This window comes from Ambystoma mexicanum, chromosome 7q (assembly GCF_040938575.1).
Source record: "Ambystoma mexicanum isolate Mex_15411 chromosome 7q, UKY_AmexF1_1, whole genome shotgun sequence".
Lineage (NCBI taxonomy): Eukaryota > Metazoa > Chordata > Amphibia > Caudata > Ambystomatidae > Ambystoma > Ambystoma mexicanum.
The window spans coordinates 673,531,359-674,348,259 of NC_090941.1; the positions used below are offsets into that span (position 1 = coordinate 673,531,359).

The 816,901-nt window shown below is 46.8% G+C and overlaps 2 protein-coding genes across 3 annotated transcripts in view; one reads left to right on the forward strand and one right to left on the reverse strand.

Moving 5' to 3' along the window:
- Window positions 1–1,942: 1,942 nt before the first annotated feature.
- On the reverse strand, window positions 1,943–681,617 carry CDK8 (cyclin dependent kinase 8). Its single transcript, XM_069639174.1, has 13 exons — window positions 681,255–681,617; window positions 622,341–622,416; window positions 601,714–601,824; window positions 558,819–558,959; window positions 528,580–528,637; window positions 527,231–527,362; window positions 436,309–436,452; window positions 261,736–261,805; window positions 128,906–128,978; window positions 89,331–89,428; window positions 37,481–37,559; window positions 37,241–37,393; window positions 1,943–3,190 (listed from the first exon to the last, which is right to left on the reverse strand). The coding sequence occupies exons 1-13, from the start codon at window positions 681,380–681,382 to the stop codon at window positions 3,065–3,067; spliced, it is 1,389 nt and encodes a 462-aa protein (XP_069495275.1). The 5' UTR covers window positions 681,383–681,617; the 3' UTR covers window positions 1,943–3,064.
- A 120,544-nt stretch (window positions 681,618–802,161) lies between these two features.
- Window positions 802,162–816,901, forward strand: part of ATP8A2 (ATPase phospholipid transporting 8A2) — a 3,773,191-nt gene continuing 3,758,451 nt past the window's right edge. The window contains exon 1 of one of the 2 annotated variants that reach the window (XR_011284127.1): window positions 802,162–802,383. Coding sequence is in view for 1 of the 2 variants with exons in the window: in XM_069639892.1 (XP_069495993.1) it covers window positions 802,290–802,383 (94 nt within the window). In the remaining variant the exon portion in view is untranslated. The remainder of the gene's footprint in view (window positions 802,384–816,901) is intronic. The other variant, XM_069639892.1, reaches the window with a different exon arrangement.

Here is an 816,901-nt window from a genome sequence, read left to right on the forward strand (position 1 = left end):
ATGGCTATGACTGATTTCCAGTGTGGTGTTCACCGCTGATAAAAGAAACTATTCTTCTTTTGCTATTCCGGGGTCAACCCAAGCATCTTTGTCGCCTTAGACATCAGGGTGTGGAAACAACCCATTTTGTTGGTGGAGAATCCCTTGTGGTAATATCACCTGGTTTGCCACCTGCCGGGAAAATGTCATCAAATTAATCTGCCCCTTTGTCCTATGATCTGGGTGGAGGCTTGGTCGCTGGGTGAATCATCCTCTATCAGTTAGCTGAACTGGCACCGGAGGGTGATGTTCCATCATAGGACGAGGGGGAGCAGCCGTACCAGTTATGCTTGGTTGAGCCTTTTAAGGCACTGCAGGGCCTGGCAACCCACGGTGAAGTTCAGTTACTAAAGCAGGAAGAGTGGCTTGGATGTCCAATGAGATGTCTCTAGGCGCTGATGGAGGCACTAACCCTGGTGGTGGAATTGCCTTATGAGGAGGCATGCAAGGTGGGGCTGCACCGGGGGTAGCATGCCCAGTCTGGTGATGGAGGCGTTCTCTTGCAAAACCACATCTTTGCCGTTGTCGGAAAAGACCGCTAATCGGTCTGCCACATTGGTATCCGGTTTGGGGGGGGGGGCCCTTTTGAGGATCTGTTGACTAGAAAACTCTCTCTGGGGTGATTCCAAGAGCTAGTGGAAGAGGACAGACAAGCGTGGGTAGAGCAGCTAATGCGGATGGCTGTGCCATTGAAGGAATTCACCGCAGAAGGGCTGAAGGTGTCGCCGGATTAGTCCTTTAGTGGTTGATAAGGACTTTGCAGAAATCGTTGACGGGGCGGTGGTGGACAGTTTGGTAATGCTTGTTGATGGAGTTGACTTTGTGGTCGTTGACAGGGTCATAGTAGTTGATGTGGTCGTGGATGAGGCTCTTGGTATCTGTGACAACAGGGACGTCAACGGGCCTTACTTTTCCAAGAAGACTACGTGGGCCGTCTCTGATTTTTCGTTGACATGGAATTGGACTTAGACCGCAAGGTTGTTGAAGACGCTGCGGTATTCTGTGAAGAAAACCCAATGTAGGATGTCACAGCATGAGCCTTTATTCCGCTTTGTGATGCCTCCTCAAGCGACCAGAACATCTTGCTGGAGGTGGTACGCTTAGCTGGTCTGCCTTGCCTGAGAGAGGCATGACTATGTACCAAAGCAAAGTCAGAGCCCCCACCCCCCATGGCGTCATCGAGCCACACCACCAAACTCTGGTGGCAGACAAACAGCGCTTTGTTCAAAAACGACTGGCAGATGTCAGTTTTGAATGATGGGATTCAGATGGAGGCAGTAAAGACAGTGGTCATGGAGATTGTCCATAAATGTTCTTCAGGCCGCACCTGGTGTAGGTCTTGAACAAACGTTCTCCTGGCCTCAGCCACAGATGTAGGCCCCACAGTCAAAGAGAAGCGAGGATGATAAACCATTCACAGAGAAGCCGCTGACAGGCCCGGAATGACACCCCAGGCATCGCTGAAGCTGAAGATCCCCTAAGCGTCGTCAAAGTAGGAATTTAATATAAGAAAATTGAAGAAAAAATAAAATTCTTTAGAGAGTTTTTTCAGACTCCGCCCTCCAACCACCCCGTCACAGAACATGTGGTAACAAAGTCTGAAGATAGCATACACGGGTAGAGCTAATGGAGCCTTTTCTATTGGCTGTGGGCAGTATGACCCAAAATGACTACACTAAAGCACTAAAGTGACTGAAGATTTTCAGTTGAAATACAAACAGCACTATGTTAACGAGGATTCCCAGCCTGACGACGGGGAATATACCCAAAATATAAGTCTTTGAAAGAGCCTATGCTAGAGAACCTAATCGATTGCGCACAAAAGTGAATATCTTAATTACGACTGTCAACCCCACTCATGTTAACACAAGTGCTGGACAATAAAGCAACACAAGAACACGTATTTTTTTCAGGTTTATGAAAAATAAATTTATTACATAACACCTTGTTTTAACAATGCTCTTTTTTTAAATTCAGAATACTTGCATCACTCATGTAAAATAGTTCTGATACAGTACTTTGTATGTTACAGGCCTGTTCCTTGTAAATTCAAAGGCTCCAATAACACCTTGGCTGTAATAAGTGCACCCCATGACATTGTGCAAATTAAAAAAAATAAAAAATAAATCAAATGGTAATCCTCTACAACAAACCAGCTTTCAGACATGACAAACATGTGCAGGGGTTGCTCCTCTTTGGGAAATCTCTTTCATGCTTCTCAGATTGTAAAACATGCTCAAATATTTACAAGATGAGACATTTTTAGAGACAGTTTGATGACATTTTACTTTGTTTGTGAAAGCCAACAGATGTATACCAATTGCAACAAATATAATTTACGAGCATGTAGCAGCTTTAAAAACCAGTTTGGTTCCGACCAAGACAAAAACAATACCTTGTTTATTGGAAATGAATCTTTGGGAGGCTCTTGTGTAACACAAAGTGCAATGTTTTTCTCTAAGAACTCTCAGCCAGCTTTGTTGGTCAATTCTCAATTTATTTTGAAAACCAACCAACACGCACACAAAAAGTTTAAAACAATTAAAATCATAAAATAGAAGTGCAACAAATTGAAATTAGCAGCTACGCTATTGTATGTTTTTTTATTTTTGCCATGTTAACGTATATTTTTAAGAAACCAGTTTGAATTACTGTGGATAGTATTGGTCAGACAATGTAACATTGAGAGAAGCCACCACGTACAACAAACAAAACGCTTGCTCCGTCACATTTCACAGCTTTAACTGCTGCAGAATGTCGCCGACAAACACATTGGTCAGTCTGAACCATGTCAAATAAACTATGGAAGTAACATACCCATAACACAAACTGTGCTAGCACTTTCATTCAAGTTTAACCCCAAATCTTTACAATTTAGGAGCCACTACTCCCTTCTGTGAAAAGTGGAGGACCCTGGAGAATGGACACTTTGAAGGTGTGGTTGTACAGTACATTCGTATGGTCCAAGCCAGGAAGGCAGTAAGTCCTGCAGACTTCGTGACAGTACACAGACATTAAGATGAGCTCAGTACCGATGTGTCTGATGAGAGTACTGTGGAGGCTGTTGGGAGGTAGATGAATATCCCATGCTGCTCTGTGGCTGCGATGTGCTTGGTCCAGGGTTAGGGTAGGCAGCATGTGGATTGGAACGCTAGAAAAAGACGAGAAAGAAAACACATTAATTTTAAATTGTAAGATACATTTGTGTAAATAAATTGGGTACCATTATAGCTAGTCTGTGACAGAGGAGGCTGTCACTATGCTGCTTTTGGCGAACGAGCAGTTTATTTTTAAGATTACACCCCCTTAAGATCTGCAAGACCTGTTCCCCTTACTAGAACAGCAATACTGGCACATTCCTGCTGCCCAGAGCCAATTTCACTGCTTCAACTTTGCGTCGCAATCTCATTTTTTAATAGGAATCAAGACCTGTCATTTTTCCTGGGCACCAATGCTTTGATGCACTATTAGACTACGTTTACACACAAGCCATTTCAGTAACAAAGTCAAGTAAAAGTATATCCTGAGGGAACTTTTGAGAGCGCGTGATAAGATGTGCCATCTATAGAAATCAAATATTATCTACCCGCAATGATCTTTCTGTGGTTTGGTTCTGCTTAGAAGCACATGTTTTGCACAGGCTGCCATCTAGTGTTTGGTGCACAGTATTACATCTTGTGTTTTCAAAGTCAAAAAGCTGAGTCAACAGGGGGGGCGCTGTTAAGCAGAGTAGGTAATGGCCGCCTAGCTTCTGTGCTCTGTACAGCACCGCCACGTACGCAATGCCAACGGCGGTAATTCCCATCATCCTCCTGTTTTTCTTGCCACTGCCTGCAGCAGACTTCCCGAGGCACTCCTACCTCCAATCTTGGGGAGGGGATGGGGGTTATAAATAAATTGGTGCTCTGGGCCCGAATACAGCCAATGAAACTTCTGGCGGGTGTGTGGCCTCGTCGTCGGTCGGAACCGCCAGTGCTGCCTAGACCCGCTGCGCCTTGTTTGGGGATCGGTGCCTGTGACGTCCCCGCTGTCCCTCGACTACCAATGTTGCTGTTACCAGCGACAAACGCCTGCTGTTTCCCCTCTGCGGGGAACGACAGGTGACTGAAGCCTTGAGCCCTGTGGGCTCGAAGAGGACGACTGTGCGGGCGGGCGGTGCTTCGCACCGGCTGCTGCCCGGATTGTGTGGGCTGGCCCGGGTTGGGTACCCTTGGCGCCACTGAATTGCGTCCATGGTGGCCCCCCGGTGGTGTGGTGTGTGGCCTGGCTTGGCCCACGAGTCCCTGGAGCCCTCAGGACCGCCGTTGCCTGTATCAGACGTCGGCCGCAGGACACTGTGGATGCCGTCTGTTGACAGCGGCTGAACTGCCGCTGGGATCTGGATGACCACGGGGGACCTCTGGTAGACCGTTGACATCCCCCTGTGAAATGAACACAGATGAGCTCGCTACCGGTGTGGGTGGGGAATGGGTGTGCTGCTGTCCCTGTGTCTCCTAGGCCCGCGTGGTCCATTGTGCCTACTCTAATATTCATCTCTCGCTATTGCGGCTTCCAGGGGCCATTGCCTGCGCCCTTACTACCATACCACGTGGCGACTGGTGGCGGTGCTTGGACTGTTGGGCTGCCTGCAGCCTCATCACCATCAATACCCCCTCTGAGCCCCGGGGGCTCTGAACTCTGTGCGCAGCACTGCACTGGTACACCTATTAGACTGGTCCACTTGTGACCCTGCACACCAGCTGGGTGCTTACCCCACACACCTAGCAATATCAGTTTGGCTGTCCTCTTGCCACGCAGCAACTACCCTCAAGCTCCGTTAAGAGAACAGTGTGCACTCACGTAGTGCCCATTCTGTGGCCTAATATATTACTTATACAACTGTGACCTGCCTGCCTTATCCTTCTCCCACATATCCAGATCATCGCCGCCAATCCAGCCAGCCATGCCATCACATTGATGTTCTGGTCTCTGTCCAGCTCCAGAGGGTACACAATCAACGGGCCGACACCCTCACTAGCCATACCTGTCTTGCTGTGCCTCCACCCTAGTCTTTCATCCTCCTCTTTTCCAACCACTGTGTACTAACTGACCCCAGCCACAGCTGTTGAACATATACCATGACTGAACACCACCCACTGGGATCCTACCACGCTGTCGGCTGAACAGAGATGTCGAACAGATCCCGGGGTACCAACGAAGTGGGGGCTATGGATAAGTTTGCTAAAGCGGCACCTAGAGTCGAGCCGGATCACCCATCATCCAAACATGAGGAACTTGTTTCGTCCCCCGGCTCACCTGCCCAGGACCTCACTGCAATGATGGATTCCATGGCCAAATACTTTGCTTCCATCCACGAGAAGCTCGACGACAAACGCCAATGTAGCATCACTGAAGTCTCAAATTGATCAAGCTGGCACCAGGATCACTGAAGCGGAGTCTATAATTGGGGCTAACGAGGACGGGCTGCACACTCTCCAGGATACAGTCGCCTCTCTTATGCGAAACATGAAGTTTGTTAAAGCTAAATGTGATGATTTGGAGTCCAGGAATAACATACGGATCACCGGTGTCCTGGAAAATGCGCTTAAGGGCTGCATGGAGTTAGCTGTCTAAAACCTGCTCAAGGAACTGCTGGATAACCCTGACCTGTCCCCCTTCTTCACCGTTGAGCGCGCCCATTGCGCTCTATCTCCACGCCCTAAGCCTGGAGACTTCCCTAGACCCGTCATCGCCAAGATTTAGGGATCTTATCCTCCGCCTATCGATGAGAAACGGAACTCCGCCTTGGCTCCCAAATAATACGGATTTTCCCTGACTTCTCTGTGGGAGTGCAGAAGGAAAGGCAGCAGTTCCTTGGTGTGAAGAAGTTGTTGAGGGAACGCAATATTGTTTCCTGCGTGGCTCAAATTTACCTTTAGGGAGAAACTATACTTTTTTATGGTCCCTGATGAGGCGGTGAAGTTTATAGAGACGCAGATACCACTCAATAATCCAGCTGAGGATCTCATGGAGAATGACTGATCTACAGAGTGAATGCTCCAGATTTTCCTGGAACTAGGTAATTGATTTCAGTTAGTTCCCGAGTTCATAGTAGTATCAAATATACTGGCTCCTTGCCACATGTATTCAATCTGTTGGATTGTGGTAAGCCTTAACATCTGGACCACAACCGGAAAACTCCTAAATTGACAATATAACCGGCATTGTGTTACACTAGCGGATACTTTCGATTAATGCTATGCTAAATTTAGCCTAAGCTCTTGGTGCTGGGGGATCAACGTCCCCTGATGCCTTAGCATTGCTCTTCTTTACTGCATGTGCTGGTGAGACAAAACTGTGTTCCAGCGATGTATTACGCCTGTCTTATGTACCTGTCCTGGTACCTCATTGCTTGGGTTTAGGTGTTTGCACGGCGACAGCGTGCCCCACTGCAGTTGCAATGGCTACTTTAGAGCGTTTGTTGGGCACTGGCCCCTGTTGGGTCTGTACTACGGTCGGACCATGTTCAGATGGATCCACTGTTATTTGTTGGCGGGCAATTGTTATTTGTGGGAGGGGGTGGGTAGGGACACTGCCGGCTGGTATGGGGTGGTGAGGGAGGGGGGAGGGACTGGTTGTGGAGAACGTATTAAAAAGGGTAGAGGTGGAACAGCATTTCACATCATGAAAGATTGTCATTATAGAAGCAGTCTTACCTGTAGATACACACTGGGTCATACTAACTGGGATGCACACTAGGACCATGAAATGGCCGTAAATATAATGTCCTGGAATGTCCGGGGACTGAGCAACCATACCAAGGCCCGGAAAATAATTGCCTATGCCCAAAGACATGGTGTTAAGTTACTCATGCTGCAAGAAACGCACGCACGGGGCAACCTCCTGACGAACATGGCACCGTCCTGGGGACCAAACAGATTTCATACAACCTACTCCACACATGCCAGGGGCGTGCTGACATTGATTCATAAATCTATTAAATTCACACTCTTAAAGAGCTACATAGACCCTGAAGGCAGGTACACTGTTCTACACTGTATGATAAACAGGGAATACTTACTGGTTAACACCTATGGCCCCAATGTGGATACCCCAGATTTTTTTTATGCCATTACTTCGATTTTGCTGGGCTATGTCGGGGTGCAGATCATCGGGGGGTGGGGGGGATATGAATTTAATACTGGACACTCGTTTGGATAGAACTGGGGCTTCACCCAGGATCATGTCACGCACGGCTCACACACTGCAGTACGCTAGGGTTCTCCACCCCCAGCGGCGTGAATACACTTCTTATTAGTCCGTACATGATAGCTCATCTAGAATTGATCTTTTCTTGTTGTCTGATGCTTTGATAGGGAGGATAGAAAAGGCTCAGATACTTACTCGCACAGTATCCAACCATGCCCCGATCACCCTGTTGGTGGAGTTTGGTCCACCCATATCAACATGTAGCACGTGGCATTTCAAATCCGCTGCCCTCCTGGATATAGTATTCAAGGCAGACATACTTGCGGATATTGTGACCTTATTTGAATGGAACTCCTTGCAGGATACTACTGCCGGCATCCGCTGGACCGCTTTTAAAGTCTACATCAGGGGGATGTCCATCTCAAGGGAGGTGGGTGTGCTAAGAACTATAAGAAGGGACCTCAGTTGATTTGAATCTAAACTACCAGACCTAGAAATGGCTGCATGACAGCAGCCGATCAGGCTTTTTCACAAATCAGTGAGGAACTCAAAAGTCTTCGAGACACATGCCATGAGAGAGGTCGGCTACTTGAAGATATGGGGAGGGCGAGAGACCCAGTAAGACACTTGCAAGGATCACGAGAGGGGAATGGGGCCAGGCACAGATCGTCTGTCAAAAATAAGCAAGCTGTGCCACAATGATCGGACCAGCAAATATTGGGGGATCTTCACCGACTTTTATACTAATCTATACGCACTGCCCCTGGAACACAGTGAGCAACATATTGGGGATCTCCTTGACCACATCCCCACGACATGCTTTCCCCCTCGACTAGGGACCAGCTTGATTCCCAAATCTTGTTATAAGAGATTGTTAAGGCCATCTCGGACCTCCCAAAGGGCAGGGCACCCGGGCCTGACTGACTCACCCCTGAATTTTATCAGGAACATGTTGCAATCCTGGCCCACAGACTGCTCGAGATCTGGGATGAGTCACTTCGTACATCCATCCTCCCTCCGCGAAGCTGTTATCACAGTTTTGCTAAAACCCGACATGCCCAGCGACGAGGTGCAGCTCGTACTGACCACTCTTGCTCATGAACATTGACTCCAAGATCTTGCAAAGGTAATAGCTAACCGCTTCCTCTCGATCATGACGTACCTGGTAAGTGAGGACCAAGGGGGCTTTGTACCCGGGAAGTCTACGTCTCATCATTCGGCAGCTTTTCAACGTGATGGCCAGGATCAACCAGGATTCACATGCCATTGCCATCACGCTTGATGCCCTAAAGGCATTCAACATGGTTTCATGGAAGTACATGTGGATAGTCCTGGAAACAATGGGGATTGGTCCCAATATGATTGGGTATATTAAATTGCTATACACTGCTCCGTTGGCAAGGGTTTGGGTCAATTCCCTAACATACACATTATTCACATTCTTCAGGGGCACCCGATAGGGTTGCCCGTTCTCCCCGATCCTCTTTGCACTTGTAATAGAGCCAATGGCAGACTATGTTTGTGCACGACATACTCAGAGGAATACGGTTAAAAGACACCCCTGAACCCATATCCCGATACGCTGACCACATGTTATTGTAGGTTAGAGACCCTGCAACCCATATTGCGGGATATTACGTGTGTAGGCAGCTTCTCAGGCTTCACTATCAACTACTCGAAGTCAGATTTTCCCATTCACTAGTGCTACTCAACAGCCTATCTCAGAGTATCCACTACGTTGGTCCCCGGGCGGTATCAGGTACTGGGGGGTCTGTGTCTCCCTGTCCAAGTCCACCCTGTTGGCGGATAACTACACGGCTGCAGCACAGCTGGCTGAGTCAAGAATGGTTAGATGGCGCTCACTCCCGTTATCTCTCACTGGGAAACTCCCCCTTATCAAGATGATCCTGGTTCCCAAACTACTTTACATCTTTAGCAATGTACCTATCTGGCCCGGTAAACAATACTTCACGAAGCTGCACAAAACATGCGCACGGTTCGTAAGAAGTGGCTGGACATGGTACTCCCATGTGGGGGTTGGGGGTCAGGGGATTCACGGCTCCTGACTTCACACTATACCGGATGGCCACACAAGCCTAATATGCCACATACTGGTACCCAAGCACTCTGACTCATCCGCATGTCAAGTTGGAAACCCTAGCTGCAGATAAGGTTAACATTATGACCCTGATATTCTGTCGGGACTATGTGCCGGATTCCCCACTTGATCCAGTAGCAACTATCCTGTTTGCTTGGGGACGGCTTCTGAACATAACACCTGAATACCACCCCTATTACAAATGGCTACCTGTGTGGAGATTCCCTGGGCTTGAACCCACACATAATGCAGCCTTAGCCCGACATTGGCGTTATCTGGGTTACCAGGCATTGGCTGACATTTTTCCTGATGGGAAATTCATCGTCCCACAGTCATGGAGACATGGCCATTCTGGATCTGCACTTGAGATGTTATAGTACTATAGGCTCTGTGCTGCCTTCTGAGCCAAGTGGCCCACCTTCCCTGATGAGCCACCTGATGCCGCTGGTGTCGCCTACATAGCTAACGCAAGTGGTGCACGTGGCGTCATATCCTCTCTATATAAAATACTGATGGCGGAAACCTTGACCCAGCCCCCCTCAGACACGCACTGAATGGGCAGACGAATTGGGCCTCGAGATCTCGGACCACCTATGTGAAACAATGTGCTCACACACAGAGTATCCCTTAACTTCAGTTTCCGTGTCATGCAGTTTAAATTACTAAATAGGTTGTACTACACTCCTCGAACAACCCTCACTGATATCATGGGTACTGTGATCGACCCTAGTCTGCTGGGAATTTTGTTTGGAGTGTGGGGAACTGATACTAGGCGAGTGGCTAAATTTCTAAACATAAGCTGCAAGGTAGCCAAGCGGTGTGCGCTTCAGGGCTGGAAGAGTCCCTCTCCCCCTACGTTTCAGAAGTGGCTTAATGCACTCACCTGGTCCCAGACCCGTGAGTGAGGAAGAATATCTCACTGCTCCCGGCACACTCTTGCCCGCGGAATGTAAGGTCTGCGTTCAATAGTTATCTTATCAACCTAACCAAGAGTACATTGGGAGGTGACTCGCCTAGGCTCCCCAGGGGGGGGGGGGTTTCTTGACATGATGTATTTTAATTGAATGTGTCTTTTGTACGCAGATGCACTGCCTTTTTTCCTTATGTCATGTGTCCTAAAAGTGCACTGACTGCTAGTTTTGCATTGTCATGTGTGTTTGCTGTAAACCTGCCTATGAATAAAAATAAAAAAAAATAAAAAAAAAGCAGGGTCAATGGGCATACTTGCAATACTATCCTTACTCTATGTGTGGAAGGTACCCACAAAGCTTCACGGGTCAACATCCTCAGAATGTTTGTTTTCTGACAGTGTTTGATACAGTGTTTAAAAGTGAACTAATAAAGTGATACAAGCCAAACAAAGATGATTACTGGTAAGTAATGTGTCTTCTGGGGCTTGTGAATCTGCTTGCATTGACATGCTTTGTATAGATTAGCGCTCCATGATGGTGATGGGAGAGTTGAAGAAGCAGATGTAAATAAATGTTTTAAAATGTCATCACCCACCCGAGACTCTGCTTTTGTTTGTATGTTAACACAATAGTGTGTGAAAAGGTATTGTATTCCACGCTCTGCTTTGCAAATCGCTTCCAATATGACATTAGCAAGGCAAGCTAGGGTAGATCTAGTACCCCTGGTAGAATGTACTCATGGGGTAAACAGAAGTGTCTTGTTTGCCAGAGAACAGTACATCTAAATGCAAAGTACAATCCATCTAGCAATGGTTGCTTTAGCAACTGCATCTCCCTCTCTTCGTGTTGCCATTGAAACGAAAGAAACTGCACAGTTTTTCCTTAGCTTTGTTTAGGTAGCACATTACCACCCAACGAATGGCAAGTGTGTGTAAAGCTCTTTCTCCTCTACTCTATTTTGGAAGAAAGCCAGTCACTCGACTGGCATGGAATTTTTAGAAGAATTTAGCTGAAAATCAGGAATGCACGTCAAGAGGGATTTCTAGAATCTGTTTGGTGGACAGATTTTAGGACGCCACCCTGTTATAGTGAACAGAGAGCTCTCAGAGGCTTGCCAAAACCCAATCAAAGTAGCAATGGAGAGCAGTCAATGCTTATTCTCCTCAGGTGAGAGAGGTCATGGAACCTTAATGAGTATACGATATGATATATGATTGGGTATTAAGCGCGTTATAAATAACCTGAGGTTTATAAGCGCAGACCCGGGGATTGAACCTGTGCTGCTCTGTCTCGTCTTGATTCCAAGGCGAGCATGTTGCCCCCGAGCTATCCTCCCGATACACACACGGTATGGCACACAATTCAATTCAGACAGTCAAGTATAAGAATAGTCATAGGCCTTCTGAACACACTTAAAAATAGATCTAACAGGTAGAATTATGGCTTAACACTATGATACAAATATAAACAGCCACCATAACTTCAAATGTACATCAAATAACTTAATCAGCAAAGCAGGCAAGTATTTTAGCTGTAGTTAATGATAGAAATTCCTAACTTTAGAAGTCCAAACCCTAAGATTAATGTGGCCTTGTGGCTAAAAGTCACAAGCGTCACAATGTTTCTTACCAGAATGAGGTCTCTGTAGGTATGTTTCAATAGGATTGTGTTGGTGATATTTGTAATGTTCTACAACAATTTTACCAGAAGTAAGTGTATTTCTTTTTACCAGCGACAAGGATAACCCAGGAGCAAGATACTCGACCCAGGCTTGATGACCAAAAGGTGAGTGGAATGGAATAAGGAGACAAGGGGACTTGATCCCAATGTTATCCTACTGTATGGTGCTGTGTGCAATAATAAAACGTACACAAATTAAAAAAGGAAACAGTTTTGTAGTGCTGATAGTCTGAAGAACTTATCAGATTAACCATAACAATGAACAAAAGGCAAGAGAAGTTCAAGAGTCAGGACAGGTTAAAAACAGAGCAAAATGAATGGGCTTCCATAGGAATCTAGGAGGGAAAGTTAGCAAAAATAAAATCTTTCCCAACAGTGCGTTTTTCGCACTCTTTCATGCTTGTGTATTGTTACAAAAGAGTTTACCACCAACAGAGCTTGTAACTCACTAATTCTTCTGATTGACGCAATTGCAATAAGGAAGGCAACATTATAAGAACGTTCTGGTAACAGAGCCTGGTAACATCGCCTCAGAGGGTGGACCCATTAGGCGTGATAGTACTGTGTTTAAATGCCATCCTGGGGGAGATGAGTCACTGGAGAATAGATACGCTTAACTCCTGTGAAGGCTTTAACTACCGCTATCTTCCACCAAGATACCTTTTGTTGGGATGTGGTGAAAGCTGCTTAAGCTTCTAGATATACTTTAAGTGAGTTGTAAACTAGTCCATTCGGTACATAGGGTAGATAACCACATTTGTATCCGAGCAATCTTTGGGATTGATCTGTTTTTTCCAACCCTAGATTGTTATTTATTTCACTTGTTGAAAGTGTCTGCTGTTTGTCTTTCTTGCTTCTCGCAACAGAGCCTAGTGGGTAATTGTAAATGCCCAAATTCCATGGCCTCAGGAGCCAGGCTAAGGATGCTCTCTACACTGCACTCCAATATAATAAAAGTAAGTTAACAGACACAGTTAACGGAAAATCTAAAGTAATATTATGGAAAAAGGTAAGGTTCGGGGGAGCAAACACAATTCTGGTACATAGATTATATCACTATGAAAAAAGCAAGTATCCCCAACTGCCAAACATTTAAATCAAGGTATAATATTGGTCAAAAACAACATTTTTGATAACCAAATCACAGGTAAGTAATAAGTAATATACCTTCACATCTACTTTCTAATAGAATGGCAAAAAGGTTTCCAAGGAAAGAAAGATGTTAATCATACTTTTGAGAATAGTGCATCATACATCCAAGGTAAGTAATGACTTATTGTAGCTGTTCACTCTTAGGGTTAGAGTTAAAACTAACTCTTTTTCAAGTAAGTAACTTTTAAACACTTATTCTCTTTACTAGGCAAAAGGTCCAATCCCTTAAAAGTCTTTCCCTTATTCTTGGAGCATGAGTGTTCTCAGTGGCAGAAGGGGTGGGGGGTGTCACTAGGGTCTAGTGACCAACAGAGTGTCAGAATTCAGAATAGGTTTTTAAGTAGCAAAAGTCAAGAGTTCCTCAGGAAGACTTGGTAAACAAGTGAGTATTTTACTTTTAGCGTTCGAGCAGGGTCCAGGGGCTTCACAGATGACACCCTAGGAGGATTCCAGCAGTGGAACTGAGTGAACTGGACGAGAGGCCTCCCAATCACAAAAAACACCACACACTTCACAGGTATCACAATAGACTCAAGGTAAGTACATTCCTCAAGACAACATAGTACCTCAGCATTGAAAAGCGATTTTGCTGCAGGACTTCAGGATCTGCAGCCAAAAACCCAGTCAGTGGATTCCTTGCAGCTGCGACGCTCTGTGGATGTGTCGCCTTTTACAGGAGCACAGAAGGAGACCGAATAACGCTATTGAATTCTCGTCGTTACAAAGGTCCAGCACTCTGGTGAGGGAACTTTTCAGACTCGATTCGTGTCTCTGGAGATACACCAGGATGCCCACGAAGTATCAGCAAGATACGGAAATCGGAAGACCGTGCACCGCACAATGGCTTGAGGTCCCAGGGTTTGCCGACACGCAAGGCCGCAGCACGACGTGGGATGGCTCAAAATGCAGGTCTTCTTGCGTTTAGTGGGTCTCAGCAGGCTCTGGGTGAGGGTATTCATTTTCGGACTCCCCAGGTCGATTCGAAGGAAGGGCTACAGCAGGCTCAGGTTACAGAGCAGGCTCTCCGGTCGTGGAAATGGTCTCAGCTGCTTTTCCTTCATCATCCTCTTCGGTTTCTCACCCAGTGGTCGATTTGTCTTCGCCTTCCAGGTTCGCAGTATTTAACAAGAACTACAGCACAACATCTGTATTCCCTCCCTGCATTTTACAGCAAGGGGCGGTCTGGTTGTCCAATCAGGACAGCTAGCCCCCCACTTGGATTTGTCCCCACTCAGGCAAGGAGGATGACAAAGGGCTGCAGAGTTTTGGACTCCTCCCTCGCATCCTGCTTCACAGACACAGAGTCCAGGCGATTCCCGCCGAAGATAGAAATTAAACAAATTAATTTCACACCCTGGATGTCAGGGGAAGGAACAAGAAAAGACAAGAAACACTAAAATGGCGAAAAAAGAAGACGGGCCATTTTGGTAAAATGAGCACCCTTCGGTGCCTTTACTGCAGCTGTGAAAACAACCAGCGGTAAAGGTGCACAAAATTAACACGAGGTATCACTGCCAAGAGCCATTGAAGGTAAATTTGCCCCTGTAACAGAATTGTTACAGTTTTAGTGTAAAAGGGGATACATTTTTATCTCCCCAGCACTCCACATAAGGTGGGGTGTGCAGGTTTCACCCAAAAAATGTAAAAGGAATCCAAAGATCCTTTCTACCCTTGGGAATTGTAGTTCTCTCAAGGTCAGCCAGAAAAAACTCTGTCCTTAGGTTGAATGCAGCTAAATCAGAAGTATTTCCACTAACAGATGCAACCAGACAACCGGCAGACTTGCATGGACTCATATGGTCCCCGCATCACGTAAAATACATGGGAGCGACTATAGCACGAACACCACAACTGGTACGAAATGTGTGCCAAACCTGCCTCATGGAACCACGCGCCGATCTCACTCATGGGTCGTCTAGCTCAGATTAAAATGATCGTACTAGTCAAGTTATTCTACTTGTTTAGTACAGTGCCAGTATGGCCTGGTAGATCCTTTTTCACCAGAATACAAGGGGCATGCTCTACCTTCATATGGAAAGGCCAACCAAGGGTAAGCTGGAAACGGCTCACTAGACCATACGAGCAGGGGGGTCTGGCAGCCCCTGACTGAGTTGTATTTTCTATCAGCACAGGCTTATTACGCAACATATTGCGTCGAGGGAAACCTGAATGCACCAAATTAAACAGCTAATGCACACAGAGAGGATCCGATAAGACTTCTACACAAATTGGTAATGGGGAGGCCAGGAAACGGTAACAATACAGACCCCACACTGGTTACATTAGGCTAATGGAGCAACCGAAGAACACAGTGTTATACTGTCTAGGAATGCCCATGTGGGATGCACCATATAGCCCCCCCCCCCCGACAAGAGATGTGACTCTAGCCACACACTAAAAGGACAGAGGCATAGTCTCATTTGGGGATCTATTTGTTAATAACCAATTTATCAGTTGGAAGGATGTCCAGACAACAATAGGAGATACAGATGCAGAAACTGCAATATCTTAGGCTGCGTTCAGCTATAGCTAACATATGGGATTGCTTCCTCGAAGAACCCGCGACACACCCAAGCCTGGGATACACACTCCTACCTAGTACAGGTAGGAAGATAGCCTCCACACTGTATAAAAATCACACTGTCAACCAGGAACACCCCAGTCATGAATGTTAAAGGAGAATTGGAACACGATCTGGGAACCACCTTTACGGATGTATAGTCGGCAAAATTGTATAGCCTGACCAAAAACATATCCTGCAACTCCTGTTAGCGTCTGATACACTTTAAAATAGTGAATAGGGTCCACTACACCCCAGCACGACTCAAAACACATATACCCCAGGGACCTCAGGGAAATACCCGAGATGCAAATGCGAGGAAGTAGGTATTCTCCACATGCTATGGTCCTGCATAAGGCTAACCGATTACTGGAAGGGAGTGTGTACAACACTTGGTGAGATGTCTGACGTACCCATAAGATGGGATCCCAGGCAATGCCTATTGGGGGTTGTTTGCATAATGAGTCCAATATTGCGCACATTTTTTAATCTGAGCCTACTGTTAGCGAAGAGGGTTATATTGATGAGATGGAAGAACAGAGAACTGCCAAAGCTAGAAGACTGGTTGAAAGATATGACATGGGCGAATGATAATGAAGAGATATATTTCAGCCTATTGCCATTTACATGTCGTCCGAAAGATATAGGGGGAGGGTTCAGACAATATCTTGCGATTAAAAGTATGAACAATGATGAACAAGAGAATCCTGAAAACTGAATATGTTATACTCCAAGCATGCTCTGGATGGCAATATCTGTAACATGATACGATGCAACAGCAGACAAAGTAATGAGACTATCTGTGCAAGTTGAATAAAGGTTTAAAAAAAATAAAAAAAAGATTAGCCAGAGAAAGTTTAAAAGTGGAGCTCCTAGGGCAACCCAGCAACAACAGGCACTTATTGGCAAAAAGTTGTTAAAGAGCATAACTTTAAAAAGACACTATGGAGTGTCTAAAAACTGATGCCCACAAAAAGATTAACAATACTGCGAGTGTGGAAAAAGGTTCCCACTCACAGAGGTATAAGGAAAAATATCACACCAGTAAAGCAAAAAAGTTCTGGAGTTGACACACGTCAGGAAGATTTACTATTTTTATGAGAATCTTACCCAACACCTTTGTTGAGTAATTGGTGTAACCCCGTTCATTCCCCCAGCTAGCTGCAAACCTCTAATTGATCGTCTCTTCGGCATGGGTTTCCTGTAGCATCACTATCTTGGGACCATGGTGATTTAAGTACGCAAGTACCTTTCTCGCCTTGGTCGGGTTATTCAACCCATGAACATTCCATGTCAGGAAGGAGATCTTGTTGCCCAGAACCTCCTGTTGATCTTATTTGATAAACTTATCTCAGGCATGCATGCTGCATAGGACTCCAACCTCATGACCGTCAGGAAATGCGTCTGCACTTTTTCAACATTTAACAACCCAACACTATTCCCAACCAATTTGCCAAAATTAAAATTTTAACAGCCATGTCCGTCATTGACCCCAACTTGATGGATAGCACCTACCCCATCCTCATCCCCAACTTGACAATGTGACTAGAAAGTAACAGTGGAGCCCTCCGATGGGTCATTGGAACAGTGACCGGTCTAAGATTCTAGTATTGCGGCACACCAAAATGTATGCATATTCAATGTCGGTGTGGGTTACATGCCGACATCAGTGTCCACCTTGTTGTCGTGTGGTTGAGGACTACGGTTGCGGCCACAGTTTTGCTGTGGGAGAGGAATTGGTGCTTGCACATATGCAGTGGCCTCGACTGGGTTCTCAAAGAAGTGTGCGCATCCCCCATGTTGGATTCTCAGCTTTGCTGGGAACATAAGGGCATATGGAACATGTCTGACTCGGAGTAGCTTCTTGACTGGATCGTAGGATTTCCGGAAAGCTTGCACATTGGCTGCGAAATCAGGATCAATGTGGATGTCATAAGCCTCATAGCGGAGTGCGTCTTGTTCCCTGGACATCTGCAATAAGAGATCCCTGTCCCGTAATTAAGCATTCTTGCTATGAATGTGCTTGGGGGTGCTCTCAGTTTGGGGACAGGTGCCAATGAGCGATGGGCCTGTTCCACCAGAAGTGTGAAGAAAACCTTCTGGAGTCGAATACAGCTTTTGGCAAATCAGCAACAAACTTCTCCCTAGGACCCTTACATGCTGCCTGTGGTACTCCAAATGTGCGAACATTATTTCGCCACAAACGCAACTCAAGATCATCACACTTATTGCACATTTTATTCACTTCAAGCTTTAAGTGCATTATTTCACAGTCATGTCTGTTGACCATGTCTTCAGTTTCTCCAAATGTGGTCTCTGCTTTGTTGATGCGGCCACTACTTTTCCAACTTGGACTTCAGTGAGCCAAAAGGTGGAGACTATGTTGTCTAACTTCATGTTTACTGCCGGAAAGCCACTCGGCATTGCTGCCAGTAGATCTTCACTGGCATCTCCAGAAGTCAAGGCATGATCATCGCTGGATATTGGGTTGGTGGGAGTGGGGGCCTTGGCTAGGGTATTGGTGTACGAGTCCATGGGTCCCTTCTTCCTGCCAGCCCCTTTCGTCATGATTTTCGTTCTGTTGCAGGTGCCAGCAGTGCCCCCGGCCCTAAACGGCAGGTAGTGTGGATATCCGAACCTTCAGGGTGGGTATATGTCACCAGGAGTCTGTGCCCCTGGGGTAATCGCCTGATCGGAATTCCTTTTCAGATCCGCAACCACACAGTTAAGGCCACAATCTAGTTCTTACCGTGGCTCAAAGGAGGGGAGTATTGTAATGCAGGTTATCCGTGGGAGCACAGCATCCAGCCACTTAATTATGTCCCAATATTTTGTGTAGCTGGGCAAGGCAGGATGGAGGATAGCCTAACTATGCACCCGTCTTCCAGGAAAGGTTCAGGGCTATATTACGGTGTGCGGGGTGGTCGTATATTTAATGTACTCAAAAGTTGCAGGAAGACCAACTAGTCCGCGACCATACAGCACCCAGGCGCCAATGTATTGAAGACATGCGCCCAATTGTCCACTTGCATTGGGTTGTAGGCAGGTTTCCCACACCAGGCAGTTGGAAAAATGGTGAGGTGTTGGCGTGAGGCTTCCATAGGAGGCCAAAAGAGTGATCCGGGGGTCCCACGGTATAGGGGAAATGTGTTAACATAAGTTAGTAGGATGTGGGGGTGGGGGGTGCAATTTCGCATTTGAGCACTGCACATCGGCACCGGGTCACTTCGCATGCAAGTCTGCTGGCAGCGACCAAGGCAAGGGAGTTCCAAAAATACACTTGTTGGCGCCCAGCGAGTTCGGTGGGCTCCACTGGCACTCCGTTCTGCGTGGAGTTCGCGTTGGCTGGGCGGGCTATTGCGTGCATGCAAGGGCTCTATGATTATATCGGAGCATATACTGATATTGGGGAGCTGCTATAAAATGGATGTTGGCCCAATGTCCAGTTTACAGTCTGCACTGCGGAACGCTGCCGCTCAGGTCTCTCACACAGGGGGCCCACGTAGCGCAGACCTCTGGTATTCCCGATTGAGGCAGCTAGCCACAGCTCCTTTCTGAGCCGCCTCACTCTTCTCCAGTCTACTACTCAGTCTACACTGAGTGAATCCGAGCGATTCTCGGGTTGCAGGCTCACCGTTTCAGATGCACAACAAGACCTTGTAGAGTTGGAGCCAAGTACCCCCAACCTCAACCACTTTGCCCATCAACCACTTTGCCCAGAGCACCTATATGTTGGATGCCAGAGTGTGAGACACGTGCGCTACCAGTGAAAATACCGATACCTAGGAGAATCTGGGAAGCAAGGTTTCCATTGAGAAAACCCTACCTGCATACAAAACAATACGATGGTCATTTGAATGAAATTCCAGAAGAAACCGGACAAATGAATGGCAAAGATGATTGGCGGCGTCATACAAAACAGAGCTGACGTTCATAGAAGAGATGTAGAGACTAAAGAATGCAGATATTCAATAAAGTATCAAGAAAATATTGAAGATAGGAGCCCCAAATGGGAAAGCAGATTCAGGCAGAAACAACGCGATTGTGTTGGAAAACGCTGTGGTTTTTCTTTCCGAGTTTCTCAGGCTCCTCCGAGCCGGAGGAGCCTGAGAAACTTGGAAAGAAAAACCACAGCGTTTTCCAAAACAATAAGGTTGTATTTATGCTTGCGGTCGCTTCAAAAGCGACCGCAAACATAAATACGTTTTTAAAGCTGCAGTTTTATTTCTAAGTTTTCCGGGCTCCTCCAGCCCGGAAAACTTAGAAAAAAAAATGCAGCTAGTGCTCATCTTTTTAAAAAAATAAATAGCACTTACCGAGATTCAGCTGCAGCTTTCCTGCTCTGGTCTCCGGTCCCTGTCCTCCGCGTAGAGCACTAATGAAGGGAAAGCCACCCAGCGGTAGCTTTCATTTACTACAGCTGGCTGGCTTTTCCTTCATTAGTGCCGCAAAAGCAAAAGCCAGCACAGGAGGGCATCCATTTCACAAAATGGATGCGCCCATGTGCTTGCTTTTGCGAATTTTGAGCTTGAATAGCTCACAATTTTACATAGGAAGTTTCAAAAAAAGAGAATGCTAGTATTTTTTTTTATGTTGCCTATTTTTTTAAATACATTTTTTTACTAGACCATGCCTTTAAAGTGCTTCACTTGCCACTGTGCAGGGTTAGGCTCAGCAGGTGCAGAAGCCCAAGTGCATTCTGGACTACAACAAGTACATGGATGGAGTAGACCAATTGCTTGAGCCATACCAGGTAGCACACAAGTCTTGCATGTGTTACAAGAAGTTGGCCGTACACATTATGCATGTAGCTACATACAATGCTTATGTTGTATACCGCGCAGCTGCTCTACAAAACAAACACTTTTTAACTATAAGTTGTAAAATCACTGACCATTGTCCATGTACTAACTCCCTCCTTTCCAGAAGTAGAAGATGTGGCCAGATTGAAAGTATGACACTTTGCTGATTAAGTTCCTGCCACACCCATGAAGGCACAACCATACAGTAATAAGGTGTGTACAAAACAAGGAAGGAGGAGGGATAGTCGGGTGTACTGTCCCCAATGCCCTTACAGGCCAGCACTCTGCCTACAGCATTGCTTTCTTGTGCATCATACAAAGGAAAAGTATTGGGAGATCGAGTGATTTCCTGGAATGCCCATCATTGCTAGAAAGGGACCCATAGGCTCTCAATTTGTGCATGCCTTAACGCCACTCCTGCTCCCTGCACTGGAAGCATGCCTTGGACAAGAAGGTAACACCATTCTGGTTCACTCCCCTTTGGCATGCCTTGGCAAGGCATGCTAGTCCTGCTCCCTCCACTTCAGGCTTGCCTTGGAAAGGCACGCCACTCTGGCAACTTTCACTCGAGGCTTGCCTTAGAAAGAAAGGTCAGTCCAGCTTTCACTCTAGGTGTGCCTTGGACAAGAAGGGATCATCATTCTGGTTCACGCCCCTTTGGGGTGCCTTGGCAAGCAATGCTAGTCTTGCGGCCTCCACTCGAGGCGCGCCGTGGACAAGAAGGGGACACCATTCTGGTTCACTCTCCTTTGGCATGCCTTGGCAAGGCATGCCAGTGCAGCTCCCTCCACTTGAGGCCTGCCTTAGAAAGGACCACAGTTACGGCTCCTGCCACTTAAAGCGTGCCTTGGACAAGAAGGGAACACCATTCTGGTTCACTCCCCTTTGATGTGCCTTGGCAAGAAATGCTACTCCACCTCCCTGCACTAGAGGCGTGGCTTGGAAAGGAACACTAATCCGGCTCCTTCCACTTGAGGCATGCCTTAGAAAGGAACACCATTCAGGTTCCTTCGCCTTGAGGCGTGCCTTGGCAAGCAATGGTATTCCGGCTCCCTCCACTTGAGGTGTGCTTTAGGAAGCAACGCCAGTCCCACTCCTTACACTCGAGGGGTGTGTTGGACAAGACGGGAAACACCAGTCCAATTCCCTCCACTCAAGGCATGTTTTTCAAAATTTGTAAACACTTTGGCTCCCTCCCTTGAGGGCTAAGTGCAATGAGGACACCATCTATCTGGCAGCGGTGTCTTGTATAACTCGCATCACCATGCCATGATTTTTTTTTACTACAGTAAAGGTCATGTTTTGTGTGACTGAAATGTCTTCTGTTGGAATGACTTAGATATGATTGGTGTGTGATTGAGGTAAAGCTGCGTTGTACATGCAGATGTGATTTCTGTGAATGCACTTTGCCATCGCCGGAGAAATGATTACCTTGTTAGTGGATGTGTATTTAGTGTGTGTATGTTTGCAGATTTGGATGGTTCAACATGATTGTTGAATGCTGGCATAATGAATACGCGCGTACTTGAAGTTGGTGTGAAAGACATTGCATGGAGACCAGGTAGCCAAGTGAGCGGCTGTCCACTTGCTATGCATGTGCAGATACGGTTGGTGCCACATGACATTTGAATGCAGGCACAGTTGATGTGCAAGTACATGAAGTTGGTGTGAAAGATATCGCCTGGAGACAAGGTTGCAATGTCCACTTGTTAGAAGTGTGCAGATACGGTTGCTGTGGAGGTACTGATTTGGTAGTGGTGCGACTGCTGAAATGGATGGCTACTGACTGCAGACACGAAAAGGTGCATGAATTGCTAGTAGAACGGTTGGTGCCTTGACACGGCTTTACTGCTCACAAGAACTTTGTTTCTTGTGCCAAACTAACCACAAATGTCCTGTTGCACTGTGAACTGTATGTACGAGGAGAGTGATCAAAAGGTGCCTGTGAAAGGGCTTGACGAGGAAAAACTGTGTGGCAGTGGGTACTCCACAGTGATTCTTGTAATCCCAGAGCACTTGGCATATGGATTATTTACCCATTTTCGCCCAGGCCCCTGTTTTCATTGGTGGCTGCGACACACCAGGCCCAAATCTGTAGGTTGTCCACAAGAAAGAAACCCTAAAAAGTTGCACTCCCTAAACCCTTTGGGATACCATTGGTGTAGCCTTTTCCCTTTGCACCCAGGTAGGTGCACCCAAACATGAGGTACCATTTTCGTCGGGACACCTGCGGGAAGGCGAGAAAGTAGGACATGTGTTGTGGGCGGCTTATTTTGGTGGTTTCCTGGTGGCAAATGTTTGAAAATTTAGTCCCTACATTTTGGACTTTGCCATGGCTTGTGGGTAATAAATTCTGGGGTGTTTCGCGCAAGTCAGACCTCTGGATTCCCACGGGTGTCGTCTTTTTCAGAAATACATGGGCTTTCCCGTTTTCCTTGGTGACTCGGATATCCCAAGCCCAAACTTATGGGTTGTTCACAAAGCCAAATTCAGTCTTTCCCAGGGCATTTGATGTACCAGTGCTTTGGCCTTATCGCTTTGCGCCCAGTTAGGTGCACCCACACATGTGCGGTACTGTTTTTGTCGGGACACCTGTGGGAGTGTCACTGAAGATTTCTGCTACGATGTTAACTCTGTGGTCCACACTATTCGAGTAGACATCTCAGAGGCCTTGATTACCTGCTGGTCTTTGAGGAAGTAGTGGTATCAACAGCCTTATTTGGCTCTTTTCGGTGACCAGGAGGGGATGTCTTTGAAAACAATGCCAACATTTTCTCCAGAGATATTCCCATTTGGCTGCCAAGGCTTCTTCTTGGGGAAAAAACAGCATTTTTGAGAGCACTATTCCTTTAAGGAAATGGATGATAGTAGCAGACTTAAAAGATGAGGGAAAGTGGCATGGACAAGAGATAGAAGTCACGTTTGACAGAGTCAACAGCAGAGGAGTATATTTGAAGACTAGTGAGGTAGTGTTGGTGAGTCGAGACCTTTGCCAAGTGCAAAGCTTTGTTTGCATTATAGTTTTCAGTGAACGGATGCAAGGTGTAATCCATGGCCGTGGTTGAGAGGGTTTCGAGGAGAATGTGGTGAGAAGGAAAAGAGACAAGAAGGGAGCATAACATTGAGTTGACAGATTTTTGGAGGAGACTGGGATGAAATGAGCGAGCTGTCAGGTTTGGCAGAGTTGGAGATCTGTGGAGTGTCCTGATGTTTGCCAAGTGTGAAGCTTTTTCGGCACTGTTTTCAGGGTGAGCTATGTAATCCAAGGCTGTGGAAGCAAGGATTTTGGAATAAATATGGATAGGGGGTAGCGAGTGAAGGAAGCATAGAGAGCAGTGTTGACGTTTGTGAAGGCTTCCTCAGTGGATGGAAAAGTGAGTTCAGCATGGGAGGAGAGAGGTGGGTCAGACAGGTAGTCAGGGAGTTTGGAGGAGGGAAAACTGTTCTTAGTACAAGTAGTAGTAGTAGTAGTAGAAGAGAGAGAGTGAGGAGTAGGAGTAGATATTGTGGCTGTTAGGGAGAATTCTCAGAAATGTACTAATTCCTCTCTACCTTAGAGACCCCCAACACTTTTGCTGGACTCTATGACTTTTTAATTTTTAACCTGGAGAGAGAGCTTTTTCCCCACTCTCTCATGTATTTTGTTTATGATTTGAACTCTGTTTCTTTTGGTTATGGAGTCTGACAAACTCCATAGTCATCTTTTTACATTGTGACACACAGCACCTTCAGGGCAGTGAGACAGGGAAGTCTTTCAGATTTCCAAAAGCTTTAAATACCTTCTCTTGGATAAACTACTGTTTCCAAGAGCAGTGAAGTGAAATTGACTTTACTTACTTTCTAGACCCAGCACACACTATCTTACAATAGGGTGCTGGAGGGGTTACTTAGTATCCCCTTTGTCTAGTTTCTCATGTAACATTTTTATGTTACCCTTTCTACAATTAATGGCTGGTGGCAGTGGTTTACTGGTTACCGCGGGCTACAATTGCAGCCTTGGTAAAGCACCTATGTGTGTCCATTTTGTCAAAATGGCCCAGTTGTCTATTTTTGCCATTTTCTGTTGGAAATGTCCTTCTTGAGATTTACTCTGCGTGCCAAACCAGGTTTGGTCCCTTTGTACGTTTTGTCTTTGGCAGTGTTCAAGAGTGAAGCCCGCCTCTGCTCCAGTATGCCTGGCAGGAAGTGAGGGAGGTGCCCAAAACTCCCAGTGCTTAATCGCCTTAGTTACAGGAATGCACTCAAAGGTGATTGGCCGGCTGGCTGTCCGGCAAGGGCAGCCACCCTGCTTTGTGATTGACAGCTAGGCTGGAATGAATGGGAGAAACCTGCATAAAAGGCTAGGCTTTTTGACTTGAAAGGCAGAGTAGCCACTGGACGAAGGAATCCGAAGAAGAACTTGGAAGGGATGCCTGCTGCAACTCCTGGACCGTTGGTTTGCCCAGGGAAGCCCTGCCGCGGTGCTGAAGCACTGAATTTGCCCCCACTAGAGAAGCCCTGCAAGGACTCCCCCCTCCCCCACCCCCCCTTTTAGTTGGTGGGACCAATGAACTCCAAAGTAAGCCCATCTGGACATCCTCTCGAAGCTGGTTGTATTTCCACTGCTGCTGGAATGGAAGTGCCAGGGAGACGAACACCAGATTGTGTGCATTGCTTTTAAGTCAGACCCGAGCGCTAGGAAAATCCTCCGGACTTCCCTGGTGCAGGACTGAACGAGCCTGAGCCACCTCAACAGAGTGGTGGACCCCAGAAGCAAGGAAAGTCTGAAGTGGGTTCTGAGAACTGCTGTGTTGCCATTTGTTGTCAGACGCGAGGAGCTGAAACACTGAAGGACCGCTGAATTGAAGTTTCCCCATTGCTGCTGCTGACCTTCCCATTGCAGAGCAGGAATCCCCAAACGTCCTCCACGACTGAGGCTCAGGAACAACAGGATCTGCAGAGATGTTCAGGGATAGAAGCCAGCTGGAACCATTTCTTCTAACCAGAGGTTCTGTAAAGTCTATGAGAACTTACCTCTTGCTGTGTAGCCTTACTTGCTTTATATTGAGACCTGTCTTGGTTACTGTGCAGAGTTGCTGAAACTTTGCCCCTCACAGGCCTCCCAGCTTGTGGCCCTTCAAGTGCTCTATTTTCTACAAACATTTCTAAAAACACTGTGTAAGAAATGTTTACCTACATACAAAGAAGATCTCCAGCCCCCTTGACATTGTGCAATTAAAATTGGCTGTCCTGGCTCCCTGAGCGACTCCTCTTTACCTTTGACTCTGTGCTTTATCCTTTCCCCAGGAAAGGGTTAAACTAATTTGCCATTGGAAGGTTTCCTTAAAAGTACTTGCCTGTTTGTCAATTATTTGTTAACCTTTGTTTTATTCCTCTATTCCATCTTTTTCCCCAAACTTAGTATTGCTCTAAATATACTAGTGATAAATTAATGTCCACAGTGTCCTAGCTATTTAAGCCACCTGAGGGTGTAGGAAGTGTCTGTGTGCCATCCCCAATGGGCATCATCTGATTTGAGAAACTAAGAGTGTGTTTTGAAGTAGATTTGAATTGTTAGATATATTGCTCCCTTCTGAAGAAGGCTTTACAACGGACTGTGAAATAAATTAATATTGTTTTATCAAGAAACCTTGAGTATAAGTGTTTATTTGGATAATAGCTGCTGTGAAACTCTGGGTCACAACATTACTGCTCACACTGACCCCTCTTGAGATAAGCCTGGCTGCTCGACCACATTACTAACCTGTGTAGTTCAGACTTATTCCAAAGGTTGAGCCCCTACTGCCAGGAGGACAAGGTTGTTGTAGTGCACCCAAAGGGTACTGCATACAATCTTGCCTAACATCTGGCAATGACAGTCACCCTGCTGTGTGACTGACAGCTAGGCTGGAATGAATGAGACACCTGCATAAAAAGTTGAGGCTTTTTGGCTTGGAAGGCAGAGTCGACTACTGGACGAAGGAATCTGAAGAAGAACTTGGAAGAGACGCCTGCTGCAACTCCTAGACTGTTGGTTTGCTCGGTGAAGCCCTGCTGCTGTGCTGAAGCTCTGATTTCGCCTCGACTAGGGAAGCCCTGCAAGGACGACTTCTCACCTCGAGTTGGTGGAACCAATCAACTCTAAAGTGAAATCGTCTGAACATACTCTCGGAGCTGGTTGTACTTCCTTGCTGCTGCAAGAACCGAAGTGCTAGGGAGAGGAACACCAAATTGGAGTGCATCACTTAAGTCAGACCCGAGCTGCTGGAAGATCCTCCACACTCCTACTAATTAGGACTGGCTAAGCCTGAACCACCTCAGAGTGCTGGACCCCACATGCGAGGAAAGTCCAAAGTAGTATCCAAGAGTCCATGCTGGTGCTATTTGCTAAGACGCAAGGAGCTGAAACCGCAAAGTGCCGCTGAATGGAAGTTTGTCCTTTTCTGTCGCTAACCGTCCCGTTGCAGGAGTCCCCAGAAGTCCTCCCTCTTGTCCCAGTGACTGAGGCACAGGAACAACAGGATCTGCAGAGCCACACAGGAACAGAAGCCAGCTGGAATCATGTCTTCTAACCAAAGGTACTGTACAGTCTAAGAGAACTTAACTCTTGTGTAGCCTTAGTTGATCTAAGTTGAGACTTGTCTTGGTTGGTTCTGTAGTGTTGCTACAGCTTCTTTACCTCACAAGCATTATCAGCTAGTGGCCATACATTGATTCTACTTTTTCAACAAAGACTTGTAAAACATTGTGCAAGACTTTTACTTACCTGCCAGAAGTGCTTCAGCTCACCTAGACTTTTGCCCAATTGACTTTGGCCTAGCCTGGCTTCCTGAATGACTTTTTCTCTCCGATTGTATGTTTTTACCTTCCCTCCAGGAAAGGGTTAACTTGCTCTGCATTGGGGGGTTCGAAAGTACTTACCTGCTTCAGAATGTTTGTACAATCTCCTGCTTTACTCTAATAACCATTTACTTTGACATGCTCCTAAGTATTGTTCTAAATGCAACAGTAATATGAATGGCCAGTGTCCTAGCTATTTAAGTCACCTGAGGGTGTAGGAAGTGTCTGTGTGACATCCCAAATGGGTATTTGCTGATTTAGAGAAACTGAGTGTGTATTTGGAATGTATTTGTGTGTTACTATTATATTGCCCCTTCTGAAGAAGGCTTATTCAAACTGACTGTTAAATAAATTGATAATTTAATCAAGAAACCTTGTGTGTAAGAGTTTATTTGAATACTTGTCACTGTGAATCTCTGTGCAACTCCTATAATGCTCATATTGACCCCTCTTAATATAAGCCTGTCTGCTCAATCACGCTACCAATCTGTATAGTACAGACGTATACCAAAGGTTGGGTTCCTATTGCCAGGAGGTCAGGGTTGTTTTAGTGCAACCAAAGGGTACGGCATACAATCTTGCCTAACAGAGGCAACGATAAGAGCGATCAGAGGGAGAAGGAACAGTGGAGATATTGGTGACAAGTGTTAGGGAGAATTCTCTGTTTAGGCTGAATTTCCTAACCTAGTGAGTCCCCCAGCAGCTTTGCTGGATTTCTGGAGTTTGTTCTTTTCTCCTGCCAAGAGTGAGACTCTTTTTCTCCCACTCTTGGACACGATTTGTGGTGTTCCTTTGAATGTTAATGTGTTTCATGGGCTATGGGGTCTTTTACTCCATAGGGTCTCATATGTTTTTTTTTATGTGTGCTACACCGCACCCTCCGTGCAGTAACACTGGGGTGTCATAGTGACCCCCCACCATAGACTCCATAACCTAGGACTGACTACTGTCTCCCAGGGCATGTAAAGTCACCATTGGCTTTACTAGTCCCAAATTACTAACAGAACCAGAACAAACCATCATATTGTGGACGTACTGGTAAGGGCAATCCAATTGCCCCTGGGTCTGTTATTCGAGGGGGCACTGTCCCGTCCCCCCTCGTCGAGTTTTGGCTGGTGGCAGTGGATACTACTTTTTATATTCAACCGCGAATATATCTCTATGGGATTTTCCCATTGTTCGAGGCTAATACTTTTTAACATGGCCTCTAACATACCGCCGGTTTATTTAATATTAATTCACCAGTTGGTATTTTCTGCCAGAACTCGGTTTTAAAATGGCGTTTGTGTTCGCCTCTGTAACTCCAAACCAAAGGTCGAGCCCTTTGTTCCACTTTTTGGCGGGCTTCTCCACATAAGCCTCCAAAAGTGGTGCCACTCTGTCTGGGTACCACAGGGGGTGTGGGAGGGGGTTTAGGCACCCTGGACTGAGTTACCTTGGTAACTCAAGTCGCACTCTTCTGTGATTGGGCCAAGTGGTGAGCCGCCCGGCTCACCACTTAGCATGTTTGATTGACAGCTAGGCTGAGTGAATGGGGGTGTGCTGCATAAAAGCAGGGCTTTTGGGACTGGAACTTGAGAAGTCGCAACAGGACCTGAACATCCGACGAGGGAGAAGCTGAGCCGACCTGCTACGACACCACCGGTGGAGCCCTGCTGAACCGACTCACCACTTCCCAATGACAGAGGAGATCTCCCTGCTGGAGAGTCTTCTTCCCCTGACTGGTGGGCACAACCAGTTTACCTTCTTTGCTCGCATCCCAGGACGTCTTGTGGTCGAATTGCCCGTGCCAAGCACCCCGGCAACCGGATAGCCACTTACCACGAATAAAAGGACCGCTCCTGTTAATTGAGAACTCCGCGGCTGGTTTCTTCCCTGGCAGTGCAACGGACCCCTGCTTTCGTCCCCGACGAGATCCTCTCTTCCTCCGGACGAAGCACCGACTTGCACCCGCTGCCAGGAACAACTGCCCCCGCTGGAGAGTTCTCCCCATTTTAAAGGTACCGTGTCTGCCAGGCCTCCCTTTCTAAAGATTGCTACAAGGTAACAATAATCCCTTAACCTTCTGGACTGGGCTGGCCGTCTTGACCATCTAACTGGTCCCTTTTTTTTTGGTCCAACTCTTTCTGAACTTTTTACGAGACATTTGGGCACTTTCAATCGTGTGACCTTGGACCCATTTCGTCCGGAGCCTCTTAAAAGTGGGTCCGGCCTTTTTGACTTTGAGGTTTTAACCTGCCTCCTTCTCCCACTGTGTTCTTCCAAAAGTGTTGGGACCTGTTTCTATCTTTGCTCTTCCTTTCTCTCCCTTTTAAACCGATTGATTACAGTGCCATCTTCGTTAAGCGCTAACCGCTGTCTGAAAATAAGTGTTGCTTTACTTAAGACTTGTCTAATAATCGTTGAAGGGAGTGTATATCTTTTAGTGACCGTGTTTTTGAACTGCTTGATATTAGTGCCAGTGTGTTTAACTAGATGTGTTTTTAAATAAATAATTATACCTCTTTTACACCAAGCTCTGGTCAGTGTTTGCTTGTTCTGTGTTTTTTGACCTATCGTGAATACTCTGTATACTGCCTAACTCTTCTTGAGAGAAGTCTGACTGCTCAGCCACAGCTACCAGGTAAATCTGGGTGGTACAGACTGCTCCCAATTGGGTTTACTGCCAACCACCTGTAGTCTTAAATCTTTTGAAGTTGTCCCAGAGGGAACTGCACAGGTTTCTGCCTAACACAGAGCTGAGAGATGAGATGAGAATAATGCCAAGAAAGTTATAATTTACATGGGCGGGGGGAAGAGTGGATAGAAGAGTGATTAAAAGTGGACCGAGCAGCAGAAAGGGCAGGGGTGTTAAATTTCCCAGTGACAATGAGGTGATCGGCAGGGAGAGCGTCAATTAGTTGAGGGAGGTAGTCTAAGAATTGACCTACGGGACCAGGTGACCGATATAGAGATATAATGTGAAAGCTGTAGGGGGCAGTGGAGATGGCTTACTAGAAAGAGGGAGAATTAGATCGAGGAGTAGGTGAAATACGAAGTTTGGTTAGCAAAGAGTCCTACACCACCACTCCTAGAAGTAGGGCAGGGAGAGTGGTTGAAGGAATAGGCAGGGTCATGGAGGGAAGCAAGAGCGGTAGAGTCAGAAGGAGAAATCCAGGTTTCAGTAAGGGTAATTAGGTCAAGAGAAGGAGCGTGAGAATGAAGGAGAGGAAAAGGAGGTTTTACTACAGACATACAGCACATTCCAAAGAGCAACAGAAAGAATGAAATGTAGATGCAAAACAACATTGAGTTTGAGAGATAGAAAGGTGCTAGGAGTAGGTGCAAGAAGAGAAAGTATACTGGAAACTACGGCGTGGTAGGTTTTCTGAAAAGGTAGAGAAGTGAAGCAAGAGGAGGGGTTGCATTGGATAAAAGATTATGGGATGGAGCAAGTTACTTACCTGTAACTTGTTCTCCAGCATGGGTCTGCCATGGATTCACATGCTCATGAATATTGCCAGTCAGGCTGGGAATCCTCGGTAAAAGAATAATTCAGTTTCAGTTTCATTTCTGAACTGTCTTTCTCCTATCAACCAATCACTGAGCTCTGGGTAGTACTGCCCCTAGCCAATGACTGCCCTCTACCTAAGCCCCTCCTCTGGCAGCCATATTCATATTTGGTAGCACGTAAAGTGGCAGTAGGACCAAGAGAAGAGCCGCAGAGGGGTAGGCAGGAGGGTTCGCATGTGAATCCATGCCAGACCCATGCTGGAGAACAACAGTTACAGGTAAGTAACTTGTTCCTTCTCCAGCATGGGGTCTGGCATGGATTCACATGCTCATGAATATAAGAATACATAGCAGTACACACATGCACAACCATGGGAGGTAGCAAGGCACAACATAAGCATCTCTTACTTCCTCACCAGGCTCACCTTCAAGCAAACAGTTGCGCAGCACTACTTGGCCGACTCTGGAATCCCTGTCGGCGCAGTAGAATTTTGTGAAGGTGTACATCGACCTCCATGTAGATGCTCTGCAGATGTCCAGCAGGAGCACACCAGACAGGAATGCTGTTGAAGCAGCGATCACCCTGGTGGAATGGGTTCTCGGACGGCAAGGCAGCAGTAGGCTTTGCCAACCAGTGACAGTAGGTGATGCAGCCGGAGAGCCACCTGGAAAGGGAAGCCTTGGACAGGGAGAGCTGAGAGGTTTTCCGGAAACTCTTTGTGCGGGCCACATAAAACTTCAGTGCTCTGCCCACATCCAGCGAGTGCAAAGTCCTTTCAGCGGCAACAAAGGTGTCGGAAACAACATTGGTAACACCAAGGGCTCGTTATGATGAAAGTCCGATGGCACCTTGGGCATGAAGGAAGGGTGGGTCCGCAGCACCACCTTGTCTCGTGGAAAGTCAAGTAAGGTGGTTTACAGGAGAGGGCCTGGATCTCCCTCACTAATCATGCAGATGTGATGGCCACGGGAAAAGCTATTTTCCGCAACAAAAACTTGAGGGGTGCAGAATGAATAGGCTCGAACAGAGGACCCATAAGCCTAGTAAGCACCACATTGAGCTCCCACGCCGGGGCCAGAGCCTTCACCGGTGGAAACGAGCGGAATAGTCCCTTGATGAATTCCTTGACCAATAAGCGCAACCACAAGGATGGTCATCCTGGGGATCAGGTGTAGCGGGAGAAAGCCACCAGATGAACCATGATGGAGGCATGGGCCAGCCCCGATTTGGCCAACGACAGTTAATATGAAAGTACCAGAGGAGCCTTGACCCTCAGTGGGTCAATCTTCTGGCAACGGCACCAAATAGCAAATCTCTTCCACTTGAGTCTGTAGCATTTCAAAGTAGACGTTGCTCTAGCCTTGGCCAGAACTTCCTTGCAGTCCGCTGGGAGATCATAGCCACCGAATTCTAGCGCTGCAGGAGCCAGGCCTTCAGGTTCAAAGACCCTGGATCGTTGTATGGCGCCTCCTTCACTGGCAAAAAGATCTGCAACCACTGGCAGCTTGAATGGTGAGGACGCTGACATGCTGAGAAGGTCTGGGTACCAGATCTGCCTCGGCCACACCGGTGCGACGAGGATCATCTGGCACATTTCAGTTGACTGATGACTCGAAGTAACAACGGCAACAGAGGGAACACATACAGAAAAAGGCCTTCCAAGTGAAAGAGAATGCGTCACCATACTCCCCTGCTGGGGGAACCTGCTGGCAAACCTCCGGCACTTGGTGTTCGTCGCCATCGCAAACAAGTCAATCTGGGGATTGCCCCATTTGAGGAACAAGTTCTCCACTAGGTCCCGCTCAAGTTCCCACTCGTGGCAAGAGCAAAGTTCCCTGCTCACAGAGTTGGCGACCGTGTTCTTCACTCCTGCCAGATGAAACGGGATGAGGAATATCCCCTGAGCGATGGCCCAATGACATAAGTCCAGCGCCTCTTTGGAGAGCGCTGGGGACATGGTGCACCAGTTTCCTGATGTAAAATGTTGTGGTGGTAGTATTGTCTGTGAAGACCCGCACCACCTTGCCCTTGAGGGATGGCAGGAACGATTTGAGGGCCCAAAACACTGCCCGTAGCTCCAGAAAGTTGATGTGCATCGTCTTCTCCTCCAGCAGCCAGGAAGTGGAGACTTCCGGTTTGGGCTCCCCATCCTTCCAAGGAAGCATCCGTCATTCCCGTCTCCTGGTGCGGTGGGGGCTGGAAACTCGCACCTCCGGTCAGATGAGAGCGCAGGCCCCACCACCTTATCAATTGACAGAACCCCCTCGTCGAGGGCGATTTTGTCCTGGAAGCTTCCGGACAACTGAATCTAACGGGCATCTAGGAACTCCTGCATGGGAGAATCCGTAAACTGCAGAGTCTAATCAGATAAATGCATGACAACATCATGCCAAGCAGAGACTTGATGGCCCTCACTGTGGCAATCTTCAGAGCGAGCAGCCGTTGCACCATGCCCAGTATGGCTGCCACTCTCTCCTCCAACAGTGATGCTAGGAATAGCGTGTCCTGCGATGGAGTCAAGCAGGACTTTGCGTAATTCACGGAGAACTCCAGATCCGTCAGCAGGCACTCACTGTGTGGTCGACGGTGATGCTCCATGAGCTTGACCGGATGAGCCAGTCGTCGAAGTAAGGGTAGATGTGGATCCCTGTAGTCGCAGATGGGCCGCCACGGGTGCCAGGCACTTGGTTAAGACTCTGGGCGCTGACTTTAATTCGAAAGGTAGGGCCTTGAATTGGTAATGCTTTCCCCGAACGACGAAGCGTAGAAACTTCCAGTGCCCCTTGTGAATGGGGATGTAGAAGTAAGCATCCACAGGTCCAATGACGACAGAAAGTCTCCTTTTAGCTGTCCGAGCAGGTGTTGAAGAGTGACCATCCAGAACTTTTGAGACTGTACTTGTTTAAGTCATCACAGGTTGAGAATGGGCCTCCAGCCACCGGTCTTCTTTCGCACGAGTACGTACCTTGAATAAACTCCGGAGGATCTTTGGAACTAGCTCTATCGCCTCTTTCTTTAGCCTGGACCGAACCTCCAACAGCAGATGAGGGATGTGGTTTTCCTGCCGGGCCACCTGTGGTATTTGGGGACACTTCCGTTGAAACTCGATTGTGTCCGTGGGCGAGAGCGTCCAGCACCCAATTGTCGGTAGAGAAGGTCTTCCACACGCTGACAAAGTTTGCCAGCCAGCCTCCCACCCGGGTGCACAGGTGGGGGCCCGACGTCATGGCCGGTTCATTCTTTCTTGGAGGTTAATGGGCCGCCTTGGGATCCCTGGCGACGATGGCGTCGCCCTCCGAAGGCCTTGGAGCATCCCCTATTGGTCTATTGGGCCGAGGATTGGCGGTAAGGCGAGGAGGCCCCCGCCGTAACCCTTCGAAGAACGGGGAGACTTGCCTCCTGAGGACCGAAAGGACGGCTGTCGCTGCTTTAGTGTGCCCAGGGCACCTGCCGTCTGTGTCCGCCTTGATGGCCTGTAGAGACCCAGCTACAGCCATCCCGAAAAGATTGTCTTCGTCAAAAGGCATGCCCAAAACCCTTGTCTGGCCTTCCTGTTGAAAGTTTGTGGCCTTGAGCCAGCCACAGCGACGAAGGCAAACACCATTGCCCATCTGGCGGAACCCTGCGTCCATGTCGTCAATGGCCACTGTGATGGCGTGATCCAACGCCACCTCACCCTCTTGCAAAATCTCCAATACTTCTGACCTCTTATCGTCGGGGAGGAAGTCCAGCAGAGGAGCACACTTGTACCACAGCTCCAGTTAGTAGCGCGCTACGATAGCGAGGGTGTTGGTGGCCTTGATGGTAGATATTTCGCCTTCCCATCGCATCCAATTTCTTCCCCTCGTTGTCAGGAGGGGTGGATGCCACCAAAGATGTAGAGCTCAACGACGACTTCTTGGCTGCAGCAGAGACAACAGAGTCTGGGGACGATTGGGCCCGTAAACACTTAGGCGCAGAGTCCGCCACCCTCTAGACTGCCCCTCTTCGCTGGAGCTGTAGAAGGGTTCATGAGCGCCAGTCCTTCATCCCAAATGTCATCCAAGAGTGGGACTCAAAGGATGGTCTCCCTCTTCGCTCGCAGCGCTCATATAAGAAGCCCTCCTCCTGCTCCTCCTCCTCCTCCTGCTCCTCCTGCTCCTCTGGTGCGAGCTGGAAGAGCTCCGAAGCCCTGGAGATCATCGCATGAAACAAGCCAATCTCGTCCGGCAGGGAGGAGGCGATGGGAGGTCCCCCATCTGGCCATCGTCTTCTGTACCCATCACCGGGTCCAACCCAATGGGGGGGCAACAAAGAGGGAAGAGACGGGTAGCTAGGAGGCATCGGGTGCCGTTTCCTCTTCTTGGACGGTGGCTCCCCAGTCAGCGGGGTGGCAGGCACTGGCGCCACTGGTAGACCCGAGGGCGACGTTGCCAGCATCCTCTTCTGAACGCAGTTTCCCTCCTGGGAGAGAGGGACACACTTGCCTTTTGGAAGGGCGCCCTGCGGGTCTGCCCCCAGAGCCTTCGAGGGGGACGCTACCACCACCTCGATGGAGGGAGCTGTCTTCGTCTGGTGTACTTAGGCTTTCACGATCAGGCCAGGACCCTTGTGTCTTGCTTGGCCTATGTGGTCACTCCAGACAACTTGTCCTGCTTGGCCTTCTCCTTTGGGACTTTCTCAGTCGAGGGTAGGCCGGACGCCGTATCCTGTTTGGACTTCTCCTTGGTCATCTCTGGGGCCACCTTCAGCTTGCCAGGGTGATCTGACTTCTTCTTGGATGAAGATCTGGAGCGTTGACTGGAGACCGATGCAGCTGGGGATGTCGAACACGCCCTGGCCGCCGAGGAGCCTGTCCCAACGGTGCACCCGACAGTAGTGGACTTGCAGTGCTTGTCCTTTTGTTGGACCCCCGCGGAAGGGGCACCCTCAAAGGACTTGGAAGCCTGCTCCTGGAAGCCGCCCGGTGCAGAGGCCTTGGTCTGCAGCCACTCCTTCAGCCTTTTGTGCCAATCTTTCAACGTGCATTTCGAAAGTACACAACAAAACGCACAATCTTCCTTCTTATGCATGGGGTACAGGCAGTACAGGCACTGGGAGTGTTAATCGTCCATGTAAACATTCCTCATACCGCAGTCGGAGCACAGCTTGAAAAGGGAAGGGGAATCCTCCTTCTCGTCCGACAAGATCCACGTGGTTTAGGCCTCAAGAATCTTCTGGAAGCTTCCATCTGCCATTGAGGGGTGCTGAAGAAATCCGAAAACGGCTCCGCAATTGACCGAAAAATAGAGTAAAACTCTTCCAAAAAGCGCAGTAATACCTCGAGCGCTAAGCACGAGGACTCCCAACACTTGAACGTGCAGTAAAAATCTGAAGACGGCTGCCAGAGGAGGGGCTTAGGTAGAGGGCAGTCATTGGATAGGGGCAGTATGACCCAGAACTCATGGTTGGTAGGAGAAAAACAGTTAAGAAATTAAACAGATTTTTTCTTTTACCAAGGATTCCCAGCCTGACGACGGGGAATATTCATGAGCATGTGAATCCATCCCAGACACCATGCTGGAGAAAGGAAGAGAGCTGAGATGGTTAAGCGCAGAAGAGAGTGAAGGAGAGAAGTAACAGGGAGAGGAAGAGGCAGTAATGGCACTGTACTGCAAAGGGGGATAATGAGCTGCTGTAGTGTATACGAGCAGACCAGTATGAGGACAAAGCAAAGTCTCATAGGTAAAAGGGCAAAGAGGCTAGGAGTAAAGAGAGTTTGCACTTACCTGTATGCCTTTCATTGGAGTAGCCCCAGTAAGGAGAGATTATGTGTGGGGGTGACATGGAGTGTCCAATGGCAGGAGGGTTAGGCGGGCCAACAGCCAGGCGATGGAGTCCTGTGGGTATATATCACTTTTGCTGAATGGCAACTTTGCCGAATACATTTTTGCTGCTTTTTTGCCCGTTTTTTAAACCACAAACCGGTAGCTTGGGTAGGGTATATATTGGGCTGGAAGGGACCAGTGTGGGGGTAACAAAGAAAACCAACAACAAACCCAGCAAATTCAGGCAAGAAAAATTCGGCAAAGTTGCCATTTGGCAAAGAAAATGAGGCAAACCTTCATAGAAGGCCGCATTAATGTTTGTGCAGTGGCGGGGCAGGTAGGTGGATGGGGGCCTCACTCTGCTTCAAAGTGTCAATGAAGCCAACTTGGGTGCAGCAGAGAAAGATTTTTTTTTACTAACTTGCCTTGTTTTTATTTACTTGTTAGCGTCAACTGGGGACAGATCCAGGGGAAAAGGAGCAGTGGGGTTCATTAGGGGGGGTGCATTAGTGGGAAAGTCGGCAAGGCAGATGCAAAACCTGTGGTATTAATAGGTGTAGGTCAGAAGTACCTGCATCCTGCGTGCATATCTGCTCTCTATGGGCTTGTACCTGCTCAAAAAAGGAATCTCACACTCCTTTGCAGAGAACATTCGACAATGTATGCAGTCAATATTTAACAAACAGAAAATATCCCATAGAAAACAAATTACCTGATAATCTGAGGTCATTATGAGTCCACCTGAGGTAGTGGTAGGAGGGACAACTCTCACTTTTTTTAAAGGAGGCCCCTGCGTGTGACTGTTGTCTTGATTCCCTGGGTGACCTGTTCCATTGGTATGGTTATTGCCCTGTTGCTGGTTTTTCTAGAATGGGTAAGAGGAAGTCAAGTCAATGCTTAAAATACTACATGTACAGAAATAAGATGATGCAAAATGTACTCCAATCCTTACTTTGTCTCCCTTGTCATCCGGCTCTTCTTCTGTTAAGAATTCTCTTTTTGGGTAAGGGATTTGACAACCTGCAAAAACACTATCAAGAGGAGTTACAGGTAATTGCTGGTAACTTTACCTCCCACTCCATTGTACCCAATTACGTGTCATTCTTACACCTACAATTCTAAAAGAAATAATAGTCTTGCATTTCAGTCCTCCAAAGGCAACATACACAACAGAAGAACTTACTTACCTTCTGTAATTTTCTTTCGGATGGATAAATCCATAATTTGACAGATATCTCATCTTAGAAATATCCTCAGAGGTGCAAATCTGGCTTCAGAAATGTTCAGCCACCATGGGTGGCATTGCAGCTCTGTGCCTTAGCCAGGCTGCCCAGTACTCAATGTGATGTCAATTGTTATATATGGATCCCCTGCATCTCATGACCTCCGCTCTCTGAATTTTTCCCAGAGTGAGTGGCTGAGAAACTGCAGAACTGCCACATGGTTAAGAGAGAATGCGTCTTTTTCTGAAGAGGCCATCCAATGGATATTATCCTTCCTAAAGGATAGGCAAATCAGAGTTGCCAGTGAATTGGCAGAAGCTGACCCTATGCTTTTATTGTACGGAGTCCCACAGGGAGCATGCGTGTCTCTGTGTTTTTATAACATCTTCATGATCCCCCTTCTTCCAGATGCTGCAAGAGGAAGGGATCGTGTTTGCCAATTACGCAGATGACGCACAATGCATCCTACCTATCTCAGGAATACATCAAAAAGATGAAGCCTTCATTAATGTAATCTATTTGAAGATTTAAAAATGGATGGTGTCCAATGGTTTGGCCCCAAACAGTGCTAAAACTGAGCTTCTCCTCGTAGGCTCTCCAAGCAAATTGAATAAATTAGGAGCGGAATATAAGAATGTCAACTTGGACAATTGTGTTATAAAAACTTTATCCAAGGTTAAGACTTTGGGCGTATGTCTGGACAGACATTTAACTATGAAGGCGCAGGTGAATAGCCTTGTCTCGTCAGCCTCCTATTTTCTTAAACTTTTCGCCATCTTCGCCCGTTCATTTCTGAAAAAAAGTCAGAAACTCTGGCTAGAGCCATCATTGGCTCAAAATTAGATTATGGATATAGTCTTTTTGTGGGCATCCCCCAGACTGAGATCCATTGCCTTCAGGTAATCCAGAATGGGGCAGTAAGAGTAGTGAAGGGCCTGAGAAAAAGAGATCATGTCTCTGAGGCCGGAAGGAGCCTTCACTGGTTACCGGTTGGAGAAGGAATTCGGTTAAGGCTCCTTCTGATCACTCAAAAATGTATTGTAGGTCAAATGCCATCATACCTGAAGGAAGCCATAATCATGAAAGATAAGGGAAGGTCACTGAGATTGGATAACTCAAATATACTCATTGTACCTCGGCATAAGACCAACAAAACAAGGCAAGGGTCTTTTGAAGTAGCGGCTCCCGCCGCCTGGAATGCCCTCCCAACTTCAATAAGAACGCTGGTCTCAATAGAACTTTTTTTTAAAAAGCTGAAAACATTACTCTTTGTTTAGAGCCTTGCTAGTTGTAACAACGGACAGCTTATAGTTCTGCTGCATGTGTAGTTTTGTTTTGTGTTTGTCAGTCTGCGCCCATCAGCCTTCGGGTATCAGGTGCGCATTACAAATCCTTTAACATAACATGAGGAGTCAGTGGAAGGAATGACAGCCATCCAGAAAACTTAATGAAAAGGACGTAATTTGATCTTCTAATACATAACTTTTATGCCAAAGATTTATCGTAGAAACCCCCTTGAAGCAGTGCAAAGCTTAAGATGGAAGACAGTGACAAGCCCACACCACATAACTCGAGCACTGAACAAGAGAAACAGGCGCCCTGACCAGAGAAGGAATCCCAGCAACATTTACCGAAAGTGCACAAGGATGCCCAAATAGCACATGACCGAGGTCAATGAGAGGGTCAACTATGCAAAGCACAGGTTGCTGCCAGACATCTATTGGAATCAGTCTGAAGACTATTCAGATGGATTTCTGGAATATGGCCCAGTGGACAGATTTCAGGAGGCCACCCTAGTTATGAACGGGGAGCTCTACTGTGTTAGCCAAAACCCAATCAAGGTAGAATGGAGAGTGGTCAAGGCTTTGTCTCAGAAGTGCGAGTGGGCTCCGGTGCCATCAATGAGTCCACGCAGTAGGGCACTCAATAATTCAATTTAGACAGTAACACTGATGCTTACTTAAACCCACACCCTCACACCCCTCATCCCTGATTTTCACAGAACACGTTACTAGGGTCCTGGAGACAAAAGCAGCTGTCTTCTTAAGGTGACTTTGCCCTGTCCCATAGCTCCATATAGGCACACAGCCCCTGGGTGTCTTCAGTTAAGGGTGTTGAAGTAAGGGCTATCTCCCAGCCTTCTTCCCTCAGCCTCTTGCATATGAGCCTTTGCTTTGCTGCGTCCTGCTACCCGTCTATAAGTAGCCATTATTGCTTCTTCTCAGCCTCGCCCTCAGCATGCAATACTCATGTTATCTCTTCCTTTCCCTTCTACTTCTCTCTGCACTCTCCTCTGCTCAAAACCATCTCAACTCTTTTCCCATCATCTATTCTCGCTCCACTACTCCTACCATTCACAAAATCTATTCCAACCCCAGCTTCCATTATATTTACTCTTCTCGCATGTACCCACACGCCTCTCTATTTCACAGACTCCATGTCGCTATGCTTCTACATCTTACTCCTTCCGTTGCTCTTTGGAAAACATAGCCTCTGTAATAAAATCTCCTTTACATCAGACTTCTTCCTTTCTCATTCTCTTGACCTCATTACCCTTAGTGACACCTGTATCTCTCCCTCTAATTCTGCAACCCTTGCTGCCTTTCATGACCCTGCCTACACCTTCACCCACTAGCCAGGCCTCACTGGCAGGGTTGGTGGTGTAGGACTGTTCCATCTTCCAAACTTTCTCTCCCATTCCTCCATATCTTGCTAATTGATATGATAGGTTATTTATAACACGCTTAATACCCAGAGGTTCCTAAGAGCGGACCCGGGGATCGTACCGGTGTTGCTCCGTGTCGTCTTGCTTCTAAGGCGAGCGCGCTGCTCCTAAACTATCCTTCCAATGATGATCACCGTTTACAGGTGACAGGCATCCTTCCAGACGCTGTCACAGCAGCTTCTCCAGGACTGGCTCACGTGAAGGTTGGAAGCTGAAATTCAGGGGAAGGTGACTCATGGCACAGGCTGGCGACCACCACATTTCTGGACTTCAATTCAGAGCAGTGATGGTTCTGGTGAGGTAGCCCACAAGAGAGCAGTTTAGTCCACTGGGCAGTCCAGTGACACTTCTGAAGGCACCGGCAGGCTGGATTCTCGAGAAGGCATTGAGACCAGTTGGTTCCACTACAATTGCAATGTGGTTACTCTTTCCCCTTGCACACTCCTCAACCCCCCCAATATGCAATGTAGAGATATAGGAGGAGAGAGAACAGGTTTCAGGAATGCAGAATTCAAATAAAAGGTCAATCCCAATTTCCCCCCAAGCAAACACGAGAGAAGCAGAGTTGATTGGCATACTGTCAAAATGATTTTACAGTGATTTGGAGAATTAATGGGTAAAACACTAAATATGGGCTAAATGACTGAAATTGTTTAAATTCTAATGGGAGCCGCTTTATATGGTTGCAGACAAACACTAGCAATCATTTGACACAAATAAGCAATGTGCAAACTGAAATTTGAGGTCGGGTGCAATGAAAAGCTATTTTACACGTGTAATATTTTGCTAAAACGAAAATTTGTGGCAGACTTTTCCATGCGCGGTAATCGCGATTGCGGGAAAACTATAGGGATTTGAGATGCGGTTCTATGGAAAGCTGTGGATGTTAGCTACAAGCAGACGTTTATATTTTGTTTCTAGCATACAATCTGAAGAAGTTATGGACGTTTTCGTGGAGGTCGTTTTTCTGAGATAGGTGCAACAATGAGAAACAGGGATGCGCTTTTAAAAGAAACAGGATTTCATTACACTAGGGAATGACTAGGAAGAAGCAAATACTACACAGGAGCACAGCCACTAGACCAGGACGCCTCTGGATCAAGTTTTGGCCTGCCGAGGAGCTTGCCTTCTTCAGATGAAATATATCAGCGCAAAGATCGGTTTAACACTTCTAGTACAGAAGGAGATAAGGGTGAGATAGAGTGTTCAGGCAATTCAAAAATAATTCTAACAATGCAGTTCTAAAGATAAGATAGGATGAATTTGTATAGGGATTGCTATGGACAGTACATAGGCTAGTGACGCAGTTCTATACTCTGGATACTCTATGTATTTGAACAGAACCGTCAGGAATTCTGGTCAGTCAAGATTTCTGGACAGGAATTCTGCTGGGCACACAGGACTGGGACAGGCTGCTGGGCACACCAGAATGGACAGCAAGGAACTCTGGTCTGCACGGCACAGCACTGGGTCTGCAATGGCTCTCTGGTCACAGAACAGCACTGCGCAGGATTGGGTTTAATCTGCCCTTGTCGGTTCTGAAGATACTTATTTAGCAGAAAAGCAGTTACAGCACAGCCCGGCTGCTCCTTTGGTTTCCCCTTTAAGTTTGTGGGATTCAGGTTCTAGAAGTATAAGGCCTAGGTGAGAATGGTTCAGCTATAGAGTGGGGCTTTCTACTTGCAAAGTTTCTGGAGTCTGGAGCAAGGAATATTGATGGATCTCCTTCCGCGTGCTTCGTCAGGATCAGGGTAGTGGTTGAATCTGTGTGTCCTATGTCCTCAGCTGTCTCTATTTATGCATTTGGTAAAGGGGTGTGTATGCTGGATTATCCTAAGCGCACCCCCTAGGCTGGCTATAGGCTAGAATCTCCCCTCTCCCTTGATTGGAGGAGAAAACAGGGCGTCACCATGATGATGTGGTTTTATGAGTCAGAGAATCCTTCCCTTGGCTTTTGAACATGAAATCTACTTTTAGTATAATACCCATTTACAATTTTGCAAACTTTATAACAATAACATATCTAGATCACATATTTTGTGGAGCAAATGCTCTTCCAAGCCCCATCATTGTAGGATCTTGTGTCGGCTTTTGACAGAATTCTGCCCTTTCGGGCCGGAACACAATATCTAGTTTGTCCAAAAAATGTGTACAACTGTGCGCATTGCATATGGGCATAAGCGTGTGAAGTTTCATGCTTTTGACATAATACATTTGGCGTAAGACCATAATTTCTACAGTTACTTCCCAGAACATAGCACAGAGTTCTGGCGCCTCTTAAAATGTGCAGCCAAAAATTAGGTTCAGAAGTCCGGGGTTTACATATTTTTTACAATTGTACACAGTAAATTATCAGTCTTTTTAGAAATATGTTTTTTGTCCATTGTGAATCAACAAAAGGTTGTCTGTCCCCGCCTCCTTCTTCTTGCAGCTCAGAAACAATCTCCTCCCCCTTCCTTCTGGCAGAGTCCATTTCCGATCCTTCCTGATTAGCATCTCCTTGCCTTGGGGGAAGTCCATTGTGCTCTTTCAACAGCAGCCCAAGTTCCCAACCCCTCTTAATCAACACAAGGGTGCGAGTTCCTGGTCTAGAGAGCAGAAGGGAGGTGCCCGGCCCTGTGGGGGAAGTTGTTTGTGGTTTGGTTTGGAGTCAGGCTTAAATTTAAATGTCATTTTGTTGCAATTTTCTATGTTTAAATAAACTGGTAATTTTAAAGCAAGCAGCTAGTACACCAATTCCAGACTCTAAACCATGAAGTTTAAATAGTTACAACCTGGGTTACTCTTGATAACAGGTCACTTAGATTTCAGACATTAGATCTTAATGGTACAAGTTTACAGTTTTAATGCAGGCTTTTGAGACAGTCATTCAGGCGGCCGCTGGTACTGCGCCCAGATTTTGACAGATCCCACAGGTAGGTAAACTTGTGCTGTGGGTGTTTTGATGACCAATTCAGCTTTCCAGGATATTGCATTTTCACAATGATTTCTTGAATTCAGTAAAATGTGACACCCAGCAAGAAGAACAAGTTACTTCTTACCTTGTAACGTTCTTTCGACGGGATGTTCCTCCGACGTATTCCTCATCTTAGATATATCCTTCCAGCTCTGCTGGCCTTGGAAAAAATTTTTCTCCAGAGGGCGCTGCGCGTCGACGTCCCTCGAGTCGATGTCCTTCGACAGCCGCCGTATCGACGCTCGACGTCATCCTGCCTATAAAGGCCGCGCGCAGTGTCCGTTGCTCAGTTCCGTTTTGTAGCCCACAGTATTACTGTCTGGACTAGACTAATCACCCTGAAGGAGCGTAAGCTGCAACAACAAGGGAAGTAGAACTGCGGGGATGGATGGGAGGGTCGGTCGATGAGGAATACGTCGGAGGAACATCCCGTCGAAAGAACGTTACAAGGTAAGAAGTAACTTGTTCTTCGAAGGGATTGTGTCCTCCGACGTATTCCTCATCTTAGATAGGCTCCCATAGCAGTATTCTATATTCGGAGGAGGGAGTACTGACTTCACGCTGTCTTCTATTGATGAATAGAATGCAGTACAGCCCTTCCAAACCTAGTCTCTTGACTAGAGGAGGAATCCAGATTGTAAAAACGTGTAAAGGTATGGACAGATGACCATGTAGCGGCCGCACATATGTCTTTAATCGGCACGCCTCTTTTGAGGGCCGATGAAGCTGCAATACCTCTGGTCGAATGAGCCCTAAGGTTGTGAGGGGGCTCTTTCCCTGCCAGTTTATAACATTCCAGAATGGCTAGAATGATCCATCTGGAAATGGTCTGCTTAGTTATTGGTAACCCCAGCTTGTGACCTGCGTAACCTACAAACAGCTGGTCTGCCTGTCTTATCCTGGCTAGTCTACTAATGTAAAAACTTAAAACCCTCCTAGGGTCTAGTCTGTGTAACCTCTCTTCCTCTTTCCCCGGGTGAGGAGGAGGATAGAAAGATGGTAGGGTAATCTTCTGAGAGATCTGGAATTCAGAAACTACCTTTGGGAGGAAATTAGGCTTCACTTGCAGGACAACTTTGTCTTTGTGAAAGATTGTATGAGGGGGTTTACAAGAAAGAGCTTGTAATTCGCTCACCCTTCTAGCAGATGTAAGTGCTATTAATAAAACAGTCTTAAGGGTAAGGAATCTTAACGAACAAGAATGGAGAGGTTCAAAAGGTGTACCCATCAGGAAAGTTAGTACTAAGTTTAAATCCCATAGGGGAACTTGGAATGGTCTTGGGGGATAAACATTGGTTAACCCCTTTAGAAACTGTATTACCAAGGGTAATTTGAAATAGGATGGTTCCTCCGCAGTACGCTTAAAGATAGATAGCGCTGCGAGATAGCCCTTAATGGTGCCAACTTGAAGGCCTGAATTTGCCAAATATAGTAGGAAGGACAAAACCATTGGTGTACCACATGAAAATGGGTCGATATTCTGTTCTCTACACCAGCTGCAAAATCTGTTCCAACGGCAGCGGTATAAAGACTTTGTTGCTGGCCTCCTTGCCGAAAGCAACACCTCCATAACATCATCAGGGAGGTCCCAATCCTTGTACCTCAGCCGTTCAGAAGCCAAGCGTGAAGGTTGAGGGTTTTGATGTCTGGATGGAGAACCTGACCTCCCTTCTGTGAGAGTAGGTTCTCTCTGAGCGGATGTCGAACTGGAGGGCAGATGGACAAGTCTAGAAGGTCCGGCTACCACGTTCTCCTGGCCCAATCCGGGGCAATTAGGATCATGGTTCGCCGGAATCTTCTCAACCTCCTGATCATTTGAGGAATGACAGGGACCGGTGGGAACGCGTACAGAAGCGGAAACTCCCAGTCCACTATGAACGCGTCTCCCAGAGCTCCTCTCGGAGGAAATTCCCTTGAGCAGAACAGATCGCATTTCCTGTTTAGGCTGGTGGCGAACAGATCTACCTGAGGGGTTCCCCAAAGGGCGAAGATCTCTTGAAGGACTTCCTGAGCTAGCTCCCACTCGTGGGAGACTGTGTTCTGCCTGCTCAGAGCGTCCGCTGTCAAGTTCTTCTCTCCGGCTAGGTGAACTGCCGATTGAGAGATTCCTTCTTGGATTGCCCAAAACCAGAGCTGCATCGCCTCTCTGCACAGGGGTAGTGATCCTACGCCTCCTCTTTTGTTGAGGTAATGCATGGCCACCGTGTTGTCCGTCATTATCAGGACGTTCTTCCCTTGTACAGCTGGCAGGAAAGCCTTCAACGCAAGTCTGATGGCTCTCAGCTCTAACAGGTTCATTTGTAGTCTGGACTCCGATGGAGACCAACGACCGCTGATGGTCAAGTCGTTGGCGTGGGCTCCCCACCCCGTGAGTGAGGCGTCTGTGACTACTGTTATCTCCGGCCAGGGTTGCCAAAACTGTTCTCCTTTCAGAATGTTCTCCTGACAGGACCACCACTGAAGGTCTCGAGCCACCCTGCTGGGAACCTGAAGAAGATCTGTCATTCTCCCTGAGAATTGTGACCACGGAGTCCTCAGTGCCCACTGGAGGGATCTCATTCTCAGGCGAGCCTCTGGCACAAGGAAAATGCAGGATGCCATGAGGCCTAGCACCCTCAAAAAGTCGAAGGCTGGGAGACGTTGGGCATGTTGGAACTTGGTAACCATCTGTAGAATATCTTGAGCCCTCACCTCTGGTGGCGAGGCTTTTCCCAGGGAAGTATCCAGGATCGCTCCTATGAACTGGAGTCTCTGCGATGGTATCATTTGAGACTTCTTTAAATTGAGGGAGAAGCCCAGTTTGTAGCACACGCGATTTAGCTGGATCTGAGCTTGCTCCGGAGAAACAGCCCTGATCAGCCAATCGTCCAGGTAGGGGTAGACGTGAATCCCTTCCCTCCTTAGACTTGCAGCCACTACCGACATTAACTTGGTGAAGACCCTCGGGGCGGAGGTCAGCCCAAATGGCAGTACTCGAAATTGATAGTGAGAGTTGCCAATTGCGAACCTCAGGTATTTCCTGTGTTTGAGATGGATAGGCACATGGAAATAAGCGTCCTGAAGGTCCAGAGATACCAACCAGTCCTGAAACTGAAGGGCCTGGAGGATCTGAGAAAGAGTGACCATCTTGAATTTGTCTTTCCTGAGGAATTTGTTCAATTCTCGCAAGTCCAAGATGGGTCTCAGTCCTCCGTCTTTCTTCGGAATGAGAAAGTAAGGGGAGTACCAGCCCTTGTTCCTCTCCGCTACAGGTACCGGTTCTATGGCACCTTTCTCTAGCAGGTACAAAATTTCCTGCAAGAGGAGCGGATCTGGAGCCTTCTGAGAGCTGATCCCCGGTGGAGGACTCTGAGGTATACGTAGGAAAGGCAGGCAGTAACCTTGGGCGACTGTTTCCAATGCCCAAGCATCTGACGTGATAGCCTGCCATACCGTCAGATGTTGAGTCAACCTGCCTCCTACAGGTGTCCTGTGAGGGGAGTCCTCAGAGTGGTTTTGGGGCGGCTGATGCAGATGCTGATGGAAAAGAGGCACCTGCTGTTTCTGCGGCTTTAGAATATCTACCCCGTCCACCTCGGGTAGTTCTTCTTTGACCCCTTTGAGCCGGTCGTCCTCTACCTCTTCCGAATGCGGAGTAGAAGCGAAAGGACTTGCCCCTCGTAGAGGTTCCTGTGGGACGAAAAGGAGTCTGACGGATTGCAGCTCCTAGGGATTTTGCTGCTGCTTTTGAAGTTTGCAGTTTCTCTAAACTGTCATCCGCCTTTTTCCCGAACAAAGAAGAGCCATCAAATGGCATGTTCAAGAGCCTGGCTTGCACATCTGGGGCAAAACCCGACTTTCTCAACCAAGCGAACGTCCTGATGCCGTCAGCCGAATCAATGCCCGTCTGGAGGGATTCGCACATAGCGTCTTTACCGTCCTGTATAATATTCAGGAACGCATCCCTTTCTTCTCCCTCCGGGATGCAGTCAGCCGCTGTAGAAGCACACTCCCAAAGTGTATGGCTGAACCTAGCAAGGGTGCAAGTAGCATTAACAGACTTTAACGCCATGCTACATGCTGAAAAGACTTTCTTTGCCATAGCATCATATTTTTTATCGTCCCTGTCCTGTGGGACTGTAGGATAAGCCGTCTTGACATCGGTAGAGGATGCTGCTTGTACCACCAGACTTTCTGGGGATGGATGTTTAGACAAGAACTCTGGGTCTGTGGAAGATACCCTGTACTTTGCAGACAGTTTTTTATTTACTGCTGGTATTACATCTGGGGTCTCCCAGTTTGTCATGATCTTTCTCTGAAGAGCTTTATGAAATGGCACCACTGGATCCTCTTGTGGGCCTTTGTCAAGAATATCTGTGAGGTCATCTTGCTGGAAAGATTGTGAAGGTGTAGACCACCCCATGAACTCTGTAATCCTGGCCATTAAGGCTCTGTAGGGGGTTTCAGCATGCTCCCCCGGGTCTGGCTTAGCAAAATCCACCTCAGGGGAAGTGTCTAACCCACTTGCCTCATGTAAAGAATCATGAAGATCCTTTAATCTGCGCTCTTCAGAGGAAAATTCCTCTCTAACTGGGGTTACAGGTCCCTGTAACTCAAATGTGTCTTGTTCAGACAAATCACCCTCTTCTAAAATTGAGGATATAGTTCTCAATTGTTCTGAACTCATAAAGGGAGTAAATCCCATTTCCAAGGCAGAGGGTGCCGAACTTGTCATTATTGGCCTCGAAAACGTCGATGTCGTCGAGGCCGACGCCGACGGCTTCGAGCGCGGCGTCGAAAACAGAGGTGGAGGCCTCGAGGACCTCGACAGAATTGGAATTCTACTCGACAATATCGACGGCATCGACGTCGAGGGCCTGGGGATCGTCACTGGATGTGTGGTCACCGTGACTTTTCTCGGCGTCGACGCCGGTGTCGAGGCCGGCGTCGAGTCGACAGACCCGTGTGTCGAAGGTCCCTTCGACAACGGCGTCGAAGACATCGACCTCGACGGAACCTTCGTCGACTGCGTCGACGGAACCTTCGAGGAAGGTTTGGAGGTCATAGTCCTACTCGAGGGTTCGAGACGCGCTCGAGAGGTTTCTTTCGCCGGGTACTGCGACTCGCGGCGTTTTTGACCTTCGGATCTTTCGACCAGAGCATCGCTCTCGGCAGTCTTCGAGGGGGTCGAGGCCGCATTCTCGAAGACGCTCATCATATTTTTTCTGAATTCCTCCCATTCAGCCCGGGAACTATGTTTCGTGGGGCAAGGGATTCTTTTTGGCGAAACAGAGGAAGTGGAAGACGGAGAAGGGGATCTTCGACGTCTCCTCTTCGAGTGCTTCGACCTCGAGGAGTGATGAGACCCACTCCGAGACCTGGAGCGCGAATGGTGACGAGGAGACGAATGTCTCGACTTCGTCGACGAAGAAGAAGCTTTAAAAGTCTTACCTTTCTCCAGCTTCCCCCTACGCTCCTTCAGGGCCTTAGCTGTCATGGACATACAGTCCTCGCACTCCGAACAATGGTGTTCGGCTCCCAAGCACCACAGACAATTTCTGTGAGGATCGGTCAACGACATCTTTTTCCCACAATCTCGACATTTTTTGAAGCCGGATCGAGGAGTTGTCGGTTCCGACAAGGAAGCCGTCGAGTACGGTTCGAATAACTCGAGGTAAATAGGTATTATCTGACTAGGAACTGAGCAACGGTATTCCGAGGCACCGAGTAGCGCGGAAAAACGGAACTGAGCAACGGACGCTGCGCGCGGCCTTTATAGGCAGGATGACGTTGAGCGTCCATACGGCGGCTGTCGAAGGACATCGACTCGAGGGACGTCGACGCGCAGCGCCCTCTGGAGAAAAAAATTTTCCGAGGCCAGCAGAGCTGGAAGGATATATCTAAGATGAGGAATACGTCGGAGGACACAATCCCTTCGAAGATTGGATGTCTGGGTGTTTTGGACCAGCATTCTGTACCAAGAAAAGATTTAAAAACCACATTCCGGATTTCTTTCAGCAAGCACTGCTTTTCATGTAGTCCGTTTTTACTGGTTGGGCAGCCCAAGGAGTGAGGTCTCCGTTCCACCACCGACAACATGCATGGTAGATTTGGCAGCCATCTTTCTGTACTTTGTAGAGTGCAAATTCCATAGGTTTTGGCGCGCACAGGGGCTTTGCGGCCATTTTGATGATTCTGGTACCACCAGGACACAGGGATGCCGCAAGACAGAGCATAAGTGGGTTAATACATCCCACAACAGTCCAAGAGATTGATGTATTTTGTAGACTCTGCCAGAGAACAATATCGGCTCACCCAGAGTTCATCCAGCTCGGAGCGAGAGCTTTTTAGAGGCCTGCAACAGCTTTTTAGCCTCTGACAAGTCACTTGATGCCAATGCTTGTAGAAATGCTACCCCTTTTGCATGCGAACCAACTCCAGGATGTCCCTTAATCTGTCCAGAGCTGCATGAGCAAAGAAATACAAGGAGGCACCAGGATAAATAATCTGAACTGCTGTGGTCATGGGGCTGATATAAATCAAACCAAAAAACTAAATTAAACTAGACTTTCTGCTGCAGCATGTGTCAGGGTAAAGAGGGCGGTGCTAATGCCTTCCGGTAGGGGGAACAATGATCATAGGTCCTCAACACTACTGCGCTGGGCCAGAAAATATAGAAAGTATATGAATCATCACCACAACAGGTCAGCATGAGCAAATGTGTCACGAATAAAAGATGTAACAAGCAGATTTATAGGACACTTGTTTGTGTTCACAAGTGTTACAGCCAACGCGTATGTGGACTCATCCTGGGTCTTTATCAAGGCCCAGGGAATAATTATTGTAGTCGAAAGATAAACTAAATGCATAGAGATGCATGAGGTTGGTCATGTTGCCAATGAATTGGTACCACTGGCAAAACCGAAACCATTAAAGTGAAATAATGTGTAACCAGGGATCTGGAGCCAGAAAGATGCAGGAGTCCATGAGGCCCAAAGGGTGAAGAAAGGATGAGGAAGGCCATTGGCGCTGTGTTTCAAATTGATGGACCACCAGAAGGAGCGGAGAAGAATTAGTGCAACTTTTTGAAGTTGAGGGAAACTGGAGAAAATGGCATATGTAAATCAGGTTTTCTGTGATGGACCATATTAGCCAGTGCAGTTGGGGAAAGACTGGGATCAAATCCCTAATGAAACAATCTGGCAGGACTACCACAAGCATCTTGAAAACCATGCGGGATGAACAGAGACAGAAGGGTAGGACTGTCAAGAGGTAGTGGAGTTCTCCCACCATGAACCGCAGGTTCTTCGGGTGGATATACATGTGGTAGTATGCATCCTGAATTTCTAGACATCCCAGCCAATCCTGAAGGTCACCATTTTGTGAAGGTATAGGTTTAGTAATTGCAGGTCCAGAATGAGACCCCTGTCCTCCTCCAGACGTGCAAATCCCAAGCATCAGAAGTGATGTCGGTCCACACACCCTTCCAGAGGTGAAATGTGGTTGAAGGACAAATTGAGGTCTAGAGGCTAGGCTGGAAGAGGGGATCGGGGAAGTGTACACATTTTTTCCAGATGCCCCCTTCTCCCTCTATCAGGACAGAAGCAGCACTTCTAATGTGCTTTACCCTGCAGTGCTTGATCCCCTGTAAGCAAAGTAAAAGGGAGAACACAAAGGAACCAGCCCTCAAAAAGGTACCAGAATTTGATGAACCGCCAGGCCTAGGCATATGGATATCTGGCCTTCCACTACTCCAACGACTCAATGGCCTTGGAGCTGAAGTTTCGCGCAATCAAAAGGTATGTCCAACAATTTGGTCTGGACAACAAGGCCCTCACCCAGGAGTCCCTGCAGGCAACTGAGCCCATACATCTGGCCAGGTAGACAAACTTATCCAGGCCAACCTGTATTACCATCTGAAACCACTTCAAAAACGAGGCCCTCCATTTCTGTGGACAGATTTGCAGCCACCTACCTGACCACATCCCAAAGGGTGCAGGATAAAACAGGCCAGTGGGCAAGCAGTGTTTACAATTTGAAGGGCTTTTGGAGTGCGGTGACTGGACAGGAAACCGAAACCAAATGTGTGGTCTTGCACTAGTTTACCAGATCCCTACAGACAGCTGGGCTGAATCAGGGTTTTCCCCAGACACAAAAAGACTGGGTCAGAGAGCTAAAGGCAAGTATGGTACATGGGTCTTAGATAAAATAGTAAGCATTTTCAGCATGATTCCTTCAACAGCTCTGGGGGGCAGGAGGCAGTGGGGAACAGAACCAATGTCTTAGCAAGGTGATGATTACTACCTTAGCAGACCTCTCCCTAAAGCAAGAACCTCATACTGTGATGACATGACAGTAACAGAATAGTAAGTAATGGTATTCCTGAGGGAGCGTCTCAGAACGCCTAAATAAACAAGATGAGCACATGGGGCACAGTCAGCTACATATATTCGCACTCAAGAAATTCAGCGGCATGGCGACAACGTAGAGCGAATCTGAAGCCACTGGGTGGCTAAAAGTTTTCAAAGTCAGAAAATATTGCTTTTTGTAAGGGGAAGCTAATTATTGGGAATTTACATTTGTAGGTCAATTGTAGTGGCATAATATTTGCTTGAATAAACAATGCGATTTTATGAATGATCACACTATCACTCTACTGATTTCAACGTTTGAAATGTGCAGGTAGATTTAGAATGCAGAGGAAAATGCACAAATCAGATGTCCAACATGTTGACAGAGTGCAGATCTGGGTCTAGGTAAAATACTGCTGTCCAGGCGCTAGAATTTCATTAGATTACTTCAGAAATGCAAATTTAAAAAAACAGAGGATTTTGATGACCGTTTTTGACAAACAAAACTACTTGCGCTATTATGTCACATGGCAAAGAGCTTTCAAAATCACACAAACAACTGACTTGCGTGTGAATTTGCAGAACCACACAGCACTTATCTGGGGAGAACTTGATGGCACATGACCCTAAATGGCCACAACAAGCGATTAACAACTATAATGCAAGCATATGTAGGTGGCCATGCAGTGCCACACTATCATCAGGACACAAACTCGTACAATCTTAAATATTCAGGCCAACTATTGTTGAACTATGCAAGAAACCCGAAAAAGGCCCCTATACTTTAGCATCTAAAGATTCCAGAACAGTTTTTGGCCATGGGGGAGGAGACCACTCCTTTTGAGCTAGAAAGACCTTTTCATTTACTTTAAACTTAGAGTGTGAGGGACAGAGCTAGGATTCTGACATTGGGACATTTGCTTTGGACATTCCGACACTAGTCATTTTGGTTGAGGCAAGAAAATCCCTGTTAGAGTAATGGTGAGACAGGGTTTCCTTTTCCTTTTTGCACTTGTATAAAAGTTTCAAATAATCACCATGACCCCTCTCTGAATCAGTCTTCCTTCTGCACCCTTACACATGGTGTCCGGCTTAGGACACTGACCTGGCCGATACAAACCAAGGGACCCTGGGTTATGACCCATTCCCTACAAGAAAATCTTCTCCCAAATAGGAGAAGTTAAGGCCCATCTTACTTTATCCTTTGATCCAACGGCAGAGAAACCACCTTTTAATTCTCCACTTCCAAATAGTTCAGAGAGTGACGAAGGGACAAAGGATGCTCCTGAAGTCCTATCCTTGGAAGACAATGTTTCCCTTCCCTGGGGTCAGACACCTCTGACTATCTCGAAGCAAGAGGCAGACAAGTGGGAAACACTGACAGGAGACTCACAAGACTCCAGCCCTAAACAGAAGACCCTCCTCCCCCTCAATTAGAGGATTCAGGAAATGAAGTAGTTAGTTCCATCCCGGACAGAATGTATAAATCCTTATAACAAGAGTGAGCAGAATTTTCCAAGGGAGGCTTATTCCAAAATGAAGACACCCTAACACCTCTTTGTAGCTGCCCCAGCTCCCACGATAAACTCCAGAGGGATCTGAACGGGAACATAAGGATGAACAAACTCCCAGGGATTGGGAAAGAATCCCTTCAGAAACCTCTGACGAGGAGGAGATCCCAGGGATAACTGAACCAAGATCCATAAAAAGGAGTGTGAATCCCATAGAGATCCTGATCGAACGCCTAGTGAATCATCAGATTCAGGCGGATCTAAGACACCAGCAGCAATTGGATAGGCTAACTCTCCAGCAACAAAGACCAATCCTCCCACATGGTGTCTTAGAGCCCTATCGGGAGGAAGAAAACCTAGGAGGTTGCTTCCTTAAATTTGAAAGGTTGGCCCATCAGTTTCAGTGGAGTGATGACCTTAAGATATGCCATCTAGCACCCGTTAAAGAGAGAACTACCGGCATCTTATCAAACCCTGAATCCCCTAGGGACGACACCCTTTGAAGATATTAAGAAGGAATTATTTCATCAGGTTTGGCAGATGGAAAATGTTTACAGTCAAAGGTTCAGGGAGATAAAATTAAGCCTGAATGAGTCTCCAGTAGAGTTGGGAGCACGTACTTTGGCTGAAGTGATGGAACAATTTGTTATTAGTCTCTCCCCTTATCTACAGAGGGAAGTTCTACAACTAAATAAGCATTCCTTTTCTGCTGCTGTAGATTCCGATGAAGTCCATGCGGAAGCATTTAGTTAAATACCTAAGAAATCTCCATCAAAGAGGAGGGAAAAGGAAGTAAGAACCACTCCCCAACCACCCGCTTAAGACCACAGGGTAGTGGGTAGAGAAGACCTCAGGGGAAGGTAGAACACTGTTGAAAAGGGAAACCTGAGAGAAAGTGGACAGAAAGAAGAACAAAGATACACCCCATTTAAGGTGAAAGTAAGACCCATACCTATTGAAAGAAAAGAAATGACAACTCCCATATCATCTTTTTTCTCCTGTGGAGAAAAGGGTCATAAGGCTAGGAGCTGTCACAAGAACCAGAGAGAAGAACCCATGAAGATGGGCTGGATGGTAGGTGAAGAGTAGGACATTCTCCATAATGATTAAGAAGAAATAGAGAACATAAGTAATTGCTTCTGTGTCTCAGATCCTTTTCAAACACATGACAGTTCGAATAAATGGTAGCCCGGCATCTGCACTAATTTATTCAGGCAGTAAACAAACTGCTATACAGGCGGACCTTCTAGCAGCAGACGACATGGGAAAGGGCAAACCGGTTTGAGTGACCGGCGTGCAGGGAGATCAAGAAATATGCATCAGGACTCCAGTCTCAATTACAATCGGGGACAGAGAGGTCCTTATCAACTCTGCCATAATTCCTGGACTCCCTGATGAAGACCAACTTCCAGAACTTTGGTCCACTAATAGCGGACGTAAACAGACAAAAAGAAATGCATTCCTCTATAGACTGCTGGGAGGAAGAAGGAATAGTTGAATACCTACCCTTCTGGGGATTGGAAAACCCAAGAAAAAGAACCCCAGATTAATAACCCCACTTCACCCAACTATAGGAAGAGCCCCAGTAGGAGAAGCCAAAGCGTAAGGGTATGTGATGAATACCAGCATGTCGTCACTGCTTTCCAAGGTGCAGCCCCTTCCCATGAGACCAGGGAGGTGAGGCCGCTACCCGATAGCACACCTGAGGTGGTGCTCAGCGAGTGGATCACATGATATGAACAGTAATTTATAGCACGCCTGTAAACATGTTTCTAGGCACCACAAGATAGGGAGGGTACGGAGGGAGGACAAGACAAACGATCTTACTAGAACTTGTGTCATTCAGATCGTACAAGTGTGGTAACGCCCTGTGTGACCAGTGACGACCATTTCGGGAGAACGTGTTATCTCCATCACACCGCCCACCTCTCCTTAACCATCTTCGTCACCCCTACCCTCCTATGCCATGTATTTCTGCAGTAAAACAGAAGCAGAGAGTACTGAGAAGAGGAAGATCTCTAGCGAGTTACAACACCATAACTCAATCAGTACTAGGACAAGGAGGAGGCGCAGAGCAAAACCGAGTACCTCCCAGAACGACCCATTCTAGTGGTTCTCGATAGCCAATTGGAATATCCGAATTAAAAGTAAAGAAGGATTTGACAAAGTGTCAAGCCCGCCCTAGAGGAACTGGGAAATTAAGTACGCTAAGGGACAGGCAGACGGGGAGCCGAGCAAGACGGAGTTTGCTGTCAAGCTGGTCCGGTGTGTAGGGGCAGCACGGTGAGCAGCAAGTAAGAAGCTCCCGGCATTCCTGAAGGCCGGCAGCTGTAGAGCAACAATCCCAAGCCGACAAAGAAGAAGCAGGCATGGTAGAGCTGCAGGCCTCTGGAGAGAGAAGGAAGCAGGGGAAGCCCCACCGCAGACGGCAGGCACACGGGATGTCGCAAGAACATTGATTAATGGTGAGGCGCTGGGGGCCCTGTAAAGTGCCAGAGACAATTTGAGGCATGTAAGCCTAAAGAGCCACATGAATGGGTCTGCAACCTTTTTAAAAAATCCAAAGACATTCAGAAAGCATAATCAATTGAATAATACTTGGCCGAACACTGAACCAAGTTTAGTGGGGTACTGGCGGAAACCGGCAGTGCAAGTCTGGGACCTGTACCCATATACAGAGAACTGTGAAAGTGACATACAATAAACGCAGTACTTCGCATGCGAGTAAATCAAGTCAGTATGTGACGCCACAGCTTGGGAGTACATCCAGGCTATTATTTTTTGTCGCAGTACCCGGTGGGAGGAAAACAGGTCTGTCAAGCATCCAACTTAGTTTAGAAAAACATCCAAACACCTTTGTCATTCAACTGTACCTGGTGAAAAGGAACCAGGTCTGTCAATCCAGGTCGGCGACCCAGAGATAGAAAAAGAAGCCTAAGAAGGGCCCAACTAGAATCTGAGTTTTCCTCAACAATTGTTGAACTGTGCAAGAAACCTGAAAAAGGCTGGGGAAGGGAGATATTCCCCTACTCTTCAGGATCTAAAGATTGCAGAACTGTTTTTTGCCCTGGGGAAGATGACCACTCCCTTTGGGCTAGAAAGACCTTTTCATTTACTTTAAACTCTAGAGTGTGAGTGACAAAGCTAGGATTCGGCCATTGGGACTTTAAATTTGGAAATTCGGACAATAGTTATTTTGGTTCAGGCAGTAAAACCGCCTCAGAGTTAGGGGGAGAGTGTTTTCTTTTCCTTTTTGCACTTGAATACAATTTTCTAATTATCACCATGACCCCTTCATATATGAGTCTTACTTCTGCACCCTTACACTGTGCCACGAGAGTTGTGCTTGTTCTTTGGGCACCTACCTGGAAAAGCTGTTGCTTTCACCGGCTAGTGAGAGTGTTTGTGCTTGCACGCGCCACTGGGAGGGGGCTGGTACCATCTAACTCCTAGTCCACAACCTTGGTGCCAGAAAGTCCTCTGCTGGGGCAGATGTGAAACAAGTATTTGTCCCTGATTGGACAACTACTGTGTTTGAATATGCAGATCCTTGCCATTGGTGGACTTGGACTCGCTTTTAGCACCGGTTATGGGTAAGAGGAGTACACCTGCAACCATTCTCTAGATCTACGTTGGAGCAAAGAATCCTTTGAAGAAGAGCAGTCCATTGACAACCCAAGGACGACTTCGGCAGTGGACCAGCATCCTCTCCAGTGATTCGTCCAGTTCAGCCCTGCTCCTCTGCTTGACCTCAGAAGACACTAGTCAGTGCTTCGACCATTGGACTAGTTGGACCAACTTGTCTCAATGTCTTCGAGGTTGTATCCTGAGGAAGTTTCCCAAAGGGGTCTGCTTTGCGTAAATCTGCATTTCTTCATCAACTGGGATTGCATCTAACAGTTTCACTGGACTTGAAGCAGCACTCGAAACTGCGACCCCCTGGATGACTCTCCCCTGAACAAAGGACGAAGACCACGCACACAGTGACCCCCAAACGATCCATTGGGACCCCTGTGAAAATCAGGGTCAGGGGGGTAAACATATTGGTGCCTGTAACCCCCATGCCCCATCCTCTTTCCCCATAGGATAACATTGGGTTCAAAGCTCTTGGTCTCCAATCTCCCTCTTACATACCTTTGGTCGAATGTGGGTCAAGTATCCTGTCTCTAGGTTAGCCTTGGGTCTGGAAGAGAGAGGAGAGCTCAACAGTCTTCTGATAAATTGTAATTAAACTTTGAAATAGTTTTGAACCGTTTCTAATCGCCAACACAAGCCAGAGAATACATTCCGTGGAGAAACCTTGCATTTGAACCTGACACCTTTCGGCACTAGAACCCTTACATCTTAGGGTTGGACTTCTTAAGCAAAGGGAACTGTATTCATAACTAGTTCTAATTATTTTACCCATATCTGAGTACTTAGCATGAACTTTAAATTGTACATTTTCAGGCCCACCAGACCCTGTGTGCCCGCTCCTTAGTTCCCTTCCTGCATTGCCTCCACCTCCCTGCCCGCCCACCATCCCCGATTGGTCCTCAACTCAGGTCATAACTGACCTCTCCAGGGCAGCCCCCTGCATGTGCAGCCCCTGTGGCTAAGGGCCCCAAGGAAAAGGGCAGCTCCTACAAAGGTGGCTCCGAATTGTGTCTGCAGGTGTCAGCAGGGGAAGCCAGTGGCCAGCCGTCAACCAGCAACGACTAGGACCAGTAAGGTAGGAGCGGCCTGGGTGGGGAGTAGAGCAATTACTCTACCCTAGAAGCCTAGGCGCTTAGCAAACTTATCTGAAACACTGATTATTTTCTGCTGCCTACCCCTTTCCTAGACTGTCAAACCTAGCTGTGTTTGGAATTGTACTCAATTGTTCTGTCGGGCGTGGGCCCCTCTCCCACTATACGGGACTCTAAAATCTAGCTGTGTTTTAGGATTGTACTGAATGATTCAATTGTTTCTCAAATCCAGCTGTGTTTAGTACTGTACTCGATTGTCCAATTGAGTCAACTGTAGCTGTGTTTAGTATTGTACCCAACTGTTCTGTTAGGCGTAGGCCTCTATCCTACTCAATTGTTCAGTTGGGCGTGGGCCTCAACTCATTGAGATCAACTTTATTCACAACCAGAAGGGTCCACACTATGATAGTGCAGTGACTGTGGGCCCGTTCCACACCTGATAGTATTGCAACTGCTAACCTGCTCTCCATTACCATACCCTGTAGCCACTAGCCTGCCCCGAATTTCATTACACTGGGTAATTTGTTGGGACTGACTCGACTTGCATCAGGAGGGGGCCACACAGCGATGGTGCTGTGATTGCTGGACTGCTCCACACTAACTGCTTATCTTCCCTACATTGTGAGGGGATTATAACTGCTGGCCTGCTACATACTACTATGGCAGTGTAGCTGCTAGCGTGCATCGCACACTAAGGTACCCGGATAATGGAGCAGGATATTACCCTGATTCACTTCCGGAAAGATCCACTCGGTGACAGCGCTTTGATCTAAAAAAACATGGCAACCTCTAGGATTTCAACACGACTACCTTAACCTAGACATCCATACCCAATCCCACTACCTGAAGCCAGGCCTCTCCCGCTGCCCAGTCACCTCAGATCTGGGCACTGTATTACTCCACAAAGCCTAGACCTAAAACATCTAGCTACCAAGGGGTCCCGAATCCAGCTATTCAAACTACCACCTGAGACAGCTTAATACACTGACTCCCCTGGCCGTCCGGGCCCCAATTGAAGCGTTAAGCACGGTGTGCCACTATTGATCATCTACGCCGGTGAAACCAAGCCCCAACATCCTACCTATACCCTGAGATCTATCGCTACCTACCTTAACTGAGTCCTAAAACACCTGACAGCCGAACGCCCACCACCCCCAAAACCCAGACAGGGCAACCATAGGAAACACACCTGACCCATAGACAGGAAGGACAGACAGAACCCTAGAGCATCCAAGGATATCAAGATTAAAGAAAACATCAATACTGCCCTTGCAAAATATATCACAGAGGACCACTTACCCTGATCTCTGCACCGTAAACCAAAATGCCCCGACCCAGAAAGGGACGCAGAGAAATAGAAAGATCGCGCAACAATGGACAAGGACACAGAAAGCCAACAGCACACAGTAGAAGCAGCCTCAAATGCAGGGACACCCCGCCTAACATTGTTATCACCAGAACAAACTATACAAGAGAAAAATCCCTATATCTTACACTATACCGTGTGACAACCACGCAGCCTCGATACTTTAACACTGAAATCTCAAGACAAAAAATCCACCAAAACACCCAGAAAAAATACGGGAGTACCCAATAAGAGTGGGATGATTCCAGCCCCCTCACTCCATACATCACAAGAACAGAGGGACAACATTGATACCCACAACATGCCAGACAAGACGACAAATCCATGGCAACCAACAACCCAACCATTAACCTAACGGACCGATTCAATGAAGAAGGCATCGCTGATCTTCATCCAATCAACATCAATACAGAAACACCACAACTGAACTACAAGCCAAAACAAGTAACAACCAATAAACAAAACCACACCAAGAAAATCCACTGCAATTTAATAAACTAAATTATGTCAATGTCCAAACACTCAAATGAAATATATGACCTATCCGACAGAGGTATCGACATCCTATTTGTAACTGGAACATGGCCAGACGACAAAACAAGATCACCCTCAACAACTGCCTGCAAACTACAAATGTATCCAAGCAAACAGGAAAACTAAAAAAAAGATGGGCTGGCAATCATCCACGAGGAACACCTGCCTATCAAACTGGAAGATCCATTAAACATTGATAAATGCAAATCCTTAATACTACTCCTATTCTTAAAACAAACATGAAATGCATACTGATATACAGACCACCAACCTATGATGCAATCTTTGCAGACGCTTTCACAGAAGCAATCACCATCCTAGCCATCAAGCACAATCATCTGATCATCTGGTTCTATGAAGAAACCTCAACCACACAAAAAACTCTAACCGCCCAGCTAGCAGTAATGAATCTACAATAACTAGTCAAAGGAGCAACACACTGTGCCGGGCATACACTTGATGCAATTTTTTCGCCAATAAAGAACTCATTACCACAGCACCCCCAATTCAAATATTCTGGAGCGACCACCATTCCATTCATGTTTCTTGCTTTTGGTGAATAGAATCAGTATGTGCGCTCTACCCGCGGTTTAGTCAGTTTGGATTCCTTTCTGTTGTTGTGTTTGCTTAGTAACTGACTTATCCAAATTTAGTTGGAGGTCAGTGGCTGCATGGCTCCATAGAGACCGATATTCACCTGTCAGTCCATTGTTTAAAAAAGGAGGATTTTTATTCCCTATGCGAGCCTGTGCCTTTATAATTCAGCTGTCCTCACAAGTTCCCAAATTATGTAATGATTGTGAGGTACACACTGGTTAGTGTTTTGCATACAATGTTATACTTTATTCAATTTGTTTCACATTTATCATATAAAGACAAGTTACTTCACTTAGTGTATTCCCTTCCGTTATTTGTGGAGACTTTCTTCGTGGAAGATGTATCATTCTTCAAAAAGCATTTGTGACAATGAAAGATGTGTCATTCTTAAGAAACCTTTGTGCCAACATTTCTTTGTACGTGCTGTTTCGCCCTTCCTTGGGCTTTGTCAAGGCACTTTTTTTTACTTTGTTCTGTGTGTCAATTTGAATCACATTGCACATTTTATGCATATATTTCATAGTTATGACACACATACGACTCACAGTACGACTCATCAATAGCACTGTGGCCATAAACCATAGCCATTCCCAACAGACCCAGTCAAGGCAGATAGCAAGGGAATAGGGAACTCCTATACATTAGCTCCAAACCAGAGGGTGAGAAACAGAATAGGCATTCACATTATACAATGCTCATCTAGACAGAGCGGGAAGCACAATGCGCCATCGCACACAAACAGCAACCAAACAACAACTCACCCCATGAAAAACCGAAGGACTAACTGAAAGATAGACAGGATAGGAGGAAACTAACGACTGAATACAAAGTCCGAACAAGAAGCACTAGGACGCCTCATCAACAGCACACAGACCCTAAACCATTCCAAGCTCCAACAGACCACTGTCACAATAGATAACCAGAGAATAGGTTGTTCCAACCTCAGTTCCACACCTGAAGAAAAGATTCAGACATACCCATCACTCCATACAATACTCACTAGGATACAGCTGGATACGCGCCACACCATCACACACTACAGCAAGACGGCCTATAAGGAATCAGCAACAACCCCACCCACAGGTATACAGCTCAAACGGAACCAGAAGTATCAGAATTAGGATACAGACCCCACTAACCCAACCTCCAAATCTCTGCATACTCAACCCACATAAAACTCACACAACCATTTCTCTCCCAGCAAGCCAAACCCACTTTACCACACCGCATCAACAACACATAAACAGCACACAAGGTCTCGCCCGATCCGATACTTGCACCAAAGCCCAGCACTCTGTGTATACCGAGCTGAAGTCGCCAGCAGCACACCACCTCTACCACTCTCCTAAACTTGCTCCACCCGACTAACCCTACCCACCCTCTTTGTTTACAGATACGCCAGAGTGCCTGGGGACCAATTCCGTTGGTGACGGTGTGCTATATAAGTACCTTTAACATAACATGTTACTCTGCTCTCAATCAATTACAAGATTGTTTCTCTTTGTTGTTCCTGAGTGAGCAAACTTCAATGGTTCTTAAGTACCGAGTGATTGTACACTGGTTTGCGGTCCTGATTAGTGGTTGGATTGTTGTGACTGCATATAATCCTTCTTCTGGCAAATGCCAATCTTTTCTATAGCTGACCGGAACAACGAGCGGACGAGACCTGAATATTGGACCAGATGAAAACTCATCCAAAAGGGTTAGTGAAAGCTTGCAAATGCCAGTTCGACTTATTGATTTTCTTTTGGGGTTATGTTTGGTGTTTCACATGAGTGCAGAACAAGGAAGCCAAGAATCAAGCAGTTCAACAAGGACTATCACCTACCAACTTGATATGATAAGTCATTTATTGATATAAGTCATTTATAACGCGCATGTACACCTGTTTCTATTTTTGGGGTCTGCCAAACTCTGACAGTTTATACAAAACTTCTCAGAGCTGCAATCCACATCAATAAGAAGGGAAGGACAGCTTCAGTGGAATGGTGCTTCAAAGCCTTTACAGAGCCTTACCCAGACACCTATTCTACAAAATTATGATCATCAGCAATAATGTATTTTTTTTGTTTTGCGATAGTTTGAATTTTCTGTTAAGATTTATCGTGACAATCAATAACATTTGTGCTGATTAGGGAGATTTATAATTGTTATGCTTCACCCCCTCTCCTAGAGAGGGACCCCCAGCACTTACCTTTTTCCACTCTGATTCTTATCTGCTCTGACTTTTGGAACTCGGTTCTCGATGTTTTAACTGTCTTATGGAGTTTGCTTTTCTCCATATCTCTTTAAAGGCATGTGTGTTTAACTTTTGCAGCACACAGCACCTTATTGCTGGGAACCCTTTTGGTTATCCTTTGAGATTATTTTAGTATCCTCAAGTAACTACTGTTCTTAAGGATAGAGGGATACTTTGTATCCTTCCTAAAACTTATGCTATGAGAAATTACCGTACACACCACCTTATGTGAAGTGCTAAGGGGATACCTAGTATCACCCTTCTCTCTGCTCCAGTGACGTTTTAGTCACATAGACTGTTAGGACAGTTTTTCTGAGGTCCAACTAAGGGCTTAGTAAAACCAAACAACTGAGACAGTACAAAACCCCACTCTTAATACAGGGCTGTACTACCTGAGTATTTGGTAGCGTAGACAGAGCAGCCAGGCTTTCCTTCGGTGGGAGAGAGGGCTGTAGAAAGGTACAAATAACCTGTAGCCTGCAATGATTCAACAGAAAAACTTACACCCAGAGGTATTATAACAAATAAAGGTTTATTGTAAATACAAAAAGGCCAGGGAAATCTTGGCAGGTAAGTACTTTGTCATACAGTCATAAACACAATATAAAAACACAACACAATGTTTGACGGTACACAGACCAAAGCATACACTTGGTTCAGAAAAGGAACAGCATTTCTAGGCAAGTCAGACCCAATCATACACATTAAGAATAGGACACCTATTTAGGTGGAGTAAAACCACAAGTTACTTTTAGATTACTTTACAATAAGTCAAGTGCAGTAGACCCCGTCAGTAATGCAGTGAACACTTGGTAAACCAGCCATGTTATCAGGATACTTTTCTGAATAGTGGAACACAAATTCAAGGAACAGTATAAACCTATACTTACATTCCGGATAAGACTCAGTTAACCCAGGTGAGTAAAATCCAATGTTATAATTAACAATTACAGTTGCTTTTCAGTTCAGTGGAACACAGACTAAGGTAAGCAATAACCAATTTATTTTAGGATGGCACAAGGCAGAACACGTTTAGTGAAACCCGCAACACACTAAGAATTGCACTCAGCTATTCACTAAGTAAAACCCAAGGCAGACTTATTCTAGACATGCTAACAGCAAGTCCGGGGAAGCAAGACCCAGTTGGTGAACTCAGACATTTATATCCTAACAGGAATAGTAAAAGTGAAGCCAACAGCATTACTTTTGGGAAGAGGCAAAACCAATTCACAGGTGAGTTAAGAACAAGTTACTTACCAACTGGTAACTTTTTCGACTGGATGTTCCTCCAACGTATTCCACATCTTTGACATGTAATGTCCACAGCTGGTAAGCTTTTTCCCCTCAGAACGTGTGCCACCAGTCTCATGCCTGCTTGGATGCACATAGCCTTGCGGAAACGTAAGCTGCAATCGCATAGGAAATTCTCCAGAGAGGCAGGCTGGGAGGGCAATGTGGAATACATTGGAGGAACATCCAGTCGAAAGAACGTTAACAGTTGATAAGTAACTTGTTCTTCGAATGAATTGTGTCCTCCAACGTATTCCACATCTTTGACAGACTCCCAAAGCAGTAACAGTAAATGGAGGAGGGAAAAGAATTTAGAGTACCCAATTAGATTGCGGAATAAAGAACCGCCTTCCCGAAGGTCATATCCTCACCATGGATTGTATCCAGGAAATAATGTTTAACAAAAGGTGTGGATTGAAGCCCATGTAGCAGCATCACAAATATTCCTAATAGGAACACCTCGCTGTAGGGAGGTGGAAGTAGCCACGCCCCTAGTGGAATGAGCTTGCAACCCCTTCAGGAGGGTCCTTACCCATCAACCGGTAACACTCTGTAATGGTGAGGATAATCCACCTGGACATGGTCTGTTTCATAACAGCCTGGCCCAAACGGTGTCTAAAAAGAGTTGATCGTACACTCTGACCCTAGACATGCTAGAAATGTTAAAGCTCAGAGCTCTCCTAGGATCCAACCGATGGAGTCGCTCCTTGAGGAGGAGGGTAGACAGATGGAAAAACCACCTTTTTACTCAAATGATATTCAGATACAACCATAGGTAGAAAGGAGGGACGTGCCCGCAGTACAACCCCGTCCCTGTGAAACACAGTAAAGGGTGGCTTAGATGAAAGTGCCTGCAATTCATTCACTCTGCGAGCAGAAGTAACCGCAACCAAGAACACAGTCTTGAAGGACAGCAATCTCAAAGGACAGGAGTGCAAAGGTTCAAACAGAGCACCCATGATAAATTCCAAAACCAAATTCAAGTCCCAAACCGGCACCTGGAAAGACGACGGCAGGAATACATTAGTCAGTCTTTTAAGAAACTGAGAAATCAAAGGAATCAAAGTAAGAACATTCTTCAGACGAGCGCTTAAAGATGGACAGCACCACCAGGTAATCCTTAATGGTACCCACTTGAAGGCCCCCGTGGGCCAAAGAAAGTAAGAAAGACACAACCATAGGAATGAAGCACTGAAAAGGATCACCATTGTGACCTCTGCACCAATCACAGAACTTAAGGCAACGGTACAGGGATTTTGTTGCAGGCTGCCTGGCCAAAAGCAACAACTCCATCACGTCATCCAGGAGGTCCCAATCCTTATACCTCAACCTTTCAGATACCAAGCATGAAGGTGGAGATTCTTGGCATCTACATGGAGACCCTCTGGGAGAAGGGAGGAGGGAGGGAGGACAGATGGACATTTCTAGAAGGTCCGGGAATCATGCTTTCCTGGCCCAATCCGGAGCAATGAGGATTATGTGGGAACCGAACCTCCGCAACACATGAGGAATGATGGGGACTGGAAGAAACATGTACAGCAGTGGGAAGGACCAATCCACCACAAACGCGTCTCCTAAGATTCCTCTTGGAGGAAATTCCCTTGAGCAGAATTTCTCGCACTTCCGGTTGACACTGGTGGTGAAGAGATCCACTTGCGGGGTTCCCCAAAGGGCAAAAATCTCCTGAAGGACTTCCTGAGCCAACTCCCACTCGTGTGAGATCGTGCTCTGCCTGCTCAGAGCATCCGCCGCCGCATTGTCACCGGCTGCCGAGATCAAAAATGTCTTGCTGGATGGCCCAGAAGCAGAGCTGCATTACCTCTCTGCACAACGGGAGTGACGCTACCCCCCCCCCTTTTTTGTTGAGGTAATGCATGGCCACTGTGTTGTCCGTCATGATTAGGACACTCTTCCCCAGTATAGAGGACAGAAAAGCCTTCAGAGCCAGCCTAATGGCCCTCGGCTCTAACAGATCGATGTGGAGTCTAGACTCTGACAGAGACCAACGACTGGTGGTGGTAAAGTCGTTGGCATGAGCGCCCCGTCCTGTGAGGGAAGCGTCCTTCACTACAGTCTCCTCCGGCCACGGTTGCCAAAACAGTTCCCCCATCATCAGGTTCCCTTCGTTGGCCCACCACAGAAGATCCTGGGAGACCGAGAGTGGAATCTGAACGGGATAAGACATCTTGCCTGAGAACTGCGACCACTGCATCTTGAGGACCCATAGCAGGGATCTCATCCGCAGCCTGGCCTCTGGCACCAGAAAAATGCAGGTTGCTTTGAGGCTGAGCAACCTTATCAATTCGAAAGCCGGGAGACACTGGGAATGTTGAAACTTGTCCACCATCTGCCCAATGTGATGAGCCCTCACCTTGGGAGGCGAGCACTTCCCCAAGGACGTGTCCAACAGCCCCAATGTACTGGAGCTGTTGAGAAGGTGTCAGATGCCGCTTCTTGAAATTCAAGAAGAAGCCCAGTATGTGGAGGGTGCGGCAGGTGAAACCGAGATGATCCAACGCGTGCTGGGGAAAGCATGCCCAGATCAGCCAGTCATCCAGGTAGGGGTAGATGTGAATCCTCCCCTCGCCTGAGGTACAATGCCACCACCACCATTAGCTTGGCGAAGACCCTCGGGGCGGAGGTCAATCCGAATGGCAGGACCCAAAACTGAAAGTGCGAGTCGCCAGCCGCAAACCTCAGGTACTTTCTGTGCTTGTGATGAATCGGCACATAAAAGTAAGCATCCTCTAGGTCCAGAGACACCAACCAGACCTGAAATTGAAGGGCCTGGAGGACATGAGAAAGAGTAACCATCTTGAACTTGTCCTTCCTGAGAAGTTTGTTCAACCAACGCAAGTCCATGATGGGTCTCAATCCCCCGTTTTTCTTTGGAATCATAAAATAAGGGGAATACCATCCCTTGTTCCTCTCTGCTACAGGCATCAGTTCTATAGCGTCCTTCTCCAACAGGGTTAAGATTTTGTGTGCAAGGAGCGGAACCGGAAGCTTCAAAGAGATTTTCCCCGGTGGATTGTCGCGAGGCCGCTGAAGGAAGGGAAGACAGTAGCCGTGGGCAATGGTATCCAGAACCCACGCATCTGAAGTAATGGCTTGCCATTCTTCGAGATGCGGAGACAGTCTGCCCCCAACCGGCGAACCATGGGACATGGCCTCATGACTGTTTGGAAGCGGCTGCCACAGTGCCGGAAGGCGAACAGGCAGCTGCCCGAGCGCTTTGGCACCACGATTTCCCAGGCCACCACGGGTACTTTTTTGCTTGCCCCTCCAATTGGCAGCTCCTCTTGTTCTACCAAAGGAGGAGTAGTAACGAAAAGAACCTCCCCTCCATTGCTGTCCCTGATGACAAAAAGGCAGAGGTTGACGCACAGCTGCACTTAAAGATTTAGCCACAGCTTTCGCGGTTGGCAACCTCTCAAGGCTCTCGTCAGCCGTGCTGCCAAACAAGTGTGTGCCATCAAAGGGCATGTTGAGAAATTGGGCCTGCACATCCGGAGCATAACCTGACTTTCGTAACCACGCAAATCTGTCTATATAATGGTGCTCGCAGCCATGGATCGGCTAACACTGTTGGCTGTATCCAAACCCAACTGAAGGGATTCGCACACGGCATCCTTGCCGTCTTGTACAAGAGCAAGGAACCCATCCCTTTCTTCCCCCTTGGGAATATGCTCAGCCGCTAGAGAAACAGTTCCACAGAGTGTGTGAAAACCTTGCTAAGGCACAAGAGGAGTTGCCCGATTTCGAGGCCATGCTCCCCACAGAAAATACCTTCTGGGCCCAACCGTCAAAGTGCTTGACGTCCCTATCCGGAGGGATGGTAGGGTACGCCGCCTGCCTCGGGTGGCCGTAGCCGCCTGAAACACCAAACTCTCGGGAGTGGGGGGGGGGGGGGGGAGTGGATATAATATCTGGGGGTCGCTAACGGAAGGGCGGTATTCCTTTGTCAAAGATTTATTAACAGACTGCCAAGCAGCTGCCACTCTTTTATGCAAGGTGAGATGAAATGGTAAAACTGGGTCAGAGGACGGACCTTGATATAAGATATCCATTAGATCATCCTGCACAAAGTCTTCAGGAGGACTGGACCAGCCCAGATACTCAGAGACCCTAGCAATGAGTCTCCAGTATGAAGACTCTGCATGAGCCCCAGGCTTAGGCCTACCAAATTCCACTTCCGGAGAAGTGTCCAACCCACTGGCATCATGGAGGGTCTGTCTCAACTCCTCCAACTTACTGCCTCCAGAAAACATCGGAGCTTCATCAAGTTCACCAGGGTCCTCCAATTCAGACCTTTCTTCCTCTTTATATAGGTCAGCCAGAGGGAGTTGAAACCCGGGCCTGGTGACAGAAGAGGGCCTAGAGTCCAAAACTGGCCTCACAGACTTCACCGTAGCCTTCCGAGGAGGATCCTTCACACTCTGGGCACTCCAAAGACAATTTGTGAAAAAATCCCAAAGGCACCGATGGCGCCAAAGGCTTCGGCGCTGAGTGCGTCGTCAACCTTGACGTCGTGAGCACCGAAGGCTTTGGCATTGACACAGGTGCCGACGGCGCCGCGGGCTGATCCGACGGCAAAGCGTTGACGTTCAAGTCAGACAGACATGGCGCCAACTGAGTCGACGCCGGCCTCGCGTCCTCAGTAGGTTGCTGCGGTCTCGCTGGGGCCGATGAGATACCTAGAAGCACGTCTCTTGCAACTTTTTGAATCCTTGTCCGTACGGGACCTCTAACACTCCCGATGCGAGTCGCGGACCCGAGCCTGAAGGCGTGCGAGCCACGATACGAGACCGATCCTGGGTGGCTTTGGTAGAAGGCGTGACCGGACCTGTGCCCTGCGATTGAAATATCGCCAACATTTTCTCTTTAAACGCAGCCCATTCCTCCAGAGTCGAGGACTTCGTAGAGCAAGCAACCTTCCTCGAGGCACCATCCTCCGAGGAGGATGGGTAAGGCGACCGTGACGGCGCTTCCTAGAGGAATAAGAATAGCGGCAACCACTCTGGGACCGAGATCCCGGGACTCCTTCCGATGTGGAGAGTCGCCCTTCAAGTCGTTGGTGGAAGCCCCCTTGGACGATTTGGATTTTCGGGACTTAACAGGCTTAGAGCCCCTACCCACCTGAAGCTTCCCCTTCTGCTCCCGCAAGGCCTTGGCAGTCAGCGACAGGCATTTCGAGCAGCAGTCGGTGTCGTGCGACTCGCCCAGGCACCACAAACTAATGTGATGTGGTTCGGTGAGTGACATTTTCGACTTGCAGTCCCGGCAGGTCTTGAAGCCAGACCGCAGAGTCGGAGGGGTCGAAAAAAAGGACATCTCAACGAGAACACACAAGGTACGCCGAGTTTCACGAAGCAACACATTTGTGGAAAAAACAGAACTGAGGATACGGGCGCCGTGCGTTTTATTTATAACATCCGGTGACGTCGCCCTCGACGGAGGCCTTCGAGGGACATCGACCTGACCGACACCGGACACCCTCTGCTGAAAACGTTTCCGAAGTGCACAGCTGTGGACATTACATGTGAAATATGTGGAATACGTTGGAGGACACAATCCATTCAAAATAACCTTATATATACTTTTCAGAATGGCAACACACATTCAAGGTAAGTAAGAACTTTTGTAACTGCTCACTCTCAGAATGCCAGTTAACAACCAACTCTCTTACAAGTAAGTACATATTTAAACATCTGTTAGGCAAAAGGCCCAAACCTTGGAAGCCTTTCCCTATTCGTGGAGCATTCGTGTTCTCAGTGGCAGAAGGGGGGGGGGGGGTCACTAGATCTCTAGTATCCAAAAGACAGGTCAGGATAGGCACAGATGTAGCAAAAGAGTTCCTGTGGAAGACTGTTCAAAGTATTTAATTCTAGAGTGGTTGAAGGGGTCCAGGGCCTTCTGAGAAGACACCCTAGGAAGATTCCAGCACAGAAAACACTGCAAAGCTACACAGGAATCACAAGAGGCTTAAGGTAAGTAATACCCAAGCCCACACAGTACTACCTCAGCACAGACAAAGAGTTTGCAGCAGGAGGACTTCAGGATCTGCAGCCAAAAACCTGGTCGATTAACTCCTTGCAATGAAGACTGAAGACAGGACACTGGAAGAGATTTTGCAGCAGGGATCAACAGGGAAGGCTCCAAGCAAACGTTTCTTCGCAGCGCTGTGGTTTTGGTGTCCTTTTCAGGAGCCAGGAGAATACTGAATTCCGCCTGTCGGATTCTCGTCACTTGCAAGGTCCAGCATTTTGGTGAGGGGACTTTTCATACTCGATTCACGTCTCAAAGTCCGGCAAGATATCACCAAAGTTGCAGCTTGATCTGGAATTCAGAAGACTGTGCACTTCACACTGGCTCGAGGTCCCAGGGGATTGGTGTATTGCAACCCGGCAAGGTCGCAGCACATCATGGGATGACTCAAAATGCAGGTCTTTGAGTCTAGTGGATCTCACCAGGCTCTGGATCCGGATCGTTGTTTTTCGGAGTCCCCAGGTCGCTTGGAAGGAACGGCTACAGCAGGCTCCGCTTACACAGCAGGCTTTCCGGTTGCTGGAAATCGTCTCAGCCACCTTCTCCATCTTCGAATTCAGGTCCAGTGGTCGACTAACGCTTCAGCTTCCAGGATTAGTCCTTTATGCAGGTACCCAGCCAATCAAACAGGCATGCAACATTAGGGGAGGGAGGGCGTGTGGCAGTCCTTTCAGGACAGCCAACCTTGTTGGAACTGGATTCTCACAGGCAGGCTGGAAGACCAAGGTGCTGCAGTGTGTTGGACTCCTCCCTCGCTTCCTGCCTTCACAGACACTCTGAGCCTGGGCAGCTCGACCGAGGTCTCCCGACCGAATATAAAATTAACACAAAGGACTTTCCAGCCTTAGAGGGCAGGGGATGGACCAAGAAAGAACAACATTAAAATGGCAAAAAAAGAAGGCAGGCAATTTTGGTAAAATGAGCCTTTACCGGGGTTGTAGAAACAGCTCGCGGTAAAGGTGCACCCAATTAGTAGAAAGGCACACTGCCACCAGCAATTTAAGGTAAACCTGTCCCTGTAACAGAAATGTTACAGTCAGAATGAGATGGAATCTTTCACTACCACACAACATAAGTTTTTGTGAATCCCTAACGGCTAAGTTAACTATCTAATACGCAGACTGTATCCATTCACCTAATATACAGACCTCCTGGTCCATTAGGATCTTTTGAAGATGACCTAACAAATATATCGCATAATCTCAAGAACTCCTCCCAAAGCATTATATTAGGAGATTTTAACCTTGGTCTTAGTGACCCGTTAGACACTAATGCTACTATAATCAATAACACCCTAGAGGAACTAGGTTTCACTCAGAAAATCACAGCTCCTACCCATACCAAAGGTAGAACCTTGGACTGGCTAGCTGTGCATAACTGCCCACTTACAGTCTCATCCATAATTCCACAGCTGTGGTCTGATCATCAGCTGATCAGATTCTCCCTAGAGCCCACACCACCACTACAACCTAACAGCATAGCTCCAGCTGTCCCAACTAGAAATAAGAGAAACATAACTCTTGAAAACCTTATTCCTCGGATCCAACCTACTCTTAACGCTATTCCCGACCATACAGATCCCTCAACCATGGTAGATCTGTACAATAAAGTAATGCTTCTTCCCTTCATGCCATAGCACCTCTCAAAGTGAGAAAGAGCAAACCTTGCAAACATGTGAACAATTGGTGTTCTCCTCACCTTAAGGCTATCAGACAGGAGAAACGACGCTATGAAAAAATCTGGAGATCAGATCCTTCTGAAATTAATAGGATTAACCTAAGTAATTTAGCTTCCCAGTACAAAAATGAAATTATCCTTGCAAAACAAACCTCTTATAACCTTCGAATCTTTCAAGCGAAATCTAATACTAAAGCGCTCTTCTCAATTGTGAAAGAAATAGAAACTCCCGTCCAGCCACCTGACTCATGCATCAAGGACAAAAACTGGTGCACAGATATTCAAAATGCTCTTGCCAATAAAATTGCTTCTCTGCAAACTAAAATCAGTAACAAAAAAGATTCCCTTCACTCCACCTCCAAATTGAGTAACACCAGTTCTACTCCACCTCATCCAACCCAGATGTCACCACCTGTGCCCACCCCCCCCTCTTCAACTTCAGTAAAGTCTCTACCAAAGAGGTTGAAAAGTTATTCTTGCACTCAAACCTTCGAACTGCCATGGGGACCTATGCCCTGCACAACTGATAAAAGATGCAGCTCGAGAACTCTCACAATTTATTAGTAAACTAATAAATGCATCCTTTACAGCTGGACCATACCCAACAATCTGAAACAATCCTGGGTCCTCCCACTCCTTAAACCAAATCTAGATCCTGCCATCCCTACCAACTACCGTCCCATCACTACAGTGCTGTTTCTTCTCAAAATCCTAGATCAAATAGCACACCAACAAATTCAACAATACCTTGAACTCAACCACCTCCTAGGAGTCCGACAGTCATGCTTCAGACCTCAGCAAGGGACAGAGACTGCGCTTATCGATCTTAAGGCACAGATAGATGAGTTGAGAAATGAGGGCAAGACAGCACTTCTGTTACTTCTCGATCTCTCAGCTGCATTTGATCTGGTCAACCACAAGATCCTCTGCACGCATACAGTCGGCAGCTCATTTCTCCCAGGAGGCAACTGAATGGATCCAGTCCTTCACCAACCGCACTGAGTTTTTTCCCCTTCAGCAGCCGCTGACCCCATGCCCATTACCTACGGTGTGCCACAAGGTTCTTGCGTCTCCCCCAGCTTGTACAACATTTTTACAAAGCCCCTTTTCGATGATCTAGATGTCCTGGGTATCACCTACACAAACTATGCTGATGATACCCAGATCCTCATCCCGTTGACAGGGGATTATGACAAGGATTTGGCCTTTGTAAATCGAGTGTACCTCATCATCCAGGCATGGATGGCCTCTCATGGTCTATCCCTGAGTGATAAGACAGAACTCCTCATCCTAGGCACCGCACCCAACCTCAATAAATTAGGTCAAAACTACTCCTCTTGTCATTGACAATAATATCATAGTAGCTAAGGAGGTTAAAACCTTAGGATTCTAGTTAGACTCAACGCTCACCTTCAAAAAACAAGTCAATGCCATGGCTTCCGCCACATCTTATACATGTAAACACTTTAGGGCACCCAAACCGTTCCTCTCACCAAACAACTGCATCACTCTAGCCAGAGCATTGATCCTATCCAAGTTGGATTATTGCAACACACTCTACATAGGTAGTACCAAATACATTACAAATAAAATTCGTACCTTACAAAACAATGCCTTAAGAGCAGCCCTAAGCCTCCCGAAGAAAGCACATATCTCAGAGACTAGAAGATCGTACAATTGGCTTTCTACAAAAGATAACATTTTCCTTAAATTGGTCTCTCTGACCCATAAATGCCTACACCAAGCGGCCCCTCAATATTTGATAACGAGATTCACCAGACTGACTTCCTGCCGCCCTTCTAGAAAGGCCAACTCAAACCTCCTCCTTGTCCCAAGATTCAAACGTACTATGTCTGGAGGGAATAGCTTCCCTGTCAAAGCAGCACAATTTTGGAATTCCTTACCACCATCTCTTAGGGAAGACCTTCCCTACCCACAATTCAGATCTAATACCATCCGCTGGATCAAGGAACATGACATCTAATGCAATGACATCTAATCTCTTCCACTGCCGCACCTACTGTAAATTGTGTATAAATCGTATATCTTCTCACCTCTATGCCTAGATATATCTACAACTTGTAAATTATGTATATTCACCTATAATTTATACTTTGATTTATTGGTCCAAATGTTTGATGCTTCCAACACTGTAACCTAGTTGGATTCATTTACTGCATGCTCTGTAACTTAAGTTGTATCCTCCTCTTGTTGCTTTGCGCCCTGCTACTCACGGGTTATGTGCGCTTTACAAATAATAAAAACAAACAAAGGGGATACATTGCATCTCCCCTGCACTCCACAAGGTGGGGTGTGCTGATCTCACCTAAATAACGTTTAGAGAGGATAACATATGCTTTCCATCTTTGGGAACTGTAGTTCACACAAGGTAAGCCAGAAAAAGTTAAAAAGGGGAGCCCAAAGGGCAACCCAGCAAAAATAGGTTGTATATGCCAAAAGTTGTCAAAGAGGATAAAATCAAAAAGCCACTATGGAGAGTCTTACAAATGACACCCCTAAAAGGAGTCAAAGAAGCTTTGAGTGTGGAAAAAGGTTACCAATCACTGATGTATAAGGACAAATAATCCACCAGTCCAAGGCATTAAACTGAAATTCTTATCCAACAACCTTCTAGTTATGGCTGGTGGTAGTGGATATGTTCTACCAACTATTGTGCAATTTCTTACTGCAGACTGCATTCACAGTGCACAATAGGGTCACCTATGCATTAACATTGTGGCTCCTTTCTTTTTCCACCATTTCTAGCGTGGTTGTTCTTAGACAGCCCTTCTACCATTCTGGGAGGGGGAGTCGTGTGTGTCTTGCCTTTGGCAGGAACCCTTGGGCGTCCCCACCTAGGCTCCAGTGTGTTTGGGCAGGCAGAAGTAGGGGAGGGGGTTTTCACTCCCCTGCCCTTTGTCTGCCCGAGTGCCTGAATGGAACCAGTTCCCATTGGGGGGGATGGCTGGCCTGATTGGACAGCCACCCGCCCCTTTCTGTTAACTGCTGAGAGAGATTGCAGAGGAGTGTGTGGTATAACTGAATAAAAGGTGAGGTTCCTGAGGTGAAAGGCAAGTCGACCACTGGAAACTGAAGTAACCGTAGCTGAAGACGACCAGAGACACCTGCAGACCCTTCTCATCACTATAAAGCGACCACTGCTGTCCTGACCCCGTTTTTTACTCGCCAGAGGAGCTCCGAAGAGGACTCCTTCCCTTTCGCTGAGATGAACTACAATCCGAGCCATCTTCCGAGGTGCTGTTCCTCTCCAGAGCTGCAGAACACAAATACCAGGAGACTTACGACTCATTTGAAGTGCATTATCTTTGCAAGGCAGAATCTGTCCAAGTCTTTGCTGAGCACCAGGTGAAATTACAAAGACATGATGAGATGAGTCTAAGTCCCCCTCTACAGAGTGCAGGGCTTCATAAGCGAAGAAGATCGACCGGGCAAATCGCGTCCTTTGTGTGCAGCTGATAAAAAGGCGCCAAAATCGCAGACAAGAAGAAATGAAGAAGAAATGTGTGTCAAGGATCCTCTTCCGAGACTGTTGCTGAGACATCCCTTTCAAAGTCCTTCTTTTCATCAGCAGACCAAGGAATCGGGAGACCGGGTCTGTCGCGGCTGTAGAGAGGAGAATCCAGCTACGAGCATTTCCTCTAACCTAAAGGGTTGTGGGGGTGAAAGGTATAACTTAGCTTGAGCCAGAACTTGAGTGCGTGAAGAAGTGTCCAGAGAGTCCACTCTACCTCTGACCCAAGATGTCGGCTTGTGTCCTATTAGGGAGTTCTTTTGCAGGGGCTCCATTGTTGTGTTAATTTAACAAATATTTTCCTAGATACTGAAAGTATCCTAAGGAACTTTTGCTATTCTGCTGCTGCTTAAGACTTTGAATCCATTCCAAACTGACTTTCGTGTATAGTTAGGGAATTGGACTTTTGAAGCATTTTACTGCCCGGAAAATTGTGTCTAGAATGTTAAACTCTGCTACTGCATGATTGACCAACCTTTTTCCTTCCTAAAAGACTTCATTTTATATTGTTTTGCTAACTAAATACAATTACTGTATATCTGTCTGTTCGCCAGTGCGTGGTAGTACCGATAATATGAATTGTAATTTGTGTCAAACGCTGTAATAATTGGAACCGTGAGCAAATTTTTATATCTCCCCCCCCCCCTTTGTCTACAGAGATGTTCCTCAAGCTGGAGTGGGCTTTAGCCAATTTGAGTTACTTTATGGTCATCCAGTTAGTGGCATTTTGGCCCAGATTAAGGAGGGTTTGGAGAGTGCTCCTTCCCTCAAGCTATTAAGGATTACCGATTATGTGCTTGGACTCAGACAGAGGATGGCGCTCAGGATGACAGAAGGTAGTGAGAATAAGAAAGCTAGTCAAGCTCTAGTTAAACATTGGCATGACCAGAAGGCAAACATGGTGGAGTTTACTCCAGACCAACAAGTTTTCATTATGGTCCCAGTAAGACACAAATGGTCAGGACCCTTCAAAGTTGTGGGACAACATGGAGAGGGAAATTATTTGGTAGACTTAGGCAACACCAGGGTCTTTCATGCCAACCGTCTAAAAGCTTATGTTTTCAAACTAGAGATGGGAGCTCTGCTCTTAGATTCTGACCAAGAAGAGGAGAGTGAGCTTCGCCCAGATCTTCTAAGTGGACACCCTTCAGATGGGCCAGTAGAAGAGGTAAAACCCTCTACTAATCTGACAATGCAGCAACAGGAGGAGTGCAAAGCTTGGTTGATTCACTTTGTCCGTTTTCACTTATATCAGGCTTGACCCCTTGGGGGCAGCATGACTGACACTGATGATAGTGTACCTGCAGGGGCTACATGAGGTCAGATAATGTGATAAATCACATAAAAGGTGGTCAATAAAATGCTCGACCTTTGAGTGATTGAACATTCCACAAGCCCATGGGCTAGTCCAGTTGTGTTGGTACCAAAAGCAGGAACTAACAAACTTTGATTCTATGTCTATAGGGCATTACATTCAGTCACCAAGAATGATGCCCATCCCATGCCAAGGACAGATGAACTGGTGGATAAGCCGGGCTTAGCAGACGTCCTCCGTACTTTTGACCTGACAAGTGGTTATTGGCAGATTGGCATGACTGACCAGTCCAAGGAGAAGACTGCATTCTCAACCCCAGGAGGCTTGTACCAGTTTAGGGTCATGCACTTTGGTTTAAACAATGCACCTGCCACATTCCACAGAATGGTTAACCATGTTCTGAATGGGTTAGAGAGCATCTGCATGGCATACTTGGATGATACAGCAGTGTTCAGCCCTACCTGGGAAGAACATCTTGACCACCTGGGACATAGGTTGCAGGCCCTTCAACAGGCCAAACTGACCATCAAAGCAATTAAATGCCAAGTTGGTCAGAGTAAAGTGGTCTACCTTGGTCATAAGGTAGGAGGAGGGGAGAGCAAACCCTTACCCAGCAAAGTACAGGCCACTTCAACTACTCAAACCCATTTAATAGCCTTCTTAGGAGTTACTGGTTATTACAGGAACTTCATTGAGAACTATAGGACCATAGCTTCTCCTCTGAATACCATATCCTCATCCAAGTGCCCTAAAAAAGTCAAGTAGAATGAGGACTGTTAGGCAAGATTGTATGCAGTACCCTGTGGGAGACTGCACCAGCCTTGCCCTCTTGTCAATAGTTTACACAACCTTTGGTATAAGCATGTACTAGACAAGTTGGTAGTGACTGAGCAGCCAGGCTGCTCTCAAGAGGGGTTAATGTGAGCTGTAAGGTTGCAACACAAGGTTTCACAGTGACAGTTAGTCAAATAAACACTTATACACATGGTTTCTTGATAAAACAATGATTAATTTATTTAACAGTCATTTGAATAAGCCTTCTTTAGAAGGGAGCAAAGCATGTAACACTTTAAAGTATACTTCAAAACACACTCTTTGTTTCTCTTATCAGATGATGCCCATTGGGGATGGCGCAGAGACACTTCCTACACCCTCAGGTGACTAAAATAGCTAGGACACTGTGGACATTGATTTATCACCGATACATTTAGAGCAATACTGCGTTTGGTGCAAAAGGTTAGATAGGGCACTAACACAGGTTAACAATTCATAAACTGGTAAATACTTTTTGAACCCTCTAATGCAAAGTAAACTAACTCTTTCCTGGAGGAAAGGCAAACGCACAAAGTCAGAGGTAAGAAGAGTCTATCAGGGAGCCAAGACCGCCAGTGTTGGTTGAGCATAGTCTAGGGGAGCTGAAGATCTTGCAGGTAAGTAAAAGTCTTGCACAATGTTTTTAGAAAATGTTTGTAGAAATGAGATCACTGAAGGGCCACAAGTTGGGAGGCTTGTGAAGGGGCAAATCTGCAAGCAACCCTGCAAGGGTAACCAATACAAGTCCCAACTGAGAGCTAGCAAAGCTAAACAACAAGAGGCAAGTCCCCTTAGTTTTACAATACCTTTGGTTAGAAGTTAACTGGCTTCTGTTCCTGGGCCTCAGTTGTGGGAACAAGAGGGAGGATGTCTTGGGACTCCTGCACTATGAATGGAAAGTCAGCAGCGGCAATGGGCAAACTTCAGATCAGCAGCACTTTGCGGTTTCAGCTCCTCGTGTCTCTCGCAAATAGCACCATTGCAGTCTCTCTGATACCTTAATGGACTTTCCTCACATCTGGGGTGCAGCACTCTATTGAGGTGGCTCAGGCTTGGTCAGTCCTGCTTCTTGGGAGCCCGGAGGATCTTCCTGGAGCTCGGGTCTGACTTAAAAGCAATGCAATTGATCTGGTGTTCCTCTGCCTGGCAATCGGTTCCTGCAGCAGCAATGGAAGTATAGCCAGCTCTGAGAGCATGTCCATACAAGTACACTTTGGGGTTGATTGGTCCCACCAACAAAAGGGGAGAAGTCATCCATTGCGTCAAGGCTGGCTTCGGAGCTTCAGCACAGCAGCAGGGCTTCACCAGGAAAACCAACGATCAAGAAGTTGCAGCAGGCATCTTTTCCAAGTTCTTCAGATTCCTTCATCCAGTGGTGGACTCTGCCTTCCAAGCAAAAAGCCACGCCTTTTATGCAGGTTTCTCCCATTCATTCGCAACCTAGCTGTCACTCACCCAGCAGGGTAGCTGTCCTCAAAGGACAGCCAGCAGTTCAATCACATTTGGGTGCATTTCTGTAACCAAGGGGATTAAGCATAGGGCACCTCCCTTACTTCATGCCCCTGCCGGACATGCTGGAGCCAGAGGCGGGCTTCACCAATGAATCCCGCCAAAGACAAAACGAACAAATAGACCAAACCTGGTTTGGCACGCAGATTAATTCTCAAGCAGGACTTTTCCAAAAAGAAATGGCGAAAAAAGAAGATCGGGGCGATTTTGACAAAATGGGCACTCATGGGTGCTTTACTGGTGCTGCAAATGCAGCCCGCAGTAAAAACACACAATGATAGGAAAAAGTACACCACTGCCACCAACCATTAATTATAGAAAGGGTAACATAAAAATGCTACATGAGAAACTAGACAAAGGGGATACCAAGTAACCCCTCGAGCGCCCTATTGTAAGGTAGTGCGTGCTGGGTCTAGAAAGTTAAGTCAACTTCACTGTTCTTGGAAACAGTAGTTTCACCAAGAGAAGGTAGTTAAACCTTTGGGAAATCTGAAAGACTTCCCTGTGCCACTGCACTGAAAGTGCTGTGTGCCACAATCTAAAAAGAGGTGGCTTATGGAGTTTGTCAGACTCCAAAGTCAAAAGAAACACAGAAAACATAGAATTAAAAGGACAAAGTTCAGCAAAAGAGCTGGGGGTCTCCAAGGTGGAAGAAATTAAACAATAAAATTCTCTCTACCATCACCTTACTTTGAGAGGTGGTGTATGCGGATAGTGCCGCCAGGTGAACCATTGAGTTAAATTCTAACCCCGAGTCTAATAAGTGGAGCATGTCGTGGAGAATGTGAGTTGGAGTACATTCCATCGGATTTGTTTCGACTGGCACCAAATTACAAATCGTCCCCACTTGTCAAAACAGTGTCTGCCGTTTGGTTTATGTGCCTCCTTGAGGATATCCATACACATTTGAGGCAAGTTAAGATGTCCAAACTCTACGACCTCAGGAGCCATGCTGCCAAGTTCAGTGAGTGAAGCTGAGGGTGTAATGTTGTCCCCCCCGTGCTCAGAAAGCAAGTTCGTTGGGCATGGGAGCTTGATCGGATCGCACATTGCCAGTTTGCGCAGATGTGTATACCAAGGTTGTCTCGCGCCACATGGGAGCAACTAGGATCAGCGTCATCTCTTTGTGAATTTTGTTCACCCTGTTCATAAGTGGAGTCGAGGGAAAAGTGTAGGCAAATTTCTCTGACCACTCATCCATAGGGCGTTCCCCTTGGAGTCTGGTTGGGGAAAGTTGCACGCAAATTCTGGGCATTGCTTGTTTTCTCGTGTTGAACAAGTCTAGCGTGTGGATCCCCACTGTGAGAAAATGTGGTGTACAACACCTGTCCAGTCGCCACCCGTGATCTTCTGGTAAAGGAGGTCTGCTTAATGAGTCCGCTAGGGTGTTGAGTTCCCCCTGTAACACGTTGGGAAGTCAGGAACATCCCCGTTTGAGTGCCCACTTCCATATTTTCTGTGCTAGATTAGACAAATATGGAGAATATGTGCCCCCCTGCTTGTTGATATAGAACATTGCAGTGGTGCTGTCTGTGAGAACTTGCACCGACTGATTTGTTAGGTGTGCTCTGAAGGCTTGGAGAGCTTTGAATATTGCTAATAGTTCCAGTAGGATGATATGGTTGTGTGCAGTGATGCGAGTCCACAGACCATGTGCTGTGAGATGAAGGTGATTGGGCCTCACACCCAGAGAGTGTTGCGTCTGTTGTAACTACTGCTTGTACTGCTGGGTCGTGGAAGGGGGTTTCCCTTCAAAAGGTTCTCCTTTGTCCATGAGCGCAAGGCTTGTACTAGTGTTGGCGAACCAACCACTTGATCGTCTCACTGACCACTTGCCTGAGACCAGGTAAATGCAAGATGCCATCATGCCGAGCAAACACATCGCTTTGCATACACTTATCTGCTGACCGGCTTGATACAGAGGTATTTGCAGCAGTATGTTTTGAATTATTTCCTTTGATGGAAAGACTAGCCCTTCTGTTTTTATGACAGCACCCAAGAACTGTTTTGTAATGTTAGGTAGGAGGTTTTATTTGTTGTCGTCGATCAAGCAGTCCTATCGAAAAAGAAGGTTGATTGATCTTTGTGTATTTTGCTTGCAAATTTGGGTTGTTTCTCCCGTGGTCAGCCAGTCTTCCAGGTAAGGGTACACTGGTGTTGCTTCCCTGCGCAGGTACGCTGCCACCACGCCAGTACCATGGTGAATACCCTTTGAGCTGAAGTTATGCTGAAGGGTAGCACCTTGAATTGGTAGTGCTGGTTTGCCATCATGAAACGCAATAATTTTTTGTGCGCTGGTAACATTGAAATATGAAAATAAGCATCTTTCATATCCAAGGTTGCCATGTAGGCCTCTTCTTTTAGCAGTGGGATTACTTCTTGTAGCGTTGTCATACAGAATGTTTGTGGCTTGACATAGGTGTTGGCAGGGTACAGGTCTAATACAAGCCGCATTGTCAGATCTTTTTTGGGCACAAGGAAGTATGTTGAATAAATACCCTTGTTTACCTGGTTCGCCGGGACGATTGTGATGGCGTCCTTTAACAGCAGTGCTGCGACCTACAAGAGTATGCGCTGTTCCTCCCTTGTGGTGGCTCTTTGTCGCAGGGGTGGAAGGAGGGACACAGTAGTACTATGCAATAACCGCCCGCTACGTTAGAAAGCACCCACTTGTCCAAGGTGATACCCTCCCATGCGTGGGTGAAGTGTGTTATCCGTCGTCCTACTGGAGTGACATGGAGGATACCTGAAGCGGGTGGTCATTGCTTTGGGGGAGGGGAGTGGATCCACCCCTGGTAGAGGAGAATCTGCCCTGGCTGTGAAATCTTCGCTGGCCCCTCTGAAAACCTTGATTGTCCTTGATTGGAACCCCAGGATGAACCCTGACCTTGCTTGTATCCATATACTCTGCAAATTTTGGCCCCTGAAACAACGAAAATCATTTTCGCCCCTTTGGCCCGAGGGCTTATTGGTGACTTGACCCAGAGACTTTAGAGTGTCATACTCTTCCTTTGCACTCTTTAATGCATCTTCTACTGCTTTGCCGAAAAGCACGTTAGGCTCTACCGGCATATTGGAATGTTGCCTGTGTCTCTAATTTGAATCCTGACTGGTGCAGCCATGCATGGCGCTTTATAATAGTGCCCTCGTCTATAATTCTGCTTGCATTGTCAGCTGCATCTAAATCATTTTTTAAGATACAGTTAGATACAGCCTTAACCTCCGCTACTGTGAGAGACGGTTAAGATTTTAATGGTTCTCGCGGCAAGGCCATTAAGGTGGCTACTTCCTCCCACTTGTGGCAATTGTGTAACGGGCCAGCAGAGTGGTGTGGTGGGCAATTCTTGTTTGAAAAGCTGCAGAGGTGGCCACTTTCCTTCCTAAAGTGTATAGTTTCCACTCTCTTTATTAGGGGGTGCTTCCGATGAAGCAAGTGGTGTTCCCACCCTCTTTCTTGTCATGTTGACTACCAGTGAATTTGGTTTAATTGACCCCTTATGTAGAGGGAATCTGATGGGGCTATGTGGAACATCTTCTCAATTCTGGGTTTACTGCCCGCGTGAGGTTAGGGGTTTCTAGATTGGGTTGAATCCTTCTTTGTACAGATTTTAATAATGGTATAAATTGAGTTACAGCTTTTCAGTCGCCCAAAATGTCCTCGACAAAGTCTTTGTCGACCTCCGTTTCCTGCGTTTGAATTTGAAATGCTCTGCTGCCTTTAGCAGCACATCATTAAATTGAAGTTCATCGTCAACTGGTGAATCTGCCACTGGCGGTTGTACATGATCTGGAGAGGGTAAGACGCAGACGTCTTCTTCATCGTCATCAAAATAACGATCTACCTCCAAGGTTCTATTGATCAGAATTTGTATTAGGGTCGTAGAGATCAAATTGGTTAGGGTCCTGCTGAGGGGTGTCTTGAAAGGTGTCTGGCCGGGCTCTTTTTGCTGGGGGTTGAGACATTGTCGCCCCGGTTTTTGGTGTGTACCCATAGATTGAGGGTTTTTCTCAAAGATATCAGCCATAGAGGACATACGTCTCATCACTCCGTCTATATCCACATCCGACAATTTGAACCCTCTCGTTAGAGGGGAAGACAAGGCAGTATTTTGTCAGAATAAGAGCCCCTAGAAACTGTTTGACTTGACTGGGGTCTAGGCTGAATTTCTTCTCGTTGATGGCAAATCCCAGACTGAATAAGAGGTCTACTGTCTTCTGAGTGTTCTTAAGGCATGTTTTGTAGGACTCCCCTGTTATGAGCCAGTCGTCGAGGTAAGGGTAAACCAGGACGGATAGTCTGCGCAGGTGTGCTGCCGCTACTGCCAGTACCTTTGTAAACACCCTCGGTGGCGAGGTAATGCCGAAGGGGAATACCTTGAACTGATAATGCTTGTCCTCTATTATGAACCTTCTGTATTTTCTGTGCGCTGGCAACATCAAAATATTAAAGTATGCATCTTTCATGTCCAATGTTGCCATGTAATCCCCCTGTTTCAACAGCGGGATTACTTCCTGTAAAGTGACCAAACTAAACTTTTGAGGTTTGACAAACTTGTTCGCTGGGCGAAAGTCTAGAACAGGGCGCATGGTGAGATCCTTTTTGGGTACAAGGAAGTACACTGAATAAACACCCTTGTTTACCTGTGTAATAGGGACGACTTCTATGGTGTCCTTTCCTAGAAGGGTCTGCACCTCTTGCAGTAGGATTTGCAGGTGGTCCGGCGTCGGGTGTCGTGGCAGCCTGAATTGGGGTGGTCGGGAAAATTCTATACAGTAGCCGTTGGTGACTGTTTTGAGAATCCACTGTTCTGTTATCTCCTCCCATGCATTAAGGAAAGTTGTTATACGCCCCCCGACCGGAGTGGCATGGGAGGGGACCTGGATCCGCATGTCATTTCTGACCAGTGGCTGAAGCACTTCTGGGGTTGTAACCTCGTCCTCTACCTTTCCCGTGCCGCTGTCCTCTGCATGGCAAGTGGTGGAGGCATTAGCCCCATGTCCCGAATTCCAGTTGTTTCCTGCATTATACTGGTTCTGGGGAAAACGAGATTGCCCACGAAAGGACCGGCGGGATCCGCTTCCTCTCTGAGGAGAGGGTTTCTGGGTAATTTGTTGAAGGGACTTGTGTTTCATGTTCTTTCTTGGCTGTTTCAAGAGCATCGTCCACTGCCTTGCCAAACAGGCAGTCTCCGCAACGGGTTTGTTAATCAGCATTGCTTGGGTCTCTGGTTGAAACCAGAGTTTTTCAGCCATGCATGTCTCTTGGGCAAGGTACCTTGTGCCAGGGTTCTCCAGGTTGTATCGGCACCACCCAGAGTGTTTTTTTAGCATATTCTGGTTCACCTGCTTGCCTTCGGAAATGATGGCGAGCAATTTGGTCCATGTAGGTTCTGGCACTTTTTGGAGGCCTTCTTGCAGAAGGTTCCACTGGATGTCTGCATAGCTGGCCAATAGCGTGGTGTTATATACGGGTGGAAAACTCAGCAGCAGTTGTTACCCTTTTTCCCAGTGCATAGTCATTTGGACTCTATATCGGGTGGTGACTCTCCTGTAGATAGGGGAACACCAGCCTGTTTCTAGTAGTGAACCCTAGGGTTCACTGCCCTGGTCTGGGCTGGCGTCAACAAGGAAGGTGCCAATCTCCTCTTGATTGAGTTCAACAAAGGGATTGTCTGGCTGTCCGGATGTTTTTCTTTGAGTATATCCTCCACTAAATCAGAATCTGGTAAAGTCTCTTGAATGGCGATCTGAAAATGGTCAGCGGCCTTCTTCAAGATGGCGTTGAACGCCATCTGGTCGTCCACTGGGGAGGCTTGCCGAGCCGGAGGGGGGACTATGCACAGGACATCGGGGTCCTGGCTGGGAGTAGGGGACGTCCAGGGTTGAGCATCAACCTGATGGCTGTCCTCCCAATTGTCCATAAGACATGTCTGATCATTCACATTGTAGTTTTCCAGAAAGGTACCATCTTCATCCTGACCATAAGTGTCCATAACATCCTCATCTGTGAGGACACAAGTAAAGGTCCTTTGAGACTTCAATACAGGAGTAGAAGGAAAGTCTTCGAGGCCTCTTGGGAGCAAGGGCCTCAGAATAAGAGACATTTTTGTAATCTGTCCATACATCCCTCAAATTTCTCCCTGGTCCATTCGGATGAGCCAAAGGGGTGCAGGGGAGGAAAGGGTTCATCCTCTTCCCTGTGACATCAAGATTCTTCCCATAATGTGCCTGACAAAGGCACAGGACTCTCAACGTCGTCCTGGCAGGGTTCGAGGCACTGTGGCGTGTCCCGCGGCACGTCTCTCGGCCGTTCTTTGTGCTTCGCCTCCTTCGACAGCTCCTTCAGTCTAACTGCCAAAGTAATTCTTGCAGTGCTATCAGCAATAGTTGGAGTCCGGGCGGTCTACCGGCTGAACCGGGGCCGAGCGGTGGATTTCGCCACCACCTGGGCCTTAAGCTGCATCTGCGTGTCCTCCTGGAGCACCTCAACGTCTGCGTGCCTTTTAGTGTTTGCGCCCTTTACTTTCAATTGCCCAGTCGCAGGCCGTGACTGTGGTTGCGGGGGAAGGCTGCCGATCAGAGGATCCCGTCTAAGATTTCGATGGTTCCATTGGCGCTTTGGTACGCTTCAACAGTGCCACCGAAGCAGAAACCTAGGGTTGTGTGTTTAGTGTTATGATCGTGTGTTAGGCAGAAACCTGTGCAGTTCCCTCTGGGACCACTGCAAAAGATTTACGACTATAGGTGTTTGGCAGTAAACCCACTTGGTAGCAGTCTGTACCACACAGATTCACTTGGTAGCTGTGGCTGAGCAGTCAGACTTCCCTCAAGAAGAGTTAGGCAGTATACAGAGTATTCACGATAGGTCAAGAGAACACAGTAGAACAAGTAAACACTGACCAGGGCTTGGTGTAAAAGAGATATCATTATTTAAAACCACATCTAGAAAAACACACAGGCACTAATACTAAGCAATTCGAAAACACGGTCACTAAAAGATATAGGGCCTCATTCCGAGTACGGCGCTAACCAATAGCGCTATAAACGCCTTGGTTGACGCCGTACCCGGACCGGCAGCGCCTTGGTGGATGGCGGAAATCACCGCCCCATTCCAAGGTTGGCGGGGCGGTAATTCCCCATTCACCAGGGCTCTTCCCCATTCCCAAACGAGCCCCCATAGGGCTCAATGGGAATGGGGAAGATGCAAATAACGGTGACCGTTCATTACGGTCACCGTTATTGGCTTGGAGGCCCCTTTGCGCCCTCGACTTTAACACCTGCTCAAAGCAGGCGTTAAGGGCGAGGACGCAGAGGGAACTCAGAGTATGGCGGTAAGGGATTACCGCCACCGGTCTCGTTACCGGTGGCCGCTATCCCTTACCGCCATACTCGGAATGAGGCCCATACACTCCCTTAAAAGAATATTAGACAAGTCTTAAGTAAAGCCCCACTTATTTTCAGACAGCGGTGAGCGCTTAACGTAGAAGGCACACTAATAGTTCGTTTTAAAAAGGGAGAGAAGAGCAGAGAACAAGTTGAAACAGATCCCAACACTTTTATCAGAACATAACGAGAGGGAAAGGCAAAGTAAAACCGTGAAGTTAGAGTTCAAGCAGCCGGATCCACTTTCAGAGGATCCAGACAAAATGTGTCCAAGGTCACACGGTTGCAGTGTACAAAAGTCTTGTAAAGGTTCAAAAAGGAGTTGGACCAAAGAAAGGGACCAGTTAGAGGGTCAAGGCGGCCAGCCCAGTCCAGAAGGTTAAGGGGTTATTATTACCTTGTAGCAATCTTTAGAAAGGGAGGCCTGGCGGACAAGGTACCTTAAAGTGGTGAGAACGCTCCAGCGGGGGCAGTTGTTCCTGGCAGCGGGTGCAAGTCGGTGCTTCGTCCAGGGGAAGAGGGGATCTCGTCGTGGAGGAAGACAGGAGTCTGTTGCACTGCCAGGGAAAAAAACAGCTGCAGAGTTTCTCAGGTACAAGGAGCGGTGATTAGCGGTTCAGTGGTGAGTGGCTATCCGGCCGCCGGGGTGCTTGGCACGGGCAGTTCGACCACAAACCGGGCTGGGGTGTGAAGAAAGGAGGTAAACTGGTTGTGCCCACCAGTTAGGGGAAGAAGCCTCTCCAGCCGGGAGATCCTCTGTCGTCGGGAAGTGGCGAGTCGGTTCTGCAGGGCTCCACCGGTGGTGTTGTCGTGGTAGGTCAGCTCAGCTTCTTCCTCGTCGGATTCTCAGGTCCTGTGGCGACTTCTGAAGTTCCAGTCCCCAAAGCCCTGCTTTTATGCAGAAAACCCCCATTCACTCAGCCTAGCTGTCACTCAAACATGCTAAGTGGTGAGCCGGCCAGCACACCACTTGGGCCAATCACAAAAGAGTGCGACTTGAGTTACCAAGGTAATTCAGTCCAGGGTGCCTAAACCCCCTCCCACAGCCCCTGTGGTACCCAGACAGAGTGGCACCACTTTTGGAGGCTTCTGTGGAGAAGCCCACCAAAAAGTGGAACAAAGGGCTCGACTTGGGTTGGAGTCACAGAAGAGAACACAAACGCCATTTTAGAATTGAGTCTTGGCAAAAAATACCAACCAGCAAATTAATATTAATTAAATAAACCGGCGGTATGTTTGAGGCTATGAGAATTAAATAATTAAAGTTGGTAGCCTCGAACAATGGGAAAATCTCATAGGAAAATATTCGCGGTCGAATATAAAAAGTAGTTTCCACTGCCACCAGCCAAAACTCGATCAGGGGGGACGGAGACGTGCCCCCTCGACTAACAGACCCCGGGGCAATCGAATTGCCCCGACCAGTACGTCCACAATATGATGGTTTGTACTTGTTTCTGTTCATAATTTGGGACTAGTAAAGCCAATGGTGACTTTACATGCCTTGGGAGACAGTAGTCAGTCCCAGGGTATGGAGTCTATGGTGGGGTGTCCCTATGACACCCCTGTGTTACTGCACGGAGGGTGCTGTGTAACACACATAGGAAAAACACATGAGACCCTATGGAGTAAAGGGCCCCATAGCCCATGAAACACATTACCAGTCAAAGGAATACCACAAATCATGTCCAAGAGTGGGAGAAAGAGAGTCTCACTCTTGGCAGGAGGAAAAAAAACAACTCCAGAAATCCAGCAAAGCTGCTGGGGGACTCACTAGGTTAGGAAATTCAGCCTAAAGAGAGAATTCTCCCTAACACTGTGTACGCCTGAGTCGCAGGGTGTTTTCCCCATAGCGCGATTCACGTCTGGCCTGGTGGCGATGGGCATTGCGGACAGAGAGCAGTCCGCGGTTAGGTCAATGTCTTCCGACACAGAGGCCTGGTCATCGCTAGTTCCCCCATCCCTTTCGGCGGTTGCAAGAACGGGGGAAGAACATTCGGCCTGCGACATGCCGTAGGTAGCCCACCGCTTTAATCAGCGCTCCTTAATCGTCTTAGGGCGCAGGAGTCTACAGGCTGCGCAACTCGCTTTGTTGTGATCGAGGAGCAGACAATTTTTGCACCTAGCATGCTCGTCCTTCCAAGGATATTTGGCTCTGCATGAGGGATAAAATCTAAATGGCGTCTTTTCCATAGCGAAAGACAATTAGAGCGATGACAAAACCCAGGGGGCGGAGAGGGTGAAAGAGGAAAGGCATACTTTTAAGGATTTGTCCACCCCAACCCCACTCTCACTACTGTGTACGCTGGCCAGAAGGCCCGGCCAGTGGACGGCAGCACCTCCGGCATCAACAGGCATCGAAAGTCCGCAGCAGTCTTCGGCGCTGTTTCACAGGATTCAACAATTTAAGTGACTTAAAGGGAATAACGACAAAGTCGATAATGACAATAACGCTATCTTTATGTAAGAGGTGGATTAGGGCGACCAATAATCTGGGCGGAAAAAAACAATCTGAGGGACCTCAGAGCGTGAGGGATTTTTGGGTACACTACACATCACGTTAGGGATAGTGTTACAGACACGCCTATGCCGACGTCCGCTTTCGATCCTCGAAAGACAAGCTGCAATACTCTGCGGTTCCCACTGGATGTCGGGCCATATGCACATCATACGATTCTAAACAGATTAACAAGTATCAGAAATGCAGATTTCCAATGCTCTGAATGTGTTCACCAGTGATAAAGAGAAAAACTATTGGCCAAATACAAAAACACAATCAGAAAAATACAAACAGCACATAAGGAACAATGTGGTGTGGGGGCATTGAACCATGTAAGATATTCCGAAGCTAGATGTCGACAATTTTAACTATAAAAATAAGATGCTGGTTCTGATGCCATTTGCTTTACCCTGCTTAATCTACTAACGCAGCAATGACCTCTTCTTTCAAAAATGTGACAGCTAAAAGAGGGTAGCAAGAAGGAGAAATTATAAATCATTGTAAATGGTGTGATAAAAAGGATTACATACTCCGAAGTCGGAAGTGGATCTTCTAAGAAATATGGATCTTGCATAGCTTGTTCTGAGGTAATTCTCTTTATCGGGTCCATAGTAAGCAACTTCTGAAGCTTGTAGGGAGGAAAATGAAAAAATTAATACTAACAGGCAGTGTTGACCAGGATGCACCCACATAGAAAAAAAGTGAATTATACATTGGCATTCCGGCAACAAATACAGCATATGATCAAATACCACACTGATCTGTAAAGCTCCCTAAATAAGCATTTTTATTCTGCATTCATGCTATAAATTACCAGTTAGTCAAGATGTAAGTTTTGAAACCCATTTACTTTGAGAGACTCTGCTTTGCCTTATTCAAACACAACAGGACAAGCAACTGCAAATGTGGATTTAACATCCACCCTTTTTCTAGCAGGGATGAGTCTGCATCCCGGAAACCAGCATTATAGGTTACATGTTAAATTGAGAAAACAATTTAGCCTTTATAAGACATGCATTACTTACCGTAATAGCATTTATGATTATTGTATCTGCTTAGATTTCCATGATGTGCATATAGTCCAACATCTAGTGGTAATCGCAGAGTATCAAAAATCGGACGTTGACATGGGCGTGCCTGTAACACTATCCCTAACGTGACGTGTAGTGTATCCAAAATCCCTCACGCTTCAAGGTCCCTCTGGTTGCGTTTTTCCTGCCGTGAGAGAGCCTTATGACTATCGTTAGTGAGTATAGAGGGAGAAAGGAGTAAGATGTCTATGTTCCTTCTACCCCAAGAGGGGAGGCAGGGTGGGCGTATGTGAATCCAAGCAGATACAATCATCAGAAATGCTTACGGTAAGTAATGCATGTCTTCTGATGCTTGTGAATCTGCTTAGAATCACATGCTGTGCATAGACTAGCGAGCAGTACCCAGAGATGGTGGTGGGATGTGTGAAGGAACAGTAGCAAAGAGATGTCTTAGTACCACTTGTCCCACCTGAGAATCAGACCTAGAGTGAGTATCCAGGCAGTAGAGTCTTGTAAAGGTATGTACAGAACTCCAGGTTGCTGCTTTACAAATGGACTCAAGAGAAACATTTTCTACGAATGCTATGGAAGCCCCAGTACCCGGAGTAGAGTGTGCTCTAGGCTTGAAGGGCAGAGCTCCCTAAGCAAGAATGTAGTACAGTGTGATGCAGTTTACAATCCACTTTGAGATGACTGATTTAGAGACAGGGTCCCCTACTCTACCAGCTGCCACTGAAACGAAAAACTGGTTCATTTTTCATTATGGTTTAATTGTTTCCAGATAATATATGACTGCTCTCCTCACATCAAGTGTGTGGAGGCTATTTTCTGCAACGTTAGTGAGTTGTGGAAGAAGGTGGGTAGTTCTATTGATTAGTTTACATGGAACTTTGAAATGAATTTAGGCGTAAACCGTGGGTGAGTGCGCAGAACCATGTGAATTGTGACAAATGGGTCTTGAACTGAAAGGGCCTGTAGTTCACCAACTCTTCCTATTGATGTGACTGCCACCAGGAAGGCGGTCTTGTAAGTGAATGCTTTAAGGCTAGCCGTATGCATACATTCAAAGGGAGGTCCCATTAGTCTTGTTGGAACCACATTCAGGTCCCATCCGGGAGCTGGGTTGGAAATAGGGGGATGAGGTCTTTTAACCCCTTCCATAAAAGCCTTGATTACTGGGATTTAGTCTAGTAGGCGAGTCAGGTATGATAGGTTATTTATAACATGCTTCATACCCAGAGGTTTCTAAGCGCGGACCCGGGGATCGAACCTGTGTTGCTCCATGTCGTCTTGTTTCCAAGGCGAGCACGTTGCCCCTGAGCCATCCTCCTGAGACAGGCAATATGTGTCGGTGAGCAGTCTATGGGATTGATGCTTTTGGAATTGCACCAGATGACGAAGCGCTTCCATTTGTTGGAGTAGCAATGTCTGGTGTTAGGCTTTCGTGTTTCTCCAATTATGTCTATGCATCTTTGAGGAAATTGGCGGTGTCCGAACTCTATGACCTCAGGAGCCAGGCCGCTAAGTTGAGAGTTTGCGGGCATGGATGGAGCGTTTGTGTGTTCTCCAGAGTTTAGAACAAGACGATCTCTGGGAAGCCCCAGTCTGCGAAGACGATGAGAACAATGTCTTCGTGCAATCGTTCATACTCTACGGGTAGTGGGAAGTCTCTGCTGAGCACGCCCACCAGAAAATCGAGTTCTCCTTGTTAGGGAGAATTCTCAGAAATGTGCTAATTCCCTCCATTTTAGAGACCCCCAGCAAATTTGCTTGATTTTGAGGACTTGATTTTTTTAACCTGGAGAGAGTGAGACTTTTCCCCCACTCTCTCATGTATTTATAATGTGATTTTGAACTCTGTTTCTTTTGGTCGTGGAGTCTGACAAACTCCATAGGCATCATCGTTTACTTTGTGTCACACAGCACCTTCAGTGCAGTGAACACAGGACAGTCTTTCATATTTCCCAAAGGTTTAAATACCTTCTCTGATATAAACTGTTTCCCAGAGCAGTAAGGTGAAATTGACTACTTACATTTGTAACTTTCTAGACCCAGCACACACTATCTTATCATAGGGTGCTGGAGGGGTTACCCATGATCCCCTTTGTCTAACTTCTCATGTAACATTTTTATGTTACCCTTTCCTCGATGAATGGCTGGTGGCAGCAGTTTCGTTTGAACTACCGTGGTGTGCATTTACCGCAGGCTGCGTTCGCACCTTCAGTAAAGCACCCAAGAATGCCATTTTTGTCAAAATGGCCCTGGTCTTTTTTTGCTATTTCTTTGTGGAAAGGTCCTTCTTGAGATTTACTCTGTGCACCAACCCAGGTTTGGTCCCATTGTTTGATTTGCCTTTGGCGGGATTCACGAGTGATGCCCGCCTGTGGCTCCAGGGTGGGCAGGAAGTGAGACAGGTGCCTGAAACTCCCTGTGCTTAGTGTCCTAGGAGACCTAAATGCACCTTGTAGTGATTGGCCGGCTGGCTGTCCGGCAAGGACAGCCACCCTGCTGGGTGACAGCTAGGCTGGAATGAATGGGAAAGAACTGAATAAAAGGCAAGGCTTTTGGCTTGGAAGGCCGAGTCGACCACTGGACGAAGGAACCAAAGAAGAACATCTGCTGCACTTTTTCTTCAATATTAAGGTACTGTAAAGTCTGAGAGAACTTAACTTGTTGTAGAGTTGCCTGCATCTTCTACCTTTCACAAGTCTAACAGTGTGTGGCCCATTTGATTCTTCTTTCTTCAAAGACTTCTAAAACATTGTGCAAAGACTTTTTCTACTTACCTGCAAATAAGTGCAAAGACTTTTGCCTACTGACTTTGGCTTAGCCTTTTTCACTGAATGACTTATTGGAGGATCTGAAAGTATTTGCCTGCTTAAGAATATTTGTGGTCTCTTGTATGTTCCAATAACCTTTTCCTTTGACTTGTTCCTACATGATTCAAAATGCAAAAGTGATATATTAATGTCCCCAGCACCCTAGCAATTGAAGTCACCTGAGGTTGTGTCTGTGGGCCATCCCAAAAGGGTATCTGCTGATTTAGAAACATTAAGAATGTGTACTTTATGAAGTATAATTGAGTGTTACTGTTATATTGCTCCCTTCCAAAGAAGGCTAATTCTAACTGACTGATAAATAAATGAATAAGTGTTTATTCAAGAAACTTTGTAAGTGATCATTTGAATATTTGTCACTGTGAACCTCTGTAACTCCCCTACAGCTCACATTGACCCCTCTTGAGATAAGCCTGGCTGCTCAACACGCTACCAAAAATGTGTAGTACAAGCTAGTACCAAAGACTGAGTTTCCGATTACCTGTAGTCAGAGTTGTTGTAGTGGTCCCAAAGGGTACTGCAAATAAACATTGCTTAACACTGGTGGCAGGCGGTGAATATATATTGTAGAGTTGTTACACTAAGAATTTACTTTGCTTTTGTTCAACTAACAACATTCACAAGGCTAAGCTCCACTAGAAAAGCAATTGTAACATGGCAGATATGGATAACTTCAGGCAGCAAGCCCTGAACATTTGAACAGTACAGCAACTGAAAGAAATTTGTAAAATCAGGAATCTCCCTGTTAAAGGAAATAGAAATTAACTAATTGCAGGATTGTTGAATAATCAAAGTGTGGGTAGTAGGCCAGTCACACCTAACCCAGGAAATGTGGAAAATGATAACGGGGATGATAATTCAGAGTCTAACTCTAATCTTGTTGAAGAGTCAGAAAAGTCTCAAGAAGAGAGCCTCTCTTTGCCTCAACAGGCCCTTTTGCCTCAACCTTTATCCACAGGGACCCCACAAGATCCATCAATGAGGCCAGAATGTGTGTCTCTTGAGAAAATTAGACTTGAGTTAGAGTTCAAAAGATTACAAATCCAAGTTGAAACCAATCATCAGGACATCAAACTAAGGGAAATGCAACATGCTCTTGAAATGAAGAAATTGTCTCCTGAAAATGTTTTTATCCCAGAGTCGTCTCGGTCTTCCAGTCCAAATGGACCTCGCATGCCTAAAGAAAAAGTGAATATGTATGATGTGAAACTTGATATTTTGGATTGGTTGGGCGCTTTTGAATACAACTATGGGATTCAGGGTTTCACAAGGAATCAGTTGATTCCTTGGCTTTTGTCTAGGCTCCCCCAGGTTGCAACTGATGCTGTAATGGAGGTGGGGTACTGGAAAGATTGGAGTATGAAAATGTGAAGCTAGTTTTGATAGCTAGATTTGGGGGAAACTCCTTCCCAGTACCTTAAAAGGTTTAGGAGCCTCAAAAAGACTGATGGTACCCCCTTGGGCTACCTGGGTGTGTGACTGTTGTTTTTTTACAGTGTGAACTCCTTTGAAGGAATGAAAAATCTATTTTTGTTGGAATCTATTTTTGATGCCTGGTCTCCTGAGCTGAGACAGCACTAGGCTGACTCAAAAGAGATTGATCCCAAGAAGCTAGCAAAAGCTGCTGATTTGTGGGTTGCCAACAGGGCTACTCAAGGATTCTGGGGTCACTCATAAAAGAGGATGTTGCTAAGGCATCCAAAGGCCCCACTAAGCTTGCTGGAGGCCCTATCCAGATGATTCCAATACTACCAGCTCTCATCCAGTCCAACAATATGACTAAGAATACTTGCCAGTGTACAAAGTGAGGTGCCTGGGAGAGTCCTGCTGGGGAATGACTTAAAAACTGAGTTGCATCAAGCACCCCAAGGCCTCCCAGTTAATGGAAGCAGGAGCAGACTAGGAAGGCCAGAGAGCTCACTTTAAATGACTCTCAGTGGGTTGTTACAGAAGAACCTAGAACACCAAGTCCACAGGAAGAGCCAACTTCTATTTCACGGAAGAAAGATACAAAGGGGAAACCCAAGGTCTCAGGAAACCAGAAAGATTGCACTCCTGTGCATCAAACCAGGACATCCCCGAGAGGCCAGTCCAAAGTCACACCAGTGACTCCTCCACCCAGTGAGACTGAGTGTGAGGTCCAACCAGACGAGGTTGAATCAGCTACTGATGCCAGAGGTGGAAGAAGACCTTCCTCCTGTTGGAGATCTGAATCCTAAAGACCATCCTGAGCTGCAGTCTTTACTGGCAGAAGGTGGTACCTGTAGGGCAGACTTCAGCAGAGGTCAAAGAGAGTGTCCTACTCTTGAAGGTCTTCGCCAACAGGCAGCTTCCCAGCTGGACAGGCAAAAGCCTGGGAAGCACAGGTTGTACTGGGAGGATGGCCTCCTCTACAGTGAAGATATGGAGTCTACCCCAGGAGACTACAGAAGACTTGTAGTGCCTCAGGAGGTGAGACCTCAGTTTCTACAGTTAGCCCATGAGATTCCTTTGGCTGGTCACTTAAGCTTTAAGAAGACCAAGGAAAGGATTTTGCTTTATTTCTACTGGACCAAGATGGAGTCTGATATAGATATAGATACATTCTGTAGAAGCTGTTGCACTTGTCAGACCTCTGGCAAGAGTGAAGCCAAGAATGTGGCACCTTTGGTGCCTCTCCCATGGTGCGAGCCCCTTTTGAGAGGGTAGGAATCAACATTGTTGGTGTCTTACACCCTCCATGATCTTCAAGCAACCGATTTATATTGGTTGCAGTAGACCATGCTACCAATATCCTGAAGCCATACCTATGAGGACTGTTACTGCTCAGGCACTACGGCCCTACTTGGTATTTTTACCAGAGTAGGTTTTCCTAAGGAGGTTATCTCTGACAGGGGATCCAACTTTATATCCCACTACCTGCAAGCCATGTGGAAAATCTGTGGAGCGACCTACAAGTTCTCAACTGCCTGCCATCCCCAAACCAATGGGTTGGTGGAGAGGTTTAACAGAACTATGAAGAGCATGATAGGTGCTTTGGAAGAACCCCTTAGAAGAAAGTGGGATCTTCTTCTGCCATGCCTTCTCTTTGCTTATAGAGAAGTCCCCTAGGAAGGGGTTCGATTCAGTCCCTTTGAGCTTCTCTATGATCATCCAGTTAGAGGTCCATTGGCTCTAATCAAGGAGCGGTGGAGAGTGCTCCTTCCCTCAAGCCAGTGAGCGTCACTGACTATGTGTTAGGTCTCCAAAAGGAGAATGACCACATGATGACAGAAGCTGCAGATAACCTGAAAGCAGGTCAGGCTCTGGTGAAGCATTGGTATGATCAGAAGGCCAACATGGTTGAGTTTACACAAGACCTGCTAGTTCTCGTGATGGTACCTACAAGGCAGAGGGCCTTACAGGAAAAATGGATTGGACCTTCAAGGTTGTGGGAAAACCTGGAGAGATCAATTATCTGGTGGACTTAGGCAAACCTAAGGAGGCCCCCAGGAGTCTTAGGGTTAGTCCTAGGAGACTAAGCACAGGGAGTTTCGGGCACCTCCCTCACTTCCTGCCCATCCCAGAGACTCGGGCGCCAGAGGCCGTCTTCACTCCTGAAGCCCGCCAAAGGTGAATTAACAAAGAGACCAAACCTGGTTTGGCGTGGCGAAGAGATCCACTTGTGGGGTTCCCCAAAGGGCGAAGATCTCCAGAAGGACTTCCTGAGCCAACTCCCACTCGTGAGAGATCGTGTTCTGCCTGCTCAGAGCGTCCGCCGCCGCATTGTCCTTTCCGGCCAGATGAACTGCGGAGAGCAAAATTCCCTGCTGGATTACCCAGAACCAGAGCTGCATTGCCTCTCTGCACAACGGGAGTTACCCTACCCACCACTTAATGCATGGCCACTGTGTTGTACGTCATGATCAGGACGCACTTCCCACCGCACAGACGGCAGAAAAGCCTTCAGGGCCAACCTGATGGCCCTCGGCTATAACAAGTTGATGTGGCGTTTGAACTCCGATGGAGACTAACGTCCGCTGGCGGTCAAATTGTCGGCATGAGCTCCCCATCCTGTGAGGGAAGCATCCGTCACTACAGACACCTCCGCCCATGGTTACCAAAACCGCTCCCCCTGCATCAGGTTCTCCTTGTTGGCCCACCACAGAAGATCTTGGGAGACCGAGAGTGGAATGTGAACCGGATCCGACATCTTGCCTGAGAATTGTGACCACTGCATCCTGAGGAACCATTGCAGGGATCTCATCCTCAGCCTGGCCTCTGGCACCAGAAAAATGCAGGATGCCATGAGGCCGAGCAACCTTAAGAATTTGAAAGCCGGGAGATGCTGGGCATGTTGAAACTTGTCCATCTGCACAATGTGATTAGCCCTCACCTTGGGAGGCGAGCACTTCCAAAACAACGTGTCCAACACAGCCCTGATGTACTGGAGCTGTTGGGAAGTTGTCAGATGCGAATTCTTGAAATTTAGGGAGAAGCCCAGCTTGTGGAGGGAGCGGCAGGTGAGGCAGATAATCCACAGCTTGCTCGGGAGAATGTGCTCGGATCAGCCAGTCTTCAAGGTAGGGGTAGATGTGAATTCCCCCCTCATCTGAGATACGCTGTCACCACCACCATGAGCTTGGTGAAAGTCAATCTGAATGGCAGGACCTGAAACTAAAAGTGCGAGCTGGCAGCCGCAAACCTCAGGTACTTTCTGTGCTTTGGATGAATCGGCACACGAAAGTAAGCATCCTGTAGGTCCAGAGACACCAACCAATCCCGGAGATGAAGGGCCTGGAGGACTTGAGAAAGTGACCATCTTGAACTTGTCCTTCCTGAGAAGTTTGTTCAACCAACGCAAGTCCAAGATGGGTCTCAATTACCCCCGTCCTTTGGAATAGAAAAATATGGGGAATACCATCCCTTGTTCCTCTCTGCTATAGGCAGCAGTTCTATAGCGCCCTTCTCCAGCAGGGTCAGGATTTCCTGCACAAGGAGTGCATCTGGAAGCTTCAAAGAGAGATTCCCCGGTGGATTGTCGTGAGGCCGCTTTAGGAAGGGAAGACAGTAGCCATGGGCTATGGTATCCAGGACCCACGCATCCAAAGTCATAGCTCGCCACTCTTCGAGATGCTGAGACAGTCTGCCCCCAACCGGCGCACCATGGAACATGGCCTCGTGACTGTTTTGGAGCGGCTGCGGCAGCGCTTCAAGGCGATGAGGCAGCTGCCCAAGCGGCTTTGGCACCCCTATTTCCCCGACCACCACAGGTACTTTTTCATTGGCCCCTTTAACTGGCAGCCCCTCTCGTCCTACCAAAAGAGGAGTAGTAACGAAAGGAACCTTCTCCTCCATTGTTGTCTCCTAGGACGAAAAAGCAGAGGTTGACGCACAGCTGCGCTCAAAGACTTTGCCGCAACTTTTGAGGTCTGCAACCTCTTAAGGCTCTCGTCAGCCTTGCTGCCAAACAAATGTGCGCCACCAAAGGGCATGTTCAAAAGACGGGCTTGCACATCCGTAGCAAAACCCTATTTCCGCAACCACGTAAATCTGCATAGAACGGTGCTCGCACCCATGGACCGGCTAACACTGTCGGCCATGTCCAAACCTGACTGAAGGGATTCACACAAGGCATCCTTGCCATCTTGCAGGAGAGCAAGGAACCCATCCCTTTCTTCCCCTTCGGGAATATGCTCAGCCGCAGAAGAAACAGTTCCAAAGAGTGTGTGAAAATCTTGCTAAGGCACAAGTGGAGCTGGCTGATTTCAGCGCCATACTCCCCGCAGAAAACACCTTGCATGCCCAACCGTCGAAGCGTTTGTCATAGCTTCCAGGAGGGATGGTAGGGTACACTGCCTGCCTTGAGGTAGCCGTAGCCGCCTGAACCATCAAACTCTCAGGAGTGGGGCGAGATGAAAGGTAGCTGGGGTCGCTACTGGAAGGGCGTTATTGTTTTAGATAACGATTTGTAAACTGCTGGAAGAGATTCTGTTGTCTGCCCTTTTCTGCAACATCAAATGAAAAGGTAACACCGGTCAGAGGACGGACCTTGATCCAAAATATCCATTAAGTCATCCTGAATAAAAGCTTCAGGAGGACTGGACGAAGATATTCAGTGACCCTAGCCATCTGTCTCCTGTAGGACGACTCAGCATGAGCCCCAGGCTCCGGCCCCCCAAACTCCACCTCAGGAGAAGTGTCCATGCCACTGGCATCATGAAGAGATTGTCCCCGGAAAAGACAGAAGCCAAATCTAGCTCAACAGGGTCAAAATCTACATCTGACCTCTCCTCGTCCTCATAGATGTCATCCAGAGGGAGGTAAAAGTCCTGCCGCGGAACAGAAGAGGGTTTGGATTCCTTAACAGGCCTCTCAGACTTGGAAGTAGCCTTCCTTGGAGGATCCACAGTACCAGGGATCTACATTGGCAAATTCCAGTCAAAAGGCCCCGAAGGTGCCAATGGATTCTGCGTCGAGTGGGCCAACGACACGGCGCCAATGCAGACCTCGAGCCCTGGAAGCACGTCTCTTGCGACCATCCTGAGCCTTGTCCGAATGGGACCTCGAAGGTTCCCGATGAGAATCGCGCCGAGGACCAGAGCCCAAAGGCGCATGAGCCACGGATCGAGACCGTTCCTTGCCTGTATCTTCCGAAGGGGCGGACAGAACTGTGCCCTGCGATTGGAAAATCGCCAGCATCTGCTCCCTGAAGGCAGCGCATTCCTCTGTAGTTGAGGACTTAGTTGGACAATCCATTTTCCTCGCGGCTCCATCCTCCGAGGACGACGGGGAAGGCGACTGGTGATGGCGCTTCCTGGAATGCCGAGACGAGGACGACGAATGGTGGGAACCACTCTAGGACCAAGATTCCCTGGGACTCCTTCCGACGCGGAGAGTCGCCCCTCGACTTGTCGTGGACATCCCCTTAGAAGTTTTACGGGACTTACTGGATTTAGAACCACTACCTACCTGGAGCGTTCCCTTACGCTGCCGCAAGGCCTTAGCAGTCAGCGACTGGCATATGGAACATTCGTCAGTGTCATGACTCTCGCCCAGGCACCACAAACAAATGCGATGTGGGTCGGTAATCTATATCGTAGACCTGCAGTCCCGGCAAGTCTTGAAGCCAGACCGTGGAGTAGGAGGGGTCGAAGAAGACATTCACGAGGAATACACGAGGCACGCCAAGTCTCCGATGCAAACACGTTTGCGGAAAAAACAGAACTGAGGCTACGGGTGGCGTGCGTCCCATTTATAGCATCTGGTGACGTCGCCCTCGACACAATCCACTCGAAACCTAGTTATTTAAATAATCAAAGGTATCTAGTTTGAATTTTCTAACTTTGCGTGTTTCCAAATCTGATTTATATCCATCCAATCTAGTATTAATGTCAGCTAAGATCACATTGAAAGATTCGGTATCTAATTTCAGTAATTTCTTTGGATAATACTTCAATTTCTTTGTCTAGTTGGTCGATATTACTTGATAGTTCTTTTGTCAACAAAATTAAATCAAGAGAACATTTGTTGAGTATCTGCTCCCATTTTGCATCAAAGTCTTTACTATCTTTGCAGAGCATTGGTCGAAGTGGAATTCTTAAGCCTCTAGGAATTCTTTGTGCTTTGTGTTATCGACTTAATGTTACAGCCTTGTCATGATTCCTGCCCCTCATGTCCCCAGCACTCCAAGATATGAGGGTTGGAGCCAGGCCACGATCACCTACATTTTTTTATTTATATTTATATAGCGCGCAAACAGCACAGGGGCATTGAGGCGCCGTTACTTGCAGGAGCTTAGTTACAGGGGTACAGGAATGGTAGCAGTCGTTGGCACATTATGATTGCTACAAACAAAGTTGTCATTACAGCTTATGCATTTGATCATTACAGTGCAGCTTATGCAGTGGGACATTCGATTAGTATTCATGGTGCTGCGAGGAACCTTATGTGAAGAGGATGGTTTTCATAGCTTTACGTAAAGCATGTATGTTTGCTCCGGTGGCTAGTAAGCTCTTGCTTTGTAGAAAACCCTTTCCCACACTCGGTGCACTCATAAGGTTTCTCACCTTTATTCATTTGCTGGTGGCTGATAACTATCATGCAAATGGATGACATTATCAAATTCAGTGCACCGATATGGGTTGTCACCCATGTCCTCATGTGGGCAAGAAGTATGTTCGTGAGATGGCAATTGTTCCCATATTTTGTGCACGTGTAAAGTGTCTTGCCAGTTTATTGTCAGGTGCCCTGACTTAAGAGAAGCCTTTTCAATTAACCTTTTCCCAAATTCAGAGCACAAACGAGAAATGCTTTTCTTACTGCACATAAAACATTGTCATGTCGTGCTAGAGATCCCTCTCCCCCAGGATTTCCAGCATCAACATGCTTCGTTACTGGATGCTACCACAAAGAGGTTGCATGGACGGAAGGCATCATGTAGCAACAGACTTCGCAATCCCAGTTCCTGAATACTCTGAAAAGGCAACTGGACGCCAAACGTGCACTCTAAGATGCTTGGAAATTGCACAATCTAACAATGAAGCTTTTCCTTGCGATAGTCCAGGGAATCTAAATCACTGTTGCATTTCTGGGGCATCAGTCACCATACTTCAGGGGAATCCGCTCAACATAATCCTGCATATCCATGATCTGAAACGGTGAGAATTTCATTGCCAGCATCTCTTACAACTCATATGGCAGCGACCCTGCTTTTGGCCGCGCACAGAGCCTTCTTTCCTGCAAATCCTTGCAGGCTTGCAGGCAGAGCCTCCCTGAGTTCCAGCTGGAGCCAGAGGCACGCAGAGTCCGGGTCACTTGCACCGGCAGCCAGAGCCTCCAGGAGTTCCAGCTGGAGCCAGAGGCACGCAGAGTCCGGGTCACTTGAACCAGCAGCCAGAGTCCCTGTCCTGCTTCCCAAGTCCCGCTCAGCGCTCACGGACATGGCCCTCAAGGGCCTCTCCATCCCTCCAAAGACCCACTTGGAGTCAGACGTGGCGCTTGTGGCACCAGACTCACTCACTCACTCCCATAGGATAACATTGGGGATTGGACTTGTAGTGCATTGATGGGGACAAGATGGATGGCCCCAAATATTTCGGTTCCCAGAACTGCATGTGCAGTCTAGTCTTGTAAGCATTCTGCAAATCTTCGCTTATTTTTAAATACTGTACGAGCTTCAAATGCTTACCTGAATCCCAGCCGCTGTGGGGGAACTCTGTCTCCGGAAATTCTCATCCATCTGCAAGAGGGAAAAGACACTCCAGGTTAGCGTGGAAACATCGAGGCGCTGCATACCGCGCTTACTCACCGCATTTGTTCTTCATAACCGGCATCCACACTGAAAACGTTGCGGAACCTAAAAGACACAGAAAAAGAACTCAGTTCAATACAAATACGAAAGGGGTGCATCGTGCGCTCACTCACCTTCAGCGCTACTCATCTCAGCAGCACAGCGGCCATCATCTAAGGAAGGAAAGCAACGTAGTTAGAGAACTGTTCAAAAGACTCATTATACTTACCTGTCGGACTCTTGCCAGTGAAGTAACTAGGCAGCAACGAGCCTGCATCAATCAACGCGCCCCTGCGCTGAAAGCAGGACGGAGAGCACACTATACAAGAAAACCAGGTGAGCTGTGGATCAAAGGGAAGGGTTTGACCCCAGGGAAGAAGGGGTTCAAGCGCACAGAGACAATAGGGAGTTAAACTCTACCAATCCTGTGTTTCAGGCCCAGTCTCCAGTCGAATAGCCTCCAGGGAAGGTTCGAGGTTGTAAGAGGTCCAAACAGGCTGAGTGACGTCCCCGTGGATACCAGGTGAGCGTTACAAGCGTGGAGCTTCCTATTAATCACTTTCCTAATTGCGTACTCAAGTTGTTTAATTTTACTCTGTGGATCAGTATTGCTGATGGACTGAGTAGTTTCCTTAACAAACCTAAAATTGCATCTCCCACATAGGCTGAAATGCCCAATGTTGTAGCTTGGTTATCTGTCAAATGCTCAATTTCTTAGTATGACATTCTCAGTAGCGTGTGTCCACTCAAATTATTCACGGATGTGAGATAATAATGCAAAAGAGCGGTAAGTGTGCACAGCAATAATGTTGTCAGTTCTTTCAGTAAGTAAAGGAGGCTGTACATTTATACTTTGCACACACACAGCTACTACCTGACACATCGACAGTCACTAATTATTTTTGCAATAGTAGACCTATGTTGATACTTTTCCAACATGGCCATTCAGGTGATTGTGAATGCTCCTTCGGTCTCCTAGGCAACCGGTAGTTATTATCTCTTTAGAGCAATCACCGCGAGTCATGCGGGCTTCACACATAGAAGTCCTGTTACAGACAGTCAAAGGTAAGAGTGTAGCTGATTTCAGGTATTCTAACATTACACATTATCAGCATAGAGCCCGATAACCAGAATAGCGTTTAATGCGCGCTATACCCATATTGTTTATACAGCTGCCGACTCTCCACTTGTGTAACGCCACATTATTCACAGCAAATCTGACAGAAAGAATACAGTAATCGCTGAACGAACACAGTCTGCATTACTGGTAAGGACAGATGTTCCTTAAATTGACAGTTACAATTTTTGTTACAACATTTTTGATGTACTGACATTAATACCAGCCACGTATCTGTCTATTCAGTTGCAGGGAACCGACATTGTTTGCATTAAAGATTTTATCAAGCAAAGAATTCCACTGTGCAAAGACAGTACACACAACTGGTAAGGTCCTACGTTGAGCCAGAGCGGGTTTGAGCGGTCGCCCGTGGCCCCGTGTGGTCTGCTGCTGAGGCTGCCTTCCTAGCCCCGTTGGGCTGCAGTTAAGCCTCCTCTGTTTCTTTGTCCGTTTAGCTTTTTTACTGCGCTCCGTGCGCGTTTGTGCTGGCCCCTGCCCCCTCCCTCCTCTTCACTTCCTGGACCTCCTTCCTCTCTCCCTTCCCGCCCACACCCCCCTCCCCTTCCTCTCCCCCTGCCTTATATCCCACCCCCCCTGGGCAGCCCCCCTGCCCGGCAGCCCCCTCGGCTAAGGGCCCCTTAGGCAAAGGGCGGCTCCTACGACTGCGGCTCCCTGTGTGTCTGCAGGTGTCCGCAGGGGGACGCCAGGTGCCAGTTTCGCCACACCACCTACACCTGTTCACCTCATGCGCATGGTTCCTTCACCTCACTGTCTTCCCCATTTGTGGCTACTTGGGTTCCTTCTCCACTCGCAGGTTTCTCAAACTTAGGTGGCCTCTCCACTGGGTGTACCTAATACGCATTTACCGTTGTTTTTTCTGAAAAGTGGTCAACTTGGCCTTGCCGCTCACTGTCCTCGTGCTTTCATATCGTCTGTCTTCCCCCCACTCCCTCCTACTCCATGGTGCTCTCTATCTCGCCTATCTTCTCTAACTGCTTCTCTATTGACTATCCCGCTCTCCTCACTAAATCTGGTAGGAAAAAGTTTAAAAAGGACATCCTGGTGTCCAACCCAGGCCTCCCTATCGCTGACACCTACAGTAGTGTCTGCTCCAAGGAAACTCTTACTGACATCCTCTTTTTCGTGCCTTTGCCTGACCTATGGACCCTTCATATGGTCTCTCTGCTCTCTCCTTTCTCCTCTTCTCCCATTAATGGTGGCACCCGTTGGGTTGTCCTCTTGGCCCCCTTCCGCTCCTCTAAGGCCATCCTTAATGTCTACGCTAATGGGACAGTCTTGGTCCAAGGCCCTCAGGCCAACCTTCACCTCTTTGATAGACGCTTCCCACGCCTCATCAACTTCCTTTCCTCTCCTGCTGTCCCCCCTCCTCTGTCCTCGGCTACCTTGCCTCTACCCTCCTTCCCTGCTCCCTCTCTTGCTCCTTCCTAACCTCCTTCTACACCTCCGCAGGGCGTACCTCTGATCTGTACCCCTCCCCGGAAGTCCTTCAAGGATGGCAACCTTCTCCACATTGCCACTCTTAACTCTCGCTCTGCCATCAAACATTCCTCTGATATCTGTCACCTTCTTGAGGAACTGGACCTGGATGTCCTCTGTCTCACTGAGACATGGTTCACGGCCAGCTCTGTCACCAGCTTTGACACACTCCTACCTGACGGTTACAAGATCCTCTCTGTGCCCAGGCCCAACCGTGCAGGGGGGGGGTGTGGCCCTCATCTTCCCGAGTGGATTCCTGCCACTGTCACTCCTACGCAGACCTACTTCTCTTTTGAGTGTCTTGTCTGCCGACTCTCTCTCTCTCTCTCTCTCTCTCTCATAGCCATTCCCTTACAGTGGCTACTATCTATCGGCCACCTGGTCAAATTTCCTCCTTCCTCTCTGAGTGGGCTGACCTCTCCTCCTCACTCCTGGCCTCAACCACTCAACTCCTCTTCCTTGGTGACTTCAACATCCACCTGGATGCCTCCTGTTCCCCCTCTGGACTCTTTCGTGACAACTGCGACTCTCTCTCACTCTCTATTCTCCCGTCTGGGCCTACCCATTCTGCAGGACACACTCTCGATGCTCTGATCTCTTCTGACCTTCCCCTCTCCGTCCCTCTCTCCACTCCTCTCTCCTGGAGTGATCACTTTCTCCTATCCTCCCACCTCACCCTCCCTACCCCACAGGCAAAGCCACCCTCATCACTGCCAACCACCTTCTCGGTCATCCGACCCATGAAGCGCGTGTCAATTGAGGCTTTCGCTGCCACCTTCTTGCCCCACCCTCCCCCTTCGGCTGACTCCCACCCTGACACAGCCCTCTCCACACTCCACTCGGCTATGTCTGATAGTCTTGATATCCTTGCCCCTGTCATGAGAATCCGCCTGAAGCCCAAAGCCAAATGCAATTCCTGGTATGACTCGGATCTCGTCACCCTAAAACGCAAGTGCAGGGTGGCAGAGAGGAAATGGCGTGCTTCATGTACATCCTCTGACAAACTGGCCTGCCGCCTGCTCCAAAGGCAATACTGTCTCTCCGTTCTCACCAAGAAGAGAGCCCTTATCCAAGCCCGCATCTCTGCTGCATCTAACAACTCGGCCGAACTCTTTAAAATCTGCAAGGAGCTTGCCAACCCTGCTGCAGTCTCTACCTCTCCTGTCCCCTCCCAGGCCCTCTGCACTGCACTGGCCTCTCACTTCGTCTCTAAAACTCAGGACATCCTGTCCACACTCCTATCACCTCCCTCCATCTCTTCCTGGCTCTCCCTCTGGCCCTTCTGCAGCCACCCCTCCTCCCTCCTTCTCTGCCTTTCCCCTTTTTTCTGCTGACGAGGTTTCCAGACAAGTCCGATCTATGAAAGTCTCGTCTAAACAGGTTTACCCCTGCTCCTCCAAAACTATCAAGGACCACATCGACTCCCTGGCTCCTGCCCTGGCTGACTTTTGCAACCACTCCTTCGCCTCTGGAGTCTTCCCATCCCCACTTAAGCATTCCCTTGTGCATCCTCTTCTTAAGAAACCCTCTTCCGACCCCGCCTGCCCAGCTAACTATCGCCCAATCTCCATCACTCCCTTCCTGGGCAAGCTCCTGGAGGAACTGGCCATCTCCCAGCTCAGCCAGCTCAACCTCCATGCTGAATCTGTTGGTAGTCTTCATGACCATCAATCTGGCTTCAGAGCTGCCAGAAGCACGGAAACTGCTCTCCTGAACATCCGTGAGGACCTGCTCTCGAACCTCGACTCCAACACTCTGTGTGTTCTCATTCTGCTCGATCTCTCTTCTGCCTTTGATACTGTCAACCATGCCATCCTGCTCAACCATCTCCGTGATAACCTGGGTATCACTGGTCAGGCTCTGGCGTGGCTGACCTCTTTCCTTTCCAATCGACCCTCCCTGGTCCAACTGGGGTCTTCCTCTCTGACATCATCTTCTCTACCTGTGGTGTCCCCCAGGGATCTAATCTCTCTCCCTGGCTGTTCAACCAGTATCTGGCACTCCTTGCCCACCGCATGGCCACACTCTGCCCCAACTTTCAGTGCTATGCGGACGATACCCAGCTCATTTTCAGGCTACCCACGGCCTCCTCCTCTCCTTCCCTCATCTCCGACTGTCTGCTATCCAGGAATGGTGTGCCGCCAATGACCTCTGCCTTAATGCCAGTAAGACTGAGATTCTACTCATAGGCACACCCACTTCCTCCTTCCCTGCAGTGCTCTGGCCAGCCTCTCTTGGCCCGCTTCCTGCTCCTACTTGCAAGGCAAAAAACCTTGGGGTCATCTTCGACTCCACACTCTCCTTCTCTCCTCATATAACTGACGTCTCTAAGAAGTCTCACTACCAGCTGCACCTCCTCAGAGGTATTCTTCCCTTCCTCTCCTTCCCCCAGAAGCTCATGGTCTCCAGAGCCCTGGTTCTCTCGAAGCTGGACTACTGTAACAACCTCTATCTTAATCTGCCTGCCTCTACTCTCCGCCCTCTGCAACTCATCTAGAACAGGACTGCGAGACTTGTCCTTGGCCTCAAGCCCAGGGACCGTATCTCTCCAGGACTGAAATCTCTACACTGGCTCCCTGTGGCTGCGAGGATTAAGTTCAAAACCCTCTGCATTGTCCACAAGGCCTTCTGGGGCCTGGGGCCTAAATACCTTCAACTCTCTCTTCCTAAATATCTTCCTTCCCGAGCCCTTCGCTCATCTGTCTCCAACTCTCTCAGGGTCAGCCGCTTCTCGAAGCAACGAGCTGGGGGTAGATCTCTCTCTGCGGCAGGGGCCTCCCTCTGGAACAGCCTTACTGCCTCCCTGAAACTTGAGGAGAACCATATTCGGTTCCAGAAGCACCTCAAAACCTTCCTCTTTGCTTCTGCTTTCTCTCTCCCTCTCCCCTGCTAATTCTTCATTGAAACTGCACTGAACTTGCACCTGGGCCACTCTCACCGACCTCGGTCCTTGGCCCAGCCACTCTCCACTTGCACTGCCTCCCTGGAAACCCCTGCACTGCGGGACTGTCTCTGCATCCCTTACAGCCCCCCCCCCCCCAGCACTTGTCTGCACTTACCTTGCACTTGCCACCAGCTGGCCCCTATTTATTATATATTTTTTTTATTCTACTTACCCGGTTCAGCACTTCCCCCTCTCCCCTTCCCCTTTCTCCCTACCCCTGCTCTTGCGCGATCTGAATGACACCTGGCCTAGTCGGATCCTTGTCTGTCTTTCCCCCCCTGTTCCCCCCTACCTGCCTCGTCGCGCCTTGAAACACTTGTGTATAGGCGCATTACAAATGCCATATCATATGCAACCTTAGCTTTCTGGAACTAAATGAGAAACTAGAGTTTAGTATTAGTTAACGCAATTTGCCCACAGATATTCTTAAACACATAGCAGCATCAGCAGGTTAGTTGATAATTCTTCAGAGTTATTTTCCCATTCTCATTTAGTTTCACAATAAATAATAGACACTGTCTTTATTTTCTTTATATGATTTCTTCTTGATCCACCTTCAAATGACATACGTATATTGACACTGCTAATTTACTGTAGCAATATAATTGGTTCACTGTTGGAATACACTGATGTTTGTAATGCCCATTTTATGCTTGCACTAATACTTTCGAAATTGATTTGCTCTTGGGACATCACAAATAAATCTATATTGTTGATTGTAAATTGATGACCTAGATGTAATTGTTCATCTAAATTTGGACAATGAATTGTAATTGTCTAATCTATTAAAGGATCCAACAGGCTCTGATGAAGGACACACATGTCCGAAATACATTGGCCCTATCACACATTGGATTACGAACACAACTCTTGAATACATTGAGATAACATTGGAAAACTTGATATATGCAGCATTGAATATTTCTTGAATTATTAACAACGTTTGTGGATTTTGGGAGTGCTGCCCACACTGCTGGCTTCATAGCCAAGGTCCTTTTTTTCGTACTTTCTCAAGTGCTTTTCACGGAGGCACCATCTCACTGGGTCTGCACACCACGCAGTGATTTCAATCTTTACTTACCTTACTGGAAAAAATAACATAATTATTGCTGTGCACACTCACTGCTCTTATGCAGGGGACTTTACTCGCCAGACTGGATTGCTGTCAGGTATGCAAGAAAGCCAGCCTTGCATGGGCAAAATTAATGATGGATGTAGCCTTGTAAGGGCATTTCCTGCTTGGGCCCTGTTTTTGGGTTAGCTCAATATCAGCTCTGATGAGCATAAATTGTCGAAGACCTGGATAGGGAATACACATTTAAACCCACATTGCGGGAAAAGACCTTTAAAGTTTGATTATTGCAGCCCCCGTGATTGGATGGCTGTACCCTTAGAATTGTAGACTGTTTCCCTATCTGTCGGATCCTCCCATGAGGAGGAAGTCTAAATCTTTACTTGGTTCACAAAGAAAATACGGAAGGACTGTGCGTGAACTCAGTTGGATTTGCAGCCCATCCAAAAATCAGCTCTGACTGTACCTCTCTGGTGTCTGCAGATATTGGAGCTTCTGTAAGATATGGATCTTACGTCGGTGCCTTGCTTCCTTGACTCAGTGGAGCACTTCGAGACAACATAACAGGTCTGGGGTTACCATGCAATTGGATTACAATTTTGTTAGGAGTGGCGTTAAAAGAAAGTGTTGATACCCATGAAGGAGGCACTTCTACCGAATTGCAGCCAAGTGTAGACCTCGGTTATATCAATACACTACAGACGACCTGCTTCCTTAGGACCGGGTAGGCTCATACGCTCTGCAGCTTTTATTCTTCAGCAGCCACCTTTGATGGCTCTGCAGCTCCTTAAAAAATGTGGAGAATTTCATTGTTGCTGGAACCACCATTGGAATCCCATGAAACCAAAACATTTGCTCTATGGTAGCCAGTGAGATCCGCAGCCCCCAAACGAGGGCAGACACTGACTAAATGCAACAGAACGAGATTTGCCCACACGGTTTCCATAAAAGACTGGGGCAACTGCATCATCAAGACTAATATCCCACACAACCACTCCACTGCAAGATTTATTTCCCTCTAGTAAAAACAGTCTTGGTTGGGGAGGGGGCGGGGGACCAGCTCTGTCACATGCCAGCAGTCAACTGTAAGGAATTATGGACGCTAGCCCAGCTTTAGCCAATCCTCTTGATCCTGTGAATATGTGAAGAGGCACGTAATAGTAAACATACTTACTAAGCAAATATGAATGCTCTTACTTCACTCAACAGTAGAACAAGTGCATACAGAACTACAGCCTTGTGGGTACATTTTCTGTATTTGAGCAAATAGCATGTTAGACTTGATTGTCCCTCAACATCCCTCTGGAGGAGTGTGATTTGGCTATTCAAACACAAGTGTTAGGAAGAATTCTCATTTCTGTGCTATTTCCCTTCAACCTTAGAGACCCCAAGCTCTTTTGCTGGACTTCGGACTTATAAAATTTTCACCCTGGAGTGGCCGAGACCTTTCTCTCACCCTCATGCATTATAACCAGATTTGGATTTTCTGTTTTCAATGTTTTCGGAGTCTGGCAAGCTCCATAGGCATCTGCTTTTTGTATGGTGACACACAGCACCTTCAGTGCAGTGTCACAGAGAAATCCTTTTAGATTTATCATAAGATGTAACTACCTTTTCTTGGTTGAACTACAGTTCCCAAGAATAGTAAAGTGAAATTGACTTTACTTGCCTTTTCTCTTTGGAGGTCCAGCACACACCATCCTATTTGGAGTGCTGGGGGGTAGCCTAGTAGCACCTTATCCAACATTTTTATGTTACCCTCAATACTTTAAATGGCTGGTGGCAGTGGTTTACTTTTTCATACCATTGTGCTTTTCTACCCCAGGCTGAACCCTCAGTTTCAGTACAGCACCCACAGTTGCCAATTTCTGTCAAAATGGCCCGTCTTCTTTTTTCGCCATTTTCTGTTTGCAAGGTCTTTTTTGGGTTTTAATCTGTGCGTTGAGACACGTTTGAGCCCTTTGTCTTGCCTTTGGTGGGCTTCAGTATGTCTGGAAAGACAGGATGTGAGCAAGGGTCCCGAAACTCTCCTGTCCCTCGTCTCTAGGAATGCCTGAATGCAACCAGTCCCGATTGGCTGGCTGTCCTTTGTGTAAGAAGCATACCCTGCTGTGTGATTGACAGCCTAGGTTGTGCATGAATGGGAGAAACCTTCTTAAAAGGCGAGGGTTTTGAGACAGACGACGAAGAAACCATGAACAAAGCTAGCTGCATCGTCCTGGACCTTTGAATTGCCCGGTGAAGCCCTGCTGCTGTGCTGAATTCCTTTTTCACCTCAACAGAGAAGGTCCGGACGGAACAACTTCTCCCCTTGGGTTAGTGGGACCAACTAACCCCGAGACGAATCCCACTGGACCACATCGCCCCGACAAACTGGGCCTCTCTGTTGCTTCGGAAGCCCAATGTCAGGGGTCAAGTATCCGTTGTCGAGTGAAACATCTGAAGCGGTAACAAATCTGGCTAGAAGCTCCAGGAGTCTCCTAAGGAGCCTCCAGAAGTAGGATGAGCAGATCCCGAGTCCCCTCACCAGAGTGCAAGACCCAAGGAGTGAAGAAAGCCCAACCGGTATCCGAGATCCGCGACAGTGCTGTTTGTGTCACGTTCCATGCCCCTGATCCCCTCAGGTATAACAGCCCCCTTGCAGCAGTGGGACTAAAGCCCTTCACACTGGCCCCGAGGGCCTTAAAACTCCATCGGAAACATACATGGAGTCAGTCTTGGTGCCTTTGGCGCCAGGCTCATTATCAGGAATAAAGCAACACCGGTTTTGGACCTTAATCCAACATGGAGGCCTATTACACAGCTCAGTTCTTTAGAACCAAGCCATGTGGTCTAGTGTTTGAGGTGTGGCTGGGCCTGGAACTACTTGGCCTGGAAGTACTTTACCTGGGCTATTTAAACCACACCCAAACAGCAGAACACGCTTCGCGTTATTCTGCACTCCTGCAGCGCAATGCTCACCGTGTCCAGCTCATGCTCATCTGCTTCTCTGGGGGTCCGATCCTGAAGCCCTAGATCTGGATTCCATTAATAACCTGGAAGAACAAGAACAGCATTAGCGAGCAAAAACACTTACCTGTGAAGTAACCGGTCTTGAATCCATCCTGCGCTTCGCTTACCTCGCCCATCTCCGCAACCTGCAAGGGAGAAGGAACAAGGTCAATATTAACAAAGCACTTACCTGGGCAAGCAGCGCTTCAATCACTCATCCCTCCGGAACATCACTGCAACGTGTACAAAGAAGGGAAGAGAACACAGGTTAGCAATTAACACCAATGAACAGCACAGCGCTCCGCTCATCAATAACTCACCGTGGTCTTCGACATCTGCCCAGCATCTCTGAGATCGCAACCATCCCTGTGAAAACAAAGACTGTTCGGGAACAGCGTAGTGGTGCAAGACGCCGAGAAGACAGAAAACGGAGGGAAAGAAAGACAGAATAAAGACGGAAGACATTATGACTCACCTGGAAAACAGCAAGCAGAGTCGGAGTCACAGCCGGGCTGGACTCTACATTAAGGGAACACGTACCAGTGAAGCAACTAGGTCCACGGAACGCCTGCACCAACCACGCACCCCTGCACAGAGACGCAGGACGGAGAGCTCAACGCACAAAAACCTAAGGCGCTACCCAACGTCTGGCACATAACCATCAGAGAAGGGTCTGGGATGGTGCTTAGACCTCCATCCAGTATCGTGTGGCACCCCCGTGGATACCAGGTGAGCCTAACAGTTTTCTAAGCGCTGAAACCGCAAGGTGCAGCTGAACTGAAAAGAGCCCGTAGCTGCCGATGACCTTTCAAGTACCGCCGCAGGAGCCCTCCAGAGGTCCTCCCTCTTGTTTCCACGGCTGAGGCTCAGGAAGGAACAAGTTACTTACCTGTAACTGTTGTTCTCCAGCATGGGTCTGGCATGGATTCACATGCTCATGAATATTCCCCGTCGTCAGGCTGGGAATCCTCGGTAAAGAAAAAACCAGTATCAGTTTCGTTTCTGATCTGTCTTTCGTAGTAATAACCAATCACTGGTCTCTGCGTCATACTGACCACAGCCAATGACTGCCCTCTACCTAAGCACCGCCTCTGGCAGCCATCTTCAGATTTGGAAGCACGTGAAGTGGCAGTATGACCAAGTGAAGAGCCGCAGAGGGGTAGGCGGGAGGGTTCGCATGTGAATCCATGCCAGACCCATGCTGGAGAACAACAGTTACAGGTAAGTAACTTGTTCCTTCTCCAGCATGGGGTCTGGCATGGATTCACATGCTCATGAATAAAGAATACATAGCAGTACACACATGCACAACCACGGGAGGTGGCAAAGGCTCAACATTAAGCATCACATCAACTCAACATTAAGCATCTTACCTCCTCACCAGGCTCACCTCAGGCGAACAGGTTGCGCAGCACTGCTTGGCCGACCCTGGACTCCTCCCTGGAATCCCGGTCGACGCAGTAGAATTTCGTGAAGGTGTGCGTCGACCTCCACGTAGCAGCCCTGCATATGTCCAGCAGGGGCACACCAGATAGGAACGCCGTGGTAGCTGCGATCGCTCTGGTGGAATGGGCTCTCGGACGGCCAGGCAGCGGTCGGTTTGCCAACCGGTGACAGTACATGATACAGCCGGAGAGCCATCTGGAGATGGAAGCCTTCGAGAGAGCCTTCCCCTGATTGACAGGTCCAAAGTTCACAAAGAGTTGTGACGTCTTCCGAAAACCTTTCGTGCGGTCCACGTAGAACTTCAGCGCTCTAGCTACATCCAGCGAGTGCAAAGTCCTCTCAGCCGGCGACGAAGGCGACGGGAAGAACACAGGTAACACCAAGGGTTCGTTGAGATGAAAGTCCGACGGTACCTTGGGCATGAAGGAGGGGTGCGTCCTGAGCACTACCCTCGTGTCGTGGAAAGTCAAGTACGGTGCCTTGCAGGAAAGGGCCTGGATCTCTCCCACTCGTCGTGCGGAGGTGATGGCCACGAGAAAAGCTGTTTTCCACGATAGAAACTTCAACGGGGCCGAGTGCAGGGGCTCGAACGGAGGTCCCATGAGTTTGGTCAGTACCACGTTGAGCTCCCACGCCGGGGCCGGAGCCTTCACCGGCGGGAACGATCTGAACAGTCCCTTCATGAACTCTTTCACCAGACGATGAGACCACAAGGACGTCCGGCCCGTGGTTCTGGTGTATCGGGAGATCGCAGCAATATGAATCTTGATGGACGCGTGTGCCAGACCAGCTTTGGCCAGCGTCAGCAGGTACGGCAGCACTTGGGGAGCCGTAATCCGTAGAGGGTTAATCTTCTGTGCGTGGCACCAGACAGAGAACCTCTTCCATTTGTGTCCGTAGCATTTAAGAGTCGAGGACGCCCTGGCCTTTGCAAGAACCTCTCTGCAGTCGGCCGGTATGTCGTATCCTCCAAACTCTAGCGCTGCAGGAGCCAGGCCTGCAAGTTCAGCGACTTCGGGTCGTGGTGGAGGATGGCGCCTCCTTCCCTGGAGAGTAGATCCGCGTCCGCCGGCAGCTTGATTGGCGGGGACGCCGACAAGTCCAGAAGGTCCGGGAACCATATCTGCCTCGGCCACGCAGGTGCGACGAGGATCATCCTGCACCGTGACCTCTTGAGCTGGTTGACGAGCCGGATTAGCAGAGGCAAGGGAGGGAACGCGTAGAGGAACAGGCCCTCCCAGGGGAACGAGAAAGCATCGCCCATGCTCCTCGTCTGGGGAAACCTGCTGGCGAACCTCCGGCACTTGGTGTTCGTCGCCGTCGCGAACAGGTCGATCTGGGGTGTGCCCCACCGTCGGAAGAGGCGATCCACCAGATCCTGCCGTAGTTCCCACTCGTGGCACGAGCGCAGCTCCCTGCTGAGTGAGTCGGCGATGGTGTTTTTTATCCCTGCCAGATGAAACGGCACCAGAAGAATCCCTTGGGCGACGGCCCAATGCCACAGGTCCTGCGCCTCCTTGGACAGCGCTGGGGACCTGGTTCCGCCCTGTTTCCTGATGTAAAACATGGTGGTGGTGTTGTCGGTGAAGATCCTCACCACCTTGCCCTTGAGGGACGGAAGGAAGGACCTGAGGGCCCAAAACACTGCACGGAGCTCCAGGACGTTGATATGCAGGGACTTCTCCGTCGGGAGCCAGAGTCCCCTTGCGTGCAGATTTTCGGTGTGCGCTCCCCACCCTTCTAGGGAGGCATCCGTGGTCACAGTCACCTGGTGGGCTGGGGTCTGGAAGTCCATGCCCGCCGTCAGATGCGCGCGGGTGCCCCACCACCGTATCGCTCGTCGGAAACTCTCGTCGAGCTTGATCCTTTCCTCGAAGCTGCCCGTCGTCTGGATCCAGCGCGCATCCAGGAACTCTTGCAACGGGCGCATCCGGAGCCTGCACATGGGAATGAGGTAGATGCAGGAAGACATCATCCCGAGGAGGGACTTGATGGACCTCACCTTGGCCGCGTCGGCCACCAACATCCGTTGCACCTTGCCCAAGATGGTCCTGGTCCTCTCCTCCGACGGGGAGGCCAGAAGGGACACTGTGTCGAGCCTCGCTCCCAGAAACAGTGCGACTTGCGCGGGCACCAGGTGGGATTTGGCGTAGTTCACGGAGAATCCCAGGTCCGTGAGGAGTTGGACGGTCCTTGCCGTGTGGACCACGGCGAGCTCCCTCGTCTTGGCGCGGATGAGCCAGTCGTCCAGGTAGGGGTAGACGTGAATCCCCTCGCGGCGCAGCTGCGCCGCCACCGGTGCGAGGCACTTGGTGAAAACCCTGGGTGCCGACCGCAGTCCGAAGGGAAGGGCTTTGAACTGGTAATGACGCCCTTGGACCACGAATCTGAGGAATTTTCGGTGCCCCTTTAGGATGGGAATGTGGAAGTAGGCATCCTCCAAATCCAACGACGATAGGAAGTCTCCTTCCTCCAGCTGACCCAGGACGTGCTGGAGGGTGACCATCCGGAACTTCTGCGCCTTGATGAACTTGTTCAGGCGTCGCAGGTCCAGGATGGGGCGCCATCCTCCCGTCTTCTTCTTCACGAGGAAGTAACGCGAGTAGACTCCGGAGCCCCGAAGCCTCTTTGGGACGAGTTCGATGGCGCCCTTTCTGAGCATCGCCTTTACCTCCAGGAGAAGTTGAGGGACGTGAAGTTCTTTCCTGGCCACGGGGGGGACGCGCGGGCACCTTCTTTGAAACTCGAGCGCGTGGCCCCGGGCCAGGGCGTCCAGCACCCAACGGTCGGTGGAGATGGACTCCCACACGCTGACGAAGCCCGCCAGCCGGCCTCCCACCGGGGTGCTTCGGTGGGGGCCCGACCCCACGGCCGGTTCAATCCTGCTTGGACGCGGCCTTGCCGCCTTGGCCTCCTTGGCGACGACGGCGGGGGCCGCCAGACTTGCCTCGTCCTCTGTAGGCCTCTTGCGACGACGAGCGGGCCGCTTGACGGTAGGAAGCGAAACCGCCGCCGGAACCTTTGGAGGCGCCCTTGCCTCCGCCGCTCCGAAAGGGCGTCCGCCGTTGCTGCAGCACTCCAAGGGCCCGGGCCGTCTCAGTATCCGCCTTGATGGCCTGAAGGGAATCGTCCACTGTCTTCCCAAACAGGTTGTTCCCGTCGAAGGGCATGTCCAGGACCCTGTTCTGGACGTCCTGCCGAAAGTCCGTAGCCTTGAGCCATCCGCGACGTCGAAGGCAAACGCCGTTGCCCATCTGGCGGAACCCAGTGTCGGCGATGTCCGTCGCCACGGTGATGGCGTGGTCCGAGGCCACCTCACCTTCCTGCAGGATCTCAAGGGCCTCCGCCCTCTTGTCGTCCGGCAGAAAATCCAGCAGGGGAGCTATCTTGTACCAGAGTTCCCTGTCGTAGCGGGCCACGATAGCCAAGGCGTTGGCCGCTTTAATCGTCGTCGCCGCCGACGAGATGACTCTGCGTCCCATGGCATCCAATTTCTTTCCCTCGCCGTCCGGCGGGGAAGTCGACGTGGAGGCCGCACCCCCCCCCGCTTTCTTCCTGGCTGCCGCGGAGACGACGGAGTCCGGGGTAGGCTGCGCCCGGAGGCATAGGGGGGCCGAGTCCGGGACCCGGTACTTTTTCTCGTACCGGTCTCTTTTCGCTGGCGTCGTGGAAGGGTTCTTGAGGAGGGAAAGGCCCTCATCCCAAATGTCGTCCAACAGAGGCACTGCGAGGACCGTCTTCCTCTTGGTCTCGCGCCGTTGGTAAAGGAAGCCTTCCTTTTTCTTCTCCTCAGGGCAGAGTTGGAAAAGCTCGGATGCCCTGGCGATCATTGAGTGGAACGATCCAATCTCGTCGGGCGGAGAAGCCCTGGGGGGAGGCGACGACGGAAAATCCTCGTCGTATGCCTCGTCGTCCGTACCCGTCGCTGCCGTGTCAGTCCCCGTATCATCCCCTCGGGTGGACGGGGAGGAGGGCTGGACGGGGCGCGATGGTTGAAAAGGAGGTGGTGGATGGATCCTTCTTTTCTTGGTAGGGGGAACACCAGAAGGTCCCGGTTCTGGATCCCCCGACGGGAGAGGTTCCTCCGTCGGTAACGGTAGTCTCGTCCTTATCTCGGAGCATAAGGACTGTATAGCCAACAAAATGGCCGCTGAGTTGTCTTGCGGCGCTGGCAGAGGGGAATCCGACGGGCGAGCAGGGGCCCCGTCGGTATCCTCGACGATGTCGTCGTCGTCACCTGCGTCGGGGCCCATTCCGACGGGCTGGTCTTGTTCCACGCCTAGGCCGTGGCTTAAGACCTCGATCAGTTCCTCTTCTGAGGTTGAGGCCGAATCTACGACGACGCCCTGCCCCCCCTTCTTCCCCACGGAGGGTTTCACGGGGGTCCTATCGATGGGCACGAAAGAAGACTCCCTCCGAGGAGGCAGGGAGATTCTGGGCCCCGAGGCCGCCACCACTGGTGCAGCCTCCACAGGCTGGGCCAGGGCCGCCGCGACCGTTTCGATAGAGGGCTTGGTCGAATGGATCAAGGCCTTCACCACCTTAGGTGCGCTCACCGCCTTATCCTTGAGGGAGGGGGCACTGCCACGCTCCTCCTCTGCCTTAGAGCTCGACCGGGGTCTCTCCAGGAGCTTCGCCGGGTGCTCGGCCTTCCTCTTACCCGACCCAGAGCGTTGGCTCGTGGTTGATGGTGCCGGGGAGGGTGCGCCCTGCCTGGCGCCCGTAGAGCCCGACCGTTCGGCGCTCCCGGTGCCAGCGGACTCGCGGTGCTTGGCCTTATGTTGGGCCCCCGTCGCCGGGGCGCCCTCAAAGGTCTTAGAAGACCGCTCAGATTTCTTCTTCTTCTCGCCAGACGGGCTCTTACCCTCCAGCCAGCTGGCGAGACGTTGATGGCGGTCCTTCATGGTCCGTTCCGACATGTTGCCGCAAAACGCACAGTCCTTCTCCACGTGCGTCTTGTCCCCATGAAGGCAGTAAAGGCAGAAAGAGTGTTCGTCCTCCTTGAAGACGTTCTGCAGCTGGCATCCAGGGCAGGCCCTGAACAGCTTTCCGGGCGTCGAGCTTCCCTTCTCCTGGGCCATCTCCGAGACCGGGCCTGAGAAGCTTCTGGAGTCCTCCGAAGTGTAGCTCGACGAAATCTTCACCCTTGAGGGGCACAGATGAATCCGACACGGGTCCCCGTTGATCGGATGTAGGATCGGTGGAGCTTGAGGCTCTTTTGACCGAAAGAATCGAAGTTTTTGTGAAAAAGCGCGAAAAAATAGCACTAACGCTCGAGAGCAATAGCACGAGGATCCCAACACATGAACGTGCGGTAAAAATCTGAAGATGGCTGCCAGAGGCGGTGCTTAGGTAGAGGGCAGTCATTGGCTGTGGTCAGTATGACGCAGAGACCAGTGATTGGTTATTACTACGAAAGACAGATCAGAAACGAAACTGATACTGGTTTTTTCTTTACCGAGGATTCCCAGCCTGACGACGGGGAATATTCATGAGCATGTGAATCCATGCCAGACCCCATGCTGGAGAACAAGGGTTTGCACCGCTGTAGCAAGATAGAATCCAGATGGACCACTCTTCTTCAAACCAGAGGTACTGTTTAGGCTTGGGGTACTTACCTTATTGCCTTGTAGCCGTGCTCTTCTCCATTGGGAATTGCAGTGGCTTATTTTTAGAATTGATTCCAACTCCCTTTACACCGGTTTAACAGCTTGTGACCCTACAAGTAATTTCTTTAACAAACTCTCTACCTCTGTGCAAGACTGTTAGACAAAGTTTGAATGCAGTACCCTCTTGGAACACTACAAACAACTATGCCTACAGGTATAGGCAACCCAACCTTTGGTATAAGCTTGTACTACACAGTTTTGGTAGCGTTTTGAGCAGCCAGGTTTATCTCAAGAGGGGTCAATGTGAGCTGTAGGGGAGTTATACAGAGATTCACAGTTACAGGTATTCAAATTAACTCTTACACTCATGTTTTCTTGCATAAACAATTATTAATTTATCAGTCACAATAGTAAGACACAAATATACTTCAATACTGTCCACTCTGAGTTTCTGGATCAGACAAGGCCCTTTTGGGATGGCCCACAACCTACACCCACAGGTGACTTCAGTAACAAGGGTGCTGAGGACATTAATACCTTACTGTTGGCATAGAGAATAAAAGTAAGTAAAGGGCAAACGTTATTCGAACACAAGAAATACAAATAGTCATAAGCAGGGCAAATACTTTCAGATAGCTCTGAGAAGAGTCATTCAATTCAATAGGCTAAGCCAAAGTCAATAGGCCAAAGTCTTTGTATAGGATGCAGCACTTCTTTCAGGTAAGTAAATGGAAAAGTCTTTGCACAAGTTCTTAGGAGTCTTTGAGAACAAGAAGAATCAAATGCAGGGCCACAAGCCGATTAGACTTGTGAGTTGCAGAAGTTACAAGCACTTCCACAGTAAGAGGCACGTTCTCTTAGGCTAGTTTTTACAGTACCTTAGTAAAGAAGAAAAGATGCAGCTGAAGACTCCTGTTCCTGTGGAGCTCTGCAGATCTCAGTTCCTGGGCCTCAGTCGTGGGGACAAGAGGGAGGATGCCGGGGGACTCCTGCACTGAACTGGCACGGTCACAGCTGGCAACAGGCAAACTTTACTTTCAGTGGCTGTTTTTCGCGTTTCAGCTCCTTGCTGTACAGCAAATAGCAACAAGCGCGGTTCCTGGCTGTCAAGGTGAACTTTCCTCACATCGGAGGTCCCGCACTCGACTGAGGGGTGTCAGGCTTGGTCAGTCCTGCTTCGTGGGAGTCCAGAGGATCTTCCAAAAGCTTTAGGCCAGCTTACAAGCAACGCACACAATCTGCTGTTCCTCTCCCTGGCTCTACGGTTTCCTGCAGCAAATCCAAGGAAATTCAACCAGCTCCGAGATGGGTGTCCAGGTGGCTTTCTTGGGAGTTGTTTGGGGCTACCAACAAAAAAAAAAAGGGAGAAGTCGTCCTTTGCAGGGCTTCTCTGTCGATGCGAACTTGGCGATTCAGATCTGCAGCAGGGCTTCATCCGGCAAACCAACCGTCCAGGAGTTGCAGCAGCCGACCTCTTCAAGCTCTTATTCGGTTCCTTCATCCAGTGGTCGACTCTGCCTTCCGAGCCAAGAGACCTGCCTTTTATTCAGTTCTCTCCCATTCATTCCAGCCTACTACAGAGTGCATTTGGGTCGCCTAGGAGACGAAGTACAGGGAGTTTTGGGCACCTCCCTCACTTCCTGCCTACCCCAGACAATCTGGAGCCAGAGGCGGGTTTCACTCCTGAAGCCCGCCAAAGACGAACGCACAAAGAGACCAAACCTGGTTTGGCATGCAGAGAGAAACTTGAGAAGGACCTTTCCACAAAGAAATGGCGAAAAAAGAACACCGGGAACCGTTTTAACAAAGGAGGCTCAGGTGCCATCTTGAAAAACATGGCTCCCGCGATTTAACGTTACCGGACCTGCAAACCGTTTGCGGTCGGGGTAAATCATGGTAGTTCATTGTAAAACTGCTGCCACCAGCCATTGTGAGGGGAAAGGGTAACATTTGACTGTTACATGAGTAACTAGACATAGGGGATACTAAGTAACCCCTCCAGCACTCTATTGTAAGACAGGGTGTGCTGGGTCTAGAAATGTACAGGACTAAGTGAAGTCAATTTCACTCCACTGTTCTGGGAAACAGTAGTTGATCCCAGAGAAGGTATTTAAACCTTGGGAAATCTGAAATACTTCCCTGTGGCACTGCACTGAAGGTGCTTTGTGACGCAATTGTAAAAGATGATGCCTATGGAGTTGGTTAGACTCCAAAACCAAAAAGAAACAGTGTATAAACTCACATCAAAATACATGAGTGGGAAAAATGCTCACACTCTCTCCAGGTAAAAAAATCAAGTCCTCAAAATCCAGCAAAGTCACTGGGGATCTCTAAGGTAAAGGGAATTAGCATATTTTTGAGAATTCTCCCTAACAAAGACCTTTTGATCTAAAAAGTGCAACAGATCCATAGACTGTGTTCCAATTGACTTTGGGTGTCCTGGCTTCCTGAAGACCCTTCTGCTCCAATGACTGATACCATTTGTCCCTCATGGTTGGTGTCTTGTTGTAGACGGTTACTGCTGGGAAAGGTTTATCTAGATTTCATTGGAATAATTATTTGTCCTCACATATACTGAGAACCTGTCCAACTGTTTTTCCTACCCTAACCTTACCTTTCTGCAACATCAGAATATGCAAAGTATAACTTGTGTGATATCTAAATGTCAGTGTCCTGATAATTGAAGTCACCTCAGGATGTAGGAATTGTGCAAGAAGCATATCAAAAGAGGATCCACTAACTTGTTTTGATTCTGAAAAGTGATTTTAAAGTATATTTACCTTGTTACACAAATCGCCTTTTTAAAAAATGCTCATTTAAAAATTGATGTAAATAACTAACTGAAACCTTGAGTGTAAGGGTTACTTGTATTTACGGATTTCGTTTGTACAGCTCACATTTATCCTTCTTGAGGCCTGGCTGCTCAGGCACACTACCAACTTGTGTAGTACAGGCTATACCAAAAGGTGGGTTACCTAATACCAAGCAGATACGGGGTGTGTAGTAGCATGCCCGTTCCCAGGTAACCAAATGTAACCAAAGGACAGAACATGAAATCCATAATGTGTAACATGTTACGGTGTACCTGAGAGATTGTTTGTTGCTAGTCCATCTACATAGGAGACTACTGCCTGTCCTACTGGTTTCCTTGGGTGATTAAGGGTTCCCATCCCCTTGACTAATCACTTCAGCAAAGTACCAAGTTGTAAATCCTCCCTAGTATGTACTAGGAATAGTGGGCAACCCTTTCCCAGAGAATATGTTCACATAGTAGTTGAAAGTGAATCAAGAGTTTAATGACAATTTCGTCTCATCTGGACAAGCTGGGGGAGTTACGCAGGATGGTTTAAATCATATAGGTTAGCCCCTTGAATGCCTTTAGAAAGTGATATATACTCACATCCGATAAACTTGTCCCATGTTGCCTAGGGAAATATTAAGATGTCCTAATTTGCAGTGGGAACCACATAATTCCTGGCAGTAATGCCCAGGCAGGTGGGTGTAGGATTTGGAGGAGGCACTTAAAGGGTTCATACAGAAGTTGACTTCTAATCACAATGTAAAAATGTGGATTCATTTTGGTGCTGGAAATTTAAAGCTATTTTAACAGCAAGTCTGGGTGAGGCACGTCCCCCTCAAAAGGGTACCCTTTTACTGACGGGTCATTCTATATCAGTAACTATTTTGTTTGCTTCCTCAGGTAATAAAGGCAGCACTGAAGGTGCCGGGACAGAAGAACAAGTTACTTCTTACTTTGTAACGTTCTTTCGACGGGATGTTCCTCCGACGTATTCCTCATCTTAGATATCTCTTTCCAGCTCTGCTGGCCTCGGAAAATTTTTTCTCTAGAGGGCGCTGCGCGTCGACGTCCTCCGAGTCGATGTCCCTCGACAGCCGCCGTATCGCCGTCGAAGCCATCCTGCCTATAAAGGCCGCGCGCAGCGTCCGTTGCTCAGTTCCGTTTTGTAGCCCACAATAATACTTTCTGGACTAACTAATCACCCTGAAGGAGCGTAAGCTGCAACGACAAGGGAAGTAGAACTGCGGGGATGGATGGAACATCCCGTCGAAAGAACGTTACAAGGTAAGAAGTAACTTGTTCTTTGAAGGGATTGTGTCCTCCGACGTATTCCTCATCTTAGATAGGCTCCCATAGCAGTATTCCATTATCGGAGGAGGGAGTACTGACTTCACGCTGTCTTCTATTGATGAATAGAATGCAGTACAGCCCTTCCAAACCTAGTCTCTTGACTAGAGGAGGAATCCAGATTGTAAAAACGTGTAAAGGTATGGACAGACGACAATGTAGCGGCCGCACATATGTCTTTAACCAGCACGCCTCTTTTGAGGGCCGATGAAGCTGCAATACCTCTGGTCGAATGAGCCCTAAGGTTTTGAGGGGGCTCTTTCCCTGCCAGTTTATAACATTCCAGAATGGCTAGAATGATCCATCTGGAAATGGTCTGCTTAGTTATTGGTAACCCCAGCTTGTGACCTGTGTAACCTACAACAGCTGGTCTGCCTGTCTTATCCTGGCTAGTCTACTAATGTAAAAACTTAAAACCCTCCTAGGGTCTAGCCTGTGTAACCGCTCTTCCTCTTTCCCCGGGTGAGGAGGAGGATAGAAAGATGGTAGGGTAATCTTCTGAGTGATATGCAATTCAGAAACCACCTTTGGGAGGAAATTAGGCTTCACTTGCAGGACAACTTTGTCTTTGTGAAATATTGTATGAGGGGGGTTTACAAGAAAGAGCTTGTAATTCGCTCACCCTTCCAGCAGATGTAAGTGTATTAATAAAACAGTTTTAAGGGTAAGGAATCTTAACGAACAAGAATGGAGAGGTTCGAAAGGTGTACCCATCAGGAAAGTTAGTACTAAGTTTAAATCCCATAGGGGAACTTGGAATGGTCTTGGGGGATAAACATTGGTTAACCCCTTTAGAAACTGTATTACCAAGGGTAATTTGAAATAGGATGGTTCTTCCGCAGTACGCTTAAAGATGGATAGAGCTGCGAGATAGCCCTTAATGGTGCCAACTTGAAGGCCTGAATTTGCCAAATATAGTAGGAAGGACAAAACCATTGGTGTACCACATGAAAAAGGGTCGATATTCTGTTCTCTACACCAGCTGCAAAATCTGTTCGAACGGCAGCGGTATAAAGACTTTGTTGCTGGCCTCCTTGCCGAAAGCAACACCTCCATATCATCATCAGGGAGGTCCCAATCCTTGTACCTCAGCCTTTCAGAAGCCAAGCGTGAAGGTTGAGGGTTTTGATGTCTGGATGGAGAACCTGACCTCCCTTCTGTGAGAGTAGGTTCTCTCTGAGTGGAAGTCAAATTGGAGGGCAGATGGACAAGTCTAGAAGGTCCGGGTACCACGTTCACCTGGCCCAATCCGGGGCAATTAGGATCATGGTTCGCCGGAATCTTCTCAACCTCCTGATCATTTGAGGAATGACAGGGACCGGTGGGAACGCGTACAGAAGCGGAAACTCCCAGTCCACTATGAACGCGTCTCCCAGAGCTCCTCTCGGGGGAAATTCCCTTGAGCAGAACAGGTCGCATTTCCTGTTTAGGCTGGTGGCGAACAGATCTACCTGAGGGGTTCCCCAAAGGGCGAAGATCTCTTGAAGGACTTCCTGAGCTAGCTCCCACTCGTGGGAGACTGTCTTCTGCCTGCTCAGAGCTTCTGCTGTCATGTTCTTCTCTCCGGCTAGGTGAACTGCCGATTGAGAGATTCCTTCTTGGATTGCCCAAAACCAGAGCTGCATCGCCTCTCTGCACAGGGGTAGTGATCCTACGGCCTCCTCTTTTGTTGAGGTAATACATGGCCACCGTGTTGTCCGTCATTATCAGGACGTTCTTCCCTTGTACAGCTGGCAGGAACGCCTTCAGCGCAAGTCTGATGGCTCTCAGCTCTAACAGGTTGATGTGTAGTCTGGACTCCGATGGAGACCAACGACCGCTGATGGTCAAGTCGTTGGCGTGGGCTCCCCACCCCGTGAGTGAGGCATCCGTGACTACTGTTAACTCCGGCCAGGGTTGCCAAAACTGTTCTCCTTTCAGAATGTTCTCCTGACAGGCCCACCACTGAAGGTCTCGAGCCACCCTGCCGGGAACCTGAAGAAGATCTGTCATTCTCCCTGAGAATTGTGACCACTGAGTCCTCAGTGCCCACTGGAGGGATCTCATTCTCAGGCGAGCCTCTGGCACTAGGAAAATGCAGGATGCCATGAGGCCTAGCAACCTCAAAAAGTCGAAGGCTGGGAGACGTTGGGCATGCTGGAACTTGGTAACCATCTGTAGAATATCTTGAGCCCTCACCTCTGGTGGCGAGGCTTTTCCCAGGGAAGCGTCCAGGATCGCTCCTATGAACTGGAGTCTCTGCGATGGTATCATTTGTGACTTCTTTAAATTGAGGGAGAAGCCCAGTCTGTGAAGGAAGTGGCACACGTGATTTAGCTGGATCTGAGCTTGTTCCGGAGAAACAGCCCTGATCAACCAATCGTCCAGGTAGGGGTAGACGTGAATCCCTTCCCTCCTTAGACTTGCAGCCACTACCGACATTAACTTGGTGAAGACCCTCGGGGCGGAGGTCAGCCCAAATGGCAGCACTCGAAATTGTTAGTGAGAGTTGCCAATTGCGAACCTCAGGTATTTCCTGTGTTTGAGATGGATAGGCACATGGAAATAAGCGTCCTGAAGGTCCAGAGATACCAACCAGTCCTGGAACTGAAGGGCCTGGAGGATCTGAGAAAGAGTGACCATCTTGAATTTGTCTTTTCTGAGGAATTTGTTCAATTTTCGCAAGTCCAAGATGGGTCTCAGTCCTCCATCTTTCTTTGGAATGAGAAAGTAAGGGGAGTACCAGCCCTTGTTCCTCTCTGCTACAGGTACCGGTTCTATGGCACCTTTCTCTAGCAGGTCCCAAATTTCCTGCAAGAGGAGCGGATCTGGAGCTTTCTGAGAGCTGATCCCCGGTGGATGACTGAGGTATACGTAGGAAAGGCAGGCAGTAACCTTGGGCAACTGTTTCCAATGCCCAAGCATCTGACGTGATAGCCTGCCATACCGCCAGATGTTGAGTCAACCTGCCTCCTACAGGTGCCCTGTGAGGGAAGTCCTCAGAGTGGTTTTGGGGCGGCTGATGCAGATGCCGATGGTAAAGAGGTACCTGCTGTTGCTGCAGCTTTTGAATATCTACCCCGCCCACCTCGGGTAGTTCTTCTTTGACCCCTTTGAGCCGGTCGTCCTCTACCTCTTCCGAATGCGGAGTAGAAGCGAAAGGACTTGCCCCTCGCAGAGGTTCCTGTGGGACGAAAAGGAGTCTGACGGATTGCAGCTCCTAGGGATTTTGCTGCTGCTTTTGAAGTTTGCAGTTTCTCTAAACTGTCATCCGCCTTTTTCCCGAACAAAGAAGAGCCATCGAATGGCATGTTCAAGAGCCTGGCTTGCACATCTGGGGCAAAACCAGACTTTCTCAACCAAGCGAATCTCCTGGTTGATGTACTTGCCGCCATTGCTCTGCTGATACTGTCAGCCGAATCAATGCCCGTCTGGAGGGATTCGCACATAGCGTCTTTACCGTCCTGTATAATATTCAGGAACGCATCCCTTTCTTCTCCCTCCGGGATGCAGTCAGCCGCTGTAGAAGCACACTCCCAAAGTGTATGGCTGAACCTAGCAAGGGTGCAAGTAGCATTAACAGACTTTAACGCCATGCTACATGCTGAAAAGACTTTCTTTGCCATAGCATCATATTTTTTATCGTCCCTGTCCTGTGGGATGGTAGGATAAGCCGTCTTGACATCGGTAGAGGATGCTGCCTGTACCACCAGACTTTCTGGGGATGGGTGTTTAGACAAAAACTCTGGGTCTGTAGACGATACCCTGTACTTTGTAGACAGTTTTTTATTTACTGCTGGTACTACATCTGGGGTTTCCCAGTTTGTCATGATCTTTCTCTGAAGAGCTTTATGAAAAGGCACCACAGGATCCTCCTGTGGGCCTTTGTCAAGAATATCCGTGAGGTCATCTTGTTGGAAAGATTGTGAAGGTGCAGACCACCCCATGAACTCTGTGATCCTGGCCATTAAGGCTCTGTAGGGGGTTTCAGCATGCTCCCCTGGGTCTGGCTTAGCAAACTCCACCTTAGGGGAAGTGTCTAACCCACTTGCCTCATGTAAGGAATCATGAAGATCCTTTAACCTGCGCTCTTCAGAGGAAAATTCCTCTCTAATTGGGGTTACAGGTCCCTGTAACTCAAATGCGTCTTCCTTTTCAGACAATTCACCCTCTTCCAAAATTGAGGACATAGTTCTCAATTGTTCTGAACTCAAAGGGAGTAAATCCCATTTCCAAGGCAGAGGGTGCCGAACTTGTCATTATCGGCCTCGAAAATGTCGAAGTCGTCGACGGCTTCGAGCGTGGCGTCGAAAACAAAGGCGGAGGCCTCGAAGACCTCGAAAGAATTGGAATTCTACTCGACAATCTCGAAGCCATCGACGTCGAGGACCTGGGGATAGTCACTGGATGTGTCGTAACCGTGACTTTTCTTGGCATCGACGCCGGTGTCGAAGCTGGCGTCGAGTCGACAGACCGGTGTGTCGAAGGTCCCTTCGGCAACGGCGTCGAAGACATCGACCTCGACGGAACCCTCGTCGACGGAACCTTCGAGGAAGGTTTGGAGGTCATAGTCCTACTCGAAGGTTCGAGACGCGCTCGAGAGGTTTCCTTCGCCGGGTACTGCGACTCGCGGCGTTTTTGACCTTCGGTTCTTTCGACTAGAGCATCGCTCTCGGCAGTCTTCGAGGGGGTCGAGGCCGCTTTCTCGAAGACGCTCATCATATTTTTTCGGAATTCCTCCCATTCAGCCCGGGAACTATGTTTCGTGGGGCAAGGGATTCTTTTTGGCGAAACAGAGGAAGAGGAAGACGGAGAAGGGGATCTTCGACGTCTCCTCTTCGAGTGCTTCGATCTCGAGGAGTGATGAGACCCACTCCGAGACCTGGAGCGCGAATGGTGACGAGGAGACGAATGTCTCGACTTCGTCGACGAAGAAGAAGCTTTAAAAGTCTTACCTTTCTCCAGCTTCCCCCTACGCTCCTTCAGGGCCTTAGCTGTCATGGACATACAGTCCTCGCATTCCGAACAATGGTGTTCAGCTCCCAAACACCACAGACAAACTCTGAGGATCGGTCAACGACATCTTTTTCCCACAATCTCGACATTTCTTGAAGCCGGATCGAGGAGTTGTCGGTTCCGACGAGGAAGCCATCGAGTACGGATCGAATAACTCGAGGTAAATAGGATTAACCTGACTAAGAACTGAGCAACGGTATTCCGAGGCACTGAGTAAGCACGGAAAAATGGAACTGAGCAACGGACGCTGCGCGCGGCCTTTATAGGCAGGATGACGTCGACACGGCGGCTGTCGAGGGACATCGACTCGGAGGACGTAGACGCGCAGCACCCTCTAGAGAAAAGATTTTCCGAGGCCAGCAGAGCTGGAAAGAGATATCTAAGATGAGGAATATGTCGGAGGACACAATCCCTTCGAAGTTAGCTTATAGACATTAGGAATCTTGGAATATGGGATGCTGGTGATTACATTTCCCTCACTTTACTTTAACGAAATCAGTCTGAGTAATCTGCTGCAGAGCATTGGAATTAGGGGGTCTTTTCCTTTTCAATCACAAGAAATGTTTGCATGTACACCCATACATACCTGAATACAGCTCATCACTGCAGCTGTGCTTCCAGGAGCTTACAATCCTAAAGGAAAAAAAGTCCATTCCAGAGCAGCCCCAGACTTCACGCAAGCAGAGAAACTAGGCAGTGGCTGTCGCTGCTGATCAGTCTATAAAATGCATCAGCCACACTGGGCTTGCCAAAACAAGATGGCATGCCAAGAATGCTTCCACATACTCTTATATCCTGCACATATGCCATTTGCACCATTGGCCACACAGTGACACTGGAAGCTCAAATTGCATAGCCACAGTTAACATCCTTAAAACCGGCATGGCTTAACAGCATTCGTTTGGAAGCCACCAATGTACCAAATGGCAGTTTGAAACGCCTCCTGCATTACTGCAGACAAGGTACTGAGTAACCTACACTCATACATGCACTTTTTAGGCACATCCAGGCAGATGCTCCACAGACAGTCCTACAATTGCAATTAAACATATGCATATTACTTCAATGCTTCTAAAAGAAAAACGCATTTCGCAAATTTATGAGAATTGACTCTTAGTGTTAAATACAATAATGTTGCACTAAATACAATGATGCATCTCTGCACTTACCAAGTGGAATGCTTTACTATCTGGTTTTACTTTGTGCTTTTCCATGTATTTGATAAGGCTACAGTTGGTATACCTGGAAGATAAAAATAAATTCAAGTTACTCACTGTATTAACTACAGTAATACTAAACATCCTGTCTTCTTTCCTCATTATTGGAGGTCATCCTGCAAAGTAAACAAAACCAAAGCTCTGTGTGCAGTAATATATTAGCATTTTGGGATAGAGCATTTGACTCCCGCCATATTAACATGTTTCAGAAGAACATGTTTCAGAAAGGTTGCAGATGGTGGCATTGATTGCATTTAACTCATGACAGATCTTAGGTGGAGAGCAGGCCTTGAGAGACCAACACTAAGATAATGCACACAATACAGCGAGTTATAGACACCCAAGTGGCAGGAACACGTCTGAGATCACCATTGGTGACAAAAATCCTGTTTTAAGAACTGACACACAATATATTCTAGGTAATGGTTGAGGACCATGCTCACATTCACATTGTGCAGTTTTCTCTGCGTTCAGAGGGAGTTGGAAATAAACAGGAGCAACTATTTTCTTTAAACTCAGGATATTATTTGTACCGCATCCTTCTGAATTATAGTATAAACTCATTTGAAAAATTGCCTCAAGCAAACTAACCAGACAAGCAGATTTCATAGCAACTGAAAAGTTTGTTAACCAAATTTCCATAAACAATCCATAGGTCTCAAAAGGCTTACTGACCAACACCATCAAAACAGACTTGGTAGGTATTATTAACAGCTGGAAAAAGATAACAATTCTTTCAGTAGGCCTCTTGATCATTTGTTTCTGGAAGCAGAAATAATGAGGTGGGACCAAGAAAAGAAAGATGGAACAAGAAAAACAATCTTATTATTGGCTCAGAACGCTTAATATTGGCTCAGAACGGGACCAACAAAACCACACAAATGAACATTATAACTTTGTATTTGTTTTATTAGTAACACACACCATCGAGCCCGGAGGCATCAGGGCGCAACTTGTGCAGAGTTACATACAGAGCATATATAGAAACAGTTTTGAGCACGGGTCGAATGTACATACATAATAATCAAGGGTATATGGAACAAGTTACTTACCTGCAACTGTTCTCCAGCATGGGTCTGGCATGGATTCACATGCTCATGAATCTTCCCTGTCGTAGGGCCGGGAATCCTCGGTAAAGAAAAAATCAGTATCAGTTTCGTTTCTGATCTGTCCGTCTTAGTAGTAACCAACCACTGATCTCTGGGTCATACTGCCCCCAGCCAATGACTGCCCTCTCCCTAAGCCCCTCCCCTGGCAGCCATCCTCAGATTTGGTAGCACGTGAAGTGGCAGTATGACCAAGTGAAGAGCCGCAGAGGGGTAGGAGGGAGGGTTCGCATGTGAATCCATGCCAGACCCATGCTGGAGAACAACAGTTACAGCTAAGTAACTTGTTCCTTCTCCAGCATGGGGTCTGGCATCGATTCACATGCTCATGAATATAAGAATACATAGCAGTATACACATGCACAACCACGGGAGGTGGCAACAGGCTCAACATTAAGCAATACAACAACTCAACATTAAGCATCTCTTACCTCCTCACCAGGCTCACCTTAAGCGAACAGGTTGCGCAGCACTGCTTGGCCGACCCTGGAGTCCCAATCGACGCAGTAGAATCTTGTGAAGGTGTGCGTCGACCTCCACGTAGCAGCCCTGCAGATGTCCAGCAGGGGCACACCAGACAGGAATGCCGTGGTAGCAGCGATTGCACTGGTCGAATGGGCTCTCGGACGTCCGGGCAGCTGTCGGTTTGCCAACCAATGACAGTGCATGATGCAGCCGGAGAGCCATCTGGAAATGGAAGCCTTCGAGAGAGCCTTCCCCTGATTCACAGGTCCAAAGTTCACAAACAGCTGTGATGTCTTCCGAAAACTCTGTGGGGTCCACGTAGAACTTCAGTGCTCTAGCCACATCCAGTGAGTGCAAAGTCCTCTCGGCCGGCGACGGGAAGAAAACTGGCAACACCAAGGGCTCGTTGAGGTGGAAGTCTGACGGCACCTTGGGCATAAAGGAGGGGTGCGTCCTCAGCACCACCCTTGTGTCATGAAAAGTCAAGTATGGAGGCTTGCAAGATAGGGCCTGGATCTCTCCCACTCGTCGTGCGGAGGTGATGGCCACAAGAAATGCTGTCTTCCAAGACAGGAACTTCAACGGCGCCGAATGCATAGGCTCGAATGGGGCACCCATGAGCATGGTCAGCACCACGTTTAGCTCCCACGCCGTGGCAGGGGCCCTCACTGGCGGGGACGATCGGAATAGTCCCTTCATGAATTCAATCACAAGGCGATGACACTACAAGGACGCCCGTCCAGAAGTTCTGGTGTATTGGGAAATGGCAGCCAGATGTATCTTGATGGAGGCGTGAGCCAGTCCAGCTTTGGCCAGCGACAGTAGGTACAGCAATACTTGAGGGGCCGTAATCCGCAGACAGTTAATCTTCTATGCACGGCACCAGACAGAGAACCTCTTCCACTTATGTCCATAGCATTTGAGAGTTGAGGACGCCCTGGCTTTTGCAAGAACCTCTCTGCAGTCAGCTGGGATATCGTACCCTCCAAACTCTAGTGCTGCAGGAACCAAGCCTGCAAGTTCAGCGACTCCGGGTCATGATGAAGAATGGCGCCTCCTTCTCTGGAGAGAAGATCCGTGTCCGTCGCCAGCTTGATAGGTGGGGATGCCGACAAGTCCAGAAGGTCCGGAAACCAGATCTGTCTCTGCCACGCCGGTGCGACGAGGATCATCCTGCACCTGGACCTCTTGAGCTGGTTGATGAGACGGAGCAGCAACGGCAACGCGTACAGGAACAGGCCGTCCCAAAGGAACGAGAAAGCATCGCCCATGCTCCTCGGTTGTGCGAACCTGCTGGCGAACCTCTGGCACTTGGAGTTTGTCGCCGTCGCGAACAGGTTGATCTGGGGTTTGCCCCACCGTCGAAAGAGCCGATCCACCTGGTCCTGGCGAGTTCCCACTCGTGGCACGAGCGCAGCTCCCTGCTGAGTGAGTCGGCAATGGTGTTTTTTATTCCTGCCAGGTGGAAGGGAACCAGCAACATCCCCTGGGCGACGGCCCAGTGCCACAGATCCTGGGCCTCCTTGGATAGGGCTGGGGATCTGGTGCCTCCCTGCTTCCAATTGTAGAACATCGTGGTGGTGTTGTCGGTGAAGATCCTCACCACTTTGTCCTTGAGGGACGGAAGGAACGATTTGAGCCCCCAGAACACAGCTCGTAGCTCCAGGATTTGATGTGAAGAGACCTCTCCTCTGGGAGCCAGAGGCCTCTTGCGTGGAGAACTCCGGTGTGGGCCTCCCATCCCTCCAGGGAGGCGTCCATCGTTACCGTCTCCCGATACGCTGGGGTCTGAAAGTCCATGCGTGCCGCGAGGTGCGCACGGGCACCCCACCATACAATCGCCTGACGGAACTCATCGTCGAGCAGGATCCTGTCTTCGAAGCTGCCCGCCGCTTGAATCCAGCGGGTGTTGAGGAACTCTTGTAGCGGACGCATCCGAAGTCTGCAAAGGGGCACAAGATAGATGCAGGAGGACATCATCCCGAGGAGGGACTTGATGGACCTCACTCTGGCCACATCCGTGGCCAACAGGCGCTGCACCTTGCCCAAAATGGCCTTCGTCCTTTCTTCCGACGGAGAAGCCAATCGCTTCACTGTATCGAGCTTCGCTCCCAGAAACAGTGCCACCTGTGACGGGACCAGATGGGATTTCGGGTAGTTGATGGCGAATCCCAACTCCGTGAGCAGGCGGACGGTCCTCACTGTGTGTTCGACGGCGAGTTCTCTTGACCTTGCACGGATTAGCCAGTCGTCCAGGTAGGGGTAGACGTGGATCCCTTGCAGGCGCAGCCGCGCCGCCACAGGTGCGAGGCACTTGGTGAACACCCTGGGTGCTGACTTTAATCCGAACGGCAGGGCAATGAATTGGTAGTGACGCCCGCCCCTGGACTACGAATCTGAGAAACTCTGTCCTTTTAGAATGGGGATGTGGAAGTAAGCATCCTCCAGGTCCAGTGACGATAGGAAGTCGCCCTCCTCCAGCTGTCCCAGCACGTGCTGGAGGGTGACCATCCTCAATTTCTGTGCCTTGATGTACTTGTTCAAACGACGCAGGTTCAGGATGGGGCGCCAACCGCCTGTCTTCTTTCTGATGAGGAAGTATCTTGAGTATACTCCGGAGCCTCTTGGGGACGAGCTCGATGGCATCCTTCTTGAGCATCGCCCTTACCTCCAACAGCAGTTGAGGGACGTGATTCTCCTTCCTGGCCACGGGAGGAATGCGAGGACACTTCTTTTAAAATTCCAGCGAGCGTCCGCGGTCCAGGGTGTTCGGCACCCAACGGTCAGTGGAGATGGACTCCCACACGCTGACGAACTTCGTCAGCCGGCCTCCCACTGGGGTGCTTTGGTGGGGGCCCGACGCTACAGCTGGTTCAGTCCTGCTTGGAAGAGGCCTTGCCGCCTTGGCCTCCTTGCCGACGGCGGCGAGACCCTCCTTGCTTGCCGCGGCCTCTGTAGGCCTCCTGGGACGAGGAGTGGCCGCCTGGCGGTAAGTAGAAGAGCCGCCGCTGGATCCCTCCAGACTCGGGCTGTTTCCGTGTCTGTCTTGATGGCCTGGAGGGGCTCATCCACTGTCTTTCCAAACAGGTTGTTGCCGTCGAACGGCATGTCCAAAACTCTGGTCTGGACGTCCTGGCGAAAGTCCGTTGCCTTGAGCCATCCGTTGTGTCATCGCCGCCGCCGTCGTCCGTCCCCTTCGCCGTATCCTCCCGGGGGTCCGGCGAGGGGGATGATGGGTCCACAGGCCTCGCGGGCACGAAGGGCAGAGCGGGGTGGACTCTCCTCTGCTTGTTCGGAGGGCTTCCCAACGGGCCTGGTTCTGGATCCTCCTTCGGGGTCTGTGGTAACCTCAACCTTATCTCAGTACATAAGGATTGGATTGCCAACAAAATGGCTGCCGAGCTATCCTGGGGCTCGGGTAATGGCTGCGACAGACGGGATGGCTGCTCCACTGGGCCCTTGTCTTCGCCATCGTCGCTATCTTCGATCACATCAGAGGGAACCTCCCCCTGGGATCGAACCTTCTTGAACCTCTCGTTGAGGCCTATGAACCTCTCGTTGAGGCCTTTCACGGTTTCCACCGGATCCTCCTCGGAGGCTGAATCCGAGTCCGTAATGGCCACCCCCCCCTTTTCCGCCGGGGTATTAACGATGGTCTGGAAAGAGGATTCCCTCCGTGGCGGCAGGGAAACTCTGGGCCCCGAGGCCGCATCCACTGGCATAGCCTCTGCCGGCTTCGCCAGGGCCGCTGCAACAACCTCGATAGAGGCCTCTGCCGGGTGGATCAAGGCCCTCACCACCTTAGGTGCGTCCTGGGCCTTCGCTTTGGGGGAGGGTCATCGCCTAGCTCCCCCTCGGCTTCCTTCGAGATCGACCAGGGCCTCTCCAGAAGCTTACCCGGGTTCTCGGACTTCCTCTTCCCCGAACCAGAGCGCTGGCTCGTGGTTGATCGTGCCGGGGAAGTCTCGCCCTGCCTGGCAGCCGAGGAGCCGACATTTCGGCACTCCCGGTGCCCACAGACTCGCGGTGCTTGGCCTTCTGTTGGGCCCCCGTCGCCAGGGCACCCTCACAGGACTTCGAAGACCACTCAGACTTTTTCTTTGCCTTCTCACCTGCTGTGCCCTTCTCCAGCCAGGCGGCGAGGCGGGAACGACGATCTTGCTTGGTCCGTTCCGACAGGTTCTTGCAGAACGCACAGTCCTTCTCCACGTGCGTCTTGTCCTCATGAAGACAGTAGAGACATCTCGAATGCTCGTCCTCCTTGAAAACATTTTGCAATCTGCATCCTGGGCAGCTCATGAACAGCTTGGATCTGGGTGTCGAGCTACCCTTGTCCTGGGCCATGTCCGTTGAGGTAGGCCACAGATCTTCCGGAATCTTCCAAGAAGCGTAACTCGATGAAAACTTCACCCTTGAGGGGCGTAGAAGAATTCCGAAACGGGTCCCCGTTATCGGAAGTAGAAACGGTGGAGCTTGAGGCTCGATTAACTGAAAAAATGAGAAAATTCTCCTGAAAAAGCACGAAAACGCAGTAAACGCTTGAGAGCTAAAACACGAGGACTCCCAACACTTGAACGTGCGGTAAAAATCGGAGGATGGCTGCCAGGGGAGGGGCTTAGGTGGAGGGCAGTCATTGGCTGGGGACAGTATGAACCAGAGATCAGTGATTGGTTACTACTAAGAAAGACAGATCAGGAACTAAACGAAACTGATAATGATTTTTTTTCTTTACCGAGGATTCCCGGCCTGACGACGGGGAATATTCATGAGCATGTAAATCCATGCCAGACCCCATGCTGGAGAACAATTGGTATATCAAGTATATTGGTATATGGGATACATTACTCACCGTAATCGTATTTCTGATGCTTGCATCTGCTTAGATTCACATGCTGTGCATAGGCCGACATCTAGTGGAAGCTGCGGCGTATTAGTTTGTTTTTCGAAACTCGAAAATGGGCGTCGACACAGGGCGTGCCAGTAATACTATCCCTAGTGTGACGTCCACTGTATCCATGATCCCTCACGCGTCCAGGACCCTCAGATTGTATTTTTTCTGACATGAGGTAGCATGAGGAGTAGCGCGAGTACAGATAATCCAAGCAGATAGATAAGACTACAAGCATCCATGCGCCTTCTCTCAGAGGGGATGAAGGGTGGGTCGCATGTGAATCTAAGCAGATACAAGCATCAGAGATACGATTGATTACGGTGAGTAATGTATCCCTTCTGAGGCTTGTGGAATCTGGTTAGATCACATGCTGTGCATAGATTAGTGAGCAGTGTTAGAAGAAGGTGGGATGTGTGAAGGGTCATGAGCAAATAAATGTCTTAGAACCGCTTGTCCCACTTGAGTATCTGTCTTGGAATGGGTGTCAATGCAGTAGGTGCTGAGTAAAAGTGTGAATAGAGCTCCAAGTAGCTGCCTTGCAAATGGTGTTAAGGGGTACATTTGCAATGAAAGCCAGAGTGGCCCCAATGCCTCTTGTAGAGTGGGCTCTTGGTGTGAAAGGCAAAGTTTTTCAGAAAGGGAGTAACACAGCTGGATACATTTAACAATCCACTTAGAGATGGCACCTTTAGAGACACGATCTCCCTCTTTGCCTGTAGCTACAGAGACAAACAGCTGGTCTGTTTTCTTTTACATAATATAGGACCGCCCTACGCACGTATAGGGTGTGTAGTTTCACCTCAGTCGAGCTTTGTGGGTCTTGGAAGAAAGCCGGAAGCTCGATGGACTGGTTCACGTGGAATTTATAAATAAACTTAGGTGAGAACCTAGGGTGTGTACGTAAAACCAGTTTATCTTTATGAAATGTAAAGAAAGGATCCTGCACTGACAGAGCCTGAATTTCACTGACCCTTCTTATAGATGTAATTGCTACTAAAAAGGCCGTCTTATAAGTCAGGTGTTTGAGGCTGCTTTTATGCATGGGCTCGAATGGGGGGCCCATGAGTTTAGATAGCACCACGTTAAGGTCCCATCCTGGTGGTGGGTTTGAAATTGGAGGGTGAAGTCTCTTTACTCCTTCCATGAAGGCTTTAACCACTGGTACTTTCCACCACGACACCTTGTTATGGGAGGTGGTGTATGCTGACAGAGCTGCCAGGTGTACCTTCAGTGAGTTAAAAACCAACCCTGCGTCCAGCAGGTGGAGCATGTATGTGACAATTGTGGTAGGAGTGCAATCAACTGGGTTGATTCGTTTATTCTGGCACCAGATTACAAATCTTTTCCATTTGTCAAAGTAGCAGTGCCTCGTGTTTGGCTTCCTAGATTCTCTTAGGATGTCCATACATCTCTACGGCAAATTGAGATATCCAAAATCTATGACCTAAGGAGCCATGCTGCCAGGTTCATAGAGTTGGGTTGAGGATGCACTTTCTGACCCTGGTGCTGGGACAGTAGGTTGTACCAGCCCGGGAGTTTGATGGGTTCGCACACTACTGGTCTGCGTAAGTGTGGGAACCACGGTTGTCTCCCCCCACATGGGAGCAACTAGGATGAGCGTCATTGATTCTCTGTTCATCTTGTTGACCACCTTCCTGATGAGGTGTTGGTGGAAAAGCGTAGGCAAACATCCCTGGGAGCCTGGTTGGGGAACCTGGATGCGAATCCTGGGCACTGTGTTTTCGCTTGTGGCGAATAGGTCTATAGTGGGGAAACCCCACTGAGAGAAGATATCTTCTATGATTTCTCTGTGTAGACACCATTCGTGTGCCTCTGGGAGGGGATCTCTGCTCAAAGCGTCCGCCAGAGAATTGAGATCCCCTGGAACATGTTGAGATGACAGGAAAGTGTTCCGTCTGAGTGCCCATATCCAAATTTTCTGGACAAGCTTGGACAGATTTGGCGAATGAGTCCCTCCTTGCTTGTTCAGGTAAAACATAGCTGTAGTGCTGTCCGTCTGGATCTGCACTGACAGGTTCAACAGGTAGGGCTCGAACGCTTGAAGCGCTCTGAATACTGCCAGAAGCTCTAGCAGGTTGATATGATTCTTCGCTACTGAGTGAGACCAGAGACCCTGAGCTGTGTGGTGGAGATGGTGTGCTCCCCACCCTGACAGGCATGCGTCCGTTGTGACTACCGCCTGTATCTCGGGATCGGAAAAGTGTTTCCCCTTGGACAGATTTTCTCTTGTCCACCAGTGAAGGATTTGTACAAGTGTTGGCGAAATGACCACTAGATCGTCCCACTGACCACTTGCCTGAGACCACTGTTTCGCCAACCATTCCTGCATGGGACAACATGCGCAGGCGCGCGTGGGGGACCAGGTAAATACATGACGCCATCATGCCCAGCAAACGCATTGCTTCGCATACCGTTATTTGGCGACCGGCCTGATATTGCGGAATTTGCAGCAGTATATTCTGAATTCTTTCCTCTGATGGAAAGGCCAACCCCTCTTGTGTGTTTAGGACAGCTCCTAGGAACTGTTTGGAGGTGCTTGGCACCAGACCTGACTTTTTCTCGTTTATGGAGAAACCTAATTCGAAGAGGAGGTCGATCGTTCTTTGAATGTTTGTTCAGCAAATTACTGGGGTCTCCCCCGTGATGAGCCAGTAGTCCAGATAAGGGTACACTGGGATTGCCTCCCTGCGTAGGTGTGCCGCCGCCAGTACCTTGGTGAATACCCTTGAAGCCGAGGCTATCCCGAAGGGCAGTACCTTGAACTGGTAGTGCTTACTGTCCACCTTGAAGCGCAAGTATCTTCTGTGCGCTGGGAACATGGAAATATGAAAATAGGCATCTTTCATGTCCAATGTTGCCATGTAGTACCCCTTTTGTAGGAGGGGGATTACCTCTTGGAGAGTAGTCATGAGACATTTCTGGGGCTTGACATACTTGTTTGCAGGCCATAAAACCAATACTGGGCGCACTGCCAAATTTTTTTTGGCACAAGGAAGTAAGTTGAATAAATACCCTTGTTTACCTGGTGTCCCGGGACGAGTTCTATCGTGTCCTTTGCTAGAAGATTGGCGATCTCTTCGAGGAGGATCTTCTGGTGGTCCAATGAGTGTTCTTTTTATCGTGGAGGGTGGTTTTGGGGACGCTCTAACAGTTCTATGCAGTATCCTGCGGACACTGTGGCAGCACCCATATGTCTGATGTAATCCCTTCCCAAGCTTGGGTGAAGTTGGAAATGTGTCCCCCTACTGGGGATGCGTGAGAAGGGACCCTGAACGGAACATCACTGTTTTGGGGGAGGTGTGCCGCCGCCTCTACTGGGGCTGCCTCTACCCTTACCACGTCCTCTTTTGTTACCCCCCTGCAATAACACTGGGTAGACTGCTGGTTGTTGTTCCATGGTGTACCCTGCCCCTGGGAATAGTTGGAGCCTCTCTGGGAATTTAGGGCGCGTGGGCAACTGAAATTGCCATTCCCTCTTTGATTCGGGGGTTTGTTGGTTAATGTCACGCTCACCTGATTCCCACAGAGGCGCAGGTCTGGCTTCGAGTGCTGATGCTTCTTCAATGGTGAAGCGCAGGACTCTGAAGATGGACAGGAAGGGCCCCTCTACTCTGGCTTTTCTGGCTCGCAGGAATATTCCCCTGTGCGTGAAAAGGGCATATTACCTACTGACGGAATAATGCTCAAGCCTCCCACTCCCTTCCAACCCTCCACGATACTCTTCCACGATTCCCTGTGAAGTCTCACCTTAGGGTCTGGAAGGATGAATTCTCCATCCTGCTTCTGATGCAGGGGCGCGTTGAAACCCAGTTACTTCACTGGATTGAGGTTTGATGGGAGTTCAAAATAAGCTTGACTATTCAGGTGAGGCGCTGTAAGAGTTCTGTTGCAAGTTCAAAAGTTCAAGCTTAATAATAATGTTCATTGTCTTATTGCAGCAAGCGCTAATGCTTATGTCTTTTTCCCCATAGGGGCCGGGGTCCGGAATGCCAGGAAGCGGCAGGACCCGAAATGAAATGGGAATGACCCAACAGGTAAGTCTTAGAAGGAAACTGAGCTTTTCCTATTTCCCTTCCTTCTCACCTTGTTTTCCGGTCTTTCTCTCTAGGCTCTGGGAAGAGGGTGCGGATCCGGATGATTGCTGCTGAAGATGGAGGCGCCCAGGAAAGGTGAGTGAAATGCAGCACTGCAGCGATCGAAGCGAAATGCTTTTAAAATGATGTCTTCCCTTTCAGGATCGTCGGTGTGATGTCTCCGTGATGCAGCTTTAGCAGGTAAGGTCTTCTTTCTCTCCAATTCTCTCTTATCTCCCTTTGCAGGCGACCCAAGATGCTGACAGGCGTGGCTGAAGTCCAGATGCAGGAGCTGACACGGTGAGCGTCCAGCTGCGAGGAGCAGAACGCCGCGAAGCGTGAGTTGCTGATCGGGCGTGGTTTAAATAGCTTTGGAAGAAGTTCCAGGTATGTATCCTTCCCCGACCACACCCAGGTGGAAAGTAGTCCCACAGGTAAAGTAGTTCCATTCAGGCCTCAAGAGGGCCTGGATGTAGCAGCATGGTCTGCATCAGTTAAGTGCACATTAAAACACTTGAACACATGTCTAGCTTTATGAGCCTGGCGCCTAAGGCGCCAGGACAGGGGTCCAACATGAGCCTGGCGCCTAAGGCGCCAGGACTGTGTCCAAAGGGCCCCAGCTTGGGCCCGCTGGCACTTCCCTGGGGGGGAATGATGCCTGCCTCTGGGGTTGCTTGGTCGGACCTGGCTCCTTGGAGGTAGGCATCATGACAGTTAATTGGCCCAGGGATTTGAGAGTCTCGTACTCATCCTTGGCATTTTTTAACGCGTCCTCTACCACCTTGCCAAACAGTAGATCCGGCTCCACTGGTTTGTCCATTAACGATGCTTGGGTCTCGGGTTTGAACCCAGATTGCCGTAACCAAGCATGTCTTTTGATAACAGTGCTCTCTGCTATCAATCTGCCAGCATTATCCTCAGCATCAAAGGTTGCTTTTAAGATGCAACCGGACACGGCTCTTCCCTCCGACGCAACCCGTGCCAACTGGCTTTTTAAGGGTTCTGGGGCGGAGTCGATAAGTGCCGCGACTTCTTCCCACTGGTGGCAGTTGTAACTTGCCAGTAGGGTGGTGGAATTGGCAATCTTTGCCAGGTAGGCGGAAGTGGAGGCTACTTTCCTACCCAAACCATAAATCTTTTTGCTCTCCTTGTCGGGAGGAGCATCAGATGATGATAGGGGCGTTCCAGCGCTCTTTCGGGTGTTTGTAACTACTAGGGAGCCGGTTTCAGATGCCCCCTTATGTACAGCGGGTCTGATTGGGCTGCCCTGAATAGTTTTTCGATCCTGGGGTTGCAGCAGTATATTCCGAATTCTTTCCGCCCTGGTGATGTTAGGATTTACAAGGGAAGGTTCTATTCTTCTTTGTATAGATTTGAGGATAGGGATGGCCTGGACAACAGGTCTCCTTTCTCCTACTAATCCCTCGGCAAAGTCCCTCTCTTCCTGTGTTCCCTGGGTGTCAATGTGGAAATGTTCTGCCGCTCTGGACAAAACTTCATTCAGGAGAGGTTGGTTGTCGACAGGGGAGTCGGTAACCGGGGGTTGTCTACTGGGGAATATACCCTGTAGGTTTCTAGGTCGTCCTCGTCCTCCTCTTGGTCCTCGTCATCCCCATAGTAGCCCGTCCCAGTTTGGTCTCCCAACGTGCCCAAATCTGGATCCTCAATAAAGGGTGGATCCTCATTATATTGAGATATAATATTGGCTTTCACTTTCTACAGCTGGTCACGTGGGCGACTCCTTAATATCTCTTTTGGTTTTATTGTGATAAATCTTGTTAACATAATCGGAGGATTACACTTCCCTCATGATGTCGCAATTCCTCGGAGTTGCCGGTATCAAGCCTAGAACGTTAAAAATGCATTGGATGAAGAAATAACTCTGACTCTGCGCCAATTAATTTTCGGAAGTTGTACGTTTTAAATCAATCAAAGGTTAAATCAGAAAAAATTGCCCTGTTGACACGTGTTTCGGCTTAATAAAGCCTTTTTCAAAAGTGGGCTACTTTGGTGCATTTATTATTCCATTACTGATTTGTCTTTTACATATAACAAAATATACATATGTTCAAAACGTTCCCCCAATCACAATACCCCCCCGCAAAAACATATAATCAAAAGTATTCAAGTATTCCAATTGATATTTAAAGACAGATTCGGGGTTGGTAATGGGGAGGATTGTATAGGTCATAAAAGAAAATCACATTTGTGCAAATACATTGTGCAACACACAAAAAAGCGAAAGCGTAGGTAAAAAGGGATGAAAACAAACCAAAAGTAAAACATTTTGATTCAGTTTCATATACACAACAAAACAAATAGGTAAAAAATAAAAATGATACATAAGTAAATAAACGAAATGGAGAAAGAGAAATACAACATTGTTAGTACTGGTTGCCAAAATGCTAGTGCTATTATAATTCGCTCTGATATGTTCTTAACCACATGTTCACTTACCCAATTGCTATTAGTTTGTCCACGGATTAAGTTGTTCTGCTTCGATTTAATTGGGTTCTATCCCAAGCTCCTTCTCTGTCAATTACATATAATTGGTCTGCTTAATCCACTGTATTCATTTCAGAAAGATAAGTATCTACTCCTACTTCAATATTAATCAAGACCATATAATGAGCTTCCTGTATCGTTTACTCATTTTTATTTTTATCTCGCTATGTTACCGTAATGCAAGTCCATACGTTTCCTTAAAAATGCGTGAGCAGATCTCCAAATTCTTAACAGTTATTCAAGTCTTTGTAATTCAATTGTACTATTGTACTGCTCTGATTAAACAAAAGATCTCAATCCTATTTGTTTCGAATCTATACGTTTTGCTTACCTCCTGCTACTAGTTCACTTGCGTTGGCGTTCCTACGGACGCCGTCGCCATTTTGGAAATCCTTTTTAAAGCGGTTTCCATAGTAACGCGGTGCTCTTCTCGTCATTTTGTAGTCTTTATGGTCTAGATGCCATGCTACTGGTTATGCGGAATTCTTAATCCAATTAATTTTAAAGAACTGAATAGTATCAGAATTACATGAATGAATGCTGGTTTCTGTTGATTGTCAATAATATAATGTTGCGTTGTGTGTCAGACGTAACTAAGTGCCGTCCCTGGAGCCATGGGTGCCATTTTATACTACCTAATTTGCGATGGTTTCCATGACGGCGAAGTTCCCTTTATTTATTATCCCTTTAGTGAATGTCTAAGAATGTGTATTCCCCCTTCTACCACTCCATTTGATAAGTTCTTAAGCAATTCACCTTCGTGACATTATAGTCAAATATGCAATTAAGTTCATATATTGTTAAATACTTTATATGTGATTCCAAAGTAATAATTTCCTTATTAGCTGTCTACATTAATCGTATTGCATCATTTAAACATTAATGTTTGTTCAGTCTTATCCATCACATATATTAGTACAATCATAAACCACACTCATAAAAACAATGCCATTTCAGTATCTTTATTCAGGCCTGTTACCGTAGAGTCAAAGTAACAGATGAGCCAGACTTCTGCTTGTCGTAAGGCTCTTAGTCTATCCCCGCCTCTTTTAGACAGAGTGACTTGTTGTAACCCAACAAATTTGATCAGTTTCTTATCGTCCATTTGGTGTGAGTTCTGCCAATGGGCCGCCAATGGTAAAGTAGGGTCTTGACTCCCTATTTTGCTGAGATGTTCTCGTATTCTTGTTCTAAGTTCTCGTTTCGTACTGCCTATATATATTTTGGTACAAACACAACAAATGCTATACACAACATATTTAGTTCTGCTTATAATTGCTTGTTTGATTTTCACAGATGTCCCATTCCGATCCTTAAATTCTTGTGTGGCTTCACTTGCAAATGTACACATGGTACAATATCCACATTTGCGGAATCCCGTGTCTTTTTTCGTAAGCCAAGTGCGAATCTCAGGTTCTTTAATGTCCGGCAATAATGATGGGCTTATTAGAGATTTCAATGTATTCGCTCTTTTAAATATCAATGTTGGTTTCTCACCCACAAATTTATTGATATGCTCATCCAGTTTTAGTAGATACCAATGCTTTAAGGCGTTTTGAATTCTTCTATGATCTTGGTTGTATTGTGTGATGAACCTTACTTCTGTTCGTTCTGTGTTAAGGAGTTTGCTCTTTTTCATCAAGGTGTCTTCCTGTTTTAGGCTTTTGGTTTTTTCATAGGCCTTCTTGACACTTGACCCTGGATATCCTCTATTCAAAAAACGTGTTTTCAATAGTTTGCATTCCTGCTCAAAACTCTTGTTCCTGCCATACTCAAATAATCTTCCCTATTCATGATCACAATGTTTCCCCCTTAACCGCCTCCTTGATGACGATCGATGTGTCCATTGATAATTCCTTCAGCGCTCTTTTTTGTCCAGGTGTTAGATTGTCCTTGTTGTACTTTAGGTGAGTCCCATCTTTGTTACATTGCTTTGAAATCTGATGAAATTCTTTTGTTACCGCCTGATAGAAAGTATCTATTATGTTATCTTTCTACAGCCGGTCACGTGGGTGACTCCTTAATATCTCTTTTGGTTTTATTGTGATAAATCTTTTTAACATAATCTGAGGATTACACTTCCCTCATGATGTCGCAATTCCTCGAAGTTGCCGGTATCAAGCCTTTACCGTTAAAAAGAATTAAATTGTGGAAAAGATACATAGACGATATTTTGCTCATTTGGGATGTACCAGTAGACGGATTTGCTTGATTACCAACAGATTGAATCAAAATCACTTTGAAATAGAATTCGTAGGAGCCTGTAATCCTAGGGAAATATATTTCTTAGATCTCACAATAAGCGTCAATAATCATCATCTTACAACACAGACATTCAGGAAACCAACAGAAGTGAATTCCATTTTACATGCGACGAGTTGTCATAAGAAAACGACTTATGAATTTACCATTAGGTGAATACGTACGAGCAAGACATAATTGTCAAGAACAAAAGAGTTTTGAGCAGGAATGCAAACTATTGAAAACACCTTTTTTGAATAGAGGATATCCAGGGTCAAGTGTCAAGAAGGCCTATGAAAAAACCAAAACCCTAAAACAGGAAGACCCCCTCGATGAAAAAGAGCAAACTCCTTAAAACAGAACCAACAGAAGTAGGGTTCATCACACAATACAATCAAGATCATAGAAGAATTCAAAAAGCCTTGAAAAAGCATTGGTTTCTACTAAAACTGGATGAGCATATCAATAAATTTGTGGGTGAGAAACCCACATTGATATTTAAAAGAGCGAATACATTGAAATCTCTAATAAGCCCATCATTATTGCCGGACATTAAAGAACCTGAGATTCGCACTTGGCTTACGAAAGAAGACATGGGATTCTGCAAATGTGGCTATTGTACCATGTGTACATTTGCAAGTGAAGCCACACAAGAATTTAAGGATCGGAATGGGAAATCTGTGAAAATCAAACAAGCAATTAATTGCAGAACTAACTATGTTGTGTATAGCATTTGTTGTGTTTGTACCAAAATATATATAGGCAGTACGAAACGACAACTTAGAACAAGAATACGAGAACATCTCAGCAAAATAGGGAGTCAAGACCCTACTTTACCATTGGGGGCCCATTGGCAGAACTCACACCAAATGGACGATAAGAAACTGATCAAATTTGTTGGGTTACAACAAGTCACTCTGTCTAAAAGAGGCGGGGATAGACTAAGAGCCTTACGACAAGCAGAAGCCAGGCTCATCTGTTACTTTGACTCTACGGTAACAGGCCTGAACAAAGATACTGAAATGGCATCGTTTTTATGAGTGTGGTTTATGATTGTACTAATATATGTGATGGATAAGACTGAACAAACATTCATGTGTAAATGATGCCATACTATTAATCTAGACAGCTAATAAGGAAATTATTACTTTGGAATCACATATAAAGTATCCAACAATATATGAACTTAATTGCATATTTGACTATAATGTCACGAAGGTGAATTGCTTAAGAACTTATCAAATGGAGTGGTAGAAGGGGGGAATACACATTCTTAGACATTCATTAAAGGCATAATAAATAAAGGGAACTTCGCTGTCATGGAAACCATCGCAAATTAGGTAGTATAAAATGGCACCCATGGCTCCAGTGATGGCACTTAGTTATGTCTGACACACAACACAATATTATATTATTGACGATCAACAGAAACCAGCATTAATTCGTGTAATTCTGAGACTATTCAGTTCTTTAAAATTAATTAGATTAAGAATTCTGCATAACCAGTGGCATGGCATCTAGACCATAAAGACTACAAAATGATGAGAACAGCACCGCATTACTATGGAAACCGTTTTAAAAAGGATTTCCAAAATGGCGATGGCGTCCGTAGGAACGCCAACGCAAGTGAACTAGTAGCAGGAGGTAAGCAAAACGTATAGATTCGAAACAAATAGGATTGAGATCTTTTGTTTAATCAGAGCAGTACAATAGTACAATTGAATTACAAAGACTTGAATAACTTAAGAATTTGGAGATCTGCTCACGCATTTTTAAGGAAACGTATGGACTTACATTACGGTAACATAGCGAGATAAAAATAAAAATGAGTAAACGATACAGGAAGCTCATTATATGCTCTTGATTAATATGACAAACTAATAGCAATTGGGTAAGTGAACATGTGTTTAACATATCAGAGCTAATTATAATAGCACTAGCATTTTGGCAACCAGTACCAACAATGTTGTATTTCTCTCTTTCTCCATTTCATTTATTTACTTATGTATCATTTTTATTTTTTACCTATTTGTTTTGTTGTGTATATGAAACTGAATCAAAATGTTTTACTTTTGGTTTGTTTTCATCCCTTTTTACCTATGCTTTCGCTTTGTCTTTAAATATCAATTGGAATACTTTTGATTATATGTTTTTGCGGGGGGCTATTGTGATTGGGGGAACGTTTTGAACATATGTATATTTTGTTATATGTAAAAGACAAATCAGTAATGGAATGATAAATGCACCAAAGTAGCCCACTTTTGAAAGGCTTTATTAAGCCGAAACATGTGTCAACAGGGCAATTTTTTCTGATTTAACCTTTGATTGATTAAAACGTACAACTTCCGAAAATTAATTGGCACAGAGTTACTCATTATATTGAGAGTAGGGCTGTATACAGAAGGGGTCCGAAGACCATGTTGGCGCTTCAACCCCGGGACTTCTTACTTGGGGGTATCGGGTCCCTAGATCCTGAGGGTGTAGCCCCGTCAAGGGTATATGAGAGGAAGTGCTCAGGATTCTTGGCATAGAAGTCTGCCAAGGATGACATCCTAGACATAACTCTGTCTATGTCGTCACAAGACCATTCCTTAGACCTGGGAATTACTCTTTACTGGGAGAGTTTCCCCGTTTTATCCTGACTGGACCTATGGCTTTGTGCAGGGATCTTGGTTAAATAGACAGAACTCTGAGACTTGTCTGTCTGTTTCTGTGGAGTAGAAGACTGTGACCTGTCTGACTGCTTCTGTGGTGTAGAAGAAGGTAGAGAATGCTTCTTTTGTTGTTTTCCCCCATCCCCGTGGGTGGAAGAGTGTTTCCCCGGTGTTTTCGCTCCTTCGGAGCTTTTTGACGTCTGGCGTCGAGGTTCAGGGGTAGTGTCCCATTCTCTAGAGTGAGGAGGTCGGGACTCGGGAACAGCTGTCATGCGGTCTGCCGACGCCGACTCCGGGAGTGCAGCCTGAGGATAGAGGTTGGCTTCATCTTCTGACGATCGAACCTCCGTTACCTTAGGGAGGGAAGCACTTTTGGCAACAGTGGATGGCTGCCTGGAGTCATGTGGCGATCTAGATCGAGAACGCACAGAGGACACCGATTCGGTGGACCGTTCCCTGTGTGCCTCTTTCCGAGAACTCGATGTGCGCTTCGAGTCTCGGTGGGACTTCGCGTATTTGGTGGAAGTGATGTGGGTAGCGCTCGTGTCGGCGGGAGTTTTCCCCATAGCTGCCCTGCCGGACAACCTTCCGAGGTCGGGGACTTGAGCTTGGCTGTCTCTCGACGCCATGTTGCCCTCTCCGCCCTAAAGCACGGCGTCGCTGCCATCGCTGAAGGCGCCCTCCGCTCTTGTTGCCTGGCGTGGTGGGCCCAACGTTTGGTCGAACGGTCCTTAAGGGTTTTCGGTTTAAACCGACTACACGCTCTGCAGTTGGACTCGGGGTAGTCCCTCGGCAAGCAGAGGTTACACGTGGCGTGTCTGTCAACCCAAGGGTACTTGCGGTTGCACTTGGGGCAGAATTGGAAAGGGGTACGCTCCATACACACCATGTGGCAGCGGGCTAGTGTGTGTAGGAATATATAAGAAAAAGCCTATATATATTTAGAGTGTAGAGTATGTACCAGCCCCCACTCTCCCTACTTGCAGGGCCGAGGCCAGAGGCCTTCCAAGGCCCAATTCTGTCGTGCAGCTCTCGACGGTTTTTTCTTATCCGACGGCGTCAAGTGTCGAAGGTCAGGGACTCGACATTGGGGTGGAGAAAATGGTGAAATATAACGATATTTAGCAAAATTATGGCTAAGGCCAGGGAACTCCGTGAGCTTCTTCGGACCAGTATGGCGGAAAAAAACAATCTGAGGGTCCTGGACGTGTGAGGGATCATGGGTACAGTGGATGTCACACTAGGGATAGTATTACTGGCACGCCCTGTGTCCACGCCCATTTTCGAGTTTCGAAAAACAAACTAATACTCCACAGCTTCCACTAGATGTCGGCCTATGCACAGCATGTGATCTAAGCAGATTCCACAAGCCTCAGAAATATTGATATATATATATATATATATATATATATATATATATTCTATATCAAGTACATTGGTATATTGATTGGTTTATCAAGGGTTTATCAACTGATTGACCACCTTGGCTAACGCCTAGCAGCAGAACCCGGTGGTCTGCATAATGGGGAGCATATAAATCTCTTTCTAGAGGTCTGGAATACTGAAATTTTACTTTGGCCAAGTCAAGATCAATGAACAGATCTTAAAGAACAGAGAGCTAATGACATTGTGGGAAGTTGTGACTAACAATATCCCCCTTTCCACATGTTGAGGTAGCATCACCTGAACCTGTTGGGCCCAAATGAGGGCAATCAGAATGAGATTGGGCCGATACTGAACTTGTTATTCTCCTATCCCGGAAAAGGATGAAAGTATTAAAAACATTGACAATCCCACAGAAAAATAAACCAATGCCCTAGAGACACCTCATCAGGCCCATCCATGAAACAGAGGTGCTTTTAGTTTTCTGGAGTGCTTAAACTGTTCCGAATCAACTGGAGGATTGATATACTACTTGAGGAATTAATTCCCATCAGTGAAGGACAGGAGCAAAAGGGGAGTCTACATTGGTTTGACTAGCGCAATGCTGGCTCCAACTGGTAAGAGGCATGGATACCAGCCCAATTTCAAAGGACCAGTCTGCCCACAAGTGGAATTCAGTTATCGCCCTCATTTCTTTCATAGAACATAGCAGTGTTTTTGTCCATTTGGATAAGAACCTTGGAATTAATTTCAGAGTGACAGATTGCTTTTAACTCCAAATTGATTCATTAGTGGTACAGCGGGATCAAACAAACGTGGGCTTAGGTGTCCATTTTGGGACCCTCCACCCATACCATGAGGCACCCATACTTTGAGACCCGGAGTGCAAGGGCAATGAATGGTAGGTTGTCCACTTGGGCCTATATTACCAGATCCTTTCAAACATCTTGTGGGACTGTCCTCACCACAGACAGATTCGTACAGATGCCGACCAAGTGAAGCCTTGAATATACAACCAATAACACATGATAAAACCATCAAACTGGGACAGGTGGATAGGAACAGCGCTTGGGTGAAATCATGATGCAAATCTCTTGAAGGGCCTGAATAAGGGGCAGCGGTACACAATGCTATGATGCGTGCATCTTTCAGAGGTTCACTGGGGTGCAGCATATGCAGGTGGCAGCTGACCACATAAGTTAACATTACATATTCGAATCTTTACAGAATTATGCACAGATTATGCCATATCGACGGAGTTTCAGAGAAGGATTGTCTGACTGCTGCTCTGAGTGCTCCACTGCATGGGCGTATAAGGTACAGCAATGCTGCATTAGGTTTGCTGCTGCAAAGGACAGAGCTCCTTTGAGTCTACAGTAGTTGTGCCTGTGGCAAGAGTTGGTAGCAGGTAATGATACAACACTTAGCAAAGGACTTTTCAACAGTGACTTATTTGGTATCAGGCACCCTGCCTGTGTCTTATATCCAGTTGGCAGTGCCAGCCTAAGCATGCCCCACCGTATTTAGAGCTGTGGTAAAATTTATGTTTTGGGCTTTAATGAGCTCTGACTCCAAAGTCCCTAAACTTTAAAATGTACCTCCATAAATAATGCCCAAGATGTATTGATGATAGACATCAGAGGCTAGCTATGCTACATAAGCTAAATAAACCCCTTTGAAAAAGGGAGTACAAAAGTTGCAGAAGGTGGTAAAAATTAGGTAAGTCCAACTGCCCCCAAATACATTCAAAACACTAAACACAATTACTGAAATGGGGATATATACTGGAGCATAAATGCATAAAATAGTCTTGTGGATACTCTATTAATAAGGAGGCAAAACCAGAGGAAAATATTAAACATATTTCCAAAAGTTGAACAGACTTCTTAGCTCCTGGGGAAAATGGCTATATCAAGATGTTCTGATTCGTATACAAGATGGCTAGTCCAGAAGGGTGAGGAGATGGAAGCACCTTTAAACAGACAGACACTGGACTAATTTCAAGCAATAAACTGAGTGGCATGACGGCAAGTTGATCAGCCTCCGTCTCCGAATGAGATCTTCAGCCAACTCATTTGGACTAATTTCCTCAAAACATCTTTGTTGACCTCCACCATTGATTGTGGCTCCTGCCCTCAGTCCTGTAGATGATGTAGCCACCATAAAAGAAATTCATGACCAAGTATTTAATCAAATCTGTGTCTCTAAGGAACCAAATATGTCACTCTAAAGGTAGGATTGAAGGGTGTGATGCTTAGTAGAAGACAAACCTATGGGTACAAGTAAAATCTACATTATTGGTGAAACGACAGGCCTCCCTCATGACACACTCAACCAGTGGCCTAAGAAGTGGATCAACACAAAGAAATAGTGAGACCTGATTGAGAACAAGCTAAAAGGTCTAAGGAAATAAACATGAACCGGAAGAGGAAAAATGCACAAAGTTGCTCCTTTCAGACTACCCTATCGCCACATATCAAACTCAACCTGCCCAGTTCCTGGGTGTAGGCAGATTGAAGCAAATGTGTTGACTGAGAGCCTGAAGAAATACAATACTCGAGATTTCAAAGTTCAACTCAGACAATCATTGTCTTTAAACCAAAAAACTGCATCCAAGGTCCAGTGCCCCTCTAAACCTTACCACAGGAAGGTTAATTTATGAGTATTAAAGGACAATTAAACTGCCTCTGGAGACTTCTGGACCAATTTTTCAGCAGAGCTCTGGGTCTGCTCAGAGCCCTAGATTGGGTGCAACACCTCAATGGAAAGAGAACAAGAAACATTTGAGAACAGCAAAAGGAGACCCTAATAAGGGAACATGAACAGTGATGTCTAGCATGGCTAAAACAAAACATCAGTCCTGGAGCCTTTAGAATAAGGGACTTTAAAACGTGAGTATCAGTACTCCTGAATGGAGCTAGTCTACAGCACCATTATAGTATGTGGACAAAACAATCTGCCAATGTAGGTTCAAAGAAATAATGACCCAAACAAGTCGGTTTCATTCCTGATGATTATCCTGGAATGTCCCCTTTCAGAATATGGAGGTTCTCTATATGGCTCCCAACTGATCCATTGACCTCTATGAACTCTCATACGATTATTAAATCCGGTTTCTTTTATTTTCATGGTTTCACTTTGAATTACTAGAGGTTTGTGTTTGTATCGGTTTCATCAAATTCTTTGTGATATATACTTTAGTGGCCTGCATAAGGGGCAGCGGAGTGAGCAGACTGATTTGCAGCTCATCCAAATTGCGATCCTGTTGGCTGATTGACTTTGCTTTCCCTCCTCGCTAACAGATCGGAGTCTGTTTTCCTTGCCAATTGAAACATCAGCAAGAGGAGGAGTATTTAAACTCACCCCCCTCGACGGAGTGAGCAGAGTGTTCGGTGACGAGGCAGCGGACTGCCGAACTCCTGGGGAGAGCGCGACCAGCCTCCGCAGCTTCCAACTCCTTTCAGGATACCTTGCTGTTGACCCAGACGCCGCCTGTAACATGGTCTCAGCAGATGCAGAGATTGCCACCAAGGCAGGCCTGGAAGGCATACGTAAAGGTACATTAAATCGATACCATCATCCTGATCCCATCTACTCCCACCCTGGAGCTCCCTAATGGCCTAGGGGAGTCGGGGGATGAAGGTCGGGGAAGTAATGGCTAGTCTCTTTCTCAGACCTCTTATGCAGCACCACAGCTGGTTGAGGCCCGGGCTGGGGATCCGGGTAACGGCTGTCAATCAGCAGGTCTTTCTGCGTTACCTACTGAACATGTCATTGCCCAGGATGTCTTGAACGGCACATTGGTTACTAATGAGTTCCTGGTAGACTCTGGGCCTCGATGCCCTGAGTTAGTATGTACCCCTGATAACCAGCTTGATGGGCCACCTCGGGCTGATGCAATCCAGACTCTAGCAAATGACCCCGCAAAAGGCCAATTCAATCTACATGAGGGTAAAATTACGACCTCCCAAACCCTGAATAACAAATCCCTATTACGGACCATACCTTGCGTTCCAGTGAAGGTGTGTGGCGTAATGGACATTTTAGACTTGCATACGTGTCTGGGCACGTTATGTTGGCCAATGGAATTGGCATCATTTGTCTGCAATCTAAAATGACATTGAAACAATCAGACGTCACCCCCCTCTACATATTCCATCTTCGGAGCCGAATGCGCTTTCCCGCCTGAAAGGGAAATGGAGGGACCCTCATGATTCTAAACAGCAATCAATAAGCCAGAACACTATCAAGCCTGGGAGAAGTAAGCTGAAACATAGTGGCCAAAGGAATGAACTTAAACGGCCCTTCTAGCCAGCGAAGGAGGCAACTGGGGTACCCCTCACATCAGCAGAACTTGGCCTGACTGATGCTGAACTCTTAGAAAGCATAGGCGATGACCCAATTTTTCCGCAATCTTTGCCAACGGTTCTGCCATTACAGGAGGAAATGGCATACTCGAATGGTCGGCCTTTGGAGGTAAAAAAAGCCACAAACTTCTCCAATGAAGCGAACTAGACATTCCATCTCCGGGCTGGGGCCCCTTAAAAAGACAAGACCGGCCTAAGGATCAACAATCTGAGGGAAATATAATATGCTCACCGCCTCTTCAAGGCCTCAACAGGCCAAACTTTGTTAATTAAATCTTTCTTAGATGGAAGTTCTAGGTCCGGAGAAACCGTGGCTCTAATTGGGAGTAGCACCAACAGTGTCGGTTTTCCGGACACAGTTACCAGACTCAGTAGGCCTAGGTGTCATGAGCACACTTTATTCTCAACCAGGAGGCAACTTGGAAGCTGCTGTAAATGAAGAAGGGTTAGAGACCGCTCAAGAGCCGGAACCACACCTGGGCTCTGGGTAAACCCCCTCTGAACCTGAATTAGGCTTGAAGTCACCTGTAGGCAAAACGGTTCTCGCTGATAATGCTAAGCCCTACGAGCCTAGGAGATAATCTCAGCACAGAGCCCCTAATCAGCCGAAACCATCTAAGCAAGATCCCTTTGCACAGATTTTGGTGGTCACAATAGTAATGGCCCCCTTCATGAAACTATACAAAGCTATCTGCAAGACTTTGGCTAACAATACACCACTCCAAGCACCACTCAAAGCTGATCTAACGGCCAAAGAGGAGGCGCGTAGCGCAGGGGCCCCGGCTTGCCCAGTGGCGGACCTGTGCTCCATTCCTCACCCGATGGAGCCACCTCTTGAAGTTAGCTCAGACATCTGCAAGGCCGTGAGAAATTCCTCAGTACACATAGGATTGGGTGCCCAGACACCAAGTGTGGGCCTGAATATTGGTATGAAGAGGAGGGAAGTACAGCACCAGGTCCACCTGCTGTTTCACCCATTCCGGTCACAACACAAATCAGAGGAGCTATATCCAGACCAAACGGGATTCGCCTGTTAAAGACATCCTTGTTGCATCTACTGATGAGCAGAACTACCACCTACCCGCTAAGCAAATAATAAGTACTCTAATTGCGCAGTGGAGCTCCAACTTACAACAACGGAGAAACAATCCCAGAAAGCTTGTAGAGCCGGAAAAACGTTCTTTCTAGACTAAAAACTTCAAAGTTCTTGGACGGATGGCCAATACCCAGTCCGATAAGGCCTCTAGGGACAAAACTCTACACGCAGGTCAAGAGCAGGAGCAGTCAACTACTGACTTACTAGATCTTTCCGTGTATTCAGTGGAAAGCAACAAGACGGACATCTGATCCCGGAAGTTGGAGATTTCTCCAAGGAGGTTACCAAGCGAGGGAAACACTGTTCGATTAAATACTCCACGGGACAAAGACATTCAACCTCCATGGAGTCATCACCATTTTACACCCTCTCTGAAAAGAGGGCAAGACTGCTCTCCAAACTTTGTCCAATTCTCATGACCGCCCTAAACAAAGGACAGCTGGAAGATCTAATGTAATTGATAAAGAAAGCAAGCCAGCCTCTACACAGGTTAAATATAACTCACTGGAGGAGACATATCAGGATAAACAACGACAGCCCTCAACACCACAAGGTGGGCTGACTGAAGCTAGAAACCTTAATCTATCCCAAAGCCCTCTGCTCACCAAAAAGGAAAATATGGAGAACCCAAAATCAGCAAATATCGCTGCAAGGCAGTAAATCAGATATTTACCATAAAGAAAGATTCCTACAAATGCCTAAGACTGGAGAGAGTGTTTGGCGAGGACGATGGCTTCATCCTAAATCGTAAGGCTGTGGTCGGTCTTTGCCATTTGATCCGAGTCTAAAGCCTCTGTCCACTGAGGACTTTGCAAGGATTGAATTTAGATGATAGCATAGAGCGGATATCATTCATATGCATCTGAATTAACTGTCAATTACAAATCTCTTATCGACAACCCACAAATTTCTATTAATGGGATTCGACATTTCAGAACTTGTCGAAAGGATTTCTTCAAAGGGACATCTTAAAAAAAAAAAGAAAAAAAAAAAAAGAGAACAACGATGGGCTGTCGAATCCAGCTTACGCTCGATCTCTTGAAATGATGGAGCCCAGAGCTAAAGGCCTGGTGATACATGCAGACCCGAGAAGAAAATGGATGATCTTAGGAGGGATTCCAACTCGCTACAAATGCCATAACCGAAATTAACCTTGAAAATAAATAAGGATGAAACCCAGTATCAATCGATATCAAAGGGCAAGTTGGTACTTACCAAATCATCCTTGGAAGATCCCTGGGCGTGGCTTCCAGGAGTCCTATCCACAAAGAAAAGGAATTAGCTAAGCTTGGATGGATTGAGGACCCCAAAACAACATACCCTCATCTTCTTGAGCACAAGAGGATGAACCCATCTGACCCAAAGGAACTGTTTACCTTGGTCGAACCTTGATATTGCGTGTTAACAGGAGACCTGGCTGTCTGAGGAGCCTTCTTTGGACGGTTTTACAACCTTGGTCAACCCTGCTATATGAGGACTATTTGGAAGACCAAGGCAGTCCTCCTGACACTTACCAATGTCAGTACTGATCATTACATCCCAAAACGAGTCGCCTTACATCCAACACATAATATTAAAAGAAGTGATTCATTATGGGACCAAAGCCCCTACTCAATAACCCACCTATAAATACTTTATATTTATTCGAATGATGCGATGTGAACCTTACGGGTATGTTAGACAAGATCACTGATGCCATCGATGAGTGCTTGTCCTATGCCCATCCATCCTTATTTGTGGGGACTTTAATATGCCTTACTGCTAGCCCCAAAGCAAGATCATAAACTATGAATATGAATAGGAAAACACAACTCTGGAGTCTTTTCGTGAAAAGTTGAGACTTTCATATGGATAAAGGTCACTTCGAACTCGACAAAGTCTGCCACCCGACTTGGAAAAGGGGTAGCCAGGATTCAATTCTCGATTACATCTTTGTTTCAAGGGAATTAAAGTCTCTGATATTAAGTTTGGAGGTTATAGTGTCAAACAAAAGTGACCATAACTGGCTAAAGCTATCTTGGAGAGCACCTCATGTAGCCTGCCACTCGCTTCGTGGTATACAGGTCAAGGTTGCAACCCAGGGAAATCGCCTTCATATGGATGCAGACAAACTTGATCAGTTTGCGACAAACCTTTTCAAAACTTTCAAACTATCCAGGGCAACCAATTAATTCACGATGGCGGATTACACACTCCTGCTGGATAGTTTTTAAACAAAGAATGTATACGGCACGGGCCGTTCCGCAACAAAATCATCAAAATAATTACGATTCTACCTTAGTCCTGAAAAGGAGAGTTATGAGGAAAGCCATTTGTGCGATAAGACATGCTTTGATAAGTGATCAGGCTTTGCAAATGAAATCAAAGCCTATTATAGATCATTGTGCAAATTGCACAAAGCAGCCCTCTGGCAAAATGACGCAGAATGTATCCTGACAGCTTTGAAGGATAAAATCATCAACCTGGCTGTGGACTTTTCTAAAATCTCCCTGGGATACCGAATGTCACTTGCAAGCCTGTGGAGTACCAGAAAGTGTTTGGGAAAAATATGACTCCAAGCTTTTCGAGGACCCAATTTAGATGGGTACAAGAGCACATAACACGAGTGGATTGGTCCTTATCCTATGATCTAGAAGATCTGAAGGCAATGATAAAAAAACTAAATTCGTCCAAAGTGCAAGGCCCGGACGGGATCTCAAACAAAACTCTGAACGAACATCCCGAACTATGGGCCAGGATGCAGGATATTATGCTACAATAACTTCTGAGAACAAAGCAGATCCCGAAATCATGGAAAAAGGTCAATATAATCCCAATTTCTTAAAATGGGGGGAGGGCGGACCAAACCCAACTATAGGCTCATATCCCTCTTAGATGCTATGGGGAAGATTTATGCATCTCTATTGTTGAAAGGATTGGAGCAGTCCGGCCTGCAGGACCCATTTTAAGCTGTATTCACAAAGGACCTAGGGACGATTCCCCTAGCTTTCATCATCGCAACGCTAAAAGCTAAAGCCTTGAACTCCAACACTAAAATACATCTGGCGTTCGTGGATTTCACAAAAGCGTTTGATATCAGTAGAGATGAACTATGGGCTAAACTAAGAGCGAAAAACTGCCCAGAAGATCTATTAGAGCAAATTGAGGGCCTTTACATTGAAACCTCTGTTAAAATTCGCCTTTCAGCAGCTGGCGAATTGACAGATGACATTTTTACTTTCAGAGGAGCGAAGCATGGCTGTGCCCTAGCTCCAGCTTTATACAACTTCATTTCAGATCTGGATGTGAACATGGCTAACTTCTGATGCTTCCCACCTAAGCTGGCCAAAGTGTTTATTACTCATTTACTTTATGCGGACGACCTTGTCTTGCTGGACCGCACCGAAATAGGCCTGCAGCGACAGTTAATGGACCTTTACAAATAAGCTGTGGCCAATAAATTACAGATAAATATCGCAAAGACAATAATCCTAATTCTCAAAAAAAGGACAGTCGGGCAGAAAATCTAATTAGCTGGCACTTGAACAAGGAAGAGTTGACAAAGGTCCAGTCCTTCAGAAACCTGGGGATAACGATCTCTTCGAGCAGAATAGACGGGAAGCACTTTAACATCTGATCCTCAAAGTCCATACCCTTAAAAGTCAATCCTCGATTATTGAAAGGAAGTTCTGTGTCATTTACAGATCATAGAATTTTACAAATCTAAGGGTATTCCAACACAAGTATGGGTCCAAGATCTTATGAACATCCCAGATAAATGGTGGCTGCGACTAGAATGTCGATTTTGGAAAAAACCTCCGGGAGTCCCACTTTCTACATCAATCCAAGTGATACAGAAAGAACTCGGCCTAAACTCACTTCTGATGGCAGTGCAGTGGAAAAAAACTCTGGAAAGTGTCCGTTACCCTCGGCCCTTCCCATGATAAAAAACCATTCAAGAATAACTCCAAACCAGATCTAACCCGAGGATTAATGCCTGGGAAAAAGTCTGTATGCTGCTGAAAAAGTCCTCTGAAACCCAAATAGACTATTACAATCTCCAGCATCAGTTAAAAAGAAACTCGGCCTTGACAACTGGATTAAAACTGATGATAGCATTTTTAACCCTCCATCAAGACCTGGCACTTGAGCACAGGCAGTGCTACAGACAGGATTTTGAGGTGGGAGTATTTTACGCATGCTTTTTCAAATTAGAGAGTAAATGCAATATCAAGAGTACAAATGAGTTTTCTCCTCTGCAAGAGAGTAAAACGTATCCAACACATACTATCGAATTGTATATTTTAAAGCGCAATATCCAGAGATGTGATGTTAGTCTTTCTTGAAAGCAACAGCTTTAAAGTTTTACTGTGTTTGTTCCAAGTACATTTTTCTGAACAAACACAGTTAAAATTTTAACATTGCCAGTTTCGGCGAAAGGCTCCCCTCACCTCTCTGCTTAACAAAAGGCAAGTGCGCGCATACAGGGGTGCCCTTTCTCTCTCCATGCACAGCCAAACCAATCTGGCTGTATGTATTTACCTTACCAATGAGGAGACTTGAACCTGCAACCATGCCACTGGAAACCACATGCCCTAACCTAGGAGCTACTAGGCCCACCACAGCAAAAGCACAGGTGACTATGTAAATGATTCATGAAAATATCCTAGAAAACTATGCACTAAATCTGCTGACACTAAATCATCATAGAAACCATTGTGCCCCTCACTACCGCTGTGCGCCCATGACGGAAGCCCAGTACATGAAAGCAAATAAACTGCAACGAGCATTGCTATGCACTGCAATCGCTAAGACCATGGGTTTTACCCATAATGGGACACACATTAATCCATATTATGGAAAGGATGGCTTTGAAGGGCTATGACTAACATAAATGAAACACAGTACCACCGATTTACACTTTTAGACCAGACGCAGGCAGAGGTAGTCATCAAAGTATACCGGATTCTTTGAAGGACCGTGCAAAAGTGGTCTTCACTTTTCATCACAAATGAATCGCATTTACAGAAAGCATTACACTTGGAGACAATACACTGCCAGTGGTAACGATAGTTCTAGAGGAGGCAATTACAGTAGCTAAGTGAAGAAGTCATTCATGCAAAACCCATCAACTCGTTATTGGGCAAGTCTGTGCCCTGTTACTGCACTGCGATTTGTAATTCTACAGACTTTTTTGTACGGTCAAAGCCATACACTTCACCCCTAAACGCCCATACGAGCAAGCAGACCCTGGCACTCACTAGACATAAGCCAAGTTACCCTACACCACGCGACGGCTGGAAAGATTGGCTGCTCTGCAGCCATGCCTCGAAAAAATAAATAAAAACACTCCCCTTTCCCGATCAAGCAGACCTCCTTGGCCATGCATATTTTTGCAGGCTGAGCGGCGTCTTGCAGAGCTTGATATCCAGAAATCCAGTGGCACTGCAGCCTGCTCATGAGGCTCCTGTGTGCAGAACTGATAGTTCATACTACAGTGCCATCTACTGGCAGAAAGAGGATTTTTTTTAAAATAAAGAATTACAGTAAAAATCCAGCGTAAACCGTATGCATTTAAAAGTGAAATGTTCCGTATTGGCAATAATTAAATGCATACAAAGCCCTTTTACACCCCTTATCTGGAGGGCTGAGCACAGGAAAAGGGAGATCCCTCACCCGTATATCGCCAAATGCCCGGACACAGAAGTCAGGTGCTGCTTCATGAGAACTCGTTTCAATCTTTGCCTAACGGGAGAGAATGCTGCAATAAGAGATCCAACAGGAGGAAGATCAGACTGCAGGTTCTTCCTGAGGACAGATTACAAGGAGTCTCTCAAACATCTGTTTGTAACATGCCCCTTTTTCATAGAGCAAAGGACACGTTATGTTGGCCGCTTCCTGGCTAAACTACAAACTATATCCCCGGACATGCGGTGGTCATACCTGCTGGCAGGCCATACAATCTCAGTAACTTTAGCAATGGTTGCCTTTTATAAGAGCATTCTAGAAAAAGTGTTGGAAAAATAAGGAACATATGAAGTATATCACTTCAATGCCTTTAAGTTCCTCATTGGCCGATCGGCACTGGAGGATCTCTTTTGGTTTAAGCTTATATGCACACTGATATATGTTGGGCAGGAGGAATCAGTGTGATCTGGTTAACCCACCGGTGTGAACAGTGTCATGATTGCTTTGGCTAAAAGTTTATTTGTAAACTATATAGCTGTAATACAAAATAAAATATCTATACTTTAGTTATATATTTTTCATTCTGGCACCAAAGAAAGTTGGCTTACATGTGCTTAATAAGTGATCACTTGGGGCCTAAATACACTCAGATGGTGGAGGGAAAATGTACTGCACATCTGTACTGCAGACCAGTTGAGCTGAGTTGAGGTGCTCTTTTGGCAGAAAGATCCAAATACCCAAACATCCATGAATTGCTAAATTTGGACCTCAACCTCATTCAGATAGGATGCGTTAGGATAGATGTTCTCTGTTGCCTCTTTCCCCTTCCTTGTTTTCAATGGGGGACCCTTGTTTGCTTATTTGTTAACCTGTCCTGACATTTTGAAGGTAAGTTAAGCCTCCAGCTTCACTACCCTTTCATTTTGCTTATTGATATGGGGAAACAAACTAGTTCCTCAGACTGTCAGTGCTGAGAAACTTTGTTTCCCTCTGCAATTCTTGTATTTTGATAATTGCACACAGCATCTTACAGTGCTCTGCAATGGGGATATCCATTGTCCCCACAACATCTAATCTTTTGGGTTTTTGGTCACTTTTTATGTGTGACCAAGACAAGCTGGTGGCAGCAGTAACATTTTTACTGTTTGTATTTGATTTTATCCGTGAACTTTTGCATTTACCACACATTGCTACTAATGGTGGCTAGCACCCTCAGATGGCCATGCCACATCGTTTTCCCTTTGTTATTTGGCCATATTGTAGTTTGTCCGTCTTCCAGCTCAGCTCTCTCAGCTCAGATAATCCCATATAAAGTCATGCACTTGTGTGGGAAAGCTACTGCTTTCATGGGCTACTGAACCTACGTAAGAGCCCAAGGAAGATGTCTGGGATGGTCTGGTCCCAGTCCACATCCCGTGGTGACAGTCTGCTGCTGATGTGAAACTAGTAGTTGTTCCTGATTGGACAACTACTGGCTGTTTGAGTGTGGCATATCCTTTACATTGGTGGGATTGGACTTGTTTCCAGCTCCAATTCTGGAAAGGAGGATTTCAGCAGCCATTCTTCATTTCTACCTTGGAGCCAAAAATCCAACAACGAAGAGCAGTCTGCTGATAACCAGAGGACGACTTCTGCAGTGGACCAGCATCCTCTCCAGGGACTGGCCCGGTTAAACCCTGCTAATTGCAAGATCTCAGAAGACCCTTGTTGGTGCTTCAGCCCTTGGACTAGTGGGAACTAGTCTTGACTCCTAATCGAGGTTGAATGCCCAAAGAACCTTTGGAGGTGCCCCTACACAGCCAGGGAACTGACCAGTTCCCTTGTGGGCTACTTTGCCAGAGACATCACCATCCAAGCACAGAACTTTGGTGGTAGACAGCTTGTGCCATAACGTCGTCTACCATAATGTCAACGTCCTAGCATCAATGCAGGTTGAGCAGGAGCTGCTTCTGTGACTGAAAGATCGACTGTTATGCCTGCAAGTGGTGACCAATGCTGGAACTCATCTTCAGCCATCCTGTGAAGTATCCAGAAGGGGCCTGCATCACAAAAGTCTGCATTCTTCATCATCTGGTGTTGCATCTTGAAGTTGAACCCGAACGTAAGCACTCAAACCTGCAACCCCTTGGGACCCCTTGCATGAACAAAGGCCAGAACATTGCGACTCCAGCAACTCCCAGACGATCCATCATGTGACCTGTCAGAGTAAGGGGGTAAGGAAACAAAACTGTTACTGTCCACCACCCACTTGTCATCACTAGGAATAACGGAGTGCAAAGCTCTTGGTCTCTTAACTCCCACTTTAATTACCTTTGGTCATCGGACCTTGGTTATGAATCCTATCCCTTGGGACTGGAGGAGAGAGCAGACCTTATACCTTTGAACAAATACTTATTTCACTTTTAAATGGTTTTGAATTGAGGGCCTGGCTAGCAACTGCTGAGAACTGTGACTATACTGCACCAAAATCTTGCAAACCCATGGATCCACACCCCCAAACCCACTTTAAACACAGATGAACATCAGGTGAAGCTGAAGGAACGGAGAGAGGGTGGATGATACGACTAGTGCAGTGAGCTAACCCATGGCCCAGATGGGACCGTGCTGCCCTTGAGCGAGGAAATGGTGGCGACCCGTGAAGACGACAGAGCATGATTACCAGCCGGCACTGAATCACTGCAACGGTAGCACCATCAGACCAGCACAATCAGGAAAACGAAGGAGAAACGGGTGAGGGCACAAGCAGGCAGCAGCGGAGCATCCAAGCACTACAGGGGACTAAAACATTAAACAAAAGCCAGCACGCTCACCGCCCACTGAAATTGAGGAACGGTGACCAAACAGAGAAAGGACAGGGGCACCGTACAATACAAGGCACTGTAAGCACAAGCAGGTGGTCATCTTGGAGTGGGACCTGAGCAGGGATACAAAAAATAACCAGCTAAGGCAAAACAACACGAACTGGAAGGAAAAATATAGTCCTACAAATGAATCCAAAATAAAACAAATCTCATTTAAGAATAGAAATCAAGCAGGACTGAAGGGCTACAGAAAATCTATACAGGAGCAAGAAACAAAGGCTGCCACAGGGAGCATGGCAAACGAAAATCAAGCCAGAAAGGAGATCTTTGTGCACAATCGTCTCTGCGACTCGGTTCTGCAATTGATGGTGGCAACTCTTGACCACCTGCTCCAACAGATGACAACTCAGAGCGACAACAGCAACTAGTGACAAGGACATCGGAAACGTATGCAGACCTAAGACAATTAAAGAAAGACATGAACAAAATCTCAGGCTATCTCAAGGAAGCAGAAGGATGAATAGGAATTGTGGGAGACCGGATTGAGGGTCTACAACAGAAGCAGTGTAGCGTCACGGAATTGGAATCCATAGCAACCCACCTAGAAGATTGCAACAGAAGGAACAATGACTCAATCAAATATATGAAATGGCTAGTACCGTATCTCACTGGCATAATTTCCAGCGGCAATCCGAGCAACAGCAAGACCCCAAGGCCTGTCATCGTATGCGTGCTAAGATATAGCCATGTGAATGATATTACAAAAAGCAAGAAAGCCCAACCAGTTCTGCAATGAGGCGCTCAAGATATATAGATCACACCACTCTAAAAAGAACACTAGAGAAACATAAATAGTCCCTAGCCCTCAGATAGCACCTCAAAAGATCAGATTTTGGATATGACCTCCTAGATATGTGTGATATGATAAGTCATTTATAACGTGCCTGTACACACGTGTTTCTAGGTGCGACAAGACAAGGGAGGAAAGGGAGGGAGGATAAAACAGACAATCTTACTAGGCCTAGCGTCATTCAGATTGTGCAAGTGCGATAACGTAAAGTACAGGGGGGGAGGCAGAAGGGGGAAGTGCCAGGGAGAAGGAAAGGGAAGTGCAATCAGGGCAGTGTGGCTCTAGGTAAGTGCAAGGAGGCGGGGGACTGTAAGGTTACAGTTACAGCCCCTAAGTGCGCGGTAAGCCCGGAGTCAGTGCAGGGGCCACTTGTCATGGAGGCGCCTGGTACCCAGTGCGACTCCGAGGGTAGCCAGACCACCAGTCAGCACAGCAGTCAGGTAGGATATACATGGGAGCGAGAAAGAAAGATGAAAAGGAAGGTCTTGAGCTGCTTCCAGAACTTCAGGTGGTCCCGGCTCAAGTTTGAGAGGGGCAGGGAGGCCATTCCAGAGGGAACCTGCAGAGGAGAGAAATCTACCCCACCACTCTCTGCCTGGAGAAGCGCCCGACCCTCAGAGAGTTAGAAGTGGCTGAGCGCAGGGCTCGAGAAGGAAGGTGTTTTGGAAGTGAGAGTTGAATGTATTGCAGGCCCCCGGCCCCAGAAAGCCGTGTGGACGATGCAGAGGGTCTTGAACTTTCTTGCAGCCACCGGGAGCCAGTGGCAAGATTTCAGGGCTGTAGAGATATGGTACCTGCGCTTTCGGCCAAGGTCAAGTCTCACAGTCCTGTTGTGGATTAGTTGTAGAGGAAGGCAGACTGAGGACGAGAATGTTGCAGTAGTCCAGCCTAGAGAGAACCAGGGCTCTGGAGACCGTGAGCTTCTAGGAGAAAGTGAGAAAAGGAAAAATACCTCTGAGGAGGTGAAGATGGTAGTGGGTCTTCTTGGCAAGGTCCGCAATGTGAGGAGAGAGTGGAGTCGAAGAGGACACCAAGGTTTTTTGCCTCACAGGAAGGCAAAGGAAGAGGGCCCAAGGAGAGCGCCCAGAGTGAGAGGGAAAGCGGGAGCAAGAGGTCCAATGAGAAGGATCCCAGTCTTACTGGCATCAAGGCAGAGATCGTTGGAGGAGCACCAATCCTGAATTGCAGATAGACTATCAGGAATGAGCGAGAGGAGAGTGAGGGGAGCCTGAAAGAGAGCAGAGTTTAATCTGCATAACTCTGAAAGTTAGAGGAGAAGGCAGAGAGATAAGGTGGGCCAAAGGGGCCACGTAGACATTGAAGAACCAGGGTGAGAGGTTAGAGCCCTGGGGAACACCACATGCAGAGAGAGAGAGGTGGTGGAGAGAAAGGACCCGACTTGGATCTGGGAGGGTCGGTCAGGAGGAGGAGGAGGAGGAACCACAACCACTCCAGGGTCTGATCGGAGATGCTGAGGTTCTCACAGAGTCGATTGATCAGCATGGGGTGATTGACCATGTCACACGCAAAGTAAAGGTCAAGGAGGATGAGGACAGAAGGAAGGCTTGAATCGAGATTAGTCAGCGGGTGTTCAGGAGAGGGAATTTCTGTGCTCTGGCTGCTCTGAAGCAACTCTGATGGTCATGGAAACCACCAACAGATTCAATTAGTGTGTTATTCGGCTGATTTGTATACTGGTTTCCGCAATTCTAGATATGCTCTTACTACCAGCCAAACAAGTCACACAGCTGCTATTATATTGCAGTCTTTGCCGACAATGTGAACATCGCTCAGAAGTTAAAGCATTGTTCTCATAAAGCATGTTCGTTGCAGGGTCTATTTAAACTTTAATGCTGCTAAGGTCTACAAACTGGGTATCTTTAAGAGGGGAAATAACACCAATTATTACATAGTTAGAAGCAGCATCAATTTTGAAAAATGTTATAAAAAAAATAAACCCTTATTTAGATAGGCGACCCAAAATCTGTATTAAATTCATCCAGACGAGGAAACACTTACATGGTCTGCAAGTGTCATTGAAGACTGCTTGTGGCAGCAGAAACTCAAGGGAACTACATATTAGATATGGGTATCATTTGGAAGGCCCCCAAATTGAGGGATCTAGCAGTAAATGCTCTTGATCGCAGAGCGATGAAACAAAGCGAAAGTGTAAGCCTGACAAGTCAAGTTGTACCCCCATGCAGATCAAATTATGTTTCGGATGCAACATATAAGATATGTAACACACATTGGCAATGCCCACAGTTTTTTTGCAGGTTTGGGAAAGGCGCTTGGCCCAGCCATACTGGTATTAACTGACCATTGGTGGTAGCAGGTGCAAAATGGTGTGAGTGCCTGACATCTAACAGCAGTGCCTAGCAAATGTCTAATACTTATACACAAGACAAAATGGTTGGCTTTGCCAATGCCCGTTCATAACATATGACTTCTCTGAAGGACAGGAGTAGGGCTTACGAATTCAGTGGCTGAAGGCATACCTGGTTGACATTTTTATTACACCAGAAGCGTGTTTACAACTCCATTTAAGTCATTAACTCACAGGAACAGTGGCAGGCACTTGAGTGCAATGTGTGGTGGTAAGGCTTGAATAAAGTGAGATCAGAGTTCCCAAGAGAAGGTGTTTTGGGTTGGGAGGGGCAGGAACTGGGTGAGAATGGCCATAGGGATTAGCATGACCATGGGCAGACAAAGGTTGGACAAATAACCAAACACCAACTATAAGCTGGGTGTCCCTCCTCATATCCCATTCCTCCCCATCTGTACTCTAATGCAACAGATTTGGTTTACAGGTGTCACAAGCAATACATAATAGCCCAAACTAAAATCAGAAGAGTGCATCAGACATGTCACCAAAGACTTGAATCAAACCCTTTAACCCACCCATATTATTTCGTTATTGCTTGCTGAGTCCTCTACCAATGAGCCTGTGCCAAAAACTGTTGCAAGCAAGTACAAAGTTAGTCTTGTCAGTCAAATGTTGCCATTTTCTTTAAAATGCACCTTTTGGACCTATTTTAGTATTTTCTTGAGGGGAACACTGACCCACCCACTTCCCCCCTGACCAAAGTTAGAGCAGGCTGGGTTAATGCGGTGCACTTGCTCATTGCAATATAGGGCCAGTTTGGAAAAATTGTCTAGGGCCACTTAGGATTCCCAGTCCAACCCTGCACACAACACTTTCACAGATATATTAACAGGAGGACATGGAGCTGGCTAGACCACACGCTCAGTATATCCAGATTAAGTAGGAAACAGTTGAGGCAAACACACCAACACACGAAGATGCATACAATGTTTCAATAGTAAGACAAAACGTGAATGGTATTAAATGTTACATTAAAAAGGGAAACAATTCATCAGTATCTCAAAACCAAACATGACGACATCACCCTAGTACAGGAAACGCACCTAAGCCCTGAAGCAGCAAAAAAGCTACCAAAAGGGTGGGTGGGGGTGGTGAGATATAGCTGCTGAACAAACGGAGAGAAAACAAATTGATTGGCCATACTACTGAACACGAATCTACACCACACTATAGTTAAAACATGGACAGACGAGCCTTGTGAAACTCAAAGTACAGTATACCCTACTGGTAGTGGGATCAATATATGCCCCCACAGGAGACAAAAGTGAGTTTCTTATGTACCCCGATAGAACTCTAACAGACAACACATACATACCAATTACCCTTGGAGAAGATTGGAATCTAGCACTAGACGGGTTGTTGGACATATCAGAAGGAATAGATAGGATGGGGACCAGAGCGCGCAATATATTAAAAGATAACATACAACACCACGGCCTACTAGATCTGTGGAGGATAAAACACCCAGAAGAGAATAGACACGTTCTGTGCACATGGAACATGGGCAAGGCTTGACTATTTTCTCGCGTTAAGTGGGCTAATACATTTCACAAACAGCTAACATATTACTTTTGGGACTCTCAGCCCATGCACCTACAGGCACGAGAGTGACAAGATGTCAGGTTAACATAAGTTAGTATAAAAACACCAGACAAAAAGCTGGGTCTACAAAAAAAAGAATATCTAGAAATCAATTGACAATCAGTAGCCAGTCCCACGGTACTATGGGACTTAGTTAAGCAAATATGAGAGGAAACATGGTAAAACACACATCCTACAATAAAAAGAAAGCCCTAGAGGTACAGAGGGGAATGGAAGAGGAAGTCAAAAGCCTCACACAAACACTTTGAACACCTCACAGCAAATACCCTTAGACAGGTGCAACGGGTAAAAAGCAAGGAAGCTACTAGCGTTGCAACTTTAAAAAAAAAACAAATCGTAACAGAAAATAATGCTCCTAAAAACCAGAGACCCCGAATATATTCCCAATACAATAACCAACATATTGGGCCTCATTAGGAGTGTTGCGGTAAGGCAAAAACAGCACTGGTAGTGCTACTGGCAACGTTGTTGCCATGCCGCAACATTCCGAGTCTGCTCGCAGGTGCCGCTCTGGACGCCTGGTCAGACCAGACGTGCAGAACGGCACTCGCGAGCAGACGAGGATGGTAGCAACGGTACCGCTATGAAGGGTACTGCTACCATCCTCCCCATTCCCATTGAGCCCTATGGGGGCTTGAACGAGGAGGTACCGGGTCTGAGTCCCGCAAAAGGGTAACGGGCCCTTCATGGTCGGAATGGCCTGCGGGACCCGGAACCAGGCCTGGGGGTAGCCATGCCCTTTGAATGGCTACCTCCAAACTTGTAATGAGGCCCATTCACTAAATTCTATGCAAACCGTGTGGGAGTGAGGGGTCGTTTAGGCCCCCCCTCACACATTCAGCACAATCTGGACTACTTAATCGCACAATAGTGGGGGACGCTTCCATTGCCCGTGTCTTAAGCAGGGCTGTTGTGAGGGACACTTGGCATCCATTTTGTGTGCCCTCGGCTCCATCTTTGGAATAGGGCTCACTGCGATAATACGAAAAGGCTTCTCTCCCCTTTTGCAGCGCCGCACACTCTGCGCTCATTGCCCCCACCATTTCTCCTTCTGTCTGATAGCTTCACAGTTCCATTTCTCACGGATACACCGGGGACAATTGAAACAAATATACTAATGTAACATCTCACTCTTCCTCTGAGATCACTGTCCTGTGTGTGAACCGGCTCGAACCATGCCTTGTAGCTCATCCATCTCCCCAGACCTGCCTGTGCCCTCTTACCCCCGCTGTTGGAACATTACTGCCAATGTAACCCTGTACCCTCCTAAGGTATTCTCTTGATGTACCAGAAGCGTGACCCTGCTGTGAATCCCACCCCAGTGTGCCCCCTACTAAAACTAGACCTCTGTCACAGTATATTGCACCTCAGAGCCTACAAATATCAGCATGCCCAATAGTTGCTTTGATGTGCCCAGACCCACCCCATGATCAATGTTATCACACCGACCAAGACCCCTAAGCCTGGTACTCCATATAAGTCATAATAAATGATGCTCTGATTTTATGCATGCAATTTATAGGTTCAAGAGGATTTACTTAAGTTTACACTAATGATCATTGTTTATTATATGGCTAATGGTAGTTTCTCATGCTAGCTTAGTGTCCGCCCTACCTCACCGCAACCTCACCCTCACCCCTCCTAGATGCTGGCAGCCGGATCACGTGATGTTCACCCTCCCGCCAACTGGGCAACCAATCCGGATGAAGCAGCACATATTGATCCATATGTATCTATAGTGTCCAGCCAATCCTGCACTGGTTTAGTACCCTATGTTAACCGCGTCACGTGACACATATTTGCTTTACATGTTCACCATTTTGTAATGTTTGCCAGAGCGCTCTCGGGACAGCAGAGTTCTCTGGATGCCAATTCTTTATAAAGAAAAACTTAACTCTTGCAACCTGTTCTCATAGTCTCCTTCCCCATTGGGGTGTTTCATATTAATTTGTATTTTCACATCTAAGACGGGGAGTGTGCCTTCATATTTGGTGACACCCGCAACGTGATTGGGACAGGTGCGCCGAAGCCTTGTGCTGAGCGGCGAGAACCGGGACGCCCCCAGCAAAACCATTGCCTCCACGATTGACCAGTTCGCGCGCAAAACAGAAGGTTCCAAGGGTCCCCGTCATCTTTGCAAATACCCAACTAACTGCTCGCCAAGGAAGGTCACGGCTTGGTTGGGGTACGGACCAGATTGTGGATAGACCGTGAATGGCACCTCTCGGACCACCCTACTGAACACGCGAGTACTGGTTGCAAGACTCTCAGGGGAAACAAATTGAGAAACAGGTATAAAAAATAAGAGGGACAAAATTGTGGGATAATAGAGGCTGAGGGCGAGGTTCAGGGCCTGTGTGAATGCAAAGGAGGCTTTTTCTCATCTACCCTTTATATGGCCATTAGGTTAGTGTGTAAAAAAGAGGTAAAGAGGAATACAGGATTATAGTTCCGAAGGGGGGTAGAAGGCGGCGCTGCATAGCATCGTCTCGAGCAGTGCAGGGAACAAGTGGAGATAAAGAGAAAAAAGGAGTCTCATATTTAGTAGGCTCGGAGTAGTAATTTAGAATATTCTTTTTCCCTGTGAGTAAAATACTTTGAGTGGTAGTCTAAGGGAGCTCAGAGGTGGGGAGTGCCTGAGAAAATAAGAACGAGGGATAATAAACTAAAGTAATTAAAAAGGGGGAGTAAAACTGAAAGGTAGTATATGTTCAATGCGCTTAGGTTTTTCATGTTGGTTTGTCAGTAAGTACATGTGTATCTGTGTATTCACCAAAATCAGGTCTGATGAGAAATGCTGGTAGATAATTTGTATTTCATGTGGTTAAATAATTTGCAATTCCTGCACAAGGGCGTAAGTAAAAAAGGTTGATATTTTTATTTTTTGATGTTGAAAGCAAGTTAAGGTTGAAAAAAGGTGCTAAAGGGAGTTCATTTGGTAAACTGACATTGTGTAACTATACCCAGGAGAAGAGTGAAGTACGAAATACAGTAACATGGGTGGGGACACACCGTTAGAGCATATCTGTCAACACATCCCTTTGTATAGCGAGAAAATACAGAAGTACCAAGACCAGTGGGTGTCCGAAATAAAAGGAGAGGGTGTGTCGCCAATATGGCCTGAGGGAGGGTCCTTTGAGAAAAAAAAAAAGAGTATTAGATCTTGTGTCGAAATATATGGGAAAGCAATTGCAAAACAGAAGGGAGGTACAAGATCTATGGCGAATGTTTGAAAAGGTAAACCCTAGCGGCGAGGTAAGTAAAGACACATTAACAGAGAAAGAGAAGGCCCCGGAGGGAGGAAGAGGGTGCTGCAGGGGAGGAATGCACAATAACGAGAGAGAATGACCTCACTAGAATTTACCCGTTATTGAAAAGAACCGCAGTGGGCTACAGTGAGCGCCTGCATGTGCCAGCATCCAACTCACCAACTACTCCGGCAGCAGCGGCTGCCCCGCCACCATATGAAACGGGAGGGTTAAACGGGCTAACCAGTGCCCTTTCAGTGAATTTAGCAGAGCTAACGGGAGATTTAGACAGCTCGCACATGCCCAAATGGAGATAACGCGATTAAGAGCCTTGTGCGATAAGGGCCAAATGTTGCCGGGGAAGGGGGAAGTCCCACCATTAGCAGCAGTTGACCTCACACCTCCACCAAGTGTAGTGGAGGGATCTACACCATCCCCGCCACCACCGGCCCCAATACCGAAATGGCAGGAGCAGCAATCAGGAGAGTTTCTTTTCCATCTAAACGGCACACCTGCAATAATACAACCTGGAACCCCAGACAGCCAAAGAGGGGTGGGACAGGGAGAGCGGGAGTCAGAAGATGAGATAGTGTACGTTTGGAATGACCTAGATGAATACGAAGAGGGAGTAGCAGCAGCAAGGTCCCCGCTGCTGTTCCCATTCGACCAAGAGGATGAGAGGGTCGCGCCAAGGTGGCAAGGGAGGTTAAGACAAAGAGTAGGGAATATGCTGATAAGTAAAAAGAAGGAAACATAATTAAGAGGAGGAAAGGCAAAACTACAAATTCCATTGATATACAAGGGAGCAGGGAGACCACACTTCATATCATGGGCACAGATGGACAAGAATAACCTGTTGAAACTTCTCCCTCCACTTTCGGGTGGGGCGGGGAAGTGGACACATGCATTTGAAAAAAAAACACACCAGGAGTGCCATTAGCAATAGGTGATGTAAAAAGTTTACCAGTGTCCGCAGTTGGTAACCAAGCAGACGCAGTGTGAGTTTCCCGGGAGAGGCAATGAATTGTGACCACCATGATGGGTCATCATTTAATAACGATAGGGCACAAGTATGGGATGCATTGCGGAGAACTTTTCCAGACACTCCAGATTTACACCTACTGATGCAATGCACTATGGGAGAGGAGAAGGCGCCTACGCAATTTATCCTCTGAGTGCAAGACCTGTGAACATCTGAAATGGGCACAGCATGGGACCAATTCACCGCCTTGTTCTACCTTATAATTAAAAAGGGGCTCCCAAAGGAGGTACAGAAGGCCTTGGATAAAATAGCTGGGATAGAAGCCAAGGGCTGGCCAGAGATTCAGAGCATAATTTTACACCATTTTAGGAGGATCAAAGAGAGAAAAAGAGATAGCACAAAGAAGGATGGCAGACTAAGCAAAGTCAGTACAAAATAAAAATGGGCAGAACGAACAATGCTATAATGAGCCACAACAGAGAGCCACAAATGCAACAAAGACAGCAGCCACAGCAGAGAGGTATGCAGCCAAAAATGGCAAGACAAAACACTATGGGAAATGCAAACAAATATTTTTGCAACATCTGCAAATGCCGCGCCTCTCTCGGGAAAAAATGTGGAAACGCAAGGGTTCTCTGGGGCAATTTTAAAAGTTCCTTACACAAAAGATTTTGACACAACTGTGGGGGGAAAACAATGCAAGCACCTCTACTATATCATGAAGAGTCGCCAATAAATTTGTTGGGAAGAGACTTCCTGAGTAAATTGAACATTACCATATCCTTTACTGAGCGAGAGATAGTATGCTCAACTCCAGGGGTGTGCCCAGTGAGAGCGATGTTAATGATACGCACCATGACAAACAAAGTTGCTGTAAGGGGAGGTGCCCACAGACATGGATATGTTTATTTATGGGATCAGAGTGCTTGCCCGGGTAGTACCAGAGATAACACGAAGAGAGTGGAAGTGCCTTCTGAATTCATCTTTCGCCCAATTGTAAATACAGATATTGTGCCTGGCACAATTTTGTCCATTGATCAGGAAGGGGTACAGGTCTCAAGCAAACGTATTGCAAGGATAGGACTGGACACACATGGTTTGCAAATGGAGAACAGTGCTGTGTATAGAACCAAACCTAACTTTACTTGAGTTAACTGATGAATTGTTTACTGACAATGATACCGATGGGGAAATAATAATGGAAATAAGTGTACCATGTGACAATGATTCAACACAGAGAAATACTCAACCCTCTCATGGCTAGCGTAAATGTGCCACCCACTATATTTGAGGAAGATATGGAAAATGTGCTACCAGAATTATGGACCACAGGCCCACATGACGTAGGGCTATTACAGGAGGTCACGCCCATAAAAATAAAATTGAAACCAGGTGCAATACCGCCTAGAGTAAAACATTACCCATTACCAAGAGAAGCAGAGGAAGGGTTACGAGAAACAATAAACGCATTATTACAACAAGGGATAATAGTGCCATCCACGTCACCATGTAACACTGCAATTGTTCCTATCAAAAAAGCAAGGGGTGGAGGTTTGAGGATGATCCAGGACCTATGCCCACTTAATGACATACAGAAGGAATTTCCACTAGTGCCAATCCAGCCTCAATTCTATGTAGCATACCTAAGGCTGCTACTTGGTTCACTGTGGTGTACTTGAAGAATGCTTTCTTCTAGATACCACTGGACCCAAGTTGCCAATACCTCACCGCATTCACATTGGAAGGAAACAGATATGAGCATTGTAGACTACCAGAAGGGTACTGTCCGAGCCCTAGCATCTTTAACAGAATATTACGTAGATGACTTGCTCATTTGCAGCAAGAGTGAAGAGCAGTGCAGGGTTGATTCGATATCATTGCTAAATCTATTAGCCGCAAAAGGATACAAAGTGGATAAAGGTATGTTACAATGCTGCCGAGCAGAGATACTGAATTTGGGACAACCGATTTCAAAATTTGGCGAAAGAATAATACCAGACCAAGCAGCAATACGCCACCTAATAATGCCTAAAACAGTTAAGGAAATGCAAAAATTCCTTGGGATTTGCAATTACTGTCGCGCCTGGATACTTGACTATGCAGCATACACACGCCCACTATTACAGGCTCTAAAAGAAGCACAGAAATGCAACGTTCCAATAAAATGGACACAAGAGATGATAACACAGTATATCAAGTTAAAGGACCTCATTTCGCATGCACCAGTTTTAGCGAACCCGGATTATGATCGGGAGTTCTACCTGTTTTCAAACTGCACTGGAATTTTAATGACAGCAGTTCTAACAGAATACATCATTAGGCCACATGCCATTGGCCTACTAAAGCGGTATTCTAGATTCAGTAATGCAGGGCCACTTCGCGTGCGAACAAGCTCTCGCCGTAGCGGCCTTCACCATAGGAAAAAGCGCCACCATTGTGATGGGTTGCTCAGTGACGTTATGTGCAGAACATTCACTGTTTGCCATTTTACAAAGATCCAAAAGCACTCTCACCAAACAAAGGGCAACAGTATATGAAATAATAATACCAAGCCCAAATGTTCACGTAGTAAGATGCAAGACAGTGAATCCAGCCATATTCATCACTGAGCCATGCACAGTAGAAGACATACAGGAACATGATTGTGCCACGTACGAAGGAGAAGATGACATTCCTGAAGCAAGCAAAGATGCCCTAGGGCAGGGAGAAATATACTTTGTAGATGGGTCAGCATCAATAGATCGCGAGACAGGTGAAAAACATTTTGGGGCGTCAGTGGTAAGAATGGAGGAAGAGGTGTATGAAGTGATTGTGCAGAAATGCCTCCCCTCACATTATTCAGCGCAGGCAGCAGAACTAATAGAGCTAACTGAAGCGCTACTTACAGCCAAAGGGTGTGCTGTGACAATGTACTCTGACTCAGCATATGCAACAACAGTAAACTCAGGATTGTCACGTTGGTGGCGAAGGAACAAGTTACTTACCTGTAACTGTTGTTCTCTAGCATGGGTCTGGCATGGATTGACATGCTCATGAATATTCCCCGTCAGTCCGGCAATCCTCGGTAAAGAAAAAATCAGTATTGGTTTTGTTTCTGATCTGTCTTTCTTAGTAGTAACCAATCACTGGTCTCTGGGCCATACTGCCCCCAGCCAATGACTGCCCTCTCCCTAAGCCCCGCCTCTGGCAGCCATCCTCAGGTTTGGTAGCACGTAAAGTGGCAGTATGACCAAGTGAAGAGCCGCAGAGGGGGATGAGGGAGGGTTTGCATGTGAATCCATGCCAGACCCATGCTGGAGAACAACAGTTACAGGTAAGTAACTTGTTCCTTCTCCAGCATGGGGTCTGGCATGGATTCACATGCTCATGAATATAAGAATACATAGCAGTACTCACATGCACAACCACAGGAGGTGGCAAAGGCTTAATATTAAGCATTACATCAAAGCTCAACATTAAGCATTTCTTACCTCCTCACCAGGCTCACCTTAAGCGAACAGGTTGCGCAGCACTGCTTGGCCGACCCTTGACTCCTCCCTGGAATCCCGGTCGACGCAGTAGAATCTCGTGAAGGTGTGCGTCGACCTCCACGTAGCAGCCCTGCAGATGTCCAGCAGGGGCACACCAAACAAGAACGCCGTGGTAGCAGCGACCACTCTGGTCGAATGGGCTCTTCGACGGCCGGGCAACTGTCGGTTTGCCAACCAATGACAGTGCATGATGCAGCCAGAAAGCCATCTGGAAATGGAAGCCTTCGAGAGAGCCTTCCCTTGGTTCACAGGTCCAAAGTTCACAAACAGCTGTGATGTCCTCCGAAAACTCTTTGTTCGGTCCACGTAGAACTTCAACGCTCTAGCTACATCCAGCGAGTGAAAAGTCCTCTCGGCCGGCGACGAAGGCGACGGGAAAAAGACTGGTAACACCAAGGGCTCATTGAGGCATGAAGTACGGGTGTGTCCTCAGCACTACGCTCGTATTGTGAAAGGTCAGGTATGGAGGCTTGCAGGATAGTGCCTGGATCTCTCCCGCACGTAGTGCGGAGATGATGGCCACCAGGAACGCTGTTTTCACAGACAAACTTCAACGGGGCCGAATGCAATGGCTCGAATGGCGGACCCATGAGCCTGGTCAGCACCACGTTGAGCTCCCACACCGGGGATGGCGCCTTCACAGGCGGGAATGATCGAAACAGTCCGTTCATAAATTCCTTAACCAGGCGATGAGACCACAGGGAACCAGATCTGCCTCGGCCACGCCGGTGAGACAAGGATCATTCTGCACCGGGACCTCTTGAGCTGGTTAATGAATCGGAGTAGCAACGGCAACGGAGGAAACGCATATAGGAACAGGCCGTCCCAGGGGAACGGGAAAGCATCGCCCATGCTCCTCGGTTGGGGAAACCTGCTGGCGAAGCTCTGGCACTTTGAGTTCGTCGCCGTCGTAAACGGGTCGATCTGGGGTTTGCCCCATCGCTGAAAGAGTCGATCCACTTGATCCTGGCGTAGTTCCCACTCATGGCACGAGCGCAGCTCTCTGCCGAGTGTGTCGGCGATGGTGTTTTTTATCCCGGCCAGATGAAACGGCACCAGAAACATCCCTTGAGCAACGGCCCAATGCCACAGGTCCTGGGCTTCCTTGGATATGGCCGTGGGATCTGGTTGCGCCGTGCTACTGGATGTAGAACATCGTGGTGGTGTTGTCGGTGAAGATCCTCACCACCTTGCCCTTGAGGGACAGGAGAAAGGACCCAAGGGCCCAGAACACTGCCCAGAGCTCCAGGATGTTGATGTGGAGCGGCTCTTCCTCCGGGAGCCAAAGGCCTCTCGCGTGAAGATCTCCGGTGTGCGCTCCCCACCACTCCAGGGAGGCATCCGTCGTCACCGTCGCCTGGTGGGCTGGGGTCTGAAAGTCTGTCCCTGCCGCTAGATGAGCGCGGGTGATCAACCACCGGATAGCTCGTCAGAAGGTCTCGTTGAGAGGGATCCTGTCCTCGAAGCTACCCGTCGCTTGAATCCAGCGGGCGCCGAGGAACTCCTGTAGAGGGCGCATCCGAAGCCTGCACAGGCGCACGAGATAAATGCAAGAGGACATCATCCCGAGGAGGGACTTGATGGACCTCACTCTGGCCACATCTTTGGCCAGTAGACGGTGCACCTTGCCTAGGATGGCCTTTGTCCTTTCCTCTGACGGCGAGGCCACACGCGCCACTGTGTCGAGCTTGGCTCCCAGAAACAGTGTGACGAGAGGGGACCAGGTGGGACTTGGGCAAGTTGATGGAGAACCCCAGGTCCGTCAGCAGCTGGATGGTCTTCGCTGTGTGTTCTACGGCAAGCTCGCTTGTCCTTGCGCGGATGAGCCAATCATCCAGGTAGGGGTATACGTGGATCCCCTGCAGGCACAGCTGTGCCACCACTGGAGCAAGGCACTTGGTGAAAACCCTGGGTGCTGACTTCAATCCGAATGGTAGGGCCTTGAACTGGTAGTGCCGCCCTTGGACCACGAACCTGAGGAACTTCTGGTGTCCTTTTAGAATGGGAATATGAAAGTATGCATCCTCCAAATCCAACGAGGACAGGAAATCACCCTTCTCCAGGTGTCCCACCACGTGCTGGAGGGTGACCACCCGGAACTTCTCTGCCTTGATGTACTTGTTCAGTCAACGCAGGTCTAGGATGGGTCTCCACCCGCCTGTCTTCTTTTTCACGAGGAAATAGCTAGAGTATACTCCGGAGCCCCGGAGTCTCTTTGGGACGAGCTCGATGGCACCTTTCTTGAGCATCGCCCTTACCTCCAACAGTAGTTGAGGGACGTGGTTTTCTTTCCTGGCCACGGGAGGAATGCGGGGGCACTTTAGAAATTCGAGGGCGTGCCCCTGGGCCAGTACCCAACGGTCGGTGGAGATGGACTCCCACACGCTGACTAACTTCGCCAGCTGGCCTCCCACCGGGGTGCTTTGGTGGGGGCCCGACGCCACGGTCGGTTCAATCTTGCTTGGAGGACGCCGTGCCGCCTTGGCCTCCCTGACGACGACAGCGGGATCCACCCGACTTGTCTCGTCCTCTATAGGCTTGCTGCGACGAGGAGCGGGCCGCTTGGCGGTACGTAGACGAGCCACCTCCGAATCCCTTGGAGGCACCCTGCTTGCCTCCGGAGCTCAGAAAGAACGGCCTTCGTTGCTAGAGAACTCCTAGGGCCTTAAATGTCTCTGTGTCCGCCTTGATGGCTTGGAGGGACTCATCCACTGTTTTCCCCAAACAGGTTGTTCCCGTCGAACGCATGTCCAAAACCTTGGCTTGTACGTCCTGGCGGAAATCCGTCGCCTTGAGCCACCCTCGTCTTCTGAGGCAAACGCTGTTGCCTCGCTGGCGGAAACCGGTGTCGGCAATGTCCGTTGCCACCGTTCTGGCGTGGTCCGACGCCACCTCACCTTCCTGCATGATCTCCAGTGCCTCAGCCCTCTTGTCTGGTAGGAAGTCCAACAGGGGGGCGATCTTTTAACATAACTCCCTGTCGTAGCGGGCCACGATTGCGAGGGCGTTTGCCGCCTTAATCGTTGTTGCCACTGACGAGAGAACTCGTCGTCCCATTGCATCCAGCTTCTTTCCTTTGCCGTCTGGCGGGGAAGTTGACATTGAGGCCGATACCCCTTCCCGCTTTCTTCTTGGCCGCCGCTGAGACGACCGAGTCAGGGGTCGGTTGCGCCCTAATGCACAAAGGTGCCACTTCGGGGACCCGTTACTTCTCGTACCGATCCCTCTTGGCAGGCGTCATAGACGGGTTCTTGAGAAGGGTGAGACCCTCGTCCCAGATGTCATCCAGCAGAGGCACGGCGAGGACGGTCTTCCTCTTGGCCTCGCGCTGTTGGTAAAGAAAACCTTCCTTCTCTTCGGGGCAGAGCTGAAAAAGCTCAGATGCCCTGGTGATCATAGCGTGGAAAGACCCAATCTTGTCGGGCGGGGAGGCCCGGGCTAGAGGCGATGGGAGCGCCATCCCGTCGTCGCCGCCGTCGTTATCTGTACCCGTCGTGGCCGCGTCCGTTCCCGTGTCATCCCCAGGTACGGAGGACGTGGGCAAAGGCTGAGCAGGCCAGGAGGGCTGAAAAGGCGGGGCTGGATGGGTCCGTCTTCTCTCATTTGGGGGACTTCCCGACAGGCCTGGCACTGGTTCCTCCGTCGGGCCTGGTCCCGGCTCCTCAGTCGCTGGCAGGGGCAATCTCGTCCTTATCTCCGAACATAAGGATTGTATTGCCAACAAAATGGCCGCCAAGTTGTCCTGCGGCTCCGAAAGCAACGGTTGACTAGGAACCTTGCCGACGCCACCGTCACCGTCACTCTCGTCGTCCCCTTCGTCAGGATCCCTCCCGTGGGACCAGGCCTCTTTGACGCCCTTGTCGAGGCCCTCCAAAACTTCAACCAGTTCCTCCTCAGAGGCTGTGTCCGTGTCCACAATGGCCACCGGCTCCCCCCCTCTTGTTCCGCCGGGGTCTTCACGGGGGTCTTCTCGATGGGCCTGAAAGAGGCTTCCCTCCGCGGTGGCAGCGAAACTCTGGGCCCCCGAGGTCGCCTCCACTGGTGTAGCCTCAGGCTGCGCCAGGGCCGCCGCGACTTCCTTGATAGAGGCCTTGGCCGGGTGAATCAAGGCCTTCACCACCTTCTGCGGGCCTGTGGCCTTCACCTTGGGGGGGGGGGGATTAAGGTCATCGCCTCGGCCCCCCTCGGCTGGATCCTTCGAGATCGACCGGGGCCTCTCCAGAAGCTTTGCTGGGTTCTCGGCCTTCCTCTTCCCTGAGCCAGAGTGTTGGCTCGTGGTTGATGGCGCCGGAGAGGATGCGCCCTGCCTGGCAGCCGAGAAGCCCAACCGTTTGGTGCTCCCGGTGCCCGCGGACTTGCAGTGCTTTGCCTTCTGTTGGGTCCCTGTCGCCGGGGCGCCCTCACAGGACTTAGAAGACCGCTCGGACTTCTTCTTCATCTTCTTCTCACCTGACGGGCTCTTTCCTTCCAGCCACTTGGAGAGACGAAGGTGTCGGTCCTTGATGGTCCGTTCCGACATGTTCCCGCAAAACACACAATCCTTCTCCACATGTGTTTTGTCCTCATGAAGGCAGTAGACATTGAGTGCTCGTCCTCCTTGAACACATTCCGCAGCTGGCATCCAGGGAAAACCCTGAACAGCTTTCCGGGCGTTGAGCTTCCTTTCTCCTGGGCCATGCCAGGGTAGGCCGCAGAAAGTTTTGGACTCCTCCAAGAAACGTAACTCAACAAAAACTACACCCTTGACAGGCGTAGAAAATCCGAAACGGGTCCCAGTTGATCGGATGTAGACACGGTGGAGCTTGAGGCTCTATTTGACCGAAAAATGAGAAAATCTCTTTGAAAAAGCGCGAAAACGCAGCAAAAAGCTCGAGAGCTAAACACGAGGACTCCCAACACTTGAGCGTGCAGTAAAAATCTGAGGATGGCTGCCAGAGGCGGGGCTTAGTGAGAGGTCACGCATTGGCTGGGGGCAGTATGACCCAGAGACCAGTGATTGGTTACTACTAAGAAAGACAGATCAGAAACAAAACTGATACTGATTTTTTTTACAGAGGATTCCCGCCCTGACGGGGAATATTCATGAGCATGTGAATCCATATCAGACCCCATGCTGGAGAAGAGGGTTTAGAAGAGCAGATGGTTTACCAGTACAGCATGCAGCCCTGTTGAATGAGCTAATAGAAGCATTAGCAGAACAGTCAGTGGTAGCATTGGTGAAGTACCAAGCACATACCAATAATACGGACGCAGTCATTAGGGAGCGTGGCAGCAGATGCCGCCGTGAAAGAATCTGCTTATTTTAATATCCCTAAGCAGTAGAGTGCATTGTAAAAACATCCGGTACAGATACAACAGAAGAGGGATACAGACATAAACCAATTACCCAAATAATAGAGCTCCAAAAACGTGCACCTGTGGAAGAACAAGAATTATGGGAAAAAAGAGGATGTAGACAGTCACTAAAAGATTTGATATGGCGACAGGAACTGACAGGGAAGGTAGTAATGCCTGTGGAATTGTTAGAAATAGCATTTCAACAACTGCACTTCCCAACACATGTGACTAAACAGCACATTGCAGCTGAAATACAGGAACATTGGTTTGTTCCAAATTTGTCAAATTTCACAGTAGAGTGCACAACATGCCAAACATAAAGTTCACAAATGACACTTAGAACGCTGTGAGGAACACTACCGCTTCCCGTGGGCCCGTTTAGAGAGCTCCACATTGACTACGTGGATATGGGAGAAAGAAGCAATGGAGAAAGACATCCGATTTTATTAGTTTGTCCATTCTCAAGGTGGGTGGAAGCTGGACCATGTCCTCACCCAGACGTAAAGTGTGCCGCCAAATTCATGGTACGGGAGGTTTTCTCAAGGTGGGGCATATGTGATGTCATAAGATCAGACAATGGCGCACATTTTGTAAATGATCTTTTCAAGGAAGTAACCACATTGTTGGGTGTAAAGCATAAATTATGTTCGATTTCCTGCAGGTGAACGGCGTCGTAGAAAAAAATCAGCGGCCTGCACAAAAGCAAACTGTCCAAATTATTTAACACCCTCAAGAAAAACTGGGTGTATTGCTTGCCCCTAGCACTGTTCCAACTATGAACACAGCCAAGTAAGGACCACCATTTGAGCCCGCACGAAATAGTGACGGGACGGCGCATTCATACGCCACTCTCCCCAGTAAGAACAGCATCAGATGCTCACAGAGCTGCAACAGGGCTGGGGGATGAATTTAAGGAATACATTACACAACTGACACGCACAGTGCATAGCATAGCAAGACAGATCACACCCGTATTTACACAAGACATACAGACAGATACTAAAACGATAGCGTAGGACAGCCAATGGGACAATTGATGCTAGGGGAAAATGTGTATGTGCGACGTTTTGTGCGGAAGTGGAACTCTGAGATTTGATGGACCTTACGAGGTCATATATTGTACACCAACCGCGAAGGAAGGCGAAGTGAAGGGGTTGAAATATTGGGTGCATCTGTCAGATGTGAGAAGAGCAACCCCTCAAAATGAGCAAAATGAGAGCTTGCAAGTGGTTAATATAAAGATGTGCAAAATAAAACAAATCAAAAAACGGCAACCAAAAAAGAGTTTACAAGTAAAAATGCATGATAAGGAAAAGGGATACATATATATATGATACATTACTCACCGTAATCATATTTCTGATGCTTGTATCTGCTTAGATTCACATGCTGTGCATAGGCTGACATCTAGTGGAAGCTGCGGCGTATTACAGTTTGTTTTTCAAAATTCGAAAATGTGGGTCGACACAGGGCGTGCCAGTAATACTATCCCTAGTGTGACGTCCACTGTACCCATGATCCCTCACGCGTGTAAGACCCTCAGATTGTATTTTTTCTGACATGAGGTAGCATGAGAAGTAGCGCGAGTACAGATAATCCAAGCAGATGGAAAGAAAGGTAAGACTACAAGCATCCATGCGCCTTCTCTCAGAGGGGAGGAAGGGTGGGTCGCATGTGAATTTAAGCAGATACAAGCATCAGAAATACGATTACGGTGAGTAATGTATCCCTTCTGAGGCTTGTGGAATCTGCTTAGATCACATGCTGTGCATAGATTAGCGAGCAGTACCTGGAGGAGGTGGGATATGAGAAGGATCGTGAGCAAATAAATGTCTTAGAACCACTTGTTCCACTTGGGTATTTGTCTTGGAATGGGGGTCAATGCAGTAGAGCTGATTAAAAGTGCGAATAGAGCTCCAAGTAGCTGCTTTGCAAATGGTGTCAAGGGGTACATTTGCAATGAAAGCCAGAGTGGCTCCAATGCCTGTTGCAGAGTGGGCTCTTGGCGTGAAAGGCAGAGTTTTTTCAGAAAGGGAGTAACACAGCTGGATACAGTTAATAATCCACTTAGAGATGGCACCTTTAGAGACGCGATCCCCCTCTCAGCCTGTAGCTACGGAGACAAATAGTTGGTCTGTTTTCCTTAGCAGTCTGGTCTTGTTTACACAGTAGAGGACCGCCCTACGCACATCTAGGGTGTGTAGTTTCACCTCAGCCGAGATCTCTGGGTCTTGGAAGAAAGCCGGAAGCTCGATGGACTGGTTCATGTGGAATTTAGAATTAAACCTAGGTGAGAACCTAGGGTGTGTGCGTAAAACCAGTTTATCTTTATGAACTGTAAAGAAAGGATCTTGCACAGACAGAGCCTGAATTTCACTGACCCTTCTTATAGATGTAATAGCTACTAAGAAGGCCGTTTTATAAGTCAGGTGTTTGAGACTGCTTTTATGCATGGGCTTGAAAGGGGGGCCCATGAGCCTAGATAGCACCACATTAAGGTCCCATTGCTGGATGTGGGTTTGAAATAGGAGGGTGAAGTCTATTTACTCCTTCCATGAAGGCTTTAACTACTGGTACTTTCCACCACAACACCTTGTTATGGGAGGTGGTGTATGCTGACAGAGCTGCCAGGTGTACCTTTAGTGAGTTAAAAAGCAATCCTGCATCCAGTAGGTGGAGCATGTATGTGACAATTGTTGAAGGAGTGCAATCAACCAGGTTGATTTGCTTATTTTGGCACCAGATAGAATCTTTTCCATTTGTCAAAGTAGGAGTGCCTCGTGTTTGGCTTCCTAGATTCTTTTAGGATGTCCATACATCTCTGTGGTAAATTGAGATGTCCAAACTCTATGACCTCAGGAGCCATGCTGCCAGGTTCAATGAGTTGGGTTCAGGATGCACCTTGTGCCCTTGGTGCTGGGACAGTAGGTTGTACCAGCCTAGGAGTCTGATGGGTTCGCACACTGCTAGTCTGCATAGGTGTGGGAACCACGGTTGTCTGGCCCACATGGGAGCAACTAGGACGAGCGTCATCGATTCTCTGTTCATCTTGTTGACCACCTTCCTGATGAGGGGAGTTGGTGGAAAAGCGTACGCAAACATTCCTGACCAGTTCATCCACAGGGCGTTCCCCTGGGAGTCTGGTTGGGGGAACCTGGATGAAAATCCTGAGCATTGTCTGTTTTCGCTTGTGGCAAATGGGTCTATAGTGGGGGAACTCCAATGAGAGAAGATATCTTCTACGATTTTTCTGTGTAGACACCATTCGTGTTCCTCTGGAAGGGAGTCTCTGCTCAAAGCATCCGCCAGAGCATTGAGATCCCCTGGAACATGTTGAGATGACAAAGATGTTCCGTCTGAGTGCCCATATCCAAATTTTCTGGGCAAGCTTGGACAGATTTGGCGAACAAGTGCCCCCTTGCTTGTTCAGGTAAAACATGGCTGTAGTGCTGTCCGTCCGGATCTGCACTGACATATTCTGCAGGTAGGGCTCGAACGCTTGAAGCGCTCTGAATACCGCCAGAAGCTCTAGAAGGTTGATATGATTCCTGGCCACTGAGTGAGACCAGAGACCCTGAGCTGTGTGGTGGAGATGGTGAGCTCCTCACCCTGTCAGGCATGCATCGGTTGTGACTACCACCTGTATCTCGGGATTGTAAAAGGGTTTCCCCTTGGACAGATTTTCTCTTGTCCACCAGTGAAGGCTTTGTACAAGTGTTGGCGAAACGACCACTAGATCGTCCCTGAGACCACTGTTTCGCCAACCATTCCTGCATGGGACGAATGCGCAGGCGCACGTGGGGGACCAGGTAAATACATGACGCCATCATGCCTAGTAAACACATTGCTTTGCGTACCGTTATCTGGCGACCGGCCTGATAATACGGAATTTGCAGTAGTATATTCCGAATTCTTTCCTCGGATGGAAAGGTCAACCCCTCTTGAGTGTCTAGGATAACTCCTAGGAACTGTTTGGAGGTGCTTGGCACCAGACTTGACTTCTTCTCGTTTATTGAGAAGCCCAATTCGAAGAGGAGGTCGATCGTCCTTTGAATGTTTGTTCTGCAAATTACTGGAGTCTCCCCCGTGATGAGCCAGTCGTCCAGGTAAGGGTACACCGGGATCGCCTCCCTGCGTAGGTGTGCTGCCGCCACCGCCAGTACCTTGGTGAATACCCTTGGAGCCGAAGCTATCCCGAAGGGCAGTACCTTGAACTGTTAGTGCCGACTGTCCACCTTGAAGCGCAAGTACTTTCTGTGCGCTGGGAACATGGAAATATGAAAATAGGCATCTTTCATGTCCAAAGTTGCCATGTAACCCTTTTTTAGGAGGGGGATTACCTCTTGGAGAGTAGTCATGCGAAATTTTTGGGGCTTGACATACTTGTTTGCAGGCCGTAAATCCAATACTGGGCGCATTGTCACATCTCTTTTTGGCACAAGGAAGTAAGTTGAATAAATACCCTTGTTTACCTGGTGTCCCGGGGCGAGTTCTATCGCGTCCTTTGCTAGCAGATTGACAATCTGCTCGAGGAGGATCTTCTGGTGGTCCAAAGAATGTATTGTTTTTGTCATGAAGGATGGTTTCGGGGACGCTCTAACAGTTCTATGCAGTACCCTGCGGATACTGTGGACAGCACCCATCTGTCTGATGTGATCCCTTCCCAAACTTGGGTGAAGTTGGAAATGTGTCCCCCTACTGGGGTTGCGTAAGAAGGGACCCTGAACAGAGTGTCACTGTTTTGGTGGAGGCATGCCACCGCCTCTACTGGGGCTGCCTCTACTTTTACCACGTCCTCTTTTATTACCCCTGCCATAACCCTGGGTAGAATGCTGGTTGTTATTGTTGCATGGTGTACCCTGCCCCTGGGAATAGTTAGATCCTCTCTGGGAATTTTGTCCACGTGCGTGACGAAAATTGCCATTCCCTCTCTGATTAAGGGGTTTATTGGTTAGTTGGCCTAGGGATTTGAGGGTCTCATACTCGTCCTTGGTGTTTTTCAGCGCGTACTCGACCGTCTTTCCAAACAGATCCGGCTCCACCGGTTTATCTATCAATGATGCTTGGGTTTCGGCTTTGAACCCAGACTGTCGCAACCAAGCATGCCTTTTGATAACAGTACCTTCTGCTATCAATCTGCCGGCGTTATCCGCGGCATCAAAGGTTGCTTTTAATACGCAACCGGACACGGCTCTCCCTTCTGCGGAAATTCGTGCCATTTGGCTTTTTAAGGGTTCTGGGGTGAAATCTATGAGTGCCGCGACTTCTTCCCACTGGTGGCAGTTTTAACTCGCCGGCAGGGTGGTGGAGTTGGCAATCCTTGCCTGGTAGGCGGAAGTGGAGGCTACTTTCCTGCCCAAGCCATAAATCCTCTTGCTCTCCTTGTCGGGAGGAGCTTCGGATGATGACAAGGGTGTTCCCGCCCTCTTACGGGTGTTTGTAACTACCAGGGAGTCCGGTTTCAGATGCCCTCTTATGTACAGTGGGTCTGTTTGGGCTGCTCTGAAAAGCTTCTCAACTCTGGGGTTAACCGCCTTAGTGAGATTGGGATTAACAAGGGAAGGGTCCATCCTTCTTTGTATTGACTTAAGGATAGGGATGGCCTGGGCAACACGTCTCCTTTCTCCCACTAACTCCTCGGCAAAGTCCCTCTCTTCCTGAGCACCCTGGGTGTCAATGTGGAAGTGTTCTGCCGCTCTGGACAGAACTTCATTTAAGAGAGGCTGATTGTCCACAGGGTAGTCGGTAACCGGGGGTTCTTTATCTACCAGGGAATCTACCCTGTAGGTTTCTGGGTAGTCGTCGTCCTCCTCCTCCTCCTCCTCTTGGTCCTCATCCCCATAGTAGTCCGTCCCAGTTTGTTCTTCCAACATGCCCAATTCTGGATCCTCACAAAAGGATGGATCTCCCGGATACTGAGAATAGTGTTGCATATAGAAGGGGTCTGAAGTAGGAGCTTCAACCCGGGACTTTTTACTTGGGGGTATAGGATCCTTCAAGCCCGAGGGTGTTGACCCGTCCGGGGTATAAGAGAAAGTGTGCAGGGTTTTTGGCGTAGAAATCTGCCAATGATGACATCCTTGACATGACTGTCTATGTCATCGCTCCACCATTCTCTTGAACTGGGAATGACTCTTCCCTGGGGGACTTTCCCCGTTTTATCTTGACTAGACCTACTGGTTTGAGCAGGGGTCTTTGGGGTAACAGAAGACTGAGACTTGTCTGTCTGTTTATGTGGAGTAGAATGTTTCTGATGTGTGTAAGGAGGCTGAGACTGCTTCCTGAGTTGTTTTCCCCCTCCCCGTGGGTGGAAGAGTGTTTTCCCTGCTTTTTGGCCCCTTCGGAGCCTTTCAACGCCTGGCGCCGAGGTTCGGGGGTAGTGTCTCTATCTCTAGAGTGTGGAGGTTGGGACTCTGACACAGCCGCTGTGCGGTCTGCTGGTGCCGACTCCTGCAGTGCGGCCTGGGGATAGAGGTCGGCTTTGTCTTCTGACGATCAAACCTCTATTACCTTAGGGAGCAAGGCACTTTTGGCAACAGCCTGGAGTCATGCGGCGATCTTGATCGCGAACGCCCAGAGGACACCGATTCGGTGGACCGTTCTCTGTGTGCGTCTTTCCGAGAACTAGACGTGCATGTCGAGTCTCGGTTGGACTTGTGTTTGGTGGAAGTGGTGTGGGTAGCGCTTGTGTCGCCGGGTGTCTTCCCCATAGCCGCCCTGCCGGACGACCTTCCGAGGACGGGGACTTGCGTTTGGCTGTCTCGACACCACGTTGCCCTCGCCGTCCGAAAGCATGGCGTCACTGCCATCGCTGAAGGCGCCCTCCGCTGCCATGGCCTCTTGACGCCTGGCGTGGTGGGCCCAACGCTTGATCGAACGGTCCTTTAGTGTTTTCGGTTTGAACCAACTACACGCTCTGCAGTTCGCCTCGGGGTGGTCCCTCGGCAAGCAGAGATTGCACATGGCTTGTCTGTCAACCCAAGGGTACTTGCGGTTACACTTGGGGCAAAATTGGAAAGAAGTACCCTCCATACACCCCTTGTGGCAGCGGGCTAATAAGTGTAGGAATATATATAATGTACTTATATAACAAAGAGTGTAGAGTATGTCCACCCTCCACTCTCCCTACTTGCAGGGCCGAGGCCAGAGGCCTTCCAAGGCCCGGGCCGAGGCCAGAGGCCTTCCGAGGCCCAAATCTGTCGTGCAGCTGTCAACGGTCGATTCCTTCTCGGGGCCGGCATAGAGTGTGGAAGTTCGGTGACTCGACTTTGGGGTGGAGAAATGGGGAAATGTAACAATATTTTACAAAAGTATGGCTAAGGCCAGGGAACTCCGCGAAATGCTTCCGACTAGTATGGCGGAAAAAAACAATCTGAGGGTCCTACACGCGTGAGGGATCATGGGTACAGTGGACGTCACACTAGGGATAGTATTACTGGCACGCCCTGTGTCGACGCCCATTTTCGAGTTTCGAAAAACTAACTGTAATACTCTGCAGCTTCCACTAGATGTCGGCCTATGCACAGCATGTGATCTAAGCAGATTCCACAAGCCTCAGAAATATATATATATAAATATATATATAAGAAACTTCATAGAGCTCTCGCCCTCTCTTTCTCACTTTTGCTCTCTCTCCCTCTTACTACATTGAATAAAGAAATATATATATAGCTGTGAGTACTAAAGTTCTTTTTTAGTTAGTTTACAAATGAGTATTTTTACTTCATTTAACGAGAAAATTAAAATATGATTGTGCAAAAAGTGAAAGTATAAAAAGTTAAAGAGAAAAGTAAAAAATTAATGTGATGTCAATGAAAAAGATTAATGTAAGAAATGATGAAAAATATGTATGCAATGTACTTAATTTTATATCGCCCCTTCAGGTGGAAAAATGGCAGAAAGGAGGGCCCTCACCAACAACGACAAACAGATGGTAGATAGTAGAATATATATATGTGGTATAGCCTCGAATGTGGTCTTAAATTTTATGCAATCATTTTTCTGTGATGTTATTTTTTGCGGCCTGGTATTGGACAGTGACTTTCATAATTAAGAATATGAAAGATGGGGGAGTGGGGCAAAACTGATACGGGAAGGCTCAACGCTCATATGGGCTGGAGTTACAACCATGTGGAAGCATAATCGTTCGGTAAACAACAATCTTACAACTTTGTATAAAAATCGAACCGCCAAAACTCCAATTTTCTCTCTTTCCACTATAGAACCAAGTAAAGATAACGAGACCAATCAATATAATGAGGACTATTCCTGGGATAGTGAACCTGATCTGACAAATACCGATGTGTTCACAACCACAGACCCTACCTCACAAGGCACTGCAATGCACTTTTATCCTAACACTGAAACACTAAGTACACAAGACACTCCTGCAAAACAGTCCTGGTAAGTTGCTAGTGAATTTAGTGACGTAACATGGGCAGATGTCTTTCCCATAAATTATAAGAGAGTGAAAGGAGCAGGAGATGGAAAAGGATATGATGTTTACCATGGCCTGAGATTAGACGAAAAAGAAGGCCCCTCCCCCGCCACCCAGATCAGTCAAACAAGTGGTACTCAGACATGAGTGCAACAGCAAAACAAGCCACTAATGAGAGCTGCTATGTCTGCTCCCTCATACCGTACGCTTCAGGCACACCTAAGATACTTATACCTCAAGAAGTGCCCTTGTCAGATGCCCAATGCTTAATTCATCTCATATTATGTTTAATTCGGAGCACCTTCCAGTCACACACGGGTACAATAGAAATGCTACAGAACGAGAGAACCTGCACGAGCAAGCCGCAAGGAGTGATTTGCATCAAAGAAACATTTTTTAAGGGACAAGGTACACAGAAAACAAGTGGCAAGCCGAGACAATCACATGTAAAACAGAAGCATTACGAGGCTTAACTGAAGAAAACTTTCAATGAGTCAAATAAACGTGTACTCCCATCTGGTCCCAGCACATTGCAAAGCTCACATGGGTTACTGCACCCGAGAAACCCATCAAAACACAGGGGGAAATACCACAGGAACTTTGTTTCAATGGCAAATGGAAGGTACAAATGGGTTCCAACAGAAAATTCAACAAAACTATCATCATCCCAGATATGAAAAAAGGCACAGCAGCGCTCATGGACATGTATTGGGTGTGTGGCAAGCAAGCTTACCTGCATCTACCGGCATCATGGAAGGGTAAATGCAGCCTGGCCACTCAGTGCTAATGGTAATCCCAGAAAGCCATATCCAAGGGGCGGACCGGGGGCCAGGGGGGGAGGAAATCGGCTGGCATATCGGCAGCAAGGGATTCGGCTGGCACATCGGCAGCAAGGGATTCGGCTGGCACATCGGCAGCACCCCAACCAGCAACGACAGCCTTCCCCATCCGACATTCTGTCTAAAGATGAGCTACCAAGACAGATTGTCCCGCAAAAAGAGGTCCAACTATATTACCAGTGAATCATCCAAACACCTAGCCGAGATTCCAGATAAATATAAGTTGTTTAATTCGGCTGAAATGTTCTTTTCCTCCCTCCTGGCGCCAGGACTTCATGCGTGAGCAAATACCAAATGGCTGCAGATCATCCGCTGGGAATTGCTCCAACTTGCCAACGATACTGAAGGGTTCAATGTGATGAAGGTGTAAATGCGCGCCTTAAGCCTAATCACAATGCAGAACCGGTACGTCTTACACCTTCTCTCAGCAATGGACGGCAGTGTTTGATGAAAAATCGGGAGCGCATGCTGTACATTTGTACCTTCTGAAGATGCGGATAACAGCACCCTCTCCCACGTCATCTCGGCAGTACACAACCTGGGGGAGAAAATGCAGAAGGAAGGAGGAATAGAGCCGAGCAACTGGTTCGACAACAGGTTCAATTGGATACATTCCTGGTTCAGCATTATGATGAAAATGTTTGTTCCAGTTGTTTTTCTTTTGCTATTTTCCTGTGTGTTCCAGATGGGCATACGATGCTGTGCAAAATCTATGCCTAGTTCAACACGGATGATGGTAACAATAGGCAAACCGACAACAGTAGCAACCATGATAGATGCACAAATACAAACTGGGGAATCAAACCCACCAAAGTATCGTTTACCAGCTGTTTATCATCAGCATGGGGACAGGGTAGACAACCTATATCGCACCACAATTAAAGAGCCACGGGAACTACAATGGTACAGGGACGTGTGGGTGGATCTAGAAGGGGAAGGGGGTATATATATGACCTGCACACCTGATGAATATGCCAGGAGAGGGCAGAGCCTAAGAAGATGCCAATAAAAGGTACACCGGCATGGGATGAGGCAGTGCAAGAAGCAGAGTATTATCGGAGGGAGAATAATATAAGGGATTAGTTTGTTACTTTAGATGTCACAAAGGGGGGGGGATGTGTGGGAGTGAGGGGTCGTTTAGGCCCGCTCACATTCACCACAATGTGGACCACTTGATCGCACAATAGCGGGGGATTCTTCCATTGCCTGTGTCTTAAGCAGGGCTTTTGTGAGGGACACATGGCATCCATTTTGTGTACCCTCGGGCTCCATCTTTGGACTAGGCCACACTGCGATAATGCAAAAAGGCTTCTCTCCCCTTTTGCAGCGTTGCGCACTCCGCGCTCATGGCCCCCACCTTTTCTCACTCTGATAGCTTCACAGCTCCATTTCTCACGGATGCGCCGGGGACAATTGAAACAAATCTACTAATGTAACATCTCACTCTTCCTCTGAGATTACTGTCCTGTGTGTGAACCGGCTCGAACCATGCCTTGTAGCTCATCCATCTTCACAAACCTGCTTGTACCCTCTTACCCCCGCTGTTGGAAAATTACTGCTAATGTAACCCTGTGCCCTCCTAAGGTATTCTCTTGATGTACCAGAAGTGTGACCCTGCTGTGAAGCCCACCCCAGTGTGCCCCCTACTAAAACTAGACCTCTGTCACAGTATATTGCACCTCAGAGCTAACATGTCAGCATGCCCCATAGTTGCTTTGATGTTCCCAGACCCACCTCATGATCAATGTTATCACACCGACCAAGACCCCTAATCCTGATACTCCATATAAGTCCTAATGAATGATGCTCTGATTTTATGCATGCAATTTATAGGTTCAAGAGGATTTACTTAAGTTTACACTAATGATCATTGTTTATTATATGTCTAATGGTACTTTCTCATGCTAGCTTAGTGTCCGCCCTACCTCATCGTGACCCCGACCTCACCCCCCATGGATGCTGGCAGCCGGATCACATGATGTTCACCCTCCCGCCAACTGGGCAACCAATCCTGATGAAGCAGCACATATTGATCCATATGTATCTTTATTGTCCAGCCAATCCTGCACTGGTTTAGTACCTCATGTTAACCACGTCACTTGTGGCACAGATTTGCTTTATATGTTCACCATTTTGTAATGTTTGCCATAGCGCTCTCGGGGAAGCAGAGTTCTCCGGATGCCAATTCTTTATGAAGAAAAACTTAACTCTTGCAACCTGTTCTCATAGTCTCATTCCCCATTGGGGTGTTTCATATTCATTTGTATTTGCATTTGCATGTGCATGTGTAAAACGTGGAGAGAGCCTTCAAAACCTCTACAAATCCACTGATAGAAGCGGCCACGGAGAAAGGCAAGAGTTTCCTTGATTCACTTCCAGTGTTTCACTGCTCATATAGTACAACACTAGCAGCATCAATAGCAAACTGAAGTAGGGCAGGCAATTAAGTCAATGCAATGGTAAAGTCACTAGGAGATGACTGCTTCCCTTTGGAATTCTGCAAACTGGGTGTTAACTAAATCGGCCCTCTATTAACATATGTACAAAAGCAGCAGAAGCCAAGGGCTATTTCCTGGAAAAGCACAACAAAGTCCTCATGACTGTAATCTCCAAACCAGGGCCATGTCATATAGCATGTGCCAATTACTGCCCCATATCACCAATTAACCTGGACATTAAAATCTATGCCAAAATCCTAACCACACGACTGCAAAAATATATTGCACTACTAATCCACCCATCACAAGTAGGGTTTGTCGAAGCTTCTACATATATCTGGGAATGGAAAAAATTCGAAAACATAGGAAATGGCCCTAACACTCAACGCAGAGAAGGCGTTTGATAGAGTAGAGTGGAAATACCTTTGGCACTCTGCACAAATTCGGACTAGGCCCTGCTGACATTAGGAAAATTGCTCTCCTCTATCAGAGCCCATCGGCCAGGATAATCATTAACGGACACAAACTAATTTTACATTAGAGAAGGAGGGACAAGACATGGTTGCCCCTTTCTGCCCTCTTATTCCTACTAGTGCCCGAGCCATTATCCATTGCAATAAGATCCAATCCAAACATAGTAGGCATACAAACGCGCGTGGGGACCAGCAAACGAATGCTATTCGCAGACATCCTCCTAACCTTATCCAACACACAGAAGTCCCTTACAGCCACAATGAACCTTAATGATCACTTTTCACACCCGTCAGGAAAAATAAATCAATCACTTCCAATGCAAAGGTTTACCAATCTCACCAAGTACAACTCTAACAGATATACATGGCTACGACTTCAAAATGACACCAACAGGATTTAAGTACCTTGCAATACACATCAAATAACCTAAACGAAAAGTGCTCCAAAAACAGAGCCATTGTGGAGAACCATTTGGACCAATATGGCAAGGTGGCAAAGCCTCAAATTATCATTGTGGGCCAAAATATAAATAAGATTATCATCGGAAAATGTAAATGCATATTTAGGTTGATCACACTCTGACCTACAAAGAAATTCTTTAAAGACGCTAACTCCAAGATCAAGAGCTTAATATGGGGGAACTCCATGCCAGGGGTAAATATGGACAAACTCCTTGCAAAGCCCCACATTCCTGTGTTATGAATCTAACCACATAGAACTGTACCTACCCAGAACATCGAATATCAGATATGGTGACTGCCGTGTCAGAACAAGACCAATATCAAGGCTAGTTATCGTTTGAAATAGAAGCTGCAGATGCATTGCACTGACAAGAGCTACTCTATGGCAATACGAGCAAACTAAGCAAACAGCCAATCACAGCGGCTACAACCAAGAACTGGAGAGCAGCTCACAGATTACAGCAAGTAGATCCATACCTGTACCTGGAGGCTCCTATTTGCAACTGGAAATTGAAGATAGGAAAGCAAATGTTTAGATGGAGTGATTTGGCATAAACATTAAAGATTTATGGCACAACAGAGGCATGACATCTTTCAACACTCTGCAACTGATGCATACGCTGCCTGAGCACCAAAGATGGAAATATACGCAATTAAAGGGACTACATAGGGAAAGCTATGAGATAAAGTAAGCATACCAGCAGCAACTACCCAATAGCACAATTCGCAGGGAACTAGAAAGAAGGAACAAGTTACTTACCTGTAACTGTTGTTCTCCAGCATGGGTCTGACATTGATTCACATGCTCATGAATATTCCCCATCGTCAGGCCGGGAATCCTCGGTATAGAAAAAAAATCAGTATCAGTTTCGTTTCTGATCTGTCTTTCTTAGTAGTAACCAATCACTGGTCTCTGGATCATACTGCCCCCAGCCAATGACTGCCCTCTCCCTAAGCCCCGCCTCTGGCAGCCATCCTCAGATTTGGTAGCACGTAAAGTGGCAGTATGAACAAGTGAAGAGCCGCAGAGGGGTAGGCGGGAGGGTTCGCATGTGAATCCATGCCAGACCCATGCTGGAGAACAGTTACAGGTAAGTAACTTGTTCCTTCTCCAGCATGGGGTCTGGCATGGATTCACATGCTCATGAATAAGAGAACACATAGCAGTACACACCTGCACAACCACGGGAGGTGGCAACAGGCTCAACATTAAGCAATACAACAACTCAACATTAAGCAACTCTTACCTCCTCACCAGGCTCACCTTCGGCGAACAGGTTGCGCAGCACTGCTTGGCCGATCCTGGACTCCTCCCTGGAGTCCCGATCGACGCAGTAGAATCTTGTGAAGGTGTGCGTCGACCTTCACGTCGCAGACCTGCAGATGTCCAGCAGGGGCACACCAGACAGGAACGCTGTGGTAGCAGCGATCGCTCTGGTCGAATGGGCTCTCGGACGGCTGGGCAGCTGTCGGTTTGCCAACCGGTGACAATGCATGATGCAGCCGGAGAGCCATCTGGAAATGGAAGTCTTCGACAGAGCCTTCCCTTGATTCACAGACCCAAAGTTCACAAACAGTTGTGACGTCTTCCGAAAACTTTTCGTGCTGTCCACGTAGAACTTCAGCGCTCTAGCTACATCCAGCGAGTGCAAAGTCCTCTCAGCCGGCGACGAAGGCGACGGGAAGAAAACTGGCAACACCAAGGGCTCGTTGAGGTGGAAGTCCGACGGCACCTTGGGCATAAAGGATGGGTGTGTCCTCAGCACCACCCTCATGTCATGAAAAGTCAAGTATGGAGGCTTGCAAGATAGGGCCTGGATCTCTCCGACTCGTCGTGCGGAGGTGATGGCCACGAGGAAAGCTGTCTTCCACGATAGGAACTTCAAAGGCGCCGAATGCATAGGCTCGAATGGGGCCCCCATGAGCTTGGTCAGCACCACATTAAGCTCCCACGCCGGGCAGGAGCCTTCACCGGCGGCAATGATCGGAATAGTCCTTTCATGAATTCTTTCACCAGGCGATGAGACCACAAGGACGCCCGTCCCGTCGTCCTGGTATACCAGGAGATTGCAGCCAGATGTATTTTGATGGAGGTGTGAGCCAGTCCAGCTTTGGCTAGCGACAGTAGGCACGGCAGTACTTGAGGGGCCGTAACCCGCAGAGAATGAATCTTCTGTGCACGACACCAGACAGAGAACCTCTTCCATTTATGTCCGGAGCACTTGAGAGTTGAGGACGCCCTGGACTTTGCAAGAACCTCTCTGCAGTCGGCTGGGATGTCGTATCCTCCAAACTCTAGTGCTGCAGGAGCCAGGCCTGCAAGTTCAGCGACTCCGGGTTGTGGTGAAGAATGGTGCCTCCTTCTCTGGAGAGAAGGTCTGCGCCCGCCGGCAGCTTGACTGGTGGGGACGTTGACAAGTCCGGAAGGTCCGGGAACCAGATCTGCCTCGGCCATGCCGGTGCAACGAGGATCATCCTACACCGGGACCTCTTGAGCTGGTTGATGAGCCAGAGCAGCAACGGCAGCGGAGGGAACGCATAAAGAAATAGGCCGTCCCAGGGGAACGAGAAAGCATCGACCATGCTCCTCGGCTGGGGGAACCTGCTGGCAAACCTCAGACACTTGGAATTCGTCACCGTTGCAAATAGATCGATTTGGGGTTCGCCCCATCGTCGGAAGAGTCGATCCACTTGATCCTGGTGTAGTTCCCACTCGTGGCACGAGCGCAGCTCCCTGCTGAGTGAGTCAGCGATCGTGTTTTTTATTCCTGCCAGATGAAGAGGCACCAGAAACATCCCTTGGGCAACGGCCAAATGCCACAGATCCTGGGCTTCCTTGGATAGGGCCAGGGACCTGGTTCCGCCCGGCTTCTGGTTGTAGAACATTGTGGTGGTGTTGTCGGTGAAGATCCTCACCACCTTGCCCTTGAGAGACGTAAGAAAGGACCTGAGGGCCCAGAACACAGCGCGGAGCTCCAAGATGTTGATGTGGAGAGACTTCTCCTCCGGGAGCCAAAGGCCTCTCGCGTGAAGATCTCCGGAGTGTGCTCCCCAACCTTCCAGGGAGGCGTCCGTCGTCACCGTCACCTGGTGAGCTGGGGTCTGAAAGTCCGTGCCTGCCGACAGATGGGCGCAGGTACTCCACCGGATCGCCTGACGGAACGTCTCGTTGAGGGATGCTTCCCGTCGACTGGATCCAGCGGGCGTCGAGGAACTCCTGTAAGGGTCTCATCCGAAGCCTGCAAAGGCGCACCAGATAAATGCAGGAGGACATCATCCCGAGGAGGGACTTGATAGATCTTACCCTGGCCATGTCCGTGGCCAGCAGCCGCTACACCTTGCCTAGAATGGTCCTGGTCCTTTCCTCCGACGGCGAGGCCAGCCGCGCCACTGTCGAGCTTGGCTCCCAGAAACTGGGCGACTTGCGACGGAACCAGGTGGGATTTTGGAAAGTTGGAGAATCCCAGGTCTGTGAGCAGCTGAACGGTCTTCGCAGTGTGCTCCACGGCGAGCTCCCTTGTCCTTGCCCGGATGAGCCAGTCGTCCAAGGAGGGGTAGACGTGGATCCCCTGTAGGCGCAGCCGCGCTTCCACCGGTGCGAGGCACTTGGTGAACACCCTGGGTGCCGACTTCAATCCGAACGGGAGGGCCTTGAACTGGTAGTGCCGCCCTTGGACCACGAACCTGAGGAACTTTCGGTGTCTTTTTAGAATGGGGATGTGGAAGTACGCATCCTCCAAGTCCAATGATGACAGGAAATCGCCCTCTCCTCCGGCTGTCGCAGCACATGCTGGAGGGTGACCATATGGAACTTTTGTGCCTTGATGTACTTGTTCAGTCGTCGTAGGTCCAGGATGGGGTGCCATCCTCCTGTCTTCTTTTTTACGAGGAAGTACCTTGAGTAAGCTCCGGAGCCCAGAAGCCTCTTTGGGACGAGCTCGATGGCACCCTTCTTGAGCATCGCCCTTACTTCCAGCAGTAGTTGAGGGACGTGACTTTCCTTCCTGGCCACGGGTGGAACGCGAGGGCACTTCTTCTGAAACTCGAGGGCCTGCCCTTGGGCCAGGGCGTCCAGCACCCAACGGTCGGTGGAGATGGACTCCCACACGTTGACAAACCTCGCCAGCCGGCCTCCCACCGGGGTGCTTTGGCGGGGGCCCGAACCCGGCGGTCGGTTCAATCTTGTTTGGAGGCCGCCTTGCCTCCTTGACCTCCTTGTCAACGACGACGGGCACCACCTGACTTAGCCCGTCCCCTGTAGGCTTCCTGGGATGAAGATCTTGCCGCTTGGCGGTAAGTGGAGGAGCCACTGCCGGATCCCTTGGAGGCACCTCGTCTCCCTCCGGAGCTCCGAAAGGACGGCCGTCGTTGTTGGAGCACTCCAGTGCCCGGGCAGTCAGTCTGTCTTGATGGCCTGAAGGGACTCATCAACCGGCTTCCCAAACAGGTTGTTCCCGTCGAAGGGCATGTCCAAAACCTTGGTTTGTACGTCCTGGCGGAAATCCGTGGCCTTGAGCCATCCTCGTCGTCTCAAGCAAACACCGTTGCCCAACTGACGGAAACCGGTGTCGGCGATTTCCATTGCCACCGTGATGGCGTGGTCCGAAGCAATCTCCCCCTCCTGTAGGATTTCAAGGGCCTCAGCGCTTTTGGCGTCCGGAAGGAAGTCTAACAGAGGGGCGATTTTGAACCACAACTCCCTGTCGTAGCGGGCTACGATAGCCAGGGCGTTGGCCGCCTTAACAGTCGTCGCTGCAGATGAGATGACCCGTCGTCCCATCGTGTCCAACTTCCTGCCCTCGCCGTCTGGCGGGGAAGTTGATGTCGAGGCCGATGCCCCCCCAGCTTTCTTCTTTGCCGCCGCCGAGACGACTGAATCTGGGGTAGGTTGTGCCCGAAGGCACAAGGGGGCAGCGTCGGGGACCCGGTACTTCTTCTCGTACCGGTCCCTCTTTGCCGGCGCCCTGGCAGGGCGCTTGAGGAGGGCAAGCCCCTCATCCCAGATGTCATCAAGAAGCGGTACGGCGAGGACCGTCTTCCTTTTAGCCTTGCGCCGCTGGTATAGGAACCCCTCTTTTCTTCTGGGCAGAGCTGGAAAAGCTTGGATGCCCTGGAGTCATGGCATGAAAGGATCCAATCTCGTCGGGCGGGGACGCCCGAGCAGGGGGCGACGGGGACACGTCCCGTCTTCGCCTCCATCGTCATCTGTACCTGTCGTAGTCGTGTCTGTGCCTGTATCATCCCCGTGGGTAGTAGACCGGGGGGAAGGCAGAGCAGGCCGCACAGGTGGGAGAGGTGGCGTAGGATGCGTCGTCGTCCTCTTATGCGGTGGACTCTCTGAAGGTCCTGGCTCCTGTTCCCCCGTCGGGTCTGGCTCAGGTACCCGAGTCGGGGGAAGGGGCAACCTTGTCCTTATCTCCGAGCATAAGGACTGAATCGCTGACAAAATGGCCACCGAGGTGTCCTGCGGCGCCGGAAACGACGGGCACGAGGGCTCTGGAGGGTCCTTGTCGGCGACACTGTCACTCTCGTCGGGATCCCTCCCGATGGGCTGGGCCTCTTCCACGACTTCGATGAGCTCTTCTTCAGAGGTCGTGCCCGTATCCACGATGGCCACCAGCCCTCCCCCACCTTTTCCAACGAGGACTTCGTGGGGGTCTTCTCAATGGGCCTGAAAGACTCCCCCCTCTGCGGCGGCACAGAGACTCTGGGTCCTGAGGGCGCCTCCACAGGCTGAGCCAGGGCCGCGGCGACATCCTCAATCGAGGTCTTAGAAGGGTGAATTAAGGCCATCGTCACCTTCTGGACGCCTGGGGCCTTCACCTTGGGGGGATGGTACGAGCCTTGCTCCCCCTCTGCCGGAATCTTCGAGATCGACCAGGCCTCTCCAGAAGCTTCGCCGGGTTCTCGGACTTCCTCTTACCCAAGCCAGAGCGTTGGCTCGTGGTTGATGGCGCCGGGGAGGATGCGCCCTGCCTGGCAGCCAAGGAGCCTGACCGTTCGGCGCTGCCGGTGCCCGCGGACTCGCAGTGCTTAGCCTTTTGTTGGGCCCCCGTCGCCGGGGCACCCTCACAGGACTTAGAAGACCGCTTGGACTTCTTTTTCTTCTTCTCGCCCAACGGGCTCTTCCCTTCCAGCCAGTTGGCGAGACGGAGGTGGCGATCCTTCATGGTCCGCTCCGACATGTTCCCACAGAACGCACAGTTCTTCTCCTTGTGCGGCTTGTCCTCATGGAGACAGTAAAGGCATAACGAATGCTCGTCCTCCTTGAAAACATTCTGAAGCTGGCATCCAGGGCAGGTCCTGAACAGCTTCCCGGGCGTCGACCTTCTTTTCTCCTGGGCCATGTCCGGGGTAGGCCTCAGAACTTCTGGAATCCTCCAAAAGCGTAACTTGACAAAATCTTCACCCTTGAGGGGCGTAGAAAACTCCGAAACGGATTGCCGTTGATCGGATGTAGAAACGGTGGAGCTTGAGGCTCTATTTAACCGAAAAATGAGAAAAATCTCCTGAAAAAGCGCGAAAACGCAGCAAAAGCTCGAGAGCTGCAGCATAAGGACTCCCAACACTTGAACGTGCAGTATAAATCTGAGGATGGCTGCCGGAGGCGGGGCTTAGGGAGAGGGCAGTCATTGGCTGGGGGCAGTATGACCCAGAGACCAGTGATTGGTTACTACTAAGAAAGACAGCTCAGAAACGAAACTGATACTGATTTTTTTATATACCGAGGATTCCCGGCCTGACGACGGGGAATATTCCTGAGCATGTGAATTCATGCCAGACCTCATGCTGGAGAAACACAAACATTATATAAGACATAACTTTATCCTGACATCTACAATCCACAAAAAGATCTCAACCGGTCTCAGGCAAAAATGGGAGAGTCTACTACAAATGACCTTTTCAGACACACAATGAGACATGATACTGAGTAACCATACTAAAGGTCCAAGAGATGCTAGAGTGAAGTTCTCACAATACAAGATACTGCACAAATAGCGTTGGTCATTGAATAAATGACATAAGGCAGGCCAATGCCAGGAAGACAGATGTTGGCGATGTAAATTCAAAAATGCAAAAATAATGCACATCCTGTGGTCCTGCCCCGAATTACAGAAATATCGGGATCAAGTACTGGAATGTATAGACTTGATAAGCGGAACAATAGAACGAGAAGGAAGGGCACTACTATAACATAGCCAACTGTGAGGGGTCAGAAATGAGAGACAAGGGTTTTGTATTCTTGGTTAAACTTATATTTATTAAATATAAATGTGCTAGAAAAACGCCTCTCTAACCCTATTCCAAAGAGGAATTTCCCACCTAGAAACTAAAACCAAGGAGCTTTCTGCGTCAGGATATCAGCAACTGAAAAGTCATCCTATCGTTCAAAACAACCTATCCTGAACCTCACACTTCTAAACCAACAACAAGTATTTGTATTTATTTTATTTGTATAGCGCAGACCAGGCCCGGAGGCTACCGGGCGCATTCCTTAAGGCAATGGTTACATAAGTTGCATACAGTGATAATATATCAAACAATAAATATGGCATAGAAATAGACATAGGGAGGTAGTACAACGATACAAGGTTTGTCAAGTAGTACATCCCTACATAGGTTACTGCAACACGTTTTCAGAATGTAGCTTAGGCATTGGAAGAGACGAGCCAACATTTGGGTCTATGTTTGAAAAGGTTGAGGGAGGGGAGGTTTCTGATAGTCAAGGGGACAGCATTCCACAGTTTGGCTGCCAGGACTGGGAAGCTAGAACCACCAGCTGTTTGGAGCTTGTATCTAGGTATCAGTAGGCTCTGGTTCAGGATAGATCTAAGTGAGCGAACTGGAGTGTACAGCGTGAATCGTGAGGAGAGAAGTGGGGGCCAGTTTGTTCATGCATTTGTAGGTAAGGGCAAGCGATTTTAGTGAGATCCTTTGGGTGACTGACAACCAATGAAGGTTCTTCCTGGTATCCGAAATGTGTGCAGATCTGGGGCTATTGAGGGCTGCCCTGATGGCGTTATTTTGTATGATTTGGAGCTTGTCTAGGTTACCCTGATTAGTGCCCTGGTACAATGCATTGCAATAGTCAAGTTTGGACATGACCAGGGTCCTAGCAAGGGTAGTACAGTTGTGCGAGGAGAGGAAAGGGCGACATGCTGTGATCAGCTTGCAGGTATAGGCGGCGGCGGCAACTGCATTAGTTTGTCTGTGAAGGGAGAGGGTGGAGTCGAGGTAGATTCCAAGCGTTTGTGTCTTTGGAGACTTTTATTATATTTCCATCGATATTAAAGGAACTGAACATAGGGTTCAGCTTGTTTAGTCTTTGCTGAGTACCTAGGATGAGGAGCTCTGTCTTGTCGTCATTGAGACAGAGCTCATGTTGGGCCATCCATGTTTGAATGACATGGTAAACGTCATTCAAGGCTTTTGAGTCTAATGTGTAATCACCCGTGATGGGGATGAGTATCTGGGCGTCATCAGCATAATTTGTGTAGGTGACACCCAGATAGTCGAGCACATCAAATAAGGGTTTAGTAAATACATTGTAAAGGATAGGGGATACACACGATCCTTGGGGGACTCCGCAAGGGACTGGTGCAGGGTCAGCCGCGGAGGTGGGCGAGAATACCCTCATCTGTCTGTTATCCAGGAAGGATTGAATCCAGTTTGTGGCCATGTCGGAGAAGTGAGCTGCAGTTTTCAGGTGGTGACAGAGGATTTGGTGATTAACCAGATCAAAGGCAGCAGATAAGTCTAATAGTAGTAACAGGGCTAGTTTACCTTTGTCTTTGAGATCCTCAATTTGGGTCTTGAGATCGAGGAGGGCTGTCTCCGTACCAAGCTTCGGTCTGAAACCGGATTGTCTCGTGCCTAGTAGGTTGTTTGATTCCAGATAGTTCTGTATCTGAAGATAGGCTGCTCTATCTAAGATCTTTAGCAGAAATGCGACCGTTGTGAAAGGCCTACAATTGGTTGGAACCTCCAGGTCTAAGGTGGGTTTTTTTAGGAGAGGGATAACCCAAGCATCCTTTAGGTTATTGGGGACCACTCCCGATTGAAAGGAGGCGTTGATGAAAGAGGTGATAAAAGGAGCGAGGTCATGAGCCGACTCCTTAATTATCGGGGCTGGACAGGTGTCCCGTTGGCAGTTTGAGGGTTTTAAATTGCAGATTTTTTCAACCTCCAGAACGGTGAGTGGTGTGAAGCTGAACGGCACCGGGGAGTCAGGGGTTGTTATTTTAGGTGGCCTGGTATTGCTAAATGTAGGGGTGTGGAAGGTATTTTGTTTGGCGTTGATTTTGGATTGCAAGGTGGATATTTTGTTAAGAAGGGCAATTTGTATATTGTTGCACCAGGTGCTGTCCTTGAACGTGTCTGGGGCAAGTGAGGGAGATTCTAGCTCTTTGAGGATTTTGAATAATTCTCTAGTGTTTGATTCTGCCTGGGATATTCGTGAGTTGTAGGTCTCCTTTTTGGCTTGTAATTTGGCCTCCTTGTAATTAAGAGGTCATTAGAAGGGAGGCTTTATTGGCAGCATTGGGGTGGCTTTTCCAAAGGGCTTCAGCCTTGCGCTTTTCTTTCCGCAGCGCGTTGAGCTGCGGGGTGAACCAGCTGTTCAGGTGGGACGGTTTGGCTTTACGGATTTTTAGTGGAGCTAGGCTCTCAATGGCATTGGTCATTAGGCTGTTATAAGTGTCTACTAGGACAGTGGGGTCCTTATCCTTCTGCTGTGCAGCAAGAGTGTTCAAGCAAGGGAGGATAAGAGGAAGCAGTTTCTCCCTGGTGATATCTTTTTTATTTCTGGTAGGTATAGCGGGGCCTATGGTAGGTATGGGCTGGGGGTTGGTGGCTGGCAGGAGGAAGGTAATAACATGATGGTCAGACCAGGCGCATGCATCATTAGAAGTGACATTGGTGTTACAGTTAAGGTCTGCTAGCCAGTCGAGCGTTCTTCCTTTGATGTGTGTAGGATCACGAATACGCTGCTGGAAGCCTAGGTTGGAGAGGGTGGTGTCTACTTCAGTGGCCATGTGGTCCTTGGGATCTGAGAGACCTAGGTTGAGGTCTCCTAGTAGCAGTATCTGAGAGTTGGGCTTGGTGTTAGTCGACAAGGTGGATGCAACATCATCTGTGAATGAACCCAATGGGCCTGGAGGTCTGTATATAAGGTGGAGTGTTGCTCTATTGGTAGGAGAGAGCGACAGTTTCACTGAGAGAGATTCTGCAGAACTAAGTTGTATGTGGGGAGCAGCTCTCATAACGATTTTGTTGCTGTGAATAAAAGCGGCGACTCCTCCTTTCGACAAGTTGGAATGGCGGTCGTTTCTGATAATGGTATAACCCTTGGGTAGGGATAGAGCGAGGAGTGGGCCAGAGGCGTCATGTAACCAGGTTTCGGTAATAGCTAGGAAGTCAAGGTTCTGGACCGTGATGAGGTCAGCGATGTCAAGGGCGAGCGCCGTGAGGGATCTAGCATTGATAAGGGCTCCCTTGAGTGCTGTGATGGGTAAGGTGGATGGTGGAGGACTAGGCGTTGCGGTAGAGTTGGGCAGTGGAAGGGCAGAGCGATTGCGCAAAATACAAGGTGGTCTGGGCAGTCTAGTTCTAAGTCTGCTATTCCGTTGTTGTAGAGTACATGGGATGTTTGGAGTGGGTTTGGTAGCAAAGTGCTTGAGCCAGAGGGCTGGGTCATTGAGGTAAGGGTTCGATAGAGGCGCGGGATGGTAGAGCATGGTTGATGGGCGAATAAGTAAGGTCTTAGTGTTACTCGCACGGTAGCTAGCAGCAGTGCAGGCTGATAGTCCTAGGAAGACTATGAATATAAGGTCAATGCTGGCACAGGTTCTTAGCTGCATGTCGCAGCTTGTATTTCTCAGGGGACTGAGGATATAATTATATGGGTTCAACACCAAGGGTATAAAGGAGTAGAGGTGGCGCGACTAGGCAGCCAGCAACAGTGTAACTCAGGTCAATAGGCACAGTACAGGGACATCTAGATTCAAAATGGCACAGTTAGGCAGCCAGCAGCTGTGCAAATCGGGTCAATAGGCACAGTACAAGGACATCTAGATGCGAAATGGCGCAATTAAGCAGCCAGCAGCAGTGCAAATCAGGTCAATAGGCACAGTACAGGGACATCTAGATGCGGAATGGCACAATTAGGCAGCTAACAGCAGTGTAACTCAGGTCAGTAGGCACAGTACAGGGACATCTAGATTCAAAATGGCACATTTAGGCAGCTAGAAGCAGTGCAACACAGTTCACTAGGCACAGTATAAAGGCATCTAGATACAAAATTGCATTGGACAGGCATTACAGAATATACTTGTAAATAAGGGGGATGTAAAGAAAGGTCTAAAGGAGAGGGGCAAGTAAGGGATGCACAGCGTTCAGCCGTAGGTGTAAAGGATGTGGTCCATAATAGTTGTAGCTGCAGGTAAGTGGCAAGGGCGTCCAGCGAAGGTGAGTCGGGAGGTGAAATGCGAGGTATCCGAGTGGCACGTTATAGGCATGGACAGCACACACGTGTGCAGCCGTGCGGGATGGCAGCGTTAATTGGACAGGAACGTAAGAAATGCGCTGTGAATTAAGCACTTCTAGTCAGCAAATGGTGTTATGCATGTGGCAGCGCTGGCTTACCTGGAGCAGAACGGGCAGAGTTCCTGGCCCCTGGCTCCTGTGGCTCCGAAATTGGCACACAACAGGCCTTAGTATGGCCTTTGTGTTGGCCGCCGGCGTATCCGCCTGCCGGCAGATGCTGGGATCTGAAAAGAGGCAGCCTCAGCCTCGTTTCGGCGCCGCAATGCGCCCGGCATTGGATGGTCAGGCAGGCCTCGAGACAGGGTCAGGCAGGCCTCTGTGGAACTTCAGGGAGGGGGAAGAGGGATCCTGCCCTCTTCCCTTGGCAGATGGAACGGAGTGGGGGCACAGGCACACAACAGGCCTTAGTATGGCCTTTGTGTTGGCCGCCGGCGTATCCGCCTGCCGGCGGATGCTGAGATCTGAAGAGAGGTACAAGGAAATGTCTAACATGATGTGTTCAAAACCAAAAGTGTAAGAATGACTCCAACGAAAATGTTCTCCAAGGTAAAGACACTTGGATCCAGAAGATGGTCTCCTTCAGCTGGATTCTCAAACAGGAGAGCAAAATGTCTCTTTAGCTAACAGTTCCTTGGTGTCTTCAATGGACTCTCAAAGTTCTTGTTGAATCAAAAAGTCAAGCAATAAGTCCTGTAACAGTGTTTCTGTAAATGTTCTTATATCTTTGCAGCCTGGTATACTCCCCTGCCAGGAATCTTTATACAATGTTCAGCTGCCAGGTATACTCGCCTGCTAGGACTCTTGCTTCACAGATCGTTGGTACCACTTCAGCATATACCCTCTGGTGCTTATGGTGATATTTGCTTAAATTTCTCCCCCACATTGGCATCTCATGCAATTGTGTTTCATTTGGGTTTGGCTTTATAATTTACCTTGTCTGCATTCAAACATTCCTCTTATTGGGTGTTGAATTTTTACTTTGCCTTGACTGCATTCCAACAAACTTTGATTTTGTATATTTTTTGCATTAGCAATATTGTACAATTCAATCACTTGTTGGCACGCTTGGTGGAATGCCCCGGGATCCCAAGATGCTTTGGGCAATCCCACCAGTTTCTTGCAGCAACTCTGATGCTGCTTCTGTGGTAGGCCTTCTCTGCCAGTCTTACAGTTTGCACTGTGCAGACGCTTCGCCTGCATACAATGCGGCTCTGCGGTCACACAAAAGCTTTCCCTCGCAGCCCGGGATGACTGCTGTCCTCCCGAGTGCCCCGACCTCCAGGAGACTCAACTGCTCCCGGCGTCTCCACACGTGGCATCTCTGTGTCCCGGCAGTCCTCTCTACTTCGCCAGCTCTCTGTGTGATTCGCGTTTTTGAGCCTTACTGTGGATGGCAACGTCTCCTTCTGCATTGCTCGCTTCACCTCTCTCCTCCACATCCGGGTTGCCATTTTTAAGTGTCCAGCTCATTGTAGGTCTGACAAAAACAACTAGTCTGCATGTTGTATTTTGAGCTCCTGACACTTTGCACAAACTCCCTTGTCTGCCTCCTCGTCTCAGTACCTGAGTGGTTATGGGAGTTGAAGTCCATAACTTTCTTTGGGTTTTAAACTCCTGGATGGTTTACCTCACAGATTTCACAAAACTGCACATTAAGAATTTTGGTGCGGTCAGGAAAGATTTTAACGAAGAGGTGTTCATGTTCCGCATGCCATATTTGTGACCCGGGGTACGATGGGGGCGCGATGTTGCAATTTCATATGCATCCAGTGTAGTTAAATGCAAACGGGATAGGTTTTATAAGTGCTATTTTGTGATCAAGATTGATATGATATATATGATATGATATGATATGGTATGGTATTTGTAACGCGCCTATACACAAGTGTTTCAAGGCGCGACGAGGCAGGGAGGGAGGGAAACAAGGGGAAGACAGACAAACGATCCTACTAGGCCAGGTGTCATTCAGATCGCGCAAGTGCAGAGGTAAGGGGAAAAGGAGAAAGTGCTGGGGGGGGGGAGGTGGGGGGAGAGGTGGGGGGGAAAGTGCAGTACAAGGTAAGTAGCGTAAAAAAAAAAAAATAATAAAAGGGCCAGCTGGTGGCAAGTGCGAGGTAAGTGCAGTGCAAGTGCTGGGAGGGGGGCTGTAGGGATACAGTGACAGTCCCACAGTGCAGGGGGAGCCAGGGAGGCAGTGCAAGTGGAGAGTGGCTGGGCCCTGACCGAGGTCGCTGAGAGTGGCCCAGATGCAGGTTTAGTGCAGAAATTCAGTGGGGAGTTAAGCAGGTTTAGCAGGGGAGAGGGAGAGAGAAGGCAGAAGCGAAGAGGAAGGTTTTGAGGTGCTTCCGGAACCGGAGATGGCTCTCCTCAAGTTTCAGGGAGGCAGGAAGGCTGTTCCAGAGGGAGGCCCCTGCTGCGGAGAGAGATCTACCCCCAGCTCGTTGCTTCAAGAAGCGGCTGACCATGAGGGAGTTGGAGACGGATGAGCGAAGGGCTCGTGAAGGAAGATATTTAGGAAGAGAGAGTTGAAGGTATTTAGGCCCCAGGCCCCAGAAGGCCTTGTGGACAATGCAGAGGGTTTTGAACTTAATCCTCGCAGCCACTGGGAGCCAGTGAAGAGATTTCAGTCCTGGAGAGATACGGTCCCTGGGCTTGAGGCCAAGGACAAGTCTCGCAGTTCTGTTCTGGATAAGTTGCAGAGGGCGGAGAGTGGAGGCAGGCAGATTAAGATAGAGGCTGTTACAGTAGTCCAGCCTTGAGAGAACCAGGTCTCGGGAGACAGTGAGCTTCTGGGGGAAGGAGAGGAAGGGAAGAATACCTCTGAGGAGGTGCAGCTGGTAGTGTGACTTCTTAGAGACGTCAGATATATGAGGAGAGAAGGAGAGTGTGGAGTCGAAGATGACCCCGAGGTTTTTAGCCTTGCAGGTAGGGGCAGGAAGGGGGCCAAGGGAGGCCGACCAGAGAGCTGCAGGGAAGGAGGGAGTGGGTGTGCCGATGAGTAGAATCTCAGTCTTACTGGCGTTAAGGCAGAGGTCATTGGCGGCACACCATTCCTGGATAGCAGACAGACAGTCGGAGATGAGGGAAGGAGAGGAGGAGGCCGAGGGTAGCCTGAAAATGAGCTGGGTATCGTCCGCATAGCACTGGAAGTAGGGGCAGAGAGCGGCGATGCGGTGGGCAAGGAGTGCCAGATACTGGTTGAAAAGCCAGGGAGAGAGGTTGGATCCCTGGGGGACACCACAGGTGGAGAAAAAGATTTCAGAGAGGAAGGAGCCCATTTCGACCTGGGAGGGTCGACCGGAAAGGAAAGAGGTCAGCCATGCCAGAGCCTGACCAGTGATACCCAGGTTATCACGGAGACGGTTGAGCAGGATGGCATGGTTGACAGTGTCAAAGGCAGAGGAGAGATCGAGCAGAATGAGAACACAGGGAGTGTTGGAATCGAGGTTCAGGAGCAAGTCCTCACGGATGTTCAGGAGAGCAGTTTCCGTGCTTCTGGCCGCTCTGAAGCCGGATTGATGGTCATGAAGATTACCAACAGATTCAGCATGGAGGTTAAGCTGGGAGATGGCCAGTTTCTCCAGGAGCTTGCCCAGGAAGGGAGTAATGGAGATTGGGCGATAGTTGGCCGGGCAGGAGGGGTAGGAAGAGGGTTTCTTGAGGAGGGGGTGCACAAGGGAGTGCTTGAGGGGGGATGGGAAGACTCCGGAGGCGAATGAGTGGTTGCAAAAGTCAGCCAGGGCAGGAGCCAGGGAGTCGATGTGGTCCTTGATGGTTTTGGAGGAACAGGGGTGAACCTGTTTAGACGAGGCTTTCATAGATCGGACTTGTCTGGAAACCTCATCAGCAGAAAAAGGTGGAAAAGCAGAGAAGGAGGGCGGAGGGGCGGCTGCAAGAGAGCAAGAGGAAGAGCCGGGAAGAGAGGGAGGGAGGAGAGAGGAGGAGAGCGAGGACAGGATGTCCTGAGTTTTTGAGATGAAGTGCGAGGCTAGTGCAGTGCAGAGGGCCTGGGAGGGGACAGGAGAGGTAGAGACTGCAGCAGGGTTGGCCAGCTCCTTGCAGATTTTAAAGAGTTCGGCCGAGTTGTTAGATGCCTCAGAGATGCGGGCTTGGATAAGGGCTCTCTTCTTGGTGAGAACGGAGAGCCGGTATTGCCTTTGGAGCAGGCGGCAGGCCAGTTTGTCAGAGGATGAACATGAAGCACGCCATTTCCTCTCTGCCACCCTGCACTTGCGTTTTAGGGTGACGAGATCCGAGTCATACCAGGAGTTACATTTGGCTTTGGGCTTCAGGCGGATTCTCATGACGGGGGCAAGGATATCGAGAGTATCAGATATAGAGGAATAGAGCATGGAGAGGGCTGTGTCGGGGTGGGAGTCAGCCGAGGGGGGAGGAGGGGGCGAGAAGGTAGCAGCGAAAGCCTCAACTGACACGCGCTTCATGGGTCGGATGACCGAGAAGGTGGGTGGCAGTGAAGAGGGTGGCTTTGCCTGTGGGGTGGGGAGGGAGAGGTGGGAGGATAGGAGAAAGTGATCGCTCCAGGAGAGAGGAGTGGAGAGAGGGAGGGAGAGGGGAAGGTCAGATGAGATCAGAGCATCAAGAGTGTGCCCTGCAGAGTGAGTAGGCCCAGACGGGAGAATAGAGAGTGAGAGAGAGTTGCAGAGTTCGCGAAAGAGACCAATATATATTAGATTTACATGTGCAAAGAAAGAAATGGCAAAACCAAATGAAATCGAAAACACGATCCAGAGGTGGTGTGCATTGAAGTGCCTAAGGCTGGGCGAAGATGAGTTTTGTAATGCACAGGAGCGGAAGGGGACTGGTCGTTGGAGGACCTACTATAAAGAAGACACAATATCTATTAAACATGCATGCACACAGATACATACACAGGGAACTAATACATTTATACGTAGTAGGCTTTTCTGAATTTATTGAAACTCTGCAGTTAGCCATTTGCGCAGCGAATTTCAAGTGGCTGGGAAAATGTAGTTCTGCAGGTTTGAAGGCTGGAGAAGGAGTAATGATAAACTGAGCAGATGTGTAGCTAGCAACTGGCCAAGAGTTTATGTCCTGGCAGTATCGCAGATAGCAGATGTAAATCACTTTTGTGCATGGAAGCTTGCAGAAGGGGTCCAGCCATTTGCTTTGACTGGTAATAAATATGGGGTTAAGTGACGCTCGAGGCCAGAGTGACTGATATTCAGGGGTTTTGATTGTTTTCTCAGGATGTGGCCAGAGGCTGAGCGTGCTGAATTGGGAGTCGTATACATTAGAATGTTCTGATGACGGCAGTAAGCCGGGGCAGATGTGATGGATGATCGACAGTTCAAAGGGAAGCTGTTTATTTGTCTCTTCTTTAGGTCGTTAAAGTATCCATGCGAACCATGTGCAATTGTGATTACGGGTTAAAAGGTGTCAGGCCAGCTGTGACTTGTAATTAATGTTTGTATATGAATGTGTAACCACGTCAGGATGTCACGACCTACCATGGACGAATCCCAAAGGGTGTGCTATGAATGAGATCCGACGATGGTAGTTAAGATACTGAGTGACTAATGAGACTGGAAGAATTGGAGAACAATGCAATTTCTTTGTAAATATTTTGTCAAATCACATGTGGGGGGTGGATTGTAATAAAATATGTAAGTGTTTTAACTGTTGCAAAAATGTATATAATGTGTCAACGTATGTGGTTCATGGAGGCTCGAGTTAGTTTGACTCTACAGAGTCATCTAGCTCATCCCTGCACGATTGGACAAACTTTACGTACGAAAATGCACTTGTTCCTTAAGCGGTGGACCTGCTTGGGTTAAGTGATTAAGGGTCCCTCAATACATTTGGCGACCACAAAGGGACACAAGGCTTTCTGAGATGTGGGGGTCTCCTGTGCGCACAACTCAGCTGCAGCACCTCTCTGTGGGGACCAGTCTTCCGTGCACAGTGAAAAAAAGAGGTTTGTGGGCGCCATATTGGTTAAAGGCCTGCCTGTTAGCTGGAAGCGTGGTAACTGTGCAGGGCGATTTGACAGAGCACATCAGAGCGCTTCGAGTTCACATGAGTGCACCTTGGGGGGGGGTGGGGGGGAGCGGTGTATATCAATAGGGAAAAAGAGGGTTGCTTTTTTATTTAAGGGATTTGGTAAGAACAGAATCTGAGTGCGCGTTGAGTTGGCTGAGGGTGCAGGGATTTTTACCAGTTTTTTTATTTGAGGTGTGAGGTGGTATCGTGCACAGCACGTCTATTGTGAGGTTTGTCCCGATACCCTTCAGTTTTCTTGTCTGGTTGGCTGGAGCCCTCACCTAGTGGGAAGGTGGCATCTTATGGTAAATCCACCTGTAGATACCTTCCTGGAGTATACTCTTGGCATTCTTTATTCTGTATTGACTGTACGGGCGGAACCCTCACCCGCTTTTCAAGGTTAGTCAAAGTAGTGAAGGGTATGGTCCTGTAGTCGGGAAAAGACGATATTGTAGTAGAGAAGACCGTATTAGTGATGAAGAAAGCGAGATCACTGGTGTAATGAAAAAGAACAAGTTACTTTCTTACCTGGTAACGTTCTTTCGATGGGATGGTCCGACGACGTATTCCATATCTAGGACAGGTAATGTCCACAGCGGTGCTGCTTCGGAAAATCTTTGGCGTCTGCCTCCTGCGTCGATGACGTTGATGCGCCGTCCCAGAGGACGACCTCTGACGTCACCCGATGTGATAAGTAGGATGCACGACGCCCATAGCCTCAGTTATAGTTTCCCAGAACGTGTGCCAACAGTTTTCTGCCAGTCAGATATACAAGGCCTTGCTGAATGCAAGCTGCAATCGCAAAAGAAATTCTGCAGCGGGGAAGGCAGGGAGGGAGCGATATGGAATACGTCGTCGGACCACCCCATCGAAAGAACGTTACCAGGTAAGAAAGTAACTTGTTCTTCGAGGGGATTGGGTCCTCCGACTTATTCCATATCTATGGCCGACTCCCAAAGCAGTACCAAGCAAGGAGGTGGGAAAGAATTTAGAATACTAATTTAGCATGCCCAATCAAATTGCGGAATACAGAACAGCCTTGCCAAAGGCCAGATCTTGCCCTCTGATGGAATCGAGGGAATAGTGGCGTACAAAAGTATGTACTGAAGTCCAGGTGGCTGCATCAAAGAAGTGACGAATAGGAACTCCCCTCTGCAGGCAGTAGACGCAGCCACTCCTCTGGTAGAATGGGCCCGCAAGCCAGCCAGAGGGTCCTTACCCGCCAAGCGCCAACACTCGGAGATAGCTAAAATAATCCAACAAGACAGTCTGTTTCGTCACAGCTTGTCCCAAATGCTTTCCAACGTAACCAATGAAAAGTTGATCGTCCACTGTGACCCGGGACATGCGCGAGATATAAAAGCTCAACGCTCTCCTAGGATCAAGCCTATGGAGCCTCTCCTCTTCCTTACCAGGATGTGGAGGAGGATAGAACGCCGGAAGAACAACCTTCTGGCTCAAATGAAATTCCGAAACCACCTTCGGAAGAAAAGAAGGACGAACTCTAAGGACAACCCTGTCCTTGTGAAACACAGTGAAGGGTGGCTTAACTGAAAGTGCCTGTAACTCACTCACTCTGCGAGCGGAAGTAACTGCAACTAAAAACACAGTTTTCAGAGTTAACAGCTTCAAAGGGCAAGAATGTAAAGGCTCAAAAGGAGCACCCATAAGAAACTTAAGAACAAGGTTCAAAACCCAACCTGGCACCAAAAAAGGTGCCAGAGGGAACACATTAGTGAGCCCTTACAAAAACTGCGAAATTAAAGGAATCTTAAAATATGAACACTCTTCAGACGAGCGCTTAAACATGGACAGTGCTGCCAGGTAACCTTTAATGGTCCCCACTTGCAAGCCCCTGTGGGCCAAAGAAAGCAAAAAAGACAAAACCATGGGAATGTCGCATTCAAAAAGGATCCACATTCTGAACTCTGCACCAGTCGCAGAACTTTCTTCAACGGCAACGGTACAGAGACTTTGTTGCCGGCCGCCTGGCCGAGAGCAACACCTCCATCACGTCTTCAGGGAGGTCCCAATCCTTCTACCTTAACTTTTCAGAAGCCAAGCGTGAAGATTGAGGGATCTGACCTCTGGATGGAGAACCTGACCCCCCTCCCGTGAGAGCAGATCGCCTCGGTAGGTAAGACGACGTGGAGGGCAGATGGACAAGTCTAGAAGGTCCGGGTACCACGTCCTCCGGGCCCACGCCGGAGCAATGAGGATCATCCGGGAACCGAACCTCCGCAACACTTGCGGGATGACGGGGACTGGAGGAAACGCGTACAGCAGTGGGAATGACCACTCCACCACGAATGCGTCTCCTAAGGCTCCTTTTGGAGGAAATTCCCGCGAGCAAAACCTTGCGTACTTCCGGTTGACACTGGAGGCGCGAAGAGATCCACTTGAGGGGTCCCCCAAAGGGCGAAGATCTCCAGGAAAATCTCCTGAGCCAGCTCCCACTCGTGAGAGATCGTGCTCTGCCTGCGGTCTCGTTGTCATCTCCGGCCAGATGAACTGCCGAGATGAAAACTTCCTGCTGGATGGCCCAGAACTCGAGCTGCATCGCCTCCCAGCACAGTGGAAGTGACCCTGCCCTCCCCCCCCCCTTTTTGTTGAGGTAGTGCATGGCCACCGTATTGTCCGTCAGAATCAGGACACTCTTCCCGCGCACAGTCGGCAGAAAAGCCTTCAGGGCAAGCCTGACGGACCTCAGCTCCAACAGATTGATATGGAGTCTGGACTCCGACAGAGACCAACGACCGCTGACTGTCAGCTCGTTGGCATGAGTTCCCGATCCCGTGAGGGATGCGTCCGTCACGATCGTCACCTCTGGCCAGGACAGCCAAAATGGGGCACCCTTCATCAGATTGCCCTCGACGGCCCACCACAGAAGGTCCCAGGCTAGCTAGGGCGGCACCTGAACAGGGTCCGACAGCCTGCCGGAGGACTGAGACCACTGGAGCTTGAGTGCCCACTGCAAAGATCTCATCCGCAGACGAGCCTCTGGCACCAGAAGAATGCAGGATGCCATGAGGCCGAGCAGTCTCAAGAACTCGGACGCTGGGAGAGTCTGGGAAAACTGAAACTTGTGCACCATCTGCTGAATCTGAAGAGCCCTCACCTGAGGAGGAAAACACTGCCCCAGGGACGTGTCGAGCACTGCTCCAATGTACTGGAGCCACTGCTTTGGTGTCAAATGGGACTTCTTTAAATTGAGGGAGAAGCCCAGCCTGTGAAGGGAGTGGCAGGTGACGGACAGATGATCCAGGACTTGCTCGGGAGAGCTCCCCCTGATCAACCAATCCCCCCCCCCTTTCCCGAGATGCGCTGCCACCACCACCATGAGCTTGGTGAAAACCTTCGGGGCAGAGGTCAATCCGAACGGCAGGACCCGAAACTGAAAGTGCGAGTCGCCAACCGCGAACCTCAGGTACTTCTTGTGCTTGGGATGGATCGGCACATGGAAGTAAGCATCCTTGAGGTCGAGAGACACCAACCAGTCCTGAAGTTGAAGGGCCTGGAGGACTTGAGAGAGTCACCATCTTGAACTTCCTGAGGAGTTTGTTCAAACCGTGCAAGTCCATGATGGGTCTCAATCCCCAGTCTTTCTTTGAAATCAAAAAATAAGGGGAATAGCATCCCTTGTTCCTCTCTGCTACAGGCACCAGTTCTATGGCGCCTTTCTCCAGCAGGCCTTGAATTTCCCTGTGCAAGGAGCAGATCCGGACTCTTCAAAGAGGTTCCCTGGTGGATTGTCGGGAGGCCTCTGCCGAAAAGGAAGACAGTAGCCGTGGGTTATGATCTCCAGAATCCACACATCCGAAGTAATTGCTTGCCTGCCAATCTACAAGATGCTGCGCCAGCCTTCCCCCAACCGGCGAACCATGGGACCTGGCCTCATGACTGAGTGGTAGCGGCTGCGGCGTTGCCTGAGGGCAAAGAGGCAACTGCCCGAGCGGCCTTGGCACCTCGAGCACCTTTGTTTCCACCTCTGGCACGCTTACGATGGCCTCTTTGACTGCTAGCTCCTCTCGCTTTACTGAAGGGCAAGCAATAGTGAATGGAACCTCCCCTCCATTATTGTCCCCTAGGACGAAAAGGTGGAGGTTGGCGAACTGCAGCGCCCAACGACTTCACTGCAGCTTTGGAGGTCTGCAACCTCTCAAGGCTCTCGTCAGCCTTGCTGCCAAAAAGGTGTTCACCGTCAAAGGGCATGTTGAGGAGGTGGGACTGCACATCAGGAGCGAACCTAGACTTCCTCAACCACGCAAACCTGCGCATTACGGTGCTCGCCGCCATGGACCAGCTGACACAATCCGCCAAGTCCAAACCCGACTGAACGGCCTCACACATGGCATCCCTGCCATCCTGAACCATAGCAAGGAAACCATCCCGTTCATCCCCTTCGGGAATATGATCAACCGTTATTGCAACACAGTTCCACAGAGTGTGTGTGTGTGAAACGAGACAAGGCACATATGGAGTTGGCCGCCTGAAGCGCCATACCCCCAGAAGAAAACACTTTCTTCGCCCAGCCGTCAAAACGTTTGTCGTCCCTATCCGGAGGGATGGTAGGATACAACGCCTGCTTAGCCGGGACCGTAGCCGCCTGCACCACCAAACTCTCCGGGGTGGGGTGCCTAGACAAGTAGCAGGGGTCGCTACTGGCTGGACGGTATTTTCGCGACAAAGACTTGCCCACTGCCGGGAGACTCTCCGAAGCAGTCCAAGCCGCCACCACCCTTCTCTGCAAAGCCATATGAAAAGGCAAAATCGGGTCAGTGGGTGGACTGAGATCAAGGATGTCCGTGAGATCATCCTGAACGAACTCCCCTGAGCTGACCAACCCAAGTATTCGGTAACCCGAGACATAAGGCGCCGATATGACGAATTTGCATGAGTGCCAGGCTCCGGCCGATAAAACTCCACCTCCGGAGAGGTGTCCAGTCCACTGGCATCATACAGTGACTGCCTAAGGTCATCAAACTGATTATGGCCCGAGATAAGGTCATCCGGAACCATAACCGGAACCAGGCCGCCATCAGAGCCTTCATCCCCCTCTGAAATGTACTCCAGGCGGGGAGAGGAAGACCTCTGCGGACCAAAGCAGTGCCGGACGTTAGCGGGGCAAACCCCGTGCCACGGGACCCTCCGACACCACCGCCTCGGAAGGCATCGAGGGTGCTGAGCGAGTCCGCATCGACAGAAAAGGCGTCGACGTCAGCTGCAACACCTCCAGCATCTGTGGCGTCGACAGTCTTCGAAGCCGGAGCTCCGAGCGGGTCTCTCGACAACCTGGGCGCCGACGGCGTCGACGACCCACTCGAAGATGGAACCTCGAGAGAAATCGTTGACGACCTCGGCGCCACAGGCATCGACGTCTTCTTCGAAGACGGCACAGGATCACGCGGTCTTGTGCGCGTCGGGGACCGGGACCTGGAACGGGCATGGCGAGAACAGCTACCCTTGTCCGAGCGGGACCTCTCCCGCGAGCCGTGCCGACCACCCGAGCCCAAAGGCGTACAGGCGGTGTCTCTCGACCGGTGCCGACCGACCCCACTCGGAGGCGCAGACGGACCGGTGCCCTGCGATTCCAGAATCGCTAGCATCTGCTTCCCGAAGGAAGCACATTCCTCCGGTGTCGCTTGCATGGAGGGATAAGCGACCCGCCTACGGGCGGAGTCCTTGGAAGAGGACGGGGAAGGCGACCTATGCCGGCGCTTCCTGGAACGCCTAGAAGAGGCGGAGGAGTGGCGAGACCGGCTCCTGGAAGGAAACCCACCGGACTTCCGACGACGACGACGCGGAGAGTCACCCCTCGAGTCATCGGTCGAAAGCCCCACAGACCGACTTCCGGGGCTTAGACACCCGACCTACCGACAGTTTCTTCTTGCGTTCTCGCAAGGCCTTCACACTGAGCGACTGGCAGTCGACACAGTCCGTATCGTGGGTCTCCCCGAGGCACCACAGGCAGGCGTCATGCGAGTCCGTGACCGACATCTTGGACCCACAGTCCCCGCAGTTCTTGAAGCCCGGACGCGGGGTCGAAGATGAAAGACATCGCCACAAACAAACTGAACAGGTTCAACGAACCGAGAAAGAAAACAGCAACTCCAACGAGTCGAGGCGTACCGAGATTCACGAAGCGAACACGTTCGCGGAAAAAACGGAACTGAGGCTATGGGCGTTGTGTGTCCTACTTATCACATCGGGTGACGTCGGCCGAGGTCCTCGGGGATGGCGCATCGACGTCATCGACGCAGGAGCCAAAGATTTTCCGAAGCAGCACAGCTGTGGACATTACCTGTCATAGATATGGAATACGTCGGAGGACCCAATCCCCTCGAAAATGTTTACAAGAAAAGAAAGAAGTGTTCACTAAATGATAAGTCATGATGGTATGGCTGGGTCTCCCTTCCCCACGTTTTTAGCATGGGACAAGTCAGGACCTTTGAGCACAGTACTGGTCCTCTCTGGCACAAGGTTACAGTTCCGTTCAATGGTATCAGGACCTTCTGGGGCCAAGTCCCTTTCCAGCAAAGTCTCTTGCCTTAGAAGGCCGGCTGTCCCAAAACAATAAACAAAAGTTAATTTAATCAATCTTCACGGGCGATTACATTTCGCCTTATGATCCTCCTCTGCCGGGCTCTGATCCTTCATGCAACATGGGCCTCCCTCAGTTGGGTTCACTATGGCCTTTCACTCACAATGCAGGATTTACTTCTCTTAGCATCCCTCCATTGGGTTCACATAGCTACTCTTAACACAGTTAATTATTTGATAATTTCATCAGAAAAGTAGGGTTCCCTTCCCTTAACTTTTCTATCCTTTCGGGTCCCAGCCCCCAGTAAGGCTTCACTCAGTTGTTCCTCAATGTGTGTGTTTCGAATGTACGAGGGGTTTTAGCATCAGTCTTCGCTGACTCACCGGCTGTGCTGAACTGTTGGAGTTTCTTGTCTCGGGAGTCAAGGACGGCCCCATGGCGGCAAGCGCGTGTCCCCGCTTTGACAATCAGCACGGGAGGGCCTTGTGTGCCACATCACACCACACGTCAGCTGGACTCCCCAGTCTTATAATTTCCCTTTCGAAGGCTTTGCGGGACTGAGTTGAAAAGGGCAAGGGCATTTCCCTCCTCGTTGTCTCTCCACCTTTCTCCTCCCTTTGAACTGCTGGTACGGAATAGCTGCTTCTTCATGCGTTCGACCTTGTTCAAAGTGTGCTTTTGTGTGCTGCCTTTTATCCCTGTGGGGAAGGAAAACGGCTATCCGGTGTGTGTTGTTATTGTCAATTGCCTGACCTTTGTGTTGGGAGATGTCGGTTAAACAGAACAGGTCAAAGTGTAGGAAAGGGTTTGTGTTGGAAAAGGGGGGGTAGAACTTCTGAATATCCTACGGGGTAGGATGGACAAAAGGTGTTATAGTAAAGGGGGTATTGCGTCTCACCGTCAGCGTCCCACTTTCACTCCCCGAGGACCCACCCATCCAGGTGATGCTCCCACACTGGTCCACCCCCGGGAACCGGATCCAATAGCTATGGCTATGTCCTGGCCACCCGGATAACAGATCCCCGGGGGCTAGTCAGGGAGACTCCTTCAGGTTTCTCACATGGCCCGGAATAATTTGATGAAGACACTACCCTTTGCTCACTGCAGGGGCGGGAATGTGGATTAAGCATTAAGGAAACAGTGCGGGTGTCATGTTGCCCATCAGGGACATGAAAAGCTAATTCACGGCTCTAATGCGTGCGGGGGGAATTGTCAGAAGAGCTTTGGAGGAGAGCGTGGTATCTGGGAGTTCAGTTTAATACAAATGCCCACGATGGAACAACTTAAATAATTGGAGAGTCAGATATGGGAATCCCTATGGATTATGTATCCCGATACGTTGGGTATAAAGTCGATTTTAGCTACAACGATTAAGCTGGATAATGATGCTGCTGCACACATCCAGTTAATTCAAGATATGTGGAGGGCAGAGACTGGAGAAGCGTGGGATAAGAATGTGGCGATTCTCTACCACATGCTAAAGAAGGGACTCCCGAAGGAATCCCAGTACCATTTAGATAAAGTCGTAGGGATGGAAGCCAAGAGTTGGCTGGAAATTCAGGCACATCGTGTATTTTTGTAAGAGGAGGCAAGAAAAAAAAGGAAAGTATAGAGCAGGCACAAAAGGCAGAGGCCAAGCTGGTTCAGAAAAAGTTGGCAAAAAACAGTTTGGAAGGGGCAGTGACTACCAGTTCCATGGAGGGACAATTGGGACAACATGCCCCTAGTCAAAGGCAAATGAGATGGATTCCCAGGGGTAGGGGAGTATTTTCACAGGAAAGTGTGTAATTTGTTGGTTTAGGAGGAATGGGGCTTTGGTTTAATGGGCCAATGGAAAACTATGGAGGTTGTCGGGGATTCAGTGTTGGTCATGCGGAAGAATGTGACGTGTCAAGAGATTGTCGAGACAGGTCACAGTACTTTAATGTGAGAGGTCAGCAAATGCAATCCCTGACCCTGCTGTATGTCCCAGGCTCTGTACAATCGAAGCAGTTACGGGCTGAATTGAACCCAGTGATTGGGGCTGCACAGACCTATGGGATGCCACCGACTATGCCAGCACTGGTACAGACATGGGAGAGAAATCCTTTACACCTAAGGAATAGTAACTTATTACAATGGAGCAAGTGTTTTGGAGGGAGTCCTTTTTCGCTCCTTTGTGCTAATATGTACCAACAGAAGAACAGTCCACATGCAACTCTGATGTGTCCAGTCCTGCCCGTTTACCACCTATCTGGTAGAGGAACCCCAGATGGACATGCAGGTAGGTGATCGAACATTCTCATTCATGGTCAATACGAGGCTACAAAATCTTGCATTAAGGAAAGAGTTCCCCTTGTCAAGCAAAACGATGGACACATGGACTCGCTGGGGCTATCCTGTCAGTTGCTTATATTGAAGATCTACGTAGCAAGGTAGATTCAGAAAAATAGATCTGCTCCTTTGTTGTATTGTAGGGACCACAAGTAAATCTTTTGGGCAGATACCTTTTGAGCGGACTTTGAATGTTGATTGCTTTCACAGAGGAAGATATTAGTATGTTGAACTCCAGGTCTGTATTCGGTAAGAGAACAAGCTTGTTTACATTGTAGGGAAGGCATGGTATCACAAATATGACACTTACACAATGGATACAATTTGTAAAATCTTTATTGAAAATGTTGGGGTTGGAGAAACTCCTATGCTGTCCTATAACTAAGATAGGAGTAGTCTTGACCATCAAACGATAAATAAAACAGCGGAAGTGGAGTCTGTCAAATCAAAATGGCCTATGCTAACAAAACCTAAAGCCTGTCCTATCTCTTGTACAAAAGGTGTAAATGTATGCAAAGGAAAAAAAAAATCAGTGCTCAAAAGAAAAAAGGGTAGTTGAGCCAGCTCTCCTCCTCACTTTAAACCTCACGGAGTAACGTTGTCCTTGTTCGATTGCCAACAAACTAAGCCGATCCAAACCATGGACTGAGGCTCGCCTGTCCTTCCACGTTAAAGTCTTTCTCGACTTTCAAAATCTACTCTAGACTAAAGTTCAAAGAGGCCCCCCTATGCCTGGCTCAGACCTCTCACATCACAGATTACACAAACGTGCAAGGGGGCTCCCTTCCCCAAGCTTACTGTACTTCAGGTCTCCATCAATCGGGCTCGGACCCCTTTCGGATGTTGAAGACTTTGGATTGTGCGTGGTTCATTTACCAGACCACCGCAGGACCACTTCGACTCAAAGTTCACGCTTTCTTTCACTTAATTTGCTTTTGCTGTCCGTTTGCTTTATACCTTTCAAGGAGACTTTCGAATGGGCTACTTCCTTACGCCGGACCATTCTGTTACGTAGTATCGCTAATCTCACAGCTGCTTTTTACTTCAGGGTTCATTCACAGATCTGCCTTTCTGTGGGTCTCATCCACACACGTGCAGCTTTCACTTGTGATATAATTTTGCTACTTTATTCACTTTAACACACGTCGGTCTCTCAGGTCGCTTGCCAACTCACCGGCTATGTGTGCTTCTTTCTTGTTTTGCTATTTTCAATTCACGAGTCAGGGTTAGTACCACAGGCTTGGCCTCGCCTCTCCAACTCTACCATTCACCCAGGAGGGTCGCTGGCCTCCTTGAAACACACAGCAATCTTCACTTTTGAGATCTGGCCTTCTCCATGTGTCTTTCGCAGTTAGTTGGAGGCAACAACCTCCAGTAGGGAAACCTTGGGGGTTTGGCCCACTGCTCTTGTCCCTTGGTCCGTTGCTCTGCTCCAGTGGGTGTGCTCTCCGCCCTGAATTTGTGCCTGTATTCATGTTCCACCCTGCGCAGAGTATGTCTTTAGGTGGTGCCTTTTATTTGTGCGAGGAGAGCTAACTGGTATCAGGTGTATGCACTTAGTGTAAAGTGTCTGACTTTGCCTGATCCGATTAATGGGATATGTCAAGTATGATGTGAGACAGTCCGGTTACTCTCAGTCACCCTCTTCCTCGGCAAAGTGTATGCGAAAAAGGTGCATGGGGGAACTGGGGGTGCACTTTGGAAAATCTTATAAAATAGGATGGGGTAGATGAACAAAAAAAGGGGGGGAATACAGCCTCTCACCATCCGTTGCCACACCCCCAACTCCCCGAAGACCCCTCACCGAGGTGTTCCTCCCACACTGGTCCACCCCCAGAGTCTGGATCCAAAGGTGATGGCTGTGCCCTGGCCACATGAGAGAGATCCCCGGGGACTATCGAGTGACACACCCTCTGGTTTCTCACAGCATGCATACTGAAGTGAAAGAGCAATAACAGGGTGCCTGTACATTCAACTTTGTTTTTTTATGGGGTCATGGTTTTATTGAGTTGGGTCACAGGGATAAGAAATCAGACATGGCTGGTACAGATTTCGTTTTTGCATGTTGTGCCGCAGGAGGCAACACCGAGCACCATTGTTACGATTCTCCTAGAGACAGTAGTGATTAAGAACAGGGTGATTCTCTCAGAAACTGATGAGGAAAGTGGAGAATGGTGCACCGTTCTGTGCATCGATCCGACCGTCGCTAAGGGACTTGTCCGACAAGCAATTGTTCGAAGACCCAGGAGAGGTGGTCCGAGTTTTGGGTGCCTTGCCAGATAGCAATGGAGCAAAGGAAAGTACCACAGACCATGCTCATTGTTTGGAATATATCGCCACATTGGATGGAGGATTTGGAAAAAAAGGGCCAGACCATTTATGTACATGCAATCCTCATGATGTGGGGCTGCTAAAGAGTTTTGGAGCAGTGGAAATAAAAGTCACACCTGGTGGGATATTACCACAGGTTAATCAGTACCCCAAATCCAGAGATGCCGACGAAGAGATTTACTAGACAATTGTGGCGTTGTTGAAGCAAGGCATAATGCAACCTTCTGTGTCCCCATGAAACACGGTCATCTACCCTGTGAAGCAAGCGAAGGGGTCCAGTTGGAGGATGGTCCAGGATTTGTGTCCCCTCAATTATATTGTTCAGGTGGAATTTCCAGTGGCACTGAATCCTGCCACCATTCTCTGTAATAGCCCTACTGGATGAAGCACTACGTGGTGATGGATTTAAAAAATGCATTTCTCAGTCCCCTTACACCCAGATTCTATGTACCTCACTGCATTTACATATTGTGGTCAGAGATGCAAGCACACAAGGTTGCCCCAGGGGTACTGGGAATTAACAGGGTGGTTCAAATGGATTTGGGGAATTTACATGTGTCCAGTACGGTAATCCAGTAAGTGGACGATTTACTAGTCTGCAGTACTTGATAAATAAAAATATAGGTTCAACAAAAATGGAAACCATAGTTGGTTTTAGGTGGTCTTCTTACCAGGTGCTACTTGGTCAATGTCACACAAATAAGTGCAATCCACAGTTCCTTGGGGTTCCCTTCCCCACGCTTCAACCCTTTCAACAGTATAACAAAACGAACACGTTTCTAACTTGGCTAGGCCTTTTGGGGTTCCCTTCCCCAATCGCAGGCCCCTTCCAACCTTTAAACACAAAGTTAGTGTTAGTAGGATGCTTTCCTCGATGGGCATCTCATGGTTCCTTTCCCCCACAAGTTTTAGGCATCTTCCAGGTTTCAAACACAAAACATTACTTAACACAGTTCTTACTGGAGTTCAAAAAGGAGCATTTTCCAAGTTTAGGCCCCTTCAATTCACAACACATGTTCCATTGGTTAGGATGTACCTTTTCTGCTTAACAATCGTTTCCACATACCATTGTTTCATGGGGTAGAATCAGAGGCTTTCGAAAAAAACGCCAGGCTCTTGGCTTTTCCTAGGTGCGACCACTCGCACCCTTTTGCCCCTCTTGGTTTTCTTGCTCTCACTTTTTCCTGCTTGCTTTAGTTTCTTTTGGATGCGTCCTGCACACTTTTTCTTCTGCTTTCGTTTCAGTGCATTCTTGCACTATCTGCTATCCTTTCCGTGCACACTTGCACCCTCTTTAATGTGCCCTGGGCACCTTTCTTTACCTTGGGAGACAAGGTAAAGAAAGGTGCCCAGGCCACTGCTTCTTTCCACTGTCACTTTCTGCTCTTGATTAGTGTTCTACTCGCTCTCCGTTCGGATCTGCTTTTCTTAATTTCTACTTGCCATGCTGTTAGCCTTTCTGCTTTGCTCTGTACTTTCAGCGTTTTCCACTTTGGGCTTACTTTACTTTTCACTTTCCTTTCTTTCATGTGCTGCTTTTTCTATCTGTGCCCATCTCCCGCTCGGCTTTCATCCAAATGCATTCTCCAGGGTTTCCCTCACATTCTTCATGAAACTCACCGGGCAGCGTCGCATTGAGAGGCGATTCCTTCAGGCAATGGAGGATTGAGGTCAGGGTCTTACCACCTGTCCCTCAGGCACCTTTGGGGTCGGCACTGGCACCAAGGCAACAAGCACTTTCCTTGACCTGGCTTGCCAAATGCAGGCTGTGCTTCTCCGGCTCCCTGGCGGCACTGAATGGAAGATCCTGAGGAAGGAGGTGGGAGAACACCGTCAGGTTTCTCTCATATATTTGGGGAAAGTGATATTGCCTGCCGGATGGAAGGTAATGCCAAAGAGCAACCGCAGTTCAGAATATGCCTCAACCTGTCAGTGTGAAACAAATGCAGCAGTTTTTGGGACTCTTTGTAGATTGTGGATCTTTGACTAATCTAGTTACGCAACACCCATACTGCAGGGATTTAATGAAGCGCAGAGAGTGAAAGGCCCGATAGAGTGGTCTGAAGAAAGGGTTACTTGCTTCCGGGAACTCTAGGCTGCGATCAGCAATGCTCCGGTCTTGTCAACCTCGAATTACAAGAAATAATTTTATTTGTTCTCTCATTCCAACAGGCTGGTGATTGCCGGCGTCCTGACCCAGCGAACATCGCTATGCCACAAACCTTTAGCATATTATAGCAGACTTCTAGACCCAGTGATGCTGGGACAGTTCCGTTAAAGCTTTCTCACAATGGGAGCCCAGTGAAATTGTACGTGGAGCATGCAGTCTTTGCGATCTTAGGAAAGTCCAAGTTGACTTTGACGGCCCAAAGAGTTTTGAGATACAAGGTCATTCCATCAAATGTATCGATACATCCCATTCAGTGTTACCTAGTAAATCCTGCGACATTTGTAGCCGAGCCAGTGAAACCTGATATTGCTCATAATTGTGCAATTCACGAGGGAGAAGAGGAAGAGAGGACGAATGTTAAAGAGAATGCCTTGGAGGGAGGTGAGGTTATTTTTGTCGACAGGTCGCCAACAATTAAATCAGGACACTGGTGAGTGGCATACGGGTAAAGCCGTTGTGGGCCTTCCGGATGGGGACTACCAGGTCAGACTGAAGAAACGGTTGCATTTGCATTACTCTGCGCAAGCGGCGGAACTAGTGGCACTTATAGAGGCGCTAGAAATAAGTAAAGGGAAGGCAGTCATTTATTCAGACTCTGCATATGTCACCTCCACTGTACATTCAGGGTTATCAAGGTGGCAGAGAAGAGGGTTTAGGAGATCTGACGGGACTCCTGTCCAGCATGCTGCTCTATCTAGACTAATAAGAAGCATTAACCTTGTCCCCAGAGGTAGGCCTAGTAAAGTGTGCTGCGCACACTAATCATACTAACCACATAGCAATTGGAAATGATGCCGCAGACAGGACAGCGAAGCAAGCCACCTGTATAGTTTTTTTTAACCAACTTTATTTTCCATTTTTTACTTAAGACAAGAATTTACCTTTAGTTACAGCATGTGTTACAGACATTATAACCCATATGAACCCTTTAACATTAACATACTTGAACTTTGTTATTGAGACTAGTATTGCCTTCAAACTTTCCCCCCCAACTCCCCCCACCCTCGCTCACCCTACCCACCCCCTTGCCATAGTATTGTCCGTACCAATCTGAACCAAGGTTGTAACCAAAGCAGTTTCATGAGCCCTGCCCTCCTCCATGACTTCTGCTGTCTCTATCTAATATGGATGTTTCTTAGAATCCTGGGTTTAAAGAAATGAGCCTCCCTCTCCCCCACATAGTCCTGAAGTGGGTCCCTTATGGCCAAGAATTTCAAATAAGTCCCTGATTTTGTGGCGCAGATGTTCTCCATCGCCATAACTCCCCACACTTTCACCCACCACCATGGGGCTGTAGGGCCTTCCACTGTCTTCCATCGTTGGGCTACTGTCATCCTTGCTGCAGACAGTAGGTGGGTAATGAGGGCTGCTTTGTTCCCTGAAGCTACATATATCCCATCTGTCACTGCCCCCAACAGAATGACTTTCGGGGACCATGGTAGGTCTGCGCCAGTTATGTCTCTGATTAGGCTCAGTATTTCTTTCCAATACACTTTTATCCTTGGGCACGACCACCACATGTGGATCAAGTCACCTCTTTCTCCGCACTGACGCCAACATTCTGGAGGGTACGTGGGGATCATTTTATGTATTCTACTTGGGGGCAGATACCAGCGATAGCATAACTTGTATGCAGATTCTTTAATTGCCATGGATTTGGATAGTTTGTGAGCCCTCCTCCAGATTTGACTCCATTCTTCCTGTGTAATCTCCTCCCCTATGTCCCGCTCCCAGTCCTTCATATATTGGAGGGTATCGTCTATTTGTGCTTTGTCTATTAGCTTGTACAGTCTAGCAATCCCTCTATCATGTGTCCCCTCCAGCATCGTGAGTTCTAGGCCTACTGGGGGTCGTAACCCAGCCCTTTTTATCTCTGGGTGTGTGATCCAGTGACGAAATTGTATGTATTTAAACCTATGACGCTCGGTAATGCCAAATCGCTGTTTGCATATTTCAAAGGAAAGTGGGGCATTATCCTGATACATATCTTGTAGGGACACTGCGTCTGCTCCCCTCCAACCGTCCCAAAACGTTTTATGAAGCCCAGGCGAAAAGTCTTGATCATACATAATAGGGGACAGTGGGCCCAGGCCCTGTTTAACCCTCCTACCACGGATAGCCTTATCCCAGGTGTATAGGGTCGTTTTTGTGGCCTCCAATAGGATACCTCCCCTCTCTCGAGCCTTTGGCCTCAGGAATGGTAGCATACCCAATGGGGTGTCTGTCACGGTCTGTTCTATTTCCCCCCACCCTGGAAGGGGGTCACTGCCCGCCCATTTCAATGCTGGCGCCAGTTGAGCTGCCAAAACATATCTCCCTATATCTGGAACTCCCAGCCCCCCCAGAAGCGTTGGGCGCATCATGATCCTTTTTTGGATTCTCGGCTTTTTATTCCCGCAGATAAATTTAAACACAGCCTTCTGGAGTTCTTGAATCAGTTTTGGGGGGGGATCGCCACTGGGGTTGAGCTTACAACGTACAGTAGTTTGGGTATCAAGGTCATTTTTATCGCTGCTATCCTAGCAAAACATTATAATTCCTGAGCGTCCCAACTCTGCAGGTCTTCCTGCAGGCGCTTCCATAGAGGTGTAATGTTTGCTTTGAGCAGGTTCTTTGTGGATCTAGTGATACGGATTCCCAGTTATTCCAGGGACTGCTTTTCCCACTGTAGGAGATAGCGTTCCTTCAGGAGTGCTATGTCCCCGCTACCTTCGGTTATGTTCAGTGCTTTGGATTTTGAATAATTTATTGTGAACCCTCATGTCTTTTCGAACTTCTGCAATTCTCTAATTATTCTGGGTAACGTGTGCTTTAGGTCTGCCATGTAAAGCATGATATCATCTGCATATAGGGCTATCTTATTTTGGATCTCCCCAGTTCGCACCCCTCCAATTCCCGGATCTTCCGTAATCCTTTAGACAAATGGCTCCATTGCCATGGCAAATATGAGAGGGGAGAGAGGGCACCCCTGCCTAGTACCTCTCCGGATATTGATTCTTTCTGATGCGTAGCCGTTCACCATTAGATGCGTAGATGGATGCTGGTAATTTGCCAAAACCATCTTGGTGAATGTCGGCCCACAGCCAAACCCCTGTAGTACCAGTCTTAAGTACTCCCAGTCTATGCTGTCGAACGCTCGTGTGGCGTCAAGTGCAGCAATAGCGAATTTCTGGGCCCCCCTCGTCCCCGGTCTATGATGTCAATTACGCGCATGACGTTATCCTGAGTGTGTCCCCCCCCTACGAAGCCTGCCTGGTCTGCGTGTATTATCTCGGGCAATACTGTCGCCAACCGATACGCGAGTATTTTTGCATATAGTTTTGCGTCAGTATTGAGGAGAGCTATGGGGCGGTAACTGGAGCATTCTATCGGGTCTTTCCCGGGCTTTAGGGGTAAAATCGTGACCGTGTGTCCCATGTCCTTTGAAACTGCTCCCCTATCCCCGATTAGGTTGAAAAGGCGGATGAGGGGGGTTGCCAGCTGCGTCAGGAACGTTTTGTAGAACCCATTTCATAAGCCATCTGGGCCAGGTGCCTTTCCCCTAGGTAGCGCCGCTATCGCATCACCCACTTCCTTTGTAGTGAAAAGGGCCCCTAATTTTTCTTTTTGCTGTTCCGATATCTGCGGCAGTTTTATGGCTGACAAATAGGACACCTGTTCTGCTGCATTCAGGTTCTCGCTAGACATCAGGTTTTTATGAAAGAGGACCATTGTTTCGAGTATCTCCTCATCTCCCGTTTGCAGTTCCCCACTACTATTTCTTAACCGGGTAATATAATTGCGCGCCTTCTGTTTGCGTAATTTAGCTGCCAAGAATTTGCTCGCTCCCTCCCCCCCCTGTATGTAATGATTGTTTGGCGTTTAGCAGTATTTGCGCTGTTCTGTCCGCCAAATGGTTTTCTAATTTGGCTCTGGGCTTTTTAAGGTCTCGCCAAGCTCTGGGCGTCTGACGGATCTTATGGAACTTTCCAGCGTTTCCTACCTCTTCTTCCAGTTTACGCGTTATAAGGGTTTTCCCCTTGTACTATTGCGTTGCTTGTGCTATAAATTCCCCTCTAATAACTGCTTTTCCCGCGTCCCATACCACCCTCCAAGTCCACCTCCCCATTGTCATTTTCCAGGAAATAATTTCTTATGACTTCTTCCATGTGTGCCCTAAGCGCTAGATCCCTCAGCATTGTTTCATTTAGCCTCCATTGTGGACTGGGCCTATTCATCGTCCTCTGCAATTCTATGCAGGTCACCACTGGGGCATGATCTGAGAGACATTGGACCCCAATTGCTATTTTCTTGACATAGGGGATTAAAATGGAGGACACCAAGATCATGTCAATTCTAGAGTACCCCCTATATACCGCTGAATAATGTGTGTATTCCCGTCTTTCTGGGTGGAAAAACCGCCACGTTTCTATCACCTCCAGATCTCTGAAGAGTTTTCCCAAGGCCTGTCTATTTCGCTGATCTGCAGCCGTCGGGGGGAGTGTTTTATCCATTTTTGGGTCTATGACATAGTTAAAGTCTCCTCCTATTATCACTCTGCCCTCACACCATCCCCCCACCCTCTGGAGTAGTTTGGGAATATACTGGTCCTGTTTTTCATTGGGGACGTACACTGCTAGAATTGAATACATTTGGCCATTGACTGTGCCCTTCACACCCAGGTATCTGCCTTCCGGATCCTTCATTATGTGTCGTTTTTGGAAGCCTAAGTCCCTGCTACACAGGATTGCCACCCCTTTCGTTTAGACTGACTTGAGGCAAAAAACTGAAGAGGGTATGTTTTACTACCCATCCTTTTCTCATCTCGCTGGAGCAAGTGTGTCTCCTGTAGGATCGCTATTTTCGTTTGCATGGCTTCCAGCCTGCCTAGGATCAATCGTCTTTTAGCAGGGGAGTTTAGTCCCTGGACATTAATCAAGACTATGTTCACTTCTTCCATTGCTCCCTAAGTGAAGAGTCTCTGCATACAGGACCATACAAAAGTTTTTTCCGTTATAAAACAGTTGTGGAGGTGGCTCAACTTTATTCATGGTTTTTTGGTAACTTGCTTTCATATCCGTCATTCCTTTCCCCTCCCCTTCCCACCCCCTTCCCTTTCCCCCCCATCCTGGGAGTGTATGACGCCCAGGCCCGGGCCCCTAATGGGTCCCCCCAGCTAGACAGGTGAGTGTGAGGTCTCTAGTTTCCCCCCAGTTCACAATAGTCAGGAGGAGTTTTACCTGACCCTGCTTCCAGGATTAATGACCTACCTCCGTGCAGGCGCTTCAGAGCAGTTTTGCGGTCTTCTCACATTTAGGTAGCACTTCACTCATTGTCAGTGTGCTGGGCCGTGTTCGGAGCCGATGGGCCACTCCGTTCACAGACCTGAGTCGGGTGGGAGCTGCTGGTTCTTCCTGTCCTCCCACCTCTCTGCCTTCTTCCTGTTGACCATTCCCATGGTCTGCTGGGCTGGCCAGTCCTGGTACGCCGCGAGCTTGTGGGTGCCTCTGGCTGCTCGTCCTCCAAGTGTAGCAGAGCTAGACCTTCCGTGCAGTTCCCAATTCTCCGCTTTCCTTCCCATGTAAATGACAGGCCAAACGGGTGCATCCATCTATATCTGATTTGATGTGCTCGAAGGGCTTTCGTGACAGGTTGCATTAGCCGTCTTTTATGAAGAGTGATCCAGGCGAGGTCTTGGTATAGCTGTATGCGGGACCCATTAATCGTAAGGTCCGTGTTTGTCCTCGCCGCACCTAGCACCTCCTCCTTTAGACCATAAGGTGTCATCGCTATTAGGACATCTGTGTCGCAACCCTGGTTCATTGCGTTTTTAGCCCACGCGATGTATTCTGTCGAAGCAGATTGTTTCAGGCTGAGCATCTGCTAGTAGGCTGCAAAAGCAGAGTTGCATCGTGTCTCTTAAGTCCTTATCCTGTACTGATTCCGCCAGGCCCTTGACCCTAATATTGGATCTTCTCGAGCGGTTTTCCCCATCCTCCGCCTGGAGCTCCAAATTGTTTGTCGCGGTCGCCAACTGATCTAGTAGCAAGCTGTTTTGATTAGTCTCCTCTGTGATGTTCGAGGGGCCACTTTCCACTATGTCGACTCTTTACTCTATCTCCGCCATTTCTTTATTGACCTCCTGGAGGGACGATTTCAGGTACTCTCTTAGCTGTTCCATCTGAGTATAGAAGGCTTTTGTCATTCTGGCCTCCATACCTTTTAAACAGTTCAACAGTTCGTCTTTGTCGGTTGCCATTATGCTGGTTGGGCGGTCCTTTGCTTCAATGGACAACCCTGGTGGAGGAGATGGCGAGTCTGCCTGTGTTTGGTGCGTTTGTCGCCAGCACTTCTCCATCTGTCCCTCCCGGGGTCTCGCTGGGGTCCGTGCTCTTGATGGGCCCGTTTTGGGTTTGGTGCCTGGCATCTGAATCAATCGGGCTACGATCGGCTGGTAGTATGTCTGAAGCCGTAACCGTATGCTGTTGTAACCGTAGCCTTTTCCGGTTTTAAATGTCTGTCACGGGTCTTGGGTCTGGATCACAACTCAGGGGGGACTCTTCACTCCTCAAGTGCGCATGAGAGGCAGGGTTTCCCGTACTTCTCTAGGTTGAAAGTGGGTGTCTGGCGGCTGGGCTGATGGTGTAGCGCAGTCTTGGGGGAGACCTTAAGCAATCCAAGCGCACCCTGCCGCGTGGCCCACAGCACCACTCCTGGCCCAAACTCGACGCGTTGTTACCCGAGTGGGAGTGAAGGGAGGGCGGGGGCCCCGCGTCGCTACTCCCCCGGTATGCGAGCGGGTCCCGCACCCAGGCCAGTCGCCCCACAGAGCCCAACCACAACTTGGCTTCCCGGAATGCGGCGGGGCCGGTGCCCCCGCAACTGCGCTGCTTGAGTTGGCCCAAATCCAGCCTCCTATGCCTCGCCGCTCCTCCGGGGGAGCGACCGGGTCTCCCGGCTGGGCCTCAGGAGTTCCCCAACGTCCTGCAGGGCCCCGGGTTACCACCACTTGGGGATCTGCCTGATCACAGACCGCTGGACGCACACGGCGTCAGTTCCTCGCTCTTCCGTTGGGGGGGGGGGGAGGGCCCGACCCCCGCAACGATCCGCCTCTGCCCTCCTCCGCTGCCCAGCGCCTCAACACACAGGGCCCTCCTGAGGCGCCCGCCGCTTCCTCATCCATCCGCTCCGCAGCCTCTCCCCTGGGCACTCACCCCGCTCGTCATTGCCGCTGGAACCCTGGCAGTGGGAGCAGCGGGAGCTGCCGGCCCCTCGCAGGCTCTTCCGCACCTCCGAAGTATGCCGCTGGACAGGGGGGGATTGGGAGGGGAGGGAGAGTCCCTGTCGCCGACCAGCTCTCTTGTCCCCGGGTGTGTCCTCCGTTGGAGCTTGGGTCCCCGTATCCTGGGGGCGGGTGCGACACCACCGGCCATCCTCGGCCGAGCGTGAGCAGTTACCAGCTGTTGCTGCTCCAGGCCCCCTCACCTCCCCCCGAGGCCTCCAGCGGGGTATGCCTTTCCCCACCACAGGGTGCGTGCCCGAATGCCACAGGCTCCGCCACCCGCACCGGAGCCCTACCTCTGACCCGCGCCGCACGGACATACAATCCTAGTCCTGTTGCGCTTTCCGGCCATACATTTTAGCTTGTCTGGAGGCTTTCATACGCCACAATGTTCTCCTTTTTGTTTGCCTGCACGGAGGACTCGAGGAGTACGTCCTCACAGTCCGGCGGCCATCTTGGAATCCCACCTATACGCTTTTTACAGATTCAGAGAAAATGGAAGCTGTGTCCCAGCAGGTACAGTTGCCAGCCCCATATATTGCAGTCCCGGTGCTTGAAGTCATATAAATGCAAGGGAAAGCACCTAAAGAGGAACAGTAGCTTTGGGCGAAGAGAGGTTATGCCCTGTAGCCCATAGATTTGCTGTGGAGACAGGAGTGGACGGGGAAGGTAGTATTGTCTGTAGAACTGCTCCTCATGGCTCTAGAGCAATTAAATTTCCTGTTGCACACTTAACGACAAATTGCAGCAGAGGTCCATTAGGAAAGGTTCATACTGAACCGCCACGTACAGGTAAGTAGATTGGTAGGACACTGTATAGTCTGTAAGGAATTAAATCCAGGAAACACCATGGAGGTCAGTAAAGGGAGTTTTGCCGATGCCCTCTGGGCCATTTTGGGAGCTTCACATTGACTTTGTAGATTTGCTCATTAAATGTAACCAGTACCTTATTGTGGTAGTTTGCCCATTCTCTCAGTGGTTTGAGGTTGGTTCCTGCGTACATCTTGATGCCAAGTCTGCAGCAATTTTTCTGGTGAAAGGTATTTCCATAGTGGGGAATTTGTGAGGTCTTGAAATCCTACAATGGAACCCACTTTTTGTAATGCTTTGTTGCAGAAATTACTTCGCTCTTGGAAATCAAGCACAGGGTGTGTTCTGTGTACCACCCACAGGCCAATCACATATTGGAGTGGTTAAATGGGGTACTTAAGACCCGATTGGCCAAGATGTACAACGATTTGAGACTGTCTGCCTTTGGTGCTGTTTTATTGGAGAAATCAGCCAGGGAAAGAGCACTGCATCAGCCCTCACAAGACTGGGGGTGGCATAAACTAGACAACAAATCACCCTCACCTGCAAGTACTGCATCAGATGCACATAAGACCACAGAGGTCCTAGATGAGTTTAGGAAGTACCTTAGGGCTTTACCCAAAGGTGTCAAGGTTATAGCTTCACAGGTTGTGTCTTCTCATCAACAGTCTAAAAGATAAAGCGGCAAGGAAACAGACGATCAGCAGAAGCAACCATTACCACCGGGAGACTGGATCTACATACAAACGTTTGTCCGTCGCTGGAATCAGCAACATTTCCATGGGCCGATCTGGGTGATTTATGCGACTCAAGACTACTGTGAAGGTGGAGGGCAACAAGAGCTGGGTACACCTTAGCAATACACTAAGAAATACCAGCACATCTCCAGCGCCACAGGATTATGCTCAACGTTACATATGCCCTAAGGATTCACAGTCAATTCCAGTGGAGAAGGGGGGTGCGAAGAGAGATCCAGGAGCTGAATTTCTGTGTTTAAAAAAAAAATAATAATAACAATATACAATGTTCATTAGGATCATTGTGGTTCTTTCGTCATATGTTGAACCAATGGGCATGTGAATAATTCAAATGTATCATGAGGACCTCAATAATAGGTCCTCATGAAATTTGAGGACCTATTATTGAGATCAAGAAGAAATGACGATTTCATGTACGAGGATGATGGTGATATAGACCCATTAGTAAATGCACATGGTTTCACAGAAGACCATGTATGGTGCAGGCAGATGAGGAGGGTTGGGGGAGAGAGAGAGAGGGGGAGGAGGGGGTCTGTAGGATTCTGCTACCTCTGCTCACTCATCCCACATGCCTCTGGTGTCCCCAAGGGTGTTTATCCCCAATGAAATAGAGGTAGCAGACGCACTGTGTCTAGAGCGCCTAGCGCTGTGCAGGGTCTGAGGGAAGTTCAAAGGGCAATCCATTTAACTGTTGACAAAAAAAGTTCATCTACAGATTGTAAAGAGCAGAAGAAGGTTCAGTGTACACAAAGTCCAATTAAGTTTAGAAGGGGCTATTTATTCTAAACACCCATGAGAGCAAGGGGTGAAGATTTGCAGAGCTGGAGTAATGAGCGGATTCACAGAAGAACAGGTTGAACGTATAAATCAACAATGTGGAAATGTGTGGCAAGGTTATCTGCAGCACCCGACATGGCTCAAAGAGCCAGAAAAGCCTGGTAAGATACAGACACTTAAGGGCGATTGCACCGTGTCCGTTGGCACAAATTGGAACTGTAGTCGCACGCTTCGCACTGCTGACCTGGCTGGAGGTACAGTTGCACTTTTAGACATTTTTGGGATATGCAGTTTATAGGCCTACAGGCAGTTGCCTCCAGCCTGGCAAGTTGTGTGCAGTTTCACCACACCATGTGCCAGTTCTCATCGTTGTCGAAGAACATTTGGTCCTGACCCATTCAATGCCCATAGACTCATCTGTGCCCCCATGTCCCCAGTGCCCTCATGTCCCCTCAACCACCACACATGGACATATCAATGACTTTGGTTGATCACTGAAAGGAGAAACTATTGCGACAGACCAAGCGGTACAATTGCATCTCTGCAGTATTGTCCAAAGCTTAAACGGACATTCCTGAACAGTATCTGCTATTTGGTCACATTTCTTCACGTCCTTCCTGGCACCTGGGGTCCAAACTCTGGCGAATTTCAAGTGGCTCCATGTGACCCGTTATTAACTCTTACTGATAGTTAATTCAGAGTCAGCGCTGAGTGCCATCAAATTGGAACTACGGGCCTCAGGCTCATAACCTTACAAAATAGGTACAAATTCGACCTAACGGCTACGGAGGGAGAGGTTCATCAGAAAATAGGGAGCACGGGTTGCACGTTTGTGACTCCCAATGATTCAGAGAATGGGTCCCTCACTCAGCCTGTTGCCGCCTTACATAAGCTCAGAGTAATCATGGAAAATGACGCATGGATCACAAATGATCCGTGGTTGGATACTCTTTTTTCCTTGGTGCCGTCTTGGAAGAGTCGTGGGGATCATGGTGTCTACTTGTGTATTTTTTCTTATTTTCTTTTGTTCCTGTCAAATCCTTTTAAGATGCCCAGGTACCAAAAGCAGCTGCCTTGATGACTGGCCCTGTACAAAGCTAGAACCACTACCAGTTCATCACACACAGGACACAGATGGAATTTGTCTGGTGTCCTCCACCAAGTTGGGATGATTGTGTGGAGCAGTGGATAGATTACGTAAATGGCAGGGGGATGAGTTGGGTTTGCTCAGCGAAGGAGTATGCTTGTGCTGGGAATGAAATGAGAATTGTAGGGTTATTACCCAAGAAGATGACTGTAAAGAACAGGAATATGATTAGTAGGTTAAAGTATTAGCTAAGGGGGGGGTATGTTGGTGTGGTCAGCAAATGTCCTAATGAAGAAGAGGGGTTCATGTTGCGCGCACCATATTTGTGACTGGGGGTGTGGTGAAAGGGGCGCGATGTTGCAATTTCACATGTATCCAGTGTAGTTAAATGTGAATGGGATATATTATTTTAAGTGTTATTTTGTGTTCACGATTGATACATATTAGATTAGCACGCGTGTAGAAAAACAACTGCCAAAACCACACAATAAGATAAAACACAACCTGTAGACGGTGTGCAGTGAAGTGCCTAGAGACTGGGCAACTAGGAGTATTGTAATGCGAATGTGCATAAGGGGACTGGTCGCAGAGGACCCACTATCAAGAAGAGAATATTTATTAAACATGCATGCACACTGAAATACATACACCGGGAACTTATACATTTATACATTGTAGGCTTTGATGAATTTATTGTAACTCTGTGGTTAGCAGTTTGCGTGGTAAATTTCCAGTGGCTGGGAAAATGTAGTTCTGCAGGTTTGAAGGCTGGAGGAGTCATCATGATTAATCAATGAGATCAGCAGCTAGCAACCGACCAAGAGTTTATGGCCTGGCATTATCGCAGAAAGCAGATCTAATCTCTTGTGGATGGGACCTTGTGGAAGGTGTCCGGCCATTTGCTTTGACAAGTAATAAATGTGGGGCAAAGTGACGCTCGATACTCGGGGGTTTTTCTTATTGTTTTCTCGGGACGTGGCTAGAGGTCATGCGTGCTAGATTGGTAGTTGTATAAATTAAAATGTTCCGATGACACCAGTAAGCCGAGGCAGATGAGATGACAATCGACAGTTCAATGGGAAACTGTTTAGTCTCCTCGTCCTCGTGTCGTTAAAGTATCCATGAGAACCATGTGCAATTTTGTTTCAGGGTTAAAGGTGTCAGGCCAGCTGTGACTTGTAATGAATTATGTTTGTATATGAATGTGTAACCAGATCATGATGTCACAACCCATCACGGACAAATCCCAAGAAGGGGTGTGCTATGCATACAATCTGAAGATGTTAGTTAAGATAATCAGTGACCAGTGACACTGGAAGTATTAGAGAAAGATGGGATTCCTTTGTGTACGTTTTGCACAATCGTATTTGGGCGGTAGATTGGAATAATGAATACAAGTGTTTTAACGGTTGCAAAAATGAATATAATGTGTCAACATGTGGTTCGGGGAGACTCAGGGTTAGTGATCCGCTAAATGTAACAACATCTCTACACCTAGATTTAAATTGTCCAGTGTCAGTAGCTGTAGTTTCCAGGTGAAAGCAGCTCAACTTTGGAACTCCCTACCACCCACCCTGCGGACAGATCAACCATACCTCACTTTCCGACATAACCTCACAAGGTGGATCAAAGATGCAAACACATAACAGACCACCAATTGCCTGAACCTATCTCGCACGCCCTTCCACCTTTGCACTCACCTACTTCCTAGCAATATTGCCTGTCTGAGTAGGACTGTAAATACATGCATCTATATTTTTGCCTTGTTGTATATTCTGTGCATATTTCTCGTTTCTTTTTTGCCATGTGTTTTTGTAACTAAGTTGTAAGCTGTCATATAAAATGCGCCCAGTTACCCCAGGGTCTGGTGCGCAGTACAAGTAATAATAAACAAAACATGTTCCTTTCCTTTCTTGTGCTCCTCGGAAAAATAATAGGGCTGTAAATCTAAGAACCAACGCATGCTTCTTGCATTAGTGTCTTTGCAGAGGCTCATCCATGTCAATGAGGCATGGTCTGTGACAAGTCTGAATTTCCTACCCGTCAGATATTTGAGTTTTACCCCTCTTAATGGCCAAGGCTTCCAGTTCAATAGTTGCATAATCGGTCTATTGGGAATAACTTCCTAGTTATATTGATGATGAAATGCTCATCTACAGGTATGATCTTGTGAAAGAACTGCATCTAGGACAATATGTGAAGCGTCTGTGTGTAGGATGAATTCCTCGTTGAAATCAGCCATCTTCAACACAGATTCGCTACACAAAATGCATTTGAGATTGTCTAAACACAATTGATCTTCAGAACGTCGCTGAACTTTCTGGGGCTCAGCATTTTTGAGTTTATCCTTAAGAGAAGATGTTATAGATGAGAAATTAGGAATAAAACACATAATATCTTACTAAACACAACAAGGCTCTCACATCTTTTTGTTTTTGATGTGGGGGTTTCTTTTACCGCTCTGACTTTCTGTCTGGGGCTGAACCAGCACATTTCCTACAAAAGCCTCAAGATACTTTACTGTTGATTAGCTAAATGGCATTATTTTGTGTTTGCTGTAAGCTCTGCTTTTCTTAGGGCCGCAGCAACCAAATACAGGTGGTAAACATGCTTCCACCAGGACTTACTATGGATGAAAGAGGCATGGGGCCGGAGGATTTGATCCATTAACCTTTGAAAGGTAGCCGTTGCCAATGCGAGCCAAAAGGCAATACTTTAAATTGGAAAAGCCCCATGGTAAAGGTTTATCTGCTAGATTAACAGGGATTTAGCAGTATCCTTTAGTCAGATCAATCGTGGAGAGGTAAGCGGCGGAACCCAATCGATCAATGAGAATCAATTCTGGGCATGGGGTAGTTATCAAAATTGGGAGACCGCGTATAACTTCTTGAAATCAATGCAGAAATTCCACGATTGATCTGGCTTAGCGACTAACACAATCGGCGAGAACCCGCAGCTTTGAGAGGGCTTGATATCAGCCCTCAACATATTTTCTAATTCCTCTTCAATGATGTTCTTTCTACTTTCAGGTATCTGATATGGCTTCAGATGTACCACTTTTCCTGGAGGGGTAAGGATGTAATGATATATCCCCTTTACTCTCCCACTTTCTGCTCTGAAAATATCAGGTCCTCCTTTTGATTCTGAGCCAAATCAGAGGGAATCAAAGTGCTGGTTTCATCAGATAAACTGGTTAATACCACTGTAGTGTCTTCAATGGAATTTTCTTTCCATTCCTTGAGAAGATTCACATGATAAATGTGAGTCTATTTTTCTGTCTGGTTGCGAGAATCAATACTCGTAAGGCCCTGTCAGATCTATTATCTCATAAGGACAATGCTACCTAGAGAGCTTTATGTTTTCAGAAGAGGGGAGGAGGACTAGGACTCTTTGTCCAATAGAATAGGAGCTGAATAAAGCTTTTCTGTCATGATATCCCTTCTGTTCCTGGGTCTTAGACATATTTGTCTGCACAAGGCATATAACTCCTGCCATGTGCTCTTTCAGTCTCTGGGCAGTTTGGGATAGTGGTAAAGTAGCTTTCTCTCATTCCTCCTGTGTTTCACGCAACATATCCAAGAAATCTCACAGTTCTCTCCCATATAAAAGTTCTAATGGAGAAAATCATGTGGAGGTTTGTGGTGTTTTCCTAATGGTAAAAAGGGCCCACAGTGTCATAACATGCCATTTCTTTCGATCAACCTCAACCAGTTTCTTTAAAATATGCTTATGGGTCTTGATGAATCACTCAACTAAATCATCATTTTGAGGGTTGTATAGAGAAGCACGCAAAGTTTTAATCTGAATAATTTCCTTTACTAGGACATGAGTTTACTCAAAGGTAGAGCCTTGATCTGTTAAGATCTCCTTGGAAACCCAACTCTCGAAAGAAATGGAATTAAATGCTAGAGAATCTGTTGTGTTTTCCGTAAAGGAAAGGCTTCAGAGTAACGGGTTGCATAGTCGAATATCACCAGTATGTACCAGTTTCCCATCTTTGATGGGTCCAACTCAATCTATCCATACCCATGTGTGAAAAGGGTATGTTTATGACGAGTAAGGGCTGCAAGGGAGCTGGAGGAGAAATTTGGGTACTCTTCTTCTGACATAAGGCACAAGCAACTACAAAGTCCTTTACATTTGTATATATACCATGCAAATAGAACTGGTTCAGAATCTGTGCCTAGGTTTTGGCTCACCCTAGATGTCCGCCTGTCAGGTGGGAATGGGCAATCGCCAGCACAATTTTTTTATGGCTTTTGGGTACCACAACTTGTGACTTAGGGATACCGTAAGGTCCAATAAGCCCCCCATACAACAGCCTGGTCTTCAAGAAAAACAAAATTGTCCACCCTTCTTCCGTCCCTCCTCCTCGGGCAATACCTGAAGAAAAGGCTTGGCAAGCAAGTAATCATTCCTTTGGGCAAAGCCTAAATCAGGGAGGACTTCAGGTTCTTCCTCTGCCATTGGAGGTAGATCTGCCTTAGCTGTAACTTGAGGCTCTATTTTTGCCCACCATCCCCCATAACCCTTGGTTCCTCTTTCGGTTTCACGAGAGGTCTAAACTTCTTGGGGTTTGGGTAAGAGTTTTGTAAAAAAAAATCCCTGATTTGATGGGCCTCTTTGCCGTTGTTTTGCATCAGTACCTTTACATCTTCTCTGTAGTCATGGTCTATGATGACTGCTAATAGGTCTAAGCCATATCGCCAGGCTAAACCTGACTTAGAGGCAAGCCTAATGTAGGTTCCATGAGGGGGAAGGGAATAGTTTCTTACCTGTAACTCCATTTCTCCAGCATTGGTATCTTTCATGGATTCACATGCTTAGAATATTCCCCGTCGTCAGGCTGGGAATCCCCGGTACATTATATAGACCCTTTCCCGTAGGAAAACTTTTTCGACGCTTATGCGTCCTATCCACCTCGTTTTGTATCATGCGTGCCCGCACCGTCAGGATGTCATGATATAAATACAGGACCCGCCCCCGCGCTCCCTCAGATTTCGGCCCCCAAAGTAGTGGGGGAACCGGTTTGCATGTTCAGGGGAGGCAGGTGGGCGCATGTGAATCCATGAAAGATACCAATTCTGGAGAAATGGAGTTACAGGTAAGAAACTATTCCCTTCTCCAGCATTGGATCTTTCATGGATTCACATGCTTAGAATAGATTACATAGCAGTACACCCCCAAGAGAGGAGGCGTGCATGCAAACCCATATACTTTCTTCGCAAAGCCCGTTCCCTATGATCATGTATACATTAGTAGTCGTTAACATAGGAAAACGCACCGCATACAGTCATAAATTCCACAGGATGCAACCCCTCAGTCGGGGCTTACCTTATTGGAATAGGTGTCGGAGCACCGCCTGTCCCATCCGGGTATCTTCTGCATGTTGCTGCGACAGGCAGTAATGGCGGGTAAAGGTGTGTGTAGTCGCCCAGGTAGCCGCCATGCAGATGTCCCCCAGAGGGACTCCGGCCCACAGTGCCGTCGACGATGCCACTGCTCTAGTTGAATGAGCCCTTGGCCGTCGTAGAAGATGCTTCCCTGCCCTGGAATGGCAGTACGAAATGGTAGATGACACCCATCTTGACAGTCCTTGCTTCGAAATGGCTTTTCCTCTAGCACCTAAACCATAGGCCACAAACAGTTGTCTCGATTCTCTGAATGGTTGCGTACGATGAAGATAAAACTTGAGAGCCCTTTTTACATCCAATGTGTGTAACGTGCGCTCCGCTCCCGAGCATGGCTCCGGAAAAAACGTAGGCAACACAATAGATTAGTGTTTATGGAACACCGAAGGAGCTTTCGGTATGAACTGTGGGTTAGTGGCAAGGGCTACCTTGTTCTTGAAAAATCGTAAGTATGGTGGGTCTACCATTAGAGCCTGAACTTCTGGAATACGTCTGGCTGAAGTGATGGCCACCAGGAAGGCCAATTTCAACGACAAAAACTTTAGAGACGATGATGACATTGGCTCAAAAGGAGGCTTCATAAGAGACGTTAAGACCAGATTGAGGCTCCACTCCGGCGGAAATTTCTTCTCTGGAGGGAAACTCCGAAAGAGGCCTTTAAGGAAGTGCTTAATCAGGCGGTCGCTGAACAATGGTGCCGAATGCCGTCGACGAGTAAACCTGGAAATGGCGGCCAGGTGTACTTTTATTGACGATACCGATAGGCCCTTTTGAGCTAAGAACAGCAAGTATGGAAGGAGCTGTTCCGGCTTAATCGATTGCGGGGCCAAACCTGGTTGATCCTCACACCACTGACAGAAACTTCTCCATTTGTACGTGTATGAGGTGTTTGTGGAAGGAGCTCTTGCCGCTTGCAGGATACGCCGACAGTCCTCCGGCATCGTTAGCCGACCGAATTCAGCGAAGTCAGGAGCCAGGCCGTCAACTTGAGGCTGTCCGGGTCGTGATGCCAAACAGCACCTTCCTGTCGAGACAGAAGGTCGGGGGTCTTCTGGAATCTCATCGGTTCCGCCACCGCTAAGTGTAGCAGGTCTGAAAACCACACCTGTCTGGCCCAGTACGGGGCCACCAGAATTACCCGACATGGGTACCTGAGGATCCATTGCAACGTCCTCCGGACCAGTGGAAATGGAGGGAATGCATACAGGAATTTGTTCAACCATGGGAAGGAGAACGCATCCCCCAGTGAGCCTTGCTGAGGCCATCTGCTTGCGTATTGATGACATTTCCTGTTGTTCTTCGTCGCGAACAAATCTATGGAAGGATGTCCCCATTTCTTGAATACTTGCTGTAGTTGTTGGTCGTTCAGCACCCATTCATGAACTTCGTTCATTTCTCTGCTGAGGGCATCGGCTTCCACATTTCTCACGCCTGGCAGGTGGAACGCCAAGATTTTCATGTTGTGTTGTAGGGCCCAATGCCAGATTTTCTGTGCCTCCGTCGATAGGGACCTGCAACGTGTCCCTCCTTGTTTCCTCAAGTAGAACATTGTAGTGGTGTTGTCCGTCATGACACGCACCACCGAGTCCCTCAGTTGAGGAAGAAAAGATTTCAGAGCCCATCGCACTGCTTTCAGTTCTAGCAGGTTGATATGCAGGGAGGACTCCTGCAACGACCACTGGCCTTGTACCTGTAACGTATCCAGATGAGCTCCCCATCCGCTCAGCGATGCATCCGTCACCACTGTCTTTTGGAACTCCGGTTCCAGTAGAGGCATTCCTTTCATTAGATGAGTAGACACTTTCCACCAGCAGAGTGCTTGTACTAGTTGTTCGTCGACGACCAGTCTGTCGGACCAGCGACCTCAGCTCTGCGCCCAACGGTCCGCTAGAAATTCCTGGCAAGGCCTCATAAACAGACGGCAGTTGTTTATCAACGGAATGCAGGACGACATGGTCCCTAGCAGGGACATGTATTTGCGCACCGACACCCTGGTACCGCATCTCCATTCCGACGCCTTGCTTTTCAGTTTCTAAATTCTTTCGCTGGATGGCCTCACCAGGCTTGTGTGTGTATGAAACTCCGCTCCTAGAAAGACCAAGGTCCTCAAAGGCTCCACGGAGGACTTGTTGAAGTTTATTGCGAAGCCCAGTTCCTGTAAGAGGGACATTGTGGCCCATAGACTGTTTCGTGTTTGTTCCCTGGACGAACCTCTGACCAGCCAGTCGTCCAGATATGGATAGACATGGTGACCATCCTTCCTTAAATGGGCCGCTATAGGGGCCAAGCACTTGGTGAACGTCCTGGGGGAGGACTTGAGCCCGAACGGGAGGACCTTGAACTGAAAATGCTTTCTCCCGACGACGAACCTTAAATATCTCCTGTGTCGCGGGCGTATTGGGATGTGAAAATAGGCGTCTTGCAGGTCTAGAGACAACAGATAATCCATGGGTTGCACCGACCTGATAACCTCCTGGAGCTTTAGCATTTTGAATTTTTGGCTCTTTAGCCATTTGTTGAGTACCCTAAGGTCGAGAATGGGCCTCCATTTTCCGTTTGGCTTCTTGACAACAAAGAACCGGGAATAAACCCTGTGTCCTTCCTGTGCCACAGGAACTCTCTCTACCGCTCCTTTTCGCAACATAAGCGCCGCCTCTTGTCGTAGGATTCGGAGGTGGGGCTGGGTCGAAAATACAGGCGGAAGACGTGGAGGCTTGTCTTTGATTTGTAGCGCATGATCCATGCGAATCGTGTCTAGAACCCATCTATCTGTGGTGATGCATTTCCATTGGTCGAAGTGATGAGAGACTTGTCCCCCCAGGACGTTCCGAAGGCCGTCATTGGTTGCCGGTTTGCTTGTTCTTCGTCAACGATGGACCCGAGCCTCGCCGCCTGGAAGCTTGATAGTCTCTGCTTCTACGTGCCGACTGGGACGCTCGTCTGAACCCTTGTGAAGAGTACGAGGGCCTGTTAAATCCACGATCCCTCGAGGCTCCAAAGCGGGAGTTTCCAGAAGCACCCCTAAAGGGGCGAAAAGAGCGAAAGTTTCTACCCGTTTGGAGGGCGCCGAGGGACCTAGCAGTATCTGTGTCTTCTTTCATCCCCTTCAACGCTTCATCAACCTTTTCGCCAAACAGGTGTTACCCTTCACATGGCATGTCAAGGACTTTGTACTGGACTTCAGGACGGAAAGTAGTACATTTGAGCTACGCTTGTCGACGAAGTACTACTCCATGGTTGATTTGTTTGAAGCCAGACTCTGCTAGGTCAACTGCAATATTAATTGCATGGTTCGAGGCCTCTTCGCCATCCCGCACTAGTAACATGGCTGCTTTCCGGTGTTCGTCTGGCAGATGTTCTAGGATAGGGGATAGTTTGTGCCACATTTCTCTATCATATCGTGACACGATCGCTAAGGAATTGGCTGCTCTTACCGTCGTCGCACCGACCGAGAGCACCTTTTTTCCAAAGGCGTCTTGCCTCCTAGCCTCGCTTTCTGGTGGAGTTGAACATTTTTGCTGTACCCTGGCCTTCCTAGCCGCTGCCACCACAGAGTCAGACAGAGGTTGTGATGTTAGAGATTTTGGAGTGGACTCCGGAGCTTTAAACTTTTTCTCAATCCGTCCCTTTATAGCTGGCTCCGAGAACGGATGGCGCATCGTCTTGAGACCTTCTTGCCACACGTGGTCCAAAATTGGGATGGCAAATACCGATTTCCTCCTTTGACCCATATGGTCAAAAAGGAAACCGTCTTTCTTCTGCTCCTCAGGAATCAAGCCGAACTCGGAACAAGCTTTTCCCATCATTGCATGGAAGGTTCCCACATCATCCGGAGGAGATGGCGGTGTCTGGCTCCTCGTAGACTCTACCTCTACATCCGAATTCCATGTTGGGTCCCTCGACGGTGAAAGGGAGATGTCTGACCCTGAGTCACCCAGTATAGAAATCGGACTCCGATAACTCACCATCCTCCTGCGCTCGAGGACGATCTTTTACCTCCTGGGGAGCCGATGTGTTTTTAGTCGTCGAGCGAGCCGCACAAGTTTGCTAGTCGACGGAAGGTACAGAAAAAAGTGACGATGAAGTCCCAGGTTGAGGGATCTGCGTATCCAGTCGCTGCAGGAGCTTCTGAAGATTATTAAGCACATCCAGAGACAAAACTGTCTGGGGGGTCAGTAATGTTGATATAGGCACCATACCCCCACTCACACTCATCGTCGTCGACGTGGAAGGCCGTAAGCCTAAATCCGATGGCTGCAGAACCGTGCCACCTTCTCCTTCCGCCGAGCAGGCCGTGTCTGGCTGCAGTAAGACTTCAGGGGGGATCGGTCATAGACCTCTGGCAGCCAAGCCATAGACTGAGTCTCCGTCGACGAAGGAATCCCAACCGCTGCTGCCTGAACAGTAATAGGCATCGTCAATGACACCGAGGTCGACGAGCAAGTAGTCGTCGTCGAGCCCTTAGACTTCGTCGCCGATTTCGATGCCGACTTCCCGGCTGAAGCATCTCGACTCATGGAAGACCTGGGACGGTCCCCTGAGGAGGATTTTGACAGCGCTTGCCTCTCCGTCTTAGATGATGATGAGGAGGAGGAGGAGGGCTTTTTATGTGATGAGGAAGACCCAGCATGCTTCCCCTTATGCTTGTCCTCAGCGCGGTTTTCTGCTGGCCATACCTTTTTTGATGGGGGTTCCGACTTGCTCCTGGAGGCCGTGGAGCCAACTTCCGAAGCCGGGTAGGCACCCGCTCCGTCATTAAGCCAGTCGACCAGCCTTCTTTTACGGTCCTTAAGGGTTTTTTGGGAGAAACCCTGGAATATCTCACATGTATCCGCCGTGTGGTGCGGGTGTAGACAGTAGATACAATCCATGTGGGCATCTCCTTCATAAACTTTTTTGAGGCCACATGTCGCACAAGGGCGAAATAACGCTTTTCCAGACATAATTCTCCAGAATTTGAACGTCGCCGAAGCGAAACAGAAGAAACAACCTAGTTTCCACTAGCAGTAATCACGAGGATCCCACTACTTTGAAAGACGGTTGAAATCTGAGGGAGCGCGGGGGCGGGTCCTGTATTTATATCATGACGTCCTGACGGTGCGGGCACGCATGATACAAAACGAGGTGGATAGGACGCATAAGCGTCGAAAAAGTTTTCCTATGGGAAAGGGTCTATATAATGTACCGGGGAATCCCAGCCTGACGACGGGGAATAGTCTAAGCATGTGAATCCATGAAAGATCCAATGCTGGAGAATGAGGACTACATCTGTGGGCATTAAATCTCGGTCCCCAGGTTGAATCAGTTCTCCCCTACTCCTACAGCAGTCAAATCCAATAAGAGTGTTCCGTGGCGATGGTTGGATCAGAACAACAAGTTACTTCTTACCTTGTAACGTTCTTTCGACGGGATGTTCCTCCGACGTATTCCTCATCTTAGATATCTCCTTCCAGCTCTGCTGGCCTCGGAAAATTTCTCTCTCTAGAGGGCGCTGCGCGTCGACGTCCTTCGAGTCGATGTCCCTCAACAGCCACCGTATCGACGCTGACGTCATACTGGCTATAAAGGACGCACGCAGCGCCCGTTGCTCAGTTACGTTTTGTAGCCCACAAATATGCTTTCTGGACTAAACTAATCACCCTGAAGGAGCGTAAGCTGCAACAACAAGGGAAGTAGAACTGCGGGGATGGATGGGAGGGTCGATGAGGAATACGTCGGAGGAACATCCCGTTGAAAGAACGTTACAAGGTAAGAAGTAACTTGTTCTTCGAAGGGATTGTGTCCGACGTATTCCTCATGTTAGATATGCTCCCATAGCAGTATTCTATTATTGGAGGAGGGAGTACTGACTTCATGCTGTCTTCTATTGATGAATAGAATGCAGTACAGCCCTTCCAAACCTAGTCTCTTGACTGGAGGAGGAATCCAAATTGTAAAATCGTGTAAAGGTATGGACAGACGACCATGTAGCGGCCGCACAGATGTCTTCATCGGCCCTCAAAAGAGGTGTGCCGGTTAAAGCTGCAATACCTCTGGTCGAATGAGCCCTAAGGTTTTGAGGGGGCTCTTTTCCTGCCAATTTATAACATTCCAGAATGGCTAGGATGATCCATCTGGAAATGGTCTGCTTAGTTATTGGTAACCCCAGCTTGTGACCTGTGTAACCTACAAACAGCTGGTCTGCCTGTCTTATCCTGGCTAGTCTACTGATGTAAAAACTTAAAGCCCTTCTAGGGTCTAGCCTGTGTAACCTCTCTTCCTCTTTCCCCGGGTGAGGAGGATAGAAAGATGGTAGGGTAATCTTCTGAGTGATATGGAATTCAGAAACCACCTTTGGGAGGAAATTAGGCTTCACTTGCAGGACAACTTTGTCTTTGTGAAAGATAGTGTGAGGGGGTTTACAAGAAAGAGCTTGTAATTCGCTCACCCTTCTAGCAGATGTAAGTGCTATTAATAAAACAGTTTCAAGGGTAAGGAATCTTAAGGAACAAGAATGGAGTGGTTCGAAAGGTGTGCCCATCAGGAAAGTTAGGACTAAGTTTAAATCGCATAGGGGAACTTGGAATGGTCTTGGGGGATAAACATTGTTTAACCCCTTAAGAAATTGTATTACCAAGGGTTCTTCCGCAGTGCGCTTAAAGATGGATAGCGCTGCGAGATAGCCTTTAAATGGTGCCAACTTGAAGGCCTGAATTTGCCAAATAGGGTAGGAAGGAGAAAACCATTGGTGTACCACATGAAAAAGGGTTGATATTCTGTTCTCTACACCAGCTGCAAAATCTGTTCCAACGGCAGCGGTATAAAGACTTTGTTGCTGGCCTCCTTGCCGAAAGCAACACCTCCATAACATCATCAGGGAGGTCCCAATCCTTGTACATCAGCCTTTCAGAAGCCAAGCGTGAAGGTTGAGGGTTTTGATGTCTGGATGGAGAACCTGACCTCCCTTCTGTGAGAGTAGGTTCTCTCTGAGTGGAAGTCAAATTGGAGGGCAGATGGACAAGTCTAGAAGGTCCGGATACCACGTTCTCCTGGCCCAATCCGGGGCAATTAGGATCATGGTTCTCCGGAATCTTCTCAACCTCCTGATCATTTGAGGAATGACAGGGACCGGTGGGAAGGCGTACAGAAGCGGAAACTCCCAGTCCACTATGAATGCGTCTCCCAGAGCTCCTCTCGGGGGAAATTCCCTTGAGCAGAACAGGTCGCATTTTCTGTTGAGGCTGGTGGCGAACAGATCTACCCGAGGGGTTCCCCAAAGGGCGAAGATCTCTTGAAGGACTTCCTGAGCTAGCTCCCACTCGTGGGAGACTGTTCTGCCTGCTCAGAGTGTCCGCTGTCAAGTTCTTCTCTCCGGCTAGGTGAACTGCCGATAGAGAGATTCCTTCTTGGATTGCCCAAAACCAGAGCTGCATCGCCTCTCTGCACAGGGGTAGTGATCCTACGCCTCCTCTTTTGTTGAGGTAATGCATGGCCACCGTGTTGTCCGTCGTTATCAGGACGTTCTTCCCTTGTACAGCCGGCAGGAACGCCTTCAGCGCAAGCCTGATGGCTCTCAGCTCTAACAGGTTGATATGTAGTCTGGACTCCGATGGAGACCAACGACCGCTGATGGTCAAGTCGTTGGCATGGGCTCCCCACCCCGTGAGGGAGGCATCCGTGACTACTGTTATCTCCGGCCAGGGTTGCCAAAACTGTTCTCCTTTCAGAATGTTCTCCTGACAGGCCCACCACTGAAGGTCTCGAGCTACTCTGTCGGGAACCTGAAGAAGATCTGTCATTCTCCCTGAGAATTGTGACCACTGAGTCCTCAGTGCCCACTGGAGGGATCTCATTCTCAGGCGAGCCTCTGGCACTAGGAAAATGCAGGATGCCATGAGGCCTAGCAACCTCAAAAAGTCAAAGGCTGGGAGACGTTGGGCATGTTGGAACTTGGTAACCATCTGTAGAATATCTTGACCCTCACCTCTGGTGGCGAGGCTTTTCCCAGGGAAGTGTCCAGGATCGCTCTTATGAACTGGAGTCTCTGCGATGGCATCATTTGTGACTTCTTTAAATTGAGGGAGAAGCCCAGTCTGTGAAGGGAGTGGGTGTGATTTAGCTGGATCTGAGCTTGTTCCGAAGAAACAGCCCTGATCAACCAATCGTCCAGGTAGGGGTAGACGTGAATCCCTTCCCTCCTTAGACTTGCCGCCACTACCGACATTAACTTGGTGAAGACCCTCGGGCGCAGGTCAGCCCAAATGGCAGCACTCGAAATTGATAGTGAGTTGCCAATTGCGAACCTCAGGTATTTCCTGTGTTTGAGATGGATAGGCACATGGAAATAAGCGTCCTGAAGGTCCAGAGATACCAACCAGTCCTGGAACTGAAGGGCCTGGAGGATCTGAGAAAGAGTGACCATCTTGAATTTGTCTTTCCTGAGGAATTTGTTCAATTCTCGCAAGTCCAAGATGGGTCTCAGTCTTCCGTCTTTCTTCGGAATGAGAAAGTAAGGGGAGTACCAGCCCTTGTTCCTCTCCGCTACAGGTACCGGTTCTATGGCACCTTTCTCTAGCAGGTCTAAAATTTCCTGCAAGAGGAGCGGATCTGGAGCTTTGAGAGCTGATCCCCGGTGGATGACTCTGAGGTATACGTAGGAAAGGTAGGCAGTAACCTTGGGCAACTGTTTCCAATGCCCAAGCATCTGACGTGATAGCCTGCCATACCGCCAGATGTTGAGTCAACCTGCCTCCTACAGGTGTCCTGTGAGGGAAGTCCTCAGAGTGGTTTTGGGGCGGCTAATGCAGATGGTAAAGAGGCACCTGCTGTTGCTGCAGCTTTTGAATATCTACCTCGTCCACCTCGGGTAGTTCTTCTTTGACCCCTTTGAGCCGGTCGTCCTCTACCTCTTCCGAATGCGGAGTAGAAGCGAAAGGACTTGCCCCTCGCAGAGGTTCCTGTGGGACGAAAAGGTGTCTGACAGATTGCAGCTCCTAGGGATTTTGCTGCTGCTTTTGAAGTTTGCAGTTTCTCTAAACTGTCATCCGCCTTTTTCCCGAACAAAGAAGAGCCATCAAATGGCATGTTCAAGAGCCTGGCTTGCACATCTGGGGCAAAACCAGACTTTCTCAACCAAGCAAATCTCCTGGTTGTTGTACTTGCCGCCATTGCTCTGCTGATACTGTCAGCCGAATCAATGCCCGTCTGGAGGGATTCGCACATAGCGTCTTTACCGTCCTGTATAATATTCAGGAACGCATCCCTTTCTTCTCCCTCCGGGATGCAGTAAGCCGCTGTAGAAGCACACTCCCAAAGTGTATGGCTGAATCTAGCAAGGGTGCAAGTAGCATTAACAGATTTTAACGCCATGCTACATGCTGAAAAGACTTTCTTTGCCATAGCATCATATTTTTTATCGTCCCTGTCCTGTGGGACGGTAGGATAAGCCGTCTTGACATCGGTAGAGGATGCTGCCTGTACCACCAGACTTTCTGGGGATGGGTGTTTAGACAAAAACTCCGGGTCTGTAGAGCATACCCTGTACTTTGTAGACAGTTTTTTATTTACTGCTGGTATGACATCTGGGGTTTCCCAGTTTGTCATGATCTTCCTCTGAAGAGCTTTATGAAAAGGCACCACAGGATCCTCCTGTGGGCCTTTGTCAAGAATATCTGTGAGGTCATCTTGTTGGAAAGATTGTGAAGGTGCAGACCACCCCATAAACTCTGTGATCCTGGCCATTAAGGCTCTATAGGGGGTTTCAGCATGTTCCCCCTGGGTCTGGCCTAGCAAACTCCACCTCAGGGGAGGCGTCTAACCCACTTGCCTCATGTAAGGAATCATGAAGATCCTTTAACCTGCGTTCTTCAGAGGAAAATTCCTCTCTAATTGGGGTTACAGGTCCCTGCAACTCAACTGTGTCTTCCTGTTCAGACAATTCACCCTCTTCCAATATTGAAGACATAGTTCTCAATTGTTCTGAACTCATAAAGGGTGTAAACCCCATTTCCAAGGCCGAGGGTGCCGAACTTGTCATAATCGGCCCCGAAAATGTCGATGTCGTCGACGCCGAAGGCTTCGAGCGTGGCGTCGAAAACAAAGGCGGAGGCCTCGAAGACCTCAACAGAATTGGGAATCTACTCGACAATCTCGAAGCCATCGACGTCGAGGACCTGGGGATAGACACTGGGTGTGTCGTAACCGTGACTTTTCTTGGCGTCGACACCGGTGTCGAAGCTGGCGTCGAGTCGACAGACCCGTGTGTCGAAGGTCCCTTCGACAACGGCGTCGAAGACATCGACCTCGACGGAACTTTCGTCGACGGCGTCGACAGAACCTTCGAGGAAGGTTTGGAGGTCATAGTCCTGCTCGAGGGTTTGTGACGCGCTCGAGAGGTTTCCTTCGCCGGGTACTGCGACTCGCGGCGTTTTTGACCTTCGGGTCTTTCAACCAGAGCATCGCTCTCGGCAGTCTTCGAGGGGGTCGAGGCCGCTTTCTCGAAGACGCTCATATTTTTGCGGAATTCCTCCCATTCAGCCCGGCAACTATGTTTCGTGGGGCACGGGATTCTCTTTGGCGAAACAGAGGAAGAGGAAGAGGAAGACGGAGTAGGGGATCTGCTTCGATCTCGAGGAGTGAGGAGACCCACTCCGAGATCTGGAGCGCGAATGGTGACGAGGAGACTAATGTCTCGACTTCGTCGACGAAGAAGAAGCTTTTAAAGTCTTACTTTTCTGCAGCTTCCCCCTACGCTCCTTCAGGGCCTTAGCTGTCATGGACATACAGTCCTTGCACTCCGAACAATGGTGCTCAGCTCCCAAACACCACAAACAAACTCTGTGAGGGTCAGTCAGCGACATCTTTTTCCCACAATCTCGGCATTTTTTGAAGCCGGATCAAGGAGTTGTCGGTTCCGACGAAGAAGCCATCGAGTACGGATCGAATAACTCGAGGTAAATAGGTTTAACCTGACAAAACTGAGCAACGGTATTCCGAGGCACTGAGTACGCGCGGAAAAACGGAACTGAGCAACAGGCGCTGCGCGCGGCCTTTATAGCCAGGATGACGTCGATACGGCGGCTGTCTAGGGACATCGACTCGAAGGACGTCGACGCGCAGCGCCCTCGAGAGAAAAATTTTCCGAGGCCAGCAGAGCTGGAAGGAGATATCTAAGATGAGGAATACTTCGGAGGACACAATCCCTTCGAAGCTTGGTTACTGCGATTCTCAAACTCATGGGTACCCAGTTTATGTCAACTGAGCCCAATCCCACTCATAACACCAAATGTGAGGGGTCCGAAATGAGAGATGGACACAAGGTTGCTGTATTCTTGGTTAAAGACAATTTTATTAAATAAAAATGGGTTAGAAAAGCACCTCTGTAGGCCTATTCTAAAGAGCAATTTCCCTACACAGAAACTAAAACTAAGGATCTGTCTGTAAGGATGTCAGTAACTGAAAAGTAGTCCTTGTGTCCAAAACAACCCATCCTGACCGCACACTTATAAACAAATAACAAAAAGTGCAAGGCGATGTCTTTAACTTGATGTTAGAAAAGCTCTACAAAACTAAGAATTATTCAAACGAAAATGTACTCCTAGGTAAAAACCCTTGGATCCCAAAGGTGGTCCCCTTCCGCTGGATTCTTAAACAGGATTGCAAAATGTCACGTTGGCCAACAGTTCCTTGGTGTCTTCAACCAAAAAGGTCTGTTCAAGCAAAAGGTTAACAGTGCTTCTGTAAAGGTTCTATAAAGGTTTTTGTATTTTTGCAGATTAGCTAGGATACTGTCCTGCAAGGAATTGTAATACAATGTTCTGCTGGCTGGTATACTCGCCTGCCAGGACTTGTGTTTCACAATTCCTTGATACCACTTCAGCATATACCCTGTGGTGCTTGGTATATTTGTTTATGGCAATATTTGCTCAAATGTACTTGCTAAAACTTCTTCCGTTCATAGGCAACTCATGCATCTGTGTTTGATTGGGGTTTGTCTTTATTCTTTGCCTTGTCTGCATTCAAACATTCTTATTGGGTGTTGAATATGGACTTTGCCTTGACTGCATTCAAACAAACTTTGCTTTTTTTCATTTCCTGCATTAGCAATCTTGTACCATTCAATCACTTGTTGGCATGCCCCATAGGTGCTTCGGGCAGACTTTGTGGCATCTCTGATGAGGCTTGGGCTTGCTGCTTGTGCTTCTGTCGTACGGTTTCTCCGCCAGTCTTCCTGTTCTCCTGCATCCAGAGCGCCTGTGCCAGCTTTCCCCCACAGCACGGGCTGAAGACCGCTGTCCCGCCGAGCGGCCGACCTCCAAAAGCCTCTGCACTGTTCCTGGCATCTCCACGGCCCTCCTTGCTCGCATGCAATGTGTTAATCCCTATCCCAACTGCCTTCTCTGCTTCGCCAGCTCTCTGTGTGCCCCGTGGGGCTTCAGCGTGGATGGAGTAGAAGGCAACCGCTCCTTCTGCATGGATCGCTGCACCCCTCTCCTTTGCAGTTGCCATTTTTAAACGTCCCGCTCATTGCAGGTTTGGAAAAACTAGGGGTGTTTTGTATTGGGCGTAGATTTAAGGGATACAAAATGTAAGTAAAGCCAATTTCACTTCACTGCTCTTGGAAACAGTTTATCCAAGAGATGGTATTTAAACCTTTGGGAAATCGAAGAGACTTCCCTGTGCCAATGCACTGAATGTGCCGTTTCACGCATGGTAAAGATGATGCCTATGGAGATTGTCAGACTCCAAAGTCAAAAGAAACAGACCAAATTACAGAAAAATACATTTGAGAGTTTGAAAAATATCTCTCTCTCCAGGTTAGAAATTAAAAGTCCTGAAGTCCAGCATAAAGAGCTGGGGGTCTCCAAGGTAGAGGGGAATTAGCACATTTCTGGGAATTCTCCCTAATAGGGTACGACATGGTATCCCCCACCTTCCTGATAGTGACCTACCCTCCCCTTCAATAACCTTTATGGGCTATTGTCAGTCCTATTCCTTTAACCCCTATAACCCCCTGTAAATACTGAAATGAAGAGGAAGTCAAGAGGAGTGCAGACTGCCTATGAAAAACATCACTATCGTACTGGGACGAGGAAGATGCAGATCAAGACATCAACTTTCCCAATGGACCTGTCCCACTAACGAGGTCAGGCAATTGATTTCAACTATGCCCACCTGCAATCTGTTAAGTACTCCAGTGAATATAAAAGGAACACACATGCTTGGCAATTAGAACACGCTGGATGGCGAGCAGGGGAGGTAGCTGTCCAGAGCTGTCCAAACCAAGGCAACAGAGAACAAGAAGTCAGGACTCTTAACAGGAGAAAGCGCAGTGAGAAAGTTGAGTCTCCAGAGAGCCAGAGGAATTGCCAGACGGGAGCCATGGGGCGTGCCATTACCATACTCTGTGGCCAGAGAGGTGCTTGTGCCCATGGGCTTTCTGCTTTACCCAGGCGGGTTAGGAATAACTTCTAGAGTCCATCTTCCCTAAATTCAGATGAGAACCATAACATGGTAGGACATGGACAGGGGGCAGAGGTTGGAGAGGTGTGGTGGTGGTGGAAGAGGGTATTATTGACACACTAGAAGACCGATCCATTAGTTTCCCAGATATGGGGGTCAATGCACTAAGAAAGTACTACATTCTGCTATCAATTTTAATCCTCAATGACAATCAATCAAATGGTTCACTTTATGTTGGCAAAAGCACCACAAACCCAATTTGCTTTTGTGTGCACCATTCCTGGAGATCCAGCCAATTAGGGACATGAACAGGTTTGGAAGCAATCAACAAGAACAAACAGTCCAGCAGCAGGCCCCCTTCTGTTGAGATGAAATCCTTTTGGAGCAGTGTTCGAAAATACAGGTAAAGATTTAGCCATCACAGTACTTGCATTTAGCTTGCTTAGCTACCAGTCAAGCTCGTCTATGACATTGAAGCCATGGTATTTAACATGGAGGTTCACTCAATGATTAGCCGCAGACTAGCATGCCCATGGCAGCTTTCAGGAGTCCAAGACAAGTTTTGAACTTTTGCTCACTCTCCAGACTAAGTCATTGCTAAAAAAAAAAGAAAAAAAAAAGGCCTCTGATGAAAGTTGCATGTGACAAAGATGGTGCCAGAGTTAGTCTGCCAAAGGTCCACCACACTGTTTTGATCGGCTCTTCTCATCTAACAACTTTCTGTTCTTGCCAGCAAGCATAGATATAGAGAGAGAGATTTCATGAACGAGCAGGAGTGTGAGGCGGAAGCTATAAGGATGAAAAAATGGAGGGATAACCTTGTAAAAGATGCATTCAAAATAGGTCATACAAGGTTTTCTCTTTTATATTTCTCCTACCCTGGAACTCTGAATTATGGCATGCAGATTCATCCCATAGCAGTGTATGTATGGTAAACTAGGCAGAATGCCTTAGGACTACCTGCGAGTCTGGATATCAATTGGACATAGCAGGGAGTGAAGACAAACGGGAGCACCAACATTTGATCATTCCACAACACCCTGAGGAAGGCACAGAGAACACAGTCTCCCCTTATCCAAGATGTTCCTGCAGGTGATATTCACTAATGAGGAAATAGGTGCAGAGGGAACTCAGTCTCTCCATGGGGGTCACTTTAGAGGCTGAAGAAGCACACAGGTGAATGGGCTGGGACCATGCGCCAAACTATGTGCACTCAGTACTGTAAGGCACCAAGAACTCCAAATGATATTCAAGATTAACATTGTTTTTAAAACCCTTGGGATCGGAAGTACCAGGTTCCCCCATGCTGGGGCTCATTCCCTTCCAAGGTCTGTGATGCATTGTCGGGCAGATGGGTAAGGATGATGTTTGTTGAGCTGGATTTCTAAAATCAACCCTGGGTGGAAGATTTTAGGAAGCCACCTTAGGTGAACAGGAAGCCTGAGAGTTTCCACAAAACCCAATCAAGTTACGTGGAAAAGCAGTCAATGCTTAGTCGCAGGAGTGAGTGACAGTGGTCTAGGGCCTCAGAGTTCACACACAACACCACAATAATTCAGCTTAGACAGTATGTATATAAATACAGTTATTTATTAGGGCTTTAAGAACACTCTAAGAAACGAAACTAGCAGGTAGTATTCATAGACAAAATCATATATCACAAATATATACATTCACCAGTAAGTTTCACTTACAATGCATGAATCAATAATTAACTAGGTAAGTCAGGTAAGTAATCGGATGCAGATAAAATGAATAGAACAAGTACAATCTTAATTCCCTTTCACTTAAGAAGTCCAGCCCTAAGATGTATTACGCTTAGTGCCCGAAAGGCATAGGTTCCAACACAGCTTTCTCCAGGGAAGGTATTCTCTAAAAGGTTACAATGGGCTTGTGGCAGTGATTTCAAACAGTCCAAAAGTATTTAAAGGTGGAATAAGTTTTTGCCCAAAGACAAGAATGGCTGCAGAAGTCATCCTCTGATCTAGAATCAGAGACAGAAGCAATTCCAAGCCCACCAATGGAAACTATCTGCCACAATCAAACAGCAAGTAGTTGTCTAATAGGGGACAACTACTGGTTTCATATCCGCCCAGCAGCATACTCTCTGGCAGCAAGGGATGTGGACTAGGACCAGACAGACACACACGGGCAAGTTCTGCTCAACTGCTATTCTGCACCTGCTGATACACATAAAAATCAATGAACTCATTAGCACACACTTCAGACATTCTCTTCCCTACAGAAACATGGCTGAAACCCCAACACGCACCCATTAGTCGGGCATGCTTCCGCCACACCATCTCAACAAGCACAGATATAGCTCACACAAGCAAGGTGGTGGCATTGCTATCATATGCAAAGATTCACTCACACTTAACCATCCCGCCCCCATACACATGCTTTGAATCCCTCGCTCAGTCGCTTCCCTCCATCACACCCAGATACCACCTTTATACACCTCAATTACTGCGACAACATATAAACCCAACTTCCACGCTGACTGGACTGACTACACAACTCCCTGCAACTATTTCTACCATGGCAACTTCAACACTGGTAATTCCCGTTCAGAGAGCAACCACATCTAAAGAGTATACTCACTCCACCGACCCCCTTTGAACTCTCACAACTCATCTAATCAACACACACAGCTGGCAACACCCTGGGCCTTTTGATTGCAAGTAAAAACCATTCCTCAGAGGAAAATAGAATATGGGTATCCTGGTCCAACCACTTTGCAATCCCCTTCACACTCAACTTTTACCACAAAGAAATTCCCTGCCCTCGACCTGCCACACATTTCCTCGCGCCATCCGGAAAAATCAAACACATAAGACAACGGTTTAGCACTACTCCGACGTTATTGTGTGGTGTAATCTTGCGCATGTATCATATTAACCTTAAGTGCCAAGGACGAGTACGCTTGTCCTTTTTGCATAGACTTGCATAATAGCCTGGCAGTTAAGGGATCACTGACTGTTTTGCACTAGTCTCGATTCCACCACAAATAAATCAAAATCAGATCCATACACAATTTCACAGTGTATAGTAAGCTTTTATTTGTGTGATCCCCAATACACTTGCCTTGTTTCCCCATGTTTCCCTAATAGACTTTGTTGCCTTATATTTTTATAATACATTTTGCGAATACACGTTTGTTACCATTTGTGGCCAGGTTTTGCTGATGCACTTTTGTTGCTCGAATTTACTCGAACACTTTTTGTTGCTCTTAGTGACCTGAGTTTGCCTGATTTAACCAATCCACTTTTGTTGCAAACCCATGTTTCGAGCACTTGGTTTTTTTTTCAAGGCATATGGTAGTGAATATTCATAAAACACCATCTATCTTTTCCTTGTTTTCTTAAATTGTAAACAAAACCATAAGGGGCAACAGACTGGAACCCTAAGTGCTTGTCATGATATTACCCAATTTATAAAAATCAAGTACAAGTTAGTTTATAAACAGGTGTGTAGCTGCTGGGAACCTTTGCCCAAGGTATCCAAAAGATAATGTAGATCAAGAAGTGACAACTGCACTGAGCAATTACAAAACGTCCTGGAGCTGAAAGCTGCTGGAATGACAGACATCCAACTAAGAAAGATACATTATAAACCTCAATGGAACAAATACAGATTCATTCCAATTGTTGACACATAATAAAACCGAAGATTTGGAGGCATAACTTACAGAAAATAGGAATCTATCAGCCAATGGCAGATTCCCAATTTAAATTGAGGTAAAAACGAGAAAAGATTTATGTTTTATGAATATTCACTATAATGTAGAATTTCTGGAATATTCCATGTAATGACGATTGCAGTTTGCCATGTGCCACGTGTACGAATGCAGCTATAATATGAATACATAAATTGAATGCTAAAAGTCGTTTCAAGGAGTTCATTGGCGCAAAACAGTACCACATTTCTTCATTCTTTAGCATTACTCATGCCACACCCGCCTCCTCAAACACAACCCTTTTCCTCTACAATTACAACACCATCACCACAAAAGCACCCAACAACATTGCCCCCCTGAAAACACACCACCATCATCATCATCAACCACGGTTCAACAATGTCCTCCTATCAACTTGGAAGAGCCTGGCAAAATAACCCACGGCGTGCCAACACAACACCCAACATTGTCATATCCCTCTCTAAACCACCATACACATCAGGAAAACCCATCCCCTCTGCTCTCCCACTCCCACCCAGTCACTCCCAACATACCAACACATGGGACACCTTCCACCACAGAGACACAGAAACCCTCATCAACTGTACTGCATTAGCAAAACCTGCACACTTCCTAGATGATGCATGCCCACCTTACGCCGCATTCAATTGCCTCACCACCCTCGCTCTCAACATTGTCTCTCACATGGCACTTTCCCCTCTGCACGGAAAACTGTCTAAATCTCACCAGTCCTCAAAAAAAACATCTTAAGCTCACGCTCCCCGAATATTACTGCCCCAGATCTACACAACATCCTTGACAAAGGACACAGCACTACTCTTCCTCCTCGACCTCTGGAGCCTTTAATCTCATTGACCACCCCATTGTGCTCGACATCCATCCAGCCCACAGGATGAAACTCTGACACTGTCCTTGACTGGTTCACTGCCTTCCTTACTGACAGGACACATTGTGTCCATGCCCCCTTTTCGATGAAACCCCACTCCGGTCATGTACAGCATCCAGCAAGCTCCTCCCTATCGCCTCACCTCTTCAATGATATGTTGTATCCCTTGGACAGATTCTTAAACATCCATTTCCACCAATACGTTGACATGCAAATATACTTCCAAATCTCGACCCCATCACAACTCCACAACCTCAAAAGCGGTCTTCCACACCATCACCACCTGAATTACCATCCACTTCCTCAAGCACAAAACCCTTCTAAAACAGAATACATCATCAGCCACCCCAGATACAAACCCGTATTCACCCCCTGGATCAAAAGCCTTGCCATGGACAAACCAAATACATACCTTTCCACAACTGTCAAATTCCCTTTGCTTCACCACCGACCCCCACCTGTCCTTCACACACCAGATAACTGCCGTCACCAAAACATGAAACCTACAACTATACCTCCTACAAAAGATCAGACACGGCCTTCCTCCTGATGACTTCCTGACTGCAGACCAAGCACTGGTTCTATGCAAGCTGTACTACGGCAATGCTCTCCTTACTAGACTCCACAACAGCAACCTTGCCTTCCCTGCAAGCCAAACTAAACTAAACGCAGAAGACTCATCCTGCACATACTCAAACATTCACACATCACCTCAGCTCTCACCCAGCTCCACTTGCCACCCCATTTGCCAGAGAATTGCCTCCAAAGGAAAATGCAACTCATTCACAACAAAACTCCATCTTATATCCACAATCAACTGAAACCATCACCCACACAAACATCAGACAAGCAAGCCAGCATCTCATACACATTACACCAGGCAAACTAACATGTACACAAAAACAAGCATTTACACAGTAGGCACCAAGAGCCTGGAACATCCTTCCTCTTAACATCTGCACTAAAACCTCCATCAGCATTTTCAGAAAGAGTCTTAAAATATACCTGTTTCCCCACACATAACACTGCCCCTATACTTACCCCTGATACCACTTCTCTATCCTAATCTTCCTATCCTGAAAATATCAGTTTCACTTTCCACCTTTTCAAACTTTAAGATCCTCTGGTTAGGACCAGCGCTGAACAAAAAGTTTCCAATAATATAACTTGAAATGTTAAGAGTACTCTGAGTACTTAACTGTACCTTTTACCCCCTCATACTTCCTTATTATAGCATAGCGTTGCTGCTCAGTCACTCTCTCCACATAGAGTTTGCCTAGACATTGGTGTCTTTTCTTGTTCACCAGAATAGGGAGGTCTCACAGAATAGACCCACAGGCAGATTCTGGAAATCCTTCTAAACAGATGGATAGAGTAAACATTGTTGTATTCCCTCTAAAAAGCAAAAGTCCTCTGAGAAATCCATTCATATGCAAAGATGCAAGGCGAAGTGCAAATTCAATTAATCCAGTTCAAGAAGTTAACCACGAAGCATAGTGATTAGTATAAATTACTAACATGTTGACTCCACTTTTAAATAATTTGTATGTATTCCTAGAGAATACGAATGTAAAATGTTATTCAGCAAAGGTTTGTGACATCTATTGCCTTACTGAAAGTGTCCATTTGCAGTTTGCCACCCACATAGGGTCATCAAGTCAGTGCATACCAGCTGTCGGAGAAGACAGGCAAGCATACAAGGCACACACTTGGTATAAACATTAACAATACCTAACAACAAATACAGACAATCAGCACAATAAATGAGGTCCTTCTCCCCTAATATAATCAAAACACGGCATTGGCATAGATTAAAGGTGAGAGAGAAAGCCTCACAACTGTACTCCAGTCTACAATTTGAACACACATATATACCAGAATGGCGCAAATAATGTTTTGCAATTCTTATGTCATTTTCCATCACTGCCCAGAGCCTTTTGAGTTGACATTGGTTTAAGGACAATCACAGTGCGTGCCAAGAAATCTAGAATGCTGTAAAATGTGTGCATACATTTTTTGGGCAGTGTAATATCCAATAAATACCGTGCTAGGTTATTCCATTCTGCCAATTTAGCAAATGAGTGCATACAATATGCCCTCCATATAATCCTCAGAACATGGGGTAGCAGTTTGGTGAAGCCTTTTTTTAAAACCAGTAAAGCCATTAGCTTTGGCTGATTTTTAGCCTCATTTTTGGAGATCCCAGTATTTTTGTTCACCGTTGCATTCCAAACCTCTTTTTAGGTAAAAGAGGTTCTTTGTCATCCTCGCGTATCACAGCGGGCAGCAATGGCCAGTATGCCTGTGAGAACAAGGACCATGCCCGACACTTCCATTTCCTGGGGATGTTTCCTCAACCCTCTGCTTCATGCAGTAAATATGCGACAAGTCATCCATGGCCTTTGACAAAATGAAGGAACACCACTCGTTTGACTGTCAACTCCTCCACTGACCTGTCACAGTAGTAACCATGAAGTGCTAAAAACGTTTTTTCATCAGATGTTTGCGTACAGCGGTGTACCCCAGGAATGCTGGGTGTACCCTCTCTGTAATCAAACATCAATTAAAGCCATTTATGGACCTGCTCAGAACCCAGTGACTACACTATAAAAGGTAGATGAGACTTGTGTGTGCATCAAGTGTATTCAGAAGGTGTTCGCCAAAGTATGTGATGGCCTTCAATGCAAAGCAAAGTGGATAACTCTGAGCTGAACCCCAGCAAGGCCAAGTTAACCCTTAATGACTCAGAGGCCGATTCATTAGATGCCATTAAAATTCAAAATGTACAACAGCAAGCACTATATAAGATTATTAAAGTCCACTCTCACACACCACAGTTCAAACGTTGACATGAAAGCAAAAACTAATCTTAGGATGATCTGCAACGTTTGTGAAGGACAATGCACTATCAACATGTGTGCCATACTTCCAATTTAAGCGCAGAATACAGAGCCCATCTTCTCATTCAGTTCAAACCAAGGGACTGTTCGTTCTTAGCATCCGACATACACTGCCTGTTATGGGACATCTTTAAGGCCCAGTGTATAGCTTACAAACTCCAGCATGACCCCAGTATCCTAATCCTCATTCCAAACCAAAAGATTGTACATGTCTAAACTTCAGCCAATGTCATCTGTTGGTTGTTACCAAGTTAAAATTCAACATTAGAAGGAACCAAAGATTTGCTAACCAAAAATCAGACCATGGAATGACCCATCCGCTTAAAATTAGATCATTGCCAAATATTTTAAATTTTAGGAAAGCCGCCAAGCCGAAAGCTGCTCAATTAGCGAGACAGTCAGGCTTCACGATTCATTCCCATATCAGATCTGTTTGTTTCATTAAATTATCTACTGCAGTGAAATTGATCTTGGTACAGGGAGAGTTTACCTTCCTCCCATGCAGGTGAAACTCGTCAAACTAGAAGTAATCCCGAATGGAGTCTTCTATACGTTCTGCTAGTAGGGGGATCCTGCATTATGCAAACATTACAATTCCAGATAAAGTACTGCATATTGTTCCTACCTGTAACATTTATGACAAAGATTTGCTCATGAGAGCTCATTGCTTGTAATAAGATACCAAGTAAACTAACACTGCTGTGTCATTAACGTTGTGTGGACTAGGAAAAGGGAAAGCCCTTTTTTGCCTCATTATGACATTTGAGCTCAACTACGGCAGTTAGAAGTCTATCCGTAGCAAGTGAAATATTCATAACACGTTAGGAGATTACAACCAGCTGAGTTGTAAACAGTTGAAATAATGCTTTATCAGCTTTTGCATAAAGAAACTGAAAAGTCTATATCGAACTATGCACAAAATACAGGTTATGGGAACAGTGAATACAAAAAATGAAGTGTATAATCAACGAAACTCACGTGTTTCTTCGGAAATCTTTCATCAACGTAGAATGTTCAGGCATCTTTTTAATGTCTTCCCAATCTTTGTCTAAGGATTGCATAATCAATATGGTTGCAAAGTACTTCTCAGAACATTCAAATAATGTACATCAGAAAATGCATAACGGTACGTACTCATACCAGAGTTAATGTTTTGTGTCCAAAATGTCAATATGTACACCTTTCCAACATATTACTGGATTTACTTCTGTATAAAAATAGAGTTCATTATAAAACGAAACCAATTAGACAGATGCAGAACATTCTACCTTTATAAGGAGGGAATTTGAAACTTTTACTATAAAGTGATGCTTTAACAAATCAAAAGCTTGCCTTCCTCAAGCAAAGCATGGTGCAGCCTTCTGTGCGTAAAGCCTCTCACATGTGCACCACCAACCAACCACGAATAGTGCCCCCTTTTTCCAGCGCTGCAACAGTGGTAGCTAAGCATTTGTCAGTGGTGATGGAAGAGTGGCCATTGAGAAGGAGGGTGCGGCAAGACCTATTTCTGTAATAACCATACGGTTAATATGGCCTCAGTACATTTAACAAATCACTGTCTCTTTTCCAAATAGTTAGGCACAGGTTTCACACAAAAAGAAGATAAATCAAAATACATGCCAGCTAAAAATATGTTAAACAGGTTTTGAAGGAGGTCAAGGCCAATAACGGTTGGGAAAAAAGTATCCCAATGGAATTGTTTCTAAATATTGTGAGTAGTAGTCTATGTGAACAACAACTAACTTTTCAGTCTGGCAAATGACTTTCTGAAGAGGACAATGTGGCGTTAGCTCAAATAGAATTAGCTTAAGGTATGACAAATAGGAATCCCACACATCTCAACAGCAGCCAATCCTGCTGTTTGTTCATCTTTTCAAATACTTCAATCTAAACTAAGACAAATGTGACTTTCACACTGAACCCTCAAGCATATAAACTGAATGCGTGGTTTTTTTAACTTTTCCCAACTCATTTTGTTTGGGGACATTGGTTAGTACCCAATGTTTAGCAGTGCAGGGGAACAGAATCCCCATCGATATCCATTCTGTAGCACTATCTCCTGGATGACATTGCAGAGGAACCTTGCCCCCGCCCCCATTTAACTTAATGGGTACTTTTCACCATACTCCGTGTATGTCCAGGCTGGTGGCAGTGTTAACTTATTTTTTACACTTTTAGAGCACTCCTTCGCACCTCTTTTGGATCACTGCCCTTTGTTAGCTGTCTTTCACTCGGCTAGGGGTAAGACATGCCAATAAGAACACTCCTCATGAGCTTTGGCCAGTCTGGGAAGTGGCCTGTGTGTGCTTGGAACTGGCTTGGACTAGGAAAGGGGTGTATTGTGGTTTCATCCCCATAAATCACAAAGTGGTATGTTACTTTGTGGTAGGTTTCATTGTGGAGGGAAATGCATATATGCAGAGGATGGATAAAGGATGGGAAAGGCTGAGGTCACGAAGGGAACACGCCCCCACCCCGTTAAAATCAAAAAAAGTAAAATCTGATGAAAACGAGCAGAAAGTAACTTAATGCTTTGCAATTTAAGGGAATGAAATCACAGAACCGGCAAGGGACCTAGATCCTTATACAAGCCAGAGTGATGTGACCATTTATTTAATTTATTTGTAATTCTTATAGAGCGCTGCGCGCCCGTAGGCCTCAGAGCGGACATAAAAAGACAGAACTCCGGTAGGCTCTGGTTGGTTGGAGGAGGGAAATCCTTTTCAGGTACTGTGGGGACGCAGAGTTCTGGCATTTGTAAATCTGGGATAGGATCTTATGTCACTCTTTAACTGGAAGCCAGTGGAGTTTTTTTCTGCAATCCGATACGTGGTCACTCTTGGCCAAGCCATACATTGCCCTAACGGCACCATTCTGTATCGTCTGCAAGCGGGTAAGATTGGTTTGAGCAATGTAGCTAAAATGGCTATTTCAGCAGTCTAACCGCAAGTTGATTAACGCGCTGGCCAGGAGGGATCGGTTTTTGATGGGAAGATGGGGCCTGATCTGGTGAAGAAGTTTAGTGACATAACCGCAGGAGGAGCAAACACTTGAGACATGTTTCATTGGTAACTCGGAATCCAGAGTGACACCCAAAGTTTTCACTGACCTACTGACGCTAATCAGGATGCCGATGGAGAAATGGGATTACCTAGCGTCAATTTTATTTAAATGAGGAGCTCCGTTTTCCCGTTATTCAGAGCAAGAGAATTGCAGGCCATCCATGTTTGGATTTCGTTGTAGATGTTGTTCACGGCTTTGACGTCAGTGGTGCAAGTACCGGTCAGCTCGAAGAGGACCTGGGTGTCATCTTCGTAGTTTGCATATTGAACGCTGAATCCATCAAGAACGTCGAGAAGTGGTCTTGTGTATATGTTAAATAAGATCTGGAAAGCTCTGCTGAACATCAATCAGTGGAGGTAATCACTGAAGTACAGTTAGCAAGCGCTTGTGAAGCAGTTGATTGCCGACATAGGTAAGAATCAAAACTATTTATAGACAACACAGGTGCGCTAAGCTAAGAATACAAGGCAAGTAAAAATATCTATACAAACAGTCAATACTGGTGTCCAATTGGCACACTAACCACACACAAGATAAGACATGCATTACTTACCGTAAAAGTATTTGATTATTGCATCTGCTTAGATTCACATGCTGTGCATATAGTCCAATATCCAGTGGTCACTAGGGATGTAACGGTATAACGGTATACCGTTAAAGATACCGTGAACCACTTAACTGAACAATAATAACCGCCACATTGTTAATACCGGTATACCGTTAAGTGTGATTTTTCAATCTGATTTGGAAAGGCTGCAGTAAGCAAGTGCTGTGCAGTCTTGGTCTTGCACTGTTGGATGTGCCATCTGCCAAGTAGTTTCAGTTGGAGCAGTTTTTAATGCCATTCCAGAAACCACATGTGCCTGACACAAAATCAGTATGTTAGCAATAGGAAGAATAAATACAGTGCCAAGAATGAAAAGGGTTTACTTTGGATTGGCGGCTTTGAGGTTTATATATTTATAATGGATAATGTTTGCTAAACATATGACAATGGGGGATTTCCCTGGTTCTATCATTGAATTTACATATAATAAGTCACACTGCGAAATTCACTCCTCTGTGGGTTTTCCCTGCTGCCATACCAAAGGGTAAGATGTCTGATTACTGAACACCTTTTGGCCCGCAAGTAAACTAAAGGCTGTAAAGCGAGTGTGCGTGTTGTGTGCGTGTGTGCATGCGCACAAGCATATACTACCATCAGCCTCCATTGATCTGTGGCATGCAGGTTATAAAGATGGCAACATGTTCATCTTCACCAGTACCCAGTGGGGGAGCTAAAAGCCTAAATGACCACTTAAGAAAAGCTATTCAGTTTGCTTTGCCAGTCGCAGCAGGGCCCACCCCCCTCCTCGTCCTCTCCACACGTGTGTTTGTGTTTGGTGGAAGCAAGGGGTGGCATTTCAGTGGAAAGCATATTGAAAAGCCTAATTCTGGCCCTGGGTACCTGGTTTTGTTTGTGATGATAAATCTGACAATTTTCTGACTTTTTAGAAAATATTTATTAAGATTGGTTAACTCCACCTGCTATACCACGATAACCATGATATACCGTCATTTGGCAAGAAGGTTATTGTACCGTCATAAAACTAATACCGTGACACCCCTAGTGGTCACCGCAGAGTATTGCAACTTGTCTTTCGAGAATCGAAAGGGGACGTCGACATGGGTGTGCCTCTAACACTATCCCTAACGTGACGTGCAGTGTACCCAAAATCCCTCACGCGTCGAGGTCCCTCCGATAGTATTTTTTCTGCCATGAGGGAGTCCATGACTATTGTGCGCGAGTACAGAAAAGAGGGAAAGTAGTAAGCCGTCTATGTTCCTTCAATCTGAGCGTGGAATAGGGGTGGACGCATATGAATCTAAGCAGATACAATCATCAGAAATGCTTTTACGGTAAGTAATGCATGCCTGCTGATGCTGGTTAATCTGCTTAGAATCACATGCTGTGCATAGAATAGTGATCAATACCCAGAGTTGGAGGTGGGTTGTGAGAAAGAACAGTAGTGACAAGATGTATTAGCACTGCTTGTCCCACCTGAGAATCAGACCTAGAATGAGTGTCTAGGCAATAGTGTTTTGTAAAGGTGTGTACAGATCATAGATTTGTAGACAGGGTCTCCTTCTCTACCTGCTGCCACTGAAATGAAAAACTGATTTGTCTTTCTTAGTGGACGAGTTCTTTCCATGTAAAACATGACTGCTCTGCGTACATCCAGTGTATGCAGGCTTCTTTCTCCAATGTTTGAGGGGTTCTGAAAGAACGTTGGTAGTTCTATGGATTAGTTCACATGGAACTTTGAAATGAATTTAGGCGCAAACCTAGGGTGAGTGCGCAGAACCACCTTATCTCTGAGAACTGTAACAAAGGGGTCTAGAACTGAGAGCGCTTGTAATTCACCGACTCTCCTAATGTAAGTAATGGCTATTAAAAAGGAAGTTTTGTAGGTGAGATCTTTGAGACGTGCTTTATGCATGGGCTCGAAAGGAGATCCCATACGTCTAGTCAACAGCATGTTTAGGTCCCATCTGGGTGCTGCGTTAGAAATGGGAGCGTGAATTCTCTTTACTCCCTCCACGAAAGCCTTAATAACTGGTATCTTCCACCACACTACCTTTTGTTGTGGTGATGTAGTGTAGGCTGAAGGAACAGTTAGTTGAACTTTTAGAGAGTGAAAGACCAGGCCTGAGTAAAGTAAATGAGTCCGGTACAAAGCGATTTGTATAGGAGAGCAGTCAATGGGGTTGATGCTCTAAGAGTTGCACCAGATGGCAAAAAACTTCCACTTACTGGAATAGCAATATCTTGTGTTAGGTTTTCTTACCTCTCCGAGTATGTCCATACATCTGTGGGAGTAGCAGGTGCTGAACTTTATGACCTCAGGAGCCAGGCCGTTAAGTTCAGTGTTTGCGGGCATGGGTGAAGTGTCTCCCCTTTGTCTTGCAACATGTTGTACGGGCAAGGCAGTTTCACTGGAGGAGATAGGGACATCTCCATCAAATGAGCGAACCATGGTTGGCGGGCCCACATGGGGGCCACCAATATCATTGTGACTGGTTCCTGGTGCATCTTGTGTACTATTTTATTGAGTAGGGGAGTCGGGGGCTTGGGGGTTTTGCGTAAACAAATTTCCCTGACCATATCCAGAGTCAGTTCCCCTTGGAACGGTTCTGGGGGTACCTGGAGGCATAATCTTGGCATTGAGTGTTGTGCAGAGTTGCAAACAAGTCAATCTCTGGGAAGCCCCATTCTGCGAAAACATTGGCGACTATGTCTTCGTGTAATCGCCATTCGTACTCCATGGGTAGTGGGAAATCTCTGCCGAGTACGTCTGCCTGAAGATTGAGTTCCCATGGAACATGTTGTGTTTGAGAGCCCACTTCCAAATGTTCTGGGACAGTTAGGACAGCCCTGGAGAGTGAGTGCCCCCTTGCTTGTTCAGATAGTACATGGCCGTGGTGATGTCTGTGAGGATCAGGACCGTCTTTCCCTGCAGTTGTGTCTGGAAAGCTTTCAGTGCTTTGAATACTGCTAACAGTTCCAACAGGTTTATGTGGTTGGATGCTATGTCTGACAACCAAACTCTGTGCGCTGTCGAAGCAAGTGAGCTCCTCACCCTGTGAGAGATGAGTCTGTAGTTGGAGTGGCCTCCACTGCAGGGGTGGTGAAGGATTTTCCCTTCGGGAGGTTCTCCCTCAGCCACCACCGTAGTGAGAGAACGAGGGCTGGCGAGACAACCACTAGATCGTCCCATTGTCTGCTGGCCTGACACCACTGGCTGTTGAGCCACTCCTGCATTGGACGCATGCGCAAGCGCACGTGAGGAACTAAATAAATGCATGACGCCATCATTCCCAACAGTCACATGGCCTTGCGTACCGTCACCTCTTGACTGGCTACATATTGAGTGATTTGAAACAGCATGTTTTGGAACCTCTCGTTGGAGGGGAAGACGAGGCAGTCCTTTGTTCGAATTAGAACCCCTAGGAACTGCTTGACCCAACTGGCTGGATTTCTTCTATTCAGTCTGGGATTCTCCATCGACCAGAAGATCTATAGTTCTTTGGGTATTTGACAGACATGTTTCGTAGGAGTCCCCAGTTATGAACCAGTCGTCGAGGTAAGGATAAACTGGAATAGATTGCCTGCGCAGGTGTGCTGCTGCCACTGCCAGTACCTTTGTAAATACCCTTGGTGCAGAGGCTATGCCAAAGGGTAGTACTTTGAACTGATAGTGTTTGTATCATGAATCAGAGGTATTTTCTGTGCGCCAGCAACATTGAAATATGAAAGTATGCCTCTTTCATGTCCAATGTTGCCATGTAATCCCCCCGTGTGAGCAGGGGAATTACCTCTTGAGTGTCCATACGAAAATTTTAGGGCTTCAGACATGTGTTTGCTGGGCGCAAATCTAGTACAGGGCGCATGGTGAGATCCTTTTTGTGTACGAGGAAGTACACTGAATAAATACCCTTGTTTACCTGTAGAAGAGGTACGACCTCTATGGTGCCCTTTTCCTGCAGGGTCTTGACTTCTTGTAGCAGGATGTGCAGATGTTCTGACGTCGGGCGTCTTGCTCGTGGAGGTCTGAACTGGGGTGTCCGGCAGAATTCTATAACGTACCCGTGGGCAACGGTCTTTAGCACCCACTGGTCTGTAGTTATTCCATCCCATGCTTAAAGAAAAGATGTTAGCCGGCCCCCGACCAGAGATGCATGGGAGGAGACCCAGAACTGCAGGTCATTTTGGCCTGAGGCTGGGGAGCATCGAGGGGTACAATTCCGGGCCAATCCTTTACCACGTCGTAGCCTCCTTGTGGGATATGGGGTGGTATAGCTGCAGGTTCCTTGGCGAGAGGACTAGTTATTTCCCGAGCTGTACTGATTTTGAGGGAAACGTTGCCAATTAAAGGAATGTCTATTCCCGCTCCCCCTTCTTTTTGAGGGTCTCTGGGTGATCTGATCCAGAGTCTTAAGGGTGTCATGCTCCTCCTTTGCAGTTTCGAGGGCTTCATCCACTGCCTTTTCAAATAAATGAGTCTCCTCCACTGGTTTATTTGCCCCCCCCCTCCACTTCCTGAGTAGCAGCCCTCAATCAATCATCCAAATTGGGGTAAACATGGACCAACTGCACTGGAAACTGGGAAGTGACCATCACCATGGTTTCCTGAAAACTCTGGGTGCAGAGTTCAGCCCAAAAGGCAACACCTGGTATTGGAAGGGCTCCCACTTTTCCCCCCAACAAAGGAGAAACGCAATTCAGGTGGAGCCCTCATATGGGGACATGCAGGTAGTAGTCAGATCCCCAGCAGAAGACAAAACCAGATATGCACAGGCGTGATCCTCTTGAATCTATCAAAAGGAAGGTAAATGTTTATGTGTGAAAGGTCCAACATTGTGCTGAGGCCTGCCTGTCGAATTTGTGGTGAGGAACAAAGACATCCACTGCACTGAGGTCAGTAGAGAGACCCCTCCACTGCCCTCAGTTCAAAAAACCTCACTCTTCTGTGTGGTAGGCAAGTTGTGAAACTGTCGAAGGGGAAGGCAGAAGGGGAGCACAAAGCACCATTTCACAACTAACGGAACCCACGTGTACCCAGATATGGCCCTCCAAGACTGAGATGAAGGGATACTCTCTGCCCCCACATCCTCACAGAGTGACATGAGGGCGAACCAGCCCATAAGTGCCAAGCATTGCCTTAGTTGAGGTGGAAGAAGAGCCTTGGAAGAAACTTCGTGGTGGAGCATTCCTATTTTCTCAAGTTGGCCAAAGGCAATCAATTCAGTCGGCACCTTCACTGGTACTGGAATACCTTAAATAGCTCCAGAGTGTAACCTCTGCTTCTACTAGAGGGAGGGTGGGGAGGAGGGGGAAGACTTCTGGTGTGGATAGTGAGCAGTGCAGGGACCTTGCTGTTTGGGTGCATCTTTTTTCTTCATCTCGTCGACTGCTGAATTGAGGAGGTCCAGAATATTGTTCTACACATCAGGATTTACTTTTGTTGGCTGCATATATGCCTGGCATCTCACATCTCCACTGATCAGCATGCCCCTGGCTGCCATACCTATGTGATTCACAGGGGTCTTCGTGATATCCTGAAGTGCACATGCTAGTCCAGAAGAGAAGTAGCCGCACTGATACTTAAACGGAAACTGCACCTCCTCCAGAGCCTTTGATTCGCAGCTGCCAACACATGGCATTCAAGAGTGACTCAGACTACAATCTTGATGGGGTGCTTAACATTTTTTAGCCCTCAGGCTCCAACATTTAAGTCCATACCGTAACAGTCATGCCGCTTTGTTGGAAAATGTAAGATAAAAACAGCTAGCTGGTGCCATTAGTTTCCTTATAAATACATTTTTGAAAGTTGCTGGACAAAATTTAGATAATTTCAGATTTTTTTGTGTCCAAAGTAGTTCACTGCTCAGTTTAAAAGATGCAAGGTATAAAAAGATGGCTATGCAATAACGCATATTTATGGGATACATTATTCATCGTAATCGTATTTCTAATGCTTGTATCTGCTTAGATTCACATGCTCTGCATAGTCCGACTTCTAGTGGTAGTTGCAGAGTATTACACTATTTGTTTTCAAAAGTTGAAAACGGACGTTGACAGGGCGTGTTAGTAATACAATCCCTAGCGTGACGAGTACAGTACCCATGGTTCTTCACATATAAAAGGTTCCTCAGGTTGTTTCTGACATGAGTTTGCATCAAGTGTAGTGTGAGTACAGATGTGATAAAGCAGAAAAACCTCTATGCGCCTTCGGCTCCAGTAGGGGAAGGAAGGATGGGTGCATGTGAATCTAAGCAGGTACAAGCATCAGAAATAAGATAACAGTGAGTAATGTATCCCTTCTGAGGCTTGTGGATCTGCTCAGATTACATGCTCTGCATAAATTAGCAAGCAGTATCTGGAGAAGGAGGTGGGATGTGAGAAGGTACAGCGGCAAACAGATGTTTTAGAACTGCTTGTCCTACCTGTGAATCTGCTTTAGAGTGAGTGTCAACGCAATAATGCTGTGTGAAAGTATGAATGGAACTCCATGTAGCAGCTTTGCAAATGGTGTCTAGAGGGATGTTTGCAATGAAGGCTAAGGTAGCTCCGGTACCACTGGTAGAGTGAGCCCAGTGAGTGAAAGGTAAAACTCTTTTGGATAGGGAATATCAGAGCTGTATTCACTTGACTGCCCATTTAGAGATGGTGGTTTTTGATATGCGATTGTCCCCTCTCCCAGGTGCTGTGGAAACAGATCTGGTCTGTTTTCCTTAGGCGTTTAGTTCTGTTCACATAGTACAAGACCGCCCTCCGTACATCAAGTATATGGAGGCTTCTCAGTTGCGTTGGATGGATCTTGAAAGAATGTAGGAAGTTCTATGGATTAACATGGAAATTTGAAATTAACTTCGGTGAAAACCTAGGGTTTGTTCTGAGGACAACCTTTCTTTGCGGATTATGAAGAAAGGGTCTTGTACGGACAAAGCTTGCAGCTCACAGACTGGTCTTATAGAGGTGATGGCTACTAGGAATGCAGTTTTGTAAGTCAAATGTTTTAGGCTGGCTTTGTGCATAGACTCAAAGGGTGGACCCATGAGTTTGGAGAGTGTGACATTAAGCTCCTAACCCACTGGAGGGTTAGAGAAGGTAGGGTATAGCCTCTTATCCCCTTCCATGAAGGCTTTAATGACAGAATCTTTCCACCAGGAGACTGATGTGAAGTGGTGTAAGCTGACAGAGCCGCCACGCATACTTTGATGGTGTTGAATACTAGGCCACGGTCTAGTAGGTAAAGCATGTAATGTAGAATGTTAGCTGGTGAACATGCGATTGGGTTGAAGGTTTGTGACCTGCACCATATCATAAATCTCTTCCACTTGTTAAAGTAGCAGTGCCTGGTGTTGGGTTTCTGGGCCTCCTTTAGGATATCCACACACCATTGAAGCTGAATACTACGACTTCAGGAGCCAGGCTGCCAAGTTCATAGATTTAGGCCGAGGTTGGAGGGATGCTTCCTTGTGCTGTGTTAGCATGTTGTATGGGCACGGGAGCTTGATTGGGTCGCACATCGGCAGTTTGAGCAGATGAGGAAACCAAGGATGTCTCGCACACATAGGAGCATCCAGGATTAGAGTCACTTGTTCCTGGTGCATCTTGTGCACTATCCTGCTCAGCAGTGGTGTTGAGCGAAAAGTGTAAGCAAATTTCCCTGACCAGTTAATCCACATGACATTCCCCTAGGATCCTGGTTTTGGGAAACCTGGACGCAAAGTCTGGGCATTGCACGTTTAAGCGTGTGGCGAACAAGTCCAATGGGGGATGACCCCATTGGGAGAATATTCCATCTAGGATATTTTGTTGAGTTGCCACTGATAATCTTCTGGTAGAGGTTATCTGCTTAGAGTGTCTGCCAGAGAATTGAGTTCCCCTGGAAAGCGTTGAGAGGTTAGGAACATGTTCCGTTTGAGTGCCCATTTGCATATTTCTTTGGGATAGATTGGACAGACTTTCAGAGTGTGTGCCACCATGCATTTCTTGTTTCTGGCAGTGGTGCTGTCTGTAAGAACTTGCACTGGTTGACCTGTAAAATGCTGCCTTGAGAACGGCCAAAGTTCCAGAAAGTTGATGTGTTTTTGGGCTGTAGCACGTGTCCACTGGCAGTGGGCTGTGTGCTGAAGGAAGAGTACCCCCATCCAGCGAGTGAGGCATATGTAATTCGGATTGCCTATGTTGGTGAAACACGGAAGGGTTTTTCTTTTAGCAGGTTGTCCCTGGACCACCAGCGAAGAGCCTGTACCAGGGTGAGCAAAACAACCACTAGATCGTTCCACTGAACGCTTGTCTGAGAGCATTGTTTTGCTAACCATTTCTGCATTGGGCACAGGCAAGCGTGTGGCACCAAGTGAATGCATGAGGGCATCATCCCCAGCAAGTGCATTGCTTAGCGTACAGTTTGGCGATCGGCCTTGTAGTGAGGTACATGCAGCAGCATGTTTTGTACTCCGTTTGACGGGGAAGCCAGCTTTTTTTGTCTTTAGAATTGCTCCCAATTGTTCTATTTGGCTGGGGACTAGACTGGATTTCTTTTTGTTGATGGAGAAGCCCAAATTGAAAAGGTGCTCTATTGTCTTTTGTTTGTAAACTTGAGAAGTTTCCCCGTTAATAAGCCAGTCTTCCAGATAAGAGTAGACAGAGATTGAAACTCTGCACAGGTGTGCTGCCACAACAGCGAGCACCTTTGTGAATACTCTAGGCACTGAGGCAAAGCCGAAGGGAAGTACCTTGAACTGGTAATGAACTTCCGCTATCTTGAACTGCAGATCTTTCCTGTACGCAGGGAGCATTGAAATATGAAAGTATGCATCTTTCATATACAAGGCTGCTATGTAGTCCCCCCTTTTGAAGAAGGGATTACCTCTTGAAGCGGGGGTCATGCAAAAAGTTTGGGGCTTGACATATTGATTCGCAGGGCTAGAACTGGGCGCATGGAAAGTCCTCTCTTTGGCACAAGGATGTAAGTTGAATAAATACCCTTGTTTACCTGATTTGTTGGACCGATCTATATGGAGCACTTTTACAGCAGTGTCTTTACTTCTTGTAAAGTATGCGCCACTCTTCTGGCATAATTATTCAATGTCTTGTCGGGCGGTTGGGTGGCTTTTGTAACAGTTCGATGCAATACCCGCCTGCCACGGTGGACAATAGCCACTTGTCCGACGTTATCTCCTCCCATGCGTGGGTGAAGTGTGAAATTCGACCTCCTACAGGAGTGGCATGGGAGGGGACTAGCAGTGGTATCGTTATTAGGGAGGAGTGGAGCATCTCCCAGGTGAGGTTCTGACTCTTCCACTAAATCTTTTATTTCCTATTTGAAAGCCAGAAGAGGAAGATGATCCTTATGATGGGCCCCAAGTTGAAGGCTGTCCACCCAGAGTGTATCCGGAAGAGCGTTGTGAACCCTGACCCCGAATTCTCCTGCAGTTTGAGAAGCCCCATTGTACGTAGGGCTTTGTTTGTTAACTGGCCGAGGGATTTAAGAGTGTCATACTCCTCCTTGCGGGTGTCTTCGACGGCCTTACTGAAAAGTAGAACAAGTTACTTTCTTACCTGGTAACTTTCTTTCGATGGGATGGTCCGATGACGTATTGCATATCTATGACAGGTAATCACTGCTGTGCTGCTTCGGAAAATTTTCGGCGTCTGCATCCTGCTTCGATGACGTCGATACGCTGTCCTCGAGGGCCTCTGTCGAGCCGACGTCACCGGATGTTATAAGTAGGACGCACAACGCCCATAGCCTCAGTTATAGTTTTTTCCCCAGAACGTGTGGCACCAGTCTTCTGCCAGTATGACCACAGAAAGCCTTGTGGAAACGTAAGCTGCAATCGCATAAGAAATTCTGTACCGGGGCAGGCAGGGAGGGAGTGATATGGAATACGGAGTCAGACCATCCCATCGAAAGAACGTTACCAGGTAAGAAAGTAACTTGTTCTTCGAGGGGATTGGGTCCTCCAACGTATCCCATATCTATGACAGACTCCCAAAGCAGTACCAACGTATGGAGGAGGGAAAAGAATTTAGAATGTAGAAATTTAGAAAGCCCAATTAAATTGCAGAGTAAAGTACCGCCTTGCCAAAGGCCAGATCCTGCCCATGGATATAATCTAGGGAGTAGTGTTTTACAAAAGTATGGACCGAAGCCCATGTGGCTGCTTCACAGATGTTACGAATAGGAACACCCCTCTGCAGGGCAGTAGAGGCAGCAATACCCCTAGTAGAATGGTTACGTAAGCCTACCGGAGGGTCCTTACCCGCCAAGCGGTAACATTCAGAAATTGCCAAGAGAATCCATCTAGACAACGTCTGCTTAGTAACAGCTTGTCCCAAACGTCTTCCAGCGTAACCTATGAAGTGCTGATCGTCCACTCTGACCCAGGACATGCGTGAAATATAGAAACTTAAAGCTCTCCTAGGATCCAACCTATGGAGCCTCTCCTCTTCCTTACCAGGATGCGGAGGAAGATAAAATGCCGGAAGAATGACCTTCTGGCTTAAATGAAATTCCGACACCACTTTCGGAAGAAAGGAAGGATGAACCCCAAGGACAACCCTGTCCTTATGAAACACAATGAAGGGTGGCTTAACAGAAAGTGCCTGCAACTCACTCACTCAGCGAGCAGAAGTAACCGCAACTAAAAATACAGTTTTAAGGGTTAACAGTCTCAAAGGACAAGAATGTAAAGGCTCAAATGGAGCACCCATAAGGAATTTTAGAACAAGGTTCAAATCCCAACCGGGCACCTGGAAAGGTAACGGTGGAAACACATTAGTGAGCCCTTTCAGAAACTGAGAAATTAAAGGCATTTTGAAATAAGAACACTCCTCAGACGAGCGCTTAAATAAGGACAGCGCCGCCAGGTAACCTTTAATGGTACGCACTTGCAGGCCCTTGTGGGCTAAAGAAAGCAAAAAAGACAGAACCACAGGAATGTCACGAAAAAGGATCCACATTCTTAACCCAGCATCAGTCGCAGAACTTTCTCCAACGACAACGGTACAGGGACTTTGTTACAGGCCGTCTGGCCAAAAGCAACACCTCCATCACGTCTTCAGGGAGGTCCCAATCCTTATATCTCAACCTTTCAGAAGCCAAGCGTGCCGGTTGAAGGATCTGACCTCTGGATGGAGAACCAGACCCCGCCTCCCGTGAGAGCAGACCGTCTCGGTAGGGAAGACGGCGTGGAGGGCAGATGGACAAGTCGAGAAGGTCCGGGTACCACGTTCTCCGGGCCCATGCTGGATCAATGAGGATGATCCGGGAACCGAACCTCCGTAACCTCCGCAGCACTTGCGGGATGACAGGGACTGGAGGAAACGCGTACAGTAGTGGGAAGGACCACTCCACCACGAACGTGTCCCCTAAGGATCCTCTTGGAGGAAATTCCCATGAGCAAAACCTTTCGCACTTCCATTTGACAATGGCGGCGAAGAGATCCACTTGTGGGGTCACCCAAAGGGAGAAGATCTCCAGGACAATCTCCTGAGCCAGCTCCCACTCGTGAGAGATCGCATTCTGCCTGCTCAGAGCGTCCACCATCTCACTTTCGTCTCCGGCCACATGAACTGCCGAGATCAAAATTTCCTGCTCGATGGCCCAGAACCAGAGCTGCATCACCTCCCTGCACAGAGGAAGTAACCCTGCCCACCCCCTTTTTGTTGAGGTAGTGCATGGCCACTGTGTTGTCCGTCAGAATCAGGACATTATTCCCTCGCACAGTCGGCAGAAAAGCCTTCACGGTAAGCCTGACGGCCCTCAGCTCCAAAAGATTGATATGGAGTCTGGACTCCGACGGAGACCAACGACCGCTGTCAACTCATTGGCATGAGCTCCCCATCCCATGAGGGATGCGTCCGTCACGATCGTCCTCTCCGGCCAGGGTAGCCAAAATGGAGCCCCCTTCATCAGATTGCCTTCGACAGCCCACCACAGAAGCCCACCACAGAATGTCCTGGGCGACTGAGGGCGGAACCTGAACGGGGTCTGACATCCTGCCGGAGGACTGCGACCACTGCATCTTGAGAGCCCATTGCAGAGATCTCATCCGAAATCTGGCCTCTGGCACCAGAAGAATGCAGGATGCCATGAGGCCGAGCAACCTCAAGAACTCTAACGCCGGGAGACTCTGGGCATGTTGAAACTTGTGCACCATCTGCAGAATGTGATGAGCCCTCACCTGGGGAGGGAAACACTGCCCCAGGGATGTGTAGAGCACTGCTCCGATGTACTGGAGCCGCTGAGTTGGCGTCAAGTGGGACTTCTTTAAGTTGAGGGAGAAGCCCAGCCTGTGAAGGGAGTGGCAGGTGACGGACAGATGATCCAGGACTTGCTCGAGAGAGCACCCCCTATTCAACCAATCGTCCACGTAGGGTTAGACGTGAATCCCCCCGTTTCCTGAGATACGCTGCCACCACCACTATGAGCTTGGTGAAAACCCTCGGGCGGAGGTCAATCCGAACGGCAGGACCCGAAACTGAAAGTGCGAGTCGCCAACCGCGAACCTCAGGTACTACTTGTGCTTGGGATGGATCGGCACATGAAAGTAAGCATCCTGGAGGTCGACAGACACCAACCAGTCCTGAAGTTGAAGGGCCTGGAGAACTTGAGAGAGTAACCATCTTGAACTTGTCCTTCCCGAGGAGCTCGTTTAAATCACGGTAGTCCATGATGGGTCTCAATCCCCCGTCTATCTTCGAAATAAAAAAATAAGGGGAATACCATCCCTTGTTCCTCTCTGCTACAGCCACCAGTTCTATGGCGCCTTTCTCCAGCAGGGATTTGATTTCCTGCGCAAGGAGCGGATCTGGACTCTTCAAAGGGAGATTTCCTGGTGGATTGGCGTGAGGCCTCTGCTGGAAAGGAAGACAGTAGCCGTGGGCTATGATCTCCAGAACCCACACATCTGAAGTAATGGCACGCCATTCTACAAGATGCTGCGCCAGCCTTCCCCCAACCGGCGAACCGTGGGACATGGCCTCATGACTGAGCTGAAGCGGCTGCGGCAGTGCCTGAGGGTTAAGAGGCAACTGCCCGAGCGGCTCTGGCACCTCGAGTACCTTGTTTTCCACCTCTGCCACTCCTACAGTGGACCCTTTGACCTTTTGAACCAAAAAGGAACCTCCCCTCCATTGCTGTCCCCTAGGACGAAAAGGCGGAGGTTGGCGAACTTCAGCGCTCAACGACTTCACTGCAGCTTTGGAGGTCTGCAACCTCTCAAGGTTTTCGTCAGCCTTGCTGCCAAAAAGATGTTCACTATTAAAGGGCATGTTGAGAAGCCAGGCTTGCACATCAGGAGCAAACCCTGACTTCCGCAAACACGCAAATCTGCGCATTACGGTGCACATGGCGTCCTTGCCATCCTGAACAAGAGCAAGAAAGCCATCCCGTTCCTCCCCTTTGGGAATATGTTCAGTGCCAAAGAGACAATTCCACAGAGTATGAGTGAAACATGCTAAGGCACACACAGAGTTGGCTAAAGCCATATCCCCTGAAGAAAACACTTTCTTCGCCCAGCCATAAAATCGTTTGTCGTCCCCATCAGGAGAGATGGTAGAATACGACGCTTGTTTTGCCAGGGCCGAAGCTGCCTGCACAACCAAACACTCCGGAGTGGGGTGCGTAGTCAAGTAGCTGGGGTCGCTACTGGCAGGACGGTATTTTTTCAGCAAAGACTTGCCCGCTGCCGGGAGACTCTCCGGAGCAGTCCAAGCTGCAGCCACCATTCTTTGCAAGGCCATATGGAATGGCAGTTCCGGGTCAGTTGGTGGACCTTGGTCCAAGAGGTCTGTCAGGTCATCCTGCAGAAAATCTCCTGGTGGTGCAGACCACCCCAAGTATTCCGTGACTCTCGACATGCGGCGCCGGTATGAGAATTCAGCATGCGTACGCGGCTCAGGCCTGCCAAACTCAACCTCCGGGGAGGTGTCCAGATCACTGGCGTCGTGCAAAGATTGACGCAGGTCTTCTAACTGGCTATGACCAGATAATGGGTCATCAGGAACCTCCACAGGAACCATGCCAACATCAGACCCTTCATGCACCTCAGAAATATAGTCAAGAGGCTGGAATAAATCCCTGGATGAGGGCACGTGTCTGGACTTGGCCAGAGCCTTCCTTTGGGTTTCCACCGGTCTCCGGGGCACCTTTGAGAAATTCTCCTCGAAAGGCGTTGACGGAATCGGCGTCGAGCGTGGCGCCGATGGCTTCGACACAGGCGGGACCCACTCCGGGATCGAGACCCCCCCTGGACTTATGCCGACGATGCAGAGAGTCGCCCCTCGAATCGTCAGTCGAAAGCCCAGTGGATTTCGACTTCCGGGTCTTGGACACCTTACCGACAAAGCTTCTTCTTACACTCCCGCAAGACCTTCGAAGTTAACGACTGGCAATCGTCACAATCGTTCGTGGTGTGGTCCTCACCAAGGCACCAGAAGCAGGCGTCGTGTGGGTCCATCAGCGACATCTTGGAACCGCATTCCCAACACTTCTTGAAACCCGGTCGCGGGGTAGAAGAATACAAAGACATCATGAAAATCTTCACAAACTGGTTCGAAGAACCGATAGAACAACTCAGAACAACTCAGAAGAAACGAGGCGTTCCGAGATCTCCGAAGCAAACACATTAGCGGAAAAAACGGAACTGAGGCTACGGGCGTCGTGCATCCTACTTATAACATCCAGCGACGTCGGCTCGACTGAGGCCCTCGAGGACAGTGTATCGACATCATCGACGCAGGAGACAAAAATTTTCCGAAGCAGCACAGCTGTGGCGATTACCTGTCAGATATGGAATACGTCGGAGGACCCAATCCCTCGAAAATTAGGTTCCACCGGCGTGTTAAGGAGGGTGGCCCGAGTTTCTAGCTTAAAACAAGACGGTCTGAGCCAGGCATGGCGCTTGATGAGCGTGCCATTTGTGATGATGCAGCCTGCATGGTCTGCTGCATCGAGATTACTCTTGAGGATGCAATTTGATACCTGCTTGCCCTCTGAGATAGTGCTTAACACTTGCGATTTTAGGGGTTCTGGAACCGCTTCAACCTTGTGTTACAAGCCATTCCACTTGTGGCAGCCACAAAAAGCCAGGAGAGTAGTGTTAGCTATTCTAGCTTGATATGCCAATGAGGAAGCAACCACCATTCGGAAAGTATATTTTCTTGCTTTCTCCGTCTTGTGGGGCTTCAGCTGATGCCAGAGGAGTGCCAGCTCTCTTTCTGGTAGAGGTGACAACTAGTGAATCAGGTTTTAGCTGACCCCTAATATACAGAGGGTCGTGGCGCTGGCCTGAATAATCTCTATTCTGGGGTTAACTGCCCTTGTGAGGTTAGGTACAAGTAGGGAGGGCTGTATACATCTTTGCACAGCCTGTAACGGCGTCCAGTCATAATTTCGAAAACATAATTTCGAAAGTAAAAAAAGTCGAATCAAAAATGTCGAAAAAAAATGTCGAATTGTTTTTTTCCCGATATTTTTTTTTTGGCTCTAGTTTGTGAAAAAAATAGGTAAAAATAAAAAAAAGGGGTTGGGGGGGAACCCCCCCATTTCGAAAAAAAAACGTCATTAAAAAAAAATTCGACTTTTTTTTCGACTTTTTGACTTTCGAATATTTTGTATTCAAAATTATGTCTATGAACCGCCTTTAACAGTGGGATAAACTGAGTGTCGGACTGTCTCGCAGAATGTCCTCCACAAAGTCCTTTTCTACTTGTGCCTCTTGGGTGTCAATACTAAAGTGTTGGCCAGACTTCAGCAGCAGTTCATTGTATTGTAATTGGATGTCTACGGGATAATCTGCTACAGGCTGGTCTTGGTTGTCAGGCGACTGGATGACGTAGATGTATTTGTTTTTGTAGCATTAGTCTTGACTGTATAGGTTCCCTTGAGAGCGAGGGTCTGGTGACCCTGAGAGATCCACACCATACATATCCTGAGAGGGATCTTTGTAAGGTGGAGGCTGGGAGGCATAGGGAAGAAGTGCTAGGCTGTGGGTCCAGACAAGGTTTTTTGGAAGGGGGTTGATGTTTTGAAGCCCTTGGCTGTGAGGCATCTCTAAGGGACGTTAGTTCTTCTGGATGCTGGTCTATGAAGTGAACAAAGCATGACATCCTTTTTTTTTATAATTCTGTTAAATTGTTCAGGGATATAGTCACATGAAGGTGGGAAGCCTAACATGGTAGGGGTTGCTTGGGAGGGTGCCTGTTTCTTGTGATGCATAGCCCCCATGAGTCTGTCTACAAGGGAGGAAGAATTAACCTGGGTGCCTTAAGAGGACAATGTCGCTGAGGGCTTGGACTTTTTTTCAGTGACTGTTTTTAACATGGTAGCAGGGATGTGTTTTTTCATTCGTTCTTGCATTTTCGGCATATGTTTAGGGGACACCTATAAGCCTTCGCCACCTGTTTGTCGCAGCGCGACAGGAGGGCCTTCTTGTGCAGTGTGCAAACCGACTTTAGGGTTTGGTTTCGGAGGCCTGTCATGAGGCGTAAGCGATGGCCCAGAGGACGGGGAAGATCTAGAGGCTTATCCACAGACACCGGGTGGGCCTCGACGATTTGGTCGAGTGCCGGCCGTGGGATATTTGCTTAATGTTCTTGGATGTGTGCGCGCTATGGCCGCAGGGTGCTGACTCCGTCACAGAACTGCCAGCCTACTTATTGGAGTAGGGGGACCCGCACACGGGATTCTGACAAACCCAGGTAGCCTTCGGCGAAACTAAGGACACTGATACTGCCCTCGCTCGAGTCTTCCGTAACGTTGATGGAGGCTTTGGCCTGCATTGCCTGGACAGCACAGTGCTTGGTGCGACGATCCGAGAGTTTTCAGGCGGAAAGGTTTGCAGGACTTGCAAAGATTTTCGGGGTGATCCCTAAGGAGACAGTAATTGCACACTCGGTGTGTGTCTTTCCACTGGAATTTGCTATGGCAGTTTGGGAAAAATGTAAAAGGTGTCTTGTCCACTGTAAATTGAAAGGGCAGTTAGACGAGGATAAAGGAAAAAGGGATGGCAGAATATGCATTCTTTAAGAAGTCAGTATGAAAGACCTCCCACTTCACTCCCTACTGTAAGGGCCGAAGCCTGAAGAGGCCTTTGAGGACCGCATCTGGTCTATCACTAGGGTAGTATTACTAACACGCCCTGTCGATGTCCGTTTAACTTTCAAAACCAAATCTTGTAATACTTGCGACTACCACTAGATGTTGGACTATTCAGAGCGTGTGCTCTATGCAGAAATATATGTTATACATTACTCAACATAATCGGATTTCTGATGTATCTGCTTAGATTCACATGCTATGCATAGGCCGACATCTAGTGGTAACGCAGAGCATTACATTTTTTGTTTTCGAAACTCACAAAGGGACGCCGACAGGGCGTGCCAGTAATACTATCCGTAGTGTGAAGTCCACTGTACCCATGGTCCTTTACGCGCCGAGGTCCCTCAGATTGTTTGGATTCTGACATGAGGTAGCATGAAGTGTAACGAGAGTACAGATTTAATAAAGCAGATAAGAGTAGAAAGCAAGAAAACATATATGCACCTTCTACTCCACAGAGGAGAAAGGGTGAGCGCGTGTGAATATAAACATACAAGCATCAGAAATATGATTATGAGTAAAGTATCCCTTCTGAGGCTTATGGATCTGCTTAGATCTCATGCTATGCATAGATTAGCGAGCAGTGTCTGGAGAAGGTGGTGGGTTGTGAGACGGTACATCAGCAAATGGATGTATTAGCACCGCTTGTCCTACCAGTGAATCTGCTTTAGAATGTGTGTCAACAGTAGTGCTGAGTTAAAAGTATGTATAGAGTTCCATGTAGCTACTTTGCAAATGGCGTCCAGCAGGACGTTTGCAATAAAGGCGAAAGTAGCTCCTCTACCCCAGGTAGAGTGAGCTCTTGGCGCGAAAGGCAGAGTTTTGTTTGACAGAGAATAGCAGAGCTGTATGCATTTCACTATCGATCAGGAGATGGCGTTTTTTAAAAAGGGGATCACTTTCCCCGTCAGGTGCTATGGAGCCATTTGTCTGTTTTTCATAGCGTTTTCTTTACATAATAAAGAACCACCCTCCTTACATCTAGTGTATGGAGGTTTTTCTCAGCTGAGCTTGATGTGTTTTTAAAGAAAGCGGGTAGTTCAATGGACTGGTTCACATGGAACTTGGATATGAACTTAGGTGTAAACCTAGGGTGTATTTTTAGTACCAACTTGTCTTTGTGGTTAACAAAGAAAGGGTCTTGCACGGACAAAGCTTGTAGTTCACTGACTTCTTATGGAGGTGATGGCCAACAGAAATGCAGTTATCTGTTAGGTGTTTAAGGCTGGATTTGTGCAAAGTTCAAAGGGGGTTGGGGGGCCCTATGAGCTTTGCGAGTACCACATTTAGACCCCACCCTGGAGGCGGGTTTGAATTGGGGGCGGGGGGTAGAGCCTTTTAACTCCTTCCATGAATGCCTCAATTACAAGAACTTTCCACCAGGATACCTTGCTTTGAGAAGTGGTGTACGCAGATAGAGCTGCTAGGTGAACCTTTATTTTATTATTTAACTTGCACAGGGTTACAGTATTGTGAATCATAAACAGACACTGATAAATTGTCAATACAGGTAATTTAAAGTGCCTAAAGTACATTTACAACATTAGTCAGTTGCCTTGTACGTTTCTTCCATATCATTTGCCCAAAGAATGTCATGAATTCAGTTGTCATACATGGGGGCCTCCTTCCACGTCCAGCGCATCAGGATGGCCCTTTTTGCCGATATAAGACTAAGGTTAACGAATTTGTGCTTCAATAGGCTCAACTTCTTCACATATCCCAGTAAACACAGAGGGTTACAAAGACTGGCCTACAATCACATCCAATGTATGACATATTGCATCCCAATACACCGACAATGGTTGACACGACCACAGCATATGTAATAGATCAGCTTCCTGAGAGTTACATTTGGGGCACCTCCCATCCAAAGAAGGGAACATTTTCTTAAGGCCGGCTGCGGAGAGTGTGTTCTGTTTAGGATCTTGAAATTAATAAGTCTATACCTAGAATTCAATGAAAGCTGTCTCGTTAATTTACATATCTGTGACCAATGCGTGTCTATAAATGTGATGCCAAGATCCCTTTCCCATTTGCCCCTTATATCCACTGATTGCACACCAAGACATCTGTGCAAGTTTAAATAGCACTGATACAGATATTTTTTCCCTATATCTAACGACAGTATACAACTAAGGTATGAATGTGATGCAGATTCTTGTGGAAACCCAGGCCACACTGAAGCCACAGCTGAGCGAATCCAGAAATAGTGGAACCTACAGAGCGGCTTATCAGCTACATGTACCTTAATCAGGACCCACGAGACAAAGGTCCCTTCACAGAACAAGTCACCCAATTTTAGAATGCCAGCCTCCCGCCAGTGTGCTGCAAGTGACTTATTCTGTGTAGGACTCAAGAACGGCATGCCCCAGATCGGTATGGCTTGGTTATATAACAATGTATTCTTTGGCCCCCTAGATAACTTAGCCCAAGCCTCCTGCATGGTTTTCACCGGGTCCAGCCGATGGATATGGTGACGTTTTTCCCCCAAAATGACCCAGGTGAAACCCCCAGTCTCGCCATCCGTGTATGTGACCACTGCGGGCCACAGTCCACCCAGTGTATCGCATAATACGCCTATGCCGTTAGATAATACATTTCAAAATCTGGGGCGGACAGTCCCCCAAGGTCATAAATCAGTGTGAGTCGTTGGCATTTTACTCAGATTTGTCCTTTCCAGACAAATGAGGAACATATCTGAGCCATTTTGTCAAAGAACGATCTACCAGGCCATAGCAGAATATTGCAAAACAAATAGAACTTAGGTAAAATCTTCATCTTTATTAATGCAACACATCCCATCAATGAAATAGGGATCTGATTCCACCTCTCCAACTTAGTACCAATTTTAGTCACTGGGGAGTCATAACTGAGCGATTTGGTAAGAGCGGTGAATGCGCAATCTCAAGATACGTTATATTTGAAGGTGACCCTTGCAGACCTTTGGGCTCTTACCAAATTAACAGACGTTAGACAAGAACGTTTTAATATATTTTTATATATTAAAAGGTTCTTATGTAGTGTCTGTTAACGGAAACACCTCCGACTTGTTACAGTTTAAACGCAATCCAGAATAGTTCCCAAACTTGCGCAACGCCATTAATATCTTCTACACATTTTTCTCGGGGTCTCTTATATACATCATTATGTCGTCAGTATATAATGTGATGAGTTCCACCTGTCCAGCGATATGAATCCTGGCACTCGCATGGCGGGCTTGCATACAATCCGTAATCGGTTCTATCACTAGGGCAAACAACAGGGGTGACAACGGGCACCCCTGCCTAGTGCCGCCCTCCAATGATAATGCAGGCGAGAGCACCCCGTTCACATACACTCTGACGTATGGTTGTGTATACAAATTTCTCACCCACTTAATAAAATTTGGCCGAAACCCGTAATTATTCAGCATCCTAAATAAGAAGGGCCAGTACACTGTATCGAATGCTTTTCGAATGTCCAATGAAACAGCAACCCCCTGACTGTTCTGTGGAATTTGCGCAATTACATTATACATCCGCCGTACGTTGGACGCCGTCAATCACCCCAATATGAATCCTGCCTGATCCTCATGCACCATATATGGCATTAGTGGGTTCAGTCTATTCGCCAGAATTTTTGCAAAGACCTTCACATCAGTTTTTATTAAAGATAACGATCAGTACGACCCGCAATCCTCTGAAGGCTTACCAGGTTTAAGTAATAAAATAATTATTGCTTCACGCATAGTCTCTGGGAGAGTCCCAACATCTAAGGCTTCAGACCAGATCGAAAGCAGCCAGGGAGACAGCACATCTATGAATTCCCTATAAAATTCTGCCCCAAGCCCGTCTGACAAAGGTGCCTTTCCCTCTGGGAACATCCTGGACAGCTTTCTTGATTTCAGTCAAATTTATCGGTTCTTCAAACACATCCTGCGCCTCAGCAGATAAGTCACCCAATTTTAGAATGTCAGCCTCCCGCCAGTGTTCTGCCAGTGACTTATCCTAAAGACATTCATCTATTTCTGATGCTGTGTCCGTGCTTTTTGTGGCATAAAGTGCTCTATAGAAATCATAAAATACTGCGTTTACCTCGCCCACTGTATTAGCCACCGAGCCATCCGGTCGAATTATACATGAAACGTTGGAGCTACCCCCATCGTTGTGTACTGTTTGTGCCAATAACTTCCCAGGTCTGTCTAGTTCCCCATAGCGCTGCGCTGCTGCAGGCCTTTCGAAGTAGCGCAGCTCCCTATTAGCTAGGTTGCGATATTTGTCGAAGTTAGTCTTAATATTATTCCTGGTTTGGGGTGATGGGTCAACAGTGCATCTTTGTTGCCATTGCGCCAATGCTGCCTCGTTCCACTGTAATTCATTTCTAATGTCTTGCAATACTCTGAATCCCCTAGACATGGCAATATCCCTAATATACACTTTAAATAAACACTTTCCAAAGAGTGGCATGTGTACTCACTGACCCCTCATTAAAGTCAAAATAGCTGACAATACTTTCCATCATGCTTGCAGAGAAAATCTGGTCATCTAAGGAGGTAGGTTTAAAACGCCATTGCTTTCTCAGCGTTGTATTCCCCGGGAATGTCTATGCAGAGCAGTATCGGGGAATGATCCGACAATGTTCTAGGTAATATCGGCACTCGGGAACCCAATTTAGTAATTTGCTTGACACTAACCATAAATCGATGCGCGAGTGTGTATCATGCACCGATGAATAGAATGTGAATACGTGCTGAGTATTGTTGAGTACTCGCCACACATCCCTCATCCCCAAATCCTCAATATGTGCGAGTATAGTTCGTGCTGCTCTGGTTAACAACCTAAGTGCAGATGTGGTGCGATCTAAATGTATATCCATTATATTGTTAGTCTCCGCCACAAATAACTGACACAGTAGGGTATTTAGCACATTTTGGAAACCTATCATAAAAATCTGAACCATCAATATTAGGACCATATACATTGATTAGGAGAACTTCTAAATTGCCCAACTTCCCATGAACAAAAATTAACTTGCCACAATGGTCACATATGGTTTCAAAATGTACGAATGGTAAAGACTGATGTACCAATATCATAACCACCCACCGTGCTCTGGTGGAATAGGACATATAATAGCGCAGGTTGCCCCACCCAGGGGCTACGCTGTGCGCTTGATGATCCAGCAGATGGGTTTCTTGAAGGAATAGAAGTTTAACTCCCAACCAGTTAACATATGAAATAACCTTACACACCGTACTAGAGGTCCCCAGCCCTGGCAAATTCCAACTCAGCAACTTCACATTTCCTAAATCATCTCCAGCCATAATCTCTGAAACATGGAATTATAAGACAATGCATTACTTACCGTAAAAGCATTTCTGATGGTTGTATCTGCTTAGATTCACATGCTGTGCATAGGTCCGACATCCAGTGGTCACTGCGGAGTATTGCATTTTGTTTTCGTAGTCGAAAAGGGACGTCGACAAGGCGTGTCTGAAACACTATCCCTATAGTGACGTGCGTTGTACCCACAATCCCTCACGCGTCGAGGTCCCTCTGTTTGTATGTTTCTGCCCTGAGGGAGCCTTCTAGACGTGAGTACAGAAGAGAGATATAAAAGGAAGTCTATGTTCCTTCCATCCGAGCGGGGAGGAAGGGTGGGCGCATGTGAATCTAAGCAGATACAACCATCAGAAATGCTTTTACGGTAAGTAATGCATTGTCTTCTGATGTTTGTTAATCTGCTTAGAATCACATGCTGTGCATAGACTAGCAAGCAGTACCCGGAGTTGGCGGTGGGATATGAGAAGGAACAGTAGAGAAAAGATGTCTTAATACTGCCTGTCCCACCTGGGAGTCAGATCTAGAGTGTGCATCTAGACAGTAGTGTTTTGTAAAGGTGTGCACAGAACTCCAGGTAGCCGCTTTGCAGATGGACTCAAGGGGAACATTTGCAATGAATGCTATGGACACCCCCGTGCCTCGAGTAGAATGTGCTCTTGGCCTAAAGGGCAGTTCTCTCTTAGCAAGAGTACAGCAGAGAGTGATGCATTGAACAATCCATCTAGAAATAGTGGACTTAGAAACTGCATCCCCTTCTCTTCCTGCTGCCACCGAGACGAAGAACTGATTAGTCTTCCTCAGTGGTCTGGTTCTTTCCATGTAGAACATGACCGCCCTGCGGACATCTAGTGTGTGCAGAGTCCTTTCTCCCAAGTTGGAAGGATTTTGAAAGAACGCTGGTAGTTCTATAGACTGGTTTACGTGGAATTTTGAGATGAATTTCGGAGCAAACCTTGGGTGAGTGCGTAGAACCACCTTATCTCTGTGAACTGTAACGAAGGGGTCTAGAACAGAAAGAGCCTGAAGTTCACTTACTCTCCTGATGGAGGTGATCGCTATTAAAAAAGCAGTCTTAATAGTGAGGTGTTTAAGAGATGCTTTGTGCATGGGTTCGAATGGAGAGCCCATGAGTCTGGTAAGTACCACATTAAGGTCCCATCCGGGAGCTGGGTCAGCTATCGGGGGGTGTATTCTCTTTACTCCCTCCATGAAGGCCTTTATAACAGGGATCTTCCACCACGACACCTTGAGTTGGGAAGTGGTGTATGCAGAAAGTGCCGCTAGGTGGACTTTAATGGACTTTAATGGAATTGAACACTAGACCCGAATCCAATAGGTGGGTCAGGTATAGAATAATGTGTGGGAGAGCAGTCAATTGGGTTGATGCTTTTACCCCTGCACCTAATGACAAACCTCTTCCATTTGCTAGAATAGCAGTGGCGAGTGTTAGGTTTTCTGGCTTCCCTGAGGATGTCCATGCATCTTTGCGGGAGCTGTAGATGTCCGAATTCTAAGTTCATGTTCTGGGGGCATGGATGTAGGGTCCTGCCCTCGTCTTGTGACAGCATGTTGTACGGGCAGGGGAGTTTCACTGGGGGAGATAGAGACATCTCCATCAAGTGAGCGAATCATGGCTGTCGGGCCCACATTGGGGCCACCAGTATCATGGTTACTTGTTCCTGGTGCATCTTGTGCACCACCTTGTTGAGAAGGGGAGTCGGGGGAAAAGCGTAAACAAATTTCCCTGACCATTGTATCGACAGACCGTTCCCCTTGGATTGGTTCTGGGGGTACCTGGAGGCGTAACTTAGGCATTGTGAGTTCTCCAGGGTTGCGAACAGGTCTATTTCTGGGAATCCCCATTGTGTGAAGACCTCGAAGACGATGTTTTCGTGCAGTCGCCATTCGTACTCTTCGGGCAGGGGGAAATCTCTGCTGAGTTTGTCTGCCAGCAGATTGAGTTCCCCTGGTACATGTTGTGACAGTAGGAACATGTTTTGTTTGAGAGCCCACTTCCATATATTTTGGGCCAGTTTGGACAGTCCTGGAGAGTGGGTTCCCCCCTGCTTGTTGATGTAATACATGGCTGTGGTGCTGTCTGTAAGGACCATCACTGTCCTGCCTTGTAGGTGTTCCTGGAAGGCTTTTAGCGCCTTGAACACTGCTAGTAACTCTAGAAGATTGATGTGTTTGGATGCTACGTTCGGAGTCCACACTCCGTGAGCAGTCTGATGGGATAGGTGAGCCCCCCATCCTGTGAGGGATGCATCTGTGGTTAGAGTGGCTTCCGCCGCGGGTGTGGCAAAGGGTTTTCCTTTTTCCAGGTTTTCCTTTGTCCACCATTGTAGCGAGAGAACTAAGGCCTGCGAGACCACCACTAGATCGTCCCACAGTCCGCTGGCCTGACACCACTGGCTGTTGAGCCCCTCTTGCATTGGGCGCATGCGCAGGCGCGCGTGAGGTACCAAATAAATACACGACGCCATCATGCCTAGCAAGCGCATTGCTTTGCGTACCGTCACCTCTCGACCGGTCACATATTGAGGGATCTGAAACAGCATGTTTTGGACCCTCTCTTTGGAGGGGAAGACGAGGCCGTCCTTTGTTTGAATTAGAGCCCCTAGGAATTGTTTGATTTGGCTGGGGTCTAGGCTGGACTTCTTCTCGTTGATGGAGAAGCCCAACTGGAACAAAAGGTCTACAGTGATTTGGGTATTGGAGAAGCATGTTTCGTAAGAATCCCCTGTTATGAGCCAGTTGTCGAGGTAAGGGTAAACTGGGATGGACAACCTGCGCAGGTGGGCCGCTGCCACTGAATAAATACCTTCCGTTACCCGAGATAGAGGCACGACCTCTATGGCTCCTTTTTCCAGCAGTACTTGTACTTCTTGGAGAAGGATGGCAAGATGTTCCGGTGACATGCATCGTCCCCTCGGGGGTTTGTATGTTGGGGAACTGTTGAATTCGATGCAGTATCCGCGGGCTACGGTGGAAAGTACCCAGCGGTCTGACGTTATACCCTCCCATGCTGGAAGTAAGGATGTTGTCCGGCCCCCGACCGGTGTTGCATGGGAGGGGACGCGAATCTTCGCGTCACTTGGTGTTGTTGGGGGCTTGGGAGCCTCTGGGGGTGGACCCCCAGCCTCTTCCTTTGCCCCGGCGCTGGCCTCTTTGGCTGTACTGCCCACTATTGGTCTGGAAATTGGTGGCAGGGTACTGTTGCTGCTGGTTTTGTTGTTGGCGTTGGCCACGAAAAAAGCGTTTGTTGCCATAGCCGCGCCTGGTAGAGGGCTTAGAGATTTGGTCAAGAGTTTTGATAGTATCAAACTCTTTTTTAGCCATCTCCAGAGCCTCATCCACCGCTTTCCCGAAGAGGTTAGAGTCTTCAACAGGTTTATTTATTAAAGACGCCTGTGTCTCCGGTTTGAACCCTGAGTTGCGCAGCCATACGTGGCGTTTTAGGAGTATTCCCTGAACCAGGGAACGTCCCGCTGTTTCTGCCGCATCCAGAGAGTTCTTTACAATACTCTGGTTGACCTGGGTTCCTTCACCAATATTTGTAAGCAGGCGTGTAGGTAGTGGTTCCGGCGCTTCTTCGGCGTCTTTGTGCAGTTTGGCCCACTGCGCGTCCGCATAGCTAGCGAGCAAAGAATTGTTGTTCGCAATTCTTGCCGAAAAGGCAGCCGAGGATGTAACTTTTTGCAAGGGCATATAACCGCTTGCCCTCCTTGTCAGGTGGTGCCTCACTGGTGGCAAGTGGTACCCCTGCCCTCTTTCTTGTATTGGTTACTACCAGGGAATCCGGAATGGAATGTCCCCTGATGTACAGCGGGTCTGAGGGTGAAGGAGTGAAAAGTTTTTCAATACTAGGATTGACCCCTCTGATTAGTGCGGGTGTGGACAGCGAAGGGATGATTCTTCTCTTCACCGAAGCGTGGAGGGGAATGGTCTGACTGACCGGGGGTTTCTCCTTAATTACTCTTTCCACAAAGTCTAATTCAGGAGAGAGCTCCCCAGTGTCCAGTTCGAAATGTGCTGCTGCTCTGCGCAACAGGGCATTGAATGTGGGCTGATCGTCAATGGGAGACGTGTTTCTAATAGGTGATTTGTCAGGAGGATTTAGGTTCAGGCCATCAGTGTCGGAATATATTGATGGGGATTGCCAGGGGTGAGAAGGTCCTCCTTCTGGATTTTCTCCGAAGCCTTCTCCTACCAAGTCTGGGCTGTCTTCCAGACCTTCCTCCTGGTTCCGTCCCTCTTCCTCGTCCATAAAATCATCCTCTTCCTCAAAGTAATGTTCCTCCCCAGTGAGGTCATACACACTATGGAAGTCTGAGGCTGTGTCCTGGTGGGGATTGACTAATCTCCGAATCTTGGCCCTGGGGTCCTCCTGAGGCCCTTCTCTTATTCTTTTGGGAGTGGGAGGGTTCTGTGTATTCATAAACCTCTCCATTCTTTCCATGCAGAGATGGAGCCTCTCCATGGTTTCATGGGGTACCCCTGAGCGGTCTAGCGGGGGAAAAATAGTGTCTTGTAGCTGAAAACAGCTCGACCTCTCCCACAACGTCGAGGAAAGTGTCCCGTCGCCCTCCGAAAAGCCTTCAGGTGTGTTGGGGGTCCCCTCGACTGAAGGGGGTAGTCCCTGCCTTTCTTCGGCTTTTTCGGCGTGTCTTTCGACCTCTGCGTAGCGCTCGACATGTCTTTCGGCGTACGCTTGTGGGCGTCGGCTACCACGATCCTCGCCAAGCTCTCAGCGACTCGTTTGTCAGCGAAGGGCTGTGGTTTCGACGTTATGGGTGTCGATCGCTCTACGGCGGCATGCGCTTTCTGCTGATGCACGCCGGCCGATGATTTGGGGGCGGCGCCCTTATTTGCCGAAAGCCCAGTCGCCGGTCGCGGCTGCGGTTGCGAGAGGGGCTTCGAACCCGAACGGTCCGAGGAGGCCGCCGGTGGAACCTGCGTCTCCTTGGGCGCTGATGCTCTCTTCGCCTTCGACGAAGAAGAGCCATGGGTTGTGTGCTTGTGTGGTCTTATGTGCGTCAATGTCGCCGGGGTGTTCATCCCCATAAGCAGGGCGTGAGCCGAGCCCGTCGGGGCTGGGGACAGACGACGAAGCGCGTGTGCGCTCTTTAGGGGGGTTTTCGACTTCCGTAGCGGAGGTCGTGGTATCACGTTCCTCGTCACTGTCGGTGGTAGCAACGGTGGGTGAAGCGTCGGCCTTCGACATAGCGTAGGCCTCCCACCTCTTGACCCTACAGTCTTTTAGAGTCTTAGGCTTAAGAAGCCGACAAGCCGTGCAACCTTCCTCTTTGTGATCGAGGGGCAAGCAGCGGTTACACCGTAAATGCTTGTCCTTCCAAGTAAACTTGCCCTTGCAAAGCGGGCAAAACCTAAAGGGTGTCCTCTCCATAGCCGAGGCAATAAATCGTGATAACCACCCCAAGGGAAAGGAAGGGGAAAAGGAAAGACATTCTCAGAAAAGAACCAGAGATGTCCCACGACCCCCACTCTCCCTACTGTATATGGCCTGCGAGGCCAGGCCACGTGTTCGGCAACGCCGAAGGATCTCCTCCGCTCGTCCCCTCCGTCGAAGATCTTGCTCGGCAGAGACAGCTTCACAACAGCGTCGAGGGGGGGGATCGATATGTTCTATATTAATATAGGAAAACGACCAGAGGTCGAGGAGATGAAATCTGCAATGTCTCTCGAGGAGCTCCGCGTAAATGCGACTAGTAGCTGGGCGGAAAAAAACAATCTGAGGGACCTCGACGCGTGAGGGATTGTGGGTACAACGCACGTCACTATAGGGATAGTGTTTCAGACACGCCTTGTCGACGTCCCTTTTCGACTACGAAAACAAAATGCAATACTCTGCAGTGACCACTGGATGTCGGACCTATGCACAGCATGTGATTCTAAGCAGATTAACAAACATCAGAAATATCTTTATCAGGCAACTCATCGGGGCCAACCCGTATCATACAGTATTCGCACTGTGCATTTTTATAACTTTTATAAATCAACCCCCCCCCAATTCTTCCCTCTCCCCAACATAGTTCCGCAAACGTTGGCCATGCATACCCCCAATCCTGCTCCCTGCCCCCAATCTTCCCACCCTAACTAGTACATGCACAATGTTTATGCCTGATTCACACTGCCATCTGGCCTGTACTCGCCTACCGAGTGACCACGCCACCGCCCTCATTTGTTGAATTGTCTGCCCTGTGCATGCCTTGAAATTGCACTGCTATTGGCCCTGCGCACGTATGCTAAATGATTGTGCTCCTGCATAGAACTGCAATGATTATCCCATTGCCCTGCACAGTCCCCACCCATGAACTCTGCTAAACAAATCCCTGCAAAACTACCCTTAGTCTATCAGTGAACCATCACGAACTGTCCACTGCTCATCCACTTGCACCGGCAACACAGGCCCTCTGTCACCTGCATAGGCTCCACGACTCGGCCTGCTCACACATCTACACACACCCCTACCAGCTCTTTATGCTGCGTCTTAAGCCTGCTTATTAGAATCTGTCATAAATTGCCTCAATCCGCCTGCCACACTATATTTTGAATCTAGATGTGCCTGTATTCGGCATGCATGTGCCTAGCTACCCTACGACCCAATCTAAGTTACCCTGACACCCAGTCCAATCATGGTGCACCTATAACCGGTTAGGCTCTTGATGTATGTTATTTTGCTTTTGCCCGATAATGTTCAATGTGCAATTACCAACCTGTTGCGCCACCGTTTTTTCGGACTGTGCCTGTATATGTTGCACTGCTCTTCACTTGACATGCCCACACTCTGTTGATAGCCCTAGGGTACCTGCACTGCCTTACTTTGCTGTGCCTCTTAATTGACACGGATTTGATTTGCCCACACTTGTTGCTAGCATTAGGATATCTGCATTGCCTTGTTGCGCCTTACAATTGACATGTGCCTCATGTATGCTGCATTGTTCTCTGCTTGATATGCCCACTTTTGTGCAAGGCCTGGTATCTGCATTGCCTTTGTACTTCTGACTTGATGCACCCCCCACTGCCTAGAATGCTGCATTGATACAACTGAATCCCTAGTCTTAACCTGACTGCCCTGCACCCATCTCGTACAAGTAATTTAACCCTTGAGCTCGCACTGCTTAGCCAAGTAGCTCCTGCAACTCTAACCAGCGACCTCTACACAAACTTGTGCCCCTCTACCTCTCTAATTTTGTTAACATGTTACCACGCCTGTCCGCTGTAAGGTCTCTGCTTTCCTTATTACAAGTACCACTCTTAGTGTGGGCACCTACTTGGACGTTATACCTACCATCATCTAAGCTAGCAGCACTCAGCACCTTGCACACCACATCCATGGCCTCTGCCTACAGACTTGCTGATACCTACCCAAGCACTGTACCTCAAAACCACATTTACCTTAATGATCCAGCAATAGGGCTTGACCATTTCGCCAAAAAACCTTCACCTAACCAACCTTGCTCCATCGCTCTAAGAAAGAAAAAGACTAGGCTCTAGACTTATGGGCAAGAAGGGTCACCCCATGTAACCAAGCCCACATCTGAAAACACTGATGCTCAGCCCGCCCCCACATACTCCTACTTCACCTACGCCCCATCACCTTCAGACCAACCCAGCCTGAACAAGCAATGTCGGTTTAATCAAAGCCGCCCTGATTAACGCAAGGTCCTTAGCTGCCCACGGTCTGGACATTGCCGATCTTATCAAGACTCAGGAACCCGACTTCATCGCCACCTCTGAGACCCGGCAAAACGCTGCATCTGGCCCTGCACTCTCTCTCTGGCTATCCCCACAGATTACTCCATTATCAGATGTGACCGCACCTCGAGAGTTGGAGGAATTGCATTTATCTATAGAAACTCATTAGGACTCAGAACCATCCCAAGCATTAAAGTGGAATCCGCAGAGTTACTCTGTCAAACTCCAAATTTCAGCCAACCAAACAGTTGCCATCCACCTAACATACAGACCCCCTGGTCCACCTACATCCTTTGTGGATGACATCTCTGCGGATGACATCTCTGCCTTAGTACTTGATAAAGCGAAATCCAACTCTCAAACCATCATTCTTGGTGACCTTAATCTAGGATACCAAGACCCTAATGATCTTGCGGCCCTTTACCTCGCTAATACCCTAACTAGATTCAGTACTGAAGCAGCTTCGCCACCCACGCCTCCGGTCGCCCTAGCCACCCTCACTAGAAATAAAAAGAACATAACCACGGAAAAACTACTCCCCCCGCCCTCCCTCATCCTTCCCACCCTTAGTAATGCTCCTGACACTTGTTTGGACCCTACCATCCTAGCCGACATGTACAACCAGTCAGTGCTTGCAGCCATCAACTCTATTGCCCCGCTCAAACAGAGGAGACCCAAACAACGCGCTCACCTCAACTCGTGGTTCACTCCCCAGCTCAAGAGTGTTACGCAAAGAGAACCGTACTGCAGAGTGATGTTGGAAAAGTCACCATTCTGACGCCCATAAGGACAGTCTTCTGCTAGCCACCCTTAACTATAAAGAAGCTTTACTCCAGGCAAAAAAAGACTCCTACAACAACTGCATTGTGTCAGCCCAGTCTAACACCAAGGATCTTTTCAATATTCTTAAGGAACTTGAGACACCTGCAGCCCCCCACCTGACTCGTGTACCAAAGATAGTACTTGGTGCACGGAAATTCAGTCAGCACTCCTGGGTAAAATTGCCACCCTCCAATCTAAAATCAGAGAAACAAAAATCCCTACAGTCTGACCAACCATTGACCACACCCACATTTAATACACACCAAGCTAATCCCTCTCATAAACCTTTCTCTTTCTCCCCGCTCACCACCCTTGAAGTAGAAGGAATCAAACAACTTAAAACGTCCAATTGCCAAGGTGACCCTTGCCCGGCACCTATTATCAAGGAAGCTTCTCACGACTTCGCCCCTTTCATCACAGCTTTCATAAATGCTTCCTTCAAGACGGGTATAGTTCCGGATAACCTAAAGGATGCACGGGTAATCCCACTCCTCAAAAAACCTTCCCTTGACCCTAACATCCCAACTAACTTCAGACCAATCACTACAGTCCCGTTCCTGCTCAAGATCCTGGCTCGTGCAGCTGACCTGCAGATTCAGGACTACCTCGAATCGAACAATCTTCTGGGGCTAAGACAATCCGGATTCCGTGCTAAACACGGCACTGAATCAGCCTTGATTGACCTGAAAACTCAGATGGAGACACTAAAGGACACTGGGAAGTCAGCTCTACTCCTTCTCGACCTCTCTGCGGCTTTCGATTTGGTCAACCACCAAATACTCTGCCAACACGTTAGATCTGCAGCCCACTTTTCCGACTCTGCCAATGCCTGGATCCATTCATTCCTGAGCAACAGATCCATGAGGGTCTTCTCACCTATGGCATCGGCTTACCCCTCCCCCATTCACTGTGGCATTCCTCAAGGCCCGTGTATATCCCGTACGTTGTACAACTTATTCACTAAGCCCCTCTTCAATGTGCTTGATTATCCGGGTGTCTCCTACACCAACTACGCAGACGACACCCAGATACTCATTCCTATCACGGGAGATTACACAGCCGACACTAAAGCACTGAACGATGTCTACCTGGTCATTCAGGCCTGGATGGCACATCATGAACTTTGCCTCAATGATAAGACCAAGCTATTACTACAAGGATCCAACTATCGACTTAACAAATTAGATCAAACCTACAAGTCCTTCACCATCAACGGCACCAATATCAAGGTCTCCAAAGACATTAAGACTCTAGGCGTCTATCTCGACTCCACGCTCTCCTTGAACAGACAAAGGCAGTAAGGTCGGCATCAGCCTATACCTGTAAACTTATCACCGCCTGTAGACCCTTCCTAAACTCTACCAACTGCATCACCCTCACCAGAACACTCGTTATGGCCAAAATTGACTACTGTAGTGCTCTCTACCTAGGGACCAGTCAGTCCAACCTCAATAAATTGCAGACTGTACAAAATAATGCCTTAAGGGCAGCCTTAAACATCCCGAGACGCTCCCATATCTCCACAGTCAGATCTGACTTGCGTTGGCTCCCGGAACAACAAAGAATTGCCCTGAAAACGCTAGCCTTGACCCACAAATACCTGAACAATGCCCCACCCTACCTCTCCGCTCGCCTTACACTCCACACCGTCTCTCGACCCATTAGATCAGCCCAAACTCTCAGCCTCACCCTGCCTAGATTCAAACTCCAAAATGCAGGCAGTGTGAGCTTCCCTGTCCTAGCCTCCAAACTTTGGAACACTTTGCCTACTCCTATCAGAACTGAACCGTCGTTCCAATCCTTCAAGAACAACGCCAAAACCTGGCTGTTCTCTCATGATTTATGAGGCCCAAACTCAGTCCAGCATCCATGTGCATTATAGGTCATGTATATACACCTCTCATTGTACTTGTATTATAATCTGCTAATGGTATTCTATCTGCATATTTCTGTATATTTGTGTAAATTCACTGTGTATTCACTGTTTATTGTAACCTGTTCGCAAGAGTATGCGCCCGGTTGCCCCTGGGCAAGGTTTTTTGCGCTTTATAAATAAACTAAACTTCAAACTCGCATCGGGGGCTACTGCTACGAGTGGAGTTCCACGCAAGCAACAATATTTTCTCTTTAGCACATAACAAAAACATTACCATTGGCACATCCTTACTGCATCATCATGGGTAATTCACCCATGGTCCCATATCAAGACGCCACTGGTGCCCGTCCCGCAGGGAGTAGAATATTCGCCTCCACGAATGACGTGCCCTCTTCATGAAAAGTTTTTAAAAAATAGTTCTTGTTGAATTGTAGGCACAGCTAGGCAGGATAGAGCATAGCACAAGGTATACCACACTCCCATACTAAGTCTCTGTCTCAATAGTTCATTAGGCGAGCAATTATAGGTCTCGTACACCCAAAACAAACAGCGGGGACCACCCAGTGTCACCCAGTAGCTCTTTCAACAACTCTTCTACTGCAGTCTGCATTGCACCATGTAAAGCATCCTCCAGCACACCTATGATGTGGACATTATTCCGTCTCAACCTCGCCTCCAAATCTTCCCACCTGGCCTGGACTGTGCCCGTGTCTTTAGCTAGGTACATCACATTCCCCTGCAATGCTGTTACAATGTCCTCTTCTGTGCTGACCGTTTTTGCCTATTATCCGCTGAGTTGCCTTCTCCAGTTGAGCGCATATGGTTGTAACATTGACAGTTATTCCATCCAATTTGTCATTGAAGGAGCCAAATCCTTGCTGCATTAGAGCCATGGCTCCCTGAAGATAAAAGGGTGGTGAGGCCAAAACTCCCTCCGCAGGTACCCGACCACGTGCGCTTTCTCCCGCCATGTCCACAGATTTCGGGGTGGGCTTTGCAAACGTATCCATGGAGCCGCATTTTTTATTGCTGACCCCCTTAGGCATGATATATCGCAGTGCAGTTGTTGCGCCCTGATCCGTAGGGTGCAACAGCACTTATCTCCAAATGCCACACGAGATATGCCGCTTCCTACCACTACATAAGCATCGAAGTAAGCATCAGTCAACAGAATGAAGCAGCAGTAGAACGTGCCTGTAGCTGTGCTACCGCATTACGCAACTCTCATGCCCATGACATGCAGCGCATAATTCTCGGAGCGGCTATCAGCCAAACCTAAAGGTGTGATAGACTGCGAGTGCATTATGGGGCTATATGTAGCTCACACACCACACACTTTGCAGCCATATGTGCATTGACAAAGCACTGTAGAAAGAAGTGGTCGAAATGTTAGCTTTGCTGATTGGGCAACCCTGCAGTCCTTGACAATAATATGCAGCTTGCAAGGGGGTCGGCCGTAAATCCCTGTCCGACACATAGGCCGCCCTGAGACCTCATGCTCAGTCGTTTACCCCGCCTGGGCTGCACTCACCCTCTATCCCTCCTCGCACCTCGGTGTCAGGCAGAGGAGCGCAGGCGGAAGGCAGTGGCGGTGGAGCTGCTCCCAGGACGGGTCAGCAGAACAAAGTCCGAGCGCCTCCACCGGGTCCTCCAGCAATTAGCCCTCACCACAGGATCGCTGCTCACCACAATCGCTCCTCCCTAGTGCAGCCAGGCTGGGCTGCCAGCAGTTCACAGGCCTCTCCCTGCACAGAAAGTCGCCAGAGTTCACCACTCGATACCACAGCTTTAATGGCAGCTTCACTCTCAATGGCACGCACCGAACGTGCTCTCACTCATCAGTGAGCTTTTCGCCAAAGAGGGCTCATTCCCAGTTCGATAATTGTGCAGGGAATCTCCACCCAGAGCGGAGCTCAAGCAAATCTGTCATCTTGGCAAACGAGCATTAGCGTCCCGCCGCTAGGTGAACCTTGGAGTTGAATACTAGACCGGAGTCTAGTAAGTGGAGAATAATGAAGAATGTGGGATGGCGTACATTCGATCGGGTTTACCTTTTTTGACTGACACCATATTACAAATATTTTCAATTTGTTAAAATAAAAGTGTCTGGTGTTTGGTTTGCGTGCCTCCTTGAGGATTTTCTTACACCTTTGAGGTAGTTCTAAATGGCCAAACTCTGACTTCAGGAGCCAAGCTGCCACTGAGGATGTGGGTGTAAAATTGTCCCCCTGTATTGGGTGACCATGTTGGAGGGGCACGGGAGTTTGACTGGATCGCACATCGCCAGTTTGCGCAGATGCAGGAGCCAAGGTTGTTTCACCCACATAGGAGCAACCAGTATTAGCGTCACTTGTTCCGGGTGCATTTTGTTCACTATCCTGCTCAGTAGCGGTGGTGGGGGCATGTGTAGGAAAATGTCATGAAACAGCTCATCCAAAGGGCGTTTCCCTTGGATCCGGGTTGGGGAAACCTGGATGTGAAGTCTGGGCATTGTGTGTTTTGTCTTGTGGCGAACAAGTCTAAGGGAGGATATCCCCAGAGGGAGAAGATATTGCCTGAAATGTTTCTGGCGAGCTGCCACTCGTGCTCTTCGGGTAGAGGATCTCTGTTTAATGAGTCTGCCAGAGAATTGAGTTCCCCTGGAACATGTTGCAATACTAGGAAAATGTTTTCCTGGAGAGACTCGGAGTGTGTGCCTCCCTGCTTGTTTATGTAAAACATGGCAGTGGTGCTATCTGAGGATGTGTACTATTTGGCCTGCAAGATGCACCTGGAAAGCTTGTAGGCTTTGAGCACTTCTAGTAGCTCTAAAAGGTTTGTGATTTTGGGTTGTGATATGGGTCCACAGGCCATGCGCTGTGTGGTGAAGGTAATTGGATCCCCACCCGGTGAGAGATGCGTCTGTTGCGACAATCACTTGCACTGTAGGGTTGTGAAAAGGTTTTCTCCTCAATATATTTTCCTTTGTCTACCAGCGTAGCTCTTGAACTAGGATTAGCTAAACAACCAATAGATCGTCCCACTGACCGCTTGCCTGAGACCACTGTTTCGCTAACCATTTTTGCATTGGGCGCATGTGCAACTGTGCGTGCGGGACCAGGTAAATGCATGAAGCCATCCTCCCGAGCAAGCACATTGCTTTGCGTACGGTTATTTGGTGATCGGCTAAATACTGAGGTATTTGCAGCATTTGCACTCTTTTGCACTCTTTCGTTTGACGGAAAGACTAGACCCTCTTCTGTCTTTCTGACAGCTTTACTTGGTTTGCTGGGACAATTTCTATTGGCGTCGTTTAGTAGCAGTGCTTTTACTTCTAACAGGATGAGTTGTTCTTCCTGTGTAGTTTGACTTGGCGGGTGGTTGGCATTTGTATTAGCTCTAAGCAATAACTTCACGCCACGGTGGAAAATACCCACTTGTCTGACATGATCCCCACCCATGCGTGCGTAAAGTGTGAAATCTGACCCCCTACCGGAGAGGCATGGGAGGGAACCTGTAGCGGTTGGTCATTGCTTAGCCCCCTCTTGAAGAGAAGGCTATGCCCCTACCTCTATCTTCTTTGGCCCTTTGAAAATTCTTTTGGGAGAACTGCCCCTGTGAAGAACCCCAGGACAAACACCCTGGTTGTAATTGGAGGATCCATGGGAGTTCTGTCCTCTAAACCGGCGGGTATTTGAACCTCCCCTCTGTACAAAGTGTTTGTTAGTGATTTGTCCCAGTGATTTGAGGGTGTCGTATTCCTTTTTTGCAATTTTTAGTGCATCCTCAACCACTTTGCCGAATAGTGTGTTGGGCTCGAGGGGCATGTTTAAAAGGGTAGTCTGGGTCTCCAATTTGAAACCCGATTGACAAAGCCATGCAAGGCGTTTGAGGAGGTTACATTCTGCCACAATTCTCCCTGCATTGTCTGCTGCGTCTAAGCACGCGGCTTGCCACTTGTCTCCCTTCAGCAATAGTGTGCATCAGTTGTGTCTTTAGGGGCTCTGGAACAGAGTCTCTTTGTTGTGCGACCTCATCCCACTTGTTAAAGTTATATCTGGATAATAGCGTAGTGTTAGCTAATTTCACTTGATATACAGCTGAGGAAGCTACATTCCTGCTCAAGCTGTAGATTTTCTTACTCTCCTTGTTAGGAGGGGCTTCGGCAGAGGCTAAGGGTGTGCTTGCTCTCGGTCTTGTGGTGTCAACTACTAGAGAGTCAGGATTTAGCTGCACCTAATGTGCAATGGGGCTGGTCTGAAAAATCTTTCAATGCGTGGGTTGACTTTCCTTGTTAGATTGGGGTTAAGTAGAGAGGGCTGAATATGCCTCTCGACAGATTCAAGCAGTGGGATGAACTGTGCTGCAGAGCTCATATCCCAGAGGATGTCCTCTGCAAAGTCCTCAGAGACTTGAGCTTCGTGGGAATCTATCTTAAAGTGTTCTGCTGCCTTTAAGAGCAGCGCATTATACTGCAGCTGGTTGTCCATCGGGGCATCAGCTACTAGTTGGTCGGCATGGTTTGGGGATTGGAGGATGTATACTTCATCGTCATAGTATTGGTGTCGGTCCCCTGTGTCTTCTGGGTCCGTAAATGAGCCAGGGTCTTGTGAGCCTCGAGTGTCGTAATGGGTCCTGAGCCACGTCTTGATAGGTTGAGGTATTAGTTTGGAGCGTCCAGGCGGTCTCTTTTGGCACTGGGCTGTTTGCTAGCTGCTTCGCCTTGAGGGGGGCCCTTGAAGGATGGGAAGTTTATCTAGGTGTTGATCAAAAAAATGTACAAAACTAGACAGACACTCTCCTCATGACCCTATCAAACTGTTCTGGGGTCCATTGGGCGGAGCTTGGTTACACTGAGGGAGCAGGTGTAGTCAATGGCTATGGAGCAGGGGGCTGTTTATGATTTCATGTTCCCTGAAAGGGTGTCCTCAGGGCTAGAATAATCCTTACTCTTTGAAAATTGGGATTCTGAGGCTTGGGGAATCGAGGCTTGGGTTTTTCGACATTCTGGCCTTCAGTAGGGTGTCGGAGATGTGTTTTTTAATTAAGTCACTCCTTTTTGAGCTTTTTGCAGGGGCCATTGACATATACTCCGATGCAGTCGCCGAAACCCGAACACTTTCCAAATTTGGACGCAGTGTCGGAAACAGACTTCGGCATCTGTTTCGGGCGGCTGTCATGTGGGTATCGCGACCGCAATGGGCCAGAGGACAGGGAATGTTCGGACATTCCCTTCGACATGGCCTGTCGGCCATGGGGGATGTGCTTGGTGTGGCGTGTAATGTGGTGCTTGATCCGCCGGGTGTCTCAGTAGAAGAACCACCGGCCTGCCTGTTGGAGTTGGGGCTCGCACGTGGGAATCCATTGGATCCCGATCGCCCTTGGCGTCACTTAGTATGCCGATGCTACCATCGCTGGAGCCTCTCACGACATCCAGTACAGCCTCAGCCTGCATGGCGTGGTTGGCCAAGCGTTCAGTTTTTCAGTCCTTTAAAGTTTGTGGCCTAAACAGTTTGCAAGACTTGAACCCTAGGGAGGCAAAGGGCTACAAACACTGTGAATCCTTGCAGGGAAACTTCTTGTTACAAGAAGGGCAGAATTTTGAGTATTTTCCATACTATATCAAGATGGAAGCCTGGCAGAATGCAAGGAATTATAAGGGAATATGCATTCTCTGAGTGAAATGGAATATGAACCCCCCACCCCTCACTCTGTACTGTACAGGGCCGATGCCGTTGGGGCATAGGTAGGCCGCAGACAAAGTTTATCGAGACGGGAGCCGTTGTCAAAGTATGGTCTTATTCTCGAAAGCCGTTTGAGTTCTTGCGGTGTACGGTTGTCGACAGAAAGGAAGTCTAACTTTAAACTTTTTCTAAGTAATGGCATCAGCAAAGAAGGAACTCTGATATGTATCTGACTACGATGGCGGAATCAAACAATCTAAGGGACCTCAATGCGTGAAGACCCATGGGTACAGTGGACGTCACACTAGTTATAGTATTAAAAGGCACGTCCTGTGAACGTCCCTTTTCAAGTTTTGAAAAAAAAAATGTAATACTCAGCGGCTACCACTAGATGTTGGCCTATGCACAGCATATGCTAAGCAGATCCACAAGCCTCAGAAATATATATATATATAGAGGAATTATACAAAGAAACTGCATAATTAGCAGCACATAAACAGCACTGTTATTAATAACTATATTTACACATACACACTTTATATACAAGACCAACAATTTAGATGGTCAAACAATGCTGGAGTGGTACGATGGTCTACGATTATATAGTTATTTGGTTATATATTGTGTTACATTAATGTGAAAAAAGCAGGCAGGGCGTTCCAAATTCTAGGCGCTAGCATCGAAAAAGCTGATACCCGCAGATTCCTTTTGCGATACAAAGGCATTACATGGGTGATGCGTGAAAAGATAACCTAAGTGACTTAGTAAGCACATTTTTTTTCTAGAAATAATAGCCCAGATGTATGCATGTCCTTAAAAGTAAAACAGAGTACATTGAAGTCTGCTCTGACACGCACCAATAGGCAATATGAAGAAACTCATGCAGTGTACCCCATAGTCCGAGTAACAACTTTGATCCTGTGTTCTGGACACTCTGGACTCTTGCAATCAATTATAAAGGGCACCCCAAGTACATTCTGTTAACATAGTCCAGTCTAAAAAGAATAATAGGTGAGATGGTGGTGCAAAATGTAACCCTAAACACATGAAATGGAAGGCTCTTGTGTGGATTTTAATAGGTGACAGTGTGCTTTGCCACCAAATACTTTGTGGCTGTAAAGATAGACTGTGGCCAATAACCACCTCTACATTTAAGACTTTGGTGGCCGGTGACAGCTCAATTGAAGGCCAGAGTGGAATAGACTTCTACACTCCGAGGTGTCTGTGACGTGTAGTTCCATTTTCTCCAGGTAATAGATGGTTAGAAGCCATCCATAGGTCTAAGAGTAAAATATTTTCTGTAATGTTGGTATTGGGGAATTTTAGAGTTGCCTGAGTATTATGGGTGTCATAATGGCAAATCAAACTGAATGTGCTTAAGAGGGAGGGAAGCAAAAAAAGGATTGAAGAAGTATTGAAGGTGCTTTATACTTCCCATCCCAAAGGCGATTTGTCTCAATCACTGGACCCTTGGCTTGACCTCTTAATACAAATAAAATTCCAAACCAATTTTATTAAAGAACTATAGTAACAGACAGCCATTGTTTAATTTACATTGCTAATTAGGTACTATGTACAACAAAAGTATGCCAAGATCCATGAACCTGTGTCAAACCGTGTTCGCTGGCTACCTAATATTAAGTCTTAATGGATGTGCTTCAGACCATCTTTCTAACATGGCTTAACAATATGTTGCAAACCGAACACGAATACCAAGTGTAAAGGACCTGCTTGTAGTGGGAACATTCATAGTGTTCAGTATGTCAGTAAAAAGTTACATTTACTGCTGCCTTTGAAACAAAGGGATGAATGTGTCCAGGAGAAAGAGCATTGCTGAAGGTAAGTATTTCGTTGTTCTAATGGATACATTCCTCATCTTTGAAAGACTCCCAAAGTTGGTCAACATGTTTTGGGGGAGGGGGAATATGGAAGTAACATCTTAAGCTAACATTGTCTTTAGGACTGACTTTCCCACTGCTGCATCATTCTTGAAGATGGAGCCAAGCAAGTAATGCTTAGAAAAGAAGTTAACTTATTGAACGTTTTGCAATGAGAAAACCCGGTATACAGAGAATTGGTTTGATCCCAATGTTCAGCCGAATGCCACTGGTTTGGACTCCTCTGCAAAAAGGTGTCACTAAATCCAGACGAAGAATGACTAGTGATTAAAGCAGAGCACCAAGATCGAAGGTCTGTCAACAACGAGTGACTGCACCTTTCTCAAGGCTTGTATGTACTCTTCTGGGGAAAGGCAGCAAGCAGTAAAGTCAATCCAAAAGAATTTTCTGTACATCAGTCAACTGTTATAACAACCTGTTCAGAAGAGAATCGATCAGATCCACCAGCTTCCATGTTGATATAAGGATGAAGCAGTCCTCCAGTTCGGAGTAAATACAAGTCCCTTGCTGGCACAACTCTGTGAATATCAGTGGGCCTGCATAAATCCTAAAGGGTAGCACCTGCATAGGAAATACTTGTTCCCTGCCAGTAATCTCAGAAAAGGAGGATGGACGGTGTCAGTTAGGGATATGCAGATATGCCTACTGGGTTTATATCACATCGCCAACCATGCTATTATAGGAATGCAAGGATCTACTGCACAGTGACCATCTCCCCCCTTTATCTCTGGGAGGAGGTTTCCCTAGATTACCAGGGAGGTGGCAGTCCCTTTTCTGTTGAAGTTCCTGAGCTGAGGAGGAAGCGCTTGCCTTGCTTTTTTTTGTCTCCATCTTGACGTTCGTGTCGGGCTCAAACTATGGTCTGAATGAAACTGACCTTCGACTAAGGGGCTGAGAAAAAAGGTTTGGTCAGAGTATTGGAGCTAGCACCCAGGGACTTGGCAGTTGCAGGACTTTTATGTCTTTTGCCCAGTTGCTTGTTCGTCTCTAAGCTGCAAAATACTTCCCAGCAAAAGGCAAATCCAAGTCCTTATGAGCATCCTGGAAGAAATACATGCACTTCAGCTTTGGTGGTCAAGATACCAGGATACTTTGGCCCACAAAGTGAAGGGAATATCCCAGCAGTGTGACTGAAATCTCTTAAGAATGGCTGCTTGAGGTTGGAAACATTCTGCCCATTAGGTGGCAGGGAACACAAAGGCACTTCTGCATGCTATTCTAGCCTGTTGGGACATTGCCAGCATGCACCTGTCTTAAGTGGGGGAGTTCTGGTGAACTTTCTTTTGCAGATTTGTACAAATGCTGGTTATCCCTGTCCAGGCGTGCAGCAGTGTGGGTAGCCAGGAACATCCACTTATGCAAACACAGTACTTGGTGAAAGGCTGGGCAGCAAGAGTGAGTGTCACAGCACTGCCTTCTATTTGGTATCCAGCTTCATGTTGGTGACAGGTAAAGTGGCAAGTTACAAATCAAAAAAACAGCTTTTAGTACATTGCTTATAATGGGGGTGTCCACAATCTCTGCAAAAAATGTTCCATAACAGGTGCTGGATCTGGGAAAACAACAGAAACCTGGTCACCAACTCCTGGGTCTATGGAATGCTTGGGTGGGTCACTGGCCAAGATGGAAGGATAAACTGGTGGAGCCGCTGGGCCCGAGATTACGGTTATTGGTAGCAGACACATGAAACGCTTCCCCCAACGTAGGTCTTTAAATACTCTTGCATGCAGATACAGGTCATGGCTTTGTCCAGGGCCCTTCAAGCTTCTAGAGAAACGACTAGTGACATAAGGTGGAAGGGTCCACTTGCCAAAGGACATGTCCATTTGCATCCAGCAAACTATCAGGGCTTGGGCAAGTGGGCACACATGGTACCTACAATGTGTTTCATGTAAGGAGATTGGTAACCCACAGACCCCAAAAGCAGGTGTAATGGTGCATCACTAGGGGGGAGGGGAGTGAAAGCCTGGCTAGTTCACGAGTTAAAGAACACTGGAACCGAGAAGGCCGAGTTTCAACATGGTCACCCTGAGGTTAGTCAAGGGACTCTGAATGCTGGCACAAAGGTGGAATTTCATAAGACTAGGAATAAGGGCCCAAGGATCATTTTTGCAAAGGAATGTGCAAGTCAGCAGACTGATCCCTTCATGGTTGAGGAAACTAGTGTGGTGCTAAGAGCTAGTGGGTCCAACATTGTGCAGAGACCAGTTTCTTCCTCTTGGGTGGGGGATAAGGAAGGAAGCATGCTTTCCTTCTCCATTGGGGTGTGGGGGAGTGGGGAGATGTGGCAGGTGAGCTTTTGCCATGTAACTTTTTAGCAAAGAGCATTAGAAGACTACAAGTGATTGGGTGAGGATTGCCTGCAATATTTGTTCCTCCAGTGTTTCTGTACTGAAGGTTTGGCCAAAGAACAGAGAACCGCGGACATTATCATACATGAGAGCCAGCCTATGCTCCTCCTGTCACAGACTTGTTGATGAAGGTGCTGAGAATGGGTAAGCCACAAAAGACCTGTGGAGAGATTCTGAGAGGTCACTGTACTGCGGTGAACAGGTAAAGACGATAATGTCTAGCCAAGCTACATCTGGGCAATGGGACCAAGTGAGAGTGTTTGAAGAGTTCAGTTAAAGACACACGCACACTGATCACTCATAATACAAGTTAGGCAAGAATGTTTAAAACTCCAGTTACTTATTTAGGAATTAGACAAACTCTTTGCAATGAAAAACCACAGGCAAGTAATACACTGAAACATTCACTGCTATTACAAGCACATTCACTGTTGGTGTGCTCTGCTGAGAGCACTAACAATTTACATTTAGAATATAGTTAGATCAAATACAGAGTATTGTAGGATAGCTAAGCAAGTGGATAAAAACCAGAGAACTGATAGGTGAATATTAAAGTTGGAAACACCAAATAAAAACTTAATATATAAGGTACTATGCCTTAAAAATTCCTATGGTGCCCTAGAGTCACAGGTCCCGATGCAGTTCTCTTCAGGATGCTAGGAGTCTTTAAGAGTCTGAAGAAGCGTGGAAAAGTCAAGTAACGTTCTTAGCAGACTATCTGCCAATGCAACCACCTTAGGGCAGGTCCGGGGACTATCCTTGACCAGAACTCTACTGATCACGGTCAACGGAGGGAGAAGAGGGCAAGGCCTTTAGCAGAGGGCAGAGGTCCCTTTTGGCTTCGAACTTTGGCTACAGCCGTATATGAATAGCCATTCAGTGGTTCTGTGCTCCGATGGCTTGGTTCTGAGAACTAGACAGTTGGAAACGTCTGCGAGGTTGAAGAAAGGACCACCACTCCAGCTAAACCTTAGATGACCCCCAGGACAGTCAGTGATCAGCGATGGCCACTTTGTAGAAATGGTGGAAACAAAGAAACTGGTAATGCAAGGCACCTCTGTGTTGGGGGAACTGCAACTACAGGTGGAGGATTCTTGTTTCCAAGTCAAGGATCTGCAGTCTCTCATGGTTCAACATAGGACAATGACCAATGCAATGAGGTTGCCCTGGAAGAAGCTGGTCAGCCCACAGGATTATTCTGGGACTCTTCAAGAAGGATTAGAGTGTTGTTGGTTCCCACCAGTCCAGGTGTTGAAGCACTGATGAATGCTCTGGAGATCAGCAAAGGAAAATTGCTTCGCCAAGACGATTGATGAAAGCAATGTTGGCTGGCCTACAATGATGAGTTCCGGGTCTTCACCAGGATGCTCCTCTTCGTAGGAGTCTTGGCTCCAACAACAATCTGAGGAATGGCTGCAGAAGTCACCCTTTTATCCAGGATTCGAGCTTGAGTCACCCCCCCCCCCAAGCCCACCAGTGGTAAGATCTGCACCATTTCAACTGTCTCGGGCTGTCCAATACTGGCCCCCACTCTGGCCACCACACTGCACAGCAGCAGACACACTTTGATGTGGAAAGGTACAAGGTCAAAGGACAGTAGAAAATCTTGTGGCACAGGAATTTTAGAGTACACGGTATACGCTAAATGAGATTAACCAGGAAAATGCAAAAGTGCACGAGACAAAAAAAAAAGAAAACTGGAAAATTATCTGCTGCCACCAGCCACATCTGGAAAAATAACTGCTCATAGAAAGCATTTTATTTCCTTTGCAAATAGTTTGCGACAGCAAATGTGGTCAAATCTAAGCCTGAGGGATAATTGGACCTTGGCTTCCAACAAGTCTACTGAAGGAGTTGTCAGACACCTCAAATGATAGTTGTGGGTCAATGGCCAGAACCACCAAAAAATGTGTCAGGTCCGGATTGCAGAGGCCATAAACGGGTTTGGCACCTCCTGTGGTGTTTCAATAGGACTCCAATTCCCATGGATCAAGAAGCTTAACACTGGTGAACCCCTTCATGGCACGACCGACGCACCTTCTGGGTTCCACAGGCAAATCACTAGCAAACAGGCTGTATGGAATGTAAGGAGGAGCTGCTCTAAACAAGGTCATTCTTGTGCTGTTCTGGTAATGATTACTTCATTTTCAGCTGCTTGCTTTTATGGATTACCTTTGGCTAACCCAGCAACATTGTACTACTGCCCAATATGAGTGGTCAGAAATGCGAGATGGACACCAAGTTGTAGTCTACTCAATGTTTGCCATTTTTATTCAAAATAAAGGAGGGGGTGAGATAAACACCTATCTGTCCCTATCCTAACAAGGATGTACCTACATAGCAAACTAAAGTAACATTACCTAGTATCCAAAAGATTACCTAGTGTCCAAATATAGCTGACCCTCGCTAAGATACATAACAAAAGCAAGCAAAGTAAATGAATCGGCCTTCAGTTCAATAAACAGTGCAAAAGTTCAAACTTCTAGTTCTTACAAAGTACTACTTATGACCGGGGTCCGACTCCTTTCCCCTGGACCAATGCAGGAAAACACATGAAAAAGTTCTGCTTCCACAAAGTTCTGTTCAACACACAGGGTCTTTTCCATCCAATGGGTCCTTCCACTTGGTAAAGTAAATGTCTTTTTGACAAAACACTCATTCAAAAACCAAAGCAATTGTTTTCCCAACAGTATCCTTCCTTCCTGTTAAAGTAAATATCACTAGTTCATAAACCAAAGCAATTGTTTCCTCCACTCCGTATCTTTCCCAGGATGTAAAGCAGATATAGGAATATCACAATTATTCTTGCAAAGGAATAGGTTTGTCAGGATAGCAGAGCAACTATCTTTTGTGATGCAACAGTTTGTTTCCACAAAACCTTTTTTACCACAACCACATTTTTTCAAAACAGTTTCTTTCCTGGTATACTCGCCTTCCAGGATTAACAACTGGTCCCTTTCCTGGTTTACTAGCCTGCCAGGAAGAAGAAACTCCTACTACTACAATTAGTCTCTTCTGTTAGTAGACGAATATTTGTTCCATGGGTCTCCACACCAGTATCACATGTGAGGAGGGTTGAACAATGGTTGCCTATCTTCAGAGTCTTCTGACTGTTGGCAAAATGGGTTACAGATATCCCCAAACTGGTGTCTCAGGAAAGGAGAAGGGCACCCGTCTTGTCCTTTTGTCTTCTTGTTATAGTCTCTTGGCTGTTGGCAATGTGGGCTACAGACTTCCCCCAACTTGGTATCCCATAAAAGGAAAATTGTGCCATTCTGCCTTTTAATTCTGCTTGCTCGATATTCAGAATTATTAGTAAATATTCTGCTTGGAGAACCCCGGGGTCACCTTTTCCTGCAGGCCAACTCACCAGCTTCCTTCCGCATCTCTGTCACTCCTTCCTGCTGGAGCGGACTCTGTTAACCAGAAATCCAGTTTAAAGTTCTCCGTTACCTGCCACCGGCTTCGCCAGGTCTCCGTGTCCTACAGCACCTCGGAGCGATGTGTGTCAGGAGTATGTCCCCACACAGCTGGGCTGCTCTCCCACGGTTCACCACGACTTTGCTTCCTGCTGCGCGTACTTGGCAAAACCATATGCCATATCTTCGCATCGGCTTGTGCTGGCACTCCTGCTCCAGCTCCAACCGCTTCAGCCTCTCTCCTGACTAAAATGACTCTGCTACTCCTCTTAGCTGTGGCTCATTCACATGTTTAAATGTCCTGCTCAGGTGCCTTGACTGGTGTCCGGTCAAAGGTTCGAATCCAAAAGGATCGAATGCCATAGGGTCAAGTCAATACGACCTAAAACAAAAGGGTTGATTTTTTTTAAAATATATATTTTTTGGGGGTTTTCGTATAGGAAAACAAAGTGGGATTTACCACAAAAAAAGGGGTTTGGTGGACCCCCGCCCCCCAAAAATATGTAAAAAAACATTAAAAATCAAACCTTTTGTTTTCGGTCCTTTTGATTCGACCCTTTTGTCATTCGATCCTTTTCAGTCGAACCTTTGACCTATAACTGCCTTGACTTCCAACAACTAGACCGCACATTCCTGTTAATATCACCTTTGATCCTCATTAACACTGTACTTCTTCGTCCCAGTACCACAGGCATTATGAATCTTTAAGTCCATAGTGGTTAGGGCTCTTTCATGTCTCTTTAGTTCCTTGATTTGGTAATTGAATGTAATTAGAGTTTGGAGATGTTATGTGCATGATATGAGATTTAGTATTGGGGTTAGGACGTTTACCTAAGACAGAACCATGATAATTAGAGGATGTTACATTTGATTCATGAATTCCCAAAGTATAAAACTTATTCTGTCTAGGGACTTTTCATAGAATGTTCTTTGGGTTTTCTAATGGAAGGGACTTGTGCAATGACGGCATGCAATTAAATATTTGTAATTCTAGGATTCTCATCCTCATGAGATGAATATCGCATCCCTCCCAAGGGAGTCACCACTTCTCCCTGACAACCATCTCCTCCCATGTGATCCTCCCTCCTGAAGCCACCCCCAGGATCAGGTTGCATCTGCCCTCCCTTGGCCACATGGGAGGAGATTTTAGTCTGGGGTTCAGGGATGACACTGCAGGATTCATCACCATAATCATTGAAACTCATTTGTTGTGAAATAATTTTTGAACCTCACACTTCAGTGGAATGTGTTCTGACTCATTCTTTGCATTTAGATTTGTGCCACCTCGGTGGGTACCCATACAAACTTTTTATTAGCTTTCATGCACATGCTGTTTGGTGAGGTCTCCTGGTCCATAGATTTCTACCAATCAGTTATGCCACATTTTCCTTTTTAGTTCTGGCTATTAAGTGGCACCACCTATCGGACAAAACGATTGATTTGATATGATTTAGTTGTAAACCACTCCTGACAAAATTGATCGTATCTGGGTGTAGATGTATCACATAGCAATAAATCAGCTATCTTTAAAAGTGTTGTCAATACAGAAATTTCGCACATAAGAGATTAGACTTCAGAGTTACAGTTAACAAAAAAGGTCCTCACAGCCTTTCGAACAGCCATGTGAGTTTTGTCTTCTTAGGACCATAAACTCCAAACCTTCGGTCGCCTTTATTCAGTTATCTAGACCGTGGTACTTGCAACAACAGCTCTGTGGGGTACATTTAAGGCCCGAAGCAGAACTCCCCCTTCCCCCCACAACCAAAAAATGCATTTAAACAATGCCACAACAACGGCTGTGCCTTTGTCTAATTGGCACGTGGTGTTAGGGAGAATTCTCTGTTTAGGCTGAATTTCCTAACCTAGTGAGTCCCCCAGCAGGTTTGCTGGATTTTTTGGGATTTATTTTTTTCTCCTGCCAAGAGTGAGACTTTTACCCTCACTCTTAGACATGATTTGAGTGTATCTGTTTGATTCTATATGTGTTTAATGGGCTATGGGTTCTTTTACTCCATAGGGCTTCATGTGCCGTAACACAGGGGTGTCAGTGACCCCCCCCCAGTATAGACTCCATACCCTGGGACTGACTGCTGTCTCCCAGAGCATGTAAAGTCACCATTGACTTTACTAGTCTCAAATTCTGAACAGAACCAGTACAAACCATCATATTGTGGACGTACTGGCCGGGGCAATTCGATTGCCCCGGGGTCTGTTAGTCGAGGGGGCACGTCTTCGTCCCCCCTGATCGAGTTTTGGCTGGTGGCAGTGGATACTACTTTTTATATTCGACCGCAAATATATCCCTATGGGATTTCCCATTGTTCGAGGCTACCAACTTTAATTTAATTCCTATAGCCTCGAACATACCGCTGGTTTATTTATTTAATATTAATTCTCCGGTTGGTATTTTTTGCCAGAACTCGGTTCTAAAATGGCGTTTGTGTTCGCTTCTGTGACTCCAACCCAAGTTGAGCCCTTTGTTCCACTTTTTGGCGGGCTTCTCCACAGAAGCCCTCCAAAGTGGTGCCACTCCGTCTGGGGTACTTAGGAGGGGTGGAGGGGGATTTAGGCACCCTGGACTGAGTTGCCTAGGCAACTCAAGTCGCACTCCGTCCTGATTGGCCCAAGTGGTGAGCCGGCCGGCTCACCACTTAGCATGTTTGAGTGACAGCTAGGCTGAGTGAATGGGGGTTTTCTGCATAAAAGCAGGGCTTTGGGGACTGGAACTTCAGAAGTCGCCACAGGACCCAAGAATCCGACGAGGGAGAAGCTGAGCCGACCTGCTACGACACCACCACCGGTGGAGCCCTGCTGATTCGTCTCACCACTTTTCCCAACGACAGAGGAGATCTCCAGCCCGGTGAGTCTTCTTCCTTCGACTGATAGGGATAACCAGTCTGCTTTCTTTTTCGCTTCCTGGAACATCACGTGGCCGCCTTGCCTGTGCCAAGCACCCCGGCAACCGGGATTCCACATTTTACCACTACCGCGAATCAAAGGGTAGTACCTTTAACCGGAAAACTCCACGGCTGGTTTCTTCCCTGGCAGTGCAACGACCTTCATCTTTCCTCCATGTCGAGATCTTCTCTTCCTCTGGACGACGCCGCGACTTGCCCCCGCTGCCAGGAAAAACTGCCCCCGCTGGAGGATCCTTTCCACATAAGGTACCGTGTTCCGCCTGGCTTCCCTTGCAACTGACTGCACGGGGTAGATTTAGCCCCCGGCTTTCGACCCTGGGTTAGCCTGGGACACCCTGGATAAACTTTTCTGAGCCTAACTAAAACCTTTCCGAACTCCCTGCAAGACTTTTTAAGCCTGTTGTCATTGTGTGATCTTGGGTGCATTTGTGCCCTGCTCTCTCCAAGAGTGGGCCCGGCCTATGGACTTTGGCTCACAAGTAACTTTTGACTTTCCTGCCTTGCTTAAGAGTTCCTAAGTATTAGTGTGGTGTATTTTCCTACATTCTGCCTTTTTCCCTCCCTTTTTCGTTAACTTATTGGAGTGCCATCTATAGTTAAGCGCTCACCTCGGTTTGGAAATAAGTGGTGTTAACTAAGACTTGTCTGATAAGGAATAAGGAGTGTATATATAATAATAGTAATTGTGTTTAGAGTGATTTACAATAATAGTGCTGGAGTGTTTCAATACGTGTTTTTAAATAAATAATTATATACCTTGTTACCAAAGCTCTGGTCAGTGTTTGCTTGTGCTATTGTATCTGAGTGCCTATTGTGTATACTTTGCATACTGCCTAACTCTTCTTGTGGGAAGTCTGACCGCTCAGCCACAGCTACCAGGTAAATCTGGGTGGTACAAAACTGCTACCAAGTGGGTTTACTGCCAGCACCTGTAGTCTTAAATCTTTTGCAGTGGTCCCCAAGGGAACTGCACAGGTTTCTGCCTAACACATGGGTGGCGAGCTTTGAACACTGCCACACAAAGAATGGCTTTGCATTTGCTTTATTTTATTTGAATCATGAGAAAATGACCTGCATTCAGAAAGGCTTTACATTTACTGTTCGGTCATCTGAAGACTAAAAGCTGCGCACAGCATTCAAGACGGCATTGCAATTTCTTTTTCATTTGAAACACCAAAAAGTGCGTGCTCCATTGAAACACAGCCCTGCGTGTGTATTTCATCCGATTGGCAAAAAGTGAGGCAATATATCTCAAGAACGGCATTGTTTTACTTATAAATTACACGAAGGGCAAAGGGTTCTGATTTTCTTTCAACACGGCTTTTGTTCCTTCTGAAGTGAACCATTCCGCTCAAATTACAGCAAAGGAAATGAATAGGATGGCTCGCTCTCTTTTCCCATGTCAATATCAAAGAAACTCTTTGCAGTATCACTCTGTGGCCATGAACCCAAAGTACATGCAAAAACCCTACCAAAGATTAATTGAAACATAATCCCATGGGCTGCAGAGTTGCATTTTCAACTTGAAAGGAAAAACCTGCACACGTGGGAATCTGTGCTTTAAAGAAAAAGGTCAGTTCAAAGTCAAATGACAGCTTTTGATCACATAGAAATATTATTGAATATGTGGGTTTGCAGTGACATGGCTACCTAATGTGCATTATATTTGTTCCCACAAGATTTGGTTGCCTTGAATAAGACTCAGAAACAAGTAAAACTTTTTTTTTTGGCCCAGGCACTGAATTCAATGACAAAGCCCTGCCTCCGACATTGCGAAAAGTTGCATCCAGAAGTGAACCGGCCCACATGGACACATGAAAAAGCCAAAAGTGTGAGGATTCAGGGCCCTGCTAGACTAGCAGACAGCCCTGCCAGAATGAACAAGGGAAGCCAGTAGGGCTGGTGCATGACCGAGGTGCGATTTCCTCCAGCATCCACTCTGAAGGGGGAACGGTCAAAACCCCAAAGGGCATCATAAAAGTTCTTTGTTACAAGCCGAGCCTGGCAAAGACAGTAGTGTGCTATGGGGTTTGCAGCACCGCCCACACCAGTGACAAATCAACCCCAATGACAGTAAAGGACACCTGTATTTTAAGAAATTTTTCCCAGCACCCTGAATAAGTAGTAATTTTATATTATGACAGTTTTTCATTTGATTTTTAGACAAATGAAGAGAACAAGGCAATGTTTCTAGTACTTGAACTGAAATGGCTAGGAAAGACGCATTTCGGGGTGAATTATACATGGCACAAATCAAACTAAGTGTGAAGATGCACAATGTTATTGGGAATATGTGTAGCCATTGACAGAATTTTAAATATTATGCATTTCATAAAAATGGTGAAAATGTGCCAAAGGGCGATGCGACCTCGCACAGAGTCGGCGTTCGGATTGTATAATTCCCTGTGACCTAGTGAATTCGTCTATCTACTTTTTATGGCGGTGGATAGTATAAATTTGAAGCTTTGCTCTAACTCATTTTGGTAAAAAGTAGATTTGTGAGACAAAGAAAGGTAATAAATGCACACATAAATTATGTCATTTCCCCTGAACCAATCGGGCCAGGGGGAGGAGGGAGCACTGGTAGGCTACCCTATACCAGGAGAGAGGTGATTCCAGAGTACTCCCCGTCCTGACCTCACCAGATTGTAAAATTTTATGATGTAATTTTGGCTATATGTAGTGTCCGGGTTCAGTAATAACGCCATGCGACAGGAAGGATTCAGGAGTCAGCAAGTAGTAGACATGGGTACTTTTTAGTAACAGGTTAATTGTCATAAGTAAAGAGAAGAGCCACACAATGGGCATCCTTCATTACGTATCTCCCATCCTGAAGTCCCATCTCATCTCCTATCCTGAAGGCCATCTACAGAATTATCATGGATACACCATTCCAGCTCACTGCAGTATTCCATAGCTCTAATGTCCTAGTGTAATGCAATGCTAATACTACACAACATAAGGGGGAGACAGAAACACAAGGGACAATCCACAAACTCAGACTTCAAGATCCAGGAAAGCAGAGATGCATCCATCCATCCAGATCCAGGCACACACAAGAGTCCAGGGAGAAAGGACAGGAGGCAGCTGATCCCATTCAAGAGAGCCCAGTGACCTGGTCCCTTACTTAGCTGTCCGGCATCCCATCCAGGAGAGCCCAGTGACCAGGTCCCTTGGCCCAGCCGTCCAGAGTGACCAGATCCCTTGGCCTGGCTGCCAGAGACCTTGCAGGCTTTCCAGAACCCCAAACTCAAGCTTACATTGTACGTATCACATCACCCAGTCCACAAATTGCATATCCCGCTCTTTTGACTCTTGCACACCATTGAAATCCCATTCTAAATCCCAAATTGCCAGTATAATCTGTTCATCTTTCCATAGACCAATCTGTATTAGCCCTTGTATGTTAGTGCATTCCTTTGATAAGTTATTCCATAGTATTTTAAATCCTTAGCACCGTTTTGCAGTAAATCAATCAATTCCCCTATAAAGAGAATCACAGTGAGCTGGTTGACGTTCAAAATCAACCCCCTCATGTCAAGTGCCTTTCTTTAATAATTATAGCCATTAAAATATAGCCTTATACAGAACTAGTCTTTAACAAAAAATGAATTTTCCTGTGTATTGTGCTTTCCTACCAATTCCAACAACCCAAACTGTAACCCCATTAAAAGTAACCCCTTTCTATCAGAATCCTATGTGTTATGTGCCTCTGCTTCTTGTCCTGAAAATCGATTTTCGATTTTGACAGCCAAGTCCTTTCCGTGGCTGCCTGTCAGCAAAAGTTCTGCGTAGAAACTAATTGCCATTCTGCCGCGTTTTTTTTCTTTTGCATTCGTCTTTTTCACAATATCGATTGTCTTACCTGTGTTCATGTTGCCACAGTGCCCTGCTTAGTAATCTATAAGCTTCCTTATCACAACACAAATTTCCTGCTTAGCGGTTGCGAACTGCTGTGCGAGTAACAAGTGAAATCTGATTATGCGGTTTTGCTCCTAAATAAGGTTTTAAATTTAGTTTCTGGCCTCCCATCTTGGGGTGGTGGGCGGAATTCAAAATCCGATTTTTCCCTCTTCATTCTGACTCCTTGCTACTTCCTTTCATCGACAAAGAATTTGGTCATCAGAAGGTTGGGGGTGAGTGTTGCAAGGGGAGTGCTTAATTTGAGTGGTGTTATTTTTAAAAACGATTTTGCTTAGGTTTGCTTCAAAGGTTTCGGTATATTTTTTTTTAGGAGTTTGACTTAATTGTTGGGGAAAGTTTTTCGCATTTGTATTGCCACAAAAGTGGTGGGTGCTGCCCAATTATTCGATTTTGCTCTGATTTTTATTGAACCATAAAAATAAATATCTTATTGTTACACACCGGCCTGGCTTAGTCCATTGCGACACAGGGTGTTTGCTAAGGTGGGTGTGAGACGGGTTGGGGGTTTTTATTGTGTGCCACATTCATTGTCAGTGGAAGTCGTCCCTGGCTGGAGTGTGCCATGTTATAAAACAGCTACAGCTCGTCAGATGAGCGTAGTTGCCGGCCAGGGATGTAAATCTTTATTTTGTCTGACAAATAGCTTGGTGCTAGCTGGTTTTACGCATTTGAACATGAAGCAAAGTTTAAAATATATGCAAAATTGTTTGCATTGACGTACAGGTAGGAGGGAGATGAAATGGGAGTAGGGACACAGCTTGTGGGTGTTTGGTTATTTACCCACCGATTGTCTTCACAGGGTCATGCTTATCCCTATGGCCATTCACACCCACTACCTGCCCCCTCCCAAAACACATCCACCTGGGATCTCATTGAGCTTGCTCGATCACGAAGTAACATCAAACTTTAGCCTGCAAGTGTTATTCCCAACCAATCTTCTGATAGTAATTGGCTTAATTGCAGCTGCAAATGCCTAGTAGTGCAATACAAAATGTCTTAACCAAGTATGTCTTCAGCCACTTGACATATCTCTTCCATGCACGGATGTCCTGTTAAAAACAGAAATGACAAAGCAACAGGTGTGGCTTGAACTATTAGAGAGGCATTTGTCAGGTGCAGCCATCATAGGCCCAGCTAAATTACCCCATTTCCCAGCTGTTGCCTTCTTATGGCTAGGTAGTGTCATATCAGTGCCTAGCTAAAGCCGATCTCATACCTCCAGAAAAGCCAAAACTGTTCACTTTGCCAATGCCTGTTTTCTAAAGGGCCGTGTCTCATTGATTGTCATCTATAGAAGGCTACCTGGGAGGGAGGCAACAAAGATTAAAGTAATATGCGAGTGGTCATGTGACTAATTTGTTTATATTTACGGATTTTTTTATTTTGACTGTGTGCTGACTCGCGTCTACTATTAGTATTTAGTATTTATTTTATTTCTAAAGCGCACCAGGCCCATGGGCAACCGGGCGCATAACTTAGATACGACATGATAAAAACAGAACATGGCATCATTTACAATGTTTACAGGTGAGTTACATAATTTACAATCAGAAAAATAGCAATAAGAAGACAAGCAGAATGTATATACAAAGGTAGGTCATAGGTACAAGTTAGGCAGTGAGCCGTGTTAGATGTCTTGGGAGGACAGCCAGACTTTGGTAAGGTGTTTGAATCTCAGAAAGGAGGGTTCTGCTCTCAGCTCATTAGGGAGTGAGTTCCATAATTTAGCTGCCAAGATGGGGTAGCTGGTTCCACCTGATCTTTGGAGATTGAATCGTGGGATGACGAGGCAGTTGGCTTGTGCCAATCTGCGAGGTATAGTGGAGCTATGGAGGGCAAATCTGTTCGCCAGATAAGGAGCTTGGTTGTGAAGGCATTTATGGGTAAGAGCCAGAGACTTCAAGGAGATTCGGTGAGGGATTGAGAGCCAGTGAAGGTTACGTCTAGTGTCAGCTATGTGTTGACGCCTGGGAATGTTGAGGGCCGCTCTGATCACATTGTTTTGGACAATTAGTAACTTATTTAAGTTTCAGCGATTAGTGCCTAGGTAGAGGGCATTGCAGTAATCGACCTTAGAGAGTACGAGGGTCCTAGCCAAGGTCACACAATTAGCTGTAGAGAGGAACGGGCAACATGCAGTAATAAGCTTACAAGTATAAGCCGCTGGTGATGAGACTGAGTTGATTTGTCTAGTCAGGGATAAGGTCGAGTCAATGTAAATCCCTAGAGTTTTTGTGTCCTTAGCAGTAGGAATAGTATTCCCATCAATGGTGAAGGACTTAAAAGCAGGGTCAAGTTTGGTGAGTTTTTGTGGTGAACCAAGAATGAGGAGCTCTGTCTTTTCATCATTTAGGCAGAGTCCGTGTTGGGCCATCCATGCTTGGATGACCTGGTAGATGGCATCGATGGCGAGGGAGTCAGTAGTGTAGTCACCTGTGATAGGGATTAGTATCTGGGTGTCGTCAGCGTAATTAGTATACGTGACGCCCAGATGGTCCAGAATATCAAAAAGAGGTTTGGTAAACACGTTATACAACGTGGGCGAGACACAGGACCCTTGAGGCACGCCACAAGAGACAGGAGCAGGTGGGGCGGCTGCTAGTGGAGAGAACACGCGCATTGATCTATTATCTAGGAAGGAACTGATCCAGGTTGAAGCTTTGTCAGAGAAGTCTGCAGCTGATTTGAGGTGGTGACAGAGAATTTTGTGATTGACAAGATCAAAGGCCGCCGAGAGGTCCAGGAGAAGTAATAGCGCAAGTTTGCCTTTGTCTTTTAGATCTTCGATCTGCGTTTTTAAATCGATAAGGGCAGTTTCAGTGCCATGGCGTGGCCGAAACCCTGATTGCCTAAGTCCCAGAAGTTTTTTGATTCAAGGTATTCTTGAATTTGTAAATACGCAGCTCGGTCGAGGATATTTAGTAGAAATGGGACAGTAGTGATTGGCCTGTAATTCGTAGGTATGCTGAGATCCAAGGTAGGATTTTTCAGGAGAGGGATGACCCACGCATCCTTTAGATTGTCAGGTACAATCCCAGAGCTGAAGGAGGAGTTGATGAGCGTAGTGATGAATGGTGCTAGGTCGTGAGCTGCTTCCTTAATAATGGGCGCAGGACAAAAGTCACCATGACAGTTGGAAGGTTTAAGGCTAGCGATGATCTTTTCCACTTCAGAAATGGAGAGTGGAGAGAAGCTAAAAGGAGTCAGAGAATCTGGGATGGAGTGGTTTATGGCAGGTATAAGGTTCGGTTGAGGGTTGGATTGAAGGCTAGTTTGTTTGTTGTTGATTTTAATTTGGAGAGTGGCAATCCTGCCTAGTAGAGCCTCTTGGATTTTGGACACCAGGTGCTATCTTTGGTGCAGGTGTCAGGTGCAGTAAAAGGAGTTTAAAGTTCTTTTAGGATTTTGAACAATTCTTTGGTATTGGATTTAGCTTGTTCGATACGTTTATTGTATGCGTCTTTTTTTGCCTGGAGTATGGCTTCCTTGTAATTGAGGGTAGCCAAGTGTAGACACGATTTGTTAGCTGGAGAGTGGTTGCTTTTCCAGTGAGGTTCCGCAATTCGTTTTTCTTTGCGCAAAGTTCTAAGCTGGGGTGTGAACCAAGAATTCAGGTGGGCTCGAGGTTTGGATTTTCTCAGTTTAGACGGTGCGATGGTGTCTAAGGCTTTAAGTATACCCGATTAAAAGCGTCAACCAAGACCGTGGGGACAGAGCATGAGAGAACCTGGTCATTGAGAACAAGGAGGAGGAGAGGGAGGAGTCTGTCACAGGTGATGTCACGTTTATTGCGAGTGGCCGTGCAGGTGAAATGCTAGGAGAAGGGCTGGCAGGTTTGGACTGGATATTGAACGTAATTAAATTGTGGTCAGTCCATGAGCACTGTTGGTTGGAGGTGATGTTTATGGGACAATTGTGGGCGGCTATCCAGTCAAGGGTTCTGCCCTTGTTGTGGGTAGGTTGGTTTATGAACTGTGTGAATCCTGCATTAGAAAGGATATTATCAATAGTCGTGGCAGCAGTGTCCTTGGGGTGAGAAAGACCTAGGTTGAAATCCCCCAATATCATGACTTGGGAATTCGTTTTGGTGTTGTGAGTGATGATGTTAGAGAGGTCCTCAGCGAAGGTGGATAGCGGGCCGGGTGGCCGGTAAAGTAGATTGAAGGTGATAGAGTGGTTAGGGGTAACAGCTAGTTTAGCTGTCAATGCTTCCAGAGCAGAAAAGTGGTGCGTGGCAGAGAGGTGGAAGTTTAGAGCATTTTTGTGGATAATGGCAATGCCACCACCTTTGGACTGATTAGAATTACGGTCATGTCTGATGATGTTATAGCCTGGAGGGATGGCGAGGGAGAGTAGAGGGCCTGAGGCTGCGTGAAGCCAAGTTTCGGTAATTGCTATGAAGTCGAGGTCAAGGTTGAGGACGAGGTCGGCTACTTCAAGGGCGTGAGCCGAGAGTGATCTGGCATTGAATAACGCACCTTTGATATCGCTCGAGTTAGGGAAATTAGAAAGGTATGGTGAAAGATTTGGCGTAGGTGTGGCCGGAATGGGGGTCCGTGGCAGTTTGTTAAGATGCGCTGAGTGATGGGAAGCGTTGAGTCGTGAGCCGAGTCTGGCATTTCTCAAGGTGATGGAGCATGGTATGTTTGGTAAAGGTATAGAGGCAAAATGTTGGATCCATAAGGCTGGGTTCTTGAGGTAAGGGTTGATGTGGAGAGCAAAGGAGGGCATAGTTGTGGTGTGGTGCTGGTGTAGGTGGCGGACGGGGGTGTGGGTGAGTATAGTCCAACCAGAGTGCAGTATAAGGAGGAGAAGGGTGGGCAGTAATCTAGTGAGTAGAACACAGAGTGTACATAGGTGAATCTATAGCTATTAGACTGTAGGTGAAGGGCATGTTGACCTGGTATAGTCTAAGAGCAAGTGGTCAGATAGAGACCAAGAGGGCTGTTAGCAACCGTAAAGGACAGAACACCCAGGGTGGACTGTGGGTGACTGAGTCATAACACAATCAGTGTAGTTTGTTAGCGACCTTACCGTGCAATTCAATCAGGATGGTCCGTTAGTGACCAAAAGGCACAGCACAATCACAATGGTCCGTTGGCGACCAAAAGGCACAACACAGTTACAGTGGTCCGATTAGTGACTGGCAGGGGTTATCGTTTGGTCGGGACTCAATTGGGACATGATAATACAGGATCACAGCTTAGTTTCTCTTGTCCTGATTAGTTTGGTACACTCACAATAGAACTGAAGGTCTAGTGACTAAAGAGTAAACATTTTGTCTAGCTGGAAAGTCCAAGGAATATTGGGATTGATGGAAACAGGTCAAGAGTTTCCTTCACTTTCTATTGCGATCTTGTGTAAGCCTGTGTAGTTCATGAATTACAGCTGTAAGAACAAAGATCAAGAGCATAGGCGTATATTTAACTATGGGAGTCTACACTCAAAAATACTGGATTGTTCTGTAACAATTTGGAAAAGACTGAAATGCACCAGGTTCAACATATCAAGGCCTAACTCCCTCTAAGAATCAGACCTTCCCTCTTGTCACACATCAGGAACCCAATAAGGCTAATGCAAAGTTTTCCCCAATGAGGCTTATTAATCTCTCCTTTGGGTACAAAGTGTAAAAGAAATAAATTACATACAGATTCGATTATTTACAAATCTAAGATAGACAAACTACAACAAACACAATTACTCAGGGAGAACCCTTAAATATTAGTACATTTGGTCAGGGTTCTTTTAGGGTTAGTTTAAATATGTACTCCTCTTCCTATTTTTCCTCATGCACTTTGCTGATATCTATTCAGCGCCAGAGGCCATTCTATGAGTAAGAAGAATTCATGAGTAGTCTCATGAGAAATGGGGTCTTGGATGACCCTAATAGCAGCAGTGACAATTGTTAGTTTGATCAGACCCACAGTTGCTTGTGAGTCGATCATAGTTTATTTACATTTCAAATGCAGTGAATTCCAATAATTATTTCAGATGAAATATGACCATTGATAGTTCATTACAGCAGAACCCTGGGCTTGAATGTGTTTGGTCTTATATCGCGAGGGTGAGACCAGCCAGTGAAGTAGCATTGGAGTGTATTTTTCATCTTATTCACACTTGTGACAGATACACTGCACCCCACCCCCCGCCTGAGAATTTGTTTTAAATAAAGGGTGAAAATGGTGCATTTTAGAGCACACTTTTTTCAAAAATAGGGCAAAAAGCTAAACAGTTTGCAATTGGGTCTTGTAGGGTAACTTTTGAAAAGAATCCAATAGATGGCAAGTCACCAACAGTGCACAAGAGCAAACACATTTTCAAGATGCTTTTTCCCACAATATGTGCAAGTATAAAAGATTTTCACACTGGCTGCGTCCATACATTTCCATGCTAACTGCACCATTCTACCCTATTTTTCCTCTGATATAAGAACATACTCCTGTTTGCTTTGTGCATTATGCCAGTAACGATATTATAAGAAAACATGTCCATGTTTGGCCAATACATGGCAGTATCCACACGTAAGAAAATAGTCCAATTGGCTTTACCACTAGAAATGCATGCCAAAGCATGAATACATGTCCAAAATGGGTGTGTTAAAATGCCAGTCAAGCTATATAATAACACGTATCATGCTTGCTTAACCAAAGAGGCCCAATACAAAATGTCATACCACAATAAGAAATTACTAGACTGGCTGCATTGGAATGCCATTCTAGCTACATAACACCACTCATGCTTGTTTTTACCAAAGATGCCCGATACAAAATGTCATGCCTCAGTAAGAATAATACCACTGATCATGCTTGCATTATCAAAGCTGTTCAATATAAAATGTCACCACAATAAGAAATGGCTAGACTGGCTGCATTCACATACAGGTCTAGTTACATAATAACACTTATCATGCTTACTTTATAAACCATGTGCAGTAAAAAATGCCATACCTGCTCCATGGTGTGCCGGTGGTTTGCAGTCAGACAATCCCATTAAGATGAATGTGATTGTGTGCGATTGTGAGGTGCTGCGGGCCCCAGGGGGGAGATGCGTGCCAGGAGCTGGGGTCCAGGGGAACCGACAAGGCATTTTTTACTAGGCATAGATGCCAAGGAAAAACTACCATGCCCGCCCCCAGAGGCCCAGAGCGCCTAATGAGCACTAATTGTGTGCATGCGAGTTGGTGGGGGGCCCAGTCATGGTATTTTTTACTGGGCCAATTAATAAATAGCATTCCTTTCCTTATCACCCTCCTGCGCCTCACATGCACCGATAATCAATTGTGTGTACATGCAAGGCACTGGGGGGTTTAGGTGTCAGGCTTGACACTGCATGTGTGGCGCTAGGAATCCCCGCAGACTGGGCTAGCATTCTTTACTGGGCATAACCAGTAAAAAGAATGCCATGCCTGCGCCTCCTGGGCCCCTGTGCCTCACACACACAATGAATGCGATTGTGTGTATGCGAGGCACTGGGGGTCAGTAGGGTAAGGCATGTATTTTTTTACTGGACATCTATCATAGATGCAAGGTGCTGGGGGGAAAGGGGACAGGTATGGTACATTTTACTAGACATCTATCATAGATGGCCAGTAAGAAAATACCATCCCTGACCCCTGAGCCCCACAGAACCTCAGACGGAGAGCTGATTTTGGCTGGTTGGGAGGGGGTGGGAGTGTGCAACAAAGGCACTTTTAAAATGCCTTTGTTGTACAAACCTAACCTCACTCGCCAAAATCATCTCAGACGGCACAAACACACACATATATATGAGATACATTACTTACTGTAATCGTATTTCTGATGCTTGCATCTGCTTAGATTCACATGCTGTGCATAGGCCGACATCTAGTGGAAGCTGCAGAGTATTACAGTTTGTTTTTTGAAACTCGAAAATGGGCGTTGACACAGGGTGTGCCAGTAATACTATCCCTAGTGTGACGTCCACTGTACCCATGATCCCTCACCCGTCTAGGACCCTCAGATTGTATTTTTTCTGACATGAGGTAGCATGAGGAGTAGCGCAAGTACAGATAATCCAAGCAGATAATCCAAGCAGATAGATCAGACTACAAGCATCCATGCGCCTTCTCTCAGAGGGGAGCAAGGGTGGGTCGCATGTGAATCTAAGCAGATACAAGCATCAGAAATACGATTACGGTGAGTAATGTATCTCTTCTGAGGCTTGTTGAATCTGCTTAGATCACATGCTGTGCATAGATTAGTGAGCAGTGTTAGAAGGAGGTGGGATGTGAGAAGGGTCATGAGCAAATAAATGTCTTAAAACCGCTTGTCCCACTTGAGTATCTGTCTTGGAATGGGTGTCAATGCAGTAGTGTCGAGTAAAAGTGTGAATAGAGCTCCAAGTAGCTGATTTGCAAATGGTGCCAAGGGGTACGTTTGCAATGAAAGCCAGAGTGGCCCCAATGCCTCTAGTAGAGTGGGCTCTTTGCCTCAGAGTTTTTTCAGAAAGAGAGTAACACAGCTGGATACAGTTCACAATCCACTTAGAGATGGCACCTTTAGAGATGTGATCTCCCTCTCTGCCTGTAGCTACGGAGACAAACAGCTGATCTGTTTTCCTTAGCGGTCTGGTCTTTACATAGTAGAGGACCGCCCTACGCACAGCTAGGGTGGGTAGTTTCACCTCAGCCGAGCTTTGTGGGTCTTGGAAGAAAGCCGGAAGCTCGATTGACTGGTTCACATGGAATTTAGAAATAAACTTAGGTGAGAACCTAGGGTGTGTACGTAAAACCAGTTTATCTTTATGAACTGTAAAGAATGGATCCTGCACGGACAGAGCCTGAATTTCACTGACCCTTCTTATAGAAGTTATTGCTACTAAGAAGGCTGTCTTATAAGTCAGGTGTTTGAGACTGCTTTTATGCATGGGTTCGATTGGGGGGCACATGAGTTTAGATAGCACCACGTTAAGGTCCCATCCTGGTGGTGGGTTCTTTACTCCTTCCATGAAAGCTTTAACCACTGGTATCTTCCACCACAACACCTTATTATGGGATGTGGTGTATGCCAGGTGTACCTTGAGTGAGTTAAATACCAGTCCTGCATCCAGGAGCATGTATGTGACAATTATGGAAGGAGTGCAATCAACTGGGTTGACTTGCTTATTCTGGAGTTTCCATTTGTCAAAGTAGCAGTGCCTCCCGTTTGGCTTCCTAGATTCCTTTAGGATGTCCATACACCTCCGAGATAATTTGAGCTGTCCGAACTCTATGACCTCAGGAGCCATGCTGCTAGGTTCATTGAGTTGGGTTGAGGATGCACTGTTTGACCTTGGTGCTGGGACAGTAGGTTGTACCAGCACGGGAGTTTCATGGGTTCGCACACCGCTAGTCTGCGTAGGTGTGGGAACCACGGTTGTCTCGCCCACATGGGAGCAACTAGGACGAGCGCCATTGACTCTCTGTTCATCTTGTTGACCACCTTCCTGATGAGGTGTTGGTGGCAAAGCGTACGCAAACATCCCTGACCAGTTCATCCACAAGGCGTTCCCCTGGGAGTCTGGCTGGGGGAACCTGGATGCAAATCCTGGGCACTGTCTGTTTTGGCTTGTGGCGAATTGGTCTATAGTGGGGAAATCCCACTGAGAGAAGATATCTTCTACGATTTCTTTGTGTAGACACCATTCGTGTTCCTCTGGGAGGGGATCTCTGCTCAAAGCAACCGCCAGAGAATTGAGACCCCCCTGGAACATGTTGAGATGACAGGAAGATGTTCCGTCTGAGTGCCCATATCCAAATTTTCAAGGCAAGCTTGGACAGATTTGGCGAACGAGTCCCTCCCTGCTTGTTTAGGTAAAACATGGCTGTAGTGCTGTCCGTCCGGATCTGCACTGACAGATTCAGCAGGTAGGGCTCGAACGCTTGAAGCGCTCTGAATACTGCCAGAAGCTCTAGTATGTTGATGCGATTCTTGGCCACTGAGTGAGACCAGAGACCCTGAGCTGTGTGGTGGAGGTGGTGAGCTCCCCACCCTGTCAGGCATGCATCGGTTTTGACTACCACCGGTATCTCGGGATCGTAAAAGGGTTTCCCCTTGGACAGATTTTCTCTTGTCCACCAGTGAAGGCTTTGTACCAGTGTTGGCGAAACGACCACTAGATCGTCCCACTGACCACTTGCCTGAGACCACTGTTTTGCCAACCATTCCTGCATGGGACGCATGCGCAGGCGCGCGTGGGGGACCAGGTAAATACATGACGCCATCATGCCTAGTAAACGCATTGCTTTGCGTACCGTCATCTGGCGACCGGCCTGATATTGCGGAATTTGCAACAGTATATTCCGAATTCTTTCCTCTGATGGAAAGGTCAACCCCTCTTGCGTGTCTAGGATAGCTCCTAGGAACTGTTTGGAGGTGCTTGGCACCAGACTTGACTTCTTCTAGTTTATTGAGCACCCTAATTCGAAGAGGAGGTCGATCGTCCTTTGAATGTTTGTTCTGCAAATTACTGGGGTCTCCCCTGTGATGAGCCAGTCATCCAGGTAAGGGTACACTGTGATTGCCTCCCTGCGTAGGTGCGCCGCCGCCACCGCCAGTACCTTGGTGAATACCCTTGGAGCCGAGGCTATGCCGAAGGGCAGTACCTTGAACTGGTAGTGCCGACTGTCCACCTTGAAGCGCAAGTACTCTGTGCGCTGGGAACATGGAAATATGAAAATAGGCATCTTTCATGTCCAATGTTGCCATGTAATCCCCCTTTTTTAGGAGGGGGATTACCTCTTGGAGAGTAGTCATGCAACATTTTTGGGGCTTGACATACTTGTTTGCAGGCCGCAAGCCCAATACTGGGCGCATTGTCCAATCTTTTTTTGGCACAAGGAAGTAAGTTGAATAAATACCCTTGTTTACCTGGTGTCCCGGGACGAGTTCTATCGCGTCCTTTGCTAGAAGATTGACAATCTCCTCGAGGAGGATCTTCTGGTGGTCCAAAGAATGTATTCTTTGTCGTGGAGGGTGGTTTTGGGGACGCTCTAACAGTTCTATGAGGTATCCTGCGGACACTGAGGACAGCACCTATCTGTCTGAAGTGATCCCTTCCCAAGCTTGGGTGAAGTTGGAAATGCGTCCCCCTGCTGGGGATGTGTGAGAAGGGACCCTGAACGGAACACCACTGTTTTGGTGGAGGCGTGCCGCCGCCTCTACTGGGGCTGCCTCTACCCTTACCACGCCCTCTCTTATTACCCCTGCAGTAACCCTGGGTAGACTGCTGGCTGTTGTTTCATTGTGTACTCTGCCCCTGGGAATAGTTAGACCCTCTCTGGGAATTTTGTCCCCGTGGGTGACGAAAATTGGCATTCCCTCCTGGTTAGGGGGTATATTGGTTAGCTGGCCTAGGTATTTGAGCGTCTCATACTCGTCCTTGGCATTTTTCAGCGCGTCCTCAACCACCTTTCCAAACAATAGATCCGGCTCCACTGGTTTGTCTATCAATGAAGCCTGGATTTCGGCTTTGAACCCAGACTGTCGCAACCAAGCAGTACCTTCTGCTATCAATCTGCCTTCAATATGCAACCGGACACGGCTCTTCCTTCTGCCGAAGGGTTCTGGGGCGGAATCTATGAGTGCCGCGACTTCTTCCCACTGGTGGCAGCTGTAACTTGCCAGCAGGGTGTTGGAGTTGGCAATCCTTGCCTGGTAGGCGGAAGTGGAGGCTACTTTCCTGCCAAAGCCATACATCTTCTTGCTCTCCTTGTCGGGAGGAGCTTCCAACGATGACAAGGGTGTTCCCGCCCTCTTACGGGTGTTAGTAACTACCAGGGAGTCCGGATTCAGATGCCCTCTTATGTACAGTGGGTCTGTTTGGGCTGCCCTGAAAAGCTTCTGAACTCTGGGGTTATCGCCCTAGTGAGATAGGGATTAACAAAGGAAGGGTCTATCCTCCTTTGTATAGACTTAAGGCTAAGGATGGCCTGGGCAACAGGTCTCCTTTCTCCCACTAACTCCTCGGCAAAATCCCTCTCTTCCTGAGCGTCAATGTGGAAGTGTTTTGCCGCTCTGGACAGCACCTCATTCAAAAGAGGCTGGTTATCAACAGGGGAGTCGGTAACTGGGGCTTCTTTATCTACTGGGGAATCTAGCCTGTAGGTTTCTGGGTCCTCGTCCTCCTCCTGGTCCTCCTCCTCCTGGTCCTCCTGGTCCTCCTCCTCCTGGTCCTCCTCCTCCTGGTCCTCCTCCTCCTGGTCCTCCTCCTCCTGGTCCTCCTCCTCCTGGTCCTCCTCCTCCTGGTCCTCCTCCTCTTGGTCCTCCTCCTCTTGGTCCTCCTCCTCTTGGTCCTCCTCTTGGTCCTCCTCTTGGTCCTCGTCATCCCCATAGTTGCCTGTCACAGTTTGTTCTTCCAACATGCCCAAATCTGGATCCTCAAAGGGATGGATCTCCCTGATATTGCGAATAGGGCTGAATACTGAAGGGGTCTGAAGTAGGAGCTTCAACCCGGGACTTCTTACTTGGGGGTATAGGATCCTTAGAGCCTGAGGGAGTTGACCCGTTGGGGGTAAAAGAGAGAAAGTGTTCAGGGTTTTTGGCGTAGAAATCTGCCAATGATGACATCCTTGACATGACTCTGTCTATGTCATCAGTAGACCACTCTCTTGAACTGGGAATGATTTTTTCTTGAAGGCCTTTCCCTGTCTTATCTAGACCAGACCTACTGGTTTGAACAGGGGTCTTTGGGATAACAGAAGACTGAGACTTGTCCATCTGTTTATGTGGGGTAGAACGTTTTTGAGGTGTGGAAGGACGCTGAGCCTGCTTCCTCAGTTATTTTTCCCCCTTCCCCGTGTGTGGAAGAGTGTTTACCCTGTTTTTTCCCCCCTCCGGAGCCTTTCGACGCATGGTGCCAGGGTCCGGGGGTAGTGTCCCCATCTCTGGATAGTGGAGGTTGGGACTCGGGAGCAGCCGTTGCGCGGCCTGTTGACGCCAACTCCTGGAGTGCGGACTGGGGATAGAGGTCGATTCTGCTTCTGACAATCGAACCTCCGTTACCTTGGCAACAGTGGATGGTTACCTGAGTCATGCGGCGATCTAGATCGAGAACGACCAGAGGACACAGATTCGGATCGTTCTCTATGTGCCTCTTTCCGAGTAATCGACGTGCGCGTTGAGTCTCTGTTGGACTTCATGTGTTTTGTGGAAGTGCTGTGGGTAGCGCTTGTGTTGCTGGGGGTCTTCCCCATAGCCGCCCTGCCGGACAACCTTCTGAGGTCGGGGACTTGCGCTTGGCTGTCAATTGACGACACGTTGCCCTCGCCGTCCGAAAGCACGGCGTTGCTGCCATCGCTGAAGGCGCCCTCCGCTGCCATGGCCTCTTGACGCCTGGTGTGGTGGGCCCAACGCTTGATTGAACGGTCCTTGAGTGTTTTTGGTTTGAACCTACTACACGCTCTGCAGTTAGCCTCGGGTGGTCCCTCGGGAAGCAGAGATTGCACGTGGCGTGCCTGTCAACCCAAGGGTACTTGCGGTTGCACTTGGGGCAAAATTGGAAAGGGGTACCCTCCATACGCACCTTGTGGCAGTCGGCTAATAAGTGTAGGAATATATAAGAATGTACCTATATACCAAAATAGTGTAGAGTATGTCCACCCCCCACTCTCCCTCCTTGCAGGGCCGAGGCCAGAGGCCTTCCTAGCCCCGGGCCGAGGCCAGAGGCCTTCTGAGGCCCAAATCTGTCGTGCAACTCTCGACGGTCGATTCCTTCTCCGTGCCGGCATCGAGTGTGGATGTTCGGTGACTCGACGTTGGGGTGGAGAAATGGGGAAATATAACAATACTTTAGCAAAAGTATGGCTAAGGCCAGGGAACTCCACGGAATGCTTCCGACCAGTATGGCGGAAAAAAACAATCTGAGGGTCCTAGGCGCGTGAGGGATCATGGGTACAGAGGACGTCACACTAGGGAATAGTATTACTGGCACGCCCTGTGTCGACGCCCATTTTCGAGTTTCGAAAAACAAACTAATACTCCGCAGCTTCCATTAGATGTTGGCTTACGCACAGCATGTGATCTAAGCCGATTCAACAAGCCTCAGAAATAAAAATATATATATATATATATATATATATATATATATATACACAAACACACACACACACACACACACACCAAGCACTCGCTGTCTCAATCACAGTCACGAGCAGCACTCACACTTAACACAAGCCTACATGCTCCACATTTAAACATATACACACACACACACGTACACAACATGCAAACAGCAATCAGTCTCATGCACACCAGCATCCATCACCATTCACCCAACACAAGCATGCACAATTTAAATTAAAAAAACAGAACAAAACCAAACCTACCTTATGCCGCAGGTCTTTCCTCACCAGCGCTCAGAACCCTGCTATCATGAACAGGAATCGGGAAGCTTCCTGGTTTCTACTCATGCGTAGAAGGGCCTGAGCATGTGTGACGAGATGCCCCACTCCAGCTTGCTCCGTCTGTATTTGCGAGGAGGCGCAGGAGCAACCCCTTGCACATACAGACATGCAGATCCCCAGCCAGCATTTCCAATGAGCCATGCATAAGGCTCGGGAAGCAAACACCCCAAGCCTTGCATGGCTCATTAAGCTTGCACCGTTAAAGGGTAACTGTTTCCCTGTGACAGTTAAGAGCACTCCCTCAGCTGAAACAAACAGCTAAGGGAGTGCTTGTATTTCACTGGGCTGGCTCCTCCAGAATAGGTCAAAGGGGGCCAAGACCCTTGCCCATGATGGAGGAACTGCCCCGAACTCCATTGCTTTAATGATGAAGCACTGCTCTTCAGCCTCATTTCAAGCAGGCCATTGTCAGTGCTTCGCCCTTGGACTGGTGGGGTGGGTGGTAGCAACCAGTCTCGACCGCCGCAGAGGACCCGCACCTTAGGAACCTTCAGATGCCTCTTTGGAACAACCTATGTACTGACCAGCTCTCTCCTGGGCTACCTCGCTGCTGCAGTCACCGTTGCGAGTGCATACTTGGAAGATATTTATGGAAAAAAAGACACCTGCTCCTGCATTCAGCCTTCTTGCATGAAAGGAAGCTGTGCAGGCCTGCTTCTGTGTTCATCCAGTGAAGAGAGCCTGTTGCCACTTGAACTCTGACTCCTGTTAAAACACTTCAATCCTTAGAGACGTCTGCAGGTGGTCTATCCTGCAGAGGTCTTCATCATTCCTCATTTGGAAATTCTACTGGAAGCTGTCTGGTACAGATTACTGTGCACCGCCAACGACCAAAACTAAACCCTGACACCAAAGGCGACCGCTGCACCTGCAAGCCCTAGGCCTTCCGCGACAGGACCAAGCACAGAAGAGTGCGTCCCCAACGAATTCCAGCAGTGGAATCTGGAAGAATCTGAGTCAAGGGGTAAGTTAGCCTACATGTGCCCCCCCAGTTGTCCATAGAGTTACATGGACGTAAAGTCTTCTCTGTAAATCACCAATTCCTGGCTTTGGTACGTGGAGACTGGTCAAAGATCCGTTACTAGGACTATCCTAATGACTGGGTGTTAAGCACGACTGTATACAGTACCCTTTGGGTGCACTACAACAACCCTGACCTCCTGGCAATAGGAACCCAACCGTCTGTACTACATAGTTTCGAAGCGTGATTGAGCAGCCAGGCTGATCTCAAGAGGGGTCCATGTGAGCTGTAGGGGAGTTACACAGAGATCCACAGTGACAAGTATCCAAATAAACTCTTATACACAAGGTCTCTTGATTAATAAATTATTAATTTAACAGTCAGAGTAAGCCTTCTTCTGAAGGGGCAATATAAAAGTAACACAAATACACTCCAAAACACACCCTCTTAATATTTCTAAATCAGTAAGTACCCTTTTGGGCTGGCACACAGACACTTCCTACACCCTCAGGTGACTTTAGTAACTAGGACACTGTGGACATTAATAAACTACTGTTTGCATTTAGAATAAGACTTTGGGTATGTCAAAGGAAAAATGTTATTCGAACAAAACAAGAGATCACACAAATATTCTGAAGCGGTTAAGTACATTTGGTAACCCCCAGTGCAAAGTTAATTAACCCCTTCCTGGAAGGAGCGCAAAACACGATAGAAGGAAGAAGAGTCATTCAGGGAGCCAGGCTAGGCCAAAGTCAATTGGGCAAAAGTCTAGGTGAGCCGAAACACTTCTTGCATAAAAGTCTTGCAATGTTTTAGAAGTCTTTGTAGAAGAGAAAACCAATCAAAGCAGGGCCACAAGCTGATTAGGATTGTGAAGTAAAGAAGCTGTTAGGAACTCTACAGGGCAACCCAGACAAGTCTAGGCAGAGATCAAGTAAGGTTACAACAAGAGGTAAGTTCTCTTAGACTGTACAGTACCTTTGGTTAGAAGAAAAGGGCTTTGGTTGGCTTCTGTTCCTGCTGTTCAGTGCTGCAGATCCCATGTTCCTGGGCCTCAGTTGTGGGGACAAGAGGGAGATTGTCTGGAGGACTCCAGCACTGCAACGGGACGATCAGCGACAGAAATGGACCAACTTCTATTCAGTAGCACTTTGCGGTTTCAGCTCCTCGCATCTAAGCAAATAGCAACACATCGGACATTTGGCTGTCGAGAGGGGCTTTCCATGAATCTGGGGTCCAGCTCAGGCCCGGTAAGTTATGATTCCTGAGAGTCCAGAGGTTCTTCCTGGAGTGCTTGGCCAACTTAAAAGCAATACACACGATCTGGTGTTCCTCTCCCTTGCTATTCGGTTCCAGCAGCAACGGCAGTGGAATTTCAACCAGCTCCGAGAGGATGTCCAGGTGGCTTACTTTGGAGTTGATTGGTCCCACCAACTCAAGGGGAGACGTCGTCCTTACAGGGCTTCTCTAGTCGAAACAAAATTGGAGTTTCAGGACAGCAGCCGGGCTTCACCGGGCAAACCAATGGTCAGGAGTTGCAGCAGGCGTTCACTTCCAAGTTCTTCGTCAGATTCCTTCGTCCAGTGGTCACCTGCCTCCCAAGCAAAAAAGCCTCGCCTTTTATGCATGTTTCTCCCATTCATTCCAGCCTAGCTGTCAGTCACCCAGCAGGGTGGCTGCCCTTGCTAGACAGCCAGTCGGCCGGCCAATCACCTAATAGTGCAGTCCTGTCTCCTAGGAGACTAAGCACAGGGAGTGTCGGGTCCCTCCCTCGCTTCCTGCCCCCGCCAGACACCCTAGAGCCAAAGGCGGGCTTCACTCGTGAACACCGCCAGAGACAAAACGAACAAGGGGACCAAACCTGGAGTAATCTCTAGATGGACTTTTCCAAAGAGAAATGCTGATAAAAGAAGACTGGAGCCATTTGGACAAAAATGGCACCCTTGGCTGCTTTACTGCAGCTGTGACCGCAGCCTGCAGTAAATGTACACCACAGTAGTTAAAAGTAAACCAGTGCCACCAGTCATTCATCAAGGAAAGGGTAACAAAAATGTTACATGAGATGCTAGACAAAGGGGCGACTAAGTAACCCCTCCAGCATCCCATTGTAAAATAGTGTGTGCTGGGTCTAGAAAGTAAAGTCAATTTCACTTCACTGCTCTTGGAAACAGTTTATCCAAGAGAAGGTAGTTAAACCTTGGGGAAATCTGAAAGACTTCCGTGTGCCACTGCACTGAAGGTGCTGGGTGACACAATGTAAAAGATTATGCCTATGGAGTTTGTCAGACTCCATGATCACTTGAAACACCTAGTTCAAATCAAATTAAAAAATAATTGAGTGTGGGGGGAAAAAAGGGTCTCACTCTCTCCAGGTAAAAAAATCAAGGCCCTAGAGTCCAGCAAAAGAGCTGGGGGGTCTCTAAGCTAGAGAGGAATTCGCACATTTCTGAGAATTCTCCCCGTACATTGGGATTGAGAGATTCTACTTTACTGAACTTTAACTTTTTGACTCTTATTGATCATAACCACAAGCACTGCAAAACTCTTTAAAAAACCTACATGAAAAGTATCTATTTTGGAACTGGTGACTTGAGTAAAAGACCCCAAACCATCTTAGGGTTGCACCAATTATTACAACAGCTTCCCTATCGCTTAGAATCTTGAAGTGCTCTTCCTATTTCTTAAGCATCTGAGTATTTAGCTGTATTGTATTGGTCATTGAATCAAATGCTATTCTATTTCTCCTAATGGTGAATGTATATATCTGTTTTATGAGAGTTTTGTGTTACAATACTGGACTAAAGGTTTTATCTGCGAAGTGTGCGTGTTAAAGGCCTAATACACTATTTCATATATTTATACTTGCCTGTCAGGCAGGAATTCTTGGAGGTACCCCGTTTGGACTCATTGTAGCACTAGACCACTCTCACAACCTTCCGGAGACTAAGCCTTGCCACTCTGCATGCAATCTTTTGGCGAACCTCTCAGTGTCTTCCCTGCTCACCATAATAGGGTGGCCTCCATAAGTCCTACCCCAGGGTTGATTTGGAAATCCATTTTTAACAGTGTCTGTATTCAGTGATAGCCCTACCCAGAGAGTCTCAAAGCACCTTGCAAAGTTCAAAGGTTGAAAAGGTGGGACATGAAACAGAAGTTACAAAATGCATTCAGGATAGGATAGAAAGATTAGGATAGAAGTGATTGAGTAGATGGGGGAGCACGGTTATGTGTGGAGAAACAAGTATGTTTTCCGTCTTTTTTTGAAAGCGGTGATGGAGGGGGCAGTGCAAACGTGAAGGCATAGGGTGTTCCATGCATTGGGCACCCAGTCAGGAAATGCTCGTTTGTGTCCATGTTAGTTTGCAGAGTGGAATGTGTTGGTGTAGAAGATGCTGGCTTGAATGTTGATGAGGAGTTTCAGTTTGTCGTGAAGTTAATATGGGGTTTTGTGGCGAACTACTTTGAATATAATGCAGTATCCTTTGAAGGCAATTCTTTGAGGTACTGGGAGCCAGTGAGGTTGGCTGAGAATTGGGGTAATGAGGGGATGTTTGTCAAGGTGGAGCAGCAGTCTGGCTGCTGCGTTTTGTATGGATTGCCAGGTCAGCAAGGGTGCTGCTGGGGTGTCCGTAGAGCAATTTGGAAAGAACTACTGCTTGGATTGCAGTGCAGAAGTAATCAGGAGGAAGGATGGGTCTGATCTTATAAAAGTTTAGTTGTAGATTGCATGTTTTGGTGACAGCAGCTAGGTGGTGTGTGGAGGAAAGGTAGCAGGGTTCATGGTGAAGCCAAGGGATTTGACCGGTGCAGAGAGGGATGTGTGTGGGTTGTCGGTGGTGAGTTCTTTGATCTAGGGAGCACATTTGTGCGTTATCTGTGTGTTGGTGGAAATGGAGATTGTGTTTGTTAAGGGCCTGTCCAAGGGATTCAACATACAGGTTGAAGTGGAGGGAGGGAGGGAGGGAGGGAGCAGCCTTGCAGGACCCCGTACTTGACCAGGTGGTGTCAGAGCGAGAAATGGGGGCATAGAGACAAAATGTGTCCTGTCAGCAAAGTAGGAGGTTAACCAGTTGAGAGTTTCATCCTGTGGGACAGGATGTTGAGTAGAATGGTGTGGTTGATGGTGTCAAAAGCTGCAGAGGACGAGGAGTAGCAGTAGATCTGTGTGCCCTTCTGTGATGTTGTGGGGGCATTGAGGATGTGAAATTTAGCAGTGTCAGTGCTGTGTCCAGGTTGAAAGCCCAATTGGAAATGGTTGAGGAGGTTTGTGGTGATGTGTTTTTGCATTTGGGTGGAGGCAAAGCATTCCAGGATTCTAGTAAGGAATGGCAGAGGCAGACGATGTTGAGCCAGTGGGAAGCAAGAGTGGCCAATTGGATGCAGCTTGAGGTGGGCATGCATCATCCTGGAAATGTGTAGGTTTTGTTTTGGTGGTGATGAGAATTTCCTGTGATGAGGGGTGGAAGTTGTTCCATGAGTTGGAATGGTTGTGAGCATGAGAGAAGAGGGCAGGGCTTACACAATTTTGTGTATCTAGGAGTTATGGTAGTCCATGAAGGAGTTGCATAGTGCGTGAATGGGGGTGAAGATGGGAGTTTGATGAGGGGGTTGAAGAAGGATTTGAAAATGTTGAATTGTTTCTGTATGACAGGCAGTGGATTAGAGTTCTTGGAGGTATTGGGTGGCTTTGTTTTTGCGTATGGCTCTTTTGTATTTGTTGCAGAACTGTCTGAATGGTGGTGTGGTGGCGAGGCATGGGTTCTTTTACCAGGCTCAATCTACGTGTCTGGCTTCCTGTTTAATAGAGGAGGGATCCGTTGAACCATTATTTATGATGGTGGTTGTAGGATTTTTGCGATTTGAGGGGGGAAATTTTGTCAAGTGCCAGTGTGATAATGGGTGTTGGGGAGAATTCTCAGAAATGTGCTAATTCCTCTCTACCTTAGAGACCCCCAGCAACTTTGCTGGATTTTGAGGACTTGATTTTCTTTACCTGGAGAGAGCGAGGCCCTTTTTTTCCCACACTCTGATGTATTTTAATGTGATTTTTCGAACTTTGTGTTTCTTTTGGTAGTGGAGTAGAACTCCATAGGCATTATCTTTTACATTGACCCACACAGCACCTTCACTGCACTAGCACAGGGAAGTCTTCCAGATTTCCCAAAGGTATAAATTACTGCTCTTGGAAACAGTAGTCTATCCCAGAGAAGATAAGTGTTTACTTACCTTTGTAACTTTCTAGACCCAGCACACACTCTTCCAATAGGGTTCTGAGGGGTTACTTAGTATCTCCTTTGTCTAGGTTCTCATGTAACAATTTTATGTTACCCTTTCCTCACTGAATGGCTGGTGGCAGTGTGGTTTACTTTTAACTACTGTGGTGTGCATTTACCGCGTGCTGCGTTCGCAGCTGCAGTAAAGCACCCAAGGGTGCCATTTTTGTCCAAATGGCCCCGGTCTTCTTTTTTCTCCACTTCTTTGTGGAAAGGTCATTCTTGAGATTTACTCTGCGCCCCAAACCAGGTTTGGTCCCTTTGTTCGTTTTGTCTTTGGTAGGATTCACTGGTGAAGCCTGCCGCTAGCTCCAGGATGTCTGGTGGGGGCAGGAAGTGAGCGAGGTGCCCGAAACTCCCTGTGCTTGGTCTCCTAGGAGACTAAAATGCACTGTGGTGATTGGCCGGCTGACTGTCCGGCAAGGACAGCCACCCTGCTGGGTGACTGAAAGCTAGTCTGGAATGAATGGGAGAAACCTGCATAAAAGGCGAGGCTTTTTGGCTTGGAAGGCAGAGTCGACCACTGGACGAAGGAACCAAAGAAGAACTTGAAGAGGATTCCTGCTGCAACTCCTGGACCGTTGGTTTGCCCGTTGAAGCCCGGCTGCTGTGCTAAAACTCCAAATTTGTATCGACAGAGAAGCTCCTGCAAGGACGACTTCTCCCGTTGAGTTGGTGGGACCAATCAACTCCAAAGTAAGCCACCTGGACATCCTCTCTGGGCTGGTTGGATTTCCACAGAGTTTCCGCTGGAAACTGAAATGCCAGGGAAAAGAACACCAGATTGTGTGCGTTGCTTTTAAGCTGGCCAAGAGCTCCAGGAAGATCCTCCGGACTCCCAGGAAGCAGGACTGACCGAGCCGGAGCCACCTCAAAAGAGTGCTGGACCCCAGATGCAAGGAAAGTCCATCTCGACAGCTAGAAACCATAGTGTTGCTATTTGCGGTAGACACGAGGAGCTGAAACACCGAAGTGCCACTTGTTAGAAGATTGCCAGTTGCGATCAGTAACCGTCCCATTGCAGTGAAGGAGTCCCCAGAAGTCCTCCCTCTTGTCCCCACGACTGAGGCCCAGGAACACCAGGATCTGCAGAGCTGTACAGGAACAGAAGTCATCTGCTGCACTCTTCAACCTAAAGGTACTGCACAGGCTAAGAGATCTTGCCTCATGTTGTGTAACTGCACTTGATCTCTGCTGGTGAGACTGGTTGTGGTTGCTCTGTAGAGTTGCTGACAGCTTCTTTACTTCACAAGCCTAAACAGCTTGTGGCCCTACTTTGAATTCTTCTTTCTAGAAAGACTTTAAAACCATTGTGCAAGACTTTTTACCTACCCCTGAGAAGTGCTTCAGTTTCACCTAGACTTTTGCTCAATTGATTTTGGCTTAGCCTGGCTCCCTGAATGACTTCTTCCCTCTGTGAATGTGTTTGGTCTTCCTTCCAGAAAAGGCTTAGCTAACGTTGCATTGGGGGGTTTACAAAAGTACTTACCTGCTTTGAGAAATATTTGTGAGATCTCTTGTGTCATAATAACCTCTCTCTTTGACAAACTCTTAAAATCTGATTCTAAATGCAACATTGATATATTAATGTCCCCAGCACCCTAACTATTGTATTCACCTGAGGGTGTAGGTATTATCTGTGGGCCATCCCAAAAGGGTACTTCCTGATCTGGAAATATTAAGAGTGTATTTTTCTGAAGTGTATTTGAGTGTTACTGTTATATTGCCCCCTTCTGAAGATGGCTTATTCTAACTGACTGATACATTGATAATTGTTTATTCAAGAAACCTTGTGTGTGTGTAAGAGTTTATTTCAACACTTGTCACTATGAATCTCTAACTCCCCTACAGCTCACACTGACCCCTCTTGAGATCACCCTGGCTGCTCAACATGCTACCAACCTGTGTAGTATAAGTTTATACCGAAGGAAGGTTGGGTACCTATTGCCAGGAGGTCAGGGTTGTTGTAGTGCACCCAAAGGGTAATGCATACAATCTTGCTTAACAATGGTGTTATAATCTTTTTAGGAGAGTGCTGGGTGGAGCAGTACAAGTGGTGCTAAGCCTCCTGTGTCTGTAATGTGCTTGGTTTGTCTGGCTATTTGAAGTTGATGTGTGGCAGGTGGCAGGGATGGGGGAGACGTCTTGTGTGTTAGAGTGAGCGTGAAGGGGATAGCAAAGTGATCTGACAAAAACACCCAGATTCGATTTTCCATAGGGAGATGATTTTTGCTTGAAATTAACAGGACCAGGGTGTTGCCAGCTATGTGTGGGTGGTGTAGGGGAGGTATGGTATCACAAGTATGACTGACACAATGGGTACAATTTGTAAAACCTTTATTGAATTTGTTGGGGTTGAGGAAACGCCTACTTTGCCCTATAACTAATAGGGGAGTAGTCCTAGTGGAGTCCGTCAAATCAAAATGGCCTATGCTAACAAAACCAAATGACTGCAAAAGAAAAAAAAAAAATCAGTGTTCAAATGAATCAATGTGGCTGAACCATCTCTCCTCCCCATGTTAGACCTCACGGAGTAAGGCGGTCCCTGTAGGCAGGATTACGCACTCTAGCTCAGTTTTCAACACAATAAACCATTCAGAAACTTGGATCAAGGCCGGTCTTGCCTTCCACATTAAAGTCTCTTTTCCTGACTTCCAAAATAATGTTCCAACTAAAAAGTTCAAAGGCCCCCCTCAAGACAAAAAGTCAACTCAACACAAACTTGCAGGGGACTCCCTTCCCCAAGTTAATTATACTTCGGTCTCGGACCACTTTCGGATGTCGAAGACTTTCAACTGTGCGTGGCTTTCTTTAGAAACCACCGCAGGACCACTTTGTCTCAAAGTTTACAGTTCAACTTTCACTCTCCCTTTCTGTAGGAGTTAAACTTTTTTATTTCAATATTGCTGTTCATTCGCTTTACTGCTTCAAATAATGTACCTTTCTCAGAGACTCTCGAGTCGGTTACTTCCTTTCGGACCACTCCGTTACTTCATATTGCTGATTTCGCAGCAGTCTTTTACTTTAAAGTCATTCACAGGTCTGTCTTTGCTCGCATCTCATCAACACGCATGCAGGCTTCACTTGAAATGGAATATTCCTACTTCAAATTTTAACACACACCGGTTTCTCAGGTTGCTTGCCAACTTACCGGCTGTGTGGGTATCTTTCTTGGTTTTGCGATACCCAATTCACGAGACAAGGTTAGTACCACAGGCTTGGCCTCACCTCCCCAACTCTGCCGTTCACCCGGGAGGGTCACTGGCATCTTGAAACACAATGCAGTCTTCACTTGTGGGACCTGGCCTTCTCCACATATTTACTGCAGCCTGTCTGAGGCAACAACCTCCGGTAGGGAACACTTGGGGTTTTCGACCCGCTACTCTCGCCTGTTGGTCCGTGGCTCTGCTCCAGTAGGTTTGCCTTTGCCCAGAGGTTCTGCTCGTACTCGTGGTATGCCTTGCTCAGAGTGTGTCTTGGGGTTCTGCCTTTTGTTTGTGTGAGGAGATAATTGGTATCAAGTGTATGCACATAGAGTTAAGTGCTTGTCCAGTATGATGTGTTAAAGGTAATGTTGATACTCTCAGTCACCCACTTCCTCGGCCCAGTGTGTGTAAAAAGAGTGGGGGGAATTCGGATCTCAGTGAATCCTAAAAAACAGGATGGGTTGGATAAATAAAGTAGGGGGAATACCGCGTCTCACCATTGGCTTCCTCACCCCTACTCCCGAAGACACCTCTGCACTAGTGCACCCCCAGGAAATGGATCCAAAAAATAAATAAAACATTTAAACATAAATAAATAGATAAATGGACGTGTCTTTGCCACCTGGATGACAATTCCCCGAGGACTAGCAGGTGAGACACCCTTTGCTTTCTCAGAGTGGTAGGTGATGAGTTGTGCAGAGTCATAGGAGGTGAGTGGAACCAGATAATCTTTAGTATGGGGTTGTGGTCAAGGTAGGAACAACAAGGGTTGAAGTTGCCAAGGTAAATATTGATGCATGGGGAGAAGTGAAGTCAGTACAGTTGGTGTGGAAGTTGGGATTATGGGCCTCATTACGAGGTGGGCGCAAAGGGATACCGGGCACCGTTAAGGACATCGGTGCTGGTAATCCCGTTGCGCCCTATTCCGAGTTCCCTTAGCGGGTCCCTTCCTTAACAACTGGTTTTACCAGGCGTTATGAACGGGACCAGTTAAGGGACTTCGGAGCTATTAATGGTACCGCAATTTGCGATACCGTTATTAGCATCTTCCCCCTTTCCATTGAGCCATATGGAGGCTCAAATGGGAATGGCTTTTTCAATGGGGACTTACTGGTCCCGCAAAGGTCGGAATAGACCGGTAAGTCCCCATTGAACCAGAGCAGACTCGGAACCGGTATGGGAGGTAGTCATGATGCAAATAGCGTCACGATTACCTCCATACTCGGAATGAGGCCCTATGTGTTGGAGGTCTAAATGAGGCGCAGAAAGGTGGCATGTGGGTGTGGTGGAGGGGAGCAAATGAGAGAAAGTGCTTCAAAGGATGTGTGTGGGGTGTGAATGTGGGGGGATTGCTAAGTGTGAGTGAATCTTTATATACAAAAGAAATGCCATCACCTTGTTTGAGTGAACAGTCTGTGGTACATGAGATAGTGTGGGCAAAGCAAGTCAGGGATAAAAGGTGTGCGGTGGGATTTGAGCCGTGTTTCTGTAAGGAAGAGATTATATGGGGGGGTATGTTAGGGAGATTTAGCATTATTATGCTGCACACCTCTCCTAGTGAGAACCTAAGCACTTATTGCTGGACCTCTGGACCTTATTTTTTAAATCCTTAATGAGTGGAGCGTTTTTCCGCTCATTCATTCTTTTAGGCTCGGTCTTTTGGAACTCTAGACATTGTATTCTACCTATACTATGGAGTCTGTCTGCTCCATAACTCTTAAAGGCATGTTTGATTTACTACTGCAGCACACAGCTCCTTATGGGCAGCGATGTTGGGGACCCTCAGGGTCGCCTTTAAGATTGCTTTTTAATATGCCCAAGTAGCTACAGTTCTTAGGGATAGAGAGATATGTTGCATCTTTCTCAAAACTCTAGTGTGGGAGATTGGCACACACCACCTTCAATGGAGTGCCAACGGGATGGCTAGTATCCACCCTTCTCTCTGCTGCTGTGACATTTTAGTCAAATAGGTAGTCACCTAGTTATGGCTGGTGGGAGTGGACGTCTTCTATAAACTATTGTGTCTTTTGGTACTGTAGGCTATGTACCCTGGTGGTGCACAATAGGGTGGCCCCCTCATTTTCTTGCCATTAGTAGCGTGGTTCTTTGTCAGCTGCCCTTCTACAATTCTGGGAGGGGGAGGCCTGTGTGTTTTGCCTTTGGCAGGAACCCTTGGGTACCCCCGCCTACGATCCAGTGTCTGGGAAGGCTGGAAGTAAGGGAGAATATTTCCACCCCCGTCCTTTATCTGCCAGAGTGCCTGAATCGGTCCAGCTCCCATCATGGGAGGGGTGTGGGGGTGGCTGTCCTGATTGGACAGTCAAACATCCCTTTCTATAAAATGCTGAGAGAGATTGCAGAGGAAAGTGTGCTGGAAAGGTATAAAATGTTAGACTAGTGGAATGAAAAGCAAGTTGACCAATGGAAGCTGAAGTAACCGAAGAAGACGATCAGAGAAGCCTGCAAACCCTTTGCAACACCGTGAAGCGACCACTGCTGTCCTGACCCAGTTTTCTGTGTGGCACATGAGCTCTGAAGAAGGCGACTCATTCCTTTTGGCTGGTGGGAACAACCAGTCCCAAGACTAACTTTGAAACAAGCTATCTCCCGAGTTCCTAGCAGTTTCCATGGCTGCAGAACTCCAATACCAGGAAACCTGCTGCCCATTTCTAGTGCATCGTCGCGGAAAGGCTAAATCCATACAAATCTTTGCTGAACCTGTAAGGACACTCCAGAGGTCCGATCCATCTCGCCCAGACATTCTCAGAGTGTGGGACTACAGGAATTGAAGGAGCTTGACCAGGCAATCCGTGTCCTCTTGGTGCTGCAGAAAAGGCACCAAAACCGCAGAGTGAACCAAGAAGTTGCTGAAAGTCGTGCTACAGTTCCTCCCTCGAGGCTGCTGCTAAGAGATCTGGTCCATTGCCCTGCCTTCAGTCATCAGACCAAGGAATCCAGAGGTCGGGTCCAGAGCTGCAACATCGCGGAGCATCGAACATTTTCTTCTAAACTAAGGTACTGTGGAGGAAAAAGTTATTGCTTACCTGATTCCAAGAAGTCGCTCCAGAGCGTTGGAATGCACGTAGAGGTGTCCAGGGAACCCCCCACCCTTTCCTCTGACCAAAGCGGCTGCGTGTGTACCTTACTAGAGTCTGTTTTAAGGTCTCCCTTGTTAGTTGTTAATTTGTTGTTTCAATAATAAGAAATTCACAGGAACTCTACACAATGTGCTACATGTCAAGACTTCAAGCCCTCTCCCAACTGGCTTTAGTTGGGGTTGCATTTTGGGACTTAAAAGACTTACTATGCGAAGAAACCCTCTCTAGAACCTTTTCCCTTTCTCACGTTGCTACAAACGTTACTGCGAACAAACAACAGTGAGTGCCCTTTGAAGTGTATTATCAAGTATTCCTAAGTGTTCTAGTATAAACGAGTTCGGTAAGATTGGATGCAGTAACCTTGTGGGAGACTAACAGCCTAGTCCTCTTGGTAATGGGTAACCCACCTATTGTTACAGGTCTGTACTACACAAGTTGGTAGAGAGACTAAGCAGCCAGACATATCTCAAGTGGGTAAATGTAAGCTGTAGAGATGTAACACAGATTCACAATTACATGTATCCAAATGATATGCATTACTCACCGTAATAGCGTTTCTGATGATTGTATCTGCTTAGATTCACATGCTGTGCATATGGTCCGAAATCCAATGGTAACCGCAGAGTATTGTATCTCGTCTTTCGTGGAACGAAAGGGGACGTCGGCATAGAGGTGTCTGCAACACTATCCCTACCGTGACGTGTAGTGTACCCAAAATCTCTCGCGCACCGATGTCCCTCCGATTGTATTTTTTCTGTCATGAGGGATCCCAGGGCTATTGTGAGTGAGTACATAAAGAGAAAGTAGTAAGACGTCTATGTTCCTTCCACCCGAGCGGGGAGGCAAGGTGGGCGCATGTGAATCTAAGCAGATACAATCATCAGCAATGCTATTACGGTGAGTAATGCATGTCTTCTGATGCTTGTTAATTTGCTTAGAATCACATGCTGTGCATAGACTAGCGAGCAGTACCTGGAGTTGGGTTATGAGAAGGAACAGTAGTGAAAAGAGGTCTTCATACTGCTTGTCCCACCTGAGAATCGACCTAGAATGAGTGTCTAGGCAATAGTGTTTTGTAAAGGTGTGTACGGAATTCCAGGTTGTCGCTTTGCAAATGGACTCAAGGGGAACATGGAAGGGGTAGTTCGATTGATTGGTTCTCATGGAACTTAGGGATGAATTTAGGCGCAAATCCAGGATGAGTGCGCTGAACCACCTTATCCCTGTGGACTGTAACAAGAGGGTCTAGGACTGAAAGGGCCTGTATAATAGAAGTGATAGCCACTAGGAAGGCTGTCTTGTAAGTAAAGTCTTTTAGACTTGTTTTATGCATTGGCTCAAAGGGAGACCCCATGAGTCTGGTTTAAACCACATTTAGATCCCATCCGGGAGCTGGGTTGGAAATGTGGAGGGTGAATTCTTTTAACCCCTTCCATAAAGGCCTTAATAACAGGTATTTTCCACCACAACACTTTCTGTTGTGACGTAGTGTAGGCTGATAGAGCAGCTAGATCAACCTTCAGGGAATTAAAAACTAAACCAGAGTCTAATAAATGAGTCAGGTACAACACAAGGTGGGTAGGCGAGCAATCAATTGGATTGACGCTCTTGGTCTTACACCAGATGACAATGCGTTTCCACTTACTGGAATAGTAATAACGAGCGTTAGGTTTTCTAGCCTCCCCAAGTATGTCCATGCATCTTTGAGGGAGTTGAAGGTGTCCAAACTCTATGACCTCAGGAGCCAGGCCACTAAGTTCAGAGCTTGTGGGCATGCGTGTAGTGTCCCTCCTCTGTTCGGAGACAACATGATGTACTGGCAGGGTAGTTTCGCAGGGGGGCTGGTGGACATTTCCATCATATGAGCGAACCAAGGTTGGCGGGCCCACAGGTTGGCCACCAAGATCACGGTAACTGGTTCCAGGTGCATCTTGTGCACCATCTTGTTGAGTAGGGAGGGAGTCGGGGGGAAAAGCGTAGACAAATTCCCTGGGTGCCGAGGCAATGCTGAAGGGGAGTACCTTGAATTGATAGTGCCTGTCCTCTATCATGAACCTTAGATATTTTCTGTGCACTGTCAACATTGAAATATGAAAGTATGCATCTTTCATGTCCAATGTTGCCATGTAATCCCCCTGTTTCAACAGTGGGATTACTTCCTGCAGAGTTACCATACAAAACTTTTGAGGTTTGACAAATTTGTTTGCTGGACGCAAGTCTAACACAGGGAGCATGGTGAGGTCCTTTTTGGGTACAAGGAAGTACACTGAATAAATACCCTTGTTTACCTGAAGAATAGGGATGGCTTCTATGGCGTCCTTTTCCAGAAGTGCCTCTACTTCTTGTATTAGGATCCGCAGATGGTCAGGCATCATGCTATGGGCAGCCTGAATTGTGGGGGGTGGGGGTCAGGCAAATTCCAGACAGCACCCATGGATGACCATTTTTAGAACCCACTGGTCTGACGTAATCCCCTCCCATGACGAAAGGAAAGATGTTAAGTGCCCCCGACCGGGGTGACATGGGAGGGGACCTGGATCCATAGGTCATTTCTGACCAGAGACTGTGTCTCCCCTGGAGTTGGGGCCTTTGCCTTTGCTGCGCCGCTGACCGCTAGGTGGATAGCTGGCAGGGGTGCTGGATGCTTGTCCCGAGTTCCAGTTTTGTACATGTGGGACCCGCTTCCCCTTTGGGAGGAGGGTTTTGTGTGATTTGTTGCAGGGATTTAAGAGTCTTGTGCTCTTTTTTGGCAGTCTCTAGAGCATCGTTGACTGCTGTAACAAAGAGATGCGACTCCTCGATAGGTTTGATAATAAGAGCTGCTTTGGTCTCCGGCTTGAAGCCTGCGTTCCGGAGCCAAGTGTGCCGTTTGAGCAGGGTGCCCTGAGCTAGGGATTTTCCAGCTGTCTCTGCAGTATCCAGAGTGTTTAGTACATTTCGGTAGACCTTCCTGCCCTCGGCCACGATGGCAAGTAAATTGGTTCATGCGGGTTCAGGTGCCTCCTGGAGACCTTCTTGCATAAGGTTCCACTGTGCATCTGCATAACTGGCAAGAAAAGTAGTGTTTGCTATGCGTGTGGTAAAAGCAGCTGCCAAGGTAATTCGCTTACCTAAGGCATACTATCTTTTTTGACTCCTTATCGGGAGGTGCCTCTCCCGTAGCAAGGGGTACTACCGCCGGTTTCTGAGTAGAGATAACCACTTGGGAGTCTGGGGTGGCGTTGCCTTTTTATATATGTAGGGTCAGTAGGCTATGGCCGAAATAATTTCTCCACTCTTGGATTTACTGCTCTAGTCTGGGCTGGTATGACCAGGGAAAGGGCCAATCTCCTCTTGATGGAATTCAGGAGAGGTATGGCTTGGCTGGAGGGGAATTTTTCTTTAAGAATATCCTAAACGAAATCTTGTTCAGGTAGGGCCTCCTGGGTGGCAATTTTAAAATAATCCGCCGCCTTTCTTAAAATGGCATTGAATGCCATTTGATCGTCCACTGGGGAAGCTTGGCGGGCCGGAGTGGATGGAGGGGAATCCAAACATCTGTGTCCGTCTCAACCTGGTGAGTGTTCTCCCAGCCTTCTGTGGGGTCCGCCTGGTCATCCACACTGTAGTCTTGTAGGAAGGTAGTCTCCTCTTCCTCATCATAAATGTCCTGATAAGTGTCCTTCTGGATCTCATCTTCTGGGTGGATAGAAATGAATTGTTCTTGAGAAGGCCCATAATTTCCAGGAAATTTAGAAACGGGCACAAAGGGAGGGTCCTCCTGAGGTCTCTTGGGGGTAGGCTGCTCTGAAAGTGAAACAAAAACTTTTCCAAACGGTCCATGCACCCTTCAAATTTTTCTTTGGTCCATTTAGATGAACCAGAAGGGTGAAAAGGTGGAAAATGTCCATCTTCCTCCCTATGAGGCCAAAATTGGTTTCCCATAGTGCTAGCCAAAGGCTCCTGAGACTCCACAATCTTCTTGAGCATCGGGGAGTGGTGGCGCATCTTTCGACATGTCCGCAGCATTCTCCTTGTGCTTCGTCGCGTCTTTAGGCTTCAGTCCCACTGCCGAAGCAATCCTAGCAATGCTTTCGGCGATGTTCAGTGAAGTGGGGCGTGCCGTATGACTAGGAGGCCTATCAGTAGATTTTTCTACCACCGGGCGACTAGGAGGCCTAGCAGTAGATGTTTCCCCTACTGGGGGCATTAGAGGGTGTTGGAGCGTCAGACAAGCACATTTCAATGGCCGAATGCAGTTTGGAGAAAGCGCCCTTATTTTTTGAAGGCCCAGTCGCAAGGCGCTGCTGTGGATGCGGGGATGGCTGTTGATCTTGAGGATCAGAGGATTCCGTCGAAACGTTTGACGGTCCGGTCGGTGCTTTCTCCCGTTTCAACGGTACCGTCGAAACCGGGGCAGGGGTTGTTTGTTTAGTGTGTTTGCAATCTTGTACACTTTTCCTCATAGCATAACTTGCGTCAGGTCTAGCGGGGTCGGGGACAGGCGCGGCGGACCCTAGAGGTGTCCGTCATGAGGTCGATGGCATCTGACACGGATGCATCGGATGCCTGGTCATCACTAGTGCCCCTGTCGCTTTCAGCGGGTGCGACGGTGGGGGAATAAGATTCAGCCTGCGACATGCCTTAGGTCGCCCACCGCTTAACAAGGTGCTCCTAAGCGTTTTAGGTCGAAGGAGTCTACAGGCCGCGCTTCGTCGTGGTAAAGGGGTAGACCAATATTGCACTTAACATGCTCGTCCTTCCAAGGGTATCTGGCCCTGCAAGAGGGGCAAAACCTAAATGGTGTCCTTTCCCTAGCAAAAAGGTAATAAAGACGATGACCAGACCTAGAGGGCAAACAGGGGGAAAGAGGAGAAACATAGCTAAAAAGATATGACCACCCGACCCCACTCTCCCTACTGTGTAGGCCGGCCAGAAGGCCCGGCCACGTGGACGGCTTTGCCGCCGGAGTTTAAGCGCTGAAGTCCACCGCAGTCTTCAGCGTAGCACAGGAAGCACCGTTGAAGTTATCATCAGGGGATAATCGACCAAGTCGATAAACAAGGTATAACAAAGTCCCTTATGAAAGAGCTCCGCAATAGGGCGACCAGTTATCGGTGCGTGAGGGATTTTGGGTACACTACATGTCACGATAGGGATAGTGTTAGAGACATGCCTATGCCGCCCCCTTTCGGTCCCCGAAAGACATGATGCAATACTCTGCGGTTACCACTGGATGTCGGACCATATGCACAGCAGGTGATTTTAAGCAGATTAACAAGCATCAGAAAATTATTTTACTAGAAAACTGAGTGTAATTGTTATTTATTTAATAGTCCCTTTTAAAAAAGCCTTCTTTAAAAAAGGCACTATGCAACAATAAAAATACACTTCATAACACTTCCTCAGATTTAGGATAAGCAAGTAGATACCCTTTTGGGATGCCTTACACACAGTACCTTCACCCTGAGGTGACTTCAATTACTAGGATAATTTTTGGCATTAATATATCACTTTTTAAACTAAATGCAATTCTGAGGTTGTGGAAATGGAAAATGGTAGGGAAGGAAAAAGCTTAACAGGTTCTCTGAGCATGTGAATGCTTTTCAATCTCCCAATTAAGTCTAATTAAGTCGCAGCAATAAAAGTTAAATTTATGCACCACCTATGAGGGACAGTTCTAACCAATGTCAATAGGTCAGAAGAGTCTGCAGGGAGCCAGGACAGCCAAAGTCAATGTCTAGGGATCTGAGGCATTTCTTTAGATGGCACAAAAGTCTTGCACAAAGTTTAGAGAGTTTGTAATAAAATCACTGTTGGGCCACAAGCTGTGAGGCTTTTGAAGCTGAAATCAACTCTGCAAAAAAGCAGCTACTGCAAGTCTCCTGTGAGAACAAGCAAGCTACAAAGAAAAGAGTTAAGTACCTCTTAGTCAGCACAGTACCTTCAGCTCCTGGGTTCCTGGGCCTCAGTCGTGGGGACAAGGGGGAGGACGTCTGAGGACTCCTGCACTGCAGTTTGAAGGTCGGCGTCAGCTACATGCTCTTTTCAGATCACCGGCACTTCACGGTTTGATCTACCGGCAAATAGCACCACTGTAGAAATTGGACACTTGATGGGCTTCCCTTGCTTCTGGGGCCCTGCACTCTGGTGAGGTGGTTCTGGTTTGGGTCGTCCTGCTTCGTAAGGGTTCCTCAGGATGTTTCTGGAGTTTTGGTCCGGCTTAAAGACGATGCACTCGATTCTGTGTTTGCTGACCCCTGGCACTCGGTTCCAGCAGCAGCAGCAGCAACAAAGTACAGCCATCAGGGAAAGGTCTTCCATCACAGTTAGTCTTGGTGTCAGTTGGTTCCCACCAACCTACGGGAAGAAGTTGCCCGTTCCCGGCTTCTCTAGTCGGAGTTAGTGCTTCAGCACTGCAGCATGGCTTCACCGGGCAGTTCAACGGTCCAGGAGGGTGCAGCAAGCTTCTCTTCCAGTTTTCTTGTCGGATGTGGTCGACTCTGCCTTCAGTCCAAGAAAATAGAAGACAAAAAGGTCCATGGGTAGGACCCTCCCATCTCATGCATACTAGACAATGCTGATTAATCAGCCAACACTTAAATATTAACTCCAAAAAATCCACAACTTCAACAAAAGTTCATAAATAAACAAGATTTAATAACATTTCCAGGATATTAAGCAGGAGGAGAGCCAACGCGTTTCTGGGTATACACTCCTTCTTCAAGAGCAGTTCGGACTGAAAAAGACATTGCAAACAAAAATAATTTGAACAATCATCTTCAAGGTAGAAGAAAAAACATACTTAAATAAGAGCTGTTACCAATTTGAAGCATTTGCAGAATTCTGAATAAGGCATCCACCACTCACAGAGCCAGCTGGATGGGTCTGTGCAATTAGGTATGGAAATCATGTAACAGTGACCCTCAGTCTATGAGCGAGTCCCTCTGGTGTTATTAGCCAAAAACATGCACATACTCGAGGTGCATGCAAAGAAAAAATATATATAGCCCAAAAGGAAATCAAGAGTGCTTACCTGAGCACTATAAGTATAGTCTGGTAAAATAAAATATGCTGGAAAATATAACCAAGAAAATAGTCCTGTGAGAAATACAAAAGGTAGAGTAACAAGGAAGACTATGGATCATTAAACACTTTGGTGTCCTAATTCAGACTAGGCAATCTCAAGAGGCACCAGGGCGCACACCTTGGGAAATTCCAAATAGTCCACACTAAGAGTTAGGGAGCCAATCCTTGCCAAATATCCCTGTAGAAAGCGCGGTAATTGATGGAAAACGTCCTTCAAAACAAATAGTAATCCTGCAAAGGAAATGATAAAGAACGCCATATTAAGAACGTTACGCCTCAACCCAAATAACCAAATTTGATGAACCACTTTTCAGTGCACCTAGTCACTTACATGTTATACAGTTTGAAGTTAATAAAGCTCACCCTCTCCAAGGTAATCAATTCCACGGGTATTCAAATAAGTAACTCCACACCTGCGGAGACGTGAACCTCTTGGCATTCAAACTGGGAGACTCAAAAGCACACCACTACATGTGGTCAAATCAGGATAGAACTCTGTGAAAAACACCAAAGCCATATTTAGCCATATTTAGAATGGTGCTCGTAGCCCAGCACGGCACTTGTCTGCAATATATATTTAATATGATCTCAAGGCACTCACCTAATCGATACAATAGCTTAGAGTCCCAACTGGATGCACGAGAGTCACACACATTTGTAACTGATGCTTCCGAGCCCTTGGAGAGCCTCAGCAAAGTGTTATGTTTAAGTGTCAACTCTGTATAGTAAGAGATAGAAAGCGGACTAACTGCTACTTCTCAAAAATGACCCTCCATCTTGTAAATGGGACCAATACTAGTATTCATGTCTATGGGAATGGCACCTACCTCTCTACCACTACTCCCCCAATCGGTTACTTTGACCACTGTAGTTTAACAAAGAACGGAGTTCAAAACACCCAGTTATCTAGAACTAAACAATCTGTCTTGAGACAAAATACCGAAATATAAAACAAAGTAAAATGAATTAAACCATCTCATGTAAAAAGTAAATAAAAATTGCCCAGAAAAACGGCTTCACCATTCAATTGGCTCATGAGTGCATTTCCAGATCCTTAATGTATAGCAACACTTACCTTGCTAAGCACAACATTTTATGAAAAATGGCACAACAATGCTTTAGAACAGGAACATATTTCGAAGGTAAACACATGTAAGTAGCACTATGTCTAAATCACATACCGCTAACCAACCTTGTAGTAACAATGATGCCTATATCAATTTACAGAAGTGGAATGGTCTATAAAACAGTGTATAATATAAAGTAACATGTGTATAGATAGCATAGTCCTAATTGGGCAAATGGCAATTAACAGGCACAGCTACATGCTGGATACCATACACACCATGGTCATACACAAAATTATCAAACATAACTAAATACACAGTAAAGCAGTTCAGACCAACACAAAAGAGTCCAAGACATCTTCCTAATACTATGAATCTATTAACTGCGTTGGGCAACACACAATGGCAAAACTTAAACATCATAGGGTATACGAGCAATGTAGTAGCTACACATTACATGAAACAATTCAATGAAAAGTCTTCATTCAGCCCACTAGGTTGTACAGTGTCAAGTAGATGAATCAAATAAATCTCTCTGGAGAAGGAGAGACTGATAGTTGCCCCACCTCCCGTGACATTTAACTACATCCAATATAGAGGAACTTCAATCGGGCTATAGTATGTTTATACTAGTAGAAATGTCTCGCCACTGGAGATTTAGTGTTATTACATCTAATGTTGGATTTGTGTTCCATACAATGTTCTTTCACAGGTCTCATAGTTTGACTAATGTACAGTTGTACGCATGGGATGAGACCGGTGGCATAGTCCCTAAGCAGAATTTTCTTTCCCGTATGTGGATGAGTGATTGTATCTCCTTTTAGGATGTTGTTGCAGTGCTGCCTCCCAAACAGGGGAAGGTCCCCTTCTTTCTTGTATTCATAAACAATTGTCAATCTTTAAGAGGGTGTTGTGGGGGTCGCAAATACCAGTCTCTCTTCTCCAGAGAGAGATGTATTGGATTTACCTGCTTGACAATGGACAACCTAGAGGGTTGAATGAAGACACTTCATTGAATTGTTTCATATAATGTGCAGCTACTACATTGCTTGTATGTCCTATGATGTTTATAGTTTTGCCATTGTATGTTGGCCTACACAGTTTAAACATTCATAGTATTAGGAAGAGGTCTTGTGTGGGTCTGAACTGCTTTACTGTGTATTTAGCGGTGTTTGATAATTTTGTGTATGACCATGGTGTGTGTATAGTATCAAGTATGCAGCTGTGCCCGTCAATTGCCATTTGCACAATTAGGACTATGCTATCTATACACGTTAATTTATATTATACACAAGGTTTATAGGCCATTCCACTTTGTAAATTGATATATGCATCATTACTACAATGTTAGTTTGCTGTATGTGATTTAGACATAGTGCTACTTACATGCGTTTAAATTTGAACTTTGTTCCTGTTCTAAAGCATTGTCGTGCCATTTTTCATAAAATGTTGTGCTTAGCAAGTTAGGTGTTGCTATACAGTAAGAATCTGGAAATACACTCTTGAGCCAATTGGATGGCAAAGAGGTTCATGGACATTTTTTTATTTACTTTTTACATGAGATGGTTTAATTCATTTGTTGGGCAAAATTGTATGCAGTACCCTGTGGGAGACTGCACCAGCCTGGTCCTCTTGGCAATAGTTAACCCAACCTTTGGTATAAGCATGTACTACACAAGTTGGTAGAATGACTGAGCAGCCAGGCTTATCTCAAGAGGGGTCAATGTGAGCTGTAGGGTTGTAACAGAGTTTCACAGTGACAGTTATTCAAATAAACACTTACACACAAGGTTTCTTGACTAAACAAGTATTTATTAAATTAACAGTCCGTTGAATAAGCTTTCTTTAGAACGGAGGAAACATATGTAACACAAAAATATTACTTCAAAATACACTCTCCCAGTTTCTTTTAAATCAGTAGATTCCCAGTTGGGATGGCACACAGACACTTCCTACACCCTGAGGTGACTTAAATAACTAGGACACTGAGTATTGATATATCACTGGCATATTTAGAGCAATACTGAGGTAAGTGTCAAAAGGAAAAGATGAAGAAATAAAACAATGGTTAACAAATATTCTTCAGCAGTTAAGTACTTTCTGAACTCTCCAATGCAAAGTAAATGAACCCTTTCCCAGCTACACAAGTTATCTAATGTGTGACATTTGTTGAGGGATAGTTAACGCACAAAGTACGAGGTAAGCAGAGTATTTCAGGGAGCCAGGACAGCCAATGGCAATTGAACAAAAGTCTAGGTGAGCTGAAACACGTCCTGCAGGTAGGTAAAACGTCTTGCACAATTTTTTAGAAATCTTTGTAGAAAATGAAATCAGTGTAGGGCCACAAGCTGGCAGGCTTGTGAGGGGCAAAGCTGCAAGCAACTCTGCAAAAGCAACCACGACAAGTCTCAACTGAGAGCTAGCAAGGCTACACAAGCAACCTCTTAGTTTTGCAGTACCTTGGGTTTGAAGAAATTGGTTCGAGCTGGCTTCTGTTCCAGTTTTAGGTCTGCATATCCTGTTGTTCCTGGGCCTCAGTCGTGGGGCCAAGTGGGAGGACGTCTGGGGACTCTTGCACTACGAATTGAAGGTAGGCGGCAGCAATGGGCAAACTTCAGATCAGCAGCACTTCACAGTTTTCAGCTTCTCGCGGCTCTTGCAAACAGCACCACCACGGTTCTCAGATACCTTTATGGACTTTCCTCGCATCTGGGGTCCAGCACTCTGTTGAAGTGGCTCAGGCTTGGTCAGTCCTGCTTCATGGGAGTCCGGAGGATCTTCCTGGAGCTCGGGTCCGACTTAAAAATGATGCACTATATGCAATCAGTCCATTCAGGGCTTCTCTAGTCGAGGCAACTTCGAAGCTTCAGCAATGCAGCAGGGCTTCACCGGACAAACCAACGGTCCAGGAGTTGCAGCAAGCGCCTATTCCAAGTTCTTCGGATTCCTTCGTCCAGTGGTTGACTGCCTTCCAAGCAAAAGACATTGCCTTTTATGAACGTTTCTCCCATTCATTCGCAGCCTAGTTGTCACTCGCACAGCAGGGTGGCTTGTCCTCCAAGGACAGCCAGCCGGCCAATCACCTTTGGGTGCATTCCTGTAACCAAGGGGATTAAGCACAGTGAGTTTTGGGCACCTCCCTCACTTCCTGCTCTGCCAGACACGCTGGAGCCAGAGGCAGGCTTCACCAGTGAATCCCACTTCACCAGTGAATCCCGCTAAAGACAAAACAAAGGGACCAAACCTCATTTGGCACGCAGAGTAAATCTCAAGAAGGACCTTTCCAACAAGAAATGGTGAAAAAAGAAGACCAGGCCATTTTGACAAAATGGGCACACATGGGTGCAATACTGCAGCTGCAAAGGCAAAAAGTGGCGAGGGTCTCTAAGCTAGAAGAGAATTAGCACCTTCAGGAGAATTCTCCCTAACATCAGTATACCGAAAAATAAATCAAAGTAAATTGTCACGTAACAGATTGGTTATTTCTAATTAACTGGGTGTTTTGAACTCCGTTCTTTGTTAAATTACATTGGTCGATATTTACAGATCCAGGGTTTAGTGGTGGAGAGGTGGGTGTACCATTCCCATAGACCTGAATACTAGTATTGGTCCCATTACAAGATGGAGGGTCGTTTTTTGGAAGTAGCAGTTAGTCCACTTCCGATTTCTTACTATACAGAGTCCGACACTTAACAATTACGCTTTGCTGAGGCTCTCTATCGGTTTGGAAGTGTCGGTCATGAATGTGTGTGACTCTCATGCTCCCAGTTGGGACTAAGCCGTTGTATCGATTAGGTGAGTGCCTTGAGATCATATTGTCTACCTGGTGATATACCCCCTTGGGTGATTGCAGACTAGTGCTGTGCTGGTCTGCTAGCACCATTCTAAATATGGCTTCTGTGTTTTTCACAGAGTTCTACCCTGATTTGACCACGTGTAGTGGTGTGCTTTTGAGTCTCCCAGTTTGAATGCGAAGAGGTTCGCGTCTCCGCTATTATGGAGTTACTTATTTGAATATCCGTGGAATCCTTTACCTTGGAGGGGGTGAGCGTTTAACTTTGAACTGTATAACTTGTGAGCAACTAGATGCAGTGAACAGTGGTTCAACAAATAAGGTTATTTGGGTTGGAACGCAACGTTCTTAATATAGCGTTCTTTACCATTTCCTTTGCAGCATTACTATTTGTTTTGAAGGACGTTTTGCGTCAATTACCTCGACTTCTATGGAGATTATTTGGCAAGAATTGGCTCCCTAACCCCTAGTGTGGATTTTTGGGAATTTCCCAAGGTGTGTATCATAATGCCTCTTGAGATTGCCTAGTCTGATCAGAATTGGGACACTGGCAAGTTTAATGACCCATGGCGTTTCTGGTTCTCTACCTTTTGTATCTCTCACAGGACTATTTTCTTTATTTTCACGCATATTTTATTTTACCAGACTATACTTATAGCTCAGGTAAGCACTCTTAATTCATATATATATTGCACATCCAGCTGGCTCCGAGTGGTGAATGCCTTAATCTGAATTTGGCAAATGCTTCAAATTGGTAACACCTCTTATTTAAGTATGTTTTTTCTTCTGACTTGAAGATAATTGTATGTGAACTCTATTTAGGACATATGCTTGATTGAAATTATTTTTGTTTGCCAGACTGCTTAATATCCTGGAGAGGAGACTTCTCCTCACGGGACCTCGACTCGGCCTACCTGCAGTTTTCCCTTCCTCTCTCGCAAGGCCTTCCCTGTCATCGCCTGACACTTCGTACAGGCCTCCATGTCGTGGCCTTCCCCGAGACACCACAGACATTCTCGGTGCGGATCCGTGATGGACATTTTCGAACCGCAAGATTTACACTTTTTGAAACCCGATCGCGGGGTCGTAGTCGATGACGAGGACATATCGAATATACTTCAGTATTTACTGCGTCACAGAACTCAATGCGCGCCGAATCTCCGAAGCAACATGCACCGTGGAAAAAAGGAACTGAGGCCAACGGGCGCCGCACGTGCTACTTTTATACCCGACGAAGTCACCCTCAACGGAGGCCTTCGAGGGATCATCGACTCGACGACCAAGGTCCTGAGTTAGTACAGACTGATACAAAAAGTTGGGGATATACAAACCACTGGGATAGCTTACTAAAGTCTTACTACCAGTAGGAATTAAGGAAACCTCCCCTATCAGGGGGTGCTAATGAGTTAATTGGTTTCATGTGTGTTAGCATGTGCAGAGTGGCACTTGAGAATTCAGGTGTTTGCAATTGGTTGTCTTAGTCGAGTACTGTGGTGGAGCTTGATTAGAATGTTTGTTGTGGGTTTTGTACGAGGCACGTTTTGTGTCAAACGGGCTAATCGGGAACAAAGAATGAAAAAAGGGAAAAGATAAATGCCAGAACGCTTGGCACCATCAACCCTTTGCTTTGGACACCGTATGGACATCTTTTCAATTACCAATGTAACCCAAAGTACTTAGGCACGAAAGAGAGATAAACAGGTGGGTGTCGGCAGGAAATGGGCGGTGGGAGGGACGAATGCACCATACCATCTGTCCGTAACTGGAAGCCCTGCGGCAGGGCATCACTAAGAGTTTCTCGATAAAGCTCGTCCATGATCACGCCTGCAGATTGACCCTCGTTAGTTCTCGTAGGTTCCCTTCTCTCTGCAGGCATCTGGTATAAGTGCCTCTGATACTGATGTGCTGAGCTCAGTTTTTCTCTCAGCCCAGTTGAAGCCTCTTCTGAAGAAAAAGAAAAAGAAAAAAAAGGAAAACATAAGACTGAAAGACCCTTCAGAGATAGTGGTTTGGGTGTCAGGGGACATATCATCCCCTAGATCGAACCTGGTTGGTTCTTGTAGGTCCCCTGATCTCTGCTGGCAGCCTCAGGCAGCTAGAATGAGTGCCTCTGGAAAGAGATATGCAGATAGGCAGGGCTCAGTGTTCCTCTCAGGCTAGTTGAAGCCCTTTCTTTATTTACTTAAGACCTGTGGGTTGGGTGCCCATATGCCATATTTAATCAGTGTTGTGTTGCTATGCTGGAGAATAATTATTTTGTACTAGAAAATATGGCTCAGATTGCACAGATTATTCAGATGGGATGTGGTTGAGAGCAGATCAAGATTCACTATCTCCATATTCCTTACTTTGGAGTTGATGAAGCTGAGCACCCAGAATAAGATTTGGTGGAACACTAGTATTAGTGGAGTTTCAGCCATTATCGGGGCCTCACTATACTGGGACACCTCCATCTGCCTCTAATCTCCCCTTCCGTAGATCGCTTTTGAAAGGTTGCATTGGAGTGGAGAGTAATTGTATATTTCTATTTACAGTACTCTAGTGACATTTGGACATACTGCTACAGCCACATCTGACACAATTGTAAGGAAGGTATGGTATCAAACAGTGAAGACAGCCACAAGTGATCACAGTTCAAGGGTGTTTATTCAACTTCAAATGCGTTGGTTAAACGCCCATCTAAACCTAAATCCAAGTAACGAAGCAAGCTAAGACTATAAAATAATAACGCAGTCCTAGTCGAGTCTGTATGCAACAAAGAAAAGCGTTCAAGAAATAATGTTAGGATGGTTGAGCAGTTGGTTTCCCTTCCCCACGTTTTCAGCATGGGGCAAGGTGGCACGGCGCGTTCGAGCTTCACACACGCGCTGGCTTCTCGGCCGCGAGGATACAGTTCAAAGCACAGACATCAGGGCCTTCTGTCAAAACCTCTTTGGTGATAACGGTCTCTTACTGCAGAGGGTCTGTCCTAACAAAGCAAATACGTTCCATTCCCATCAGGATTTTGACATGCACAAGTTCTTGCTTTCAATGTTCATCATGGGTCTCCCTTCTTCCGGCGTAGACCCCCTTTTTATCACAATGTTCACACTTGGAGTCCCTCTTTTGGGCTCGGACCATGGAACTCCCTCGTTCGGGCTCGGATCCTCTTTATATCAAAATCGAATGTGCGATGGGTTTTGCTTAAACCGTCGCAGGACCACTTCGATTCACTTCACACAAATGTTTTCATCAATCTTCTACTTTCATTTCTCTTGGCAGAATACCTTACAGAGACCTTCGATTGAGCATATTCACAGTACCGGACCACTCTGTCAACAGGATCGTATCTTGCTTTCTCAAGTTCAAACATTCATCAGCAGTTTAGCTTTACTCACGTCTCATCACACATGTTTAAAAATGTTCTTTCCAGCGTCGTTATACAATTTTGCAGCTTGCAACCTTGACTTCAACACAAACCAGTCTTGCATCAGTCTCCCCAACTCATCTGCTGTGTTGATCTCTCTAATGCTTCTTTGTTCTTGGAGCCAAGGACGACACCCCGGTGGCTGCCGCTCCTCCCCACCTTGGTTGGTTACGCAGCAGGGCCTTCAGTATCTCTGACACACGATGCAGGTGTCTTTAGTCTGGTTTCCTGGCCTTATGCTTTCTGCTTCGAAGGTTTCTGGAAAGTAACCGTTTCTTGCTGAAAAGGTCTCGGGTATTGTCCTCCTTGCAACCCCTTCTTGGTTTTTCCTCTTTCTCCCCTCGTTCAGCTGCCGACTCGAAACTGCAGTTCCCTTCGTGTGCTTTGCTTCGCTCAGAGTGTGCTCTCGTGCTCCGCCTTTTATCAGTTTGGGGGAAGTTTAATGGAAGTCAGGTACGAGTGATTGTCAGTTGTCAGTAATTGCCTGACTTCACCTAAACAAGGTAGCGGGACACGTCATGTAAACTGCTCGGGTGTGAGTGTTTTCTCCCAGAGCGGGCTGTCCATGTGAAAGTGTTGGTCCAAGAAAAGGCGGGAACGGGGGGGGGGGGGGGAGGGGGAGAGGTGGCGGGCAGGTGGTAGAGTTTTCATATATTCTACTGGGTAGAATGGGGTAAAGGTGTTGTAGGGAAGAGAGGGGTACCACGTCTCGCCATCTGGTGTCCAACTCTTACTCCCCGAAGACCTCTCACTCAGGTTATCCTCCGGCACTGGTCCACCCCCAGCGTCTGGATGCATAGGCAATATGAGAGGGATCCCCCGGGGAGTAGCGGGTGAGACACCTTCTGTTTTCTGACATATCTCTCCACTATTTGGGCCACAAAACATCCCACATACACAGTTGATACAGCTGTGCAAGACACCTTTATTAGTTGGGCATAAGGGGCCTCTTCAATCAGTAGGAGTCAAAGCGCATGCACCTACACGCTGAGACCACAACACACATGATTGCACTGTTCTCAGTCGCAGGAGCATTCTGGTGTGCATCATAGCCAGAGGATTGGTGTACATAAGTTTAGAACACTCATCTGGGGGAAATTAGCAGCCAAAGTGCTATTTTCAAGCTTCATCGCTAATGCACTTTACTGCTGCTATTTAACAAAGGCTTTACAAAGTAACCAGTTAAGTGGTGGGGACTTAACTGGTTCTGTCTGCATAAAGTCAGACTATTTTTTTTAAAATAGTGATGTAGTCAGACCCTGGGAAAGAAGCAAGACCAATACATACCACAGAGGTCAAAATTGCAGGAAGCTATTTAGTCCTGGCTATAACCAAGGGGAGCCTGGTAAGCTTGAATTCAACAGCTACCAGGAGCTTCCTTTTGACTCCTGTAGCAAGTTGGGCCATACAAATCTAGATATGCAATATTAACTGTGTATGTTTGGGAATGTGTGTATAACGCAGAATATAGAACACACCCAAGAGACATTAGAGCATATATAAATACAAAACAGACAAAAAGTTAGACTTTGCATCTTGTGCAAAACTATATCTGCTGCACACTTCATTATAGCGCCTGGTTACCCAGGGGTTCGGTCATGCCGAACTGGTTATGCCAGATACCCAGGAGCTGCTCTTTGCTCCTGGTCAGAAAATCCCAATTTCGATCCCTGTACCAATCGGTAAACCAGACTCTCAGATGTTTGACTACTTGTTGGTGTCTGGTGTTTTCAAGAAAGCATTCCCATCATCGTTATTTCTCAGGCAGGCGCATTGGGCCAACGACATGCTGATGTGTTAAGATGGATTTCCAAAATCTACCCTGGAGGTGGAGGTTGGTAGGCCATCCTATTATGGTGAGCGACACGAAGGACTAGCCAAACAAAACCAAGGTAAGGTAGCAGAGCAGCAAGGCAGTATTAGGGAGGATTCTCAGAAATGTGCAAATTCCCTCCACCTTAGAAACCCCCAGCAACTTTGCTGGATTTTGAGGAATTTTTAACCTGGAGAGAGCGAGACCCTTTTTCTCACACATGCATTTTAATGCAATTTTGTACACTGTTTCTTTTGGTTGTGAAGTCTGACAAACTCCACAGGCATCATCTTTTACATTGTGTCACACAGCACCTTCAGTGCAGATTTCCCAAAGGTTTAAATACCTTCTCTGGGATAAACTACTGTTTCCCAGAGCAGTGAAGTGAAACTGATTTAACTACATTTGTAACTATCTAGACCCAGCACAAACTATCTTACCATAGGGTTCTGGAGGGGTTACTTAGTATCCCCTTTGTCTAACTTCTCAGGTAACATTTTAATGGTACCCTTTCCTCACTGAATGGCTGGTGGCAGTGTTTTACGTTTAACTCCCCGTTCGTAACTGCAGTAAAGCACTCAAGGGTGCCATTTTTGTCAAAATGGCCCCAGTCTTCTTTTTTTGCCATTTCTTTGTGGAAAGGTCCTTCTTGAGATTTACTCTGCGCGCCAAACCAGGTTTCGTCCCTTTGCCTTTGGTGGGATTCATGAGTGAAGCCCGCCTCTGGCTCCAGGGTGTCTGGGGTGGGCGGAAAGTGAAGGAGGTGCCCGAAATTGCCTGTGCTTAGTCTCCAAGGAGACCCAAATGCACTCTGTAGTGATTGGCCGGCTAACTGTCCGGCAAGGACAGCCACCCTGCTGGGTGACTGACAGCTAGGTTGGAATGAATGGGAGAGAACTGAATAAAAGGCAAGACTTTTTGCTTGGAAGGCAGAGTCGACCACTGGACGAAGGAACTGAAGAACTTGAAGAGGACGTCTGCTGCAACTCCTGGAGCGTCGGTTTACCTGGTGAAGCGCTACTGCTGTGCTGAAACTCCAAATTCTTATCGACAGAGAAGCCCCTGCAAGGACGACTTCGCCCCTTGAGTTGGTGGGACCAATCAACTCCAAAGTAAGCCACCTGGACATTCTCTCAGAGCTGGCTGTATTACCAGAGTTGCTGCTGGAAACCGAATAGCGAGGGAGAGGAACACCAGGGAGTAGGACTGACTGAGCCTGAGCCCCCTCAACAGAGTGTGGGACCCCAGAGGCAAGGAAAGTCCATCTCAACAGCTAGAAACTGCAGTGTTTCTATTTGCGGTAGTCACGAGGAGCTGAAACACCGAAGTGCCACTTGTTGGAAAGACTGCCGGTTGCAAGCGGTGACTGTCCCATTGCAGTGAAGGAGTCCCCAGAAGTCCTCCCTCTTGTCCCCACGACTGAGGCCCAGGAACAGCGAGTTCTGCAGAGCTGCACAGGAACAGAAGTCATCTGCTGCACTTTCTCTTCAATACAAAGGTACTGTAAAAGTCATAGAACTTTCCTCTTGCTGTAGAGTTGCTTGCATCTTCTACGACACACAAATCTAACAGCTTGTGGCCCTACATTGATTCATCTTTTTCTTCAGACTTCTGAAACATTGTGCAAAGACTTTTCTTACTTACTTTGGACTGACTTTGGCTTAGCCTGTTCCACTGAATGACTTATTGGGGGGATTTGAAAGTATTTGCCTGCTTAAGAATATTTGTGGTCTCTTGTTTGTTCTAATCTTTTCCTTTAACCAATTTCAAAAAGTATTCTAAATGCAACAGTAAGATATTAATGTCCCCAGCACCCTAGCTATTGAAGTCACCTGAGGGTGTAGGTTGTGACTGTGGGTCATCCCAAAAGGGTCTTTACTGAGTTAAGAATATTAAGAGGGTGTGTTTTGAAGTGTATTTGAGTGTTACTATTATATTGCTCCCTTCTGAAGAAGGCTTATTCTAACCAACTGATAAATTAATAATCATTTATTCAAGAAACCTTTTGTGGAAGAGTTTATTTGAATACTTGTCACTGTGAATCTCTGTGTAACTCCCTTAAAGCTCACATTGACCCCTCTTGAGAGAAGCCTGGCTGCTCAGCCACACCACCAACCTGTGTAGTACAGACTTATACCATAGGTTTGCTTTCTATTGCCAGGAGGTCAAGGTTATCATAGTGCACCCAAATGGTACTGCATACAATCCTGCCTAACAGGCATCGTCTCAGGAGGGCTGCAAATGGTCTAGGACTACAATGAGCTCACAATTCACACCACCAATAACTCCAGTCTGACAGGCAAGTACACAAATATACAATGATTAATTAGGCCTTTAAAATGCACACCAAGCACAAAAATCCCTCTAGTCAAATATTGTTCCAACACTTCCTACAAATCAGATTGATACATTCGCCATTAGAACATGAAAGAACGTATGTACTTCCATAACCAGTGAAACACTGGTAAGTATTATATGCATGAACTTCTGTGTAGACATTTAGAATAACCACAGAGTAGCTCCCCCTACCACTTAATGAATCCAACCCTAAGATGGTTTGGGGCCATGTGCCCTAAAGTCACCAGTTCCAAAGTTAGACTTCACAGGTTTATTAAGAGATTTGGGCGATGCCAGTGGTTATGCTCACAAAATCAAAAAGGCAAGTACATTTCAGGGAATTAAACATACTCAATTCCAGTCAGTAGGATAGACCTTGGAAGGGACCCTTGACCGACCAAAGTCAGGAAAGAGGAGTTTGGGGATAGGACTTTACAACCATGTAACCCTATGGAGATTGGAGAAAGGATTACCCCCCTGGCCCCATTCCCACAAGACTCCGATTTCTCCAGAGACTACTGCAGAGGTTTCCGAATCAGTTTTTGACAGTTGTCTATGCTTGGTCTGGTGTAGGAAGACCAAGGGGTTGCAGGTGCAGTTGTTACTTTTGGATGCAGAATTTAGTTTGTCGGTTGCAGCGCTTAGGAAAAGTTTACAGACACCTTCCAACTGAACACCTAAATGAAGAAAAGTTGAAGACGTCTGCGATGCAGGCGAATTCCGAACACATATGGTATGCGAAGAAGATGGATTGCAATGGGAGTCACAACGGTCAGGCAGCAAAAGGCGATCTACCAGGCACAAACAAAGGAGCAGGTCCCTGCATGGTTTCTCATGATGCAAGAAGGATAAAAAATGCAGGAGCAGGCATTTTGTTGTACAAGTTGAAGATCACCCAAGTTTCAAGGATGCATTTGAGTCATTGACAGCTGCAGCGAGGTAGCCCAGCAGAGAACGGATCATCACATGGTGAAGGGACACCTCCGAAGGATTAGAAGGCACAATCCTGGAGGAGGGGTTGAGATTGCTTGGTCCCATCGGTCCAGGGGTCAAACAAAGCACTCATTGAAATCTGGCAGAGGAGCAGGGCTTCACCGGGACATCACTGGAGATTGCGCAGGTCAGCTGCAGGTGTCCTCAACGGGCGCTCTTTTTTGTAGATGACTTGGCTCCACAGGGGATCTGATATTCCCGCAGGAGTCCGAAGGGAAGCACGCACAGGGCCACCAATGGTAAGGCTTTGCACCATTCAAACAGGCAGTGACTATCCAGTCATGGGAAATGGCATTCCATAGATTGCATTTCCTGACCTGAAAAGGTAGGAAGAATGTCAAGGAACAATATGGCAAAAGGACAAGTGAAAAGCTCATCGCACAGCAATATCTTTTTTTTCTTCTTTGGGGTGCGAGCCACCTTTATTAGCCCTTTGCGGTAAATGCAAAAGCACAGGTAAAAAAGTATTAAACAATAAAAAATATTTGCTGCCACCAGCATATCCCAGGCACAAGTAACCAAAAAGTCAACATAGAATATACAACGGGCATAATTTCCAAAAGTTTTTTTTTCCAATCAGATTATGCCATTATAAAACGCTTCTTTGTGAATTTCTTGCATTTTTACAAATGCACAAAGAGACAGTCTCTCAGTATCGACAGTCTTATGGACTGATCGGTTTTCCCATAAGAATGAGCATAAAGATAAGAGAAATAAAACAGAAGGCTATACTGACCTCAAAAAGTCAGGACAGGAGTCAAAGTAAAAATAAAGAGTGTCCCATAGAAGTTTATACAAGGAAATCAAAATGAAAATCTTTCCCAGAATGCGGCTACCCATCCATCTGGTTTCGGTTCTCAACAATTGGTAAGATAATATGGTTAATTTGGGTGATATACAAAAAATTCATAGTCATTCTTAAAATGGGCCGTGTTTGTTCGAACTTGCTAGTGGCGCCGGCTGAAGCCCCAGATTGGCACCTTGAGATTGCAGTTTTGTTTTCAGAGTGTTGCAGGGGCTCCTAGCTCTGCATCGCTTGCTCCCTCTTACCATTGTTGAGAGTATTTCGGTATGGAGCGTTAGGGAGAATTCGCAGAAATCTGCTTATTTCCTTCTACCTTAGAGACCCCCCCGCCCCCAGCTCTTTTGCTGGACTTTAGGACTTTTAATTTTCATCCTGGAGAGAGCGAGACCTTTTTCGCACTCTCTTATGTATTTTTATTTGAGTTGAACACAGTTTCTTCTGGTTTTGGAGACAAACTCCATAGGCGGCATCTTTTTACATTGTGACACACAGCACCCTCAGGGCAGTTTCACAGAGAAATCCTTTGGATTTCTGCTAAGGTTTAAATCGCTTCTCTTGGATAAACTACTGTTTCCAAGAGTAGTAAAGTGAAATTGACTTTACTTACTTTTTCTCTTTGTAGACCCAGCACACACTATCTTACATAGAGTGCTGGAGGGGTTACTACGTATCCCTTTTGTCTACCGTTTCATGTAACATTTTTAGGTTACCCTTTCTACAATTAATGGCTGGTGAAAGTGGTTTACTTTCCTACCATTGTGCGTTTTTACCACAGGCTTCCCTTGCAGCTGCAGTATTGCAGTGCAAGGGTGCTTATTTTGTCAAAATGGCCCAGTCTTTTTTTGCCATTTCTTGTTGGAACGGTCCTTCTTGAGATGTACTCTGCGCGCCAAACCAGGTTTGGTCCCTTTGTCCGTTTTGTCGGGATTAACTGCTGAGGCCCGCCTCTGGCTCCAGTGTCTGGCAGGGCAGGAAGCGAGGGAGGTTCCCAAAATGCCTTATGCCGAGTCTCCTTGGTTACAAGAATGCACCCAAAGGTGTTTGGCCTTGCAGGACAGACACCCTGCTGTGTAAGTGACAGCTACGCTGCAAATGAATGGGAGAAACTTGCATAAAAACAAGGTCTTTTGCAAGGAAGGCAGAGTCGACCACTGGACGAAGAAACCAAAGACTTTGCTGCACCCACCTGGACCGTTGGTTTGCCCGGTGAAGCCCTGCTGCAGTGCTGAAGCTCTGAATTTCTTATCGACTAGGGAAGCCCGGAAAGGATTTGCTGCCCTTTGCAGGGTTGCTTGCAGCTTTGCCCTTCACAAGCCTCCCAGCTTGTGGCCCAACAGGGATTTATTTTTACAAGAAAGAAAACTCAACATTGTGCAAGACATTTGTGCCAATCTTCAAGAAATGCCTCAGCACTGCTAGACTTTGCTATATTTACATTGGCTGTCCTGGCTCCCTGAAGACTCTTACCCTCTGACTTTGTGTTTAACTGTCCCTTCAAAAAGTCATACATACCTTACTTGCATAACTGGGAAAGGGTTAACCTACGTTGCATTGGGGGATTCTAAAGTGCTTACCTGTTTGAGAAACTAGTTAACCATTGTTTCTTTCCCTAACCTTTTCCTTTTTGCCACAACTTCAGTATTACCATTTAAGTGTGAAAAGTGATATATTAATGTCAACAGTGTCCTAACTATTGAAGCCACTGCAGGGTGTAGGAATATCTGTGTGCCATCCAAAAGGGTATCTACTTTATTGAACTGAAGGAGTGTGTTGTTTTGAAGTGTATTTTAAGTGTTGCATATTGCTCCCTTCTAAAGAAGGCTTATTTTAAAACGGAGTGTTAAATTAATACATTATTTTATAAAGAATGTAAGTGTTCTCCCTCAGCGTTACTACATACAATCATGCCTAACATGGAGAAGGGTGGAAGAGCATGGATGGTGAGAGTCAATTCTTGCTGTCGAGGGCAAGCAAAATTTAAATAAGGCAGTTTTAGGATGTCATTAACTTGAGCACTGATGTTGAGATTGGCATGCCAATAAAAACCTATTTTTTTATTTTAGAAGAGTAACTAGAGGGAAGGCTAAGAAACAAGGGGGAGGGCAACAAGAGGCCAAGGTTGCCATTTTGTTTCTGGAACCGACAAGGATAATCTCGGTCTTACTGGGATTAAGCATCAACAGTTCCACTTCATGGAAACATCTGGTTAGAGTAGTAGAATTACGGTTAGGACCATCAATAGTGATGTAAATTTGGCCATCGTCTGCATAAGAATGAAACATCAAGCCAAACTTGGTAAGAATCTTTAATGGTTGCATATATATGTTAAAGAGTGGAGAGAGGGGAGACCCTTACGGCATACCAGAATTGATACATTTGAATACTGAAAAGGGCCTAACTTCAAACGTTGTGTCCTATAGGTGAGAAACGATTAGAACCATTGAATAGCATTTTGGAAACACCAATATAGTTAATCTGCATTGCATGATGCCAAAGTCCACAATGTCAAAAGCCACATTTAGATCCACACGATTAAGAGTGTCATGTGGCCAGCATCGGCCAGAAAATAGCCCCAGAGAGCAAGTCGGGCTGTCTCGGTTCAATCTTTGGGACGGAAACCAAACTGATAATCATGAAGATAATCCTAAATATTTCAGGTGTCCCAATCCCCCTAAACATTTGTTTTAAAAAGCTACAAACCTAAAATGGCTATCGACACTGTAGAAAAAGAAGTGGCATGGAAGGAAGAAAACCTTGGAGGAAGTGGAGGGATGGCCAGGGGATTTGAAGTATGGGGAAATGGGAGTGGGCGAGGGGGAGAGGGGGAAATGGGGCATTCTTACAAAAATAAAATGTCAGACAGATAGGATGACATGGAATGCAGGCTGTCGCTGGCAGTTCATGCCTGTTTTGCCCATGCATCCCGATTTGGCAAGCGTTCTGTCAAAGTGCTAAAAGGGAAACCTACTGACCCAGTGATTGATAAATAATGAGGAACTTACCTTTTAATGAGTGATTTGGTGATGGTGTGATTATTAAGAAAACTAGCGATTGCATGGGTGCAGTTACTGAGCCTGGGATCCAAAGCAAATGAATCTTCCTTTACACAAAGTGTTTTTTGGGGACTTTTAGGGCATGAAGAATCTTGGTGAAACCCCAATGGAATCACCTGTATGAGCAGACATGTGGTTGACAATGCCCACACAGATTACATTATGGGATTGCAGATACACATTTCTGCGTTTATCAACGGATTACATGAACCTTCTAATAAAACGTGACGATACAATGGAAAATGCTCTTTCTCTGATAGGAACCCCAAATCAGAGATCTTCGTTCATCAAATTCCACCTGGGCATTCTTCCGATATCTGAAGTAAAAAGCCGATGAAATGATAGCTATTCTGCCTATTTTCCATTCTGCTTTCAGGGAACTTGAAACTATACAGCATTTGTTATTCCAATGCCCTGTATAAATGGGTATGGCTTAAGGAGTAAGAACTTAAAACCTTGCTAGGCAAACAGAGGTATAAAAACTATGGTGGCTGCCAAAGTACTATGTAAACTTGCAAACTGTACTGATGTAATCTTTGCTGTGTCCACCTGTGTCAGCGGGGCATTGTGGAGGAGAGATTCTCTCATGGGAGGGACCCAAAACAGGGAATTCCACAGGGTAAGCTACACAATATACACAGTTAATACATCCCTGTAGATTACACGCCTCTGGGCCTGTTCATACACGTACAAACAATAGTATGCAATACTTTTTTGGTATAAATGTACACATTTATCTATTTACACTCATGTAGCTCAGTATTTCATCAATGGAAAAACTGCATTAAAAGTTTTTTTTAAGAAAAGCCCAGATTATGTAATGTACCAGCTTATGTTTACTAATACATTATATTCATATGAAAATACCAGCACCTCACCATGTGACTTAGTGCAATCAGTGCTCCAGATAAGGTGAGTACCAGGCCTTTTTACGCATGCAAATCTTGTAAATACGCCAGCTTTATTATTTTCCTGGGTACATTTACACACAGGATTAGAGCAGAGGGCAGTGCAAAGGTCAGGTTACTTGACAGAAACCAGAAGGCTTCTTGTGATTTTTATCTACATGGGTGTAATTGCAACCCACATCTGAAACAGAATTTATTTCTCTGAAGCCTTTCAAAAAAAATAAACTGCACACTGATAAAATGAATGGGTTTTTTCCATTCAGCTTAAGAAGCATTGTGCATGTTTTCCTAGAATGTTAGGATTGTATAATTAATAAGGTGGAAAACCAAGTTGCAATTGAGAATTCTTTTTTTTTTTCCTTTTTTTTTTTTAAACAAGTTATGCTTTTTTTCCAGTGAAAGCAAACCAGTACTGCAAATATTTTTATCGAATTTTTCCAGGTTCCGGTGCTGTGTGCATAATCATGCAGAGGCAGATCATTTTTACACTTCTAATTTAATTTACAGTCTAATTATAAAAACAGTGTGTAAAATGATGACTATGCACAGTCAATTTTACATTCATTCAACCTTGCAGTCAATGGGGTACATTACTATAAATGGTCAGCGGCAGCAGAGTGTTTGCACAAGGGTGAGTAATTGTCATTACACTGATCACAGTTATTCTAGCCTCCCAAATCTTCAAGACTACAAATAAAACATCCAAAACCTGACTCTCAAGAAAGTGCAAGCGCTGTTCGAAAACAAACAAATGAAAGTTACATTGGTAATTGAAATAGAAACTCAGCAAAACCACGCGGGATAATCCAGATAGGTATTTAACTTTATGTAGCGCTTCATAAATGGTTTGTCATACATCTAGGTACTGTGATCATTATACCTCAGTCGATACTCAGCTAACCAACCTCTGAAGGATGTTAGCCAATAAGATAGCTCATCCGGTTGACACTCGTTGCTGCAATCTCTGCGTGATCTGTGGGTTGCGGGTTCGAATCCCGGCAAGGCCAACTCAGCCTTTCATCCTTTCGAGGTCGATAAAGGAGTACCGACTTTGGTTTGGTGGTAATTGTGATAAATATGTTCTATGTACAGCGCTTTGCCAAAAGAGCTATATAAATAACCATTTGACCACTAGATTAGATATAGAATTAAGCATCGAGTCCTTGCCTCTCTGCACTGTTGTATCATAACATTGGCATACCATTAGGTAGTAATAACTCCAGGAAATTAGGACGTTCATTAAACATCAACAGACAATTCTGCTATTGAATCTCGAAACACACAATACAGATTCATGTATGCTTTACTATATAATTGGCTAGGTTTTTGTGATTTCAACATTTAAATATATACAGGAGAGATCAAATGGCCAGAAATAATGAAAGGTGTATTCTGTCACAATGCAGAAAGCTGCCGCATAATAATGATTTCCATACAGTTTTTTCACACGTCGGCTGGATGTCGCATACATTTTACTCTTTTGCGAAGGAGAAAAAAGTATTTTTACTCTTAAAATCACATTTACTCTCAAAGTTTAAAAATAGACAGTAAAATACTCCCACCTCAAAATCTTATCTGGAGCACTGAGTGTAATTAAATAATATTTTAAAAACAAGGGGATTTCTACAACAATTTTTTCGGTTCTTCTCGGTGTAGAACCTTATTCTGGGGGAATTAATCTTGAAATAACAAAGGAAGATGTCCTCTAACTGAAGTTAAAACATGTCCCTTATCTACCTATAGTGGATCATTATATCAGTTTGAGGAATAGAAGAGCATACAATTTGTTCAAATATCTTCTAAGTAGAAACCACAGTTACCTCATGTACAAATTAATACAGGCACTTCCATCGGGCGATTAGAACTTGAGGATTTGTGTTTTTTTCCAAAAGTCATAAAACAGTCTAATTAAAGATCTTTATGTCTCCGATTGGTAGAATAAGAAGTGGGTAGTATTCCAACACAGCTTGTGTGGCAAAGTAAAAAGTTTCCAATACCACTGTACCGGAGGAGAGAGCAAGTCATGAATAATGTGCGATACGGTTTGCCAGAAGCTCCAGTTTGAACACCCACATGTTGGTTTAAAGCATTTATTTTTTTAAACTGATTTTTATTCATCAATTCATTTGAATATGTGCTATTGCTTTTATCATTGCCAGTGTATAAAGTGTAAATTATTAATCTGTACTACAACTGAAAAAGTTATTATGATTAATCTTCCCTTAATAAAAGCGGGCCCTCCATCAATGGATCTTAATTGATATTTATAACGTATTTGCCTATGTGTGGCATTATTATTATCTCAGAGCATGTAAAAGAACTCTTGTAAATTAACTTGATCAAAAACCTTGTTGTTGCTTGCACTGTGATCCAGTGAGTAGTGACAGCAGAAAGAGTGGGTGGCCCCTGTGACCACCTTGCAACTATCAGTGATAGGCACATGTGTTTGATATGCGTAGAGCTGGATGTTTCCCTTAAAAGGTGTGCATAAAGTGCATGTGGAGGACTCGTTATGACAGTTCTTACTTTCAATGGCCAATACTAGACGTCACCTAGTCGGCATCACCTTTGAGGCACCCACTTGTTTGAGGTGGCACCTCTGAAGATCAGAAATAGGCATGATTCCTTACAAATGACCTTCGTTCTTTCAAGATAACATTTTAGGGACCCAAACACATCCAGACCGTGCAAGGTCCTTTGTTTCCAAGATGGGTAGTGGGTAAAAAACTGGTGCCAAGGTGTCCTCATTAATGTGGCAAATGCTTTTGTCAAGAACTTGCTGTGCATTCTCAGGACCAACTTGTCTCTGTGTACTTGTAGAGTACCACTTTGGTGAAGGTCCGGTCCCCTAGCGTGAGCAGAGATATGGCCAGAGAACCAGGCACAGCTAAGGCAACTGAAGTGGCAACGACCAAGTCTTTAACCTCAATCTGATCACCCAAACCTACAGCTGATGCGACAAAGGAGCAAATGCATGCTGAAGACCCCAAAATGGAGCAGCAGTGGGAGTACTGAAACCATATGAGTAGATACAATCGACACCAAGAACGAAGCCTGATTTGCCTGGGAAATCTGAGGGACAAGATCTTACGCACAGACAAAATGGAGATTCAAGATGCAAACAAAGATATCCGTAAGCCTATGTTGGACCCATTAAGGGAACTGAAGCAAGTCAACTCCAGGATGGGCGAAGCAGAGAAGACGATACAATTTCTCAAAGAGGATATCATGCATCTTCAAAGTAAACTGTCAGGCACCAAACAAAGCAGGAGTTCCCTGGTCGCTGGTGTTGATGATTTGGAAAACAGGCCCAGAAGAGAGAATCTTAGGATCAGTGGCTTGGAGGAAGGTATTGAGGGGTATGATCTTAGGGGCTGGGGTTTCCAGTTCCACAAAATAATATTCCCAGACATGTCAAGCAATAGCATCAGTCTGGATCGAGTTCATGTTTTCGACTACAGCAAAGGGGTCCTGAAACTCAACCCCGAGACACAATAATGAAGTGTCATACCTACACCATTCCTGAGGATACCTTTGTGCCTCCAGAAAGCGGGGACCTATCTCCTACAAAGGTCCAAGGTTCATCTATCAGGGCACGGCAGCCCTCACCTTGCAAAAGAGGCAAGCATTTTGCCCGATTACTGGAAAGCTTAAATTATCTAAGGTTAGGTATAGATGGACAATCCCATTTGGTCTTCTATTTACATGCAAAGGGAAGCAATGGTGATGTAGGACTCCCAAAGAAGCTGTAAAAATCATGAGCCTCAAACATAGCCCCAATCACAAAGAAGGCACAGCCAGCCAAGAGTCCCTCAGGACAGAGTATGTGCCCCACTTGACACTGTATGATATAAAGGCTTTGTGAGGATTAATTTGCTAATCTTATCAATATTTTGGGTAACAAACTTTGGGGGATCTATGGGGCAATCTGCCATTAACCCATCGGGGCTCCTCTTGTTGGCTAAAGGAGGGGTTGCTAGACTGCCTTAATGCGCCATGTGTGCCCCAGCTCTTTCATTATTTGTAATAAAGGTTGTTAGAACTACTTGTTCAGATGCGCAGCACAACTTCGTTTTAATAATCCGGATAAAGTTGGGGAGGTGAATTACTGGGCCAGCTGTACTGCAGAGGTGGGCCCATTGATAACGGTGGGTAACCAAAAAGTCGAGCAATCTCAAGAAGACCCTTAACTTCTGGATATGTCACCTAAATAAATCTCACGTCGGGGGTTTAAACATGCAAAGGAAAAAAAGCCCAACTCTTTGAGATTAAAAGCAACAGGTGGATGTAGTGTGCCTCCAGGAGATGCATTTGAAAACGGGGGAAACCACCAAGCTCCACACTGAATTTGTATTCATTGATTTAGAAGAACAAGTTACTTCTTACCTGGTAACGTTCTTTCGATGGGATGTTCCTCCGACGTATTCCTTACCTTGAGAGATTAGTTCCAGCTTGCTGGCCTCGGAAAACTTTCAGTAGAGGGCGCTGGCCATCGACACCCCTCGAGTTGGCGTCGCTCGACAGCCTCCGTATCGGCACAGACATCATGCATATAAATAGATACGTGCAGCGTCCGTTGCTCAGTTCCGTTTTGAAGCTTAAGAGTAGCTGTGCACGAATTGGTTATTGACCTTGAAAGAGCGTAAGCTGCAACCACAAGGGAAGTTTTACTGAGGGGATGGATGGGATGGAATACGTCGGAGGAACATCCCATCGAAAGAACATTAGCAGGCAAGAAGTAACTTGTTATTCGAAGGGATTGTGTCCTCCGATGTATTCCTTATCTTGATAGACTCCCATAGCAGTGGTGTGTAAACTGAGGTGGGAGTAAAATTGCCATATTCCCCTTTAAGAAATAACAATGTGTAACACAGCTTTGCCAAATCTAGTCTCTTGGCTAGAGGAGGAATCCAGATTGTAGAATTTTGTAAAGGTATGTGCGGACGACCATGTGGCAGCCGCACATGTTTCGAATCGGGACCCCTCTTTGGAGGGCCGAAGAGGCTGCAATACCCCTGGTTGAATGAGCCCCAAGATTTTAAGGGGGACCTTTCCCTGCCAATTTGTAACATTCTAGAATGGCTAAAATAATCCATCTGGAAATGGTTTTGTGATTGGCAATCCTAATATGTGCCCTGTGTAACCTATGAACAGTTGGTCTGCTTGCCTAATCCTAGCAAGTCTGCTGATATAAAAACTCAAGGCTCGCCTTGGATCCAGCCTATGTAGCCTCTCTTCCTCTTTCCCAGGATGGGGAGGAGGATAGAATGAGGGTAAGGTTATCTTCTGAGTGATGTGGAATTCAGAAACCACCTTTGGGAGGAAATTAGGCTTCACTTGTAGGACAACTTTGTCTTTGTGAAAAATTGTATGAGGAGGTTTACAAGATAGGGCTTGTAATATCGCTCACCCTCCTGGCAGATGTCAAAGCCACAAATAAGACAGTTTTAGGGGTGAGAAATCTTAACGAACAAGAGTGGAGTGAGAGTCCCCATCAGGAAATTTAAGACTAAATTTAAGTCCCATAAGGGAACTTGGAACGGTCTTGGGGGATAGACATTAGTTAACCCCTTCAGAAATCATATTACTAAGGGAAATATGTAATATGATAGCTCCTCCGCAGTGCGCTTGAAGATCAATAACGCTACTAGGTAGCCCTTGATCGTACCAACTTGAAGACCCGAATTCGCCAAATAGAGTAGAAAGGCTAACACCATTGGTGTACCACATGAAAAGGGTTCAATTTTCTTTTCTCTACACCAGCTGCAAAATTTGTTCCAACGGCAGCGGTATAAAGTCTTTGTTGCTGGCCTTCTGACTGAAAGCAACACCTCCATGACGTCATCTGGGAGGTCCCAAATCCTTGTATCTCAACCTTTCAGAAACCAAGCGTGAAGGTTGAGGGTTTTGATGTCTGGATGGAGAACCTGACCTCCCTTCTTCGAGAGAAGATCCTCCCTGTGTGGAAGACGAATCGGAGGGCAGATGGACATGTCCAGAAGTCCGGGTACCACGTTCTTCTGGCCCAGTCTGGGGGAATTAGGATCATAGTCTTCCGGAATCTTCTCAACCTCCTGATCATCTGAGGAATGACAGGGACTGTAGGAAACGCGTACAGAAGTGGAAACGCCCAATCTACTACAAACGCGTCCCCTAGAGCTCCTCTCGGGGGAAATTCTCTTGAACAAAACTGATCGCACTTCCTGTTGATACTGGTGGCGAACAGATCCATTTGAGGGGTTCCCCAAAGGGCGAAGATCTCTCGAAGGACTTCCTGAGCTATCTCCCACTCGTGAGAGACTATGCTCTGCCTGCTCAGAGCGTCCGTTGTCAAGTTCTTCTCTAGGGCTAAGTGAACAGCCGATAGAGAGATTCCTTCTTGAATTGCCCAAAACCAGAGCTGCATCGCCTCTCTGCACAGTGGCAGTGATCCTATGCCTCCTCTTTTGTTGAGGTAGTGCATGGTCACTGTATTGTCCGTCATTATTAGGACATTTTTCCCTTGCACAGATGGCAGAAAAGCCTTCAGCGCTAGTCTGATAGCTCTCAGCTTCAACAGGTTGATATGTAGTCTGGACTCTGATGGAGACCAACGACCGCTGATGGTCAAGTCATTGGCATGGGCTCCCCACCCCGTGAGTGAGGCATCTGTGACTACTGTTATCTCCGGCCATGGTTGCCAAAACAGTTCTCCTTCCAAAATGTTCTCCCGACAGGCCCACCACTGAAGGTCGAGCCACTTTGACCGGAACCTGAAGGAGATCTGTCATTCTTCCTGAGAATTGCGACCACTGAGTTCTTAGTGCCCACTGGAGCGATCTCATTCTCAGGCAAGCCTCTGGCACAAGGAATATGCAGGATGCCATGAGGCCTAGCAACCTCAAAAAGTCGAAGGCTGGGGGACGTTGGGCATTTTGAAACTTGGTGACCATCTGCAGAATATCTTGAGCCCCCCACCTCTGGTGGCGAGGCTTTCCCCAGGGAAGTGTCCAGGAACGCTCTGATGAACTGGAGTCTCTGTGATGGTATCATCTGTGACTTCTTTAAATTGAGGGAGAAGCCCAGTTTGTGAAGGAAGTGGCAGACATAATCTAGTTGAATCTGAGCTTGTTCCGAAGATACAGCTCTGATCAACCAATCGTCTAGGTAAGGGTAGACGTGAATCCCTTCTCTCCATAGACTTGTAGCCACTACCGACATTAGCTTGGTGAAGACCCTTGGGGCGGAGGTCAGCCCAAATGACAGAACTCGAAATTGATAATGAGAGTTGCCAATTGCGAACCTCAGGTATTTCCTGTGTTTGAGATGGATTGGCACATGGAAATAAGCATCCTGAAGGTCCAGAGATACCAGCCAGTCCTGAAGCTGTAGGGCCTGAAGGATCTGGGAGAGCGTTACCATCTTCAACTTGTCCTTCCTGAGGAACTTGTTCAATTCTCTTAAGTCCAAGATGGGTCTCAGTCCTCCGTCCTTCGATATCAGGAAGTAGGGGTGCGGGGGGGGGGGGGACCAACCCTTGTTCCTCTCCGCTACAGGTACTGGTTCAAGGCCGCCTTTCAGCAGGTCTAGAATTTCCTGCAAAAGGAGCGGATCTGGAAACTTCAAAGAGTTGTTCCGCGGTGGATGACTGAGGGGTGCGTAGAAAAGGCAGGCAGTAACCATGGGCAACTGTCTCCAATGCCCAAGCATCTGACGAAATAGCCTGCCATTCCGTCAGATGTTGAGTTAACCTGCCCCCCTACTGGTGTCTTGTGAGGAGAGTCCTCAGAGTGGTTTAGAGGCGGCTCATGCAGATGCCGAGGGTAAAGAGGCACCTGCTGCGGCTTTTGTACTTTTAACCCGTTCACCTCGGGTGAATCTTTTTTGGCCTCTTTGAGCCGGCTGTCCTCTGCCTTTTTCCGAATGGGGAATAAAAACGAAAGGACCTACCTCTCCAAGAGGTTCCTGAGGGGCGATAGGGAGTTTGACGGATTGCAGCGCCAAGGGAATTTGCTGCTGCCTTGGATGTTTGTAACTTCTCTAGGGTGTCATCAGCCTTCTTACCAAATGAAGAGCCGTCAAAGGGCATATTCAAAAGTCTGGTCTGTACATCTGGAGCAAAACCATACTTTCGCAACCACGCAGATCTGCGGATTGTAGTACTTGCCGCCATGGCCCTGCTGATACTGTCAGCAGAATCAATGTGAGTTTGAAGGGATTTGCACATTGCGTCTTTACCATCTTTAATGATGTTCAGAAAAGCTTCCCTTTCTTCTCCTTCCGGGAGGCAGTCAGCCGCTGATGACGCACACTCCCAAAGGGTATGGCTGAATCTTGCGAGCGTATAAGTAGCATTAATGGATTTAAGCGCCATGCTACACGCAGAAAAGACCTTTTTTGACATAGCGTCAAATCTTTTATCATCCCGGTCTTGTGGAAGAGTAGGGTATGCAGATCTACTGTTCGATTAAGTTGCTGCTTGAACAACCAGACTCTCTGGAGTTGGATGTTTGGACAAATACGCAGGGTCAGAAGCAGATACCCTATATTTGGCAGATAGATTTTTGTTAACTGCCGGTATAACCTCAGGAGTTTCCCAGTTGGCCGATATTTTCCTCTGCAATGCAGTATGAAATGGAACCACAGGATCTTCCTGTGGGCCTTTAATTAAAATGTCTGTAAGATCATCTTGTTGAAAGGAAGGTGAAGGTGTAGACCAACCCATGAATTCTATTATTCTGGCCATTAAAGTTCTGTAAGGTGTTTCAGCATGTTCCCCTGTGTCTGGTTTGGCAAATTATACTTCTGGGGAAGTATCTAACCCACTTGCATCATGTTTTCTTGAAGATCCTTCAACCTATTTTCTTCAGAGATAAATTTCTCTGGTACAGGTGTTGTAGTCCTCTGCAACCCAAAAGGTCTTTCATGATCAGAATCCTCCCCTTCCTCATAAATAGAGGACAAGGCTCTGAAATAATCTGACGTTGGAAATGGCTTAAAACCCATTTCTAAAGCAGAAGGGGCCAAGCTTGTAGTAACCGGTTGAGAAAACGTTGAAGTTGTCGACGCGGAAGTCAAAGGCTTCGAAGAAACCGAAAAAGGCGTTGAAAAGGTATGAAGAGACCTCGAAGAACTCGAGAGGATCGGAATCCTCCTCGGAGTCGTCAAGGTTATCGACGACATTCGAGGTCATGGTGGAAGCCCTCGGTATGACTACTGACTGAAGTAATGACAGCCGTAGGTTTGTCCTTTATCGGCGTCGAAGACGGCGGTGATTCGACCGATGTGTGTCGATGGGCCCTTCGATAATGGCGTTGACGCAGATTTATGAGTCGAAGGGACCTTTGACGATGGCGTCGATGACGCGGTCTTACTGCCTTTGCTCGAGGGTTCATGACGCTCTCTGGCAGTTTCTTTCGCCGGGTGCAACGACTCGCAGCGTTTCGATTTTTCAGGTCTTTCACCCAGGGTATCACCTTTAGCAGTCTCCGAGGGGGTCGAGGCCGCTTTCTCGAAGACACTAAGCATCGTTTTACGGAATTCCTCCCACTTAGCTGGAGAGCTGTCTTTTGTGGGGCAGGTGACCCTTTCCAGGGTAACAGAAGACGAAGAAGAGGGTGATCTACGACGCCTCTTTTTCAAGTGTTTGGATCTCGAAGACTAATGGGAACCACTTTGAGACCTCGAACGGGAAAGTTTCCTGTGACGGCGAGGAGACGAATGTCTCTACTCTGCCGAGGAAACCTTCGAAGGAGTAGAAGTTTTAAGAGTCTTACCTCTTTTGAGCTTCCCCTTACGCTCCTTCAAGGCTTTTGCCTTGATGGACATGCAGTCCTCGCATTCTGAACAATGGTGCTCCGATCCAAGGCACCATAAACAGATCCTGTGAGGATCCGTCAATGACATTTTCTTTCCACAATCTCGACACTTTTTGAAGCCGGACCGTGGGGTCGACGGTTCAGATGAGGAAGCCACGCAAAAGAGTAAGATATAGTCGAGGAATAAGTAGAATCTACTTGAAGAACGAACTGAGCAACACGATTCCGAGGCCCACGAAGTGCAGAAAAACAGAACCGAGCAACGGACGCAGCGCATGTCTATTTATACGCATGATGACGTCTGCGCCGATACGGAGGCTGTCGAGGGACACCAACTAAAAGGACGTCGACGTGCAGCGTCCTCTACTGAAAAAAAATTCCGAGGCCAGCAAGCTGTAAGTAATCTATCAAGATAAGGAATAAAACGGAGGACACAAACCCTTCGAAGGAGGGTTTTGCCAAAGACGGACACAAAATCATTACAAAATAATGGAAGTTAACATTAACACCCCCGAAAAAAATGAAGACATTAGTAAATAAATCAATTTGGAGCTGAGTACAAAAAAGGGATTAAGTGGGAGTAAACCCAATGAAGAACGACAGGGAATGCCAAAGTTTGGGATATTGGCAGAGGCGTTGTTAGGGGAGGTTATAAGGGCTATAGCCCCTGGTTTATTGGTTGTAGCCCCGGATAGAATCTCAGGGCCATATTCTGCGCATTCTATTGATCATCTGCACTAGCAAACCGCATGGTTTCTATCTTTAAGATGCCCGCTGCCACTTGGAAATCAGCATTGCAGTGAATTACACAAACTTCCTGATGAGATGCGAGTCACTGCCACCTGATTGGGTAGTCACCCTCCTATAGCCAACCGTGGGGCACCAGCAGGCGTTAACCGGCCCCCAAAGAAGGCAATCAAGAAAGGCTCCCGACTGGGCCCGGGTTCCTCAATGTGCCACCAGACGTCGGAGCAGGAGCTCCTGACCCTCGCAGGCTGCAGGAGCAGCTCAGCTACCTCATCCGCCCCTCAGAACGAGCGAGGTAGGCTTGTGGGCTTATTATACAGCTTGCGCCATTGATATACTACATTTGACGTCAACCTCTTCAATATATTCCATTTTTGCCCACTTCAACTGCTACAAGTCGTAACATAGGCCCATGGCTGCTGGGCCATATTCTGTGCATTCTATTGATCCTCTGCATTAGCAAACCACACGGTTTCTATCTTTAATATTGCTGCTGCTTGAAAATCGGCACTGCAGTGAATTACACACAACTTCCTGATGAGATCACTGCCACCCGATTGGGCAGTCACCCTCCTATAGCCAATCGTATTTGTATTTTATTTATAAAGCGCACCCGGCCCTAGGGTATCCGGGCACATCACTTTGTTTACATGTCAAAAAAACATGATATGAATGACAATATACAGAAATGAGAACAGACAAATTACAGTCATAAAAAACAAACAAAAAAATACAGGAATGGCAATGAAAGGCATGAAAGATTGTCAAGCAGATGTATGTACAATTAAGAGTAGAACCATAGGATTTGCAGAATATAAAAGTATCTTGTTACAAGTTAAGCAGTGAGAGCAAGGGTCGTCGCTAAAGGGTGCTACTGCCGGACATGGTCTTGGGAAGTCAGCCACGCTTTGGCTTTGCTCTAGACATGGGAGGGTTCAGCTCTCATAGGGTTAGGAAGTGAGTTCCATAATTTTGCAGCAAGGACCGGGAAGCTGGTCCCACCTGCTCTTTGTAGCTTGAAGAGAGGTATGGAGAGAGAATTGGCTTGGGAGGATCTGAGCGGTCTGTTGGACGTGAGCAGAGCAAATCTGCAAGCCAGGAGTTTGGGTGCTTGGTTGGCAAGGTATGTGCGAGTCAGGGCAAGTGTTTTAAGTTAAACTCTTTGTGATACTGATAGCCAGTGAAGGCTCTGCCTGGTGTCAGAGATGTGATTGTTCCTAGGGATGTTGAACGCGGCTCTAATGGCGTTTTGGATAATTTGTAGTTTGTTTAGATTACATTGGTTTGTGCCTAGATGGAGGGTGTTGCAATAATCAATTTTGGACATGATCAAGGTCATAGCTAATGTAGTGCAATTGGCTGGTGTGAGGAAGGGTCGGCAGGCTGTGATGAGCTTACAGGTGTAGGCTCCGGCAGAGGGTACGGCGTTGGTTTGTCTGGCGAGGGATAGTATGGAATCCAGATATATCCCAAGTGTTTTGGTGACATTCGGGACTTTAATGATGTTGCCATCAATGAGGAATGCATTGAAGGAGGGGTCTAATTTCTTAAGTCTCTGATGGGAACCCAGGATAAGAAGCTCTGTCTTATCATTAAGACAGAGTTCATGTTAAGCCATCCAAGCTTGGATAACTTGTTAGATAGTGTTTACGGCTAGTGAGTCGGCTGTGTGGTCACCGGTGATGGGGATGAGTATCTGGGTGTCATCAGCGTAGTTCGTGTAGGCGACACCCAGATAGTCCAAAATGTTGAATAGTGGTTTTCTAAACACATTGTAAATAGAGGGGGAAACGCACAATCCTTGTGGTACCCCACAAGGGACTAGTGAGACAGAGCAACAGAGGGGGAGCAGACCCTCATGGATCTATTGTTCAGGAATGACCAGATCTCAGACAAAGCCACTGCTTGGAAGTGGGCAGCTGATTTGAGGTGTCGACCGAGGATTTGGTGGTTCACCAAGTCGAAAGCTGCTGATAAATTTAAGAGTAGGAGAGTCAGCTTGTCTTTGTCTTTTAGGTCTTCAATCTGGGTTTTGAGATCAATAAAGGCAGTTTCTGTACCGTGATGGAAGCCTGATTGTCTAAGACCTAAAAGTTTGTTATTTTCCAGATATTCTTGGATCTGTAGATAGGCTGCTCGGTCCAAGTAATGGGTGCTGGGTATACATCACCCTGCCAATTGGAAGGTTTGAGATTGTTGATGTGTTCAACTTGAATAACAGAGAGGGTGAAAGGTTTATGCGTGAGAGTGTTAGGATTAGAATTATCGTGCTGGGGCTTATACTGCAAGTCGATCTGGAGGGAGATTTTTTTGTCATTAATTTTGGTTTGGAGTGTAGCTATTTTTCCAAGTAGGGCCTCCTGAATGGTGGTGCACCAGGTGCTATCGTTAATGCACGTGTCGGGTGAAGTGACCAGGGATTCTAATTCTTTTAGAATCTTAAATAACTGTTAGATTTGGCTTGTAGGATTCGCTTGTTATAGGGGTCTCTCTTTTTTAGCCTGGAAGACGGCATCTTTATAATTGAGGGTGGTTAGAGTAAGACTAGCTTTGTTGAACTCTGAGGAATTGCTTCACCAGCGAGCTTCAGGTTCTGTTTTTCTTTGCGGAGAACTCTCAACTGAGGTGTAAACCAAGAGTTGAGGTGAGCACGAGGTTTAGGTTTCCTAGATTTAAAAGGAGCAATGAGGTCGAGAGCTTTCAGCATGGTCTGATTGAAAGTGTCTATCAAGACATACGGATCAGTGCAAGAGGCAGCGTGTTCATTGAGAGTAGGGAGGCCAAGTGGGAACAGCTTTTCACAAGTTATATCTCTCTTATTTGTTTTGTTTGTTTGTTTTATTTGTTTATTTATTTCTATAGCGCTCCGGACCCAGGAGTATAGGGGCGCTTAGTACAAGTTTACAAGGCACGGTACAGGGTAATAAACAGTGAAGCTAGAACAATTTAAATAGCAATTATATACAGGCAGTGAGGGTGAAAGCACCCAATAGTAACATAAGTGAGGAATAAACAGTCAATACATTATATAGCTAGGTCTGACTTCAACGTTGGCTATTTGTCAGAAGCCACCCAATGACCAGTTTCCTGAATGACTGGAAGGAGTTGGATGCTTTTATGCTCAGTGGCAAGGAGTTCCAGAGTTGGGGGCCGAGGACAGTAAAGCTCGAGCCTCTGGCTCTTTTGGAGTTATATCTAGGCACTGTAAGGCATAAGGTGTTGGAGGATCTCGTGGTTCTAACGGACGGTTTCATGGTGAGTTTGTTGGTCAGGTATGGGGGTGCTAGATTGTTGAGAGATTTATACGTCAGGCAAAGTGTTTTTAGGTCGATTTTATGTTGGATGGTGAGCCATCTGCATGTAGTTCTGGTGGCCGAGATGTGCTCACGTCTGGGGATATTTAGCGCTGCCCGAAGTGCATTGTTTTGAAGGACTTGGAGCTTGTTAATTGACGCTTGATTGGCACCTAGGTAGAGACTATTACAATAGTCTAGTTTCGATTGTATAAGGGCTCTGGATAGTATGAGGCAACTGTTAGGGGAGAGAAATGGTCTATAGGCTCTAATGAGTTTTCCGGTATATGCCGTGGCTGAGGCGGTAGCATTGATTTGTTTGGTGAAGTTAACGTTGGCATCAAAATAGAAGCCAAGTGTTTTCACATTTTTGGCGACCGGGATGATATTGCCATCGATTATGATGAGTAGTTAGGACTTAATTTTTGTAGGTTATTCAGTGAGCCAACAATGAGCAGTTCGGTCTTCTCGTCATTGAGGCAGAGGCCATGTGTGGCCATCCATGCCTGAATGACGGAGAAGATTTTATTGATCCTGGCTACATCAGTATCGTAGTTGCCCGAGATAGTGAGGAGTACCTGGGTGTCATCCGCGTAATTTGTGTAGATGACACCCAGGCGGTCCAGTTTATCGAAGAGGGGCTTTGTAAAGATATTGTAAAGAGTGGGTGAGACACATGATCCTTGTGGGACACCAAAAGGTTTAGGAATAGGGTCTGCTGCTGCCTCCATAGAGAAGACCCTCAAGGTTCTGTTGGCTAGGAAGGACTGTATCCACGAGACAGCAGAAGGGGAGAAGTGGGCGGCAGAGGAGAGGTGGTTACAGAGTATTTTATGGTCAACCAGGTCGAAGGCCGCTGAGAGATCTAATAGGAGTAGGATGGCAGCCTTGCCCTTATCTTTGATTTTGTCACTGACTTTTAAAGGTCAACAAGGGCAGTTTCTGTTCCATGCTGAGGCCGGAAGCCAGACTGACGCAATCCAAGTAATTGGTTAGACTCTAGGTAATGCTGAATTTGCAGCATCTGGTGCGCATTGCGGGCCCAATGTCCTGCAAGTCACTGGTATGCTAAAGGTAACTATGTGGTGATCGGTCCAGGGACACGGTTGGTTAGACTCAATATTGGTTTTGCAATTTAAGTCTGCTAACCAGTCAAGAGTTCTACCTTTAATGTGTGTTGGATCGTTGATGTGTTGTGTGAAGCCTAAGTTCGATAGTACATTAGAGATTTCGAATGTAGTGGCATAATTAGGATCTTGGTAGCCAAGGTTAAAGTCTCCTAATACGATGATTTGGGATTTAGTTTTGGCGTTATTGGTAAGGATGTGGGATAAATCTTCAGCAAAGGTGGAGATGGGGCATGGAGGCCGGTGTATTGCGATAGTTTGGTTGGGTGATGTGGCTAGTTTCACTGAAAGTAACTCTGTAGATGGAGCCTGAAGTGTAGTGGAGATGCAAAGGCGAATAGTATTTTTGTGTATGAATGCAATACCACCTCCTTTAGTTTGGCTGGTTTTGCGATCGCTCCTGATGCTGGTATATCCTGTGGGAATGGCCAGTGATAAAAGTGGCCCGGAGGCAGCATGGAGCCATAATTCTGTAATGGCAATAAAGTCAAGGTCAAGAGTTGTAATCGGGTCTGCCATATCAAGCGCGTGAGCTGTAAGGGACCTGGCATTAATCAGCGCCCCCTTGAATATGTTTTCCTGTGGGGAAGGAGTGCTAGTATTAAGTGTGGAATTTTTGGTTGTAAAGGGTGGTGGCGTGGTGCAGACTCTTCGAGGCTGTACTACAGGATTAAAATGCAATGTAGTGTTATTAAGGCGGTGCATTCCATGTCTAAATCTAGAGCCAAGTCTGAGGTTCCTTGTAACCTCAGACTTGGTACTAGGGTCAGAACACAGAGGCATTGGGGCACCGACATACTTTAGCTAGCCCCCAACAAAGGCAACCAAGAAAGTCTCCTGACTGAGCCTGATCGAGACGTCGTGCGTCTGCCAGGACCCCTGCCCGCCTCACCTACGAATTCCCATGAACTTTCCTCCACCAACTCTCTGGAACATTTCCCTGCTGCCACCTGCATGGCTTGCACTGCTGACAACTGCGTAACATTCACGGTACGACCGCTTTACCTACTACGGTAATACACTATTTCTCCATGTTGTACTAAGCCACACTTGCCGCAGCATAACAAGGTCTACTTTGTATTCCTCCCGCTGCATGCTGCAAGTGTGTGTGCATCAACTCACTGGCTACACAACGTAGCGGTTGATCTCCATGATATGTATTAACCGCTCCTACTGCATACTATTACAGTCTCTCAAGATCATTACGGAGCCTTAGCAATATATGCCCCTCATGTTTGCTTTTCTCCTAGTGTTTTTACCACCACCAGCAGCCCCTCTAAGTATAACTGTTGTAACCAAACTATATATCAGTAGCGCCTCCAACTCCTTTGGTTACGCCCGTTAGCACTGCCGTTTCTACTGGCTACCCAACCTTCATATAGCAGCCCTAATCTGTTACAGCTCTGCCAGGACCAACTGCCAACAATTCCAAATGTGCATGCCCTACGCAATAACACCTCTCTATTGTAGCTACCTTGGTTCTAATTGCCAGTAATGCCGATTTTGTTTGCCATTTGCCAATAATGCTGATCGTGCTCGCTACACAAAACAGCCTCACTCTGCTAGACCTCTTCTAGTTCCTTTTTTCAACTTGTTTTTATTAAATAAATTTCATTTAAACAGGTCACAAAACAAAAACTCCCCCAGATTCCAGGATTCCACTGCTGGCCTTTTCCCTCTCTGCTCAATCTGGCCACCATGAGTGTCAGTTTATACGTTCTTGGTTAGATTTGCTCTTGGCGGCCTCTGCTTGACTTCCTTTTCATAGCTCAGAGTCTTCTTGGGGGGTCGATGATTCCCAATAATGGCACAGTTTTAGGGCACCATGCTATACGCGCACCCTCCTTTAGGTATGCTAGAAGGGCAGCCCAATCGGTTGCAAATTGCATGTGTTGACTTTGTAGTGAGTATGTGAGCCATTCCATGACGACCATCGACCAGATTTTTGCGTCCCACTCGTGTTCCTGAGGAGGTGCCTTCATTTTCCACCTACGCCCCAGCACCATTGCCGCAGACATTGTTATGACATACAGCTTGCGGCCAGCTTTCGAGGGAATGTTAAGCAGGGTTTGGTTCAGACCTATCATATTGAGCCCCCTGTTTCCACATCCCCTAGTTCAGAGGACTTGTTCTATAGCCTGTTGAATGTAGCCCCAAAACGTGTCCAATTTCGGACATTCCCAACATACGTGAGCCCATGTACCCATTCCCCCACACTCCCTCCAGCAAAAATGGGTGGTCTGAGTAAACATCTTTTTCAGCTTGACCGGGATTAGATGCCATTTGGAACATTAGCTTTAGCCAGGTCTCTCAGATCTGGAGGGACTTCGTTAACTTCGGTATCTGAGCCCATAAATAGTGCCACTCCCGCTCATCAATTGCTATACCTGTGTCTGTTTCCCATTTCTTCATATACGATCTGTTCGGCTGGGTTTCCCCTCCTTGATGTATTTATATATTTCGGCCATCAGACCCTTATCCTCTGCATGCGTGTATTTTTCAAATGGGGTTAGGGGGCATGAGCCTGCCAGTTTCATTGCTGAGTGGGATAGCCAATGCCTCAGCTGTATGTATCCGTATCCGTGTCCCTCCTCCAAGCCAAATTTTGATTTGCATTGTTCAAAGTTTTTGACTTTGCATCCATCATGTCTCGTACCATCTGGCAGCCAACTAGGTACCAGTCATCAAATGCTACAGTTTTGCAGCCTGGGGTGAATTGTGGATTTTCAAATAAGGGAGTCAAGGGGGAGGGCAAGGAGGTGAGATGGGCCAGTGAGACTGCCATGTCCCATGCTTCCCCTGTAGCTGAGGTTATTTTACTGATGATGTACATTTGGGGTGGCCTATCTGTCCTCTGTTTCCATAACACTCCCCCTAAATGCCCAGCTACAACCGCCCTGCCCATAGGCCTCCATGGTTTATCCCGGTCATCCCTCTGCCAATACCTGACAACCCGTATTTGAGCTGCCAGGTAATATGCCCTGAAGTCTGGCTCTCCCATGCCGCCTCTGGAGGTAGGTGTTCTCAGGAGGACTGCTACTATTCTGGGGTGCTTAAAATTCCAGACGAAGCGCGTTGTGGCCTTCTGTAGAGCTTTGAAGAAGGGGCGAGGGACCTCTATCGGGAAGGCAGCGAAGAGGTACAGTAGCTGTGGTAAGACCACCATCTTTAGGAAGTTGATCCGCCCCACCCAGGAGATGTATAGAGGTCCCTAGTCAATCAACTTCGATTTAAGCTTCTCGAGTAGGGGTGGGTAGTTTCCCTGATAATACTCCTTTGGTTTGGTTTTGGTAAGGAGTGCCTCCCCCCCCATCCCAAAGTACTTTATGCCTTTGCTTGCCCACCCAAAGGTATATGTCCCTTTGATATGTTGCTCTGTGGTCGTTTGCAGGTTAAGGGTCTCTGACTTAGCGTTTACTTTCAGACCGGCTACTCATCCAAATCTATCTAGTTCCTTGCATGCCGCTAGTAAGGATACCTCGGGGTTGGTCAGTGTAAGCACCATGTTGTCTGCAAAGGCAGCCACTTTATGAAGGCGTCCCACAAATGGTATACCTCTTATGTTCCCAGCCATTCTTATCGCCTCCAGGAACGGCTCCAGATGGAGTGCATAGAGCAGTGGGGATAGTGGGCAGCCCCTGTTTTGTGCCCCTCACAGGAGCAGATATTTGACTGTTGATAGCCAGGCAGAGGGTCGGGGTTCGATAGCTGGCACCCAGCCGGGCGATATATTTGGGTCCGAAACCCATCTTAGCCATTGTAGCGAGGAGGAATCCCCACTCCACTCGAAGGCCTTTTTGGCATCAATTGCTAGGAGGAAGGCAGGGATCCCCTTCAACTGTGTTTTCTCGATTAGGTGGGTCACTCTCCTGACATTGTCTGCCGTCTGCCGGCCTTTAATGAAGCCCGCCTGATCAGATACCATTAATGTAGGTATGAATGGGTCTATCCTAGTCACCAAAATCTTAGTATGGATCTTAGCGTCTACATTTATAAGCGCTATTAGGCGGTAGGAGCCACACTCCTCCGGGTCTTTGCCCTTCTTTCATATGAGGATGACTTTAGCCTCGTCCATAGACCTGGGTAGGTTTCTGGAGGAGCCAATGTGATTAAATAATTTGGTAAGGTAGGGGGGGGGAATCAGGAGTTCTTTATGACGCTTATAAAATTCGACCGTATAACCGCCTGGGCCAGGAGACTTGTTCAGAGAGAGGGAAGTAATTGCCTTCCTAACTTCGTCCGTTGCCATTTCCTCTTCTAATTGTTCCCGCTCCCCTTGTGATATGGCCTGGAGGAACAGTTCATTTAGGTAAGCCTTCTGTGCGATAGGGTCTGGGTTATTTGAAGAGTAAAGAGCGGTATAGTATCGGTGAAATTCTCTTTCTATCTCTGGATTGCTAGTGTGTGCCATGCCTACCTCCCTAATAGTTTTGTCCCTCTCCTCCTTCCTCAGTAGTCTAGCTAGGAGGCGGTCGGATTTGTTCGCTTTGACGTAGTACTTTCGGCGTAGGCGCAGAAGATTTCGTTCTGCCGCCCTGGCCTTTATAACAGTCAGCTGACCTCTCACCATTCGGACCTCCCTTGCTATAGCCGGCGTATTTTTCATGGCCATTTGCGCCATCGCCTCTGAGTCTTTTCCCCAGTTCTACCTCTAGCCTTAGTTCCCTTTCTCTTCTCGCCTTTATTGCAATAATTTTCCCTCTCATCGTGGGTTTTAGGGTGTCTCACCATATTTGAGGGGAGGTATAGCCCTCGGGATTGTTCTCCGCGAAGTCCTCAAGTTCCTGCTCCAATTCCTTTGTTAAGATTGTGTCTTTGAAAAGCGGAGATGGATACCGCCATATCCACAGACCCGGCAGACCATGTGGTCTAGTTATCGTGAGGGCGATGGGAGCGTGGTCTGAGATTGCAATGGGCCCCAGTGGTGTTCCCCAGCAGTGAGGTGGACACCCATGTATAATCAATTTGCGAGTGGGTCTTATGTAAATATGAATAAAATGTGTATTCTTTCTCACTCCCCTGGGTCTCCCTCCAAGCGTCCACCAAGGCCAGCTCCTGGATTTTCTTCTTTAGGCCACCGGAGGGTCCTCCCTGCAGTCCCCACACTGCTCTACATCTGTCCCTGGAAGGGTCCCATGCGAGGTTAAAATCTCCCCTTATGATGTGTCCCCTGGAGATTTTGCCTAGCCTAGTTAGGGCCTTCTGAATGAAGGCATCCTGGCCTGAGTTGGGCGCATATAGTGTCGCTATCGTATACATTTCCCCTCTGCCCTCCATCACCACCGCCAGGTGCCCACCCTGATCATCTTTTTGTGATGCCTTGATTGCCAAGACTAATCCATCCCTCAGCGCTAGTACCACTTCCTCCTTGTCAGCTGACTGTGTGTCGTGGATCAGTGTGGAGTAACCCCAGACCTTAACCCTATGCCTATCTTGAGTCTATATGTGGGTCTCCTGTAGAGTGACTATGCATGTTTTTTCTTTTCGTATGAACAACTCTACCTTTTTCCTTTTGATCAGTGAGTTTAGCCTATTTACATTTAGGGAAAATATCTTAAACTGACTATCTTATCTATTGGTGTGGTGTGAGGTGTAATCTGTCCATTTTAGTGCTGTTTGCGCTTAGGGATCCCATTATTGCAGATGAAGTGTTCACCTCTGGGGGCCTCTGCCAACTTGCGTTCACCTGGAAGTCTGCCCCGCCCTGTGCCCCCCCCCCTCATCCCTCCCCCACGTTGCCACCGCCCCACTGTTCTGGTTCCTCCCTGGGTGGGCTCAGCTGGTGATCTGCCGCCCCCCCCCCTCCGTCATTCCCTGTGGACAAGAGTTGTGCCCTATAAAATGCCCAGGTCTTGTCAACGCAGGATTTCCCAATCCCATCCCGAGAACCCTCCCATCTCCGCGACAGGTATGCGAGTTTGCTTTTATACCCCTACCTCGGTACCTTGGCTACAAGTAGCAATTGCTCTCCCCGGCCTCACTGTAGCGGCTTCACTATGACTTCGGGGAGCCAGTGTTGGCTGAGCTTTTGGCAGATCCGTTTTGACCGAGTGACTTTTTCCCTGGGGATTACGGTCTGTCTTCCGTGAATCATCCTTCCTTGGTCATTTAGGCCACTTGCAGGGTTTGTGCCTATCGCGCCGGGCAGGAGGGCCTGTGGGGCGCGTTGGTGATTGCTCCTCGATTCCCAGCAGATCCAAGCCTTGGTCGCATGTATCTTGTGTTGCCTTCCCTGCCAGGAGACGGTTAAGCCAAATGTGTGAATCCACCTGTACTCGATTTGTTTCTCACGTAGGTATTTCAAAACCGGGCCCATCCGCCTCCTTTTATTCAGGGTCGTTTGCAACAGATCTTGATATCGAGCTATCTCAGAGCCATTATATGATATATGGCCTGCCTTTCTTGCCATCTTCAGGATCTTTTCTTTCGCAGCATAGCTGTGGAATGCCACTACAACGTCTCAGGGCCTACCTCCTGGTTCTGCTCGGGGCGGTCCCACTCTGTGGATTCTGTCAAATTGGAGGTCTAGACCAGAGTCCGCGTCTAGGAGGTCCATAAAGACCGTTGTGAGGGCTTGGGCGAGATCTTGGGCCTGAATAGACTCTGGTAACGCTTTGACACAAATATTGATTCTTCTTGAGCGATTCTCTAATTCTTCGATCTGCAGTTCCAGGTTTTGAGTGGCCTGTGCTAGGGTTTAAGGTCTCCACTGGTACTATATGATTCTATAACTGTTCTCTCCTCTGTGGCCCATTTGCCTGCAGCCTTACCCTGGTGTTGCGCCGAGTGGGCCACCCGTGCCACAGGTACTCCGGTGGTGCTGCAGTGTTGTGTCTCCTCCCCACGTTCCAGGTCCAGCTGGTGGCACAGGCCGATCCTGGGGTATTTTCTTCTTGCCCAGTTTCTGGTAGCCTTTGGGGTACTCCCCGATCCAGGGAGTTGATGGTCGGGGGCGTAGAGGTCCCCCTGTACATTGTTCCCGGGCCTTCTCAAAGGGCCCTTTGCTAGTGTTGACGCCCAATGCCACCCGGGCCCTGGTTCTCCGATGCCTCTCTCAGCGTCTCCGGGGGTTGAGCGCTGAGCCTCAGTGGGACAGGGGCCGGGCTATGGCAGGAGTTGGTGGGATTCGGCGGTGCTGAGCCCTGGGTTCCTCCGGGCCCTCCTGCCAGCGGGGCCTTTACAAGACTGCGCTCCTCCAAATACCTCATCCTGCAGAGTCGCTGCTGGGTCCGGATGTGGATTCAATTATTTTGAAGGGGGTCAGCGTTGTGCAGGCAGCCGGAACCAACTTTAGTGGCGTGGGTCTGGTCCGTCAATGTTTGCATCGGGGGTTTGTGGGCCCCCTCCTCGCCCGGGGCGGCGGTCCTCTGAGCCCCTGGAGGTGCTTTCCTCCCAACCCCTGTGCCAGCTGGAATGGGTGTGGAGCCAGCAAAACAAGTGGGGGTAGTGCAAGCTAATCAACGCTCCAAGTGTCTCCAGCCCGCCGGTATCGTGCTGGATGCTCCGGATGGGCCGTTCTGCTGCGTAGTCCCTGCTAAAGCCCCCGGTGGGTCGCCTCAGGACCAGGCGCCCGTCGGACACTGCATCTGCCAAATCAGCGTGCCGAGGAGGGCAAGGTGCTGCTTTATATCCGCTTCTTCCACCGAGGGGGTCTGAGCGGGAGCTTGGGAGCCGCAGTGTTTATCAATTGGCAGCCATCTTGGAAGTCCTCTTCTAGTTCCTTTGACAGTAATATTGAATCTGTTTGCCATTTGCTGTAGCCTTATTTTGCCAGAGCTCTGCTAGTCCACTTGCCAGTAATGCTAAACTTGCTTGTCACACGCAATAGCCCTATTTTTGCTTGAATGCTGCTAGGCCACCTGCCAATGTCAAATGTGTTTGTTACATGCAGCAGCCCTATTCTCTTGTAGTAAGCCAGACAAACTGTGCTATCAGCTTACTTCCAAGGCCCCCCACGTCCTAATACTACAAAATAGACTACAGACACACCCTTAGTGCAATCAGGTTACCACTGTTATGGTTGGTAATGAGGAAATGCAGTCATGATTGAACCACCTTGTAAAATTGCACTTTACCCTCGTAGTGGCATAACTTAAATAGGCTATTAGCCCGAAGGCTTACTGAACCTAGTCATGTTCCAACTTTGGTTAACCTTTATTAGCACTCTTTCCAACCTAGTTCTGCTTACTCCAAAGACAATGGAAGTCCCTGCCTATAGCAATATTGCACCAGGGCTATCCAACTATCCATATTGGCATACCCTCTACCCAGAAACCAAGCGAAGCCACCCTTTGTCTATGGCCATAAAGCTGCCATGCTCAGACATTAGGCCAACTACCTTCCTACCAGACTTTGACCAACACGTTACCAAAACCACAATTGTGACTGTACTTGGACTGACTAAAGAGCAAGTACTAACGTCCGAGCAATGGATACAACTCTATGCCCTCAATCCTACACCTAATATTACTTGCCCTATGGCAATCAGAATTTCAAGACTTGGTCACAGGCTGCCCAAAGGAGGCCACTCAGACTATTAATCAGCCCTGTCCCACCCCCCTTATCAGAAATAGTCAGGGAAAAGGCCAGCACCGCTAACAACTCACCCCCCTACTGAACGGTCCTGATATTAACATTAAGAATTCCAAACTGACCCTAGGAAATAACACCACCTCCATCAAAGGAGGCCTCATCAACGCCAGGTCACTAACAGTCCATGCACTCAATATCAATGACCTTATTCTACCTAACAAACTTGACATCCTAGCTGTTACAGAGATATGGCTCCAACCAACATCTGGTCCACTGCTCTCGCGAGCTATCCCAGACCATTATTCTATCATCAGGCAAGACAGAACTTCAGCTAAAGGTGGCAGCGTTGCGGTCATCCCTAAAACATTATTAGGTCTTAGACTGGCCCCCATCCAAATTCTACCATCTGGAGAACTCCTCTAAATCAAACTGCCCCTATCGCCAATTCAAACTATAACAGCGCACCTAATCTACAGACCCCCCCCCCTCGCACAATCTCCTCCTTTGAGGAAAACAAATCGTTACTCCTTACAAAAAACTCTAAACCTGGCTCACAAATCCTACTCCAGATTTGAGAACTGCTAGCTCAGGAGATGGCAGCATAGAGGCTGTGCTCCGGTGCCCTGATTGAAACTATACCTTCTGCCAATATGATTGATCTGAAACCAACTGAAACTACCCAACCAGTACAGAGACAAAAGGGAACAGATGAAACAGTCAAGAGATGACAAACTTTTGGATCTTCTTACCAAAGTAACATTTGACATTGCTGAGATTAAAGCAAAAATGATCAATGCTGAAGAGAGGTATTCAGATCTCACTGCTAAGGTCTCTGCAATTGAGGATCATCATCTAACAGCCACTAATAAACAGGCTGTGAAATTACATAAGATCAGAGATCTGGAAGTGCAAAATTGAAAGCTGCTGTTTAAACTGTCGGAACAAGAACATTTCTCAAGGAGAAAACATCAGGATAGCTGGTTTTCCAGAAATTGTGGAACTTGGGAACCCTATGCTCTTTTTGGAGAAAGCTTTAGTTTCTATTTTGAAGTTGAATCCGGATACTCCCTTGGAGATGGAAAAGGCTCATAGATCCCTGGGCCAGAAACCGACTATGGGTCAAAGGCCAAGGCATTTCATAGAGAAATTCCTGAGATTCCCCACAAGAGAACTGATCTTGAAATAATCACGTGAATTGGGTGATTTAGCATAGGCTGGAAACAAAATTATGATTTTTGGAGATTTAAGTAAAGATGTCTTGGATAAAAGGAGGATGCTCAATGCTGCAAAGGAAAAAACCAAACAAAGGAAATTACAATACTATATGGTATATCCGGCAATTTTAAGGGTAGTGGTTGATGGTCAGACCCACTTTTTCCTCAGATCACTAAGGAGCAGATGCCTTTATAACTGATTTATCGGATTTGGAGACTTCACCTATGGATACTGTCTCTGGGCCCCAGAAAAATGCACCTTTAAAGAAGAAAAAATGATTTGACAAAAATGGATGGCCCATTATTTTTATTTATTTCATTCCTACTATTTTTAAATGTAATGGATGTATCACTTCAGAGCGGAATTCGTTCTTTTCCTGCAACGGGCGCTAGAATGCACAAAGATTGTAAAATGCTTTGGGGCCGTAGGGCTGCTTAGAGGCAGGCAGCGCATTGAGGTAAAGTGTGACGAGGAGAAAGATGCTCTGTCATGTGACTTGGGTACTCGAACGTGAAGCAAGTGAGGCTACGCGATTAGTTGTATTGGAACTTACAAAGTGGGTGCAGCGCGCTGCCAGGATGTATGCAGAGTGTTACGAACTCACGTTTAGGTAACGATTTAATTGTATGAAGAAGTGTTTGTTTATGGAATCCCCATGGAGATGGACTGTGCCTGTGGTGGGTCAGGAGGTAGGAAATGGATGGGTATTTTCATTGTGTCAGAGCTGTATTCTGTATTACAGTCGTGGATCTGCAGATAAATGGCAACAGTCAGTTCTGCTACTGCTGAAAACAAGTAGAGCTTTTACGCACAGTGCAATTATTGTAGCTGGAGACCCTCATGAGACAGTATTTTTTTTTTGAAACATTTATTTTCCAAAATTACTGAAAAGAGAACAGACAAATAACAAAAGCATAGCATACAAAATCAATAGAAATGAACACCCAACTATAACCCTCCACCCCCCCAAGCCACATTTCATTCAAATATCAGGCCTAATACAATAAAAGAAATGTACCCCAAATCTTGTTGAATAATGCACTTTTCTTTTCCCTGAGATACAAAACTCTTTCAATATCCGCCAAAATATGCATCTCATCAATCCACATTTCAATGGTAACGGGAGTTGAGGTCTTCCAATGTCTCAATATCAATTTCTTTCCCACCATTGCACCCCGAAAGATCCACTTTCTCTGGGAAGTACTCAAGTCCTCCAGATCATCAGTGCTTCCCAGCACAATGGTTTTAAAATCCATGTGAATTCCCTCATCGAGAACCTTCTCACAAATCTGTTCAAATTCGCACCACATACCCCTCTCGCCCTTGAACATTCCCACAGCATATGTTCAAAGGTGCCCACCTCATGAACACATGCAAAGGGGAATGAGCGATGATTCTGACTGTTGGGCATCATTCTCTCAGGCGTCCAATACGTTCTATGCAAAATTTTGATCTGATGCAATCTCTCAACCAGACTCAGAGAACACAATTTCACATTCTCACAAATCCGAGACCAATGATCCTCCTCAATGTCCTCACCAATCCTCCGGTTCCAATCCAGTCTCACAGCATCATTCATCTTAAGGTTAGACACAATTTGTCTATAAACATAGCTGACCAGGCCACAACCACTCATCCCTGGTTTCAATCCAAGCAAATCCAAATTGATCACCTCCTCCAGATTTACATCAGCCAACGCTCTCCTGATCTTCCGATAATCCGCCAGACAAAAAGTAGGGATATCAAATTTCAATCTGACCTCCCTAGCAGACAACCAAGCCATTCCATTTAAAAGATCCCCAATCCACTGCACCCCAGCAAGGAACCAATCATGCCAGAACAAAACTTTCCCTTCATGAGTAAAAATCGGATTCAGCCATAGTGAAGCACTCTGGTCTCTCAATGCATTGAAACCAGATATTCATTCAAGGCCAACCAGGAATTCCATAAACTCCTCGTCAACGGACTCTCCAACCTCTGTCTGCATGGCTGGCTCGTCAGCAGAGCCCTAGGTGACAAAGGACTCACATGACTGGACTCTGCACCAAACCAATCTCCACCATCTGACTTAAGACAGGCAAATAATGTACGGGACATGAAAGCCAGATGATAAACCCTGAAGTCTGGCACTCCCAACCCTTCTTTTGAGAAGGGCAACTGTAATTTACTAATCCTCAGGCGCAGAGGTTTGTGATCCCACAAGAAACCCTGCATGAGTCTATCCAAATCCCGCCAATATTTTCTCTCAATTTCCAACGGGACCATACTCAGATCAGAGTTCACTCTGGGAGTTGACACCATTTTCAAAGCATTCACCTTCCCCCAAAGGGAAAGATGCAGCAAGGACCATCTATCCAGATACGATTTGAAATTCGCACACACCACATTCATGTTCACTCTCACAAAAACAGTCACCTCAGATAAAATCCAAACCCCCAAGTACATCAATTTCTCAGTGCACCATTTGAAGCCTAACCAAATGTTTGTCACATAATGGGGCAATGGGCAAAACCTCTGATTTCGCCCAATTGATCTTGTATCCAGAACACCGATGAGACCTCCAGAATATTCATTAGTACAGGCAATGATTCAGCAAGATTACTAAGGACCAATAGCAAGTGATAGGCATACAGCCACATTTTTTGTTCCAAACACCAATAATCAATAACTTGCAGGCCATTTTCAACTCTCAGCATAATGGCCAAAGGTTCAATACTAAGCACAAATAAGAGGTGACAACAGGCAACCTTGTTGCGTGCCACGTTTCAATACAAAAGATAGAGACCTCAGGCCATTAGTTTTAACATCCGCCGTGGGCTTGGTATATAGCAGTCTAATCCAGGAACGAAAATGATTACCAAAACCCATCTTTTCCAGAACATTAAACATAAATTGCCAGTTGACTATCGGATGCCTTTTCGGCATCCAATGAGAGAACATTGGAGTCTTCCGACAACTCGGACGCTCTAGTGATGGTGTACAGTAGATTCCTCATATTGCTGGACGTTGTCCTGCCCTTAATAAAACTAGACTGATTTTGATCAATCAACCTCGGTAAAAGATTTTCCAGCCTTAACGCCAAAACCTTAGCTAAGATCTTATTGTCTACATTAATTAAACTAATAGGCCTGTAACTGGACGCCAACGTTTCATCCCTGTCCTTTAGAAAGACTGAAATTGTGGCATGCCTAGTCGTATCTGGCAGTAATACCCCAGCTTTAGAAGTCCTATACATATCCGTTAACAACAACAATGCAGATTCAGGTAACCACCTATAAAACTCCACTGGCAGCTCATCCGGGGCCTGGAGACCTGCCAATATTTAATTTCTACATTGCATTGTTGACCTCATCTACAGTGATAGGTTCTTCCAACAAAGGCGAATCACCATCAGAAATTTCTGGGATCGGAATCTTCCCCAAAAAATCTCCATTATCCGCATCAATGTACGTTTCATTTTTATATAAATTCATATACAACTTCTGAAACACCCCATTTATCTTCACCGGATCAAAAGTAGTTAATCCATCAGAGTCTGTAATCGATGAGATAGAGCGCTCCGACACTCTCTCTCTCATTCTGTAAGGTAACCAACGATCACACCTCTCACCTCGTTCAAAATAAGTGCACTTTTGCTGGAAATACCTTCTCTCCACTCTGTCAGAAATCAATGCAGTCAAATCCCTTTTCAACCGGTTTAACTCCGGAAGTAAAAACAACTGTGAAGGATCCACCATCAATTTCCGTGACAAATCATTTATTTTACTCTCTAATTCCAACTTCCAATTGTCCCATTTCTTTTTCAAGCCTCTCGCCAAATTAATAAACATACCTCGAACAGTACATTTAAATGCCTCCCAAACCATGCCCAACTCAACTTCCCCATTACAATTTTCCTCCACAAAATAATCTATTTCTGTAGAAAGTTTGGCCATCTCATCAACATTATCCAACAACAAAGGATTTAGTCTCCATGTAAATTGTCTTTCCACAGTAAAATCCCATTTCAAATCAAGAACCACATGTGCGTGATCAGTCAGCACAATATTACCAATACCACTCGCCTTATAACTAACATAATTCCTGACATCAACACCATATCAATTCATAAATAAGTTGCATGCGCTCCAGAATAGAAACTGTATTCCCTCACCAACGGATTGTCCATCCTCCAGCTGTCCTGCAGATCGTGTTCCTCCATTAAATCCATTAGAGCCCGAGATTGCAAATCAGTCCTCCTACAGAATCTATTGATACTCCTATCAAGAGAAGTGTCAATGACCGTGTTAAAATCTCCCCCCAGAACAATGTTACTAGACTCCGGATTCTGAAGTGATTGCGCAACCTCCCTGAAAAAAGAAAAATCATCCAAAGTTGGCGCATAGATATTATAGAATGTAACCACCTTGCCCTGAATGTTCACCAAGATAGCAACCATCCTTCCACCCTTATCACATATTGTCCTAAGAACCTTAATCGGGACATGCTTTCTTATCAAAATCCCCACACCCCTAGACCTCAAATCATAAGAAGACCCGTATACTCTCCCAACCCATACCTTCCTCAAACCATCCAAATCATCCTTAAGATGATGAGTTTCTTGAAGGAAATAAATATCTCCCTTCAAATCAGATAGGACAACACTTTCCTTTTCTTCCGCACATTGTTCAGTCCATTCAAATTCCACGAGATAACCCTTAATTGATCCCCCCCCATCTTCCAATCCCGAGAGTCCACCCCCCCTCATGAGACAGTATAACAGTTATGAGGCACACACCACGTATCTTGGTTAGTAAATATGCAAATGACGCTGATGCTTGGTCACTGCCATGCAACTCCTGCCTACAGCTTGCCATTTAGAACAGCGCCAGCGCTGCATCGGAGGTGTGAACTCATGAATCGCCAAGCCCCTTACAAAAGACTGGAAACAGGCTGCAAGGATTACATTAGAAATACAACATTGTTATTTTCGATGCACCATAGGAAGCTATGAATACACTCATCGGCTATAGTAATGGTTGGGAAGAATGCTCTTATCAGTCAGTGATTTCGTTAGTAATAACTGCACAGCAAGGTCCAGGGGGCGCTTTACTGACCACTTTTATTGATGCTCCCACACAATAGAAGCATTTTCAAATGTATGGCAGGGAAATAATAGATGACTGAGTTTAAAGTCAGAGGAGGCCAGTGGCAGTCATGAACTCTTCTTTCTTCACTTACACAGTAACAAGAAACAAATCTCGGCTGCTCTGAGATAACCACCAATCTCACCTACACACTTGAAATGAGCTGCACAACGCTGCTAGATTTCGAGGAGGAGGAGACATTGCAGATGCAGAAGCCTATTACACGCTGCCTTGTTTGTAGACATTTTATTCTCAATCGCAACATACTTTAATATCTCAGGTGCAGGCTGGTCTGGGGTCCATTTGGAGAATACAGATTACAGAGAGGGATCTGTATGATGAGGAACAATGTGACAACATACCCCCTAATTTGAGATTTGAGGCAGTGGCCTTACTGATATGCATGGAGGAGCGGAAAGATTCTATTTAGGAACTGAACACAATTTATGTAAGAAAATGCTTCACATTAATCGACATGACTGAGTATCCTGTTAACGTAATTGAATTATTTATTGATGAGGGTGTTTCAATTAGAGTTAGATTGGGTTTAGACGGAGTAGGTGGGTCAAGGCTTGATTTGGAAAGATACAGGCTGACTTGTTCATGGATTGGTGGACGAATCTGTTGTGATTTGGAAGGAGTTTACTGTTGGGGCGTTTATTTAATATATACCAGATATGTGCATTCCTTGAAATATTTAAATAATGATTTGCTTGTTTGTGTGTTATCTTTTCTGTTTACAGCGATCACGTGACCTTGTGGGGCATCTATGAAATTCTGCTGTGATATGTTTGATTCTAAGAGGCGCTCCCTTTTTGAATACTCTGGGCTTCTGAATGTGTGTGGCATTTTTGCTAACATATGTGCATTCCATAATTAGAAGACACTTAATTTGTCTTAGAGCCCAAACACCCTTATCGTCTCAGTGAGAGAAATGCACGTCTTAGGTCCCATTGTTCCACCCATAATGTTGTATGTTATGTTATTGCAATATGCTTGGTGGAATGATGTTGGTGTTTTAATGGTTTTAAAAGATCTGGAGAGTTAAGATTATGATCACTGTGCCTGTAATGGTATGGTTATTCTCAACTGTTGTTGCATGTACATGACTCTACTTAAGATATTGTGGATTCACGTCCAGGTTTTATTTTGAGGCCTAGCAGGGATATATCTAGTCAGTTTAGGTTGCAAGTATTCAGCCTCTGTATAGATATTATTTCAAGGCATAATTTACTTTAGTGAGTAGTTCGATATGCCTTGAGAATTATTATGTGGAATGCTGTATAGGGTATAGATGATGTCTCAAGATGGGTATGGGTGGGGTCGGATGGCACTGGGCAGCATAAATAATGTCCTTCTTATATTCATATGGTAGAGCGCATGTGCACCTGGTGGTGGAACTATTGGGGGGTGGTGATTAATTTGACTGATTGATCCACATAGGCTAGCAGGGTTGGGAAGGGATAGGTTCACCTTAAAGTTATATGGGGGTTCTATAATCTGTTGATACATTAGCAAGCATTGGTGATGTGGTGTCAATACATAGAGGGTGGCAGGGAGGAGTGATGGGTGCAATGATGGTGTAAATGCTGGTATGAGAGACTGGGTATGGATTCAGGGGCCAATTGTATGAATGATGGGGAGTTGGATTGTTTCAAGGTTGCAATTATTTCATGCAGCAGGGGAACCGGTTTGAAACCTGAATATGCTGCGGGGTTAGGAGGTCATATACATTTGAGATTGATTCATTTGTGCATACTCATTGTTATTACCAGCTCTCAGGAGGCTATAGGATGAGGGTGTTATTGGAATAATAATTGACCTGCGGGTTTGGGTATGTCAAATGTGAGACTTCATGATATTACATTGGGTTATGGAAAATGTTGCTCATTGGGCTGGAGTGGGGGAACATTACAATTATTTACTTTACTGCAATGGGCAAGAATCTTCTGTTTAAATAGTCGCGTGTGTTAAATTGATTTGGATGTGGTAAGATTGTGTTGTGGACGGGGGAATGATAGGGAGGGAATATGTATAGTGGGCTTTGGGATAATGAGCAAGATATTTTAGGATAGAGTCAGATTAATAGATAAGGAGATAACGTAGGTAGGGTTATAGAACAAATTGAATTTTTGTTTTTTGGGGTTTTGAAAATAAGAAGGATTGTATTGATGTGAATGTATATATGACTGGGCATAGGACTCTAGGGTTACAGTTTAGAGGTAGTGTTTAGTACTTTTGGACATTATGGTTTGGTCCTGGTTAATGGACAATTTTCATTAAAATGGTTTGTTGATGTTATATGTTGTATGTCTGTATTTAGTGTGTCTTATATGTGGGTGGGTGGGTGTCTTTAATGTTCCACACAATTACTACTTTGAATCTCTAACGTCAAGCTGTCGGGAGGTTACATATGCAAATCTTGGCATTCTAATGGATGATATGGATGGTCCATACTCAGTTTAGTTCTTTCTTTTTATTGATCTAGATGGGGTCCTTGAAGTTTGTGACATGGAATGTTAAAGGGTTGAATTGCCCCAAGAAGGGGAAAAATATAAGGATTAGGTTGCAACGTGAAAAAGCTGATGTAATTTGTTTACAGGAAACGCACTTGACAGTGCATCCAGATCATTTTTATGGTGCCTCTAAATCCATGAAAGTTCGATTAAATTGTTATTTAGGGAGTTCGAAAGGAGTAGGCTTACTAATTAGGAAAAGATTGGGTATGGTGGTAGAGAATATACTTCTGGATAATGATAGTCGGTATATTTTAGCTGATGTTAAATATGAAGGGAGAGTAATGATGTTGGGTTCGGTGTATAGTCCATGCTCTCGTGGTGTTCGTTTCTTTAGGGAATTGATAGATTCTCTGAAAAATATGTAAGGTGACTGCATTATCATTGGAGGTGAATTTAACTGTGTTCTAGATGCCACTCTAGATAGATAATCTGCATGTAGGTTTATTGGCCATAGGCTGAGTTGTGCCTTTCGTGATTTTATTGACACCTTCGCCTTAGTGGACAGTTGGAGGTCACTACATCCTGCAGAAAAGGGGTTCTCCTTCTATTCTCCGGTCCATCATTTCTATTCAAGATTGGACTATATATTGGTTTCAGATAGATTGGTAGATGAAATCTCTGACGTGTAAATTGGGGGGCGGTGTCTTTCTGACCATTAGTTGGTAAAACTGAATATGAGTCGGAGTTTGCTCAGACCTGCTGGTGTCAAATGGAGGCTTAAAACATTCATACTGCAAGAGGAGAAAATATTTGAGGCTATTCGTGCCTCCATTATAGATTTCTTAGAGAACAATATGGATTCAGCGGACTGTTTGGTGGTGTGGGATGCTTTCAAATCAACTATTCGAGGAGAATTAATTAATTGGACGGCTAGAGTTGGGAAGGGAGGGTGAGATGAGAGTTAAATGTCTGGAATTAGAACTTAAAGGTATTACAGCAGAAGTATGCTTTATCTGGTAAAAGGGCGGATAGAATGAAGATGGAATGTATAAACAATACGCTGGGTAAAACAATGGATGAACAGGCGGAGAAAGGTTTATATTTTATGAAGCAGAAGTTTTGGGCGGAGGGTGACAGGGGAGAATGGCTACTAGCTAGAAAACTGAAGTCTGTCGGAGAGATTGTTTATACAGACGATTGAGGATGCAGTGGGGGGTGAAGGTCAAAAGTGATATCTGTGAATGTTTCAGGTCTTTTTATGCTTCCCTTTATTCGGATGCGTTGCAAGTTGAGGAAGATAAACTTGCTGAGTGTTTTGCCAAGATAGATAGTCACTACTTATCAGAGAAAGGTAGGGAGACACTTGATGCTCAGATCTCTGAAATGGAAGCAGGGGTAGCTATCCGTCAACTCAATATGGGTAAGTCTCCTGGTTCAGACGGGTTATCCGTTTAGTTTTATAAATCTTTTAGTTCGGCTTTGGTGCCCAAACTGTGTGTATTATTTAACCAATTCCTTTCGGATGGCGTATTATGTCCTTCAATGCAGGAGGCAATTATTACTCTGATTCCCAAGCAGGGGAAAGATTCTTCCAAATATGCCAATTACCGGCCTATCTCTTTGTTGAACGTGGATGTAAAAATATTTGCGAAGGTCATGGCTACTAGTTATAAAAATACATAGGAGAATTGATAGGTTGTTCACAAGTGGGGTTTATGGATAACAGGTACGGCAATGCCAATATTAGGACATATTGAATATAATAGATTTTTCTCACACTAACACTATTTTTTTTAAGCTGAGAAAGCGTCTGACTGTGTGAATTGGTCATTTTCTAAATTATACATTACTTCAGATGGGCTTTGGTCCGCAATTCTTGAATGCCATAGGTGCTCTGGAACACAATATTTCAGCTAAAATATGGGTTAATGACACTTTGTTTCAGGCTTTTCGGTTGTTTAAGGGTACTAGACAGGGTTGTCCGCTTTCAACCTTCTTATTCAACATAGTTCGTTGTTGGCATATCTTAGACAGGAACAGAATATTTGTGGCTGGAAGATTAAGGATGGAGAGGTGAAAGTATTGGCATATGCGGATTTCCTGACTGTGGTTTTAACAAATCCGGATGGGGGTGGGGCTCTACTAAGAAATATGATTCAGGAAGTGGGGGAAATTGTGGAAAAACTGGTTTTCCCGCTTAAATTAAACCCACTAAATTGGAGATTATTGGATTGGAATAGTCAGGGGGCTGATGTTTCGGTGAAATATTTAGGTATTTATCTAGTGCGTGACATTAGGAGAATGGTGGAATACAATGTGGACAAGCTGAAAGTAGTACTGATAAAAGATATGCAGCGGTGGGATTTATTGACTGAGTATATGAGCGAAGGTTAATGCCATAAAAATGATGTTACTGCCAAAGGTCTTATATTATATTCAATTTCTTTTTCTTAAGTTTACTGAGTATTGACAGGCTTTTTATGGATTTTTTGTGGGGAAAGGGCAATAGGCCGGGAATTCCTCGTTTTATGATGATATGTGGAGTCAAGGATGGGGGTTTTGTCTATCCGGTGTTGGAGAATTATTATAAGGGATTCTTACTAAAAAAGGCTTCTTTTATTTTAGGGAAAGAAGGGGCTCGAATCCTTATTGGCTTTTGATGGAGAGAGAGAAATTGCATACCTTTTCCTTAGATTGTCTTTATTCTTATGGGAGGCTACCTAATTCTGGGTCAAGATTGGAAACCTTGGTGGCCTCGAAATCTGCTTTGGTTTTGTGGATTCAAGGGTGTGGACAGTCGTTCTTTTATGATTTGGCATCTATTTGGCTGAATCCGGGTTTGCAGATTGAGCATAAAATGCTTAATTGGAGGGCTTGGGCCAATAGGGGCATTTGGAGGGAGGGCAGGATGTTTTCATTTGAGGATTTAGCTAATCGCTATGGATGGAGTAATAGGGAGATGGAGAGGTATAGGCTTTTGGAACAATTATTGGCAGAGAGACTACAGATGTTGAGTGGATCATTGATTTGTGGACCTCAAATTTGTGAATTATTTACTACTCCTCCAGGTTCGGTCTCTACGTATATAAAATTGATGCCTCTGCAGGAATGTATGGGGAGTTCTTGGGATAAATTATGAATGGAGTGGGTGTCGGAATTGGGAACTGAGCTGTCTGAGGAATTGTGGGATAACTTTTGGAAGGGGACGGTGAGAGCCAAGGTAGATCTGAACCGGAGATATTCATCAACACATTTTAGGACGTATTTATTGAGCGCCTGTGAGGATGAGTGGGATGGGATTAATGGATACAGACTTGTGTTGGGGATGTAATCGCTCAAGAGGGACATATCTGCTTATGCTTTGGGAGTGTGGTAGAGTGTTAGATTTTTGGAAGGACGTAATGGATCAGATTGATTTGGTGGCGGGTATATAATTTCCTCTAACCTTTGTGTCTGTCATCTTCCTCTCACACAAACCCATTCTTTGTTTTAGCTTCTCCAAAGTGACTATCCTGTAGGTCGAAAAAGTCATCCTCACCCTCAAGCCATCTAACTGCCAAGGAGACCCTTGTCCAGCCCAAATCATCAAGGCTGCTGCCAGAGACCCATCACCTCTCATAGCCAAGCTAATTAACATCTCCTCTTCCACTGGCACCATACCCAGCAACCTCAAGGAGTCATGGGTACTCCCACTCCTAAAAAAGCAATCACTGGACCCCTCCATACCCACAAACTACAGACCCATTAACAGTTCCCTTCCTGCTTAAAATCTTAAACAGGGTAGCATACCTCCAAATGCAGCAATATCTGGAACAAAACCATTTCCTGGGAGTCCGTCAGTCATGTTTCAGACCTCAACATGGGACTGAAACTGCACTGATAGACCTCAAGGCACAAAGTGACTCACTTAGGGACATTGGAAAAATGCCCTGTTATTACTAGACCTCTCAGTGGCGTTCGACTTGGTAGACCAAAAAGTACTCTGCAATCACCGGGACTCAGCCGCGCGCTTCTATCATGAAGCTATAGGCTAGATACAATCCTTCCCGAATAATAGGGCCATGCGTGTCTTCTCTCCCTCAGCATCGGCCGACCCCCATCCCCATCACTTGTGGGGTTCCACAGGGTTCATGTGTCTCTCCCACCATGTGCAACATCCACTAAGCCTCTTTTCGATGATCTTGATGGTCTTGGTAACACCTACACCAACTATGCAGATGATACCCAGATTCTCATACCCTTGACAGGAGATTATGACAAGGATTTGACCTTGGTGAATAGAGTGTACCTCATCATCCAGGCATGGATGGTCACTCACATTCTATGCCTGAATGATGACAAAACTGAGCTCATAATCCTTGGCTCTTCCCACAACCTCAATAAACCAGGCCACAAATACTCCAGCTTTAACATAGATGGTAACACCATCAAAGTTGCAAATGAAGTTAAAACATTAGGTTTCTACTTAGATGCCTCCCTATCCAACAAACAGGTTAATTCCATGGCCACTGCTCACACCTGTAAGCTAATTAGCGCTGCCAAGCCGTTCCTTTCCACGCACAGTTGCACCACCTTGGCCAGAGCATTAATCGTATCAAAACTGGACTATTGTAACGCATTATACATGGGGACCAACAAGTAAATCACCAACAAAATACAGATTCTCAAAAATAACACCCTCAGAGCAGAGTTGGGCATAGCAAAAAAAGCTCCTGTCAGAAACAAGGAGAATGAATAACTGGCTCACCACGAATTACAACATTTTGCTGAAAACGGCCTCTCTTACACAAGTGTCTGAACAACGCCGCCCCACGTTATCTTCTTGAAAGATTTCAGAAACAGACATCCATCCGCCCAACAAGAACGGCCAACTCCAATCTCTTGACGGCACCTAGGTTTAAACTCTCCAAAACTGGAGGTTGCAGCATCCCAATTAAAGCCGCTCAACTGTGGAATTCCCTACCCCCTGCACTAGGGGCACACCAATAATACCCACACTTCAGACACAACATCAATTGGATTAAAGAAAATGACTGCTAAACACTGGACTCCTCCCGCCAACTCCACTCTTCTATCCCACACTAAATAATGTCCAAGGACTGGCGCTACCCATGTCAGAACTATATCTGTTTTGTATATATTGTATAACATATATTCTATATTTACTCCTTTATTTCATTTCCGACCTATTATTGTTTTAACTTGTTGACTTTGGCCCTACTGCAAATACCTCTATAACCACTGTATATATCTATATCTGTACAACACTGTAATCAAGCTGAAAATATTCTCGTTTCTTTCGGCGCCCTGATACCCTCGGTTCTGGCGTGCATTATAAATAATAAAAACAGACAGATGCTCGGATGAAGGCTTGTGCTGTAATGAATGGAGGGCGTAGTACGCTGTTCCAGCGTTACAATGCTACGAAGTTAAAAACAGTGTTTTAACACGGTCAGTCGATCGAAGCAGTGCACTGCACCAATATGCATGCTACATCTGTTTAGCAATGTCTGCAATGTTTTAATGGCATACTTTTCACTGCGCCATTTCCTAAAAGACTTAAGGAGAATGGTCAAGTGTTCCCACATGTTGTGTACAGCTTTCATCACTCTCAATGTTTGGTACCTTTTTACAGGGCCCAAGGGCTGCCATATCTGTTTCTAGGCATTTCTGATACCCTTCAATGAGATGCAGGTAGCCACTAGAAGTGCTTTTTGTTAGTTCTACAGATTATACATATTAAAGGATTTCTGCCTTGGAGAGTGCAAGTAAGATTTAAGTTACTTACCTGTAACTATTCTTCTGCAGCATGGGTCTGACACGGATTCACATGCTCATGAATATTCCCAGTCACGCTGGGAATCCGCGGTAAAAGAAAAAACTGTTCCACTTTAAAACTGTATTTCTCCTCTAAACCAATCACTGTCCTCTGGGTCATACTGCCCACATCCAATGACAGTCCTCTCCCTAGGCACCACCAGTGGTGGCCATCTTCAGATTTGGTAAGCATGTAAAGTGGCAGTATGAACCAAGAAGAGCCACAGATGACGGAGGGAGGGAATTCATGTGAATTCATGCCAGACCCATGCCAGAGAATAGTTACAGGTAAGTAACAAACATTCCCCAGCATGGGGGTCTGGCATGGATTCACATGCACATGAATAACAATTACACAGCAGTACATATACACAACCACGGGAGGTGGCAAGGCTCAACAGAAGCAATAACACTCACCTCTGGAACAGACGACTCAATTGAAGAGGTTGCGAAGCACTGCTTGGCCAACTCATAACTCCTCCCTGGAATCCGTCGACGCAGTAGAACCTCATGAAGGTGTGTGTGGGCCTCCACGTAGCAGCCCTGCAGATGTCGAGCCAGAGAGAACCACAGTTGTTGCTGCAGTGGCTCTTGTGGAATAGGCTCTCGGCCGGCCTAGCAGAGGCCTGCTCGCCAGTCGATGACAGTGCATGAGGCAGCCGGAGAGCCACCTGGAGATGGAAGCCTTCAATAAGGCCTTTCATTGAATTACAGGTCCAAAGTTGCCGAACAACTGAGAAGTCTTCTAAAAATTCTTAGTCTGTGCCACCTAGAATTCAAGGCACAAGCAACGTCCAGCGAATGCAAGGCATTTTCCACCAGCAACGGATTCAGGAAGACCACCACCAAAGGCTCTGGGAGGTGGAAATCCGAAGGCACCTTTGGCATGAAGGTGGGGTGTGTACGCAGTACAACCTTTGAACTGTGAAAAGACAAGCAAGGCTGCTTGCAAGACAAGGCCTGAATCTCCCCAACCCTCCTGGCCGAGGTGATGGCCACAAGGAAAGCGGTTTTCCACGAGAGACACTTGAGCGGGACCAGATGCAGAGGTTTGAAAGGCGCTCCCATGAGCTTAATTAGCACCACATTGAACCGGCAAGCCGGGGGAGGAGGCTTCACCAGCAGGAAAGTCCTGAAGAGCCCCCTTGAGGTACTGCATGACAAGTCTCAGAGCACAGCGAATCACTGCCTGGTGACCTGGATATGGCAGCGAGATGCACCCTGATAGAGGCATGAGAAACTCCCGTTTGGCCAAGGAAAGCAAGTATGGCAGAAGTTGAGGGGCCGTGACCTGCAGCGGGATAATCTTCTGAGTCCTGCACCACAAGGAGAAACGTTTCCATTTATGTCTGTAGCACTTAAACATTGAGGAGGCCCTAGCCCTAGCCATGATGTCCTCACATTCGTCGGGCAGAGCATAACCCCTAAACTGTAGGGCTGCAGGAGCCACGCCCTACTGATGGATGGGGCCACTGACAGACCCAGTAGGTCCGGATTCTAGATTTGTCTCGGCCACAGTGGGGCGACGAGTATCATCCTGTAACAGGAGTGGAAACAGGAAAAGTGTACAGGAACCATCCCTCCCATGGGAACATGTCCCATGCTTCTCAGTTGAGGTAACCTGCTGGCGAACCCCTGGCACTTGGTGTTCGCTGCCGCCGCAAAGAGATCGATCTGGGGCTGTTCCCATTTGTCGAACAGAAGATCCACCTGGTCCTGTTGAAGATCCCACTCGTGTCAAGAACACAGTTCCCTGCCGAGCGAGCCCGCAATGGTGTTCTTGACTCCCGCCAGGTGAAACGGAACGAGGAGCATGCCTTGACGAATGGCCGATTGCCATAAGTCCAGGGCCTCCCTGGAGAGTGCCAGTGAGCGGGTCCCCAGTTGGTTCCGGATGTAGAACATGGTGGTGGTGTTGTCCGTGAAGATCCGAACCACCTTGTCCTTCAATGACAGAAAAAAAGACTTGTGCCCAGAATACATCCCGAAGATCCAGGACGTTGATGTGGAAGTCCTTTTTCTCTGGCGGGCAACTGCCCGGTGTGGGCTCCTCATCCTTCTAGAGAGGCGGCCGCGATGACCGTCTCCTGGTAAGGAGGAATTTGAAACAGAGCTGCCTGGATGAGACGCTGCTGGATACCCCACCACTCTATTGCCCGTCGGAACTCCTCGTTGAGGCAGATATCTTGCCCATAAACTAACCAGACACATGCACACAACCTTACGTTCAGGAACGACTGCAGAGGTCTCATGTGCAGTCTGCAGAGGTGAACGAGGCTGATGCAGGAGGACAATATGCCAAGAAGTGACTTGATGGACCACACCACCGCCTTCTGGGCAGACAAGCGCTGCACCTTGCCTCGTATGTTTCTCACCCTCTCCTCCGAAGGCGAAACCAAACATGTCACTGTGTTGAGTCGTGCAATTAGGAAGAGCGCCCTGAGGTGGCTTCAAGCAAGACTTTGGATAGTTAATGGAGAACCTCAATACCATCAGCAGACGTACAGTCTTCAACGTATGCTCACTTGCCAGAGATTGTGAGCGGCAACGCACCAGCCGGTTGTCCAGGTAGGGGTACACGTGGATGCCTTGTAGTCAAAGATGTGCAGCCACCGGGGCCAGGCACTTTGTAAACACCCTCTGGCCGACTTCAGGCTGAAAGGCAGAGCCTTGAACTGGTAGTGCTAACCTTGAACTATGAAACGTATTAACTTGCAGTGCTTCTTGTCAATGGGGATGTGGAAGTAGGCGTTCTCCAGGTCCAGCAATGTCAGAAAATCTCCTTGTTCCAGCTGGCCAAGCACGTGTTGCAACGTGACCATCCAGAACCTTTGGGACTTTAAGTAGTTGAGACAATGTAGATTCAGAATCTGCCTCCAACCCCCTGTCTTCTTTTAAACTAGAAAGTATATGGGATATACTCCTGAGAGCCTGAGCCGCAGGGGAACGAGTTCCATTGCCCCCTTCAGTAACATGGCCCACACCTCCTGCAGAAGCTGGGGCCGATGTAGTTTCTGTCCATGACTTGGAGGGATACAAGGAAACTCGGTAGCCAGTATTTCCATTGAAATATTTTCCATCAAATCATCCATCGAAATTCATTCACTGAAATGCTTTTCCATCGAAAGCATATTCACTGAATGGATTTCCATGGATTTCCAACTCAAAAAGGTTTCACTCTCTCCAGGATAAAATTAAAAGTCCTTAAGTCCAGCAGAAAGAGCTGGGGGTCTCCAAGGCAGAAGGGAATTAACACATTTCTGAGAATTCTCCCTAACAGTATTCACAGTAGCATAGTGGTCTATACACTGGGTGCACCGGTTGACAATGGACTGTGGAGTTAATTATATTAACAGCCACATTATGGCTCCCACAGGGGTGTATGATTTGCATTCATTCTGGATGGATATTTGACTCCACTCCTGTGCGTTTTCTATTGTTATGATTGTGTTTTACATTTATTTTCCTGAGTATTTCTTTGATATTTCATGTTGATTCAAGTGAATGTGCTAAATGTCCTGGAAGAAGACGAGATTTGCAAAACCAGCTTTTCAGATAAACAAGTGGCCACCATGCCTCAGTCTTATAACAGTTGGCAGCAGGTTCTGTTTCCGACAGAGGGCATCAATAGAGAATAATCACATTTTGGTTCTTTATCAAATAGAGCATTTCTGCTATGAAATGTAAAGTTTTCAACATACAAAATGGTTCATGTTTAGGCTACTGGGGCTCTTTGTGAATTGATGTAGATAGGTCCCACATATTTTCTATTTACATGGTGATGAAGTACAATATTTGAAAACATTTATGAATTATTACTCAATGCAATGTTTGTATAGGTTATCTAGGGCAAGCAAATCAACAGCCTGTTCAATTCGATGCTAGTGGCTTGGGCGGCATGGTCCAAAACCTATGCATCCAGTAATCCAACTGCGAAACACTAGGAGCATTATGTACTTTATCTGTGATTCTAGTTGCACTTCATTGTATTTGGTATCATTACCTAATGCATGCCAAATTACCAATTGGTTCTGCAATTACGCAGCATTCTGCATTTTAATTAGTCCAGATTGCACTAACCGCGTCATTTTCATGACCCAACCATTAGATCGCTTCAACACCATCGATCCCCCTCAGCAGGTCGGCAGCCAGCCATTTGGTGTCCCCCACAGCTATCACTATAAGAATCACAGTAGTCAATGTTTACAAATGACCGAATGCTTCTACACCAGTCTGACTTGATAGCATTATGGTTGTGGAAATAGAAAACGGACTGGTTTCCTCTGCGCCATAGAGATGGTTTAACTGCCCATTTAAGCAAGTCACCAGAGTAACCGTGTGACTGCTTATGTGAACAATTAGCCAGTGGGCTAAGAATCGAGTCATATCTTTTAAACCTGTGACCCAAATAAACTGGAATTGTTCCGCAATCATTTCCTCTGCCTGATTTGCCATTGGTGTGGGCGCCGATGAGTGCAATCCTCAAGCGCTGTAGTTTGTGCTGTTTCTGCAAATGTTATCTAGTGTATGCAAATTGTGAATTATCTCAGCCTTTATGCATATTAAATTAATTATTTTGTACAAAGGTTTAAGTGTCCTTGGAATACTAAAAAAGCCACCTTTGAGTTGAACGTTTTGTGATGTTCACACTTTTTTATTAATAGTGGTAATTGATCCCAGGTGTTTATTTTTTATTTTTGGTCTTTTGTCTTGCTTGCTTCTAGGCAGGACCAAGCACATCCAGGTTTATATCGACCAGCTGATTTTGTGACCTTTTGCACAGGCTCAAGGTTCTAGCACTAAGCTCACTTCTTTGAATCTCTTGACAGCCTCTGGGGTATAATCCCCAGTTCACTGCTCTAAATTCCCAGGGATATAATGTGGAGCTCACTATGCCTTTAGGGGCTCCTAAAACCAGTCACAGGTTCTCCTTAACCTCTGGTTTGGCATCATCCCCTATGGCAAGGCTTCAGTGTGCAGCTTTTCCTCAGGAAATGCATATAACTCAGATTGCTGTAGATATCTAGACATCCCAGGCCCGTTTAAGGTCTGCGCATTTCTCTAGCAATTGCTCTTCTGCCTCATCTGGCCTTGCCGAATGACCACGCAGTGTAACCTGCCCTCTGTGTCAAACAGTTTCCCCTCCAGTGGTGCACTTTCTCTCTTCCTGGCATCTTACTCTTTTTGCTGGCTACTCGCAACAAACTTGGTCCTGTTCGACTACAGCTTTTATAGCGATCAATGATCTCACATTTCAGTAAACAGGCCTGGTATTGGTTAGGCTCTATGTTCCTTGGAGTCACTCAAATCAATTAACCATGTTAATCAGGTAATCTTGTCGACCTCTAGCCTTGGCGGAAAAAAACCACCATGAAAGCGGCATGTCAGCCATTCAGGGGACATGTTTGAAGCCTGGTCTTCTGTGTAGAACCACGTCCACTCTCCAAGCAGCCATCAGCACAATGCTTCTCTACAATTCCCGGGATGCCAAATGGTGAGTGGAAGCGCTGGGGTCTGGCGAGGGTGTCTTCTGAGTAAACAGACGGTCCTATGGAGCCTGGGTTCTGTGGTTGCGCAAGCTACAAAAAAAAGCTTATTTGGCTAGTGTCAACATACTCCTGTTTTTCAGCATTATGGAAGGGGGCTCTGTTGTATTTAGGAATAGGGTGTCATTTTGAAAACAAAATGACTTAAAGAGTATGCAATGACAAAGTGTTAGGGGGAATTCTCATTTCTGTGCTAATTCCCTTCAACGTTAGAGACCCCCAGCTCTTTCGCTGGACCTTTTGATTTTAACCCTGCAGTGGGAGACCGTTTTCTCACTCTCTGTGTTTTGACCTGATTTGGATTATGTGTTTTTGGAGTCTGACAAACTCCATAGGCATCTATATGTGTATGGGGACACAGCACCTTCAGTGCAGTCACAGAGAAATCCTTTAGATTTCTTGTGTGAACTACCATTCCCAAGAACAGTAAAGTGAAATTGACTTTACTTATCTTTTCCCTTTGTAGGTGCAGCACACTCCATCTTATGGGGGGTTACCCTCACTACTTTAAATAACTGGTGGTAGTGGTTTAAATGTTCCTACCATTGTGCTTTTCTACTGCAGACTGAATTATCACTTCAACTGCAGTACAGCACTCATCGATGACCATTTCTGTCAAAATGGCCCAGTCTTCTATTCTGTTTGTGAGGTCTTTCTTGGGTTTTACTGTGTGTGTCGAGGAAGATGAGCCCTTTGTTTTTCCTTTGGTGGGCTTCAGCGCTGAAGCCTGCCTCTGGCTCCAGTGTGTCTGGAAAGGTGGGATGTGAGGGAGGTTCCCGAAACTCCCCTGTCCTTTGTCTCTAGGAATACCTGAATGCAACCAGTCCTGCTGTGTGATTGACAGCCTAGGCTGTGCATGAATGGGAGAAACCTTAAAAAGGTGGGGGTTTTGGGACTAGAGGCAGAGGCGACCACTGGGAGAAAGACCCGACTAGGAAACCGTGAATGAAGCTTGCTGCAACCTCCTGGACCCTTCAATTGTCCGATGAAGCACTGCTGCTGTGCTGAAGCTCCTTTTTCTGATCAACAAGAGAAGCTCCGGAAGGAACAATGTCATCCCTTGGGTTAGTGGGACCAACTAACCCTGTGACAAACGCCTCCAGACGATCTACCCCGATTGGCTGTACTTCTTCGCTGCTGCAAGAACAGAGTGCCAGGGGTCAAGAAATCCATAGTCGAGTGCAACGTCTGAAATCCAGCCAGAAGCTCCAGGAGTCTAAGGACCCTCCAGAAACAGGACGACCACAGCTTGAGTCCCCTCACCAGAGCGCAGGACCCAAGGAGTGAAGGAAGCCCAACCGGTATCTGAGATCCGCAGTGGTGCTGTTCACAGAACGCTGAAATAGCAAAGTGCTGCTGATCCGCAAAGAGCCAGTAGCTGCAGACTACCTCCAAATCGCTGCCGCAGTAGACCTCCAGACGTCCTCCCTCTTGTGTCCGCGACTGGGGCTCAGGAACCCAGCATCGCTGCAAGAGGACAGAATCCAGCGGGACCACTCTTCTTCAAACCAGAGGTATTAGACAGTGTTTTTTTTGGCTGTGCTTTTCACAGTTGAGATTTGCATTGGCTGCTTTTTTTAAAACTCTTTTTATTGAATTTTACAACATGTCAAAATCAGAAAAAAGAAAAACACCCCCCCCCCCTCCCACCGCCCCTAAAACAAAGACGAGCATTCAACAAACTAAAACTTCTTACAACCGGACAGTTCCTCCATTTCATTGCAACTCCAACAATCTTAGGCGTTGCGGGCACCACATCACTCTATAGTCATCTTTAAGAAAAAGCCATAACCTCCCCCCCAATCCGTAGCAAAGTTCTGCACTTTATCCTCAATAGCATAGGACGCCCATTCCATTGCAGCAAACTCCTAAATTTTACGGAGCCAGTCCTGACTCATAGGGATATCGGGGCTTTTCCATCTCTGGGCTATTAACATCATAGCTGAGAGGATCAAGATCACTTTTGCTTCCTCCCTTCCCCCGATTCCCCCTCCCTCCAAGGGTTCCCAGAGGCCCAAAAGGATCTGTACTGGAGTTCGTTCATCTCCCGGGCCAAAAACTTGACTTTGCACCCTTTGAACCTCCCTCCAAAAGGGCTCGACCTTGGGGCACTTCCACCAGATATGTTCTGCAGTTCCTACCAGTCAGCAGCCTCTCCAACAACTACTCAATCTTGTGGGAAACATCCTGTGGAGCCGGGCAGGGGCATAATTCCACCGGACTAGAATCTTAAACCACGCTTCCTGTAATTGGGTCGCTTTTGCCAGTTTAGGTAGTCTCCTCCACAATCTCCCCCACTCATCCTTACTAATTTCTCTTCCAAGAATCTGTTCCCATTTCTGCATATAGGACCAATGGGGATCAGCATGAGAACTATTTAAGATCTTATAAATATTAGAGATGAGGCCCTTCGTTCCATCGTTAGAAAGAAAAAAAGTCTCGAATTGTGTTGGTTCTCTGGTGGCTGCCCTCTTAACTTCCGGCTGAAGTGCCCAGTGCCTCAACTGAGCATATCGCGGCCTTTCCCTCTCTTGTATAGCGAATTCCCGTTTACATTCTATAAAAGACAGCAATTCCCCGCCTCGAAACAGGTCACAGAGCTTCCCACAGCCTCCCTCCTGCCAGCTTCTAAACGCTCCTTTCTCCATGCCCGGGGTGAAATCCCCATTATCAAAGAGGGTGGTGAATGGGGATGGGTACGTAGTGATACCCTTGGAACTCACCATCTTGTCCCAGGTATCTGCCATTAGCTTGGTTATTGTACTTTCATACAGGTGCCGCAGTCTATGCTCTTTAGGCAACCAAAGCACTTCTGACAGATTGAGATGGGCTACCGCCCTGTCCATTCTCACCCAGAGTTTATTGTGCCGAGTGTCTTCACCCTGCAGCCATTCCCTGATGATTTGAAGCCGAGTGGCCTCATAATACAGTCTAAAGTTTGGTAACGCGAGGCCTCCTTCACTCTTGGGGGCCATCAGTAAGCCACTGCACACCCTAGGCCTCTTGCGTTCCCATACAAATTCCTTGCTCATGATCCCCAATTCCTTAAAAAAGCTAGCGGGAACATGCTGCGGGATCGCCTGAAAGAGGTACAGCAAACGCGGAAGCGCTACCATCTTGACCGCCGCGATCCGCCCAAACCATGACATTCGCAGACCCCTCCACCTTTGATAATCCCTCTTAATTATTTTAAGGAGAGGGGGGAAGTTTGCTGCATACCACCCCTCCAGCTTTGCTGTAATACGCACTCCAAAGTATCTTATCCCTTCCGGGCTCCAGAGGAGGCGAGTGCCCCCCCTTCAGCTCATCCCGTTCCCTTCCCCTTAATGTTAGATTTAGGACTTCCGACTTGTTAGTGTTAATTTTTAACCCTGATGCCTCTCCAAATTGTTCCAACAGGGACATGCTAGCTTGGAGCGATTCTCTCGGCACCGCCAGCAATAGCAGCATGTCATCAGCAAAGGCTGCGACCTTCTGCTGTTCCTTTCCCCCTACACCCCAAACGGGATGCCCCGAATCCCCTCCTCTTCCCTTATCGCTTGCAACAAAGGTTCTAAGTAAATCGCATAAAGGATTAGGGAGAGCGGGCAGCCCTGTTTTGTCCCCCTCTGTCAAAGTACACTTCTGGAGGCTGACCCATTCACCATTATTCTGATGGATGGATCTCGGTAATTGGCCTGCACCATGGTCAAGAATTCCCCCCCGTATGCCCATCTTCTCCATAACCCGGAACAGAAAGGACCACTCCACGCGGTCAAATGCTTTTCAGCATCAAGTGCTGAAATAATGCAATTTGCTGCCCGTTGAATTGAATGGGCTCCCGCTGCCAGGCCGCTCGGTTTACTGCCTCCTTTTGGGCATATCTCGTAAATGCTGCCAGAATGTCTCTGGGCCTCGCCATTTGTCCTTTAGTCACTCGTCCAGTTCTATGTACACGGTCCAGCTCTACCTTCTCCGGGTGCTCTTCTCCCAAGATGTCAGCGAAAATGCCCTGAACCACCGCCTTCAAATCTTTATCTAGCACTGACTCTGGCAGCAACTTCACCCTGATATTGATCCTTCGGGATTTATTTTCCAAATCTTCCACCTGGATTTCTAGATTCCGTGTTGCCACATCCAACCTCTCGATGGCCACGCTGTTGGCTGTGGTTTCTTCCTCAACTTCTTGAAGGCCTTTTGCCAAGATGTCTGTCCTTTCGCCCAGTTTCCGCAATTCTTGCTTAATCTCCCCTAAGGCTTAATTCAGATCTGCTCGCATCAATTGAAACTGATCCTGAAAGGTTTTTGGCAAATTCAACTGCAAGTCGTTCAGCTCCCCCAGGTATTCCTGTCTAGACATCCAGGACTGTTCCTCCGACACCTCCTTGTCATGATTCCCCCCTGATGACTCTCGTGAGGTTCCCAGGCCTTCCCTCGGGTGTGTGCTGGCCAGATGGCAGGGAGCGTTCCCAACAAGTCTCCCGTAGTTTGGGCCACTTTCACCCCTTTACCTTTCAGTTTCGTAGCGATTTCACACACCTCCCCACTTCTTGTGAGTCTACTGCTCTCCTGTTAGGTCGTCCGCTGTCCCCCGTAGTAGCACCAGTCCTCCACTATGCCTGCTGGATCAGTTTGCAAGCCACAAACAGGCGGGACGGCCCGCCACCAAAAACAGCTGCAGGTGGATAGATCACTGCACTCTGCCGCGGGGGGAGAGCGGGGGAGATTTCTGGCGGGGGAAGATGGTGTACCAAATGCCGGCCTTTGCAACCCCCGTTTCGGGTTACCTGAACTTCGCAGAATCAGGGCTCCCCCCGGGTGCTGCCCCTCTGCCACCACTCCAGCTTCTCCTCAGGCAACCTGGGGGGGGTGGGCCCCAAGTCCGCGTCGCCCTCATGCTACATACCACGTCTCTCCAAAGAGGCCTCCCCACAGTCCTGCCCAAGACTTAAGTCTTCCTGCTTGCCAATGCCACCAGTCGGGCTGCTATCCAGTCCTGAGTTAAGCCGCTCGGCCTCTCCAAGCCCGTTACTTTTGCACGTTTGCTGCTAGTTACGGGGCGGCCCGCGGCAGGTCCCCGGCACCACTGCACTTTGTCGGGGAAGCAGCGAAGGCAGGCAAGCGCCCGACGTGTCCCTGGGCTGCTCCCGTCAGATTGTCTCCTCCCGTTGAGCCTCTCCACATCTCCGCTAAGCGCCTTCCTTCTTCGGGCCTCCCCGCACCCCAGCTCCTAACCGCAGTGGCTCCTCCGATGATGACTCCTCTTCGCGCTGCGTCGGGGGAAGGGGCAGCCGGACCACGAAGCACCAGCGCCGCGGGCACATCCACCGCACAGCTGGCCTCCAGCGCCCCCGTCACCGCACGCTCCTCACCTTGCCACCTCGCTCATCAGAGCCCTCCGGGTCCGTTCAGCCCGACCTCAGAGCCCGCGGCTCTCCACTCGCTGCGTCGAGGTTGGGGGGGCAGCCGAGCCACCAACACTAGCACCGCGGGTACGTCCACCCGCACAACTGGCCTCTATTGCCCCCGTCATCACCAGCTCCTCTTCATGTCGCTCCGCTCCTCAGAGCTTCCCGGGTCCGACAGCCCAGCCTCGGAGCCCACGGCTCTCCTCTGCGTGCACCTCGCTCCGGGCTCACACACTACCGCAGCTCTCTTCACCACCGCGTCGCTCTTGATGTCCGGGTATTACCCAAATTGTTCGTTCACAATTGACCGAATTTAAAGGGTCACAATTGACCTTTTCACAATTGATATAGGGTTTTGGCGTTGGGTGTGGGGTTGTGGGGGTTTCCCCCCACATACATGTTACAATTGACCTTCACAATTCGGTCAATTGTGAAAAGGTCAATTGTAATTCGAACAGTTGTAAAACAAACAATTTGTATACAACCGATGTCCGCTATGTGCCGTTTGTCCTCGGAGCCCGACTCTGCTCCCCCTCCACACTCCTCGAAGCTGACCTCCAAAGCCTCGAAATAAACCGATAAAAGGCAGTGGGCATCCCAAATCACTAGGGTTCGGAGAGCGCCGTCGGCACATCTACACAGTGCCGGCGGCAATCTTGAAATCCTGCATTGGCTGCTTTGAGAGTTGGTTCCCGTTCTCCTTTTCCCAGACTTGACATCTTGTGACCCTACCAGTCATTTCTACAAACACTCTAACTTTGTGCAAGACTCAGTATCTAAGAAGTGCCTCAGCTCCATAAACTGTGTTCCAATTGACTTTGGCTATCCTGGCTCCGTGCAGACTCTTCTAGCCCAGATATTTCTGTCCCTCATAGGTGTTAACTTGTTTTAGAATGTTATTGCTGGGAAAGGCTTGTCTAGAACGCATTGGAAGAATCTGCAACATATGAATGCCATTACTGTCATTGTGAATTAAGTCACTTCCGGGTGTAGAAAGTGTGTAAAAAAGCATCTCTAAAGAGTATCCACTAACTATATTTGATTGTTACATACCTTAAAAAAAATGGATGTTAAATATCTATTTATAACTGAAACCTTGAGTGTAAGTGTTACTTGGATACGTGTATTTGCGAATTTAATTGCTACAGTTCTACAGCTTATATACCCCTCTTGAGATAGGCCTGGCTGGCTGCTCAGTCACACTACCAACTTGTGATGGTCCACAGACACTACCTACACCCACAGGTGACTTCAATTGCTAGGGTGCTGGGGACATTAATATATCACTGTTGCATTTAAGATCATATGGTAATAAATCAAAGGAAAAAATTTAGAACAATTAAGAGACCACAAATATTCTTAAGCAGGCAAATACTTGCAGATCCCCCAATAAGAGTCATTCAGTGGAAGAGGCTAATCCAAAGTCAATAGGCAAGTCTATGTAAGCTGCAGCACTTCTTTGTAGGCAAGTATAAAGTCTTGGCACAATGTTTTAGAAGTCTTTGAAGAAAAGAATAATCAAATGTAGGGCCACGAGCTGAGTAGTAGAAGATGCAAGCAACTCTACAGTAAGAGGGAAGTTCTCAGACTTTGTACAGTACCTTTTAAAATGAAGAAAAGATCCTGTGCAACTCTGCAGATCTCACTGTTCCTGGGCCTCAGAAGTGGGGACAAAAGGGAGGACGTTGGGGGACTCCTGCACTGCACTGGGACGGACAAAACTCGCAAACTTCACAGTCAGTGGCTGTTCAGTGTTTCAGCTCCTCTCGTCTACCGCAAATAGCAGCACCGCGGTTCCAGACTGTCGAGATGGACTTCCCTTGCTTCTGGGGTCCAGCACTCTGTTGGTGCTCAGGCTCGGTCAGTCCTGCTTCATGGGAGTCCGGAAGATCTTCCAAAAACTTTCAGTTTACAAGCAACACACACAATCTGGTGTCCCTCTCCCTGGCTCTACGGTTTCCTGCAGCGCTCTGAGGAAATGCAACCAGCTCCGAGATGGGTGTCGAGGTGGCTTACCTGGGAGTTGATTGGTCCCACCAACTCAAAGGGAGAAGACGTCCTTGCAGGGCTTCTCCGCCGATGCAAACTTGGTGATTCGGACCTGCAGCAGGGCTTCACCGAGCAAACCAACGGTCGAGGAGTTTGTTAGACAGAATTGCATGCAGTACCCTCTAGGACCACCACATACAATTAGGACTACAGGTGTAAGCAAAACCAACCTTTGGTATAAGTCTGTACTACACAGTTTGTAGTAGCGAGCTGAGCAGCCAGGCTCATCTCAAGGGGGAATGTGAGCAGTAAAAGGATGTTACACAGAGGTTTTACAATCACAGTGGTTCAAGTAGACACTTGGATTCAAGTTCTCTTGGTAAAACACTTATTAATTTATTACACCGTCATTTAGAAACATTCACTAGAAGGAGGCCACTTAATACACACAAATATACTTCAATACCAAACCAATAAGTTTGAGTGAATTAGGCTCCCCTGAAATAGGAGCAAAATGGCATTTCAGTTACTTTCAATGGGAGTAAAAAGACAAGTTTATAAAATAGACCACAAATACATTCTCATGCTGTGCAAATAGTTTCAGTTCAATAGAGGACTTGATTCAGTTCAATAGGCCTAGGCCAAAGTCAATGGGCTAGTGTATTGGATAGGTGCCAACGTTCTCAGAAGTAATTTGTGTGAAAAAGAATCATATGTTGGGCCACAAGCTGATTAGGCCTGCAAGTTGGGAAAGTTTCACCGCAAGAGGTAAGTTCTCTCAATCGGGTTAAAAAATGCAGCTGAAGACGTTGGTTCCTGGCAGTTCCTGCAGATCTCGCTGTTCCTGAGCCACAGTCATGGGGACAAGAGGGAGGTCACCGGGGGACTCCTGCACTGCACAGGGACGGGTCAAACAAGCTTTCAAAATGGAAGATCTTTGGTTCGAGTAGCTGTCGTCAAGCACACAAGCTGGTGTCCTTCCCTCTGGTTAATCCTAACAAGCTCCGAGAATCCAGGTGGCTTACGAGTTGATTGGTCCTACCAACTCAAAAGGAAGAAGTCGTTCTACAAGGGGCTTCTCTGTCGAGATGAACTTGGCAATTTGGACTTGCAGCACGGATTCACCGGGCAAACCAACGGTCCAGGAGTTGCAGCAGCCGTCCACTTCCAGCTCGTCTTCGGTTCTTTCGTTCCAGTGGTCGACTCTGCTCTCCAGTCCAATAGACTCGCCTTTTAAACCGTTTTCTCCCTTTCATTCCAGCCTTGCTGTCACTCCCCCAGGAGGGTGGCTGTCCTTGCCGGACAGTCAGCCAATCACACCAGAGTGCATTTGGGTTTCCTAGGAGACTCAGCACAGGGAGTTCTGGGCACCTCCCTCACTTCCGCCCACCCCAGACACTCAGACACCAGAAGCGGTCTTCAGTCCTGAAGCCTGCCAAAGGCATAGAAACAAAGGGACCAAACCTGGTTAGGCGCACAGAGACAAACTCTAGAAGGACCTTTCCAAAAAGAAATGGCGAAAAAAGAAGACCGAAACCGGTTTAAACAAAGGGGTTTAAGGCGCCATCCTGAAAAACATGGCTCCCACGATTTGTAGCTAGCGGTGTTCGCGGTCGGGAAAAATCATGGTAGTTTGTTGAAAAAAGGTGCTGTGTGACAATTGTAAAAGATGATGCCTATGGAGTTGGTTAGACTCCATAAACAAAAAGAAACAGTGTATAAAATCACAGTAAAAAATAAAAGAGTGGGGGAAAAGGGTCTCACTCTCTCCAGGTTAAAAAAAATCAAGTCCTCAAAATACAGCAAAGTTGCTCGGGGGTCTCTAAGGTAGAGGGAATTAGCAAATTTTTGAGAACTCTCCCTAACAGAGAGTAGAAAGGAAAACAATAATTGGCAATAAGTAGATTTGGCTGCATCAAGAGCTGTGGTTATGTTCAGGAGTAGGTAGAGTCCTTGTAGGCAGTGAGAAGAGTGTGGGATCCGTCTTTGTGCTAGAGGCATAAGCAGTGTTGCATTGTTGCCGTCAGCAGGTGGATGGCTGGGGGATCCATGATTAACAAGGCAGGTGGGAGTGTTGAAGGAGTGGCAGGGTAGTGATCATTGATGCATCTAGACAGTGCAGAGTTGAATTTGGTAAAATAGTTCAATGCAGTGAGAACATGGAAATGAGAGGGCATCAAGCAAGCTAAATGGAAGGCAATGCGATGGAGGGGTGGGGTATTGGTGGAGCAATACAGAGGGTGGCGTGAGAGTAGTACGAGGGGGGAAGTGTCCGTTGTGGGAGCAGAAAAGACCTTGGAGGAAGATTGGAAAATAGAGTTTTTCAGGGTGTGTTAAGTAAGTTGACTCGTGAGTTGTCAAGTGTTGAGTGAAGTTTAAGTTGTTGGGCCTTAGTCATACATTGGAGGTTGAGGTCACCCATGGTGACAGCAGGGAAACGAAACTGGGAACATTTTGAAAAGGTGGTCAGGGTCAGAAGAGGTTTAGATTGCCCATTGTACAGTAGATGTGGAGGATAGTAAGAGGCGTTGGAGAGTGGAGATGGATTGAGAGGAGGAGGGTGAAATTAGAGGGAAAGGGAACAATGGTGTCTCCTTGCTGATCTTAAGACCAACCCCACTGCCTTTTTTGGCGCAACAAGAGGAGTGAGAGAAAAGGGGAAAGTCACTGAACATTTGCCAAGATTGCTGCGCCATGGGGGAAATCTCTGTTTCAGTGATAGACATCACTGAGAGTTTGGTGTGAGCAATCAAAATGGTTTGTAAGATGGGAGTTTTTATGTTACGAAGACAGAGTGGCATTCCAGAGACCCAGGGTGAAGTCCAATGGAGAGAGTAGTGGTAGAGGAGGTAGATGCTGAAGTTGAGGAAGGGAAGCTGTTAGATGAGATTGGAGCAAGTAGGATGAGACAGACTAGCAGCATGAGTAGCGTTTGGGAGGCGAGTGAAGAATGGGATGACTGGGGAAGAAAGACAGGGGAGTGGAGAAAAGAAGGTGTGGGCAGAGTCCATGGGGGAGTTAAGGAGAATTCTCAGGAATGTGCCAATTCCCTTCTCCCGTAGAGACCACCAGCACTTTTTGCTGGACGTTAGGCCTTTTCTAACGGGGAGAGAGCAAGACCTTTTTCCCCACTCTCTTGTGCATTTTTTCTTTGATTTGGACTCTGTGACAAACTCCATAGGCATATTTTTACATTGTGACACACAGCACATTCAGTGCAGCGACACAGGGAAGTCTTAGATTTCCCAAAGCTTTAAATACCTCCTCTTGGTGAAACTACAGTTTCCAAGAGCAGTGAACTTTCTAGACCCAGCACACCCTATCTTACAATAGGGTGCTGGAGGGGTTACTTAGTATCCCCATTGTCTAGTTTCTCATCATTGTGTGTTTTTACCACAGGCTGCAATTGCAGCTGCAGTAAGACACCCGTGGGTGCCCATTTTGTCAAAATGGCCTGGTCTTTTTTCGCCATTTCTTGTTGGAAAAGTCCTTCTTGAGATTTACTCTGCGCCCAACCAGGTTTGGTCCCTTTGTTCGTTTTGTCTTCAGCGAGATTCACTGGTGAAGCCCGCCTCTGGCTCCAGCATGTCTGGCAGGGGCAGGCAGTGAGGGAGGGAGGTGCCTGAAACTCAGTGCTTAATCTCCTTGGTTACAGGAATGCACCCAAAGGTGATTGACCGGCTGGCGGTCCTTGGAGGACAGCCACCCTGCTGTGTGAGTGACAGCTAGGCTGCGAATGAATGGGAGAAACCAGCGTAAAAGGCAAGGCTTTTTGCTTGGAAGGCAGAGTCCATCACTGGATGAAGGAATCTGAAGAAGAACTTGGATGAGATGCCTGCTGCAACTCCTGGACCGTTGGTTTGCCCAGTGAAGCCCTGCTGCAGTGCTGAAGCTCCGAATTCACCTCAACTAGAGAAGCCATGTAACAGACTACTTTTCCCCTTGGGTTGGTGGGACCAATCAACCCCAAAGTGAACTTGTCTGGACATCCTCTCTGAGCGGGCTGTACTTCCATTGCTGATGCAGGAACGGATTGCTGGGGAGAGGAACACCAGATCGAGTGCATCGCTTTTTAAGTCAGACCCGAGCTCCAGGAAGATCCTCCGGTCTCCCAGGAAGCAGGACTGACCAAGCCTGCGCCACCTCAAAAGAGTGCTGGATCCCAGATGCAAGGAAAGTCCAACAAGGTATCCGAGAACCACAGTGGTGCTATTTGCAAGTGACGTGATGATCTGAAACCGCGAAGTGCCGCTTATCTGAAGTTTGCCCACTGCCGCCGCTGACCATCAATTCGTAGTGCAGGAGTCCCCAGACATCCTCCCTCTTGTACCCACGACTGAGGCACAGTAACACCGGATCTGCAGACATACAACTGGAACAGTAGCAGCTGAAGTAAAGTTCTTCAAACGAAAGGTACTGTAAACCAAGGAGTTGCTTACCTCTTACTGTGTAGCCTTAATAGCTCTCTGTTGAGACTTGTCTTGGTTGCCCATTTTGCAGAGTTGCATGCAGCTTTGACCCTCACAAGCCTCCCAGCTTGTGGCCCTTAAGTGACTTTCTACAAACCCTTCTAAAACAGATCTTCAGCTCTCCTAGACTTTGCCCAACTAAGAATGGCTGTCCTGGCTCCTTGAGAGACTCTTCTTACCTCTGACTTTGTGCTTTTGCCTTTTCTCCAGGATAGGGTTAATTTGCTTTGCATTGCATTGGAGGGTTCAAAAAGTACTTACCAGTTCATGAATTATTGGTTAACCTTTGTTTTATTCCCATATCCAACCTTTTGCACCAAACTCAGTATTGCTTGAAATGTACCAGTGTTAAATCAATGTCCAAAGTGGCCTTGCTATTTAAGTCACCCGAGGGTGTAGGAAGTACCTGTGTGCCATCCCCAATGGGTATCATCTGATTAGAGAAACTAAGAGTGTGTTTCGAAGTATACTTTAAAGTGTTACCTGTTTTGCTCCCTTCTAGAAAAGGCTTCTTCAATGGACGGTTAAATAAATTAATATTTATCAAGAAACCTTGTCTATAAGTGTTTATTTGAATAACGGTCACTGTGAAACTGTTACAATCCTACAGCTCACATTCACCCCTCTTGAGATGAGCCTGGCTGCTCAGTCACTCTACCAACACGTGTAGTACATGATTATACCAAAGGTTGGGTTAACTACTGCGAAGAGGACAAGGCTGGTTCAGTGTCCCACAGGGTACTACATACAATCTTGCCTAACAGGGTGGGAGTGGAAAAGAACAGTAAGGTGGAGCAGGATTTGGAGGCGCACAGTAGGCAAGTAGTGCTGGGGAGGGCCTAAAGAGATGGAGTGACACAGAATCCTATAAATATAATGCATTACTTACCATAAAAGCATTTCTGATGGTTGTATCTGCTTAGAATCACATGCTGTGCATAGACTAGCGAGCAGTACCTGGAGTTGGAGGTGGGTTGTGAGAAGGAACAGTAGTGAAAAGATGTCTTAGTACTGCCTGTCCCACCTGAGAATCAGACCTAGAAAGTGTGTCTAGGCAATAGGGTTTTGCAAAGGTGTGTACAGAACTCCAGGTTGCAGCTTTGCAAATGAACTTAAAGGGAACATTTGCAATGAATGCTATGGACGCCCCAGTGCCTAGAGTGGAATGTGTTCTAGGCTTGAAGGGCAGTTCTCTCTTCGCAAGATGGTAGCAGAGTGTAATGCAATTGACAATCCATCTAGAAATAGTGGATTTGGAGACTGCATCTTCTTCCTTTCCTGTGGCCACTGACACGAAAAACTGATTAGTCTTCCTTAGTGGATAAGTTCTTTCCATATAGAAGATGACAGCTCTGCATACATCCAGTGTGTGCAGGGTTCTTTCCCCCAGGCTTGAGGGATTTTGAAAGAACGTTGGTAGCTCTATTGACTGGTTCACATGGAACTTGGAAATGAATTTAGGCGCAAATCTAGGGTGAGTGTGCAAAACCACCTGGTGTTTGTGAACTGTTACGAAGGGATCTAGAATAGATTGTGCTGCAGTTCACTTACCCTCCTAATGGAGGCGATTTCTATTAAAAAAGCAGTCTTGAGGGTGAGGTTCTTAAGAATTGATTTATGCATGGGGTTGAAAGGAGCTCCCATAAGTCTAGTTAATACCATGTTTAGGTCCTATCCGGGAGCTGGGTTAGAAATGGAAGGGTGAATTCTTTTTACCCTTTCCATGAAAGCCTTAATTACTGGTATCTTCCACCATGACACTCTGTTGTGATGAGGTATATGCTGAAAGTGCCGCTAGGTGTACCTTCATTGAGTTGAAGACTAGGCCCGAGTCAAGTGAGTGAGTTAGGTATAGGACAATGTGCGTGTTGTATTCGTATTTATATAGTGCACAACAGCCCGTGAGCATCGTGGCACTTGTTTCAAGACGATGCTTAGTTACAGAAAAATGTGAAGTCGACATATGTTACATAGTGAGCAGATTGAGTACAGTGGGATAACATTTGTGATACAGTATATATACAAAGATTACATTTAATTATATTACATTTGTGTTTATATTACAATATACATGTTAGGAAGACAGGGCATGGTGGCAGTGTTAGTTAAGGAGGGTGGTCTTGAAATTATTGCGGAAGACAAGAGATGGAAGTTTCAGCTCTAAGGGTGGCAATGTGAGTGGGAGAGCAGTCGATAGGGTTGATGCTCTGAGTTACACCATATGACAAACTGTTTCCATTCACTAGAATAGCAGTATCAAGTGTTAGGTTTCCTTGCTTCCCTGAGAATGTCCATACATCTCTGAGGGAGTTGCAGGTGCCCAAACTCTATGACCTCAAGAGCCAGGCCGCTAAGTTCAATGTCTGCGGGCATGGGTGAAGCGTCTCCCCTCTGTCTTGCGACAACTTTTTGTACGGGCAAGGCAGTTTGACAGGAGGAGATAGGGACATCTCCATCAGGTTAGTGAACCAGGGTTGGCGGGACCACATGGGGGCCACCAGTATCATTGTGACTGGTTCCTGGTGCATCTTGTGCACAATCTTGTTGAGAAGGGGAGTCCGGACGGGTCTGGGGAGGGGGGGCGTAGACAAATTTCCCTGACCATGTTATCCAGAGTCCGTTCCCCTTGGATCGGTTCTGGGGGTATCTGGAGGTGTAATCTTGGCACTGGGCGTTCTCCAGGGTCGCGAATAGATCGATCTCTGGAAACCCCCATTGTGCGAAAACGTTAGAGACAATGTCTCTGTGTAATCGCCATTCGTACTCCTTGGGCAACGGAAAGTCTCTGCTGAGTACGTCTGCCAGAAGATTGAGTTCCCCTAGAACATGTGACAACAGGAACATGTTGGGTTTGAGAGCCCACTTCCAAATGTTCTGGGACAGTTTGGACAGCCCTGGAGAATGAGTGCCTCCCTGCTTGTTCAGATAGTACATGGCCGTGGTGCTGTCTAAGGATTAGAATAGTTTTTCCCTTTAGTTGTGTTTCAAACGCCTTCAGTGCTTTGAACATTGCCAGTAGTTCCAGCAGGTTTATGTGGTTGGACGCTATGTCTGGGGACCATACTCCGCTGTCTGTTGGAGCAGGTGGGCTCCCCATCCTGTAAGGGAAGCATCCGTAGTCAGAGTGGCTTCCACTACGGGGGTGGTGAAGGATTTCCCCTTCAATATGTTCTCCCTCGACCACTACCGTAACGAGAGAACTAGGGCCGGCGAGACCACTACTAAATCGTCCCACTGTCCGTTGGCCAGACACCACTGGTTGCTTAGCCCCTATTGCAGGGGTGCACAACTGATTTTGACAGAGGGCCGAAAGTACCCTACATGATGGCTATAGTGGGCCGAAAAGTAAATGTGGGTGGGGCGGTTGGCGTGGCAGGAGGCTTTTTCAACCCCTAATTTTTATTAAACACTATGCCCCATGGCTCCCACCCCTCATGCAAACACTATGCCCCAAGGCCCCCACCCCTCAAGCAAACACTATGCCCCAAGACACCCACCCCTCATGTAAACACTATGCCCCAAGACACCCACCCCTCATGTAAACACTATGCCCCAAGACACCCACCCCTCATGTAAACACTATGCCCCCAAGACACCCACCCCTCATGCAAACATTATGCCCCAAGACACCCACCCCTCATGCAAACATTATGCCCCAAGACACCCACCCCTCATGCAAACACTATGCCCCAAGACACCCACCCCTTATGCAAACACTATGCCCCAAGACACCCACCCCTCAAGCAAACACTATGCCCCAAGACACCCACCCCTCAAGCAAACACTATGCCCCATGCCACCAGGCATGCATCATGCATACATACTCATACAACGCCCCACCCCTGCATACAAACTAATAAGCATGCACCATGCACCCATACAGACCCCACCCCCAACTCACCATACAAACTCACAAGTATACACCATGCACCCATACAGACCTGAACCATCCCACCCCACCAAACAAACTCACAAGCATGCACGCATACAGACCCGGACCCCCCACCCCCACATCTCAACATACTCTGAACTTGCACACAAACACATTCAGGCAGACCCCCTCCCCCCTTCGCATCTCAACGCACAATCCACTTGCACACAAACACATTCAAGCAGACCCGACACACCTCCCACCCCCGCATCTCAACATACATACAAAAACAAAAAACACAGTCAGGACGGACCCGAGACAGACAGACACACACACACACACATACAGCCCCCCTCCCCACACCATGTACTTACTCAGACGTGCTGGAACGCTGGCGAGGCTTCTGGCACTACGGCTGGCGTGGCAAGCAAGGCTGAAATGCCTTCCGGCATCAAGCCTTACTGGCCACGCCACCCTTAGTGCTGGCACTCCATTGGTGCAGCACACACGCACTACGTGGCTCATAGGAGCTGCGTGGTTTGTGTGCACTGAACCAATGAGGGCCAGTGTTTTGTCCGGCCCGAAAGACAACAAACTTTCCTAATGGAGGGGGCCGATGCTGCTTGCGTGCCGCCCTCCATTAGGAAAGTCTTTGTTGTCTTTCGGGCCGGACAAAACGGCATGGCGGGCCGCAACTGGCCCGCAGGCTGTATGTTGTGCACCCATGCCCTATTGCATTGGGCGCAGGTGCGCGTGAGGAACTAAGTAGATACATGACGCCATAATTCCCAGTAGACGCATAGCCTTGCATACTGTTACCTCTCGACTGGCTACATAGTGAGGGATTTGAAACAGCATGTTTTAAACTCTCTCGTTAGAGGGGAAGACAAGGCCGTCCTTTGTTTGAATTAGAGCCCCTAGGAATTGTTTGACTTGACTGGGGTCTAAGCTGGATTTCTTCTCGCCCAGGCTGAATAAAAGATCTATCGTCTTTTGGGTATTTGACAGGCATGTTTCGTAAGAGTCCCCTGTTATGAGCCAGTCATCGAGGGAAGGATAAACTGGAATGGATTGTCCGCACATGGGTGCTGCTGCTACTGCCAATACCTTTGCAACTACCCTTGGCGCAGATGCTATGCTTAAGGGTAGTACCTTGAACTGATGATGTCTGTTCTCTATCATGAACCTGAGGTACTTTCTGTGCGCTGGCAGCATCGAAATATGAAAGTATGCATCTTTCATATCCAGAGTTGCCATGTAATCCCCCTATGTGAGCAGAGGAATTACTGCCTGCAGGGAGACCATGCGAAACTTCTGTGGTTTTACAAACTTGTTCGCTGGGTGCAGATCTAGAACAGGACGCATGTTAGATCCTTTTTGGGTACAAGGAAGTACACTGAATAAATACCATCAACAAATCTAAAACAAAAATAATGATCTTAGAAAAACCGGCCAGCAAAAAGAAGGAGCGGTTTCAATGGCATCTCAACGAGACAAAAATTGAAGTGGTTGACTCATTAAATACCTGGGAGTGCAACTTGATAGCTCGAAGAAATCTTGCAGTATGCAAGCTATTTTATGGTCGAAAACAAAGAACTTAACAGCACAACTGAGTAGTAGTAGACCGAAAATACGGCAAGTTTTCACTCCAACCGGCGATAAACTATTACAAGGCAAAGATCGTTCCCTCGCTGACTTATGGCATGGATGCCATACCTTCAATCCCTCCACTACTTTGGCAAAAACTCGAAGGTTTCATATGGAGAGCGGTCCTGGGTCTACCAAACTCGACAGCGATAGCTCCTATAAGGCGAGAACTTGGCCTCTTGTCCCTGAAAGCAGTGGTGGACCACAGTTCTCTTCAGCTATATAGAAAAATAATTCACCCAGAGAGTCTGGAAATCTAACATATGATGGCAGAAGAAATTGAAAAAAGCTTCAATAACACTATGAACCTGTGGGCCACGGACCAAAAACAAAAACTGCATTCAATAGTGTGCACCGAAGAAGAACTGAAGGCCACTCCAATGAGGATCAAAACAAAACTGGAATGCTGGGACTGGATTAACATGATCGAAAAAGCATCAGCAAACAAACTACTAGTCCACCTCCCTATGAACATTAACAAATTGAAAGAACCCATGGCATATTGCAAAAGATATCCCAACAAATCACTGATGAGAACTTTCTTAAAAGCTCGCCTAAACGTCCTACCAACCCAAGAAATTCTAGCGATCAGAACAGGTTCAGAGGAAAAAACCTGTAGACTCTGTGCAAACCCCGAAGAGATGGAATTGATAAGACATCTACTGATGCTTTGCCCTGCTCTCCATCAAGCCAGGATTGCCTATTTCAGTCCCTTGACGGTCACCTCTTTCGCGGGAAACAAACACATCTGGTGGAATCGTCTTATTAAAGGAGAAAAGACTCGATGGCTGACGGCAGCTGAAAAACTTTTGAACCTGGCTATGGAAAGAACAAAACTGACAGGGCATGTTGGGCTTACAACGACCTAACAACTAATCTAACTGAGGTTTGCACCGATCTGATGACGCAATACGAATATGAAATCAGAATGAAATTCACCCTTGTAAAAATCTTTTTTGTTTGATTAAATACAAGTAAATTAAAAAAAAAATACCCTCCTTTACCTGTGATAGAGGCACGATCTCTATGGCTCCTTTTTGTTCCAGTATCTTGACTTCTTGAAGGAGTATGCAAAGATGTTCTGGTGTTAAGTCTTTGCTGGCGTGGAGGTCTGTATTTTGGGGATTGGTTGAACTCTACAGAGTACCTGTGGGCTATGGTCTTTAGCACCCACTGGTCCATGGTTATTCACTCCCATGCTTTCAGGAATGATGTCAACCGGCCCCCGACCGGGGAGGCATGGGAGGGGACCCGAATCTTCAAGTCATTTGGGGCCTGAGGCAGGAGAACCTCTGGGGGGGTCGGGTTCCTGCCTCTATCCTTACCACACCCCTGTTCCCTTTGGGGGTACGGGTTATTTTAAGTGCTGGCTCCCTGTGGAGAATTCCAGTTGTTTTCTGAAGGGTATTGCTGGTGAGAGGAGCGTTGGCCACGAAAAAACCTGTTTCCAAATCCTCGCCTTGTGGCAGGTCTCTGAGTAATTTGGTCCAAGCCCTTTAGGATTTCATGTTCTTTTTTCGCGGTCTTTAAGGCCTCATCAACCGCCTTACCAAAATAGTTGGATTCCGCCACCGTTTTTAACATTTTTTTTATAAGAGACGCTTGCGTGTCAGGTTTAAATCCTGAATTACGACGCAACGCGTGTCTTTTGAGGAGAATGACTTGAGTAAGGGCTCGGCTGACTGTCTCAGCGGAATCTAAAGTAGTCTTTAAAATACTTTGATTAACTTGCCTCCCTTCAGAGACTGTGGAAAGTAGGCGGATCCGCAGAGGTTCTGGAGCCTCTGCTAGGCCTTCTTGTATTAAGGACCATTGCGCGCATCTGCGTAACTAGCCAATAGAGTCATATTATTGGCGATACGCGTCGAGTACGCTGCCGATGTGGTAACCCTCCTACCCAGGGCATAAAGTCTTTTCCCTTCTTTATTAGGGGGAGCCTCGCCTGTCGATAAAGGGACCCCTGCTCTTTTTCTTGTAGTAGTGACTTCCAAAGAATCTGGGGTGGAGTGGCCTCTAATATATAGAGGGTCTGATGGGGAGGGGCGGAAGAGTTTTTAAATTCTTGGATTTACACCCCTTGTAAGAGCTGGTGTAGACAAAGACAGGGCCAGGCATTTTTTTTTAATCGAATTAAGTAAAGGGATGGCTTTGCTAGTTGGCAGCTTCTCTGAGTTTATCCTCAAAGTCGGCTTCAGGTGCTGCCTCTTCAGTGGCAATTTTAAAGTGATCAGCTGCTTTCCGTAGCATTACATTAAATGTTAGTTGAACATCAATAGAAGGATTCCTTGTAGGGGTATTCTGAGGAGAGTCCAAGGCCAGAATATCTGGGTCTGGGGACTGCCATGGTTGAGGGTCACCAACATCTGGCTCCACCCCCCAGCCTTCAATAGGATCATCCTCAACGGGCTCATCTTCAATGGGCTCATGTTCCTCCTCGTCATAAAAAGGATTCTCCCTACCTTAAATGGCAGTATGTCTTCAGTAAGGTCATAATTATACAAGTCCTCTTCTAAAGAGGGGGCAAAAAGCCTTGGAAATTTAGATCTAGGGTTAGCAGGGCTTTCCTCCCTTGGCCTTCGTGGTGTAGGTTGTTCTGCACGTGAAACAAACTTATCCAAACCTCTCCATGCAGTCCTCAAACTTTTCCCTAGTCCAGACTGACTATCTGGAATGGTCTAAGGGTGAAATGGTGTCTCTCTCATAGTTTTCTGTCAAAAAAGTGTCCCCCGCACCATCTTCTGTCGAAAAACGTAGAGCTCTGTGCCTTAGCTTTAAAGAAAGTCCTTCCTCTCCCTCAGAGAAAACCTCTGGCGGGATCGGTGAAGGTGGGGTATCCTTGTGTCCTTCCCTCGACTTCTGAACACTATCCTTAGATCTCGGCGGATTTTTGGGTCTTTGAGACTTTGAGAGTCCACAGCCTGCCGTTTATGAGAATCGGCTGCCACAATCCTTGCCAAGCTGAGCTTCGACATCCTCACCTGTCAGACTCCCTTACAACCGTCCTATGTACCCAAGCGTCTCCTGTTTCTGCGGAACCAAGGCCTTGCCGTTATCGGCTGCTTCTTCCGGCAGTGCCGTAACTTTCGGAGTCTTAGGTTTGTCATCCCCGTACGCTTTCCCATGATGCGTGTCGGCGGAACTATGTTTTGGGGATAGCGCCCTTTGTCTTGGATTGCCCAGTCGCTAGGCGCGCACGCGGCTGCGGGGAGGGCAGCCGAACTAGTCGCTCGGCGGGTATCGCCGCAAGGACTTGTGCACCCGTTGGCGCCAAAGTCTTTTTTGACATAGTCGAAATAAGGCTAGGGGTTGTGTGCTTAGTGTCATGCTCATGTCTGTCTTTGTCCCCAGGGTGTGACTTCCTCATTGCAGGGTTTACGCCGTGCTCATTGGGACAGGGGACAGATGATCCGGAATGCAGTCGTTCCATCGAAAGGTCAACAACCTCCAATTCGGAGGCCTGATAGTCACTCTCGCCATCGTCGCATTCAGTGGCAGCAGTCCCGGCCTTGGACATACCGTAGGTCGCCCACCGTTTTACCCTACGCTCCTTTAAAGTCTTGGGTCGAAGGAGTTTACAGGATGCACACCCGTCCTCTTTATGATCGAGTGGTAAGCACCGGTTACACCGTCTGTGCCTGTCCTTGCACGGGAATTTGCCCTTTCAAACAGGGCACAATCTAAATTGAGTCCTCTCCATAGCTGAGGTAATACAGAGGGACTAAGACCAACTGGGAAAGAGGGAAGAAAGGGAAAGGCATTTTCAGTTTAAAGAGAAATGTCCACCCCGACCCCACTCTCCCTACTGTATAGGCCGGTGAAGGCCCAGCCACTTGGTCGGCAGCACCGACGGGATCACCTTCCGTCGAATCTCGCAGGTCTTCGGCGGAAACTGGAACAGCCAACAAGGGAAGGGGTGATCTTAAATATTTCTCTAGAATAAATTGGCCAAAGGTCGGACAATTGCAATGTTCTTTACAAACTCCGTGTAAGGGCGACCAGTTATCTGGGCAAAAAAAAACAATCTGAGGGACCTCAACGCGTGAGGGATCTTGGGTACACTACACGTCACGTAGGGATAGTGTTACAGGCACGCTCATGTCGATGTCCCCTTTCGATTCTCGAAAGACAAAATGCAATACTCCGCGGTTACCACTGGATGTTGGACTATGCACAGCATGTGATTCTAAGCAGATTGACAAACATGAATATAAAAATCACTGTTCGAGGTGACCAAGAAATGTAATATAATTTAAAAGTGCAGTTGGTACATACATTGATAGTCCATAACAATGATTGTGCACATTAGGAAATGGGACTACCTTAATTTTTATGAGCATCTGGTACAACTCAATGCAGTGGCCGTTTCACTGCATTTTTGTGCCATTGTTTATGAAGGGGCAAACAGAACCCATACCCCTCCTATGCCCTCCACCCCTACCCTAAAAGCTCTTGGGACAGGGTCAGGACACATGCATTGTGATCGGCATGGAGAGGGATCAAGTTCCAATATTAAATGCCAACTTTATATTCCTATTTTGCTTTCATAATACTTCAGGTATCGTATCAAATCTGGCAACATAATGCTTTGATCCAAAATGGGAATGCACTTCTTGGTTATATAAGTAACAGACGTAGTCATATAGGTAACAGATGCCAACTGGCACCATGTCATTTTGTTCAGGTATAGCTTCACCATTCACAAGTTTTATAGTCAACAACACTATGCATGCTGGGAATTGTAGGTCAATAATGGAAGAGATTCAGTTGAACGTTCCAGCAGCTTAATTGTTGTTGGCTTACTTCAATGCCAGCAAAAGAAAATATTTACTTGAATGACTACAGCGACCAGGATTCCCTGAGGCCATCACTGGTAGTAACCATCAACACCTGAACAAACACCTAAACAGACTGCCTCCCTGATGATTGCATGAGGCAAGAAAGTGCGCTAGGAGGAGATCATCAACTGGACTGTGGAAAGGTACACCTAGCTGGGACCCAGGAGTGCGCCCCTCAACACCCTTTTCTGATTATATATATTTCGGATGAGTTGGGGTTAGTTGTTAATTCCAAAAACAATTAGGCTACACATGAATGTCCAGCACCAATGTAAAATCTGTACTGACATATTTGGGAACCAAACCATGCAGCCTGCATGTTTTCACATTTTGTGACGACAGGTCATTCACAAAGTCAACGTAATTATTACACACCTCTATGATCCCATGATCTGAGCCTTAATGTATTTAAATAACACATTTATAAATATAAAACATACAAGTCTAAGAAGAAAAAAGATTTGAATAAAAAAAATAAAACCATCATAAAGACTGCAAGAGACAGGCTTAACGTCGTCTGTTCAAACATGTATTAATATCTGCAGAAATGGGTGCCAGAGAGGTAGTCACTCACGTACGATGGATTTACTTTCCCATCTAACTCTTAAATGTCTTATTTAGTCCTAAATAAGTCATCAAATGTCTTATTTAGTCCTAATGTTTACAGTTCTACAATAGAGGGCTTGCAAGTGTTGAAAAATAGACCAACATAGTTTTCAATGAGCATAGTTAACATGTGATGCATGGTATTGAAATTCCCCACAGAAATGTTATGTTATCCTTCACACATTCATTTCAGAAAGGCTCTCGTCTTAACAGCCTCAACCCAGTATTTCTCAAACATATTTACACTTAGTGATAAGAAAGGCAACACAAACCTGCAGGAAAGCCCATGACATTGAATATTCTATCCAGCTGGTCATGGTGATATGGATTGCTAGTTTTAATATCCTCTTGTCGACAATGAAATATCGGTTCCGACGTTAGTAGCTCAGCAAATATACACCCTATGGCCCAAATATCTATGAAAACGAATAAAACAGGACAATAATGAGAATGTTTTCACTAGCATTCCAGTCACATTTTGCTCATTATTCAACATAATGTATGCAGATCTTCTCACAGAAGTTCCTGTTGTAGGAAGGGCAGGCAATAACAAAAATCCATGTGCACCGTCAAGGAATCATGTCCCACCGAGAAAGTTTAATTGAACACACTCCAGCTAGCCACCTTTTGTGCATCAGTCATAGGATAGGTGTACATGATCTATAAAAAACAAATATTTACCAGTAATAATCTTTCTGTGGGTTGTCTGCTTAGAATCACATGCTTTGCATAGGCCTCATCTAGTGGTTGGCGCACAGTATTAGATCTTGTTTTTTCAAATTTGAAAAGAGGGTGTTGAACAGTGGAGTAACTGTTACACTATCCCTACCCTACATGCATGGGTACCCATGATCACTCATGCGTCAAAAGTCCTTGTAATAGTTGTTTTCCTACATGACGTGTAAAAAGTAGCTGGAAGATTCCCTGTTTCTTTTCCCTCTTTCATTCCCACCAAGAGGAGAGGATTGGCAGGTGTACGTGATTCTAGGCCGATTGTGTTAAATCAGACATAGGAGACAGACGAGAGGACATGGTTCAATGATCATCTTTTATTAAAAAATTGAAGAAAAACTCCTGTAACCGAATTTCTATGCAGGGGTCCCAACTCTACAAAACAGCGGGTGCTCGTCAGGATGTCTCACAAATAAAAACTGTCCTCCGTCCAAATCTATTCTAACCTACCAACTAGGTAGGTAGAAAGGTTTTCGAAAAGAAAGAAAAGAGAAACTAAGCTGAAGCTTAGGATAGGGTTACTTCCCAGTAGCAATAGTTTAGTAAAGGATGGTTTTGTGAACCCCACGAAAGAATGCTTACAATCTTCTCTGGTTCACATATCGAAAAGTTCCAACAAAACGTGTCTGAGCTTGCTTTTAGGTCAAAACAATGCCCTCGTCATATACTTCAGACAGTCTTTACTTTTTCCTGTTTCCTGGGAAATCTCTCCTGGGTCTGTATCGATTGGCAGTGGCAAAAGAAATAGTGTATTCCTTTTCTTATCTGAATGTTTTACCTTCTCAGCCTAGGGTAGGCCTCAAACCTGGTCCGCCCCGTTTGGTGTGCCCTTACATTCAGCTCTACATGGTGTACAGCCTGCTGAACCATTCTTGGGATCTCGTTTTGCTCGACCCTTCCTGCGGTATTTTTATGTTCAGTCCTACCACCCCCTTCTGGGGTATGCAAACTTGTAGCCCTTTGTGGGCTTTGCTGTGACCTCTTTGCCCTCCACCCGCTCTTGGTATAACATCTCATACCTCTCTTTCAGGGCAGTGTTTCTCTGTGGCTTTGGCGTTTCCAGTCCATGCGGCTCTGCGGTTCAGACCTGGCTGCAGTCTGCGCGGTTGTGTCTCTCATCGGTGGGCCCGTTTCTGGATGGACAGGCCTGGGATATCTCTTCGACGGGATGTCAACCTAATGCTCCTGGCAGGACATCGGCTCCTTCAGTTTCTCCGGTATCTGGCTCTGCAGGATTTCCACCAGTTTCCAAGAGTTACCGTTCTGTGGGCTTCCTCAAAGTCTCCGCCCACCATATTAACATGGTTCTTCCTTCTTCTTGTGAGGGAGGGGATTCCTTCTCTGCGCAGTCGTGCAGGCTGGCATATCTCATGCTGTGGCTGGTTCTCTCCCTTTTTCCTTCTATCCAGTGGTATTTGAGTTCCTCCCTTAAAGGAAAGTGACTAGGCCACTGGTCTTGGTCATCATCAGAAGGCGGCAACAAGGACAGGTCAGAAACCAATCCATCCATGCTACAAGGTGCCCAGTGCCTGGCTACCTCCATGTAACCCATAAACATTGAGGAATTCGACACAATGGGAGGTGGGATGGGATTGTTATTTGCACATTCCTTGTCACCAAGGAGGGTGGAAGGTACACCCTCAGTGGGATCCTGCTTGCTCAATCTCCTGTCCTAGGGACTCTATTGACTATTGGCTCACCTCCATAATCCCAAAGAGGGTTGCATCCCCTTAGGGAGAAGGGAAGAAATTCTTGGAATCTTCACAAGATATAAGCCACAAAAAGAGGATCACTGGTAAGTGATGTTTGCCTTCTGCGGTTTGTGAACCTGCTTAGATTCACAGGCTTTGCATATTTTAGCAAGTAGCACCCGCTGACTGTTGAGGGTGAGCGAAAGGAACAGCTTCAAATATATGTTTTAGAATTGCTTGACCCACCCGAGAGTGTTCTTGCTTATGCGTCTACACAATAGTGCTGTGTAAAAATATGCAAAGAACTCCATGTTACCGCTTTGCAAATGTCTTCAAGTGGTACATTAGTGAAAAAGGCCAACGCTGCTTCTGTGCTACATATAAAATTTTAGGAGGTAAACTATTTTGTTTACTAGAGTATAGCAAAGATGTATGGAGCTAACAATCTATCTTACAATGGTTGCCTTGGTGACGGGTTCCACTTTTTGCTGCCAATGATACAAAGGATTGCCAGCTTTTTTAAACTCTTTGGTTCTGTAGAGGCAATACGTGACAGACGAGCGTCAAATTTGTCTAATGCCACCTACCCTGTTTTTCAGATTCTGAAAGAATGCAGGTAATTCAATGGATTGATTTACATGAAATTTTGATATAAAATGGTGGCAAGAACTTTGTATGTTTTCTCAAAACTACCTTGTGTTTGTGCATTGGTTTGCCGACTGACGAGGCTTGTAGTTCATTTATCTTTCTGATTTATGTGAGAGTGTATTATCACTAATCCATCTCAAGACTACAGGGCTCGTGGCGAGGCAAGCACGAGAAGCCATCCACTGAAGCACGTCATAATGTACAGGACGTACGAGGGCTGAGAGCGAGCAGACATTCAAATGCCAACAGTAATGCTCGTCAGCCGGTGGAGCCTGATAGTACTTCACTAGATATCCCCAATATTTATGTACAATAAATATATACTTACCATACCGTACTTTCTTGTGATATATACTTCAGAGAGAAATGTAGAAAGCTACACCTATATGAAAGATTCCTTTAACAGAGCTTTCAGCATTGGTTCAAAAGGGGGCCCCATTAGTTCACATAGTACTGTATTTAGATACTAACCTGGCAGAGGATGTGCCACCGGAGGGTGGATACGTTTTTTCTCCTTCCATGAAAGCTTTCACTACTGAAACTTTCCATCAAGATACCTTGTTTTGAGATGTGGGGCAACCTGTCAATGCTGCTAAATTAACCTTAAGTGAATAATAAACTAGACAGTAGTCAGCCGGTAGATGACAATATCTGCAGGGCAACAATTAACAGGGTGGATATACTTCTAGATTACAAATCTTTTCAACCTATTATAATAACAATGTCTGGTGTTTGGTTTTCTTGCATCACGCAGTATCTCCAGAGAGAGTGTGGATAACTGTAAATGTCCAAGCTCTAGGACCTCATTTGCCATGCTGCTAAGTTGGAAGGGCAAGAGTCTGGATAGGTTATTGGTTTGCTCGTCTGTATGAGAAGATTGTGGCATGGATGGAGTATGATTGGAAGACAAGTAGAGGTGTGGGGTTGTGAAGGAAACGTAAGCAATAGTGCAGTGTAGGGATCCCTGTTCTTGGTACCTAGATGCAAGGTTTAGGCATTTTTAGTTTGCTGCTGTTAGAAACCGATCCATTGACTGGTGGCCCGCGTTTCAAAGATCTGTTTGAGTGCACTGCTGTTGAGTTCCCACTCATCTTCCTTTACCAGAACACTGCTCCAACTGTCCGCTAGACAACTGTGTTCCCCTGGAACATGTGCTTCGGTGTAAATGACTTTTTGAACACACCAGTTCAAGATGTTTTGTACAGGCAACAACAATGTTTTTTTGAGTATGTGCTCCCTTCTTCGTTGATGTAAAACGTGGGTGTCTTTTTGTGTGTGTGCATAAGGATGCATTTTTCTACTATGTGATGACGCCAGTGGAGTGATAACTGGCTCCCTGGCAGTAACCTCCTCCCATGTCACCAGGGGCCGGCAGTCGCCATCGGATCCTGAACCTGGGGGTGGATATATGAGGGAGGATCACATGGGAGGAGACAGCTGTCGGGGGTCAGTGGCGACTATCAGACTAGACACTGAATTCGCCCCTTCCTAAGGAAGACCTTATAATACCCAGGTTATTGATGGCTTGTTGTCATCCCAAAAATTTCCCTCATTGTAAAAACTAGAAACACCTTCCTTTATGTCGCTATAGACAAAATGCCCTGTATACCTCAAACTTTCACAACACACCTATAACATCTCCTGTTTGATGTTTCTTTATATAAAGTTTTTGACCAACAACATTTTAGAAATCCAATAACATCTATGGACTCCAGCTCCCATAAAGCCTCAGGTACTGAGGCGAAGAAGAGGAGGGAAGAGTTGATGCAGACAGAGAAACCCGAAACCTTAAGTGCAGACTAGCTGTTTGGCGGAACCTAAAGTGTGCGGGACATTTCAAAATGGCATGTGCACTCAACACAGCAGAATGGGCGAGAACCGTGCTGGAGAAAGCCGAGAGAGAACGGGCACATTCATGTGGCGGCTTGCGAAAGAGTCACACACACTGGTGTGGTTTGAAGGATGGAGAGATGCAGCAGACACACCTGAAAGACTGTAGGCGCTGGGGGCCGTACCGGAGCACTTGGAGGTACGGACATTGCGGGAAGCAGTATTCTCGGTCCAAGCCACAGAGTGAAGACCACAAGTGAACGCATAGCTGCAGGAAATGCTGGAGGACCGTCTGCATCATGCAAGAAGCCATCCAAGGGAGGAACCTTCACTGCAGAGTCAGGCCATAAGTCAGATGCTGCGAACTACTGAATCTGCCCAGATCCATTGGGGGCTCAGGGTGTACTGATATGCATGCAGTCAAGTGAATGAATTATGGGACACTGCTTTTATGGGCAATGCCCAAAGCGGTTTGCATACAGTCAAAAGTTAATGTCAAAGTAATACCCAAAAGGAAGAATATTTAATATACCAACAAGATAAATTGCAGCAACAAAACCTGGACAAATGCCGGCAAGAGATGTCAATAGGGGGGAAAGCTGGAGCAAATGTTCCCCAAGTAAACATTTTGAAACAACAAAGTTGATGCGGCTGTGGCATATTGAAAAGGACAGTGAAACCAATAAAAGGTCCTGGTAAAAGAAATACACCAGTCATTTGACATTTGGGGAAAGATACCTGCCAGGGGAGAATACCACAAAAGGATTCCTAGTAAAGGTATACACAAGGCAATCCGCCAAAATACAAGAGCAGTTAAAGAAAGCTTCTTGTGGAATGTATTATATGAATAAGAACTTTGTGAATCCAGTACAAAGAAGCCAAGGAAGTGTTGGATGTCATTGTTAGGGAAGAGTATACATTTAGAGGTAAATCTACCTCACTTGTGAGAACCTCAGAACATTTTGCTGGACAGGTAGATTATTTATCCTTATACCTCAGTGAGTGGGAACCTTTTTCCACACTCACAGATCTTTTTACTCTTTTTATGGGTGTCATTTTTTAAGACTCTCCATAGGGTCCTTTTAATTGTAACCTCTTTGACAACCTTTGATGTGTACCATTTTATTTAAACAGGGTTGCCCTTTTGGGCTGCCCTTTTACTTTCTCTGGCTAACCTTGTGAGAGCTACAGTTCCCAAGGGTAGAAAGGATAATCCTATCCATTCTACATTTTGTTAGATGAAACCAGCACACCCCACCCCTTGTAGAGTGCTGGGAAGATGCCATATTTCCCCTTTCTTACTAGAACTGTAACAATTATGTTACAGGGACAAGCTTAGCTTAAATAGCTGGTGGCAGTGAACCTTTTCACAAATTCGGTGCACCTTTACCGTGGGCTGTTTTCTCAGCTGCAGCAAAGGTCCCCATGGGTGCCCATTTTACCAAAACGGCCCAAATCATTCTTTTTTTTGCCATGTTCGTGCTTTTTGTCCAATCTTGGTCTTTCCCCTGCCCTCCAAGTTGGGAAATTCCAAGTTGGGAAATTCCAATGTGTGATTTTTATCTTTGGCGGGAGGCCTCGGTCAAGCCCGCCTAGGCTCCAGAGTGTCTGAAGGCAGGAAGCGAAAGAGGAGCCCAAAACTCTGCAGCCCTTTGTCTTCCCGCCTGTCTACGAGAATCCCGTTTTATCTGGGAAGCTCGCTGTCCTGAAAGGACTGCCAACTGCCGGCTCCCCAGCCCCCACTCCAAGTTTGTATGTTGCACGTCTGTTTGATTGGCTTGGTTACTGCATAAAGATCTGATCCTGGAAGCTGAAGAGGTAGTTGGTTAGGGAGAATTCTCAGAAATGTGCCAATTCCCCTCTACCTGAGAGACCACTTTTGCTGGACTCTAGGACTTTTTAATTGTTAACCTGGAGAGAGTGAGACCCTTTTTCCCCGCTCCCTCATGTATTTTTCATCGATTTAGACTCTGCGTTTCTTGTGGTTATAGAGTCTGACAAACTCCATAGGTGTCATATTTACATTGTGACATACAGCACTTCAGTGCAGTGGCACAGAGAAGTCTTTCAGATTTCCCAAAGGTTTAAATACCTTCTCTTGGATAAACTACAGTTTCCAAGAGCAGTGAAGTGAAATTGACTTTACTTACCTTTTGTAACTTTCAAGACCCAGCACACACTATATCACAATAGGGTGCTGGAGGGGTTACTTAGTATCCCCTTTGTCTAGTTTCTCATGTAACATTGTTTTGTTGCCATTTCTACAATTTATGGCTGGTGGGAGTGGTTTACTTTTTACTACCATTGTGTGTTTTTACTGTGGGCTGCAATTGAGAAAGCACCCATGGGTGCCCATTTGGTCAAAATGGCCACTGTCTTTTTTTAGCCATTTCTCGTGGGAAAGATGGTTAGGGAGGATTCTCAGGATGTGCTAATTCCTCTCTACCTTCGAGACCCCCAGCTCTTTTGCTGGACTTTGAATTTTTTAAATCGGTTTGTTTTCTGTGTTCATTTCTTTTGGTTATGGAGTTTTAAACAACTCCATAGGCATCATCTTTTCTATGTGTGTCACACAGCACCCTCAGTACAGTGACACAGTGATGTCTTTTAGACTTCCAAAAGGTTTAAATAACTTCTCTGGGATAAACTACTGTTTCCCAGAGAAGAACAAGTTAGTCTCTTACCTGGTAACATTCTTTCGATGGGATGGTCCCACGACATATTCCATATCTATGACAGTAATCATCAGCTGTGCTGCTTCGGAAAAATCTTTCGGCGTCTGCGTCCTGTGTCGATGGCGTCTATACGCTGTCCTCGAAACGCTGTCCTCGAGGGCCTCCTTCGAGCCGACGTCACCGGATGTTATATAGGACACAAGACGCCCGTAGCCTCAGTTGTAGTTTTTTCCCAGAACGTGTGGCACCAATCTTCTGCCAGTATGATCAGAGAAAGCCTTGCGGAAACGTAAGCTGCAATCGCATAAGAAATTCTGTAGTGGGGAAGGCAGGGCGGGAGCGATATGGAATGCGTCGTCGGACCATCCCATCGAAAGAACGTTACCAGGTAAGAGTAACTTGTTCTTCGAGGGGATTGGGTCCTCCGACGTATTCCACATCTATGACAGACTCCCAAAGCAGTACCAACGTAAGGAGGTGGGAAAAAGAATTTAAAATATACAAATTTAGAATGCCCAATGAAATTGCAGAGTAAAGGATCACCTTGCCAAAGGCCAGATCCTGCCCATGGGAAGAATCTAGGGAGTAGTGACATACAAAAGTATGGACCGAAGCCCAAGTGACTGCTTCACAGATGATACGAATAGAAACACCCCTTTGCAGAGCAGTAGAGGCAGCCATACCGCTAGTCGAATGGGCCCGTAAGCCTATCAGAGGGTCCTTACCCGCCAGGTGGTAACATTCAGAAATTGCCAAGATAATCCATCTAGACCAGGCTTGTCCAACCTTTTTGAATGTGGGTCCGAAGCATGAACTTTGTCACCCGGAGGGCCGCAGGGCCGGCGAGCCAAAAGTCAACACCCTCACCCAAAGCAGTATATTCAAAATCGATGGTGTGTGACCTTTGACACAATTGCATCACAGGCAGTGATAGCCATGCAGTCCCAAAGATGTGTCAGGGACAGTGATCAAAGGTTAGTTTGTTGTGATTTCTTCCACCAGTTTGTGATATTCTACTGAAAAGGTGGGGGCGACCAAGCGTAGCGAGGGAGATATAACGATCTAGGGAGGGTTTTGGGGGTCCCCCCCCCCCCCCCCAAGATTTGTTTCCAAATATGGGGATGAAATGGTGCATTTTACAGGAGGAAAAGTGGCCAAAAAGTCAAGTTTACAATCAGTTTTACAAAGGTAGCGGGCGCCCCTCTCTCGCAAGAACAGACATGATAACCTGTTCAGTGGTTATTAACCACTTGAGAGTTCGCAGCCACTGCTTTTACTCACTGTGCCTTTCACAGATGGGAAATATCCATTTGCATATCAGTCTTTGTCCTGCCCAGGAGCAGTCCAGCACCGAAATACAATGGCAATTTCAATCTGAACGAGAGTACCACCAGCAACCCCATACACGTGTTTCACCCTTGTTGGGGATCATCAGTGAGGTGAAGCTGATGCCTCTCTAAGCACAGTGAGAGGGAGACCACGTCTGGTTGCCCCCAGGAGACCTAGGGTTACCAATCCCAGGTTCCTTAAAAAATAGTTTTACAAAGGTAGCGGGCGCCCCTCTCTCGCAAGAACAGACATGATAACCTGTTCAGTGGTTATTAACCACTTGAGAGTTCGCAGCCACTGCTTTTACTCACTGTGCCTTTCACAGATGGGAAATATCCATTTGCATATCAGTCTTTGTCCTGCCCAGGAGCAGTCCAGCACCGAAATACAATGGCAATTTCAATCTGAACGAGAGTACCACCAGCAACCCCATACACGTGTTTCACCCTTGTTGGGGATCATCAGTGAGGTGAAGCTGATGCCTCTCTAAGCACAGTGAGAGGGAGACCACGTCTGGTTGCCCCCAGGAGACCTAGGGTTACCAATCCCAGGTTCCTTAAAAAATAGTTTTACAAAGGTAGCGGGCGCCCCTTACATTCAGTTCTAAAGGGGAACATGTACATTCCATGTCACCAACAGCAGACAAGAACATTGTAGAACACAACACATTTTAATGATCAATGTGTCCTCAGTGTAAGACAGCACTGTCACTGATGTAACACATTGGCATGCTGGTTGTGGCCAAAATATGCCTCTGTAGCAACATGTCTATGCTAGTTGTTCCCAATTTAGGACAGAATTGTCCTGTACAAAGCATGATTGATGCTGCCTGAGCATGTGCAGTGTGCCCAATACATATGGCAGCTTATCTCTAATAAACGTTCATTACGTCTGTGGTAATGAAAGAAGCATAATCCCATTCAAAAGATAAACTGTTGAAAATTGATCATCCAAAGGTGAACCCAATTGAAACGCGATGCGAGCCCAATCTGAAAGTATGAAGGACTTTTTTTATTGCATGATTAGTCACTTGTAAAGTTGCAACTTGTAAAGCATTCAGCACAGTTAAGAATAATTCTAACACTGAACATATTTTCAGTGTGACACTTGGCATTGTTTTTGCTTGCACAAATGCTCAATATCCGCTGGCACACTTGATGTGGCAATGCGGAGTATTCCAGATAGGTGTCCATCTGTCAAAAGTGATCTTGATTTTGTTTTTATGCTCTTCAATCTTGAGAAAAGCTGTTCACAGCAATATGTGCTGCCAAAAAGTGCAATGAACCGAAGTGCATGATTAGACAGATTTGGGAAAGAGTCCCATGTAATGTATTTACTATAAAATGTATGTAGGGTATGTTCAGAAAAGGCTCTCTTCAGGTCACCATTACTTTGCATGTCAATTAATTCCATTTGAAACATGTCAGGAGCATTGGTGACATTAGTACCAAACGGATCTGCAAAAATCTTCAGCTCATCACTGTGCTCCCTGAAATCTGAAAATCGGTTTTTAAATTCAAAAGATTCCCAACCAGTGCCGAATACTTGTCATGGTTGATGCTGTGAGCCGATCTGGTCATCAGTACTTTGAAATGAGTAGCATTTTTTTCATTCAGCTGTTTCTGAAACAATTCCAGCTTATGAACAAAGGATTGGATGTGCTCATACAGCTTGTTCACAAACTGTTCCTTCCCTTGCAGTTTTATATTCAGGTCTGAAAGATATTTTGTTATGTCAACAAGGAATGCCAAGTCATTCAACCAGCTCGCATCTTCCAAGAAGGCGACATCTTTCCCTTTGTTCGTCATGAATGTTTTAATTTCATTAAGCGGTGACCAGAATCTGGATAGTGTGGCTGCCCTGCTAAGCCAACGAACTTGGCAAAGGTAGATCACATCATCATGGTCTGCTCCCATCTCCGCAAGAAATGCTTGGAACTGTCTATGGTTGAGCCCTTTTGCCCTCATGACATTCACTGTAGAAACAACCTTTTCCATCACATGCGTCATCTCCAAGGCCTTTGCGCACAGTTGTTCCTGGTGAATGATGCAGTGATACGTGATGACATTCTGGGGAACTGACTTTGCCATTAAACTGACAAATCCATTGTGTTTGCCGATCATAGCAGGGGCCCCATCAGTTGTCAGACCACAGAGTTTGTCCTCTGGCAGATTGAATTTCAACAAGACACGTTTCACTTCATTGAAAATGTCTTGTCCTGTTGTTTTGCCTTTCATTGAACATAGGTCAAGTAGCTCCTCAACAATTTGGAATTCTTTGGTCACTCCTCGTACAAAGATTGCCAGTTGGGCGGTATCACTCACATCTGTGCTTTCATCCACCCCCAAGCTGTAAAACTGACAGGCACTCAATCTTTTCGTCAGTGAGTCTGCAATGTTTGATGATAGGTCATCTACTCGTCTAGCAATTGTCTGATGTGAGAGACTGATTTTCTCCACCATTGCTTGTTTGTCAGGGAATGCCACAGATGTCAATATTCCCAAGCAATCTTTGACAAATTCTCCATCGGACAATGGTTTCCCTCTCCTCGCTATGGCCTCGGATATCAAGTAACTTATCTTGGTTGCTGCCTCAGAGTTCTGTCTGCCAGCTTTGAAGAACGACTGTTGCCCGATTAGGGCCTGCTTCAGCAAGTTCGCCCGATCAATCCTAATCTGGCCAATCAGGTTGTCAAATTCAGTGGCATGTTTTGTAGTATAATGCCACTTGACATTGTATTCCTTGTAGACAGCTACTTTTTCCTGGCAAATGAGACACAAGATGTTCCCCTTTTGTTCACACACAAAGAAATCCTTGGCCCAACTATCCTTGAAAACACGAAATTCAGCATAAATCTTTCTTTTCTTCTGATTCGCCATCTATTGAGAGTTGGGTAGGTTTTAGTCATATGAAAGCTACGTTGTCACAGGCCCATTACAATAAAATCAATTCAAACTTACTTGTATTACTAAGTAATAATGTTGTGGTTTTAATATAGGCAGAACATTGGGCCACACTAGTATGGCATGATTAAAAAAGCCTCACTCATACTATTGTCCCACAAATCTATAACAATGCCTGTAGAGAAGCAGTGTTTGGCATGTGAGATATACAAGTCAGTGGGGGTGGGTGCGGACACAGGCTGTGGCACCCTTGTGATGCTACTTAAATATGAATTAATGCAAAGGAATGCTCTTATTCTCATGTGGCAGGCAGCCAGAGGGAGATAAAACACTAAAATGCCACTGAAAAAATAGTAATTGCTCTGTCAGCTTTGTTCTAACGCAGATAAACTCAGAGAACAACATGTTTTATTTGTTACGGCGTGCTAGTTGCCAGAGTCTTCCAGCTTTGTAGTACTGCAAATTAAAGGCAAGGCTATTAACCAGTACACATAATGTCATTGTATAAGTGGGAAGGCGCAATTTCTTTCACAATGCTTTTTTCCCCAAAGTATATATGACCATGACCAAAGCCCATGACCAAGGGCATTTAATCAAAAGGGAAACACTGCACAGCGAAATGAAACAAAAACAAGTTCCAGAAGATACCCAGGCCAACACAGGCTGCTAGTAGGCTTCTGTACACCTGTCATCTCCCTGAGGCGCTGCATGTGTCTGTTTCTGAGGGCCTGCTCTCTGGCACTGGGTGGTACAATGTCCACCTTTGTGCAGTCCATGAACCAATTACTCAAGCCTACCATATCATGGAAATTACCAACTACACCCACTGATTTGGTATGTGAACATTGCATGATTTGATCACTATCCTTGATGATACCCAGAAGGTGCATGATAGTGCCATAATGCATGTTCCATCAAGGTGTCCCACATCACGATAACGGAGCAATGGAAAACGGCGGATAGCACAGGGGCAACCTGCTGGTCTTGGAAGCAAGGCCACGCAGAGCAACAGAGGTTTAAATCCCAGATCCGCACTTAGAAACCAACCTCAGGTATTACATTTAGCTTATAAAAAAACAATTAAATAAAATGCTACCATATGGAAATATGTCATGTTGAATTGGACATGTTGGCTCAAGATTGTCCCAACTCACAAAACACATGTGACACTAAGTGGAACACTGCAACTACAAGAGTGAATATTTATCCCAATTCATATAGGTTTGTGGACTTAAGGCTTCACCCTAAGGTACCCTGGCTAGTCCAGACATGGACATGGCCCAACCAACATTGCGGAAATAAATAAATTAATCAAGTCCACGGACCCGACAAACATTGAATAAATTAATAAATAAACTGGCCCGTAGCCTTGCAGGGGGTACCAGAGGCAGTAACAGTCCCCCACCACGGCACATAATTCGGGTCCAAGGACCCGACAAACATTGAATAAATTAATAAATAAACTGGGCCGTGGCCCGTTACTGCCTCTTGTGCCCCCTTACAGGGGGAGTCACAGTGCTCCGCTGCCATGGGTCCGTGGACCCAATTAATTTATTTATTTCCGCAATGTTGGGCCCAACCAACTTTGCGGGAATAAATAAATTAATCGGGTCCACGGACCCGACAAACATTGAATAAATTAATAAATAAACTGGCCCGTGGCCCGTTACTGCCTCTGGTGCCCCCTTACAGGGGGCACCAGAGGCAGTAACATTCCCCCACCACGGCACATAATTCAGGTCCAAGGACCCGACAAACATTGTGCTGCCTAAAATGCACTGGGCCTGTAACTGCCTCTGGTGCCCCCTGTAAGGGGGCACCAGAGGCAGTCACAGTGCTCCGTTGCCACGGCCCACATTATTTATTAATTTAGTCAATGTTTGTCGGGTCCGTGGACCCGATTAATTTATTTATTCCCGCAAAGTTGGTTGGGCCCAACATTGCGGAAATAAATAAATTAATCGGGTCCACGGGCCCGACAAATGTTTAACAAATAAATAAATAAATAAACTGGGCCGTGGCGTACCCAAAAAAAAAAAAAAAAAAAAAAAAAAAACTGAAAGAAAACTTACCAGGCCTCGCTTGGTCACCGTAATGCTGGGCTGGGCTGGGCTGGGCTTGGTTGGGCTGGGCAGGGCTGGAAAAGAAGTGTGAAGGTGGTGCCGGCACGGTATACCTTACCTTCACTCCCCCCATAAACATGACGTATGTGATTTCCATTGGCTGAGAAACAGCCAATGGAAATACTGTGACCATGCAAGGTTTTCTTTTTTTTTATATGACGTACCTCTGGTATTGGTTTCTCAGCCAATGGAAATCACAACCCATGCCGGCTTGTTTGTTTGTATTTCCTTTGTTTGTTCAGCCTCGCGGGCCACATGAAATGGCTCGGAGGGCCGCATTGTGGCCCGCGGGCCGTAGGTTGGACACCCTTGATCTAGACAAACTCTGCTTAGTCACAGCTTGTCCCAAACGCCTTCTAGCGTAACCAATAAAGAGCTGATCGTCCACTCTGACCCAGGACATGCGTGAAATATAGAAATTTAAAGCTCTCCTAGGATCCAGCCTATGGAACCTCTCCTCTTCCTTACAAGGATACGGAGGAGGATAAAATGCCGGAAGAATAACCTTCTGGCTTAAATGAAATTCCGACACCACCTTCAGAAGAAAGGAAGGCGAACTCAAAGGACAACCCTGTCCATATGAAACACAGTGAAGGGTGGCTTAACTGAAAGTGCCTGTAACTCAGTCTGCGAGCGGAAGTGACCGCAACTAAAAATACAGTTTTCACGGTCACCAGTCTCAAAGGACAAGAATGTAAAGGCTCAAATGGAGCACCCATCAGAAACTTGAGAACAAGGTTCAAATCCCAACCTCGCACCTGGAAAGGTGACGGAGGGAACACATTAGTGAGCCCTTTTAGAAACTGAGAAATTAACAGAATTTTAAAATAAGAACACTGCTCAGACGAGCGCTTAAATATGGACAGCGCCGCCAGGTAACCTTTAATGGTACCCACTTGCAAGCCCCTGTGGGCTAAAGAAAGCAAAAAAGACAGAACCACAAAAATGTCACGAAAAAGGATCCACATTCTTAACTCTGGACCAGTCGCAGAACTTTCTCCAACGGCAACGGTACAGGGACTTAGTTCCCGGCCGCCTGGCCGAAAGCAACACCTCCATCACGTCTTCAGGGAGGTCCCTTTCCTTATATCTCAACCTTTCAGAAGCCAAGCGTGAAGGTTGAGGGATCTGACCTCTGGATGGAGAACCTGCCCCCCCCCCCCCCTCCCGTGAGAGCAGATCGTCTCGGTAGGGAAGACGACATGGAGGGCAGATGGACAAGTCGAGAAGGTCTGGGTACCACGCTCTCCGGGCCCATGCCGGAGCAATGAGGATCATCCAGGAACCAAACCTCTGCAACCTCCGCAACACTTGAGGGATGACAAGGATTGGAGGAAACGCGTACAGGAGTGGGAAGGACCACTCCACTACGAACGCGTCTCCTAAGGCTCCTCTTGGAGGAAATTCCCACGAGCAGCACCATTCACACTTCTAGTTGACACTGGAGGTGAAGAGATCCACTTGAGGGGTCCCTCAAAGGGCGAAGATCTCCAGGAGAATCTCCTGAGCCAACTCCCACTCGTGAGAGATCGCGCTCTGCCTGCTCAGAGCATCCGCTGTCTTGTTTTCATCTCCGGCCAGATGAACTGCCAAGATCGAAATTTCCTGCTGGATGGCCCAGAACCAGAGCTGCATCGCCTCTCTGCACAGAGGAAGTGACCCTGCCCACCCCCTTTTTGTTGAGGTAGTGCATGGCCACTGTGTTGTCCGTCAGAATCAGGACATTCTTTCCTCGCACAGTCGCCAGAAAAGCCTTCAGGGCAAGCCTGACGGCCCTCAGCTCCAACAGATTGATATGGAGTCTGGACTCCGACGGAGACTAACGACTGCTGACTGTCAGCTCGTTGGCATGAGCTCCCCATCCCGTGAGGGACGCGTCCGTCACGATCGTCAGCTCCGGCCAGGGTAGCCAAAACGGAGCCCCCCCTCATCAGATTGCCTTCGACGGCCCACTAGAGAATGTCCTGGGCGACCAAGGGCGGCACCTGAACGGGGTCCGACATCCTGCCGGAGGACTGTGACCACTGGAGCTTGAGAGCCCTTTGCAGAGATCTCATCCGCAACCTGATCTCTGGCACCAGAAGAATGCAGGATGCCATGAGGCCGAGCAACCTCGAACTTGAACGCTGAGAGACTCTGGGCCTGTTGAAACTTGTGCACCATCTGCTGAATGTGGTGAGCCCTCAGCTGGGGAGGAAAACACTGCCCCAGGGACGTGTCGAGCACTGCTCCCATGTACTGGAGCCGCTGAGTTGGCATCAAGTGGGACTTCTTTAAGTTGAGGGAGAAGCCCAGTTTGTGAAGGGAGTGGTAGGTGACGGACAGATGATCCAGGACTTGCTCGGGAGAGCACGCCCTGATCAACCAATCGTCCAGGCAGGGGTAGACATGAAACCTCCCTTTCCTGAGATACGCTGCAACCACCACCATGAGCTTGGTAAAGGCCCTCGGGGCGGAGGTCAATCTGAACGGCAGAGCCCGAAACTGAAAGTGTGAGTCGCCAACCGCGAACCTCAGGTACTTCTTGTGCTTGGGATGGATCGGCACATGAAAATAAGCATCCTTGAGGTCGAGAGACACCAACCAGTCCTGAAGTTGAAGGGCCTGGAGGACTTGAGAAAGAGTAACCATCTTGAACTTGTCCTTCCTGAGGAGCTTGTTCAAACCGCGCAAGTCCATGATGGGTCTCAATCCCCCGTCTGTCTTTGAAATAAAAAAATAAGGGGAATACCATCCCTTGTTCCTCTCGACTACAGGCACTAGTTCTATGGCGCCTTTCACCAGCAGGGATTGAATTTCCTACGCAAAGAGCGGATCCGGACTCTTCAAAGAGAGATTCCCTGGTGGATTGTCATGAGGCCTCTGCCAGAATGGAAGACAGTAGCCGTGGGCTATGATCTCCAGAACCCACACATCTGAAGTAATGGCAGGCCATTCTACCAGATGCTGCGCCAGCCTTCCCCCAACCGGAGAAGCATGGGCCTCATGACTGAGCTGAAGCGGCTGCGGCAGTGCCTGAGGGCAAAGATGCAACTGCTTGCGCGGCCTTGACACCTCGAGTACCTTGTTTTCCACCTCTGGTACTCCTACGGTTGCCCCTTTGACTTGCAGCTCCTCTCGATTTACTAAAGGAAGAGTAATATCGAAAGGAACCTCCCCTCCATTGCTGTCCCCTAGGACGAAAAAGGCAGAGGTTGGCGAACTGCAGCGCCCAACGACTTTGCTGCAGCTTTGGAGGTCTGCAACCTCTCGAGACTCGTCAGCCTTGCTGCCAAAAAGATGTTCACCGGAGAATTCTCTAGACCACTGGCGTCGTGCAGCGACTGACGCAGGTCCTCAAGTTGACTATGACCAGAAACAATGTCATCAGGAACCCCTGCAGGAACCTCGCCTTCCTCAGACCCCTCATCCACCTCAGAAAAAGGCACAAAGGCATGTTTAGCTTTGGCCAGCGCCTTCTTGGGGGGGGTGCCACCGTGCCACGGGGCACCTCTGACAAAGCCACCTCGAAAGGCGTCGATGGAATCGGCGTCGACACAGGCCTCAAGGCCGGAGTCCCGAGCGTGTCTCGACAACCTCGGCACCGCCGGCGATGTCTTCCTCAAAGACTTCACAGGTTCTCGCGGTCTTTAGGGTCTCGAGAACCGGGACCTGGAACGGGCATGTCTAGAGCGACCATCCTTCAAGACCGGGACCTCGAAGGCGCCCGGTCACGACGACCGCTCGAGCCCGAAGGCAGACGAGCGGTGTCACTAGCACGGCCACGACCGGCATACTCAGACGGTGCGGACGGACCGGAGCCCTGCGATTAAAAAATCGCCAACATCTCCTTTCGGAAGGAATCCCATTCCTCTGGATTGGAATGCTTGTTGGGACAAGCAACCCACCGACGGGCCGAGTCCTCGGAAGAGGACTGGGAAAGCGAGCTGTGATGGCGCTTCCTGGAGTGCCTCGAAGAGGCAGAGGAATGGCGGGACCGACTCCCAGACCGAGAACCCCCGGACTCATGACGACGATGCGGAGAGTCGCCCCTCAAATCGTCTGTCGAAAGACCAGTGGAATGTGACTTCCGAGGCTTGGCCACCTTACAGCTTGCTTCTTACGATCCCGCAAGGCCTTCGATGTGAGCGACTGGCAGTCGACACAGTCGTCCGTATCATGGTCCTCCCGGAGGCACCAGAAGCAAGGGTCGTGCGTATCCGTCAGCGACATCTTGGACCTGCATACCCGACACTTCTTAAACCCGGACCGCGGGGTGGAAGAAGCCAAAGACGACATACTATAGCAAAGAAACAGGTTTGAAGAACCGAAAGAACAGGATTCAGTAGAATTGAGGAGCGCCGAGATCTCCGAAGCGAACACGTTCACGGAAAAACGGAACTGAGGCTACGCGCATCATGCGTCCTACTTCTAACATCCAGTAACGTCGGCTCGACGGAGGCCCTCGAGGACAGGGTATCGACGTCATCGACGCAGAAAGATTTTCCGAAGCAGCACAGCTGTGGTGATTACGGACATAGATATGGAATACGTCGGCGGACCAATCCCCTCGAATGTAAGGTTAAATTGACTTTACAGGAAGATGGTGTGTGCTGGGTCTAGGAATTTAAAAAGACTAGTAGAGTTCTGGAGGGGTTACCTAGTATCCCCAGTGCCTAGAAACTCATGTAGCAGTCAAATGCTAATCTTTTCTATCGAAATGGCTGGTGGCAGTGGTTTTAGAACAAACTACCATGATTTTTCCCGACCGTGAACACCGGTAGCTACAAATCGCGGTAGCCATGTTTTTCAAGTTGGCGACTTAAGCACCTTCGTTTAAACGGGTCCCGGTCTTCTTTTTTCGTCATTTGTTTTTGGAAAGGTCCTTCTAGTGTTTGTCTTTGCACGCCAAACCAGGTTTGGTCCCTTTGTTTCCATGCCTTTGGCGGGCTTCAGGACTGAAGACCGCCTCTGGCGCCTGAGTGTCTGGGGTGGCCAGAAGTGAGGGAGGTGCCTGAAACTCCCTGTGCTTAGTCTCCTAGGAGCAAACTGGCGTGATTGGCTGGCTGACTGTCTGGCAAGGACAGCCACCCTGCTAGGCTGGTATGAAGGGGAGAAAACTGTTTAAAAGGCGGGTTTCCTGGACTGGAAAGCAGAGTCAACCATTGGAACGAAAGAACCAAAGATGAACTGGAAGAGGTTGTCTGCTGCAACTCCTGGACCGTTGGTTTGTCCGGTGAAGCCCTGCTGCATGTCCGAATTGCCAAGTTCATCTCAACAGAGAAACTCCTTCAAGGACGACTTCTTCCTTTGAGTTGGTGGGACCAATCAACCCGTAAGCCACCTGGATACCATTCTTGAAGCTAGTTAGAATTAACCATGGGGAAGGACAACAGCATATGTGCTTGAAGAACAGCTACTTGAACTGAAGTGACTCCATTTTGTCAGCTTTTTCCAAGGATCCTGTGCAGGAGTCCCCCGATGTCTTCCCTCTTGTCCCCACGACTGAGTCTAAGGTACAGTGAGATCTACAGAAACTGCAAGGAACCATCGTCTTCAGCTGCATCTTTGGTACTGTGCCAACCCGATTGAGAGAACGCTTCTCTTGCAGTGAAAGTTCGTGGAACTTTCCCAACTTACAGGCCTAATCAGCTTGTGACCCAACATAGGATTCTTTTTCGTACAAAGTACTTTTGAGAACTTTGGCAAAGACTTTTCCGTTTACTTTAAGAACTGCTCTTTCCTATTCAAGACACTAATCTATTGACTTTGGCCTATGCCTATTAAACTGAATCGAGTCCTATAGTGAACTATAACTATTTGCACTGCCTAAGAAAGTATTTGTGATCTATTCTGCCAACTTGTGCCTTTTTGCTTCCATTGAAAGTAACTGAAATGCCATTTTGCTCCTATTTCAGAGGAGAGTAATTTGCTCAGAAACTTATTGGTTTGCTATTGAAGGGTATGTGTATAATATTAAGTTGCCTCCTTCTAATGAATGTTTTCTGAATGATTGTGTAATGAATTAAGTGTTTTACCAAGAAACCTTAAGTATAAGTGTCTACTTGAACCACTGTGATTGTAAGACCTTTGTGTAAGCTCTTGTACTGCTCACATTCCCTCTTGAGATAAGCCTGGCTGCTCAGCTCGCTACCACAAAACTATATAGTACAGACTTATAACGAAGGTTGGTTTTTGCTTACACCTGTAGTCCTAATTGTATGTGGCGTTTCCTGAGGGTGCTGCATGCAATTCTGCCAAAGAGAGATACTTCTTGAGATTTAATCTGCGCGCCAAACCAGGTTTGGTCCCTTTGTTCATTTTGGCTCTGGCGGGCTTCACGAGTGAAGCCCGCCTCTGGCTCCAGAGTGTCTGGCAGGAAGTGAGGAAGGTGCCCCGAAACTCCCTGTGCTAAATCCCCTTGGTTACAGGAATGCACCCAAAGGTGATTGGCCAGCTGGCTGTCCGGCAAGGACAGCCACCCTGCTGTGTGATTGACAGCTAGACTGGAATGAATCGGAGAAACCTGCATAAAAGGCAAGGCTTTTTGGCTTGGAAGGCAGAGTCGACCACTGGATGAAGGAATCCGAAGAAAAACTTGGAAGAGACGCCAGCTGCACCTGGACCGTTGGTTTGCCCGGTGAAGCCTTGCTCCTGTACTGAAGCTCCTAATTCGTTTCGACTAGAGAAGCCCTGCACGGATGACTTCTCCCTTTGAGTTGGTGGAACCAATCAACTCCAAAGTTAACTCGTTTGGACATCCTCCCAGAGCTGGCTCTACTTCCACTGCTGCTGCTGGAACCGAAGTGCTAGGGAGAGGAACACCAAAGGGAATGCATCACTTTTAAGACATACTCGAGCTGCTGGAAGATCCCCCAGACTCCCAGTAAGCAGGACTGACCAAGCCTGAGCCACCTCAACAGAGTGCTGGTTCCCAGATGCGAGGAAAGTCCAGAGTGGTATCCATGAGACCACAGTGGTGATATTTGCAGAGACGCGAGGAGCTAAAACCGCGAAGTGCAGCTGAATAGAAGTTTGTCTTTCTGTTGCCTACCATCCCGTTTGTGTTGCAGGAGTCCCCAGAAGTCCCCCTCCCCTCTTGTCCCCACGACTGAGGCACAGGAACAAAAGGATCTGCAGAGACACAGTAACAGAAGCCAGCTGGGACCATTTCTTCTAACCAAAAGGTACTGTACAGATTAAGAGAACTTAACTCTTGTTGTTGTAGCCTTACTTGATCTTAGTTGAGACTTGTCTTGGTTGCTTCTGTAGAGTTGCTTGCATCTTCTACCTTTCACAAGCCTCCCAGCTTGTAGCCCTACAGTCATTCTACTTTTTCTACAAAGACTTCTAAAACATTGTGCAAGACTTGTATTCACCTACACAAAGTGTTTCAACCAGGGGAGTTGCTAGGTTTGGAAAAGACCCGGGCTAAGCTGATGTCGGAACTGTTGTGACTGGGGGCTAGCTAATCTTTTGGCTGTAGCTCCTGAGATTCTATCCAGGGCTACAACAAAAGATCAGGGGCTATAGCCCCCTTAGCCCCTCCCCCCTAGCAACGCCCCTGGTTTCAACTCAACTAGACTTTTGCTCAATTGACTTTGGCTGGCCTGGCTCCCTGAATAACTCCCTTTTCCTCCGACATTGTGTTTCACCTTTCCTTCCAGGAAGGGGTTCATCTAAATTTACCTTGGGAGGTTCAAACGTACTTACCTGCTTCAGAATAATTGTGTGATCTCTTGTTTATTCTAGAACCCCTTTCTGTGACATACTAAGTGTGTATTATGGAGTGTATTTGTGTTTTACTGATATATTGCCCCTTCTGAAGAAGGCTTAATCAAACTGCCTGTTAAATAATAATTGTTTAATCAAGAAACCTTAAGTACAAGTGTTTATTTGGATACTTGTCACTGTGAATCTGTTCAACTCCCCTACTGCTCACATTGACCCCTCTTGAGATAAGTCTAGCTGCTCAGCCACACTGCCAACCTGTGTAGTACAGACGCATACCAAAGGTTGGGTTCCTAATGCCAGGAGGTCAAGGTTATTGTAGCGCATCCAAAGAGTACTGCTCCAAATCAGTAGTTATCATTGGACCTCTACCCGAAGATGAAGAAAACACGGCTGAGACCATTGTAACTGGAGCATGCCGTTACCCTTCCCTTCCAAGCAATCTGGGTACTCCGAAAACGATGCCCTGACCCAGGGCCTGGTCACATCCACTGGACTCAACAAGACCTGCATGTTGAGCCATCCCACGTCGTGCTGAAACCTTGCGGGGCTGCAATAACGCAATACCCTGGGACCTCGAGCCAGTGTGCACTGCACGGTCTTCCGAATCGAGATGACATTTTGGTAGTATCCTGCAGGACCTCCAGAGATGCCAATCGACTCTGAAAAGTCCCCTCAACAGAGTACTGGACCTTACAAGTGACGAGAATCCGACCAGTGATATTCAGTCTTCTTCTGGCTCCTGAAAAGGGCATTAAAACCACAGAGCAGCAACCAGCCACTAAAACTCTTGCCTGGAGCCTTCTCGATTGATTACCTGCTGCAAAATCCCTTTCAAAGTCCTGTCTTCTGTTTTCATGGCAAAGGAATTAATCGACAGGGTTTTTGGCTGCAGATCCTGAAGTCTTCCTGCTGCAATTCCTCCTTCTGTGCTGAGGTACTGTGTGGGCTGGGGTATATACTTACCTTAAGCCTGCGTGATTTCTGTAAAGCTTTTGGAGTGTTTTCTGTGATGGAAGTCCTCTCATTCAGTTCATCCAGGCCCGCCACTGGAATCCTTGTAAGGCGTCTTCTCAGAAGTCCCTGGACCCCAACTCTAAAGTGAACTACTTACTTGTTTGAACAGTCTTCCACAGGAACATTTACTTTTTCTGCAATTGGACCAGATCTCACCCTGCCTACAGCTGGCACCTAGAACCCTAGGGTCCCTCTTCTGCCTCAGAGAACTCATGCAATAGAATAGAGAAGAACTAGATAAGAAAAGGATTCTACCCTGAAAAGTATAACAAGTGTTTAAAAGTTACTTACTTATGAAATAGTTGTTTGGTAACTTTCCCTCAGAGCGAGCAGTTACAAAATGTTCTTACTTAACTTGAATGTGTGTTGTGCCACTCTGAAAAGTATATGGAAGGTTATTTTACCCACCTTTGAATTGGTTTTGCCTCTTCCCAAAAGTAATGCTGCTGGCCTCACTTAACTATTTCTTCCAGAATACTAGTGTACACATTCACCAACTGGGTCTTGCTTCCATTGACCTGTTGTATAGCCTGCCTAAACTAAGTCTACATTGGATTTTGCTTTCCCTGGCCGGTTTTATACAGATTCTAAAACAGTCTTAGGTTTATACCTACCTTCAAGTTGCTGGTAGCTCCTTTAAAAAAGTATGACATGCATTACTTACAGTAAAAGCATTTCTGATGATTGTATCTGCTTAGATTCACATGCTGTGCATATGGTCCGACATCCAGTGCTAACCGCGGAGTATTGCATCTTGTCTTTCGGGGGACCGAAAGGGGACGTCGGCATAGGCGTGTCTGAAACACTATCCCTATCGTGACGTGTGTAGTACCCAAAATCCCTCACGCGCCGAGGTCCCTCCGATTGTATTTTTTCTGCCATGAGGGAGCCCAAGGCTATAGGGAGTGAGTACAAGAAGAGAGAAAGTAGTAAGAAGTCTATGTTCCTTCCACCCCGAGCGGGGAGGCAGGGAGGAGGCATGTGATATAATCATCAGAAATGCTTTTACGGTAAGTAATGCATGTCTTCTGATGCTTGTTAATCTGCTTAGAATCACATGCTGTGCATAGACTAGCGAGAGTACCCGGAGTTGGAGGTGGGTTGTGAGAAGGAACAGTAGAAAAAAGATGTCTTAGTACTGCTTGTCCCATCTGAGAATCAGACCTAGAATGAGTTTCTAGGCAATAGTGTTTTGTAAAGGTGTGTACAGAACTCCAGGTTCCCTCTTTGCAAATGGACTCTAGGGGAACATTTGCAATGAATGCTATGGATGCCCCAGTGCCTCGAGTAGAATGTGCTCTAGGCTTGAAGGGCAGTTCTCTCTTTGCAAGTGTGTAACATAGTGTGATGCATTTGACAATGCACCTTGATATTGATGATTTAGAGACAGGGTCCCCTTGTCTACCAGCTGCCACTGAAACAAATAATTGTCTAGTTTTCCTCAGTGGTTTAGTTCTATCCATGTAGAACATGACTGCCCTGCGAACATCTAGTGTGTGAAGGCTTCTTTCGGCCATGTTAGTAGGTCTCTGGAAGAACGTGGGTAGTTCGATTGACTGGTTCACATGGAACTTCGAAATAAATTTTGGTGCAAATCTGGGATGAGTGCGCAGAACTATTTTATCTTTGTGGACTGTAAGAAAGGGGTCCAAGACCGAGAGGGCCTGTAGTTCGCTAACTCTTCTGATAGAAGTGATAGCTACTAGAAAGGCTGTCTTGTAAGTCAGGTATTTCAGACTAGCTTTGTGCATAGGCTCAAAAGAGGGTCCCATGAGCCTAGTTAAAACCACATTTAGATCCCACCAAGGGGCTGGGTGAGTGATGGGGGGGATACATTCTTTTAACCCCTTCCATAAAGGCTTTAATCACAGGTATTTTCCACCACGACACCTTCTGCTGTGACGTGGTGTAGGCCGACAACGCCGCTAGATGAACCTTTAAGCAATTGAAGACTAACCCAGAGTCCAACAGATGGGTTAGATATAACACAATGTGTGAGGGCGAGCAATCGGTGGGATTGACGCCTTTGGAGCTGCACCAAATGACAAAACGTTTCCATTTGCTGGCATAGCAATAACGTGTGTAGGGCTTTCTTGCCTCCCTCAGTATGTCCATGCATCTTTGAGGGAGTTGCAGGTGTCCAAACTCTGACTTCAGGAGCCAGGCTGCTAAGTTCAGAGTTTGTGGGCATGGGTGCAGAGTCTCTCCCGTCCTGAGACAACATGTTGTACGGGCAGGGCAGCTTGACTGGTGGGGAGAGGGACATTACCATTAGATGCGCGAACGAGGGTTGGCGGGCCCACATGGGAGCCACCAGAAACATGGTGACTGGTTCCTGGTGCATCTTGTGCACTACCTTGTTCAGAAGGGGAGTCAGGGGGGAAAAGCGTAAACAAATTTCCCCGACCAAGTTATCCAGAGAGCGTTCCCCTTGGATCGGTTCTGGGGGTACCTGGAGGCGTAATCTGGGCATTGGGCGTTCTCCTGAGTAGCAAAAAGGTCGATCTCTGGAAACCCCCATTCTGCGAAGACGTTGGATGCAATATCTTCGTGTAGATGCCATTCGTATTCTTCTGTCAGAGTAAAATCTCTGCTGAGTACCTCTGCCAGAAGATTGAGTTCCCCTGGAACATGTTGGGATATCAGGAACATCTTGCGTTTGAGAGCCCATATCCAGATGTTTTGGGACAGCTTGGATAGCCCTGGAGAGTGAGTGCCCCCCTGCTTGTTCAGATAATACATTGCTGTTGTGCTGTCGGTTAGGACCAGCACTGTCTTCCCTTGCAGGTGCTCCTGAAAGGCTTTCAATGCTTTGAACACTGCCAGTAGCTCTAGTAGGTTTATATGGTTGGACGCTACCTGAGGGGACCACACTCCATGCGCTGTCTGTTGAAGCAGGTGAGCCCCCAACCCTGTGAGCGATGCGTCTGTCGTGAGAGTGGTTTCCACTGCAGGGGTGGTGAAGGTTTTCCCCTTCAAGAGGTTCTCCCTCGACCACCACTGCAGAGAGAACGAGGGCTGGCGAGACAACTAACAGATCTTCCCATTGTCCTCTGGCCTGACACCACTGGCTGTTGAGCCACTCCTGCATGGGACGCATGCGCAGCCGCGCGTGGGGGACCAAGTATATGCATGACGCCATCATCCCTAGCAAACGCATTGCTTTGCGTACCGTCACCTCCCGACTGGCTACATGCTGAGGAACTGAGGAACAAATTGGTTGGTGAGCATGTACCTTCACCCTTACTGGTGTTGACTAATTTTTATATTCTATCTCTCGTACGGTGGCCATTCATGATGGCTGTCCGGGTTTACCTTTCAGCGCCATGGGGGCACCCCGCAGTTCTTTTTGAGCTGCGGTTGTGCCCCCATGCGCGCTCTTGATCCCGCCATAATTACCATTTGCACCATGGGGGCACCCAGCGGTCCCCTTTGGGATGCATTAGTGCCCCCATGTGTGCTTTCTCATCCCATCTACTGACAGTTATGACCATTCAGAAAACCAGAATTCTCTTAATTTGTGCCGCGTTGCCAATCAACTGAGCAACTCCCAATGCCCATACCAAGATGGATGTCGCCCTGACGAACCCTGCGCATGCGCGGGATTGCCACGATGACGCATAATGCTTGAGCTCAGTCAAACCGCTTGTTGTGCGGCGGCCAGATTGTCCAGAAGCTCTCGGATCCAGAGATAAGGGTCCAGCAACACTTATCGCGTTTTTCTATACACTTGCCCGCCTCACGTGTACAACTGAGTACATATTCGAAGAGAAGGATTCTGTATTCACATCGGGATCTACCCGATTACACAGGTCGGCTCCTTTCGTTCAAGTTCACACAAATGTCTTTGAGGAGCACACAGCCTCCATAGCAATACCGCTTGCGGCTGACAAACTCCACAGACCATGGCGCGGCTTTGCCTTGTCCATGGCAGTATTCTACACGCTCTACCTTACTCTTCACATTTCCGTACCTACAATTGGTTTGTCCTCCTTAGGTTGGAGAATGCTATTTACATATGGTCTTCTTTTGGTCTGATTTTAGATATTCTATTGGCCGCACCCCACCTCTTCCCTGTCCTTTGGGTTGTTTACCAGAAGACTGGGTCATTGACTGGACACCTCGCTCACGTATCAGCAAGGTTGTTGTAAGGCATTCTCCATGTTCTAAAAAGGTTCTGTGTATTATATGTGCATGGATGTGCATGAATGGAGAAGCCTGCATAAAAGGCGAGGTCTCTTGAACAGAAGGCAGAGGTGACCACTTGGCGAAACATCCGACAAAGGAAACTTGAAGAGAAGCTTGCTGTAACCTCCTCGACAGTTGAACTGCCTGGTGAAGCACTGCTGCAGTGCTGAAGCTCCAATTTCGTATTGATTAGAGAAGCCCGGAACAGCCAACTTCTTCCGTTGGGTTGGTGGGATCAACTGACCCAAAGACAAACTTTGCTGGAAAACTTCTCCCTGGTGGCTGTACTTCTTTGCTGCTTCTGGAACCAAGTGCCAGGGGTCAGGAAAACCAGATTCGAGTGCATCGTCTTTAAGCCGGACCAGAGCTCCAGGAAGATCCGAAGGACCCTCCCAAAGCAGGATGACCCAAGTGTTAGGCAAAGTTTGCATGCAATACCCTCTGGGACCACTAGACACAACTATGACTACAGGGGTAAGCAAAACCAACCTTTGGTATAAGTCTGTACCACACAGTTTTTGGTAGCGAGCTAAGCAGCCAGGCTTATCTCAAGAGGGAATGTGAGCTTGTAATGAAGTTAAACAGAGGTCTACAATTACAAGTATTCAAATAGACTCTTATACTCAAGGTTTCTTGGTAAAACACTTGTTAATTTATTACAGTCAGTTAGAGAAAATTCACTAAAAGGAGGCGATCAATATCACACAAAAATATACTACAATGTTTCACACTATCCGGTTCTGTGGCATTTAAACTGCTTTGAGCATTTGTGATATTTAGATTGCATTGATAGGCCTCCATACTGCTTTGTAGGATATCTTGACTGCATTTGATAGGCCTCTCTCGCATTATACTGGTCTCTCAAATCTAGCTGGGGTTCTGTCTCCAATTCCGCTGTGTGATATTTAGATTGCATTGATAGGCCTCTCTCCCACCCACTATACAGGCCTCTCAAATTTAGCAAAAGTACTGTGTCCAGATTGCATTGTGTGACATTTAGATTGCATTAATAGGCCTCTCTCCCACTATACAGATCACTCAGATCTAGCAGGGGCTCTGTCTCCAAAAGCGCTGCCTGAAATTAGATTGCACCGATAGGTGCCTCCCCCACTACACAGCTCTCTCAAACTTGCTGACCACCTCAATACAAAGTGAGACAGAACCCACTAGGGAACTACGGTGGAGTGACACCCCAACTAGGGGCTCACGCCTCATAAGGCGTAAATCTTAGCTGCACCCCTCTAAGCCACTCTTCAACTAGGAGATACCCTCACACCCACATAGCTAGCTCACCGCAGTGAACCACGTCCAGGGAAACGCACTAAAGAGAGCCCCCGATAACACCCAATATATAACCCTTATCCACCTCCCCTAAGCCCTCTCAAGACAGCGACTGAAAGTCGGCAACATCAGCCAGAATACCACCTACAGACAGAGCCCGAACCAGTGGCAGACAACCCTCCACACGCACTACAACACCACAAGACAACCTGACCAAAGCGGAACCAGCTGGACATCTCCAAACAAATAAGACTAAATTACTATCAATCTTATAATGCCGCGCAAACGACCCATTCTGAGGGAAACAAGACAAGAATAAAGAAAACTCCAGAACAGCCAACAAAGAAAGACAACTACAGAACGCAACCCCACAGACAGGAACAAAAACCGAACCAACACAGAGAAGAGAAAAATCCCTCTACTTAACTCCTTACCTCGCTGACAACTGGTCACCACAGCAAACCAACCCAACGCTAGAAGCAGCAACATCAAATAACCTAACACAAGCACGTAGAAGAAGGATGAAAAACAAAAAAAAACAACAAACACAACCGGTGTGATAACGCCCTACATCACCAAAGCAAGAGGAACGCTAAATCGACAAAACTCCTGGAAGACTAGCCGGATGAAAACAAAAACCCAAGACAGAACCTAGAGAAACTCTTTGAAGACGCTGACACCCCAAAACCTACAGTCCAACAAGTGATCGACCAGGAAGGGAGCCTCAACACCAATAAGAAGACTAACTCAACAAGAAAGTCCAAACAACACCTCCAAACTCCACTGTAATCTAATAAATGCAAGTTCCTTGTCCAAACACTCAGAGATCTTCGACCTACTCAATGGCATTGACATCCTGTTCATCACAGAAACATGGCTGGATGACAACTACAAAATCACATTTCCAAAGCTGCCTTCCAACCGACTTCAAACGCCTTCAAACAAAACAGGAAAAACAAAAGTAGGAGGCATCGCAATAGCATTCAAAGAACACCTGAAGTTAAAAAAGGACGAACCACTCAAGATCCTCAACTGCGAAACTATTTTAATACACCCAACAACGAGTCCAAAAACCAACATCACATTCATCCTGGTGTACAGACCACCGACATATGATGCAACCTTCGTTGACAACTTCATAGAAGCCATCACCAACTTAGCCATCAACCACAAACACCTAATCATCCCGGGCGACTTCATTTGGTTTGAAGACAGTCACACCAACTCCCACAACTCACTCACTGAACAACTCGCCACCATGAAACTACGACAACTAGTAAAAGAGGCAACACACTCGGCAGGACACACCATCGACGCAATCTTTGCAAATGAAACTCATCACAACGGCACCTACAATACAAATACTGTGGACCGACCACCTCATCATCATCATCCCATTCATGATCACCATGGCAACCCGAGTACGCATCCAACCTCCTAAACTTGCAACCACCACCAAAAGAAACTGGAAACACGTCAAAAAAAACAACCTATTCGAACAACTGGAATTAACCAAGCCCTCAACTACAGAACTAGAGCTGGCTGACCTAGACGGGAAAGCGGAACTACTACACAAATGGACTGCAGACACAATAAATAAGATCGCCCCAGAAAAACCATTCACCCCATCAAAAAAAAGAATGGCAAAATGGTTCACACCACTATTAAACACCATGAAAAAGGAAAACAAAGGGATGGAATTGGAATGGAGGAAAGAATACAACCTAGACAAAAAAAACACTGTTCCAAAAACAAATCCGCGCATACAAGAAGGAAATTCAAAAGGCGAAGAGAAGGCATTATGATGACAGAATCACCAATGCCACTAAAACACAAAAAGAAATGTTTAACATTGTTAAAGAGATGAGAAACCCACCAGTCTGCGATAACACCCTAACCCCCTCAGATAAACTTTGCAACGACCTGGAAGACCATTTCAAGAAAAAAAAAAAAAAATCTATGACATCTGATCAAACCATACAAAAGAGACCAACCAACCACAACATACAACCAAACGGACCAAACGCAGAACCACAGCACAAACTCAAAAACTTTCCTGAAATATCAGCAGAGGCATTCACAATGCTGGTAACACGCATCACCCATGGATCCCTGTCCCCCGGACATCTACAAATCAATCCTCGCACAAGGAACGCCAGCAGAATACTACAGAAACCTTCTAAATCTATCACTAGCAACAGGGACTGTGCCGAGGATCTTCAAATCAGCCTATATCAAGCCACTTCTTAAAAAGATAAGTGGAGACGTAGAATACCTCTCCAACTACAGACCAATCTCAAACATTCCCTACCCGGCAAAACTCCTGGAAACTTACATATATAAACTCACCCAAGAGCACATAGAAAAACACCACCTGCTAGACCAAGCTCAAGTTGGTTTCAGACCAGCAAGAGGATCGGAAACAGCACTACTTTCCATCTGGGACGACCTTAAAACTAACGTAGACTCAAACACAACCTCAGCCCCGATTCTACTCGACCTCTCTGCAGCTTTTGACACAGTTAGCCTGGACACCCTGACCAAAAGACTATAAGACATAGGCATAAAAGACAGCACTACTCTGGACTAAATCATTCCTAGGAGACAGAACAGAAACCATATGGATTAAACCCTTCAAATCCACTCCACGAGTTAACGACTGTGTACCACAAGAATCTTCACTATCACCGGTATATTTCAACATCTACCAGACTCCGGTCATTAGAATATTCAAAAAATACAACATTTCTTGCTACAACTACGCTGATGACACTCAAATCATCTACAAAATCAAAGATAACGAAGCGGATCACTCAACTCTAATTGACTGTCTGAAAGAAGTCTTCAACTGGATGAATGCCAATAACCTGAAAATCAACCCATGAAAGACCGAAATCATGATCATATCCAAAGACCAAGGGAACGAAACCGCCATCCCATGGCCAACGGAAATGGGAACCGCACCAACACCATCTAAGGTAGTAAAGAATCTGGGAGTTCTGATGGACAACACCCTAACCTTACAACCACAAATAAACGCAACAGTGAAGAAATGTTTCTTCCTCTGCTACACGGCAAGAAGAATCCTACCTTTCCTCTCCTTCACGCACAAAACAATCACTATTGTCGCCCTCATCAGGTCAAGAATAGATTATGCAAACAGTCTACCTTGGAATACATTATACCTCATGAAGAAACTACAAGGAATCCAAAATGCAGCAACTATCCAGAAGAGACCACATCAGTCCTGCCCTAAAAACACTACACTGGCTCCGAGTAAAACATTGCATCACCTTCAAAACCATGTGCATAACGCACAGGGCAATCAGAGGACAAGGAGCAGAATTCCTTCAAAGAAAAATAAAAGCCTACAAACCAAAGAGGCCCCTCCGATCCAGCAACGAAGTCCGCCTGGACCTAAAACCATACCTTAAGAAAAAACTTGGAGGCACCTCCTTCTACCACTTAGCCGCAAAAACCCGGAACATCCCAAAAGAGATAAACACAGAAGATCACCACAAATTCAGAAAATTACTAAAAACCTTGCTCTTCAAGACCACAGAATCAAACTGAAAACCGAAACAGAGAAAAAAAAGGACTAAACTGGAAAGGAAAATCACAGCCCCAGAACTGACAGGGAAGCTCCTGCAGTACCGGGACGGATGACACCAGATAGACTTAAACACAGGTGACACCCATGGAGACGGAGTCGACTACCCCAGACAATCCCACCAACAACCTCACCCCACACCCCCCTTAGTTACCACCCGGTAACAAGTGTCAATTGAATTGTCAAAATATTGACAATCACCACACTAGCTAATGGTGGACATTAGCAGGTGCTCTAGCCACAGGAGTAGAAAGAACAGGTGGAGTTGTGAGGGAGGCTGGTTGAAGTGGGGGACAGATGCGAAAAGGGACATTGAATGCAAGATGGGCCCAGATCAGATCAGTGGAGCATCAGGAGAGACTACACAAGCCCAGCGCCTCAATTCAGGATAGAGATGCCAACTAACCAATTCCACTAACAATTTCCCCCCTCTGCACACACCTCTCAAACTCCAAACCAAACACAAACTTACAGCACAACAAACCGCACAAACTTCACTACATTGCAACACCACAACAAAAACACACAGCCTTCCACAACAGTACACAACGACTACCGGCTGCAAACACCCCAGGCCCAGCCAACGGACCCACCCGGCTGAGGCCGCCAACAGCACATCACCGCTCTCATGCACATTTCCTGCTTCCTCCCACTAACTAGCCCTCCCTCCCTTTTTTCAGAGCCGCCAGTGGACCATTGTGGTGGTGATAGTGCACGGTACACATGTCCTTTAACATTAACAAGTAGGAGCAAAAGGGCATAAGTTAATAAAACGAAGAGTAGAATTATTCTTCAACAGTGCAAATAGTTTAAGTTCACCAAAGGAGTTGTTACAATGCAATAGGTAGGCCAAAGTCAAAGGGCTAGAGTCTTGTTAAGTAAAAGCAGTTCTGGTAGTTAAACGGAAAAGTCTTTGCCACGGTTCTCAGAAGTAGTTTTTTGAAGGAAGATTCATATGTCGGGTCACAAGCTAACTAGGCCTGCAAGTTGCCAAAGTTTCATGCACTTTCACAGTGAGAGGCGAGTTCTTTCGGTCAGGTTTTCACAGTACCTAATTCTGAAGAAAAAGATGCAGCTGAGGACTTCTGTCCCTGGCAGTTCCTGCAGATCTCGCTGTTCCTGAGCCTCAGTCGTGGGGACAAGAGGGAGGACCTCGTAGGACTCCTGCACTGCACAGGGACTGGTCACAAAGCTGGCAAACTGGCAAATCTTCGATTCAGGTAGCTGTCGTCAAGCACACAAAACTGGTGTCCTTCTCCCTGGCTAGTTGGTTTCCTGCAGCACTCCGAGGAAAATACAACCAGCTCCGAGAATGGTGTCCAGAGTTGATTGGTCCCACCAACTCCAAGGAAGAAGTCGTCCTTGAAGGGCTTCTCTATCGAGATGAACTTGGCGATTCAGACCTCAGCAGGGCTTCACCGGGAAAACCAACGGTCCAGGAGTTGCAGCAGCCGCCCTCTTCCAGCTCATCTTTGGTTCTTTTGTTCCAGTGGTCGACTCTGCCTTCCAAGCCAAGAGACTCGCCTTTTAAACAGTTTTCTCCCATTCATTCCAGCCAAGCAGCCACTCACCCAGCAGGGTGGCTGTCCTTGCCAGACAGTCAGCCAGCCAATCACGACTGAGTGCATTTGGGGATTCCTAGGAGACTAAGTACAGGGGGTTTCGTGCACCTCCCTCACTTCCTGCCCACCCGAGAAACTCAGGCGCCAGAGGCGGTCATCAGTCCAGAAGCCCGCCAAAGGTGTAGGAACAAAGGGACCAAAGCTGGTTTGGTGCACAGAGACAAACTCTAGAAGGACCTTTCCAAAAAGAAATGGCGAAAAAAGAAGACCGGGACCCATTACAAAGGGCGGTCAGACGCCATCTTGAAAAACATGGCTCCCGCATTTTTAGCTACCTGTGTTCGCGGTCGGGACTAATCATGGTAGTTCGTTGCAAAACCACTGCCATCAGCCATTTCAATTGGAAAGGGTAGCATTGGATGGCTACATGAGTTTCTAGACACAGGGGATACTAGGTAATCCCTCCAGCACTCTATTGGAAGATAGTGTGTGCTGGGTCTAGGAATTTAAAAAGACTAGTAAAGTCAATTTAACCTTACATTCTCTGGGAAACAGTAGTTTATCCCAGAGAAGGTGTTTAAACCTTGAGAGCCCAAAAAGGCTTCCCGTTGTCAATGCACTGAGGGTGTTGTGTGACACGCATGAAAAGAGGATGCCTATGGAGTTGTCTAAAACTCTATCAAAGAACCCAAAAGCAAGAGAAGCCAATCAAGTGTCCAAGAACCGCGCTGGTGCTACTTACCAGTAGCTGAAACCGCAAAGTGTCGCTGAATTGAAAAGAGCCTGTTGCTGCTGCCGACCTTCCAAATGCAGTGCAGGAGTCCTCCAGACGTTCTCCCTCTTGTCCCCACGACTGAGGCCCAGGAACCCAGGATCTGCAAGATTGCAACCAGAACAGAAGCCTGCTGGATCCTCTTCTTCAAACCTAAGGTACTTTCTTGACTAAGGGGTACTTGCCTCTTTGGTCTGTAACTTGCTCGTTCTCACTGGAAACTTGCAGTAGCTGCTTTTTGCAGAGTTAATTCCAGCTCTGCCCTTCACATGCCTTTACAGCTTGTGGCCCAACAGTGATTTGTTTTACTACAAACTGTCTAATACTGTGTGCAAGACTTTTTTGGTATCTAAAGAAGTGCCTCAGCTCCATAGACATTGCTCAAATTGACTTTGGCTGTCCTGGCTCCCTGCAGACTCTTCTAACTCATTGACTTTGGTTCTAACGGTCCCTCATAGGTGGTGCAAACGTTTAACTTGTATTGCTGGGAAAGATCTAATCTAGACTTCATTGGGAGATTGAAAAGTATTCACATGCTCTGAGAAGCTGTTAACCTTTTTCCTTCCATAACATTTTCTTTTTCCACAACCTCACGGTGTAGGAAGTGTGTGTAAGACATCCCAAAAGGGCATCTACTTGCTTATCCTAAATCTGAGGAAGTGTTATGAAGTGTATTTTATTGTTGCAAGTTGCCGTTTTTAAAGAAGGCTTATTTAAAACTGACCATTAAATAATTATTTTACTAGAAAACCTTGAGTGGAAGTGTTTTGGATTCTTGTAATTGAGAATCTCAGTCTTATATTTCTACAGCTCACATTTACCACTCTTGAGATACGTCAGGCTGCTCAGTCACTCTACCAACTTGTGTAGTACAGACTTATACCAATAGGTGGGTTACCTATTACCAAGAGGCCAACGCTGGTGTGGTCTCCCACAGGATTACTGCATCCAATCTTGCCTAACACTGGCCGGATTTGGGTGCTGGGACTGTCTTGTCCCAGTCCACATCGGACACCATGAATGTGTGTTGCTGGGTAGATTGTTTGGCCATTGGATGTCCACGATTGGACAGCCCCCGACAGTTTGAATGGTGCAGATCCTTACCATTGGTAGACCTGGTACTGCGCTCCAGTTCAAATTCTGGATAAAAGCAGGATTCCTGCCACCATTCGACAGATTATTGTTGGAGCGAAGTCCCCTACAAAGAAGTGCAGCCAACTGAAGCCCAGATGATTGCGGTTGCAGCTGTTGAGCATTGCCTAAAGCCAATACCCAGGGAAGTTCTAATGCTCTATTCTGATTGCAAGAAGGCCCTCATCGGTGGGAGCAACTAATCTCAATCCATGCTAGAGGATCCAGGATATGATATGGCATTTATAACGCGCCTATACATAAGTGTTTCATGCCTTCAGAACCTTCGTAAGTGTCCCTGGATCACCTGGTGGACTGACCAATTCTCTCCAGTGCTACCCTTGCTGCAGCCTTTGCTATTTCCAAGTGCATCCTTCGAACTTGGAGCACCTCCAACCTGTGCTAGAACAAACCTGCTCTTGAATTTTCAGCCTTATATTGCACCCCATGTTCTTCACTCCTTAGATGGCCAGCTCTACAGAAGACGTCTTCTTTTCGTGACAAGGGTGACCAGCTGAACTATATTAGACAAGGTGAAATATCACCCTCTATCCACAGCACAGTAATGAAGAATTGACTTTTCCAATCATTAACAATCATATCAGCTGTACAGAGTGGAGGGGCAGATGGCATCTAGCTAGACAGGTGGCACGGGGTGCAACATGATGACCTAGGTGTTAAGGAGGAGAGACTCCTTGAAGAGGTGGGTCTGAAGTACTTTTCTGCATTGTAGGAGCGTGGGGGCGAGTCTGATGCTGACCGGGAGGAGGTTCCATCCTATTTTGGTGTAGGCAGAGAAAGCTTGTTTTCTGGTCCTTTCCTTTTAGCAGCCGCAGATTTCAAGTCTGCAGGTATCCTGGCTTCTGGTGGTGCGCTCTCTGCCAGAGATGTTTCTATGCGAGGTAGCTGGTTGACTTGAGGGCGACTGCCTTATTGATGAGACAGCAAGACTTGGTTGTTTTATGCATGCAGTGGGAGCGAGTGAGTCAATGAGGGCCGGCGTGATGTGTTCTTATCTGCTTAGACCCTCGATGAGGTAAGCAGCCGCACGTAGGACACTTCTCAGGGGCACAAGGGAGGACAAACGAAGGCCTTGTCGAAGGGCATTGCCCCCATCCAGGTGGGATAGGACCGTGCTTGAACGGTCGATCTAAAGCTGTCCGGAGGTGAAGGGACAAAGGGGTTGACTTTCCGCATGAGGGAGAGCTAGTTTTCTTTGCTCTGTGTGTCTTCAGGGAGAGGCGTTTGTCAATGTGATTCTTGGAGGGGTTGAGCTTCAAGTATGCACTGGGCATCCAAGACTGGATCAGCGAGAAGCAGGTTTGAGCCGATGGATGTCCATGATGTAGCTGATCTTGAGGTATAGTTGTGTGTCATCTGCGTATTGGTGGATGTTGTTTATGGCTATGAAATGTGAAGAATGAGGAATGATAAACAGACACAAAGGACTGCTATAAACCTTTATTTAATTACAAAGGGCTTGGAAAAGGCCTCACTAAGTGTCTGTCCTTTGTCAAGATGTACAAAGCAAAAATGTACTGTGTCCAAAATCCTATCCTAGCCCTCTGATGCTCAAAGTCATTCTAAGGTGTCAAGGGTATGGTCTTTGGCTTAAGTGCACAAATGTTGTTCAACAAAAAAGGATAAATCCAATAAAGAATCCAAATGAGATCCAGGGAATGTCTCCCTTCCCCAGGTTTCTCTCCAGCAAAACAAAAGTTCAAAAGAATAACCAAGTTCTTTGTAGCTGAAGAGGATACCGCCCTCCTCTTCCTGTTGCAACTCACTCCGGGAGACATGACCCCTCCACAGGTATTTTCCAGATTAAAAGAAGTTCTAAATCCCAAGGGAATTTATCTTCACTGGGATTCTCTTTTCCACAAAACACCTGAAATAATTTCCTGCCAGGTTCTCTTACATAGTTCCCTGAGCTAATTTGGGTGTGGGTCCCAGACTCGCAAAGCATCTGCTATACTCTCCTTCCAGGTTTTCTTCAATGTCTATTTCACTCTCTCATATATCCTGATATACTCCACTGCCAGAATAATATCTTTAAATGTATCATTATTCCTTGATATAGTATACTTCAACAATCACACTTATGACCCTCTCCTGCCAGGTCTTAATTACACTGTTCACTCTCTCTGTGGTCCTGGTATATTCTCCTGCCAGGACAACCTTTAAAAGGGTAGGAGTCTTCCTTGAGAATTATTTTCACCAAATGCGAATATGGGTGCAGGACCTAGACTAGCGCAACACTTGTTTTTCCCAAATTCACTTTTGTCCATTTGGTTTTTACAATGTCCCAGCTCCCTTGTTCACTGACTTGGAACGTAGCCCTTCATTCTGGGGTTCTCTGCGGTCCATCCCGCAAAACACCCCGTATCCCCTTTCTGCTTTATCATGATCACCAGCATTATTCGGTGGCTTTGGCATGCGCCGCGTGTGCTCCTCTCCGCATCGGTCGTGCTTTGGTATGCATCAACGTCTCCAACATTCATGGGTTCTCTCCCCGTGACAGAGCTTCCCCTGTTCTGTATTTCGTGTCTGCCAGTTGCTCGGTCTTGTGTTCCTTCTTCGCTCGCATGTCCTCCTTGCAGCTTGGGTCCCCCGGTAATCACTCGCCAGCCAGGTGTCTCGGAAATCACTAGCCGGTCAGGTCCCTCTCCAGTTCAGCATGGGTTCATCTTTGAACTCCCATCGTAGTGAAGGGAGCTGTCTGGAATCAGATTCCTCCAACTGCAAGACTGTTTAACTTTGGTCTAGCTGAGTAATCTTCATTTTGGTTGCTCTCTTCCTTGTGTCAGTCTTTGTTCCCGATGATGCTACAGGGTGTTTCAGAGTTCTATGACTAAGTGTTGGGGAATATTGAGGATTACTGCCACAATATACCATGAGGGCCTGAGGTACTGATGAGGTGTCCCTAAAAGGGAATGGGGCATACCATGTCTCATCCAATGATGTTCTTCACCCCCTTGAGGGTCGCCCCAACCCATTTTGGTCCTCCCTCAAATAGCCGCCCCCCGCAGTCAGGATCATGTACTGGCTGACGTGCCCTGGTCACATGAGGAGAGACTACCTCTGGGAGCGATGACACCCTCAGGTTCATGACAGAGTGCTCTCCCAGTGGCTCCATGTATAGATTGCAGATCACTGTGGAGAGAATGGAACCCTGCGGGACTCCTCAGGTGACGGGTAGCTTTGGCGATATAGAGGAGTACATCTGACAGACTGGAGGTTGGCAAGGTAGGACTTGAACCAACAAAGGATAAGATTGCGGATTCCCCATGTGCCGATGTAGGGTGTCCGTGAGCGCCTGGTGGTCTACTGTGTCGAAAGCGTCCAAGAGGTTGAGTAGAACCAGGAGGCAAGGGTGGCCGCTATCAAGGATGGGGGGGTTGTCGTTAGGCAAGATTGTGTGCAATACCCTTAGGGTGCACTACAATAACCCTGACCTCCTGGCAGTAGTAACCCAACCTTTGGTATAAGTCTGTACTACACAGGTTGGTAGTGTGGACGAGCAGCCAGGCTCATCTCAAGAGGGGTCAGTGTGAGCTGTAGGGGAGTTACACAGAGGTTCACAGTGACAAGTATTCAAGTAGATACTTACAAACAGGGTTTCTTGATAAAACAATTGTTAATTTACCAGTCAGTTAATGTAAGGCTTCTTCAGAAGGGAGCACTGTAAAACACCACACACAAACATAAATATTATACACTCTCTTGAGTTACCAATTTGGGATGGCATACAGCAGAGAAATGCACCCATAGGTGACTTAAATTGCTAGGGTGCTGTTGACATTAATGTATTACTGTTGGCATTCAGAATTAGTTAAGAGCAAGCAAAAGTAAAAGATTAGAGCAAACAAGATACCACAAATATTTCTTAAGCAGGTAAATACTTTCAGATCCCCCAATAAGAGTCATTCAGTTAAAACAGGCTACGCCAAAGTCAATAGGCAAGAGTCTGTGTGGGCTGAAGCTCCTCTTTGAAGGTAAGTAGAAAAGTCTCTGCACAATGTTTCAGAAGTCTTTGAAGAAAAAGATGAATCAATGTAGGGCCACAAGCTGTTAGACCTGTGAGTAGTAGAAGATACAAGCAACTCTACAGCAAGAGTTAAGTTCTTACTTTGTACTGTACCTTTAAAATGAAGAAAAGATGCAGATGACTCCTGTTCCTGTGCAGCTCTGCAAATCTCACTGTTCCTGGGCCTCAGTCGTGGGGACAAGAGGGAGGCCGTCAGGGGACTCCTGTGCTGCCCTGGGACAGTCAAAACTTACAACCGGCAAACTTGACTTTCAGTGGCTGTTCAGTGTTTCAGCTCCTCGCGTCTTTCGCAAATAGCAACACTGCAGTTCCTAACTGTCTAGATGGACTTTCCTTGCTCCTGGGGTCCCGCACTCTGTTGAGCTCTTGGCCTACTTAAAAGCAACGCACACAAACTGGTGTTCCTCTTCCTGGCTCTACGGTTTACAGCAGTAACTCTGTGGAAATTCAACCAGCTCCGATATGGAAGTCTAGGTGGCTTACTTTGGAGTTGATTGGTCCCACCAACTCAAGGGGAAAAGTCGTCCTTGCATGGGCTTCTCTGTCGATGCGAACTTGACATTTCTGCACTGCAGCAGGGCGTCATCAGGCAAACCAACGGTCCAAGAGTTGCAGCAGGCATCCTCTTCAAGTTCTTCTGCGGTTCCTTCGTCCAGTGGTCGACTGCCTTCCAAGCCAAAAGTCTCGCCTTTTATACAGTTCTCTCCCTTTCATTCCGGCTTAGGTGTCATTCAACCAGCAGGGTGACTGACAGCTAGGCTGGAATGAATGGGAGAAAGCTGAATAAAAGTCAAGGCTTTTGGCTTGAAATCAAATTATATTTTATTTATATCGCACTCGTACACAAGTGCTTCAGAGCGCGACCAGGCAAAAAGTGAGGAGAACAAGGGATAAAAAAACAGAAAAACCGCAATCTTACTAGGCCGAGTGGCATTTAAGAAAGCGCAAGTGCATGGAAAAGGAAAACGGGGGAAAAGTGCATGGAATGAGGGAGGGGGAGTGGAAAGTGCGAGGCAGAGGAGAGAAAACAAATATTAAATAGAATAAAAAATAAAGAAGGGCGATAAACCATGGTAGTGCAGCCAGCAAGTGGCAGGTGAAAGTTAGTCAGAAAGGTATATCTGATAAGTGTAGAATAAAAGTGGGAGGGGGACCGTATGGGTACAGATACAGAACCCTAGCGCAGATTGTGGCCTGGAGGCAGTGCAGGAGGGTGGCAGGGTGAGCAGGTACCTTGGCCCGAATTAACAGAGGGTGGCTAGGTGCACAATGCCATGAGAAGAAACAGAACAGGGGAGAAGGGGGCAAAGGCAGAGGCAAAGAGGAAGGTCTTGAGATGCTTCCGGAACCGAAGATGTTGTTCCTCAAGTTTCAAGGTGGACGGGAGGCTATTCCAAAGGGAGGCATCAGCCAAAGACAGATCTACCGCCAGCTTGTTTCTTTGCAAAAACGACTTACCCCGAGGGAGTCAGAAGTAAAGGAGCGAAGGGCTCGAGAAGGCAGGTATTTACAGAGGGATAGTAGAAGGTATTTTGGACCAGGGCCCCAGAAAGCCTTGTGGACAATGTAGAGGGTTTTAAATTTAATTATGCATCCACTGGGAGCCAATTAAGGGATTTTAAGGCTGGAGAGCTACGATCCCAGGGCTTGAGGCCAAGGACAAGTCTCGCAGTCCTGTTCTGGATTAGTTGTAGAGGGCGGAGAATGGCGGCGGGTAGATGTAGAAAGAGGCTGTACAGTAATCCAGTTTGGAAAGAACCAGAGCTTGGGAGACCGTGAGCTTTTCAGGGAGGGAGAGGAAAGGCAGAGTACCTCTAAGGAGGTGAAGTAAAAAGTTTGCTTTTTTGGAGATATCAGATGTGTGCAGAGAAGGAAAGTGTAGAGTCAAAGATATCCGCAAGGTTCTTAGCCGCGCAGGTGGGGTTGGGAGGAGGGCCAAGGGAGGCCGACCAGAGAGTGAGAGGAAAGGATTGCGATGGTGTACCAATAAGGAGGCTGTTCTGCTCAACTTTCCAGTGCTATGCTGATGACACCCAACTCATTTTCAGGCTTCCTTCAGCCTCCTCCTCTCCTTCCCTCATCTCCGATTGTCTAATCGCCATTCAAAATTGGTGTGCCGCAAATGATATATGTCTAAATGCCAACAAGACTGAGATCCTCCTTATTGGTACACCATCTCCATCCATCCATAGTGTTGTGTAGCCACATTTCCTCGTTGGAGACTTGCTTGGTTACATGTGTAGAGTTGTTTGTGGCTTCTTTACTTCATAAGCCTAAACAGCTTGTGGCCATACTTTGAATTCTTCTATCTACAAAGACTTTTAAAACATTGTGCAAGACTTTTTACCTACCTCCGAGAAGTGCTTCAGTTTCACCTAGACTTTTGCTCAATTGACTTTGGCTTAGCCTGGCTCCCTGAAGGACTTCTTCCCACTGTGAATGTGTTTGGTCTTCCTTCCAGGAAAGGGTTAACTTTGCATTGTGGGGTTTACAAAAGCACTTACCTGCTTTGAGAAATATTTGTGAGATCTATTGTTGTGTCACAATACCCTTTCTCTGGCAAACTTATCAATCCAATTCTAAATGCAACAGTGATATTTTAAAGTCCCCAGCACTCTAACTATTGAAGTCACCTGAGGGTGTAGGTAGTGTCTGTGGGCCATTCCAAAAGGGTACTTATTGGTTTAGAAGAGTGTGTATTTGAGTGTTACTGTTATATTGCCCCCTTCTGAAGAAGGCTTACTCTAACTCTAACCGACCTTTGGTTTAATTCTGTACTACAGAGGTTGGTAGTGTGGTTGAGCAGCCAGGCTTATCTCAAGGGGGGGTCAATGTGAGCAGTAAGGGAGTTACACAGAGGTTCACAGTGACAAGTATCCAAATAAACACTTATACTCAAGGTTTCTTGATTAAACAATTATTAATTAACAGTCAGTTTGAGTAAGCATTATTCAGAAGGGGTAATATAATAGTAACACACAAATACACTTCAAAGTACACACTCTTAGTATCCCTAAATCAGCAAGAACCTATTTGTGATGACACACACACTTCCTACACCCTCAGGTAACTTGAATAGTTAGGACACTGTGGACATTAATATATCGCTGGTACATTTAGAGCAATACTGAGAGGAGTGTTCAAGTAAAGAGATTTCAGAATAAAACAAGAGATCACACAACTATTCTGAAGCAGGTAAGTACTTTTGAAACCCCAATTCAAAGTAAATTAACCCTTTGCTGGAGGGAAGGTAAGACACAAGGAGAGGAGAGACGAGTCATTCAGGGAGCCTGGCCCGCCAATGTCAATTGGGCAAAAGTCTAGGTGAGCCGAAGCACTTCTTGCAGGCAAGTAAAAGTCTTGCACAATGTTTTAAAAGTCTTTGTAGAAAAAGTAGAAGCAATGTAGGGCCACAAGCTGGGAGGCTTGTGAGGGTTGGAAGATGCAAGCAACTCTACAGGAGCAACCACAACAAGTCTCAACTGAGAACAAGTAAGGCTATACAACAAGAGGCAAGTCCCCTTGGTTTACAGTACCTTTGGTTAGAAGAAATTGTTCCAGCCGGCTCCTTTTCCTGTGCAGCTCTGTAGATCCTGTTCCTGGGTCTCAGTCATGGGGAAAAGGGGGAGGACTTTTGGGAACTCCTACACTGCAATGGGACGGTCAGCAGCGACAAAGGACAAACTTCAATTCAGCAGCACCTTGCCGTTTCAGCTCCTCACGTCTCAGCAAATAACACCACTGCCTACTCTCGGATACCACACAATACTTTCCGCACATCTGGGGTCCAGCACTCTGTTGCGGTGGCTCAGACTTGGTCAGTCCTGTTTCGAGTGAGTCCGTAGGATCTTCCCGAGGCTCAAGTCTGAACTTAAAAGTGATGCACTCGATTTGGTGTTCCTCTCCCTGGCACTTCGGTTCCAGCAGCAGAAGTACAGCCAGATTTGAGAGGATGTCCAAACGAGTTCACTTGGAGTTGATTGGTTGCATCAACTCAAGGGGAGAAGTCGTCCTTGTAGGGCTTCTCTAGTCGAGGCGAATTCAGAGCTTCAGCGCAGCAGCAGGGCTTCACCGGGCAAACCAATGGTCCAGGAGTTGAAGCCGGCGTCTCTTCCAAGTTCTTCTTCGGATTCCTTCGTCCAGTGGTCGACTCTGCCTTCCAAGCCAAAAAGCCTCGCCTTTTATGCAGGTTTCTCCCATTCATTCCAGCCTAGCCGTCAATCACACAGCAGGGTGGCTGTCCTTGCCGAACAGGCAGCCGGCCAATCACCTTTGGGTGCATTCCTGTAACCAAGGGGATTAAGCACAGGGCGTTTCTGGCCCATACCTCACTTCCTGCCCATGCCAGACATACTGGAGCCAGAGGTGGGCTTCACTTGTGAATCCCGCCAAAGACAAAACGAACAAAGGAACCAAACCTGGTTTGGCGCGCAGAGTAAAGCTTATGAAGGACCTTTCCAACAAGAAATGGTGAAAAAAGAAGACCGGGCCATTTTGACAAAATGGGCACCCATGGGTGCTTTACCAAGGCTGCAACTGCAGCCCATGGTAAAAACACACAATGGTAGTAAAAAGTAAACCACTGCCACCAGCCATTAATCATAGAAAGGGTAACATAAACCTGTTACATGAGAAACTAGACAAAGGGATACTAAGTAACCCCTCCAGCAGCCTATGGTAAGATAGTGTGTGCTGGGTCTAGAAAATGACAAATGTAAGTAAAGTCAATTTCACTTCACTGCTCTTGGAAACAGTAGTTTATCCAAGAGAAGGTATTTAAACATTTGGGAAAATCTGAAAGACTTCCCTGTGCCACTGCACTGAAGGTGCTGTGTGACAATGTAAAGATGATGCCTATGGAGTTAGCCAGACCCCATAACCAAAAAGAAACAGAGTTCAAATCACAGATAAAATACATGAGAGAGTGGAAAAAGGGTCTTGCTCCCTCTAGGTTAGAAATTAAAAGTCCCATAGTCCAGCAAAAGGGATGGGGTCTCTAAGGTAGAGAGGAATTAGCACATTTTTGAGAATTCTCCCTAACAATCTGCCACTGAAAGTGCTTGCAAGGGCTGATGGCTGTTCCTGGGGGCTGGCACACAAAGGGGCAGGGGTTTGCTATGCTACATGTTTGTTCAAAATCATGGGGTTTTTTGCCGACCAAAAAGGCTGCAGTATAGACCACTGTAGACAGAGTTGCTTTAACACATGACCTCAATTCCACCTTTTTCTCCTAACACCAAGCAGCTCTGGGACAGCAGAACAGATGAGGTGCGTTCAGATGAATTTTTAGAATCTTGTCTGTGGACAGATATGGAAAGGCCACCCTCTTCTGGTGAGCATAGATGGGCAAGAAGAGCTAGTTCAAAAAGTTTTATTAAAGAAAAAGGCGACCTCACCTTCCCCCCCACCCCCATAGCTACGATTAAGAATTTCCCCAACTTAAAAGAAAACAAAAAACTGGCGCTCGTCCGGAAGTCTCACAAAAACTGTCCTCTGTCCAAACATATTCTATGCTCTATCCCTACCACTAAAACTAAACAAAAACAACCTAGCACAAGTAAGTTTGTCCCCGCTATACTTGGCTTCCACCCAATTGTCTCGGTTTGTTTCTCTCTTTCACAGTTGTCAGCCTGTGGTTACAGTTCAAAACTGAGCTCTTTTAAATCTTTCTTTCCTCTTAGAAGAGATTTTCAAGACAGTCTTGCAAGCTTTCTTAAAGGTTCAAAAGGTTTGACATTACTCACTGGAGGATCTGGCTTTATGCACTTGTTCCTTTTTTACCACAACGATTTTAGCAGTTTTGTTCCTTCGAATTCTATACTCAGCCTCCAGTTCACATCTATTAACCGGACGTGCTCATTTAGGCCAAGGCAGGGAGAATTCTCATTTATGTGCTAATTACATTCTACCTTACAGACCCCCCAGCTCTTTTTGCTGGACTTTGACTTTTTAAATTTTAACCCTAGAGAGAGTGAGCCCTTTTTCTCACTCTCACAAATTTTTTGATCTGTTTTTTTGATTATCTGTTTTTTTTGTTTTTGGAGTCCTACAAACACCATATGCATCTACCTTTGTATGGTGACAGCATCCTCATTGTAGTGTCACAGAGAAATCCTTCACATTTCTCATAAGGTTTAAATGCCTTTTCTTGTGTGAATTACTGTTCCTAAGAACAGTAAAGTAAAATGTACTTAACTTCTCTTTGTAGGTCCAGCACACCCCATCTCATGTGGAGTGCTGGGGAGTTACTTAGTAACATTTCCTACTTAATGATGTAAAAATGTTTGTGTTACCCTCACTAATTTAAATGGCTGGTGTCAGTGGTTTAATTTTAAATCCTCAGCTGCATTATAGCACCCATGGGTGCCCATTGTGTCAAAATGGCCCTGGTCTTTTTTTCCATTTCTTGTTTGTGAGGTCTTTCTTGGGTTTTACTCTGTGCGCCAAACCCGGTTTGAGGCTTTGGTTCGTTTTGCCTTTCACACGTTTCAGTACTGAAACCCGACTCTGGCTGGAGTGTCTGCAAGGGCTGAAAGTGAGGGAGGTGCCCAAAACACTCCTGTCCTTTGTCTCCATGGAAACCTGAATGCTCCCAGTCCTTATTGGCAGGCTATCCTTGCAGGACAACCAATGTGCTATGTGAGTGACAGCTAGGCTGTGCATGAATGGGAGAAACCTGCTTAAAAAGGCAAGGCTTCTTGGACTGAAACAGTCAACCACTGGGAAGAACAACCCGAAGGAACCATGAGCGAAGTTTGCTGCATCCATCTGGACCATTGAACTGCCCAGTGAAGCTCTGCTGCTGTGCTGAAACTCGAGAAGCTCCAGAAAGGACTTCTTCCCTCGGGTTAGTGGGACCAACTAACCCTGAGACAAACTTGGCTGGAAGACCTTCACTGACTGGCTGTACTTCCTTGATGCTGCAGGAGCCGAGTGCCAAGGGTCGTGAAATACATTATAGAGTGCAATGTCTGTAAGCCGGCCAAAAGCTCCAGGAGAATCCCGAGGACCCTCCAGCAGCAGGATGACCAGAGCTCGAGTCACCTCACCAGAGTGCAAGACTCGAGGAGTGAAGGAAGCCCAACCAGCGACCAAGATCTGCGGTGGTGCTGAAACCGCAAAGTGCCGGTGATCTGCAAAGAGCCCGTAGCTGCCGCTGACCATCGAATTGCTGCCGCAGGAGCCCTCAGACGTCCTCCCGCTTGTTCCCACGACTGAGACCCAGGAACACAGAATCTGCATCACTGCAACCAGACAGGAGCCAGCAGGATCCTCTTCTAACAAAAGGGATTCCTTACTTCATTGTCTATAACTTGCTCTTCACAGTTGAGACTTGCAGTAGCTGCTTTCATAGAGTTGTCAGTTCTAACTTTCACAAGTGTAACTGCTTGTGACCCTACAGTGATTTTTCTTCAACAAACTCTCTAACTTTGTGCAAGACATTAACTATCAAAGAAGTGAATCAGCTCCATAGACTTTGCTCCAATTGACATTGGCTGTCCTGGCACCCTGCAGACTCTTCTAGTCCATTGACTTGGATTCTTACTGTCCCTCGTAGGCGATGCTTTGGTTTTAAACCAATATTGCTGGGAAAGGTTTTTATCTTGACTTCATTGGAAGATTTAAAGTGTGCACATGCTCTGAGAACCTGTTTAACCTTTTTCCTTCCTCTAACCTTTTCTTTCTACTACCAAACTAGGAATGACAAAGTACAAAAGTGATATATAAATGCCATCACTGTCGTAGTTAATGAAGTCACCTCAGGGTGTAGGAAGTGTGTATGAAGCCTCTCTAAAGAGTATCCACTTTCTTTGTATTGTTTCTGAGAAAGTGTTTTCAAGTGTATTTTGATTGTTGCACATTGCCCATTTACTCCTCTTGATACAAGTCTGGTTGCTCAGTCAGTCACACTACCAACTTGTGTAGTACAGACCTATACCAATATGTGGGTTAACTAAAGCCAAGAGGACAAAGGTTGTATAGTCTCCCACAGGGTAACTACATTAATTCTTGCGTGACAGGCCATTTGGATACAGTGTGGTGTACACCCCCCCCACCCCAGTGTTCTGTGGCACAGGCTGCCATGGGCTCTGCAACCTCATAGGTTGTCTGAATCTCTTATGGCTTTCATCCTCACGTTGTATATTCTCAGGCTCAACCCCTCGGGGGCTGTCTGGCCTTTCGGGCCATATCTTTCTCTGGTCGCTCTTACCCTCTTAAGGAGTTTCTCTGATTCAGCCACTTATTCAGTCTGCTTCTCTTAAGACTTTCACCATTTTATGGGGTATTCTGAGGTTAAGCCCATTCTAGGCTGACGCTCATCCCTCTCCTCTCACTTTGTTCGGGTTGTCGTGTACCGGTTCTCCTACAGCATTTTTTATCGGGGGGGGCAGCTTCCCAGTTTGTTGCAGAATCATTACTTCAGCGACTATGCAGTCATGTCTCGTTAAGTTGCTTCTGCCGACGTTGGGATTCTGGAATGCCGCTTCAACAGCAACTCGCTTCTCCCTTGGTTAGGCGGTTTCACGCTTTGCAGCCTCTACACCTTCCTGGACTGAACTGTGTTCCACGGGCTCTGGGTTTCCTCCATCAGCCACATTTTCGACCAAGATCTTCCCTGCCTAGGACGGCAGAAGAAGACCTAAGAAACAACAAGCAAACGAGAAATGGAGAAAAAAAGGAGACCACCATTCTTGCAGAATGGTGGCCCTATACTGTATTAGCGCTGCTGATTTGATAGCCTATGAGTAATGACTAAAAAGTCATTTAGATAGAACTACTGCCATCAACCATTCAAGTTAACTTGTAACAAAAAATGTTATCAGGTAAGTACGAAAGGGGAAACCGTGCATCTCCCCAGCACTCCACATAAGGTGATTTGTGCTGGCGCATTATATAAAATATAAAGGGGATGGGACTTATTCCACTAGATGTCGAATATATATATATATATATATATATATATATATATATATATATATATATATATATATATATATATATATATATATATATATATATATATATACATACACACACACATACACATATATATATATACACACACACGATGCATTACTGGCCGTACTCCTTTTTCTGAAGCTTGTTTCTGCTTGGATCCACATGCTATGCATAGGCCGACATCTAGCGGTATTTGTTTTTCAAAACTCTAAAAGGGACGTCGACTGTGCGTGTCAGTAATACTAACCCCAGTGTGAACTACACTGTACCCATGGTCCTTGCTGCGTCGAGGTCCCTCAGATAGTTTTGTTTCCGACATGAGGTTGTCGGAAGTATAGCATGAGTACAGATTGTAAGGAAGGCATGGCCTCAAAGTAAGAAAGACAAGCGACCACAGTTCAAGGGTGTGGTAAATGCCTATCTGACCCCAAATCTAAAATGGGAGCAAGCTACGACCATCAAAATAATGCAGTCATGGTGTAGTCTCGTCAAAATAAAAGGGCCTATACTAAAAAAAACTATTGCCAAATTCTTACTGCTAAATTACAAAAAGTGCGGGAATAATGTTCATGACAAAAGAAAGAAGTGTTCCCGAAATTATAAGTTAGGATGTTCAGGCAGTTGGCCTCCCTTGTCAGCAGGGGACAAGGCGGTTCACTTGAGCATAGCACACTCTTGGGGTTCTTTGGCACAACAGTTCCTTTACAAGTATCAGGGCCTTCTTGCCCAAGTCTCTGAAGCAAGAGACTTTTGATAAGTTAAGAGGGCCTGATGTATCAAACAAAATATTATTTTCCAAGTATTCACATCGGGCGATTCACTCTCACCCTGGATCCCCGTTAGCCGGGCTCAGATCCCTTTGGTACCACAAGCTTTTCTCGGGTGACTCACAGTTCACCCCGGGTCCCCCTCTGTCGGGCTCAGATCCCATTTTCACAATTAGCCGCCCTCAGCCGGGTTCGGACCAATTACAGTTCGTATTAGCAAATGAAGACTTTCTAATGTGTACAGGGTTTGGCTTGAAACGTTGCAGGACCACTTAGATTTCACAGTTCACAATTTTACAATCTCAGTTGGATGCCTAACAGAGTCCTTCGAATGAGCACCCACGTGGTGCCGACCACTCTGTATATAACATCTACCTTAGTTTCAAAAGTTCAATCACTCCTTAGATATTCAATTATTTTTGCATCGCTCATCACATATACTTTACACTTTGTTCTTTGCAGATTTCCTCATACAATATTGCTGCTTGCAACCTTAGTTCTAACACAGACCGGTCTGCTATCAGCCTCCCCGACTCACCGGCTGTGCTCACTCTACTGGAGTGGCTTTGTTGCAGGAGCCAAGGACAGTACCACGGCAGCAATCACTCCTCCCTGTCCCGGCTATCTATGCAGGAGAGCCCGGGTACCTTCGACACAATGCACCTTTCATTCCAGGTTTTCTGTTTCCTATTATCGAGGGCTCATAAAAGTAGTGTTTTTCTTCCTCTGCAAAGGCCAAGGGAAATTCCCTCCATGTGTTTTGCCTTGCTCAGAGGGTGCTTTCATGCTCCGCCTTTTATCCATGTGGGGAAGTGTGATGGAAGTCAGGTGTGTGTAATTATGGGTAATGCCCGACTCTGCCGGGCCCTTGTGTTGGGACATGTCGGTTATACAGCTCTGGTGTTAGTTTGCTGTCGCTCACGAACTGTCCGTGAGAAAGCGTTTGTGTCGGGAAAAAGGGGAGTGGGGGTTGAGCTTCTAGGTAGCCTACCTGGTAGAATGGGGAAAAGGTGTTACAGGGAAGGGGATACCGCATCTCACCCTTCGCTGTCCCACTTCTACTCCCCAAAGACCCCATATCCAGGTGATTCTCCCACACTGGTCCACCCCCAGGAACTGGATCCAAATAGCGATGGACGTGTCCTAACCACACGGATGACAGATCCCCAGGGACATGCTGGTTCGTCCATAGACTAATTGTGAACACTTTTATTGTTAGGAAACAGACTGCCTCCATCCCTTTGGAGAGTGTAGTTATTAACAGTTTCTAGCTGTGTTCTATATAACCTTTATCCCCCCCTTCTCAATTTTGGAAAGGCAATACTTACAAGTGCTTTTACTGACCATAACTGACATCACTGTGTGCTCGATATGAAAAGTATAACAAAAAGTTGCTCACCTGCATTATTGTTCCATGTATAATTTGATTCCATTTCTAATTCAATGTTAGTTGCTGCATTTTAGATGTGTGTGCCTTGTGTATATGTAAATATATTTTAATTTAACTTTGAGTGTTATCTTGGGTCCTTATATGAACGGATTTCTTTTTACTGCTCTACAGCTCACATAACTCCCACCTAAAATGAGCCTGGCTGCTCAGCCACTCTACCGACTTGTCTAGTACAGGCCTATTGGGTTCCTAATAGCAATTTGGGTCCCTAATAGCAAGGGAAGTCTTATGAAGTCTAACACCAGTTGGACTTTAGAAAAACTAATCTAACACCCTGTCCTGGTTCAAACCAATATATACTTATGTCTGCTGCTCCTGGTGGGTCCTCGCGTGCTGCTGGAACTAAATTCACACAATATTCACCTTGTTCTAGAGTCTCTGCCTTAGCCAGACCCAAGTGTCGCTACAAGCCTCAAACCAGCAGCTTGTGTGCATACTACAGCAAAGCCTATAACAAGCATTGCTTTCCCCAACAATTTCTTGTCCTGTGGTTTTACACGTCCCAGAGTGGAGGTACCCGACATCTTTTTAAGCGCCCCTATCCGCATCAGGTGCAAAGCCTCTAAGTGACCGGGCAAAAGGTGGTAGAGTTTGGGTCAGGTGTCTTCTTTGCTCATCTAGGTCGTGGGAATTGGTAGTCTAGCCCCTCCATTTCTGGAAGACCCTTTGGGACATACTTCCTATTTAAGAAAACATGCTTGTAGTCAACTGAAATAGAACCCTAGGGATGGACTTCCAGAATGTTGCTTAAGTATCTTAAAGACATTTATTGTGTCCTTGGTTTGCAAACTGTTTTTCTTCTAATGACAGCTTCCATCAAGACAGCGTTTCAATTGTCTCTTAATGACTAGCCTGTGTAGCGTTTTCTCATCAGAAGAAGAATTGGGAAAACAAGAAGGCAAACATATGGTTTGATTTACATGGAAAATCAGAAATCAGTTAAAGATGGAAGAAAAGGTTGTGCTATGAGAGACAAAGTATCCTTGTAAAACACAAAGAATGACTCATGAAATCACAACCAATGTATTACCATGCTTGTTGCAGATGTAATAGCCATCGGAAATGCCACTTTCCAGGTAAGAGGTTACAAATCTACCCCTTACAGAGGTTTAAAAGGTGAGCCCATGCGTTTACCTTGGAAAATGCAACAGCTGAAATATGAACCCTTAAGAAGTACTCCTTGGAACAACTCAATCAATTGAGTAAATATGGCAGTATGTAATTTTCCCAACATGTAGGTGGGATCCACTTTCCTCTGCACACACCAAATGCAAAAGGCCTTCCACTTGAAGACATAATATATTCTCCATACAGTCCTGACACACATTCAGTTGTCCATAGTGGAGGACCTTAGGTGCCAGGCGTGTAATTTCAAGAATGGAAGGTTCAAGTGTATGAGGCGGCCTCCCCTAGCATATTCTGTTTACACAGCAAAAATATTTGTGTAGAGCCAATATCATCTGCAGTATACATGCAAATAGAACTATGGTCTCAGCTGGGCCGGACCAATGAGCATCATTTTCAACCGCTACCCATCATGGCTTGTGTCATCACAGTATCTGGGAGAAAGGCACCAGCAAGTAAGTTTCCTAAAAAGGCCTTAAAAGGGCATTGCCCAGAGGCCTATGTGGGTAAAAACTGCAAGCAATGTCTTGGCATTTTGAGTTTAACTATACCAAACACGTCTGTCCTTGGATAACGCCATTACTTGAAGACACGGTTTAGTACTTTCTTGAGCAAAGCAACAAGGAACTCCCACCATCATGGTTGAAGCTTTTACTCACCAAGCAAGAGCCTTTATGGTTTTCTGTGTAGTGATTATTCTGTCCTTCCAATGATCCATTTTCTTTTGTCACTGATCTTCTAGCCATTTGTGTAGTGTGGGCATGCGCAGCACCACACAAGGAGCTACAATCATGCACAGTGCTATTGAAATCCACAGATATGTCATTTTCCACAAGGATGAGGACAGTGCCCTCTGAAGGATTACATTCTTCCTCTAAATGGATTCAAACCTCTCCTAGGAAGCATACAAGCTCCCCTAGAAGGTATTGAAATCTATTAACAGGAGACAATTCTTTGTTCATTTGGAGTCTGTGTTGCTCCAATAGCTAGTGTGATATTTAAATGGTTGTTTATACCGCCTCCTTTTTTACTACCCATTTCTTTTTACAGTTTCACCGCAGAACGCAGGATAGTGACACCTTGCAACCACCACGTTAATCCCTAAACCCACATACCCCATTTCAGTTAACTGATTTTCACTTTCCCCAAAACCACTATAGTGTTTTATTATAAAATATTCTAATCACTAAATATTCTGCACTGAAAAATGGGCTGTGAATCTTATGTGGTAAGAAAACAACAACAAAACACCCCCCATACCGTCAAAGAGTTCCACTGATGCTTTGCAGCCTCAGAGATGGTTCATCAGAAAAGCAACCAACACCACCATGCATTTGGAAAAGGTTCATGGGGCTGACTTGAGGCCAGAATACAGCACTCTCTACTGGAAATGCCCCTTTCCCACTGTAAATCACAATACACGTCTGAGAATGGAGATTACCCCTGATGGGGAAATTATTATTGATGTTTTCCTACAGCGCAAGTTCACCACTGTAGTAGTCCCAAAGTCTGTAAACTTTGTCCAAGTTAAGGTGCATTCAGTCCTGCCTAGGGACAGCAGGATCCTAGCCTGCCTAGGATGCAATGACTGGAAAATGGTGTAATATAAGTAGTTGTATAGAAGTAAAAGCTGGTGCAGAGAACGTGTGTAAGCAGGCAAACAATATGAAGGTAGGCATCTTAGAAACGTACTGCAGAGAGCCAGATTCTCCTTCAAACGCGTCACAATACGTGCAAAGCCAAGACTGCACCTTTTTCTTATTTCCACCCACTTTTTTGCCAGGTGCAGCATGGATTTTAAGTCTTTTTTTCTACACCAGTGGGTGGAACCTTGAGAACACTCCTTTTCCTCTTGGTTTTACAGGTACGGGTTCCTTTGCATGTTCTGCAAGAAGATCTTCTCTTGCCTGAGCATCCCCAAATAGACATGAGAGATGATTGACTTTAGCGGCATAATGGATGTGCACATGGGCCTTCGCACATCCATCTGATTTGGAGAACCCCTGCATCTAAAGTTTGTCCATGCAAGAGCAAAATGTATTTTGCCTCCCACAAGGGTGCTCTACAGATGGTTGTACGTTCACCTTCCATTGACTTGCTACCAATCTTTGATACATTAGCCTTAGGGTCTGATAGCCAGGGAGGGGAGTTGATCACTGCAATACTGGCACTTCTTAGAAAATCCTCCTCTAGGCTCTAGACATGAAGTATGTTTTATCCGGTCAGATGTCTTTCACAGTGTGTCACATGTGACATCCTCTGCACCTCCTCATTTGAGAGGGTCATGAATTAAGAACCTCAGAAAGGGAAATCAAAAATGATCTACTGTGCCACCGGCTTCAGAGGTTTCAGTCTCAAACAGTAACTTCATGGAAATGTCATGACAGTACTCATCATTGAAAGATCTGCTAGATAAGTTAAGGCACTGATAACCTGATTGGTACTCGCTTCACTTTCCCAGATGACCAACAAATCATCTTGCTTATTTTCTGGCATATAGGGCTGTAAGGCAGAAGTACTGAAAGATAAAGACTGAAGTAGACAGTGGGGTTACACATCTTTAATTACGGCATGCATCTTCTTGTTGTCCTTGTCTGGGGGATGTGAGGGCAATGAGACTGAGACACCTGCAGAGGAGTCTTCCCTAGAGCTGCCATAACCAAAGAATCTGCTTGTGGATGTGATCTGAAACGTAATACTATTACAGGGCCTTGCATTTCCATCACCACCATGTGATAGCCTTATAAGGCTGGAGTAAGGAAAACTGCCCTCAATACCACCATAATCACAGGGACCAATGGAACCACGGGCTTAGAAAGGTCTGTTTGACAAGATTTCTAAGATTACTGTGATCTTCGTAGACACCGCTTAAGTGAGAAAATGTAGCTTCTTTGCTGCACAAATGTAAAACTCACAGGGACAGAGGTCCTGGACTTCAGAGGCAAGGTTGTTGATGGAGAAAACCTTAGCCATTCTTAGTCAGTTGAATATAAGGACTTCAGAGGCATAAATAAAGCAAGCCACAACTCTGTACCACGTGCTGGGTGTCCGGTTGGTTGAGATCAGGCTCTATGGAGTTTCGCTCCCATCTTTTCCAATCTTCTGAAGGTAAGATCCTCAGAGGGTCCAGTGGCAAAATCAGAGCTTCAGATAGATACAGAGATGGAGGGGTGCCCTTCATTTGAAAACTCACTACAGAAGAGTCTGCAGGGGCACACATACACCTTTTGGTGTAGAAGTCATCAGTGAAGGCATGAAAGGCAAGAGGGATTACATAAATACATGCCAGGGAGTGTTCTTTTTGAAGATCATTCTACAATCTCTTGAAGGTTTCATGTTGCTAGTCTAGCATTCGAATTTACTTGACTTAAGTGCAATGCACTACTGGGGTATGCGTTGGGTTCTATGTGATATTTCCACATTTTAAAGGCCGAAAAAAAAAAAAAGACTGATTTAATTGGGCTGTTTTTGTGTGGCCTTTAAAAGAAGTGGGGGTCTGCACCTGAGGAACACTACTTCCCCACATGTCGCTGAACAATTCTCTGTTCAACAGCTTGGCAGAAGACGTTCTTGGTGAATCCCTGTGTGATTCCCTGAGGGAGCAAAGAGGGATGCTCCGTCGTCCTCCAGAATACCTTCCCACATTTGCATGCCCAGAGACACTAACCAGGTGGCCATCTTGGGAGCGGTGCGATAGATGTATGGCTGAAGGAAGGACAAGAAAGATAATGTTCTAGCCTAGAGGTCCAACACAAGGGTGGAACCAAAGGTGATGCAATCCGAGAAACAATTAAATGGGTATAAAAACACTGTTAGAAGAACAAGTTACTTACCTCAGGTAACGTTCCTTCGACTGGATGTTCCTCCCACGTATTCCAATCTGATGAGATTTCCAATATCCAGCTTAGCTGCTTCGGAAAAGTTTTGAGCACAGGACACTGCGCGTTGATGCCAGTCGACTTGATGTCTCCCGGAGGCCTCAGTCTCGATGTCGACGTTACCAAAGACATATATAGCACATACAGTGTCCTTTGGCTTCATTCGCGTGTTTACAAATGTAGGATCTATCCTATACCCGACAGTTACTCCTTCTGAGGGAGCACAAACTGCAATAGCAAAGGAAATTCTACTACGGGGTAGGTTGGGAGGGTCGATAAGGTATACATGGGAGGAACACCCATTTGAAGGAACATTACATGGGGTAAGCAAATTGTTCTTTGAATGGATTGTCTTATCTTATGATAGACTCCCAAAACAGTTTCTAGTATTGCTGGAGGCAGGTGTCAGGATTTGTCATGACAATTTAGCATTTCTCAAGGGTCTGTGTGCACAGAATGCAACACTCCCTAACCAAATAAGCCTTCCCGGCCTGAAGAATCCAAACTATAATGTTTGGTGAAAATATATGTATGGACGACCATGCTGCACACATTTCTTTAATTGGTACTCCTCTCTGTAATGCATAGGAAGTCGAAATGCCCATCATCAAATGAGCCTGGAGGCCTTCTGGAGGATCTTTTCCTGCCAGCCTGTAGCATTCAGATATTGCCAGTATCATCCATCTGGATAAAGTTGGTTCAGAGATTGCCATACCCAACTTTTGGCCCGAGTAGCCAACAAACAGTTGGTCATCTTGTCTTAGTTTTGACATTCCGGCGATAGAGAAACATAGGGCACGTTTAGGATGAAGCCTGTATAGCCTCTCCTCTTCCTTTCCAGGGTGCGGAGGAGGGTAAAATGATGGTAATGTTATGGAATTCAGATACAATCTTAGGTAAAAAGGTGGGTTTCACCTTAAGGACCACGTTGTGTAGAAAATAGTGTATGAAGGCTTGCAGGATAAAGCCACTCACACTTCGGGCAGATGTAATGGCTTCTAAGAAGATGGTTTTCAAGGTTAGCAGTCTCAAAGGACTGGAGTGTATAGGCTCGAAAGGAGCCCACATCATACATTTCAACACCAAGTTGACACCCCAAACCGGGACTTGAAAAGGTATCTTGGGAAAAATGTGTCCATCCTTTCAGGAATTGTATTATTAGAGGAATTTGAAGTAAGATGCCTCCTCCAAAGTGCACTTAAATAAAGAAAGCGCTGCAAGATATCCTTTAATAGTACCAATCTGCATCCCCAGATTAGCTAGGTGTAACAAAGGATAACACCATAGGTGTAGTACATGTAAACGGATCAACATTCTTATCTCTACACCAGCTGCAGAATTTGTTCCAACAGCAGCAGTACAAACCCTTTGTTACTGGCCTTCTGGCCGAAAGCAAAATCTCCATTACGGCATCCGAGAGGTCCCAATCCTTGTATCTCGGTCTCTCTGAAAAATTTTGTGAAGGCTGAGTGTCTTGAGCTCTGGATGGAGAACCCAACCCTCCTCTCGGGAGAAGGTACTCTCTTTGTGGAAGACGTATTGGAAGGCAGATGGACATGTCCAGAAGGTCCGAGTACCATGTCCTCCTGGCCCAATCTGGGGCAATTAAGATAATGTATTTCCCAAACTTTCTCAACCTCCCGATGACTTGAGGAATGTCGGGACTGGAGGAAATGCGTACAGGAGTGGAAATTCCCAGTCCACCACAAACGCATCTCCGAGAGCTCCTCTTGGGGGAAAATCCAAGGAGCAGAACAGTTTGCACTTCCGGCTGACACCAGTCACGAACAAATCCACTTGAGGGGTTCCCCAAAGGGTGATCTCTTGAAGGAATTCCTGAGCTAGTTCCCACTTGTGGGAGACTGCTCTGCCTGCTCAGAGCGTCTGTAGCCGTATTCTCCACTCCGGTGAGGTGAACTGCCGATAGGAAGATCCCTTCTCTGATTGCCCAGTACCAGAGCTGCATTGCTTTTCTGCACAGTGGTAGTGAGCCTACACCTCCTTTTGTTGAGCTAGTATGTGGCCACTGTGTTCTTCATCATTATAAGGGCGCTCTTTCCCCGTACAGAGGCAGAAAGGCCTTTAGCGCTAGTCTGATTGCCCTCAGCTCCAAAAGGTTGATATTTAATTTGGACTCCAATGGAGATAAACGACCGCTGATTGTCAGATCATTGGCGTGGGTTCCCCAACCCGTAAGTGAGGTGTCCATCACTACGGTTATTTCTGGCCATGGCTGCCAAAAAGCTTCTCCTTTCAGAATATTCACCTGGCAGGCCCACTACCGAAGGTCCTGTGAGACACTGCTCGGAATCTGTAGGCGGCCCGACACTTCCTGAGAATTGGGACCACTGAGTCCTGAGAGCCCATTGGAGAGATCTCATTCTCAGGCAAGCCTCTGGCACGAGGAAAATTCAGGATGCCATGAGGCCGAGCAACCTCAAAGTCGAAGGCTGGGAGATGCTGGGCACTCTGGAATTTGGTGACCATCTGCATAATGTCTTGGGCCCTCACCTCTGGCGGCAAGGCTTTTCCCAGGAATGCATCCAGGACTGCTCCAATGGATTGGAGCATTTGAGATGGTATCATGTGTAATTGAGGGAGATGCCCAGTCTGTGAAGGGAGTGACAGGGGGAGCAGAGATGTTCCAGGGCCTGTTCGGGGGAACTGGCCCTGATCAGCCAATCATTCAGGTAGGGGTAGACGTGAATCTCCCCCCTCCCCCTCTACTGAGACTCACTGCCACCACCGCCATTAACTTGGTGAAAATCCACAGGGCAGAGGTCAACCCAAAAGGCAGAACTCAAAACTGATAAGGAGAACTGCCAACGGTGTCCAATGATACCATCCAGTCCTGAAGTTCGAGGGCCTGAAGGATCTGAGAAAGGGTAACCATGTTGAACTTGTCCTTCCTGAGGAACTTGTTCAAGTCGCTTAAGGCCAAGATGGGCCTCAACCATCTGTCCTTTTTTGGAATTACAAAGTACGGGGAGTACCAACCTTCATTCCTCTCTGCCACAGGTACTGGTTCTATAGCGCCTTTCTCTAGCAAGGCTAATATTGCCTGCATTAGTAGCGTATCTGGAACTTTGAAAGCTTTTTCCCGTGGATGACGGAGGCTTTTTTAGAAAGGGAAGGCAGTAACCCTGGGCAACTGTTTCCAATGCCAATGCATCTGAAGTAATAGCCGGCCAATCTTTCAAATGCTGTGAAAGTCTGCCTCCCACTGCAGTCTTGTGAACTAAGTCCTCAGAGAGGTTTTGGGGCGGCTGACAGTGGCTGATGGGAAAGAAGCCGCTGCAGATGCGGTCTTAGTACCGCTTCCCCGTCCACCACAGGGGAATCTTCTTTGGCCTTTTTGAGCGGACTGTCCGATGCCCCTTCCGAATATGGAGTAGTGACGAACTGACCTACCCCTCCATGGCATAACCGTGGGGCGATTTGGAGGTGGTCTAATCGCAGCACGAAGGGATTTGGCTGCTGCCTTTGAAGTTTGCAATTTCTCCAGACTTTCATCAGCTTTGCTACCGAACAAATGTGTGCCGTCAAAGGGCATGTTAAGCTGTCTGGATTGTACATCTGGAGCAAATCCGGATTCCTTAACCAGGCAAATATGCGCATAACTGTACCAGCCGCCATTGCTCTGCTGATACTGTCAGCTGAGTTGAGTCCAGTCTGGAGGGATTCACACATAGCGTCCTTTCCATCCTTGAGTATGTTCAAAAACCTGTCTCGTTCTTCCCCTTCAAGGATATTGTCCGCCACCATGGATATAAACTCCCAAAGGGTAAGAGAACCTAGCCAACATGCACGTGGCATTTGCTGACTTCAGGGCCATACTTCTACGTGAAAAAAACCTTTTTGGCTAGAGCGTCGTAATGCTTATCCCCATCAGGAGGGATAGTAGGGTAGGCATTCTGTCTACTGGTTGAGGTGGCAGCCTGTACCACCAGACTCTCCGGAGTTGGGCGTTTTGACAAATAATTGGGATCACTGCTTGACACCTTGCATTTAGAAGTCAGTTTCTTGTTGAATGCCGGAATCAAATCAGGAGTCTCCCAATAAGTAGCTAAGTACTTTTCTAAAGCTGCATGAAAAGGAAGAATTGGGTCTTCCTGAGGTCCGCTGTCCAGAATATCAGACAGGTCATCTTGCTCGAAAACTGGGCTTGGTCTAGTCCAACCTATGTACTCTACTACCCTAGGCATCAACTGCCTATAGGTTACCTCTGCATGAGCAGATGGATCTGATCTGCCAAACTATACCTCTGGTGAGGTGTCCAAACCTCTGGCATCCTGCAGGTACTCTTGAAAGTCTTTTATTCTGGATTCTTCAGAAATTAGGGCCTCAGGGACTGATGGCGTACCATATTGGAGGCTAAAGGGTCTCGATTCATCTGATGATGGCTCTGCGTCCTCATAAATCAAGGAAAGAGTTGAAATTTCTTGACTTGAAAGTCAGCCCTAGGTAAAGGGGTATAGGTTTTTTCAGTAATACCCGATGGGCTCTTGATAGCCTACAAAAGGTGCATGAATTGTCGATCCAGTCGATGTCGCGGGCTGCAATGCCTGCATCAATGACTTTGACGCCTGTAACATCGAGGACCACGATGCATCAATGACTTTAGATGGGCTTTTAGCGCCAATGGCATCGATGACTCAGTCCTCAAAAGGGACTTTTCCTCGATTCGAGGGATCCTTGGAACGCTCGAGGAGTTTGCCTGTCGGGCTCGAAGGCACACAGGTTTTATGCTCATCAGGTCTTTCGACCGGACCATGGCATTTGACAGTACTCGAAGGGTGGTGTGGGGGGGGGGGGGGAAATCAAGCCTGCATTCTCAAATACTTCATCATTTTGAGTCTAAAGTCTTTCCACTCAGCTCGGGAGGCTATTTTTGTTGGGCATACAACCCATTCCGGAGAGAAACTCGAAGATGAAGATGGTGACCGATGGCGTCTTTTCTTGAAATGTCTTGACAATGACAAATAATGGGAACCATTTTGTGATCTGGATCGCTTACTTTTTTTACGGCGAAGAGAAACAGTTCGACTCGTCCAATGTCTTTTCGACGCAGTCTATGGGAATTTATGGCTCCTACCTACAGCAAGTTTCCCTCTGCGACCTCTCAGAGCTTTCGACGTCATGGACAGGCACAGTCCCCAAACTCGGATGAAGTATGAGCGGATCCGAGAAACATATTCTGTAGGGTCCGTAACAGACATCTTCTACCCGCAGTCACAACATTTTTTGAAACCCGACTTCGGAGTAGAGGACACCGATGATGAAGCCATTTTCGAAGATTTTTCACAAAGGAACGAAGCATACCGTATCCAAAGCGTTAGCATGGAAAAACAGAACTTAAGCTAACAGACGCTGTACGCGCTATATATGCCTTCAGTGACTTTGACATGGAGACGTCCTCCGAGGGACATCGAGTCAACAAACATCGGCACGCAGCGGCCTCTGCTGAAAAACATTTTCCGACACTGCCAAACTGGACATTGGAAATTTAAGATAAAGAATACGTGGGAGGACACAACCCATTTGAATGCAGGTTCTTTCTAAGCATATCAATGCTCTGCATTACAATCTACATCTTTGTTCTGATAATATAGAAACCGCTGTGACAACTGCAGAGCTGTAACTAGTCATTGTCCAATAAAGTGTAAAGCACTAAGTGACGCAATTACAGATATTGAAAGTATAGTTGCTCGAAAAGAAACATGGCAATTGCTCATTTGCCTTAGAAGTTTAAATAATGTGCAATCACTAAGATGCTGAAATTGAACTCTACAACAGAGGTTCTTGCTAACCGAAAGCAAGGGATCCGAGCGTTCAGGAGTGCATCTGTGATGCGGTCTAACAATCTCCAAGTTAAACTGGAGGAGGGGTTTACATCACTGTTTGGATCGGGTACCATTATGGTAATTCTCTGTTCAACACATCGAAGAGATAACCTGCTTTTGAAGCTATTAAAGCTAAAGGAGATGTTCTTTAGAGGCCTGTTGTCTACTTTTATTCGCCAACTTGAACCCGGAGACTCTTGCCCAGAAGAGGGGGGCATTTTCACATTAAGAGCTAGACCAGAAGAGAGAAGCTGCTTCAAATAGAATTCTGGTTAAGTAACATGTAGATGTTAAGGGAGGTTAGGCAGAATAACATGCAGTACCCTTTGGGAACCCTACACACAATTAAGACTACAAGTGTCAGTACAATTTCACCTTTGGCTGAGCAGCCAGACTTATCTCAAGAGTAAAGTGAGCAGTACAAGGTTGCACAAAGGACTAGCAATCACAGTGATTCAAACACTTACTCAAGGTTTCTTGGTAAAAGAATATACATTTATTTACACAGTCATTTGGAAAACATTCCACTAGCAAGAGCAGCTCAGTATCACATTCTAATACACTACAATACACAACCAATTAGTTTCTGAAAAGTTCAGCTCCCCTGAAGTGGGAGGAAAATGGCACTTCAGTTACTTTAAAGAGGTCAGAAGACAAGGTTACAAGAATCAAAAGCACAAATACTATCAGAGGTAGGGCAGATAGTTTCAGTTCACTTCAACCAGCAATTCAATAGGCCTGGGCCAAAACCAATGGTTCAGAGCACAGTTCTGGTAGTAAACAGTTAAGTCTTTGCCACAGTTCTTGGAAGAATTTGGTCAGACGAAAAGTTAGATGTTGGATGAGGGAAAGACAAGCCTTGAAAGTCAGGAAAGTTTCACAAACATTCACCGCAGCCGAACAGAGTTCTGCACCGCACTTGCACAGTACCTTGCAAGTGAAGAAAAGCTGTAGCTGAGGCGGTTGTTCCTGCAGATCTCGCTGTTCCTGAGCTTCTGTCGTGGGGACAAGGACGACGTTGGGAGGTCCCTGCACTGCCCAGGGAAGAGGCCACAAGCTTGGCAAAACGTCGCTTTAAGGTGCGAGTGCCTTAAAGATCCCAAACTGGTACCCTTCCCACTGGCTATCTGGCTTTCAACAGCACTCTGGAGAAGATTCGAACCAGTATGGGGACGGTGTCCAGGCGGCTTACGAGTTGGTTGTTCCCACCAAACTCAAGTGAAGAAGTTAATCTTGAAGGGCTTCTGTGTCAATGGAGTTTCAGGCAAATCGGACCTGCAGCAGGGCTTCATCGGTGGACCAGGAGTTGCAGCAGTCATCTTCCTTCAGTTTGTCTTCGGTTCTTTCGTTCCAGTGGTCGACTCTGCTTTCCAAGTCCCATAGGCCTGCTTTTAAACAATTTCCCCCATTCATTCCAGCCTGGCTGTCACTCACACAGCAGGGTGGGCTTCCTTGCCAGACCGCCAGCCGGCCAATCACGCCAGTGTGCATTCAGGTCTCCTAGGATAATAAGCACAGGGAGTTTCAGGCACCTCCCTCACATCCTGTCCACACCAGACACTCAGGGGCCAGAGGAGGGCTTCAGCACGGACGCCCGCCAAAGGCCAACAAACAAAGGGACCAAACCTGGTTTAGCGCACAGAGTTAAACACAAGAAGGACCTTTTCTAAAAGAAACGGCGAAAAAAGTCAACTGGAGCCTGTTTTTACAGATAGGTCTTGGGCGCCATATTGGAAAACATGGCTGACCCGATTTTTAGCTACCGGTGTTCGTGGTCGGTAAAAATCATGGTTATTTGTTTAAAACCACTGCCACCAACCATTTCAAGTAGAAAAGGCCAACATTTGACTGGTACATGAGTGTTTAGACTCGGGAAGCTAGGCAACCACTCCAGCACTCTATAGTAAGATAGTGTGTGCTGGGTCTGTAAATTTAAAAAGACTAGTAAAGTCAATTTAACTTTACATGGTCTGGGAGACAGTAGTCAGTCCCAGAGAAGGTATTTAAACCTTGGGGAGTCTGAAAGAAACCCTTGTGTCACTGCACTGAAGGTGCTGTGTGACACAGAAAAAGATGATGCCTATGAAGTGGTTTTAAAACTCCATAACCGAAGAACACAAAAGTAAAACGCACATCAAAATACATGAGAGTGAGAATAAAGACTCTCACTCTTTCCAGGTAAAAATTTAAATCCTGGAAATCCAGCAAAGTTGCTGGGTGTCTCAAAAGGTAAGGGAAATTAGCACATTCTTGAGAATTCTCCCTAACAAGCGAGAGCAGTACACCTATATCCAGGGTAGTGTATTTATGACTTTTATAGAATGCCTCAATGGAGAACATCTGAGAAGTCACTCATCAGGTTCTCTCACTGTTGGAAGGAAATTATTTCCTACTCAGGAAGTATCTTTGAGACTATGGCCTGAATCTTGTGGGTAAAATTTTTCTGGCAGGGTGATGTAGAGGTTTCATCTGAAGGCATGAACAACAGTTGTCATTCTTTACTGAGACTGACAGAATGACGTTATTTGCTGCTTATCTGTTACTACCCATTTCCCCCTCCTCCCTTCATGCTCTCCAGGAACAATAGGTGGCTGAGTGTTTCTTATTATAGTGAGGTATTATATGCTGATACTTTCCCCCACTACAGGGTTACGCTACTGAGATTAAACTGAAAGTAGGCAAACATTTTGTTATGATGCTTATTTTGTACTATGCAAACTATGCTGGTATGCCCATCTGCTCTTTGTATGTTCACTTTGAACAGAAAAGGTTCAATGAAAGACCCCAATGTTAGGCAAAGTTTTTATGCAGTACCCTCTGGGACCACTACACACAACTAGGACTACAGGGGTAAGCAAAACCAACCTTTGGTATAAGTCTGTACCACACAGTTTTTGGTAGCGAGCTGAGCAGCCAGGCTTATCTCAAGAGGGATGTGAGCTTGTAAGGGTGCTACACAAAGGTCTACATATCAAGTATTCAGACAGACACTTATCTCCAGGTTTCTTGGTAAAACACTTATTAATTTATTAGGCAATCATTTGTAAAGCATTCACTAAATGAGGCAACCAATATCACACAAATATTATACTACAATACTGATTACTAAGCAGTTGAGCTCCCTTGAAGTCAGAGCAAAATACCATTGAAGTAGGAGCAAAAAGGCATAAGTTGATCAAAACGAATATTACAGTTACTTTAAAACTGTGCAAATAGTTTTGCGTTCACCAGGAGTTGATTCAATGCAATAGGTAGGACAAAGTCAATGGGCTAGTGTCTTGTATAAGTAAAAACGGTTCTGGTATTTAAAACGGAAAAGTCTTTGCCACGGTTCTTAGAAGTAGTTCACGGAAGAAAGGTTTGTATGTTGGGTCACAAGCTGACTAACCCTGCAAGTTGCCAAAGTTTCACAAGCTTTTGCGATGAGAGGTCAGTTCTCTTGGTTGAGTTTTCACAGTACCTTATAGTGAAGAAAAAGATGCAGCTGAAGACTTCTGTTCCTGCTGATCTCGCTGTTCCTGAGTCTCAGTTGTGATCCCAAATCTGGCAAATTGGCAAATCTTCGATTCCAGTGGCTGTTCTTCAAGCACACAAGCTGGTGTCCTACCTGGTTAATCCAAACCAGCTCTGAGAATGGTATCCAGGTGGCTTACGAGTTGATTGTACCCACCAACTCAAAGGAAGAAGTTGTCCTTGAAGGGGCTTCTCTGTCTAGGTGAACTTGGCGATTCGGACCTGCAGCAGGGCTCCACCGGGCAAACCAACAGTCCAGTAGTTGCAGCAGCCGTCCTCTTCCAGCTAGTCTTCGGTTCTTTCGTTCCAGTGGCCGACACTGCACCCAAAAGGGCCGTGAAGTGTGGCAATCAATGGTTTGAACCAAACGCATATTGAATAGAAGGTAAGTCGTGAAAATCAACTTAGTACCTTAAAAAACAAAACCTGGATCACAACAACAAACCAATGAAGGTTTGGATATAAGTAAACGTGTTAAATACGTTTTAGGAGTTTATCAATGGAAACCAATAGCACAGTCAATAGTTCAGCTCACGAATGTAGGGTAAAGTTATGCCAGTATTACCAACATTCTAGAAGACCTGTGAACAAGGCAACATTCAGGCTGGTTAGGAGGTATGAGAGCACTGGAAGAGTTCCTAACACAGGATTGACTGCCAGAAACCTGAGCAGGATCAGGAGCAGACAGTCATGGTTATGTTATGTTATTTTGCATTTATATAGCGCCTTATATACCATTGGTATGGTCTGAAGGCACTGGTAGGTTGAACGCCCTTGGGAACCGAAGTTCAGGTCAGTAGAGAGAGTCAAAAGGTGCGCACCAGGTATGTGTGCAGCTGGTGCGGAATTCATGTGGTAGCTGCTTCTTAGCGGTAGGTGTGGTGGTTGAGAGATCAGGAGTATGTGTTCGCTCTGGCTGGAGTTATCCAGACCGAGTGTGGCAGCGTTAGGCCTGAGGGGAACGCCTAGCTGGGGGTGTGAAGCCAGCAATGTTTACTTAAGAGTGATGGGGAGTGAGCGGCAGATGTTGATATGAGAACAGTTATACTGAATGGTGTCATAGTATCTCTGTGTTCTAGTTGAGTGGTGGTGTAAGGAGAGAGTAAGCATGGGGTGTGATATGAAGTAAAAATTCCCTGCATTCTAAGGCATATTATATACGACACGCAATTCTGAGCCGTCAGGTCAGTTCTATGCATTTTTGTTCATTTCAGGCGTTCAAGATTGCACTACACACTCACTGTAACGCTCACCTGGTTCCCTCGGAGGCGCTGGTCTTGACTGGGCGGTGAAAACGTCTTCAACGTTAGGCGTAGGATTCGTTTGGCTCCCGGAGTTGACCCCTTCCTCACCGAAAGCTTGACCTGCAGAGTTAGGTGTCTGCAAGTGGAAAATCAAGGTATTAGTGGCTGGAAGGTTGGGAGTAGTTCTTAGCCCCGCTCTCCCTCTCTTCCCGTGGTACTCGGGTGATTGTTGTGCTCACCTTAAGTAAGTGAATGCTGAGCTCTCCATCCTGCGTCTTGTGCAGGGGCGCTTGGTCCAGTTACTTCACTGGATGTGAGTTCCGCCTCTTGATTGCAGAGGGTAGTTGAGAGCGAAGCCGCCGTTTGCAGCACGAGCGTGACTTGTAAGTATTAAAGTTCTCTTTAGATTGCTCTCTTCAAATGTCTTTTTCCCTAATGTCTATGTCTTTTACTTTTCAGATGCTGTCGATGCCAAAGAAGATGCTGTCCCCGATTCGTGGCAGAGAGCGTAACAAGAAGATGATGAACTCGAAGGCACGTAAGTAGGAAGGCTGCTTTGGAGCCGTAGAATGCACCTTAATGTCCCCTTTTGTCTCTACAGGTGCCGGACTGCAGCGCGAGCAAGGTTGGATCAAGCGCAACACAGGTAAGCAGTATTGTAACCAAGCGTTACTAACTAATGTTCTTTGTCTTTGCAGGCCGATGCCGGACGAGAAATGCAGAAAAAACGTCTTGGATGCTGCCGATGGATCGGGTGAGTTGAAGCGCTAACTTTGCCTTTGTCTAACCTGTGCCTTTTGTTTTACAGGAGCCGCTGAAGATTGGTTCCCAGCAGGTAATTTTCGTAATTACAGGATCCGGAGCTGAAGATTCGCTGGAGCTGACACGGTGAGCGTCCTGCTGCAGATGCAGAATAACGCGAAGCATGTGGTACCAATCGGGTGTGGTTTGAATAGCCCATAGGAGTGCTTAGGTGTCTTCTTCCACAGCAGCCTCGCCCAGGTAAAAGAGTTCCTGCTTCCAGAAGGGTTCCAGCAGCAATGATCCAGGGAGTGGTGCCTGCCCCACCCAGAAGGAAAAGTAGTCCCTGCCAGAAGAGAGTAAAGTATCATCTTGCTGGTAAGTAAGCAGCATGGTCTGCTCCAGGTAGGTTCACCCAAGCACTTTTACACTTGATATGAGCCCGGCGCTTCCTGTGCCGGGACGGATCCTTACTATGAGCCTGGCACCGGTGGTGCCAGGACAAGGTCCAAAAGGTCCCTATTGGGACTTGCTGGTGCCGATAAGACATGTTATGAGCCTGCTTCCAAGGATGTTGGGTAGGTCCTGACTCCTTGAAAGCAGTGGTCATGACAGCCACGCACTCTGGTTGACCTTGCATGCTCTAGTCTATCCTTCATTCTCTAGTGAGCCCCATGCATGTTCTCAAGTATACCATATGCATGCACTCCTGTCCTCCTCGCGCATGCACTTCAGTTGACCCCGCGCATGTGCTCCTGACTGCCTACGCACTCATCTGCTCTGTATGCAAATCCATCCTGTACGCACGTCCGCTCAGTATGCTCATCTGATCTACACATTCATTCGGTCTGCACATTCATCTGGTCTACATACTTATCCGCTTTATGTACTATTCATCCGCTATATGTAATTATTTGTTCAGCATGCTCATCCTGCGTACTCAGTCGGTTCTACGTACTCAAGCCGCTCTCCACACTCAAGCCGCTCTCCACACTCCTCTGCATTCAATCGCTCTCCGCACTCATCCGTCCCCCACCCTCATCCGCTCTCCACACTCATCCGCTCTCCACACTCATCCGCTCTCCACACTCATCCGCTCTCCACACTCATCCGCTCTCCACACTCATCCACACTTGCCCTTCACACTCGTCTGGCGTACACACATCAGTCCTCCACACTCATCCGCTCACCACACATCTGCTTTCCACACTCATCCGATCGTACGTTTTCCACCCTCATCCACACTCATCCGCTCCACACACTCATCCTCTCTACATGCTCGTTCGCTCTGCACATTCATCAGATCGCCAGACTCATCCGCTCGCCAGACTCATCCGCTCGCCAGACTCATCCGCTCGCCAGACTCATCCGCTCGCCAGACTCATCCGCTCGCCAGACTCATCCGCTCGCCAGACTCATCCGCTCGCCAGACTCATCCGCTCGCCAGACTCATCCGCTCGCCAGACTCATCCGCTCGCCAGACTCATCCGCTCGCCAGACTCATCCGCTCGCCAGACTCATCCGCTCGCCAGACTCATCCGCTCGCCAGACTCATCCGCTCGCCAGACTCATCCGCTCCACACACTCTTACTCTCTACATGCTCATTCGTTATTACATGGTCATCTAGCCAAACGTTCGTCCAGTGTATACGTACGTCCGTTCTTCTGCCCTCCACACTCATCCGCCCTCCACACTCATCCGCCCTCCACAGGCTCATCTTCATTACATACTCGTTAGCTCTTACGCGTTCGTCTGACCAGGCGTTCATCCAGTCTGTATGTTCGTCCGTTTAGTCTAGACGACGGTTCTACGCCCTCTTGCATTCTGTTCACTTCTCCGTTTTCGCGTACCCGTCAACTCTACACGTACTCATTGTGCTCTGCATACACTAACCATTCTGCACAATCATTGGTTTTAGTATGTTCATCCATTTCGTCCGATCTCTATACACAATTCATCTTTCTAGTCGTCTGTTCTTCCACTTGTGCACCTTTCGACTTAGTGTATTCACCCGTTCTACACGCTTCATCCAATCTAGTTATTTCATCTGTCATTCACTGCGTTCCCTCCTCATTCATTATGTGCATTTCGTCGGTTCAGATCTCCTATTTTCCCAATGATTTATTCCTATTATCCACTTCACTGTTTCGATCTACATTACTCGGTTTTTTGTTTGACTTTCTAGTTTACATTTGAGTTTATTTAGCTGTCAATTTCTTGTTCTAGGTAGTTTGCTGGGTTGGTGTTATTGTGATGATGCTAATTTGGAATCGGTTGGTTTTAGGGGAAGAGCCAGGTTTTCAGTAGTTTACGGAAGGCCGTTAAGTCCTCAGTTAGGCGGATGTGGGGTGGGAGCGAGTTCCACAGGGTTGGGGCCAGGGCTGAGAATGATGATCCGCCTAACCTGACTGAGTTACCGGGCTACCGTAAGCCAGTGAAGTGTCTTAAGGGCTGGGGATACGTGGTCTCTTGGGCCGAGCGCAAGTAGCATTTTGGCCGCCGCGTTTTGTGCTCTTTGGAGTTTATTCAGTTGGTAGGCCTGAATTCCGAGGTATAGGGGGAGGGGGGGGGGGGTTTCCGTAGTCTAGTCTTAATATGACGATTGATTGGACCGCAGAGAGACTGTTGGGAAATGAGAGGTATGGAAAGATGCGCTTAAGGGTTTTAAGGTGCTAGTGGCAGGATTTCGAGACATTGTTGACTTGGCGCGAGAGTGTTAGGTCGGAGTCCAGGGTGCATCCAAGATTTTTTACTGAGTTGGAGGGTGTCGGTGAGTTGCCCATGGCCGGTGGCCAGGGTAGTGGGTGCGGAAGGAGATCGGAGTTGCCGCAGACCAGGATTTCTGTTTTGGAGGGGTTTAACAGGAGGTGGCTTTGTGTCATCCAGCGTTCTATGTTAAGGAGGCAGGATGCCAGGTCAGGTTGGGCGTTGGGTTTCGAGTTCAGGAATTTTATAATTAGTTGAGTGTCGTCGGCGTAGTTGTAGCATAGGATGTTGTGTGAACAAATTATTGGTGGGAGGGTGGTCAGGTAGAGATTGAACAGGAGGGCGGATAGACATGCTCCTTGAGGGACTCCCGTGTCGACTGGTCGGGCTTGTGAGGTAAAGTTGGAGTGTGTCGTTATTTGGTGCCGGTCTTTGAGGAATGAAGTTATCCATTTAAGGGCGGTCCCACGAATTCCCAGGGAGTGGAGGCGGTCTAGGAGGATTGAGTGATTGATCGTGTCAAAGGCTGCGGATAGGTCGAGCAGGATTAGTGCGGCGCATCCCTCAGAGTCTGCTGTCATTTTAAGGTCGTCCCAGATCGAGGTTAGGGTGGTTTCAGTTCTGTGACGTGTTCTGAAACCTGATTGGGCGGGATCTAGGAGATTGTTGGCTTCGACAAAGGCATTTAAGTTGAGAGTAGGCGGTTCGGTCAATGAGTTTGGCAAGGAACCTGGCGTTTGAGATTGGGCGGTAGTTTTTGGGTTCGAGAGGGTCGAGCGAAGGTTTTTTAATTAGAGGTTTGACGTGCACTATTTTGAATGCGTCGGGAAAGACACCGGAGGAGAGGGAGGCATTTATGATAGATCTTGCGCGTTCTCCTGCGCAGGTGGAAGCAAATATTTCGTTAAGGGTTGTGGCTGGGCAAGAGTCCAGTGGTGAACCAGATGGTTTGCGGGCAGATAGAAGTTTGTGAAATTGTTCTGGGGATAATGGACTAAAGGCTTCGAACGTTGGTTGCGTATAGGTCGCAGCCGATGGGCTGGGCGGTACGGGCGGAGGGTTGCCCGGTGGCTGTAGTAGAGCCAGTTTGGTGTTTAGAGTTTTTGTCCTTTCGATAGCCATGTTGTAAAAGTGGAGGGAGAGTGAGTCGCACAGTGATTGTGAGGGGGTCGGGACGGTTGTATTGCAAGCTGGATTGGTAAATTCGTCGATGATTTTGTGGAGTTCTTTGCTTGGGTTTTTGCAGTTTAGGATTCAGGTGTTGTAATGGGCTTTTTTTGCTTTCCGGATTTCGGCCTTGTACTAATATAGGTGTCGGGCCAAGGTGATCCTGCTCTCGTGGGTTTTTTCTTTCTGTCATTTGCGTTCTAGTTATTTGTAATGTCGTTCAGTGGTCTTCAATTCGGGAGTGAACCATCTGGGGAAAGGGCCACGGCGGGTTGATGGTTTGCACGGGGGTGTGAGTCGCAGCAGGGATGCGTTGAGCCATGAGTCAAAGACCCCGGGGTTAGTTGGTAGTCGGGACGGCAGGTGGGTGGTGGAGATTGTGGGAGTGCCGCGGCTAGGTCCGGGGTGATCATTAGTTTTTCCCAGCATTTATGTAAATTCGGGGGTGGGGATACGGGTAGGGGAAGGGGGTGGGGTGAGTGGATGGCGAACGAGAGAATGAAGTGATCGGACCAGATGATGGGGGTGGGGGGTTTTAAATGAATTAGGGTGTTGGAGCTAAAGATGGCATCGAGTGTGTCCTTTGTAGTGAGTCGGGCCGCTTATGTGAGGTTGGAGATTAATTGCATCTAAGCCGTCAACCAGGGAGTGTGTCATAGGGTTGGCGGGGATGTCAAGCCATATGTTGAAGTCTCCAAGGAGGGTGAGGTTGGGATGGTTTAGTTGAAGGGTGGCGAAAGAATCGCAGAGGTTGTTTGCGAATTGTCTATCGTAGCCAGGGGGCCTGTAGATTATTAGGAAGCTGTGTGAGAGTGATGGGGAGAGGGATAGTTTAACGAGGAGAGATTCGCAGGATGGGATGGTAGCATGGTTGTCAATGATTGAGGCGCAGAAGAGAGATTTGAAGATGAATGCTACCCCCCCTCCTCTGGACGGACGGTTCAGTGGGATGAGGGAGTAGTCAGGGGGAAAGGCTTCATAGGCGATTGGGCCGAAGTCATCAGAGAACCAGGTTTCAGTGATGAAGACTAGGTCTGGTTTGACAGATGCGAGGAGGTCAAAGATGCAATGTCTGTTTTTTGCTACAGATCGGGTGTTAAATAGGATACAGTTCAGATCGGCAGGCAAGGTAGGTCTCGGAGCTGGAGCGGGATGGGGCGGAGGCGGAGAGAGTGGAGGGGGAGGGGTAAGGAGGGTGATGCTAGAGGGGAATAGTGGGCGGGCAGAGAATTTGGCACGTTTCGGACGGGGTAGGGTGGCTGGATGTGATAAGATGATCAGGTTTGGGTCGGGGGATTTGAGGGAGGGGTGTGGACGGATGGGAGTTTCATTTGTAGTTGATGAGAAATCAATGGAGAGGGGTTTCAGGAAGAGAGAGGACACGGGGGAGGGAGGAGATTGCGGGTGAGGTGGTGGGTCGAGACAGGGGAGGCGAGGAGTGCTGAGTGATTGAGGGCGACCAGGAACGGTTAATCTTTAGTTTCTTTGCTGCAACTGGAGTGTGAGAGAGGGTAGGGGAGTGAGAGGGGGAGAGGGAAGCAGCTTCGGTTTGTGCTATGGCTAGGCGCGCTGGTTTTAGGGAGGGGAAAGGGTGTGGTCGGGGGGAAGGTGGCAGGGGTTTGAGGGCATGGCGGGGGGTGGGTGATTGCTGGGTGAGGTGTGCCAGGTGTGATAGTGAGGGGAGCGGGTATGGGCAGTGCTGGCGGGTCGAGGGTGGAGTTAAGGGGACGGGTGGTCTTAGGGTGAGCGGCTCGCCATCGTGCCCCCCTGGCTTGGTGTTTGGATAGGGGAGTGGCAGCGAGTGCGGAGGAGGGTGGGGTGATTTGGGAGGGGTGGGGCGGGAGGGCAGGCAGATCGGAGATTGGAGGTGGTCCACGGTGGTCGTTTCTTACAGACTCTGGTGGCGTGGGTGCACTCATGATTGGTGTGAGCTTTGGAAGCTTTTGGGTTGATTTGGGAGGGTTTTCCGATTGTAGTTATGAGGTCAGGCTACTGGTTACAGCTTCTGAGTGCAGTTGGGTATACTTCTAAATACAATTGGGCATATTTTTAAATTCAACCTTTCTCAGAGTGGCTATTGGTCACCACTTCTAAATGCAGTTGGGAACACTTCTAAAATGCAACTGAGTACTTTTCTAAATGAAATTGGGTACACTTCTAGATTAAAATTTCTCAGAGTGGCTATTGGTCACAACTTCTAGATGCAATTGGGTACTCTAAATGTAATTGGGTACACTTCTAAATGCAACTTTCTCAGAGAGGTTATTGGTCACAACCTCTAGGTGCAATTGGGTACAATTCTAAATGCAATTGGGTACAACTTCTAAATGCAACTTTCCCAGAGAGGTTATTGGTCACAACTTCTAGGTGCAATTGGGTACAATTCTAAAAGCAATTGGGTACGACTTCTAAATTCAACTTTTCTCAGAGTGGCGATTGGTCACAACTTCTAGATGCAATTGGGTACACTTCTAAATGCAGCTTTCTCAGAGAGGCTCAGTTCACAACTTCTGAGTGCAATTGGGTACACTTCTAAATGCAACTTTCTCAGAGAGGTTATTGGTGACGGTACATTGGAAGATGAGCACAAATCATGCCCTCAAACACTGCTTTTCCCACAACTGGAGACTGCCTGCAGCAACAGATTGAGGCAGAAAGACTCAAAGAACATATTGGAGGCTGCTAAGGACTGTGAAAACCGCCCACAGTTTGAGGATGGAGTAGTCAAATGAGATGTTGGGTTTTACAAGTTGCAGTTCCAACATGTGAGAAGTGATTCCTATTTGACGACCATCAGACTGGTGGTTGGTGGGAGATCCTCAGCATCTAGAAGAACAAGTTACTTACCAAACTGGTAACGTTCTTTCAATGGGATGTTCCTCCGACGTATTCCACATCTATGACAAGGGTTTCCCACAGCTGTGCACTCTCAGCAGAGGGCGTCCTGCATCGATGGCGTCAATCCCATGTCCCTCGAGGGCCTCAGTCGAGGGTCGACTTCACCGGATGTTATATATAGGACGCACAGTGCCCGTTGCCTCAGTTTAGTTTTTTCCCTCAGAACGTGTGACACCAGTCTCCTGCCAGTATAACAGCCTACAGCTTTGCGTAATGGAAGCTGCAATCAGAGGAAATTCTCCAGAGGGGCAGGCTGGGAGGGCGATGTGTAATACATCGGAGGAACATCCCATCGAAATAAAGTTACCAGTTTGGTAAGTAACTTGTTCTTCGAAGGGATTGTGTCCTCCGACATATTCCACATCTATGACAGACTCCCAAAGCAGTACCACACTTATGGAGGAGGGAAAGAATTTAGAATGTGAAATTTAGAGTGCCCAATTAAATAGCTGAATAGAGGACTGGCTTACCAAAGGCCAAATCCTGCCCATGGATGGAGTCCATGCAATAGTGTTTAACAAAACTATGGACAGAGGCCCATGTGGCTGCTTCATAAATATTGCGAATAGGAGCACCCATTTGTAGAGCAGTGGAGGCAGCCACCCCCCTAGTACAGTGAGCCCGTAAGCCTACCGGAGGGCCGCCAGGTAACCCTTAAATGGTACCCACTTGAAGGCCCTTGTGGGCTAACTGAAGCAAAAAAGTCAACACCATAGGAATGGAACATTGTAAAGGATCCACATTCTGACCCCTGCACCAGTCGCAGAACTTCCACCAATGGCAACGGTACAGGGATTTTTCTGCAGGCCACCTGGCCGAAAGCAACACCTCCATCACGTCATCCGGGAGGTCCCAATCCTTGTATCTCAACCTTTCAGATACCAAGCGTGAAGGTTGAGCAACTTGACCTCTGGATGGAGAACCTGACCCCCCCCCACCCTCCCGTGAGAGCAGATCGTCTTGGTAGGGAAGACGACGTGGAGGGCAGATGGACATGTCGAGAAGGTCCGGGTACCACGCTCTCCTGGCTCAATCCAGAGAAATTAGGATCATTCGGGAACCGAACCTCCGCAACACCTAAGGAATGACGTGGACTGGAGGAAACGCGTACAGCAGTGGGAAGTACCACTCCACTACAAAAGCGTCCCCCAAGGCTCCTCTTGGTGGAAATTCCCACATGCAGAATCTCTCGCACTTCCGGTTGACACTGGTGGCGAAGAGATCCACTTGTGGGGGTCCCCAAAGAGCGAAGATCTCCAAAAGGACTTTCTGTGCAAACTCCCACCTCGTGAGAGACCGTTCTCTGCCTACTCAGAGCGTCCGCCGCCACGTTTTCGTCTCCGGCCAGATGAACTGCCGAGATCGAGATTTCCTGTTGGATGGCCCAGAACCAGAGCTGCATCGCCTCCCTGCACAAGTAGAGTGACCCTGTCCCCCCTTTTTTGTGGAGGTAATGCATGGCCTCTGTGTTGTCCGTCCTAATCAGGACAGTCTTCCCCTGCACAGATAACAGAAGGCCAGCCTAACAGATTGATGTGGAGTCTGGACGGAGACCAACAGCCGCTGGCTGTCAACTCATTGGCATGAGCACCCCATCCTTTGAGGGAGGCATCCATCACGATCGTCACCTCTGGCCATGGTTGCCAAAACGGTGCCCCCTTCGTCGGCCCACCATGGAAGATCCTGGGCGACCGAGATCGGAATCTGAACGGGATCCGACATCTTGCCAGAGAACTGCGACCACTGCATCTTGAGAGCCCACTGCAGGGATCACATCCGCAGCACCAGAAAAATGCAGGATGCCATGAGGCCGTGCAACCTTAAGAATTCGAACGCCAGGAGACTCTGGGCACGTTGAAACTTGTCCACCATCTGCAGAATGTGATGAGCCCTCACCTGGGGAGGCGAACACTGCCCCAGGGACGCATCAAGCACTGCTCCGATGTATTGGAGCCACTGGAAGGGTGTCGAATGCGGCTTCTTTAAATTCTGAGAGAAGGCCAGATTGTGAAAGGAATGGCAGGTGACTGACAGATGATCCAGAGCTTGCTCGGGAGAACGCGCCCTGATCAACCAATCGTCCAGGTAAGGGTAGACGTGAATCCCCCCTCTCCTGAGGTACAATGCCACCACCACCATCAGCTTGGTGAAGACCCTCGGGCGGAGGTCAATCGGAACGGCAGGACCCGAAACTGAAAGTGCAAGTTGCCAGCCGCGAACCTCAGGTAATTCCTGTGCTTGGAATGAATCGGCACATGAAAGTAAGAATCCTTGAGGTCCAGAGACACCAACCAATCCTGAAGTTGAAGGGCCTGGAGGACTTGAGAAAGAGTGACCATCTTTAACTTGTCCTTCCTGAGAAGCTTGTCCAACCAACGCAAGTCCATGATGGGTCTCAATCCCCAGTCTTTCTTTGGGATACAAATATAAGGCGAATACCATCCCTTGTTCCTCTCCACTACAGGCACCAGTTCTATGGCGCCTTTCTCCAGCAGGTATAGGATTTCATGCGCAAGGAGCGGATCCGGATGCTTCAAAGAGAGCTTCCCCAGTGGATTGTCGTGAGGCCGCCGAAGGAAGGGAAGGCAGTAACCGTGGGCTATGATATCCAGAACCCACACATCCAAAGTAATGGCACACCATTCCCCAAGATGCTGTGCAAGTCTGCCCCCAACCGGCGAACCATGGGACATGGCCTCATGACTGAGCTGACGCGGCTGTGGCAGTGTTTGATGGCAAAGAGGCAACTGCCCGAGTGGTGGCCCCTTTGACTGGCAGCTCCCTTCGATCTACCAAAGGAGGACTATTAACGAAAGGAACCTCCCCTCCATTGCTGTCCCCTAGGACGAAAAGGCAGATGTTGACGTACTGCAGCACTCAAAGACTTCGCTGCAGCTTTGCAGGTTTGCAACCTCTCAAGGCTCTCGTCAGCCTTGCTGCCAAATAAATGAACGCCATCAAAGGGCATGTTCAGAAGACGGGATTGCCCACCAGGAGCAAACCCCAACTTCTGCAACCACGCAAACCTGCATAGTACGGTGCTCGCAGCCATCGACCGGCTGACACAGTCTGCTGTGTCCAACCCCGACTGAAGGGATTCACACATAGCATCCTTGCCATCACGCACAATGGCTAGGAAGCCATCCCTCTCCTCTCCCTCGGGAATATGCTCAGCCGCGTAGGAAACAGGTCCACAGAGTGTATGTAAATCTTGCCAGGACACATGTGGAGTTGACAGCTTTCAGTGCCATGCTCCCTGACGAAAAAACCTTCAGAGCCCATCCTTCGAAGCGCTTGTCCCTATCCGGAAGGATGGCAGGGTATGCCTGCTACCTCGAGGTGGCCATAGCTGCCTGAACCACCAAACTCTCAGGAGTGGGGTGAGTACACAAATAGCTGGGGTCGCTAACTGATGGTCAGTACTTTTTCGCCAAATTCTTATTGACCACCGGAAGAGATTCCGGGGCTTGCCAAGCCGATGACAACCTTTTTAGCAATGTAAGATCGAAAGGCAATACTGGGTCAGAGGGGGGACCTTGGTCCAAGAGGTCAGTAAGGTCATCCTGAACAAAATCCTGGACCACCCCAGGTATTCGCAAACCCTAGACATGAGCCGCCTATAGGAAGAGCCTGCATGAGCCCCCGGCTCAGTATCCAGGGCACTGGCGTCATGTAGGGACTGCCGCAACTTCTCCAATGGACTCATCCAACAATCTCGGAGCATCATCCTGAGCAACAGGATCTTCAATGTTTGATCTTTTCTCCTCTTCAAAAATGTCAGACAAAGGCTTGGAAAACCTAGCCACAGTGACAGAAGAGGACCTGGTGACCAATACAGGTCTCCCAGACAGAGGAAGCCCCAGGAAACTCCTCAGACACAGTACGCCCAAAAAAGCCGAAGGCGCCAAGAGCCTCGACACAGAGCGGTGAGAGCCTTCGATGCCGAGGGCATCGAAAACATCGACGCCGAGACCACCGAAGGCTTAGACACTGGAATCCGCCCCGATGGAATGGACGCTGAGACCTTCGGCGTGGGCTGATGGTCGATGTCCGACTGGACCGGTGCCGAACGAGTCGACGCCGGTACCTCCACAGGCTGCACCGGTCTCGCTGGGGACGAGGACTGAGACCTGAACGAACGGTTCTTGAGACTGCTCTTGTCCGCACGGACCTCGAGGGCTCCCGGTGCGAGTTGCAAAGCGAGCCCGAAGGCGTGCGAGCCGTAGATCGAGAGCATTCTCTGCCGGCTTCATGAGAAGGCGCGACAGGAACCATGCCTTGCAACTGAAAACTCGCAATCATTTGTTCTTTAAACGCTGTCCACTCCTCCGGTGTCGAGGACTTGGTGGGACAGGCGACTGTACGCACGGCAACATCCTCCGAAGAGGACGTGGAAGGTGACCGGTGGCGGCGCTTCCGAGAGTGATGCGAAGACGAGGAATGGCACCAACCACTCTGGGACCGAGAACCTCAAGCTTCCTCCTGGCACGGAGAGTCGCCCCTCGAGTCGTCGGAAACCCTACACTTCAATCCGGTTTTATGTGACTTTTTCAAAGGCTTATCTGCATAGAGCTTCCCCTTTCTTTCACACAAGGCCTTGGCTGTAAGAGACTGGCATTTGGAGCAGTCGTCGGTGTTGTGCGACTCACCCAGGCCCATAAGCAAATACGGTGTGGGTCGGTCAACGACATCTTGGACTTGCAGTCCCGGCAAGTCTTAACCCGGACCTTGGAGTCGGAGGGATCGATGAAATAGGCATCATAAGAGATTCAAAGAAGCTAACACGTTCACTGTCAGAAAAAACAGAACTGAGGCAACAGGCGCTGTGCAATCTATATATAACATCCGGTGACGTCGACCCTCGACTGAGGCTCTCGAGGGACATGGGATCGACGCCATTGACGCAGGACGCCCTCTGCTGAAAAGTTTCCGAAGAGCACAGCTGTGGGACACAACTGTCCTAGATGTGGAATACATTGGAGGACACAATCCCTTCGAATTGATGCTGCAGAGCTGGGAAAGGACTGGATGGGTTCATTGAAGAACGGAGTCCCATTCAAAATCTTTCATCACGGAACAGAGTAAACAGCATAAATAAGTCAATTGGCTCCAGCAGAGCAGCAGGACATCAACTTCTGTACTAAAAACAGGCAAAGGAGGGAAGAGCTCAAAATAATGGACAATTGGCTGTATGATAAGATTTGGCATTTATAATGCGCCTATACATGAGTGTTTCAAGGCGCAACAAGGCAAGGTAGGGGGAACAGAGGTAAAACAGACAAACGATCCTACTAGGTCAGGTGTTATTCAGATTGTGCAAGTGCATGGGAAAGAGAAGGGGGAAGAGTGCAAGGGATAAGGGGGAGGGACAGTGCAGTACATGGGATAAAAGATTAAATAACAATAGTAGAAGTACAGGCAGCAAGTGGCAAGGTTAAGTGCAGACAACATGTATTAAGTGCTGGAAGTGGGACTGAGAGGTTCCAGAAACAGTCACCAAGTTGCCAGGAAGGCAGTGCAAGTGTGAGACTGGCTGGGGAGGGGACCTGGGCCCAAGATCAGAGGGTAGCCAGGTAACCAGTGCAGGTTAGGTTTCAACCAGGAAGTCAGTAGGGGAGAGGAGGAGAAAAAGCCGAAGCAAAGAGAAAGGTTTTGGAGGCGCTTACGAAACCGGAGATGGTTCTCCTCAGGAAGGCAGAGAGGCCGTTCCAGAGGGAGGCCCCAGCCGAAAAGAAAGATCTACCACCAATTTGTTGCTTGGAGAAGCGACTGACCCTGAGGGAGTTGGAAGCGGATGAGGGAAGAGCTCGAGAAGGTAGATACTTAGGGAGAGAGAGTTTAAGGCATTGCGGCCCAGGACCCAGAAGGCCTTGTGGACAATGCAGAGAGTTTTGAACTTAATCCTTGCAGCCACGGGGAGCCAGTGCAGAGATTTCAGTCCTGGAGAGATACGATCCCTGGGCTTGAGACCAAGGACAAGTCTTGCAGTCCTGTTTTGGATGAGTTGCAGAGGGCGCAGAGTAGAAGTAGGAAGATTTAGAAAGAGGCTGTTGCAATAGTCCACCTAAAGAGAACCAGAGCTCTAGTGACAGTGAGCTTCTGGGGGAAGGAAAGGAAGGGAAGGATACCTCTGAGGAGGTGCAGCTGATAGTGTGACTTCTTAGAGATGTGAGGAGAGATGGAGAGGGTGGGGTCGAAGAGGACACCGTGGTTCTTGACCTCACAGGAAGGAGCAGGAAGAGGGCTCAGAGTGGGCGGTCAGAGAGGAGTGGATGGGTGTCCCAATGAGGAGGATCTCATTCTTATTGGCATTAAGGCAGAGACTATTGCGGCACACCATTCCTGAATCGCAACAAGACAGTCTGGGATGAGAGGAGAAGCAGCAGAGGTGGCTGAGTGGAGCCTGAAAGAGAGCCGAGTGTCACCCGTACAACACTGAAAATAGCAGCAGAATGTAGCGATGCGGTGGGCAAGAGGTGTCAGGTAGTGGTTGAAAAGCTAGGGAGCGAGGTTAGACCCCTCAGGAACACCACAAGTGGAGGAATCGATATAAGAGAGCAAAGACCCCAGTTGGACCTGAGAGGGAGGGTCAGTGAGAAAGGAGGTCAAACAGGCCAGAGCTTTGGATTAAAGATTTGGAGGAAGCAGTAATGGCCCAAATGATGAACCTTCAGGAAATCTTTATTTACAGCTTGCCAGGTAGGTTCTGAACCTCCCCCTGCGCCTGCATTCTAGGCCATCTGACCCTGCATCCATACACCATTTGAAGACGCAGCGGCCATCCAAACTCTGCTTTGCAGGCAGACCCAAGTATTTCTGGATGCTGATCACACAAAGGAACCTTTTGGAGGTCCCTGAAGAAAACCGATATAGGCACAAATAGTCACAATGCCCATTCCTCACAGTAGACCCAACAATACATCCAAAACAAAAGCATCATGTTAGTCATTTTGGCCCTGTTCAGATAGAAAGCAGCTTGGAAAATAATAAATGGCCACAATATTGTGCCACCAGTCTAGGATACTAAACACTCAGGGCTCCAGATAAGGCGAGTACCAGGCCTTTTTACGCATGAAAATCTTGTAAATACGCAAGCTTTATTTTTTTCCTGGGTACATTTACACACAGTTTAGAGCAGAGGGCAATGCAAAAGTCAGGTTACTTGACAGAAACCAGAACGCTTCTTGTGATTTTTATCTACATGGATGTAATTGCAAGCCACCTCTGAAACTGAATGCATTTCTCTGAAGCCTTTCAAAGAAATAAATTGCACACTGATAAAAGGAATGGTTTCTTTGCATTCAGCTTCAGAAGTACTGTGCATGTTTTCCTAGAATTTTAGGATTGCATAATTAATAACATGGAAAACTAAGTTGCAATTGAGAATTGTTTAACAAGTTATGCTTTTTTTCAGCGAAAGCAAACCAGTATTGCACAATTGTATTTTTCAGTGTTCCGGTGCTGTGTGCATAATCATGCAGAGGCAGATCATTATTTTTACACTTTAATTTTATTTACAGTCGAATTATAAAAACAGTGTAAAATTATAACTATGCACAGTCTAGTTTACATCCATTCAACCTTGCAGTCAATGGGGTACATTACTATAAATGGTCAGTGGCAGCAGAGTCTTTGCTCAAGGGTGAGTAATTGTCATTACACTGATCACAGGTGTTCTAGCCTCTCAAATCTTCAAGACAACAAATAAAACATCCAAAACCTGACTCTCGAGAAAGTGCAAGCGCTGTTCAAAAACAAAATGAAAGTTGCATTGGTAATTGAAATAGCAACTCAGCAAAACCTGTCCCTATGATAATCCAGATCTGTATTTAACTTTATGTAGCGCTTCATAAATGGTTTGTCATGCATCTAGGTACTGTGATCATTACACCTCAGCCGATACTCCGTTATCCAACCTCTGAAGGATGTTAGCCAATAAGATAGCTCAGCCGGTTGAGCACTCTTCGCTGCAATCTCTGCGTGATCTGTGGGTTGCGGGTTCGAATCCCGGCAAGTCCAACTCAGCCTTACATCCTTTCCAGGTCGATAAAGGACTACCGACTTTGGTTTGGTGGTAATTGCAATAAATATGTTCCATGTACAGCGCTTTGCCAAAAGAGCTATATAAATAACCATTTCACCACTAGATTAGATATAGAATTTAGCATGGAGTCCTCGCCTCTCTGCACTGTTGTATCATACCATTAGGTAGTAACAGCTCCAGGAAATTAGGACTTTCATTAAACATCAAAAGACAATTCTGCTATCGAATCTCAAAACACACAATACAAATTCATGTATGCTTTACTATATAATTGGCTAGGTGTTTGTGATTTCAACATTTAAATATATACAAGAGAGCTCAAATGGCCAGAAATAATGAAATGTGTATTCTGTCACAATGCAGAAAGCTGCTGCATAGTAAAGATTTCCATACAGTTTTTCTACATGTCAGCTGGAAGTTACATAGATTTTACTCTCTCTTCGAAGGAGAAGTCATTTTTTCTCTTTTAAAATCACATTTACTCTCAAAGTTTAAAAATAGAGAGTAAAATACTCCCACCTCAAAATCTTAACTGGAGCACTGCTAAACACATTTATAAAAAGACCTCACTATGGGACAAAAGTGGGTGCTTTTGTGGTACCCATTCCTCAATATTGTAAGAGCTACTTCAGATAGGACATAAAGGGAAAAAAGTAAACAAAAACAATTGCAGGTTTTAGAGGCACCGGAAATGAGGTCTTCCAATCAGCAATTATAAATTAGGATTCTAAATAGCCAGCATAAATTCATGGGGATTAAACGTCAGCAAAGAGTAAAAAATGACTTTAGCACTTAAGAGTCACAGTGCCCCTCAGGTTATAGGTCTAGTGTGCTTATTCTACTTATTCAGGGGCCTCATTGAAAGAAGGACCTGGAAACTTGCTGTTAATCAGACCCTCAGCCACCAGGGATGGCTGGGATTGGGTTCTGGGAAGGAGCTTAAAACATTTTCAATTTTTCTGCACCCCTGGGTGTGGTTTCTTTACTTGAACTCGGCAAGTTCTATCAATAGATTGCAAGCCTCCTGTAGCCTCAGTCTGTGCACTGAACAGATTTGCTGCCAACTAAACGAGAGTCTACCTATAAAAACCCCCAACAAGACCAGAGGAAATCCAGGAAATGGGGTCCTTGTGGACCTCATAGTGCTGTGCATAATCAACCACTTGAACTTTAGTCTTCAACCAGAATGAAGTCTTCAGGGGGAGTAGGAGCTTGGAGGGCTTGTGTTAGGGAGTCTTTCTAAAGTCCGCCTATGGTAGGACTAAAGAAAACCCACTCTTAGGTGCACAGGGTTAAATTCTTAGGTTTGGCCTGAACTACCCAAAAGGTTTGGTAGCTAAGGCCATGCAGCCAGGCTTAGTCTAGGAGGGAAGGGGGCTATAGTTGAGTAAAATGACCTTTGAGCACTCTTACAGTCAAAGAAACACTTACGCACTGTAGTTATATAAAAATATGGTCATTATATATACACTAGGACAATGTTAAAATCACCACAGTTCAGGTAAATAAAATCAATCACCAACATAACTTTATTCGGCCATAAGGCCATCAAAGTAAAAATAAATTACCCACACAGAACTCATATACATTTGTATTGCCTCCGGAATGTCAGCCGAGTTTCCAGGTTAAGAAACAACTTTGTCAGTAATGATAACAGCTCCTAAACCTAGTAAAGTGACGGAGCCTCCATAGGGGACCAATCAATTGGCCGTGTGGGCAGCCACCCCGCTTCCTTGGTTAGACCTCCGAGATCTTTTCCCTAATGCACAACATATGGTCCACAGGCCAGATGCAGCCCTTCACATCATGATTTATGTCCCTTCACTCCAGCAGAGTTCAAAAAGAAGGTGCAGCCATTTTGTGCTCATTTCCTCTCTAAACGTTACAGAGCGAACAGAGCAACACAGATATAAGAGACCGACACCTTCCTTCTCATTTATGTTTTATACATCCAAGATCATAATTATCAAAGCAAGTGAAACAAAAACGTAAGCATTGCTCAATTTGTACCATGTATTTCAGCCAAAGTTCCAGATGCTTTTTTAAACATTTGAACGGGTTTTCTTCAGATGATTGTATTTTAGGTATTGTAGGGATGATACAGCATGATGCATAATTTTTCTTTTAAATAACGTGCTTATTAGCACGCGATCGGTATCGAACCTGTGTTGCTCTGCGTCTTGCTTCGAAGACAAATGCATTGCCCTGGAGCTATCCTCGCAGCCACATAGTATTGCATAACTGAAACTACAACCACAGTTACACGAAGAGTAGACCTAAAGCTTGGGGGTTATGTTAGCATCCTTTTGTTATCCACTAGCTTTAAGTACTTTCCTGTAACAAATAGTTCAGTTCATGGTTTCATTGTGTTCTTATGAAATTAAAGGATTTTCTCAGAAATATAGTCAATAAGTACATTTCAAACTGCGCTTTTCCTCTCGCTTCATTTTGACATTTTTGTGGCACAAAAGGCCTGCAGCATCCTTAGTCCGGCCCACCACTGAAGCCCATTGAAAATGGAGGAAAGCAGACTCCATCAAAGTTAATCAAAAAGGGTTCCCATAGTCACAGAAAAAGAAGGGCGAGTGGTGAAAGTGTCCAACTCACTTAGAAGAGTGTGAAAAAAACAATAGTCCTGCAAAAAGTGCTGGGGGAAATCACTAAGTGGGGAGAATTTTACACAAGATGGAAATCTTACCCGACAGCTTGGGATTCAGAAGTATACTGTTAGGGAGATTTCTCACAAAAGTGCTAAATTCCCTCTACCTTACAGCCCTCCAGCTATATTTTGGGGCTTTGAAATTTTCATTTTCAATGTGTTTTACTTTTGTGTTTGGTCATGTAGTTTCAAAACCACTCCAGTGGCATCTTATTCTGTGCGTCACACAGCAGCTTCAGTGCAGTGGCACAGGGATGTCTTTCAGACTTCCCAAGGTTTAAATACCTTCTCTGGGACAGATTACTGTCTCCCAGAGCATGTAAAGTTAAATTGACTTTACTAGTCTCTTTAAATTTACAGACCTAGCACACACTATCTTACTATAGACTGCTGGAGGGGTTGCCTAGCTTGCCTGAGTCAAAACACTCATGTAACAGTCAAATGTTACCCTTTTCTACTTTAAATGGCTGGTGGCAGTGGTTTAGATTAAACTACCATGATTTTTCACGACCGCTAACAACGGTAGCTAAAAATCGAAAAACATGGCTGACCTAATATGGCGCCCAAGACCTATCTATAAAAACGGACTCCGGTCGACTTTTTTCGCCATTTCTTTTAGGTAAGGTCCTGTTACGCTCACCTGGTTCCCACAGGGGCGTCGATCAGACCCGGACAGCTGCGGTCTCCACCAACGTGATGCGTAGTGCAGAGATGACAGTCTGGACTGGCCCGCCTAATCTCGTCTGCTTGACCCGTATAAGTATTCTCCTGCAAGTGGAGAAAGGGATTTAGCCACCCGTGGATTTTAGTGATGCCCCCCCCACTGTTCTCGTTCTCCCCACTAGTCACCTCCGATATCCCCTTTTAGTAACCTCACCTTATATTTTTAAATGATGAGCTCTCCATCCTGCATGGCATGCAGGGGCGCGTAGATACCAGTTACTTCACTGGTTTGAAGGTACTGGAGGAGTTCCGGAGGAATATTGACTCCGGGGTTTATAAAGTTCAAAGAGTTCAATATGTCCGATGTTCACTCTTGTTCCATTCCCTTGTTGAATTGCAGCTAAAAAGATTGCCTGGAGGCAGCTGATGGCGTTCAGGCAAGAGTTTGTATTTCCCAACACTGTCCGGTAAAAGTTGCATGAGTTTAACTTGTAGTTTTCTCTCGCTTTATAGGTGCAGCATAGGAAGATGTGGCGTATTAAAGGGTAATGCCTCCGGTGGTAAATCAGGTAAGCCTATGGTGGTAAGAGTGATTGTATTTGTCGGCTCTCAGCTCACCTTGTTATTCCTTTTGTTTTCCCCCAGGTTCTGGAGTTCGACGAAGAAAATGATGGAGGCAGCGCCGAGTCGAAAGATGCTGTGGACTGGTGAGTATGACGCGACGGTGCAGCTGGCGATGCAACGTGTGCTGAAGTAATGTCCTTTCAAGCTCGGAGACGTGCTGGATCCGGAATCAGTTAAGGAATTAAAATAATGTCTGATCTAACCTTTTCTCCTTCTTTCCCCTTTTTCTAGGATCTCCGGATTCGAGGTGGGCGTGGCAGAAGACTGGATGCTGACTTGCAGGCACAGTGAGCGTTACGCTGCAGAATAACACGAAACGTGTGCTGCTGTTCGGGCGTGGTTTAAATAGCCTCCAAAGTAGTTCCAGGTAAGAAGTTCCCCAGAACCACATCCCAGTAATAAAATAGCCCCAGTAATAAAATAGCCCCAGTAATAAAATAGCCCCAGTAATAAAATAGCCCCAGTAATAAAATAGTCCCATCGAGGCCTCACGTTGGCTTGGATTCATTTGCAGCATGGTCTGCATGAGGCAAGTAATGTCTATGAGCCTGGCGCCTATGGCCTATGGCGCCAGGACTGAACAAAAACAGCCCCCAGCCGGGGCTGCTGGGGTTTTAATAAGTATCTGGATGCCTGCTCCCGGGGCTGATGGACTCGATCTGGATGCCCGGGGGACGGCATCATGACAGCTCCTTCTTGAGTTTGTCTCTGTGCGCCAAACCAGCTTTGGTCCCTTTGTTCGTTGACCTTTGGCAGGCTTCAGTGCTGAAGCTTCTCTCTGGCGCCGGGCTGTCTGGGGTGGACAGGATGTGAGGGAGGTGCCCGAAACTCCCTGTGCTTAGTCTCCTAGGAGACCTGAATGCACTCTGGCGTGATTGGCCAGCTGGCTGTCCGGCAAGGACAGCCACCCTGCTGTGTAAGTGACAGACAGGCTGGAATGAATGGGGGAAAACTGTTTAAAAGCAGGTCTCTGGGACTTGGAACGCAGAGTTGACCACTGGAACGAAAGAATCGAAGATGAGCTGAAGGAAGAGGACTGCTGAAACTCCTGGACGACCGGTAAAGCCCTGCTGCAGGTCCAAATTGCCTGAAACTCCATTGACGGAGAAGCCCTTCCTGGTTAACTTCTTCCCTTGAGTTTGGTGGGAACAACCAACTCACAAGTCACGTGGACACCGTCCCCATCTGGTCGAGTTTACATCAGAGTGCTGTTGTAAACCGGATAGCCAAAGGGAAGGAAACAAGCTTGTGGACTTTAAGGCACTCACACCTTAAACCGACGTCTTGCTAAAGCTTTTGGCCTCATCCCAGGTGCAATGCAGGAACCTCCCAACGTGGTCCTTCTTTTCCTGTCTTGTACTGAAGCTCGGCAACAGCGAGATTTGCTCAAACTACCAGGAACAACTGCCTCAGCTACAGCTCTTCTTCATTGACAAGGTACTGTTCAAACGCGGTCCGGAAATCTTTTCAGCCATCGAGAAAGTGCGTGAAACTTTCCTCAACTACGAAGGCTTGTCCTTCCCTTAACATTCATCAAACTTTTTACCTAGCCAAATTCTTCTTATCTCCGTGACAAAGACTTAACCGTTATGTACCAGCACGGTGCTATCTTATACAAAGACTCTGAACCATTGACTTTGGCCCAGGCCTATTGCAAAGAATTGCTGGTAACTGAACCCCTTTTATCCTGCCTATGATTGTATTTGGGCTGTCTATCCTTATAACTGTATTTTTACCCCTTTATTAAGTATTTGAAGTGCCATTTTGCTCCCACTTCAGGAGAGCTAAACTTGTTCATTTACTTACCGGTGTGTATTTGTGGTTTATTAGTGTGTGATATTGAGCTGCTCTTTTTAGTGTAATGTTTTGAAAGTGACTGAGTAAATAAATGTATATTCTTTTACCAAGAAACCTTGAGTACGTGTATATTTCAATCACTGTATTTGTTGGTCCTTTGTGTAACTTGTTCTACTACTCACTTAAACTCTTGAGATAAGTCTGGCTGCTCGGCCACTGCGACCACATAACTGTGTAGTACAGGCTTGTACCAAAGGTGAAATTGTACTGACACTTGTAGTCTTAATTGCATGTAGTGTTCCCAAACGGTACTGCATGTGATTCTGCCTAACATATACACATCCATTGCTGTTACTCCTCCGAAACAAGACCTCCTCTGCATCGTTGAGCGAGGTTTGGAAGAACCAGTTACCAATGGGTTGTCCAGAAAGACCAAGTTATCGGAGGGCAGATTTAACAGACTAAGCACACCACACAAATGCACATTGTGCTGATCATTTTGTAAATGGCTCCAAAGCTGGTGCCTTTTACAGCACTTGTCTTGGCTTAAAAATAATGTGTTCTGGTGACGTTACTTTAACTTTCTGTTTTAACTAGGGACATGCATTGCACGTAATGCTGCAGAAGATATTTCTGGCGCATCCTTTGCCTCAGTGTCTGAACCACTTAAAGACATGCAAATATAGAATTGACAACAAAACAAAAAAAAGACTTCTTATAATGAAGCTTCTCTGATGGAGTTTTTCGCGTTGAAGGTACATGCTGCTGGCAAACTTAAAAAAGGACCAATTAAACTAAAATAATGATACTACCCCACAAACCTACTTGTTTCACAATTAAAGTGTGCATGCTATGTAGTTAAAGGCAGACCTGACTTTGCATTTGAGACGCTATGCTGTAAAAGATTTTTTGTTTAAATTAAATTAATATGGCACCCACGCCAGGTCAACTCTATCCGTGATCGCTGACCCACCCCGTGTGTGCCTCCTAAATAGTGCAAATGAACATAAATGTAACAGTCTGCACCCTGCTTCTGCTCTTGCCCTTTACTAAATACAGGGCACTCACTCACCTCTTTGCAATGTGCACTGCAGGCTGTTGCTGCGCCAGGTACCGTTTCCCATTATTAAAATCAGGGTTGTGATGAATCTGAAATCTTCACCACCCCCTTTGAGGCTCGTGAGGTGAGCCAACTAAGCAAGACCATCCTCACTAGGGGTCTGCACAAGTGTGAACTCGCTGGGAGTGACTCCCCTCTATGGGATAAGGACTCTCATTCCCATAAGGAACTCCTTTCCATGAAGACAGTATCTGTTTATATGGGAATTGAGAAACATACTAGTAACACTACATTGCCTATAACAAGCAGTGACAATGTACCCTTCTCACTGGCTTTGGACAATGCTGGAGGGTAATTTCCAAATACAAGGGGAAGCGACACGCACCTTGCCTGAAACAACGTAGCAAACATAAAAGGAGAGAGGGAGAAAATCCGGCGCATAGGCGAGCCTATGACGTTTCTGGAGTGGCTGGTTTTCTGGTAGCTATAGCCGGTAAAATGGCTCAGAGGCTAGTGTGCGCGTGATCTGCAGATTGCAGGATCGGCTTCCGGCAAGGTCAACTCAGCCTTTCTTCCTTCTGAGGTTGATAAATGAGTACCAACACAGGTTGGGTGAGATTGTATGTTTATATATTCTATATGAAGCGCTTAAGTATAAGTGCTGTATAATAAACACATCATTATCGTTTGACCTTGGGCATCAGCTTGCATTCAAAATAATTTGGTAATATGGGAGTATATGCACTGATATTAATGATGCATATGGTGATCCATTTTGTATGCAATGTTTATCACTTTACAGTGATACCGTAATCATATTTTTCATAGTGTACTTAGAAACAATGATATGTGATGCCACTTCCTGTTCTGTCAAGGGGTGAAAAGTTGTGTTCCTTCGCTTCCTGTGATGTCACTTTGGAGTGGGGTCAGATAACATCACTTCCTGTGATGTGTCAGAGGCCAAGAGTCGTGTGATGTCACTTCCGCTATCCCTTGCATTTTGGTGAAATGTTATCCCTGCGTGCACAGGGAGCAGAGAACAAAGGACGCCCGAGGACCTACAATACATGCGGTGGACGAGCCACCTCAGAGGCAGAAAAGCCATCTCCACTGGTGGTGTGAACACTTTGTGGCCGTAGTAAGCTGGGAGCCTACTAACTAACATGGACAACAGAATTCTGTCAAGGAACGAAGCCTTGAGTCTGTGTCAAGACACGACTACCGAAGCCAGTAGCAGCAGGGGATCCGTCGGAGCGGTACCCACACTGAGAAGAGAACAGAGGTTAATGGAGGAGCCCTGGCAAGCCAAAGAGCGAAGCAGACACAGGAGAGTTGCCCCGTGGAGACGACAACCAATGGGAGCATACCCAACGCAGATACAGGTAGCTGGGTTGCTTGGGGAAGAGGAGGAATACTGGAACAAAGAAGTAAAATATAAGTATGGTTACAGGAACCCAAGAAACACGGATTGAACAGTATCAGATATAAAGCAGCAACAGGGTCTGGAAGAACCCATTGGTAACAAGTGGGAAAAACCAGGAGGGCTCAAATATATGAAAACACAAGTATACAGAGAACCGTACAATTGGACAGAAAGGGGAGAAAAGAAAAATCCCTCAAATGCACAGAACTGAAGTATAAACCATTATCAAGAATTAATACAGCTCATGAGGAGTGTGAAGGGTGTAAATTATAGAACTTTGTTGTGAGATAAGAGATGAAGACATTTTCGCTTGCAACTGATAATTAGAAACATATCACAAAAGTTCCTTTAACTCTTTTTCCTTTCATGGAACTGCGAACGGCTTTTGGAGATCAAAGCCAGTGACCTTGGCCGGGCAAGGCCCATCAACCAGTAGCAGAAAACCTGGTTATTTAGGTTGTTTTAAATAGTGGCAGGGCTAGCTAGCTAGAAAGTATGTTTTGACGGATGACTATTTCTTTAGAGGACACACAAGCACCCTTTATTTTAGTTTTGCAGGTAGGGAATACCCTTGCAGCGATAGGGAGGCCTTTCGTTATTTAAAAATAAAAATTCTTGAAATGTCCTCTTGGTCTGCCTCCTACTGGTTCGCCAAAGAGTCCAGGTCTCTGGATCTAGTGCCTCACATGTATTGGTCTAAAGAATAAGTCCTAGAAAGCCAGTGGGACACAATTTTTCAAGATATCCACCAAACAAGAAATCCTATTCTTTAAAGGTCAAAAAAGGGCAGAGGGAAAGCAATAATGCCACGGACCATGTAACTGGAGGTGCAAATTGTTTGGGTATGTGTGTCAAAAAGCTGGGCAACCCCAGTATCGAAAACATGCACCCCAAAAAAAGCATGCATCTCTTCAAGAAACAGACACGGGAGAGAAGGAACTTGAGGTATGAAAGGTAGTGCATGCTCAACTGCCAGCAGATACTGTGCACGGGTAGTCCCCCACAAGCTTCAATTGCTATTATTATGCTTTGTAAGCAATGCTCCTTTCTTGGTTTCCAATGAAATGGAAATCCAAAGAAACTAGCTGAACAGACCAGAACAAATAGTACAATGTTCACTTTATTGTTTGCAACATTTATTTCTTCGACTGTGCAAATTAGTATTCGAAATCTGTTGTAGTATAAAGATGTTGTAGCATTTTTAAAATGCTTTGATATGTCTCAATGGAAATGTAAAATGTAACATTTTACCAACTTAACAGTTTAAAACGACGTTCCTGACTTTAAACTGGTATCAAACACTACAAAAAAAACAGGTTAATCAGTGGTTCACAGAACAAATAAGATTAAAAGTGAGTGCATTTTACTTACTTTACTTACCAATAGCTTTAGTATAATGTCGTGCTCCCAATAGCAGCTCTGGGGCACGATACCAGAATGTTACAACTACCGGATCTAAATCTGCTAAAGGCTTCAAAGGTGAATTAAATAATCTGGCAAAACCCATGTCAGCTGTAGAATGAAACAAAATCAAACAAAATATATATACATTTAGAAAACTGACAGACAAAATACATAGCGTATTCAATAATTTGTTTCCTTTTTTTGTGTTAACTCGCAGCAAGTACAATATACAGCTCAGGATGCAGTCCAAGTAAAGCACAGTGTGTACAGGGATCAAGAGCTAAAAACAGCTCCTCTGTACCCAGCATCACTCTGTAAACAGGGCCTACATTTGGGAACCAGGAGCTATTACATAAGCATGCCACAATTTTAACTCCCACGCGAGATGCAGACTATTTGTATTTCTTTATTTTGTATAACACGCCTGGCTCAAGGGCATCTGGGCGCATATCTTAGGTTACATTAACATCATCCGTAAACAGTTACAAAACAGGGTATATATTGTCAGATATTTACAGGTAAAATATACAGTACATTTATAGTATTGACAAACAGACTAAGAAGGCAGTTGCAGTGAAAGAGCTAGGTCATTGTATTAATAAAGTTGCAGTAATGTATTGTTTGAGTCTTGAGCAGTGAGCCACAATTTGGTACTATAACTTTTTGTCAATTACGTTTAACCCATTATGCTTTAAAAGTCTTCTGGGTGTGGCCCAATGCTCATTTACACAGATTCCTAAATGGACAGAGTTAATTTAATATGGATATTTTTGCATATTACCACTTTGTCTGTAGAGCCAAATGTAGCTGCTGGTAGCTGTTGATGTCAAGTCAACCATGCTCACTTAGGCTATAATCAGAAGCTAAATAGCTCAAAGCCTGGACGTGGGTTGGTCATTCTATGACAGAGGAACCCCATTAACTGATAGATATGATATGGCATTTGTAACGCGCCTATACACAAGTGTTTCAAATGAGAAGGTTATGTATTGGGGAAAATACCCATCAACGTCAATTCCGTTTATTTAATACTTTTTGTGGTGAAAAGATAAAACAAAAGGGTTAATGAAGCTTACTGCAACCATGAGCAAGTTTGCAGAAAGTTAAATGAATTATTTTTCTAGGTTTTCTAACAATCTTGGTTCCGTCAGAAAACTAGAAGAAAAAGTAGTGTGTAGTTGGCGGTTTGCAGCGTTACTGGTTAGGTAAGTGCTGCGTGCAGTTCAAAAATAGAACTGTCTCCATCAATATAATATAGATAATCCAGTGGTCGGATAGTAGTAGAAAGATTCTGACAAGATAAAAATAAAAGAAAATGAACATACCTATTTTTACTCTTCCCCGTTCAGGACCTTCACCCATGACTAGAATATTAGCAGGTTTCTGTGAGGTGGGGGAAAACAGAATTTTGCGTCGTTATCTTATCAATTATTTAACTTGTGACTTTCACTTTAAGATGGCACCAAGGAAACTGCCCTATTCCTACAAGATGCACTTCTCTGACATTACAACACAATGTGGGGCTAATGGCTTCACTATTTGTGATCATGAAATATTTCACAAAAACATCATGTAAACATTGTTCAGCCTTGGTGCTAGATGCATAAAATTCATTCTGAAATGTAAACTTTAGCCTGCGCCGTGTAACATTATTTGGAAACTTAAAAGCTGGGCAAGCAAAAACCTTGATTCACAGAGCGTTTTCCTACGGGATTTCGCCATTATAAAACGCTTCTGTGAATCAGGCCCTTTACTATTGCAGAGATCTACTAAATTGGCAAACACTTACCGCCGCATAATGCATCAGATAGCGGGCATTCAAGTGGGATTTTTTCATTTTTATTTTGTAAAGTGCCCAATGGATAGCTGAAAGTCTCCGGCTGCACTAAGTACATTCAAATTACCCGCCAGGTCAATCCGAGCCTACACAAATGCGCCAAAACTTGTGAACACTAGAACCAGTCATAACCAGATTAACAGGATGCCAAGTAGAAACCACAGAAACCTTCAAGCTCCAACTGTTGGACCAACTTGTGCTGAAAGAACAAACTATCGAGCAGCCTGTAAAAGACATGGGTGTAATCAGGAGAAGGCCTCTTTGTTTTGTGAAAAAATGTGTTCGTTTGCATTCCCGATTTCTGCCAGTAATTCAGGACTCCACTGGAACTTTGTACTTCACAATTGTATGTAGAATAAGTGATGTAACTAAATGGGTGGAAATCAGGAAAGCTCTGCGCTTGCCACAGTCATGTGAAACGAAACCATAGTGTCATTAGTAGCACTCTTTACTCGTCAACGTTGCTAATCCTTTGAAGGTCAGAAGCTTGATCAACAGAAATCATAAGGATAGATCTATCAATTTATTGTGTGGAGGTTAGAATCGTGCATGCTTAACATTCCGATCTAATAGAAAGATGAACATTCTAAAACAATGACCTTTTCTGCAAATGTTCAGGGTTGTCAGAGAAGTGAAAACCTCACAGATACTTTGGCTTCAGAAGTTGAAAAAACTTAATTTGGCGAACACTGTCATAATTTAGCCTCCGCCCACTGGTCGCCGCGTGTGCAACATCAGAGTGCAAGTGTGCGTGCTGTATGTGCTGGTTCCCTTCCTTGCTTCTTTGTCTCTCCTCGTCCTAAGGACCGATATATACTGGAAGAACTTTAATTCAGATTCATCTGGACAAAACTTGTAGGTGCTTTGACTTCTTAGTGGATATAATACCACAACGTTATATTAAACGTTATATCCAACTTACCTGCCAAGAACATTTTTACAGCTGTAATTTAGGCTCCGCCCAATGACATTACAAAACCTGGTCACCGCGCGCAGCGGAGTATATGTGCGAGTTCTGTTTAGCTATTCAGTTGCTCAGCTGACCATCCCCCTTCACTCCCGCACTCTCTCCTTCTGATTTAAGTCAATCCAATCTAGCGAATGAAATCGGCATCGGGAAACATCGAATCTGAACCCTATATATCTTTTTACACTCTGAAATCAATGATGCAGAGCGACGCAGAGTCGCCGTTTACAAAACAGGACCTTACACCATGGGAAGAAAAAAAAATCGGAGGCTGGATTCATTATCTACAAAAAGTAATGGCAAACAACTCACGGCTAAAGGAACACGTTCTAAATCAATCATCAGAGATATATGCAATTTCTGTCTACCCAAACCAGCTGCATCAAATGATTTTACAACGTCACTGCAAGCAACACATCCATTGATACTTGTATCTCCAGCGACTTCTGACAATCATCTGCAGCTCCCTGTGAATCAAATCATACACACGATTACTAACACAACCCTCGCAAATCGGTGCATCAACCATTTCGGACAGAATCCATCAATGCGCAAACCAGACTATGCTGCCCCCGTAAACAACGGTGCAATCTCAAATTTCCCACTACTATATTCACAAGCTCTGCTGAAATCCATAAATGCCCGCCTAGCGCCAAAATCATTCTATGATCAAGACAAGGCAAACAACCAACTGAACTCACATTTTGAACAACCATATAGTGAAAAAACGAACACTATGATTTTGATCTCGCCACGTGATGCAGTCCCAGAAACGCAGCATGAAGAACAAACAGATCTTTCAAACGCCCCAATTCTCTATCCAGAGGCCTCAAACCCAACCCTGATTTCGTCAGTAGCATCGGGAAATCTCGTTTGGCAAACCAACCCCGCAATCCATCCTTCGGTTTCAACCAACACCCATTTTTCTCACTTGAACTAACCCTAACTACTATCAATAATTGATTATATGCACTAACAAAGACATATGAAACCTTAAATTGCAACACAAAATTACTGGCTTTGTAAAATGGAAAAACAGATTGGATATCAAACCAGCTGCTATCTATAATGAATCCAATATCTGAGATCGAAAAAGAAAAGCTGCACATACCTCTAGTAGAAATGGCACCACCACACTTAAATTTAGAAGCTTCGAACAACATAGTTAAAGTGGATCTGACCACACACATACCTAAAAAAAAACAATGTCTGATGACAAACATGGAACAATCACCACAAGAGGAGCAACTCTGAGAGATTGCACCAGACTTAACTCAACACAAGAATATATGAAGTCTTCAAAACAAAAAAAACAAAAAGGAAAAAGCAAAAAAGAACATCCAATTAAATATGAACAAAAAAATCCAAAAACAAAAAAAACCAGACAACTAAAACAAAAATATTTAAGAGCAAAGTGCTAAAATGTATTGAGGCACTAACTACACCCTCTAAAAATGAACAGTCAGTAAAGCCTAAGCAGATACAAAAATCACTTGATAATCAACAAAACACAATCACAATAAATGAATGTGACACCAGAGTCACTCGAAATCCATAGACCAGTCACTTCGAAATTAATGAAGACCAGGATGGTGACGACGGCATACTAGCGGACCTCTCAACATACTGTAGCTCCACGCTACCAATGGAGCAACCAGAACAGAGAAACCTAGATCCACTAAAGGAAACTATTGCTCTCTATTCATGGTCAAAATGCACCAAATAATGGAAACAACGCAACATTGGAACAAAAAGAGCCAAGGTAGCTTGCTAACTGCAAACTAAAGGAAAAACGCAAGGCTACAAAGAATCCAAAACTAAAATCGACAAATGGACATTGAAACACCCGATTGAAAGCAACGCAAAAACAACATTCCACTACCAGAGAGCATGACAAACCGGGAAACAAATCATAGCAGACTTTACCGCATCAAATGCACCTGAAATCAATTGAGACAATCACGACAAACCTCACAAGTTAAATTGGGATGAAGATCGGCTTCACCATGATGACATGTTAAACCTAACAATGGAAGATAGGCGAAGGAACAACCCCCATCACAATCGAAAGACCTCATTAACTATCATGGCAAATATATCCAAACAAAAGTGAATAGATTCGAATGACATTCAATGTGTCCATCTTCTCAGATCCTCAAAGATGCTAACCTATTCATCTGTTCTCAACTGATCAAAAACAATATGGGCAGAAAAAAGCCCCCTCACAATTAGGGTTTACGGTAGTGACCACCAGAAACCCATATACGTTAAAAAAAAAAAAAAAAAAAAACTCTACCCAAGAGATCGCACCAAGAAAATACTGTACTAAGCATCAAAAGAAAAAGCTCCCAACCATCCGAGGATGCAGAACCCCTAATCATAGACTTCAAAGGAATAAATGGTAATTTAACACATGTGGTATACCAGGACAATCCGATCTCTCATCCGCATAAACCTTCATGGAATTGGCTAACCAAAGGGCTAAAACAAACCTCCCACAAAGGAAATCATTAATGCCAGAAGAGAAGCATCTAAACTAAATATAGCAACATGGAACACCAGAGGCTTCTCACATTTCTCCAACCCATTAACAAATAACCATTTAAGAGCTTATGACGTGATAATTCTCCAAGAGACATGGCTAACAAATAACCCCATCTGGCCATCCTTCGATCAATCCCAGCTATCAAACAAGGAAAAGGACGATCAATGGCCGGTCTAATAATCGGCACAAAGCTAGACCTAAACGCCAGATGAGTCCCGTGAGCATATCCGCCTCAGTGTATTCAACTTGCAAAACTGATTTTACTCAAACAACCCGATTCCAGCCCAAAGCCAAGAGATGCCTAGCCCTAATGAGAGAAAGGAACCTAACCATGCTAAATGGAACCCTTGAAAAAGATTACCTCTTTTCCATGTAGGCTTTGGTGGGCAATGTAACAATTATTACTACGCTTTTAGATAATCTAAGGCGATAACATTAATAAATCAATTTGAAATCATTCCAACAAACCTTAGTGGTCATACTAACCTAACCATTGAATGGCGAAACGCTCTGCAAACGGAGAAATATTATTATACTCCAATGCTCACTGTAACAGAGCAACCAAACAAAATCAAGTGGACAATACCTAAATTAAACTACTAGACACTAAGTGAAAAAGAGTTCTGGCAACTGGATATACATGACCATGACTATACACATGCTTTAATGTTTTTTTAAAGAAATACCCTCTCACTGTTCGCGTTCCGTCCTTAGTTATAAATACCACTTTGATCCAACAATCAAAAAAGCAACACAAAAAATTAGCATTGAACTAAAATTTATAAATCATACTAATAAGGAAGGAAAAAAGGAAGAAAGCAAATATTCCCACTAAGCAAAAACATTTCATAAAAAAATTACAAAGCTCTAAAACATCAAACGGGAAAATGAACAAATGATATCAGCCCTAGCCTCCAAGTCAAGTACAAGAATTTGGAAATTAATACATGAGGCTGCAAACTCTGGCACATCGACAGTATGACTAAACATAATAGCAGAAGACACATGGGCGTCTTTATCAAAACTATTGGCAGAACTTCAAAATGAACAATCTAAAATTACAATCGATCAAGTCGACCTCAAGCCTTTCCATTTTAACAGCTTGGACCTATTAATTCAAATAAAAACATTTATTTCATCCAGTGCCCAGGCCCTGATGGCCTTTCAAACATAACCTTAAAGGAACATCCCGAGGAATGGGCTGCCATTTTTTAAAAAATATTCAACAAAATAAGAAAAACAGGCAGAATTCCTGAAACATTCAATTCTAATTCCAATCTTCAAAAAGGGTAAATTACCCGACTACAGACAGATCGCAGTACTCGACACGGCCAGAAAAATCTTTGCGAGACTAATCTTAAAAGACCTAAACGCATGGATACATAACAAGAGACCAACTGATCCATTTGAACCTGGCTTTGTAGCGGGTCTAGAAACAGCAGTCAACCTTCTGCTTATAACAACTGTAAAGAAATACATTTAAAAAAACAAAAAAACAATCATGGGCCACCAACCAACCCTTATACATGGCATTCATAGACTTTCAGTTAGCTTTGATTCAGGATCTCGAGAATTTGTGGGAAAAAAACGTGCAGATGAAGGATGTCCCAATTACATCCTCCAAACAATATACCAACTATACACAGACACTACTGTCCAAGTGTAGCTAACACAAGGCAGTCTACTAACTAAAAAGACATCAATATCCAGGGAATTAAAACAAGGATGTGTCTTAGCAGCGACTTTCTTTAATTATTACATCAGAGAAATAAACAAATACATCTACGCTGCAAGAGCCTTACAACAAACCTTGACTGACTCTCAATCTCTCATCTATATGCAGATGACAGTTTTATTCGACCAAACCCCCAGAAGTCTACAGAGACAGTTAGAAGGCCCAAAACAATTTGCACTTCAAAACAAGCCGACCCTTAACAAAGCCACACCAAAAATTCAAACACTGGTTGGTCACCAGGGGGCGCACAGATGAACACCACCTCGTGCAAGCTCCTGCCTCGAGGTCCGGAAAGTGGAATGAGCCCCCACTATTGGAACTCCCTCCCCCGCCCCACCCCAAGAACAAAGTTGATCCGATGCTTGATGCCCCCTCCCCACATGGGAAAAATTAAGAAAATCGAACACGCAAGGCCCGTGAAATCATTGTGCGACTCTAGCTACGTTCTGAGCGGCGCCCACCAACATCCAAAACCAGCGCCGGCGTGGATATAGAGCTGAAGAGAAACATCCCAGGTGCCCCCCCCCAGCAACAACCTCCTGGGACGGGCGCTTTCAACCCTGTCCCAGGCAACCCTGCAACATTGGACGAGGTGCACAAAGCAGGTAGCAGATACGCTAATAGCTCTGGGATCGCGCTCCGGCACATGTAACGGACCCTACAGGTGCCGAGACCAACTACCCCGTGGGGTCGAAAAGGCCCCAGGGAACTAACGTCTCTGGCGATGGCGAGGGATCCCTATTTAGGAGCCCGTGAGCAGAAGACCTGCGACCCACATTCTGCCCAGAGGCGCGAGGAAAGACACCCAATACCGATCACTGAAGGACAACGCACAATCCTGGGAGCGCGACCGAAGGTCCACACACAACCCTGCGGCAATACAGTAAGTGATGGCTGCTGGCCCCCGCTTGCTTACACACAGAACACACTGCCCTATGAGGGCACTGGGGGGGGGGGGGGGGAAGTACAATACGCCTTCGGCACAGCACGGACCCAAGAAAGCGGTCCTCCTTAATAAACTAGACCCAGGGAACATTAATATGAGCCCCACAGTAGCAGACACCGCATTTGCAGACAGGGCTACTGGGGTCTAGAAGACAAACTCTCCCGGCAGTCCCTTCGTTAGAGTGAATATCCACACCACAAGTGAGCGCACTCAAGGCGAACCAGGAAGCCTTCTGGCCCAGTACTTACACCATATTAAACTGCTGCGACAGTTCACCTAAGCAACTAGGAGACACATCTGTGAACAGTTCGCACCAACGATTGCGAACACACGCTCTACTGAAGCAGGCAAGAATGAAGCTGCGGCCTGCGCGCGCCAGTCCCATGCTCTGCGCGCGCTCCCTGCACCCAACAATACGCCTCCTCCAGCAGCCCTTACATTAACGCACCCCAGCGGCCCCCAGCCAAGTGGAGAATGACCCCCAGGGAGAAGGGGTCATTGACTGAATACCCAGGGCCCGGATAGACACGCATCTGCACGATGGGCATGGTCCCTCCAACCTGCACATAGGAAGGCCCAGCTGTCAAGGGGAGAATCGATCGTTAGAGCTCCCTAACAGCTGACAGGCCCCCGCGGGACCCGAAAGCACATCAGACCCACTGATAACTCAGAGGTACACCTCCACCAAGGAAGTGGGGGGGGTGCAGAGCAGGAAAGGGCTCACCCTCACTGAACCGCTGCAGAAACACCGGCATTGCGCCATTCCAGCGTCTAGGAATGGGTGCTCATGAACCGCTTCCACAGCAGGAGGCGAGATACGGCTCCACCCGCCATACAGGCCGCACACAAGGGAAAACTAATGGACACACCCAAGTGAAGTGCCGAGACAAGGGCAACACCACCAGATATCTTTAGGCAGCACAGACTATTCCATTGACACGAGACATCCTAAAATATACCCATATTTCCTGGAATCACACTGGGGCCACTCGTGACTAGGGCCACATCTGAGGGGCACTGAACTGACAAACTGCTGTGCATCAGAAGGGAAATGCAACATATGCCCAAGGAAACAAGCAAGAGGGGTGCAGACGCCAGGTACTAGATTCAAGAATTGCAGACCATTCTGCTTCGAACTGAGGGACCAAGTTATTATCCAGCACAATCTACACGACCAGACCACAAGTCGAGTGATAGAGAAGGATAGCGAGGAGCGACAACCTGGCGAACACTGTGAACCAAAACTACCCCTGCTGAATGACTCCAGCTCCCCAGCCCTCAAACCTGCAACACTCAGAGCCCTAAAGATGCAACTAAAAGGGGAATCGAAGGTGTATGAACGTGCAACAGAAGCTCGCCATCTATGCATACGCTCCATCAACTCACTACGTCACCAGTCCCAGAATGGTAACCACGGCAATCCCGAATGTTGAAACTTCCGCCACGAAAGGGGACGTTGCTGCCTTAACGACAGAGATAAAGAACATGGGAGCCAATATAGGCGGGAAAATTGATAAGATCACATAACGCCTAGCCAACATTGAAGATAGGCTAGAAGGAGTTGAGAACAATCAAGCCTCAATAGACACTTTAGAGACACCGCTGGATCACAGAATAACAGACTTGGAACAGAGAGAAGAGGATTTCAAACTTAAAATGGCCTATTTGCAAAATTGCGAAAGGATATGATAGTTTATTTATATAGCACCTATATAAAATGTGTTTCAAAGCGCTTCAAAGCAAGGGACTGAACAAGGGAAAATATGACATTCTTACAGGCCATGAACCTGTGTGCAGTAAGGGGGGCACAAGGGAACAACACAGGGGGACCAGAGAGGGTGGGAGAAACCATTTACTCTTTTTTGGAATCCCAGAAAAAGAAGGGGAAATGTAAGAAGATCTCAAAAGAACGCTGCACGACATCATAAAGCTGTGACTAGCACACAGATGAAGCCATCTACGAACTCAAAACAGAACGCATCCACCGAGCCGGTGGCCCCCCCCGGAGGCCCAAGATCCTTCCTTGCCCGGTTTCACCATTACCAAGACAAGGCCAGGGGGTTGGAGAAAGCGAGGAGTGGGGGCCTGATCACCCTAGGAGGACCACAAATAATGATAGATCAGGACCTGTCCTCCCTGATGCTAGCTCTCAGGAGAATGTTTGGACCCCTCACGAAATGGTTGAAGGAACGGAACACTCGCTATAGATGGGGATAACCCTTCTCCCTCTCCTTTGAGCATGAAGGCACAAAGATCAGGTTGAGTTCAGAGGAAGAGATCAAAGAGTATTTCGGAATTGGTGGGCCCACAAGGGCATAAAGAAGATCAAGATGACCCGACAAAGGATGGAAGAGAATGGCGCATTCAAGGCCCAAAGAGAAGGGTGAAAGGTTTGAGGAAATACCGCAGGGGCAACTAAACCCCGATAGATATGGTATATTTAACCTAAATTTCTCACGATAACACAAGGTTCGATTACTGGTTGTTAGATTAACATTGAGACAGATGCTCGACTGATTTATACATTAAGTGCAAGGGGAAAGTAGTGGGGGCTCATTGCAAGCGACTGAGGCAACGGTCTCTTCTGGTGGTTAGATGCCGGGCCAGTGCCTTCATCTGGACTCGATCGGGCGCCACCAAATGGGAAAAGGGAAGATGGGGGGGGTGGGAGATAGGGGTATGGGGAAAGGCTAAGGGAAGGGCTAGGGAGACATCTTCAGAGACTGAAAAAGAGAGAAACATAACGTGGTCAATTGAACGGATGGCATGTTGGTAGTTTGCGGTCAAACTTTATGTACACTCCGAGACTCCATAGTTACGATGACCGCTGAATCTCACAGAAGGGGCTCCATAAGGGTGGGAACACTTAACATTAAAGGTCTCAATTCACCGACCAAGAGATCCCTTGTGTCCAGAGAATTATGTAGAGCACAAATTGATTACCTTCACTTACAAGAGACCAAATATATGAAGGGCTATGAGATGTCAGTACTAGGGAAACAAAGTGGAATAGAATTTTGGGGCTCAGGCCCGCTGAGAAAAAGAGGGGTGGGAGTCCTCATTAGGAAGGGGACAGACTTTCAGGTCACCAAGACTTGGTCCGACATAGAAGGCCGAGCTTTACTGGTAACAGGATCCATCGGAAACGTGAATGTGACAATTGTAATGATTTATTCCCCCAAATTAAGCCAAGCTAGATTCCCGTCTACGACAATTCCCAAAATGATGCTTGAATCCACTGGTCATGTTATGCTAGGTGGCAATTTCAACATATGGGCAGATCCCACGTTGGATCGAAAAACTGGTAACCCGGAAACGAGAGATAGAACTAGAGGAGAATATACTGAGTTTAAGGACATGATGGATGTGTATGGGATGAATGATGTGTGGAGACTGCACCCCAACAAAAGAGGCTACACCTTCTACTGCGCCCCGCACAACACCTTCCCTCGCACTGACTATATTGACCTTGAGAGATTTATATAATACAATAACACACACACAGATCACCCCAATCACATGGTCAGATCAGGATATGGTGATCGCCGACACACAGTGTGAGCATTTACCAGCTAGAGGCAGAAAATGGAGGTGTAGAGGCCTTATTGAAAGACCCAGTCTTCAAGACCGAGATGGAAACAGAGATCACTAAATACTTTAGATTGAACAACACCGGGGAAGTCTCTAAAGAGGGGGAATGTGGGAAAAGCAACCTGGAGGGGGGTCCTCATAAGGGAGGGAAGCCTGTAAGAAAAGAGAGAGAGAGCCCTGATTGAAAATAGAAGAAAATAGAATTCGGGAGGAGATCTGTCAGCTGGATAAGGAAGCCAAGGGGGGAGACACGCTAGATCCCACCAAAATTAGTGAGGCAAAAAAGGAGAGGAACTCCGCCTCCTGGAGCACGATCAGACTGTACGCAAACTCTACCTACTGAAACAAAAGTTCTACGAAAAAGGGGACAAGGCCGATGCACTTCTAGCGGCTAGGTTAAGGGAACAGCGAGCGGAACTCAAGGTGCAAGAGATAACAGATGGAGGGCCTAGCTCGGAAACGAGCAAAACCATCATCCCTGAAGTCTTTGCAGAGTTCTATGAAACATTGTATACCCTAGAGACAGACCCAGATCCTACTGGCATCGAGACTTATCTAGCCGCCATCAACATGCCCAAAGTAACGTACACTGAAACAGCTTATTTAGAAACTCCCATAACAGTGGAAGAGATACAGAATGCGATAAGGTTGACCCTAGGCAAATCCCCAGGAGAAGACTGATATACGGCCGGATTCTACAAATCCTTTAGTACTTATCTCACGCCATTTCTGGTAGAGCTGTTCAACAAGATCCTAGAAAGAGGGGAAACCCCCGGAATCCTTTGTTAGAGCTCTCATAACATTGATTCCGAAAGAGGAAAGAGACCCCAGAAGATGTGGATCGTATTGCCCCATATCCCTGCTTAACGTAGACACGAAAATCTATACAAGAATATTGGCCTCTAGACTTGACACTTATGCCCCATCTTTATTTATTTAAATTTTTTTAACGCGCCACATGCCCGTGGGCCTCAGGGTGCACATGAAGAACAAAAGACAGGGCAGAAGAAATGTGGGACCAGGAGCAAGTTATTCCAGATATTATATATCTTATCCACCCTGACCAAGTGGGCTTCATACTCCGACGACAAGAAGCTGATACCATGCGCAAGACCTTGCACCTGGTCCATGCCTCCCAAGATATGAACAATACCCCGCCCTGTTCTCCATTGATGCAGAAAAAGACTTTGACAGGGTAGAATGGGACTTCCTGATGGGAGTCTTACGCAAGGTTGGGATAGGGCCTAAATTCAGAAGGTGGATTCGGGCAGTTTATACGGCACCCAAAGCTTCATTATTTGTGAATGGGGAATACTATAGGTGGTTTGAACTAAAACGGGGTACTAGGCAGGGATGCCCCCTTTCAGCCATCCTCTTCGCCCTTTCATTGGAACAGAAGATGAGAAGATACCCAAGTGGAGGGGATGCAACTAGGCCACACTTGAGTATAAAGTGGCACTGTACGCTGATGACATGCTCTTGCATGTAGCCAATCCGAAAACGTCCATCCCTAGAGCTATGCTCCTCCTTGAGGAAAACGGCTGAATATCAGGATTCAAAATCAATAGAACCAAGTCAATCTTGTTCCCCCTACAAGGGTCCGTAGAGATAAATGAAGCCAAATATTCCTTCCTTGGTCTAACGATTGAACACAATATGTTACAATATTTGGGGATACGAATCGCAAAACAAATAGGAAGCCTATATGAGGTCAACTTCCCAAAACTTTTTGAACATTTCCATGCAGACCTGGCTAGATGGGACAAATGGACAATATCCTGGCTAGGACGCTTCAACGTGATAAAAAAGGTCCGTCTCCCACGGTTTCTGTACCCCTTCCAAATGCTTCCCATTGAGATACCAGGACACTTCTTAGAGGTCAAGAGGGCGATTGTAAAATTACTCTGGCAAAGGAAAAAAAAAAACTAGAATTGCATATGACACCCTGACATTACCCAAGGACAGGGTGGGCCTTCCAGATATCAAGAAATATTACGAAGCAGCCCAATTACAGGGTGCTTATTCCCCACCTGCGCAATCAAAAAGGGCCACAGTGGATTGCAATGGACAATCACTACCTATCACCGGCTACGGTCTCAGAGTGGCTGTGGGCCCCACGGAGGAGAATACTGAACAGATCGAAGGCACACCCGATCCTAGAAACTATATGGGAAATATGGAGGGAAGTCACAGAGATGAGGAAAGTTACCACATGGCCATCACCGCTGAGCCACTTATGGTCCCCAGGAATTAATGACCATATCCCCAATGTAGAGAGATTTCAGACTTGGTACGAAGGGGGACTGGAAAGAGTAGGCCAACTTTTAAAAAGTGACTCCATCACACTCCCAGAGCTCGTAAAGGCCCTAGGGATAGGGGTACTGCCCACATTCCAATTCTTACACATTAAGGGTGTTTTGACAAAACCAGAATGGAAAGATAAATTGAGTAGAGAACTTACCCCTTTTGAAATACTACTGGACTCCAGGACAGAAATGAAGGGTTTGATATCGGCTTTGTACAAACACTGATAGAAGCAGGTAGAGGAACTACGGAACATCTCACAGCAAGATGGGAGAAAGACTTGAGATATTGATCAAGATACACGAGGGAAAATGTGCAGAGCAGCTCCCCGAACTTCTATATCATGTAAATATAAATTACATGCCATCAACTCTTACACCGGCGGCAGTATGACCCATATAGACTCTCCAAAATGTACCAGTCAGCCAGTCCACTGTGTTGGCATAAATTAAGAGAAGCTGCAGACTATTGGCACATGTGGTAGGCGGGCCCCCGAATTAAGATGCATCGGGATGAGGTCCTGGGGTGGATCAGGAACTTGGACAGGATCCAAACAATGGCAGACCCCTACCTCATCCTGTTTGGCTTTGAGAAATACGAGGATGAATGGAGGAGAGTTCAGGGTTTGTCTGCACAACTATTGCTTGCCGCCCAGGCTCTGCTGGCTATTAAGTGGAAATCTGCAACAACCCCAACTGAGAAAGAATGGGTCAATGTGGCGTCAAACATATGCACCATGGAAAAAATAACGTCATCCCTACATGTCAGGTCAACACAATGCAATATTCTCTGGATGGATTATTTGAACAAATACATGCCAGGGACAATACATTAAGAGGTAGAAACACATACTCAGCTTAAATCCGACAACTCCCCTCTCATACAATACCCTCCCGACACCTGACATCCTGTATGTACTCCAAAATGTGACGAAGAAACACAAAGAAGTGTTCCTTAACAAAGGAGACCCCGGAATCTGGAAAAAGAAACCACCAACACATAAGAACACATAAGACCACACTACTCTTGTGAAATAAATGCCCAGCCTTAGAGGGGGCTGGGGGAGGTGTGGGAGGAGGTCAAAGAAATGGGAGCGGGAATAGTTTTAAGATTTTGTAGACTGCAAATGAAAAGGTAAACCAAGCCCATGTTAAACAAAGATATTAGATTATTGAAATTCATATTTTGCTGTATAACCAAATGCATATGTATATCTTTCTCTCTCCCCTTTGTGGGACCTGTTTTCTATGAAAATTCAATAAAACCAAATGTTTTAAAAAAAATAAATAAATACACACTAGTACCCAACCAGCGACCGAACAAATCTCAATCTTTCAACTGGGTTATTGGAAACCAAAAAGTAGACTTAATCAATGACTTCAAATACTTAGGGATTAACGTAAATGACAGAAAAGGAGAGCTTCCATAAAACAAAAAAAAAAATGGTTAAATACAAGATTCAATCTATGTTCAAAAGCCAAAATCATACAATAAAAGTATGGTACTTATTCCTTCCTACCGCTCATCAAGTACTACAAAGAAAAAGGTACTATGAACTACATTGAAGGTCTGTTCTGGAAAACCATTTTACCAATCCCATCAAGCTTCCCGATACAAATAGCACGTTATGAACTGGGTTTATTATTAATGCAAGGGATAGTCGCATGGAATGCGATAAGCCTGTTCAATACATGTATAAATAAGGATACATTTGAAAATACAATCATACCATGTCTAGCTAACCTATTGTGACCCAATCATCCCTCACCACTATCAACATGAGAACAATTTTGCACAGCTAGTATGAATAAAGCAAACATTGAACAATCTCGGATAACCACGGACCCTGACCGAGCAATGCAGGCTCGCCGACTGGAACTCAAATTGGGAAGAATGCAAGAAATACAAAACTTTACCTCTGGTCACTTTCTCCCTAAAAGGGCCAACTAAATACCTACATATCTGATTAACTTTCCAAGTCAAGAATACAGAGCAAAGATCATAAGACTACACTTTAACCTATGGCCAACAAACGCTGTACTAGCAACAAGATCGAAAGGTAAAAACGCCCAATGTGTGTCGTTTCTGTAAACCGCCAACCAAACCGGAAACATTGAAACATCTCACTACAGAATGTGTAAAACTAGTCTCTCTCCAACATGAAAGCTTTCATAAATTCTTCAAGGACTATCATCTTCCAAATCAGCACCAAAGCTGGGTAATGATTTTCAACGCTGCAAGCATCTCGCTGAAACTTGATACAAGATCTCGAACTAGACTTAAAATAGATCCAAACGAGTAAGTACACTGATCCTCGAACTGGTGAACGCAGCTACCCGAAGCAACACAATTTGCCAGTCTATTGTTATATCAACGAGATCTGAAACGACTATTATGTTCCGTTTCATCGACTAAATGTGGTGCGATCTATCATGAACCACTTAGTCAAAATCATATAGGAGATAAGGGATCAAAGAACCGGTTACTCCTCTCCAGGAGATCTGAAACCACTATTGAGACACTGCAAATCCAACAAATATTGGGAAACCTATCCACGAGCAACGCTTTTGACGAACTTGAACCTATGTTGACAATCGCGGCGTCCCCCCTTCTCCAATTCTCCCTTTTGTTTTGTATCCCCTCCCTACTGACAGTCCAACCAGCTTAACATGTGATGCAATTTTAACTGTTACTATGTATGATCTAAGTTGCTGCAATGAAGATTACCCCTGCTAACTGCACTGGGAGTATTAATTCTATTAAAGACTAGGAGGCGAGCATTATGCTTCAACTTCTTTAATTTACTACTCCTCAGCAGTTTCAACAAACCAATAAAATCAACACCAAATACTGAAAAATGTCAGACTTTTCTCGTTTTGAAACTACAATCCCCAGTCTCTGTAGTCCATCTCCTCCATGCTCAACTTTGACCACTTCCTGTCCCTGAGCTCCTCCTCTTTTTTACTCGCTCTAAAAAAGTCACTCATTAAACTCCACACAAAGTCCTGCTAACTGGGCGAAGACTTGTACCACTCCAAACCGAATGTCGAACTTCCTCGACTCCAGGCGACTAACACTGCTAGTCTCCTACATCAATTATTCTTCTGCTCTTCCCCTAGTAATAATGCAAAACAGAAAAATAGGGTGGTGTCCATGTATTGCCAGCACCATAACATTCTTAACATATGCAAAATCCAATACTTCATACGCAATACATAGTTTGGGCGGGAACTTAATGCTCGCCTCCTAGTCTTTAATAGAATTAATACTCCCTGCGCAGTTAGCACGGGTAATCTTCATTCTATGACAAGACTGGAGGCGAGCATTGCTTGTTCAAAGCTTCCCAGCACCGTGACCGCTAAACTTTCGGTCGGCTTGAAATAAAACTATTTAAATGCTCGATCATTCGTCCAATCTGCTGCTAGCATATCATCTCTAAGGGATATTCCTTTCTTAAAGGCTTTGGATGACATAGCTCCACGTACTGAATGTGCTCCATACAGCCCCACATCTATTCCTGCTGCCTGCATGATTTCTTTAACCCATCTGGCAATAGTAGCTGTGGATACGACCTGAAAAGGCCTTCTGCACCCTATAAGCAGTTGCTGACGTATGCTCCGCTGTCCTGCTTTCATATTCTTAGACGCAGCGTGCCACACACCATTTAGGTGTACTTGTAAAAGAAGTACTCGTCTTAGTCCTCTACACTATTGTGAACGCTACGCCCTCTGGCCCAAATGATCTCCCATCTACTTCTAACGCTCTCACGTCTGATATCCGTATAAACGAAACTAGACATAAAAGCATTGCCAATTTCCCTGACAACTGTTTCAGGGATAAATATCTATTCCCGGGCCAACTCTCCAATAGCTTAAGGATGTCCCGAACATCCCAAACCGCCTTGTATCGCGGTTCTGGAGGCGCCTTAAATTTGGCTCCTCGAATGAGTCTAACCACTGCTGGATGTTCTCCAGCCTGAACTATCGGCAGATGTCCTGCTGATAGTGCAGATCTGTAGACTCCTATAGTGGGAAATGGTTTTCCGCCTTGCAATAGTAGCGCTACAAACTTCGGAATCATCACTACAGGTCCAGAAATGGGATGAACACCTCTCCCCTTGCACCAGCTAGACCACTTGGCCCAAGCCGCGTCCTAGCTCCTTCTCGTAGACGGAGCCCAGGATTCTGCGATGAGCTGAGCAGCCTGCTGCGAAAAGCCTGGCAGCGCCCAGCGTCTCCGGATATCCTGCAAGCGATGAGCGGGAGTGTCTCCCTCACTCTCAGAGGATATGACATGACCCAGCTGGGTCCGTAAACAGGTCTTCTCCCTCTGGGAGCATTCTCTGGTGATCTACTGCTAGCTCCATAAGCGTTGGGAACCACACTTGTGGCTTCCATAGTGGTGCTACCATCAGCAGCTCTGCTTTCTCGGTCCAATACTTCGCTAGAGCTCTGCTCAGCATCATGAATGGGGGAAAAACGTAGTTTGGACCTCCGCTCCATTCCTAAAGGAACGTGTCCGTCCCCCGAGCTCCCAGATCTAGCCTCCAGCTGAAGTACACCCTGCTGTTTGGGCGTTCAAGCGGGATGCGTAGAAATCTATGTGTAGCGGACCTCATTTCTCGTTCATCCTCTGAAACAATGCTGGATCCAGTCTCCAATCGCTGGAGTACGTGAGGTAGCGCGTGTTCCAGTCCGCTACTACGTTCAGTGTCCCTGGGAGGTACTCCGCAGTGACTGATGTCTCTGATTACAGGCAAAAGTGCCAGAAATCCTTCGCTAGCTGGGCTAGCATTCTGGATTTGGTGCCCCCTAGATGGTTTATATATTGTAGCGCTGATATGTTGTCCATCTTCAATAGGACACACAATCTCATCCTCCCTTTCGTGAAGGCTCTGATCGCAAATGATCCTGCCAACAGCTCCAGACTGTTTATGTGGAAACGAAGTTCCTCCTCGCTCCATTTCCCTCCTGTCTGTAGGTCTCCGCACCTTGCGCCCCAGCCCAGCCGGCTTGCGTCGGATTCTATGACTAAATCCGGACGGTCTCTGAAAATGGCTCGCCCATTCTAGGCGCCCATATTCCTCAACCACCATTCCAGCTCCGTCTTGGATTCTGGATCCAAAAGTTACAGATTGAGGATACCTCAAGCCTTGTTGCAGATGTCTCATCTTTAGTCTCTGCAGCGCCCGATAGTGCAAGGGTCCGGGAAATATGGCTTGAATGGAAGCTGCTAAAAGCCCCACAATTCTCCTGAGAGAAACTACTTGTCTTTGTAGACATCCTCTCAGTTCTCTTCATGTTGCGGGTCTTCCGAGCTGGAAGCTCCAGCGTCGCTTTCCTGGTATCCAGTACAAAGCCTAGTAAATCCAGCCTCTGCGCTGGTTCCGTAACCGACTTCTCTACATTCATTAGGAATCCTAGGGATGCTAGAAAGTCCTGGACCCATCTCGTCTGATATCTGAGGGTCTCTCGGTCTTTGGCTAACAGCAGAAGATTGTCTAGACAGAGGATTCATCTTATCCCTTTCTCTCTTATTGCTGCTGCCACTGGTTTCATCAGCTTGGTGAAGGCCCAGGGAGCTGATTCAAGTCCAAAGGGCATGGTCTTGAATCGCCAAAGCTGTCCTTTCCAACAAAAAGACAGGAAGGTCCTGAACTCCACTGGTACTGGGATCGTCAGGTAAGCATCCTTCAGATCCAGCCTCGTCAACCAATCTTTTTCTCTGAGCGAGTTTCGGAGCTGGTGGATGCCCTCCATCTTGAAATGTCGGTAAACCACCCAGCTGTTCCGCTCTTTTAGATTTATCACAGGTCGGACTTTTTCCTTTCTGTGCACCAAGAACATATTGCTTATGAAACCGGGGTCTCCCGGACACTTCTCTATGGCGTTCTTCTTCGCCAGTTGAAATAGCTTGTGGTCTAACAGTCTCTGCTCTGCGTGCCCTAGACGCTGCTGCTGCGGCCTGCGCTCTTGCACAGGAGGTTCTATGAATTCTAGTTGAAGACCTAGGACCGTTTGCAACACCCAGGCATCGCTGGAAAGCGCACGCCAGTTTCTCCAGTACATACCAGTTCTCCCCCCCTACTGGAGGGTAATGAGCAGCTCTCACCTTGTGTGAATCCTTGACCACAGCCGGCTCGTCTCCCTCTGCGTCCTCTTTGCAATCGCACTCTGGTGGGGAATACGGAATCCTGCTGTCTGTTCTCCCAGTATTGGGCTCTGGGATTCTGGGGTATTCTTCCTCCCTGGTTAAGACCAGCCGAGTGACCCCTGTGGCGGCTGGCCCCGGCAAAAACTCGGTTTGGGAAGATCTTACGTATCGAAGCTTGTGCTTTCTCCAGTGATGTGTAGGTGCCGACGAAGCGGCCCATCTCCTTGCCGAAAGTTTCTCTGAAGAGGAGTCCTTGTGCTGCCTCTCCTGCCTCGTATGAAGCGAGGTCACTGAGCTTTGCGTCGATCTTCAGCAATAGGCCCCTCCGGCGTTCCGAGGAGATGGTGCAGTTTGCATACTGCCATCTGCGCCCAAACTGCTAGGGCGTCGGGATCTACTACTCCCGTATCTCTTGCCCTTTCTGCTAGGTCCATGATTTTTGCTAGCGGACCCACTAGGTAGAATACCTTCTCATGGCAGCTCCGCCAAGATCTATCGATACCTTTACGGGGGTCTTTGCTGCACTTTGATACAAAAGTGAGCATCTTTGGGTCCAACTCTGGTGTTTCGGCTACCTTACCCGGGAGGTCCGGTCTAGGACACTCCGCACAAAGGCGCTGTCGGACTTCTTTGTCCAGTGCTTTTCTCAGTCTCTTGGTCATGTACTGGGCCACCCTTGGTGATGGCCGCCAGTCCGATGATCTCGGATTCCGGATGCTGTCCGGATCGAACATATCCTTTTCTACCTCAAGGTGTTTTTCTTTGCGGATTCTCTTCCCTCCGCTGGGTCTTACTTCCTCCTCCTCCCTTAACTCGTCCTCGGAGGGTCTCCGTCCTCTGGCTCCTCTTCTGAGTCTGGGTTCTCCTCTCCATCATCTTCCCATGGAGCGGGGGTCGTGAGGTCCTGCACTGTCTGACGCTGCAAATATGTTTCTCAGAGCTTTGCGAAGGCCTCGACGACCTCCGGGGCCTTCTACTTTGCCCCTTCCAATGGGCCCTGGGGGTCGCAAGAGGCTTTCCTCTTTTGGGCCTTGGTACTCCCCTTTGACCCCGCTTCTGATGGTTCTTTGGGCGTGCGCTCTTTCCGCATGGTGCGGTCTATGGGCAGGTGGAGAATTGTCTCCAGGGACTCCAGCCTGTCTTGCAGGGTTTTCACTCCTTGAGCCACAGCATCTGTAAGTGAGCTTCCCAGCACCTCCTTGAAGCTGGCAGCTAGGTCTAGCGACTGCTCCTCTTCACGCCACTCAAAATCCGTTATTCTGGGAGGGTGCTGTGTGCCCGTTATACCCGTCAAGGTGTTTAGCGCGCCCTTTCACTGTATAGGTGCTTCTGGTACTTTTAAATGCACCTGCTTGTAAATCTTTCTACCAGCTTCACCTCACTGATGAGGCCCAACAAGGCTGAAACAGGTGTGTGGGGTTACTGGTGGTACTCTTGTTCAGAGAGGAATTGCCATAGCATTTCGGTGCTGGACTGCCCATGTGGGTGGGACAAAGACTGATATGCAAATGGATATTTCCCATCTGTGAACGGTACAGTGAGCAAAAAGCGTGTGCTGCAAACTCATCTCAGAACAGGTTATCATGTTCTTTCTGGAGAGGAGCGCCTGCTACCTTTTTTGATAGATATATTTATATATATGATACAAGCATCAGAAATACGATTATGGTGAGTAATGTATCTGCTTAGATTCACATGCTGTGCATAGGCCGACATCTAGTGGAAGCTGCGGGGTATTACAGTTTGTTTTTCAAAACTCGAAAATGGGCGTCGACACAGGGCGTGCCAGTCATACTATCCCTAGTGTGACGTCCACTGTACCCACGATCCCTCACGTGTCTATTACCCTCAAATAGTATTTTTTCTGACATGAGGTAGCATGAGGAGTAGCGTGAGTACAGATGATCCAAGCAGATAGAAGATAGATAAGAAAACTACAAGCATCCATGCGCCTTCTCTCAGAGGGGAGGAGGGTGGGTCGCATGTGAATCTAAGCAGATACAAGCATCAGAAATACGATTACGGTGAGTAATGTATCCCTTCTGAGGCTTGTGGAATCTGCTTAGATCACATGCTGTGCATAGATTAGCGAACAGTGTTAGAAGGAGGTGGGATTTGAGAAGGGTCATGAGCAAATAAATGTCTTAGAACCGCTTGTCCCACTTTAGTATCTGTCTTGGAATGGGTGTCAATGCAGTAGTGCTGAGTAAAAGTGTGAATAGAGTTCCAAGTAGCTGCTTTGCAAATGGTGTCAAGGGGAACATTTGCAATGAAAGCCAGAGTGGCCCCAATGCCTCTTGTCGAGTGGTCTCTGGGCGTAAAAGGCAAAGTTTTGTCAGAAAGAGAGTAACAACTGGATACAGTTGACAATCCACTTGGAGATGGCACCCTTAGAGACGCGATCTCCCTCTTTGCCTGTGGCTACGGAGACAAACAGTTGATCTGTTTTCCTAAGCGGTCTGGTCTTGTTCACGTAGTAAAGGACCGCCCTACGCACATCTAGGGTGTGTAGTTTAACCTCAACCGAGCTTTGTGGGTTTTGGAAGAAAGCCGGAAGCTCGATGGGACTGGTTTACATGGAATTTCGAGATAAACTTAGGTGAGAACCTAGGGCGTGTCCGTAAAGCCAGTTTATCCTTATGAATAGTAAAGAAAGGATCCTGCACTGACAGAGCCTGAATTTCACTGACCCTTCTTATGGATGTAATGGCTACTAAGAAGGCAGTCTTATAGGTCAGGTGTTTGAGACTTGTCTTATGCATGGGCTCGAATGGGGGGCCCATGAGTTTAGATAGCACCACGTTCAGGTCCCATCCTGGTGGTGGGTTAGATATAGGAGGATGAAGTCTCTTTACTCCCTCCATGAAGGCTTTAACCACGGGTACCTTCCACCACGACACCTTGCTATGTGAGGTGGTGAACGCTGACAGTGCTGCCAGGTGTACCTTTAGTGAGTTGAAAACCAACCCTGCGTCCAGCAGGTGGAGCATGTATGTCACCATTGAGGAAGGAGTGCAATCAACTGGGTTGATTTGTTTATTCTGGCACCAGATAACAAATCTCTTCCATTTGTCGAATTAGCAATGCCTTGTGTTCGGTTTCCTAGACTCTTAAGGATGTCCATACACCTCTGTGGTAAATTGAGATGTCCAAACTCTATGACCTCAGGAGCCATGCTGCTAGGTTCATGGAGTTGGGTAGAGGATGCACCTTCTGACCTTGGTGCTGGGACAAAAGATTGTATCAGCACGGGAGTTTGATGGGATTGCACACAGAGTCTGCGTAGGTGTGGAAACCACGGTTGTCTCGCCCACATGGGAGCAACTAGGACGAGCGTCATTGACCCTCTGTTCATCTTGTTTACCACTTTCCTGATGAGGAGTTGGTGGAAAAGCGTACGCAAACATCCCTGACCAGTTCATCCACAGGGAGTCTGGTTGGGGAAACCTGGATGCGACTCCTGGGCACTGTCTGTTTTCTCTTGTGGCGAATAGGTCTATAGTGGGGAAACCCCACTGAGAGAAGAGATCTTCTATGATTTCTCTGTGTAGACACCATTTGTGTTCCTCCGGAAGGGGGATCTCTGCTCAAAACGTCCGCTAGAGAATTGAGATCCCTTGGAACATGTTGAGATGACAGAAAGATGTTCCGTCTGAGTGCCCATATCCAAATTTTCTGGGCAAGTCTGGACAGATTTGGCGAACAAGTCCCTCCTTGCTTGTTCAGGAAGAACATGGCTGTCGTGCTGTCTGTCCGGATCTGCACCGACAGGTTCAGCAGGTGGGGCTCGAACGCTTGAAATGCTCTGAAAACTGCCAGAAGCTCCAGCAGGTTGATGTGATTCTTGGCCACTGTGTGAGACCAGAGACCCTGAGCTCTGTGGTGGAGCTGGTGAGCTCCCCATCCTGTCAGGCATGCGTCCGTCGTGACTACCGCCTGTATCTCGGGATCGTAAAAGGGTTTCCCCTTGGATAGATTCTCTCTTGTCCACCAGTGGAGGCTTTGTACAAGTGTTGGCGAAACGACCACTGGATCGTCACACTGACCACTTGCCTGAGACCACTGTTTCGCCAACCATTCTTGCATGGGACGCATGCGCAGGCGCGCGTGGGGGACCAGGTTAATAAATGACGCCATCATGCCCAGCAAACGCATTGCTTTGCGTACTGTTAACTGGCGACCGGTTTGATATTGCAGAATTTGCAGAATTATATTCCAAATTCTTTCCTCTGAAGGAAAAGCCAACCCCTCTTGAGTATTTAGAACAGCTCCTAGGAACTGCTTGGAGGTGCTGGGCACCAGAATTTTCTCGTTTATGGAGAAGCCCAATTCGAAGAGGAGGTTGATAGTTGTTTGAATGTTTGTCCTGCAAATTACTGGGGTCTCCCCCGTGATGAGCCAGTCGTCCAGATAAGGTTACACTGGGATTGCCTCCCTGCCACCGCCAGTACCTTGGTGAATACCCTTGGAGCTGAGGCTATCCCGAAGGGCAGTACCTTGAACTGGTAGTGCTGACTGTCCACCTTGAAGCGCAGATATTTTCTGTCCGCTGGGAACATGGAAATATGAAAATAGGCATCTTTCATAACCAATGTTGCCATGTTATCCCCCTTTTTTAGGAGGGGAATTACCTCTTGGAGTAGTCATGTGAAATTTTTGGGGCTTGACATACTTGTTTGCAGGCCGTAAATCCAATACTGGGCGCATTGTCAAATCTTTTTTTGGCACAAGGAAGTAAGTTGAATAAATACTCTTGTTTACCTGGTGTCCCGGGACGAGTTCTATCGCGTCCTTTGCGCGAAGATTTTTGATCTCTTCGAGTAGGATCTTCTGATGGTCTAAAGAGTGTATTCATTGTCGTGGAGGGTGGTTTCGGGGACGCTCTAGTAGTTCTATGCAGTATCCTGCGGACACTGTGGACAGCACCCATCGGTCTGATGTGATCCCTTCCCAGGCTTGGGTGAAGATGGAAATGCGTCCCCCTATTGGGGATGCGTGAGAAGGGACCCTGAACGGAGCGTCACTGTTTTGGTGGAGGCGTGCCCCCTCCTTTATTGGGACTGCCTCTACCCCTACCACAACCTCTTTTGTTACCCCTGCCATAACTCTGGGTAGACTGCTGGTTAGTGTTCCATGGAGTACCCTGGCCTTGGGAATAGTTTGAGCCTCTTTGGGAGTTTTGTCCGCGAGGCCGACGAAAATTGCCATTCCCTCTCTGGTTAGGGGGTTTGTTGGTTAGCTGCCCTAGGGTCTGGAGTGTCTCGTCCTTGGCATTCTTCAGCACGTCCTCGACCGCCTTTCCAAATAATAGATCCGGCTCCACCGGCTTATCTATCAATGATGCTTGGGTCTCGGCCTTGAAACCAGACTGCCGTAGCCAAGCATGCCTCTTGATGACCGTGCTTTCAGCAATTAATCTGCCGGTGTTATCCGTGGCATCAAAGGTTGATTTTAAAATGCAACCTGACACGGCTCTCCCCTCTGCCGAAACTTGTGCCAATTAGCTTTTTAAGGGTTCTGGGGCAGAGTCTATGAGAGCCGCTACTCCTTCCCACTGGTTGCAGTTGTAACTAGCCAGCCGGGTGGCGGAGTTGGCAATCCTTGCCTGGTAGGCGGAAGTGGAGGCTACTTTCCTGCCCAAGCCATAAATCTTCTTGCTCTCCTTGTCGGGGGGAGCTTCGGACGTTGACAAGGGTGTTCTCGCCCTCTTACGGGCGTTTGGAACAACCAGGGAGTCCGGTTTGAGATGTCCCCTTATGTACAGTGGGTCAGATTGGGCTGCCCTGAAAAGCTTTTCAATTCTGGAATTTACTGCCATAGTGAGATTGGGGTTAACAAGGGAAGTGTCTACCCTCCTTTGTATTGACTTAAGGATAGGGATGGCCTGAGCAACAGGTCTCCTTTCTCCCACCAATTCCTCTGCAAAGTCCCTCTCTTCCTGAGCACCTTGGGTGTCAATGTGGAAGTGCTGTGCCGCTCTGGACAGAACCTCATTTAGGAGAGGCTGGTTGTCGACAGGGGAGTCAGTAACCGCGGGCTCTTTCTCTACCGGGGAATCTACCCTGTATGTATCTGGGTCGTCGTCGTCCTCCTCCTCCTCCTCCTCCTCCTCTTGGTCCTCATCCTCCCCATAATAGCCCGTCCCAGTTTGTTCTTCGAACATGCCCATGTCTGGATCCTCACCAAAGGATGGATCTTCCTGATATTGAGAATAGGGCTGTATATAGAAGGGGTCTGAAGACTGAGTTGGTGCTTCACCCCGGGACTTCTTACTTGGGGGTATAGGATCCTTAGAGCCTGAGGGAGTTGACCCTTCTGGGGTATAAGAGAGAAAGTGTTCCAGGTTTTTGGCGTAGAAATCTGCCAATGATGACATCCTTGACATTACTCTGTCTATGTCCTCGCTGGACCATTCCCTTGAACTGGGAATAACTTTATTCTGGAGTGCTTTCCCTGTTTTATCCTGACTAGACCTACTGGTTTGAACAGGGGCATTAGGGACAAGAGACTGAGACTTGTCCGTCTGTTTAGGTGGAGTAGAATGTAGTTTAGGAGTGGAAGTAGGCTGGGACTGCTTACTTCGTTGTTTTCCCCCCTCCCCGTGGGTGGTGGAAGAGTTTCCCCGATTTTTGGCCCATCAGAGCTTTTCGATGCCTGGCGCCGAGTTTCGGGGGTAGAGTCCCTGTCTCTGGAGAGTGTAAGGGAATCGGTAGCAGCCTTTGCGCTGCTTGCAGACGCCGACTCCTGGAGTGAGGCCTTGGGGTAGAGGTCGTCGTCCTCCGACGACCGAACCTCAGTCACTAAGGGGAGCGAGGCACTCTTAGCAACAGTGGAGGGTTGCCTGGTGTCATGAGACGATCTCGAATGCGAACGCCCAGAGGACACTGACTCGGTGGACCATTCTCGACGTGCCTCTTTCCGAGAACTCGACGTGCGCGTCGAGTCTCGGTTGGACCTTTGTTTGCTAGAAGTGGTGTGGGTAGCGCTCGTGTCGCCGGGTGTCTTCCCCATAGCTGCCCTGCCGGACAACCTTCCGAGGTCGGGGACTTGCGCTTGGCTGTCCATCGACACCACATTGCCCTCGCCGTCCGAAAGTACGGCGTCGCTGCCATTGCTGAAGGCACCCTCCGCGGCCGTAGCCTCTTGTCGCCTGGCGTGGTGGGCCCAACGCTTTGGCGAACGGTCCTTAAGGGTCTTCGGTTTGAACTGACTGCACGCTCTGCAATTCGCCTCGGGGTGGTCCCTCGGCAAGCAGAGGTTACACGTGGCGTGTCTGTCAACCCAAGGATACTTGCAGTTGCACTTGGGGCAAAATTGAAAAGGGGTACCCTCTATACGCACCTTGTGGCAGCGGGCTGGGAGTGTAGGAATATAAGTGATGTACCTATATTAATCAGAGTGTAGGATATGTGCCACCCTCTACTCTCCCTACTTGCAGGGCTGAGTCCAGAGGACTGTCGCTGTAGCTCGACGGTTGACTTTTCTCCGATCCGGCGTTGAGTGTCGATGTTCGGATCGAACATATATATGCTGCTCCGGACTATCTTGTTCTTATATGTGCCTGGGATGGGCTTCTGTCTTGGTGTGCCTCTGAATGTGGAGGGCACTGTGCTTAATCTCAGGCTTATGCCTTGTTTTGCCTCACGAGGCTACAGCACGTACTGATTTCTGCGAGTCTGTAAGCTCACGAGCCCTGAAGCAGGCTTTTCGTTCGGAGTTCGAACGCTCCTTATCTTGGGGGTCTAGCGTACCCCGAACTGGCTACGTGAGTAGCTAATGAAGAAAATCAGTGCCGGGCCCGGCTTTGATACGAGAGCTCCGCTCCGCAGGAAACCATGCAACGCGGAAGCCAGCTTCGCATTAGACACCTCCCTCCAAAAGGAGGAGGCCCCTGCTCCACACACGCGGAAGCCCTGCCTCCACGAAGGAGGGGGCCGGCGTGCCTTGCCGCTCCGTTGCTCTCGCTCCTCCGCGAAAGAGGGGGCTTGAGAGCCTCCGAGTCCGCGCGGCTCTTTGTGCCACTGAAGTCACCCGCGGCGCGGCCACCCCTAAGGTGCCGGACATACGCCACGGGTGTATGCGCCACGGGGTCCGCCCGCACGAACGGGCTGTGAACTATCGGTACACTTTAAGTCGCCGCGCACTGCTCCGCTATCGCGCTCGTGACGAGATGCCATAAATTCTTAATGTATGTAAAACGCTCTACGGCTTATATTTCTACGCCGCACTGACAGTCTGCAAAATCAAATATATATAACATTCTTCCAATATCATGCTATCTGCTATTAATGATTAACCTCCTACAAAGAGATAAACAAGAATAGGACTTATCTGCTTGAAGAGCAGTAAAAGAAGAAGAGAAGGAGCTCAGGAAGTGGTCATAGCCGAGCATGGAGGAGATGTGACTACAGAGACTATGGGATTTCTAGTTTCAAAACAAGAAAAGTCTGTTGAGACATTTTTCAGTATTTGTTGTTGATTTTATTGGTTTGTTGAAACTGCTGAGGAGTAGTAAATTAAAGAAGTTGAAGCATAATGCTCGCCTCCAGTCTTGTCATAGAATTGTTAATCGAAACAAGCACTTAAGTATGGATTTGTAAAGTTGCATGTCAACTAAACCAAATAAAACATTTTTTAAAACTCATGTAATGGCTGTGTGAACGAAAAGATGTGAGGTTTTCATTTTTACAACAAAACGCTCCTGAGCTATAGCAGATTCTTTAGCTTGGTCACCTTTAGAGCTTCCCAAGATTAAACTGTATAACGCACTTGAGAAATTGTTTTGCACCCTCTGGATGAACAGATTTAAAAAAGCTCCTCCTTGGTATCGGGCATAACCTAGTAACCAAGAGATCGGTGTGGAGACAGAGGAACTGGTGCATAGCGTGGAGCAAATCCACCTTCCACAAAAGATGCAAACTATATCTTGGCTCATTACATACTACACAGTCCCATTTAAAACTCTTCCAGATATGGCCCAAAGCTCCTTTATACGAATGTCCCCAAAATGTTGTTCGTCCACTGTGTTCATGTTACGCCCCATCTAGATCTTTAACTACTTTCACCTCAGGGACTCTGATCTTTTTGCATAAGAGTTGAGGAATCACGTGTACTGGCTTCATCACATGTGCGTTGTTTCCTAGGCTGAAGAGGACAACCTTAACTTCTCCCCAATAATCTGCATCGAGGACTCCAGCTCCCACATGTAGCAAGCGTTTGATAGGCCAGACTTCAGGGTGTTTCTGGCACAAGCACCTTTGGGATCCCCACAAGGCCTTCCCCTCTTGGTGGGACTACCATCTCTTCATCCACTATAGGTCACTTCCAGTGACTCTAGGAGCAGCTCTCATAGGTAGACAGGCAGTCTCAGTAATCCAAACTACTCTCAACCTTCATGCTGTGGGTGGCCTCCATCGGGTCCTTAAGATTCTCAATTTGACAAGGATGGCTAAAATCCACCCACTTAGAAAAACAGTTAAAGGGGATCCCTTTCACTGTAGCCCATGCTTGCCCATGTCACAAAATGGCGCAATGCAACTATTGATTGGTAACCCATACTGTCCAATATACCCCATCCTATTGATGGGGGCCTAAAGGCATTAACCTCATCTACATTACTCCCTCTGGAAGTATCTCCTAATCATCTTATGCCTCGCAATGTGTTCAATGATTTTTTTAAAGGGTGCCTGCCCCCCCCCACCCCTTTCAAGATCTTTCTCTCACTCCTGCCCCTGGTCTCGCACTTATGCGTCTCCTCCGTTTGCCTCCTATGAGCTCCTCCGATCTTCCGTCTCTCATCCATCCTTTTCACTCATACTCCCTTGCCCGTTTATCTGCCCTCCTAGTTCCCCATCTCTTTCCTCCCCTGTGCCTCCAGTCGTCCAGCACCCCCCTCTCCGTCTACATTCCCCCTCCTACTACTCTCAGCAGTCTCCCACTTTTCTCCTCGTCTGTCTCTCGGGTCTACTTACACTACTCTTGTCCCTCCCACTACATTCCCAATCCTACTATAGTCAGTCATCTCCAACCGCGTCCTCTATCTCTTCACTCTTTCACTCGCATCTCCTCACTCCCTTTCAATCCCGCCCCTCTCTGCCAATCTCACCTTCGACTAACTACTGTCACCCTTTCCTGTCTCCCACACCATCTCTACTTCATCTCACTCCAACACTCACAATTTTAACATGCACTCACAATTTTAACCTTTCACACATGATACCACTTTGGCATCCAATTCCCCATCTGCACTTGTACACAACAGTTAAAACAACATCTTACACTCGGCTCCACCTACTGCCTTCCTCTTACCTCAAGATCTCTTGGTTCACCACCACACATCCTGACCACACCCTTTCACTGTCTGTGGGCTTTTTATACTAGTGTACTTTTGTTTTGGTGGTTCCTCCCATTCTCATTGACTCCCTGCTTCACCAGACTACTCAGGGCAATCTAACCCTAGGAGTTTCCCTGGGCTATAACCGTACGGTTTAAAAATACTGTTTGGCCCCACCCCTTTTTCATTTGTGCTCATGCAGTCTGGGTGGTCTGTTGGGGTCGGCGTTCACCGGTCATTTAACTTTCCTTCTGCGTTATGATGCTACAATTTGTGCTGGTTAGTTGGATGTTACTGTGAATGATAGCTTCTTGGTTGGCGTCTCTCTTCCTCTGTTCATTTTACCTGGTTGACGCTACAATAGATTGAGTTTTGCAGTCCTGCAAATGAAAAGAACATTCTGGCCAAAAGAGGCTGGTAGACATTGGGCGATTTTACAGTGGTACGAACATGAACCAACAAGGCAAATTCAGAGGGATCAAATGGTTTTCTTGCAGCCCATCCACCCACCCTCAAGCCCCTCACTGCGCCTTTGAGGTAGGATTGGGTCTGGCAGGAGAAACTCGAGAGTGGAAGTGAAATGCTGCAATCTGGTAAAAAGGAAAATATGAATGCATACATATTGGGAAATCAGGTACAATACCTACACATGGCCAAATCAGAGACCTAGCCCATGTTAAAGAGTGTGCATGGAGACAAAGAAACGCTAAGCTGGATCGAGAGTTTGAAAAACACATAACTAATCTGGACAAACCATTTCACTTCCAATAAAGCTTTGAATATTCCTTATGTTTCCAGTCAAATGTTTTCACCACACTGTATTGAACAAAATGCATATAAACAGTTGCATAATTTGTTTATTTGAATGAAGATTCTTTGGTTGAACACAAACACTTTCTCAGTCCCACAGTTGTATCACCATGTATATTTTACGAATGTAGGAAAATTAATACTGATTTACAAATATTAATGCACCCCTAATGGCCATCTGCAAATGTACAGTCAGAAATACTAGCCAAAGTGACAGAAAACATTGAGAACAGCAGCTTCCAAGTTAAAGATGAAGAATATGCTCCAAACCTTTCCCACAAAATACTCCCCAAAACAGTCATCCCCATCTTCCAAAAGAGTATTACCTTCAAAATCAACTTACCAAATCTCTGTGTAACACCCAGTTAGCATGCAAGTAGTGAATACCATCTAAAATCTGATAGAGTAAGGACTTCACCATTCCCCGAGGTAACTGTACTGGTTTCTTGTTTGCTTTCGAGGCTCTGTGAAACTTAATGATATGCTGTAAAAAGAAGAGGAATGTATGTTGCACACCATTACCAAGCAACAAAACCCATAACATTTAGATTTTCATTGCAGAAGAAAAACACAAAAAAACAAATCTTGCAATGCTTTTCTCAATTACTCTGAATTCTATCTTGCACCAGAGCGATACCAAAATCTGCTCTAGGAATCCTCCATAATTATGGGCATGTTTAAGGCTCAGAGCTGAAATTGCAAAAACCACTTTGACGGCACAACAGTAGTTACTGCAAACATATCCTAAAATGCAACTGGGATTTGGACTTCTCATTTCAGGGTTACTTCCAAGCGTGAAACATTGCTTGAATCAATTAAATTTATATTTGTAGAGCAAAACACAGAACAATGAGCCCTAAAAGCACCATTACCAGAATAAATAGCAATAGGCATGTCCAACAGGCATGAAAAAAAGAATCAATTTCAAATGCATTAAGACAGCTTAAAAATTGTACACAAAAATATATACATGAAATGTGGACTATACATCAAATGAATCAGGACTAGCAAAATCTAATGGCCCACTTGCATTGGCGAGGAGATTTTATGAAGGGAGACTACCATTTGCATGGTACTCAAACTTGCAGGCGAAGAATGGAGATATTTGAAACGTATTAGCCATTTACTGCAAACAAATCTTGTTTGCAGTAAATGACAAGTTTCACTATGCATGGCTGGCCTTTGGGTAGTAGTACTGCACCAAATATGCATTGTGCACCAAATCTGCAGTGTGCACCATTTTAAAGAAACCACTGGTTAATATGTTGTCACCATGGTGTGAGTACATTTTTATCTTGGGTAGAGTATGGAACTGGCTCCGTAGGTGTAGAAGGATTATTAAGAATTTGCAAGGCCTGAAGAAGCATATGAAGTTACAGGGTCCAGAGTTTTCATATAGACCAGAGGGGTGCAATCTTTGGCTCTCCAGATGTTTTGCACTACAATTCCCACCAGCCCAAACCAGCAAAATTAAAAGCGAGTGACAATCAAAGTTTTAGTCCAAAAACTTCTGTAGAGCCACAGGTTGTATACCCATGCTTTAGACTAATCCAGAAAATCAGTGCCTTATAAAGATGCGATGTGCTGAACCGACTTAATTCCCAACTCCTCCAAACACCAGGACAAGGCGGCTACCTAGTGAAACCCGAGCAAGAGAAATAGATTATTTCTCTCAGGCACAATGTATCAATATTTTAGTGGCCCCACCATGTTTTGCTAACAAGGACTCTCACACCTACTTAAACCCTACAACATCTTTCAATAACCCGAGTCACAGAAGGATCTAGGCTGGACTATTGTAATGCTCGATCGGCAGGTTACACTGACAACTTCTGGAAAACACAGGTTATTCAGAACGACGCACTTAGAGCAGCACTGAACATCCCCAAAGCTGAACATTTCAATGAAGCAAGGAAATGAGCTCCCTATTCGTAAACGGATTCTCTTCAAAACACTTTCCATCACACACAGATGCTTGTCCAAGGATGCCCCACCTTACCCATCTCAAATAAATTACAAAAGCATCCTCCTCCAGACCTACTAGGGCAGCCTATATCCACCCCATCACCCAGCCCAAATTTAAACGGGCCAAAGCTGAAGGCTCTAGCTTCCGGCCAAACATCAGAACCTTCTCCCATCTACCTTGTGAGCCGAACATTCGTATTGGACATACCGGAGAAAGCTAAAAACATTGATGTTCACCTAATATGAACTGCCAAGTGCCTCTTCCGTCCTGGGGGCAATTGGGAAACTGACAAAACCTGGTGCCCGATTTCCACTGTATATAATATAATGCTTGTACTATCATGCGAGTAACTGGTCTAGTAACTGTGCCTTGATGCCTCGGCCATAGCGTGCTCTACAAATGTAAAAAACAAACAAGTAGAAGTCGGATGACCCACATTTTACAATGAAAACCAAATAACCAGTAACCCTCTAGCTACCCCTCTAGCTACCTGCTTCAAGGATTGCCTTTTTCATGACACTGATGTAAGCCGGAGATCAAAATTAAATAAAGGAACTCATCCTAAACATGATTGTGTGTTTTGGATGGCACCAGGATCCCAATACTAACAGGTATTTAAAATAATGTTGGGCCTAACACAAGCACTGTCAGAAAACTATGTTGGATGGCCAATTTTGGTACACTTCCAAATTGGGGCCAAAACTTATAACTGCATTTGGTTCTTAATTGTTCAGATGATTATCAAGTTATTTAGGGAGTGCAGACAGCTATGGGAAGCAACGGAGCACTTTACAATCATAGGGGGAAGGATACGGTTAGGCAGCATAAAAAGGGGAGGAAACAGTGGGAATCAGATCACAGTCTCTGGAAAAGTTGGGAGTGGACAGTGTATGGACCTAGGTGTTAGTGAGGAGCCATTCCTTGAAGACGAGGATCTGAATGCTTTCCTGAACTATAGAAGCGAGGGGGCGAGTCGGTAGTTGATGGGGAGGTTCCAGAATCTTGGGGTATAGACAGAGAAGGCAGTCTTCTGTTTTTTCCTTCCTGCACTGGCGAGTTCAAGTCTGCACAGGTCTAATTCTGGTGGACTGAAATTCTGGTTTACTGAAGGCCTCCCGAAATGCTAAGTTTATCAGTGAGGTAGCTTGAGGACTTCAGGGTGACAGCCTTATAGATGATGCAGCCAGATTTGAAAATGTATTTACTTAATGGCCCCTTGTTAGGCACTTAATTAACAAAACTGTTTCAAAGGTGCCCACAGGGCAAAAAGGATGGTGACAGGGTTGGTAGACAATGAATTACAGCAATGATGACATGCATTACTTAACGCAATAGCATTTCTGATTGTTTCTGCTTAGATTCACATGCTGTGCATATAGTCCGACATCTAGTGGAAACCGCAGAGTATTGTATCTTGTCTTTCGAGGATCGAAAGGGGACGTCGACATGGGCGTGCCTGTAACACAATCCCTAACATGACGTGTAGTGTACCCAAAATATCTTGCGCGTCAAGGTCCCTCCGATTGTATTTTTTCTGCCATGAGGGAGCCTTATGACTATCGTGAGGGAGCACAGAAAAGAGAAAAAAGTAGTAAGACTTCTATGTTCCTTCCATCCGAGCGGGGAGGAAGGGTGGGCACATGTGAATCTAAGCAGATACAAATTATCAGAAATGATATAACGGTAAGTAATGCATGTCTTCTGATGCTTGTTAATCTGCATAGAATCACATGCTTTGCATAGACTAGCGTGCAGTACCCGGAGTTAGAGGTGGGTTGTGAGCAGGAACAGTAGGGAAAAGATGTCTTAGTACTGCTTGTCCCACCTCAGAATCAGACCTAGAATGAGTGTCTAGGCAACAGTGTTTTGTAAAGGTGTGTACAGAACTCCAGGTTGCCGCTTTGCAAATAGATTTGAGGGGAACATTTGCATTGAATGGTATGGAACCCCCAGTGCCTCGAGTAGATTGTGCTCTAGGCTTGAAAGGCAGTTCTCTCTTAACAAGAGAGAAAGAATGTGATGCAACTGGCAATCCACCTTGAGATTGCTGATTTAGAGACAGGGTCCCCTTCTCTACTAGCTGCCACTGACACGAAAAACTGGTTTGTTTTCTTAGTGGTTTAGTCTTCTCCGGATAGTAAATGACTGCCCTGCACACATCTAGTGTGTGTATGCTTTTCTACGCCACGTTAGTGGGGTTCTGGAAGAAAATAGGCAGTTCTATAGACTGGTTCACATGGAACTTGGAAATAAACTTGGGCGCAAATCTAGGGTGAGTGCGCAGAACTACCTTATCGCTGTGAACTGTAACAAAAGGGTCTAGAACTGAAAGGGCCTGCAGTTCACTGACTCTCCTTACTGAAGTGATTGTCACTAGGAAGGCAGTCTTGTAGGTACGAGCCTTGCTTTATGCATAGGCTCAAAGAGATGCCATAAATCTAGTAAGTACCACATTTAGGTCCCATACGGGAGCCGGGTTAGAAATGGGGGGGGGGTGAATTCTTTTAACCCCTTCCATAAAAGCTTTGATCACTGGTATTTTCCATCACAACGCCTTTTGTTGTGATGTAGTGTAGTCAGAGTGCCAATAGGTGAACCTTTAGTGAATTAAAAACCAGGCCCGAGTCTAGTAAGTGAGTCGGGTACACCACCATATGTGTAGTCGAGCAGTCAATTGGATTGATGCTCTTGGAATTACACTAAATAACAAAACGCTTCCATTTACTCGAGTAGCAATATTGTGTATTAGGTTTTCTTGCCTCCTTAAGTATGTCCATGCATCTCTGAGGAAGTTGTAGGTGCCCAAACTCTTATGACCTCAGGAGCCAGGCCGCTAAATTCAGAGTTTGCAGGCATGGATGAAGTGTTTCTCCCTTGTCCTGAGATAACATGCAAGGGGGCAGGGCAGTTTCCTGGGAGGAGATATAGACATCTCCATCGGAAGCGAGAAACAGGGTTGGTGGGCCCACATCGGGGCCCCCAAAATCATAGTGACTGGTTCCTGGTGCATCTTGTGCCCGATCTTGTGCAGTAGGAGAGTCGGGGGGGGGGGAGCATAAACACATTTCCCTGACCATGTTATCCAGAGACTGTTCCCCTTGGATCAGTTCTGTGGGTACATGGAGGTGTAATCTTGGCATTGTGCGTTCTCCACAGTTGCGAACCGGTAGATCCCTGGGTAACAAGTGGTATATATCAGCTTGTTCCCTTTTATCTTTTTTTTTTCGTTCTGTTCTTATGAGGATGAAGTGTCTTGGTGTCCTATTGTTTGTTTAATACTTGTTGTTTGATCTGCGCCTTTATGCCTGAGGGTCAATAGTGTGCACTATAAATGTAATGTAATAATCTTGTATAATCCTGCATTTACCTTTTTGGTGGTGGTCTTTGCAGTGTCCTGGACAACTCCCAAGAACTACATGTCTTTTGGTTCCAGGGACAGCATGTCGATTTATTGCAAGGCCCAGTTGCTTAAAGACCCCGGTGAACCACCTGATTTAGTTGTGACCTACTGTTGTTCTTGAACAGCCAGTCATCCAGGTATATAGGTAAACACAGAATCCCTCTCTGTGCAGATACACTGGCACTGCGGCATGGACCTTGATGCAATATGTGGCACCGGCTTGTCTGATGGGATGTGTCGTATCCCAGGCCTAGGGGTAAGCGCGCATGCAGGTCGCGGCAATAACAAGGCCGACACGGAGAGATGCTGTTAAACTTCCTTCTTTATTCGTGCCTCAACTGTAACTAACTCGCCCGCCCCTCCCGCGTCACTTCCCTTCTTTTCCCGCCCAGGACCCTCCCGCCCCCGTCGTCCAGGATACGTAAACATGACATCTCCCCCCTTTTTAAACCATTACCACACTCATCGCAACAGGCGACGATCTGGCAAGTCACTATTCCATTTCCTCAATCCACCGGCGAGGTCTGGTCCGAGCTCGCTGTGGTCGGGTCAGCTCGGCCCGGGGTGACTATCTACTCACGGTCGTCTCGGTATCTGGATCTTGATCCGATTCGTCGGCATCCCACGGATCCTCTCCTTGTTGATCACTGTATTCTTCCTCCGGTGGAGCCTGTACCCTTCCACTCAGGCGTCTTGTTCCGGGCGGTGGGAGTTCCTTGAAATGGAACGAGTTCCGGGTTATAGCTCCCGTGGAGCCTTGTGCAGTGATCATCGACCCCTTCTTCTGCGTAACGAGAAGGGGCTCTTCCCGAAATGCAGGCGTGTGCTTGTGAGTCGAGGGTTGTCGAACGGCCACCACATCCCCTATGTTTATTTGGGATGTCTGGGCTCTTCGGCGGGCGTCGGCATATTCTTTCATTCTGTCCTTTGCCACTTCATCCCGCTCTCGGACTTCCGCATCCATCGCTGGACGTGGTGCACTTGTCTCTGCTTGGGGAATGCGGGTTTGAGGGTTGCGCCCAAACATGAGTTCGGCAGGGGTCTTCCCTGTGGTGCTATGGGGCGTTCCCCGGTAGTCCCGCAGCAGTTGGTTAAGCACCTGTTCGTATGGTTGTTCCGTGATGCGAGCAATTTGCAAGGCCCGCTTGAGATTTGCCATGAATCGTTCGATCATTCCGTTTGCTTGTGGCCACAGCGGGGTCACCTTCCGATGTCGGAACCCCAAGTATTCCGCATACCTGGCAAACTGATGTCCACAGAACGGGGCCCCGTTGTCGGTCTTGAGTACCTTGGGCACTCCGTAGGCGGAGAATATGTGGTCCAGTGCTGGGACGACATGATGTGCGGCCGTGGACGAGATCATCTGGACTTCTGGATATCGGGAGTATTCATCCATCACTGCAAGGACATACTTCCCCCCCCCCTTCGATGGGTCCAAAGAAGTCGGCGGCCACCGCTTCCCATATGTTCTGCGGAAGTTCGGACATTTGCAATGGCTCCGGATTTCGGTTTGGGGTAATGATGCAGCAGGTGGGGCAAGTTCTCAGGGCGGCCTCCACTCGGGCATCCATTTGTGGGAACCACACCTTTTGGCGCAGCATGCGCTGTGTGGAGACGATGCCTCGATGGGTCTCGTGTGCCAGGTTGATGACCTTCTCACGCAGGGTTGTTGGGATCACCAGCTTGCAGTCTTTGAGTAGTAGTTGGTCTTCTGATACTGCCAACTCTTCTTTCACAAGGAGAAGCCGTTCCACGTCTTCCCATGTCTGGCCCCCTGCCGCTTTACCTCTCTCTTTAGCCCTTCTCCATTGTCCGGACGTGAGGCCTTCACATATGATGCAGCATGCAGGGTCGTTTTCAGTTTCTCTTGCCAGTTCTTCTATGTTGACCCCCTCCGGCGTGGTTTGGTGAATCAGGTATCTGAGGTAGCGGTCCGCCACCGACGGCTCAGGTCTGCTCTCGTCTCTCGGTCTCCTCGACAGGAAGTCAGCCGGGTTTTCACCCTTCCCTGGTCTGTGAATAATGTCGAAGGCGTAATCCTGCAGGCGCAGCCCCCACCGGGCGATCCTCGGGGGCATTTTGGCTTGGGGATTGCCATAGAGAAACAGGAGCGCCTGGTGATCGGTGACCACCTGAAATGGCTTTCCATACAGGAATAAGTGGAAATGTTCACATGCCCACACCACCGCTAGTCCTTCTTTCTCAGCCTGGGAGTAGGCTCGTTCAGTGGCGGATAAGCTGTGGCTGGCATAGGCAACCACGTGTCTCTGTTGTGGGTCTTTGGGATCAACTTGAGCCAGGATGGCCCCTAATCCCACTGGACTTGCGTCCACTGTTAGTTCTGTTCTCCGGTTGGGGTCGTAGTAGGCCATGTTTTCTGCTTTAGCAACCCTCTCCCTGATGGTTTCGAAAGCTACTTGACATGCACTGGTCCACTCGAATTTCTCGTTCTGGTGCGTAAGTTTCCGCAACGGTTCACTGACCGAGGCAAAATCCTTGATGTACCTGCTGCAGTAGCTGGCTAGGCCAAAGAACGAGCGAAGTTCTGACACGTTGAGTGGTGCAGCTGTGTCATTCAGGGCAGAGACTTTGTCCGGATCTGGGGTCATCCCCACCTCCGAGAACACGTGGCCAAAGAATTTTAGTGTGCTCTTCCGGAACTCGCACTTGTCCTTGTTGAGTGTGAGGTTTGCATCATGCAGGGCTTTACACACCTTCATGAGGGTTTCATCATGGTTCTTCACGTCAGTCCCAAACACCAGAATGTCGTCCGAGTAGTTGAGGCAGTTGGGGATGTGCTTTATGATGTTATGCACCTCAGCTTGGAAAATCTCGGCGGCCGACGACACCCCAAAGCTTAGCCTTTTGTATCTGAATAACCCAACGTGGGTGACAAATGTGGTTATGTTGCGACTCTCGGGGTTTAAGACCAGCTGATGGTATCCCTTCTGGAGGTCTAGTTTTGAGAAGACCTTGGCTCCGTTTAGTAGATGTATCATGTCCGTTATGCGTGGCGCAGGGTATCTTTCCCTGCGGATTGCTTGGTTGGGACGTCTCATGTCGACGCACAACCTGATGGTTTCAGATCCCTACTTCGGGACAGAGACGATCGGAGAAACCCAGGTGGTTGCTCCCGAGGCCTTCTCAATAATGTCCTGTTCCAGCAATTTCTTTAGCTCATCCTCCACCTTTTGTTGGATGTTGACCGGGATCCCTCGGTAGGGCTGGGCTACTGGGCGTATGGAGTCGTCTATGTGTAACTTTATTTGTCGGTTCTTGAGTCTTCCAACCCCTCTGAATATTTTTGGGTACAATTTATTGATCATGTCAATCGGGTCGATGTACTTATGAACCATGATGTTGTATAGGACGTGTATCAGGCCCATATCTGCAGCGGCCTTGAAACTCAGGACACATCCACTGTCCGTTTCGGTGGCCAGGACGTGGATTGGGACTTTCATCTCTTGGCCCTTGTATCGGCATAGCCCGCTGAACCTTCCTACGCACTTGAGGAGTTTTCGCGCCATAGGCGTAGATATCAACGGTGGCTGGCTGGAGCTTTGGTTTCGGGTTTAGTTCGGCATATACTTGTTCACTCACCACGTTGACGGTGGCGCCAGTATCGATGAGGAATTCCGTTGGTCTTTCCTGCAGCTTGATGAGGGTGGGGCTATGAGCGGTGGCTGTGGGATTTCCTAGCGCGTAGATGTACGCCTTCTTTTTGTGATCACTCCCGGAAGAGCTAGGGTCTGATTCTGTGAGGGATTGTTCGACTAGATAGCGAACATGGCGTCTTGACCTTCTTTCGGGTTCGGCCCGTGTCACGAATCTTCTTCTTTCTCTCCGCTTTTGGCGGTCGTCGCCGGAGTCCTTCTCTCTCTGGTCACTTCCGAGTTGACTTGGAGGGTTGGAGGTGTTACTTTGGGTCGGGTGGGTGCTCGGTGTTCCCCCATATCGACTCCTCGAGCGAGTGGTGCCATCTCGTGGCCTCTCTCTCCCTCGATCCCTGAACAGTCTGCACACCGCTTTGAAATGGCCTTCTTCACCGCATGTGGCGCAGCGTTGTCCTATAGCCGGGCATGTCCCTTCGTGTGGATATTCGAATCCACACTTGTAGCAGAACAGTTCTCTGTCCTTTTCTCTAGATGTAGTTTGTTCAAGCTTTCGCCCAACGGCGTGCTCCCGAAACTTTCCACTTGACAGTCAATGGCTCTTTCGACCCTGGCCAGTGCCAGTATTTCCTCTAGCGTGCGGGACTTTTGAAGCAATTTCCTGCGGAATGTTTGGGACTCACACCCTGATATTATTTGCGATCTGAGGGCTTCAGTGTTCGAATAATTTGCGAAGTCGCAGTGTTTGAGTTTTGTGCGGAGTCGCATTACATATGCATCCATGGTCTCCCCCTTTGCCTGCTTTGTGATGTGGAACAGGTGCCTTTCATAGTCAACATTGGTGTGAGGTGCGAAGTATACTGCTAGAGCGTCCTTTAATTTTTGTATGGAGTCTATGGAGTCCTGGGGCATCTCGTCTATGATATCTCGGGTGGCGGAGCCAACCGCTAGCTTTAGGAGGCACACTTGCCTTGCATCCGCTACTGGCCCCGTGGCCCCCATGTACAGGTCAAAGTCTCGAATCCATTTGGTCCACCTGGGGCCCATGTTGCTCGTGTCCGTCACGTCAAAGGCTCCAGGCATCTGGGCGGCCAGTGTGTCCGGCAGTTGGTAGGGCACGTGACCCGGCATTTGGTCTACGGGTGCTGGGGGCCCATTTCCGGCCGCTCCCGCGCCTTGGTTTGCATCCTGATTAGACATGGCGCTGGGAGCGTGGCTTCCTTATGCAGGATTCCGCTGTCGTGGTGCGATGGCCGCCTTGGAAGGCACGAGCACCATCGATGAGCACCACACCTGTCGAAAACGCTCCGGCGTGAGCCTGGCCCTTCGCTTGAGCCGGCACCGTTGCTGCCGCGTATTACCACGCGCACGTGCGCTCGCCTGCTCCTCCGTGCTCACCGTCGCGGCCCAGATCTTCTCTCCGTCCTGTCTGCCAGGTTCCTGTCCGGTTCCGCGACGCCCCCACGCTGCGGCGACACCCCTCGCTTCTGGGTTGCTGTGGGCGTCGGTCAGCGGGCGTTCTCGTCGCTGTTGCGTGTCGATGCACGGCGCTCGTCTCCGGGGACCTGCCTCTCAGAATCCCACCTTCGTCGCCATTGTCGTATCCCAGGCCTAGGGATAAGCGCGCATGCAGGTCGCGGCAATAACAAGGCCGACACGGAGAGATGCTGTTAAACTTCCTTCTTTATTCGTGCCTCAACTGTAACTAACTCGCCCCGCCCCTCCCGCGTCACTTCCCTTCTTTTCCCGCCCAGGTCCCTCCCGCCCCCGTCGTCCAGGATACGTCAACATGACAGGATGTCATTCCACTCCGAGGCAAAGTGGGATATTCTGCCCATATGGATGGTGCTTAAGGAAAGTCCCTCAGAAGAGAGGCAGGCCTGCATTTGTTTGGCACTGTGCCGTTAGTTACCTGGTCTCAGTGCTGCCCCCCCCCGACCCTCTGTGTAGGGGGATGGGTGGTCAGAAGACTCAGATGTTAGTACTAGTTTTGTTTTTGGGATTGAAAGGAGCGCCAATTGCACACAGGTGGTCAGACGAGTGGTCTATAACATCTCACCTCAAAAAGAGAACCAGTGTCACTGTATTATCAACCCTAGACTCCTAGCTGCTATTGTCCCGACACCCATTATGACTGTTTACGTCTTTGCTTAAAGTTCTTCCAACTGAAAGGCATATCCTCGACTTTAACATGAACACCAAATTTGAAATCTTTGCACTACAGCAAGGACCGTCTCCTCCATGGCTGCCTGTTGTGTGCAAAAGGCTGTCTTCATCCAACTTCTTGCCTCTTTTTGCTTTTCTTCATGGAGGAAATCAAGGAGTGTTACCATCTTTTGCCACTGTTCTAGGACCTATTTCGTGAACATGACTGAGCACTGAATATCAGGACTATCCTTAAGCTGTCAACGTTATACTGTTGAAAAGCCTTATACCACTCTCCCATGAATTCACACTATTTCCTGCTCAAGTGCACAGCGGTAATCATCATCTTCCTCCTCCTCCACATGGAGGGCAAAGGCTTTGATCACTCTAATGCATGAGTGATATGGAGGTTATAGAATGTTGCAATGGGGACCCTCTAATATGGCATCGTATTGGGTATTACCAAGGTTGACCCTAATGCATGCCTTTTACCATTCCTCTTCAAACTCTTCTGGCCAGGCCACATCCTGAATATAAAGGAATGTGTCGCTGCCTCTGCCTCCTCCTCCTCCTCCTCCTCCTCCTCCTCTCGTTTCCTAAAGGAAGGATCCAGACACTGGGCCAATATGCCACTTTTACTTATGGAAAATGGATACCATATTGTCAACGATAGAGGGTGCCTTTGTGTCAATGGTGCACAATTATTCCTTTTTTGGGATATTCCCTCTTCCATGGTTCCCTCTCGTGTTTTGCCTTTTTGTTGTCCAGTTACTTGTCTATCTTTCTACAGCAGTACACATTTTAAGTTGTAACCAGCTAGCCAGGCATAAAATTCACTTGCCCCCTAAATTCTCCATATGAACACAGCTCACCATTCCTCACTCGTCAAATGTCAATTATATCTTGCCAATAGTAAGTGGAGAGTACACATTTTGTGGCCCGATTTCTTCCTCCGATTTCTTCCAATTTCTTCTCAATTCACTTCAGCTGTTCTCTACCCCACTGTTTTGGTGTCTTCTCCATCTAAACTGAATGAGACACCGGCGCCAAGTGTGGCTGCTTTTGCTTCTTTGCTGGCAGTAGAAACAGATCAAGACCTCACCAAGGTAGAATGTACTAGCATCAATGACTTTTGTTAACTCGACACTGCTGGGCCACAGATATTGCCACAGACATTGAAGTTTGAAGGACCCGATGTACCAGGATTCAACATGTTGATCAAGATGGCAAGGTTCTTAGCAATAGTGCGCCCGATGACAAGGGTCTCTGCATTGCATGAGCCAATGACTGATGGGACTGTGAGCTGCCTTCAACATCAACACATTCTATACACCGTTGCTAACAGACATTGGGTGTCCAATGCCAGTGGTGATATGGATGTAGTGCTGGTGTCGCTCTGAAACCCCTGATCCACAAGATCTTTAGATTTAGGAAAACTGGAGAGGGAGACAGTTTCTAAAGCTCTAGAAGCTTATTCTCCACTTGAGTCCAAGCTCTACGGTAATACATACTTTTATGCAGTTTAGGTGGAACCTGCATTTAGCCAACGAACAAATTACTTATCCTTGGTAAAGTTCTTTCGACTGGATATTTGTCCTACATATTCCTCATCTTGGATATATTCGCAAGTCTGCTTGCAGCTTTGGCATAGAAAAGCTCATAGTATGAGTCGGCGTTGAGTCATAGCCCTCGACTTCCTCCGTCCTGTCCTTGTCCGTGACGTCGACGCTGGTACAAGTAGCTCACACGGCGACAGCAGCCTAAGTTCTAGTTTTTTTCCCTCTCGATGCAACACCATCTTTAATGGGTGACCCAGACGTTGAAAGAGAGGAATGTGTAAAATCATGGACATTCCTGGCAAATAAGAAGGGAAGGATGGGAGGGTGATGAGGAATACGTGGGAGGAACATCCAGTGGAAAGAACACCGATTTATTTATTTATTTATATAGCGCTTTATACCAAGGCGCTGTTTAACAGGGTAAGTAATTTGGTCTTCAAATAGAATATGTCCTCCCATGTATTCCTCATCTTTGATACACTCCCAAAGCAGTCTAAAAGGAGGTGGGTACAGAGAATTATTGTTGATTAATGCTGTGAAGTATAGCTTTGCCAAATCTGGCCGCCTGACCTGATGAGTCCAGACAATAGTATTTGCTGAAAGTATGCAAAGAGGACCATTTTGCCACGCTACGGATGTCTTCACAGGCACCCCTCTTTGTAGAGCCAAATAAGCAGCCAGTCCTCGGGTGGCATGTGCTCTTAAGCCATCAAGCAAATCTTTGCCAGCTAATAAATTGCTTTCTGAAATGCATAGGATTATCCAGAGTGAAATGGTTTGCTTGGTGAAAGCTAGCCCCAATTCATGGCCAGAAAAGCCTATAAAAAGCTGGTCATCCTGCCCGACATTCTGGAAATGTAAAACCTGGTGGTGGATTAAAAGGCAGGCAACACTATTTTGTGTGCCAAGTGGAATTCAGATACCACTTTACATAAGAATGAAGGACGCACCCTCAACACCACCTTGTATTTAAAAAAAGGTTGTTAAAGGTGGTTTAGTGAAAAGAGCCTGTAGCTCACCAACCCTGTGGGCTGATGTTATTGCTGTAAAAAAGACAGTGTTAAGGGTTAGCATTCTGAGTGGACAAGAATGCAAGGGTTCAAAAGACACCCCCATTAGATGTCTTAACACTAAGTTCAAGTCCCAAACCGGTGCAATAAAAGGGACTGGGGAAAGATGTTTGTTCACCCTTTCAAGAAATTAATTACAATGGGGACCTTGAAATAAATACCCTCAGCAGGCCAACGCTTGAAAATAGAAAGTGCCGCCAAGTATCCCTTTACTCTGGATACCTGAAGCCCTAGATGTGCCAGATGGAGGAAGAAAAGACAATACTACAGTGGTATTACATGTGAAAAGGAACAAAACTACAGAGTACAGAGATTTAGTTGCTGGCATCTGGCCGAAGACAACACCCATTACGTCTTGCGAAAAATCCCAATCTATGCATCTTACCCTTTCAGAAACCAGGCGTCAAGATACAGAGTACTGATTTCTGGATGAAGGAGAAGACCCTCTTGCAAGAGCAAGTCTTCCCTTTGGGGAAGACGAATTGGAGGGCAAATGTCAATTTCTAGACATTCCAGATACAACATTCACCTCGCCCAATCCAGAGTAATCAGCATCATGGATTTCCCAAACTTGTTCAACCTCCCGATGACACGAGAAATGACAGGTACTGGTGGAAATGCATACAGAAGGGGAAATTCCCAATCCATACGAAATCCCCTCCTGGAGCTCCTCGCCGAGGAAATTCCCTGGAGCAGAATAGGTCGCACTTCCAGTTCAAACTGGATGCTAACAGATCCACCTAAAGGGTTCCCCAAAGGGGCGAAGATCTCTAGAAGGACTTCCGGAGCCAACTCCCACTCGTGGGCGATAGTGCTCTGCCTCCTCCGACTGTCCGCTGCAGCGTTTTCTTTACCGGCTAGATGAACTGCCAGCAGAGAGATTCCTTCTCTTAGGGCACAAAACCAGAACTGCATTGCTTCTCTACACAAAGGCAGTGACCCTACACCCCCCTCTTGTTGAGGTAGTATATGGCCGCCATATTGTTCATTATCAGGACATTCCTCCCCCGTACCGAGGGCAGAAAAGCCATCAGCGCTAAACTTATTGCTCTCAGTTCTAAAAGGATGATGTAAAGTCTGGACTCGAAAGAGATCAGCGAGCGCTGATTGAACGTTTGTTCATATGGTTCTCCCCACCCTGTGAGGGAGGCATCTGTCAAAATTGTCAACTCTGACCACGGTTGCCAAAAAGGTTCTCCTTTCATCACATGCTCTCTGCAGGTCCACCACAGGATATCCCAAGCAACCTTGTTCGGAGTAAGTTGGACTTCAGAAAAACTGTCCAGGGTTTAGTAAAATCATTCAACTGAGGATGTACAAGAGTCCACTCTTAGGAGAAGTCTGTACCACCCAAGTTCAGGGTAACGTAGACAGAGCAGCCAGGCATATCTTAGGAGGGAGAGAGGGCTGTAGACTCAGTACAAAGAAACCCTCAGGGCGGAGGGGTGCCCGAATGGCTGAACTCAAAACGGATAATCAGAACCGCGAATCTCAGATACATTCTGTGTTTGAGATGAATGGGCACATGAAAGTAAGCATCCTGAAGGTCCAATGGCACCAACCAATCCTGGAGCTAATGGATCTGCGAAAGAGTTACCATCTTGAACTTGCCCTTCTCAAGGAACTTGTTCAAGCATCTCAAGTCCAAGATGAGTCGCAATCCTCTCCTTCATGGGGACTAGTACCAACCCTGTTTCCTCTCTGCCGCAGGTATCGACTACTGCACCTTTCTCTAACAGGGTAAAGATCTCCTGTAAGAGTAGCGGATCCATCAAGGATTGGGCTCTCGGAGGACAATCGGGGGGCCTTGTTAAAAAGGGGAAGCAGATAAGGGGATCCCTAGAGTCCAGCTGACCTTCTCAACTTAAACATAGCAGACGCAGAAAGCTCGGAGTCATAAGCCCCGCATGATGTCGAAGCGAGCTAAAGCAACCAAATCCTCGGACATCTCCACCATGCTGCTAGCAGCGGACAAGACAAAGAAACCGGACCCCCCCTCCCTACTCCCTAAACTAACCCCACAGAAGGCCCCCGAGGAGCAGGGCAAACTGGCCACTAAGGAAGACATCCAGGCCTTCATGCGCGACATTAAAGCGGAGTTCCGGTCCTGCATGACAGAGCTTTCCAGGTGGATGGAACAGACAGATCAATGACTCACGGAAGCGGAACAGAGACTGGGTGAGGTTGAGGATCTGACCCAGAGTCACGATACCATACTAACAGACATGAGACGCGAGATCCAAGCGTTGCAGAATAGGAGTGAAGTGCTGGAGTTTAAGCAGGAGGAACTAGAAAACAGGGCACGACGAAATTACCTGCGCATTCAAGGGGCCCCATCAACGATCCAAGACAAAAAGCTGCCAGAATATGTAGGCAATTTGTTCAAAGCGCTCTTCCCAAGCATGGACAAAGCCCAACTCATCCTGGACAACACCCATAGGCTGCGCCCAAGACGAGGAGTGGACTCAGACGCTCCCCCGGATGTAATCCCGGATGTAATTACCAGGGTCCATTTCTATGCCACTAAAGAGGCCATCTCGGCAATAAGCCGCGCCAAGGATGAGCTCTCGTTCAAGGGGACCCAGCTCCAGATATTCCAGGACCTCTCTCTGATGACCCTGCAGAAAAGAAGAGCCCTTAAAGCCTTGACCCTATTCCTGCAGACCCAGCAGATACGCTACCGATGGCTGTTCCCCTCCACACTTCAATTCACATTCCAGGGAACCCAGCATAAAATAAGCCATCTAGAGGACGCAGAGTCCATCCTACACCCGAACTCTCCGCAGCCCTTGCCCGCCCATAGTCCATTCCGTCCGCCGGGAGAGTTGGAGCAGCTGCCTCAGACAGCAACAGCAGTCCTGGTCTCAATCACAGACACCGGAAGGTAAAATAATCCTGCCACGACCGGCGGTCGCGAAATGACCGTTCCTATAACTAAGGAAGAAATCAATGATGCTTCGGGTCCCGAGCGGCCCATACCACACTCCAAAGAGTATGTCACCAACCCGCCGAACCTCCATCCTCCCCCCCTCCGATCAGCTCCCTCCACCAGACGACGCCCAGGAAACTCCCCCTCCACACCAAAAACTGAAATTCTTGACAATGAACGTCAGGGGGCTCAACGCCCCGCAGAAGAGGAAAGCGATACTGCGGCGCTTACAGAACGACGAGGCCTCCATAGTCTTCCTCCAGGAGACACATCTGACCCCGGCTGATTTCACCCAGCTCCGTGACCGGCAATTTCCGCTACAACTTCTGGCGTCAAAAGGCACGAAGAAGGGTGGTACAGCGATCCTGTTTGCCAAGGGCGTCAGGCCGCAAATCCTAGACTCCTTGCTTTGCCCAGATGGCCGCTTCGTAGCTATAAAATGCTGAATTTACGGGCAACTTTACACACTGATCTCGGTGTACGCTCCTAATGATGAGCAAGAGGAATTCTATTCGGCCCTAGAAAGAGCCCTCTCACCATTTACTGAGGGCCAGACTATCATCGGGGGAGATTTCAACGGAGTTCCTGATCCATTGACAGACAGATCACATCCTCCTGCTCGTAGACACTTCGGCCTGGCGACAGCATTACTCAAACTATTTAGAACCTTGACGTAGTGGCGCCCTGGAGAGTCCTCCATCCTGAGGTTCGAGACTACTTGTTCTACTCATACGTGCATAGAAAGTATTCACGCATCGACCTCCTTCTGGCCTCCCCGCAAGTCTTAGCATTTACAGATGAAGTCCTCATTGGTCCTAGAATTCTCTCAGATCACGCCCCAATAATTTTAACACTCAGGGCCCATGACCCTGACCCGGCTCCGCGATGCAGATGGTCCCTCTATGACCCGATCTTAGGAAATATGTCAACAAGAGACGTGGTGGCTAAAGCAATAAAAGTTCTTTAAAGAAAATAAGAATGAAGATACCTCCCCAGCGAACACGTGGGACGCAATGAAGGCAGTGGTGAGAGGGATGTTAATCTCCCAAGGAGCATCCTACCACAAATAAAAGCAACAGATCCGCCGAAACCTTGAGAACAAGGTGCAGGAGGCCGAGACAGCATGGAAAGCCAGGAACTGGTCCTCGAGAACCTATCGAGCCTTGCAGGCATCTCGGAAGAAATTGGAGGCCCACTATGCAGAGGATACAACCCAGCTTCTAGCCAAAACAAAACAAATCTACTACGCCAGAGGTAATAAAGCGAATAAATTACTGGTGGAAAAATTAGCGAGAGTCAAGAAGAGGAACACAATTATAGGCCTGCGGGATCCCCAGGGTACAGTGCAGTTTGCGGATCGCGATAAACTACAGATCGCAGAGGCCCACCTTGCAGATACGATGGCGGCAACCCCGAGATCCAGTGGAGAACAGCAAACCTACTTGCAGGAGGCAACCTTACCTCACAACCACAAGACGGGAAAGAGTTGGAAGCCCCGATCACCTGTGAGGAAGTCGACGCAGCCATTAAAAGCCTGAAATCAAGAGCCCCTGGACCAGACGGGTTCTCGTCTCGATTTTACAAACTCTTTCGACCTCAGCTGCTGGCCCCCATGATGACGCTCTTTAATTCCTTCGCCATCTCGGGATCTATTACCCCGTCGATGCAAGACTCAATCACGGTTCTAGCTCTCAAAGCAGGAAAAGACCCCAGAGATATTGCGGCATACAGACCCATCTCCCCATTAAACCTAGACGCAAATATTTATTCAAAGGTCTTGGCAAACCGACTAGCAAAAATACTCCTGGATATTATAGATCCAGACAGGATTCATAATGAATAGAGCAATCACAGATAACACACGCAGGGTCCTCAATCTGATCGAGTTAGCGAAACGAGGCTCACAAAAATTAGCCCTGCTGGCCTTAGATGCGACCAAGGCCTTTGATAAAGTAGACTGGTCGATGTGCCGACGCACCCTAGAATCCTTCCATCTTGGACCATCCTTCTTGAAGCTCGTCCTAGCGAAATACCAAGCTCCGAATACCCTCCTCCGGGTGAACGGCCTACTATCCAGCTCAATCCCCCTAACATGCGGCACTAGACAGGGGTGTCCTCTCTCCCCCCCCTTCCCTTCGCCCTGGTAATGGAACCCCTAGCCCAACGTATCCGCCTCAACTCCAGAATTAAAGGCCTCCAAGTAGGCCCCTCCCAATATAAGATCACGCTATACGCGGACGACGTGATGCTGACCATAATGGACACCTCCCAGTCACTGAGGGCCGCCCTAGCAGAAATCCATTGATTTGGAAGGGTCTCAGGATTTTCCATCAATTTCGCAAAATCAGCCTTGGGAATAGGCCTAGAACGGGGAGACAAAGAGTCCTTTACATCCCATTGCTCGATCCCACTAAGGGAAAAGTCAATCCCTTACCTCAGGGTCCAGATCCCCACCTGCCCCGAAGATACCTACTGGATAAACTTCCTGCCGCTATTCAAGACCTTGGAGAAAGACCTGGATCGCTGGCTCTCACACGAGATTTCGCTAATAGGTTGCATCGCGTCCTGCAAGATGAACCTCCTACCATGATTCCTTTACGCCTGCTTCACCCTCCCCACCATAATCCCCCGCCCTCCGCTTCAGCGTCTTCAGAGGAAGATATTCAGCTTCATTTGGAAAGGGAAAAAGTCACGTATCCCACAGAAAACTATGTTGTGTGCCCCAAACCTGGGAGGCCTTGGGGTCCCCGACCGCCAAAGATATCAGATGGCGGCGCAGATAGCTCACACTCGAGCCTGGACCATCGCATCAGGGCGCCCCAAGTGGATGGACATAGAACAATCCCAACTACCTCTCCCCCTCCACTTTCTGTTACACCAGCCAGCTACCCAGCGGCGGACTTGCCATCCATCGTATCGACCAAACAGACACGTAGGGCATGGGACTGGGCGCGCAAATCCAGAGGCATCCCGAGAGACCTAAGCCCCTCCACCCCAGTGTTCCACAATCAGGCCTTCTCACCCGGGATTTGTCCCTCGAACTTTAAAAACTGGATCGCCGGGGGCCTCAACTCCCTAAGTCAGCTATTCGAAGGGACTCAGCCGCTGACTTTCGCCCAATGTAAAAGAGACCGACAGGTTCTCTTATATCCGAATCAGACATTGGTGCTCGCACCCCCAGACCCGCATGGCGGCCACACGGGAACTAGACTCCCTCGAGTTAACAGCCGCAGATCCTCCGAGCCGAGGGCGAATCTCAACGCTATACAAACTATTGCAGACGAAATTGCTTGAAGCTAAAGTCACAGTGGGAAATAGAGCTAGGACATCCGATACAAGACCAATCTTGGGCTGACATTTGTTCACAAACTCATTCGTCCGCCTTCTGCGTTACCAACTGGGAATGTGCACATAAACTCCTGTTAAGGTGGTATTACCCGACGCTTCGTCTACACCACTTCAATCAGTCCCTGGACCCGCTATGCTGGCGCTGCTGCGGCATGACAGGCTCCTACCTACATATGTGGTGGACATGCCTGATAGTGGCGAACTTATGGTCCCAATGTATAGCCACCATAGCAGACATCACTCAGACCACGCTGCCAGAACCAATTCTACGGGGGATCCCGATCCCAGGCATATATCCGAGAACTGGTAAGCAGGCGGCCCTCATAACACAACTGCTCCTGGCCACTAAAATCACAGTGGCCCGAACTTGGAAATCCCCGGAGGGCTCGCTAATGATTCTGTGGTGGTTAAAACTTTGGGACATCTTCATAGCGGAAAAGATCATGGCGGCAAACAGAGGCCACCTTCACCGCTTCACAAACATATAGTCGCCCGTGATAGACTATGACCAGCGCTTCCCAGCTCTAACACACAAACCACGCTTGGTGGTGAACGCCCAACGGTCAGAGGACAGGGATCTGGCTCAATCAGCAGAGGAGCAAGGTCCGGAAGGCAGTCAGAATTAGAGGGTGCTGACGGAAACTTAAGGGAAGATGAAAATGGCTTAAAATGTAACATGTGCCGAAAAGTTGTAATGTAATGTTTTCCTGTGCGCTGACCAAAATAAACAAGTTTAAAAAAAAAAAAAAAAAAAAAAAGGGCGGCAGTAGCCGTGGGCCACTGTTTGCCATGCCCAAGCATTGGAAGTTATGCCCTGCCAATTGTCCAGATGCTGAGTCACTCTGCCCCTACCACAGCCCTGTGGACAAAGGACTCCGAGGGGTTTTGGAGTTGCTGTCAAAGCCAAGGGCAAGGAAGCAGAGGCTGAGAGGGAAGCTTTCCCTCCTGAAACCTCTGGAACCATGGGGCGCTGCTCTTTGACCCCTATGCGCATATTGGCACCTTCCCTTTTAATAGAGGAGTAAAAACAAAGGGGCCGACCCCCGTCACCCTTGGGACTGATTTGGCTGGCAAATCGCAGCTCCTAGCGACTTCGCTGCAGCTTTAGATGCTTGCAGTCTTTACAGGCTTTAATTAGCCTTGGAGCCGAAAATCTGCTTAATATCAAATGGCATATCCAATAAGTGTGCCTGAATGTCAGGTGCAAAGCCTGACTTTCTAAGCCATGCAAATCTCCTGGCGGCAGTGTTGGCTAGCATAGCCCTGCTGACAATCTGCCAAGTCTGGGCCAGATTGGAGAGACTGGCACATGGCATCCTTGCCGTCTTGTACCAGGTTTAGAAAACCTTCCCTCTCCTCGCCTTCAGGGATATGTTCTACAGCCAAAGCAATAACAAACCTCCCACAAAGTGAGAGTGTACTTGGCCAGGGGACAAGATCCATTGATTGATTTGAGGGCCAGGCTGCCTGCACTAAAAACCATTTCACGCAAACCATCAACCCTTTTGTCGTCTATCAGGGGGCTGGGGATTTGGAGGGGTGGGGGGCAATAGTTGCATAGGCCGCAGCCTTTGAAGACTATGTTGCTGCCTGTACCACCAAACTCTCAATAGCTGGGTTTCTGGTTAAAAATTCAGGATATATAGAGGCAGCTCTGTATTTTTTGTGTCAAATTCTTGTTAACTACACCGGTATCTGGTTTTAGCCAGTTTTCCAACACCCTAGTCCTTAGGGTGGTGTGAAAAAGTAATACTGGCTCTCGGGGGGGGGGGGGGGGGGGGGGGAGGAGAGGGGAGGTCAGCTGTGGAAGAGATCAATCAGATCATCCTTTTCCATTATAGCCACAGGCTTTCCCCATCCCAGGTATTTAGTGACCATTCCCATCACTGACCAGCATGAATGGTCAGAATGACGTGACACATCATGAGTGGCAAAGTCTGCCTAGGGCGAGGTGTCCAAGCCACTAGTCTTATTTAGGGCGTCACCTAGATTTCTCATTCTAGATTATCCTGAAATGTGTACATAACCAAAGGGTACATTCTGAATTTCCTCTTCAAAAATGGACCCCATGGTCCTAAATAAGTCAGTATTTGGAAGACTTCAATGCTTCGATCAACGGTTTCAAACTTCTCAAAGGCGTCGACTTCTTAATAGTCTTCAAAGGCCCGACTATGTGCTCCATCACAGTAGTCGGAGGAAGAAGGTTTTGACTTTTGCCCGTGTCGAGACGAAGACTCCTTTGACATATGTCGAGGAGACTTACCCCCAGGGCTATTTGGCACGCGAGAAGTGGTCTTTGGAGGCACCCTCCCGGTCTTATCAGACACGGTGGGCTCTGAAGCCTTCCTGGATTCTTTTGGAGGGGCACTCGGGCCAACGTCTGAAAAACCTCCAGTATTTTTAGATGGAATTTTTCCCAGTCAGCCGGTGGCGCCGACTTACTCTGGAAACTAATTTGTCTTTCAGGAGGGCAGCCCAACGAAGTCGACAGCGATCTATGGCATTGTTTCTTCACTTTTCTTATGGGAGGACAAGTGTCAAGATCTAGGTCTCGAGTGCTTTTTTTCCCCCAGGGAAACCTCCCTGGAGTCGTCCGAAAACCTTTTTGAAAGGTTAACAGAAGGGGGCCTACCTGCCACAAGTTTCCCCTTCCTCTCCATTAAGGCTTAATATGCAGTTTCCCCACCAGACTCTGTAGTGTCCACACACAAAAGAAACACTCACCACCCCTGAAGTAGTAAATGGCTTCTTGGATGGTTACCTTGTCTATGATCTTAAGGGGGGAGGGAAGGGTAAGGAAGCCAGCACTGAAGGAGCATCTCCCGTCTCATCAAGCATTCTAGTGTGATGCTATGCTAACAAGTTATGTGTCCAGTTTTCTCCGTGTGGCAGTATGCACATGCAGTGTCATAACACAATTTATGTGTTACGCTCACCTGGCTCCCACAGGGGCGTCGGTCATACCCAGACAGCTGTGGTCTCCTCCAACGTGAAGCGTAGTGCAAAGATGACAGACTGGACTGGCCCGCCTAATCTCGTCTGCTTGACCCGTAGAAGTATTCTCCTTATGTTTTTGAAGGATGAGCTCTCCATCCTGCGTGGAATGCAGGGGCGCGTAGATGCCAGTTACTTCACTGGTTCGAAGGCGTTGGAAGAGTTCCGGATGAATATTGACTCCGAGGTTCCTGGCGAGAACCCGTAAGTATAAAGTCCAAAGAGTTCAATATGTCCGATTTTCACTCTTGTTCCATTCCCTTCTTGTGTTGCAGCTGGGTCCAAGAGAAGATTGTCTTGTGGCAGCTGATGGCGTTCAGGTAAGAGTCTGTATTACCCAACACTGTCCGGTAAAAGATGCGTGTATTTAACTTGTTGTTTTCTCTCTCCTTACGGGTGCGGCGTAAGAAGTTGCAGGATGTTAAAGAATCATGCCTCCGGTGGTAAATCAGGTAGGTCTATGGTGGTAAAAAGAGATTGTATTTGTTGGCTCTCTCGGCTCACCTTATATTTCTTTTGTCCCCTAGATGCTGGAGTTCCGCGAGGAAAATGATGGAGGCAGCGCTGTATCGAAAAATGCTGTGAGGACTGGCGAGTATGGCGTGGCGCTGCAGCTGGCGATGCGACGCGTGCAGAAATAATGTCCTTTCCAAGTTCGAAGACGTGATGGATCGGGAATCAGATAAGGAATTAAAATAAAATCTGTGTTCTAACCTTTCCTTCTTTCCTCTTTTTCTAGGAGCTCTGGATTCGAGGCGGGCGTGGCAGACGACTGGATGCTGACTGCAGGTACGGTGAGCGTTACGCTGCTGGATGCAGAATAACGCGAAGCATGTGCTGCTATTCGGGTGTGGTTTAAATAGCCTTCAAAGTAGTCCCAGGTAAGAAGTTCCCCCAGAACCACACCCGAGTAAAATAGTCCCTGAAGTAAAGTAGTCCCATTCAGGCCTCACGTTGGCTTGACTTCATTGCAGCATGGTCTGCATGAGATAAGTAATGTACATGAGCCTGGCGCCGGTGGCGCCAGGACTGATTTCCTCTATGAGCCTGGTGCCAATGGCGCCAGGACTGTACCCAGACAGCCCCTAGCTGGGACTGCTGGGTTTTTAGTAAGCATCTGGATGCCTGCTCCCGGGGCAGATGGGCTTGGTCCAGATGCCCGGGGGTAGGCATCATGACAGCACTCGCCTCCCCCAAGGCCCCTCCTAAAGGTGTTCTTCCCCTTGGTCCTGGTTTGTCTGGGAAGTTACAATGGAATTTTTTTTTACCAACCGAGGTGCATGAACGTGGTCACTAGGCTCCCATGACCTTTCTTGTGGTCCGTAACCCTTCCAATCAATTAAATAAAAAAGTCTTGATTTAACCATTTTAGAGTCCAGGATATTTTTAACTTTGAATCCGGGTTCCCCATCTATTAGGATGGGGTCGGGTGGTTTGGCTAGTCTTGTCCCGGGTTGAACTGGTTTCAGGAGTGAAACATGAAAGACAGGATGAATCCGCATATTAGAGGGCAATTCCAATTTGACGGCCACCGGGTTGATAATGGCCTTAATAGTGTAAGGTCCCAAATATCTAGGATTAAAAGTGAGTCCCTTTTAGATGTATGTGCTTTGTAGCCAGCCAAACTTGATCCCCAATCTGGTATTGTGGAGCATCACTTCTATGTTGATCAGCATTTTTCTTGTATTTCTCTTTTGCTTGTTTCAAATGTTCTGTTGCTTCCTTAAAGGCTTGTGTAATAGTAGAGTGCAGATGATTCACTGCGGGCATTTCTAAGTGTTGAGGCGAATCGAGTTCTGAGGTTCGAGGATGATGTCCATATATGGTATAAAAAGGGGCTTTGTCCGGTTCCTGAATGTACAGAGTTATTGTATGCGTATTCGGAAATCCATAAATTATCCTTCCAATTGCTTTCGGTTTGGTGTAGCATGCAACATAGGTACTGTTCAAGAGTCTGGTTGGTCCTCTCTGTCTGACCATCGGTCTGGGGATGGTGACTGATTGATAACCTCACGCCGATTTGCGCTAATTGACAACATCTCTTCCAAAATTGCTAAATGAATTGACTACCTCGGTCAGAGACCAATACTCAAGGAAATCCATGTATTCGAACAATGTTTTTGAGAAATTCCTTGGCCAAAATTGAAGCGGAAGGTAATTCCTTTAAAGGAATAAAGTGGGCCATCTTGGAAAAAAGATCCACAATAACTAGAATGATGTTACATCCATTACATGGAGGTAGATCAGTAATAAAGTCTAAAGACAAAGTATGACATGGTGTAGGTGGAATATCCAAAGGTTGTAAAAGACCAGCTGGTTTTTTCTTCTGACTTGTTTTGGGCGCAGATACCACAAGATAGCACAAATGACTTTACGTCTTTTCGCCAGGTGGGCCACCAGAATTGTCTTTTAATTTTAGCTTCAGTTTTTGCTATACCTGGGTGTCCTTCCATCAGAGCATCATGATAATTGGAGATAACTAGTTCTTGTAGTTCCTTGTGTGGTAGAAATAGACGCCCTTGATAGTAAGGTAGGTCATTGCTGACTGAATAATCTTTTCTTTTCTTTACCCAGTCCTGCAGGGCTGCAGGATCGAAAAGTTGTTGGATTTTTAAATGAATATCTTCTAAAGTCTGCAGAGTAGTTATGCCAAGAATTCTTTGTTCTGAAATTATAGGCACCGGTTCCGGGTTCGAATATGCTTCACCCATCCCTATTCGGAATAAGGCATCTGCCTTGCCGTTTTTACAACCTGGTCGATAAGTGATCACGAAATCGAATTTCGCAAAGAATAATGCCCATCGAAGTTGACACGATGATTGGGGCTTGGCTATTTTCAAATACTGCAAATTCCTATGATCGGTGATTACAGTGATGGTATGCCTGGCACCGAGAAGATAATGCCGCCAAGCCTTGAAGGCAAATTTGATGGCTAATAACTCTTTATCAGTAACCTCATAGTTTAACTCGGGTGCCGAGAACTTTCTGGACCAGAATGCTACTGGATGAAGTTGACCGGTTTCAGGATCCTTCTGGGACAGGACAGCTCCCATGGCTAAACTGGATGCATCAGTTTCAACTATGTATGGAAGCTCAGGGCGTGGATGCTTTAAGACAGGTGCAGATGTGAATTTCAATTTCAGCTCTTTGAAGGCTCTTTCAGCCTCTTCGGTCCACAAGAAGCGTTTGTTTTTTCGCAAAAGTGCTGTGATGGGGTGTACAATATGTGAGAATTCAGGAATAAATCTGCAATAGAAGTTAGCAAATCCAAGCATGCTTTGTACCCCTTTAACTGAACTGGGTGATGGCCACTTGAGGATTGCGTCCACCTTTCGAGAGTCCATTCGAACTCCTTTTGGAGTCAGGATAAATCCAAGGAATTCAACTTCTGTAGAATGAAAAACACATTTCTCCAATTTTGCATATAACTTGTGCTGGCGTAGTTTCTCAAGGACTGCACGAACGTGCTTAACATGGTCTGATTCTGAGGAGGAGTACACTAGAATATCGTCTATGTATACGACAACACAGACGTCAATGAGATCACGAAAGACATTGTTCATAAAATACTGGAAGGCTGCTGGTGCATTCCGAAGGGCATCACCTGGTATTCGAATAACCCGTACTTGGTGCGAAAGGCAGTCTTCCATTCATCGCCTTTCTTTACACGTACCATATGATATGCCCCTCGGAGATCTAACTTAGTGTAGATACAGCATCCTTTACTTGGTCTAGTAATTCGGGGATCAGAGACAATGGGTATCGTTTTTTTTACCGTAATCTGATTTAATGCGCGGTAGTCTATGCACGTTCTAAGGTCACCTTCCTTTTTAGGCACGAAGAATAAAGCTGAGGATGCAGGAGACTTGGATGGAAGAATGAAGCCATTAGCAAGGTATTGGTCCAAGTATTGTCGTCGGTGAAGATTTTCGGGTTCCGTAAGGGCGTAGATCCTACTGCATGGAGGTTGTGCACCGGGTACGAGGTCGATTTGACAATCGTATGATCTGTGAGGTGTTAATTTGTTTGCCTGTTCTTTTTGAAAAACATCCTGAAATTCTTGATATTCCTGAGGTAACTGCACGACTGGATTAGTGACTGTGGCCAGGCCTTTGTTCAAGGTTTTTTCCGGGTAACAGGTGTGCACACAATCCGGGAAGGTCACGCTCTTCTCTCGCCATTCAATACAAGGATTATGTGTTTCCAACCATGGCATTCCCAGAAATATTTGGAATTGCGGGGCCTTGATTAAATCAAACAATAGTTTCTCGACGCCCATCTTGACCCAACAGTGTCATCTCAGTAGTGGAATGAGTTACGGGCCCAGAGGCAATTTCAGTTCCATCGACTGTGGTGATGACATCCGAAGTGGTCTTTTTGCAAAGGGGTAGATTCATCCTTGAGGCCAATTCGTGGTCCATGTAGTTTCCTACGGCCCCACTGTCAATGTATGCCCTTACTGCGTGCATACGTGATGGCTGCCTTGGATCAATAAGGACCATTGGTATGATTAGGTGCGAGGTTCGAGTGTCCTTCTTTAAGCCCGGCAAGCGGACCTCTACGCTTGTTGGGCGTGGTCGTTTCCCGAATCAGGCTCTATTCGGCTTTTGTCAGCAACTCCTACTACTTTCTTGGGTGGTTTTATAGGGCAATCCCGTAGAAAAATGTCCTGCGGTTCCACAGTACAGACACAATTGCCTCTGCCATCTCTTTTCACTTTCCTTTTGAGTTAAGGGTCCTTTAACCCCCCCCGATCTGCATAGGTTCTGATGCATCTGTTCCTTTGGGGGCAACGTTGGGTTTAACCCATACCCGATTCTCGAACTTAGCTCGATCAGCCTTTCTATTCTGAAGTCGGTGGTTTAACTGGACCACCAAGTCTATATATTCTGCACAATCTTGAGTTGGGTTCACAACTTGAGCCAAAACATCTTTGAGTTCTCCCCGAAGTCCACGATGAAATGATGTAATTAGTTTCTCCTCAGGCCATCCGGTTTCCACCACCAACCTATTGAAGGTTGCGATATAGGTTAGCAGATCCTGGTTACCCTGTCGTAGGGATAAAAGTTCGTTATCCAGGGCCGGTCCCTGCAAATGTCTGGAAAAGAGTCTTTCCATGCTCCTTTGAAAACCCTGAAAATCCCAAAGAAGAGTGTCATCCTGGTTGACTAGTGGAATTGACCAATCAGCTGCGCTGACACTAAGATATGATAGTACAAAGGCTACTTTGGCTTGGTCATTTGGAAAAGCTCCAGGTCTGCATAAAAAGTGCAAGCGGCATTGGTTCATAAACACTGCGAACCTTTTTGGGTCCCCAGCAAAGCGTTCGGGTGGAGCTAAAGGAATAGTCCCTGGTAGAATTACTTGCACAGGATTGCTCGATGAAACAGGAGTTGGGATCCCGCCGAGTCCAGGTAGGGGCGTTTGCCCAGCTTGGTTTTGCAGCAGTTGTCTAGCGAGATCATCAGTGCGTTCCTTTGACACAATCAATTCTCTCCTGAGGGCATTAGTTTCTCGGCGCGCGGAGTGCACTTCCGCCCTAAATTCCCCTAATAATTGGGCTAGTTGGTCGGTTTCTGAGGTTTCCATAACGCCCGGGTGGGGATTTGTAGATAGGCTTCGCGTTCTGTTACGCTCACCTGGCTCCCACAGGGGCGTCGGTCGGACCCAGACAGATGCGGTCTCCTCCAACGTGAAGCGTAGTGCATAGATGACAGACTGGACTGGCCCGCCTAATCTCGTCTGCTTGACCCGTAGAAGTATTCTCCATATGTTTTTGAAGGATGAGCTCTCCATCCTGCGTGGAATGCAGGGGCGCGTAGATACCAGTTACTTCACTGGTTCGAAGGCTTTGGAAGAGTTCCGGATGAATATTGACTCCGAAGTTCCTGGCGAGATCCCATAAGTATAAAGTCCAAAGAGTTCAATATGTCTGATTTTCACTCTTGTCCCATTCCCTTCTTGTGTTGCAGCTGGGTCCAAGAGAAGATTGTCTTGTGGCAGCTGATGGCGTTCAGGTAAGAGTCTGTATTACCCAACACTGTCCGGTAAAAGATGCGTGTATTTAACTTGTTGTTTTCGCTCTCCTTACGGGTGCGGCGTAAGAAGTTGCGGGATGTTAAAGAATAATGCGGTGGTAAATCAGGTAAGTCTATGGTGGTAAAAAGAGATTGTATTTGTTGGCTCTCTCGGCTCACCTTATATTTCTTTTGCCCCCTAGATGCTGGAGTTCGGCGAGGAAAATGATGGAGGCAGCGCCGAATCGAAAAATGCTGTGAGGACTGGTGAGTATGGCGCGGCGCTGCAGCTGGATCGGGAACCAGGTAAGGAATTAAAATAAGGTCTGTGTTCTAACCTTTCCTTCTTCTTTCCTCTTTTTCTAGGAGCTCTGGATTCAAGGCGGGCGTGGCAAACGACTGGATGCTGACTGCAGGTACGGTGAGCGTTACGCTGCTGGATGCAGAATAACGCAAAGCATGTGCTGCTGTTCGGACGTGGTTTAAATAGCCTTCAAAGTAGTCCCAGGTAAGAAGTTCCCCCAGAACCACGCCCGAGTAAAAAATAGTCCCTGAAGTAAAGTAGTCCTATTCAGGCCTCACGTTGGCTTGACTTCATTGCAGCATGGTCTGCATGAGGTAAGTAATGTACATGAGCCTGGCGCAGATGGCGCCAGGACTGATTTCCTCTATGAGCCTGGTGCCAATAGCGCCAGGACTGTACCCAGGCAGCCCCTAGCCGGGGCTGCTGGGTTTTTAGTAAGAATCAGGATGCCTGCTCCCGGGGCTGATGGGCTTGGTCCGGATGCACGAGGGTAGGCATCATGACATTATGGTGTATATATGTAACAAACCAGTTGCTATTGTGGGCTATAGATTGACTGCTGATCCAAGGGTGGATTACACTGGTGCCAGCTGGTGTTGCACATGACCTTTATTTTTGCATTAATGTTGTGCTTGAGATGAGATTGTGGGTATGTAGAGGATGACTGTGGAGGGAAGAGTCCAGTTGGTGGGTTATTCAACAGTAAAAATGATTGCTGCTACTGGGTTGGATGGCAGAGGAAGAAATAAGTTCTCATTGCAACAGCTGTAATTCAGGTGATTGTCTGACTTTGGTCTGCAACAAAATCCTTCTTTCAAATTCAGTTGGAATGCCGGGGACCTTCATTGGACACCTATATTGTTCTTCAAAGGGAAATCAGAGCACATTTATCATACTTTAAAATAAATCCCATCAGTTTCATTGTAATCCACTCTGTGGTAAGCATTCAAAACAGAGGTATAAGCACCAGTACTTATAATGGGATATTAACAATAATCAAACAGCAGTAAATACAACTGAAGCAACACTTCAGGGACTAGGGAATGATTATGCCACTAATACAATTTGAAATAAAAAATTAGAAACATCATAGATTCCATGGGGTGGCTGATGAAAAATAAGATATATTTTAAAAAAACGGTGATAGCTAGGAGGTACGAGTGTGAAAGTCCAGGTAGGGTATTTAGTCTGGATCATTATCTGTAACAAAGGGAACACTTACACAATCTATTCTGGTTGACCAAGGTAAATTGACCACATCCATAGATGTTACTTTTTTATTAGGTTTGATACTAGAATCGGGATGTGGTGCCTGAATCCGATAATGAGCAATACTTGCCAGATAGATCTCCAAAAAACCTTGGATGCACTTATAAGGGAAGAACTTCAGGGCCCCATTTCTGAACAAGAGCCGGTACATGCTACCGAGGAATTGCTGGTTGCAAAGCACCCAATCTAACCTGCTTACAGTGAGAATCTGTTAAGGAATATGGCCCTATATTGGTGCTTGAAGTGTGTTAGTAGGCAGGCCACTTTGCCTCTGCAATGAGAAAAGCAGAAATCTAATTTCTGCAGCACAGTAGAGAACCGGAAGTGTGTGTACTAAACAGACACTTGCTCCAATAAATGTGGAGACTTCTTTGCAAACGCTCTCTCAAATAGAATAATGCCACATATGCCAGCTTTCATTAATCCTAATCAGTCTACACTAATCCCATGGAGAGATATAGTTCCTAATGCACGTTATCTTTTTGGTGTACTTTACTAGGTCAATCCTTCCACCCAGGTGGCAGTTGTGTTGGATAATGAAAAGGATGAGCGCATCTCATATTTTGGAGTGGAAATATCTAGGTATGAAACCACACTATACACAGAGTCGAGATAGGATTCAGGAGTGTGCAACTAAAACTAGATAGATGGGGAAAACTGCCCAATAATGGGCAAGATTAGCTTTGCTAGAAATGGTAGTCTGTGAAGGCAGATTCCAAATTTAAACAATCCATTTTAATTAACTTAAATGTCAGGATGGAAAATGTCCTAACTTGTCCTATACTAAGGTGGGATTTCCTTACCTAAATAAAACTAAGGAAAGCCTAAGTCAGAGTTCAATTTAGGAATCGGTCTGTGGCCAAAACCTGTGCCTGCCTCACAACTATAACTATACAATGTGTAGGGATGTCGGCAACCACAAGGAAACAGTGTTCAACACAAAGTCCTGATCTTCTTCCAGCTCCCTTCCCCAAGAAGAAAACAGTTCAACAAAGTAAAGTCTCAAAATGCCCTTAGGATTAGAATGCAAAAAATTCTCTTCAGGTCTTGAGGTTTCCTTCCCCGAGTTAGGACTCAGGATTCCCTTCCACAAGTTTCAAATCACACAAAATGATCTTGAAATGAAATGCTTCCAATCATGATGCGGAGTTCCCCTCCCCAAGTTCTAAGTTCCACCATTCCAAAAGAAACACAGTGTTAGGTAAGAATTGGAGTAGTAACCCTCTTGGAAACTACACCACCCTTGTCCTCTTGCATTAGGTAACCCACCTACTGGTATAGGTCTGTACTACACAAGTTAGTACTGTGCCTGAGCAGCCAGACTTCTCACGAGGGGTAAATGTGGGCTATAAAACTGTAGCATCGAAATCCACAAATACAAGTATCCAAATAACATGCTCAAGGTTTTCTAGTAAAATTATTATTTAACAGTCAGTTTTAAATAAGCATTCTATAAGAAGGGCAACATGCAACAAGAGAAATACACTTAAAAATACTCTCTCAGAATCAAGGCAAACCAAGTAGATCCCCTTTAGAGATGCTTCATACACACTTTCTACACCCCAAGGTGACTTCCCTAACGAGGACAGTAATGGCATTTATAGATTACTTTTGTACTTTGTAAACTCTAGTCAAAAAGGTTAGAGGAAGGAAAAAGGTTAACTGGTTCTCAGAGCATTGAGCACTTTTTAAATCTCCCAATGAAGTCTAGATAAAACCTTTCCCAGCCATATTAGTCAATAACCAATGTATCACCTATGAGGGACAGTTCTAATCAAAGTCAATGGACTAGAAGAGTCTGCAAGGAGCCATGACAGCCAAAGTCAATTGGAGCAAAGTCTATGGAGCTGAGGCACTTCTTAGATAGTAAGAAAAGTCTTGCACAAAGTTAGAGAGTTGTTTTAGAAAATCATTGTTGGGCCACAAGCTGTTACACTTGTGAAAGTTAGAACTGTTACAAAAGTTATTAATAACCTTAAATGTGTGTTGTGCCATTCTGAAAAGTAGATACAAGGTTAATTTACTCACCTGTGAATTGGTTGTGCCTCTTTCCCAAAAGTAATGCTGTTGGCTTCACCAACTATTTCTTTCAGAGAATAGGTGTATATGTTCCCCAACTGGGTCTTGCTTCCCCTAACTAGCTGTATACCGTATTTGGAATAAGTCTGCCTTGGGTTCCACCTACCTAGAACAACATGAAGTCATTCATAAGTGGAACATTGGGTTTTGCTTTCCCTGGTCAGTTCTATACAGATGCTAAAACAGACTTAGGTTTATGCCTACCTTTAAGTTGCTGATCGCTCATTTTAAAAGTATATAGGTTTTACTTACCTTGAGTTAGCTATGTGCCAATTGTGTATCTCAATCTGTGTTCCACTAATCTTAAAAGCAACTGTGATAGTATATTACAGCATTAGGTTTTACCAGCCTAGAATAGATGTGTGCCATTCTTGAAAAGCGTTCTTTAGGTGTGGCTGACCTTGGTCTGCCTGGTGCATCCTAAATTAGTGTAAAGAGTTCTTGCTTATCTAAGACTGTGTTCCACTGCGCTGAAAAGCAACTGTACTTGTAAATTACACCAACAGGTCTTACTCACCCAGTATAACTATGTTATCATAAATGTAGGTATATACTGTTCCTTGAATCTCTGTTCCATTATTCAGAAGAGTATCCTGGTAACAGGGTTAGATGATTATGTGGTTCCTTAACTGAGTATCACTGCATAACTGACACAAGTCTACTACCCTTGAATTACTGTAAAGTAATCTGAAACTAACTAATGGGTTTTACTCCCCATGAATAGGCGCACCCTAAAATAAATGTGTTTGATAAGGTCTGATTTACCTAGAAATACTGTTTGTTTTCTGAACAGGGTCTATGCTTTGGTCTGTGTACTTTAAAGCATAGTTTTCTTTATTTTTTTAAATAATTGTGGTTATATATAATGTGATAGTACATAGTTACCCAAGATTTACCTTGGTCTACTTGTATTTATATAAACCCTTTATCTTTACAATACATAGTGTTTCAGTGTTTCTTTGGACCATATGTGTACTACAATTTCTTTGTACCGATTCTACTGCCGTCTCTACCTCCAAAAATAAGCCTGGCTACTCTGTCTACCATATACTCAGGTGGTACAGCCTTGTTCTAAGAGTGGAGTCTTGTACTATCTCAGTTGAATGGTTTTGCTAAGCCCGTTGTAGGACTTCAGAAAAACTTTCTCAAGCACTCAAGCAGTTTTCTCAAGAAACGGGGCAGCCATCCAGCACGGCTCCCTTCACCTTTCCGGATCTGCTCCAGGGAGTCCCCCCTCCCCCTCACTCCCACGCCATGCACCTGCCTCCTGGTCCTTATCCTGCCGATTCTCTCTGCCACTGGGTTGGGCTCCATTTATACACCTACAGCCCCTTTGACAGGCTTCAGGTGTGAATGATTATTCAGTCCTTGCCGACTCCCATTAAAGTGACATACCTGATCTTCACTACTCCTAGCAGGCATGTTCCTCTTCCCAGTACTAGAGTGGTAAAAGAGCATAGTCTTCATTGCTCTTAGTTGCTTCTCCTTCGCTCCAGTACTGTCAAGTGTCAACGGTGGAGACATTAGGAGAGATTACTTATAATTGCCCATAAACGTTGGTGAAGAGTTGGTTGTCACAATGAAAAGGGGGATTCCATGCCTCGCCAAAGGGTACCCCACTCCCAGTTCCCAAGGATTCTCCATCCAGGTGACCCGCTCTCGCTTCTCCATCCCTAGAGTCGGGATCCAATAGTGATGGCCTTTCCCAGGATCTAAGGGGTCTAGTAGTGAGACTACCCTCAGGTTTCTCACAAGTTGTGCAATATTATCTTTGTAATTCTGTGTAATATTTCTGCAATCCTGTAATTTATGTTATATTTCTCTGTATCTCGCAAATATGTAAGCTGAACATTTCCTTGCCCTGGTGCCTTGATAGCCCTGGGTCTAACGTGCGTTAGAAACAAGTCTTACATAAATGATTGTACATTTTGAACACTCCTCTCTCTGGTGGTACGCACCCTTTTTAGTTCCTTACTTTTGATAGTATCAAATTATTTGTGGAACCGTGCAGTTGCTTGTATGAAGCTGGAAGATGGATCCTAGCCATATTTGCATAGTGGCTTGCAAATACCAGACTTTAAGCACTACTAATAGGTTGCCCAAAGAGATATTTCCTACAGCTTTTGCAATGATGAACATAAAGCTGCTGGTAAAATGAATTTAGCATCCAGTACTCTAAGTGTGGGCTTTGCTGATGATTCATGTGCCTTTGATCCTCTAAAAATGCTTGCTGCTCGGCAGAAAATGTTGAAAAGATTGAATATAAAGTTTCCCTACCGACGTAACTTAATGGGGGAGGGTTTGTTGGATGTCCCACCTACACTCAATGACAATATGAGCATCCTGGGAAGACTCGATTAAAAATTCTAGGGGATTATTTTTCCCCCAATGGTACATTAATATCAATTTAATATCGAATTTAATTGTGCAGAGCGTGCCCAGCTATCCTTTTACCGGCATCCCGCTCTCTTTGCCTGTTGCCCAATGTTCCTTTCTGCATCAAGCACACTTGCTGAGGTGAGACCTGCTCCAGTCAGCCCTTTCTTTCATTGCCAGCCTCGCGGCAACTCAATGATGACCGCCGCCTTCTATATTTAGTAAGAGGCTTCCCAAACCTCTTCACTTGCCACCTGCACGATTATTGGCTACCAGGAAAACAAAATTGGCCCATCGTGGACCGGCAGGCTTTAGCCGGCCTACTCCTCAAAGGCCCACTTTCTAAGGCCCTGTCTGCCCACTGTCCGCTGCCTGGTCTGTCTGAAAACATTGTCACACTCACTTCCTTGTGGGTTAGCCGCCAACACTAAACATCACTTCCTACACACACCTCTCACTTTCCCTGCCTCATTCTGTGTCACCTGGACTTCCACTCATTACCGCTAGCTGTACCCAGTGGCCGCATTGCGTTTTCATCTGTCCTGCTGTTCTTGTCTTGTTCCATCTCTTCTGCTTGCACCCCCCCTGTGTTCGCCCTTAGTGTCCCCACCCCCCTTCTTTCTCCTCTTCCCCGTCTGCAACATTAACTATGGTGCTCTCCGTTTCTCCCATCTTCTCCAACTGTTTCTCTATCGACTATCCTACCCTTCTTACTAAGTCTGGTAGGAAGAAGTTCAAAAAGGGTATCCTGGTCCCAAACCCCAGGCTCCCCATCGCTGATGCCTGCACCAACCATTCCTCCAGACAGACCCTCACTGACATCCACTTTGTCGTTCCTTCGCCAGACCTATGGACTCTTCATATGGTCTCTCTGCTCTCTCCTTACTCTTACTCTCCCATTAATGGTGGCACCCGGTGGGTGGCTCTTCTGGCTTCCTTACAATCCTCTAAGGTCCTCATCAAGGTTTACCTCAATGGCACCATCTTTGTCCTAGGCCCTCAGGCCAAACTACTCCTCTTCGATAGAGGCTTCCCGCGTCCTCATCAATTTCCTTTACTCTCCCGCTATCCCTCCTCTCCCTTCTTCTGCGTCCTTGCCACCACCATCTGCCACTACTCTGGTGCCCTCTTCCTCGGCTACCTTGCCCACTTCTCAAACCTACTCTGCCCTCCTTCGGGCTCCTCCTACACCTCCACAGGGAGTACCTTTGATTTGGACACATCCCCGGAAGTCTTTCAAGGATGGCAACCTTCCCCACCTCGCTCAGCCGTCAAAAACTCCTGTGACATCTGCCGTCTCCTGGAAGAAGCGGGCAAGGTAGCCGAGGAAGAGGGCACCAGAGTAGTGGCAGAGGGTGGTGGCAAGGACGCAGAAGAAGGGAGAGGAGGGATAGCGGGAGAGTAAAGGAAATTGATGAGGACGCGGGAAGCCCCTATCGAAGAGGAGGAGTTTGGCCTGAGGGCCTTGGACAAAGATGGTGCCATTGAGGTAAACCTTGATGAGGACCTTAGAGGATTGTAAGGAAGCCAGGAGAGCCACCCACCGGGTGCCACCATTAATGGGAGAGTAAGAGTACGGAGAGAGCACAGAGACCATATGAAGAGTCCATAGGTCTGGCGAAGGAACGACAAAGTGGATGTCAGTGAGGGTCTGTCTGGAGGAATGGTTGGTGCAGGCATCAGCGATGGGGAGCCTGGGGTTGGGGACCAGGATACCCTTTTTGAACTTCTTCCTACCAGACTTGCGAGACTTGTCCTTGGCATCAAGACCAAGGATCGTATCTCTCCAGCACTGAAATCTCTCCATTGGCTGCACAGATTAAGTTCAAGACCCTTTGCATTGTCCACAATGCCTTCTGGGGCCTGGGACCAAAATATCTCCAGCTTTCTCTTGTGAAGAATCTTCCTACTCGAGCCCTTCGCTCCTCCAACTCCTTGCGGGTCAGTCATATTTTCCAAGCAACGAGCTGGGGGCAGATCTCTCTCTTCGGCTGGTGCCTCCCTCTGGAACAGCCTCCCTGCCTCTCTGAAACTTGAGCAGAACCATCATATGCAACTCTTCACAAGCAGACTACTTACACATGATCTGTGCATGTCCGGCACATTAGATTATTGGTCTGCTGTATGTTCAGAGTTATCGGTCATGGTGCCCGTTTCTATCCAGATTGGCGTTCATCCAGCCTTGGCGACAAAGCCAGACACTGTTCCCCCATCTGTCTGAATCCTCTGACGGCAATGTCTAGCGCCACAGTGATAACGTGATCCAACGCCATCTCCCCCTCCTGGAAGAGAGCGATTGCCTCCATCCTATTGTCGTCAGGGAGGAACTCCCAAAATCGGACCCAGCTCCCCGTTGCACCTGGCAAGGATCGCCAGTGCGTTGGCCACATTGATGGTGGACATCGCAGTATAAATCACTTTCCTTTCCTCGGCGTCCATCTTCTTCTCCTCGCTGTCCGGAGTAACTGACGATGAGGACAGGTTAGCCAACGGTTTCTTCACAGCCGCTGAAACCACCGAAATTGCCGATGGTTACAGCCTCAGGCACTTGAGGGAGGGCGTGGGGAAGAGGGTGAGGATTCGGCACCCAGTACTTCTCCAGTCTATCCTGTTTGGCTGGAGCCGTACACACGTTCAAGAGGGCCAGACCATCCTCCCACATGTCATCCAGGAGGGACACCGCCATGATTTTCTTCCCCTTGGCCTGACGCCTGGTACAAGAAACCCTCCTTTGTTTCTTCAGGCACAAGCAAGAACAGCTCGGAGGCTCTCGCAATCAAGGAATGGAACGACCCACCATATCCGATGGGGACGGCCTAGGCTGCAGAAACCCGGCGTAAAAATATCTTCGTTATCCGTCGTCGCTGTGGCTTCCCAGTTGGACGATTTCCTTTTTGAGGAGCTTGCACCGCAGCAACCCCGGTGGACCCAGACTTGCGGTTCTTGGCCTCGTCTTGGGCCCCCACGGATGAGGCACCCTCAAAGGACTAAGACGACCGCTCCTTGGACCGGCCGGTCCTGGGTGAGGCATGACCATGCTCGGAGCATGGGTCAGAGGCCTTGTCGTTTAGTCACGCCACCAGTCTACTGTGCCTGTCCTTCATGGTCTTCTTGGCGAAACCGAGGCATATCCTTGTGGTCTGGATGCAGTCAGAGGCATTGCAGGTGCTCCTCTTCAAACATTCCGTAGCCCGCACTTGGTGCAGAGTCTGAAGAGGGATCTTCATTCCTTCTCCTCAGTCATGGTCGCAGGGCACGAAGTAGGCCCGATGATCTTCTGGAAACTTGGACGATCTTCGCCCTTGAGGGGGCGATAAAATGCACCGACAACGGGTCCCCACTGTCAGCAGATGGAGAAAAGACCACATGGGCACTTTTGTAACAAACATATAACCTTTTTCCATTGAAAAACACGAAAAAACGTAGAAGTAGCTCGCAGAGCAAACTGGAGGACTCCCAACAATGAAGTGTGCGGTAAAAATATGAAGATGGCTGCCAGAGGAGGGGCTTATGGAGAGGACTGGGCAGTATTACCCAGAGGACAATGATTGGTTTAAAGGAGAAATACAGTGTGAAAGTGAAACTTTTTTCTTTTACAGAGGATTCACAGCCTGATGCCGGGGAATATTCATGAGCATGTTAATCCATAACAGACCCCATGCTGGAGAAATGCAAATAAATGAAACATGAACAAATGACAACTAAGAGATCCAGTGATGTAATGTGCATGGGGCGGGGCACAGGGTTTGTTCCAGTCCACACAATTTAGACTCCCCAGTACAAAGTAATAATGTACTATTGGGCGAGTAAGAAATGTTGGTTGAGTGTATGTGGAAAATTGTTATTTCTTACAGGAGCATTTGTGAGGAACCAGAAATGAGACACGGACACAGAGGACTCCTAATGATTGCTATAAACCTTTATTAAACAATAAAGGGGTTGGAAAAATGCCTCCTTATCACTATTCTTAGAGGGATTTCCATACCTCAACCAAAACTAAGGGTCTGTCAGGTGTCCAGAGCCAAGATTCCTGTCCAGCTACAGGACTTGCAAGGAGACTGTGAACCCATCGGAAGAAGGCTTGGCGACGGACTTCTGCTGCTACCCTGGTAGAGCCCTGTACTGTGGAATATCTCCAGCAGTCCTGCAAAGGATCTGCGACCCTTGGAGTGGAGGGAACAACCTTTCTCAACGTCAGCTCCGAGTCCTATGATGAACAGCCTTTAGAAGTGCCCCAGGACAGTCATGTGGCTAACCAGCTCTGAGTGTGGGCTACCGTGCTGTACCCTTTGCAAGTTGAGGACTGGAACTTGGGGGATCATCAGCTTGTCCTAGAAGACTTACCTCTGCAGAATCTTGTGGCCTTAACATCAAGGCAGGGGATCGGTCGGTGATAGGAGGGAAAGTGGGCATGGCAAGTGAATCCCTTTGCGTCGCCGGGCATCAGTGGCCGTCGTCCGAAATAGCTTACCTGCGTCCATTCATGTCCGAGAGGGACCATGCATCGTGTTTTGCTGCATTCTTCCACTGGATTCCATGCACCAGCATCAGACACCGACCAGAGATCTGCTCGAACCTGCAACCCCTGGGTATCAAGGGCAGAGGCCGACGGCAGGAAAAGGGACCTTGGACCTTCCTCAATCAACCTGCCAAGTCTCATGAAGAATCAGAGTACGCGGGTAGGGGAGGTAAGTTACAGCGTCACTTACCAACTCCCCAAACTCCCTTTAAAAGTTAGAAAAGTTCTTTGAAAGTTAGCAAACACTTTGGCTTTGCCATTGCTTGTTCGCACATGCACTTCGAAAGTTGGGAACACTTGTTAGCTAGTTTAACTCGTCCACTGACACTTGGAACTGTTCACAGGACCTCAGAGACACTACTATACCTTTTTTCCAACTTTACAACTGTGCAAACTTTGCTGAACTTTCAGGCACAAGGCCCCAGACAGCTTAGGGTTGGACTTCTGAAGTTAGGGTTGATTCTCTGTGGACTTTTAGTGCCAATACTAATCTGTATCTTTCTTTTCAGGGGTTTGATATGTATTTCGCCCCCTACACCAGTAATTGTATATATGTATCTAATTTTTAATGCGAATATGGAGTGATAATAATGCCTGTTCATAGTCATTTTTCACTGTTATTTGGCCATGAGTAAAGACATATTTGTATACCCGTTTGTCCAAGTATGTCACTTAACTGCTTTGCTGTGTGCCGATTGTGGATCCCTTACAAGATCACCACCTTTTCAGACCTTCGTCAAGGCCACTCGCCTTGCTACCTTGAACTGTTTTGGCTACAGCACCCAAGAGTTGTCCCCGTCACAATATAGGTTGGCCAGAGTATAGAACATCAGTGCTAAAAACTCCAAACAAGGGTTCTAAATAATATTCCCAGTTTAGGGAGAATGACTCCCTTCCCCAGGTTTCTTTCCAGAACAAACAACAATGTGAAAATAACCAAGTTCTCAGTAAGTCAAGAGGAAGACTACCTCCTCTTGGCATCAAAATTCACTCCATGTGGAATTACTCCCTTTCCCCTGGTATTTTACTACATCCAATACAGTTCATATTCCATTGGCATGGGCTTTCCTTGGAAAGCTCTTTCAGAACTTGAGTGAGAGTCCCAGACTCGCAACGCACTTTGTATACTCCCCTGCCAGGTCTTCTTATACAGTTCCTTTACACAATTTGTGTGTGGGTCTCAGACTCACAAAGAACCTGGTATACTCTCCTGCCAGGACATTAGCTTTCAATACTTCCATCTTATTCAGAGCAAGGGGGTATGGGTCTTCCCCAAGTCACTTAATAAAAAAGTACTAGGACTATGAAGATGTTACCGATTCCAATGAGGATTACCCGCCTCCTCTCCCTCTTGGCAAACAATTCATTCCTTCAGGGTTGCTTGGTATATGCTCCGGTGTCCCATCCTATCATGCCTCTTCGGTCTCACATTCCACTCATACGCATTCGGGTACTCGCCTCGATATCTGCAGTTTTGCCCAATCAGCATTCTCACTACTTGCATTGGAACAAAGCCAGTCATGGCTTCCCATTCCTGCCGCAACTTCTGTCTTCTGGCAATTCGGCTGCCAACCGGCACCACTTCCCTATATGGCTAGCCTGTAGATGGCATCTCGTCTGCTCGCCGGCAGTGCTCTATGGCCATGTCATTCTGTCCCCTCCGTTTCCTGGTCTGCCTGACCAGCCAAGAGTGTTGGGTCGGCTCTTCCTCTCGCAGCCCCCACTAGGGTGCCTGCAGGTTTCCCTCACAGTTTGGGATGCCGTCCGCTCTGCACTGCAATCTGTTTTTTCATTGGTTTCCAAGTCAGCACTTGGAAAAAAGTTATTTACGTTTCTCAGCTGTTGGTGATTTAATCTCCTGCCTCCATGCTGGGAGCGGTCTTGCACCAATCACATTCTTCACAACAGTAAACTGCGCATTATGGTTCACCATCTCCAATTCTCAATGTGGGACATTGTAGGAAACTATCACAATATGCTGTAAAGGCATGCGGAATCAAGGGGGGGTTTACCTAGAAGTTATTGGGGGGAGGGGGGGAGGAATACCATGTCTCGTACGATGACGCCTGTCTGTTCCTCTGAGGGTTGCCTTCCCTGCTGTGATCTTCCCTCATATAGCCAACCCAAGGGTCAGGATCAGGTAGTTGCTGCCGTCCCCAGGCCACATGAGGAGAGGCTACCTCTGGGAAAGAAGTGATGACATCAGATTCATCACACTTGCATGAAAATGTTTTCACCCTGCATATTCATCTTGGCACATTCATATTTAGTTAATTCCATACTTTAAATGGTTAGTTCTGCTTGCTGCATATATGTTAAAACAGGTGTTAGATTCTTGTTCTTGTTCCCATGCAATCTGCCACACGTGGTGCAGTATTGGGCAAAAGCCAACTGCCATCAAAGCACAACTAAAAATAAGTTGGATGTTTACTTGCAAGCTTAGTGATTACATCTTGCATCAAGAGGCATATTTTTCTTGTCATAATGAAACGACGGGAAATGGGGCATATTCAGTCAATGTGTACAGGGCTCTAAACAAAGCGTCTTTAAGTGTGCTTGAAAAACACACTTATATACCAGGAAGACGGCAGCCAAAATGCGCTTACAAGTTCGTCCATTGACCTTTTGGCATTGATGGATTTTCTTGTCTTAGCTTTAACAGATCTACAAAGCGTTGGCCATCATTCCATTTACTACAATGAGCAGGTAGATTATATAGCAACATTTTAGAGCGACAGGAAACAATTTAGTCAAAAATTAAAAGCACTGCAGAGAGCAGTGGAATTCAGTGGAAGCCCAAAAAAGTGGGTTGTATGTGATTTAAAACATCGTGTTGTAGAAATGGCATTGAAAAAAGAAAAAAAAAAGAAAAAAAAAGTGCTTAAATATTGTGCCATGATAATAAAATAAAGGCACATTTAAAAATATTGCTCCTAAAACATCGATGTTCTGGAGATTGGGCACTCAAATGTTGTTTATTTATTTAAGCCTGTAAGTGAAATGAAAAAAACAAATGTCAGTGATTAAACAAGCAGTGCAGCTAAAAACCGGGTGGAAATGTAACTGCTTAAGCCTGAGGCAAGTCTGCTCTAGGAAGAGAGATGTAGGATCCCAGAAGCTCACATGCAGAGTTTCAGGCCAGTGACATAAAGTGTGCAGCATCGCACTTTAAACTAAAGTCATTCTTTAACATGGTTTATTGATTTCATGGCAAACGAAACCGCATGAAATACATACACTCACAAAAAGGAATGCAGTTGGTCTACTAACCCTTTCATGGGGGTGGGGGGCCTGAACACATGCCCTCAACTCTTAGTTCTGCCCCCATCACTCCTTAGCCATGATATTCTATTTCAAACAGAATGAAGACTGACATTTTATGCCATAGAAAAACACGATGTGCCACCATTATTAAATGACAGCATTATTTGTTTGTCTTCGTTTCTGTGAACAACGTTTTGGTGCACAACTATATCACTGGCTACCACAAAAAAGCGGATTACCTTCTACATGTCACAACCTTTTGTTGCATTAGCATCATGAACAAAGCTTGTTTGCAGGCCACTCATTTAGGGGCAGCAAGATCATGTGATGAAATGCGATAGCAACCCAAGTTTTAAACCAAAAGGGGATGATCAGGTACAGGACTCACCCATAGATCGTGTTCCGCATAGTCAAAGAGAAGCCATACTTTTCGGTCAGCATGAGAAAGAAACACCTTCTGCAAAGAAATGACGTTTGGGTGCTTAAGTTCTCGCAAAAGCTGCAAAAGAAAGAAACATTAGATATGGCTGCAACTTCAGACCCATAACCTTAATTCAGACTAAGTCCCTGCGATAAAACCGCATTATAAGCCGATCATTTTTCAAAAGTCGAATAACCTTATTAAAATCAGCTTACAGATACATTTATTCATAATGATCCGGATCAGTAATCATGCATAAACAAATACTCAGAAAATGGCATCAACTGGTGGATAATAGTACAATTGCACCATGAAAGAGAAAGCACTTTCAGCCACAAGGGAATAGTTGCTTACCTGCAACTCAATTTCTCCAGCATTGGGATCTTTCATAGATTCACAAGCTGTGAATATCCCCAATCAGGCTGAGAATCTTTGGTTACTTATATTTTAACCTATTTCCGTAAGGAAAAACTATAAAACCTTTTGTACCCCATACACCTCGTTATGGGTGCTTCTTCATGCCCACCACTGGGGTGTCCATTGTGTAGCTCTGCCCTCGCAGCTTCCCCTCAGATTTTAACCAAGGATCTTCATAAATTCACATGCCGTGAATAGATTGTGCAGCAGTATTAGAGTTGCCAAGAGGTACAACTCAAGAACAGATATGAATAGTGAGTAAAGATGGACCCCTGGAGCTGCGGGGCTTACCTGAAACAGCCACTGCAGTACTGCCCTCCCCATTTGAGCATCCACCACGTGCTGACTTTATAGGCAGTAATGCCTTGTGAAAGTGTGGGGCACTGACCCCGTAGCTGCGTGGCAAATGTCTTATTGAAATGCCAGCCCACTGCACCACAGAGGCTGCTGTGGCTCTTGGTGTGCTCAGGCGGATGCATTTAGCAGTTTCAGCCTTGAAATGGCAGAGGGAAATAGTGGCTGAGATCCACCTTGATATGTCTTGCTTTGTAAATCGCCTTTCCCTTATTTGATGGGCCGTAGGCCACAAAGTTGTGAGGAGGACCTGAAGGACCTTGGCCAGTCTAAATAATATTTCAGTGCTCTCTTAACATTCTTTGAGCGTAAAGCAGTCTCTGCAGGAGTAGCAGCATTCTGGAAGAAAGTAGGAGGTTTGATAAGCATTTTTGTGGAATTCCATAGGTATATTCGAAAAAAAAAAAAAATTAGGATTGGTACTAAGCACCACTGCCTCTCTGGCGAACCTTATGAAAGGCGGATCTATCACCAATGCTTGTAATTATGAGACTCTTCTGGAAGATGTAATAGCCACGAGAACGTGACTTTCCATTAAACAAGTCATGTGAACCGTTGCTAAAGGTTTGAACAGCCACTTCGTAAGCCCTGCAAGGAATATGTTCAAACTCCACTCCGGCGGTACTTTTTTGACTGAAGTGAAACAGCAGAACAACCTCTTTACAAAATGCTTAATGAGCCTGTCACTTAATAATGGAGCCTTGCCTCTTTTCCTAGTGAATCTAGAAATGGCTGAAGGACGTACTCTAATCAATGAGGGCGGAAGACCAGTTTCAGCGAGTGGCAGCACATATGGAAGAATTTGCTCTGGGCGCACTGCGTAAGGCTGTAGGTTTTGCTGTTGTGAACAGCAGCTACAAAACCCCTTCCATTAAAGGATGTGTGATCTGTTTGTGGATGACGCCCTCGCGAGTATGCTTTGGCATTCTTGTGCGATGCCTAAATGTCCAAACTACTTGAAATCAAGAGCCGCGCCGTTAGCTTGAGTGACTGTGGGTCATGATGCAGAATTCTGACACCATCTCGAGAAAGTAGATCACTTGGACTCCCCAATGGAGTTGGTTTGTCTTCCGACAGCTGAAGGAGGTCGGAGTACCACGTTTACCTTGGCCAGTTGGGGTTACGAGGATCATCTTGCAGGGGTATGCTTGAACAAACTGTACCGTTCTCCGAGTCATCGATATGGGCGATAAGGCATAGGCAAAGATGTTGGTCCATGGAAAAGCAAACATCTCCCAGTGATTCGTGTTGTAGTTGCCTTCTTGCAAACTTGCAACACTTTTTGTTGCCCGCGATAGACAACAGGTAGATCAACCCCATTGTGCGAAGATGTTGCATGTTTGACTGTGATGTAGCTCCCGCTCATGAGACTGAGCAGTGGCTCTGCTCAGACTGTCCGTTATTTGGCTGTGAATCCCTGGCAGATGATACACCTGAAGAGATATGTTGCTGCGTATGGACCAGTGACGGATCTGTGCTTCTTGGGATAAGGTTTTTAACCTTGTGCCTACCTACTTTTGCAGATGAGTTGTGTATTATTGCTAGAAATTACTTATAAGCCCATCGGACAGCCCGTAATTCCAAAATGTTTATATGCATCCATAGTCCCTTGATGTGACTGGGACCTGGGTGTGCTCCTGTTAAGAATAATTTCTCTTTACTGCACCTTTCCTTCCATTTCTATGGTCCCTCAAAAACATTTGCTTTAATTTTTTAATCTGACCTGTTCTTTTCACAGTGCAGTGAAGTCTTAAGCTTCACTACACTGGCTTTTTGCTCATCTGTTATGGGGGAACTGACATGTCCTTCAGGCTGTCAGTACTGGGAAACATGGTTTCCCTTAGTCTTGTTATTTTGTTACCACTTGTGGTAACTTTTTATCTTTGTACAATGCACCTTACAATGGGGAAAACATTTTGTTTTTTCCTACACTAATACACAAGAGGAGTTTTTTGGTTACTCTAGGTGTGCTATATGAAAAGCTGGTGCCAGCAGTGGCTTTTTACTGTTTTAGCCTTAATGCGTTTACCGCGTTGGGTACCAACTCTGGCTGGTTGTCAAACATGACCATGCCACGAGATTGTTTTCGCTTGTCCTTTGGCCATCTTGTCTTTTAGCCTTCTTTCTGGCCTCGGAGGCCAGAAAAATCCTTATATGGACTTCCAGTGCCCGGGAAAGCAAAGGCTTATGGCAGGCTACTGGAGGGCCATGTGTGTTTGCTGCGAGGAAGTGGACTGGGACTGTCTGGTCCCAATCCACATACTGGTGCCAGTGTGTCTGGCTGGAAGGAATGAGTTTTGCAAACAGTGGTCCTGATTGGACCACCACTCGGGGGTGTAAGATCTGTCATTGGTTAGAGGGGGCTGCTGCTCTTAACTGGCTTTTTAGCTAGAAAGAGGACCACTGCACCCACACTGAAGAGATCCTGGAAGAAACCGAAAGACTCCAGTCCAGCTACAAGACTTGCAAGTGGAGGGAACATTCATCCTCGACGTCAGCTCGGAGTCCTATGAAGAAGAGCCTTCAGAAGTGCCCCAGGACCACCCTGTGACTGACCAGCTCTGAGTTTGTGCTGCAGACCTCGTGCGGCAGACCTCGCCGTTCCTGAGTTGAGGCCTGGAACTTGGGGGATCCTCAGCTTGTGCAACAAGACTAACCTCTGCAACATTTTGTGGTCCTAGCAGCAAGGGGACCCGAGATAAGAGGGAGAGTCTGACTGCGACCAGTGGGTCCCTTTGCATCGGTGGCCACCGTCTGAAACTGCTTACATGCATCCATTACGGTCCCGAGAGGGGCTCTGCATCGAGTGTTGCTGCATTCTTCCACTGAGAGTCCTTGCACCAGCATCAGACACCAACAGGAGAGCTGCTCACACCTGCAACCCCCGCGGGAGCAAGAGCTGAGGCTGACAGCGGGAAGAGCGACCTCGGACCTTCTTCGTTTGACCTGCCAAGTCTCATGAAGAATCCGAGTACAGGGGGTGAGTTACAGCAATACTTACCTGCCCCCCCCAAAAGTTGGGAACACGTGTTAGCTAGTTTAACGCGTCCCCTGACTCCAACTGATCACTGGACTAAAGAAACCCTACCTTCATTTTGTTCCAGCTTTACAAATTATGTGGCAACTTTACCGAGTCCCCAGACAACTTAAGGTTGGACCTCTGAAATTAAGGTTGATTCTCTGTGGACTTGTAGTGCCAATACTAACGTGTACCATTCTTTTCAGGGGTCGGATATGTATTTTTCCCTACACCAGTATTTGTATATATGTATGTAATTTTTAGTATTGTGTGAGGTTATTACCTGTTAGTAGTCATTTTTCACAGTGTTATCTGGCCATAATTAAAGAAGTATTTTTATACTGGTTTGTTCAATTGTGTTCATTGACTGCTTCACTCTGTTTGCTCATTGTGAAGCCCTTACAAGCTCACCGCCTCTTGTGATTTAGCGTAGACCACCCACCTAGCTACCTAGAACTGGTTTGGCTACAGCTCTCCAGAGTTGTCCCAGTCACAATATAGGTTGGCCTTCTATACATCTGTCCACCAGGCCAGAGTATAGACAATCAGTCCTAACAGCTCTCCATCCTGCTAGTGATGCATCTGTCACTAGCGTGGACTGGGGGATTGGTTCTTGAAACTGCATGCCAACTGTTAAGGTCTGCGTGCTGGAACACCACTGCAGCCCTTGTGAGAGATGGGGTGATCTGGACCTTGTCTTTCCCATGAGCCTTTCATCTGCGACCATCTGGTGGCCAGAAAGTGTCGCAGGGGCCTCATGTGCAAATGGCAGTGGGGAAATCAGCGGTACATGGTTCCAAGAAATGCCATGCATTTACGTACAGATACCCACTTGTTTGGAATGAAGATAGAGACCAACGCTCCGAGCACCTGGGTTCTTTCGGTGGAAGGCTTCAAAGCTCTGCTGTGGAGAATTGTCCTCCTAGAAATACTAAATTCCTGAATGGCCTCGTACAGGATTTTTTGTAATTTATCATAAATCCTAGCTGTTGAAGAAGAATCTTAGTCTCAGCCAATGGGTGAGGCCTGGCTGAGGCCTGGCTGAAGGCTGGTGCTCAATCCAACCAGTCTTCCAAGTAGGGGTAGGCGCAGTGACCTTGCCATCGCAGATATGCTGCAAGGCATTTGGTGAAAGTTCGGTGATTCTTATAGATTGATATGTGGAAGCAAGCATCTTTTAGTTATAATGCCAGGTATTCTTGAGGTTGTACTGCCCTTATTACTTCCTGTAAAATTACTTGTTTAGGTGTCTTAAATCCAGTTTGGGGCGCCACTTGCCATCTGGCTTCTTTACAGCAAAATATCTTTAGTGCCCTCCTCCCGCCCCTCCCTCTGACCCCCACACTCACACCTTGAGATTGGCAGGACTTTTTCTATGAGTTTTTGCTGCCATTTGGCGTACCTCCTGTCAGAGCACTTGTAAGTGCGGGTTTGTAATGTTTATGGGGGTTGAGGGTGAGATGCATTTTGGTTGGTTTTGAATTCCAACAGGTGGCGATGTAAGATGACATCCAGCACCCATCTGTCCTTTGTTATTCAGTGCCACTTGTTGCTGTAATGCATGATGTTCCCCCCTATGGATGGTGTATTGTACCTGTAGTCCTAGTTGGAATTTGTTCTGCCTTCTTCGCTGCGAGGTGGCAGAGCCTCTTCGTCGCTGTTATTGGTGATAATCCCTGGAACACTAAGACTGGTAGCTTTGTCTATAGTCCTGGGAAGGATAGCTTCTACAGTAACCTCTTGAGCCTTTAACAGAGCAAGATCCTGCTTGTTCTGATGCATCCTTTAAGGGCTGAAACGATTTTCTTCCCTGTAGCGTTGCAAGGCAACGTGCTGTATACGAATTGGTTCAAGGCTTCATCTATTTTAGGCTTGAATACTTCGTCACCTTCAAATGGCATGCCCACTACTTTATGCTGCACCTCTTGCATGAAGTCAGTACATCGAAGTCAGTCTTGCCATCGGAGCACCACACAGTTTTGAATCAGTTTGAACCCAGTTTCTGCAAGCTCTATAGTGATGTTAATACTATGGTTGAATGCATCCTCGCCTTCCGAAAGATAGTCGTGGCCCCCTTTGCGGTAGTCTTCTGGCAGATGTTCAAAAACGGGAACCATTAATGGGCATCGATGGCTAGGGAATTGGCCGACTTAACTATTATGGCTCCGATGGTAGAACTTTTTTGCCGAAAGCGTCTTGCTTTCTACCCTCATTCTAAGGAGGGACCGCACATTTCCTCGACTGCGTATGTGCCTACCGACTTGCTGCTGCAGATACCACAGACTCCGGTGTTGGCTGAGCGGTCAGACATTTTGATGAACAATCTGGAGCCTTGAATTTTTTCTCCAATCTACCTTTTACGGCAAGCTCGGTGAAAGGATGCATCACTGTACATAACCCCATCTCCCATAGATGGCAAAGAATAGGGATGGAGACCATGGTTTTACAGCGTTTTCCCATGTGGTCGAAAAGATAACAGTACCTTTCTTCCTCTGACATTAGGCAGAATTCTTGACATTCTTTTGCAATCATGGAGTGAAACGCCCCACTGTCATCCGGAGGTGAAATCTGAAAGACTCTTCAGCAGATATTCTACTGCCGCATCATGTGTGTCCCAGCCACCATCATTACGTGCTTGTTCCTTTTTATGTGCCACTGCCAACAATTTCGTCATCGATATAGGTTGTGTCGTTTAGTTGGTACTTGATGTGTTGGTAGTTTTTGCTGCCGATTTGGTCATCGTCGATTCTATGTCTAACAACCGTTTGATACTGTCCGGTTGGTGTGTAGACTTCTTTTTCGTCGACGAGACTGCAGTCGATGCAGACGCGGACAGACGTGCTCTTTTGTGGACTACAAAGGTGTACGTTTTTCAGTCAGCGGCTTTTTCGATGAATGGGCCGTCGACGGTGCACACACCGCCGACGATGGTCCCTTTTCCATGGCCTTTGAATTCTCTGGCATTATTGGTATTTTGTGTTTCAATGACAATACCAGTTGGACACCAAGTCCCCGTCCCATTGATGATCCTGTCCCTGGTCTAGCCTTTTGCAAATGCTCACCTTGTAAAGGACGATGCATCTAATTTCTTTGTGTTTTTTTGTCAGTCTCTTCTGGCCTTGCTCTGTGATGGGAAGAAGGGGGCTTCTCAGCAAGTGTAGGGCCCCCTAACACTTTGAGGACCCAGCTTCTGAGGCAGGGTAATTCCCCTCATTCAGCCAACAGACCAAAAGTCATTTTCTGTCCATCAGGGTTTTAGTACTAAATCCCTGGAAAATGTCAGTCTTCCGTAGAATGATTGGTGTATAGACAGTATATACAGTCTGCATGTTTGTCCCCTTCAAAGACCACAAGGCCCACTGGCCTTAAAAAGTGATTTATTTGTTCCCGACTCCATACCAAAATAATAACAGACTTATCTGCTGGAACTGTTCTCCCTATGGAACCAAGTCTTCCTTTAGACCACCATTATTCATTTTTGTTTATGAAAGGGTTTTTTTTTCTGAAGAGAAGAACTTGAGGACTCTTACCATCAACAAAGAGGGTTGAAATCTGAGGGGAAGCTGCGAGGGCAGAGCTATACATGCAAACGTCCCAATGGTGGGGACCAAAAGTACTCATAACGAGGTGTATGAGTTACAAAAGGTGTTACGTTTTTCCTGAAAGAAATAGTAAGTAATCAAGGATTACCATCCTAACGACGGGGAACATTCACAGCATGTGAATCTATGAAAGATCCAATGCTGGAGAATTATAATTCAGAATAGTGACCAAGCTCATATCGCAATATTCCACAACTGATTCTTCTTGCTGTAATCGCATTCAGATTGTCATCACAGGTTTAGGGGCAGGTTTGGAAAACATTCCCAAATAAGAGAACCAGATGTGGAAAATTTCGCAAACCATGAGAAATATTTAATGCTGGTCAGCCCTTTGATTACAGTATTTCAATTGCCCCCTTCCCCTCAAATATTTTTTACTTAATTCACCACAATATACTTGTGCTCAGTTAATTTCTAAGCACTTCCACATTTGGCATATAAGGAAACTGGAGTACAGGGAGCTAAAGTGATGTGTCCAAGATCACACAATCTTAGTTAAATGGGGAAGCCAACATTAGGATCCATAGCTTCTGGTTCCAAAGCATGCAGCCACTAATCCACATCCCTCCTCTTAGCCACTTTTTTGTTTTTAATAAAGTGCTTTGAACTAATGCAGACATGTGTTTAAACGCTACTACAACCAGCAGATAAGCGAAAGACAAGAAAAATAGCCAAGCAGGGGAGCAAGGATTAAAACTCATATCTTGCATTTCTAGAGTTGGAAATTATCCCAGTGACAAGGTCAGTATCCTGGCATTGTCAAGAGGGGTTGGGGGGTGGGGGGGATTGGGAGGGCACAAAGTAATCTAGAATCCAGAGGAACCCCTGGACCTGAGGGAGCAAGTGGCAGCAGAGAGGACCCCAGTTCCTGTCCCCAAACCTGTGCCAGAATGTTTGCATACAGACCATCGACTCCAGCCTTGCCTACCTTCAAATGCTTACCAGTGTTTCTCTCATTTTTAGATCAAGGATGATGGGAGAAGGAGAGGTCGAGTGTTTAGGTGTGGGCTTCAGTGATTGCCAGGGTACTGCAAAGCAAGTGCTTGTGTGGCAGGTGTAGAGAGTAAGGAACAAGTTACTTACCTGTAACTGTTGTTCTCCAGCATGGGTCTGGCATGGATTCACATGCTCATGAATATTCCCCGTCGTCAGGCTGGGAATCCTCGGTAAAGAAAAAACCAGTATCAGTTTCGTTTCTGATCTGTCTTTCGTAGTAATAACCAATCACTGGTCTCTGCGTCATACTGACCACAGCCAATGACTGCCCTCTACCTAAGCACCGCCTCTGGCAGCCATCTTCAGATTTGGAAGCACGTGAAGTGGCAGTATGACCAAGTGAAGAGCCGCAGAGGGGTAGGCGGGAGGGTTCGCATGTGAATCCATGCCAGACCCATGCTGGAGAACAACAGTTACAGGTAAGTAACTTGTTCCTTCTCCAGCATGGGGTCTGGCATGGATTCACATGCTCATGAATAAAGAATACATAGCAGTACACACATGCACAACCACGGGAGGTGGCAAAGGCTCAACATTAAGCATCACATCAACTCAACATTAAGCATCTTACCTCCTCACCAGGCTCACCTCAGGCGAACAGGTTGCGCAGCACTGCTTGGCCGACCCTGGACTCCTCCCTGGAATCCCGGTCGACGCAGTAGAATTTCGTGAAGGTGTGCGTCGACCTCCACGTAGCAGCCCTGCATATGTCCAGCAGGGGCACACCAGATAGGAACGCCGTGGTAGCTGCGATCGCTCTGGTGGAATGGGCTCTCGGACGGCCAGGCAGCGGTCGGTTTGCCAACCGGTGACAGTACATGATACAGCCGGAGAGCCATCTGGAGATGGAAGCCTTCGAGAGAGCCTTCCCCTGATTGACAGGTCCAAAGTTCACAAAGAGTTGTGACGTCTTCCGAAAACCTTTCGTGCGGTCCACGTAGAACTTCAGCGCTCTAGCTACATCCAGCGAGTGCAAAGTCCTCTCAGCCGGCGACGAAGGCGACGGGAAGAACACAGGTAACACCAAGGGTTCGTTGAGATGAAAGTCCGACGGTACCTTGGGCATGAAGGAGGGGTGCGTCCTGAGCACTACCCTCGTGTCGTGGAAAGTCAAGTACGGTGCCTTGCAGGAAAGGGCCTGGATCTCTCCCACTCGTCGTGCGGAGGTGATGGCCACGAGAAAAGCTGTTTTCCACGATAGAAACTTCAACGGGGCCGAGTGCAGGGGCTCGAACGGAGGTCCCATGAGTTTGGTCAGTACCACGTTGAGCTCCCACGCCGGGGCCGGAGCCTTCACCGGCGGGAACGATCTGAACAGTCCCTTCATGAACTCTTTCACCAGACGATGAGACCACAAGGACGTCCGGCCCGTGGTTCTGGTGTATCGGGAGATCGCAGCAAGATGAATCTTGATGGACGCGTGTGCCAGACCAGCTTTGGCCAGCGTCAGCAGGTACGGCAGCACTTGGGGAGCCGTAATCCGTAGAGGGTTAATCTTCTGTGCGTGGCACCAGACAGAGAACCTCTTCCATTTGTGTCCGTAGCATTTAAGAGTCGAGGACGCCCTGGCCTTTGCAAGAACCTCTCTGCAGTCGGCCGGTATGTCGTATCCTCCAAACTCTAGCGCTGCAGGAGCCAGGCCTGCAAGTTCAGCGACTTCGGGTCGTGGTGGAGGATGGCGCCTCCTTCCCTGGAGAGTAGATCCGCGTCCGCCGGCAGCTTGATTGGCGGGGACGCCGACAAGTCCAGAAGGTCCGGGAACCATATCTGCCTCGGCCACGCAGGTGCGACGAGGATCATCCTGCACCGTGACCTCTTGAGCTGGTTGACGAGCCGGATTAGCAGAGGCAAGGGAGGGAACGCGTAGAGGAACAGGCCCTCCCAGGGGAACGAGAAAGCATCGCCCATGCTCCTCGTCTGGGGAAACCTGCTGGCGAACCTCCGGCACTTGGTGTTCGTCGCCGTCGCGAACAGGTCGATCTGGGGTGTGCCCCACCGTCGGAAGAGGCGATCCACCAGATCCTGCCGTAGTTCCCACTCGTGGCACGAGCGCAGCTCCCTGCTGAGTGAGTCGGCGATGGTGTTTTTTATCCCTGCCAGATGAAACGGCACCAGAAGAATCCCTTGGGCGACGGCCCAATGCCACAGGTCCTGCGCCTCCTTGGACAGCGCTGGGGACCTGGTTCCGCCCTGTTTCCTGATGTAAAACATGGTGGTGGTGTTGTCGGTGAAGATCCTCACCACCTTGCCCTTGAGGGACGGAAGGAAGGACCTGAGGGCCCAAAACACTGCACGGAGCTCCAGGACGTTGATATGCAGGGACTTCTCCGTCGGGAGCCAGAGTCCCCTTGCGTGCAGATTTTCGGTGTGCGCTCCCCACCCTTCTAGGGAGGCATCCGTGGTCACAGTCACCTGGTGGGCTGGGGTCTGGAAGTCCATGCCCGCCGTCAGATGCGCGCGGGTGCCCCACCACCGTATCGCTCGTCGGAAACTCTCGTCGAGCTTGATCCTTTCCTCGAAGCTGCCCGTCGTCTGGATCCAGCGCGCATCCAGGAACTCTTGCAACGGGCGCATCCGGAGCCTGCACATGGGAATGAGGTAGATGCAGGAAGACATCATCCCGAGGAGGGACTTGATGGACCTCACCTTGGCCGCGTCGGCCACCAACATCCGTTGCACCTTGCCCAAGATGGTCCTGGTCCTCTCCTCCGACGGGGAGGCCAGAAGGGACACTGTGTCGAGCCTCGCTCCCAGAAACAGTGCGACTTGCGCGGGCACCAGGTGGGATTTGGCGTAGTTCACGGAGAATCCCAGGTCCGTGAGGAGTTGGACGGTCCTTGCCGTGTGGACCACGGCGAGCTCCCTCGTCTTGGCGCGGATGAGCCAGTCGTCCAGGTAGGGGTAGACGTGAATCCCCTCGCGGCGCAGCTGCGCCGCCACCGGTGCGAGGCACTTGGTGAAAACCCTGGGTGCCGACCGCAGTCCGAAGGGAAGGGCTTTGAACTGGTAATGACGCCCTTGGACCACGAATCTGAGGAATTTTCGGTGCCCCTTTAGGATGGGAATGTGGAAGTAGGCATCCTCCAAATCCAACGACGATAGGAAGTCTCCTTCCTCCAGCTGACCCAGGACGTGCTGGAGGGTGACCATCCGGAACTTCTGCGCCTTGATGAACTTGTTCAGGCGTCGCAGGTCCAGGATGGGGCGCCATCCTCCCGTCTTCTTCACGAGGAAGTAACGCGAGTAGACTCCGGAGCCCCGAAGCCTCTTTGGGACGAGTTCGATGGCGCCCTTTCTGAGCATCGCCTTTACCTCCAGGAGAAGTTGAGGGACGTGAAGTTCTTTCCTGGCCACGGGGGGGACGCGCGGGCACCTTCTTTGAAACTCGAGCGCGTGGCCCCGGGCCAGGGCGTCCAGCACCCAACGGTCGGTGGAGATGGACTCCCACACGCTGACGAAGCCCGCCAGCCGGCCTCCCACCGGGGTGCTTCGGTGGGGGCCCGACCCCACGGCCGGTTCAATCCTGCTTGGACGCGGCCTTGCCGCCTTGGCCTCCTTGGCGACGACGGCGGGGGCCGCCAGACTTGCCTCGTCCTCTGTAGGCCTCTTGCGACGACGAGCGGGCCGCTTGACGGTAGGAAGCGAAACCGCCGCCGGAACCTTTGGAGGCGCCCTTGCCTCCGCCGCTCCGAAAGGGCGTCCGCCGTTGCTGCAGCACTCCAAGGGCCCGGGCCGTCTCAGTATCCGCCTTGATGGCCTGAAGGGAATCGTCCACTGTCTTCCCAAACAGGTTGTTCCCGTCGAAGGGCATGTCCAGGACCCTGTTCTGGACGTCCTGCCGAAAGTCCGTAGCCTTGAGCCATCCGCGACGTCGAAGGCAAACGCCGTTGCCCATCTGGCGGAACCCAGTGTCGGCGATGTCCGTCGCCACGGTGATGGCGTGGTCCGAGGCCACCTCACCTTCCTGCAGGATCTCAAGGGCCTCCGCCCTCTTGTCGTCCGGCAGAAAATCCAGCAGGGGAGCTATCTTGTACCAGAGTTCCCTGTCGTAGCGGGCCACGATAGCCAAGGCGTTGGCCGCTTTAATCGTCGTCGCCGCCGACGAGATGACTCTGCGTCCCATGGCATCCAATTTCTTTCCCTCGCCGTCCGGCGGGGAAGTCGACGTGGAGGCCGCACCCCCCCGCGCTTTCTTCCTGGCTGCCGCGGAGACGACGGAGTCCGGGGTAGGCTGCGCCCGGAGGCATAGGGGGGCCGAGTCCGGGACCCGGTACTTTTTCTCGTACCGGTCTCTTTTCGCTGGCGTCGTGGAAGGGTTCTTGAGGAGGGAAAGGCCCTCATCCCAAATGTCGTCCAACAGAGGCACTGCGAGGACCGTCTTCCTCTTGGTCTCGCGCCGTTGGTAAAGGAAGCCTTCCTTTTTCTTCTCCTCAGGGCAGAGTTGGAAAAGCTCGGATGCCCTGGCGATCATTGAGTGGAACGATCCAATCTCGTCGGGCGGAGAAGCCCTGGGGGGAGGCGACGACGGAAAATCCTCGTCGTATGCCTCGTCGTCCGTACCCGTCGCTGCCGTGTCAGTCCCCGTATCATCCCCTCGGGTGGACGGGGAGGAGGGCTGGACGGGGCGCGATGGTTGAAAAGGAGGCGGTGGATGGATCCTTCTTTTCTTGGTAGGGGGAACACCAGAAGGTCCCGGTTCTGGATCCCCCGACGGGAGAGGTTCCTCCGTCGGTAACGGTAGTCTCGTCCTTATCTCGGAGCATAAGGACTGTATAGCCAACAAAATGGCCGCTGAGTTGTCTTGCGGCGCTGGCAGAGGGGAATCCGACGGGCGAGCAGGGGCCCCGTCGGTATCCTCGACGATGTCGTCGTCGTCACCTGCGTCGGGGCCCATTCCGACGGGCTGGTCTTGTTCCACGCCTAGGCCGTGGCTTAAGACCTCGATCAGTTCCTCTTCTGAGGTTGAGGCCGAATCTACGACGACGCCCTGCCCCCCCTTCTTCCCCACGGAGGGTTTCACGGGGGTCCTATCGATGGGCACGAAAGAAGACTCCCTCCGAGGAGGCAGGGAGATTCTGGGCCCCGAGGCCGCCACCACTGGTGCAGCCTCCACAGGCTGGGCCAGGGCCGCCGCGACCGTTTCGATAGAGGGCTTGGTCGAATGGATCAAGGCCTTCACCACCTTAGGTGCGCTCACCGCCTTATCCTTGAGGGAGGGGGCACTGCCACGCTCCTCCTCTGCCTTAGAGCTCGACCGGGGTCTCTCCAGGAGCTTCGCCGGGTGCTCGGCCTTCCTCTTACCCGACCCAGAGCGTTGGCTCGTGGTTGATGGTGCCGGGGAGGGTGCGCCCTGCCTGGCGCCCGTAGAGCCCGACCGTTCGGCGCTCCCGGTGCCAGCGGACTCGCGGTGCTTGGCCTTATGTTGGGCCCCCGTCGCCGGGGCGCCCTCAAAGGTCTTAGAAGACCGCTCAGATTTCTTCTTCTTCTCGCCAGACGGGCTCTTACCCTCCAGCCAGCTGGCGAGACGTTGATGGCGGTCCTTCATGGTCCGTTCCGACATGTTGCCGCAAAACGCACAGTCCTTCTCCACGTGCGTCTTGTCCCCATGAAGGCAGTAAAGGCAGAAAGAGTGTTCGTCCTCCTTGAAGACGTTCTGCAGCTGGCATCCAGGGCAGGCCCTGAACAGCTTTCCGGGCGTCGAGCTTCCCTTCTCCTGGGCCATCTCCGAGACCGGGCCTGAGAAGCTTCTGGAGTCCTCCGAAGTGTAGCTCGACGAAATCTTCACCCTTGAGGGGCACAGATGAATCCGACACGGGTCCCCGTTGATCGGATGTAGGATCGGTGGAGCTTGAGGCTCTTTTGACCGAAAGAATCGAAGTTTTTGTGAAAAAGCGCGAAAAAATAGCACTAACGCTCGAGAGCAATAGCACGAGGATCCCAACACAAGAACGTGCGGTAAAAATCTGAAGATGGCTGCCAGAGGCGGTGCTTAGGTAGAGGGCAGTCATTGGCTGTGGTCAGTATGACGCAGAGACCAGTGATTGGTTATTACTACGAAAGACAGATCAGAAACGAAACTGATACTGGTTTTTTCTTTACCGAGGATTCCCAGCCTGACGACGGGGAATATTCATGAGCATGTGAATCCATGCCAGACCCCATGCTGGAGAAATGGGAGTTGAATTATACTGTTTAAAACAAAGGTATATTGTAGTGTTGGAGGGTAGTGGTGGTAGAGTGAGAAAAGTAGTGGTAATAGTGGAGGTGGTGGTGATCAATAGTGGACTGAGTGTTGATGGTAAGAGTAGTGTAAGGAGAGCGGTGGTGGTAGTAGTAGTCAGGAATGTGGTGGTAGTAGTAGTGGAAGGAGAGTAATTCAGTGGTAGGAGAGTAGTACTAGAGCGAGAGGAGAATAAGAGTTAGGGTGAAGAGACTAGCAAAAAGGAGAGGTTGTTGGATAGACTATTCCAACCGAGTGAGTGCAAGGCACTGTTCCCCATTTCCTATAGACCATTAAGCGGGACCAGTGTAGGGAAAGTTAGTAAGTCCCGGAGAGAAGCAAGATAACCTGCACTTAGGCAGACAGAAGGTATTGGCCCTGGCTAGTGCTGCTGACAGGTTACAGAAGCCTGTACTAGGGTGGAGATCCCAAGGGAGAGGGATGGCCATAGCACCAGTTTTCCAGCCGGTATCTCTGATTCGCCAGAAATGTCAGTCGACCATGGCTCCAATTCTTTTGTGTAATGTATAATAAAGAACCTTAGACTGTCTACCATGGTCGGTGTGTTTCTATGCCAACTGCAACATCCATTAGATTTTCTTTCCCATCCCTACCTGCAGTCAGTGCAGTAGTGTGCAGAAGATTGTGCCCATGGGAACGGGCTGGTGGAGCATGGATGAACAGTTCCTTACGCCTGATAACGTTCTTTCAATTGGAAGTTCCTCCCACGTATTCCTCATCTTATGATAATTATCTGTCCAGCTTCAGCTGAAAACTTTGGACAGGGGCCCTGTGTGCCATGCTTGTCGAGTCAAGATCCCTCGAGGGCCTCCCTTTCGACATCATCAGTATAAGTTTGTTTGATTTATTTATCATGCGCGCCAGACCCAAGGGTATAAGGGCGCAGGAACAAGAATATTTTTAGCTTACAGAGTTACAAAATGCAATACGAGATACAATGTAATGCAAGTAAGATAACAATGACAGGCAGAAGAGTATACAATGTATATGTTACAAAATATAAGTTACCGAATACATAGTTATAGGTGACAGCAGATAATAGTGAAATAGCTATGTACAGTACATATATATACACACACACACAAGGGGTGGGGGGGTGAGGAGAAGAGGAGTCGAGTTAGAGGCAGAAAAATCAGAGTGGGCCGTAATAGTGTTAGCGGTCATTTTCTTTGAACCAGTTGATATTAAGTCTGATGTTGGAATAGGTTTTGTCAGCCCTCAGAGTGCGGTGGGGGAAGGGGAGAGGTAGATAGTTCCAAAGTTGGGCAGCTTTGATTGGGAAGCTGTTGCTGCCAACTTTAGTGTGTTGAAAACTAGGGACTGTGAGGTAATTGGAGTAGGCACTTGAAGGTTAATGAAGCAGTTTTTAGCCCGATTTTATCAATAGTGGAGAGCCAGTTCTGCCTCCTTATCTCCGAGATATGGTCCTTTTTTAGCTATTCCCAGAGCTGCTCTCAAGGCGTTGTTTTGCAAAGTTTGAAGTTTTTTGGTGATGTATTTATTGGAACCAAGATATTGGGCGTTCCAGTAGTCCAATTTGGCTAGAGCACTCATTCTGTCCAGAGTGGTACAGCTGCTTGTTGAGAGGAAGGGTCTGGCCGATCTAATCCACTTAAATGTAGGCCGTAGAGGATGCCATCGCATTCACCTGTTTCGCCAAGGTAAGGCTAGAGTCCAGGTAGAAGCCTAGGGTTTTTACCTCCTTGGTGACCTTGACTGTGTTGCCATCTATATCAAAGGAGATGTATTTGAGGCCAAGTTTATTGATATTAGTCATGGTAAGTGGCACACGCAGCACCATTTGGCTTCCGTTCTGTTTCCCCCTCCTGAAGAGGCATTACCAGGCGTACCATAGATCGTAGGCTTGCAGAAAACAAAGTGTAAGAACACAGATTGTACAGCGGTGTAGGCTGGGAGTGGTGATGAGGAAAATGTGGGAGAACATCCAATCGAAAGAACATTACCAGGTGTAAATAACTTGCTCTTCGAATGGATTGTGTCCTCCCACGTATTCCTCATCTTATGATAGACTCCCAAAGCAGTAATAATTTGGTGATGGGGTACTAATTAAAGTTTGTTCTAATCATGGACCGAATGAAGGTCTGCGTTTGCAAATTGTCCTCCCTGACTGGAAGAAGAATCCAGGCAGTAATGTCTCACAAAAGTATGAATAGACCATCAAGTGCCACTGAACTAATGTCTGATTGGGTCACCTTTTGAAGAGCAGCAGAGGTTGCCATGCCCCTTGTGCAATGTGCTCTTAGGCCTTACCCGCTAATCTGTAGCATTCACCAATAGCCAGGATGATCCATCTGGATATGGTTTGTTCATTAACAGCGAGACCCAATTTGGGGCCAGTATAGCCAATGAATAATTGGTCATTATGGTGAAATTTAGACATTCTGGATATGTAAAAACAGCACTTTTTGGGTCCATTCTAAATAATCTTTCCTCCTCCTTTCCCAGATGGGGAGGTGAATAGAAAGTTGGTAAAGTAATGTTTTGCGACAAGTGCAAGTCGGGAACTACCTTCGGCAAGAAGGTTTTTCACTTTAAGAATAACCTTGTCTTTATGGAAAACAGTATGAGGAGGTTTACAGGAAAGGGCCTGCAACTCGTTTACCCTGCGGGCTGGTGTTATAGCAATAAGGAAAACCGTTTTTAATGTCGAAAGTCTTAATGGGCGTGGTTTTCAGAAACCATGCGTGAAGGCTCAGTGTCTTGACCTCTGGATGGAGAACTCAACCTTCCTCTTGCGAGAGAAGATGCCCTCTTTGTGGAAGACGCAATGGAGGGAAGATGGACGTGTCCAGAAGGCCCGGGTAGCAGGTCCTCCTGGCCCAATCCAGAGCAATTAGGATCATGGATTTCCTGAACTTTCTTAACCTCTTGATCAAATGAGGAATGACGAGGACTGGAGGAAATGCATACAGGAGCGGAACAGATCCACTTGAGGAATTCCCCAAAGAGTGAAGAGCTCTTGAAGGACTTCCAGAGTTAGTTCCCATTCGTGGGAGACTGCTCTGCCTGCTCAGAGCATCCGCCGCCATGTTCTCCTCCCTGGCTAGGTGAACTGCTGACAGGGAGATTCCAGCTGCATTGTCTCTCTGCACAGTGGTAGTCCCCCTACACCTCACTTGTTGAGGTAGTACATGGCCACTGTGTTGTCCGTCATTATTATGACATTCTTTCCCCCTACACATGGCAGAAAGGCCCTCAGCGCAATGGAGACCAACAACCGCTGATTGTCAGATCGTTGTGTGGGCTCCCCAACCTATGAGTGAGGCGTCCGTCACTACCATTATCTCTGGCCATGGGTGCCAAAAAGTTTCTCCCTTGAGAATGTTGTTCCTGCAAGCCCACCGCAGAAGGTCCTGAGAAACTCTGCTCAGAACTTTCAGGTGGTCTGACATTCTGCCTATAAACTGCGACCATTGACTCCTGGGAGCCCATGTGAGGGCTCTCCTACTCAGGCGAGCCTCTGGCACCAGGAAAATGCAGGATGCCACAAGACCGAGCAACCTCAAAAAAATAAAAATTGAAGGCTGGAAGATGCTGGGCAATTTGGAATTTGGTAGCCATCTGCAGAATATGATGAGCTCCCACTTCAGGTTGCGAGGCTTTCCCCGAAAAAGCATCCAGGACTGCTCAATGAATTGGAGTCTTTGAGAGGGTATCACGTGAGACTTGGAATTGAGGGATATGATACGACAGGTTATAACACGCTTAATACCCAGAGGGTTCTAAATGCGGACCCGGGGATCGAATCTTTGTTGCTCCATGCCGTTTTGCTTCCAAAGCGAGCATGTTGCCGCTGAGCTATCCTCTCGAGCAGAGAAGCCCAGTTTGTGGAGCGAGTGGTAGGTTAAGCGGAGATGTTTCCAGGCTTGTTGTGAATGTGCCAAGCATCACAACCTCTCATCACTGGCAGGTTGTAAGACCAAGAAAAATTATAATACTTTTGGTGCTGAAAAAAAAATAAACTCTGATCTTGTCCCTGTAGGACAAAGTCCTAAAAGGTATGGAGGAAAGGGGCATGGGACATAGCAGTACCTTAATAACTACCCATAGGTAGTAGGATCTCTATGCAAGATTCAGGTTGAGCAAAACTGATTACCTTCCCTAAATAAATTGTCCCATTAAGAGCAGAGAATGAAACCTTAGTTACAGGCATTCAACCACTGGCCATGTTAGAGGTTTTTTTGTGCTGCTCACCAATCCCCACAAAGAGTGTAACAGAGCAAAGGCGAGAGCCAGAGGGCAAGGATGGCGAGCAATGTAGCCGGTCAGCTAGCACAGCGAGTGAAGCACTCGCCCCACCCCCCACCCCACCCCCAATATGCGCGCAGCCTCTTGCGTCAAGTTCGAAACACTCATCCGTTTAGCCTTCCGAGGTCAATAAATTGATAACACTCTGGAATAATAATGTCTTTAGTTGTTTCAGTGCTCTGAGACCTATGGGTGTGAAGCACTATATAAGAAATACATTATTATGTAGGCCAGAGGGAGTTGCTGAAAGGAGGCAGGCAGCATGGGGCATAGCTCATCAGCGAATGGGTAAAGAGGCAGAGTGATGATTGTAAGTGGTAGGGTGTTGGGATATGTCGCAGCTTGGCATTGTCAAAGGCAGTGTTGCATGCCGAGGAGGGGCTGCAGGATAGAGCATAGCTGAACTGCAGCACGGGGCATTGCGCATGACACAGGGTGTGGCTCAGTGTGAGAAAGGCATCAGCGCTTGGCTAAGGGGGCCGGGCTGAGGTATTCAAACATGTGCCGTTGGCATGGCTACGCAACTGCAAGACAGTAGGACTATAGAATGCAAATGACTTGTTACTCCACTCTCGTCAGCCATTACTATGACAGGCGTCCCCTTTACTACACAATAGACACCATGCCTGTACAGCGTGCTCTCGTGGTTATGCAAAGCCTTCTGAAACTGCTCAGCTTTCTGGTTGGAATGGGTGACTTTTGAACCTCCTCCAACCATGATCCAATATGTCTGTGCCGCAACTTGCAACTGTTCCTTTTGTTTCCCACGTGTAGCAACTCGCAATGTAAAGAACTTGCTGCTAGTAATGGAGCACCTCATGCCCCTAAGGCAGGTCGCTTGGGGGATGATTGGGTGGTGTAGCATAGAGGAAATACTGCAGTCTGCAAGAGTGCCACAATGCATCTCAACTGGAAACTCCATGCCTGCAATGGTGAGTGTTGCTTTAAGGCTCTGTAGACACTACTATGGGAAAGGAAGGACAGAGTAGAATTGCATCCCTTTGCATCCTGTGAAGAACAACAATGTTCTTCCCTGTGAAGAATAACAATGTTCTTCGTATTTGAAGGGAGTGTCTCCCATAAACCTCCCCCAACACCCAATCTCCTTAAACACCCTACAAAGAAAATACTAATGACAAGTCAATGAATAGCACCAATATAACCGTAAACAGAAAGCAAACTAAACGTAGAACAGGATGACAAACTTCACTTTAATGTAGATGAGCTTGGTGTACCGTAAACATGCAGGTCTGTAAATTAGCAATGGCCACTTGTGTGCTCATCAATCTATACACCAAGCCAAAGAGGAATCTGACTCAAGCTTATTACACGAGTAAGCGGTGGAGGACATGCTCTAGAAAAGACATTGTCAACACGTTCAGAGTTCAACACACTCAGTGAAATACATTAACCAGAGCTCAACTAGTGGATGACAGCTAAAAAGCAGTTTGTAGAAGCCAGTTTATATTTTGCTTCTATGTTAGAAGCAACTTTTTAGGGATACAGTTTTAAAATAGTCATGTTCATTTCCCCACATTGCCAGTTTGCTAAAGTCAACACGCAAAAAGTGTTTGCAGGCACAGGTGGCCAAGCAAACGCTAACAGCCGGTGCCAGTCAGACGATACAGGGTGCATCACAAAGCTGCTTTCTGCCACATTATTGTGTTGAAGTGCAAACTTGGAGAAATGTACTTACTGCTATCTCTCTGCATGCAGACATTGAAATTCCAGTACCTTCTATTTGTTTTAAAGCATAGTCCTTATCATCCTTCCTGTAAAAGAAAATACATCTTTTTAAAATATGCATGCTTTCATTTTTTATTTTTAAAGCAGGGCACTGGCAAGAATTTCGAATTGTGCAAACAATGGGTGCTTGTATGGGGCACCATCTATTAATAGTCTCAACCTGGACCAACGTCATTATGAAAAGGATACTGTCATGAATCCTTTAACTTTAAACTATTGAAGTAATTACTTGTGGCATCCCGGAGAACACAAATGGACTCGTAAAAACATGTTAAATAGCAACAAAAAATGGGCCAACTAGTTAGCTGTCTTTGCAGCTTCCTGAGATCGTCTGAAGTAGATGGAAATCTGGCGGGCCAAGGATGACGGGACCAATTTTTAGAAGGTATCATTAAAAAAATATGCCAAGGTTCCTAGTACAGACTTGACCCATCACTACTAGACACTTTCTACAACGAGAGGCAACAATTACAGTTACAATTTACTTCATTGTAGGAAACATTACTTAGCCCCAAAGCGCAAGGATATAGTTCTGAAATTAGTACATGTAGAATGCTATTTTGAAATGATACAAGGAGTCTGAAACTTTCCTTTGTTCAGGTCTACGCTTTTTTTAAAATTTCATTTTGTTCACTTTTCTTCATCTATTCTTTAAACTTATTCTTTCCACTCATTTCCTTCGAATTTCATCTTTCCGTTCCTTTGCCTTTGATCTCTTTTCCCCCTTTTTTCATTGATTATTTTCGTTGTTTCTTTTTCATCATTCAAACCTTCTTTCACCCTTCCTATTTTCTTAATTCCTTTGCTTTCCTTTTTTAGTTCTGTTATTCCAGGTTAGAAGGGTGGGAACGCCAGACAGGATTTTATGAGTGAGGACTCGATTTGTGATTCGCCCAGATCAGATTCTGGACAAAATCACATGGAATGGGAAAAGGGAATTAAGGACAAAAAGAAATGACAGGAGATATTGAAAGAAAAAAGAATGAAACATGGAGGGCAAACAGGAAATATGGGAGGGAAGATCAAAACGAAGAAAAAACTATGACGTGATGGAAATGAACTATGAGAAATCCAGGTGGGAAAAGAGGAAGGAAAAAAAAGGAGAAAACGGATAGAAAGAAGGAGGGATGAAAGTCAAAAATATCACTGCAAAATAGTGAACTATATGCACTACTTGTGAAATATTTTGCACTTCAGAGCTGTACAAGGTTTCCGACGGACAAATTCATTATTAAAATATCTTAGCAGCAGCAATTGCCTCTCACTGTTATTTAAAGTGTCCCGTAGCGATCAATTAAGTGATACTTTATAACACGTGCCAGCCATACCCAGAGTGGGAAAGAGGGCTGCCTCCATTTGGTGGGTGCCTTATTTGTGTCTTTTTGGGGTCTCTATTGAGCAGTATAACCATACAAATATAAAACAAATACTCTTTTAAAGCTTAGGAGCAGAGGTATACGAGATTTCGAAGAAAAACCAAACGGAATTCCAGAACGATACAGCTGCTGCTCAGTGGAAAGACCTCTTCAGGAGGTTTGGCAAAATCTGGGAGCCTGAGCTCAGATTGGTGTGAATGCTTATATAGCCTATTGCCCCGAGTGGTAACCAGATTGTTCTTGAAGCTATGTTAGGTAGGTGTACCATCGGCAAAATGCCACATCCCTTAATGGAAGCAAGGAGTATAAAATTGAGACGCCTGCTAGTAAAGCGAACCTCAGACATTTGAGAATCTGTGGGGGGAAAAATCCCCACCAACGGCAGACATTCCTATTTTTATGATCTGCATATTCGGAGCTCCATTATAGAAAATCCTGCGAAGACGTTATTCAAAACAAATAGTGAAACTAACTATTCCAACAATACAGCCTAACGTGACAAGAACTGATCTCATCAGTTTCTGTGCAGCAACAATGGAGCGTGCAATGAGTGTCAAACAGCTTCAGTGTGAAGCCTCCCCAGGCAAAAAGTTTGAATCGGTCTCAAATTGCTTCACCTGGCAAACTCGAGCATGCACCACTTTTTCCTCATACAGAGGCTCTACTGGATCCCACATAAGATCTAAGTAGTAACATAAGTGTGCAGCGTTGTCTCGTTCCATAATTTCTTAAATGGGATCCAGTTTACTAACCCTTCACTGTTCGCACCCACTTTATGCAATTCCAAATTAAGCTCATATTTGTGTATTCATTGCAAAATTCAGAAATGCGACATATTCGATGAGTGGAGGCACTCTCTCCACTACTGTTCGGCTCAGAGTTGTGAAAGGAAAGATGCAATTAAATGAATGCTTTGTGGGTCCAAAAAGTGCGAGACAAATTAAGGATGCATGTTGGTCTTCCTTCTGGCTAAAAGGTAATTCCTAGAGATCAAAAGCACTAAACCCCTTAATCTATACCAGAATTTGAAAGCCATTTGCAGTGTAGCTAGATAGAATTCTCCCCACTTCCTACTGGGCACACCTTGGTTTGCCACTGGATGAAAAACTTAGATTTGAGGGCAATTTTATATGAATAAAGATATTATTCAGCCCATAAGCAAAGGGTCAACTACATGAAGAAAATGTCTTGCCTGGGCAGAAAAATGATGGGCATGAGGAAGGAAAAGGGGCAAGTAGTGTGACAGAAAGTGAAAGGGTGCAGAAGGAGGAGACCAACACACAGGTGGCATGGTGATTGTTATTTCTGACTAATAAAAGTCTATAGCAAAGAGAAAGCCCAACTTTCCCCATCTCTAAGAGGGGTTTTCCCTGCCTCAACTAAAATACTAAGGGTTCTGTCAAAATATCCATGTAAATCAATAGTCCGCCTTCCTGTGCCAAAACCCTGCTTTGGTCACCTACACTCAAATCTAAACTAGAGATAAAGTAGACCTTTTTGGTCCAGAAGAATGACTCCCTTCTTCTGGACTGCGGATCAAAGTTCACTTCCAGATCTTGGCTTCTTAGGGGAATGACTCCCTTGCATGGGGTTAAAACTGTTCAATACAAAAGAAAGTTTCAGCACTTCTCTCCGTCAGGTTAACTGCTCATCTTTTAACACTTCATATAAGAAAAGTATTTTCATCTTTGGTTACCAGGCGAATGCCTCCCTTCTCCTGGTATCTTGATTTTAGAGTTCTCTTCAACCAGGAAAATTACTCCCTTCCCCAGGTTTCTTTTCACTTGGTCGCACAATCCAATACCACCAGGGGGAAGGACTCCCCTTTCCCAGGCTTTTTATTTTGCCTTCACTATTCAACACTAAACCTTTAGTTTGGACAAGAGAATGCCTCCCTTCTCTTGGCCTGGTGCTTTACATAGCCTGGGGGAATGACTCCCTCCCCAAGGCTCCATGGCCATTACTCCCAGTTGGAGCTACCAGGAGAAGGACTCCCTTCACCTGGTACTTTTGCTGGCCACTCCTCACAACCAGTGGGAATGACTCCCCTTCCCCTGGTCTTCCTGCGATTTGGTTTTATACTTTGATTTCACTGTTTAAAATGTTGGGAGTGTCCACGACCCAGACTGCTCTTCTTTTATGATTTGCCTTACTTGGTATACCGCTTTACCTAGTACTGCAACGAGGGAGAGGACTCATCCACCTCTCTGCTTGTGGGTCCCAGACCCCGGTCTCTCTTCTTTGGTTTGCTTTGCTTGGTTCTCTTCTGGGCCAAGTACTACCACAAGAATATGACCAATGTCACTTTCTATCTGTGGGAACCCGACCCTGGTCTCTTTTCTTAGGTTCGGCAGGCTTGGTTCCCTAACCTGCCAAGTACTGCCACGAGGAAGAGTACTCTGGTCTTTCTCTCAATACCAGTGCAGGGTATTTTCCCACACCTTCACGCCCCCACTGGTCTCGCCTGCATTCCTGGTACCATGTTTGTGTTGGGAAAGCTTGGCCGGATCCTCCGAGGATCTTCTCTTCCAGCGAGTTGCTGGCGTCTCCAGCTTTTGCCCACGTTAACATAACCCAGTCTAAGGTTGGAGTGTATGTGCGCCATTATGTGACCGCTCGGTCTGCCTCCTTGAGGCCGCGCTACTGTTCCCCACCTTCCAAACACTTCTCCAGACTTCTTCACAGCACCAGGGTCAGGGGTCCCACCGACTCTCTGAAGGCTCGGGAAACTGACTGCTTTCTGCTGCTCTGCATCTCTCTCTCCCCTTCGGATCTCCCGGGCTCGACCGTCCTTTGTGCTGGTTGGCTGTACCTCTTCCTGTATCTCCCTTCTGAGTCCCATATCAGTTTTTAGCTGCTCCACAAGACTCTACTGAACACTTCCCTGCGCGACACTAGAGCTGTTGCTCCCGTTCCACTGAGAATTTTTCATGCTTCCGCACCTCCTCCTCATCCCAGTACTTGGCCTATACATCTCCCCAGGGAAGTTCACAATCTTCTTCATCTCAGTAGGTATTAGACTTACAAAGATACTAGTAGGTAGGTTATTGGGGTCCCTAGAGCACGGGGAAAGAGGAGTATTATCTCCCGATATGTTCTCCCTTGTCCTCAGAGGGGAAGTCTCTTCTCATGAGATCCTCCCGCCGAGTACCACCCCCAGGGGGACTATCGTGCAATGGCCTCATGGGAAGAGGCTCCTCATCGATGAGAAGTGATGACATCTTGGGATTCATCATAAACAACTACTATTGGAAACTCAAAAACATAAGGAAGGACAAAAGTGTCAGAAGCAAAGTACAGGGAATTAAGAGCAGGGAATGGGTTGGAAATACAATATGAAATAAGAAAGACAACAGAAAGATGAACCAATTAGTGATCATAGCAGGAAAGAGGAGATGGAAGTGTTAAAAAATCTGGACATGGAATAAAAAGGGATTACTCAAAAATAAATAAAAAAGGAAAGAATGCGAGGAGGATTAAAAAAGGTTTCCCCGAAACCTCAATTTTTACTGTTTTGAGAACATTTATGATGCTTACTCAATGTAATAGAGCTTAATGGTGCTTCTGAAAATGAAGTCGAAATGTGACAGACAAATGTGCTCTGAATGGTGGGAATTGCACAGTTCACACAAACACACATTCCAGGTAAAGACATCCACCGAGGTAAGAAGAGAAGTCCCTTTTTTCAAATTCCAAGGGGCTGCCAACTAAACAGACGACCAGGATGTGGCACCACCAGAATGAAGAGGGTGGGGACAGTGAGAAAAGAACACTGCCAAACACATGACCATGGGATTAAGAGGGAGTGTTGCAGGTGAGAAGGAACCTAAGTGACTGAGCAAAGAGGAAGCAGGAAGTAGATTTAGAGATGTGGGTGCGATATAAACAAGGAACGAAGGTGAAAGCAGAGCAAAGGAAAGCAGGCAATTCGGTAGGCAGAGGGTGTAATGCCAGTCAGGGCAAGAGAAAGAGAACTAAGGGATCTAGAAGAAGTGTGGAGTAAGAGCTAGAAATTAACTTGAAAAATTTGGAATCAGTAGGAATGCAAGGGAGCAAAAAAAGGGAATGTTATGAGGGCTCTTGGAGAGAGTAATAATAACAGGTTCATTTCTTCATTTTGAGGCTTTTTATTCCTATTGCCCGATGCGTTTCATGATTCACATTCTCTTCTTCAGGGGCTTTATATGTTAAGAAAATGTCTACAAAAAAAATAAATACTAAGGTTTCAGTTGAATTATTTCACTTTGGTCAAATATATATTGATGTTACATTAGTGCTTCCACTAGAACAAAAAAATAATTCCTTTTTGTACTTCCTAAACAGTGTAGTCAGAAAAACCTCAATTTGAAATTCCATCTTTTCTGTAAGTAATGGCCAATTCACAAATATGATAATCAATAATTAACATATTGAATAGTTAGCCTCAACCCTTAATTCATCAACCTGTGATGCTCTTAAAAGCTTCAGTCAAGTTCATAGACCTGTGTTGCCATGGCCAATTCATCAATATAAGGTTGTTCAGTCATTAGCATCAACCATCAGTGGAGATTCCGATTCATAAAATGTTACAACATTTTCCTCAAGCCGCATTCTAAATACAGTGATATATTACATTCCTAATTTTCAAAAAGCTAAAAAACACAGTGATCAACAGTTTTTTCCCTCTAAACATAAAAATAGCTAACCTGATATGCATCTTCTATATTCTACAGCATCACCCTCATTCATAGAATCTGTTGATCTGTATTAGTAAAAGTTTATATTAGAAAATGACACCATTGTTTATTAATTAGGCCTGGATGATTAGGCATCAAAAGAGGAAATTAACCACTCACCCTATTTCGTCTCAGTCAAATACACAGTGATTTGGGAGGAGAGACTTTGTGGGGTGATTTATCAGAGTAAAAAGGAATATCCATATGTGTATTAGGTACAAGCACTTTACAGCTAGGCGGTAGATCTATAGGACTAGATATTCACTATATTAGCTCAAATCTATGTTAACCTGCACCGTCCACGTTTTGCATTCATCACCGGTATTCCGGGTGTGGAGATACCGGGTTGATTAATATGGCCGCTATTTATAGCGTTGGCATCATGTTTTAGTGACATCACGTATTGCGTGAATTACCTCATCCATGTAAACAAAGGATCTTCATTGCATTGACGTTCTAATGTTGACATGCCGGTTAACAGTCATATTGTTTTAGCATTTCCAATTAGTTTTTTATGATCAAATAAAATGCAAATTGAATCTGAGGTACAGCAATTGTGTCAATCATTAGATTATTTTGATACTCAGAAATGTATCTAACATATGTGTTGTCTTTTGAGTGATTGAAGGCAAATAATGTATAATGCCCATTACTCTAGTCTTGTAATAAAAATAATTTAGGTCATATCCCACTTTCAAGAAGTATCTCTGTACGGGTTTCACCAATAGTTAAATCTATTATTCCTGTGTGTCTGTGAAATACTTCATGAAAGTGGAATATGACCTAAATGTATAGAATAAAGTTGGAAGGTCAGTGGTAGAAGAGGATTTAAGAGGGAGAGGTTCTAGGGCCACAGGAAGAAATAGAGGCCGAAGTAGTAGACATGAGAGGTAGAAGGACACAGGTAGGTGAAAGTTACACATGACATGAAGAAGGTATATGTTTGCATGAGTGAAGGACAGAGGCATGGATGGGGCTAAAACGTATGAGAAAGGTAGAAATAAAGATGTGAGGAAGGCAGAGGCAGATGTTAACTGTTGCACGGCGTATTGGAAAATATGCACTGACATTTGCGCAGTTCTGCCACTGATCTTAATCTTGTCTAAGGTCTACCCTCAAACTCTAACACATGCAAACACCTGTTTGGCACTGCTCATTCTATTGGTCAGGAAAATATGCACACCACCACACATGTAGGAGAGAACCTGTCAACTTGGATATGAATCAATCGGACAAACAAGATTTACCACCAGTGTCTCTGTGAAATCAAAAACAGATGCATGCAAAAAATAACAAATGAGCAAGAATCTCTTTATTGTCTTACAGCTGGCCTCACGAACACACCAGGACCCCAGTGAACTTTATTGTTGAAATCATGACTATTGCACTCAACGAAACTTCACTTTTGATAATACCATATACCTGCAAACAAAGGGAACGGCCATGGGTGCTGCGTTTGCACCTGGTCTAGCTATTTTGTTCATGGCCAAATTTGAGAAAGACTTTGTATTCTCCCACCACAATAACTGGCAAACTAACATCAGCCATTGGCACCGCTATATCGACAATGTTATCTTCATCTGGACCGGCAGCCTAGCCGAACTCACCAACTTCTGGAACTGGCTAAATTCCTGTAATTCACATATCCAGTTCACGATTGAACAAAGCAACCATGAAATAAAATTTCTGGACCTATCGATCCGCTTCAAAAATGGAAAGCTAGTATGTGATCTGTATCGAAAAACAACTGCCCGCAACACTCTCACATTCTCCTTCACTACACCAGTAACCACCCGGCACATACCAGAAACAATTTACCATATGGACAGTACCTAAGAATACGCCCGAATTGCTCTTCCCTAGATGACTACAAGAACCATGCTCAGAGCTTGACCACACGCCTCAAAGCGAGGGGCTATCCCAAGAAACAGCTAGATCTAGCTAATAAGAGAGCCCGGAACTGCAACCGTGAAACTCGCAGATCCTCCGGATAAACAGCCAACATGTGTAGTTACCTTTGGAGCTCACACTTCAAAAATCAAACAGATTATCAACAAACATTGGCACATCGCCCGCTTGAACATGCCCGAGGACCCTGCTCCCAGATTTGCATATAAACGAGGAAAAAACCTAAAAGAGCACCTCGTACATTCATTGTTTCAACCTGTTTCAAACACCACCCACACCCTTCGACCTCTGCAAGGACACCACCCGTGTGGTAACTGTGTTGCCTGTAAATTTACCAAAAAGATGAGTTCCTTCCAAATTGGTACACATAACTGGATACTCAGAGACCCGACTAATTGCAAGAGCCAAAATGTAGTCTATTGCATAAAGTGCCCATGTGGCCTTTGATACATTGGCCAAACAACACGAGCCATTTCCACTAGAATATCGGAACACAGATCAAAAATTAGGTGCAAAAATATAACTGCACCCCTGGTTGAACATTTTCTGGACTTTTACCATACCCCCAACAACATTCTCTGGTGGGTGATTGAAAAAGTCAAGGGAGGACCTGATATCCACCAGAGCCTCATGAAAAAGGAAGCACAATGGATTCACAAGCTGGACACTTATCATCACGGCCTAAATGAAGTCTTCCAACCCATTACCTAACGACTCATAATGCTGGCGGAATACTCTCTCAACCTTATACAACATGCATAATCGCAATATGTCTTAGGCAATGTGTCCACGGCCCTTCGGGTCGGACATCAGTGATTTTATTCCCCAATTAATTCCCTAACCTGACATACGAATCGAACTGCGATATACCTTACATACACACGAGTCATCAAGACTTGCAATTAAGCAAATATTGCTGCACTGAATTATGCGTGTAAGCTTCTCTTATTCTGACCATCCATTTACTTTTCAACACAAACCAAACTTGTGAACACGCATTAATGAAGTATCCGTTTTTGACCTACCACTACAGTAGTTAACAATTGTAAGGAATGTCCAGTATTCGTAACGAAATGGAATTCCCTAGTCAAACGCCAGCAAGTGAGGGGGCATGCGCACTGTGGAAACACTTGCCTTGTCAATAATGACAAAGTTCCTAGTGCGCATGCGCTGGTGTTCCTAGCAACGACCAGTTCGCTTTCCCTGCAGACGGACCACTCCTTCCGCATTCCTGGCATCACACGTCTCGCCGACACATCCGCGGCAGAGACCTCGCAGACTGTAGCAGCGACGCAGCATGACTCAGCGCTTGAACAACAAGGTGAGCCTGGGGCCGCTGACTCGTACGCGTTCGCGTGCCTGTCCGACCCTCCAGCTAACGACACGTGTGCGCACTGACCTAAAAGCGATTCCCGGTACACCGCACTAACTCTTTAGCCCAACATCTAACCATGAACACACACCAGCACCAAACTAACATGCGGACAATAGCTGGTATATAGGCCGCTTTGTTCTTTACTAATCCTCTCACACCGTAATCAGATTTTCTAAATAGGGTCACACAGTCTCCAACTGCTCACAGTCTGCAAGCTGCACCTAAATATACGGGTATGCAACGTGGCACCTGACTTGCAAATAAATAATCCAAAATATTAACATAAAAGATATGTTTCCAACTGCACCATATACCATTTGCCGCCTAATTCTAAAGCTTAATAGCGGCTTCTTTGCATGACTCAACCAATAACCCCTGGAACAGTAACTAAACTGCCGATTCCTCGGATCTACAACGGTTTAACCGTACCTGTTCATTTCATACAGCCTCGAGACCACTCGTGAACATTCTGCCATTTTTTTGGAAGCTTGCAAATCTGGACCGGGTACCTGCATTCATGGTCCCGGCATAAGACGGTCTCCTCCTTTCCACGAACTGTGGCCACACCAATGCGCTTGAGCAAGCACGCACCGGCAAGTAAATTCATAAACCGGTCGCCATGAGAACAAACTTAGCTGTAACCTTAGCCCCATTGATTGGGACTCCTCTGGTATTATAGCCACTCTCAACAACACTTATGTCACCCCTTACAAGGTCCCTGATTTTCAGCCCTGGTGAAGGCGGACTCTACCTCAACCCACTACCGCCGAAACGTGACAATTACAGGGAACAGTGATATACCTGTACAATAGCCAAGTTGAAACCTCTGCTACAAACCAACTTCTGATCACGTTGGCTAATGATCGGATATCTTGTGTCAAAAGACCCTGCATCATTCATTGACTTTTTAATAAGGAAATAACTCTTAATTAAACAACTTTCGAATACTAAATATGGGAACTTATGATGCATTCAAATCACTAGTAAAACTAGATATCATCTATAACTTGTTCCCTACTTGCGGACAAACTTTGAAGCACGACTCCTCTAGAGATATCAGACTTAATTATCTCATATTATGTTGTTTGCACATGCTAACTGTTCTTAATTTGTTTTCATACGTTAATTGTTCTCAATTTGCCCTCACAATGTGTTGAAAGTCCCTTTCTCGAATGTAAACAGTCATTCAGGACAAATTTATGTTATTGTATTTTTTGTACCTACATATTCTAGCCACTCACTTCACCAAGCAGTAAAATATATTTTATGTATTGATCATACATCTTATTTCTTTACAAATTGTATAAAAGTTTTGTTTTGAGATTATGGTAATATATACCTAATGGTTAATTCATTCCGTGATTGCTAAAATTAGGCAACACATGTCTCGTCTTCTTTAAACAACCCAAGAGAACAGGCCAAACACTCTGGTTGGCCTGTTTCTCTTGAAACTTTGTGGTTACTACAAAAGAGTAAAGGTACACACCCTGTTTCATACTCACGAACACACCAACTCTCAAAGATGGTGCAAGGGATTTTGTTATGAATTCAAAAAGGGGCCAACTAAGGGCCATACCCCTCAGTCCCTCGTCTTTCACGGGTCTCCCTCCACCCTAGCCCAGACTTTCCAAAAACAACAAGCTGATCACCAGAGATTGGTAACCCTCATCATCTAGAATCTGGCTAGCGAGGGCCTAAAGGCAACTGCCTTATCTGACTTACTCTCACCAGGGTCTTCTAAGTGGATCCTAACCTGTGGTCCCACAAGAATGATAATGGAAATAAGTTTGTCCAACCGCCCAGGTCTCACACTACCTTTTCCTCTCACACCCTCTTATTCCTCACTCTGATCTGTACACTCAGTCACCCTCCTTTCACTCTGCCTCCCTGCACTTCCACTCACCTTACTTCCCATACAACCACCCTCCCACCTACTGTAGTACTTTCTCTCAGCAACCAATAACTCACATTGGACATGCTCTCTTTAAGTATCTTCCCTGCTCTGGCTCCACTATCCTTTCTATGCATGTTCTCTCGGTTTACCTTCTCCCTTGACCGCACCCAAATGACAGACTTTCAGTCTCCCTGCCTTCCCCTTTTTATAGTACTTCCCTTCTGCTGCAGCCCTTTCCTCACCATCCATTGGCTGCTGCCCTAATCTTTCCATTAGAGCCAAATTCTGACTGCCTTTTCCCCAGGGGCCGGGTTTTGCAGCAGAAAATGCAGTAAACTCCTAGCTGCACCCTGTTTTCCACACAGATCCGCAGAGACTCCAGGCTGTCGGCCCAGCACCAGGGTTGCCAGGCCGTGGATAAGTGCTTTCACCGCTGATATATGGTAAGTGGAACATTTCATTTTATTTTGTTACTCCGTTGCATCTTTCGGTCGCTGCCAGGACTCCTGGTAGCTGGCATTCTCGTACCAGCTCTCTCACATAAATCTTATAACTTCAGGCTTGCCATAGTGGGATCTGAAATAAATCAGCATGTTATAGGGCAGGCATGGGTGAGAACGGTGGTACTTTTTCCTTGCAAATAGGCACATATAGGGGAAAATGTGCCTGTGGATCTCAACTCCCTCACCCTGCCTCTGGGGCAAGCAAATACCCTGGTAAACCTCCGGCTCCAGTTTAAAGGGGGTTCCCATCCTGCACGTCAATTGCTTTTTCACTGCTCAGACAAGACACCCCTATGTACCCTGGATAACACCCCAACAGAGACATTCCACCAACAGGTTATGCACCAGGAAGCAGACACCCCAAAAGATATCAAAGCCAAGAACTGCAGACATATGAATGGGGAAAGCAGAACTTTCGAATGCCTTGGTGAGAATTAGCTGGGCCAGCAGTGAGGCACAACGGCACGTTTCGAAAGTGAATACAACAGAGTAAAAAAAAAGTCTCAATGAACCAACAGTCCCAGGCATGGATTAACCCCTCAACATACGCCAAGTCGAGCAACAGACTGGGCAGCACAGCCAGAATGCGAGCAGGCCACAAACAGATCCCAGTCTTCTGGCAAAAGCTTCCCCATAATACCTTGTTACAAGATAAAGATAAACAAGTAGGAAACGCAAAAATATCCATAAATAAAACGAGACAAACTCCCAGGACTCACTGGAAACACCTTTTCCACAATGCCTCAGGACTACAATCAATACCCTCCCAAGCAAGGAATCCCCTACGCTATATATCATAACACTATAACCAAGTCAAACATCCACTACAAATGTGTCTATACAAAGCAGCCACCTTAAAAGCCAAGACATTGCACTGGGAAGAAGAAAAAAAAAAAGCGGCTAACCCACAAAAGGAAATGCTCAAAATCATCAAAGAGGTGAGAACCTCCGCTTCATGCCACAAGTTCATAAATTAGAAACAATGCACCAAATCGATGTACAATTGAAAATATAAGTAAAAGCACTGTCCCTCTCAAACAGGGTCCACCAAGAAGAATGGAGGGCTCAGCACGCCAGATATGCTTTTGCCTGGTATCTTTTTGCCATACTCCAAAACAAAAAACATACATCTACTTAAAAACACAGATAAATACTATCAAAGAAAATAGTCAAATCCCTGTTATACCACAGTAACACAAAGCATGGTTTTAGCATACCAAAGGTTTGCATTCAGCATCATTTCAGCAGTCACCAAGGTGAAAGTTAATTTAGTCGCATCTTTTGTATTCAGTGTCTTCCTCACAAGATGGCCAGGACCAAAAGCAGGGGTGGACTGGCCTATAAGGACCTCTGCCAATTTCTTGGTAGGCTTCGCACCCTAGGCCTCTTTTGTATTTTATTTCTACATGTTCTCATAGAAAAAAGGGTTGGGGGCTTGCTGAAAATGTGCAATATGGGGCCATTTTGCAAAGTATTTCCAGTGCCTCTTTTTGGTTTCCAGTCCACCCCTGATCAAAAGAACAATTTAAAAGTAGGAGTAGACACATTCCAGTCATGCCCTTCACTACTATTGTATATATCCAAACTGCGCTTCTGATGAACTGTTAATTTTCAGATTTTCCCCCCATGCATTACACATACATATTCTGTAAATAAAAAATAAATCCAATAATATTTAAAAGGGTGTTTTTAAATTTATAAAGTGTGTTTTTGTGCGCGCGCAACTTCAGGAAAAAAGCAACTATTCTCTGTATTCAGCTCTGGCCAAATACTTGAACAACTACTCAGTATACGGCTAAATACTGAATGTACCATTTGGTACACCCAAAATAATTAATACACCAGGTCAGATGGAGGACAACTCTCCACCCCAGCACAAGACAAACTAAATTACAGCATGCACTAGGGCTGGCCGATACAGAGTTTGAGATATATCAATCAATTTTTTAAAATCGATATAGGATGAGAATATCTTCAACATCGGGATATGACATGCATTACTCACCATAATAGCATTTCTGATGATTGTATTTGCTTAGATTCACATGCTGTGCATATAGGCTGACATCTAGTGGAAATCGTTGAGTATTGCATCTTTCTTTCAAGATCTAAAGGGGACGTCGACATGGGCGTGACTGTAACACTATCCCTAACGTGACATGTAGTGTACCCAAAATCCCTCACACGTCAAGGTCTTCTGGTTGTGTTTTTTCTGCAGTGAGGGAGCATTATAGTCAACATGAGCGAGTACAGAAGAGAGAAGGTGTAAGAGGTCCATGTTCCTTCTCCACGAGGGGAGGAAGGGCGGGTGCATGTTTGTTTATTTATAATGCGCGCCTCACCTGCAGGTATCTGGGCGAAGTACAAGATTAAGCAGTTTTAGTTACACAGGAAGGAGTAGAAGTATGACACGTTATGTACAATATAAACCAAAGCAGTTTCAAAGTTATTCATAAAAACAGAAAACATGGCAGAATGGAGAGAGTAACAAATACAATGGGAACAGAGAATATTACATATGTGCATGGTAAGGTCAGTGCCATAGTAAGGGTCATTGTTGAGGATAAGCCAATTCTTCATATTTTTTCTGAAGCTGGAAATGGATTGTTCGGTTCTGAAATTGGAAGGGAGAGTGTTCCAAAGTTGGGCGGCCAGGACAGGGAAGCTATTACCGCCTGCTTTTTTGAGTTTTTAATGGGGAAGTAACCCAAGCTGGCTGATCTAGTAAGTCGGGCGTATTGTTTCAGGGCAAATTTTTCAGAGAGATATTGTGGGGCTGAGTTATTGAGGCATTTATATGTGAGGGATGCAGTTTTAAGTTGGATTCTTTCTTTAATAGAGAGCCAGTTGTGGTCTCTTCTTATGGAGGAGATATGTTGTTTACGAGGAATGCTCAAGACTGTCCTGAGAGCGTTATTCTGCAGGATCTGCAGTTTCTTTGTGATGCATTTGTAAGCTCCAAGATATAGTCCATTGCAGTAGTCAAATTTCGATATTAGGGCTCCAGCCAGAGTGATGCAGCTATTGGTGGAAACGAAGGGTTTGAATGCTCGAATGAGTTTACAGGTGTAGGCACTTGCTGAAGCTGTAGCACTGACCTGTTTTCTCAGGTTTAGGGAAGAATCTAGGTAAAAACTAGTTTTTACTTCACTAGCGACTTTTATGATGTTGCCATCTATATTAAACAACCGATATTGATCACCTAATTTGGAAGTGTTGATGGGGGTGGCTAGAAGGAGAAGTTCTGTTTTTCATCGTTCAGGCAGAGACCATGTGTGGACATCCATGCCTGAATGATAAGGTAGATTCTATTAATCAGGGCTAGGTCCTTGGAATAGTCACCTGTCAAAGGAATAAGGATCTGGGTGTCATCAGCGTATTTCGTGTAGGCGATACCCGTGTCATCCAGATCATCAAACAATGGTTTGGTAAAAGCGGTGTACATGGTAGGTGATACACACTATTCTTGTGGGACACCGCATGTAACAGGGATCGGGTTTGCGGCCGCTGAGGCAGAGAACACTCATTGACCTGTTACTTAGGAATTATTTGATCCAAGCTGTGGCTTCTGGTGAGAAGTGTGATGTTGTGGAGAGGTGGTTGCATAGGATCTTATGGTCGGCCAAGTCAAAGGCAGCCGATAAGTCCAGAAGAAGCAGGAGGGCTGAGTTCCCTTTATCTTTAAGATCATCAATTTGCATTTTTTTGGTCAATCAAGGCTGTTTCAGTGCCATGTTGTGGCCTGTAGCCTGATTGACGGAGGCCTAATAGTTTGACTCCAGGAAGTTTTGTATTCGATTATAGGCAACTGTCTATAATCTTCAGCAGGAAGGGGACAGTGGTAATAGGTCTGAAGTTAGTGGGTATATTAGGGTCAAGAAATGTTTTCATTTTAGCAGAGGCAGCACCCATGAGTTCTTCAGGTTGGTTGGCACAGTGCAAGTGTGGAAGGAGGCATTAATGAGTGAAGTGATAAAGGGAGAATGCTTGCTGCTTCCTTAATGACGGTGGCTGGGAAAGAGTCCCCTTGACAGTTTGATGGTTTTAGGGAGGCTATGATTTTCTTGGACTTCCTGGGGTGATACTGGAGTGAATTTGAATCATTGAATGGAGGTGGGGATGTGGGGGTGATTTTTCTTGGAGTTATCTTGCAATGGCAAGGTGAGTTTTTGTCAATTTTCTTTTGGAGGAGTATCATTTTATTGGTCCTGGATTTTGATACACCAGGTTTGGTCCTTGACACAGAGGTCTGTTTGGGGGTGGTGAGGGAGGCGATTCAAGTTGTCCAAGTATGATAAAGAGTTCACGGGTGCTTGAACTGGCTTTATCAATCCTTTCATTGTAGGAGTTTGGCTATGATGATTTCATCTTTGTAGTTGGCTGTGATTTTTAAAAGGGTTTCTTTATTGGTGGTAGAAGAGTTATTTTTCCATATGGCTTCATATTTCCTTTTTTTCTTTTGTCAGGTCTTTGAGTTTGGAGGTGAACCAAGTGTTCACATGAGCAGTCGGTTTGCTTTTGTACATTTTTAGGGGTGCGATGGAGTCTATGGCAGACTTGAGTGTACTATACAGCTCTACTAGTTCCTCAGGGTTGGAAGGTAAAGAGGGTGCCGGTAGGGGTTCGAGGAAAGGCCTAAGGTTGTTGACAGTAATATTTTTCTCATTTCTGGTTAGAATGCGGGGAGTAAAGGATAGTAAACTGTGGTCTGTCCAAGATAGTGGTTCGATAGCCGTTATGTTGGCTGAACAGTTAAGGTCTGCTAGCCAATCCTGGGTTTGTGTGGGCAAGAACTCTCTGGGTAAGGCCTAGTTCAGACAGGGAATTGGCTAAGAGTAAGGCCGAGTGGTCAGCTGGATCGTTAAATCCCAAATTGAAGTCATCTAGAAGGATGATTTGAGATGAGGGTTTGGTATTGGCTGTGATGAGATTATTGATGTCGTCTTCAAATGACCCTAAGGGGCCTGGACGGCGGTAGATAAGGTGCATGGTTAAAGTTTGAGATGCGGAGAGTGGCAGTTTTACAGTCCGTAGTTCACAGGATGAGGTGGAGACGTGGAGCAATGAAGGCAATTCCTCCACCTCTCGTTGATTCTCTATCAGATCTGAGAGTGGTGTAGTTGTCTGGAGTGGCACTGAGGAGGGATGCGCCTGATGCTGCGTGTAACCAGGTCTCAGTTATTGCCAGGAATTCCAGCTTCCTATGGATTATCAGGTCAGCGATTTGAGTTGCATGGGCAACTAGGGATCTAGCATTAATCAATGTTCCAGTAATGGTGGTGCTGGTGTTGACAGTGAAAGTTTTAGGAGGCGAGGGCTTACTTGCAGGTTTGGAGGCATACCTGTAGTTCTTGGCCGGTTGCTTTGAGATGCTTGCCCTGAGGTTATTGATGGGGGTGGCAGTGGAGGGTAGGAAGTAGTATCTACCTAGTCTAGAGCCTAGTCTAGTATTTCTTACTGGAGTTGGGCATGGGATGTTCAAGGTTGAAGTTTGGGAGCTCAAGTCAATGGATCTTAGGCTACCGTTAGGGAGGTTTACCACGTCCTAGTGTTGTCGATAGGGGCTGAAGACAATGAGGCATGATTTGACATGCCATTGGAGCATCTTGGCCTCAATGTGGGTAGGAAGGGTGTGGGTTTGATATTGTGGCAGATTTTGAGAGGTGAGAGAAATTATGTTGGTTTGACAATGATGTCCATGGGGTGGAAGTCGGACATAGTTGCGTAGTCACTAGCTGTGGGTATCTCTGGTCTAGGCATAAGGGGGGGCACGCAAAAGCATGTGGGCTGTGGCGCTCGCAATATAGATAGCTAGATACAGTCTCATACAGGGTATTCCAGTATAGCAAGAGTTAGAGGAACACATTTTCATATAGTCAATGTTTGAGCATCGAGGAATACAACATTGATAAAAAATCCAGATAGGCAATTTACAATATATGTAGTTATGCAATAGGACGGACAAGTATATAGTCTGAGCAGAGGAGCATACTAACATGCATAATAAGATTCTATTGGCATAGACATTCATGTAACAATTGGTTTTGGAGATTGGTGCAGGTATTGGAGGATCATGAGGTTTTACTATGGCAGCACTGCAAGCGAGGACTCTAATTGTAGGCCGAGCCTCTTATATACTAAGGCGACTATGCATGTATAAACTGGGCGGGCCAACAGGATAGGCTGCATTAACGTAGACAATGAGCTTGATGTGATCTTTAGGGCCCCAAGCAGGAGAAAATACAGTAATTATTGATGGTGATATGCAAGGGCATGCTATCATACTGTGTGGCTAGACAAACATAGGCAGGAGTGTCTCCTATTGGTAGTAAGTTGAGGACACGTGTCATTACAAGAGGTCAAGCATATGCAGACAGACATGATAGGAGCTTACTGCTATAAGGAAACTGTGCAGAATAATTATGCAAAGGGAGCAATGGACAATGAGGTACATCAAGTTGCAGTTCAAGTCAGGTTAAGGCGCAGTTGGGACAGCGGTACGTAATGTTCGTGTTGGCAGGTAATGGCGAGTTCAAGCCTGCAGTATATGCCGAATGGTGGAAAGCGCTGTGCTTCTCAATGTTCAATGTTATGAGGGGACGTGGTCTAAGGCGACCCGAAGAGGCTGCATAGGACTTAGTTTAGAACGTGGCATACAAGATAATGTTAGCTACGGTAGTGGTAGCTGTGGAAGGGTGTAATGCTTACCCTTGGTACTGGACTGTAGGTAGATCCAAGGTACGGGAATTGGGCCAGTCGGCCGTCTCTGCACAGACAGGAACTTACCCTTAAGGTGGCCCTTTCTCACATTCCGGTGGCGAGTTGCGGCAAAGTAGATCGTTGCAGCCTATCCCTGGCTGATTATGTTGCCTAGCAACATTATGCCAACAGTGCAGGCCACCATTTTGGAACAGGGCTTGTGTGGTGCTCAACTGGATGCGACAGCTGATGGGGGCAAAGCTCCTGTATGCGCTCGAAATATGCACAAAGGTGGGGTGCGGGCGTGCTTACCGCCACGGATTGGCTTTGCAGGGGAGCATTGCTTGTTCTGCGGCATCAGATACCTCCCCAGCACCTGATCCCATATTCAATTAACTCACGATTTTTGGAAGGCAAACACTGTATGAACTTCGATAACAGACATGTTTTCCTTTGTCGTTTTCATATGGGGCATGGAAAAACATCATTCGCATTATCACACAAGTTTTACATTTACGTTGCAGGGGTGGGGAGGAAATTTTGTAGCGTCAGGTTTATTGCATCTTGGCGCTTTAATGACAGATCTGGTCCGTTTCATCCTTCGTATGGACGGGCTTCTTAAGCTACATGCAGGGCCCTCGCCTATGGCTGTCACACAGACAAATAAAATTTGGCGACATTAATTACGGCAACTGTGGGGTTGGGTGTTGCTCGTGGATTTTGGACAAGGGGAAAGGATACTGGTTTTGGGATTTAGTTTCCAAGTTTGGCCTTACTGGATGCTTCCGTATATTGGTGCGATAGCAGTGACGACTACGGATTTGTGCCTTATGAATGGGGTTTTACACTGCATTTTCTTTACTCTTTTGTATGTTTTTCTATGGGTATTTTTGGTTACAGAACTGGGCTCACCTTTTGGGGTTTTTTGTGTTTTGCATGTTATGTCACAGTACATTTATGTCATTCAACTGTTTTGTGGATTCTGTTTGGGGCCTGATTATTCTTCAAATGTTCTTATGGTTTTATTGGGGACGGGGGTTGGAGGCTCTTGGGTGTGTTCGCGATTCAACGAGAAGGGGGGGGTGCCCTTTTGCTCTGTGGCTGCCAAAATGATAGCCGCAAGGCTTTTGTGGATTTTCTGCGGTTGAATTTAAGGTCTCGACGCACCTGACTCGGAGGGTGCGAAAGAGAAGACTATGCAGGGCTGGTCGTGCTGGCCGTGTCAGACAACGGAGGATACAGCAGCACGAAGACTCTGGGTCTTATGGCAGTCTGAAGATCAGGATGAGCAAAAGCAAAACATACGGCCGGCAAGGGAAGTGGATAAAGGGGTTTTTCACTGTGTTGCAGGAAGGGCTTGGAGTGGTGAATCCAGGACTACCGATCCCAGCATGCCTTTCATCTTTAATCGTGCAGTGATAGGAAAAATAAAAAACAGAAAATACAAAACACCTAAAAATCTGCACTTACCGTACCCCCGGAAAGACTACACTTGGGACACGAAGCTGGGGAAGGTCAGGGAGGGGGGGGGGGATGGGGTTGAAGAGGACTGGGTGAAGAAGGGGAGGAGCGGGGAGCATGGAGCAACAAAGATGGGAGGGGATCGCCACCGGCAATTAGGCGAGGGGAAACACCCGAGAAGGAGAGGGGGAAAAGGAAGCGGGGAAAAGGAAGCGGACAAAACTCGGATTAACGAGATGCTGGGCGGTCTCTCTTCCCCAATTTGATTGCAGAGTAGTGAATGGATCGAGGAAGCTGCAGGCTACGAGTGGGCATATTAAGGAGGTGAGCTACCGATGGTGGGGGTGCCCATACTCGCGACCTGCCAAATTGACAGAACCAAGTTGGAGAGCGACAGCGTACGACTTCGGTTGAACTTTATTTTCTTCATCCGAGACCAGACGGTGAGCACGGCAGCAGAGGCGTATTGGCAACGCCAGGACGGATAACGCCCCACCGGACCATGAGAAAGCGGTGGTTCTTGTTCCTGGGGGCGTTCAAAGCATTTTTACTTTCATTTCTTTGGGTCTCGGACGAGAGGCAACAGTCCATAGAAGTCTGCCCTCTCGACATAACCACACGGAACGGAAGAAAGAGAAGACATGGAAAGTGTGCGTGTGTGTGTGTGTGTTCCCATTGTACCCAGAATTAAAGGCGATTTGAATTACATACCTGAACGTGTCCTGCCTGCTATTTAACAGGGGTGGGGTGGGGGGGGAGGGGGGTTAGCAGGCAGGGTGAAGTGCATGATTATTGCATGCTGAACATGTCAAATTTTTTATTTTTTCAGATTCTAAATATTAGGATACAAAATAATCACGTGTATCCTTGCACTTGGCCTCTGGAACACGCAATCCCTCTGCAACAAACCCTTCTACATCACTTACCATTTTGACTCTTATTGTAATTGATTATTTATAGCACGCTTAAACCCAGAGGTTTGTTAGGCAAGATTATATGCAGTACCCTTTGGCTGCTCCACAATAACCCTGACCTCCTGGCAATAGGGACCCAACCTTTGGTAGAAGTCTGAACTACACAGGTTGGTAGTGTGGCTGAGCAGCCAGGCTGATCTCAAGAGGGGTCAATGTGTGCAGTAATGTGTAATGTGACAGAATTAATTTATTTCACAGTCCGTTATATAAGCCTTCTTCAGAAAGGGAGCAAAACATGTAACACTTAAATATACTTCATAACACACTGACACCCATTGGGGATGGCACACAGGCACTTCAAACACCCTCAGGTAACTCAAATAGCTAGGACACTGGACATGGATTTATCACTGGTACATTTAGAGCAATACGGAGTTTGGCGAAAAAGATAGAATAGAGGAATAAAACAAAGGTTAACAAATAATTCATAAACAGGTAAGTACTTTTAAACACCTTCCAAAGCAGAGTAAATTAACCCTTTCCTGGGGGGAAAGTCCAAAGCACAAAGTCAGAGGTAAAGAGGAGTCTACTCAGGGAGCCAGCTCATCAAACAAGTGAACAGGGTCGATGGAACCAAACCATCAAATCCTTGAGATCAATTAACACATCTGGACTTCAAATCTCAATTAATTCAAAGCTTTTATATAAAATCAGAAAAAAAAACAGAAGACTTGTTACATACAGGTATAAAGCAATAAATGATGCAGTGAGTGTTGACCCAAGGTGATTGCCTTTGAATGTGATTTATAAAGAGCAAATAATACATATCCTACTGTCGAGAAATGCAGATGACAGGACTCATAATATACAAACAAGAACAATACAAGGTGCTGTGTTGCACAATTAAAAAACACACTCTGACACAAAGTCAGAAGTCTACACATAGGTGTTTCGGCCCCTCGTGGTTGGATTGAGTGCCAATCTTGAACAGGCCTTCATCAGGACTGGAAGACTGTGGGGTCAGTGTATTCTGTGTGCACGTATCAACAATGAGCGAGTTCACGGAGTGGATTTACGGACAAGCCAGAACGGATCAGGTATCCGGAAGAGGACATTGAGAGTCCTAATGTACGTCCAATCTCAAAGCAGCTGCATATGTCAGACCAGATGCGGGGGGACAGTCAGTGCATCCAATGGATGTCACCTGCGCACTGTGGAACGATTCCAAATGTCGAAGACAGCACCTCCGGCAGGATCATGCACACACAAATGCAAGGGGTGGCGTGTACTCGGCCGGTGCGTCCCAGGGATGGCACCTGCTCACTGTGGAGACATTCCAAGTCGGAGAGTCAGCGCCTCCGGCAGGGAGCCAGGCAGGCCAATGTTAATTGTACAATGTCAAGGGGAGCTGAAGATCTTCTTTGCAGGCAGGTCAAAAAGTCTTGCACAATGTTTTTAGAAATATTTGTAGAAAAAAGAACACTTGAAGGGCCACGAGCTGGGAGGCTTGTGAGGGGCACAGCTTTAGCAACTCTGCAAGGTAACCAAGACAGGTCTAAACTGACGGCAAGTAGGTCAGCGGCAGCAATGGGCAAACTTCAATTTATCAGTACTTTGGTGTTTCAGCTCCTCGCGTCCGACAGCAAATAGCAACAATGCGGTTCCCGGATACCACTTCAGACTTTCCTCGCATCTGGGGTCCAGCACTCTGTTGAGGTGGCTCAGGCTTGGTCAGTCCTGCATCAAGGCAGTCCGTAGGATCTTCCGAGCGCTCGGATCCGACTTAAAAGCAACACACACAATCTGGTGTTCCTTTCCCTGGCTCTTCGGTTCCAGGAGTAGTGGAAATGCAGCTAGCTTCAAGAGGATGTCCAGACGGCCTTACATTGGAGTCGATTGGTCCCACCAACTCAAGGGGAGAAGTCGTCGTCCTTGCAGGGCTTCTCAGGTGGAGGCGAATTCAGAGCTTCAGCACAGCAGCAGGGCTTCAGTGGACAAACCAACGGTCCAGACATTGCAGCACGTGTCTCTTCCAAGTTCTTCTTTGGATTCCTTCATCCAGTGGTCGACTCTGCTTTTCAAGCCAAAAAGCATTCGCCTTTTATGCAGGTTTCTCCCATTCATTCCAGCCTAGCTGCCAAATCACAGCAGGATGGCTGTCCTTGCCGGACAGCCAGCCGGCCAATCACCTTTGGGTGCATTCCTGTAACCAGCAAAGGGAGTTCCGGGCACCTTACTCACTTCCTGCCCCTGCCAGACAAACTGGAGCCAGAGGCGGGCTTCACCCGTGAATCCCGCCAAAAGCAAAACAAACAAAGGGACCAAACCTGGTTTGATGTGCAGAGTAAATCTCAAGAAGGACCTTCGACAAGAAATGGCGAAAAAAGATTGGGGCATTTTGACGAAATGAGCACCCATGGGTGCTTTACCGTGGCTGCGAACGCAGTAAAACACACAATGGTAGTAAAAAGTAAACCACTGCCACCAGCCATTAATTGTAGGAATGGTAACATGAAAATGTTACATGAGAAACTAGACAAAGGGGATAGTAAGTAACCACTCCAGCACCCTATGGTAATATAGTGTGTGCTGGGTCTATAAAAGTTACAAAATGTAAGTAAAGTCAATTTCACTTCATTGCTCTTGGAAACAGAAGTTTATCCAAGAGAAGGTATTTAAACCTTTGGGAAATCTAAGAGACTTCCCTGTGCCACTGCACTGAAGGTGCTGTGTGACACAATGTAAAGATGATGCCCATGGAGTTTGTCAGACTCCTAAGTTAAAAAGAACACAGAAATTAAATCACATTAAAATTACATGAGAGATAAAACGTCCTAAAGTCCAGCAAATGGGATGGGGGTGTCTAAGGTATAAGGGAATTAACGATTTCTGAGAACTCTCCCTAACAAGGTTTCTAAACGTGGATCCGGGGAATCGAACCTGCTTTTTCCTGTCATCTTGCTTCCATGGCAGCGAGTTGCCCCCGAGCTATCCTCCCGAAACATTCACTTCTTGCTATCAGAAACCTGGCTCTCCCCTCATGGCTCTGCTACACGAGCAGTTCTCCACACTGACTCAGCTACCATCTCCCAGACCTGTTGGGAAGGCCGGTGGTGTGGGGTTCCTTATCAATAAGGCTCACAACCCTGACCCTCTATACTCTGACATCAACTCTTCCTCTTTTGAATGTACGACTATTCAACTCCTCTCTCCTACCCAGCTCACTGTTCCGGCCCTCCATCGACGCCCTAGCCCTCAAATCCTCCTTCCCTAATCTGACCGTTCTTCTCGAATCACTTCCTAGCAACATCTCCATTGTCATGTCTTCCCAAGCCCTCGTCAGCCACCACCCTTGAAAACTTAAATCCCTCCTATCTGACCACGTCCCTTTACTCTCTACCCGACCAACCTCCCCACTCTGGTGGGAACTCTTAACCTGGTCTTTCTCTTTGAGGTGGTGACTCTCTGAGATGGAGAGTAAACTGAGACTCTAGAGACTTTAGTTCCTGGAATAGGTTTTAATTGTTTACACCCTCATAGTCCAGCTCCTACTTATTATCATCGTTATGCTATTGTACCCTTGATGGGAATGCTTCCGCCATGTGTAAATGTGTTCGTCATTTCTGATCGAAATGGACATCCCTGTTCTTCAAATAAAACATTTTAGGAAATGTTCTTGTTGTAAACCCTTGGATAACAGCCTTCCAATAAGCACAGGACTGGCATGAGGAAAAACAATTCACATCAGTTTGATCAAATAAACAAAGACCTGCAGCCTAGCTCACGCTGGACTCACATTGCAAGTGGCCACCACGGTTCCTAGACATTTATGAATGAGAAAAGCAAACTAATGCCAACTAATAAATGTAAAACAAGGGGTGGTGGCAGGGGCCAATAAATGGACACCTAGAACAAACCACTTTTACATGGGAAAACACAAATATTGGGCATATGAGCGAACTGAAGAAAAGAAATGATGTAATTCTCCCAGAATCAAACATGTTTAATTAAAAAGGGAAACCAGAGTGAGCATCTAGCTCATCTAATTCCAGAGTCTAACTTTTAACTTTACTCTGCCTTGGTTTCTTCTTTTTGCCTTTGTTTTTTTTTAGTTTTTAAAAAAAAAAAAAAAAAAAAAAGAGTACTTCACACTGCTTCCAGTTCATTTAGTTCTATGCACACCCACATTTGTCAGTTCAAAAAAAAGCTGAAACAGCTATGGAAATTCAATTGCCCAAGATCAGCGTTTTAGTAACCAGAGAAACCGATATCAATTGATAGGAAGATATATCAAATGATCCCCATGATAGGCCAGTTGATGCTTTTTAAACATTACTTAATAGAAACTAGAGATTACACCAGGTCACAGCAGTGATTTATTATGGGCACCATCACAGGCTAATAAAAATACAAAAAGCAAAAGCTTAAAGGCACGCTTATTTTGAGTTTTACAATGCGCTATCTTGCAGGGGTGCCGCATCAAAGCGCCTGCGAAAAACAAAGAGGTCATGAGGCACAACACAAAAGCTGCTGGATGTATACCAGCAATAGGAAGCATGGAATGACCTTGCACCGAACAGTCTGCTTAGTTACAGTCAGTATGAGATTGAAGCTGACAGTTGAGTTCATTAATGTGGATGATGCTTTTGCTAAGGCACCATTGGTTACAGAAACTCTGGTGCTTGCAGGTTATTCCTATTACAACAGACATAAAAATAAACAGATGTAGGAACTAATTTTACAGGCCAAGATAACCTCCTATTTGCCCTTTGCCCATCAGGTTACAGCTAAAACGCCATGTGGAGGAAGTGCTAGTCGTAAGTGTGGTAGAATCAAGTATAGGAGTCACTGGGGGAGGGAGGTTTATTTGGTTCATGGCATGCAAAATCTACTAGCCTACCTGCAACAGCGAGGAGATTTTATGAAGGGCAAGTACCATGTTGCATGGTACTCTCAATTGCTGGCGAGTATGGGGATGTTTGAAACTTTAATTTAGCGTTTACAATGGCAAATAGAAGTTTCACTGTGCATCGTTGGCAACACTGCACCAAATATGAAGTGCGATTATGGCGAAATGCATAATTTTACTAAAAACACTGGTAAATATTTTGTCACTCGTCACCATGGGGCCAAATGCATTGCTCCTAGGACGGGTATGTACACTAAGGAACTTGCCATGTAGGTCTAGTGAGATTGTTATGCATTTGCAAGGCCTGTGGTTAATGAATGCTAGCATATCAGAGTAAATCTGGAAGCACATTTTCACGTTGCTTTTCAGTCTCTTCAGGGTATGTTCTGTTTTCAGGGCTGCAGAGGGTTATTCCAGAATTTCAGACCCAATACTGCAAGGGATGACCCTCATTGTATCTTTCTTTTTAACCTGGGTGGAGTTAGGTTGTTAAACTGAGATTATCGCAACAGCTTTATAGGTACATATTTGTTTATGTAAGAGTTCTGTTTTAGTAGCAATGTTATAAAGGATTTGGAAAGTAATATAGGTTATTTTGGGCAATACTCTCGCTAGTTGAGGTATTTCAGGCCTGGTGAAATAGGTTCAGCTGTTATTTTATATAAATTGCAGTTAGCTTAGTTCTTTTAGTACTAGATTGAAACTATTACAATAGTCTAGGTGAGAGGACTAAAAAGTTGGTCACCCAATGTTCTTCCTCATGTCCAAGTAGGGGACATTCTCCCAAAGAAGAGGGTCTGGGAGTGCAATTTTTGGGCTACTAAGTCTATTTGTGGTTGTAGTGCGAGCCTGGTGTCGAAAATGATACGTAGCTTCTTTGCCTTGTCGGATGGGGTGCGTGCCATACCCATGAGGGGTGATTAGTTGAATGGTTGTGCTATCAGGGCTGGGATACCATCTCGGTTTTAGTTTAGTTAGGTTTATTTATACCGCGCGCCAAACCCGTTGGTAAATGGGCGCTGGAGACTTGGAGGAAGTTACAGCATAGTATAGACATACAGTAAATAACAATAAGTGCGGTTGACTGAGTTACAAGATGGTCGACAGGAGACAAGTGCATTTAATAAGAAAGTCAGATGGTGTTGGGATTCTCGTTGGCGATCCAAGATTTTGTTTTGGCTCTAAAAGTACAAAAGGAGGGTTCTTCTCTAAGGTTCAGTGGTATAGAGTTCCATACTTTGGCGGCTAGGACCGGGAAGCTGGAGCCGCCTGCCTTTTTTGGGGGGGAATTTGGGGACGGATAGGAAGTGCGAGTATGGCGTTCTGGTTGAGGTGTGTTTAGAGAACTTGACTGCCAAGCATTTGGGGTCGTCATTGGAAAGGCATTTGTGGACAATAACAAGGGATCTGAGAGTGATTCTGTCTCGTACAGGGAGCCAGTGAGCGTCTTGTCTAATGCTGGAGATGTGTGCGTATTGCGGGATACTCAGGGCGGCTCGGAGGGCATTGTTCTGAAGCACCTGCAGTTTGTTCAGATTGCCTTCTGGAGGTGCCAAGAAAGTGTTGTAGTCAATTTTTGAGAGCACTAGCGCTCTGCCTAGGGTAATGCAGCTGAATGGAGAAAGGAAGGGATTGCAGGCGTTCATGAGCTTATTTGTATAGGCTGTGGTGTTCACCTGTCTTTTGAGCGAGAGAGTGAAGTCTAGATAGACCATGAGTTTTAATTTCTTTGGCCACAGTGATTAGGTTACCGTCTATGTTTATAGACACGTAACGGGGGTCCAGTTTGTTTAGCCGTGGTTGAGAGCCGAAAAGAAGGAGTTCAGTCAGTTTTCTCGTCGTTGAGGCATAAGTCATGCTCTACCATCCAGGCTTGGATCTCCAGGTAAAGATTGTTGATCTTTGTGGAATCCTCTTCATAGCACCCTGATGGGACGATGAGAACCTGGGTGTCATCAGCATAGTTTGTGTATGTGACGCCCAGGTTATCAAGGCAGTCGAACAATAGCTTGGTGAAGATATTGTATAAGGTCAGCGAGACGCACAAACCTTGAGGAACGCCACAGTGGATGGAGATGGGGTGGGCTAAGGCCCCCAGGGTTAAGACTCGGGTGGTTCGGTTGGCTAGGAAGGACTGGATCCAGGCAGTCGCCTGGTTAGAGAAAGCCGCAGATGCTGTCAGATGTTCTGTGAGGATCTGATGGTCGAGAAGGTCAAAGGCTGCTGAAAGATCTAGCAGTAAGAGAATGGCTAAATTTCCCTTATCTTTTGCCTCATCCCTCTGGATTTTTAGGTCCAGGAGGGCTGTCTCTGTTCCGTGCCTTGGTCTGAAACCCGATTGTCTAAGGCCCAGGAAGTCGTTCTCTTCCAAGTGCTTCTGGATTTGCAGGCAGGCCACTCTGTCTAAGATCGTTAGGATGTAGGGAACAGTGGTAATTGGCCTGGAGTTGGTTGGGTTGTTCGGGTCTAGGTTTTTTTTTTTTTTTTTTTAAGTAGAGGCATGACCCAAGCCTCCTTGAGGGTGCTAGGGACTGAGCTTGATTTGAAGGATGCATTGATTAGGGCATTTACGAAAGGGGCCAGATTGTTGGCACTTTCCTGGATGATGGGAGCTGGACATGAGTCCCCTTGGCATCTGGAGGGCTTGAGGCCTTTGATGATGCTTTCCACTTCTTCCGTAGATACCGGGGAGAAAGAAGTGGGGGCAAGTTAGGGCTTTGGAGATGGGCGGTGGTGGTGGAGTATTTGCTTTTTTGGCTAGGCTGAGCTTTTTCTGTTCAATTTTGGATTGTAGCATGGCAATTTTGTCTGCCAAGGCTTTTTGGATCCTCTCACACCAATCTGCATCTTTCACGCAAGTTTCTGAAGTTGTGGACGGGGACTCGAATATCCCGAGGATGGTGAAGAGCTCCTTTGTTTTAGATTTGGTGCTCTCAATTCTGTTGTCGTAAATCTCTTTTTTTGGCCCCGAGGATGGAAGTTTTGTAGGTGGTAGCTGCTATCGCAAGTTGTTTTTTGTTGGCTTGGTGCTTTTCTCCAGGTGGCTTCTGCAGCTTGTTTGGCATTCGAGGATTTTTAGCTCCGGGGTGAACCATTTGTTCAGGTGGGCTGCTGGTTTAGCTTGGGTGAGTTTGATGGGGGCGATGATATCTACTGCTGATTCAAGAGTTTTATTATAGAGGTCAGCAAGTTTAGCCGCATCTAGGTTGGCGTAGTTTGCGTGGGGTGAGGATGTTGTGGCTAAGAGGGCAAAGGTTCTGCAGAGTGATGTTGCAGTTATTTCTGGTGAGGGTTTGCGGGATAGTGGCTGGGAGGGTGACTGGTTGCGACTTCCCTTGGATGGAGAAGGAGATGGCCTGATGGTTTTACCATGCAATTGGCTCATTTTTAAGGATGGCTGTGAAACAGTTGAGATCCGCTAACCAGTCCAGGGTTCTACCTTTGTTGTGTGTTGGGGCTGTGATTCTGAGCTTGAACCCTAGTTGGGATATGGTGTTTTCCAGGGAGAGTGCATTGGCGTCATTTGGATCGCCGAGGCCAAGCTTAAGGTCTCCTAGTAGGCTTATTTGAGATCCTGTTTTGGTGTTAGTGGTCAGGAAATCGGATATCTCTTCCTCGGATGAGGAGATGGGGCCTGGGGTCTGTATATGAGGTGCAGAAGTATGGTTTGTGTGGCAGAGAGTTGAAGCTTGGTTGACAATAGTTCTGCAGACCGGAAGCTGGAAGGTGGGGTTATTCTAAGGCCAAGGGAAGTTTTGGCGAGAAAGGCTACTCCACCTCCTTTACCTGAGTCCCTGTCATTCCTGAGTATTGAGTAGCCTTCTGGGATGGCGAGGGATAGAGCTGGGCCTGCTGCCTGGTGCAGCAGGTTTCAGTGATAGCCAAGAAGTGGAGGTTGTTAGCGGAGATGAGGTCTGCAATGTCGAGCGCATGGGCGACCAGTGAGCAGGCATTGATGAGAGCACCTTTGATCAGGGGGTGTTCAGTGATGCCAGTGGGGGCTGTTTGAGAGTTGTCCAAGATTTGCGCGGCACTGGCTTGAGCTTGGTTGTGCATGGGATGAGGGTGTTTTTGGTGGGTGGTTTGGGGGGTTAAGAACCGAGAGCCGAGTCTCAGGTTTCTGTCCTTCACTGGGCACGGTATCCAGGGTGTGGGCGGAGCAGCAAATTGGCAGATCCATTCTAGGGGTCTAAGGGCGCAGTTTGGCTGGTTGATTTGTTTAGTCTCGGCATACTCCATAGTCGAAGTATGTGTGGGATGGTGGTGAGGTGGGGGTGATTGAGGTTTATGGAGGGTAGTGTTGTTGAGGTGGAGCAGGGAGAGAGTTGCCGTCAATGTGAGAGTGGTTAAGTAAAGGTCTGCCATGAACAGACCGTTTGAGACTAAGAATGCAGTCAGGCGCAGTTGACTAGGGACGATAAACTAGTTTGAGTTGGGGAGAGAGCAAGTTGGTTCGTAATGAGCAGGTCAGTACAGTCTAGGCACAGTGGGCTGCAGAAAAGGCTAGTCCAAAAAACAGGCAAAATAGGCTAGTACAAGAATAGGCACAGTAGGCTGCAGAGTAGGCTAGTTCAGAAACTAGCAAAATAGGCCAATTCAAAAACAGGCGCACTGGGCTGCAAATAGGCTAGTGCAATCGACACAGGCACAAAAGGCCACAGCGTAGTGCAACATGGGCAGTGTGCAATAGGGAGGCTAGTTCAAAGAGATGGACATGGTGAGCTGCAGCAGCGTAGTTCAGAGTTGGCCCAGTGGGCTACGCTGACGAGTGCGGCGGTACAAACAATATTCCAAGGAACAAAGGAAAGAGGCTGCTGGGTAGGGCCGTAGGCCGTAGTTAGGACGAAGAAGGCTGTTCAGTAGTGTACATAGAGAGCAAGAGCCGTAGAGTGTACACAGTGGTTTAGTGCTCCAACAAAGGCACACCAATCATAGGGGGCTCAGTGGCCTGGACTACGGAGGAGCATAGATGTGGTATTGACAGCAGAGTGAGTAGTGCGCATATTAGGCAAGTGCACGTTTGAGGGTTGAGCATTTGGGAGGGTGATGCAGCTATCGGGTGGATAAGTGCGTAATATAGGAGGGCAGCAGTTGTTGTGAAGCATGGGGCACGTTATGTGCCTATGGTGATAAGCTTACAGAATCGAATTTCGGAAGGTGCTGGGTGAGGGAACCTCTGGTGAGCATATACGCCTCAGAGAGCGTGTGTGCAGTATGGAGGACGAGTAGCGGGGACAGCGCGAACTTAGGGCACAGATGTCGCTTACCAGGCAGGTTTGTGGGTATGATGGTCTTGCGGGCATAGTGTTGCAGCGAGAGGACAGGCAAAAGGACAGGCTCTGGCCTTAAGAGGAAGTGGCCAGCTAAAGCCTTCCAGACGCTTCCTTCCTCGGATATGCCTGCAGAGCTCCAATCAGGTGCGAGCACACGGGCTCTCACCCACGGTTGCCTAGCAACCAGATGCAAACAATGGGCGGCGGCCATCTTACAGGCTGGCCATGCAGTTTTGCTACGTTGCCGTTAAGATTCCTGGTACGGCAGCAGAAGAGGCAGTTTGAGTAGCAGTCTTGGGAGTAGGGAAGCTAATGGCATGCATGCAATGTGATGCGTGCAAGGATTCTCTGGATGCGGTGACCTCGGCGCGGTCGTCGCAGGCGGGCCTGCTTCTCCTGAAGCAGCCTGGGTGGAGGGGGAGGGCTCCTACTCTCCTGGGCAGATTCGAGTCAACTTTTGCGTTAAGGCAGAAATTATCAGAATTCAGTTACGTGCTAATTGTTTTCAGGCTCCATAGTGCCTGAGAAACAACTGTGTGTAAGTGGAAAGAGTTTGAGAAGAGTTAGATATGTCTGGCAGGCGTTTTATGAAAACATTAAATAGCAATGGGGATAAAATGGAACCCTGTAGGGACACTAATGGGAAAACTGTTAGTCTCAATTTTGACCTTCAGATTACGATTGTCAAACAGGCTGGAAACACAATTCAAGACAGTACCCGTTTATTTCCATGTGAACTTCAGCATTAACAAGTCTGGTGGTTGACTGTATCGTAGACAGCGAATAGATCAAGTAGTACTACCGCTGTGGTGTACTTTCAGGGTTTCGTTTTATGAAATGGATACTTGTTTACATACTCCTGTTTGCACGAAACTTAGATTGGTTTTCATAAAGTAGGAGGTGTTCTTCACTGGAGAGGACCAGAAGGTTGGCAATTATCTTTTCAAGGATTTTAGCAATAAAAATAAGAATGCTAGATATGGGTATCTCTGGATCTGCACTCACTTTTTAGCAAAGGTGTAATGTTGACAGGGGGACACGGCCTGATGTTAGAGATGCATTACAACATTTGACCAATGGTTCCACCAGATTAGTTAGGTTTTCTCCTTGATCTGGGTGATTAGGCATGGGTCAGATAGTTCCACCTGAGGCATATAGTTTATCATTCTTAATCAAATCTTTGATTGCAATGGAGTTGAATTCCATAAACGTAGGTGGATAGCCTTGAGACGTGGGCTCTCAGTCCGACTGGTTCCACAGGGTTCGAAATTGGCAGGAACTGGGAGCTATTTAGCTCCTGGTTATAGCCAAGGGGAGCCTAGTTAAATTGAAACCAACACCTACCAGGAGCTACTTTTGACTCCTGGGGCAAGGGGTTCCATACAAATCTAGATATGTGATTTTAACTATATGTTTGGCAATGTATAAAAAGGACGATACAGAAAACACTTATGGGACTTTTAGGGCATATTGGATAACATGAAATGGACAAAATGTTTGAGTTTGCATCTTGCACAAACGCAGACTTGCTGCACACTCTGTAATAGCTCCTGGTTCCGCAGAGGTATCTCCTGCCTAACTGGTTTTAACCCGATTCCCAGGATCTGCGTTTTTCACCTGATCAACAAATCCCAATATCGATAGCTGGTTCCAGTAATCAAAGTTGGCAATTTCATCCCAAACACCATCATCAAGAGAACTAGCCAGTTCCTTTGAAGGTTTGGGTTAATTATAAGGTTGTTGTGGGTGAGTTAGCCGACTGTACATTTTTAATTGTTTACATCGGGGGAGGTTGTGGATAACAATTGTGACTAATTGCAGGAATTCATCCCTTCTGTGAGGTTAGGGAGGTGAGCACGCTTTGCAACACCCTCCCTAAAGGTAGAGGCAAGCATGACCTCACCAGGAGAGACTCCCTCTGTGGAGACATGAACTCCTGTTCCAGTGAGGAACTCGCTAAAGAACAGCCCAACATTACCTCCAAGTATATCCTGCAAAGACTTACATGAAGAAAGAACAAGCATGTGTTATTGTCTGAAACTGTGAGCATCCCTTTAAATGGAAAACTCCTTATAACTGAGAAGAGGAGAATGGAGCAATGATGAAGAGAGGCAGCAGCAAGCATAGAGAGAGACACAGAGGTACGCCGGGGGAAGGCCCACGGCTACGTAATGCCTGAGAGGGAAGGAGATTGTGAATTCGGGAAAGCCAGCAAGTTGCAAAACTGCTCACAGACCAAAAACCAAGAGCTGGACGTGCAATAGGACAGTTATTCTAAAGTCCAACTAAGTGCTTCATAAAACCATACATCCGAGGCAGTACATAAGCTCCACTCTTAGTATAAGGCTGTATCACCTGAGAATGTGATAGCATGGACAGAGCAACCAGGCTCATTTTAGGAGGGAGAGAGGACTGTAGCTTGGTACAAAGAAATGGTAGCATACATATGGTCCAAGGAAACACTGAAACACTATGTATTGTAAAAATAAAAGGGTTTATTTTAAATACAAGTGGACCAAGATAATTCTTGGGTAAGCAGGGTTCGAAATTCAGGGGAGCTGGGAGCTATTCATCCCCTGCTTGTAGCCTAGAAGAGCGTGGTTAGCTTTCAACTAAAAGCCATCATGAACTACTTTTGGCTCCCCAGGCCAAATGATGCCGAACAAACACACCTATGTTTATTTAACTCAATGCATTTGAAATAATGTATACATAAACATTAGGACATATTTATACAGAATAATGGATCATAATTGGACAAAATGTGTTTGCATCTCATGCATACCCAGGAGCTGCTTTTTGAGCACCCTTATCCAATCTCAGCCCCTGGGTAAATACTATAACATCATATAAACCCAATCATAAAAAACAACTAAATACCTATGGTATGCAAACCAAGGTGTAACCTTCTTTAGAGGAGCAAGAAGCAAGTCAGGTGAGTCAAACCTAAGGTTATACATTCAGGATAGTAATATACCATTCATGGGGAATAAAACCAGGTTAGATATACATTTAGAATACCAGCAGTATTTTCAAGGATAGTAGACCCCCTCAGTCATTCAGTGACACTCAGTTATGGAATTGCATAATAAACGAACCCTGTTACAAGTATAAACCTTGCAACATTAATTTTAAGAACTCTGTTCAGAGCTAGTAAAACAGCGCATATACTTTCTGGAGAGGCCTTAAGCTACTCTACGATAGGTATGAAGGCACAATAACTATTTTAGAATGCACTAAGCAAATTAGGGGAAGCAAAACCCAGTTACACTTTAAGACACAATGGCCCCAATTCATGTTACGTTTTCCAATGGGGTTTTGCAGTTCTAAAACGCTTCTGTGAATTAGGCCCACTGTATCTTAAGGCAAGTAATTGACCTAGTGGTACATAACTATCCGCTGCCTAATCGCCAATTATAGCCAGTATACTTTTTAAAGTGTATGATCGTTTTTGAGGCAAGCAGGAACTTTATGTAACTAATTTAGAATAGCACCAAAGCAATTCAGGAAAGCACAACCCAGGGTTACAAGTTTAGAAGAGCAGCAGCTAATCGTGAGTAGGATAAGACAAGTATTAACTTCCAGACTATTTTTCAATCTGAATAAAGCAGACCAGGGAAAGTAAAACCCTATAATACACTTTAAGAATGACAATGTTATTCAAGGTAGGTAACCCCTATTGGTAAGACTTCACACCCATTCAGTTAACCAATGATAAAGACAGTACCAACTTAAATAACTTTTTAGAGTTGGAGGAACACTATTCAAAGTTAGTAAAGCAATGTCCATGCTTTTTAGAGGGGCAGAATGCAGCTCAAATGTAAACATAAACTGAAGACACTTTGTAACTTCATAATTCACAGAGCTACAGTTACCCCACTAATTCTTTCAGCAAGTAAATACTTTTACATTTGTTAGAATCCTTTTCCTATACAATCCTACCCTAATCTCTTGCACAAGTTCTCTCAGAGGCAGAAGAGGGACCCTGGTGGTCTAGGTGCCAGCTGTAGGCAGGTTGAGATAGGGTTCAGTTGCAGGAACATCAAAGTCCCAGATGATATCTTATTTAACAAGTAAGTATTCACTTTCAGGGTTAAAGTGTTCAGGGAGTTCACAGAAGGTTCCCTATGTGCATTCCAGCATTAGGCCTGGGCAAGTGGCATGGGTAAACATCACCCACCTAGCCTCACAGGATGTACACCAGACTTAAAGTAATACCCAACCCCACACAGTACCTCAGGAAGAAAGAAAAGCTTCTGGGTGGATGCCTTTAGGATGGAGCAGCACAGGATCCCTGGATTCTTGGTCTGGAGATGAAAGAACTGGACGGGAATGTGTAGCAGCAGTCAGAGGAGGCTTCCAGCAAAGGACTCTTCATGGATTCTCATGGCTCTGTGGATTTGGCACCTTTTTACAGCAGCCAGATAAAGAATGAAATTGCTGGTCAGATTCTCTTCACTCTCTCGGGCCTGCACTCCGGTGAGGGGACTTCAGGAATTCAAATCATGTCTCTGGACATACAGGAGGAGGCCATTGTTACGCTCACCTGGACCCCACAGGGGTGTCGATCGGACCCGGACAGCTGCGGTCTCCTTCAACGTGATGCATAGTGCAGAGATGACTGTCTGGACTGGCCCGCCTAGTCTTGTCTGCTGGACCCGAAGAAGTATTTTCCTGGAAGTGGAGACAGGGATTAAACACCTGTGGGTTTTAGTGATGGCCTCCCAACTGTTCTCACTCTCCCCCACTAATCACCTCCAATATCCCCTTAGTAACCTCACCTTATGTTCGTAAAAGATGAGCTCTCCATCCTGCGTGTCTTGCAGGGGCGCGTAGATATCAGTTACTTCACTGGTTTGAAGGCGTTGGGAGAGTTCCGGTAAGTATTGACTCTGAAGTCCCTGGCGGGATTGGTAAGTATCAAGTTCAAAGAGTTCAATGTGCCCGATGTTCACCCTTGTCCCCTTCCTTAAGTTGCAACTGAGTTTGTGAGAAGAAGGTCTCGTAGCAGCAGCTGGCGTTCAGGTAAGAGTCTGTTACCCAACGCTGTCCGGTAACTATTGCATGCGTTACCGTGTTGTTTTTCTCCCTCTTTACAGATGCGGTATAGGAAAATGTGGAGAGTTATGGAATAATACCGCCGGTGGTAAATCAGTTAAGTCTATGGTGGTAAGAGGTTGCATTTGTTGATTCCCTTGTGTCCCCTAGGTGCCGGATTAGGGCGAAGAAATGATGGACAGTGCCGGATCGAAAGATGCAGTGAGAGATGTCGAGTATGGCGCCGTGCTGGAGCTGGCGAAGCGACGTGTGCAGGACTGATGTACTTTCCAGGTCCGGGGATGAAATGGTTCCGGAATTAGGTGAGGAATTTGAAATAAGTTTGTTTTCTAACCTTGTCCTTTTCCTCTTCTTTATTCTAGGAGCTCCGGATTCGAGGCAGGTGTGGCAGAAGACTGGATGCTGGCTGCAGGCACGGTGAGCGTCACGCTGCTGGATGCAGAATAACGCGAAGCATGTGCTACTGTTCGGGTGCGGTTTAAATAGCCTCCAAAGTAGTTCCAGGTAAGAAGTTCCCTAGAGCCACGCCCAAGTAAAAAATAGTCCCTGTAACAAAATAGTCCCATCCAGGCTTCATGTAGGCTTGGACTATTTTGCAGCATGGTCTGCATCAGGTAAGTAAAGTCTATGAGCCTGGCGCCTATGGCGCCAGGACTGAACCCAGACAGCCCCTAGCCGGGGCTGCTGAGGTTTAAACAAATGTCTGGATGCCTGCTCCCGGAGCGGAGGGCCTTGGTCCTGATGCCCAGGGGTAGGCATCATGACAGCCATCAGAGGCAGGTGAAAGACAAAGGGCTGCAAAGTTTTGGACTCCTCCCTCACTTCCTGCCTTCTCAGACACTCGGAGCCTGGGCAGGGAATACAAAGGATTCCTGCCGAAGACAAAGCTTCCACTGAGGTTGTTCCCGTCTAGAATGGCAGGGGAAGAACTCAAACAACAAGGATACTAACAAATGATTAAAAAGTAGAAACCCACCATTCTAGCAGAATGATGGCCCTTCTGTGTATTACTGAGGCTGATTGAACAGCCGGTGAGTAATAAGACTAAAATGTCACCAAGGTAAGCCACCATCCATTCACGTAAACTTGCAGTTGTAACAAAAATGATACAGGTAAGTAAGCAAGCAAGCAAATACATTGTATCCACAGCACTCCACATAAGGTGGGGTGTGCCGGTTCACTATATTATAATAATAATGTTGACAATACAGGAGAATCATTTTACTTAAAACATTATCAAGCATATCATAGGTGTAGAAAGCGACAACTTATAAATCATTAGGGGTGTGCAAGGGGGGGGAGGAGGAAGGGGAGAGAGATGGGGGATTGGTTAGGGCTTAGTGGATTAAGAAGGTGGTGTGGCAGTCCTCGTGGGGGTTGTCATGTCCTCCTCTGCCATTAAGTACGCTCTGAGGGGGGCCCATAGGTCTTTGGGTCTCGAGGTGGGTTGCACTCCTCGAACGTACGTTTCTCCACATTCTCGTGTGCTGACCAGGTCTCGCATCCAGCTCCGGTGTGTTGGGGGGCATACGGGGGGGGGGTTCGATTTCCATTTCCTGAGGATGGTCCGTTTTGCTACTGCACCTCCCACAGCAAACAGCCTGCGTGTCTTGACGTTGCCTTACCTATATCTCCCAGTAGGTATTTTAACGGGTGCCCATAATGTTTGTGTTTAAGATAGAGTTCATTGTCATTGCCACTTTGTTCCAGAATTGATTGGTGGACATTCCCAGTACATGTGCAGAGATGTAGCGTCGATTGTGCCGCATTTGGGACATGCCTGTTTGGTGGGGTCAAGATTTGCTTGGGAGTGATGTGTAGTTGATTCAGGATTTTGAATTGAATAAGTCTAAAGTTTGTGCAGAGGGAGATGTTGTTAGTGTAACTGCAATAGTTTGTCCAAAGCTGCTCTTCTATCTGGATGTTCAAGTCTTTTTCCCCCCATTTAGTTATTATGTCGTTTAAATAGCCTCCAAATTCCTCCCCAGTCCCACCCGAGTAAAAAAAAAAAAGTCCCTAGGTAAAGTAGTCCCTTCCAAGCCTCTTTGGGCTTGGAGCTCTTGCAGCATGGTCTGCATCAGGTAAGTTTTAATCTATGAGCCTTGCGCCTATGGCGCTAGGACTGACTCAATATGACTGCACCCAAATAGCCCCTAGCAGGGGTTGTTGGGCTGGCTTGGGATAACTTGATGCCTGCTGCTTCCGGGGTTGCTGGACTTGGTCTGGGTCCCCGGGGGTAGGCATCATGACACAGGGTTTGTGTTGGCCCTTTGGTGTGTTGGTGGTTGTGGCCGGAGGCTTTATGGAGGGGGGGGGGGGAGGGTTCACGTTTATCTTTGTTGCAGGATTTATTGATATGCACTGCAGTCTATGGGGCTCTGCAGAGGCAGAGGTGCAGGTTGTTTTTTGCCTTTGCTGCAGTTGATGTGCGCGTGGTGCACCTGTAGCTTGTGGTGGTGTTGAGGGTTGGTTCGCCCAGCGTGTTTTCAGAAGTGATTTCACACTGCCGTACAGAGCGTGAGTCCGGTATAATGGGTGTGCCCCCTTACTTGTTTTTATGGTCCACGGGGTATGTCCAGTGTTGAAAGTTTGGCGGCGTTATTTGCAGTGGCCCCCTTATGTTTTGGTAAAGTTTGTGAGCAGTGGGGGGGGAGGGGCCGCAGTCCTTGGCTTGTGGTGTCGACTTCCCCCACCCATGTACCTTTGTGGTTGCTGCCGGAGCTCGAAGAAGTTCCTGACCGCCGCCGGGGAGCAGAGTGACTCAAGCGCAGGTAACAAACTTGGTCCGGCACTAGAGGCTTGCTTCAGCCCGGGGAGGTGTTGCTGCTGGGGCTTCAGTGTGAGGTGGTCCCCGCCGCCCAGTAGGTCTCTCTGCAGGCGGGGGTGGGCTGTTGCGGCTCTCATGTCGCATGTGAGGCGTGTTGCAGCCGCAGCGGGGACCGAAGGCTCGCGCTCGCGGCTGCTAGGCACCTCGCAGGGGCTCGGGAAGGATTTTTGGCGCAAAGGCGCGCAGCGGCAATGCAGGGCTCCTGGGTTTACAGGCAGAGTTTCTTCTCCTTCTGGCTCTGAAATTAGCCCCGGTTGTGCAGAGAATGCTTATGTAGCGTCCGGCACTCGTATTATCGTCAGCAGCCTCGTCTTCCAGGGTATTTTTGAATCAGGATTTTGGTAGCCGCAGATCTCGCAGATCAGGCGGCCATCTTACTCCAAAATACTAGGTGAGCGGGGAAAAAGATTCCCCTTCACCTAGGGACAAGGAAAAATAATCACCAAGTCCAAGCAAAACGCTCTGGGGTTTACACAGGTCAGGAAGATGGATCACTGAAATGAATATCTTACCTAACAAGCACAAAGAGCTTGTGGTGGACTGGTGCCCCAGAAACTATGCCGAAACCACTACACGGTTGGAACCACGTAACCTCCCGGTATCTGAAACACCGGACAGCATCCAAAAGGAAGATAGAGTACGAAGCAGTGATGGGATAAAGGAGGCCGGACAAGTGGAGAAGAACAATCCCGAAAAGGAGAGAAACCCTGGTGAAGTTCTCACTGAGAGCATCGGGTAACTGGGAAAACGGGAGAATGAGAATCGTTATGGGACTACTCATACTCGTCCCAGTCAAAAGACTAACATTAGAAGCAAGAGAACTGAGTGAGAATCGTCGTAGGACTACTAACTCCAGATAAGAGTATTCCTCTGAAAGCGAGAGAAGTGGATGAAATAGGAATATGCATACTCATCCCAGTCAAATCCAAGAAAGCATAATCAAGAAAGAGAGCAAAGATATAAGAGAAAAGGACAAACTCATTTGTCCAAAGACGCACTCAATAGAAGGAACCAAGGTTGTTAATTACGAAGAAACAAGAGTCTCAAGAGAGAATCATAAAGGTTGGATAACATTACCCTGGGAAAAGGGAAGAATAACTGTAATAAAAGGACAAAAGGAACAAACAAACCAATGGAAACCATTAACAAGGGAGAAGATAGCAATCGAAAGTCAAAGGGAACTCCTTTTGAGAAGAATCAGAAGGATAATAAAGTGTTAAAAGAACTGTACAAACTCATCAAAAGTCACAAGAGACTAACTGAAAATAAGCTATTGAACAGAGGTTTGCGAGAAGCAAAACCCAGGGGATGGGAGTCATTCTCCAGTCTTCAGTTATTAAGATAACGGTAGGGTCAGTTAGGCTTAGTTTGGACAGATTCTTTTAAGACATTCACTGGCGACCGACTAGCACCGTAGCTAGTTTGTTAGGTAGAGAACACCCAAAAGAAGTAGGGAGAGCGAGCCATTCATCCTTCCCTTTAATACACACTTGAAATGTCTTATAAGAGTCTGCGTCCTTCTTCTGACCCGCCACAGAATACAGAGGCTAAAGTGATATGGTCAAGATCACATTTTAGTGCAAGGGGGAAGCCAGGCTTGGAATCAATACTTTCTGGTTCAAAGGTCTTCAGTTTAGCCAATACATGACACCCCTCCTTTCATAGCAAGTCTTTTTGGCAACGTATTGTGGTGAGTCAGAAGAAGGACAGACTCACTAAAGGGCATGATACCAAGTGTTTTATTAAGATAAAAGGAGAATGCCCGTCTTCCCATAACACTATGGGAGTTCCCTACCTATGTTACTAACTAAGGTGCTCATCAGTCAGTCATAAAATGCCAAAAAGAAATAGGACCGCTGCCCAAAACTATCCTTACAGAGCATACCACTATGAAAAAAAACGAACTCAAGATAGGAGAATGACTCCCTTCTCCTGAGGGTACTTCTAATACCAGTCTTCAATACCAACAGTCATTCTTGACTTCACGGAACAGAATTCTTCTTTTCCTTGACTGGGTTCTTGGACTCTCTTTAATACATAATACGCAAATAGTCTCTTGTGACTTCTCGCATTAAGGGGTTTAGTTCCTTAATTGGGTTAACGGGTTCCCTCTCCTCTTTGTAGATCCTTCTCGTGGATCTGAATTATTCTCCTTTCTTAGTTGAAGCTCTCTGAGCCTTGTTGTACTTTACTTGCACTGTGATTCCATTGCTTACTTTCAGTAGGATCAGTTTTATCTCTGGTTTGCTCTTCAACACTATATTTACTTTGTATAATGTGTCGAATTCCTTCCCCCCTTTTCCCAGGGTATTCTGGTCTTATTTTCACTTCTCTCATTATTCACTTGTTCAACAGTTCTTTCTCTAGAATCACAATATTTGAATCTTCTTTGGTTCACATTTAACTCATTTGCTACAGGAACAAAGTAACTGTACAATATAATAATCTCCCTCCTGTTCTGCCCGTCACCTTCGCTTTGATCAGAGAATTCTTCCGTGGAAGCCCTTTTTCTGTTCACCGCTTGCCGACACCTTCTCCCTGGCATCTCTCTCACTGTGCTTTCTCATGTCTCCTTCATAGTGTCCCGGTCTCCTCTCGACTTCTCGGGTTTGGTGGTATTGGCAAAGCTGTTTGGACCCTTGGTGCACCACAAACTCCCTCTTGTGGTCTCGCACCACCTCTTATTGGGCTCCTGCCTTTGTGCTTTCTCACATTTTGGGTACACCGCAACTCCAGCGTACCGTTCTGTGATGCTGAGCGAGTTCGGAACTTGTGGGCTTCTGGATTTCCTTCTTAATTGGAGCCTCCCCCGGCTTGTGTACATGTTTCTCTCGCGTCTCTCTCTGAGTGCAGCTTTATCCATGAACTCTTCTCACTGAATGGGACCTTCTGATTTAAAAAGACATGATTTGTTTCCATACAAGTACCTACAATATCTAGGTGTTTCTTCGTCGTAGTCCTGATAATTCAATGGATTTAGCATATTTAAACATTTCATGTAGGCCACAATGTGTGGCCTGAAGGAATTCCTCACGGAAACAAAGTCCTTGTGTCTCCTGGTGAGATGCCACTTGCCTCTAACCTTAGAGAGGTTATTGCGGAGCAGGCTCACCTCCCTAGCCACACAGGAAGGGGCACTGCCTTTGGGAGTAAGGACGAATGCCCCTCTATCCTCACAGTACCCATTAAAGCACTTCTTTTCTCCCCTATTCTACCTTCCTCTCGTAATTCCTTACCTCTTTTGTGGTTAGTGAAAAATTAAGGGACGGCAGGATGTTCATATTGGAGCATGGATGTAAGGAGGTGCTTTAGGGCTAGCGAGCTCTGACTAAGTGGTGGTGTGGTAGGGTGGGATTTGACTGGAGCATGCAGCTTCAATAGTCCATGCCCCAGACAAGATTTTGAAGTGGGTATTTTTTTAAGTTACGAGTAAAAATGTATGTCCAATTCCCAATAGGAGTACTTTATAAGCGAGTAAAAATGTTGACATAGAAAACAGAAATGTTTTTGCAATAATTATTTCTTTGCACCTAGTTATTCATACACATTAAAAGATACTGGTTTACTTCTTCCAATCTGGTAGTAATAATAATAGTTTCTTCCTGTGGTACTATATGCACCACTGGTCCAAACATATCCATGGAACTATGTGGGTGAAAGCAGGAGCACAAGATCCTACATGTCTGGTTCCTATTTCTTGTTGGGAGTATTCGCCTATTTTTAGCGAGTAAAAAAAGTGGTTGATACAGCCCTTATTTGTAGGGCTGAGAATAGTAACGTGCCTGCGTTGGGTGAGGGCAGGGATCTGAACACTGACCCTTTGGAGGTTTTTTAATATGCCTCCCATGATCACTCACCATGGACTATGCTGGCTGAGCGAGTGGTAGTCAAAAACATTTGGAGCACCAAAAGTTGCAGGTCCCTGTGCTACGGGGGAGGACTGGGAAGGGGAACTTGGTGTGGAGTGTGTCTTGGAATGCGTCTGTGAGGTTAAGTTGGTAGGGTGAATAGTGAGGGGATGAGCATGTGGGATTGTTGATGGAGAGTGGGAATGTGCTTTTAAGGAGTGTGTGAGGACATTGTTTCAGAAAGAGGGCAAGGGCCGCCTACACTAGCTCTACAATGAGCTGTCTGATTAACATGTATTGATTATCCAAGATTATGACTAATCTAGTATGATCGAAGTACTGATAAAGCAGTATTATCAAAACTATTTCTCTGCCTGCTCTCATTACTGCCAGTCATCATTACAGCAACTCATCCATCAGTGTATCAGTATTGCTAACCCTGACTGCTGGTTATTATCGCCAATGATTTCCAAAGTAAATACTGCTTACCCCTTATCTGCTGAGAGTATTTTAAATCACGTCACCATTACTGCTCCATAAGGGGCAGTGGGGTGTGTTTTAAGACCCAATACCATGAGAAAAATGTGCTTGAATCTTGGTGTGGCAACCCCGCTTAAATATCGTGATCTCTAGTTTGGTGAGCCCATACGCTGTCTCAAAGTGGGAAATACTTTAGTTACCCATAGTTTCTGAGAAAGGTTTTCTTTGGCAGAAGATTTTGCAGTGTTGGTGTGTAAAACTAAACGGCTATAGGGTGCTGCAGAAAAGGTGTCTCAATAAGTACTTCTGCATGTGGGTCACACTCTAAAACGGGTTTTCAGTTTCCTTGTTAATTTCCAGACTAGTCATACAAGACGTTTGTGGGCAACTTGATTAGGCCAAATAGTCCAAGATTCAGTTTTGGGGGGGGGGGGTGAAATTAATGGTGTATATCCTGGAGAAAAGCTGCAAGCCTATGGAACCTCTCCAGACCAAGGATGTGGGAGTTTGTTTTTTTAAAAATATTTTTATTAAGTTTTAACCAAATTGGGTTACAGCAGTAAAACATCATCAAACACCCCTAAAGTGTCCCCCACTCCTCCCCCCCCGACCGGGTATTGTGCGGATTGTCCTTCTCATGGAAGTCTCTTATACCTTTCACAGAAAGAGGTCTAATATCCTTATTTTATGTGGGCATCACTGTTCTTTGTAGTCTGCTTGGAGGTATTCCAAGACCGGGCGCCAGTCGTTTCTGAATTTTTCATGTATTCCTTGGATGTTGTAGGTAAGCAGTTCCAGGGCCAAATGTGTCCATACCCTTCTCGTCCAATCGACTGTAAGTGGAGGGGATTTTTGTTTCCAATGGTATGCCATTTCCAGCCATGCCCCGATGAGAAGACCCATGAAGCACCTTTTCTGTGCGACGGTCATTTGTTTGTCCCTGGGGTCCCATAGTCCCTCTAGCCACACTTCTATTCGTGCCGCCCCTGGGAACATTTTCCCCATTTGGTCTTTGATCTCATCCCAGTAAAGTCTCAATTTAGGGCAGTCCCACCATACATGCCTCCAATCACCCTTTCCGCCACACTCTCTCCAACAGCTGTCTGTGGAGTTTGGGTACACTTTGTGCAGTCTCTCCGGGGGTGTAGTGCCACTGTAACATCACTTTCGTCCACATTTCTCTGGATTGGATCGCTCTCGCAAGTTTTGGAATCATGCACCATAAATATTCCCATCGTTCCCTAGGGAGTGCATAGCCCAAGGATTTCTCCCACCGTTTCATGTATTGCCAAGTGGTTGGTACGGCTTGTGCGCTTATATATTTGTATGTATTGTTTGTGCGTTTAGATATTTGTATGTATTGGAGACAAATGTACGCGTACCTGTGTGTGTCATAAAGTACGTCTCAAAGGCGGTCAGATCTCTAGATGCTGCTTCTTTCATATGGGGTGTGCTTAGCCAATGATGTAATTGTTCATATTTGAAACGGTCTTTAGAAGTTAAGTTCAATAGAGTTGTGCAGTCTTCAAATGACCTGACCTGGTGCTCCAGTTGCATGTCTCCGACCATTTTACAACCAGCCTCCTCCCATTTCCAATATGCTCTCCTTTCCATTCCCCGTGGAAATATTGGGTTCCCAAACAGTGGCATAAACGGGGTTGGGTCCTTTGTTAAGGTTTCTTTTTTGTGGCGCCGTCCCAAACCCCCAGTGCCGCCCTCATTATCTCACTGATGTGTGTATTGACATGTCTATTTTTTATTTATCCACAGGAGGCGTCTGGTGGAGGTTGTTGCGACTGCCCTGCCTTGCTCCTCCTAGATTTTTTCTCCACTTCCCGTAATCCACTCCTTCTAAACCCAAAGCTGTGCGGCCTCATAGTATTTCTTGAAGTGAGGAAGGGCACACCCCCCCTCCCCTCTATGTGCCGTCAGGACCGCGGTTGAGATTCTTTAGGTTTTGCCCCGCTACACATAGTGTGTCACCATTTTCCTGAGAGACTTAAAGAACGCGGAGGGAAGCCTAATCGGAAGGGCTTGGAATATATACATACATTAGTTTTGGGAGTACCGTCATTTTTTTACGGCTGCTATTCTGCCCCACCAGGATGTCATCAGCAGGTTCCACCTAAGGAGGTCACTTCTGAGTTTAGCTAAAAGCTGTGGGTAATTGTGTGCATACAATTGGTCCATTCTTCCCATTAGAGTGATTCCCAGGTCTCTGATTCTGGTAGTCACCATTTTTAATTGGAGCCCCTGTGCTGCTGCTCGTATTTCATCCTTGTCCCTGGCCAGAATCAGAATTTCGTTTTTTTGCCCATTTATTTTGAGCCCGGAGATCTCTCCAAAAGCTTCTATCACATCCATTAAATGCGGGAGGGATTTCCCCGGGTCCCCCAGTGCCACCAGCATATCGGCTACATATGCTATCGCTTTGTGCGTCCGTCCCGCCATATCTATGCCCTTTATGTCTAAGGTTTCTCTTATTTTCCCCAGTAGGGGGTCTAGATATATTGCGTATGGGGGGAGGGGAGGAGGAAGAGCGGGCAGCCCTGTTTCGTCCCCCTTTCTAATTGCACGGTTTCCGAAAGGCCTCCATTCACTGCTACCCTTATGGACGGAGAGTTATAGTTCGCTCTAATCATATCTATGTATCCTTTCCCCATCCCCATTTTCTCAAGGACCCGGAAAAGGAATGACCACTCTACTCGGTAGAAAGCCTTCTCCGCGTCTAGGGCTACCAAAGCGGCTGATGACTTTTATCCCAATTTTTTCCACCAAGTGTTTTACTCTCCCTATGTTGTCATGGGTTTGCCTATTAGGAGCGAACCCGGATTGGTCTTGGTGGATCAATTTGGGGAGGAGGGGGGCCAGTCTGTTAGCTAAGATTTTTGTATACAATTTCGCGTCTAGGTTTATTAAAGCTATTGGCCGATACGCTGTGGGAAGTAGTTCCTCTTTCCTTTTTTTGTGGAACACAAGCACTTTTGCCTCATTCATAGTTTGGGTCACGTTCCCCTTCTCTTTGAATGTGTTAAATAAAGCTGCGAGTGGTGGGGCCAGAATGTCCTTATAGGTTTTATAGAAAAGTGCTGTATATCCGTCCAGGCCCGGGGCTTTATTTTTCGGGAGGGATTGAATTGCTGCATATACCTCTTCTATGGCGATATCCTTATCCAAAGTATGTTTCTCAGCCTCCGTTAGCGACAGGACGCTGTACTCCTGCTAGAAAGGCTTCTTGCTGGTTCCCTCTCGGATGACCCGAAGAATAAAGTTTCTGATAATATCTTTGAAATATGCTGCGTATGTCTGTGGTTTGGGTCTTTAGTTGGCCTGTCTCATCTTTCAATGCCTTTATTGTCTGGGCTTGCTGCTTGCCCTTTAGCTGTCTCGCTAAAAGTTTGTCAGCCTTATTCGCCTTCACATAATACCAATGTTGGGTTCGGAGGAGAGCACTCTCTGCTTTTTTGGTACGGAGTGTTTCTAGTTGCCCTTGGACATGTCTAAGAGATTGCATTAGTTTCCTAGTTAAGGTCTTTATCATTTCTGCTTGGATCGCGCCTATTTTTGCCTCTAGTTCTTACTCCCATTGGCGATTCATTTTCTCTCTCTGGGATTTAAGCGCGATAAGGTGACCCCTTGTTACCGCCTTTAGGGCATCCCACAATGTTCCCTTATTTGTGTCGGGGAGGTCCTTTTCTGTTAGATATTCTATGAGGTTTTCTCTAAGAGTCTGTCCCAGCACCTGGTCTCGAACGATGTCCTCTGGAAGGCGCCAGGCCCATAGCCGAGGATAATTCCTAACCCAATCAATGGAAGCCCACATAGGGGCATGCCTAGAAGTTCCACCGATACCCACAGATAGTCTATTCTTGTGGCCGTGTTGTGGACATGCGAGAAGTAAGTATAGCTCTTCAGAATCCCATTCAGATTGTGCCACATGTCTACCAGCCCCAAATCTGTCATTTACTGCTTGAGTGTTTTAGAAGGGGTGCCCTGGGCGTGCTAATTATATCCTGATCTGTCCAGTGAAGAATCCCAGGCCAAATTACAATCCCCTCCCAGCACAATGTCCCCTGTTGCTTGGAGTTTTAGTTTGGCTAGTGCATCCCTTAAGAAGCCTTCCTGCCCTGAGTTGGGGGCATAGACGGTGGCTATTGTCAGGGGCCTGGCATCTATCGTTATAGTCCCTATCAAGAATCTTCCTTGTTTATCTCCCCAGGTGTGCTTTATTTGCGCATGCAGGGAGTCTCGAATCGCTATTAGTACCCCTGCTTTTTCCTCTTGTGCATTCGCCTGTTGGATTAGATTGAACCCTTTGAAGCGCACCTTATGTTTGTCTTGTGCTCTTACGTGAGTCTCTTGAAGCATTACAATATCATAGGCTCCCTGTCTGAGGAGCTGCTCCACCTTTTTCCGTTTGACTGGATAATTTAGGCCCCTAACATTGTATGCGAGTATTTTCATCCCCATCCCTTTGTCTGAACAAGGATTTTCCCATTTAGGCCCCCCCCCCTTTAGTGAAGTCGGACTTTCCCCCGGTTATCCCCTATTTCCCCTACCTGAAGTCGCGCGATCCCCAACTGGCACGGTCCCTTCCTCCTCCACCCCGCATGGCATGATTCCCTACGGTCGCTCAGGCGTATTGCCCTGTGCGTTACGCCCTCTGAAATTCTCAGGGATAACTTTGAAGGGAGTTCTAAATCCTTCCCCATGACTTCCGTGACTACCGGGTCCTTCCCCCACCCTTCCCCCTCCCGGCACCTGTTAGTGGACTCTCTGCTTCTCTCCTATTTCTGTCGATGTGCATTGCTCTCGTCACGATCGCGGGCGTCTGCTTCGGCTTTCTGTAGGCACCCTGTTTATCATTTTTTCCTGCTAGGGCGTCTCACTCTTCTGTTGGTCGACTGCCATTTCCCACTTGTTTCTTCCGGAAGTGGGGGCCGTTCCACTAGCCTGTGGGAACTCATCTTCCTGCTCTGGAATGTTCAGGAGTCTCAGACCTTCGTCCTTGGACGTTATCCTTTTTGGCATCCCTTCCCATGTAAACAGCAGGCCGAAGGGGAATGCCCACATATCTGATTTGGTGAGTGGTCAGTTCCTTCGTAACCTGAGACATGTCTCTTCTTTTCTGGAGTGTAGACTGAGCCAAATCCTGAAACAGAAGGATGTCCTCCCCATTCATCCTTATGTGGTCTAATGCCCTTGCTTTTATGAGGATCTGTTCCTTTTGGGTATACCTGGAGAGGGCCACCAGAACGTCTCTCGGGCGGGCGCTTTGCGCTGTTGTTCTCTTTGGACCCACCCTGTGGATCTTTGTCCTCGACATATTTTTTATTCTTATATTAGATCTTCGCGATCTGTTTTCTAGATCCTCATATTGGAGTTCCAAGTTGTGCGTTAGACGGACCAGATGCTCTTGGGTTTCGGCCACTTGTTGCGTCTCCTCTTCCATGTTCTGGACGACCCTCTCCAGGGTATCTGTTCTATCGCCTAGCTCAGCCACGTCCTTCAGTTCCTGCAAGGTCGATTTGAACTAATTCCATGTGCGTATTCCTTGTGTCCAAAAATTGCATCTGGAACTCCCAGAACCACGACCTCAAATTTTGTGGCCATCTCGTCGGAGGGGGGGAGTCCATATGCCGATCGCTTTTTTTGGCCTTTATGTGGTTTTGCTTTTTCTGTGATCGCTTTTTCTGTGATCCCTTTGTCTCCTCGCAAGAGGTGTACCAGGTTCTGATCTTGTTCTGTTGCTGGGCCGGTATACTTGTCTGAACTTGCTTCCCTCTAGACCTTGACATTTGTGCCTGTGCTCTGGACTCTCTCTGGTTAGTTCTGTTATTCTACTGCTCGATGTTCTGCCCTGAACCTCTGCCGCTTATTTTGTCTCGGGTGGGCGGGTGAGGGACGTCTGCATCAGCCCCGTTTATCTTCTCCACCACCTCGGGATTGCGGATCCCCTGCTGTTCCCCTCTAAGGGGTTTAAATCACTTGTGCCCCCCCCCCCCGCTGTGGCGTCTCTTTGCAGTGATATTTCACCTCTCTGGCGAAATGGGTCTCCCCACCCTGTGTTGAGTTGCCTGTATGCCCCAACGGGAGGAACAGTCTCTGTTGGGGGGACCGGTCACGAGAATCCCACTTCAGTGTCCCCTGCTGGCCGGGGGTCCGCAGTGGGGCTGATATTCTGGGATGGAGGCAAGACCTAGTGGTATCTTGTCGGTTTGTGCACCTGTATTCCTATGCAAGGGCCTTCTCCCAGCAGTCCCCCCTCCGTGGTGGTGTATCTCCGATTTAGATGCGTTCGGTTCTGCCTCCCTACCGAGGCTCAGGCCACCGGCACTTATATCGCCGCCACCTCCCAGGGCCATATCCCTGCTTCCGCGGTCCGGGGCGGGTAGTCTTTCGCTTTTTTCGGCCCGGGGGGGGGGGTGGGGTCTCACCTTGTATGCTGGGACGGATGCCTACTGCTGCTTCTCCCGGGGGCTGTGGAGTCTTGTTGGGCCGCAGGTTAATCCGCCCCTCGGCTTCTCCGGCTACGCATCGCCAGGGGGCTCTCCTCGCCGTTCCTTCTCCCCGCCGGAATGCACTTCTTAATTCGCCGCCGCTGCCTCGATGACGAGGGTTCCTGCTGACTGGGGACGCTGGGGTTCCTGGTGTCGGTGGTGTGCTCTGATGGGCGAATCTCCCCAGATCCCACTCTATTCTCCTGGAGCTTGCGGTACGCGAGGCGTGGGTGCCGCCGCCATTTCCCGTGCGGTTCCTGTTCCTACGCGGAGGCACCGCGGGTCGGTCAGTCTGCAGTGGATTCCTTTGTTACATTATGGAAGAGCCGCATATGCTGGTCGCGGGGCATAATGAGTCCGCTTTGGTCGTTAGCGTCTGTTGCCGGGCCGAGAGGGGAGACAGAGCTCAGCTCACAAACGTCCTCCCTCCACGGCGGCCATCTTGAAGTCCGTTTGGTGAAAACTTAAAAGGGGAAGAAAAGACCTTAAGCTGACCAAGAGTGGCAATTCCAGGACTGGGAAAGGGCCTTTAAAATGAGCTCCTTGTTCAGTTTTAAGAGGGGTTTACACATTGACAATAGCCAAGTAATACAAGGTCTAATTCATTAAGGAAACTAGTTATGGCCTCATGCACGAATGTACAGAGAATTGGTACAATACCCAGATGTTGGGATAATGGCAATGATGATGGGTGGTATAACTGTAGTATTGAGGGCATGGAAGATATGAGACGTTTTGCTTGTTGCTACAAAATACATACATTTGAGGCGGCAGTGGGCAAGACCAATACTCCTGAAACATTTATTCCCAGTCACTTAGCAATTTTATAGAGTAGAGCATTGAGGTAAATGTGCACGAGCAGTTTCAATGAAGACGCTATGCTATAATGGGGTTAGTTCAAGCCCGTTTAAAATGCCTTATTTTAGTTTTGAATGGATTTTAAAAATCAGTGTATGCTTTGTAGATTGTACAAGTCTGAAGAAAGCTGCCCTACCTTTCCTCGCAGCTTGATAGTTCTTTAACGAGGGAGACGTAGGTCAAAACACAGTATGTTCAAGTCAGAAAAAGTACAGGTCAAACCATGCATTCAAACAGCTTTACCAAGTAATTAGCCAACTCCAGTCATTGTTCTCCTGCCACTGACATACAATACGGGAAAATAGAAAAAGATGTTCTCCCCCCCAACCCTCCGCATGCGACAAGAAAAAAAAAAAAAAAAAAAAAAATCAACAATAGCATGCTAGCAATCTACTCACGCCAGTGCCAATAGGTGCCATGTTAATGCCTAAACGTGCTGCTCAATCACGGGGCGACAAAACAAAAACACTTGCCAAATAAATAACTCTGCTACTAGAGAGTGCACTACAAGAGAAATGCTTTTAACAAATGAATTGGTTCAAAAGAGTGTGCTGTTCCGATTCTAAAGCAACCTTAATTGAATAGAACCTGCGCCCAACATCTCACACTAGAAAGAACTTTGCTTGGTAAGACCATAAATCAGAAGGAGATTGAGAGTACCTGGCCAGACGATTATTTTTCCATTTTGTTTAAATGGTTAACCCTTAATATTAGGGGAATTTACTTTGCTTGGACATTACATGGCTTATTTCACATCACTTTTGACCTCAGCTAACCTATACAAATGAGTGTCAATGGTACGTTAAGCACCCTGGACTCCTTGCTCCCTAAAAAAACAGAATGAAGCCATTATGATACCTGCCAAACCATTGACTTATCGACAGTGACAAAAACATTAAGCACACTCCGTCGCATAAATGGTTGCCTTTAAATCCTGAGCATACTATTGGGCTGTAGGGACATTAATTTAGAAATATATTTCCACACAAACAAATGGTATGTTCCATAGACTGTAGAAGACTACTTGTGACTTTGTTGAATCTATTGTCTTTTCTGGTGGCGAGCGCTTAATACCCAGAGATTTCTAAGCACGGTCCTGGGAATCGAAGCTGTGGTGCTCCGTGTCATCTTGCTTCCAAGGCGAGCACCTTGCCCCTGAGCTATCCTCCCAGGACAATGAATGCAAATGAAATATTGATGCAAGTGGCGACTAAGGAGAATGTTGAATGTATAGCCCCACCACTATACACAAGGGGGTTGGTAACGCAGATGTGTCTGTATATTCATAAACAAAGTAAAATAAGATACAGCAGGCCTGCTGTTGCCCAAGGAGCACATAGCATCTGTGGTAGCACGCTTGTCAGTTCCCACTACAGCTCCTGCTGCCTGCGCTTTCTCCCTTCACCCGTACCACCTGTGCACAAGCAACTTGAGACATGGAAGTCTTCGCACTGGCCCCTACTTCGCCTGGCAGTCTTCACTTGGGGTGCTTGTGGCATACACACCCCGGAGATTTCAAGGACTCTGCACTGTTGCTATGCTCCACAGCACATGCCACTCTTGGCATACTGACTCAGGCAGTGGTCGAAGTGTACGAAAAGAAGTAGTGGAACTATGTTCCCTGCTGGCCTGCACCCACTCCTCAAGACCCGCATCGCCACGCCCCCTCCCACACACAATACACATCCCCAAACACGTGCACCTGCTGTTTAAGGAAACGTTCATTGCAGTGCACTGAAAGTGCAAGTGTCAAATTCTTCCTACACTTTTATTTTAAAACAAAACCATTCCGGAACTGTTTCTTTTTAAAATAAAAGTATAGGAGCCGTGAAAAGGTAATTAGAGGAGCACCGCTCCCGCTCACTTCGACCACAGGACTCGGGGTGCGACTACTTCCAGCCAGTCCCCATCAGCCAATCCGTAGACCAACTATTTCCGGCATGGGCAACAGGCCCAGAAGGGGAAGGGCTGCCAGAGCTCTACCACCGCCAAGAGTCATCTTTCTTTTTTTAAGATAAAACAAAAAGCCCTGGCCAGACTGCCAACATTAACATACATCAAAGGTCCTTCAACGACAGGAATCTCTGGAGGCAAGATGACCAAAGACAACCCATTCTTCTGTTCCAGGGGACGAGGGAGGGGTAGAGGCTGGAGGCAACCAGAACGCCAGCAACAGCAGAACACAGGGGAGACCAATGATACAGAAAACTTGTACAATAGAGATAGTACCCGCAGTAGGCAAGAGACTAGCGCAATGCGTAGAACACTAGTACGCTTCATCTTCGGGCATCTGGGTTACGAACACAGTTCAAGGGATTCCAATAGATTTCCATTCAAACCATTTCAGACATGATGGGCAAACGTGTTAGTACAGAGTACAGCGGACAAAGATCTACTGGACACAGAAGTAAATGCCTTAATAAAGAACGGAGCCATAACACAAGTTTCAGAGCAGTCAGACAGCTTTGTAAGCAATATGTTTTTGGTCAAGAAAAACACAAGCTGAGACCAGTTGTACATCTAAAGGAACTGAACAGCTTCATATTGTACTGACACTTCAAGATGCAGGGTATTCACCTCCTGAGGGACTAATTACAACGGAACAATTGGTTGGTAAGAATAGATCTCGGGGATGCTTACCGGACAATTCCAATAGCTACGGAAAAGAGGAAATATCTAACATTCAGATGGAAGGGACAAGTGTGGGGATTCACATGTCTACCATTCGGACTAGCATCAGCCCCATGGTGTTTCACAAAGTTGATGAAACCTGTAGTGATGTATTTAAGAGAACAAGGGATACGTATGATTGTGTATTTAGACAACATCTGCATAATGTGTCAAGTCAGAGACGATCAAGCAACAGGTGAACATCACCATACATCTGCTAGAGCTTCTGGGTTTTCTGGTCAACTGGGAGAAGTCACTTCTGACTCCAGACAAATCCATGGAGTTTTTGGGACTCTTGGTGAACACCCCACGGGGTACCACAAGTCTATCGGCTCACAAGGTAAACATAATGAAAGAGATCAAGAGTGCTAACACAACGGAAAGGTTGTTGATTCGGGGAATGGCCAAACTAGTGGGACGATTAGAATAGTCAATACAAGTGATATTCCCAGGCCCACTCCATTACAGAGCCCTCCAGAGATTAAAGATATAACATCTCAGGAGTGGTGCCTCTTACGAACAGAGAGTACCTCTATCTCAAGAGGTAAAATAGGAAATGCACTGGTGGCTACAGCATATGGAGGAATTGAACGGGAGAGTGATATTTGGCTCATCCCCGGACCCAATAATAAGAGTCAGATGCCAGCAGATGGGGCTGAGGAGCCAGTGAGGAAATATGATGACTGGAGGGAGATGGTCGAGGAAAGAACTGGATATGCATATCAACTGTCTGGAGTTTCTAGCAGGCTCGTTCGGAGTAAAATGCTGGACACAGACAAGCCACAATATTGCATTCTCCTCAAAATGGACAATGTGTCTGCGGTGAGATATATAAACAGGTTAGGAGGAACGAGATCCAATCGGATCCAACGAAAGAGTTCTGGCACTTATGCCTACAGAGAAGGATTTCAGTGACGGTAGAATACCTGCTGGGAAGTCTGAACGAAGTAGCAGATTGGAATTCCAGATTCCTAAGGTATCACAGCGAATGGAAGCTGGATGGGACAGTATTCCAAACACTGCGGGCAAGCCAGGGAGCCTTTCAGAGGGACCTATTTGTAGCGAGACTGAACAGACAGATTGCTCGATTTTTCAGCTGGAGACCGGACCCCGAAGCAGGTGCTTTCCTGCAAGTATGGGGCACAGAAATAGAATATGCCATCCTGCCATTCTCAATGATAGCGAGAACTCTGGCACGGGTGAGGAGAAAAAGGGCATTGTTACTATTGGTGACTCCAGCATGGAGGGGACACGCATGGTTCCCAGATCTGCTGGAAATGTCATACGACAACCAGATCGCACTACCGACGAGCAGATCGATCATTCGGGACCCGACAGGAAACAACCATCCTCTAGAGGAGTCAGGCAGCCTCAACCTCATTGCATGGGCGATATCAGGGAGCCTAAGCTAGGCCTGTACTATCAAACGAGGCTGAGCACATCATTGAGAAATCCTGGGCACCAGAAAGGTATACAGCTCTGCATGGTCAAAGTGGCATAGCTGTAAAATATGGAGAGGAGTGTTAAATTCAACTAGAACAGATGTAGTACATGTAGCAAACTGTTTTAGAAAAATAGCAGCGCATGGTAGAGCATACATGACCATCAATAACGCTAGATCTGCGATATCAGCGAGATACATGCATTTAGTAGGACGAACAATAGGGGAACACACCTTGATATGCAGATTACTCAAAGGTATCAGACTGACGAGACCACCCAAGGGCAAAATACGACCAATAACGGGATGTAGACACGAGTATTGAAGTTGTTCACAACATGGCCAGATAACCAGGATCTATCCAGGAAGGAATTATCAGCCAAGGTGACAATGCTATTATGCTTACTGTCATGCAAACGGGTATTTGACATAATAGAGTGAGAGTTTGATAGGAAGACATTTACACCCACGAGTGACATTCTATATATCTAGACAAACTAAAACACTGTAGATTATGCATCATTCACTGGACAACCGAAATTATGTCCAGTACGGTGCATACAGACGTATATAAATAAAACAAATTAGATGCCACCTGCAGGGGTATTCCAGTTGCTCATTGCGCTGAGGAGAGCTTTTGGGGCAGGAGCACCAGCCACTTTAGCAAGATGGATGAGATGGGTGATGAGCCAAGTGGGTATTGACATTAGGCGCACACTCAGCGAGAGGAGCTATGGCCTCCAAAGCGTTTAGTGTAGAAACACGACTGGAGGATATATTGAAAGCAGCAGATTGGACAAATGAGTCCACATTCAAAACGTTCTATTTCAAACCAGTCGAAAAGGTAACATTGTTGGTCGTAAGCAAGATTCAAACAAGCATAAACCGAGCCTCCGGGTCTTGACATATAATTCAGATTTTCAACACATTCTTTTAAGAAAGTCATAATTCTATTAAAGACACCCATTCTAAACGTGAAAATGTATAATATATCATGATTATGAGGCAAGTGATGTATTTTGTCATGCAACACGATTTCCCAGCCCAGGTGACCAGGAACCTAAAATGTTAATTAATTGCAGGTTACATGGGAGATAGCAAGCAGACAGGAACAAGAGAATAAGGATGAGATTATTACAGGTTTTACCGGTTGGGATGCAAAATTGGACGATCAGCGAAAGAAACAGGAGGATATTAAGATGGTGGACAGATTTACAGAGGTGTTGAGACTTTTGGAGGAATAAGATCACATGATTTTGAGGCCCAATAACAAGAGAACTACTAAAGACTATTTTACATGGAGCATGTAGTGTTTCACTTGATTGTTCTACTAAGGTTATTGTAATGCTGCTCAGGTTGGGTAAAGATAAGCATAATCCTTCCCCTCTGTGAATTTCTTAAACAAATGTGTTAAAAATCTGAATTTTGGCAAAAACTCTGCCGCATTTGGTGGATTTCATGTTAAATGTTGTGGGCTCTCAAGTACAGATCGGCAACTTTTATGTTCCTCAAGGACCAGGTACGGGGATAATTAGAAGTACTTTCATGACAAATAAATGTGTATGCTTACACTTCGTTATGAATTTAAATACAGCTGTTAAATTCTTAATTGAAACCAAGTTTATATACCACCTCAGAAGGTACCATTCAGCCGTTGATACACCCCTCATGCACTTGAGAAACATCATCTGGTGGCACAGACTACGGGTGTCGCGGTATTAGTTTTATGACGGTACAATAACCTTCTTGCGAAATGACGGTATATCATGGTTATCGCGGTACAGCAGGTGGAGTTAACTACTCTTAACAAATATTTTCTAAAAGGTCACAAATTGTCAGATTTATCATCACAAACAAAACCAGGCACCCAGAATTGGGCTTTTCAACATACTTTCCACTGAAATGCCACCCCTTGCTTCCACCAAACACACGTGTGGAGAATAGGAGTGGGGGGGGGGGAGCCCTGCTGCGACTGGCAAAGCAAACTGAATAGCTTCTCTTATGTGGTCATTTAGGCTTTTAGCTCCCCCACTGGCTACTGGTGAAGATGAACATGTTGGCATCTTGATAACCTGCATTCCACAGATCAATGGATTCCGATGGTAGTATACGCTTGTGCGCACACACACATGCACACGCACACTCTTTAAGTTACAGCCTTTAGTTTACTTGCGGGCCAAAAGGTGTTCAGTAATCACAGACATGTTACCCTTTGGTATGGCAGCAGGGAATACCCACAGAGAGGAGTACATTTCGCAGTGTGACATATGTAAATTCAGAGAGGAGTACATTTCGCAGTGTGACTTATATGTAAATTCAAAGATAGAACCAGGGAAATCCCCCATTCTCATATGTTTAGAAAACAATATCCATTATAAATATATAAACCCCAAAGCCGCCAACCCAAAGTAAACCCTTTTGCTTCTTGGCACTGTATTTACTCTTCCTATTGCTGACATATTGATTTTGTGTTAGGCACGTGTGGTTTATGGAATAGCATTAAAAACTGCTCCAATTGAAACTACTTGGCAGACAGCACATCCAACAGTGCAAGACCAAGACTGCACAGCACTTGCTTACTGCAGCCTTTCCAAATCAGATTGAAAAGCACACTTAACGGTATGAACGGTATACCGGTATAAACAATGTGACGGTTATTATTGTTCAATTAAGTGGTTCACGGTATCTTTAACGGTATACTGTAATACCGTTACATCCCTAGCACAGACGCGTGTTTTTTTATTTGCATGTAGGGGTCAAGATCTTCCAGTGACACTAGAAGAGTAGCAATACGGGCCTGTGTATCTAGCGGCACAAGGTGTCCAGTGAAACAGGGGTTTGCGTGCCAGGTTGCACAAAGTCTTCACTGTAGGTTTGCTTTTCTGTGTGCTGTATAGCACTTAGTTTGCACATTAGTTCAACGGTCGGTTTGTATTTTGGGTAGTTCTGCACTTTCTTTTGGTTTGATATACATCACAGCTGAAGCAGGAACACTGGCCTAATGATTTGGCATAAGGTCCGGCCTAACCATTTAACAGCCATGGAAGCAGATGTCGCAGAGCACAACCGACGAGCTGTGGTATGCCGGCCAGGCCTCAGAGATGGGCATCCATATCCCTCCCTCTTCGAGAACGTACACAGTTCTGAAGCTGCTGGCTGAAGTCCCAAGGTCGATAAGAGCCTCCCTTGAAAAGACAATCTGAAGTTACAAAATGTTTTCTCTCTCTGTTCTTGCGATTTGTACATAAGGATGAGCCAGAACTGGCAGGGGGCAGAGTGGAATGTAGCCCTCTAGAGCCTGATGTGTGTTAGCATTACAGCGCTTTTACACCCAACTTCGGCTTTGTGTATTATTTGTGTTCGAGTGCTGAGAGCCTGGAATGCCTGAGACAGTGTGAGGGAGCTGGATGAGCGTGTAACATACAGGCAGTCGTGGGTGCACTGGTTTTATTTTCCGTTGGATATTTGACGGATGCCATTGATGATAGGCCATGGGCCACAGTGGAACACCACTCACAGGAATGTAGTATTTGATGGATGCGGGGCTGGTCGGCATACCCGGCCTGCCAGCATCCACTTGGAATGGTGCCTGGCCCCTGTTGATTATAGCGCTAAATGCTTGGCGTTTTTGGTGCCTGGTGTTCACCCAGTTGCATGTGTGTGTATGTATTAGTCAGTGTGACAGCATTGAACGCTGTGTGGAAGGGAAATGTATTTGCGTAGATGTCTGCCAGTAATGGTTGAATGCCTCTCTTGACCTGCTGGCCTATGCATGCTAATGGACGTTGATGCGAGTCTGCGAGTGGCAGCTGTGGAGAACGTTGATGAAATTTTGATGCGCAAATATTCTAAATGTACACGTTGGGGGCCTGGGCTTGAACGCATGGGGGTGGTCGCTGGGTAGTCTCTACTTTACAGAGTTCATGAGTAATTGGATTTGTATATAGTACACATAATAAATCTGCCCACATTTCTCTAAAGCGCTCACTGCTGGTCTGTGTCTTGGCACCATGTAACCTCTTTAAATTACAACAAAGAAACGGTCAGCTGGAATACGTTTGTCTACGTTTCACTATGATGGTCTGCATCATTCTGTGATGGGCAACACAAGGAGGTGCCTGCCCCTGTCAGCTGAGAGCGCCAGCAGGGACTCACCCGTCTTTGCGCTTGGCCTTGAACACATGCCCGTAGGTGCCTCTTCCCACTTTGCAGCCCTCGTACTCGAACAGGTCTTCCACCCGCTCCCGCTCAGCAGTCAGCTTCACTTTGAAGTCATAGTCCATGATTGCAGAGACTGGGAGACCACGTCGGTCACTCTAGCCTCGCCTCCGTAACAGCATGTACCTGCGAGGGTTTTAAAGGGGGTAGGGGGGAGGAGGGTCAGCACTGACTCCGTCTCTGATCGCTGCATATACACACACAACCACAGCCGGTAAGTTGCAGTGCGGCGCTGACGCCAATTTGTCGTGCAGCGCCAGCTTTACGTTCGCCTTTTTTGTGTCCTCTTTCTATCTCCTTGACGCCGTACTTGCGGTTCAGAAGATGAACACGGAGACCCAACAATACAAAACACCAGAATAATATAATCGAATGCAGCTGCCATCTTGGAATTGCTGTTCTCATTCAGCACAGGAGGACACCCAGCAGTAAACACACACATACATAGACATGTTTCGTAGTGTGATCTTAAATTATGACGGCTGTCTAAAGTGAAAAATGTGTCACGTTTATGAAACTTTAAGAAATAAACAATTCAATTTAAATATTATATAGATAATATGCAGAACACTTAGTCATTTATTGAATATACAAATACAGAGGTTTGGGGTCTTCTGCTTGTTTGTCTTTATCAGATTACATGGAACTGTGGGTCCAGACCGTAGGATTCCATTGTTAACTAATCACGCAGTTTAGGGTGACCACTTTGCACGTTGTAGGCATTCACCACAACCAGGGTCGGCCCAAGAATTTGTGGGGGCTCTTGGGAAAAAATGTGCGTCTCCTAATTTGCATATGTATTAGTGACTTCGCAGAAAATCACATCCCAGAATGAATCTTTAATACCGGAGAGGACTTGAGGAAGTTAGATCTAAACAAACTGCTGGAAGCGAGGAGAAAAACTGTGATGTCCATTAGATCAATTGTTACATAGAGGCCAACTTTTTAGATTGGACTCTTGGGTCACTTGTACATTGCCCACACTTCCAAAACCACCGGCCCCCTGCAAATGTGCATAATTGCATATCCACACCTACCACCCTAAAAAGCAAACAATGGGAACAAGATTACAAGGCACTCCAACACAATCCCACAACTTCCCAGCTCTGCTTAAAGGGTAACTCAAAAGTGCAATGCAGTGCACATTTACACTGAGTGATGCAAATAAGATGAAATGCTCACCTGCCAAACTAATGGCAATAGTCATCTAAGGAGCAGTCATCTATTTTGGGTCAAAACATTGACCTATACTGTTAAAAAGATTACAAAATGTGAATCAAAGTGAAATGTGCTGGTTCCGGATTCTAATGTAATTTGCCCTAGATGTGGTGGGTTCTTGTGAAAAACTGTTCATGTGTTCACCATCAGTGACTTTCTTGACATGTTGTATCATCACCAAACAATATATGTATTAATGGAGCAAATTCAAGTGTCTGGACTTTCAATAAACCAAATTGTAAACAATTGTATAGGTGATTCCCTAGTGCCTATTCTTATTTTCAGAAATTAGATATTTTTTTTTAACTGGGCTCTTACAATAACTTGTGGTAATGAATCCATGACACTTAAATCACCTGCTTTTCTTCTACGCACAAACAATTTTGGCAGATAAATTGCACTAAGAGAACATGATTTCTTCAGGATCACACATTGTATTTGAGTCCAATCTGCAATATAGGTCTCTGACTGACCATACATCGTCTCCACTCTGGTTGTTAACAATACATAATAAACCAACCTGACAAATATATGAATTCATCTTATATGAGATTGTATGCCAGACCGGGATTCGAACCTGTCTTGCTCCATGTTGTCTTGCTGTTCAGACAAATGTGTTGCCCCTAAGCTATCCTCCCAGCTCAATGTAGAAATACATTAAGCACACAGAGAATGATTGTAGCATTATATTTCCCATCCACTGCGGAAGTATACAAGTAATAGACAGCTAAGTAATGTAAGTCTAATACATTTTGTATCTGTATTTTGTATTTTATTGTCACTTATACCGCTCTTTATGCCAAAGCAATTGCACAGAATTTAAAGAACAGTATAACAAATGGCCATGATAAAAATACAAAATGATTGAGAAATGAAGGAAATTCCTTTATTTTCCCTTCTTCTTTTTTGTGTTTGTTTCGGCTTATTTTCTGTATAGTGCTTCGAGGCCTTTGGGTGAGTAGCGCTCTATAAGAATTTAAATGAATAAATAAATAATTAGCAGAGGCAGAGTAGAGAAGCTGGACTTTTAATCTAGTGCAGAAGTTATGAAGTGAAGGAGAAGGGAGGATTTCAGGAGGAAGGGAGTTCTAGAATTTGGCTGTGAGAAGTGTAAGAAACCTGAAGGTGTCTCCCTGGCTAAACCCCGGGGAGCTGTCATCCAGGTGGTCAGGACACGGCCATCACTACTAGATCCCGTTCCTGGGGTGGACCAGTGAGGGAGGATCACCTGGATGTGGGGTCCTCGGGGAGTGGAAGTGGGACACTGACAGGTGAGACGCAGTATCCCCTTTCTTTGCACACCTTTTTCCCATCCTCTTCTGTAGGACATTCAAAAACACTGCCTCCCCCTTTTCCAACACAAACGCTTTTTCCTGACACGAAAGACAACAGACTAATCAACCTGGTTACCTGACATGTCCCAACCCAAGGTTCAGGCAAAGTAAGGCAATAGACCAAAACCACACACACCCGATGGCCCTTTCCTTTCCCCACAGGGATAAAAGGTGGAGCAAAAGAGCACTGTACGAGCAAGGCAGACCGCATAACGAGACAGCTATCCAGGCCAGGCAGTTCCAGAGGAGGAGAAAGGCGGCAACGATCGAGAAGCCGACGAGGAGAGACGCGACCTTGCACTTCACAACAAACCATGCAAAACCTCAGCAGAAGGAATCGTAAAACCGAGGACAATAGCCCAAGTGTCCTGCAGCAGATGTCAACGGTACCCAGAGCATATTGATGTTGATAAGCTGGAGAGAGGGAAACTCCTGCTTGACTCCGGTTAAGAGAAATGCTAAGCGGTTCATCACAGCCGGTGAGTCGAAGGGGGAACCGATAAGAAACGGGCTGTGATGAATGAAAGTCGCAAGGGGGCAAAGTGAGAGAAGTTCAAAGACCTGTCAAATTCTAAAGGGGGAGACCAGCTGCAAAAGGGGACAGGGTTCACGTGGGTGCTGCTCTGGGAAACTCTGGTCGATCCCCATCTGAGTGAAACTACAGATACCAGAAGGCAATAAGAGAGCCGGTAAGATAGGTCAAAGTGGTCATACAGGAGGTCAAGCAAAATCCCTGTACAGTCAAAAGCCGTTGACCCAAGAACTATAAAGAAAGCAATGGAAGTGAATCCTGTAAATATTGAAAGTAAATGTGAATGTGAAGTTGAACTCGGGTCCGGGTCCCGCAAAAGGGGACTTACTGGGCCATTCCGACCTTGGAGGGCCCGGTAAATTCCTTTCACGGGACCCAGACCCGGTACGTCCCCATTCCCATTTGAGCCCCTGTAGGGCTCAATGGGAATGGGGAGGATGGTAACAATGGCCCCGTTGATAACGGGACCGTTGCTAACACCCGGTACTGCTCGCGGGTGCCGCTCTGCACACCTGGTCTGACCAGGCGTTCCAGAGCGGCACCCGCGAGCATACTCGTAATGTTGCGGAGAGGTAACAACGGTGCCGGTAGCACTATTGGCGCCGTTGTTGCCTTTCCGCAACACTTGTAATGAGGCCCATTGTAATTTGGGATCCAATCCCAGCTGAGGGAGATCCAGGGGTGGAAAGTCGCCACCCAAAGGTTCATTGAGAAAAAAACAGTTTCATAAGTTGTTGAATAAGACTTGCGAGGGGTCAGCGCCCAGAAGAGGGGAATCCAGGGGTGGAACCATCACCTCAAGCGCAATCCGAAAGGAACTTTTGTTTGTTGTTCTTATTAAACCTATCAGGCCCTCGGAACCAGGAGAAGCAACCACCGAAGGCCCTGATACCGAGAAGACCTGTTTTGGGATCCAAGCCCGCAAGAGGAGTACCTAGGGGTGAGTGACTATCACCCCAAAATATTGTATGAAAGGAACTTTTTGGTTTTGTTATTTTCTGACCTTCGAAGGAAAGAGACCTTTGAGAAAAAGAGACTGGGCCATCAAGGCTCCTGGTAAGCTAAGAACGGAACTGTCATCTCATGATGGGAAAGCCCAGAGAAGTGGGCTGTGCTCAGAGGTTCCACCTATCCCATGCTCAAAAGGTGGGTAAGGAAAACCCTGACTACTTCATCCTGACATATTATTTTGTGAACACTTCTTTCTTTTCTTGAAAACTATCCCACACTCTTTTGTATTTAGCGTAAGGAATTGGCAATAGGTTTTTCTTAGTATAGGCCCCTTTATTTGGACACAACGCCACAAGAACTGCCATATTTTTCATTTGATGGTCGACACTTGCCTCCATCTTAGAAGTAGTTTTAGTTTTAGGTATTTTTTCCTGCATTAACAGTTTAATAAACACCCTTGAACTGTGAACACTTGTGTCTGTCTTTACAGTTGCCACCATGAGTTCCTTACAGAGGAGAAAAAGAAAAGAAATGAGAGGTGGTGCAAGGAGGTTTTGGGACAGAGAGAAGGTGTAAGTGTTTAAGTATTGGGAGCGGAGAGAGGGAGAGGGGCAGTAAGGAAATGCTAAAGAGCACAAGTGGGGGGGGGGCTTGGCCATGGCAGCATTCAAATGCAATTGTAAGGAAATGGAAAAGAAGACCGGAATCGAAGGGAAGGAAGGAGATAGACAGAAGAGAGGGAGTGAGAGAGGATTGGTGAGGTAAAGCAAAGAGAACACAAATTGCAGAATTGAAGATGGAACAAAGTGACGTAAGATAAGAAGGACAAAAGACCTACTAGGAGGGCAGAAAAGTAATCAAGAAGTAATCAAGAAGAGAGAGAGAATAGAGGAGGAATGAGAAGTTTAGCAGCATGGAAAGAAAGGAAAGGGCATTTACAACGGCCCGTACATACTAACCTGCTATCCCTTCATTTGTTTATAACTGCTATGACCAGCCATTTGCATTTGGGCTAAGGCATTTACTGTAACCACTGAGCTGTCACTACTGTTCAATTTCATGCCCTCATGTAACTGTGATTGTAAATTTTGCCTGTAAATTCTTGTAACTTTGTTTATAATTTTTGCCTGTAAATTTGTGTATCTTCTGTTAGATCCACTGTAACTCATGCCTAAAGTATTCTTGTAACCCTAACTGCTGCGCCCAGATCCCTTCGGGTGTGGTGCGCCCTACAAATCAATAAACAAACAAACAAACAAACAAACAAAGTTAGATTATAATGATAATAACACAGATATGAGCGGTGTAGCTATATGATGATAGAATGATAGAAAGGAGTCAAAGGTGACTCTGAGATACCTGCAAGTGGATAAAAGGGAAGAAAGGCAGGATGGAAGACAAGATTAGATGGGGAGGAAGCAGGGATGAGTAGGATGCAGAAAATAAAATAATTTCAGTTTTAGATGGATCCAAGACTGAACAGTGGAAAGACAAGCTGAGCTGGTAGGCTGTAGAGAGTCAAAGATGGAGGAAAAACAAGGCAAGATCTAGGAATCTTCGGCATATCAGTGACCTGATAGTGACATGCTAATTTCTTTTATTCTAAGGTCCAAACTGTACGCCAAGACATTCTCTGTTCCCCTTCTTACACACCCCCTTCACTTTCTTCCACTACTCCATCCACCACCTTGTCCTCCTTCACCCCTGTCACTCAATCTGAGGTTTCTCTCCTCCTATCTAAAACTCACCCTACCTCCACTCCCTCTGACCCCCTTCAAACCCCTCTCATTCTCAAAATGTACCCTCTCCTTATACCTTACCTTGCCTCCTTCTTCAACACTTGTCTGGCTACTTCTACCTTTCCCTCTACCTTCAAACATGCTGCCATCATCCTAATCCTAAAAAAGCCCTCTGCAACCCCCATCTGGTTTCCAACTTTCGGCCCATCTGTCTCCTACCCTTCCTGTCAAAACTCCTTGAACGCCTTGTCTATACACAACTTTGCGCCTTCATCTCCAACCTCTTTATCCTCCCCACTACCCAATCTGGTTTTTGCTCCAACCACTCCATTGAAACCGCTCTCACCTCTGTTCTATACTCCCTTCTTTCTGCTTGCTACTCTAAACACTCATCGATTCTCATTCTTCTTGACCTTTCTGCAGCCTTTGATACTGTCGATCACCCTCTACTTCTTAACTCTCTCTCTTACTTTGGCCTCAAAGACTCCGTCCTCAACAGGTTTACTTCCTACCTTTCCAATCGCACCTTTGCAGTTCCATGGAGAGATAACATCTCCCCCACCTACTCACTAAACTATGGTGTCCCACAAGGATCCGTACTCAGTCAATTTCTCTTCTTGCTTTACACCTCTCTCCTAGCTCCTATTATCTCTTCCTTCGGTATCTCTCACCACTTCTATGCTGATGACACCCAGCTATTCCTCTCCTTCTCTTCCTTTACCCCTGACATCCATCTCATACTCTCCTCCTGCCTCTCTGCTATCAAATCCTGGATGTCCTCTCATTTTCTTACCCTAAATACTGACAAAAGCGAAGTTTTATTCTTTCCAGCTAACACCCCCCTGCCCTCTCCCACACCCTCTTCCATCCTCTTTCCTCCTTCCATGCTGCCCATCTCCCCACATGCCCGCAATCTTGGCCTAAACTTCTACACTCTCCTTCTCTCACCACATCTCCCTCACCTCACGTGCCTGTCGCTTCCATCTCTATAACATCCGCAAAATCCGACCCTTCCTCACATTTCATGCTACTAAACTCTCTCATCTTCTCTAGACTTTTCTATTGCTCTGCTCTCCTTTTCAGTCTCCCTTCCTCAAATCGACCCCCCTTAAATCCATCTACCACTCTGCCATCCGTTCTCTCTGCATTCTCTCCCCTCACAACTCCATCTCCACCTCACTCACCTCACTAGGCTGGCTCTACTTTCATTCCCAATTCAAATTTAACTTCCTTTATCTCGTCTTTAGATCTCTCCATGGTCTTGCTCCACCTTACCTTTCCTCCCTCCTCTCTTTCTATTCTCCTTCTCGGCCTCTTCGCTCCGCTGATCATTTCCTACTCTCTGTTCCTCCTACTCCCTGTACTCCTTCCCGCTTAGGTTCCTTCAAACTTCTTGCTCCTTTTCATTGGAATCGTCTACCTCCCTCTATCCGCTCCACCACCACATACTCCTCCTTCTGCTCCTCTTTAATGTCCTACCTTCTTCAAACTCCAACCTAACACCTCTCCCTTACCCTGTCACAACTACCTTACAGTGCAAGTTCACTCATTCTGTTCAATGTAAATTGTTCTCTATATTGTTGTCGATTATTCCATTCATGTTTTGTTATTTAATGCTCATAATGTATTAACTGTTGCTCATGTAAAACGCCTTGGATTAAAGCGCTATATCAAATTTAATAAATACAAATACAAATAATGAGATTCTCCTCCTGGGTCTCCAACTTAATTTGAAACTTTAAGTGCACCTAACCTGCAGCTTGTTATTATGCACAATGCAAAGACAATTAAAGTTCTAAAGGAAAAGAAAAAGCCTTTGTCCATGACATCATGGAATAACATAGACAGGTAAAAGGGTCCATTTGTGACTCAATTTAAGTATCTTAAGGGAAGATACAGATTTTCATAGTCAGCTATTAGAGCTGTATTAGGGACATTGCAATGCAAAAGCCTCCCATCAGCTATCCCCCAAATGTTAATTCTAAATTAGAGAACATGCTGCCCTTTCAAAAGTTCAGAAAAGTTAAGTGTTTTGCAAGGCCTTATTTTCAGGTTTGGGGGAGTGGCATTGGAGACACAGCAGCTTTCTATTTACTGTTTTGGAGGTGAGGTGGGGACGGGCTGCATGGCCACCAGGAGAGCGAAGCCGTGGTCCATGCTAAAGTCAGCAAAGCTGAGGTATTTACAGGAGGTCGAATCCCTGTGACTGTTTACAGCAGCAGACCTAAGTAAAGCTATTGTAAGCAGGCAAAACGGATGGAATCATCCCTTTACCTCGTTCCTCAGCCTGCCCTGCACCCTCAAGGGTTTGATGTACCATTGTGGGTCAAAACCGCAAATTGCAGGTTAGTTGGCAGCTATGTTGTCATTGTTATTACATATTTGGCAATATCATGATTGAGGCTTTTTTAGTGTGAGTCAAATCAGTTTCAGGGACTTCCAATATTGTCAGTTAAGCTTCATTGTCAGTGTCACAAAACAATTTGCCCAGGGGCGCACTTATTAGTTAAGTAGCAGGGCCTGGGATTTAATAACAGTCTGTATCTTAGGCCCTTCAACACATATCATCCCACCTGTAAATAGTAGAAATTAGTTTGTGACCAGTGTTTTTGCAAATTTGTCTGCTGAGAAAATGTGATTGTGTTTTGCTAACTGAAATAAAGTGTTGCTTTTACACGATTGCTTTTATTTTTATGTTGTCATTTTGTACAAACTAACGATATACTTTAATCCAGAGGATACAGATTCAGGGTTGTTTTTCCTGTCAAAAGAAATGACTCCCCAAGCAATGATTGTAAGGATTTTTCAAAATATAGGTGAACTATACTCTTTTCTTCTCTTGTGACCGCAGGTTCCAAGGAAGTCAGGGCAGGGATTGTGCCTGGGGTAGACAGGGCAATGTGCTTCTACTGCAGGATTGCTTAATGTGCAATCAAAGCACAGCCTATTTTGCCTGTTAGGTCATGAGTCATTGAGAGCAATTTCGCAGCTTTGTAAATATTGACAAAATGAGCACATGGCACGCCCCAAAGGTAACAACCTCTCCAGGCAAACAACCTGCGTTGCCACATCCTTGGAAAATCACCATCACTTACTTGCCCTCCTCCTTTCGCCTCCTCATACTCATGTTTGCTTTCAACAATACTCTGTTTCGTAAAGATGTACACATCATAATAAAGCACTAATAGAAATATGCTAATCCGTACAGAAATATGTTAAGCTAAAAGAGTACGATTGTAGTGTCATTTTCCCCGATCTTGAATCGAAGACTGCAAATAGCAGAATGCAATTCAGGGAAGGCTACACAATTGGCTTGTAGGTTTTGTGAATGTATTTCCAAGACTTAAGGACTCACAACAAAAAATAAGGTTCCTCATTATGATTTGGGGGTAGGTTTGGTGGGAATTCCGCTAGACGGAATTACCGTTACAGCCTTGGTGGCTGACAGAACTACTGCCACATCACAAGTTCACGGGTGCGTGCACAAACCATCAGCAGTAACATTAAATGAATCCCTTCCAGCGGAATTACAGCCGAAAAGTGACTCCAAACGGTAAGTCGTCCAATTATTGCCAGAAATATCATTACTTGAGGTTCCTTCAATGACTTATACAGTTGAGGTTTACTGATTGCATGCTTCATTTTTTGACTGGTATAGATGGAGGTTATTATTTTCGTACTCGATGTTGTGTGTTGTATTTGTTGGTGTTGTATTGTCTTTTGTCTTGAGATGTTTGGTTTTCTACTATAAGACAGGGATTTGTGGTAGTGTGTTTGGGTTTTAAATTTTGGATTTAAGTTTGCTTAGGTTCAGTCAATTGTTATTATAAGTATTATACAAATTGAATGCATATCTCTGGTGTAATGGATATGTACATGTAACTTTTTTGTCTTGTATGTTTTATTCTCAAAATCATAAATAAAATTATTTAAAAAAAAAGAAATACCATTACTGCTGGAAAATTGGAGGAATTACTGAATGATAATTGTGCCGGCGGAATTAGCTCCGAGCGTCATGCCTCAAAAAGGAAACTCAGTGACATCTTCAAAAACACAATCCAGTCACCCACATCCTGGTATCACCCACTGTGTGAGGAGGCAGAAATCATGTCAGGGGACAAACCAAAAAGCAAAGTGACAGAAATGAGGTTCAGGAAGGCAGAATTCTCTGATGAAGAGCTGACTACCTGGGCAGACGAAGTAGTGACACACGTAAATGAGCTCTTTCGCTCAAAAAGCAAAGAAATATCATTCCAAAGAAAGGCAGCCATCTGGAATGAGGTGCAGGAAAAGGTTATGGCAGATGGAGCAGTGCACTCGGGATACTGAGAACATAAGAAAGCGTTGAATGACCTGAAGGCCAAAGTCCGCTCACACCTTGCACTCCACCACAAGGAGGTAGTATGCACAGGAGCAGGCACAGTGCAGCCCTCCCAAGTTAACCCCATGGGAGGAAAAAGGCAGCACTCCCCTGCACGTGGCGGGCCTGGAAGGCGTTGTGGAGGCAGAGATTGGAGCAACCAGCCAAACAGACCCTGGCAAGTAGACAAATGTCCATTTGGCAAAGACTCAATTCATATGAATGAGAAACCATGCATTTCATGAAATCCTGCTGACACTGACCCTGTTGCAGGCAGTGCACAAAGTGGACACAAAATACAGTTGTCCCAGATATCAGTGCCCAAGATGTGTCACATCCAGGGAAGGGGACCTTCATCAAGAAAAAGCATGCATGAAATATTGCTAACCGGTCATTGACATGGAACATAACATCCCTGGAGTGTCTGCTGGGTCCCTGGTCCCTTCCCTACCACCATAGCATGTCATCCCCACACACATGCATGCATAAAACTTGATGAACCATAACTGACACTTCTGAAAGAAATTATGCCTGAAAGGCTTACGCTGGGCGATTCTCCTCATGCTACAGAATCCATCTAAGAATACACACTAGCAACAAGCCTTCTGTAAGATGGATCACTTACCAACAGGCCACACAACATGACTAGTACCACCAGACCTCAGATGCCACAATGTCACCTGTCCACACCATCATGCTGAGCACATGCATAGGGAACATGACCAAGCACAAACATGCCCAGGCCAACTTCCCTGTAAATGCAATACATGCAACGCCACAGCAACCCAAGTTAGGAGACAAGATTAGAATGGGTGCATGAAGGCCATGATGGAAGTGACTGATGTGCAATGTGTGATGGCTAGGTCCTTCACTACATGAGCCTCGAGCCCCAGACAATGACCATGGCTGTAATGTTCAATCTTACCCTTAAGTGCACTACAAGTGACAGCATGTTCATCTCTCCTAACAGAAGCCTGAGGAGACAAGGAAGGGAAGGAACGTGCCACCTCCAGAATTGACCAATCCTCTAGGGATACACAACAGTTTCACCAGTAGATGGGAAAAAACAGGCAAGTCAAGCACTTGCACCTCCTTTCCCGTGGGTACTACGTTTGCTTCCACAGAGCCTGTGCACACACCAACCACTGGCAACAGGCTCACCATAATCATCAGAGAAACAGAGGCTCCACCATCACCACCACTTCTACTGGCAGTCTTGTGGAGGCAGCTCCATCACCCACCATCACCACCACAGCTGCTTCCATTGAGTCTTGTGTAGGAAGCTACACCACCCACCATCACTACCACCAACGCTTCCACTGGCAATCTTGTGGAGAGACCTCCAATCACTACAGAGGAGTTTGCCACCGCATCCTCTCCTCTACCTGCACCTGGCGACCTCTCCAGTGTACGCACTCCAGCACGCTCAAGTCTGGACATTCACCCTCTGGACTCCTTCCACCTTCCCACTCTTAACCCTTTCCCAACCACTCCCTCACACTTATTGTCACAACGCTCTCCCCCTAGTGCCTGTGGAAGAGGTGGACGAGCAGCCATTGATGTTCCGTTACGTTTCCCCCTGGAACATATCCACCGTTCTAGTCTTTTTCCAATATGGCCACCGCCCTGTCTGTTATCTTTCACCCATGTGGACTCCCTACTCTTACGGTTAAGAATCTGTGCTAGGATTCCGCGTTGGCTTCTTTGCGCTTGTTCTTGGACTTTTCACTTGCTCTGTCTACCCTTGCTTCTTCCTTCCCTTGCTGCTCAGGATTCCCTCAGGCTTTCTGCTTCTCCGGTTTCCATTGCTTCCCTCCTTGGATCTCCTTTTCTATTCAGTGCTCGCCCTTCTTCTCCACAAGGCATCGCCATTCTCTCTCGTGCTTGCCTCTCATCACAGAGATATGACTGGGTCGTGGAGTCACCCGGCTTCCAGCTGCTGCCTCCAGTTTTCTTCATGGCATTCTGTCAAGCTCTCTTTGACACAACGGACTCTGGGAATCCATGCTACTACACTCCAGGGGTTTTTGCCTTCATTGGCTTTTCCCTGTACTCGGCTGTTCCAAGAGAGGGGCCCCTAGTCTGTCTGTTATCAGTCGGACATAGTGGCTTCGCCTCGTGGCAGACCCTATCTCTTCCAAGAAAGGAAGACTTCTAAGAAGAAGAAGAAGAAGTACAAGGAAAAGATCCAGGAAGGGTCCCCATCATCTCTGCACTCTGAGGAAGAATCAGGTGAGGATCAAGGGAGGAACCCTGTTAACCTTGGCACTTATCCACTGCCCAAACACGTTAGTATCCTTATCTGCAGAACACAAATGAACATTATGACACAGCAGGGCATTGCACAAGTCCATCTGGGAGGATCAGCCCTGTGAGCAAGCACCTCCTGTCATGCAAACAAGTCTTACCACCTTTTGGGGAAAGCTCAATGTGATTGAGGAGTGCCAGAAGTGCATAGAAAGAATTGGAAAGGAGCACCTTCTCCATTTTCAGGCAATGAGGGGAGCAGTTCAGGGGGCATCAAGGCAGCTATCCAATGCTGTTTAAAGGCTGAGCATGAGGATTGGTGATGGGATGGCTACAGTCCCCTTCTTACTGAAAATCCTAGACAGAGCTGCCTACCTGCAAGTGCAGCACTTCCTATAGACCAACCACATACTGAGAATGCGCCAATCCAGATTCTGCCATGGTACTGAATCTGCGTTGCTTGACTTAGAAAACCATATGGATGAGATCAGAGACAAATGTAAGCCTGCCCTTCTCCTCCAGATCTGTTAGCCACTTTTGACTTGAGCGATCACAAAATCCTTTGTCACCACATTACTACCTCCGCCAACTTTTACCTAGAAGCTACAACCTGGATAGCCTCCTTCCTAGAAGGTAGAGTCCTGAGAGTGTTCGCGGAGAACGTTAGCGCTGCGTCAACTCCCATTCCTTGTGGGGTACCTCTAGGCTCTTGCATATCCCCTACATTATATAACATATTCACCAGACCTCTCTTCGACATCCTGGACTCTATTGGCATATCCTACACCAACTATGCCGAAGATACTCAAATTATCCTCCCACTCACAGGCAACTATGTGGAAGACTCAAATACCCTCAATACCACTTACTCCACTATCGAGGCCTGGATGGCAGCAAACCGCCTCTGACTAAACGGGGACAAGATGGAAATCCTGCTGGTACAGCCCCCTGCGGCACTATAAAATCTCAATGACCAATACTCAACCTTCTATATTGACAACATCCTGGTCCCCATCTTATCCTCAGTGAACACATTAGGGGTTTACCTGGATGCCACTCTCTCGCTGTCATGACAGGTGAATGCTATCGCCTCTTCTGCAGCTTACGTGACCAAACTTCTAAATGCTCCCAAACCCTTTCGGTCCACAGATAGTTGCATTACCATCGCTCAAGCAGCCATCGGCTCATGACTTGACTATTGCAACATCCTATTAGCTGCTACCTCCACTAAAAACATTCAGAAGCTGCAAGTCATACATAATAATGTGCTCCAAGCAGCCCTTAACATTCCTAAAAGGGAACATATCTCCACAGCCAGGAGAGCTGTCCACTGGTTGCCATCAGGGAACGTGTCATTTTCAAGTGCTGTTCTAACACGGCCTCCCTTAGCTCTCCCAGAACGAGAACTCATCGACTCAAACAGCCTAAAGTCAGATGCACTAAATATGGAGGCGCTAGCTTCCCCTACATCGCTGCCAAACTGGAATTCCCTGACCCCCACCCTGAGAGCTGAACCATCCTACTGAGTATTCCACAGAGCACTCAAAACCCGGCTGATTGAATAGACTCTCTGGGACCCTCTTTTTGAGATGTACATGTAACTGAACCACCTGTCTAATTGCTGTTACTGAATGTGGATGTTATATACCTGCAATTGAACCGCCTTCCTAATTGTTTTCCGAATGAATGCAAGTAACTGGTCACTGTAACAGTGCCTCGATGCCCCTGGGTTGTTTGTGTGCTTTATAAATGAAATGAATAAATAGGATCCGTTAGTGTCCTGGATGTGAATGCTGCAACAGAATATCCTTCTGTCCCTTTTTGGAACATGGGCCCTCATTACAACTGTGCCGGTCCAGAAACACTGTGCCAGTAACACCAATTACCGGCACGGTTTCCAGACCGTCGCAGTATGGCCTGCGATTCCAGAAACTACGTTGCCACTAACATGGGCCCTGGGGTTCTACCGTTGCTGGCAGCACCGTGAACATCAACACCGGCAACCACCGAAGGCATGCCGAAACACCGGTGCAACGGTAGTAAGGCAGGGTTCCGACTGCTGTCAACACAGAAACACTGGCAACAAAATGCTGGTGCCACCGTTAAAACTGCACTGGAAACACAGGCATCGCGGAGCAGGCTTTAAGCAGTCTCAGGTGTGCTGCAACAGGCCACAGAAGGCCATAATCAGCCCAGCTGCACACAATGAGCACTGTGAATGTGGAAAAGGACCACACCCGCACCCCATATACCTTCCAACGCAAGTTGGCAGTCGCAGCAGCAGTCATGGAGTTGGGGGCCATGCATTCAGGGATGAACATTTATGAGCAGGAGTTGGAAGAGGCTGACAGGCAGAGGAGGGGGATAAGGAGGAGGTTGGTGGAAATGCAGAAGAACAATGGGCAGCAGGTAGCACCCCACAGGCAACCCCCCATATCCTGCATAAGGGTCACACCATGGACCTTGACAGATACATAGATACACACCCTGTATCATCTGGACAGGTAGACCATCACCAACATAGTCAACCTAATCCAGGATGACATCCGGACCGCCATACCCCCTTGCTGAAGGTTGTAACTGTGCTGCATTTTCTGGCCATCGGCACATACCAACACGCTGTGGGGGGAGCTGCACAGGATTTCCCAGCCTGGTTTCTCAAAGGTGCTAGTGCAGGTCCTTCATGCGCTCTTGCGGCATGTGTCAGAGCACATTTCTCTCCCCTGAACACCGGCCCACGTCAATGCCACCAATGTACGCTTGCATGCCCTGACAGGCATGTCCAATGTACTAGGTGCGCACATTGAGCTGGTGGGCAAACATGCCAATGAGGAAGTTTACTGCAACAGGAAACTGTTCCGCTTGCTGAATGTACATTTTGTGTGTGATGTTAACCTCATAAGTACACACTGCATTGCACGTTTCCCTGGATCCATGCACGACTCCATGGTGCTGCATAACACCACGCTCCCAGGGTACATGGCATGATACAGTGCAAAGTGAACCTGGCTGTTGGGTTGGATGAGTGAAAGTACCTACACACACCACACATAGCATGTGCACTGTGGAAGGGGGATTGTCCACTGTCACCAGTGCATGTGTGTTAGGCAACAGTATGTACACAGAATGCATGCATAAATGGGAGGCCATGGCTGGCATGTGGGGCATGTGGAAATGAAAGGACACATCATCACTATTGGGGCACAGATGGACATGCACATCACAGGCACTTCGGGTACCAAAATGCATCACTCCCATGTCACCTACCTCAGCATGTCCACACTGTGCACATCCCCTACTTGCTGCATCAAAACCATGTAAAACAAATCAGAGCAACCTCCCAACCAGCAGTGTGTGTCACATCATGAAGCTAGGCGATTTGCCTATCACAAGCGCACATACCCATATGCATGTTACAGGAATCTGAACAATGAAGGACCACAGGATTACGAATGGGAAGAGATGATCAATGTACATCATGCAAACCCATGGCACCCATTGAAAATAATGGAGATGCGTGTGTCCGCATAAGGGTGGGGGTCATATGGGGAGAGGAATGCAGGGGCAACTCTCGCTCCCCACAATAGAAAAGTGAAAACAATATGGTAATCTGTGCCATTCGTTACATCTTGCAGTAATCCCATGTGACACAGACACACATCCACACATGGCTGCAGTGCCACTGCCATCCCAATAACTGTGCCACCCTTGTGCCCCTCCCATGCAGGTGATTCCAGATATTCCTTGATGCCATGGCTAGTGCCGCATTGTCAGGCACCCACAGAACCAGCAGGAGCATGCATACAACAGTGCGCACATCCGGATGAAGTGCCCGATAGAGCAGACCTTCGTACTCCTGAAGGCACGGTTCTGCTGCTTTAGTAGATCGGGGAGTGCATTGATGAACAGTCCTGTGAAAGTGGGCAAGATCATCTTGGCCTGTGCCATGTTACATAACATGTGCATCAGGCATAACATTCCCCTGCCCCTGAAAATGGACATGCCTCCAGCGGAGGGGGACGACGACAGTGACAGTGAGGCTGAGATGCCATTGCCCCATCGCAGGGATGACATGGACGGACATGATGCCAGCTATGAACTCATCAGGAATTACTTCTAACCACAGAGCACAAGCATATGGCCTAGGCCATACACCACATGTGACACTGCACAGGAAATAAAGCTCACTTGCACAAAAATAATGAATGTCCAGTCATGATTTGCAATGCAACACTCAGTGTATGTCAAACGTATTTGTAGAATTGAACTGGTGGACCAACACCCCTTCCCCAACTATCCCTCCCCAAATCCCCTATCCAACTATCCCTTCCCATACCCACTCCCCAACTATCCCAACATAATGCACAATTATATTTTTAAAGCTTCTTACACTATGCCTGATCACACCTTGAAGATGGAATGTCTTCCTGCCCATAATTTGTTATCTCTCATGTCTACACTGTGGTCTATAGACCCCTGGGCCCAGATAGTACTTTCTGTGCAGAGTTTCCCACTTTTGCGTCTGAACTCCAACTCAAATATCCCAACCTTTTGATTGTGGGAGATTTTAATCACCCACTTAGCACAACTAGTGTCCGGCAGGTCTCCAATTTCTTAGCCCTCATGTCTGACCTTGGCTTCCCTCAGTTGGTTGTTGACCCTACTCATCAGCTGGGTAATGTTCTGGATTTTGTCTTTGCCTCAGAGGTTTCTACTACCATTCTCCCTTCCTTCCCAGTACTATGGACTGAACACTTTTTGGTGCCCTTTCTTAGTCCACTACTGGGCCCTTCGTTGTCTGTGGTTAAACAAGCTGTTCCTAAGCGTAGCTGGCACCGTGTCTCTAGCTCTGACCTTGTAGCCTCCCTCACGTCACAATGTGCTCAAGATACGCCCTGCTCTTTGCTAACTCTGGATGCAACCTTTTGTGTGGTAGCTGACTCTTTGGCTCCTCTTAGGCTCTGCAAAAAGAAAAATCGTCTTTTCGAGCCCTGGTTCTCTGATGAACTTAGAGCTTGCAAACTTCTTTGCAGGCAGTCGGAGAGGAAGTGGAGAGCAAGTTATTCTCTGGCTGATAAAACCTCCTTTCGTCTTACTAAGGCATCCTATCAGAAGGCTATTATCTCTGCCAACCAATCCCTTTTCAGTTTGAAGGCGGAGGCAGTCATCAATCAGCCTAAAGCACTGTTTGATTTGGTTCACTCTCTTTCCTCTCCCGCTGAGGCAGGATCACAGACTGTACCCTCTCAGTATGTCTGTCACTCTCTGTCTCTTGCTTCCTTCTTAACAAGATTGAGACTATTCATCAGAATATTAGCAACACTTTCGGGCAGTTTGCCACTCCCTCCCCTTCTGCTTTCTCTGTTATGTCTAATTCTACCTGGTCCGCTTTTCCTACTTTCTCTGATCATGATGTTCTTACTGCAATTCATCAGCTTAAATCTGCTTCACCTCTTGATCCTATACCTCTTGCTCTTCTTAAAGAGATCTCGGGGGATATTGTTCCATTGATTACATCGGCAGTCAATACTTCCTTTCTTTCTGGATATATCCCTAGTGCTTTGAAACATGCGCTAGTTATTCCATAGCTCAAGAAACCCTCTCTTGATCCTTCTGTGCTTTCAAATTTTCAGCCAATTTCACTTCTCCCCTTACTGATGAAGCTGCTTGAGTCTCTTGTTTCCCCTGTGCACTCTTCTTTTCTTGAATCCGGTGGGTTCTTTGATTCTTTTCGGTCTGGGTTCCGCCCTGGGAGAAGTACCGAGTCAGTTCTCACTTCTGTGATTGACGATCTTGTTTGCCTGGCTGATGAGGGTGGTGTTGAGGGCACTGACTTTGTTAGACCTATCTGCTGCATCCGATACGGTTGACCACCCCACCCTGATCTCTCGGCTATCGGCTGCGGGTCTGTTGGGCCAGGTTCTGACTTGGTTCTCTGTCTTCTGGGTGGACCGCTCTCAGTCTGTTTTTCTCTCTCCCTTCTGTTCTAACCCAATCCCTTTATCCTGCGGTGTTCCGCAGGGTTCTGCTCTTTCTCCTACTCTATTGAACATTTATATCAGGCCACGTCTCTGCCTTATCCAGCCCCATGGCTTCCAGTATTATTCCTATGCCGATGACCACAAATCATGGTCCGTCTCGATATTAGTCGGCCAGATACTGCTCTGCGGCTCAGGGGCTGCCTTGAGGACTTGGGCTCCTGGATGGCTGCGAACTGGCTGAAATTAAATGATGATAAGAAGGAGTTTCTTGTTGTTGGCACCTCCAGCCCTCTCTCTTCCAGGGCGGCAGACCTTTGGCCTACTTCCCTCGGACCATTTCCACTGCCAACTTCTTCGGTTAAAAATCTGGGTGTAAAAATCTCTTCCTCTTTCTCTATTTGCGATCAGGTTGCCTCAGTCTGTAAATCCTAAATCCGGACACTTTAATCCTCCAATCCTATGGAAAGTGCTCCCATTCATTCCAGCCCAATTTCAGGCACCTGTTATGGCTGCTCTTGTTCTCATTACCACCTATTACTGTAATGCGCTCTATCTTGGTCAGCCTGCTTATCTTATGCATCGTCTTCAGCTCCTTCAGAATGCTGCAGCTAGGTCTGTCCTTTGCCCCCCCGTTCGGTGTCCATATGTCTCCCCTGCTTCGTCAGACTCCCTGGCTCCCTGTCGAGAGGTGTGTTCTTTTTAAATCGCTCTGCATTGTACATCGAGCCTTTTATAAAAAAGATGCAGAATATTTGCAGACCAAATTCTCCCCTTACGTTCCTCTGCGGCCACTCTGCTCAAAATCTGCTCTTGTGATTCAAGTCCCCCGGGATAGACTTTCCCGTATGCGTGGCCTCCTCAGTTGCTGCAGCCAAGACTTGGAACTCCCTTCACCGTTCCCTGCGTGCCACTTCTGAGCGTCTTCCTTTCTGATGATTCCTAAAGACTTTTCTATTCAGAACTCCTCCTCCTGTATTTCTTACTGTTCTGCTGGTGAGCGCCATGATGCCTTAGAGCAAACATGCACTATATAAGTTACGTTAACATAACATAACATCCCTCCCCACAACCCCTCCCCAACTATCCCTCCAGTGATGTCATTTCACCAAAATGCCAGAGGTAGCAGAAGTGATATCACACGTCCCTTGAACTCTGATGACATCACAGGAAGTGATGTAATTTGACTACCCCCCACCCCCAGACCCCCCCAAACCGGAAGTGACATCACTGGAAATGATGTAACAACCTTTCACCCCTTGACAAAACAGGAAGTGGCATTACATAGCATTGATCCTAAGTACACTACGATACATATTGTTATGATATCACTGTAATGTCATACACAAATGAATCACCATATGTATCATCAATATCAGTGTGTGTAGGCCCACATTACCAAATTACTGTGAATGCAAGCAGACGTCCAAGGATGATAGGGATTTAAACCTGCAGATCAAACACACATCGCAGCAGCGAGCGGTCAACCCACTGAGATATCTTACCAGCTATTGCTATTTTACCGGTTATAGTAAAATTAGCAATTACTTGTCTGAATGCTCTCAAAGGCAGAAAGCAAATTGCACGCTGTAGTGGATACCAATAAACTGGTAACTGAGATTTAACAGCAGGTCAGTTAATCTGCAGGTCTGGTGCAATGTTGACCACATGTCAAGCCTGCGTTGATCTACTTTTCAGGCTTCAGAGGTTGGTAAAATAAAGATCTATGTGATCACTGCGCCACCCGCAACTGCAACGCCGAAAATGCTGACGGCAGCTACGGCGCGGCGCAGTGATCATATGGATCACTGTGCCTGCTTCCCCTGGCCTGCATTACCCCTCCTAACCCCCCACGCCACTTACCTTTAGGGCGGCACACTTTTGCGTGTACCGCCCGCACTCTGTGATCCCGCAGTTTCAGCTCTTTCCACTAACGTGGGTTGGAGCTGACGCCGCTTTTTTTTCTATTTTTTACGTGTCCCCTGCTTCCCGAAATGGTAAGCGGGGGACACCCCCGCAACACCTGACCCCCATCACTGCACCCAGGAAGAGCGGGGGACACCCCCGCAACCCCTGCTTTGCTTGGGCGCAGTAAATGTCACCCTCATTTTGTGCGCCTCCAAAGTCGCAGTGACTGCGGGGGCGCACAAATGAGGGCGACATTTTTGTATGATACCGTAAAATACATACCATTGGGAGGGTTCATAAATGTGTATTAAAGAATTTAGAGTAGCGCAGGGAAAACAGAGCACTCACACAGCATCCCATACATGGGCACCCGTTACCTTATACATGCACACAAACATCCTGCACAGCATACCAGGGAGATAGGAAAGATAGACACATTAGAACAAAGCATTAATTGTGGCACAATGAGATCAAGGGCCTCTTGATGAGCTATGATGAAACTTTTCTACACTGTACACAAACATTTAGGCACAAGGATTTTTGTCAAGTGACTGAGGACACCGAGATGGAATGTCTTGTGATGATGGTAACAGCGACAGCGGGCGAAAAAAAACATGCTATAACTGCAACTTGCAAAAAGCAAAATACATATAGTTTCTGTCTGCATTGTGAATTTGAGGTGTTTAAAAAGAGACTAAATCACTGACTCACCCCCTGTAGTCTGCCTAAAATAAACCTTTAACGAGTCTAGCAATTAGTGTACAGAATTCCAGAAAGACTATTTGTTATCCCTATTCTTTCTTATTTAGGGTCACTGCTCAAAGTGTTACACTATTGGAACCCCCTGTTCTTTTAAGAGGCCTGAACAAGAAAGCCAGCTATTCCAGAAACAAAGAGCCACATGGTGTTGGCCACAGCCCAGGACCTTCCAATAAAAAAAAAACAATTTAAAAAGCTTTTTTGTTTAGGGGTAGCAAGGGGGACCACCGAGGTAGCAAGTGAGACCTCAGGGGTAGCAGTTGCGACCCCTGGCGACCCTCAAATGATGCCCCTGTATCCCTCACCAAACCCCCTCCCCAACTCGTGTAACAATGTCAATACCAAAGTTCTAGATACTCCCATGCCACATTTAGAGAAGGAGCTAAGTACCCCCACCTGAACTATCTCACCCGCAGCACCGGTATGTAGGGTCCCAGAGTGGGAAACGTGTGGTTCCAGTAAAAGTACCGATACCAGGGAGAATCTGGGAGGCAAGGTTCCCATTGAGAAAATTTACCTGCATACGAGACAATATGATGGTCGTCTGAATGAAATCCCTGAAGAAACAGAGAAAATGAATGACGAAGAAGAATGGTGATGTTGTCATCACCAGTGATGTCATATCAGAGTAATGCTGACGAATAGAGACAAAATGCAGAAACTAAAAGAATGCAGACTAATCTATAAGGCATCAAGAAAGTATCAAGACTGAGGACATCTTGGGATCAAGATGAAGAAACATATGCTGCATACATAAGGGAGAGATCAAGTTATTTCACACGTGTATACATGCAAAGAAACGCAAGCAGATGAAGTATTCTTAAAAGGCCAGCTTTATAGTGAATAGATTGCGGCATGCGCCAACATATACACATATATATATATTGGAGTCAGTAAAGGATGGATGCTCCCACTATGAACAATGGCAGTGCTGAGCGAAAGAAAGAAGACCACGTTTTCATTTGTCACAGTCACAAAACAAGTGAATTACAGGGGAAAACTCGGAAAGGCAAGGCTGGATGAGCCAATAAACCAAAGCCATATCAGCATTGGATACAAATCGTGAGAAAGAATGAAGCCCCTGTTCCGAAGGCATGGACAAAACAAGAATAGTATTTTAATACACTGAAAGGCTCATGGTCTTGAGTCACATGGGGAGAAGAAGTTGGACGAGCATGATGGTCACACCTACGAACGAGGGCAGAGTGTGCCTTCACTCCCCTGAATTTCCCGGAGCAAAGAACATGTTCAAGGCCGAGTTCAAAAGACCTAATTGACAGTAGACCACTGAGGTGATGATGGATGAATATGTTAATTGGTGGGAAGCTATGGTTAAGACTAGCTCATCTGCACCTGGATGTTCAGCCTGCATACGGCCAACGTAGGTTGAGAGAGCACTGACAGAGGTTAGAGTGTTACCAATGATAGAGGACTGCATGATTAAGGGTCCTAGAGTTGTATAACCAATTAGACATTGTGTATTTAGTGACGTTTATGGTGACACATTTTGGGGAAGGGCTTAGTTGCCCCACCTGATGTTAAGAGACCTATCACATCATTCCACTGCCTAGATGAGTATGGATCGTATACCTAGATGATCTTATAGAACCTATCACATTAGCTTTTAGGTGTCTGTAGTTTGCCACGTAGGATGACGATAGTGATACGTAGGTTAAACGTCACCTATGAAGGGTTTTTACTATCCGAATGCACGTTTTTTCTAAATGCTTTGAGAAGTCTCCAGAAAGATAATGAGGGATGTCTTTTGATGTCTGTTGTACTCCCTGTTTTAGGTAATTGAGATTAAAACAGTATCTTTTGCCAACTACATGAGTTGTGTCTATTATTGATGTCTGAGTAAACTATACATCCTCCATCTATCTCTAATGCATTGCTAACCTATCATAAAGGGCTTAGACATACCCATTGAGATAAGTAAGCTTTTGAGGTCCCGGAAAAATCACACAACCTCTGCCTTTCAGCTGAAAGGACGTGAAGCTCCCTGTAGATAGCGTTTAAAAAAAAGTAAAATCAGACTTGTACAAGCCAGGTTAGACGGGTCCCTTGTTTTCAGGCAGAAACCCCTCCCGGCGTCTACGGGAAGCTGAGCGAACGGAAGGCTGGAAGAGGCTGCTAAGGAGGCGTGTGAACCCGAGAGTCGGAAGTCGAAAAGAAAAACACGAATGGTGAGTAAAAATTGAGACAGGTGGCAAAAGAATGAATGGGCAGTGGTTAAAGAGAATCATAAGGGGAAAATATGTAACGGAGGGAGGTAGGGATGATGATAATGTAACTTAAGAAATGATGAGCGTTTAAAAAATAAGTGAGAAATTGGCTTGAGGAGGAGCTGAGCAATTTAATGAGTATCGCGAAGAGGAGCCGTGTTAAAAGTATAGCCAGTGCCTGAGGTTTAAAGAGCTTAACAGAAGGAACAGAACCTAAAATCCCATAGAGGAAGCCACAGGAAATGAGTTTGGTTAAAGACAAACTTAATGAGGTCTGTTCACACTCCGTATGGGGTATTTTAGGGGTGAGAAGTAAGTCTTATGAAGAGAAGACAAAATACACGTGGCCAGCCGAGTATGTCCGTCTGTCTGTTTGTTTGTTTTATGTGATTGTGTAAAGATGACGAAAAAATGAATAATGCTGATAAGTGTAAAAAGGAAAACGTGAGAGGTTGAGGAACAAAGTGTGTATTTTGGAAAAGAAATTATATTAATAATGTTTTTTAGCAGATTAAAGTAAAAAATGTGGTGAACAAAGGGTTTAGAGCCTGCGACGATGGTGCACGCTCATATTATGATGTATTTCAGTGAATAAGTAATATTGAATTTTGCAAAGAGTAAACCGTGAGTATGGACAGTGAAAGAGTGATGTGTCAAAAATTGAGAATATTATTCCACTTATACATTGCTGCAAGCATACACACCTAAGCTTAGAAAAGATAATAAGGAATAGAGGGAAGAAACGAAAATGAAAAATGCATATCACAGCTGCAAGGGGATCGCCATTAAAGGCAGTTCCGCAATGCATGATGACATATTTGCATGATGCACGTGCAAGAAAAAAAAAAAAAATGATGAGCGGCTATTGAGCTAGCGCTCTTTTTAGTATAGATCAGGAGGAGAAAGAGAAGTCACCTTTTGCGATCATACAGTTAAATGTATGCCCAAGAGGGGGTGAGCGAGCCTTTTGCTCCACCCACTGTGTCTGAAACAGACGGCAATAGTAACACAGGTAAAGAACTGTACCCATTTGGGGAGCTCAAAGCAGTGATAAGATATAGCAACCCGGAAGACAGACCATCTATGCAAAGCAGCGACGAAGTGTCCGGAGGAATATACTAAGAGAGATGGAATCTCTCAAAGTCCCAAGGGACAAGGAAAGATGCAATAAGGGAAGAAGCAATAACTGATGGGCTAGCACACATATAGAGCTAATGAAGGATGGTTGAAGTTTCGCAGACTCAATGGTAAGAGCATTGAGGACACAAGAGTATACGGCACTGATCGTCTGGAAAAAGAAGTAATGAAAAACTTAAAAATTCAGCAGTGACGAAAAGAGAAGGTTTAGAAGAAGCTCTTGTTGACACATGAGTTGATAGTAGATCTATATAGAATAGATTTGGAAATCGAGGCAAACTCGAAAAGCATTGAACGAGAATGATAGAAGTCTATCATGATACAAAACAGAAGGAAGTCCCCACAGGGGTAGGAAAAAAAATGATCGAGTCACAATACGTGGTTGTATGTCATGAGGAAAGCCTCTTGTAGTGTAGGCCCCAAAGAGTTGTCTTTTAACTAGATGTACTCTGAATAGAAATGATGAAATGGAAGGGTTGTATATGATGGAAATAAAATATGACAACAGGGAAGAGAAAACACATTTATGAGGAGGCGGGTAACACATGTAGCTCTGTAGAAAACGTTAAAGGAGTAAAAAAGTGAATCGGTCGGATTTAGACCTCCCTATATCTTAGGCGTCAACTTTGGTGACGTGGCTAAATCTACCTTATAATAGACAGTCCTACGGTTAGAGGGGGATGTGCCATTGTATGTGAGCAGGTTAAAGCCATTGCCAGGTAAAAGCAATGCTGGACTATTATCTCTACCATCAGCAGAAAATGGTAAGACAAATGTGAGCTTTGGGATTTTCTATAGTCTTTATGTTAAAGAAAAAAGACTTTCAGGGTAGGAACCTCCAGAGTGATTATAGAAAAAAAGACTTTCGATTAAAGGGTGGACATGTAGTGTAATAGAACACTTATTTAGTATATGAAGAGATTTAGGATACATATAGAAAAGAGATTAGAGAAATGTGCCTTCATGTTAGCAGTAGGACAGAGATGAGTTGTTCAGAATCAGAAGGTGCAGCAGACAAGCACCGAGAGTGTACTAAAACCATAGATGCAGTAGCCATTTATGAAAACACAGAAGAACATAAAGACATAGGATTAACATGTCTATATATAAAGAAAAGATGTGTTTGGGTCATTTTGTTGTATTTTACATATTGTAGTAAGAATAATGGATAGAATCAAGGTTGATGATTTTATTTTTAGTACATAAAGATATGGAATGTTTGTATTAAGAATGTATTAGTTAAATAAGAATTAATGTTTTATGGTATTTAGAAAAAGGATGATTATACGAGGAGCACTGGTAGAATTAAAAAGGTTTTATTGTAAGGGAGTGTGTTATGTTTTGCATATTTTAAAGAAAAGCAAAATTCAGCATTATGGGGTCATGTTTAGTATGAACAGACGTTGACAACTATTGCCTTTGTTATTAAGACAGGCTGTTAGTGTAGAAAATAGAATGCTTTATGATGATAATTGACAAATAGGTATTTCCCGCAATAAGAGAAGAGCCTTAACAAATGCTGGCAACTTAGAACGCTTAGGCTATGGGGTAATTGCATTTAAATTAACAATTGTAAGGTTCGGGTATAGAGTAATGAACCATGTCATGTTTGTATTAAAACCACTGGCAGAGGGTGAGCATGTGCATGATTGTTTGAAATATGATGAGTTCTATGACGATCTCCCAAGGGTAAAAGGAAATGCATTGATAATTGAGGAACTCCCTATAAAGTGAAGAACCTTTTAGAATTGAGCAATAAGTAAGAATATAGATGATCCGCTGGGGTACAGCACATGGTCAATGGAGAGTTTTGAAGTAATAACAAGTGTATGACTATCGTCTCACTTTTTTGACACAAGCCGCAGAATCAGTGGTGCTGATTGTCGCGCTGGAGAAATTATGTAGACCAGGAAGTAACGGTATACAATGACTCCACCTTTGTGATGTCAATGGTGCACACAAGAATAGCACGTTGGAAAAGGGGAAGGACCACTTCGAAGAGGGCGGCTCTCTAAAGCGGCACGCAGTCTTATTTAACACACACCTAACAACACTACAACTCCCAATGATCATTGCAGTTGTGAAATACGCAGTGTATATTAAACTGCTAGATTTTAATTCACATGGAATTAAACTAAGTAAGGGAAGAAAATAGAAATGTGTTGTATGTGATTGAGGTGTATTTATTAGTTGTAATGTTTAAAGGTGGATGGAAGTATGATGATGATTATTAAATATTGTGATAAATATGTTTAGGCTTTAATGAATAAAACCTTAAGGAGAAGCGCCTCAGGATAAAGAAAGGTTTGTGGACGCACACAGGGTGTTCTTTAAACCCCTCTAAGGCAGTGTAGTGACAAAACAGTAACAGTAAAACAGTGATGCTATAAGCTTATGAAGGGTGGTGTTGGAATAGCTACACTACCCTGTGCACGTCATTAGGAGAAAACCTTACTACAAGCAATGAGAAGAAGTGGTGTGGCTTTGCATATAGTAGAATATGTTGCATTTTATATAGTAAAATGTTTCGTGAGTAAAAGGATGATTTTTGGGCACACGTTCTGCACGATTAAGGAGTTCTACCGAGACTAAATGATCCCGTGAAATAGTTGTATACAGCTTCGGATATATATAATCATAAAGATATAACTTTTTCTTTTTAAGGATGAGTTAAGATACCATAGTGGAACAATTATAGCATGGAAATGTTCTCTGAATGGAGAATATGGGAACTAGGAAGGGTCATAGCGTAACCTTATTTTGTGTCAAGAAAAAAGAGCAAGCCTGTGGACATTTGAGATTGTTGCTTAAAGAAAAGGCACAAGGGTTATAGACAACTTATCAGCAGACTAATGAGGTCTAAAAGAAGGCTTAATAGCTGTGACAGATCCTGAAAAAAGGATGTTTGTATGGTCTATCACTGACTTTACATGCTTTAAGAAAATTGATAGATTCAAGAAGATTATCTTGTTGTACACAAGAGTGATAAGGAGGCGAACGAGGTAATTGCTCACACCTCCATATGAAATTAGAAATGATGCCCAGCAAAAGGTAGAATTGCTAGGAAAGTAGCTACGTATGTCTTTTTATGTGTATTACTTCAAATATCTCTGTCATTTCAGTTCCACTCAAGCAACAAGGGTCTGAGGCAGAGCAGAACGCAGAAGGAGATGTTACAACAACCCGAGATGCTGAGCTTTGTGTTTCCAAATTTCTTCCCGGAAATCAGGTGATAAGATTCACATACCTGTCAAAAGGAAAGGTGGCACGAGTGTTCCAGTAGCTCCTTTTTGAGTGAAAGACATTACACAATCTGCAGTCATGGTGTAAGGCAGGCGTGCTTAGACATTCCTTGATAAATGCAAAGATCGAGGCTGGAGAATCCACAGCACCCACACCCTATCGGAAGCAAGCATTAGAAGCAACTATCCGAAGCAAGCTTTGGAAGCAAGTATCGGAAGCCAGCATCAGAGGCAAGCATCAGGAAGAACCACAGCACGTGCCGACTAGGTCTATGACGAGGAAGAAGGACGCAGAAGCGGTCGAGTAAAGACAAAGAGTTCCTTTGAACTGTGGCATGTTTCAAAGACACTCCTTTAAGTCATTGAAAGGGGGTGAAAGACAATTCTTGGTTCTGGAGCCACAAGAGCCTGTTCACATTGAACTGAGGCACACTTAAGCCTTGAGTAAACAAGAGTATGCCAGATTTGGAATTCTTGTTTGACAATTGGAAAAGAGAGCAGTATCCCGATTCCTTTCCTACTGACTTTCGCTTTGGAGATACCTATGGTGGTGCCCAATGACAATGTTTCACAGGTAATTCTTGCATTTCTTGAGTACGTATTGCGCGCATACCCTGCGATTGTGGGGAGAACGACTAGCATTCCTATTTTCCGGCAAGATCCTAAGAATAGCCCAGTTGTGAGAAGATTGCTTAAAGTTATCACTGAACAAATTCTTCAACTTCCTGAATACAGTGGGGAAAACACAGATGCCCCTGTCACCAGATAATGGGTTACCAGACATTTGGTCGAAAAAAATTGGTCGACCAGACAAATGGTCGAACCAATTTGGTCGAAAACCAAATGGTCGAATTTTTTTTTATTTTTATTTTAACCCTTTTTTTTTTATTTTTTTGGGGGGGTCCCCCCCAACCCCCTTTTTTTCTCTAAAAACCCCTTTTTTTACAAAACGAAAACCCGAAAAATAAATATATATATAAAAAAAAAATTCGACCATTTGGTTTTCGACCAAATTGCGTCGACCAAATTGCAGTCGACCAGTTTTTTTTCGACCAATTGACTGGACACCAGATAATGCACATAGACTGGTTAGTCTAGTCTTTTAATACTTGATCGAAGAATGTCCACATCTTGTAGGGAGATAAACAGATGTTACAACATTCCTACGAGACCCGAGAAATAATGCAGAGCTCAATCGAATATTGAGAGACAATATACATCAAGTAAATGAGTACTATGAGATCACCCTGAGGACTGATTGATAATTGATTAAGGGAAGAAGAAAAATCAAAAAAGTTCACCAATTGAGGAACTTTTTGTTTCATGCTGAAAGAGAATTCTTCATGTCATGTGGTCTAAGACAGATTTGAGGCATCGACTGGGAACTGGTGTATGGTATTGAACTGATCCCAGACAACTGAAGTGCACTAAGGACATACTGAGTGAGACTTTCTGAGGAGGAGATCCATAGCCTGCTTTCTGTAGTCTTTTATTTCTTGTTGGACAGGTATACAAATTTCATCTGGCGAAAGTACGATTCTTTTCTATACATCAGGAACCCTGTTAATCGTTCTGAGATTAGCCAACTGTTTGAAGAACTCATTGAGAAAATTAAAATATTGCCCGAGTACTGTATGATGTTGCCCCATTAAAAGGTTTTCTTTTTTCTTCCATTAAAAAATATAACATGGGAAGTACTAATAGCAACTTCATCATGGCTTACCATGAGAGACGTCCACGTTGTGCACGAAGTTCATTGGATAAACTTCATACATGTGTGTAATCCATGTTTGCATAATAGTCAAGTTGGTATTGCTTTCTCTCACAATTCGCACTGCAATTTTTGTAGAGACACATGAGGTAAACATTCCTGTGTATCCTCCTTTGCAAGAGAAGGGTACAAACGTGGCAACTACTAGGCAGCCGAAACCCAAGGTTATTTTACCTACAATAAAGGTACATGTAAAGGCACCTAGCTCTGTGATAGACAAGCCTGAGTTACCTGTTGGAGAGAGGTCGCGTATGGAGATTGTAGGAGACTCTCTATGGCCCTCTCATGCTGCTGCTAGAAAAAACCATTGATACAGGATAAGGTCCCTGGAACTTGCTCCTACTCAGGTAGCGCATGTGAATACATTTAGTCTACTGATGAATGTTTCTATGATTGATCCAGTAAGAAAAACGTATGCTGACACACTCACTGACGTGGTTAAAGAGGCTCATAAAAGAAAGATGAGGCCCAAAAGACATATTAAGGAGAATGATCACGAATTAAACGATTACCTGGACAGTACAGCACATTTGGGGAATAATCTTTTGTACCAGCATATGAAAGAAGTGGTAAGAAGAACTTCAAAGGAGGAATTCTATGTATGTGGACTCCTGCCTTATAGTATGGAGAAGTCCAAAACCTTCATAGCTATCGAAATAGACGCCCAGACAGCACATTGTCTATCGCATGTAGCACTCTGCAGAACAAGAGGTCAGTTCATGGGTCGAGGTGCCAATCTCAAATGGGCTACAGAATGGACAGATCCAGATGAAGATGAGTATGTGCAAGACTCAAAGGCAAGAGATAGAGTACAGAAAAAGAACATTGTGATCATATATGGAAAATCTGGAGTGAAAGGAGCAGAAATCAGAAAGAGAAACAAACAGAAAACCTGAGGTTTCAGGGAAATCTGCAGAAGAAACTCGTAGATGGAAGAATAGAGGTCAGATGCAGATTTGGGGATCAGTATTATCTCCAGATGGATGGGAAGAAAGAGTGGTTATTTGCAGAGCCTGGGTGGTCATTGGCTGTTATCAACTAGCCATAGACATAGTGCAGAATGGATGCAAACCATTATGTCCAAGACTTGTTAAGCTACTGACTTGGGTTGAAGATAAAGGAGGTCCCTTGCAGATAGTGCCTTTGGAAAGTTCAAAGCTGTGCTTTCAGAAATAATGTCACAAGAAAAGTAGGAGAAAACCAAAAGTGTGGGCGAATCTTTGATGTGACAGGAATGAAAATTGGAACAGCAGTGATAATGGATCACTATTGGGCTTGTGGATCCAGAGCATATATGAAATTGCCTAAAGACAGGGGAGGAATATGCACTTTGGTGAACATTCATGCTCCAGCATTGGTGATTCCTAAAAGTGATTTGAACATTGACAGTTTCCCGAAAGCAGATGCTCCCCTGATGAAGAAGAGATCTGTGAAGCTGGTAAATTGAATAAAAAGGGAGAACTATTCCTCTGCCAAATCAATAGAGGCCTTTGACGCCATCCAGTATGAACACAGAATGTTTCAGCCAGACTTCTGTATTCACGATGATTTTCATGCAGAAAATTCAGGTTGGAGCAAATACGAAATGGTTACAGATAACCAGATGGGAATTGCTACAGATTATCAACACAACCAAAAAGGGATTCAATGCTATCAGAGAAGAGCTGAGAGCCATACGACTGATGACTCTTCAGAATAGATATGTCTTGGACATGATCACAGCTATGGATGGAGGTGTTCACACTGATGAGAATGGCACCTTGACAGAGGCCATACAGATGCTAATGAAGCTACACGTCCAGATGACAGATGAAGTAGAAGACATTGTTAATGACGGTTTGGTTCACTGTTTTCTTGGGTTCCACAATGGATGGCAGACATGTTCAAGTTCCTTGTAGCCCTGATCGTGTTGGTGTTGCTGGATTCTGTGTGATCAAGATAATAATCACACAATGCAAGAAGACAGCAAAGAAAGCCATAGGGCTGAAAATTATGATTGATGTTGAAAAAGGATGGAAAGCCAAAGATCTGATAGATGAAGAGATCAGAGACTTTGTGAAGGCTAGTATCCATGCACCTGAGGGAACAAAATTCCTGTCCTAAGAATAATAAGAAGTATGTGGGAAGATGGATCTATTGCAGTCCAAGTGGACAGTGCATGCTCATGAATTGGAATAAGGATGAGCATGTGGAGGGGGCGTGGCTTGGCCTGCATGATCCGACGTAACATTCAACATAACTGGCGAGATTTATGTTGAAACAGACAAGAAAAGTACAGATCCGGGTGTCGGAACACCCATAGAACAATAGGGAAGCCTGCCGAGGTGAATCGGTTCGGATTTCAGGGAGAATCTTGGGAGCAGAGCTCCCATCCGAATGCCCAAAATGGCGGACGCGAGCCCTGAGGCCAACAGAAGGGCCAGTGCATCCCGGACCGGACGCACGCCAGCCGTGTGAGGAGCAGGCAGAGCGAGGCTGGCGCGCACTGAAGGAGGCACCGGAGCATTGCAGACCATATGACCCGGAGTGTCTATGGGCCGAGAGCAGGCGGCTGTATAGCTGGGACACGCGAGGGGCTCCACGGGACTTGTGGAGGACTCCCCTCACATCTGGAGGACAGCGACAGAGCGGCGCGCAGGCAGTTCGGACCGGAGCCCTGCCAGGAGCTGTTCGTCGTGGATCTGGTACAGGGGGAGCAGCCCAGCAGCTGAGGACGCGGGGAAGATGATCCGTGCCCACAACGGGCAGACTGCTCAAGCCTAGTAGTGGGGAGGACCGCAAGGATTAAGCAGTTTCCCGGAATGTGGGACAGGGATAAAACATACGTGTAAACAAGCACGTGGAGGCGAACACTCCAGCGAGTGATGACCGTTGCACGACGCGCCCAGGAGATGGTCGGGAGCCCGTATAAATAATAAACACATTTTTAAAAAACTGTGGAGGGACAAAGGGGCTGGAGGAAGGCCACAAACAAAGCTACAGCTGGAGTTGCCACAGGGGATATGGGGCGTGCACATGGCCCAAGTGACCCCAGGCCCATGGAGGGGTATGGAAACCAGGTAATAACACTGGGTATGCAATAAAGGTAAGGACAGTGCACCCACAGCAGGCGGACACAGAAAGGAATAACCCGGTAGCCCAAGATAGTATGGACAAATGAGGCAGTGACCTGAGTGAGAGATACCCATGATAGGAGACATGAGGGGCAATCACGAGGGGCAATCACCAAATAGTACTGCACCCACAGTGCACAACACCTTAGCGGGGTGCTAGGAGCAGGTCATTGATTACCAGTGGATGACAGTGCATACAATCCACTCACTGCACAGGAGGGTGGGGACAGAAGACAGGCCCATAGTCTGTGTGACCCTGGACACAGGCAAAGACTAATACCGCCCACTCTGGGTTGCGCAGCAAGATTAAGGAGGCAGGTCAAGGGGAGACTGCCCCCCCATTTGCTAAGCAAAGGAAGAGGGGTGTGAGTTGGCGAAAAAAAGGAATGACAGCAGATCAATCGGCAGCATTCGATCTCGTCGATCATGCCATTCTAGCAGATAGGCTCATGTCAGTAGCTAACTGTTCACAGGCCGCTACCAACTGGATACTTTCATTCTTATCCAACAGGTCTAGCAGGGTATGTGCCAACAATGCCAAAGCTCCTGCAATTCAGACATTGTTTGGAGTGCCACAAGGCGCCAGTCTGTCTCCTTGTATCTATAACATCTTTATGTCCCCTTTCTTTGCTCATCTGGCCCATGAGGGCATCCTCTTTTCCAACTATGCAGATGACACTCAATGTGTCATCCCTCTTACAGGCCAGCATTCGGAGGATGAAAAGGAACTTAACCGCATCTTCGCCTTGATTGAACAATGGATGATGTGGAATAATCTTGCACTTAACCGCAGCAAGACAGAACTTATGATTGTAGGATCGGACAGCATCATAGCCAAATTGGACTCAATGTATAAACATTTCCAGCTGGGAGATGTTCTGATCTCCACTCTTCCCAAGGTTAAAATCTTGGGTGTGGTATTTGATCAATCACTCAAGATGAACTCCTATGTAGCCAGTACCGTCTCTTCCGCTAACTACTACATTAAATTGTTATCCCATCTGCGTCCCTACATTTCCCAATCCAATGCTGAGACCATCGCCCGAGCCATTATAGGCTCCAAACTTGACTACTGTTGTAGCCTATTAGCGGGCGCCAGTAAAAAAATCGTCAAACGACTTTAGGTGGTTCAGAACGGAGCAGTCAGAGTGGTATCCGGTCTTTCTCACAGGGTACATGTCTCGGAGGCACGTCGAGCACTACACTGGCTGCCCGTAGAATCAAGAATCTCCTTTAGACTTATGGTCATCACCTTTAAATGTCTTCAGGGCAAGATGCCCCCATACCTGCAAAGGTACATAGGAAAAAAATCCTCTGCTAGAAACCTTCGCTCTAACAACCGGAACTTGCTTCAGCAGCCCAGAGTCAAAAGCAAAAAGGCACAATGTAGTGCTTTTTCCTCAGTGTCACCGGCACTTTGGAATGCTCTGCCAGACCAACTGAGAAACTCATCTTCTCTGAATTCATTCAAGAAGGGCCTTAAAACCTCCTCTTCAAATAGCTGCCCCTGGTTTATTAATTCTGCTACCCCTTAGATCGTTTTAGCCTTTCTTTCTTCCTTCTCTGCTTTGTTTTTTGTTTGTCTGCGCCCTCACACCTATGGGTTTATGGTGCGCCATATAAATGCAATGTAATGTAATGTAATGTAAGTACATCCAATGGACGCACCGCATGCATAGGACAAGAAACAGTGCACCATTCTGGATGAGACCGGCGCCGCCTGAGCAAATGAAATCGGCAGTGACTAATTGATGTGGGAGTCCACAACCCACTCGTGGAACGATATGGAGGAACAGAAGGCCCAGGTACAAAGTTGATATTAATGCTGATGAGACAAAACTGAGCCAAAATCGCAAATACGCCACATGCGGCAAAACAACACACGTTGCAAGCACCCGCCCTGGGCAACTGGAGACTGTACAAGACAGCAAGAAAGGAGGACGCACAACCCGCCCAAAGAAGGAATGCCAGGCAGAGTGAAAGGGAGCAGAGGCAAACAGACAAGCATCGAACCCTTCGCTAGGAAGACAGACAGGGGCCAGCCCACACTGTTGGACACAATCATGGCCACGACGAGTGTGACATGCCAGGAAGCGAGCGAAAGCCTGGTACTGGAGGCTATAATGGCCCTGAAGACGTCTCTGGAGAGTAGGTTGGACACATCAATAGCCCCTAGAGAATAAAATGGACACAGTGATGGTGGATGTGGGCCTTCTTAGGCAGGACGTGAGGACGCTGGCAGACTGAGTGGGTACGACAGAAGAACAAGTGCAGCAAAACACCATGTGGTGGCAACACAGACCGAGATGTCGGATGTGTTCCAAAGAGTCCAGATCCTGGAACAGAGAGCGGACGACGCGGAAGGAAGGGCAAGAAGGAATAACATCCAGATAGTTGGACTACCGGAGGGGGAGGAAGGACAGGGCCCTACGAAGCACATTGAAAATCTTTTGCTTCAGGAGATCGGAGCTGGGGCGCTATCCCAAGGTTTCGCAGCGAAGAGGGCACATAGGGCCCAGACCAGGAGGCCTCAACATAGAGCTCCCAAGAGATCAATGATCGCAAGGATCATGAATTTTAAGGACCGGGAGAAAATACTGACTTTTTCCAGAGAAGGGGGTCGATCACCAGGAACTCCTCCCGGATAACGATTTACACGGACTACACAATCCTGGTGCAGAGGTAACGAGCACGATATGGACCCACCAAGGAGCGCCTCAGGGCAGCGGGTATACGTTACATGCTGCTATACCCGGCGAAACTCAAGGTGATAAGAGAAGGCAGGTCGCCTTTCTTTGAAACAGCAGAAGAGGCCCAAACATGGATGTATCAACAGGGCATCCCGCAAGGGAGACCAAGGAACGCAAATAACGATGCAAATTTACCCAGAGGGCAATGAGAATGAGATAACCATGCAAGAGATGGTTCCGACGCCAAGAGTAACACATAAGCCAGGTTGAATATAATTAAAGGAGCAAGAGTGAAGGCACTGCCGCGCAGGGTGACAGTACACGCGACCCCAAGACTTTTTGTTAGTTAGGATGCCAGTTTTAAGGCACCACTCTGCGGCGGGCCAGCCCCACTTTGGTGGGCGAAGCAAGAGAGGCAGCACAGCCCGAGCGGGGAGGGGGGCGGCTGGGCGTTTGTTTGAAAATGATGGTTAGTTAGTGGCTAGTTAGGGAGGGAGAAGCCACAAGAGGAGGAGGAAGCACCAAGCAGCTGGCACGAAGGGCAAACGGCGGGCAAATTGACACACATCTTAATGAAGGCCACCAGGGAATAATGGATAACAGAGCGGCGCATCTGCAAAGGACCCAAACACGTGCGACAAGGCACCAGAAAATGGAAATCAGTGGCCGATGGGACATATGCTATCAGCAGACAGACAGGCCCATGGGAACGAAAGGGCCACGAGTTGATGAAACTAAATGGGCCATGACAGGGCGGTCATAGCTACTTGGAATGTCAGGGGACTGAACACCTATGTCAAGAGACTAAGGGTATATGCCTGGTTGAATAAAACAAAGATACAAATAGCTATGCTCCAAGAAACACATTTAACAGCGGAAAGACAAATCAAGATAGCTAAGAAATGGGGAGGGCAATTGCATGGTTCTACATACTCTAACTATGCCAGAGGAGTACTGACATGGGTAGCTCCAGGTGTCCCCTTCCAGCTAATAAGACAAGAGAAAGACAAGGATGGCAGAATGGTGATCATACATGGGATGTTGGAGAACAAAGAGGTGTGCTTGATCACAGAGTTCTTTAGGATGATCACACCCTGGCTGGCTCCCTGAAGAGGAGCGTCATTCATATGGGCAGGAGATTTCAATTGCACGCTAAACCCGCAGGTGGATAGATCTGATGACAAGCAGACTAAACCAGCTCTGCCAGACAGGGCCTTGCAGAAGTCTCTAGACCATCTGGAATTGGAAGACGTCTGGAGGAAGGTACATGCCAACACCAGGGGTTACACATATTATAGCGCTCCACACGGCACACACACCCGCATAGTATTTACGGGCAGGGAGTCCCTTGGAGAATTCACAGAGATACATATTAAGGCAAGAACGCTATCCAACCACTCCCCGATCATAGCAACGTGGAGATATCCACACAGAGGAGCCCCCATCCCCACTTGGAGACTAATGGCGGAAGCAATAATAGATGAGGTTTTTCAATAACATATCAGAGAGACGATAGAGGATTACTTTGATCATAATGTGGGGAGTGTAGATAGCATGGGCATGGTCTGGGAAGCCTTCAAAGGGGTGGTCAGAGGAGCAGCGATAGGAAAGGTGGGTGGACTCAGGGGATCCATTTTGACTGAAATGGGGGAAGTGGAAAAGGAGATAGAATGGGCAGAGGCACGTGCAGGGGAGTTGGGAGAAGAGCCGGAAGAGCTCATAGCGCTGCGATTGCAGTGTTGCTCAATTTGGGAAAGACTGGGCAAATTAGATTATGGGAAGGATGTGCAGAAGCTACACGCTGAAGGGGACAAGCCGGGCAGGCTTCTAGCCTGGCTCACTAAACAAGAGGATAGGCATGAACCAATAACTGCTATCAGGGATGAAAGGGGTGATGAAGTGAGGACTCAGGATGGGATAAATGAGATTTTCTCGCAGTTCTACGCGGAACTGTATTCCATGGAGCAGGAAGCAGAAGGGGAAGATATAACTGATGCTCTAGGGGAGATTCCCCTCCCTAGGCTATCGGAAGAGCAGGCACAGACACTGGATGTGCCCCTCACGCTTGAGGAGCTGACCGCAGAGATAGCCGACCTCCCAACAGGTAAATCCCAAGGTCCGGACAGGCTACCAGGGGAGTTCTATAAGGAATACAAAGAGATCCTGGTCCCACAGCTGTTAGAGATACTTAAGGAGGCATATGAGAGGGAAAGGCTGCCACAGAGCCTGCCGGAATCAGTCATTATACCAATATTGAAACCAGGGAAGCCGCCTCTCGAGTGCGGCTCCTATAGACCGATCTCTCTGATCAACAAGGACTCCTAAATTCTGACCGCAGTCTTGGTGAATCGACTCAAGTGGGTCATATCCACACTGATACACCCAGACCAGACGGGATATGTGCCAGGGAGAAATACGACATGGAATCTGCATAGACTCCACCATGTAATCGAGAACATGAACCAGCAACAAAGGGAATGTGCAGTGGCATTGCTAGACGCGATCAAAGCATTTGATTCAGCAAATTGGGATTGGCTCCTGGGGGCTCTTACTCATTTTGGGACAGGAGAGGGGTTCCTTCGCTGGATTCGGCTTCTTTATCAGGACCCCAGAGAAAGGGTGAAAACGGGGAGGCATATTTCGGAGGGGTGGAAGATCAGCAGAGGCACGAAGCAAGGATGCCCACTTTCCCCGATGCTATATATACTGGCTTTGGAGTGGTTTGCAGTTTTCCTTAGGGCGAAATACAAGAACACCGGAATTGAGATAGACGGTGTGGCACAAGTGATCTCGATATACGCAGATGATATGCTCCTCTATGTTGGGAACCCAAAGGAAAACATGCCAGATTTGCTAGAAGCACTGGGGGCATTTGCTAGACTGTCGGGAATCACGATAAACAAAGAGAAGTCCTCGCTCTTCCCCCTGGCATGTCTGAGGGAGGCTGCCCCCGATCAGTTACCGAGTCTGGGACTCACATGGACCACAACCACCTTCTGCTATTTGGGAGTAGATATACACCACAGCACCATGACAACGCACATGGTTAATACACAAGCGGCCTTGGCCAAAACTGAAAAAGCTATGACGTTTTGTAAGATACTAAGCCCTATTGAAGATGACAGTCCTGCCCCGCCTACTGTACTACTTTACGAATATCCCATATAACAGCCCCAGGCCCTTTTTAGATGCCTACATACACTGGCAAGAGAGTTTCTGTGGGGTTGGGGGAGGAATAGGATGGCGTTAGACACACTTCAAAGGGACTATGAATTAGTGGGGATCAGGCTACCAGACTTTGAACGTTACTATCTGGCGGGCCAGCTCCAGTTCGTAGTGAAATGGCTGGGAGATGACAAGTCCATAGATACACTGCTTTTTCAGCTGGTATTGCAACAGTGCTGTTTGAGGGAACTAGTGTACCCCATTCGTTTGCTAATTTTTTCAATGTTCCAAACTTAAGTTATTACTCACATTATTTTAGCATTACTCCATGCTTAACAGTATATCAAAGTAAAGAATGCTTGAAACATTTCCATATAAGTCACAATTCACACAACAAAGTGTAACACTTTCTTCATCTATAGGTACATTTCCTGTTTTTCTAAGAGAAACTTATTTTAGTCCATATATCAAACTTGTAGTTGGCTAGCAAGCCAATCGTTCTTTTGTTTGAGGGTTTCTCTAATGCACTAGGTGTTTCGGGCTCTGAATGCCCTTCATCAGGTGCGGATCGGTACCTTGTTTCAATGATTTGAATTCTGAAAATTAAAAATAACATATATTTCTATTCAGTTCCTTCGTCATTGTTTGTTCAGCAAATATTATCATCATAGTTACTATTCTCATTTTTTGGCAATATTGATTTTGAACCTCAAATACCTTTAATTCTGAAGATTTTATCTTCTTAAAAACATCTCAAACGTGTCAGTGCTGCTTTTGTAGTTGAATATGGCTCTACGATTGCTCTTACTTAAAGCACCGGTGGATCTTTTGGTCTGTGAATGAAAATGAAGACTGTTCGTTTTTTGGACTGTCCATGGCTCTGTTGTGTGTGGGTTTTGTGCTGGGAACAGTCGCTAGATCGCAGCGCTGTGCCCCAGTCGCAAAACCCTGATTAACTGATTCTAGAGTATATTGCGTCCCTGACCATCTACCGCAAGCAGTGGGAAGATAAAGGAGTGGCACAGGTGGGAGACCTATGGAAAGATGGGCAGTGGGTAGATTTCCAGACCTTGATGGATGAGCAGGGAATACATAGCGGACAGTTCCTATAGTACAATGGCATGATGCAGAGGATCAAGAAAAGGTGGAGGGCGCTGCCGGCAGAAGATGATGAGAAAGGAGCGCTGGATGCATGGTACGATGTGTCAGAGGGAGGACACACGATATCCAGACTCTATGAACAGCTCCTGCGGGTTAATAACGAAATGGTGTTACAAACAAGAGCTAGATGGAAGAGGGGCTCCACAAGACCTTCACGGATGAGGAGTGCAACAGGACACTTCAGTATGCTAAAAAGGTATCCAGAAATGCGAGATTTAAGCAAATGCAACTGTATCTCATACATAGAGTGTACCTCACGCCCAAAAGATTGTCGCATATGAGACACAAACAAACACAAAGCTACCCACGGTGTGCAGAAGAGCAGGCAGATATGATACATATGTTCTGGTCCTGCCCGGTGATACGTAACTTTTGGGATATAGTGAAATTGAGGGCAGAGACAGGAGGGATCCAAATGCAAGCATGGTTGCCGGAATCCTACCTCTTGGGGCTGTTCCCAAGGGGCGGCAAACAACGGACGCATATAGCGAAAATGAAAGACTTAATGTGTATCCTGGCGAAGCGCCGAATAGCGATGGCATGGGATACGAGTACAGGGCCATCAGTCAAACTGTGGTGGGCAGACCTGAAAAAATGGACAATAGCAGAAACAGCAGTGTGGACCAGAGCGACGCACAGAGCAGAGGGCGGGCCTCAGTGCTTAAAGTGGGCCGGGGCCTGCCGGGGCCGGGCCCCGGCAGTCTCCAAAAAGTGGGACTGAGCCGGGGCCCTGCCGGGGTCCCCCATCCCACACAACATTGGCGGGATGCATTATCCCGCCGCGGCCGCAGCCGCGACGGGAGATGCGCCTATCAGTTTAATTTCAGGCGAGCTGACAGAAGTGCCAGCCAGGCACAGCGTTGCTGAGGCTGGCTGGCACTTCTGTCAGTCACTGTAACTTCCCTGATGACCCCTCATCTGAAGGGTCATCAGGGAAGTTACAGTTCCTTTGTTTGCCCTCGCCAGGTCACTGACCCTCAGCGAACCTGCGGGCTCCATGATCTAATATGCAGATTAGATCACGGAGCCCGCGGGTTCGCAGAGGGTGAAAGGTGCCTCGGGCTCAGTGATCTATCTGCTCAGAGCAGATAGATCACAGAGCCCGAGGCGTCTATCTCCGTTGGCAAAGCTTTATAAAAGATGCCTTGAATTGTATACGTTTCAAGCCATCTTTTATAAACGTAGAAATATTTCTATGTTCATAAAAGACCGCTTGAAACGTGCACAATTCAAGGCATCTTTTATAAAGCTTTGTCGATGGACAAAGCCACCTCGGGTTTTGTCCGTCCTCAACGCTTTATAAAAGATGCCTTGAATTGTTTACGTTTCAAGCCGTCTTTTATAAACATAGAAATATGTTATAAATGTCTATGCTTATAAAAGGTGGCTTGAAAAGTGCACAAACCATAGTAAGGTAAGCACATAAGTGTGCGTAAATTACTATGGTTTGTGCACTTTTCAAGCCACCTTTTTATAAACCTAGAAATACGTAACATTGGTATGTTTATAAGGCTTGAAAGGTACACAAACCATAGTAGTGCGCATACAAATATATAAATGCTCACGTACATTTATATATTTGTTTGCGCCCCTTACAATGATTTGTGCACGTTTTAGGCCACGCCCACAATGGAAGCCACGCCCCCAAACGAGCCCCCCCCCCCTCAATTTCTTACCCCACTTAAAGCACTGGCGGGCCTGGACTACTTGCATGGAACTCCCTCATATTGGACCTATTTAACAATATGCAAGGGCAAGACACGGCATGCCCTAGTGAGCCGGCGAAGGATTGAACTTTCTGAGGACGACGGAGGTGACTGTGGACGTGCCGCAAGGGGTTTGCTGGATGGGCCAGGAACAAATAGTACTGAATCCGAAGGACAGACAAGGAGAAAGCCTAGCCGAGGCGCCAAGGAGTGAGAAGATAGAGTGCGGATCCCAATACAATGTGCCTGTTAAAGTGTGATGTTTGTTGTTGTTGTTGGTTTGTTTGTGTGTTTTGTGTTGAAACAAATAAAGAGTTAAAAAAAAAGAAAAAGGATGAGCATGTGAAATCAGCTGGATGCCTAAAGGAAGTCATAAAAATATGGGTCCCATAGAAACAGTTCTTCAGGAAAGAATGTCTGGAGGGGAAGACTGAAGGGGGAGTGGTTGATGAATTGCCCAGAGGGGGGAGTGTAGAGAAGGAGCTAAGTACCCCCACCTCAACCATCTCATCCGTAGCACTTGTATGTTGGGTCCCAGAGTGGGAAACATGTGCAGTTCCAGTAAAAGTACCGATACCTAGGAGAATCTGGGAGGCAAGGTTTCCATTGAGAAAACCATACGAGAAAATATGATGGTCGCCTGAATGAAATCCCTGAAGAAACAGAGAAAATGAATGACGAAGAAGAATGATAATGTCGTCATCACTTGTGACATCATAACAGAGTAATGCTGACGAATAGAGAAGAGATGCAGAAACTAAAAGAATGCAGACTAATATATAAGACATCAAGAAAGTATCAAGACTGAGGACATCTTGGGATCAAGATGAAGAAACTTATGCTGCAGACATAAGAAAGAGATCAAGGTATTTCACACGTGTATACATGCAAAGAAACGCAAGCAGATGAAGTATTCTTAAAAGGCTACCTTTATAGTGAATAGATTGCGGCATGCGCCAACATGTACACATATATATATATATTGGAGTCAGTAAAGGATGGATGCTCCCACTATAAACAATGGCAGTGCTGAGCGAAAGAAAGAAGACCAAGTTGTCATTTGTCACAGTCAGAAAACAAGTGAATTACAGGGGATAACCCGGAAAGGCAAGGCTGGATGAGCCAAGAAGCCAAGGCCATATCAGACTGGGGTGAGCTGACATTGGATACAAAACATGAGAAAGAACAAAGTTTCTGTTCAGAAGGCATGGACAAGAAGACGTCAGAGGTCTATTAAAGAATAGTATTTTAATACACTGGAAGGCTCGATTTCTTGGTCTTGAGTCACGTGGGGAAAAGAAGCTGCACGGGCATGATGATCACACCTATGCATGAGGGCAGAGTGTGCCTTCACTCCCCTGAATTTCCAGGAGCAAAGAACATGTTCAAGGCCGAGTTCAAAAGACTTAATTGACAGTAGACCACTGAGGTGATGGTGGATATGTTAATTGGTGGGAAGCTATGGTTAAGGCTAGCTCATCTGCACCTGGATGTTCAGCCTGCATACTGCCAACGTAGGTTGAGAGAGCACTGATGGAGGTTAGAGTGCAACCAATGATAGAGGACTGCATGATTAAGGGTCCTATAGTTGTATAACCAATTGGACATCTTGTATTTAGTGACTTTTATAGTGACACATTTTGAGGAAGGGCTTAGTTGCCCCACCTAATGTTAAGAGACCTATCACATCATTCCACTGCCCTAGACGAGAATGGATTGCATACCTAGATGATCTTTGTAGAATCTATCACATTTGCTTTTAGGTTTTTGTAGTTTGCCACGTAGGATGACGTTAGTGATGCGTAGGTTAAACATCACCTATGACAATTTTTTACTATAACAATGTACGTTTTTTCTAAATGCTTTGTGAAGTCTTGAGAGAGAGATAATGAGGAATGTCTGTTGATGTCCGCTGTACTCCCTGTTTTAGATAACTGAGATTAAAACAGTATCTATTGCCAACTACCTGAGTTGTGTCTATTATTGATATCTGAGTAAACTCTACAACCTCCATATATCTCTAAGGCCTTGCTAACCTATCTTAAAGGGCTGAGAAGGAACCTCAGTTAACACACGTAAGTACAGGGTCTATTTATGTGCCCTCTTGCCACATGGCCCGCCAAAATGGCACTGGTCCCCTCGCGGACCCTCCGAGCCAGGTGGACAATGGCTGACGTTGCAAGTTCCAAGGCTTAGTTGCTTGCACTCTCCCGGATTTTCTGTGCCTCAGTACACAGTGGAGCTGCCTCTTTTCGCACCAGGCAGGACTCCTCCAGGTGCTGCTGCACCAGGCCTGTCAGTTGCTTGTGCGGTTCCTCCATACGGCGCAGACAGCCGTCCATGTCCCTGACACAGGAGAATGATGGGCGAGGGGGGCTGTACAAGTTGCTGGTGTGGAGGTCTGGCTGCTCATATTGGGTGTGGTCTGTGTTGTCCCCCGTGGAGTCACCAGCAACCTATGCAGCATCATTGTCAGTGGAGTCATGCACATATGGTGGAGGTTGGTGTGTGTGGGGGGGAAATGGCACAGTGTTCTGAAATGGATTTACTTCTGTACTGGCAGCCAATCAAGTGATCTTCTTGCTACAGAAACATGCTTTGTTCTGCGAATACCAGTCACCGCCCTGCCTGCATTATTCTGGACCACCTGTAGCCGATTAATCTCTGTTTTTTCCAATGCCCTGAAGAAGAGTGGCACAGTAGTCCAGACCTGAGCCATGATTGCACGGGCCAGTGTTTCACTGTCTGCCCTGTCAAGAAATGGTCCTGCCTGTACAAGTATCTTGACATAGTAGGAGGCATGTGATACAAGGCTACTGACGTGTGCCTTCATAGTAAGCTCCAAATCCAATGTAAAACCCAATGTTTTAACTTTAGGGAGTGTGGTTAGGAAGCAGTTGGAGATTTTGAAAAATGACAAACGTAGGATCCAATAGTTTGGATCCTACGTAATAGTTTTGGCCGTTTGGAGGCTGTGCCTACAAACATAATGTCTGTCTTCCCATTGGTTTTTTTTATAACTTTATTTTTGAGCTTTTTATACCATCGGTATACATTTGCGCCAACATGGTGCACCCTCCAAACAACAAAAGAGGGAAAGGAGGGGAAAGAGAAGAGGAAGAAAGGAAAGTGAAGGAAAGAACAAGAGAAAGGAATAACATAACATTACCCACTAACGAGCTCACCCACCAAGGCCGCTCCACCCCTCCCGCGTCTACAGAACAAATATCAATACATTCTTTGCTTAAAACTGACTCGAATGAGGTCGGGAATATACAGTAGCTCTTCAGTCACAAAGCCCTATTTCAAGCTGAGGTGGTTTCGGAATCAGATGGTGCAGTACTATTTAGCAGATATGCGACGTACGGCCCCCAGATGTCAGGGGGGCGAGCATGTAAAGGAAGGGTTCTTATAAATTCACTCTCTACATCCTGACAGTATGTTATGTCTTTCCTCCAGTCTTCGATTTTTGGTAGTGGGCCGCGGCTCCATGCCATGGCGATTCGCCTTTGGGCTAGGACCAGCAGAAGTGCTGCTAGTTTACGGGACGCGGGTTGTAGGTGTCTAGTGAGGCCGAGAAGGGCCGCTAATGGCAGCGGGGTCACCTGTTCCCCTATGATGTCTGCAATGATTTGTAAAACTGAAACCCAGAAGCGCTGAATTCCCGGACAGTCCCATGCTAGGTGAAAGAAATCTGCGTGTGGCGCCGCACATCGGTCGCATTGGGTCAATGCTTCTGGATGATGCTGGTGCTTCTTAACCGGGGTGTAGTATGTTTGGTGAACAAAGTTGAAGTGTATTAGTTTAAAGCGTGTATTTATTGCGACTTTTTGAGTTTGGCGCAGGATATAAGACCAGTCTTCTGCGTTTATTGATTCCTGAATGGCAGATTCCCATTTTTGCTGTGTTTTAGGATTAGGTGTCCCGGTGTCTGCCACGAGGGATTTGTAAAGCAGTGAAACCAGCCTCCCCTCTCCCTGCGCCTGGATGGTGTTGTGTAACAGATCCCATGTAGGGGGTTGTTTTGGAAATGAGGGAAACAATTTGTGTAGGGTATGGCGTAGTCTTAAGTAAAGGAAGATGTCCAGGGAGGTGTTCCCGCCCCTGTCTTTGGCCATTTGTGGGGTGAGGAAGGTGCCCTCCGGGAAGAGGTCCCCAAAGGAGTGGACATTTATCTTATCGGCCCAAATTAAGAAAACTTTTTCATTTGTGAGTGGGATGCCCGGCATGTATCTGATTGGCAATAGGGGGGAATATCTTACGGTCACGCCGTATTTAACAGCCATCTTTTTCCAGATTGCATATGTGGACAGGACCGTGTTTAGCGTATTATGCGGGACTGGGATTTGACTCATGATAACAGCACTGAGCAAGTCCGGTGAGGCTAGGGCTCGTTCCACCTGCACATGTGGGCGAACGAAATGGGACATATACCAGTAGCTCAGAAAATTAGCCTGGGCTGCCCAATATTATTTTTCTATGTCTGGCAGTGCTAGACCACCTTTTGACGTTGGTAGAACTAGGGTGTTATACGCGAGGTGTTCAGGTTTACCTGCCCATAGAAGTTCCAGAACTGCAGACTTGACTTTCAGGAGAAAGGATTTGGGGAGTAGAAGCGGAATATTAGTGAACAAATACAGAAGCTTAGGGAGTATGACCATTTTCGTCAAGGAGGTTCTGCCCCACAACGTTAGCGGAAGCGTCTTCCACCTGTGTATTCGGTCTTGGATGGCGTTCAGCGCGGACACATAGTTATCTTTATATATCTCGTGGTGGTTACGTGACATATATATCCCCAAGTAGCGCACCCTTGAGTTTTCCCATTTGAAACCATGATCATCCACAAATTCAACTGCATTAGGGGTCAGGGGAAAAACTACAGATTTGGAGTGGTTAATCTTAAGGCCCGACATTTGACCAAACCTTATCACTTCACGCATTACTGGGTTGAGGTTCTCTTGGGGATTGCCGATTAACAGTATCACGTTGTCGGCGTAAAGGGAGACAATCAGTTTGTGAGGACCTAGTTTAAGACCCCTATGTATTTGGAATTCCCGTAGTCGTGACGCCAAGGGTTCCATGATGAGGGCAAAGATCAGGGCAGAGAGTGGACATCCCTGCCTTGTTCCACGCTCTAATGCTATGCTCGAGGACCTAGTGTTACCCAGAGTGATGTAAGACCGAGGGTCGTTATACAACAGAGATACTAACTTAATGAAGAAATTGCCAAATCCCATTTGTGTAAGCGTTGCTAGCATGAAAGGCCATTCCACAGAGTCAAACACTTTCTCAGCGTCAAGAAGCACTGCTATTGCCTGCAGTGTCGGGTCCAGGGCCTCGATAACACCGAACAGCCGTCTTATGCCGTAGGTAGTGCTGCGTCCCGGGATGAATCCGGCTTGGTCTCCAATTACTAGAGCCGGCATAAGAGGGAGAAGCCGTGATGCGAGAATTTTTGCAAGGATTTTATTGTCCAGGTTGATCAAAGAAATCGGCCTGTATGAAGCACATTCATCTGTGGGTTTGCCGGTTTTGTGCAGCACTATTATATTAGCTTCACGCAGCGTGGGGGGAAGGCTACCTCGCTCAATAGATTCCTCATAGACGCGGAGCAGGAGAGGCGCCAGGATAGTCGCGTGTGCCATATAGAACTCTCCGGTGAGCCCGTCTGGTCCCGGCGCTTTGGAGCTCGGGAGAGATTTTATTGCGTCCAATATTTCTTCTTCAGGTATTGGTGCGTTCAGTGGTTCTCGTAGGACTGCCTCCACCCAGTACAACTCGGTGTCGTCGAGATACTCTTGTAGAGATTTCGAGCATAAGTTACCCCTGGAACTGTACAGGTTCTGATAGAAGTCACGGAATGTATTGGCGATGTCCTCTTCCGTGTATACCAGCTGCCAATGTGCGTCTTTAATACATTCCACACGGGTTGGGGTTTTGTCTATTGAGAGAAGCCGGGCCAGTAGTGCACCAGGTTTCTGTCCTTCTCCGTATTGACGGATTTGATGGCCGCGGCTGAGGAATTTTAGTTCCCTTTCGGCTGTTTCCCTGTACTTCAGGAGTTCTTTTTTCAATTCTGCTTGGATTTGAGGGTTTGGTGCTGTGGAGGCTCTCAGCTCTATCGCCTTTAGACGTCGTTCACTGTCAGAGAGCTCTCTACGGATTAGCTTTAATATTCCGTTTTCTTTGGCTAGGCATATTCCTCGAACTAAGCACTTCAGCGCTTCCCATATGGTGCTGGTCGAATTGACAGAGCCTTGATTAATCTCTATGAAGGCTATTATTTCTTGACGTAGTTCAGCTGCGAAGACAGCATCCGAAAGTGAGCCCGGCTTGAATCTCCAGCTTAGTCCGGGAACTGTTGTGCCTGCTAGGGAGGCCTCAAGCGTGACCATCGAGTGGTCAGAGAGAGTGCGTGGTAGGATTTGACTCATTCCCCATGAGACCAGACAGTGGGTGGATGCCATGATGTAATCGATCCGGGAGCTGGTGTTGTGGACGGGTGAGTAAAATGTGAAGTCTCTCGCATTGCGGTTATGATGTCTCCATGTGTCCGATAGATCAAACGCTTGACATATCTCTCGAACTTGCATGCTGGCTTTGGACGGGTTCCCGGTTGTGTTGTGGGATTTATCGAGTTTGGGGTCAATTGGCGTATTGAGGTCAGCTCCCCAAATAATGGTTGCTGTATTGATCTTTCCAAGTTGGGACATCACCCAATTGAAATTGTACAAAATGTCCACAATCCCTTTTCGTGTTGGGATCAGAAGTGTGGCTTGATTTGGGGATATTTCTGATCCGTCATTATTCCAATCAGGTCACATGGAAGCCACACTTCTGATCCCAACACGAAAAGGGATTGTGTAAATTTTGTAAATTTTATAAAAACTTTTTGGTTCGGAGTCCACATCAAGAAATACATCTCCGAATCAAAAGGAATAGGAGTCGTCTTTGACTATTCCTGGTCCATACACTCCAAATGATGTTTTTTAACAAATATGACTTGTGAGACAGTTTCATGAAGTTTATCTCTCAACTTATATAATCTCCTCTGCAGCCGAGAGATATTAGATCAACACCTCTAATCTTTTAATAAAGGTTGCATTCCAAAGAAACAAAATAAAATTGTAAAGTTTTATTTGGGAAACAACATATTATGTGCAAAACCTTGAAGGATAAAGCAAAAACAGGAATCCAACAGTGTGGAATAAAACCCCCATAAGAAAAAGCAATACCTGAATAGAATTGACTCAAATCAAATTGTGATATGATGATAGGGAAGATTTGAGTTTCAGATCCCCCATCTAGGTTCCAATATTGCGCATACACAAATTTACTCGAGCCAGACATTAATCCTGGGGGGTATAATGAAGACCGGATTGAAGTTTTAGGATACTTCATCACAGATTTTGAATTTAATGGAAGGTATGCCAAAGGAAAGCTTTACATTACTAAAAAGGGGAAAACTTTGTTTGATTGGAGGGATGAAAAAAGACTAATGGTAAGATTGGATCCCAATCAAAATGAATAGTTGATGCAGATAAATACTTCTCAGTGTGTGGAAGATAAGTATGAAAATAATGTTTAAAAAAGAGATGGGTAAAGTGAGAGGTATTCAGCATCAGATTGTGGTGAAGAAGCGATGTGTTCCCGTGAGAGCAAATTTGAGATCTGTTCCTTTCGCTTTGAGAAAGGAAGTAAAGAAAGAACAGGAGAAATTGACAAAAATGGGTGTGATTGAAAGAGCTGGTGGTGTGGAATGGATTTTTCCACTAGTGATTCTAAAAAAACCATCTGGAGATTTGAGATTGTGTGTGGATTTAAGGGAGGTAAATAAAGTGATTATGGTTGATAGACATCCATTGCCCAATATGAGCGAAATGTTATCAATAGTTGGGCAGGGAAAAATCTTTTCCAAACTTGATATGGTGTATGCGTACCATCAGGTTGAACTTGAAGAGAAGTCCAGAAAGTTAACGGCTTTCATCACTCATGAAGGTGTATTTCAGTACATGCTTATGCCATTTGGGCTGGTATCTGCATCCTCACTTTTTCAGAAAATTATGGATAGGTTGTTTGGCAAAATAAATGGTGTATTTTGCTTTCAAGATGATATTCTAGTATCTGGAGAGAATGTGGAGAAACATGATCAGAGATTAATTGAAGTGTTGAAAATTTTGAGTGAGAGTGGCATAACTGTAAGGAAAGAAAAGTGTGTATTTCGTGGTGACAAGGTAGAGTACCTGGGACATGTAATATCTGCCCAGGATATAAAGCCGAAATACTCAATGGTCACTGCTATCAAAGAGGTTGCAGATCCCAAGAACAAAGGGGAATTAAGATAAGATATTTTCTTGGAATGTTAGAGTTTTATCAAAAATGTATTAAGAATTATGCAGAAAAGGTCACTGAGATGAGAAAGTTATTGATGAAAAGTGTAGAGTTTGTGTGGAATGATTCGTGCCAGATGGAATTAAAAAAGATTAAGGAGGAAATAAATCTGGCTGAACCTTTAAACAAATTTGACACAAGAATAAAGTGTGTGCTCACCGTTGATGTGAGCGATGTGGCTTTAGGGGCAGTTTTGTCCCAAATTAAGGCTGAGCGAAGTAAAGAAATGATAGCGCATGCCTCTAGAGCGTTGAGAGGTGCAGAGTTGAGGTACTCATTCCTGGAAAAGGAGGCTTTAGGTTGTTTATGGGCAATTGAGAAGTTCAAATGTTTTGTATGGGGCACACATTTTGTGATTAGAACTGACCACAGGCCATTAAAGTTGGTTTTTTAAAACAAAGGATTAGATAACGTATCCAGGAGAGTTGTGTGATGGGTTACCAGATTACAGTGTCATAGCTTTGAGGTGGCGGTCATATCAGGAAAGGAAAATGTATTTGCGGATTGTTTGTCCAGATTGGCGATGAAGGAGAATAAAGAGACTCAAGATGAGGAAATAGAAATGGTTTTTGCCAACACTGATAATGTGGTATGTAAGGAGGAATGGGTGAGAGCAGTAGATAATGATGAATTGTCAAAAGTGAAAATGTATAATCGAAGTTATTGGCCCAGAAAAAGTAAGTTTGGTGTGAAGGAAAGGCCATTTTGGGAAGTTAGAGAGGAATTGAGTATTGAAGACGGCATTGTGGCGCAATGCTGTGGTGCAGAGGAAATCTGCAACAGGATGATTGATATAGCCCATAAAGGTCACCTAGGGTTCATCAAACTAAATCAGCTTTGAGGGCGGATTATTGGTGGCCCGGATTTGACAAGGAGGTGGAAAAGAGAATTAAAGATTGTATGGAATGTGCTGAGAGCGCAAAAGGTTTGGTAGCGAAGAAACAGCCCATAATCTTTAAGCATATCCCGGGAAGAGTGTGGGAGGAGGTGGTGTTTGATGTTTTGGGTCCCGTGGAAATGGATTATGGGAAAGGAAGGTTCATATTGGTAATGGTTGATGCATTCTCCCGCTGGTACGAATATAAGATAGTTAGAGACATAGATGGAGGTAGTATTCTCATGTTTTTACAAAAGGTATTTGGGAGAGAAGGATTTCCCAAGTATATTCTGACGGATAATGCTGTTCAGTTTATGGGAGTATGCTTTAAAGAATATGTGAGGAATTGTGGCATAATACATAAGAAGGCTGCATTGTGCCATCCTGAAGGGAATGGGTTGGGTAAAAGAATGAACAGATGTGTTATGGAGGGTGTTCGATTGGCGAAAGCTTGTGGTGTGAGTAGGAGTTTGGCAGTAGAAGAAAAAATGGGTGCGTTGAGAATGGCACCGCATTCTGTTACAGGAGTTTCACCATTTGAATTGATGAGAGGGCGCAAAGGATATTCTTTGGGGTGTCCCCCTTGGTTGGAAAGGGGAGTGGAATCAGATTGTGAGATTGAAAAGTTGAGAAAAGATCTCAGAAATAAGAAAGAGCAGTTTGTTATGAGGCAGAACCGGAGAAGAGGGAATAAGGAACTCAGAGTGGAAAGTGGAAATTATGTGAGGATCAGGAAGACCCATTGTATCCAGATCCCGTACGTGTGTTAGCAGTGTTGAGGGGTGCTGTGAGGGTGAGTGAAAGATAAGTTTGGAATAAACATAGAATAGCTGTGGTGAGAAGATTGTGTGGGTAATAAGAGAGGGAGATAGGTTATGACGTTGTCTCACTGTATGTAAATAGTTATGGCCATGCTTGCTATTGGTGTCCGGTCAAAGTTTCAAATCAAAAGGGTCGAATGCCATTTTGATCGAAACCAAAAGGATCGAAAATAAAAGGGTCGAATTTTTATTTATTTATATATTTTTTGGTTAGTATGTGAAAAAAAGTTTTTTTTAAACGAGGAAACGGGGGGTTGGGGAGGATCCCCCCCACCATAAAAAAAATCAACCCTTTTTTCGGTCCTTTTGGTGTAAAAAAAAAGGCATTCGAGCCTTTTGTTTTCGAACCTTTAACCTAGGACACTTGTTATTCATAGAGAGCAATTTGTTCATTGTGTATGACGTAGTATAGTTGTATGTGGAATGTCACAGTGTACTATAGTTCTGAGCAGGGTGTCATAGCCTGCCTGTGGCCAGGGAATGTTTACTCTTAATGTTGCTTCTATTACTGTTTGCACTATCCAGCCAGGTGTAAGGTTGAGCTTGGGGGTCTGTACTTCATGACCTGTATAAAGGTTATTTTATCTCACTGGAAACTGCATGGGACTATTCTTTAGTTTCAACAGATAGTTTCAGTAAACTGGCATGGGCAATTGAATACAGAAACAGCCAAACCTAATACATGTGTTGTGGTTGTCCAGAGTGGTATAAATGTCCTGCAATGTAGAGAATTCTTTTTATTAGGGTGAGTCACGTGACCAATTAAAACTGCAGAGACCAACTTCCATTATTTGCTCAAAAGAGCTTCTTCCTGAATCACAATAAGACATGTTTCAAATTTAAAATTCTGGACATAATTATGCTCCCATAATGGTCTTTGCTTTTATGCAAATCGCCAGGATTGGGTTCTATGAAGGGATAGTTTATTGGTGACCTGGCCTGGGACCACGCCATTCTGCCTTGACCCCTCATCCCCACAGCCAATCCCCTCCAAGGAAGAGAAGGTTCAATCAGTACATTTTTCCATTTTGCAGCACTGGGTAGCACCTAATCCTTATGCGCTGGCAATTATTGTGTGTTTGTCAGGCATGAATGAGGGAGCACTTAGTATAGTGGCAAAAGCATGTTGGCATGCTGCTGCCACTTGTAAGGCATATTTTTCTATGAGCATTGCCATGAGTGGCTCGGTCTTCGCAGAAAATGCTTCCACAAAGTTTGCCTAATACTGGATAGACTCATGAATGAGCACACTTGTTCCTTCGTGGTTGTCGCACACTGTTGAGGCACTCACCATGTCTAGTGGCAAGCAGGACAGTCTGGCTCATCTGGCGCCAGTACCAACGGTGCACTGGATTGGCCATGGGAGGGGGAGGGGGGGGTCAAATGGCCTCTTTGGCTTTCTTAGACGCCGTCCTCCTGCAACTCAAGGCGCCAGCATCTTTTCCACAGTAAGTATGCACAGGAGAGTCCTGTCTCGGCGGAATGCATGGCACTGCCCCATGTTTAGCTGTTGCCGTGGCAACCACTGAGGAGCCTCGTTTTCAGGCCGCTCCTAAACCTGGGCAGCAGGGGCGTTGCTAGGGGGGGGCTAAGGGGGCTATAGCCCCTGATCTTTTGGTTGTAGCCCCGGATAGAATCTCAGGAGCTACAGCCAAAAGACTAGCTAGCCCCCAGTCCCGACAGTTCTGACATTAGCTTAGCCCCGGGTCTTTTCCAGTCCTAGCAACTCCCCTGCTGGGCAGTAGGCACTCTGCTGAGCGCACCTCAACGCCTTTGCATGCACGCTCCTTGCCCTTTCTCCTCCTGCTGCTCTATAGAGTTCCCTTAGTTTGGGCACCAGCTCTGTTCCTCTGTGTATCTGCCGCGAGTGCATTGGCCACGTTCTCTTTTCTACCAGCTGCTTTAGCACCTTTCGTACTGGGGGCCTCTCCTCAGACCTCGTTGTGTGTGCACCCCTTCTGTTTTATTCTACCCTCACCGAATTGCTGCCTATCACCTCTTGTCTTGAGTTCACCACTCCCCTGGTCAGTGCTTGCACTGTCCCTGCTCATGGAACACTCTGGGGTACTGATTTGTGGTGCAGGGAGACGGAACCAGCCCACTAGCACATTCAACTTCGTGTAAAGTGCACTGGCCCAAATCAATGCGACATTCTATCATGAGCCATACTTCACTGCAACAACATGGCGGATGCATCGCAGTCAGCACTCCTGCGATATCAGGTGCGTGTCGTCGGTGCTCGGTAGTGCATGACACTGGTTGGGCTTGGGGCATTCCTGGCGGCTTCCGCCAATGATACATTAGGGCGGATGCCTGCTGCATAAATGATGTAACCCAAATATTCAATTTCGTATTTCCCAAACATGCACCTTTCTCTCCTTAATGTTAGTTAATCTGCTTTCTTCAAGTATTGGGAGGACAGTGGATTGGGTGGCACAGGTCGTGCCCATACAGCAGGATGTCGGCCTGAAAGAATGCCACGTGTGGCATTTTTTGGAGCAAGTTCGTGTCTAGTCTCAAACACTGCTACTGCCGATGACCCGAAGGGCATTCTGGTGTATTGCAAAGTGCCCTCTGGTGCGGCGAATGCAGTGAGGTGCTTAGAGTCAGTGTGCAGTGTCTGGTGATACTGATACTTGAAGTCAAGTTTGGTAAATATTTTTGCGTCTTGCATGAGCAACAGTAGTTCTGTGATGTTTGACAGTGTAGGAATTTGTGAAGATGTTCATGTGCGCATCTTCAAACCTCTTTGTTTTGTCAGCACCACTGGACTCAGCCACTCTGTGGTTTCTACCAGTTCAATGACACCTTGTTCAGGTAGCTCATCAAGTATCTGTCTGAACTCCTTGTGTCCAATCAGAGGAACTGATTACACTTTACTTTTCTTGTGCACATATTACTTGTGTGTTCCCAAAGTCTCTCAGAATATATTCTGATGATGGTCGAGTAAGTGTGTTATTGCAAGGCATTGGACAGTGAATACCTGTTATGGGGAACATGGGTCTCGTTTGATTTCAGGAAGTCTTTGATCATCCCTTTTAGGACAGCAGAGCCTTTCTCTGAGACATATATCTTGATCTCAGCTTTGTCTTCCTTAAATGATACGGTGCTGCGTCTGTATCCCAACGGTTTTATTTTGGGACCTCTATGGGCTCCTGGATTTATGTCTGGAGGTTGGAGGCATCCTCTGCATTGTGGAAAGAGTTGGAAGTAAGTTTCTCCCAGAATGATCATGTAGTCAGACCCTGAATCTGCTAGTATATTGGTGCTAGCCGTGGGTTTTATCTATGGCTAGTACCGCACATTGTTTTTTTCATTTACTCCTTCTGCTGCACATCGCAGCAAAATGGCCTATTTCGTGACACTCCACGCACTCCTTTCCCGTAGCTGGGCACAATCTGTCACTGGCAAGATAGTTGCAGTTTCCACACCTAAAGCTTTCTCTGTTTCCTTCACCTCGTTTTCTTTCAGGGTGACATCGCTGTGATGTCTCCTCCAAGCTTTCCTTTCTGTGGGGACTTTCTCTTGGTCCGTCATGTCCTTCTTCCTTGACGTTGACTTAATTTACTTCTCTGATGGATCAGAGTGAATGTTCTACTGTTTTAGAGATGGTGATCGCTTCGTCCAAGGTAGGGTCTCGGCCCATCTGTCCTGTCAGGCATAATGCTTGTGACGGGTTTTAATCACTAAGGAGAAGTGAATGCACCAAGCCGTGTACTGATTGAACCATTCTTTATTCTTCACAGCAACTGCTGAGCCCGAGTTCTGCGCATGTGCTACACTTCTGGCCTCTGATAGGCCATCAGCATAAATGATGACAGGAGCCTGGCCCCTTTAACCGCATCCTTGCCGGACACAACATTTTTCCTTTCCGACAACAATTAACAATAGGGTCCACTCACATCTCTGCAGTCATATCTCTTCAATCAGACTTCTTGGATGCATGATGCGCCTCCTGAGTCTCATGGCCACTTCTGTCCTCACCTCAGCTTCTCGTCCACCACCATCATCTTCAAGCAGTGGTACCTCGCTTTCTTCCACATCACTGTGCCGCTCGCTCGCCTTCTTTGAACAGCTTCAAGTGAGATCCGTTTCTTGTGATGACCTTGTATTGAGATCTGGCGGTGATCATCGGACCTTTCACATGGGTGATTGATTATTAGGTGCACAGGGTCGAATTCACAATCAGTTTTCTTGCTTTGCCTCTGGCGCAAAAGCACTTTGTCGCTGCACTGAAAGCTTTACTTGGTGGCATGACGCTTGACATTGGCATAGGCTTTCATGTTCCTTTTCTTGGCCACGTCCAGTAATCGTAGCTCATCTTCTCCTCTCACTGGCTGCAGCAATCTGGTTCGGGTCCTCCTGACGAACATCAATTTTGACGGACACTGTCCTTTCATCCCATGCAGCGAGTTCCTATAGTCCCTGAATATGTTGCACACAGCCTGATTGATTGACATGGAACGTAATTCATTTTGTTGCAGCACCTTGTTTAGGCTCCCCATGAATCTCTCAACCATGGTGTTCACGTGAGGCCATACCAGCATGATCTTTCTGTGCTGTATGCCCATGTGTTCCATGAATCGAGCAAATTCAATACTGCTGAACGACGGTCTATGTCCGATTTCAGCGCTTCTGGAATAACCAATGCGGAAACTATGTTGTCCAGCTCGGGTATTACTGAAATGGCCAATGTAGTGGTCAGCAGCTGAACAAGAAGAGGGAATTATGAAAACTTGTCCATGACTACCATCCAGTATTTGTTTTCTCCAAATGGCCTGAAGAAATCAATGGCAAGATGTGTCCAGGTTGTCCAGACCTTTTGAAGTGGTTTCTGAAACATTTGCTCTCGAGGTGCTTTGGCAGATATGACATATGCTGACGACATGTTCCACCATTTCTCAAGCCCTGGGAATGACATTATGTTCCTAATTTGCCGTTTGGCTGCCACAACACCTCTGTGCCCTTCGTGTGCTAAGTTAACAACAAATTTCCACAGGCTCTTGGGAATAACTATACGATGTACTTGTATTACGAACCCATTTCTAATATAAAGAGCTCCTCACATACCCGCTTGAATGCAGTTAGTTCTGTTGCATCTCCACTATTCACTTCTTTCCACCTTCAGGACCTTATGATGTCCTTCAATTTCTCTAACAGACCATCTTGTGGAGTATGTTCTCTTAGTGTTTTGGTAGTGACTACTTTCAAAGTTCCTTGTTGTGTGAGAAAATTGACATACTCTTTTGCCGTTGATGTTTCTGTTATGATGTTGGGCAGAGAGTGACATGACATGAAATCTGCAGGGTTATATTCCTTGCTTGGCTTGTGTATTATGTTAAAATCACAATCCTGTAGGTGGTGGACCCATATTTCTATGCTGGGAGGCATTCTGCAGTGTGGATTTCCATAGATGGTCACCAACGCCTGATGGTCAGTGACAACAGTTAATGCCTTTACCAAAAGAAACATTTGAAGATGCTTGCAGGCCCGTACAACTGCTAGCCCCTCCTTTTCTGGCTGAGAGTATTTCATTTCCACATCCAACAGTTTTTTGCTGGCATACGCAACCACTTGCCTTGGTGTTTCTCGTCCTGGTCGGTGTTGCGCCATAATGGCTCCTAGTAATACCGGGCTAATGTCCACTATTAGTTCTGTGCATTGGTCTGGATTGAAGTATGCTATGCACTCTGCCGATGTCTGTCCTGTTTGATCTGCGTAAATGCTCTCTGACACTCTGAGGTCCACTGAAAAACATGCCTCTTTTTGGTAAGCTCTCTGAGTGGGGCGCTGACAGTGGCAAAGTCACATAAATATCTACTGCAATAACTCACCATTCCTGGGAACGATCTGACATCATTCAAATCTTCCAGTGGTGAAATCCTTGTCATGGCAGCAGTCGTGGTGGATCTGGACTCATCCCTCTTTGCCAGAATATATGTCCAAAGAATTTGAGATGTCCCTTGCGAAATGCTAACTTTTCACAAATTAACATGAGTCCTGCCTTGTTCAGTGCAGTGCACACATTGTGTAGTGCTTCATCATGCTCTTCTGAGGTGGCTCCGAAAACCAGGATATTATCACTGTAATTGAAACAGTTTTTGATGTGACGAATTACTTTTTTTATGCTTTCCTGAAATATCTCTGCCGATGACGAAATTCCAAAACTGAGCATTTTGTATCTAAAACGTGCGTGGCAAAGGTGGTGATATATCTCGATTGCTCATCTATCTTTATTTGATGGTATCCCTTGTTGAGATCGAGTTTTGAGAAGATCCGGGATGCATTCAGTAAACTGATCATGTCGTCCTGTCAGTCCAGAAAATTACCCTAACCGTGTATTGTCTGTGTATTAGGTTGGCCGGAAGCTAATCGCATCATGTGACAAACATTGCGAACACAGGATTGTCAGTATAACCAGAGGGTGTCCATTTTGTGTAACATCTGCCATTTGCTTTTTGAATCGCGTTCTGTCTTGCACTTTGCAAAATGCATTTTATTTTACAAGCTCATACATGGTGCAAGACCACAGCCTGCATGTTGAAAGATCAACCCAGGCAGAAATGCCGAACAGTACAGAAATACATTGTTTTCCTCCCTCACAAAGTCCTTGGAGGCAAGCAGAGATGTCATTTAATCAGTGGCCCAGGTGCCGGCCTGTCTCACCAAAGCTGTAGCAATAGGCAGTTAAAGCATGAATTATATTCTCCTAGCGGTCCTCCTTCACAGATCTGCCTCAGAGCAGGCTGACCCCCAGTTCACGAATAGAAACGGGTAGATAACATGCTAGGGAAGGTGACTCTCCTACAAACATGATATCCTTGCTGAACAAGAACCTTGTGTTCTCCATAACAAAGATCTGTCTCTGCAACTGTTGCTTGAATAAGTATAATTAGATTAACGAAGAAACTTGTCAAAATGTGTCCTAATTGTCATGATTGTCAATCAGAGAACCCTAGCTCTAGAAAATACATTATGGGCGGTTTGATTTGCCTTCAAAGATTGTATGTTTGTATATATGTCACCGCTTTAGCGATGCTCGCTCTCTTGCGTCTCATGAGGTCTGGGTGAAACACGTTGCGAGACGTTAGACCCCAGTCGGCCGACTGAGTGTACTTTGAAATAAACCATATCGGTTGGAAAATCGCTGTCGTATCACTAGTATATTGTGATTGTGCCTTGGTTTCCACATGCGGGGGTCTTTACGGCCTAGCAAAAATGGCGCCCGAATAGGGACCCTCCCCCTTTTGCTCCATCGTATACGTTAAGTTTGGAGAAGGCAAAAAAATGAATCGAGGACGAAGCCATCGAGCCGGGATCGAAAGTTGTTCGGGGCGCCCCTGTAGAAGTTATGAGTGACTCCCTTGCAGATCTGTACACATCCGGTCCCTGATCGACGAGCAGTGTTCAGAGAGCATATAGGCGAGGGTCCCGAAACGAGGCAGATTGAGCCAGATACGCAGTCACGACGATTCTGGGTTGCGTCTGTATACGGACAAATTACGTCTTGAGTGATGATTTGATTGATCAGGTGAGTCGTGCCCCGATTCTTAAACGCCCTGTTATTGTTTGAGAGTTGCTCTTGCAAGATAAAATGCCTAGGGTAAGAGAGAAAGGGTAAGGATTAATTATGCCTGGGAAATTGTCTTCCTGTCTAGTGGGATTTTTCCACTGCGGTAGACAATCTTTGGAAACTGGCCAGGTTGCGCCACCCGCATGGTCGCCAGCGTTTGAAATGTATGTGAAATATGGAGTAGGGGCAATAATGTTTAATGCAATTTGGCATAGGCAGACCAAACATGTAGAAGACCTGCAGTGGCCTAATGATGGGAGTTTTAATGAACACGTATAGAACACTTAGAATCAGTATTGCTACGCAAGAAAGCACGCCCAGTGGCATTCGATTTTGTGAGAGACTGGAGGAAAGAAGCTAATCTCCGTCTGAGAAGTAGAGAGAAACATGCGCGTATGCATAAATCAAATGCAGAGAAAGCGCTAGAACTTGATGAGCATCAACAGGCAGAGGATCTTAGAAGAATAGACAGGGCTTTCCAATTAGGAATACAAGAAATATATCCACAACAAGATTTGCATACATCAGATGAGTTTATAAACAAAATTCTGAATGAACAAAGAAATGAACGTCCTCAAATTAGTATGAACCCTATTGCTTCTCCACCTCATTCTCCCCCGCCCATTCCTGTTGTTCCATCTGCACCATCTCTCCCTGTACCCGTGACGTCAGTCCCTTCCCTCCTCATTTCCTCCACTGCCGACAGAGTGTGAATTAGCAACCGTCTTGACAGGCAGTTCCATATAAAAAGGTCCTGTGCCACAAGGAAGCACTAGAGTAACTCACAAGTACGGTTAGTAAAGACAGTAAAGAGGAGCTGAAAGCCTGGGCAGAGATGTATATTGAAGGTGCGATGAGGGAGTCGTGCAGAATTCCATGTCTGACTATAAAAGGCTTGACGAACAGCAAGTATTGTTAGAATGCATGGGGGAGTATCTTGTGGGGAAATGGAGTAATTTGACTGGTACATTGGCACCAAAAGAATTGCGTGATCTAAATGTTTTTTCTCGTTTGCGGGATAATGCGTCGGAAGTACACAAACATGTAGGCCGGTTATTTGTGTTTAAAAATGAGCTTGATCAATTGAATGAAGAAATGATGAAAAGAGGTAAACAGAATGTGTCATATGTTCAGCAACAATTCTTGCTGCCGTTAAAACCTTTTAGTGAAGAGATGAGAATTTGTACGCGAGAGGCGCTTAGATGGATTACAGATGCCACCATTTCTCCAATAGAAGTGCAAGATACGTTTAGCGAGTATACACTAGAGATGCAGAGAAAGGTACTGCAGGTCATGGTCGGGTATTTGTAAGATGAGTATTTGAAGATGAAAGTATGTTGTCCCGCTGATTTGATGACGATATACAAAAGAGCATTCTCACCAGAAACTGGAATAACTGCTTTTTCCCTGGACTTAGCTTTATTGCTTAGTAAACTAACAGATGTAGAATTGCCTAGCTTGCAATTGCCTATGAGAGAAGTGCCCCCAACATTTGTTCCGAAAATAGAGATTTCTGCCACTGAAACGGCTGAAGCAAGCACAATAGAATCACATTATGTAGCAAAGTTAGTGCACATCCCTTTTTCTAGACAGGAGGTTAATAACATCAGGCAGACGATGCCTGATCTTAGAAAAAATCCGTCAGGATTTTATAAGGAAATTGAGTCGGTTTTGAATTCTTCTGTTTTCACAATGATATTGATCTATTGTTTCCTGTGATTCTTCCTATAGACATATGGAAACAGGTTACAAATATAAATGATGCAAATATATTGGGTGATACATAGGAGAATTTGACTAGAATTGATGCAGAGAGAAAGGCTGGAGAAAAACCGCCACCGGTCATGTTGGCCTTACCAGTGCGGATAGTACAGAAACTGAAAATGTTGGTACCTGAGAAAAGAATAGTTTGGGATAAATTAACAGCCTGTTTACAGGGCAAAGATGAAGCTCCGACAGATTATTTTAATCGATTTGAAGAAGTTTTTTGCAGATTTCAGTGGCCAAGATTTGAGTACTGAACCTGGGAAGAGGTTGTATGTTGATAAGTTTGTGCGAGGATTATTACCGAAAATTCAAAATTTAATAATGACATCTGAAAGTGCATGGCAAGCAAAATCACAAAGTGAAGTTTTACACATGGCCCCATATTATGAGAACAGAGTAAATGCAGAAAAGGAGAAAGAAATAAGGGATAAAGGGAATTTGAAGACAAAGGTTTTAATGCAGCAAGTAGCAAACAATAACAGAGGTGGCGGCAACACACAAATGAGAGCTCATTTCCCCAACATGCAAGGTGGTCCAATAGGGATTAATCAATGTGCCTATTGCAAACAAGAAGGCCATTGACGAGCATAGTGCCCGCAGATACAGAACCGTAATGGGGCTTTTCCAAAAAGGTAGAATAGAGGTCACCCAGGGACACAAGGGCAGAGTAGGAACACAAGAGCGCCACAATTTCAGAACAACCAGAACTAGAACCAGAACCAGCAACATCAGAATAGCACAGGAGATGGGAATGTTTTTGATAATCAGTCCAACGTATATTACTCTGGAGACTTTACATCTGATGATGTATTGGTTTACTAGGACAGCCCAAGACAGGGGTTGGAACCAGTATGTATTCCTGTAGACCAGAAAGGGCCCTATGTAGAAAGGAAGGTTTGGAATAGGGAACACATTTTTCTAGTGGACACAGGTGCACAGAAATGTTCAATTGACCATCACCAGGTTCCAGATATACCACTGTCAGGGCAAAGTAATGTCTCAGTAGGGTTCTCAGGCACACCAGTAATTAGTCCAGTGTCACATTCAGTACCTATAACACTAGGTCCATTCACTGAGTCTTGCCCATTTCTTTTGACACAAAATTGCAGTGAAAATCTATTAGGTTTAAATTTATTGAAAACATTCAATGCGGTTATTTATTGTTCTCCTAATGGAGTGTATTTGACAATATCACCACAAAAAACTCCTGTATCACAATTTTTATCTAAACCATTACCGACTGAATTGAGTAAAGTACCTACTTGTATATGGGCAGTGAATGATAATGATGTCAGTTGTTTGAAAGTAGAGCCAGTAAAAATTGTCTTGAAAGAAGGAATTACATTGCCGCGTATTCCACAATATAAAATTATGGCAGAGGGGGAGAAAGCATTGAAATGCATCGTATCAGATCTGATCGAAAAGAACGTAATTGAAGAGATTTCAGGTAATACTTGCAATAGTCCAAGTCTTCCGGTTTATAAGAAAGGAGGTAATGACATACTGTACCGTTTCATAATTGATTTGCGCGGATTGAATAAAGTTGTTGAACCACAATTTCCATTAGTCCCGGATGTAACTACAATTTTGACTGATTCCAGCGTCCGCATCATATTTTAGTGTTATAGATCTGAAGAATGCGTTTTTCAGCATTCCAGTGCCTCAGACAGCAGATATTTGTTTGCTTTTACTTTAGGAGGATGTTCATTTACATTCACATGAATTCCGCAGGGATACACTGAAAGTCTGAGTATTTATAGTAGAGCATGAAAAGAACAACTAGACATGCTAGAATTACGGACGGGTTGTGTATTGTTACAGTACATACACGACTTACTGATTACAGCAGACACAGAAGACATTTGTAAACAGAGCACAGTTACACTATTGACACGTTTAGCAGCACATGGACACAAAGCTTCATTAAAAAAATCCCAGTATTGTCGAAAGGAGGTTGCCTATTTGGGCTACCTCCTTTTGAAGGAGGGAAGAAGATTGACACCAGAAAGAGTAGAAAGCATCTCTGGTATGCCTATTCCAAAAACACAGAAAGAAGTCAGGGCTTTAATTGGCATGGCTTCATATTGTAGGCAGTGGATTGCGAACTTCGTCATGATTGTGAAACCAATAGTGGCACTGACAAGAAAGGATATTGTCCTGCCTTTGCCATGGAGCATGGAATGTCAAGAAGCATTTGACTTGCTCAAAGCTGCATTGTGTTCAGCTCCAGTTTTGGGCACACCAAATTATGACAAGAGTTTTAAGTTGTTTGTGCATGAAAACAATGGCTGTGCTTTGGCTGTCTTGACCCAGGAACAAGGAGGGAGAAATAGACCATGCGGTTATTTTTCTTCTGTGCTGGATCCTGTTGCATTTGCCGCGCTGTTTGCGAGCTGTTGCTGTGGCTGCCGCGTCAGTAAAACAAACCAAGGGGATGGTTTTAGGTCACACTATAATCGTCATGGTGCCCCACGCAGTAGACATTCTTTTAAATAAAACGCAGACACAACATCTTTCATCAGCCAGGCTGACGAGGTATGAAATAGTTCTATTTGCACCACATATTCAAATTATGAGGTGTTGCGCTTTGAATCCGGCTGAGTTAATGCCTCCTCCCAATGAGAAAGTGGATGGTGAAAAAGAATTTCCCCATGATTGTTTAATGGTCACTGAACAAGAAACGAAAGGAAGAATTGATCTAACAGACACCCCACAAAAAGAGCCAGATGGAAAACTGTTTTGTGACGGTTCTTGTTTTAAATTACCAGATGGTACATCGACTGATGCCAATGCCATCACTACACTGAAGAGTATTGTAGAAAGAAAAAGAATCCTGTACAATTCAGCACAGGCTGTAGAGATAATAGCGTTAACCAGAGCATGTGAAATTTCTGAAAACCTAAAAGTAAACATATACACTGACCGTCAGTATACATTTGGGGTGGTACACAATTTTGGCCGACTATGGGCTGAATGGGGTATCCTGACATCACACGGAACTTAGATCCAACATGGCACTTTGATAGTAATATTGTTGTCTGCACTTGTGCTTCCCAAACGATTAGCAATAATGAAATTCAAAGCGCATAAAAAGGTAACATGTAACGTTGGAAAGGGAAACGCATTTGCAGACAAAATTGCAAATCAAACTGCCACTGATTTACACACTAAAATGTACATTGAGAGGTTGAAAATGGAATTGCCACAGTTAAAGAAGTGCAAGCAGAAGCAACTACAGATGAAATAAAAACATGGTGTGAGGGTCCAGCAGAATTACATGTAGAAGGTTGCTGGGTGGACAAAAAGAGTAAAAAAGGGATGTTGCCAAAAGCCTATGTAACAGCGATGGTCAGTATGGCCCATAGTCCTACACACATATGTGCTAAGAAAATGATCGAACACCTAGACACAGTATGGCAGAATCCACACATTAAAAAAGCTGCTGATGGACTAGTTCATAACTGCATGACTTGCTTACAACATATTATTGGAAAGGGAACAGTGACTCCAGTAGGAAGCTTTGGCCCCCGACTATGCCATTTGAAGTAATCCATTTTGATTTCATAGAGATGGAAAGGTGCCAAAATTAGAAATAAATCCTTGTGGTGGTCTGTGAATTTAGCAAATGGGTGGAGGCCTATCCCCTAAAAGACTGTACAGCAATGAGCACAGCGAAAGTGATGTTAAAAGAGTATTTTTCCCGTTTCGGCTTGCCACGTGTCATATGGTCAGAAAACGGCCCACATTTCATTGCAGCCGTGATACTACAGATCTGTGCAGGCCTCCAGATTGCTAAAATATTCCACTCGGCCAGGCACCCGATGAGTGCCGGTCTTGTGGAACGCCAAAACGGTATCTTAAAGAATAAAATCAGTAAAATATGTACAGGAAAATACTGGACTCTCCCCATATGAAATAGTCTTGGGGAGACCAGCAAATGTTTGGAGTGCCCAACAGCCTAAAAAATTGTGAGATATTGAATACCCTTTGCTCATTACCTACTGCAAACTGTTAACTCAGAACTTGCGTTTAATTCGTCAACAGGTGCAGGAGGCTCTTCCAGTCAGATATACCGACCCAGGGCATTGTTTGCAGCCTGGAGACTGGATACTCGTAAAGAACTTTGAAAGAAAGTCTTCACTTGCACCGCGGTGGAAGGGGCCTTATCAGGTCCTTCTGGCAAGACAGACTGCAGTCCAAGTGGATGGTCGCAAGTCATGGATCCATGTCACACATACGAAAAGAATTCCATTTCCTTTGAAAGAGCTGCTTGATCCGAACACTGAAAAAGACACAGCTGCACTTGATCGCAAAAATACTGTCACCAGTTCTCTGCCAGAAGTGCTTCCTAAGCACAAGGACGGGCCCGGGGAGATTGCAACAAAGATTGAAAGGCCAAGAGTACCTCAGCCTTGTCCAACTGCTGTCGCATCATCACTCATCGCATCACAGGCTGGCACTGATCCTGCATCCGGAAATGAGAGTGCATTGTTCATCGATCCTACGGTACCTGGAACGATAAGGTACAACCCACGTTCTTAAAACAGGAAATGATCTGCATGTTTGTCTTGCCTCTGTTCCCAATACGGATGAAGTGGGAAATAGAGGCCTTGGGAAATGGCGCGTATGAGCTGTATCAATCTGCATCAAATTTGAAAGCTCTGAAACGTGGTTTCCCGGTGCTACATTTGGAAAGTGAATGGCCAATGCGAGCCTGTGCGGACAAGCGGGGAGGCATATGGTACCAACACAATTGGTGCTTGTTCTGATTTTCTTTTCTTGAGCACTGAAAAATCATACAAGCCTGCTATCATTTATTAAGCAGGCTAACCTGAACTGGCCTGAACTCTTTACTGTTTCTTGGACATTTCGCTGTTTTACGTGTGTTGCTTTGAAGAAGTTCTTCGCGACGAACATTAAGACTTTTCTTGAAATAAAGTTCACTAGAAGAATGCCTACATACACTTCTGCTCCCTCCTGCACCGATGCTGCTGATGTTAAGTATAAAGAGACTGAACGCGTTCCTAGAAATATTTGGTTAGGGAAAAAGACGCTAGTGATCATGATACCCCTTTGCACTTTGATTATATTGGTCCCCATATTTTGGTATTTGGAAAGTGCGCATCCTTTGATCTTTCTTTTGCCTACTACCAATGTTCCTGCCACAAGCTGTGACGAGGTTTCCCTCCTGCTGCCTTTCTCCCCTGCACACACGCTCTCCTCACCTGAACTGCTGGAATCGTCGGTTTCTTGGAGCCGTCGCCGGGAGAGGTAGTCTCTTTCCTTTTTTGGGATGCACTTGCTTGTCACGGAGGGAAGCCACAGTGACCGCTAGGGAACAGCTGGCCTGTGGCTCCACTTCCGGAATCAAGCCGGAAAAGGGAAAAACCCCAGAGGGAAAAAACCCTTGATGAGAGGCAGGTTCTTCTTATGTGATGGAAGTCCCAGAGAATGCTGATTGAAGGAGATGGAGAGGGTTCCAGCCGGAAGTAATCCGGGGGAGATCCAAAGCAGTAGTACTGCAGACTGGAGGACGGACTCCCTGGGCGAGAGAGGGAGTAGATCACGCCAGCTGGAAGGAAGCAGCAGTCCTCGATGACCGGATGCAAATGGAGGTAAGAGAGGCGCAAGGTCCAGGGAGCGCTGGAAAAAAAAAGGTAAGGATTAGTATAAATGCAAGGATAGAAACACGAGGGAATGAGAGAGAGAGAGAGAGAGAGAGAGAGAAAGAGAGAGAGAGCAAAGCTCAGCGGAGCGAAACCGGAGGAGAAAGAGAAAAAACGAAAGCAGCGCACGGCAGGATGCCGCGAGCCGGGAGGAAGGGAAATCGAGAGGAAGGAACACAAGGTAAGGCCTCTAGCTGATTCGAGGAAAAACCAGAGTGGGGAGCAAGGGAAACCCGGAAACAGGAAGTGTCCTGAAAGGGGGTTGCAACGCAACGCATAGCCGTGGAGGCAGGGATTAAATACCGCTGCAGCGCTGCGTTACGCGCACGGAGCTGCGAGCGAGGAAAAACAAAAGAGGGACTCAAACCCTCTACCTCGGAATTCGGCAGCTCCAATGCGAAAGTAGCCGCCAATCACGTCCTCGGCCGTGCCGGCGGATGACAGTATGCCCCTTCCTAGACCGCAACCACCCCGGCTTCCCCGGGTGCAAGTGATGGAATTTAGCGAGCAAACGAGGGGCACATATCTGAGAAGCCGGTTCCCACGAGTCCTCCGACTCCGGGTACCCCTTCCATGACAACAGGTATTCCAACCGGCCTCGGCGAAATCTGGAGTCTCTGATGGCTGAGACCTCATACTCCTCCGGGTCCGGTGAGGGAATCAGAGTTTGCCGAGACTGAGTTCTGTGATAGGAATCCAGAACATAAGCCTTAAGAAGGGAAAAATGAAAAACAGGGTGAATGCGTTTGAGAGAAAGAGGAAGCTGCAGGCGATAGACCACAGGGTTGATCTTCGAGAGAATCGGGAAAGGACCCAGAAACCTAGGAGACAGTTTAGAAGGTCGAACCCATCTGGGTAGGAATCTGGTGGACAGCCAAACCTTGTCCCCCGCCACCCATGCAGGGCACTCTTTACGATGCCTATCTGCCTTTCTTTGGTTCTGTTTCCTGCTGTCCTCCAATCTTCGTATGGCAGTGCTCTGAGCCTCATGGATGTTCCGAATGACTTCCTCTGCAGCCGGAGAGTTGGAGAAACTGGGTATTCCAGGAATCATGAATCGAGGGTGAACCCCGTAGGTGCAAAAGGAGACACCCCGGTGGCAGTATGTTTTGAAGTATTGTAGGAGTACTCCGCCGTGGGGAACAGAGAGACCCAATTGTCCTGATGTTGAGTGATGAAACACCTTAGGTACTGTTCCAGGGTGGCATTGAGCCTTTCGGTTTGCCCGTTAGTTTGTGGATGGAACCCCGAGGAAAGTGCTCTCTCCACTCCCAATCGGGTACACAGCGCAGTCCAGAATTTGGAGATGTACTGACTACCGCGATCAGAGATGATCTTATCGGGTAGTCCGTGGAGTCTGAAGATAACTCGTGCAAATGTCTCTGCCATTTTGGTGGCTGTGGGAAGTCCCGAAAGGGGAGAAAAATGTGCCGATTTGGAGAAAGCGCCAACTGTCACCATGATACAGGTGCATGCCTCGGAGACTGGGAGATCCACAATGAAGTCCGTGGAGATGAGCCCCCACGGGCGAGTCGGTAGTTCCACTTGTGTGAGTAGCCCTAGGGGTATTCCTGATGCATATTTAGATCGGGCACAGACCGGACAGGATTTGACATACCGAAGTACCTCCTTTCTCAGACCTGGCCAAAGGAAAGTCCTAGAGAGGAATTCTAGGTTAGTCTCTCCGCCTCGATGTCCTGTCAATCGGGAATCATGACCCCAGTTCAAGACTTTCTTGCGTAGAGGTCCTTCTGGGATGAACAACTTCTCCTTAAAGAACAACCAACCGTCTTTGACCTGGAAGCGAGAATTTGGCTGTGAGGAGATCTGAGGCAGGTTTTTCACAGTTGCGGTCTTCACGTCTTGGAGAAAAGAACCTGCAATCGCTAGGATTTGGTTCCTGTGGAACATGGGCTCAGCTTTGACCGATGCTCTTTCGTTACGGGAGTCCTTACGAGACAATGCGTCCGCCAACTGATTATGAGCTCCCGGGAAATAGGTGATCCGGAAGTCATACTGCGAAAAAAGATAGGCCCATCTTGCCTGTTGGGAGTTAGAGCATTCCATTTCTTGTAATGCCTTCAGGTTTTTGTGGTCAGTGCGAATTAAGAATTTGTGCCTGGCTCCCATGAGGAGGTGTCACCGTTCCTCGCATGCCAGCTTCATGGCAAGCAGTTCTTTCTCCAGGACTGAGTAATTAAGTTGGCTGGGAGAGAGCGTCTTAGAAAGATACGCCACCGGGTGTTCCACTCCCTGCAAGGTCTGTAGCAGTACAGCCCCTATGGCGATACCAGAAGCATCAGTTTCCAGAATTAATGGTAAGGATTGGTTGGGATGCTGTAGAATCGGACTGGAGCAGAAAAGACCTTTGAGGCGACTAAAACTCCTTTCCGCCGCCGTAGACCAGGAAAAAGGGAGAGCTTCTTTCTTGAGTAGTCGCGTAAACTACCTCCGAGAAATTCGGGATAAACCTTCGGTAGTAATTTGAAAGTCCTAGAAACCTTTGGACCTCCCGGATAGAGGTAGGGGCTGGCCAGTCTAGAATAGCACGGACTTTGTCTTGATCCATGGCAATCCCGTCTTCCAACAGGATATACCCCAGGTAGTGTACCGTGGGGACAGCGAACCTGCACTTCTCTGCCTTGACCAGTAGTTTGTTCTTCTGAAGGCGACCCAACACTTGTCTGACCTGCTCCACATGAACTTCCATATTGGGAGAAAAGACCAGAATGTCATCCAGGTAAATGATGACTGATAGTGATAGCATATCGGAAAACATTCTGTCTATGAACCTCTGGAATGCTGCTGGCGCATTCACCAAACCAAACGGCATTACTTGGTACTCAAATAAGCCAAAAGGGGTGCGAAAGGCCGTTTTCCACTCATCTCCTCTGGTGATGTGGAGCAGATGGTATGCATTCCGGAGATCGAGTTTAGTGAACACTTTGGCACCTTGTACAGCCTCGATAATGTCCGAGATGAGAGGCATGGGATACCGATCCTGGATGGTGACCTTATTGAGACCCCTGTAGTCAATACAGGGTCGGAGCTTCGTGGTGTCTCTCTTCTTGATGAAAAACAGGGGGGCACCAGCTGGTGATTTGGAAGGTCGAATAAGTCAATTTTCCAAATTCACGTCTAAGTACTGTCGTAGAACCTGTTTCTCTGTCTGGGTGAGAGAAAACATCCTACCGAACGGAACTAGAGCGTCTGGTTCCAGGTCGATAGAACAGTCCTCTGGCCGATGAGGCGGCAGAATGGCATGAGGGCACTCTTGGAATACTTCAGAAAAACTTGAACAAAAGCTGGGTAAAACATGAATCCCGATGTGGTTCTCTGTGAAAATCTTTACCGGCTGTAGGTCAACCCTTTCTTCTGGCGGCAAGCAGTTGGAGGTGCAGTACGAGGAAGTGAAGCTCTATTGATTCTCCGTCCAGTTTATCCTCGGATTGTGTCTGCGAAGCCATGATATGCCTAAAATGATGGGAAAGTGTGCTGCTCTGATGATGCCGAAATACAAAACCTCAGTGTGATGGTTTATGGTAAGGGAGAGCTCCTCAGTGGTATGGGTGATGAGGCCTGATGACAATGGTGAACCATCCATCCCCTCCACCTTCTGACCCTCCTTCCGGGCAACCCGACGAAGACCCACCTTGTCTGCCCACAAGGTATCTACGAAGTTCCCAGCTGCTCCACATTCCAATAGAGCGAGAGTCTCTACCTGTCTGCCCTCTATGTCAAGGTGCACAGGTATTACCATGAGCCTAGAGTCCTCTTTGGATTCGGGGGAGGAAACAGAAAGGGAGACATAGGGACGATGAAGAAAGTCTGGAGACCCCCGGTGGCTTGTCCCTACTGGCGCCGGGGGTGCCCGTTTCCCGAGCTCTTGCCTGGTAACTCGGTGCATTCTTTAAGAAGATGTTGGTCTGAACCACAGTAAGCACAGAGTCCCTTCTCACGTCTTTGGCGTCTTTCTGCGGCTGACAGAGGAGCCCTGGTAGGATCGATCTGCATTGGTTCATCCAAAGGGGTAGCCATAGCACGACTAGGAGAAGCGTGTGTAAAGGGTTCCGGAGGGTAACCTCTCTGTTTTTGGCGTTCTGATCTTCTTTCTTGGAGACGAAACTCGATGTGAAGGGCCGCAGCGAGCAGATCAGAGAAAGTGGGTGAACGTGGGGATCTGGCCAGTTCATCTTTGATCTCCTCCCTCAAACCTCTCCTGAAGATGGCATATTGTGCAGTTTCTGGCCAACCGGCTCCGGCCGCTAAGGTCTTAAACGAAGAGATATAGGACAGAACATCTAAGGAGCCCTGCTTGACATCCGATAGGTCTTCGCAAGCAGTAAAGGATAACTCTGGCCGCTCGAAAGTCTTTTTAAGTAGGGTTTGAAACCCGACAAAATCCTGAAGCACGGGGTTACCACTGGTCACCAACGGAGTCGCCCAAGACAGCGCATTGCCGGTCATGTTAGAAATCACACCTTGGCGTGTTCTGCAATGAAGGTACGAGGTCGGAATGTGAAATAGACCATACAGGCATCTAAGAATTCTTTGACCTTCTTAGGAGAGCCATCGAACTTCCCCGAGGACAGAGCCATGGGAGGTAATTCCGGGGGGGACGGTTCTCTGGCCGATACCATCTGCTTGAGTAGAGCGTTCTCAGTCTTTACTCCGTGCAACTCCTAGGACATGGCTTGAAAAGCCTTCCACAATTCCTGTACTTGTCCTTCCGCAGACATCTTTGTATTTGTGGGCGTTGCAAACTGTGACAAGGTTTCCCTCCTGCTGCCTTTCTCCCCTGCACACACGCTCTCCTCACCTGAACTGCTGGAATCGTCGGTTTCTTGGAGGCGTCGCCGGGAGAGGTAGTCTCTTTCCTTTTTGGGATGCACTTGCTTGTCACGGAGGGAAGCCACATTGACCGCTAGGGAGCAGCTGTCCTGTGGCTCCCCTTCCGGAATCAAGCCGGAAAAGGGAAAAACGCTGTAGGGAAAAAAAAACCTTGATGAGAGGCAGGTTCTTCTTATGTGATGGAAGTCCCAGAGAATGCTGGTTGAAGGAGATGGAGAGGGTTCCAGCCGGAAGTAATCCGGGGGAGATCCAAAGGAGTAGTACTGCAGACTGGAGGACGGACTCCCTGGGCGAGAGAGGGAGTAGAACCCGCCAGCTGGAAGGAAGCAGCAGTCCTCGATGACCGGATGCGAATGGAGGTAAGAGAGGCGCAAGGTCCAGGGAGCGCCGGAAAAAAAAAAGGTAAGGATTAGTATAAATGCAAGGATAGAAACACGAGGGAATGAGAGAGAGAGAGAGAGAGAGAGAGAGAGAGAGAGCAAAGCTCAGCGGAGCAAAACCGGAGGAGAAAGAGAAAACACGAAAGCAGTGCACGGCAGGATGCCGCGAGCCGGGAGGAAGGGAAATCGAGAGGAAGGAACACAAGGTAAGGCATCTAGCTGATGCGAGGAAAAACCAGAGTGGGGAGTGAGGGAAACCCGGAAACAGGAAGCGTCCTGAAAGGGGGTTGCAACGCAACGCATAGCCGGGGAGGCGGGGATTAAATACTGCCGCAGCGCTGCGTTACGTGCACGGAGCTGCGAGCGAGGAAAAACAAAACAGGGACTCAAACCCTCTAGCTTGGAATTCACCAGCTCCAATGCGAAAGTAGCCGCCAATCACGTCCTTGGCCGTGCCGGCGGATGACACAAGCAGCCCGGTACATGTGCTCTCTTATACTTTCCCCTCACAAGAAGTGAGGCACAGAAGAGGGTATGATAATAACACATTGCTTTTGATTATGAATATGACTCATGCTAGCTTGAATAGGTCCAACTGCTGGGTCTGCTCCCATTTACCTCAGCATGGCGGAAAAGGAATGCGTTTGTATGTGCAGCCATTACTGCTTAATACGGCATGTTATGCATCATTAAGTGCATTATTTTGCGGAAAGTGGAATAATAGTGATACTGGTCAATTGATGAAACAAACATAGATGAGTTCGAAAAGGTGGTAATGGACCCAGTGGGTTGTTCCATATTTAACAGAGCAAAAATAATAAAACCAATGGCAAAACAGATAGATAGGCTCTTTGTGCCCTACAAATCCTCTGTAATAACTTTCAACATGGCTCCCATAGGGAATAAGGATGTTGTGCCTCCCTCCTATACAATTAATCACTTTCCACGTACTGTCCCATTCTGCTTACGGAAGAAGGGTTCCTATTCGGTGGGAATGTTTACTAGATGTATGAATACTGCAATGCTCGAAAAAGAAGAGGAACCAATATATGTAGGCAATTCTGTTTATTTTATATGCGGAGAGCAGGCCATTCCCTGGTTACCTAGAAATTGGGGAGGGACGTGTTACTTCGGAATACTTTTTCCTGGAGTATTCCTTTCCAAAACTTCAGATATATCAAAAATTTCCAGATCTAGACAACGGCGGGATGATACAGGACTGATTGCAGACGACATAGCAAAATCATTTATACCATTTTAGAGACAAGCAATAAATTCCGGGAATATAAGGAAGTTCTCAAGGGTGTTAGAAAGGATGATAAATGGAACTACTGATATACTATATAACATGACATTGGAAGAGAGAGCAGTTAGATTAACGACACTTCAGAATAGAATGGCTCTTGATGTCATTTTGGCTGATTGTGGGGGGGTGCGCAAAATTGTGGGGTCAGCATGCTGTGTATTCGTAAGTGACTCCTCCGCCACGATTTTTGAAGCAATTAAGAAATTACATGTCCTGAGTTCTGACATTCATGTCCTCACAGGTGGTTGGAATCTGCACATAAGCACATTGTTCTAGGAACTACTGCGTTCATGGGGATGGAAACTAATTGCAATTTTAGTCACGATACTTGGGATCCTCATGTTCTGCTGCTGTTGCATACACTGCCTGCCAATCTTTTGTTCTGAAATTACAAATGAATGTGTACACGCAATGAAGTCGAAAGAGTTTCACATATCCGAAAAAGGTGCAAATCATGAAATTCAAACAATCAAAGAATTCATGTCAATTAATGTTGAAGATGACGATTATAGTAGCATGCATAGTTCAGAATTAGATACATGGTCAGATGAAGATGAGATGTATGGATGATGCTCTTGGCTTACGGCCAAAAGGAGGGGTTGTCAGTCCAGAAAATGACCCTAACCGTGTATTGTCTGTATATTAGGTTGGTCAGAAGCCAATCACATCATGTGACAAACATCGCGAACATAGGATCGTCAGTATAACCAGAGGGCGTCCATTTTGTGTAACATCCGACATTTGCTTTTTGATTTGCATTCTGTCTTGCGCTTTGCAAAATGTATTTTATTCTGCAAGCTCTTACACGGTGCGAGGCCAAAGCCTGCATGTCAAAAGATCAACCCAGGCAGGAATAACAAACAGTACAGAAATACATTGTTTTCCTCCCTCACAAAGTCCTTGGAGGCAAGCAGAGATGGCATTTAATCAGCGGCCCAGCTGCCGGCCTGTCTCACCAAAGCTGTACCAATAGGCAGTTAAAGCATGAATTATATTCTCCTAGCGGTCCTCCTTCACGGATCTGCCTCAGAGCAGGCTGACTCCCAGTTCACGAATAGAAACGGGTAGATAACATGCAAGGGAATGTGCCTCTACTACGAACATGATATCCTTGCTGAACAAGAACTTTATGTTCTCCCTAACAAAGAACTGTCTCTGCAACTGTTGCTTGAATAAGTATAATTAGATTAACGAAGAAACTTGTCAAAATGTGTCATAATTGTCATGATTGTCAATCAGCGAACCCTAGCTCTAGAAGATACATTATGGGGGGTTTGATTTGCCTTCAAAGATTGTATGTTTGTATATATGTCACTGATTGAGCGTTGCTTGCTCTCTTGTGTCTCACAAGGTCTGAGTGACATACGTTGCGAGACGTTAGACCACAGTCGGCCGACTGAGTGTACTTTGAAATAAACTATATTGCTTGGAAAATCGAACCTCGTGTCTGTCGTATCACTAGTATATGGTGATTGCACCTTGGTTTCCATATGGGGGGGTCTTTACGGCCTAGCAGTCCAGGTGCATTCCAGGGTATCTCTCACATCCAATTGCTCTGTCTGCCTGTATCATATCGATGCATATGTGTATTGTGTCAGGTGTGCCTTTTTTGGGAACGGACACTATGTGGGACACCCATGGGATATGGCCACTGATAGGTTCAATTATGTCTTGTTCGAGCAGGCTTTTTATTTCTTTCTCCACCTGTGCTTGTAGGTGAACAGATATCCTCCTGGGGTACTGAGCGACAGGAGCGACAGATTAATTGATGTAAAGTGTTATGGAATCTCCTTTGAGGCACCCTAGGCCGGTAAACAATGCTGGAAAAGTCTGGATGATGGAGTCGTCCTTCCGCATGTTGTAGGTGACTGCTGCAATCTCCATTTTAAGGGTGGTATGGGCGGCCTAGCAGGTTGCTCCCAGGGACTTCACCCTGTAGTACATGTATCTCTGTGAAAGCATGTCTACCTTTGTACCAAAGATTGTGGAGAATTTCATGTGATGCGCACAGGGTCCTTTGCTCCCGATTGAAATATTCTCAGTTCGATGGAACCACGCGTGGAGGTTTTGACATTTTCTCCGACTCTGAGATGCATATGATGTTAAGAGTGGCTTCTGTGTCGATCGCAAAGCTTGCCGGGTGGTCTCCTATCCTTGTGTTAACGTCACTCTCAGCCGACTTGGTCACAGCATTCATCATGTATGCATAGTAAATGGCTTCTCTCTCATCCACTAGTGCGGGCAATGGAGACCTTCCCATGATCTGGTGTAGATGCCGCACGGCATCTCGTCGGGTGTTTGAGTCTCTTCTCGGAACCATGCGGCGTGCAGTTTGTTCTTGCCTCATCGTAGTGTAATTTGGCCCCTGGGGACTACTTGCCGAGGAATTACACACAATGGCTAGATGATTCCCCCGACCACAGTTAATGCATTTCTGTCCAAATGCTGGACAGTTCATACCTGGATCATGTCACTCAGCAGCGATAGCACCTGCTCGTGGAAGCATGACTTCTTGTTTGGTTGCTACCAGTGTAGCGAATATGTCCCACTGGAGTCACCTGATATATTTGTTCCTTAGTAGGTTCTTTATTACTCTCCATTTGGGTCGCCTGCGTGTCGGCATGTGCTGTCCTGGCCATCTGTAGAATGGTATTCAACGGAAGTAAGTGACTCTTGTAACAACTTTTTTCTGAATGTTGACGACTGGTAGCCACCAAAGATCCTGAGGCAAATTGCTTCTTAATTTGTAAACTTGTAAAATTCACAGTGCGTCAACAGCTTTCAAAGCCTGGTCACAAATGTGTCCGTGCTCTCACCTGTGAGGTGGCATGCAGTATTGAACGTGTGTCTTTCACGTCGATGTTTCGTTGCAGATCGAAATATGCTGCTTTCAGACCAGCGAAAATGTTATGACCTCTTTCGGCGGGAAAGTGAGACTGAGGTCTTCTACATCGTACCCCACAAGGTTTATGAGCAGTCTTCTTGCAAAACGATAGGGCGCCTGTTCATCATGGGCTGCCAAGTAATTTTCAAATTGCTGCAGCCATCTCTTTCACCTTGGTCCAAGAGACTGTTGGTCTTGCATGTCGAAGGACACCAGCCTACGGAAAGCGCTTGCATCAGGCATGTCGTCCTTATGGCATTCTCGCTGTTCCTGTCCCTGTACTGACATCTTGCAGGTGTGATGGGGTGCGGAAGATTGTCAGTAGTCCCAGACAGTGTGTGTCTAGTGACAGCATGTGGCGAGTGACGGCCTGGTCGTTCTGGTACTACTATGTACCATTGCATGCATGATATGCCTGGAAATAATGTAATGTTCTTGTGTCCCAAACTCAACTAAGACGAGCAGCAATTATTGATTTTGGGATGAGGACAGGAGAGCACGAGGCAGTGGCACTTGAAGACAGTTCTGTTTTGTAACGGTGTGCTTTGCGACTTGCTGCAGAGATTTATAGACACATACATTGTAATACAATTTTCAGCTATGAGAGACTCGGCATTTTCCATTAAATAAACTGGGGAAAACAGTACACCAGTTTGCAGGAAGTAAAGAATGAGCATACTTTAGAGCATGGACTTCAAGGAAGGTCACACACACACAGGACAGTAAATAACCTTTTCTTTTCAGTTCGCACCACATCCACGTCGTTGGTATTTCTTCTTCTCAGTGCAGTCAGTGGCACCCGCAGGCTGAGGCACACAGCACACCTGCGTGACGCTCTACTCCCCGCGTCTCCAGGCCGGCATCCTTCCTCTCGCCTACATGGTTAATGATACCAATACCGTCCCTGTCTGTTTTGCAATTGCAAAGCAAAAATGCAAACGGAAGAAGGGAAGGGAGGGACTAGCAGACAAGAAGGCGGCAAGGGTGGTGGTGGAGTCAACGACTCAGCTGAGCCGAGTGGAACAAAGTGAACACTTCAGAGCCACCGACCCGCCCCCCCCATCCCCGCCCGGTGCTGAGCGCATAACCCCTGCATGTGTCCATTTGTACCCATAGCCAATAAGCCAAACTTTGCTCATTTTTCCGTTCCCTCTTCTTTCCCCTTTTAAGACAATTAGCCGGGATGAGACAGTAGTTTTGTAAAATGGCAAACTTGGCCGCAGTTTTATTTTCACAACAAAAGAATCACTACACACATTTAGTGAAATTCAGTCTGTAAGTGTGGCGCTTACTCTGTGTCCAATCCACCTGCTTCCCCCTATTCCTTTGCATCAAGTCCATAGTAGGCCCAACTCTCCCAACCCTTTGTGCCTGAGCCTACCCTGCCTCTGCAGGTGTCCGTGGGCAGGGAGAGCGCTGTTTCCTTTGGGGGAAGCTGAGCCCTTGTTGTTACCACGAGACGCCCCTGCCGTTAGGCTCTCAAGAGGCGCTGGTCCGAGAAGAGTGAAGACCCTTCTGGCTTCCTCCTGGCTCATTTGGAGTCTGTCATTTGTGCTTGGTTGCCCAAACACCGCCACGCCACTTGGTGGGTTACTGCCCACTGTGGCTCCCCCTCTCTCCTGCTTCCTTTACACCTCCAGCAGCTTTGTACATATATTCCAGTAGAAGAGCTCCATCCCCATTGCTGAAAGATGCACTCCATCTTTTAAAAAATATTCGGGGGTTTTTAAGTTGATCAGGCCATGTCTGATGTGTTGGAAGCCTCTACCCTTGCAGAATTTAGACATGGTGCAATTCAACTTCTTCCTTGATCTTTCCACTGCCGTGTGGTTCTCGGCCCCCCTCCATTCAGGCCTGGGAATTACCTCCGACCACACGATCTCCCTCTCCCTCAGCTGTGCTGATATCTCCTGTAATATGAACATCATGTCCCTCAACAAGACCCCCTCCCCAAGTTGGTCAAATCGTTCCCCCCGAGTGGATCACCAGCACATCTGGCCTCTGCTGCTTACCCAGCAACTTCCGCACTAGCCCCTGTAACTGTGCCCATTTCATCCCTGGCACCCCATGCCACCAGATCTGGAACTCGCCGGCCGTCAGCTCCTCCTGCTGCAGTGTCCAGCCAGCCCTGGCCCTTGAAATAAACGAGTGCCCCACCACCAAAACGGAGTGCCTCTTCCTCCTCTGTGAAGCTGGTAATGAGAAGGAGATGAGATGGTATGTTACTTTACATTTTCCCTGGCCTGATGTACCTTTTAAAACACCCTGAAGACCATCTTCCCAACTTCCTGATGTCTTCCACCCCCAAGCCCCCAGCCGCTGCAGATTTGGCTGCCCCTATCCTGAAAGAATGGGTCCTGACCCACCCCTCTGTTAACCCCATCTCTGCCAGTGCCAGTTCCATCACCTTCTTGAACTGGAAGCGGCTCAAAGCGGACCCGTCCTGTTACCGTTCTGCCAAATTAAGAGCCAACGGTTATACCATCAGAAGTAGTACCGCCACTGGTAATACATTTGGTGGAATTATTGCTGACTATATTAGCACCAACGGTATTACCGTCAAAACCACAAAACAGTATTACTGCCATATTACAAGAAGGAAAGTGGCAGTAATACAGTTCAAATTGGACGGTAACACTGCCAAAAGCACAGTGCATTTACCTTCACCTAAAAGGTGTAGGTAAATGCATACAGGTGATGGAAATAAAGCCACAGGTGCACCCAATCCACACACCGGAAGGGTACATAAGGCCCATAACTTGCCCAAACACACTTTCTAACTCCATCATGTTGCCACTGGCTACTGTGCACATGCACATGCAGCTGATCCAGCTCTGCATTGAGCTGCAGAGGCTGGAAAACAGGACGCAGAAGAGAGGGTCATGGGGAGGAGGAGGAGCTGCCATGTAAGGCGAGCACCCATACCCCGGGTTAGGCCCTCATCCTGGACCCTGGCTGACAATCACCTAATCAACCCGTGCTGGCTGAACAGGGAGACCATCGCTGAGCTGCTCACCCACTGCAGAAGCTTGTGCCAGTCCTGCATTTCTTGGCAACGGGCACCTTGGAGCACACTGTGGGCATGCTGCACGGCATGTCCCAGCCCACATTTTCAAATGTGCTAGTGCAGATGCTGGAAGCACTCCTGCGCCATGTCTCCCAGCACATTTCCCTGCCCAGCAGCCCGGCACAGGAGAACGCAATGAAGGCACGATTTTATGAAGCAGCACACCCGCCCAACATGATAGCTGCACTAGACTGCACCAATGTGGTGTTGGTGGCAGCCCAGGTATCTGAGGAGATATATTGCAACTGGAAGCAGTACCACTCCCTGAATGTCCAGGTCACCTGCGATCCTGGCCTTCTCATTACACATTGCTGTGCCTGCTTCCCTTGTTCCAGACACTATGCCATGGTCCTGCGGAACAGGACAATCCCGGGATACATGTAGAGGCATAGATGGCACAGATGTGGATATTGGGTGAGTACAGGTGCCATCACACAGACTATTCTCGCAGCACAATTGACATGCCATGTGGGGGGGGGGTTACCACAAGTGAAGAATGCATGCCCTGTCAAGGTCCTGAACATGCAGGATCTGCCCTCACACCCCACACATGACAGACTACAACCCACAGAACTAGGACATGAGTGGCAATGCGGCAGTAAATCACCAAAGCATATTCGTCTAACAGGTCAGCAACACACACATAGGGCTATAGGGACCACAATGCAACATTACACATCCCTATACATGGAATGACATGCTTCAACAAATGTTTGCGACACTTGCAGTAGTAACACCATGTACTCAGGTGACCACTGATGTGAAGCCATCATGGAATAGATGCTGACAACCTGCACAAGTACAACTAAATACCTATCAGGGCACACGCAAGGGAGCAACACACATACCCAACACAGGCACCATGGCATGCTGCCCTGTCAATCACAGACCCTGAAAACGACGGCTGCTGGCTGTGAGCTGCGTGTATGATGTCCCACGACAGAGCAAATGTACCCTCTGAGTGAATGACTCCATATGCATGTACTGGCATGGTAAATTATGTTGTGTGACAATACTTGTGAAATACATGCTGTGAGACAGGCATGGTATCAAAAGAGACACAGACTCATCAAGTAAAGTTCGAAAACATTTATTAAATAAAATGTTGGGGTTGGTAGAACTCCTAACTGGCCCTAACTCTAAAGGGAAAGGTCCCTCAACTGATGTAACTAAGGCCATCAAAGTCCAAGTCCTAAAGCAAAGTCTGTCTGTGCCCCAACCTACGCCTGCCTTCACAAACTAACAAACGTGTGAAAAAGAGGGTCTCTGATAAAAGAAAAATAGTGATGCAAAAACAAGTCAGGTACCAGTTCTGGCTCAGCAATGTCTTCTTTTAAGGTGTGGTTCTCCTGGTCTCAGCAAGAGGTTGGCCCTTCGATTGCCGAGTCAGCCTCCCCTAGCTTTCCAGCTCTTGACCAAAATATATCACCATAACAGTTCACTCTAAGTATCCCACGTTTTCCCTCTCCTTGGGTGCGATATGTCCAAAGTTCTCAAAACAACATACAGTTGCTGAGGGCAGGGTCTTGTCAGAGACGTTCGAGAATGCAGGGCATTTCTTTTCCTTCCTGTATGACCACCCTGACAGCTTGCCCCTGGTTATTCACCTCTCTTTTTCCTTCTTTTACTCCATTGCTTCCTGCGCCCTTTCTCTTCCTTTGGGCCACTTGCCCGTTTTTACTTGTTCATGCACTCATGTACCTTTGTCTGGCTTTCTACTTTCTTTTTCCCTCGGTGCTCGGGCCGCTTACCCGCTTTACTTCTTCACCTTTACTTTTCTCTTTCTTTCATCTTCGGGGTAGCTTACCCATTTCAAACTAATCTTTCACTGTTCCTTGAGTTTCCTCTTTCAGCGCCACTTTCACACTTCACGGGACGCACGACTTCCCCAACTGATAGCAGTTCGCTCTGCTCACAAAACTGATGCTGCAGCACACTGTCCTCTCCGGGGTCCTTCCAGTAACTCCCTGCGCCGTAGCTTCTCTGCTCTGGACCACCTTCCCAACTCGCTCCAAACTTTGTGTTGAACCACACCTTTTATACCTGCCTTGAAAGTCAATTGGAGTCATGTGTCGATGGTCAACCTGAATTGCCTGACTCTGCCTGCCTTTGTTAAAGGGACAAAATGGAGAATGTCAGTAGGAATACATTGATCATGGATTCCTATGGTTAATCCTCATTACTCGCAGCATGTTCTTCTTCATCCCAGTGATTGGGGAGAGAGAGAGTGGTTTCGAGTGGGAGGTGGGGGGTGGAAAATGAAAATGTTGGTGTGAGGATTCTCCTCTATGTAATAAAAAGTTCTCTTTTGGACATCTCCTGTGTTTTCTTGTCTTAGGGAGAGTCAGAGAGTTGGATGTTAGGGTCAGATGGACACCTTCTTTCCTTAAGTGTTCACTTATGCCCAGTGGTACAGTTAAAGTGGAGCTGTTAGATTTTAAAGGTAAATGGTCTACTGAAAGACAAGATAGTGGGAGTGATTATTTGATCCTAGGGCTTATGGTTGCCTATGATTACTTGGATTGATTACCAGATTTCCAGGCGGGGTTTGGAGTCATGAGTCATGGGTTGTGAGTGGAGATAACCCATTAAGGCTGAGGGAGGGGAGTTCTGATGGACAGTAGGACTGAGGGGTATACCGTGTCTCACCAAAAGGCACTCCCCCACCTGTCCCCTGAGACCCTCCACTCAGGTGATGCACCCTCGCTTGTCCATCCCCAGGGTTGGGATCCAGCGGCGGCGGCCTGTCCCTGGCCACCCGAACAACCCGAACAGAGGATCCACAGAGAGATAATGGGAGAATACTTCTAGGTTTCTCACAGTGCACAGACCGTCAATCAACATGCCGTTGTAACGGGTAACACATCCACAGTGCTCTGTGACTGACACCTATGTCCTTTGCCCTTGCAGGTGGCTCTGGATACCCCCAGATACCATGGCTGATGACACCCGTGCGGAATCCACAGATGCTACAGGAGGTGACTTACAAAGAGGCACACGTCCAGACCAGGTTCTGCATCGAGCAGACCTTTGGCCTGTTGAATGCTCGGTCTGTAGGGGCCCTAATGTACAGGGCAGAGAAGGTCAGACAAATTGTCCTTGCCTGTTCCATGCTGCACAACATTTGCCTTAAGCGGAATGTTCCCCTGCCCCCTAATGAGGACATGCCATCCCCAGACGAGGACTCACTACCTGCGGGTGCTATGCTGTCATGCAGTAAGCGGGAAGAGGGTAGAGATGGACTTCTGGTTCGGCAAGAACTGATTGACAATTTCTTTTGAGGCTAATTGATATGCATTTGCAACGCATCTCTGTATACAGTCACATTATTAATTGAACACTTGCACACAATTAGGAATGTCCTAGCATTGCTTTCAGGGAACAACCATTTAATGTGCAATTGTCAAACAACCCTCCCCAAAAACCCTCCCAAAACACCATCCCCAAAACATCATCCCCACAACAGCTCCCACATCCACAAAAACTCTCCCAAAACACCATCCCCAAAACACCATCCCTACAACACCTACCCTCCCCAAAAACTCTCCCAAAACACTATCCCCAAAACGTCCTCCCTACAATACCTCCCTCTCCCCAAAAACCCTCCCAAACACAATCCCAAAACACCATCCCCAAAACACCCTTGCAACGTCACACAAATTGTCACTTCTGGTGCCTCTTAGACGCCTGCTCCAGCACCTTTGTAATGTAATGTAATGATATGGCATTTATAACGCGCCTATACACAAGTGTTTCAAGGCGCGACGAGGCAAGGGAAGACAGAGACAACAATCTTACTAGGCCAGGTGACATTGAGATCGCGCAAGGGCAGGGGAGGTGGGGAAGGGGATAGTGTGAGGGGGTGGGGAAGTGCAGTACATAGGATAAACAGTAAATAAAGAGAAGCAATAAATAGGTACAATAAATAAGAAGTGCGGCCAGCTGGTGGCAGCTGCAAGGGTAAGTGCAGTTATCAGATGTCAAGTGCTGGTAGGGGGCTGTAGGGATACAGAAACATGAAACAGCCCCAGGGTACAAGGGTTGCCAGGGGGGGCAGTGCAGGTTTGCAACTGGCGGGGATGGGACCTGGGCACCAGAACAGAGGGTAGCCAAGTGACCAGTGCAGTTTCAGCCAGGAGTTCAGCAGGGGAGTGGAGGAGAGAAATCAGAGGCAAAGAGGAAAGTCTTGAGGTGCTTCCAGAACCAGAGATGGTTCTCCTCAATTTTCAGAGAGACAGGGAGGCTGTTCCAGAGGGAGGCCCCAGCCGAGGAAAGAGATCTGCCACCAACTTGTTGCTTGGAGAAGCGACTGACACTGAGGGAGTTGGAGGTGGATGAGCAAAGAGCTTGCGAAGGAAGATATTTAGGAAGAGAGAGTTGAAGGTATTGAGGCGCCAGGCCCCAGAAGGCCTTGTGGACAATGCAGAGGGTTTTTAACTTAATCCTAGCAGCCACTGGGAGCCAGTGCAGAGATTTCAGTCCTGGAGAGAAACAATCCCTGGGCTTGAGGCCAAGGACAAGTCTTGCAGTCCTGTTCTGAATGAGTTGCCGAGGGCAGAGAGTAGAGGCAGGCAGATTTAGAAAGAGGCTGTAGCAGTAGTCCCGCCTAGAGAGAACCAGAGCTCTGGAGGCAGAGAGTTTCTGGGGGAAGGCGAGGAAAGGAAGAATACCTCTGAGGAGGTGCAGCTGGTAGTGTGACTTCTTAGAGATGTCAGAAATGTGAGGAGAGAAGGAGAGGGTGGAGTCGAAGATGACCCCGAGGTTTTTAGCCTCACAGGAGAGAGCAGGAAGAGGGCCAAGAGAGGCCGGCCAGAGAGAGAAAGGAAAGGAGGGAGCTGGTGTGCCGATGAGGAGAATATCATTCTTACTGGCATTGAGGCAGAGATCATTGGCGGCACACCACTCCTGGATGGCAGATAGACAGTCGGAGATGAGAGAGGGAGAAGAGGTGGCTGGAGGGAGCCTGAAAATTAGGTGAGTGTCATCTGCATAGCACTGGAAGTTGGGGCAGAGAGTGGCAATGCGGTGGGCAAGAAGTGCCTGGTATTGGTTGAACAGCCAGGGAGATAGGTTAGACCCCTGGGGAACACCACAGGTAGAGCTAGAGATAGAGGAGAGGAAGGACCCAAGTTGGACCTGGGAGGGTCGATCGGAGAGGAAAGGAGTCAGCCAAGCCAGGGCCCGATCGGTGATACCCAGGTTATCAGAGAGACGGTTGAGCAAGATGGCATGGTTGACCATTTCAAAGGCAGAAGAGAGTTCAAGTAAGTTGGTGTTAGATGGCACTGTGTGCGGTGCCTTGGGATGCTGGCCTATGACTCCTCTGTGGAGGTGGCCGAGGTAGAGGGCTCAGACCCCTGGCCCCTGACCCCCAATATGCTGGAGGGTGAGCATCATGCATGCATTCTGGACTCAGTAAAGGCTGACATGACCTCTGTGTGCTCACGCATTCTCTGCCAGACTGTGATCATGTCATTGGTGGCCTGACATCTGGCTGCAACACCTCTGCAGCCAGTCCCTCCTGGCTTGCATATGTTCGACCTGCTGGCCCGCCAGTGTTTTAAGCGATGCCTGCAATCACTCTATGGCATCTAGCCGTGCCCATATAGCTGCCATATTCTGCACGGGCAGAGGTGGTTGTCTGTGGGGAGTTTGTGGGCTGAAGCCCGGGGAGCTGAAGCCCAGGTCCTGCTCCTCCTTCTCATTGTTGGTGGTGCTGTTGCTGCCCGTGTCACCATGATGTTGGGGCTACACTACCCATGATGGTCAGGAGGATGTGCTGGTACCCAGACGAACAGGAGTCATAGCGGGGACTGCAGCTGTGTGGACTGCCACAGGTGCCAGCTGTTGTGTGGCTGTGGCAGCTGCAGTGGCAGTCGTGCCATCTGCATGGCCGGTGGAGTGGCTGTGGGGATGGTGCTATCCAACAGACCTGCCAGATGTTCCACTGCGGTGGAATGTGGTGGCCTTGCTGCTTTACTCTGCTACCAACTCCCGCTGACTACGGGTCCGGCCTGTGCAGGGGTGGAGGTGGATGGTGTGGCAGCAGTGGAGGTTCGAGCCTCCTCACTGTCCATGGACTGTGTACCTGTTGGGAATACAATGACATACTGTCAGTCATCTTGCGGACATGTCAGCAGGCTTGCAAGACACTCATGCACCATTGTGTGTGTTCTGCATATGCACATTTTGTTTCATTGGCATGGGTGGTATTATGCCAGTGAGTGCTGCTACTACTAGGTGGAGTTAGTACCTGCTGAGGGTGTACACAGTACATGCATGTGTACGTTGCCTGTTGACCTGCCTAGGTCGCTTATTGTTGTGGGTCACTGGGGCTTCACTTGCCAACATGGACTGTCATGGCACATATGAGTGCTTCTCATGTTTCCATGTGTTGGCATGCACATTTCACCTAGAGTGCATGTGCATAACTACATTTCCCCACCTCTCCTGGCACATACATGTACTCACTGTGCATTTGCTGTGATTGACATGTGTTTGCCCATTCCATTGCCCATTGTGCTCATCTGTGCTGGGGGATGCATTCTATTGGCCACTACATTTACAAGCATGTGGGGTCCGACAGACTTACCGCCATTGCCTTGGCTTCCTGCTCTGGCCTCTGTGCTCCCAATTCCCTCAATACCCTCCATGTGGGGGATGGAGCTGGCCTTCTCCTCCAACGGCATGAGGTTGAGGGGTTCCATTGTGCCACCTCCTATGGCAGCACTCTCCCTCCTGTGGTGTGACATCAGGTTGCAGATCCTCAACGTCAAGTTGTTGCAACGCATGAAGGCAGTCCTCTGTGTCACATGGAACGGTGCCCACAGCTGTCACCTTGTCCTTAATGTTGGACCATATAGCTGCCTTTCTCTAAACAGAGGTCTTTCTCTGCCTGCTCCCAAACAGTTCCACTGCGTTTTCCATGACTGCATCAGCCAGAGCATTAAACTCAGATTCAGTGAATTTAGGTTTACGCAGCCTGAGTTCTGGGAGGTGATCCTTTTGCTGGGACATGGTGATTCCCCAAGTATGGTGTCCGATTGGCAACAGGAAATGGTAGATTCAGAGTGGATTGAGTTTCCACCGCCATGCTTCCTCCCCATTCTGACAGTGACATTATGTCCACCAGCCGTAATAATGCTGAGTATGCCGGCCGTAATGGTAATCCCATTGTATCCCATTGTATCTCACAGTATTACTGGCCGATTTATCCTTTTTCATCTGCTCCTTACACAATCACCTGTGGTGTTCCCCAGGGTTCCCACCTCTCTCCTTTATTATTTAACCTATATCTCTGCCCTCTGTCTGATCTAATAACATCTTTCGGTATTTGTTTTTATACGTATGCCGATGACACTCAGTTGTTTTTTCACCTTGACTCACATTCTTCTGACTCTTCTTCTAATCTCAAGAACTGCCTATCAGCAGTATCAATGTGGATAGCTAGAAATAGCCTCAAATCTTATGGAAGTAAGACCGAGGTCCTGGTCTTTGGTAGCGCAGACCCTAGCACGTTCTGGAACTCTTCTTTTTCTCCGGAGTCACTAGTGTCCTTGCTGTACCCGGCACTAGTGTAAACAGCTTGGGGGTTAAAATTATACCCTCAGGATACAGAGAGGCCCAAATTGCTTCAGTCTGTAGGGCCTTCCCTTCCTTCTGCCTGTTGTGCCACCGTTGCCACCTTGTCCACAGTGAAATCTGTTGATTATTGCAATGGGATCTATCTAGGGCAACCAGACTATCTGATTCAAAGACTTCAGATTTTTCAGAACCTTGGGGCCACTAGAACTGAGCATATCATCTCGTTGCTAGGTAAACTCCACTGGCTTCCAGTCAGGGGACGGATTGAGTTTAAGATCTTGTGCATTGCTCACCGAGACGTCCACTCGTCTGGCCCTATCTTTTTACGGCAGAAGCTTAAAGCCTAGATTCCCTCTCATAGGCTTTACTCCAGCAATAAAAAATCTCCTTGAAGTCCTGCGTTTCTACAAATCCAGAGCAGGGGGTCACCCCTTTTCAGTCCTGGCCCCTAAGCTCTGGAATATGCTCCTGATGGCACTTCATGCCCTCTCAGACCTTCTTGGTTTTAGGAAACCACTTAAGACCATACTGTTCACCGTCTAATCCTCCTCTTCTGTTTTTTCTTTTTCCTTCTGTTTTTCTCTCCAGTTTCCTCTCTTCTTTAGCACCCAGATGCCTTTTGGCCGTGGTTCACGCTCTCCAAATTGTCATACATACATACATGATCATTGTCAGTGGTAATACCGCTGGACGGTATGGAATACTGCCCCTGGCACCCCACTCTGCTTCAGATGACTCACCGGCTCTGTTTGGCATCTTTAGTCCTATTCATGCTTACACAGTGTGGCTTTGCCACTTGCTTTCCACGCTATACTCCCTTGCCGTCTTTCTGATTTCTCTCGCGGCACCACTCCTGCATGCCTACTTTCCCGGTGAGGGTATCATTGCTTCCTCCAGCCGCCAAACACCCAGCATGCTCTGCTCGTGCAATGTTACTTTTGCCTCTCTACTGGAGAGTGCCTTGGCTCTGCCGAAGCGGCTTGTGTTTCCAGCTTTCACAAGCCTCCAAGGGGGTTGCAACGTCTTCTCCTGAACAGCAGCTTCTTCCAATACTTTGGTTTCCATATTTAAATGTCACATGCAGCAGTGCTTTCTGAAAACAACTAGCACATTCATTGAGCTTGAGGCTCTGTCTGCTCTGTATCATTTCCTTCATCCTCCTCATACCAGTACTTAGGTGGTTGTGGGAATTGGAGTCCATTGATGTCAACTGATGCATAGTATTTTAAAAATCTCTCTCAATGGTTCCATATGAAAAACCGGTTCTATACGAAGGGGAATTAGAACTGAAAAAGGTATTCTTGGAGCTTTTACTTTTTAGACTTAGAGATGGTCTATAAGTTGTTGGGAAAAGGTTTCTCTATTTTCCCTAAAGGGGGAACAGATGCATGGCAATACGCCATTAGGGTATTCAGTATCAGGGGGTCTTTTCCATGGGCGAATGGGGGATACCATGTCTCATCCAATGAAGCCATGACATCTCACCAGTGGTTGTCTCCTCCCATATAATCACCCCCAGGGTCAGGATCAGGTAGTGACTGTTGTTCCCTGACCACATGGGAGGAGGTCACCTCTGCAGAATCTGTGATGACTCCATTGGATTCATCACATACCCCACTAGTCCCAAAAATCTCTCAGATCTTTTTTGGTTTTAGGCACTGGAGTTTCTTGAATTTCACTTTGGGGTTGAACAAGCCCATTACCCACAACAAATCTAAGATACTTGACTGCTGACTGTGCCACAGTGACACTTCTTTGGATTCGATGTGAGGCTGGCTTGCCTTAAGGTTATGGTAACTAAGTATATGTGTTGTATGTGTTCTTCCGATGTCCTACTATGAATGATTATATCATCGATATAAACCCCACAGAAAAAGGAGTAAGGGCAGAGGACTTGGTCCATTAACCTTTGAAAGGTGACTGGGGTCCTGTGTAGTCCGAAAGGTAATACTTTGAACTGGAATAGTCCAATGGGGGTGGAAGAAGCTGGATTCCCCTTGTCTTCTGGATTGACGGGCATCTGCCAGTACGCTTTCATCAGATCCATTGTGGAGAGGGAAACGGCAGTCCCTAATCGATCAATCAGATCGCCTATATTTGGCATAGGATAACTGTCGAATTGGGACACTGTGGGATATATTGACCCACTCAACAGTATTTCCCCACATCACCAAGCTGCAGTTGCGCAGAAACCACAAAATGGTTGCACTGGCTCCTGTCAGGACCATACCTCGAAATTGCGTTTTGGCAACAACATAAATGGCTGCACCGTCCTGCCAAGCACACATCGGGTAGGATGGAACAAAGGGGGCACATTGAAGGAGATTGCCAGTGTGTTCCGACATAAATAAAATAAAGAAAGTGGAAAAAAACAGCATTGCTTTGCTGCAAAAGCCAAGATCCTCAGTGAAAATAAACCCTTTTTCACCCTTAAATAATGCGGCTTTGATGCTAAATTCCCTCTGTTCCTTAAGGCCACTGTGATTAATAAGCCCAACCAAGCCCTGTCTGTCTCACTGTGCCTCAGCAAAACCAGACATGATTCTGAATTGGCAAGCCCAGTCAAACCAACTCTAAAAAAAATCAACCAGGAACTTTAGTTTGACTTCCATGGGAAACACAGTAATTTTCTGTGCAAAAGTATCCAAAACTCAGCTGTTCAGAGAGAGACTCTAACTAGCTGAGCCATGTTTGTTTCAATGTATCTGTGCTGCAGACCAACTCCAGCATTGAAAAGAATAACTATAGCTGCAATTGTGTAAAGCTGCTGGAGATGAAACGTTGAATTCAAGAAGGAAGGCCAGCTGCACCACGTGTACAAAAATGGGCTTTTGCAAATTAAAGAAAAACAAATGCCTGTGTGTTGGAACAGTACACTGGTGAATAAAAGCCTGCCAGTCTTTAGCAATAGGAAGGGGTTTGTTGCTGGTGAAACTATATAACATGGGTTTTTTTATGCAACTGGCTTGCTTTAATTCTGGATCTAAGATCAGAAATTAAAGGTAAAACTATGGTGGCTGGAGTTGCAAGTTGAAAAACAGGTTTTCTGCTTGGAGGGTTGGCACCAAAAGGAGGGCTTTCTCTGTCAGCAGATACTGACAAACCCCTGATAATTATGGGGTTGAACAGACTTTCGTCTCTGCTAGGACCCTGACAATGAAGCTCCCAGGGAAGAAAGTCTGAAGTGTGAAGGGGCAATATAACTTCAATCAAGGGAGAAACCCCCACCATGCTCTGAAGGAAATGACAGTTGGCAGCAGTTGAAGGACAAAAAAAACTGACCCAGCAACAAAGGGACATCTATTTGTTCCCAAAGACTATTTCAGGAATAAACTTTAAAGACTTCCATCCCTGCAGCAAGACTTTGAAAAATTGTAAAAATGTTGCAATTTAAAAGTGATTTATTTGTGCTTTCTTTTGAGGCATGGTAGAACTCACTGACACCTTGGGGATGGAAAGGGCAAATTATTGAGGATAAATCAAAAAGTATCAATGTTGCAAACATTCATTTTTGTAGATACTCCCCTTGGGATAATTCACATCTGTGTATAAAGTTATGGAATTTTAGGCCGAATGTTTCATGCTCAAAATTACCAAAATGTATCAGAAGGGCGGAACGAGGTCCCACCGACTGGAGGATTGGACTGATATCTGATGCACATAATATGTAATCTGTGTATATAATTTGCTAAGAGATTGCAATGGTAGAAATGTATGTTTTTGGCAAAAGCGGATTTTAAGTAAAGTAAATGTGGGAGTTTTTGGACATTGTAAAACTCACCTCATAAATCTGACATCATTCCCTTGGAAATCCAACCAGTAGAGAGCAAGGCGGAGACTAGCACCCCTGCCCAATCCAAATATTTTAGGGGTGTGCTTAGTTAACCCTGCCCAGCCTATACTATGATGATGCCATTATGCACTATAAATAAGGGTCCCTGACAAGACTCTAGACACACACAGACAGACACTCTTCCTGATTTTCCTGCGATGGCGTCCTGTTCCTGTTTCATCCATCCAGACTCCAGATCCCAACTACAAGGCCAAGCATTACTGATCCTACTCCAGGGCCCACTGCAAAACCCAAGCAGTGCTGATCCCATTTCTAGCAAGGCCTCAAATCTAAGAACCAACTAAAATTTCCTATTAACAAGAGGAAAGCTGTGGTATTTTTGGCATCCTGATCCAGCCTGGCTTGCTGCCACTCACTGCATGCTGCTGCAAACCTGCTACCCTGATAACCTTTAGTATCCGGTGACCAGAACTGCCCGTCCAGTCCCTGCCAGTTGACGACCAGAACCGCATAGCTGTTTGCCAGGTGCCCTGCCGTCTAGTGACCCGAACCGTTGACTGTTCAAAATCCAAAAACTAAAAAGTGGACTGTGAGTATCAATTGCCACCCCATCTAAACCCATAGCCTGTCTTGTCTCTGTACTTATCCCACTCTCTAAGTCATCCTATCCTTACCCTAATAACTTGTAAAACTGTCAGAATCATTCTTGTAACCCTGCCCTTGATTTCTAGTGCTAGCGCCATCTCTTTAGTAATTTTGCCTTATGTAATCCTAAGCCACTTATCCTATTTGAAGTGATCGGACAGGTTCCGCTGGGGCTGGGCGCTAGGGTGATAGGGTTGAACTCGCAAATCAACCCTGGAGCTTACTGTGTCCCTCTTTGGTGGCCTAGACTGAATACTCTAGTGTAGAGTAAAATTGTTCTTGTCACAACTGATTTCCTTTCCTTTTCCAATTTACCAGCTAGAGACTTACTTTCACTTCCATAGTGTACCTGTGATCTATAGCTACACCCCAACAAAAAGACCGCACTGCAAATCAGTGTATTTCACCCATTTTATTAAAAAACGTTTGGGTAATTTCAGGCAGGAATTGCAAAGTTTGCAAAGTTTCCGACGTGTCATTTTGCCGAAACATGTTTTAAACCCTGCGACTCATTTTTTAACTGTATGCTTTTTGTAATCCATTATTTGTGATTGTTAATATTTGCTTTGTTGCTTTAGTGAGGAATTATATTTGTTTCAAGGTTTTTCACACACATTCATTATTTAATTGTCCATTTCCGAGTATCATTTTATAACATTGCAAAGGGGTTTAAAATCCGTTTTTCTCTCTTAATTGGGGAGGGAAGATCAGATTTGAATTCTGTTTCCTATTTCTTGCTCCTGATTACCTGCTGCCTTTGTTTATCCATTCAGAATTGATTATTTGTGGGTTGAGGGAACACTGCAGGGGGCAATTCTAACTTAAGTGCTACCCTACCTAAACCAAAAGTGCTCCAATTTTGCTGTGCTGTGTATATGTTCCACTAGCAAGTTAAACCCAGTGCATTGCTCAGATTCTTATTGTTATTATCAACCCGCTGATGATTGCTGCCCCATATTAAAAGTGTATGATATCTTTTGAATTTTCAAATAAATAAATACATATTGTATTTGACCAATCACCCTGGTTCATGGTCCATTGAGACACGTGTATTTGAAAAGAGGGTGTGATAAGAGTGCTGTACCATCTCAATGTTGAATCTAAAATAAAATAAATAAGCATTTTAGTTGTGCGCTGCATACTAGGCTGTGACTAAGGTGTGCGTCGCCTGATTGAAATCCTTAACAAATTTGGGGGCTCGAGTCCAGGATTGAGTTTGGTTGCCACCTGTGACAGTCCAACACAGCAGGCAAACCTGCAAGGTAGTACTACTTTATGTGGTGGGAATACTAAGTTACACTCTACAAGCGCCTCCCCAAAAACAAATACTCTAAGTACCAGGCCTGTGTCTAAAAGTAAAACTAAAATTAACCCCAAAATAGACAGAAAAGCAATAGAATACAGGTTACCCCTAGATAAATGAATAAATTAATAAAGAAAGAACATGTCCAAAATGACCGTAGTAGAAATCAATATGGCTGGAGAGCACCTTCTGCACAAACTATTTGTCAGAGGTGAGTGGCCAGAACAGGATGAAAAAGTCTGGCTACAAGAAATAACACAACAGGTCACCGCCATGAACCTGGATACGTGGCAGAATGGTGGCCTATTACACCAAGCTCTGAGTGAGCTATATATGACCCCAAAAAGGAGGAGCAAATCAAAATTGCCAGAATCACGGCCTACATATATCTCCCCATGGGTGTTGTCAGAACGCCATTTCCTACTACACGTTCCCACTTACCCGACAGATTTACGGGAGTCAAAATAGCTAGGAACAGCAACAAGCGCTTCCATTTCTCTAAAGGCTTGTTTCGAAGGCATTGGGGGTTGCCATGGTGACGATGGCCGCTACTACGTCTGCAGTCACGTGTTGCTCCGGTTTCCCGGTCACGTGACACCCGCGTTGTGGTCACGCACATTTAAGTCCGCCCAGTTCGCTGTTTCGGTGCTTCTGATTGTTTTTCCTTGGATTACTACAGTGGCGCTTGATACTTTTGGATCTTGTCCCTTCTTGACCTCTGGCCTGTCTATCGGATTCTGCTCTTGTCTTGCCCTCGGTACTTCTGCTTCGAACTTCGGCTACGAACTCCTGCTACGACCCGGACTTCCTTTTGACTTGGATTCTTGTCTCATGCTTTGTTTTGTCTGAGTACCTGATTCTGACCCGGAACTCTTGGATCCTTCATCCTAGGCGTACGCGTGCCGGCGGGAATAGGAGACAAGTGCTGGACTAGAGACTGCCTGTAGCACTTCTGGGATTCTTCACTATAGGCGTACGCGTGCCGGCGGGAATAGGACTTGTACCGGACTGAGGATTTCTTCAACACCGTGATTCTGGGCTTCATTCTACTTTCCTCGTTGCTTCCCGTCTCACGGTTATACAAGTAAGAGTCCTTACTTCCTGTTTAATTTCCAGTTATTGGTTCTTTTGCCTTTCCTTGTTTTATATAGTTCTTGTATCTTTACAGAGGTATTCTACTTCCAATCTGTTGTCGTTTTCTTGTCGGAATGTACCGTACATTACCCTACTGACAATCAGTGAGTTGTCAGTCTATCTTGTGAACTTACCAGTCATCGGGAAGGAACTTGCAGTCATCAGGAGTTCCAGAGGGTCCTGTTCCTTCTTCAAACATCTTTCAACCAATTGACCGCTCAGACTGTTTTTATACACAACTGAGTGTTACATTGGTGGGAAGAATATACTACTGCACTACGGGTTCAACAGCTTCTCTTCGGTCACCAGGCGCTTTACCCTGTTTAGGTTCAGTGTTCTGACAGAATCAGAAGCCTATAAAATGGACACAGCCAATGATCCTTTGGCTACCTTGGTGCAATTAGTGGCTGATTTACGTGCTGACATGCAAACTGCCCATGATGCCACTCATCGCCGTATTGATGATATTCAAGCGGGATTAAGGGTTAGCGCCATTGAACCTCCATCAGTTGCAGTGGCTTCCGGGTCTGGTGCGGCCGGTGCTCAGGCCAGGGCAGACCCGGTTCCGGTAGTTATGACACAATTCCCGTTGGCTCCTCCTGAACGTTTCTTGGGTGATCCAAAAACCTTCAGAACGTTCATCAATCAATGCAGACTGCATTTTCTTTGTAGACCAACATCATTTCCCGATTCAACCACTAAGGCCGCTTTTATATTATCTAACCTAGGGGGTACTGCTGCAGTCTGGGCGAATCCTCTCTTGGAGCAAGGTAGTCATTTGTTATTTGACTGTGACGCTCTCATAGAGGCGCTTACCAGAGTTTTTGACTCCCGATACAAATCTCAGGCAACTGATTTGGAGTTATTGAATTTACAGCAAGGTGATTCTAGTCTCTTGACGTATCTGGCTAAGTTTAACCAATTGGTTGCTGAAACCAACTGGCCAGACGAGAAGAAGGCAGCCTTGTTTTATAAGGGTTTGTCGGATTCCCTCAAAGACGTCATTGCTACGGTACCTGTGGTCCCCGTCTCCTTTCCTGACTTTTTGGATCTAGTTCTTCAGATCGATGCCCGTAAAGCGGAAAGGAAGGGGGAAAAGAGGATTTTGCCCCCGGTCCCAGTTAGTCTGACAGGTTCGGCTTTAGGTAATGGGGAACCCATGCAAATAGGGGCGATAAGAGGACCATTAACTAGCGAAGAAAGAGAGAAGCGTAAAAGGAACAAGTTATGCTTTTATTGTGGTTCTTCTGGTCATTTCTTGAGTCTATGTCCCAAGAAACCCGCGAAGACGGGAAACTCCAGAGCCCGACAATAGAGGGAGCCCCTATGTCGAGCATTGATCTTCCGGGCTCCAAATTCTCAGTTCCTTTCACTATTAAGGTCGTTGTTGCTTCTCCGGACGGCGAAACATGGTCCTCTGAAGCGGTTTTAGATTCTGGGGCTACTGGGAATTATGTTGATCTCCAGTATGTGAAAGACTGGAACATTCCCCTGGTACCAAAGGAACAACCCGAGGTGGTCAACGCAGTTGATGGTACCACACTACTCTCAGGGTTGGTAACGGAGTCGACAGTGCCCCTGAATTTACTCATAGACGGCTGTCATAGCGAAGTCATTTCATTCGATGTCATTACTGCACCTCAATTTCGACTGATTCTGGGTCTACCATGGCTTCGGCTCCATAACCCCTTGGTAGATTGGGTTGTAGGGTCTGTCTCGTTTACCTCAACTTATTGTTCAGGACATTGTGGCCTAACGACTCAAGAGAAAAACAACCCCTGTCAAGCCTTATTGGAATCTGTTTCGATGGTAGGGGGTATTGTCAATACTATTTTACCCCCAGAATACAAGTCTTTCGCAGATGTCTTTGACAAAGGTGAGGCAGAAAGGTTACTGCCTCATCGTATTTATGACTGTCCCATAGACCTTAAGGAGGGAGCTAGGATCCCCTCTGGGAGGATTTACTCTCTTACCTTAAAGGAAGATGCAGTTTTGAAGGAGTATTTGGACAAGGCTTTGGCTTCTGGTTTCATTCGCCCCTCCCGTTCTCCTGCTGCATCTCCCCTGTTCTTTGTTCCGAAAAAAGAGGGGGACCTGAGACCATGTATAGATTATCGGGACCTGAATGCAATCACAATACGGAATCAGTATCCCATACCACTGATTTCAGTTCTTTTGGATCAGCTAGACTCTTCAGTGATATACACCAAATTGGACCTCCGGGGTGCGTATAATCTAGTGAGGATAAGAGAGGGGGACGAATGGAAGATGGCATTCAAAACCAGATATGGCCTCTTTGAATATTTGGTCATGCCGTTTGGACTATGTAATGACCCTGCCACATTTCAACACTTCATCAATGACGTTTTTCAGGACATGATTGATCGGTTTGTGATCGTCTATTTAGACGATATCTTGATATATTCCCCTTCTCTTGTACTACACCGTCAACATGTTACTGAAGTACTACAACGTCTGCGTAAGAATAAGCTATACGCAAAACTAGAGAAGTGTATTTTTCATACTACTTCAGTTGAATTCCTGGGCTATGACATTACTAACCAGGGTGTTCTGATGAGCCAAACCAAGGTCAAGGCTGTATTGGAATGGCCCGTCCCAGGTACACTAAAAGCTTTGCAGTCTTTTTTGGGGTTTGCAAACTTTTATCGGCGGTTCATCAGGCACTTCTCTAGCATTGTGGCTCCACTTACTGCTTTAACAAGCAATAAGCATCCGTTTCAATGGAATCCCGAAGCACAGAAATCATTTGAGACTCTCAAGGAAGCCTTTACTTCAGCTCCGGTACTTCAACATCCTAACGCCAAACAACCGTTTGTTGTAGAGGCCGATGCGTCTGACGTGGCAGTAGGGGCAGTTCTCTCCCAGTTTTGTCCTGACACAGGGATCCTCCATCCTGTCGCGTATCATTCACGCAAGCTTACTCCGTATGAGGTAAACTACACCATTACCGAACGTGAACTGCTATCTGTCCGGGAGGCTTTTACAGTTTGGAGACATCATCTCTTGGGAGCAGAGACTCCGATTCAAGTGTTCACTGATCACAGAAACCTACTGGCCCTTCAATCATTGAAATGCACCACAGCGCGCCATGCACGTTGGCATGAGTCCTTCTCTATGTACAACTTTGTATTGACTTACCGTCCAGGGACGTTGCACTCCAAGGCAGATGCCCTGTCAAGACTTTTTGACAACCCAGTGCATCGGCCACAGGAGGGTCGACTACTCTTGCCCAACCAGGTCGTGTGTGGCTGCACATTGCAACCATCCTTGAAGACAGCCATTCAGCAATGGGTCTCAGAAAAACATCCTGAATTGGAGGATCTTAATCTGGATGTTATTCAGTCCTTGCCATACGTTCAAGGTAAAATCTATATACCTGACTCTCACACCCGCAGGATTGCCATGTCTTGGTGTCATGACTCCATGTTGGCCGCACACCCCGGTCATCGTAAGACTATGGAGTTACTCAAGCGCTGGTGCTGGTGGCCTTTCATGTCAAAAGACATTATGCTGTACATCGCTAACTGCGCAGTTTGCGCTCAATGTAAAACCGTCCCGGCCAAACCAATGGGTCTTCTACAACCCCTGCCAGTACCTGCTAAACCCTGGGCCATGCTTTCCATGGACTTCGTAGTGGAACTACCTTTGATTGGTGGATTTGATACTATTTGGGTGGTAGTCGACAGTTTTACTAAGTTGGCCCTTTTTGTGCCTTGTCGGGGTCTTCCATCCGCTACTACTCTGGCGGACCTGTTTTTACGCAATGTCTTCCGCTTCTTTGGTCTTCCTGAGATCATAATAACTGACAGGGGTACGCAATTTACCTCTCGTTTTTGGAAACATCTTACACAGTCCATGGGTATTGACGAGAGGTATTCTACGGCTTACCATCCACAAACTGATGGCCAAACCGAGCGACTCAATGCCACCATGGAACAATACTTGAGATGTCTTATTCTACAACACCAAGAAACCTGGCTCTCCGTATTGTCTATGGCAGAGTTCGCTTATAATAATTCTGCGCATTCTTCTACGGGGGTCTCTCCTTTCTATGCCATGTATGGACAACACCCACGCTCTCTACCCTTGGATTTTTGTATATCCTCGGATTGTCCAGCGGTCCATTCTTGTCTTAGAGACCTGACATCGTTGCGTAAGAGCGTTATGGAACACTTAATGCATGCGCAGGAACAGGTTAAGAAGTATGCCGATCGCCATCGCCAGCCAGCACCGCAGTATACCACAGGTATGCGTGTTTGGCTTTCTACCAAGAATCTCAATATTCCAGGTCGTAAAACCCTGTTACCTCGCTTTGTGGGTCCTTATGTTGTTAAGGAGGTGGTCAATCCCCTTGTGGTCAAGTTGGAATTGCCTCCTACTTGAAAAATACATCCCGTTTTCCACGTGTCTTTGGTAAAACCATGTTCTGAGCAGGTGAGGTTACCTATCCGTCCCCCCCCCCTGTTGGTACAAGGGGTGGAAGAATATGAGGTTAATGCTATTTTGGATACTAAACTATCACATGGTGTACGTTTGTTTTTGGTAGATTGGAAGGGTTACGGTCCGGAGGATCGCACTTGGGAACCTGAGTCCAACATCCATGCACCCGTGCTATTATCCCAGTTTCTAGCATCTCAAGGTCTCGGGGGACCTTTGGGGGAGGATACTGTCAGAACGCCATTTCCTACTACACGTTCCCGCTTACCCGACAGACTTACGGGAGTCAAAATAGCTAGGAACAGCAACAAGCGCTTCCATTTCTCTAAAGGCTTGTTTCGAAGGCATTGGGGGTTGCCATGGCGACGATGGCCGCTACTACGTCTGCAGTCACGTGTTGCTCCGGTTTCCCGGTCACGTGACTCCCGCGTTGTGGTCACGCACATTTAAGTGCCCCCAGTTCGCTGTTTCGGTGCTTCTGATTGTTTTTCCTTGGATTACTACAGTGGCGCTTGATACTTTTGGATCTTGTCCCTTCTTGACCTCTGGCCTGTCTATCGGATTCTGCTCTTGTCTTGCCCTCGGTACTTCTGCTTCGAACTTCGGCTACGAACTCCTGCTACGACCCGGACTTCCTTTTGACTTGGATTCTTGTCTCATGCTTTGTTTTGTCTGAGTACCTGATTCTGACCCGGAACTCTTGGATCCTTCATCCTAGGCGTACGCGTGCCGGCGGGAATAGGAGACAAGTGCTGGACTAGAGACTGCCTGTAGCACTTCTGGGATTCTTCACTATAGGCGTACGCGTGCCGGCGGGAATAGGACTTGTACCGGACTGAGGATTTCTTCAACACCGTGATTCTGGGCTTCATTCTACTTTCCTCGTTGCTTCCCGTCTCACGGATATACAAGTAAGAGTCCTTACTTCCTGTTTAATTTCCAGTTATTGGTTCTTTTGCCTTTCCTTGTCTTATATAGTTCTTGTATCTTTACAGAGGTATTCTACTTCCAATCTGTTGTCGTTTTCTTGTCGGAATGTACCGTACCTTACCCTACTGACAATCAGTGAGTTGTCAGTCTATCTTGTGAACTTACCAGTCATCGGGAAGGAACTTGCAGTCATCAGGAGTTCCAAAGGGTCCTGTTCCTTCTTCAAACATCTTTCAACCAATTGACCGCTCAGACTGTTTTTATACACAACTGAGTGTTACATTGGTGGGAAGAATATACTACTGCACTACGGGTTCAACAGCTTCTCTTCGGTCACCAGGCGCTTTACCCTGTTTAGGTTCAGTGTTCTGACAGGTGTGATGCGGGAAAGGCATGAGAAAAACATGACTCTTGCGCAGAATCAAGTTGAACTGTTAAATAAAATCAAGACTGATCTAGATTTAGTAGAACACAAATTACAGAAGAGCCCAGAGTTAGAGGTAGAATTTGGGAATTATATCATAAAATTAAAAGAAGATTTGGCTCTCCAACAGCAAAATAATGCAGATCAAGAGGCCCAATTAGATGCAGTAAGACTAGAGTGTCAGGAAAAGGGTGACTCTCTAAAAGAGAGTGAACAGAAACGGACTCAACAATTAACCTATAACAAGGTCTGCGCAGAGCATATAGTTACCTTACAAGACCAGATAGAGAAACTGAAAGAGGAAAATAATAAGTTAATTTTGAGAGACCTCCACTCTCAAACAGAATTTGGTGAAGAGCGCCAGAAATTCAATATCATCAGGAAACAAAGGGATGACCTGGCTGAACAGAGTGGCACCCCAAGTCAGGAGAGAGATGCCCTAGGCCAGGAAATAAGCAAATTAAAAATATAGTTACAGGGAAGTGAGTCAGCCCTCCAGAAACTCAATGAACTCAAAACAGAGTATGGGAATCTACTGGAGCACGCCAGACGGGTAGAAGGTGCCCGGAAGGGAACACCCAGACCTAAGATGCTAAAACTCAGGAGGTGAGTCTCCTGCAGCAGAAAGTGTCTCATTATTCCCAGACCATACAGGAAGTGCAGAGAGACAATAAGGCTCTCTGTGAAAAGAATGATGGGCTCAACAAACAAGTGGCAGCGCAAGAGCGGGCCATAGAGGCCAGTAAAGACTTGATAGCTGAACAAAAAGCTCAGATATTTGCTTCTTATCTAGAAGCAGGGGCTGAAAAGGAGAAACTAGCAAGGTTGTAAAAAGAGGGTGCTAGATTTAATCTTAACTGGAGGGACCCTGAACAGGTAGAGAGAGACAGGGTAACCCCTGATCATAGTATAAGGCCTTCTATGCTACGGCACTCCAACCCATTTAATACTGTGAACTCTTCCAGCTTCATGTCTACCAGTTCACATGAGCCAGAAACCATGAGGTCGGCAGAATTCAATAGACCAAGAATGATGGAAATAACAGATCAGCACCCCCCAGAAATTGATGGGCAGGCGTCCCTGTATAGATACCCAAACATTCAGGCTGATGTCTCTGACAAGGAAGTGTCCTATGAGGGGAGGGTCAAGGAAGATCCACAGAAATATTACTTTCCAAGGGACCAGTTGGTCCAATTTAATGAAAACCCCAATGAAATGAGGCCCAAAAAGAGTATCCTGAAGATCTCTACCCAGTTAGGGCAGTGGGGGGGAATAAACTGCCAACCCTGGGAGTAGGGAGGAGTCAAAAGACTACTCTCCTGTACCCCAGAGGAGTGGAGAAACTAGGCCCCAACATTCTGCGAGCCCCTCTCAAGCTCACATAATCTGAGAGAGCCTGGATGATCATGAAGGGGCCTCAACTAGTAGCGTCTCTGAGTCTGAGGGTGAGTGGACTTGGGTGACTAAGCCAAAGAAGGCAAACAAACTCAAGCGAGTTATGATCAAAGACCCCATTAGGCAGATTAAGGCCCTTAGGAATGTCATAACCCCCTACTGTATAAATGCAAAATATTCTGTTTGGGAACACCTTGAGCTCTATGAGCAGATGATGGACACTTTTCATATGAAAGACAACCAGAATTGCATAGAGTATGTAAAATGGACCTTCTCCCCTGAGTACTCCAGTTTCTTTGCTGGAATGGAGGACCAGAACCATTCAAGATGGTCCACCTACAGGGCGGCCATCTTGAAACACTTTTCCGCCCACAGACACCACCAAGAGGCTCGCAAAGTGGCCTACAATCTGCAGTGCGGGGAAGATCAGGCCCCACAAGAGTTTGTGCAGGAGCTCAAACGCGCCTTTCCCCAAACCACTAGGAGGGTGCGCCCAGATAGCAGGGAGTTTGTAACCACCTTCTTTCATGCACTCCCCAAGTATATTATGACCCAACTGGTGAGGGACTTCCACGAGAAAAAAACTCTGGACTGGGTCATAGAGCAAGCTACCTGCATTTATGAGGTCCAAAAACCTGCAGAAAATAAAAATCTGAACCAAAACCCCAAACCAGCCAACACCCCTGCTGATGCTAAGGTGGCGGAGGTGAAGGTTGCCCCCATTTTAGACCTAGAGATGGGGGTGCCTAAAAATACACCTGCCCAAAGTCAGCAAAATCAAAGACCCAGAAGGCCTTCTGGCCAGTCACAAACAGGTGGCAGTCAGGGAGGTAATTCCACAAATGGGACCCTTAACTCCCCTGATTATATCAGCCCCCGATACAAGGGCAACCGATCAATCCTGGGGTATGTATGGACTCCCCCGTCCCAAGGGGAGGATCCAACCAGGTAAGTGCTACCTCGGGAAACTTCCCTCCTAACCTCCCTCAGGAGGGCAGGAATTCTCCAAATGCTGGGTTAAGCTTCTTTCCCCGATACCCACAAAACCCCAACCTGCAAGACAACTATCCTTTCATTCACCGCTTTCAGGAACCCAGACAACCCAATCCGGGAGAGGGGAGGCCAAGGGTGGAGGGTTACCAAAATTCACCATATCCAGGGTACTACGGGAGAAGGGATAGTTACCCTTCCTGTGATCCACCTAGGGTTGACCAGAGACCCCCGTACCAGCCGGAACGGGTGTCCCAACTGGAGCACCAGGTCCAGAACCTAACCCAGGATCTGGGTCGCATGTTGAGAGCTCAACAGAACCCTCAGACAAACATGGCGGCTCAGAACTCCACAAACCAAGGATCTGGCACCCCAGAACAATGACGGGCGAGATCCCTGACAACTCACCGGTTCCAGAGGGGGAGGCATGGGGGAAGGGGGGTGTAAAGCCCTAGAGGAAGCTTCCTTCCTCATTCATGAAAAGATCCTGGATGCCCAGGAACCGGAACCAAAATCTCCTGCCCCCGAAAATCTGCAACCAAAGGAACAGAGGGTGTTTAGGAGAAATAAAGAACTCAAAAAGACCCATTTTGTGGAGGAAGTTACTGTCCTCCAATTTGAAGGTGAGGAATCCTCAGAGGATTCTGGGAAAAAAGGTCTTCTCCGTCAGGGAAGGGGGGACTGTTCCCAAGAAAAAATGGGTCCCAAGAGATCTAGATGAAGACTGGGTGGGAGTGGGGACTGATTCTGAATCGTCCATCCTAGAACCCCAGAATGAGCATCAAGAAGACATAATATTAAAAGAGGATTCCCAAACTTCCCAAAGCAATTCTGGTGAATGTCTCCAAAAAGGGGGGGAGCAGCCCAGAATCAGAAAAGGAGGAGCCCAAAACTCCTCGAATCTCTGAGTGCAAAATATTTCTTTCAGATTCCCAAACTCCTACACAGAATTATGCCCAAACTACCCCTGTGACGGAGTCCAAAATAAGGAAATTGACCACCCAGCTAACGCAAAATACACATTATCTCTGCCCCCTTGAGGAGAAGGAGGGTAGATTTTCTGCCCCGATTCAAGTGCAAGGGCAGTGTACATTTTCGGCACTGGTGGACACTGGATCCCAAACCACTCTTCTGTCAAAAAGGACCTTTGATCAGATAAATTCAGGAAGGTGGGAGAGATACCAGATCCCTCTCACCCCTCTTCCTGGACAACTACAGAACTTCGATGGGAATGAGATTCCTATCGAGGGGACTGCAGATTTGGAAATAAAAATTGGGCGACATAAGTTGAAACACCCTGTCATAGCCATGACCCCAGAGGGCACACCCTGTCTACTAGGGAATGGCATCCTGCGCAGGTTGACCCCGCTAATAGACTGTGTGAACAAGGTCTTCTGCACTCTTACTAGCAGGCCAATAAAATTGAAACAGAGTTTCAACAATGTTAGTTTAAATGGCACATGCCAGATGGTTGAACAAAAATCTGATCATATTGAGTTTCATTTCCAGAATAACCAAATACCTGACGTGACAGTAATTGCTGTAAGACAACCAACTGGTGATGGGAACTCCTCGCCATTCCTGAAAATCAACCTTCCTTCCAGTTTCAAGTGGCATTCCACACTGGAAGGAAATACTTTGTAATTCTATACCAATTCACAATCTGAAAATCTCAATTCCATAGTCCAAAGCAATGAGAAACCAGCTCAAGGTTTAGCTGACACTCAGAAAAATAGAGAGCAATTGTTCATCCCAATTCAGTTAAATGAGGAGAAGGAATCTGTGCGTGAACAATGTTAAGAGCTTCATCAGCGAAGCCACATTCAGGCAGCTCCCAAAAGATCCAGCCGTTCCCATATTTAAATTGATCAATAAGTGGGAAATGGGTCTGGAAACTCCCATTTCCAAGCATCTCCTGCCTAGCAGGTGTATGCTCAAATCTCTATAGGAAACAAAAGCATAGTACATAATTCTTGGGTCGTGCGAGATGTCACTGCAACATTCTATTTAGGCAGTGACATTCTCAATAGTTTTGCCATTAATTTGGATCTCATAAATTATAAAGCCTGGTCCCGACTCGGGGGTGATCCCATGGACTTTGATGATTCAGAAAAAGCATTTCGGTCAGCCCAATTGCTGCTGTATGCAGTTGAAGTTCAAATTGGAGAGGAGGTTACCATCCCAGGACGTACCCGACTATTCCCACTTGAATTAAAAATTAAAAGAAGACAGAAACTGCAAAATCCTGACGCATATGTGCACCTCAATGCCCATCTCCAACAGCAGGGGTTGGGGTTAAACCCAACACCATTAGTCAATATAGAGCACAACACCATTCCAATATTGATGGATAACAGCGACCTTAGGAGTATCACTCTGGGCGCAGGCACCGTTATTCAAATGGCGGTTGATGACCGACATTTTTCAATGGATCTAGGTAATGAACTGATACGACCAATCCCCAATGACTGCATTGATGGTGTTAGTGACAATGACTTACCACCAGACAGGATCTTCACCCGGCAAGGGGGGAATTTCCTGGTGTACTCTTCCTGCCCTTACGGTGAGTAAGCTGTGACCTGTGACATCAGGCAGGATGAGGTGATCTTCCAGGTCCACCATGACAACCTCGCCTACCTGAAACCCTCCGTCCAGGTCAACAGTCTAACGAAGGACCTCTCCACCCAGCAAGAGGAGGCCGCTGAGATAGCAAAATCGGAAGTCTTTCTAGGCTTCAGGCAAATGGTTGAAGAGCGAGTCAACCTAGCTGATGCCTGTGAGACTCCGGGGCAAAAGCAAAAGTTGAAACAGGTTTTCTTAGATTTTCAAGATCTCTTTGCAGTGGACGCGTATGACTGTGGTCGAACCGAAATCCATACAACAACAATTTCCACAGACCCGGGAATGACTCCAGTGTTTTTGAAGCAATATTGCTTGCCTCTCGCATCCATGGAGTCCCTCACAGAAATAATCAAAAACCTTGAGTCCCGTGGGAGGATTCGTCCAGTCCACAGCCCTTTTAATAATCCAGTGCTGGGGATTTTAAAACCGAACGGCCAGTGGAGACTCTGTGCTGGCCTGAGGGAGCTGAATAAACGGGTTCACATGTCCCAATGGCCTCTCCCCTACATTGACCAAGAGTTGGCCCAGATCTAGGGGTCAAGGGTATACACTGCCATTGACCTGACCAATGGGTACTAGACTGTGCCTTTCAGTAGGGAGGACCTATACAAGCTGGCCTTTACCTTCGGGGGGCAGCAGCACACCTGGACCTGGACTCCCTTCGGATACATCAACTCCGGCAATTAATTCAACATCTTCCTACATAAGGCCATGCCCGACTTGGGTGAAAGGGGCAACCTGGCCTATGTGAATGATGTCTTGATAAAAAGCTCAACTGTGGAGGAACACATAGCAGAAATCCGTTATGTTCTGATACAGTTGAGGGTTGCCGGAGCAAAACCATCCTTCTAAAAGGCACAGTGGTGCAGAACCTGTGTCAACTTATTGGGCATGAGATAACTCCTGAGGGTCTCTGTCCCCAGGAGAAGAAAGTGGAAGCACTCCTAAAATTGAAAGACCCCACAACTCTTCGTGAGCTAAGAAGCCTCCTTCGACTGACTAATTACAGTAGGAAGTTCATTGAGGATTACGCAGAGATCACAAGACCCCTGATCCATCTGTTGAAGGGGGGGTCAAGTGGGAGTGGGGTCCAGAGCAAGCCTAGGCAGTAATAAAAACTCAAAAGAAGCCTCTCACATGTGCCTTGTCTAGCCTACCCTGTCAAAAACAAGGAGTTCTTCTTGGACATAGGGTTCTCGAATACATGCTTGACAGCAGTATTATACCAAAAGCATGACAAGGTCAATAAAGTCATCTACTATGCAAGCAAGACTTTATCCTCGGTGGAGGAAAAATTCAATAATTGTGAGAAAGCACTCCTGGCAATGGTGTGGGCATTGAAGAATTACTGCCCGTTCATCCAGGAGGAACACATCATAGTGGAGACTCCACACCAGCCTTTGCAATACCTCCAAAGTGACCAAATCCGGGCCGGAAATGTGAGTAATTCCAAAATTACTTCCTGGATTCTGTCAATGCAAGGCTTTCCTGTGTAGGACAGATATGGCCAAAACAAGAAGAGTCCCCTCGCACAAGGTCTGGCTGACTTGCATGATTGTGCCAGAGAAAACTGTCTTGAGGACGAAAGTCTTAAAATCCAGGACAACATGGAGGCGTACCTAAATTCCCTGCACAAAGTCTGTGAAGAAGACAAGTGCGAGGGAATGCCCACAGTTTATGTGGACGGGTGCTCCTACCATGTTGACAACAACGGGGAAAAGGAACTGGTGGCCAGCGTTGGGAATGCCTGGGTGAATGATGCCCCGGAACCCTCTGCTGGGTACAAAATCGGTCCCCACAGTAGTCAGTTGGAAGAGTCAGTGGCAGCTCATCAGGCCATCCTCACTGCCGTCCAACACCAACTCCACGAACTGGTCATAATCACCGATTCAGATTATGCCTGGAACGGGTTCGTGGAGCACCTGGTTAATTGGAAAACCAGAGGCATTCTATGTGCGAATAATAAACCACTCAAACATGGCAAGCTCATCCATAATATTGATGATCTGGTCAACTCTAGTGGGATGGCCATCTATTGGAAGAAGTTCAAGGGTCATTCCAGAATAGAGGGGCTAGACAAAACTGGAAACGACCTAGCTGATCAGCTGGCCAAAACCAGAGCCATCCAGGTGGAACTCCTCGAGATCGAGTCCCTGTTGTGGGAAATACAGGTCACTGCTATCACTAGGTCCCAGACAAATGCTCACAATTAACTCTCAACTGTCCAATGGAGTAAGGAGACCTCAGATGCTGATTTAATCATGGCACAAAAAGGGGATCTGATTATTGGTAAGTTTTATCAACACATTGAGGGCCCTGAGAACTCTCCCCTGATGGATACCGATTACATTGGAAAAGAGGACCTTAGGGTGTAGATGAAATGCCCAAAAATGTTCCGAATCCAAGATGGTTTGTTGGTAAGGAGATCCATATCTGGCTGTGACCAGTGGGTGGTCCCTACCTCATTCCGGAGCCCGATGCTAAGTCACACCCATGATGCAGTCACAGCTGGTCATCGGGGGTTTCACACTACTTTAGAAGTCTTGCGAGAGGTTGCATACTGGCCACACATGGGGCAGGACCTCGACCAATACTTGAAGGGGTGTCTTGTGTGTGCACAATTTCAGCCAACTTCACTCACACACCGATCTCCCCTCGAGAAGAGGGGGATGACACTGCCTTGGTCAGATTTACAAGTATATTTCATTGGGCCTGTGATTCGCACCTCTAGGGGGAACAAGTACATGTTAACTGTAACATGCTTGTTTACTAAATTGGTGGAATGTCTCCTGGCCCCAAGTTGCTAGGCAGAAACAGCAGCTGCCCTGATGATCAATCACATATTCTCGCATTTTGGACTATCCCAAAGGATTTAGTCCGACCGAGGTAGTCACTTCACCAGCTAAGTGATGACAAAGATGTGGGAGATACTTGGGGTAAAAAGGAAACTACACATTGCATACCACTTGTCCTCTAGTGGTGGAGTTGAGAGGTACAATAAAACCATTGTGAGCATTCTAAAAATAGTTGGTGGCAGACTATGGGCCAAGTTGGGACATCCGATTACCACTTGTCCTGATGGCCATCAGATCTACACCTTCTTCGGCAACTAAGATTTGAGCTGATAACTGGACAAAGGATGGTGCTACCTCAGCATCTGCTCTATAAAACACAGGAGCAGACACTGATTAATACCTCCACAACTCATGAGTATGTTGAGAACCTAAGAAAACACCTTCAACATGCTTCTGCGTACGCTCAGTGGAATCTAGAAAGATCTGCAGAGGGGATGAAGACTCAGTATGATCTAAAAACAACCAAAAAGGAATACCAGGTAGGAGACAGGGTCTACTTATACAATTTCCAAAGGAACCAGACCAATGAGCGCACATTTTTGCCTAGCTGGCGAGGACCTTTCAAAATTGTAGACAAAATTTCCCGCCGCCTACAGAATCTGCATCCCCAAAGGCGAATCGACAGAAGAGAAATGGGTCCATATTAATCAGCTAAAGAGTTGTCACCCTAGGCACACTTTGCAATAAATTGAGGAGCCCCGAGAGAATCAAACAGAGGAGACATCGGAAACATGAGCATAAGGAAAAGAAGAACCAGAAGGGAGCCGATAGGATTTATAAATATGATGATGTAACAGGGAGTATTGTCTTCATTATCAATTGTGATCATTGAATGCCTACGTATCTCACTGCAGTAAACCTGATTAGAGGGCAGTTAGTGGGAAATTGTCGTAACCGGTCTGTGTTCTCTTTTATAGATTCGTACTGGTTGTGCCTATCTAAAGACAAAGGAGGATCTCCCTGGCAACCTGGAAGAGAGAAACCAAGGGAGAGTGTCACTCCACACCATGAAAGTAAGATCCAAGGGAAAGTTGGGGGTGTCGTCCCACGTTCCGACCAGAGACAACGAGAGGAGCAGGACGCACCGCTCTCGGATGGAAGAAGGACTCATACCAGACTGATCCTGCCTTGTCCCATGAAGAAATCCCACTTGCCTGATTCTCCCTCGACCTGAAGTCTCAGAAGAGTCGGGGGGGATGTGTGGGATATATTGACCCACTCAACAGCATTTCCCCACATCACCAAGCTGCAGTTGCGCAGAAACCACAAAATGGCTGCACTGGCTCCTGTGAGCGCCATACCTCAAAAATGCGTTTTGGCAACAACAACACCAATGGCTGCACCGTCCTGCCAAGCACACTTCGGGCAGAATGAAACAAAGGGGGCACGTTGAAAGTGTGTTCTGACATAAAGAAAAGGAAGAAAGTGGAGAGAAAAAACAGAGTTGCTTTGCTGTAAAAGCCAAAATCCTCAGTGAAAAGAAACCCTTTTTCACCCTTAAAAAATGTGGCTTTGATGCTAAATTCCCTCTGTTCCTTAAAGCCACTGTGATTAATAAGCCCAACCAAGCCCTGTGTGTCTCACTGTGCCTCAGCAAAACCAGGCATTATTATGAATGAACAAGCCCAGTCAAACCAACTCTAAAAAAGTCAACCAGGAACTTTACTTTGATTTCCACGGGGGAACGCAATAATTTTCTGTGCAAAAGTATCCAAACCTCAGCTATTCAGAGAGAGACTCTAACTAGCTGAGCCATGTTTGTTTCAAATTGACTGCAGCATTCAGAAGAATAACTATAGCTGCAAGACAGTGTGTAAAGCTGCTGGAGATGAAAAGTTGAATTTAAGAAGGAAGGCCAGCTGCACCACGTGTAAATAAATGGGCTTTTGCAAATTAAAGAAAAACAAATGCCTGTGTGTTGGAACAGTACAACGGTGAATAAAAGCCTGCCAGTCTTTAGCAATATGAAGGGGTGTGTTGCTGGTGAGACTATATAACATGGGTTATTTTATGCAACCGACTTGCTTTAATTCTGGATCTAAGATCAGAAATTAAAGTTAAAACTATGGTGGCTGGAGTTGCACGTTTAAAAACAGGTCTTCTGCTTGGAGGGGTGGCACCAAAAGGAGGGATTTCTCTGTCAGCAGATACTGACAAACCCCTGATAATTACAGGGTTGTACAGACTTTCGTCTCTGCTGGAACCCTGACAATGAAGCTCCCAGGGAAGGAAGTCTAAAGTGTGAAGGGGCAATATAACTTCAATCAAGGGAGAAACCCCCACCATTCTCTGAAGGAAATGACAGTTGGCAGTTGATGGACAAAAATAACTGACCCAGGAACAAAGGGAAAGACATTTGTTCCCAAAGACTATTTCAGGAATAAACTTTAAAGACTTCTATCTCTGCAGCAAGACTTAGAAAATTGTTAAAATGTCGCAGTTTAAAAGCAATTTTTTTTGTGCTTTCTTTTGAGACATGGTAGTACTCACTGACACCTTGGGGACAGAAAGGGCAAAGTATTGAGGATAAATCAAAAAATATCAATGTTGCAAACATAAATTTGTGTACATACATCCTTTGGGATAATTTGCATCTGTGTATAAAGTTATGGAACTTTAGGGCAAATCTTTCATGCTCAAAATTACCAAAATGTATCAGAAGGGCAAAACAAGGTCCCACTGACTGATGGATTGGACTGATATATGATGCACATAATATGTAATCTGTGTATATAATTTGCTAAGAGATTACAATGGTAGAAATGTATGTTTTTGGCAAAATCGGATTTTAAGTAAAGTAAATGTGGGAGTTTTTGGACATTGTATAATTCACCTCATAAATCTGACATCATTCCCTTGGAAATCCAACCAGTTGCGAGCAAGGCAGAGACTAGTACCCCTGCCCAATCCAAGTAGTTTAGGGGTGTGCTTAGTTAACCCTGACAGCCTGTACTATGATGATGTCATTATGCACTTTAAATAAGGGTCCCTGACAAGACTCTAGACACACACAGACAGACACTCTTCCTGATTTTTCTGTGCTGGCGTCCTGTTCCTGTTTCATCCATCCAGACTCCAGATCCCAACTACAAGGCCAAGCATTGCTGATCCTACTCCAGAGACCACTGCAAAATCCAAGCAGTGCTGATCCCATTTCCAGCAAGGTCTCAAATCTAAGAACCTACTACAATTTCCCATTAACAAGGGGAAAGCTGTGGTATTTTTGGCATCCGGATCCAGCCTGGCTCGCTGCCACTCACTGCATGCTGCTGCAATCCTGCTACCCTGATGACCTTTAGTATCCAGTGACCAGAACTGCCCATCCAGTCCCTGCCAGCCGGTGACCAGAACTGCACAGCTGTTTGCCAGGTGCCCTGCCATGTAGTGACCCAAACCATTGACTGTCCAAAATCCAAAAACTAAAAAGTGGACTGAGTATCAATTGCCACCCCACCTAAACCCGTAGCCTATCTTGTTGTTGTCCTTATCCCACTCTCTAAGTCATTCTATCCTTACCCTGATAACTTGTAAAACTGTCAGAATCATTTGCAACCCTGCCCTTGATTTTTAGTGTTAGCACAATCTCTTTAGTAATTTTGCCTTGAGTAATCCTAAGCCACTTATCCTATTTTGAGTGATCGGACTGGTTCCGCCGTGGCTGGGCGCTGGGGTTATAGGGTTGAACTTGCGAATCAACCCAGGAGCTTACTGTGTCCCTCTTTGGTGGCCTAGCCTGAATACTCTAGTGTAGAGTAAAACTGTTCTTGTCACAACTGATTTCCTTTCCTTTTTCTCCCCTCCATTTTATTCAAAACGCACCTTTCTAGATCTTGCATAACTCATCAAATTTACCAGAGACTTACTTCCATAGTGTACCTGTGATCTATAACTACACCCCAACCAAAAAACTGCACTGCAAATCAGTGGCCCTCATTACGACCTAGGCGTTGGACCATGGTGCTAATAGCACCATGGTCCATGCCGGTAACTTACCGACTCCGCCATGGCGGAATGGGGAATTACCGCCCCATTCCGAGGTTGGTGGGGCGGTAATTCCCCATGCCGCCATGGCCCTTCCCCATTCCCATTTTTGCCCCATAGGGCTCAATGGGAATGGGGAAGGCACTAAGTACGGTGCCGCAAATTGCGGCACCGTACTTAGCACCAAGGTCCCTTTGCGGGTTGGTTTTTTAACGCCTGCTAAAAGCAGGCGTTAAAGTGCCACCCGCAAAGGGACCTCGTAATCAGGCGTTAAGGGTTTAACGGCGCCGCCACCTTTTACGGCGCTGTTAACCCCTTAATGCCTGGGTTGTAATGAGGGCCAGTGTATTTCATCCGTTTTTATTAAAAACCATTTGGGTAATTTCAGGCGGGAATTACAAAGTTTGCAAAGTTTCCAACGTGTCATTTTGCCGAAACATGTTTTAAACCCTGCCACTCATTTTCAAATTGTATGCTTTTTGTAATCCATTCTTTGTGATTGTTAATATTTGCTTTGTTGCTTTAGTGAGGAATTATATTTGCTTCAATGTTTTTCTTTTCCATTGCCATTTCCGAGTGTCATTTTATAACATTGCAAAGGGGTTTAAAATCTGCCTCTGTTTATCCATTCAGAATTGAATATTTGTGGGTTGAGAGTACACTGCAGCGGGACATTCTAACTTAAGTGCTATCTTACCTTAACCAAAAGTGCTCCTATTCTGCTGTGCTGTGTATATGTTCCACTAGCAAGTCAAACCCAGTGCATTGCACACATTCTCATTGTTATTTGAAAAGGGCGTGTGATATGAGTGGTGTAACATCTCAATATTGAATCTAATATAAAAGAAAATAAGCATTTCAGTTGTGCGCTACATACTAGGCCGAGACTAAGGTGTGCGTCGCCTGATTGAGATCCTTAACAACACCACGTTCACTTTTCTAGAGTCAATACAGAAACTCCATGGCTGATCTGGCTTGGCAACAAGTTCTATCAGAGAGGACCAAGGACTCTGAGATGCTTCAATAATTTCAGATCGTAGCATATTCTCCATACCCTCTATGACTATTCCTTTTCTGGATTCTGGGATCCTACATGGTTTTAAATGGACCACCTTCCCTGGGGGTGTACAGATGTAAAGAAAAAACCCTTTTACTCTTCCTGACTCAGATTTAAAGACATCTGGAAACTGTCCTAACAATTCTAGTACATCTTCTCTCTGATTCTGGGGTAGGTGGAAAAGAATCAAGGTATTTGTTTCTGATTCTTCCGTTAATAGACTGGTTAACACCACCATGGTGCTCTCAACAGGATCCTCTCTCCACTCCACTCCAGGAGTTTTACGTGATAGATATGGGTCTTAATTCATCTATCAGGTTGGGAGATTGGATATCATATGGCCCTGTTTGTTCTATCACCTCATAAGGACTTTGCCATTTGGACAACATCTTGTTCTCAGATGTTGGGAGGAGAATGAGAACCTTTTGACCAATGGAAAAGGACCTGAGCAAAGCTTTCTTATCATGACAGCTCTTTTGGGTTTCTTGGTGCTTTAACCATGTGAGCCTGGACTATTGATCTCACCATATCCATGTGTTCTCTTAAATGTTGGGCTGTTTGGGAAAGGGGCAAGCTGGCTTACTCCCGCTCTTCCCAAGTCTCCCGTAACGTGTCAAGGACATCACGCAGCTCTCTGCCATATAATAATTCAAACACAGAAAGCCCTGTTGAGTATTGTGGTATTTTCCGGATTGGCAAAAAAAAGCCCAAGATATCATGATATCCCAGTTTTTGCAGTCTGTTTCAAATAATTTCTTGAGAACATGTTTCAGAGTCTTATTGAACTGTTTCACTACTCCGTCAGTTTGCGGGTGGTAAAAAGAAGTCCTGAGTGTTTTTATATGTAGAATTTCCTTCACCTATACCATTAACCGACTCATGAAGGTAGACCATTGGTCTGTTAGGATCTCCTTTGGGAACCCAACTCCTGAAAAGAATGAGACCAGGTGTTTTAGAATTTGTTGGGTCATATTATTGGTTATATGTGATTTTAACGCTTGCATAATAGCGAAACACATATTTAACGAAACTGCAAATAACTGTGAAAATAATACCAAAAGCCCCCTTTCACTGTACCTAATATCTACTTATATTTAGTATATATGGCCCCACACTGCCATCTAGTGGATTTTTCATTAATACAATTCCATTGTTTAAAAGTTTCTACACGTTTATTTTCATTTAACTAACCTAACATACATTATACCTACACGTAGCCTATAAAGTACCTTTTAATGGGGGTTTAATGGGGGTGGGGCGGGGCTCTGGTCCCCCTTCTGCCATCTTCCCCCGAAGCCACCACATTCCTTACTTTTTATCATTTTCATAAATGAATCCTTTTTTTTGCATCCATAATTTGTACCTGCAATACTGCATTATTGCATGCATTTTCATGATTCAAACCTTGTTTCAATATTGTATCCCCTCATACTTTTTTATTTCATTATTATCACCCCTTCTATTATTGACTCTTTGTTTTTTCCTGCAATTAAATCACTGGTTACCATAGTATTGCATAATGGGAATGCTTCGGGGTATCGAGTTGTATAATCCACAATTACCAATATATAACCGTTCCCCAATTTAGATGGCTCAATGGGTCCAAATATGTCCATGTCTATACATGAAAACGGTACATCAATGATAGGTAAAAGCTGCATTTACCTGGAGGGGCATTTGAAAACTGGTCTTTTGACACAGGGCAAAAGTAAGTACAAAGTTTTTCTCATCAGCATAGATACCAGGCCAATAGAAACAACTTAATATTTGGGCCTGTGTCTTGGCTATTCCTAAGTGACCACCGGTTAAATGAGAGTGAGCGATTTCTAATACCAAACTTTTGTGGCTTTTGGGTATCATTATGTGAGATATGGGAGTACCATCGGGACTAAGATCACCTCTGTCCAATAGCCAGGATTTCACAAAAACGAATGGTCCCCTTTTCTGTCTGCCTTCCTATTTAGATAACACATGGAGGAAAGCTTCCACCAACAAGGGGCCATTCCTTTGGGTGAACGCCAAGTCTGGAATAATCTCAGTTTCTTCACAGAGGGCTTTTGGTGGTACTGCCTCACATGTTGTTTGAGAACCCTTGTCTGCCTATACAAACCTTTGCTCCCACTCTCAGTTTTGTCAGCATTCTTGATCTCCTCTACTTTGCGAAACAAAGCCCTCTCCAGGATCCCCTGGGCTATTTATTCCCCTTCCTTTACTTGATAAGCCTCTTTCCCACTCATCAGAATGTTTGTATAACGTCTTTAGTCAGGGTCTATGGTGCCTGCTAATACTTTAAGCCATATCGCCAAGCTAGGCCAGACTTAGAGGCAAGCCTAATGTAAGTGCCTTAAAGGGATAATCAAGACTAGATCAGTGGGTATCAAGGCTCTGTCTCCAGGTTGTATTAGCCCTCCCCTGCTACAACATAAATCAAATCCGATAGAATGTTCTGTAGCTACTGATGGATTGGAAGCTCTGTTGCTAAGTTTTTCAAACCTGAACGTGCCTCAATTTGTGTTAACTGAGCCCGATCCCACATCTAACACCATATGTGAGGAGCTAGGAATGAGACACATGGACACAGGGGGTTCATGATTTTGGCCATAAACTTATATTGAAACACAAAAGGGGTTGCAAATTGCCTCCCTGTCCCTACTCTCAGAGATATTTCCAGAGGCCTAGCCAGGATTGTCTAACATGTGGGGCCTGAAGCCAATGTAGTTGGGCCCATCGCAGTGTCATTAACATCTGTAAATGCCCACGCAGCACTGCTTGGTGGGCATTTACAGATTTTAAGTGGGCCTTGCCCGCTCAGGCCCTACCCTGTCTATGCCTCTGGGTATTTTCCTACCTAACATAAAACTAAGGGCCTGTCCGATGTCAAGATGACCAAAACAAAATGTCCTATTACCAAAGTACTATCCAGGCCCTCACATTCAAACAAAATTAACTCTAAGGTGAAAAGGGTAATGTGTTTGGCCTTGAAAGTGCACAAATGTTCAAGTTCAAAAGGAAGAGCGTAACTTCAACGTAAAAGTTCCCAATGGATAAAGTTCACAGTTCCAGGGATTGTTCCCTACCCCTACGATTCCTCGTCACTCTGCGTTACACTTTTATAGGCATTCGTTTTCTCAGGTTTCTCTTGTTCAACAAAACAACTGGTATACAAAAACAGCTTGGCTGTTGGTTTTAATCTTGGTAGGATATCTGGTGTATTCTCCTGTCAGGTTTCTTCTCCTCTGTACATGATTTTCATACAGTCTTTGGCTATTGCCGATGCACCCTTATTAGGACTTCCTTATAGGATGTACTTTATACACTGTTGAAGTTGTCATTGCCTGGTATACTCTCCTGCCAGGGCTTTCTCATATGAACACACTTGTAGCTTGCATCTTCCTGGTATACTATCCTGCCAGGGCTTTCTCATACAAACACACTTGTGACTTGCACCTGCCTGGTATACTCTCCTGCTAGGCTTGCTCATAGACACAATGTGCCCACTTGTAAACTTGACAGTCTCTTATTTTTATTTTGTTTTGTCTCTTTAAGGAATATCAAACATCTTGTTCTTTCTCATATGCTTAATTCACTTCCTTTTGCCTTCAGCATGCTTGCCAAAGTGCCCCGGTGCCCCTGTTTCCCTTGGGCGTCTGTAGCATACATTGGCTCTCCCGCGGAAAGTGTACAGCAGCTCTTTGGCATCCTGCATTTGCTCTTTGGAGTTGCTGCTTCTATTCCATGGCTTCGGTGCCTCTCACGGTTCCTGCTTGCTTTTCTGAGGCTTCTCTGTATTCGGGCGGTGTAGAGGCTGCTGTTTGGTATCTGCGCACACCCGGAAGCCTTTCTTCTTCTTCCTCTTGTGGTGTCCATGCAGCATACCATCTTCTGCAGTCTGCTATACTCGGCTTCTTCGGTGACCCGGTTGGCTCCACAAACCTTGCACCAGCCCAATGATCCCTCGGTTAGCACTGAGAGGATAGGACTTTTCCAGCCAGTGTCACCCTGTCAACTGGTTCAGAGGTTTAAATAATCCAGCATCAAGTATGCATTTGGAACAACTAGAGCGCAGCTTGTGACCCTGGCTTCCATTGATCTGTATTCCTCAGCTCAGCTTCCACATCACAGTGCTTTTGTAATCAGGGAAAGGAAAGTCAGTTATTGATGACTTGTATACAGAGTATGGAAATGTATTATCAATAACCTTCATAGGTGGATGAGGGGAGTTATTTATGTCAATACGCCATTAATGCATGGGGAATGGAAGGGAACAAAGAAAGGGGGATACCATGTCCTGTCCGATGATGTTGTGTCACTGCCTTGAGAGTTGCCTCCACCGATGTGATCTTCTCTCATATATCTGCCTCCAGGGACAGGATCAGGTAGTGGCTGCCGTCAGAGCTGGGAAAGAGGTGATAACACCATTGGATTCATCACATTATGCTTTTATTTAGAGAAATATCACCTCCAGTTCAATCAGGAAAGGACTTGTGTTTATTATGTTGAATCCATCAGACCCTCTGAAGCAAGAAACTTAACTACTGAAGGTACTGATATTGCAAAAAAGGTTTTGGTGGATCTGTGCCTGGAAGAGGGGGATCCAGGGGTGAAACGTCACCCAACGTACAAGCATAAAGTAACTTTTGTTTAATATTTTGGAATACATCAGGTCCTCGGAGGCAAGAGACTTTTTGTAGAAAAGAGACTTAACCACCGAAGGCTCTGTTAGCTGAGAGTGGAACTGTTGGCTCGGGCTGGAAAGCCTGAGCATGTGGTGTGCTCAGGAGTTCCACCTTGTCCCGTGCTCAACACGTGGGGAAGCGAGACCCTGACTACCACATCCTGACTTATCATTTATGAACACTTCTTTCTTTCCTATGTACCTCATCCCACACTCTTTTTTTGTATTTAGCGTAAGGATTGGCAATAGGTTTTTCTTAGTATAGGCCCTTTTATTTTTACAAGACGCCACTAGGACTGCCTTATTATTATTTTATGGTTGTAGCTTGCTCCCATCTTAGATTTAGGTTTAGATTAGGCATTGTTTCAACCTGCATATACAGTTTAATGAACACCCTTGAACTGCGATCACTTGTGTCTGTCTTTACTGTTTCCACCATGAGCTCCTTACACATGCCCCTGTCTGTCAGTTCCCAGCTTCCAGTCTGGCCCAAACTGCGTCGGCCTGTGAAGGACTCCTGGGACCTGCTTTCGGCGTATTCCCGACTGAAGGTTTGCTTCTCCTTTGTAGCTTCTTGCTTTTAGATTTGAACTTCCCGGGTCTGCCAGGCTTTACGCCAGCCTTGCCTGCTCCTCTTCTCATTGAGTCCTTTCTCTATCTTTATGTCGTACAGCTGTGTCCTACCCAGCAGAGTGTCATCATCCTGTGTTTGTGTCCACTGTGTATTCTTCATGCTTCCTCTGGGCCACCTCTTCTCACTACCTTCTGTAATTGGTAAAGGAGTAGTTTGTATAACTCCTTCAATTTTATAAATAGCGAATCCAGATAAGTCTGTTACCACCAGCCTTGAGATTATTGAACAGTAATTAACAGTAGCTAGCTGCTCACTAAACATATCTAGGGCAGAAATGTTTCCGCTTTGACACCAAAGTACCCCTCACGCATCACAAGGTACTAGTATAAGGTGGAACTCAAATGCTCTAAAATATGTTGGTGTCCTGTTAACCAATTCAATTGAGGGTAGTATTAAGGCTAGCATGAAATGTGTAGTTGAGAATGTGTTTCCTGCCCCTGAATGCATGCTGGCGAATCAGACTAGAATAAGACAAAATGGTTGTTGCCCCTAAAATATTGTATCCAATGTGTTTATTTCGGCTGCTTTTCTGGCTTCCTTTTTCAAATAAAGGGATGCGATAATGTTGAATTTCCTCTGGCAGGGAAAACGCAGGATTACTATGAAGCACCATATGGCAGGTTACAGCTCACTATCATGAAGCTTTTATAAGCAGGCAACTGGCTTTGTGGCTGCAGGAGCCCTGAGAGGAAGTTACCCAAAAATGGCTAGTAATGGAGAGGCAGCTAGTCTCTCCTTTTATTTACTTGCACTTGTGTGTTTCAGGGATATTGTGCTGGGTGGCAGAAACCTAATATGCACACCACAGCCAGTGCTGGGACGGACCAGAATGGTGATGTTTTCTGAGATATGCACTTGTCCATCTGGGCATCCTGTTGGGGTCAAAAGAAACTAATGATTGATGCTAAGCTTCTGATATGGCTGAAATGGGTGTCCACAGAATTAGGGACTTATTATCAGAGACTTGCTTCCTCTCCTTTTAAAAAACCCAAATTTGGCCTCCTGAGCAAGAATGTTTTGCTGCTGCCAGCTTGCTTGATGCATATCCACATGGTCACATATTGCCGACCATTGAAACTTTCTTCCCCCCAATAACTTTGAGAACGTAACTGTGGCTCAAAAATGTTCATATTGCTTCTAGAGCATACAACAGGCTCTTTATGAGTCGGACGGTAATGCGGCGGTAATTCTACCTCAGTTGAATTATCGTTACCACTGTGGTGTCCGTAGAAATTACTGCCATAATACAACTTGGCGAGAGCGTGCACACACCACTGGCTGTAACGGTAATTTCATCTGGTGGAGTTACCACCGTAAGTGAGTATCCGATGGAAAATCGCACAGAATGGGCAGAATTGCTGTTACCGCCAATGCATTCAGTGAAAACTAGCGCTGGCGGAATTAGCACTGGCTGATAATTCAGCGGTATGGTAAATGTTACTGCCACTTTTACCATATACCGCCAGACTCATAATGAGCCCCAAAGTCTCCCTTTGGCTATACATGGTCTGCAGCTATGAGGGAATCGATTGCACCTGATTTCTTGGGGAAGTCTGGAAAAACCGCTCAGTCAGTTTATAACTTTCAAGCTGTGTTTTTGATCAAACAGCATCAGACAGACCCCCAAAAAGTCAAAGACATTAAAGCAGCACCATCTCTTTGAACAGTGTCAGAACTGTGAAGTCTCCCAGGTATGGACCTCTTCTTTGTTCTCCTTAATAGGAGACCTTTCAATAGTCTTTTGTGACTTCTTTAATCAGTTCATGTAACTCCTTCAGAGTCTTGTTATATTTTTGTTTCTTCTTTAACTCAGGTCTATTTGACCTTATACTTGTATCTTGTTTTTTTAAAATCATACGCACCCTTGGGATTGACACTGGAGACCGAATCATCATCATTTACACATAACACGCCACTAGTGCTCCAGATATTTAACTGGTCCTCCTCATTTTCCGCCCATCCCTTTTGGATTCTGTGGTTTCCCCTCTGGAATTTCCTTTCTCAGGAATCAACCCTTATTTTGATCACCTATCCTTAAGGAGACAACCCCATAGAATAGATCATTTTAATAGTATGTATAAGGCGCCTTCGTTGGTTAATGCACCTGCTAAAAAAGATCTGTGTGTTAGCTGCAGGTCACAAGCTAAAACCTGGATGGGCTAGCAAAGCATGTCTTCTTCTTTCTGAGGCTGGTAAAAAGAGCACGCTTCAGTTGGATCCAGTCTGGGTAGTAGAATGGCGGAGAGCTTTTCCCCAGTACTCTAGCAGACGCAAGGGGGAGCAGCAGGCACCCCCCACATGCCTCACATGGTGGAAGAGAGGGGAGAGAAACTAAAAGCACCATACACATGGCAGGAATCCCCCATGCACGAAACCAATGTGCCTTCAGCCACCCTACTCAAAAACATGGTAATATATAGACACCACAGCTCCTACAGGGAAGGCTGGGAGGGGGGGGGGGAGAGAAAGTGTGCTGATGGTCTTGTTACGGAAAGTCACGTCCCCAACAACACTGCTTGACCATCCAACATTTTATTGCATGATATATTTCATTTTTCTGCTCTCAAGGGACAGTGCCAATAGCAAGCCAACATCCAATTCAGCGTGTGGTGTCTACTATATAAATCAACATTATTATTACTGTTATAAAATATGGAGCAAAACCTATGAAATCATGTATGAGGGGTTTTTTTTTGGAGTGCACACTTCACAAAATGACTTCAAGATTGTTGCAATTTTACAAATCAAAGACAATTAGACCCATGGAGATCGAGTGATCTGCCCAGGATCACTGATCGGTCAAGTGGGGAAGCCGGGACATTAACCCAGGTTTTCTAGTTGTAGTTTTCAAATGTTTAGGTTTAATAGAAGCCTAAAAGCTAAGACTGACTGAGCAGCTCACATCAGACAAGGGGCCATTTTAGATGTGGTTAGCCTCTGCCCACACAAAAACATAGAGTGCATACAGTAAATGTGCTGGTAGTTTTCCATGTAATAACATGGTTTTGAAATGCCCCGGGGCGCAGGGCCCGTCCTGGCATTATTAATGGCTCTTGAACGAAAGGGGGACGCATATATGTTCGGGCAGGGGTGTGTTTAAAACTCCCAGCCCACACGTAGTCGGCACTAATTACAGGCAGCGCACGGACGCCGAGTGTTCGGGTTTGGGACATCTTCTGTCGACGGTACCAATTTAGCACACTTTTGTCGTTTTTGGGGGTAAAGGTGTCCACTACCAAACTGTAGTCAGCGCCGCCGCGACCCGCTGGATACACTTGCAAATTCTCCGTGTGTGGATTATTTTGAAAGCTGGCCGCCTGATCGGGGCTAGCAGTGATTTTGTGAACAGGGTCCGTGCAGTTTCTCCTCAGGGCCCGTGCAGTTTCTCCTCAGGGTGCGCAGTTCTCTGGTACGGTTTCTCCTCAGGGTGCGCAGTTCTCTGGTACGGTTTCTCCTCAGGGTGCGCAGTTCTCTGGTACGGTTTCTCCTCAGGGTGCGCAGTTCTCTGGTACGGCTGCATCCGAGCCTCGGGTCAGTACTTTCACACCTCCAGTGTCATTTCCTTCAGAGACCACCTCTCGTCCTCTAGAACCGCCCACCCCCCTCTCGGACCGCCCGCCCGCCCCCCACACCGCTATCGCCTAGATTGCGGGCGGACAAGCAGCCCCGGAGGATGCGGGTGGGGGTCTCCTCGGATCCTGCGTTGGGCCCGTCCTGTAGTATGGCTTTGCAGAGGAAATCCCGGAAGATGCAGACCTCCTCAGTGGGTAAGTGCCAGTGACGCGGCAGGCCGGTGCCGCCTCTGCCGCAGTCCAAGCATTGCATTGTTTCTGCCTGGGCATCTGATAGACCTCCTGGCTGCTGTCTGCCAAGCGCGGACGCCGCCAATTGCGAGACACGTAAACATGTGTGTGATGCCGCCAGCGTCAACCGACCAAAAAAAGGACGGCGTCTAACACCTCACCTGAGGAGGCGTGAGAGCGCAGTGTGCCCGTCGTGCATGCGGTATTGGGCGGCACGGCAGACATCCCCTGCCTCTGCCAGCAGGGGCGCGCCCTCCGTCCAGGCCGGTACTGCTGCTGCGCAGGTTGTGTGGTGATACAGCACCTCAGCTGACCGCACTTTCGCATCCACAAAAAGTGTTTGCACAGCGCAGGCATGTCCTCTTACAGCCGCTGTCTTGTACACGCTTCCTCGCCTGTGTTAGCACATAGATAACGCGAATGACCTGCAAACATATAACATAGCGCTGCACGTACCCTCGGTGTGCCATACACATACACCAAAACGCGCGCAGAAACAGAGCACTGCTTATTATACACTTGTGTGTGTTATTGTTTTTTCTTTTCAATTCAATGTTCTTTATGTCGGAAATAATGCATGCCATGAAAGTAGAAGTTAGTAAACAGTCTCCACCTTGTTTTGGCAGGTGCATGTTGTAACCCTCCGTTTCAGTTTCTCCTTCAATGCATATGTACATGGTGAACTTCCACACGTGTTGGCGCCATGGTGTTGTGTGGATTTAACTGTCGAAGATGGGACAACATAAGCCCTTCACCTCTGCTGTCATTGGTTTAACAGTGGTGGCTATAGCTAATTTGAGGCGTTCAGGCTTGTATTAAAAGTGCCATTTGGTCAGCCTGCAGCACAAGGTTGTGAATGAGTGTGAACCCCGAGTTTTGCTCTGGGCAACCCCCCAGAAAATCGTTTCCCATCCCGTAGCGCCATTACAGAAGGGACAAGACCTCTAGCAAATCAGACTAGAGCACAAGCAACCATGTCTGTGTTTCGACCTCATTGGGTGGCAACGATGAGGTGCAGTGGGTCCCTGCCCACAGCATGCTCAGGACTCAAGTCTGTGATGGTTGGAAGGTCATGAATGCATCTAAACCCAGAGCAATGACAGTGGTTAAGAATGATTCAAAACCTTCCAGCCATTACTCCTCACGGCCAGGACATCACCTTTCAGAACTAGGCTTTCGTTTAAGGAAGTAATGCATTCTGGGTAGTGGTGGATCATTGTATTTGTACAAAATGCACAGAAGTGAGCAGCTAGATGGAAATGATTTGGAGTAGAAATGTGATGTACCAGTAACAAGGAGTCATCTGGTCACCCATTTGGGCGCGAGTGGCAGAAGGGCTTCACCGAATGCTCCAACCTGCATTTCGACTCTCGTGTAAATGTCAGGAGTCATCTCTATGAGAATTTCCTTTATCTATTCAATTGAATGTTAATGCAAGACATGTTGGGAGGCAGAAGTGCACATATAAGATATGCATAGCGAACACCGCCTGGCAGTACCCCCTCACTTGCTAAATTGGAAAGTTTGAAACATACAGGAATTACGTCATTGCTGGGTTCCCGCTGCTTTTTGCGCCCCATCTCGATTGTGCAAATGTTGCTTGGCCATCCAAGATGTTCCATGTTTTTTTTTACCTTCCCTTATACTCATCATATTATTAGGGTATATAAAAACCTGATCTCATTTCAATATTTTTATTTGTTATTGCATTGATACGGCTTACCAGAAATCATCTGCAGACATCTGTGAGTTATGGATTGTTTCTTTCTTTCAAGTATGGTAGATAAAAGCTACACCCTCCTTCACTCTCGACCAACTCCTTCTCATATATGATCATTCCATTGTAGAATGGAATGATCAGAGCATCCCACTTCAACCAAGCAGGATAAGTTCACATAATATCCCACCCTTACCCCCTTATACACATTATTCCAAACCTGTAAATTTTGCAACCCTGCTCAAATTCCACCAATGTCCATCATGTGCCAGCATACTGGTTCTGATCACCCTATCCACTCTAATGGGTGCAACCATATTTGCAGTTATCTTTATATACAGAGTACAGCAACCTTACTCAAACCAAATCCCCTACTTGCACAACAACATATCCAATTCGATTTCTTCTATTTTAGTGATCCATTCAACTTATTCTTCTTCCTCACCACAATCCCATCATCCACCTTTGTATTGACCACCTTTCTATCTCTTTTCAATATCTCCTCCAACCACCCAGGACACTTACCCTCCCTGTGACGTCTACCCCTCATCAACTCAAATGGTGATCTATAAGTGGATGCACGTTTCTTCACTCTGTATGCATATAACATTCTGCAAATCTCTTCTCCAACTCTAATCCCGACAGCCTACTCAATTGTACAGTTTCTTTGATCACTTGATTACAACTTTCTACCAACTCATTTGCCTGTGGGTGGTACACAGGCGTGGTGATGCATGTAATTCTACTTTCCCTCACAAATGTAGTTATTTTATCTGAAACAAATTGTGTCCCGTTATCTGTGATTATCTCATGGGGTACACCCTCCAAGCTAAATATATTCTCTAGGAAGTTTATCACTACCTCTGTCGTGTTCTTTCTGGCAAATTGTCCAACCAGTTAATGGGTGTAATGGTCCATAACTACTAATGCATACTTCTTCCCCAACTTGAATGTGTGAAATGGTTCTACAATATCCATTGCCACTCTATTCCATGGCTCAGTTTGTACACATCTGCCATTGCTAACTTATCTGTCAATCTTCCTACACATTCCTTGCCACCAGAAGTGATCTTTGACCAATTCTTTTGTGTCGATCATATTCACTATTATTTGTACCCTAACATACCTGAGAGGTATCACTCTCTCTCCCCTCTGCAGTATTTATCCCTCCAATGACAATTCGTCTCCCACTGTACCAAAAGGTTTTAAGCTTTCTGGCTGATTTTTGGCCAGTGGCCACCCTTCAAGGACATATTGACATACTTCTCGCATCTCTGCATCATCATTCTGTGCCATCACCCATCTCTCTTTGGATATGGCACTCCCAGCCAAAACACACACTTCAGCCATGGACAATTCTCCATTTCCCGTCATGTCAGACACCTTTGTTTCTCTAACACAGGTATTCTAGACAGTCTTCCACTTTATGTTGTCCTTCCTTAAATTCTAATCAATAGTCATATTGTACCAGCCTTGACGCTATCCTAAACAGCCTTGGTGAAGCCTTGTCTTTCCCCAGCACTAAATATGCAAAGCAAAGGCTTATGGCCAGTTCTCACAATAAATGGTACATCTCATATAAACTGCCTATCATGTTGCACACCCAACCACAAGGTAATCCGTCTCTCTCTGTCACTGGCCAGGCTTGTTCAGCACTTGATAAAGTTCTATGTTCAAAACTTATCATCACTTCTACCACCTTCTCATCCTATTGTGTGAGTACAGCTCCCAATCTTTTTTTATCAGTAGTAATTATATTTTTTTTTACGTGTCAAATGGTTTGAGTGTAGCCGTCTTAAAAATGTACTCTTTCAGCCGCAGCAATTTGATGTGTTGCTCTTGCTACTATTCAAATTGTACTCCCTTCGTTTGCAACTCTCTGAGGCTTTCAACAACTTCAACAAAATCCTTCATGAACTTTGTCTGTAAAACTCACACATTCCAAAAATGGCATCGGTACAGTTTTATATTTAAGCTCTGATGAAGCTATAATGCTTTTTTACTAATGATTGCTTTGGCCAGATGCCTTCCTTTAATAAGTTATGTCCCGGATATTCCACCTCTCTCATATAGCTTACACTTCTGCACCTTAACTGTCATGCCACACTCCTTGAATTTCTTCAGCACTTCTTTGAGTTTCCTTGTATATTCCTATTAATCTTTACTGCATATCAGTATGTCATCCTGGAAGTAAATGACCTTTAGAGTATGTCTAAATAGTTTCCTTATTAGCATTTGAAAAACATAGGCTGAGGAGGTCAGTCCCAAAGGCATCCTATTAAAACAAAACAATCCACATGGTGTGATAAACGTGTGTTGCTTACTCTCCTCTGTCAATTCGATTTGGTGATAGGCGCTTCTTAAGTCTATAGTTGAAAAAACTGTGGCCTTCTGCACTCTGTGAATTAATTCACTTATATTGGGCAGATGATGCATTTAGACTACAGTGTTCTTATTGAGATGACCCCTCAGGTCCACAAATAGTCTTATGGTCTCATCCATTTTCATCACTAGAACAGTGGGTGCTCCTGCACCTTCTGTCTCCTCCACAATTCCTTGCCTCACCATGTATTGCAGCAACACTTGCAGGGGACCCAATAGTGTCCTGGGCACTTTCCTGACCTAACCCTGCCTTTAAATGGTTGTGCCCCCTACTTTAGTCTGATGTAGAGTTGATATCCGTTCAACATTCCCACTTTCTCTGAGAAGACTTCAGGAAACTGTGAGACAATGTATTGCTCTTGACAGTTCTGCTCTATGACCAATTTTTGGTATCAGGCACCCGGTTTGCAATTCCATGCCAAACTCTGCCTGGTGTCTCCAACTGAGGATGGGAGGCTTTTACCAGTTCTGCTCTACGACCAATTTTTGGGATCGGGCACCCAGTTTCCAACTCCATGCCAAACTCTGCCTGGCGTCTCCAACTGAGGATGGGAGGCTCTTTGTCAACAACATTCACGTTTCCTATTATTTCTCTGCCTTTGAATTTGAGTTTCTCCACGTACAGGCTCAGCATACCTATTTGATGACCTGAGGATGCACATGGCATCCTAGTGACCAAGATCAATTAACCCACTCTTCCTTGTAGTTCTTTTTCATAGATACTGTGTGGGATTAACCTATGCAATGAACTGTAATCTGTCATTTTCTCCATTGCTATTCCCGCAGTCTCAAATGTGCAAGTAGGACTTACAGTTTTTGCAAACTCAGTGGAGTCCTCATCCAGACACCACACCATTAATGTACCCTTCCTGTGCCCAGACTCAGTCTTTTCTTCAGGCTTGTCATCTCAATCATTTTGCATGAATCCTTCGCTTACGAGTGCTATTTCCTTCCTTTCTCTCATAGTGGAAGTTCTGAAATTCCTATTTCTGACTGCTTTTGCAATCTTTCCCATTGTTCCACACACATTGCAGATCTTTCCAAGAACCGGACAAGATTTTGACGTTGAAATATGATCAGTGACCCAACACTTAAAACATTAGATGGCTGAGTGACCCTTGTTTACTACTTCATTTGTGTTATTCCGTGTCTTGTCCTTCCTTTTGTTGACAGCACTTATTTTCGTATGATCTGTAATGTTTTCCTTAGCAATCCTCTTGCACGTGAAGATTTATTCTCTTAAGGGAACTGCCGCTTCCATTGCATTGGGCTGTTCTAGTTCGGGTGTAACATTGCTGTGGGCTTTTCTAACGCCAGAGAGATGTATCCCATATTTCAGGCTCTTCAACTTTACTGCAGAAGGTGGCAATATAGCACCTCGTAAGGGCCGTGAAATCTTGGTGAATTCCATCTCCTCACAAAACTCTGCACGTATACCAACTCTCTGGGTATTAACCATGTTATGGGGCTGTCTGTTGCTGCAGTGGTTGTGTCAGTTTCGCTTTCCCCAGTGAAGGGTGGGGCCACTTGCTTAGCTATGCTCCCCACTGCCTGTGTAAGCTGTGTTAAGTACTCCTTAACTTCCTCCGCTAGGACTGTGGCAGTCCAATAAGCATTGGATGCTCTTCTCATTGGGGATAGTGGAGTTTGTATGTACCTTCCTGTTACTATTTCGTGGGGGGACAAGTGGTGGTCCTTGCTTGGTTGTGTTCGTAATTGAAAGAATGCTAAGGGCAGGCAATACACCCAATTTTTTAGGAGCGTGTGACATAACTTTGACAATCTGCTTTTAAGGAGGCTGTTGATTTTCTCGGCCATTCCATTCACTTGCAGGTGTTAAATGGAACATAGTTTTTATTTTATACCTAGCAGTGATGTTACTTCTTTAAAGAGGTCGTGAACAAAGTGCATCCCATTATCGGAGCATATGACATCACAAATGCCCCAATGTGGGAACACTTCTCTCACCAAAAATGTTGCAGCACATTTCACATCTGGGTGGGCACTGGGCCCTGCTTCCACCAGGTGTGAAAAGGGGCAGACCACCACTATCAAGTATCTAGCTCCATTGCACCTTTCTCCCAGGTCTGCGTAGTCAATGTGCAGCTCACGGAAAGGTCCGATGGGGCGGGGAAGTGTCCCTCACAGTGTCCAGAGGGTCACCCCAGAGTTGTATGTTTGTCAAGTTACACATTCAATTGTCATTTTAGCAAGGTGCTCTTGGAGATTTGGAATAAACCGGTCTTCGTGGATGTCAGCAGCTATGTGTTGTTTGGTTGTGTGTGCTGAAAAATTTAGTTGTTGGAATGTGAGCTGTAATAATTCCACAGGCATCAGTACCTTTCCTGTTGTTTCTTTCTGCCAAAGGAGATCAGTGGGAGATTGCCTACAACCCCATTTTGACCATATCTCTTGTTCCGCCATTGGGGCTCTTTTCTGTAGCTCAATTACTTGTGTGAAGGGCACTGAATTATACCCTACTTCTTTTTCCTCTTGCGTGCTACCCTTTAGCACATACTCTGCTGTTTGGGGCTTTTGGATGTACGCTGCCTGCTTTGCAGAAGCATCTGCTGCCGCCTTTCCCAGTGATATTATGTCACTGGTATTGGTATGCGCTTGGCATTTTACCAAAGCCACTACTGACGATTCTGCTAGAGCTTCTATTAGTTCATTTAAAAGTTCTGCATGTTGTACTGGGGATCCGTCTGCCCTTCTGAAACCTCTCCTCCTCCACCGGGACAATCTGGCATTTACCATTGTGGTTACATATACCGAATCTGAATAAATTGTTAATGCACATCCTTTTGCTGCATGCAATACCTCAATTAGTGCTATCAATTCTGCTGCTTGTGCCGAGTAATGCATTTTTGTACAATGACCTCATACTCCCCTTCCTCCAATCTTACTACTGCTGCACCCACGTGCTTTTCACTTGTTTCTGGACAAATAGATGCTGATCCATCCACAAAGTACACCTCACCCTCCTCTAGGGCATTGTCACTTGCTTTGGGAATGTCATTTCCTTCCCCTTTGTATGTGGCACAATCATGATTTTACATGTCTTCTACCGTGCATTGTTCAGTAATGAATGTGGCTAGATTTACAGTTTTGCAGCGCACTATATGAATGTTGGAGCTAGAAAGTATTATTTCATAAGCTGTTGCTCTTTGTGTCGTAAGTGTAGATTTAGATCTTTCTAGGCTTGCAAACAAGAATTGTTCAACAAACAGTGTGACCGAGCACCCCATTACTATGGTGGCGCTCTTCTCAATTGCAAAGGCGGCGGCAGCGAGAGCTTGTTCGCACGCAAAGTGCCCTTGCATCACGAGTCAAGGGTGCCGCTGTAATAGGCCAAAGGCTTGAGCCCTGAGGATGTCTTCTGTGTCAGGACAGCTGTCATTAGTGTCCCAATGCAGTGTGAAAACAGGAAGAGTTCCCGTCAATAATCTGGGGTCGCTAGAATGGGAGCTGTAGAAATAAGTTCCTTTAGTGTTGCAAAGGCTTTGTGCATGTTTGGTGTCCATGCGATAGCACAGCTATCTCTTTGTGCCTCCTTCAGTGCTTGTACTAGGAGTCTGGTATATGTTGCATAATCGAGTATACATTCTCGGCAATAATTACATATGCCGAGAAATCTTTGCATGTCCTTCACTGTGTGAGGCCTAGCTGCTGCATGTTCTGCTGCTGCCCTGTCGGGGATTATTCTTTTGCCATCTTTTGATATCAGTTGTCCCAGATACAGTATTTCTGCTAAACAGTACTGCAACTTCCATCTGCCCACCTTGTACCCTTTGCATGCCAGCAAATTCAGTAATGTTATCGAGTCTGCTCAGCATTGTTCCTCATTCTCACCACAAATCAGAAGGTCGTCTCCGTATTGTATCATTGTGCTTTTAAGATCAATATTGCCAAGATCTTCATGCAATATTCTGTTAAAAATGCTAGGGCTTTCACAGTATTCCTGTGTTAATCTACAATGTTCATATCTTTTCCTTCCTAAGGTAAATGCAGTCAGGTATTGTGAGCTTGGATCGAGTGGTACTGAGAAAAAAGCATTTTTCAAGTCTACCACTGTGAAATGTGTTGCTTTCTTCGGAATGCTGCACAAAATTGATGCAGGATTTGGGACAAGGGGAAACTCCTTCTGTATGACATCATTAAGTGGGCGTAAATCCTGTACCACCCTCCAAGCCTCTCCCTTTGCTTTCTTAATTGGATAAATCCCTGTATTGTAAGGTGAATTTGATGGCACAACGATGCCCTGCTGCAACAGTGAATGTATCGTTTCTTTTATTCCCTCTTCTGCTGCTCTTGACAGGGGATATCATCTAACCTGGGGTACCACTGCACCGGGTTTAAGTTTAATTTTTACTGGAGTTACCTCTCGCAAGAGCCCTACATAGTGGGGGCTGGTGGTGCATAAATTTGGGGGTACCTGCTGCATGACCTCATCAAGAAATGACGGTGGTGCACTGACAATGGCCATGAGAGGGTTTGTTACTCGCCTGTTTTTGGATCATTATATGACATGGTATGCATATTTCCATTATTATCTCTCCATCATTGTCATAGTCAGTGAACAGCTCTTCGTCTGTCATTTCGCGCAGCGCTATGTTTAGTTCTGTGCACAATACTGTTCGCCACTTGCATCCTTGCGTGTCCAGCCCTATTGCCACAATTCATCCAGCAGATATTTGTACTCCTTGCAGATTTAATGAGAGTATGGTACCTGGTAGTATTCCAGGGCCAGCTACAGGGCGGAAAACAAAATCAGAGGGTACTCGCCATTCCTTCCGTGTTATCTCTGGCACCACTCTGGCCAGGACCTGTATCCCAAACACAAACATGTCTGCATTAATGGGAACCCCTCGGAAAGCTATTTCATTTGTTATTGTGTTAATCAACAGCATTGCCCGGAGTGGGCATATTCCTGGTGTTGAGCATACTATACCCCTTTCAGTAAAGGAAATTGTCATATTAAGCTTACTAAGGAGATCTCTCCCCAGCAAATTTACTGGCGTGTCTTTGTGGTACAATAGGGGTGCTTGCACTGTTTTTCCCCCTATCTTTACATTCAAATCTTTAGTGTAAGGAACCATGACCACAGCCCCAGAAAATCCCAGTATTTCCAAATTCTTGCCTGACAGTGGAAATCTGCCTTCCATTAGGCACGATTGTTCCACTCCTGAGTCCACCATGAAGATGAACTGTCTGTCTCCTATCTCCGCCCCCACCAGTGGTTCCTCGTCTGGACGTAGGGTAGTTGATAGGACTGGACATGCAAGTGCTCTCTGTGGGCTGTCCTAATCTGGGTGTGTGTACATCCCTGGAAAAGAAAATATGTTTTCCCCAACCATAGCTGTTCCCTAGAACGCGCTGGTGCACCATTTGCAGGGGTGGCGAAAGGATTATTGTGCGTGTTCCCCATTTGACCATGGCGTGTTATCATTGTTGTGCCCCCTGTGGTGGCGCTCTAGGCCCTTGCGTGTACCGGGTGTCAGTCTGTTCCTCTTGTCCATAACCTCCCATTGGCAGCCCATAGGGTCTCCCAGATTGGGGATGGCCAATTGCTGTTCATTATTAAACCTTTGTGGGTTCTGGTAAAGCGCCATGGGATGGGCACAACATTCCCTAGCAAAATGGCCCCACCTCCCACATGACCAGCATACTCCTTTTCATCCTCCTTTGGGCCCTTGTCCTCCGTACCCCCACTCTGTCCCCTGTACCCACCTCTTGCTCTTCCAGGCCTTCCTTCCCACTGGGGCCCTCCGTACTGCTCTTCTACAGCCCATTGTTCCTGACCGTTTACTGCCCATGTGGCTGCCATCCTAGCCTGCAGCGCTGTCGGTCCTTCCTCCTCGTTTGCCTACCTTTCTGGGGGTAGTGCAGCTGTTACTGCCGCAACCAATTTATTTTGCTCAAGCTTTGCTTCATCTGCCAATCTTTTCTGTGTGATTTATGTATTCCTTTCTTTGATCCTCCTAGAGTGATGTACTATAATTCTCAGTATATCTACCTTTGGCTTCTATCCCAGCAATTTTATCAATGGTTTTCTGTACCTACTTCGGGAGGCCTTTCATGATAATGAAGTAAAAAAGGGATGTTGACTGGTCCCAGGCCATGCCCGTCTCCGCCCTCCACATATCCTGCACCCGAAGAATGTACTGCGCAGCCCCCTCCTCATCCCCCATTTTGCATTTCATCACTGAGTGTAAATCGGGGGTATCGGGGAAGGTTCTCAGCAGTGCATCCCACACCTGAGCTCTCACATTATTAAATGATGCTCCATAATGCCGGTCACAGTCCATTGTTACTCCCGGGAACCCCGCCTTCACCCACACTCCATCTGCTTGAGCACCCACTGCAGATGCCTGCAAGCTCTCGACATCCCCTATTGCTAATGGGACCCCTGCAGTGTTCTTCTCAAAGGCATATATCCATTTTCCCGCACCCCCAAACAGGGTAGTGTTTTCAACAAATTTGTCTTATCCATCACCACCCAAGGCACGTAGTGAGGCCTTCCTGCCCCCTTTTGGATGAGGGGCATCTGTAGATTTGTTCTCTCCCTGCCCTTACTTACCTTTGTTCCTTTTTTCTTTGCCAGCGCCATTTTCCCTATCCTGTTCCTGAGCCTTCCCTGTCACCCTTCTTCATCCCCTTCCACTTGTGGGGTTTGCCACTGCACTTGTTGACCCCCCTCCTGTTGCTCCCTCCTCATACTCATTAACATCGCTCCAACATTCTTATTCCTCTTCCCTGTCAGAGGTTACGCTACCGTACCCTACACTTACCCGGTCACTTTCTTGCTCAATTCGCACTTAACCGGGGCACTATCGATGCGGAAGAGGAAGTCCCCAGGCTTCCAATCTTCCTCTTCTTTAACGGTGGGGTTTCCCAATGGTTGTGGCGACGGTGTCGGCTCTCCCTCTGACTGCGGTAATGTCTTTTCACACAGTGTTCTTAATCGGGACAACTCCGCTTGGATATTGGCCATTTGCTCTTCTAAATTTTGATTAATGTGTCCTATGTGGGTCGGGGGTGTGCTTGTTGGAACATATGAACCTTTAAGGTCAAAAGGGGGAGGGGGTGCTACTGCCAGCATAGTGGGGGCACTTGGTCGGGGTAGAAATAATAGATCACAATATCCCTCAGCAGGTTTTGTCAGCAATGGGTACAGCTTTTCTGGTTCTTCTCCCTTCTTCTTTCCCCCATCTCCTACCTGATTTGTGGCCACTACAGGTTGTGACTCCTTTTCCTTATTAATTGCAGGAGGCGTCTCTTCAAACATCCTCCAGAGAGCCAATTCTGTTTTGGAGCTGCTTCCCTTTATATTTGGCCATTAAGTATGTTGCCACAAGATCCAACGCCATCTTATCGAAAGACCCTCCTTCTGGCCTTATTTGAGACAACACTTCCCCCTTAATCTCTGTTAGCCACTGTCCATGATACTTTTTTATTTTCTCGCTATACAAGGGGAGGTGTTGGCAGATGTGCAGGAGTGTTGGATATGCTCCCATTATTTCTTCCCACAGTCTGTGTGCGTGTGTGCGGGTGTGTCAGTCACCACTGTGAATACTTCAATAGTTTGATATCTCTAGCGCCAACCTTTCAAATTGCATTTTAAAACATTTTGCTTGTGCCTTATATTGTTTTGATCACTTCACAGATAGAACAAAAAATCCATAGCACATGAACCAATTGACAAGTTGACCTGACAAACTGATGCACCTTTACTGACAACGAAAAACATGAAACATGCATTTATGATAACCCTTTATACCCTCTGCCCTTTTACAAGAATGCTATATTTTTCCCTTCATTCACACTTCACATTCATCCCACCCTGGCCCCTTCAGGGCCGACCTCTAAAGAGCGTTTATCATTACCAAAAGAAAGAATTGCTGCTATCTACCAAGTCTATTCAATATACAAGACTCCTACTTATTCCTTTTTCCTCACTTATTCCTGCACTGGTCGAGACAGTACTATGCAGCACCTCCTTCCACCCCTTTCGGAGCTAGGTTCCTGTATCTCCTCTTATTTCATTACCTTATATAAAAACCTAATGGCCATACAAAGAAAAAGAAAAACACCTTAGTCGACAATCACTCAATCTCACTCACACCCATTCCAACCCCTATTACATTCCCCTACTATTTTAGTCTGTCCCTTCCCCACCAACCTTCCCTCCTTTAATTCTCTTGCAATCGATACGCATGTGTCCATGGTGGTCCAAAAGCCTCCGTTGGCAGTCTATCAACAATCAGGGTGCCTTTCCAAACCAAGCCTTTGCCGCTCCGGCAAGCAGTTGGGTATTCACAAAGCCGGGACCTGCAGAACCTGCTCAGGAGCGTATCCGTTTTAAATACCGGTCGGCCGTAGGTGGTGGTGGTCTTGATGGGGGTTCCCCCGGATCTCACCACAGAGTACGGGGGTCTTCCCGGATCAATCACGTCTAAGGGGTCACCAATTGAAGGTGGTCATTCCCCAAACGTAGATTGCAAACTTAGAATAAATGGATACACCCAGTAGGGAATGAGACCAGAAGATAGATTGCAAGTTGAACAAAGTTTATATCAGGTAAAAGATGCACGCAGAAGACTCTGCTGCTCTGAGAGCGTTCTGCCAACAATACAGAAACAACATATTTTATGCACAACTTTCATCATCAGTGACAAACAATATAGGTGATGGAATATTACATGTTCATTGGTTCACTTCAATGTTACAGTATGGGCCATACTGGGATGTTGCAGCTTGATTGGCTGGTGCAGAGCTGTTGCTTCTCGCAGCAGGTGGGTCAGCTGGGCTCATCTGGGAGGGGTGAATCTCAGAGGCGTCGGGCACAGATCATCTAACTAATCTCTTTATTCTGACAACATACAGAAAAGGCTAGTAACTAATAACGTTAAACTCTGACATTTAGTGGAGTTGCTATAAAGTTCAGCTAACCACCATATATCCAGCTAATACTTTGCCAATCAGGAACAGTAAACCATAGTGCCTTAATCTCAGCGCCCACCACGAAAGGTTTGATCTACCTGGTGCCTCATGATACAGATTGATAGGTGTTGTTTCTTCATTGAATATATGGTACAGGGGAACTTAGGGCTGCGGTGGGTGCGTGCTCTGGTCACTTCAGGAGGTTAGATTTGTATCAGCATCAAAGGGACAGAGGGGCCTGGGTTTCGTGAGTGGTGGGTGTGAAGGTGGGGGTTGAGAGGGCACATGTGGGTTTGTGGAGATGGATGAGTAAACAAGTCAATATTCACCCCGGTCAGACACAGGGCAATGAGCTCAGAGGAAGAGAAAGATACAGGCGAGTTGCAACAATGCATGGCTGTACTTCCTTGGGAAAGGAGCTTGTACGGTACAGACAGGGGAGGAGGTGGTGGGGGTTTCGGGGCTGGCAGTGCGCTGCGCTGAACGATGGGAGAGATGGCTTTTGGAAATCATTGTGCAGCCTAGTAAAAAGATGGAGTTTGGGGTGGCACAAAATGGAGTTCTTATGTGTCATCCAATGGCTTCTTTCCACTGTCGTCAGAGGAAAGACAAAGGGGACGTCTCCCCGCGATGAGATGAGCAAACAGATTCCTTTCATGCAGAATGTACAGGGGGGGGCAAAAATAACCCTCCTCCCTTACACAGGCCTCAAACAACCTTTCTATGCTTTTGGCTATGCAAAAATTAATTGATCTAGGTATGGTTCAGGTTCTTCCCATATTCTCTCCCTAATTTGGTAATTTGTGGTGTGCACCATGAATTGGTCTCTCAATATTTCCTTTCGAAATTGGCCAAAATTGCATCTCGCCACAATGCCCCTGAGATCAGCTGAGATGTTGCATAGCTGTGTTATTTATTGTAGTGGGCATCTTTTGCAATAGGATATTAGACAGCGTTGGTCATTTCTGTGTCTCGTATTGTATTCCTGTGTATGCCTAGTAAATATCTTGAAGCACGGAAACCTCTTGTTTATGGTCTGTATTTGTACATTTGATTCCCTTTTGGGTGTTGCTCCTTTCCCCATCTTTTTTTTTCTTCTCCTGCATGGAATGTCCCTAGTGCTATGGAAAAGGTTGGCAACATGCTCATAGGTCTCGTTGCTATGGACGCTGTGGGACAACTTTGGCAAAGGCTTGTAGGGCACGTTGATGTGGACTCTGGAGGAGAGTGTTCGACGTTAGAGGATCCTTTCCTCTAATATGGCCTTCCTCGCATCTCGCGACGTGCATGTGTATAATGGCTGCATTTTAATTGTAAATAGGGCAGTTTACATTTGTTGTGTCCCACCTCAATGTGCAAATCGATGCATCCACAAGAGGGGAGTGGATGGGCAGCATGACACCTGCCAGTATGCACACATTTGTTGAACGGCTGGTTGAC

Excerpts from the sequence above, each read along its gene's own strand:
- CDK8 (XM_069639174.1), bottom strand. The coding sequence starts at position 681,382 with ATGGACTATGACTTCAAAGTGAAGCTGACTGCTGAGCGGGAGCGGGTG. Across the intron at positions 622,417-681,254 it reads AAGGCCAAGCGCAAAGACGG|GAAGGATGATAAGGACTATG; the intron begins GTGAGTCCCTGC and ends TTTCTTTTACAG. Across the intron at positions 128,979-261,735 it reads AAAGATTTCCGAAGAAACAC|GTATACCAACTGTAGCCTTA; the intron begins GTGAGTTTCGTT and ends TTTATCTTCCAG.